Below are 996047 nucleotides of genomic sequence, written 5' to 3'. Positions count from 1 at the left end.
GCTGTAAAGACTTTCGACGATACCGACTCGCAGATTCAAAAAAGAAACCCAGGTTGTGCAGGAGAAGCCGAAGTCCTTCTCCCATCTGACAAAGCATGGGTTCGGTTTTGGGGTTTTGGTTTTTGAAAAAGGAGAAACAATTCAGCGTCTGCCGTGGAAATTAATACCTTACAGGGAGGGCATTTACAGCTGATTCCTATTAGTGAGGGAGAATGTGTGAGCCCAAGTGCATATTCAAAATCAAAACATGCTTAACCCCCTTGCACACAGTTTTCCTGTAGAACATCTGTTACTGCAGCGGTTAATTACTGTGGCTCGTACAGCTTTCATCTAAGTTTTCCAGCCACTGGGGTCTTCAATTAGGGAATTCTGAACAATAAAATTGATGTCTACACATTACCCTTTTGTCCTGCTGGCAGGCCGCGGTGAGACGACTAGGTGTGCTTTCACCTAATCCTAAGGTACCTCAGGTACCATTTGATAAATACGTGCCTTGGCCCATATCGTCATCAGTGAAGCAGTGATTACAGGAGGATATTCACAGCTGAACACACACGGCACATGATCCAAGGGGCACCATCGGGTGCCATTCCCCAAAGGTTGTCTAGACGTGCCGAAGTTCCCTGAGATAAAGCAGGAAAAGAGAAACAGAAAGGTTAGTATGGGTTATTTGTTTTTCCCTCCAGTCAACAGTGCTCCTGCAAGCTCTGAAAAAACTCATATGGCATTTGGAAAACACAAAAAGAAGCATACATTTTCCTTCCACTTAAACACAACATTCTGAATTTAAAAAATGAAGTGTCATGATTCCAAGACCAGACCAAAGCAGGAACAAAGCCCCATTCATCCGGAAGGTTGAACCAACACACTATTGTTTATAAGCAACTGTTCAGTGCATCTGTAATGAAGTACCAGTTGGGGTGGGATGTAATGGTTTCCCTTGATTTTGCTAACTGCGGTTTAAAAACACAGCATTTCCTGGGATTTCTAGGCTATTTCTTCAATAGAATATCACACATTATTCCCCTCTGATTTTATACTTACAATAATAATTACAACAGTTTTTCATCCCAGTGTAAATCCGTCACGTATAACTTTTAGGTTTCTGTCTACTACGATCTTTTTCTGAAAATTTAAATAATCTCTACGGTCAAACAGGTAGAAAATTATTTTTAGCTAGCGATACACTCAGTATTATACTGCACGCAAATGGACAACCATAGGTTGTCTCCTCTTTCCCACCTCTCTGGTTCTGCCTATGAAATTACCATTCCCTTCATTTCGTTCCTGAAATTCGACTCATCTTTGACTCGTTCTCCTACTCTCATTCAATGAAATGAGGTCTTGTTGATTTTTCCTCCTGGCTAGTGAAGAACTCTGATCTGATACCTGGATAATATAAATGCCAGTAAGTTGGCCTCTGGGATCAAGCCTCCCCACGTTCAAGAAGATTCCCTGTTGCCAGACAGGTTTTCCCATCATGCAAAGTCATGCTCCTCTCATATTCAATGCCTCCTTTCTTAAAATCCAAATCACAGACTCTCAACGTTCTTCATAACCTGCCCCCCCCGCTTTCTAACTCAACTTTTTCTACACTGTTTTCCTAAGTGAACCTCCTGATGGAGGCATGCTCATTTCTCCGGGACCTGGCTCCCACAGTCCATCCCCAGACCTGACTCCCAAGGGCTTCACTTAACAAAATCTTATCCAACCTTTAGACCTCGGCTTGCATCCTCATTTGTCTGTTATGGCTTCTCTGTTCACATTGTCTTCTCTGACGTTCTCCTCCTCTGAAAGCGTTCTGCGCTGTTCGTTTTACCAGGCCATTAAACCCCTAATAGTGAGCTGATCTCCCCACCTCGGAAGGCAAGGTTTGCCTAGTATATCAAGATAATGTACTTAAAACATCTATACGGTGGCTGACACATGACAAATGTTCACTAAACAATGGCCACTCTTACTGTTCTTTCTACATTTTCGTCGTATCTAGTGAGGTGCCATGAGTAAACTTGCTGATTTCATGATTCCTATCTCGAGAATTGCTATCATATCCATCCAATTGCACAAGCCAAAAACCTGGTGGTCATTCTTGATGCTCTCTCCCCAACCGCCATGCGAAAGCCATTATCAAAGCCTGTTAGGTTCAGTACTAAATGTTTAGAAATGTTTCCCTTCGTTCCATCTCTGCCAGTGCAGTTTTGTCCAAGATATCTGTGTCTTTCACCACGACTATTGAAACAGGCTCTTAGCTGGCCTCCTGCATATTTTCTTGATCCCTTCAGTCCCTTTTCCACACATCAGTCAAAATAAGAATTCACTTGAAAGTAGAATTCTGATGATTCTACATTCTTCTCTCTGCTCGAAATCTTTGTGATGGACTGAACTGCGTCTCCCCCAAATTCCTGTGTTGAATCCCTCAGCCCCAACGTGATGGTATTTGGAGATGAGGTCTTTGGGAGACAATTGGGTCATGAGGGTGGAACTCTCATGATGGAATTAGTGCCCTTAAAAGAGAAGACATCAGGGAGAGAGATCGTTTCTCTCTCACCCAAGTGACAACACAGCCAGAAGCAGGCCGTCACCAGAACCTGACACACTGCAAGCTCATTTCAGACTTCTGGCCTCCAGAACCCCAAGAAAGCACATTTATGTGGTTTAAGCCACTCAGTCTACGTAGCATTTTGTTATGGCAGCTTGGGCTTGGGAACAAGACAAGAGTCCTCAACATGGCCTACAAGGTCCCATGATATCCAGCCCTAACCTACCTCTCTAGCCTAATCAGAAGCCTTTTCTTCAGGGAACTCTTCCCTGACCCCCAAGATGAGTTTAGGTCCCACCTGTTGTTTTTCTCTCACGGCCTGTGCACTCCAGAGCAGTGCTTCTCAAATTTAATGTGCGTGCAAATCCCCCAGGGATCTTGTTAAAATTCTCTCTCAGTAGTTCTTGGGTGAATACTGAGATTCTGCTTTGCTAACAAGGTCCCAGGTGATGCTGATGCTTCTGGTCCATGGACTACTCTTTGAGTAGCAAGATTTTATAGATGTTGTTTACTTTATAGAACTTTTTATAGGGTATGGAGATACATTTGTTTGGTAAATTACTGAAGATCTACTCAACCAGCTTATCAGCATTAGAAGTCACTATTGTTTCTCCAGCCTCTCATCTAGTATGTGCCTGGCACCTGACAGGAAGTGCCCAGTAATAAATATGTGTTTTGAATTAATGAATTGATCAATACAACATACTGCAGATCCAAGCTGGACTTTTCTTTCTTTTTCTTTTTCTCCCCTCACCCTTCCTCTTCTCTTCCTCCTTCCATCTGTAACTCAATATTGGAAGCCGTGAAACCCTGCAAAGAAAATTAATGTTTATTGAAGTCATGATATACTAAATAGAAGGGAGAATGATTGAGAAACCAAATAGAACAAGTGCCAAGAAAGTGTGACCTATGTCAAAGTAAAGAAGGTGGACACAGGACTCAAAACCAAAGACATTTGTCCAACAGAAGTTGTCAGTTATCTCCTTCAGGTTGATGTATTCAAGATCTATAACTCCGTCCCTTTTTCTTGACCTCTAGGCCCAATTTGTCACTTGAATGGACCAGAGATAACTCATTTTCACCTTGTCTGTAACTAAAATCATTGTTTATTTTATTGAAGTACATTTCTCTTACATTTCCCACTTGAGTGAATGGAGCCACAACCGCCTTTGATGCCCACCTCTGGCTCAACATCAATATCCAAACACTCCCACATTCTATAAATTCCTATCTCTTGAATTCGCCCATGTCTCCCCATCTTCACTGCTGTGTCCCTAATTTAAGTCCTCATCCTCTTCTGTCCACTCTTCACCTCTCTGCTTCCAATCTGGGCCCTCACTTATCATGCTATTATCTACATAAAGTCACTGAGGGGTGCCTCTTATCTTCATGTGAATCCCTTGCCTATTTCTTGAATATGTGCTCTCACCACTCCTCTTGAACTCACTTCCCTCCTACTTAATTCCCAGCACTAATTACTAAACTAGTTTTATCCCTAAAATGTGTTATGCCCTTTCTAATTTACAGCCCGGATTTCTTCTGCATGAAACGTCTCTGAATCCTTTCATACCCGTCTATCATCTTTCCGTCCATCAATACCCAAAATACACATCGTCTCTTCCAGGAAGCCTTCCCTGACCACCATGGCTTCCTTGGCCCCTTGACATTATATTCATCATAGCAATCATCAAGATCTGTTGTAAATATGGTTTGCTTTTTTATGTACCCCACTAGTCTCTGTGAGAGAAGAACTCACATCTTTCTTGTTCATCAGTTTTTCTCCAGGACCTAGAACATGCAGTGATATCATAGCAGACACATACTAAATTGTTGATGAATGGTTAAATGGATAAACTTAAAAATAACACTAGTAATAAAATGGCAAAGAGAAATGCAGGGCTCAAACAAAAAATTGATAGTGAAGGCATAGGAACAATGGACATTATATATATATATATGGACATTATATTTACACACACACACACACACATACATATATTTAAAAAAGAAAGTTAAGCTAGAGAAGAGAAAGGAGAAATAATATAAAAACCAAAAGGCACAGTGCAGTTATGAGATCACTCCCTTTGTTGAAGGTACCAAAGTTAGCAAGCTCATAGGCAAGAGGAAAATTATCTCTGATGATGTTCAAAATGGAGGTGATTTCCATAGAAACAAAATCTTCCTTCGAGTGGAAGAAGATAGGTGTTCTGGAACAGATGGAAGTGTTGACTCTCCAGAAGAGATGGCTAGAAAGGAGGAGAAGGTTGTTTACTGCAAGAAGTGAGACAGGAATCACAGTGCAGATGGGCCTGGTCTGTGACAATTTGGTCTCAGGGCTCATTTCTCTCCCTGTATAATCTCTCAGTATACTCCTTCTAGCCTACACATGTCTACTTAGTCCTTTAGTATATACTGTTTTTTATTTTCCTCTAGTTGTTTTGTGTATAAACCTTACCACAAGTCCCTTGAGGGCAGAGACCATGCATTAAAGTCTTTTCGTAACCTCCACGGTGCCTCATATGGATCAGTGCTGACTTAATTTTGGTTGATGGATTTTTACTGGTGAAAATGTGCATACTTTAGAAAACATAGGTGGTTTTTGTTTGGTTGATTTGTTTGTTTGTTTTTAATGTGCGAATTGTTGAAAAATGCAGCAGAGAATAGAAACATTGGTTTTATAATTGTCAGAAAAAAAGTTATAGTGTTTTCCACTGAATTTATCACAAGAAAGATCAACTAGTTCTTAAATTTTCTCCATCGGTCCAGAGCAGAAGACTCTGGGAAAAGTCAGGACTATCATTTCTGGGTTAAGGAAAATAGAAAATAATTGCGAAAGCATGTAAATGAAATGATGTGAGAAAACTTTTGCATAAAACATGGCACATAATAAATTCTTAATATATGTTAGCTATTACTATTACTGTTTTTATCATCATCATTCTTAGGTTCTAGAATTCTGCTGAGATTTCACTGAAGAGTGATGATGTCAAAAAAATAATCACTAGAGGGGCGCCTGGGTGGCTCAGTTGGTTGAGCATTCGACTTCAGCTCAGGTCATGTTCTCCCAGTTTGTGAGTTTGGGCCCCGTGTAGGGCTCTGTGCTGACAGCTCAGAGCCTGGAGCCTGCTTTGTATTCTGTGTGTCTCTCTCTCTCCCCCAACCCCTGCTCACATTCTATCTGTCTCTCTCTCAAAAATAAATAGGGGTGCCTAGGTGGTTTAGTCCGTTAAGCATCTGACTTCGGCTCAGATCATGATCTCGTGGTCTGTGGGTTCGAGGCCCGCATTGGGCTCTGTGCTGACAGCTGGAGCCTGGAGCCTGCTTGGGATTCTGTGTCTCCTTCTCTCTCTCTCTCTCTTTCTATCTCTTTCTACCCCTCCCCATTCCCACTCTGTCTCTCAAAAATGAATAAATGTTGGGGCGCCTGGGTGGCGCAGTCGGTTAAGCGTCCGACTTCAGCCAGGTCACGATCTCGCGGTCCATGAGTTCGAGCCCCGCGTCGGGCTCTGGGCTGATGGCTCGGAGCCTGGAGCCTGTTTCCGATTCTGTGTCTCCCCTCTCTCTGCCCCTCCCCCGTTCATGCTCTGTCTCTCTCTGTCCCAAAAATAAATAAAAAACGTTGAAAAAAAAAATTAAAAAAAAAAAATGAATAAATGTTAAAAAAAATTTTTTTAATTAACATTAAAAAAATAATCACTAGAGTAGAGATTTCCAAATTTTCTTGATTTGTAGCACTTTTGATGTTCTGTATCTTTTTTCACCGTGCTCCTAGGCTAAAAGAAACACCTAATTGTTTTATTTATTAAGTAATTAGATCCTAACAACTTAGTAAGTGTTTATGTTTTAACAACTTTGTAGCTGTTTGAAAAGTTAACACAAAAAGTTTGAAAGAAAAAAAAAACTATTTTAATTTCATTCTTGAATAACCCTAATTAGTTATTAATGGATTGTGAGTGCCTATTGGGCACTGCATACAATTCTCAAAGCTTAAAATCAGACTGGAACCACTACTCCCATTTCTCGGTCCACATTGATCTTTGTGCGGTATTTGCTTTTTGCCTTAGCCACTGCTAAAAATCCAACTTTGCAAAGACAGATGGTATCATTGAAAGGAAAATGTAGTATGAGTCTCATACTGAAGCTGAATTACCTTGGATTAGTATTTTGCACACTGTCTGACAAATGTTGAGCATAGCTGTGTTTTCCCTGGAAACACAAAATGTCCCACGGAACCCCTGTGAGTTCACTGCATTTTCTCAGCACATGTTTCATAGCACAGTTTGGGAACCGTGCACTAAGGCAAGGGGCCCAGTAGGCTGGCCAATGTCAGCCAATGTCAAGGGTCCCATTGTCTTTTTTTTTTTTTTTTTTTTTTTCCTGATGTGATACTTGCATCAGGCCTACTGTCCTGAGGCCTAAGAGCATTTGAAGTTGCAGAAAGAAGGTCAGGTCAGAGGTTGCGGGACATGCCCCGCCTTGAAACTGAGGTCATTTGAAAACAAGCTTCTGAAATGGGGGTGAGGCTAATAGTCCTCCAGAATTTCAGATGCTTGTGGGGCCAAGAGAAAAGAACATGAAACAAAGAGGACGCTGATGCTGCCAGCTATTCATGGGGAAAGGCACTTGCTCATAACCGTTGCCTTTCAAAATGGTGAATTCTGGAAATAAGTGCAAAGAGGAAGGAATAATGAGTCTTTATACATACCTTTCGCTGCTTATCCCCACCGTTCTCCTAGGCTGGCGGGAACGACCATGCTTCCTTCATATGTACTGCGGTGTCCACGATAATTTGATCTTTTCCCTATGATAAAGGATGAATATTCTTAGGCCCCGTCTCCCCCTCCTCGTATTAAAGCGGTGTTTCTGACGGAGAAGAGAATCCCCCAAACCGGAAATGCTCTAGGCGGCCGGCACGCTCTCCCTCCCGTGGGCTGACTTCGAAGATTTGTCCATCCATTACCTCCTACCCAGCTCCTGAATGAGGGGTCACGCTGGCCAGGGGTCCAGTAGCCCCTGGATGGGAGGAGAGCAACTCGCTCTATTTTCCCTTCCTTTCCCACAGCTCCGGCTCCCGCGCGTCCGGACGCGCGTCGTGGCTCCCGTCCATCAAACGTGTCCTTGATGTTTACTGTTTGTCGTTCCCTCTCTCCACTGGAGTATAAGCCCCTCACGGGCAGGGGGCTTCTTCTGTTTTGTCTAGTGGTATATTCCAAGTGCTGAGTACAGAACCTGGCACATGGGACTGATGATGAATATTCGTTAAATAAATAAATAAAACGTGGGGGGACGGAAATATGGTACGGGATGAGTAAGAAACTGTGTTTGAGGCGGAGCATCCAAGCTGAAGTAACATCTCCTCAGGTGCTTCCCAGGGTCGTTAGAGTCACGTGTGTGAAGACCAGGGAAGAGTCACAACCCCCGATGGAAAACCACTTTGATGCCAACTTTGGCGTGAGCTATTGCAGAGTTGGGATTTCGTGCTTCACTGATGTCCCATGAGCAGCCCAGATCCCCAGGAGGGCTCTTTGATGGAACGGGAGTGACCTCTTTTCCAGAAGGTGGAGAAGTGGGTGCGATTGAGGAAAAAGGCGATGTTGGAGGGGTCACGATGAGCCTCTGTGACAAGCGGGGGTATGTGAGCTCACTGCCTAGGAGGAGACACCGTTATCCCCGAGTGAAGGGATGGACTAGCTTCAGGAAGTAGAGTCAGGTGTGTGTATAAGTGCAGCTTTGAGTACAAGCTAGCATTTAAAAAAATAAATGGAACTGGTTTTGATTTTCTACCGTCTAATGTTCCTTAATGAAACTCTTTCCAATGCTCTGTCCCAACTCTGCCTCGTTTTGCTTCTCCCAGCATTTCTGCCCTACCTGGATCCACTCCTTCACTCATCTGATTAGGATTTATCAAATACTTGCCATATATCGGTCCCAATCGAAACATGGACGATCTAAAGATGAGCAAGACACAGCAGTGACCCCGAGGAGCTTGAAGAATTACACAGTGATCCCCAAAGCAAGACGGTCTCAAAAAGTTCCCGAAGGAAACAGCCAAATAGGCTCGGGAGATGTTAGAATCACCAACAAACGTGTACTTTCACCAAAGGACTTCTCAGAGCTTTTATTCTGGGAATGTACTTTGTGAGTCTCCAAAAAAGGTTGATATAGTTAGCTCTGTTTGAGAATTTATTTTATCACAGACCCTTTTATTTTAAAAACATCTAACTAGTATGATATTCTGGGGGATGCATTTTGGGAAACACTAGTCCAGACAAATCTTTTTTTTTTTTTTCCTTCCGTTCTTTGGGCCTATATATGCTCACCTCATTCAACTCAACATCTTCTTTTTGATGTTCAATCTTACTACTTTATAAGGGTCCTGAACTTTGTCAACAACTCATGAGGCAGCTACCATAATGACTCAATGCTACTTTCTATTCATTTCTTAGAACCACAGTTACCTGGAAGTTCCTGTGGCTCCAGAATATGTTGGCTGGACCAAACTTTCTTCCCTAGTCAAATGTCGCAGACCATTTGCCCAGGCATTCCTGGCCAGCAGAGGGCCTATGGTGGCGGTAAAGTGACCTGGGGGCATAACCACCCTTTTAAATCTTAATCTCATCTAAACTCTACATTCTAAAAGAAACACCCATTTATAGAAAACATGTTACTTCCTTTGCTCCATCAAATGCCATTTGTGGCAAATGCTCCTGGGGAATTTCTACAGTCTTGGAGGTTGGAGGTGGGTAGAGACAATTTATTTCTTACACATGTACATGGCGATTACTATGTGTTGAGTACAACACTATGAAGTACATGCTATTATTATCCCAATCTTATAGACTGTCTCGTTCACCTTTCTGGGGCCACAAAGCCAGCCAGTGGTGGAGCCCATTTGCCTCAGGGAGGCTGGCTACATAGTCCATTTCTTTACCACTGTACTAGGCTGGCTCTAAATGTAACATAGGTAATATGGTAATTAAGAAGTGTTAAGGGAAGAAGGAGAAGAAGGAGAAGAAGAAGGACGAGAAACAGTACGATCAGGGGGATCAGACGATCTGAGTGAGAGTTGGGGGTGACAGATTGCATAGACAGGACAGGCCACCTCGAGAAAGATTTTGCCGAGGTGAGGAAGCGTGTCATGGGCCCTCGGGAGAAGCATGTTCCAAGCAGAAGATGCAAACTCCAGGGTCCAGGGAGAATTCTGGAAGGCATTCGTGTGGAAGGGGCTTCGTGTTCAACTGTTCTGGCTGCCAGTTCGTCACTTAAGTTCTACCCCTTCTTTCTTAATGGTACTTCCTGGCTATGCCCTGCTCTCTCTCTGTTAACGGCACGATCCACCTTTCAGTCTGGATCAGCCATCAGCCACAAAATAGTGAATTCCGTCTTTCTTTCTTAGCACCCAGGACTCAGCTCACCACCTTCCCTCTATCAGCCAGATCTTTCTTTTCCCCTCTAGAAGGTTCCCTAGCTTCCTTTTCTAAATTCAAAATACGGCTACCTCTTTTCAGTTTGACTTATCAAACGATCCCATTCCAATACCCATTCAGATCTCGGTATATACTCTTGATAAATGAAAACTCCAAACTTCCAGACAATGTTCCGAATTTTCTTCCAAGAACATGTGGTGTGTTTTATAATAAAATTTTAATCTTTATTTTAAAAATAATTTGTGCAAAGAGAAAGCATCTGGCTTTGTTTTATCTGCTACAGAAAAGGGATCATGTCATGGATATATTCTTTACCAGAAATGGGCAATTATCGAGCCTTCCATCTGGATTAGAGAGAAAAACAGCTTCACCTTAGCAACAGCATTCTGATGCTGATGTCATCACCTTACATCATTTGGTCTCCTGTCACTGTGTTCTTTCTCTAACATCTCAAACCTTAAAAACCTCGGAGCTTTATAGATCTCTGCATTTAAAAGGCTTGATGAAAAAGGAAGAAATAACCGCATTTAAATATGCACTGAGTCATTATAATGTTGAACTCTGTTAGCAGGTCTCTTTGCTGGAGCAAAACAAAATGAGAATTGTTCTTTTTCAACTCACTCCAATTTTTGCCTCTGTTTTGCCTGCACCCTTGTGTCTCCCGAGCTGATGCCCACAAGCTCCCCCTTGCACCCCCAACCTGTTGGACGGCCAGCCTCCCCAACAAGCCTGGTCACTTACAAATGTAATTATTTTATTTGGCAAAGCAGTCCAGTCCTGAAGGGATTGCGGTGAGATTACGATCATGGATCCCAGGGCTGGAAGAAATCTGACTATTCATCTAGATTCCAGTCCCTTATTTGAAGGCGGGGAAACAGAAACACAATGGTTGGCTTTTGTTAAACACAGAAAAGATCCTAACCCTCTGGAAGTTTGTGGTTCCTTAAGACTTCAGTGAGGATTCTCACAACGTGTCAGACCATTCCGCACCCCCCACCCTCCAACAGATGTCCTCCCCCCACCTCCCGTGGCCCCCTCCCTTGCCCCTGCCTCCCCCCTCCCCCCACGGTCCCCTCCATAGACAAAAATTCATGAGGCTCTGAACCAGTGCCAGGGATCTGTCCTGCGCCAGAAATTGGGCTGAAAGACTCCTCTGCCTGGAAGTTGAAGTACAGGCTCTGGTCTCAAAATAAATAACATTTGAAAACTCACAGTTGTGTGGAATCATTTAAGTTAGGGTTACTTACAGTAATAAACATTTGTATATATTGGCAGGAACGATTCGCTGTCGATGAACAGAACACTATGCACAGACAGATGCCACTTTGGCAAAATCAGGCTCTCCGTTTTGGAAACCTCAGGCCGTGCCCCAAAGACAGAGGCTTCCTTCAAGAGCCCTCTTCACACGTAAACCGCCAGGCTCTAAGAGTACTTTTACAAGTTCTCGATTTGCTGGATCCCTGACTAAGAAGCACACAGATGATATTTTTAATCTATTTTAATCTTAAAGTTATTTTTAACATAATTAAGCATTTATAACTTTGCTTTATATATACTTTGAGTTATATAACATCGCTGAGCTAATAATTTGGACTGCACTTTCAAAAATTCTCTATCCTCAAGATTTTTCACATTGAAGTGTAATGAGGGAAACTGCCTTTTGGTTAGAAATCAATATCTTCCTTGTAAAGGCCCTTTTAATATTGAAACTAGCAACACAGAAGATCCCCACCCTTTTCAAAAAATGTGTATTTTACCAAATGGGCAATTAGAACACATTTTTCATACTGAATCAACTAGTAAGTACTCACTGCCCCAATTACACTAACTGACACCTAAATACAGATTCTACCATTGTCCTCAGAGGAGACAAAAGGGCTGCCTAATTTGTCTTCATGTCTTCAATATTGGAAAGATTATTACTAAGCGTTCATTGCGCACTTTCTTTTGGAAAGCACTTTACGATAATTTATCACTTCATACTCACATTCGATCTGGGAGGTCACTGTCTTTATCTTCATTTTATAAGCAGAGACCCTGAGGCACAGAAGGTCCAGGACTTTATCCTGGGTCTCTGAAGGACCTACCTCTTTTATTACTGGGTGACGGACTCACGCTCTGTGTAAAATTTAGGTCCCTCAGTGGCACAAATACCCAAGACTCGGTTTAATTTGAAACTTTGAGCAAGGGTTTGTACTCAGCGGACGTTTTAGCAGGGAGTTGGCAAGCAAAACTTTGGTGGGTTCTCGCATTCACGTGGAAGAAAATAAGAAGGGAAGAGATTATCTTGGAAATATGGAAATATAGAGAACTTCCAGAAACATTCTAAAGGAAATTCAGAGGTTTAATTTAAAAAATCATAATTAAGTTACCCAGATCATATCTGCATAATATTTTTAATTCATTTCTTGTGTTTTTAGCTGTGTGGGTGGCCTGTTTGATTTTTCTGCTCCTACCTTTAAGAACTCTGCTAAACAGACAAACTAGCCACAGACTGACAGACCATGACACCTTGCAAAAACACATTTTCAGTTAGTTTACTTAGTTGCTGAGGTTAATGTCCAGGGCCACTGTGTACAATCAGGAAGGTTATGTTCGGCAAATCTCCAGTCCATAATTCAGGTTACAATCAATATTCTAGGGTCACCATTCTTGAAATATGTGCACATATTTGTGCAGTACACAACCTACTCAGCCATACATGTCTGCCCAGTTAACATCTTCAGACCAAGCGTGAGTGGGTAGATAATAATAGGGCTGGTCACAGACTTACTACTTTTAGATAATCTTTGTGTTTCTCCACTGACTCTTTTCCAGTCTTTGGTAAATCTTGTCATTTTTCCCTCAACTCTTTCTCAAGCCCCTGACCCATATACATCTACAACTGAGATTTCACTACACTGTCCCTAATAGCCTAAGGACTAGGAACTAGAGTTTCTGTAGCCCAGGAGATTAATAAGATAAATCCATGAATCAGCTTTTACTTCTAGAGTTCTAAGAACAATCTAGTTCTGTTGTACAATCTGGGCCAAGCTGCAGCTTCCTCAAAAGGCTCGAGTTCCAGCTCTACGATGCAATCAGAGGTAGGTGCTAGTCTCACTGCCCTGCTCCCTAAGTCACAGAAACAATTCCAAGCACTGAGTCCTACATTTAATAATTGGTGCCACTGGAATCCAAAACATTCCCAAGTATTTTCCTGGTAAATACTAGTCCTACAAGATGACCTGGGGGCAGGGGGGGAGAATTCTCTTACAAATTTGTTTGGAAAACCTTGCATACCGTATCCTCTACTTGGAGATACATATAGTTCATTAGCATATTAAAGGCTCTGATAAGTCCTGCAAGAAATAAATCTGTTTAATTTTGTTTATCCCGAAACTTATTTATTTACTTTTGGTAACTCCTTTTAATATCAATAATGCACTTTGGGAAATGCAAGTCTACAGAGAAACAAGTTCTCTAAACAATGTTCCTTTACATGACTGAAGACTCTTCCCCTGATCTCACCCTCATTGATTAGCTAGTTTTTAGCCTCCATGATAGTGTGCTGTGCACCATTTACATGTTTTCCTGAGCACTTTGCAGGTTTTCACTGTACGATGAGTTGAGCTTTGCAACAATTTGCATGCAGGAAAGAGGAGGAGGGATACAAGGACTAGGGAGACAGGTGAATAGAGGGAAAGGAGCCAGATAGGTGACAAAGAGAACTCAGGGAAGGTTCCCTGAGTTTACCTGGCCACCCAGGTAAGATGAATGTAAATTCATCTTACATGAGGGGAAACTGAGGCTTAGGTAAGTTACATAACTTACTCTAGTTCACTCTACTAGTTTGATGCACAGCTTTAACAGGAACCCATGTGACTAACCCCGAATCCTCTATGCTCTCTCACTTCACTACATTTTGCACAGTATCACATTATTACGAATGCTGCCGCTATTGGAAAGGCATCATGGTGCAGCGGCCGAGGACAGGCTGTAATGCTTCCTCGAGTCCCACCTCTCCTGATGAGGAGCACATGACAGCGGTCCCCTCTGCCTGGGATTCCTCGTCTCTGTAACAGGGACAGTCATCCTCGCAGGGTCGAAGAGAGAAAGAAAGGAATTAGTGCTCAGAGAAGACTTTGAATAATTCCCATCAACATTCAAATAAACACTGGAGTCATTGCCAATTGTTTTTGTTATTACTATTCATAGCTTAATTCCCACATTTCACAGGTTTCACAGCCAAGGCCTAGTTGTCGACTATCAGGAACTGGGACCGAATGTGAGGTATCATCTCCCCCCCCCCCGCCCCGCACCCCCTTCCCCCCCTGCCGCCCCGTCCTGACTTTCCCATAAAACTGACAGGGGGCTGGGAGGTCTTCAGGTGTGAAAGGTCACATACTTACTGAGTGGGCTGTATGATGTCCTCAGTCCCTATGTAGTGAATGAAGAGTCAAAGAGCTGAGCATGGAAACAGAAAACAAAATACCCCCAGAGCCTTGGGCCCTGAGGCTCAGAATTGTATGAGTCACAACTCAGACACAGGGGTGAATTCTGCTGGGTCAAATGCTTTCTTGCTGATTCATTACTGTGAATATAGCTGATAGAGACCTGGGATGTTTACTGAGGGCTACAGCCCTCCCTGCTCGAAATACTCTCTGGCTTTCACATTGATTGATCTAATAGCCTGGATCTATAATCTCAAAAATAACTCCGAGTTGGGTGGTGTTTTTCCCCATTTCCAGTGAAAGGCTGTTAATACTCTCTCCTGATGAGGCAGACGGAGCACTTTACATGGATTAAAAACAAAGGAAAGTAAATATAAACTCTTTTCTACTATTTTTAACATCTCTCCCTTTGACCTTAGCAAGTGTGATTAAATTTAGAATTAAAATTTAACATTGGTAGTGCATTCAATGCATCAATATATTTTGATGACACATTACTGCAGCAGAGATGAATTTCGCCTTCTATTTAGGTCAGCTATGTAAATCAACCACATTAATGAGCTTTATTAAATCATCTTAGTAAAAGCTCCACTGTCTTTAATGTTTACTTAAATCCATGCCCAACAAAAAAACAGCTGTCACCTCCTGACAAATCTTATTCTGAGTGAGAGTTTCCTTCTTACAAGAGGAAAACTGATATACATTGTAGTCCAACAGAAATGTCATATTTAGACTCTTTTAAGAGGATACTTAGTTACAAAATGCAGGACTTACTGTTAAGGAAGAACATTGGTGAAGGGAGGAACCCAGGGGAAACACCGTGCGGCTGTCACATACTTTATATGCAGAACACAACTCTGCTGAAACCACTGAGTTACTTTATAGACAATTGCACTGACTTGAGGACGCAAGGTCTAGAAGGTTTGGGGAGACTGGATGAACGAGGTTATGATGCAACTTCCTTACAACTTTCAGAAGAAAAGGCATTCGACTGCTACATGGTTTCATTTTTTTTCAACATTCTTAAGAAAGTATAGGATATTTCTTCCTTGAGCCGTAAATTTAAAGTCAAAAATAAAATAAACAGTCTACGCAAGGTGATGTTCCCCTAGGAAATGAAGTGTATGTGTTCGAGGAAACAGAGCTAGGAGTTCCTCATATTGGTAATACTTGGTTAACAGCTTGGATTGATTCTGTGTACTTAAATGAACAAGACTGCCTTCTTTTGAACGTATTTTGTAAAATGTTGAAAGTTGATGTTGCGTTATTTCAGACAAGGCTTTTCCTAAGACATTTAATGACCGACCAAGGCACTAAATCGTAGTGCTGGCTTTAAAACTGTCTACAGGCAAGCTCGGGGACCCTATAACAAACAAAGTGCAGCCTCCACTCCGTGTGTGTGTGTCTCTCATGTGAGAGTAGGGTTTGCCGCACGGAGATGCTCTCACCTTGTAGGCCATGGGAGAAGTTCAGGTACCAGTGCTCCCAACAAGGAGACATCCATCACTGCTGTGAACGTCTGGAGTAAATCAGGTCCTCAGACAGACAGTGGGAACTCCGAAGACAGACCCTAGGTAGGCAGGGGAGGGAATTGGCCTTTGTCGGTTAAAAATGAATGCACCACAGCTTGTAATGGCAAGTTTTACACTTTTTAAAAAAAATTTTTATTTTTATTTATTTTTGAGAGAGAGAGAGGGCATGAGTGAGCGAGGGGCAGAGAGAAAGGGAGAGAGAGAATCCCAGGTGGACCCTCTGCATTGTCAGCGTGGAGCCCAACGCAAGGCTGGAGCTCACCCAATGCGGGGCTGGATCTCAGCAACCATGATATCATGACCTAAGCCGAAGCCGGACGCTTAACCAACTGAGCCACCCAGGTGCCCAGGCAAGTTTTACATTTATTTCCGTCCTTATTTCCCTTGTTCTTTCGTTCATTATCATTCATTCCATGAAACGGGTATTTGTTTAATAACTCTGTGCCAGGTAGCATTCTAGGCACTGGGGTGTGTCCATTGAAGAAGTTATAAATACATGCCTGCGTGGGGTGGGGGAGATTCATAATTAACTGAGTAAATTACATAGTGTGTTAAAAGGTGATAAATGCTATGTAGCATAGTAAAATGAGGAAAAGGCTGGCAAACGCAGGTCTAGGTGGGGATCTACAGTATTCATAGGTTGTCGGGGAGGCCACACCAAGAAGGCTGTATTTGATCAAACACCAAGAAAGGGGCCATGGAGATACTGGAGAGGTCAGTTTTTGAGGTGGAGGCAAAGAAGACACAAAGACCTTGAAGCAGGGGCATACTTGCCTGGAGCTCGCTGGGGTGGTTGGTTAGAGGCCAGACCACGTACGGTGGGGGGTGGGTGTGTGTGTGTGGGGGGGGTGAGAGTTATGCAGATGGTGCTCTGGACAGTGAGCAGACTCACATAATATTCCAAAGACTTGGGTCTCTAGTCTTAGAGTTTTTAATCTGTTTTGCATCTATCAACGCATACATGAATTAACAATACCAGGTTTTTGTTTCCAAATGCATGCACTTAACAGTGTCTAAAGTGATGACGCTTGCACCCCCCCCCCCCGCCCCAAAGTCCTCTGCAAAGCAAGCACTTTATTAAAAGTGGCCTGTATTGTGCATAAAGTGCTGTTCCTTAATTCTGCTCAAAGGCATCCATTCCTACAGCTGTCCCATCTCCAGCACAGCCTTTGCAGACAAATCACCACTCTACCGTGGCTTTTCTCCGTAAAGAAAGGACAAGAAGGTCGGCGGTGAAAGGGGGACCGAGGAAGAAAGCAACACACGGAAGAGGACGAGAGGGGTAGCCGAAGGGAGTCCACATTGAACAATTCCTTTGGCAATGAACAAAATCTGCTGGCCGTGACCGACAACACATGGTCCAGCCCCAGGCCAAAGCCACCTGTGGTGCCCACTGCTCAGCCGAGGAGAGGATGTCAGGTTGCTGTGATTTTGGTGCAGGTTCGTCTTTACAATCAAGAGGCTTCCTTCCTTCGTTCCTTCCTTCCTTCCTTCCTTCCTTCCTTTCTTTTTTCCTCAGAAATCAATAGAACAATTTAATTAAAAACTGATAGAGTATAAAAGAACAATCCTATCAATCAACTTGATCATATTTACATTTCTAGAATATTCTACCATCAGCAGAATACATAATTTTTTCAAATGCATATGGAACATTTACTGAAATAGACCATAGTCTGGACCACAGAGAGAATCTTAACTAATGTAAAAAATTCAAACCATACAAGAATAGGCAAATCCATAAAGACTTAGAAAGCAGGGTCGAGTTGCGAGGGGCTGGGGGTAAGGAAATTTTTGGTTTGTAGGTGCAGAGTTTCTATCTGAAATAATTAGAAAGTTCTGGATAGACAGTGGTGATAGTTACACGGCATTGTGCACGTGTGTAAAGCCACTGAATTACACACTTAAAAATGATATAAAATGGTAAATTTTATCCCATGTATTTTTTTTACCACAATACATAAAAATCAGTTGGAGAAACAATTCACATGCACAGTGTGTTATCTGACCAGAACAAAATTAAGCAAGAAAACAATACAAAGGTATCAGAGAGTCCTCAAATATTTGGAAATGAAACAACACTTCTGCATCCTGTGATCTAACCTTTTGTCTTCCTCACTGCATGACCTGAACAGCTGAGCGAGCCCGCTTTCTATCTCAAATCCTGGGATAATAGGATAATAGTATTCACATCTTTTACTTACTTAACTTTTTTTTTTTTTTTTTTTTACCATTGCCGTAGCTGTGGAGGGGAAACAGAAAACCATAGCGATAAGGCATCCTTTCAAATAATGACAATAACAGTAATAATACATTAAGTAAAATCTGATGGATTACTATTGTGCCAGGGGCTGTTTTAAGGGTTTTACTATGATCCCATTTAACTTGGATGACCCTGTGAGGGAGTTGCTTTACGCCCATTGTATAGGTGAGGTAAGATGATGGCAGTAAGTGACAGGCAGATCCGGAAGCGAAATCTCCCTTGTTTTGACTCCAGAGACGCTTCTCACCTTCATGCTCCAAGTCGCAGTGTTTTGTTGTTTTGTTTTGTTTTGTTTTGTTTTTAACTAACTTTCTGTTCTGGAAAAACTCAAATGTTAACAGAAGTAGAGGGAGCAGCACAGTCAACTCCTCTGTACGCATCACCCGGTTTCGGTAATTACCAAATAAGGCCAGTCTGGTTTCATCTGTTTTTTTTTTTCTCCAAAACTATTTTATTCTGAAGCACATCCAAGACATCAGATCATTTCATCTATAAACAACTCGGTACGTATTTCTAAAAGAGAACTGTTAAAAAGTATAACTGCCATACCATTTTCACATCTAAAGATGCTAAAATAATTCATTAACATCATGACATATCCTGTCTCAAGCTGTGGTTTAACTACAAGGCCGTAATCTTATGGGTGTAAAATGATTCGGTAAAGATACAGAAGTAAATCTACCAGCCCCCTAATAGTATTCTTCGTTTTCAGGCACTAAAAAGCAAGGGGTATCTGATCAAATGGGATGTGTTACACGCACGTCGCTGAGGCCATACCCTGCTCCGAGTGGTAGAGGAGAAAACAAGAGGATGTAGGAAATCTAAGTTCAAGTCTGGCTCCCAAGAGTGAGTTTATTACTTACTGTTTTAGGGTCTCAGTTTTCTGTGTATAAAATGAGAGGTTTCACAGTGATTTGTAGTTCCGAATTCTCAAATTCTAGAACTTTCTGAAGATTACGGTTTATCAATAGATAGATAGAGCCCAAAAGGATCTTATTTCATAAAAAAGATTTTCTTAGTAGACAAATCTTTCTTCACCTGAAAATGTAGAGTCATTGGTATTAAAAGGGAATACTAGATAAATAATTTCAAGCAGCCCCTTCCTCTGTGACACTCAATATATTTATCTATCCTATCCATTCACCCATCCACCCATCCATCATTTATCCATCCTTCAATCTATGTGCCTACCTGTATATCTAGCAAGACGTATGTCGAAAAGTAGTTTTTAAAATACTATGTGAAAGGAAACTATTATTTTTCACAGAACCCAAAACATAGTCATGCATGTGAATTATACCATTATAAGTCTGATTGCTTTGTTATGTAATATGGAGAAAGAAAGAATTAATTGCAAATTCAGATGAGAATCAGACAGGAGGGCTTATGTGTTTCTAAAGATAAGATGCTCTTTGAAGTTCCACTTTTCTTCTTACGGGCAGATGACTATGACCCCCAGCCCTGTTTTACCAAGAAGAAAGTGATAGATCATTAAAAGCTCATCACTCAAGGGCTTCAAGGAAGAAGTGGCTTTGAAAGAACTTTTTTTTTCTCTCTCTTTCTAGTCTATCAGCTTAATGAGCAAGACAGAGGAAATAATCTGAGAGAGAGGAGAGTCTGAGGTCAACAGTAGGGAAAAAGGACAAAAATGGGTAATGAATAATGAACTTTCATAAACAAAGGTAGAGTTTAAAAAGGAAATAAGTAAGAGCAAAGTATGGCAGGGCCTTGGGCAGAAGGTCAGGTAGCCAGGCTCTGTAGGGAGCTGCGTAGCCTACCTCCCTAATGCATCTGGAACCAGTCTCCAAGAATAAAGGGCAGAGCAGTAAGTCTAGTTAGTTTAAAATGTTCCATAATTGCCTTGTTCATCTTTTAGTGCTGTCTGTAGGTGGAAGAATATTAAATAAGACACTCAAATACAAGGAATTTTGGAGGGATTAAGTAAGCTGCAAATTTGAAAGAGTACGTGGCCAAAATTTATGTAAAGCCATTTATAGTCAAAATCGTGAAAGATGTAATCCACAAGAATTTTTTGTTATTGTCATCCAACGTCTACGGATATTTTATTATGCCCATTCTATAGATGCGAGAGAGATAACTTATAAGATACAAATATTGTGAGGAGCAGCTCTTACAACTGTGCTGTGTTGACTTATCTAAGCTGGAACTGCTCCCCTAGATTCCTTCCCTTGAAGGGTTCTGGGTTAGTACTGGCCACAAGAGACACTTGATGGGAATGTGGAAGGGAAGCGACAGCCATGTTTCCTTCCAGAGCTGAAGGGTGGTGCCAGGATCCGGGTACTGTGGTGGACCTGCTAGCTGGCCTGATGGGTATGGCACCTCACCCAACTCATCACACCTCTAGCTCCTGGAAGATCTGCCTTCCAGATTTTCCAAGCCTTGGTACAGGTGCATGTGCACCTCTGTGCTGAAAGACACCAGGTTCTCCCCACTGTAGTAGCATCATGGGAGAAGGTGGTGAGACACAGACAGGCTCCAAGTTATCTTGCAGGTTCCAATTAACTTTGTGGGAGTACCAGTTTATCAATGTGGGGTGCCATTTGTCCTTGCTGTCACCTATAGTCAGCTTTCTTCCCGATTTACCTGTCTGGTAAAGGCTCTACACGTGAGGTTCAACATTAAGTGCACAGACACAGCCCACAGAGACCGTGCCACCAGCCCTGCACCTGCACACAGGTCTAACCCCTATAAGGCTCCCTTATGTTTTATCACACATGGCAATTCCTCTTGATCCAATATTGGCTGATACAGCAACCTTATGAGGTAGGAGAACTATTCAGAGACTAAAATTCATTCAGTGCTTGAAGCAAAAAACATCCTCCAAAATTCACAGAGGCCCCCAAATTGGCAAACAATGTGAATATTGTGTATAAAATTGACATCAACATATTTATTAATCAGTATTCTATTCAAATCTACAAGATCAAAATTAAATAATTCTAAAAATTAAATAATTCTAACAATTATTATTTAATTTAACAAAAAATGAATTCTAAAATTTAATAATTTTAGATTACATATTATGTCAAATATTAAACAATTCTAATGAAAAATTAAATAATTGGGTTAAGTTTATTTATTTTGAGGGACAAAAAGAGTGAGCATGTGCAGGAGAGGGAAAGAGAGAGAGGAAGAGAGAGAATTCCAAGCAGGTTCCATACTGTCGGCGTGGAACCCAACGAAGGGCTCGAACTCACAGACCGTACGTAGAACCACGACCTGAGCCGAAACCAAGAATTCGAATGCTTAACCCACTGAGCCGCCCATGGGACCTAAATCATTGTTTTCTAATAAAATAGTTCATTATTTTAAATGAATTATTTAATTTTTCAAGTAAATATTTGACCATTACAGAGCTTCTAGGAAAATAAATTTCCCACGTAACGAAATCCAACATCACAGATTTTTTTTTTAGCTTCATTGTGTATTTTTTACTTCACCAACTATAAATAAATTCTCAAAATTAAAGAAACAAAATCAAGGAGAAATGTCCTAAGACCACAAATCAAGAGTGTAGCAAAGGATTTCACGTACTTGCTTTGCTTCAGCAATCTCCACCTTTGGATGACCGTCCCCATAATGCCATTCTGAACTCCGGATCCGCTTTCAAACGTCCACTAAGTGTATTCCACTAAATAACGCCACTGGAATTCAACTCCAGACTCAGCTTTTCATTATCTCCGCACCTCCAACCTCTTTCTCCTGATTCCTACTTTCTGTTAGTGGCAGAGATTGGTGTTTGTCATAAATGCGGCCTCCAATCCTTTTTTAAATACACCTTTTTCCTGTCCTTCCTTGCTGCTCTGGGGAAGGCATCTGATAGAGGCCACCACCCCACCTGTATGCAGGCAAGACTTCCACTTAGGAGGACCAATGGGACAGACTAAGCACTATTTAAAATTCATTTTTTGGTTGGGGCGCCCGGGTGGCTCAGTAGGGTAAGCATTAGATTCTTGGTTTCTGCTCAGGTCATGATTTCACGGTTTGTGGGACTGAGCCCCGTGTCAGGTTCCACGCTGACAGCACACAGCCTGCTTGGTATTCCCTCTCTCTCTCTGACTCTCTCTCTCACTCTGCCCCTCCCTCCTCTCTCTCTCAAAAATAAATAAATAAACTTAAAAAACCCCCAGAATTCTCTAAAAATAAATTAAATTCCCTTTTTTGGCAAAGGTGGCAGTTAGCTGCTTTTGGACAGCAAGGGTAGAGGCTCTGACTTCTGTTGCCCAGTTCCGAGGCGTGAATCATGGTGTCTGCTCCCAATGGAACCAGTGTGGTCTTTGCAGCATGCTCTGTGCATGGTTCCTGCTAAACAGTCTCTGGGCCTGATTCTTTGGACTTTCTGAAGATCTTATGAGCTACATAGGCAGGATCAAACACTTAATCCAATGAGGGCAAATTCTCTTACTTGTAATGAAGAATATTGGCTGATGCAGGTGCCTGAGAGCAAGCCAGAATGCTCTTCAATTCTAAGTGGTTGAAAGACCTGGGTCCTTCTGGAAAATGTCTTCAGAATTTGTCCTCTTCTTTCTCACCCAATGCCCAATGTCAGTACCCTAGTGAAGCTCTGAAAATAGCTAAGAGAGTGCTTTCCATATACCAGAACAATCTAAGCTTTTTATACATATTAACTCAATTAATCTTCCTATCAACTCTATGATGTAGGCACCTTTAGTGCCTCCAGGAAGCAGATGAACAGACTGGGTCTTGGAGAGATTAAGTAACTTGCAAGTATCTTGCAGAGCTGGGGCTGAAGGCCAGGTTTGTCTCCTAGATTCCATGCTTCACTGGTAACTTGCACACAGATATATCTCTGTCCTTCCTCCACACTGACCGGAATCATGTCATTCTAGCCATGCCCCTGTGCGATGCCTTCCATGACTCCCTGGTGCCTCGGTGTTAAGTTCACACCCATGGCTGCCATCCGAGGTCTTTAGGGGTCAGGTCACGACCATCTCCTCTTCGTCTTTATCTCAAGTTCCTCATGCATGTCCAGAAAGACCAGACACTCTGCTTGGCACAGGCCACAGGCTGTGTTTTCCCTGGTCTCCACACCCAGGGGACTTGTCTTGAAAGACCAACCATCCATCGAAGTGTGCCTTTCATGCCAGGCCCCAGCGACCTGTGACATATACGAACCCCTTCAGTCTTCACATGAACTCTAGGACACAGGCATTATACTGCATTTCCAGTTAAGAAAATGGAGGCACAGAGAAAGATGAGGTGACCTACTGAAAGCCACGTAACTTGTAAGTGGCAAGGTCAGGATTTGAATCCAGGCCTGTCTGACAGAAAGCTTAAACTTTCAACCACTGTGCTGCCGGCCTTCCATTCTATCGAAAAGTGGATCAAGGTGCCTGGGTGGCTCAGTCGGTTAAGCGTCTGACTCTTGATTTTGGCTCAGGTCATGAGCTCATGGTTGGTGAGTTTGAGCCCCAAATCGGGCTCTGCACTGACAGTGTGGAGCCTGTTTGGGATTCTCTCTCCCCCCACCTTCTCTGCTCCTCACCCGCTCATGCACGAGCCCTCTCTCTCTGAAAACAAATAAATAGACATTTAAAAAAAGTGGGTCAAAGGTCCCTCAGGCATGACCTGCCCTTGGTCTTTGTAGCCAGAAGTGATGTCTGTGTCCACGCACACAACGCTTGTCTCAGACGGCTTGGGTAGCAATCATACACTCAACATTTAGCAATGGTCGTCCATGCCTATGCTTATTCATTCATTCAACAACCGTACTTTATATCCTGTGACTTATTTCGTTTATAACTGAAATCTTATACCTCTTAATCCCCTTCACCTCTTTCACCACCCCCCACCCCTCCCCTCTGCCAGCCACCAGCTTGTTCAAGTCTCTTTCTGTTTTGTTCATTCATCTGTTTTGCTTTTTAGATTCTACATATAAGAGACATAATATGGTATTTGTCTCTGTCCCTGACTTACTTCACTTAGCATGACATGCTCTAGGTCAACCCATGTTATTGCAAATGGCAAGATCTCATTCATTTTTATGGCTAAGTAGTATTTCATTATATATATCAATCACATTATGCCACATTATACCACATTATACACACACACACACACACACACACACACACACACACATATATACATATATATATAAATATACACACACCACACTTTCATCCATTCATCTATCCTTGGATACCTTCACTGCTTCCATACCTTGGCTCTTGTAAATAATGCTGCAATAAACACTGGGGTGCATATATCTTTTCAAGTTAGTGGTTTCATTTCCTTTGGGTAAATACCCCGAGGTGGAATTATGATATTTCTATTTTTAATGTAACTAATGAATTTTAAACTGTTTCTTAGGTGCCTATTCTGTACCAGGCACTGACCTTCATGTCGTGATACAGCAAGGAGGACAGCAGGCAGACTCCTTGCCCTCATGGAGCTTGCATTCTAGCAGGAAGACATCGTATTAAAGAGTGCATATATAATACGTAAGGTGCTGACAGCTGCTACAGAGAAAAGGAAGATCAATAGGAACTGTCAAAAAAGATAGGAATTGTTGATTTTCAATAGGGTGGGAAGGGAAGGGTTTTCCGACAAGGTGGTAGTTAAGAGGTGAAAGAAGTAAGGGACCAGCTACTGGGTCTCTGGTGGACAAATATTCTAGGAAGAGAGAACAGCACTCTGCAAAGACCCGAAGCAGAAGCAGGCTTGGTGCATTCTAGAAACAGCCAGGAGACCAGTATGCTCAACACACATGGGAAGAGGGAAAGTGGAAGTGAACAGGCCAGAGAAGTAGCAAAGGCAAATCATGTTGGACCTTATGCAAGCAATTTGTGAGGTCTTTTGCTTTTACTTTGAGTCACACATAAGGCCCCTGGAGCATTTTGAGCAGAGAAGTGTCATGCTCTGATTCATGCATTGAGGGCAGGCAATAGGGGGGCAACGGTGGGAGCCTACTGTACTTACTGATTATTAAGTAAGAAGCCTACTGATTATTAGACAAGAGACAGCGGTGGCTTGGAATAGAATGGGAGTCTGGAGATAGAACCAATGGCTCTCTCTGGAAGACTGTTGTGGAATGGGATAGAATAAGATGGCTCCAAGGATTCTGGCCTGAGTTCTTAGAAGGATGGAATTGCCATTCACTGAGAAAGGGAGAACTGAGGTTAGAAGCACATTAGTGGAGGGAAATGAAAAGTTTGCTCGGTCTGAGATACCCACTGGACACTCAATAGAAGGCAGCTAAATGTGGGTCTAATTTCGGTGCAGAGGTCTGGGCAGGTGATACAATTTGCGTAGTCTTGTTTATACTAAAATCTTCATGACACAGCAGGATGTGTTCTGGCTTAACCTTTGCATCCAGCATAGAACTAGGGGCTCAACACATAACCACAGTGGAAAAAACAAAACAAAACAAAACACCAAAAAAAAAACAACTAAGGGTAAAAATCAGGCAAATGTTTAAGGAGTTAACAACCTTAGCTACTTTAATTGGGCCCTAATATCATCCAAATGCCCGTTAATATTATTCTCTAAGGAAACATTACATTAGTGAAATCAAAATTAGGGGGCTCATAAATACTTCAAATAAAGTAACGGTACATCTGTAGATAAAAGAACACAAATATTTTGTTCAAATGATTTTTATCAGGAGAGTTAAAAGTACAAGATGAGAGCATAGAGAATGAGCACAACTGACTGGAAAAAAAAATGGTTAATCGAAAAAAATGTTTGAACAAATCAAAAACGATCTCGATGGCAAACGAAAAGAAAACCGGGTTACGGCAGCATACTTTCGAGAGATTATCAATACTATTCCGGGAAAATGAATAAACAGAAAGCGGAGTTTGACACACTAATGGAATAAACGTAGAAACTCAGTAACTAGGAATTGCAGAAATCCTCTTTTTAGCCACGGATGTGTAATGGCTCATTTCACGTACAAAAATGTGAATCTACCGCAGAGATCATGAATTCATTCTGCAGTTTGTTGTGATTTAGTAAAAGGGGGAGGATGTGATTCAGAATGTGCGGGCAAAGAACAGTAACTTTTTATTTTTTTATTTTTTATTTTTTTAAATATTTTTATTTATTCTTGAGACAGATAGAGACAGAGCATGAGCAGGGGAGGGGCAGAGAGAGAGGGACACAGAATTTGAAGCAGGCTCCAGGCTCTGAGCTGTCAGCACAGAGCCCGACGTGGGGCTCGAACTCACGGACTGTGAGATCATGACCTGAGTTGAAATCAGACGCTTAACCAACTGAGCCACCCAGGCACCCCAGGAACAGTAACTTTTTAAACAAAACTAGAAGCATGGTCTCCAGGCAGTGTATCTCCGTGAGAAATGCAGTGTTATTTGTTATTCGAACTAGAGAAAAACGTTTCGCTGAGTTTACAGGTACCAGAGTGTAGGTGGGAGCTGTCTGACCTCCCTCAGTCAAGTAGCAGGCTGGGTAATCAATGTCTTTTGAGGTTCTGTGACTCTGCTTTTTAATTTGCAGTATCACTGAAAGCAATTTCCTGGCATTCCACAATCTAGCTCGAGGGGCAAAGTAATTGGTGACCCTTGATCTATGTAAACAATCTGAATAACAAAGATCACAAAAGGGACATTAGAGAGACATTCAATTTAAACTGCAGGTTTCTAGGCTGGGGGTTTGTAAGGTGGCAAAGAATATGCTGGAAATGAGGAAGTTTCAAAAAAAAAAAAAACTGTGTGAGGGGATCAGGGAGCGGGGATCCTAGTAATTAGAATTGTGGAATTTAACTTTTTTTTCTCCTTTTGCTTCTCCTTCAGCCTCACCTTTCTGGGCCCTGGAGTTGATCCTCTGTGGACTGCATCACTTGGACACCTGGAAGGAGGTATTTTCCTTCATCATTTTGAAGCTCATTTCTGGAAGTGACTGTGACCCTTCATAGCTCCAGGGCTGGCTGAGCCCCTCTTCCTTGCCCTCAGCCAGGAGAGAGATTGGTTTCCCACTCTGCCTCACATCTCCTATAGGCTGTCTTTACCCTGACTTCACCTTTGTAGTCAGTACCTTCTTTAAAGCCTTCTGAACTATTTAAATTGGATTCTGCTTCCTTAGGTAACTGGAGTGCTAAGCAATTTCTAAGTGGCAGCAAAAACTCAAAGGGTAGCACACACGAGGCTCTCCTCATGAGAGTGCAGGACCCAATCCTGGGGGGGCAGGGCATTCTGCCCAGACCTTCCAGTGCCAGCCAGGGAAGGACGTTCTCTGTCAGGCCCTGAGACAGGAGCCCTGGGCATCAGGGGGCAGCCTAGAGAAGCAGTATGGTGCAGTGGCTAACAGAGTGGATTTGTACAACTGAACAGATTTGTGCTAAAACCCCAGGTCTGCCACGGAGCAAATTCCACTGCAAATCTTGGAACTACAATCTCCTAATATCTAAACTGGGAAGCTAAAACCAACCTCGTGTAATTTACAAATTTTAAATAAACTAATACAAGAAAAAAAAAATTAAAGGGTAGGGACTCTGTAGTCTGATGCCCCCTAACACCATCTAAGGTAATTCACACGCAGTGCAATCTTCATATTTCTGTGTAAAAATGGTTGCTGGATTACAGCTGTATGCAACGCCGTTCACTCCCTGTATCAGCTGGATCCACCTCCCTCTAGACAGTCATTTCTCCATCTTTGAGGTTTCGATCATGCCCACGGAGCCTGCTGGAGAAACAGAGCTCCAACCATGCAAGGCACAAAAAGGTAGTTTATATTTGTTACTGTTTATGGGATTAATATAGGACACAGCGTGGGAAAGATTAAGGTCAAAATTGTTTGAAAATTAATGTTCTCTAGGCTGAGACAAACGTAGCCACTTATACGCATTTGTCTTGCCGAGACGATGGAAACCCTTTGAGATTATGCTCTGGTTACCTTTGACTGATGCTGTCCAGTGAAATGAATGTGTGCAGCAACATTTGCTGTGCCGTTAGAGAGAAAAACAACGTGCTATAGAATATGAGTCTCCATAACTAAAATGGATTATCACCAAGTAACATGTCAATTGGCAATATTAAAAATGCCCAAGATGACAAAGAATCAACCCTTAGTGAAAATGCACCTAAAACCTTTTAAAGTCACTTATCACATCTAATTGTCTGATACCAGGCACAATTACGCTATTATATATAATTTTAGTACCATGGCTTACATCATGCTAATTCACCCTATACGCCATATTGAATTTCTAGTCTAAAATTGTCAACATATTGACTTCAGTAAGACTCATATACGAGCAGTCTGATATAGTTGTTCTAAGAAGCTCCCAGAGAGGGATATTTATCGGACAAAATTTTCTGAGCACCAATTATGTGCTAAGGAGCTAGATTCTGATAATATGGTGACAAATAATATGCCCTTGAAGCACACGCAGTGCAAAGGAGAGCGGGATTGGGGAGAGACAAACAGCTCCAAATAGACAGCCGTGCCATAGTGGAGGAATATGAGGGGTTATGAGGGTGTCAGCTGGCATCTTTGGGGGAAGGGGAAAGTGGTTGAAATCATAGAGGAGATAATGCCTGAGTTCTCAAGGAGGACAAGGACACAGGCAAAATATTCCAGGAGTAGTGTCCTGAGACAGGATGTTCCATTTAGAGGTCTGCTAGGGATTGCTATGGCCACAGCACCAAGCTTAGGGGTGTCAGCATAAGGGCCTGGGTGGGTGGACAGGACTTTGTGTGTCAAGGGCTCTGATCTGCACTGTGTTACTTTGTGTACAGAAATTACTCTGTGTAATTTCTGGAGACCCCTGCAGGTTTTAATCAGGTTAATTCATCTGGTCATATAACAAGTATTTAAGGAGCCTACCCATGGGTGGGGTGTGTGCTAGGCACTGAGGATACAAAGGTGAGCCAAGTAGGAAAGGTCTCTATCCTTGTGGAACTTAGATTCTAAAGGAAGTGGGGTGTGCACTGAAAGAAAAACAGTTTTTTGGGTTTTTTGTGTGTGTTTTTTTTGTTTAAAAATTTTTTTTAATGTTTATTTATTTTTGAGAGAGACAGAGATAGAATGCGAGTGGGTTAGGGCAGAGAGAGAGAGGGAGACAAAGAATCCAAAGCAGACTCCAGGCTCCGAGCTGTTAGCACAGAGCCCGACGCGGGGGTCGAACTCACGAGCTGTGAGATCATGACCTCAGCCGAAGTTGGACGCTCAACCGACTGAGCCACCCAGGAGCCCCGGAAAAACAGTTTTAATGAGTAAAGTCAGTACAAATTATGATTAATGTTATAAAAGAAATAAAGTACTGGCATGGAGAGTAATGGGTCAGGAGAATGAATTTTGGGTGAGGTGTTCAGAGAAAGACACGTTTAAGGAGGCGTCACTGAAGGAAAGGCCTGAAAGCTGAGAAAGATTCAGTTATACACAGAATGGAGGAAAGAATGTTCCAGAAGGATGTTCCAGGTAACATTATGCCTGGAGACAGGTAAGGAGCTATACTTGCTCCAGAAACTAAAAGATCAGTGAGCCTGGAGCATAGCAAGAGGGAGGAGAGGGACCGAAGATGTTTTTGGAAAAGTCATCAGGAGTCAGATCAGGGGAGGCTGTGAAGTCCAGGATAAAAAGTTTTAAAGTCCATTAAAGATGCTAAATGAAGGCATTTCAAGGCAGTGAACAGTGAGCTGACATGACATGACCCTGGCTACTAGGTGAAGAAGGGACTGCAGGTAGGCAAGAATGGAAGCAGGAAGAGCAAGCATATGGCAGTTGTCCAGGAAGGAAGTCAATGTGGCTTGGATGACGATAGCAGAGATGGTAAGACGTGGATATACCTTGGAGGCAGCACTGTTTTGTCTTCTGTCAGCATTGCTGGGGGATGTGGAGAAAGCATTTGATCCCAGATGATTCCTAACTATATGGGCCGGAACCATGTTCGTGAAGCCATTTACCGCAATGTGGATACGTGTGGGTTGCATGGGACAGGAGACATAATAAATTTATACTTTAAAAATAAAATCCTGCCTGTAGTTTGATGGATCTATTAAGCTTTGTGGGGTGTGTGGGAGGCAGGGAAAGGTAGAAAGACTTCCAGACAGAGGAAGATTCTACATTCTAAGGGTAAGAAGGCTGCACTAACACACTGAGGAAATGACCACAATAGAGATGGACCCGGGTGAGAAACACAGAGCCCCTGGCGAGGCCAGTGGGACAGTGGCACAGTGGACAGGAGAGATGGCTTCATGGTGTGGAGAAAGTATGATATACTCATGAAATGGATGAGCCGGCAAGGAGGGAGAGACGCCCATAGAGGAAGGGGATGGCCAGCGCCAGGGGTGATGACGTCCTGCAAAGTGCCCACAGATTTGGCAATTAGACGGTCAGAGGCCCTGGAAAGAACAGCTGGAGGGGCAGGGAGGGGGTAGAGGCACAGGTGAATGGTTGGTGAGGAAACGACAGAGTAGAGATGAACCTTGGAAACAGCTTCATTTTAAAGCAAGTTTGGGTTAGAGCGTCAAAGCACAGAGCAGATCACAGCGTGGGTACAGGCTACAAGGAGTGAATCAGGGAGTGTTTGAAAAGGAAGGTGGATTGACAGAGAAAGGCCTGAGAAGTCGAATAACTTCATAATGCAGCAACATCCGCTGTAAGGAATGTCTATGCAAAAACTTCCCGCCGCGTGACCCTGATGGTGGCATTGAGTCCCCACAGGTAGAAACTGTAATCATCTGCATTTGACTGACAACACAATAGAGACTCAAGTGTTTTGCCCATGGTTTGTTTCTCAAGCCAAGAAGCGCCACCACCAAGATCCAAACTCAGTTTGGCTGTGGAAGGTGTCTCTTCACCCCTGTGCTGTGCTTCCTCCCCATTCCACCAGCTTTAATCCCAGGAGAAGCCAGCCAGTTTGTGTCCCTATCAATTCAGTGTCCGTCACTCATAGTTTTCAGCATCCTGCCTGTCTAGTGTTGCCACATATTGCCTTCAACTATCCTAAGGGCCCTCAGGATGTGACTACTGGCTGAGTACAATCGAAGCCAGCGGATGGCGTGCGTCTTCCCCGAGGGCTGGCTTCTCTAAGGAAGACGGTACTTAGAGGAACGTGCCCATCCTCTGAACAGTGACGCTGCTGTTACTTTTTCCATTTCCGACCCCCTCTTGATCATCTCCATCTGGCCCAGCCCTCCACACCAGGTCCCTGCTGCAACCCTCTCTCAAAACAGTTCCTGTCCTCTATGTAACCACCCAGCTAAAATCATGTCAGGGTTCTTCAGACTTGGTGGGGTGGGGCAGGGATGCGCAGCAGCTTGGGGCAGAGTTATTACATCAAAACACTCATTGAGTCTGTCTTGATTAAATGGTCTTGGGAGCAAAGTCCAGAATGGTTCTAGTTTTTATTCGTTCTCTGTTGGCTTCCTTGGTGGCTTCAACCAGCATGGGAAGCTGCTGATTGATACTGGACATCTGTACACCCTTCGACTTCACCTCCCCTTGATCTTAACTTACTCCCTTGTTGGTGTCACAGCTGACCCACTTGTTTGTGGGTGAAATCTAGAACTATCTCTTAGTACGGTGTTTTTCAAAGAGTAGCCCACAGGTTCCTGGGCCTGCCATAAATCGATCGAATCAGAATCTCTGCAGGTGGAATAAGTCTAACCTCTGGTGAATAAAAGCTCTTTCTGGCCTCTTCTCTGGATCCTGGTTTCCTGACTGCCAAGCCATTGATGGTAAACAGGGCAGCTTACCTGGGCACCTCTGAGATCATTCAGATTCAACAACTCATGGGCACCTTGGTCTGCACTGAGGGACTCAATCTCTTCTGCTTTCCCAGTGGCCTAACGCTTGAAGTATTAACTATTTTCTTAAGCTCTGGGATTAGCCCAGCTTTCAATTCCAAATTATTCAGTCTCACTTCTGCTTCTGATTGTTTGCACTTGATTCCTGCCTGGTGGATCAGGTCTGGTCTTATCTTCTCTAGTGACAGCCCAGGGTCCTCCTATCCATCCTAGTAGCAAAAATAACGTTGGAAAGGTAGGGGCAGGGTCAGATAAAAGCTAAATTGAATAACTGCTTCTTTTTCGTGAAGGCATGAACAATGAAGTTTTCTCTCTTTTTTCCCCCTGAATAAATATCCTTCAACCTCATGTCTGCCTTCATATCTGAAGGTGTTAGTCTCTTATACGGTTTTCTTCCGTTTGAGGATTTGAATGTTAAACTTGAAATGTCCAACCAAGCTGCCATGGTAACAAGGCTGACCATCCTAGGACCAGGTTATTTCTGTTTTGTTTTTGTTTTTGTTTTTGTTGTTAGATCTTACAGTTAAAGACTGCCTGTCTCATATGTCAGTAACAGAGGATAGAAATTAGGAAATACATCAGAGTCACTCCCTGACCTATAAACACCTAAATTATGAATGTCCTATAAATAGAAATGTCCTGTACTGAGCCTCAAAGCATAGGTGCAGCATTTTCTTCTTTTCCTTTGAGAGGCCACGCAGATGCAGAGTGAAACATCCCTTCCCATCCTGGGTGCCACGTACCTGGAACAGCTACAGAGGGAATCTCCTTCCCCGGGGGACGCCTCTCACTGCGGGGTGGGGTGTGTGTCTTCCCGAATGCTTGTGAAAATGGGAATGTGTACTCACAGCCATCTTGAGTTGCCACTCGTGAGAACACTTTCCCATAGTGAACAGATAACCGTGCTGGTCCACCAAACTCCTTTTAATCCCAAACACAGCAGAATTATTACTCTTCTACCCTGCCCACACTACGAGTGCCCAGTCATTGGTTGGGTTGGCCTGACACGTATAGCATGTTTTTCAGTGTAACTTGCGTTCTAAATCTCAAACAAACCAACTCCAAAGGGAGCTTTCGGAACACCATCTTCAGGTAAATTAAAAATACGCATACATATGGTTCAGGTGACGGCTCTTTTCTCAGAACTACTCGTTCCATTGTTTTAACACAACAGCATGACTTCATTACAGGCACGGATTTCCAAGTAAATGAAGAAATTTTCCGTTTCATGTGACAATTTTTAATGAAAGTGCCCATCTCTTATGAAAACTTTGTGTTATCACCAGAAATCAAAACAGTAGGAGCTATTTTAGCCAACAGATGATAAGTTACAATAAAACAGCAAGCCAGTTCGTGATGTATGAATGTGTAGTATGTTCCCCTTTGCATACGGGTGTTCGGAGCTGAAGTATTCTACTGACACCGTAAATTCCGACTCCGGCTTCAAACTCTGTCACACTGGCCTCTGAAGAACAAACATCACAGCACACTACAGCCATTCACCATGGTGGCAGACAGTTCCTATCAGAGCACTTCAGGGACGCCTGGGTGGCTCAGTCGGTTAAGGGTCCAACTTCAGCTCAGGTCATGATCTTTCGGTTCATGGGTTCAAGCCCTGCATCGAGCTCTGTGTTGGCAGCTCGGAGCCTGGAGCCTGTTTCCGATTCTGTGTCTCCCTCTCTCTCTGCCCCTGCCCTGCTCACACTCTTGTCTCTTACTCTCTCAACAATAAACTAATAAACATTATAAGAATTAAAAAAAAAAAAAGAGCACTTGAGAACTGACAATTTTCTTTCATATGCACCACCGCCTTGGACATACAAGGGGAAGATACTTCTTTTTTAGCAATGAGAATATCAAGCCCAAGAAAGCAAATGACTTGTCCAGGTCCTATCAATGTCTGTGGACAAACTTAAAATACCTTCTGTCTCTAAGCCCATTGTTTTTCTACTGTATTGCCCCTCTGTTTTGGAATAAATACCTGATCCAAAATAAATATCACTTTTTCAGGCTTATCACGAGTAATTTGGGAAATCAAATTTACCTCTCTATTCTTGTTTTCTTCATTTTTTTTTAAGTTTACTTCTGAGAGAGAGCAAGTGTGAGTAGAGGGGGCAAAGAGAGAGGGAGAGAGAGAATCAGAAGCAGGCTCTGTGTACCGTCAGCTTGGAGCCCACCACAGAGCTCGATCCCATGAACCACAAGATTGTGACCTGAGCTGAAAGCCAAGAGCCTGCCATTTAACCAACTGAGCCACTCAGGCGGCCCCTGGGTTTTTTGTTTTTTTATTAAAAAAAATTAATGTGTATTTATTTCTGAGAGAGAGAGAGCGAGAGAGAGAGAGAGAGAGAGAGAACAAGGAGAGATAAAGAGGGAGACACAGAATCTGAAGCAGGCTCCAGGCTGAGCTCTCATCACAGAGCCTGACGCGGGGCTCAAACCCACGAGATGTGAGATCCTGACCTGAACCAAGTCGGATGCTTAACCAGCCAAGCCACCAGGCACCCTTGTTTTTTGTTTTTTCTTTTTTGTTTTTAACGCATTTTGATTTCCTTCCTCTACTATTGTGGAGAGCAAACAAAATAATGTGTGTGAAATACTGAATAAACTGTGAAGTGCCATCCAAAGGAAAAGGAATTATTCTGGTCTTCATAAACCATTTTTCTATCACTGTTGATGATGGATTCTTTTTAAAATTTATTTACACAGGACAAGTGAGCTGGAAAATTTCCTCAGAACGTTGTCAGCAGCAGCAAGGCCATGGGTTGGGTTCAAGAAGGGCTGGGCCTCAGCTCCTGTCACCTACTGTGGCCAGTTGGACTTGCTTTCTGTCATGCTAACACAGCACATGGAAACTAAGCAAGGGATCCGCTGAGGCAGGTGGCCAGAGCCCCATGCCACCTTACATGCCGCGGACACTCATGGTTTGAACTCCTTTGCCCAAACACAGATGAAGTGGTAAATTACATACGAGGCTGGGATATCTGCTATTTTCCTCCCTCATCTGTGTAACCAGGTATTACTGGAGAAGCACCAGGCAGAGCGTGGCCCATGCAGAATCGCTGGCTGCACATGCAGTGTATGTGGTTTCAAAAGTAAACATCCATAACCATTTGCTGAAAATTGGTTAGAAGGCCTTACGTGTCCCATAGCTGTGATCCTATTAGTTTCATTTGTGTGCACTGTGGGTTGTGTAGACATGTTGATAGATGATCTAGGAAAAGGAGAATATTTATGTATGTGTGTATACATATATACATGCATAGAGACCCAGTATATACATATAAGCCTAGACACACACACATGCAGATATGTACATAGGCATGTATGTGTACATAAACATATACATGTGTATGTTTCCTTCCCCATAGAAACAAAGAAGTATTGTGGTTCTTCTCCTATTAAAACATTTAGTTTCATCTTAAAAAAGCAAAATGTACTACTTCCATCTTGAATTTCCTTCCTTCCTTCTTTCTTTCCTTCCTTCCTCCCTTCCTTCCTTCCTTCCTTCCTTCCTTCCTTCCTTCCTTCCTTCCTCTCTTCCTTCCTTCCTCTTTGTAATAGGCATTTACTGAGTTCTAGCGTCTGCCAGGTCCCTATAGAACAAAGATGGAAAGTACAGTCCTCTACTCCAACAGTAAGGGACCCAGCAACTAAACTGACCTCTAGAACTCAGTGGGTGGGTGTTCTGATGAGGTAAATACGAGCAGCATGGACCACACTGCCCACTTTGGAGTGATAGCATATGGCCTCATAGGTCAAGGTGTGCACGAGCTGTTTGAAAGGATAAGGTGGTATTGGCAGATGGGGACAGGAGAGTCCCACAGCGGGAGATGAGCGTGTGTGGATAATGGTGTGGAGGCCTGCAAGAGTAGGGATCTTCCAGGAATTTTAGGTAGTGTCGACCGGGAGTGAAGAAGTTGGGCGAGAGTGCGGCCTGGGTTGGGGGAACGGAGTTGAGGGTGGAACAGTGAATGATGGGCCAGGAGAGACTGAGCAGGAATTGAGTAATGAAGAACACGAGATGTCACAACAAGGAACTTAGAATGCATGCTCTAGGAAGCCCTGGCCTATGGCCCAAAGGACATCAGGGTGGGTTTAGTGAAAAATAAGGCTTCAAAGATAGGTATTATCTTTGCCTCTCCTCCTTTTGTCTGGGCTTTTACGTGGGTCAGTATTCCAGGGCAATGATATGTGCATCAGCTGTATGCAGATGCGTGGTTCCCACAGCCAGTTGATGGAGAAAGCCATAAGGAGTGGCAGGTCAGGTTAAGGAAGAGGCCCCATGTATTTCATTATGTGTGTGGCAGATGTGGATTCTCTGATCGAAACAGAAACGCGGGCGGAGAAGCAACTGTGTGTGTCCCACAAACTTTCACTGCTCTGAGATGATGGGTGTGATTGTGGCCCCAGGAGGGATGATAATTCCTGATATGCATGACTGTGGTCATCGCAGAGTGCCCTCATGCCCACTTACAGGATGCTACCAGGGGAAGCATCCGTGCAGGGTCTGGAACGTGGATTTCTAGACCCACTCTGCAGAGCAGGAAGCCCAGATCTGGACAGGTGACGGAATTACCCTGTCTTTTTGATAATGGCCGCAGTGGAGCCATTTGTCAGTTGGAGTGTCTCCTAAGGACCTTCTCACCTTTTGTAGCTTCATTTTAAGGACAATTATGCTGTGGGTGAATTTAGGGAAAATATTCCCTCTGCAACCGACAGCAGCCTTGCTCCAAGCATGAATCTGTCAGTGATGGCGATGAGAAACACAATGTTCCCCCGCAGATTTTTCTAGTAAATCAAGGGCTACATCAATTCTCCGTGGGTTAGGGGCTAATATCTCAGTCCTCAGTGCATTTAAGGAAAGATATTGTGTTAGTTTCATTTTCATTTTTTTTTTTTAGCCACGTACTGCACAATTTGAGGGTTCCCAATGGCAGAAGGAAACAGATAGGTTTGGCTTCCTAATTACATTAGGGAATATTATGTGTGGCTCTGGGCTCTGACTCCTTATGTTTGCTGCCACAGCACAAATAGAAGATTGCTTCTCCTATTTTTGAACCTTTTAGCTTCTCTGTTTCATGTTTTGCCCTCTGGCACAGACAAGAGCCTTTGAGTTACTTGCTACTTAGACAAAATCCTGGAAGAATATGAACCACATGTAAACAGTGACTAAATCTTACTGGTGGATTGAAGATGGGATTTATCTTCTATCTCTTAGATTATACTTACTTTCATTTCCTTGTTGTGAGAATATATATATATATATATATATATATATATATATATATCAACAGAAAGACAATAAGGCTGGAACCCCCTTGGAAAAATAAAAATTACTTACTCTCTGGTCTGTGCTTCGAAAAGTACATGGTTTGTCTCTCTCCATACTGCCCACACTTTCTAAGTAGTCATCTGTTAGTAAAAATCAGGTAAGATCTTTAAGAATCTCATTGCCAGGAGGACAAAATGCCCAAAACAAGGAACCCAGTGGAGACAGACTTCTTACTATTCTAACTGAGGGTCAAAATAAGGCAGTGGAAGTCAATGGGACTCAACCCCAAACAAAGTCATTGGTCACGAGGTGAGCCCCTGGGATCCAATTTCAATACATCATCTCAAGCCAATAACACTTTTTTTTTTTAATTTTTTTTTTTCAACGTTTATTTATTTTTGGGACAGAGAGAGACAGAGCATGAACGGGGGAGGGGCAGAGAGAGAGGGAGACACAGAATCGGAAACAGGCTCCAGGCTCTGAGCCATCAGCCCAGAGCCTGACGCGGGGCTTGAACTCACAGACCGCGAGATCGTGACCTGGCTGAAGTCGGACGCTTAACCGACTGCGCCACCCAGGTGCCCCAAGCCAATAACACTTTTTGAGCACTGGAGGTGACAAGCGTGGAATGCTACCCTTTCTTTTACTGCATATGATCGAGATATTAATGCTTTATAACATGATTCACAATGATCATTTTTACTGTTATTATCAGAGTAACCTGGAAAGAGGAATGACTTCTGTAATCCCAGACTGATATTACTATTACTATTATTATTATTTTTAATGATGTTTATTTCTGAGAGAGACAGAGAGAGCAGGTGCATTGTGGGGCAGGGGGGGGCGGTGGTGGTGCGAGAGGGAGACAGAGGATCTGAAGCAGGCTCTGTGCTGACAGCAGAGAGCCCGATGCAAGGCTCAAACTCAGAAACCATGAGATCATGACCTGGGCTGAAGTCAGATGCTTAACCGACTAAGCCACCCAGGCACCCCATACCAGATTGATATTAAAAGGAGGATTTGCTGTGACTTCCAGAAGAATCTGAAAGTATTCACACTAGGAGGGAAAAGAGTCTGTGATTAGACTGATAAGGTCCATAGAAGTCTTCTAGTTAGTAGGAGGAACTGCATTGTAAATTTAAGAACTCATGCGTTGAATATAGTTAGATTGCCACACTGGGCTGTTCTATTAATTGACAAACAATGTTAATGTTACATTTATATATGAACATTATGTTAATTTTATTAACAGCTAATGACAGCTACATTATACTAAAATAAGAGCTATACTCTACTATAACCACGGTCCTTGATGGATTGTAAATTACAAATATCACAAGGTAAACAACTGAGCAGCTGTCCATACCTGAGCATGAGAATAGTATGGACCGAGGGATCTAAAAATAAGTCTGAGGTTTGAGGAGGCGATGACTGGATGTTGCCAATGACCCGGATTGAGAATGCAAGGGAAGGGGAAGGATGTGGGGGAAACAGTTCAGTTTCAGGAATGTTGAGTTTAAGTACCTACAGGCACCTTCAAATAGACATGCCCAATAAGTTACTGGACACATGCACCTAGAGCTCACGGAAGTTTGAGGATAGTAATAAATTGCTCATGTCTGATGGATCTGGAAAGAGGAGGATCTACTCTCTTCTTCTGGACAAGTGTTACACTCAGTGCTGTTAGTGGCCCCAGATTCTAGGTAAGGCCAGACAGTGAAAAGACAAAGGCTGAGTTAGCAAGAGAGAGGATCAGGGAAGTCAACCTGGCTTACAAAATATAACTGAAAGGGTAAGGTAAAGAGAAAAAACACAAGGCATGGGGGTAAGCAGCAAAACGAGGAGAAGCAGTAAAATGACTGGTGGGAGGTAGAGTTCTGAAGGACACCCTGAGTCCCCAGAGCAATGTTTTGTACGGTGCCTCTAGAATTTTGGCCCTGAGTGTGGAAGGGGATTGTGCTAGTTTTCTGTGGCTGCTGCAACAAATTGCCACCAACTTAGTGGCTTAAAACAACACACATTTATTATCTTACAGTTCCGTAGGCTGGAACCTAACGTGCAGATGGGTTCTACACGTTAAAACCAAGGTGCTGGAAGACCTGCATTTCTTGAGGAGGTGACAGGCGAGAATCCCTCTCCTTGCCTTTTCCAGCTTCCAGTGGCTGTTTGCATTCTTGGCCAATGGCTCCTTCCATCTTCAAAGTACATCACCCCAACCTCTGCTTTCATGGCCAGATTGCCTTCTCTCACGCTCTCACCTCCCTCCTAGGACCCTTGTGATGACACTGAGCCCAACATGGATAAGCCAAAATAATTCCCTGGTCTCAAGATCCTACACTTACATCTGCCAAGTTCCTTCTGCCACGTACGGTAACATATTCACAAGTTCTAGGGATCAGGACTTAGACATCTTTGGAGGAGAGATTCTTCAGCCTACTGTAGGGATGTAGAGATTCTGGAAAAACCTGATTCCCATTCAGAGGCACTCCAGATACAAGAAGTCTTTCTTCTGAAAAATTATTATTTATGCATTGGACAATACTGCATGTTAACTGCAGGCCACACACTTTGTAGTTAGCTCCCATTTTGGAAATTTTCTTAGAGTAATTCAGCCTATCGTGGATATGAATTCTGTTCTTTATTGTGGATAGCAAATATCACTGTAAATTAAGGTCTGAACACTCTACTGAATACTATACAACAATTAAAAGCTTGAAAAATACAAGGAAACACAAAAAAATAGTTGAGATAATATATGCAAAATATGAAAACAGACCAGAAGGAAATATATCAGTTGAATAATTGTTGTTTCATTAGAAATACGGGAATATAGTCACACGTTGGTCCTTTTCTCTCTCACGTATTCTAGAATTTGAAACTGTTTTTAAAAAGTGTCATACAAAAGAACTCACGTGTGTCTGACTCAGAGAGGAGACGGCGAGTAAGTCATTAATGCCAAATGCAAAAAAGGAAGTAAAGCGATGTCGAGGGAGGAGTCATCGCAGGATTTGGGAATGAGACGGAGATTGGTGGTGGAGGAGAGGTGCAGCGGGAATGCAGACAAGTAGCGGGACAGTGTTCGCGTCCACAGGGCAGGAGCAGCCAGAGGGCACCGGTTAGGAAGGGAAAGATAAGAGCAAAACATCACGGAAGTCAGGGAGCAGTACAGTCAAGTCGTTGTTTTAAAGAGAAGAGAGGGACCCTCCCGTCCTACCAAAGCAGCAGGCAGAGCTGTGTAACAAGGGCTAGACTACACTGACTGTACACTTGAGATTTTCCTGAGATGCTGCTCTCCTTACCCTGCAGCGAACAGAAGCAGTGCCGGGGAGTGGAACGAATGTGAGAATAGTCTTTTCTCTCCCTCACGGTGGGAAGGTACTTCCATTTGACGGGCCTCAGTTTCCTCTTTTAAAAAAAATGTTTTTATCTACATTTATTTATTTTTGAGAGACAGAATGAGACACAGCATGAGTGGAGGAGGGGCAGAGAGAGGAGACACAAAATCCAAAGCAGGCTCCAGGGTCTGAGCCATCAGCACAGAGCCCGATGCGGGGCTCGAACCCATGAACTGCGAGATCATGACCTGAGCCGAAGTCTGATGCTTAACCGATGAAGCCACCCAGGCGCCCCTCAGTTTCCTCATTTTTAACATGTGTGTTTTGGATCAGATGGTCTCTAAAAAGCACTGAAGCTATAATATTTCACACCCATCTCTGAAAACTCCTGCTGCATTTAGGAAGCCTTAGTTTCACCCTCTCAGAGTGATTAGACCAAAGCATAATGGCTGAAGACAGACTGCAGATCTTGTTTCATATCCAACTGTCTGCTTCCCATGCAGGCCAAACAATCAGCCCCCTCCCCCAGAAGCACTTTTATGCAAACAACTCACCAACTGGAAAAAAAAAAAATGGCAATGGCCCAGGAGGTAGGATGATAAATTCTCCCTCTTAATGAAGACAGAAGGCAGGCAAGCACCATCTATCTAGGCAAGGGTCAGAAATTACCATTAAGAGGAACCATTACGGGAGAAAGTGAGGGTGTTCACTGGAGGACGCATAGTCTGCCTGGGGTCCGGGAAGGCCATAGGGTTTTCGGAGGTACACCCAACTGTGGGTGTGCAATTCTCCAACACCAGGTGTTTGCCACTATGCATTTAGGAGAAATACAAATGAGTATCTGGGCAGAGAGGGCAGAGATCCTGTTGCGTACTAGACAGAGTATGATGGCAGACTGAGGAGGGCTGAGAGAAAAGAAATGGGACTATGGGAAGACATTGGCCAGACTGCATCTCCCAAAGAGAAAAACCCTAGTATTGTGCGATAAATGAAGGGAAGCAATTTTATGGGTACACTAGACACAGATGGAATCCTCTTTTGTGTACCTAAGAATAGAGGTAATTAGGGTTCAAGAAACATAGCTGCTGAATTTTGAGTAATTACTCTGAGAGACAGAATTTGCCACAATTTCCATAACAGAAAGAGGGAATAGTTGGGACAGAGACACACACAGTGATCACTGGTACTGAACAATCAAAGCAGAAGAGAAAGCCAAATTAGAGACACATCCTATAGCCACAGTTAAATTCAACTTTCTTCAAATCCTTGTGGAAAAGACGTTATAATTTATGAGAGAGCCCTCCTCTGTAATGTTTGATTTTGATACTCCTGCATATCATAAACTGCATATACTTTCATTCTGTAGTGGTGAAATCAGACACTTATACCGACACTATAAAAATCTGGAGTTTAATTATTCTCCAAATACGGCAATAGCCACATGTATAGTTGGTGGAACTTGCTATGGACATTTGTCCTTTTTAATTTTGTTTTGTTTTTGGCTGCCAGCATGCATTCCCCTTCCCAAGATTAACTCTATTTCCTTGCCAACATGAAATACACAATGGAGGGGAGTAATTCCACAGAAGGAATTCAGCACACTTTCGGAAAGGTGACAGTTCTGTGCAGGCAGCAAAAAAAAAAAAAAAAGAAAAAAAGAAAAAAAGAAAAACAACAACAACAACAACAAAACTGATGTACACTTAATAGAGTCCACTTGCTTGCCTAAAATCCACCACATCTTTTTTTTTTCTTTTTCTTTCTTTCTTTTTTTTTTTTTTTTTTAGAGAGGGCAAGAGCACGAGAACGGGAGGAGCAGGGCCTGAGGAAGGGAGAGAAAAAGAATCCCAAGCAGGCTCCACACCTAGCGGGGCAGATCCCATGACCATGAGATCATGACCTGAGCTGAGATCAAGAGTCGGGAGCTCAACCAACTGAGCCATCTAGGCACCCCTTATTCCCATCTTGACAGTTCAAAAAAATGCCCAAACGAACGTAAGTTAACTCTCTTGACACATCAAAAGTGCACCGAAAGGAAGAGAACCCAGCGTCTTGCCAGTGTCTCCATCCATCTCTAGGTTTACGTTATCCGATGATGCCCACCCCTTCTCTGCTTCCACCGTGCTCCATGTTCTTCTCAACAGTCTTCCACCTACGAGCTAAGTAGCATCGATGCCACTTATAGGTAGTATATGCGATAACATGGCTCAGGAAGAGGAGAGAGAAGGGAACCCAGGTAAACATTGAATATAAGCATAGCACAGCAAGGAAGCAAATGTGAGTTCATGGTTGCAGTTGTTACTTCTGTGACTTTCCACTGGGTGAGAACCGAGGACTCACGCCTTCCTTCTTCCACTTCTTCATCCCTTTGGCTGGAGTCTTCTGCGATGCACATGTTTCTGAGTCCCAGGTGGGTTTCTCTGTTTAGATTGCATGAGTCATGCAATGACAGTACCACAAGGCAGCACCCATGGGACTCCCTGGGTTCTGTCCACACATTTTCCTTCCACCTATTGTCCCCTGATGGTCAGGGTCAACGTTACCAGCCTACATGTTAACCCTTCTTTTGCTTGTTTGTCCAGTGGCATGCTGAAATAACCAGATTAAAAGGAAGTGGCTATTTCCTTGTCTCAAACAGCACATCTCAGAGTTACAGGGGCATGAGTACCTCACTGGGCATAATCACGAAAGAGGTAACCTTCATGATAGCTATGTACTCTGTGTACTGCAACTATGGCAAAGAAAATCAAGGTGTCAGTACTTAGAGTGCACAGACCAGGAAAAGCTGTCCTCTTACCAAATGGTGCCTTTACAAGACTTGATACGCCATACACTACCACTCATGGAACTCTAGAATGCCTCCATAAAAAAGCTGAACAAATTCTCAAGATGCCAAGGTTCAGATATCATTTATTATTCATACACATGTTCAAAAGCGGCAATTTCTTTAGGGTCGAAAACACCTAAAACTTATTGGGTAAAAATAACTTGGATTCTGTGGTATTGTAAATTCCATCATTTTCCCTAGTTCATCCATTGTACTTCTCTATCTCTCTGAGTTTGATTCTGCCACATTAGAGGAAAAAACATGTCATTTAAAATACTTCATTTGTGGGGCACCTGGGTGGCTCAGTTGGTTGAATGACTGACTTCGGCTTAGGTCATGATCTCACAGTCCATGAGTTCGAGCCCCACGTCGGGCTCTGTGCTGACAGCTTGGAGCCTGAGGGTTGCTTCTGATTCTGTGTCTTCCTGTCTCTCTGCCCCTCCCCAGCTCATGCTCTGTCTGTCTCTCTCTCTCTCAAAGAATAAATAAATGTTTAAAAAAATTTTTTTAAACACTTCATTTGTTTTCTTTTAGTTACCTATTCAAAACATTTACAGAGTTGTACCTCTGTGGCGGGCAGAATGATAGTCCCCCAGAGATGTCCACATCCTAATCCAGAAAACTGTGAACATGTTACCTTACATGACAAAAGGGATTTTTTTCAGACATGATTAAATTAAAAATCTTAAGGTTAGGAGATTATCCAGGATTATCCGGATGGGTTCAATGAAACCATGAGGGTCCTTATGAGAGGGAAGCCAGAGGGTGAGAGTCATACAGGGAGAAATGATACTAGTAGCAGAGATCAGAGAGAGAAAGAGTGGGGAGTGGGGACAGAAAGACACACAGATTTGAAATGTTAAACTGCAGGACTTCAAGATGGAGGAAGGAGCTACAAGCCAAGGGATGCAGAGTGCAGGTGACCTCTAGAAGCTGGGAAGGCAATAAATGTCTATCAACTGATGAATGGATAAAGAAATTGTGGTTTATACACACAATGGAGTACTACGTGGCAATGAGAAAGATTGAAATATGGCCTTTTGTAGCAACGTGGATGGAACTGGAGAGTGTGATGCTAAGTGAAATAAGCCATACAGAGAAAGACAGATACCATATGGTTTCACTCTTATGTGGATCCTGAGAAACTTAACAGGAACCCATGGGGGAGGGGAAGGAAAAAAAAAAAAAGAGGTTAGAGTGGGAGAGAGCCAAAGCATAAGAGACTCTTAAAAACTGAGAACAAACTGAGGGTTGATGGGGGGTGGGAGGGAGGGGAGGGTGGGTGATGGGTATTGAGGAGGGCACCTTTTGGGATGAGCACTGGGTGTTGTATGGAAACCAATTTGACAATAAATTTCATATATTGGAAAAAAAAAAAAGCTGCGAAGGCAAGGGAACCCCATCTGCCAACACCATGATTTCACCTAAGGGAAACCCGTTTTGAACTCCTGACCTCCATTTTGGACTTCTGACCTCCATTTTGGACTTCTGACCTCCATGTTGAACTTTGACTTCCATTTTGGACTTCTGACCTCCATTTTGAGCTTCTGACCTCCATTTTGGGCTTCTGACCTCCATTTTGGACTTCTGACCTCCATGTTGAACTTTGACTTCCATTTTGGACTTCTGACCTCCATGTTGAACTTCTGACCTCCATTTTGGACTTTGACTTCCATTTTGGACTTCTGACCTCCATGTTGAACTTTTGACCTCCATTTTGGACTTCTGACCTCCATGTTGAACTTTTGACCTCCATTTTGGACTTCTGACCTCCATGTTGAACTTTTGACCTCCATTTTGAACTTCTGACCTCCACTTTGGGCTTCTGACCTCCATTTTGAACTTCTGACCTCCATTTTGGGCTTCTGACCTCCAGAACTGTAAGATAACAGATCTGCACTATTTTAAGCCAGTAAAGAGATAGAGACAATTTGGTCCTTATCTAGCATCCTCTAGCTTTGACTGCCCCCACTGCTACTCAGTGTTCAAACAGGAAGTACGGGGGTCACACGGGAGATGGCTTTCTCTTTTCACTCCTAACCAGGTATTACACAGGCTTGTTAATTTTACCTCCTAAATCCCTCTCTGTTTCAATTAACATCTCTCCATCTCTACCATCACCACCCTAATCCAACCACTGTTACTGTTGGATGGTGTTACTGCACCATTCTTTTTTTTTTTTTTTTGAATTTTTTTCAATCTTTATTTATTTTTGAGAGAGAGAGAGAGAGAGAGTGAGGGAAGAACAGAGAGAGGAGACACAGAATCTGAAGCAGGCTCCAGGCTCTGAGCTGTCAGCACAGAACCTCACGCAGGGCTCAAACTCACCAACCATGAGATCATGACCTGAGCTGAAGTCAGCGGCTCAACCGACTGAGCCCCCCGGGCACCCCTGTTACTGCACCATTCTTAACCGTTTTTCTCTTAGCCACACCTTACACATTCTCTGCACTTCACTCAAACTTATCTTTTATGGAAATACAATCAAAACCATTTCATGCTCCAAACAATTGCACTCGTCTTAAATAAAAACACTAATCCTCAAGCTGAATCAAAGGACTTGTGTCATGCAGCTTCAACACCGTGCTCCAGCCTCATCCATTGCTGTCTTCTCTAACTTCTGAAGTTCTTCTCCGGACCTTTTTTCTGTCCCTCTGGCGTGCATTCCTTCTTTCCTTGGGTCCATTGTGCCTGCTGCTCATTTGCCTAGACAAGTAGAAACTAGATTCTCCGGTCCAGGAAGCAGTCTCAGGAGTTGGAGCTGGGCAGAGGAGTGAGCAAAAAGCCCAGCAAGTCAGGACATGGTTCAAGGGAAGCTGGTGACCTCATGCTAGATGAGGGCAGGTGAGGAGCCAAGCACGTCTGGAATTTAAGTCCAAGGAAGCAGAGAGAAGATATTCTGCAGAAGGGTCAGCTGCAGAACAGGATCCAGAGAGAGACCTGGGAGATGACATAGGAACTTAGTTACAAGTCCGTGGAGAGCTCTTTGGAGCACATTTGCATGCCAAATAGAAAAAGCAGCTTTGGAGGGAGTGAGGAGATGGAGAGTGAACAGAGAAGCACAGAGAGTAGGAGAAATTGTTGTAGGTAAGCCCCAAGAGAATGCTGTGAAACGCTGTGAAACGCGGAAAGGGAAGTCTTGGGGTTGGTCAATGTAGAGGTCAGTAAGCATGGTGGATGGATAAGAGGAGACAGACAGTGAGGGCAACTGCCATGAAGAAGCTAGTCTGTGAAGAGACCAAAATGGAGCAGCAGGCTGAAAAAGCCCAAATGTCAAGGAAGGTTTGTGGTGTTCTTTGTTTTAAGACAGGACAGACTGGTACATGCTTCAATGTCTGTGAATTACTCATTGCTCTTTCTTATTGTGGAAATGACTGATTTTTTAAAAAAAATTTACTTATTTAAGTAATTTCCACACCCAACGTGGGGCTGGAATTCACAACCCCAAGATCAAGAGTTGCGTGCTCCCCTTGACTGAGCCAGCTGGGCACCCCCAGAAAATACTAGGTCCTTAATTTTGTGTATATGTATATATATATATATACATACATACATGTACACAGTTTTAAAAAATCAAATGACATAAAGGTTAGTAAAAATAAATGTTAATTCCCTTCTCTCAAGCTTCCACCTCCAAGACTTACTCTCTGGAAACACATTCAATGATTTTAGCTGCTTACTTTGATATTTGCCATTGAATGTCTATGCAATGTTCATTTTGGACATTTCTATTGACTCCTTTTTATGAATGATGAGGTGTAAGCACTCAGAGAAATTCCATGTACCCCCCCCCCCCACACATTTCTCTACCTCTATTTTCCCCAAAAGGTTATAGATCAATTTTTTTATTTAAATAAATATTCAGCATCTACTATGTAACTAATATTCATGGTAAACCACAAAGTACACTGTTATTTATTTTTGTTGTACAGCTTTGTTTTTTCACAAAATTTCTCTGGGCTTGTCATTCATTCTTACCCAGCCTCTCCAATAGAATTGTATATTCCTCTCAATATAGTAAACACATAAATAAATCCATTCTGGTCTTGTAGTTGTTAGTGGCATTGAAGTCTTCCTTACTGCTCATCTGTCTGCTCCAATTCAGCCCAGCTACTCTCTCCTCATGTCCAAGGGCTATACATTTTACCAGAATCCTGTGGATTAATTCCCACAGACCATTTGTATATCGGAACTCCTGTTTCCTGAACTTTACGTCTTTTTCTTTCTTGCTTTACTCTGTCATTTTGGTAGTGCCACTTCCCTAGTAGCTTTCTAAGAACACAGACATAGGAGGTGAATTTATGAGATCTCAAATGTCTGAACATGTAAGTCATTTATACTCATATTTAATTAATAGTTTATCTTAGAGAATTCTAGGTCCAAAGTCATTTTCCACCAGAATTTGAGACATTGTCCCATTTTCTTCCAGCCCTTAATATAGTAATTGAGAATTCTGGTGCCATTCTGATTCTTGCCACTTTACAGGTGACATGTTTTATCTTAATGGGAGTTTTTGTGATTATCTTTTTATCCTTAGTAATCTTAAGTTCAATGACAACGAATCTTATTTGTATTTTCAGTAATTCATCTTCAGGCATTTTCTTTTTTTTTTTAATTTTTATTTTATGTACTTAAAATTTTTTTCATGTTTATTTTTGAGACAGAGAGAAACAAAGCATGAGTGGGGGAGGGGCAGAGAGAGAGGGAGACACAGAATCTGAAACAGGCTCCAGGCTCTGAGCTGTCAGCACAGAGCCTGGCGCGGGGCTCGAACTCACGAGTTGCAAGATCATGACCTAAGCTGAAGTCGGACGCTTAACCGACTGAGCCACCCAAACACCCTTCAGGCATTTTCTAAAAAGACATATCTTTTAAATTTGGAAAAATATTACTGCTGTTAATAATTTTCTTCTCTCCTTTTTCTCTATTTCTGAAATATTGGACCTAATTAACTGGTCCCCTGTGTTTTTCTCTCCTATTTGCCTTTTTGTTCTGTTTTATCCTGAACTTTATCTTCCTAAGCTTCTACAGAGTTATTGATTTGTACTATAATAATTTCTAAATATCAAAAGCTTCTACTTATTCTTCAGATGTTCCATTTCAATGAAATCCTATGGTTCCTTCATGGCTGTGGTAGCTTCTCTTATTTCTCTGGGAAGTATAACCATGTTTTTATTCTTTTGCTCCCTGCTTCATATCCATTTCTGTTTTCCTTTACTGTTTGTTTTGTCTCTGTGCTCTTAAGGTAATCAATTTTCTCAACTGTCTGTGGAGCCTTGACTACTGATTCAGATTCATTATTTATTGACTATTGTTTTTTATTCATAATTTACTGATTCGTATTCATATTTAGGTACTAAAGAGTGCTGTCTGGAGGGACATCACTTCTATGAAGAATAAGTAGATCATTGAAGACTAATCTTCTACTAAGTATAAGTGAAAAAAATGACAATATACATAAAACATCTGCTGGGTTGTATCGGAAGGCTACTAAGGCGTCGAGGACTTGAGGGACCAAGGTCTCTGAGAGAAGAGAAACATTTAGAGATAAACCTTGCATTCTTTGGAACTTCTCCCCTCGAAGCACTTGCAAATTCTTATACAGTGCAAGTTGCACTTCTTGGTGACACCATTTACCCTCCTGAAAGTGCATTCCTGATGGCTTAGGTGACTGTTGCCGTCCTCTGAACCCTCTAGAGGAGAAGAAACCTCAAAAGAGACTTTGGGCCTACACTCCAGTCTTCTATGCCTTCCTCTGACATCTGCCAGGGAAACCCAACACATACTCAGGCTTATCTAACACCGAGTTTACCCCAACCCCTGGGATCCTGGACAGAGTATTTAATCCTGTGTTGCAAGAATGTACCCCCAAATCAATGTAATCTTGCTTACCCAGATTTACTCTGGCCTCCTTGATCAATCACCCTCAAATTCTAATCCCAAGCATCCATGTTGGGCTAGCTCCTTCCAGTACACACTAGCTAATTCTTTCAGCTCCTTGGTGAGAAACTTCTTCCCTCCCTTTTTAGACCCAGTGTGTCTCCAGCCAGGTTATGCTGGGATTTAACTGGAGGTATCCACCTAGCAGGCAGGAAATGGAAAAGCCTCCGCAGTGTCCTCAGCATGGCAGAAGTAATAGCTTTTACTAGAAATGGGAGGGTTCAGAAGGTTCTGGGAGTCCAAGGGTATCAGCAGAGCCAAAACCTTTGGGGTGATCCATCCAGATAGCCCCATCCCATGTTTCAAAGTTTCAGATTTCCCTAACCATAGCCCTGAACTTAGCATAACCAGCACGGCTTGGGTTGCATTTAAGCATCTCTGGAGGTTGGCAACTCTTGAGTTTGCTCCTTAGCTCTGTCCACTCTTCAACTGCAGCAAGATAAGGGCCTCTTTATAAGCTGCCAGAGTCTCTCCACCTCTCACATTTAGCCTTTACCTATGTGGTTATAATCTTCAGTTTCTCACCATCCCTCTATGAGGTGCCAATACAAATCAGTGCTTATTAGCCAACTCTGCTGTGTTTGTGGGCATTAGTTCCTCTTAGCTTTTAAATACCTGATTATCTTGAATCATTGCAAAGGGCACTCACTTCTACTGAGACATTTTTATGGGTCACCATCAGTGAAATCTTCAGCACAGGGCCACCACCTCATGGCAGGGACTACACATGCTCCACCCAAGGTGGGGTTCTCCTTGCCAGCCAGGTGGTGAATGCGCTGGTCTCCAAGCCCCACTGTAGCACCTGTTCTCTGAGACCGCCCTGAGTACCCCTTTTCCAGTACAGATCCTCTGAGAAGAGATCTCAGGACAGGATTAGATGTGCGACGGATGTAATGGGGTGGGGGTGGGGGGGGAGCACCTTTGAAGGATGGAGGATAGGGTGGGATAGGCACAAAGAGCCACCAGACCACAGTGCAGGTCTGGTGGCTGGTGGCAGGAGACAGGAAAGGAAGGAGTGGATAAGAAGAGTCCAAGATCACAGTACAGTTGTAGGAACATCTTGGCCAGGCTGTTGGAAGTCCCTGAGCAAGCTTGCCTGTTGGAAGAGTCCCCGGGCAGGCTCATACCCCTGAAATCTTCCGTCATTGGCTGGATGTAGTCCGTGACAGTGATAAGTATGTGGCCGCAGAGGTGGGATTTGAAGCCTCCTTTCTGAGCGCTCTCCTGTTTCCTCTTGTAAGCCTGACTTCTCTCACATCCCCCAACCACCCACCTGTATCATTCCAGAAGCGGCTTATGATGACATTTCTACTCTACTAAAAAAAATTCCCTTTTCTATTGTTTTACACAGCAATTTAAAAAATTCACTTTATTACAAGCACTGCACACAAAGCTCTGTGGATACAAAAATGCGTCACATGTGGCCCTTGCCTTTAAGGAATTTAAAAGTAGTGAGATAGATGATATAAGAAGACTATTTTAACATAATGTGGCAAGTTTTTATGGCACAGGAATTTAGAGTGTGGAAACATAATGGAGGGTCCCTAAATCAGCGTGAGAATTGGACAAGATTCCTGCAGGAACTGAGGCCTCAGCTAAGTGCTGAATGATTCTAAGCCAGACAGAGATGGGGGGGGGGGTGAAATTCCAGAAATGGGTGACAGAATAGCCAGGGCATGGTGGTGAGAAATATCCTGCTGCATGTGGGGAGCTATAAGGCGGAGAGGGCAAGTGGGAGGTTGGGGAGCGGCCTTAGAGGAGGACAGGAAGTGCAAGGGCCCGATCTTGGGGTTTTCTGGTGTCACTTCAAGTAATTAAGGAAGAGTGACACAGTCTGACTTGGATATTGATATGGTCTGGCTTACGCCATAAGGAGTAAAGAGAGAGCAGGGCAGACTGGCAAGCGGCAGTGTGGGCCTGAACCTGGTAGGTAAGATTCAAGGGTAGCAACTGCAGCCAAAGACCAGGATGGAGTCATTACCCTGCCAGCCATCGTGCACGAGGTCATTCAGCCTCATTCCACACTGCCTGCCCTGTGCCGGCTAATTCTGCACAATGGAGAGGACGATCCCAGGAAGAGCCTAACGTAGTGCTTGGCATATAAACAGTAATTTCATTCTGTTTCCTCACTCCATGTATCTAAGTAACTTCCAGTTTTCCCTCTTGTCGTGCCTTTGATAGTTATTTTAGGATGACAGGAATGGTAAGTAAACATGCTCAGTGGATCATCTTGCTTTAGATTAGTATGCTCCAGAGCCCATCTACCCATCGTTACATTACTTCTAAGACAAGAGCGTGCGCGCGCGCACACACACACACACACACACACACACACACACACACACCGTGCATCCATCCTTTTTCTTCCCGAGTTTCCTACTGTGGTCACCATTGCTCATTGCTCCCTTCCTCCACTTGCTGGGCCAAGAGTCCCAAAGAGTCTTGAGGATACTCAGAAATTCAAGATGTATCAAAGATTTCATGCAATTCATGTACTCATTTGACTTTACTTTTTTGAGCATTCACTCTATGACATCAAACAAGAGAACTCTTTGCACTCCTGGAGCTTTGGGAGAGCTGAGAGGGTTGGAAGACTTCTGGTCACACACTGACTTTCTCAGTCATTTGGAGGCAACATGTTCCAGGGCTCTTAACTGATGGCAGTGAGGTAACCAATGGGTGTGGGGTGTGCTGTTTCATTTGGCCAGCAGGATAGCATGGTGATTTCCTTCTTCGATCTCGTGGTACTGCCCTAGGAACAACTGACAATGAATTCTCACTTAGCCACACTGTCTTCACATATGTAAGCTTCACTGATATCTAAAAAGCCTGAGCCCCCGAGCCAACTCCAGTGGAAAATTTGCTATCATGTCTAGATTAGATGCAGACCCAAGAATCCATCTTCCTACTGTGGAACAAGGCTTGTCACAAATAGCTTGAATTTATGGGTGCTCTTCTGCAGCAGAAACCATTTCACCTTTTGAGGTAACCTTTACAGAATCATAAAATCAATCAGTTTTATTTGACATCCAAATCAGAGTGCTGCCCTAAATAGATCGCTAGCATTTTACGTGGAGAACAAAACAGAAGAGAGGAATGTGCCCAGGGGTCGGTGGAAGAGGACACTGGAACGAGAGCAGGACCATTCAGAGGTCACACAGTTGACTGTCAGACAGTACCCGGGGAGCATCATGCCTTGGGTTCCTGTCTGTGATTCTGGATCTCCCCCCGCTCATCCTGGAATGGACCGACGAAAACGAGGGGGCAGGCTAAAAATGAATTGCACACAGGTTGATTCTCCTTTTAATCTTGTTTGGCTCAGTGCCCACAGGAATCTGTGTAGATTTGTCTGGTGGGAAAGGGGGCACAATTCTAGATGTAGTCTCTGTAGACAGATGGGATATATTCAGCTTAGTAAGTTTCAAACCTTAAATGAGTCATATGGTGAAGACTTCAAGAAAGGGGTGTGAAGTATGGAAACATCTGTGTGTGTGTGAGTGTGTGTGTGTGTGTGTGTGTGCATGTGTGTACGTGCGTGTGTGTGTGTGTGTGTGTGTGTGTGTGTGTGGTGTACTGTGGATACACATGAATCACATTTTGGTAGTTTCAAAGAAAAATTTTACAGTTCTAATGCTTTTGCAGAACTGTCTTCAAAGGTATTTGTTCAACTGAAAAGCCAATATAACATAGTGGTTATCAGCCAGCCTCTGGCAATAGGTTTTCTGATCGCAAATTTCAGTTCTATAACTTACAAGCTGTGTGACTTTCGGCAAGATCCTTAACCACTCTACGTTTCAATTTCCTCAGTTATAATAATGGCACCTATCCCACTTATGAGTATTAAATGACATAAAATAAAGCACGAACAGTGTCTGGCTCATGACAAGTGCCAAGTGCTACGTATTAACTGTTATTATAAGTAAGGGGGCATGGTTGAACTCTGGAGAAAATCCTGCAGTTGGAATAGAGAGACAGTCTTATGTAGGCCTTGAGATCAGACAAACCAACATTTGGATCTAGCACTTCCACTTGCAACCTCAGGCAAGAGACTTATTTATTTTGGGGATAATTATGTCCCATAATTATTACTGGGAGTTTTTAATGAGATAGCACATGTAAAGTACCAAGCATAATGGCTAGCTCATAGTTGGCACTCAATAAATGGGAGTGATATTTACTAGTATCATTCACACACACGCCCTTGAAATAACATCACAAACTCGTAACTCATAACTATATGGTAGCACTTAGAATTTAGGATGAACTCAGACAAATAAGATATCGATGTCCTATCGATATCCTAAAATGAAAGGAGTCAGGATAAGCCTATGACGTGTAGTGTCAGAATGACCAGAACAGCCACTGTTAGCACAGTGAGCACTTCAGACTTGGAGTTCTAATATTGTAGGTGGCTGTTGCGAAGATGTGGTGGCAACATGAGTAAAAATGACCAGAAGCTTCTTTAGTAGCAATTGCATTTCTTTTCCAAAATGTGCTAAGTGAAAGCCATCTTATTAGGGTTAAAGTTGTAAAACTGAACGCACCTTTTGAGTTTCATGCTGAAAGGTGACATCAAACAATATGCAGCATTTTAGGGAAATAACCTCCCAGAACACCAGCCCATCAGCAGCCCAGTAAAACAGGGCAGGTCTTGTTACTCATATTCACCAGGAAAGGTTTGGGAAGGGCGGCCCTAGTCATAAATGGGACGTAAGAGCAGGATAAAAAGAAGACTGTTGGTCCTGTTATTAGACCCTCTACCTTGATCTTTTCACATACAAACCATAAACACCAAAAAGATGGAGAACTTTAAACACAAAAGACAATATATGGGGCGCCTGGATGGCTCTGTCGGTTAAGTGTCCGACTTCAACTCAAGTCATGATCTTGTAGTTCATGGGTTCGAGCCCCGTGTCAAAGCTCAGAGCCTGGAGTCTGCTTCGGGTTCTGTGTCTCCCTCTCTGCCCCTCCCCTGCTCATGCCCTGTCTGTCTCTCTCAAAAATAAATAAACACTAAAAAAAAAGACAATATATGGTCATTTTGTATTCATGATGCTATTTGGGGACACGGAAGACTTTCAAAATACAGTAATATGTTTGGTTTCAGCCACCTCGAGTTTTCTCAGAAAACTATGAAAGCAGAGAAATTTTGTTTCTGCAAAATTTCTAACCTGATTTATCCCTGACTGAGAACATTTGGGGAAATGCCCAAACACGGATAGGTAGAATTGAAACCATCATATTGTAGGTGCGTGCGTGTGTGTGTGTGTGTATTAAGACTTTATTTTTTTTAGAGCAGTTTTAGGTCCACAGCAAAACTGAAGAGCAGGCATAGAGTTTTCCCACATACTCCTAACCCACACACATTTATAGCCTCCACTATCAGTACCCTCCATGGAGTGGTACAGTTGTCTTAATTGATGAACTCACAATGACATATCATTATCCCCATAGTTTACATTAGGGTTCACTGTTGATATTGTATATTCTATGGGTTTGGATAAATATGTAATGGCATGTGTTGTCCACCATTATAGTATCATCCAGAGCAGTTTCGCTGCCCTAAAAAAATCCTCTGCCCTTGGAATATTTATCTTTCCCTTTCTCCATCAACCCTTGGCAATAACTGATCTTTTTTACTGTCTCCATAGTTTTGCCTTTCCAGAATGTCATATAATTGGAATCATACACTACACATGATTGGCTTCTTTTACTTAGTAACACGCTTTTAAGGTTACTTCAGGTCTTTTTGTGGCTTGATAGCTCGTTCCTTTTTAGAGCAGAATGATATCCCATCATCTGGATATACCACAGTTTATATATTCATTCACTTATTGAAGGATACTTGGTTGCTTACAAGTTTTGGCAGTCATGAATAAAGCTGCTGTAAATACCTATACGCAGGGTTTTGTGTGGATTTAAGTTTTCAGGTCCTTTGGATACATACCAAGGAGCACGACTGCCGGATCACATGGTAGGAGTTGGTTTAGTTTTATAAGAAAATACCAAACTGTTTTCCAAAGTGTACCGTTTTGCATTCCCTCAACTAATGTGTTAGAGTTCCTGTTTGCTCCTCGTCCTCATCAGCATTTGGTGTTGTCAGTGGTCTCAATTTTGGACATTCTAGCAAGTGTACAGTTGTATCTCATTGTGTTTTAAGTTACATTTCCCTGATGACATATGTGATGACATACGGGGAGCATATTTTCATGTATTTACTTGCCATCTGTATGTCTGTTAAGGCCTTTGGCCCATTTTTTAATTGGGCCAAAGAATTTGAGTTTTCTTATTTTTGAGTTTTAAGACTTTTTTTTTTGCATATTTTGGATGACAGTCCTTTATCAGATATGTCTTTTGCAAATACCTTCTCTCAGTGTGTGGCCTGTCTCCTCATTCTCTTGATATGGTCTTTCTCAGAGCAGAAGTTTTCAATTTTAATGAAGCCCAACTTATAAGTTATTTCTTTCATGGATTGTATCTTTGGTTTTGTATCTAAGAAGTCATTACTGTGCCTAAGTTCATCTAGGCTTTCTCCTATGTTATTATTTAGGAGTTTTATAGTTTTGCATTTTACTTCTAGATCTGTGATCCATTGTGAGTTAATATATTTTTTTTAATTTTTTTAACGTTTATTTATTTTTGAGACAGAGAGAGACAGAGCATGAACAGGGGAGGGGCAGAGAGAGGGAGACATAGAATCTGAAACAGGCTCCAGGCTCTGAGCATTCAGCACAGAGCCCGACGCGGGGCTCAAACTCACGGACTGCGAGATCATGACCTGAGCTGAAGTCGGACGCTTAACCGACTGAGCCACCCAGGCGCCCCATGAATTAATATTTTCGAAGGGTATAAAGTCTGTGTCTAGATTCTTTTTGTTTTTGCATGCATGTGGATAGCTAGTTATTTCAGCATCATTTGTTGACAACTATCTTTGCTCTGTCGTATTGCTTTTGTTTCTTTGTCAAAGATCAGTTGACCAGATTCATGGAGATCTGTTTCTGGGCTCTCTATTCATGTATTTATTTGTTCTTTCACCGGTACCGTACTGTCTCGATTGCCTTAGCTTTCTGGCAGGTCTTCACGTCATGTGGTGTCAGTTCTCCAACTTTGTTCTTCCCCTTCAGTATTGTATTGGCTGCCTGCTCGGGGTCTTTCGCCTCTCCACATAGAGTCATTTTGTTGATATTCAAAAATAACTTGCTGACATTATCACGGGATTGCACTGAATCTACAGACAAAATAGAGAAGAAATGACATCTTGACAATACCGAGTCTTCTCATGTATAAACAGGGACTATCTATTATTTTAGTTCTTTGATTTCATTTGTCGGAGCTTTTTAGTGTTCTTCATATAGATCTTGTACTTATTTTGTCAGAGTTGTACCAAAGGATTTCATTTTGGGGTTTGCTAATATAAATGGTGTTGCATTTTTAGCTTTCAACCTCACTTGTTCATTGCCGGTATATAGGAAAGTGATGGACTTTTGTACATTAACTGTGTATCCTGCAACCTTGTTACAATTGCTTATTAGTTCCAAGAGTTTTCTTTTTTGTTGATCCTTTCAGATTTTCTACAGAGATAGTCCCGTCATCTCTGAACAGCCATTCAATTTCTTCCTTCCCAATGAGTATACCTTTATTTCCTTTTACTGCCTTACTGCATGAGCTAGAACTTCCTGCACAATGTTAAATGGTGGGTGAGAGGGGGCATCCTTGCCTTGTTTCTTATCTTAGTGGGAAAGCTGCCAGTTTCTCATCATTAAGTAGGATATTAGCTACATGGTTTTTTTGTAGATGTTCCTTCCCACGTTGAGGAGATTTCTCTCTATGCCTAGTTTACCAAGAGTTTTTATCATGGAAACCATCAAGTTTTAAAAGCCTTTCTGGTTAGGGGCACCTGGGTGTCTCAGTTGGTTAAGCATCCGCTTGTTGATTTTAGCTCAAATTATGATCTCACGGTTTGTGAGATGGAGCCCCATGTCGGGCTCTGTGCTGACAGCATGGAGCCTGCTTGGGACTCTCTCTCTCAAAATAAATAAATGAACTTTAAAAAATAAATAAAAGCTTTTCTTGTCCATCACGGTTCTTAGTGTCTAACAGAGTGTCTGACACACTGCTATATACTATGCTTTTGGTTGCTTGTTATGGGCGATGAATGAAAGAAAATGAAACCACCTGAAATAATTATCCCCCCTATTTGATTTGATAGAGTAGTTAGTGTCCAATAAGAACTACAAGAACATGGCTGTCAAGTAAGAATTACCCGAAGTTATGAAGCATTCACCAATCTGACCTAGATATACTTATGATAGAAAGTCATTGGTCACAGAAATGGCCATTTACAGGGATGCTGCAGAGAGAGCAGCTTGGGTGCAGCCTGCACATGCCAGAGAGGAATCCAGAAAGTAGATAATCTTTGCCCTCCAAGGGCACAGCTTCCCATCTGGGTTTTAGCATTTCCTGTCTTTGATGTTTTGGGACAAATCCTTTAACCTGTCTGAGACTCAGTAACCTCCTTTGTACATAGTGAGAATAGAAGAGAGCCCCCTAAGAGGCTTCTGGGAAACCAAATAAGACGATGCATAAGAAAGCACTTTGTAAATTGCGTAAGTGCCATAGCAATGCTATTCAGTTTATTGCTTCCATAAAGCATGACCTAACAGTCCTTGAGAAAACACCGCACCACATTCTGTTCTAACTAAACACTGACAGAAAATCGGGGCTCTGAGCTGTTATGTGTTTGCAGGATAGCTGAGATCCTTCATTAATTCAACAAGTACTTATGATATGTTTACTATGTGCCAGGACTGTGTGAACACTAAAGATGCATCAGAAAATAAAACATGCAAAAATCCATGCCCTCATGAAGCTTACTTTCAAGTAGGGGACAAGACATTAAACAAAATTTAAAATTACATAGAATGTTAGAAGACAGCAAGTTCAATAGGAGAAAACAAAGTAGGGAAGGGAGGTGGGGATAGTGAGTGCACTATTTGTGTAATATTTCTAGTCTCTTTTGTTGACATACTATCTGTTCTTTCTTCATTGCTCTCCATTGTTGACAATTCTGGGGAACCACAAGGGAAACAAAAGTTAATTTAGGAATTAGTTGTGTTTGATGAGGCTTGAAGCTGATCTTTTTAAACTTCTAGACCACTTATTTTTTTATTTTTAGTTAAAGCACACACCAGCAAAAATTGTAAAGCTTCCCCCTTTCCCCCTTGCCACAGTATACATGAATATGGCAAGAAATTAATCAATTTAAAATTTGACAAATATATAGGTTAAGGGAAAAATGATACACACATTTTCTAAAATGTGGTAGAATGCCCTCATTACTCAAATTTCATTTTCTGTTTTTCAAAATGATCTCTACTCACTGGGACACAAGATGGGGGAAACGTGACTTCTAATACCATGTCTCTGATCCATACAGAATGAAACCCTTTACTTAAAACCCAACTTTATAATTAAAATAAAATGCAGCTATAACCTGTTTCAAATGTGCTAGATAAGCTGGTTTATAAAAATATAAAATACAATATGTGAGTCCAATTTGAGATTAATTTTCCTTTTTGAAAACAATGAAATACCCATATATAAACAAAAGGAATTAATTCCCTATAATTTTTGTCTTTAATGCTTTATTCCCTTTACCTTTTAGGTTTTCCTATAAGAAATTCTACTTTATGGTTCCTGTTTCTCAGATCTACTTAAAAAATAGACGGTTAATTCATCTCCCTGTGTTTGGACAATGACAATGGCACCTTTATGTAGCACGTGGGTGAATATTACAATTAAGAGATTCGATTTAGTTACCTCTTTAAACAAAAGGTACTCTCCTATATATGTTCTGCTTGATTTGTTATTTTGGTTCCTGGCCGTAATTCCTGAGATTTCAAATTGAATGATTGTTATTTTGTTCTTTAATTACTGTTCTTAATATAGGCAGGTATCTGCCTGATATGTTAATATTCACTTATTAATCCAAAAAAATGTGATTAGTCACTTACTCTGTGTTGGGTGAATTCAAGGCATTCTCTTAACTTTGTAACAGGTAGCAGAGCCCAATGTGGAGAAGTGGGGTAGAAGAGACCTTCAGGCTAGTACATCCTTCAAGTTTCTGGGGTTCTCATTCAAGTAATGCAGTCAGAAGTACTCAGAGGAGGAAAGAACTGACACAGAATATGGATGTCCCGTGCTTTACTACCTGTCTCATCCACACTTGAAACTGAGGTAGAGTGAAAGCCATCCTCTATGGTAAGACCATGGCCACGTTAGAACCAGACTCTCAAAAAGAGTCTGTTGGAATTCCTATGATTTATATGCTCCCTGATAATTCATTTATTTTGGGAGAAAATGTCCTGAACAATGAATCACCTAAGCTAAAAATCACCGTGTCTGCCCCTACTAATATCTTTAATCAACATGGAATACAGTTTTCATATTCCAAAGAGACTCATGCAGTGTTTTCTCCTCTCCTGTTAAAACTCTAACAAAATGTTACTTCGGGTTTACATAGCAATTATCCCCTGTGATTAGAAAGGGCTTCTAGTGATTTGTCTTAAAACATTGATAAGCAGTAACTATAAGGGCCACACACGATTTCAATGATGGAGGAAGTCTATCCAAAGTAATAGGCTCTCAGGTTTGGGAACAGATTTCAAGGCTCTTGATATCCACAGGTGGATCCTATATGTCACGGATAGTGTGATTTATACAAAGAGAAAATGAGAATATCAGACATGGTGGTAACCTTTTTAAAGTACATGCCTCTTTTCAACAAGCATAAATATATTACATGGTGCTCAAGTTCAAAACTGATAAATAGCATCCCTCCTTGGGGAATATCCCTACTGCAGGCGAGTTGCTGGTACTCAGATGTCTATCTTTTGTATGTCCCTACTGGTGAGGATTTGTCACTCTTTGCTTTCTTTCTATAATTTGTAGTATTAAAATATTAATTTTTTTCTAGGAGTAAATCTGTATTACAATGTTGAATATGCTTTTCAAACCACTCATGCCCCAAGCCTTCCAACCAAAATTCTGATTTACTCTGCTTTCCTCTGAATAATTAATTCAGAACCAAAGGACTCACAAAAGACATTGGAAAATGATGTCAGGAAGGGTTTTTTTTTTTTTTTTTTTTTAAGAAAAAGTAGCTCATCTTGGGTCAGTGCTTTAGATAATAGACTTTAACTGTGTCACAGATAGAAGAAATGTAATAGCAAAGCCTCAATTAAATTAAGGTGACATTTCCCCCTTTAAGGGATTATTTTAAAACCCTTCATTTCTCTTCATTTCCCTCAGGCTACGTTTTTGCATTGCTCCTTAGAGTTTGTTTTGGAAATAGAGCTTGTTTTCTTTTTCTAAGTGTGGGAACAAGGGAGAACTGCCTGATTTTGCCCCCAGGAGGCCCACACCGCACCTTCATAGTGGTCTGGGAGACCTGAGCATTGATGGGATCACATCAGGACAAAATCAGGTTTCCTAGAACTTAGAGCCATACTTCCCCCTGGCATTATTAGGAACTGGGAAAATTAATCACCATTGTAATTGTAAAAATTTGTCCAACTTGGGATCCCTCTTTTAGGGAAGATATAAAAATTAATGCAATACTTTGAAAAAGTTTCTGTTAGGCTACAGCACAGTGGAAATACCTGCACTGTTGCCATTTCTACCCCTCCCTTTGTGCTATGGCTGCTGCCTCACCCAGACTCGTCATTAAGTATTTAATTGTTTTTGCCTTTTGCATTAACCTCAATTGCTCATTCATTGGCTCATTCTGTATTTATTAAGTACCTCTGTACGCCAGGCACTGTGCTAGGAGAAACCAGTTAATATGGCACGGTAGCAACACTTAACAAAATTTCAGGTTAATTAGTTGTACAGATAGGAATGTAAATTCTAACAATCCCAATGGTTAGTGTCTCAGTAAAGTGCATTCCCATGGAGAAAGCATTAACAAACCGTGCTTGGAAGTTCTGAGAATGGTCGCTGCATGAGTTTCCTAAGGTTGTCATAACCAGTACCACAGACTGGGTGGCTTAGAACAACAGCAATGTTCTGCCACAGTTCTGGGGGCTGGAAGTCCAAGATCAAGGTGTTGGCAGAGCCATGCTGTCTCTGAAGGCTCTGGGAGAGAATCTGTTCCGAATTTCTCTTGGCTTCTGGAATTATCAGTGTTCTTTGGCATTATTTGCATTGTAGATGTATAACTCTGGTCTCTGCTTCTGTGGTCACAAGGCTACCTTCCTTCCTTTAAAATGATTTGTTGTTGTGTTTATTTATTTTTGAGAGACAGAGAGAGATAGAGCATGAGCAGGGGAGGGGCAGAGAGAGGGAGACACATAATCCGAAGCAGGTTCCAGGCCCTGAGCCGTCAGCACAGAGCCCGATGCAGGGCTCAAACCCACAAACCGTGAGACATGACCTGAGCTGAAGTCGGATACTTAACCGACTGCGCCACCCAGGTGCCCCAAAGCCACCTTCCTTCTGTCCATCTGTGTGTTCACAAGGATGCTCCTTTCTATGTTTGTGTCTCTCTCCTCCCATATGACGACAGTCATACTGGATTAGGGGCCCGCTCTACTGCAGTATGACCTCATCGTACTTAACTACATCTGCAGTGACCCAGTTTCTAAATAAGGGCACATACTGAGGTACTGGGGGTTAGGGTTTCAGTAGTTACTTCCTGTATAGAGGGTAAAAACTGATCTGTGTCCTGACTGATGAGCAGGAATTGCCAAAAAGGAAGAAATGGTCTGTGCAAGGTGTGTGTGTGTGTGTGTGTGTGTGTGTGTGTGTGTGTGGTGACAGACACTCCAGGCAAAGGAAGCACCATTAGCAAACAGTAATTTGTTGTTCGCAATGGCACCAATGAGACTAGAATGCCACCTTAAACCTGGGCACAGACCAGACCGAGTAGCACTGGGTCTCACATTTCAGTGTCCTTGTGTATCTGAAACACCTCAGCACAAAGCATTTTCCTTCCCTTCAGTCTAAAATAAAGTTTTCTGCAAGTCATTGACCAGTGGAGCAAATAGGAATTACCTGGGGAAGATGCAGGGAGCAAACTGGGCCCCCAGGCCAGAGGACATGGGAGCAGTTGCTGGGAGTGTGCAAGTGTGTGCAGAGGGAGGAGACAATCCCTGCCTCTGCTCTTGGGAATCAGAGGAAGAGTGGGGAGTTTCCTTCTGAAGTTGGCCACCTAAGTCACCCAGGCAACATTTAGGCAAACTGAGATCCTCTTATAATCGCAGTCCTCTTTCCCCTGCTCTGGTGGCAAAGTTCTGAAAGGTGCTTAGAACTGCCTGATTAGGAAACTGAGTTGGAAACATGAAGTTGGACAAGAGGCTCCTGCCTGGCCTGGCACTTCGCAGAGCTGTGCAGGGTGGCCCCCTCCCAGAGTTTTCCTCTGCCTGGACCAGCTCCCACCCTGTCCCACCCCACTGATGTGCTCTAGGTCCCTCTCAGGGTCCCTCATGGCAAGGCTGCCCTGGGGGAGACGGGGCTCCATTAGCCACTGGACTAGGTTTCATAATTTATAGATTTAAATGCCTGGCATCAGACCTCATCTGTCCTCTTTCCCCAGCCCACAACTGTTATAGCCCAGAAGGGAAAAGGGAAGGTGGGGCCAGGTCCTGTGAGGTGTAGGCTGGCACTTGCCCTTGTTGTGAGAGGTTCTTTGTGCTAACTGCTTTCTTCTTCTCCTTTAACTCTTAAGTATGGAGCACACATTCTTAGTTGTGACTTTGTTGTCATTTTGGGTCATGACGGTGGCAGTGCAACTGCAGACCTGATCAGTCTGCAGCTGAAGGTAGGCCCATGCTCTGGTTAGCCCGGAAATGATCTTCTGTGGTGTCCCCTCCTCTTCCTCTAAATTTCCGCCCCACCCCCACCCCCACAGGAAGCTGGAGCTTCTCAAGTCCTTTGTTTCCTACCATCCTCCAGTGCCCTGGCTTTCCAGTCTCCCCCATCCTACCTGTAGTCTTCTTTAGTCACCCAGATCTTAGCTAGGTATTAAGAATAAACCTGTTTTATGTTAGATCTTGAAAGTAGATTACTAAAAAATATAATTTTGCACAGATCTGCACTCTTGGAAGCCATAGGCAAAGAGGAGTATATTCACTCCAACCAGTCTGTGTCAGTGGAGAGAGGCTGAACTACACAATGTCCATACGCTTCTTAACGGCTGTCCTGACTTCCTCCTGAGGACTGTGAATGAACAGTGAGGAGCACAAGGTGCCTATATTTTCCAGGGTCTTAGGACCTATGCTTAGAGTTTCATAGTTTCCCTAAGCCATAAGCAGTAGGAACTATAGTCATAAAGACAAAGAAACCTATGTGTACGGATGTGCGTATTAAAAGTAACAGGTGTTACACAGAAAATACACCCAATACTGCACATAGGAGCCCTCTCTGCAAGAATTCACTTCTATGAGTCACTGCTTACATACTGAACGTTTCCACTTATCCAAGGTTAGAAGCCAAGAACCAGTGCATTTCCTATTCCCCCACCAGACTTTTCATTCTTAGAGTTGGTTTGATGTAGATCTCAGCTGGATGTCCTCCTCACACCCTGTGTCCCTGTGTTAAAATATAGGGCTTTTATCTTTAAGAAAAATCACTCACTGCATTCAAAAAACGGACCCCAAACACCATTCAAGTGTGTCTACCAATTCCAAGTAATTTTCAAAGCTTGGGGCAACTGAAGCCATGGCAAGCTTTCATTTGTCAATTGCTGGTAAGTCCCCAGTTCTATCAGGAAGGTTTATGGTCTATCAGCATAAAGACAGAATTCATGGTCATCTAGAATAAGCTATTCTATTCTATATGCGTATTAGACCTTTTCAACATGATGCTTAACTTGTTCATTCATAAAAATATTACAGCCATAGTATTAATTATAATGAAAGCTCATAATAATCTGTACAAGATTTGTGCAACACTATTATAATCCAGTAAAAGAAGTAAAAGTTACTAAAAAAACCTGAAAGTTCCAACATGCTCTGGGAATTTCAGACCTTAAAGTCCAAACACTTTCAAGGAAGCTGTTCAAAGATTATCTTTACCCACTATTGCAAGGTACAACTCAGCTATAAAAGGAGTTGATGACGGTTGTAATGAACAAGCAATGAGAACCCAGCCAAATACTTGAAAGTCTCTAGAGGTGTGGGGGCAAAAGAAGATGCTGCATTCTTGAAAAACAGAGTATGATGTTCAACTGGATTAATTTTCCTTTCAATGCCAAATGCCATTGGAATTAATCTGCACTGGCTTCCGTGAAAGACAACATCCTAACTAGTGCTTCTCCAACTTTACTATATGAATTACCTAGCATTTTGTTAAAAAGAACATGAAGGGCTTGAGATTCTCTTTTTCTAAAACCTGTCAGGTGATGCCGAAGCTGTTGCAGGTAGACCACAATGTGAACAGCAAGGACCAACAGACATCCTCCAACAAAACACCGAAATTCCCATCTTCAGTATTACAACAAAACCTTGCATGACATTCTCCATCTCCACTAAAAAATGAAGTGAGAACTGCCCCTTTTCACTTTTACCCAAACTATGGGGTCAGAAAAAAAAAGTGTTTTAACAAGTAAACAGTTTTGAGTGAAATAAAATAAAGCCCTCTTCACCAGGCTGTAAAGCCAACCTCTGGCTGCAACCATGCTAAGAAGAGCATGTTTGGAAAGCTGAGATTGCTGATTTCCATTCTCAGGTGTTTATCCTTGAGAATGAAAAGCCAATGCCAACAACCATGGTTAGCTTGGCTCTAATGAGGCAGAGGGGTAACCACCCAGGCTGTGCTAACAGTGTGAGTGTTGCAGGCAGATGGACATTGGCCAGCCAGGGCTGCATGGCTTAGCAACACCCATAGGATGCCCTGAGAGTAAGTAGAAAGGTATGTCCATGCTCAGAGAATAAATGGGGGCTGAGAACTGGCTTAAATGGTTTGTGATTGCCTCATAAATTACGTCCCATATATACAATGGTCCAAACGCTGCCTTGACTTACTCACCTACAAAGCTAAGAGAGTTAAGTGCTGAGATCCAAAAGAGAATTGATGGATCCAATATTTTTAATTTTCAAAAGATACCTTTATGGTTGGCCATATACCTTTTAAGCATATTTATGGGCTCACCTGTCTAATTCTTTCAGTGTGTGTGCGTATGTGGGTGTTTCAGTGCCTTGCAATGAAGCTACTGAAGTAAGTGCTACGTTTTCCACACTATTTTCAAAGAATTAAAGGCAAACTAAATGCAATTAGACAGAAACGAAGAAATGTCTTCTCTTTATTTCTAGCAAGCAGAAGTCCTCCTGTTTTGGCGGCCCTACATTTATTCTTTCCTTGAAGCAATGGTTCCTTTCAATGAAAGCAATTTGAGACTTATTAGGGGGTTTCTTCTTCTGCAGTGAGTGGGGAAGCAGCCAGCTAGCTCAGCAAGGTGAGCTAAATACAGTCTGGATTTTCCTTACAACTCAACTGAAATCACTCAGCTGCCTTAAGAGACAATTGTCTGATTCCAGAAGGCTCTTTCTCTCCAGAGTTAACATTATAATAGACATCTGTCTCTTAACAGCTATACTGTCTTTTAAACATAAGAAAATAACTTCCTTCCCAATACATATAATGACTTTGGATTTAGACAAGGGTGAGAATGAGCGGAACAGAATTATATTTTGGATGGAAAAGTTATTTAAAACCTGCATTATATATATGTATATATACACACACATATATAATTATATATAATTATATATAATTTATATTACATATATATTAAAGAAATACATGCACACACGTGCACACACACACACACACACACACACCTTGGTAAAGAGAAAAAGAGAACAAGAGAACAACCTGAAATGAGAGCATGGAAAATGTGTTTCTAACTTAAATAAAAATAGCTAAAAAAAAGTCTTAAAGTCCGTGTGTGTAACTAGTCTGGTGGTTCCCTGAAATCTAAGCCAAGGAAACAAAGAGCTCTAAAAATGAGCAGTTTTAAAAACATGAGGCCCTTGGGAGTCTAGGCCCATCTCAAAATTGTACTTATGAAAGCTGAAGGCACTGGAATACTCATGTCCTGATGTATAGAAGAAGCCTTAGAATCAGATCCTTCCAAAGATTTCTCTTTTGGAATCAACCCAAGTTATTGGCACTCAACAGTGTATAGTTCTTCTACTCTTAGAATCACTTTCTTAATAAGCCAAGGTGAATTGCATATGAATTAGCCCATCCATCCATCCATCCATCCACCCTTCTTTCCACCATTTATTCATTCAAGAAACATTTAGGTCACACAAATCTTGTGCCAAGTACTCTGGTTAGGCATTAGGGAGAACAGCAGAACAAGACGCTTTTATCCCGTGTTGCCTTCTCTGCTTCTTCCTGAAGGATTTAATCACTCCCTCTCTGCACTGCTGATGTGAATCCATATTCTTCAAAACTCAACCAGGTGAAAAATAGGGTTAACATCCTCTTGTGAAAACTAAAAGCCTTATACAAAATTCTTATGAGAATTAGAAGATTGGTTCATCTCCAGTCTAATTTTTGTACGCATCTAGTTTCCTTTTATGACTATGGGTTCTGAGAGGAAGAAATTGTTTCCCCAGCTTCTACGCATATTAGACACACATAGGGAGGGAGGGCATGGAGGGAAGAGAGAGTGGAAGGAAGGAAGGAAGGAAGGAAGGAAGGAAGGAAGGAAGGGGAGATATGAGGGAAGGAAGGGAAGGAAGGAGGAAGGGAGGGAAGGAGGGAGGGAAGGAAGGCCGATCTTTGGTTCTTGAGCACACTTGAGTACATGGTCTACAACAGACTATTTGTCCTTTAGAAATATTTACTACTTGAAATTGAATTCACAGAGTCAATCAACATCTAATGAATTAGATACACATAGAACTTGGTCATTAGAGTTCGGTTAAGTTCCTTCTACATAGAAGTATGTCAAAGGGTAGTGGTAGCATATGGGAGAAATTTATGGGCATACTTTATCTGGAAGCAAGAACATTGGTAAGTTTTCCACATATCAGAAAATCTCATGATACTGTGGACATGGTCAAATTGTTGGCCACTTTTCTGCCACCCTTTGTGAATGGGCGCCAGACCTGTGGGGTTGGGCATGATCCTTTATGGTTTGCTTCTGCCTGGAGTCCACACTATTCTTTGTTCCAATCACTTAGGCAATAGTCAGGTATTCACAGATAGTTCTAGTCTTATTAAAGGTTTTCCATTTTCTCTAAATATAATCATTTTCTTTCTTGCTTTATGTTTAATATTTAATCAAAATTGCATGTGTTCATGGCATTAAAATGAAATTTTTTTCTGCAAGTCTTACTTAAAAAATTTCAGTAGCCTCTTCTCCCCTGTCCCCCAACTACTTTAACTGTTAACTACTTCTATTTGCTGACTTCTATTGATTATGTCTTTTGATTATACTCACATTTATATAAATAATGTGCGCATAGTGTTCCAGTTACTGTTCTTAGTTCTCCATAGAAGACTAGAATTTAGAATTTAAGTTTTTTGGTTTTTTTTAGCCCTCCCCCTCCCTGTAGGCAGTCTTTCTCTGTCTCTCTCTCTCCCCCTCATATTCTTCCTATACAATTATAATGTTGGTTTGCATCAACATATGGTCTTTTACATTGCTATGAAGTTGGAAAATGCTATTTCCGGCTGAGCCATATAGTGAACTATTGTTACACTTCCTTTCTTACACTCATGTTTATGTCCTTGGAGTTAGTGATTTTCCCTTCCCTTCCCTTCCCTTCCCTTCCCTTCCCTCCCCTCCCCTCCCCCCTCCCCTCCCCCCTCCCCTCCCCCATCCCCTCCCTTCTCCTTCCCTCCCCTTTTCTTTCCATTGAGGGAGTTGCCTAGTTTTCTATATACCTATTACTAATTAATCCCCAAATGCTTTACCACATATGTAAATCATATATGTAAATCTCCTCTTAATAGGCACACACATTCACGATGCTATTGATTCTTGTGTTTTGAGACTTCCTCGAAGCCCTGTGCCTCCCTGGCAGGATCTGGTGTTAATATTCTCTAGATTTACTGCTGAGATGCCCTTCTGGGATCTCTCTTCACCATTGCCCTTGGAGATTCTTTTGGCTATTCTGTTTCATTACTTGGTTCCTGAATCCACCGTCCTTTTTAAATTTATATACTCCTTTGTTTTAAAATTTTTCTTCCTCTAGTTGCTTTCTGAAAAAAGGTGCAAGGAAAGAAAATTTTGGTTTTTTAAGTTTTTTTTTTTTTTAAGGAAGGAAAATATGAGGACCTAGAATATCGGACCATGTCTTTATTTTATACTCTCAGTTGATGATGTGGCTGAAAACAGAGTACTAGATTGCAAATAATACCGCCCCTCCACATTTTGAAGCCATGCATTGACATGTATCTCTACTTTCCAGCATGAAATTGAGAAGTGCAATGCTATTCTGAATCTTGATCATTTGTTTTGTTTAAAAAATTTTTAAATGTTTATTTATTTCTGAGATAGAGAGAGACAAAGCATGAGTGGGGTAGGGGCAGAGAGAGAGGGAGACAGAATCTGAAGCAGGCTCCAGGTTCTGAGCTGTCAGCACAGAGTCCGACGTGGGGCTCAAACCCACAGACCACGAGATCATGACCTGAGCCGAAGTCGGTGCTCAACCGACTGAGCCACCCAGGTGCCCCTTGATCATTTGTTTTTACTTTCTGAAAGTTTTATGAAAGGTTTTGTCTCTAGTGTTCTGAAATTTAACAGTGATGTGCCTGGGCTTGGGCCTTTTCTATCCAGTTTTCTGACACTTGGTAGTCCCTTTAATTTGGAAACTCATGCATTTACATTCTGGAAACTTCATTTATAGCATTTCTTGGATAGTTTTCTCCTGTTTCTTCTTTTTGTATGAAACTCCTATCATTTGATTTTGCACCTCTTGGGTTAATAATCTATTTTAAAATATCTTTCTATCATTTTTCACTTATTTGCCTTTCCCCCTTTCAAGAAACTTTCCTGAGCTTTACCTTTCAACTCATTCATTGAGATTTTCCTGCTTTCCTACAGTACTTTTTTAATTTTTAAGATTCCTTTCTGCTTTCTGAATGTTCCTTTATAAAGACTTCCTTTTCTTGTTTCATGAATGTAATAATCCATCCCAGTATTTTTGAGATGTTTTTCTACCACACTTTTTCTCTTTTTATTCCAAATTCCTTTTTGTTCTTTTTTCACTTCTGACTTTCAAGTTGGCATATTTCCTAAAATTACATCATCTTTGGATGTTTATAGGTCTGTAAAGCACCACTGAAAACTCTTTGTAGGGAGGGTTTGTTGTCAGATGCACATTATAGAAGAATCTGGTTGGTCATTTCAGGGGGGTGCTCATGATTATAAGTATTTCCAAGTCTCCTTATCTCTTACCAACCTGTCAAATTCTCCAAGGGAAAAAAAAACCTTCCGATCTACTACCTATAAGGTATCATCCAGGCTGTGTGAATATGGGCATTGCTAGAAAAGGAAATGGGGGCACCTGGGAAGCTCAGTTAAGCATCTGACTCTTGGCTTTGATTCAGGTCATGATCTCATGGTTTGTGGGTTCGAGCCCAGTGTGGGGCTCTGTGCTGACAGCTGCAGAGCCTCCTTGGGATTCTCTCTCTCTCTCTCTCTCTCTCTCTCTCTCTCTCCCTCTCTTTCTGCCTCTCCCCTGATGGCTCTCTGTCTCTCAAAATAAATAAATAAACATTAAAAAAAAAAAGAAAAGGAAATGAAGGTGGAGGTTATCTCACAGTTTGGTGCATAAACTTCCATTCAATACCTCTGTTTGTAGCATTGTTGGTGGTCCTGGAGCTAGTGTGCCCAGTTCAGAGAAGTTAACTATGTGTATCTCTTTCCAACTCCATGATCAGACTTTGTGTTGTTCACTGAAAATTAGCTTTGGTGGGAATATTTACCCCTTTGAAGTTGGCAGTGACTATAAATGGTGTTCCCCTTGCCCAGCCCAAGTGGATTGTTACCAGAACCAGTGCTTTGTGGAACACACTACCCTGAGCTGTGCCCTGAGCTGTGTCTGGGTCTTCCCCGTGCCAGAACCCTGCTCGCTTACCCTCCAAAAACACACTTCTAGTCTCCTGCCCGGGGTGGGGGAAGGGAGCGTGCTCGTGGGGCTATGCGGAATGGAGAGGGGGAGCCTAGCACCTACCCGCCTCTCAGACTTTCAACCGCTCTCCCATCTCCAGCCCTCTCTTCACCCCCACTTTGAAAGCACCTGGCACCATCACTGCTGGTTTTCTGATGCACAGTCGGGTTGCTTCTTGTCTGTACCTGCTGCTGGCTTGGGTTTCAGCTCCCAGGGATCTGCCAAGTCAGTGGCCATTCATCCATCTGTCTTGCGACATGCAAAATTAGGTTTCTGTGGTTTCCTCTCTGTTGAGTGTTTTTTAATGTTTTTTTTTAAAACCCTTTACACTCCTTTTAGAGGTTTGAGGGAGGAGCTCAACCTGCCCTTTTATTTTTATTTTTTATTTTTAACTAAAACATAGTTGACATACAATATTATATTCGTCTCAGGTGTACAACATAGTGATGTGAGAATTATATATATTATGCCCACGCCCAATAAGTTTAGTTGTCCTCTGTCACCATTCAATGTTATTACAAGGTTATTGACTGTAATCCATAGACTATACTTCTTATCCCCACGAGAGGATCTGTTTGTTTATTTTACAACTAGAAGTTTGTTTCTCTTAATACTCTTCACCTGTTTCTCCCATTCCCCCACCTCCCTCCCCTCTGCCAACTGCAATATGTTCTTTGTATTTATGAGTCTGTTTCTTCTGTTGTCATTGTTGTTCTTTCACTTGTTCATTTGTTATGTTTTTTAGATTCCACATATGAGTGAAGTCATATGGTACTTGTCTTTCTCTGTCTTAGCTCACTTAGCATAACACACTCTAGGTCCATCCACGTTGTCATAAATGGCAAGATTTCATTCTTTTCTATGGATTAGTAATATTCCTCTGTGTGTGTGTACATAATATATATAAATATATAATATATATTATATATATATATATATATATCTTGGTTATTGTAAATAATGCTGCAATAAACATAGGGGTGCATATGTCTTTCTGAATTAGTGTTTTCCTTTTCATCAGAAAATAACCATAAGTGAAATTGCCAGGTTGTATGGTATTTCTACCTTTCTGTCTTATTAATGTGAAAATCCAACTGAAGACTGTATGGTATATTAGGGGCTGGCCAAGAATCTGAAGGGTCTGGACCACTGAGGCACTCCTCCTATCCTGGGCCCACCCAGAAGTGCCTCTCAAGACCCCGGGAGGCCCCACAGCCAAGGTGGGCTTTCTTGTGCTACAGTTAATAGTATGCAGGTCAGCACTGCCTTTGGGGGCAGGAGTAGAACCACATTAGTGAGGATGGAGTTACCATGGATATTTGCTAAGTATTCGCCTGATGCTATTCAGGGCTTGGCCAATAGCTACAAACTTGGTAACTCTGACTTCCTGAAACTCCATCTTATTGGCCTTTGTAAAAGACATACATATTTCCTCTTGGAAAAGTTTCCAAGTACCAGAGCACCTGAAGTGATCCTGTGGATTTGAGCCATTACCTGTTGGTCCATAAATTGGTTAGAATTTATTTGGCAATTGAGAAATAACTAATCTTGCTCCTGTTCCATGCAGCCTCAAGGTTCACACCATTCATCTTGTTAAATTCAGTTTTTCAGCTCCAAGAGGTAAGAAGGCATCTCAGCATGAATAACTCTGATGAACAAATGGCATTTCTGGGCTGATCACTTAACAAAAATGTGTGCTGGGCAAGGAAAAAGCCATGCTGATTCCTTTCGTTCTGTGCCCAGTGGCCCTACCACTGGTGAGTGTAGGACGGCTGATTATTGAAGACTAGAAAACTTTTCCACTTTTCCTTATGAGACTGGCAACAATTTCTGAGACAAAGAACACTCTTGGCCCTGCAGGCAACCATGCAGCACCAATGTATAATCGGAAAACATGCTCTAAATGGTTGGCCTGGACTCTCAGGAGACCTTGTTCTTGGTGTGCCGGTGTGTGACATGGTGGGGCACCAACTTCACTTCTGGGAGCACAACTCCCCTGCTGGGACCAGAGGGAAAGGCTTCCATCCCCCTCAGAAACATCTGTAAGTGTGGGAACCCAGGAGATCGATGATTTCTGGATAAAAGTGGTGCTTTGCAGGGATAGGAGAGTAAGGTGTCCATCATATAAGCGTGTGTGCTTGCAGTTAGATACTTGTGGGTCCCAGCCTCGGCTCACCAGTTCCTAGCCATTTGCCTTTGGGCAACTGACCCTCTCTAAGCTTCATTCTCTTTGAGAAAATGGAAGTAATTATAAGAATTACCTGGGGAAGCTGCCGGGAATAGGGAAAAGCAGGGGGCCCACTAAGAGTTTGTTATTGTGGGCTGTTACTGTGGGTGACATGGCTGCCTCCAGTCGGCTCAGAGCTATAGCAAGGTGGCTTCTTTGGAAGGGACAGATCAAGGTGCAGGGTCTACTCTCTGAGCATGTGCCAGGGCGGCTCCCTCAGAAAGCAGAGAAGGACTTTGTGAACCTGAAGAAGATGCGGAGTCAACATTAAATATTTACTAAGCATCCAGAGCACATGAGAAAGGAGATGAATTTATCTCCAGGAACATTTCACTTAACTTAAGGCATTAAACATCCATCGGAAGCATGAACACGTCCTCATTGAATCACTAATGAGAAGGTACCTTAGGAAGCATAATATTACATTCTTTAATGCCCGCCAGAGCTGAATCTTGCCCTATCACTTTCTCTCCTCTATTTTACACCCACACAGTTCACCGGCAAAGCCCTGCATCTCTAAGACACACAGCCACAGTGACAGTGTATTTTGGCTTGAGCTCAGGCATGTTTCATCAAATACACACACACACACACACACACAGCAAACATATTGTGGGGAAAGTTCCCAAGTTCAAAGTTGGGTGTGAGTCTTTGCTCCTCTTTAGGCATTTTATTTATTTATTTATTTATTTATTTATTTATTTATTTAAAAAATTTTAAACGTTTATTCATTTTTTTGGAGAGACACAGACAGCGTGAGTGGGGGAGGTGCAGAGAAAGAGGGAAACACAGAATCTGAAGCAGCCTCCAGGCTATGAGCTGTCAACACAGAGCCCAACGTGGGGCTCAAACTCACGTACCGTGAGATCATGACCTGAGTTGAAGTTGGCCGCTTAACCGAATGAGCCACCCAGGTGCCCTTTTAGGCATTTTAAATACATTTTGAATGGTGGGACTATGTGTGTGTGTGTGTGTGTGTGTGTGTGTGTGTGTGTACAAGTGTATGTGTGCTAGTACGTATGAGTGCATATGGCTTTATACTAAGAATGGACCTATTTACCCCACTTCTACTTTTAAGAGCAGACATTGTTACCCCAAACATCTCTTTGGATCCCATTACATCCTATGCAAGAGGTTCACTAACTCTGAAAATATATACCTTGGCATAAAAATCTTGAAATTTTCCATGGAAGATAGTAAATAATTAAGTAGCACTGATCCATATCTTATATGATACTGTCTCTTTGCTTCTTCACCTGTACAGCCATGGATTTTTTTTTTCTTTTGAAAATAGACTTTACTTTTAGAGCTATTTTAGGTCTACAGCAAAATTGAGCTAGTGGCACAGAGATTTCCCATATACCCTCTGCCCCCACACACCCATAACCTCCCCCATTATCAATGTCCCCCACCAGTATGGGACGTATGTCCCAACTTATGAACCTACATGGACACATCACAATCACCCAAAGTCCGAGTTTACCTTGGGTTCACTCTTGTACATACTGTACGTTTTGACAACTGTATAATGACATGTGTCTGTCGATTATGTTAATGGTTCTTTGGCCTTACTGAATTGAAAGGACACCAATACAGATTTTTCTCCCCAGGCTCCACAGGCAGGAACTGCCTCAGCTAAGAAACAGAGAGCTACCCTTCTACCCAGAACATGGTCTAATGATATAACAAGGCTCCCACTTAAAAAAAAAAAAAGTCTTCACAGAAGCCTCAAGTGAACATTGTCAGTAAATGAGTGTGTTTTCTAGGATTGAGCCTGTGCTGTGATGCTTTTCCCTGGAACCACTCGTTCAGCTTCCCTGTTTCTCAGCCATTTATCCTCAACCATGCAACTCCAGTTTTTCCCATGGTCAAGCTCGCACACTGGCAGGTTAGGCTGAATGGAGCCCTGACCATTCAGGGCTGACTCTGGTGTTATTTCTTCCTCTCTTCTAGTAGCCTCCAGCATTGCCGGGAGCCAGGGGGTCCTTGGCATTTCTTGTGCCTCTCCCCACCTGCTCCATGAAGCTAAGTGTTTTTGGTTTTTGCCCCTTAGTCCTGGAGCATGCTTACTCCCCTCACTCCCTCTCAGGCACCTCTCTTTCCTCAAACCATGAATTTCTTCTTTTTCCTCAAGGAAAACATGCTCTGGACATGAGACAAAGTAATCTCTACCTTCTTTCCTTTCCTATCTTCTTTCCTCTCCCCAATCTTTCCTTCTTACCTGAACGGATGCTGGTTTTAATGCTATTTCTTTCCTCTCCAGGTATTAAGGGCAGAGAAAGCTCTGGTTTTCATTGGCTCCATTACAATATTATAGTGCCAAATATCTCCTAAACTATAACCAATGTGAGGAATGGACTATTTCATTTGCAAGCTGAAAAATCAGGTAAATATGAGCATTTCTTTATTTAGTTAGTAGGAAAAAATCATTCTAGATTGTCCATGTGGGACCATTCCTAGCCACGGGTGGGCTATTGCTTTACACTCGGCTGAAGTTACAGCACCGGGTGGGGAGGCATGATTATAGAAACAGAGTTAGGGACAAATGCCAACATGAACATGTATTATATAAACAGAGCTCAAACTACCTCCATACACTCTGAATTTAGAAATGTTACCAATCCACAGATGAAAAACATTCTCACAAGTATCTAAGTCTGGGATAACATAAAGTGAATGGACAGTGCATTGAGCGCTAGAAGCACTGTTAGGAATTTCTCATGCCTTGTGCTACTTGGCGGCTTCACAAGCAACCGAAGGAATGGGACAGCCAATCAAAGTAGTTCATTTAACCTTTCAAATTTCCAGATGCTGGTCTTGTCTCTGCTCCTGTTTGGGTAACTGCCATGATGTTCCCTTTCCAATAAAACCTGGTGTGCAACACTCCCCCTGGGTGCTGCTGCTTTTACCTTGTTTCTCCTAAATTATCCAAAACAGGGGTCTGTTGTGGTCCAAACTACAGCTGGAGCCTCCCCAGTCCAGCTGCAGACCCATGGGTTGCCTTTCCCATGAAGAGATGGCCAGTGTGGCTTTTCCTGAGGAAAAAATATACCCAAACCAGAAGTAGCCTGTAAGGCTTCATTTTAGTCTTACCCACCTCATCCTCAGAAGTCAATAACCCCTACTGTTGTTGGGTGATGCGTCATGGTCCCCTGGGAACAGACCCATCCTAGGGATTGCTACCCCTGGCTTTGGGTAGGAGGGGAGATTAGCCATGCATTCTAATGAAAATGCCAGAACATAGCTTTAGGTTTTGAACAGGGAAAAGGCTTTCTGTAAAATTAGACCTCTAGGAAACCTTCCTGTGCCAGTCATCCCTGCAACATAGAGGGTCCTCCCCCTGACAGGACCGCCACACAGATTTTTCATTCCCCACTGACCATTCTCAAGGCCCCTCGATCAAGTGAGATCCCTGGCCGACAGCAACCTTCCCTTAATAAGTCATATTTTTAAGTTGCAAATGTCACTTCATTCTGAATGAAGAGTGCATTTCATACGTGATGCTTGGAAGGAATATTAGAGAAGTGTTTTAGTATTTTGTCCATGATGGACTGGATCTGCTGTTAGAACGATTTTTTTCTTTGAAAATGAGGAACGCTTTATTCAAATAAAATCTTATGTGGAAGCCTGCTATACACATCACATCAAAGTGTAACTGCCCTGGGGGAAACCAAGGTAGATCAATTGTTGTGTCCACCTAGCCCCTGAGACAGCCACGTGGGAGCCTTACCTTGGGGCATGGTCTGAAGAACTTGGAATCAGATGATATGTCAGGCTCTTTCCTTCAACAAACTGTTATTTGGTAATGTACCTGCACTGTCCAGTCTCAAAGACCATCTTGTGCCCATATGTTTTAGTTGGTTGGTTTGCATGTAAAAATAATACCAAGTCTTAAATATACAGATTGGGGGCAAAACTGTGAAGATATTAGCTAGCAACCATTTACAAAGTAAAGGGAAATACATGGTTATCTCAAGACCCATACCCTCACTTTACATGGTGAGTTATCACCCCAGATATACCAGACGGCGTGCCCTCAATCATCTTGGTTCTTTTTCCTTTGTCACTTTCCCCTTTCACTTTCTTCTTGCCATCCTCTGCTCTTTCTCTTCTTTCTTATACTCTTTTTTTTTTCTGCTCTCTCCTTTTCTCCATGTCTTCCTTGATCTTTTTTTCTCCTTTTCTTCATCTTTAACTCTTTTACTTTCTTTCTTATTGTGTTTTCTTTTGGCATTTTCTCAGCTTCTGTCTGCTCCTTCAGTATCAGTCAGGCTAGGCTAGGTTACATCGCAGTAACAAAAATCCCTCAAATCTCAGGTGCTTAAAGCAAAAGGTTGATTTCTCAGTCATTCCACACAACCATCATAGTTTGATGGGGGCTCTGCTCAATGTAGTCATCCAGGGATCCAGGCCAATGGAATACCAATTTTCTCAAATGCTGCTAGAACAAAAAGAGGATGGGGGAAGCATACATCATCTCCAGAAGCTTCCACCTAGGCACGAAATATATATCATCTGCCTCCTCTTTCATTGTCAAAGCAAGTGGCACAGACATAGTTCAAGTTGGTGGGCAGAGTGCACCTCTACCAGGTGCCTGTGAGGTTAGAAAGTCCAAGCATATGGAAATGCCCCGGATGAGAACCACACTCGTTATGTAAACTCTGCAGATCTATTCCAGATTCCTTCTGCTCCTCAGCTGCTAATTGTCTTTCCCTCCAGCCCTGTCCCTTGCCCTCCTCATTTGTTGCCGATTGAAGCCCCTCCCAATTCCCTCCTCTTCCTTAGCCCATCATGTGGTGGCAGCACCAAGGATAGTCACAGGAAGTATTACTTAACACGCAGGGAGAGAAGCATCGTGGCTTTATGTACAATCCCTAGTGTAACACGATGACAGTCCTCGAAGCAGAAGAGAAGGCTGTGCCAGGTCCTTGTCTGGGCCCCTCCCTCAATGAGGTACAGCCCTGACAGACACTGGTCTTTTCCACTGTTGGTGCTAAAGTCGCGCTGCTTAAGACTCGTGTGGAACAAACTCTCCCTTTTCCCATTCTACATGGCTTCATATTCATAATCATTTAGACTCTTTCTCCATAACCACCATTTAGCTGCCCTAAAATAAGTCAGGGCAAAACCATTCCCACTATACTTTATAAACATATAGTAAGGGCACAAAGCAGAAACGTTAAGAGGGGTCACTTAGGATCAATTATAGTTATAATGGATCCGAAGAAATAGCTGCGTTGTAAAATTATAAGGAAGTCTCTAAGGTAAAACCCAAACCTTAGCTATCAATAAAACAGTGCCTGAGAGTTGAAGAAAGGCAAGTACATTTTATTTGAATATAAATGTGATTCACTTCATCTGCTTAGTTAGATAGCACTGGAGGCCAGTAAACCAGAAGCTAAAATGCCTACTATACCTGCTCCTTTTCCCCAACTTGCTGAAAGTCATGTGCAGTTTTGAATCTTACACCTCTTTCCTGGATAGCATTCAATGGCACAGGGCTATTGAGGAACTTGTGAGGTATTGACAGCAGGAAGATTCTTCAGAAATTATTTTGTGTTACCTGGAGTGCCGTGGCTCACATCAGCTAAGGGTTATGTGGTATGATCAGAGACAAATTGGGCTGGTGTCAGGAGTGGTCACATGTAAATGGCTGCTTCTACAAGATGATAAAAGACAAAGAAAACTTCTCAAACATCTCCCTCAAAGTTCACCACGTTGACACAATTTTATAACTAGACAATTACTCTTTTGAGAACTAACTTTTTTTCGAGTTTTCAGAAAAACCAATAAAAATGTACCTGGGAGGTGCAATAATTAATTTTTTAAGCCATCACTGACTACCATGGTATTTTGGGGTTACTTGATATCATAAATCTGGACCAGGTAGTATGTGAGAAGGGAAGAGTAAGAGGAGGTAGTTGGTAATTCTTGGGAAACCAGAACCAAAACCAAAATTTACCACCTTCTCATTTTTTTCCCAAAAAACAGCTCTGATTTTTCTTAAGGCAAACTAGAAAATTTTGTGACACAGAAACAAAACTAAATGTTCCAAAGCTGCATGTTAGTCCTATTCCTTGGGCCACTAGATATATCCCAGATTTCACCCTTAGGGTAAGTAAACATGTTTCAATTCCCTGGCAAGTGTCCCTTCAAGTTGTTGCTCCAAGATGGGGGACAGGAAGCTGACGTGTGGAGGTTGGGCTGGGAGGAGATGATCACAGGAAAGCTGAGGATACACAGCAATGCAGATGTGGGCATGTATGACCCATGCTGGGCTGGCCCATGACTATTTCAAATTCATGGGCCGTGTGTAGGGAGGCGTGTCTGGCTTGTTCAACTCCAGGTTTTGAGGAACTGAGACCTAACAATGATTGAGTTTTCATAGCAATTCCAAACACTTTCAAATACACAGCTGGGGTGGGAATTGTTTCTAAAAGGCCACAGACAAGACCCCTGCATTCAGGACTTCATGATTCTATTTACAATTGAGAAGCCAAAGGCGAATATATGGTTTCAGTAAGACAAGCCAAGTTCCATTCTTTGTAGGAAATCAAGTCTTATTGATTAGTAAATGAAAACATGCAGAATTATTAATATCTTATCTTTACTAAAGTTTCTTACTAAAGCAGCCGCTCTCTATTGTTTTGTATACCATTTAAATGAATAGTACAGTAACCACATGCATTAATTCTCGTTACATGAGAAAGCTACCATCCCTGGGGCTTCCCCCTCCTTTTCTTTGCTTCCTGTTTACCCTCTCTACGTAAAGTTGTTCCTTAATTTTTTCTTTTTCGTTTTGCAAGTCAACCTTCTCTTCGGCTTAGTTCTTTAGGTGACCAGTATTGGCTGCGCCTTATTTTAGGGCATCAAATACATGGAGATGCAAAACCCAAGGAAAAATGGTGACCAGGCTTTGGCTGCCTCTGTCGGAGGGAGCGCTCCATCGTTCCTGGGTCACAGCTCTCTGGGCTCTGCAGAAGCCTGCTCTCCATCTGCCTCCAGAGTAAACAAACAGCCTCCGGCCAGGTAGAGCTAATAACTCCATTTTTCTGCATGGGAGGGATTCATGACATAGAGAATGTGAGTCATCCTAGGAGTTCACACTCCCCACCCCCCAAGCTTGAGGACTCCGAACTATAGTAAACCATCTATAGAATGTAAGGGAGGAGTGACAGTGTGTGTAGACTATAGTGGGCACAGATGCTTCAACCAAATTGTAGGCATAATATATTTACATTTCAAGACAGGAGAAAAAAATACGTGTGCTACTTTTAAATAAAGAATATTCAGCATACACAACAACTGAAAGAATTCTAACACGCATTACTGCCTCTAAATAAATACTATTTTCGCAAAGGAGCTGACACATTGGATTTGGGGCATTTTCCTACTCTTATGGAGATGGTTTAAAATAGATTTGCATTTCAGATTTTTTTTTTAATCACTGAACATACATATGTCATCAGACCCATCCTATTGAATGCCATCCTAGGAGCAAGCTCATGAGACTCTGTTGCTAGAGCTGTGTCTAAATATCAGATGTAGGACAGGTATGAAGAACGATTTTTCTCACAACGTAGGGTCAAAATGATTATCTTTGGGTTCCTTTCCTATAATAGTCTTTCCAGAGAGCTCATGGTTTAACTGTTTGTTCCTAAATAAAGCATATTATTTTTCTTTTTTTCTTTAAATTTTCTTAATGTTTATTTTGAGAGAGAGAGAGAAAGAGAGCAAGTGGGGGAGGGGCAGAGAGAGAGAAAGGGAGAGAGAGAATCCTAAGCCGGGTCCACGCTGTCAGCACAGAGCCCGACGTGGGGCTTGATTTTACAAACTGTGACATCATGACCTGAGCCGATATCAAGAGCTGGGTGCTTAACCATCTGGGCCACCCAGGCGCCCTAAGCATATTATTTTTCATAAGAGAAAATATGGAGTTTTTATGATCTAAAGATGGAAAAGTATAGCCAATATATTGTCAGAAGCAAATATATTTTCTTTATAAAAGACAATGCCAAAGCCTTTCTGGACATTATTTTTACCAGAATCTGCCAAAGCAAGACAGAGAATGGGATGGGCACACAGAGTGATTCTCAGAAGCCAAACCGAAAAGAAAAAAATTTAAGACAGATAAACATTATGTCATGTTTCTGAAACTTCCTGATCATCCTTAAAGTAGACCATCTGTCCCTGATGACGAAACTCACTGGATGAGACCTTGAGGAATGTAACTCTTTGTAAAATTTCTGAAACACTGAATTTGTTCCCCAGTATTCCAACTCTGTAGCAAATCTGTTACCCAGATGTAAATTTAGAAGCATCAGAGCTCTTGGCTCCCTGAAGGAAGAATTTCAATTTAGAAAAGGCATTATAGACTAACAAGAGAAGAATGCTCAAAACCTAAATTACCCAAAACAAACCAGGATGCAACATAAGGGAAGCAACTAGAGAATTCAGCAATAGGCCAAGGTGAGTTCCAGCCACTCTTATCACTGGGGGGGGAAATACTCTGGCATCAAACAAAAATGAAACTCAGCAACATGATCCAAATGTTGAGCATATAGTCCGGTTTTGATGAAAAATTCACCTTTTGCTGAGTATTTTCCTAAGTGTCACTTAGCACATGAACAATTTCAAAGTTGACATTCTCTGAAGGGGTGTGTGTGTGTGTGTGTGTGTGTGTGACTATCCATCACCAGCCCTCTACAACGGGGCAGATGGTACTGAGAAAAACAAAGTTGCCATAATAGAATCCATAAACAGAGTAACAGTGGGAGAGGTCATAAAGGTTCAACAAGAAAAAGCTTGGAGGAGGCACAGGTGAAATGGTGGAAGACATCAGGCAGTGGTGCTGACCTGGAAAACTTCTGCAGGGACAGTGCCAACGAATATACTGCACGTAACCCTAAGAGGAGTGGGAGAATGGGTCCAGCCTCAAAGTAAGGAAGCAGATGAATGTAGCATGACTGAAAACAGGAGAGGTGAGGGGCCAGAGGAGGGGATTCGGGAGGGGCAGAAGGAGACCAACGGCTGACCAGCTAATGCGCTGGGCAGCCTCCCGCTCACACAGCTGCCCTGTAGAAGAGCATGTGCCCTCTGGCTCTGGGCGTCCTCAGAGCCTCAGACAAGGTTCCCTCTGTGTGCTTCTTAAGCTGGAATGCACCACACGAGAAGGTGATGGGCACTGAGGAGGGCACTTGTTGGGATGAGCACTGGGTGTTGTATGTAAGAGATGAATCATGGGAATCTACTCCTGAAGCCACACTGTATGTTAGCTAACTTGACAATAAATTAGATTTAAAAAAACATAAAAAAAAAAAAAAGAATAAGAAAGTTCTTTCCACTGAACGTACAATGGCTGTCAAAGTGCACTTGAGCACAGTGGTTTGAAAATCAAAAAGACTCACCAAAATGAATCTGACATATTCACAATATGCCTAATAGCCATTGTACGTGTGACAATTAGGTCTTATAAATCACTACATTGCTTTGGCACCACTAAATGAAGGTGGTAATTTTCCATTCCATTAGATTTATCAATCACCACAGTGTATAGCATAATGAACACCATATACCCATTACCAAGAATAAACAGTTATTAACGCTTTGCCACATTTACTCTAATATTTTTTGATATAGTATATAAAGTAAGTGTCATGACACTTTACTCCTGAAGACTTCAGTAGCACCTCTAAAAACTAAGGACATTGTTCTATGTAATCATCACCCACTTCTGCATCTACCAAAATTAACAATAGCACCTACCGATCATATAGTCCTTGTTCCATATTCAACTTTCCCACATTGTCCCCCAAATGTGTTTTATGGCTCATGTATTCAAAGCAGGGTCCAATCAACGTTCACAAACTGCATTTGGTTGTTACATTTCTTTATTCTCTTTGAATCTTGCAGGCCTCCTCCACATTCCCTACCTCTGCACTGTTATTTCATGTTATTGAAGCAGGTAGCAGAAGAGGTTAGCAGGGGGCCTGGGGAATGGCCACCTTTTGGATTTGTCTAATTAACTTGCTCCTTGAGTCACTTCCCTTGGTTCCTAAACCCTCTGTTTCCTGTAAGCCGGAAGTTAGATCAAACCCTGTTCAAACAGTTTTGGTGAAAAGACTTCATCGATGATGCTGCGTGCTCCAGAGCAACTTCCAACAGGATCCACATGTCCCACGGATCATGAGGCGAAGGTGGATCGCTAGGTTAGGTGTGGTCATCGGAGCTTCATAGTTCCGGCAATCCCCCACTCCTTAACACCCACACCTGCTGAATGTACTGCCCACCAGCAAGCTTTCACGTGCTTACCAGAAATAAGTCCACATGACTGCCAGCATAGCATTGAAAGCTGTAAGTATTCATAGACTTCCAGCACCTTGGACGCCAAGGCACAGTTTCATTTAAGAATAAACTAACTTCCTATCAGCTGCTCTTTGGTTTGACGGGAGGAAGGAGGGCAGTGAGTGGCAAAGAGAACACAAAGGAGTAGAAATTCCATGAGAAATGAAGAGATGAAGAGACCAAATGAAAATAGGAATTTGGGGAAACTTTTTCTTTAAACGCAGAGAGCGATCTATTGTGGGACCTGACGGCTTAGACTCCAAAGTCAGGACACAAGGATTCACCAGCTCTCATTGTCTGACTCTACTCTTGGGTACCTAACTTAACATCGCTGGACCGTCCTTTCCCATCAGAACCTCTCAATAATAAGGGCACTTCCCTAGTAGGGTTTCTGGGCAACTCAGTGTGAGAACAATACTTAGCACATTGCCAGACACACAGTAAGAGTATGGTGGATGCAGGTTGCTACTATTGCTTAATCCTGCACTGAACTAAGGAGCCATTTTCTTGTCCTGTATTTTTCCACTAACCATTCACAGGAAACTTCTTGAGAAAGCGGAGGATGAGGGAAAGCTATCAGAAGCAGGGGTTATATGGGGGTCAAGAACACTGGTCCCAAATTCCCCAAGGATAAGTCAGGGATGGATGGGGAGAGCAGCTAAAACGAAAACCATCTTTCTCCTCAATGCCACAGGGCCAAATTCTTCTCAGACACAGAATTTCCTTGGTACTCCTCTTCACATGTGGCCCCGGTGTTGACAGGACTCAGTGGGCCCAGAGCTCTCTCTCTACCTCCAAGCTCCCTAGGGGACACGACCTGAACTCGGCAGGTCTGAGGGCAACACAGCTTAACGGGCAGCTGGGTACAAACTGACATCGATGGACCTAGTAATCAGCCTGGACAAGGGAAGTGAAACAGAACCTCATGAAATGCCATGGAGAAACATCGGGACCTCTACCATGGGTGCTCAGAGGGTCAGGCCCATGATGGGATGCTTTCCCTTTCCTCTGAAACACTGCTTTCCCTTCTGCCACAACCGGCTCAGTGGGTGCCTCTCAGACAGGAAATCTCGTGTTCCTCTGGGGCATTCATAATGCGGTATTTCATTTCAATAATCAAGGCACTCTGCGTTCTGTAAAAGGGAAAACCAATGAATTCTACCACTTGCAATTTGGCTCTGACAGGAATTAATGTGGAAGGTTTCTTATTTTATTGAGCCACCCACAAAAGGGAGCGGAGAAAGCCTCAAATTCCTCTAAAAGCTCTTATTCCAGCAAAATAACCCAGATAAACATTTACGCTTCAGCTTTGAGATAATTTTCCCAAGCTCCATTTTTAACTTTTAGCGCAGCATAATCTTATCAGGATGGTTGATGCCCTTCAATTGAAGCATCAGCTCCTAGAAGAAGGGGTTACTAGACACTCACCCCGCTACCGACCTCAGTGGCCATCCTGAGATGGGGACTCCCAGGAGCTTTAGAAGGTGACCCCAGTGAGAGACATTGCCCGATGCCCTCTGAGGAGGAACACCTGTGTGGAAGGGGGCAAGCTGCCGGGGAGAGAGGGGAGAAGGCTGCCAGTGAGCAACTCTGCCTCCCGTCTCCACCCACAGCAGAATGGGAAGATGCCTATCTTTCATCTCAAGACTCGTCAAACCAGTGCCATCTGGTTACCTGTTCTTCAGGGCCAGCCTCCATTTCTACCGCGGTAACAGGCCCTGCATCTAGTAATCAGGAGAAGGTCAGCAGCAGGAGAAGGTCAAAAACAGCCCTCAGCAGGAAGCCCTGGGCCACTCTCATTGTGGATGCTAATGGGTATACACTACACACTGAAAAGAATTTTTTTTTAATGACACCATGATGAGGGAATTCTCATCAATTCAAAAAAAAAATATTTATGATCTATTTTGGTCTCTTCTAGGGCTTTGGGTCAGTCCACAGACTCCCGGAAGCCTTCAGAGCCTCTACAGTATATAAGAGCATGGTCATTTGACCTGTTGAAATCCCTCCATCATCTAAGCACAGTAATGAGCTTGTGGAAGGTGCTCAAATATTTCTTTCTGGATTGAACAGAAATGGCCATTCATGTGCTGTTAAGTATTACATAATGATTTTCATTAGCTGAATCTTACTATGTGCCAGGCGCATATACATATACTAGTTTCTTCCCATGTGCTATTTTACTGACTTCGTTGAAACACGAGAAAATACCACAGAGGTTTCACACAGGTAGAAAGTGCTGGAGCTGACATTTAAATGCAGGTCCATCTAGATCCATACCCCAAAGTCTAAACGCTAGGAAAAGGAAAGACAGAGAAAGTGGGAAAATGCCAATCGTGCCCTCAGGAGACTGATAATCTCACCAGAAAACAAGACACACTCCCATGAAATAATTGTAAGGTGGAACATAATAAAATGACTCAAGTAGGCACTATGTTCAGTTAGCAAGTGCTTCCAGAAGTCAAAGCTGGTGTTGATTAATGCACACAGGATGGTCGGGGGAGGCAATGAGGTTTAAGGCGGGGTTTAGAAGACCATCATATTTTTGATTGATGTCAGTATAAGGAGGGGGCTTTGAGTGAGAGGGGAGGAGGATGGTAGAACCACACTAGCAGACAAGGCACCTAGCATTGTTCAGGTGTAATCCATCCTGGGTGTTGAGTACTGTGGGAAATCACGGGATGTAAGGGAAAGAAGTGGCGAATGAAGGAGTGACAACGCTCAGTGGATCTTAAAGGAAAAGATGAAGGATGCAGATTTAGGCAGGAGAGCTATAGCATGGTGAAAACAGGGTTCCAGGATGAACTATCAGGTGGTGGTGGGCAGGGCTCACTCCAGGCAGGGGCAGAGAGATGGAGAAAGCACCTTTCAGATTTCCAGTCATCAGAAGGATTGAGGACAAACAGAATATCTTCCTTAGCCATGCCAAGTGGACAGCTCCACGGAGAAGGTACGGACATTCGCCATGGGTAGGACCAGGGTGAGATATGGGTAAATATTTGCTTTGCCTCAGCTGGAGAAGATGGATTTTTAATAAAGAGACAGTGTGACTCATGTCACAGAGTGTACCAACAACTCAGGAAAAAGCCACTTCAGAAAATGCCAGAATGGCAGGCAGTCTCTCTTGATGTGCTCTCAGGAAGGGCTTGCACACACACACGTGCACACACACATACTTCCTCCTCCCAATGGCACTGGCACCATTCTATCCTACGGTGTCACTATGGGCCTGATGGGGTCTCCTGGGGACATTTTGGGTCTGGTTTCCACAGTCATTCCAGAGCCCTTGTAGATCCAGCTCCCCTGAAAGCTGTGCGATGTGGTGGTTGTGATTAGAGAATTCTGAGGGCCAACCAGACCGTGCTGTATGACACCCTCAAAACAAAACCCACCGTGGTATCCACAGAGAGCAGAATTCTAAGAGGGCCCTATGATCTCCATCCCTCGGTGTCATGTCTCGTGTAATACCCTCCCGTCAGGTGTGAGCAGGACCCGGACTTGCTTCGGACCAATGGAATATGGCAAAGTGATAGGCTGTAGAGACTTCCCTGCTGGCTTTGAAGAAGTAAGATGCTATGCTGTGAGAGGGCCAGATGGCAGCAACCATGAGTGGTCTCTGGTTCCTAAGAGCGGTCCCCAGCTGACAGTCAGCAAGCAAACGGGCACCTCACTCTCACAACAATAAGGAGATGAGTTCTGCCAGCAACCCAGGTGAGCTTACAAGTGAATTCTTCCCTGCTTGAGCCTCCAGATAAGGACGAGCCTGGCCATCATATTGATTGTAGCCTCGTGAGAACTTGAGTGAAGGACCCTGCTACACTGTGTGGGGAGTTCTGACCTGTAGAAATTGTGAAATAACAGAAATGCATTGTTTTAAGCCATTGTGTTCATGGTAATTTGTTATGCAGTGAAAGAAAGCTAGTATAGCCCTCATTTTCCTGTCTTCCCATAGGAAGCCCAAGAAAGCTCCGGTAATACAGGGAGTCTGAGACTCTTTCAAAACAAGCTGGAAGAAAGGAGCACGACCTGGAGTTAAAGCTAAGGGCATGGAGTCCACAGCAGTCAAAGACTGCTGGCTACATAACCTTGGTCAAGGTGGGAGTCCAGTTCTACCTCTCTCTAGATGAGAGAGTTCTTCCAACTCCGATAGATTCTGATTTAAAAAACTGATGAATGAACGCATTTAATGTCAGTTGAACACCTACTGATGTGGCATGCTAAACATTACTGCATTCTGTCTCATTTAAACTTCAGAAAACATCGTGCCCACGTGATTATTACAGTCGCTTGCAGAGATAAGTAAACTGAGGTTCAGAGAAGTTAAATAATTTGCACAAGACCACATGGCTTGAAAGCCGTAGAGCCTGGAATCAGTCTTAGGACCTTTTCGCTGCATAATGCTGGACCGGCGCCCAGGAGAAAGTCTACTCAACTATTTAACTAGAAGCAATCAGGGAAACAGAGGAGCAGAGAAACCTCAGGAAGGGACCTGGAGTTGTAATAATCAAGTGGAGAGCCATGTAAGTGGTAATTCAATCTGACAGCTAAGACTGAATAGATTCCAAGTGATGGCTTTGAAAAAGTTAAATCACCAGGAAAGTTCATCAGAGTTCATTTTAGAGTGGAGAGAAGGGAGAAATTAGGATTTCAGGAGAATATTTCCCACCACACACTAAACACTGATGGTTCTAAATGGCTTTCTGTGGCCCAGACACGTCTCCTCAACTTTGGGTCTATCTCTGCAGCTCTCCTGGTGGTCCCAATTTCAACTCAACATGTCCCCAAACCAAAGTCACCTTCACTGGAGGCCCCCTGCCCTGGTTAAACAACTTATGATTTCCTCATCTGGCTTTCATATCAGCAACTCCCTTTGCTTATCCCCTCACTTCTTAGTGGTCACCTACACCTCTAACCTATGGATTTCCTCCTCTTAAATGCTTTGAATCATTGTGCATGTTATCACGAACTCAGAGTTTCATTACCTCTCTGCTGGGCTATTTCAGTAGTCCCCTAACTTATTTCCCTATCCTCCAGCCCACCCCCACCCCCTTTCCTTACACAAATCCATCTTCCACATTAATTCCAAGGTGAACTTTCAAAAATGCAACTCACCGCCACATCTGAAGCATTTTAAAGACGCTCCAGCACTAACTGGATGCATTTCAAACTCCTTGATAAGGCATGCAAGACACTTCCTTCCTGGCCTCCGTCTCCTCGTACAACCTCATCCCCTCCCATGTCTCCTCTTGTCCGGTTAACTCTATTTGAACCATATCCATATTTTACTCCATCGCCTGGGAGATTCCCTGCAACACCTTTCTATATTTTGTTTACCTACTCATCATTTCAAGGCTCAACTCAGGTGTCCCGTCCCCTACGAAGCCTGTTTGTGACTCTTCCCTGAGCGTCATGTTGCACATCTCCAGGATATCACTCACATTTTACCCTGAGGGCTGCCATTTGCATAGAAAATCATGCCCACAATCCCCCATGTATAACAGAGTGGCATGACACACTACCCTAAATGAACTTGGTGACTCTCCCACTATGACTACAATCTGATAACTGTCTCCTCTTCGAGACATTAAGCTAAGCTCTCTAACTGTAAAGGCCATGTCTTATTCATCTTTGAATTCTTAATGCCCATCTCAGTGCCCTACATACCGTAAGCCCTCAATAAGTCTCTGCTGAGTAACTGAGTGAACAGTTGGATGAAGTCATCAAAAGTCAGCCTGTGAAAGGGCAAGTACCTGAACTCTACATCCAGATTTAGAATCCAGAAAAAAGGACAAGTTTCTTGAGCCAGCTTACATTGGGCCTTCTGACCATACACCCCCCAAAGAATAATGCCAACTAGTTGACTGCAATGCTATTAGTCTGAAGATATTGGTAGAGAAAAATATTGCCGGTTCTTTCCATTTTTGGCACATATACAAAGTATTTTGTAAAAATCTCGGGGAGTCTGGTTCCAGCTGCATGGAATGGACTTTCCTTTCTCTTTCCTTTCCCTTTTCTTTCTCTTTCTTTCCTTCTTTCTTTCTTTCCTTCCTTTCTTCCTTTCTTCCTTCCTTCCTTCCTTCCTTCCTTCCTTCCTTCCTTCCTTCCTTCCCTTCTTTCTTGATCAATGTAGGAGAAATTTGGCTATTCCAGCATAATCAAAAAAATGTCTATGCAAGGTAAATCGGTGTCTTGGTAGCTTTCTGAGGTAATTACTTAGTTGTAGCTAAAATATCCAAGTCTAGGACTATAGGAAGACTTAATTTTATTTATATATTGAGAAGTTAGGGTTCCCATCCCACTGTTTCTTCCTGAACAGCTGAGTGCATGGTTTTAGACTGCAGGAGAGTCTGAGACTGTCCAAGGAGATTAACTTTATTTATTTATTTATTTATTTATTTATTTATTTATTTATGTATTTACTTACTTAGCTGTTTATTTAGTGTTCTCTCTCTCTCTCTCTCTCTCTCCAGGGAATTTTAACTCGGCCACATAAACAGCGGCACAGACATCTTCATATTGGGAAACTGATCATAGACTTTCTAGCTTTTACTACTTGTTTATGGTGTGTGTGTGTGTGTGTGTGTGTGTGTATTTACTCCAAGGCCCCAGAACTGACTGTCCTATCTACAAACAGCACTACATTGGGAAATTGCACTCACCGCAGCCACATTTGCCTGAACACCTGTAAAAATCCCTGAGCTCATAAACTCTTACATGTTGCACAGTTATCAGAAAGATCCCGATATACTGTACCGTGTTTAGAATTGAAAGATGGAAAGAGCTGGATTTTAACTTGGTTCTAGTTCTAATTGGCTAGGACAAATTGGGCAAGTCATTTGAATTCTCTGGGTCTTACATTCTCTTATCTATGGGCAAAAGTTTTTATGCAGATGACCTCCGAGACCCCTCTCAGTTTTAGATTTGGTTATTAGCTGGTTCCACCCCAACCCTGCATTATGTATTATATCAACAAAGACAAGCCAAAAGGCTGAATCTTATTGCTCTAGCTAGCAAAGAGCAGCATAGAGAGGTTAGTCGCTCAGCAATATTTAAGGTAAGCTCCTTGACGGTAAAGACCACGTCTTCATCGTCTTTCTGCCTAATGCCCAGCACAGTGCCCCGTGCATTCTAGAAGTCTGCAAACGTTAGCACATAGAAGGGTAAGTCCTAGTTAGAACTGTGGCTGGGAAGTGATTGCACAGGTGAGGACTACAATACCCAGGCTCCCTTGCTTCTAGGTGGGGCCATATGACTAGTTTCCCCCAACCGGATATGTGTTCCCCCCAAGACAGGTGGATGTACCTTTTCCACTGTCTCTTAGAAGCCGTGTTCTGAAGATGACAGAATTCCTGGGTCCTTGAATGCTCGTGTGGGGCAGAATACCCCATTACTCACTTGCGTCAAACTGTTTTGAAAGTAAGACGCAAACTTCCATTAAGTTAAGCCTCTAAAGTTTAGGGGTTGATTTGTTATGACAGTTGTTTTTACTTTAATGAGTACACAGAGAGTAATAATTGCTTCAATGCCAAAGCACATTAGATTTGCAAGAGATTCGCTGAGGGAAAGAGGGAGAAAGGGAGGGTGAGAGAGGGAAGAAAAGAAGAGGAAAGCAGGGAGAAGAAGAGAGGAGAGGAGAGGAAAAGAAAAAGAAAGAGCTGGTTTGTTTGGAAAAGCATTTCATTTGGAAGACTGAAAGGTCAAGCTTGTAGGACTCAGACTGCAGAATTTTTTACAATAAGTCTAGAACAGAGAAGTACCTAGGACATTATGTAAGCATGACATAAGCAGTTTCCTCTGCATAGAAAGGGCTGGGGCTTGAACTAAGAAAAGTGTTGCACGGAAGAGCATTAAAATTGGGTCAATATCCCTGAGTAGACTCAGTCCAGCCCCATTCCACAGTCGAAACTGTGTTGGAGAGAGGTGCTGATAAGATGTTAGAAACACCGAATAGGTTAAGAGGGAATCTGTGACCCTCAGGGCTTACGCCCACCATCGGACTGAAACCCTGCAAGATTTGGAACACTTTGCATTATTCTCTAAGTCGACACAATGGCCTCGTATGTTGAGGTAAAGAGGGCCTGAGATACATTCACTGACTCTTCTCCATGAAGTGTAGGGGAAGGCAGCCAAGATGCTGAGAGAGTCTGTGGGCTGCAGAGGTCTGGGGCAGGTTAAGAAGCAGACGTGGATCCGGGACTGGAGTTCCAGGAGGTCTCCCAGCAGCAGTGACAAGTACAGGTGCACGGTACCAGGGACCAGCCATCCCCAGTAGGTGCAGTGGCCTTCACACAAAAGCCCTGGCTGTGTGGTCACTCCAGGAGGAGCCAGAACAGAGGACTCAGACCAGACATTCCTTCCTGAGGCCGGTGGGTCACATACACCCCAGCTTCCCAGGGGAGAAGAAAACACAGTGGACTGGAGCATGATCCTCAACAGACTGACTTTTCACCAAGAGTTTCACCTGAAAAAGTCTAGTCTTAAACTGAACAATCCTCAAAAGACAAGATGTTCCCCCTCCATCCATACAAAGGAAGGCTCATGAGGAAATTTAATTCAGTTATAGAAAAATTAATTTTCTACACATCCTAATTATCGTGCATAACTTTTATGCCCATTAAGTATATGTAGTATCCTTCCAGAAACAACACAAACCTGGTCAAAAAGCCGCGGTTACTGCCTTATTCTGAAGTCCAAAAGAAGTCAACTGGAGAAGAACTGTCCTCCTCTCCGTGACCAGAGGTGACCTCGTGCCCCAAACCTGCCTTTTAATCCCAGAGCGTGGAATCTTCTTGATTTCCTGCTGGAGCGGGAAGGCCTGGGCAGAACCCAGGACCCAGGGCTAACGTCCACAGCTGAGGCCAGAAATGGTCAAACCGCCAGACCTGTTAGGGTGACCAGACGCCCAAGTCTGCCTGGGACTGAGGAAGTGGGGGTGGAGTTCCCGAAACAGGGCCTTCCATTAAAGCCGGGAGACTCCTAGGCAAGCTCATGCAAGTTGGTCATCCTATCCTCTTCCCCACTGAAAGGCCAGGCCAGGTGGAGAGAAGAGCAGAGGCCCTTCTGCTGGGCATGGATTTGCGCCCATTCACGGAACATGGATGGGCAGGGGCTTCTCGGGCATGGTTGAGTCTTGGAACCCTTCTTGTAAGTGTGGAGTTACATAATGGAGTGAATGGACATGATTCACCATCACCGCCAGCGGAAGAACATACACACACCTAAATATAATTTACAAGTGGCTCCTCTTGATGGCATTGCACAACCAAATTAGCTCCTTTAAAAAAAAACACCCACTTTAAAGCACAACAGATGATCTGTACTTATGCTCGAAACCACAAAAGTTTGCTCTGGTGGCAGAAATGGCTGAGACAAACAGGCCGGATTTGGATTTAGTTCTGAGAGAATTGTATTTGTTACTGTACATCACACATGTGCCCGGCAACCTCCGAGATTAAAAAAAGTCCTGATCCAACACCCTATGTCAAATGCCTGGCCTTTGCACACGCATGTAACTTGCAAGTGCGCTAAGCGCACTCAATTCCCTCCGCTGCGAGGAAGAGGCTGATAACGACTAGCAGAGGAAGGTTCGTGAAAGCGCACATCTGGAATGGCACAGATCTTGACGGTACTTCAGGATGATGGACTCTGCACAGGAGAAGGGGCTCATGGAGGAAGGCTGCAATGCTCGAAGGGACTGAAGTTTCGAGAGCATCCAGACCTGGGGACTGGGCCTGGCTGTGCGAGCTCCCGGGCCGCTGCCCTGCTGAGTTTATTTTGGAAGTCTGTTTTGAATTTACAGCGCTGCCTCTTTAGGAGGGTATTTTAAGATGCTCTGCCAACCCGCAAGGGCTCCAAGTAGCTTTTGTTTCTGTACTCACACAGATGAGGAGCTAAACTAATTGAGAGACTGACCCAAATTTGTGAGTATCACAGAGTACCACAATTGGCCTGAATTCCCCGCACCCTTTGCATGTGTCTGTGTTCATGTCCATTTGGAAGTCGCTCTTGGAACCCTTGCAAAACTCTCCTCACTCACATATAATCAGTAAATAAATCATCAGTTCCGCTCCTAAGTGGTAATGTTCCAAGGTCCCAGGAAGAAAAATTTCAAGCGCTAAACTCTTCCAGAGGCCTTTGTTAATATAAACACAGCTTAGCAAAACAATTACTGTTTTCTTTCTTTGTTCCGTGACGGCACAGAGCGGCTTGTGCTCAGATATTGTCCTTTAATTGACATAATTTCGGTGTCTTAGTGTTGATCTACTCAAGGTTGTAAGAGCAAGAGATTCGCCTTACAGCCTTGGAATGTTTTCATTTTTATTCTTCCAAGTGTAGTTTTCTAGCCAAGAGCATTTCAAATCATCGTCAGAATTCACTGGAGAAAATAAAAGGGGGAAAATCACTCCCCACCCCGCTGTCTCTCTCCCCCCCACCCCCCCCCCCACCCTGCACACACACAGACACACAAAGGGAGGAAGGCATTTAAGGTAACTACAGGAATGCAAGTCCTACAAGAATTTTCATTTCAAATGGGCCTTTTCCATTCAGTTTATACATCTCTTTCTCCCTTTCCTTATTTCCAGCTTTCAAACTCCTTCATGATTAATAGATACGCCAGAAAGCTTCTTATTCTCTCTTTGGGAATCATGCTTATAACAAAGAGTAATTGGTGCAAAAAAGCAAGCTGCTGAGAGAGGGTGGGAGAGCGACGCACAGGAGTGTGTAAAGGAGGAGCAGCAAGGCAGGCGGAGCATGAGGCATGTGGGTGGCCTGCCAAGCGCAGCAGTTGGTGGGGACAGAAGGCTTCAGATGGACACATCCAGGTCCAGGCTGCTGGCTCAGACTCACCTGCACTGCGTCAGGCCTTGTGCCACCGAGCAGGAGTCTGCCCAGAGTCCCATCTCCAGGTTGACTCAGCTGCTGACCAAATCAAGGGTCTTTCGCCCCATCCCTCTAGGTTTTTTTCTTAGGCACAATATACACATAGGGATTTGGGAAAGGTAAGTCATCCTGCCGCACTGGGAGCAGAAAGGGGAGACTGAGTCAACCGCTGAATGAAAGCTTAGAGAGAAAAGTGAGAAAAAGAAAAAAAAAAACAAAAAGAATCTAGAGGCTGGCTATTCAAAGCGTGGCCCACTCACCAGAGGCATTAACGTCTTCTGGGAGCTCATTAGAAATGCATGACCTCAAACCTCAACCCAGATCTACTGAAGAGGAATCTGCATCTCACATTCCTAGTGATTCATGTGCAGGAGCAAATTTGAGAAGTGCTGACCCGAGATTTCATCACATGGGGGGCTTTTAGCAACCACAACAGCCCATGCTCTGGTCTGCAGTAGGGCGCACACCTCAGTACTTTAAAAAAAAAAATCCTCTGGTGATTGGAATGGGCATCCAGAGTTGACCGCCAATAATACACAACAGAACAATGGCTCCCAAAGTGTGGTCTCCAGACCAGCAGCAGCAGCTGGTGAACCTGTTAAAAAGGCAGATTCTTGGGCCCCATCCAGACTCTGGGGTGGGGGACAGCAATCAATGTTTTAACAAACTTTCCAAATATTTATCCAGAAGAGCTATAAAAGGACCCCAAATAAGAGTAAGGGCTGTAAATACATTCAATTCTACCACTCAGAACTTCCCAGAAACATCCATTACCTGTAGTAGGTCTTTTCAAATGACATTTTAGGTTCTGCATGAATTAATCCAACATACCTTTCTAAATATACCACCCCCCCCCATAATTTCCTTTAACGCATGCTGCTAAAATGAGTGGACTGGATTCTAGGGTCCCTTCCAGCTATAAGACACTGATTCTATGCTTCCAAAGCTATAACTTCAGCTAAGTTTATTATCTCCCGGAATATGGCGACCTAGATGCTCAACCTTCTTTGTCTACACAAGTCTCTTCTTCCTGTCTTCCTAGGTCAGATCCTATCCATTCTTGAAGGCCATGTATAAATGCTATCTCCTCTACTAACTGGTACCCCCTGCTAGAATGAAGCTCTCTCCCCATGTTTCTCATAGCATTTGCTCATTGCCTACATTTCCCTGTTTTCGATCAGTCATTCGCCTGATGCTTTGGCTGTCAGCCATATGTACTGTTCCTTGAAACACAACAGTGTTTTATTCTTCCTCACTACTCCCAGCTTCTAGCACTGCCCTCTGCACATAGGAAGTAGCACATAAATACTGATCACATTGAAATGACTGGGTTTGAGGGCTCTCCAGAGATTTTTGTGGACTATAAGATGAATCATGACTGCTTTTTTAAATATAGTGAGCAAGCACAGAATTCCAAACCAGCCAACGAGAACACAGACATCATGAGTCTAATGAAAGTGACTGTTCCAAAAATTTGATTTCAAAAAAAGTCTAAGTCACATCCTCAAAAATCCATAAAAAGAAATTATATCAAATTTTACACTACTTGGCACATATTAGTCATTCAGTAATTATTTTGTTAGATGAATTTTTAGATGAATATTGATAGAACATTTTCTGAACAAGAGCTCTAGAAAACTAAAAATGCTTTCATATATATATATATATATGAATATATAACCTTTTTAAAAATGTTTAAAAGTTTCTTTATGTATTTATTTTGAAAGAGAGAGGAAATGAGTACCAGTAGGGGAAGGGCAGAGATAGAGAGGGAGAGAATCCCAAGCAGGTTCCGGGCGGTCCACACACAGCCCGACAAGGGGCTCAATCCCGTGAACCATGAAATCATGATCGGGGCCGAGATCAAGAGTCAGATGCTTAACCAACTAAGCCACCCAGGGGCCCCTATGTGAAACCCTTTACTGAAATCTGATCTGACTTAACCCTCTGGCAGACACATTACGAATTTTATCTCATAATCTTCATAACCGTAAGAGGGAGAGATTTTCTATTCTCCCTTCTGTGGGTAAATTCAGGCTACAGAAGGTTAAATAAGGCATTGAGAGCATCTGGCTAGAGAGGAGGCAGGACAAGGGCCCACCTCACGCCTCCCTGAGTCCAGAACATCTCTGCTCTCCACTGTATAAAGATGCTTGGTGTTTCAAAGATTTCAAAACATTGATTTCTCTTATGTGACTTTGTAGATTTTGTGTCTATTTCTCCATTTTATGTTTGTCATTAACTACATACTTCTGAATGATGACGCGACCAATAGGACTTTGTGGGAATGATTCCTAATGAGCCTTTCAAGTGGGACATTAGAGAGGAGAAGGAGGACGAGAGCAAGGAGGGAGCAGAGCCTGTGCTGTGAATGGGGGGCGATACATCTGCACTGGTGTGTCTGCTATGCCTCTAAGAGTTTAAACTGGATTTAAATTGCACCTGGTAAAATACCTCACACACACAGGCACCGGCAACCTACAACCACATGCCAAGGGCAGAGGTGAAAGGCTTCACGGTGGTCTGTTTCAGGTGGATGTGCTGAAGAAATCCCGCAAACTCTGTGAATTCGCCCTCCTACCTCCCTTTATTAGCGGCACTACCAGCTCATTACAAAGTGCTACCTCATACCGCCAGGCTCTGAGATCTTTTTGGTTTTAGAATGTTTCCCTACAGAATCTGCCTTCTTGCCTCTTACATTTAAGAATAACCCCTCTTCTCAACCCCAGTCTCCCACCTTTATCCAGAACTGCCAATTTGTCATTGAATGATAAAGTCACTTTATACTAAGGAGTGAATGACTGATAGGAATCCCCTGTCAGGGATTGCATCTGAAAAAAAAAAAAAGATCTTAATGATCTTAATGCTCTTAAATGACTTTTTAATCAGTTAAACATGTAGAATTAGCTTGAAAGGTGACCAACCTTAGAAGTGTATGTGTTTATTGGTGGGGGGGGGGGGGAGAGGGAGGATTGGATTTCCTTGGATTTATTTTCTTATTTAATCCTTATTTTTCAGGACAGAAAATTAGTGGCCATCACTAAGGCAGGAGACTTTTGATCTGACCTAGTTCTGTGATGGGCAGTGTTTAAAATTATGACTTTGATTCTGATTCTCTCTGGTTTATCTGAGAACAAAACTCATCAGTATGTAAATTAAACTCAGAGAGGCTGAGGTCAAAGTCAAGCACAATATAAGAACAGAGAAGAACCAGGGATGTTCAGGAAAGAAGAGCTCAGCGCCACAAAGGAGAAATGAAACAAAGCTCTGGAGTCAACACCACCACAAACAGAAGTTGTCATGGAAACCCCCGTTGGAAAGCAGGCAGTTGGATTCTGGAAACTGGATGAAGCAAGACTTGATGTCAAGAGAGGGGGGGAAAGGCTGAAGCCCCAAAATGAAGTCAGATCCTTCAGGGGAATGGAGTCATCATGCCATCACTGTGCCTGTGAATGTATACATCACTGCTACAAGATCGGAGCATGACCGATCTGTCCAGCCAGGAGGTCTATGAGTAAATGTGTTAGAATCTTCCTTTTATGGCATTGCGGTGCTCATGACTCATCCTGCAGAACAATGTGATAGGTGGGTGGAATCTCTTTTAAAAGATCCCCAAGAAGAATAGGTAGTATGTCCATATCTAATTTTGAGCAGAAATTCTTTCTCCACTCAAATATTAAGAGTGGAGGCAGGTTAAACAATCGCTGCCATGATTTTTTGTACTAAGTATTCCCTTACGAATACGGCCATGAGGACTGTGCAGGCATATCAAAGACTGACTTCCCTGTTTTCTGGCTCCAACAAACTCTGAAATTATATGATTACACGGACTTATAGCATTGGCACTCGTAATGTACGTGGATTGGTTTTCCATAAATTACCTCTTAAAGAAGAGTCTGTAGCACTAAATGTGCACATGTGGTTACAAAAATTTTCCAGAGAGGAAAAGCAGACGGTGTGCCAGAGAAAAGAAAGAACTCTTTCAGCAGCACATAAAAACTACAGAGGGCTAATTCAAAAGCAGAGTGTAAGTGCATGTTCTGTTACCTGAACACGGAATAAGACATTCTTTGGGACAGCAAGGGGTATATGTGAGGAAAAGGTAAAACAAGTCGCCCTAATGTAATATGCAGGGGGGAAAGGGCGGGTGACTTTGGCAATATGAAGATCTGTCATGAGTAGGTCTGACAAGACTAAACTGGTCTACGCGTCCATGTTGAATAATACCACATCTATTCATTATGATCCTCGTGACTTCCTTTTGTATTTGTGAGTTACGCTCTAGCTTGAAGTTGGAAACAAGGATTGCAAGTGGAATGACAGGGGTAGAAAAATGCTACACTTTAAGCATTTGGTAAGTTGCTAGCTTAATACCATTATCATGACTAAGGGACGTGCTGGGTCTTCAAAACTAGGCAAGCAGTGAAAGGAAGAAAACTAGGACAAGACAGGGATGAGGTGGGAGCCAGGCCACGGGAGCAAACTCGGTTGCATCATTTGTGACCTGGGGCACCGGATTAACTAACACTGGTTGGGACCTAAAAGTGAATAGATCATGAGAACAGAAGTTGCCAGGCAGAAATATCAAAGGTGGGTGACGGCAACCCTGGGGTTTCAGGGAGGTTGTCTTAGGTTGGAGCCACGTCCAAGAGGTAGAGTAGATAAGAGGCTATGGTTGAGTTTCTTAAGATGATTATCCAGCAAAGTTTAGGAAAGGCACGAGAGTCTTAGCCAGGTGGGCTGGGACCCACCATAGGGGCTGAATTTTTGCAGAAGACCTAGAACACAGAATGCAGAAGATTCGGAAGCAGGAGTGGAATCCTACCGATCTGTGGAACCGCGGAGGGAACAGAAAGGTTGTATCTCAGTGAGCTCAAAGCTGTGGCTCGGCTTAAACTCATTTCCAAATCATTGGCTAACAGATCTATGTTAGTAAAGGCTTGTTCAGGAAAATGGAAACTACTCCAGGTATTCCCAGAAGAAAAGACTTTACGCAGGGAGTTAAGGGCTTGCAAAACCCTTGGGAGAAAAGGGTAACAAAGGTCAGTGAACACTGCTTTTAGAATTTAGGGGAAAAGAACATTCAGGAATTACAGGTAACTCTGGTCAGTGATTTCAGATGCCTGCAACAGCACTACAGGTGGCCACAGAAGGCCTTCTGGAAGCCACAGGCAAAGCCTCCAAAACTGCCTGTTGCTGCTACAGAAACAATGTTGACGTCAACTTCTCTTCTACTTTCAAATCTTCCTTGATATTTTCTCTTTGGCACAATCTAAGCAGGAAACCTCTGGAAAAGCTTCTGGGAAATGGAGTTTCCACATTTTACAGCCCACGTGATTCTGGGCGAACACAGAAGGGGGAAGAGGTGATCTGGCACAAGGACTACACGAGAAGCACTGATAATATCCCATTTGCTCGTGGAGATGTGATCCTGAAGTGATTTCCTGAAATGAGTTGGTAAGGCTGAGTCTGGGTGGGATTGATGCTAGGAAGCAAAGTCCAGTAGACTCCATAGTCACAACCAAATGGAAGGATGGCTTGAAGAGTGTGTGGGACCACATAGGGAGAGACAGGCCATAGGGGGGAACACGGCAGGTGCAAGGTGATGACCTCCAGGAGTGACACAGGACATGCTCTGATTTAGAACTCTCACTGGAGTGTGGAGCATAAAGGGGGACAGAAAACACAGCTGACTGAGGGCAGGCAAGTCAGGAGGAAGACTCTATGGCAACCCAGACATTCAACTGATAGTTACTGAAAGGGTTTTATGAATAAAAAAAATTACTCCAGAGCAGGAAAAAAATTGAATAGTCTGAAATAGGGCAGTGATGTTGGAACTAGAAGGAAAAAGGTAGAAATCTGAGCCATTGAAAAGGAAGTTGATAACCCAGTGGATAGTGGGGAGGGTAAAGAAGCCAAACAGACTCCTTGGTTTGTGATCTGGGTAACCTTGTGAATGGTACTACTAATTGAGATACTACTTGAACACAGACTAGAAGTTGGGTCTGAGTCATTCTGTTTTGGGTCTGTTCAGGGGGAAGCACATTAGGATTACATGAAAGGCACAGTAATTCACTGAAAATGAGGATGTGTGTTGGGCTGGTCTTCCCCACTCCTGTGGACCAAAAAGATAAGTCTTATATGCAGATGTAAGTAAAAATAACCTACACATGTGACATTGGATGTCCCCTAGTCCTACTCCCTCACCAAGTTTGATGTCTACAGTCCAACGATCAGTACTTTGCATTGTCGGCTTTAAGTTAAACACTTCAGCTTTTGTACTTGCAAGCCTCCTGCAGTGTGTGTGTGTGGGGTGGGGGGGGTCGGTTGCCATTTCCATCCAACACTTAGCCTGAAGACGGTCCACGGCATTTCTGTGTCACACTTACAATTCGCCACTGCTCTCAGATATAAGAATAAGACCAGGAGGAAGTGGAGCTAGAAGAACATTTTAGGGGCGCTTGGGAGGCTCAGTCGGTTAAGCGTCCGACCTTAGCTCAGGTCATGATCTCACAGTTTGTGAGTTCAAGCCCCAGGTCGCACTCAGACAGCTGCTGACAGCTCAGAGCCTAGAGCCTGCTTTAGATTCTGTCTCTGTCTCTCTCTACCCCTTCCCTGCTCACACTCTGTCTCTATCTCAAAAATAAATAAACATAAAAAAAAAAAAGAACGTTTCAATCCCACACAATGCAGGGATAGTCAGACATGTAGGGTTTGCAGACAGAGAGAACAGGACCTTCCTGCGATTATCTTTTCTTCTGTCTTCACAGACTCCTTTTCTGATTTAGAATTGGTATTTCCTTATTAATAACTTTATTCCTGAAATCTCAGGCAATTCCAAACCTATTTCTCCCATCAAAACAAAAAGAGTTCATCAAATAGAATCATGAGTCCATTAAGATTGGATGGTACATCTCCATGAAATTGTGATTTACATTGTACAACAGGTTAATAAAAATGAAAGCACTCTGTTGAAAGGGAAATATATCCAAGAATCTTTTAGGGCTATCTAAATTACATGAAATAATATTGCGAGAAAACCTGGAGAGACAGAGAAGGTACTGACTGAGAAAAAAGCACGACCAAAAACCCGCAAGCCAGTAAAGTGGTGTGGCTCAGAGCTCTAAGTTTTGGGTAGACAGCTGAAGCCAGAGAACATTCAGAGCTGCAGACAAACACTTAAATTAGGCATTCTGGTAGAGCAGGGGCTCCCACTGCAACGGCCTGTCCTACAGCTCTTATGAGGTCATTGTCGGTGTGTTGATTAATATGGCTCCTGAGAGCCCCTCCTAGCCAAAAGCTATGGGCTTTATAAGTGGTTCCAAGTGGACCAAAAACACTGCTCATTTCAACCTAGTCCAAAGAGTTCAAGAAAACAGTCATATGTCAAGAACTATGTAATAGTTTCCATATAATTCTGATTGTTTCAAATCATCAAAAACGCTAAAAGGAGTGGTCCCTGTAGCTATAGGGTAGTATGGGGCCTAAAACCCTTCCCAAATGCCTTCAGGCTAGTGTTGCTTTTATGTACTTTATTTATGTATACAAACACAAATTCACTTGGCCAGAAAACAGTTTGGAAACCACTAGCTTAAAGGATCGGTATGTCGGACAGAATTAGATGTTCGATGGAAACAAGACACAGAATGGGACACGAAGAGAGAACAGTGGCCACACTGCCCTGAAAAGGGGATGGCTTCCTTGACGTGCTACAGCCAGCCTGTAGGTGCTGGCTTCCAAGGAAAAAGGGGGCATGTCTTTCCCTAACTCTGAGTTCAGGGGCTTCACGTTAGCAGCTCGAAACTGGCCACGGTGGGAGTATTTACACCACAGAAACTGGCAAATGCCACACGAATCAGGGCTTTTTCTTTTTTTCCCTCTCAGACAGCTGGTTATAAACACTTGCCAGCATACCACTGGAACTTCATCCAAAGACAATTTAGCCAGGAAAACTGCCAAAGCCCTGTGAAACTCTGACCAATCGCCTCTGGCTGTGGTCAAGTTAGGGACGTGTGGAAGTTTGTAGAATCCAGAAAGAGGGGAAGGAGTTCTTCTTGGAAAACACACGTTCACTAGGTAGTCGGACACACAGCCATAGACCAGGGATCTGAGAATTGACATGGAGAGGCCCATGTGGCAGGCGCTGCTCCGACAAGGAGCGAGAAACCTTTCTCACTCGACCAAAGACTCCACATAAAGGAAGGAGTTGGGAGAGCCAAGAAGGTTGGGACTCAGAAGGACCAGTATCCAGGTCATTCTGACAGCTAACTTCTGCTTCTGTTGGAGTCCAAACAAAAGAAAAATGGGCGCCAACAACACATTCCTTAGGTATCACACAGAACTCTCCTAGACCAGGGGTCAGCAAGCCCTGGGTTAAGTGAGTGAGTGACGTCACAGAAGCTCTTTCTGAGAGGCTCCAGATGGACATCATCCATCTGGGATGTCTGTGGCTCCCTCCTGACTGAAGCAAAGATTGGAAAATCTCTTCTGCTCCCTTCCTGGGTCCTGAGCCTCTTTAGCAAGATGTGTCATTAACCCTGAAATGGCTTCCAGCAAAACGCAGGAAAAGTTGAAGCTGTCACACACAGAATGAGAGGCTCTGGCAGCCTAGTGGAAGGAAGTTTCGTTCCGTTTTGAGGAAGAAGTTGATCTCTTTGAATGGGTCTGGGACAAGCCTGCCTTTGCCTGACATGCCTCTCTAAATCTTACCGAGCCATATGTGTTTAAGAGGGAGGGCCGGCTCAGGCAGCGAACAACAGCACTATGGGGCCACGCGGTGTCCTTGTATTTTCACCAGCTGCCTGGCAACTGGAGTCGCAGTCACTGGGCAGCCAAGCGTGAGACCACAGGCAACGGTGCTTGTTCATCTCAATCCTGAGACCCAAGCTCATTAATTTCTTTAAAAAATTTTTTTAAAGTTTATTTATTTTGGGAGAGGGAGAGGAGAGAGAGCAGGGGAGGAGCGGAGAGAGAAACCCAAGCGGGGTCCATGCTTCGCGCAGAGTCCGATGAAAGGCTTGATTTCTTGACCCTGAGATCATGACCATGACCTGGGCCAAAATCGGGAGTCGGACACTTGACCAACTGAGCCACTGATGTGCCCCTTTTAAAGATGTTTTTTTTCATCTTTTTAAAGGAGGCTCTACAACCCACACGGGGCTTGAACTCAAAGCCCCGAGAGTGAGTCAAATGTTCCACTGACTGAGCCAGCCAGGGACCCCTCTCTGAGAAGCAAGTTCAAAGGCAATGTCGTCCCAAAGAAGGCTGAGTGCAGGCACGTTTTTCCTAGAGGGCGGCAATTTCCCTGATGGCTTACTCTCCAGCAGTATAGTTTGCTTTCTCAAGAAAACATTGACTTTATTATTTAGAAAAAAGATTTGAAGTATGTGAGGACAGCTTTAAGAGCTGCTATTCAAAATAGTTAACTAGTGTAATGTGGACACTGACCAATCAGAACAGGTGCTGGCATCAATGCGAGGTTCCTGGAGACCCCCTGCATGCCAGCCTTAACTCCTTAGATGCTGGATCGTGAGAGATCGGCCCCAAGCTGGAGCATGGGTGACTGGGAAGCGGGACGCTCTGGGAGCTGGCGGGGGGGGTGGGTACACCAACCACTATGGAAACATTGCAATGTCTTAACAACCAATCAAGCTGTCCCCGTGCATCCTAGGTATGGAAACTTGACCATCCAGAACTTCATGGGCCAAAGGGGAAGAAAAGTCACTTTTGGCCGTGTTTCAGTTTGTATCATTGGTAATCAAGTGCCTGACCTTGTGAGTTTCGGCCTGAAGAACAGGAGTCCAGGATTATATAGTTCTTAAGCACCTGTTAAATTTCAAGCCGTTCCTTTATTTTCCTATCTTTGCGAATCTTTTCTATTTTTTAAGAGCACCCTTTGATGTCACTTTGATGACGTTTATTTATCTTCTCCAAACCTGTGAAGGCACTAGTACCTTTAAGTCGCAAAACGGATTCACGCTCCATGTTCTATATTTAGCAACCATCTGAGAGGGATCTGAGTCTGCACTTAGCCCTAAATAGCTACAAATAAGGGAGTAGCAGCAACATCCCTTCAAAAGCTTCTGTAGGAAGCACGGTGCCAGGGATGGTGTGACATCCCAGGACTTACAGGTGTGCAAGTGAGCTGTAAGTGAACAGGAAATCCAGGTAGTAGCTGATCGAAGAATCCGAGTGGTTTACTACGAAGCAGTTTCCCCACTTTTTCCAGATGGGTTGTAAGGAAACATTTCAGCGTGTTTATCTGTCTGCCCAACCCTATTTAGCAAAAAAAATGATTGCTCTTTGCTTCTTGTTACCATGCTCAGATGATACTATGGCAACCAGGCTGCATAAAAGGGAGGGGGTGGGGGGGGGATGCTGCTTAGCAACTTGAAGATTTTTAAAAGGCAAGTACTCATTTTAACAGCAACAGTTTCTCAAATGCCAGTTTTGAGGAGCGAAAAGAGAGGAACATTAGAGAAAGCGAATGGAATGACACAGTAAAGGAATGAGATTAAGCTCGTGGGAGTTTGGCAGGGTCCCTGCTCGCTGATGGGGAAACTGAGGCTCACGGAGGGTGAGTGGCATCCTCAGGGGCGGCCAGTTAGGCAGGGGCAAGGCTGGAACTAACACGAAGACATCCTGATTCCAAATTCCACACTCTTTATCACACCATGCTTAAAAAAAGAAAAAAAAAAGGAATGAGAAAATCTGAGAGAGAGGAAAAAATTTAAAAACCGCATGAAAGTGTCAACAACGTGAAAAGAGATGGACATCTGTTTTTCAGGTAGAAACTCAATGGAAAGGAGAAAAATACATTTGAATGTATTTATTTAGGGCAAAAAACGGTGACAGGCAGACAGTGCTGAATTCTGGCGTTCCCTGAAAGGACCGCAGGTTGCCTGTTCCTGGAACACAGCGTCTGGAGGAATCCCTGGACATTACAGAGACTCAATGCAGAGGGGCTGGAGGAGAGGGGAGGGCTGGAAAGGGGCGTGGAGGGAAAACGGAGGGCGGAAGCCTTGCTCTGATTTAGGAAAAGACTGTCTGAGTGGGAAACACAGGCCTCAAAATAGATGACCACGTGGTCTCGACCAGGACTAGAACCAAAGGTGGCCGGAGCTCCCACTGCCCTCCTCACAGGCCAACGACGCTCTGCCTCCCAGCTCCTCTGACCCCCCTGCCCTCTGCTTTCCTCTGGAGACGAAGTACTAGGTGACTTAAAAACCAGAGAGTTCAAACACAGAGTCGCTGTGGGGTTAAGCCTGATGCGCGTGTCCAGCAACCACTGGAAGGTATGTCAGGCGAATGAGCCTTCTCCCAGGCAGACAGACCGGAGTCTCTGTATGATGCCCTGTCCTCAACCGTCTTGGTCGCATCGAAGCCCTAACTCAGGCCCAACCTATTCCAAGCTAGCGGAAGTCCTGTCTCAGCTTCGGGCGCCTGGAGTTGTAGGTGGAGACACGCATGGATGAAAACAGGCTGCTGGCTGAGTTTTCTGCTCTTCGGTCACTCTGTCACTCCATCACTCCACCAGCCCCCCCCCATGGAGGGCTGATCCTGTGCCGGGTGCTCCTCCCCACTGTGCCTTCGGCTGCCCTGCAACGGGAGGACCTCCAGGCCCAGGGATTCCAGGCCCTGGAGCACGCCTCCTGGAAGAGGCGTCTCCTTGCTTTCCGGGTAATAACACAGCACTGACAAGACAAGCGCAGCTTTGGGCTGCCGCGGTCACAACCAAGTCATGGGCTGGCTCCTCTCTGCGTTGTTTCCACTCGCTCCTAATTGTGTGGATGCAGAGTCAGCAAGAAACAGTAAACAGACTGCTTTTTCCTGTATGTAGTTCAACTCAAAGGGTTGTTAGGCTCCTAACGAACCAGCTGCCACCAAACATGAGTTCTAATGAGCCAAGAGTTTGAGGAGTGGGGAAGGGGGGGGGTGGGGGCGCCGTTCTTATTCAGGACACAAAGACATGAAAGGAGGACACTGACATGAAAGGATGGATCTTCTGGGTTCTAGTCCTAATTTTGCCACTGGCACTTCCACCCCTTGCGATCACCCCCCCCTCCCCAGGTGTGCCACATACTCTGGCCATAATGAGTTTTTCTTTTCTTTTCTTTTCTTTTCTTTTCTTTTCTTTTCTTTTCTTTTCTTTTCTTTTCTTTTCTTTTCTCTCTTCTCTTCTCTTCTCTTCTCTTCTCTTCTCTTCTGTCTTTTATTTTTGAGACAGATAGAGTGTGAGTGGGGGAGGGACACAGAGAGGAAGACATAGAATCCGAGGCAGGCTACATGCTGTCAGCCCAAAGCCCAACGCAGGGCTCGAACCCACAAACCATGGGATCATGATCTGAGCTGAAGTCAGAGGCTTAACCAACTGAGTCGCCCAGGCGCGCCCCCTCCTGAAGGAATTTCTTGAGAGCTCCATGAATACTTCCACACATTTGTTCCCCCTGTCCCCCAGTTCATGAGGAGGTGCCCTCACAAGACAATGCATTCGGTCTCAGGCTACTGCAGCTGGGGGTAGTCCTAACTGACATTTGTGTCATTTTTTTAAAAAGCACAAATCAGGGCCCCTGGGTGGCTCAGTTGATTTTGACTGAGGTCAAGGTCTCACGGTTGGTGAGTTCAAGCCTGGCATCTGGGCCCTGAGCTGACAGTGCAGAGTCGGCTTTGGGATTCTCTCTTCCTCTCTCTCTACCCCCCGCTAGCCAAAAAAAAAAAAAAAAAAAAAACCCTTAAAAAAAATAAAAACCAGAAATTATTTTCAAAGTCGTAATCTCAGTGAATTAAAAAACAACCAGTTTTAGTTGTTTAGATAGCAATATCCCTCTTTTTATAGACAAGGACATGAGGGAAGTCGTTTAGCTGGTCTTCTCCAGCTTAACCCGCCTGGGTCACTAGTTGGGAGCTAGTGAGGTTTGGGATAAGGTCCAACTCCAAATCCCCTGCTCTTTAAGGATTTGCAAACCTCCTTCTCTCTCGGCTTACATTAATTAAACCCAAACCTGCCTTTTAGAGCAAAGCAAAACAAATACACCCTCCCTTTCAAATATTGGCCCTCCAAATATGTGAAGGCAGCTACTGGCTCTCCTCCCGGGGCTTTGCTTGCTTCTCACACTTGAAAGTGCACAAGACTCACCTGGGGGAGTCTGTGAAACCTCGGATTCTGATTCACTGGTTCTGGGATGGGGCCTGGGATCCCCATTGCTAACAGGCCCCACCTCCTCCCAAATCAGTTGCTCAGAGGAGAAAAAAAAAAAATGTGTACCATCTTCACAGTCAAGACAAAGAACTTGCCTTGTTTGCCGTTCCCCTGCATGTACAAAAATGCCTCACTTACACGGAACATTTAATAAATGTCTCCTCTGTTGGCCAGACACAGTAAAATAAAGTACCTCCTGCTTCCCTCTTTCTTTAGAAAGAGCCTTTGTCTGTTCCCCGTTACTCAACTTATCTGAAGAACACAGTTGTCATCTCTAAATCGGTGGTGACTGTGATATTGAACCTTAGGTGCCCAGCATGGTGCCTGAAGCACATGGGGGGGAGGGCGGGGAGGCGTCTAATAAATGTAATGATCACCCCACCAGACAAAACCGAACCAAACCCGGCCACATATCAGTTGCCAAAACACTGTGTCCTCACTGAAACGAGACAGGAAAAATGCCTCCGCTGAAAAGAACACGCGGCAAGGACCGCTCCCGAGGCCTTTCCCGAAGGGGAACACAATGGCTCCCTGTTCGCCGGCGAGGCCGCGGGAGGAGCGCCCGGGCGAGCTCTGCTGCCCTCTGCTGGACGGAACGCCCACCCCGCGCCAGCGTGTCTGGTCACATCGCGCCAGCTCCCGGGGGACCCGTGTCCTGATCCAGCAGCTTATGCAACACCAGACTGCAGCCAGAGCACGTCTGAGAAAAGGAAACCACTGACTTCATGGCGCTTCGGTGAAAACTGGTGATAAGAGAACAGGGGGGCAAGAAAATAGCAAGTGCTCTTCCAGCGTAGCCGGCTCAGAGCAAAGGTCCTTGAACGTTGTCTGCGCAGGACCCCCCAAACAGCAGGGGGCTCACTCCTATTTTGTTGTAGATGAGGAACCTGAGGCTCAGGGAAGAGTTGGGTACATTACTGAGGGAAACTGATTGCAGAGAGCCCCAGCCAGGTTTTGAATCAGGGCCTCTTTGACTTAAGAATACCAAGCTGCCACACCTAGCTGTGCCCTTAATTAGCCATTAATTAGCTGTGTGAGCTGGACCAAATAACCGGGTCGTGTTGGGTCTTGGTGCTCTTCATTTTTGGAATAAGGGGTTGGCTGAGGTAAACTGAGTTCCCTCTCAGCTCTCACATTCTGAATACAAGCCTTTGTTACTGGTGGCTCTTGTCGCATAGGAATGGATTATGGGGTCATCTCCCCCAGGGGACAATGCATTTCTCATCAAGCATAATTACTGGGAGACAGCTGGCACCCCCTGCTCTGCAGCCCTAAGCATGCCAGGCCCCCCACCATATTCTCCACAACTTACCTGGCTTCTCCTGTCCTCCAAATTATGTCAGAGGCTCAGAAGTGTGTTTTCTTTTCTTTTTTTTTTTTAATTTTTAATGTTTATTTATTCTTGAGACAGAGAGAGACAGAGCACGAACAGGGGAGGAGCAGAGAGAGAGGGAGACACAGAATCTGAAACAGGCTCCAGGCTCTGAGCTGTCAGCACAGAGCCCGACGTGGGGCTCAAACTCACAGACTGTGAGATCATGACCTGAGCCGAAGTCGGACGCTTAACCAACCAAGCCACCCAGGCGCCCCATCAGAGGTGTGTTTTCTAATTAGCCTTGCAGCTTTTCAAATCTGACCACTTGGTGAAATGTACCAAAGAGTCAGGCTTGCTTGTCCAAGATCCATGGTACAAGATAATGTTGCAGAGAAAGGAATACTACAAAATGAACAGGTTCACCTAATGCCCATCAGAGGCCTTGAGAAACATTTATAAATTCTCCAGGCAGAGTCCCCGGGGTCCTGCCCAAATGAGCCAATGGGATCATTTACCTTTTTTGTTTTGTAAAAATGGTTTCATTGAGTGATTAATATACAAAAAGCTGCAGATATTTAAGGTATACAATTTGAGGTGTTTGGAGGCTAGTATATACCTGTGAAGCCATCATCGCAGTCAATGCCACAAATGTATCCATCACCTCCAAAAGTTTCCTCCTGCCCCATGTTTTGTTTTGTTTTGTTTTGTTTTGTTTTTTGCCGTTCACTATTTACTTCAGGCATACTTTCTTTCAGTCTGCAATAATCCTTAGGAGTTTCAGTTGGATTCTTTAATGGTATGAAGGGGGTGGACATTTCAGTCCAGTCTAGTTTGGATATTGATTTATGACATTCTTCTAGTTCATTGGAATCTTCAGGTCGTAAAATATTTTAGGGGGCTCTTTTTCCACAGCGGGGCCAGGAAGCATCTCTGCTTCTCAGACAACTTGACAGAAAATTTCAAAATCCAAAAACATGAAAACTGGAAGGCACCCTAGAGATTATATGATCCCATTCTCTCATTTTATGGATGACAGTCTGAGCTATTTGTCCAAATAAAGAGAGTTCTCTGGAAACATTTTTTTTTTAAAGCAATAAAACAAAACCAAAAACAAACCAATAAAACCAGATGCACCAAGCATCTTTTCCCAGACTCTGGATGGTACCTTTCACACACTGGCAGGAAGGCATTAGGAAAGCTTAGTCAACACAGAATCGGGGCAGCCACCAGAAAGTTAGGGTTCAGCCTGATTATTATATTCCCAGCTTTTAAGAAAGTCAGGTCTGGTGCCAAAAATATATTAATGCCTTTCCCGGAGCTCTCCCTCCAAACATGGCGCCTGGAGGGCAACTCTGGTCTCAAGAAAACATGATACCACACAATATCCAGGGAGGCCCAAATGATGTTCACCCCTGAACTGATGATAAAATACCGATCAAACACTGATCAAACCTCTTTAGAGGCAGCCAAGTTGCAGTTGGAGACGGTATCTGGCAGACTTTCCAGACTGAGAGCACATGCCAAGTGTAATTGAATGTGAGTATGATAAACAGTGATGGACCCCTCACTGACAGACTGCAATGCTGTTAGAACAAGATTCCCAGCCGTTCTGGAATTATGGGGAGATGCTGGGAGGTCCAGCTGCAACCCCCGAATTCTGTCATCCCAGCTTAGAGAAAACTCCTACTGTTTTTCCCTTAAAAAAATTAACTGTTTCAATCTGGTCTTTTGTTTGTTGGTTGGGTATTTTTTTGGTCCCATCCACTGTTTTCCCTATTAACATGGAACTTCTGTGGCTTGTGTTTTATTTCATCCCATCGGGAGCAGTAAAGAAACTGCACAGGACTGAGGAGCCCCCCAGGGGTTCTTGGAAGTGAGGGGGTGGGGTTGGGGGTTCTTGAAGTCCCAGGATGAACCTGTAGGATGAACTTGGCCCATGTTCCAGGAGCATATTTATAACTCATGGTTTACATTTTTTGGTGGGGTGGGGGGAGGAGAGGAGGAAGAGATGACATTGACATTTTATGAAGCAGCAAGTAAATCTGCATGGGTTTTAAAGATAAAACACAAGATGTGAAGGAAATTCCTGCTTTGCGGCTAATTGCTTCGAGCTATCTATTGCCCCCCTCCCCCGTGACCCCTTGGGAGCCCACAGACGAAAAATACCAGAGTTGACATTTGATTCCGTCCAACTTTTCGCCTGGAAAATACGATTACTACTATTATTATCACTGCTACCTGCACGACTACTACTTAGTACTATTTCTATCCCTCCAACTGTTACTTCCACTGCTATTACTAACACGCACCCCCCTTTTCTTCTTTTTTATAAGCTGGAGAAATCCCAGGACTCCAAGGGGACAGGACTGCTGTGATGTTCTGCAGGGCCTGAAAACACGGTGCTTCCTTTGACTTCCCACCTGAAGACACATCCCACTAAGAATTAATAATGGCTGAAAATAATAATAATACAGGCCAGTCTGCCAACACGGCGGCCATCAGCCCTCGCGAGCCTGGGCGAACCACGGTGGATGTCTCACGCTAACACTTGGGTGACACACTGGGTAAGTGATAAGGCTGCTTGGGGCCAGCAGCCTGGGCCAGAGTCCAACTATCCTAGGCCTGCTCACTCTGAACTGAAGGGACTGATGTCACACTTGTAACACATCTGTGGCACACCACAGCAAGATCCGATTTAGCCTACTCATTACAGCAAATAATTTCAACAGTTTTTTCAGTTAGGAAAACAGAAGATTTCTCCTTGGGCTGATTCATCCCAGATGGGAAGGGGATTTGATTGAGAGAAGTCCGCATGTGACACTGATCACATGGAAATCTGTTGTTTTCTCCTCTGGGTTCTGAGATGCCACCTGCTGGTGTTTCCCAAAGACTTGAGGCTCAGTCGGCTCCTAACTGGAGAACAACCTCATTCAAGCAATTTTCATCCGTTCATTCATTCAACAAATACTTGTCGAATTCCTACCTTGTGCTATGCACTCCGCCAGGCACCGAGGATGTTATAAGGAGCCACTGTGGACATGTTCCTCCCACCGTGGAGCTTTCCATCTAGACAGGGACACAGAGAAATAAGCAGATTTGAAGCAGCATAGCGCAGGAAACAGAGTGCCACATGGCACACGAGCGCAGATGTGAAGGCTGACTTTGGGAATGGGGAAGTGCAGCGTCTAAGTGAAAAGCTAACAGAATTAGAAAAGTCAGCTGAATGTGGTGCAGGGAAGGCTACAGGAATCTGAACTGCCAGGTGATGCTGGAGGATAGAAGCTTAGGAAGGCAGAGTAAGGGGATAAAGACGGGAGTTGTGGCAAGGGCAGCAACGGGAGTCTGCATTATCCATGACGCCCTAGCTCAGGGGAGCAGGGCCACGTCCACATAAAGTCCATCCTCATTGTTCGGGGTTGCGCAGGTGAGGCCCACCTCTCCACGACCACTTAGTTTAATTTGGGCTCTCCCAGAGACACGTTCTCATAGGAGGCTTTGTGTGGATACTGGTAGCTGGGTTCCCATCTGTCACTTTCTTCCCACCCGAGCCTCCGGGTCCTCACCCAGGCTGGACCAAGGGGACGGAAGAATGTCTGTTCTCCGAGCTGGAAACACACCTCAGGAGAGACAAGGCACATGGACAGGGCTACATTGCTCCCTTTTTTGCTTTCTGAAATGCATTCTTAGATCTCTGTGACCTCAAAAAACTTTTATCACCATGTGGAGAAGTCCTAAACAGTTCAATTGCCCCAAAGCTCTTAAAAATGTTATCCAAGCATTATCTCCCAACACAGTTTTGGGGCCCAGATATTTTTAGGTCAATTCTTTCAAATCCTTAATTATGCAATTCCTATTTTTCCATAGACTTCTCTTAAAGATAGAAAATATAGAAGACTACCCAATTTATTTTATGAAGCCAGAATAATCTATTAAAGACTCCAGACATATCTGTCTCATTCTCCATCCTTCCCTCCCTCCTATCTCTCTCTCACAAATATAACTATTGACTTCAATTAACAAATAGCTCAAAAGCTCCTACAAAAGTCCCACAAAAATCTAGAAAATTAAAACTTAAAATGTAGTAGACTAATAATTCACTACAACCAAAAATGTCATCAGAGCTTAAGGCGAGAAAAGCTAACAATATAGCCCATTGCATTAATGTCAGATAAAAAATAGTAAATACTGAAAAGGCATTCAATAAGTTCAACAACCATTCTTTCTTAGAAAAATACAAAAGAGGGGGTGCCTGGCTGGCCCTGTCAGTAGAGTGTGTGACTCTTGATCTCAGGATCATGAGTTCAAGCCCCATGTTGGGTGTAGAGATGACCAAAAAAAATAAATAAATAAAAATTATGAAATAGAGAAATGGAAGGAAGTTTCTCAAAAATACAAAAAATATTCACCTCAAAACAACAGGCATATGTAACAGTACAAACTAGGCCTATAACTACTAAAATCAGGTCTGCGAGTAATGAGCACACTGGTATCGTGATTAAGTAGCAGTGTTCTGGAAGATATGGCAAAGACATTAATTTGTGACACTCAAATAATCATAGAAAGAGAGGAGAAAATTGCAATTACTTGCAGGATATACAAATCATCCAAAATAAATCATGGAGAGACAGTAAAATGAATGGATATTAAGCACATGTATAAAAATGTGTTTATTTTTTTCATCTGTCACAAACAATTTGACATATAAGAAATAAGACCCTTCATGATATCAAAAAAGCCCATAACATATGTAGAAATAATGTTACATCAGAAATATATAAGACCTCCATGTACCTATGACAGTATGACTTAAATAAATGGAGAAACATACTCTATTTTGGGGTGGGAAGACTTAATTTTGTAAAGATTTGAAAACTTACCAAAATCTAATGCTAAAATGTAAGAGTTTTCTTTGCAATTTATCAAAAATAATCCTAGAATATACAGAAAAATCCACGGGTGAAAATAGAAAAGAAAAATACTGAGAAAGGAAGTTGATGATGCTGGATTACCATCAAGCAGAACAGGTCATGTGCCTGTCAAAGTTCCCTCTTCTGGGAGGATGGGACACCTTTTTCTAATAGGAATGCTTAGAGGAAAGTATATTTGCTAATTGGTTCACCCAAATGGGATGGCTTTTGCAATCTGACTGTCTGAGGGAGGGCCGTTCTTTTGAAGATTGAACAATGTAGAAAAAAAATAAACATTTCAATAAATGACAGTGGCCAACTGGGTATCCGTATGGAAAAAATGGAATTGGTTGCTTATCTTATACCATTCACAGAAATCAGTTTAAGGTGGTTTAAGGACCTATCAGTAATGGACAAAACTTTAAAACTTCTAGAAGAAAATATAGGATAGTAGTTTAACACCTCAGGGGACAGTAGAATATCTTAAAACAAGTAATAAAAGCTTAAACCATAAACAGAATATGGTTACTTGACTACGTTAGAATTAAGAGCTATTTATCAAAAAACCACACAGTAAAAAGAAAAATTACTAACTGGCATACACACACACACACACACACACACACACACACACACACATATTATGAAACTGGAGAAAGAATTTGTATGCAGAATATACCAAAAAACCCAAAACCCACATATGAATCAATAAGAAAAACACAAAAATGAAACATAAAATGGACAAAAAAATGACCAAAGGACAAACATAAATTTCCAATTAAAATACGAAAAGATTTTAAGCTTTTAAATAATTACAGCAATGTAAATTAAAACCACAATGAACCACTTTTTCTTTATCAGATTGGTAAACAAAAACATCCATCCATTCTAAGCTATGGTGAGGACAGTGAGTGGGCAAGAGCTTACTGGGACAAATAATCTGGAAAACAGTCTGGCATTATCAAGACATTTAGAAACGTACATCCCCCAAATCCAGGATTTTCACCCTCACATATGAGAGGTAAGAACAACTCGTGAACACTGTCAACAAGGGACACATAAAAACAGTCATAGATGCCTTACCTGTAATAGGTAATACAAAACAACCAACCAAAATCATCAGTAGAATGAATAAAGCTGGTATATTCTTATAGTAGAATATTAAACAACAGTGCAAACAAATTACAGTTACAAGCATCCATGTAGATGAATCTTAAAACTTCATGTGGGTTGAAAACACCAAATTGAGGGGTGCCTGGGTGGCGCAGTCGGTTAAGCGTCCGACTTCAGCCAGGTCACGATCTTGCGGTCTGTGAGTTCGAGCCCCGCGTCAGGCTCTGGGCTGATGGCTCAGAGCCTGGAGCCTGTTTCCGCTTCTGTGTCTCCCTCTCTCTCTGCCCCTCCCCCGTTCATGCTCTGTCTCTCTCTGTCCCAAAAATAAATAAACGTTGAAAAAAAAAATTAAAAAAAAAAAAGAAAACACCAAATTGTAAAAAAATTATATCCAGTTGATTCTACTTATATAAAAGTTAAAAATTAGCAAACCTAAAGAATGCATACCGCATGGGTGGTAACACTATCGAGAAAAGCAAGATAATTCGATCGTCTTTTAACTTTTTTTTTTGTTTTTAAATCCTTGGCGGTTCTAAAATGGGCATTTGTTACCTACCTAATAATAAATGAATGTTTCAAAGAATATGCCTCAAGAGGTTTCACCGTGGGAGGCCTTGGTTCTTATACGTTTTCATTCCTCAGGGCCCCTCGTCCTGGAGTCCACCAGGATCTTAACCTCCCTGAAGTGTTTTTCTTGGCCACCGCCTGGACTTGAGACCTAGAGAAGTGTCAGTTTTCAGGCTCCTTTACCTCCTTCACCTAGAGGGAGTGACACATGGCATGTGTGAAGTCCCCTTGTTTCACTGATCTGGGGAACAGGGTAAGAATGGACAGGAAGGTAGCTCTTGGCAGAAACATGGATGTATTAAGTGGTTAAGTTCAAGATGACCCAAAACGTTTTCTGATATTCCTACATGTGAGTTACAAGAGAACATTTTTTTTAAATAATGATTTCTTCCCCTTTTTTTAATTTAAAAAAATTATTTAATAACTTTTTAAATTTTATTTAAATTCAAGTTAGTTAACATATGGTGTAGTCTTGGCTTCAGGAGTAGAACCCAGTGATTCATCACTTACATGTGACAGCCAGCGCTCATCCTGAAAAGTGCCCTCCTTAATGCCCATCACTCATTTAACCCGTCCCCGCCTCCCCTTCACAGCCCTCAGTTTGTTCTCTGTATTTAAGAGTCTCTCGTGGCTGAAAGTGGGGAGGATGTGTGTTCTTCTGACTGCCCTTCCCAGTGGCCTGCTTATATCAGAGTCTATGTTGCATATCAAAGTTTGTCCGATGGCTTCGGTAGCAGGAACTCTAGGCTGCCTAAACTCATCTTCTGTCCAATCTTAATAGTTTGAGTCTTCATTTACCATTGATATCGATCCACGTTACCCTATAACGAAGGCTGTTTCACTGTATTGGATTGGATGTACTACTGAGCATCCAGTCTTTTTTCAGCATTGCCCAAATGAATGATCTGGTACATGGGCCTCCAGCGGAGGGAAAAGGTTTCACTGTATAAAAAACAGGAACATTGTTTCATTGTATACAAAATCGGGATGTTTCACCCTTCTCCACCACCTTTGACCTTGATATAGCTTTGGAGTGTTTTTCAGATATTTAAATACATTTATTTTGAGTTACTTTTTAAGCATATCTTAAGGAATTCCTTCAATGTAATTTTTTTTTTTTATGGTTGCAGAAGTTACAATTAAACTAGTACCTGTCGGTCAGTGGTTCTGCCAGTGATTTTGCTCCTCAGGGGATATGTGGGGATGCTGGAGACAATTCTGGCCATGGCATCTGGGGACCTAGCTGCATCCATCTGTGGGTGGAGGCCCAGATGCTGCCAGTCACCTTACAATGCCCAGAACAGCTCCTCACAGCAAAGAATGGTCCAGCCCCAAATGTCAGGAGCGCAGAGGTGGAGAATCCCAGGTGTCAATTTACGGTGAAGATAAAGCATGCGGGCAGGCATGCCTTTCTCGGCATTTTGAATACTCAAGTCTTAGCCAACGCAACATCAGTCTCACTGCCCCATCCCAGACAACAGCCATTTTGTTGTTGTAGTTAACCAAATGGGTCAAGGCTATTTATGTTTCTCACAAGTCAAAAATCTCTCTTTGCCTAAAAGAACACCCTATTGGAGAACATTTTGTTTTGCCCTACACCACTTCACCTACTGGCTTAGCTTGGCAACCGAAGTTGGTTGCACCGACTTTCCCGGCGTCACGAAGCTAAGTGTTTCGTTTTATTTCCCTGATGAAACCTAATGCAAAACTGGAGTGTGTAGCAATGCCCCAATGATTAACGATGTCACTTTTTCCCCTCAAAGTCTAAACGTTTCCATTTTCTGAAGCAATCTAGTTGTGTTAATTTTGGATAATGAATGAAAAAATTCCAATTAAAAATAACCCCAAATCATTGCCAGTGTTAGTTCTCAGGCTGTAAGTGAACTGATCAGAGACCACAGCAGCTTCAGAAAGAGAGCTGCACTCCAAGTAGCCTAAGAATCAATTCTTTTATTTTAATGAACTCTTTCAGGAGGTCTGGCCAGACCCAGGTCCAGCCTGTGGGTCTCAGTGAGGTGAATATTACAGATTGTGGAAATTAGCACCGACCGGAAGGAGAGTAAGGCATTGTTTTGTACAGCAACCTGCATCTTAAGACCTCTGGCTGGGCAATCATAACAATAAAAAATATTACATACAGAGAAAGACAGATACCATATGGTTTCACTCTTATGTGGATCCTGAGAAATGTAACAGAAGACCATGGGGGAGGGGAAGGGGAAAAAAAGAGTTTAGAGAGGGAGGGAGCCAAAGCATAAGGGACTCTTAAAAACTGAGAACAAACTGAGGGCTGATGGGGGTGGGAGGGAGGGGAGGGTGGGAGATGGGTATTGAGGAGGGCACCTGTTGGGATGAGCACTGGGTGTTGTATGGAAACCAATTTGACAATAAATTTCATATTAAAAATATATATTATATAAAAGATTCGCAGGACAGCTTTTTAAAATAATGCAGATTTCTAGGGCTTCAGAGACTGAGATTAGTAGGTTTCGGATGGGAGCCTAGAATATCTAGCAAGCACCTTTGGGTGATCCGGAGCAGCTTGAGAAGGCCTGGTTTAGGACGGCATGCTTATACTTCCTTGCCTGCCCTATCACTAAGTTATTAAAGACATTTCTCTTTCCTGCTTGTCCTTTAGTGCAAAGATAAGTAACAACGATTTAAAAGAAGGAACCTTGATTAACCACCGCTGTGGAAATGTTTGGCCTCAGCACTGTCTCCTTGGCCAAGGCAAAATAAAATTAGATGTTGCATGCGAAAATGCTTTATAAATTGAGGAGAGGGAAATAAGCCTATTTTCGTGCACTCAGCAAATAGCTTATATGTTGCCTCTCACACAAAAAAAGGTGCTTAGTGGCATGACTAAGCAGAGAAAAGCTACAGAATATCAAAATGTGACTGCATTGTTCTCTCTCATTTAGAGCTTAGGAAACAAGGATGGATCACTAGGCAGGGATTGATACCGTTCAACAGGATGAAAGGAGTCCCTAATTCAAAGAACTTTTGAATCCTGGCAGGCCGTCAAAGCAGAAGGTCATCATTCTGAAAATGACTCAGCAGAAATCTATAACCCCGCTAAGAGTACATCAGCAGATCTTTTTCAGGAAGCCTCACACATTTCGATTTAGAATCTCCTAGAAGGCTTGGGGGCCTGGCGTGGCCCCTTACACCCTTCATTCCATTCGGAAACTCACTATATGCCCGACCTCAGTCAAAATCCTGGAAAGTCTCCAAGATTACGTCCCCCTTTTGTGGAAATGGGGACAAATGTATTTGCCTCAGGAAGTCACTGGGAGGATTAAAAGAAATGATGTGTGATAAGAATGTCGACACAACAAAAGCACCTGTTCCCCTCCACTGGAGACCCATGTACCAGATCATTAGTTTGGGCAATGCTCAAAAAAGACTGGATGCCAGCAGTACATACAATCCAATTTATTATTATACGCCAAAGCAGCCAACTGTGTGGGGAGCTTGACAAACGGGGACTGAACATGTGCAGTGCTAAAGTCTGTATGTTCGTACTTGACATCATATGCAATTTGTCTGGGAGGCCCAGCTCAGAGTCTTCCTGTTCTACTAGTCAACACACACACACACACACACACACACACACACACACACACAGTCTCATTCTCCCCAGCAAAGGTAGCTCCACTTCTGCAACAGAACTTTCACCTCTAAAGTCTTGATGCCCATCTTTTACCATCTTTTCACTTCGCCGACGGTCACTGCACTTGCCAATAAAAACCTGAACAGGGCTGCACCTAGCAGTCAACTCCTCCCCATACAGTCAGTCAATTATCACAGCCACCCTGGAATTAGCAGGGTTTCCCGGGGGGTGTAAGTCATATGTTTTTCTGGCCTGAATGTGTGCTTTATTGGTGAAGGAAAGTTAGAATGAAGCACAAAGCAGCCAGCAGGGTGGACAAAGATCCCCACAAATCTTGGCTTAGACAATGATGTAGGTGAGGCTCGCGTGGGCAGGACGGGATTCTTCCCTCTGACAGTCAGCACTCAGCATTTATTTAAAACTACTTTCAGAAACAGTTTACGTCGATAGGAAAGGTGAGTCTCGTGATTCTATTCCTACCTCTTTTTTTAGATCGCTTATGATACCACCCAGCTTCCCCCATCTGAATCCCCTGACATGGTTCTAAATGCCAGTTTAGAAAGTCAAGATCACCTTCACAGAATTAAGATTTATAACCTTTGAAGATATTAAAAGAATGTGCCACAGGCTCTCCAAGAAACTCTTAAAAAGGAGTACTAGCAAAGTTTGAAAAATGGAATATGTGTGTAGTTGTCAAGTTAATTACATTGGAATGCAACATTCATGTGGAAGGAATATTTGATCTGCTTGCTTACAGAGGTCAGTTACATACCTTTTTTTTTGTCATAGAAGAATCATAGTAATATTTCTCCAAAGGCACAATATCAATGATTCTTTGAGCAGCACATAGGCACCGAATAGCTCCTAGGGACTGTTGTAGTTGAATTCAGATATTGAAAGGACACTGCAACCCGGCTTCCTTCTTCCCACAGAATGAGAACATTCAGTGTTGGATGGTGTTGATTATGGATGCAACTTCCAGAGAATAAGAATATTCAGTGTTGAGTAGTGTCTATTATGAGTGCAAATTAATTCGAAGAAGGGAAACAGTGTGCCTTAGTGTCGTGAGGAAAGCTTCAAGGACACTGGGTGGGCCTGGAAAGATGGCTTGCACTGGTATCAGCAAAAGAACAGAGGAGGACAGTCCCACAAAAACACGGAGGCAGGGGCATGTGAATGGGCCCACCTGGCTGGTGTGGCACTAGTATGTTGGGGGATCGTGAGAAATAAAGGTGGAGTTGGGTCACATCGTAGAATGCCTTTGAAGGTTGGGGGAACGGTATGTAATATCTTAGGGAAGAAAAAGTCATTACAGACTTTGGGGCAAGAGAAATATCATGATAAAAGAAATGTTTCAGGAAAATTAAAGCAAAAATGACATCTAGGGGCTTGGAACAGAAGGCGGAGGAAACTATTTCAGTAACAGAGTTATGAGGCTAGAACAGAATAACAAGCGAATTGCTCACAGGTTCTGCATTTTTATATTTATTTTCCTCAGAATTTCTAAACATTTATTTCTACTATTTATTTGCCACTTAAGTTCTTCCTGCATGGTAGCCTTTAATTAATTAATTAATTAATTAATTTATTTATTTTTTGGGCATTTCAAGAGATCACACACCTTCTCCACTAGATTATATATTGGGACTCTATTTTATATTTATATTTTTTAATGCTCCTTAACATTGTTTACCCACAATTGGAAAAGAAGAAAAGGCAGCAAAATGATTTATGTTGACTAAATTAGAGAAAGTTTTTACAAATCTTGACAAGAGATGGAGAAGTCAGGAGAGATGGTCAAAGGTATCTCCCAATTTTCTAACCTAGGAGAATAAAATATAATATATACTTAGAAAATGGTTTGTTACAGGGAAAGTTGATGAGTTAAGTTTTAGCTGTGTTGATATCCAAGCAGAAAGATCACATCGGCTTTTGGAAACAAAGAAATAAGTGAGAAATCATCCATACTTTTGCATATTACTTTTCACTGTCTCTTCTTACATTATCCTATTATGGCACTTTTGATTACCTATTCTGTTTCAAATACATGTTTTATCTCTATGGTGAATGCGGGATATATATCTATTTTATCTTTGTGGATATGGGACCATATTGTCAGATTTTTGTAGATAAAGGACTTTATCTTCCTCAAAATATTTAGCATATTGGGGTGCCTGGCTGGCTTAGTCGGTAGAGCACGCAACTCTTAATCTCGGGGTTGTAAATTCAAGCCCCACATTGGGTGTAGAGATTACTTAGTTATATATTATATTGTAACATATTATATTATATTAATTATATTATATTTATTATATAGTACATATACTATACTAATATATCATATACCATTATATACTACTATATATACTATATACTACTACTTTACGTGCTATTTAGTATATATAAATATATATATATTATATTGTATTACTTAGTTATATAATATGGTTAACATAGTGAATTATACATGGTAGGTTATCGGTGCCATATCAATAAGCAGGCTGACAAATGTTTATCAGTGTTTCAAAACTCCAGCATTATTAATATTTTGGGCCGTATAGTTGGGAGGCTGTCCTGTTGTACTGTAGGACGTTTAGTACCATGTCTGGCCCCTACCCACTAGCCGCCCACAGTATCCTCACTCCCCAAGTTGTGACAAGTAAAAATGCATCCAGACATTGCCAGATGTCCCCTGGGAGTGACACTGTCCCTGGCTGGGGATCTGCTGGTTTAGACAGATGCTGGATTGGAGATTCAATTTAGGAGTCATTTAAATAAAGATTATGCTTTAAGGCTCGGTTCCAATAAGAAACGAAACAGAGAAGAAAGAGCTGGTGGCTAAGAACAAAACCTTGGGTGATGAATATGAAATGAGGGAGGGAGTTTTCAAAGAAATTTCTAGTTCCATGATATACCTACCTATACCTTGTACACAGTGGCAGCCAGCATTGCTCAATAGACACTTGTGTTGTGAATGTAATTTCAAATTTTCTAGTAGTTCTATTTTAAAAAGTAAAAATAGGGGCGCCTGGGTGGCTCAGTCGGTTAAGCGGCCGACTTCAGCTCAGGTCATGATCTCGCGGTTCGTGAGTTCAAGCCCCACGTCGGGCTCTGTGCTGACAGCTCAAAGCCTGGAGCCTGTTTCAGATTCTGTGTCTCCCTCTCTCCCTGCCCCTCCCCCGTTCATGCTCTGTCTCACTCTGTCTCCAAAATAAATAAACGTTAAGAAAAAATTAAAAAAAAAAATAAAATAAAAAGTAAAAATAAACTGATGAAATTAATTTTAATAGTACATTTAATAATACATATTACCACTTTAACATGTAATAAATATATAATAGTTATTTATGAGCTATTTACCTTCTTTTTCTGTATGAAAACTTTGGGATATGGAGTATATTTTATTTTATTTAAAAAAATTTTTTTAATGTTTATTCATCTTTGAGACAGAGAGAAACAGAGCATGAGTGGGGTAGGGGCAGAGCAAGAGGGAGACACAGAATCTGCAGCAGGCGCCAGGGTGAGCTGTCAGCACAGAGCCCGACGCGGGGCCCGAACCCACCAACCAAGAGATCATGACCTGAGCCGAAGTCGGCGCTCCCGACTGAGCCACCCAGGCGCCCCTGGAGTATATTTTATACTGATAGCACATCTCAATTTGATTATTCATTTCAAATGTTCTATAGCCACATGTGACTAGGGGCTGCCATATTGGATGGACAATTCAGTCGATTTAAATAAACGTTTTCTGATCTTTTCATTTTATGTTATTATGCTTTTCATAAAGGGAGCCACAAGGATTAGCGACGTGTCTGAAACTTTTTATCAATTTACTTAATACTTTATAAATATAAAAAAGATGTCTCTTTTTTACTTAATGTCTCAATTAAATTAAGATGTCTCAATTTACTTAATACTTTATAAATATAAAAAAGATGTCTCTTTTTTGGCATAGCGTTCTGTGAGTTTTGATAAATGCATGGAGTCAAGTAGCCATCACCAGAGTCAGGACACAGAACAGTTCTCATACCCCTAAAATTCTCTCTGCTGCTCTTTTGTAGTCCAGTTCTCTCCCACCCCAACTTCCATTTTTTTTCTTTTCTTTTTCTTTTTTTGAAACAGGATTCTCTCCTTTTATCAAAAAAAGATGTCAGGAAAAAAGGTAGATGGGAAGCAGACACAGTTGGGAAGATGCAACCGTCGACATTGAGTACATGTCTTTCCAAAGCTCACGTGCGGTGAGCTCTGCTCTACTTGAAGTCATGCAAGCCCACTCTGAGAGGGGCCATGTGTCTTCCCTTCCCCCACATTCATCTGTCGTTCCTCTGCAGGTTACAGGAATAGGAAGGTCTCTCCCGGAATACTCTGCACGACAGATGGCAGGTTCACACTAGGAGACACCTAGAAGAAGAACTCAGCCTCCACAGGTGGGCGCCTTTCCATGGCTGAGGAACAAAGCACTGAAGTGGACCCTCCTTGCATGCTAGATATTCCTTACACTCCGGCTTCTGGGTTCCCAAGTGTCTCTATCTTTTCATGGCCTCTTTGCTTTTCTAAGGAGAGAAACCTAAGAAAATGAGCTTTTTAGTGCATGTGCAGCTCCTAGAGTGGACAGGTCTGGACTGCAGCTGTCATCAAAGCATAGATGACCCGGGTTGTGCCAAACACCATGAGGGCAGGTGTCCTTGGGCCAACTGACAGCAGTGGCTCTGGCTTTGTCATGCCTCTCAGCATCCCCGTTCTGTTCACAAAGCCGAGCAAGCAGATGGGAAGAGGCATGTAGAAGCACCTCCCTCACATATATGTCACTACTGGCACCCACATTGGGAAGGGGAAGGTGGCCGGTTTGCTTGACATTGTTCCAGGAGCACATGCCTATTGTGCTGCCCAGAGAATCGGGCTCCAGAAATAGAGTTCCACAAGTCACACAAACGCCCACAAGCACACGGAGACACAGAATATGCAGAGGCAAGCACATCGCCTCGAGTTCCCGCTGTTGAACATTTGTCCTTTGCTATTTGCCATCGTAACAATGCAATCATAACCTTTAGGGTGTCTATCTTGGACATCTTAGTATTCTCTACACTTTATATACTTGGGCTAACACTTCTCTTTATCCCTTACTCTCCCTCATATAAAGTTTTGAAGAAAAAACAACAACAACAACAAGAGATTACAGTAACATAAAGGCAGGCACTGACCTAAACACATATGCATTAACTGACCAAGTACTTTGAGTAATCGTGTAGTAAAATTAAACTAGAAAGAAATCCTACCAGAACTGGAGAATCCTCTTTACTTCACAGTTTTCCCTCCCAAAGTCTTCCAACAACATGCCTCTACTGGAAAACCTGGAGACCATGTAAAGGCCTGCATGTTTGTAATGGATGACTGGCAACTAGTTTATCCAAGTTATTTCATTTTTTTAAATGTTTATTTTTGAGAGAGAAAGAGAGAGAATGAGCAGGGAAGGGGCAGAGAGAAAGGGAGACACAGAATCCAAAGTAGGCCCCAAGCTCTGAGCTGTCAGCACGGAGCCCGACGCGGGGCTCGAATCCATGAACCATGAGATCATGACCTAAGCTGAGGTCTTATGCTCAACCGACGGAGCCACCCAGGCGCCCCATCCAAGTTACGTCAAGTTTACCATGTAGTTCAACAAAATCAAGTATCCTCATTGGCACCCACTGTAAAAGGTGAGGAGTCCTGTGCACACTAGGACTTGTCAGGCAAAGAAGGAAAAGAGTGAAATAGTGGCAGTGGCAATACCATGTGTTCACGAATTACCGTTTCATTTCCTCCTGGGCATATGAGAACGCCACCTTTTCCCAGTCTCCCTTGCCAACTGAATTCTGGCTTGAAGAGACACAGACTAGAAAAGTCGCATGCCCTGTAGAGACCTAGTCCCTATAGCCACCCACTGAAACCAGCGCGTGCCCTCCTTGAGGGCCAACCAGATACTAGACACCCCATGAGGACCCAGGAGACGGCGGAGACCCTCAATGGAAGGAGCCTGGGTCTCTGTTTGAGCACAGCCAATACTTCCAATCCTTAAACCACACTCAACTGTGAGATGAGCAAAAAATAAAGCTCTGTGAATTGCTCAGCTTCTGGACTCGTCTGTAACAGCATTTTTTTTTTTCATTTCCTAATCAACACGGGTCACAACCACCTGACTCCCAAGTTTCCTAACCTTGGTCTCAAGGCGATCATACCAAGTCTCCTTCAGTTGGATGTAACCGTGAAGGCTGTGATGCTTATGGCTCTTTGGAGACCAAAACCTGTCTACTTCCCTGTCCAATTTCATTACTGTTTAGTTTAGTCCTGCCTACTATTCCATTTTGATTTGCCTGGTCTGGTCTAGAGGGGAAATAATTGGCGACAGGTTGGGTCTCCTAACATCCCCAAGGCAAAGAGCTGGCATACGCTGTTTGGTAGTGTGCTGGTAAATGTTTAACGATTGGTTCTTTGGGAAAAATCATATGCATATATACAAGTGCATAAGTCTATTGCTACTTTTAATGATATTAAGAATATGTAGCACATAATTTACAAGTAATAAAATGTACAATACTTTTTAGTATAAATTTTATGTAGTCAATTGATTCTCACAGAACGTTTTCAGCAATTTTGCCCAAACTCTTGTATCCACAGGCAATCTACTATTGCAATTCAATCATGATTTGATAAAATTGCATTCCAGTCTGCTGATTCTTTTCTTAATACATTTATTGCCATTAAATCTGATATATTGTCTACCGTTAAACTATTTTTCAACCTCAAATTATATTCACCAAAATGAAACTTCCACCTCACCACGACACATACATATGGGAACTTGACTCATTTGTCCATTACGTGAGCAATGCTTTTGCTGAATTGGATAATTGTTTTTGAATCCTGGAGGAATTTTACAAGTTTTCATGCTAGCCACAGCATAAGGTCCATACATATGATGCCCTTTGATGTTTAAACTGCATTATCAAATATCTTCCCCATCAGTTTCCTATGTCTAGATCAGGGGCTTGGAGACACTTTCTGTAAAGGGCCAGTTAGTAAATATTTTAGGATTTGTGGGACAGATGGTCACTCTCACCGACTACTCAATTCTGCCATTATATAAAGGCCACTATAGGCAACACAGAAATAAATGGGCATGGCTGTTTTCCAATAAAACTTTCCAGAAACAGACCTTCGGCTGAATTTGGGTCGCTGGCTGTAGTTTGCCAAATCTCATCTAGGCAATCAATAAGACACTAAGTCAAGCCTCGATGTGTCGGGTTTGCCAATTTGTTTGGTGGACAAACTTCCATATTAGTCAACTTCAGACTACTCGTGTGGTATCACTGAATGCAGAGTCAGGAAGAAACGTGCAGTAGCTGAGCATCATGTAATACTTTCACCGTACAGACACAATGGGGCTAACTGTAAAACCAGAGAGAATACCGAACTATAGAAAAACAATTAGGAAGTGATGTTGAGTATTCATCACCTTTGCTTTCAATGCGATTTAACTGCAAGGATTTATAACTTAATTTTTAATAATAGCTACCTTTCCCACATCGCTCAGGAAATTCCTGGAAGTTTACTAGTCAAGTCTCACGAGACGGTGCAAAAATGTTTCTAACACACCACCGGATCCTAGACAGTTTCTCTTCTCCATGGCCGTTGTATTGGAGTCAGGGAGTATCTCTCATCGATTTATTTTCTCCTGAGGCACAGTTATAGTTGTTGGAAGGTAAATATTATTGAATCAGTTATCTTGCTCAAAAGATAACTCTGTCAACACTTAAAACTCAAAGCATGCATCAATTCTTACTCACATGTTCAAAATTATTACAGGTTCATTGCATGCTTTACACCAAAACATGCTCGATATTTTCCTTACATAGTGTGGAGGTGACTCATCTTTACTTAAGGGGAGGTACGATAGATTATGACAGTGTGTGAAAAATCCTCAAGCACAGACTTCTTTACTCCTTTTAAGCATCCACTTCCAGGTGAGGAAATCAAAAACCTAAATGCAAATAAAGGTGACTTTGAACAACACAGGCTTGAACGCAGGTATGCAGGTCTGCTTGTACATGAAGTTTTGGGATAAACACAAGACAGTGCTGTAAATGTTTTCTCTTCCCTATGATTTTATTAACAACATTTTCTCTTCTCTAGCTTACTTTAGTGTAAGAATACAGGATATAAGAATACAGGATATAATACATATGACACACAAAATTGTGTTCATCAACTGCTTATGTTATCGGTAAGGCTTCCGGTCAATAGTAGCGCTAAGGAGTGGTTAAGTCTGGGGACAGCCAAAATGTATACATAGGTTTTCAACCGCATGGTGATCAGCACCCTTAACCCCCATGTTGTTCTAAGGGTCAACTGGATCCTAGAGCAAAACAGATCCTTACATAGATTGTCTGTACATGAGGCAACATGGCTTAATGGAAAAGGTCACGAGCTTTAGAATCAGACAAATTGGGTTCAAATCCCTGTTTTGATATGTGCTCGCTATATGACTGAAGGTAAATTCCTTAACCTTTTGAAGCCTCAGTCTCCTCTGTAAAATGGGTCATGAGGTTTAGAAGGTTCGAATGAGGAAAAAAATACATGAAGTGCTACAACGTGCAGGGCTTCTGAAGCATTCGGTCCACGGCAGGTATTATCGTTATTCACTGAAACTCTCATATTGCTCCGGTAAGTGTTATCATGAAGCTGGTGATACAATGGTTCTAGAAATCTCAACGATTATTCACGCCTTTAATGGTCTGATGCTTGGATTGGGGAGCCTGTGTTTCAGATACACGCGTCCTCTTCTTCATGCATTGGGTACCAGCAGTTGCTCTGAGTAGTCAAAAACTGTCAGGTCTACAACGCTGAATTAGCAATTGCCAATTCCCCGTGTGGCAGACTGAGCTGCTTCTGCTTTTCACCTAGACATGAGAAGCCACAGTGGCATGTTACCACTTGAAAATAATCTAGGGGCCTGCCATCGCATCGGTTTGTCCAACTTACTTAATAAAGCTGTCTAAGATGCTGTGCCAAAGATGAAGAGATTTACTTGGTTTTGAGTTAGCTTAACTTTTTTCTCTTCTATCTCACGGATGGGTAGCATCAGTTTTGGCCATGGTATTAAGATGAGAGCATCTATTTCCTCCTGTGCTTCTACAGGAGCATCTTAAACTATACAAATGGTCAAACAATTCTTTAGGAAGATTTCTCTTTAATTTCAATATAAGGTCGTACACGATGCTTTGATATGCACTTGAGAGTTCCAACCTAACACTCAAGGAGCATGTTGGCCTCCTGTTGATATTGTCAAGTATTGTTCACGATGATCTCACGCCTCTTACATCTTTCAGTGGGGAAAGTACAGCCACATTAGAAATCTGGCTCGCTATTGCACTTTGAATCTTCCCCAAATGCCATTGAAATGTCCAAAAATGTAGATATGATCCTGATTTTCAATACAGTCATCTGATTTTATTTTTCTATTATAACTTAAGACACCTGTGCAGTAAGCAAAACTCATATTCTTGACCACCTGACCACTTTGAGTTGCTGATGACATCAAGCTACTGTCATCACGGTGACAGATAAACTTGACATATTTGGTGAAAGTATTCATCATTCTTAGCATATGTAGTTGAAGAATAACTACGTGTTCATTTGCTTTGATTTTTAATAAGAGGCAAAATAAAAGTCACCAGGACCAATATAGGTCAAAGAGCTTCCCGAAGGAAAGGAATAAGTGACTTTCTTTCTTTATATTTCTTTTCTTACTTCTTTTTTTCTTTCAAGCAACATGGAAACATGACCTCTACTTGCTGTATTTTGGTAACCAGAAACCTTCCAGCGAGATGCCTTTCTAGAGCTATTAAGTTGTATTTTGCTCCTTGTGTATTTAAATTCTCCAATTGCAGGCACAGGGCAAAGCCCTCAATATTTTCTTGTCTAGAGGATTTTTTAAGCCAAAAACAAAAGCCCTCAGCTCTTCCTGCTTTTTTGGGAAAACCTAAATACACAGGAGAGATTATATTGGATCTCCCAGAGGGGAAGGGCAGTCCTAGACAGAGAAATGGGTGAGGTGTGCAGGCGAAATATTCTTCAGCAATGGGCCTAGTGAGATATTACCAGAAATGTCTGGTGTGAGTGAATACTGGCTTGTAGCTTGGGGGAAGAAAACTGGTTTTCATAACCCCAGAGAACCTAAGGATGGATTAAGTGCTCATTCAGCTGCAGGGGCTCCTAATGAAAGCAGTGTGGTGGCAAACATAGGCAAGAAACTCCCCACTAAGCAGAGAGTTCTCTCCTGAACAACTCTCTCAATAGGCAGGTGAAACTCTATACAGGCAAGAAGAGACAGACAGACAGAGACATAGATAGATAGATAAATAGACAGATAGATAATAGATAGATAGATAATAGATAATAGATAATAGATAAATTATAGATAGGTGATAGATAGATACATAGATACATAGATAGATAGATTTTTCCCATCCTCTTTAAGGATAAAAAGATGTGAATATATAAATATATATTCAATATATAAATTTTCAAGACAACTTATTTGAGTTCCACATAATGGATGAACATAAGCATCTGAAAGGATATGAAAGCAAAAAAACACATTATATGGGGGGAAAATCCTGTAGTTCACAAGAAGTGCATGCATCTGAGTTATCAGAGGAAACATTCTGTGATGAAACAGATTATGCACCAAGCAAAATCCAGGAGAAAACTGTTTTTCAAGTCTAATTTATATTCTCAATATGATTCCCTAAGATATTATATAAATGAAAAAGGAAAAAAATTGAGAGCAGTGAAGATTACTTTCAGAGGGAAACTGTTATACTCAAAATGACAAACACAGTGGAGGCCCCAAAGAACAGAATGAATAGTAAATCAAGAAATGAGATAAACAGCTTGAGAACTCCTCCTAGAGCAAAAAAACAACAAAACAAAACCCACAAGTAATGACTATAAGGAAAATATAAAAAGCAAAGAGGATAGCTCCTAGAGATATAATATAAACAAAAACAAGACAGTGTTCTTCATATCTTTCCCCGCAGAAGAACAGTGACAGAGAATAAGTATATTTGTACCATCTGTGTATACAGAGTGAGGAGTGGAGGGGTTGGTGGAAAATGCAGAAGAGGTTCTAACCAGGGGTAGAATATCGAGTGACCCAAGAAGAACAAAAAATGTGTTTTCAGTCTTTTGCTCTATCTTAAAAGTTCTTGAATATTTAAATTTTATCCCAAAATATATCCAAGTCTCATTCAACACCAGAAGAAAAAAAGAATGTTTCATACAGCTTTCTGTTACTTGTATTAGCTGCTGAAAGGAGTTAAAACATTGGGTGGATTTTTAAAGTATATTATTAAAAGTTCTAAATAAATAATAGATAAATGAGTACCCTAAAAGTTAAGAAAGCATGGAAGTCTTTCTTGCCTTGAGGATTTGGTACTCTCAATACACCAATCTTACTGCTTACGGGATTCTAAATGAGAGGAGATTGCAAAGAAATCCCAGAGTCTGTACAAGATGGGGCCTGCTATAGAAAACTCTCTGCAGCCAATTCCCTCCACCATCCCTCCCAAAAAGCTGCTGAGACTCCAAATATCCATACATTCAAGGGTGAGGGCAAATCAAAATGGCAAAACCCACGGGGAATTTCTTAATGGTTTCAAATCCTTTGGTTATACAGGTAATGTAAACTCTGGAATTTGGTTTAAAGAGGTAATGGAATTCAAGTGACCCCAGGCACTTTGGAGAAGTAAAAGTAAATTCTTTCTGGAGGGAAGCACCTGTACTATATGCCTCAAGTAATTCCTACAAATAATTTTTCATGTGCAATGTAATACACAAAGGTAACCAGATACCCAAGAAAATTAATCTTCGCGAGCAAAATCAGCAGAATAAAACTACACAACATACCTTCAAAAACTAGACTCAGACTGTAAAACAACTAGGCTATGTAAAAGAAATACTAGATAAGCTTAAAGATACCTGCAGAAACAGAAAACTATAAGAATGTCACATTGTACATTTGAAAAATAACCAGATGTAAGTTCTAGAAATTAAGAAGAAATTAACCTATTTAGAAACAATTTATGGCTTTAACATCAAATTAGAAACACCAGAATGGAGGGGTGCCTGGGTGGCTCAGTCCATTAAGCGCCCAGCTTCGGCTCAGGTCATGGTCTTGACAGTTTCTGGGTTCGAGCCCCGAGTTGGGCTCTGTGCTGACAGCTCAGAGCCTTGGAGCCTGCTTCGGATTCTGTGTCTCCCTCTGTCTCTGTCCCTCCCCCGCTCACACTCTGTTTCTCTCTCTCTCTAAAAAAATAAATAAACATTAAAAAAAATTAAAAAAGGAAACACCAAAATGGAGAATTACTAAAATAGAAGATAAATTATAATAAATTATACACAGTACAGCACAAAGTTGTAAACAAAACTAGGGGTAAAAGAAAAAGAAGGAGGAGGAGGGGGAGAAAGAGTGAGAATCATAGAACACGGAGTGAAAAAGTTTAATATATATATGAACTAGAATCCAAGAAGGAGAAAAACAATTGAATGGGACAGAAGCATCACTCAATAGCAGATTAGACTTCGTGAAGACAGGATCAATACATAAGTGAACAAGTCAATAGAAATATCCAAACTAAGACAGAGAGAGAAGAAAGAATGGAAGTTACAAAGAAGAGCATTAGCAATGTGGGACGGAGCAGGAATATGTAACATATGTGTAATCATAGTCCCAAGAGAAGAGGATAGAAGAAATGAGGCAAAATGATTATTCAAAGATATGATAGTTGAGTTTCTCAGACATGATAAAAAGCACCAGTCCACAGATACCATGAACTCAATGAATCTCAAGCAAGATACAGAAGATGAAATCCACACCTAGACAAATTATGCAAAGACTGCAGAAAATCAGAGAGATCAGACAAAGAATAGAGTATCCTTAAAGAAGCTACAGTCGACTGACAGCTGACTTCTCAACATAAATAACAGTATCTATGAGTCCATGGAATGATATCTACAATGTACATTTAAAAAAACAGGGGTGCCTGCGTGGCTCAGTTGGTTAAGCATCTGACTCCAGCTCAGGTCATGATCACACAGTTCGTGAGTTGGGGTCCTGAGTTGGGCTCTGTGCTGACAGCTCAGGGCCTGGAGCCTGCTTCGGATTCTGTGTCTCACTCTTCTCTCTGCCCCTAGCCTGCTAGTTCCTCACTCTCTGTCAAATAAAAATAAAAAAACTATCAAGCTAGAATGCTATACTGGTTAAAATATCTTTTAAGACTAAGATGAAATAAAGATATTTCAGTAAAATAAAACTGAGAGCATTCACCATCAACACTACCTTAAAGGAAGTTCTAAAACATATAATTTAGGTAGAAGAAAATCTTAGATCTAAGATCTGAAATATAAAGGGATAAAAAGCAAAGGAAGTGGGAAATATGTGGGTAATTCTAAATGAATTGACTATAAACTTTTTTTAATCAATGTTTTTTGGAATTTAAAAAGTGTATAATTAAAATATTGACAGAAGATTAAAGGAGGTAAATAATGGTAGAATTTTCAAAAGATCTTTGCATTGTTCAAGATGAGGATGAAAGAATTAATTCATATTAGACATAATAAATTAACCTACATTTCAATTTCCAAACTAAAAATAAAGAATAAAAGCGGGATATATAATTGCAAATAAGTAGAAGAAAAATATAAAATGCTAAAAAGAAAATAGGCCAAAAGAAGTCAGGAAAGCAGAAGAAAATAGCATGGAAGACGTTAGACAACTAGAAAACACAAAACTAGATGGCAGATTTGACCCAATATATCAGGAATTCTTGATGTATACATAAATGGATTACGTGACTGACTTCTGCCAGTACAAACGAAAACAAAACAAAATACAATAATTTTTGTTTTTTTTAAAACAAGAAATGTATTTAAACACAATAACAACAATAGTAACAACAACAAAACACTGGAAAGGTTGAGAGTGCTGTGTTAAGCATCACTTAGAGAAATCTGTAGTCTTGAAATAAATGTGTTAGAAATGAAGAAAGGCTGCAAATTAATAAGCTAAATATTCAACTCAAAACTTGGAAAATAATAGAGGAATAAACCCATTAGACTGAAGGAAAGTAGATAATAAAGTTGGGAGCCAAGATGAATAAAAATAAAAAACAAATATTCAACAGAAAGGAGCAATGAAACTCACCAAACATTGGCCTTTTGAAAAAGCCTAATAAAACTGTTAAATCTTTGATGAGGCTGACTCAAAAACAAGAGAAAAGGAGATGAAACACAACTGGGACTCATATTACTACAGAGCCTTCGGACATTACAGAGGATCGTAAAAGGATATTATAATTTTATACCCTAAGTATGACAATTGAGATGAAATAGACAAATTCATAGAAAGGGTTTCAACTAAAAACACTGGCTCAAAAAGAAATAGAAACCCTGAAAAATCCTGTAAACACCAAAGAAATTAAATTAGTAAGAAAAATAATCTTGCAAAAAAGACCCAATGTGGGTCAAGATCATCCAATCCAGTGAAGGCCTAAATAGAACAGAAACGAACAAGAAAGTTTCCTGACTGTTGAGCTGGGACATTGATCTCCTGCTCTTGGCATTCTGGGTTCGCAGGTCTTCAGACCTGGACTGAAATCTACACCATTGGTTCTCTGGCTCTCACACCTTCCTTTGAGCACTACCACTGGTTTTCCTGGGTCTTCAGCTTGCAGATGGCACTTCAGCCCCCATCACCCCCTGAGTCAATACTTTATAATAAATATCTTTCTCCCCTGTGTGTGCGTATACGTATATACATATTATATATATTCTGTTTCTCTGAGGAATCCTAATATACAAAAAGATATCTTGTTTATTCCTATGATGCTACCAGCCCAAGATGGATGCAGACTCCCCACAAAAATTTTAAGCCTAACAATGGGCAAAATGGGGTTCAGACATAATCTAAGCAAGGGAAGTCATGGACAAGCCATGTAACTTCTTTCCTAGGAACAAGTGCCCCCCATTGTCCAAATTGGCTACTTTGGGACCAAGAATAGAGGGATGGGGGCAGGGGCTGGAGAAACTAATGCCAAGTCTATTCCCAAATATTTAGGACTCTTTATTTTATAAATAACTGGTATTAAGAGTGCCATTGGGGCGATTCAGTGATGAGAGGGGACAGGGAACTAATAAGAATGAAAATATAGAGTGTTGGTCATATTTTAACTAATCCAATGATTCTACAACTAACCAGCCCCCTGTGTAGACCTTAGGCTCTCGGGAGAAGCCTTGACAGCCACTGACTAAATAAACCTCTGCTGCTTGTGAATTGTTGCATGAGCTGCCCAATCCAGAAGCTGCTTGGGTCCAAGAGTTGCCACCTTCAGTCAGGACTTTTATTCGGGGCCCCTGTCCGAAGACACTGTTTTCTGCTTGGTTGATGGCATATCCGACGACTCTGTGCTGACTCTCCCAATTGGCAGTCAGATCACTTGTTCTTGGCCTCAGTATCAACTGTTCTGGAGAATAACCATAAATCTTCTGAGATGCTCCACCGTCACCCTCAAACACTACCAAAGGGAACTTTTAGTGTGTTTCATGACATACGTTTTAAGTCAAATCATCCCACTGCTACTTCTCAATTTTTGCAAAATTGCTAACGGGTAGAAAAAAGTATTTATAGACATTTTTTTTCTATTAACACACGATTCTCCATTAGAGATTTTGAAAAAATTAATACGAAATACCCCTAAAATTCTATGATAAATAGATAAATAGGAAATACCCCTAAAATTCTATCTCAGTGACAGAATTATAGATGGTTGCTCTCTAGAGTTTATGAAATGTTAGGTTACTTTAGTAATGGTTAGGTTAAATAAATAAGGAAGTAACCTGATTCTTTCACGGAAATTTTTATATTAATAAATAAATGCTTAAGGTATGTGTATACATATATGTATACATATACATATATATAATCTATTATATATATATATATACACAAAATGTGTTGTATGTGTTAATATCTTTGTATGTCTGTAAGTGTATATATTGATATCATTCTTACACATCAACTCTTAGCGCTACAAGTACCTTAAAAAATTATCTTACCTTCTTCACACAAATCTAAAATTATCTGTTGTGTCCTGAGGTCATTTAAACCTACTTACATTCTGATTTTTATACTTATCAGTTGGTTTGCCTGGAATTGCAGAGAAGTCAATAGTCGTTGACTATTAAAGCCAGAGAAAACTTAACAGATCCAACTCAGCCCCTGCCAGGAAGATGATGAATTTATAATCATAACAAGAGGTGACTAAGGAAATCAAGCCCAATTTTATTAACAGGTGTATCTTGGGAGTAATTAGTTCTGGGCCAGAAGCCAATTTCAAGATCACTCCCTTCTTCTAAGTAGACTTTCATGTCCAGTCCCTTTGCTATGTTTTCACAATGCCAAAACCAAACATGCAACCGAACCATTTTAGTTAAAATGTGAAAATATCATTCATTTAGTTGGTTAACATGATACCAAGGCATCGAATTAATAGATGCTTTGCCCAAAATTGAGGAGATGCTTTTGTATCTATTGGCATAGCCTTTGTACATGTGATATTTAGGACTTTCATCTTCAGATGCCCTATGCTCCAAAGTATCATCGAAGACACACTGAACTCATACATATACTACACTCAAAAATCAATTAGTCAATTTCAGATAGATTGAAGATTGACTTCATGTAAGAGATAAAACAATAAAGCTTCTAAAAGGTAATATGGTAGAACACCTTTGGGATCTTAAGATAGGCAAACATTTCTTAACAGGACACAAAAAAGCATTAACCATAAAGGAAAAGACCAAACAATTGAAAACTTCTCTCCATCTAAAGACACCATTCAGAGAGTGAAAAGGCAGACGAGAACAAAGAGAAGATGATTATTTTCAGTGACAAGGAACTCATATCCAAAATATTTAAACCAGTTCTACGTACTGATAAGAAATGCACAGGCAAACAAAACATGGACAAAAGATTTGAACAGGCAACTCACCAAAAGCCGATGTCCAGAAGGCCAATAAGCCTACTAAAAGTTATTGAACATCATTAGTCATCAGGAAAATGCAAACTAAATCTAAAACAAGATACAACTATATACCTAGCAGAAGGACTAGAATAATTGAACAACCTGACATCACCAAGTGTTGGTAAAACCGTGAATAGTGTGGGGGAACAAACTGATGCAATGCTTTCAAACAGTATCTGGTAAAGCGGAACACAGGTGCACCCTATAACCCAGCAATTCCCCTCCTACATATGCTTCCATATATACAAAAATGTGAAGATTTACAAAAATCTTCAAAGCGATGATGTTTATATTAATCCCACACTGGAAATAACTCAAAAGTCCATGACAGTAAAGTGAGTAGATCAAGTGTGGTATGTTCATACAATGGAATACTATAACTCACTGGGGGAATAAGGCACACGACACCTGAATACATCCCAGAAAGGTGTTGCATAATAAACCAGAAACACAAAAAACAGTATGGTTCCGTTTACATAAAGCTCAGCTCTGCACTGTACATCAATAAGGAATGTTTACAAATAAACAAAGGCAATATAACCAGGCATGCTATATGCTTGGTCACAAGACAAACTACTTGTAAAGCATGACTGTCATAAAATTACAGAACAAACACCCGACTTAGATTTATGTAACTCATTAATGCGGACACAAGTGAAAACATAAAGCTGGTTCAAACAAGAATTAGGGGAACCAGGGTTATAAAATCCACCAGGAAAGACAACATATTGAAATAATTTTCTGGGTTAGAGACAAAATCGTTCAATGTCCAACAGGGCAATAAAACTCATTTTTGTGATTACCAGTTCTATAAGACTGAAATATGTTCCAGTCTGACATTGAAAACACACAAGAGCTACCTTTTGTAGATATCAATGCTGTTAAGCATTTGATCGATCATCTTGAAGGATCAAGTGCGTGGAAAGAAGTGGGTTGTAAAGAATGAGCAAATAAATATATATGTGGAACTACTATAGGTTGTCAAAAACAAAGGAAATTGAAATTCTGTAAACACGGTTTCACATTCCAAATTTTCTATGATTCTTTTTTTTTAAGTTTACTTATTTATTTTGAGAGACAGAGCACACGCATGAGTGGTGAAGGGGCAGAGAGAGAGAGAAAGAGAGAGAGAGAGACAGAATCCCAAGCAGGCTCTGCATCGGCAGTGAGGAGCCTCATGTGTGACTCCAACTCATCAACAGTGAGATCATGACCTGAGCTGGATGCTTAACTGACTGAGCCCCCCAGGGGCCCCTAATTTTCTACAATTCCTCCTGGCCCGCCTAAGCTGGTATATCTGAATAAATGATATACTATATTAAAAAATAAACATTATGTCAAGAGGGGGGTGGGCAAGAATATGAACTTCTTGCTTTGCTGAGAAATGAGTGCAAATAAGCAGGCCAGCCATGCATGAGATCGCTGTGGAGACAAGTCTCTACTACAGTAAAACCCGTCACCTGGCCTTCTCATCTCTGCATCCACAACCACCTTTGTGAAAGGTCTGATGATGTCATATAAAATTTATGAAATTACAAGTTTTCTAATCTATAAAATTATAAGTTACCCCTTCTACGTGGTCTCAAGGCATTCAGTGTTCAACACACAGTCACGGAACCCTGTCCACATGGTAGGCACTGATCCAAATGCTGCGTAGCAGGAGTCAATGTGTAGGAAGTGGATGGACACATTTGGGATATATTTTTATGGTAAGAGGATGATCTTCCAAGAAACTGAAAATGGGTGGCTAGGAGGAGAGATATGAATCAGGAGTTTCACGATCTTGGGGTTTCTTCCTAAGAAATTAGAAGGATGGTATTACAATTTACCAAGAGGGTAAAAAAATGTAGGAAGATCAGCCTTACTAACTTTCCAACTTGAGAAAACTGGAGGTTCCAATGATAGTAGAGTGGGGAGATCAAGTGTGGTATGTTTATACAATGGCACACTATAAGGTGGGAAATGCTTATTGGACATCCACCATGGTAATGTTGAGCACGCGGCTGCATCCGGAACCTCACATTCAGGAATGGGTCCGGATTGAAGATACAGGATGCACAGGTTTTTAAAGCCACAGGACTGCATGTCATCACCAAGCAGGTGCGTATGGAAAGAAGAGTTGAGGACAGAACCCTGGGGCACCCCAAGGTCGGAGCTCTGGAAGGTGAGGAGAAACAAAGCAAAGGAAACAAAGAAGAAAGGATGAGAGAAGTAGCAGGAGAACCAAGAGGGAGCATGTCCTGGAATAGGAATAGGAGGAAAGGCAGACGACAAGGCAAAGCTTCAGGCCAGGTGACAGAGGACACATGCAATTCCTCTACCATTTACTTTGCAGTGAAACAGGAAGGAGGATTATCCGACAGGGGTGAGGATGGAGCAAAGATAGCACAGGCTTGGAGAAAGAAAAGATGCACAACAGTAGTAGGCTAGGAGACCAGAAGAGTGAACTAAAGGTAGGTGGGAGGCCTGAGGGCATGCTCAAGGTTAGCGTCGTGAAGAGAGAGTGGCATGACAACATGGTTTTATGTTTTCCTCCAGTTGCAGCCAGATGGTTCTGAGCGGGTGAGGAGAAGGCAGGGAGCTGGATTAATCCAGGGGCTGGGCTTTCCCAAAGGACCACGGCAAAGGGGGAGAGATTGAGCTATGGGTTTGTGGAAAGCGTACATAATGGGCTTGCAGGTGAAGCTGTACAAGGAGGATGGAGCCGCCATGGCTAGGCAGGGGGAGTGGAAAGGTCGGAGGCTCCATGGATGGCAAATCCTGGTGGGATGGGATAAGTTCTTGAGTTGGGGGGCATGAGGGAGGGATCTGGCAAATGACAAGACGTGGAGGTCTGGAAGTGGGGTGGAGAAACTGAGGTTGGGAAGAGACGGGGCATGTAGTAATGGGAAGGTGCGGGGTACAGCTATGGGGGTGGAGGGCTGGGAGGGGGTGGAGGGCAGGGTCACTGGCGAAGAGGAAGCCAGAGAGCTGAGGCAGCAGAGGGCTGGGAAGGTCAGCATGTTCATTCCCCAGGGACTATTGCAGAGCTTGACCACTGGGCCTTTTCTGTGAAAGAGGAGGGCCCTGGCGTCACTGCACAAGGAAACCATCCAGGTGGAGGGCTTGGTGGAGGAGTACACATGTGCCTTAAAGACGAAGGGGGAGGGTGTTCTGAAAGCGCAGGCCCAGGACCTGGCGGGCTGAGAGGGAGGCAACCGCCAGCCAGCGGGGGGCTGCCAGGAATGCATCATCCTCAGGGGAGACCAAATTGCATCTCCTTAGGACAAGAGCTTGAGGACACAATGGCCTCTGCTACTGAGCGGTCTGTTCAGAGGGCACAGTGAGGGGGTCTGTGATGGGGTCAGACAGAGGGCCTCACGGGGACGGGGGTCCAGTGTTGAAGAAGGACATGGAAGTCTTTGGGCTCCTGTGGTGCTCTGAATAAAGAGGAGCAGTGGATCCGATGCACGATGGGACTAGGCCCGAGGCTGTCCCTTACTCTGTAAGGCTGAGGGTGCAGAAGGGGCAGAATGGGAGGTAGGAGCCCAAGGCTCTGGGCTCCTCTTCACTCTGCCAACGCAGGCCCAGAGGCTAACAGGGCAGTGGTGATAGAGGAATGCACATCTCCTGAAGTCAAGCATTGGTTGTCACCACCTCTACAAAGAGCAAAAACAGGCCTACCAAGAGCTGGAAAACAGGGACAACAGGTATCTGCACATCTCACTGATATCTCTAGGTCAGGGGGAAGTTTAATCAGCGCACAGCACAAGGAGCCCTGTGGTCACTGATGAGAATGGCCATCGCCAATAAGAGAGATGAGAGACGAGACAGACTCCTTGCTGCTGAGGGCTGAGAATAGCGGTGGGGATTTTAAACCCCCTTTCCCATTTGTATGAAAAATCAGCAGACGCTCCTTTGGAAACTGACTGTTGGTGAAGTGGAATCCACAACGGCCTCCACCCATGTGCTTTCAATTCATCAGGACATGTGAAGAATTAATATCCTGCCTGCCCAGTAGCAAGGAAGTTCTTGTGAATGGAAGGAGGGATGTGCCGTGGCTGCTGTTGCAGAAAGCCAAGCAGCATGAAGTATAATGGGAAGTGGGGAAAAATGGAAACTCAGCCAAGAACAGAAAACTGCACTTTAAGTGGATAATGGATAATGGAGATCGCTACTGGCCTAAGATGCCGTCCTCCAAAAAGAGTCACCTTTTAAGTGATTTGATTTCACCACTAAGCTGTTTGCCCATAAGATAAGTGCCCAATTAAGGCAGAGGGGGAGTTGCATTTGAAGAGATTAATGTTTCAGGCTTTTAGATTCCACATGGGAGAAAAAAAAATCAAGAATCAACTATTTCTTGAACCTACCAGAATGATGCTTCCCTCCCTCCAGGTAATTGCTGCTGGGAGAGGCCAGCCTTCTTGAACTAGCATCCAACCTGGACCACTGTCCTTGGAGCTGATTGCTTGTAGGACAGAAAGGGCGGCTTTGGAGAAGCACTGAAATGCAATCACCACGTTGCCTCACAGGGGTGGCGCACTTTGCCCAGAAAGATCAGAGGGTAACTTGTTTGTACTACTCCTTGGCTGACTGGAAATCTTTACCTGGTTTCTAAACCTTAAATCAGGTTCCCCAGGGTCCTGGCATCTCATTTCTGGAAAGCAAGGTCAGTTTTAATGGTGGGAATTAGTATGAAGGAGAGAGAATGAGCTTCAAGGTGAAGGGCAGTGGCTGTTTAAACATCCACAGTGTTTACCTTCCCCTGATGGCTCCCCGGGCATTCCTACTTATTCTGGGGAATGTGCTTGAAGAGGTGCCATCGGCAGGGGGACATCAGAAGGCATGGCTGCAAGCAAACGTGCAGACATTAAATTCCACTTAAACACTGGATACCTTAATCTCCAAATTGTTCTGAGCCCAGCTACCCTTGCTCCCCTGCCTGGGGAGCCCACTATGTGGGAGGTCCCAAGTAACCATTAATTGCAGTGGCTTCCTTGAGCTCGTCCCTTATCAAACTGAAAGGCCAAAAGCAAACTGAATGTTAGTGGCACTGTGCAACACCCATCAGGTTTCTGTAACGCCAGAGGAAGGCGAATAGGCATGATGGTCACATCTTCCGAGAACTGTCGAGATGCTGAGCAAACAGGTGATTTATTGCTGCAGAGAGCCAGTAAGAGATTACTAAAGGGAGCAGGACACAGGACATCAGTGACTAAATGATTTCCTAATGGCCTGAAAGAGTCCCACTGCCTCCCTCTGTACCTAATGTAATAGCAGAGGGTGCCCTTTGGACCCGGGACAGAATCTGGATCATTAACCCTAGCTGGATGTTTTCTAAGATAAAAGGAAAGTGGGTTGAGGCTAAGGGAAAATGCAGATAGTTGGGAAATTCTTCTTCACTGACAGGGATGGATCACAGACTTGTATTTGTGGTTTCTTGGATCGCAGAACACCGCCTTGAGAAATAAAAAGTTTTGTACTCTCACACTCCAGGCTCTGTGTGTGTGTGTGTGTGTGTGTGTGTGTGTGTGCGCGCGCGCGTGTGTACATGCACATAACAGATTTTATATACAATTTCAGAGAACTAATGGACTCCTAAAAGTCACCCATTACATTCAGTTTAAGAAGTCCTGTCCTATACGGATTAGAGAGGGAAATGCCTTATCTAATAACACAATCCCCCTTCAAGAAGTTTGGAAATATTTACAAAGGAGGGCATATTCCTCATTAAAACAAATAAAATAGACATGGGTTAAAGTTAAATTCCTGAATATTTGTTTCTAGTTTCTCTTCCAGGCTTCCTTTGTCAACGTGTCACCTCCAGGATTAAATATGGGTAAAACCTAGCCATTTATTAACAAAACATATATTTAGTATTAATAATGTGCAAACAAATATGCTAAGAGCCCTGCTAAGTATGCAGAGATAAACAAGGCCTGTTTTAGATGCTCAAAGAGATTCGGAACATGTTGTAAAAATTAGATACGGTAGCAATTCCGCTAATATATAGAATGTGACTTCCAGGCCAAGAAGATCAAAGGAAGAGAGTTCTGGGCCACATCATCTGGAAAGGTTTCTTGAATGACATGCAAACCGATGGTAAAAATGGGGCTCCTGGGGGGCTCAGTCGGTTGAGTGTCTGACTCCTGATTTCGGCTCAGGTCATGATCTCATGGTTCGAGCCCTGAGTTGGGCTCTGTGCTGGCAGCACGGAGCCTGCCTGAGAGTCTCTCTCTCCCTCTCTCTCTGCCCTTCCCTCACCTGCCTGCACTTTCTCTCTCTCAAAATAAATAAACATTAAAAAATAAACTGATGGTAAAAGTGTTTTTCAAACTGTTTTTCCCAGAAGAAATACATTTTATGTCACAGGATAGTACACATATTCATATACATGAAATAAAAATTTTGCAAAGCAATATTTTCCCTTATAATGAGCCAAAATACTCTGCTATATTCTACCCTACTCTGCTATACTATATTTGTTTTCATTTAACCAGAAATCATGATTGGAACCCATAAAGTTTATTTCACAACCCAATGACTATCTACCGTTTGGTAAATACTGTACGGTTTGATAAATCCTGCTTTAAAGGATGGCAGAGGTGGGGGTACTTTGCATGATTAATGTCACCAGAGAGTTCCAGAAATGTTGTGCTACAGGTACCATGATCATCGCTGTATGTCAGACAAGGAAATGGGACTGTGGACAGGTTAAGTAACACATTCAAGGTCGCTTAGCTCTTAAGTAGTGCAGCAGGGATTCGAACATAGCACAACAGACTATGTAAAGGTCCAAGACCATGAGAAGGCACAGAGGGAAGAAACCGTATTTGCGGAAATGTGCAGTTTGGCGACTGTGTAGGGTAAAAGTAGGAGAATGGGGAGAGATGGTTATAAAAGGAACCACATCATTATTATTTTCAAATAATTTAAGTAAAGTTCTTCTTTGCCTTTGTTTCATTCTCAACCTTCTCCTGGAAAATGCACCTGCACCTAATTAGGTGCCTAATTCTTAGCCTAATTCTCTCACACTTGATTTTTTAGTTAGAGCCCTTAAGAAATGCAATTCTTACCATATTTCACACAGGAAAGAGTTGAAAACATATTGTGTTTCAATGCTAATGAAAACAGAAGAAAAAAGTGACAAGAAGGCTCTTTCGAGCACTCTGACTGGCAGGCAGAACTTACATAGGTGATTACATAGGTATATTAAATAAACATGCACATAAAGGGAAATGTTACTTTTGAAAATATAGGATGAATTACAGATACAAGTTAGAAGTCAAGAAAGGGAGAAAACATTTTCAATTGGTTCTTGGGATGTTCTAGGAAATAAATGGGATTTAGAAGGAAGATGTTCCAGATAAGATAAGGACAAGGGGAACCCAGAGAGTCCTTGGGAATTGGGTGATAGGAGGCAAACAGAGTAGGGGGGTGGGAGGTGAAAGCAACTGGAAGAGTTGATAGGGTGGTAAGGGGATTCAGGGCTGGGCCTGGATCCTGGAGGATCATCAACATAGTCTTAATTAAATTCTTGTCTTCTGTTATTCATAGTCAGCGCACGCTGTATGTCTGATGTATCTAAATGAGAATCTGATTCTTATAACAGCAGAGAGGAAAAGTCTAAACATAAAAACAAACCCAAAACCTAGCCTGTGTTTATGTTTGAAAAGCTATCCACAGAATCTTTTAAGTCACTATTAGTATAATTTAGATGAGAGCACCCGCATTTTGAACTGACTGGCGGTGAGAGCACGGGGATGCTTCTCAGCTCATACACAGTGACAGCTGTATTTATATTTTGAAGAAATAATGAAATGCTCTTATTTTTTCCTGTGTCCCATTAAATGCTGCCTTACCTAATAAAAACATGCATTCAAAAGAAAGCACAGGACTTCGGGGCCAGATTCTTAATAATGACTATTACTCCAATGTTCATGACACCACGGATAAGTATCCTCTCCCTACTCCAAAAGTGATCATTTTAGGTCTTTGTTGACTTGCTGGATTATTGCATATATATGTATGTATAGCCTGTTCAAGAGATCTCAAAATATCCTTTCTGATTATTTGTGCTTTAATTTTAGCATCAATAAAATGGAAAGAATAATTCATTAAATAGATCCACCTTGGATGACTATTTGCAGAAAAAAAAGACATCTAAAAAGATATCTTGAACAATTTACAGAGTCTAAGAAAACTGCCCTCACAGCTTCAACTGGAAATATGCCTCTGGTAGCCCAGACCTCTCCTTCTAGCATGGGTCCAATAGGACAGAAACAATGTTGGTTCTTAGCTAATATTAAAACACCAATTTGGTTAGCAGTTGGAGTGTGTGTGTGTGTGTGTGTGTGTGTGTGTGTGTGTGTGTGTGAGAGAGAGAGAGAGAGAGAGAGAGATTTTGAATAAAGTAACTAGCCAGACCTTATTTTATCTGTTTTGTGTGTTAAAAGGGTTTGACTGCCAAGCATTTGTTCTCAAAATCTGCACTTGTCTGAAACACAGTGGGTCTTTGTTTTCATGGGAGTTACGTTTTATAAACTCACTGTGAACACTAATCATTGCTCCTAGGAGAAATAGAAGGTTAGGTTCCTGTGAGCCTCTGGTCACATTTTTGTCAACGGATTAATACATACCCATATTTTATGTGTGTTTCTGTTTAAAGACACCTTATTTAATGTATAGTATTGATTCACTGACATTGAACTTGGCCAATAGCACTATACCTCAAGCCCAAACAAAGCTTATTAATGTGAAAGGGTGTTCAATATACCTAAATATTGAAAACTGAAAGTCAAAGAGTGATATGTGTAGTGTATCCCCTTCTTGTAAAAACAAAAAACAAAAAACAAAACCCTCCTATGTATATGTGTGTTTGTGCTTACACAAGCATGCAGAAAAGAGTTGAAATATAATGCCAGGCTGTTAGCATTATCTCAGGGCAGTAAAGGGCAGAATGGAAAGAAGAGTATTAACTTTTTCTCTATGCATCTTGTATTTTTTAAATGAAACATAAAGATATATTACTAATAAAATGTGTTTTATAAAATTTAATTTTAGCGTAGGCTGTAGCAACTTCTTTCTCGATATGTCTCCTGAGGCAAGGGAAACAAAAGCAAAAACAAACTATTGGGACTGCACTAAAAACCTTCTGCACAGCAAAGGAAACAAGCAACAAAACTAAAAGGCAGCCTATAGAATGGGAGAAGATATTTGCCAATGACATATCCGATAAAGGGTTTATATCCAAAATATCCAAATATATATCCAAAATATATAAAGAACTTGCACATCTGTCAGAATAGCTAAGGTCAACAACACAAGAAACAACACATGTTGGCAAGGATTCAGAGAAAGGGGAACCCTCCTACACTGTTGGAAATGCAAACTAGTGCAGCCGCTCTGGAAAACACAATGGGGGTTCCACAAAAAGTTAAAAATAAACTACTCTATGATCCAGCAATTGCACTACTTGGTATTTGCCCGAAGAATACAAAAATACTAATCCAAAGGAATGCATGCACCCTGATGTTTATAGCAGCATTATCTACAATAGCCAAATTATGGAAACAGCCCAAGTGTCCATCAACTGATGGAAGGATAAGGAAGATGTGGCGCGCGCGCGCGCACACACACACACACACACACACACACACACACGAAACGGAATATTCTCAGCCATAAAAGAGAATGAAATCTTGCCATTTGCAATGACATGGATGGAGCTAGAGAGTAAAATGCTAAGTGAAAGAAGTCAGAGAAAGACAAATACCGTATGATTTCACTCATATGTGGACTTGAAGAAACAAAATAAATGAGCAAAGGTGAAAAAAGAGAGAGAGGCAAAACAAGACACAGACTCTTCACTGTAGAGAACAAACTGATGGTCACCAAAGGGGAGGTGGGTGGAGAAATGGGTTAAACAGGTGATGGGGATTAAGGAGTGCTCTTGTTGCGCAGAGCACAGGTGTTATACAGAATTGTCAAATCCCTATATTGTATGCCTGAAATTAATATTATACTGTATGTTAACTAACGGGAATTTAAATAAAAAAGTTTTTAAAAAGCGGAAACTATCTATTTATTTATTTATAAGAGAATAAAGGCGCCAATCAAAGTAATAAACCATTGGCTCTCTTTAGCTAGGCAAAAAACAAACAAACAAATGCAAAAAAAAAAAAAAAAAAACCCAAAAACAAAGCAAACAAAAAAACCCAAAGAAATTAAACTAAGGAGAAGTTTTAAAGTGTTTAAATTAGAATTGAAATAAAATAATGCTGGTAGAGTTGAAAATCTTGATAGTAGCTCACTTTTATAGAAAATATAAATTATTACAATAATGACAAAAAATAGAAAACCTGGGAAAATAATAACTATTAAAAATTAAAGTTATCAAAGAGTTACTTTTCCAAAGAGACTAAGCCATGATGATTCTAGCAGCCATTGCTTTTAAACAGACGATTTCAATACCATAAAAACAGTCGAGAGAAGGAAAAACCTATAAAGCCACCTTACTCATTCCATCGAAATGGAAATATATATATGTGTCTCTCTCTTTCACACACACACACACACACACACACACACACACACACTGAAAAAGAATACATCTATCACGTTGCTGGGGAAGAAGTGTGAAACTAGAGAACCAGAAACTTTGAACAATGTTTGGAAGAAAAAGAAGACTGGAACAAAAGGGCACAGAAACCAGAGAAAGAAAAATATTACACGCAGAAAAGAAATGTGCAGACTAAAACCACACTTTCCCCCACCAAAGCCCTCTGGGCACTTCAACTTGGAAGGGCTCATGTAATTCATAAAGTGAAAGAATTCCAACTTGAAATATGTAACAATTTTAATCTTGTATGCACTGAAAATAATGCATATTAATAAAATCTGCAGAATGAATAACAATGATTATAACAATAATGATACAACTACAAGGAGAAATGGACACACCTGCAGTACAATGAAAAACGTTTTAATTCTTGAGTAATTGGTAGACCAGGCAAACCAAAGAACTATCAGAAAAGGTATACGGGATTTAAATAACACAAATAAAAAGTGCAGTCTGACGGATATTACTAAAGTATTCACCCATGGATCTATCCGTCAGGAGTGAACCAAGGAGACAGAAACTGCTTTAAGTCTTTGCAACAGGGGTGAGGGGATTTAGCGCAAGAAATTGGTTACACATGTGATGGGAGAGTTGCAATGACAGATGGGTGTTGTTGAGCTAAGAGATTAGCAGCAGCAGGAAGTCACCACCACTCCAAAGCTGGGATCAGTAGTAACAGACAGCTTTTTCAAGCAGTTTTACCATAATTAGTTAGAAAGGGATTTGGGGTCAGGGTTGGCTTTGTTTTGCTCTTTTAAGGGATCTCCCCCCCTCACTCCTGGAGGAAGAGGTTCTGGGCCTCCTTCAGTGCTGCTGCTGGAGGCTTGAGGTCCAAGGGGAGAGCAACTTTAATAAAGAGCAGATGGAGGTCCAGGTCTGCCTCTTTACTTTCTTTAAAAAAAAAAAAAATCTAAACACGTTATATAAGGATCATTCTCTGAAACAAATCTGCAGATTGAAGCAGGAGCATACTGTGTTCCAAAAAACTGTAATGTAGAAAGCTTAACACGGAGGCATATCCTGGTGAAGTGGTTGAATTTCAAAGATGAAGGATTTCTTCAGGCATTCAGGCAGCGATATCATATGCCCTAAGCAGCGAAAGCCGTCAGGCTGGCCTCCAACTCTCTCCAGTGGTGGTGAATGCCAGAAGACACTGATGCTGTGTTCTGAAGGAAAGAGTGACTCAGGACTAGTGTCCACAAATGTCTTGTCTTGCAAGCGCTATAGAATTTGGGGGGGTCTCAGAGCAAAATGAAAATGCAGAACCCCTTACTTAAAAGAATATTAAAACTTTCAAGACTGTGACAACAATATTAAACCAAGCACGGGGTCCTTCCAAGTGCCAGCCCCCGTGCAGTAGCGTGTGTTGCGCACTGACAAAGCCAGTCCTGCTTTCTAGTATAAAGGAAATGCTCAGGCATACATACGAAATACCACGCGAACCCTCTTCAGCAGATTATTTGATGAAAAAATCCAGAGATAATATAAAGCAAAGAACTAATAAATGAAGAGACTGTTCTGGCCGTGAGGATTGAATTTATCTTACATATGAAACAAATACTAAACAACTTTGAGAATTATGGTTACGGAAAATAAATATTTGGCAATAAGAGAAAGGATGAAATTGCTAATGCCCTTATCTAGCCCTGCAGGTAATCAGCCGACACTGTCTAAAATTATATTATGTATTTAATGAGACATAATGACTCTACATTCTCAAGGTTTTATTTAGTCTCTTTCCTTAATTTTAGAGGGCTTTTTTTTTTAATTGAGAAATATCTCATGGAATGAAGAAATATTTATGTGAAGGTTAAGGGATCTCTCTGGTTTTGCTTCAGCTTATCTTTCTTCTATTAAATTCAGATAAATTACATTTAATACTTTTTACTGAGAAAAATAGAGGACTCTGTTTTTATGAAAGTCCAAATGGTAATGATTATTCATAGATGATGGGATCTGAGTCCTTTACCTTCATCTCTGCCTTTTCTGCAGGAACTGGATTCTTTGTAAGTGCAGGCGTAAACAAAAGCTAAATTTATTTTTATTTTATTGCAAAATTTTAGTGAAATATTCTCTCACCAAAAGGCTCCAAGCCAGAAAGGATTTTATTGGTGAGGGGAGGGCTAAAACTTCAGGAAGTGGAGTTTCTATAAGCTGGGCTGTTGTTTTATAGTGCAGAGAGTTACAGAAGTTCCAGCCCATTCCATGACATACCACTGATATCAAAGCAAGGCAATTTATTACCAAAAAAACCCCACAATATGCCAATCACTTTGAATATAAACATGAACACAAATCACTTTGAATATAAATGAACATAACGATGCTATATAAAATATTTCCACCAGGCTAGACCCCCTCCCCCCCCCCCCCCCCCCCATCCAGCCGCACACGCTCCTGCGGGTGTGTGTGAAGTGAGAGCTTTGTCACTAAGAAGTTGGTATACTGAGAGTCCAGCCTACGTTTGCGTGCGAGTGAAGGTGATATTCTCTGCCCCCCCACCCCGCCCTTGGCACCTGAACAAAGTCTGCTGGACTGAGGGCAATGCAGAGCCGTGGGCCACAAAGAAGGCTCAGAGATGGGCAGGGCCTACAGTGGACTGCTTAGGTTCAAACTGTCATGATCACAGAGAGGGGGCGCTGCCCTGGGTTGAAGAGGAAGGCATATCAAGGCGGGTGGTGGGAGGGGTCCACCCAGAGTACAGGCACGTAAGGGAGTGAAGTGCCTGCAGGCAGTTTGTTTTTTGTTCTGTAGTCAGTTTTAAAAACAGGAATAAAAACAGCTATGGGGCACCTGGGTGGCTCAGTTGGTTAAGTGCAGGGCTCTTGATCTGAGCTCAGGTCATGATCTCACGGTCCTGAGTTCGAGCCCCGCATCGGGCTCTGTGCTGGGTGTGGAGCCTGCTTAAGATTCTCTCTGCCCCTCTTCCTCTGCCCCTCTCGCCCACTCGATGTTCGTGCTCTCTCTCTCTCTCTCTCTCAAAAAAAATAGCTACTAGTTAGTCTGCTTATTATTACCAAGTATTTGCAATTCTAATGTCAGTGATAAAACACTCCCTTGTGAAAAAAAATACTCCCCCTTGGAATTAATAATATATATAATTTATATATATTATATAACATGTATAATGTATTATACATATTACATATTGTTAATTATGTATTAAACATATACACACATTATATACATTTAATAACATATTGTTAAATATATTATATATAATATATAATACTAAATAAATATATATATAATATTACCTATACTTTAATAAATATTGCATTTTATAGGAAATTCAACTCAGAGATCTTTGAGTTACGCACTCAGCCATCAACATGCAGAATTAGCTCTACAGGAGTTTTTCAAGGCCAAGTTTGTAATGGTTTGGCTATTTTTAGCTGGCTTCAAAGGCAGTTTGTGTCACTAACCTCCGTGAAATGACCCATTCCTGTGTTTAAACGGTAAATTATATATAAACAATGATAGTGCAATGATTATAAAGTCAAAGAGACAAAACTCAGATTGTTTCAATTCTCTAAATTGTGGGATTTCTTGGACCTGTTACTTGGAACTTGAAACCGTGTGAAACAGAGAGCTCGCTGAAAGGTGTAATATTTTTGTTTGGTAAGTGAACATTTTAATTCGCACATGAAACATACTCATTTTCTTTCATGACTATCACTAAGGATATTCTGTAGTAGAGAGATATGGGCGACACAAGAGGATCTACCTCAGGCAAGGCATGGAAGCATGTTGCTGACGCTGATGCCCCCATCACAATGGCCACACGAGGGAGTAGTTGCAGTGACAGCAGCCGAAAGAGAAGGGAGAGGGAGTCTCTTCAAGACACTGAGCACATTTCCTGCTCTGTTCTCAGGTAATCAGACAGAAATCGGCCCTGAATCCTCTGGACTGAGTAAGAGCCCTAAACTATTGCAAAGCAAGGGATTCAAGGGAGGAAAGAATGGATTTCTCTTGACTATTTGGATAAAGACTAGTATTCTTATGAATTTGGGTTTTGTGTGGACACCTCCACCTCAGCCATAGTAGAGTAACTGGAAACGAACTTACCTTCCCACCATAAACAGACAGAAAGCCAAACAAAATAAACATGGCAACTATGTTCGGATATTGGACAACAAGCAGTGCGGGACTGCGATCCCTGAAATTAGGGGAACAAATAAGGTGAGCCTCAGCTTTCTTCCTAGAGACACTTTCTGCATCACAGTGCAGACAGGGAGACCCAAGCGAGGTCACAGGGGTCTCCCAGAGGCAAGGTAGCAGAGATTAGTGCCGGGGGAAGGTGAAGCATCTGGAATCCGTGGGACAGAGTAAAGGAGCAAAAAGTGCTTCATGGAGTAAGAGCTCCAGAACGTACAGAGGTTTCCCCTGGAGACCGAGGCTGAATATTAACTTCTGCATGTGTATGAAACGCTGGCCGAAGAACTTCCGGCTGAACAAGTCTTAGAGCTCACAGGGGATGAGAGAACATCCAGTTCCAAGCAGCCCTATGGAAAGCATTCCACAAGGACATGAGAGTCCAGCTTTAGTAGTGGGATTAAGCTAGATTTAGAGAAAGACTGCTGTAAACCCACTGACAAACCACAAAAGTAAACCTCAAAATCATCAGCTGGTCCACAAGTAACTCAAGCGTCTTCTTAAAGTCCATCATTGTTTGCAGGAAGATAACAAAACCCAGAACTCAACAATATAAAATCCACTATGCCCAGCTTCCAATACAAAAGGACTTTGTCATTAAATTCTTGCCATGGAAAAATATCAGGTCCAGATGGCTTCACTGTTGAATTCTGTCAATCACTTAAGGAAGAAATGATACCAAACCTCCACAGACTCTTGAGAAAAAACAGCCACTTTGTGTCGCTGGCACATTGGCACAAACCCAAAGAGCTTCTAAGAAATGGAAGCTGCAGACTGATACTGCTCATGAAAACAGTCACAAAAGCCTTAAGAAAATATTAGAAAATCAAATCCAGCAATATATTGTATTAGCAGACTATATATGCATATATAGTATATACACATACACATAGACATATACATGTACATGTACATTCATATACATTCACATATATATATAACACACACCAGTTTTTATATATTAAATTTGTATATATTAGTTGATCTGTACTGATGTATATTATACCTCATTTACAATTATAAAAATGTAAATAGAACCAATTACTTGGAAAAATTTTCAAAGCCTGTATCTGATAAGGGATTTGTCTTTAGATTCTATAAAGAACTCACATGACTCAAAAATAAAAAGGTAAATAACCCAATTAAAGAACAGGTAAAGGATATGAACAGCCATTTCTGTAGAGAAGATATACAAACGGTCAATAAACACATCAACAGATGCTCCGCATTATTAGTCATTAGGAAAAAGCAAATCAAAACTACACCGAGGGGTGCCTGGGTGGCTCAGTGGGTTAAGCATCTGATTTTGGCTCAGGCATGATTTCACGGTTCGTGGGTTAGAGCCCCGCGTCGGGCTCTGTGCTGACAGCTCAGAGCCCGGAGCCTGTTTCATATTCTGTGTCTCCCTCTCTCTCTGCCCCTCCCCTGCTAGTGCTCTGTCTCTCAAAAATGAATATAACCGTTTAAAAAAATTAAAAATTAAAAAATACTGAAAGACTACTTTACACACTCTAGGATGGATATAAAAGAAGGTTAATAGCAAGTGTTGCTGAGGGTGTGGAGAAATCAGAACAAAAGTTACACACTTCCACCTTTTACACTACTTGTGGTAACGTAAATGGCGTATACACTTTGGAAAGCAGTCTGGCAGTTCCCCAGAACGTTAAATATAGCCTTATCATGTAACCCAGCAATTCCGTCCTTTCCCCGATATCTAACCAAGAGAAGTGAAAACATATGTTCACACAAAATCTTGCACACAAATGCTCATAGCAGCATCACTCATAATAGCAAGAAAGTGGAAACAACCCAATTATCCACCAACTAATGAATAAACAAAATGGGGCATTTCATTGTACGCCAATGTTTACAGCAGCATTTTTGTCACAGTCAAAAGATGGAAACAACCCAAATGTCCATCAATGGACGAAAGAATAAACAAAATGTGGTATATTCATGCAATGGAGTTAGCCATAACGAAGAATGAAGTAGGGGCACCTGGGTGGTTCAATCAGTTGAGTCTTGACTTGGGCTCAGGTCAGCATCTGACTTTGGCTCAGGCATGATCTCACAGTCGGTGAGTTCGAGCCCCGCGTCGGGCTCCCTGCTGTCACCACTTCAGATCCTCTGTCCCCCTCTCTCTCGGCCCCTCCCCCACTCCTGCACTATCTTTCACGAATAAAAATAAACATTAAAAAAAAAAAGGAATGAAGTAGTTATATGCTACAACTTGGATGAACCCTGAAAATATTGCGTCAAGTGAAAACAGCCAGTCACGGAAGACCACATATTGTATGCGCCTGTTCCTCTGAAAGTCCGGAATAGGAAATCTAAAGAGACAGAAAGAAGACTAGTAGCTGCTAAGGTCTGGGGCAGCAGATGCAGGGTGCGGTGCGTGAGAGCTACAGGGTATATGGGTTTTCTTTTCGAGATGATGAAAATGTTCTAAAATTGTGGTATGTCTGCATATCTGTGAATATACTAAGAGCCACCAATTCTACACTTTAAATAGGTGAACTGTGTGGTGTATGAAATTATATCGCAATAAAGCTTTTTGTTGTTGTTGTTTTCTAAGTCTGTTATTGGAACTAGGGCCTATGTTGTCAGAGAAACCACACGGCAGGGGCGGGACACTGGCCCAGACACAGCCACACTCCCCAGGAGTGCAAAGAGCCGCCCCGAAACACAGCCTACACCCTGCTTTCGTGGGAGAACATGGGGAATCAGAAATCAAGAAACTGGGGACTCCCTGACCCAGCCCCGACCCCAGGAAGACAGGTGCCAGCGTAGACAGGCCTGCGGAGGCTCGAAGGTTCCACAGGTGCCGACCACCCACAGGCAGTCTGGGTGGGACCCCCGGGTCTGCAGTGACCCCGTCCCCCCTCCCGCACTGCGCAGCCTCTGGCCTGTGGCTTTGCCTCAAGGGCACCGCCCACGCTGCGTCCAGGGCCCCAGCTGACCTTGAGAGCACACTGAGCATGTCTGGGTGGGCGCCGGCCATAGGAAGGGCGAGGCGACTGCCGTGTGCCACTCACCTCTGTCACCCAGGCTCCTGCTCCCTGGCCCTTGAACCTGAAGCTTCTCTGACCGCGCTGCCAGGTCACGTGCACAGAGTCGGTCCAGAGCAGGCTCTCGCGCGGCGTGCATGCGCGCTCCACGCGCTCGGGCACATCGTGGACACAAAGGGCGCCCAGCTGGTGAAGTCGCAGGTCATCTGGCCTGCTGCAGTTGAGTAGTTCCAGAGTGCCAGGCGGCCTCTGTGTGGTCCCGATATTGGAGCACCAGCTTCTCCCAGGGCTGACCTGACTTCCCTGAACAGGAGGAAACCTCTCTCGGAGTCCAGGTTCCTCTGGGGTCCGCCCCCCGGGTCCTCCAGTTCAGTGTCGCCGGCAGCTGGTCAGGTGCTGTGCGCCCCTAGGCGCAGGCGCAGGAGAAAGTGGGGGAAGGGGGCGGTGTGCTGTACTTTAGCACTGCGTGGAGGTGGGGGAAGGGGGGGATGGTCTACACCAGCTGGACTCCAGCCCTGGCATGCCCCTCTTCCTGCACCCCCAGTGGAAATACTGTTTGACCATAAAAAGGAGTGAAGTAACGATGCATACTGGGACATGGATGAATCTTGAAAATACGCTAGTGAAAGGAGTCTAGGAAAATCTGTACAGATTGGTGGTTGCCTAGGGGTGAGGGGATGGGAAGGTTGGGGGGCTGGTAGTGATAGCGAAAGAGTACTGGGGGTTTGGAAAGTGGTGACGAAAATGTTCTAAAATTGACTGTGATGGGAGGTGCACGGCTCTGTGAACGTACTAAAAACCTTTGACTTGTATCATTTAAATGGGTGGATGGCATGGTTTGTGAATTATAGCTCAGTGAAACTGTAATAAACGTATTTAAATAAAGAGTGGGTAAGAATGGAAAGGGTGGGGAAAAATGAGACTTTTCCGATACTATGGATAAGTAAGTTGGGACAAGCCCTCTGGAAAGGAGTTTAATAGTACCTAGTAAAATGGAAAAGCTACATACTCTACGACCCAGAAATTTCACTTTTCTATGTGTCATCTGGAGCAGTTCCCCCCCAGTATGATCATGGGGTTAGGTCAAGAGCTTGCACCAGAATGTACATCAGAGGATCGCTGCCTCCCTCAGAAAAGTCTTGCTCTGTACTGTCCATGTGAACTGAAAAGTGTGCTTGTGACATAGTTAACCAGTTCTGTCATAGACTCCTTACCTTACCATGGACCACGGCCAGTTTGTGGACCACAAACCACATTAAGCACTGCCAGTCTAGAGAAACTTGCCTATGTGCAAAAAGAAATAAACAAATACAGAACGTTGTGATGGTGAAAAATTAGAAACCGAACCAACTAATAGTCCATCAATAGTTAATGAATTAATAAATTGTGGAATATTGATTGAATAGAATACCATTTATTGCATTAAAAGGAATGCAATACATATTTATATATAAATAGGTCTCAAAGTGTGTAATTTGGTATAAAAATACATAATAATATGATGTCATTCGTGTTAGTTAAAAACATATAAATCAATGCTCGTTTATGCTCCTGGAAGTAAGTGTGTGTGTGTGTGTGTGTGTGTGTGTGTGTTTGGATAAACTGGAAAATACACACTCAATTCATGACAATGGCTACCTTTGGAGGAAGAGAGAATTCAGACTAAGAATTCAGGGCAAAGTGACTTCAGTTTTACTCATCATGTTTTATTAAATTACTTTTTTAAAAAAAGATTTGAGTCTAATATGTCAAAAATGTTAACAACTTTTGTTTTTAATGTTTATTTGTTTTTGAGAGAGAGAGACAGAGACAGAGCATGAGTCAGGGAGGGGCAGAGAGAGAGGGAGACACAGAATCTGAAGCAGGCTCCAGGATCCAAGCTGTCAGCGCAGAGCCTGACGCAGCGCTCGAACTCGTGAACCGTGAGATCATGACCTGAGCTGAGGTCAGACGCTTAACCCAGTAAGCCACCCAGGTGCCCCGAAAATGTTAACAACTTTTAATACTGGGTGGTAGTTCATGGATAATTGATACATATTACTGGTACATTTATGTATTTTCAAATTTCTCAAGAAAAACAGCACAATAAGGTAGCTGTACTTTTAGTAAATTATGGCTGCATGTTACCCAGATATCTGCTCCAGTTATATTGAGAAACTGTTCGTGTGAAACTCCACCATCTGCTAAAGAAATCTTGACATCCATGGATAGCACAGAAACATCAAAGACTGACGTTTAAACCAGATGACAGAGCAGATATAGCTGGGGACATGTGGACAACTGTAGCCATTTGGGCAACAAATCCTGGAAACAAATTTCAGATTCCATCATAGAGTTAGTGAGGAGCATCTAGACCAAGGTGAAATTATCGATGGTACCGATTACGGTTTCATACACGACTTTTCATTAATTTTTCTGCTGGGTGGGAATAAAGAGCTGTTGAGCAGAATAAAACTTGTTAAAAGTGCAAGCTGTTCTGAGGAATCCTTATGTCTATTCCAGTCTGTTATTACAGGATTAAAGTGTTAAATGTGAGCAGGAACCCAGCAACATATGAAGAATCACAGCTTAAGCCCACCCCCCCCACCCCCCACTAGCAGTGAATTGTTTCTCTGACTCATCTTTTGTGCAGACAAATTCATTAAAAGGCACTTGCCTGACTGGGAGGTGACTTCCTTGCTGAACTTCTGTGCTGGAGACCTGCTGAGGGCTGACTACGGTGCAAATTTCTGCAAGGGGGTGCTTGCTGTGGAAGTCCTTCCCTTGGAAAATAATGCCCCATTTCATAAGTAATTGTGCAATCATGCAGTCATTTTTTTCCCCTTTAAAATAAAATCACATATACTTATGTTCCAATTCTGCCCCTTGGCTTAAGGCAGACAAATCTACAAATTATGTGTCACAACGTTGATCCCTAAGAGTGTGTAAGTACTAGAACTTTTAAAGTTTGGGGCTTTATTTATTAATTCAGTTCAACCAACTTTTATTTAGTTTCTACGAAGTCTCAGATACTTTATAAGTTACTGAAGACACAAAAATTAAAATGACATTTTTTGCCTTATAAATGGTTGTCAAATAGAGAAGAAAACAGATATGTAAACATATATGTATAGTTTAATGAGATACTAAAAGAGAACTATGAACAATGGTAAACCCCATGAAAACAGGACCATTGCTTTCCTTTTTCACAGCTCTCCTCCCAGACTTAGCCTAGTGCCTAACGCACTAAATATATTGAGTGAATTTGTTTATTAATGAGCAAAAGTACTATAGATGAGAAAGTGATTGTGATGGAAGATGTCAGATGTTATTAAGGACAGTTGGTTAATTAAAAGCTTGGGTCAGAAGTTGGATCCGGGGCACTTACGTGGCTTAGTCAGTTAAGTGTTCAACCTAGGCTCAGGTCACGATTTTGCCGTCTGTGGGTTCAAGCCTCGCGGGGGCCTCTGTGCTGACAGCTCAGAGCCTGGAGCCTGCTTCAGATTCTGTGTCTCCCTCTCTCTCTGTCCCTCCCCCACTAGTGCTCTGTCTCTCTCTCAAAAATAAGTAAACATTAAAACAATTTTTTTAAAAAGAAGTTGGATCGAAAGTTAGTCGAAGTGGATACTTAACGAAAACCAACAAACCTGAAGCATTTTATTTAAAATAAAACATCATTTTGTTGTTGTTTGTGTTTTTCGTCAATCTTCTGATAAAGGGCCAAACCTTTTTGAGTGTCTAAACCCAGAGATGGGAATCTTTATTGCGCAAACCACATTTATGATGAATCTTCAATAATTTCCAGTTTCAATGGATTAAGAGTAGTAGAACCCAAAAAGATTCTTGTGAGGTATCCTATCCCTCTAGATTTTTCTTTTTTCCCCCCAAATTTCCCCAAATTTCACACTTGTTTTGCCTATTAGTCTTTGCATGTTTTTTTTTGTATTTTTGAAGATTATCTTCATCAAGCCTTTTTAGTTTTCAGAGAAATATATCTATTGCCCATGCACATTTTCTTGATTTGTGTAAGCTCTAATTGAATCACATGGTTACAATAACACACACCACTGGAGCAACTGGTCCAAAGTGACTCCTGGTGAACACATGCTGACATGATGGGAGAAGCCAGCTGGAACGCTGAAGAACACTCCAGAAGAAGGCTGCCCTGAGTCTGCTGTGGGCATTTTGCAGAGCCAGGGACAGGCTGGTTACTATGAAAAGCTAAGAAGTGGAGGTTGTTAAGAGCATTCATCTAATGTCAGATGACCTGATGTCAAAGCCATTTAAAAAAGGATTAAGGTTTTCTCAGTAGACTAGGAAGAAAACTCTTCCAGATGAGAGGTCAAGTCTTGCAAACATATGACTCTCAAATAGGACTATATTTAGGGGGAATCTGAATCATTGGGATGTATCCTAATATGGGTTATTTTGAACAAGAAATTGCCTTTTGGAGGTAGTTTACTAGGATTATCAACCCAGTCTTTATTAAGTTGATTAGCTAAAGTAATTAATACACCTTCTATATGCATGAACCCATTATTGATTGTACCGTTTATGCAGAGTTGATATTTGACTTTGTATGAGGATAAGAAGAAAGAGAAGGGGGAGGGGGAGAGGAGGAGGATACATTAAGTTGATTCAAAGCAAAAACATTCTACAAGAAAGATACTGACTTACATGGTGCCATACCCTGAGATGTTTACCTAGGGGTCTTTAATTTCGTTAAAATTGAAAGAACAACTTTAGAAATAATTTTACATGTTCACGTATGTATTCACCCCCATTCTCCCACACATTCACATGCACACATACATAGTCAATACCTTTAAAAATATAATTTTATTTTAAAGTATGGCCATAAGATTTATCAGAAGCTCATAATTTAAATGTAATTTTATTGTAAACATGATCTTTAAATTCTCGTACCATATTTAAATTTTCATGAGAAGTCTTTACCCCACAAAAATGGTATTACGTATGAGGGGTCATAAGACTTAGGAATTTTATTATGACCAAATCACTAAAAAGCTACAAAAAGTGAAGATCATCCCTTAATTAAGAGAGTTTTTCTTTAACTGGGATTTATAATTTTGTATTCCAAAGAGGGAAAGGGCGTGAACTGACTGCAAACTTACTGTACAGATTGCTAGATTTCTTTGCTAGGCTTTTCCAGCAATTCCTTCTATTCCAATGCCTAAATTCTCCTGTCAGAAACCTTTCTCATGTTTCAAAACACCTAGGTTTTGTAGTGGGTTTTAGCAGGTCCCTTGCAGACGGTACAGAAATATTTGCTCAAAAACCATGGAAACAAACAGAAAGCCAGAACATGAAAACAAATCTTCATTAAATTATCATTTTTGCTTTTACAGGGTTTTTTTTTTATTGCAACTCGAGAAGATTTGTTTTCATACTTTCCTCTGTTATTTATGGATAAATCATAGTCTAATTTGTAGTAAAATAAAACATGTACGTGCTCTTGAAAGTTAAAATTTTCGATGAGGAAAAACAGAGATCTTCTGTCCTGTCCTTTTTTTTTTAACTCTTTGTTTAAAAATTTTAGGCCATTTTTACAGGCTTTTTACATATGTTTTAAAATGAAGTGTCATAATGTTATTTGCTCAATTTGTAGATCTAGCTGCCTATGGATTTTCCCAGCGATAGATGTGAACTTTGTTCTCCACCACCCCTCTCTCCATTTCCTCCAAATACCACATTTCTTCATTCAGTCAATATTCATAGTTTCTATGACTGTGGCTTATAATTGTTATAATTGTTTGCTTACACATCTTTCTGTTTTCCTGTAATTAATAATTCCTTATCTTTTTTATTAAAAATTTTTTTGATATTTATTTCATTTTGAGAGAGAGAGAGCGAGACAGAGAGACAGAGAGGGAGAGAGAGAGAGGGAGAGAGACAGAGCATGAGTGGGGGAGGGGCAGAGAGAGAAGGAAACACAGAATCTGAAGCAGGCTCCAGGCTCTGAGCCGTCAGCATGGAGCCTGACATGGGGCTCGAACTCACAGATGGCAAGATCAGGACCTGAGCCAAAGATGGGCACTCAACAGACTGAGTCACCTAAGCACCTTAAATAATGCCTTATCTTATTTTTTGTTAACAATGCCATGTCTGTTGGCCATGTCTGTACAGCTAATTTTTCTTTAAACTCTCCAGGAAAACAATACAATTCCTTTGGCTAGACACCATTACTTTTGCTTTGGGAGACATCCCTCTTGGCAACTTCTGTTGTCCTGCTCCACTATGGGAGAGCTGTGCTCAGATCTGCTGACCTGCTCGCCTCCAGGGACTTCTCATTACCATGTTGGTGAGTGCTTCTCTCTCCCAGTCAAACACCGTTCTTCGATCCCGATCCCATGTCTTTTCTCTGAGTGCACTGCCTTGTTTTGGTTCCCTTTCCACCTGGGGGTTTCCTGAGAAAGGTGCACAAGAAGTAAAAATGATGAGGCCGTGAATATAGGAAAATAATATAGTTCGCCTTTACACTGTTCTCCAGGTTGGCTGAATGCGACTCCTACTATAGAAGTAATTTCCTCCACAAGTGTTTGAAGGCACAGCTTTGTTGTGTTCTAGCTTTCAGTGTTGTTGGGAAGAAGACAAAGGTCGTTACACTTTCTGAAGTTTTGTATGTAACCAATTTTCATTTCCTCTCAGTTAACTTTTAGATTGTTTATGATTATGATTATTATTATTTTAGAAATATACCCAGTATTTTGAAATTTCTGATGGTGTGTGGTATTAAGTAGTAATTGTCTTCCTTATTTTAGGAATTTGGTGACCTCTTTCCATCTGTAAACCTCTGTCTGTCTGTTCTGGAACTTCTGTTTATTTCTTAAACTTCTTGTTTAATGTTTTATTTTATTTTTTGAGAGAGAGAGAAAGAGAGAGAAGGGGAGGGGCAGAGAGAGAGAGGGAGACACAGAATCCGAAGCAAGCTCCAGGCTCTGTGCCAACAGCTCAGCTCGATGTGGGGCTCTAACTCGCAAACTGTGAGACCATGACCTGAGCTAAAGTCGGACGTTTAACCAACTGAGCCACCCAGGCACTCCTGGAACTTCTTTTTATACCCTCCCTTCTATTTTCTCTTTTTCTATAATTTTTTAAAGTTTATTTATTTATCTTGAGAGAGAGAGAGCGTGGGCAGGGGTGGGGCAGACAGAGAGAGAGAGAGAGAGAGAGAGAGAATCTCAAGCAGCTCTGCACTGATAGTGTGGAGCCTGATCCTGGGCTCGAACCCATGAACCGTGAGATCATGAACCAAGATCAAGAGTTGGACGCTTAACCAACTGAACCACCCAGGTGCCCCACCTCTGTAATTCTTAATAAGCAGATGTTGGATTATCAGTTAAGAATGTATTCTGATTATCCACAAATAAGAATGTAAAAATCAGGATTTTTCTTACATAACAGGACATATGGATAGAGGCCAAAAGATGACCAGGGCTATACGTCTGTAAGATTCTCAGACTTTTCTTCATCTGTGCCAAATTACGGTTTTTTAAAAAAATTTATTTTAGAAAGAGAGAGAAAGCACACTGGGGGAGAAGTACAGATGGGGAGAGAGAGACAAAGGGAGAGCCAGAGAGCGAATGTTGTTAAGCAGGCTCTATGCTCAGTGTGAAGCCCGATGTGGGGCTTGATCCCATCAACCTGGGATCATGACCTGAGCTGAAATCAAGAGTCCAACGCACAACCCAATGAGCCACCCATGTACCCTGTTAACTTATTAATACAGAATGACTGCTAGCATCATATCTGCTTTCCATGATAGAAAAGGGTAAAGGGAAGTGAGTGAAGAGCCAGTGTAGTGCAGGGACCTAGCTGCTTTGGTCTGGGGACTCTTGACAATCTGGATGTCTTCTTTCCTGAGGGCTGTGAGTTTCTCCAACACTGAAGGCCATGTGCCATTCCAGGAATCTCAAGAGAAAGGTGCAGGAGGGAAGGGAAAAGTATGATGGAATGAAGCCACAGAGGTAAACAAGAAAAGGACCGTGTAGGATCTTGTGTTAGAAGATCATGTAAATGCAGAACGAGCAGTGCGTGGTCCCTGTCTGCTGAAGGGTTACTGTCTATCTGGAAGAATTGTTATCAGTTGAAGAAATCTTGATAAAAGATAGTCCATGCTCTGAACCATATTGTTTATTTTCTATTGAATAGTCTTCAAAGAAACGGAAATGTCCTCAGACCTCATAGCCACCAATATACAGCCACTATTGTCAAAGGCCAATTAAAGATTCTTCTATAATCCATAGCTCTGGGGCAAATGATGTGCAAGTGTTCAGGCCAATTTCCACTGCCTGCTGGTTGACTGGACACCTGAAAGGTGTAATTCAAACACCTGACGGGATCATTTTTATCACAGCTCCTGTTTGTATCCCATAAGAGCATTAGCTCACACTTTTGATGTGGTACATGGGCTGTCCATTTTAGGGACAACAGTCCTGCTGTTATCAGCCCTGGAGAGGCTGCCTCCAGATCCTTTTCACGTGAGAGAAAAATAAACTATCTCTTTTAAGGCACGGGTATCTTTGTTTTCAATCACACACTACTGAATCTAATCCTGTGTGATACACACATAGAGGCTTTCCTCTATACACACATAGAGGCTTTCCTTAGCTGATGAATATTGCATGTATGTTCACATATGTGCACACCAACTAATTCAAACTTTCTGAAAATATAAGATTAGAAACAAGAATTTACCTTCGGACCAAATCGTTTGTTTAGTAACACAATTCCATATTTTAGTAAATATTGAAAGTTTCAATTCCATAATATAAAATTTATTAAGATCTATTCAATATATACTAACGGATTCACAGATGGATTTTTTGAGACAAGCAATAAATGTTCTATGTTTCAGAACTTAAGTTTTCTCAGGTCAAAAATTCTGACCCATTTTATTTAATAATGTCTCCCAAGCATCTCTCATATAGTGAGAATTTGGTAAGTGTTTGTTGAACAAATTAATGGGCATATGTCCCAGTGCTGAATTATTGCCAGGGTCAAGCACAAGTTTTGTTTCATTATTACATTAACATAGATTTGGTTATTATATACCTAGATTTGTATAGATACAAAATGAAAATATATGCACACATCATATATCCTTTTTTTAGTTAACATATAATATATATTTTAAAGTTGAATATAATTTATTTTTTAAGTTTATTTATTTATTTTGAGAGAGACAGAGACAGCACGAGTTGGGGAGGGGCAGAGAGAGAGGGAGAGAGAGAATCCCAAGCAGGTTCTTCACTGCCAGCCCAGAGTTCCATGCGGGACTTGAACCCATGAAGCTATGAGATCATGACCTGAGCTGAAACCAAGAGTCGGATGCTTAACCCACTGAGCCACCCAGGCATCCAAGTTGAATGTAACTTAAAGGTGAATCCATCAAGGAGGGTTTTCTTGCTGGAAAATACAGTACAAGCAAAGGCTAAGGAATAAAAATATCTGGTCAGCTCTCTAATTTAGAGCCTTGTAGGTCTTTATAAGTGCCTGGAATTTATATTCTGGGCAATGGATTGGGGACCGCACTGAATAATTAGAATAGAGACATGGCCAGATGTACCCTTCACATAGATGAGGCTGATGGCCATGGGTCACATGGAAGGCCCACCTTCTGGAAATTTCTGTAAGGACAAGAGAAGGGGATGGAATTGAGAAATATTTGGAAGACAGTCCATAAGACTTAGATTGATTGTAGGATATAGGTGAAATATAGGAAGGTGTCCAGATCCCTGGGCAATTTCTAGAAGGCTTGTAGGACCACTCATTGAGACAAAGGACTGTAGGAAGAAGTTGGGAGTGATGATGTGACAATGACTTCAGTTTTAAACATGATGCTTAATAGGATATCAAGTTGGAAATGTTTTGAGCAGTTAGATAGCTGTAAAGTTTGCTGTAGAAATTTACCTGTGGGTAATTTATCTTTACGTGGGTAAAGATTGCCAGGTACATATATACACACACAATTCTCATCCATAGCTACATATAACTATGTATTTATGTGAAGATGCAGTGTATCTTTCACACCCTATATATAGATAAGTTTATCAGTAAGAATTGCTTATATAACATTATATGGGAATTGAGTGCACATTTATATGTTGAATTTAGATGTATAAGATAGAAATAACCATATATCTGTAGCTTTATATCTGTGTAGATATTTCACATATATAACACATACATATTGATATTCTAAAAGGTTAGAATAGATGCTAGTATATTTGAGATCATTAACTCTGAAAAACCACAGTGGTAAAGGGGCACCTGGGTGGCTCAGTCTGTTGAGCATCTGACTGGCTCAGGTCATGACATTGCAGTTTTGTGAGTTTGAACCCCACATCGGGTCAGCCTGTCAGTGCAGAGCCTGCTTCAGATCCCCTGCCCCCCTCTCTCTGCCCCTTCCCTGCTTGCACTCTCCCAAAAATAAATATTTTTTTAAAAATCACACTGGCAAAAAAAAATTGTCATGTTATTATTAGAAATGCTTAAATTCAGTATTCTGAAAAACTCTTAGATTAAACACAAATATAAAAGATGAGAAGTTCATGCAAAAATGTGGCAGGAAAGAAGGGAGAACTGCTTTGATGTAATGACTTAGTCAGATAACACGAAAATGCTACCAGGGGCTAAAACTTCTAAGGCCCTACATCAGGGCCTTGCCTAGGACCCAGTGACTCCAGTGTTCCACGGTCTCCACCTGGAGTGAATCTAGGAAGCCAGTTTCGGTTGCCATGTTGTGCAAATTATTTTTTAAAAGCAAGGGATTTTCATAAATATATGCTTTCTTTGACAAGCACATTTTGTGTATCCAATATAGGGCCAACATAACCACTAAATTGTAAGGGAAAACAGGGAGGAAACCTCTTACGAGTTTAGAAACAGAGTCACCTTGCTTTAAAAACTGCTCTTTCGAGTTTTCTACTTGCCAGCATCATGAGACAAGGAAGGTTGTGTTGGGTCTCCACCTTGTGGCTATAACATGTACATACCATTAGACATAAAGAGCTAAAATCCCCATTGAAAATACTTATTTTCATTGACTTAACCTAAAATTTTGTTGTCCAAATCATTTCCCTTCCATTGGACCCCTCAACTGCATCTGCTACACCACACACACACACACACACACACACACACACACTTAATAATTGTTAATGACCTCAGCTGTACTTTTCCAATTATCAGTGAGCTAAGATTTATACTTTCAGAAGAGCGCAATTTGGAGTATAAAGTTCAAAAGTTCACCTTAAGAAACTCCTCTACAAGTTGATTTTTTTCCCATTCTCTCCTCCTCCCCCAAACAGATCTCTCTCTCTCTCTCTCTCTTAAAGCTTGGGATCATCTAGTGGAAGTTTGGAGTATGTGAAACTTTCACCTTCTCAAAAGCTGAAGCTCTGACTTACACGAAATTCCCACATTGGTAGCCATGTACATGACTAAAAATGTCTTAAATTCTCAACTGTTTAGCGCCGAGCAACTACTGTGTAAATTAGGCACCCCTCAATCCCTGTTATCCCTGGGCCTCACGTCGTCGCCAGCGTGGTGATGGAAGAAACATGGGGCAGGCACCATCTGGCAGATCAATCACAAGGGCTTGTAGTCATGTGTCCACCATGCCCATTGATCAATATACTAAATAAAAATAAACGTGGCATGAAAATGAAACATTTCTTTGAGAAAGACATCAGATATTGAGATGCAGAGTATGCATGATACCTGTGAATGTGCAGATGATTTTGCTTAGAATCATTCATAGAACCTTCTGAGATCAGCAAAGGACAAGATAGATACCCGTAGCTAAGGCAGCTGGAATTTCAGAGCCACATGAGTGATATGCCTTGGGTTGTGGAAGTGTGTGTGTGTGTGGGGGGGGGGGGGTGGTGGGAGGCGGGGCATGGTCAGGGGCAGGCAAGGCAATAACACAATTTTCTATTTTAAAAAGAAAACAGAAATTATTTTGTCATGCAAAATACATGCTATACAGCTTAGAGGGAAACTCCTTCTGGATGGCAGCTGTGAATCTAGAGGAAGGATGAGATGCTGATATCTTCATGATTCTCAGGATGAGCCAAGGATTAGAACTACATTGAAACACTGATCTGAGAAGGGGGACCCTCTGCCTGCTTAGACTCCATATTTAAAACCTGCATTAGATTGGACATATGTCAGAAAGTGGTTTAGTGCCAGGTCTGAAGACGGTGATCGGACCACAAAAATGATCATAACACAAAGGAAACAGTGTAAACATTAAATGATTTCTCATGCAGTTTGGAAATGTGAATAAGGGCTATTCTTAAAATACTTTTGTATGTTATTATCTTATGAATAATAAACTTTAAAATAAGTTGCAAAACTTCTCTCTGACACTGGTTTCATGGGACAGACTTCCTTGAGACCAAAGCTGTTATGAAAGTTATTTTAAAGTGTTTCCATTTCAGTTTTACACCCCAAAGGTAATAAAGACTTAGTATAAACAAATACATTCAAACATGGATAAAGAGGGAAATGAAAGTCCTCTCTGTGTAGAGTGAAGATCTGACACGGAATGAAGCTCCTGGCTTATGATTGCAACGCTTAGGAGTTTCACTGTCTGACAAGGCCATTTTGTGGCAGCGTCATCAAAAATCCTCTGTACAAATATTCAGCTCCTGCAGGCATCACGAGGGGCTGACACTAGGGGGCAGACAAGCCTATGTTTATGATCCAGCCTTCTGGAAATGGGATTGAGGCTTCAAATAATTGCTTGCAGACCTGACGAAAAAAGCAAAAAAACCCTGAAAAACAAACCAAAAAACTTAGCAATCCTTTAAAATAAAAAAGTAAAGAAACAAACCAAAACTGAGCTGTGTATTTTTGCCCAATTCAATAAAAACACTGACAGCTAAACAAAATATGTGTTTGCATATGAACAACACACACCAGTGAAATAGTGCTTAAGGAAGGAGATCCCGGTACAGCCTTATGGCTGAAGCCAGTGTGGCGGGAGGACAGTGTCTCAAGGGTGAGTGGCCACATCAAGTTGGAGAGGTAGGCAAGTTCACATCTGGCAAGATCTTGTAGTCCTACTGAGGTCCAGGCATCCCCCTTTCCCGTTGTATGGATACCTTTGTAAATGGTGGTAGGATTCTTGGGGAAAGGACAAGGTGATATTGATACAGACAGGAAGCATCATCATGACCCCTATTGGAGTGAGAACATAGGAGTAGCTTCCTAAATGGAGTCTTGGTCCAGGCCAGCTTTCAGTGGGAACATGGATCACACACTGCCAATTTTCTCAGTCTCCAAATGTATAGCTGAGATGAACATAGGTAGGTTGAAAGAAAAATATACGGGAAAAGTTATATCCTGGAAAGTTTAAGAATAAGAAAGCTCGTGTGCATATGTTAATGCCAATTGACTTCCAGAAAAATATTGTCAGAGGTATATACACAGGGAGATGTCATGATGATAAGGAGTCATTTCATCAGAACATGAACACCATAAATGTAATATGCCCAATAATGAAGCTTCAGAATACATGAAGCCAAAACTGACAAGACTAAAAGGAAAATAGAGAACGTATAACCAAAATTCAGGACTTGACACCCCCCCCCCCTCAGAAATTGGTAGAACCACACACAAAAAATTGGTAAAGATATTGAAAATTTTAGCAACATTACTAATTTTGCCTTACATTCACAATGGCAGAACATTCGATCTTTTCAGCGGAACATAAAACGTTTGCCAAAATAGACGATGTGCTGGTCCATTAAATAAATTTTAATATAATTCAAAAGATTACAGGGTATGTTCTCGGACTATACTGCACCTTAAATTAAAAATAAGTGACAATAGTGTATGTTTTTAAAACCCCAAATATTTGGGATCCATTGTTCAAAGATTAAACCTCCAAGGAATTAGGAACACACTTCAAGCTGCGTAATAATAAAAAGGCAGTAGATGAAAAATTGAGGAGGGGCATCTGGGTGGCTCAGCTGCTTAAGCATCTGATTCTTGATTTTGGTTCCGCATTGCGTGAAGCCTACTTGGGATTCTCTCTCTTACTCTCTAAATAAATAAACAGACAAACAAACAAATAAATAAACGAACATATAAAAAAGAGAAAGATTGAGGCAGCTGACATAGAACTAGATGGTCAATGCCTGTATTAGAAAAGGAGATAAATTAAAACCAATGATTTCAGTGCACCTTCCAAGCTAGACTAAAATAGCAGCTTAAGTCTGAACTACTAGATACAAAATAGTAAAAATAAAAGCAGAAATCGTTGAAAAAGGCAGAAGGGCAGCAACAGAGAAAATTAAAACCAGAAGACACTTCTTAGAAAAGACTAATAAAAGAGAAAAAGCACTACTCAGGAAAAAAGAAAAAAAAGTTATAAATATCAGGAATGAAAGAGCATCTCACTACAGATCCTACGATCATAAAAAGAGAAAAAAAGGAATAGTCTGAATAACGTTATGCCAATAAATTTAATAAACTCAAATGAAAAATAAAATCTCCCAAACCTGATACAAAATAAAGAGAAAATGTTATTTAGGATATTGAATTTACTATTAAGGACTTCCCCCCCCCCCACAAAAAAACCCCTTCAGGTTATAGTTTCACTGGTGAATTCTATCAAACGCTTAAAGATGAAGTCACTTCTACTCTTATAGAAAGTAGAAGAAGGGGAATACTTTCTAACTTATTTTATGAGGCCACTAACACTTAGATATCAAAACCTAAAAAAAAAAAGATTTTCCAAAAAAAATTATAAGCAAAAATCCCTCAAGAGTTTACATGTGGAAATTCTTAACATAATATTAGCAAATTGAGTCCACAATGTAAAAAAGGCATTTTTATGGAATGTGCATACTTTTATAGTAGCTCAGTATATAGCACAGATAGTATTTTTAGTATATATAGTATTTTTTGTATAATACTTTTATACTAAAAATATTCTTTTTTTATCTGAAGTTCACTTTTAACTGGGAATTCTGTATTTTTACTTGATGTATCTGGTAACCCTATGAGTTCAAGATACTTGGAGTCTTTCACATAGTAAATGTTCTTTAGGCTGTTGGAATGGATGGGTTGGACATTGAACAGAAAGTAGTTACCACCATGCAGTTTCTAGATCATTGTGCCTAGGAATTAGTGTTCCTGAGGACATATAGTTTTGAATATCAGTTTAAGTTGACAAGGACCCTTTGGTCCTCGCGTAGCACTGAGGTCACTTTCTAGCTGTCTTCTTACCACCAACCAATTTGACCAAAACAGAGCCCACATCCAGAAGCAAAGACTGACATCATATCCTGTTGCCAAAGGAGCTTCTGAAACCAAAGGACCAAGTTAGAAAAGTGTACTGATTGATCTTGGAAAAGTTTTCCATAAAGTACCATAAAACAACATCTTAAAATTTAGGTGGAATATATTTCCTGACTACCCCAGGAAACAGAGTTTACTAGAATATAAGCTAACACTTCCGAGGAAGAGGTATTTTTAAAAATCCAAATAATTGATGCATCTAAAGACAATTATAATTTAACAAGTATCCTATTACTTGATTATTAAATCATTAAAATAATTAATTAATGGTTTTACCCTGATATTGCTGAAAGCAATAAGCATGGCAACTTTTCAAAGTAGTAGAATTTTTTTTTTTAAGGAAAAAAAAGTTATACAATGGTCATAGCCATATTTTTCTAGTTTGCCAGTGTGGCTCTGCCTTCAGGGTGAAGGCGGGGTCCAGAGCCTTATCTGGTTACTTCGGTGTTCCCAGAGCCCGCAGAGATGCTCAGAATGCTTTTCTGTGAGTCTCATTTCCATTGCTTTTGGTCCTAGCTGACAATAGAGGACCCTCTATTCTTCTGCAAATTCTCTCCCAATTATTTCTCAGCATTACTAGAGTGTGCCTTGCATGTGCACGCAAACAAGTTCTGTTCACTCCTGCCCTGTGGCTCTGGATGTTTTCTAGCCCTTGTGTTTTGATTGAGACCTGCTGAGAAGATGATGGCTCTGCACCGACAGAGAAGCTCCTTCCCCCACATTCCTCATCCTCCCTCCCCATGCCCCCTGCCTCTGAGGTAGGTATCAGGGAGGCACCAGGTTGTCTGAAACCCCCTCTGTTCTCTGCAGAAGTGGGGAGACACACACTCTCTCTTTTGATTAATTCTTTGTCTCCATGACAAAGCAACATGTACCCAATGACTTGCAGAGATTTTAGTAAAATAACTCTCATGCTCTCCATCATTTTCAGCTCCAGTACATTCCTGCTAAAAGGCAACAGTGACATCTGCTGGTAGAGGGAAACATTTCCTGGTACAGCTATTTCCTTTTGTTTCTCCTTTCAGTTTATGAAACTCTATAGTCAGGTCAAGGCAACCCTGACCCATAAGAACAGATCTAATTCCTGCCTGGCCGTAATTATTTTATTTTTAAAATAAAATAAAATAAAATAAAATAAAATAAAATAAAATCACTGTCTAGCATGTGATATTTACTATTTCAGTAACTATAGGGGATTCAAACAAAACAGATGAGCAGGTCAAGACATCATTGTGTAAAGGATCTCCCATTTCTAAGAACACTTAAAATGGAAACACATTAATTCACTAGCTGTTTTGCACAATATAGAACAAGTTTCCACTTTCAGTTCTGCAAAGACACAAGACAAACAAATGAACAACAAACCTGTATCACACTCAACCATGGAGATGTAGAATCCTGATTAGATGTGTGAACTCTAGAGCTGTGGAGGCTGGGTTTGAGTCCCAAGTCTGCCTTTTAAACCTATCACCTTGGGCAAGTAACTGAATTTCTCTGTGGCTCAGTTTTCTTATCTGTACAGTGAAAATAAAGATAATAATACTTACCTCATAGCATTGTCATGAGGATTAAATGAACTAATATGTGCCAGTGCTTAGCACGGTCCCTAAAATAGAGTAAGCACTCTATGAGTTGTAAGGAATATTATTATCTCATTTAAATGGTGTTAGTAAATGTTTCATATTAATCCTAATTAGCTGGAGGAGACTTGGGAGTACAATAAATACAACAAACAACTCTAGAAATGTCAAATATTTCATCAGAATGAACATGAAAACAAAATGAATCTGCCAGGCAATCCTAAACCTTACAAACCTTCTTGAAAATTTAAAACTAGAAATGTTTTTGCTGTTTTAAAATTTACAAATTATTTTATTTTTTTTAACGTTTATTTATTTTTCAGACAGAGAGAGACACAGCATGAACGGGGGAGGGGCAGAGAGAGAGGGAAACACAGAATCGGAAGCAGGCTCGCACGCTCTGAGCCATCAGCCCAGAGCCCCACGCGGGGCTCGAACCCGCGGACCGCAAGATCGTGAGCCGAAGTCAGACGCTCAACCGACTGAGCCACCCAGGCGCCCCCAAATTATTTTATTTTTACTAGCCATTGGCTATTCTGAAAAAGATCAAGAGAAAAAAAAAGTCTTTTTTTTTTTTTTGCATTATGATAGAGTTCTGTTTCTTTTAGAATTCCAAATGCATGGTTTTATCATAATTTTAAAGTAGCTTTATATTTTCAAGATGAACAGATATTAAATCTTACATTAACTATAAGCAGATCCTCAAGACCAGCATATGTCAAATGACATCATTTGAGTCACATTAATTGAAACTTAACCTAATACAAAAACCACTATTGTTTCAAGAATTGAAACATGGCATGGGGCGCCTGGGTGGCTCAGCTGGTTAAGCATCTGACTTCAGCCTAGGTCATGATCTCACTGTTCCTGAGGCTGTGCTGGGCTCTGTGCTGACAGCTCAGAACCTGGAGCCTGTTTCGCATCTTGTGTCTCCTTCTCTCTCTGCCCCTCCCCCACTCATGCTCTGACTCTCTCTCTCTCTCTCTCTCTCTCTCTCTCAAAAGTAAATAAACATTAAAAAAATTAAAAAAAAAGAATGGAAACATGGCATGAATCAGAATTGATTAAGAAGATTTTGTCCTCTACATTAAGAGGGGGAAAAAATGCTCAGTGACATTACACAGTAACAGTTACCCGAGGTCATTGCAGATTCAGCCTACACATCTTTGTTTTAAAACAGAGGTTCACATAGCCCTGGGGCAGAGCTATGTTAGGGGTACACAGACTCACAGGGAAATAGAGCAGAGTCTTGTCAACACTTTTTAAAAAAAATCAACAATGTAGGTAAAAAAAAATTTTTTTTTTGGTATTTTAAAGTTTTTATCAGACATATGCACAAGTAAAATTAGCAGAATTCCATGTCTCCACTTTATCTAATGGAATGATTCGGGTCATTTTGAGAATTACTTTGAAAGATTAAACTGATACAAGAGTGCGAAGAGCAGTGCCATTGTCTACTAAAGTGATTTCAAATCTGTTTCAGGTGAAGAAAAGAGACAGCCTGTCAAAGAAAAAAAAAACCCCAAAAACTTGTCCCATCAAAAAACTCAAACAACAAATTTTAATGTGCCCCAAGCATAAACTTGAACACTTAACTGATAAACTGAATTAATCAATTTTCACAATATGTGCAGGAAAGCAGAGAAATGATGTACTTGGTGTTTCACTATTTTTTGCTTTCTGCATGAAGTGGTTTTGCTCAATTCGTAAGGAATTTCATGGTGAAATACCAAAGGACGTGAGTTTGTGGTCTGGTTCTAATTAAAGTCATTTTCAAATGGGCAAAACAAGCAGGTATCTGCAGAGAAAGCCCATTTGTGACAGAGCCCTGCATCCAAACACTCCAGCAGCCACTGCTGCCTCCATCGGAAATGGTCTTTTTTTTTTTTTTTTTTTATTTTAGGGGTATATTCAGTGGCTAGTAAAAACAGAACGATTGGCAAAACTTTTTAAAAAGCAAGCAACAATAAACCCAGATGAAATGCTCAGCTAAACACAGTTTATCAGTTCCCTGGTGCAGTTTGGCCAGCCCGACAGCTGGCAGGAGGGAAATGCAAGACTGAAAGAAGATATAGCTATCCAAAAACGCAGGAGAGAGAAAAACTAAAATATTGCAGAAATTCTGAATTGAATGTATATCTTTAAATATATATAATGCACATATGACATATAAAGACACCAATATAGAGTATCTTTATATGTATATATGTGTATGTAAAACACACACTATATATAATATTATCTATATATTATGTGTATATATTATATAACTAAATTACCATAACCTTGAAAACCTCAGTGAAAAAGATGAATTTCTAGCAAAAATGATTTTTTAATGGCATAAGGAGAAATAGAAAATACAAATGAGCTAAAAACCTTTCTTTCTTTCTTTCTTTCTTTCTTTCTTTCTTTCTTTCTTTCTTTCTTTCTTTTTGTTTATTTAATATGAGAGAAAGAGTGGGGGGGGGTGCAGAGAGAGAAGAAGAGAAAGAATCCCAAGCAGGCTCCCTGCTATCAGCACAGGGTCTGACATGGGGCTCCATCCCATGAATCATGAGATCAAGACCTGAGCCAAAATCAAGACTTGGACGCTTAACTGACAGAGCCACACTGGCGCCCTAAAAACCATTGTAAATACTGCATTGTAACCACCAAAAGCACATGCCAAAATTTTGTACAAGTGTATCCCACCAAGTTTTTAAAGAAAAGATAATTGGGTGCTTGGGTGGTTCAGTTGGTTAAGTGTCCAACTTCGGCTCAGGTCATGTCTCACTGTTTATGGGTTTGAGCCACGCGTCGGGCGCTGTGCTCACAGCTCAGAGCCTGGAGCCTGCTTCAGATTCTGTGTCTCCCTATCTCTCTGCCCCTTGCCTGCTCCTGCTCTGTCTCTCTCTGTCTCTCAAAATCGAATAAACATTAAAAAATTAAAAAAAAAAAAGAGCAGATAATCTTCATTGCCTTCTACAAAAATAGAAATCAAGTATTCTTTTTACTATTCAGTATGAATTCTCATACTGAAAGATTATCCCAATTTTCTATACAGCTAGCTGCTTACTCAGTAAGTCTGACTCATGCATCCATATCCAAGGGCTTCACCCCTGCGTGGGTTTATGTCTCCTCTACTCAGACCTGATTCAGTTGAAGGTGTGAATCCTTGCCCACACCCTGAGTCAGAGGTGCTGACCCAACTAAAGCCAAGAGATGGGACCGCAACATTCTGCATCTATTAGATTTTACTCAGGTACAGTTATTGATCTGCAGACAGACATCCTGGGAAGTTTCTTAGCAGAAGGGTTTTGTGGAACCCTAATTATTTCAATAAACTGCACTTATGTCCTACACCAGCTGAGTCTAACATCCAAAATGTACAACAGCAAGAATCACCTGCCAACATGGGAAGTGTGTGCTGAATTCGTTCTAATTCATAGGTGGATCAATGAAGACAATTTTCCAGTGGTCTTTTTTATAAAACACACACATCAGCTAAACCAACTTACAGCTGTAGCCTGCAAAAGATGTGTGCTAAAATATTTTCTGACCCAGGAGATTTTTTTTTAATGTTTTTATTTATTTTTGAGACAGAGAGAGACAGAGCATGAGCTGGGGAGGGGCAGAGAGAGTGAGAGAGAGAGAGACAGAATCCGAAGCAGGCTCCAGGCTCTGAGCTGTCAGCACAGAGCTTGACGCGGGGCTTGAACTCACGAACTGTGAGATCATGACCTGAGCTGAAGTCGGATGCTTAGCCGACTGAGCCATCCAGGCGCCCCAAGGAGATTTTTTTTATTATAGAATTGTCCTTGGCCCTAATTCACCTAGATATGTTGTATAAGACTTCTGTTACTATGTGTTAAAATGCTTTTGAAGTTATAAACATTTACTCATTCATCCCGCAGTCTTTTATATGGTCCCCTATAGACTAGACTGGATTCATGATGTGAGGGAGAAACTGATGAATAAGACAGACGAGGTCCTTGCTTTTATGAGAATTGTATTCTAATGGGAGAACACAAATAAGTAGTGAGTAACACAGTTTCATGTAACAAATAAGGTAAACAAGAGAAGCAGGATAAGGAGAGAGTGATTTAATGGGGCCAGGGTTGGGGGGGGGGGCGGTTAGATAGAGTGATATAGGAAGACTTCTTGGAGAAGGTGGCATTTGAAACAAAACCACATGCTGGGAGTCTTGGGAAGATCAGGCAAAAAGAATTCCAGACAAAACAATCAACAAACCTAAAGAGCCTATGTTTGAAATGAGCTTTCTGTGGTCTAGAGACTTCAACAAACCTAGAGTGCCTGGAGATAGTAAATGAGGTAGATGATGGTCCAATCCTACGTGGCTTTGTAAGACAAAACATGGAATACTAGGAAAGACTGAGACACAAAGTAATGTACTTTGATGCCAGTTTTTTTAAAAGAGACTTTATTATGACTTACAAATTATTACAAGGAAGAAATGCTTTGTAGATTTCTTTGTAGGTTTAAAAGAATCTTTTATAGTCCTTTTATATGAGTTGGTTTTCCCAGAGATAGAGGAGAGAGGTCAGAGTGAAATAATTATCGCAAGGTTGGTGGACAAAATCCATCACCCATGACAAAATCAGTTAACAACTTCAGGTGAATAAACATTAAAAAAATTTTTTTAATGTTTTTATTTATTTTGAGACAGAGAGAGAGACAGAGCATGAGCAAGGGAGGGACAGAGAGAGGGGGAGACATAGAATCCGAAGCAGGCTCCAGGCTCTGAGCTGTCAATACAGAGCCTGATACGGGGCTCAAACTCAATGGACTATGAGATGACCTGAGCCAAAGCCGGATGCTCAACCGACTGAGCCACCCGGGTGCCCCAACATTTTTTTTTTAAACAACAAGACGATCTTACAAATGTGATTTCCTATAGTAGACATTTTTAGTCTCAAAGACACATGCCAACAAATCCTGGAACTGTTAAGAACACTTTCAAGGTAACAGGAAGGCTCTTTGACCTCCTTGGCAAATAGCTGGACCCTCATCCATGAAGACCAAAGAACGGCAGAGATGTCACTCAAATTTGGGAGTAACTAGCAGTATATATATTAGCTACATTTCCCTCATATTTATCTAGCAACAAGCAATTCTGCTTGATAGCCTGTCTTCTCAAGGCCTCATGTCAACAGTCTTCCATTCCTTCAGGATTTCTCATTAAACTCCAAGGGGAGGCACGTGGCTTCCATCTTCAGCTACATTTTCTGAATGAGCAAATATGGGGTTTATAACTTACTCTTTCTACAGAAATTTGGTTTTATTCTAAGTGTAGCAGAAAGTCATGGAGACTTCTGAAGTAGGAAAGCGATATGATGTTATTCGTATTCTAAAAAAGAACATGAAGTCTTTAAAATGGATGTTGGGGCCTAAAAGTGAAAACAGAAACACTGACTAAGAGGTCATGGAAGCCTCCAAGGTGTAAGAGGGGGGCTTCGACTCAGGGACAGGTGGAGCTGTGATCAGGGATCAGACTTGATAAGCATTTTGGAATTGGAGCCAATAGGACTTACTGATGAGTTGGGCAGGCACCTAGGAGAGGCGGTAGAAAGAATAGAATCATGAGTGACTTTGGGGCTTGGGGTCTGAGCAATTGGATGGTATGATAATGAGATGGAGAGGATTTTGCAGGTGTGCAGCAGAATCAGAAGTTCTGCTGGGTATCTGGAATTTCAAGTGGTCCAGGAGACATCAAGGTGGAGACAATGGGTAGTTCATTATATGTCTTTGGTAATCAGAGCCAATTTCTGGGAAGATATGAACTGATTCTATGCAATTGAATGGGATTTTCTAGGGAAAGAGTGTGGATAGACAAGAGAAGATGACTGGAGTGAGCCCCGGCACATTTCAGCGTTTGCAGGACAGAATGGCAGAAGGACCCAGCAAAGCTGCAAAGAAAAGGAGAAACTGATGAGGGTGAAGGAATACCAGGAAAGCAGGTTGTCCCAGGAGTCAATGCACCATAAAAAATGTATGAGCTTGAGATATTGCCCCTGGACATGAGAGTCTGTGTGTACTAATCAGGACAGTCTCCATATACTGCCGGAACAAATGGCCCAACAAGCATCCATTTCCCACTCATGCTACGTGTGCAGCTCGGGTTACCTGGCTGCCCTGCTCATTGTGGCCACTCAGGGACAGGGGCTGGTGGGAATTCTGTTTTGACACGTGCTTCCATGATTGACAGGACAGGGGAAAATGTGGTCACACATTGGCTCTCAGAGCTCTACTTGAACATGACACAGGCCACTTCCTTTCACATCTTATTGGTTAAAGGAAGTCAGGTCCACAGTTAACCTCAAAATAGTTAGGCAAAAGCCATGTTACCATGCTCCCAGCAGAAGGTGAAAATAGCCCGAGTGATGATCAGGCAGTGAGTTGCTGGTAATAAGTAGAAGTGGGATGTCAGTGGTGCTATTCACCGCTCGTAGACAGTTAGAGACCAGAAAAGATTTTATTTTATTTTATTTTATTTTATTTTATTTTATTTTATTTTATTTTATTTCATTTTTAATATAATTTATTGTCAAGTTAGCTAACATACAGTGTAGACAGTGTGCTCTTTGTTTTGGGGATAGATTCCTGTGATTCATTGCTTACATACAACACCCATTGCTCATCCCAACAGGTGCCCTCCTCATTGGCCATCACCCATTTTCCCCTCTCGCCCACTCCCTGCTCCCGAAAAGATTTTAAAGAAGATTCTTTGGTTCATTTCACCTAGCCTCGGCTTCAAAACCAGCTAGGATGGGGGACTTTTCATCCATGTGGTTTCACAGGAACAGGGGAAAGTTGAGTATTGGTAAAAGTTCCGAGGCTTTCTCCTAAGACACAGCTCAGCTGCGTAAGCACAATACCACGCTGCCTTAGGGATGATTTCCCAGTCCACTACCCATGTAGCAGGGTCCAGTCAGGAGATAAACATTTTAACAGAGAGAATTTGGTAGAAATAACTGTCAACTGGATACAAGGTCATTAACTACAAGAAGGAGTCAAAAAGAACTGTAAGGTTTAACAGGGCAGTAATGGTGGACAGCAGTTATAAATATCATTGCTGAGGGGGCAATGAACAAGGAAGGAATCTGGAAACTTTGAGGAGGACCTTTCAGAGATGAGATTCAGAACTTTGGGCCGAAGGAGTGGTCGGTGGAGATACAGGCCCCTCAGGAAAGGTCACTACAGAGCACCTGCCTTTGAAGCCCAAGAGCCACAACCAGTGCCATGAACTCTGTGGGCATCTTAGCCCTCCTTTTCAGCAGATGTCACAGTGAGAACAGAAACAAAGAAAAAGAGTCATCCTGTTGTGGGTAGAGTTCATGCCGCAAAAGATACACTGAAGTCCTGATCCCGGGAAACTGTGAATAATGACTTCTTTTGGAAAGAGGGTTTTTGCTGATGTAATGAAGATGTAGGATTCGGTGAGGTCATAGTGGAGTATGGTGGGCCCTTCATCCAATATGGCTGGCATCCTTCTATGAAGAGAGGTACAGAGTCAGACACACAAAGAGAGCGCTGTGTGATGACAGGCAGAGAGGAGATGACCACGTGGTGGTGTGTGACATTGGGGTGATGCATCCAGAAGCCAAGAAATGCCAAGGACTTCCAGAAACACCAGACGCCAAGACAAAGGCATGGAACAGATTCTCTTCTAGCACCATCAGAGAGAGTGTGGTCCGGCCAACACTTTGGTTTCAGACTTTTAGGCTCCAGAGCCAAGAGCAAATAAACTTCTGTTGTAAATTACCCAGTTTGTGGTAGCTTATGGCAGTTCTAGAAAACTAGCAGACTGTCTTTTCTCCCTCTTCCAGCCCTCAGCCTCCTGTCAGGACCACCCATGGGCAGGCGAGGAGAAATGAGGTTCCCTAGAGTCACCACGTCACAAAGCAGGATAAAAAGACTATGTGGAGCTCAGAGGCACTAAAGTAATAATGGTTACAGCCTGGGAGATCTTGGACAAGCCAAAAAACTTCTACGACACTCAATTTCATCTCATATCAGATGGAGAACAATCCAACGGGGCCTCCTAGGGATGTTGCAAGGTTATATGTGAAATGCATGTAGTTGGCTTAGTTTCGTACTTGCAAGAACACCCCCCCCACCCACTTACTGAGATGTCTCTACATACACTTAATATTTTTCATGTGAGTTGAAAGCAAAGGAAAAGTTGCCTGATTTCCTGAGGGAATTTATGGCACACCTACCTTTCTTTTGGAGAAATAAGAGCACGATGAAATTTCAGCTTTCATGACAATTTAAAGCCCCAGCATCTGGAGATGGGGGAGGACCCATGTGCAACCCCTAGAAATTCATCCAGTCAAAAGATGCTACATTTGAAATAAGTCCCCAAAATATCCAAATTAACTGGCATCCTGAATCTTTTCAGCAACCTAACGAAATGAACTTGAGATGAAAAACAGAGCAGTCAATTAAAAAAAAAAAAAAGAATGTTATATAAGATATAGCAGCAATGCCAAGACCAGAACCGCTAGGCCGCTTTACTTTCTTAAGAAAGCATCTCTGTCACCTCTAACTTGTCTGAGTGGGAAATTTTGATCGCTCCCAGACACACAGCACATTTCCCACAAAACTAAGGGTCATTGGTCGTCTGTTTCACTCTCTTCCATCTAGGTTAATGACCTAAGTTTTAAAATGAAAGAGAAAATGAAAACAAAGTGGGACTCCTTCTCAGAGACCACGGGACCAAGTTTGCTCAAGAAAACAACGTTAAGGAGGCGACAGAAGTACAGATTCCTCTCTGTTTTCCTTGGGTATGCTCATGCTCAGAATTCTCAAGAGTTGACCCCAAGGAGGGGGGCACCACGAAAAACTGGGGTTTGCTAGTGTAGTGTGTATATTACAGGGCAATGGCTGGGTCCTGAGGATGCCTCACCAGGTCAGATCCCATAGCTTGGTCCGTAAAGACAATCCACCCTCTGAAACCGCTCCACCTTGTTGAATGGCTACCAGGGGCCAGAGCCTGTACTAGGGACAAGGCAAACAGTGATGAACCGGACACAGACTTAGAGCCTAGTAGGGAAGACCAACTCTGACCCATAATGGCATGTGTGACAATCCTTCTGCACACACAGTTCTCACTGTGTTTAGAACTTCCAGAAAACACTGTCATTTAGGTCATCCTGGGGCACCTGTGATTCCTCATGAGATCCTTAAAAGGCTTATTTTAGTCCAAAGCTGTTCTTTTGGAGCACAAACATCCAAAACTCAGCATGCATTTTATGGCTGCAGCTGCAGGGTATCTGGCTTCTGCTGGCCGCCCGGGTTCTTTGACCGCATCTCTGGCTGAATGTCAAACGTCCACTGGTTCTATACCTCTTAGAAACTCACCTAAGAAAGTGCTCTGAAATCGCCCGATTTTGCGTCATCCCACTGTGATGTGTGGTTCCGAGGGAGTATTCTGCCAGAGGCATAGATCTTCAAGAGATTCCTAAAATCTCTAATGGCGAATGGCCATTGATAAGTGGTCACTTGAGCACCAAGTTCAGCTGCACCAGATTGGTGTTCAATAAAGTGTGCTGGGAGTGTGAGGGAATAGACCACTCTTCAACACTTCACATTAAATGAAAACTCATGAAGAAAATTCATGACAAAAAAAAACCATTCAGGGAAAAATACCCCATTTTCTGATATCAAGAGATCTATGGAGTTTCAGCATGGCTATCCAAAGCCCTTGGAATGTGGCCCCCATGTTTCACGTAGCAGTGTGGGGACACAGAGCTAAAAGGAACACAAGATAGTCATTAGTAGACTCCGAATTAGGAACAGTCATGCCAAGATTTTACGATTTTTGGAAGGAAGAATCAAAAGACATGCGTGAAGTTTTAGGAACCAGTGAATTCTCTCGGATATTTGAAGAAGGAACATGGAGTGGCTCTTAAGTTTGTCATATTCTGCTCAAGAACAGCCTTCTCACTAAGACCTCTTCTTTTTTTTTTTTAATTGTGCTACTTTGGTGTTTTCAAATTGCTCGTTGTAATCTGACATACACTTGACTCAAGAGCCAGAAATGCTATTAAATTCTATTTCCTTATGCATTGTTTCAAAGGAACTTATACAACAGTTCAGTACTTTTAAGCAAGCGGGCACAATGAAGCAGTCCTAACCAAATATGTTCATCGGCAGATTCAGCCCCACACGTGAGCAGAGTGCTGGCACCTATAGGACCCGCTTGGCAATTTCCTGTAGACACCCTCTCCACCAGCATCAGAAACTCGGGTCTGAGTGTCCCATGGAGGGCTTCGTCAAAAGCTCCGCATTTTAAATAAGCTGACAGATTTCGAGAACTTTTAGAGGGGGAGCAATTAAGAAGGCTTAGTTTTTATGGTTAGGCTATTACTGTGGCTTATCATAAAGCTAGAAGTAGGGCTCCCAGGGAAAGATACATAGGGTCTTTGAGAAGATTGCATATTGATCTCTTCTATAACTAAGTCCACTTAATTATTGCCTGTACTAAGTCTATAATACCAATGAAAAGATACGGCATGGTGTCAAGGTGAAGTCTGGAGTCTGGAGTTAGACTTCATGGGTTTCATATCTTGAGTTTGCCTTTTGCCTGAAGCCGGGCATGTGACCTTCAAACGGTATGCAGGATCACTGCATCTCATTACTTCATATGTAAAATGGACGTAATCATAGAACCAACTTCGTAGACAGAAGTGTTGTTACGAACAATATATAATGTGGAGATCTAAAAAAGCATATCTGTACCACATACAGAGCCTTTCCTCCCAACAAGATTGTGATTTCATTTCAGATAGGCATGAAATATTAGTTATTTTTTATTCCATGCTGTCTGGGATGGTATTAGGCACTTGATAGTAATGCCTGACATTGCAGTCGACTCTAACAGTTTTCTTATGGTATGTTATTATATGTGCAGTGTTTAGCCCGGTTCAATCTCTAAACCGTGAGATAGGCAAGAGGTATTTTCATCTCTAATTTACTACTGAGACAACAAAAGCCTCCAGAATTAAATAACTGGTCTAAGGTCATCCGGTGAGACATATGCAAAGCCAAACTCTGAACGGTGGTTTTTATTCTTTCAAATACATCTGTCCATCACCAGCATATTCTTTAGAAGGCTCTCAGTTAATATCTGTGCCTGTTTTGGTTGATTGACAGGAATGCAAGTCATGCTGAATTCTGGTACCTGGAGAGGCTCCTCAAGGAGGATTTGCGGTACCCAACATAGAGTGCCTTTCTGTGGTATTCTAGACTCAGCCCTGCCACTCCAGTCACTCGGCTTCAGGCCACACTGCTGTGGCCAAAGGATAAGGTCACAAAGGGAGACTGAGAGCAAGAGCAGAGGCAGGTCCAAACTGGTCATTGTTTATCCCTGCAGACAAGGCAGGTTGAGGTCAGCGCACAAGGGCAGGGAGGGGAAGGATGGTCCCAGCTCCTTTATGGAGGCCAACACACTACTCTCCTGAATGCAATGGACTAGCTCTCATTCCTTGCTCCCACGAAAATGTTACAGCAGTGAGGGTTTGTCTCTGGAGCCGTCCACACTACACAAGGAGAAAAATGTGGGGACGCAGCCAGGATGTAACTCACTAGAAAAACATGTGCATGCGGCCCCATGGTTATATCTCTTGATAGGTAACAGGTTCACTTTCCGAAAGAAGTTAAAGATGGGAGCCGTGGTTGGCAACTGCCCTGATATGTCTGAGGAAAACAGATTATTTGCAGACTCCTAGTATCCTCCCTGTCTTCAGTAATTTAATAAGACAAAAGCTTGAATTGTGCATAGAGCCAGCTTTAAAAATGTCAGTTATGAAGAGATAACTTGCTGTGTCAGTCCTTGAGAAAGAAATCCATGTTACTGCTTCCTTGCTGCCCCACCTCTATGTGTGTGTGTGTGTGTGTGTGTGTGTGTGTGTGTGTACACAGTGCTGTGGAGTGATTATATAACTCCTTGGGGCAAAGGTCTTTTTTTTTCACAGTTCCTCTTTTTGTCTCTCAAGGCATTATTATCTACCTATCATCCCCTGTGGGTGGAGGGTCAGCCCCTGCAGGCAAAGTCCACCCAGAACCAAAGCCTTTCATAAATCACACATGCCACGTCCAAAAGACATCACCACTCAAGGGTCTGAGGGGGCATGACCCAGGAATGAATAAAAGGGGTGCCCTGCAACCTGGAGGCTCAAGAGGTTGAGGAACTTATGTGCCTGCACCCATGCAGAGATGAAGCCAGAGGTAATCCATTTCATTCATAGTTTATAAAACAATTCTGTGGCATCGAACAGGAAACCAGAGGTGTTGGAAGTCAACCCAATGAACTCAATCAAAGGAAACCAAATTTTGATGTCCGGTGGTCTACAAACATAAGAAATAGTAACTTAAGTGTTTCTTCCTCATTGACACTTCCAAAAATATTCTTGACTTTGGTACCTTTTCCGTGGTTGAACCTGAGTCGATCAAACAAGCGGTTTCCTAGTTCAAGGCCAGGCCTGACTTCATGGATGTGCAGACCATCCAGTAGCCCAGGGCTCATGTTCAAAAGGGTCCCTTGTTTGGCTTAATCCTGTATTGTTGTGTCTTGAAATGTTTAATCATGCTATCTTTGAACTTGTGTTTTGCAAGTGAAATGTGATGGGACAGTGGAGCACACGTGTGAACAGAGAAGTTACATGCTATATGCACGTGCACGGCGACTCTTTGTAGGCCTATTTACAAATAGAATGGATGACATTCAACAAGCAAAGAATTCTGGTGGATCCACAAGGCATGGCAGTTCAGTGACTCAGTACAAGTACCAGGCAAGTAAGTTGGGTCTTATAGCTGGGTATGAAAGGTCATTGACAACCCCTTTAGGCCATGCTTTCTGTTTAAAACAGAACTTGCTTCAGACCCGGAGGAAGACAATGACACTCTAATGAACACTAATGAACAAGGAACCCTATCAAGGAACCCATTCTTTACTTGTGTTACTTTCTTGAGCCGGCCAATAATACTGAAAATGGTGACCGAGAAAGAAAGGAAAAGATAGGGTAATGGTTTATTTTCTGTTCAGTCTTTCCTTACTCTTCAGTAAGCTGAAAATAGAGTTGGTAGAATGTGTGCTGTGCAAAGCAGAGTTGCTTTTGTGCAGTGTTTCCACTGTTGCAATAAAACCACAATAGACATGCAGCTTTGAAATTTGGCTTGTGTAATTTTGAGTATGCTACCTGAGAGACGAATGCTCTTACATTTTCATTTAAAACTAGTATTGCACCCTATAAAGACCAATGGTACATTTCATGCTAATCACCTAAATATGTTGATTTTTCTGGGGCGCCTGGGTGGCTCAGTCAGTGGAGCATCTGACTTTGGCTCAGGTCATGATCTCATGGCTTGTGAGTTCAAGCCCCACGTCAGGCTCTGTGCAGACAGCGCGGAGCCTGGAACCTGCTTCAGATTCTGTCTCCCTCTCTCTCTGACCCTCCCCCACTCACACTTTGTCTCTGTCTGTCTCTCTCTCAAAAATAAATAAACATTAAAAAAATTTAAAAATTAAGATGTTGAATTTTTTCTGATTTAGAATGACATTAAATAGCAAAAACCAAATCAAACCAAAACAAAAAAAAAAAAAAAAAAAAAGAAAAAACCAACCTAATTACCATGATAAATCAAAAGGAGACTTCAGAAGAAAGGAAAAAGCCTTATGTTTTAATACTTTTTTTTTTTTTTTTTTTTTTTTTTTTTTTTTTTTTTTTTTTTAGAGAGAGAGAGAGAGTGCAAACAGGGAGGAGAGGGGCTGAGGGAGAGAGAATCTTAAGCAGGCTCTAGGCTCAGGGTGGAGCCTGACCCCACGACCTTGGGATCAAGACCTGAGACAAAATCAAGTCAGTCGCTCAACCGGCTGAGCCACTCAGGGGCTCCTATTTTATTGCCTTTAAAGGCATTTTCTCTCCTACTTTTTCTTTCTTTTTTTATGGGACTCTTCACGAATTTGTGTGTCATCCCTGTGCAGGTTCCATGCTAATCTTCTCTGTATGGCTCCAATTTTAATATACAAGCTACCAAAGCAAGCCCTCTCCTACTTTTTAAAAAAGAAGCCCCACATTTTCATTCTGTAATGAACCCTGCAAATTATATAGCTGACCCTGCTCAAGGCCTCACACATGCACAGGTCTGTTGTGTAAAACAGAGACTGCTGTAAATGTCTACTCTGGGTGACAATGTCAGAAAAGGACACTGCTCAAGGGCTCAGCCTTCAAAGGGCAAGTGGCTGTAGCCACGGGGTGCATGCATGGTAAGAAGGCTTCCCTGGAGCTGCTCTGTGGTCATAACTGCTCTGCAGAGTTGCTTCTCAGGAGGAGAAGCTTCTAGCACTGGCCTCGGTCTTCACAGGCTCCCACCTTGCTCTGTCCATATGGGAGTCACTGTAGCATGAACACGCTAAAGCATAGCGTGTTGGAAAGCGGTGATGACCGAATGGCAATATTTTCTTTTCAAATAAATATACAATAAAATTACCAAACGTGGATGTGTCTATCTATTCAGTGTCTGTGCTGCTAAGGCAAGCACTGGGTGTATTTATTCAAAGACTATCCCTTGGAGATTTTGGCGATCCGGTCGCCCCTAGTTAGAAATAAAATAAAACAGAAAGGTCAGCTCTGGAGACTCAAAAGCCTTGTAAAACCACAGGACCAGTGATTGGTATGTTTGATGTGGACAGGTGGGTTAGGGAGGATGGCAAAGGCCAGACAGACCACTTTTGAAGATGGGATTGAGAGAGGAGTGAGTCATCTGTTCTCAAGGTGCAGACTAACCAAACGGAGCATTCCTCAATTACCCCTGGACAGTGTTGAGGATTTCACAAGCATTTGGGTATGGTTTAACTCACAATTGGGATGAAAGCAGGATTTACAGTTAAAGGGGATTAGAACTGTTTTTTCGATTTAACCAGATATCAATCTGGCATAATTAGGAAGGGAGGAACAAGAAATAGCTTAATGATGTCACCTGGCCATCGTACATCAGTGCACATAGCAGAAGGGGCTGCCTCCCGAGGACTGTCTGTGGCAAGTTGGAGAAAGAAAGAAACGGCGTCTTTGGCTAAATCACTTGCGTTTTTATTCTTTTCTGAACATGAGCGCTAAGATGAGCCACTCTAAGATTAAACACGATGCTGTCTTCACATCCCGTTCCATTTCAACCTCCTCTAATTCACCAGCAGCCCATCCATCATGGACATGAGGGTGTCTGGCTTACTGTCCATCAGGCCCAGGCCAGCTGGAAACTGTTTGGGGTTTCTCACTCAAACCAGATTTCAACTCTGATTTTTCGAAGGTTAACAGGTTAGTACAGCGGTCTGTTGTGTCAACAAGGCCCTAGAAAAAAATTAATCGTGAGAGCAATATCAAAAGGTCAAATGGGAGAAATTGAAAATGCTATCATAAAAAAATTACATAAGCCTTTTGTATGTGTTTCTGGGGCATTTAAATTCAAATGCAGAAGCATGACAAAGAAAATAAGATGATGTTGCTCAATGTGGTCGCCGCCAGGGACAAGTGACATAAGACACTAGCAGGGGAGGGAAAAGAATTTCAACAGCTCATAATGGCCTAATGTTCTCTAAAGAGTCTAGTGAAACAGGAGAAATCCTAACAGAGGTAGGAAGGGAATGGATTCTCTGGTAACAAATTACTTCTTTAGTGTTAGATGAACTTAACGCAATCACCATCGGCTGCTATAGAACTTGCAAACGACCATTACTTTAGCACAGAAGAATTTGAATCTCTGAACTTCCTTTAGAGTGTTAAGTGTGGTTGATGTTCCCTTCACATGGTGAATGGAAAAACGTGGGGATACGGAAGGTAAGAGCGGTGCTGGGACAATTTTGTTCTATTTGCTTCAAACTCCCCAATCTGCGCTGGCTGTTGGTAGCACCACGGAGGCTCACAAAAGCCACGCATTGCATTATGGGTGCCTCAGCAAAGGAGAAAGCATGAAGGTAGATCTACATGGTGAGTGTCTGTGTGTGTGCACAGGTGGGTGGGAGGAGTTAAGTCTTAGACGTAAAGACAAAGGTAATGTTTGTGTGATATGCTCATATAGTTAAGCTTCCTTTTCCTGGCGAGAGACTTGGAACAGCCTCCTGAATAAAACAAGAAGATGGCTTATTAAGCCATGGGATTCCGGCCCAATGTTCTTTCCATCACTTCAAAGGTCCAAAGAAGAAAACAAAGAAATAAAATCTGAACCACAAAAGTAAACACCAGAAGATGAAAATTTGAACAAATAATCAAAATATAATATACGCTTAAACATAATGGTATGTAACTAATATAAGACATGTGAAAGGTTAAATGTTTAAAGTAACAACAGCAAGCTGGTTCCTTTCTCCGAATAGTTTCCTGGGATATCCCCTTTACCTAGTAGAAATTTACTGATAAGATGATTGAACTAGGGGTGCCTGCGTGGCTCAGTCAGTGAAGAGTCTGACTCTTGATTTCAGCTCAGGTCATGATCTCCCAGGTCATGAGTTCAAGCCCCACATCAACGCAGAATCTGCGTGGGATTCTCTCTTCTTCTCTCTCTCTGCCCCTCCCCTGTTCATGCTCTCTCTCTCTCTCTTAAAAATAAACTAAATAAACATGTTTTAAAAAAGATGTTTGAACTAAATACCTGCTCAACAGAAAAACTAGTGGATAATTAGGTGTTCTACACATTGGAAATAGCTTTTATTAAACTTCCCTACTCAACCACTTTTAAAAACAATTTTTTTACGTTTATTTATTTTTGAGAGCTAGAGAGACAGAGCACGAGTGGGGAGAAGCAGAGAGAGAGAGGGAGACACAGAATCCAAAGCAGACTCCAGGCTCTGAGCTGTCAGCACAGAGCCTGATGCAGGGCTAGAACTCACGGACCACAAGATCATGACCTGAGCTGAAGTCTGGTGCTTAACCAACTGAACCATCCAGGCACCCCTCTACTCAACCACTTTTAATGGTTCCCCATTTGTTGTGTAATCAGATATATAGGTACAAATGCATACGCTAAAATGCACAGATTTTAAGTGTACAGTTTAGTGAGTTTGAGCAATGTATTCAGCTCAGTAACCAACACCTTAGTCAAGATACAGGATATTTCCATCAACCTAGAACGTTTTTAGTTGTCCATTCTGGCTAATTCTCCTCCCCTCCCAAAAACAACTATTATTCTAACTTTTATCTCATAGATTTTTTTCTTCTCTTCTCTTCTCTTCTCTTCTCTTCTCTTCTCTTTCTTTTCTTTTCTTTTCTTTTTTTTTTTTTGCTTGATGTCAATGTCAATGGAATCACGATGCCATTATACAGAGTGGGTCTCTTCATTTCTGGCTTCTTTTGCTCAATGTAACATTTTTGACATTCACCCATGGTTGCCATCAGCATTCTTTAAAAGTTTTGAAGTGTCTACTTCAAAAATGTATAGTCAAGCTTCAGAAATGAATCAACTCTGTGCAGTGTGTTTACCTGGAGAACTTTAAAAAAACAAACAAACAAAACAGTACTCATGCCCAACTTCAGAGTTACTGATTTAATTGGTCTGGGGTAGGAGAAAAGTATTGATGTTTCTGAAAGCTCCCAAGCTGATGCCAGTGTTGAAAACCTCTGGATGAGCCTCAGAAATGTTGGAATTTCCTCTTGAGTTCACACAGGTCTTCCCCTGCCCTCTTTTCTATTTCAGAGGCATTGGTGGCCCTTCCCCTTTCCGTTTGTGCTCCTGACTTAACAATAGCTGCTATTTTATGACAGCTTACACCATGCTAATGACTTCTATATATTACCTCATTTAGGTCTTAGAACAATCATGTTTTATCCCAGTTTGACATATGAACAAAATGAGGTTTAAAGAGAGAATTTGCACAGCTTGTAAAAGTAGGAGCCAGGAGTCAAACACGGCTATTGTCATACGTCCCCCCTGTGATCCTATCTCCCGTCCATTAATTATCTCTTTCCAATCTTTTCTTCCTTTGGCTTTTAATTTTTTCCTCAATCTATACGAATGCTTAGGTTATCTTTATCCTAAATAAGGAATAAATAGAGACTTCGCCCTTAAACATGTCAGCCTTCAAACTACACCCTTATTTCTTTCTTCCTGTTTTACTCTTCTGCTCACTTCACAAGCCAGCGGCAGCCTCTAGCACGTGACTGCAGTGGCTCTCTGGTCACCAGTGATTTCTTATCCCTCCATTCAATCTTTCAATATCTCCCTATGTTCTTTTTAAAAAAAATTTTTTAATGTTTATTTATTTTTGACAGAGAGAGAGAGAGACAGAGCATGAGCGGGGGAGGGGCAGAGAGAGAGGGAGACACAGAATCGGAAACAGGCTCCAGGCTCTGAGCTGTCAGCACAGAGCCCGACGCGGGGCTCGAACTCACGGACCATGAGATCATGACCTGAGCAGAAGTCGGACGCTCAACCGACTGAGCCACCCAGGCGCCCCTCCCTGTGTTCTTTTCATACGCTCAACTGATTGGACAGACGCCAGTGGGAAACTGCTTGGTGTCAACGTGTAACCGGAAACCTAAAGAACTTGGTATTAATTAAGGTCAAAAGAGGAATCAGATCCATGGTTAGAGTAATAACTGCCCAAACAACAGGCAATTGTTATTGCTTGCTATGTATCTATGTAACATGCTGCTTAAGATCCAAAGAGGAGAATATAAGCTCCTCTCCCCTGAAATGGAGAAATCCGGTTGACCCAGGCAAGACTCAAGTTAGTAAAACTATTATAGTTAATAAAATTGTTAAACAATTTAAAAGTGAATAAATGCTGGATAAAATGGTATGGTTTACAAGTACAGCAAGTATCCAGAAAAGAAAAAAGTACTTCTGGGCAAAGAGACTCATAAAGTAGTTAGTATTTTATTAGGATGTATCACATCTCTAAGTCTTATATTGTCTTTCTGAGTCACAGAGTAGTTGGTAGGGTCAGAAAACTGGGAGGCAGGGACACTACACCAGTAGAGGCAAAGAGCTCAATTCCTTGATGATGATGCTTTTCTTTCTCTGCTGGCTTTTTTTTTTAAGAGTATTTATTTTAAGAGAGAGAGAGAGAGCACAAGTGGGGAAGGGGCAGAGAGAGAGGGAGAGAGAGAATCCCAACCAGGCTCTGTGCTGTCAAGGCAGAGCCCAATGCGAGGCTTGAACCCACAAAACTATGAGATCATGACCTGAGCTGAGCCATCCAGGTGCCCCTTCTCTGGCTTTTCTCTACTCCTTTTTTGTACCACATTTTCTTTGTCTATAATCTCCATTTCTCCCTGCTTCCATGGGTCACCATACCTCACATTAAAACTCCTCCTGAGCAGAGTGGCAATCCCATCCTTGGCTGTGGCCAGCAGCCGACCTGTACTAACTGCCTGGCCCTTTATCCTCCCAGAAGACCCTAACCATCTTCCAACTTTTACTGGGATTGAATCTAAAGAGACAATCTAGTCAGTCTCTTTCCCAAGAGTCTCAAATGTCTCAAATTTCCCAGAAAAACCTCTTTTTCAAAGAATCATCAAGATAACGTTCACATAGAAGCATAGCAAATGACTCACATTGGTGCAGCAACATCATACCTACTTTTCTAAGAGACAAAGCTTTGAGCTTCCCCTAGGTTTTCACAACTAAGACTCCTTTAATCTGGAACGGGCCATAGAGAATGTCTTGTCCAAACTCTGCTTTTCCTAGATGGAAACCTACGAAGGGAATGTCTTTTTTCAGCTAACGGAGTTGCTTTCCAAACACTAAAGTTCAGGCTTTAAATGTCTGGGCTTCTCTCCACTCTACCATAATGTCTTCTTCATTGAAGAAACATTGCAGGAATCTGGAAGGCATCACAACAATTCAATTCGTTGGCGAGTAGAGCATAGATCAAAAACTTGCTTTATTTAATAAGTGCATTTCACTGAGCAATCCATTTTAAAGGCATTAGAAAACAAGTTAATCATTTTCTTTTAAATCAAGACAATTAATCTTATGAGAATACTGCTATCATATCAAGAGATATATCATGGCTGAAATTACAAAAAAGCCTGCCAAGGCTATAAATGGTGTTTCAAAACATAGGTTTGTTATTATTCAGGTATGGCGAGGTCAACAGATCAGGAGATGATTGCCATTGAAAAGACAGTTTGTTATGTTCACAGATCCCAGGAGGAGGGAGCACCCCACACCATAGATGGGGACACACAGGCATGCACTGGGATTGGCCAGGAGGCAGAAGGAAAGGAGGAACTTGATTACAGTTTCTGTGGGAAGGAACAGACAAGGCAGGGGAAGCAGACTTTGGACTGGCTAGTTTGAATAATTTCAGTGGGCTCTGGGGCACAGGCGCTGTCCCTATTTGTCTGGTGCCTGGCCTTGGGATGATTAGAGCAGATGGATGGTGGTCCAGAGTGTGACAGTCTGAAAAAGGAGGTGGTTGGGGATAGGAGCTCTGGATTGCTTGGCCTGCATTTGAAAGTACACTCATTGGTGGGTTTACTATCTCTAGAAATTGGCTAACCCCGAGAAAGGCAGTCTCTCCCAGGTCAGCAAAGTCCCAAACGTCAAAGCATCCGAATATAGACATACAAATGGTCAGCAATGATAACTTCAGCTATAGTTGAGACTATGATCTGGAAACATGATCATTTCACATTTGGGTCAGGATAATCAGGGGAGAAAGAAATAGAATGGTTCTGCACAGTCACCAACCATTTGTCCCTTTCTCACTCAACTGAATAAGAGCTAAGACTAGTACTAATATGTTATTCCTTCCCCCTTGCCAGCCCCCAACTCAGTAATTAACGGCTTTCTGGAGAATGCTACTTGAATCCGCCTTCTCTGCAAAGTTTCACAGAGCTTTTTGGAGCAGGAGGATTTAAGATGTCAGTGCGTCTTTAAAAAAAATTTTTTTAATGTTTATTTATTTTTGAGAGAGAGAGAGAGACAGAGTCAGAGACAGAGACAGAGAGTGAGCAGGGGAGGGGCAGAGAGAGAGGGAGACACAGAATTTGAAACAGGTTCCAGGCTCTGAGCGGTCAGCACAGAGCCTGACACGGGGCTCAAATCCACGAATCGTGAGATCATGACCTGAGCTGAAGTTGGATGCTTAAGCGACTGAGCCACCCAGGTGCCCCAAAATTGGAGAATTTCTGAGTATCCAGATTATCCTGGAGATTACCCCATCCTCTGCTTCAAAGGCCCAATTGCAGCACATTGCAGGTGGCACCTGTGTTGCTCAAATAGCTGTGAAAGTAAGTGCTGGAATCCTATTCTATCGAGTGTTCATTTAAAAGAAGAAAGTGCATTTCTGAATCTGGGCAGGAGACCAATTTTAAATGGAAGTTGAATTTTACCCTATAGGTCTTTGACTTGTGTTGCTAGAAGACTTAAATCTGAAGTTTAAACATAGTCTAAATTAGTGACATCATTCGCTAATGCAAGCTTGTTTTAAAGATATAAAAATTGTATCATTCTTTCTATTCAGAGAATGATTAAGGTCTATATTGGTTAGTATTTTTTTTCCTGCAAATGACTACTTCATAGGTGAGAATTTTGAATTGTAGTAAGAAGTTATATTTACAAGTAAACATGAAAAAACAAGATAGCTCATAATAATCATCTTGTTGATAGAGCCAATATTGAGTGTCAGATTATAACACATTGTTTTCTGATAAAGTGATGGCTTCAATCAAATGGCCAGTCATGCATAGCACGGAGAGGTAAGAACAGAGGCATTGGCTTCACAGAGACCTTCCTGGCACTCACCTCCCTCTTGTCTCTTGGAGCTCTAGAATTCTCAGTGTCCTCCTGTGTAAAGGGAGGCCATAGGACTCGATGTTCAAATCAAAGTTTTAAAAAATTGTGGTAAGATACATAGAACGTAAAATTTTACTATCCCAACTATCTTTAGTGTACCTTCAGCGGCATTCGGTATATTCATACTGTTATGCAAATCATGATCATCCATCACCGGGACTCTTTGGCTTGTAAAATTGAAACTCTGTATCCAGGAAACACACACCCCATTCCTCTCACTCCCAGCCCTGGGGCAACTGCCATTCTACTTTCTGTCTCTGAGAATTTGACTACTCTAAGTATCTCATATAAGCAGAACCATAACTGACTTTTCACTTACCATCGTGTCCTCAAGGTTCATCCATGTTGTAGCACGCGTCAGAAGCTCCTTCCTTTCTAAAGCTGAATAATACTCCATTACCTGTATATACCACATTCGGGTGGCTGCCACATTGTGGTTATTGTGAATGATGTTGCTATGAACACAGGCGTACAAATATCTCTTTGGATCTCTACTTTCAATTCTTTTGGGTGTTTACCGAGAAGGAGAATGACTGGATCACATGGTAATCTACTTTTAATTTTGGGGGGAACGATTACACCCTTTTTTTTACAGTGGCTGCATCATTTTACATTTCTAGAACTGGGTATCTTAAAATGTCTTTTGCACATTTATGATTCTAGGACCTAACGCTCGTCCTTAAATCATTTCTTTCAGCCATTTCCTCTTCACCTGGAAATCCCGCTCATCACGGAAAAATGGTCAAAAGTCTTTTTACTCCAGGAAGCTTTTTCTGACCCCTCTTTCCCTTACACTTGGATCAGGCACCTTATAGCACCCTAACATACCAGTGTCAACACGAATCACTTTTCAAATCAATAGTTTATTTTTTTCCAGGACATGAGTTCCTAAAAGGCAGAGATCATGCCTTATTCCTCCTTATCTCCTCAGTGCCTGATACAGAATAATCAAGCAGCAAATGTCTGCGGAACGAATGTGGGTGGATTTGCACAAAATAGGGTCAAATACTTCCAAATGAGGGATTGAGGAAGTGATTAAAAACAGTAACACCAGAGAATACTTTTTCTCCTAATGCAGAGTATTTCCCTGGAAAGGCTGGGACTCAAATAATAATAATGAGAAGCATAACATTTAAAGACCTCTTAATAGTGCTGTCCAACCATCACCTGGGGGGGAATCTTCTCACTTGGGTTCTGGGAAGCCTGGTTCGGCATTCTTGCTGTCGCAGGCCTGCCTGCGAGCCAGAGGGTGAACTGGTGGTTTTACTGCCCACCAAGACGGAAGTGCAACCAGGGATTCTAGGCTCATCCACAGCAGAACGTGGAGGGGACTTTCTCTGCTCACCTCTGTTAGACAATACAGAAAACTCGTCTCTAATGCTGGAAGGGACCTTAGAGTCCCATGATTCAGAGCCCTGTTATCTTGGATGGTGTAGCTGAGCTTCAGGGAAAGGAAGAGGCTGTTCGCAAGTCCTATGGCAAGAGGGCTTCACCCTAGATCCGGAGATCCAGACAAATGCTCTTCGCACACCGTTACAAACTATTTTTAAACGACTTTGCAGAGCGTTGGAGGACAGGCCTGTAACTGGATACAGTGAAAAGACACTTCAGTGGAAGTCTTCAATTTAGAGGGTCAGACTGAAGTTGCTTCCATTCCAAGCTAGATGAAAGGCCCTGAACCTTGGGCAAGCAGGTGATAGTTCTGGAGCCAGACAACAGGACCTCAACCCTCCTGGGGCAAGAGGCCACCTCTGCAAATACTCCCTTTGTGCAGTCTTGGGTCCAGCCGGCAAGGAGGATGTCCAGAGATCCCTGGGAGTGTAAGCGGCTGTTCTGGGTAGGCCTCCAAAGTGGGCGAGGGAGGACGCTGTCTGCTGTCTGCTGTCTGCTGGGGCGGGACCCTGAGCACGCACCTGCTCCGGCCTGGGAGGGGGGAGGGCTGGGAGGGGCAGGGGCGGCGCACCGGCCTCTGCTCCTAGTGTCCCGCCACCAGGGCGCAGCCGCGCTCCGAGGGCCACGCGGGGCGCACGGCGGCCGCATACCCCGTGCCAGGTGAGCGGAGACCGGATCCAGGAGCGGCCCCAGGGCCGGAGGGAGCCGGGTGCGGGTGTCCCGCGCCGATCCGGGAGGGACGCGGGGCGCCCTGAGCCTGGGGAACAGAGCCCCGGCAAGTCCCTGTGACAGGATAGGGGGGGACAGAGCGGGGTCCCTGACTTCTCTCAGCAGCAGCAGGCGTACCCCGCACGCTGGCAGCGAAGACGAAAGCCTAAGATGGCCAGAGGTTTATCTCAGGGGAGCCTGAATAGGTTCCGGACTGTCAATCCCATCTTGTGCCTTTTTCACGACCAAGCGACCAAGCGTAGGTGTCTATGGGGGGTATTTTGGGGGCAGAGAGTTCATCTCTGACACTGTTTGATTTCGCTTTCTGGGTGCGTTCTCGGCCCCTTGCTGCCTCTTCCCGGGGTCAGCAAAGTCCAAAGACATTGCCCCACAGCCTCCCCAAGTAAAGGAACAAAACCTTACCCTCTCCCCAAAATGCCTTTCTTTACCGTCTTATCTTATGTTTTTGTTGTTGTTGTTGTTGTTGCTATGGATTTAATGAACAAGTTTGCTACTGTCTCTAAATATCCAAACTGTATATAAAATTTCTGTGTGCCCATATTTGCACATTTCCCAGGAGAGATACCCATAGATTGTATTTGAAGATCAAATAGCTAAAATCCTAGCTTTGAGCCCCATCGACTGGGCCAGTGCTAACAGTCTTCAGCAACAGAGTTGCAGATTCTTTTTTTTTTTTTTAAGTTTATTTATCTTGAGAGAGAGAGAGAGAGAGAGACAGAGGGAGAGAGAATGAACAGGGGAGGGACAGAGAGAGAGGGAGAGAGAATCCGAAGCAGGCTCTTCACTGTCAGCTCAAAGCCCGACGCGGGGCTCTAACTCATAAACCTGAAATCAAGAGCCCTACCCTTAATGGACTGAGCCACCCAGGCACCCCCCAACCCTGAGTTGCAGATTCTTTCTTTTTTTAAATTTTTTAACGTTTATTTATTATTGAGAGACAGAGAAAGACAGAGCATGAGCATGGGAGGGGCAGAGAGAGGGGGAGACACAGAATCCGAAGCAGGCTCCAGGCTCTGAGCTGTCAGCACAGAGCCCGATGCAGGGCTCGAACCCACAGACTGTAAGATCATGACGTGAGCTGAAGTTGGATGCTTAACGGACTGAGCCAGCCAGGTGCCATGAGTTGCAGATTCTTAACTGAAAGCTGGAATTGAGGGAAAGGTTGGGGAGAAGGAGTCCTTCAAACTCAGGAAGGACAGCATTCATGCATCTCTCAAATTTGCCTGGATGAAGAACTGGTCTGTTTTCAACTAGTACCAAGTCAAATTAGTTTACAGATATGTAGAGGAAGAAAGGAAGATGAATCTTTGTGAGTAAAATGTCTACCCATGGTTCCTCTTGGTACAACCCCAGCCATAGTTTCCAAGGACTCTGAAGGAATGTGAGAGGCACAGGGTTACAAGTTTATGCCTCCCGGTCCACTGGCAGCTTGAGAAGAGGAAAGAATGAATGTTAACTCAGCTTTGGAACAGCACCGGAAAAACCCAGGGTGTGTGTGGAGGGAAGGGAACTCTAACGGGGTGGGGTGGGGTATTGTTGGATTAAGAGTTTACTACAAAATTAGCAGATACCCTAGAAAAATCACATTTCATCGTGAATCCTACTTGTTTCCCCCCTCCCCCCACCCCCCGGCAGGCAAGAGGGTGCCATGGACATAAAATAGTTTATGCTGCCGTTTTTTGGTCCTGTCTTCCATATCAGAAGCTTGGAATCCCTGTCTACGAGGTTCATTGGCAAATTGACATTTAGGATAGCGGTTCTCAAACTGCTTGTTTCCAAAACACTGATAGCCTGCAGCTAGCCTCAGAGAATCACAATCTCTTCCCAATTTCCGAGAAAAAAAAATGAGCCAAAATGATGTGATTTTTTTCCTTTGTAAAAATATCCCCAAATCTTTGGTGTTTGCTTTTATTTGTGTGTTATCTAGTTTAGTTCAAACATATGCATCTGTTTATGTTGAAACTTAATAGATCATTATTTCTAGTTTGTAAAGAGTCTGTTAGTTCTAGGTGGTCTATAACCTCCCTTTGATTGAGGTCCGCTGTTGGAGCAAAATGTAGGGAGCATGTCATATCATTCTTGAGTGTCCCCTGAATGTAAATGAGTCCTTTGTGGACATCTGGCTCTTGGGATAGTAGCAGTGAATTGCACGAGATTGTGGGACGACTGAGGGAAGAAACCTGACCTCACATCCCTGACCGGTTTTGTCTGTTGTTCTAAACCTGACACATATTTTGTAAACTCAAACCATTCTTTTGCTGAGGTTTGTGGAAGAGGGGTTAAATTTCTTGGCCAATCCCTCCTCCCTTCCAGTTGGTCTCTCAGTCTTCATTAAATCCCCAGTTGAACTGTTGTTTTTCAAAACAATAAGGTGGTTGTTTCTACCTACAACCTGTCTTTTCCTGATATGATTATTGTTTAAAATGGCCCCATGACATGGCCAGGGGTTCATTTGGCAATGACAGAAATTATAATTTTGCTTCTTACTGTATTTATTTTGTTTAAAAATTTTTTAATGTTTATTTATTTTTGAGACAGAGCATGAACAGAGGAGGGTCAGAGAGAGAGGGAGACACAGAATCCGAAGCAGGCTCCAGGCTCTGAGCTGTCAGCACAGAGCCTGATGCGGGGCTCGAACTCACAGACCGCGAGATCATGACCTGAGCCGAAGTCGGAAGCTCAACCCACTGAGCCACCCAGGAGCCCCACTTCTTACTTTAAAAGTCGTTAAAGAAGCAAACTTAAAACAAACAAAAAAAAGTTGCCATTTCATTAACCCTTCAGCCCCAGATAAAATTTTGCTGAAATTCCTCATTGTTCTTTTCTTCAGCAAATATGTATTGAGAACCTTCGCTGTGTTGGCCCTTAGGGTATGAGGTGATTCTGTGTTTCTGGTTTCAGGGAGTTGACAGATAAGCAGTGTGGACCTGACTAAGGACTTGCTACGAACTGGCTTCCGGAAGTGCTGCCTCAGGGACTCTTTGACCGTGACCATTTTCTTTCAGGTACAAATTACTGCTCCCATCTGGGCATGAGCCCATTTAAAGAGTCTGGCCAAGGAAAAAGCTGTCTGCTGTAGTTTCCTGGCCTCAGAGAACCCTTGCTGGTCAGCAGTACCTGACTCGGATCACCTTCACTGCTGTGTAGGTAATAGTTCTAGGAATAGTGTGTCCAGCGAGAGTAAATTAACTTGACAAGGAAGGAAACATTTGCTCTCCATCTGTCATACACGGTCCCAGGGAGCACTGGCGTCTCCCCTGGAGGATCCTAACAGCTGCCCAGTGGCATGCTTCACATCCCGAGGCTAGTCTTTCCCCAATTCGTATGGAATAGAAGTCATAAATGTTTAAGGCCATCCTGATCTGCACCCTAAGTGAGATCCGGAAGAGTATATTCAAGGCCAATGAACTGGGGAGGAGTCTACTAGTTTCGATTAGTTAAGCTGGGCCAGTCTGAAATCTACCTCTTTGCTGCACTGGGGGAAGCTTGAAAGTGTCGATTTTAGTATCAGATAATAGTAATAATGACGGCAGACGATGATATAGCACGTATATCTTTCAAAACACATACATAAAGTATGTTTCAAAATATACTTAACTCATTTAACCTCTCTCAACCCAAAGAGGTGGGTGCCGTTATTGTTGACAGGTTAGCCCTGGATCACACAATTTAGGATGTTTGATATACTTAGCCCATCTGGGATACAGTCTAATTCAACCTTGTTATTTTAGAGCATTTATTTGCCTCTTGCCTACTCACTGTGAGAGGCATCCCAGCTCTGCAGACTGACTGCCCTAGTCTGCATCTTATGGCTCACTACTAACTAGCAGTGTGACCTTGAGCAACTCATTGTCTTCTTGGTGCCTCAGTTTCCTCTGTAAAATGGGCATGATCACAGAACTACCTTGCCAGACTGCTGGGAGGATAAAATGAATGCATACTAGAGTAGTAGTGCTTTGTACCCAGGACGCGCTATTATTTTTATTATCAGCTATTATTTTCTTTCCAGTTTCATCTCCCACTGGTCCTTAATATAGCAGCCATGCTGAGCAGAGCTCCCTTGAATATCTCCCTCTGTCATATCTCAGTGCCTTTGCACATGCTATTCCTTTTGCCTAGAATGCCTTTCCCTTCCTCTCGCTACTTTCTGCTTAAATGTTCCTTCCTAATGACCTTGCTTCGTGCCCTCCCCTGTTCTCCAGGCAACTGTTCCCTTCCTTCTCATGCCATTCATCTATCAAAGGACTTAGTGATTAACAACTACCCAACATTTATTGAGCACTTATTATGTGCCCAATAGTGTTCCAAGTGTTTTTCCAGCCTTTTTAAAAAAATATATTGACAGCTCCATGTGGTAGGGTTACATTTCGTCAAAATTATGTCCATGTCTATCTCCCCCAGTAGACTGTGATAGTGGCTTGTACATCTGTGTGTGTTATTCATTTTGTATCTCTAGGAGCTGGCAGAGTGCCTAATTAATACACAGTGGGCACTCCGTAAATGTGTAAGTGGATACATTTTACCAACATCTATTTACATCTGAATAATAAGCTAATTGTAAGTGATTCTTCTTTTAAATAATCTTCATGCTTTTCTCGTTGCAGAAATTCACTGTCAAAATTTTAGAAAACCCTGATAAGTAAGAAGAAGGAAATTAAAACGCCACTGCTCCCAGCCCTGGAGAGCTTCAGCAACGTGCTTAGGGACACACAAGTGTTCTCAATAGCCAAACTGAGAATCAAGGTCAGGCAGGCTGGCGACAGAGCGCAAAGCTTTAACGCTGCATGAATCTGCTCTTCCTTCTCCCCTGGCAAACACACACACACACACACACCCTCCCGTGAACAAATTATATTAGCTATTAAAATAGGTTGGAAGAGCCGACATTGGAAAATGAAATCTACCGTATGTATGATGGTGCAAGATGTGAAATCTACATTTAAAAAACGGGCAGTATTCTGTCTTTTTATGCCTTCACACTTCCTGTTCCATCACGTACGTGGGGGAATCTGTACTGGGAGGCAGCGTAGTGAGGGAAGCTAGAATCGAGGATGGCCTCTAAATCAGAGAGACACAGGTTCGAGCCCCGGCTGTGCCACCAGGTGCCTTCCAGGGACGTGTTGCAAAACCTCCCTCAGTCTTTATTTCTCCTGTAAAATAGAGATAATAAGAAACACTTCACAGCATCTTGTGAAGTTTAGAGGTTACGTGATGGTGAAGTGCCTTGCGCTTGATTAATGGTAGGTCTTGTTAAGTCTCTAATGGTGACATTCTGTGGCTTCCCCAAACAGCAACCTTGCCAACTTGATGTCCACTGCCGCTACATGCATTTGTTTATTTGCAATCCTTCGTTTTCATTCTGGTGGTAACTTAACTTTCATATTATTATTAGATGCCTTGCCTCACAATCGTTTTCTTAGAAATTCAATCTCTTCTCCACAGGGTCTCTTTGAGATTAAAGAGAAAGAAGTGGCACATTTAGGATCTGAGAGCAATTTTCATTTAAAAGAAGATCATTGTTTTCATTACCCTATCATTAATGTTTTCTGTTTTCCTTTATCAGGGAGTTAGTTTGAAGTGATTTGTGTTGCCAAACCGAACGCTTGTTTTCCTGCAAGATGAAAGGAGACAGCCATGAATGAGCCACTGGACAGTTTTGCAAATGCTTCTTCCGACTTCCCCGATTTTGCAGCGCCTTTTGGAAATTGCACTGATGAAAAAATCCCACTCAAGAGGCACTACCTCCCTGTAACATATAGCATCATCTTCCTGGTGGGCTTTCCAGGGAATGCAGTAGCGATTTCCACTTACATTTTCAAAATGCGGCCGTGGAAAGGCAGCACCATCATTATGCTGAACCTGGCCTGCACAGACCTGCTGTATCTAACCAGCTTCCCTTTCCTGATTCACTACTATGCCAGCGGCGAAAACTGGATCTTTGGGGATTTCATGTGCAAGTTCATCCGCTTCGGCTTCCATTTCAACCTGTACAGCAGCATCCTCTTCCTCACCTGTTACAGCATCTTCCGATACTTCGTGATCATTCACCCCATGAGCTGCTTTTCCTTTCACAAGACTCGATGGGCCGTGGTGGCCTGTGCTGTGGTGTGGATCATTTCCCTGGTGGCCGTCATTCCCATGACCTTCCTGATCACATCAACCACCGGGCCCAATAGATCGGCCTGCCTTGACCTCACCAGTTCGGATGACCTCGCCACTATCAAATGGTACAATCTAGTTTTGACTGCAACTACTTTCTGCCTTCCCCTGGTGATAGTGACACTGTGCTATACAATGATTATCTGCACCCTAACCCAAGGACCTCAGAATCACAGCTGCCTTAAGCAGAAAGCTAGAAGGCTAACCATTCTGCTACTCCTCGTGTTTTACATATGTTTTTTACCCTTCCACATCTTGAGGGTCATTCGGATCGAATCTCGACTGCTTTCAATCAGCTGCCCCATCGAGAATCAGATCCATGAAGCGTACATCGTTTCTAGGCCGTTAGCCGCCCTGAACACCTTCGGTAACCTGTTACTGTATGTGGTGGTCAGTGACAACTTCCAGCAGGCCCTCTGCTCGATGGTGAGATGCAAAGCCAGTGGGGACCTGGAACAAGCAAAACAAATCAGTTACTCAAACAACCCTTGACATACTTCATTTAGTCAACCAAGAAGAAAAGCCTGCTGATATTTTAACTTCTAAGTCCAGAACGGCTCCCTCAGTGGCTCTCAGGAAATATTGTATGTTCAGGTAATCACGTGCCAAAGCCAGGACGGGGCTACCGGGAGTTCTTGGTAACCCATTTATTGAGATCTTCCCTAGGGTAGAGGTAAGAATGGGATACATGCGTATCAGCAGAAGATTCACATGTAGAATCCAAACTATTAGAAATCAGGGACATCTTGCGAAACATCTAGTCTTGGGGCACCCGCATGGCTCAGTTGGCTAAGCCTCCAAATCTTGATTTCGATTCAGGTCATGATCTCGAAGTTCATGAGTTCGAGCCCCTCACTGGGGCCTGCACTGGCACTGAGGAGCCTGCTTGGGATTCTCTCTCACCCTTTCTCTCTCTGTCCTCCTCAGCTCTCCCTTTCTCTCTCCTCTCTCTCAAAACAAAAAAATAGATAAACTTAAAAAAAAGAAAAACATGCCCTAGATCTGTCAGGAAGTTAGTGCCAAGATTGGAGAAAACCAAGCTACTCACTCATGGTTTCATGCCCCCTTCATACTGGGGCCTGTTTGTGTTGAACCCCCAGACTATCCAAGGCATTATTTATCTCTTTTTCAGTATTCTTTTTGTTTTCATTTCATAGCTTTAAAACTTACTCTTTCAAACTTTGCTTTGAGGCCATTAAACTGCGTTTCTCACAAGGCTTTAGTCAAGTAGATTCAAGGTGGTCAGTACAATTCACCTGAGACACCCCAAAGATGTCAGTGCAAATAGCAACATATGTGGGTCATTATGTCTGTATTGTTGTAGGTCGTTTTAAAAGTTGCTGCTGAGTTTATAAAAATGATCAACTAATACTAGTTATTATCACCACATCCTGGGGAAGGAGGAGCCACTTCTTGGGGAAACAGAAGTCCTTTTAAATACCTTGTATATAGGGGCGACTGGGTGGCTCAATCGGTTGGGTGTCCAACTTCGGCTCAGGTCATGGTCTCACTGTTCGTGGGTTCGAGCCCCGCGTCGGGCTCTATGCTGACCACTTGGAGACTGGAATCTGCTTCGGATTCTGTGTCTCCCCCTCTCTCTGCCCCTCCCATGCTCATGCTCTGTCTCTCTCTGTCTCTCAATAATGAATAAATGTTAAAAATTTTTTTTAAATATCGTGTATATATTGGATGTTAAGTAAAATCTAACGTCGTCATGATTTCTGTGGAAAACGATTCTCGGAAACACCGATTCCCTTTAGATAACGTTCTCTTTTGTGACTCTCTTGAAAATATGTTATCTATTTATTTTAACAGCTAAAGCTATTTTTGATTTATGTGTGTGCCTAATTATCACAATATAAGTTGAAATAATTTGAGAAAAATGCTCAGTCTGGACATTTAAAACCTTAGTAAATGTGTCGATACAATTAATAAACTAATTTATAAATTTTTTTATGTTTGCTTTTGAGAGAGAGACAGAGCGTGAGCAGGGGAGGGGCAGAGAAAGAGAGGGAGACACAGAATCTGAAGCAGGCTCCAGGTTCCGAGCTGTCAGCACAGAGCCCGACGCAGGGCTCGAACTCACAAACCGCGAGATTGTGACCTGAGCCAAAGTCGGATGCTTAAGCAACTGAGCCACCCAAGTGCCCCAATAAACTAATTTAAAGACACTGGATAAATACTGAATAAGCTGGTAGTATTTTTCTGTGAAAGTGCAGCTTTACCACCATTATATATATTTACATGAAGCTTACGTTCTCCATGTGTAGAGAGCAAAACTGTTTGTGACTTTCAGGTTCTTCTAGAACATTACATCTGACTTAGACCTAAGTAAAGATGTGCTCCGGGAGCCTCTGCCAGGCTTGCAGGGGGAAGAAGGAGGCAGGCCGAAGGCTCCGCACATGGATGTTTCTGGATGATGGCACTGTCTCCACCACCCACCTTCTGAGCCATCGTCTCCAGGGCCTTTCCAGAGCATAAGGAACGAGCTGTTTGACTGGAGGGCTTGACTTCCTCATGCACGTTGGCTGCACAGCATGAAACAGCATTCAGAGGCCCGTTGGGAACCTGAAGGCCGGGTAGCTCTCCTTCCCATCTACCCAGTGTCCTGCCCTCACCAAAGTGTGGACAGGTCAGCCTCTGTACCACAGCTGTTGTTATTCTAGCCCGGGATGCAAACCCCTTTCTGTCTCTATTCTTTCTTATTTCAAAGATTTTACCCACCAGAAAAAAAGCCACCCGAATCTCCTTTATGTCTGTCTCAACTGTCTCTGTAGAATCTTTTTTATCCTTTTCCTTCTTCCCACAAATGTACAGAACAGTAAATCATTTCTCCTTCTGATTTCAATTCTTCTGCTGTGTCTTTGGTCCTTACTCTGCTGTCTTAGGGATTTTACTCTGCCACTGAATCCCATTTTCTCAAATTTTTAACATTTCTATTACCTTGGATAACCGACCTTAGTTTGGGAACATGCATAATATTCCTTTATCCTCAAAATACCTTCGCTCACTCAGCTGTGTTATTCTTTTATTGGCCCTGCTCCCTGCAGGTATGGGTCAGGTGCAGATGACAGTCTGTCCTCCAGGGTTCTGCTGATAGAATATAATCGCAAAGATCCGAGCTAAATTAGACTCAAAGGGTCAGTCTTATTTTCCAAAGTAAAGAGTTCTGGGCTAATTGTGTTTGGAACTGAGGCCAAAAGAAGAGATTGATGATACTCCCAAGACTAGAATAGGACCCGAATGACCTTGTCTCATAGTTGTAGGCCAAGAAAGTACGGGGACAAAAGAGCAGAGCTCTGACTGTCTGCCAGAGAGGGAGCTGCTGGGTCTTCTCACCATATGAGGAATCTAAGTTCAAGTCAGGCCCAATGTGCTTGAGTGCAGGGAATCTAGAAAAAACTGTTCCAAACTTTAGCGACGCAGTAGCCCCTCCACTTTGTTTTTAACTGTCTATCATAGAATTTTTTAAAAAATGTTTTCTTTTTAACTTTTATTTTAGAGAGAGAGAGTGTGAGCGGGGGAAAGGGACAGAGGGAGAGAGAGAGTGCGCAAGAGAGCATCTCAAGCAGACTCCATGCTCAGCATGGATCCTGACATGGGGCTCAACCCCCCGGCCCTGGGATCATGACCTGAGCCGAAATCAAGATTCAGACGCTCAACCGACTGAACCACCCAGGAGCCCCTATCATGGAAATTTAAATGGTCAAAGAAGTAGAAAAAGTAACAAAATGACCTCCCATATCCATGACTGAATGTCACCAGTAACCAACATCCTGCCATTCTTGTTTCATCCATTCCCCCCACCCTTTTGTTTTTTTTTGCTAGAATATTTAAAAGCAAATCCTAGGAGACATAGCAGTTTCACCTATAAATGCTTCAACATTGATCTCTTTCAAAAAGCAGAAAACCAAACAAAATAAAAAATTATTTCTTAATATTATCTAATATCCAATCCTTATTTTCCTTCCCTTGGTTACCCCAAACATGTCTTCATACGGTTGGCTTTTTCAAATTAGGGTCCAGGCAAGGTCTATGCGCTACATGTGGTTGATAGGTCTATCAAATTTCTGTTCATCTATTAGAGTTCCCCTTTCCTTTATTTATTGTCATCTATTTACTGAAGGGATTGAGTCATTTGCACTGTGGAATCTTCCTCATTGCGTTTTAATTCCGTTCGGCTGTTTGTCATGTGGCTCCATGCCCTGCATTTGGTGTAAGTTAGAAAGGAGAACTGGAGGTTAGATTAGATGTAGATTCTTTTCTCCCATCCTCGCTCCCTCCCTCCTCTCCCTTTCTTTCCCTCCCTCCCTCTTTCCCTGCCTCCTCTCCTTCCTCCTTTGTTTTCTTTTCACAGAAACAGGACTCCACCTCAGGAGGTATAGGGCCTGACTGCTCTCCATTTAACGATTGAGCAGGGGTTTCAGGATGTATCGGCCTGATCCTTGTATCATAAAGATACAACTTCCTTTGCCCTTCATAGTTTTTCCGTCATTACTTATTGTCTGGACCCACTAAGGTGTTCACAGTGGTGACTTTTAAAAGTCTAACACCCTTCTGGTTTCATTTGTTAAGACTTCTCTGTAAAGATCTTTAACCCATCAACTGTCTCTTCCCCTGCTACTCTGAGCACAGACCCACCGATTACATTTAGCTCCTCCTCCTCCTTTGGGAAGGCATGAAAAGACAGAGTGTAAGTACTGGCAGAGTATCCTTTCTGGATGGGCCAAATTTTTGTTCTTTAACTCTTCAGGGTTAACGGCCATGCCTGTGACCCACAGGGTTAGAGCTGCAGCCTTGGGGAACGAGCTGGCCTTGTTGCGCCATGCTTCTACAAACCCACCTTAGTGCCTCTGTGTATCTTCTTGGACTACGGCAGGGCATTTTCACTTTCCCCTAGAGAGTTCTGAGAAGAGGGAGAACAAGGCATTAATAATGACAAGGCCACGTAGCACTTGAGGCTAAATGCTCACTTCCTGTGCTAATTTCATCCTTAAATTCCACCCAGAGAACACCGTTCAATCCAATCTACCTGATACTATACAATGAGTCCAGATGATATCAGATGATACAAGGCCAGCAAGGCAGAAATCCCTGAAGGGTGAGAGCCCTGTTCATTACTGAGTTCCTGGGAAGAAACTACATTTGTTATGCACATTGATCTGTCTTCTTTCAATTCTATTTCCTTTCCTGCACTTTCTTCTGAATATTCTCTATTTATCTTTCATTAATCCTGGCTTGTACTATAGATAATTTGCTATGAAACTCATGCATCGAATTCCTGATTTCAGATATTGTATTTTTTTTTTAAATTTATACAATGTACTTTTGGTTCTCTTTATTCTACCACTTCTGTGAAGTAGTTTTTGTTGTTGTTGTTGTTGTTGTTGTTTTTGTCTTTTGATCTGTTTTGTCCCTTTCCCTATATTTTCTAGAACTGAATAATCAGTTATTTTAAAGTCCCAATCTATTTGCTCCAATGTCATATTACCATTGGGTCTGCTTCTCTTGTCTGCCATTTTGCCTGTGTTTATGGGTCATGGGATCCTGTCTCCTTGAATGTCTATTAGTTTTTGCTTGACTGATAAAAATTGCCCATAAGAGAATCAAAGGGACTCCCCTGAGAGGTTTTTATTTCAGTTATTTAACTTTTTGATTATAAAGCTTTTATTTAATTCCACTTCTGAAATTTCCTCTCACTCACTAAATAAGTCATTTTCTTTTAACTCTTCAAGCATATTTACACAGCTCCTTTATTATCTTTGTCTATTAAATCTAGCAGGACTGGCTGTCTTGCCTTACTTCTGGTGGCTCCAGAAGGAAGCCATTTCCTGGCGTTTTCCAGGTTCTAGAAGCCACCTCATTCCTTGGCTGATGGCTGCTCCTTCCATCTTCAAAGCCAACATCTTCAATTCTCTCTGATTTGTGCTTCTAGGTGACTATCTCCTTCTTCTCCTACTTCTGATTCTCCTACTTCTTTTTATTGTATCTCTTGCAGTTCCCTTGGGCCCACCTGGGTAACTCAGGATAATCTCTTCATCTCAAAATCCATAATTGAATCACACCCTCAAATCCCTTTTCCTGTGTAATGTAGGATATTTACAGGTTCCTGGGATTAGGACAAGGACATTTTTGGAAGGCTGTTACACAGCTGACCACAGTGGTTTCTTAAAGAGCAACTGACTCAAGTAACAATAATAACAATGTAAAGTGACCTTGAGGCTGGTTTCTGATTGCTTTTTTTTTTTTTTCTTGGCTGTGAGACACATCTTTCTGTTTTTCATGTGTAATCATTTTTTACTGAATACGGGATACTGTGAGTACATCATTGTAGAGATTCTAGATTCTATTATTGTCCTCTGAAGATTGGTGACTTTTCTCTAGCAGACACAGCATTTACTTGCTAATCACTTTAAAATTATGTTGACTCGGTTCTACAAATTTTTAAAGAACAGATTTGTGAAAAGTCCACGATGTTTTCCATACCCTTCTAACACAGCAGGACCCAAATGCCAAACTCTGTTTCTCCTTTGGTCTTGTCCAGACTTGGCTTTAGGCTTTTTTTTGTCAAAGCATGTCTAGAATAGACCTTACTCTGGGGCATGGTCTTTACAGCTAAGACACAGCTTTCTGCCGTCTCAGCAAGATGCGTTAATGGAGTGTTAGTGAGATTTTTCTTCCCTGGTTGGGCCAGACGCCCTCGCACTGCTTGACCACTGGTGTCTCTGATGCCATAACAGCATCTTACTGGTGAATATCAAGTAGTCTCTCCTTGCAAACATCGCCCTTGACCCAAGAATCACAGGAAATCTGCATATATTTCTGCCCCTAAGCTCCCCATGATTTCTTTGTCCTTGGTGCTCTGCTCCAAATATTTCAAATGATTCAACAATGCCAAGCTCTGGCCTCTGTCTCCTTAGATCAACGGGACCACAGGACTGCTGCCTTCTGCTTAGACTTCAGATTTCTGCACACAGCCAGGAAATTATTTCCGGACAGAGAGCCCGGGTGACCGTGGGGCTTATAGCATTACCTCGTCTATAGTCCCAGCCTGAAAACATTGGATCCTATGTTTCTCCCGGTCCTAGTGTTGCTAACAGCGGGAGAGCCTCTCCCTGACGTTCTACTGTACCGTGTACCAGGTGGGGGAGCGGTATCCGTGTGGAGGATTCCTGCCTTTCTCATTAATGCTTTCCACAAAACATGGGAGATTTTAGGGGCTCCTGGGTGGCTCAGTCAGTTGAGCGTCCGACTTCGGCTCAGGTCATGATCTCGCAGTCCGTGAGTTCGAGCCCCGCCTCGGCTCTGTGCTGACAGCCTAGAGTCTGCTTCGGATTCTGTGTCTCCCTCTCTCTCTCTCTCTCTGCCCTTCCCCCCTCATGCTCTGTCTGTCTGTCTCTCTCTCTGTCAAGTACAAATAAACATTAAAAAATAGTTAAAATGTGGGAGATTTTAATTTAAACATGGAGGTGAGTCTCCTCCTCTCCTCAAGTGACACTAGAGCAATGACAGGAGCATAAGTATAAAGATATTGGAAGGTATGGAAGCTGAGAGCCCGTGGTTGAGTGGTGAAGCCAGACCAAAACAGAGATGGTAATGCAGGGAATCTGTAGGCAGGCTGACGTACTCCGGTTAACTGCAAAATGCTTAGGAGTTACAACTACCACTAGCTCCCTCTCGGGGACGGTTGTAAATGGGACTGACAACAGGACGTTTGGTTTAAAGCCTGAATAAGAAACAACGGCATCTCCAGAGACTCTCCCTTCTCCTGTGCAAACCGACGACTGTCCCTTTCCCACACCAGAATTCAAGGCTCTTCATTCTGGGGAGGTTGAAGCAGGAAGTTTCTTGGGGACAATAGACAAAACCGAAGGCAGCAGAAAAGCGAGGTGCCAAGTACTGGATAAAAAGACGTGGCTCTGCTACCAAGGGCAACTCGTGCTTGCACTTCCTAGCAGAAGATTGGTGCGTTCTTCTCTATGGAAATGAAAATACAGCAATAACCGATACAAATTCCTGATGTGGAAGAACGGCTTTCTTCATGCACCCAGGTGATCTGACTTCAGAGCCTGTGTGCAGAACTACTACACTCTCCTGACTTACATAAAAGGAGAGAAAATACTCGATGCTAACAGCTGGGGAATGGCTCAGCCTGCTCACCCACGGGGCTGCCTACGAGTTGACCCCCTCGTCAACCCTGCTTCTCAGCGCCTTCCTCTTCAGAATGAGCGGTCAGCCACAAATAACAAGGCGACCGATGAAAGCCTGGAGTAGGGATCAGAGACTCCAAAATGAACACACAGGGAAAAAGCACTCAGGGAAACAGAAACACCGTAGGGAGCATAAGAAAATTTCAAAAAAACCCCTATAAATTAATACTCTCAGAGACATCTTTGAAACAGACCAGGAGGTTCTAAAAGAATGACTGTTCAAAAGACAACAAAGAACTCTTGGCTACTGAGCAGGGGGAGGTTAGTGGGGTTATTCCACATGCCCTCTGCTACCTGCCCACGTCTTGGCATGTGCTCTGCACTGGGGAGCCGAGAGTTCTCCTGGCATCTTCTTTCAATTTATTCTAAATGTTTCATAACTAGAAGAAAGTCTCCGAGGCTGGTAGTATGATGCCAGAGTTATTTCCTGATTTCAGTGCAGGTAAAGCATTCTCTGATTTTTGTAACCTTGAGTGCCTCTGTGAGGTTTTAGGAAAGTGGGATGTCTTTAAGTGTACCTAAACCACTGAGTTCCTTGAAGTTGCCCTATTTCCTTCTTATTTTACCTCTGTGATCACATATGAAATAAGAGTATATGTTACGTGATTATATAGTAGCATATCATTTTTTTTCCTGTGATTTGAAAATATGCTCATAGCCTGAACATTGTTTTTCTTTCTAGAAATGCTCGCTGACACTACCTTAATGCTTCTAAATGATTTTTGGGGGGTTAGTCACAAGACCTTGCAGGAACATTAACAGAAAAATAAAACATACGTGCATAAAATCTTTTTTAGTCTTTATTTATATTGCTGCTGGTTAAGTAAAGGGATTTATAGAACGGAGGAATGCCTTCATGTTTAGGACTCGATATCAGTTTTAAATGCAATCAGGTTAACTAACACCAGCATCTTCTAAACCTCTATACCATGTGCAAAGTTCTGTGCTACACCCTGAGACAGAAACCTGAGTAAATAAGCAAGTCTGCTTCCAAAGATAGACAATCGTGCAAACTAGCTGTATGATTGATATGTACCTTTTAGGGTGATTATTTATGCTACTCTGCATTTACTTACCAAATCTCAGCGAAATGTTTATCCAGTTCATTTTGCATTTTAGTTTATTATTACCCTAGTTATGTTCTAAGGAGCTTAATCCAAAGGGATTATTTCAGGAACATATATAATTATCTAAATCTCTCTCACTGATAACTCTGAAGGGTGTTCTAAATGGCAAAGCCACAGAAATATCCTACGGTGCTAATTGTATATGGTTAAATGCCCTATTTATCTGTTTAAATCCACATAAGAGACAATCAATACCACAGTTAATACTTAGTATTATTTCATTATCAGAGGCAACACTATAAATATCTGAATCGTACACCATGAAAGCCAAAAAAAAAAAAAAATCTACATGTGCATCACAAATGATGCTCTCTGGATCAAAAGCAAAGTACCTTCTTGCAAAACATTTTCTGATTCACATAGTCCATTTTAACTAATAGTGCTTCCCCCTTCTCCAAACCAAGATGTTATTCATACTAAAGAATTAAAACACAGCCAATGTTAAGGCCTCTATTCAATTTTTAGCCATCCACAAAAGCACTGCTGAAGTTTAGTTTTTGAGAACTTTTCTCCAACCATCCAGCCTAGGAAAACAAGCTTCCCACCTCTCTTTCTATTCATGAGGCATTTTGAGCACTTTATTACACAGGATTTGGATTACCAGTCTTCCGTGTCCATGCATTCTTTTTGTCTCTGGTGAGATTTTAATTCCTCCAACACACAGTCACATTTACTTGTGTTTCCAGCTCCTAGCAATGTGCTAGAAGGTATGATATATGGAACAAAAACACAAAGGAGCCTCTCTGAGAATAAGAAATGTCTACTTATAATCCCACTTCTTATTTGACCAATTTCTGGATATGGAAAATTCATGCTTAAACTGAGTCTTTGTATTGCCTTTGAAGAAGAGGGGAAAGACTTGTTTTTAGTAACATGCTCAATTAAATCTACTGCGCAACCTTCCAATTGGAAACGACAAAAATGGCTAAACGAAGTATTGTCGTAAGCACCTATAAAAATGCTCACTGAGCTGGTAAGAAACTAAAAAATCCACAAAGGACAAAATACAATATATAGCTAGGGAACTAGAGGTCAGCAAGCAACAAAAACAGCAATTTTCCAAACAGTACCTGGTGCTTTTGAGCCTAAGTTTTGATATCTGTGTTTGGATAAGTAGGGTGATCGTATATCCTGGTTAATGCCTGTTGCCTTGGTGTAATTATTAATAGCACCTACTCTTATTCTTAAAAGTATCTTGAGTGGTACATGGTCATCCTAATTATAAGAGACAGGACATAATGTAGGAAACTTGAAAAAGTAAGGATTCTAATAGGAGATCTCGCGAAAACCAGCGTGTTAATGGGCTCCATTCTCCATGTTAGGAAGAATGATAAATAAGGACACAAAGCCGAAGGAAGCAGCATGTGAAATAGCCTGTATTTACTTTGACACCGGGCAGAAGGACAATGAATCTGCCCCTGAGAAATCATAGTCAGCATCAAGCCCTCATGTACATTTGTTGTTATCTGCATGTTTAAATTGAAGTTCAAGCGGAGAATTGCATTTAAAGTGATTTCCAGATGGGTAGTACCACCAGGCAACTGGCAGAGCATATGCAAAACCTCTCTGAGGGGACACAGCTTTCACCTAGGTCTCCAAGAATTCCTGGTGGTATAGTTTCCAAGGAAATGAGAAACACATTTAAAAAGAAAGCACGCGAAATGCCAACCAAAAGGCACAATGGGTGAAGTACATCAGAGTTGGAGGATAGAAGAATCAGAGTGTCAGACTATCCTACGTGAGAAATATTAGGCATGGATTATAAAATGGAATGTTTATTTTGTTCAAAAAATTAAGAAAGTTCTAAGAAGTGGACTGATAAAGATAAGACTATAAAATGATTAAGCAAATTTAGGAAAACAAGACTTCCGGAAATAACAAATGTAAGTCGCTATAAAAAAATATTAATGGATTGGTAAAACAGGGGATTAGATACAGCAAAAAAGACCATTAAGGAGTTGGAAATGAGATAAGAAAGAAGCTATCTGGAATGATACCAAAGAAACCCAAAGAAACCAGAAAATGAAGTTTAAAAGGGCCCTGGATTGAAGACTGAGGAGGCTTCACATATACATGAGCAGATTTTCAGAAGGAGATGGAAAAGAGAATGGGGGGGAAAGCAAAAAAAGTCGCACAATTAGGTCACACGTGTTTATCGTAGTACTTAGCATGCAAACAAATGGATCATACAAAGGAAGGCTTTGCATAGAACGGTGATGAGAATCTGTCGTAGGCCAAGGATTGTGATGAATCCAATTCTGTCACATGGCAGGTATAAAAGATAAGTCAGTCAACCAGCCAGTAAATAAATAAATAAATAAATAAATAAATAAATTTAAATGAAATCAAGAAAGAAGAGGGAAAAAGAAACAGAAAAGTGGGACAAACAGAAGCCATACAATGAGATGGAAAAACAAACACAAATATGTCAGCAATCACACTAAATGTGAAAAGACTAAATATCCCAGTTAAAAAGAGCAAGGCTTTCAGACGACCCTTTAATTTAATATAACGTATGGCCTTTTAAAGAGACACATCTAAGACATAAAAACAAGTTACGAACTTGTGAAAAAATGAAAAATGCAACAGATTATAACCATGAAGGAAATAGAACTAGAACTTGTCTTAAGACAATACAAGTTTGATACTCATTAAAGAAATCAGTGTAGATGTTCCTGGTCAGAAGGCAGCTTTTGTCCATGCAGTGATTCATGGACCGAAAGACTTTTCACCTCCTGAGGCCTCCACTGCCTAGGGCCTCAGAATCTTCTTCTTTTTTAATGTTTATTTATTTATTTTGAGGGAGGGAGGGAGAGAGAGAGAGAAAGAGAGAGAGAGAAAGAAAGAGTGTGTGTGTGAACGGGTGGAGGGACAGAGAGAGGGAGAGAGAGAATCCCAAGCAGGCTCTGTGCTGAGAGCCTGCTCAGTCCCACAAAATGTAGGCTCATGACCTGAGCCCAAATTGAGAGTCCGATGCTTAACCAACTGCCACCCCACTGCCACCCGCGTGCCCCCCGAATCTTCTCACCTTTCTCACATTCCATCAGCAATAACCGATCACAGTTCTCTCCAAATGGTTTGGTTGTAAGAGCCTCATTATCTGGCTATTTAGGAATTAAAAGACTGGTTTTCTGCTAACCATCCCCACCTCAATACAGAACAAAGTAAAGATAATATCAATGTAAAAGCTCCTCCAGAGAAAAGAAACGGAAGAAGACAATAGTCATGGAAATGTTGAACCCCTGCCATGTAGACACTGTGAAAACCCTCTTCCCTGGCTGTGATGTTCCGGATTAGACTCAATTCTGTTCTCTAGAAGAAACTTCCTTTTCACTGTTCCCCATCCTCTGGGAGATTTTTCCTGATTCTTTCTCCTCTAAGGCAGGAGTTTTAAGATTTAGCAAGCATCAGAATTCCCCGGAGGGCTTGTTACAATACAAATTGCTAGGCACCATTCTTAGAACCTCTGATTCGGTGAGTCGGGATAATTTACATTTCTAACAGATTCCTGGGTGACAATGAAACTGTTGGTTTGGGGACCACACTTTGGGAGAACCACAGTCCTAAGGCCCCATCCGAAATGGGCTGGAGGAATACGTACTCCTTGAGGATGCTTCATGTTCACTGCCAGCTTCCTACTGGGGCAAGTTTGGAGGCGTGAGAGCTGTTTTATAGTTGCAGGCTTTTTAAAACCAGGCTTCAGTTTATTTAGCAAGATATTCCCACAGATACTTCCTAGATTCCTCATCTATTTGCTTCCAGTAAATCCCATGTATGAATAACCACATTAGTTCTTCCCTGGATAGAATTCTTTGATGTGTATCTTTACTTTCTGCTCCACACCCCCCCATGGTTGACTCTCTCAAATGCAATGACAGGTATCTCGAGGCCATGTTACAAAGTAACCTCAAAGTGGAAAGAAAGAACCTTAATGCAAACTTGGCCACAGAGCCAAACCCCTTCGTGTAACTGAGAACCCCTGCGGGACCTTTGCTGCTCAAAGTCCTTTCCCTTATAGCTTCTAATTCTGCTTTACAGCATAGATACAGTTTTGCCAATCCTCAAACATGCAAGTTCCTGGACTCTCTCCATTCCCATTCATCTCTGCCCTTGAGCCAGCCACTTCTTGTGGGGACTCACCTTTTTGTCTTTTGCACTTCACTATAAGAAGAAACCAACACACCAACATTTCTAGCTCCTTCCAATTACTGCTTGCAAATCCACACATTTACTAGGCATCAGATATGCTTTCAAGATTACAGCAGGCCACATTTTATGCTACCAGGGAATAGAGCTCTCCCTATTTCAGTCTGGTTTTATTGTTTTCCTTGCTGCCTGCCACCCACCTATTACCTCAATGCTACAAATTTTACAGTTTATTAAGAGGCAGGGGGGATTCCCACTTCAAGATAGCAATTTCCCTACTGGTTAGGGTAATAAATGTTAGCTGATGAAACAAAATAGTCCCCAAATATAGTGATTCACGCAACAGAGGTCCTTTTCTTGCACAAGTGACTGCCCAACATAGGTGTTCCTGGCTGGCAGGCTATTTACCTACGTGCAGGGATTCAAGCGTTTCTGTGCCTTCTATCTGTGGCCTCACCAAGTCCCAGGATCCCAGAGTCCCTGCATCTGAGTAGATAAGGAAAGAGAGAAGGCATGCACTTCTTGCAACAGTGCCATATCACTTCTATGCATATTCCATGGTCAAGAGCGGGTCATGTGGCCCCATCTCCATGCAAAGGTGGGTCAACTAATTGCCGACTGAGCAGACGCTTTCCCACGGTAGCTACCCTCGGAAAGGGGGGAGGGGCATGAGTTAGGAGGAGCTGCCAGGCTGTGAGCTTTCTTTGCACAAGTATCAAAGATAATACGGTAACACTTTAGAAGGTAAAGGAGACTGTGTTTAAACACCCGAAAAAGAAAGGATTTTTACACAAGCCACGAAAAGTTACAAACTGTAAATATATTGATAAATTCAACTATGTAAAAAATTAAGAGCTTCTAGTCATCCAAATACACCATGAAGAGAGCAAAACGACAAGCCTCAACTGTCTTTCGAGGCTGTCTCTGAAGATATTTGCTGTAGAAACAGCTGGCCCTACATACCCAGAATACGCGCAAAACTCTTCCAAGTGAATAAAAAAGATAATTCGGTAGGAACAGTAAGTAAAAAGACGTAGGTAGCGACTTCCTGGAAGTAGCACGAAAGGCCACCAGGTATGTGGAAAGCTGTTTCCACTCATTGGGATTTAGGGAAATGCAAAATGGAAGTGCAAAGAGCTGCCCTCTCGCACCCGTCAGGTTGGGTGAGTGTTTAAAGGTTGGGCAAAGCGAAGTATCAGTGAGGAGATGGAGAGAAGTGAATTCTCTTCCGGTGCTGTTAGGGACAAACATTTACACACTGATTTATCAAACAGACTGACATTGCCTCGTAAGGGTAGTGGGTGCCAGGGTTCTTGTTTTCTCATTATCCAATAGTAAACTGTGTGTGTGTGTGTGTGTGTGTGTGTGTGATCTATCTCACAGTACAAACATTTAAAACAACACTCTTTTGAAAATATGGTTTAAGAACTATGGAAAAGAGAACGGCCACACCTCGGTTACCCTGGACACGTTTGTGACGTCCCGTACTGCCTCCCTGTTTAGAACTGGCCCTTTCTTCCACCCCTGGATCAGCGGCAGATGGCATTTCTTCTCAGACTGATAAGAAATTCCAGCCCGAACAAATCCACCTCGTCATTTTAGTCTCAGTACTGGCGAAAGGGGGATGAGAAAGCCGAGCCATGGAACCTTCTCCATCCCAACGCGCAGCCCTCTGCAGGAAATTCACGGAGGAAGCACACCTTCTGTTTATGTCAGAGGGGTTAATTAAGAAGAGTTGGTGTCATTTCCAATAATTACCAGAGATCGAAATTTACAGAAGGCGCAATGAGGGCCCGGAGGCTCTAGTAAAATAAATCTGCCTCTGACCACATGGCTGCAGCTGTTACATCTCAGAACGTATTTTTCAAATCACCTTGGCTTTTTGAAAGCCGGAGTCTGAGAATAGCGTGATTCCAACCACGTGGACTGGACCAGAAAACAAGAAGGCCCCACAAAACGCCACGTGGCTGTCCTCGGTGGCCTTAGAAAGGGACACAATTCATTTTCCATTTCTCAGAGGAGTGAATTTTAAAGCTTCTTCTCCAGGATCCAGAATTTAAGGACAGAAATAGGCTCTTCTCTGTCAACTTTCAGACTGAAATAACCAGTTCTTATAATAAACTATCAAATGTAGTCTAAGTGAGGCAGAATTTCACACAGCCCTGTGTTGGGGAGCACAGGAAAAGAGGTTGGAAAGATACATTGGAAGTTTGCAACCTGTCTTTGTGGAAGGTGAGGTGAAGCCTAGAATTCAAGAATCTCCCGTTCTCTGAAGGTGCTCCAGAAACCGCTGCAAATCCTACAATGAGTGCACAGCAGTTTCTCCTTTATCCCCCACAGGCGAAATTTTGCTCCCTAATTGCACATTACCTTGCCTCAAACACCAGAAACAAAACATCCACTAGAGGGCATAGAAAAGCTTATTAGAAATAAAAGTGCCTCCGAGAAAACCCTCAATATTGGAAAACATGAAAGGCTTAAAATGCGATCTCAGCCAAATGCAGCTGGGAAAGGCAAAGTGAGGATGCATTTTAAAAATACAGTCTCTTTCTATAAAATAAGATCCTCCTTTTGGAACGTGAACTAAATAGACAAAATTAGTAAATGGGCACCTTTTCCTACTGATGTGAAACAACTAACAATTTCTAACTTACCTTACAATTTAGATTAGCCCACAGATATTGGTGGTTTTCATCCAGAAAGGTCTTTCAAAAGAAAAGTACTGTAGTGGCTATTAAGCATCCCAGCACTATTGGCTTACAAAGCCAACACTTTCTTAACTCACTGTGCTTAGAAGCTTCCAAGGGACCCCTGACCCATAAGAGATGGGGTCTAATGAATGGAGATTTTGTTTGGGAGAGAGTAGGATCATCTGTTTTAGGAATCTGTGCCTTGAACTCACTGGAAAATAAAGTCATGATCATTTAGCTGGCTAATCCTTCATCTGGTTGGTTTATGGCCTTTGTGTTGTTGTTGTTGGTGGTGGTGGTGGTGTTTATCTTGGGTCTATGGGTCTCTCTCCGGAATGTAAGAAATGCATATCAGCTTTGGAATCCTGCTTTGCGATAAAAATGAATTGCTAAGTCATGCTATGACTTCATTTGCCAACCACATTTCTTCTGCCTCTGCCGAATCACCAAATATCTCCACGTTGCTGAAATCAGTTGAGCCACAAGTGAACTCTTAATAAGTATTGATGCATAAGGAAGATGAGGACATACCTGGAGACGAGATGCCGAGGGAAATTTTGTTGATCCCAACAGATAATCATTTGTTTTAAACTCGCAAGAAAATGGAAGTCAAAGGAGAAGTTGCCAAGAAATATAAAAAATTATGCTGTGGGTTACTTGGTTCCACGGAGCTTGTGGCAGAAGAGAAAAAAGGGGGGATGAAAAATGCAACAAAGGAGATAACACACTATAACAGAGCATATGTTGGTGATATTTCAACATGGAGACTGCTGTTATCTTTTGTCTTCCGGGATGGAAACATGGAAGAAGAGCTGAGGAGCTTTTGGAAGAGACTCTCATCTTTTAGTGACAGGTACGGTTTCCAGACCAAAGAATTCAGTGGAACCTCATCTAAAATTCCCTTGGGTGTCAGAAGCATCTCAAGTGAGCAGAAATTTTGAGGATTACGTTTTCTCCTGTAAAGGCAGTCTGTTTGCTTAAATTTTTACTGTGTGCTTGGCTTGGCGTGTACAATAGAGGAGACATTTCAAATCAGAATTAAGAAGAACCATTAGACTACAGAATAATGATGGTGGTATCGATTATGACGATTCTTCAGAGTGCTTGGTTGTAAGCGCTTTGCGTATACTAACTCATCAAATCCTCACCAACGACCCTATAAATTAGAAATTACTATTATTATTCCCATTTATAGATGGAACTGAAGCGCAGAGAGATTAGGGAACTCACCCAAGGTCACGGGAGTAATAAACAGCGGAAATGGAATTGAACTCAAGGGATCTGTCTCAGGGCCTATGATTTTAACCGCTGGCCAAACTGCTTCTCTAATAAATAAATATTGTCTGTTATCATATGATGTTATGGTGAAACTTTGGTTTGCGAGCATAATTCGTTCCGGAAACATGCTTGTAATCCAAAGCACTTGTATATCAAAGTGAATTTCAAGAACCGTTGGCTCAGTTGTGATCACGTACTACTCGCTTTGCAAGACATCCCTTGTTTATCAAGTTAAAATTTATTAGAAACGTTGGCTTGTCTTGGGGAACACTCGCAGAATAAGTTCCTCACAATCCAAGGTTTTACGGTATTGTATATTACTTTATTGTCTATTAGCACTCGTCGTGTGAATGAAAGGTAGTAATCTGTAAGTTCAAGTGTCCTGTACCAGTTGACAGATCCCTGCACAAGTTAAGAAGAACGAATGCTATTATTTGCACACAGTCTCATCTCGATTTTGTATCTTGAAATGTACAGTGGTATCTCAAATAATAAACTCTAAAGAAGCAGATCTCAACAATGTTCTTCATGTTAGATAGAATGTGCCAAAAATGTTTATATTCCTAGTCGCCTGGAAGGAATGGTTTGGGGCAATCGGAAGGCAAGTTCAGACGCTGGTGTCATCCACTCGGCATCTAATTCCCTCCACTACCTTATTCCCACGTCTCCCTCTTCATTTTCCAGGCCTTTCCACATACTCATGACTATAAAATTTGCTCTCGCCCAGCAGTTTAGAAACTTTCATAAGACTGGTATCACACAGCGTTGGGGCTTTCTCTGAAGGTGTGTTTCCTTCCCATTAGTCATTTTTAAGTAGAGCTTAATTTAAAATTCTATGACTTTGATCAAACCTAAGGGAATTCCTCGACCAGAAAAGATTGAGGGAGTGCCCACGAGGCACGGTTTTTATGGGTTTAGTTGGCCTATTCCTGTACTTACTCCCACCAAAGTAGAAGACTTTAAAATATAGGTTTTATATTTAGTCCAATCATATGATCTCAGGCATTTTGCTTACCAAGTTTATCTGAGCATCTGCCTGAACTTTTCTAATCATTTCTTTCAGCTAATATTTTAGACATTAGGAGGTTTGAAAAACCATAAAACAATGCCACTCTTTTCACAAATATCTTTTGCTTTGGTAAATACAGTTATCTTTCAGAAATATGCATTATTTATGTTAATATGTGATAGGTTTATTGTCATTTTTAAGTTAATAAATAAATTTAAAACTTATTCTTAAAAATTTTAAAGTTTATTTATTTTGAGAGAGACAGAGAGAGAGCATGCACACAGCAGGGGGGGAGCAGAGAGAGAGGGGAGAGTCACAAGCAGGCCCTGCACTGTCAGCACAGAGTCTGACATGGGGCTCAATCCCACGAACAGTGGGATCAAGAGTCAGATGCTTAACTGAACGAGCCACCCATGTGCCCCCAACACTTTTTTTTTGCTTTGATATCTAATATCACATTGATAGATATAATCCACATTAACCAAAGCTCTTTGAGGTCCTCACCACTTTTTTCATGAGTGTAGAGTGGTCCTGAGAACAGAGTCTAAAGACTTGTGCTTCACACACCTGGCCTCAGCAGCCCCAACCTCCACGCCATCAGAGGACCTGCCATGCTCCAGTGCCAAGACCACAATGGTAGAGTCTATAGCCCTGAGTCTGGTCATGACTGCCCATTTACTAAGAGGTGAGTCCTCCATGCCTTCATCCGTAAGGTGGAGACAATAATAACTAGTTCTAGGGATGTTAGAAAGCTTGCATAAGTTGCCAGAGGTTAATGTGCATAGCCCAGGGTCCAGAATAAAGTAGACAAGAAATACATAGTAGCTCCCTTCTAGTTTCCCAGGTGCCTCGTATGCACCGTACCATTACATCATATTGTCTTTAAATCCTTAATTTTTAGCCCAATAGATCATCGAGAACACCTGCTTATCTCTTTCCTAAATAATGTTCTTTCTAAATCTCTCCTCATGACAAAATCTTGTAACCAGAACCACAGCTTACATTTATATAGTGCTTGCTGTGTGCTAGGCACGGATCTACATATTTCATCTGTATTAATTCATTCAATCCTAACGACAAACTCAAGAGTTAGGAGCTATTACATATAGTTTGGTTTTACGCAATAAAAAACTGAAGGACAGATAGCAAGCAACTAATATCATATAACCAGCAAGTGTTGGAGTCAGCACTAGAACTCAGGCTGTTTTCAGATTCTATGGGCTTCACTTCGGCTGATGGTGCTAAACATTTTATAAATGGCTCCTAAGGAACTCTGCACCGGACCCCACGGGTTCTGTGTGCAGCCAGTTAAAATATGACTAATGGCAAATTGACTTCATCACATCGATATCTGCTTGGTTGAGAAATTGCAACAGCGTCTTCTCTCTCCTTGCTTTGGTATCTCCGTTGCAAAACAGGCCGACTTGTCAGCACTTAAGTAGGGTGGACCAACAAACCCAAGCTCGTTCTTCCGTGCAGTGGCTCTTTGGGACTGTCGCTGCTTAAACGCAATCAGATAATTGCCTCTGGAAGATAAACAAAAACAATTTAATATTTTCCTTCCAAATAATTGCACCGTAATCCATCGATTGGACTAAGGCCTCAGCATCAATGGCTACTTGACAGCCCATGTTACACATCTTTAAGTTGCCAGGGTTGGACAGAATGGGACATTGATACTTTTGTTGATGTGGGCACATTTGCATCCACACATACTGGAGACTTTTTAAAAATTTTAATAACATAATTACATAAATACATGACACACATTGTGTATGCACTCAAGCAGTAATTTCAAAACGCGTTGTAATTTTTAGAACAGACGCTACATTGCTGCCAGAAGGATCTGAACAAGCCATTGTTTGGTGCCATGAGAATACTTCTCTTAATTTGTTTTTTTCCCCCTCACCTAGGTGTTAAACGACTGTCATTATTTTGTCATCTCCCGTGCCTAATCAAGTTAATTCGGAGCACCAAACATTTTTCTACAATAGGACATAACTTCTATTAGTTTTCCCAAGCTCGGTGGAAGGTTGAGATTCACAGAATATTAAAGCTGGAGGGGCCCTGAGGGACCACCTAGTTTCTCCCTCTGATTTTACAGGTGGGGAAATAACTCGGTATATGGTTCATGTGGGGTACATTGTTCAGACAGGGACGTAGAATGGGGGAAGGATGGTATTTCTATTTCTATTTCTTTTTCTAAATTTCCTTGCTAACTCTGGTGACCTAGTTTCTTCGGAGTTCTTTTTTCTCTTTGATCTCTGTGCCTTTCTCTCCGTCTTGGTCACGTGATGGGTCACATCTGTCTCCTTCACACGCCAAAAGTTCCACTCAGCTGATGAAGTCACAGAGAGGAAACTTTCACTGGACGTAGGTAGGAGTAACAGCGTGGGGGCACTGCATCTCCTGACCACATGGTAGATGAATTTAAATTGAACATTAGATCCTTCTTTTTGTAAAAGTCTCTGCTTCGTCTGGTGACATATGTTTTCTGCCACATTCTCTGGATCTCTTCTGCCCATCCCCCCATCTCTCCCCCTTCTCTCCTCTCCCAGCTCCATACTGCTTTTTGCGGGTCTCAGGTTTTTAATCTGTCTCTGTGTTGTTCCTGCTTTCTCTCAAGGCCTTATTTTCTGTTAGCTGTAGCTTTTCAGTGTGTTTTCCCAAACAAAAATGGTTCCTTCCCTAACCGGAACTCTGGTGCCAACAGCGAAACAATACTCTTCTTTTTACCCAGTTATATCATAGCTGAGATATATGCCAGAGCATTTTGGACAACTGGGCAAAAATGCTTCATCCTATTATAGGAAAGGTCATGCATGGCACCATTTGCTGTGGGAAATGAAGGAGGCAAGTTGGGGAGGAAGTCAGGTCAGGCCAGAAGAGCCACGTGGAGGTGAACGTAAAACAAGCAGCATTCTGCAGGGCACGGAGGGGCCTGAAGTTCACAGTTCCTCTGGAGGTGGGAGGTGGTGATAGGCAGATGGATGTAGGGGCAGATAGCAAAGGGTCTTTCTTGTCATGGTGGGGTATTTAGACGGGGAACACCAGGCACCAGGATCTGCTCCCTTGGATCTTTAACTTCTCTACTAACATACTCTCCATCTGCCCTGCTGTGACCGTGGTCCAGCCTGCCATATCTTTTGCTTGGACTACTACCGTGCTTTGAGGTACAGAGACAAATAAGGACATGATACATGAGGCAACAGACTGTTAACTCAGGAGAGTTAGAGGAACAACGTGGAGGAGTAGATAGGAGATGAGGGGAGGACAAGCAGGGGCCTCGTCTCTTTCCAAAGCCGACTCTCCACTCAACTCTCGAAGGTCCCGGCAATCTGCTTATTCAACCTCCAGGAGGAAGTGTTCTCACCATCCAAACCTTTCTACCCACTGTCCTCTGGAAAAAACAAAACAAAAACAAAAACAAAAACATGAACAATTTATGATTCTAGCAGATTTCTAGTGTCGCATAAAAGTTCCTTATAAAAATGAATGTCAGAGTAACAATATTTTATTGATAAAGATCAATGAAATTAGTAGAGACGCTCCACGTTTACAAGAACTGGTTGTAATAATGTTTAGTTATTCTAGGCCATCTGTGCACACACAGAGATAGCCTCATTATATGTAAACACATAATAATACTAGTTATTAAAATTTGATTCTCTTTGTAGTGTATTCAAACAAAATGAGAAGCAGAGAGGCTAAGGTACATATTCTTTTCTTTTTTTTTAATTTTTAAATGCTTATTTATTTTTGAGAGAGAGAGAGACAGAGAGACAGAGCTTGAGCGGGGGGAGGGGCAGACAGAGAGGGAGACACAGAATCGGAAGCAGGCTCCAGGCTCTGAGTCATCAGCACAGAGCCTGACGTAGGGCTCGAACCCACAAACCGTGAGATCGTGACCCAAGCTGAAGTGGGACACTTAACCGCCTGAGCCTCCCAGGTGCCCCACTAAGGTACATTTTCTATGAATGTGGGATCGGGAAAATAATTAGATGTGAAAAGAACTGTAGAGTTAAAACATTTTTTCCCCCTGGGATATTTATAGTTTTCATGAGAAAATCCAAGATGCCCTATAGGTTATCCTAGCTACTGACTAACCTTAATCACCCAGAGCTGGCAATGTTTGTATATGGAAGTTCAGAGTCATTGAAAGCAGCAGGCTGCCTTGGGGAGTGTTCTCTGTCACACCATGTCATGCTGTCGTGCTGACCACGATCTCTGTCAAAGTCCCTGATGTTGACGAAGCCTATAATAAATGGTAGCTTCCTGGGGTGCCTGGGTGGCGAGTTCAAGCCCCGCGTCAGGCTCTGTGCAGACAGCTCAGAGCCTGGAGCCTGTTTCAGATTCTGTGTCTCCCTCTCTCTGACCCTCCTCCGTTCATACTCTGTCTCTCTCTGTCTCAAAATAAATAAATAAATAAATAAACGTTAAAAAAAGTAAATGGTAGCTTCCTTCCTTATTGGGTGAGGAAGGGGCTCCACCATCCCCACTGGAGTTTTACTTTCATAATTTATGTTTTGACTCTTTTTGAAGAAAAGAGAAAACAAGGCAACAGTTTATGGGTTTCTAGTATCTGCTAAACACTATGCACAATAGTTCTTCGTATGTGTATACACACATACGTATTTTTTTATATGCAGAACTGTCTTGTAACGTTGGTTTTACCATCTTCGTTTTACCGATGAGGCAAAAGTCTCAGCTATCGAATGGACACTGCAGACTGTAGACTAGATGAGCCAAAGAGCCAATATTTAGTTCAAGTTCTTGGTTCTCCAAAGCTCATCCTCTTCTTGAGCTTTCTTATTCTCCTGCCATCAGCTTTTTCCCCATGGGACTTGGGAGCCGATTAAAGAAACTTAAAGCCTTTTCTCTGACATATATCGAAAAAAGATGTCCAACATTCTGCATCAGCTAAGTTTGGGTTTTACGGTTGAAGCACACTTGCTATTCACCCACTAGCTTTTGAAATTCCTTTGAATACAGGTAGCCCTCACTGCAGATGCAAACTGAAACCACGCAAAGTGGTTTGAATAATCAATAGGAAAAATCACGAGTGTTCCTTGGCCTTTAAAATTTTATACTGAGACATTAAAAACTCCCTTATGTCTGTTGTAAAACATTAGAAGCACTGAGAATGAAAGTGTTTTCTTTGTAAAAAAAAAAAAACGTATCAAGAGTAGTTTGAAGCGTGCTCACTTTCTTCTCATTGTAGAACTTAGGACATGGAGCAAGCATCTTTTCTATGCCTTGTTGAATTGTTGTACTCCTTTCTAAACTTGGATCAGCTCTCGACGTTGTGTTCTCTGTGCCTTCAATGTCATGAAACACCTCTGAGAATTCCTTTCATGTGAAGGTTTTCTTTGCCAGCTTTGCTTCCTCTGGGACATCTTTATTTATTTATTTCTTTTATTGCAACCACTTTCTTCATTTATGTTGATGAGTTCACTTCCAATAAGTTCCTTCTGCTGCACATCCAGACTCTCTCAAAAGGAGGCAGACTCAACATTCCTGACACCTGCTATTGCTTCTATAGTTCTTTTATGTTTGATTTGCATTTTACTTACATGGTTATCAGTTTTCACTTTTTCTTTTCTTTCTTTCTTTCTTTCTTTCTTTTGGCCGTCTTTGTTTCAATTTCCTCTTTATTTCCTAAAAAATGTTTATTTATTTATTTTGAGAGAGATCTCTCTCTCTCAAAGAATGAGAGCAGGGGAGGGGCGGAAAGAAAGAGAATCCCAAGCAGGCTCCATGCTGCCAGCACAGAGCCCAGCGCGGGGCGTAATCCTGAAAACCATGATACCACGACCTGAGCTGAAATCGAGAGTCGGACACTTAACTGACCGAGCCACTCAGTTTCCTCTTTAGATCACCCTCACTGGTAAAGGCAAACATAACAATACATACAAAACTGTAATGGGGGCATTTAAACCACTTTTAACCCTAATACACAAGTTAAAAGATAAAAAAAAAAAAATTAAGAAGAGCTACAACTACAGAAATTTGCCGGTGGATGTATAGCATAAAACATGTTAAGTATGGGGGATAAAGGGAAAGCATAGGGAGTATGGTCAACAGTATTGTAACAGTGTTGCATGGTAACGGATGGCAGCTACATTTGTGGTACACGCCTGTTGAATCGCTCTGTTGTATGCCTGAGATGAATATGATATTATGTTTCAATTATACTTCAATTAAAAAAAAGATGTAAGTATGACATCAATAACATAAAGGGTTAAAGGGGGAAGGGTAAACATGGGGAGACTTTGTATGCGATTGAAGTTCAGTTATCAGCTTAAAATAAACAGTTGTAACTATGAGATGTTTAATGAAAGCTTCATGGTAACTACAAAGAAAATACCAACTGTAGACACAAAAAAGAAAAAGAGAAAGGAATCAAAGCAAAGACTACCTTAAAAAAAAATCAACAATCACAAAGGAAGATGTCAGGAAAGGAAAAGAGGGAAGGACGAAAGAAACACACATCAGACAAAAAAATAACAGAAGGATAATAGTGACTTTTTACCTAACAATAATTTCTTTGAACGTAAATGGATACAGCTCTCCAATTCAAAGATATAAAATAAAATCAGGAAGTGTGATGACTACAGCTTTGCTTTTCTTGTCCAAAATTGCTTTCTCTATCCAGGGTATTTTGTGATTCCACATGAATTTTAGGATTTTTCTCTTTCTTTGAAAAATGTTACAAGAATTTTGATAGGGATTGCATTCATTCTGTAGATTTGGGGGAGGGGGGTGGCATAGACATTTCAACATTATTCATTTTCCCAACCCATTAGTATGAGATATCTTTCCATTCATTTGTGTCTTCAATTTCTTTAATCAATGTTTTATGGTGCTCACTGTATCGATCTTCTACCTCCCTGGTTAAATTTATTCCTAAGCATTTTAGTCTCGTTGATGCTACTGAAAATTATTTCAAATGATATTACAAAGCTACAGAAATAGAAAAGGTATGGTGCTGGCCTAAAAATAGACACAAGAGTAATGGAACATAATAGAAAACCCAGAAATAAATCCAACTGATCTTCGACAAAGGTGCTAAGAATACACAACGGAGCAGGATAGTGTCTTTAAGAAATGGTGTTGGAAAAGCTGCATATTTTAATGCAAAAGAATGAAATTGGGTCTTTATTCTACACACACAAAACTCAACTCAAAACGGACTGAAGACTTAAACCTAATATCCAAACATGTGAAAATTTTAGGAGAAAATATAGGGGAAAAGCTCTTTAAATATTGGTTATGGCAATGATTTCTTATATATGGTGACAAAAAACACAAGCAACAAACACAAAAATGACAAAAAAAAAATCCAGCAGAAAAGCTTTGTATAGCAATGGAAACAATCAACATAATGAAACACCAACTTTTGGAATGAGAGAAAATACCCACAAACCATATAGGTCATGATGGGTTATTATCCAAAACATATAAGGAACTCATACAAGTCAATAGCAAAAAAAAAAAAAAAAGTAACCCAGTTTAAAAATGGGTAAAGGATTGAACAGACATTTTTCCAAAGAAGACAAATGATGGCCAGTGAAAAGATGCTCATTATCTAGGAAATGCAAATCAAAACTGCAATGAGATATCACCCCACACCAGTTAGGATGGTTATTATTAAAAAAAAAAAAAGGGGGCGCCTGGGTGGCGCAGTCGGTTAAGCGTCCAACTTCAGCCAGGTCATGATCTCGCGGTCCGTGAGTTCGAGCCCCACGTCGGGCTCTGGGCTGATGGCTCAGAGCCTGGAGCCTGTTTCCGATTCTGTGTCTCCCTCTCTCTCTGCCCCTCCCCCGTTCATGCTCTGTCTCTCTCTGTCCCAAAAATAAATGAACGTTGAAAAAAAAAATACAAGTTTTGATAAGGATGTGGAGAAAAGGAAACCCTTATACACTCTTTTTGGGAACGTAAAATGGTTAAGCCACTATGGAAAACAACAAAATTAAAAACAATAAATTAAAAATGGAACTACCATATGATCTGACAGTCCCGCTCCTGAGTATACACCCCAAAGAATGTAAATCAGGGCCTCTAAGTGATATCTGAATAATATCTTCACTCCCATGCCATGACAGTACTATCCACAATAGCCAAGTTATGGAAACAGCCCAAGCGATCATTGACAAACTAATAGATAAGGAAAATGTGGAATATTAGTCAGCCTTAAAAATAAAGGAAATATGGGGTGCCTGGGTGGCTCAGTTGGTTAAGCATGTGACTTCGGTTCAGGTCATGATCCTGCAGTTTGTGAGTTCAAGCCCCGCGTCGGGCTCTGTGCTGACAGCTCGGAGCCTGGGGCCTGCTTTGGATTCTGTGTCTCCCTCTCTCTCTGCCCCTCCCCTGTTCACACTCTGTCTCTCAATAATAAATAAACGTTAAAAAAATTTTTTTTAAATAAATAAAGAAAATACAGCCATTTGTGACAACATGAATGAACTTGGAGGACATTTTGCTACATGAAATAATCCAATCACAGAAGGACACATACTGTATGATTCCACTTACATAAACTACCTAAACTAACCAAACTCGAAGCACAGACTGGAATGGTGGTTATCAGGTGCCAGGAACAAGGGGCACCTTGCCAGGAGAGAGGGGCAAACGAGGACTTGTTCAACTGTTCTAACGTTTCAGTTATGCAAGATGGATAGTTCTAATGATCTGATGTCCAGCATAGCACCTAAGTCATCACTATGTATCATGCACTTAAAAATTTTAAAGTGTGGCTCTCGTGTTAGGTATTCTTATGAAAAAAATCCACAAAGAGATAGAAGGAAACTTCAGAGGTGTTAGATGCATCTATTGCCTTGGTTGTGGTGACGGTTTCATGGGTATATACATATGTTGAAACTCGTCAAATTATATACGTTAAATATGTGCAATTTATTGTATGCTGATTATACTTTAATAAAGCCATTTTTTTGATTTGTTTTTAACAACAAGCTAAGTGCATAAAAGGAAGAGTGAATTTCCTGGACAACTTTAGAGGCTTGTTCCTGCTTTAGGCACCACGTGAAAGAGTTGTCCTCAGTCTTTGTAACACCAATTTTTAACTCTGCTCTTTGGAGAATTATTTCCGTGACCATGTATTTACCCAGCTCTTGGAGTCAATGAAGAAACTGCTTTCACTAATATTTACTTACTGCTGTTAACATATCTAAATGTTGAACGGCAGCTGGCCACCCCAGTTTCCATCGGGAGCTTTTATCTTCTTTTAGAGACGATTTTGTTTGACTATGCATCCCAGACTTTCTTCATGGTAAGTCAAGATATTTGCTCATATAAATATTTCAGGAAGGAATACAAAGAGCCTCGGAAAGAATCCTTGAAGAGGATACAGATTTAAGTCCAGATTCTCTTCCTGTGACACTTAAATTCTTTGTTCTTGTTTTCTAAACACAGTTCCAGAAATACTTCACCAGTGCAATCTCTCCAGATTTGAAGCGTCTCCCAGAGAGGGTCTAAAACAGGTCCAACCAGGGGCTGGCAGAGAGCTGCTCTTAGTCTGTGGTGTGTGTCAGGCACCATGCTCTCATTACAGTGCAGGACTCTGTTGTGATGGAAGGAAGGACAAAGCATTCAAAATAAATATCTTGGTATTTTAAAGAGCCTTAATTATGAAAAAAGTGGCATTTTCACAATTCTTTCAACACTGTGGAAGGAAAAGCCTTTGTGCTCAAATGGCTTATTTCCTTGATTATTTAAAGGTTCTCTGCCTGTGGAGAAGGTCTTCTCCCAGAGGGAGGCAGAACCCTTGGGTCTCAGGGGGAAGGAGGTGAATCTGAATTCCACACAGTGGGTTAGTCTCAAGGATGAGCTTTGATGAAAGGAACAATGAGGATCGAATTGCATAGTAGTGATCGTAAACTTCATGCTTCCAAATCCCTCTAAGCTTTGGAGTAGATGAAGTTCAGGGTCTGCTGTCCACAGAACAGACAGTCATGATTCTAGCTGTGTCCACTCCTATACTATCCACTTACTCCTTCAACGAACTGATGTTAGAGTCAAATTTCAAATAAAGGACACACGCCCTCTTTCGGTAGGCCAGAGAAGACATCTTGGTGAGACGGAGTGAGTTGTGTGCCTTCCCAAATGAAATTATATTGCAAGCCTGAGTTTGTTGTTTGGAAATATGGTAGTTCAATCATCTTCAGAGAAATTAATTATTCAAGGATGTTCTAAGACAGTAAAGAGAAAGTTTTTAAAGAAAAAGGGGATCAGCAATAAAGCTATTGATGAGCAAATATTGAAACTAGAGATAATTAAAATTAATTCACCAGATATTTATTGAGCAAATACGTTATGCCAGGCAGGTCTGCCATGTGCGATTGTGCAGTATGTAGACTGTGCAAAAGCATCTGGCTACTCACAAAGAAACCGTGTGAATTGGTGGAGACCCTAGAGTGAAAAAGATCTTTCAGCTCTGGGGATAGAATGGTGAACCCAACAGACAAAATCCCTCTCCTAATAGAGCTTATATTTCAGTGGAAGATGCAGACACATTGGCAAGCACTTCTATAACGGAGTGTGGGATGTTGCATATGTGAAATGCCATGGGCACAGTCAAGAGGACTCTGATCCAGGTAGAGGCTGGAGAGGGCAGAAAAAATAAACTAATACCAGAGGGTGAGTGGGATCTAGACAGACTCACACACAGAATGTGGGCAAAGGGAGTGTTTCAGACTGAGAGAAGGAAATCGGTAAAAACTCAAAAGTGTTCCTGAGTTTGGGGTTTCCAAGACTCTGAGTGAATTCCATTTTAGCTGGAGCATCAGAAGGAAGGCTGGAGAATGAGGCTGCGGGTGGGAGTGGGGGGTAGGCCAGGCAGGGCTCCCTACTGCAGAGCTCAGCTGACCATAGCAAAGTGGCTGGAACAGTGAGTAAATGTTTTTGAGCAGGAAGGGAGGGAAGCAGGGGTGACAGGATCTGTCTTTTTTTTTTTTTTTAATGTTTATTTATTTTTGAGAGAGAGACAGAGCACGAGTGGGAAAGGGGCAGAGAGAGAGGGAGATACAGAATCCGAAGCAGGCTCCAAGCTCTGAGCTGTCAGCACACAGCTCAACACAGGCCTCCAACCCACAAACTGCGAGATCGTGACCTGAGCTGAAGTCGGACACTTACCCGACTGAGCCACCAGGCGCCCCAGGATCTGCTTTTTGAAGAGACCATAATGAATGCAAGGTCCAGACTGGTTTAAGGGGAGCAAGAGACGAGTCTGCTTTGAACACACCCAGTATTGATTTCACTTTGGAACCATATACATTACTTCAACCACATTTAAATAAATTAAGAAGCAATTACTTAAAATTGAAAGTAAAATTAAATGGATGACTTTAACTACATATCTATTTGGAGACAAAACCATACAGAGAAGAGTTATTCCCAGTGACTTTAAAAAACAATCACTTGATTGACCCTAGTGGGATAGACCTTGAGGAAAAAAGCACTGTAAAAAAAATCTCTTAAGATTTTAGAAAAATCCCTTAAGATTTAGCAATTATTTTGTTGGAAGAAATGTTAATATAAGTTTTCTGATATTTTTCTGTATGTGTCATGAACAATATCAAACAAGTAATTAAGTGAGCTTTTCAGCAGTCTTGAAAGAAGATACAAGTATCAGAGCAAGGAGGTTAAAGGAAAACTCTATAGGCCTGAATTTGAATGGCAAGTATTACTATAAATTTATGCTCTATTTTTTATTTAAGAAAAATTATATTATTATTAGACACAACGAGCAACCCATCTGCCGTGACACCATTAGTGCCCAGAGTGTCATCCATAAAGAGTGAAAGGAATCAGGGATCTTGTGAGAAGTATATTATCCTAGGTCTTGGCCCAGAATATGCACAAAATGAGTCTGGAATATCTCTTTGCACCGAAAGACACGATCTGAATTAGTTCCTGCTGGCCAAACATGAGCAAATACGACCGTTAATAAGTACGATGGATTAAAAGACAATGTCTTCGTATGTTTGGGCTACCATAACAGAAGTACCATAGAGAAGGGGGCTTATAAACAACAGAAATTTCTCACAGCTCTGGAGGCTCAAAGTCAACCTGGCTGCATGGGTCTGCTGACAACCCTCTTCCTTCCGGGTTGCACATCACTGACCCCTCACTGTGCCTCACACGGAGGAGAACAGAGGAAGCAAGCTCTTTCTCCTGAGTCTTAAAAGGACACTAATGTTCATTCATGAGGGCCCCACCCTCATGACCTTATCTAATGCCAATCACCTCCCAAAGGCCCCTCCTCCTAATACCAATGTATGAGCAGGTAGAATTTCACGTGAATTTGAGGGGAGGACACGTTTATTCTAGAACACACAGCAAATGATATTTAAATGCCTGACCTCATAGATACCACAACAAACCAATAAATAAACAAAACCAAACCCTTACTGGTCAGTATGGGAGGATGAAAATGACTGACCTCGTGACCAAAGGTCCTTGAAGTCTTTAGACATATCTGAACCCTTGGGGCAAGACAGCCAGTACTGGGATCAGGGTTAGACCTAAGATTTAAGCAGAGTCAGCCATGTTTGTGGGGTTTCTGTTTCACAGTGTTTAAAAATCCCATTTTCGCTCTGGGTCTGAGAGAAAGCCCATTATTACTTAGAGCAACAGGTCTCACTCACCGAGACGATACTACCTTCCCCATTGTAAATGAAAGTACAGCTCTTTTTGGGCTGAAACCAAAATTTTTCTAAGTGATCTATGTGATCATCCATCACATAAATGAGATTTCCTAATCATATAAGCACAAGAATTTTCCAGCATTCTAAAGAAATTGATTCCTCTCAGTTTAAATAAAAAAAAAAATGTGTCTCTCTTTTAAGATATAAATGGTGGAAGCTACAGAAGAACTATATCCAACACAAAAAAGAATTTCTCCCATTAACTAATTTCCAGAGACTGTCATTTTCTTAAAGACAAAAAACAAAACAACAACAACAAAAAAACGCTAATACAAATTTAGCTGGTTGGGAAAATCTTGAACTTTGCTAAAATGTCACTGTTATTTCTTTGTTTTCCCTGTAACAATGGCAGCAAAAAATAACTATTATTGGAAAGCTTTGCAAGTTAAAATGAAGCTACCCTGGGGAACCAAATAGAGTTGCTAATCCTGTATACTTAGCTGGTTAGTTGATATTTTAGACTATATTTTTCAATGTACAATGAAGGGTACCTGGGTGGCTCAGCTGGTTAAGCGTCCGACTCCTGATTTTGGTTCAGGTCATGATCTCGTGGTTCATGGTATGGAGCCCCCGTAGGGCCCTTCGCTGACAGCACAGAGCCTGCTTGGGATTCTCTCTCTCTTCTTGTCTCTGCTCCTCCCCTGCTTGCATGCCTTCTCTCTCTTTCTTTCTCTCAAAATAAACTAATAAACTTAATAGATAGATAGTTGCACGTCAAGAGACGTCCACTTAGGGAAAGCAAGAAACTGAGGGCTAAGCTAAGAAGGGACCCAGTTCGTATCGAGCACCCCAGCACACATCTCCCAGGCCTGGGCCCTCTCCGGTTTGAGAGAGTTACTTGCAATCTAAACAGAAAAAGGACATTAACTTGCATTCCTAGTGCTCTTAATTAGTCTTCTTACGAATCGATAAGAAAAAACAAATAGGAAACTGTGCAAAGGATGCAAAGCTGCTTCTCACAGGACAGGAAGGCCGCTGGTCAATAAGCACATCCCACTCGTAAAGGGAGAAAAGCAGACGGAGCAGCAGTCCATTGCCATTTCCCACCTGCCTGGCACGTTGGCCAAAAATTAGAAGTCTGACCAGCCGTGCCCCGGTGAGATGCGGGGCAATGGGAGCCCCACTCACTGCTTGTGGGATTAGACGCCAGTCCACACATTCTGAAGGAGAATTTTGTATCATCTGGAAGTCCTGGATATTTGTTTCTTCTTTATGATGAAATATTTTGAGTATTAAAAAAAAAAAGCGGGGGAAAATATGCAAACATCCATGTATCCGCCACCCAGAAGGAAGCATGCACGTGAAAGAAGCTCTAAATGTTTCTCCTTCTCATCCCTTTCTCCTCTTTTCAGATGAAGCCACCGTCTTGAAGGTGGTGTTTGCCGTTCTGATGCTTACTTACCCGTGTATGCGTCCACACGCCAAGTCCTCGAACTCTACGCAAATGATCTTATGTTGTATATTTCTTCCCGGAACTTGGTTATTTTTATTTTTGGTCTTGGTTGCACGCACCATTATCTTTTCAGGAGTGACCCATATATCCACTTATCTATACATCCACGATAGATGTAGCTGGAGCTTTTTCCTTTTAACTTCTTGCGGTGTTCCTTTGATAAATACACAGCAACTTATTTTTCAATCCACTACAGATGATCAATTATTTTTTTCCAGGTTTTTTGCGCTTTCTGTTTGGTTGGGGGTTTGCTATTATAAGCAATATTTCAATAGGCTTTCCTGTGTAGATAGCTCCTGTGAAAATGTGCGCGAGCTATCCTGGGTGTGATTTGTACTCTCCTGTGGAGTAGTCTGGTTGAAAACCTCCCCAACTTGTGCATTGGAATCTTTTTCAAATGCAGATTCTGATTCAGTGATGTCTGGGGCGGGAAGAGAAACCTCATTCTTAAAAACTCCAAGGTGATGCCAGGGTTGCTGGTCTGTGGACCACTTGGGGAGTTATGAGATATTAGTAGCCTTTTGCTTCTTAGGACACTCCCATGCCCTTACATCAGTGAGCTCATGGTGTCCTTAGGTACGCCTTAAATGCAGTTGGCCTGCTTTAACTCTTTAGTGAGGAAGGGACCACTTATCTCAGTATACCTTCTCCGATCAATTCAATACACCATAACGGCGTTTTTAAGAGATGTGATAGAGTTTCTTTACGATGTCTTAACGTTGCCATAAGGCTCCCCTTGATTTTCACGTACAGGACAGGTGACATGCAAGCCTTGGCTCGACACTGGCGCTGAGCTGTCTCCGAACACAAACAGTGGGGGAGCCTGGGGTTACGAGGACGATTGCCAAGTGAACAACATGTTTTGTCCCTGGTCTTATATTTTATTCTCTTTACTGATTAGTGAAATTGCGTGTGTGTGTGTGTGTGTGTGTGTGTGTGTGTGCATGTGTTTATTTTAATAAAAAAGTAATAAATGCCCTTGGAAAAAACTAAACTGTGAAAAAATGAAACTGGATCCAACCCAATTGTGTGGTAAGTTACATGAGATTGTAGCGCTCATCTTGCTTGAGTTCCTTGCTACCTTGAGGGCTATGTGGGTCCTGTGTGACATCCTTTAGGCGCCAAGGGGGGCCTCAGCTTCTGCAACAACCATGTGAGTTTGAAAGCAGATCTATTCCAGGGCACCTGGGTGGCTCAGTCGGTTAAGCATCAGACTTCGGCTCAGGTCATGATCTCACAGGTCATGAGTTTGAGCCCCACCTCGGGCTGTGTGCTGACAGCTTAGAGCCTAGAGCTGCTTTGGATTCTGTCTTCCTTTCTCTCTGCCCCTCCCCCACTCTCACTCTGTCTCTCTCTCTCTCAAAAATATATAAATATTAAAAAAAAAAAAGGAAAGCAGATCCATCTTAGTCAAAGCTTCAGATGAGAGCACAGTCCACCTGCCGCTGTGACTGTGCCCTCGGAGGGAGTCCAGCCAAGCCATTCCCTGACTCCTGACACAGAAACCAGGGGATAATGAGTGCGTATTGTCCTAACCATTGTAACAACATGGATACACAGTAATAGAGAATGAATACACTACTTCCATAAATGATAAACATATACAAAAGATTTATACATTTCTCTCTCTCTTTTTTTTTTGCTCCAAATTTGGAAATTATTTAACATGGTCATATACACATGTACTCTCTTAATTTCTAAGGCTGTCTTGTATTTCAGAGATCGAGGCTCTACATTTTCCTATTTAATGCACTTCTAGGTTGTTTCCCTTGGCTTTCAAAAGATCCCATTCTGTCGTCAGGGAATATATGAAAGTGGCTTCCAATGCCTAGGGACAGTAAACCATTTTTAAACATCTATCTGCTTTAGTTCCTGCTTCCCAGTCCCTTCTGTCTTTGTAGACTTTCTTCCACTTGAGGTTTGAACTAAGATTAGTAACCATTTGGTTTACTCAGGACTAGGGTTTTTCTGGAATGCAAGATTTTTGGTGCTAACACTGGGGCAGTCCCCTCTCCCCCAAAGGGACAGTCGCTACTCCTGCAACCCCTTTAAAAGTTCAAACAAGAGGAAAAGGAGGCATTCTAAGGACTGCAGGTGATTTCCTCTATGCTCAGCCAACAGTGAAGGAATAACAGTCCCCATGTCTGGTCTCCGTGTTGCAGCCACGCTTGCATACCCAGCTTGGGGTTCCCTGCGAGCCTCTGCTAAAAGTGAATATGCAAGTGTCTTTACCTAATGCAAGAATGAATAAAAGACTGGATTTTCAGAGCAATCATCTACCTCTTTTTATAGGAGGGATAAACCTCTCAACCTAAAAGAATAGTTATCCACACAGGGCTTGGATTACGCCTCATAAAACAGCAAGCCTTCTATTATCACCTAAATAAAGCTGCCATCAAGCTGGAACAAAGAGGCCAGGCAGAGAAAGTCTCTGAAAACAAGAGGCTCGGCATTTTATTTTTTTTATTTTTTATTTTTCTCTCAATATATGAAATTTATTGTCAAATTGGTTTCCATACAACACCCAGTGCTCATCCCAAAAAGTGTCCTCCTCAATACCCATCACCCACCCTCCCCTCCCTCCCACCCTCCATCAACCCTCAGTTTGTTCTCAGTTTTTAAGAGTCTCTTATGCTTTGGCTCTCTCCCACTCTAACCTGTTTTTTTTATTTTCCTTCCCCTCCCCCATGGGTTTCTGTTAAGTTTCTCAGGATCCACATAAGAGTGAAAACATATGGTATCTGTCTTTCTCTGTATGGCTTATTTCACTTAGCATAACACTCTCCAGTTCCATCCATGTTGCTACAAAGGGCCGTATAGTATCCAAAATCTATAAAGAGCTCTCCAAACTCCACACCCAAAAAACAAATAACCCAGTGAAGAAATGGGCAGAAAACATGAATAGACACTTCTCTAAAGAAGACATCCGGATGGCCAACAGGCACATGAAAAGATGCTCAACGTCGCTCCTCATCAGGGAAATACAAATCCAAACCACACTCAGATATCACCTCACGCCAGTCAGAGTGGCCAAAATGAACAAATCAGGAGACTATAGATACTGGAGAGGATGTGGAGAAACGGGAACCCTCTTGCACTGTTTGGTGGGAATGCAAATTGGTGCAGCCACTCTGGGAAACAGTGTGGAGGTTCCTCAAAAAATTAAAAATAGATCTATCCTATGTCCCAGCAATAGCACTGCTAGGAATTTACCCAAGGGATACAGGAGTACTGATGCATAGGGGCACTTGTACCCCAATGTTTATAGCAGCACTCTCAACAATAGCCAAATTATGGAAAGAGGCTCGGCATTTTAAAGGCTTCAGAAATGCACAGTAGGGTGGTGATGCCGGGGTCTGGAGTCTGACTGGCTCGAGGCCTGGAGGAGATTATTCCTGCCTCCGCTTCTCCGTTTTCTCATCTGCAGGGCCTAATACATGGCAGACGTTTTGTAAATCTACATCCCACCCTCTCCCTTTTCCAGAAGAGGACACGGAGGTCGTGCCGGGTGGTCCAAGGTGAACGCTCATTTCAGAAGGGCGGATAAGCCCATTCGACCTTGATGACACCCACGTCCAAGTGCACTTGGGAAGAGGCACTGAGAGGAGGCTCCAGAGCCTGGGGCCCCGCTTCCTGCCCTCAGAAAGGTGACGCCCCAGGTTTACGGCCCACACGTGAACTATATCCAGAGACAGACATTGCAAATCTGCTCAGTAGCACATTTGAGAGTCTCCACGAGGACAGATGGTTAGGGGATATTTCCTTGCGCCCAATGGCAGGATTTCTGGCTTTGTGTTTATGACTTCATGCTTCCTTGTCAGCGTTCAAAGCTATGGTTCTAAGGAATGTGAAAAAACAAAACCAAAAAACCTACACTTTCATATACTGAAAGCCCATAAATTAAGCACCTTTTAGCCTTTTCTTTCTTGGACTCAAAAAACCCAATCCACATACCATTTCCTGGGGAACCGGATGCATTTGTGTGGCAGCTCGGAGCCTTCCATCCACAGCTGTCATTCTGCAGTCACGGTGCTCGGAGACCCTGGGACAAAGCTGTTACCTGCTCTTGCCAGCTCAGTAGTCAGGCTAAGTGGAATAAAAAGGGGCCCCAGGCAATGAGCACCCTCCTTTCACTCATGATGCTTCTAAATAGAGGCACAGGTGCCTGTGTGTTTGCTATTTTTATTTGCAAGTGTCCCATCTGCAGAAGAGCCTTTAAAACAACAACAAATGGGCTTTCGTTGGGGAAGGAAAACAAAATTGTCCGTTGAGAGTAATGAAAGTTTACTGATGACGACAGAAGCCATTAAAGATTTTTCAATGTTTATTTATTTCTTTATTTGAGAGAGACAGAGAGTGCATGAGTGGGGGAGGGGCAGAGAGGGAGGGAGGGGGGAGACAGAATCCTAAGCAGGTTCCATGCTTAGCACAGAGCCTGACTCAGGCCTCAATCCCACTACCAACTGTGAGATCATGACCTGAGTCCAGCTCCAGAGTCAGATGTTTAACCAACTGCACCACCAAGTGCCCCTGTTAAAGACTTTTAGAATAGACAGGAATCTGGGGTCTCCCATGTGTCACACCACAAGGTGTGTTATCAAAAAGAGAGATGTGGTTAAATGACTGTTCCTGGGCCACGGGGACAGGAAAGGAGCCAGAGAACCTTCAAGGAATGGCAGACAGACTTCCCTTTGTCTGGGGGCTCAGAGGGCAGAAGAAACAAAGGGGGGTGGTAGCCCATGCAGATTCCTTCTGTACATTTTATCTTCTTACCTCCCTTTTTTCCCCACTCCCACACCCTGGCCCTGAGACCTTTTAGTGACGGGCCTTCTGAGCCCGCAAACCTATCACGTATAGGTTTATATAGCCACCTTACGAGGAAGCCAGGATTGCATCCCTGAAAATGTCACTCAAGGTTTTTGCAGGAGTCATGTCGGTCTCCTTGGTTACTCGAAGCCATCCAGGTGACGTGTGTGTCTTTCACAAGCACGTGCTGCGAGGAAGCAGTTGAGAACCCAAGTGTCACAAGCACCAGGGTGCGCACTGCCCACGTTCAGCAGCAATGGCAGTAGAAAAGGCAAACTGATATAGAGTTGATAAGTGACTCAATAATGATGCATATTTCCGCTCTGGAATTTTTCACTGTCCTCAGTTATTCGTTCATTTACCAGATATTTATTTGGCCCCAGCCATCATGCCCCTCATGTTCCCACTTTCTCTGCAAACACCTTTGCTCTCTTTGCAACTCCCTTGCTCTCTACCTGCCTGGTCGATACCAATACTAGAGAAACCAAATATCCACTTATTCCATTCCTGCAGCGGAGTAGCCAAACATTGGCTTAGCAAAGCACACAGTTTCATGTGTTTGTCTCACTTTGAGTCATGTTCATACATTTCAAACGGGCATACAATGCTGCTTGCTAATCTTATCACAGATCCCTAGTGGTCTCTTTCCCATTCCCTAAAGTGACTTTTTAACACATTGCCCTCTCTCCTCAAACATCTTGCTTCCCCTCCTCCCCCTTCACTTTCAACAAATGACCTTGCTCTAAAGTTCTAAGAGAAATTAGAAACAGTGAAATAAGAATTTCTTGTGCTTCCCTCCACTAGATTCACCATGAGCCTAAGGTTTGCACCTGCGCTCCAAGGGTCGTGAATAAAGTATCTCTTCAGATGTCAACCACATGTCTACCATCTTCTCTCCCCTTTTCAAGAACATCACTCGTGTAAGTATCCCTTCTTTCTCCGGGATCATTAGTTTCCTCTTTGTACCAGATCATTCTAATGTGAAACAAAAGTGCCTCCAATCCTTAATAAAATATAAGATAGAACCACAGAATCCTCTCTTGACAATCTACCAATCTATTAGTGTTCCTTACCTCTCCAAGCAAACATTCTTGCAAGGGCTGTCCAGAGTTCCTGTCTTTACTACACATTGGGACTCCGCTAACACTGCTAATTAAAATTCCTGAGGATCCTGACTTTGCCACATTCTTTCTCTATTTTTGCCTTACCTGATTTCTACGGAATAGTTGATGTGATCAGACATTCTATCCTTCTTCAAACACTTTTTCCCCTTGGCCTCTGTGATAGCACACTCTCCTGATTTTTCTTTTACTGAGTTGTGGCCATTTATTCAGAGTCACTCATTCTTAGTCTCCTTTGTTGACTGATGCTCTTCTGCTTGGCCTTAAATATTGGAATATTCCAAGGGATATGTCTGGGGCTCCTCCTCCCAAATGATACTCTCTTTAGGTGGTTTCAAGCATCTCATTTCAATGTCATTTATAGGATAAAAAGTCTCACCTTGTGCATATACAGATCTTTTACACGCCAGAATCTTGCATCTAATTGATTATTAGATGCCTTTACTTAGTAACGTATCCCCCAGTCTTCCCTATATCAGTGACACTTGCAACTGAAAGTCAAAAAACAGGATGAAGTCTCTTTTTCACTTACCCATCATATTGAATTCATTAGAAGGCTCTGAAAATTCTTCCTCCAGAACACATCCTGAATCTCTCCATTTCTAATGCTACAACCTGAAAGAAAGCCAACATCATTACTTCTCTAGATTATTCCATTAAGCCCTCGATGATCTCTCTTCTTCCAGGTAGGTATTATCTTTATTTAACATGTGAGAACACTAAAGCTCCACAAGGTCAAATGACTTCATATTTCTGAGCACCTGTTTTGTGCTGCCAGATGCTTGTCTAAGTTGCAGGATATAATGGCAGTGCCAGTTCTATCTGACGCTAAAGCCCTGTTCTCAGTCTCACATACCATATTGGTATCGGATCAGGAATGTGCCAGAACATTCCTTCTAGTACAAGAAACAAATACATAGAAAAATCACTGGTATGTAAGAACATCACATGCTTTATAATAGCAGAAATATACTAACTCAACCTGAGGGCTTTGGGAAGTTTACCTAAGGGAGCCAAACTGATCTATTTCTATCGGAAATTTCTTCCAAGGATCCTGACATCTATTCCTTTACCAAAGTGGCTTTTTCTACCTGGCTTACCTTGTAGATCATTAGCCTGACTAATGACTACTTAACTCTGCAAAAGCATTGCCTTATCTAGGAATGGTCTACTCTTGGCCTATCCATGTCAACAAAAGTTCTCTTCCTCTGTGTTCCTTAGTTGATGCTTATTATATTGTATTGCAATTTGGGGTTTATACCTACAAATAACTTTGTGAAATCCTTTAAAAAATATTAGTTGCAGTTGATAAATCTAGATGGAAATACTTGAAAAATGCATAGGGAATATCTAACTAACTAACTTTCCTTTGCAAAACCTGACACTCAGCACCATGTTCTCTCTTACTAGCCTACATGTCTTGAAAACTAAAGAAGTTTAAAATGTGTATTCAGTACAGGGTTGAATGGAAATGTCATCCATATCAGTCACTACACAAGCCTGGAAAACAAATACAAGTCCTTCTCTTTGATATTTCCAATGAATCACAAGACTCATCTGCCTTTCTTAGTAGAATGGTGCTACAGTGGTGGTGGTGACACTTCCGAGGGCAAAACAGAATCTGAACCAACTTTCCCCCGCACTCCAGGAAGTGGAGACTCTGTAAGGATGTTGCTGAAGATTGAGCCATCCCAGCCATCAAAGAAAGTGGGAGCTAGGTACTTTGTTTGCACGTGTATGTATTTTTTTATTCCGAACAACTCGGGTTTTAGTTTTAATGGTTACTGCATCTCTCATTCAAGGCTTTTCATCTGGAATTCATCTCTATTCAAACAAAGTTGGGTTTATGGATGCTTGGCGCAGCAAGCAAGACCACACATCATGGGGAAACGCCTGGTATTTCAGTAGGAGAGTGTCTGAAAGGATAATTAGTAGGGATGTGGGCTCTACTGAACATCAGGATGTTCTGGCACATTCCTGATCCAATACCAATATGGTACGTGAGGGGGTTTTGGGGGGAAATTTAAGGAAGCAGGAATGCTCTCTGCATAGGTCACTGTCAGAAGGCAGGGGTAATGCTATAATCGAGCATGTCTCTTAAAAATCATTTATTTATTTATTTATTTATTTATTTATTTTTGAGAGAGAGAGAAAGTGAGAACGAGCAGGGGAGGGGCAGAGGGAGAGGGAGAGAGAATCCAAACAGGCTCCAGGCTGTCAGAGCAGAACCCTATGTGGGGCTCAAACTTGTGAACCATGAGACCATGACCTGAGCCAAAATCAAGAGTTAGATGCTTAACAGTATGAGCCATTCAGGCACCCATATATAATTGGGTATCTTAATAAATCTTATATCTAGAACCAAACAAACAAACAAACAAACAAAAAAAAAACACAGAAACAAACCAAAGAGTGAGGTTAAAGCATTAATTGGTAAAGGTGAGGTAGTCACTCAAGTTTGCCAGGAGAAGGGGATTGAGATATTATGAATTATAAGAAATGTACATATCTGATCTTCACCCACGTCTTTTGGGTGGCTCACATTTGGGGCCATTGCCTGAGTAATACCCATAGGGTATGCAGGGCAAAACCAGATGTATGTCTTTGTTCAAGTTTCTAGAACTGCTAAGTCAGCCCTTGCTAGCAAACCACCAAATCATCATCTGGCTGGACGGCAGAAACCAGCTGGCTTTTGGAGGGGTAACGTGGTACCAATGCCATCTCTGGGGTCCACCCCAGACTCTGAAGCTGGAATGCTTGGGTTTGAAGGCTGACGTTCCCACCCATTTCCTAGCTTTGCACATCTATGCTCTGTTTCCTCCACTAAAATAGTATATACCTTGTAGGATCATTGTAAAGATTGAATACTTCCATGCATGTGAAGTTTCTAGACCACTGAATGGCATATTGCCATCTGTGTTACTTCTCAACCCCACCACGCACACACATTCCTGGAATCCTTGGACCCCATACCTGAACTCAGTGGTTAGACAAACCCAGTTAGAGCTCCCAGGGCTGCATGGTTAGACAGACCGGATTAGCGCTTTCCAGTGAGGGGCAGGGGTCATGGTGAGTAGGCAGGCCTGTCACGTGGTATTTGTGGAGTTGCAGAGATCACAGTCTGAATCTGGCATGAGGAGTCTGAGTTGATTCTGCCAGTCCCCTGGGTCCTACACAGGGTGCCTGTAAGGCAGGGGTCATGGACCATGTGCAGATAAACACATTCTTGAGTGCAGTGGGCTGGAAGTGCCATTTTTCCAGGCCTCTTTCTTTCCAACGTGCATTTTCACACACAATAGATCCCAATAAAGCCTGTAAAACTGCCACAATTTCCCCATTTTAGGAAAGGCCAACCTCCCATTATAGGGAGGGGCTGTGTGCAGCAAGCATTAGTGCTGTAAATCACAAGGATGGGCTCTGCACACAGCGACTCCTTGCTTATAAGCCTTTTAATGTCTTCTTCCGTCACTATGGCGTATGTTATTTACTCTCTGCCGGAGCTTTGGCTTCTGCCCTTCTGCTGACCATAAAAGTAATAGCCTATGTTTGTGCACAATGACAAATCAGAGAAAGCAAATATTATACCTGTGGAGTACAAATCCACCTGAACTCCTTTTGATCCCTATCACAAGGTTAGGTTATTTGGATGTGTCAGAGTAAGAGGATTTGGCTCTGTTTCCTTATGAGGGTAGATCTTACGAGCAAGCAGAGCAAATAGGCAAATACAGTTTGATTTGAGGGTACAGACAAGGGCCTCTGTCCAGCTCCCCATTCTCCACAAAATGTACAAGTATACTTTTAATCTATGTGTAATTGACTGCTTTACTCAAGAGTGTACAGTCTCAGGGTGGTCAGCTGGTCTTTCCTATTGACCTATTGCCAGATTTCAGAGCTAGGGGCATTTGCATTTCAAGGAATGCCAAGAGTTTAAGTTGAAGGAATACATCTCCAGTTGTGTAATTCAACCAACAGTTAGTCTGTGGTGGAGGTATTTGCTGGAGCATGGCAGGCTGAGGTCCAAGGTTTTGGGCTACAATTTGCTATGCATGTGAACGTGGGTTTGTGCCCACTCAGATTCTAAAAGATATAGACAATTCTTTTTAGACCATTGAGGGACCATTAGTCCCATTGTGGCCACTATATTCTGTTTTGGTTCAGTTGTATGCTTATTATTCTACATCATAAGCAAAAAGCTCCCAGTATGGATCATGATGAAAATAATTTAATTGCCAGCTTGATGGAAACTCAGAAATTCCAACATCCCACCTCCTAAGAACCTATGCTAATTTCTAGGAGAAAATTCCCAATCGGGTAGACTATGAGTGTGGAGAAGGCTTTCCTGGGGCTGTGTTCTAAGGGAGGCCCATGTTCTGACCCTGGGGAAAGAAACTATAGACCCAGGTCAACTAGTAACCACAGCTGAACAACCATAGAAACGGAGGAATGGAACAAGACATGCCCTGGAAGGATTGAGTTGAGAAGACATGACTCTGGGCAGGAGATTCAACCCTGTCATGAAGTCTGAAACGTCCATTAAAGTACTCTACCTACAGTAACGAGGACTTATGAATGTGCAAGTATAGTTTTAATCTATGTGCAATTGACTGCTTTACTCAAGAGTGTATAGTCTGAGGGAGGTCAGCTGGCATTATATTGGAAAATAACACATTTCAGGGGCAACTACAACATGTATTCTGATAGCTAAATTTTAATCAACCCACAGTGTTCATTTGTATACCAAATGTCAGAAAGGGGTCTTATTGGTGAAAAAAATATTGATCTATTGACTAGTATGAGGACTTAGAAATGGGATCTGATTGGTAAAATTCAAGGTTTCCAAGATATGTAGGTGTGCTAAGATATTTTGGAGACACCCCTGTGTTCCCTGCATCCTCCACATCTCACATGGCAAGGGTATAAAACCCAGCGAGGTCGGTAATCTGCTTATGCATGCATAACCCCTGAGATCCCCAAATGGTCCTTCATCCAGCCATCAGGAGGATTTCTGAACATCTGATTAACTTTAAATCCCAGAGTACTATGTCTGCAATGTTATGTTTGGCTCAAGGGAATATTTCATGCAAAGTAAGGCCAGAACATTTAGAAGGACCAAGAACCGGACCCTCATTGAACTTACTGAATGCTAATTATTTTTTCCCACTTGCTTAATGTTGATTTAATAAATGTCTGACATGTGGATTGGCATTTTGACCTGCTCTCTTTAGAGTATGGTAGTGAGGTTATGGATAAAAAGCCACTCTCATCTAACTTAGTCATTTTGGGGTAGCTTCTAGTCTCTACCAAACAAACTAAAAAAAAAAACCCAAAGAGTTGGACATTACTATTTTTTCACCTGTTCAAGATGTAGTCTGAAACCTTTTTTTAGAAGGATAATTATATTATGTGGTTTTTAAATACTTTTCTAAATATAAGGATCTGTGGGAACATTTCTCTAGCGACATGGGGAAAGGGAAGGGATAACCGGATGGGGTCAGAAAAAGCTTCAAGTCTTTAGAGGGCATTAAACAGAAACACAGCACTGAAGGGAGTCAGAGGAACAGGTTTTCCCTTGGTTCTGCCACCAAACAGTTCTTTGTGGTTGGCTTTTCCTCTTGGACTCCATCACTCTCATCTGTGTAAAGTAAGGAAGATGAATAGAAAAAGCTCAAAGGTTCCCTCTGGTTCTCAAGTTCTAGGAGTTCCAAGGGGTACAAGCAAATGGATCTCTCCACCTTCTGGGTAAGTCACCAGGAAGGTAATTCTATCCCAACAGATGAGCCCCCTGCCTGACGTTCAGGTAATAACTGGAACCACACTTTGGTGAACACTCCTCCTTTTCAATAAAGTATTATTAGAGGACAGTGGGAAATTACAAACATCTACAATTCATTGAAAATGAATTTCATTGATAGCTTTCTGATAGCTGTTAACACTTCATGAACTAGAATGTTGATCATTCTTCCATGACTGGAAGGGGAGGTAAGAAGGAAAAGAAGCAAGGGGTCATTTTCATCAGTGGTACAGAACTGAGGACAGGAATGGGGGAGGAGGTATGTTGAGGGGTGTTCAGGACACGTGTAAGCACAAGTGGTGGTTAGTCAAAACCTGGACATCCAAGATTCCTAGGTTGCCTGGGGAGTGAGAAAGGGAAATTGTGAAAGGAGGGACAAAAAAGGCACAGGTGATTACTAAGCAGATTTGCCTAGGGGTTACCTCTCCCCCAACAGGCCCTGTGCCATTACAGAAGCCACTGATGAACCCTGAATTTAGATTTGAGAGCAGAGAACACTATCCAGAAGGGGAGAAGGCACTGCCATCTTGGGATTCCCAACTTTCCAGCTCTCTGCCACCTTTCCTCCAGAAGCTAATGCTTTCTCCTTCTTTTTGCTTTGTGAGCTGACTCAATGGGAAGGCCCAGGTTAACAGGGCCCACCCAGTTAACAGGTGTGTGTGTGCAGAGCCATTTTTGGTTGAAATCTGCTTCCCCTGTCGGCAGTTCAGAAGGAGACTCCTGGTCTCATCTGGGCCCCCAACAGAAGCTGACATGGCATCAGTCTTCCAGTGCTCAAGGTAAGATGGCAACATTCCAAACACACTTCACAAATCTTGCTCGGGGAGCATGGGCACAAGCTGCCTCAGGAGCCTACCATTGGAGCACCTATCAGTCCCAGAGAGGGCAGCAGCCATCCTGCTTTCTTAGTGATCATCCAGCCCTATCTCTTCTGCCAAGAATATCTTCCAGAAGCTTTCTAAGATGGGGGGAGTGAGAGGGAAATTAGAACTTTTGCATATCCGAGCTCACTTTCATAGTCCCTACTCACACTTTATTGATCACTTGGTGGGTATAGATTTCTGGATTGAAAATGATTTCTCATTTTAACTTTGAAGGTGATGCGCCATGATCTGCTAAGCTTGTAATGGTAGCCTTGAGAAGTCTAAAGACATTCTGGCCCCTTACCCTTTGCTTTTTGTCCCTGGAGCATTTAGGGATATTTCATCACACTGCAGTATTTTGGCATTTGGCAAAGATATAACTTGGTATTGCTGTCCTTGCTTTAATTATGCTGGGGACTCATTCTCCTCATTTCTCAGAAATCTTATCATATTTCATTGATAATGTCTCTATTTTCTCTGCTATTCCTTTCTCGATTGCAATTTTAGCTGGATGTTGTATGCCCTAACTTGATGACCTAAATCGCTTATATTTTCTCTTCCATTTTCCCAACTTGGTTTTGCTGTTATTCTGCTTGATGTTTTGTAAAGTGTATGTTTTCAATCACTTTGATTAAGTTATATTTTCATTCCCCACAAAGTGCTCAGTTTAGAGTTTATCCTTTACTTTCCTATTTCAGTCTATGCACGTTTTCTTTTTAGTAGTGTCCTTTCAGTCAAAAGATTCTCCAAAAGGATAAAGACACACACCAAACAGACAAAACCCACAAGACTACAGAAGTGTCTTGACACTTGTGAAATACACATGATACTCTTCTACTTCAATGTCCCTTTTGTGGCCACATGAGTTGAGATACTCTTGTGGTTCTTGTGGCCTGCCCTGAAGATTCTATCCTACCTCTAAAATGCTGTTTCCACCAGAAGTTTCAGGAAACAACTGACTTGTCACCAAATCCATAAATGGAAGGGTTATGCAATCACTGTAGTCAAATGGATGAGCAAAGCCCTAACTAGCAGCTGCTTTAAAACATTGATTCAGAGTATGGCAAATGAGTACTCCAGAGTGGGGAAAGTATAGTCATGATCCTTCTGCTGAGTTTCATAGTTATAATCCAGAACGTATCACTTTTACCGACTCCAGAGGATCAGAAAAGCCACTGAAATGATCATGGTTGTTGTAAATTTTTTCTCACTGGGTAACACAAGCTCAACATTTAATTGTAGCCATGTCCATGTACCTATACTCTGTTGAGATTCATTTTCACAAGGAAATATATTTTTTTCTGGTTTTTGTTCTTTGGGGTGTTGAGATCTGGAATTCATAACTGCAGATCTAAGAATGCTAAAGCCCTTTTCAGCCATAGGCAGTTCCCTATTTAAAAGATAGATTCCAAATTGGCATTTATCTCCAGTTCCAGAGTTGGAAAGTGGGTAGCAGCCTCTAAGTGCCTCCCTGCTAGGAAAAAAGAGTTCCCGGGGTCAAGGAGACCAGGAGAAAGCAAAGACAGAGGTTGGCAGGTTGTCTGAGAATTACGGAGTTTCAAATATGCACCTTTCTGTCTCTATAGACACAAAAGTAAAAGAAAAAGTGTTGTAAAGGCCCTATTCTCTCTGAGTATGAGGGGTATTTCTGTACTGTGAGTCTGTCCACTGGGAAATCTGATTTCAGCCAGTAAATCATGTAGAATGTGGCTCAACAACTCTTCCTTATCCTTTTCTTAGCTTCACTCCAGAGAAGCAAACTTACTAATTCCATGAAGACTAAATATTTCCATTAGGATAATAATACAGATCCCATAACTGTGTTATCACACTACTGGGCATTTATTCCACAGAAATAATTCTAGAAAAGAAAATATAGTTTTACCTGTTCTTCACAGAAAAATTATTTATAATTGCAGAACTACTGCGGTGAGCATTTGTGTCACACAGGGGAATGGTATGTAAACGATGCTATTTCCTTAATGGGTCATTAACAGTAATAACTATTAAAACCATGTAACTATTAAAACCATGTAACAGTAAGAAAAGAGATTTGCAGTTAAGTTTTAGTGAGAAAGGAACACAAAATATCACCTGTGTGATGATTGCCAATTTTTAAAACGTATTTATATGGACTACGATGAGAAATAAAAAACAAAAATAAAGAATATTTACCAACAGTTGCTGGTGGAAGTTTGGTCGGTGTCTCTTTGTTGTTATTTGTCAAATAGTGGTCACCATGGAATCTCATTCTGGAACAGCCGTTCTGCAGAGAAGCAACTGGGAATCCCTGGCCTCTGATAATACTTCCTGGGTATGTTTCATGGTATACTTGTTAGGTCTAGGATACTAAGATATTCCATGAAAACAATACAAAGCAAAACAACAAAGAAAATACTTTTGACCAAATGAATGTTAAATCCATTTGCTCTCAAAAATGTTACTGTAGGGCTCCTTAGAGACTTACATATGCTAACATAGAACATGAAGTTCCCAGAAGGGAAATAAATATGCAGTCTTTTCAAGACACCTCAGGCTACACAGATTCCCACCCTCTCCCCCAGCCCAACCTCCTTCTCTCCTCCCTCCCCTCCACCTGCCACACACACACACACACACACACACGCACACACAGGCATTCTGCAGGACTCGTGTCTTGCTGAGCAAGCTGTGGTCATTTCTGATTGGGTTGGCACATTTCCTTGGCTGTGCCAGAACTAAACAAACACTTCTCCAGGGTTCATCTTCTAACATAGTAGCTGAGCAATTTCTTTTCATCTTTCAAGGTCTCCCTCGAGTGTCACATCCTCTATGAGAACCTTCCCAATCCCTCCAGGCAGAACTAATGTTCCTTCCTCTCACTCCCCTTCCACTTTGCCTTTGTTATTGCACACTTTATTCTTTGGCAATTATTTGTGTTTGTTCTTCTTTTTTTATATATATATATATATATTTTTTTTTTTTTAACGTTTATTTATTTTTGAGATAGAGAGAGAGACAGAGCATGAATGGGGGAGAGTCAGAGAGAGGGAGACACAGAATCCGAAACAGGCTCCAGGCTCTGAGCTGTCAGCACAGAGCCTGACTCGGGGCTCAAACTCACAAACCACGAGATCATGACCTGGGCCGAAGTTGGCCGCCCAACCGACTGAGCCACCCAGGCGCCCCTGTGTTTGTTCTTCAGCTAGAAGGGCTGTTTTCAGTCCTCCCTGTGCTTCAGAATCCACTAGGGACCTTAACATAGTACAGATGCCCAGGAACCACCCCCAGAGATTCGGGTTCTTTGGGTCTGGAGTGAGACCTTGGCAAGGTCTGATGAGGACCACTGGGAGAAAGAATCAGCTCCTTAAGGCCAGGTGTGAGTTTCATTGATCTTTGTATTACTACTGCCTGTCATTAATGGGTAGGCACAAACTTCTGCTAAATCAATGTGCCCTAGCGAGAAAAGAGGAAATGCTTACTTAAACACTGGTTGTTAAATTCCTCTTAGTGAAATAACATGTTTTGAGTAGCGAGGTTCCTTCGTTTGCCATTTTAGTTATGGAAAGACAGCTGTGGAAGCGTCCAGGAGATGAGGAGAGAAAGGACACAGAAGGTCAGCATGTGAGAGACCATGAGGAATGAGTGGTCCTCTGGTGAGAACCAAGATGCCCGATGTTCAATGTTAAGTTTTCAGTTTTGCCTCATTGCCATACCCTGCTGTTGCTCTCAAACCTTAAGGAAAGAGCATTCCAGCAGAATGCTCTGAAGTTCAACCAGTCAGGGCCTGGGCTGGGCTATCCCTTGAGTTTTGTCTGAAAAGAAGAGAGGCCAGAGCCTGCATTAGGGTGAGGTGAGTGTGGTGCTTAGGGCACCAAAAACTCTGCAATCAAGATAAATACTATTTTGATGCAGCATTAAAAAAAATCAAAATGGAAACAAAAATAAGTCTATGATCAACCAAATACCAACATTTTATTATTTATTTAATTATTTATTTAATTTTTTTTTGAGAGAGAGAGAGAGAGAGAGATTGAGAGAAATGCCAGCAGGGGAGAGGGACAGAGGGAGAGAGATAGAATCCCAAGCAGACTCCATGCTTGGAGTGGAGCCCAATGCAGGGCTCGATCCCACAACCCTGCGATCATGAACTGAGCCAAAATCAAGACAACTGACTTGTCCCCCAGACACCCCCCAAAATTTTAAATAAAGACAGAATCAATCATAGCTGTGTCCCTAAACATAGTAGAGCCTGAGGAAAGGAAAAATCAGTAATACTAATCCTGTCTTTATCTAAAACTTTGGTATTACGTTCATGATGGATTTGGGGGTTCATTTTGATTGTTTAGTATATTGCACTAAATAGTATTTATCAAAACCTTTACTGATCTTGATCACTGAAGCATCTGGTGCCCCCACCGGTTTTATGTCTGAAGCAAGTACCCTCACTTGCTTTTCTCTAGTCCCAACCCTGAGATGGACACTTGGAAACTCCTCTGAAACTAGTCTTCCAGCTTTGCAAAGGATGCTGTGTTTGAGAATACAGGATGCCCAATTAAATTCCAAGAAAGGAGGCTAACCAAAAAATTGCTCAGATGACACAGTATAACCCAACATCTATAGTCACAGAATGTCTTAAAGAAAAGAATACTGCTTTTTGATAGTAGGAGGCTTCAGACTGATCTGGAGAAGGATCCCCACTGGACTAGCCCATTGATGCAAACTGCATGCAATCCTGGTCTGGGGATTGTCTTGGGACTGACAGAAATTGGAAAGGATAATATTGAAACATGGCAAGGATACACCAACAATCTGCTACAACATTGGCATGTGTATGACACAGAAAAGCAAGGAGCCCCTATGCTGGAATCAATGTCTTGGGCACAGAACTTCAAATCCCTCAGTGCAGGAGACTTCTGTCCCTGAGCCCACGAGTGTTGGTGAGGTGAAATGCAGCCAGGACTTGCGGTCTAGTCTATAAAACATGGATGATGCACCTGCATTGCTTGATGTATGTAAACCATTTTCTCTTGGGGATCAGTGTAAACAATTATTCAAGTTCTACAAATAAATGATGTGTTTCTTTCTGCCATCCTCACTCATCACTTCAGGGTGAAAATTTGAGGGGTAGGTACCCTTATGGGGACTGCAAAGATTTTGCTGAGAGGAAAATGTAACAGAACCACCACAACACCCCCCCTCCCCCACCTGCAAAAACCAGCTATGGTTGGCATGTCAGCTGGTGGCAGGATTCCTTTCCATGGGGTGAAGAAGTTTTTCTGTCTGTAGTGAGATACCTTGATGGGTCCTTTCAGTTGGAGTGAGTGAGCACCCAGTCATGACGCAGGTCATCAGGGCAAAGCAGAGGGAGCCACGTTGCCCTGCCTTGTAAAGGGGGAGAAGCTGTAAGTTTCAGGACATCGCCATGATGCATGGGGTGCCCTGCTGGAGAATGGACATGAAAGGGAATGAGTGCCTTTGGGGCTTGGGGAGGCTATCCAAAGCTCTGTTTAAAGTTACTTGCTACACTGTGCTTTGCTGTCATTTATAGCCTCACCCTCACTCACTCCACCACCAAATTCGTCAATAAAAATCTCTCTAAATATAAGCGGTTTTTGCAAACGGTGTTTTGAGAGAAAAGCACAACAAAAGCAAAACGGGTTAGCATTCTGTGCTTGGGTTGATGGGGGGCGGGGAGTGAAGAAGTGAAATGAATAGTCAGAGAATGGGAACTTCAGGGGAACTGAAATAAAGTATAGAAGCAAAATAGAAAAAAAAGAAGCAAAAGCCCTTGAAACTCCTTGGCCTGTGTGAGGTGGGGGATGGAGAAACTGGGAATGAGGGTCCTTCCTCATGGGGGAGTGAGGCTCCAGCCACCTCCTCTCACTATTACAAGAAAAGGTGACCCCATAAGACAGGCTAGGGTGAGGACTTCCAGGTGACTGACATAGAAATGAGAGCTTAAATGCCACCACGTGTCACATAATGGCATAATAGAGCTTCTTTTCCCAGAATAATAATAATGCACTTGACAAAAGGCTTTTACATGAGTAAAGAGAACATAATTTCTGAATATTTAATGCAAATTGCCATAGAATAAAATGATCATTAAATATGTAAATGCTATTTACACGTGCTTATTGCTACCATAACTCATCTCTTATATAATGCGATCTCTGTGCCCTAATTTGTTACTTGGTCATGGGTTCCACAAATCAAAATCTGGGGCAGCTTCTCACAAAGAAGCAAGTTGATGAAATGCACAAAAAATATCTCCTTTCAGCGCTAACAGGAGGTTTCTGAATTTGGCCTTTGTGCTCTTGATCCGAGGAGGAAAGATGGAGACCAGCACCCTACTGGGAACTGATGTGATGCCAGGTGCTGAAGGGCCATTCGGATCAAAGAGAAGCCCAAATGTCCCGTCTCAAGTACACACCGTGGGTCTCCTTAGTCTCCTTTAATGTAATACTAAGCAAAAGATTAAGAAAGTTTAAAAAATTGTCCTTTGATGATCACAAGTGAGCCAAATTTCTACTTTCTCTTGAGGGCTGCTTGGGTGCTATTTATTATTTTAAAAAGAAAATAAGGCGAAGCTGGTGAGAGCAGCCTCCCTCATTCTGACCCTCATTATTGTGCAGTTTTTGGATTTTCGTCAAAGGGCCCAAGGCCTGCTTACTCAAAGTGCATCTGGGCCAGCACTGGCGTCACCCAGAGATCTTCGTTAGAATCCACATCTTAACAGATTCCCCAGGTGGACTGTATACACATCTGCGGTGGGTTGTTTTTGTTTTAAGTTTATTTACTTATCTGGAGAGAGACAGAGACAGCACGAATGGGAGAGGGGCAGAGAGAGAGAGAGAGAGGGAGACAAAGAATGCCAAGCAGGCTCTGCACTGTCAGCGTGGAGCCCGAGACTCAAGAAACCATGAGGTCATGACCTCAGCTGAAACTAAGAGTCAGAGGCTTAACCAACTGAGCCACCCAGGCTCCCCCCGTGGTGGTTTTATAACAGTGTCAGTTTGGATAAGACTCCCCCAAAATTAGGGTTGGCCAAAAGAAAACTTTTGCGGGAGATTGACAAGATGGACTTAAAGCAGCCTCGGTCCTAGGAGCCTGGGGCCCTCCTAGCCAGGGTCCCTGTAAACAGGTGGCTGGTTCCAGCTTTTCCCTGCTGTCCCCCCTCTACCTGAACACCCAGCTCTTCTATCCGACCGTCAGCCCAGCTAATCAAGGGAACTCCAGACAGGGGGCAACAGCCTTCCATAGGCTCCAGCATCCCTTCCCTTTCCCACTGGCCTCCTAGATTTCCCAGAAAGTTCCAACTTGTTCATGCATGCAAAAGCTTCAGGTCAGTTTCCTTAGTGACCTTTCTGATTCCCCAGTTCCACTTATAGGACCTTACCTCCCAGCTCATTCCACAATTATAATAGGTGCAGTTTGTATAATAAACCCCTTCCTCTAGATTACTCAGAGCAGCTTTGCTTTCTTGGTAGAATTCTTAACTAGAAACGCATTGAAGTTCAGAAGGCACTGGTCTAGGTTACAGTCATGATTAGCAAGCAACATTGCAAGTTATCCATTTTGAGCAAGTCCACTGGCCCCATCCCTTACAGGGTTTATCCGAATGAAGTATGTGCTTTCCAAGCAGTGGTGGAGGGAGATTTGGAGGTCTCTGGTAATTTTTGGTGAGTGCCCCTTATTTATATGAGAACTAGTTTGGTGGAGACAGTTCATCTGGGAAGGCTATTGAGTCCTTTTAGCCACATTGATTGGATGTTTCAGCTCGGAAGAGGAAAAGGTGAGCTGTTCCTTTGGACTTTGGATACCTTATCCTGGTCCTTGAAAGTTTTCCTGGTGCATTTTTGAGTGATCTTTTTGAACTCTTTGAAGTTCTGTGCTGATCAGCTCTCTGTCATTTGAAAGTGATAGAAACCAACTCAAAAACAGCCCAAAGCAGTTAGAAGTGCTGTTTTGGTTTTTTGTTTGTTTGTTTTGTTTTGTTTCTCCCTTAACTTTTTTTTTTTGGCTGGGAGGAAGGGTCAGCAAGTTTTAGGCTGAATTTGATCCAAGACCTAGGTGATGTCCTGAGGACTGAGTTTCCATCCCTCTGTCCTGGATCTTCCTCTTTGGGGAAGGATTTTTTTTCCAATGGCTGCTGGAGACAATTCAGGGATCCAAAGTCCAGTGGCACAAAAAAGGTAATATCTTCTTTCTGGTCATGCAGGTGGAAATTCTGGGACCAGCCTGATAGGATCTGATGGACTGACCTATGCCACCTGCTCATCCATGATCCAGCCACCTGGCTAGGAGGTCATAGGCCGAGGTCCACCCTGACAGCTGCGATTGGCATAGTCTCTACCTGAGGCATCCTGAAGTCCTGGGACTGAGAACCAGTATGGCAGGAGGTGGTGTTTTTACAGGAAGAATAGGGAATTGCTGCAGGCAGACACAAATCACCACAACCACCATGATGAAATGAATAGATGGCCACTTGAGGATCATAGTATAATATACTTTGGATTTCACTGTTCGGATTCTAGAAAGGAAATAAGAAGATCATGGCCTCTTAGTTTAAAACTCATCAAATGTTCATTGTTGAAATTTTAGAAAGTGCAGGAAAGCATAAAAAGGAGGAAGAAAAAAAAGTCACAGCAATCTTATCACCAAGGGAAAATCATTGTTATTGTGTAGGCAAGTAAACTTTTTTTTCCAAGTAATTTACTGAAGAGTATTTTCCATATCATTAAATATACTTCTATACTGTGCTTTTCAGTAAAGGCACAGTTTTTCATTGTATGTTTGTGCTACACACCTGGTCCCATACTGTAGACCTTTTTATTGTTTCTAAATTATGAATCCAATGTGTAAAATGCTTACCCATCAATCTTTGTGAATATTTATAATAATTTCCACAGGATAAATGCCTAGCAGAGAACTCGCTCGGTTCAAAGACATGGACATTTCCCCTAATTTCCAACATCTTGCTATCCATAAATGTATCAATTTATGTTTCTATCGGATGTTCATTTTGCTACTTCCTCAACAGTGATTATTAAGAGTATATTTTAAGCTTGCCAACTCCATAAGCAAAAATGTCATTGTTGTTTGCCCTTATATAACTTTGCGATGTTAACACACTTGCGTATGTGAATATCGGGGCTTGTATATTTGTATGTGTGTGTGTACTTCCTCTTCAGGTTGTTTGCCCATTTAAGAAATTGGAGCATTTTTATCTTTCCCTTTTATTTGTTAGACTCTTTGTAAACCAGGGACATTAATTCTTTATAATATATGTTATAAATATTTTTCCCAGTTTAACATGTACACTAAATTATTTTTTAATGGAAATTCAGATGTTTCCTTTTTTTTTTATTCTTTTTGGAGACCAAGTAATCTTTCCACTTATGTAACTTGCCCCTTTAGAATCGTTATTAAAAAATGCCTCTTTCATTGCAGGAAAGGGGGGGGGGGGAAGGAAGACAAAAATGGAACTCCTGAAGTTCCTTTCCAGGCATTCTGTGCTATTCAACAGTTAATAATAGATATTTTGTTACCCGCTGATAGGAATTACACCAGCCGTTTCCCGTTCCTCCCAAACTAAGAAGGCGAAAGTTGTTGCTAGCCATTTCTGACATAAAATAATGTTACTTTGCACTGCGTTTTCTGTATGAATTTGGGTTTCTTTTCATGTGGGTCGTTCATTTCCAGTGATAAGTGTGTCTGTTCTAGTCCCAGAAACACACTGTTGAATGACTGCTACTTGGTAATATATTTTATTTTCTGCAAGTGTAAGTCACATCTAATTATTTTGATTATGTAAAATTTGACTACTATTTTATCTTTTTTTTTGGATACACGGTAGAATAATTTTGTCAATCTAAACAAGTCCTTCTGAGTTTTTTATTGGAATTGCTTTAAGTTATGAATTAACTTCAATAGAATTTCATATCTGTTTCTTTTTCTCAAAGAGCATCATCCCCCAAATTGAATATGCTTTAAGATCCACAAAACCATGACACCTCTCCTCCCACATTTAGAAATCCCGGGCTTGGGGCTGACAGCAGTATGATAGTTTAGCTTCCTTCTTTCTGGGTGATCTGCTGATCCCTCTGGCATTCCCAAGGTTTTCCAGTGAGGACTGGGGAGCTCTCTGTAAAATTCTCCATAACCAAATGAGATCTGACCTTGATCTCCAGCCCTGCCATGAGAGAGAGGGAGGAACTAAGAGGCCCCTCCCATGTTCTTCGCTCTTCAAGGGGAAAAACACACCTTGCAGACAGGCTAACTCATGCTCCTCAAGGAAAACTGGTCAGAAGTCACAGTGGCAGAACTGGTCATTTTCTTCCACCTCAGAGCAGATTCTTTTAGAGCAGCAGGAAATGAAACGGTATTCACACTATCAATTACCCCAGCTGTTTACCTAACGAACTCAGCTGCAGAGACAGGCGTTTTCAAGACCAAAAGAATATAATAAGCCCACAGTAACCCTGCAGTAACAAGCACCTTGGCAAACTCAAGGTCTGAATTCACACGATTACAGTCTGGCTGCCGGGAAGATGCCATCCCATTATTGACTTATAATGCCATGTTATTTATTGGGATAATTATGCTTTTCTACCCTTCAGGGGCCCAGAATCAGAGAAAGTGAGCAATTTATTCTTATTCATTCAGCATGTGAGCAAATTTCAAATTAGAATAGATCTCTCCAAGATCTATTATACTGCGTGGAGGCACTCTGCAGGCTTTGGTCCCTACCCCTAAAAATTACAGGGGCTTAGAGGCATTGTAGGAACCCGTGGGAAGCAGTGAAACAAATTTCCGTTTTGTCCAGAACTCTACTCTCCCTCTCCGCCTTCAAATGTTAGCATCTTGTGCCGGCTCTCTGAGCCGGTTTGTAACGTTGGACGCAGTAAAATGAAATTTTAAAAAAGCATGGCACCTATTCTGCATAACCCTGGAAAGGAGTTATTATTGCAGATGAGGACGTAGTTAAATGACTTCTTTGGTGAACACAAGTTAATAATTTTCTTTTCACTGGGGCACCTGGGTGTCTCAGGGGTTAAGTGTCTGACTCTTGATTTTGACTCAGGTCGTGATCTCACAATTTGTGGGATTGAGCCCCAAGTTGGACTCTGTGCTGTCAGTGCAGAGCCTGCTTGGGATTCTCTCTCTCTTCCTCTCTTCCCCTCCCCCCACAAAATAAATTAATAAATATTTTTAAACATAATTTAATTTTCACTGAACATAATTCACTTGTTTGCTTATCTAATTTCCCACCAGGCTTCCAGGTCCTTGAAATCAGGCATCTTCTAGTTAGATCTCAAATACCTCTGGCTCTGGTATAGGTCCTAATATACAGTGGGAGTTTAACAATTGTCTGCTGAATGATGGGTCAATACTGGGCTAAATGTTGGTAGAATGCTCAGATCCAGTCTCAGGCCTAATGATTATTATTAACCTCGTGAACCTGGGTCTATCACTTTGCCCTGGCCTTCATTTTTCTCATCTCTAAGGGGACATAATCATACCAAACTTTTCTTTCTCTTTCTCACAAGTTTTTTTGCTAAGAATGAAATGAAATTTAGTGGAGGAGAGGGCTTTGAAATAAATTATAAAGTACGAATAAAATGAAATCCACCATGGGGCGCCTGGGTGGCTCAGTTGGTTAAGTGTCCGAACTTGGCTCAGGTCATGATCTCCAGTTCGTGAGTTCAAGCCCTGCATGGTGGTTGGGGCGGGGGGGGGGGGGTGTTCTGTACTGACAGCTCAGAGCCTGGAGCCTGCTTTGGATTCTGTGCCTCCCTCTCTCTCTGCCCCTGTCCCACTCGCGTGTGCGCGCTCTCTTAAAAATAAACATTAAAAAATTTTAGAAAAATTTTAAATGAAATCATATTAAATTCTTTTTAATACAAATTGACTAGATTAGAAGAGGCCATTATGAATGCTCTCATGCTTCTTAATATGCAGGTCAGGGTTGTTTTTGTGTCATCAGGGTTTACTGAGTTTATTCCGGTGGACCCTTCTTTCTGATGGGTGGTCTCTAGGTTCTACGCCCTTTTGAGTGGTGCAGGAGAAAGATCTCTGAATACGGAATCAAAGTATTAAGGCTTACTACCCGTTTTGCCAGGAATAAACCATGTGGTCAAGTCATTTAAGCCCCGGATTTCAGTTTGTATTTTCTTTTCTGTAAAATAATGATGGTGGTAGTGTTGGTGGTTGTGTCTCCGGAGACAGAGAGTGCGGTGGAGGGAATTGGCTAGTTCATCTCTAAATTATGCTGCAGCTTTATTATTCCATGTTTTCACCTGTACCTTTAAAGTCTAGTTGCTATGGTCCAACTAGAGTTTAGAGAGAGCGTAGTTGAATTAGATGGAAAGCTCCGAGTTTGAGGCATCTGCATGAGCACACAGGGTCACTGCTAAAGAGTGAGAATCAAGAATACCATTTCCCTTTCTCCTCCTAAAAGAAAACATTTCACATATGCCAGTCGGGAGTAAATTCGGCTCCGAACTTGGACCTGCTTCCACTGGAGTTGAGGTAAGTTAGACACCAAACCTACCACTAAATTGGATGGCTTCCTAATGAGCCGCTGGAGCTCAAGCGGCCAGACTTCACTGTGAGGGCCTGAGCTGTGGACTTCTTCAGTGTGGGGAAAGTACTTACGAGGCTGTTGTCACAGGCATCACATGGAACTTTCTGAGGCCAGCACATGTTATGCCCAGAATCCGTGATCCCCAAAGACCACCAGAGAGCCGAGTCTGATGCAAAAGCAAAGAGCCTTTATTCGCGAGCTAGCTAAAGCTCAATCCCCTACCTGCACCGACGCCTCGGTGAGATACCGGAGAGAGAGAACGGGTTTCAAGAGCACAAAGGTTTTATAGGGATCATGGCCTTAGCCGATTGGCTGGGGAAGGATAGAACAATGGCTGTCAAGGTGTGGTCCCAGATCAGCAATTATCAGCGTCACCTGGAACTTGTTAAAAATGCAAATGTTGGGCCTGGTGGTCACAGACCCACTGAATCGGAAACTCTGGGGGTGGGGCTCAGCAATCTGTGTTTGAACAAGTCTTCCAGGAGATTCTGATGCACCTGAAGTTTAAGAACCACTGTGTCTGAGGATCTCTAACATGTTTGGCCTCAGTGTATACAGAACGTTTCTCTCTGGTCACCTATTAACCATTGGCTGTCAGCCTTGCTGTGCTATATAAATACCTAGCACCAAACACCATCCCCAGAGACTCTGATTAATTGGTTTGGGGAGGGGTAACATGCTCCCAGGTCATTCTAAGCCTGGACAGGGTTGAGGGCTCCTGCCTCTGGCCCCTACCTGAGAGAAGCCCTCCCTCTTCTACTCACACTTTCCACGCCTCTCATACTCCCCTTCCTCCCACCTTAGACTTCGGAAGAATGTATCAATCGGTAGCCTGCTTTCTTAGAAAGCATGAGTTACTCAAGGGGAGGAGGTGTGGTCTGAGGTTTGAGCGGGAACCTCTTTCTGCGGCCATGTCAGGGACATAGTCACTAGTCGGCCGGCCTAGGTCTGCTCTTTCACACAGACTGTTCGCCCACTGTTGCTTGTGTCCTGGTCTGACCATTCTTCCAGTGCTTCCTCTTCCTGGAGGTGCCCCAGCTCTAATCTTCTCCATTTTCCTAATGAATATTGCCCAGACATTGCAATTCTGCCCCTGCAGTATGTCTGAGAAATTCATCACCTTCTCTGGCAGGCTTTGAACTTAGCTGCTGACTCAGAAGATAGGATCCAATAAAACTGGTTTCCAAAACAGTGGGAATAACACAAATTTCATAAAAATCAAAGGCCCATCTTCTCTGTTGTATTTCACATGAGTTTCCCATGATTCACACATGTTGCTGTATTTTACCTTAAGAGATTGATGCTTCGTAGGGAGAAAAACATGTATGCTTGCAAAGTTTTCCATGGAAACTTTTCCTCCATCAGCCATGTTACTGCACTTCCTCAGGACTGTTTCGTTACAGACCCTGCTGAGACCTGATTCATATTCATGGGAAGAGAATACAAGCCTCTGAAGACATCTTGAACTTAAGGGTGAAGAAATATGCCTTGAGGAGACATTTCAGCTCCAGAGTACAGCTCAGAGCCACCAAATCTCCGAGAGAGGTGATGATGAAAGACAAAAACATTTTTTAGTCATGGGTTTTTATCAGCTAAACCCTGGGGATTAGTTCTTGGTGCTGGAAGAATGTGAGTCACATGGGCAAAGAGCCTGCTCAGTAATTTTAATGACCTTTCCTATGAATAAAATAGTTTTATTACTTTGTACCTTTGCTAAGGATTCAGGGCCTAAGAAAAGGCAGGCACGGCAGAAAAAGGTAGTTAGCTTTGACTTCAGTGGTGGAAAATACATTCCCCAAATAATCACACTGGGCTGGGCCAATGGAAGAGCTATTTTTGAAAAATACTGGAAATTACTGAGATCCAAACCAAATGGGGTCTGAATACTCTCCTGCCACCTTATATTTTCTTTCAGGCTGCTGCCTTCCATCGTCCAGAGAGGCAACTTCCAGTCATCCCCACTCATCCCTAAACACCTCATGCCACCTCCCCCGGGGACTCCCCAAAGATGACGTGGGGGCCAAAGTCATAGAATAAGAAACCACCACCGACTCAGAATGGCCTTGACTTCTTGCCTCTCACATATGGACTTACCATGGCTGGTATGCTGTTAGTCAGCTAGGGTTTCTATAACACAGTAGTACAAACTGGATTGCTTGAATGACGGAAATGCATTGCCTCACAGTGCCGGAGGCCAGAAGTCCAAGATCAAGGGTGGGTTCCTTCTGAAGGTGCCAGTGAATAATCTGTTGCAGGCTTCTCTCCTAACTCCTGCTGGTTTGACAGTGTCTACAGCCTCACCTCGATCTCTGTCTTGATCTTTATGAGGCACTCTCCCTGTATGTGCATGTCTCTGTCCAAATTCCTTCTTCTTCTAAGGGCATCAGACATATTGGATTAGAGGTCCACCATAGTCCAGTATGACCTCATCTTAACTAATGACACCTACAATGACCTACTTCCAAATAATGTCACATCTGGAGGTACTTAGGGCTGGGACTTCAACCTAGAAGTTTAGGGAGACACAATTCGATCCATAACAGGTTCCCATGCCTGATCTTTTCCAAAGTACCTTTCTCTCCCATGTGGCTACCCCTTAGCAGGGATGTTTTGGAGACCAACCACTCCTGCCTCCCCTAGAATCATCTCTCTTCACCAGGTGCAATTGCTTCTGCTATACTGATCCTCCCAATCAAGCCTTCCAACAAATTCACTTCTCTTTCTTCTGAAGAACCAGCTGCGGCAACAAAAGCTTTCCATGGCCTTTACGTTCCACTTAAGCCTTGGCCCTGCACCATCTTTTCCGTCACTGCCCCCCGTCCGCTCCCTCCATGTGCTGTCTCCCGCTCGCCCAACTCACTACAGTGTGGCCTTCACCTTCACTGCCTTACTGAAATGGCTCTTGCTGGGAATAGTAGACACCTTCCTTCAGCTATGGGCTGCAGAGGCTGCATCTTCCTTGACTGTATATCATGGCTTAACACTGCTAACCTGTTTGGACTTTCGGAAGTGCTCTCCCATTTCAGCTTCCCCAGCTCCTCATTCTCCTGACATCATGTTGTGTTGTGTTCCTTCCTGTCTCACTAGATGTTACAGTGCAGTCTCCTTTGCTGGCTTTTCTTTCTTTGTCAATTTCTTGAAGTGTCAGCGCTTCTCAGGGTCCAAGTCTCGATTCTCCAGACTCTCCCCTCCTGTGATCTCCTGTCCCACCAAACTCCAATGACCACCTGTATGCTATGACTTTCACATGTCCTTCAAGCTCAGATGGCTCTCCTGAGCTCCAGGCTCGCATGTCTAATTATCTGCAGATGTCTTCGGGTGGATAACCACAGCCACCTCAAACTCAGTTTATTCCACACTGAATTCATGACAGACAATCCAAGTCTCTTTCTATTTCTCTCTCTCTGCTCATTATCTTAACGGTACCATTAATGGTTTTACCCAGTGTTGAAGTCTTGGATTCTTCTTCACTCTTTCCTTTCCCATATACCACATCCAACCACGTTTATTCTCTAGATTCCATCTTGTTATCTTTTGGAATCCTGCTTCTGGCAGTGGCTTATGCAGGCTGGGGGCATCATTTTTCCAGACTACCACAGCAGCCTGTGGACAGGTCTCCTTGCCTCTGATCTTGCAGTTTGCTGATCCGCTCTCCACACCACAGCCAGAGTGGCCTTTCACAGTGCAATACCGCTCTTCTGCTAAAAGAGATTTTTAATGCTTTTCATTGCTCTACAGTTGAAATTCAAACTCCTTAGCACTGGAGTCTCACAATTTGCTCACAACTATGCTGGACTCCTCTGCATCATTGTTCAATATCCTAATGGAGAGCTCCAATCTTTCCGAAGTACTTGCAAATCCCCAGTGCACTATGATTTTTTTCCACTCCTCACTCCATTCCCCTGCACGGCGAGCTCTTAGACCAGGAAACTCACCCTCAAAGCTGACCTAAAAAGTCTTCCTCTATTTTCTCATCAGACAGGTTTCCACCAGCTTTCCTAACTTTACCACATTATATATTGCATGCAGATTCATATATTCCTTGAAGACTAGGACTTTGCCATCTATGGAAAAGAAATAGCCTAATTTAGTGCACACAGCACAGGGACTGGCATATAGTAATCGTTCAATAAATGCCTGTTAAATAAAATGAATGGATCAAACCTCCAGAGATAGCCAGCTTAGCCATATCCAACTTAAAATAGCAAATAGCTTTTTTTTTTTAAATTTTTTTCAACGTTTTTTTATTTATTTTTGGGACAGAGAGAGACAGAGCATGAACGGGGGAGGGGCAGAGAGAGAGAGGGAGACACAGAATCGGAAACAGGCTCCAGGCTCCGAGCCATCAGCCCAGAGCCTGACGCGGGGCTCGAACTCACGGACCGCGAGATCGTGACCTGGCTGAAGTCAGATGCTTAATCTACTGCGCCACCCAGGCGCCCCTAAAATAGCAAATAGTTTTGAAACCCCCACCAAATATTCTCAAATGCAGATAAGTTAAAAAAAATCAGAAAGGTCCCCAAAAGCTTGAGTACATAGGTAACGTTTAAGGACATAACATGACGAAGATGTCCTTCTAATCTGTCTATTTGTAATATTTCAAGGTAAGATTGAGCCCTCTGAGGGGGAGAGGGAAGATTACTTATGTCTATGACTAATAAAAACAAATTCTGCTAACTCTTCCATCAGAATATACCCCAAATCCAGTTACTTTCCACTACCCTCTCTGCTACTTCTCTGGCTCTAATCACCGTCATATTTTGCCTGGATTATTTCAAAAGCTTCCTAACATCTGCCTTCGCACTTTCACTTTGCAGTCTTAATCCAGTAGCTAAGGGGATCCTGCTCAAAGAGAAATGTAACTTTTCACTCCTGTGTGTAATCCATAACAATAATCAAAATGCTTATAATGAGCTTCAAGATCTTACAAGAGTAGCCTTCCCACCTCCAGCCACAACCACCCTGATCTCCTCTCCCGCTGCTGCTCCTTCACCCTCACCACATCCCACACCTTGTTGCTCTTCACACACTTCAGGCGTGTTCCTGGCTCAGGGCTTCTGCACTTTCCCTTCTCTCAGTCCAAGTGCTTTCGCCAGGTATGTCCGTGACTAGCTCATTTGTTTCCTGAGGTCTTTGCTGTGACGATTTCTTTTCAGTGGTGTCTCCCCTATTCACTCTACTTTAAATTACAATCGCTTCTCACCCCCAACACTCCCTGTTTACCTTTCCTGTCTTGACTTGCTTTGTAGCACACAATCCTATCTGGTGCTCTGTCGGCTTGTTGACGTGTTTGTTTCTATTGCTTGATTTTTCCCACAGGATATGCTCTTTAGGAGTTTTATCCACTCTTGCATTCTCTGCATTTAAAGCAGTGCCTGGCACATAATAGTCAATTGATAAATAAATGTTGGGTGAAAATATAAAATCAAATTTGAGGACTTTCACTTTAGCCATAGTGGAATGAGAGGGACCAGATTAATCTTCCGACTTAGAGAAAACATTAAAATGGAAAAATACAGGTAATAACATTTCCAGGTATTGGACAATGGGCAGCACAGGAAAGTTATCTCTGAGAGAAGGACAAGAAAGAAAATGAGACTCAAGATTGCTCCAGTTTACTGCCTTGAAATAATTCATGGGGTGTAATGCAGGTAGGGACCCAGCAGAATCCCTAAGTTGAGGAGGCAGAGACAGAATTTGGAGAGTCCAAGATGGCTAGAACTCATAGGGAGGAATAATGGAGAGGTGATATCTATATATCTACATATTTATATATTGATATCTATCTGTCTACCTACCTATCTATTTATTTATAGAGAGGAAGAGGGAAAGAAATTTCTGGAAATCTACAGAGGATTCCCTTTGAATCTTTAACTGGGTACTGGCCAGTGCATGTGTGTGAGAAAACTGCACGAGGCCAGAAAAAGATACCAGGAAGGATCAGATGGGACCAGTCCCCAGTGATCACATAGAGCCAAAAATAGTTTCTTTTCCACCAGCCAGAGTGGAAAGACCTCTTAATACCTGGATCATCAAATATAATGTTTTGAAGGGTATTGTCATAGCAGTGGGGCAAACAAGAATCAGAATAAAAATTGTTCTGAACCTATCTTAAAGTGGTTAAAAGAAAACATAAAGATCAAATTATTTCCAAGTAACTTAAGTGTAACACTGAACATAGCCCCACAGAATTTATAGTTCTCTAGAAAATCATGATGTTAATTTCACAACATCTGGCATCGAGTCAAAAATTAATAGGCATGCAAAGAAGCAGAATGTTTAATCCATAACAAGGACAAAAATAAATTAATAGAAAAGATCCAGAAATGAGATTGTTATAGGTTGGATAATGTCCCCCCCACCCACCCTGACAAATTCATATGTTAAAGCCCTAAATCCCATACCTCAGAATGTGAAGCTATTTGGACATAGGCTCATTTTAGATATAATTAGATAAGATGAGGTTATTAGGGTGGTATCTAACCCAAAATGACTGGTGCTCTTATTAAAAGGAAAATTTGGAGACATAAAGAAAGATGATGTGAAGAGACAGGTAGATGATTACCATCTTCAAGCAAGAAGAGAGTCCTGGAACAGATTTTTCCCTCATAGTCCTCAAAAAGGAACCAATCCTGCTGACACCTTGATTTTATATTTATAGTTTCTAGAAATGTGAGATAATAGATTTCTATTGTTTAAGCCACTTATTTTGTGGTACTTTGTTAAGGTAGCCCAAGCAAACTAATGCAGACATCAGTGGTAAAATTAGTACAGAATGACATTATAAAGCTCCTATACATGTGAGGTATATATTTAAGAAGGTAAAGGAAAATATGTACATAATAAGAGACTTGGAAATACATTCAAAAGACTCAGACTGAAGTTCTATAAATAAAAACTATATTATCAGAAGAAGAGAATTACTAATAGGTTTTACCTGTAGAAGAATAACTTGAAGACACAGCAATAGAAACAATTTGAAATCAAATACACAGAACAAAAGAAAACAAAATAATAACAGTATCAGTGAGTTGTGGGACAACTTTAAGTGGCTTACCACACAGGTAATCAGTCCTGGAAGGAGAAGAAGTTGAGGAAAAACAAATAGTTGAAAAATAATGGCCCAAAATTTTCAAAAAAGCTCAAAGAATTTAAGCAGATGAAACATAAAGAAAATTACAGCAAGGCATAATGTAATCAAATTATTTAAAAGTAATGTTAATGATTAAAAATTTTTAAAGCAGCCAGAAGAGAAAGAAAAGAAACATTATGTACACAAAACAAAGTTAAGAGTGACACCAGGGTCAGAAATAATGCAAACAAATAATAGTATAGCAACATCTTTAACATCTGAAAGGGGAAAACTACCAACATAAAATTTTATATCCAGCAAAAGTATCTTTTAAAAAATGAAAGCAAAATGAAAGCAGTGTGGAATGGCCCACCAAGCCATGTACTGAAAAACATTACAAGATAGTGAGAGATTAAAAAAAAAAAGAAAAGAGAGAGAAAAAACCAAGAACAACAAAGACACAACAAATTGTTAACACTTCTCCTCTGTTGAGAAAATGCACAAAAATGCTAGCAATCCATGGTCACTTGTGTCCCAACAACAACAAGAAATCTTTATGCACCCAATAACAAACATTTAAAATACATAAAGTAAAACTGTTAGAACTGAGGAAAGAAATAGACACATCTAGAACTATATAAGACATTTCAATCTTTCTCTCAACAATTGATGGAACATGTATACAGGAAATTGGTTAGGATAGAAGAAACGAAGAACTCATTTGACCAACTCGACCCAACTAATATTTGTAGAACACTCTACCTAGTAGCAAAAGATTATATCTTTGCAAGTGCACCTGGAAAATTTACTAAATTAGGCCATATTGCTGGTCCATAGGATATTGAAGTTTTAAATTATATAAAATATGTCACCTGATCACAATAGAATTAAATTAGAAATCAGTAACTCAAAGATATGTGGAAATTCACTAAATAGTTGGACACTACACACATACTTCTTAATTCATGCATCAAAGAAAAAAATCATATGGGGAATTAGAAATTATTTTGAAGTGAATAGAAATGGAAATGCACTATACCAAACACTGGGGAATGAAACTAAAACAGTGTTTACAGGGAAATGTATAGCCCTAAACACTAGTATTAGAGAGGAAGAAGGGTTTCAAATCAATGACCTAAGCTTCCACTCTATAATCTAAAAGAGGAACAAATTAAAATCAAGCAATCAGAAAAAATGAAATAATAAGCATAAAAAGAGAAACTAATAAAATGGAGACAATATTAAAAATCAATAAAACCAAAAGCTGGGTCCTGGGGAAGATTTAAAAAAAAACAACAACAAAAAAGATACAACAAAAAAGATCAATCTCTAGCCAGATTGATCAAGATGATCAAGATAGCTAGGGAAAAAAAAATTGACAAACCCACAAATTATACCAATATCAGAAGTTAGAGTGGGGAAATTCTACTGGTAGTGCATTTATTAAAAGAATAATATAGAAATAATATGCATGATTTTGTGGCAATAAATTTGGCAACTTCTATAAAATAACACATTCCTCAAAAGTCATCGGCTACCAAAGTTCATTCAGGAAGATAACCTAGGGGCCTGGGTAGCTCAGTTGGTTAAGTGTTCAACTCTCGATTTTGGCTCAGGTCATGATCTCACAGTTGTGGGACATGGGATCAAGCCCCATATCAGGCTCCACACTGAGCATTTAGTCTTCTTGGGATTCTCTCTCTCTCTCTCTCTCTCTCTCTCTCTCCCCCACCCCCCTCATGCTATCTCTCTCTCAAAAAAATAAGTAAATAAAAATAAAAAGTAACCTAAACAGCTTTGTATCTATTATAGAAATTAAGTTCACAGTTAAAAACCTTCCTACAGTGAAAACTATAAGACCAGATGGGTTCACTGGTGAATTCTACTGAGTATTAATGAGGAAACAATATAAATTCTACACAAACTTCTCAGAAAATTGAAAGAGAGAGAGAGAGAGAGAGAGAGAGAACACTTCCAAACTCATTCTACAAGCCCAGTATCACTCTATAAAACCTGACAAAGCTACTACAAGGAAATTATGACCAATATTTCTCTTGAACACAGATGAAAAATGTATTAATAAAATCTTGTCACATGATATTTAACAATATATAAAGGTATAATACATAATGACCTAGTTGATAAATCACATTAATTAGAAAAAAGGAACAAAATCACGTTATCAGCTCAACAGATACAGAACATAATTTTTCAAAATTTAACACCCATTTATAAATTTAAAAAAAACTCTCAGAAAACTAAGAAGGGAGGAGATTTCCTCAATATGGTAAAGGAGATGAACAAAAATCACATAGCTAACATCAACATTTAAAGTCTGTGGGACTTAACGTAGGACATAGGAATTCTGTTCCTAGATATTTACTCAGAAGAAATGAAATAAGTTGTAGGAGGTTTTTTTTGTATATTTCTTTGCAGTATCGTAACTATCTTTTCTCACCTGCAGCTTGCATCTCCCTCTCTTAATATGACTTTTGATCAAGTCTCTTAATATGACTTTCATCAGGAGTTCTTAATTTTAAAATAGTTCTACTTATCAGTCTTTTCTAGTTATTGTTTTTTATGTCCCGATATTAGAACGTGATTACAAAAATGATTCTGTAGGCAAAAACTGGAAACAACCCCAAAGTCCATCAAGAATTTACTAAATAAACAGATTATGGTATTTTTACATGACTACTACTAAGCAAAGTGAAGAAACCAGGTACAAAAGAATTTATGCTGTATAATTAATTCTATTTATATGAAGTTCTAGAACAAAGAAAACCAATCTCTGCTGCTTACAATTAGAAGGATGCTTATAATTATCAGGGCCTGAGATGAGAAAGGGCAGGAAGGAGGCTTCTAGGAGGTTCTATATCTTGACTGAAGTAGTTGTTACACAGATATATGCATTTGTTGAATATCTTCACACTACATTTAAAATCTGGGCATTTTATTGTATATCTTTATAATTTAAAAGTATTTTTTGGTAGTGAAATATTTATTTATTTTTCTTTAAACACTTTTTAAAAATTCCTTAATTTTTTTAATTTTTTAAAATTTATTTGAGTTCAAGTTAGTTAACATACAGTGCAGTCTTGGCTTCAGGGGTAGAACCCAGTGATTCATCTCGTACATATGACACCCAGTGCTCATCCCAACAAGTGCCCTCCTTAATGCCCATCACCCAGTAAACCCACTCCCCACCCACCTCCCCTCCAGCAACCCTCGGTCTGTTCTCTGTATTTAAGAATCTCTTACGCTTGCCTCCCTCTCTGCCCCCTTCTCCGCATCTATGAAAACATGCAGTAATAGGGATCAAGAACTTGAAGCTATGGCATATAAGGAACATGATGAGTGTGAATCAGGCTTGTAAAAATAAGATAGAGGAGTATCTCATCTAGCTTTTTAGACCATGTGAATTTCTTATCTTGGGTACCTATAAGGAAATGCACTCAGCAGGGAAGATAACTCATTATTGTTCAGTGGCAAACATTGATCTTTTTAAAGTTTCTAGAGGCTCTTGTGTAAAGGTCCTCCACTTTGTATCCAAGAAAAAGGGGCTTGTGACTCAGCAGACACTTGCCCAGCTGAGGCTCTGACGGAAAATCCAGTGCCAAGTGCTACTTGGAGATGTACATTCTGCAGCCATTTAGCAAACAGGTAGAGGTTGAATGAGTGCCCTCCTCTCTCAGGAGAAAGGGTAATCTACCCCTGAAGTAAAATCCAATCAGGTAGGATTCCAGTGGTCCTTGCAGCATGACGGTCACATGGCTCTACAATTAGCCTTACATATGCCCAGCCTTAACTGCAGGCGAGAGCACTGGTCACAGTTTTCAATCGTTCTCTGGAGGTTAATGCACTGGCTTTCAGCAAGATTTGACACGGCACAGAACAAGGTGCTGTGTTATTAAGTACTTGGGAATTACAAATAGGTTATGGTAGACCAGATATGATTTGGAAACCGCATAAAATGAATGATCTGTAACTCACATTAAAACCAGAATTATGAAAATACTGCCTTGGCCTATGTAGCCTCTGTCCTAAAGGTCCAATGTATTGAAACCTCATTATTCCAGCTTTACTTCAAAGGCCCTGGGTTTTCTGTCCTCAATGAGTCTCCTAACTCCCCCAGTCAATGAGATGGTAACAAGGGTGACAACAAGACAATGAGCTGTGATGCAGAGCAGGGAGGATTCTCTGGAGTTCCCGCTGAAAGGCAATAGTCAGCCCTTCCTGGGGAGACATGACACAGTAGCATTATCGGAAGCTCTCCCCCTGCTTCCAGTTATTTTTCTTACTCTTACAGATGTCCAAGCGGCACTCTTACAGTCCAGTGGTCTTAGACGCACACAGAAGGTGAGCCCCAAGCAGCCAACATCTTTTCAGTTATGAGAACTATCACCCCATGCCATAGATACGGAAAGCAAATGACATAACTACTATTCATGGAAAAGGCTTCTGTGAATCAACAACTAGCCTGGGAAGATGTGGCAAAGAGCACAAATGGAGAATTTACAAAAGAAGAAATGCAAATCTCTAATCTGCATTAAATAGATCCACGTGTCACTAGTAAGCAATTTAAAGCAAAATGTGCGCCAGACTTCACGTCTCAGGTTAGTGCTGATTTGGAGAATAATTGTGAGTGTATGGTAAGACAAGTACTCTTATGCACTGTTAATGGAACAGTCCATGCCATACCCTTCTAGGGAAGCGATTTGGCAATACATATTGAGTGACTTAAAATGTTCTTTCAATCAGTCATTATCTTATGACATGGTCCAAAGGAAATAATCTCACATGGGGACAAAGATGTGTATGCAAAGTGCTTATCACAGTTAGCAAAAACTGGAAATGACTTAAAGGTCTAATAAAAGAACAATGATTAACCAAGATATGTCATATTAAGGAATATCATAAACCCATTATAAGTTATGTTTGTGGACAGTAAGAGACAGGATTCAAGGTTAAATGTTAAGTGCAAAGAGGATAAATGGGCAAAACTATGAATAGACATTCCAAAGAAGAAGAAGGTACATAATTCTATGCACAAGTGTTGAAACCCCACAGCTATCAGTTATAAATACAAATTAAAAAGAGACATTGATTTGCAGGCCTCAAAATAGCAAAAAATAGAAGAGCATATAATACAAAATGTCACTAAGTATGTGGGAAGATGGGAACTTGAACAACACTAGAAAGTGATATGTAGGTTCTTTGAGAAGTTTTCTCTGTGAGAACCCAAGGCCCAATAATTCCACTCACTCCTGGACATAGATCACAAAGACATTCTTATGCCCGTCCTTACAGGAACATGTAAAAGACGTTTGTCATGATATAGACTGGGGCAGCAAGAAGTTAGAATAACCCAAGTGTTCAACACTGGGGAAAGAACAGGCAAAATGTAGTAGATTTACACTATGAAATGACAAAATTTGGATTAGGTATATGTCAATAAATCTGTAAAAGAGAAGGTTGAATGAAAACACTAAAGGAGAATGGGATTTTAGTAGAAATGAATATTAAAGACCATATATGTGAAACAGTGCAACAATGTATTTCTCAAGAACAGGTGGATATATAGAAATGGGTAGGTAAGCATCTTTATCAGAAGGGAATCATAAATGTTATTATTATTATTGCTAGTTTATAACTACAATAGAAAAGGACTTTGCCTAGGTGAATATTCAATGATGAAATAGTTCTATAACTGAAAGGCATAAAAAATTCATTGCTTGGATACCTAGGACTTTAAAAAGAGAAGAGCCAGTATTAACATACCATATAGTTCTACCATATAGTTCCAAGTTTGTAATGAATGTGCAAAAAACACCGGAAGGAAAGAGAAACATTACGATGTTAAAATTAGAATCTTTGAATGATCGTTTGTCACCTGCCTCCTTCATATCTGTAGGTAGGTGCCAAAGTCTGGCATAACGTGTCCAGCTGTTGGGATTTGGAGATATTTGAGCATGGGGGGTGGGCTGGGCTGGGGTGGGCAGAGCAACCTAAGATTCCACTGGATCAATGTTCTCATGGCATGAGCCTCAGAGCTCAGGCACCAAAGGGGCAGTAAATGTCCTCTGAAGACCCATTCTTTGGATACAGAACTTAGGCTAAGGGAGAGAGGAGCCACAGTCAGAAGGCAAGCAATGGTTCCCTAGTTTGCTAGGTCCTCAGTAAGAAGGTCTGGCTGGGGATGGGGGTGGAGCTTGCTTTCCTCACATCTGCATGAAACCTCAGAGCTTTAGTCGCACCGAGTGTCCTTTGGCAACTCCAAATCCTTAGGGAGGGGACTCTGAGTGGTCATATAAAGAAGAGCCTAGGGGTCCCCTCATTCGGTTTTATAGGCAGCTGATGTCACTGAGTATGGCCAGATGTGGAAGGGAAATGATCAAAAGCCACAAATAATGGGCCAAACTAAATTGTGAGCATCAGTCCAGGTGCTCTGGCCCCTTGGGTTTCTCATACTACCTAGAAATAAGAGGATGGAGGGGATAATAATTGGTTAGGGATTTGAGAACTTGCATTAGGAAGGAAGAGAAAGAACTGGTGAAATATGAGTTATTACTATTAATAATCATTCAGGTCGATGAGCTGAGGAAATGTTTCCTATTTTCTCTATTTTCTGAGCATTCAGCAATAAACACATTTTTATAATAAAAATTATAATAAATTAGAAAATAAAAGTCTCAAGTATAAAGAAAAAATAGAGAGGCAAGGTATTTCTAAGAAAAGTCCTGACGACAAACTGTCCTCATCTCAGGCTTATATTGCCTGTCTCTCTGCCCCATCCTAGGCTTTGTGTTGGAGTCTGGGAAAGAGAGAAGGAAAACACTGCCCTGTTGTCAAATGGCTCATGGTCTTGTTCTGGAAGAGCATCTAAAAGCCGTTCTTTTGACATAAGAAAGTTTAATCCCATAGTTCAAGTTAAAGGACTGTTTTCTAAAGCTATGGATATCAAATTTTGTGGAAGACAGTCTCTTCATACCGCCACCCTTACCGATGAAGAGTCACACCCCAAATTCTTCTTCTGCGCTGGAAAGAAGGAAGTCGGGTTTATCATGGACCAACCACATTCTGCAGAAGCAGCTTCTTCCTGGTTAGTGTCCTGAGTCTTGTGGTAACCACCCCGCAATCCCTTTCCCCACAGGTCTCCCCACCAAACACTAGAGCCGGGGCCAGACTTCAGTAACACTGGTTGTCTTTGGTACTTTGCCTGTTTTCCGTTTCCCGGGGCTTCCTCTCCTCTATCCCCAGAGAGGGCGCCCAGTCTCTCCCAATGTCCCACGCCTCCTGTTCCCATACCTACGTGCTACCGCGGAGCTTCACAAGCCAATATTTTCTCTTCCTCCACCTTCATATTCTATCTCAGAGCTCTATTTGAATTTTCAAAGCACATATTTGTTATTACGAATGGATCTATTAGGCATGCGGTATATTTTACTTGCTTATTTTCTGCCTCTCTCTATACTCTCTCCCACTCCCCAACATCAGTAATTCTTGTTTCTTATTCTCTGATGTAGTTCCAGGGTCTAAATCAGTGCTTGGCTTATAGAGAAAATCCTACTAGGCATTTGATGGAAGTATGAACAGATTTGAGGGAAATAATGTGGGGTAATGAACTTCCAGGAAGAAAGGCCTGGTAGATGATTGGCCATTCCATTCATTCATTCATCAGACATTTATAGAATACCCATGAAGTGTCAACCACTAGTATGGGAGGGGGGATTCAATTCTTGCGCTGGGGAGCTCACAGTCTGCAAGGGTAGACATGCCAATGGAAACCAAATAGTGTGAAAAGCGCTATAATTAGGTAAGCATTGGAGCAAAGAGTGGGGGCACCCACTTGGGGGTCTCCATAAGGGCATCAAATGCCCACCTAGGCTGAGGCCGTCAAGTAGGGAGGAGTAGCCGAAAAACCGGAAGTGGTAAGTTTTGAAACAGGGAGTTCGGGGCGGAGGGGGAAAATGCTGCCAAAGCTTGAGGGTGAGAGAGGGTAGTATAATCCGGGCCTTGGTGCTGCACAGCTCAAGGGGATGGTGTTCACATCATGCTGGAAGCGAGTACCTCTCTCAGGCACTTACAAATATCCAGAAGCAAAGGCGGTCAGGTGGCCATGGGAGTGTTCGGCACTTTGTAAATGCTCGGCGCACACTGACTTTACCATAAGAGAGAACAGGAGGCTTCGGGTGGGAAAAGGGGGAAGATGGGGCTGATCTTCCTAAGACAGTAGGCGTGGCTCACACTGAGAGAGTTTCTGCCAACAAGGAGGAGCAGGGCAGCACGTGAGATACGTAGCGTGTGAGGATGAGGTGGCAGTTAGTGGGGGTGACCGGGGGACAGGGACGCAGGGCTGGCTGAGAGTTCTGCAGTTGTCCAGTTGTGAAGTAGCTCAAGGTGTCAACCAGAACGCAGGCAGTGGAGCAGAAGCACCGGGCTCGGGTGGGTAAAGGGAGGGTTGCTGGGATCTTGACTAATTATATGGGAGAATAAAGTAGGTGGATGTGAGGACCGCCTCTGCAAGCCCCTGGCTCCAGGGCAGTGACGGGGACATGGTGAGGATGGCACAGGGGGCCGGAAGGAGAGCTTGCTCTCTGGCCCTCAGCCCCCACTAAGCACCTGCCAGCAGTCCGAGCTGCTCTGCAAGTGCCCACAGGACAGCAACTGTCCTGTGCTGCAAATAACCAAAAAGCCTCGAGATGCTTCTGCACTCAGCATTTTAATAGATGGTGACAAATATTAAACCAAGGGAATGAATCTCTAATTATGGAGCTAGTCATCTAGGAGCAAAATAAGGATATCCAGGGCAGGAGAAATAAACTTCAAAATGCCTCCAGCCTGCAAATAAGATAGAGCCAATACACCCACTAGAATGGCTGTAATACAAAGGATGGAAAGTAACCAGCATTACTGAGGATGTGGAGAAACTGGGACACTTGCATTTGCTGGTGAGGAGGTAACATGGTCCAGCTGCCGTGGAAACAGCTCAGTGGCTCCTCTACAAGGTAAATATAAGTTAATTTATTTATTTTGAGGGGGTGAGGGGCAGAGAGAGAGAGAGAGAGAGAGAGAGGAGACAATCCTAAGCAGGCTTCGCACTGTGAGTGCAGAGCCGGACATGGGGCTCGAACTCATGAACCGTGAGATCATGACTGGAGCCAAAACCAAGAGTCAGATGCTTAACTGACCGAGTCACGCAGGCACCCTTAAAAGGTAGATATAGAATTACCAGTCACCCGGCTATTCCACTCCTGGGTGTACATCCAAAAGATCTGCAATCAGGGACTCACAGATACTCGCATGCATGTTCATTGCAGCATTATTCACCACAGCTAAAAGGCAGAAATAACCCGTGCCCATCAACAGATGAGTGGATGCACAAAATGTGGTGTATACATGGGGTGCAGTATTATTACTCAGCCCTAGAAAGGGAGGATGTGCTGACAGAGGCTACAACACAGATGAAATTTGAGAACACTGTGCTAAGTGCAATAAGCAAGGCACAAACAGGCAAATACTGCGTGATTCCATCTACCTAGAAATGGCAAATTTGGGGCACAACAGGTAGAGTAGCGTCCAGGGAGAGACGAGAATGGGGAGTAACTGCTTACTGCCTACCGAGTTTCTGCCTGGGGAGATGGAAACGTGGTAGAAATTCATAGTGGTGACGGTCATACAACACGGTGAATGTCATTAATGCCACTCAACTGTAAAGAACGGTTAACACGGCAACTTTTGTGTTATATGTAGTTTAGCATAGTAAAAAAGAAATTTAAGCACGTACATAAAATATGTAGGAAAAGGTACTGTAAAGATATGTCAGGGATTAAGATAAATATAGGCGGGATTTTCTTCTGGGTTTTGTGTTTTCGGGTAAATTTTAGCTTTTATACTTTGTAGTTTGTTGTGATTTCTTTTCTCATTTTGAGTACATTTTCCTATAGTAAAAAAAAAAAAAAATACATAGAGCCAATGTGTAGTTGATAGTGCCATTACCCAAACGAGATACTTGTGGAATAGTTAACTCGCTGCTGGACCTCCCTCTGTCTCTCTGTCTTCTTCACTCTTGCCGCATCCCTGGGCCCTAGTGTCCTCTCTTCACAGCTGAGGAAAGGGATCTGAGGAAGCGAACGGACTTGCAAGGAGCCCCTCATCAGAAGCCCGTGCTTGTGGATGAGGCTGCCTTATGTTTGGAAAGTGCCACTTTGGATCATAACGCGGTTGAAGGAAATCACCACGGTGCAATTCCTTTCTAAGCAAATGTATGCCCCAAAATGAACTTTTCAGACTGAACCACAATGAGTTTTTGGTTGGAAAGAAAAAGCTGCTATCCTGTCCTGGCATAGCCACTGATAAGTCATGGAGCACTGGAAAAGCCAGTTAGCCGCTCTGGGCCTCGGTGACAGCATCTGCGAAAGCCAAGTCGATAATATTTATCAAGTGGCCACAAGGCACAAGACCCCAAGTGAGACTCTGAAGGATGGGGAGGCAGCATCGGCAGCTTTGCTCTCGGTGAACTTGGGATCCAATTGAGAAGACAGGATCTAGTTGAACAGAACTGAAGGCCCATGAAAGATGACGGAAGCCAGAGAACAGATCCATCAATTCTGTCTGGGGAAACAACACTTGATGAAGTGTGAGAAGGAAATTGATAGGCGTGTAACTGAGTCACCAGCCTTTGTGTCTTGGAGGTGGGGGTGAGGGCTTCCAAGAACAGTCAGTGAAATCGGTTTTTCTGGTTAGCTGGTTGGCTGAACCACTGCTTTGCTCTCTTCCATTCTCATAATGTATGGTTTTGATCTTAAATGCCTGCAGGTGACTTACAGGGGGTGGGAGAGGTGATGATCTATTCTCCATCTTCTGCATGGTCCATGCACACACACACACAAACACACACACACACACACATTCCAGAAAAGGCCAAGCATTTGCTTTCATATCTCAGTGGTAGAATGCCCTGTAAAGAGCTGGAAATTCTCATGCACTCATGTCTGTGCTTGTCCTGACCCACAGCCTTCTTGCCCCCACCACCCTGGTGCCTCCACTGGCACGTGGACTTTTTTTTAACTCCTTCCATCCCTTGAAGTCTTGACCTCCATCATTCTCTGGCTGGCCCTTCCTCACTGTTTCTCCTCAGTCTCTGAAACCTTAGATGTGTACATGAGTTATTCTGTTTGCTCTTCCCTTTGTTTCTGTGGTTGGGTTGGTCAGGAGGGCGGTGTGAAGAACTTTGGGCCTAAGAGTACAGGGAACGAGAAAGGTCATTTTAAAAGACAGGGATTCTGAATGGCAGCCTTTTGGCTCTTCCTAAGCTTTCGCTACACCCCAAAGTCTCATTGTGTTAACTTTATTTGCCTGTTTTTAATTCCTGACTTTCTCAAACTTGAACACTCAAAGGGCCATAGATAAAAGACCATCCCATTTCAGATACAAACGAGGGAAGGGTATTTCTGGCAGAGAGAACAGAAGGAGCAAAGTGGAAAAGATGGGAATAGGCATGATACATCACAGGCATGGAAATTGTCTAGTCCATCCAGTAAGTAGGGTCCTGGAAGAAAGTGGTAAGAAATGAACTCTCAGAATTAAATTGAGGACTCTGAAAAGTCTCGAGTGCCTCAATTAAACATGGTGGCCTTCATTCTGTAGCACATGGGAAACAACTATGGCAAGGTTCAGAAAAAGTAATGATATGATTGTGTCTTTGTTTTGCTTAATTCTGATGGTTGTATAGAATGAATTAAAGGGGAGAGAATATAGAAATCAACTTTTTAATTTATTCAGCAAATATTTATAAGTTGCTTCAATGTTACAGGTACTATATTAAATGTTGACACTAGACAGTGAACAAAATGGACAAAAATCCCTGTCCTCACAGAGCTTAAAGGCTATGGTTAGAACACTGTGGGTTTGTTGTCACCTTCAATGGAGCAATGCTAGGGGAATAGTTAAGAAATATGAGATAATATTTTGGAAGTTCAATTAATAAGATGTTGAAACTTGGAGTATGAGAGAAGGTGGTAATACAGTTGACTACTTTAACCAACATAAGATACAGAGAATAAGAAGAAAGTTTTCTATAGCTTTCAGGAGAGTATGGTGTAGGTATACTAAGTACTAAGTGGGAGTTTTTTTTAAATTAATTAAATTATTTATTTTGAGAGACAGCATGAGCTTGAGCCAAGAAAAGGTAGAGAGGGGGGAGAGAAAGAATCCCAAGCAGGCTCTGCATTGTCAGTTCGGAGCCTGATGTGGAGCTTGAACCCACTCACTGTGAGATCATGACCTGAGCCAAAATCAGGAGTTGGATGCTTAACCAACTGAAACACCCAGGAGCCCCTAAGCATGAATATTTTATAGGCATCCCTGTGGTGGTATCCAGAAGGCAGTTGGAAATATGCCTGGAGTTTGGGGGGCAGGTGAGAACTACAGAAGTGAAGGGCATCAGAATATAGGTGATAACTAAAGCCATGGGCAGAGTTGGAGTCATCCAGAAGGAATACATAGGGTAAAAAGAAAAGAAAATCAGGCTCATAACTTTTGACATCGGGGCTGCAAGACAAGAAATCAGTGAAAGACTGAGAAAAAGCCATCAGGGAAGCAAGAGGAGAAGTAGAAGATACTGGTGGTTTGGAGCTCAGAGGAAGCAAGTGTTTTAGGAAGGGATGGGTAGAGGTCAGTACGGGAGGAAGCCCAACATAACCCATGAGACGGTCAAGCCCATATGGAAGCTTTGAAAGCAGCTTCTTCCTTGGAGCAGAAAGGTACAGGGAGGGAAGTCTGATTTTATAGAAGGAGGGAAATAAAGGGAGTTGAGGAAGGACTGTAAGGCATTCTCCAACTCTCTATTTCTTAACTTGAGTCTAGATACATTAGAAATAGTAGTTTGGGTGTTCTGTGACTTCCTCTGTGACACTTAACATGACACAATTCCTTTGCTATAGTTTGTCTCATGAATTCCAAGAGACTAAATGTAGGGAGTGCAAAAGAATCAAACTTCTTCCTAAGGCCAACAGGAAATGTCTGATTTCCTTGTTGGAAATCAGGTCTTGTTCTCACTCTTCAGAGAGCTGGGGGTGCCTTGGATTCCCTCTCCATTGTCCATAAAAAGGATTCCCGGATTGCAGTGTCTAAGTGCTATCCCAACATCTTAGGAGATGGCACAGACATGTTTCCCTATTTCGTAGCAGTAGCAGCAGCGGTGGCTTCAGATTAAAGATGAAATTCCCATGAAGGCTTCTCTGTGGTCAAAAAGCTTAGAAGCTTTTTGACTGCAACGCTCTTGAATGTCCTACAGAAAACAGGGTCCCCTTGGATGTTTCAACATCAGTATTTCTGAGGCATCATAAATCAGTAAATAATCCTTGGATCCGAATAAACTGAGTGAACCACAGCTGAGAGCTCTTAACTGGACAAGGCCTGCAGGAGATTTAAGGGATTAATAACTCAAACTTCCACCAGTCTACATGGTGACACAGCTTGATGTTGTCATAAGAACACCCGGTCCCCCTCTTTATTTATTGGAGTTCAAGTGCCTCTTCTTTCCTCCCATGGCAGTTCTCAGTGAATTTTGTGGCCAGCTCACACTAATTTATTTGTTCAAGTCTGCCCCCTTCAGCTTTCCGCAGAGGTTACAAAATTAAAAATTGTCAGTACCCATAACTGCCTGACCTTTTCAGTTGGAAAAGTTCAGAGACTGGCCCACTGGGGCTACAAGGTAATTCTGCCAGGAGCAGCTGTGGCCTCAAAGAATCAATGTAAATATTTCAAAAGGTAAATAATCAGTCAGAAGGCTTGGGCCAAAAAAACTACAAATGTTGAGCCAGACACAGGATGTCAAAGGTGGAGTAAACTTAAAAGGAAAGCTACAAGAGTGACATTTCATAAAAATAAAACCTTGTCAGAAGAAGAGCTTTGAAGTAGAATTATCTAAGTTCCAATAAATGGCTACTCTTCAAGGGAATTCAAGAGAACAAATGGAAGAACATGTGAAGGTTTCCATTCATCCCGGACTTTGCACTATAAGGGCTACACCATCACAATGGCCAAATTTATTATTTAAAACCTATGCAAAAAACCTTTTTTTTTTTTTTTTTAGTCTTCAGGAGTTACTCTGCTGTTGGGTAGCACTGTAGAAAAGAAGCCAGGAAATACTTTAGTGAATGAGGAAGGAAAGACAAAAACATGATTACATGGCCTGAAAGTCTCTCAAAAGTCTTGCAACCAAGAGAAATGAGCAAAATGGAACTAACTGTGTCTGAATTATTCCCCATGAAAGTTCTATAAAAAGAGAGGGGTGTGAGCATTGAGAATGCACAAATAAACCCATATATCCACGGCCAATTGATTTTTGACAAGGGTGCCAAGACCATTCAATGGGGAAAAATAGTCTCTTCAATGAAATGTACAGGAACAACTAAATACCCCACATGGCAAAGAACTAAGTTGAACCCTTGCCTCACATTATATACAAAAGTTAACTCAAAATGGATCAACAACCTAAATAGAAGAGCTGAAACTATAAAACTTTTGGAGGAAAACATAGGGCTAAATCTTCATGACCTTGGATTTGCCAACAGATTCTTAGCTGTGATACCAAGAGCACAAGAAATAAAGGAAAGAATAGATATATTGGCCTTCATAAAAATTAAAAACTTGTGCACATCACAGGATATTATCAAGTAGTTAAAAAAGCCTACCCAATGGGAGAAACTATTTGCGAATCCTATATTTGATAAGCGTCTAGCATGCAGAATACATAAAGAATCATTACAACTCAACAATAAAAAGATAACTCAATTTTTAAAATGGGCTAAGGACTTCAATAGACATTTCTTAAAAAAAAAAAAAAAAAAAAAAAGCTATCCAAAAGCTTACATGCCTTTAACTTGGGGCTCAGAGAAGACACACCAGATATTGACAGGCTTGTCAAGTAGACTCCTGTGACAGTATTGTCCTTCTTCAAGGGGATTAATCAGACTCATTCTCTAAGGCTCAGCTTAAGTGTTACCCGAACAAGAACATGAAAAATGTTCAACATAAATAGTCATTAAGAAAATGCAAATCAAAACTACAGTGAGATGCCTCTTCCCATCTGATAAGATGGCTATAAAAACAAAACAAAACAAAACTCCCAGAAAATAGTACATGTTGATGAGGATACGGAGACTTTGGGACCCTTGTGCATTGCTGATGGGAATGTAAAATGGTGCACCTGCTGTGGAAAGCAGTTTGGTGGCTCCTCAAAACGTTAAGCGTAGAATTATCATATGACCCAGAAATTCTACTCCTAGGTACATACGCCACAGAACTGAAAACAGGAACTCAAATAAATGTATGTACATGTATGTTCATAGCAGCAAGATTCACGATAGCCAGGAACAACTTCAATGTCCATTTGTGGACGGATGGATGGATAAATAAATTGTGGTGGAATATTATTCAGCCATAAAAAGGAATGAAGTCCTGATGCTACAGTGTGGATGAACCTGAAACCCATTATGCTGAGTGAAAGAATTCAGGTATAAAATGTTACATATTGTAATATTCCATTTACACATACTCAGAATAGGTAAATCCACAGAGACAGAAGGCAATTTGGTGTTTGCCTGGAGTTTCCAGAAGGAGAAGCTGGTGAATGACTGTTTAATGGGGATGAGGATTCCTTTTGGAAGATGAAAATACTTTGGAAATAGACTGAGGCAGTGGTTGCACCATATTGTGAATGTACTAAATACCATTGGACTGTCCATTTTAAAATGGTTAATTTTATTCTATGGGAATTTCACCTCAATTTTTTAAAAAAATTAGAGAAGTGTGGGTCATAATTCTATGCAGAGTGACTTGGGCTTGCTCCTTTAGGAAACATCTGAGCCCAGCAATGTAAAAAAGTATTTCCGTAGAGCTTAGCCCAAAGACACATGAGAAGTAGCTTTTGAGACTTTTCTCTCCTCATTTTACTGCACCAAGGCTGTGGGTGGGGCAGGGTGAGGTCTCTTTTTCACTGTCAAACACGCTTGCTTTCTCTACCCACCCCACACCCCAGAAGGGTCCCAAACAGCCACCCTGAACTCTCAGTTTCATCCCTCCAGTAAATTTCACTTATCCTGGGGCTCTGAGAAGTGACACCAGATAGTGACAGATTTGTCAAGTAGACCAGTAAATTCACTCCTGCTATAGTATTGGACTTCTTCAAGGGGTGCCTAGCAGAATGCTCAATGTATTAAGGGTATCAATGCCAATAGATTAAAATACCTGTTGGATAATACATCTCAGACTAAGTAAAAATGTACTTATTCCTTAGCAATATATCCATGGGTGTGTGCGTGTGTGTGTGTGTGTGTGTGTGTGTGAGAGAGAGAGAGAGAGAGATGAATTGGGCAGAATATATTCGCTTGTGGAAGCCTTTTCATGCATCAGATGACCTCCTGCCAATGCCTATGGGTATATCAGTCTTGCTGCCACAGAGTTTCTGCCCTTCAAAGAATAAATTTATCATTCAGAGACCAATTAATTTAACCTAATTCTATCTTCAAAATAAATTGGGAGCTGCTTTATCGGAGGCCAGCTCTCTGAGACGGAACTGGAAATGGGCTGGAGAAAGGTGTTTGATGAGCAGCCGGTCACTGGTGACTGGAGGACTTGGCGGGAAGCAGGGGGCCATGGACACCACCTGCGGCTCTACACCTGGCTGTGATTCTGTCACCCCACAGCAGGCTACAGAGGACTTGGACGCTGTCAGCCTCCGGGAGGGAGGACAGGAGAAGGAGGGTGGGGGAATTCAAGAAAGGAAATGCAATCGCTAGAGCAAAAATAACATTTTCTCCCCGAATCCAGAGTCAACCCGATTACTTCCATGTCCTCATTATATAAACTCTGAACAATGTCCGATTGTTCTGAAAGTGAATTCAGAACCTCGGGTGGAAGACAGCTGGTGGTTGGAGAAGAGGATGCAGAGGATGAGGAGAAGCTGCTAGGGCCTGGGTCCCCAGGGGAGGCGCTACAGGCAGCAGAGTGAGGGCCAGTTTATTTAAACTAAAACACAAGGTTTAATATATAGTTGACCCTTGAACAGAACAGGTTTAAAGTGCGTGGGTCCCCTTTTATGTAGATGTTTTCCAGTATACACAGGACACGACCATAAACGTATTTTCTCTTCCTTACGATTTTTCTTAATAACATTTCCTTTTCTCCAGCTGACTTTATGGTAAGAATACAGTATATAATCCATATGACACACAACATGTGTGTTCACCACCTGTTCATGTTATCAGTAGGGCTTCCGGTCAACAGTAGACCGCTAGTAGTTAAGTTTTTGGAGAGTCACAGTTACACTTGGGGTTGTGACTACGCAGGAGGTCAGTGCCCCACCCCCACATTTTGGAGCACCAACTGGATCCACATTTCGCCGGCACTGCTGGGCTGCCGCTGCCCCCCATGGCATACTTTGGTTCTAAGAACTTCCCAAGACTCTACAGTGTGTCCTTTGCGCTAACCCCCTGGAGAGGAGCCGTACTACGTGTGTGTCTTGCCAGTATGTTCTTTGATTGCTTTCACTGAATGCTTGCTTTGGAGTTTACAGGTTCAGACCACTGGAAATCATTTCATTGTGTGCCCTCCTCTTACTTAATCTGGTTGGCTTTTCTTAGGAAAGCCGTGAGGGGAAAAACTAACTTTACTCACGTTTGTGACATTGGTAAGAAAAGATAAGAAGAAGGTAGAGGGCCTGGTGGGAGACGTGGGGCAGAGGGAGCTGCTGGGTAAGTGGGTTCATTGTTACTCCACAATTTTGAAAGGATAGTAAAATCAACATAGAGTCAGTCATATCGTTACCACCATGTAGTGGTAATTCTTGAAGCATGCAGGGGCTAATCAAATCACTGGCTTGAGTGTATGACCAAAGTTAGCCTGTTGCTGCACTGGTCATTGTAAAATAGTTTTGAATGTGGAAACACAGAACATTAAGACCAAAAGGCAGCTTAGGTATCATGTAATAGTATCTCTTCATTTTTCCTTCACTCCCTCTCTCACTAAATGAAAATCGGAGTAGCCACTGCCAGTGATCACGTTTCCCAAGATATGCCCCTGCCCTTGTGAAGCCTCTAAGCCTGGGAAAGAGTGGTGAATGACCTTGTCAAGGTCATATGAGTGCCGAGAGGCTGAGTCAACACAGAATCCATGATACTTCCAACGGGCCTTCCTTCCCCAAGGGGTTTAAAGTAGCGGGAGCCCAGGAACCGCAGAAAGCCACGGGTCTTGACATACCTTCCAATCTATGACTAAACTAAAAAAAGTTGAAAATTCCTGATGTTTTTTTTCTGAAAAGTTTGTGATGGGTTTTGCCTTTCCCCCTCAGGATACAGGTGGTTCCTGGAAGTCTGCAATGGCTTCCCCCAGCCCCCGCCACTTAGTTCAGGGAATTTTTCCAGCAGCACAATTGCATTCTGAAGTTTATGCTTCAAAGCGAGTACTAACAGTGCTCTCCCTAGGTGCCCCAGCGAAGCCAACTCCCCCAACACCACCTCAAATGACTTTTAATTAAATCGAACTCAGTCAGTCATGACTTATGCTTTGCCCTTCTGTTTTCCACATCTAAAGTTCTATTTATAAACCATTTAGTCATATGGGCTACTGGATTGGGAGCGTAATTAGTGTTGTATTACAGTATGGCCGCCTCAAACATTTGCCTCGCTTTGATAGGAGGCGGGCTAATTAATTGCTTGTGAAGGACCCACTGTACTTCTCTTAACAGGTTTGTCTGTGGATTCCATCTAAAGGGGATGCACTCCCTCTAAAAGCCCCAAACCACACACTACTCCTTGGCCACCTCTCTCCGCTTACTGGCTGTGTGCTGTGTGGCTGTGTGCTGTGACAGAGGGAAGGAACAGCAGCCCCGCACCAAGCCCATGGGCAGCAGTCACTGCAGGCCCCCGGTCAGTGTGCGGGAGGCTTTGATCACCTTACAGCCTGCTGGTGGATCGGTATTGGAAGGTTTGGGCCCATTTCTCCTCCTGTCTTGGACGGAAGCCAGGATTTAAATAAAGGAAAGAAATAATAAGAAAAAGAAATCAAATAGAAATTCAACGACTGGAGTCAAGGGCAAGCGAAATTGATTTTAAAGGGCTGGCTTCAAGCCACAGAAACAAAAGAAAGTTGAGATGGAAATGACTCTCCTCCTCCTGGTTGAATCGCGGCCACTGCTGAAGGAGGGGGATATAATGGGAAAGGGGACATGAATGCTTCATTTTAGAATGCCCAGTGTACTGAAAATGAAGACCGGGCACACTGCTTAAAATTTGAGAAAAACCTGTCCCCCAGAACAGTTCTGTCTGCCTAAAATGTAAGCGAGAGGCACCAAAATCAGAGCAAAAAGAAAGGATGGTGGGAGGACAAGACAGCTTATATCTTGCAATTCTGCACTGTTCCTTTATTACTCGATTTCTCTACAGTCATGTAATTTGCAGCATGTAAGTAAGATGTCCAAATTTAGCCATTTTAACTCCACTTGTATCACCAACTGCAAACAATGTCAGATTTATTAAGAGGTGATACTGCCTTGTGGTTAGGGGAACCGGTTCTAAAGCCAGAATGCCTGTGCTCAAATGTTTGCCACTTATTAGCTGTGTGGCTTCAGACAAAATGTTTGACTTTTCTGAGCCTCAGTTTCTTAATCTATAATATAGGGATCATAGTAATAGTAAGTGTAGTACATAAAACAAGTGACATACATAAAATGTAGAGGGCAGTATTTGCGCCTACTAAGTGGTAAAGTGTTTGTTAGTTTTGTTTTTAAATATTAATGCTTTCTGCTGCCTATCCTACTTATCTATTTAATTTTCCTCAAAAGTTATCAGTGCAAAATATCCAAGTGGGGAAAAAATGAATCTTGACCTGATATTATACCGATATTATATACAAAAATTAATTCCAGGTATTGTGGGTATAAATAATAAAGTTGACACAATAAATCTTCTGGAGGAAAATGAAAAAATCTCTTTAGGACTATGGTTAAGGCAAAAATAATTTTTAAGCAGGACATAAAAAAACACTAACCATAAAAAAAAAACACTAAAAAATTCTACTTAAAATTATTTATGCTATGGAAGTTAACAAATAAATGTGCTAAATAATTTAACCCCTCAAGTCTTAACATTTGTTTATAATCTATTCACATCTAAGTGAATTGAGCATGTGTGTGTTTGTGTGTGCGTGTGTGTGCGTGTGTGTGTGTGTGTGTGTTAGAATGTAAGTTCCATGAAGACAAGGATATTTGACTTTAAGACTTGCTGCTCCCAGGCCACTTCAATAGTGTCTGATATGTAGTAGGCACTCAATAAATATTCATTGGATGCATAAATGAATAAATGCCTTGCATTTGATAAATTAAAGGAAAGTTAATTTAATACTGTATTTGTAGGCCAGGAAAACGGAATGGGTTCCTTCCTAGGAGGTATAAATATTATGATTGATCTACTTTTATGTTTTCTCCAGCTAGTTTTTTTCAAGCAGGGTTTGTAATTGCAGGGAGTGATATATGAGTAATAGTCAACAGTGGGAACCAGTGTTCAAAGCCATGAAACATAAAGGAAATTAATTTCTGAGCCCACCAAGATATCTCAGTATCTATCACTTAACAGAATACATGCATTCCAGTAAAGATAACTCTAAAGCAATTTCTTTGGTAAAAGGAAATCTATTTTCCTATGGGAACTCTCAAAAGAAGTTGAATGAGTGTTTTCACAGGGAAAACTCCTACAATAAATGAGAGTTACAAAAGAAGTCTTTCTGTGAGAAAAGGCACAAGATGGCGGTCAGTTTCCTAACAGACTAGACATGACAGTACCTAGGACAGATCCTAGAGCATGCTTCTGATTGTCATTTCTACCTTGTTTATTCTTTATTTGCATAGGTTTCCCAAATTTTGCATTCTTTATATCCAATCAGGGAACAAATTTCTGTGAAAGTCTGTATTTCCTACCTTCTCTTTGGGGTCAGGTATTTTCCATATAACGAAGCCGGCGCGTGATAGTATGGGTCACCAGCATTAATAGTGATGTCACACTCTAGCTTCAACATCCTTCAAGTCTGAAGTCAAAGATTGTATCAAAAAAAAATTTTATAGTCTTTTGTTTAATGTTTATTCACTTTTGAGAGAGAGAGAGAGCGCAAGAGAGTAGGGGAGGGACAGAGAGAAAGAATTCCAAGCAGCCTCTGTAGTGAGAGCAGGGAGCCTGATGTGGGGCTCAAACTCACGAGCCATGAGATCATGACCTGAGCTGAAACCAAGATTCGGACGCTTAACCGACTGAGTCACCCAGGTGCCCCGTGAAACAAATTTTTTAATGTGGCAAATTCCAAATCAGGTAAATCAGCCTTAATTTTCCTAATGGATGAACTTAACTTGCACACATAGCTTCCAAAGCGATTAGGTCAGTAAGTGGTATCATCACCATCACCATCGGCCATTTACACCCAGACGGCCAGAAAGTAGTCAAGTGATACAAGCCCAGTAGTTAACTGCTGGTTTTTGTGTGGATGGCTAAGAACTGGAATGGACTTTGGCCCTGAGACAGTTTAGCAGCTTGGCCTGAGGCACTGATCAGCTGGGGAGACCAGCTATTGTAGCTGCTGTTTTTGGTTCTGTCAGCACAGAGCAACTCATCACCATGCTTCATATTTCCATCTGCAAAATGGGGCTGAACACCCATAGCCACTCACAACAGCAAGGATTTCCACACTACCCATCTCGGAAACTGGCTGTGGAGGGAGCAGAATTAGCAAGGCAACGGGGAGGGAGGAAGGCCCTTGGGTTGCTGGTTGGAAGCTGAGAGCTGGCTGGAGATAATTCTCTCTGATCTATTGCCTGGAGAACATCAGGAGCCAGCTGGTCTGAGAAGATAAGAGAATTGTTCTTCTCCAGGCGTGGTGGTGCCATTACCTATCAAGGAGTTGGGCTAGCTGCTTAGCAAACGTTACTTTCACCGTGTGCCAAAGTTTGCCCACGTTTCATCTGGATTTGAGAATTAGAAAAAAAAAAAAAAAAGGGAAAAGGAAAAAAGCTCATGTTTTAAAAAATGACTTGGAATAACTTTGGAAATAACAGTAGTTTTGCTTAAATGCTAAATTGCCCCTCATTGCCTCCTCCATCTGTTTGTATACCTGCTCTTGCTATCAGACTCTATCTTATCAGAAGCCGAGGTTCCACAGCTCAGAGGAAGAAGGGGAAACAATGGACTTTTACCCCTGCGGGATGGATGCAGAAGAACAGAACTGAGCGTGGTGATGAGCGAATTTATATCTACTTGGGTAGGTTGTGGTGCCCAGCTGTTTGGTCCAAGACCAATCTAGGTATTGCTATGAAGGTTATTTTTTTTAGCTGTGGTTAACATTTAAATCAGTAGATTCAATTCTGACACCAATTCTAATGTGTGAGTTCTCCAAAGCCATTCTGTGACGCCAACAGTTCAACTCAATTCTCAATTCTGACACTAAGTACCTGGAGATAAAATTAGGTCCCATAGGTTAGGGAATCGTTCCCCCTGCACCCCCCGCCCCCCCCCCACAACACTTCCAGATGCAAACCTGTGTTTCTGACTTACAAGCTATAGGTTGGAGGTTCTCATGATCCCCCCTCCTTGAATTAATTTGCTAGAGAGGCTCACAGAACTCCGAGAAACATCTTACTTACTAGATTACTGGTTTATGATAAAAAGACTTAAATCAGGAATAGCCAGATGGAGGAGACACATTGGACAGGGTAGGGGGAAAGCTGGGAGAATTTCCATGCTGTCTCTGAGCACACTACTGTTTCCAAAGCCCCACGTCTCCACCAACCCCGGCCTTTCCAGACCCTGTCCTCTTCTGTGTTTATGGAAGTGTCATTACACAGGCATGATTGATTAACTCATTGGCCATTGGTGATTGAACTCAATCTCCAGCCCCTCTCCCCTCCCCAGCAGTCAGGAGGTGGGACCTAAAGTTCCAATCCTCCAACCACAGGGTTGTCAGGTGACAAGCCCTAATCCTTAGTTGACCTAGGAGCATTCAAAAGTTGTGTCATTAACATAACAAAAGACACCTTTATGCTTTCATTGTTTCCGAAATTCCGAGGGTTTTAGGAGTTGTGTACCAGGAATGGTCTAAAGCCAAACATACAGTTGTTATTATAGAAATAGAAGAAGAAGAAATTCTAAGTTACAACATAGAAACCCTGCCTGAGTTTCTAGCCTGCTGCCTTGCAGATTGTGGACTCAAGACTGCAACATCAATTCTTACCTGTTTCCAGCCTGCCCACCTGGCCTACAAATGGCTGACTAGCTAGCCAGCCCCAAATCACATGAGCCAATTCTTTGCCAGATCTATCTATCTATCTATCTATCTATCATCTATTATCTATCTCTATCTCTATCTATCTATCTGTCTATATCTATCCACAGATAGAGTTCCCTACAGGATCTGTTTCCCTGGAGAATCCTGACGAACGCAAGCATCCCACTATTACAGTAAAGGGAAGATGTGCTGTTCCCCAGGAGGTATGGTTGAAAAGCTGCCAAAATATGGCCCGTCCTGAAACATCTCCTTCCTCTCTTTATCCCCAAGTCTACCAGTTAGCTTGCAAATTCATTCTGGAAAGCCACTGAGAGCGACAACATCTCATACAGAAGGCCATAGAAGCATCTTTACCCATTAGGCCATTAGCTTGGTAAATTTCTCTGTTTGGGCGGGCCTTGCACCTTGAAGGGAGAGGCATAATACTGACTCCTGAAAATGGAGTTATATTGCTCATAGCCCTCAGGGGTATGGGCCGGTCAGGGTAGTCATATAGGATGAGACAGGGACTACAAGGGCTGCCTGGGAGGAGGGTGAAAAGACACAAGGTAGATGCTTTGTTATGTTGGACACTATTATGAATGTTCAGCATCATAAGATCAGTAAGCCCCAAGCTGGTCATCTAGTCATGGGGAGGCAAGTCCTGACTCAAGCAGCTCACAGGGGCACCAGAGTGAAGTCCCGCACCCCAGACCACTTCCAGCCACCCCCTGCTTCCTAAGTGAGGTGCCCAGGTAACCCTACCCCGTCAGCAGCAAGCAGGGACTTGGCTTTCTCGATATGGGAAGAGGCACTTTGGGGTCGTTCGGCTTTCAAGGACTCACCGAATTTCTCCTCCTGGACATGTCATTCCTGGAAACCCAGCCCCCGTGCTGCAGGGGGATCCTCGGCAGCCAAACTCTTCCTCTCACTACTCCATCTTTGGTCTCTTATCATTCAATTACCATGAACCCGGTTCCCATTCTCTTATCCTTACTTAGAACCCTTTGAGGTTAATAGTGCTCCATTTTGCAAGTGAGGCAACAGGCTGGGAGAGCTTGCCCAGATGTCAGCGGGCGGATCAGAGCTCGGCCTGGCGGAGGGCTGGTACTTGTGCTGACCCACAAGAAACTCAACGAGCGATAGACCAAGAAATGCCACGGCTGAGACCCCTTGGCCTGAGAGGGGCTCCAAGGTAGGGCCCCAGCACATGTGGGAAAGCCAGAAGAAAAGGGAGCTATTTAAAATGAAAGCCAAGGGGGTCTTTATTCTGTGAATTTAAATGCAGACATGACATTAACAGCAGGATAACCCAGGAATACTAGCTCACTGCTGGTAATTAGACCTCGCACATCTTTACTCTTTGACAGATGCAAAGAATTTCAAAATATAATTAAACCTTCCAATACCCTTGTGAGGAGGTGGCATCATATTCATTTTACAGATGGGTGAATTGAGGCCAACAGAAGACGAGTCTCTGAAAGTTAGATCCCGAATCCATGAGAAAACATTAAGGAAAACCTGTGGTTCTTGGCTCCTCTGTGTTTCAGCCCCAACCAGCTCAGAGCAGTGGTCTAGAATTTTTAAGGGAGGAATCAAGATTAAATGTCGTTAAGGAAAGCATTTCACCCATATGTATCCATCCCAATATCTAAAGCAAATATCTAAAGCAACAGAACATAAGTTGGTCCGTACAAGCATTTAGCTCCTGAGTGGCAGTGGTCTTATCCGAGGTTTCCGAATAGGACTCCCACAGGTGCTACTTGTAAATGATACAGGTTTTCTGGATTCTCCCCTGGAGATTCTGATTTGGCAGGTCTGGGATGGATCCTAGGAGTGTGCGTTTTGAACAAGTTTCCAGGTGATTTTTTATAAGTAGGCAAGTTTGGGAAACACTGGATTAGTTTTGTTTCTTTTTCTAAGTACTTCTGAAGCCTATTGTGCCTAGCACTGTGTTAGGTTCTATCAGATAAACTCAGAGTATAAGGAACAGCCTCTCGGGGTGCCTGGGTGGCTCAGTCGGTTAAGCATCTGACACTGGCTCAGGTCATGAGCTCGCAGTCTGTGAGTTAGAGCCCCACATCGGGGTCTGTGCTGACAGCTCAGAGCCCAGAGCCTGCTTAGGATTCTTTGTCACCCTCGCTCTCTGCCCCTCCCCCACTCACGCTCTGTCTCTCTGTCTCTGTCTCTCTCTGTCTCTCAAAAATAAACAAACAAACAAAAAAAGAAACAGCCTCTCCAATCCCTTTCTCCCCCTACTCAATGTCATGGAGTATAAAACAAATGTTTAATGCAGGCCTACTCTACAGAAAGCCTTAGCTCTCGGGTTGGGTGCTACAGTAGTCACAAAGATCAAGAAACCAGGAGAGACAGACAGCTAAACAACAATTAAGAGCATGAGATAATAATGTGATAGAGGTATGTACAAAGCATTCTGATGGAGGAGACAAGGGAGCAGGTAAATATAGCTGAAAGGAAGAGAGGGGAAATGTACAGCAAGAGAAGACCTATGAGCTGGGTTTTGAAGGATGGATAGGAGTTTGTCCACTGGGAGTGCATTACAGAAAAAAAAAACCAGTAACATAAGCAAAGGAATATATATATATGTACATGTATGTTTACACATATATTTTAATCAGGACTCTGAAGTAAAGGCAAGTGATACAGTGTAAGTCTGTGACAAGGTGTGATAAGAGGTGGTGGCTAAGGGTTTCTTTTAGTGCCCTTGTATGTCTTGCTCATTCATTCAACAAATATGTATTGGGTACCTGTTGGCTGCCAGACAGTGTTTTAAGCTCCGGTGACTTATCAGTTACAAACTAATTTTTCAAAATGCCTTTCCTCGTTAGTTAACACTCCAGTGGGAGGAGAAGGTCAAAAGAACAGCAGTTCTGCCTGGACGAGGCTTTGCTCATAAGGGGACATCTGATCCTGGCTCTGAAGAAGGCAAATGTGGGAACCAAGTGGGGGACAGAGTGTTTACATTAGAGGGGGAAGCAAACGGAAAAGCCTTGAGCATAGAGTTTGCCTGGGGCCTCTGAGATATAGAAAGGAGGCCAGCATGGCGGGACTGGGGGGAGACAGGAGAGAGTGTTAGGAGATGAGGTTAACAGGGTGACAGTGTTGGAGGGGACAGTTAGTGAGGTCTCAATAGGACGTTTGCAGTCAGGGTGAGCTATCAGGTAAGTCAGAGGCCTGTTCCAGCAGCTCTCCCAAAACATAGCCACAAGAAGCCGGATCAAACCAGACAGGCCAAGACAAAGAAGGCTGGAGACACTGACCAAGTAAGGGAGAAAAGGTGTGAAACCCTGATGCCCCCAAATCCCCTCCCCAGTAATAAGCACTGCACCCCCCTGGCTAACATCTGTCAATAAAAGATAGAGACCCAAACCTTAGGTAAAAAACCCTCCCTTGAGCTCACCTGCTCTAATATCTCAAGAGTGCACTCACTTTAATAAACTTTCTTGCTTGTGCTCACTCAACCATCGTTATCTGGTCTATTCTTAAATTCTTTCTTGCTGCGAGACCAAGAGCCTCCAGTGACATCCCAGAGATGGGCTGACTGGAGGTCTTAAGGTTGGGGACCTCCCCAGTCTGCCCAGCAACAACAATAGGCAGAGAGAAGGGGGACCTGATTACGAAGGGCTCTCTAGGATATCTTATGGGTTTTTGGCTTTTTTGAATGAGAAGGAAAACCACTGGAGGGTTTTAAGTAGAGGTGTGACGTGATCTGATTCTCTTCAAAGATGTATCACTCTGCGCCCATGATGAAAACAGCATGCAGGGTTAAGTGCAAAGCAGAGAGGAGACTACTGCAATGATCCGAGTGTGAGCTGATGACAGCTTGGGCCCTGGGGGAAGCACTGGAGGTGGTATAAAATGGTAGAATTCTTGATGTCTTTTGAATTGTTAGAAGGGTGGATATAGAGCATGAAAGACAGAAGGAAGCTGAGGATCTTGGTCTCATTCTGGAAACCATTTGCGACAACATTACCTGATCTCTGCTTTGTGAAATCTTTCTGGTTTTCACCTAGAGAATAGGCGGAAGGCTATTATAACAAGCCAGGCAAGAGGTAAGGATGTTTGAACAAGACTGGGTCTGTGAGTTCCAAAGAAGGAACCGTGGTGAGAGAAGTTTTGGAAGAACAAGTGCAGAATTAGGTGACAAATTCAATGGGTTTAGTGTGACTGGTGCATGATGGAGGCACAGAGTAGCAGTCAGACTCATGGCAGGAGAGAGGATGACTTTGGCTTTGGCTTGTTGATCTTGAGATGTCTCCGATCTTTGGATCAATGATCCTTAGAAGGCCACAGGCAATTTAGCTCTGCCACTTGGGAAGGAGATCATGGCCAGGAAGTTGTGGAAACAGCTAGTGATTTTAGATATTGATGCTAACTTTAAAGTAAGCCTTCTAGATTTTGCCAAGGATAATGATTTTTACAATATATAGTGCTCATCTCTAAATTTAAGCACAGGAGGGCTTGGGAAATACTTGGAGATACAAATAGTCCAGTAGGATGAGCATGAGTGTTGGGGTGGGTGGAGGAGTATAGTGTGGGCTGTGAGAAATTCCCCAGCCGGCTTGGATTGGCCAGCCTCCACAAGCAGACTGCATTCCTTGTGAGTTTTGTCTTTGCATAACTGCATAAGCACATTTATAAACTGTCTTTGCATTTTCATACGTTTATTTATTTATTTTGCAAGAGAGAGAGAGAGAGAGAGGCAGAGAGAGAGGGAGGGAGAGAGAGAATCCCTAGCAGGCTCCAGGTAGTTGGTGTAGAGTCAGATGTGGGGCTTGACTTCAAGAAGCATGAGATCATGACCTGAGCTGAGATCGAGTCAGATGTTTAACCAGCTGAGCTACCCAGGTACTCTGCTTTTGCATTTTTGAAGCATATAACGGGGCAGTGGGGGCAGGGGTGGGGGGAAGATGCCTGAGTGGCTCAGTCAGTTGGACATCTGACTTCGGCTCAGGTCATGATCTCATGGTTTTATGGGTTCAAGTCCTGTGTCAGCCTCTGTGCCGACTGTCAGAGCCTGGAGACTGCCTCAGATTATGCATCTCCCTCCCTGTCCCCCTCCCACCTGCACTGTCTCTCTCTCCTTCAGAAATGAGTAAACATTAAAAATATTTTTTTAATTAAAAAAAAAAGAAGCATGTAACAGGGATCTTCAGAAATCCCCCGAGTGGCCCTTGAAATCCCTTACATGCCCACTATGTCATCTCTTGCTTTGGTTGTTGGCTGGACAGGCACGGGCTTCTAACGAACGAAAGACGGCCAAAGTGATGAGATGTCACTGCTGACATTAGGTCATTAAAGACTGTGACTTCCATCTTGCCAGCACTTTCTGACCCTACCTGTTCACTTTGATGAAGACAGCTGCCATTCTGGGAGCTTCCCTCCGGGGAAGCTCATGTAGCAAGAACCAGGGGTGGCCTCTGACCAGTAGCTCAGGAGAAACTGAGGTCTAGAGACCACTGGTCCACAAGCAACTGAAGCCTGCCTACTACTACTGAAACAGCTTGGAAATCAGACTCTTCCTGGGTTGAGCCTTGAGATAACTACACCCCAGGTGAGCCCTAGACTTCAGCCTTGTGAGGGGCTCAGGGCAGCACACCCAGCTCAGCCATGCCCAGATTCCTGACCCACAGCAAATGTAAGATAATAAACGGGTATTACGTTAAGCTGCTAAAATCCAGGGTAATTTCTTACACAATAGATAACGAATACACCAATTAATGTAGGATAGCCTGGGATGGTTTGGAGGAAAAGAAATAAAGGGTCTTACATAACGAACCTGGGGGGTTTCCAAACATGTGACCCTGACATGGAAGGAAAGCTAAAAAAGAGGCCCTAAGAAGCGCTGGGGCAGAGCACAGAAAGAAAAGTGTGGAAATAAATGAAGACCAACCAAATGAGAAAAGCGGAGGCTACTTATTCCAGAGCTTGCTGGAACAAGCGAGTCGTTGACCATCACTTGCATTTGGCAGAGACTCAAAGGCGGGCAGAGGATGGGAGAGCTTCGAAGAGGAGAAAGAGGAAGGCTCCAGGGGTGTCCTGATTGGAGGCTGCTGGCCTGGGGAAGCAGGAGGCTGGCCAACTAGAAGTGGGCTGTCCTGTGTGATGGGTTAGGGGTGCACGTCTGACTTCCTCTGGTTGGCCCCAAGTTGCAAGTGAGAACAAAAATTAGGGAAGTTGGCAGTTATTTATCGAAATCCTAGCCATTCGAGGCCAGTTGTTGCAGGGATTATTGTTCGGTTTCCTGGGCTGCTGATAAAGATAGTGTTCTGACTGGCCTTCTGGACGGCTTCACATAGATAAAGGGCTGGTTGCTGCAGACTGTAGGTCAGAGTTTTATTTTTATATTATGGTCTGGCCATTTCTATACTCAGTCTCTCAGAAGGAAGAGTAACTATGAAGAAATGGGCTACCTGAGCCAGATCCAGGAGATGCTCACAAAGGGACTCAGGACATCCCTAGTCACAGAAGGGAAAGTGTCGGGAGCCCCTGCTGCTTTTTCACAGGGTCACAGATGACCCAAGTGAATACCATGGAGAAATGCTTGGCTGCACCGTGCTTCTGGAATCTGGACCCATGACAAGTCACTGGTCCAATTTGAATTGCTCATGACCATGTTTTAGCCACACCTGTCTCTCCTTTCCTTACCTGGGTCTGAAAGCAAGTGGCAGTGCCATTCCTGCCATCCACCTGATAGCCTTTCACACAGCCTGCTTTGCTCTCGCCGCATTTCTCTCCATAAAGCCACCATTTAAGTGGACTCTTAACCACTACGGCTTTTTTTTCTAGAAATAGTCCCAGGAGAGTCTTTACCTACATCGTCCTGAGTTGCACTGTAACTTTCTTTACTGGACCCCGTTTAATATGTTCTTTTTTTCACAGTCAGACTTAGGGGAGGTTTTCTTTTCCTTTTTTTTTTTTTTTCTTTTTTGCTTTGCCTTTTCACCTGCTGACTAACTAGAAAATTACCCTCCGCATAGTAAATGCTATCTCATCCCGTTGTGAGAATCAAAAATTATCTTGTAACTTTGCTCTGCTGGGCAAAAATCTACATCAGATCAACACTCCCTCTTAGCAAGCAGTGACTTTCAGGAGAGGGACCAGGGTCTGGATAATAAGAGCAGGGCTTGTAATCTTCCCGGTGCTAATGAGGGTCGCATCCTCCCTGACTTTCAGGGCTTCTGCGGAGAGAGTTACAGCTTCCCCTGCTCTAATTAGCAATGGCTGATGGAAGGGGAAACCTGCGCCTTTAAAGGTATCCATTGCAAGTGGTTTGAACAATGCAGAGAACAATTATTTGCAGGCCCAATGGCAAAGATGGTTAATTAAAATAGTGATGATGTGGATGAGAGGCACGACAAACGGGGGTCTCTCTTTAATGAGAATGGTCTCATTCTCTGCTCCCTTCTCCCTTGGCTCATCAGGAAATAGCAGAGCGGAGCCCCCAGGAGACTCCTGCTCAATTAGGCCCCGCAGGCAGTGGAAGCTGCCAAAGGCCCTGTGAAGAGAAAATTTAACCACCTAATTTGGGAGGGAAGGAGAGAGGGCACAGGCTTTAATGGAATATGCCACTGGCACTTCCAGGTCTGTAGCTGATGGGACGCGCCTCTGGAAACAGAGCGTGTGATGTGAGCAGGAGACACACGGGCTTTGCCGCCACGCAGACCTACACCGGGATCCTCATTCTGGCAGTGTTCCTCCCCCGCTCTGAGCCTGTCTTCTCATCAGAAAACATAATGACAATGACCTCCTTGAGGGCTGGGTGTGTCTGTGTGAGGGGAAAAGAGAGGACGTTCACAGGGCTCACAGAGCACCCAAATAAAAATTGGCGCTTTTCCTCCTTACCTTCCTTTGTCCCAAACACACCTGCCCCGATGGACTTGATCTCTGTCATCTCTTGCAAACTACCGCTTACAGTTGATAGGACCTGTTTACAGTGGCCCACACTTTGTCCTGCCCGCTGTCACATCGAAGGTGTCCTAAAGACCTTTCTTGGGCATTTTGTGTCCTTTCTTCTAGGCGTCAGCACCCTAAGCATAGGAGCTATTCTTTGTCACCTTCTTCGATCCTCAACAGACTGTCACTTGTCCCATCTGAGTTGGACATCACCTCCTCCGCTAAGAGAGAAGGGTCCTTGGAGGGACTCTGAGAACTAATGAACCCGACATCTGTCTCTTTCAGCTTTGAGGAAATCCCCCATTGTGGCTAACACCAATCTTTGTAAAGCAGAGGCATCTCGCGATCTCGATTTTGTTCTTTCCAATGACCTTGTGAAATTGTCCAACTTGGCTACAATCTAACTTTTTGGAAGAGGCAGAACTCAGGCCAAATATTCTGAGGACAAAGCTGGAATATACTCTCCATTTTCTGGAAATAACTAACATTGGACTCTGTATCTCAGGATAAATTATGAAAATCGCAGTGGCTGAAAATAACAAAGGCTTATTTCTGCCTCGTGCTACATGTCCATGACAGGTCAGTTGGGGTCCTGCCCACTAAGTCACCCCTGTAATCATCTGCACCGTGAGACCCGGGCTGATGGAACAGTGTCCCTTGGAGCATTGCTAACTGCCGGGGCAGAGGAAAGGCAGGCAAGCTAAGCATTTGCTTGATCCTAAAGCACTGGCCTGGAAGAGATGTATTTCACTCCACTCCCATTTCACTGACCATGCGTGAGTTCACCAGGGCAGGGAAGCATCACCCTCGCTGAGTGCGGGGCAGGGACACTGGTGAACAGTTGCACAGTTTCCCACTGACCCCATTTCTCTTTGTCTCAACTCCTCAGTGTTCTTGAAATCAGCAGAGTCTGTTAGTGGTCTACTCATTCCGGCTAGTGATTGTCACTACAGATGGAGGACTGTGGACCCTCTACGTGCTCTTTTTTGAAAGCAAAGACAAAGCAAGGATATCCACAGTAGTGTTTGCTTTGGAGGACACAAGTTAGAAGGTGATGTTTGCGCTTGGCGATCAATAACATGTTTAAATCCTGGACCGGAGGTTATATTAGCAACTGCAGAAGGAGAAGCTACGTGGGGCTTCTTGCCATAGATACGGTTCCAGTCTCCAGGGGTTCAAAGCCACGTGCAAATGTTTATGGTCTTCAACAGCAAGGTGCTAACATGTCCCACTTTTTTGGTTTGTTTGCTGAAAAGAGGAGAGAACTAAATAACGAACAGCAGTTCGTGACGAACAGCAGAAACAGAATTTTAAAAGTGTTTGGAAGTGATACAGCAGAAGATGGCCAAGGGGCCTGGAGTAAAGGACCCGAGGACTGAGTTCCCCTAGGACTGGAGTTGTCTTAGGACAGGCCGTGTGACTCCTCCATTTCTACCTCCAGTGTGTGCTGTGTCTTCTTCCTTGAACTCATTTGCTTGTAAAAGAAAACAAAACAATACAAAACGAAAGTACCAAAAAAACCTTTTTTTTTTTTTTACAAACAAAAACCCAACCCAAAGCTTCTCCTTCTAGTTTACGTAACTTGTTGCATACAGGTAAACATCAGATGTATTTACTTACCTACTCAGACTTCATGCTTCATCTACTTCTAGGTGGATTTGAGGCAGGGTCGGCTTTAAACTTTATGCAAAATAGGAAAGTTGGAACTGAAGCCAGAGCAGAGACCATAGAGTGAGTAGATGTTTCCACATCCCTGAAAACAGCTAATGATGGGCTCAGCACTGACTTGTCTCCATAGGTTCTGGAAGCTATGGCACAACAGGACCACACTGGCCTCTTGGGAGTGTCATGCATCTGAAGTCCAGGTGATTGTGCAGGCAAAGTGCCACTTTGAGGGCCATTCTCTCCTGCCTTGGTGGGACTACCTGTCCCCTGAGGCTTAGGAAAGGCTGACTTATTACTAGGATAGGTATGCAACAAAATCCGTCACACCAGCCCACTGACCAACAGTGTACGTAGCCCTCTCTCCATTCTGGTCCCTCCTAAGTCTCATGGCAGAAAAGCAGTCTGATCCATCTCTATGTTCAGATGTTATCTGAGACGACCTCAAGACCTGAGCTGATTTAGAGATTTTTATTCAATTCCATTTATCTAATGTTTATATATTGACTACATGTTCAGAGCCTGGAAATACAGAGATGGAGAAGACAGAGTGTCTGAACAAGAACACTGATTGGCAGAACCACCCTGGGACCTAGGTAGCTGGGGTCCCCTTGTTTAGAGGACCCATTTTGGGCCTCCACCAGTCATGCCCCACCCTATAAGGAAAGATTCTATAGTGCCGGGAGGGATGTGTCCAACTGAAGCCTGTGGCTCTCCCTCTTTCTACTCCATGTTCTAAGTACGTGGCACCCCAGATTTCCCTGCCCTAACAACCCACAATAGCATCTGGGGCCAGCATAAGCATCTTCTGAAGATCTAACCTGGCCTGGTGGGAATGCATCCAAAGCGTGAGAGTAGGAGAGAGTTGGCCACAGTAGGACTCTTGGCCAGAGGTGTCCGCAGACTTGAGACCATCCCCTTCAGAGTGTGGGATGGAACAGGGGTGGGAGGTGGAGCAAGAGGGTCAGCAGGCCACGGCCTGTATTGGATGTTTGCCCCTGGTCCTGAAAATGTGGAGATGACCTCGTGATTGGGCATTCTGGGAGGTAATGATAGAGCTAGTTTGGAGACAGATCCCAAGTCTAGAATGGGTTTCTTTTGGCCAGCAAGGGGTTAGTCATCCACTGTTACCTATTTCTGATTGTTTACGGGAAGATTTGATCATGAAAAGCCAATGAAAGTGTTCAAGAGTCTGATTCTTCTTGTCTATCTAAATTACCATCTCAGGAGGTAAAGCAAACCAATTTACCTTGAGGCTTTCATCAAAGAAATCCGTAGACAGTTCAGGAACCACATGCTAACAAGATAGTGAGTCTCAAAGCAGGAAAACAAACTAAAAAGCCAAACTCCAACTAAAAGGTATTGCTTCATGATGAACTCCCACTTATTTGGGCCAAAGAATCCAAAGATAGCAGTATCATGGGGAAACACAAATAGTTTTGTTAACCGGATGTAAGTTAGGATTGTGTCTTCACAGATTTAAATTATTGTAATTTATAATAATTATATTTATTATATAATACTAAAATTATACTAAATATGATTATATCCCTTCTTTGTTACTAACTTCAGTAATTTGGCAGATTGCCTTTATTATTATTATTTAGGTTGCTAATATGTGCTTAGGGTCTATCCTCCAAAGACTGACTAAGCAGAAGTAGGACAAGAGGTCCCCTCCTTGTTATGACTGAAGACAGGTGCATTGGAACTTCTCATTAAAGAGAGGCAGAAACGTTTCTCCCATCGTGGCCCCTCTGTGGGTAACTCATGGCTTCACTGTTGCGATGGTACCTCAGTCTTCTCAACTGTTGTCATTCTAGAGTGTAGAGCTCATCAAAGAATTCTCTTTCACGAGAGAATTTCAGTGAAATTCTTTTTGCTCTGCCTTCTGTGTTGGGGGTCACATAATAGTTGTCGACTCAGACAAAATGGTTATCTTGCTATTTAAGTCCCTGCACCTGAAAAATGTGTAGGTCTTTGCTGTTCTTTGACTTCTTCCCTTATATTCTTAATTAACTCCATCTGTACCCACCCAGTGATCCCCTGAAGGCATTCCTCCTGCCATCCACCATGCCGACCCCAGGCCATTAGGTAGAATTCTTCAGAAATTCTGTGTCACTGGAAGACAGATTTAGTAAAGAGCAAGATGACGTGGGAGAGTGTGAGTGTGGTGGGGAGAGGTTGCTGGGCCCTAAATGCCATGCTTACTCTATCTCAAGGTCAATGGATTATCATTGGGAAGGTTGAACAGGGAAGTGATATGACCGGGTCTTTGAATAAGAAGAGGAAAAGGTTTGGAGGCTGGGAGAGCAAAGATCTCATAGTAGAATGTGGGCTTTGGGTAGAAGCAAAGCTGATCTCAAATCCTAGTTCCAATATTTATCAACCGTGTATCCATTAGGTGGTTACTGTTTACTTTCTTTGATAAGTCAATTTCCTAATTCAAAAAAAAAATTGTAATGCCTCAGAGTGTTTCTGTGAAGGTTAAAATGGGTATAAGAAGCTCCTACTGACAGACTGGATGAGACAGAGGAAGGTCTACAGGCTGTGGCTGTGGAAATGGAGAGCAGGGATGGATGCTGAAGGTAGAGTTGCCAAAAATGGTAAGAAGAGTCAGGGGTAGGCGGGTGTTCTGCCTCAAGTGACCTTATAGGCTGCACAGTTCATGACTGAGTGGGGGTGAGGCATAACAGAAGGAACCAAAGACTAATTCAGATAGAAAAGAAGCTAATTTATTTCATTTTATATAAGTTGAATTGAGGGGTGAGTGGAAGACATTTAGGTGCAGGTGGTTATTAGTTCACCAAAGACAGGGGTCTAGAGAGCACTATTGGGACTGGTCAGAACATGGGCCATTGTGGTCACCCTGGGATTTGCTTAGCTTGCCCAAGAGGACAAGTTGGATTCACTCTCTCATTGATTTTTTCACCTACTAATTCACTCATCAAATATATACTATTTACTATGTGCCAGTGTAAGTGCTATTAAACAATGATGAATGTGCAGAAGTTGTGCCTGATCCTCAAGGTCTTATGTCAAGGTTATAGGATGAAAGGGAGCCAAGGATGCCCCTGGCCTTCAATCCTGGGCAGCCAAAAACCCAGGTCTGTGTGTGGGCTGGATGCCAGGCTGCTGAGCTGAGCATGGAACAAGGTAGAGCTGGTCTGTGGTCGTGGGTTAGGGCACAAGAGGAGGGAAGACTGTCTAGCCTGACAGTGTCTGAGAACAGAGCAAAATGTGGATCCAGAATAAACCATGTACAACACAGGGTAAGAAAGGTGGAGTGTGCAGGTCTAGATGTGGAAAGAGGAGAGGTTTTCTGAGGTATGACTGGGGCCAAGGGAAGAGCCTTTTCCAGCACACCTGTCACTTGGCCTGTGAGTGCTAGAGAGACTGCCGAAGACATCAGATGGGCCCTATTCTTTTAACTTTAGCATCCAGCATCATGCCCCGCTCTTAGAAAGTTTAGTGAACATTTCTGAAAATGGAAAGACAAAGCAATAATAAAAAGAAAGTTAGGAAAGAGATATTGAAAAGAGCTCAATTGTCATTGTCATCAGTCTGTAGATTTAGAAGGTGGTAAAGATATTGTGGAGTGTCTATTGACCTTCAACCCAATTACAGAAATTATTAAGGGGGACAAAAAGTAGCTAATCTGAATTTGGGGGCTGTTGAAAATTCCTAAAAACTTGCTCCAATGACTTTGAGTACTAACACCAAGATGCACAACGTCATAGCGTGATGCTGAATGTATCAAGCACGTTTTTCTAAAGTTCAGGATCTTAACTAGGGAAGGCTTTCTCCCCTAGAGAGCAAAGAAGCTGATGACATCAGATGGGGATTGTGGCTCATCAGCTGTGACTGAGCTTCCTATGTGGGGTGCTGGTCTACTTTTCAATGGGGAGCAGCATGGGGGTGGCTGCGGGATTACTGGCTGTGGCTTGCAGCTGAACGTGGGAATACTGTCAGCAGTGACCTCTTAGAACAGTAATATATATGCTTCCATTTGAAACTTAACTGGCAGAGCTCCTGGGAGTGATGCCCTGGTTTGCAAAGACATAATGACTCCGTGTCATCCAACACCTGTAGGTACAGAGACGAGAAGGGAGGGCATCAGCACCTGGCTGTGCCCCAGATAAAGTGAGCCGTGTGAATTTGTGAAGGCACCGCCTTTCCTTTTGAGAAAAAAAATCTTTATTCAATAGCTGTTACCTTGATTTTAAGATTGCCAATGTTTTCACTCAGAAATATTTTAAATTATATTCTTTTTGTAAAGTTTATTTGTTTTGAGAGAGAGAGAATGAGCAGGGGAGGGGCAGAGGGGGGGACAGAGGATCCGAAGGGGGCTCTGTGCTGACAGCAGAGAGCCCGATGTGGGGCTCGAACTCACGAACTGTGAGATCATGACCTGAACTGAAAAAAAAAAAAAGGCTGTCACTCAACCGACAAGCCACCCAGGCGCCCCTAAATTATATTCTTAAAATATATCCCTGCTAGGTTCAATTCCCCCTTTTGTGTATATTAGGATGGGTTTAGTTAGTCATAAATTGAACTTGAGGACAATTGCATTTCTAGAGTCCTGATAGAATTTTCACTCCTTTGATTTCTTCTTTCTCTGAACAAACATACGATTCACAGGAACTGAGGACATCCTGAAAGCTAGCTGCCCCCCATGGCTTTCAAACCCAATTTGTGAGGTCCTAATTTCCTCTTTAGCATGCATCTTCTTATTTCACATGTGACAACTGTTTAAATAATTTAAATGATCAGATACACGCAAGCCTCACCCAGAAGTGTGAGGATTTTGGCTTTGAAAGTAACTCAGTATTTCCAGATTAGGATGAAAGTAACAGTTTGCCTATTTTTACTCTCCCATCTCCTTTTGATATAATTATAATGCTAGCTACAATGATGATATGACAACAGCAATGACACTACGAATCTAAACGTTCATATTATTTCTAATCCAGGGCTATTACTTCAGGTATTAAAATATTAAACACTTGGAAGTATGATGGGGGAAACCGATAAATGCTTGCATTTATATAAATGTGAATATCTTCAGATTACACAAGGAAAGCCAAATAAATATGATTGCGTTCTTACCACTGATTCCAAAGAAATTGTAGCTTATCAAAACAACAGAAAATAAAACAGGAAAGGAGCATAAGTAGCAGAAATCATAAAATAACTGAAGACAATAATCCATAAATTATAACCATTTTCTAATGAAAAGACCATGACTCAAATTATGTGAAGAAAAATTAAACTACATGTTAGTTACAGATTATAAAAAGTTGAAAACAATATTAAAATGAAAGTTGAATTGAAGGCAGAAAGTATTAAATGATACAAAGGGGGTCATTTGATATTGAAAATGGTAGCCTCATCAGTAAAGAATGTGGAACATTCTCTCTAATAAATTCTTATTTATTCTTTGATAACAAATCACCAAAGTATATAAACTAAAAACTATTATGAAATGATACACAGCTACAGTGGGAGAGTTTAGTATGCACTGTGTCTTTGATTAAAAAAATATACACACATACAGTCGAGATATGTGTATATAATATAAATATATACATAAACAATACATATTTAATACATATATATCCTGGTATATAATCATTTAACTTGTGATACAAGTTAAATGTGCATATATATATATATATATATATATATTTGTGCGTGTATATGCATTTGTGTGTGTGTAATTTGATAATGCAATACATTTTCTTTCCAGGTATCCATGAAATTTTTATGAAACCTGACCACTTACAAAGCCCCAAAGGAACCTCAGTAGAGTTTAGAAAGCACAAACTTTGCAGGCGGATTTATCTGAACACAACATGTTGATCAAAGATAATAGGAGTAAACGAATTTGTTTCAAAGCAAAGGGACAGTTAAAACCAACAATGACAAACTGAAATAAACTTATAGAAAAGCAAGTAAAAGGATAAACTGTCAACAAAAATGAAAGGCAAAGCATTGAGACAGATGAAAATGGTGGGATTTAAAATAAATCATAAGGGGAGCCTGGGTGGCTTAGTTGGTTGAGCGTCTGACTTCAGCTCAGGTCATGATCTCTCTGTTCATGAGTTCGAGCCCTGCATCAGGCTCACTGCTGTTAGTGCAGACTCCACTTTGGATCCTCTGTCCCCCCCTCTCTCTGCCTCTCCCCTGCTTGCATTCTCTCAAAAATAAATAAAACATTAAAAAAAATAAAATAAAACATAAAATTAAATAAAAATATCCGTGCACAAATTAAGATTAATATTTGAAAATGAAAATTAAGAAGTGGGATGATAAAGTAAAATATAATCACAAATAGGAAAAGAAAAATCTTATTAAAGGGAATGAATATTAACAGAGAGGTTTATGGGAGGGATGAGCAGACACAGAGGGAATCCCCCCAAAGCAGAAAGAGAGTGAAAGTTAATCACGAAAATCTGGAGTTTTGAAATAGAACGTGACGAAGCGGCCAATAATGAGAAAGCAATGGAAATAGAGAATTGATAAGAGCAGACTCGTTTCTAGAAACTTGTCAGACTGAGCTAACACGGATTCCTCTTTCAACCATAAACAAGTGGAAATGTTGGACCAAGTATGCCAAAATAACTTTTCAAAACGTAGCTGAGCTCCAAAGACAGGACGGGAGCTAGAAGGAAGCAACAGCAGCAGCAGCAGCAGCAGCAGGCCCTGGAGGCTGGAACGCAGGCAAGCCTGGGTCCCTGGAGAGGAGGTGTGTGTGTGTGCGGAGGGTTCACTGGGAACAACCTGTTCCGAGAGTCAGGTCCCCAGGAGGGGCAGAGGCAGGAAGCGAACTGAGGCGTCTTACAATGAAATCCTCAGCTGACCCTACCTACAGGCGCGTGCTATGGAGCCGAGAAGTCCCCAGTTAAAAGACCTGGCCTTTGCCTCCGCAGCCACGTCATTAGAAACAGCCTGGCCTCTACAGGTGACATGACCTTGGAGGCGGCAGGTGCTCCAGGCAGACCCAGATGAGAGCTGTCAGCCAGCAGCCACACTCCCAGCATCTTGCGGGAATGTGCGCTTCCCTCCAGGGCCAGGAAGACAGTTCCGGAGAGATAACATATAATTTTCTTTGAGTATATGAATAACGTTCATTTTTTCCCCCACAACTCATTTAACTGCAGCTACGTTATTTTGACAACCTTGAATATGTTTTCTTTCTCAGTTGTTGGGGAGATCCAATCAAGCAGTCCACTGTCCTCTGTCCAACACGTGCACAAAGACAAAGATGCTACTTATGTATGCATATATTCATTTCAGTGTTAGTCATTTGGTGGAAACATTGAAAATAACAAGAATGCCCCAAAATACGGGAATGGTAGAATTACATGCACCTATTAAAATTATATTTTCAAAGAATGGCAGTAAGAAGTTAATATATGTATTTACATTATATAGATTGTATGATTCTAATTCCCTAAAACATCTGTTATTTAAAATTTTACTCTAATTGCTAATACATAAAAATATGAAAGGAAAAGGTCAAAATAATGTCAGGATTTGGCTCTATTATGTATGCATTTTTTTCTCACATTTTTCAAATGATCTAAGATCACGTAGTATGTTGTAATAAAAAATTAACGTAATATATAAAATAAATAATTATGTTGAAATTAGCTTTTATTAATTTTCAAATTTATTTTTATGTAAAAGCTGACCTGTGAAAGGGAAACTTTACTATATTGAAAGCATATTTTCAGTAATATTTTTGACATTTCTTTCAGTCTTACCTTGAACAGTATTTTCATGGTGAAGGGGGAAAGAAGTCTTGAGTATTTCTTAGTTCTTCTCTTCACTTATCTGTTTTTTTTTCTTGGAAGACAGAAGCCCACAAAATGTCCATGCACGTCTGTGTGTGGGGGTGTGGGGGGATGCACACTTGTTTATATTTAACTTCAATTGTCTTTTGAAGCCTCTCCTATGGCTGCTCCAATTGCTCTAGAGTCAGGGACTTTGCCTATGATCCCCACTAGTTAGAGGAACACAGTCAAGTGCCATTTCTCTGAGGCTTTAAATCTCATGAACCCATAAGCAAGGAAGGAATCCACAAATCCCACTTCCACAGAATAAAAAGAAAATGATAAAATGCACCATTCAGGGGATTTTTTTGAATGAAGGAACTTTTCTCTACTAGGAGTTAATTTTATTCTTTCTTTGCTTTTGTTGTAGGAACTAGTTATTTATTAAAAAATCTATGTGGACAAACTGTACACTTAGAAATTGTGGAGAAACCCACATCGGCTGCCATTGTTGTCGTTTTCTTCTCCTTCCATTTTCTCTCCCTGTCTTGCCTTTCCTCTCTCCCTCTTTTCCTTCCTTTTCTCATTTCTTTTCAGTTCCAAACTCCTTTGCTTCAGTTCCTGTTTTTGTCTCCCACCACTCTTTGTCAAACCTTTCCCTCATCCTTGCTCCCCAGGCTGCTGCTTTTCCAGGGCTCACAGTGAATTTCAATGTGCCAGGGGAGGGGGGTAGTGGGGGTGGGTGGGGAGGAGGGGGACAAAGAACAGGAGGACCACCGAAAACGACGGTTCTAGAAGCTTATGTGTTTGAGAGCCTGTGAAATCCTCCCTGGCCTCAGAGATTTTAAATTGTTCCAATCTATATTTTTTTTCTTTTATGCTTCTAAAGCTTCACATCCAATAGCCACATTTGTATCCAAAGCATGGATTCTTTAGAGTTTGACAAAGCTGATCCCATGCATTCAATTTCCATAAATCCCTTAAAGTGTTTGACCAACTTTTCTCATTTTGCAAAAACGTCTAACAAAATCACAGGGGAAAACAATTGTTCTTGACATCACAACAGTTTAATATGGTAACTTATTCATTAAATTGTGCTTCACATCAATGGAGATCCTCAGTTCTACAAACTATCATGTTTTAAATAGCAATAAGGGTTGATAATGTCACAATACAATCTCCTAGTACCCGAGTTCATACATATTATTGCACAGAAACAAAAGGAAATATCTCTTAGGTGAAAGAATTTACTATCTATTGGATCACTATCTTTACATCTAAAATGGGGCACCAGATAAAAGTCTAGATTTTTCTTTCCAACATTTTTCATCTTTGATACATTAAATGAAAAATAATGCAAACAAAACCCAGAAAGTACCTCTGGGGAACAAAAAGAAACAAGAGAAAAAGGAAAGAAAAGATGGCCATGTGATTACAAACAAAAGAAATGATGGGTTGGTGGAGGGCAACTGTGACAATAACTAAACCACGCAAACTCTGCTTCCTTAGAACGCCGTCTTCCCCGGCAAGAACTGAGGTCTTTCAGCACTGACATCTGGCCCTTTGAGGAGTTCCCACAGTGCAGCAGAGCACGTATCGCGCAGAGGCTCCATTTAATGCGTCAAAGGATGACAGTTGCAGCCTTTTCCGTAGAAAAGGAAACAGAACACAGGCTTCGGAAACATCTGTGCTTCGGCGTTCTCAGATCTGGAGTTTTGTTAGGTCACCTCGAGTCCTTGCCTGGAAGTTCAGGGGCTTTGGTCTTGCAGATGTAGCTGGTGTTCATAGCAAGGCCAGTCCTTCTGGAAATCTCAGCACTTCTGCAAGGTGGATTGGTTTTGCCAACGTGTGGCGTGGATGGGTCCATGTGCGTTCCATCCACGAGGCTACAAAACACACAGGTCTCAGAACTCACCCACTTGCCCAGAAGGGCTAATTCAAAGTTTTAGGGGGTTAATTCAGATGCATCCAGGTGAATGTGGTAGGAGGACAGCAGGATTCTGTCCCATGGAGAACGGAGGAGGGGGATAAGGAAGGTGCCTTGGAGAAGGAACCTCTCTCTGCATGCTCCCCAGAGGCGATGTGACTGGGTGGAATCATCAGACTCAGGCTGCCCTGATACCCAGCCGGGAGACTTTCAGTTGGAGTTCTGATGACCAGTGGAGGCACAATAACTGTGGGAAAGGAAAGCCTTGGAGATGCAGCTGTGAGCAGATCGGGGTATCCTTTGTCTAAGTCCAACCCAGGTTTCCCTTTGATCCAACCCTTCCAACTCATTCAGCCTTCAGTCCTGTCGATGCTCTGGTCCTGTTTCATGAGCCTCATGCCCTTGTCATCTCTTTTAAGTGGCCCAAAGAAATACAGTCCACATGTCTTCAGCCTGCTCTTGTTCTTGAGGACAGAAACCGTATGTCGTTTTTCTATTTTTCAATATTTCCTGGCACATATGTAATTCCCATTCTTTTCACCTTTGAAAGACTGCTTCCCTTTAAGGAGCCCTCTCCTCCTCTATAGTAACTCCTACTCTTCCAAACCCCCACCCCTGCATGATCCCATTATACAGGACTTTTTTCTCAGCTAGAGGTCAAGTTTAGAGAGGAAGATGATCAACTCTGTGTGAAGATGTTAGCCTATGACAGCTTAAAGCATTTCCTCTCTCTGGCAAATGTACAAGGGGACTCATTTAACACCAAATATAACCTTTAAGAACCAAAGCAATAAGTTGCTGATAAAATTCCAGAGACCTGGGGAAGAAGTAGAGAGGAGGGGAGATTTTTTGAGCAGGGTTCTATTGATCATTCCTCACACCTAACTATTCAGGCTGTTACTGATTCTAGATATTTCTAACACTGAGCTTCCCTAAGGAGTTGTGAGCATATTCCCTCAGCCTTCATCTTGAATCGGACTTTGGATTGGCTGGGGTGAACAGCCAGCATGAGGTGTTTGAACGTCTGTGCTTCTCAATCTCCCCTGAAACACTGCCCATCTCTTGGACATTTCACTGCTAATAAGATGATTCCTCATTGGAGGCAGGGGTTGTGAGCCAACTCTACCAGTTTCCTTGGTATCTTGTAACTCAGTAGTTCTATAAGAAGGTAAGGAAAGATATAAATCAATAAAGACTTAGATTTCATATTCTTGCAATTCCCAATCCTGATACTGATGCTGAACAGCATAAAGTAGTAGCAAAGGCTATGAAGTCAAGATGGGGGTTCTAAGCAACTTTCTTGTTAATAAACTAGAATTGAGAAATCTTTTAACATCTCTGAATCCCCATGTGAAACTATCAGATGGGATAATGAATAGAGGTCCTCTGTAGCTAACACACAAGAAAGTAGTGGAGATAAAATGGGATACTGAGTGTACAAATGTTTGGAAAGCATTAAATGCTATACAAAGTTATGAATTTTAATCTTATCCTTTGCAAAACATATGACAGAATAGAGAACTCTGAAGAGCACTCGAAATATTTTTCAATTCCCTTTGGTGGCAGAGACTGATAGTTTTATCAGTATTAAGTTTCACATTGCCTCTTTAATAATAGATTCCCCCCTGTTGGTCAAGGTGCATGGCAACCAATAAGGAAGACATTTCCTGGTATCCTTTGTTTACTTGTAGCTAATGGCTAGGTTCTAGCCCATGAGATGTGAGTGGAAGCGATATTTGCAACTTCCTTCCGTGCCCTCTCTGTTGTCTGAAATACAAACAAGATGGCAGGAGCGGCAGCAGGCACCTTGCATCATGAGGTGGAAGGCACGTGTTCCTATGAAAGAGCAACAAAGAGGGGGCCTGGGCTTCTGTAACTCACCAGAGCTATCAGACCAGTTTGTCTTTTAAATGAGAGGACAATGGCTTTGATCTCCTTGAAGTCATTATTATTTTGAATTTGTCTGTTAAAGTGGCCAAGTGGGAATCCTATCCTATGGATTTAATGTTTGTTTTTGTTTTTGTTTTAATGATCCGTGCTCATCTCCTTGCCAGGTCTATCTCTGGTAGATTTTCTTCCCTGTATAAATACTATCTCTACTCAGGCTTGAACAAGTCCTCATATTTCAAACTCTTGATTAGACGATGGCCAAGTTACCTCCTCTAGATGATAAGAAACACTGTCTTATAATTCTTTAATAGCACACACGATATCCTTAGCTGTTGCCCAACACTGATTGCTAGTGTTATTAGTTATTAGAAGGAATATCCAAATAATTCTCAGGGCAGGCTTTCTCTGGTTAGCAAGAGTAGGCTGCCAAAAAATTAAAAAGAGACAGAAGAGATAGTATACCTTAGTCCCTGATGATAATTTAAACACACACACACATGAACACACACACGAGGACACCCCGTCCCAATCTGGGGCTCTCCTTGCCAAGAGAAGGGAAGGAATGTCTACCTGGGTGTTGTAGGAGTCAGTAGGATGTGGAAGCCCCTGGGGAATTTTCTCCCCCTCCTCTTGGGCTTTTAACAGCAATGTACCTGGTACTGATTTGGTTTTGGATCTTAAAGCTGTTGACTCCCCATGGCTCCCAAGATCCAGATGTCTTCTGTTGGCATCCCCTCTCTGAGCTTCACTCAGCATGTAGGTGTGCAGTCAATTTTTGGAGAACAAACTGTGTCCCTACCTCTTCATTTCTATCAACATAGGACCCCAGGGATATGACAAGCGTGCTGCTTTCGAATGAAATGATATGAGGGAGGAAGCCTGTGTCGGTCTTTTTAATTTGCTCAGCACTGGCCTCGGGCCAACACAAAGAGATGGTTTCTCCTCTGAACATCCTGATATCTGGTCTCAAGTGGAGCTCCATACATCACGCCTTCAGCGGCAAAGAGCCTTTTGATATAAATCCCGAGATGCCTAAGGAACAGTGTGAAGTCAGCAGAGGCTGCCTCCAAGTCTCAGCTATGCATGAATTCCCTGCCAAACATTTAAAGTGAGTTTAAAAGAAACAATCCGAATGCTTTCTAACTTGTTTTGATTTTCCACATGACAAAACACTGGATTGTTATTGTGTGAGTGTGTGTGTGCGAGCGTGCGCGCGCGTGCGTGTCACAGCGGCAAGCAGATAATTTGCAGCTAGGCAGAACATTAGATCCTAACATCGAAATGTGACGATGGAGAGAGAGCTGCTCATTAACTGTAGCTGCCATCTTCTTCCCTCTCTACCTCAGGAACATATCATGGGTAAGATTTTGTGAGTCTAATTTCTACCGACTAACAAGCAATGTTTATTTGGTCCCTTTAACTTATATATGTCTCAAAAAGTGTGACTGCCTAAAAAGTCATCAGTCTCTCAGCTTGCTGGTGGGCCAGGGACGTGGAGACGTCCGGGCTCACCCCAGGCGGCGTGGCTCTGGGTCACGGCTGGCTCAGGGCTGGCACAGTTGTGCCACGCACGTGGGTTAGAGACAAATCCTTCTGGGCTTTAATAGCTGGCTTCTTGCGTGATTGGCAGGAAGCTTTTATCCCTCATGGAACACACGAGTAAAAGGAGCTTGCACTTTGCAGTCCACCAGATCTAGCATACAACCTATGAGGAAGCCGGTTATTGTCTGTGGGATTCACTTTTCCCATCTACGTAATGGGGCCTAATACTATCTACTTTGTTGTGAATAGATTTAAAGTATGAAAAGGGCCCCCCCACAGTGATGGACACAAGGGAGGCCCCCAATAATACTCCCCTCACGGGGCAGATGAAGCCAAGGGTAGTGAGAGAAGTACAAAGCCGCTTCTCCAAATCTCTCTTTGATGGAGACACTGGGCTCCCCTCTGTGCAGGCAGGCACTCCATGAATGCTTGTGGGTTGATTGACTCTCAACCCCAGAGAGACTATTCTGGAGGCTGAGATGTGGCTTACGTAAAGCTGGCTTAAACATCAAACATGTTAGATATCAATGAAATAGGCTTTTCAATCTGATTTAGGGGTTTCACTCATTTTGCCTTGAGCTCTTGAAAGGACTGATCAGATCAGTGTTGTGAAACTCTTGACCCGCTCTGATCCTGCTCCTGAATGCCAGGCAGGGGCTTTCTATCCCCTTTTCCCTGCTTTTCCCCTTATTATTCGACAAACTTGGTGTTCCTGTAGTTGTGATTGGGAAAAATTGAAAACGAGAAGCAATTGGCAATGCAGCACATTTTCAGATCCTGTCTCACACACTCCAGCCCGAGCTGCCAGCTATGGGCATAGTCTAACAAGAGGAGAAGATCATGTGGGTAGAAGAAGGTTACCAGGCTGGAGATAGTCAAGATGTTGGGAGGTAGTCTGTCTAAACTCCCGGGACAACTGGCCCACTGAGTTCCGTGTCTCCTAGCATAAATCAGTTATCATTTTTTTAGTGACCCTGAAGATCTTTTGCATACTGGCTAGCTAAGCTCCTAGTCTTTGGGCCACATTCTTTTTAAACGTCTTCGCCTCTGTGCTATAGCAGAATTTCAAACTTGGAAGTACCATATCAAAGAAGATGACGGCTCCAAAGAGGTAAAACGGAAATACTCCTGGAAACACTACAAGTTCTGTAGCCTGTTTGGAAATGTCAGACATAGAGTTTTCTTCCTGCTTCCCCCAGCTCTTAATTTATTAGTCAATTCTTTTTGAACGAAAATAAAATCGGTAAAGGGTGATCTTAGACACTTGTTAATAAGCACATTTTCTCTTAAATGCCACTACCAGTGTTCATTTCTCAGGGCCTGTCCTGAGACATGCCTGTCCTGATTCTACCAGCCATTCCCTAAAAGACGGGAGATGCAGCACGGCTCCGAGCTGAGATGCAGGGGCTTTGCGGGGTGTGAGTCTCTAGTGATCGTCAATAGGAGGGTGACCTTGTTTAAAAACAGCTGCAACAACAAAACACCGCTACTTATGATTTGAACCGCATTCGCACCGGGTTCAAGATGAGAGCGAACAGTAGAGCGAGGGTTGGCGTAAAACCTCATTTAAGGGTGGAAGGGGAGTTCTTTCTTTCTCTTTCTCTCTAGACAGACCAGTATTTCCATTACAGAGGCCGTGTGAAACAGACCAGTTTCAGCAGAACATCCAAGCCATAATTTGGCTTTTCATGTGTGCCTCTGTGGGTTCCCATGCTGCTGCAAAGGATGTTTTCAAGAACTGTTTCTTTCTGGTGCTTCTCTCCTTGAGCTTCTAAGGACGTCTAAGTCAGATGCATCCCTACCCTACTTAATATCATGGATTGAAAAACGTCAGGGGAAAAAAAGAAGAAGAAGACAGATCCTCTCCAGCTGGGCAAGGATGAAGACAAAGAGGAAGCAGGTGTCCAAATCAAGCCACCTACAGCCAGATGTCCTCCAAAAGGCCCATCCTTCTCCAAGGTAACCAACGCCACAGAAGGTCGGTGCGCTTGCTCATCCCCCCCCCCCCCGTCCTGAGGAAGGAGAGCGCAGGGCGTCACCATCTCACCACCTGGCTGTTGTAGTCCTCGGTGACCGCCCCGTCTGTGTTCCCGTCCTCCTTGGGCCACCGGTGGCCCCTGTGCTCCCGCTGCAGCCTGCGCCCCTCCCGCCTCTTTTGCCGGTCCCTCTGGTGCTCTAGCTGCTTGGTGTGGTGGTAGCGCTGCTGGAAGAGATCCTTCGCGTACTCGTAAAGCTGCATGTCCAGGAAGTTGAGCTCCTCGATGCGCTGGCGGGCGCCCTCGTTGATGTCCACGTTGGAAGCCCGCGTGATGTTGAACTGCGTGAAGGGGGAGATAAACTTGAGGTTGAATGTCCTCTCAAAGAGAAACTGAGTCTTCCTCTGGAATTCCGTGAGCCCAAAGAAGGCCATGTTCTTCAGGTTGTTTTTCGCGCTCTGCAACAGGATGGTGTTTCTCTCGCTCTCATTCATGAAAGTCAAGTTGTAGCAGCCCACCAGGCTCAGGTCTGCCAGCATGCGCACCTGGCGGTTGTTGGCCAGGTTGTAGGTGCAGTCCATGAACTCCCGCAAGCTGACCCCAGACCAGTCGTCCCCGGGGTAGCAGGTAGGCAGCTCATCAGGGGTGGGGCTTCTCCCATCACACATGTGGAGGGAGGTTTTCCACGTGGCCCCTCTCTGGACGTGTTTCCACTCGCTCAGGTAACGCGACACTGGATCCCGTAACATGGTGATGTAATAGAAATTCCTGGAAGAAATTAGAAGGAAGAGGGTCAGTCAGTCGTTGACAACCACAGCTCTGGGATTCTGAACCTCCGTTGTGTTTATATCAGCACTGAGTCAATTGCCTCTTCTGCCAAATGTTCATGCGAGCGTCGTTGCTTGGATTTGCACCTATCAGGCAAATGTTCCCAAATGTGATATTTCCATAAACATGCATGGACCGGTTTTCAATACCATTCATTTGTTGGGTATTTCCTCCCTGCTCCAGTGTGGGGAGAGAAGTGGTGGAGGAATAGGTCATTCATTCATTAAGCAATTTCTTCACTGATAAATTACTACCAGAAATAACAATACCTTATGTTAAAAAAACACACCAAGAGTTTTCAAAGTTATTCTCCAACCAATGTTTTATTTGATCCTCACAACAAACCTTTGTAGCAGATGTGGGACTATTTGACAGGGAAACGTGCAAGGAGGCAAAGTGATTCATCCAAGGTTGTGGGACCAAAAAGGGCAAAGCCGGGAGCCAAGCCTCCTTAGTCTTGCCTGTTTACACTGCTGTTTTGGATTACAAGGTAGGTGGGGTTGGAGGACGATGTGTTGTATGTGGAGACTGAACACCTACTGTGTACTAAGAGCTGTGACAGGTGCTTTATGATACTAGCACAGATAATCCTCAGCACAATTTCATAAAAGGTTCTTTATCATAACTTCTTTTTCTTCAAAGCTGAGACCATAGAGACTGAGAAAGGTGAAAACACAGCCTAAGATCCTAGAATGAATTAATACTTGAACTGCAATGGAGTCCAGGCCTATTGATTTTAACACTTCTGTGCTTTCCTATGTACTGTATTGCTATTTTAAAAATAAAAATATAATTAATATTTATTGAATGTCTGTTTTTTTAATTTTTAAAAAAGTTTATTTTTGAGAGACAGAGAGAGAGAGAGAGAGAGAGAGAGAGAAGAACCATGAGCAGGGGAGGGGCAAAGAGAGAGGGAGACACAGAATCTGAAGCAAGATCTAGGCTCTGAGCTGTCAGCACAGAGCCCGATGTGGGTCTCAAACCCACAAACTGCAAAATCAGACCTGAGCTGAAGTCAGACGCTTCACTGACTGAGCCACCCAGGCCCCTTGAATGCCTATTAGTTGTCAGGTACTGTGGTTATTATAAGCACAGGTCTTCTCTACTGGCATCAGATGGAACATTTAGAAGAAATATGTCTTTCAAATGGTTAGCTTCAGAATGATTCTGTAAAGATCAGGGTGCTTCTGGCTTAAAGAGGCAAGAAAACTGTAAAGAGGCAAGAAGAGAGTTGGAAAAGTAGATAGGTAAAGACACAACACAAAGCATTACAGGAAAGTAAATATTGATTAAAATGAGGAAAACCCTTCTCATGATTTGAGCTGCCTCCCAATGGAATGAGCTGCCCACCCACCACTGGGACGAGGAGTGACAGTCAGAATGCCCCTGAGCAGACAAATGGTCCTGAAGAGCTCAGAAAGGAAGACTGGTCTTCCCTTGGCCAAGCTAACCTGGATTTTTTTTTTTTTTAAACTTAATACCCAGGAAAAGCAATGACAAACATAAGGGCTTTGAGGGTGCACTACTTTTGATGCTGCTTTTAAAAAGGAGTTGATAGGGCGCCAGGGTCGCTCAGTCGGTTAAGTGTCAGTCGGTTAAGCATCTGACTTTAGCTCAGGTCATGATCTCGCAGTTCATGAGTTTGAGCCCCGTGTCGGGCTCTGTGCTGACAGCTCAGAGCCTGGAGCCTGCTTCAGATTCTGTGTTTCCCTTTCTCTCTGCCCCTCCCCTGCTCATGCTCTGTCTCTCCCTTTCTCTCTCTCAAACATAAATACACATTAAAATAAATAAGTAAATAGGAATAGATGAACTATAATATTTGAAACTACACATTCACTATATTCAGTTATTTTGAATGTCTAGCCAGACAGTTTGAAACATGCTAATGAAACTGCACTACCTTAAGGAATGCTAGCGTCTCCTTAAATTAGAAAGAGGAATGTGCTGACCACAGACAGGCCAGCCCCAGCCCTTGCTGTGGCCAGGCCCCATTTTACGTTACTCCATTGTCTTTCACTGTGACAGAATGACAATTCCATCAGTGGGAGAAAATTTCATGAAAGGTCAGTAGGGAAAGCAGAAAACAACTTGATACAGCTTCTGGGCTCCACGACAAAATGTTGATGGCGAAGTTTTGTTCAGAGTAGGTATCACTATGGTTGAACGCTATATAACATGTCATTACTTAATCCTGCTTTGGTCCCATCTCAGGGCTTGTTCATGTTTACATTTTATAAGCAGAGACTGATGTTTATTTCACAAGACAATTGCATAATAAATATAGAAACACAATAATGATGATAGATAGTCACATAACTCATTAAGGATGCCAAACACTTCAAGACAGAACAATCTAAAGCAGACCGATCTTTAAATGGGGACAAAGACCACAAATGGAAAATTTAAGATTTTCCTGTTAATTGGGCAGAACAGAAAACACACACAAAAAAAGGATTTAAGGAAAACGCATGATGACGATCAGTTGATAAGTCTCCACCTCATTCACGTGTCTCAGGGTTAGAAACAATCTAGATTTTTTTAATTATCATAGGAGCTGGAGGGTTTTATGGCCAGGAATTACAACGGTTTGCGACGTAAAGGTTTAACTGGAACCTGCTCCTGGAATTTTAGTGGCTTTTGTCTGACTCGGGAAAATTGGCCATAGAATTGCTGGGGCCCTCGTTCCATTGGAAATTTACAGGGTCTCAAAGCTGACTGAACCTGGCTCGGCTTAAAATGGTATTGGTTTCAAATTTAACTTTATTCAATTTAACACCGCAGTTAACAATGACCACCCAAGCTGTAGGATGATGTTTACATGAGTAAAATAAGTCCCAAATGTCTTCAGGTTCTGCCAGCTAAATAGGTAAGAGATCAATTTGTACGTAAAACTCCGACATCAAGACACAAAAATGTACTAGTGGGACATTTACATTGACGGAGTACAAAGTTGTCCCAATCTCATGGTTCCGTAAAGGAATGGCCCTTCGCATTTAAGTATTGCTTTAGTCAGACATATTTACATGTATGTTGTGTTTCCTTGTTTAAATCCTGCCAAGGATTCAAAATAGAAATTTAGAAAAACAGTAAAAACAAAACAACAGGTTGAAGAGCACTCAACTACTGGTGAAAGACAAAACACTTAAACATGATCAATTAAATAATTTTTTCTCATCTCTACTTTTCCATTTTCATTTGCTTCTCTCCTTTCAGAGAGAAAACTGCAAAGATCACTGTTGAAATGATGTCTATGTCCAGGCCACACGCCCACATGTGCAGCGTACAAGCTTTGCTCAGGTTTTATGAATCTTCTGCTCACTCCAAAGAACAACACATACTCTTCTGTTCTCCAGACTCCTGATTCAGTTTCTAAGGAGAAGTCTTAGAGGGTGCCACACTACTTAAATTTGCAAGTTTCTTTTGTACGCCTTTCTTGTTCAACAGCACAATGGAAGGTAAAGCAAAGAACAGAAAAGACTAGCCCCAGCTCCCTAGCAAAGCCTGTTATGGCCACAGTGTGGAGGTCTTCATCCACTCTCTCCGTCTTTCCTAATGCAATCTCCTAGCCTAGGTACGGCGTCATCTGTTCAGACACCGTCCTTGCAGTTGACTTCAACTCCCCTCAGATTTGGGAAACACAAATAAGTAAACTACTATTTTCCTCCCTCATCTACCATTCATTCGTTTGTTAATTCTGCCCATGTTAATTGAGCCCCTTGTGTTTGGTAAGCACGTGGGGGGGTGGGGTAGGGTGGGTAGGAGACATCAGGGACTCAGAGATTACCAACACATCACCCTCAAGGGGATCTCCAGCACCCAGTGATTTTGTTGCAGTGAAAGAATCGCTAACTACCACGGTAAGGGAATGTTCTACCAGTCTCCTGGGACCACAGCAATCTCCGAGACAGATAACTTTATTTGTCGGTGACAGCATTCTGTCAGCAGGTCATCCGTTTGCCACCAACTTCATCGAGAGTTTGGGCGAATTCATTTAAGAATGTCTATAAAGCAATTGCAGCCCTTTCGAATTGTCATTCTTGGGCCCCCAAGGTAATGATGGCAAATATGGGGTGTGCTCGGGAAGATTAGGGAACAAGTCACCTTGGTTAGTTCAAGGATGATTTTAACTGATGATGATCATCTGGGCCATCGTGGCTTACTCAAGTTCACGGCCACAGAAAATACACTTTTCCACGGCTGCTTTAGAACCACCTGAACGTCCTGCTCTGCTCTGAGGGAATCACATCAAACAATTCTACATGCAGCACAGAGGCATGACTGCCCTCCTTCAGTCTTTGACTTGTCTTTCGTTCACTTGCAAGCTGCTGCCTGGTCTTTTGTGGCCCAACTCCACCTTGCCTGATTTTTCTAGCCTCTGGGGTTTCATGCATTACTCACTGCACTTTTAACCTGCACGTGAACATCGTGGTCACCTCTACCCTTGAATCTCCTTTTTGATAACTGGACTCAGGCCTCATGTCCCACAACACCTCAGACAAAGTCCTGCTCACAGCAGATGTTCAATACACGATGCCACATAAAAGAAATGATGATCGTATGAGGTTAAATGTATTTTAATAACTAAGGTTAATATCACCTTTGATAAATATGCCACTATCTTCTTTCCTAAAACGAATCCAATATTATTTTTGAATGTTTAAAATGTGTGAAAAGTGTAAAAAGATACATAATCTATGAGTGTATCCATCATTTGATTGTGATGGTCCACGTGCAGAGAGAGACAGTCAACACAGACTTTGGGTAAAAAGTAGAGTGTTCAAGCAACAGGTAATTAGTAGCGATGAGGTGGCTTTTTAAAAATGTTAAGCTTACTAGTTTTCTTCCCTATTGCTTCAAAAATCTGTATTTCACCAAGCAGTTTATTGTATAATTGCTCATTTCTTTAATTAGCAAGCCATTTAATTAACACACGCTTATCGAGGGTTTGTTATGTGTAAGGATCTGCTCTAACAAATGTGGAGAACATAAAAAAAGAATAAAATGCCCTCAAGTATTGTGTGTGTAAGGGTGGTCGATTAGAAAAAGCCATTGTGTAGCAAGTTACGGAGGTAAGGAGTGAACAGGCAATATTTAAGAGAATAGTTACGAATGTACGGAGAGAAGAGTGGTCTAGGTTAGACCAGGAGGTTCATGTTGTGCCTTTCACAAAATGTTTGTTTAATATATGAATGGGTGGGAGCTACAATAGGATGCTGAGTCCAAGGAGTCATGGGCTCTGAATACAACTGTCTATTCCCCAAATGGGAAATGTGTTGATTTAAGAAGACTCATTTAGCAACAGTGTTCAGTGTAGACAGAAGTAGGCAGAGCCAGGAGAGACATTTGGTAGCTGTGGTGAAGGGCCAGCGGGGAAGAGCCCAGAACCATCGGCGTGGATGAGGAAGAATCAGGGACAGATTCCTATCATGCACCCATCTGTCATCCTTCCTTCCCTACTTCCACATTGCCAGCTTCCTCCAAACTACCTTTCCCTCTGTATATTCTTCTTCCCTTTTACCTCATCCTTCCTTTTCAATTCCTAAATGAAAGAAGGCAAGGCCAGTATGCCCATCAAAATGGTGGAATGAGAGTAGACGTCTCTAGAATCACTCTGCATGTGGTGATTAAAAAATAGTTTTATGAGGCTATCACTTGCCTAGCCATTGAAAACACATCCAGAAGAATCTGCAAAATGCTACGTTCACAGGAGAGATTTAATAAATGTATTCCTTCCACCACTAGATTAACCCTTGTAAAATCAAGCAACAAAATTAGTAGCTCGATGGTCCACAGCTCTGTGCATTCAGAAAAAACAGCTCAAGTAGAAACTCCTCCAGCCAACACCCTGTGATGTCCTCTGAGGAAGAAGCTTCTACTCCCCTGTAACCTGTGCCATTCATACTTTGTCTTCATTCCAGTGACCAGTGACTGTCCTATCCCTTGAACAGGTGTCATGCCTCACTCTTCTTGTTTCACCCGGAGCATATGGTGCACGACTTTATACAACATGCATGTTCAGTTGTTCAATGTTTGTGGAATGAAAAAATATTTTATCAGCTACTGTCTCAGGGATTCTGATAGTGATACCCCCGGGAAACTGAACTTGGTGCCTGGACCAACAAAAGGTTACCCAGGCTAACAGTTTCTCTTAGCCTAGATCTTGTGAAATGTATGGAAAATAATCAATTTCTCCACCTTCCTGTCACCGTACACTTTTCAGTGAGTTTTCCCTACCTAATCAAGTTTTGCCAAAGCTCAGCATCTCACAAAGAACCTTGTGAACAGTTGGAAGGTGGACTTGGGGGTCATCTGACGGAGATCTTTGGTCCTCCCAAAGGAGTGGTACAGACATCTCACAGTATACACCTTAAACATAAGCTGATGTGCGCATTTTCAAATAGTGACACTTAGCTCCCCTTCTGCCCCACTGTACTGCGTACTGGAGTCATTTTCCAAACGCTCAGAACGGAATTAATTTCTTGACTCTCTTTAGAGCTGCACACTCATTATGGGCTACCCATTCTTCATTATCTCAGTAGAGTGTTATCTGCATTATACTGTATCTGATAGGCGGAATGGTGGCAGTTAGAGCTTGGCAATCAGACTGCCCTTTGACACAGTGATGAAAAGGCCTTTTATTCGAGCCTTGAAAACAAATTAAGGAATTTAAGAATGATGTTCTAAGCAAATGGGAAATTGGGAACTATGATTGTTAAGTATGGTAATAAAGAACTTTCAGAGGCTGACAATGGTGTGTGTCAGAGCGATTGGTTCCAAGGATGTCCAGCATTGTGATGAGAAAATGGAGACATGCATGTGTGGTTATCTTACTTCACACAGAAGCCACACGTCCCCCACCCAGCTGCCGCTGCTCCTCCCTCGCGGCGACTTACAAAGCAGCCAGACCCTTTTGGCTAAGGCCTTTTTATTTTATGTACTACCCAGAGATCTTGACTCTTTTCAGTTGGTAAGATAGAGGGGAGAGGAATGCCCACAGCCCTCCTCTCCTCCTCTCAGGAGGAGAGACACTTCTCATCACTTTTCTTGCCAGTGTACCTGATAAGTTTAGAAGGAGAATACTTTTAGATGTAGCTGGTTTGACCCTTTTTGTTTTTAAATCAGTGATTCCCCTCCTTCCCCCAGTTGTAAATGCAATACATCGGGGCACCTGAATGGCTCAGTTTGTTAAGTGTCTGACTTCAGCTCAGGTCATGATCTCATAGTTTGTGGTTTCGAGCTCCATGTCGGGCTCTGTGCTGACAGCTCAGACCCTGGAGCCTGCTTCAGATTCTGTGTCTCCCTCTCTCTCTGTCCACCCCCCTGCTGTGTTCTCGTTCTCTCTCAAAAATGAATGAAAAAATTAAAAAAAAATAAATGCAATACATTGATTTTCATGCCACTATGGAAAATGTGAGCAATGCAGAATAGCAAAAAAGAAAAAAAATTAAAATTATGTATAAGCATTTCACTCATATATAACCACAGATAAATATATATTTTTCTTTATAGATTAAGGATCATAAATGAGCATGATATTTTTAACCTGTAATTTTAAGAAAAAGGGTTTTTTTTTACATTTATTTATTTTTGAGAGACAGAGTGAGACTGTGCGAGTAGCGGAGGGGCAGAGAGAGAAGGGGAGACACAGAATCCCAAGCAGGCTCCAGGCTCTGAGCTGTCAGCACAGAGCCCGATGTCAGACTCTAACCCACGAACTGAGAGATTATGACCTGAGCTGAAGTCAGACGCCCCATCGACTTAGCCACCCAGGCTCCCTTAACCTGCACTTTAAGTCAAAACTACAGAGTGAACACTTTTTCTGTTTTATTTACTATTTTTCTATAAGAGTGTGATATTCCAATTACAGATGTACCATAATTTATGTGACTCATCTCCCGGTTTTGGACAATTAGGCTGATTCTATTTGGAGGAGGATACTACAAACAATAATCTGGTGAATATCCCAAGCCATAAATATTGACGCAGGAATAAATTGCCAGGAGTAGAATTTTGAGTCAAGAGAATTGCCCCCATTTTGCTCTCAAAATGCCAAAATATAGCTGACCATCACTAGCATTGGAGAGGACAGGGCCCTTCCACGAGGCCTGACATCAGGAGGTGCTGGGGGACAAGGCCGCCCAGAAGCCAAGGGAGGCCTATGAAACAGGCTCTTGGCTCTGCTCCCTTCTGGTTGGACCAGGAAGAGGTCCCGCCGGGATCACATTTACCAAAGACGGATGTTCAAGAACCTCTGGGGTGGGGTTTGTGACAGGGTGGTGTGGAAACATTCTTCCAAAAAGATTTGTTTATTTTGCACTGGATGAGCAGCTGGAATATCAAATTAGAGACTAGACATTTGTGGAATCAAATCCCAGTCATCAGTCTTGCAGCTATATTAAAGCTGACATCTGGATCAGAAAGACGGAGGTCCCTCACCCGATTATATTGGGGCCGGTCCTCCCAAGAAACAGCCCCTTGAGAGGCAGCATTTTTGCAGCTTTTAGTTGTCAACTAACTTTAATTATGAGAAGCCACAACACAGTACTAAAACAACCACACAAAAGCGTGAAATAAGAGGCTTCCGGACCACACTGGTCATTTCTCAGCGACGATCAGTCCACCTTCCAACCTCCCCAGAGGAAGAGGTAGTATTTATTGATAAGATAAAATTTTAAGTCCTGTCCCGTTGCTGCTTTATATTGACACGAACGCTAGGAGCCTCAGACTCACTAAAATGCCATGATTTTGGGGCGGTTGTCTAATTTGCTTTCACTTTCCCCCAAGTGGCTGCCGCAAGAATAAATTTCAGGGCATGCATGTTCCAGGGGCTTGTTTTTTGCTATCTTGCTGAGTACAGTTCCTTCCAGTACAGTTCCAAATGTGCCAGGGAGGGTCCTGCTCTCATGCATTATTCAGGCGCTTCCGTGCTTATTTGGTTCAGAGGCGCCCTGCTTTGCACTGCCTTGCTGGGATTTGGGCAGGAGGACGTCTCAGGGCGCTCCGCTCTGCAGAGCTGTGGTTTATGCGTGTGGGCATCCACCTGAAGCCTGGAGCCGCCCCAGAGTGAGATAAGGCCCAATTCCGTCTCACTTGCAGCTCTAATCCCAGCCGGGCAAAGCGGAACACCAGATAGTACACTCCGATTGTGTTATCAGGCCGTGCGTGTTCTGCTGTGCTCTCTTCTTAGCTAATTTCCCAGACGCTGCTTTTAGCAAACGTGAGAATTACCCAGGGTAGAAGCAACGAGGTGTTTCCAATGCAATTGTTTTGCTCTAGCCAATTTGGAGAGGAAAAGAAGTAAATCGGGATATTTAAGAGCAAGGCACGTGTTTCAATATTTAGGCTTATATCTGACGGCTTCGGTACACATTTTCCTAAAATATCTTAAGAACTTAAGAAAAAAATCGTCTCTGTCCAGATTTTGCTGTGCTCGTCCATAAAAGATTCTTCTGAGTTAGGATTTTCCTAGATTCTGCTATCATGACTTGGCAATCATTTTAGGATATTTAACAAAATACCTGAGAGATCTCTGCTTGATTCCATCCCTTGGCAGTTCTCAAAGAAAGAGTGACTTGGAGGTCATCCCTTGCGCAAAGATTAAGGACCAAGCTAACTTAAAATATGCAAAGTTCCATGTGAAACAAATATTGATATTAATAGCAGTAATAATAACGGCTAACATTTATTGAGCGCTGTCTATGTCCAAGTACAGTTATAAGTGCTGTATTTGCATTAACCAACTTAGTCATCAAAATAAGAGTTACATAGGCTTTTAGATGATGTCCGTAATTTCACCAAGCTCTCCCAAAGAGAGTTCTGATGGTCTCCTATCCTCTTCTAGGAGTCAAGCTGTTTTAAAGATGCAGTTTATGAATTAATGCTGCAGTGGGCCAGGCTTTGTTTAACTCAAAGCTCTAGAAGCAAAATGAGCATTTTGGGGTAAGGGGTTTGTGTTTACCTGTGGGGTGGGCAGCAGGAATGAGGGTGAGGCAGCACACTGTAGGGTCGGGGGGCAGAGGGTTTATCTCAACTCTGGAGCATATGGGCTCAGAGGGTCCTCTAGATGGTCACAGCTTAGAAGTTCAGAAACACTTATCCCGACGTCGGCATGCACACAAAACTGCATAACAAATTTGCACTTGAGCTATAGAGACTAGTGGGAAAGACTGCAGCAGCATGAGTTTTTTTTAACACTCCTGAGGAATCTAGAAGCCAAAAGACTGTGGTAATCTCAGGACAATAATGGATGGTTGGAAATAGCGACACAAGAGAATTCCGATAAGGCAGAGCTCATGCAATGCCATAATTCTCTTCCTGGCTTTAACATAAGTCTTTTTTGAACACAATGATACAAAATCTCAGAAATGTGTTCACAGGAGGTTGTCGGATCCTGAAGTTGGCTTTTGTTTCGGAAGAGAAGATTCAAGAAAATACACGTCAAGCTCTCCTCATTTGGACATTGCATGGGCGCATAATTTCGAGCACGTTGGAAACTTCACTGAAGGTGCAGTGGAAAGAGAATGGGTTTGAAGTCAGAAAGATCTGGACTTCAATTTTGGATCCTCCTCCCCCTTGATGTGCACTGGTTAGCTTATATGACCTCTGGGGGCCTTGGTTTCCTCGTCTAAATAGCCAGGGTATATACATGCTTATTTCATAGAGTTGCAGGATTAAAGTAATGAGCGTGAAGGGCCCGGCGGCAGCTGATGCATGGCAGTCCCTTAACGTAAGTGCACACCCTCCCCTTTGACAGTTTTCCTTCTTGCATGATTATCAGAACCTCAGGAACTAGCCAAGTACCGTCAAGTTTTAAATGTTAAACAAGCTGCGTTAATAATAAAGAAAGAGAGAATGCTTTTCTATTTGTATAACATGCTTACAGTTCTCAAAACACTTTGCTTATCCATTATTGCACTTTATCCTCAGTAAAGGATTGTATCATAGCAGAATTTTCCAGGTGAGGACCCTGGCGTTCAGACATAGGAAAGGATGTTCCTGAGGTCAAACAACTCAGGCGCAGTGGCTGTGGAACTTCTCTTCTGATCAGTCTTCAGCCACTATACTCATTTATTTATTTAAATATATTTTTGATTACGTCTTTCATGCCAAACACTGTGCTAAGTACTTGCGATATAATGGCACACAGGACGCGGCCTGACCTCAAGGAGCTGGCCACGTAGTCATCTTTGATGATCCTACACTGTTGTGTTTTGCTCCTATGTAGTTGAGTTAGAAAGAAAACATGGGATTTGCACATCATTCTACAGTTTTGGAGGTTTCACTGATGTGTATATTAGCTCATTTTCTCTTTGAAACCCACGGAAAAGGGAGACCCAGAAGAAATAGGAAAAAATGCCAGGATACGGATATGCCTTTAGGTAATATTTGAAGTTGTAGAAAAAAATCAATCTGAAATAATAAACTCTTATTTCTAAGTAAGCAGTGTTGTGGACCTCAGTCAGGAGGCACACAATGTCTAGTAGTCTCTCTTTCTGTGACGCCAGTGGCCACTGGTGATCATTTATTAAAGGATTGTGAAATGGTGAGATTCTAATTCTATCATTTCTGCTTCATTTGTTAGCCACAATGCTTCTACAAGGAGAAACTGCCCTTTATCAACTATTTGATCCCCCTAGGTATAGTTGATATAGTTAGGAAAGGTAGATGAATGTGTGAATCATGTTATTTATTGGTTTCAAAATAATGGATTACTTTCCTAGAATCCTCCAGAGGGGCTTTTTTCTTTTTTTGGATGTTGTTTGTTATTTATTTTTCTATCACTAATAGGTCGTGAGTTTAAACATATTTGGTGTGTTTCAAGACATTGCAGACATTATACTTATTGATGTTCAAATTGTCTAATTTTTGGCCAGTAGGATCTTATTCAAGATGGATTCTGAGTCCTTTTGATTTGGTCCCTTACATCCCTATAAGCCTTTTATGCATATTCTTATAGGATCTTGAACGTTGCAGAAGTTCCCTATTAACAAAGACCAAGGAAGATGGGGTTACAGCTGGAAACATGCCACCAATCTGAAAGAACAAAGTGATAGCTGCCCAGCCTCTCCTCCTCTCGCAGTCCCTACCCAGCAATGTAACTGACGCCTGTGCTAATTACCCCTGAGCACAAATGGGGAAACAGACCAGACACCATCTTTAACTCTCATATGTTCTATCTGGGCCCAAACATCAGGGGTTTCCGCTTTGATTTTTTCTTCTCTCTTTTTTAAGTGCACATGCGTGACATTTTCCTCTGTGCTTGGAACAATAGGCAGGGCCAGTGACTCATCTGTGACTAGATGCCAATGTCACTCTACAAACTAATCTAGGAGAAACCAAATTATGCTGGAAGTAACATGGAGCCCTAATGAGGTTCTCTCCCAAATCCACTTATTCCCAATAACAGCGTGAGTTCCTTCCAGAAGCCCGGCTTACCACGTGGACACTCAGTGGGACCCTCCAGCTGCGGTGGGCTCTAAAGCACGGCTGTAATTCTGCCTAATTAATAAAGCAATGACAGGAATTTAGAAAAAAAATATATGCACGAGAATTTAAATCTCCCAGGAAAAAATCAATTCGTTCTGTCTAAATTTTGCCTTGGGTGCTCCCTTTATCAATTCAAGTGTGGAGCACAGTGACCTTAAGTTGCAAATATTTTTCTTCAGGCATGATTGAAGCATCAGAGAGGTAATAGCTTTCAACATGCATTTCTTAGAAATTTAAAAACACTCAAATGAGGACACTCATTTCCCCACTTTGCTCTGCTGTATGGAAATCAGAGAAAATAATCTTTAAAATGGTCAAAATAAATGTAGCTCGGGGCTGCTAAAGTTAGCTTTACCTTTGTGTAGTCAACACCTGGATTAAAAATAAGAAGCAGCAAGCCTCAAGAAGCAGAATTATACGCCTGTAATGCCCTTGCTTGCAAACTTCCCTAAACATACCCCCTCTGCATTTATTATTTCTTTTGGTGATAAGAATCTGAGTTTAATAATCAGAAAAAAAGGAGGCGTCTGTCTCTTAAAAATGGACACGGCTCCCATCTCCGAGTCCTCCACTGAAATGATGTGAAATATGCTGATGTTAATCTAAAATGAAAAACAATTCAAAGCCATAATGCAAGCAAACAAATGTAACTGAAAAGAGAGAAAGAAAAAAAAAAATCAACCAAAAACATCAACCAAAAAACCCAGCTAAAAGTGGATCGTCAGTGTTCAGTTCAGCTTTGCTAGAGCCACAAGGGGGCTCTCAAATCTTTCCAAACACTAGGTAAGTGCTCAGAACTGTTTTTCTAGTAATTAATTTCCACAAATCAATATTACCTATTAATGTACACTACAGAGACAAGCTACAGACTTCTGACACTTTATGCTCAAGTTAAAGAGAGAATTTCCTATAAAAATTCTAGGGGCCTGTAGTGATTGTAAGTCAAAACCAGAATGAGTTGCACCTGTGATTTCCTGTGTCTGCTCTAGCATAAAAAATCCCAACACTGCACATTTCATCAAAGGTTAAAACTGAATTTGAAGCACCATGTATATAATGGAATACATTGACCTCTGATGCATTTTTAAAGGCTGTCTGCTTCCTTCCACCACATCGCGCACCCCCAAAACAGCCAAGGAGGCTGATACACAAAAGTTAAAATGCGGTGACCCTTTCCTGGGGCAGGGGGAAGTTGCTAGAGCCATTAGTTCTGAAGGTTTTCAGCTCATGCTGAGAGTTTTATGGTGTCTTGGTGTTTGCAGCCTACATAAAAAACAAAACAAAACAAAACAAAAAAAAAAACCTTGCAAGGAAAGAGGGTATTTTCATTCTCCATTAAGCCAGAAGATGGAGGCAGGGTCTGCTGAGGTACAGGGGCAGAAAAGGAGGTTTCCGCAACTAAGGACAGATTGGAAACTCAGCTTTCTCCGAAGCTCTCCCAGAAAAGAATACCACATATCACCCCTACCTCAGGCAAAATAAGGGAACAGAACAGATGTGCCCCCAAAACATTCTGTCAGATTCATTAAAATATCAAAATCATCTTTGTACAAATTCAGAAAGCCCCTCTGAGCTTTGATATAAAATGGCTTCTGATAACGGCCTTTCCTCTAACGGTAACAGTCCCAGTGAAGGGTAAGGATTGGTAACAATTCCACTGCGATAGGGCAGGATTATTTTCATGGCATATGGGGGATGTGGACCTTCTCCTTCTGGGCAGCTTCTCTCCTAGAACTGGCAATGAGGGAGGAAGGGGACACCAGCTAGGACAGCTCAATTGTCCCTCTGGATCAGAATTTCCACACATTCATCTACTTCTGAAATTAAGAATCACCATAGAGAGGCACCTGGGTGGCTCAGTCAGTTGAGCAGCTGACTCAGGTCATGATCTTACAGCTTGTAGGTTTGAGCCCCGCATCAGGCTCTGTGCTGACAGTGTGCAGCCTGCTTGGAATTCTCTCTCTCTCCCTCTCTCTCTCTCTCTCTCTGCTCTTCCCCCACTCATGCTTTCTCTCTCTCTCTCTCAAACATAAAAAAATAAACTTAAAAAAAGAGAGAATTATCATAGAGTAAATCCTGGTGTAAGAAGGCCAGTGTTCTGCCTTTAACTCAGGTACCCAAGAGATGTGTTATGGAAAAACAAAGTTCTCTCTCATGAAATCCGACACTGCTTGGCATATGCCCCAAATGCATATTGAACTAAACCTTGATGTAAAATGTGTAAATTTTTAGCTGGCACTTTTTAGAGTTAGTGCTTCCCCAAGTATTTTTTTAAATTGAAGTATAATTGACACATAATACAGTTGACTCTTGAACAGTGCAGGGGTGAGGGGTGCCCACCCCGGCACAGTTGAAAATACATGTATAAGTTTTGACTCCCCAAAACTTTAATAATAGTTTGCTGTTGGCCTGATAGCACAAACAGGTGATTAACACATATTCTGTATGTCAGATGCATGATATACCGTATTCTTATCATAAAGTCAGCTGGAGAAAAGAAAATGTTATTAAGAAAATCATAAGGAAGGGAAAATACATTTAGAGTACTGTTCGTACATTTATTTTTGCTTTTTAAATTTATTTCTTAAAGATTTTTTAAACATTTATTTATTTTTCAGAGAGAGAGAGAGAGAGCTAGCAAGTGAGGGAAGGGTAGAGAGAAAGGGAGACAGAGAATCTCATGCGGGTTTCATGCTGCCAGCCAGAGCCCAACAGGGGGCTCTAACTCACAAGTCACGAGATCATGACCTGAGCTGAAAACAAGAGTCAGATGTTTAACGAGCTGAGCCGCCCAAGGACCCTCCCCCCCCCCCAATACATTTATTTTAAAAAATCCACCTACAAGTGGACCCATGCACTTCAAACCCGTGTTGTTCAAGGATGAACTGTATTATATTAGTTTCAGGTGTACAACATAGTGATTCAATATTTATATATATATCATGAAATGTTCAACATAAGTATAGTTACTGTTTGTCACTATACAAAGTTATCACAATATTATTGACTATATTCTATATGCTTTTCACTCCCATGACATATTTATTTTATAGCTAGAGACTTGTACTTGTACTTCTTCATCTTCCCCTACATCATCCATCCCCACTAGTTTGTTCTCTGTATTTATGAGTTTGTTGTTGTTGTTGGTTTTTTTTTTTTGGTCTGTTCTTTTTAAAAATATATATTTTACACGTAAGTGAAATCATACAGTATTTGTCTTTCTGTGACTTATTTCAGTTAGCATTATACCCTCTAGTTTCATCCATGTTGTAACAAATGGCAAGATCTCAAGCTTTGTTATGGCTGAATAATATTTCATATGATATACATATCTCACAAGCTCAATGGTATATATATATATATATATATATATATATATATATATATATATATCTCACACCTTTATCCATTCATATAACAATGGACACTTGGACACTTGGACCTTGGCTATTGTAAATAATGCCGTAATAAAGATAGGAGTGCATATATCTTTTCGAATTAGTGTTTTCATTTTCTTTCCAGTAGTGGAATTGATGGATCACAAAGTAGTACTATTTTTCATTTTTTGAGGAAACTCCACACTGTTTTCCACAGTAGTTGTACCAATTTACATTCCTATCAACAGTGCATTAGGGTTCCTTTTTCTCACTAACACTTATAATTTCTTGTCTTTTTTAAAAATTAAAAAATAATTTTACTTTTGAGAGACAGAGAGAGACAGGGAGTGAGCAGCGGAGGGGCAGAGAGAGAGGGAGACACAGACTCAGAAGCAGGCTCCAGGCTCTGAGCTGTCAGCACAGAGAGCCTGATACAGGGCTTGAACCCACATACCATGAGATCATGACCTGAGCTGAAGTCAGATGCTCAACTTACTGAGCCACCCAGGAGCCCCAATTTCTTGTCTTTTTGATTTTAGCCATTCTGACAGGTGTGAAGTGACATCTCATTGTGGTTTGGATTTGCATTTCTGTGATTCCCCAATTTTAATTCCCAGTTTAAGTAGCAACAGTCTCTCTTAATTTGCCTAAATCATTTCTTTTTGCAATTTCAAAAGGTACGTCCGAAGAGATCATGTTTTTCTTCCAGCTCTAATCCAGACTTCCATTCAAATCCTTCTTCTTCACCACTTTGCACATTACTTTTATGCTGTCCCACATCTAACCCATACTTTCATTCATGCAACCTCAGAATGTTGACCTTCTCAAGGGATATCCCTTGTTAAAATTCTGGTCATGACCTGGGATTGAAGTTTAGTCTAAGGCTTAGGTGTACACATGAGGGTCTTCAACTTGGTCTTGACTTAGAGCCCTACCCCTCCAGAAGGCAGCTAGGACTGAGGCAGAACTTGTGAAGGAGGAGGTCAAGCAGTAAGGAGGTAGAAACAGATCTTTAACTGATCCCAAGGCATTCCGTTTTTAGACAAAGCACATCTAGTCAAGTGTAAAGTATATTTTTTTAAGTACATTTTGATCTGTGTACTTAAAATCACTCAAGGTCGTAAAAAGATAGAATTCCCCACCTCTAAGCAGGAGGTGAACATTATAGACTGCATGTTTGTGCCCACCCCAATTCATATGTTGAAACTATAACCCTCAATGAGATGGTATTAGAATGCAGGGCCTTCGGGAGGTGACTAGCTTTAGAGCCCCACGATGGGATTAGTGCCCTCATGAGAATAAAAAGAGACTAGAGCTTGCCCTTTCTACCATGTGAGGATACAACCAGGAGACAGCTGTCTGTAAACCAGGAAAAAGGTCCTTACCAGACACCAATTTGCACCCTGGTCTTGAACCCCCCAGCCTCCAGAACTATGAGAAATAAATTCCTGTTGTTTAAGTCATGCAGTCTGTGGTATCTCATTATAATAGCCCCAACTGACCAAGAGAGCAAAGATTGGTGTTTTAGAGAAAATAAAGGAAATCTTTCTCCACCAACTTTCTCCTCTCATAGAATATCCATTGCAATATTACCTGATCATGCTAAAACCTGCTTTCTAAAGAAACTAAATGACTAAATGATCTGACGTGATGGGCTGGGGTTGGGGCTGGGGCTAGGTTTTGTAGAATTGGTCTTTCTCAATTTAAAATTCACCAGCCCAACTGCTCCTCTTCACTAATCAACTCAAAACCCATCACTGATCTCCCATTTAGAGGTGTTGTGAGTTGAATTGGGTTGTCCCAAAAGATGTTGAAATCCCAACCTCCAGTACTTGTGAAAGTTACCTTATTTGGGAATCAGGTCTTTGTAGAGAATCAAATTGAGGTCATTAGTGTCTCCAATACGGCTAATCCAATATGCCTGGTGTCCTTGGAAAGGGGAGACATTTGGACACAGAGACATTGTGAAAAGGGAAGACAGTGTGAAAACACAAAAGGAGAAGACAACCATCTATAAGCCAAGGAATGTCTGAACATACCAGAAGCTAGGAGAAAGGCATGGAAGAGATTCTCCCTCACATAACTCAGAAGGAATCAACTTTGCCAACACCTTGTTTTAGGCTTCTAGACTCCAGAACTGTGAGACAATAAATTTCTGGTATTTTAGCCACACAGTATCTGGTGCTTTTGTTACAGCAGCCCTGAGAAACTAATGCAAGAGAGACATTTACTAGAGAAACAAGAACACAATGGTGGAGAAGGCACACACTAGCTACCCACATTAATAACCCTAGTTTTTCTCTATAAATATGAATGGACCATTAAGGTTTACTAAACATTTGAGGGGAAAAAAGTGAGTAAACAGAATAAATGCCTGGAAGAAAAAGGCAATTTAATAAACAAAATGTATTATTATGAACTATCCTGAAAAGTTACTGCAGCCATTAAATAAGAATAGGATAGTAGGGAAAAGAACATGAAAGAGTTCTTAGAAATTAATTTATATTCATATATATATATATATATTGGACCTGAAAAAATCGATAGATGGAATAAGTGATAGGATCCAAGAAACCTGGTAGATAGGGAGGGGGAAGGTGTGGAAAATACGAGAAATTAAGAGACGAGGATATGCATTCTATAGGTCCAATACCTGTCTAGAAAAAATTTCCAATAGAGAGTAAAGAAGGAACAAGAAACCACAGGAAGAAATAATAAAGGTAGAGTATTTCCTAAGCCTAATTATACCATGAATTTGCAAATTGAAAAGTCCTGTGGAATTCAAGGGATGTAAGTGAAATTTTAGAGCCCCCAAGATAAAGAGAAGTTCCCCAAAGCTTCCAGAGAAAAGGGATCTAAAGAGATCTAAGATAAAATAAAAAATTAAATTGCTAACAGTTTTCTTATCAGAATTCTGAATGCTAGAAACATTGGATCAGTGACTTCAAAATTCCGAGGGAAAATTATTTTAAAAATTGAATTTTCTACCTAGTCAAACTATCAATTAAGTGTGGAATAAAAATACCGATAAGCTCAGAATATCTACTTCTTCTACATTCTCTGGAAAGAAAAAAAAAAACTATACTCTAGAAAATATCCCAACACAAGTAAAAAGAAATCCATGAAAAGGAGATGGGATCTAAGACACTGGAATTAACAGTCTACACGGGAAAGATTTACTAGGATAGGAACTCAGATATTTCCAGAAAAGGAAGCAAGGGAAGTGAGAGAAAAGTCATTTCCTCAGGATTCGTAGATTGAATATTTTATTTTATTATTTTTAAAAAATTTTTTAACCTTTATTTACTTTTTTTTTTTTTTTTTTTTTTTTTTGAGACTGAGAGAGACAGAGCATGAACGGGCGAGGGTCAGAGAGAGAGGGAGACACAGAATCCGAAACAGGCTCCAGGCTCTGAGCTGTCGGCACAGAGCCGGACTCGGGGCTCAAACTCACAGACTGTAAGATCACAACCTGAGCTGAAGTCGGACGCTCAACCGACTGAGCCACCCAGGCGCCCCTAGATTGAATATTTTAGATAATAATGATGAAAGAGGCATAGAATTCTTCTCTCCACAAGATAAAAGAAAGACAATTTCCTGGCGATTCCAGGAAAAACCAAAACTGAAAGCGAAAGTCACAACTATATGTGAAGCAAACTAAAACATGGCAATATTTTAAGGATGAAATGGAATGCATGAAAGGAGAATCCATTTGGCTTGGTGTGGTTTGGGGGAACCAATGTACATTTCCTTTTTTTTGAGTCCAATCACACCATTTGTAGATATTTACATGGTTACATTAGGCATGGTGCTTATTGGTTTTTTAATTTTTAATTTTTAGAATCATCTTACAGAATAAGTTCAGAAGCCTATGTTTCACTGAAGGCCAGAATGCAAATATTCACAAAAGCCTCACAAAGTGAAGGTAAGGGCAACCGATGTTGAAGGTGGAGTGAATTGAGGGGCACACATGGAACTAAATGTGCCTTAATGTCCTCATTTTTCATAAGAGAGAGTCAACAGAACTCTTTGCCACAGAGAAAGAAATAGGCTTTTACTCACTGAATAATGAATAGTTGTTGAGCCCCTACATAGCAGAGGCAGGAGTCGAAGCAGCATATCAGTAAAGAGGCTGTGGTCCAGGGTCTCATTCCCTATTGTACAGTGACACCATCAGTGACAGAGTATGTGATGGAGTATACCTTTCTCGGGAAGGAGAGTTGCACATTGATGCCTTTTCCCACCCTTTCATTCAGTCCAAATTACGTGGGAGAGGTTCTCCTAAAGTCAGATGTTGAGTCCACACTGCACCTTTCTTCCTGAGAGTGTGTGTGTGTGTGTGTGTGTGTGTGTGTGTGTGTGTGTGTTTACATTTTCTTTCCCATTTTTGCATTTATTTCTTTTTCTCAGATCTTAGGGTAGCTGTGGATTAAGTAAACCTGCATGCATGCCATTATTTTTCTGGAAGTAAATTGTAAATATATCTCGATAGCCAGCTAGCTTCAGAACCAACAGCATTATATATACTTCCTCTACCTGGCCAGATATAAGATTAGAGACCAGGCAGGGCTGATCTCACAGGTATTGTGATCAGAGAGGAAGACCAGAAGGAAACAGGCCCTGAGTCCTAAGAAACTCTAAAGATAAGAAGCTGATAACCCTATACCAGATTCCTTCAGGTTCAAACCTGCAGTAGTCATTGAAAACACGAAACCTTCCAGCAAATCCTAAGTCAGGGTGTCAAAGATAACTCTTGATTGTCCAACATCAATGCTTAAGAGGTGTGTGTGTGTGTGTGTGTGTATGTGTGTGTGTTCACTTTTAAATACAAAGATAATTCCTCATATTCAGAAGGAGAAAAGACACCATATATGCTACTGTGATTTCTAATTAGGAAATATATATTTGGTGTTCATCTAGTTCCTGGCACAGAGCTCTTAAACCTTTGGAATTTCCTGAAGTGATGACAGCATAAATGTGTCTTTTGTTTTGCTAATGAGGCTACTGTTGGAAAGCTTCTGGGTAACCTAAGGATGGGAGAACCAACCCAGTGAGTGGTTCCATCTGGAGTCTTCAGTTCCAGATGTGGCCACTGGGGAGGGGAGAGGGGCTGGAGATTTGAGTTTCATCACCAATGGCCAGTGATATAATCAATCACACTTATGTCATGAAACCACCATAAAACATAAAAATAAAAAAGGACAAGGTTCTGAGAGCTTCCGGGGTTGGTGAACCTGTGGAGATATGTGGAGAGTGGCATCTTAGAAAGATAAGAGAAGCTTTGCACTCTTTTCCCACACCTTGCCCTGTGCATCTCTTACATCTGATAGCTCCGGAGTCATATCTTTTTTATAATAAACTAGTGATCTAATAGGTAAAATATTTCTCTGAGTTCTGTGAGCCTTTCTAGCAATTAATTGAACCCAAGGAGGAGGTAGAGGGAAGCTCTAATTTACAGCCAGTTGATCAAAAGCACAGGTAAGAGCCTGGGCTCGCAAATGGTATCTGAAGTGTGGGTGATGTGGTGGCAAAGACAGTCTTGTAGGACTGAGTCCTTACCCTGTGGGATCTGATGCTATCTCCATGTGGATATAATACCAGAATTGAGTTGAATTGTAGGACACCCAGCTGGCGTCAGAGAATTGCTTGGTGGTGTGGGAAAACCCTCTACACATAGTAATTGGGATTAGAATTATACCATGACTGGTTGACAACTTTATAATAAGAAGAGCTTCACCTAAGAGTTGGGAGAAACCAATATCTCAAAGCTTGAAGGATAAAAGGTTAGCAAGCTGACAATTGGTAGCAGGCAAACTGCCCTTCTATGCAAACTTCATTGTTCTTATGTGCTAGTGAGAAGGGGAAAAATGTTGAAAGGTTAATTTTAAGATTCAACTTCAAAATTCTTCTCAGGAAAATACCTGTTCTAGCTTTGTGGAGGCCTTGTGGTACAGGCTTGCAGGGAAATATTGGCCGGCCGAAAATCTCTGATGGCAGAATGGTTGAAAGATGTGAAAAACAGAGATGACTAATATTAACCCTTAAATTTATCCCTTGGATTCTGTATTGTAAGCCCTCTTTGCTACCCCTAAGTCATCAGTACAGTCTGGAATACAAACAATCATCTTGTGAGGGTGTCGGATTGGGACAACCCAGGACAAGAGGCTGGGTTCTTCAGCTGAGTCAGGATTGGAATGTCACTGAATTCAGGCCATCAGAGCCAAAGGTGACCTTGAAAAGGAATGAAATTCCCCGAGTGCCTAGAAAACTTGGGGAAGGACGTGTGCTCCCCTGCCTGTCCCCAGACCCTGATTCCGACAGTATGAACGTAGCCCACCTGGTAAACCCCAGCCTTACCCCCCAAGCCCACGCATGCTCTGACCAACATACCCCCGTTACCTAAGTCTATTCTGAGCATATTCTTTCTGGTCTAATAGAAATTGAGTCTTCTAGCTTGGCTGTGACTCAGGCTTGAGACCTAGGTATTCTTGGTCCTTCCATACTTCCATCTTGAATTTCAAGCTTTGATGCTCATATTTTAAACAAGGCTTTCTTTGGGTGTAAAAAGACTAAATTCAATGGCAGGTACAAATGGTTATTTATTATATGTGTTCAACTTTCTAATTTGTTTTTAATGAGGTCTCCTATTCATGTTTTTTATTCATTAATTCACTCAGCAGATACTTACATCCTACTATGTTGCAGCCACTATACGTTCTAGTCTATGAAGTAATTGCACCTTTTTGCACATTGTAACAAATGTATTTCCTTCCCAGTATAAAAAGAAAGTTGAATACTATTAAGCTTTTCTTAGGTATTCTTTTTACAAATAATGGCATTTTTCCTATTTACATAGAGTTCCAGACATTTATTGAACATTTTCCAACGATTCTTTAACACTCCAGCCAAGTGGGTAAAAAAGAATTGCTATTCTGATTCTAAGATGATTTAGGAACAGGGCCCAAATCACATCAGAAGTAGAAAAGCCCTTTAAAAATAGGACTGCTTTTTCTGGGTTTCTCTTTGCCAAAGCAGAGCAGTGCAGGGTCTCGTGATGGTGCCTTATCACTTCCTAGCTAACATGCTGAAGATATTTCCTTTGCAGCCCCAAGGTAAGTAACAGCAGTGGCTTTTCATTTCTGCTTTTGGTTTTACACCATTAAAAATGCTCATTTTGCTTCATTAACAAGAAAAAGATTCACACTGTCTAGGGGCCTGCTGCTTCTTCATACAGAACATTGTCTCCTTATCACCTGTCCTAAACAGACCCAACGGAGCCGGGAGGTCTCTGGAGAATTTGTTTTTGGATGGCCCCTATTATTAGTACTTAGTGGATTGTTCACAGCAAAGAGGCCTATAATTAAGCTGCAGGAAAACTTGAATTGTAATTTCTCATTTTTGACTAACACAAGTAATAGAAAAATTGCCTAAGCTCTTTAGCTACATTATTGTTGCTATTTCGTTTTGTGTTTCATGGACAGTTTTCCACGAGGTAAAGGCAAAGAAAATTCCCTCACCCCAAAACACACACCCAGACAAATTCCCCAAAGTTAGGGCAACTTAGATTTCCCTCTATTTCAACGTAACAATTATTCCATTTTTAACATCATCCTAAGATTTGCTCATTAGGCAGAATCCAAGCTGTGACACCACTTACTTGAACAAATTATTTAACCTTTCTGAGCTTTACCTTCCTCGTGTTTAAATGGTGATAAAAATAGTACCAAGTTCACAGGGTTTCCTGGGAGGATTCACTGGGATACAATATGGAAAAATCTCGGCACAGACCCATCCCATAATAAGCATCCATGAAGGTCAGCTATTCTCATCATTCACAAGGTTTTATGATTAATACTACTAATAATAAAAATACATGAAAACAACCCATGTGAGGACCTTTCACAGAGTACTTCCTGTGCCTGGTGGGGGGAGGAAAGAGGTCTGCTTCCTCCTTTGTTCTTCTATGTCTTTGTGTCCCTCACTGATGGAAGGAGAGGGGATTTCTAATGAATTGATTTGAGTCTAGAACAGGATGAAGCCATGCTTTCCTGATAATAAGGGCTACCAAACCTTCCAAGGAAGCCACCATCGGGAGACCACCCTATACTTGCTTCCCTCATGTCAGGGAGCTGTGATGTCTCACTGTGCCCTCCAGATCTCACATCGCATTCCCCAAATGAGCTTTGACCTGATTTCAGCCTTGCAGGGTATTGGATGCCATCTCAGTCCTTCATCAAGATGAATGTTGAGTCCCACTTGGCATTGCCTCCTTGGTCAGGAACCCCAACTGTAGCATTCTTGTGAGCTGGCCATACGACTATCCGAATGGTACCATGGTCTCATTTGGAATCCCTGGCCCCAGGCACTGGGACAAGTTCTATGGAAACACGACCTCGTGAAGCTCCTCAGGGAGGAAGGCATTATTATCCTCAACTTTCGGAAGGCCACGCCAGATTTAGAGAGGTGATGGCTTCTGCCCCAGAACTCATAAGTGTTAGAGCCAGCATGTATATCCAGGCCTGTCTGACTGCGAAGCCAGTGTCTGTAAGTCTTATTCAGGGCTGCCTCGTATGTACTAGGTATTAATAATTAGTGCCAGAGATACCAAGATAATGAAAACACTGTCCTACCTTCACAGAGCTTATGGCCAAGTCTGGAAGCTCAGGGTCAGTACTGTCCCACCCACTGGGGTCTGCAGATCCCCTGCATACATGACTTGACCTACTTCTTAATGTGCAGGTTCCCAGCTCCTGTCTTAATTCACTCAGGCTGCTATGACAAAAATGTGGACTGGGTGGCTTAAACCTAAGCATTTATTTCGCACAGTTCTGGAGCCTGGGCAGTCCAAGGTCAAGGTACTGGCAGATTCAGTGTCTGGTGAGGGCCCTCTTACTGGTTCACAGGCGGCTGTCTCCTCACTGTGACCTCACAGGGCAGACGGGATAAGAGAGCTCTCTGGCATCTCCTCCTATAAGGGCACTAATTCCATTCATGAGGGCTCTGCCTTCGTGACCTAATCACCTCCCAAAGGCCCGCCTCCTATTACCACCACATTGGAATTTACATTTCAACGCATGAATTGGGGGGCTGAACTTTTAGCCCATAATACCGCTCCTTCCCTAAGTATGCTGAATTAGAGTCGCTCTGAGGCAGATCTAAGGATTCTGCGTTTTTTAAAAAATGTGTCACCGGGTTATTCTTAAAGTAATTAAAAGTTGAAAACTACTAGTTTTAAATTTAAAAGCAGAAGACAAGACAGACTAAGAAATAGCATATTCCTAGGAAATTCTCCTAAAACATTTATCCATAAGGGTGTCCTTTTTAAATTCTTAGCCTGAATATTTCCTGGGGTTGCCTAAATCCACCAAACATAATTCTTAGTTAGGAAGAATCGTGTTAGCATCGGATTACAATAAAAATTTTATTACTAGGCTTCACTTTAAAAAAAAGAGGACATTATTACAGGGCTAACAAGGACCATTACTCAAGCGTGATGAATGCAAAATCAGAGGTCCAAGAGCTTTTTTCCTTGAGTCTAAAATATTAAGCCAATAGCTCAAATGGTTAGAGGTGAAACTATAAATTCTGCCCAGAGTAGCATGTATTTTGTTTTGCTCGTGTGTGTGTGTGTGTGTGTGTGTGTGTGTGTGCAGTTTAAAAGAGAGGAATGCTCTCAGTTTAGGAAAACTTCTCTTCTCCCATCCCATCTGCACTCTGCAGAAACCTGGCCGGGCTCCCTTCTTGAATGCCCATGGACCACTGCCTTCACACGAATCATCACAATCACTTCTCACGTTAACTTCTACTCAAAATCAGTAACAGGCTCCTGAAAAAGTCCCCACTTCTTACCCTGACATGCAAAATTCTCCACAATCTGGGCTCCTTTGCCTTTTTTTTTTTTTAGCATGTACTTCTTTTCAAAATTAAGCTTTTTCAAGGAGTTGACCTACTTAAGATGCTACATTCCCATAACTATGCTTTCTCTTTTGCCTTTTCTCCCACAAGTGCTGAGTCAGTAGGCACAGGCTGGGTTCTATGCAATAACAAAACAACCCCTGATTCCCAGTGGCTTAAAACAACAAAGCCTTCTTACTTTTTGTGCAAGTCGGGTGTCTCTCATGAATTAGCACGGGGCTGGCCTCATCGTACACTACTGGGTCAGCAGGTGAGGTCGCCATTTTCAGCATTGCTGGTTGCCACGCCAGAGGATAAAGAGAGCTCGGGGAGACTCCCATTGGCAGTTAAATGCTTTGACCTGAAAGTGACACGCATCACTTTTGCTCTCCACTCATTCATCAGAACTGGTCACATGGTCCCACCCAGCCGCAGTGAAATCAGGACATGCAACCCCATCAGCAGCTCAAGTGGGAAAAGTATCAGTAAACAGCATTCATGACGAGCTGAAGTGTTTTTTCAAATCCCATCAGTACTAAAGGCTGAGCTCAAATACCTCCTCTGTTGCTTTTCCTACAGAGCCCAGCTGGATGAGAGCAGGGTTTTTTTCCCCTTCACTTAGAACTTTTATTTTTCTGTTCTGTTTATTTGGCATAATCAAATCCAAAAAAAAAAATTACATGATTATCTCATATACACATGTCTTATCTCTTCTGAGACCAGAAAACTGTCTTTTTGCAAATCATTTACTTGATGTATCATAGTTAAGATAACATAATAGATGTTTAATAGTATGTGTAGGCATTGACTGTCTTTCTAAATTACGTTAAAAATACGGCATCTATCCTACCACATTTTCATTTTGTACCTCTAGACATGAGAGCTTTGAACTCCTAGTTTACCCAGTTTCAATCTTATGACAATCATTTCAAATACTATATCCTTAGTTGCTGGTTTTGTCCAGTACTCACATTTTATCAAACCCTGATTAGATGTTTTCTAATGTTTTATATGTATCCCAGACACATAGGACAGTGACTGACAAATAATAAGCACCCAATAAGTTCTTGTTGAAGAGTTCATTCTATGTTCAAAATGACCCTAAAAGAAAACATCCCCATTTTACAGATGAATAAATGGGTTGAGGCTTAGGGAAGTCTGGCAAACAATATGCAGTATAATATTCTTAAACAAAATAAAGCTTCTTTTACCAACACCATTAAAAGGATATTGTTTTGATTTAGGATGCAATTGATATTTCTAGAACTTTTTAAAAAATGTTTTATTTATTCTTGAGAGAGTGCAAATGGGGGAAGGACAGAGAGAGAGAGGGACAGAGGATCCGAAGTGGGCTCTACGCTGATAGCAGCAAGCCGACGTGGGCCTTGAACTCATGAACCAAGAGATCATGACCTAAGCCGAAGTCAGACACTCAACTGGCTGAGCCACCCAGGTGCCCTGATACTTCTAAAACTTTTAAGCTCTTATTTTGGCTCGGTTCTTGATGGTGATCAAGAGACGTCAACTCTGTAGACTTAGGCAGAAAAAAAAATGGGGGGGGGGGAGGAGGAAGGACAGGAAGCCTGTAGAAATGATGAACTGGCTAATTGACAGGTTCAGAAAGGAAAAGTGGGATCTCAGGGAAGCGATGCCTACGTGCAGGCCCACAGCAGGAAGTCTGCTGAGGAAACCATTCCCGTGCCCTTCCCACCGGCCCCTGGCTCCCCAGCTTTGGGACTTTCCACTCAGTTGTAACTCTGACTGTCTTCACTCTCCTCACACCTGTGAGCCACTTTCTCAACAATTGACTGGCTGAAACAAGCCTGGATGAGCCTTCTCACATGTTTGTGTCATCAATGCCCAATGGTACAAGATGGGGCCCTACCACTCTCCATCTCAGGAATTCCCAAAATAAGAAGAACAGTCAATGAACCAAACGGCAAGTTTCCAACACCATTATGTGCAGTCAATCAGTCCCCAGGGGCTGGACTGACATTCCTGATCTCAGATCCAAACGATAAGACCAACGCTTGTATTAGACACGAGAGTAGAGAAAGGCTTCCCCAGACACGATCCCCTAGAAGCAGCAGAATTGCTACTCTCATTCCACAATGAGAACACGAGTCAGGTAGGTCATCTGACTAGAACTGTGGAGGCAGAGCGTAAACTCAAGTCTTCCTTTCTGCGGATACTGTGTTCAATTTACTACATGATGCCACAATTCAGTCTATATTAGAATTCAGGGAAGACAAAAAATTATTTATAAAAGTTAGAACCAAGTTTTCTTCATTTAGAACAATGCTTCCCAACTTCTTCCATGGAATGGCACATGTAGAAAATAGTCATTACTATGCAGCCATCTGGGATAAAATGGATAAATCTGGTTAGGACCAGACCCTCTCAGACTCCACAGTACAGCTACTAAAAACAATCATGGAAAAGCTGAGTATCGACCAATGTATCTGGGAGTATAATACTGATATAGTCCATGAGCAGGGATAGTTCCCCAAACATGGGCTTCTTATCTCCCATGAGCCAACCTGAATAGTCAGGGCAGGAAAAAACAGGTCAACATGCATGAAGAGCTCAGATTTTCATAGGGGAGACAAAAACGTAGCAGAAAATTACAATGCAGTGTGACATAGCCACAAGGCAAGGGATACCGGCAGCCACTAGATGCTGGGAGAAGCAAGGAGCATATTCTCCCCTGGAGCCTTTGCAGGGAGGGCAGCCAAGCTAACACCTTGGTTTGGACCTGCTGATATTGATTTCAGACATCTGGGCTCTAGATCTGAGAGAGAATAAATTTATGTTATTTTTAGCTGCCAAATTTGCGATAATATGTTTTACTGTTAACTTGGGAATGACATTGCTCAGAATCTTCTTCTCTGTATGGGCTGGGTTAGAGTTCTGCAAAACAAATTATGTGATATTTGGAGCTGAAACTGAGGCAGAATTACACTCTGAAGGTCATCATTGGTTAGGAGCTTGAAACACGTGCAGAGGTGCAGGCAAGCTCTCCTCTGGCCCTTCTCATCTATTCTACCCCTACATCTTGGTCCTGACAGTGGCCCTGCTGACTGACAGTACTTCCAGACCCACATTGCATGGGAACTCACAGGGACAACAGCCATGAGTAGTCAGGAACCTTCCATAGGCTTTGTATACCAACCACCTCATGGCCCCACTGCGTCAACTGCTTGTGCCTACCTTCAGGATCTCCTTTGCAAGCTTCGACCCAATTAACTCATATCGAGACTGATCAGTGATTTTTCCTTTGATTTCCCAACTCTCTTTCTCATTTATTATTATTTTTTTAATTTAAGAAAGAGAGACAGAAAGTGCATGCACGTGAGCAGGGGGACAGAGACAGAATCTTCAGCAGCCTCCGTGCTGTCAGCGCAGAGCCCCATGCGGGGCTCCACCTCACGACCATAAGATCATGATCTGAGCTGAAACCAAGAGTTGGTTGCTCAACCGACTGATTCACCCAGGTGCCCCTAAAATTCTCCTTTTCAGATCTTCACTTTCCTAGCTTCTGTCCCTGTTGTGAAAATTCTTACCCCTATGGTAAATTTCTTACTGTGCATAGTGGTTTACTCCCCTGATTGAATCCTGATTGATCCGCACGTGTGAGCCAAGCTAGGCCTTTGCAAAATGTACTTGGAAAGAGGGGAAGGATGTCAGCAAAGGTACAAGATAAAAGATTTAGGGAGGGCTAAGTGCAGTGACTTAAGAAGAGGGAGAAGGTTTGGGTGGCTCCCAGGTTACCAGCTTGGGAATGGGGGTGCTGATATTAGTTTTCTAGGTTTGCTATAATAAAGTACCAGACCGAGAGGCTCAGACAACGGAAATTTATTGTCTGGCAGTTTGGAGGCCAGAAGTCTGGGCTATGCTCTCTCTGAAGGTGCTGGGGAAGGATCTGTTCTAGGCTTCTCTCCCAGCTTCTGGTGTTTTGCTGGCTATCTTTGGTATGTCTTGCCTTGTGGATGCATCACCGCAATCTCTGCCTTCAGTTCACGTGGCATGTTCCCTGTGTGCATGTCTATGTCCAAATTTCCCTTTTTATAGGAACACCAGTTACATTGAATCAGGAGCCCACCCTACCCCAGGATGACCTCATTTTAACTAATTATGTCTGCAAAGAATCTATGTCCAAACAAGTCACATTCTGAGGTACTGGGGGTTAGGATTTCAACATATGAATTTTAGGGGACATAATTTAACCCATGATAGGAGGATCATGACTCAATGAAAAAATTAGGAAGATAGATGGGGGAAGACTGAGTTCCATTTCTGACATAATAGTAATAACAACCACCATCTTGAGCGTTTGCTATGTGCCAAGAGCTGTGTTCATTTTTTTTCATGTGTTTAGCTAGCTTATTCTTCACAAGTGATTCTTAAAAAAAATGATTAAAATTGGCATTTGACCTTCCAGAGGCTTAGAAATCCAGCTGTATGGCATTGAAGTCATTTGGACAAGGTCACACAGCTAAAACAGAGTAGATGAACCCAGATATTTCTGACCCAGGACCTTTGGTCTTAACCTGTATGATATTCCGCCTGCAGGGATGTCCATGTAAGAGGGGTCTATAGTAGGCAACTGGATCAGGTGAACATACAGGTTTGGCAAATAGTAGCTTAGCAAAAGCTTGGGCATCCTAGAATCTTGTCCAAATCTAAGAATATAATTGAACAATTATAACCTGAAATCGAATAGCCAATATTCAACTGATTTATAGTTGTTTTATCTTCTGTGTACATTAATCCATTCAGTTAACTAAGACTACACTTTAAAATCTGATAACCAGGAAGATTGAAGGTGCAGTGAATGCTTTCCTGGTGCTGATTTTTTTTTTTCATGATCTGGGTAAAGATTTTGTAATATTTGCTTTAATATGCTTTTTTTTCTCCCAAGCCAGGACTATTATGGCTACACCTTGACTCAATCCTAATATTCTTTTCAATTTCAACTGAAATGTCACTTCCCCAGGAAAGACTTCTCTCATCTTCTCCCCAAATAAAGCAGGCAATTGTGATGGGTGCTCCCCACGTACCACAAATCTATCTGATCTTGGTTCTACCATGTTTCATGTTAATGGCTTATTTAGTTATGAGTCACTATCAGAAGATCATATGCTCAGTGATGAGAGGGGCTAGCGATATTTTGTTTCCATTATGCCTCTAATCCCTGGCACATCTCAATAACGTTCCCATGGGTGCATAAATATATAAATTAACTGAACTTTGATTATTGATTATTCTGAGACTTGAAAACATTTCGGAAACATTTTACAAGAAGCGTTTTGGTTCTACCCATGGACATTCTCTGCGTGAATTTATAGTGACCTGCTTGCTTATGTGTCCTCGTTAGTGTCCACCACATTTATAAGATGAAGTCAATCCCTCTTCCAGCTATGGGCTGTATTTAGCAAGTGGCATAGGTACCTACAATTCCAGGTGTTTGTCAGGGAGCATACATACTTAATAAAAGCTCTGAAGTAGAATTTGTGGAACATTGCTTTGAAGATAGAACTACTCATGCCTCTAGATACCCAAAAATACATCCTCGGATGAGACTGCAGTAGTACATTCCTGCATACCTGGGACAAAATTGCATAGCTTGTCATAGAATTTCATTAGCAAACTTCACTTGGATATAAATGTAACATAACAACACTGTCCTCTTTCTAACACTTTTTAACTCACTAAGATTCACCAGAAAAATATTTTTGAGGGCACTGGTCACCCTATTGCTTTGTGACCCTCTTGTTAGTGACCCACAGAGCAATACTAAACTCTGTATTTTACTTCCTTTGGAACTCTGTTTATTTTTATCACATTGCCAAGTCTTGGGTTTCTTACTGGAAAGATGAGGACAATAATACTGAGATGAGAAAGTTTTGGACAATATGAAATGGGATAACACCAATAAAATGCTTGCTTAGCATAGTGCTTGGTGCATGGTAAGGAATTTGTTATGTACTGTTTTGTCACCATCATCACCACGATCACCATCACCATTATCATTGTCATATTACCCTCTTGACATTTATGACTGGAAAGTGCCAAAGCATGTTCCTAACCACCTCCACCAAGTGAAATTACTGTTTGGACAAAATAACCTTCACCTCATCCTAATTTTTCCCTACTCTTACTTTTCCCTTGAACCAGTTTTCTCATTTATACATGTCTAAGTACATTTTTGTTCATACCACTAGATGCTGGCTCACAATCTTTGTGGAACCATGTGAGTTATTACTACGCACATATGTACGTACGTTAGTTTCCAAAGGGCAAAGATGGATCACAGAAAAGTGGAATGACTTGTACTCAGAGTAGCAAAGCAGAAAGAATTCTTGTGTTTTAAAGCGTGGCTCCAGCCCTTTTTTTTGTGCAGAAGGCCACTGAAGCTTCTCTTTTGCTGAATTCCTACACAGTCCCGTCAAAGAGTCTGATGTGCCTTTTGCCACGTTCCATGCTGCTTATTGTTGAAATGAAAGCTTTCCTTCTTTCACCAAATAAGGTGCAGAAACTTCATTGAGGGAAGGAAGGAGCCTGAGAGGACAGACCACAATAGCTGGAAAGGAAGAAAGGATTCCTGGCGTGCTGTGTACTGCCTGGGTAACCTAAATATCGCATAGTGAACTGATATAAGCAGGGATTTTAATATTATTTTTAAAGAAAGAAAAAGTCAATTTCTTTTTATTCCCAAAGGTAGCTGTGATTAATCTGTGGGGGTAAGAAGAAAGAGCGGCGAGACACAGAGCCCTTGAAGATTTATGGCTTTGTATGTGTAACGAACATAAGTTTATAAATACATTTGTAAGCCCCAGGCTCTACCCTTAAACATTCAAGACGCTTCCCTCCTCCCTCTTTGTACCACATGGCCTCAGAAACCACATAAAGGACACTCTGGGCTGCCATCTGCCCTACATTCTTATACGGAGACTAACTTTTCTCCGTTCTGACCACTTCAGCTGCGTATCTTCCCCTCCCCGCACTACCTCCCCACCTCTGGTTTTACACTCATATATATCTTTTTTCCTTTTGGATGGGGTAACTTGACTAAAGCATTTGCCTTGGCACAAGAGAATAGGAAACCCCACATGGAATGCTGATCCAGGCATCCGCTCCACTGCTCAGCCTTCAAGCTTGTAAGCCCGTGTTTTAGGAGCTGTCTTTTGAGCCCTCCCAGGTTCCCAGGATAGGAAAACAGGCATGTCTAGCCTCCAGCTAAAATCAGAGGGAGGAGAGATGGGTCCTAAATAGTTTTCCTTCAGACAGGCTGCAGCCTTTTGAGGGCAGGACCCACTTCACTGCCAAGGTCTTTCCAGTTGTGCAGAGCAGGAATTGTGTTGGAAATTTCTTTTCTTTCTTTCTGTTTTATACATTCTCCCACACCCAAAGCATGAACACCTCTAGAGTTATATTCCATGTGACCCAATAAGTGCTCATTTAAGCAGATTATGGAACAGAAAAGGAATCATAATTTTCCTCGTCTGCTGTCAAATACTCCAGAGGGTAGAACTACCCATGCCCCAACACAAAACTTCTTGCCTATCCACTCTCAGTATTGGATCTCAAACTATAAATAAACAAACAAATACTGGCAAGATTTCAAGTTTGAGTAGAGCCTATTTGCCAGAAAATGTTGAGTTCCAATCTTGGCTTTAACTCAGAGTCTATTTTTGTCTTAAAGGAGAAAAAAAACAAACAAACAAAACACATTTTCTCATCAATTTGTGCAAAGTCATTCTTACCTGCCCCTTTGGGTACCGTGAGGATTAATGACTTCTATTTCTTAATAATACCCGAGTCCCTCCCTGGTAGTAAGCTAGGGATATGGGCCCATTAGCTGCAAATGTTGCTCCAGTGGCCTTTAAGGATTAATATACCTCCCAAAGCCCTTAACTTACTGGGACAAATCTGGCTCAATGAGTTAATTGGCTAATTAGTTAATTGTCAACTCTGCAAGATGAGAAGTATTGTTATTTTCACTTTATCAAATTCTTGAGGATTAACAACTAGAGGGAGTGCATGCTAAGAGGATTTGAAGGGTCCTGGATGAGTGTGACACAAATTGTTGGTCTTGTCAACAACCTCTTGTCCAGCCTTTCCTGGGGGAGTGAGGGGATGAGGCCATTCATTCTATCCCGCGGGTAACTGACAACCAGAGCTGTTGGGAAGAGATTGGACTCCACTGTATAAAAGCCTTCTTGACATGAAAGTGCGTGTCCTAAAGTAGGACGAAGAGTCAGGGTGGTAGAATAATTGTCAGTTTCCATGTCACTGAGTGAGAGAGAGATGACTGTTGTGATGTGTGAACTGAGGAAAGATTTGGTCTGCAGCATAACTGGATATGCAGAATGATGAAGTACTTTTTAGTGAGGCTTTATAATGCCACTTGAAAATATGGTTCACTTTAGAGCCAAAGGAAAGAGCATGGGGGAAAGTATTTGAAAATGTGAATATTCTATAAATAAGAATGAGGTGAGATCAGCATGGGGCATCTGAGTCACAGATACTATTAACAAAGGGAAGTCATTGGAAGGGGTTCAAATTGTTAGTTATGATCAGAGATTATACAGCTCAGACAACTTGTTTCTAAGGACAAACTTTAAAATTGCATGAGCCTCTGGATGGTTTGGGAGTGTGTTCAATCCCTTTGCAGACCAGTGCGTTTTGAAAAATTGGAAATTCTACACAGAGCAGTCATAGCCCAAAATGATGGATACGTAAGCCTTCCTGGTTCCACAGGAAGCATGTTTTATTTAAGGCTCTTAACAACAACAAAGTAGCTAATTAGACTTTTGGAAAAAAGGTATGCATGAAGAACAGGTGAAAAGTTGTTCTTAACAAAGAAAAGCTGTGTTAAAAGAGAAAATGGCTTCAAAAGGGAGCATACACAAACACAGATGGCCAGTTACAGACATTGTGCCAGAAACTCCTTGAGATACGGAGTAGACCCTCTTGGCTGTCTATGCAATAGTCATCATTCCTTCACAATGTCTAAGCCCTGATTTTCTTCTTGTTTCTAATCCCTTCTTCTTCCCCACGAATCAGGTATATCCTGAAAAGTCTCAGCCATTAGCGATGGGTCTACTGCTGCCAAGGTGGGGAGTTTACAGATGGGTATGTAGCCAGTTTTGTCAGTGGGATATGAAAAGATGCCTACTGGAGGGCTTCTGAAATTTTCCCTTCCTAATACATTTCTTTAAGTCAGAAATATCTCCTTTTCTATTGCTGGACAATGTTATACTTTGATGTGTTTCTGTAACTCCTTCAGCCATTTTATGGTTATAAGGAAAAACAGCCTTTAGATGACGTCAACACAGAGGACGGCAAAACAGAGAGCTAGAAGGAGCTTGGATCCTTGATGACATTCTGAGCTACAGATCTTACGATGATATAACTCTGGAGTTCCTTTCATTAAGATGATAAATCTCATTATTTATTCCAGGTAAACTGAGTTCTCTATTGCTTGCAGCCAAAGGCACCGTATAAATCCAAAATTCCTGTTCGCTTTAAAACGCTAAATGTACACTGCACATTTATTTTATTTTTTTAAAGTTTATTTATTTTGAAGTAGAGAAAAAGTGTGGGTGGGGGAAGGGCACAGAGAGAGAGGGAGAGAGAGAATGCCAAGCAGGCTCCTCACTGTCAGCCCATTGCCCGATGTGGGGCTTGAACTCACGAACCTCAGGATGGTGACCTGAGGAGAAATCAAGAGTCAGAGGCTTAACCAACTGAGCCATCCAGGCGTCCCCACTGTACATTTATTAAGAGTATCATCAATGCATCCTGACATGGGTTTCGATCCTTGCCATTGACTGTGTGAACTTGGATAAGTCACTTAAACTCTCTAAGCTTCAAGTTTCTGTCAATAAAGGAATAATAACCACTATTTCCTAGGGCCCCTGTAAAGATTATGTAAGAGAACACATGGAAAATGTACTCAATAAATACCTGAAATAACAAACATGCATTACATTCTAAAGGCAACTCTGACAGCTGTTTTCAAATAGGAAACAAATCAAGTGAGAAAATAAACACCATTCAAGCAGCAGGATAAATAAAACTAGAAAGACATATGGTATATCAGACAGCATCTGAGTTGAGAACTTAAAGCCTAATTTTTTATACCTAATCCTGGATTAAGTATAAAAATATTGGTATTTTTCTCAGATCTCTTAAGAACCCAGAATCTGAGGGGAGAATCCCTTAGGGATCTACAATGTGGGGCATACTCAATGTTTCAGGTCCTTGAAATTGTCAGAGAAGGATCAAACAATGCGACCAAGGTAGACTGGCCAGTGACGATAAGTAGGGCAAGAAGAAACTGAAAATGTTGACCCCAAAGCCAAGGGAAGAAAGTGTTTGTGAAGTATGGAGTAAACAACAGTGCTGAATGCTGTTAAGAGACTAAGTAGTGTAAGAACAGAGAAGTGAACATATGGATTTCCACGGAGGAAGATGATGAAACATGAGTGAGGGGTAAACGGTAAATGAAGGCTGAGAAGTTGGAAACAAGGACTACCTATACATTCTATATTTTACTCGGGCAGGATAGAATGAGTGGGACAAGAACTAGTGGGCAACCAGCGGTGTTTTTTCCTTTCTTTCTTTTAAGATCAGAAATGCTAGAAGATGTCTACATGCTGCTGGGAATGTGCAACAAGGAGGGTGAAACTGACCGAGCAGAGAGAAGGGGGATGATCCCAAGAGTGAAGTTCTGGAGAAGAAGAGAGAACAATGGGACATCTGGCTTTAGGTAGGAGCTGGGAAACTATTCATTATAACAAGATGGGAGGTATGGTTGTATGCAGACAGAGGGAGGTACTTTGGCGGATTTGGAAGATGAGTGGATTTCTATCTGTTGGTGGCGGACTTGGAAGGTAAGTGGATTTCTATCTATCTGTTGGCTTCCATCCTAGACAATGGACAAGAAAATATACCAGTCAAAAGACAGAATTTCCCAGAGATGGAAAAGTGTTCTACATTTCCCTTGTTCTAGATTTCAAAGTTTGGACCTTGGGTTAAAATCCCAGAATTCTGAGAAAGAAGAGTAGAATTTTCCTTAATTAGAGAGCATTCTAATTGCTCAGACACCAAGCTGCTTGGATGCATAGCTTCTTTGGCATAGATGCAGTATAAATGCTTTGGGACAGGATAGTCATGAATTTAACAGGAAAATTAATTCTCTGACAACTGTCCAACTACTTGGTGGCAGCATCATGTGGTGAAAAGAAAACAGTTTGAGGCTGGAAAATTGAGGTGTAATATTACACAGGGAGTGTAAACAACATTACACACCCTGTGTAATATTGGGCCAGGACTGTAACTTCTTTGTACTTCAGTTTCTCTGCCTACATATACAATTATTATGATAATCTGTATCTAACAGATTTGATAAGAAAACCAAATTATATGAGAATAATGATAATAATGTCCCTGATAGTTATAAGGGCTATTTCTTATTGGGTGCCTACTTGGGGGCAGTAATTCTAAACTCTCTCTCGGGGGTGCCTGGGTGGCTCAGTTTGTTAAGTGTCCAACCAGGGCTCTGGTCATGATCTCACGATTCATGAGTCTGAGCCCCGCGTTGGGCTTTCTGTTGACAGCTCAGAGCCTGGAGCCTGCTTCAGATTCTGGGTCTCCCTGTCTCTCTGCCCCTTCCCCACTTGCACTGTCTCTCTCTGTCTCTCTCTGTCTCTCTTTCTCTCTCTCAAAAATAAACATTAAAAAAAATTTAAACTCTGTGTATGTGTATGTATATGTATGTACATATATACATACACATACACACACACATATATCTTGCTTTTGGCTAATTGTGCCCCCCTCCCGATAAATTAATGTGTTGATGACCTAATGCTCACTGCCCTGTATTTGGAGATAAGGCCTTTATGGCAGTGATTAAGTCAAAATGAGGCTATTAGGGTGGGCTCTAATCCAATCTGACTGTGTCCTTACAAGGTGTCCTTATAAGAAGAGGAAATTTGGACACACACAGAGACACTAGGGGTACACGCACACAGAGGACAGACCAGGTGAAAACACAGGGAGAAGGAGGCCATTTGCAAGCCAAGGAGAGAAGTCTCAGAGGAAACCAACACTGTCAGCACCTTGATCTTGGACTTCCAGCCTCTAGACCATGAGGAAGTAAATTTCTGTTGTTTAAGCTTCTCAGTCTCTGGTGTCGTGTTATAGCAGCCCTAGGAGGCATATTTTATTTTATGTATAAAACCTCTTCTCCTTCCTCCAACTCAACAAGATAAGATACTGTTATCCTTGCGTTACAGATGAGAACCCTGACACTTAGATTAAGTGACTTCCTCAAGGTCACGTATGACAGGCAAATTCTCACAAAGTGCATATTAACTTCAGAATCCCTCTTATTTTTTATTTTTTTAAGTTTATTTATATTTATTTTGAGAGAGACGGAGTGAGCGGGGGAGGGGTAAAGAAAGACAGAGACGGAGAGGCGGGGATGAGATAGAAAGAGAAAAACAGAGAGAGAGAGACAGTCCCAAACAGGCTCCACAGGGTCGGTGCAGAGCCCGATGAGGGGCTCGAACCCACAAGACCATGAGGTCATGACCTGAACTGAAACCAAGAGTCAGCCGTTTAACCGACTATGCCGCCCAGGTGCCCCTAGAATCCCTCTTAAAGTTAATTGTAAAAATTTGAAGTCATAGAAACAAATTTAAAAACTTCTCTGTTTCTCATAACCACATTCTTAGATTCCTAGTTCATATGCTCGGATTTCATAGCTGTTTGCTGTTGTTATTTTCAGAGCTCCTACCCTGCTATCTCTTCAAGGTTTATTAGAATTTTTAAACATCCTTCTTATTGCACCTTTTATTGGTCCCTCATTGCAATTCTATCATTCAAACTCAATTAACCAGATTGTTTATTCTCTCGGCCTTTGTTACCTTCTCAGCTGGGATCACTTATGGGGGTTGCAGCTTGCCAATTCTGCAATGAAGTGCTTAGATCAGAACTTCGAGCGGGACCTGGTTTACGGGACAGCATTGCAATCGGAAGGCGCCCTTGTCAGCGCAGCCTGGGACCTCATTTGAGGCTTGCAAACATCTGCTCTCCCTGCAGAATTTCACTTCCATTAAACGTGGAGCCTCCAATCTCCCTTGTGCATCCATGCTTGGGCACTGGGTGACTTCCAGTTGAAGGGTCAATAAATATAATTAAAAGGCTCATTCAACTGGATCTCATTTTCCCAGTGTCTTCTCTTGGAAAGCCAACGCTTTCCATGTCATAAATGGATTTTTTAAAACATGCGGGCTTTGAAAGGTTGCAGATATCCTCAGCCTATTGATTTGCACAGTTGAATGTCTGTCGAGTTGTAGTCAGGGGCCTTAGACTCATAAGGACACACTTTTATATGCAGAAAGTTAAGGGATAGTATTCACTGCATTATTGTCTGTTCAGTGGCTCCACTGAAGCAATGTCACCCATTCAGATCTCCTCACGGACAGGTAATAATGACCATGACTCATCAGGAAATAACAGTGAGAGAAAAAAACAGCAGTAGCCAGTTTCTTGAGCAGCTATTATACGACAGGGCATTTCTTCATATTCTTACATACCTTGGTCCTATTTCTTATGTTAACCTGGCATCCTGCCAATTATTACTTCTCTCTCATTACTAAGGAAACCAAAGCTTGGTGAATTTAACTAATGCATCCAAGGTTTCATAACTATAAAGTGTCTGAGATTGCCTCCCCATCTCCAAGACTCATGTCTTCTCGCTCTATTAAATTTTCCTTCAGCCAATCATCGCTGGCATTCCAAAAATATGAGTTTTCTTTAAAAAGTTACCCTTTGAAACTTCATTAAGTTGAATGTTGCTTTCTTATACCAACAGTCTGAACTGCTCTCCTGTTTTAGAAGTCTAGATGTTCAGTGAGCCTTTGAATTATTGGTTTATTGCCATATCAGTCAAAAGAAATGACAGTATGGTTCATTTTAAAAATTTCTTTTGCCTCTGAGGTTTTGCCAAGATCTGTTTATCGCTGTCATGTGGAAAAGGGAAATATGATGAGGCCTGAAACATTCAAATGTGAAGTTTTCCTTTTCCCATTCAAATAAGGGCCGGCAACAAATCAAAAGGCGAGATTTCATTTCCAGTGATTGACTTAGACAAACGAAAGGCTGAATAAATGCTGGGTAAATTAGATGTGGTGACTGCTGCTTAAAATACGTGAATCTTAATGCTTCCGAAAAGTAACAGACAGATTAGAAGCAGATCTTCTATCAATACTAATGGTAACATCAAGGATCATGATGACGGTAATGTGGATTTGTGTCGCCTTTTTCCTTCCCACCATCTCCAAGCCATCAACAGATGCATCTGGGAACAAAGACCACAGGTGGACAAGTCCAATGAGCGCCACTGTGCTGGACCACTGTGCCTCATCTCCAACAAGCAGCCGCCCCTCCAGGAAGTGCAGCTTCTTGCCATTTGGTGGGTTGCAAAGGAGCATTCAGTCAGATGCTTGTTGCCATGGGGATAAGAGTCAGGAAAAGACCTGTTCAATTGGTCGCCCAACATAAAACCCTTCCCTTTAGATATAATTCTCTTTGGGCTCTCTGGGGGCCAGGCTGAAAGTGATTTGCAAAGAAGTCAGAAATTTGAATGAGTAAGAGCACAACCTTTAAACATATTTTTTATAGTTGCAGTCTTACCGCATTTTTGTTTGAAAAATATAAGGCAGGTATTAATGAAGGGGTAACAGAATTATCAAGTTTATACGATTTTGATAGCTTAGCATTTAAGAGAATGGGATTGGGATTCAGAGACTAGCTTCAAATCCTGCGTCTGCTACTTATCAGCTCTGTGGCCCCAGGGACGTTACTTAACCTCTTTTGTCTTTACTCATTGCAACTATATGATGGAAATAATAATACTTAGCGTATAGAGCTGTTGGAAGAATTTAAGAGCCATAATGAATATCAATCACATTTCAAATATCTGGCTCAAAGACAACACTGAAAATAGTAGATGTCAATATTAAAATTGATTATTAATGCCATGATAGCATTATGATGACCAGACTGGATAATAATGTCATCAGTCAGTTAGAAATTTAGGTTTATAAGATGCACTTCCAAAGATAATAAAGAGGATGGAAAGGAGTGAAGGGTTTGAGTGATAATGAAAGCACTTGTGCAGGAATGACTTTGATATAAATAGGTTTTTGTTTCGGAGGGTGGGGTATTTTAAAGGAAACTAAGCAGAACATTTTTTTTTTAAAGCCACACAGTAGGGTACCAAGGTGGAAGTCACAGGTGACAATCAATATGCTTTGCCAAAAATATAAATAAGAAAATTCATCAGCTGGAAGAAGCATTGCTACAATGTGCGTGTTGCTTCCATCTGGAAGGAGAATGCTAGAAAGAAACTTAATATTCATGACTGACACATTTTCTTTGTACTGTCAGTCAGCCAGAACCAAAATACACAGCTGGTTAGAAAGCCCATCTCTAGTTCATGTTTCATCTGATGACCTTATACATCAAATCAAAAATTGTGGGACGAAACAACCCTCTTCACCTAGTTTATTATTTTTTTCCTGAGGACGGTACAGGGACCAAAATCTGCCACCATGTAGCCTGTTTCCTTTCTTCACCTTTCAAGTTCTTATCAGAAATCAACACCAGAATTCAGTAATATAAGTCCACTTATCATCCCAAGAAATAAAGGAGGAGAAAATACACACTTGGTCAAATACCTTATTTGCAGGCAAAGTAATTTGTCAAACAGAAGATTCATTTTTGTTTTCAAAGTGCTGAAGTTATGTAGAGATGTCTTAAAATACATTTTTTTTGGAAACTCAGCCATAAATATTCAGGAAATCCAAATGTTAGAAAGACTCTCCATTGTGAAAATATGTTTATTTTTTATAGATTGTAAATTTCTGGAGTCAGATCCAACCTTTTCTTACACAGTTTCCTGGAAATGTTATCTGCATAGAGGAGTATTTATCAGTTTTGTACACACGTGGAACTCACGTGCCTAATTATAAGTTCAGGGCTGTGCATTTTCACAAAGAAGATGAACGTCAAAAGTGTTACTATTTAACCTATCATCAGGGATTGAAATAAAGGAATTGACACATAAAGAATGACATCGAAGTGTCTGTTTTCAGCAAAACAAAATCAGCACTGGGTGTTGTACGTAAGCGATGAATCATGGGAATCTACCCCCAAAACAAAGAGCACACCATACACACTGTATGTTAGCCAATTTGACAATAAATTATATTTAAAAAATAAAATAAAATAAAATAAATGAAATTGCAAAAAAAACCACCACCACCACCACCACCAACAGAAAAACCCAGAAAAACAAAATCAGTGGCCACCTGTCATTTATCTTAGCAGAAACTGTCATAATTGCAAAATCAGTAGAAACAAAAGTAGTCAGGTATGTGCACACCTAAATCTTCCTTGAGGATTCCATTCCTTCTTAGCATGTCATATTCAATCAGTAAGAAAATATTTGGCTGATGATAAAAAATGAAAATGAAATGCATTATTATCTTTAAACAATATTTTAGGAAGGAAGTCATCCTTAGAACCATAATCATACCCTTGTTCCCTCTCGAGGGATTACTTCAAACTGGCATAGGAGTCCTAGGGCATTGTAGTGGAAATAAATTCCTAGTACTCTGGTCTTCTGAGGATTGATTGCAGATTTATATATCTTTTCTTGCTTTGGTGTGGAACAGCCTGTAAAGATCCCCACATGACAAAGGGTGGTTGTGATCCTGTGGTATGAGAGATTTAATTAGACATCCTATGTGCCTCACCTAATGAGGTTGTTTAAATTATCAAGGCACACACTGCCATTCTCCAGCTCATACACTGGAAGGAAGCATGAGGTAAAAATCCAGTGAATCCCTTTTCGACATAACGGGATGCAGGGAACTACCGTGTTACCCTTGGCAGGCACACAGCTCACCGACTCTCCTTCTCAAATGTCTGGGCTGTTTTGTATTTCGTAGATGATTGCCACTTCTTCTCTTGTCTCTCAATCAACTGGTCCGCTCACCATCCCATTGATCAATTTAATACCTTGGTTAAGTTCACCCCAGAATAATGTTTCTGTTTATGGAAGTCTGGCTTCTGGCGTAAGCAACAAACACACAGGAGTGTCCATGAAGCAATGACGTGGATGCTGGAAGGACAAGGAGAGCCTCTCCAATCAAAACACAGTCTCAGCTTCCAGGGCACCTGGGTGGCTCGGTTGGTTAAGTGTTAGACTCTTGGTTTAAACTCAGGTCATGATCTCACAGTCATGGGATTGAGCCCTATGTCAGTCTCTGCTCTGAGCATGGAACCTACGTGGGATTCTCTCCCTCTTCTCTCTCTCTCTCTCTCTCTCTCCCTCTCTCACTCTCTCTTCCTCTTTCAAAACAAAGGTAAACAAACATTAAAACAACAACAACAACAACAACAGCCCCCTCCTCCATGTTTCGTCTTCCCCCTCCAGGGGAATTGGTGGTTAGAACCCTTCTGTGCACAGCTCTACTTGTCCACGCAGCCTGTTGGGAGACGGATGGTCCATGGGGATGAGGGTACCTCATTGCCACAACTTTCAGACTGCAAGGTAAAGAATGATGTGAAATGGATCCTTTCGAGCCAAGGTCAGGGTTATTAGGGTATGTTGGCAAGACACGAACTCACTTCTCAGACCAAACAATTTGTTTTATTTCCCTCCATCTTTCTAATACCAGGCATGGGTCACATGTGACCGAAAGGAAGCAATTCTTGGTCATCTCGACAAATTGGTGTGGTGCCAGGAGGGAAGGAAAACTTGCCGATTAGAAAAGGATTGATGACTGCAAGTGTTTTCCAGGTATAAACCATCTGGGCAGGTGTCTTTTAACTAAGATTAATAAACATATGTCGCTGCAAGTTTCTCATTACAAGAGGCATGATAATGGAGATTCAAAAATTTCAAGTCAAACTGCCAGCCTGCCTGCCAGAGAGCAAAATCTCTCCAGATAAACAAAGCCATGCCAGCTCAGATAGGAAAAGCTCCACTTACTGCACCTGAAATGTGATGTCCAAGGTAAATCGTCCTCTTTGTTTCTGGAAAAGTGAATGTAGACCAGAGGTCTCTCTGTCCGGGCCAAAATACAGGTTATAAAATTTCCTCCCAATTGGCAATCTGTGCTCATATGGACAAAGCAACATCCTGGCCTCTAAGTTAATGCCTACAGCCAAGCACGGAACTATTTTAGAGCCTCTCACCAGAAATTGGTGGCCAGGGACCTGAATACAGCAACATTTTCATAGGGTAACTACACAAAAGTCGAGGACCATGGCAACAAATATCGGAAGTGTTCCATGGAACACCAGAGGGGAACATACATGGTCAGTTCAAAATTGCGTTTCTCCTCAAATGTCAAAATGGGCCAGGGCCGTAAGCTTCCAGGGAACCATCTGAACCATGGTTTGTGTTTCAAATTCAGGATCAATGCGCATTTCCATTTTACAGCCCACGTGTGTAAATCCATCACTGAACATTCATTTAAATCTTGCTGTGAAACTGTGGGCAAACTCTTTTCACAAAGACGATTAAAGGCTCAGAAAACAGAATATCTAATCTCCTTGCCCACAAAAGTTAATTATTAATTTTTCCATTTGCTTGAACTTTTGGGCGACTGAAGCCTTCACCTTTCACTTGAGATGTAGAGTAATGTTTGTGTTATCCTGTATGATAACATATATATGGTGTAATATGCGTATGCGTGTTATCTGTTTATATATGTTAAGACACAGGGAAATAATAACTCTATTATTTTGCCTCATGAAACCATTATGTTGGTAAAAAGTAGACAGGCAAGTCCTTAACAGGGACTTACAGGAAACTATCATCAATTTGAAATAATTATCTGGAGTGGAACGTCAAAGATCTAAAATACACGATGGTACTAAAGAACGGCATGAATTATGAAATAAACACAGATAAAGGAGGACAGACACAAGAAGATGTGGTCAGTGTTGTACTGTCCAGGTAAAGACACTCCTTCCTGATCCAGCCTGCCATATAAATAAAGATTTTTAATATCAGAATGAGAATGAGTGTTATTTTCCTGGATTATATTCATTATTACCTTTCATAGCCTGACAGAGTTATGGCAACCAAATTTTATCCCAAGTGTCAAGTTTGATGGCTTGATGTGGCTGTCTGGACCCTTGTGCCGAGAAGGTTCCTGAAGCTGCATCTGGGTCAGAGACCAAAGATAATCAACAATCCCTGCTGTGGCTGTAAGACTGGCAGCTGGTGATTACACAGTATACACTTGCTGTGACTCACTCTGTACCTAACAGGTGTCTCTCTCTTTTTTTTTTAAATTTTTTTAATGTTTATTTATTTTTGTGAGACAGAGAGAGAGAGAGAGAGCGAGAGAGCGAGCGAGCATAAGTGGGGGAGGGGCAGAGAGAAAGAATCTGAAGCGGGCTTCAGGCTCTGAGCTGTCAGCATAGAGCCTGATGTGGGGCTCGAAACCACAAACCACGAGATCATGACCTGAGCCAAAGTCAGACGCTTAAACGACTGAGCCACCCAGGTGCTCCTAACGGGTGCTTCTTAAATGTTTATTATTGATAATAAAGAATGGAACATTAGCATGCAAGATGCCAAAAAACCAAAGGTCAGAGGTTAAAGGATGGTGAGGACAACCAAAGCTAAAATTAAAAAATGGGATGACATCAAAATAAAAAGCTTTTGCACAGAGAAGGAAACCATCACCACAATGAAAAGACAAACTACTGAATGGGGGAAGAGAAGATATTTGCAAATCATACATTCCGTAACGGTTATACGGGGCAGCTGGGTGGCTCAGTTGGTTAAGCATCCAACTTTGGCTCAGGTCATGATCTCACAGTTTATGAGTCTGAGCCCTGCATTAGGCTTTCTGCTGTCAGCACAGAGCCTGCTTCAGATTCTCTGTCCCCTTCTCTCTCTGCTCCTTCCTCACTCTTGCTCACTCTCTCTCTCTCAAAAATAAATAAACATTAAAAAAATAAGGGATTATTATCTAAAAGATATAAAGAACTTACATAAATTAATATCAAAAGAAAACACCTCTATATTTTTAAAAAGGCAAAGGACTTGAATACACATTTTTCAAAGAAGACATACAAATGGCCAAAGGTATATGAAAAGGGTTCAACATCACTAATCATCAAGGAAATGTGCAAGTCAAAACCACAGTGAGATATTACCTCACATCTGTCAGATCGGCTAGTGTCAAAAAACAAAAACAGAAACAAAAGATAACAAGTGCTGGTGAGGATGTGGAAAAAAAGGAACCCTTGTGCACTGTTGGTGGGAATGCAGGTTGGTGCAGCCACTGTGGAAAAAAGTATGGAGTTTACTCAAAAAATTAAAAGTAGTACTTTCTAGCAACTCCACTTCTGGGTATTTATCCGAAGAAATGAAAATACCAATTTGAAGAGATGTATGCACCCTTATATTTATTGCAGCATTATTTACAGCCAAGATACGGAAGTCGACTATGTGTCCATTGGTAGATGAATGGATAAAGAAGATGTGGTGTATATGTGTAATGGAATATTACTCAGCCATAAAAAAGAATGAAATCTTGCCATTTCCAACAACATGAATGGACTTAGAAGGTATTATGCCAAGTGAAATAAGTTAGACAGAGAAAGACATACACCAAACGATTTCATTTATAAATGGAATATAAAAAACCCAAACAAATGAACAAACAAAACAAAATAGAAACAGCCTCATAGATGTAGGAAACAATCTGTTGGTTATCACAGGTGGGAAGGGGCTGGGAGGGGTTGGGTCAAATAGGTGAAGGGTACTAAGAAGTAACAAACTCCCAAGTCATGAGGAGGTCATGTACAGCATAGGAAATAAAGTCAATAATATTGTAATAATTCTGCATGGTGACATATGCAGACTAGACTTATCCTGGGGATCATTTCATAATGTATAAAAACATCAAATCACCATATGTACTCCTGAAACTAATAGGATGTTGTATGTCAGCTATATGTTAATAATAAAGTAAGAATAATTTCTACCCTACTGCTTTTAGTGTTTTTTTAACTCCAAAAATATAAACTAATAAGTTTATGTCTCTCACAGTCCAAAATGATGAACTTTTTTTAAAAAGCTGCCATAGGAAGAAAAAAAAAAAAACAACCCACAAGCAAGACAGATCCCAAATAAAGGTAAAGGAAGATTTTTGTATACGTTCCAGAAAGTTTTTAAATGCCTTTCGTCTTGGGCATCCTGTGGCTGGCTGCCTTTCTTTATTACTGTAAATCAGTGAGGGCGACTCCGCTGGCCATAGGGCCTGGATCCATGGAAGGTGGGAGTCAGTGGCAGGGCAAAGCAGCCCATGCCTGTAAGCTAAGGTTGACACCAGAGCTAAAGTTGATGATTCCTGCACAAGGAGATGAATGTCTTTGCTGATCTCTTTGTGTTGTCTGGATCACATCTCCTGCATGAACACATAATTAGAAGTTTGTTAGACTTGTTATCTGTTCCACAGGTCTCTGTCTGTTGAAATGAGGGCTATTTTTAAGTGAAAGGAAATAATTATGAAAATGGAATTTATATTTGACAGTTTCACCTGGCTGGTCAAGGAGAAATTTGCCATTTCCCAATCTGCTTTGGAGATGGCAATAAAACGAGCGAGCAAGTTTAAAAAAAAGAAATTAGGGGAGGTTAGGGGTGGCAAAAAATAGTGCAGCACAGAAGCATCCTAATGAAACAGCCTCAGCAAAGTTCAATAACTTGAAGACACTGCCCGCTGCATGAGGAAGTCATCTCTCAACCTAGTAAGAATCTATTTCAGGTCACATAACTTGAGGATGTGGGACTAAAAATAGCCACTAAAAGCTAAAGGAAGAAGTTTCCTTAGAACTGCATCTATTATCAGGGCAGGTGCAGGGAGGAAGAGACCTCTAAGACACTACTTCATGAATGACCATGGCAATTAGGGAATCAGAGGATATATGCTCTCTTGTTTGTAATCCTACAGAAAATTTTTTAAAGGGGAGGGATGGTACTTTCAAGGGAAAGTTAGACAACCATTTCTCAGAATTTGGGGAGGGAATTGGTTCGTGAGATAGCCAGGGTCACTGTAAACGAAGGTGGGGCACCAGAATCACCTGTGGAGCCAGCTAACAAGCCATCTTATGCAAACCTTCAGCCATGGGACCCAGGAATGTGAAATCACATCCTCAAGAGATTCTGGCACAGAGACAGTACTGAAAACAAACAACGTTTTACAGAATGTCTTCTGAAGTTTAATTCAGACAGGCAAAGTTTTGTAATAAATAAATAAAAATCAGTCTGTGTGGATATTTGGAATGGCACTTCACACGCAGCGGGAACTAAATAAATTTAGGTTGAATCTGAATCTTAATTTAGAATGTTTTGGATTTCCTCGTTTTAAGTTTTCCCCTCATTTCCAAAAATGATTACAAGAACTGCAGATAGCCCGTTACTTAACATGTAGTCAGGACTCCATAAATGTTGGTTAATTTGAATCCTGAGTTACTTTTCAAGACTTCTTAATATTAAATAGTATCTTCATTGAGTTAGCTCTTGGGACTGATTTTAAGTTTTTCTTTCATTTGCAACAATGATTATAAATAGGTGTTGCACATAGTGTAGAAGAGGTGTGTGCGTGCGTGCGTGTGTGTGTGTGTGTGTGTGTGTGTGTGTGTTAGAATCTGATTACTGAGTTAGTTTCCAGGAAACAAGCTTTTAATAAACCACAAATCTTAAAACACAGAAGTACTTGTCTGCTGAGTGCTCAGTCTGTAACAGTGCTTATCAGTGAAGAGGGACATATAATGTTTCAGATGCTCAGTCTGACACTTTTCTAAAAAAGATGGGATGACCAGAGTAGGAAAAGTTGCAAATCAGAAGTCCTAACAAAGCTGATTGTTTGCTGGCCTTATTTTGCTTAGGATTAGAACCCAAACTGGGGAAGGAAAACAGAACTTGACATACCATCAAATCAGCGGGGACTTTCCCCATGGCCTTGCCTCTGGTTTCTCCTGGCAGGGACACCTGGAGCTGCGCACTGGGTACAGCAGAAAAATCTCCAATGGAAGCCCTATTTTTATTGTTTAAGGAGTGGGAAAGAGGCCCCTGCCCTGTCAGAGAGAGTGTGGGGGGTGGGATCTGTTTTGTTCTGTTTTTTTTGTTGTTGTCTGCTCTTGCCCAAGCTTCCAGGCAATCTTATGGTTTAGGTTAAGAGCCTAAAACTCTGTGAGGAGGAACCTTTCCTTCTGACAGAAGAACCGTGGTCCAGAGGCTATTGGGGAGGTATTCCCATTGCTTTTATTTTGCTACTTGGCCCCAAGGTGGGTATAGTTACAGGAAGTTTATGACAAAGAAGGCAAATACAGTTCTGGGTTTCTCCCCAGGGTCCCATGAAGAGGTGCCCTTGGAAGCAAGAATGTATAAAGGAGATCCTAGAGATGAGGAGCCAAAGAAAGTGATCTCATAAAACTGTGTATGATCTCCTGAGCTCACCACCAAGCCATGTATATGTGGATCTGAATCCAGACAGCTTTCCAAAGCTTTGAGGACTGAAGTGTGAGGCAGACGATTGCCCAGGTCCTAGACTGGAAGTGAGCAGGCCTATATGTGACAGATCCAAAGTTCATAGCAAAGATTTTTACAAATGAACTAACAAAAGCACCACAGCTCACAGAAGGTGGGTAGGAAATTTTGGCCTGAACATAATCAGGTTAATTGCCTGCTAAACAAAAAAATCAACATCCCCCATACAGTCTTACTCAAAATGTCTGGAACATAATCCCAAATTACTTAAAATGTTAAGAATCAGGAAAATCTCAACATCTCTCAAGGAAAAAGACAATCAAGAGATGATAAATGGGAGATAAAACAGATGTTGGAATTATCAACAAAGGCTTTGAGGCAAATATTATAACCATGACCTAAGAAGTAAGAATGAATACTATTGAAATGAATGGAAGATAGGAGATAGAAGGTACAAGGAATGACCAAATTAAAAGTTTAGAATTGAAAAATATAATAGCCCGAGGGGAGCCTGGGTAGCTCAGTCGGGTAAGCGTCTGACTCTTGGTTTTGGCTCAGATCACGATCTCACAGTTTCATGAGTTCGAGCCCCATGTTGGGCTCAGTGCTGACAGCATGGAGCTTGCTTGGGATTCTCTCTCTTTCCTTCTCTCTCTGCCCCTGCCCCACTCATGCTCTGTCTCTCTCTAAATAAATAAATAAACTTAAAAAAGAAAAAAATATGATAGCCTAAAAAATAAAAATCACTGGGAGCACTCAATAGCTGAGTGGTGATGACAGACTGAAGTCAGTGAACTGAAAGGTTCACAGAAAGTATGCAATCTGAAAAATGGAGAGAACAGAATTCAAAAATTAGAACAGTGAATCTAGGACCCATGAGACAATACCAGAAAACATTTATATTATCAGAATTCCAGGGGAGAATTTGTCCCCAGGGGGATAAAGTGTGATGCAGAAAAACTGCTTGGAGAAGTAATATATGAAAATATCCCAAATTTGGTAGAAAACAAACTTACAGATTTAAGAGGCTCATAAATTCCAAACAAGATAAACTAAAAGAACTCCATACCCAGGCACAACATGATCAAACTTCTAAAACTGAAGGCAAAGGAAAAAAATCTTTAAGGAAGCAAGGAAAACTGTCCTCTACAAAGGAACAGCAATGCAAATGGCTGTGGGGTTCTCATCAGAAACCACGGAGGACCAGAGGTAGTGCAGTTTTCTAATGTTTAAAGAAAAGAATGGTCAGTCTTGAATCCTAGAGCCAGCAAAAATATGCTCCTATAAAGAGGAAATAAAGACATCCTCGGAAGGAGAATTAAGAGAATCCATCAGCAGTACACCCACTCTAAAAGGCAAATTTTCTTCAACAGAAAGAGGAATGTTATCAGTGAGAAACTTGGAACTTCAGAAATGATGGGAGAACAACAGAAATGGTAAATACATGGCTAATATATTGGACTATTCTTCTCCTCTTACTCTTTAAATACAAATAATGGATGAAGACAAAAAAGATAATATTATCTTACTGGAGCTTCAATGTATAGAGGTTATGATGATCTTGAAATGAATGGTGATGAGAACAACATAAAGGGAGAAGGGCAAAAGAACTTTATGGCAATAAATTTCCATATTCCACTGGAAGTGATAAAATAATAATTATAAGTAGACTATAAAAGTTAAGTATGGGGGCGCCTGGGTGTCTCAGTCAGTTGAATGGCTGACTTGATTTCGGCTCAGGTCATGATCTCATGGTTCATGAGATTGAGCCCCACAGGCTCATGTTGAGTGTGGAGGCTGCTTGGGATTCTCTCTTGCCCTCTGCCCCCGCCGTCAAAATAAATAAATAAACTTTAAAAAATTAAGTATATATTTTGTAACCCCTAGATAAACACAAATAAATTAATACAAAGAAATATTTAAAATTTAATAGATAAACTAAATTGGACTAAACAAATTCAAATAATCAAGAATGCAGGAATGAGAAAAGAGAGGAATGTAGAACCAAGGGAACCAACAAGCAAACAAAAATCAAATAAATATAAATCCAAGTATATAATACGAAATGTGAACAATGCACATATGAATTAGAAATGAAAGATTATCAGAATGTCAAAAAAGAGCCTCAATTTTATGCTATCTTAAGCAACCTACTTTAAATGTGATGTCATAGGTAATTTTAAAAGCTATCCATATAAGCACTAAACAAAAGAAAGCAGCAGTAACCATATTAATTTCAGACACAGTAGAATTCAGGACAAAGAAAATTGTCAGTGTTAAAGAAGGAAATTGCAGGGGTGCCTGGGTGGCTCAGTCGGAAATTACATAATGATAAGAGGCTCAATTCACCAAGAATACGTAACAATCCTCGATGTGTATGTAATCTAAAAACAGAACTTCAAAAACTGTGAAGCAAAAACTGTTATAACTGAAAGGAAAAATGGACAATCCATAATCCAACCCTTTCCCTTCACCTATAACTATGGCAAGCAGACAGAAAATCAGCCAGGATATAGAACTGAATGATGTCATCAACCAATAGATCTAATAGACATTTACAGAACACCCTCAAAAAAAAAGCATCAAAATTTTATACTGAAAAGTACAAAAGGCTGATGAAAGAAATCAAAGAACTAATAATTGACCTGGCATACCATGTTCATAGAGTAGATGACTCAATAGAGTAAAGATACCAATTCTTCTCAAATGATTTTTACGTTTAATGCGATTCCAAAAAAAATAAAAAATAAAAAAAAAGTCCCAGGAAGATATCTTGTAGATACGGGCAAGCTAATTCTAAAATTTCAATGGAAAGACAAAATAGCAGAGTCAAAACAATTTTTAAAAGCTAGATTAATGTAGGAAAACTCATACCATTTGATCCTAAGACTTACCATAAAGGTATAGTAGTCAATACTGTGTGGTTTGGCAAAGAGGTAGACTTGCAGGTAATGGAACAGAACAGAGAGTCCAGAAATAGATCAACACAAGTATGCTAAACTGATTTCTGACAAAGGTGCACAAGTAATTCAATGGAGGAAGGAAAAGTGTTTTCAACAAATGGTACTGGAGCAGTTGGACATCCATAGACAACAAAAGAAAAGAAAAAAAAAGAAAAAGAACTTTGACTTAAACCTGACTTCTTATATGAAAGTTAATTAAAAATGGATCATCAACCTAAATATAAAATATAAAGTGAGAAAACATATAGGGGAAAAAAAACATAGGTGAAAACCTTGATGTTGGGTTAAGTGAAGAGTTCTCAGACATGACACCAAAGGCACAATACAAAAAAAAAAAAAAAAAAAAAAAAAAGAAAAGAAAAAAAAGAGGATAAATTAGGCCTCATCAAAATTGAAAATTTCTGACAGTGCAAAGCACACTGCCAAGGGAAAGAATAGATGAGGTACAGTCTGGAGGAAAACGCTGATTACAAAATATATAAAGAGAGGCGCCTGGGTGGCTCAGTTGGTTAAGCATCCAATTTCAGCTCAGGTCATGATCTCATGGTTTGTGGGTTTGAGCCTCACATCAGGCTCTGTGCTGATGGCATGAAGCCTCCTTGGGATTCTCTCTTTCCTTCTTTCTCTGCCCCTACCTCACTATCTCCCTCTCTCTCTCTCAAAATAAATAAATAAACTTAATATATATATTCAATATATACATTATATGTGTGTGTGTGTGTGTGTGTGTGTGTGTGTGTGTGTGTGTGTATAACTCTTATCATGCAATAAGACAAAAACCTCATTTTTTAAAAAATGGGCAAAATATTTGAACAGACATTTTGGTAAAAATATATAGAGATATATAAAGAAACACATGGAAAGATAAAGAAATGCAAATTAAAACCAAATGAGATGTCACTACACATATTAGAATGGCTGAAATGAATAAGTACATACATACGTACACATGGACATATGTGCATACATAAATGATAATGCCAAAGGCTGGTCACGATGGAGAGCATCTGTAATTTTTGTACACAGTGCTGAGAGTGCGAACTGGTACAGCCAATCTGGGGAACATTTTGGCAGTTCCTTAATAAGCTAAATATGCATTTACCACTGACCCAGCCATTGTACGCCTGTATATTTACCCCAGAGAAATAAACTTGTATTCACAAAGAAACCCAGACACAAATGTGTACAGTTATTGAATCCATAATTGTGAAAAACTGGAAACAACCCAAATGTCCAGCAGCAGGTTAACATAAACTGTGGCACAACCATACAAGACAACTATTCATTAATAACACAAAACAACCAATATACTCAACCAACTGGACGGCTCTCAAGGGAGTTATGCTAAATGAACAAAAGTCCATTTCAAAAAGTTACATACTATGTGATTCCATTTATGCCGTTCTGAATAGGTAAAACTCTAGTAATCAGTGGTTACCAGGGGTTGAATTAGGGAAAGGCTGAATCTAAAAAGAGCAACACGAGGGAGGCTTTTTGTGTGGCCATAAAACTGTTCTCTGCAATGGCTGTGGAACTTGTAAGAATCTATGCATGTGCTAAAACTCTTAGAATTATACATCTTAAGAAAAGTCAACTTTATTGTATTTAAAATTCTTAAAAATTTACTTTTGATCACATGCCAAACTTTCTTAAATTTGTAATGTTTTCTCATGCAAAGTGTATGGCTGTGTGTGTGTGTGTGTGTGTGTGTGTGTGCACGTGTGTGTCCTGTCCCTGTGTGTAATTCTCTATTCATCTGTGCAACCACCAACAGGAGATCTTTACAGTCTAATGGAAGGAACACATGCTTTGGGGGCAAATCAAAACTTGAATTCTTGCCTCCCAAATTTATCTAATGAATAGTAACCTACTATGTGCTAGGCATGTGCTGCATTCTAGGAATAGAAAGCCAAATAAAATAGATGTTTTGACATCAAGAAACTTACAATCTTGGGGTGCCTGGGTGGCCCAGTCGGTTAAGTGACCGACTCTTGGTTTCAGCTCGGGTCATGATCTCACGGTTCTTGAGTTCGAGCCCCGTGTCGGGCTCCACGCTGACAGTGCAGAACCTTCTTAGGATTCTCTGTGTCCCTCTGTCTCTGTTCCACCCCTCCCCCTCAAAATAAACAAATAAACTTAAAAGAAAAGAAACTTACAATCTTGGGACAAATTCAAAAGCAAGCAGATAAACATGATAGCAGATACATAAAATGTGATAGGCTGTGGTAAGTTCTATCCAGAAAATAAACAGGCCGATGAGCTACAGCAGAATGAAAGAGGGGACATTGAGACATGAAGGAAGACAATGAAGCATCCAGGCAGAGCGCTAGGAAAAGAGGCCTTCTTGTTGTAGGAATCAGTGAGTGCAAGGGAGCAGGGGGGAGAAAGCCCTGTCGAATTCAGAGAATGACAAAGCTGTCAATGTGGCTGGAGTGCTGTGAGGGGAGAGAGGAGGCACAGAAGGCGCCATGTCATGGAGCCTCAAAGGATGTGGTATACAGTGTGGCTGTCAGAGCAATGGGCAGCCACTGGTTTTTGCGGTTGTGTTTTGTTCTTTTTTTTTTTAAGCAAGGGAGTGGCCATGATCTGGTTTCTGCTATCAATGGGACCTTTAGAAAATTCTTTTTTTTATTAAGTTTATTTATTTTGAGAGAGAGCTAGACAGAGAGAACTAGAGAGAGAGAGCGAGTAGGGGAGGGACAGAGAGAGAGAGAGAGGGAGAGAGAATTCCAAGCAGGCTCTGTGCTGCCAGGGCAGCGCCTGACGTGGGGCTAGATCCCATGAGCCATGAGATCATGACCTGAGCCGAAATCAAGAGTCAGACGCTTAGCAGACTGAGCCACCCAGGTGCCCCTGGAAAATTCTTTTAACTCTGAATCTCAGTTTCTGCATATGCCAAATGGGAGGAACAATACTTTTGTGAGAAATACACGTGCACGTGTGTGTGCATGCATGCGTGCATGTGTGTAGAATTGTGCAGGTTATAGCAGGTGCTCAAGGAAATACGGGCTTCCCTTTTTTCACTGCGTCTCGTTATCTCTGGGTATGTGTGCCCCTATACTGCTTTCCTGTTCATGTGAGCTTCTCTCTTGTCTGTCATTTTATCTTTCGTTGAACTCTGGGTGACCTCGGAAGGAGAATGTTAGCAAGTCCACAAGCACTAGCACAGTCAAAGCCTCTGGTTCCTGTTCTCTTTGCCCATCTGCAGCTCGGATTCAATTTGGGCGAACCATATGAAGTGGCTGCGTCAGTAGATCTCGACTGACTGAATCAGGCTGACCCAATTTCACGGAACTGAGCTTTGTAAGCACACCAAAATGTGACCAACACGGATCTCAGTGGTTTCCTCATCTGCTAGAGATTAGATTATTTTTGAGAACCAGTATGGCTCTAAATTCTGTAATCAGGCCCACTTTGATTAAAGGCACAGCCTTTGTCACCAGTATAAGTGAGCATCTATCTCTCTTGCAAACTGTCTTGATCACCGACAAATTCCCAGGAGGCTCTCTCCAGGATCACAGCACCAATATACAAAGGAGGTTTCCCAAATACTGCACTTTATCTCAAAAGCATTCAATCCTTGTTATCTTTTCATTAGGCAGGTTTTAGGGTTTCATTGCATGGAGCACCGTTTCCATCACTTCTTTGAGGATAGGCTTGGTAGAGAATACAGCAGAATTAGAGAATCAGGTCTAACTAACTCAGTCAGTTGATAAAGTTCTAGTTTTCAGGTCCAACGTGAGACATCTAATTTATGGTTCCTTGAGGATAATGTGTAACATCTATAAAATGTATCTTGAACAATGCTTTTTAGCCCGCTAATCAGTTGTTTGAAACAGAAATCCACTCTCCACCGCTTTCTAAGCAAAGCCAAGTCATTTTATCTGTCCACAAGCAAGAATAACGTTATCGTGTGTTAGCTGAACGATGTCCTATGACGTGGTGGGTAGGCGTATTTATAATAGTCTACTTTAGTACGTAATATTTTATCCAGCTCTCTACCTCCCCTTTGACAAAAATAAGGAGATAAAAATTAAAAAGTTACAAATCTCAAAAGCTCACTTCCTGAAGAGAGGATTGCAACTCCTTGCCTTTTCTCCCGCTCTGTGCAACGTCTGCTAACTCCACCCCCCAAGCACTGACTTTCACCAGACAGGTCAGTTTAAGCAGGTCATATTCATTTCCAAAGGGTTTTCATTACTACCATTAATCTTTCCCCAGATCCTCATGAGGAGATAAAGCAGATATCAATACAAATAAATATGCTGTTTATTTATTCATATCAAAGCTCCTTTCTTCTCAGCAGGAAGTGAATTTCGGCCTCAGTCTCCAATCTCCCATTAGTGATGAATCAAAGGGCGAGAGCAGGGAAAACTTGAAAATATTAAGATCGAGGAGGCCTCCAGGGCCTGGCTGTCCTCCACTTTTTCTACTGAGTCTTTCTTTCTTCAGGGTGTTGTCATTAAGCTCACTGGTGAGTCTGGGGTGTAGCATGGTGGGAGTTCATCGTGAAGATCAGTGACACAATAAATATGATGGTTTTAAGTACGCTCTTCTCAATCCAATCAATAATAGCTTTCATGTGATCTTGAGATGCAAAGTTCTTCCACACATTGCTTCTGGGCTCTGCTTAATCACGCCTCCCCCTCCTGTTTGAGTTCTCATGACTGAAAACCATGCTGCTAATCCCCCAGCAAAAGGAACTGCTTTATATTGTCTCCACTTGCTTTGCAAAGATTCAGTGGCTCCATCCTGTCCATAAACCAAGTTATCATTGCCTGAGCCCCTGGGAGATTCTTCTTCCTTTCACAAGAGAGAAGAGACACTTTTATTTGTCTAACCCCTCCCCCCCCCCCCGCATCGTTATGGTGGTAATCAGCTGTGGGATTCACAATTTCTTCATAGAAAAATAAAAACTGTTTTGAATTTCAAACCCAGAGAAAGAAATGAAGAGAAGGGGGAATGCGTCAGAGATCGCTTCAGCCTGTATAACACCAAAACACTGGGTAAAAAATAAAACCACTAGCCAGACTTTGTGATGTTTAGCTGGTAGGGTGTTGCTGTCCAAATGGGACAAGAGGGAAGGAGGGCAGAGTCATGACCCATGATGGAGGCAAATCAGGCCAGTTCAGGACCCCAAAGACTAGCTACATCATTGGTTCCTAAGAAAGAAGTGATCCCAACACACAGCTTTGTGCACGAAGGGCTCATTCGGTGCCATACATTCTGTTTTCACATTTTTGTGTCCTATCCACATACCCACTTTAGACTCTTAGTTCATAAGCCTCTTTGTTCCTTCAACAAATAATGTGTTCTATTTTGTCCTCATTTGATCATATGGCTTGAAATAATTTACTCAACTTACTCATAAATTATTCCGGGTCCGATGCTCTGTCTGTTCTTATAGATGAGAATTTCTGGCCTCTCTCAGAGTTTATCTTTCTTACCATAGACAGTTTCTGTGCATATTTTTCCTCTCCCTTCACAATAGGGACCCAGAAATTTCAGTATTGAGGTATTTGGAGGGTTTCTCCTCCCTCTACCTAAAATGAGTGATTTTAAGTGAGTATCTGATTAGCCTTGTCCACTAAAACTTCCCAAATTCCAAATCTCCCTTTGCATGTCTATCATTTTAGAGCTGGCCAAGGGCCACTCAGCAGCTCATGGCCACACATCCATGTGCAAGGAAAGACACTAAAGCTGAATAGGAACAAAGAAAATTCATTATGTCTGGCAATGATGTGACGTGTTCATGGCAACCATTTTGGAGAGTATGGAGAAAATTGGCAATCCTTAACTCTGCGATAATTTTACCGCCTTCAGCTTCTTAAATAATTCAATAGCCTTTTTTGCTTGAACGTTAGCATATATAACCAGACGAAACTTGGGGGCAGCATCGGGGCTAGATTGGTAAATTTATTATGTTCTCTGAAGAAAAGCATCAGATTCCAGAAAAAAAAAAAACACAACAGTATAGCTGAGACAAGCTTGAAAGTTCACCATCAATATGGATGCTAATACATCACAAAATTTGCCTTCAATTTCTATTTATTTCCCTAACAGATTTCTAGGTTATCTACAACCATTCCTGTTCCACATGAGAAGTTTATATTAAGGCTATGCGGATATTGGACACGAGATAATTATTTGGGAACATATTTATGAAAATAAGATTACTTTTTCAGGGTTTTAGTCCATGATTTTTCCTTCAAGGTTTGACAACTGACTAATAATAATGCCAATAAACACCAACAATAACATATTTGTCATTCCACTATAATAGCTAAGTGGAAGCAATTTTAGCGAAACATGATCATCTCTTGAAAACAAGATTTGGATTTGCAAGAAATGAAAGAAGGTTCACATTTCCCCTAATAATGGGAAAGAGATTATTTTTGAGGCCCAAAGACAACATAAGTTGTTTTGAATTGGGCTTCATCTCATTATTGATATATTTTCATTTGCTGAACTGCAGCAGAGTTATGATCTTCTCTGGTTTCCTGTTGAGAGTTTTATCTTTCCATTTTTATAGTGTATGCTTTTTTCAAAAGAGTAAACTTCCAGAGCAATTTGTTTAAGAAGATACAGCTACTGAATATCAAGAATGCTAAGAAACTGTTATGAATACACTACAGCTTTTCCTGAGAACAAAGCTTTGCCCTTGGCTCTTCACCTCTGATAGCATTCTGGAGAATTTGACACAAGGCTGCTGGGTACAGTTGGGTAGGTTGTTCACTGCACAAGGGCAACTGACCAAGAGATGAGGGGCTGAAATTTGGCTTCACTTGCACAGCTGTATGCCCTGGCATTGGGCTGCAACCCACTGGAAGAAGGAGTGCCTTTTACTAATTTTCACAGAGGCATTTATGCACTCGTGGCAGCCTTATTTAGCTTGGCAACTAACACCTAATAGGAAAACTCTCACATGTTGAGATTAATTTGTTTGCTTCTTAAAGTGCAGAAAGAAGAGAGTGTGTCCACAAGCAAGATATGGGCACTGCAGGTATGGAAGGAAGAATTCCTCATCGCGAGACAGACATAGCTATCTACCTCAGGGTATGTCCCAACTCCTTCCAGACTATTTCCTTATCAGTAAATTAGCTGTAATAATGTTTATACAGCAAGGTAAAGTATATCCTATACTGGCTGGTACTTAATAAGCCTGAAGTGCTTGGTGGTAGTTGTGGTGGTTGCTGCTGCTAGTGTTTTGTTGTGCTGTGATTAATATCTCTTCCTTCCCCTCACTTCACAGTTAAGATTGTCACTGCCAGAACCAGCTCTCCCGTGCATACATGTGCAGCTAGGAACATTCGAGAGGAGGGAACAGAGCTCATCCCCACCCTGTCTTCTGTCTGCTGTCCATACAGTGGATAGTGAAGCAGAGCCTTTAACTTTCCCCCCCAGAAGCTAGGGTGTGCTGCACAAGAGCTGCCTTATTCTCACCCTGGACTAGCGGTGTTGAGAGGAGTTTGCAAACCGCTGTAACAATGGGAAGTATCTGAGGGTTCATGAGACTTTGCAGTTCTGTGAGGAGCGAGTCTCTGGCTTTCACTCAACTCTGAAAGTGCCTCTTTCCCAAAAGTTAAGACCTGCAGTTCTGGACTAAGGAGAGGGGGAAGGAATTAAGAAAGATTATTTCTCTCTAACTCCAGGAAATGGAGTTCTTGTCTGGAATGCATGTGTCAAGATCCGCCCTGTCCAGCTCTCTGCCTCCTATTCATCTCTTTCTGCAAGACTTGGGCTGCCCAGCTAAGGCTGCTGGTTCTTACTAATGCAGGATGATCACCCTTCCCTTCAGCTGAAGCAAATACTTGGCATATAGCGTGTGCAGTATCTACTGCTGCTTTCTATCTATTCTGTCAGCCCTCAGCATGGATCCCTAATCTCTACTACCCATTTTCTCTTTCCAGCTTCTTATTCCTTGATACTTACTTACTTCTTCCATTTGGTACATCCATCCTCCCTCAGTTCTAACTGCTACCGTTCCAAATCTGAACCTGTTCTGGGAATCGTGTGCCATGCCTGCCACTGAGACCAATCTCCGTGCGTGCCCTCTGCCCACTCTGCTTTCTGATCTTGTGGTTCTGATTCTTTGCTTTAGTCTCCTGCTCTAAACGCAGGCTTTTAAAATAAATCATGTTATTCAGCAATACATTCCAATAACCACAGTTCCATTCTGGGATTGGACAATAGGTCATTGAGGCCTGTAGTTTATGATTCATCTTGGCTTTTTTCCAGAGCCTCAACTTGAATTGCAATCTTGTTGAGCTAGGCAAGGATTCAAACGTCCTTCCGAAAAAAAAACAGTGTAAGTAAGATCAGGGGTTCTAATAAGGGAAATATACCTGCTTGATCTCGGGGCAAGTCTGAGAGTCAAAGGGCCACGAGTTCCCTCACCTGTGTTCCTGGATCTGCCCTCACATTCACTCCTACACTGTGACAGGAACATTCCACTGCTTTACATTTCCATCTCTATTCTCCTTTTACATCCTGCACTTGCAACAGTGATCACACTCACCCTCGCGCGGATGTTCTGCCAACTCCTCACACTCGAAATGTCCAAACCCTCAATTCACTGTCTCCCTGCGAATGACCTCTAAACTCAGATGCATTTTTACACACTGCTGTCAGACTAGCCTTTCCAATATGAAACTTTGAGATAGTTGTTGGCTACCTCAAAAAGTTCCAGTAGGGGAGCCTGGGTGGCTTAGTCGGTTAGGCATCCGACTTCAGCTTAGGTCACGATCTCACGGTCTGTGGGTTCTAGCCCCGCGTCGGGCTCTGTGCTGCCAGCTCGGAGCCTGGAGCCTGCTTCGGATTCTGTGTCTCCCTCTCTCTCTTCTCCTACCTCCCTTGTGTTCTTTCTAACAAAAATAAATAAACATTAAAAAAAAAAAGTTCCAGTAACAGTCTGTTCCCATAGAACAAATTTCGAACTTCTCAAGATGGCACTCGAGACCACAGTCTACTTTAGCGGGGAAGGACCTCTTTTGCCAACATTACAATAACTTGGGGGAATGTCCTTCTCATTGAGTGTACCTTCCATGCCAATGCATAAATATCAAAGTACCTGTAGAAAGATGCACCTGTATAACTTACTGCTTTCTAGCACCAGGTGTGGCCCACAGAAGATGCTTAATAAATCTCATTGTATTATTTCCTCATCCCTGTGACCTTAGGACAATTTTTCTTTTCTTTTTTTTTTAGTTTTTATTTACTTATTTTTGAGAAAGAGAGAGAGAAAGAGAGAGAGAGAGAGAGAGAGAGAGAGAGAGAGAGAATATCCCAAGCAGGTTCTGCCCCATCAGTGCAGAGCCTGACATGGGGCTCAATCCCATGAACTGTAAGACCCATGACCTGAGCTAAAATCAAGAGTTAAATGCTTAACCAACTGAGCCACCCAATATTTAACTCCAACATAGAATTTTTGATTTCTCTCTATTTATATGTATTATAAACATTTTTCTCTTTACAATATTCCGAGTATTTGCTGACCATGGCTCAATAACCGCATAGCTTTTTTGCTCTGAGGTCTATTTTTTCCTTCTGACAAACATAGCATTGCTCTCTTGTTCTTTTTTAACCGGGTTTGTTTAGAATTTAGAGCTGAAGAGTGCTGAATCTACCATTCCATGTTGCTGGTATGCACCGGAATTAGGCATCTCACAAACCCTACTGAAATAAGGCAAACCTTTACCTCTGGATGGTGAATCTCCAGATTGGGGATGGGTGGGGGGCCAGTAGTTGCTGATCTAAGTAGCACTTAGATAGCACCACTCTGATAGCCTTGCTGAATTTCACTTTCCTCTTAGGTCCCTCTCACCTTGATTGGAATGGCCTGCACCCATAACTCGGCTGCAGATGTGTGCTACTGTCCATATCAAACTCTGGCCTATGCATGAACCCAAAGGTCTTCCCTTGTGATCCTGAGCAAAGCTGAGGCACCATGAAATAAAACAAACAAGAAAGACTTCACCAAGTGTGAAAGAAGAGCAAAGATACAGCAAAGAAAGAACTAGAAGCCTAGACTTGGTTGTGATTATACCCACATAGATTTGTGGTATTTCATAGCTAGTGTCTGACCTTTCTTGTTCATGGCCCATCCTTGTTGGAAGTAAAAGCTAAGGGCAAGATGGCCTCCTTGCAACATACACACACACACACACACACACACACACACACACACACACAGTATATGTATTTACATTGTAGTTTCTGGTAGTCTTGTCTAAGGTTGATGCCTAACTTCTCGAGGACTTTTTTAAGTCAAGCTGGGGTTACAGGTATCAAAAGCAGTCATGTCAAGATCCCTCACTGTGTGAGAGAGGACAGGATGCCTGCTCTGTAACAGGCCAAAGCTGACAAAATCTTGGGAGGCTTGGCACCTTCATAGAGGAAGTGATGAACATTTGTTCACCGCAGTATTCCTAAACTGCACATATGCCCTCTGGATGCGGGTCTGGAATCATTGGGTTTCTTCTCCTCTACCCCCTCAGCCATTTTGGTCTGCTTATTTGATACTTCTATGAATAGCTGAGTGATTGCATCATGAGAATGCTCACGTCGGTTTCTCAAATTCTTTCTAAAGCTGACTCTTGCTTTTAATGTACAGGTTGCCCTCGCTGTCTGAAAGGGTGCTCTTACGGAAACTTTCCCAAGCCAAAATGGCGAAAGGCGAAAAAGCAACTTCCATTAATTTTCATGGGAAACATTGTAAGCCTACCTAGATCCGAAAAATCACGTCTCCCAGGCTTTTCTGATACCTTAGCGCACATCTTGCTAACGGATGCACGAAACAAACCGAGACAAAGCCCAGATGCGCACAGACACCGCGCAAAGCTCTGGCAGCTGGAGGCGGAGGTGCTGAGCGCGGTCCCCAGGGAAGGAGCCTGACGGGGCAGCTCCGGGCGCGCTACTCAGGGCGCGCCCCGCCTCCGCGGATGCTCCGCGGATGCTCAACCGAGGTTGAATGCTTACTTGCACGTTTTGCCTTTTTCCGTAAAAGTGAAAATCCTCCTCAGATTTCTCCTGGTTAGTGAAAACAGATACCGACGTAGTAGGTCTTTTGCGACGCAAACTTTTGAAAAGTGGGGCATGCATGTCTCCTTGAGTTTGCTGATCTCACCAGCCATTCCGCCAACGGATTAACTACCAAACACAGCACTGCCTGCCTTTCAGGGACGTAGCTGACCAAACGCGTCTAACCTCCTCCAGGCTACTCTCCATGGGGTGACCAGAATACTTTCAGAGAAGTTCCCCATCTCAACCTTCTATCGGTTTCTGACAGTCACTGCACGATAATTAATCAATCCATATTCAATACCAATCTATTGAATACTCACTGCAACACAGAATCCTCTAGGTTTTCTTCCCTAATACCTCCTATTTTATCCCCACCAAAAAAATCACGCGCTGTTTGTTTTGCATTATAGTTTTTCCATATGTTGTGGCAAGCAAAGTGTTATAAGACAATTTGCTACTCCTATAAAATAAATATGATGTCCCATCAAGAATCTGTTACCTCTATAAGGCAGGTATGTAAGTAAAACATGAAAGCGTTAAGTCTGACTTATATTTGTCTAAGTTTCTGTGTGTGTGTGTGTATATTTATATAACATGTATAACATGGTATATATATATATATATATATATATATATATATATATATATAACATGCCAGCATTAAAATTACACTAAAGAAAAATTATTTGAAAAATTATTAATTGCTAAATTGCAAAAAAAAAAAAAAAAACACCCACAATCAGGATGCATTTTCAATTAATAAGTCCAGCCTCTGGGTCTCCAGTTTGGCTTGTATGAACAAGTGAACTGCGTTGGGCAGTAAAGCCAGTATTTAGAGCCAGTAGCTGTGTGCACACATAGTTCTGGACGATTTATTATTCTGTACAGTAAATGGCTGGCCCATAATTCACAAGCTGAGAGTTAATGAGAATATCTGTCCTTAATACCCATAAGAAAGATAAGGACCAGCATAATGTGGTTTATCCAGCACTTCCCAGCCTTTCAAGGGCAAGAGTGAAAGCCTCTGACAGCAAAATGCAACAAGAAATATTGCACTGACCTACAGACTTCCTGCTCTCCCATCAAACCAATCCATGTGTACAGGCACTAAGGAACAATTCATTCTGAATAACTGTTCCCAAATAACTAGATCCTTTATAATTGTTGGCACAATTAATGATATGATTGTGTTGCTCCAAAGAAGAAAGGGATGGAGAGAGAAATTTATTTCTTCCTCATAACTTAGCTAGCAAAACTAGAATATATATACACATATGTGATGTTATACAATTATTTTCACAACCATATATAAAATATACATTCTCTATATATTCTATTCAAAACTACATGTGTATTATTATATATTATATATTTATATATATATAAGATATGTAATATTCATACACACAAATGATATATACACAAATGCACATACACATAACATATATACACAGAAGGGCGGGATAGCAGTGAGAAACAAATTAAACAGGGAGAAAGTCCCCCAAATGACTAATTGTTTATCAGTTTATCTGATTTTATTACCAACCTTTAGAAAGTAAATATCTGCTTGGGGCCTCATCAGAGCAGTAATAAATATTAATAATTATCAATTGACTACAGGTTTTAAATGGTCTTTCTAAAGCAACGTGTCAGCAATACTGTGTTCCTAGTAAGCATAGAATGGATGTCTGCATTAACGGCTTCTCCTCTGTGTGGGGTTTTAAAGTCAGGGATGTTCTCAACGGTCTATCCTAATGGCCTCTAACTCTCTCTGCTATTTCCTTGAAGGCAGTTGAAGTGTCTTGTAAAGAAGATGTGTTACCACTCTGTGCTGAAATGAACCTACAAAATGCCCCACCTTAAATAAAGGCAGACTCTGTGTGTGTGTGTGTGTGTGTGTGTGTGTGTGTGTGTGTGTGAAACAGAGAGAGAGAAAGTGTGTGCGTGGGTGTGCATACATGTTGTTTAGGAACCTGATAGGGTTTAGCTAGGATGTGTTCCTCTCAGTGGTTTGTGGACCAGTAGTGTTGAAGTTTGTTAAAGCTGAAAATCCTCAGGTCCTTCCCATTGTCGATCTACTAACTGAGGGGAGCCCAGGAATCTGTGTTTACAAGTTCTGCAGGCGATGTGTTTGCTCACTAAAGCTTCTGAAGTATCGGAATGGTTTTTCTTGACTCAGTATCGTGCTGTGAATCAAGTGGGTATGAGCCAGCAGATGCCAGAGACTTCGTAATGTGATCGCTGGCATTTTAAATTTTATATAAACGGTCAATGGTGTTGCTTGTATACTAATGGAAGATTTGATATTGCAGTTTATGGAGGACATGCTCACGGGATCCAAAAGAGTAAAGAGGTATTAAGAGTGTTTTTGTCCCCCTCCTGCACTGTGGCTTACGTGGCAGGAAAGCATTCATTTTCTTCTGAGTTTGATCACACTTCAGTCAGACCACAAGAAACAGAGTTTGAGTATTCATGTTAAAATTCTATTCCTTCAAACAACGGTGTCTGAGGAGAAATGCAGAAAAAGCCAGAGAGGAATACAGAAGTGACCCAGTTGGGTTTGTGATCATTCGCTAAGAAAGGCTTACGAGTGTACTTACATGTACCACCTGCAAAATTCGGGCCCCAACTCACTGTTGGCAATTCCTGTTCTACACGGTCAACTAGCTGATGGAGTAACACTGAGCATTCTCCCTTTTGCATAGACTGTGTTCCTTCCCCTTCCCCTTAATCTATTGCCTCAAAGGCAGTCCAGAGTGGTGTGCAGGCTGAGCAAGAGTGACCTTCCTTCCAAGCATCAGTGAGGTAAACAAAGAGCAGGCGAAGTCAAAGCTAGTGATTGGAAAAGTAATGACAGCCTTCTTCTCAAGCGCTCGGAGAAAAAGCATGAGTATTTGAGACTCTACTGTGTCTGCCTGAGTAAGGAGAGACAAAAGAAAACAAGGTACAACGTGACCTTAGGGATGTTTTCCTTTCCGGTCCCTGGCCTCATCCTTCTTAGCTAAAATGGGAGAGCAAAACTATTATGGCACCCAACTGGGACAGAAGAACAAAGATGTTACCTAGTTTTAAGACCAGCTCAAGGTATCCCCTGGTTCTAAGCTAGGCGTTGGGTTATGGGTATCTATTCAATAAAGTTGTGTATCTGATGCTTTTCTTTTTTCACTTTTAGCTCAGGGTGTGCACAATATCCTGCCTGCTTAACACTTAATTTCTGGGCTGACTGAGGTTTTGGCAATATGTGAACCTGGCTGGCTTCTTGCCACAATCTGCAATCTGCAGCTGCCAGTCTAATTTCTGCCCCTTGAGCTGTTCCACATGGCTTCAGGTGCCATTTATCACCAAATACCACGCAGGCGTCCAGTGGGCAGAAATTCTATCAATATGCGTGTTTGCCACAACATGCATACACCCAGTTTTATTTCAGTATGGCAATTCAAGACTTTATCAGATCAACAGAGAAGGAGTACTGTGTGTGTAACAGGTTATAAATGTGCAAAAGGTTTTGTTTCGTAATTCCCACACCCACCCTCCAACAAAGCCATAACATTTTCCCAAGGCTATTGTAATGAGAACAAGGCAGGTAGAGATTTGTCAGATAGATGGAGATATAGACGACCTTTGTTTTCTTAAATCTTAAGGTTGGGGAGCATGTGTGTGTGCACCATATGCATGTGTGTTTACCTGTGTTAGTCACAGTGCACCACAGATAGGAGTTTGTGGTAAATGTTTGTTGAATGAATTATTGAAAATATTTGTTGGATACTTGGCTCAGGTCATGATCTCATGGTTTGCGAGTTTGAGCCCCGCGTCAGGCTCTGTGCTGACATCTCGGAGCCTGGAGCCTGCTTTGGATTCTGTGTCTCCTAGTCTCTCTCTGCCCCTCCCCCACTTGTGCGCTCTCTCTCTCTCTCTCTCTCTCTCTCTCTCTCTCTCTGTCTCTTTCCCTCTCTCTCTCCCTCTCACTCTCTCAAAAATTAAAAAATTTATTTAAAAAAACAAAAATATAAATAAACAAAGACATACATGTATGTATGTGATTCATAACAGTTATAAAAAAAGCAAGCTACTTCTGGAGCGAGTTACACCCCTGTGTTAGGTATCTTAATCAGTAGGGATCTAATGAGACAAAGTTAGCACATAATTTCTGGCACACAACTGGAAGAGGTCTCAAATAATCTTGTCGAAGGGCAAACATCCTAGCAGAGGATGGCCTCATAGTCATAAATTGTATTTTGGTGACAAAGGGGGGATTATTTCCATCAGAAAATAAAAAGACCAAAGCTGGTGCAAGGTTGCCTCGGAAATATTTCTCAGTGACACCCCAAAGGAAGCTTATCCTTAGAGAAAGCTGCAATTCTTTTGATGGATTACAAGTGGAAGGATTCCCCTTAAAGATGTTAGAGACTTTCCAAGTCCCACAAACAATTGGCTGCAATCATGTAATCAGTCATCTCCAAATGTTATCCCACCTAGGCTCATAAAACTTTTACTTAATGATTTTGTCAGGCATATCCACCCAAGGGAGTTTCTGCCTGAAGAAAGTAGTGGGAAAATAGACATATGCTAAGAATCTTCCTAGTTAAGGGATTGAAATAACAAGCAAAAGACAATTAGCGCACATAATCAGCACTTTGGAAATTTGCTGCCTGCAAGGTTTTAAAATTCCCCTTTTAAAGATGATTAACACCGCACTGTCACATTTACTTTTCAAAGGGATATAAACAGAACTTTTGTGTGGTATGATTTTTTTAATCATTTGTTTTAGTTTGTAAACTGAGGTTCACAAATGTTTCTCACCAGGTAATTAACTGCTGCCCGTTCATGTAGGCAGTAGGAAAAGAAAGGAAAATTCTAGTGTCAATGATTTTAACGTCTATTTTTCTTACTCTTTTTTTCTTATAACCCCAGGCCCCCCCCCCCAAAAAAAAGAATGGAACAGAGATGAACTTGTAGTTCTGATTGATTGACAATAGGATGTCCTGCTGGTCTATGTTCAGAATGTGTACCTGGAAATTTGGAAGAATTTGCCTCATACAATCAAATAAAAATCAGTTGCTACCCTGACTTCATTAACTGTGATGGCATTTATTACAGTGTCATTTCTTCATCTCAGATGAAGCTTTTATCTCAAAATAGAATGTGTTCTCGTCTCTTTCTGAGACCTGTTTCATAGTAAAACAGCTGCCAACACTCATAAAAGAAAAAAAAAAGCTCTTTAAAAGTCTGAGGCTATATTTAGTACACAAAGCCTTTGTTGCATACATTACCATATTCTTTGTCAAGTACATGGTTCCAACATACAAGGTGAAGATAAGAGAGGTACCCTTCGCAAGATGAAGAGGGAAATGGAGAGAGAGAGAGAGGGAGCCGCAGCTCACAGAATCCAAGGCACTATTGCCAAACCCAAGAAAAATGCTGGGGGAGGAAATCACAGAATGTTAGTGCCAGGGGGATCTTACATTCATCTAGCGGAGAAACTACCAAATGCTAGCGCAGGAGGGATCTTATGGTCACCGAATGCTGTCTTTCCACTCTAGAGGCGAGTAGACTGAGGTTGGAGCTGACAAAGATAACATGGTGGTTACTGGACACTTGAAATATAGCCAGTGCAACTGAGGGCCTGAATTTTTTTATTTTATTTTATTATTTTATTTTTGATGTTTATTTATTTTGGAAAGAGAGAGACAGAGCATGAGTGGGAGAAAGGCAGAGAGAAGGAGAGACATAGAATATGAAGCAGGCTTCAGGCTCTGAGCTGTCAGCGCAGAGCCCAACTTGGAGCTCGGACTCACGAGCCACGAGATCATGACCTGAGCTGAAGTCAGATGCTCAACCAGCACCCAGGCGCCCCTGAGGGCCTGAATTTTAAATTTTGGTAACTTTAAGTTCCAACTTCAATTTCAGTGGGCTCATATGGCTAGTGGCTACCCTGTTGGACAGGTCAGAGGCCCTTCCTAGATCCTTCTCTTCAATTCGGTCTAAAGTCACAGCCAATCTGTTAAAACTCAAAAGAATCAAAAAAGACAAAAATCATTCACAATAAACAAAATCATCAAAGCCTTATGAAACCATTCAGGAGCATGACAGGCACTCCAGGGGAACGTGATCAATAAAACAAAGACCTACGAGAACGAAAAACATCTATGAGGACTTCGATTCTTTCTCAGGAGGTGTGGAAAGCATAAGAGAGAGACAAAGTGGCAGCAGAGAGCAGCCAGGAACACACTTCTCATTCTGACCTCTCAGCTGGCGAGAATTCTGCCCCAACAGCGACAAGATGAAGGAAAGAAAGCCTGTTGAGAGACAAAATCAACAAAGGACAAAAGGGGAACCACTGAGCAAGATGGCGAGGTTGGAAAGACCAAGAAGATCACCCTGCCCATCTCCTTCCCGAATCATACACGGAATCAATGCCGAGAGGATGAGTGGAGAGCAGACACTAATCAAGAATATTGGATTTTTATCGCTATGTTAGCAAGCTGGAGTATGACCTTGGGAAGCACACTTAACTGGCTATCTCACTTGCTTCATCTGCTGGAAGAAATGGTAATGAGACTTGGTTTCAGGTGCTTGGGGAGGCGTAAGATGAAAGTGTAAGATAGAATCATCACTTGTTCCTTTTCCCCTTTCTATCAGGCCATACTTCTCTTTCCAGTTAATAAGACCAATCACTTTCAAACCACAGTCTAGTGTCTTGTTATAGAATCCTTCTTTGAAAACAGTCAGGCTTAACACTTTTTTTAGCTTCTTTGAAAATATAACAATTGGAGCTAAAATTAGTGTTGTTCGTGTACTCAATAGAAAAGGCTTTACAATATTTAAAGAAGGAGGATGACTGTGTGAGGAAGTCCGTGGAACCTAAAGAAGTAAATGTGAGTAAATGTTGAATTAAGAATACTCTGAACTATTCTTTTTTTAAAAAATTCATTTCTATTAAAGTTTAAACAATTTTGAATGTTTATTTATTTTTGAGAGAGAGAGAGAAACAGAGCACAAGCAGGGGAGGGGCAGAGAGATAGGAGGACACAGAATCTGAGGCAGGCTCCAGGCTCCGAAGTGTCAGGACAGAGTCTGACACGGGGCTTGAACCCATGAGCTGTGAGATCATGACCTGAGCCGAAGTTGGACGCTCAACCGACTGAGCCACCAGGCACTCCTTGTATTGTAAATTTTTTTAATGTTTATTTATTTTTGAGAGAGAGAGAGAACAGTAGAAGGCAGAGAGAGAGGGAGACACAGAATCTGAAGCAGGCTCCAGGCTCTGAGCTGGAGCCTATACACATAGAGCCCAACACAGGGCTCGAACTCACAAACCATGAGATCATGATCTGAGCTGAAGTCAGATGCTCAACTGACTGAGCCACCCAGGCTCTCCCTATCCTGAACTATTCTTAATTAAAGTTCCAACAATTATGATTCTGAGGGTACAATTGCAAGTTATTATAATTTCTTTCACTTCTACTGTTTTTCTTCATGCCAGAAAATTTTCTTATTTTCTAACTTCAAGGTTACTCAAGAATGATTGTCTTTGAAAAGCACATTGTTGTAATATCACTTGCATCTTACTTTCCTATCCAATGTTTTACCCATTTGTTTTTTAATTTCGTCTATTTAGGAAACTATATAGTGCTTGCTATATATCCAACACTAATCTAAGCACTTTACAAACGTTGAGGCATTCAATCAACAATGTTAGGAGGTAGGTACCATTACTCCCTCCAACTCATAGAGGAGGAAGCAGATGCGAAAAGGGGCTTAAGAGTCTTTCCCAAGACATGGACAGAATTCCAAATGGTGGGGAGTGAAACAACCCATCTGGGTCTCTTAACCTCTAGGCCATGCTGCCTCATTTTATATACACACTTAGGTCAAATTTAAAATGAGTGTTTGTAAAATTAACTGCCTTGAAACACTTTTTTGGGCCACAGTTTTTCCTCAGTGTTGCTTCCCCATACCCTCTATCCCCACTCACTTTATTTCTGAACAATCTCATACATGTGAGTAATTTGTCTCCAAAAGAGCTAAATCACCACTAGAACAAAGACCATATTGGAGGAAAACATCAGTACCAGTTTGTTTGTTTGTTTGTTTTTACTTTATTGTTTCTGAAATTTAATTTTTTTATGTTTTATTTTTTATATTTGAGAGAGAGAGAGAGAGAGAGAGAGAGAGAGAGAGACAGAGCATGAGTCAGGGAGGGGCAGAGAGAGAGGGAGACAGAACCCGAAGCAGGCTCCAGGCCCTGAGCTGTCAGCACAGAGCCTGACACAGGGCTTGAACTCACAAACTGTGAGATCATGACCTGAGCTGAAGTCAGATGCTTAACTGACTGAGCCACCCAGGCACCCCTATTATTTCTGAAATTTAAGGAACAAACTGGAGGGGTGCCTGGGTGGCTCAATCAGTTAGGCGTCCGACTTCGGCTCAGGTCATGATCTTGCGGCTTGTGAGTTTGAGCCCCACATTGGGCTCTGTGCTGACAGCTTGGAGCCTCGAGCCTGCTTCAGATTCTGTGACTCCCTCTCTCTCTTCCTCTTCCCTACTCACGCTCTCTCTCTGTCTCTCAAACATGAGTAAATGTTAAAAAAAATAATTAAAAAAAAAAGAACAGAAATGGAAGAAGGCCAACTAAAAGAAAAGAAACAGATGGAGGAGATCAATATAGAGGAGAAAGAACAATAGAAGGAATAAGGAAATGTAAGAAAGATACAACACCTGTCAGCTTTGCAGAGCCTCCTAACATGTTGAGTTCTCACAAGACAAATTTAGTAAGCGCTAATTATTTAGAGTCAGTGACTTGAGTGGTTAAAGAACAGGTTGGCCTTCAAATAAGTACACCTTATTCTCCCAAAAGGAAGTAGTCTTGAATAAGTCTGCTGAGCCAATGAATAATCTTTTGTTAATTTTATTCACAGGGTGGCAAAGACAACCCGAAGAACAGAGAATAAGGCTCCAGCTGGAGTTGCACAGAAACAGCCTATGAGAGAGATCAGCACGATGGCAAACACCACTTTCCTTGCTGAGGAAATCCAGTGTGAAAGGCTTAGAATTTGTGTCCTCACTGTCAATATTTAGAACGATTTTAACACCTCCTCCACTCTGATCTGATGGTATATGTCTAACTATCTACACATTTGAATTGTAAGCAATAATTTTTAAGTACATACATATGTACTACATGTATACACACTTCATTTTTTTTCCACTTTTATTGAGATACAATTGACATATATTGCTGTATAAGCTCAAGGTATACAGCAAAATGGCTTGACGTACACATACTGTGAAATCATTGCCACAATGACTTCAGTTATTTAGTGCCCAGCATCTCACATAGATACAATAAAAAAGAAAAAACAAAAAAAGAAACAAAAAATTGTTTTTCCTTGTGATGAGAACTCTTAGTATCTACTCTCTTAACGACTTTCCGGTTACCTTTCAGCAGCATTAACTACAGTTGTCATGTTGTACATTCCATCCCTCTTGCTTATTTATCTTACAATGGAAAGCTTTTAATCCTTCCACCTTTTGACCATCCCTCCACTTCCACTACCACCGGCCCCCCAACCACTGTTAACCACAAATCTCATCGTGGTCTATGAATTTGTTTTTGTTTTTGTTGTTCTGTCTATTTTGGATCTTACATATAAGTGATGGTGAATCCCTAATATATAAAAAAAGATAACACATCATGAACAAATATGGTTTGTCAGGGAATGAAAGATTTGTTTACCACTTGAAACTGAAACTATAATTCACTATATTCATTAAACAAAGGAGAAAAGTTACATGATCATCTAATTAGATGAAAAAAATAATGACAACATGCAATAATGTTCATCACTTAAAAATTTTCAAAATTGCAAAGGTGGTTTTGAAAGCAGAAGTCGCTAAATACAATTCACCACATTAATAAGTGAAAGGAGAAGAAAGAAAGTCATATATTCTCTCAAAAGATGAAGAAAAATCTGTGATAAAATCGATTTACTCATGATCAATATCATTGGTAAGCTAGAAATAAAAGGGAACTTTCTGAACCCAGTAAAGAGTAGTTCCAAAAATCTAGACTGAAAACATTCCTAACAGTAGAATGTTAGAAGCAATCGCTTTAAAATTAAGAGCAAGAGAAGTATGCCCTGCTTCTATGCAGGTTGTATTAGAGATTCTTACTTGTCTAGTAACACACAGGAAATAAAAAAATTTTTAATGTATTTATTTATTTTTTACAGAGAGAGAAAGCGTGAGTGGGGGAGGGGCAGAGAGTGAGGAGAGGGAGAATCCCAAGCAGGCTCCGCACTGTCAGTGTGGAGATGTGGGGCTCATGAACTGTGAGATCATGACCAGAGCCAAAGTCAGGTGCTCAACCAAATGAGCCACCCAGGAGCCCTGAGAAACAAATTTTAAAATATAAGAACCAGAATGGGAAAAACAAAAAAGGTCAACATAGATGATATAATTATCTACACAAAAAATCGAAAATAATTAAGAGAGATATTAAATTAATATAAGATAAATGAATTTAGCAATCTGGCTAGAACTAAGATCAATACATTTAATCTATATGCCATCAATGACAATTGAGAAAATGTCGTTTTTTTAAAAAAAGATAGCACTTAAAATAGCAACCGAAATATGCAGCACCTAGAAATCTAACAAAAGATATAGGTCATTATGGATACAATTTTACTACTTTATTGACAGACAAGGAAGAAATCATAACTAAATGAAGAGATATAACATGTTCCTTGGCAAGAAGGCCATTATATCATAAAGATACAATTCTCTCCAAATTTATCTACAGACCCAAACCCTATTCTTTTTTAAAGCAACTTACTGAGGTGATTCTACATGTGCATTAAAAAAAAACAAAATGGCAACTGGCTACTGGAAAAGATAATAGTTGTGAAGAGTTGCCCCACAAGACCAATTTAAGGCAACAGCAGTAAAAACACTGTAGGATAATTACAGGGATGTATAAAACAGAACAAAACAAATTCCAATAAAACTGAATAGAAAGACCAGAGAGTTGATATAAGACAGACACAGATGGCAACACAAAGCTCTAAGAACAGAGATGCCTCTTCAAGAACAGGTTCTGGACAATCACGAACCAGTGACCTGAGGAAAGAAGTGAAATTTGAACACTACCTCTCTCCCCATTCACAAAAATCAATTCTGTGTGTTTTAAGTATAAAAGTCAAACTTCCAAAGCTTTCCGAAGAAAGTACAGGAAAATATATTTATCTTGCTGGAAGTTGGAAAGCGTTTTTAAAAAGCACAAACTAAGGAATTAATAGATAGATTTAATTACATTAAGAACTTGTGTCATTAAGAGATATTATAAAGATGGTGAAAGAAAGGACACCAAGGAGAGGATATTTACAATATCTGTAACTGACGAGGATCTAATATATGCAGAAATCCTAGGTATCCATATGAAAAAGACAAATGATTCAGTAGAAAAATGAGCAAAAGGTATGAATAAGCATCTCAGTGGGCAACATAAATGATATAAAAACTTGCTTTTTATTTTATTTTTTAATTATTTCCTTTTTTTAACTTCATTTATTTATTTTGAGAGAGAGAGAGAGACAGAGCATGTGCAAGCCAGGGGCAGAGAGAGGGAGAGGATGAGAATCCCAAGCAGACTTCGCATTGTCAGTGCAGAGCCTGATGGGGGCTGAAACTCACAAACTGTGACATCATGACCTAAGCTGAAGTCCGATGTTTAACCAACTGAGCCCCCCCAGGTGCCCCTAAAAACTTATTGTAAAATGATCAACGCAGTTAGTAATCAGAGAAACACAAAATCAGATCATAACCAGATTCCATTTTATGCTCATTAGTTTGGGGAAGTAAAGGATCCTTATGCTATCAAGTTTCGTAGAGTACCTGGAGTAGTGGAAACTGTCCTAGGCTGCCCGCAGGAGTATTAACTGGTGTCAACCCACCAGAAGGCAATTTGACATTACCCTGTACCCCAAACACATGCACACCCTGAGAATCCGCAGTGTGGTATACAATGGTACGCGCACAAGCATGTTGTAAACGGCAACTACTACTAACAAAATGCTACAAATAGCTCCAACCACCGTTCCTCCACAGAAAAATAAATACGCAAATGAAGGTAGCACATGGATAAATCCTAGAAATGTTCACTGAATGATAAAAGCATCTCTAAAATGACTACACTGAGTAAAATACCATGATATAGACTCAAAAGAAAAGCAATATAGTATTTGGGAAAACATACACATTTCTAAAACTTTTGGAAAATAAGAAATGTTTTTAAAAAGTCAGAGAGTAGTTACATTTCAGGGTCATGTGGGAGCAAGAAGACCACACAAGAAGCTTTATCAGTACTGGCAATAATCTTGCCCTTAGATTTGACTGTCAGCTTATGACTCTTTGTTTTTAAATTTGCTTCAAAATTTTTCTCCAGGTGGGGCGCCTGGGTGGCTCAGTCAGTTGAATGTCCAACTCTGGATTTCGGCTCAGGTCATGATCCCAGGGTTGTGGGATTGAGCCCCATGTAGAGCTCCATGCTGAGTGTGGAGCCTGCTTAAGGTTCTCTCTCTCTCTCTCTCTCTCTCTCTCTCTCTCTCTCTCTCTCTCTCTACCCCTCTCCCCCACTCCTGCTCTTTCTCTAAAAAAAAATTCTATATGCAAGTTATACAAATGATTCTATATTTCTATAATTCAGAATAATTCTATATATGGATATATAACTGAGATTATATGTGTATATTTGTAATATATATACTATATGTGTTATATGTAGAAACATATCACATTTTTTTGAAGAGGGAGGATGCATATACAATATACATACAATGTGTATCTCGATCCTGGAAATCAGCTTTTATTCTTTTAAACAGGGTATTCCATAAAATTGTTGCGTTGGCTATGATTAATTACATGCTCTGTTCTGTCGCTCGCCTCTTCCAGCTTCTGGTGGCTGCTGGCATTGCTGGGCTTGTGGCTGCATCTCTGCAGTCTCTGTCTCTTCTCACTGACCCTCTCCTCTGTGTCTCTAATTTCCGTCTGCCTTTCTCATGTAATGACAAAGCTGGATTCATGGCCCGTAGTCCACAATGCGTTCATCTCAATATCTGTAGCTTAATTATGGCTGCAAAGACCCTGTTTCCAAATAAAGTCCTAGTCATGGTTTCCAAGTGGATGTATCTTGGGCACCATTCCAACCATAGCAGTAAGTCACCTGTACTCATTTTATTTTAAATATTATTTAAAAATCTGAGATACTGTTCCTAACAGATGATGAGGGAAGAAACAGTTGTGTGATTCCCTTAATTCAAATGTAGACAAAATATACACTGATGTCTGAAAAGGGCATGGCAAGATGGTTTCCTTTTGTGCGAGAGAAAATAGCAGTTTTAATTTTACATTTTCCTATATTGTTTGAAGGTGTTTCAATGAACCTGCACTTTTTTTATAAGCACACACAAAATTAAGCTCTTTTCTCTTTAACGCTAAAATGCTATTGGCATGGTTCTTTTTTATATTTGAAAATCTCCACCTACATTTCAACTTAGGTTGACAAAATTGTAAAGGAAGTTAGTGGTATGTCACGGTATGCTATGCCATGACTGGCTTCCTGCCTGTTGGGCAAAGCTTCCAGTCTTCCCTGAATATCTTCATGGTTAATTGCTTCCTCTCAACAAAGGCAGGGGGGTCAGACTCAGATCTGAGTCCAAGGCCAGCGGAGCATTTCTTCTTTTAAAAATACCTTCTTCTTTGTTTTTGTTTTTGCTCGGTCAAAGACATACAAGGGATTTTAAAAGCATTATCTTGTTAACAATAACACTTCTGTTGGCATGATGATGTCATGAATGAGTTACCAGGATGAAGATGTGGCTAATCCTTTATCTTCACTATAAAAGACAGACAGACAGGGACGTGGCTTGTCAAGGCTATGCAGTGAGGAAGGGGGGATCTAGGGCTGACCCCAAGGTGATGGCCACCAGTCCTAGGTCACTGGAAGATGGCACAGTAAGATACTGCATTTCTTATAATTGCTGGGTTTCCTTGGGACTTGTGCAGAATCAGTAGCATGTATGAAGCAACTTTCAAAAAATGGAAAGGTTTAGTTGGGCCATGTAACTATCACTTTGTGACTTTTCTTTACCAAGTGCCAACTTTGAAATGTGTGGTAACTGCTATAGTCTCTCCAAAGGTACTAGGGTAGTTAAGATATGTAAATGAAGGAATTGGGAACTTCTGATTATTTCAACTGTCTTCCTGTTAAAGTCATGGCATTTATTACAGGCAAAAACTTGTGAGAGATTTTGCAGTTACCAAAAAATTCTTTACACAAAATAATATCTTCCTTGATTTCATTACAGAATAGAATACTGACCGTCAAGAATCTTAAGTTTGATTTATTCTCATGACCATGGATTAGGGTAATGGATAGATCAATTTATTTATTAACTCTGGATTATGATATTTAGGAATATTATGAATTAAATAACTCAGTGCAGCAAAATAAAGCTTAAGAAAGCTGAGATACAAACTTATGAAAGATAAAAGTAGAAATTAATTAACTAGAACCCAAAAGACAACAGAGCAAGTAAACAAAAGTGTAAAATATACAGAATTTTGATGATGAGGGAAATACAAAGTGACATTACTATAGATATAAAGATGGAATTAGGAATTATAAGAGAGTACTATGTACAAACTTATGCAAGTGCATTTTAAAGTATATATGGAAGGGACAATTTTAAATTAAATTACCAAAATTGAATGAAGATTTAAATATTTTAATGGACTAATGATCATAGACAAAATTAAAATTTAGGCAAATCTCAGGGCACCTGGGTGGCTCGGTCTGCTAAATGTCTGACTTTTGGTTTCAGCTCAGGTCATGATCTCACAGTTGTGGGATCTAGTCCCACGTCGGGCCCCAGGCTGGGTGTGGAGCCTCCTCGGGAGTCTGTCACTCCTTCTCTCTCTGCCCCTATGCCACTCACACTCTCTCTCTTAAAAAATAAATAAACAAACTTAAAAAAAAATTAGGCAAACCTCTATCCTTAATTTGAGACTACCAATCCAGATAATTTTATAAGTGAATACCAAAAAAATCCCCTCCCCCCCCAAAAAAAACCCCAAGGCAATGCAAAACAACACCTAAACTATTCCAGAGCTTAGAAAAAAATGTAAAATTTCACATTCATCCTACAGTGCTTATATAATATTGACTCCAAAACTGGACAAGGAGAGCTCTCATGCACACACACATACACATAAACACATGATCCAAAATTAATCTCATTTATAAATAAAGTACAGTAATCCTAAATAAAATATTCACAAAGTACACCTATCAGTGTATTGGCAAGTTAATTAATATACATTTGCATTTTTATATGTGTATGTACATATATGTATAATTATATTATATATGACAAGATTTATTAAACTGTATATATTGTGCTCATTTTCACTTAATATGTGAGAAAATATCTTGACTTATAATCTTCAACAATAGTATGATGTTCCACTGAAACCACCAGTTTCCACTGAAATCACCAGTTTAAGGCAAAATAAAGAAAGAATTTATTTGTATTGGACACAAAGCATAACTGCAGTGACATTAGGGGGCAAAAAAACCCAAACACTTTTCAGTTCCTTTTGTGTTAGTTTCAATAAATCCCCAAGTAGCTGTGGAATCAACTTTTAATTTTCTATCTCAATAAGAGTATATTTTCTCATAACAGAGAGAAAAGGGGGACAGGGAGAGGGAATTCCAAAAATCTGTTGAGCTGAAAGTATTTAAATGTCTGGGCTATTTATTTCCTAAACTAAGGGGGAATAGGAGAGGCAGGGGGTGAGAGAGGCCAGGAATCTGAGGGAGGGTATCAAATGCCAACTCAGAAGAAGACAATTAAAATGGCAAGAACTTAAACTGTGAAAGAACAGTAGTGCCAACCAAACTCTACCGGTTGTTCCACAAAAGTGAGAAAAAGCATGACTATTATTATTCAGTTCACAAACTTTTTAAACTTGGGGTATAGTTGACACAGTTTATGTTAGTTTCAGGTGTACAACATAGTGATTCCATAAGCTTATACATTATGCTATAGTCAAATGTAGGCAAGTGTAGCTGCCATCTGTCCCCATATCACTATCACAATATTATTGACTATATTCCCTATGTGGTGCCTTTTATTCCCATGACTTATTCATTCCAAAACCGGAAGCCTGTATCTCGCTCTCCCCTTCACCCATTTTGCCCACCCCACGTCCCTCTGGTAAATATCTGTTTGCTCTCTGTATTTATAGGTCTGGTTCTGCTTTTTGTTTGTTTACTTTTTCTCATTCCACTTAAATTTGAAATCAGATGTTATTTGTCCTTCTCTGTCTGACATATTTCACTTAGCATAATGCTGTCTAGGTCCATCCATGTTATCACGAATGGCACAATCTCATCTTTTTTTATGGCTGTGGAATACTCTGTTTCATATGTGTGTGTGTGTGTGTGTGTGTGTGTGTGTGTGTGTGTACATATGTATGTAAACACACAACCTCTTCCTTATCCATTTGTCTGCTGATGGACACTTGGGTTGTTTCCATATCTCAGCTATTGTAAATAATGCTGCAATAAACACAGAGGCACATATATCTTTTTGAATCAGTGTTTTCATTTCTTTGTGTAAATAACTAATAGTGGAATTATTGGATCATATATTATTTCTATTTTTTTCCAAATTTTTTTTTTCTCAACGTTTATTTATTTTTGGGACAGAGAGAGACAGAGCATGAACGGGGGAGGGGCAGAGAGAGAGAGAGACACAGAATCGGAAACAGGCTCCAGGCTCTGAGCCATCATCAGCCCAGAGCCCGACGCGGGGCTCGAACTCCCGGACCGCGAGATCGTGACCTGGCTGAAGTCGGACGCTTAACCGACTGCGCCACCCAGGCGCCCCTATTTCTATTTTTAATATTTTGAGGAACCTCCATACTATTTTCCACAGAGGCTGTACCAATTTACATTCCTACCACATACTCTAAAATACTCTGTAGTTATACAGAGGAGATTAGCATGGCCCCTGTACATTTCACAAACATTTTTAAGGTTCTACTATAAGGCAGGAAGAACAATAGGTGAGACACAGTCACTTAATGAAGCTTGAAAATTTACACTGTAATGAGTGAGACCAGGCAAAACATTTATGTAAAATAAAGCATACAAAAGTATATATGGGTTGCATGTCAGACATTTGCAAACTAGTTTAGCTCCAAGTAGCTAAATAAAAGTGCATGAGTTAGACTGATTAGTTCCACTATGTGGGGATTAGCCATGATTAATCAGCCAGGATCAAAAGCTTTTCCTCTATATTAACTGAATCACCTTTTCATAACACTCTGTACTCCTGGGTCACAGGGGTGCACATCCCTGACCCAAGTCTGGTCAAACAAGCATTGGATCCCCATTTCTCCATCCATGGTGACTGGTCCAGGAGAGGACACAGGATCCAACCAGGGCTACAGAAATCTTGTCCTGGGAGTTGTATGTGGGCTTTGTAAGACATAAGTTCTCTTTGAACTCTCCTAAACAAAGAAGTTGGAAATCTGGGGATGCCCTTGGTCATCTTTCATGCCATATAGAGAACACTAGTCTGCAAAGGCAGAGGATGAAGTAAACACAAGAGTGAAAGAGACAAGGTAAGTTGAGAGATGGATGAAGAAAAATGCCCTCCATCATGTGTGAAGTGGGGTATACCTCTAGCCTTCCTATTTATAGGAGACAATGAATTTGCTTTTTGCATTAGTCAAAATTTCTGACTCTTATGATCAAATACCTCCTGAATATATCTTCCCAATATCTACCTTGTTCCTGAGAGGCTTCCATATATGAAGAATTCACACAACATGCTAGTGTCACCATGTTTTTATTATGGTGTCTCTAGTGGCTCTGAATCTCAATCTACTTCAACCACCATTGGAGCCTTGTCATTATCCACAACTGCACCCCTATAAAATACTATCCCTAATATCCCCAGTTTCTCATAATCGCAGAGATACACATACATATCAGTGGCTGGATTATGAAAAATCAACTGTGACAGATTGCATCATATAATTAGGTGTTATGAAAGTTAAAAAAAATAGTTCTTATTTGGAGTAGTAGTATTGAAAAAATCTCAAGTGTTCAATATAATTTCTATTTAAACATATGGCATGTAAAAGAATAGATCTTGTTAATGATTTTTCATTGCCCCTATTTTAAAACACATGGTATTCTTATATATTGATCAGTCTTCAACCAAAATAGACAAAAAGGGAAAACCGTAGCATTCCAACCCTGCCGAAAGCTAAATATAATTGATCTTTTTTTCTTCACATTTCTTTTAGCCTTATGCTGCATATTTAGGAAGCATGTAGAATTAATTGAATGTGATGAGCTACTAAAACATTCTGAGATAGCACTGGGATAATAGAGAGGTAAAGAGCTGGGCCACTGTTAATCATAACAACATCCCACTTAAAAGCTGGAATGTATCAGCAATCTGCTGTTGCCATATTGATTTCACTTAGCCCTTCTGGATGGAATACGAGGGAGATTTTCCAGTGTAGAATCAAAACAGATGGTGGGGAGGCTGGGGAAAAAAATAGTCTCGCAGTATAATGGAAGTCACAGCAAAGCTTTTTGAAAAATATTATTATAATTCCTTGACAAACAACTGACATAAAACCAAAAACATCTATTGGTACCATGGCAAGAATCAGTGGCATAAGAACCTTCCAGTCTTCAGTGATGTTCACTGGCTGTTTACTTTTTATCAATGAAGTTAGACCTTGCGGGTCTAGGGGAGTTCCTCAAATCACTTTATCAATCAAATGATATAATACAATTAATTAGATTAGAGCTTCAGGGGAAATCTTAACCTGGAAATGGAATCTTCAAAAATAACATTTAATTATAGAGCAAGTGTTTAAATGTTATATTTTTATAAAAAATGATCATTCATATTCATGAACCAAACATTTACAGTGATGCCTCATGATTTCATATGAGATTACTACAGAAGCCAAAATCATGTTATTCTTGATATGCAAAAAAGATGGAAGCCTAATATCACATAGGAAGCACTTGTGGTTTTCTTTATTCTATCTAAAGCATTGTAAGTAACCAGTTTTAACTAGTTAACTCAATATAGTTACTACATTCTACCTTCCTTGTGTACATCCTTCCCTTACCATCCTTTCTTTGATCTTTACAATTTGAGGGGAACTAAAGTAATTGTATTCTACGTCCTTGCAAACAGCAATAGTCTGGTTGAAAAAAAAAACCAAAAACAAAACAAAACAGAATTTTTAGTTCAAGGGTTTTAATTCAATTCTATCACATATTAATTCTTTGACCTTAGGCAGGTCACTTAACCTTTTAAACCTTCAATTCCTCATTGCAAAATTGGAATTATATCAAATAATGCTAAAGGTTATTAAGATTAGATACATAATTATATAAAAGTGCCTGAATTAGTCCCCTTACTTTCCCTTAGTCTTGTCAAGAAAATACACTCTCTCTTTAAAGTGGGAGTGGAGCGGGGTAGTTCTCAAGTGGAGTTTTTTGCAGCTTGGAAGAGTCTAATGCATTTCTTGGGTCTAGTCCTAATATTGGAGGACTGCCTCCCTACCAATGCTTGCTTTGTTTGTTTCACTGGGGCCGATTATTTATGCCAGGGAGGAAAGGCAGTTCAACCAGAACTTGCTGCTACAATACATTGGTGGGCTTTGTCTTTCTGCAGCAGTGGGAAAGCCTGAAGATGGGAGTGAGGCACCAGGAACAAGACCAGACAAGTAGAAGCAGAGACCCAGAGGAAATCTGCTTCCGATCATGGCCAGCAGCCACATGGCTACAAGAGCGTTACTGGAGGCAAAGTAGAAAGTTTCAGGAGTGGTGTCAAACCACCTCCCGGGTGGGGCAAGCCAGAGACCTACTGAATTCAGTGCATTCAAGTGAGTTCTGAGATACTGATGTACATTAAGTATAATTGGCGCCTACTGGAAGCTCCTCGGCCTTCACGAAGAGAGGGCCTTGCCCTCTTCCTCCATGCCAAAGCTGGTTCACTCAGGAAATTGTGCTTCTGTTACAGTTACCTTCAAGACTTTGGGTGCACTGCCAAAACATAAACGTCCCCCCGCCAACTCTGCTCTGACACATAGCTCCCAGAGATAACGGATTCATCTCTTTTAAATGGACACGGAGTCATGTATGCCTAGTGAGACGAGAAGCCATCACTTTTACAACTTGGCTGAGCACTACCTTAAATCCTAGCATGTTTAGTCACTACCACTGTTTTGCACTTTATTTGTTCTCTTTATGCCTTTTGGTCTCCTACTTCCTCTTCTAGAGGTTGGCATGTAGGTTCAGTGAAGTTCATCGAGGCTATGATGTTTCAACTAGAAGGTACGTTAGAAAATATTTATTTAGGTTTCCTCATTTTCATAAAGGCTAAGAGGTTGGATGATCTGCAGTGATCACATAACTCATGGTAGAGATGGGAGTAGAACTCAGATGTTTTGAGGGATCTTTTGTACTTACGAAGCAACGTATCTTCTCTCACATAGGAATTACATAATTGTCTGGGCACTTAGTAGGTCTTCAACAATAAACGTTGGGTTAGTAGTTGTTCAACAGATCATTTCCAATTTAGACATTTGATTCTTAAGAAAGTAGAACCCTCAGTGAAGTTGATGAAATTGTGAAACACAGCACAAGTGAGTGGAAAGAGCTTAAGTATGATGTGATGGTAAGTACACAGGCAACAGATTTGGTTTTGATGGACAAATATCGTTATATTCCTCTTGGCTACCTTGCCACCTCAGAAAGTGCTGCCTAGTGTGTCTACTTATGCGAAGTTGGTATTAAAAACTTGATTCATCAAAAGTGGAAAAAAGATGATTGTCACAGGGGAAGGCTTCTCAGAACTGAAGACAAGCTGCTCCTTTCCAACTGAAAATGTCCAACACTTATTCATACAGTTCTTACCAGACTTGATTTATATGAGCAACTGCCGATCCTTAACCTCCCCCTCATGCAAGTGCAAATGGGAAGCCTGCTCGTTCAGCCATTAAAATCACGTTAGTTTTGTTTGATATCCCGAATAGAAAATCATTTCTTCCCTCCATGTGGGAGTTATTGATTTACCCTGTCATTCGCTTTAAAATCTTCTAGTTTCTAAATATGTTTGTTGTTTACCTGCGGGGTTGTAAAAAATATGATTATTTTCTTTATGGGTTTCTAGGAGTTTGGCTTAAAAAATAAACATTGCTTACAACCTAACTGATCATTTGAATTCACATTCTCCAAGCCCAGTGAAAATTACACTTTTTGCGGAGAGAGGGGGGAAAAAAACCAAAATAAGGTAAAATTTCACGTGTACCATGTTTCCAGGCAATAATGAGGCTTCTACACTGAAACCTATGCATTTTCTTAAGGACTCAAATATTAAACATTTTTTACTTCTGAATTTCCTAGATGACATATGACTTTTATAGAAATATTCTTCAAATGGGCATGCCCAGATAATGGGAGAATTACCAGGAAAAATGACACATATGTGGTTGGGGCAGATGAAAACAAGGTTTTCAGTGAAAATGAAAAAAAAAAAAGAAGAAGAAGAAGAAAAAGCAAAAGGAGCAGGCTTGATCCTACAGAATGAGTCACTTATTTCAGAAAGAGAAGAGGGAATCAGAAAGCGTGATTTATAGTGCCATGGTCCAATAAATCATAGCCAGGAAAGAGTTGTAAGGTACAAAACGTTTCCTGTGATATGCCTCTTCAAGCACCAGATTGATAAATCTTCAAAAATTAGTCCCTACCCCCAAATGTATATTACAACAGAGAGCTGTCTTGAAATACCCTGATTCACAACACCTTCATTGTCAAACTAACAAAGAAAAGACCACAAGCTGTGTTTTGGGTTTATTTCATAGAGCACAAGGACTAAGAGCCCCAGAAAAACTATAAAGAAACATGCCCCCATTTCCCCACTTCAAAAAGAATAGAAAGATCAGTTATTCACTAAGCAGGATTTCCACTGTCATTATGGGATTTTACTCACAGTATGGAGCAATGCTACAATAGAAGAATAGAGGATGTTTAATGGCCATGTTCTCCAGGGAAAGCTGGGTCATCTCAGAAGCTTTACCTCCCAATACAAACGTTCAGTGCCAAGACTGCCAAAGAGGCAGGGGCAAGTCAATACGGGGAGGGTCCCAGTGACTGTTCAATAGCCTCGGTCTTTTTAAAGCATGAATTTTGAACCTCGCAACTTTCTTCACACTCGCTTTTTCCACATTAAGTGGCTTTCTTTTTAGATGCTCCTGATGAATAACTCAGAACAAAGAGTGACTTGAGACTGCATAATTTAACCAGTGGTTTGACCAGAAGAAGACCCACCATGTCCCCCAGGATTAGCAGAATCAAGACCTGATCATCCAAGGTTGGCAGTGAAGCATGGAAAGGATGGGAGGTCCCTTTGGAGCTCTCATCCACATGACTGCAGCCATATGTGGAAAGGGATTACCACTTTAAAAATCCAGCCACATTTCTCTATAAATCCTGGAGGATACAAAAAATGTGAGAGGGGACACTACCTAGTTTCCTGAGAAGAGTCTCTCTCTTCTTCCCGATGTTGGCAGGCTGAACTGGATTTCATCAGGGAAGTAGCTAATCCTCAGCATCCCATCAGTTAACATTCTGCTGCCCTTAGATTACAGCTTCCCCACAACTCAAGTTCATGAGCTACAACGAAATAGGGTGCAGCTTCCCATGGAAACATGTTTCACACAGAATGTGTCTTCATGGATAGCATTTTAATAAGAATATGACATTAATATCTGTAATCATAGGGATGTAACTCTTTAATGAAAATAAATGTGAAACTGGCATTTTCTAGGGGAAAAATGAGCTCAGAATTTAAAACAAGCCTGAATATTCAGCTGAACTATTATGCACCTGAAATCGTGGTATTCAATTACATCTTCTTGTTCCTTTAAAAGGTGCAGAACCTTGAAATCTTACAGCTACAGGTAACAGAATAATGTGACTGTAGTGGCCTCAAGTACATTTATGATTAACATTCGCCTGGTATATCTTTTTTCCTCCTTTAACTTTCAGTCTTTCCCTATATTTATGTTTTAGTTGTGTCGTTTTACATGTGTCACCTGTAAAGAGAATGAAGCTGAATCTGGGTTAGCTTTTATTCAAACTAGTGTGTCTGTACTTTACACAAGAGGGTTTGGCCCTCTTATACCACTTGAGATTATCTATGTATTTGGAATTATTTCTAATCATCTTATTTTGTTGTTCTCATTTTTTCTGATTTTACCTATTTTTATTTTTTTCTCCTTTTCTGCCACATTTTTGAACTCAAATTTTTAAATTCCACCCCCTCTCCCCCTGCCACTGGTTAGGACGTGACACACACTATTTCTATTCTTTAGTAGCCATTTCTGTTAACAAGGATCTGCTGAGACTAGGTGAAGAATGTTGTGCTTTTTAATGCCATCCTGACTATTGGCTTCACACACACTCTTTCAGTGGGATGCTGGTATAGCTTCAAAGGTGACAAGCCCTAATTGTGCTTAAAGAGATGTGGCATGTTTTGTTAATCTTGTGAAACCAAAGAATCACATAGAGGGCAGAGGAGCAAAGGAGAGGAGCCAGTATATCCATGATGCCCCCATCTTTGTCTGTACTGCATTCATTCATTCATTCATTCATTCATTCATTCAGACAGCCATGTATTCAAGGAGCAGGCCTTTGCTAAGTGCCTCCCATGCTATGGGTATATTGCTTGATAATAAAACCGAATTGCTTTCTATGTAAGGGGTTTGCCTTTACTCACTATATTGTGCATTGCAAAGGAACAAAGGCACGGTCTTCTATTTATTTTCATCTTCTCACGCAGTAGTTCTCAAACCTGAATGAGCAGCAGAAACATGGAGAAACTGACAGTCTGTCTTTCAGATTAAGGTGAAGCATGACCACGTTTGCATGGTGTTTCCTGTCAATTCTGCACATAGCGGTGATCCATAAATGTTTGCCACAAGTGAAGGAGATAGCTGCACTAGACTTGGGGGCCAGGTAGAAGTCTACATTTCTATAAGCCAGTAGTTCTGATGTTAGTTGACAAAAGGCCTTCATAGTGTGGTTTGCCGAATAAAAAAAAAATTAATCCAAAGTAATAATAGCCACGGTTGCATTTTATCTTTATGTCGGTCTGACCCATCTAATCCTATAAAGTTGTACCAAGAACCTCACTCTTTCAAAATCATCTCTGGCTGAAAAGCTCTCAAAATAGATTATTCCAGGTAGGACAGACAGCAAGGGAATCTGTGATTGTGAAAGTGTTGCTCATTGGCAAGAAAAAAAAAGTACATTAAGAGAATTTTAAGACTTTAATAATGCCACATAATGTCAAATGGCAGCCAATTATATACTTTGCTAAAGGAAGACACGTTTCTGGTGGCAGTAAATTGTTTTCCAGACAGAAAGTTACTTTCAAAAATAAGAAAGAACGGATTGTTTCCCCTTGTGGATTTATCTTTCAGTTGAAGGGGAAAATGCTTAATGCTAACAAAGTGCCTTTGCTTGTCAACACCATAACCGCTACTTCTAACTTCTCACAATTACATGCTGGTTGGTATCTGGCACCTGTTTAATCAAGTATGATTGCTGTCTCCGTCTTGTTGCCAGACACACTGAGTTCATCCATTTGTGAGCAGCTATTCATCTGCTGACCTATGGCTAGCCTCTGTCTCCTCCTTGGAGGAAAAGATCGAATCTTGTTGCAGCTCAGAGCTAATGTGATTTTGATCTCAAGAGCCCTGTCTTTCTGGACACAACTTTGCTGCGAGTCCTCTTAAAAATGGGTCAATGAAAAACACCAATTCAAAGGGATACATCCACCCCTATGTTTACTGTAGCATTAACAATAGCGGAATGATGGTAGCAGCCCAAGTGTCCGTCTATAGATGAATGGATAAAGAAGATGTGGTGTATCTGTATACACGATGGAATATTATGCCATAAAAAATTATGAAATCTTGCCATTTGCAACAACATAGATGGATCTAGAGAGTATAATGCAAAGCAAAATAAGTCAGTCAGAGAAACACAAATACCATATGATTTCACTCATATGTAGAAGTTAAGAAACAAGACAAATGAGCAAAGGAAAAAAGGAGAGAGAGACACACACTCAAATCAAGAAACAGACCCTTAACTATAGAGAACAACCTGATGGTTACCAGAGGGGAGGTAGGGGGAGGTGGGTAAAATAGGTGATGGGGATTAAGGAGTGCACTTGTCATGATGAGCATTGAGTAATGCATAGAATTGGTGAATCACGATATTGTACACTCGAAACTAATATAACACTGTATGGTAACTACACTAGAATTACAATTGAAAAAACTTAATAAATACAAAAATAAACAATACTACCCCCCAAAAAGAAACCCAAAAACCAGGTCAATGGAATGAGAATGAATGATCTAGTGATGGAGAATACCATCAACACTTCTCCTGACGGACTTACATTAAATTACCATATGGTTAGCAGAGACATGTCCACACCAGAGTGTTGGATGACTTTGAATGGGTATGGGATATTTCAAATTCTTGGTTCAAAATATGTTACTACACCCCAACTCCCAGCTGAGGCTAAAGCCTTTAGCTAGTATTTTTTCTTGTTTGTAAATGATCTATATGATTGTTTTAAATATAGGAACAGCATAAAAGTAAAAGATCAGAATGTGTGGAATAATAAACATTTCCCTTCCCCATTTGTCGCCCAAAATCCACTTCCCCTCCACAGAGAAGCCTTTGTCCTCATTCTCTTGTGTATCCTTCTAGAAATCTGCTGTGCCCATATAAGGAATTAATAACCCTTTCAACAAATATTTATTTACCACTCAATATGTGTCAAGCATTGAATATGGTGTATATATATCAGTGAGCAAAGAAGTCAATATTCTTTTCCTTCAAGTAGTATACATTCTAGGGTGGGGAGACAGGCAATAGATAAGATAAATATGCGAATTTTTTAGTGTAGAAGATGATAACTGTTTTGGGAGAAAACTCAAACAGGAAATGATAGTAGGGAGTCTTGGGAAGTTGTAGAAAAGGGTGGTCAGAAAGAACTTCGTAGACAAAGTGACATTTGAGCAGACTTGGAGGAGAAGAGGTTGTAAGTTCTGTGAATACCAGGGAAGAGCATCCAGGAAGAGTGAGTTGGGAGCATAAAGTGAGAAATGAAGTCAAGGTCCAAGTGGACCAAATCAGACTGGGATTTGTCCTTGTAATAAACTTAGCTTTTGTTCTAATGGAAATAGAATGCCATTGAAGGGTTTTGAGAAAGGAATGACACTATCCCAATCATACTTTGGCAGGATGTCTGGATGTTTCACAGACAGCAGCCTGTATAAGGTAAGCAAGAGCTGGGGGACACTAAGAAGGACATTGCAGTAACACAGTCAAAAGGCTGATCAATGACTTGGACTACGATGGCAGCAATGGAGGCGATGAGAAACAGCTGGACTCTGGATGTAGTTTGAAGGCAGAGGCAACACGAACAGACTAAGGCTTGGATGTGGGCTGCACGTGACCCTGAGGATTTTAGTCAGAACAAATGAAAGATTGGAACTGTCATGACCTGAGATAGGAAGGCTGAAGAAGGAACAGATTTGAGGGGGGGACGATGGGAAGTTCAGTGTTCGATATCCTAAGCTTGAGATGCTTACTAGATGTCAAGATTGGATATGCCAAGAAGACAGTTGGATATATGAATATGAAATCGGGGAAAAGATGTGAGCCAGACATTAAAATTTGAGAGTTGAAGACAAATGGATGACTTTCAAAGCTCTGAGTTTGGGGGAGCCCTCACAAAAGTGAACACGGAGAAGAGAAAGGGAGCAAGGACGAAGCCCTGGGGTCCTGAAACAGTGGTGAAGGCCATGAGGTAAAAGCAAAGAGACGAAAACCAGTGTGAAGGGTCCTGGAATCCAAGGGAATCCAAGGGAAGGACAATATTTCAAGGAGGAGGCATGACAATTGTGTCTAATGGTGGTGAACGATTTATCAAGATCGAGGTCAATGGTAGTACTGACGTGAAGAGTTTTAGCGGGACAAAAACGAATTAGAATGGATTTAAGGAGTAAGAAGCCAAGGAGAAATTGGAGAAAATGAGTATAGATTAAGTCTCTTGAGGAGTTTTGCTGTAAAAGAAAGTCAAGAAAAGAGGTATTAACTAGAGGGAGAAAATGTGATCAAAAGGAGATCTGCTTTTCTTTAATAGAAGAAATACAAAGCTTTTTTTGATGCTGATGGTAATGATCTAATAAAGAGGGAAAATGTGTGTTTTACACATAATTATTTTGTTGCACATATAATACAGTTACACACTAATTTGAACATCCCCCCCCCCCCCCCCCACTTAACTACAGTATTTCATCAAGTTCCAGTTCTCACTGACCAGAAAACACATCATTATTTCACTGCTAGGGAAGAACAAAACTATTCTGCCATTGAAAAAGGACAAGTCATTATTTGAAAGACACACCCTGATTTCAAAACGTTAACAAAACAAAACACAACAACATCAACAACAACAACAAAACACGTGCTTCATAAACAAATGACATACAGTCTGCCTCTTGGTGATAATAACAAAGAGAAAAGCATCTTTCATTAAAGGTGGCAGCATATTCCATTTTATCAGTGTACCATGACTATCCAACCAGTTATTTGTTGGTGATGACTTCTTTACAATTCCTTAATGTTACAAAAATGGGGCACTGAATACCCTTGTATATATAATCATCTTCACCTGTCTAGGTGAATCTGAAAGAGAAATTCCTGCAAGTGCAATTATACTCTTATGGATAATCCAACCGGCTGTGCATCAAGGTTTTACTAATTGCCAGCAATGTCTGAGATGCTGTTGGCCACCTTCATCCAAAATATGATGCTATCAAATCTGTTAACCTCTGCCTATATGGTGTGGGAGGTAAAAGAGTGCCTTTGCAAAGATGCCCATATCCTAACCACAGAACCTGTAACTGTATTACTTTACACAGCAAACACGACTTTGAGATTAATTTAAGGACCTTGAAATGGGGAGTTTAAACTGGATTACACAGGTGGGCCCCCTGCAATCACAAGGGTCCTTTAATAACTGAAGGAGGGAGGCAGGAGATCAGAGAATGGGATGTAAAGAGAAGAGATGTCAGAAAAACAGGGCAGGGCACCTGGGTGGTTCAGTTGGTTAAACATCTGACTTTGGCTCAGGTCATGATCACACAGTTCATGGGTTTGAGCCCCGCACTGGGCTCTGTGCTGATGGCTCAGAGCCTGGAGCCTGTTTGGTTTCTGTGTCTCCTTCTGCCTCTGCCCCTCCCCTGCTCGTGCTTTTTCTCTCTCTCTCTTCCTCTCTCTCTCTCTCTCTCTCTCTCTCTCTCTCTCAAAAATGAATAAACATTAAAAAAAAAAAAAAAGGAAAACAGAGGGCAGAGGGATACAGTTGCTGGCTTTGAAGATGGAAAGGGGTCATCAGCCAAAAATGATGGCCTGTAGAAACTAGAAAGGCAAAGAAACAAATTCTCTTCCAGAGATGATAGCTTTACTAAAAAAACACAGATAGTATCCTTCTTTATCATACACTCTGAAACAGTCTGAACAGCATTGGAGTTCTCTATTAGTTAACATTTCAATAAATTGTGCTTTGAAATTATCTCTTTTATAGAAGTTGGTCTGTATAGATTTTCTATACATTCTATAATTCCCTATGAATTCATCATCTTCATCCATAGTCTTTATCATGTTTGTATAGACCTGAGCAAAACAGTCTCTTGTGATTTTTAAAATTTTTACATCTGCACTCACTGTCAATTTTTTTTCTATTTTGCTTTATCCTCTTTTCTGTGATTAAGTCAGCTAATTTTTTTTCTGTTAACCAGCCTTTAGATTTACTTACTTTTCTATTTTTCTATTTTCCCATTCATGAAAATCTGTTTCATCATTTTTGAGTATTTTTTTTTTGCTTTTCTTAGTTAGAAGTTTAAATCTTTTTCTTGTTTATTACTGAATTATTTAGTGCTGTAACTTTCTTTGAACGTGACTAGATGCCTCACATTCTGGCATATCACACTCTCATCAGTCTCTCCTACATGTATTACAACTTACATTTTGATTTTCTTATTGTCTCAAAAACAGTTTAGGAGAAAAATTTTTAAATATTTACATGGTTATGTTTGTTTGTTTGTTTTTTTACTTTAAAATAGCTATATTTTGGGGCATGTTGGTGGCTCAGCTGATGAAGCATCTGACTCTTGATCTCAGCTCAGGTTTTGATCTCAGGGTTCTGAGTTCAAGCCCCGTTGGGTGTGGAGCCTACTTTAAAAAAAAAACATAAAATAGCTATACTTTGAAATTTCTCATTTTATTACATTGGATCAAAGGATGTTTTTGGTCCTATTTCAGCTTTGGTGAATTTGCTGAAGTTTTATTGATGCCTAATATGTTACTTTATGCAAATATTTCTTGAGCACCTGAAATAAACGTTATTCTCCATTTTCAGGATAACGAGTCTCATATATATTTACAGAAATTAAATCTATCTTATTGTTATTTAGGTTTCCTGTATCCTTAATTACTTTTGTCCAGTTGGTCTATTGATGACTGTAATAAATAACTTAAAGTCTCCAATTTTGCCTTATGTTTCTGGTGGTTTTATGATGATTTTTATAAATGATTTTTTATGATGATTTCCATAATGCTCTTGATGCTCTATTATTTATTTGGTTATTAGGGCTTCACAGTGGGAGACCTCCATTGTGAGCTGTACTCTGTATCTTTATAAAGCACCACATTTTGTCTAGATTTACCTTGGATTCAAATTCGTCTGGTATCAACATCGTGGCCAATACTTTATTTTTGTCCACATCTGCCTGGGATGTCTTTGTGTCTCCTGTGACTTCCTCCTTTTGTTAGTCACTTGGTTTCAGAGTCTTCCTTTTATAAAGAATGCAAGTGGGGTTTCTCTTGTGTGTTTGAGAGCCTTCCTCTTAGATGAGTTTAACCAGTTTAAACTTAATTATATGATAGCTATATTTAGGCTTACCTCACTCATCTGTTGTGGCTTTTACTTCTTTTTTAATTACCTGGCATAGGGGAGGAGAGAGCACAGTTTCCATTTATTTAACACAGCGATCTTGGGTAGTCTGGAGAGAGGCTGACCAAGCTCACTCTTAAATGCCAGAGATCGAGATCTTGGCTCTTTTTTTTTTTACTATTTTTCAGTATCCCACACCCTGCATTCTGACCCAATATCCTTCAAAATGTTTTCACATTTTGTTTAATATTCTTCCTCATATATATTGATGCCTCTTTGATAGTGAGTGCTTTTCATGAATAAGAATTGTGTAATTGACAATAGGTGAGTGTTATCAACATATTGCCTTTCTGATAACTTTTCATGATTTGCAGCATTTCTGAACTTGTGCACTCCCCTTCCCATGTGCCCGCTCCATCCCCAACACACAGAACACATCAGCCTTTCTCAGATTTTTTTTAAAGAAAAATAATTTTTTCTTTAGAGATTTTGTGTGTCCCTTTGGTTCTTAGCTACAGGTGATTTTCATCATACATCATCCTAGGCTCTTCAAAAAAATTGTGCAGGTAATGGCTAATGTACTTGGCTGAGCAGTCTACCCCATCGCACAGCTGAAAGCCTGACGACTTTACTTTCTTTGTCAACTTAATATATTACATTCCGACTTTGAATGAGTATAAATGTCAAAATCCAGCATCCAGAATAGCCCTACAGCATCTCAACCTTCAGCTTTTGGGGAGAATGCCAGAATCTGTTCTCTAAGATGCTTCTTAACTGTTAATGATTAGCACCTCAAAGCTTAGAGGCACTCATGACTCCTCATCTGAAAAAAATACCCATTAGCAGAAGCTACACTGGTGTGTGTGAGTGAAGGAAAACAAATTTCTCCAGACACCATGTCCTGGTGAGAGAAGTAAATGGGGGGTGTGCTGTCACTTGCTCATTCTCTGCGTTAATGCCGCTTCAGGCTTTGCTCATTTTAGTTTTGCATTAGCAAATAATCTTATTAAAAAGATGGCCATGATAACACTGATTGATGGAGAGGAAACATGCCTGGTTTAAAATACTCATAATTTATAATCAACTGTGCTTTAACAATGTAAAAGTGTCATTTAAAATGCTGGGTATATTTAATCTATTTCTGAGGGAGCAATTACATCTATATGAAATTCTAATGATTTGAATGTAATGTTCATCAAAGCGTTCTTCATTTTAATTTCAGTCCCCTCCTCTTTAACAAATAGTTACTTTAATCTATAAGAACCACTTTCTTGAACACTCAATGATTATTAAATGTCAATGTCTAGATAACAAAGGTGGGGCCAGTATAGGAGCAATCATAGTTTTACCATTTGTCGCTGTGCAACGTCTTTGAGCAATCTATTTTAGAACACTGACCTAGGAAGAGAATCTATGGCCAAGCTACGAGACAGTCTTTTGTTTCCCTTGCAGCAATAGTGCAGAGTATTTCCTTCATCTAGCAAATATTTGTGAGTGCCTTCTATGTGATAGGAGACTGCCTGGTGCATGCTGCAATGACAGGCTGGTCCCTGTCCATGTGGAGCTTGTGGTCTGAGGGAAGTGGCCAGATCATAAGTAAACAAGGGGGCTGGATTGTATGTCAAGTCGGAGAAAAGTCCCTGCAACATGTCAGCAATGGAGTGGCAAGATCTGATATGCACTTTTAAGAGGTTAAATCTGACTGTTCAGTAGGCAGTGAACTGGAAGAAGGCTCCGTTGAAACAGGGAGACGTGGTCCATTGCAGGGACCCTGGGGCAAGGTACTGAGGTGGCAGTGGGTGGATCAGAGGTCTTCTCAAGAAAGTGGCAATGAGGCTCGCTATTTTGTGATGTGGAGGTGAAAGAAGAAGCCAATCACAGGTGTCTTCTGAATTTCTGGCTTGAGCAATGGGGCAGAGGGAGCTATTTCCTGAGATTAGGGGAAGGTGGCAGATGTATGTCTAGAGCCATCACTTGCCAGGAGTCTTCCTAGGGCCTGTCATCTGTGACATTCACAAAACCTCATGTGGTTGGGGTGCCTGCGTGGCTCAGTTGGTTAAGTATCGGACTTTGGCTCAGGTCATGATCTTGAGGTTCATGAGTTCAAGCTCTGCATCAGGCTCTGTGCTGACAGCTCAGAGCCTGGAGCCTGTTTCACATTCTGTGTCTCTTTCTCTCTCTGCCCCTCTCCTGCTCACTCTCTGTCTCTCTCTCTCTTTCAAAAATAAATAAACATAAAAAAAAAACAACTCATGTGGTTAAATATTATCATTCCCATATCACGGAGGATGAGACTGAGGGCTGGAAAGGGTTACACAACTCACTGAAGTCATTGATCTAACAAATAACAGTGTCAGAATTCAGTTCTTTTTTTTTAAGTTTATTTATTTGAAAGAGAGACAGCCATGAGAGGGCGGGGGGGGGGGGGCAGAGAGAGAGAGAGAGAGAGAGAGAGAGAGAGAGAGAGAGAGAGAGAATCCCAAGCCGGCTCTGCACTGTCAGTACAGAGCCCGATACGGGTCTCAAGCCCACGAACCATGAAATCATGACTTGAGCTGAAGCCAGATGCTTAACCAACTGAGCCACCCAGGTGTCCCCCTATTCTGACTTCTAAACTCAGACTCTCCTCTCTTCTCCCTTCTGCCCCTCTTGGAATAGTTTAGAAGAACTTTTAAAGTATGTATTTTTCCTTTCCTTCTCTTTTATTGTGTTCTTTCTTATATCCTCTGACAATAGGTACTGCCTTACTATAAATAACAATTTATTATAGGATCTCTCAAATCCTATTAGGACTTTTGTGGGGTTATAAAGGCAACTGATTAATATTAAAGTTGCTACAGAATACATATAGCACTTGGCTATCTTTCTTGCTTATTGTTTATATCAGCACCTGGATTAAGATAGTTTCTGAACTATCAGAAAAAAAATGTAGCATCCTTAATACTTAAAAGTAGAGAAAATAGCTAAAATATATCTTGCTAAGTCTGTCACAAAAAGGATTTATGATTTTTGTTTGCTCGTTTGTTTTGTTCTGTTTTGGATTTGGTAGGAGTGGGGTTGCCAAACACGTAAAAGCAAATGGCTGACCTGGTGACCCAATTTTGTTCTACTAATGTTTATCTAGTACTTATTATGTGCAAGGCATTCTGCTAGATTCTGAAACATAGATCACACAATTAATTTTAAATGACTGGATATGAACAGTATCTGGAGGATTGGGAAAGTGGTTGGCAAATCCTCAAAAAATTATATGCTATGATAAAGAGCACTGTGTTGAGCTGCAAGATGACCAGAAGGAAGCCATGGGAATAAATGTCAGGTTCAGTTTGAGGTACAACTTTATTAATGATCTGGAAGAAGACGTCCATTAATGAAATTTCCAGATGCTACTACAGAGGGAATTGTCAAGCACACCAGTGAAAACAGAGAGCTAATATTATGTACAAAGGCTGATAATAGCAAGAAATAAAGGTTAAGTCTACAGAAAAGATCTTACTGCATGAAGTTCCACATTAAAAACCACCATATTCTAACAGACCGACTAAAGATTCAAAAACTAAATAAATGCTAATTGGACTGCACATGTACCAGAGGTGAAAGAAAGAAGTAAGACAATAAAATCTGGAGATACCAAGGTGTTATATATGCAGAAAATGAAGAGGAAGCTGGAAAAACAATTGCTAACCAAAACTAAAAATATTTTGTGATGTTTTGAGTACAGGAAGTATAAACCATTTTAAAAGCCCCTCAAAACAAATAGCGGAACAGAAGTCAAGACTGAAAGACTGTACTGAATTAAGCGTTTTAAGCTTCCAGCGTCTGCTCCATTTTCTTGGTTTGTTATAGTTCAGATTACAGGATGGTCCATGGCTTCTCTCTACTGCTTTTAAGGCAGAGCTTCCTTTTGCACCCATAGCAGCTGAGATAATGCAACAATAGAATTAATTTTTAAAGTCAGTGAAGGTTCTTTGTTTCAAAGCATCACTGGAGGTTGGGATTCCAGCCTGAGTGGGCATTCTACTTATTACCCTAGAGGACATATCTCCTCCCAACAACCCACCCCCTGGCATGGGCACTGTCATTAACCACCAAAACTAGAAACTTCTTCTCCCTCCCCCTTAGATACACTAATTTTATTTTTTAAGTTTATTCTTGGACTAGACAATGAAAGGAGGCTTTAAGCCTTGCTCTTAAAGCACCCTGTGTGTATTCTTACAGCTGATTCAGTGTTTGGTAAGTCAGATATTACTCACCTAAGTATGAAAACTAACAATTTGATATTAAGCAACCATCTGGCTCTTTCTCTCTCTCTCTTTTTCCCCCCTACACCAAATAAAGGAGGTAATTTCCATTACCACTACCACTCTGATTTATAGTTTGGTTGTAAGATGAATGGTAGAAAACACTTTTTTTATATAAACAGAATTAGTTTTTATTTAGACACTACAATATGCCAAGCCCTTTGCACATATTAGCTCTTTTATGCCCCATAATAATCTTATAAAGATAACTGACTCCATTTTTAAAAAGCACTTCTTTTAACAAAACCCATAAAAAAATGTGGCTTTCTCTTGAATATGATAATTTTTCATGCATCAGGTCACGGATGATCAATTAATATCTTAATTGTGGGAAGTGCCATATTCACTGGGTTCCCAGATAAAGCTTTTCAACATTTGAGCTTGCCATGCTATGAGAATGGTAACAAAAAAGAAGCTGAGAACGTTGACCTTCTAACCCTGAAAATGACTCAGTGTTATATTTATACTTTGTACAGTGTAACATGTAGAAAAATCTCAAACAGTGGGTAGGTAGCCTCTCCTTTCAGGAGAAGATAATTTTAAATATTAGAAAAAAGAACATTTTCTTTGTTAATATTTAAGGCACTCCTGAGTTATGTTTAATCTCAGTTCTAGGGTCTCTCTTATCTATATTTTAGGAAACCGAATGATGCCATGAAAAGTACCCTCCCTAACCTAGAAGACTTGCAACCTGAATTGTAGATATGGTCTGACACAAATTAGGTAAATGAATATAATACTGGGCTTCTTTTTTCATTCAGTAAATATTTATTGAGTACCAACTGAATAATCTCTCACCTCTGATACTGAAAGTGTAACTTGATTATCTATCTTGTATTTTCAGTATTTGTGTCTTTGTTCTTTTACTTTATTTTATGAATTTATTCAAGAAAGTATTTACTGAGTGAATGCACTTTGCCAGGAAGTGTGCTAGCTGGGTACTGTCTCCTTGCCTTCAAGAACTTAAAATCCGTGGAGAAGACAGACAAGAAAATAGACAATTACAATCAAAAGTACATACATGTGAGGAAACTACCCAAGACCAAGGAAAGAACTCCCCAAAAATATTAGAGGGAATAGGACTCGGCTTCTCATTCAGGGCTGGGAATGGTGACTGTTATTGTAAGTCAAACACTAGATACTCTCAAAATTCACAGGTTATTGAGTAAAGTAGTATTTTCTGGTCCCCCCCCCAAGAAGAATTTAGATGCAAGACCTAAAAGAATCTATTTCCAAGTAACTTAACTGCATTTAATAAAAAGTTTAAGAATATTTATAGAAATATAAAATATCTAGCATCCAACAAAGTAAAATGACAAGGCCTGAAAGCCACTCAAAAATGATCAGACATACAAAGAAGTGAGAAAATACCACCCATAATGAGAAGAAAAATCTAACAAAGCAGATCCAATACTGACCCAGATATTAGAATTAAGAGATAAGGATACTGGGTTATTATGACTGCATTTAACATGTTCAAACATTTTAATAGAGACATTGAAAACATATAAATGATTCAAATGAACTTTTAGACATTAAAACAACAGTTTATGAGAGGAAAGTATGAGCTGGAGAGAAATAACCACAGATTAGAGATTGCAGACGAAAGAATTAGTGAATTGGAAGATATAGCAATAAAAACTATCCAAATGAAACAAAGATGGAAAGCCTTTTTTTTAAATAAAAAAGAATATCAGTGAGCTATCAGACAACTTCAAGGGGCCTAACATTTATGTAATTGTAGTGCCTGAAGGACAGGATGAAGAAAGGGAAACTAAAAATATATTTGAAGAAATATTGGTTGAAACTTTAAACACACTGATCCAAGAAATTGAAGAAATACCAAGCAAACCCTACCAGAAAAAAAACACACAAAAATTATGAAGCAAACTACACCAAAGCACATCATAATCAAGTTGCTCAAAAAAAGTGATAAAGAGGAAATCTTAAAATCAGTCACAGAAAAATACACATAACAGAGAGTGAAAAGAAAAAAAAATGACTGTAGATTTCTTTTTGCAAGCAACACAAATGAGAATAAAATGGAACAATAACCCTAAAGTACTAAAAGAAAATAAATATCTTTCAGAAATAAAGGAAAAATATCTTTCAGAAATAAAGGAAAAATATTCTTTCAGTCATACTAAAGGTGAAATAATTCATCATCAGAAAACACTGACTCCAAGAAATGCTAAAGGAAGTCTTTAAGGCATAAGGAAGATGATACTAGAGGGCAATATGAATCAACAAATAGGAATTAAGAAGTAAATTTTTCTTTATTCCAGATGACATTATTGTCTATGCAGAAAATCCAATGGATTTTCCAATGGATCCAATGGAATTTACAAAGAGAGCTACAAAAATAATTGAGTTTAGCAAGGTCACATGATAAAAGATCAGTATTCAAAAGTTTGTTACTATTTACATATTAGCAATACTGAGGATTTGAAATTTAAAAACAGGACTATTTATAATATCAAAAATATAAGGGTGTCTGGGTGGCTCAGTCAGTAAAGCATCCAATTTCAGTTCAGGTCATGATCTCACAATTCATGAGTTCAAGCCCTGTGTTCAGCTCTGTGCTGACAGCTCAGAACCTGGAGCCTATTGAAGATTCTATGAATCCCTCTCTCTGCCCCTCCTCTGCTCATGCTCTTTCTCCCTCAAAAACAAATAAACTTTAAAATAATATATTTAAAAAATATGAAATACTTAGCCATAAATCTAACCAAAGATGTGCAAGACCAGTACAGTGAAAACTGCAAAACATTTATGAAGGAAGTTTAATGGAAAGTTATACCATATTCATGGATAGGAAGAATCAATATTTTTAAGATTTCAGTTCTCCTCCAACTGATCTATACATTTAAAATAATTCCAATAAAAATCCCAGCAGTCTATTATAGATAATGCTGTTATAAACACCATGATGCATGTATCCCTTTGTTTCTTCTATTTTTTTTTGTTTCTTCTATTCTTTTTCTATTCTTTGGGTAAATAACTAATAGTGCAATTCCTGGGTTGTAGGGTAGTTCTAAACAGCCCAAATGTCCATTGACTGATAAATGGATAAAAATGATATGGTATATATACACAATAGAATATTACTCAGCCTTAGAAAAGAAGGAAATCCTGCCATTTGCAATGATGTGGATGGAGTTAGAGATTATTACGCTAAACAATATAAGTCAGTCAGAGAAAGACAAACACCATACGATTTCATACATATGTGGAACCTAAGAAACAAAATAAAGGTGGGGCACCTGGGTGGCTCAATCAGTTAAGCATCTGATTCTTGATCTTGGCTCAGGTCATATCTCATGGTTTGTGAATTCGAGCCCAGTGTCAAGCTCTGTGCTGACAGTGCAGAGCTTGCTTGAGATTCTCTCTCTCTCCCTCTCTTTGCAACTCCCCCTCCATCTCCCTCTCTCTTTCTCTCCCTCTCCCTCCCTCTTTCTCTGTCTCTCAAAATAAAAAAAGGGGCACCTGGGTGACTCAGTCAGTTAAGTGTATGACTCTTGGTTTTGGCATAGATCATGGTCTTACGGTTTTGTGGGTTCAATCCCCACGTGGGGCTCTGCACTGACAGCACGGAGTCTGCTTGGGATTCTCTCTCTCCCTCTCTCTCTCTCTGTCCCTCCCCCACTGGTGTGGTCTCTGTCTCTCTCAAAACAAACTTAAAAAATATTTTTTAAAGAAACAAAATAAATGAGCAAAGTGAAAAAAAGGAGAGGCAAACCAAGAAACTCTTAACTATTGAGAACAATCTGATGCATACCATAAGGGAAGGGGGGGGGATGGGTGAAATAGGTGACGGGGATTAAGGAGTGCTCTTATTTTGATGAGAACAGAGTGAAGAATGAAAGAGTTGAAATACTACTATATTGTACACCTGAAACTAATATAACCCAATAAAATTTTTTAAAAAATCCCAACAGTCCTAAAATTCATATGGAAATGAAACTGATCTAGAATAACAAGACAACTTTGGATTAAAAGAAAAAAGGTGAAAGATCAATATTTCCTGAGCTAAAGACTCACTATAAAGTTGCAATAATCAAGACAGTGAAGTATTGGCATAAAGATAGAAAAATATGTCAACAGAACAAAATGAAGTCCAGAAATCTCTTTTTCTTATTATACACACACACACACACACACACACACACACACACACACATACACACAGGAAATTCAGTAAAGAAAGAATTGTCTTCTCAACAAATTGTGCTGGGATACACTGGATATCTCTCTGCAAATAATTTTTAACTTTTATCCATATCTTGTACCTATATAAAAGTTAACTTCAAATGGATCATAATTCTACATGTAAAAGCCCAAATTTAAAAACTAATAGAAGAAGCATATGAAAAAAAATCTTTGTGGCATAGGTTAGGTAATGATTTCACCTTTAATACACTAAAATCATAATTCATAAATGTATATAATGACAAATTTTACTTATTCAAAATTAAATGATTCTACTCTTGAAGATACTGCTAAGAGAGTTTAAAAAACAAGCCAAATACTAGGAGAAAGTCTTAGCAACTCGGGTTCTAACTAAGGATTTATATCCAGAATATATAAAAACTCATAAAAGTCAATATTAAAAAGCCAAAGAACTCAGTAAAAAATAAGCAAAAGTTCTGAAGAGATACTTTACTAAAGGTGATATGTAAGTAGCAAATAAGCATATAAACAGATGCTCAACATCATTTTTTGTTAGGGAAATGCAAATCAAACCCACAATCTGAGACCACTATGCACCTATCAGAGCCTACATATCCCCAGTACTAAGAACATAGAGTGGTACAGTTACCATGAAGGACAGCTTGATAGTTTCTGAAAAAAGTGAAACATGCATCTACTATATGATCCAGTCATGCCATTCTTAGGTATTTATTCAAGAGAAATAAAAACAAATGCTCATTCAGAGCTCACATACAATATTTCCAGCAGCTTTATTTATGATATCCCCATACTGGAAACAACCAAACTGTTCACCAAGAGCTGAATGGATGAACAAATTATGGTCATCTATACAATGAACTACTACTCAGCACTAAATGAATAAACTGTGGGTGCAGACAAAATATGGATGAAACTCAAAATAATTATGGTCAGTGAAAGAAGCTCAACCAAAAAAAAAAAAGAGTATGTATTTTATGATTTCATTTGCATAACATTCTCAAAAATGAAAACTCATCTCTACGCACAGAGCCGATGTAGATCCGTGTTTGCCTGGATGAGGGTGAGAAGGGGAGCCAATAGAAGGAATTACAAAAGGGAACAAGAATTTGGGGGATGGTGGATAGGTTCACTATCTTGATTGTGGTTTCATGGTGCATACATACGTGAAAATTGATTGTGTTGTATACTTTATATGTGTAGAGTTTATCATATGCTAATTATATACTAATAAAGGTGTTTAAAAAGTTACAGACATAACCAAAGACCCCATTTCTCTCCCTGCCTCTACAGAAGTTATCACTATCAAAGTTCATATGCATCTACTCAGTGCATTTTCCTCACTTTTTCTACATTTCTGCGTACCCATTCAATATACACTTCTATTGTGTGTGTTCTAAGTGTACATAATGGTTAATATAATGTGCACATTATGTTTTATTGCTTTAATCTCTCCAGAGTGTTGTGAAGGATATATGAGCTTTGTTTGTGAAGCTGTACTGCCTTCTGGGAAGAAGCCAGTCTAATCCCAAGAGGAGAATAAAGCAATGGAGAGACAACTTTTTCTAAAATGTAAAAGTAAGACCACAAAAGAAAGCAAGCCAGCAAAGATGTGATGAAGAACTTGGAAGAGAGGAGGCAAAAAAAGGAGGCTAATAAAGTATTTCACAATGAAACATCAAAAGAGTTTTAGAATCATAAAATAGGAATTAAAGGGATTTAAGATGAGACCATTAAAAAGCTCTTTAAGAGGCTGGAGGAAATGAAAGTAGGATAAAACAGAAATGTCATGGAAAATGCCTTACAGAACAGACTGCCGGTTAAGCCAAGATCGTGTTGAAGCGCGGAGAGGCAGAAAGCACTGCCAGGAAAGGGTATGGGGAGGAGGTGCCCACAGCCGGGTTGTGAACGCACCATAGAAATTAACCAGTAAGCCCCAACGTCAAGATTCGGAAGACCTGCAAAGAGAGTCTTATGGGTACCAGTGAAAAGAAGATGGTGAGGACAGCTCAGGAGAGCCAACATTTGTTGAAAGCTTTGCCAGTTAGAATCAGGTCGTCTGTAAGCATCAGAATATCCAAAATAACAGTGGCCTAACAAGATGGACTTTGGCTTCTCTGTCTCCTAAAGGAAATCCAGAAGTCGGCAGTACAGGGCTGGAAGGCCAGCTCCAGAGCTGCTCTGAGCTGCCCGGTGTCTTCTTCTCGTTGTGACACCATCCCCAGGGAGGGGAGAGTCCTCATCGTGATCCAAGGATGTCTGCTGGAGCACCTTGTGAGGAAGGAACAAAGGGGAAAGAACAAAGGGCACACACACCCACTGTTTCCTCAGGTTTCCTGGCAGGTGCCATCCAGAACTTCTGCTTTCATTTCATTTCATTGCCAGTGACCGTGCGTCACAGGCATACCCAGCTGCAAGAAGGCTAGGAGATGTAGTCATCCTTTAGAGTGGCTATGCACCAGCTCAAAAATTAAGGTTCTGCAACTCGGTAAAAAGAGACCAGGGAAATCGGGTACACAATTAGCTGCTTTGCCACAAACCCCTTCAGGCTAAGTACTTTTATACATATATACTTTTAATCCTCACATAAACCCTACAAGATAAATCTTAGTATTCCCACTTTAGAGGTGAATAAAATGAGGTATCAAGGGTTCAAGTATATTTCAGAAAGTCACAAAAGGATTAAAATCTAGATCTGTCTGGCTCTAAAGCATATATCCTTTCACTTTTAAAAATGGGAAATTTAAGAGTCATGATCCCAGGATAAAGATGCTTGAGAATACAAATGCAAATGCAAAAAGAAAGCAGGAGGCCCAAGCATTAGAATGATTAACATTTTATAAAAAACAGGGCAGGGTATTGACAATTTTGGTTTTTTAATAAGAAATTGATAAGCAATGCCGATGGAACATCTTTGGCTTTTGTTAGTGAAACCCTGGGTCTTTGACATATATTTTGTATAGCTTCATGATCCTGTACTTATGTGCCAAATCCCCGCTCTCTCAAAACCAATTTTCACTCTAAATCATTTATTGGCAAAACCTGATTTAAACTGAAACGCGAGTCTTTAACTTTATTATTTAGCTTACTTCGTGTGACTATTCAGGAACTTCCCCGCAACAATACCAGAGAGCTTGACCACAGGGACTTCTGTGCACGGCCCTGGATGCCACATAATAAATGGTATATGTACAATCCTACCCTTACAAGTCAAACTTTTTAAGAAATATATCTGGCTCCAAGGATTCAGATAAGGTCACGTAGACTGTGCAACGATCCTCCTCAAACTGGAAACCAACTAAGCTGATGCGTGTGGAAGGGCATGGGGAGGACTTGAGAAACCCGTATCGATGTGTAATGTAGTATTATTAGTCCGTGACCAGATGCACTCCTTGGTCTGTAGCTCGGTAAGTCAGTACCTGAGGTGTGTTTTCTTCCATAAAGAGAATGTGTCTATAAATTCGCCTTGAATCTAAATTTCTTAGACATTACTATTATTAGACAAATATTGTGATTTACGCTAACATTCTAATTAGCTTGGGTTTAATTTGGCAATAGAAAAATCTTCCTCAGACACAACACTTTATGCGCGGTTAATCCCCGAAGACTCCTGACTGGAACACAAATCACCCGCAGAGGCAAATATGAGGACATTAAGTAGATAAAGATATAAAAATGCTGTGTCTGTTCTAAAATAATATGTCTAAGCACCTCGCGCTCAGGTGATATGCACCATAAAAACACATAAACACCTTGTTCTTCAACAAGAGGAATTATCATTAGCCTCAGTACAGAGGCAACCAGCATGGGAGGGTTTTGAAGAATTTGAAACTTTGCTGCAGAGTCTGCTTGTTAATTCACAGTTTCTAGGTCTCCGCTATCTGCTCACCATGTGTCTTTGTACAAATTGTATGATTTTCCTTCAGTTCCCGCAGTGGTTATCATTACATAGACTTTCATTGAGCTCTTACAAAGATATGCAATGAAGAGAGAACAGGAAGATGTGCTGATGTGAATTGTTCTTTTAATGACACCCTTAAATGTGCGCTATGAATGACATAAAACACCATTTCCTAAGTGAGCAGCAAACTTCAAAATACCACCAGGCACATTATGTCATCATCTTACGAGCCAGGGGTCAAGCCAGATATGAGGATTATAAACCAAAGGAGAAAAATATTTATTTCCATATTGCTTTTCATCAGTAGAAGAAATTTCCGTCGACAATACACGGTGCCTTTTTACCATGTCAGGATGAGGGTAAAAGCAAAAGATGTCGAAATACAAACAAAACAGGGCCAATCAGTGACTCAATTGGTGAGGATAACCATAACTAAGCAGGTATGTTAGCTCACCTGAGAAGACATTCGAGCGAACACAGAAGACTGCTAGCATGTCATTAAAAAGCTCTCTGTTCATTCAGTTTTTTTCCTGACCCCCCCCCATAAATTCCAAGAGAGAAAAAGAAAGCTAGTACCAAACCCAGGAGTAGAAGGAGAACCCACACGTGCCTCTCCCAGCTTGATTCCCTGGGGCGACTTCAGACCGAGCGGAAGCAGCCTGCAGAGTTAAGAGTCTCTCCTTTCTGTATTTCATTATCACCTACTATAAGCAAGTAGCTACTATGAGTAATACAAAAGGGAAGACAATAGCCATGGCCTTGTGCAGCTTATAATCCATTTCTCGGAGATAAAAGTACAAGAACAAGACAAATTCTATAGGAAGGTCATGAGTGGCAACAGGGTCTTAGAACTGATATACACTATAGGCGTTTAGAGGAAGAGGATAGTTAGGATGCTTCCAGAAGCTGAGTGGCTTCTTTTATCACTGCCTCCAATGTCAGGGGACCTAAAGAGTCAGATAGGAAGGAAGAAGAATGGGGAAGAACAGGAGAGCCAAACCCACATGTTGGCTTCTGGTGCTGTGAGGACACACACGTGCAATTTACCAGCACCTGGTCAGCAAGCATGGGAGGGCACCCCCTTGAATCCAGAGAGAGAGATGCGGGTTTCCCAGCAGACGGAGAGAAGGAAGACAGAGGGTGTTAGGAGACTGGGCTGTCAGGCACCCAGGAATCTGTGGGTTCTCTTATTCTGGGCTTTACTCAGAGAATCTCTAGACAACTTTGTGGAAGGTAGAGTCACAGTTATAGGTAATGGCAGAGGTGCTACATTATTGAACTACGTTTTCTTTAGTCCGGCAAGTAAGAGCACCATAAACCTGTAGGAAGCTGGATTCACTGGAAAAGCCGAGTGCAGATCACATAATGTAAAACAGTAATTATGCTGGCAATTACTCATTTTAAAGTCTAAGCAAGCTGGCTTTAATAAACCACAAACCACCTATCACCAAAACTCTCCTTTTTATTACAATAAAATAACACTTCCAAGCTTGTAATTGCTTTAGAGACCTAGAAATAGGATGTTGATGAGATTATTTCCACAGGGTTCAAATATTTATGAAAATCCTAATAATTTCAAAAGTTACAACACAAACATTACCAAAAAAAAAAAAACCCCTCATAAAATAAAAGAGTCTCTGTTGCTTTTTCTGTTGTTTTTAAACCAAGAAGAAGTGTTGGTCTCACATTTTCTGGCTTCTTGAAGTAGGAGCTTCTTAGTTGCCATTTTAAAGTAAAGATTTTGTAGGAGCACCTGGGTGGCTCAGTTGGTTATGTGTCCGACTCTTGATTTCAGCTCAGGTCATGATCTCGCAGTTCGTGGGTTCGAGCCCCACGAACATCACACATCACACATCAAGCTCTGTTCTGGGGGTACAGGGCCTTCTTGGGGCTCTCCCTCTCTCCTTCCCTCTCTGCCTCTCCCTAGTTCACTCTCCCTCTCTCTCAAAATGAATCAATAAACCTTTAAAGATTTTGTAGAGGAAATTTGCATGACATATACATTGAGGCTATTTCTAAGGGTAAATTTATTAACGTTTATTTATTTTTGAGAGACAGAGTGCAAACAGGGGAGGGACAGAGAGAGAGGGAGACACAGATTCTGAAGTGGGCCCCAGGCTCTGAGCTGTCAGCACAGAGCCCCACGCGGGGCTCGAACCCACGAACCATGAAATCATGAACTGAGCCAAAGTCTGAAGCTTAACCGACTGAGCCACCCAGGTGCCCAGAGGCTATTTCTAAAGGAACAAGCTTCTCTCCAAAGATGCACCTCTATCTACTACAACTTTAAAAAGCTTCATCACTGAAGGAAAGATGTAGCTGGGAAGGGGATAAAAAATAAAAGAGGAACATGGATGGTGAGGAATAATGTGGAAAACAGTAGCTGCAACGGCGAATGTAGGCATTTACCAAATGTCTTTAGTCTGCTTGAGCCGCTATAACAAAGTACTGTGACGGGGTGGGGTGGGGGGCTTGTAAAACACAGAAATATTTATTTCTCACAGTTTTGGAGTCTGGAAGTCCGAGATCAGAGGCATGGTTAGGTCTGGTGCGGGGCCTCTTCTGGGTTGCAGGCTGATGACTTATTGTATCCTTTCGTGCCAGAGAGCAGGGAGGAAGTAAGCTCTCCTGACCCTCATAAAGGCACCATCCCATTCCTGAGGGCTCCGCCCTCACAGTGTCATCTTACCCTAATGACCCAAAGTCTCCACCTCCAATAGCAGCACGTTAGGGAGGGGTGGGTTTCAACATGCGAATTTTAGAGGGTACACAAACATTCAGTCCCTATCACCATAGAGCATTCATTCATCCCTCCATTCATTCATTCTGTTATTTAACAGATTTCAATTAGGGCCTCTTCTGCACCCAGCATTATTTTGTGAAAGTTACATCAGTAGTTATTTAATTCTGTTTCAGATGAAATCTTACACTCTCTATATAAAACAGATTAAAAGGGTATTTTAGGAAGCTAGATATGTGTCATAATTTCAAATTTATAATCTTTATTTTGTATAGTCAATCATCAAACAATACGGCTATTTTTGTGAACCCCCAGATTGGAAGTTGGTAGTTACAGAAGTCAACATCCAATTTTTTGCCACCCCTCCCATTTTTTGTTGTTGTTGTTATTGTTGTTGGTTTCACACTATATAGAAAGAAACTTTGATTCATGCTGGAAAGGAGTCACAGTTGGTAACAGTTCCTTAACAGCATGACAGCATGTGTTGTAATCTCAGGGAGCTCTTCAATTAAATAGAGGTGGAAGGAAAGCTTTGATCTGAGGTCTGCACAAAAATGATTTAACCTGGCACTTATTTATAGATTCAATAAGTCACTGCGAGAGATACAGTGGTGAGAAACTATCTTTGTCACCCTTGTACAATTTAAATCTGGCAGGGAAGATAGACATTAAACGAAATTAATTACATGAACTATTATTTAAAATCATTGTAATAGGTGCTATGTGAGGGTAGCTGGGATGCTGACCCAGACTCGGGATTCAGGAAATCTCAGGATTAAAGGCTTGAAATAGAGCGATGCCAAGGACTGCTGAGAGGAACCTGAGACACGGGACCCTGGGTGGATCACGTTTGTTATTATCACTTATTTTGCAGGGCAGGGGAGGTCCAATGTGGGAACCCCGGTGTGTTAAAATGTGGAATATCACACTGCTGAGTGTATTGCATTTTTAATTATCTTTTGTAACATACAGCTATATGAGACATTTAAAAAAATGAAAATTTCCCCTACATATGTAGAACCTCTAAAGCACCTCTCTGGGATCCCCACACTGCCCTCCCATCAGAGAAGTTCTTGGAGACACATGCCAGGGTTAAGTCCAAGCCTAGCTAGCTTGACACTGAGCAAGTGCTGTCTCATTTCTGGGTGTTGGTTTCCCCACCTGTGAAATGGAGTTGTGGAGAATGAGCAAAACTAAATACGAAAGGCACCTTGCACAGTACTCACGAGCCAATAGCCATGTAATACGTGTTACATTTCCATTTCCTCCTCCCTTTCTTTCCTATACCTCAGCATAACAGGAATGAGAAGACGGGCTCTCCAGGGCTGGTCTGTGGAGTGAGTGCCACTCTCTACATGAAAGCATATAGTATGCGGTACACTTCCAAAAAAGATTAGTAATAAAAAATTAAACAAAACAAAACAAAACAGAAAAAGCATAGCAGCATGGTACTTCACACTTACTTGGGACCAAGATGCTTTTATTTTTCCCAGAACCTGTTCCCTCTGAGTGCATAATCTGTCAATGATAGAAGGGCCTACACGCTCCCCATTTGCCTACCTAAACACTAGTCCCTCGTATGCATTGTCAGAGACTCACTTCATTCGGGTGGACAGCAGAATCATACGCCCTGCCACACAAGTGTCCCCACTCTATAAAAGCATACTTCTTTCTTGACTGCATGTTTTCAGATACAACCTTTGTGGTTGATGTTTGCTCCTTTACTTGGCCCACGTACCTACACCGACGGAGGAGTCAAGGGCATTTGCTATCTTTCCCTGTGTGTTTCTTTTCCTTTTCACTTTTCTTTTACTGCATGCTGTCTTTTATAAGTCCAAAAACTAACTTGTGTCCTCACTGGAACAAAAACAAATAAAACGGCATACAGATGGGCATGTATCTGGAGACACGGATGGCTAAGTAGATGCTGGATGATAGGGAGATTAGGTAGGTAGGTACATAGGTAGGGAGGTGAAGGAAGGAAGGTGACAGAGTTGTGGGCAAAATTCTAAAGACACTCCTACCCCCAAGATTCTCCTACCCTGTTTCAGTCAAGCACTAATCCAGGTGCTGCTTAGAAGGGATTTTGCACGTGTAATTAAAGCCCCAGATGGGCTTGATCTAATCACAGGAGCTCTTCAAAGCAGAGAGCCTTCTGCTCTCTGAAGTTTAGAAGTCAGATTTGAAGATGGAATGGGCCACATGAAACAGAAATACTGGCGGCCTCCAGGAGCAGACAGCAACCGCTGGCAAAGAAATGCAACTTCATTCCTAAAACCATCTGAATGAGTTTGGAAGCAGATTCTTTTTCAGAGTTTCAGTGTGGCTAACACCTTAATTTTGGTCTTGTGAGAACCTGAGAAGCCACCTAAGTCAACCATATTTCAGAACTAGAGTTATTAGCTAAGTTTGCGATAATTTCTTATGTAGCAACATAAAATTAACACAGATAAACAGAGAGGTAGGTTAGATCGATAGATAGACGATAGACAGACATCATTGCTGGCACTTTGCATTAATTAAAATATTAGTTGGAATTAGTTAATGACATGTACTAGGAGGACTATTTGGTGGTGAGTCTAGAACAATTACATATAACCTCTCGGTTATTACTAGAGAGAGAATTTACATTGTACTCTTGGTAGACTAGTAGGCTATTTAAGTTTTTTGTCCAGATTCACTTCTACTTAAAACAAACAAAAAACAAACAAACAAAAAAAACTCTTCTCTAATCATATCAGCCTCTCGAATGGAATGCTTGATATTATGGGATATTTGAACAATTTAGAAAATAATAATGGTATCTAATTCAAGAAATAAAGGCAATTAAAATTTCTAGAAAAAGCAAAAAGTGATATGAGAAAAGTAATAAAATCATGATACACTGCTAGGATCTGTCGTAAATCACTGTAAATAATCACAATAATGTAAATATTCCTTATTGATTGTGATCTGTTAGAATTAGCTCAGAGACAAAGCACAAAAGATTTAATTACGATTACAGAACAGAATGTAGATGCTATCAATCTGAATAACGTAAAAGCACAAAAGAAAAAGTCTCAGGTGGAAAGGGAGGAAAACAGTAAGAAGTCAGAGGAGTAGGAAACACTATCTGTAACGGATAGAACAAGAAATTAAGATTTAAGTATGTCGTGTTTCCTAAAAGTCAATACAACCAAGAAGGGAACTTATAAAATCTTAATACAACTATGTTTAAAACATGTCGAGGGAAGGTAAGAAGTAATATAAGTGAATACAATCATTCACTTTCATCATGAGAAACAGATAATGTTTCAATTAGATGGATTTCTACTGTAAATAGCTAAAGATAGAGCAATTACTGCTAGAAGAAACAGGTGGTTAATAAGGGTTGCCTCTGGGAAGTGGTACAAGGAATGGAAGGGAGTCAGGAACGAAAATGTTGTGTAGTTATTTTTAATTGGAAATATTTCAAGAATTTAACAAAGATAGGATAATGACATAATAAACATCCAAATACACCCAACTTTATCAAATTTACTATTTTCCTGTATATGCTCCAGATTTTTTTCTAATTTGAAAAATGTTGAAGAGAAAAAAAATCTCCCCAGAGTTAACGACTAGCTTTGGAGTCGGTGTTTCATCCCCTTGAATATTTTGTTTTCCCCTTCATATACATAAATCCAAAGCACTTAAATACTATTTTGCATGATTTTAAACTTTAAATTACCAGTTTGCCATTTTTTCTTTTGACATTCTTTCTTTGAAATTTATTCAAGTTGACATACGTAGCTCTATTTCATTCAGGAATGTTTGTTTTTGCCATTAGTATATTTAGCAAAATGCTATTTCTATTTAATGACTACTCCACAGTTTACTTGCTAATCCTTCCAATTAATGGACAGTTGGACCCTTTCCAGATCATCACTATTATAAACAATTATGAGTATCCTTAACCATCTGGTTGTGTATTAATACAGATGTGCAAACGTTGTTCTACGTTGGCAATGAGTTGCTAGTGTGTTGGGAATGCACACCTTCAACGTTATTCATACAGCTAAGTCAGTGATGCCAATTAAAATTCCTACCAGCAATGCGTGAGTGTTCCTGTGGCCTCACAATCTCTCTAACGCTTGGCATTCTCACACATTTTTAAGTCTGCATACTTGATTAGGTAAAATGGCATTGCTTTGCGTTATTCTGCCTTCACCTGACCATTCTAGAAGAGGAAGCGCCTTTTCGTACGTTTGCTGGATTTCCTCCTTTATGATTATTCTGCTCCTACCCTTTACCCAATTTTGAATTGTTATTTGTTTTTCCTTGGTAATATGTGGACGATATCTATAAACTCAGGATATTAATACTCTGTTGTAATATACGTTACAAATATAGTTTTCTAGATTGTCTTTCCATTTGGTACACATTTTTATAGAGATGTTACACACTTAAATATAGCCTTATTTATGTATATTTTCCTTTTCACTTTGTGGGGTTTTCTACCGTAAATCTCCCCCTACCTAGTGATCACAAAATAGTCTCTATTTTCTTCTAAAAATTTTAGTGTTTTTCATTTTCACATTTAATTTTTTAATCCACATAGGAGCTATTCAGGGCCCAGTGTAAGGTAAGGGTCTAATTTGATCCTCATGGGTAACCAATTATCCCAGCATCACTTACTGACTAGCCCAATTCTTTCCCCACTGGTTTATATGCTGCCCTGCCTACCAAGTTTCCATACATATGGAGGCGGTCTCTAGGCTGTTCCAGTAATCACCATGTTTCATCACTGGGTGTTCTGGAATTTTTATTTTATTTTATTTTATTTTATTTTATTTTATTTTATTTTATTTTATTTTATTTTTTATTTTTTTCAATATATGAAATTTATTGTCAAATTGGTTTCCATGCAACACCCAGTGCTCATCCCAAAAGGTGCCCTCCTCAATACCCATCACCCACCCTCCTCTCCCTCCCACCCCCCATCAACCCTCAGTTTGTTCTCAGTTTTTAAGAGTCTCTTATGCTTTGGCTCTCTCCCACTCTAACCTCTTTTTTTTTTCCTTCCCCTTCCCCATGGGTTTCTGTTAAGTTTCTCAGGATCCACATAAGAGTGAAAACATATGGTACCTGTCTTTCTCTGTATGGCTTATTTCACTTAGCATCACACTCTCCAGTTCCATCCACGTTGCTACAAAGGGCCAGATTTCATTCCTTCTCATTGCCACGTAGTACTCCATTGTGTATATAAACCACAATTTCTTTATCCATTCATCAGTTGATGGACATTTAGGCTCTTTCCATAATTTGGCTATTGTTGAGAGTGCTGCTATGGAATATTTATTTTAACCATAATAAACTTCAAAATAATAAATTTTAATAAAAACAGAAAATCTAATCATGTTTACTCTAAAGACAGAGAGTAAATTGGTAGAGCCACTATGAAAAACAGTATGGAAGTTCCTCAAAAATTTAAAAATAGGACTAACATACAATCCAGAAATTCTACTTCTAGCTATTTATCCAAAAAAAAACCCAAAAACACTAATTCAAAAAGATATGTACACCCTATGTTCATCTCAGCATAATTTGCAATAACCAAGATATGGAAGCAACCTAAGTGTCCATCAATAGATGAACGGATAAAGAATACGTGGTACATACACAATGTAATCTTACTCTGCCATAGAAAGGAATGGAATCTTGCCAGTTGTGACAGCATGGACAGACCTAGAGGGTATTATGCTAAGTGAAACAAGTCAGACAAAGACAAATGCCATATGATTTCACTTATATGTGGAACCTAAAAGACAAAACAGGACAAAACAGAAACAGATTCATAGATAATACTATGAATAATTACAATCATAAATTATATTTAGGTATACTTATATATATATATATAATTATAAATTTATATATATATATTTATATCACAATAGCACTGCAATAATTTTGTATGTTGACAAATGGTAACTAGAGTTATGGTCACTTTGTCATACATACAAGTATCAAAGCACTGTGTTGTACACCTGAAACTAATACAATATCATGTGCCAACTATTCCTCAGTAAAAAAATTTTTTAAAAGATTTAATTAAAGACAAAATAAAGGTAAAGAATTTTCATTTTTCTTTTGCAGCACTATTAAAAGAAAAAAAGTGCTTTCAATAAAACCATGGATGACTGCTTCTACCAAAGCACCGCTCAAAGCAAATTATTTTTACAAAGAGTCACAAAATTGTTGAACGCACATGCCCTGGAAAAATATATTTTATTTAAAACATTGGATAAATTACCCAGTAGCATTATCTCCTCCCTTGGTATAAAATAAAATTCATATATGGGAGGTGTTCAGGATCTATTCTTGGAGAGGAGTTATAAATGGGCTCTAATGCATCTTTTGGAACCATTAAGCCTTGCCAGGTAAATAATGTGTGTTTTAAACATCGCTGAATCTATATTTACAGTCATATGATAGATGGTAATGGCTCTAAAGAGAAATGTTAAGATCTAATGGACATTTAAAACAGTCCCTCAATATGTATTTATGCAAGGGATCCAAAGAGACTCAAAAGCAGTTTAGTCCTATTTGATCAATGGCGATCAATGGTTTTGAAAGATGTAGAATATTTAGAGTCCATATTTAAAACTCCTATAACAAGCAAGCCTGCAAGCTTAGGGTTATAAATGCTTCTTTGTAGCTTGGGACAGATGTGGAATTTTGAAAATATCCCATTAACATCACACCAAAAAAAGGCCAAGAAAATTTAGCACAGAAAAAGATGACATTTCACAATAGTAAAGTTGTGGCACCGAACAAGGAAAGCTGGAGCATCCTTTTTATATCCTCAAATGGATTTTCATTTTATGTTACTCGGTAGGAGTCATTTTGAAGACAATTTCTTCTGAAAATAAGCTTTGAAGATTTACTGTTTTTAAAAATCTCATTTGATTCAGTTTGCACAGGCTTGGTTTCTATTTCTGTTCTTTTTTCCCTGTAGAATCACTTACATTTCCATTGTATTGTTTGAATGAAAGAATCACACCTACTGAATCCTTTAAATGCACTGGGTGTATGGGGAGGGAGAAGATGTCATAGAACTAGAATTTGTGTCAGATTCCTAGAAAGTCTTTATTGGCTAAAGAGTGTCAGGACACTGTCGGGGACATTTGGAAGCTATCCAACAGCTGTCTATCAACATATGACATGGAGTCATCTTGACTGATCTAAATGGTAAGCCAATACTCTTTACTCCAAAAAAAAAAAAAAAAAAAAAAAGGCTATTTGACATTCCCAAAGCACTAAGGTGCAGTCCTGGGGGCTAGTTCATTCTTTTACTGTGTGTCTACACAACACCATCCCTCAATCCTTACACTGGAATAATAGAGACCGTATGGTTTTGCTTGGGTGAGCCTGATATCTCGTTGAGTTTGGCATATGGAATTCCAATCTAACAGAGCCTATCAGCATGCAACTTAAAATTCCATAGCCCTAAATCACCAAGTGATGCCTAATCCATCTGTTCCCTTACTTTATTGTTGTTCCAAGTTCTTATGAGGCTGTCACACCAGGAAGTATCTACAGATACTGGTGTCAAGAAAGATGAATATGTATCTCTCAGTGTTCATTAGTGTTCACACCCTAAAACTCTATTTAATTCTACCATTCACCTTCGTTCAATTCAGTTCAATTTAGTCATTTTTCATGAGTCTAGGAAGCCCTTAACATGATCACCAATCTATAGGTCACTGTGTGAAGTGAAAAAACTTAGGACTGGTTCACAAAATAGACAAGAAATGAAATAAAGCCATTCATTCCTAGCTTATATATCTTTGGGCAAATATCCCATAATGGAGTAAATCATCTGTTATCCCAGAAAACTAGAGTCCTACACAACTCGTATGGTTTAAATTCTATAATGGCAGAGAATTATAATAAGAAATCATAACTTCACAGATAGAATATGAACTGACCTGCTCAATCTATTGCAATTAAATTCAATGTCATTCTTGATAGAAGATGTACCAGAAATTATAAAACAATTCAAGTTGACCACAATATGGATTATATAATCACAGGTAGAGATACAAAGAAACATGGATATATAAAGAATAACCCATAGAGAGAGGGTGGCACAAAATATATTGGGATACACAAGTAAAGTCTGAAATGAGACACGCAATGGCACATAAATAGAAAATATGTGGGAAGGCAGTCCCTGAAAAAGTCCTATGGATATGCAGGTGCTTAATTGATGCTTTGGATGGTGGCTTAATAAGAAGATATCCTTAGAAGTTAGGAGAAAAAAAAATATATGTGTGCAAAGTAGAACCTAGGAGGTTCACAGAAAGACACTAACTGACAAAAGCCAGAATGAAGACAGGCAAAGATGAGAACCACCTTGTCATAATTGCTCATACTGTATTTTCCTACAGAGAATTACTTAATAAATGTACATATCTCCCACATAAAAAGTGATTCATCTCCATGTTAAAATGCTTATGTATGTATGTATATATTTTATTACCACATATTATTTTATCAATAAACTATACATATATTTAGGCTTTTATGCATTATGCATCATAAGAGTGTCCACTTATTTTATTTTCACCACATAATTATATGGTTGGTGGATGTTCTAACTGGCCAGGTTCTGAGAAGTGTGGGTCATTCAGACTGAACTAGCATGTGGTCGACTCGGGGGAGACAGGTCAGACTGGGATTGCTGGCCAGTGGCAGGCCAAAGTCTAGGAAAGTTGCCAAAGCTGAATATGGAACACAGGTTGTTCACCTCCCTTTGGAAGGGACAGGTTACAAATAAGTGGGTTCAGAAGCAGGACAGACTTAGGACAAAAGGTACATTTTTGTTGGTAAGACTAGCAAAAGAAGGGTCAAGGTAGGTATGGGATCGTTGAGAAGTCTGAGAAAAATGTTCGATTCTGACACTGGCAGGGTTCACCCAGGTCCAGCTGGCTAAATTCACTTTGGGATACCTCCCATTTCATCTTCAAGGACAGAGACAATCCATCTAGGCCTGGCTTCCTAGGACAGCAGGAGATTCAGCTTCCATCCAGAATTCTCCATAAGGCCCTCATCTCCACTGGAGAAGCATTTCTCTTGGATTTGTGAGCAGCAGTACCCAGCAGGAGGCAGAGGTGATGATACGCACCCCACTGCAGTGGGGTCAGCCTGCTTTTCTTCATGGCAAGAGGAGGCCGGGGATCAGGACCCTGCCTGGCTTAGTAGGTATTTAATGAACATTTGTTGACTTACAAATGGAGGAGGAGTTATCTGCCTTATCTGTGCATTTGCTTACAGAGAGAATGCCCATTGTCACTTATGTTTACCTGGGAAAGACCATGGCCTCATGTGGTCCAGCTTTATCATTTTGGTCTCTGGCACCTGAATCAGCCATCTCTGGGTGGACTGTGCTCAGGACGTCCCACTGGTAGATGCGGGGCTCAGAGGTGACCCAGCGCCAGCTACCTTTGTGCACAATGCTGCTGAGCCACACCCCCAAGTTAGCGTGGCCAGTTCAAGGCTGGGATCTGCACTATGCTTTCATTTCTAAATTCACTGTTAGATGAAATTGCTTAATACTTTCTCCTATTTCCTTTAGCTGTCTTTTTAGCCATTTTCCAAATCTTGAGTTATATATTGAGTAGGCTAATTACACATCGTGGGAAAATTAGAACAATAGTCGTTGCAACAGACGTTAATACCACTGCCTGATTATTTACTACGCAGCAGCCCTATTTCAGCTACTGTCCTTCCCTTACCTCTCCAAGTGACTGAGAAGCAGCACAGAGTTGCAGTCAATGACGGGAACTAAAGACACAAGTTCAAATAGGGCTCAGCTGTTCATAGCCGTTTGCTTGAATTATAAAATATTTTCTTTACATCGTTTCCAAGCTACAAAATAGGAATCATAATAAGGAAGATGGGGCTTTCTATTCCAAATTACCACTTTGCGTAGGTATTAAATTTAAACAGTATCTTAAAATGCTTCACCTTGAGTAATCTATTTGACATTTATTGATTGCTTACAGTGCTAACTCAGGCTGCTCTAACAAATCCCACAGACAGGGCGGTTTAAACAACAAACACTTATTTCTCACAATTCTGGAGGCTGAAACTCTGAGATCCATCTCCGGCATGGACAGATTTTCGGTGAGGACCCTCTTCCTCCTTTACACATGGCCACCTTCTTGCTGTATCCTTCCATGAAATCATCTCTTTTCTGTCTCTTCTTATAAGGGTGCTATCACTTGAGGATAGCACCTCTGAATGTGTGAGGGTGTATCACTCATGGCCTAATTACCTCCCCAAATCCTCTCTTCCAAACACCATTGGGTTGAAGATTAGGGCTTCAACACAGGAATTTGGGGGAAACACAAACGTTTAGCCCATAGCACTTATCAATGGGAAAGGCTCCAGACACAAAGGGGAATAAGACACAATTCCTACACTGAAAGAAATGGCAGTCACGTGCATGTGTGCTTGTGCATGTGAGTGTGAGAGAGAAGGTAAGAGGGAGATGCTGTGGGGGTGGGACAGTGGGGAGGTGGTGTTTAGGAACGGGAGAAGGGGTATCCAAAGTCATTGCTCTCCTATCCTTTCCTCCATCCTATCAACAGCTGAAAAGCATCTACTAACACTGTCTTTGTATTCCCTTGTCCTTCATTGACAGCTTATCATTTTGCATTTTCTCCCATAATGTGTTGTGCCAGAGATCAGTTCCACAGAGGAGTTGAAAGGAACAATCACATTTGTCCAGCTAAACTGGTATGATCTGCCCAGGATCCGTGGATCCCTCACTACTGGGCTATTCTTCCGCTGGGGACCCACATCTCTCTGGAGAGAATCAGGCTCCAGGCTGTATATAAGGTCTGCTTAGTTAAATAAAAGCCTGACCCATGTGTATGGAGACAGCAGGGACCAAATGAGGAAGGGAAAGCCAGAGGATAGCACAATTGGCATTGAGAAAATAAGGGAGGATGTATTAAGCAAATTAAGTATCCTTGACATCACGCATCAGTATTTTGCTGACCTTCCTCATTGAGACAATGAGCCTGATCGAGTTGAGAGAAAGAGAATGGTGCCTTTCAAACTGGAACACCCGTGCCTTGGGAAGTCCGAGTACTCGTATGGAAAATTCCACATCACACGCTAAAATATGAGGTCCAGACTTTCCTATGGTCTCATGTTTTGTGGAAACCTAATCTGAAGTCATTAGCTGCATTCAGATAATTATGACAAAAAAGTAAAATGGCTTCTAAGTGAAATGTTTATTCATTTTCCACAAACATACTGTGAGGTAGCGAACATGTAAACAAGAGTTCCGGAATGATTTCTGGCTGCTGTTTTCTTGAACTCGTGACACCAGCACTTAGTGTCTTTCTGAAGGCTGGTTGAAAGGTTCACAAATCCAATATCCCCAGCAGACGTTTCATTAGATTTCCTAACTTTAAAGCCCATCTGGAATGCCCTTATTCCTTGGCAACTCTTATTGACTGATGCTGATTATGCCATCAGCAAACCTCACGAACTCCAGTTCTTCATTTAGATCATTAATGGTCAATACAAGGCCTGAGATGGTTGACTATTAACCTCTTTTCATTCAGAGGACTGACACTGAATACTTTTCCTTTGTTTTTCACTGCATGCTTAGCATGGCTCTCTATGGGGGAAAAGAAGAAGGGAGTGAGATAAATAAATCTCTCGGAACCTTCCTACACTCGTCCTTCATGTGCATGAGCTCTAGGGCTGTCAGGGCATCCCTGTATGAGCTGAACACACGCAGTGCCAAAAAAAAAAAAATATCCAATGTGTCTGGCTCCTGGTGTACATATGCAGAAGCCAGAAGGAGGCCCAGCCAACATGGACCACTGCCAGTGTGCCGTAGGAGCACAGCTCTGGGGCTCAGGCCCGGCTGGATTCATCACAATTCCATGGGGAGACTTGAAAATGCAGATTCCTTGCTGTTCCATTTCCAGTGATGTCTCAGCTTCCAGAGATCTTTTTTTCCCCATGCCTTTTTGTTCGAAGAGCCAGGCTACTAACAGCTCTGTCTGCTCCTTAGTCCATCTTAGAGGGTAACACATGACCCCAAACTCAGCTTCCAGGGACTGCCTGCTCGTTTTCTGTGCGTCTGATCCCGGGCAAAGAGAATGTACTTATTTCCTTTCTGCTCTTAGGGGACGGAGAGACTAAAAAGAACTCAGTCTCCTTATTTGTCAAGGATAAAAAAGACAATTTGAGATGATATTTTGTGGGAAGTACTGCAAAGAAAGGAATCAATGGATTATTCCAGAAGAAAAGACTCCTAGATGAGCCCGGGCTTGACAAACTAAAGGTTGAGAACAAGCCAAACATCTAGGAGGGATGGAAGAAAGAGGGTGAGGGCCAGTGAGAAGTATCTGTCCCTGCCACCGTCCTTTCGGTGAAATAAGCAAGAGTTTGATGATGGGACCTATAGCTGAGGATTCAGTAAGACCTGTTGCCTGGCAGAGTGCCAGGACCATGGATGTAGGTAGAGGCCTGGGTGAATTGCTAGAGACTGATCAGGCTGCTTTTCTGCCTGCCTGTTATGTTTCTCAGCACTGCAAGCAAGGACTTGCTTCAGGGACAGAATGAACACAGCAGCTCCTGAGGATGTGAGTCATGGCGGGACTCGGAGGCTTGAGCCAGAAGACACCTGCCTTCACTCATCACATGTGGGCTGGTGGAAAGGCCATCAGCATCTGGATGCAAGGGTGCTAGAATGGCCTCGTGAGCTTCCAGCATCATTTTGTGGCATCCTTATGTAATATCTGATGTAGACACCCTCAGCAAGGCAAATATGCACCGTGTTCCACGAATGGTATCACGTGGAAGAATCTGACTGAAAATCCCATTGACAGAAGAATTCATCTAGGTCATTCTTTTGGCCGCTCTTATCCTTCTAAAAGTTGTTCTTACATTGGTTCAAATTGGTGCACTTTTAAAAGACCTATTGTTAAGGGAAAAGAAGGGATGAACAACAGGCAGAGCACAGAGAGTTTTTAGGGCAGTGAAACTCTTCTGTCAGCTACAATAACGGTGGGTATGTGACATTAATGCATTCATCCAAATTCAGAGAATGTACAACATCAAGAGTGAACTCAAACATAAACTATGGACTTTGGGTATAATGACACATTAGTGTAAGGTCATCGGTTGTAATGAACATACCACACTGGTGGGGGCTGTTGATGGTGGAGGAGGCTGGGTGCATGGTGGGGCAGGAGGTATATGGTGAATCTCTGTACTTTCTGCTTGATTTTTTTGTGAACCTAAAATTGCTCTAAAAACTAAAGCCTATTTTTTAAAATTCCCTAATAGAATCTCTGAAAATTATTTGCATAGTTTCTGAGAAGAGACTAGGTAGCTCACCAAAGGGACCCCAGGCCACTTGGGCCCTTCTCATCCCTCATAGAGACCCCAGATTACCTACAAAGCTGATTTGCAGGCTCGGACGTTTAGGAACTTGGGGGAATTGCTTGCTTTTCTAGTCCTCTGACTCAAATGTGCCTGTGGCTGGTGTCCCAGTTTTCGTAGTTTCCACCCTGCTCCCTAATACCTCAGCTAAGCCCCGAGAAGCTAACTCTTCAGGTAGCCTGGACCTGGTATCTTACACACCCTGCTCTGCAACCCAGGCCCTGGAGTACTCAGCACAAGAGAAACATCTTCATTCCAACACAGAATGTTAGACATATTGCTTCCCAACTGATTCAATATTTTTAATTTCTGGTCTTTGCTCTTGATCAAGTTATAATTTATTCATCTATAATCATCTTCCCACTTGAGGTATCCACATCGACCTAACTGATCTAACAGCTAATGTTTGCCCTCAGCAAGCTAATTGGGGAATGGATCCTATAAACTATCCAGATTATATCCCAATTGCGTATGGAGAACCAAAAGACTTCCTCGGTCGGGATTTATTCTGGTAGAATGTCAGGTGCAGCATCCCATCTGATCTGTATAATGCTGACTGGAGATGGGGCTTGGTGCCGGCTGATACAATCTCTATTTCCTCTAGCTCAGGTTGTAGTGTTGCCTGAGATATTTGGTGCTAATTAGAAGTGCCTACTTAGAACTATTTTGAGGGCAATGACTAATCCCAGCATGCTTAAGACAAGTTCTTCTGTAACGGAAGATGTCTAGTATCCTTTGTTACGTGTTAGTGAGATCAGTAATCCCAAGGAATCCAGCAAAGAAGCAGAATAGAGTGATTGCCAGGAAGTAGTGGTAACATTGATGCCTGTGAATTTGCTCCATTTTCTTTGTTATCCCCACTTTAGACATATGAAAATATTTGCAGCAATTTTATGCTGAACAAAAAGCAAGCACTCAATCAGGCTAAGTGCCTCTGATGAGAGCATAACATTATTTTCATTTTCTATTTTTAATTAGGATGCACCAGAAAATGACAGGTTGGTTACTCTTCTCACAACCTTAACAAATGCAGATGAGCAGAGATGCCTCACCGGTTGACACTAGAAGTCCTTAGTGCCATTTGTTAAATACAGTTCTTAAGCAAGCTTAAATAAAAGCATCAATTGATAGGCAATGCCAATGTCAATAGATGATTTAGAAAAGTTGGTCTTTAGTGGAAGCCATCTCATAGATACACATGGTTTGCTATTTGGAAGCAGAAACTGTTGCTGATAACAGAGGTTATGCCCAGTATTAAAATTTGATTTTCTCATTAATGGAAGCAATTTGGAGAGCAAATATGTTCAATATACATGACTATTTTAAACCTAGAAGAGACTAAGTCTTGGAGATCCTAAATTTCAATCATATTATTAGACAAAGAAGTCTTAGACTAGTTGGATGGGCTAGATCAAAGTTACAGAACAGAAAATAACAATAATAATAGCACCTAATGTTTTATTAACTTCTACAGTTTAAAAACACCTATAAGTGTATTATTCCTGCTCTGGAAACTGAGGCTCACAGAATTTAATTGACTTGTGCAGGTCACTTACTCCTCCCTTTTTCACTCCCTTTGCTTCAGGTGAAGCTGATATACCTTGTGAGCTTGAATTCTCACAGTATTTCATGGTGGATATTTAAAAACTCTTTAAAGAGGTCCAATTATTTTACTTCTATTTCTCTTGGACACATTCTGAAATGAAAAGATTGAACCCCTCAAAATTTCTTCTTTCTGTATATAGAAGCAAGTGATTTGTTTCGTACGTTTTCAATAGAGATACAGGCAGAAGGTTTGATATAGCTGTGCTGATGCCCAAGGTGGTATCAGCAGAAAGGGAGTGGGAAATCCTCAGTGCACCCTAGTAGTTTCAACATTAGACCTTAAAAGTAAGGTAGGAATATGTTCTATTGATAAATATTGATTTGGTTCATTTGCATATTGAATTGGGTATTCATTAAGTACTCACTGAGTATTTCCTTTTTTTTTTAAGTTTTTAAAAAATGTTTATTTATTTGGGGGGAGTGGGGTAGAGAGACTCAGTGCTGTGACTGCAGAGCCTAGGGCAGAGCTCGAATTCACCAACCACAAGATCATGACCTGAACCCAACTGAGATGAAGTCAGAGGCTTAACTGACTGAGTCACCCAGGCGCCCCTGAGTATTTCCTTTGAGAACTGTCAATGAACTACCCAGAAATATTGTCCCCAGAGGGCCACTTTACACATGGAACCACCAGAATGGTTTGTCTGAAAGGCAGAGAAATCTCTGTAGATAAACCAGATTGCTTTTGTATTATCTTACTGGAATGAGTGCAGACCATTTTGACTTAAGAGGAATGGATTACATGTTCTTTAATGGTGTTTTCTACATCTGTAGTTCATCCCACAACTAAAATGGGACAATCAGTATTGTCTCTGACTTCACCTAGATATTTAATCCCATAGATATCTGCACAGCCATACTTGCTGTTCCTCTCATCTTCTTTCTCTTCACACCCTCTCTCCATCCGTCTGTCTGTGAAGTCCAATGATCACCTTGATCATCAATAGATGATCAGTCTCTGTCCTTACACCCATCATCTGTGCTGTATTGTTTTTTTCACTTCCCTTTGCTTACAGGAAATTCTTGTATCTTTCTTGTCTTCCTCAATCAGTGATAAATAGTTTGGTCATGGGGACACTTTTTTAAGTCTACCAAGGGCCCAAAGTGCTCTGAGTAGTACATTTTGATTGACTTTTCTTCCTAGCTTTGTGAATTCCATAGTGTTAAATTTTATTTTTGTGCCCATTTAAAAAAAAAGTCTAAGGCAAGTTAAATATGTATATTTAACCACTTTGAATAGTTATTTAAAATCAGCCTCTTCTATTTTTATTCTTAAATACCATCATTAAGATTTGTCTATACATAAGGTAGAATCTCAATGAGCTACCACATTATTCGATTAGTCATTCTCTACATCTTCAGACCAGTAATTAACATTTCACCTGTCTCAAATTGTGCAGTGTCTTAAAAGGAATGAAAACAAAGTGAAAGGCTGGTTTTAATAATACACCATGCCAGTTGTCATGATAGAAATGTTATGACTTTGGCAAGTATAGTACTTCTTTTGTTAGATGGTAATTTTGATTGATTGATCAACCCAACTATTTAAAATAGCTGATTATTATCCAACACGTTTCTTCTCCCCAAAAATCAGCCAAAATACGATTGTTCTGCTTATTATGATGATCAAAACAACTCTCTGGGTAAACCATTCACCCTTAAATTGTAACCAGGTCATTTGAAGATGTGCATTTCTGCTAGCTCCACTGCTTCTTTGGGTGAACTGAATGAGACCCGGATGTCCCAATGTCCTTGCCCCATAGGAGTAAGGAGTTTACACTCATTAAGTCATTATCTAGCCTAATGATTAAATCCCATGAAATGAGAGTGAATCATTCGCTCCAGGGGAAGTGTGTCATCTATTTTGGGCCAAAAGGAAACAATTTTGTAAATGACCTTTTCAGGGAGACAAGCAGTCCCTTCGGAGCCAGGGGGAATTAAGGCTCTTCTTCCTTATGGTGGGTAATTTTTCCTCCTCTCTTACATAGACGCAGATACAGTAAGATGCCAAGCAAAGGACTTAAGCTGTCTTTGCTTTAGGACTAACAGATTTATTAGTTTAGGTTTCATATATAAGCTAAAAAATCAGCATCAACAAAAATGTTGACAACGTACATGATGGGTACCAGAATTAAAAAAAAAAAAAGAAAAATTGAAAAGGGATCATTGAAAAGGGATAATCTTTGTACATCGCTACAAACAAACAAACAAGAAATAATGCTGAGGTCCTGAGCAAAGGGAGATGTGCCTTAGGGACATACAAATTAAAAATAGTTTAGGGGCCTAGGCTGCCAATGCATTCAATAGGATTCAGCAAAAACTGTCACCAAAAAGGCTAATGGCAATCTTAGCCCACTGCTCAGTAGAAACAAAGTATTTCAAATGACTTATGTAGCAAACTTACACTGCTAAGCACTGATTACACTACATGTGGTCTTTTGTGTTTGTTTCTCTGATTCACGCTTAAAAATTTGAAAACATATCAGTCTTTGGAGAATATCAGAGTATAATATAAAAATGCTCCAAAAACAAATAAAATAACCCATCGATTCACCATGCAAAGGTAACCATTCGCCAGTAGAATTCTGGGATCAAAACCATTTTCCCTGGTAGTTTTAAAGACATTGTACTGTTGTCTTCAAGCATGCATTGCCACTGATGAGACCTCCATCAGAGGTTACTTGTAGTTTAAAAATTTTCTCTCCAAATGGGAACTTTTAGTTTTTTTGTTTGTTTGTTTGTTTGTTTGTTTGTTTGTTTTTTACTCTTGGTGCTCTAAAATTTCACATTGATAGGTCTAACTGTGGGTGTTATCTCCTTCATCCTATTCAACATGCAGTGAAAACTTTTAACTGGAGAAATCTTGCCTCCCATTAGCTCTTAAAATTTTCTTGCATTGTCTTTAGTTTCTCCAGCTGTATTTTCTCTTTCCGTTGGTGGAACTTTTAACTGTCCTATGTTCAACTGCACAGATAGATTTTAATAAATTTGTAGTATTTTCTCTCCTATTTCCCACTGTTAAAATTTTCCTGTATTTGGATATATGGTATATATCTTACATATATATCTTAGGATATATATATGTGTGTGTGTGTGTATATAATCTTAGCATATATATCTTACATATCTTAGGATATTTTTTGTCACTTTTGTTCATAGCATCGTGTTCTTGTTTTATGAATTGTATTATCTTCTCAAATCTTTCTGAATATAATAGTCATATTATCACAAGTTATCTTCCAGTTCTTGAATTTTCTGTTTTTTCTGGGGCAGTTTTTCTATGTGCTTTTTCTTTAAAAAAAAAAAAATGCTGCATTCTTCCTCAAATGTCTGAAGACTCTGGTTTGCCATTTATAGTTAAGGATGAGAAAACAGAGCGGCTGCCTGAGAGCTGTGTCTGTGTGTGTGGACCATCCTTGCTCATTGTTTCGATTTTGTGCGACCAGATCCTGAGCTCACTGTCAGGCTAGGGACCTCTTCTAAATGCTAAATGAGGCAGGCCTCACTTTCATCTGCCAGTACCCACATTGGCTATCCTAATTCTTCCCACATATTAGTTCTGCTTCCGTAGAGAAAAACTCTCTGATTTTTTTGCTCTGGTTTAACGGTTCGTTTCACGCTACTGTGCGGAGAGTCCAAGGAAGGAAGAAGAGAGGAGGTCAGCTGACTTTTAGTGAATACCCAATCTTCTGCCTCACTTCCCAGTCTACCCTAAAACCTGTCCCTGGAGTTCTTTCAAGCTGAACCCCATCAGTGTATTATATATGCTGGGACCTCCTCCTCTCTGATTTTTTGGATACATTCTTCCATCCATTTTCTATCTTCTAGAGTCATAGTTTTATATATCAGTTTGATGAGGCTACAGTTCCCAGTTATTCAATCAACGGCTAATCTAGCAGCTGCTATGAAGGTATTTGTAGATGATATTAAAAGTCCCCAGTGAATTGATTTTAAATGAGGGAGATAATCCTAGATAATCTGGGTGGGCCTGATCCATTTAGTCAAAAAGCTTTAGGGCAGAGTTGAGGCTTCCTTGAGAAAGGAGCCAATCTACCTGTTGACAGCTGCTTCAGCTCATACCTGAGATCCAGTCTGCCCTTCCTGAGCCTGGACTGTGGATTTTGAACCTACCCGATGAGACATAACAGTCATGGAAGCCGATCCTTTGCAGTAAATCTCTTATTATGTACCTCCTATTTCTCTGGTTAGACTCTGACTGATAGATTTCTTAAATTCTTCCACTCAGAGACTCCTCTCTCCCTGTATAGTGCTCCTTACTGTTAACGGATTTACACTACTCTTTTTCAATACATTATTTTGAAGGAAGAAGATCTGAACATAAACTCTCAGTCTACCATTTGGTGCCAGGAGCCCAGGATTATTTAATTCACTCATTGTTTGGGTTTTCCCAAATTTTCATGATTATTATTTATTATTGTTGTTATGAGTGTCGTGTTGCACATCACTGTACATGAACCTTGTACATCTCAATCTTTCTCTACACTAAACTCCTAGAAGGAATTGCTGCATCAAAGAATAAGCACAGTTTAAAAGCTTTGGTTGCATATTGCCAAATTGTCCTCAGGACACCTATTTCTCATTCCTGACTGCAGGGTGTGAGAGTGGCTCACAAACTTTCTGACGGGCCATGGAACCAGAACTAGGGATGTCCAACTTAGAGGAGACTCACTTGCTACCTGAAAACAGTCTTCAATATTTTGACTCAAAGGAGTAAACTAGGACAAATGAGCAGAATCTAAAGGAGAGAGAGAGTTTTTTTTCTTCTTCCTGGCCAACCTAAGACAGAACGTTAAATTAAAAAAATAAAATAAAAATAATGAATAGTTTTTAAAACATGATGATGGTATCCTTAGATGAAATGAGTGTTCTCATCACTAGACCTTTCATGCACTTACTGATAGGCTGTCAAACAGCTGGGACTTTGAACCAAAATATTTGTAAGGATACTTCCAATGCAGAGCTTCTAGGTGTCTGTGTTTCTGTGCAGATGTGTGTGCATGTGTGTGTGTGTGTGTGTGTGTGTGTGTGTGTGTGTGTATCTTATTTTGATACATCAAGTTATTGTTGTTGTTTTTTTCACCATAACATTTAAAACCTATGGACAGGGGAAGAAGACATTACAGCCTGCAGATATGAGGAGGGTGTTACTGCTTAAGCTTAGCTGCTTTCTGAGTTTCAGGCCTGTAGGTTATAAATGGTTGCTGAGGGCAGCATTGAATGTGTATTAAGGGTCAAGTCTGAGCCTGTGTAACTTTAGTTTAAGGATGAGTCTCTATGACAGGGCTAGAGCCAACTGCCACATGAAAGATGCTCAGAGACTGAGAATGTGAATATGAAAGCAGTTCTCTCTGGCTTTAACCTTTGTGAGAGACGGTCTCACAGTAGCTCTGCCTAATTTCCTCTAAATTGTGCTTATAGCCGATGATCACTTTACCATAAGAATAAATAACTGAAATAATCTGGATTAGGCAGTAATGACAATACAACTCTGAAGAATCTGGCTAAGATTTTTTTTTTTTAAATGGCATAACAAAGTCACATATATTTGGCATTAGAAAAGGTTGTTCTGTATTCGATAATGAGGTTGGAATCTGGTTTCATATTTTTATTAAAAATAGGTGAAGCAGAGCAGTAAGCTTTCTTGTCTTCCACCTGTAGAGTAGAGAAAGCAGCCTTACCTACATAAGAGTGACGTACCAGATGAAGGGTAAATTTCATCTTAGAGAACCAAAATAAAACTGTGAATTGATATTGTAGATGGATATCAACACTAGGGAGTCATTGTACCTGAGTAGGAGACTTAATTTTTCAAATAGGTATTATCATCTGGCCACAAATGGCCTTTTCAAGCAAAAAATTCCAACGTGAGCTCAGTAAAATACAGACCATACCGCGTCCCTCAAAAAGCACATTAGAAAATGCCCCTGTCTGACAACAACATATTTCCTCCTACACAGTAATTTTTGAGAGTAGTAATTGGATTTGCATAATCCTGAATACAAAATAACAGAAAAATAAACACAAAAGAATTAATAGGAGACCAAAATTAGTAAATAAGCGAATGGAAAAAATATACATTTCTGTTTAATAATTTGACCAATAATAGCTATGCCAGAAAAAGAAAAGAAGTAAAAAATGAACATCTGTTACTCCATGAAACGTTATTAATATTCATATAGAAAGAGTTGCTGCTGAATCATTCAGTATGGAATCTTAATGCAGTTTAATTATTTTCATCTTCAGGATTTGCACAAGCTCCCTGAAAGCAATCTGTGATTAAAGTTCCCCACAGATTCAGAAATCTGTAGCTGTCCTAATAGTGGCAAGCGACCTTGAATATACTATGAAATCTGTATGGCCCTCAAGGCTACGTAACTCTGCAGAAATGAAAAAACAAAAACAAAACCTATGCTTTTCCTAGAAATATTTGTTGTTTGAATGAATCTGAAAATTTCAATTTTAATTTTTTTATATGTATTTACTTATTTTGAGAGAGAGAGAGAGAGAGAGAGAGAGAGAGAGAGAGAGAGAGCAAAAGCAGTGGAGGGGCAGAAAGAGAAGGAAAGAGAATCTCAAGCAGGCTCCACGCTGTGGGCACAGAGCCCAACGTGGGGCTTGGTCCCACGAACTGTGAGATCAGGACCTGAACTGAAATCGAGTCAGACGCTTAACCGACTAAGCCACCGAGGCGCTCCTGAAAATTTCAATTTTAGATGGTTACTGACTGATCTATATTCCTCATTCTAAATACTAGTCTTTCTCTTAGCCACACTAACCATGATTTTGTTTACAGTGGAAGACACTGAATTTAGGCCTCGCTGGAGTCTGAATGCCGCTTCTCTCGCTTGGACGTGTGTGACGTTGAGTATCCACTGTTTAACTTCCACCATCTGTTTTTTCTTCTGCGCGGGAATATTGATGCCTACGTTAATGGTGACTAATTAGGGCAAGTGCTAGATGAGATGAAACAGTCCCTCAATGAAACGTTACTGAAGAGCAGATACTCACGGAAGAGCTCATTTCTTTAGGGCACACAGCCACCAAATATGCTATTTTTCTTTTAAATCTTCTCTGTGCTGACTTGGTTTTCAGGTTGTTCCCACGGTATAGGATGAGGAGAGGAAACGAGGAAAGAAGTAAAAAGCAAAAAAAGGAAAAGAGAAAGAAAAGAAAAAGGAAAAGAGAGGAAAGCTACGCAGAGTTGCCTGAGCTAGCTAGCAGACTCCGGATGTGCCCGTTTTGCCAGCTTACGAAGTCAAAAACTCAAATTAAGTTTATGTAAATTCCAAGTGACTTCCCCGTCCCCCTATTCTCGATATATGACCACCAGCAGTAAGAAGAGATACAATGGGGCTCCTTCACTGGCCAACCAGTTGAGAGACTATGGAGTTCCAACGACCAAGGGCAGAGACATGTGGCAGGTGGCTACCAGTCTTACATTAAAACCCCCCTTTAAATCCTTCGTCTCCAGTAGCCTGTCACCAGAGCCATCATTGACACATGGCCCTCTGACAACTTATCAATTACGAGACAGCTGCAAATTAAATATTTTGGCTGAAAACACCCCCTCCTTATGTCAGGACACATTAATTTGAAACAAACATTTTGCTGAGATGTGAAATGAAGCAGATCCATTAAAGGTTACTAGTCATGTGTTTTGATGTATTACTTTCTGATGTAGTATTTGCTGTTGGGCAGACACAACAATAGTTGACCAATGTGATGTATTCTTCATGGGACAGGAAGGAAACTGGAAATTATAGAGGGCCTACTGTGTGCCAAGGACTGTGGTATACACTTTACTTTCTATACTTCCCTATAGTAATCTAGTAGGTAGGCATTTATTCCCAACTTGGGAATTGAAAATTTTGAAACCTACCATAGCTGAGCATTAGCAATAAGAATAAAAACCATATTCAGGTTTTTGGTTTTTGGTTTTTTTTTCCTTATCTCTTATGGGCATTCATTTCACAAGGGACCAAACCCTCCCATGTGTTGGAAATGCATTTTCTCATTTCCCTATCCCTAGGTAGTTTCCATGCAGAGTAATGGTCTCTGTGCAGGAGCACTTGGAAAAGTGATCCAAAAATGCATTTCAACAATTTCAGAAGTTCTCGCCACTGCTTAAAGGGTAATCTCTGTCTATGTAAATAGAGGTAAACATTGCTAGGTGCCAGGGCCAAGAGTGCTTCCTTGCTATCCCCTCCTGGCATGGGAGATGGCTTTCACTTCAGATGATCCATGAAGGTCTTTGTGAGTGCAGTAGAGATGTCTACGTTGTATTTGTAAGATAGCCTATTATCTGGTTTCAAATACCGAGTCAGAGGGGAACCATGCAATAGTGTCTAGAAAAGCTTTTGTCACGAAAACTCAAAATACCAATCTATCAAACAAAGATGACCTGATTGCATTTTGAATAGTAAATCACACACAGCACACTATGTCTGCATATAATTATAACCTGAGTAATGAAACCAAATGCTCTGATATCCGTATACTTTTGCCTTAATACTTGGAGTCCATTGGTTCTGTTTCCAGTTTTTTTAATTAATTGTTTTCCTTTAAGTTTCTATTTCATTTAAATTGAGGATTCATTTATGCTTTTATATCTAATATTATAAGATGGGCTGAATGATGTTCCCTTTGTAAGGACTCAGCCAGATCTCAAATCTGATGCAGCAATGTTCAGTGTGTAAGAGCTGATTCTTGTCCATAGGATCCATCACTGTAATTCAATTCATGAGCTTCAGCTGTAATTCAATTCATGAGCAATGAAAGGACCTGTAGGACCTTTCTTCAAATGGGTCTGTTTTCTCTGCTTATACCCCCTCTCCTGTGAATCTTCAATTTGGTAGCCAATTTAGCTAATATGGTTATAATATAGCAAATTCTCAATATTGATACAAAATCAAAACTGCATGCTACATATTCTCATTAAAAAGGAGGTGCCTGCGACCAGACCAGTATCATCTGAAGTCAGTACTCTTTCTCAACAAACACTGACAGACAAATAAACTTTAGGATGCTGAATAAAGAAAGAATAGCCAAAGAAACTGCCTTCCTCTTTCTAGGAGGAAGATGAGCCAAAATTTGCACTTCATTTCTTTCATACATAAGTAGGTGTAGTTATTTCTACATATCAGTCCACCATGCAAACAAGTACCAAACACAAAACAAAACACAAATGCACAAACATAATTGGTGATGCTGATGGTTGTATAACCAACGAACCCACTTCCTGAAGACTCGAAATTGTGCCTGTCCTTACGTCAGTGCCAATATAGTTGAGGATACAGGGCATACACATCAACTACACCAGAATATAGTTTATAACAAAGCTGAATTTGCTAAAGATCAGTATTTTAGGAACTAAGATGAGGGAAAGACATGGGAAACAAAGAGGAACCTGGATTTTATTGTCCAACAAATTTGATTGTAAATTCCAGTTCCAGCACTTACTAGCTGGCAAAGATATGAGTGATACCTACCTTCCCAGACCCCTATGTGGACTGGAAGTGATAATCATTTGTCTGCTAACTATGTGTACTGAGCTAACCCTTATAGATGCCATTTTATTTAACTCTCAGAGCAACTCTAAAGGGCTGTGAAAGACTACTTTGATGATCCCCGTTTTCCACAGTATGAAACTAGGACTCAGAGATAAAACATGTATCAATACCACTGCCCTACCTTGTCTCATAGGAAATACAAAGACCTATCACAGACGTGGAGATAACAGGTGCTTTATAAATGGTGACTCTCAGGATTAGGGTGATGGGAAAAGCTTCAAGGAGGAAAAGATTTCTCCTGGACTCTAAAGCATAAGTCTGATTCAAATAAACATGCAGCAATAGAAGGATGCTTAAATTGGGGTGTCTTGGGTAAACAAAGGATCAGCAAAGCATCCTTGATATGTCATAAGCTGACTGCAGTGGCTACACAAAAGATATATGCCAGGGATTAGTGGGACCCTTTGCATAATGATGGGCAGCTTATTTAATGAAGATTATAAATCTATTTCACCATACTAAACAGGTCACTGAAGAGGAGAGAGGGTTCATCCACAACTGACAGATTCATAAGTTCAAGGAAAAACTCATTAACAAAAACACACTTAAATTCAGAGGTTGTGAATCTGACAGCTGATAGAGTTAGAATAAACTCCCCTCTCAAGTGAATATCTCTTCTCTATGATTCCTTCGGCAGCGTCCTTCAAGACCTGAAAGGGTGGGGCGGGTGGGGGGGGAGGTTAGTACTTAAAAACAGAAGGAAGCAAGTACCTTCAACCTACCATCCTTTGGAACCACACGAAACTAATCCTACCTCTTCATGCCACCAGCTGGATGAAGCCACAGAAATCACAAATTAAAAAATCCATTAAAAAATAAAAACAAATTTTATATGTGCATAAACACATAGCATCCAGCCAAGCTCCCAAAGCCTAGCTTAGTGGCATCAGGGGGAGGTTTGGAAGGTTTTGGTTGACAAGATTGGAGCTGGAAAGAGTCAACTCCTCTCACAGATCTATTATTCAAATGGTGTAAATGAGGACTAAGCCAGTATTTGATCATCTCAAGCATTGTTTTAGCCAGTTTTTAGTGAGAAATTGCATGGTGGTAGCCATCGTGCCTCACTGGCTTTTTCCTCATCTATCGCCCATGCCCCTAAAAACACAGAGGGTCTCAAGCCTAGATATCACCACCAACTCCCAGCTTTTACCACTCTATTTCCAATGCCACCAACGAGCCTGCCCGCCCTCCTCCTCAGAGATAATATTTAGATACAACCAGCTCATCCTGTGAACTGCCTCTTAGATTGACATGCATACTACCAGATCATTTTAGAGATGGAAAGTGCTTCAAACTTTTCAGAGATTGGCTGATATGTGAGTTGGAAATATATAATCATTTCTGCCCTTCATTTCCTACAAATCTAAAATACCAAAGTGAGCTCAGCTGTGGGCATGTTTAGAGACATTCTGCATATTGTCGTCATTCTTTAAATGCACCCTGTCTAGATGTGTTACAAACATAAGTTGCCCAAATTCAAAGTAATTGACTTTCAGCCAACTGTGACCAAATCACAAAAAAAGAAGACACCATGTGTTACAGCATGAAAACCCACCCCAAACTCAGAAATTCCCACCCCAAGGAAACTTTTAATAGCCTGCCTTGAAACCAAATGCATTCTACGGTGGCTAAAAATAATGTATTCACTGGGGGTGGAGGGTGTAAATCTGTCTCCCTGCACAGATTATTCTTTAACAGAATTATTTTGTATATTTGTTATACTAAAAATATTCACAAAGTGAACATTTTTACCATCATATTTACGAAAAAAATAAAGGTTCTTTTGGCTGTTTCAGAATATATTTGATATTTGCTCAGTGTTTCTTTAACGAAAAGGAGAAAAGAGAGCCTGGAGGAAAGGGAGCAGCAAGCATGCATAAATTAAATTGCACTTTTATCTCTGGTGAATATTAAATACCAAAACCCACATTTTAATATATCTGATCATCACATGCATCGGACTCCACAATGGGGAATGGTGTAAAACCTAACTATAGACAATAGATGCCGAATAAATTGTATCTATGACATATGGCCATGAATCCCATTCCTCAACAGTAGTGTTATACAGTTAACTTCTAAGTCTGTTTCCACAATGGAAGAATCAAGCTCCAGAGCTATAATTTTACACAGGGACAGAGATTAAAGGACTGCAACAAACATATGGCATTTTAACTTTCCTTGACTGTAAGCGTGCTTGCTTTATCAAGGAGCCTTTTCTATTTTATTATTTAGTTGCACAGATCACCAGCTTCTTGATGGAAGGGGCTGTCTTGTGCATTCAGTGTCTTAGGAATGGAAGTTATTAGATGTACTAAATTAAAACAACAACAACAGCAATAAAAAAATGACTATCAATCCTTCTCAGATGTGCCTAGCCAACATAAGATAGCACATTAAACCCGAATAGGTTCAGTTACCTTGCGTTCAATAGAAAACTACAATAACTCAAGACATTTTTTTAGATGGCTTTGGCCTCTGAGCTGTATGTACTAAGCACCGTTTCAGCACTATTTACACAGGTAATAAACCATAATTATTAAAGAGGAATAAATGCATTGCTGTGGGCTAAACCACAATCTGGTCTGCACATCAATAAAAATATCTTTTCACTTGTGACAGCTATTTTCTTGGCTCGAAAGGTCATCATTTGCTTGAATAAATAGGCAAAGAGGAAGCTTTTCAAGCTGCATTTGAAGGAAAATGAGACCCCAAATTGGAGGAGACGTGTATGGTAATGAGAAAGTGTGATGATGAGTTGTGTGTAACTGCAGGCAGACGCCTTCCTCCTCATATGAAATTTTAATGATGGGTTACTTTTCCAATGGGAAAGTAATAACTTAGGTGAGTACAGTTGTACACTCCAAAAATGAAATTATTTTCAGTTTTAAAATATAACCCCGATGCTATCTACCTGCAATTTCGTCTGCCACTGTCATTAACGAAGCACCTAAAATGAACATCTCATTCTCTGAATTACTCTCTGGTCCTTACGACCTGGCAGGGAGACATGGATGTAGACCACGTTTCTTAGCACCTCGGAAATTCTGGGAAATTATTCTGGGCAAAGGAGGGAAAACAGGAAGGAAATGCAGTCATTGCCATCTTTTCTGAGGTTGTGTCTGTAAGAGACGGTATTTTTTATCTATTGGATGTTGAATTCTCCTTCTCTTCCCTTTCCATCGCATCATGGGATAGGTACACGGTTAGGCAGGAGGATATATAATTCGTAATTGTCACATTCCTACAGAAGGGAAGATCTCAACTCCATGGTACTCTGAATATCGTTGATGCTCAGCATATGTTAATGAATGGGTGAATTATTGTCATGTTTATTCTCTTTGCAGAATATTAATACACATACTACATGTGGTAGAATGGAATCCATTGCATAAATGACTGATTGAAACATAAATTGGTGTGAGATAAACTTAAGTACAAAACACAATGGTGACTTTGTCCTTCCGTATCCCTGTGCCAGGTATGCAGGAATTAACACTCCTTCGACAACCACAACCGTCCACCCTCTTTCCATCTTTATGAAGACAAAAAAAAAAAAAAAAAAAAAAAAAAGTGAGAATGAGGTAATCCTTTCGACTTACGTAAAATAATCAATTTCTGGTCTACTTAGTGCCAAAATGACTGGTTTGACCCACATTATCACTTTTCATTGGTTTGTTTTGGAATCATGGCAAAGAGAGTAACAGTCAAATGATACTTGTCTGTTAAAAATAGAAGACTGCCAGATTAGGAGAACCAGCCCCTGCTAAATAGATTGCTTCCATGTGCTGTGTGCTGAATACTCCTTTTATGTACTGATCATTTTTTTTTTCACTCACATGTCTTTACTGCAAGCTACAGAACCAAATAAAAAATGCTGTGCAGGTATGCTTGTGTATGTGTGTGTGTATACACGTATACACAGTATGTATCATGCCAGGACAATCATAGTAGAAAAATGCCCTGTGTGTGTGTGTGTGTGTGTATGTGTGTGTGTATACATAACATATATACGTGTATACACACACACATACACACACACACACAGGGCATTTTTCTACTATGACTGTCGTGGCAAGCAGCTCTCAAATGCACCTAGTAACTTCCTGCTTGGATGGGTCTTCTGCTGGCATTCTTGCTGTCATCCACTCCTGTGAAGTGCATTGTAATTAGGCGTATGTTTCATGCCATGGAGCTGCACTACCAAGTGATAACAGGTTAGGGCTGTCAGTTCAGGTGTCAAGAATATGAAAGGATATTTAAGTGCAGATGACAACACAATGGGCATACTTCAAATCCAAGAGGCATTCGACGCCTGGTCCTTCATTGAGCAACAGGCTACCTTTGCAAAAGAAGCTATTTCTCGGATCCACTGGCCCTCCTCATGCCCCCAGCAGTATGCACAAACTGAGAACTTTGTTCTTAGGCTCCAGTTTTCAACAAGCCTCTAATTATACACACAAGCCTCCCAGTCCTGATTCCACTTACATTTCTGACTGTAAATGAAGACTTCATTTCAAAAGTGTTGGATGATATCAAATATTAATGCCAACATTTAATTCAGCTACTTAAAACAGTTCGAAAATTAGACAACTCCTTTTGCTACGGCACTTGGTGTTTCTGGAAATACAGAAATATGGTTTAAAACAGACTACCTTTTGGGGCATCCACACAGGAACCTCTGAACAGGTACACCAAGAAAAAAAATCACAGTATAAAAGAGAAATGAAGAGAAAAGATAACTATTTTACCCAAGTTCCTATAAATTATATATAATAAAAATATAAAACTTTTTACTCGGAGTGAAATAGTTTAGTTACTGGGGCAACAAATATATGCATAAATTCAGTGTTTAGCCTGTGCTACACAAACGACTTTCCCCAAAATTACAACTGCTCAACTATTTCTAGATAAGTCAATATTAGCGGACTTGCAGAAAGTGACTTAGCTGTCGACATAACCTTTCAGATTTCCCAGTATACAAAGATCATTCCAATCACAGTAGTATGGCACAGAAATGCCTACTTCTATTTAAAAAACAAAACACACACACACAAAAAGCAAAACAAAACAAAACAAAAAAAACATAGCCTTCAAATCCATCCACCCACCTTTCACTTCTTTTCAGATTCTTTGTGGTTGGTAATTCTTATACTGGTTTTTATAAAACTAAAGATAGTAGTGATTGTGTTCTGTTATGCTAAATGACTTGGGAATTGTTCAGGTTTTGTTGTTATTATCATTACTGCAGATTTTCCCCTTACAGAAAAATGTAATACCTTTTTTGAGAGAGAGAAAGAGAGAGAGAGAATTTTAAGCATGCTCCACTCTCAGTGCCAAGCCCAACGGGAGGCTTGACCTCATGACTGTGAGATCATGACCTGAGCCAAAATTAAGAGTCAGATGTTTAACTGACTGAGTCACCCAGGTGCCCCTGATTCTTTCTTGTGCAAACAACAGTCTAGTAACACCAATAGAAATTAAATATGTGAAGAGAGTATTGCCCAAAGGCTGAAGATTATTTCACAACAATGCGATGACTTAGCCAAATTAACCAGCACCTATTAATGCAAGTGGCTACCAATCTCGTTTCCACAGCATTTTGGCTGGCATGTGGTTGGAACAAAGTAGCAACAATAGATGAATTATGCATGTCCTAAACCAGTCATTAAATAATACCTGCTAGTATTCATGCTCTTACAATGTCTTAATGAACATTTGGAGGAAAGGGGGACTGCTTTAGAGGATTGTCTCCATCAGTAAAAATTCCGCCAAGGCATACCAAGGTTTAATTAAAATATCAAAATGTGGAGGAGAAACACAATTTGACAGATAAATGTAGATATCATGGCATTGTCACTGAGCTTTCTAATGAGATTAGATTCCTACTTTAATTGACATTTCCAACTGAGGCACAGATAAGACAGATTTAATGGGAGCAGTTATATATAGCTGGACTCTAGCTGGATGAATAAGTGTTTGACATTTAAATATCGTAAACGATATATGCTCCCGTCACTAATGCACTGTCAATGTTAAGAAGGATAAGCAGATACTTTAACTATACGCGGCACAGAAAGCACAAGTGAGGTAAATAAACCTTATGGCAGCTTAGTTGTTTCAAGCAAACCTTCATGAAATCGCTTTCATTCTGCGCATGCAGGGTCTTCTATAAAAAAGGGAAAATCCTCACACAGAATCCCTAAGGGTAATTTAATTTCAGGTTTATAAAAGGGAATGGGAGAATATAAAGTTGCTTTCCTGGAATTATTTTCGTTTGGTAGGAACAAAAGTCATGGAAAAAAAAAATTGATCAACTAATGCAAGGTTGTATCATGATCAAGGCAAAAGAAATAAACCCATCATTTATTTAAAAATATCAATACAAGAACTTCTTTCTTTATTGGCCTTTAATGAGGTTTCCACCATGAATTCACCTTAAACACTTCAGCTTAATGAACAAAATTTGCTATTATGAAGTCTCTTTTGTATCGGGTCTAAAACCCAGGTGACACGGCTCTGGGATCTATGTGCAGTGCACTGCATTTAGTTCCCGAAGGGTCACTGGTTGTCTCTGGAGTCAAAGTCATTGTCCTCATTTGTCCAATTTACAGCTGGAGTTCCCCTGAGAATTCAGCAAGTACCACAGGATCATTGTATTTCCACAATTCCTTAAACCTAACTGCACAGGAACAAAGGAGGGAGGAAACAGAAGCGGAATAAAACATTCAGCTTCAGGAGACAAGGTTTTACTGAGCTTGGTAAATATGAAGAGAAAGGAAATGATATGAAGATTGCACGGTTTAAAAAGTCGTTATTATGCCACCTAAATATTTATGCACAAACACAATTTCAGTGAGTTTAGAATATATCTGTGAATAGAAAGAGGTCATTATTCATGTATAAATATATATGTGTCTGCAATAGCGACATCTACCCTTAATATCCGGATTGAGCCCTGTGTATCAATTAATTTTGGAGAGTAAACTAATACCTTTATGGATTTTATTTTATTTATTCCCCAAATATTTATGAAATTACTACTATGGCCCATACACAAAGATAAATAATGCATTTCACTGGTCTCCAGCAGCTTAGTCTATGAGATACACAAGAATATATTCAAGCAATTATATTCAACAGCCCCCTGATTTTGCCCACGTAGTCAGCACAGGCTTTGCACAGGTTGGAGGTTGGTGGGTGGGGGGAGTGATGCTGAACTCAATATGAAAAGGACGAGGAGATATTTTTCACAGGGACAGTGTGGAAGAGAAAGGAGAAAAGGTCCTTTCTAGATGAGGCATGACAGGACAAGATCTAGTCAATAAATGGCCATAAGCTCAGCAAGTCCAGGCTTGGACTGGTTTAAAAAGTGGGCGACATAGAATCTCTCGGTGCAGGAGAAAGTGAGGGAAGGAAATGGGGAAAAAATGTTCCACCCCCACCCTGGAACTCAACTGGAACAGCCCTTTTCATTCATTCTCATATCAGCCTTTAAATAGGATTTTCTTTGAAGAAGTAGTCTCCTGTGAAGAAAATATATTAGAAAATCAATTCATTAGTGGCACATAGTCCATGATGGAACATACTAGGGATGATACTAAAAAGAATCTAGATTAATTTAGGGCTTTGAGTGCCCATCCAAGAGGTGTGGACTTTAGGGCAACAGGGCCAATGAAGGGTGTAATATGGTTAGCGATGTGATCAGTTCCGCTTTTTTGGAAATTAAGTCTAGTAGCAGCAGGATGGAGAATGGTTCGCAAGAGATCATGAGAATCTAGAGCAAAGGAGGCCCAGGTGGAGAGAAGGTAAGTTTGACTCTGCAGATGAAAAAGGAAGTCTACACTGTTTTCCCAGATTTGACAAAGAGTATTGGTCGAAAACAGGTGTTATAATTCCTTATTTCACAAAGCACTCGTATCTTGATCAGTATAAAACACATTTTGGGGGACTAATTTTATTTCTAACATTCATGCATCTGAACACATCCAAACACAATTTATATGATCAAGTGTTATTATTCTTATTCTAGCCCAAATTGTGGAAAACCCATAAAGCAGAGCCAACTGTCTCAATTAGGCAAAGGAAAGAGCTACCCAAATGGCACATTTTGGCGATTATAGGAAAAACCAACCTAATCATAGTAAGTATTTCCTGCCATTTTAAAGATGTAAAAACTGAGGCCCAAAAAACCTATGTACCTCATCCCAAGTCATAAAGCTAATGAGTGGTGAAGACTGCATTCCAAATCATGTTCATGTAATTCTGAAGCCATCACACTCTTTCTCCTTCCTCTACCACCTACCTATGTGCTTCCCACTCTTCCCTATTATTTCTCATCATGTCTATGATTCTAGAAAGGACTTTTCTGAAGTATAAAGTCTACAGGAGATTTAAATATCCCTGTAGTGGGTAGAAAATTATGCCCAGGGTTGAAGGATGGGACGGTTGCTCCAAGATGGTGGGTCAACTCCTAGTGCAACAGTCTTTAAAAGTTGTCCATGGGGACCCATGTCTTTGCATGACCAAGAGCTATGGTTTAAACCTCTTAGGAATATGGTGGTGCTTAAACCTTCCTCAGCTGTGCTAACATATTGTCTACACCTCTGTTGAAACACATTTCACTGTACTCAGGTAATAGAAGTGTCCTCTCCCCTTTGTCCCAGACTGGAGTGCACTGAAGTGTCTTGCTTCATCTCCGGGTAGGAAGACCCTGATGTGCCCCCACCCCAGCCTGGCTTGTAATAACATTTAATCTGAACTCACTCTCCCTATCCTCTCAGCAGAGTCCTGCCATCTCATATAGCTTACAAATGTACGGGAGGATTGCCAGGTTACATTTATCACACCACAGGGCTTCTAATGCAATACGATACCTTTTAGGTTAGGGCAAGGGGTTGCTAGGCCATGCCACGGTGAAGTGGCAAGATTCCCACCATGAAGCACAGAAGTCACTGGGGGGAAACAAGGAATCTGTGGCAGGCTGCTTGGGTCAGTTGTCCCCCAGAAAGAGATGCTAGGATAGGTGCGGGGTCTTTCGTAGCAAATTTCCCATCCATAGACACTGGCGTCTCCAGAGGACAAGCCTGTCCTGGAGCACTGTGTTGGATGGGCTCGGAGGCTCTTCCCTCCTAACCCGGAACCGGGTCCCTGTCCTCTGAACTGCTTGCATTCCTTCCCCATTCTTCTCTCACCTCTGCGTTTCGGTTTGAAATATGGCACTTTGGGGTCTTGGGCACACCGTTTCTTATTTTGCTCCAATTCTCCCAAAGATTCTAATGCTCTCAAGGCCAGGACCTGTTTTTTTGGAACTTTTGATCCCGTTATTGTATCCCAGCCCATACCAGATCCTTAAATGTTTGATGAATGAATGTGTGATATCTACCTTAAAGCAAGAAACGGCAAAGAAGGATCTGCTGCTCACAGCTGTTGCCACAGTAACCAGCAGGTGACCTTCCTAAAAGAAGGCATCTGTGGGGGCAGAAAGCTGGGGAACAGCAGCATTTCAAGTGAGTCCTCATAGAAAAACAAAAAGGAAGCACTGACAAAGACTGGGAAGCAGCAAGGTGCCGAAGGGTAAAGTGTCTTTGGCTCTGCCTTGTGGCAATTGCGGAGGGTGGGCGGGGGCTTGAACGTTGGAGTGGGCATGTGTGGGGAGAGGGGTGGGGGAGGGGGCAAAAAGCTCCCAAATAAAGGCATCCAAACATGCACGTGCGAATGTGTCTGTGTAATCCTCTCACACTGAGAATCTGTGTAACTGCTGGTGTGGGGGTTAGTGAGAAGTCCATGGTCAGCGCTTTCAGGGTGAGGCAGGAAGGGATGCTGTGGTGTGCTTTAAACAAGCCCGTTAAGAGCTTTTCAAAGTGATGCTCATGTGTCTCATCATTAACTAATGAATTAACTAGTTCAGTCGTCCTCAACTTTTGACTGTTACATTAAGATGGCTGGATGCTAAGGGGCACTTGTACCCCAATGTTTATAGCAGCACTCTCAACAATAGCCAAATTATGGAAAGAGCCTAAATGTCCATCAACTGATGAACAGATAAAGAAATTGTGGTTTATATACACAATGGAGTACTACATGGCAATGAGAAAGAACGAAATATGGCCCTTTGTAGCAATGTGGATGGAACTGGAGAGTGTGATGCTAAGTGAAATAAGCCATACAGAGAAAGACAGATACCACATGTGTTCACTCTTATGTGGATCCTGAGAAACTTAACAGAAACCCATGGGGGAGGGGAAGGAAAAAAAAAAAGAGGTTAGAGTGGGAGAGAGCCAAAGCATAAGAGACTCTTAAAAACTGAGAACAAACTGAGGGTTGATGGGGGGTGGGAGGGAGGGGAGGGTGGGTGATGGGTATTGAGGAGGGCACCTTTTGGGATGAGCACTGGGTGTTGTATGGAAACCAATTTGACAATAAATTTCATATATTGAAAAAAAAAGATGGCTGGATGCTATCATCCTGTAGATACTATTAAGATGCTCAGGACATCAAAGACAAGTCCTGGTCCCATCCAACAGCCTAATAAGGAAAAGAGGTTGGTATCTGCAGATTATATCCCCATGTGGAAGTTAAATTAAGAAGCACAGAAGAACTTTGCAAAGGCCAGCCAGACAGAGGAGGGTGTGGTGATTAAGAAAACAGAGCCATTGGGGGCGCCTGGGTGGCGCAGTCGGTAAAGCGTCCAACTTCAGCCAGGTCATGATCTCGGGGTCCGTGAGTTCGAGCCCCGCGTCAGGCTCTGGGCTGATGGCTCAGAGCCTGGAGCCTGTTTCCGATTCTGTGTCTCCCTCTCTCTGCCCCTCCCCCGTTCATGCTCTGTCTCTCTCTGTCCCAAAAATAAATAAACGTTGAAAAAAAAATTTAAAAAAAGAAAACAGAGCCATTGTCCTGTCTCCTCTGGTCCCTACCAGAGTGACCTCTTTGTTCTATGACTATGCAAGGAAACAGATGCAATTTTCCTATCATCCCCACACTCAGGGTGAGTTCAGGGTTGACATTTTAATAAATTGTTTTATAGATAACAAAAGCTTTGAAATTCTGCTTTCTTTGTTTCCTCTTCTGAATGCTATGAGGGTTGCACAAATAGCTGAATTGTTAAGAAAAACAAATAAACGATGAAGTGTACAGTGTGGTAATTAATAGATGGACAGTTAATGAGATAAATTGGAATCAAAATCAGAGGAACTCTATATCATTGTCAGTTCTTCATGTTGCTTTTGAGGTCAGAGAGCCCATCTTGCTTTTAACTGGTTTTAAGTATTAGTCAGAATGCTACAATAATGTATTACAATGGTATTAGCAAATATTATAGGCCCAAGTCCTCAAAATATTTCTGCACCTTAAAGAATTCAGTATGAAACAATAAATAAATAAGTGTTTTGACCAAGTACAATATTCACTTAAATTTGAAACGAGATTTATGTGAATCTAGCATGACTCAAGTTCTCAAGAAGAAAGATGTAATCAAATATTTACAACACAATGTCATAAGATATATAACAGAATTGAGTGCAAAATGATCTGGGCACGGAGTTGCTAATAATATCCTGAAAATAAATCTCTTTTAAAAAGAAATACAGCACAGGGAATGAAAATGACACATAACCTTCTCATTTTAATTTTTCTTGAACAACAAAAATGTGTGGTATACATACATACATACATACCTACATACATACATACATACATAAAATATATATGCATATACAGTTGGCCCTTGGGCAACACAGATTTGAACTGCATGGGTCCATTTGTAGGTGAATTTTTTCAATAATTACACTGCAGTACTGTAAATGTATCTTTTCTTCCTTACAATCTTCTTAATCATTTTCTCCAGCTTACCTTACGGTAAGAATACAGCATATAATACACATTATATACAAAATATATGCTAATTGCCTTAATTGGTAAGGCTTCTAGTCAGCAGGCCATTAGTGGTTGTTTTGGAGGAATCAAAAGTTATGCACAGATTTTTGACTGCACAGGGTGTGTTGGTGCCCTTAGCCCCCACATTGTTCAAGAGTCAACTGTACACACACACACACACACACACACACACACACACACGCCTAACTGAATTTTAAAGTACCAAGAAATGTCTTATCTTACATTTTATTGTGTCTTTCTGGGTAGAGAAAATATATCCTATCAAAATGCAAACTAATCCACATAACCTGCTTTAATCCAAAAACGGACTCTCGGAACAACAACAACATAGATGTTCTCCTGCTTCACCTCTATTTACTGTAATCCAAGACCCAGGGATGTGGCAAACAACTTTTCCTTTTAATCTGAAAACCTCCCCGACCACCCAAAGAGATGACCCGTGCCCTACCTGTGAGATTGGCTGTAGGCATCGCCATGCAGTATTTGAGAAAAGGCAAATACAATGTCAACTTTTCTTTATTGACTATGACCTTGCCTGTTGTCCTGCTTCTAGTTTACTCAGAGAGATTTTCCACCTAACAGAACCTGCTGACCACCACACCCAAGGAGAAGGTGCTGGAAAAAATCAAAATAACTTTCTGAGGAACAAATCACAGCCATCTAAATTACTCCTTTGACAGAGTAATGGATCTTATAGATAAAAGAGAACACAAGGTGTCATTTATCTTGACTTCACAAGACTTGTCAACTTTTCTTGGTCTTTTCTGAAGAACACAATCATAAATAATTTAGAAAATTATGACTTAGACCTCAAAACCTTTAAGGGAGACAACTACAACCTGGGAATGAGGACTTTACAAAATAATAGTTACCTGGGTCTCCTGGGATGGAATGGGAATCATAAAGCAATTTGTCAGGGAAATTTATGGAGCCCGGTACTACCTATAATTGATATGAGGCATTCATTTCTTGGACAATTCAACTTCATTCAATTCAGCAAAAATACATTTGTTTAATGGAACTGTAATGGGGTTGAACACTGCCCTGGGCGTGTCAGTGATGGTGTTTACAGCCCTGAGAGTTGGCTTCTGGTTCAAGAAGCTCTGCTTGTTGCCAGTGTATGGTATTTTGCTACAGCAAGCAGCCCAAGCAGACTGATACAGAGCTCTGGGCCAAGAGGCAGCCCTGGGTCCTCTGCATTGCACAGGTGGCTCTGACGGGACCAGGGATTCGCAATAGACACCAGGGTAACTCATCTAGAAGGCTGAATGGCCCTGTATGGTGGCCAAGAGCACAGGTCTCTCTGTGCAACTGGGCAATGATAGAGAGCTATACAACCAGGCTGGTTCCTGGTGGATTTGCACTGGTGGGTGCAGTGGATTAATAATCAAAATCTAAAGAAGGTACAGTGCACACAGAAAAAAGTGACAGTACAGGGAGAGATCATGTGGGGTATTAGTGAAAACTGAACAGAGAGGCTAGTCCTTCAAGTTGCTTCAGACGAATTTCCAAATCTGATTCCAATCTTCATTTAGCCTTATAATAATCTCCTCTGCCTCACTCCTTGTTTTCTCTCCTTCCTCCCTTCCTTCCTCCCTCCTTCCCTTCCTCTTTCTTTCTTTCTTTCTTTCTTTCTTTCTTTCTTTCTTTCTTTCTTTCTTTCTTTCTTTCACTGAGAATATTTAAGTCCTATTCTCTTAGCAAATTTTAATCACACAATACAATGATGTCAACTCTAGTCACCATGATACACATTATATCCTCAGACCCTATTTGTTATAGCTAAAAGATTGTACCCCTTTACCAACCTCTCCCTATTTCTTCCATCTCCCAGTCTCTGGCCACCATGTTTCTACTCTGTTTTCATGAGTTTGACTTTTTTTTTTTTAAGTTCCACATATAAATATAAGTGATACCATGCCAACGTTGATCTTTCTCTGTCTGGCTTATTTCACTTGGCACAATGTTCTCAAAGTTCATCCATGCCGTTGCAAACGCCAGGATTTCCTTCTTTCTCACATTGAATAATATTCCATTGTATATATACCACAATTTTATCTGTTCATCCACCAAAAGATGTTTAGGTGGTTTCAATATCTTGCCTTTTAATAATGCTGCAGAGAACCTGGGAGTGCTAATATCTCTTTGAAATCCTGTTTTCATTTCCTTTGGACATATACCTAGAAGTGGGATTTCTGGGTCATATGGTAGTTGTATTTTTGATTTTTTGAGGAACCACCATACTCCTGTCCATAGTGGCTTCACCAATTTACACCTCCACCAATACTTATCTCTTGTCTTTTTGATGATAACCATTCTAACAGATGTGAGCTGATATACCATTGTGGTTTTGATTTGCACTTCCCTGCTGGTGAATGATGGTTTCTTTAAACACTTTTATGTAACTAGAGGTCCAGGAGAGACTTGATCTTACATGGCTTTTGAAATTGGAAAAAAAAAATGTTTTTTGGAATTTGAAAAAAAAAATTTTTTGGAATTGGAAAAAAATATGTATTTTCTCTTATAAAAAGTGGGACCTTACATTCTGCAAATATGAGAAAGCTCCTTCCTATTTTACCATTTTATTCTTGAGAAACCCCTACATTCAACAAAATAACCAAAATACTCTTTCTTTAGAATGAGATAGACAATATATATTTTAGAATTTATATATATGTGTGTGTGTGTATATATATATATAGTTATACATATATATACACATATATAGTTATACATATATATATATATACATATATATATTAGAAAGAGAGAGAACTTGTATATATTTAGAAAATAGTAAAGAATAATTCCCTCTCAAAATTAGAAAATAATAGTTCTTAAAAAATACAGTTCTTGATTTTTTCAAATTGAGATTTAGCTTCAGATTCAGGGATATCTAATTTATATAATTAAATGTATACTTAAAATTACAGCTTATACTAGGGGTGTGTGTTTGTGCGTGTGTTGGTTTTGGTTTGCTTTTTATATTCTTGTCCAAGTAGTAGCTTCCCAACCATCAAGAGTAGAGACTGAGCTCCTGTGATAAAGGCATGCAGGCCTGAATTTCTCTGCATCTTATACTGGAAGAAGGCTGGGCCCAGCATAGCTAAAGCTAGATTGGATTACTTGGATGCTAAATTTACTGTTATTTCAGATGAAGCGTAAACATGGTAAGTTGAATCAAGGCATGTAGCTCTACTTTCTCCTGAAACATGATGTTTAAAAACAGTAAAACAGTAAAGGGATAAAAAAGGCATAAACTCACAAGGATATTCCACTTGGGAACAGAAAAGGAAACAGTAGCAAGTAAAAGGAAATCAGCACAAGTTCTGAGAGCAGAGCTGAAATCAAGTCTGTTGGGGGTGGAGGGAAGGGAGGAATGGAGAAAGCAGAAGTGAGCGGGTGAGCACCTACTGATCCCAAGAAGGCTCAGAAGTTGGAGGGGCCATGTTTCCAAGGTTCTTCCTCGTCTTAATAAAGGAATGTGGAGTTTCTATTGAGACTAAATCAGAGCATATGAACTCAGGAACAATGAGTCCATCTGAGGGCCATGGAGAACGAAGTGAAAGACTGCTCATGAATGGTGAGAAGCCAGCCTCTTTACCCATTCAGCTCGCACAATACTAGCAGCTTGGCTCACACATCCCAGAAAAAAGAGGGTTTCTCTCTAAGAGCAAGGACCACCTATAGGGAAAACAAAAAAACAAAAAACTTATCGAAACTGACACTTGGAGGTCACCCATCAAAAGAGCTTTGTCATCACCTTGTAAGTGTTCATTACCTCACCACTAACTTTGAGCAAACATTCAGACATTTGAAGAAATCTTCCCACATAAATGAGAGAGGTGGGGCACCTGGGTGGCTCAGTCAGTTAAGCATCTAGCTGTTGATTTTGGCTTAGATCATGATCTCATGGTTTGTGAGTTTAAGCTTGGGATTCTCTCTCCCTCTCTCTGCCCCTCCTCATTCGTGCATGTGCACTCTCTCTCTCTCAAAATAAATAAACATTTAAAAAACGAGATAGGTAGAAACAAACAAACTGATTTTTTAAAGCCCTTGGAAGAAAAAGAGATGAAACTAAAAGTTTAAAAAAAAAACAACTAATTAAAAAATCCAGAGGGTGCCTGGGTGTCTCTGTCGGTTAAGTGTCCCACCTTGGTTCAGGTCATGATCTTGGGGTTTATGAGTTTGAGCCCTGCATTGGGCGCTGTGCTGACAGCTCAGAGCCTGAAGCCTGTTTCAGATTCTGTGTCTCCCTCTCTCTCTGCCCCTCTCCCACTTGCTCTCTGTTTCTCTCCATCAAAAATAAAGAAACATTAAAAATTTTTTTCAAACATCATCAGAGATGAGAAAATATTGTGGTCATGAAATAAGAATCGGAGGCTATAAAAGTGAGGAAAAGTATTATTAGATATTAATATTTTAATATGAGAAATGTAAGATATCAATAGGAAGGTTAAAGGATCTAAGTTGAAAGCTCTCAGGAACTGGAGCAAAAAGTCCAAGGACCAGAAAACACAAGAGAAAACATAAGCAGCCAGAGAGAGAATTCACGTGGAAGAACTAGGAGGTTCCACAACTGACAGGTAGGAATTCTTGACAAGGATCAGGAGTACACTGGAGAAAAAAGTTCAAAGAATCAATAAAATAGCCCTGAAATCAAGGACATGAGTTTCCAGATTAAATTACCCACAAAGTGCCTACGAAGCAAATGACTGACAGAAACTAACATCAAAACACATCATTTTGCAGTTTCAAAAGGGAAGATTCTATTAGCTTTGAGCAATAAAATACCGTTTACCTTCTGTGGATGGCTGAGTAATGGTTACCCAAAGATATCAGTTCCTAATTCGGAGAACTGTAAGTTTGGAAAAAGTGTTCTTGCAAAAGTGATTAAATTAAGGCTCTTGAGATGGGGAGGTTATTCTGGATTATCCCAGTAGGCCCTAAATGCAACCATGAGGGCCCTTATAAGAGAGAGGCAAAGGGGAAATTAACACACACAGAAGAGAATGTAGATGACGCAGAGACAGGCTTGAAGATGCTGGCCTGATGTATTTCAAGGACTGCTCATTTCCGGCACTGGATTCCCCCAGACTCCCCAAGAGGATTGATAGTGGCAATTCTCTTCCACTGAATCTATACTTAATCACAAGGATGTGCCCTGGGTCCATGTCCTCAATAGGACAACTGCCATAAAGGAGTCCCAAGTGTATCAGTTTCCTACAGCTGCTGTAACAAAGTACCACCGACTGGATGGCTTAAACGACAGAAATCTCTTTTGTCACAGTTCTGGAAGCTGGAAGTGTGAGACAAAGACGTTGGCCGAGCTAGTTTCTTCTGAGAGCTCTCTCCTTGGCTTGTAGACAGTGTCTTCGCCCTATGTCCTCACATAGTGTTGCCTCTGTCTGTGTCCAAATTTCCCTGCTTCTAAGGATACTAGGCTTATTGGATTAGGGTACACCCTAATGACCTCATTTTAATTTAATTCCTCTTCAAAGAAGCTGTCTCCACAAAAGGAGAAATGTGGTCCAGAAACGCAGCATATAAATTTTGGGACAGGCACAATTCAGCCCGTAATGCCACATTATAATTTATTCAGCCTTAAAATATTTTTATCAAAATGACATCTAAAAACAAAATAATAGTTTAAAAAGTTAGAGTATTACATAACTTAAAAAAAATGTTTCTTTATTTTGAGAGACAGAGGGATAGAGAGCAAAGAGGGGAGGGGCAGAGAGAGAGGGAGAGAGAGAATCCCACCCAGGCTCAGTGCTGTCAGTATGGAGCCCAAAGCAGGGCTCAAACCCACAAACCGTGAGATCATGACCTGAGGCAAAACCAAGAGTCTAATGCTTAACTGACTGAGCCACCCAGGAGCTCCTAGAATATTACATAACTTACAGTGAAATTAGCACTCCTTGTCCCACTAGCCCCATGTATAATAGTTGCTCTCCAACAGTAGCCACTTTCAAGTTTTTTTTCTCTATCCTTTATATCCACATTTCTAAATACATTTTTATACTTCTATTTATTTTTTCATCATAAATATTATGTGTTGGCTCCATAGTGTGGAATGTAAGGATTTTACTCTCTTGTACCCCTTATACACACTTCCCACCAAATGGTTAAATAGTCAATATTTACTTTATTATCACTATGTATTATTCACAGGTGATCCAAAAAGGAATTGTGTTTCCTTTCTCGTGCTGTATTTCGTTTTATATGGGGCTTAAAATTGCCTTCATTTTCCCTAAGTGTTCAGTAAAGCCCTGTTAGAGTTCATAGTCAGTTCTTGTGGCACTGGCGGGTCTGGTCCCAGATATAGGAAGGAATGGCCAAGGAGCATCAGTGGTGGCCCCCAGGGAGGACAGCCATGCCTGGCAGAAAGCACTTATCAGATCTTTGGCTGCATAAACACCACACACAGTCCATTTCTGTTAACTGCTCATTATCCATTTGGCACAAGAGACCCTCTGCCAACGGCCAATGGATTTTTCAAAGAACTAAGAAAATATTTGATTACCTGAGACAAATTCGATTCAAATATCTAAAAAGAATGGTTCGATATATTATTCAATGAGCCAAATCTCTAAACCTCCTCCATCTTCGCTCATATATCTGGCTTCCCTCCGATGGCCACAGATGAACACTCCCAGCTAGATCCAGGATCAATACTCGACTTGTGGGTACCAGACATCATCCCCTCCCTGGCATTTCCTTTCTCTCTAGCATTTTCATTTCTCTCTGCTACTGAATAATTCCCACTAGTATACATTCTTGCTGTTGGATCTCATACCTTAAAAACACTTATTCTTGAACTCACATTCCCCTCCGTTGCCATCCTGCTCTCTATTCCCTTTTATATTTAACTCCCTGAAAAGGATGTCTGCATTCACCTAGCTCTGCTTTTCATCTGCCATTGTCTCTTGAATCTACCTCAAACAGACTTTGTCCCTGTTACACCACTAAAAATGACTTTGCCAAGGTCAACAAGGACTTTCTCTCATTTGACCTCCCAGCAGCATCAAACACAGCTGGCCACTCCCATCTTCTTAAAGCATTTCTTTATTTGGTTTCCAGGACACCACATTCTCCTAATTTTTCTTTCATCTCTGGCTTCACTTCTTCTGAATCTTCTTTACTGGTTCATCCCTCTCTTTTCAGACCTCAGAATGCTGAAGTGCCCCGAGGCTCTGTTCTTTTTATATCTAATGCCACTTTCCACATCCACTCCTTAGGTTATCTCATTCAATCCCACTGCTTTGAAAATAATCTACGACTTGATGGCTCTCAAAAGAAATCTCTAGCCTCATTTTTTAAACATTTTATTAGAGAGAGAGAGAGAGAGAGAGAGAGAGAGAGAGAGAGAGAGAGAGAGAAGGAGAATCTCAAGCAGGCTCCACGCTCAATTCAGAGCCAGACACGGGGCTTGATCTCATGACCCTGGGCTCTTGACCTGAGCTGAAATCAAGAGTCAGATGCTCAACCAACTGAACCATCCACGCATCCTTCTCTAGCTTCATTTTGTCCCCTCAACCCTGCATCAGTGTATTCTCTGCTACTTAAACCTCAGTTCCCTGTTCCTCCTCCCAGACACTTGTCTCTCCTTCTCCCCTGTCTTAAGGAACAGCAGCAGCACTGGCTAAGTCAGCGTAACAACTATGATGACAATTTCCTGCTACTTTTGCCTTAGGATGAAAAGTTGTCAGAGAAATTTTAATTTGTTAAAAAAAATTTTCTTAATGTTTATTTATTTCTGAGAGAGAGGCAGAGTGCAAGAAGGGGAGGGGCAGAGACAGAGGGAGACACAGAATCTGAACCAGGATCCAGGCTCCGAGCTGTCAGCACAGAGCCCGTCGCGGGGAACCCACAAACAGTGAGATCATGACCTGAGCCAAAGTCGGCGCTCAACAGACTGTGCCACCCAGGTACCCCCAAATTTTAACATTTTTTAAATACTACTTCTTTCAGAGCAGGATCCAGGGTAAAACAAGGAGATGAATATTAAAAAAAATAAATAAATAAGTGGTAAAGAGAAGAACAGTGTGTCCAAGTGTAGGAAAGTTGAAGAACCACCATCTTATCTTCAGAAATAAGATAAAAAGACAGAGGTTAAACCACTGCTGGAGAGACTACGAGGTGCATGAGAGCGGACTTTCTCCACCCGGATGGGCACTGGCTAGAAATGGGCCACGGAGGAAGGGGGCATACACTGTCCCTCTGAGCACTTATTAGACATGGGTTGGTAACAAATGCTCTGAAAGATTTCAAGACATGTCCTCCCTGGAGGGAGGAGGAAGAATCCAAAGGCCTCCTGAGGGCCCATATAACTCCTAGATTTACAGTGCACCATTACATTACCACCACGGTTTAGCGACACAGTGCAGTAAACATACAACATTAAGCCAGCCGCCATCTGGACCTTTCTTGGCCTAGGCACACTCAGTAGCCGTCCAGGGTTTACACCTAAGGAGGTGTTCACATATGTGTGTGCCTCCAGCATAGTTCATTATGGTTTTGTTTTATTTTATTTTATTTTATTTCATTTTATTTTCTCTTAATATACAGTGCCCTTCAAGTTTTCTTTTAAGTCTACCGCAAATAACAGGTTTTAGCACATCAGGTGATATTTTGCTTCCTGAAGCAGTTAAATTAATTTTCTATTACCAATGCAAATGTGTACTTTCCAATTTACCCACTGCACAATAAAACCTAATTTAAAGCAATTAATGTTCATTAATGGCCCCATCTGCATGTTTATCGCTTTATCCTTAAATACTTGAGACATGGTATCCATATTTTATAGCTCACTTCTTATCAGCAAGAATTTTTATCCTCAAGGGTAAATGTAAGACTAATGTGCCAGGATCTCATATCTTTATAAGAAAACTACATTGTCTTTTTTCTTTCTTTTTTTTTTCTTTTTTCTTTTTAGAGCTGTATGAGTAGGTTGAATGCGCATCATACCAATCGTACCTACTACCGAAAAAAGTGGGGGGCGGGGTTCTCCCTGGGCACTCACCTCCCTCTCCATCTTCCTTTCCCCAGAACTCGTGTGTCACAGCAGTGAGCGTGCTCTGGCCAGTTCTGCAACCCTCTGACAGGATTTGGCCAGGCATAGGATGGAATGCGGGGACAGCAGCACTGGCAGGTTACCTCACCTTGTCCCCTTCAGCAGGGCAACGCCTTGCCCGGAAGTGGCCAGGGGGCGGCGCTTCCTAGAATGTCAGAAGGCGTTCTGAGCATGCGCCTTGATATCAGCCAGGCATCGCTTTGCCACTTAATTGCCTTCGTTGTGTACACTTAAGGATATTGTCTACACCTGTTCCACATCAGTTTTCTCTCTCTGCTTGATTAGGCTTTTCTCAGGACTAAGATAATATGCTAAAAGTGAAAAGATGTGTCGCCAATAAGAGGGTAGCTTTCACCCGACCAGACTGTTGGGTTCAAATCCTGGCTTCACCTCTCACCAGCTATGTGTGCGTGTGAGAGAGGCCTCTCTCTGCCTTGGTTTTCTCATCTGTAGAATGGGCATCATTAATCTATCTCAAAGGGTTCTTGTAAGGATTAAAAGGAGCTAATATGTATAAATAGCTTAAAACAGAGCATGGCAAATAGCAAGGACTTGGTGACTGCTTGGAAAAGAACAAAAGTGGTAGTTAGATGGAAAACAAAAGCCATTTTTATTAAAGGAATTTGTCTAGAGTCACCGTCTGTAGTGATAAATTGTGGTTTCTGAGCTTAGAGACAAGAATCCTGACATAAGGGCACATTGCAGGTGGCTGGTCTCACAATATCTCCCCCACAACCTAGAGGAAGGCATAGTAAGTATCTCTGCTATGACACTATTATGTCTAAAGCCCTGACAGCCAAATGCATGTATAATGCTTGCAAAAAGAAAAAAAAAAGGAAAAATCAATAATATGTTTACACTCTTGTAACAAGGAAAGAGAATTCATTTGGAAGGGATTTTTTTATATAATGTTGCTGAGCCAAGATCAACCCATCTGATTTCTCTATTCCTTAAAAAAAAAAGAAGAAGAAGAAAGAAAGAAAAGTTAATAAATGTTTCCACACGTGTGATTTCAATGAAATTTACATTTATGAGTCATTATCATTTTGGCGGAAGGCAGAATGATACTCGGCTTGTCACTGGCGGGACAGATGGAGATGGGAGTTTAGGAAGTTGACACACTAGCTGACAGAAACGAGTAAAATTTACGTCCCAACCAACCTAATGGCAAGCAATTATCTCTGAACAAGGATAACAAATGTGCTTTTTTATACTCAAAAGATGACATGCATTTTAGAAGTTTCCAGAAGCCATATTTTCTGTAAAGAAGCAATTGCTTCTGTATTCAACATTTAGTACAAGAGTTTAATTGGATACTGACCCTCTCAGAAGATTTCGTTACAAGTTAAAGTTAGACATTAAGAGAATGGAAAAGTCTACCTAAAGTGGTGGCTACTTTCTGTTACCTATTTCTCTGTTTAAATATGGCCTTACAAACGTGCTTTTACTGGGGCGCCTGGGTGGCTCAGTCAGTTAAGCATCTGACTTCGGCTCTGGCCATGTTCTCGCGGTCCGTAAGTTCCAGCCCCACGTTGGGCTCTGTGTTGACAGCTCAGAGCCTGGAACCTGCATCAGACTCTGTGTCTCCCTCTTTCTCTGCCCCTCGTTTGCTTGTGCTCTATCTCTCTCTGTCTCTCAAAAATAAATAAACAAACAAACAAAAAACAAATGTGCTTTCACTTCATATTCAATACTGTTTCTAGACTTTGGCATCAGCAAAATATAAATTACTCTATGCACAATCCATAGGCATACTATCTTGTGAGCATGATAAATAAAACAAATACAAGTGGAAATCTGGTGTTTATCTTGTCTTGAAAGACTATCTATCTTAGTATGAGAAAGGCATTTTTGATTCCACGATTAAATGACATCTTACATAACAAAAAATTGGCAAATGTACTGGTATAAATTCATCACGATGACATTATGTAATTAAAATGTATTGATATAAACCTTTAAGACACTTTAAATGTCTTACAGTGTAAATTTCAAATGCTTGGGCTCATAAATTTATTCTATATAAGAAAGTAACTTAACTAGATGCACTGTCCTATCTATAAATTATATATCGTGAAACATGATGAAATAGTTACATGAATGACTTTCATTTACTTATTTTCATGAGGGCATAGAATATAACTGCTATTTGATAAAGAAGTAAAATTTTGAAAATTAACTTACATAGAAAGTCCAGAAATACACATTCTTGGCCTATTAGAGATGGAAGTGACCATGCTTATTCTCTAGATCAAATCCCTTAGGTTAGAAATAGGGAAGTTGAGGCTCAAAAATGTTGCTGTCACATCCTAACTGTGATATTAAATAACAGCAATGACACCGATACAATGAAAACATCCTCAGCCATTTAAAAATTAACCATATCTCTGTTTAATAGTATCAAAATCTTAACCTCACAAAAATATTGGAAAGGAAGGAATACCAGAAAAAAAAGAGCATGGATGTGATGTAATCCAATGAATTGATGATGGTGCTGTGACGTCAGAGGAAAGAGCAAAAGAAAGAAATAGGTACAAAAGAAATGCTATTGAGCCCTTGCTCTCTGCCAAAATCACCGTAACATAACTTATTCAAAAAAGACTTAAAGTCTGTCTTAACGCTTACTAGTCAGTGTCCTTGGGTGAATCAAGCCCTATGAATCTCTGATCCCATATTTCAAAGTGAAGGTAATAATACCCACAGTTACCGTGGGGAATAAGCGAGATAATGCATGTAAAGTATGAAGTTATTCCTGCAGGACAGTAAGACTATACTGTACCCTTAGACCTTCAGATGGGCTCTGTCACTCACTGCTCATGACCACACCATGATACAAAGTCAGTGACAGAGCTGGGATTCAAATTTTGTCTCTCTAGTCCCAAACCCAAGCAATTCTCCTGTTTGGCTTCAAGACATTTGTACATGGTCATCCCTCCACTCAGAATTCTCTCCCCACCTCCCTGTCCTACATCTCCAACTGCCTGCTAAATCCTATCCATCCTTCACAATTCATTTTAAATACAACTTTCAGTGAACTATCCCTGGAACTTCCCCTATATGTTCTCTTAGTATTCCCATATTTTTGCTTTGTTGTACTTATTAACAATTAAAGTTAATTACTCTTCTAACTATTTTTAACCACTGTTTCTCTACTAAACTGTATAAATTCCATGAGATCAAGGGCCATTTCTCTCTTGCTGAACATCATATCTCCGATCCTTGGGAAAGTATTTGGCACAACGTAGGCATTCAATAAAAACTTGCTGGATACATCAGTGAAGGCATGAATGGATAAACAAAGAATGAAAAAGAGCTTTGTATTGGCAAATATTTTTTATTTTGTTTAGTAATGGCAGAATGCTAATAAAGTCCCTGAGGAAGTCAAAGGACTTTGTCCAGGGCAGAAGCAAGAATTGCCCAAGAAAAGGAGGAGGGACGATTTTGACATTTGTAGAAAAGAAGATGGAAAGATCACTGCAGACGTACAAATATCTTCAAAGGATCCCTTCATAGACATGCTATTCTCTGTGAAGTGGGAGGTGGCCTTCACGTGTGATTAAGAGAGAGGAGGGAGATGAAGTTTGGAAGAGCTCTGTGAAAAGAACAGAAGGTTCTGAATGAGAGACACAGAATTGCCAGGAGGCATCAAGCATTCAGCCAAAGTGAGAGACCATGAATTTGGAATGTTACCAATTTACACCGGCTTGGGTAGCATTTTCTGCTGCTCAGTTCAGTGATCAGGGTCTTGAAGACACATGTTTAGATTCAGTATAAAGATGAGGATCAGGAGGAGGAGGAGGAGGAGGAGGAGGAGGAGGAGGAGGAGGAAGGGGAGGGGGAGGAGGAGGAGGAGGAGGAGGAGGAGGAGGAGGAGGAGGAGGAAGGGGAGGAGGATGCGGACATTGACTCACTCCACCAAACACTGTGCAAAGTTGTTTCTACGAATTATCTCATTTCTTATACACACAATATTGTGTATATCCATTTTTTACAGATGAAAATACGAAGACATTTTTATACCACTTTTTAAAGGTATAATTCACATACCATAAAATTCACCCATTGCATATGTAGAATTAAGTGAAATTTATAAATTTACAGAGTTAGCAACCATCATCACAAGTCAGTTTTAGACCATTTCCATCACTCCAAAAAAATTCCCTTGAGCCTGTTTGCACTCAATCCTGCTTCAACCTCCAAACCCAGACAACCACTGATCTGCTCTCTGTTTGAATAATTTGTCTTTTTTGGACATCTTGTATAAATGGAATCATATAATAGATTTGTGTTTTGTGTATGTGTGTGGCTTTCTCACTTAAGATAACGTTTTTGTGGTTCATCCATGCTGTAGTATGTATTAGTATTTTGTTCTTTTTTTATTGCTGAATAGCATTTAATTATATGGATACATCCCATTTTAAAATTCATAGGCATTGGGATTATTTCCAGTTTGAGACTATTATGATGTTGCTATGAGTGTTCATATATAATTCTTTGTGTGGACATATATTTTTATTTCTTTCTGTAGATCCTAGAGTGGAACTTGGAATTATAAACCTGTCTGGTAAAGTTATATTTAACTTTTTAGGAAACTCCCAAAATGTTTTCCAAACTAGACATGTACTGTCCAGTACCATTGTATATCCCTACCAGAAATGTATATATCAAATGTATTTTCTGTGTCTATTGAAATAGCCATGTAGTTTCTATTCTTTATTCTATTAATATGGTTATTCAATTAGTTAGTTTTCAGATGTTAGTTTTCAAAGTTTTGCACTCCTGAGATAAACCCCACATGCTCACGCTATAGAATCCTTTGGATATGCCTCTGAATTTTTTTGCTAATATTTTGTTAAGAAGTTTTACATCTATATTTCTGAGGGATATCCATTTATAGTTTTCTTGCCATGTTTTTGTCTGGCTTTGGTATCAGGGTAATTGTGGCCTGAAAAAAAATTAGGTGAGAATGTTCCCTTTTCATCTATTTTATGAGTTTGTAAAGATTGTTATTACTTTAAACATTTAATAGAATGTACTATTTAAGACAAGAAAGGCAGGACCGTTGTGGCAAGATTTTAGATTACTAGTTACATTTCTTTATTATTCTGGACTTTTCTGATTTTCTATTTCTTCTTGAGTCCATCTCAGTAATTTGTAAACACACAATTTTCTACTCACATCTTTATCATTTCCTTCCTGCTGCTTACTCTGGATTTAGTTTGCTTTTCTTTTTCTATTTTTTCAAGATGGGATCTTAGATTATTGGGATTAGAAACTTTCTTTTTTGGTGTTATAAGCATCTAGAGTTATAAATTTCCTTCTAAGCACTGCTTTAGTTGCACTCGATAATGATCACCTCTTTTTAGCCTTCATTCAACTCAAAATAATTTTTGATTCCCTTTTTGGTTTCTCCTTTGACCCATGGGTTATTTAGAAGTCTATTAGTACCCAAATGTTTGGCACACATCTCTTTCTGTTGTGGATATCTAATTTAATTTTGCTGTGGTCAGAAAATATACTTTGCATGATTTCAATTATTAAAAAACCTGTTCAGAGGGGCGCCTGGGTGGCTCAGTCAGTTAAGCATCCAACTTCGGCTCAGGTCGTTATATCATGGTTTGTGAGTTCAAGCTCCATATTGGGCTCTCTGCTTCAACACAGAGCCCACTTCAGATCCTGTCTCCCTCTTTCTGCCCCTCTCCAGTGCTGCTTGCTCCTCTCTCTCTCTCTCTCTTTCTCAAAAATAAGTAAACATTAAAAAAAAGTATTGGGAATATTGTGTGGCCCAGCATATAGTCTATCCTGGAGAATATTCCATTGCAAAAATGTGTTCTATAGTTTTTGAGTGAGATGTGCCCGAATATCAGTTAAGTAACATTGGTTGATGATGTTGTTCAGTCTTTTATACCTTTGCTGATTTTCTGTTATTTGTTATACTGATTATTGGAGTGGAGTATTTAAACCTCCAACCATTAATTTTTTGATTGTGTATTTCTCTTTTCAAACCTGTTATTTTTTGCTTTAAGTATTGGGGGGTCTTTGTTATTAGATGTGTATACATTTATAATGATTATATCTTTCTAATATATTGACCATTTTAACATTATAAAATGTCTTTCTTTGTTTCTAATGATATTTATTATATTGAGGTTTACTTTGTTTGATAATAATATAACTGTTCCAGATCCATAATGGTTACTGTTTCATGGTGTACCTTTTGTCAACCTTTCTTTTTTTAAAAAAATCTATTTATTTATTTTGAGAGAAAGAGAGAGGGGGAGAGAAAGAGGGAGAGAGAGATAATGAACCAGGGGAAGGGGGGAGGGGGAGAGAGAGAGAAAGAGAGAGAGAGAGAGAGAGAGAGAATCCCAAGCAGCCTCCATGCTGTCAGTGTGGAGCCCTATATGGGGCTCAGTCTCATGAACAGTGAGATCATGACCTGAGCCCAAGTCAAGAGTCAGACACTCAACTGACTGAGCCACCCAGGAGCCCCTTTTTCCAATCTTTTACTCTCAAGTTCTTTGTGTCTGCATCTAGGTTGCATTTCTTCTAGGCAGTACATAGATATCACAAAACACCAAAGAACACGTGGGTTTGTTTCTTCCTTGTTTAGCACTCCAAGGATTTAGATTACAAAGCTAATGAAGACACTCTTTTCCTTAACCAAACAGTTGTGAGAATAGGTAATGAGACACAGAAGTTTTAACACTCTAATCTTCAGAAAATCTGGATAGCTTTCCTTTTAGGTTATGTCTGCAATTTGGAATTAAATGTTTAACTGTTCTGAGAGAACACATATAAATGATTTTCAGCTTCTCAGTCACTTTGTCTTCTTTCACTGTGGTTCTGATGATTTCAGATACCCTATTAGTTTTAAGGACAGAAGGAAAACTTAAAAAACATTTCAGTCTTCACATCATAACATTCCTTCACTGAAACTAAAGGAGAATGTACCTTTTTCTTATGGTTTTAAAAACTGTCAACCAGCTCACTGACTGATATACCAACAAAGCAGGTGTGTGACATTTTACTCTTAACAATTTCATGACTGTTGGACACTGCACCTATGAGTAATGACTCGTTGCTTCTTTTCAGCCCCTACATGTGGACATTTCATCTACTCCATGCTCACCAATAACATGTACTGTTCTCCTAAAGTCTATGTTTTCAAAACACTTGTAATGATAAATTACATTCTCTATATATACAATTGCATCCAATTCCAGCCATTCGATTTTTAGGAAATGCACGGTTTCCACATCACTCAGGTTACTATTTCTACTGACTAACATGCAACAGGCTGGACACCGTGTTAACTAAAATGTCACGGCACTGGGACTAGAGGTCTGAATAAATCGATATTTCCCAGAAGCTCAGGAAGGATGGCCTGAGAACTACCCCAGGAGCTCAACATGAGGAGCAACTTCTTGGAATAAGCAAAGGCAGACCCATCTTTCTCAATCTTGGGAAAGGCTGAAGATGTCAAGGTCATTGTGTCTCCTGCAGACCATTCTAAAATGTCTAAGAGGACCATCCTTCTGGAATGTCATTGCTGAAATTGGTAGTGTCCAAGCAATGCATAATTATCTGACTCCAACCTTAGTAAATTTATGGGCTGTTTTATTCTCATCATTTTCCCAGGCCTTTGAATTTATGTCTGAGACACCTTCATTGATTTTTGCAATCTAGGCGAGAAAGTCTGCCTGCCTTGCTTCATCAGGTGATGACAAGGAACATAGGGCAAATTCTTCTTGAAACTTTGAAATCACTTATTTAATTATCCCAACAATTACAGATTTAGGATGGCTCCAATTATGGAAATAAGGCAAGTACTTAATGTTTAAAAGGTTACTACAATTTAAAGTTACTGAAGACTGGAGGTCTCTTCTGGATTAGAGCCTTGTCCCAGATAAGGTCCATTTCCTCATGAACAAGCTTGAGTGATTTTGTTTGTCAAATAAGCTAAAATGATAGGATGCTTGCCAAGCTTTTATTATTTACCAATAACAAAAGATATTTTTATAGTAACTTATAATTTTCAAAGCATTCCCATGTCCATTATCCTGCTATATTCTTGTTACAATTCTGAGAAGTAGGTGTTATTGTGCCCAAATTGTAGCTGGACCTAATAAGTGCCAGAATCTTGATTGGAATTCAGTTCTTCTGATTCTATATTAATGCATTTCACACTATATAATAGAGTGTCTCTTCATTAAAAAATTAATTGCCCTGGTATTGTTACAGCATTTGTACAGAATAAGGATTCGTAAAGATTCAGTATACATAAGAGAGAAAATAAATTTAATAAGTGAATTCACAAGCCATAGGGATTAAGTAAATTTCAGTGCATCTATAAATTAAATCCTGTCTATTTATTAAGAGGGTATTATGTTGAATATTTATTATTATAAAAATATAACCATAATATACAAAGCAGAAATTTGCAAAAGACTATGTGTATACAGAATAGGCAGTTCAGAAATAGATACACACACATACAGTCAAATGATTTATGACAAAGATGCCACTAAAATTTTGCAGGAAAAAATTCCATTTTCAATAAATGGCTCTAGGGCAATGAGATATCCATATGAGAAAAAAATGAACCTTGTCCCATTATTTCACACCATATTTAAAAACTAACATGAAAAAGCCCAAGAAACCAAATGCAAAAAAATATATTTTTTTTCCCAGAAGAAAACAGAATCTCTTCATACCTTAGGGTAGAAAATAATTTCTTAATTAGTACATAAAAGCAATGTACATCAAAGAAAAAATAATAAATTATAGCTCATTGATTTGAGAACTAATTTATCAAAAGATACCAGAAAGAGAATGAAAAATAATCCAGGAAGAGAAGATATTTAAAATACATATACCCAAAAAAAGCTTAGTGTGGTATATCTCAAAAACTCTTACAAACTAATAAAAAAAGGACAAACCCTAATTTTTAAATTGGACAAATATACAACACACAGCCACTATACAAAAGAGAATATCCACATAACAAATTAGCAAAAATCAATAGACTTAATCATTAATTCAATGCAAATCAAATAATCCTTTTAGAGTAGCTAAATCCAGAAGACTGATAATACCACTCATTGGCAAGAATGTGGAGTAACTGGAAAGTTCATATCTTCCTCAAGGAAGCCAAACTGGTGCAAATAAATTTGAAAAACTGTTTGCCATTTTTATTACCCTATGATCCAGCAATCACACTCTTAGGCACAAGTGTGTATATACATCAAAAGACATGTACAAGAGTGTTCAGAGAATTCTTACTCATAATAGCCAGAAACTGGAAACAACCTAAATGTTTACCAATAGAAGAATAGCTAAAAACATTGAGACATAAAATAGTAGGCAGCATTGAAAATTAAACAGGGTAACAATACATAAAATGTGAATAAATCTCCTAAGATATCATGTTGAGGAGCCAGACACACACAGAAAGTTCATACAATGTTATTTCATTTTTATGCACATCAGTAGTAAGGCATAAATAATTAGTCATGGTGATAGAAGTAAAAAATCATTGCTACCTCTAGGGGGAAGTGTACTACTGAACATTCTAGAATGCCAAGAATGTTCTTAATCTTAATGTGGTGACAGTTGTATGTAAGGGCAGAGTCAGATGTTGCTTCAGTTTGATGTGCCTCCTTATGGCCAATGCCTTTTAATCATCTTATTGAATCCTGAGTTCAGCAACTGGCAATGGTGCCCCCTTTTCTTCACAATTTTGTGAATGGCAATGTTGAATACTGAGCATGCACTTATTAAAACGAAGTTTTAGAACAGACACTCCTCCATCCCTCTCTCTCCACTTCTTTTTCCACAGCTACTGCCATGTAAGACTCTGGAAGACGTCACTGAACACTCCTAGTGTCAACGTGACCACAACCAGGCAGGTTCTTCACAAAAGTCCCTTCTGCAAAAGTTGCCAATAGCATTTTTAAAACACCAGGGCTCATAGCAAAGCAATTTTCAGGCTTCCGAAAAATTTTCTTTTGAAACAATGATAACAAGATGCACTTAAGGATTCTTGATCCAGTCCATTCTTGTTCCACCTTGAACGTGAATGACTTCTAGATGTCTTTCTTTCTCTTTTTAAAATTATCCTTGTTATGTTTAAAATTTTGCTTTGCAGTAAATAAAAATAAGGAAATCTCTTTGCTTGTACTGAATTAATATTAGAGTTAGAGTGATTCTACCTTTCTTCTTTTCTTGCTTTGCTATTTGAGGCATGTCCCGGGGGGTGGGGGGAGGGAATGCCAAAGAGACACATGCATTCTCTCTCTTTTACACACACACACACACACACACACACACACACACACACACACACTTAAAGAAAATAATCCATTTGGCCATGACACATCTAGGTTTTGACAACCAGCATCCAGTGAAAAGGCATCCCAAATATGGCTTTAGAGCAACCATAAGACTTTTTAGGTATAATATACATAAAACCAGTCAGTTTGCTATGAAATCTAAGGTTTAGAACCCACCTAAATCTTGGAGCTCAGGCACATTAGCCCTAGTTTCTCAGCACAGACAGTTTATTGAAGAATCCAACCAGCATCTCTCTTTTGTCCCTCTTTCTCTCATTCCCCTATGGAATGGCTCAGAGTGGAGCATAGCCAAAAGGAAAAAAAGCTTTATGGTAGCCCTTATCTTAAGCCTAGAGACTTGGCCTCAAACACACCTCTTCCATACTGTCATATTTTGGTTTCATTTTGTTTCCTGGCCCTTATTCTAGTCCCAGAGGAGAAGTTTGAGATAGGGTCAGAATTAATTCCAACAATGTACTCCTAGTCTATCTTTTGAAGATAAGTTTGTGATAGGAATAAAATGAGGTTTCCCTCAATAAATGAAAGTGTATGTGATATAATTGGGATATCGTAAAGCATCCTGAGAAATCACGATGGAAAGCATAATGGAGAATAAGTTACTAATTGCATTAGTGGTCTTCTGTGCTCAACTCAGAGTATAACTTTTAAGTATACCTGGCCTCTAGTCCCATCACTGTAATTTGTTTTGCTTGCCTTTTTTAAAAACTCACACGAGTTATTTTTAATAATGTGTTTTCAAAGGTAGGACAAAGACAATCTTCATAATTCTCTCAGGTTATGAACAAAGGCACAGAAATAGGAGTCTAAATTGGAAGCTCTAGAGGGGATTATATCTATTGCTATGTTTTATACATTATCTAATTTCCTCTTGGCAACCGCAGATTCTGAATTATAACTGTGGTGATCATAATAACAATGAAAATGAGTGACATCTCTTACTAGCATGAACTGTGTTCAGCCCACTCCTTTGTTCTTGAGATGTGGGATCTGGTTTCAGAATCTGTAGAGAGCTCTAAAACAGCATGATAGAAGGTTAACAGGAAAATAAAGGTTGGAAGACACATCTTTACCTTCTATCATCATGTTGTCTGCCTGTCTCTCCTTCTTTCCCAGGATCAAAATACGTATGTGGCAAATATGGAAGGGAAAAGATCTGTGTGTACTTGGTGGAGTTTCATTTCATTCTTTATCCATAATGCCTGGTTTTTCTCAGCGCTAGCATTGATATTCTCCAGCATACGATCAGAATTTTCCTGCAGACAGCTCATTTCTGGTATAACAGACAGTCTTCTAACAGTCTTTTAAATGAAAGGACTAGTGTTTTATATAGGCCTCCAAGAAGTCTAACTATTTGAGGATAGATAACGAATGAAAAAAAACCTAAACAAAAATCAGCAACCCTCCCCTTGGCAGCCCATTTACAAGTTTTGAGTAAGAATTCAATGACGTTCTGAACATCGATAATAATGTTTTCTAAGACATTCAACTTCCCGGAGATAAGCAATAATCTTGTTTGCTCCAAACACTTTGGTATTCCCTGTTGAACTAGTCTTTGAAGCACATTTTCTAACACATCTGCAATGCCCCCTGATTTAGCCTGCTCAAGGAAAGGGGATGACCCACCCACTCTCTGGGGTTCAGTGTCTCCAATCCCTGTCATCATAAGTGTGTGAGATTGAGAAATTCAGTTGCACTGAAAAGCATAAAGTAAGGAACTAAGATGCTCATTTTATTCTCCCTTGACAGATACTGGCAGAGAGAAGATATAAACTTAACAGTGTCCTAAGGGCTCAGGTGAGCTTTTACCTCACTTCTAAAACACCTTAAAAATAACAAAAATTGCTGGTGAAGCGGCCAAGTCGGCCAAGAAGTTCCTTCTTCAACATTTTGTAATGTAAACTCTTGTAGGGAAAAATTGGTACTGCCCTTGTCAAATTAAATAATCGCTGCAGACACGGTAACTCCGGGCTGTTTTCTAATAATGATGGCTTGAGGAACAGGTACATCTAAGTATGCGTACAAGAGATAAAGATGGGATGTGTGTTCTTACATTCATGATGAAAAATGAACCATAGAGAGTCTGATTCGGTATAGATTTCCTTCATTTCAATCAGAATATTTGATTGAACAAAAATTAAAAACAAAAATTTCAGAAGATTTCCTACGTTGCCTACTCTTCAGCCTCAGTTTCCTTGGGAAGGGGTGGGAGGTAAGAATCAGACACACGGCGAATAGACAATCAGGTCTTCCCACCTTCTTGGTTCAAGACCAGAATGAGTCATGAAGTGAGATTCTCCTGCCTTCACACTTACCTCAGAAAAGCTTTTAGCAAACACAAGACCCCAAATAGTATTGACATTTTAAAAATATGTTTTTTTTTAAAAGCATTTCCATTTTCTTGCAGAGCAAACGGTCAACCATGAGAGTTTGGTTGTCAATTCACTGATGATTATTATGATGTGATTATTATATGTGATTGAACTTTGTGACACCATAAGAAAGCCTTCCTTACCTCCTTTATCAGTGCCGCTTGTTTTTATGGCGTTTCTAAAGAGCTACCAAATATGAGCTCAAAGATGGCCAGCAATGCCTTTTTAAATTCAGTTTTAGAGTAATTAAGAGTCCCGTTGCTAACTGCAGCAATATTTTCAGAACCCATACCCCCACAAAGGTCTTCAAAGACTAGAGGCAAAATTCACAGATTACGACTTGCCTGTTTGAATTCAATCTTTCTTTCAAAGAAGCACACAAAACTTTTTTTCTAATGCACTGTATAATCAAGAACAAATGGGTGAGATGCTTTCAACCCATAAGCCTATATCTCAACAATTCAATACAAGGTGACAATGGTTAGTTTAACCATCATCAGAACCTTTTATTGTGTGTACCAAATACATCAAAATGGAGCCATATCTCAAAGAACCAGGAAGCAAGAGATAGGTGGGCAGACAGAGGGGAAGGAAAAGAAAGGAGGGTGGAAAGGAAAGAAAATGTGTGTTTGTGCATTTCTTCCTGGGCCTCAGCCCACAGATGGGGATTCGCTGATGTGGTGACTGTCAGGGAGTGAATTACTTACGTTTGAGTGGGGGTCAGGTGGGGGATGCCTTTACACTCAGAAAATCCATTTTTCACACAGCAGAGTCATCTAGCATGCCCCAGCACTACCTTTCCCAGTGCTCCAGAAGGCCTAACCTCTTCTTGGAGAGATGATTGCTCCCTTAGATGAAAAGAGAGTCAGGAACTAGGGAAAGGGTTGACCTGACAGGCAGAGTATCAGAATAGCTGGGACAAAGGGACAAGGTCAGGAACTAGAAAAGCACCATTGTTTCCAGTGGCCATTGGGAGGTCTATGAGATACTCTCACAGCTCATAGCATATTCCCTGTGGCAAGAGATGTCCTAAGTGGCCTGTGTCAACACCATGCAGGTGTCACTACTGTCACACATGTGGCCCATGTCCTGCACTAGACAGCCATGAGACCATGATACTCTGACCTACTATACTTTCTATTATTTAATTATTGAGTTTTCTTGATACATTTAGCCCAAGGAAAGGCAATGACATTACATTTCTATTATTCAAATTTTATATATACACGTGTATGCTTATGCATGTGTATATATAAAGATGTGTTTATATATGTATCTATACAGAAAAACTGTACTATATTACTGTATTATATAAAATAGTAGAGATTTAATACAGTATTATATATATACACATACATATATATGCATATATGCACATACACATGTGTGTATATATATATATGCACATACACACATGTGTATATATACACATACACATATCTACTATACACAACCACACATACCAGATATATAGTAGAAACTTAACAAGGTATATTTTATACATACATAGATGTGTATGTGTATGTATGTATATATAGAATTGACAGCATTATATATAATAGTAGAATTTAATGCAGTTTATAGGTCTTAGACTATATGCTTGAGACTATATACCAGGTATTAAACTTTTACATATCTGGTATTTATCATGACAGTGAACGTATCAAGTCAGATATGCATTCCACATTCTGCATTCATTCATTCTATACTTACCAAAGGTTTTCCTATGAACACAGAATTGGACCACATACTGTGAGGATAGGGAACCAAAGAGAATACAGTTCCTGAGGTCCAAATGAGCTTCAAGCCACATGACAGAAAATGTATGTCAGTAATTCATTGAATACAAATCAGTATGGAGCAGATGTCCCAAGGCAGACAGAGCCAGATGCTGAGAGTGTCTGAAGGAAGGAAGGGTTATTATGATTTGGTCTGAGAAAGGAGACAAGGAAATCATTGTTAAAGGAGATGCTTTTGAACCATTTTAATGACCAAAGGAGGAATATGGGATCTACAAGCCAACAGAGAAATGTGAGCCAGGGGATGAGGTGAGGAAGGTATCGCATACTTAGGGATAACAAGTAGATTCACTTATGTTAAGAGGAAGGTGCAGCAAGGGAGCCAAGCCAGGGGCAATAGGAGAGACAAGATTGTCTGTTGGTGTGCATTCTATGTTGAGTCTGTATCAGAAGATAGGCCATTATGGATACGGTCAGGGCTGACGATGTGGAAGGCAAGGCATCTGAACTAAGTATTGAAAGATAAATATGATTTCTATAGTCAGAGGTATAATGAAGAAGAACATTGCAGGAAAAGAGAATTGAGTTAGGAAAGGGGCAGCGACAAGAACAAATAGTGGGGACTTAGGGAATGGTACAAGTAGGATAATAAATTTTGGCCCATTCCTCGCATGTACTGTGGGTCAACAAAAATTTGTTGAATGAATGAATAAATGATTGATCACAGGGACGTCAGGCAGAAAGAAGTTTCAAAATCTAGGTTGGAGTCAAACCTTGAATTCTAGACTAACAAGTCAGGCCCTTAGCCAGTAGCCATTGAGGAGGAACTAAAGAATTCTAAAAGGAAGGAGTGACAGGATTGACACTGTGATCTGGAAGAGGAATCTGGTATTGAGATTGAGAAAAAGGTTGGCTTAGAGAGGGGTTGTCACAAAGCAAAGGCTACGCATGTATCACCAACTCCTGTTGGCAGGGATTTAGGTAATAGTAGGAATGTAATAGACAGAATGAATGGAAGAAACATTAGAAAGACATCCACCCACACACAGCAAGGTTTGCAGGCCAGTAGAAATATACCCACAGGCCTACTTGTGGCCATTGTCTGGGGCTTCACACTTTGCTTCCCCTGGTGCATGATTCTTCTATTTCAATCTTCTGACCCTTTAGCTCTGTTACCTGTTTCCAGGCAAGTCTGCACATGCCTCTTGGACTTGAAATAAGTTTTACCTCCTGATGTGACATTCAACCCTCATTCTTGTACTCTTCCTGTGCCTGACTGTTTCCGATAAACATAGCCCTCATCTCAGCCTCAGCTTCTGGAACAAAACCCCAAAGATGGCCCACTCGTTTACAACTTACCGTATTCTTTGAGCCCCTCAGAGGTAAAGCCACGAGGAAGGACTTACAAAAGGAGGGATTTCAGTAGAGATTGAAAGTGAGAAGGAAAGAAAAGTCAAAGGTGAATTACCTTTCAAGAGAGATCATTCACTCATAGATATTTCTAGAGTTCCACTGTTTGCAGTCATGGTTTTTCATGCTTTACATAAATTAGGGAACGAAATGGCCAACAGTCCTGCTCTCATGTAGTTTGACTTCTAGGTGGGAGAGACAAACAATAAACAATAGGTATCATAAAAATATAAATGATACAGCATGTTTGAAGATGTTAAGTGTTCTGAAAAAATCAGCGCGGGCTATGGCAGAAATAGTACTGTGGGAAAAAGTGGAGCAGAATGCTATATTGAAAAGGTTGTCAGGGTTGGCCTCACTAAGGAGGAGTGATATGAGCAAAGGCAGGAAAGAGACAGAAGAAATTAGCCAAGCATGTATCTGGGGGGAAGAACATTCCAGGCAGAAGGAATAATAGCAGCATGTGTAGCAGGTTCAGTGAGCAACAAGAACGTCAGTATACCTACCTCAGAGCAAACAAGAAGGGGATAATAGGAAATGAAAAACATAGTAAATCTGGGATAGATCGTGAAGACTTTTACAGTCCATAGTAAGGGCTTTGGCTTTCACTCTGAGTGAAGTAGGAGCCATTAGAGCATTTGGGCCAAAGAGGAACATGATCCAATTTACATTTTGTGGGATTACACTGAGTGTGCATTGAGGAAAATTACAAAGGAGCAAGGATAGAACAGGGAGGTCCCTGAGTAGGGCTCAGCAGTAATCCGAGTGAGACAGGACAATGTTCTCACAGCAAGGATGCAGCAAAATAGGGGGTGAGAAGTGAGCAGGATATATTTTCATGGTTAAACCAACGAGAGTTCCTCCTGAAAACCTGGATAAGGGGTGTGAAAGAGAGGAGTCAAGGAAGAGTTCAAGGGCATTTTTTTGGCCTGGACAACTAGAAAGATAGAGTTGCTATAAACTAACATAGAGAGAACTGAGGTTGGAGCAGATTACCTGGAGCACAGTGCAGCAGATATGGAAGCTCAAGATGTCTGTGAGCTATCCACGTGGCATGTTCAGTAGGCAATGGGATGTGGGGGTCTGCAGAAAGGTCTGCGATGGAGACATAAATGGAGATGTGCTCAGCATGGAAACCGTACATAAAGTCATGAGACAAGATAAAATCACCAAAGGAGCGAGTGAAGATGAGGCAGCGAAACAAAGAGGACCAAGGACTGGGGCCAGGGGCACTCCACATTAAGAGACTGGGTGGAAAAATGGTGCTGTCCCTGAGGCAACAAGAGATAGTCTGAGTGTGGGGAGAGATGACTGGTTCGATAAATGAATTCTTTTTTTAAATTTTTTTAACGTTTATTCATTTTTGAGAGACACAGACATGGCACGAGTGGGGGAGGGGCAGAGAAAGAGGGAGACAAAGAATCCCAAGCAGGCTCCTGGCTCCAGGCTGTCAGCACAGAGCTCAATGCGGGGCTCGAACTCATGAGCTGTGAGATCATGACCTGAGCTGAAGTTGGACGCTCAGCCAACTGAGCCGCCCAGGCGCCCCTACATGAATTCTTTTTTATCCATGTTGTGTTTGAGGTGAAATTATGAAATTCAGGTGACAGCTAATGGTGCACTGGTAAATAGTAAACAACCGACTTCAGGGGAGGAGAGTGTAATTTGTAGACTTGGCCAATTTCTCTGGTGTTATATACTCCCATCATTGCCAATTAGGAGCTACAAACTTGGAAGTCATTGCATTTTAGTGGCTGATGGAAATACAGGAGTAAGACCCAAAACAAAAATGTATTACTTTTTTGATTTTGAGAAATCAGCTCTAGGGAGGGGACAATTAAAGTGATAGGAAAGGATGAAATCTTCAGAGGGCATATTGTGATAAACAGGAGACAAGGCAAAACATGGGTAAATGTCCATATTAAGGGGGCTCGAGAGATGTCCAAGGGAAGAAAGAAACGCAAAGAGCTAAATTCCAGAAAGGTTTTATAAACTGGGATCCTTTTGCTACTGTTGTGTTTCTTCTTTCTTTTCTTCCTAGTTTTCCCCTGGCAGGTGAAAGTATATGACTCAGGTAAGAGTTTTTCTTTCAGTGCCTCAGAGAATGGACACAACAAAGCCTTTTCCTTATCGATAGAAGAACTTTAGTATGAACGTGCTTATGAATAGTTTTACCCATTTCCAGCTTTCCATAAAAGAAAATGTCATAAGGATATCTGCATACTCCAACATTTATACCATTTGGATTTTCCAAATGGTCAATGTGTTTTTTTAGACACGTTCAAAAAAAATTTTTAAGTCAATTTACATTTGGTATAAAGCGCTGTACTTAATAGCCAAAAGTCCTGTTACACTGATTAATACTGAGAACAACCAGTAGGAAACAGTGGCGTCTTAGTTTGCTTTTTCGTGTGCAACTTAGTTGCACTGATGAAGAACAGAATTAAGACTATGATTCATTCTTAGCTATTTAGATACAGGTCATGCTACAGAAAACGAGACATATGTTAGAACAATCAAACATGTGATGCAACTTTTTTAAAGGTATGTATGTTTGTTTGTTTATTGAGAGAGAGTGTGTGAGGGAGGGGCGGAAAGAGAGGGAGAGAGAGAGAATCCCAAGCAGGCTCAACACTGTCAGCGCAGAGTCTGACGTGGGGCTCGAACCCACGACCTGTGAGATCATGACCTGAGCTGAAATCAAGAGTCAGATGTTTAACCAACTGAGCCACCCAGGCACCCCAATGTGATGCGACTTTTTAAAAGCCTTTAAAAGTCTCTATGTACCTTTCAAGTATAGCATATGTGTGCTAATCACATTTCTAGGATATTTCAAGATTCAAGTACAAATGTATTTGTAATTGTCGAATCATGTATTCTAATTTTTTTTCATTTGAAAAACATGAACACTGTTAGCAGATTTGCTTTGGGCTAAATTCAATTTAGATTCCACCCCCAGTGTCTGCTGGATGGTAGAGAGAAGGCTACTAAATCTAAGGAAAATGCACTAAAAGCCTACCCGACATGCTCATTGGGGCTGTACTCTCAAGAAAGCTTGGCCAGCCCAAGCTTGCTATAACACTACAAGTATTCTCAAATAGCAGTTGAATGTTTGTCCTAGTTCTTAGTAGCTGCTCTGAATCAAAAGAGCTCTCCGTTCTTAGGACATTGAAATTATGACTTGAAAAGAAAAAAAAAAAACGTGTTATTGCATTTTTCCTGGATTGAAAATCACACTGAAGACAGTGAAACTCTTCCAAAAGGCAAAGTTCTGCTTCACCGTTTGGGGTCCTTGTGCAATCTCCCTCAGGACCCATACACAAAATGAGGACAATACGGAGACCTGCCTGTTCACATAATTGATCCACTTTCATCCGCATAAAGGGATGAGAAAGTCTCAAATTATTAACAGTCCAGTGCTTTTACAGCTCCCACCTACCATGCACTTATCGCTTTCAGATTTCTCCTAATTGAATTACTCAGAGCAGACCAAATGACCTTAGTTGTCCAAGCACTATTTATCACATTGTACTGTAAATGAATTACGTTATTGAAAGAAAAATATTCTCCTAATCCATTTTCCATCTTCTAGTAATTATATCCTCAGCGTCCTAATTTTTCCATGACTTTTCTTTTCAAGAAACAGCTATTAACCTTCAACATAGTCAGTGACCTTGTTTGGATGACTCTGTCCCCCCAGGTGACCTTGAAACAAAAAATTATAGAAGCATCAATTGGCAAGTTCACCAGCATTCAGCAAAGTATGAAAAGGGTAAGAGCTCTTCATTTCCCAGCACTGGCATTCATCATGGAAAGACACGTAAAAGAAAGGGCAAATTGCAATGACATGCATCCAATAAATTGGAGACTCTTGTCACAGTAAACGCGAATTCAGCAGTTTATAATCACAATGCATAATACGGCTACATTACTTATTTTTCAACCCTCCAAACTTATGCTTTTAATATGGGTTCTTCTGTGTCTTCCTTTTTATCATTAAAAATCCTAAGTGCTGTCTGCTATGAAATCATCTTTCTGAGTCTGTTGAATTTCATCTTGACTATTAGTAACAAATCTTTTTTGTAAAGGCATCCAATCAAGTGTCAAAGATTTTGAAGAAATCTGAAAGGTCACATAGTTTCAAGTAGACCATGAACAAACTGAACTAGAGGGGAAATGACCTACCAAATTGTTAATAAACTATTTGCAAGTTCAAAAACCCAGCCCTTCTCTTGGCAATCTGCATGGCATTTCATTTCCTTTAATGTGGTAGATGGGATCCAAATTCTCTTGCCTAAATTGGAGTTAAACCCAACAAATCAATGATCAAGATGATTCATCATTCCTAAATAGATTTATGAACTAAGAGAGTATAGTTCAATACATATTGTACTGGTGTCAGTAGAGTGTCCACACTAAGTGATGTTCTCTATTACATGTGCTTGATTTTTTTCAGATAGCGTGAATGCTGTCACTAAAGTGCACGTAATAAGGTAAAACACACTTACAGAGATGTCCGTGTGTGGTCAGGCTCTCTCACCTCCATATTACATTTCACCCAAGTGGGTTATGAAAGGTAGAGCAGCAACACAGAACAGACACTGGCCAAAAGGGATCACAGGTATGGGGTTGAGTCCAGCTCTCTGACTCTTGTGAATTCTACTAGACATTCACTCGAACCCCCTGGGCTTCTACTTCCTCATTCATGAAACTGTCTCTGAAGTCATACGATCCTATCAGTCTACGTTGCTACAAGTAAACACCGGATTCATTGCTCCCTCTTCATTTCTCCCTCTTCTCCCAAAGCAAAACAAAGCAAAGCAAAAAATAAATAAATAAATAAACAAACAAACACACACACACAGAAAAGGGGGCAAGGAGACAAAACTGGCTCTAGTCTGTGCTTGAGACGTGCTGAGTTTCCCAGTTTTGCATGCCTGCTTCCTGAGCACTGTGAGTGTGTGCTAGCAGTGAGAAGCACTACTGTGGCAACCCATGCTCTGATGCTGTGATGATGCTCTGAATCCTATTAAACAATAGGATTCTTAGATTTCTGGATCTTTTCATGGTTCATCCCCAGTGATCGTAGCATACATATCACAACTTGAACAGTCGGTATTTCTGGTTCAGGACAGGTCCACATTATGAGGTGGAATATTTCCTCCACCTAAAATAGAGCCTTCTTCGAGATCATTCTTCAAATAACTGACATTTTTGGAAGTATTATCATCTCTGCAGCTAGATCCATTGAGGAAAATCATTTCCAGAGATTTGTTTCCTGAAGCATTGTTTGTCTATTCACTGTACCAACAAAAGAGCTTGACCATTCTGTGTTTTGGAGTAAGGTGCTCCTAGGACATTTCTGATCCTGAAGTACAGCCATAGGTTCCTGCTATTGATTCTCATGTCCAATTTTGAGTTGCATCAGCTGCATGTTACGAAGCCAGTCCTCACTACATCCCACCAAGAATGTCAATCGGTTTTCCAGGCTGTTTCTACTCCCTGCCCCCACACCCCTGAGGCAGTGCCCTAATCATCTCACAGGAGCCCTGGATGATCTCCATGCCCACACTTGGAGTTGGACTCTAAACTAGACCCACTAACGAGATTCAGGTCTCCTGCCCATATGATACCATTTCAGGCATCTCAAGGGCTTCCTTGCCTTAAAAACAAAATTCTACTTTTCTAACTGCTGCTTCAAATTCCCTTAAGAGGATAAAGACATGCTTTGACTCAGCACACATTTTTCTGGGATAGGAAACATATAACCTGAAATCTATATAATTGATTATTCTGACAAAATTGATTAATATCAAATCCTTTCCTGAGGAAGGACTCTGATGGGGGAGCCCCACTGGCTAGCGAAATGGGGAAAGTACAGCAAAAGGAGGTGAAAGACACCACATATTTTGCTTCCTTTTTGCCTCATTATTATTTGTGATAGGAGCATGATGTTAATCTCCTGAGGTTCTTCAGCTAACTGAACAATAAATAAACACCATTTACTGAGTCGCTCAACAGTGAGAAGCAGCACCGTGAAAACGCTGGTAAGCTCCAAAAAGCTTCTCCTTTATAAAAGCAAGGAGAGCACTGGCAAATATCATCAGAAGTTACTTCTTTATACCTCTGTATATTAGCTGAAGGCTTGCAACCATTCACGGAACTTTTGCTGGGTTGTCGTTGGTAAACGATAAGCCTTGTTAAGAGGAGCAAGCTTCATTGTGTTTTTACTTGCCCTATTTCCACCCCGCCCCTAAATTCACAGTCCTCTTGAAAACTGACAGCCACAATCACTGTTAAAACCAGCAGTCTGGCATCCCTCACAAGGGGCAGAATGGTCCTGGAGCTTCTTGAAAGCCCAATTCTTAGAGAATTAATCATTATTTGACCTGTCTAGTGGTTCCCCAGAAGACCTTATTTGCAAAGATATCTTTATATGACATGACTTGAAACTCATCCAGTGTGAAAAGCCTTTGTCCCAGGGGTATTTGCCCCCCTCCAGAAAGAATCTTAGGCTCCTATTTAACACTGCAGCCACCTGAGGCAGTGGGCAACAATGGGACAACGGGTAGGGAAAAAGTTTAAAAGAAAAAGACAGGGAATGAGATGTCCAGAGGGGGCTTTGAACATCCCCAACATATTCCTAGTCATCTAGAAGCCCGTGTGCATGTGCGGGGCTGTGCACATGGCCAGGACTGTGTGCACATTCAGGAAGACTTAAGAAACTCTACCTTCTTGCTAAAGTTGACATTCCGTGCAAGTAGAAAATGAAGGCTAAGAAGTAGCCTAGTTGAGTGTTGAAGGTGTTCCCCAGGACACATATAGAGCTCCTGGCAAAGACTGGGCGACTTATTAATTCCAGGCATTTAAGAAAATATCTATCCAATTATTATCTGACCGTTAAGAGAACTGGGCAGGGACTTCACTGACCACACACACACACACACACACACACACAAAGAATTCAGAGTTTACAGAATTACAGAGTTCAGTAAAGTCACCGAACAAACACCAACAGCAACCCTGGTGAGGAGGAAGAATCTGATTTCCAGGGTTACCACAGGGTATTAGCTAAAATGTTCATTTTTCAACAAAAAGTAGGAGACATACAAAGACGTAAGTGGGTATGGCACATACACACACAGGGGAAAAAAAGCGATTAATAGAAACTATCTCTGAGGCAGGTTAAAAGTTGGGACTTAAAACACTGACTTTAAGTTAGCTACTTTATTTATTTTACTTTATTTTATTTTCTTAAAGTTTTATTTATTTATTTTGAAAGAGACAGACACAGTGCGCATGTGGGAAGGGAAGAGAGAGAGAGGGGGAGAGAGAGAGGAGTCCCAAGCAGGCTCCATGCTTCCAGCACAGAGCCCAACATGATGCCCAAACCCACAAAGCTGCAGAAACATGACCTGAGCCCAAACCAAGGGTTGGACACTCAAATGACAGAGCCACCCAGGCACCCCTAAATTAGCTATTTTAAATATGGTCTAAGAATGGTCACCAAAGAGAGTATGTCAATAAAAAGGCAGAAATTATACAAAGGAACCAAATAGGAATTCTGAAGACTAAAAGTATAATAAAGGAAATAAAAACTTGACTACAAGAGCTCAACAGAAGATTTGAGCAGGCAGAATTAAAAATTAGTGAGCTTTTAAGGCACCTGGGTGGCTCAGTCAGTTAAGCATCTGACTTCTGCCCAGGTCATGATCTCACGGCTCATGGGTTTGAGCCCCGTGTCAGGTTTGTGCTGACAGCTCAGAGCCTGGAGACTGCTTCAGTCAGATTCTGTCTCCCTCTCTCTCTCTTCCCCTCCCCTGCTTATGCTCTGTCTCTCTCTCTCTCTTAAAAATAAATAAACATTAAAATTTTTTTAAAAACTAGTGAGCTTTTGGTGGGTATTTATCTCCCACAAAAAAAAAACCCAAAAAACCAAAAATTTGAAAAGATATATACACCCCTACATTTACTGTAGCATTATTTACAATAGCCAAGATATGTAAGCAACCCAAGTGTCCATAGACAGATGAAGAGATAAAGAAGCTATGGTACACATATACAATGGAATATTACTCAGCCACATAAAAGAATGAGATTTTGCCATTTGTGGCAACATAGATGGACCTACAGGGTATTATGCTAAGTGAAATAAGTCAGCAAAAGACAAACGCTATATGATTTCACTCACAAGTGGAACCTCAAATATCAAAACAAATAAATAAACAAAAAGCGTAATCAGACTTATGAAAACAGAGAACAGACTGATGGCCACCAGTGAGGAAGGGGTGTGGGGAGATGGGTAAAATGGGTGAAAGGGAGCGGGAGGTACAGGTTTCCAGTTATGGAATGAGTGAATCACAGGAGTGAAAGGTACAGCATAGGGAATATAGTTAGTGGCACTGTGATAGTGTTGTACTGGAACATGGCAGCAACACTTGCAGTGAGCATAGGATAGTGCACAAACCTGTTGAATCATGGTGTTGTACACTTGAAACTAATATAACGCTGCCAACTATACTCTGATAATAGTAATCATAATAAAAGTAAACAACATAATCTGGACTTCATGTACAGAGAAGGTGTACATGCATGTGTGTGTGTGTGTGTGTGTGTGTGTGCATAATGTTCAATTTTGGGTTTTTGGGAAGTGGCTTCTAGAACTATCACCAAGTCATACACATGTGCCTTTAAGATATAAAATGATTTCAAAAATATTTAGTGAGCTTGAAGATAGGTCAATTGAAATAATCCAGTCTAGGGAACAGAAAGAAAAAAGAATAAAGGAAAATGAATATAGCCTAAGAGCACCAAGTAGATTAATATATGCATAACGGGAGCCTCAGAGGAAGAGAAGAGAGCAGGAAAAAGGGGCAGAAAAATATTTGAAGAACTAATGGCTGAAACATCCCAATTTAAAGAAAACCATCAAGCTTATTGGATATCAATAAGCTCAAAAAAATTCCAGGTGAGATAAACGAAAAAAGATCCACAGCTAGACACTTCATAATCAAATCATTGAAAGCCTAGGACAAAGAGAGAATCTTGAAAGTATCAAGAGAGAAGCAACTTAGCATACAGAAAGGATCTTCGACAAGACTAAATGACAAGCTGATTTCTCATCAGATATCAGGGAGTCCAGAAAGCAGTGGTATGACATAATCAAAATGCTGAAAGAATAAAGGCTGCCAACCAAGAATTCTACATCCAGCAACACTATCCTTCAAAGATGAAGTAGAAATTAAGATAGTCACTGATAAAAACTGAGAGAATGTATCTGCTTGCTTTTCTGCCCCACAAGAAATACTAAAGGAAGCCCTTTAGGTTGAAATAAAAGGATACTGGACAACAACTCAAATCTACATAAAGACATAAAAACCACTGGTAAAGGTAACTACATAGGTACATATAAAAAAATGATATAAATGTTTATTCACTTGTAACTCATTTTTTCTCCTATCTGATTTAAAAGACAGCTATATAAAATGATACTTATAAATATGTGTCTATGGGCACAAAATGGATAAAGATATTTCCAGGACAATAATAGCACAAGAAGGGGGAGAAAATGGAGCTACATAACAGCAAAGATTTGTATATTATTGAAATTATATTGAAAATAACACTATAGGGGTGCATGGGTTGCTCAGTTGGTTGAGTGTCCGATTTTAGTTCAGGTCACGATCTTGCGGTCCATGAGTTCGAGCCCCATGTTGGGCTCTGTGCTGACAGCTCAGAGCTTGGAGCCTGTTTTGGATTCTGTGTCTCCCTCTCTCTCTGCCCTTCCCTGCTCATGCTCTCTCTCTCTCTCTCTCTCTCTCTCTCTCTCTCTCTCTCTCTGTCATAAATAAATAAACATAAAAAAATTAAAAAAAATAAAATAACACTAGAAAATATCTATGTAACACAAGAAAAAAAGCTGTTATAGGCAAGACATTAAAGACATAAGACCTACAGGAAACAAATAGAAAAATAGCAGATGTATATTCTACCTTATAGATAATTTCATTTAACAAAAATTAATTGAACAACCCAATTAAGAGAAAGATATTGGCAGAATATATAATCCAATTATATGCTGTCTGCAAGAGACAAACCTTCAAAGACGCAAATAGGTTGGAGGTAAAAAAATATATCGTGCAAACAGAAACCAAATGAGAACTGAAGTGGTTATATGAATATTAGACAAAATAGACTCCAAAACCAAAATTGTCACTAGAAATACAGACATTTTACAATGTTAAAAGAGTCAATCCATCAAGAAGATACAGCAATTATAAACATATATGTACCTAACAACAGTGTTCTAAAATACTTGTAGCAAAAATTGACAATATTAGAGAAATAGATAATTCAACAATAATAGATGAAAATGTCAATAACCCACTTCCAAAAATGTTTGAAAGAACTAGCAGGTGATCAACAAAAAGTAAAAATCTTGAAAAAACTATACATCAGCTAGACCTTCGGACATTTACTGAATGCTCCACTCGACAACAGAATATACATTCTTAAGTGCACATGGAACATTCTCCAGGACATGCCATATGTCAGGCCACAAAACAAGTCTCATTAATTTTAAATCTATATTACTAAAATGGAATTATTCAAAAATCAACAGCCGGATAATATTCTGGTGTGTGTGTTTTCTTTTTGTTTGTTTGTTTGTTTGTTTGTTTGTTTGTTTGTTTTTAAGTAGGCTCTATGTCCAGCATGGAGCCCAACATGGGGCCTGAACCCACAACCCTGAGATCAAGACCTGAGCTGAGATCAAGAGTCAGATGAATAACCGAATGAGCCACCCAGGTGACCCAGCCAGGCAATCTTTTAAGTCATTTACATGAGTTATTTTAATTAATTCTGAAAAAAAATTCTATGAAGTATTGATAATATTGGGTCTAAGAAGCATGATTAGGTATGATGATTATCCACGTTTACAGATGAAGAAACTACAGTAGTGAGGGTTATATGACCTACCTATGATGGAACACTTCATAAGGAACAAAGGTACGAGCTAAACTTAATGCCCTACTCATGTTTGAGGTCGCAGCTTAAACGCTGCCTCATCAGAGATACTTCCTGCCCAATCTACACAAGATCCCCCCTGCAATTCACTCTTATAGCATCCTATTCTTTTTCTTCATAGAACTTTTTACAATGTGAAATTCTATATTTCTGGTCTGACGATGGACAAGTAGATAACATGAGTAGTGTGAACAACTTGTCTTTGTTTGCCTGGGACTTTCCCAGGGTTGACACTGACAGTTCCAAGTACTAGGAATCCTTTCAGTCCTGGGGAAACTAGAGTGGTTTGTCACACTAAGAATAAACAAGCTACAGGTGTTTCCTCGTTGATGTCGCACAACAAGACATTCCCTCCATAAGTGATCAGAGCTATCACCAGGACATTAGTGCTATAGCCAACCCTCTTTCCCCTGACAATCCTAAGTGGCTTCTAAGTCATGGGAGCGTCTCTGTGTCTACCCGCTACAAGGCACCCTTTTCAGTCACCATGGACACACTGTGTAGAAACTAAATAGAGATGGGATTAAAAAAATTTTTTTTACATTTACTTATTATTGAGAGACAGAGAGAGATAGAGCACAAGTGGGGAAAGAGCAGAGAGAGAAGGAGACACAGAATCCGAAGCAGACTCCAGGCTCTGAGCTGTCAGCACAGAACCTGATGCGGGGCTCAAACCCACAAACCGCGAGATCATGACCTGAGCCGAAGTCGAATGCTCAACCAACTGAGCCATCCAGGCGTGCCAAGAGATGGGATTTTTAACCCAGGTTTTGAATAAAAATGGAAACTCTGTGAGAAGGAACTCCCATTTTGGGTACCATTATTGTTTACTTGTTTATTCCCCTTCTTTTCCATTTACTCCATAAGAGCAGGTGGCTTACATTTTTGTTCACCATTAAATATGCAGCATGTAGCAAAGGCCTGGCATCTGGTGACTATCCAATAAACATTTGAAGCAGGGACCATGTAACTTCTAAGGCCTTGCTCTTAATCACCATCTACCTGCTTTGATGTAATATTTTAATTCCCCTGCCTTAAGAGTAACACAGGCTAACAGTATGAACTACTCACAACATTCCAGGAATGATATTATAATTAATTGACAGACCAAGTTTTTGAGGTAATTATTCCCATTTTCCAGATGAGGAAAAGAGAGATTAAAAAACTTGTCTAAGACCTCAAAGTTAATTTGTATTTGCTCCACAAATGTGTGCTGTAATTTCTCAACTCCATCATGCTTGTGGCAAGAAATATTTCTATACCCACACAGTGTAAAGTACAAAACATCAGATGCTTACTAACATTCCTTGTAGAGACCGCTTCTCCATGCTTCCCATATTGTTTAGCGTGCCAATCTGGTAAGCTAAATATTTTTCATATCTGGGAGTTTCACCTGGGTTCCTCTCCAATTCAGTTCAAATTTACACAGAGTTATTGTAGTTGTAATAATAACCTCTTAATTCCTCAGGCACTAGCAAATTTTGAGTCCATAATAATATAATTTCCCAAAGTTGTTTCTTCTTCTAATTTCTAAGACAATCAAGGAAACCATTTTCATTCATTTTTAAATTTCTATTTTATCTTATTTTATTTTATTTTATTTTATTTTATTATTTTCCATAACCAATGTAGCTCTTAAAGCTCTCCTTTCTTCTTCTCCTTTTTTTTTTTTTTGAAAAGAATTCTCAGGTGTACATGCATGATATTTAAACTAAACTCCCTAGAGCTGAATATGATTTATCTTCAAACAGCAGGGAGGAGGGAGGTGAGTAGAAATCTTCAAATATATATAGATTCATAGCTAGCTTCTACTGAACTCCTGCCCTTGTCAACTCGTTTAGAACACAATTTTCCAAATGCCACTGCTTTCTGGGAATCAGGGGAGGGTAAGAGAGCTCTTTCATTTCATTAGATTTGTGTCAACTCCATTCTGAGTTTCGAGCAATGGAGACCCTTGGAAAAATATTCTGAGCTCCCCTTCAGGGCTGGGCTGCTGCAAATCTGGCAGCACAAAGCACTGAAAGTAAATAAAATGGTTCGCATTGTGCTCCAGGCATGAAGGAGCCCTAGAGATAGGACGAGAAATCCAGTTGATGTGCTCAGACCCTACCTCCAATTGTATGCTGCTGTTTTCTCAATAGTCAGAGCTGTAGCCATGGCCAAATTGCACAATTGGAGCCAAATCCTCCCTCAACTCTGTGTAGGCAACTTCATCCAAAGTCAGTAGGTGTAGAGTGCATATCTAAAAGGGACATTTGGAAATAGTGCCATTTAGTTCTCTTATCGGCCACATACTTACTATGTGGTAAGTGCTTTTCCACCAATTTCTGCACAAACGTGAGCCTGTTTGCTATTATCAGATGGCAACACTTGCTGTACAATTTCCTCACTTTTTAAAGCTTTTTGTGTTTTGCCAGTCAGGAGTACATTTTGCAAGTCCCTGGCAAACACAAGTGTACTTTCTCCTTGGCTTGAAAACTTGCGGAAGCCAGATGAAAGAAAACAGCTCCCAGGGAAAGCTCAGGATTTCATCAGTTCATCGGTGAAGTAGTCTTAGGTTTCTCCAGTCCAGTTTTGAGTGGATTGTGTTTCCTTAATTGAAGAAGTAAAATTTCAGAAGAGGGTAAGTGAAGAAAAGAGCGGAAGGTTCACCTCATGAACAAGTTCTCGTCCTTCCCTTGGCTCTCCGTCCTCAGGCTGAGGTGGTGGTTTCCATTTCCTATGTACATCTCACATCCTTTCGTGTGGGGGTGGGATTTACCAGGTGCATACATCCCCCACCGTCTAAGGTGGGCTCCCTGAGGCAGGACCAGCAGTGTCTTCATCTCTATAATGCTGGCATGTCTCATCAAGAAACATTTGCTCTCTACCTACTCTGTGTTGGGCATTGCTGCTCCTCCCAGGGAAAGGGATAGGGTGGGGTTGCATACTTCTATCCCTTGAGGAACTTAGAGCCTAGTCAGGACACGGATGCTTAAGCATAACATTTATGCGTAATGCGAGTCAAGGTTATGTGGAGTATGACCAGGGCGCCAAAGGGAACACGGCAGATGTGTGTGTAATCCTGATGGTATAGTCAAGAAGACTGCTGAGAGAGGACTATGCCAGAGCTGAATGCTGACAGTGACACTAACCAGGAATTACGTCAAGAATGAGCATGGAAGACAGGGAGTTCTATGCATGGGCCACATGCCGGTGAAGGGGCACATGCTTGTCAAGAGCAAGAGGGCAGGGAACAGCATGTGGTGTGCCATGCAAATTTCAAGGGCCAGCCTGGGAATAGTAGGGCCATTAAAACTGAGGAGGTGGACAGTGTCCAGCTAGCCAAGACTTTCTTTTTAATTGTCTAAGTTTTTAAAAAGATAGAGACTAATTTCAACACTGAGAAAACAGGTTCGTATCTGTGTTTTAAACAGTTTGAGGGCGCCTGGGTGGCGCAGTCAGTTAAGCGTCCGACTTCAGCCAGGTCACGATCTCACGGTCCATGAGTTCGAGCCCCGCGTCGGGCTCTGGGCTGATGGCTCAGAGCCTGGAGCCTGTTTCCGATTCTGCGTCTCCCTCTCTCTCTGCCCCTCCCCCGTTCATGCTCTGTCTCTCTCTGTCCCAAAAATAAATAAACGTTGAAAAAAAAATTAAACAGTTTGAATTGGGAAATTAATAAAGAGGACGGATTTTATCTGTGCAAGACAGAAAACAAGGAGCCCAACTGGGAAACAATTTTAATCATCTTGGTGAAAGACCAGGGCAGCCTGTGTTAGGGCATTGTTATTAGGCCTGGGAGTAAGGTTATGCAAGAAACATTGACAAGGCAGAATGGGAAGGATATCGTGCTGGAAAGGGGGTGGATGGAGGTACTCACTGGGCCCTGGGTTATGTAAACTTGAAGTTCAGAGTAGAGTGAGAGATTAAAGTTGCCTTATGTGCCTCCTAAATTTATTGGAATCAGAATAATCCTTGAGAGCAGATGAGATTCCCCATGAAGAACTTGTTAAAAGAGAAAAGCAGTAGCTGGGCATCCTTGGGGAAAAATACCATTTAGGGGGTGAGCAGGGGAGCAGGTGTCTTTCAAGGTGACAAGACCCTTCAGAGACCTACATGTGGGACAAAGACAGGGTGAGACCTTAGAGGTTCAGCAGTAAAGTTTTTCATAGAAAAGCAGAAAACAGGGGCACCTGGGTGGTCCAGTCGGTTAAGTCTCCAACTTTGGCGCAGGTCATGATCTCATGGCTGATGAGTTCAAGCCCCGCACTGGACTCTTTGCTGACAGTTCAGATCCCCTGGAACCTGCTTCGGATTCTGTGTCTCCCCCTTTCCACCCCCTTCCCACTTCATTCTCTGGCACTCTCTCTCTCAAAAATAAATAAAGATTAAAAAAACATTTTACAAAGAAAGGGAAGAAAACAGTGTCAATGCCACTTTGTGATTAGTCAACATAATGTCATATAACTTTGGCAATAAAATAGTCTTTGAAGACCTTTGTGTAGTAAAGACACTTCTACCTATTGCTTACTTAATACATGAATGAATGAATGAATGAATGAATGAGACCAAAACTTCAGAGACTCTGTTACCTTAGGATATAAAGGGGGAGGCTTCATTTGTTGGGTGAAGGCTGAGCTTCAGAGTAGTCCAATCTCTAGCCTTAATTACTTACTTACTTAGTATTGGTAACACAAAATAAGCCATTCTGTCCCAAGCTGTTTCTTATCGACTTTTCCTCTCCATAGAACTTGCCACCATGCATATTAGCAGTGATAGATGAGGCAAGAACTAAGGTGGAAATGCAGGATCCAGGGATAAGCTCCCTTCATCAATGGTCACAAATAGGACCCACTTCCACATTTCATGTAGGTTAAGGGCCATAGGTCTGTGTTCGGAAACATTGACAACTAGGTGTCACAACGTCCAAGTTTTAGCACTAGCTCTTTTATTGCCCACAAAGAGATCTCTGGGTCCGCACCTGTTCATCCTTGAATTGAAGTGACAGACTAATGGACTTCGACGTTTTCTTCCATTTTAAAGTTTTTCTAGATACTCACTCTCTGATGCCTGTGAAGCATACTATATTCACTTAATAAGTGCTCAACAAAGATTTCAGCCACTAATTCAGTCCCTCCGGACCGAAAGCTTTACACTGAAGCGAACAGAACGGTGTGCTGTTTGTTCCTGAACCAAGCAGAGATTTATTTCGCTTGCTGTGGTTGTTCTTCGTTTCTGCTTTCCCTGTTGTGTTGGTACATATGCCTTCACTTTATATTCCTGCCTTTCTCTCCGGAAGTCTGAGAAACACTGGTTGCTGCCAACGCATACACCCATGCTGACTCATCCAAGGAAGGTACTGAGATCCGCTCCTCCATGTTTTGACTCACTGCAGGGAAGAAGCACACTGCCAAGTTTGCAGCTTCCAGGGTTAGAAGAGTGACAGGACAGCAAGATGAAAGAACAAAGAAAAGAATGAGAAGAGGTTCTGATTCCAAGTGTGGCTTGCAGCACCGTGAGGGGAGAAACACAAACAAATGACCTGGCTGATTTCACTGGGAACATGCGCATCTCACTCACGTGTTCCCGGATTTTGACATCTACTAATGTCTTGCCTGGTGTATTCAGATGACTCACCATATGGACAGAGACAATGTTTTCCTTAATCCTTAGTGTAGTGTACAGCCCGAACTATCCAAGTTCCATCACCAACACTAACCACAAAAGGAAATGGTACTGCTGTTGCAAAACAGTGATTCACTTTCAGCACGGAAGCTGCAGAGGGCAGGGATCTTGTTTACGTTATATACTGTTCTCAGAGCTCACCAGGCAGTGACTAAATAGCGAAACCCGCAAGCCCATCTTCTTTCACTAACATACATCTAAGTCCTTAATGGCCGCCTAAATTCTCAACGTTTCCAAGGGTTGGTGCTTTGGAACTGCTTCGCAAAGGTATTTAAAAAGCCTGAATTGCAGAAAGCAGGCAATGTTTTGATGTTCAGAAAACAAGTCAGAATATCTGGTATTCTGGAGCTCCCCCCAAATAACAGTCCACTCTTTGATATTCTTGAATTAGAACAGCTCTCCATTTGGTTCAAACAAGAGAACAGCCTCCTCCCTCCTCTCTCACCTAGTCAGAGCTCTAACTTGCATGTATTTCCAGATATTCCCTATTGGGCTTGCCAAATGGCAGCCCTTTCTTACTCTGCTCTGGCACTCATAATCTTTTGCTTTTCTTGAAGATTTTCATGAGCCCCAGAGCACTGATCCTGACATCCAATCATTGCAAGAAATGTTTAAGAAATGTATGACATCTCGACCAAAGTGAATTGTAATTAATTGACTTTTTGAGAAATTTGCAATATTATCTGGAAATATATGGAGAAAACTTTTTTTTAAATTAGTTTTCTTTATTTTTGAGAGGTAGAGAGAGACAAAGCACGTGTGAGGAAGGGGCAGAGAGAGAGGGAGACACAGAATCCGAAGCAGGCTCCAGGCTCTGAGCTGTCAGCACAGAGCCCGATGCGGGGCCCGAACTCACGAACTGTGAGATCATGACCTGAGCCGAAGTCGAATGCCCAACCTACTGAGCCACCCAGGTGCCCCTAGAGAAAACTTTTAGTTGATGTTTTAAAATAAGACACACAAAAAATAAACATATGACATACAACCAAAGTGCACCGAAGATAATTATATTTTAAGAATTTTGCAACTTGTCTAGGATATCAGTAGATAAGATGCTATAGACTAGGGCTGAAAACCAGTCCCTTAGGGCAACAGAATCTCCCAATAGAGTGACTGGCAGTAAGGGTTGGTGCAGAGAAAAAGAAAAATAGGATAAATGGCTATTTCTTTTCCCACACAAACAACATTGTTTACTCTTAGAACATTCTTGTTTACCTCATTAAATTTACGACTCTTGGACAAAGTCAGTGTCTTATGTTACCAGCCTTCTGAGAATGAAATTTACAACGTTCATTGCTGTTACTTCATGATAAAAACATTTGTTATTGCTGTGCCCTCTGATCTAAACAGGGCCATGGGCTGCTAAACTTTTATTTTTAGAAACAGAGAAGAATTGATAGATGATACCCAGGAACAAAAGAGAGAAAAGGACCATAATCTAAGCCATAATAAAACTACTCTGAAGAAAATTCTGGAAAAAGATGAGCTTTTTTGCGTATGCCTTACATTGCCCTTAACACCAGAGCAGCTTGTCTGAAGTATTACCTTCACCTCCCAGCTCATTTGGTTACAAGCCGGTTCTATCTACCTTTATTTTCTTATAGGAAATTAGCAACAATATCTATCTCATATGTGTTTGTACTCTCACATTTAGAATGTTTCTGCCTTGATTTTACATTGAAGAGTACTGAAAACCATTGATTTCTAATTATAATGGTAAGCTTCACATCTAAAACAATGTAGAACTCAATGAAATAAATTTCATTCATATCCCTATTCCAGCAGGCACTATAGAAAAAAGCCCATTTAGGGAGAATTTCCCATTTCTGAAAGTATGGCAGACTAAATTTTCTGTTTCCCTTTGAAAGCTCCCAAAATGATTAAATAAAATCTTTTTTAAAGCACAGCGTTTTAAAGCCATCTTGGAACTCATGAGAAAAAAGGAATCCCAGATAAACTGAATCCCCAAAATGAAATAAAAGCCAGCCCCAGAGAGGTAAGCCAGCATCAAAGCCTCAGCTGTCTTGAGGGTATTGGCCGAATTGTGTAACCTTGACTCTCTATTTAGGTAGATTGTCCAGGCATAGGAGGTAACAGACAAGAGTCTGGGTCTGCTCAGAGTGAGGAACTTAATAGAATTCTACACAGTGCTGAGATTCCAAAGTGGAAGAGTAAAAAATAAATAATCTTTACCCTCAGGAAAGGAGAGTAAGGGAACTTGCTACCATAAACTTGACACTAGGTATGAGGAAAAACAAATATCCTTGAGAATTAATAATCACAAGTCAATCCTTAGGGACAATTTGTGATTTGTAACCCACATTTGGGTTCTTTGTATGTACTGAAAAACCACAAGCATGGAAAATAGTTAAATGTGCAGCCAGATTAATATTAATCCCTGACATCCTTTAGAGAACTCAACATCAGGATGGAGTTCTAGTTCTCACAGGTAATTCCAAGAAAAACAAGGAAATCACAATAAAAATGATCACAACACATACAAGAAACAGCACACCAAGAATGAGAGATGACAGAATTATCTGCAAAGACCTCAGATATTGAATACATAATACTCTTCTTTCAATGTTATTTTGGGAGAGAGCATGCATGTGTGTGTGTGTGTGTGTGTGTGTGTGTGTGTGTGCGTGTGTGTGTGTGTATGTCATGTGTGTAGGATGGAGGGGCAGAGAGAGAGGGAGAGAGAAAATCCTAAGCAGGCTCCACTCAGTGCAGAGCCCGATGCAGGGATCAATCCCATGACCGTGAGATCATTACCTGAGCCCAAATCAGGTTAGACACTCAACTGACTGAACCACCCAGGTGCCCCTATGTAAGACTCTTAACATAAAAAAATTTAATATGCTCCAAGACATAAAAGACTCAAAAACATGAAAAAATAAGACATTTTTAAAACCAATCAATATTTCAAAGTATCTATTGGATTTATTGATTTTTCAACTGAAACTTAAATATCAGTATGATAAATTAGCAGATTTAACATAGCTGAAGAGAGAACTAATGATCTTGAAGATAAATCTGAAGTAATCACCCCAGAGTGAAAACTATTAAAAATAGAAAAAAGTTGAAAAGAAATAGATGGGATCACTGAGAAAGTTTGACGTACATATACATGGAGTCTCATAGTTTCATTTACTCACAATGAATAAAACTAGAAGGAAATGTTGGAAAAATATTTTCAACAGTGTTTGAAAGATACTAAACTTATTCAGAAAGCTTAGTGATTTCCAAGCATACCAAATAAAAAGAAATCCATACCTAGACATATTGAAAGTAAAAATATATATCGATGAAAATAAGGAAAAGATATTTGAAAGAATCAGAGGAAACAAGGGTTATCACTTATAAAGAAACAATGATACAGATACTGATTTCTCAGCATAGCAATGGATATCAGAAGATAAACTGCAACACACTGAGACAAAGCAGTCATTACCCTAGAATTTCATACCCAGTATAACTAACTTTTTAAGAACAGGGGCAAAATAAGAACATTTTCAGAAAGGTAAAACCTGAGAGTTTTCATCATACACAGACTATCCCTAACTGCAACTCTAAAGGATATGCTTTAGAAAGAAAGAAATCTAGTCCAGATGGAAGGCCTAAAATGTAAGATTGGATTCTGAGCAATGAGATTAGTAACTATATGGTAAATACCAATACTAACATCTAAAAAAGCTTAATTTGTGAAGGTTAAAAATATAGAACATCATAAATGGAAAATAATAGCTTGTAAGCTGGGAAGGTGGTGAAAAAGCTAAAGCATTCTAAGGTTTTTGCATCATTTGGGATGAGAGTGAAGTTATGATTAATTTTAAGCTGTGCTCATTTACAAATGTTAACATATCCATAGTAACTACTAAAAAGAAACATAAAGAATAAATTTTTTAAATGAGTGCAGAGATAAAATTAAAAAGAAAGCAAGAAATTAGAAAAATTGAGTAACTAAGCAAGACGTAAATTTAAAATAAAAAGGTAAAAGAAAATTCCAATGAAATAATCTTTGGGGAATTTTTTAAAAAGATTGCTAGAGTTGACACACACACACACACACATATATATATTTGTGTGTGTGTGTGTGTGTGTGTGTGTGTGTGTGTGTGTGTGTGTGTGTATATATATATTTGTGTGTTTACAGGCACACACGCTAACATACATATATTCTCAACAAGTAAGAATGCAAAAGTATCAGTTAAGTCAAACAAATGCTAACCCAAAATATCACAAAGAGAATAGATTTTAAGGGGAAAAGAGCATGAGCAGAGAAAAATAAGGTCTCTTCATAAAGATAAAACATTTAATAAATTGGTAGATGTGACCAACAAAAAAGCCAGCGTAAAGATGGAAGACCTGGACAGCCTACTTGACTCACATGGACGTATGTAATACAGAGCACTGCACCAAATAACTCCAGAAGTTACCTTCCTTTTAAGAACAGATGAACTATTTATGAAATCATCCGCATGAGCAGCCATAAAGTACATCTCAATAGTTCTCAAAAGACTGGTCTCAGGTAGATTGTATTCCATTAACAGAAAGCAATCAGGTTAGAAATCAAAAACAGAAAGGTATATAGCACAAGAACTATATACTGGCAATATTAAAAGAGCATCTGCTTCTAAAAAATACATGGATCAAAGAAGTCATGAGAGAAAAATTTTTAATGAACTGTTGAATGATTCTTTAAAAAAAACTGCATATTAACACTTGTGGGATTTAGCTAATAAGTTCAGCTAATAAGTTCTGAGGGAAATTTGTACACTTCTATGAATGTATTAAGAAGGATAAAATCTTTAAATAAATGAATTAAGTACCAAGCTTCAAAAGTTAGAAAACGAACAACAGTATAAATCCAAATAAAGCATGATATAGGAATTCATAAAGAGCAATCCATAATTAAAGAATGAGAAAACAAACATACAATAGAAAGCATCAAAATGCCAAGCCATTTCTTTGAAAATATCAACCACATAGGAAAACTGCTGGTGATATTAATTTTAAGAAGGAGAAAGAGTACAGATAAATAATAATTGGTATGAAAAAGAAGGCATAACTTTAGATGCAGAAGAGATTTAAATTATAGTGAAAGGTTATTATAAACAAATTTATACCAAAACATTTGAAATCACAGACAAAATGGGTAATCTTTTAGAACATACAACTTATCAAAACTGGTTCAAGTAAAGTAGAAAACCTAAATAGTCATATAATCATTAATATAATTAAATCCACCGTTCAAAATCTTTTAACAAAGAAAACTCCAGGCCCAAATTACTTTACGGAGAAGTCTATTAAACATTCAAGAAATAAAAAATATAAGGCATAAACAAACTCTTTCAGACAATACAAAAAACCCACACTTTTAAACTTATTTTATGTAGCTAATATAGCTTTAAAAAAACAGAGAAGAGTATGAGAGAATAAAATAATAGGCCAAGTCAATCTTGGACACAGTTCCAAAATTCCTAAATAAAATATTAGGAAATAAAATCTAGCATTATATTAAAAATATACTCACCATAGCCAATTGTTTTCCTCCCATAAGTACAAAATTGTTAGAAAATTGATGATTCTAACTCATCACATTAAAAGATTAAAAGAGAAAAATATATCATGTTCAACACAGATACATAAAATCATTGGTTAAAATTTAACATGCAAACATGATTAAATTATATGATGACAGAGGTGCTAGCTAATGCTATAATGGCAAACATATTACAGTATGTAAATGTATCAAATCAACATGCTATAGACCTTACATTGCACAATATTACATGTCAATTATAACTCAGATTAAGAGAATTAGTGAGATCTCTGCCAGTAAGAAAATACAAATAAATAGAAGAATCAGAATGGAAAAAATAAAACTGTCCCCATTTGCAAAAGATATGAGTACATCCACAGAACACAAAAATAATATACAGATTATACATTATAAATAATTAGAGTTTTTTAGTAGAGAACCTGGGTGGTTCAATCAGTTGAGCATCTGACTTTTAACATTGGCTCGGGTCATGATTTCATGGTTATTGAAACTGAGCCCCAGTGGGGCTCTGTGCTAACAGCATGGAACCTCCTTGAGATTCTCTCTCCCTCTCTGCCCCTCCCCTGCACTCTCTCTCTCTCTCTCTCTCTCTCTCTCTCTCTCTCTCTCTCAAAATAAATAAATATTAAAAATAAAGAGATTTTTTAGCAAAACTGTTGGATACAAAATATTCAAAATTAAATTATATTTCCAATACCGCAGCAATAAGAAATGTAAATTTTGAAATATACCATTTATGGGCACCTGGGTGGCTCAGTTGGTTAAGCATCCGACTTTGGCTCAGGTCATGATGTTCCAGTTTGTGGGTTCAAGCCCTGCATTAGGCTCTGTGCTGACAGCTCAGAGCCTGGAGCCTACTTCAGATTCTGTGTCTCCCTCTCTCTTTGCCCCTCCCCTGATTGCACTCTGTCTCTCTCTCTCTCTCAAAAATAAATAAAACATTAAAAAATTTTTAAAAGTATACCATTTAAAATAGCACCAAATCCTATTAAGTACCAAGAAATAAATTTAACCAATGATATACAATACTTTTTAAAAATTACTCATTTTATGGACAATTGGGATCTCATGAAGATAAAATCTTCTACACTGCAAAGGAAACAATCAACAAAACTAAAAGGCGACAGACAATGGGAAAAGATATTTGCAAATGACATATCGGATAAAGGGCTAGTATACAAAATCTATAAAGAACTCACCAAACTCCACACCTGAAAAACAAATAATCCAGTGAAGAAATGGGCACAAGACATGAATAGACACTTCTTTAAAGAAAACATCCAGATGGCCAACAGGCACATGAAAAGATGCTCAACGTCACTCCTCATCAGGGAAATACATATCAAAACCACACGGAGATACCACCTCACGCCAGTCAGAGGGGCTAAAATGAACAAATCAGGAAACTATTGATGCTGGAGAGGACGTGGAGAAACGGGAACCCTCTTGCACTGTTGGTGGGAATGCAAACTGGTGCAGCCATTCTGGAAAACAATGTGGAGGTTCCTCAAGAAATTAAAAATAGATCTACCCTATGACCCAGCAATAGCACTGCTAGGAATTTACCCAAGGGATACAGGAGTGCTGATGCACAGGGGCACTTGTACCCCAATGTTTATAGCAGCACTTTCTCTATTTTTTTTAACGTTTATTTATTTTTGAGATAGAGAGAGACAGAGCATGAATGGGGGAGGGTCAGAGAGAGGGAGACACAGAATCTGAAACAGGCTCCAGGCTCTGAGCTGTCAGCACAGAGCCCGACGCGGGGCTCGAACTCACGGACCACAAGATCATGACCTAAGCTGAAGTCAGCCGCTTAACTGACTGAGCCACCCAGATGCCCCAGCAGCACTTTCAACAATAGCCAAATTATGGAAAGAGCCTAAATGTCCATCAACTGATGAATGGATAAAGAAGTTATGGTTTATATACACAATGGAATACTACTTGGCAACGAGAAAGAATGAAATATGGCCTTTTGCAGCAACGTGGATGAAACTGGAGAGTGCTATGCTAAGTGAAATAAGTCAGGCAGAGAAAGACAGATACCATATGTTTTCACTCTTATGTGGATCCTGAGAAACTTAACAGAAGACCATGGGGGAGGGGAAGGAAAAAAAAAGTTAGAGAGGGAGGGAGCCAAACCACAACAGACTCTTAAAAACTGAGAATAAACTGAGGGTTGATGGGGGGTGGGAGGGAGGGGAAAGTGGGTGATGGGCATTGAGGAGGGCACCTGTTGGGATGAGCACTAGGTGTTGTATAGAAACCAATTTCATATTAAAATAAATAAATAAAAGTTAATCATTTTAAACAAAAAATTAGTCTATAAAAATAAAAAAATTGATAGGAATGACAAATTCATTAACAGAAAGAACCAATATTATGAAAATAACAGGTTTTCCCCAATTTTTCTACACACAAATAGATTTTAAAATTATATGGAATATCCAAATAATGAAGAATAGCCCAGATACACTTGAAGAAGAAAACAAGGTGAGAACACCTGCCTAACAGGTATTAGTACTTACTGTATAATAAGACAGTAAGATGCTGATTCAAGTATATGTAAATAAACCAGAGAAGTAGAACTGAAAGCTTTCAAACTGACCCAATCGTGTATGAAAACTAACAGTTGATGGAGCTGGTTGAAAAGCTATAGAGAAAGCTATATGATACTGAAGAGTTGGTTTTCTATGTGAAGTAAATAAAGTTGGATTCCCTATCTCACACCATACAGAAAAAATCAAATCTAGGCATATTAACAGATAATAGAGGAGAATATCTCTGCAAAATTGCTACAGATTAATATTTATAATATCAAAACAGGAAAATATTGATAAACTGGACTATGTTAAAATTAAGAACTTCACTTTATAAAAATAATCATAAAAAGAACAAAAGAGCTAACAGAAATTGGGGTAAGTTATTTGCAACCCATATGATGTTACAGTGGAAACATACATACAGTTTAAGGTCTAACCTTTCAAAAATGGTGGAAAATAAATATATGACCTCATCTGCACACACACACACACACACACACACACACACATACTGAGATCTGGGTGAATAAAAGTTTCCCTGAGAATATTTACTCACAAGTATGTTCTCATATAGATTTGGTGTCTGAATCTTTACTACAACATGATACAGGAAATTACAACCTGATATTTAACATAGAATATTCTCTGCCAATAAAATTCCTGAGATTCCTGACTCCCATCCCCACCCCTACTCTAATCTCAACCCAGGATACAAAGGATTCCAACGAATAAAACCACAAGGGAAATAAATTCACAATCTTAAATTACCAAATAAAAACAGGAAAAAAAATCCATTAGGTAAAAGTCAACAGATAAATAAGAATAGATCTTGAAATAGATTTTGGATAATAGAACTATGAGATATGGAATAAAAATGAAGTATATTAAAATGATTGAGGACATAAAAGGAGAAGTTGAAAATACCTAAAAGGAATGAGCACTATCACAAAGGCAGGCAGACGTGAAAAATAGCCACCTGGAATTTCTAGAAACAATATAATTGGAATATAAAATCCAAGAGACAGATTAACAGCTGAATATGACCTAATTGAAGACAAAATTAATAAACTGAAATATAGAGATGGTAAAAATATTAAGAAAGCAGGACTGAGAAAGAAGTATAAAACCTGAAAGAGTCATTAAAAAGACCAACAACATCTGAGTTCCAAAAGAAGCAATAAGATGTGGGTAAAGCAGGCAGTATGGAGAGCTATGGGAAGAGAAAGAAAGAAGATATTTAGTGATTTTCAAAAGATGCTTGATCAAACCTTGCCTGAAGCCCTTTCCATTACTCAGCCCTTCTGTTGTTAGTCCATACATTTTCTTAATTATTTAAGCCTATTTGTGTTGAGTATTTAGTTCTTTGCAAGTTAAGTTTTTCTAACTGACATGGGGAGTAAGAAAATAAAAATTAGTTAAATTGAAAAAGTAAACAAGGTACCTCTACACGCAGCATCTAGAAAAACAGATACAGGGGCGCCTGGGTGGCACAGTCGGTTAAGCGTCCGACTTCAGCCAGGTCACGATCTCGCGGTCCGTGAGTTCGAGCCCCGCGTTGGGCTCTGGGCTGATGGCTCGGAGCCTGGAGCCTGTTTCTGATTCTGTGTCTCCCTCTCTCTCTGCCCCTCCCCCGTTCATGCTCTGTCTCTCTCTGTCCCAAAAATAAATAAAAAACGTTGAAAAAAAAAGAAAGAAAGAAAAACAGATACAGATAAAGCCAGCTGAAAGTTAACAGGAAACAATACTTCTCCCAAGTACATACTGCCGATGTAAAGTGTCTCGACAAACACCTTTGGGTGACTACTGCTTTTTTTACTCACTGAGATACTTTGCTCTAAGCAATGATTCATTGGGTTCTATCTACTCCTGAAAACAATACTACACTGTATGTTAACTAATTTGAATTGAATTTTTTTAAAAAAATTAACATTTTAATTATCAAAAACTGGGTTTTTTGGGGGAATTGTATCAGTAAAAATTAAACATCACACTCCTGTAGAGGATCTAAGCCACTTTGACACAAAGGCATCCTCAATTTCCAATCCTGGTGCAGAGCTTCAAATAGGGTTTCGAGACCCTACACTGTACGTCTGTCTTAACTTTGTAGTTTCCAAGGAAACAGGACTTTAGATCCACTTCACAGCCCGGACTTGATGTTAAACCCTTTGCACACAGCCCTGCTTTGCTTGAGCCTATCCAAACACTGCTTTATTTAAATGTAACCTAAACTCCATTATCCCTCAAAATCCTATAATAACCCCTATGTTTTCTTCTGTTTGGTGAAATGCCCCATAGTTCCCTGGTATGTGGTCTCCCTCACTGCAATGGCACAATAAACCTGACTTTGCTGAATAAAAGCTCGTTTCTGGTGATCTCAGGCCAACTGGGCTAGAAGAGAAGGCAAAAGAAAGCAAACTAAATAACTCAAAATATAAAAGTATATTTTTAGTATTTGCCTGAAGAGAGTCACGTTGAGAGGAGTACAAAAGAGGCAAATGACAGAATCATTTGGTTGGTCTGTAACTAAATAGGGAGGGTTTTCGTTGATGATAGCTTCTTGGAGAAGGCGAGTTTTGGAGAGAGAGAGATTCCCTTTGCTCCATTAAGAACATGGAACTAGCAACAGAGGTCCTTAAAGAAAAAGGCCCCCCTCCCCCTCCCCTCGCCACATGTATGCTTCCAGACAGGGACAGTTCCTTGTTCAATGCAGGTGGCCATGGGGCTCCCAGAAAACTGAGTGAAGCTTAAAACAAGTGCCAAAGCACACTCTGGGATCCAGCTGCCTCCCAGGGCTAGGGCTGAGCTCCTGGGCTGTATTTTCAGCAGAGAACTGGCAGTCATAAATGTCAAGCCCTGATCAACATAATCCCCTTAGTTCTTCCAGCTTAGTTCACAGCGAGTAAAGGTGGCATGAAGAAGATTTCCTATGTTGGAAAAAAAAAATAATTGCTGAACTCAGATTGGCATAATATTATAGTATTAACGTTATCTATGGCCTTTATCTCCAGCAGGTTCAAGATTACTTAAGCGTTTGTGGGAATTAGATTTCTTTGTAATCAAGACAAAACACAGCCTTTTGGTGCCTTCTCTGATGGCGAAGTATGGTTATTTTTCAGCTGGGGGAACTAATAAGAAAAATCTGGTGTAATGCAGCAGTAAAAATAAAAAGTGGAGCATAATGAAGATGTAGCTCTCTGATATCCTCAGTTTCAAGAAACCCTTGTGGCTCCTCTCACCTTCTTCAGGTCCCACGGCTTTGACCTTGAACAGTGAGAGTCATACCCACAAGGCGTGCACAGGCTACTCAGTGTCTTGAATGTGGGGTACTTACATAAGTAAACACTAAGGAAAACTACACATGAACCAAGTACAGTTGCATTTTTAAGAGCTTGAAAACTGTTCTAATCCTAACTGGTTCACCTTTAAATTACTATGGCTTCCTGGGCTCTATCAGTCCATCGTGTTTGCATTTCCAAGCATTTTTTAAAACGCCAGTATGTTGATTTTCTTGACCAAACCATACTGAATTAAAAGCATCAAAGTGTGTGGGGTGGGTGGGCGTAGATTCTAAATGGAACATTGAGAGATTGTTTGAAGACACAACTTTCTTTCATAGCAACAGCTTTTGGAGCTTTAAATAACTCAGGTCATGCACGGGTACCTTCAGCCCCAATGGAGAGCTTCATCACCAAACTCCGTCCACTTCCCAAAGATGCAAAGCACATCTCACCTGCCAATCTCTACAGGTGTCAGCCTTGCAGGAAGAACATGACAGCCAGCTTCTCAGAAACGGAAGGGATCTGCCAATTCACCTACCTTGTATATTTCATAGACAGGCGATTTTAAAAGGTTTCAAGTCCCAAAGTTTGGTTGTTTACATCGATCCTGCCACTGATATGTTGCCAGGGCCTGCCACCTGTCAACTTTGTCCAACCTACCCAAAAAGGAAGCTGTAAGGGTGCATGTGCCATTACTGTAGAATATGGGATATTAAAATAAAAAATATTCCAGCTCTTTGATTTCCTCTGATTTTGTGGGTAATACAATAACCAGAATGAGATAGCTGAAACCAATAAAATCTGATTTATAGCATTAAAGGCAATCTTTATAGCACTTATTTATGGTACATTACATCTAAAATCCAATTTCACAGGCCGCTGTTTGAAACTTTCTGTTCAATCATAAATACACTACATACACTGTACCTCAGTGCCACAGAGTTAGATTACATAAATGTCTGTATCCCCAGAAGGTATTAAAATTCGGTTACTATGGTGGTGAGTGAGCTTGACAGTAATTTTCCTAACCAACTCTTCAACCAAAAAGATCCAGTCAGCATTTGATAAATACTGAAAACGCTAGACTACTGTCATTAAACCACACACACACACACACACACACACACACACACACACACACACTGCTTAGATAACTCTACATTCTAGAATGAAATTAATTGAAAAGAAGTATAGAGAAATAGGATAATTGATGACGCTGAAGGATACTTGCATTAATGTCGCTGGGGTACGTTTTCAAGCCAATGAGCAAAAGCACTTTTTGCATGACACCATCCGTATTGCAAGAAGACACATGGCTAAGTCTACACATGCTACTGTGCAAATATAACCTTAAGTGTCTACATTCATACACTTCAATGGAGAAGCCTATATTGTGTTCAATTACTATAATCATTGTCAAAGAGAGGGCAGAGAATACAATCTTTCGGAGAACAGTCATTTGAATCTTAAGCAACTTCACATTAGTTTAAAAAGGTTTTGATCTTAAAAAAAAAATCGGTCTCCATAAGCTTTGCTTGCCAGGTGTTAGATAAATGTAAACAGAGTGGCTGGAATCTTCGCCTGAGCTAAAAGGAAGCAGACTCTTGCTTTGTGAGAGTTGGCACTTAAGTTTCATTCCCTAAATACATTTCCAACTCATTGTCTCCAGAAATGTGCGTCATGCACCCCTCACCTGGCTTATGTTCTACGCTGGTAAGTCATTCCAGACTATAGTTCAGGGCTCAGATGTACATGACAGAAAATGGCAGGAAAAGGGAGGAGACTCAGTACTCAAATAACCAACACTCACTACGTCTCTGGCCCGTGCCAACCATTGCACTATGCCAGGAGTGCACTGGGATTCTGCGGGTCCTGAAGCTAATCCAGTTTGAGGATTCTCCTTAAGAAAAGAATACAGGCTTCAAAAAAATTACAAAACTAGGTTGCAAACTTAATATTATCTAGAAGGGACTTGAAACAAGTGAAGCTTTGGTAACAAAGTGGTAAAAGCATCTCTGAGTCTTGCTTTTCACATATCATTCTATCCTCCCTACAGCCCGGCAAGGTCAGCATTATTCTTTAGTTGAGGAACCTGCTGCTTACATGGGTTATCCCAGATGAGGAGTTAGGAATCCATTCCTTGGAATGCAAGCTCAAGTTTGTCTGCACGGAAACCCACGTATACTATTGAGTTTCAGTTTATATTGATGAAGGTGTGGGTTGTATTAGCTGGACCTCCCTGAGATGGGAAGGTACTATTGGTTGCTTTAGCCTCCAGAGAATTCTTCACGGCAAGGGAAGATTTGAGCAAGAATTAGATTCCCCTGGAGGGCTTGTGAACTACAGATTGCTGGATCCTACCTCCGGGGATTCTCACTCGGTAGGTGTGGGCAGAACCTGAGAATCTGCCAGGCAATGTTGATACTGCTGGCCCTGGACTATACTTTCAGAGACAGACCTAGCGAAGCTGGATTAATCCCAGCATTCCATCCATCCGTTGTCTTCCTCTGGTACACCTACAGCTACTGTCGTTCAGGTTTACTCTTACCAGCTCAGCTCAAACGGAGCTAAACCCCACCCTTTTCTGTAAAAGCCTTAGGCTGGATGAACAGTGGCTAAAATCCAAAAGATGCTGCAAAGGAAAAATGTTAGTGAAAGATTATGTTGGAAGTACAGACTGATTCCTAAAATCTGATTCAACAGTGATAAACTCAGCGTATTTAAATTAGCTTCACTATAGCATAATTTAAAATTGTTAAGTAACTGTAGTTAATGAAAACTCATATAAATGCCCCAAATTTTCTGTAAACTAATAGAAAAATAAAATCAATGAATATGGTGAGAAGCCAAGGAAAGACAATCACCATGTTGGTGGTGGGGGGGGGGGAGACCCTAAGACACTAAGGGCATGAAGTGTCATTCAAAATTGAGTTAGTAGGATTTAATCAAGGTATTTAAATGCATTCTACAATAGAGTACAACATACATTCTGTATTTAAGTCGGATTCAATATAATAATGATGGACTTTTATTACAAGACAGCTATTCAGTGATACTTATGAAATGATTGTAGACAAATTATCTCTGTGACATACTACAAAAGTCACATCCATAAATTATTTTAAGATGCCAGCACTAAGTATATTAAGATTTGAAAGACTTCAGTTCTCTCTGAACTCTTATGTCTCTTGAACATGTTTACGGAAAGAAAAAAAATGACCCTTTTGTCACTAGCATCTCATGAATTATTCTGTAGTAAAGCATCTTGTGTATTTTGCCCTTTGGTTGAAAGCCTATGAGGAGCTTTGTTTATTCAACAAAGAATTACTGACACCTACTAGGTGCCAAAGATACACAAATTAATAAGATACCGATTCAGCCTTCAAAGAATTAGCCAACTACATTATTCTCTTTGTCTCCTTTACTTGAAGAAAGAAAGTAGAAGTAATACAACTATCTAGCAAGTCATGTCAGAGATAGAAAAATATAATCTGAGTTTTGGGTTCAGGGAGGTTTTCTTCTGCTAACTCCATGTGACTTACAGAAATGGATGTTCAGAGATCCATAGTTTCCTCATGTGGTGATCAACAGACTAGGGGGTGCCTGGGTGGCCCAGTGGATTTTGGCTCAGGTCATGATGTGGCTCGTGGGATCAAGCCTCGCATTGGGCTCTCTTCTGTCAGCACAGAGTCCACTTCACATCCTCCACCCACCCCCCCGCCTCTCCCCTGATCTCTTGCTCTTCAAAATAAACATTAAAAAAGAAAAAAGAAAAAAACAGACTGATTTCTAAAAATATATACATAAGGTGAATATGGCCCCACTTAGAATACTTTCTGCTTCTAGGAGCAGAGAGGTTCATAAGGAAGGCTTGTGTGCATGGGCATTTGTATATGAATTGTCTAAAGAATAGGAAAGTGTTGATAATGAAAAGAAATTAAGAGTTTTTCAAGTAGAAACAGATTCTGAAAAGGAACCACAGATTTTTTTTTTAAAGAACTAGTGATAAAATGATCAAATTTTAGATCAATAAGGTGATATACATGGAAGCTCTGCAATTGCCTAGAAAATGTACCAAGGGTAACAACAAATCTTAGCTCTGATTCCAGTCAATTACCTAGTTTATGGACCAGTACACAAGAAAACAATGAATTCCCTTCAATTATCATGGGCTATAAGCACCTTCATTTATAAGAGAGTCCATAAGAAAATATATGTTAATATTTATAATATCAACATTTGATACTATTCTTGCTTTCTAAAAACGGCTGCTATAAATGTATTTTTACTACACATTTCATAGGCAGATGGTTTAAAAAAATACCGTTTAACAAAACAAAAACAAAAACAAAAAACAAAACAAAACAAAATAAAAAAACATTTCCTAGCCAGTGTCAACCGTGTTTCTATTAATCTACAATATATGGGAATAATTCTTTTGATCCTCTCTTAAAGCTGTTAGCAGAAACTTTTATTTAGTATAATCAAGGGAAGGGGCGCCTGGGTGGCTCCGTCGGTTAAGCATCTGACTTCAGCTCAGGTCATGATCTCACTGTTTGTGGGCTCGAGCCCTGCATCAGGCTCTGTGCTGACAGCTCGGAGCCTGGAGCCTGCTTCAGATTCTGTGTCTCCCTCTCTCTCTGCCCCTCCCCTGCTCATGCTCTGTCCCTCTCAAAAGTGAATAAACATTAAAAAAATTAATTAAGGGAAATCATAAGTTTCTAATAGAAACAGATGACTTAAATGTTGCAGCAGCCTTACCAAAGTAAACTTCAGGTCATATATATCAAAAACGTGCCTATGTCAATATGAAACAAACTTTCAGTACATTCCACACAAGGAATGCTGCCTGTTTGCTCAATGCCTATGATGACGTGTCCAAACACACTTCACTGGTGTCACAATGTCATAAATCCTTCATGCTTCACCAAAATTCTCTAACAGATTCCTCTAATGGTTGTGTTTATTCTGCTTCATTGACTTTCAAGTTCACATCAAGTCTCAAAACTTTGAACTAAAAGGAATCTTGGAGATGATTTAGTCCCCTCCTTCCAGCTCACTCTCAGGTATGATTCATTGAGACCCAGAGAAGTCTGGTGATATGTCCAGGGTCTACATCTGGGTGATGAAAGAGCCAAGGTTGATTGAGGCCCTGGTCACATGACTCGCCGTCCATTGGCATTGGTCTCACTGTGCCCATTGATCAATGATCTTGGATGGTGCCCTGACACCTTCTTTGGAATCCCACGCTCTCAACAGCTATGTGAGTGTATGGCATCCAGACATTTGAAGAGCAAATATGAGAAGCAGGAATTTGTACATGGAATTCTGGACTAGCTGGCTTATGCTAACTCACAGAACGATCACTAGGAGCAACTGGTATGAAGTAGGTAAACTCTTAAAGCAACAGCCTTTGTAAATTGTAAAGCACAATGCAAATATAAGGCATTTTCAAGACCACATAACCTAAGACATTGTTATATGGAAAGTTTCTTAAAGAAAAACCGAGGTGTCTTGCTAAAAATGTATGGGATACCACAAAATATCCAAGCCAAGTTCTACCCACAAGCAAACTGACCGGATACATTTTAAAGATGTATTGTAAGCAAATGTTAAGAACAATCTTATTACCAAAGCATATCTGAGATGAAAACAAACCTGAAATTTAGCCAAAGGTTAACCAGCATTTGTAGAAATTTGGCTGCTTTTGAAAACTGTACCAAAATGCCAATTCTAAGGGGATGGAGTTGAATAAGACCATGATTTTCCATTTTCATAATTAAATGGGAATATATTTAAATCACCCATAAAATGATAGCGTATTATTTTGTTTTTATTTTCTGTCAGCAATGTGTATACATACGCAACTCTGAACCTTCAATAGTCTTACAGCAATTTATAGAATTAATAAGAAATTGGATTCTCACAAACTAATAGACTTTTTCACCATGAAAAACCAACTTGAACAAAGATTCACAACATGGTAAGTTTCCATTATTCTTGCTTCGTTCCTCTGCCTGGAAAGGCTTCCACCCACCGTTGCCACCAATTCTCTCTGCCCTGAAGTAGACCCCCCCTGAGTCGGCCTTGCAGATGCTCACCTACCCCCCTCACCTCCATCAAGCCTTTCCTTGTCACTTCTCCTGCTTTATCCAATCCTCCTAACGTATAGCTCTCGGCTCCTGTTGTACGCTAGTGATCATTTTTGTGCTTACTTATAGTCTACCTCTTAAACCGTAGACTCCATAGACGTAGGAACAACTCAAAGGCCTTTACGTTCACAGCACAGTGCTTGGAGCTTGCCATGACCAATAATCTTGCTCAGTTTGATAAGGCTAACGTTCCTCATCAAATATCTTTTTATTGACTATTTCCCACAGTGCAATTAAAGGGAGGAACTTTTAGACACAAGCCTTCTTTTGATTAATTTACTCAACTCAGCACGTGATCATAGAAAAGCAGTCAAGTATTTAGTATATTTAGTATTTACTGCTGAGTTTACAATAACAGCATTTTAATAGAAAATGGAATCATGCAGGCCGATAAAATAAACGGCTCCCAAAAAAGCAACTTAAGTGATACTCTCAAAAGAAATAGTATATAGAGACTGAACAAAAACAAACTTCCTGATTTGTATCTTTCTATTTTTCCACCGGTCTCTGAACACAAGAAAGGAATGGCAAACCACCACCTCAAATTAATAAAGTCAATGTTTATTTATTTATTCATTAAATGCTGAGCCAGGCACATCGTAGGTGCCAGGGAAGCAGCATAACAGTGACCACAACTAAGTCTCTGCCTTCAAAAGGCAAAAACTTAGTGGTGGTGACGATGGTTGACGACCTGAGTTTGACTCTGAGCTCTGCCACATAGGAGCTGTGAAACCTCATGTAATTTACTACACCTCTCTCTGCTGCAATGTCCTAGTCTAGAAAATAATACTACCTATGTTGCAGGGTTATGAGTAGTCGATGAGTTAATATTTGGAAAGTTCTTTAAAGCGTTCCTGGCACATATGATGTAAGTGTTTGACAAAATTTCAAGGTGCTTCAATTCTACCAAAAAGAGACAGACACAGAACACATCTCTCTATGATCTGTCACCTGGTGACAACCGCTGTGAAAAAAAGCAGGAGGCGGAGGGAACAGAGGGGGTAGGTCGCTGCTACTTTATTCCTGGGTCACTGGAAGAACCACAGGGACTAAAGGAGCAGGACACTGGCTGGAGGCCAGGTCACAGAAGAACTGAGGGAGTATGATAGCTCCTGCTTCCGTGGGAAATACGGTCCAAGACCCCCAGTGGATTCCTGAAACCACAAATAGGACTGATCCCTATTTATACGATGTTTTCCCTATACACATATCCATATGATAAGGTTTAATTTATAAATTAGGTGCAATAAGAGATTAACAACATAACTAATAAAAAAACAGGACAATAATTGTAACAATGTACTGAAAAAAAAAAGCTGTGTGAATGTGGTCTCTCTTATTGTCAGCGTCCTCACCCTTCTTCGTGTGACGCTGTGGGTGATAAAATGCCCATGTGATGAGATGAAGTGAGATGAGGGACGTAACTCTTCTGCTCTGGACCACAGGCAACTGAAACCTTAGGAAGCAAAACCATGGATAAAGGGGGATTACCGTAATCCCACAGGGCATTGTGGGTCGTGAAAAGGACCACACGTTTCAATGTGCATGAGGTGAAAAGCCACTGGAGGATTCAGAATGGAATATTAATGTTACTGGGGTTTTGTGGTAAAAGGACAATTGTGTCTGCTATAGAAGATCAGCGAGCACACAAACAGTCTAGATGAGAGACGATCTGTCTTTGACGAACAAGGTAGCAGTGGAGAACATAACATGTGGCCAGTCTCAGGTTAGTTTCGAGGTATAGTCCCAGGATTTCCTGACTGAGGGAAGCAGGGAGAGAAAGAGAAGTCCAGGGCGACTCCAGGGTTTTTGGTCCAAGCCTCTGCAATGATGAAATTATTATCCATGGAGATGTGCAGACCAAGGGACAGTTTTATCTACTACAAGTCAAATCAGTTTCCTCCTCAGAAATCTCCGGTGGGCCCCACTTACTTTGTGAAGTAAGTCCAGCCCTCTTGGCATTCGATTCGAGGTCCTGCTGGCTGACACCACAGTCTTGCCCCCATCCATTTCACACATGCTCTTTCTGCTTCAGCCACACCTGACCCATTGCTGGTCCCCAAACCTTCACAGTTTAATGACTTTTCCTTGATCTTCCCTTTCCTGGAAGCACTTCCTCCTCTTGTGTGCCTAAGTAAAAGTTACTCAGTCCTTCAGTGATTAACTCGAAAGTCCATCTCTCCAATGACGCCTTCTCTGATATTTCTTGGCAGAAAGTTTTGGGCTTTCTATTCTTGTCACACACACCTCATTTCACCTTAAATTATTTTACATACTTGTTTTCCCGTTTCATCGAGTAGACTGTATGCTCTTTGAAGGTAGAAATCATTTCTTATTTATGTGAATAGATCCACGGTTCCTAACACACTGCTTGCATTAAAAATAATTCAAATTTTTGTTGAAATGAGATTAATATTAGTATCACTGAAAATATCTTTCGGGGGGGAGCACCTGCGTGGCTCAGCTGGTTGAGAACCCGACTCTTGATTTCTGCTCAGGTCATGATCTCGGGGTTCGTGATATCAAGCCCTGCATCAGACTCTGCACTGACAACATTGAGCCTGCCTGGAATTCTCTCTCTCCATCTCTCTCTGTCCTTCCCTCTCTCTCTTTCTCAAAATAATAAACTTAAAAAATGTCTTTTGATATGGAAACAAGCAAGTGCTCTCTTCAAAATATGCTAATTTCAGAATTTTGCTATTTTTTAATTTCACCAAATAAACATATATTTAACATTTTCTTCACTTATAGAATGCCAATAGGTAAATCATAGAGGAAAGGAGAAAGGAAAGGAAAGGAAAGGAAAGGAAAGGAAAGGAAAGGAAAGGAAAGGAAAAAGGAAAAAGGAAAAAGGAAAAAGGAAAAAGGAAAAAGGAAAAAGGAAAAAGGAAAAAGGAAAAAGGAAAAAGGAAAAAGGAAAAAGGAAAGGGAGGATTGATGTGCCTCTGGTTTTTTGCGTTTGTTTTTCAGCCAGATACATTTCTTTGGCTGATCATGTAGGTAATACTCTTGAGCTTTACATGATAAGGTTAAAATTTTTCTCTATGATATCCCAGCATATAGTTCAGGCAATATGCCTTAAGTTTTTATTTTTTCTTTCTCTTTCCAGCACAGCTACAAGCTTCTCTGGGGAACCAGCTGTAACACAAAGATTTGGTACACTATCTGTCTCTTCCATTTCAGAAAACTACAAATTATGTGCTTTGAGACATAGGAAGTAAAACATTGATTGTATACAACATTTCAGTAGAGTGGAAGGTATTCTAATTAACATGATAATCAGCACAGTCCTTTTCATTGGAAGAGATTGTATAATCGAACATTTTTTATGGATTTTGATAAACATACTTTATTCTCTGAGGGATTTCAAGCTTCTGGTGTTATTTCTCTTTTCTGGATACCAAGGTATACAATTAAGGTAAAAGAACAAAGAAAGAACCAGACATTAACTTATAAATGAGCTAATAATTGACTATTACATAAGGGAATAACACCACTCCCTGACTCTTCTGATGCTGATTAAAATAAATCATACTGGGGACACTGGAAATCAATAACGGTCTCAGAAATCCTCTACCATTCTTTATACTGGTGTGTAAGCCTCACTTTCCATCCATATTATTTGTTGAAAATAAATAAATAATTTCACCTGGGGCACGATGATAGCAACCTTTATTATATGAAGTTACTCTTAATTGAGTACAAACTCAGCCAGGCATTGAACTGAACATTTCATATATAAAATCTTAAATTTTTGCAATAATCCAGAGGATAGCTAATATTATCCCCACATGTTTTAATTGAAGCTGAGAGAGATTAAGTAATTGCTCCAAGGCAACAGAAGTCATTAACAGTCCAAGTCGGGATTTGAACCCAGGCTACCTGATGCCAGAATCCACGTCCAGAATCATGGATTCTGGATACTACCAATTTCCTTGATCTTCCTGTGTACCTATGTGCCTGTGTTGTCACAAGGAATGAACTGGTGGAGAAAAGTTCAGTAACCACTCTCATGGAGCCTCCCTAATCATTCCGAGAGGAAGGAAAATGGCTTCCCTAGTGTATATTTTGAAGATTCAAGTGGAAGGCAATATTGACCTTCCCAGTTCATTTTCCATCACCACATTTTATTAGAAACAGTAAAGTATGGTAGTATATTTCAAATTAAAGTACGTTTTAATGGAATTATTTCCACTAGATTCACAGGTAAATTTTCATAGAACATAATGAATCTTCCCCTGTTAGATTCCTACTTTGTAACTGAAGAAAATGTTTCTATGATCTTGAAAATGTACGACTCTATCGACAGGACTTGCTGATGAATCTACCGGCACCTATTTGGAGCCAGTGTCAGCTGAGTTCTGGTCCTGGTGTTGCCATGATAAGAGTCAGTTCCTACTAAAAGAAGTGCGTCATATGCATGCCTCAGTTTATAACAGATTGTTGTCAATAAACACTCATTTATTATTTATGGTTTGTAGCTCATAGAAGCATTTTTAAAGCGTCCTCTCTCTGAACACTGGTTCATGAAGATATCCACACAGTCTGTTTTGAAACTAAATTTATAAGGATGTAAAAAATGAAAAATAAAATTCCTTCAAGGTGTAAACCCACACAGAAAACCACGGTAAAACTTGGTGCTATCTATCCAGACATTTTCATATTCATCTACCAGACAGAGATCCTTGACTTCTTATATTGGACCATTTATTTAATTTTTTAACATTTATTTATTTTTGAGAGACAGAGACAGAGCATGAGCGGGGGGGGGGGGGGGGCAGAAAGAAAGAGACACAGAATCCGAAGTAGGCTCTAGGCTCCAAGCTGTCAGCATAGAGCCCAAAATGGGGCTCGAACTCAATGAACCATGAGATCATGACCTGAGCCAAAGTCAGACACTTAACCGACTGAGCCACTCAGGTGCCCCTATACTGGACCATTGAAAATAATGACTAATTTAATTTTTCTGAGTTTCTTTTTGTTTGGTCTTTAAATTTTAATGTAAGTTTCTCATGAAAAAAGATTCACAATATATCATTTGCTTTATGTATTGGGATGGAGTAGGACTAATTATACCAGATCCTCTGGTTAGTAATATAGGGAAAGTTTTGGTGTGGGAGTCCTATGAACAATGTGTGGGGCCCAAAAGTCTTAGAAAAATATAAGTAGGTAATATTTCACAGACAAACTCTAAGGAGTAAATAAAAAGCTTTGGCTTTAATTCTTCCAAACCAATACGAAGAAGATACAAATGAAATCTGATGGGATTAAAATGCGTACCTCTGAGATGGTTCATTTATTACAGACATGATGATTAGTGCATTGTCATATTTTTTCAGAATTCAGTCATTATTTCAAAATAATATTAATGTGGGATAGGCTCCTCAAATCCATAGAACCCTATTATTAATTATTTTCCATTCCCTCTGCACAATATATCCCTTATATTTAAAGGGAATAATATATCTCTACTGATAGGTAAGAATACCTTCAGGTCCCAGAACCTATAAGAGCTGGAGTGGAGGCTTTTAAAAAAAAATCTGTTGATAAATTATTTAAAACTGACTGAGCTAGAAAACCACCAGAAGAGAAAATATTTGGTAAATGATGTAGAAATCTTAAAAATCATCAATACTGGAATATTTTAAAGCCTTTTCCCTTTTCTTCTCCACCTCACACCTCACTCATCAATTCTCCAAATGTCAGCTTAAACCCTCTGGCCAAATCCTGTTTCAGGGAATCCACTTGTGGAAGTGCCACAGCAGGCATTAAAGATGCCATTAAACTGACATCTGCTCCCGGACACATGAACCTTAAATGGCCCGAAAGCATATAATGCATATAATGTGCCATGCCAACTTAAGAGAAATAAAAAAAACAGAAGCAAGAAAACAGAAACAAATTAAAAATTACTTAAATGAAATTTGAATGTAAGTGTGTGCACAGGCGTGCATGCTCACACACACACACACACACACACACACACACACACACACATTAATATGCTCAACTGGCTTTAGATTCGTAGCATTGAGCACAGAATTGGAATACCACACGCTCCATTCTGATAGTGACGCATGTTTTGCATTATTTTGAAAGAACTAATCCTTATGCTCTTTTGCCAAACCATTATATTATCGATGCCATTTACATCTCTGCCACCTTTGGTCATACAGAGAAAGACTCTCTTCTTGTTCTTTTCAAATAAGCCCAAATATACATATCTTATGAAACAAAGACACATCTCATCTAATATGCACTGTCATCCCTAAGACCTGAAATTTCTTTCCCAGCACCCTGACTCAAATGATGTTCTCGGTATCTCCATCTCTAAAATACACTTGAAATTAATGGAAAGTTGAATTACACCCACTGCCTTTATTTTTAAAAATATTTTTACAAAGTAGCAAATTGTTTCCGCTCGGTAAAAATGATGGATTATTGTATAGTGTGAAAAAATTAATGAGCAGATGGAATGCCAACCCATTATTCATTAAAATATTGCACTGGGTTAATTCAGCAAATAAAAATGGAGAAGAGAGCAGATGGCCATTTATAGTTCTCTTGAATTCTTAAACTACTTCTTTACAGCCAGAACTGCTCCTATATTTAACTTGAAATGCACAGCTCTTACCATATGCACAGTAAGCAAGCATTCATGTGACCTCATAAACTTTTCATATAGCACAGCAATGATTTTTATGATTTAGTTAAAGGAACACTATACACTTACAGAGCAACTTATTCCCATATCCCCAATATTCTGGGGATAATTTGAATTTCCTAGACTCAGTAGATCCTTGCCATCATTATCTGGTCTGAAGGAGGTTCAAGTAGGCACATGGGTAAAATTTCACAAAAGGAAGTGATCAGCTTTGTTATAAACGCTTAAGTATGCCAAGCATACATAAAATTATTACAGAGTAGGCAGTGTTTCTCTTAAGGCAATGCTTTTTTCCCCCCATCATATCCTGATCTTACAAGTTATTGCCTTTTTCAAAAATTCTTTTCTCATGTAGAGTAAATGGAACTCTCATGCAAGTAAATTGAATCAACCACTCTGGAAGGGTGTTTGGCAGTCTCTATCACAGCGGAACATACATACACTCGATGGGCCAGCAATTCCACTCCTCATTATATGCCCAACAGAAATGCACACTCATACCTACAAAAGACAAAAAATATGAATATTCACAGAAGCACTATCTGAAAAAGCTCAAACCAGGAAACAACCCAGATAGAATGAATAAATAACCGGTGACATATTTATACAATGGTATAATATAGGAAATGAAGATCAAGGAACAACAGTTATAAGAACAACCTGAGTCAATGTCACAAACACAAAGCTGAGCAAAAGAAGGCAAACACAAGAGCGTGTACTATGTGATTCCCTAGGTAGAAACTTCAAAGGTTGAAAAAAATCACTCTGTGATGATAGGACTTGGCATAGAGGTAGCTGTGGGGGGAAGAGTGGGGAACAGTCATTGAAACAGGACGGGGCTCTTTGGGGGTGCTGGCCAAGCTCTATTTCCTGATCCGGGAGGTTGTTAGTAGGTTCTTAGGAAGTATGATGACTTTTTTTTTCTGAAATTTACTTTAGAAGCTAAACAGACACTACGAATGAAAGAAAAAAGTCCTCTGTATCAATGCCACATAAAGAAATCACACTAGGATTAATAGCAAGAATTATACTCTATCAGAGGTAACACAAGTAACATAATACAACAAATACTATGTGAACACTTTTTTCATAAAATTCTCTGATCCTCGTATTCCAAGAAAGCCTTCAGTAACTTCTCTTTTGTACCTTTACCGGTTAAAGAAGGCCTATGTTATTTCTCCCAAGCACTGGGCCTTCCTCTTCCTGGTGAGTATCCTAACTTTCCTTGGTGAAATTCCTTTCCCCAGTTCTCCTCCGTGGTCTATGCCCAATGATGTTCTCACCAGGAATGGCTGAAGCCAGTGTTTCTCTCAGGGACAGTGTTCTCATTTGGGGTAGGATAATTTTTTGTTGTATGGAACTGAGCCAAGCACTGTGGCGTGGTTAGATTCCCTGGACCTTATGCAAGATGGTGGCAAGCCTGTAGGATGTGTCATTGTTATTATATGTAGCCTGGAGTTCATGACTGGGCTTCAGGGTAAGATTTCAGAGACAAGAGACCAGGCATAATGTCTTGTACATTGTTATTCCATCTAAACCCAACAGTGCCTGGGGCATGCTAGCTCTTCAATAAAGGTCATCTGAATTTATTTGGCATATATTCAATAAATGTTTATTGAGCACCTTTATATGCCAGGCATAGTTCTGGACAATAATAAGGATATAGACTTGAGTAAAATAGGCCAAATCTTGCACACATTACTTTTCTTCTAGTGAGAGAGAAAGAGATGATAAACAAATAGCAAATAAATGCAAATAGAAAAACTGCAGATAGTGAAGTTAGGAAAATAGGATAATGTGATAGAAATAAAGTGGAAGGGGGCTGGTTGCTTCCGTGGCCCTCAACCAGCAGTGACTTTGCCTCTGCGGACATTTGATGAGACAGTTTTAATTGTCTCAAGTGAGGGCATCGAGTGAGTAGAGGCTGCTAAACATCTTACAATGCACAGGACAAGCCATCCTCACAAAGGATTATCCAACCCAAAATGTCAATAGTTCCGAGGCTGAGAAACTGTGCTTGATAGAGTGACCAGGGGAAGCCTCTCTGAGGACGTCCCATTGGAGCTAAGAGCTGAGCAATGATAGAGGCAGGTGAGCAAAGCGTTGGAGAAAGAACATTCCAAGGCTCAGGGACAGCAAGTGCAAAAGCCGTAGCGTGCAAATCAGTGTGGGCAATGTGAAGAAAATGAAGGATAGAGGGGCTGAACTTAGCCAGGGGGAAGAATGGTGTATTCATGATGAATTTGGGCAGGTAATTGTACCTGGAAGATAAAGCTGGACGAGGGGGCATGGACTACATCATTTAGGGCCTTGCAAGTCACAGTAAGGAGTTCGAATTTGATTCTAAGTCCAAAGGGAAACCCCTAAGATGTGTTAAGCAAGGAGATGACCGTAATTCCATGAAAAAAAATCACCCTGCCTGTTCTGTGAAGAACGGCTTGTAGAAGAGCCAAGTGGAAACAATAGGGTGAGAAGGAAGACTCGATCCAAGAGAAATAGGATGGTACATGCACAGAGTTGCCAAATAAAATACAGGATGGCAAGCTTAATTTGCATTTCAGAGAAACAATTAATACTTTGTTGTATAAAGATAGCCCACAAAATATTTGGTATATACTTATACAAAAATCGTTTGTTGTTTATGTGAAATCCAAATTCAACCGGGCATCCTGTATTTTTATTTGCAAAATCTGGCAACCCTGTGCATGCATGAATGGATGAATATCCACATAGGTAAACAGAGAATAATGTGTATTTGGAAAATAAGCCAACTGCTACATTTCTCAAATTCAAAAATAAAAGGTTCTGCACAAATGGTTCCTATATGTAGAAGAGGGGTGTGTCTAAATATATAGTGTTTATAGAGGAGATCAACTAAGTCTCTAATCAATTTTGACATTTATGTCTTCCTCTCATTAGTTTAAAATCTAATGAAAGTAGGAACATATATAGTAAATTGGTTCTCATTGCCCCCTGAGCTGTCTTCTAAGTCTCCAGCGACCTAGACCCCCAAGTTCAAAACTTTGCGGTAGGCTTCTTCCATGGCTTTAATTTTACATGTGAACTAATAAAATTTCCAAATTCTGTCAATTATTCTGCAAATTCTCTTAAATTAGATCCTCCTTCCCAGTTCCCATAGACCCATTTTTGTCTGGATCTGACTCCTGCTCATTTCCTACACTCTCAAGTTTAACCGTTCCCTTGTTCCTTACCATGGAAGTGGTAACTGGTCATCCCTAGGCTGTATCAAGCCAGCAGGTGTCTTTAATTTGGCTCACACAGTAGCAAAAAAAGAGTAAACGTTTAAAATTAGGAGCATTTCCTTTAAAATGTGGGTATCTGGCTACATTTGAAAGATCTGAAGATCTGGCCACACCAGATCTATCTACTCATGGTTACCACAGCTGGAGTTGAATGAAAACTTCCTTCTTTGACAGAGCTTGTAAGTCCTCCTCTGTTTTGGGACCTGGCTGGCATCTGACATTAGATCACATTCAAATACCTCTATAGTGAGCGTCGGAGACCTCTAAAAGCTCTTTCTTGCTCTCCACTTGAACCCAAACTCTGGATTAGGCTGATAGCCCCAGCAATCTCCTTTTGTTCCTTCTTCCTTCACCTGCAATAGCCAGGAGAGGCTGAATCCACATTTCTTTTCCTCAATTCAGATTGGTTTATCTTTATGTTGATTTCCTATGTAAAGTTTTTTTCCATACAATCTCACCCACATTGTTCATTACCTGGATTTTTTTTCTGAAAGTTAACATGCAGATATTCTCTAGGCGTTTCTTAGGAACTTGCCTTTTCTCGCCAAGATGACTGTGTCAGCTCCCTGAGGACAAGAGCCTTCCTTGCTACCTCTTCTAGCAGTTCTGGGCATCCAAAAGCACTCAAAAAGTAGTTGGTGCGTGAAATGACTCTACCACAACCTAATCAGCATGTAAAGAGAAAAGTGGGCCTGAATTTATTCCTTTTCTGAATGATACTAGTATGGTTTGAAACTGGTCATTTTTCCTGACATCAACTATTTTTAAAAATAGCATATAAGAAATAGAAACTGAGAAAGCTCTTTAAAGTTCTGTTTAAAGTAATTTAATAAAGCCTTTGTATTAAACCACATTATCTTACTTTATTCCACAGATATATTTGATTCTATGACCAATAAAAACTAAAAATTTCATTCATTTTGCCCTTACTTCTTATGAGATTATTAAACTCAAAGATCCAATTTTCTATCGTTTTAAGAAGGCTGATTATTTAAATGTTAAAAGCTTGAAATGAGGAAATAAAGCATTCTCTGGGTTTGTATGTATCTATTAAAGCACAAAGGAATAGATGAGAAGCCTGAATCCTAAGGGGAAAAAAAATTAACTATGTGAGCAGATACCAAAATCTATTTAAACTGGTATGTAAGAAACAGTGAGTCTTAAATCATTTACTTTAATTGTACACCTTAAAAAAATAAGATTTAAAGTGGTCCAAAACGCAGTATTTCCTTAACGAAAAAAAAAAATTCATTCCACACAATAATTACCTCTAAAGAATATTTTTAAAGAGGTTCAAAGTCAAAAAATAATTAGTAAGAAATCCACTCGCAGTAGGGATTAGCAAACAGTCTGTGTTTTCCTAAATCAGCTCCTCTCGATGTGTTGTCAGGATCATGAGGCATGACAAATTTTAAATGGGCTTTCTGCCGAGAACTCATCCATAAGGTACAACCATTTCACACACACACACACACACACACACACACACACACACACACACACACACTTCAAAGGGGTGAATAAAGCAGCAAACAGGCATGGCTTAGCTATTTTCATCATAATCAGTAGAAATGAAAATAACATTCCAGATAAATCTTTTAGGAAAGGCTTATATGTCAATATGCTATGTGAAACATGAACTGCATTTTTCATAAATTTACATGTATGTAAATTTACACATAAATATATATGGCTTGAAAGATGCTTACTCATTAACAAATAAGAAAAAAATGCACTGCTCAAGCAATTGAATCTTTAGCACAATATAGAAGAATTTAAGGGAAAAGTATATACAAGGACATTGGTTTCTGATTAGATTGACTCAGATTTCATGTTTCTGGTATGATTTACTCTAAATCATAAGATCATATGGTGAATAAAAAATAAAAGAACATACAAAAAATAAACAAACAAAATTAATGATCAACTCAAATGTAAGACAGCAGCCCTTAATTATCCAAGGGAAATTACATTGTTCATAACACAGCACATGACTTACTAATATCATTTGCATAGAATCATATGTCTCATTAGCACTTGGAAGGGATCTTAATGAGTGTCTAAGACCTGAAACTCTAGAAATACCACCAAGGAAACCTCATACAATGACTTTCCCAAGGTCACTCAATTTGTCAGTGACAGAGAAAGGGCTGAAACTTGGGACTTTTTGCTTTAGAAAAAAACCCTGGTAGCTCTTGAATTTGTTTGGTTAATTACTTGCCCTGCTGATATCTTGCTTGTAGTTTGTTGGTTTCTTCACTTGTTTGTTTAAATGAAAGGCTGAAGATTCTATCTATTCTAAGAAAGTTTGCGAGGGGTTTGAAGTGCTCTTTGGTCAGGGATGTAAAAACACATCAAGAGTAGACTGGCAGATATCGAGCAAGAAATGGAATTGAAAAATGAGCCCAGGAGATTTTCACATTCAACTTTGTCTAAATATCTATGAACAAAGGGACGTCCAGAGACGCGCTATGGCTTGCTCCATGTTAACGCAGCTAGCTGGTGGCAGGAATGGGGCTAGAACCCCGTGTACCCGTCTGGTCTAGGTTCTTTCATTTGCATCTTGTCCTTGAGTTGTGTCTTCAGGGTGAGGCTTCATTGTAACATTGAAATGGAATTCTTCATTGAATTAGATCATCATATTAATTACAAATGCAAACACCATGCTCCAAAACCGGATATAGATGTTTTGATTATTTGGTGTTCTACAATGAGTCTATTATTGTTCCTTGCAATTAGAATGGATAAACAACCATTGCCTTAGGGTACTGCTCATGTGTCTTTAATCCGTTAGTTCATCATGGGCAAACAGGAACGCAGGCAGGACCAACACATCACATGTTTTAGAATTAAGCGTTGTGTCAAGCACAGGCTGGGACAAAACACTTACAGCTTCATTGATTCAGACTATTTGGGAGGAATATGGTACAAGATGGGGACAAGTGAAGTGGTGAAAAGACGAAGTCTAAAATTAAATAGTTTTGAAGAAATACAAATGAATTATTTTGAAATAAGCAAAAGTAACCCACTCCACTACTGCCAAATATGAGTCCTGTAGGGCTTATTTTAATAACTGAATAACTCAGCTGTAATTAGCAGACAAATTGTTTATATGCAAATGGCATCAGAAAACATTTGAAAATACTTTAGCACATTAAAAATGTGCCATTGAATCTTATTTATTCCAAACTTCACACGGAAAACTCTTCCCTACAGGGAGCAGAGAGGGAAAAATTAGTATATTTGTAGTTAAATTATCAAAAAGTCTCCTACTAATAATGCTCTTACTACTATAAGAAGTGATAAAGATAGTAATAATAATTCATTTCTGTTCCTTCGAGGGAGTCCATATGTATTTTCTAATTTGTACTCTAACAGAGCTCTGTGCCCTGAGGGTACAAAGAGGTGACAGGACTTACCCAAGATCTAATAGCAACTATGTTCTACAGCCTGAACTAGAACCTGGGTCTTCTGACCCCTGCCATGTGCCCTTTTGCTTCTCCACATACTCTCCATGATAGAACACAGTGCTCTGGGTTAGGCCAGATGAGCCCTATGTCATTTTTCTTGCTAGCAGGGTCTACATTTGCCTGGCTTCATGTGCACTATGGCATCAAAGAGAAAGGTACAAAATCCACATATGTGTAATTGGGGCTTAGCTTCCCTGTATTTCAGGGACACTGGATTGCCCTTCTGTGTGATCATTGTTCCGTGGATCAGTACCTATGTTCACCACCTCAACTCCTTGTTGACATGAGGTGGGCATAAATATTCAAACTATCTTTTTTTCCTAAACACTGGGTTTAATTTATAAAGGAAACAAAATCAACTATCCCTTAGTTTTGTAACAGCGAGGAAAAATGATAGCTCCTAATCTACCATTAACATTACCAACACCTAGATATATGGATAATCTTATTTTCTCAGGCAACAGCTACTGTGAGCCTCACTTTGGCAAGGAGAGCAGAGACACCAAAAGAAAGAACCTTGGAGATTAATTTGTTAAACTAAGAGACATATGCAGGATAAGAAAAAAGCCTTTATGCTGTTTATGCTGCTAATTTAATTAATAAAGAGGCAGATGAAGTAAGCATGCACTCGTTCAAGAGTCTCTTTCACCTGAGCCTGTGTGTATGCCAATATTATGTTTATGGCCTTACTTATGTTGATAAAGATATGATCTTAGACAAGACTCAGTTTGAAGTTTTTAATAGTAAAATGTCACCTCTCAGCCTCTGTATATGATACAAGGGAGATCTTTTTCGACTGAAGTGTGCCCACATGTAATACTGCCTATGACAGCAGATGAGGGTGCTAATACCTAATGACTGATCAACACTGGAGTTGACCAACATGCGTAGAGGGGAGGAAAGAAGGCTTGAGCTTTAAGTAATGCTGTGAGTGGCTTACATGAGTATTTCTTACATCCCTCTCTTTGTTCTTTATTGTCAAGATTTTTCAGCTTGATTTCTCATGCATATCCTCCACCCCAGGCCCCCTTGACTATTTACTCATGGTTGCTTCAACAATAATTTTCTCACGCTGTTCCTTTGCAAATAGTATTTTGTTACCTGTAAAGCCCCTTTATCCTTTCTCTTCTCCACTCATGGAATTCTACTCATTTTTAAAGACCCAGATTATACATCACCTCCTGAGAGAAGCCCTCAGGAAATGTGCACTCATCTATATTCAAAAATATGCTGGTCACACCATTATTATAGCACTGACCGTAATGTTCTGCAATTATTTGATTAGTTACCTCACCCAGTAGACTGCACATTCTTCATGGCCTGGGTCATTGTGTTATTCCTTTCTGCTACTCCTTCGTAGCCTGCCTCTTAAATGTGACCCTTGCCAATATGCTTCCCAGTGTCTTGCACACTGTTGGGCATACAGTAGGTATTCTATAAATGCTTATTGACTGAACCAGAGTGGAAGTGGCCAATGGATAATCAGGATCTAACGGGTAGTTAGATTTATGTGTGATGAAAACCCTCCTAAACATAATGCATTGACCTAAAGTCTCAACTCCCTGACCTTTCATTTACACTGCAAACCAGACTGCAAGAATCTTTGCTTACTTTTTTTTTTAATGTGCTATACACTTAGATTTCAGCCTTACATTAATCTGGGATATTAATTCCACCAGCACTTTTGATAGAAGCTATCATTTATACCACTGAAAAACCCTTCTGTGGGTTAATATTCAGAGGTGTAAAAATACAAATGACATTAAACATTAACTAGGCAAAGAAGTATGAGTAAAGAAATTGTACTGTGTAAAAACTGAGAGCTAAAATTAAGGCTAAAACATTTCACAATTAAAACAGGATGAAATGAACGTGTTACAGGCTATGCATTAATCAGAAAGGACATAAACCAAAGCAGAGGCGTATTTATTCCTTAAAAAATATTCTCAACTCCCTAAAGCGCCTGTAATTATTAATTATTTATAAACAACACTGGAAGTGTTGACACTGCATATTCCCATAAAATGAAACATAAAATAATAATGCCTCAATTTTATACAATCCCTTCAAGTTAATGATACATTTGAAAAAGGATCCTGTGAAGTTTTAGGTGGGCACGCATTGATGACCACCCAGAAATGGTACCCATTAGGTTAATACCTCAGTCTCCTCTCTCATTAAATATCCTCTCTTTGACCCTAACACCACAGACAGACAATATGAAGTGGCTGATCCAGTCCTGAGATCTTATGTTGACATGCCACAAACATGCTGAATGACCATGAGTAAGGTCTGTATTCCTCTGGGCCTGAAGTTCCCAACGTAAACGAAAGGACTAGAATAGTTCATCTTTATTTCTTTTCAGCGAGTATTCAATCATCGGTATTTCTAAAGTTTATTTGATTTGTTTTCCCTGCTCTTGTTTCTCACACAGAGGGAAAAGGTGGTGGTCTGATAAAAACACATGCCATTTTGTAGCATTTTTGGTTAGTTGAAAAGTCAGTTTATTGAAAAATTTTATCCATTTTGGTGTTTCTAGCCTCACCTAATAGAAAGCCTAGCCTCATGCAAGTATTATTTCATATACTAGGATAGGCAGGGTGGAGATGGGCTCAGGTGAAGGTATCATCAAAGACAAAGGTTCTTTCCATCTCTCGCCCCTACCCTCTTTGTGTCAGTCTGTTCTTCAGATTTCTAGTAAGACAGCTATCTTGGTACAATGGTCCAATAGGGAATACAAAGACGGGACTCATAACTTCCAATATCCTCGGATAATGTCATCATTCTCCTCTAAGCAAACAGCCAACAACTCATCTAAGTACCTTCTTCTTTCTGTCACATTATTAAGGTAATTTGGAAAGTAACCACTGAATCCCTAGAAGTCCAGTATGGTGCTAGGAGCTGTTAGTTATACAATGAAAAGTATTAAGGAAAATCCATTCACTCTTTCACTGTGGAATCATGACTGATACAGAAAATCAAGCATATCTGTTCCAGAGTCTAAAAACAGGACACAAACACTCTCCATGAGGTTAACCCAGTCCTAGCTGAATCTCCAGGTATAGTTAGACAGTGTTGCCTCATTCATACTTGTAGAATAGTAGAAATTCCATACCATTAAATTCCATACTTAAGAAATTCCATACTTTTAAATGAAAATTATTTCATTATCACAGGCTGCAGTGACCTTGTTCTTGAAGTGACTAAAGCTCAGCGATGCAGAATGCATTTCAGATTATAGTGGCTAGAAACCAAGGGTTTCCTGCGATATCTAGAATAAAATTTTCAGCAAGGTAAACATAGTATAATCCAAAACATAATCATAGTTGCTATAGATTAAAATATGTCATATATCACAGATGGTATGTACAATTAATTCCCAAATCCACTCTTCTCAGATAGAACCTGATTTTGAGATGATAAGTATTACATTAGAGTCTAAAAAGGGAGTATGTGGGGTGCCTGTGTGGCTCAGTCAGTTAAGCGACTGACTCACGATTTCAGCTCAGGTCATGATCTCACAGATTCGTGAGTTTACACCTAGCCTCAGGAACTGCACACCGTGTGGAACCTGCTTGGGATTCTCTCTCTCCCTCTCTCTCTGCCCCTCCACTGCTCCCACTCTCTGTCTCTCAAAATAAATAAATAAACTTTAAATAAATAAAAATAAAAATGGAGTATGTGATAAAAATCATAATCATAATATCCAGGCACTTGAATGTAAATATTCCCAGAGTCAAATGGCTCTGGGATTTGTTTACAAAAACAAAAAACAAAAACAAAAAACAGTGTAGTATAACTATATCACAGAAAATCTAAATAGATCTTTATTTCTTTTTTCCAACAATGTGGTAGTAACACTCACACACGTGCCTTCTGAAACATATTAGTGACAGTTTCTCTGTGCTGGAGACCTAGTAGTAGAACTCCTTCTGGGTCATAGGGTAACCACATTTTCCATTTTCATGACTGCTGCTAATTACCTCCAAAATGGCTGTCCTAAATCCCACCAGCTGTATGTTAGAGTTTTTGTTTCACTGAATTCTCCACAAACGTATGCTATGATGAGACATTTTAATTTTTAGCATTCCAGTGGGTGAGAAACAGCACCTCATTTTTTAATTCGTTTGCACTTCCCAGATCCCCAGTGAGATTAAAGTTGAACACTTTCTTGTAGGTTCATTAGCCACAAAAAGCCTTTCTCCTACTAAAAAATGCTGAGGCACCTGGGCAGCTCAGTCGGTTGAGCATCTGACTTCAGCCCAGGTCATGATCTCGCAGTCCGTGGGTTCGAGCCCCTCATCAGGCTCTGTGCTGACAGCTCGGAGCCCGGAGCCTGTTTCAGATTCTGTGTCTCCCTCTCTCTCTGACCCTCCTCTGTTCATGCTCTGTCTCTCTCTGTCTCAAAAATAAATAAACATTAAAAAAAAAAGCCTACCTGTTCTGTTTGTTCATTTTTCTATTGGGATCTTTTCTAGTTCACATGACTTTGTAAGTTTTTCACATGTATGTTGCTTTTTGTGGGTTGATGCCTTTTCTATTCCTTTGCTCTCATTTTCTTTTTTTACAGTTTTGTTGAGGTATGGTAGAAAAATAAAAATTACTGTGTATATTTAGGTAGTTCAATGTGATTTTTTAAAGGGCTAGAGTGTGACAATTTTATATGCCTCTATATTGTGAAATGATCAGCACAATCAAGTTAATGCACACATCCCGTGCCTCACACAGAAGTACAGAGATTTCTTCAAAACACTGATTTCATCTCCGTTGCATATACACCCAGAAGTACCGCTGAATCATATGGAAGCTCAAATTTTAATATTTGAGAAACTTCCGTACTGTTTCCAAAATGGCTGTGCCAATTTACATTCCCGCCAACAGTATACAAAGGACCCCAGAAGGAAACTCCACACACTGACCCAAACTTGTTATCGCTTATCTTTTTAAAATCTCTTATCTTTTTGATAATAGCCACCCTGACAAGTATAAGGTGGTATCTCATTGTTTTGATTTGCATTTCACTGATGATTCCTCATGTTGAGCGTCTTTTCCTTTATCTGTTGACCATTTGTGTGTCTTCTTTTGGAAAAGTGTCTGTGAAGTTCCTCTGCCCATTCTTTAGTCAGATTGCTTTGTTTTTAGGTGGTTTTTGCTTTTGTTTTTTGCTATGGATTTGTAGGAGTTCCTTACATATTTTGGGTTTAAGCCTTTATCAGATACGCAGTTTGTAAATATTTTCTCCCATTCTGTAGGTTGTCCTTTCAGTCTGTTGATGGGTTCCTTTGCTGTGCAGAAACTTTCTAGTTTGATGCGGTCCTACTTGTCTATGTTTGCTTTTGTGGCTGTGCTTTTATTGTCACAAAAAAAAAAAAAAACAAAGAAAAACAAAAAAACAAAACATTGACAATGTCAAAGAGCTTTTTCCCATTTTCTTCTAGTAGTTTTATGATTCAGATCTTAATTTACATCTTTACTTCATTATGAGTTAGTTTTCATGTAGGGTACAAGAGCCTAAATTTCTTTTTTTTTTTTTTTTTTTTTTTTGGCATGAGTCTATCCAGTTTCCCCATTTTAAAGAAACTATTCTTTCTCCTATTGTGTATCTTAGCACCGCTGATAAAGATTAATTGACCATATATGTGTGGGTTTATTGCTGGGCCTTCTATGTTGCTCCATTGGTCTATGTGTCTGATTTTAAACTAGTACCATACTGTTTTGATTACTATAGCTATGTAATAAAGAAATAAAAGGCATCCAAATCAGAAAGGAAGAAGTTAAATTGACACGATCAATCTTATACATGGAAAACCCCAAAGATTCTACCAAAAAACTATTAGAACTAATAAATTCAGTAAAGGTGCAGGATATAAAATCAATATACAAAAATTAGTTATGTTTATATACACTAACAATGGACTACCTGAAAACGAAATTAAGAAAACAATCCCATTTAAAATAGCAACAAAAAGATAAAATACTTAGTGGTAAACTGAGGAGGTGAAAGATCTGTACACTGAATACTAGCTGACACTGTTGAAAGTAACTGAAGACACAAAAAAATGGAAAGACAGCTCATGCTCGCGTATTGGAAGAATTAGTATTGTTAAAATGTTCATACTACCCAAAGCAATTCATGGATTCAATAAAATTGCAATCAAAATCCCAATGGAATTTCCCATAGAAAAAGAAAAAATAATTCCAGTATTTATATGGACCCACAAAAGACCCCAAATAGACAAAGCAATCTTGAGAAAGAAGAATCAAGCTGGAGGCACCACAATTCCTGCTTTCCTTTAGTCTCATTCTATAAGAGTTTGGGAAGGAAAAAGGAGTTAAATGCATGTAGCTGACTCACTATGTCAACTACAAGTTCTGAACGTTCCATAGTTAAGACCCTCTTCATATATGAAAGGGGTCTGTCATATATATGGACTTATGCTCTGTCACGCATGCTGGTCTGCACATAGCTGCGGCTAGAATGTCACCGTGGCTTCTAAACTTGTCCTTCTAACATACCAACCACCATAGAACTTCTGATTTCTTCTCTCACCAAAGAGACAGGTGGAGATAATGTAATTATTCTGCAAACGCACATGGAAAACGAGTAACTTCCAGGGATTTAGTATGAATTTTGTTACGATGCGTTCTTTAAAGAATTTGGGTTTTTTGTTTGTTCTATTCTTGATATGTTAGAGCACCATCCCAGAAGTCAATTGAGTACCTATTTAGGGTAATGAGAAGTATCTAGCTTGTTTTAAAACTAGGGATGGGGATGAGGGAAGATTGAGTTTAATGAGATAGTCTATCATTTCTGTAAATTTAATGAAGAGCTCTGTAGTCTAGAGTTGCCCAGATCGTTTCGTGGGGAAAACATCCCCCCATTAATTCTCAGGACCTTGTGCTTTCTTCTTCTTTTATTTTCCTGTGCTTATTGCTATGGTTTTAAAGAGTCACTTCTCGTCAAATAGGGAATTTCTTTTGGTTGTGTGACTAAATGGTGCTTAAGCGGTATGCCAATGAGACATTCATTATGCAAGGTGCTAAGGCAAAGCACCCAATGATCTGTGAAGGAAACAGAACTTCATCTTTGGTATTTTAAAAGTACTTTCCAAGACAGATTATAGCAGTTCACCACAAAGGGGACAAAAAAATAGTCTCACGTAGTTTTACAAGACAAAAGAATAGCAAGTATGTGCTATCTTGGCTTAAAAACACATAAGCTGCATGCCTTCTGAGTTTTTCCCAAACAAAGAGTTCCTGAACAGGTAGAAGAAAAGTTCTACAAAATGCATCAGCCAGAAGTACTGTGCTAAATTGCCCAATTACTCATGCTCTACAGAAACTTTCAAAATGCAGTTCACACCACTTGCTGAACTTGTTAGTTCATTTTCAATTGCAAGGAACAACAAAATAGTTTCTTTCCCTATTTTTGGGCGGTGAAAAATGAGCAACCTCATAAACTAGATATGTATCATTATCATTTATATCTGAGGAGGCTGCAGCCAATTATATTATTTTCTATGTTATCTGCAGGGCAACAAATAGAGGCAGGAGTAAAGTCAGCAAGCTGTTTGCACACGGGCTGACCACACTGATAGAGCACAGACCTGAGGCTTGGGGCTGAAGCCGTGAGTGGGGATTGGGTGGAAACGTATGCGTGAGAAGCTCCTTGGGCTCCATTCTCTTCCAAAAGCCCATCAGCCCAGAAGGAGGCTGTGTCGTAAAGGAAGGTGATAAATGTTGGCCTCAGGCATGTCACTTAACCATCTGGGAGAAGAGGGTATGATAATACACACTTCATAGGGACTCCATGAAGACTAAGAGAGAGACAATCCAGGTAATACAGACAGCACGATGCATACTTAATAGGTGCACAATTAAGCTCCTTTGAATCCCCCTTCCGTGTTACCTGTCAGATCCCAATCATTAAACTGGGTCTCATTCTCATGCTGCGATGCTACACTAAAGAGCAGGGCACACTTTTCAAACCTTTGAGTAGCTCTATATAGAGTGACTATTTCTCTGGGACTGTCATAGGCCCCATACCTGTACACCCACTAGAGTTTCTGCCAGTAAGACCTGTGGACTGTGACCAGACTTCCTTTCCCTTTCTTACATGCTTCAGATTCTTCCTCTCAAATGGAACTTGAAGGGTTTTCTCCCCATTGCTACAAGACTTCTTCAAGCATAAAAGTAAATACCTGAAGACGGGGCAGCTTTCTCAAAAAAAAAAAAAAAAATTAAGACTAATGGGTGTTCATTCTAAAAGAGCAAGGATCAAAAAAAAATAATAACTTTCAAAGCAAAACAAATGCTGTTGCTCTGTCACCATCGAAGACACCTGGGGTTTGGTTTCCTTTTAAGGTTTTTTTTTTTCATTCCTTTGAAATATACATAAATGTGATAGGTTTTCCCATTTAATCAGGAACGGGTCTGAGACAATGTGATAGAAAGAAACCCAGCCTTGCCTAAGCCACTGCCAGACCTACATCATGGGATCCTTTTTATTCAAATCTCTATATAGGATGACTAGAAGTGTGATTTATTAGAAAAATTAAAAGGAGATCAAAAGAAAATATTTTACCTGTTGAATTGCTAACTAGCTTTTCATCCTGAGGCTCTTTTTCTGTTTCTTCTAGATGGATCCATTGTTCAGTCTAGCCCGACTTCCAGGAAGCAGCTTTGCTTTCTCTTTCCTTAGCTAGATCTCAGAAACCTGAGAGTTTCTATCTGGGTTCCCAGTCTCAGTGTTGGCTGCTTTCTCTCTCTGCCTCCCTGGCCTTTGGTGAACCACAAGCAAGGCGCCTCTTGCCACTTGCTGAGTTGCAAAGTACCTGCCATCTTCTCCCCCCTGCCTGCTGCACAGAGGCCGTCTGACTCCTTACTTCTGGATGCAAGATGCTAATTCCAGTCACACACTTTACACTTTCCTTGCCTGGTGCAGGGACACAGTAAAACATAGTTGATTATTTTACCAAAACTCAACAGCTAGGCAAGATGTTGTTGTTGTTGTTGTTGTTGTTGTTGTTGTTGTGATCCCAAAAGAGAGATTCAACTTGCTTAACAGACCTTTAAATCTACATTTTTAAAGTCTGAATCGTCAAGGATGATGTAATCACAACTGTTTCAGAAACTGTGTGGGAAATAAGTCTACATTTACTGGTTAAATATTATCTCTGATGTCCAACATTTTTTATAAATATATGAAATTTATTGTCAAATTGGTTTCCATACAACACCCAGTGCTCATCCTAACAGGTGCTCTCCTCAATACCCATCACCAGCCCTCCCACCCCCCATCAGCCTTCAGTTTGTTCTCAGTTTTTAAGAGTCTCTTATGCTTTGGCTCTCTCCTACTCTAACCTCTTTTTTTTTTTCCTTCCCCTCCTGTCGCGACCGGCGCGACAAACACTGAGGTCAGGGTCCTGAGGGTAGGGGAATGCAAGAAAAAAGAGAGAAGAGAAAGTTTGGGAACACCTGGGCTGATGGCCCAAGTGACGGCTTTATTGTTGCTGTACACAATCTTTTATAATATAAGACTCTTATGGATCAGGTCATTCTAAGAATAAACAGGTTTCACATGATCACTGCCAGCCAAAACATTTAGTTCTGTATACCTTGTGAACTTTCTGAACAGGTCACAAGACCTTGTTGATAGATTGCTAGCAAAACACAGTTCCCATGTTTGTGTCTATCTGACTAGGGGTAGAAAAAGGGAGGTAGCATTACTGCCAACACCTGCAGACCACAGGCTTCAGGAATTAACTCTCAGCCTTGACAAGGCTTTCGTATGCCCTTGAAAGTGGGGGAATGGGAGGGGTAACCACCAGGTTGGCTTGAGTCAACGGGGAACATTGCTCGACCCGGTCTCAGCCTGGCACCGGGCCCGGCCCCCCACACCCTCCCCCATGGGTTCCTGTTAAGTTTCTCAGGATCCACATAAGAGTGAAACCATATGGTATCCGTCTTTCTCTGTATGGCTTATTTCACTTAGCATAACACTCTCCAGTTCCATCCACATTGCTACAAAGGGCCATATTTCATTCTTTCTCATTGCCACGTAGTATTCCATTGTGTATATAAACCACAATTTCTTTATCCATTCATCAGTTGATGGACATTTAGGCTCTCTCCATAATTTGGCTATTGTTGAAAGTGCTGCTATAAACATTGGGGTACAAGTGCCCCTATGCATCAGTACTCCTATATCCCTTGGGTAAATTCCTAGCAGTGCTACTGCTGGGTCATAGGGTAGGTCTATTTTTAATTTTTTGAGGAATCTCCACACTGTTTTCTAGAGCAGCTGCACCAGTTTGCATTCCCACCAACAGTGCAAGAGGGTTCTTGTGTCTCCACATCCTCTCCAGCATCTATAGTCTCCTGATTTGTTCATTTTGGCCACTCTGACTGGCGTGAGGTGATATCTGAGTGTGGTTTTGATTTGTATTTCCCTGATGAGGAGCGACGTTGAGCATCCAACATCTTATTTTTAAAGAGCTACTCTACTGAGCTTGGTGCTAGGGATTTACTTAATACAAATCACCTTATTGCTCACAAGGTAACACTGTTCTCAGAGGTGATTAGGTAATACATCCAATGTGTGGCCACTAGTAAGCGAAGTCTTTGAACCTAAACCAGCACATTCAGAAGCCCCCACTCAACCCCACACACCAATACCTTCTATAATAAATAATGTGCCCGTCGTTCATTTAAGAGGTTGGATAAGCTTCAAGGTTATTTCCAACTATAAGCTTGTGGAGGGCCTGGCTGAAACCCTCATAGATCTCAACTCAGGAATATGCACAAAGGAATTTTGGATACATGCTTTTTGATTAGGATGATAATAATTAAAAATAAAATTGTATGAATGATCATAGGGAATACTGATTAGACCAATTTAATAAAACCCCATCACCACCCCTCTAAAGATACATTTTAGCATCTCAATGATTTAATAGAAGATTGCTATATTGCAATTCCCAGCTGCACAAAACCTATTCTCAAGCATGATCATTATAATCTCGTGCTTTATTAAACATCTGAAAGGAATGGCATAATGGTCCTTCAAGGACAGCTCCATTAGGGGAAAAAAATAGAATAATCTACAGTATAATGTGTTTAAAATGCTTTTTAAAATAGTGTTGTCATTAAGGTGATCAGCACCTGGGTTATTCTCACTGAAACAAGCCTGAGGTCTGCTGATTAAAGAGACAGCTACACCCCCTTTCCCTGACCCATTAAATGAACCAACGATGTAATCTACACATGTCTTCCTGTGGTCTTGTTTCATTAGGATGGAAATCTTCAAAAGCCAGTTCGTTATCAGTGCAATAAATAGGTTGGGAAATAGAGGAGTGGAATGACACATAGCTTTATTGACCAATAAAATTTAATTGACTATATATATTCTCACTTGGAAATTGGTCAAAATGACCCCCAAATTCAGTTTGATGCTACCAGAGCTGCCTTCAAAGGTCAGAACAAAATTTTTAAAAAGCACAAGTCCACCGTTCTTCATCTTTTCCTGGCCAAAATTATATCAGGCATTCGTTCCAAATGAAGCTTGCCTGATAGTTGATTAATATTCCCCAATCCACATCTAAGATTATAGGTGGAACTCTACTGGACTGAAAAACAAATAATAAGATTAATAAAACTTACATTTATGTTGTGACATAAAATCTACCGGCAATTTTAATGTCTGTTCCCATTTTTAAATTCTCACCTCGACAACATTATGATGCCCGTTTTTCAGATGAGGAAAATGAGGACTGAAAGATTACATGACTTGCCTGAGATGACAGAAAGCACAAATCACTAAAAAAGGATTCCCAGCCAGAACTTGGAACTGGCCCTGGGCTTTCTGTAGTATGCTATCTTTTTTAAGTTAAAACTTTCCCCTTACCTGGCACTTGCCATACTGCCCAAATTCTCCAGAACATTATTCCATGCTTTGTAAATGAGTCCGTAAATGGTTTGTGAAAAATGAACCTCTTACGCACAGCAGGCAGCAGGCAGTGATAACTGTTATTTGCCTGCTGTGAGACGTAGGACAAGTTAGTAAATCTCTCTGAAACTTAACTTTCTCTTCTTAGTATCAAAATAATAACATACTTGCCTATAGAGAAACCAGGGCAACAATGCATCAGAGGACCTCTCACAGAACTTGGCACATAGGGAGTTCTCAAAACGACTTATTTAATACACATTTCAATTAGAGCATTATCAGAACCTACATGTAATTAAGCTTGGAATTGTAGCCTTTCTTTTCAAAGATGGGACTGTTGGAGGTAAGATCAGCGGAGGGCGGACTTGATGGCATGCTCATCTAGAAAATCGGAAACAGAAGAGCATTGGAAAGAGAGACGAAAAGAGACAAAGATAAAAGGCTGAGGGAAATCAAAAAGGAATTTCAAGAAGACTGATGATACCTACGCACAGACAGGTATCAGCCTGCAGATGATGACTGGATGGCCCAAAGCAGATAGAACATTTATGTACTTAGTAATCCTCCCGCTAACTCTATGAGACAGCTCTTGTTGTTACTGTTCCCATTTTACAGAAGAGCAAATTGAGGGACAGAAGGTTAAGGATTTCCCCAAGGTCACACAGCCAGGAGGTGGCAGAGCTGAGATTCGAAGCCTGGCTGTGTGACTCCAGAGTCTGTGCTCTGATTCCATGCTATTGTTTTCCTGGTCTAGCGGGCAAAGGCAGCTGAGCGTTAGAGTGGGCACTGAACATGCTCGGTCGCTCCACAAAAGGACATGGGTCTTGAAGGCAAACACCACCTGCGTGTGCCATCCTTTGGACACAGCCGTCCAGGGAAGCCGCTGGCTCAGAGCTTGGGATGACCAGAGCACAAGGCGGACGCCGCTCTTTGCACACTTGCCAAGATGGCTGAGGGATCCCTTAGGGTGCATGATTGTGGCTGAAAGACACTAAATTTTCCCAGTAACGTTCTCTGCACATTGTGAGGCTCTCCCTGTCACTAAAAAGTTCAGAGAGGTCCGGGAGAGCTGGCTGCAGTTTGCTGGGGGGTTTTCCTTAAGCTCTTCCCTGCCCTCCTTACTCCTGAGCAACACCGCGTCCTCTTATCTCTCAGCCACTGCCTTGGCATCTCACCACCTGCCTTAACCACACAGACCCTTCCAGCTGAAGCCCTTCCGTACCGGCTCTGCAGCGACAACCTGTTCAGTGCCACCACTGCTCATGTGACCTTTAACCTCCCTGAGAACCTCTCCGTCTATAAAACCCGGTACAACAGGATCTACCTCCCGGGGTAGGTGCAGAGGTACAATGAGATTATACTTGTGAAAATGATCTGGGATTATAGAAATGTTTGTTGAATCTGGACTTTAGTAGCAAATATTACCTACAAACAGCTAGACTGACTGTTTCTAGACCCTCACTGTTGGTGAATCCATCTCAACTTTAGAGATGACCTATAAATCACCTGGATTAAGTAGTTTAAGAAATTGGATGTGACATCAGATATAAGGCTATCTCGTTTCAGCATACCCAACAATGGCCTGTGCTGTAGCTGCTGCTGCCGATAAAAATGCACGCAGCCAAAATATCCTGAGCCATTATTATATGCCATTAATGTCACTTTCAGCATTGGAAAACTGCTTTTCTGTCATTTTTATGAGTAATGACTCACCTGTGCCTGGGATGTAGTTACCATCATTCACTCTTCCATAGAAGTGGATGGTTTGGAACACACATGAGGGTTGGTATCAGAATCGGGATTCAAACTACTCTACCTGTATTGCTTAGTCAAATCAAGCCTAATTGACCAGGATTAAAATACACTTGTATCTTCAAAGCAAATACTTTTCTCGATCAGCCCCAAGGTACACCAAAGCAGGATTTTGTTTTTAATGGTCAAAGAGTCATCCCAGTTCACACATTTAGGGATAATGAGTTCTGGCCAAATCTACGGGTAATTATGGAAAACCAAAGATGCCCATTTAGATATCAATTTCTAGGAATGAATTCATAAGAATGAAGGTAATACCTAAATATATATACACATATATGTGTATATATATTGCTTACTCTGGAAAGGAACTTTATTTTAAAGCTAAGGAAAAGGAAGCCAGAAAAACTACCTAGCTACACAGTTGGTTAGTACAAAAACTAGCAATAAATGCAAAGTCTCTTCACCCAAGTCCAGTTTTTTTTCAAGCATTATAAATCTAGAGGCACGGGGCTCCTGGGTGGCTCAATCAGTTAAGCGTCTGACTTCAGCTCAGGTCATGAACTCGCTTTCATGAGTACAAGCCCCATGTTGGGCTCTGTGCTGACAGCTCAGAACCTGGAGCCTGCTTCTGATTCTGTGTCTCCCTCTCTCTTTCTGCCCCTCCCCTGCTTTCACTCTCTCTCTCAAAAATAAATAAAGATTAAAATAATAATAATAATAATAATAATAATAATAATAATAATAAAAATAATAATAATAAATCTAGGGGCATGAAAAACTAAGGCAGTCCTATTAATTTATGAGCAACACAGCCCCTCCTACTCTCATTCTAGGGAAAGTCCAGGTAGACCTCTCTTCAAATGGAAGAATAGCCTAGGAAAGCAAATAGTCAGTAGTGGGTTGATCAAAAATTCATTTCCATTATACTAAGAATGGTTCAGATTCAAAGGGCAAAAGCATAGAGCCAACTCACTCTTTAGACCCTTCTGAAATGTTCTATTTCCCCTTCATTCAGATATACAGGAGGTGACCAAGGTATAATAATCTATGGTGCTAACTTAAGGTGACTGAGGTCCTGGGAAAATAAATTGTTTGAAGCAATTTTCCCACTAAAAAATCTAGAATTTATTATCTCTGTCTGGCATTTATTGTCACTGACATCTGTGAAGATTTTCAGACAAGAATGTATTGTCTTCCACATCTCGCTCCAGTTCAGTGCACCATATTCCATTCAGGATTTTTTTTTTAAATAAAGAACCATCTGTTTAAAATGACTTTATTAATTCCTTTTGGTGTATTTTTTGACATGTCTACAAATTACAGATCATAAATTTTCTAATAACAAATTGTTCATGGAGCTCTAGGCAGAACCTAACATGAGACTAAATATAGAAGTGGTATTTACATATGTACCCAAGTAATTCATACATAATGGAAGCCCTGTTTCCCAAGACCAGGATCACCGGTAGACAAGCTCTGATAACACAGAATATAGAGCCCCTATAGAGTTTCCATTAGGTCTAGCGAACTCTGCAGTAAGGCTACAGTTTTACTCTCATTACAAATCTCTAACTTATTTCATTGTTTTCTTCAAAAATACCATATTTGACTTGAGCCTAAGGCAAATGTTTTCTGAAAAGTTTGCACTCAGCCAATTTCTTTGTGACCCATTGTTTCCAGTGGTATTCAAAAGAGCAGAAGGGGAAACAAAGGAACAGAAGCAGAATTAGGTCTAATACTCTTAATGTACAAATATCCACACAGCGTCTCACTTTCTTCTGCAGATTGTAAAATTTCTCAACCGCCGGGCTCCATGAAATCCCACAGTGCCTTTTCCAAGCTCCTGATGGGAAGTGCCCCAGGGAGGTTGGGAAGATGATGCTGGATGGATGCCCTGGAGGAGGGCAGGAGCTGCTGATGAAAGAGGCACATTTCCTGTGCCCAGAAGCTGATGAAATGGGCTTTGCTACCATCTTTCAGATTCCTTCCTTGACCTGAGGTCCAGATATAAGAGATGGTGTTCAGACTCTTCACCAGAGAAGCCAAATAAAATGTTACTTAAGCAGTGAACACTGGCTTGGTTACAGCAAAGACAGGGTATTTCTATCTACTATTGTTTTTAGCTGTTCACGTTCTGAAAATGGATATTAATGGATATATGTACTTGTTTGGCTCTGATGCTCTCACTCATCTTAACTGTTGACTTTTACTGTTCTATCTATATCCCACTGTAGTTAATTTACCCAAACATGTTTAAGTCGTAAATACATATATTTTAGAGAGAGAAAGATATGACACTTTCTCCATGAAACTGTCATCTCTTGGCTTGGTGACACTTATATTTACTGGTTCTCATCTATTCTGAACAGTCCTTTCTCTGTTCCTTTTGTTCCTCGTTTTTCTTCTGTCCCTTAAATGAAGATGAACCCCAAGGTCCTGACCTCTCTCCTGTTTTAACCCCTAACATATCCCCCAAGCTGTGGCACTGCATTCTAATTACCTGGACATGTTCACATCCATTTCCAGCCAGCTGCCTAATCAACCTATTTGTATTACTGTCGTCGGCATTCATTACCTAGCCTAGTGCGCGCACACACGGCCAATTCCTTTGTCTAATTTCCCTAATGCTATTTGTGCCAATATTCTCTGAGTCAATCAAATTCAAATCCACAGCTGTCTTTGATTCTTCTTCCTCTGCCACCAAATTGTTACCATCACGGGCACTTCATGATGGTGTCACAAATGCATATGCTTTCTGACATGGCCTTCTTCTTTGAGTCTCCGTTTAATTCCGTCCGGATAAAACTAAGCACCTCTTTGGTTGCATTAATCTTATGCATAATATATTTAGTAAGGCTCTGGGACATCCACACAAAGTTTCAATGTAATTTAGTGGAATTAATCTGACACATAAGATTCCACCAAATGTAGGCATGTCTGTACGAGGCTACCTTTCCATTATAACCTTTTGTCTCCTTGTTGCCCTAAATACCAACAAGCTTAAAGAATGCTTTCCTATCTGTACGCCTGCTCTTTCCTCAATCTTATCCCCCTCATCTACATTTACTGGGATCATTCCTGGGATGCTCCTTTTCTGCCCCTGAGTACTGTGGCATTCTAGACCACTCATCCTGCATTCCCTGGACTTTTCCTCATTTGTACCCTGTCATACCTCTCCAGCATTGTGACAGCATCTGGAAATCTGGAAATTTCTGGGATTTCTGGCATGATCTGGAAATCATGCCTTATCGAACACTAGGACCCACATAGCATCCAGCACGTGGCCTTTGCATAGTAGGTGCTCAGTAAGAACATGCTGCATATTGAAACAATGGACACAGGAGTTCCCAGGAAGAGGGAAGAAGTGCCATTAAGTCAGGGAATCAAGGCATCCCGAGGTAGACCTGACAGGCGATAAGGTAAGTAAATTGCACGTGTGGGAGTTACACGACCTCTTCAAATATACTTTGAGTTTCATGAAGTCCAATATCTCCAGTGACCCCAAAGTCCACACCTCAGGGAGGACCCACTGACCCCTAGTGTCAGGCTTACCCTTTCTCAGCCCCTACTTCACTCCTGTCCCTGCAGCTGGACAACTCAAACCCCTGCTAGACTCCAAGGGTGTCTGCTACAAGTTCTGCTCAGAATCTTTATTTCAGCCATGATAACTGGGCTTAACTCTTCTCCCACCGGAGTTTCCAGTCTGGTAGCTGTATTCTTTTGCTTTGTGCTATGGCTACGGCTTCCTATTCTTCCCTGTCCCCAGTCCCCTGAGTGTCAGACGATCCTAGTTTGTATTTCTCAGTGCCATCCTCACATCTCCTCCAGTGTAAACTCCTACACTTGAACCTCAGCCAGGTGCCCTCTACCTGCTGAAGTAGCTCTTGATACTGAGTGCCTGACTCCTGAAAATCCACTGCCATGCTCCAGCCACTTGTCCAGACGCCCCTCTTTGTCCTTACCATGAAGTCTCTCTGTGTGGCTCTTGCTGGCCCGGATATCTACTTTGGCCGCCCCACTACATTTGCTCCAAGAGTGAGCCGCTGGATGTGTGCCCACAGTGCCCATAGTGCCCAGATGGGAAGGTCTGGATTAGAGCCCTGGACCCTTGCCCTCTGACCCTTCCTGTTCTAGTTGACTTGGTACTGACCACAGATGTGACAAGCTGGTAAAAGGCCAGCTATGGAGAACCCAGAGACACATAGCACAAACACTGTGTCACCTCCTGAGAAGTCAGGATCAGCTGTCTCTTGCTGCATCTGGCCTCAGGTGACCCCGTAAGGCTACGGCCAAAATACTACAAAGGAACGTACTTCAGAAGAGTCAAACATTTTTAAGAGCAAAGACATTGAAAATATCACAAGGCTCTGTACTCCTATAATAGGTGTATAGCATACATCTAAGCAATAAATACATGCACTTTGAATTGCTGAAAACCATTGAAATAAACCAAATTTCATTTTTTAATGCATGCAATAAACTTCTTCCGTAGCCTATCAGTTAAGATTGCTCTAACTTTAAAAAAAAAAAAACCACAACTGACTCGTTCTGTATTCCTATAGCTCAGAATAAATAGATCAACTAACTTTAAAGTTGGCAGGTTTACAGTTCTCACAGAGAAGAGAAATTAAAGCCAAGCTGAAGATAAAAAGTAAGTATTTTTTTATATTTATGAAGTCTTAAAATTACAGAGCTGAACATACAAGGTCAATACAGAGCTGGCAGAGAGCTGAAGTCGGATATTTCCTACATTAGCTTTATTTTCTAAACTGAGAAAGTATGATCCAGGGGGTGGAGATGTGTGATCAGAGCAGCAGGGAAATGGTGAGGCGTGGTTCCGATGCAAACTGCTCATGAAGACTAAACATTTACAGGTGGAACCCCAACTCTAGGCTTCATCCAGCGAAATCCCTTCCCAAAGAAATGTCAAAATATGAACTGTGGCATAGAATGCTTTCTTGGGTATCTGCAAGGTATTAGGTCTTCATTTTGTAATTATTTTGTGTTTTATTTTCCTACGTATTTGCATCTCCTTACCTCCCAGCAGTTAACTCCCCAGGACAAAATTTCTGCTTTCGTTAAACAAAGTCATAAACAGGACCATAATCCCAGCATCGAGAATAATGTCTGACACATGGCAGTTTCTCAATAAAAATTTGTTGAATAAATGAATACATTTTTAGTCCTACCATGACCCTCTCAAGGGAGCTCACCAACCTTAGCACCTATTCAATGCACACAAAAAACAAAACAAAACAAAAAAAAACACCCTGCTTGTTCACTTTCTATATAAGGATATCTAAGCACTGTAATTTAAGGTGTCACGTTCAAAGGTAACATTTTATTTTATCACTTTGAGGGCCCATCTCTAAGCATGAGAAAGAATATTAATCTTCCTTGTATTTGTCTCTCTGATCACTAGAAATTTATTAACATTTAATTGTCTGGAATTTGAATTTGGCTTCCAGGAAGCTTCAAAGAATTAGCACACTCTGAGTAAATCCTTGTACGATATTAGTTTTTGATCTCAAAGGATAGTTAATTTAGCTTGTTTACATGACAGATTTGGACAGAGTTAAAGGTTAAATTCTACCTTGGAAGTCTAAATATAACTGACAGTTGATATTAATAATTTTATAATTACTGAAACTATGATTAGCATTGTCTAAGTATCTTGTGCTAGTAAAAAGTGTCATATGATTCTAGCTTGTTCTCCTGGGAGATGACCTGACTTTTGAATTTTCATTACCCCTAAAATTATCAACTTCAAAACAGCATTTATGAAAAGAAATTAACATAAACCTTTAAATGAGGTTTTTCTGAAAAGCTACTTGCTCATATAAAATTGAAAGTCAACAATGAAATTACTTAAATTAATCATTCTTTCATTCACTCCACACATAATTATTGAATATCTGGTGTGTGTTGTTTATTATGCTAAGTTCTGGGGATACAAAAAAAAAAAAAAAAACCCATAGGATATTGTCCCTATCATTGAGGAGCCTAGTGCAGAGTTGGGCTTTATTTGCTGGTTTCATAAGCCCTGGTATTTACAAAGATGCCAAGACTTGAGCTCACATAAGGCTCGGAGCTCTGTGATGGTAGCATCCAGGCTGTGCTGTTCACCATTGAATGTCCAATGTCAGGAGTATTAGTAAGTATGGGTGTCTCTGTGGTGCTTTCCAAGGCGCTGACATGGTAGAAAGACAAATGTGGAAACAGAGATCAACACACAACGTGGTAAGCGAGATAACAAAGAAATAGAGCACAATAAACATGGCCTGGATGAATAGCTAAGTCTGCCTGCAGAAGCCAGAGAAGGCCTCTGACAGGAGTCACCCTTGGGCTGAAGCCCCTCTGGGATGAAGCATTATTATGCCAGGCACGGGAGAGGGTTCCAGGCACACAGCACAGCACATGTCAGGCATGGAAGCATGAGAGAACATGACGCGCTCTAAACCCATAAATGTTTGGATACAGCTGGTAAGGAAATCTGAAGACTGCCGTGGACGTTATCAGGATTTCCCTCAGGTTTCTTTACTAACTGCTGTTACCTCATCAAAAACAATGCTCCTGCAAGTAATCTAAGTGCAAAATTATTATTGGACTAAAGTTGACTCTTTTATAATTATTTCAGCAAAGGAGAGAGGACCTTTTACAATATCATTTGTAAAGTTTAATAAAGTGTTCTCTTTTCAAATACTTGTATTTTGATTACTTCCAGAAACATGCTTTAACAATTTCTCTATAAGCCTGGAATCAAATCAGAGCCACAGCTATTCCTTGACTCAGTGAGGATTTAATATTCTAATCTATACTGTGAAAAAGCCAGCATCAAAAATTCCTCATGGGGGTTCCCCGGGTGGCTGAATCGGTTAATCAGCATACTTGATTTCAGCTCAGGTCATGATCTCACAGTCCTGGGATGGAGCCCCATGTTGGGCTCTGCACTGATGGTGCGGAACCTGCTTAAGATTCTCTCTCTCCCTCTCTCTCTGCCCTCCCCTGGTCATGCACACACACTCTCTCTCAAAATAAATAAACAAAAGAAAAAAGAGAAAGAAAAAAAATTCCTCTGCCACATTTCCCCCAGTCTGATAAACTATCTCAAATATGTATTGAAAAACACAAATAAATTAACACAAGCACCCAACTAACAAATAAACAGTGGTTTGTGGAGGTTGTGGAGGTTCTTCATTTCGTGTGCACACCCAAGAATAATTTACACTGAGTGTCTCTGGAGAGTACAACAAAACAAGTGTGTCTGGTCACTCTTGGAGAAATGAAGGAGACTAAACAGCCCTTCTCCTTTAAGATTGGATTGTGGGGAGGAGGGACGGTGGGGAACAAAGTGCAGTGTGATTCATAGGAGCGTAATCAGGGTCCAGGTATACCTTGAGCACAGCTGTATGAGGAATGACTCAAGGTCACTCCAAGGTCTGGGATGTTTAGGTTGAGAGCTGTGTATTGAGGGGAATAATAATAACTGTCTTCAAATGTAGGGAATGTGATGGCTAATTTTATGTGTCAATATCACTGGGCCAGAGGGTGCTCAGATATTCATTTAGTCAAACATTATTCTGGGTGTTACCATAAGGGGATTTTGGATAGATGAGGTTAACATTTAAATCTGTAGACTGAGTAAAGCAGACAGCCCTCCCTCATGTGGTTGGGTCTCATCCAATTAGTTGAAGATCTAAACAAAACATAATGATGGGCCTCCCCCAATTAAGAGAGAGAATTCTCCTGTCTGACAGCTCTCAGACTGAATATCAGCTCTTCCTGGTTCTACTGCAGCTTTGGGTTTGAGCTGGGATATTAGCTATGTAGACTCTGAACTTGCCAGCCCCCATAATCATATAAACCAATTCCTTGTAAGTCTAGATAGATAGATAGATAGATAGATAGATAGATAGATAGATAAAGAGAGGGAGGGGGGAGAGAGAGAGATCTCCTATTGGTTCTGTTTCTCTGGAGAACCTGACTAATACAGAAAGTAATAACAAAGGAAGAATACCATGAGAAAACATGAAAAGTTGAGAAAGTAGAAGACATTTTGGGGTGACAGTAGAGAGGCCAATTTATAGGAAGAGAGGGATATTGTAGAGAAGATGAAATAGTCACATTGGAGCCATGAGGTTGATTCCCACAGTTTCCACATCACTGGAAGTCTTTGAGTGGGGTGGGATAAAATTAGTATACTTTTTGAGGAAGAAGTGTTTGGATACAGCATATAACCTTCTAGAGGAGGAAAAGTCTGGAGGCCCCAGGGTCCACTCACATGCTGAAGAAGAGTGAACTCCTCTATATGAACCCAATTTTGAATCAAAAGAACTTGACAGTATTTTGAGTTAAACATTAGGTTGGCCAAGATGGAAAGGGCGGGGGCATGCTTCAAGTGAAACAGAATCATTGAACAAAATGTAACAAGACCGGATTTGTCCTTCTCTATATGTTACAATTTTGCAATTTTTGCACTTTTCTGCATTTCTCCTAAATAAAGCTTCACAGTGGAAAGGAATTGTTATGACTTCCTTGGATGCCTCTGTGACAGCTTCATCTTTCAAGCAAATCTCTAGGATTAAAAAAGGATTCTCAGGCCTTAAAACACCCCTGATACTGTAAGTCTTTTAAGCCAAAAACAAACTACAAACCAAGCAACCCTAAGACCCAAAACTGGAGCCTTTCCCATGTCAGCAGGTAAACACACTACGATAGATATACTATACAAACTCGAAACATCTCAGATGACAAATGAAGATGAGGCAAAAGGCAATCAAGGCGGCAGATAGAACACTAAGACTGTATAAAGGACAGAATTCATTAACATGCTTAAGTTGAATTCTCTCTTTCTCTGCTTTTCACTTTTTTGACAACAAGGGAACCACTAAGGTTAATCTTAAGGAAAACTATTCGATCATGTTTAAGTTTCAAAAGCAATACTAAGAAAGTAATAAATATCACATTAGTATAGTGTCTCTAATTTTTCCCTGATCAAAGGTATCTACTGATGTAGCACTCTGTCTCCAATGCCCTTTAAAGAGTGAAGAAATACTAGTCTGAGAGGCTGGGTAAACCCTAAAAGGATGGAAGACGTGCTAGAATCAGCTGGTGGATTTGCTGTGAACTGATTTTGGTACCACATTAGCATCCTGATGTTAATAGCTCCCCGAGCCATACCTGAGCTTACCTTAAACTTCACCCGTACCCTATACCCCCAAGCTGTCCTCCCCAGGGTTACTTTCTTCTAGAAAATATTTCTGTACCCTGCCGAGAGGAGTTCTCCACAGTATCTCTTCACTTCTCCTCTGTTCCCATGGTGCTTGTTAATATCAGCAAATTTCCGCCTGTCATAAAAAGAGCCCAGCTGTTGCCAGGGACAATGATGCCACAAGACTTTAAGAAGTGAAACCCAGATCACTGTAGCTTCTGGCTTCTGTCATTTACTGTTTTTCTCTGGCTTCAGATGTGGATTACCCAGATCAGATTCCCCTCCACTCTCACTTGTAACAGAATACACAAGGGAGACATGGCCGGAACAAGTGTGGACATTGCTGGCCCTCTAGGAATCCTTACATGATCCCAGGTCGATGCTGAAATATGTATTCTAGCGTAAGTGCCCATTGTGGCTTGGGAGTTTATTTTAAATTGAATCTTTAGGGGCGCCTGGGTGGCGCAGTTGGTTAAGCGTCCGACTTCAGCCAGGTCACGATCTCGCGGTCCGTGAGTTCGAGCCCCGCGTCGGGCTCTGGGCTGATGGCTCGGAGCCTGGAGCCTGTTTCCGATTCTGTGTCTCCCTCTCTCTCTGCCCCTCCCCCGTTCATGCTCTGCCTCTCTCTGTCCCAAAAATAAATAAACGTTGAAAAAAAAAAAAAAAAAAAACTATTAAAAAAAAAAATAAATTGAATCTTTAATATGCAAATGTGAGATTCACCTGGGGCACCATAAGAATGAAATCTATCCTCCACCCTGTCTTGCGCTCTTACATTAAAGGGAAGAAGAGTAATTTTTAACACACCCCTACGATGGTTTTATGCAAATTCTTCAAGCTAGGCAAATTATTTTTGTGTTAAAATTTTTCAACCCCATAAAAACAGGAGTGAATTTATGTGGCATTTTAAAACGATGGTAGGCACATTGTAAACCTATTTCATCTCATTTATAAAGAAGACTGAACATAAAAACAGGCCACAGCATAATTAATAGTGAAATGATTTATAGCACCAACTTTCTCCATTCATATTTATGTATTTTCCGCAGTGTGGTGCAAGTTTTCCCTTACACATCCCCAATGCCTGTCCTTGCCACAAGAGAGAAATGGTAGCAGGTAAAATTCACCAGGTGGAGCTTAAATTCACTTAGGCGCACACGTGCCATATACTCTTAACTCACGTGCCATATACTCTTATGCTCACGTGCCATATACTCTTAACAATGGTTTTCAAACTTGGCTGCATGCCAGAATTCCCTAGCGAGGGCTAGAAAGTACTGATCCCTGAGTTCCACCACCAGAGGGTCTGTTTCAGTTGGCTTTGGGGGGGGGGGGGCAGTGTGGAGCATTGGGATTTTTCAAATGTCCCAGGTGAGGCTAATGTACAGTCTAGATTGAGATTTACTACATTAAAGTATTTTAAGATTATTAGGCAAAGCTATAACATGGAATTTACATACCCCCTGTTAAATAACTTGAAGAATAAATTCAGAGGCTACCCTATAAGGCTGCTCCATTTCTAATTCACCCTGTAATTTATGACTTATAGCAAATTCAACAAGTATTCAAGTGAGTACCCACAATGTGCCAGGCACTGCAGTAGGTCCTACAGATACAAGAATAACACCTATCTTATCTTCACAAAGTAAAGTGTAGAGTTCCGCAGATATTTGTAAGTAGTTTTTTCGACTTTCTGTATTCCAGCTAATGCTCTACCTGCTCTTGATATTTACTTTCCGTAACAGGTGGTTCTTAAAGTAGATCTTGGCTTTTTCTACTTGGAGCTTCTGTTTTTAAATGTCTTACGAATACAGATGAAAACTAGCGAACTCACGTATCTTTATAAGAGCAATAAGAACACAGGTAATAAACCAATTCTAAAACTAATTAACATTTCAAAGAACCACCTGAAAGAGAAATAGGAAATATTATCTCCTCATGAGGATTTAATCCTACATTGTGAAGTTTATGAGAGAAATAAAAGTTCAGCACAGACTATACGGACAGCTCTTAAGATAGTAACAGTCTGATGTCCGTCGGAAGTAGGGCAATGAGTTATATATTCCCTCCTTCCCATGATTATTGGTGTGGGTTTGAGTATAATTTGAGATAAGCTCTAAACTATCTCCTAAGCTTTTCAGAAGAGTAGTTTTGGCCACAAAGGGAGTGCAGAATAGTAAATATGCCAGCATCATTTGTAAGATGTCATTTAATTTCTCTTGACTATGTTCAGCTGAGAAGTCTGCTCACAATGGTTTAATGAGGTAAATTGAAATAATTGCTCCATTCTTACATGGGAGAACATGAGCACAATAAGCTGAGTTATCAAACTCACGATCCAAATAAGTAGCAGAAATTTGAGCAAGAATTGATTCAAAAGAAAAACAAGTTTCAGTCTTGCATAGAAACCACCACAACTTTCTCATGGCTGACACAGGCTGCATAAAAAATGCCAGGAAGGCTTAGAGAAATGTTCTCAAACATTTCTATTATATATTCACCAGGCAAGGAGTGCAGTATCCATTTTTTAATTAACAAAGATCTGTTTGATTCTCTCTAGAATACCAATTTGGAAGGTAGTTTCTTTATTGTTATAATTTCCAAAAATCTCTTCTAGGACGAGCTTCATTTCAAAGCAATACAGACGTGAATTTCTAAGAAGGTTCATTTTTATTTTTTTTTTTAATTTTTTTTTCAACGTTTATTTATTTTTGGCACAGAGAGAGACAGAGCATGAACGGGCGAGGGGCAGAGAGAGAGGGAGACACAGAATCGGAAACAGGCTCCAGGCTCTGAGCCATCAGCCCAGAGCCCGACGCGGGGATCGAACTCACGGACCGCGAGATCGTGACCTGGCTGAAGTCGGACGCTTAACCGACTGCGCCACCCAGGTGCCCCTAAGAAGGTTCATTTTTAAATAGTATAATGAGCCAGATTTTCTCTGAGCGCCCAAGTCACAACTTGGGAAGACTTCCTGGCCAGCAGAGGACCACTTACCACGTCCCATCAGACATCCACTAGTGAAGATGGTAATGTGGAAGTTTGCGCAAGCTTTATGCATGCACAAGAGGGTAGAAGAGGGACTCAAAGCTGGAAAATATTCATATTCTGGATTTTTCCATATTGTGGGTCAAAGAGGAAGACTAACAATGAGTTGTCTTGAATATCATAGTAATAATTGGAACCAAGATAACTAACAGTGATATATATTTTGCAGATGTGTTTAGGCTCCTACCTGATCACTTTCTGTGCCAAAGCACTCACCACTTTATTCAGGAGCTTTTGCCACTATTAGATTGTTCTCAAATTCCTGTTTGCCTGACATAGTTCTATCTACTCATTCTTCCATATGCTACCCATCTAACTATTTAAAGATACATATCATATCTACTACAAGCCTTCTCTTTCTGTGTGAAATTCCTTAGTTTTCAGATGCCCTTCTATTGGATTCAACCTACTCTGAATGCTCTCTGGTTTGTAAATATCTCTGTGAGTGAGTTAGCACCCAAATTTGAGACAATACTCCAGATTTCAGCTTTCCAGTGCAGATGTCTATGGATATCTATCTTCCCTTGTTCTGGCCGCTTGCCCTCTTGTTGCCATGCCACCTTGTAGAAGGGCAAGTTCATGATCTACTGAAGCCATTAAGGCCTTTTTTCACATCAACTGTCATTGAGTCATGTCAGGCCTCCCCAACCCTGAGCGAGTACGGATAAGGTTTAGAATTCAGTACCTTACATTTAATCCTATCATATTTAATATCCATGGTTGGAACACATCATTCCATCCTATTAAGAAAAAAATTTGATTCTGTCATTATTTTGGCCTGTTCAACATTTTTTCTTAAAATATCTCATATGAAGACCAGTTTTAAAGCTTACTTGCCATCACTCATATTTTGTATCTTACACATAACCCAGAAGCATGTTTTCTATGTCTAACCGAAGCACAATTCACCCACACCTTTCTGAAGTGTTACCTGGACAGAAGAAGAATTGATCCTGAAACTGATTCCCTTTACACAAATATTATAGGAAGATGTTCTGGTCAAGAAATTGTCTTGGCCCCAGATTTAAGCAAAAATATATTAATTGCAAAGTTTTTGCTCAATATTTATATAGCTAAGAGATGGCCCCTATGGAGTGGTGGACCCTGTAATGGTTCCTTTTTTTTTTTTTTTTTTTTTTTTTGTATTCCTATAGATTTCAGTGTAAGTAAAGAGCAAAGATCTGCAAATTAATTAAGGTTCATGAAGTTGTTCATGATCTCTCTGCTGTGGGCAGGGGCAGCCGTGAAGATTATGCTTCTCTTTTTCAACATGTGTTTTGACCGTCCTCTGAGAATTGTTCCTGGAGTTGAGCACCTGTTTGGGTTCAGCGATCACCCAGGGGATGACGACCAAAATAAGGAGAGCTATTGTACCACACGCCATTGAGACCTGGAACCAACCAGCCCTGAGAGAGAGGGTGGCAATGTCTCCCAGCAGATTGATCTAGACAGAATAAATCAGGTATCCAGTAACGCTGCTGGGAATGCTGTGTCCCAGACTGTCTGGAGGGGAGATGGGAAGAGAAATAGAGTCCTGTCTGTGAGTGAGAGTGGCCCTCCTTAAAGGCAATCCATCGTGACTGTGTTAAGATATCAATATGGATGTGTGAAGAATTAAAAACTCTAGTGTCTTTTTCTTCATAGCACTAGTCGCTATCTGAAAGCATTTGTTTACTTGAGTATTTTTAATCGTCTCTTTCCTACCATCAGAATGTAAATCCCCATTTGAGCAGGAACTGCCATCATGTTTTGCTGTCATGTGTCCTTGAACAGTGCCCAGAGAGGCTCTCAATTACTATGTGTGACTATAATGATGTGTTGAAAGGCAGACAGAGACAGGGCAGGCCTTGAAAGTGGCAGAGCAAGGACCTAGACTATGTCCCTGAGAGGAAATCTCTCTTAAAAATTGATAAAGGTGAATGCAGTCACTTCCACACTTCCCACTCTGCTGAAGTTCGTGAGAAGGAAGAAACAGCAAACACAGGGGACTGTGGTCAGGAGGTGTCAGAAAGGGGTCAGGAATGGAGAGAAAGCCCCTAACTGCATTTGCAATAGGAGATCAAGTTCTGCTTTCCCAGGATATTCCAGGAGGGATTCACTCGTAAAACACTGGGAGGGTGTTACTTTGTTTAATCATGCATTTGCATAATCATAAATAAAAACCCCAAATGGACAATAGATTATCTTTAAGGTAAGGTGCATCTAACACTTTACGGATAGGTGTTCAATCAAAGGGACCATCTGACTCTATTACCATGCCTTTCAATTTCTCCCTACTCACCACAGGCATATCCGTATCGGCAGAAAAGCTGCTGGAGATCTTAATGAAATAAAGATATACTGTTTCTATGGTTTATGGTTTTCCCCTTCATCTGCCAGTCCAGTAATCCCATCTATAAATGTGAGGAAGTAATTTGGTCATGTCTTGTCTTAATAAGCCAGGAACCATCTTTTTCTTAGGTAATTGTTCAAACATAATTTAAGTATTTGTTCCTGAGACTTTCTTTTTCTTTCTTTCTTTCTTTCTTTCTTTCTTTCTTTCTTTCTTTCTTTCTTTCTTTCTTTCTTTCTTTCTTTCTTTCTTTCTTTCTTTCTTTCTTTCTTTCTTTCTTTCTTTCTTTCTTTCTTTTTTTTGCCCCTGGGGATCCTTGAATCAAAAAGGTTTCAGGTCTAAGGATCCATAACTAATCCACAGGAAGGAAAAAATATTTTGATTCAATAAGACTAAGAAAAAAAATGTAAATACAAAAAACTCTCAGGAAATGAACATGATGTCAAACTTAACTCCCACTGTGTTACATTTCAACTGACATAAGAAGAGCAGTTGGTAAATTGTGGCGCCGCCTCTAAGTCAGATGATACAATGAGTTGCACAGTCTCCCAACAAAATCGCTTCATGAATAATTCAGCACTGATGAAAATACTTTATGTGTCGGGCCCCTAGGTGACTATTTTGGGCATCACGGTTGCAAACCATAGCTAATGGTAATGGGCAAAGATTCCCCTAGACTCCACGAGGTCACATAGCACCGGGTGATTTGAGGAGGCACCTCCCCTCTGGCCCTGGGCAGGCATCATATCATCCTATTTTCAGAAGCTTCTCAGTAAAGTTATCATTTTCATTACATTTTGCATTTTTACAGCACCTGTAATCATAGCTCCCAGGCACTATACATTGTTAATTTATTACAGGCATTTCAATTTTGCTAGTTAACTCCCCGGTCTCCTTACACACTAAGCCCTAAAATCGGCACCGAGAACTGATATTCATGTGGCTTCAAACCGGAGTATGTTCTCGGGAATCTGGAGGCCTGGGTTCCAATATCAGGACTTCCCCTGATTGGCTCTGTGATGAGGGGAAGTCCCTTCTTCTTTCTGGGCTTCAGTCTTCTCTTGGATAAAAGGCTGAGACTGGACGACATGTCTTCTAAAATCCCCTGCAGCTCTAAGCTTTTTTGGTTTTGTGTGTCAGAGCTCTCAGGAAGATGTGTCTGACATATATCTGTGCATAGATATGGATTAAATCTGTTCCTGAGGTCACTCTTGCTCTGCACTCCTTAAGTGCATCATCCATCCTGGTGTTGGCCGCTGACAGCTCCCTGTGGAGGACCCCATGCCAAATCTAATTCCATAAGGTACTCAGAACCAGAATTAAATAGGAATGCCTAGGGCTAATTTAGATGTCCCAAGCTAAGCCAAGAGAAGTGATTCCTTCACGAGATTTATTTTAGAACAAAAATGGTTTGCAGAGTGAAGTGAAGGAAATGGCATTAAGTTACGAGAGCATGTTAGTTAGTAATTAATGGCACAGCTTAAAATGTCAATTTAAGAGATTTTCCTCAGTGAGGAAAATCCATTAACCAAATTTAAACAATGCTGACAAGGTCCCTTTGGCTGAGGAGGAACTGCGGATGTTGAGGTAGATACAGGAGGTCAGACAATGTCCCTACATGTTTCTTGCCCTTCATGTGCTTACAATTTAGCAGATAAAATGAATCAAACATTTAAGGAAGAGACAAGTTAAAAAAAAAAAAGAAAAGAAAAAAAAAGAAATATCTGGACTGACAGCACATGATACATATTTGGGAAATCTTGAATCAGGTTTATATCCAAGTGCCATAAAGACCTCAGAACGGGCCTTTAGGGAAAAATAGAATTTGTTTTGGAAAGTGGCTTGGAAGAAATAAATGCAATATATACACTGGAAAGTACTGAGAAGAAATGCAATCAGGTTGGACTTACCAAAGAATCCGTTATATATTAAGGTCTAGAGCAATGCTCCCCACACAGTAAGACCCAACCTGCCAGGAAATTTCAGAGCTCTGCCTGGCCATCCCAAGGTTAGTTCTCTATAGACGCTGGGTTTCAGATGACAGCCACTGCTCCCTTGCCGGGCCTATCGACGACCTCTACCTAACATTCTGCTCTAGTTATCCAGCAGGGAAACTGTGAGAATGAAGGAATCAAGTAGATTCTCTTATGGGAAGGACCCAGCCCCTGGGCTACAGGAAAATGCCAAGCGTGTTTATGGTGTAGGCCACAAGAGAAGTGGGAAGTGAGAAATGCAAAAGCAGAACAGTAGTTAAGGATATTATCCAGGGAAGAGAATGTGTCAATATACAAAAGGGAGCCACTGCAACTTTCTGAACCTGGCAGTGGCTACTCAACACCTGGTATTCATCACCCAATTATCCGTTAGAGGGTTTCCTTTTCAATTCCAGGACTCTATTAAAACAGAACGAAAACAATGAAGAGGCAGTTGGAGATAGACAGACTTTCACGTGAGCACTCAGAGTTGTGCAGATGCCTGGGTTGAGCTGGGGGGTTGTTGTCATTGGAGTCATATGATAGATACAAATCTGAGCTCAGATAAAAATTTATAGAGAAAACTAGTAAGACAATGAATGCTAGGGCAGAACATAAACTGAAAAGGACTTTTCTTATGTCTGTAATTTCCCTATTTGGGAACAAGTATACCCAAAGTATAAAGCACCTGCTTTGTGCCAACAACTCTTTCCTAGACGTCATTCTCTATTAGGAAATACAGTGCTGGGAAAACCTGGAGGAATGAGCCACTCTTCTGCCTGCGATGATACAATGACACCACAACCTACAGACACATTGGGGCAGGAAAAATGTTGGTCTTATGCAAAAATACAGAACAAGAGACCTGCCCATCTCCTCTGAACCAAGTCCTCTATAACCCACCTTCACCAAAAAACAGTAAAACTGGTATAAAAACAATCCACTGAGGGGCTCTTCGGTGACTCAGTCGGCTCAGGTCATGATCCCACGGTCGTGAATTCAACCCCCGTGTCAGCCTCCATGCTGACAGTGTGGAACCTGCTTGGGATTCTCTCTCTCTCTCTCTCTCTCTCTCTCTCTCTCTCCCTCTCCCTCTCCCTCTGCCCCTCCCCTGCTCGCTCTCTCTCTCTCTCAAAATAAATAAATAAACTTAAAAAAATCAACTGAAAAAGTGGAATTGGTAAAAATTTCAAAAGGAGATTCTTCCTCATTTAAGTCTCGAACTCTCGATATCATCTAAATATTGCTAAAACCAATTTCCACACACTCAAATAGTTCCTTAGGATATCTCCCAATATTTTAAAACAAAACTCCTTTCCTCCCAAATTGCTAATAAATGCACAATGCAAAAATCGCTCTAATTAATATATAAGGCAGGAGAGGGGCATGACCACTGTCGTTTTTTTTTTCCTTCAACATGTGATTAGAATTACTTCATAAATTATTCACATGTTCTGCTAGAATAATAAAAGAGCATCTCATTTTACATAAATCACATTACTTATTTGGAAGGGGTGGCAAAGTTCCTCTAAAATGTTGTTTTGATAACACGGAAGACAAGGCACCCCAAGCTCTGATTAGCATTTGGTTCATCCCGTTTTGAAGTAAACAGTGTAAGCAACCTACTTGCATGAGCAACCACTTCACCTGCATCTATTATCTGTGGAGCATCACCGTCAAGGTTTGCCAGGGCTGCAGTGGAACTGTGAGGTTGAAGAGAAGAATCTCTCCATGTCTCTCCTCCATGTTTTCGGATACTCACTTTCCCCTTTGAAAGCACCATGACCCACCTGTACCTTCTTCCCGTGTGAAATGGAGGTTTTATTTGCCCTACTTGCTAACCTGGGGTATTGTGAAGGCTTAATGAGAGTTTTGAGACACATGAACGAAATTCACTGTTCCAAGCTAAGACCACTGTTTCCTGTTGTATTATAATTAACATTTAGTTATGTGAATAGCACCCTACTAGTTATTAGGGAAGATGATGACACAGGAGTGTATGAAACATGTGCCCTGTCCTAAGAGGTTTTTTTTTTTTTTTTTTTTTTTGATCTTATGGTCTACATGGGGAAAAAATATATGTATATAAGTAATAGAATGAATATTTCAAATGGGGGAACCAGCACAGAAATAGAAGGTGCTCAATGTAAGATGAGCATGGAAGTTGATGTAACTGGAAATGTGGACCCCTCTTCAATCCTGGCCTATTGTAGAGTCTTTCTCAGGTCTTGGAGGCAAGAGAGAAGTGCTTTGGTCTACTGAAAAGAGTATGAGCTTCTCGATGGCTTTTCATGTCACACACAGAACAAAGGGCCTAGTAAAAGTTTAAAGAACATTTTTTGAATGAGGAGAGCCTAAAAGGGAAGACCATCAGGTATATAGGTAATTGAAGAATCAAAAAGTAGAACCCCCCCAAAAAAAGAACAGCAACAAAAAAAGAACCAAGAAGTATCCTTCTGAAACCACACAGCTTAGGTAGCCTCTGTACTTTTTTGACAGTGTTTCTTTTTTGTTTTGCGTAATCATCCACAAAGTATTCCCTATCACAGACCCTTTGAGAGACCCTAGGACCACATTCTCCCTGGCTGACTCAGATTATCCTAAAAAGAGGATGGCAAACACCAACCAATTCCTTGAGGGTCATGGTTTTCCACCTTGCCTGGCCAACCGAAGTCAGAATTCCAGGCATCACTTTGCCTCTCCTCTCCCCAAGCACAGATGGACAAGAGCCACAATCTCCAGCTGTCTAGAAACAAACGCCCTCAGCTAAGAATGCCCTTTATATTTGATCATTCAGGATCTGTAGAGAGTTCTTCTCTAAGCATCCCTGTGTGTGTTATTCATGTGGAGAGAGAGCATCTTGTTTTTATGTTGCCTATAATAAATTATAAGTGTAACAGCGGGAGCTTTTTCAATACTATTTGTAAATGCAGCCAGAGGCTATTAAGTGATTGGTGTATCAAATAAATATAATTAGTAAATAGAAAAATAACATGTCTGTAAACTGCCTTTGGAAATATGTGATTAGACCAAAGACAACAATTTCTGCCAAAGCTTCTAAGTGTTTCCAAGAGATACCAGGAAAATACTTTAACGATTTCATAATGACTTTGAAAAATTTCTATGTAAATCTGTTAAGAAGGTAGACAGTACGCTTACTTAGTCCCAACTCCTTCTGAATGCTACATGTTGGAAATTTAAGTGCAGGGGTATGCTTAAGTGCGCATCATAATTTTTTCAGGGGAGTTAAAATGTGCTTGATTATTGACTCTATAAGTTTTGAAATTGACATTTGATGAGGTTAAGAAGAGTTATAAATATACCTCCATGTGCAAAGTGCTCTCAGGCGGTAGCGTTATTCTCAATTACTAACACTTAAAATGATCCCAGCAAGTCAATCAGTGTGAAGCGAGGTGAACTCACCCTGCCCTTCTCTCTTATTGGCATTATGGAAACATTTGCTCTTCACCAGTGATGCGATGCTCATTGTCTGGCAATGGAAACTGAAGAGTCACCCGAACCCACTGATTCCTCCTCTGAGAGATATAGACAGACACCCATGCTTGTCCCTTACTCATCTCCCCTGAATTCATATGGGACTGCACTGGAACCCCGTTTCCCTCATTGCTCCCACCCCAACTTCTCACTCCCAGGCCCCATGAATTACTCTTCCAAGAACCTCACTTTTACCTGTGACTTCCTGGGAAAGAACCTAAAATGGATCTCTATGCACACGTAACAAGCCACACGTTTAAACCCTACCTACCCTTCCAGATTGTCCAGAATTTAGCTCCACCCATGCCTACAGAATTTCATTTCCTACTAACCCCCAATCCAACCTCCTAGTCAAGTTAGACTAGTCTCCTCAATGTCCCTGGGGCCCACTCCCAGGGACACCTCTGTCCCCCATCTCATTCAGGACTCTCTGCTACAATGACTTGCCTTCTAAGAGCTACATACTTCCCCACCACATCGGATCCCTCCATACATACCTGAGCGGGCCCTACTTTGCATTTGCAGTCTTTCTGCATTTATGGTTTGTTCTGCATTTCACTGCTACATTGTTCCTGCCTGTGTGTCTTTTTTCTTGTCTTCCCAGTCCCTTAGAAATTCCTCCTGGGAAAAGAACAAATTTTATGTCTCTTGCCTCCTCTACAATGCCAAGACTGGTGCTGAGCTAAAAGCATGTAAACAATGATAACCGTGATGACGATGACTGTGACTGTGGCGTCATTATGTTGTTATTTGCTTATGTGGCAGGCCCAGTGTCATCCAATGTCAACAATTATGTAATTTAAATCTCTCAACAACCAATTGGGATAAGATATGGTTAAATACACTCTTTCAAACATGAGAAAACGGGGACATATGAAGGCAGTTTGATTAGCTAGTCAGTGAGTCACAACTGAATTTCAAAGAGGTAGGTATATTATTACCCTAGAGATGTTTACTAATAGAGTCAGTGTATACATTTGGCTTACAATCAGAAATATATGGCTCTTAATCCTCTGATCAGAACATTTGGCTGAGTTTCATGATTACCCATTTACTCATTCATTCAACATACACTAACTGAGTCACCTCTATGTGTCATACGCTAATTACTAAATCCTAAGGATAGAGAAAAGCAATAACATATGGTCCCTGCCCTCAAACAACTCACAGTCTTGACATTGCCCAAAATTACATCTATGGCCTTATTTCCTATGAGTTGGAGGAGCCTGGTGGACAATAGTGTGGGATGGTGGAGAAGGAGCATTTGAAAAGCAACCAAGATCCAATGGTCATTTTGGGGCCTGGGTGATCGGTGCCTGGTGGGATAAAGAATGATGAGAAAGGAAAAAAGTATATTAGGAAAGGATAGATTGGTGAAGTGACTGGGAGAGCTCTAGCAAAAACTCTGGAAAAGCAAAGACCATGCCATGTGTACAGGTTTCTAGAAAAATAATCCCCGGGGCAGTGCACTAAAGCCCATATTTATCTGTCCAGAGCAGAGGTGTGAATGTGTGCAAAGACCTCAAGGCCAGATCAAATGAGACTGCGCTTCTTTCTAGTTTGGGGGCCCCTGGGGATTACTTTAATACTGAGCACTTCGTCATCATGCTTGATGGCTTCGGCGGCCTCATTTATCAAGGATCTATAGTTAAATTTAATTTTCCTGTGAGTGGAGGACAGCCATGGCAGCCGGGCTCCTTGTTGCTGATCCGTCCCCGTTGATGTCTTCTGAAGTGGAAATGATGGATGCCACATGTTCTGGCTGTGATTAAATTTGCTTTGACAAAGCAGCATGGAAATCTGATTTTCAATAGACTTCTGCATTTCACCTAGTGCTGAGTAAACAGATACAGAACATAATGCTTACATGGCTGTCAGGCCGCTAGCTAATTCATTGTGCCCATCTAATCAGGCTGTCCATTAAATTATTATTTGTCAATAACATGCAGGATCATTTTTGAAACTCTTGAGGAACAGGACACTTGTTTTTAAGTAAATAAACGTGAAGCCCTTGACAAAGGCTGGGGATTTTCTTAGGAAGATCCAAATAACTCATCCGTCTCTATGTTCCCCACTCCCCTGAAGAATCAAAGCACCATTTAAGAAGTTTTTAGTTTCACTTCACTTGGCTCCCATTTCAAATGCAAACAACAGCATCCAATTACAACAGAGAATGAAGCTACAAACATTGACACTTTAGCTCCCCAGTTTATCTTTAAAGGAGAATGAAGCAGAAAATCACATTAAGTATGCATCTTATATTAGAGCTTTTAACCTCCTGCCTAGAAGTGCTTCGTGCAGACCACCTCCTGGAAAAGGCTCCCACTTTGGGGGAACGCAGAAGAGAGTTGTCTCCAGAGGCAAGCAAAAGTGGCAAGAGTGTGATGTTAATGCTTGTTCTTTTCCCCAGTCAGTGGGGGTCCATGTAATATCAGGAAAGCCCAGCTCCCAAACTCAGACATTCCTTCTCTCTGTACTCTTTTACTTCTGGAAGTTCACACCAAGTATTTTCTGACCTTGCCTGAGCCTTTCTTAAAACATCTGAGCCTCCATCAACGCTCTCCTTTTGAGCCAACCTCTTGTCAACCACCCGCATAGCCCTGAAATGTATTTGCCAATGGAACCCACAGACCTCACACCTTCCGTATCACTGAAGAGCCAAGAGTAGGCAGTGTACTTGCATATCCACACTGGCTGAAGGACCTTGAGCACATTTCTTAAGCTCTCTAACCTTTATATTTCTCACTGGAAGAATGCCATGTAGTCAAAGTGCAGTTGCAAGAGTTAAATGGAATAATGTGTGGAAGAAACCATTTTTCCCCTCAATCAGTTACCCTTTGTGACCCTTCAAATAGGAATTGCCCTCTCTCAAAATTACTGGGGACCGGCTGTCAGTCTTCTTACAGTCATTCTTGCCTTTCCACAGAAAAGGGGTGACCGCATGATGAGGTCTGGCTGCTCTTTGGATCCAGCTGAGGCAGGTCCCACCTCTGCTGGGACAGTGTGGGGCTGCCATCTCTGGAATGGCCTGCAGTTACCTGTCTAGCTCATTGGCTTTTGGAGGTAGGTGTGTTGTATTCAGGAGAGAAAGAAGGTATCACAAATTGGCCTCCAGTCCATGGTGTGTTCTTCTCCCCAGCTTTAAGGGTAATGAAACTGATATGTGACAGTTGTGTTTATTTCTCAAAGGGGAAAGGACTGGGGAGAGACACAACACGAATTATTTATTACACTCATTGCCCCAACACGGATGACTGGACATGCCAGCTACTCCATTCTAGCAGCTTTAATAATAAATAAGTGACTCTAGGAGATACAAAATGGTAGTGATGTTTCTTGTCTCATTAAGCCTTCACAACACCCCAGGTCAGCAAGTAGGGCAAATAAAACCTCCATTTCACACGGGAAGAAGCTGAGTTTCACAGATGTTTGGTGATTTGCTCAAGTTCACAAAACCTAGGATACAGGACAAGAAGAACCAAGCTTTATAATGCCCACTCAAGTACACTTTCTACAACCACACTCTGCTTTCTTACTTTCATGTGTCCAGGAGGGGACAGATCTCTGAAACAGTCCCCTGAGTTCTCAAAGTCCTTTGGATTTCTCAGTATAAGGTTTCTTTTCAACTTCCATGACCCCGCCACTGTGCTATTTTAACTTACTCGAAAGTATTTTGTTGCCAAAACACTTACACCCTCAAGGAAGCTGGCATCTCCATAATGCTTACTGTAAAGATGACCATGGATTGGCCAATGACCCTGTCACAGCCAGAGGATGGCCCTAGCTACAACAGCAACTAATGAATCACAGTCCACCCTCTGCCCTGCTGACCTGCACTGAAAGAGCAGTAAATATAAGAAACAGTTCAAGGCTTAACATAATTATCATGAATTGAAACTTAAGCTAACACCCAGCCCACAGTGAGATGTTCCAGAAGACTCCTCTTCTAAAATTTGGGCTTATAGTGATCTTACAGTGACTGGAAAAGAATCAAATCTTCTGCAGTATGTCTAAAAGGAAATGGAGGGATATCTGTAAAACATGACTTAATCCAACCCAAATCCCTTTTTTTCAAATATCAACACCACCAGGCCAAGAGAGTTTGAATCTCTCAAAGCCTGGTTGTACAGACAAGGTGAGGATAGAGGGTTTGCAGACTTTTACTTTGTCCAAATAAATTCATTGCTTATTAGGAGCGTGACCAGAACAATAAAGAGGGAAGAGAGGAGGATGAGTGGAGAGAGAAAGTGGAAAGAGATATTGCTAGCAATATAGACTCAACACTTTCTGATCAGCATTGAATGTTGCTCTGAAGATGAGGTATTGGTAAGCCCTGAGGAGTGCTCTAAACTCTTGCTACTCAGTGTGGCCAATGGATCAGCTACACAGGATTCATGTGAAACATGTTGGAAACACAGACTCAACAGATCTACTAAATCAGAATTTGCATTTTAACAAGACCTTAGGGTTCTAATGAACCTTAAGACTTGAGAAACACTTGCTGGTTATGGCTTTAAAAATGGGGATGAGAGGGGTGCCTGGGTGGCTTAGTTGTTTAAGCGTCTGACTCTTGATTTCGGCTTAGGTCATGATCTCCTGGCTTGTGGGATTGAGCCCTGCATCAGACTCTGCGCTGACAGCATGGAGTCTACTTGGGATTCTCTGTCGCCCTCTCTCTCTCTGTTTCCACTTGCATTCTCTCTCTAAATAAATAAATAAACTTAAAAAAAAGAGTAAACACTTAAAATGGTGATGAGAGGCGCCTGAGTGGCTCAGTCGGTTAAGCATCCGATGTCGGCTCAGGTCATGATCTCCCAGTTCGTGTGTTCAAGCCCCATGTCAGGCTCTGTGCTGATAGCTCAGAGCCTGGAGCCTGTTTCAGATTCTACGTCTTGCTCTCTCTGCCTCTCCCCTGTTCACACTCTGTCTCTGTCTCAAAAATAAGTAAAACATTAAAAATAAATAAATAAACAAACAAACAAACAAATAAATAATGGGGTGACAGTATGAGATCTAGGGTTCAAGCAGGGCTGGAAAGCATGGGAGACAAACAGCAGTATGGGAACAAATTATCAACAAGACAGGTTATAATATCTCCTTTGCATGTTATCTGCTTTGATGCGTTATTTTGGAGGAAGGATATGAGAAAAATTGTCACACATGTAGTTGGAAATGACAGGAATATTCTAATGTCACTTTTAGATAATTTGAATATGTTTCTTGGGTACTACATGCCAACTTGACAAGTGGTAGTGCCTTCAGGGTTAGTTACAATGTAGAATCTGAAGCTTTATCAATGAACATTTGTAAGGTATTGTGGTAAGATACCTTGCTGTGTCTCGCACTTTGAATGATTCTTTATTCGGGCATGATTTCTGACATTATGTGTTGGTCATTAGAAACCATCGGTTCAATGGGTTATGTGGAACTGTCAAATGTTAACATACTTCATTGCCTAACATTTAAAAATTGCATTTGTTAATATTACCACCAATCTCATCAGTATTGGGCAACAGTGACGCTCATGGAGCCTCACACAGGCCTTCCAAAAACTTGAACTTTCTCTTGAGAGCTGAAATTTTATCATTAGCAACAAATATTGCCATTTGTTTCCCCTGAAGTGACAGACTCGCTTTCGAAGTGATAGGTTCATTTTTGAGAACCTTTCTGCCAAATACCTGAGTCTGAATAACCGTAACTTGCAAGACATTATTTCAAATTAAAAAAAAAAAAATGATGCTCCATCAAAAACACTACCAGTTGGGCTCACAATCAATTGTGCCATTGCTTTCCCTTGGCACAACCATCATATTTGGGTATTTGCTTCCTATGTACTTCCCAAGCCATTAGAAAGAATGTTAAAAAGATGTGTACTCACAGCTCAAGATTTAATGCAATTAATAATTACACTGCTTTAGCAAGGTCATTCTTATGTGAACCTGGCATTATGTGTACTTGTCCTGAATGGCAATGAAGACTATAGTGACTCGTACAGTTTGGTGCCCCACCTGGATAAGCCCTAGAACTCCACCACTGCCTTTCCATCAGGAGTGCAAATATTAACACAGTAAAATAGTTTTGACCTTGCGGATGCCCCCTGAAAGGTCTTGAGATCCCCAGGGGTCTGCACAGCACACTTACAGAACAACCCTGCCTACTTCTCCAAGGGAGCCCTTACTACTGCCTGCCTCACTCTGCCCCAGCCACATTGGCTTCCTTGACCTTTCGTGAACACACTGAGCTTGTTTCTGCCTCAGGAGAGTCGAGCTCTGTGGTTGCAGTTTCTTCCATTGGTGATGTGATGCTCCTACCTGCGGGGTTCACCTAGCCGGCTCTCCTCATCACTTCTGGTTTCTGTTGAAGTGATAGCCCCTCAAAGATGCTTTCCCCAACCGCCCTATCCACATTAGGCTCCATCTTATCCAGCAGAGACTCAGGAAACTCTCTACCTCCTTATCCTGCCGTAGTTCTTCATGTTACTCATCATTAACGAGAATTCCACCATGCATTTATTAATTAGTTTACTTGCCTATTGTCTGCCATCCCCACCAAAACAGATCCTGCATGAGATCTAGGGCTTTGTCACATTTACCACTACAGCTCTGATGCCTAGAAAAGTGTTGACATAGAATCATCATTACTTGTTTCATGAATAAATTAACTTACTTCAAAATCCCTCAATACTGTTGCTATCATTTAAAAAAAATTTAATGTTTATTTATTTTTTAGAGAGAGAGAGAGAGAGATAGGGCACAAACAGTGAAGGGGCAGAGAGGGAGATGCAGATTCCGAAGCAGGCTCCAGGCTCTGAGCTGTCAGCACAGAACCTGATGTAGGGCTTGAACTCATGGGCCGCAAGATCATGATGAGCTGAGGTTGGACACTGAATCGACTGAGCCATCCAGGCACCCCTACCATTGCTAACATTTTAAAGAAATAAAAGAAAGTCTTCTGAGTCACTGCTGTCCAATAAAAATATAAGGTGAGCCACAGATGTAATTTTAGATTTTCTAGTAGCCACCCTAAAAAAAAAAAAAAACTAAAAGAAACAGCTGAAAATAATTTAATGGTGTATTTTATTTAACCCAAGATATTCAAAATATTACGATTTCAACATGTAATCAATATAAAAATTATTAATATGCTGCACTTTCTTATTTTTCTTGCTAAACCTTTGAAGTCTGGTGTGTATTTTACGTTCACAGAACATGTCTGTTCTGATCAGAGAATACAATCTAAGGAAAAATTAGAGGAAACTAGAAAGCAAACAGTATTTGCTTTCTCTCAAATTTAATGGAATAAAGAGAAAAATTATGAACAGTAGCAAAGAAGAACAATAATAATTACCAGCACAACCGAATAAAGGAAGAGTCAAAGTTAATGCCATGTATTTTACAAAAATGGAGGCCACGAATGAGGCAGAGAATGTGCCCCAACCCACCCCTTCTAATCATCCCCACTTCCACTCCTAGAACCGGTACTATGAAAAGAAGGTGAGTGACCAGTTTGCTGAGAATTTTCACTAATACCTCTTAATTTGGCGAGGATTAGAAGGAGGGGGTGAGCAGGCATCCCAGCCCTTAACTATCACTGCCATCTCTGCCAAAATAAAATAAACCCCCCACCGCACCACACAAATTCAAGGGACTACTTAATTCTAAGTCTCCACACAGCATCCAGAGTGACCTTTCTAAATGCAATTCTGATCATGACACTCACCTATTTTAAATCCTTCACTTGTGCACTAACTTCATCCTCTGGAGAAATTCTGAGCTCATCAGCACGTCACACAAGCTCATTGTGGGTGAGCAGCTCTATCCTCCCTTTCACCGCACCAAACGCGTTCTCCAGATCAGGAACCGCTGTTCTTTCCCTGAGCCATTCCATTTGCCCAGAATATACTCTATCTTCCCCTTTCCAGGCTAACTCCAAAAATCCTCTAAATTCAACCCAGCAACTTAGCAAAAGCCTTTCCTCTCTCCCTGGTTTACCTAATGATGGATTCCTGTGTCCTGGAAACCTCTAGATTAGTGCATACACAGCTCTATCATTGTAGCTCTACTTGTATCTCTTTTTTAAAGTTTATTTATGTACTTTGAAAGAGAGAAAGCATGAACAAGGGAGGGGCAGAGAGAGAGGGAGAGGCAGAATCCCAAGCAGGCTCTGTGCTGTCAGTAGATAGCCCAATGGAGGGCTCGAACTCACAAACTGTGAGATCATGACCTGAGCCAAAATCAAGAGTTGGATATTTAACCGACTGAGCCACCCAGGTGCCCCTCTCCATGTATGTCTTGACTGAAGTGCAAATTCCTCCAGATCAGGAATGAGATCTTCCATTGCTCTGTCACCAGAGCTTAACACAATGCCTACTTCATGGTTTGCAGAATACATAGGTGTAGGACAACTTAGACTTGTCATTTACTGGCTGTCATCACACTTATAACTATTAAGTACATTACAAGAGATAATGAAAACCAAAACACTCTAAGTAGGCACGTAATAATTCCAGGTGAAGTTCATTCAAAGTCACAGGTTACATCTGATTATATCTCAAATAACTGAGAGAAAGATGTCCCAAGTTAAGTTTGGGATGTGTGTGTGTGTGTGTGTTTGTGTGTGTGTGTATGTGTGTTTGTGTTTCATATGGAAACATTAGGCAAATGTTCAAGGCTTTTGTGTCAGTATATCGTCAGTAGCTGCTGTGCCCTCTTGGCTGTAAGAGGTAAGAGCCAGTCTGCCTGATGAAGTCTCACAATGGCCACAAAGTTCAGAGTCCACTGGTAACCAGGAGGGGTGGAGGATGAGACAGAAAATGAGGTGGGTAATTAAGCAATACACCAGTCCCCAATCTCCCATCTCTATCCTAGCATGTGCTAACAATGAGCAACTCAAAATTTACCTCAAGGCAAAACAAACTAAATACTCTGTCTCTCTCTCTCTTTTTATTTTTTTACAGAAATTAAATAATTTGCCTGTGGCAAACTAGTGTGGTTACATAGAGGGACTGAAGGTCAACTTGCTGGCCTATTTCACACCCCAACACTCTAAATTTAATTGGTGCCAGAAGAAACATAATTCAGAGAACAAAAGACAACTTTCATAAAATGAATTCTTATTCTTGTAGGCATTTGAAGATATTGCCATCATAAAATAAAAATAGGATGCTATGAGAAAGAATCATATGTGAAACTAAAAAGAATATAATTATATATTATAATTATAAGTATAGACCTAGCAAAATAAAAATACAAAATAAAGGCAGAAATTATTTTTAGGAAATTTTATAGCATGGAAACAGAAGAACAGGAGACAGAAGACATGAAATAAAATTTAAGAGAGAAAAAGATTAATCAGGAGAGTCCACATTGAACCAATAGGAGATCCAAAAAGGGAGAACAAACAAAATGGAGGGAAACATGTAATCAAAAAAATAATAGAAGAAAAATTTTTAAGACCAGAATGAAAATTAAAAATTCAGCACCCCAGCACATCCCTGTGAAATTTCAGCACAATCAAGACTAGCAGAAAATCCTAAGTGTCCAGAGGAAAATAAAACATGAAGAATATCTACAAAGTTATGAGTGTTAGACTTTTCATTATCAACACTAGATTCTAAAAGGCAATGGAATGATGCAGTCAAAATACTGAAGGGACATTCCATTATCCTAAAGTGCTTTGGCAACCCAAATTGTCAGTTATTTGAGGATAAAACACTGACACGCTCAAGCATCCAAGGACTCAGAAAATCTTCCTCAAAGGCACCCTTTCATAAGAAGTTATGAGAGTGTGTGCTCCAACAAAGCAACCTGCATTGCTTGGCTTATTAAAAATTGTAACATTCAATAAAACGAAATGAGCTATCAAGCCACAAAAAGACATGGAGGAAACTTAAAATGCATATTTCTCACTGAAAGAAGCAAGTCTAATATGATTCCAATTGTATGGCATTCTGGATAAGGCAAACTGTAGAGACAGTAAAAAGATCAGTAGTCACCAGGGTTTGGGACAAGGGAGGGAGGGATAAATCAGTGGAGCACAGTGGAACTGGGGGACTGTTCTACGTGATACTGTAATGATGGATATGGGACATTATACTTTCGCCAAGATCCACAGGATGTTCGATAGGAAGAGTGACCTCTAATGTAAACTGTGGACTTTAGCTAATAATAATGTATAAATATTCCTTCATCAATTGTAAGAAATGTACCACACTAATGCAAGGTCATAACAGTAAGGGAAACTGTCATGGGAGGTAGTACACGGGATCTCTGTACTTTCTGCTCAGTTTTTCTGTAACCCTAACACTACTCTCAAATAAAAAGTTGATTTTTTTTTAATTTTTTTCAACGTTTATTTATTTTTGGGACAGAGAGAGACAGAGCATGAACGGGGGAGGGGCAGAGAGAGAGGGAGACACAGAATCGGAAACAGGCTCCAGGCTCTGAGCCATCAGCCCAGAGCCTGATGCGGGGCTCGAACTCACGGACTGCGAGATCGTGACCTGGCTGAAGTCGGATGCTCAGCCGACTGTGCCACCCAGGCGCCCCAAAAGTTGATTAATTAAAAATAAATACATTGTACCCACCCCTCACTAACCCTGCTGGTCTCCTTTACCCTGATCTACATCATCTATTTTTTCATATATCACTCACTCATCACCTTCTAACATGTTAATATAATTTACCTATTCTTTATTGTTTATTTTCTGTTTTCCTGGCTTCAGGGACACTTCCACAAGACACGGATTTTGTCTTTCTTATACACAATTGCATCAAAAGTGCCTGGCACATCGTGTGCTCAAAAAGTACTTATTGAATAAAGATAAGAGCGCAGTAAAAAAACAAAAACTGCAAAGGAAAATAAGAACAGGGATTCCTGGAAATAGAAGACATAATCCATACCAGTAAAAGTTGCTCTCTGCCTGATGCTGGACTGCAGGCCTAGAAAGATTCTCATTCACATTGGGGCAGGAAGTGTGCAGGCTTTAAGAGAATATCTGAATATACAAAGTAGACTCAGAAAGATGAAAAATGATAGATAGATAGATAGATAGATGATAGAGATATCATCTATCTAGACTAGAGATCTAGTCTATCATCTATCTAGATCATCTATCAAGACTAGAGATATCAGTTTCCATATTTCTACAAGATCAATCACCATTTGACTCTTCAATAAGCCACACTTCCATAATCATAATAATACAGATGTTGAAAACATTTTTATAGTTTTAGAGTTAACTGACAGACAAAATATTTAAATTATGGTTTCAGAAGAAGGGGTAAATTTTATAAACCCTGATGATAGGAAAATAATAGTAGAGCTAACGGAATTTGGGAGTTAGAGGAAGAGGTGGGAGTTGGAGGAAGAGGAGAAAGGTAATGATGTTATTTCCCTCAGCTTTTGTAGTGAGGAATCGTGAAATGTTGCCTAAAGTTAATGCAACAAGCAATGGAGGTTCAAATAGATTATTAAAACTGATAACATTACAAAATGTAATAATAAAAGAATCATTAGTGAAGTGAAGGGAAGAAAGGCTGGGGGAAATCAAATAGTCCTTCATTTTTCATATTAAGTGGTCAAAAAGCCATCTTTACATTTTCCAAATGAAGATCTAAGTGTATATGCTTATAATTTAGCATTACAGAGATTATTACCAGCAGAACCAGGAACTTCATTTTCAAACAACTTTATGGAGTAAATTCTATTATTTTACCTAGTTACACAGGAGGAAATGCAGGCACAGCAAGGTTAAGTAATCTGCTTGAAGTTTCACAGCTAATAAATCACATTGGTGGGATACAAACTCATTTTGTTGGACCTGTGCTTATAGCCTTCACACCATGTTTTCTCCTAAGCTATCAATGGACAAATAAACATGGTCTCCCCAAGTAAGTTTCAACTGCTTAAGAGCGGAACTATTTTTACTCATCTTCATATACTCTTAGGTGGTCAGTTCATTACCAGTCACATCCCTGGAACCCAATAAATGACCACTGGGCAGACCATGCCCAGAAATATTCACTCATTTGCTCCTCTGACCCCAGGGGTAGGTCAGTACGCCCGAGAGTTCAGTTCAGACATAGTCATTCAAGGCACAGAAATAAGACCTAGCCCAGAATACCCCATCTCTCTCCTATAACTTAGGGAGTATGTAGGTCATTGAGTAAAGCCATAGTTCTCTAGCAGACAGACTATCAAACATGATGCCAGTTACCTACCACTTAGGAAAATGTTGGAGTCAGTGAGAGCTGAGACCACCGGTCATTAACACAGTGATTCCACTGCAGTGTTAACCATGTTTTAGACCCAGAGGTCTCTCCAGGCATTTCTCTGTCCTGCCCACTAAGAACACGTCTTCTGAAAGGCAGGGAGAATGAACTCTATTACCTTGTGCTAAGTAAATAGGTTTTAAACAAGTGTTCTATCATTTTAGACAACTTACCAATAAAAAAATAAAATAAAAAAGAATGCACATATTTGGATCATAAACTCTCTATCTATTCTAAAGTCATTTTCAGCCAAAATGTGAAAATAAATGTTTTCTAAAGGCTTGTACATAGAAAGGATAGAGATAATGTTCCAGAACATAGAAATCTGTCCTTTTTAGAAATAAGTGAAATGATTTTAGTATGAATGCTGCTTCATAAAATAACCTGAAAACTATAAGATGACTTTGAATGAAGGATAGGCATTACAAAATGTACCTAATAAATCAGAAGTTCAAAAATGCTATTAGACACTTCCTTCTCACATGACAGTTGCCTTTACTGGGAACATAATATAGGCGAATTATTAAATTACTGCTGTCTTAATCCAGACATCCAAATTCTGAATTCCTACAACTTCAATATCTGGTTAACCACTCATTAAAGATAAAGAGCTACTTATAGCAATCAAGTAATGGAAACAAATGTTTGCTGACTTTATTTTTACCACCCAAGGGTGAAGGAGGAAAGGCAGTTGGGGTGCACATAACATAATATTCTTTTTCTACATTTTTTAATAAATAGTTTCAAAGTTGCTACATAGCATACCTAATATACTACATAGATCAAATAAATAGCACTGCTTTAATGAATATCTTGCTCTAAGCAACTAAATTACCTAGTATTATTCCAACCGCTCCCCATAGAAAGGGGAATAGAATTAATTTGCAGTCATACCCCCCATTCATGTAGGATTATATTTAATTAACATTTGTATGATCTTAATCAGAAAGAAATTGAAAATGTTCTAGGTATCACTGCTTTTCCTTTAATAAACATCTACCTAGGAGATGGTATTTTCCTCCACGGAAAAGGAAGCATTTCCAGGAAACCCAAAATGCCCAAAGGAAAACCAGTTTAATAAAGGTGCATAGGCCCCTGCAATGATCTTAGCTTCCATCTTAGTCAAGGAATACTTAAAAGCTCACTGTGATAGATTTGATTCTTGTCCCTGCTTCCTGGTCCCCAACCCTGACCTCCACAGGAGGCTGTGATATAATGATTTATAATAAGAAATATACATTTGGTCTTTGTCCCCATTCCTGGCGCAGAGTTCCTAAAACCCTTGGAATTTCCTAAGGGATGACAGCAAAAAAGGTGTCTTCCATTGTGTTAAAGAGGTGACTTTTGGAACCCACCCTTGGATGGGTACCTGCTGCCAAAGGAGCCAACCAAGTGATTAGAGGGTTGAAACTTTAAGCAGTGACCCCCCTCCCATCTCCTGCTTCTGGGAAGGAGGGAGGTTCTGGAGGTTGGATGGCTAGACAATTGCCAATGATCTAACCAATCATGCCTATGTACTGAAACCTCTGTAAAAACCCAAAAGGACTGGGTTGAGAGAGCTTCCCAACTGGTGGACGCATGGAGGTGCAGAAGCAGTGGTGTCCTGGAGAGGGTACGGAAGCTCCATGCCCCTTTCCCGTGCCTCAGCCTATGCACCTCTTCCATCTGGCTGTTTCTGAGTTATATCCTTTTATAATACTGGTGATCTAGTAAGTAAAATGTTTGTCTGAGTTCTGTGAGCCATTTTAGCAAATTAGTGGGACACAAGGAGGGGACTGTGGGAATGTCTTTGTAGCCAGTTGAGCAGAAGCACAGGTAACACCCTGGGTTTGTGACTGATGACTGAAGGCATGCATACGAAGGGGAAAACCTTGTTCAACTGAACCTTTAACCTGTGGGATCAGACACTATCTTCACACAAATAGTGTCAGAATTGATTTGAATTGTTAGCACACCAAGTTGTATCCAGAGCATTGCTTGATTATGTGGAGAAAAACAAAAACAAAAACAAAACCCTCCACACCCCCCCCCCCCGCCCACATACACACACATATTTGGAATTGGGTCCTAGAACCCAAACGAGAAGTGTATTCTCTGCCTTGCTGTTGTTGGGTTGGCCATAATATTTGCCTTGGTCAATGGGACACAGGTGGAAATGGGTGATATGCCAGTTCTGAGCACATCCTCCTGGCCCTCTGAGAGCTTCCAAACACTGCCACAAAAAGAGCATACCCCTGGCAGCCTGCTGGTCACAGAAGAATGAGAAATACGTGGAGGGTGCCTGGGTGGCCAGTAGGCATCCGACTCTTGCTTTTGGCTTAGGTCATGATCTCACGGTTCGTGAGTTCGAGCCCCGTGTTGGGCTCCATGCTGGTGGGCACAGAGCCTGCTTGGGATTCTCTCTCTCTCTCTCTCTCTCTCTCTCTCTCTCTCTATCTCTATCTCTCTCTCTCTCTGCCCCTCCCTCACTTGCATGCTCTTTCTCTCTCTTTCAAAAATACATAAATAAACTTAAAAAAAAAAAGAAATATGTGGAGCTGACCTGCACCTCACCATGGCTTTAAACCAAGACCAACTAAGCCCAGATCTGATCACTGAACCTGCAGAATTACCTGTAACAAAAAGTGCTTATTGTTTCATGCCACTAGATTTGAGGACAGTTTGTCACACTGCATGATTGTGGCAGTAGTTAAAGTTAACACCTAATAGTTTTGAAAACTATTTAGGTTGTCAATAAACCTAGACAATAAATTCCTAGAATAAATTCTAGACTAGAATAAATGCAATTCTTTTCAGTGTGTCCAGTGAGGTTCTAATGCAAATCACTACCTGAACCAATAAAGGTTCTTCCAGTATCTTCCCTAAGCATAGAAAATAAAACTGAAAGTACTTATTAAGTTCTTATTCAAAAATGTATGCCAATTTAAGAACATTTGAACTTCAACAAAATCTATCAGGGGTGGAAAATGTTTTACTACTTGCTAGTTATTTACTGAGCACCTATTAATTGCTAAACAAATGTCAAAATATAAAGATGAGAAGTATAGGTTAACTAAATAGGGCAGCATCAGCCACATAGTAAGTATGATATAAATTTTAATGCTGTTACTCTCTTCATAATCATCTAGACAAACAATAGAGTGTACTATAATGATGTAATATAGTAACAACTAAAATGGAACCTTGTACAAAGTTGAAATAGGAGTTTACAGTACAGAGCCTCCATTTACTTTAGGCAGTCTGACAGTCTCTCAGAGGAGGCAGCATTCAAGGGGAAGGTAGGAAGATGTCTAAGAATTTGCAAATACAAGAGCAGGGGAAAGGCATTCTAGCACATATAAAAAGGCACAAAACGTGAATGTGCCCAACATGTCTAGAATGAAAAAAGCAGGAGCCACTCTACAAAAGGCGAACAAGGCCAACCCCTCATGCCTACCGCTAGCAAGGACCTCACTAGCTCCTTGCTTCCCCACAATCTGGACCAAGGGAGCCCTCCTGGTGAGCTGCATACTGACTTGAGAAATATAATTGCTTCCTTGAATTCTTATAAAGGAATTATAAGAAAATCAACAGATCTTACTTTTGAGTTGCATGTTAGTGATTTATTGAAGTTTGCCAATATTAGGTATTCCTAATCAAACACTATATTATTCCTAAAGTTAATACGGACTCCAGTGACAGAGTAGAACAAGGAGGCTGGCTGATTACACCAACCGCAAAGCTCCTTCCTCCAAGGCAAAGGTGCACAGAAAGATAGATAAAATTCTTACCCATTTCAGAAAGAATGCTTTGCTTTTAGTGCAAACTGAGTCACCTTGAGGTACCTCTGACTTTCAGTTATTCAGCTATTCTAGACCTTTTATTACAAATAACTGTTAGTGTACCTTCACCATTATTAACACTTTTCCCCTGAACTCCTTGTTACCAGACAACGTCACTTGTATGTCTAATAGAATCTCAAATTTAACTTGTCAAAAACTGAACCCTTTGATAAATACCACAACGTGAAAATAACAAAGTAAATAAATAAAGGAACTACTGTATTAGTCTGCTCGAGCTCTTATAGCAAAATACCACTGATCGTGGGGATTGGGTGGTTTAAAAAACAGACAGTTTTTTATATAGTTTTCACAGTTCTGGAGGCTGGAAATCCAAACGAGGTGCTGGGAGGACTGGTCTCCTGCCTGTGACTAGTTTGTCAACAGCCACAATATGCTTGTGTGTTCATATGACCTCTTCTTTGTAAGTGTAGAGATAGAGAGGTCTCTCTTTCCCTTCTTATAAGGCCACCTATCAGATTAGAACCCCACCCTTAAGATCTCATTTAATCATAATTACCTCCTAAAAACTCTATCTTCACATATAGTCATGTTGAAAGTAAGTGTTTCAACATATTTATTTTGGGAAGGATACATAGCGGTTACCAATGGTAAATTGTATCATCATTCAGTCTGATGATCAGGCCAAGAAAAACCTTGAAATTGGTCCCCTTTCAAACATTTTATAACTCACATTGAATTTATCACCAAATCCTACTGGCTCTACCTTCAATATAGAGCCCAAATCCAGTAAATTCTACCCTGCTGCACTCTTACCAACCTAGTTCAGGCTGGTATCATCTCATCTCAGGGTTATTACAGTTGTTTCCTATTTGCCTTCCCACCCCCACCCTGCCATTCTACCCCCCTCCTAAAATCTGTTCTCCACATAGCAGCCAGAGTGATCCTTTGAAAAACAAGTTATGTCATTATCACTCTCCTACTCGGATGCCCCACTGGCTTTTTTGTCCCACTGAATATGAAGTCCAAATCCTTACTGTGTCCCACAAGGGTCATGACATGCTCCTGACCACCCTTCCAACCCTCCCTAGAATTAAAGCTTTATAAGGCAAGTAGGTTCTCCTCCTCCTCTTCCTCCCTATTCTTCCCACTATATATTACCTTCTCCTAGAAAAGTACCTAGACCATTTGATCTATTTAAGTAATATACATATTGGATAAATGAACGGATTTAGGTTGTTAGAGTTTCTTGGTCAGCCTTACAATATGTAGTGATAGAATATATTAATATTATTTTAATAAAATTTATAATTTTCAAATAACGACATTAAAATATCTGTGGGCTATGATTCAAATGTAAATCATCCAATTCCTCACTCCTAAACTAAAGATGCAAACATAACACTCCAAATTTGTTCATACTTCATCATTGTATTGTTGTTTTTTTAAGCTATTTTTTCACTAGGAAGTAGAACCTTAGAGCATGGGCCACAGATAAAATGTTTGAGAACCACTATGCTAACCCTGTAATGAACAAGCTCTCAGGAAATATGATGATGAATAACTCCTGGCAGTTTCACACACATATGCCCTTATTTATAAAAGTGTATATTGTGTAAAGTATGCAATATACTTTATGAATGCATCTGCTATATAATGTGAAGCCCAGACCAAGTTGAGGGACCACCTGAGAACAGGTGCACACTTCCTCAGAACTCAAGCAGGACACAGACGTTCTCTAATTTACCTATATGATCTTGAAAAAAAAATATCAGTGATCCTTGAATCAGAGTAATGAGATCTAGAGTCATGGCCACAGGCATGAAAAGTGGGTGATGATTCTGTAAATCATAATTAGAATCAGGAAATCAGGGAAAGATCATTGAGAAGGAAACATGCCACTCATCTATTTCTACTGTTTACCACCTGTCTTTTTCTCAGGGAGACCATGGCAGATAAAATGGAGGGAATGGAGAAGACAGACACATAAGTCACATGGCGACGGTAAGACATCCTGACCCCAAGCCATAGCAACCTCCTGAACTCCCAGTCTGAGAGAAGCATCCCCAGCGAGACTGAGTAGAAGGGACTTCAGATCATTTCAACTCCCAAACACCCTGCCTTCATTGTCTGCATGGGCTTTCCTTTAATTAGTATCTGTCTGCATTACTACAACCCTTTGAAAGATCCAGTATTACAATTATGCATCAAATCTGTGAGAAGAGAAAAGTAAAGGAACACAAGCAAAGCTACCTGGGGAAAATACATTATAAGAGGTAACAATATCTGGGGGAACAGAGGCAGAGTTGAGATAGTTCTCTGTTGCCTCAAAGAGATTATTGACAGTATGATGGCTCTAAAGAAAAAAAGCTCAAGAAAGAGACACAAGAGGGGCACCTGGGTGGCTCAATCGGTCGGGCATCTGACTTCGGCTCAGGTCATGATCTCACAGCTTGTGAATTCGAGTCCCGTGTCGGGCTCTGTACTGACAACTCAGAGCCTGGAGCCTGCTTCAGATTCTGTGTCTCCCTCTCTCTGTGTCCCTCCCGTGCTTGCACTCTGTCTGTCTCTCTGTCTCTCTCTCAAAAATAAATAAAGATTAAAAAGAAATTTTTTAAAAAAAGAGATACAAGAATTCAAAGAATATTTAAGACACCAAAAGGAAATGAAAAGTAAGTTGCCAGAGCTCAGACAAGAAGTAGAAGGGGAAGACATATAAAAAGTCATACAAATTACAAGTAACACATAGAAAAGTGAAGATAATAGTGAAAAATCACACAAAACAAAAGGTAATTTAGCAAAGATACTTCTATTCCAATGATTATGGCAATGAGCAGAGACATGAAAACAAAGAAAACTCCAAATGAGTATTACTGGTGTTTAGAAAGTAGAGAACAGGCAAAAAATTAAATGAAAAAAGCACCCAATGAAATAATAGAGCTTTCCTAAAATGAAGACTTGAATCTTCAGATCTTGTCCCAGAAAAAAAAAAAAAAATACACAGAAAGATGAAGGCCAGAATGTATTGTGGAAAGTCACTGAACTTCATGGATAAGGAGAAAGATTATATTGATATCCAATAAAAGGCAGGGGAGGAAGAAGCATTTAAATGGGGAAAATTACAGTCTGATCTCATATCTACCCACAGCAACATACCCTGTGATCTCACAGTGCAGCTGGCCACAGAATTTCAAGGGAAAGAAAGGGTATTATCATTATTTTAGAATCATGCAGTTGGAGTAACAGAAAGATGCTCTTGAGCTTACAAGGACCAAGGGAAGGCAACGTCATGAAGCTTTCTTCAAACTACTGGGGAGCAGTACCATCACTGTTTCTGTAGAGGAAAATGGGTGCATACTATAAACACAACATCAACAACGAGAGGTTAAAGATCAGAAAAAAGAAAGAGAAAAACAATCATTATTATCTATAGATGATATAACTGCCCCCAGAGAAGAATCAATAGAATCAACAAACAACTAGAATTAATGAGAGGGTTTGGTGAAGTTGACAGATACAAGATCCATTGATACCAACAGTAGCATTTTTCTACAACAATGAACTACTAGAAAATATAACTAAGAAGATAGCATTTGCAATCACAATAGACTTACGAAGTTGCCTAGGAATTTTAAAATAATTCACAAGCCCCTCATATAGAAAACATTTAATCTACTGAAGGACGTAAGAAGACATAACTGATGGACAGTTTGTACTCTTAAGTGGGAATACTTAATATCAAGAAGTCAGTCCTTCCCTGTTAGATCTAAACTTCAATGCAACCAAAATCAGAATTCCAGCTGAAATTTGGTGGATTTTGACCAACTGAATCTAAAACTTATTTTAAAATTTAAATAAGAGTTCTAAGAATTGCCAGCTCAATACTGCAAAAGAAAAGCAAAGACAGGGGACTTGCCTAAAGAGGTATTTTTAAAACAAAGTCATACTAGTAAATACCATATGATACTGGGGCAAGAAAAGGAGACTGTATAATCAAATAATCTTTTCATATGATAAAGTTCATACCTTAACTCAATTGATAAATATTAGTTTGCATAGTAACACTAGGAAAATTGACTTACTGTGAGGAGAAAAATAAACCTATATTCCTATATATTAGTGTATAGAAAAGTGGATCTCAGACCAAAATGTGGAAATTAAAATAATGAAGTTAATAGAAATGATGTAGGAGAAGACTGTTGTAACCTAGGAACACAGAAGGACCTCATAAACATAAGCCTCAAAGCACATTTTACATAAATTAACATAGATGGATTTGGTGAAATAAAAATAACAATATCTATTTAACTAAGGACACCATGTGCAAAGTTAACAACAACAGACAGACTGAGAGATGCCTGCAATCTAACTGTAGCAAGGAACTCTTATTTATTGAGAATGCCTGCAAGTCAAAATCAAACAAACCAAAGCAAGAAACCCAATAAAAAAACAGAATGCTCTGTATATGCACAGGCCATTCAATGGAAGAAGAAACTCAAAGGCTAATAAGCCCAAGCTTAATAGTATTTAGAGAAATTCACATTTAAACAGCATTGGGCTATTACTCTACGCTATCACCTTGACAAGAACTGGAGAGCTGCCTCGCGTCAGAGTTGGACAGATGTGGGAATCTGAGAATCCCCATGTACTACTGATAAAGCTTACACAGCTGGGGTCATTCTAGAATGCAAACCGGCTCATTAGACAAATTAATCATATGTACACCTCTGACCCAGCAACCTCTAGGTATAAATTCCCAGGAAATTCTCACCCAGTTCCATGAGGGCATATACAAGCATATCCATCTAGACATACTTAGTAGTGGCAGAAAGTTGGACACAACCTAAGTTTCCATGAATAAATCCCTGAAAATATAAAATGTGGAAAAGGTATCCTAAGGATACGGTGACCATGCTCCTCAGTGGCCTGAGTCAATCCCAATCAATGTATGCCTACTGTCCTGGTGTAATTTATTAGTACAGTGTTTTGGCCTCAACGGTGTTCCATTTTGGATGATAAATTACCCCTAATGCTCTGCAGAGAAAAAGGCCACAAACTATACACACAGGAACATGGATGAAACCTTAAAATGTCATGATGAGTAAAGAAGAAGTTCAATGAAGTCCTTAGTACAGCGTCACTTATGTAAAAACACAACGCTGTATGTTTTATAAGGAAGCAAACTCATTCATCAAACACCTGGGATATTCATCAAACACACCAGAATGATTGTCTATGGGGTCATGTCAGGAAAATGAAATTGGGGAATAAAACAATAATAACAACAATCATAAAATAATTATCATAATAATTTTTTCAAAGAGATTGTGTCCCATAAACTAAGGAGCAGGATTAACCTAGCCTCTAGAAGTGAGATTCAAAATGATGGTGGTGGGGATGGCTATTGCTAAGGGATCCAGCCAATTATGGAATAAATCAGAGCAAAACTAAAAATATAAACTCAGTAGTAGGAAGGCTTGAGTTGAGCATTCTATTCATTTAAATGCCGATTACCATTATGAAACCGTGGGGATGAATGAGAACCGCAAAAGGTAAATGCTGTAAACTTCAGTGGTGAAAAACCTAACCATATAACTAATAAAAATAGTATGTTGTGAGGAATCAAAAGTGTGCTAATCTCCTCAGTCTTCATAGCAGGGAGTTAACCGCTAAAGTCTAAATTTCAAACATGTAGGTAAAATAAGCAATATTCCTTAGGAAAGATTTACCTGAATTTCAACTACTTTGGGTTCATTCAGCTTCCCTCATTAACCTGAACTAAACGTCAACTGGATATTTAATATTAAAATTGTAGCTACGGCATTATGCATTCTAAAGTTATTTTGATTTTACTTTTATCAATCTCTCTACCTATCTGCTTAGGGCAACATCTAGAATAACGCTCACCAAATGTTCGTGATGATTACACCCGAACATTTATGTTCATTTTCCTTGCCTTTTTTTTAATTGTTTAAATTTTACGATGGCTTTAACTTCTTTAGAGGAACAATACAGTTATTACAAATAAAATGAGAGGAAAATAGTGAATGCACGGCAGTAATGGCAGGAACCGTTCTTAGCTGCTAAGTTATACAAGTAAGTTCAGATACAGAAGCAGAGAACCAAGCTCTGTATGCCAAGACTTCCCACTACCACATATTAATTGCAGAAAATTGAAAGCAAAAACGTTATTCTGAGTAAATTCCCAGTTGCAAAACCCTATTTCCTCCTCCAGAGGTGAGATCTGTCTTCTTAGGATCTCAGAAAGGCACAGCTCAGCCAGAGTCCGGCTTTCCTCCACAGTTCATTACTGGAAAGGCAAAACCACAGGAGACGGTGAACAGAAACAATGTCAAATTTGTCATCGACAGCCAACCATTCTCACTCGGGACACACGTCATTACATTTTACATTAAAAGGTAAAGTTAGCCAAAATAGTGCCCATGACTGATGCACCAAATTGCCACCCAGAATTCTCCAGTGGAGGCTGAGGTGGAACAGTTCTTGATATCCTTAGTTATTTGAGTTAAATGAAGTCTGACATAGTCCCACATGGAAATAGTAAGGAGAAACGTTTTTTTTTCAGTCTATTAAATTTAATTCATTGTGTATATTTTTCTTCCTTATCAGCAGTTCAAATTAATTTTTCTCATTGTCAATGGGGCTGACAGACTCCCACATTTTTAAATCCAAGCACACAATATTTGCTAGGACTATCCATACCCACGGGTGTGGAAAACAACATGTTCATTCCATTAGGTCTTAGCCAGGCTCTAACAATTACACAAAATAATTTATCCCTCGACGATCGGGTACAGCTGTATCTAACTCCTCCTGTCAATTTCCATTTCAGCAGCAGAAATTATGATGTTCTCGGGAGAGGAATGATTGGTTTTCAGTTACACACTGCTACAGGTGGAAGTCATCTGAAAACTGTAATGCCAGCATATGGGTAACCTGTGTGGCAGCATAATGATATCTGTATGTGCCTTACAGGTGCTCATTCAGGACTATGGCAATGTAATCAGTTTCACAGGGGGCAGAAATAACATGCATTTCTCCATTCACTTATTGCATTGAGCACTGAAATAATGATCCCCACCTAAATGGAAGGGCAGCATTCAATAGGAAAATAAGGGATAACTGCAAAGAAAGATCTCTTATCCTATTTAAGAAATGAATGAATGACAGACACAACTTGTAGAGGCAGCCTTCATGGGAAGTCTCCCCACTAGTATCTCATGTGTAGTGGAAATACATTTGCCATTTGAAAATCAGGAAAACCTCCTGGAATCAGAAATACAGGTTTTTAAAATTAGTACTCATTCCAACATCTTGCTGCCTCATTTTTTTTTTTTACCTGCAAAATGAGGAAGCTGATACTTTCTCATTCTTCCCTTGAAAGGGTATTTTGAGGACAAATGGAAGAAGAATGTACAAGTGGTTAGAGCTTTTGGAAGAAAAGTTCTCTTAATCCAAGCTATTACTATTATTATCACCGCTGACTATACAGTGGTTTCAAATCTCAAATCTAAAAGCTTTTTCAGACATCTATTATTCAAATCTTATAAAAAAAAATCCTGCATTATTTAGCTCCTTATTAGAGGTGGGTAAACTGAGACCTAAAAAGAATAAGAAACCTCCTCAAGATCACACAATGGCAGCTAAAGAAACAGAAATATTAATTCTGTGTACAACATCCCACAAAAAGGCGAAGTGAAACTCAGAACCATTAATATCAGAGCCTGAACCAGCAACTTTTATATTTAAAAAGGATTCAGTTGAAAACACTAGCCCAGTAAAAATCTTGGAGAAGCCCTAAGCAGAAGCACTTTTGCACAAACCACTTTTGTATCCTTTCCTTAGTTGTATTTTTTTAAATGTTTATTTTAGAGAGAGAAGGTGTGTGTGTATGTGTGTGGGGAAGGGACAGAGAGAAATGGAGACACAGAATCTGAAGCAAGCTCCAGGCTCTGAGCTTTCAAAACAGAGCCCCATATGGGCTCAAAGTCATGAGCTGTGATACCACAACCTAAGCCAAAGTCAGACACCTAACCAACTGAGCCACCCAGGCACCCCTCTTCAGTTGTATTTCTTGATGTGACATATATTTTTTATTGAGAGTAAGGGCAATGTACTTCTATATATGATTCTCTCTCTGTACTTATGAAACCCCTCAATTTTCTTCATTGAATAACGAGAGGTCTACCTATGTGAAGTTGTCTTCATTTGCAATGCATTTTTAGAATAGACGAAGGCAAGTAAATATCTTCCTGCCAGTGTATTTCCCTCAATTCATTTAAGTTTTCCGTGTACTTTGCAGAAATCAGTATTCTCTGAGTGATGGTAAGGGCTGTAGGGACATGTACAGCCCAAAGCCATGTATGAATTGGATTGCCCCATGGCACAACGGGGCAACACCCACCTTTAACTCATGGACATTCCAACTTACAGCTCGAGTTATACTTTGAGAATTCTTAGAAATATTTTCCGGGGAGCCTAGGTGGCTCAGTTGGTTGAGCATCTCACTCTTGATTTGGGCTCAGGTCATGATCTCACGGTTGTGGAATTGAGCCCCTTCACTGATCGTGGCGCTTCCTTGGGATTCTCTCTCTCACCCTCTCTCTCTGTCCTTCTCCCACTCACATGCTCTCTCTCTTTCTCAAAATAAATACATAAACTTAAAAAAAAAAAGAAATATTTTCCAGATACAGAGCTCCACCTTAAAGGGCTCATGACTGTCCTACAAAGGCACCCACTTCCGTGACCCACTTGCTGTTCTTATCAGCGCTTTTTCATTTTAATGGAAGCCTGCCTATTCACATTTTCTCGCATGTTTTTGATGGATTTAAACTGCGGCCTGCCAATCTTTTGGGAATTCTCCCATGTGATTACAGGGGATGTAAAGTAGCAATTACAAAGGAATAAATTTGTTCCACATTAAAGATATTTTCAGCTGCTTTGGGAGATCACTTTGAAAAATTTGGAAATGTTTCCATCTTGTTGAATAAGCATTATTTACATTCTCATAGGGAGGATGTCACCAAAATTTAGTACTTGAGTATAACATAGAGTACTGTGGGTCAGAGTGGTCTCATTGGGGTAATACTTCTCAAAAGTGGCAGGCAGGAAAGCTGGACTTTGGGGTCACTTATTATTTTAAATTTTATTTTTATATTTCTAAGTTTCACCTTGAAATAATAGTATTATTTTACTACTGTTGCATAGGAATTATGCAACAGAATTTTATACATTTCAAACACTTTTGAAAGCTATTCTATCACCACTGAACATCTTTGGAGTTGTGGTCTTACATCACAACATGCTCGTAAGAAATACATTGAAAGCAAAAAAAAAAAAAAAGAGAGAGAGAGAGAGCCTCATTTTCTAAGAGGAAAGGTCATATTTGATTATGTTAGGTACTTTAGAACTAGGTCAAAGGAATGGAGAGCAGGGGTGCCACTAAATGTCATTGGGTGTCACTCAAGGTCTCCTTTTCCTATCTACATTCTAAGCCCTACTGAACTCTGCTAGCAACATTCATAGCAAAGCAATTGCTAACACCTGATCAGAATCTGCTGTAAATATCTGTAGTGCCCACGACTGCCCACAATACACCAGCTACCACAGTCAGTGGCCACCAGAGGGGCAAAATTGTAGTTACAGATGTGAGTGTTGCAACATCTGGAGTCATGCTGCCTGAATTCAAATCCCACATCTGTCCTTTATCAGCTGTGTGACCCCTGGGCAAGTGATTTCACTTCACCATACTTTAATTCATCTTCTGTAAGATAGGAATAATACTAGCCACTACTTCATAAGGGTTTTGGAATCATTAAACGTATTCATAGATACAAAGTATTTAACACATAGTACGGCGCATGCTCAGTAAATGCAAACTATTATTATTAATCCAAACTCTTCTACTCTACCACCCAATTCATACTGGTTTCATTGTTGTTCTAGAATGCTCCATGCTCCCATATGTTCCCCCATCCCCACCTCATGATGATCTCCTATCCCATGAATCTAAAATGGAAGAATCCCTGTGTTCTTCCATTTATAAATCCTACCCATGTTGTTACACTCACCTCCACCATAAGCTATTCCTGGGATACGTCAGGTCACAGTGATCTCCCACTATTTCTTCTCTGTCATTTATACTCTCATATTCTCTCATTGTTAATTACATACTTTAGTATACCGTTCTCTATTTGTTTTCCATGTATTCATGTTATCTTCATAGTTAAACATCAGCATTAGGCACTGCCTTGACCTTCCTCATGTGCCAGAATGGTGACCAATGGTAGTTCCAAACAGGTGTTAGTTCATTCCCTTGTAAACACCCTAGGGGAGTTTTCTGGGCGTTAGATGAAGGAGAAGGAGAAGGAGAGGAGAAGGAGAAGGAGAAGGAGAAGGAGAAGGAGAAGGAGAAGGAGAAGGAGAAGGAGAAGGGGAAGGGGAAGGGGAAGGGGAAGGGGAAGGGGAAGGGGAAGGGGAAGGGGAAGGAGAAAAGGAGAAGGAGAAGGAGAAGGAGGAGAAGAAAAAGAAGAAGGAAGAGAAGGAGCAGGGAGGGAAGGAATGGGAGTGAGGAGGAGGAGGAGGAGGTAGAGGAGGAGGAAGAAGAGGAGAAGGAGAAGGAGAGGAGAAGAAGAAGCTTTCCATTTTTCTCTTTCTTTTCATTTAATTCAATCCAAGCATTTAGAAAACAAAATTTATAAATGCAGGAGGGGTTCTGATTATCACACACACACACTGCACTGAATGAAGCTCACTAACATCATATTAAAAATAAAAAGCTCTTTTGTGAATAGCATAGATAGTGGATAGTGGATAGATAGTATGTGTGATTTAGTAAGTTACAATCAATCTATAGTCGGTTGACCTAATCAGGGATTCTCAATCCAGGAAACTCATACCAGTCCACCAACCCAACAGAGGAGATTCTGTTATCTCTACTTCAGTCAACACCAGGAGTTTTGCTAATTAGTATAATGAATGTCCCAAATGGGTTTTCATCGGCACTAGGGTATGTTCAAGATATGCAGTTTGGCTAAATATTTCAGAAATGTTCCCACCCTTGAAAGAACAAAGTATAAGAACTACTGAAGCCGATAACCTGCACTCTGAGGGCTGGGACAGAACTGGCATTGGAAGACCTATAGTTGCATAAAGCCGCCTGCAGAAACTTCTACAGAATCCTTACTTCGGAATACTGTATATCTGATTCCAGTGACTCTTGCTGGCAAGGTCACGGTTGCAGACCCTAAAAATAATGGAGAGCTGGGACTTCATCTAACTCACAGAGCAAGCTGTATATCTGCTTTGTCCCCGCTTGCTAACAAATAGGTTCTTTAAATAATAATAGTAAAAAAAGCTCATTTGTGAGAAAGTGTCAGGAGGGAACCAGTACTTTGAACCATTTCCCTCTATATGTCGAAACTTTTGATCTATTCCCATTTAGAGTGTCCAAAACTGACAAATGAAAGAAAATAATGTGATATAAATGTGCACACACATGGACAAGGCAGGCTATGCTGGCACTTTGCTAACCAGAAGGCTGTGGAAATCAAATCAATCAATCAACTGATATTTACTGAGTGCCTGCTAGGTGCCCAGAACCGTGAAAGTACAAGATATCAGAAATTGGCATTTCAGATATCACCTAAAATAAATCTCCAATCTGGTCAGGAACAGTAGGCTAACTGAGTACTGCAGTCTACACAGTGAGATGAGGGTACCTGAGGGTTGCTAGAACACTGCTATTTATTATTCCAGCTTTTCTTGAGGGGAAAAGTTAGATATCTGTCATACACAGCCTTAACAAACAGTATGATTTATGGTCCATATATTTGCTTATAGGTCTAAGGAGAAAAGAAAAGGGGAGAACAAATGTAAGTAAGAATATAAGAAGCAACATAAATGAAGTCTCATTTTCCCGGAAATTTTGCTTTATTCACCATTACAATTTTATGCTAGATTACAAAAGTTTTGTGGTGTATGTCAGAGGTCAAGTGGCTCATATCCTAATCAACCAACAAATTCGACTGGACTCATCTCATGCTGTAGGGGACTTTAGGTCCCTCCATTCACGAGGAATTCTTAGCATGCCAGAAGTGAAACAGGTAAATTAGGAAAGTGTAAATCATGTGTAATGTGATATTCTTCTATGGATTGCAGCAGCGTGTAAGGTGAAAGGAAACAAGTCAGGCTCTTGGCAGAACTTACTTCACACTGGTTCATGGAAGACTCACTCTGGGCCAGGCTCTGCTCTAAATGCTTTGAATATATTAATCCTCACAGCTGCCCTGTGTGGTAGGTGATCAGTATTATCCCCATTTATAGATAAGGGAATATCTTACGTGCCCCAAAATAGCAGTTAATAAGTGGCAGGAGCTGGAATTTGAAGTCAGGGAGTTTGGCTCCAGAACCTATTCTCTTAACCACAGCATCCACTCAGAGAGTATAACGAAGGTCAAAGTGTAAAAGTATATATAGTAGTAGGCACTCAATACACTTAATTCCACTTTCCCTTATTTAGAAACCAATTTTATGTACTATAGGTGCTCAAAGAATAGACACTCCTCTATTAAGCAAACAGACCATTAGGTTCTAAGCCACAGCACAGGCACAGTATACCAAGGGTGTCATCAACTGTGGCGTCAAAACTCGACAGATGTGGGTTGAGACATCTCTGTCTCTCTCTCTCTCATCACCATTAGAAGACATTCTATAGTCAGATGTGTGGGCTCTATTTTTTTCTGGCCCTATCCATTTCTTCCCACAATTCCTTCCTCCCAAACTTTCATTCTACCAGAGAGAAATTAAGATTGCCAAGAGTGTCATAAATTGCAATGCATTTCACAGCCAAGGAAGCCCACAATTGGTGAAAGCATTTAAATAATATGGCCACAAATTTATTTTTGCAAGCCAACTACAGTTATGCTTTATGGCTCTAACATTATTGGACAATTGCATTTTAATAGATTTCATATTGATCCAGTGCAGTATCATTAGATCTATGAATAGAAACTCTCTCTAGAAAACAAATGCCACAGACAGCTAATCCATTAAACGTGGGGCTTTTCATGCCATCTTCAGGATGGCAGGCAGACTTGTTGATATGTTGTTATGGCACCATCCTGAGCAATGGCTATCACCAGGGGCCGCAGCTCAGTCATGTCCCAGGACTTGTGGTTGGTCGAAAACTTGCAGGTCACCATCCTCTCGCATCTGGATTACTGCAAAAACCTTTACTTTTAACCCCCTTCAATCTATTCTCATCATAGCAGACAAGAGTGGTACTTTTTTTTTTAAGTTTGTTTATTTGTTGAGGGGGATGGCACAGAGAGAGAGAGAGAGAGAGAGAGAGAGAGAGAGAGAGAGAATCCCAAGCACGCTCCATACTGTCAGCTCAGAGCCCAACCTGGGGCTCAAACCCGTGAGCCATGAGATCATGACCTGAGCAGAAATCAAGAGTTGGATGCTTAACCAACTGAGCCACCCAGGCGCCTTAAGAGTGGTCCTTTTAAAACAGAAGTCATTCCACTCACAAGTGGATACCCAAGGAAACTGAAAACATGCAACCATACAAAAACTTATACATGAATGTTCATAGCAGCATTACTCACAATGACCAAAGTGTGGAAACAACCCAAATCAATGAATAAAGAAACTATGGTATACCCATACAGTGGAATGACATTTGGCAATACAAAGGAATAAAGTACTGATATATGCTACAACATGGGTAGACCTTCAAAACCTGCAACATGGTTGCTAAATGAAAGAAGCCAGCCACAAAAGACCATGTATTGTGTGATTCCAATTATATGTGATGTCCAGAATTGGCAAATCTACTGAGACACTCAACACTAGAAGGCACCACATGGAGAAGAAAATGAACAACCCAGTTCATCACAGTCCAAATTTTCATTCATATGTCTGACATTTCACCTGTGGTGGTTGGACAAGCTGGAGAGAGGTGTGGGGCAGGCCTCTTCCCACAAAGCCTCTACATTGCATGAGCCTTGTCTTCTTAAGTTGTCACTCTTGCTTGGCAGCCAGCTTCCAAGAGGGAAGAAGACCGAGAATGTCACATCTGCTAAACTCTACTGGTTGAAGCCTGCTGGAAGGCTAGCCCATTCAAGGACAGGGAATAAAGATTCCACCTCTTGATGGGTAAAGTGGCATGAGCATACAAGGGAGGGGAGGGGTGGATGGTGGCCATTTTGGAAACAAGTTCCCAGAGCCTCACAGAGGGATTTCGAGGAACGTCAGATGTTCTCTCCCGTGGTCTTTACTCCATTCCAAGGTAGTATGGAATTTCCCCAGAGTCAAAGATAAAATGAGTACCAGGAATAGAATGTGGCCACTGGAGTCAGGGGTGGAGACTTCAGGAATTCCCCCTCAGGGATAAAAAGGATTTTAGGTGGAATTGGATTAGAGCATAGCCCTGTTCTTGGAACTGTTGACTGTAGTGAGTGCTCTTAGAATCACTCCCTTTTTTTTCTTGCCCTCTTCTTCTAATGTGGCCCAGACAGCAGTCTTGATTCCACATTCCACTTATGAGTGCTTCTGCCTCTGTCCATCACCCCTAAATGGCCCAGTTATCCAAGAGGCTCAACCAAGGATGTCTCAGACTCAGAGCATGTTGCTCATGCCTACCTTGTGTCCAGGCTTCATGGGATAAGAACCACTGGTCTGTTCCTAAGGGTAGCAGGTACGTGAGAATAAATCTAAACCTTAATGAGTTACAAAAAAAAAAAAAGCATGCTTTGTTCTGTATTTATATTTATCAGAAATCTAGTCTTAGTGGCATGCAAAGGATTATATTCAAAAATACTAAGATTCAGGTCTTGGCCACACATTTACACAACTAACAACTCATGGCCCTATGAAGTCATATCAATTACACTCCCACTGCCCCAGGCTGAGATTATATTAGAGTCTTCATTAAATGGCTCTTTAAGTAAAGAGGCAATATGCTCTTTCATTAAGCTGTTAATAATCTTAGCTTGAGCAGGACTAAAGAAGTTACTCAAAGAAGCCATCAACAACACAAAAACAATCTCTCCACTTATTCTGTGGCTATTTTCCTCATCAACTCTTTCCACCTAAGATGGAGAACCACAAGTTCGCTGTGTGTAAGGCACTGTTAAAATTCTAAGGAGGTAATGGCATTTTTTCTTAACGAGGACCCTTATAAAATACTGGCAAGAGGGGAACCGCTAACTAGCCAAAAATAAAGATAAAAACACAGGAGGGATATTTCTTACAAGTGGCAACAGCCCTCAAAACAAAAATCCTCATACATAGTATCCTCAGCTAGTATTAAAAGAGGGAATCTCCTTCCATTAATGAATTCTGTGCCAATAAATTCTTGAATCCATTTAACAAGAACTGAGTGTTATAAATGGGCTATGGAAAAAACATAAAAATCCCCCTCAGGGTGATTGTGGAAAAGGAAACAGTATAATATCAGTCAAGAGGAATGAAAAAGATGACAAGACAGAATAAGAGAAGAAAAGCAGCAGGTTGGAAGGGGGAGGCGAAGAAGCAGGAGTGAGTATAGGAGAAATGGAAAGGATGGCGTAAAGTAACCAGACACCATCCACTGTATGCAGTCAAACTCGATTTGTCCTTGGGGCAAAACTGTTCCTACTTATTCATCATATTGCTATATCAAAGCGCATATCAAAGAGACATCTCAAAGAAAAGGCTCCCAACAATACTGGTTATGCTGAAGCACAGACTATCAGTGGGACCAGTAGCAAGAAAGCAGTCATCTTATTACCTCTTTGTTAATAGAAGCATACTGAGGGAGTCCCTCCAGTATATGTGCTGGGACATGTGCTCAACATCATTTCTCTTTTCTTATCCTTTCCCTCATGTATGTATACGTATTTTTGGTGATTCCAAAAGGTTGTTGCAAAATTGCCAGTAGAGCTTGACAAAAGCTATCTTGAGAGATTGTGATTTAGTAAATATGTGGCAGTTCTAGGCACCTCTAATCCTATAGGCTCCTAAGGTTATTCTGATATATCACAAAGACCAAGAGTCATCAGCACAGAGCAAAGACATGGACAGAGATTAAGGACAGTATGTTTGAAGTCTGACTCTGAACTGATGGCTTTTAAGCAGGACCATGAGATCTTCAGTAATTCATTTAGCCATTCTGAAAAATTATAATAGTCCTTATATTTGCTTTAAAATGTGAGATATTGATATTCATACTTTAATAAGCCATAATGTTTCTCATAACTTTCTATACTTCCCTCTATCTTTTTATCATTCTACTCCAATTTGCAGCACATGTCATTTGAAGTTAAAAAGACATGACCATAAAAAAAAAAAAAAAGACCACAAGAGAAAGAAAACCTACCCTTTTTTCAGAGCTTTTGGCAAAGCAAAATCACAGTATAATTAATATTTTGCTATGGAGGAAACATGAAGTTCAGTTCATAAGTTAAGATATTAACTTTTCCCCATCATTATCAAGGTCAAGAGGATAGCATTAATTTATTTGAGCTAATGAGTGCCAATACCACTCCAAAGAAGAGGTATCCCACACTGTGCCACATACTGTCCCCAAGGAATATGGTAACATTGATATTGAGAGTGGTTGTGCAGAATAAACGTGATAATGAGTCAGTATAAAACATCCTGAAAAACATTCTAAAACCTAAATGGTTATCATTATTAGGTATATATGCAGCCAAATGCTCTGTTATGTTTTTTTTTTCTTTTTAATATTCTATTAAGAGAGCCATCAGAGAATTTCTTTGAAATCCTTGAGGGGAACTTTGAGAAGGATGAATAGAGGGATGCCTACAATCTTTAAGGTAACCTCCCTCAGAAAGGTGAACTATCTGGGAAATGGGTACAGTGAAACCTTCTCCGTACCAAGAACAAAAAGAGAAAAAGTGCCCAATCTCTAGGTACAGGTCTCCAGGGGCAGGAAGAAAACAATGGTTCTAGTTCTGAAAACGGACTAAACGAACTGAACAGCAAGAACCATGACCTTGGGAAGCCAAGTGAAGGGCAACTTTTTTGGAGCATGGCTCTGAGAAATTAAAGTTGTCCTCGCTCAAAAGTCAACATTGGCAGAGTGCCCTTGGCCAGTGTGGAGATGTGAATTAGCAGCATCTGTCAGAGCAGGGAGCATGATTTTGTCAACAGCCACCAAACTTGGCAGCCTCAAGCAATAGCATTAGCAAACTGAAGAGGATTCAATCTCTCTGCTCTTATAATGGAAATTGAACTGACCTTTCAGCCCCCATTTGGATCGGATAAGCCCTCAGGTTTCAAGGAAGTTTTAAGAGAGGAAGGATCCCCAAAAGGGAAGCTACTGTACATCCTGTCAATATACAAGAAGACTCAAATCAATTTTAATTTGTGTTTAAAAGTCATAGAGGAGTTCAAACTCAGTTATATGCCCACATATATGTATTAGGGTCTCAGCAAAAGCCATTCTTCAAAAAAATTAAATTTCCCTGTTAGAAATGGTGAGCGTATCTTGGGACTGATCATCCATCTGTAGACACTAGGACTAAAACTCTTAAGGAAGAGGAGACAGAATGCCCCAAAAGGCAAAGTCCTCAACTTACTAAAGTGGAATTGAAGGGTGTTTCCTCTGACATAGGACCAAGTCAAGATTAAGGAGGAAGATGTACCTATGACACAGAGTAGTATCATACATTAGCCCTAAGCCCAGCTTCTTGATAACTGGTATATGTTCCTTAATAGAACATGCTTTGAAGCAAAATGAGATGCTAATCTCTCTAAAGTTGGCTGAAAGAATGGAGATTCTGTCCCATTGCCACAGAAAGAGTGGTACTGCTGGCAGAACGTGTGGGTTGGGCAGAAAAGCCACAGGAATGAACCAAGTCTCTAGAGTGTGGACTGACCAACAAAATGACAGTGTTTGTGAAATAGTAGTTAAGACATAGTGGCCATACTGGGCAGAAAACAACAATAACAAAAGCAACCTAAGCCACCTACAATCCACAGGTAAAATGGAAAAAGAAAAATCAGGATGTTTCATCCTCTAGTATATAAATAGACCCCTTAGCAGAGTCACAATGGGACACCCTTATAAGGAGAGCCAAGCCCATAACAAAATCTGGGTTGAGACTAGATCCACTTCATTCTTACACTAGCTTTTAATTTTTCCTTTGAAAAATACACTAGGAAACAAAAGTTTAATAGTGTCTCTGTCATACATGGGAGAATAAAATCACTGGTGATGATGACGCCTACCAAGCTACTCTAAAGATTGACACGAATGACCCAACAAGATAGCAGCCTTCATTACCAAGAGCATACCTTCACAGTATTAGGTAGCCAGACTGTCACAAACTAATGCTTGCTAAATGTGACGTATCAACTAACAATGGGCCATCAAGTCCCTATGGATCACATACTAACCAACATGGGAAGCAGAAGAGAAGTACAGGAGTGTCTAGTCACAATTACGAGAGAGGCGTGAGACTTCTGGTGCTGGGACACATATTAGAGATTTTTTATTCAAGTGAAGTCAGTTTTGATGTGCTGGGAACAACTATGTACCAAGTACTTCCACAGGAGGCACAGACAAGGAAGGAAGAAAAGATGAGAACATAACTTGCGTGAATGTTGAATGCCAAGCCAATTACTGAGCAGCAGTCAGAATGAGGCATGACTCTAAAAAAATGTAAGATCTGTATTTGTTTATATTGATTACCTGGCAAAGGAGAATAGTTGAGGAAGTACCGTGGAAGGATTTATTAATAAACATTAGTTAGGAGTCATACTGTACAATGAATTAATTCCCTGGGTGGAAAACAATAAGCAAGCAATAACAAAGTTGCCCAGGAGATCCTTGAGACACACTTCTGAGCAAGAGTGGCTGGAATTGAGAGATCTGGAAATGAGGGCAAGATGAGCACAGGTATCATGACCATGGTCTCATTGAAGGGTTTAGCACATCACTGAGACTGGAAGAGGCTATGTGTTTACAAACTGGCTACTAGGAAATATTGCTAACAGCTAGGGTATAACTCACCACTGTAACTGGCCCAATGGGGCCCAGAGGCCTATTAGTATGCAAGCTGAGGATGCAGGCAGGTGATCGCAGATTATCCAGTTACGAAAGGTGACACATTCAGGGGCAGACAACTGGGAACCCCCATCTTGCCATGCTCCTGTCAAAGTCTCATAACCATACATCTGCACTGTTCTGGGTATTTTATGCCCATTAATATTATAATTGCGAAGTTACTAATAACCATGTAACAGGAAAATCTCCTTCCTCCCTTTGAAAACAAAATATCTCTCCACTTTTCCTGCTCTTCTTTAATGGTGGTACGAAATGTGTCCCTGAGTCCCTCCAACCTACCACAGAACACGAAAACAATAACCATGAGGATAAATACCAGATGGCAAGCTTATGGTGCTGGGAATAACTTTCAGCAATTTTTTTTTTTTTTTTAGCTTTCAAAATGCATTTAGTTAGCAAAAATAATGGGATAATTCACTCAAATAAATGGAATCTATTTGAACTTGATTAGCTAAAGTATAATATTCAGATTAACATGGGTCTTCTTCAGAACTGGTCCAAGAAGATAAATTATGTTAAAAACTAACTTATACCCTACGGTAACCCCAGACTGAGTATCAAGGAAGTCATTGTGATAAGTGTTCAGAATAGCTCACAAGCAGTCAAAAGCCACACACTCATGTCCTAAATACACAATAGCAGCAAGTGTCCTTTGCACTGTAGATGGCTCACCCAGGCTGTCCAGATGGACCCAGTATTGATCGCTAAGACAACATATAGTACAATATGACTGAAGATTTGAAGCAGGTTAGCCTGTGTTAACACAATAGTGGAAACAGAGTGGGGGTTAGCTATGAGTTTGCTTACTACCCAATGAATGCTGTGGAAAATCCTGTATTTAATAGATTACCACTCTGTAGACATTTTAGGGAGTTCTATTTATAGATCAGATGATACAGTGGAGCCAATAAAATATGTCTCTCAAGTGATATCATAGCCATGAAATGCAGTTGTGTGGTACTTAGGAAGACAGGGTCTATAATCATGTCATTTAAATATCCTCGGCATTTCAGAACCGTAATATGTACACATATTAATATTTTAAATGCATTCTTAGTCTGGTCAATGCAAAACAGTCATCTCATAAATCTTTCAGCACTGCAATACTGTTTTCATTTTATTCATCTTATTATCCCTAAAATTCTGCCTTGCACATTTATTTCTGTTTACGACCCTTAAAAATACATTGAAAATATCTGTGTATAGCTGAACTCCTTGGGACAGTTCAGATTTCAGTTCACTCTCTGAGGTTCAGATTAGGGTGCACATGTTGTCCTTTCTTCTCCTACCATGAAAACACATGTCAGATGCCCTTATTCTGATGCACACCACAAACACCGAATAGTTCTAGAATTAACATTCTGGGGCTGAGCTAATTATGTATGTTTTCCTATTGCATTAAGTTCAGCTACTGCCAAATCCAAGTATGTTTCAAAGAATCTAACTCCAGAATTGGTACCATTGATTATAATTATTGCCTCTGTAACTGAAAGACCTAATCCTCAGAAATGTAACACACTTGTCCTTATTTAATGCATTTCCAGGTTTCTTTAATATGCAAAGAAAGACTCAGAGTTGAGTATGAGTGGAAAGGCTAAATGGAGCTAACTCATTCTACATAAGAAAACATAGTGAAATTTATATTTATACATACGAAGGAAGGAACAGAAGTAAGAAGAAGAGAGAAAAAAAGACTGAGCTACACGGAGGAGGATATTTTAAGAGTATTATCTGATACGCTATGATATAAATGTACTCTTTCCCCTAAATATCAACAAAATCTGTTCAAACAGACAAGAAGTACACACATGTGATTTACACAAGTTAATATCAGGGCATGCTATTTGAGAAACTCTTAAAGAATATTAGGTCTTACTATGATCCATACCATTATTTACCATTTATAATGTTGACTAACGATAGAGACTCATGGTATTACAACACCCATAAGCAGTGCTATTAAAATGATGGGTGTTTTTAGAAAACATGGAAAGATATTTAAAAAAAAAAAGAATTTCACCAGGAACTATGATGAACTAGTTACTATAATTAAGAATAAAATTTAATTCTAGGTTTCTTAGTTGGGAGTCAAAAATAGAAGCAGATTTTCTTTTATTTTCCTAATTTGAGAAAAACTATATGTTTGTACATATACAGGCAAAAAAATTCCTGGCACAAAATCTTGTAAGTTTATTGTGTGTCTTGATGAATTAAGAGCCATCAAATAACATGAAGAGCTATTTACTAACTGTAGTTTGTTCTGTAAGTAGTCATTTTGCTATAAAAAGCCTGGTTAAAAGCTGAAGATATAACATTAAATCATAGCTTCCAAAGGCAGTTCTTTGGGGGAAGAAAGCTAATAGAGGCTAGAAATGCTATTTCCTCTTACTTCAATAATATAAAGATAGATCTTAGAGAACCTAACGGTATGGCTTGGTTCGCATGCCCATTGTAGTATCATTTATTATTTCTCATGACTCTTTCTGAATATCATCACACATTGCCAGCCGGCCTCTTCAGTATATAAGGCACACATACGTCAAAGAGCAAGCATGCTGTCTTAGACATAGAATTCCATTAGGCATACATTCTTGAAATTTTTTAAATCTATTTTCCTCACGAAGGTAAAAGGAATGATTTTTAAGGATTCCAAAAATTTTGGGTAGGTGTTATGAAATATATTCACCTATACCAAAAGTAAAATTGGTGTAGAAGCATTCAATGTGGCCAAGAATATTATTTTAATTGAATGCATGTTCCACTTAAAAAAAAAAAAAAAAACACTACCTTACAGCCAGTACTGATTATTTACAACATAAAAGATGATTTGATTGACAAAAGGCTTCATGGTCATGTCCTTATTCACCAAATGCATTTTCCTGATCTTTGTAAGTATCCAACTACTTGATGGCAATGAAGCTAGTGGAAAAAAAGGAAGCTCAGCTTTGAAAACATAAGGCAGCATTGCCAATGGACATCAAATCAGAAGTTATGACAGGAGTCAACAGGGAATGACGAATCAATTTACAGTCTGATTTTAGGAACCCATCCCTCTTACTAAAACGCCTTGATATACAAATACCAACACATGATCTAAATAACAACGTACAGCATGTATCATCAATAATTTAAAGATTTCATCTCGGAGGCATCCTAAGAGATATCAGTTTTCAAGTTTAGGAGCACATTCTCAGCATATTAAAGGACAACAGTGGAACAGAGAAATGATGTTTCTTACTAAATATAACTGAAGCACAAAAGAAAAATATAAGCAGTAAAATTATCCTTTCTTACCTGTCATCGGCGAGAAGGAGCCAAGTTCACAGGGTTCATACACATCCAAAGGAGGAAGCCGGAGGGGGTGGGGGGGGGGGGGAGAGAAAAAAAATGACACAAAGGATCATTTTGGGTAAAACTAAAGTAGAGGTGACAATAAAAATGAAACATTTTGCAAAGAAAACCACTCTCCTCCCATACAGGAAGCATCTGATTATGTGGATTTATTCAGTTTTTTTTTTTTTTTTCTCCTGCCAAGTAAACTCGAGTTAATTTGCTTATAATGTTGTGGATCTCTCATACTAGACATTGTTAGGTTGTACAGCTGCTTCTATTCACAATGATAGATGTATAAAACCAGTCTCCCATTTTAAACATCATTCAACATAGGAAACATTGAACATGTCTCATGGTATCAATGGGCTCACACTCAGCTGCAGAAACTCTGCAGTCGTGTTCAAAATCACCTTGAAAAAGGGATTATAAGCCAAATGTGAATAGTCTGAATGTGATTTGCGATCTAATTATTTGCTCTGCTTTTAAAAAACATTGACTGTATCTCTAAAATACAGGAGCCAGTGCTGGGAACTAGGACACATAGACGCCAACCTCAGCCCCTGTCCTTTAATACCTACTATTCTACATGCATGTGGTTTTCATATGATTTAAATAGGTGTAACTAGAGATCATCCATGAATTCTGAATCTGAGATCACCAGAAGATTCTCTGACACCAGCTTCACCAGGAAGTATAGTCCCTGTTAAAAGTCTATTTTTTTTTTTTTTACTTTGCAGGGATATCATATTTAGAAATGAAATTTCGGCATACAGTATTTTCTGAAGTTATTTATTAGTCACCTATTAGGCCTCTAAGGCAATGGCTTACAACCCCAAGCCAACATCAAATCATCATGTGCTCTAGGAAACCTCAAATATACCCATGCTATTCTACCTTTCTAAGTAACATTGCTCTATTAGAGTTTTCCTTTTTTCCCTCATTTCTTAACCATTTTATGGTTAAGGGAGGCAGACAGGAAAACCCACACAAAAGAAGTCAGATCTCCCTTTAAGAACAAACAAAACAAGGGGCGCCTGGGTGGCGCAGTCGGTTAAGCGTCTGACTTCAGCCAGGTCACGATCTCGCGGTCCGTGAGTTCGAGCCCCGCGTCAGGTTCTGGGCTGATGGCTCAGAGCCTGGAGCCTGTTTCCGATTCTGTGTCTCCCTCTCTCTCTGCCCCTCCCCCGTTCATGCTCTGTCTCTCTCTGTCCCAAAAATAAATAAACGTTGAAAAAAAAATTAAAAAAAAAAAAGAACAAAACAAAACTCCAATACCCATGTACTTGAGATACTTCACAACAAACTGATCATAACTGAACAGGGTCTAACCTTATCCATCTTATCCTTATTCACCTTATATGGATCCTTTCCAGATAATGCTTCACCTCTTACAGTTCCCAGTGACCCTGTCCCTTTATCCAACTTTTACCGGATTTTGCATTCTCTAAACTGAAAATTCTGCCTATTTGTAAAGTTTGACCCAATGGCATTGTTGCTACTGAATACCAGTCATCCCACTTTACTGCCTTTGTAGGTGAGGATGTCACAGGTCAGTTGGAGAGTTGCCAGCCACTGATATTAGTCATTCTATGACTCTGATCTATTCAAGGCTTCCTACTGTATAGAAAATTAACAAGGAGGTACACAGATTTCTAAAAAGAATTTGAGAGCTCTAATGAATCTCAGACTGTATGAACCAGGTCAAAACAACTCCATATGTGTTCATAACACTAATGTTTATTCTTTTGTTCATCTCTCTCTCTTTCTCTTTAGCCATTTACTCAGAAGCAATTTAATGTGCACCCAATATTGTTCCAGGCACTGTGTTAAGTACTAATGTGGAAAAGATACAAAACAAAAAATATTCTTCTCTTAAGGATGCCCATCTCCTGAGTGAGACAAATAGCCCACAAAGATATACAATGATATAATATGAGTGATAGAAGAGTCAGCCAAAGAACCATATACTCCAAATTTCTCAAACTGAGTATCTTTCCTAATTCTTAGAATATATGTTATCCCTTCTTCACTTTGAAGCTAAATGCCTCTTTTAAAAGTAAAAAATCTGATTATGTCCCAATCCTTACTAAAAATATTATAGCCATTTCACATGACCTTGCATGGATAATCTACATGGCCTCAGGAGTCTTGGCTTTGTCCATCTCTCCCACCTCATCCCAAACTATTGCTCCCTTGATCTCTGAGCTCCAAACACACTGTTCTCCTTTCAGTTCCTCAGAGATGCCAGGCTCTTTCCACCACTGGACCTTTGCACTTCCTGTTCCCTTTTTGTGGAATACTCTCCTTATAAGCTCCATCCTTCATCCGGCTAATCCCTATTCACCTTTCACATCTCCAGGATCATTTCCCTGACTGCCATGCCCTCAAAGTCTGATCATTTTCCAGTGTTAAATGCATCCATCATACCATATTCCCTTCCTTCAGAAGTTAGATCTCAGTTTGCTTTTATAATTTCATTAGTATGATGTCTCATTAACAACTGTCTGTGCCATGAAGATGGAACATCTACTTTTGCTTACAAATGGTATCTTCTGTAGCTAGCATCTGGCGTAGTGTAAATGCTCGATAGACACTGGTTATATCAAATCTGTTGATGGAATAAGAACCTCTTTTAGTGTACATGGCATGCGAAAAGTAACACTAGGGGGAAAAAAAAGAACATCTGTTGGGAGACATCAGAGAGGCCAGAAAAAGGTAATGAGTATTAAAGGCATGGGCATGTTTTCTCTATTTAACAAATTTTCCTAGGATCTCCTTTGAACATAATGATATTAACAACTAAAAGGAACATATCCACGCAGATTAATCTCTCTGTTTAGTTTTATACTTTCTTATACATTTCTATTTTACCTATTTCCTTATATTTCATGTTTGATTGAACTTGAAGTGGGGAAAGACCACTGCTGTATGGGATTGAAGAAAAGTCATTTTGAAAGCTGCTCAGGATCGAGACAGATTAAGCTGCCTAGGCCCAGGAAATGACCTTAATCAAGTCCTTTCATTGTTATGGGCTTCTAAAAGCACCGCAGGGGAGACCAAATAAAAAGTTAGTCCCCATAGGACAGACAGTGCTATATCCAAGCTGAGCTTTATGGAAAATACAAGGGTAGGAATGTGAATCCTAAGATATTGAAAAATATTGTCATATGAGCAGAAAATACATTCTGTTTGGTTTCGGGGAGCCAGATTGGAAAGCTAATGATCTCAGTCTCATAACCAGCCTCCCCATCAGTCTCCTCTGGGAGATATGGCAAAGAAAGTAGATAGACCAAATAATGAACCTGCATTTGCCCCAGGAGAAAGGACCCTGAAGATCGGTGTTATAGGTTACTGGTAAATATTATTGCCGGTGTAGAAACAGATAATTCTCTGGGTTATTTTGAATAGGAGTATTTATAAAGTACCCCAGTATAGGAGAGGCGCTGTGAATAATATACTTGAGGACAAGACGGGAGGAAGAGAAAAGAGCATTTTGCTGAAACTTTCAGCAGTAGTAACAGATTCTTTCCCATTTGTATTCTTTTATTTTGGGGGTTGATGAAACACAGAGGGTGGAGATCTAAGAGCAAGGAGCGGCATGTAGTGAAGAGGAGAGAGGCGAGTAGGACTCAGAGAGAACAAAGAGGGGAAGACAAAGACAAAGATAAGCCAGGTGAGACTTCGGCCAGACAAAGAGAACTTTGAAAACTGATTTGTTTCCCTTTAGAGCTCATCATAAGCTGTTTTCCAGTGTCCAAAGCACATTGCACACGTGACTTACATCAAGCCTATGAGACAGACGGAGCAGAGATCACCACCCACGTTCTTGATCACCTGAGGCTCAGAGACAATGCAAAATGCCAGACCCAGTGAGCAGAGGAGCAGAGTGGATGGGCAGGATGACTCTGACAGCAGCACGCATGCGGGGAGGGCAACAAGGCGCACCATGTCGTGAGGTTGGTAGAGCGTGAGCCCATGGAAATGCTGGTACCATTGCCAGCATGGGAGACAGGCAGAGCTGCTTCCAGAAAAGGAGAAATCCGGTTAAGTCCTGTTTTTCTACTCTCCATGCATTCTACAAAGGTTTCCTGCGGCCCAGTCTGGGGCCACTCTAGAGAAAAGCGGGCACCGCATCTTTCTTCAAAAACCCACCACTTCCCTCTTCTTACGCAGGAAGAAAAGTAAGAAGCACAGTTTTTGTTGTGACTGGTTTTTGTAATCAACAAACACAGTTTTTAAATTTTCCACTTTACATCATAAGCTTTTCTCAACGGCCTCGACACAAATTCTAAATCATGTGCTCCTGGGTTTCAGAAAGTTCGTCTGAGTTTGACTTGACTGCATCTAAAGCATAAGCCAAAGATGTCCACGATATACTTGGTCATTGATTAGTCAGATCCTGAAATGTATTATACTGAGAAAATAAAGACGTTCTCATTCCCGATTAAAACCCTAAATCCGATGTTACAAAATAGAAAACAAGGGTTTTTAGATAGAGCAGATATTTTTGTGATTAATCAATCTGATTTATGGTTAGGAATGAATCTAAACAAAAAGTGTCCAAATCACTTAGTTTCTCTTCAGCACACTGCCATTTTTAAGTGCATGTACACATTTCATAAGCATCTGGTGCTGTGGGCTCCTGAGTACACTGAGGCCACACTCAGATGAACCTACAACCTGCGTCAGTCCACACAAGGACTGAGGACGGCAAGTGAGTCACCTCCCAGTATTGCACAAAACTCCCCCATAAACCATTTAGAAAGGGACACTGATGCCAGGATGGCAGAAGGTGGGCAGGAATAGGAGTGGGGAGTAGTGAGATGGAGAGGGAAAGACCCAGAAGCCTAGAGGACCTCGTGATATGCAAACAGACACCCTAATAAACATCAACTGCCTTCAGGACAAAGCAGCCAAATCCATAAAAGCCACCGAGACCTGCATGCCCTTTCCCATCTCATGAATCAGCCCAACACTTGGAAAGTTAATCCTCTGCTGCCACACACACTAGACTCTCTTCTCTCCACACACATGTACCTACGTCCTTATAATTCTTCAAGTGCAGAACTTACTAGTCCTTGTGGTAGACAATGCTGTGCATTCCTGCCATTTGGGGGATGGGGGCATGTGACTCATTCTAGCCAATGAGATGGAAGCAAAAGAAAGTGGGTCACTTCTGGGCTAAGGCAGTGAAAAGCTCACCACACTCCAAGTCTTCCTCGCCCCCATCAAGGTGATGGCAGAGTTCTAGTGTCAAGACAGAGCTAACACAGGTTGAAGCCACTAGTCACTGGGCATGCAGGACAATTGCCTAAAAGAGTTGCCTGGACCTATGTGGACTCTGCATTAGAGAAAAACAAGTTTTTGTTATATTCCAGAGATCTAGGTGCTGTTTTTTAGGGCAATGTAACTTGGTTTAATCTGACTCAGTCTCATTGTCCATATTACTAATCACCAAGTTCTCTTACTTCCATTTCTCAAATCCCCTGAAATCTAACCACTGTGACTACCTTAAATCAGGTTATCATCCCTCTTGCCTGTGTCAGTGGAACAAGTCTTCCTGCTTCTGGTCTTGAAGCAGAATGGGTGGGCCCAACCCATCTCTAACGTACCTAGAGTCATCATTCTAAAGTGCAAATTGAACCTTTTGTTCCTCTACCTAAAACCATTCAATGGTTCCCAGTTGCTCTGAGGATAAAACACAAACTCCTTCCCATAGTATTCAAGGCCCTCTGGTTACCTCTTCAGCCTCATCTCTTTTTTTATTTATTTATTTTTTTTATTTTTTATTTATTTTTTAATTTTTTTTTCAACATTTATTTATTTTTGGGACAGAGAGAGACAGAGCATGAACGGAGGAGGGGCAGAGAGAGAGGGAGACACAGAATCGGAAACCGGCTCCAGGCTCTGAACCATCAGCCCAGAGCCTGACACGGGGCTTGAACTCGTGGACCGCGAGATCGTGACCTGGCTGAAGTCGGACGCTTAACCAACTGCGCCACCCAGGCGCCCCTTCAGCCTCATCTCTTGACACCCCACTCTCCATGCTTCAGTCCTATAAATATCTGATGTCCTTTGAATTACCATGGGGCAGACTCATTAGTCCTTCTTCTTAGAACACTGATGTCCACCTCACTCAACTTTCTCAGGAACTGTTTAGGCAACACCTACTCTTCTGATTTCTTAAGGCTGAACTGAGTATTCCAGAGTCAACCTCTGTTCACCCAGGTCACTTCTTTGGGATAAACAGTCGCCTGTCTCCTTGACACTCCTCTGCTAGAGTGAGAGGTCCCTGAAAGGCCTAGAACACAACAGACCTTTAACAAGTATTTGCCAAATGAAAAATGAATAACTGGATGCTTAAATCCGAGGCTCCCACCCCCACCCCGCTTCCCGCTTCCCTTCTCCACAATTATTCCCTTCTCTGTTAGCTTGGGCATAGAACAAAAAGGAAAGAGAAAGGACTTAAAGTCTGACCAAGCTGGCTTTAAATTATTTCCCCAAAACCAAGAGCACACTGCATACACTGTCTGTTAGCCAACTTGACAATAAATTATACTAAAAAATAATAATAATAAATTCTTCCTCTATCACTTGAAAACTGTGTGACCCCAGGCGAAAAACCTAATCTTTCTCAGCCCCCAAATCTCCATTTGTGAAACTCCATTACTCCATTACTCCAATGGAGTAATCACATCTCCATTAGGGAGTTGTAAACAATGGACTTGTGAACATAAAACAGCCCTGGAATGAGAGGCACAAAGCAAATGCTAAATATAAATGCTAGGTATAATATTATTCCTGTTGTTATTATTATTATTGATCAGATAAAAACTAGTCTGATGGCAACAATGGAAATGCACTTGAAAGTGAGATCAGCTTCCATTTCAAGCAGGAGCAAAGAGGAAAGAATTAGGCTAGAAATGAGTCCGGGGAACTATGCGGGCGATAATGGACTTCTACTCAACTCCCCTGCTGGCTTCCTCTGTCTTTCTCATCCTTTATGTTTTTCATAAATGCATTATTGTTTAAGCTACCCCCAATGTTCCTTCCTTTTTTGCCTCTTAAGACCCCAGTCATTCCTCCCCATGCTTTCCACGTCCCCTCCCCTTCTCCTGTCATCCTTGAAACTCCTCTCTGCACATGTCCCTTTTTATATTCCTGGCCAAGAAGAAGCAGGCTGTTAATGAACACAAATAAGACAGAGCAATCCATCCTCACTTGAAATACTAAGTCTTAATTCCAGGTCTTCCAACGTCCACATCAGTCATTCATTCGCCACACATTGATTGAGTGCCCACTGATCGAGGCCTGGGGCGCTGAACTAGGTGCAATTTTTCTCTCTAAACAAGAATTAATTAGTTACAAACTACCGGGCACACCTATTAGAATAAAATTTCTTGGAGGAAAAACCAGTCTCTTCCATTCCCAGGCCGTCTCAGTACCCAGGCACAGAGAGGGGGGTTTTATTTTGCTGCTGTTGTTGCCATTAATAAATCATGTAGCAAATTGGTAGCATAGAATTTGGTTTTCGGCGTATATGAGACTTGCATTTTAGTCATGAAAATTAGCCACTCTTTTGATTGAACCAGACCAGATGTAAGGGCATGCATGCATAAACGGGAGCTCTGCTGCTCTAAGAAGCTGACCCTATCAATACATAAATGCATTTATCTTTTTAACCTAAAAATCTCACAAGTGTCAATGTAGCATACAGTATGGTCGCATATTAAAGGACATGGTAATTTCTTGACTTTCTGTTTTGTGTAACGTGAGATTCTTGTTGCTCCAGAAATCTGATGACCAAAATGAAAAGTCGGTTTATATCTCTATCATCTTCCTCTATCTCTCCCCCACCTCCCCCAGCCTTCTGTATAAACTAGATGAGGCAACAGTATCATGGACACTATTGCTGGTCAAGAATTCCAAAGAATAACCTTCCCATAGGTCTAGATAGAGTGTGGTACATGAGGGAGACTTGGCCTCTATTAGACTCTGGATCTTCTTGAGGGAAATAGAAAGAAATGTTACATGACCAATGTTTTACTAAAGGTTGATTTAAACACACACACACACACACACACACACACACACACACACAGTTACTAACCTTCCTCATGTAACTCATGTCCAATATTAAACAACCCAATTTCAGGAAATTCCTCCTTATAACTTAGTCCAACCCTCGGTATGTGCAAAATTCTCTGAATTATTTAGGGGAACTCAAGGACACTATCAAATTAAGGTGTTGTCCTTGTAAGCTTCATTTCACTATCCTTTGATATGAACTCTTCCTCAGAGATTGGTTTCCCCTCATTAACAGCATGAATATATTTCCCTTTCTGATGATTAAAGTATGGTCCAAGATACTACGCCACAAATATATCCCATCCCAGTGAGCCACATTTGGCAACATTCATAAGATCTAATGTCACCACAGGTGCTAAACAGTCTCAAGAAATGATTCACATCCTAGTCCCCTGTCTCCTTGGTCAACCCATCATTGGATCTGTCTAGGGATCCTGAGTAAGCTATAGAGGAAATTAACCTAATTATCTGTGTTCTTAGAGTGTTAAGGCTCCAGCAAAGATGAAAATAGCCTCTCTTTCTCATGTCTGTGTCAGATTTATTCCTTAAATTTAAGAGCTTTCACCAGCTATGAAGAAGCACATTCCATTCCCTTCAACAAAAGGATAGCTACCTCTTCTTTTCAGATGGTGTTTGTTTTCTTCAAATAAAAATCTACCACTAGCCAAGGTCACTGTGCACCTCAGCAAGTGAGGTTATGTTTTATTTCATGGTTCTTCCTGCATTTCCTCCTTTTGGCCATTCGTGGATGAAGATTTTTAAATGTAGGTAAGCTAATTACCCTAAGTTTCATCTCTACTCTGAATTCCTCATTTTGGAATAGACCACAGATGTCTTTGTGTCTTAACAGGTTTACCAAGGGATAAAGTTACAATGATTTCATCTGATTTTCTTTTTTTCTGCAACCATTGTTGGATGAGTAAAGTCCCTAATTAAACAGTTCATACCACTAGCAAAACACATTTAGAACAGTCCCGGACTTCATTTTCTCTTTGTAAAACTGGTTGATGGGTAACACTACTGTTTTCTCAGGGCCATATTGTAACCACATAGTTTCTGCCAACATGGACCTTAACAGACTGCTGATGGTCAAAGAGCAGGCAGAGGTTTCCAGGGAAATAAAAGAAAACTTGCAACAACCAGCTTAAGAAACACACTGCATATTTATTATCAAGCAACTAAACTATTATGTTTGTATTAGTGCCCAAGGCTGTAAGGAAAACGTGCATTCATGGAACCTATTTTAATAACCACTATCCACCGCCTGTCATCCCTGTTTCGTGTGCCCAGAGCTACATAAGCACTTACTGTCCTGTTAAAAGGCATTGCTTGGATGAGAGAGTAGGCTTTTAAGTAACTGCCCACCTTTCTGGTCAAAAAAGTAGAAGCCTGAAGAGTAAGGAGAGCCCAGAGAAATGAATATATTGTAATCCCAAGAATGTTCAGGACACTTTGGTGTTAACTATGGGAGCAGGAATTTCCAAATGCAAACTATAAGTTAAAATGTCTATTTAGGAACAAAACTATAGCCTCACTGGTGAGAAGAGAGTTGCAATTTAGCCTTGAACCTTGGTTTTTCTACTTGAGGAGATTCCTATAACTGTCAACTGCTTCCCTACAAGGTAATATGTTTCAGTAGCCAATCGAAGACAAAATATTTAGGGTTTTGAGCTCTCATCCAAGCATTGTATTTAGCATCTATCTGATGTTATATAATTTTTTAAAAATATTCTGTGTCTGAGTTTCACACCTGAAAGTTAAAAAATATGAAGAGCCATCCACTGCTTATTTGAAAGGAATAACTAAAACAAGTTCTAGCTAGAGATGATAATTGTTGCAGGTTACTATAAGTTTCTTTTGATCTTTTTCTCATTAATTTCAACAGACTTCACTGGTGCAAACACTCTGGAGAGGTCACGATTTCTGGGTTTCTGATTTTTCTCCAGGATAGCCAAATGATTCTTCCACCTAGGGTGGTAACCAAAAACATGATTAACTTACTAATTACATTAAACTTGCATCACTGTAAACCAAATGCCATTCTTCTTCTCTGCATTCACATAGAACCATCAATATAGTAACTGTGTTTGGCCAAAGATACCTCTGAAATCCTATCATTAGGCCCACACAGATTTAGTACCACTCACTTCCCAGGGCACTACATGTGCTCTTTATCTACAGCATCTGTCACTGATCCTCTTGCCCTTTCAATATTTTCTATCCATTTGGACACAATCACTGCAGTTGTTAAGCTAACCTACTCAACCCTAATACCCCCAGCCCCGCCATCCGCCCCCTGCAACCGACACTCTCTCTAACATTAGGAGCAAGCATCACATTCTCCAAGCTTCGGTTTCATCTCCCCGAGCTCTTCTGCAAACCTACCCATCGCCATCCCTAACGGCCTTCTGTGATTCAAGGAACTGTCACTCTCAGCTCCCCACTTGATGCAGAGCACTGACATTAAGATGTGCCCACCAGGGAAAAAATACTGAAGGAGGGGTGTACATAAAATGAAAAGGATTCATTGACCAGCAAAAATCAATGAAGCAAAAATGGACCATTTTCCTCTCATTGATTTTCACTGCCCATTGTATGTTGACAGCCATTTCTGCAACTTTTCCCTCCTTTGTAGTTCTCAGGGAGGCCATGCAACGACATGGGATGCTCACAACACTTGGCCAGGCCCTTTCCATTCCACTGGGTTAGAGCAGCATACCAGAAAGAAATGCACATTGAGGAAACAATGAGATTCTTTCTTAGTAAACTGCAGCCAACACGTTTGTGAGCAAGCTGTCCTCGCTGGACTCTGAAGAAATCACACCATGGCCCTCACTCAATGGCCTCTTGACTTCATCTGGCCACATTCTCAGATCTGCTGTCCTGTGGGAACCACGACCTACCCTCTTCCGGATTCAACCTCCCAGTATTCTAAAGAAATGGCCATTTTACACAAAGTGCCATCCATCATCTGCAAATGCTGGGAAGTTTAAGTCCCTGCCAAGAGCAGGGGCAGATATTCTGAGTAATTGGATGCTGCCTCTGTAACCTAACTGCTGCTGAGCAGCTGGAGACAAGAGGTGAGGTGACGAGGAACCTTCCCGGAAGAGGCTGCAATGCCAGACACTTCGAATTCCATCTCCGAGGCAATCAGGTGTGTGTCAAACTCCCTACCTATTTTTAAACAGCACACGCATTCTAAAACAAGTCAGCATATACTTTTTTAAGAAGTTATTTACCATGATGTGTCATGCAGTCACTTAGGTCCTAGAGAAGCTCAGATAAAGATAAACTCTTCTGAATACATGCCTAGAATATGAGGGAACTCAGCCTGGGTTACATTCACTGCCCTTTGTTTTACCAAGAAGAAAATGCCTAACTAAAAACCAAGTCCTTCTTTCCTTAATTAGCATTCTAGCAGGGCTACGCAAACCTGTGCATTTAACTATGCATCAGTCAATAGCAGGGCAAGAGTGCGCCTGTGTAATTAAACATGCCCATATTCATGCACACACTGCTAAGCAAGGTAGAAGCCACAAAATATTCACAGACAAGTAGGAAGGGCACAAACTTGGCTTTGGAAAGGGACTTAGGATTTAAGCATGTGCTTACAGTACTAATTCTTTAGATGTGGTCCATGAAAGAACGTTGCCTAGAAAACAGAGCTAACGATGTATCGGTTAAGGTCTAGCATCTCTTAATTACATTCCTAGCATATGCTTACTAGATGAACCCAGTGAATGAACTGTCCCACAAGTACCACGACCTTTCCTTGCTTCCTTCTTTCCTCCCTCCCTCCTTTCCTTCCACCCTCTCACCTTGTTATTCTTCTCCTTTCCTTTTACAAACATTGATTGAATGCCCATAAGTGTCAGGCACTGCACTAGTTCCTGGGGATGCAAGTCGACTAAAGTTTTCCCATAGCCCTTGAGTAACTGCCTCAAGCCCTTTCGACTCGGTCTAAAGGAACAGATAGTTAAGGCAATGATAAGGCACCCAGGGTTAAGTGCAATGATAAAGGTAAACCCGAGGTGCTAAGAATCACAGAGAAGGGGCATCAATCCATGTTTAATGGAATCATGGAGGGCTTACAGGGAAGAAGTCTTTTCTTGACCTTAGTTTTTGAGGTTAAATAGGAGTTAGCTAGACAAAGAACGGAAGGAAAGTCCAAAAGAGTAGCATGCAATGAGAGGCATGATACAACATGATAGGTTGAACAAACTGGAGGACAAATGAAAGAGAAATGAGGCTCCAGACATCAGCCAGAGGCAGTTACAGACTTAGCACACCTGGCTAAGGAATTTGAACTCCACCTTAAAAATTAAAATTTCATTGGAATCATTTAGGCAATTTAGAATTGTGGTAGTTCAGTTTGCCCTGTGTCTGGCGTGCTTGTTTGCTTTATTTATTTATTTATTTATTTATTTATTTATTTATTATTTTAGAGAGAGTGGGGAGAGGAGGAGAAAGAACCTCGGTGCCAAGCCTGACACAGGGCTTGATCCCACAACCCTGGGATCATGACCTCAGCTGAAATCAGGAGTCAGACAACTGACTGAGCCACCCAAGTGCCCCTCTCTGGCTTTAAACAATAGGACAACTTCCCCTTCCGAGCCCAGGCCTGCTGAAGCATCCCATATCTGCTCAGGATTCTGCCTTGGGGGAGCAAGCTCTGGGTAGCCTCTGTCTTCTCAACCCAGTTCCTGAAAGGAGCAGACCCAAATCTGACTGCACCAAATCCAACCAAGCTCGGCCAAAATCAGCCAGACCTCAGCTCCTACAGACCCATGAGCAAGAAAAATAAATTCATGTTGTGAGCCCTGAGACTTGGACCATTGTTTATTACTCTACCTTGTTGAAGCAATACATTATTTATTACTCTGACTGACCGAAGTACTGAGAAGTACTCATTCTCCCTACTTTTTTTGGTGGGAAATATTTGTGTTTGGGGAGTCTAGATTGCTTAAAAAAATGAGAGAAGGGGTGCTTGGGTGGCTCAGGCAGTTAAGCGTCCAGCTCTTGATTTTGGCTCAGGTCATGATCTCACAGTTCATGGGATCGAGCCCCATATCAGGATCTGAACTGACAGTATGGATCCTGCTTGGGATTCTCTCTCTCTCTCTCTCTCTGCACCCACACCCACCCCCTGCCCCCCGCACTCTCTCTCTCAAAATAAATAAATAAACATTTTTTTGAAAAAAGAAATGAGAGAATGCTGGGAGGTAGATGTTCAATCATTCACCACATTTTTTTTTAAATTTTTTTTTCAACGTTTATTTATTTTTGGGACAGAGAGAGACAGAGCATGAACGGGGGAGGGGCAGAGAGAGAGGGAGACACAGAATCGGAAACAGGCTCCAGGCTCTGAGCCATCAGCCCAGAGCCCGACGCGGGGCTCGAACTCACAGACCGTGAGATCGTGACCTGGCTGAAGTCGGACGCTTAACCGACTGCGCCACCCAGGCACCCCCATTCACCACATTTTTAAGTGAACAATGAAAGAGACCTATGCTGGAGCACCTGGCTGGCTCCTGTCCCCTCCACGGTGAGCAGCCCATGCCCCCTCATGGGACACCATGTTTCTACCACTTGTCTCTGCTCCCCTGGCGATAAGGACAAGAAGTGATGATGTCAGAGGAGGGACAGGGAAGCCAAGAAGCAGGGAAAGCTTGTGTGCAGAGGGAAAAAAAAAATGGAGCCAAAACACAGAAAGCAGCAGAAACCAGTAGCTATTTGGCCTTGGAGGGTAGAGGACATCCAAGATAAATTACGTTGGTGCCCACAGCTGTCTGTCCTATTCTCAGTCTCCGCAAAGCCTGGCGCACTTCCTGCCTATTAACCCAAAACGTGACTCTGAATCACAATAATAAATCCTCCATTTGCTTAAGCTCAAGAAAAGATCTGTTACTTGAAACCAAAAGAAACTTGAGGAAAATTGTGCCCATTCTGTGCCATACATGTGCATGGCATGAGGGGTAACAAAGAAACAGGACAGATAAATAAATAGACTTTTTTTTTTAATTTTTTAACGTTTTTTTAATTTTATTTTTGAGACAGAGAGAGACAGAGCATGAACGGGGGAGGGTCAGAGAGAGGGAGACACAGAATCTGAGACAGGCTCCAGGCTCTGAGCAGTCAGCACAGAGCCTGATGCGGGGCTCAAACCCACATACCGCGAGATTGTGACCTGAGCCGAAGTCAGACGCTTAACCGACTGAGCCACCCAGGCGCCCCATAAATAGACATTTTTGAACAGTTCCCAAGTTATGACAGAAATGCAGATGGTAGGGGAGTACTTTCCCACACATAGAGGCATCCAGAAAGTCATCTTGGAGGAACTTACATTTAAAAGCTGAATATAAGCAGAATACTTTACCAGAGAAGGTGTAGTCAATGAGGTCAAATGCCATTTAGGTGGCCAGTAGGAATCTGAGAAATGGCCTCTCAGTTGAGCCAAAAAGGTCACTGGCTAATATTGAGAGGAATTTTGAGGAGTGGTCAGGACAAGCCAGACCACAGGGGTTGAAGAGAAGAGTGGGAGGTAGGAACAAGGGACGACAACACTTACCATACTTTAAAATCCATGCCTATGGAAGACGCAGGTATGTGGGATGGAGTTGAAAACTTGTTTGTTGTTATTGTCTGAGTAGGAAAGCCTTCACATCCCAGACATGAGGACACAGGCTGATGTATCTAGAAAGGGCTATCTTTTTTGGGAATTGATGAACAGAAGGAACGGTACAATGAAATTAGGAAATAATGTGTCAAGAAGATAAAGACAGGCCACTCAGATAATGCAAGTTTATTATAAACCAACTGCTTGGAAGGAAATTATTTTGGGGGGAAATGCATTGCCATCCTCAAATGGAATGCCTGAAAACTAATTACTATTCCTAACTTATTTATGCTCAGTGCCTCACCAACATGATCTTTCCATAATAGATTCATAGTTCAAAGTATGGAATGAAAAAAAAATGTAACAACCAGCAATGAATGACACAGAGACAATGATCTCAGGTATAACAGCAATTGGAAAAGTGAATATGGGGAGATGTTCAACTCTACTAAATTTACACGATTGTTTTCCTTTTTACAAGTCTCATTTCTCAAGGGCACTGAATGTATACCAAACAAATAATTGAAAATTAATTTTGTTGACTTTGAAGAATTTCCCATATGCATACAGTATATCCAATAAAGACTTCCCTTGGTGTAATCAGTTGTATTTTTACACACAGGAAAATATTAGCAGAGGAAGAGAATACTTGTGAAATGAGCAGAGCGTAGAAGTAAAGAAAGGCATCGTACTAAATACATCTCCTAGAACCTGGTGTTTGTAAGCCACTGCTATGCCCCTTCCACCACCACAATCATTACCGACACCACCATCCCCATCATCATCACCATCACCACCCTTGCCACCATCATCATCATCGTCACCACCACCATCCCCATCATCATCATCGTCACCACCACCATCCCCATCATCATCAGCACCACCACCACTACCACCATCCCCATCATCATCATCACCATCACCACCCTTGCCACCATCATCATCATCACCACCACCACCATCCCCATCATCATCATCGTCACCACCACCATCCCCATCATCACCACCACCACTACCACCATCCCCATCATAATCATCACCATCACCACCCTTACCACCATCATCACCATCACCACTACCACCATCCCCATCATCACCAGCAGTAAACCATCTCTACTACCATCCCTACCATCACCACCACCATAGCTACCAATGTCATCACCACCAGCTAGTTTCCAAGAATGATCTCTGAGCCGTGAGGGGCTATTCGAATCACCAATATTAGGTATGACTCATTCAGTTGCAACACAGTTTGGTGCTACTTTTTCTCCTGAAACTCCTTTCCTTCTTTATTCGTATAATAAATATAATAAATATACAAATGCAGGCCAGTGGCAGGGGTGGAAGTGAAGAACTAAGCCTCAGGGTGAGAGGTGGAGGAGCGGGACACCGAACAACCAAGCTTCAATAATGACCTGACTCTCAAGGCACACTAGCCTGCTGCAGGACGGATTTTTGATAGGAACTTACAAAAATAGCATGTGCAGCCAGGGTTTTATTTTTAATGTCCCAGCATTGATCAAAAAAAAAAAGGGGGGGGTGGGATTCAACTAAGCCAATGATGGAGAAAACTAATTTCATGGTAAAATAATTCTAAAATGTATTTAAGGTGCACTGGCAAGACCATTTTCAAAGACATCTGCATTACAAAACATGCATGGGAATTGAAGACTCTATTCAGACAACCTCCAGCTGCTAAAGAAAACTGTTTTTCTGTAGCTCTCCCCCACTGTTTCGTGTAAACAATTTTATGAGGGAGAAAGCTTCCTTACCACATCTGCCCTTGTCAAAAAGAAAGGCACAGCATGGTGTAAATATTTTGCTTTGTTTCTTCCATTAGCAAATATTTCTTTCCTCTAGTAAAAGACATGAATAAACAAAAAGAAAACAGTGGCACTGAAATTATTTACTAGCTTACGTGGAGGGGATCGATATGGAAAAGCAATCGAAATCATCTTTTTCAGGTGTTGCCAAAGAGAGGAGATTCAGTGAAGGTGTGTCTTCCTGTGAACTGTTGTATTTTACATTTGATGCCAAAGATCCAAGATAAATATTTTACTTCTTAAAAAACATCTAAAATTCTCAAGTACAGCTTCCATAGTGTCTGTATACAGGGTTCTATAGTATATTTACATAGTACACTTGCCTTGTTTTGATCACCCCTTGCTCCAGCATGTGTGTGTTGAGTGAACTTAAACTTGCAGTAGGACGTAATACTCAAATACAGTCTTGTAGTAGCATGCCTTTTTTCTTTCAATTTCCTTGTTTTCCTTACAGCAAAAGGAGCTGATTGATCGCCGTGTGTGTGTGTGTGTGTGTGTGTGTGTGTGTGTGTAGCCTTTTAAATAAAATTTAAATGACCACACAAAATCATCCAATTAAATGACCACATAACCAGATAAATGTCCCATCAGTTCAATTTCTCTCTTCTTATTCACACTTATTTCAATTTAAAGACATCCAATTTCTGGCTTTCTGGGACTTCTCATAATTTATAAGGAAAAATGCCCATTCACGATGCCTAGCACATCACGCCATACATTGTTTGTGCATTTGTTTCTAAGCCTCATTTGTCATTTTCTCAAACTTAAGGCTTGAAGTTCTCATTTAGGATCGTGTGCAGCAATCTCTGACATTTTAGAATGCAAATAGCTGCTGGGAAAAGTCAACAAAAAGGTACGTTTAAAGAAAACAGAAGTTTTAATCATTAGGAAGACACAGCCCTTGGGTGTCAACATAAAGAAACACAGGACTGACTAAGACTAAATACACCATTCCAGGAATGGGTCTTTAATGAAGTCAGTTCCAAATTCCTGGGTTTCAGTTTGAACCTTGACACTGACTAGTTTTGTTCTCAACCCATACCTAGCCCTTGCACCAACCTTGTTCTTGGCTTTATTTTGCAGTGAACTTAAATACCATGTGTGTGGTGAGTACAAAAAGTAGGTCTTCAACTAGGCTACCCAGTTTTAAAATTCTGACTGTACCCTGCATGAGTTTGGGCACATGATTTGACTTCCCTCTCTCAATTTCCTCCTTGCAAAATGGTGCCAAGTAGTACCCATGTGATGTAGTTATTATGAAGGCTAGGCAAGTTAATACATAGAAACTGATTATCATAAAGGATATGCTAAATTAGTTCTGTGGTTGTTATCGCTTATTCTTTTTAATGTTTATTTATTTATTTTGAGAGAGAGCAAGCGCACAAGTGGGGGAGAGGCAGAGAGAGAGAGAGACAGAGAGAGAGAGAGAGAGAGAGAGAGAGAGAGAGAGAGAGAGAATCCCAAGCAGTCTCCATGCCATCAGTGCAGAGCCCGATGCAGGGCTTCATCTTACAAGCCCAAAGATCTGACCTGAGTTGAAGTCAAGAGTTGGGCGCCTAACCAACTGAGCCATCCAGGCACCTCATGTTATCACTTATTTTTATAATAATAATTATTTTCAATAAATATTGTGTCTACTTAATGTATACAACATGATGTTTTGATACACCTATCCATAATGAAATGATTGGTACAGTCAAGCTAAATAACATATCCATCTCCTCAAATGGTTACCTTTTTTGTGTCTATGTGGTAAGAGAACCTGAAATCTACTCTCAGCTAATTTCCAGTATATAATGCAGTATTATTAACTATAGTCATCCTCTATACATTAAATCCTTAGACTTATTCATCCTACGTAACTGCAACCTTCCTGCATAACGGGATCCTTTGACCAACATCTCTCCATTTTCCTTACCTCCTCACCCTTGATAACTACTATTCTGTTCTCTGCTTGTATGCATTCAACTTTTTCAGATTACACATATAAGTGAGATCGTGTAGTATTTTTCTGTGTCTGGCTTATTTCACTTCGCACAACGTCCTCCAGGTTCATCTGTATTGTTGCAAATGTCAGGATCTCTTTCCTTTTAAAAGCTGAATTTTATATCTATATCTATAGATATAGATACATCTATAGATATATATTATAGAATATATATATCACAATTTCTTTATCCATTTATCTGACAATGACAGTTGTCTCAATACCTTGGCTGTTGTGAAAAATGCTATAATGGCACCAAAAGTTCAGGCAGAACAAGCAAAAAAAGTGACCAGGAATACATTAAACCAAAAGGCTTCTGCATAGCAAAAGCCAAAATCAACAAAATGAAAAGTCAACCTACTGATTAAGAGAAAATATTTGCAAACCTAATATCTAATAAACAGTTAATTCAAAATATATATCCAAAATATACAGAAAAAAACAATCTAATTTAAAAATGGCAAAGGACTTGAACAGATATTTTTTTTTTCTAAAAAGACATGCAAATTGCCAACAGGTATGTGAAAAGATGCTCCGTATCACTAATCATCAGGGAAACACAAGTCAAAGCAAAATGAGATATCACCTCACACCCTTGAATGCTTATTACCAAAAAGATAACAGATAATAAATACTGGCTTTGGTAAGGATGTGGAGAAAAGGAAACCTTTATACACTGTTGGTGGTAATGTAAATTTTTTTATTTTGTTTTAATGTTTATTTATTTTTGAGAGAGACACAGAGTGAGAGTGGGGGGAAAGAGGAAGAAAGAGGTGTTAGCACACCTCTGAGCTGTTAGCACAGAGCCTGATGCAGGGTCCAAACACACGAACCGTGAGATCATGACCTGAGCTGAAGTCGGATGCTTAACCAACTGAGCCACCAGAGTGCCCCAGTGGGAATGTAAATTTGTATAGCCATTATGAAAAACAGTATTCAGGTTCATCAAAACATTAAAATAGAACTACCAAATGATCCAGCAATCTCACTTCTGGGCATATACCCAAAGGAAATGAAATGAACACCTCAAAGAGGTATCTGTGCTCCCATGTTCATTGCCACATTATTTTTAGTGACTATTATCATTAACATGGCTGTCTGTCCCTCTGAATTATAGGTTCCTTGAAGAAAGGTGCAGGCCCTGTATATTTGTGTAGCCCAAACAATGCCTTGTACACGGTAGATGTTTAATAAATTAAATCTACCTAGACTCTGGTTTTTATTAGAAACTCTACAAAGGTAAAGATAAAAAATGACCAGGGGCACAATTATAAAAGAATAATAAGAATTCCAAAAATATCCCATCTTGAAGCATGATCTTGTTTTTCTTTTCCTATGAGACTAATTAAAGAAACACAGGACTAAGAACAAACTTAAGCAGAGGTTGGTGCCAGCTGCCAATATGGCATTCCTCTGAGTTTCCTTGCCATCTTTTTCCTTTGACATCATATCAAATGGAGATGCTTGAGAAATACCATTCGAATAATGGCAAATAGAACACAAGGACAGTTGGAAAGTATAATCATATTTTGAAACGTATCATAAACAACGCCAATGAGATCTACACGTGTGACAAATTGAATTCCAGCAAACATGGTAGACCCAGAGATCCAAGAAAAACTGGTAAGTACAACCACTAATATGCAAACAAGACCCTAGACAGACCACCTAATATCTACCCAGATTGTACCTCTTTCTCTACCCAAAAACGAAAAGAAGGGTATGATGTCAAGTTTAAGGGGGGGAGCTAAAAATCCAAAAAACTTCAATTTCACTCTGAGTCCAATAATTTTGTCTCCCATTCAACTTGTAAATAGGAGTCATTAAGAACAAACAGAAAACATATATGTAAAGGCAAAATAATTGAAATAAAGGAAGCTACCTTCCAGTGATACTACATTTTTTTCTAACTTTTTTCCCCTAACATTTCTTGCTAAGAAGTATAGAAAAATCAAATTCCACTCAGGGAGCACCACACTTTTCTTCTATGACCAGGAAGCTTTCATGTGTAATGCATGTGCCCCGTCCCATCAAATAATTGTTACCACGTTTTAAAATGATACATGGTGGTGTGCCTGGGTGGCTCAGTTGGTTAAGCATCCGACTTCAACTCAGGTCATGATCTCACAGTTTGTGAGTTCAAGCCCTGCGTCAGTCTCTGTGCTGACAGCTCAGAGCCTGGACCCTGCTTCAGATTCTGTGTCTCCCTCTCTTTCTGCCCCTCCCCTGCTCATGCTCTGTCTCTCTCTGTCTCTCAAAAATAAACAAAACGTTAAAGAATAGAATAGAATAGAATAGAATAGAATAGAATAGAATAGATAGAATAAAACATGGTGTGTGTCATTTCTCTTCAGTTATTTTCATGGCTCCGCAGTACTCGAGAAATGAGTAAGCCCCCATGTATATTTTGATTCTACTGCCAATGGCTATTTGGGGTGTTTCTATGTTTTGCTGCTAAAAATATTTTTATGCAAGTTTCTGGGTGAAAATATGCAAATGTTTTCTAGGGTTTCCACCTAATAGTGAATTTTCTAGTTTCATGAGTTATGTGTAGGTTTAAATTTACTAAGTAGTACCAAAGTGTTTTCCAGAGTATTATACAAATTCCTACTCCCAGTAGAAGTAAATGAGAATCCCATCTACAACCTGATATTTAGTGTTATCCAATTTTTTAGTTTTTGCCAATCTGGTGGGTATGTATAGTTTTAACACTAATAACTCTTGAGTTGGAGCGTCTTCTTAAATCAGCTTTGCCATTTGAGTATCTGTGTGTGTGTGTGCCTGGTGTGTGTGCAGTGTCTTGCTTAAATCACAGTATATTTACTATAGATACTGTGGATGACTATGTTTTGTTTTTATATTGAGAAACATATACATTGTTTTTATATATGCTTTTAGAATTAAGAAAACATATATAGCAATAATGAGAAAAATATCACGGTCAATGGCACCACTATCGACATCATTGGCCAAATTAGAACTAGAAATCACTCCACTGCTCTCACTTTCCATTACTCTACCTTCCAGGAGATAGGTCCTCTGCTACCTTCCAGTAGGTAATCAAATTCTGCTGAAACTATTTAACTACATAGTTAGGTCTAGAAAACTGGTTCCTCTCCTTCCATAATGTAATAAATATTTAGTTATTTGTATGCTCTACTCTTGTCTCTCAAGAGCAGCTATTACAAACTGTGATGCTATGAACATTGTTGTACAACAGTGTGCAAGCATTTCTCTAAGATGTATATTTAAAAGTGGCATTTAGAATCATGACAGTGTGTGAGTGTTGAAAGTTACTATTAAGAAATCCCAAAAGTGAATGAGTGTTCTCCACTGCAGTCACAACCTCACAACACTTTTTAGTTTGGCAGCTTTCGTGGGGAGGTAATGGTATCTAATGTTTTTAATTTTCATTTCTCTGAGTAATAATATTATTTAACATCCTATAAGATGTTTGTTAGTATTTTAATTTTCTCTTTTTTTCTCCTTTTTCCCCCCGTATTGTTGTATTAGATTATCTTTTCTTACTGACTTGAGGAAGTTCTTTCACCTGGATACTAGTTATTTGCCAGTTGTGCATGTTGCTAGCTTGCTGGCTCCCCCTTGTCTTTTCACTCTGCTTACAGTATCTTTTGATAAAGAATATTTCAACTTTAATATGGTCAAATTAAATCCTTACTTCAGGGTTTTGCCTTCTTGTGCCTTGCATTATTTGTATCTTTGTTTAAGAAATATTTTTCTATCTTGTGGTCATAAAAATATAATCTTCTACTTTCTTCTAAACATTTTGTAGTGTTTCTTTCACTTGCAAAATTTTAATCCGTTTAATTGGCTTCCTCATAAGAAGATAGGCACCCGATTTCAATCTTATCATATGCTTAACTAATTATCTGCCTTATTACTATTTACATTGACCCCTTTCTGCAATGTTCTCTTGATAAAGTTTTCACACATTGCCTTTGTGTAGTGGGGTGCTCTGCATTTTACTTCATAGTTCTATATATCCAACCCTGTACACTGTCTAAATTGGAATATAAACTTAACTAAGCTCTATTATCTGAAAGAGTTTGCCTCGCCTACTTATTCTTCATGAGTGTCTTGGGCAATCCTTGTACTTTCCTTTTTCAAACAAAAAATTTTTAACTTTATCTAGTTACACAAATACACACTACTCTGTTGAAGTTTTTATTAAATTGGCATTGAATCAACATGGGAAAAATTAACATCTTCCTATCTAGAAGAATGATAGAACTCTCCATTTATTCAGATTTTCTTTAACATTTTCCAATATAATTTATGATATTCTATATTTGTTCCCTAGTTCTAATCTCACACATCATTTAAATAGGAATATAATATTATAAAATTTTTGTTAGATTTATTTCTTGTTACTTTATATATGCTGCTACACTGACTTCCTGGGTATTCACATAGATAATTGCAACTCATGTTTATATCTTGATTTTATATCTAGCATTTTACTAAACTGTCTAATTAATTTTAGCATTTTATTTATAGATCTTTTGAGTTTCCTAGATAGGAAACCTTTGAACAATGGCAGTTTTGTTTTTGCTTCTCAGTTATTTATTTTTTTGTCTTATTACATTAGCTAACACCTCCAGTAACATTGAATAGAAGTGGCGATAGTCAGCATTCTTATCTTGTTCTTGATTATAAAAAGTGCTTCCAGCATTTCACCATTAGGTGGATGTTTTGCTGTACATTTTGTAGAAGTTTCTTTTACCAAAATAATGAAGTTTCATTACCCTCCTAGTTTACCAAGAATTATTCTTTCTAAGTCATGAATAGATGCTGAAATTTATCAAATTTGTTTTTTCCCGAATCCATTAGGAGTTTTAAGAAATTCTTCAATGTGTTTGGGTAACTTATTACATTAATCAAGTTCCTCATATTAAGTAAACTTTGCATTACGGAGATAACATTATATACTATCTTCTTTAGATGTGCTAGATTTCATGTGCTACAACTTTAACTAGGTATTTGCATCTATATTCATGAGAAGAATAGCCTATAATTTTTCTGTCTTCTTATCTATGTGCTTCCTTGCCTCCAACGTTTTGCTTGCCTCACATAATAAGGTTGAAACTGCTCCCTCTTCCATATTCTTAGAAAGATTATATGTAACATTGGTATTACACATTCCCTGACCATCTGGCAAGCCACTTGGCCCTGATGTGAAGGTTTAAGGTCTCGTGGATTTGGCAGAACCCCTCAGGGTGAAAGCCAGCTTTGGAGCTCATCCACCTTGCAGAATTCCAACTTTTACTTCAGCTGTAGTTTCTTCCGATTCATGTTGTGTTCCATTCAGCAATGCATTTTAAAAGACTTTTAAAAATGCATTTTCACCAGCCTATGGTTCTTTTAATCAGGTGGTCTTTTATACCAACAGAAATGGATATCCCAGCGGCTATGTTCTTCTAACAACATTCAAACTGCCCTTACTTCTGAGACCATGTCTACTCTGGCACATGGTAGAGGTTCAAGTAATATTTTTCAAATAAATTAATGAATAGTACAACCAAACATGTTGTTGTCCTTATCACAACACATTATAACATTTACCTATGTGTTTATCACTCCTGCTGAATGGTCAGCGCTGAAGGACAGGAGCTATGTATATATCTGTTTACACATCTTCTTATCCCCAACGTCTAGCACATAAATATAATGAATAAATGAGTGAATAAATATACAGATAAATCAATCACTATAGTTAATTTGAATATATGTAGGTTAAATTTTACCCAGATGCTTTTTAATCTGCTACCAACTAGGTAATTAATGCAATGCAGGGAAACCAAGATGTAAATTATTGAATTCTACAGCAAAGTAAATTTACTGTCATTTAATTGGGTGTATCTCCCATTTTGTAGAGTTGCATATGTAAATCTCAGATAATTAAAAGCCTACAGTGAGTTGTTCAATAGCACTTATGATGCTTTTTTGTTTTGTTTCTGCCCCCAGGCAGCTTGTTTTTGGCAGTAGATGTCCAGCTCACATGCATTATTTGAACATAAGTTATACTTCTTGACAAGATGCTCTGACCTCCCCATTGAAAGAGAGGGAATTCAAGTAGACCTGTGCTGAGCAGGCACACTGCCAGACCTCTTTCCTTAACTGAAAACTGCCTGCAAATTGAATTTAGAGTCATATGAGCTGTCTAATTCTTAAAGCCACTGTTATGTGAAGTAATGGCCTCCCGTAGTTTACTGCTAAGTATAAAGATATAAAAAATCAATACCAAGCACATATATTTCTCTGAAGAAAGACAAATGGATCTGCAATCACACAGCATCTAGTCTTAAAGCTTATATGAACCATGCCAATGGCTGTGTGACCCTGCTGAGGTCAAAGTCTGAAAACAGCAGTGTGTTTCCCAAACCCTAGAGCTCAGAGAATATAAACCAACTAAATACATGTTTACAAACATTATGGAATCTTACAAAAATACATATGAGCCTTGAGAAGGAAAGTGCTCCAGAATGAAGCTTAGTTACCAAAAAAAACCAACAAAAAAACAAAAAACAACAAAAAAAAAACTTTCCTATATATAAAACTATTAGCAAACTTAAATAACAAGTAGAATTCCAAACAAATAAATTACTTTCACAGTTCAACTCCTTTGCTTTGTTTAAATTCCTAGTAAATGTCTGATAGTCTGAAGCCAGAATTCTCTGTCCATTGTTGGGTTTGCTTTCTGCTCCCACATACTGATAATGGCACCGTGGCTAGGTTAAAAACACAGAAGAGGGGCGCCTGGGTGGCGCAGTCGGTTAAGCGTCTGACTTCAGCCAGGTCACGATCTCATGGTCCGTGAGTTCGAGCCCCGCGTCGGGCTCTGGGCTGATGGCTCAGAGCCTGGAGCCTGTTTCCGATTCTGTGTCTCCCTCTCTCTCTGCCCCTCCCCCGTTCATGCTCTGTCTCTCTCTGTCCCAAAAATAAATAAACGTTGAAAAAAAATTAAAAAAACACACACACACACACACACAGAAGAATGGTACAATCCCGGGGAAAACAATACCTTTTCACAGAAATTATTTTTTTGCCGTTATGTCATGTATAATATCTTGGCCCAATCTCGATCTCCAAGTACAGGAATTTAATGAGACTCTTGCTTTTAATAATGCCAATATAGTGAATTTAGCTACTTGAAAACATATTTAAAGTAAACCAATCTACTCATTAATCATCATTACAGTTACAAAGAGAATCAAGCAAATAACCTTTCAAAATGTTTCTCAGGTCAAACTTCAAATCACTCCTGCAACTTTCAAACACTGAGTTTTAAAAGATAGTTTACCAATACATGCACACATTGTAACCAATTAATTAAAGTAGATATTAATTATGCTATTATTCAATTTATCATTTTTAAGTTACAAAAGCAAATGTGAACACTCATCAATCCCTTTATGGCTTGGAAGGCATCATTCTCAGGTAAACGTTACAGCCATTTGTGTTCCCAAAGCCAGAAAAGGAACAGACTATGCAATCTTATCAAGAATTGTTGAAAACAAAAGGACAATTAAAATCACCTCTTAATCCCAGTGAATATGTAGGAATAAACACATTGCCACACTGCAACAGTGCAAATATCAGACTCCACCATTATTCCAAAACTGCACGCCTATTCCTACTGTCAGGGATAAAAGCTGGCCTGGTTCGAACTGTACCTGTATTTTCAGATATACTCAGTATTTCTTCTTATTGTTTTATACTCTGCCCTGAAAGCAGTATGACCTTCCCAGTTTGTAGAACTTCTCCAATACAACAACCAGGATGACCTTCTATATAAGTAACTCAATGATGAAATGATGATCTTGACATCCCTTTTTTGAGGTCATGTAGGCGTTCCGGGTTTGGAACAAGATAAAATGGATGTGTATTTCTTCCTTTGTTTAATGGCTCCTATGGGGATTTATTTATTTTCTTATTCCTTATTTATGATTCAATTAATACAATTCAGATGACCATGAATATGATCTCAGAACACCTACCACCAGGTTCCGGTGTCTCTCCTGTCAAGACCAAATACAATCTGAATTGTCTCCCCCTTTTTACACCACCTCTTTCTTATAGACTGCTTCATTTTTTTTTTTTAATTTTATTTATTTTTGGGACAGAGAGAGACAGAGCATGAACAGGGGAGGGGCAGAGAGAGAGGGAGACACAGAATCGGAAACAGGCTCCAGGCTCCGAGCCATCAGCCCAGAGCCCGACGCGGGGCTCGAACTCACGGACCGCGAGATCGTGACCTGGCTGAAGTCGGACGCTTAACCGACTGCGCCACCCAGGCGCCCCTAGACTGCTTCATTTTTATCAGTGACTACCTCAGTCTTCACTTCCCTCATGGTTTTAATATATCCCAGCTCCCTCAGAATATGTACGGCAGGAAATGGAAATATGATCTGGGAATTTCAAATCTCAAACTGCAATTCAAAGATCTTTTTTTTTTTTTTTTTTTTTTTTTGTCTTGAGAACCTGACAAATGTAACAGATTGGGCAAGACAGTCTCTTAGAACCTATTCCAAATGTTATAAAAGAAAGTCAAATCAGAACCAGAGCACCTTGAGTTTGAAATGCTGCTGCTTGCCAAGGCTTTGTCCTTTCTCAATTACTTCCTACTTCTTTGAGTGAGTCTGAACTTTATTTTAGCACGCAGAAAAATGGCTCCATTAGAAGAATTGAGCAGAAAACATCAAAGAGAAACTGCTTTGGGCGCTCTGTTGTAAGATGGAAATATCCTAAATCAGATGTCACACAGGCAATCCACACACCTTCTGTAATCTTGTTACTACAAGTGTGATTATATGCATAAATGCTTAAAATAGAAAATACAATCTGACATTCCTAATAGGCAGTGTATTCTGGATTCCAAGTCATCAACCAGTTACCCTTGAGCATAGTAAGGCTGGGTAAATGTTTTATGAATGAATAAAGGCAGGAGTCGTGTTCATTTGGATGATGATGAAAGAAAAAGCACTACCATGCTATTAGCCAAAATGGTTCTTTTTTTTATTATTCTATTTTCCCCCATTCCTAAATGATTTATAAAAAAGGTCAAAAATGCTGATTATACAGCTAAACCCATCTAGTTTTATACAGTTTTACACAGCAGTAATTATAACCAAAGGATCAAAACAGGGATTGAACAGTCACTTTATATGTGGAATACTGACTGTATTCATCCTACCACACCTAGATAATAAGGCAGATTATGCAGTATACAGAGGAAAAATTTTTACCTAGCAGCAAAGATAGAGTAGAATAGGGGTATTATCTACTAGTGAAGGCCCTCTTAGCATTCTTCCTGAGGAAAGGGGGGAAAAAAAAACCCAAAGAAACACTTGACATACCGAAAAAAAAAAGATAAACAAATTTTACTGTGAAAAATGCCAGCATGCAATTTTTACCTTAACTAAAACATTTTGAATCGTATTACTCAAGAGTATCTAATGATGAGATTTCCAGGGCTAAATTAACAGAGCTACTTCTCCTTGATACAGAAATAGGTTCCTATTGATCAAATTCAGCACAGGGCAAACTAAGCAGTCTTGTCTGCCCATCTGTATGTGTTTTGCCAGCTCAGAATATCCCTAAAGAGGAACAGAAGTGCTTGGAATCAATACTGTCCAATCCAATTTTTTTTCATGGCTATCAAAGAGAGTTCGGTAATTAAGAAACAATTCCATTAAAATGTCTAGCACCTATACTATAATCAACAGGGTCTCAGATGATTCTCTGTTTCTGAAATACTATTTACGTTTTCACTTTGTACATCACATTTATGTAACTACCACATTGTCACCAAGGAAATAACCGCTTTCTCTTTCTACTGCCTGTGCTGCCAGAAGTTGTAAGTTAAGGGAAATCCCTATATGCTGTTTAAGGTTTGAGATTCTTTTAAAGAGACCCATCTTGTGATTATGAAGCTTGTGACGTTAACCATTTTTTTCAATTTAAGCTGTTTCTGATAAGTGTTTTAAAGATAAATGCCAATCTGGCCATATTCAAATAATAGAAATTTTCTGCTAAAAGGATAAGTAAGTGTTTGACCCCTGCAATGTATTTCAGAGCAAGGACACAATAAGAGGAGGAATTCTAACCGAGGTCTTTAAACTAATTGTTATCAGCTTCTATGTAACTGATAGAATATAAAGTTCTACATATCAACATTTTTTGCCTGTTATTTTGTTCTTTTATTAAAATATTCACTTATACATTCTAGAGACTAAAAATGATTTGCATGCACTAAGGATTGCTATGGTAATAATTCAAAGAGATTAATTTATTTCAAAAATATGCGATTACTATAAATATGTACAATAGCTACACTTTCAAAAAATAAAAATAAAAACTCTAGATAACAGGCCAAATACTTCATCTGAGATTGAAAAAATATAAACATTAAAAAAAAGTTTTTAAAAAGGGGCACCTGGGTGGCTCAGTCGGTTGAGGTTCTGACTTCAGCTCGGGTCATGATCTCGCAGTCTGTGAGCTCGAGCCCCGCGTCGGGCTCTGTGCTGACAGCTCAGAGCCTGGAGCCTGCTTCAGATTCTGTGTCCCTCTCTCTCTGCCCCTCCCCCACTCATGCTCTGTCTCTCTCTGTCTCAGAAATAAATAAACATTAACAAAAATTTTTTTAAGAATAAAAAAATATTAAAAAGTCAGGACTGCATAGTCAAACCCATGACTTATGCCAAAAAATAGATGTAAATATATATAAAGTTTTATAATTTCATATAAATGAAGTTATAGGGAAAAACAGATTAGACCAAGAAAATCTCAGCTTAAATACCACCATCACCGAGGGGAAAAAAAGCTTTTGCCAAATCTCTAATTACATAAGTCACTTTCTCAAATGACTAAAATAAATTAGAAGCAAAACTGTCCTCTAGGAACCTAAAATCTCAGACTCTCGGAGCTGACAAAGTTAGGGCATTTATAGTACATACACATAATAGATACCTATATTACAGAATATATAAATAAGATGAAATACTGTATAAGAAAAATTCACTTGCTTCTCACTTAGGAACATGCATTTACACATCAGTAATTTGTGTAATTGGAGTGGAGAGCTGCTGGGCATTCAAAACTGGATATAGCGGGGCCACTCTGCCTCATCTGGAAACAGATTACAAATGGATAACACATGTTCTGATTAAGCCCCCTCATCTTCAGTTTTACACAACCGAAATGATTTGCAACGAAGGCGATTACACAGCTAACTGGATCTAGTCTTTACTTCTACACAGCGGTAATTAAAACAAAAGTATCAAAACATTGATTGTCCGGTCGCTTTATATGCAGTATATTTATTGCACTCATCCTACCACACCCAGATAATAAGACAGAAAATAAATATGTTCTTTCAAAAATTTACCTACCAGAGCCGAGTTTTTATAATTCCACTGAAGCCTCAGGGTCCAACTGAACATACGTGTAACAAAAAGCCTTCAGAGAAGTTGGCTCTTCGACAAAAGATCGCACACCTTCCTCATTCTGCCAGGAACACCTGAGAGACTGTAGCTAACTCAAGAGGCCGTGGTTTAGCCATCAGCATTTAAAAGACATTTTTCTACAGTAATTCCACTGGCCTGATGAGTTCTGTTTCACAGAAGTACAGGCTTCCTGTGTCCATTATAAGCCAGGATTAAAGAGTTTTAAACCGACCTTAAAACCAGAAGATCGTTTGGATATCCTGGATATCACGTGGATAAACTGTTCACTCTGCTTTACAATAAAGACGAAGTTCTAAATTAACTAATCACCAAAATTTCATTTTAGAAAAAGCAATAGGCATACAAAAAGTAGTCAGTTATTCAAGTTCAAGTCTTACAAGCAATTAATTTCTTTTAAACTTCTTTCATCTATCAAGGGCTGGGGACACAAATATGTTGCCTACATAGTAGATATTCGTCCATATGTGTTTGATGGACTGATGTTTAGGCATTCCCCTTGAGCTCCATTATTTATGGAGCTAATACTCACTGAGAATCCTCTTACCCTACTAAGAAGCCTTGCTCTGTGGTACTTCATTCTAACACCATGCCACATGAACACATTTTAAAGCAAAGTAGTCTTGGTTAATACACAGAAATTAAGTCAGACCAGCAGGTAAAAATGGAGAGGAGAAAGCTGAGTCCTCGTCCATAAAGAAGGAAAAAGAAGAATTTACACCACTCATCTTCCCACCCTCTACACACACGCACACACACCCACACAGCTAATTCCTGAACTTCAATTTATTTCAGCATATCAAGAATACTGTATACTTCTCTGCTAGGTTGGCATGAAGGCAGACATTGCATATTTTAGGATCCGATTATGTCATTCCTCAGTAATAAGAGAAGTGGCAGAAATAAAACAAGAAGAGAACTAGATAATTAGCTACAGGACTCAAAGTCTAAAATGCCAGCACTCTTGCTACTCCTGACTACTGTCCTCAAGATATGAGGATTCTACTGCCCATAGTGATCCACAGCCAAACTGGCTGCAAATTTATCTTTTCTAATCAAATGGGTCTCTCCATTCATTAGAGAGAGAAAAAAAAAAAAAACCCTAAATGTTTTAAGCTGTAAGAAGAAAGCCCCGATACTTTAGCAGGCACCCATCCAAATGAAGATAGAGCACCACATATGAGCGGACTTTAGTGTTATAATCAATGCAACTTAAAAACATTGATCTGACACATATTTAGTATTATGAATAATCATTGTGCTGCATGGTAATTAGGGAGAAATGCTAAGTCGTTCACATAAATGACAAAAATTAATGTTAGGTTTACACAGCGAAATCAAATTTTCATGGTACTACACTTTTCATTAAATTACCCCCCAAATCAATGTCTGCTATCACATGTAGCAGATCTTGTATCCAGCAGCTCTCATTAAAAAGGCAAAGGTCTCAAATCTTAGCCCCTTGAGGCTGGTAGATGCTTCCGCCCTGCATCACCACAGACCCGCTGTGACTTTCTTAGGGGCCCAGAGCTGAGGTACATTCAGTTCCTAACACACGCCCTCATCTCCAGATCTTGGTCCACAGGCTCCATGGAAGGACCCTGTATAACACTTCCATGCTTAGGAGCATTTAGTTGGCAAAGAGCCAACACTACAAGATAGTGGAAACCTCGAGCTCCTAAGGCGAAGGGTGAGCTGACTATAGGTTGTGGAGTGTGTATGAGAGAAAGGGAGAGATGCTTTCTTTTTCTATTAACTTTTCTCGAGGATCTTCGACAATTCCTTACAATTATACCCAATAGGGAAAGATAAGGAGAGTAAAATCAAGGGAAGGGAGTCCCAGAAAGGGGAGCATAGTTATCCTTATAACAGACACTCTTTTCCTTATCAGTGTTTCAATCAAGGCTGACTGAAGTATAACCAGCAAAAGTTGGTCAAGAAATATTTAAATTTTCTAGACCACTCAGAGGTAGGGGTAAGAAGGAGCTTTATGTACCCAGGGGTTCTGGGATGCAATTCTAGCTTCCTGTTATTGATTTCCAGGTGTGTGATGACTTTGGTGGCCTTCCAAATGAACAAAGTCACCAGTGGCTAATGAGATGACCTGTGGCTGCAATAAAAATAAACTAGAACCGGTTTCCTTCTACCTCCATATACTACTAAGACAACATTACAGATACACTACTGAAGTGGCTTGAAACAGGGCCTGATCATTTTCACTCAGCAGCGTTGACAGACAATTCTCCAAGGTGGTTCTGCACATCTCGTATCAGCTGTTGTTTCAGGCCTAACTTTCCAAGATTGTTTTATGGCAAACAGTCCTAGAAGATCAAGAGAGTGTCTCTCTCCAGGGCATGGGTTGATCAGGCTACACACAGTTTGTTAGAAAATATTGGGTTTCCTATACTCAGGGGTCCTCAGCTGTGGCACAAACCCACTGTGTGCACAGCGTCTACCTGGGCCGCGCCTCATCACTCCCACGGGACTTGGAGATGAGGAGAATGGGGAAGAAGGGGAACCAGAGCAACCATGTAGCTCATGCCATCTGTTGTGCCATGAGTAAATCTTTTGTCTCAGGCCCACGAGTCTCATGTCTTTTGCCAGCATCCAAACTGTGGCAGGCTAACTTGTTAGTTTGCAAGTAGAGTAAAATCTCATACCTTTAGGAGTAATTCCTGGCAGGATAAGACTATCCTCCCAGGTAGCAGGGTAAAAAGTTGCTACGGATTTTCCATCCCCCTGGGAAAAAAATATAGGAGTATGTCTTATCCTGGGAGAGGTAGTTCTGATGCTGAAGGAAGAATAAATAGCCAGCTAGAAAAGAACTTCTCCAAGACCTTGGAGGCAGCCATATTGCCCACATAATCTAAAGATTCATTTTATTATGCATTAGAAAAAAATGTGTATTATTTTAAGATACCCCTTGTTGATTCCTGATGGAATTAGAATAGCTGATAATTCAAATAAAATTAAGACACATTCAGTAAACTAAGAAAATCTTCTTAAACTCCTTTAAAAATAAAACTGTAGGGGCTCTTGGGTGGCTCAGTTGGTTAAGTTTCCAGTTCTTGATTTCAGTTCACGTCATGATCCCAGGGTCATGGAATCTAGCCCTGCATCAGGCTCTGTGCTGAGAGTGTGGAGCCTGATTGGTATTCTCTCTCTCTCTCTCTCTCTCTCTCTCTCTCTTTCTGCCCCAACCCCACTCATTCTTGTGCTCTCTCTCTCAAACATCTTAAAATGTAAATAAATAAGAAATTTAAAATATAAAATTAAAAAGTTAAAACTGTAATGACATGAGAAATTAGGGTTTCTTTTCCCATATTAATTTCCTGGCTGCTCACAAAATATGAACATTAAGCTCAATCATTTTCCTGTCACTGGTTTTTTGTCAGTATTTTGAAGTGAGAAAGGGAAACCTTTAAAATTCTCTGGAGTACGAAAAATGTCTCCTTCAATACTTGGGTTTCTACTGCTCAGCTGTGTCATTTGGTTGGAGCACAAATTCAGTGATATGGTTCCAAAAAATGGCTATTTACCCTGAAGTTCTGAGCCTCTATGAATTTTACAGGTTTACTATATAGATTCTGCTGATGATTATAGTTCTCCTTGGTTAATTAACGCTCTGCAACATTTAATTTTGCACTACATAAATACCAGTAAAGAGAGTGAAAAATAAAACTAGATGCAAATTTTATGCTCATTGCAATGCACAAATTAGGCCATAGAAAATCCCTGGCTGGATTCAGAGTTTTCTTGCGCCAGCTAGAGCCTCAAAAAAAATGTTAAATTATTTTTCACCAATTCAACAGAGGTAAAAATGATCACATAAAAACCAGACTAAACAGAAACAAGTCAATGAGGCTGCTACACATAAAGCTTTATACAAATGAAGCATTGTCAAAACATTTCGAAATGTCAGAAATTCATTTAGAAATTTACAGTCTCTTAAAAAAAAAAAAAACATACACTCCTGTCATAAATTTGCCTTTCTGTAAATGTAGTCCCAACCTCCCATTATCACAAAAATGTCAGTCTTCTCAATTTCTAGAACTGTATCTATGATATTAATTTGCAGAGTGTGAGCTGTCTGCCAGTGTCATGTCCCAAAGGTGGCCTTTTTGATCGGAGTGTTTGAGGAACACAGCATAGAAGGACAAAACTGTGCACAATAACAATCAAGCTGCACAAGACGGCATTTCAAAGTCATTTTTAGACACACATTAAATCAGAGATGCATTTGTGTTGCCTAACCACTACTAATGAAGCTTGAGCAGATAATTCAAACTTCAATATTTAGCTAAAATGTTGAAGAGTAGGGGCACCTGGGTGGCTCAGTTAGTTGGGCATCTGACTTCGGCTCAGGTCATGTTCTCACGGTTCGCGGTTCCAGCCCCGTGTCAGTCTCTGTGCTGACAGCTCAGAGCCTGGAGCCTGCTTCAGATTCTGTATCTCCCTCTCTCTCTGCCCCTCCCCCACTCACACACACACACTCTCTCTCTCTCTCTCTCTCCTTCAAAAATAAATATTAAAAAATAATAATAGTTTAGAAAAATAAATAAAATGTTGAGTGTAGCATCTAAATTAAATACTATTACTTGGGAAGCTAAGATTAGGCATTTTTCCATTTTCTAGACACTCAGGACTGGATGATATGACCACAGACTAGAACAGAACTGAAACCCAAAGAGTTTGAAAAACCATCCTTGCTGATATTGGAAATTCAAAATAAAAGCCTATTTTTGTTTTTTGTTTTTTTGGGTTTTTTTGGATAAAGTTCTGTTACCTAGGTCAACATCGTTGAGGCTTTTTAGTCGTAGAAGGATGGGTAATGTGATTACCATCTACCCCTTCTTTTTTCTCCTCTAATGTCAGGCGATTTTTTTTTAATACATTGAAAGAAAGAATGTTCTGTGAAACATGAAAAAAAAAAGCCAGAAATAAAATTACAAAAGTTTAGTTACAGCCATAGAAGACTAAATCTGCTTCCTTAATATTGGTTGGTCTACTGACATGGCAAAAATTGGCTGTTGGTTCCAGCTGGGGCCTTCACATGGAGGGGGGGTTGAAGAGTCGCCATTCTGACTTCACAAGCCACAGCCGAGTGTTTGTCTAGTGCCAACGTACTTGATAACCCACCCAGATTGTTTTGCCAATAACATAATTTCACCTCTTTAGCAGAGATGCCAAATGTTCTATGACAGGCTACAACTGCACTTTCAGCCACATCTATCTCATAATGAACAAAAAGAGTCACTGCACCTCCCTCAGCGGAGAAAAATATTGCTAGAGCATAATTTCTTTATTAATCATACACACAGTTTCTGAGGACAAGTTAGCCAGAAACCTCTTGGGCAATTTGTGTGCTCAAGACAATCATCTCAACTTCTTGTGGGACTGGTAAATATTTGTACTGAAGAATGAAAGATAGATGGCCAGTCTCCAGGGTATGGAGAAAAATACTCAATAGTTATTCCAATCCAGCCAGGAAAAAAAAAAAAAAAGGTACAGAGGTAGGCAAGCAGAGGTCTCTATTCAACACAAAATGCTTACAGACATCTTTACTAAAAATAAGCAGATTGAAACAGTAATTCTATAAAAAGTCAACTATGGTGAGATATTTCACAAATATCAATGTTCTGTTGAGATAAATAGACAAGTTTTTAAATAAGTCTCAAAACAAATCATAAAAGTTCCTATGGCAAATACCACTGGGAAAACAAGAAAGTAACAGTCCATCAAAAAGGCTCATAAAACTGAATAAAAGCCAATCGTACACCCCCTGAAAAAATGACTGTGTTCGAGTCAACTCATTTATTAAAACTACCCATCTCTCGGAGACCGAGTTTCCAGATTCCCTGAACTACCTCTGAGCAAAACATTTGTTTGAAGTCAGAGCAAGGCAGGCACCACTAGTGGAAGGACTAGTGGGGTCTTAGGGAGAAGAAAGCATAAACATGGGGAAAGGACAGGAATAAAAATCACTTGGTAACCTGGGGCTGCTCTGTGGAGCATTTTTAAAAATCCAAACTATACATCTGATCTTGGGTTTTCACAAGTCCAATTAGAGTTTAGCAAGCAATATAAGGTAATGCATAATACCTTTTATCTGTAGAAAATCTTCACTTTAAAATTCTATGATCTCTTTCTACATAGAAAGGAGAAGGGCAACAGAAGTAGCCGACATTGTTCAATGTCTTTGAACATGTTCCTAAGTAGGAAGTCTATTGTGACAAATAGCTGGATAGCCCACTACACCTGCATTCTCTTTGGTAAAGAACATGAGATTGGTATGGCCTTCTGAAGGGTTAAACATAGCCAAGTACACAGCTGGGTAGGTAGATATAGGTGGACACACATATGGGAGTACAATCTTCTGAAGATAAATACATACATATATATGTGTGTATTTATTTATTTATGTATTCATTCATTCATTCATTCATTCATTTATCTCAGATTTAACACGAGCCCACCCCATAAAGAGATATGTTTAGTATTGTTATTTGGTAACAAGGGAGTCACCGTCCATGAGGTAGAGTTGAGTAAGTGAGATGGGAGACTGAGTCACATGAAACATCCTCTCTTACAGGAACTCTACAAGAACTGGAATCAGACAGACTCGTAGCAGGGACATAATTTTATTTCTCCAAGCTTGGCATGGTAGATGTCATAAAGAAGAGTAGCAGTGTCTTTCTGGGGTGGAGGGGAGAGAGGGCCTATTTTGAATAATAGTTCATACTCAGCCTTCAAACCATTCTAAAGATTTCCAGACTATACCCATTCATCGCAAAGGTAGGGAGAAAAGACACAAAATTATACCTCATCCAACAATTATGCTCAATCTGTGTCTGCTAAAGTTCTACGCATGACATATAAAAATGAACAAAACAAATATTCTCATAGTCTAATGGAGACAGGCAATTAAACTTAATTGCAATACAACCTAAGTGCTACACTAGAACTACAGAAATAAACAAGAAAGGCACTCTGGTAGGGAAGGCTTAAGCATTGGATGGGAAGGCTCCCCAGGAGGGACTCTCTAGAGTTGAATTGAGAAAGTCAAGTGGATGGGGAGAAAGAGAAACTGTAGGAGCTGTAGCTGGAAGGAAAAGGCACAGAGGCAAAAGACAACATGATTCACTAGAAGCACAAGTGGTTTAGGATGGATAGGATTTTTTTTTTTTTTTAATATTTCATAGGCACTGCAATAGACATTGGGAATATCCAGGAAAAAAATTGTGTTCAGGAGTCTGAAAGTTAAGTTAAGCCACAGGCAGAATGGAATGAGTATTGGGTGCCATTCTAAGTTATTTTGGCCTTTCGTACAGGTGATTAAAAAAAAAAGCTGAAAAATTTTAGGCAGTAAAATTACAACCTTATCTGCATTGGAAAGAGATAGTTTGGGGCATATTCGGAGATGATGACAATGGTTGATTATTTAAGGGATACAATTAAGTGAGTCAATACAAGAAGCATAGAATTTACGACCATAAAATGCATTTTTAGTGGGTTGATTTTTTTAAAGTAACCCAGAAGTTTTGTGTCAAGAGAGAAGATAAGCTACACCATCCTCAAGTTTTTAGGTGAGAACTAAAAGATAAGATGATGTGGGCAGAGGAACAGACCTGGCTTCACCCAGCTGCATTGACCACCGTCCCATGGACAATTAGGTGAAGAGTCTCCATCGCATCTGCAGTAAGAAAAACACCATTTCCTCAGCCTCTAGTAAGATGGAAATGAAGAAAACATTTCTGGAGATAGCACACAAGGGTAGGCCTTCTGGGAACTGAGAATTGAGACACAAAAGGGAAAATGAATGAGGAAGTGGGATGGAGGAAAAGATTGACTTGGGATAGTTACGAACACAGAGGATGCAGGAAAGCGGATGACCCTGCCATGTTAGTGAGCTCCACCCAGAAATCCTTCAGCTGGTAAAGTTGTCGAATGAGACTAAAGCAGAAGTTGATGCTTTCATGAGTGTCCTTACCTGGAGACCAGATATTGAGGACTGTGGCTAGAAAATGCACAAGCTGGGAACACCTAGAAACAAAGGTGTTTCAGATTTCTAACTGGATAATGAGGTTGATACTAGCCCCACTAACTGAACTAAAGAAAGCAAAAGGACTACATTTAGAGGGCAAACTGCTTGCCTTTGTGGAACTCAGTTTCTCCACATTCATGGAATGAGGAGAATTCACCATTGCCCTGGTGCACCCTAACATCCATGCCAGTGCTGAGAACAAGAATTCATCAAGAACATTCCACTTTCAACTAATGGATCTCACCCCCCACAGCCCTCCTGGACCCCTCAACATGCCTCCTCTTTTCCACTACCAAAGCATGTATGAATACAGTAAAACAGAAACTTCTGGAATAGGAATAATGAAGTCTAGTTCAAGGCCATTAGGAGTGCCAAGTATTCTTTTTTTCAGAGGGAGGTCATACCACAGACCTTGTCAATCATGTTCCCTTATCATTATGAAGGGAGAAAACTACTCCCACTTGCAACCCCACACGGGTCTTCTCACAGATAGAGGATTCTTTCATTATTAAATAGCAGCAGTCACAGAAAAGCATACATATTTGAAGGTGTTACTATTGGATAGGTCAGTATGCAGAGTAAGATACTGCTGATTAAATTCAGCCTCAGTTCACTGGCCTAAAAAGAAATCCTACACATAAAAAAATTATTAACTTACTTTGGGACTCATTTTTTATAAAAGATGTAGATATTAAGACTGATAGCCATCTAGCATGAATTCCATAAATAAAATATTTTTATTTCAAAAAGTTTAACATTATCATTTTTTTTATTACTTCTACCAAAGTGGAATGAAGAAAAATATATAGCACTGCGTACTCTTGCGGGGCTTTATTTGAAGTCTTTACTAGGAGATGTTTGGGTAATAGCGGATTTTAGTTGCTCTCTCAAGAAGGAGTTTTAGGTTTAACAAAATATAATCTGTAAGACTTCAAAGTACTTTTAAAAAACATAAATGTTAAATATAAATGAACAATCATATTTGGCTGTCATATACTCTGGTTACCAATACGGATGTCAAGCCTTCCTCTGACACACTTTTTGCTCAACTGATTGTTTTATTTCATAAAAAACGTAATAGCTTCAGTGTTTTCTTCTTCAGTAAACACTGGGTGATATCTGGTTCAATGCTTTTCAGCACAAAATTACGCCAAAGAAAGGCCAGTGTAATAGGTTTGACCTATTATTTTTACCTATTTCTTTCCAATTTCCACAACCCATTGTAGCATCAAGAATCTCTAATGCAGGGTAATTCATTTCTGACTCTACAGCCGACCCCTAACTACACCGAGGTCATTCACTACACTTGATACCCTTATTTTTTTTAACAACCTCTCCTTAAATTTAGATTATGCTACAGCTTAGACAGGGTGTAGTATGTGCTAAATCTTCTGATCTTCAAAGAATATGTTTACGCGCTTAGTACGGTTTGAAAATGAGAAAAAAAATCTCTAAAAATGCTATTTCAGCAGACGCCATCCATTCAGTCTATTTATAAGAAACTAGCAGATGAAACTTCATCTCACATCACTATCCAGAGAGATGTCACATGTATAAATAGCACAGTAGCAGTATCTGTTTTATATATCATATAATTGTATACTTGGTCATGTTCAAATCTTTTTATTGCCTAAAAAAGCTGAACTTTATCCAGTATAGTCCTACAGAAGAAACCCTTTCGTTTAGGTATCACACTGAACCCAGAAAGCTTAGTATAAAATGTCAATGACGTACAAACCCATTTGTGTTCCATATGAACACAGAAATTTCCAGATTTTAGTCACAAGAAATTGAGATGACTCACTTAATTATTAGGCTATTCTGGATGTTCCAATCTTGTTCGGCTCACAAAAACAAGAGTGAAACCTCACGACTATAAATCAATTCTCGTTAAACATGTAATGTCCATTAGTGGGAAGTCTTCATTCTAATAAAACTTCCTTTTTGGGCTTGTTCCCACATCAGGGACCATGCCAGAATAAGCAGTTACTGCTTTGAAATCCACATGCCATGTGATACAGGCTACAACTCCGGTCATTTCCGAAAAGTCATAAGGTCTACCTGCCTCAAATTACACAGTCCTTCCATTTATACACCCCAGCCCTGTGTACTCACTGCAATGGTAATTTGTTTTTAAATTTTGCTCAAAGTGTACTTGCCCATGATTTAAACAGCAAGTAGTCCAGGAGGATCTATGGTATAAAGAAGAAGCTTCTGCCCCACAGTCTATACTTTTCTCCACCTCTCTCATCAGCTTCTTCCAGCTATAAATGAAAGTCCATAATATGGGAATGATAGCAGTGAAAGCAGTTTACAGTAAGAAGTAAATGAGTTTATACATATATATATATATACTTGGAGGAGTGTCACGAGCATAGGACACACTATGTAAGTGTAATCTGTGATGATAATCACTTTTATAGTCCCAGGGCCAACACTATCAAGAAATACAACAGTTGTATTCTGTCCTATAACTAGAATTAAGTCATCAAGACCAGAAACTGAGCACTTCCTAGGAAAGGGCATTGTCTTTAATGAGAACCATGGGGAGCCAGTGTACGTTTCTAGTTCAGCAGCATACCTATCATGGGCCACTCTTCTACAAGCTGGGTACAGAGGGGTGAACCAGCCCAACACGGTGCTGACATTCTAGTAAGGAAAAACAATAAAGAAACCAACAAATAAACTTTTGAAGAAACACATTCAAAGAATGATTCCTTTTTTTTTTTTTAAGCCCATGATTACTCAAAATTTGCCAGGATTTTAGTGTGCGTTACATTTACATGGCACTTCCCTATATGCTTCCTTTCTTTGTTCTTGTTAGAAGTAGGACTTTCTCACCTTGTCCCTAATATCATCCAGTTCACTCATTCTTTCTGTTGGAGCCTCTTCCATTTTTCTTGAAGCCCAGTAATGTCCTAATCTAATGAGGGCTGGTTGTTTCATATTTGAACCATAAAAAAATAAATTTTTTTTTAGAATTTCAACTTTAGTCTTATGGTCTATTTCTCATTATATTCTCAAATGTTTTTCTCCCTGTTAATTGTACCTTTTATTATGTTGAATCCACCATTTTCTCAGAACCCCACCTCCTGAGATCTTTTTTCTCTTCTCCGATCTGGCCTCCCTTGGTGAGCTACCTTCAACTGTCACCCTTCAATTTTTCTATCTCCCTTGGATGCCTTGTTTTTTAAAACCCACACTTTAAAAAAAAAATCTTACCCTCTTTTTGCTGCTATGCATTATCAAGTAACTTTCTCGGAGTACATGTCTGAAAACGACTTCATCCTGGCCTCCTGATTGATAATTTATCAAGATATAGAACTCCTGACTAAAAATCTCTTAATGCAGGTTTGAAAGTCAATGTTCCATTGACTTCTAGGATCCAGTGTGCTAACGAGCACAGTGGGAGGAAAACTGGACTTTTTTTTTTTCTTTTAGGTCTTAACAAGGTTAATTCTCTCTGTTAAACTTGATATCCAAAAATTTTTAGAAGGCATTGTTACTCTGCTCAACCCTATCTGCAATGTGAAAATCTGTGACGAGTTTTCACTCTGGGAACTTTCTTATATAAGATTTATTCCCATCGGGGTGCCTGGGTGGCTCAGTCAGTTAAGCATCCGACTTCAGTTCAGGTCATGATCTCAGGGTTTGTGAGTTCAAGCCCTACATCGGCTCGCTGCTGTCAGCACAGAGCCCTCTTTGGATCCTCTGTCGTCCCCCCCCCCGCCTCTCTCTGCCCCTCCCCCTCTCACTTTCTCTCCCTCTCTCTCTCTCTCTCCCCCTCAAAAATAAAACATTTAAAAAAAAGATTTATTCCCATCAACTTTTTTCAGTTACTTATTCCTGAAACTCCTATTTGTTGAACAGTGGACATTCCAGATTGAATTCTATGTCCCTTATCTTTCTCTCACACTTCCAGTCTCTTGTCTTTTCATTCTCCATCCTTATAGACCCCCTAAATTTTAACCTCCAAATCTCCTACTGTAGTTTGTATATCAATAATATTTTTTTTTTCAGGAGCTCTTTCTCCTTATCTGATTATTCACTTTTACAGTATATTATTCCTTTTATGGATGTACTATCTTAAATCTCTGTGAGGAGACTGATGATAACTTTTCTTGTAATTTTCCACGTGTTCTGAACTCTGAATTACCTGTTTCCTTTACAGTCAGTTTTCCTATATTTTTTACAGGTCTTTCTCTAACGTTGAAGACTTTCCTCAGCTATCTTGTGCTTCCGTGTTGTTCATTATTTTATAATAATAATGGGGCCTCTGTGCTCATGGGTAAGATTTGCCAACTGGAAAGCTCTACTTTAGAATGAGCAAGTGAGGAGCAGTCTTTGAGTCAATGGCCCCCCATGTCCTACCAAGTGGAAAGCTTTATTTTGCAGCACAACAAACGCTCCAATTGTTTTCTGGGTTATCCTCTCACCCTTCCCCCAAAAAGCATGTTTAATATTTTCAAGTTCACTCTATTTTTCATCTACCTAGTAATAAGTGCTGGAGAAAAGTTGGGGGGGGGGGTTGGTCAGTGAAAGGATTTATTAATCTACTTCATAGTCCCTGTGCACAGGGTTCATTCCTCATGGCTATAGTCTTGCTGAGATTCTTTAGTTGAAACCACTGAAGGCTCCCCTGCTCTAGAGGCCATCTGGAATCAATATTTTAAACCAGAAAAGGCCTTGAAATTCTGAACCACCGGACCATACACATGATGATTCTCAACATTCTTGAGAAGTTTCATTAGCATCACCCATGTACAGACATTATTGGTCTGAAACAGTTGTAAGGTCTTTCAATGGACTCAATACATTTTTATTGACATGGTGTTCATTGTAAGCCAACTCCTCTCATTAAGAAATGTGAACAAGATAATTTAGTCCAAATAGTTCCCTCAGTATGAGCTCATATGGGTTCAACATGAGCCAAATAAGAAAAAGTGAGAGAGAAAAGAAAACACAAGACTAGAAGGTAGGAGATCTGGGTGTGGATCCTAGTTCTACCTCTAATCAGCTATGAGACCTTAAATAAGTTGATTCACCTTCCTGGACCTTTTCTGTAAAATAAGAACCTCTCATGAGAATAAGCAGCATAATGAAATACTAAGTCATGGCCCGAGATATGTGTCAGAATATGATTTAAATTTGTGTATATACTAAACCTACAAAATACTCTTGTTTTATATACCAGAAGTGGAGGAGGAAAGAAATCAAGTTGTTATACAACGAATAGAGTATATGGAGACACAAGAATCAGCTGGAACTCAATACAGACATCAGTCCCTTGACACAGTGGAGTATATACTGAATGAATGAACAAGTGGAAAGAAATATATGTTTAGAGCAGTGAAACTCTTAAAAGATGAATGTTGCTGACATTTGTAAAGAGTAAAAAGTCATGACATCATAACAGAGTGTCCCCCGGCGAGTTCACTGTTAAAAGTGTTACTCCTCCCTAAGACAGGTTGGAGATTTCCAATAACATTTGTCTGTGCCTCTGACTGTCAAAGGAATTTATTGTGCATTTACACAAGCAAGAAAGAAAAATTAGAAGAGAGACCAATCCTCATACTTTTTTAACATGAGAAGTATCCCCAGCAGAGTTACTGGGGAAACAAAAGTTCCCCTTAAATAATTTCAGGGTCTTTCCATCCGATGTATTGAATAGTCAATAGCAGTTTGCTTTTCCTTGGCACATCATGAACTGACTAGAGCAAGAAAGATATCAAACAAGAAAAGGCAAAGGCTTAATCTAGCATAATAATCTGTCTTTGCATTCAGACATTCCGTTCATTTCAGAAAACAAATGTTGATAGTTCCTACCAAGCTTATTTCTTTTTTTTTTTTTAAATGTTTACTTATCCTTGAAAGAGAGACAGAGCGTGAGCAAGGGATGGGCAGAGAGAGACGGAGACACAGAATCCGAAGCAGGCTCACACTCTGAGCTTCAGCACAGAGCCCGACACAGGGCTCAAACTCATGAACCGCGAGATCATGACCTGAGCCGAAGTCAGATGCTTAACCAACTGAGCCACCCAGGCACCTCTACCTACCCTATTTCTGATCAGTCGTGAGGAATCAGAATTGTGGAAACCTCTTAATTTAATTCAAGTGCTAAGAATCCTCATGTGTTCAGTGATAACACTAGCCCCTCTGGGATAGGGACAAAGCAGTGATGGTGGGGAAGGACAGGAGTGAAAGAAGTGATAGTGCTGTCCTTGCATCCAGAAAATATAAAATTCCTTGAAGGCAAGGAAGACAAAACATTGAAGGGGCTGAACAATGAAAACAGCTGATGATGACACTCAGCAACTAGGAAGCCACCTCATGGACAACATGAACAAAGGGCCAAGGATAGAGAAGGAAGAGATTGGTGTAGACGGGGGAATCAGGGTGACCTCCAGGAAGGAGAGAAAATTAACAGCATGCAGGACAATAGTCATGGTCTAGAAATACGGGAAGGAGTGGGGAGGAATCGTGAGTTGGTAAACTCAGCAACCAGCACTCAAGGAACAAAACTACAAAGAGGTTAGTAAAGTGACAACAAGGAAGTCGACCACAAGGTGTCTCAAGTCGTTCGAGGAATGCTCTCGTGGCATATTTAGTATCCACCATGGCCTTCTAGACCACTGCCCTGAGCTCTGACCCCACAGTGCATTTGTGAGGATAACAGGAGCAGCTAAAAGAGAAGAATAGAAAAGAAAAAGAAGGACTTTATTCCCCAACTTTAATATCCTCCATTTTGAAATTTATCAATCAATATATTTGAGTGTTTATTTTTGCCATGAGGTTACATTAACTTGCTCGGCTGCCACCACAAAATAGGACAGACTGGGTGACTTAAACAACAGAAACTTATTTTGTTACAGTTCTGGGGGTTCAAGTCCAAGATCAACTTGTCGGCACACCCTGGTTTCTCCTGAGGTCTCTCTCCTTGGCTTGCAGACGGCTGCCTTCTTGACGTGTCCTCAAATGGTCTTGCCTCTGTGCACACATCCGTAGTATCTCTATGTGTGTCCAAATTTCCTCCTCATATAAGGATACCGGTCTGATTGAATTAAAGCCCACCCTAAAGGCCTCATTTTGACTTAACAAGCTCTTTAAAAACCCAATCTCCAAATATAGTCACATTCTAAGGTACTAGGGGTTAGGGCTCCCACATATGAATTGAAGGGAAAAAATCTCAGCCAAAGACATGTATTTTATGTGTTTTTTAGGCAAAAGAGAAATGACACTGATAACTATATACAGTACTTTAAACACAGCATGATATACTGGACATTGTTGTAAATGTGAAATGTAATTTAAAAATACAGGGGCGCCTGGATGGCTCAGTCGGTTAAGCGTTGGACTTCGGCTCAGGTCATGATCTCCCAGTTCATGGGTTCGAGCCCCACATCAGGCTCTGTGCTGACAGCTCAGAGCCTGCTTCGGATTCTGTGTCTTCCTCTCTCTCTGCCCATCCCCTAATTGCACTCTGTCTCTCTCTCTTTCTCTCTCTCAAAAATAAACATTAAAAAAAAATTAAAAACACAGATTTTGGGGGCACCTGGGTGACTCAGTCAGTTAAGTGTCCAACTTCAGCTCAGGTCATGATCTCACAGTTTGTGAGTTTGAGTCCCTTGTCGGGCTCTGTGCTGACAGCTGAGAGCCTGGAGCCTGCTTCAGATTCTGTGTCTCCCTCTCTCTCTGCCCCTCCCCCACTAGTGATCTGTCTTTCTCTCTCTCAAAAATAAACAAACATTAAACAAAATAAAAAATACAGATTTATACAAAAGTACAGATAAATACCTTATAATTTGAACAATTAAACTCCGAAATCTCGCCAGACAGGGGAGCCGCAAATTTAGACCAGGAAATGATAATGTCGACCTTCGATTACCCACCCACTGAACTGATGGAATATCTCAATAGATTAAAAAAGCTGGAAAGGCTTTTTGATAAAAACAAATGACCGTGTCCTAGGGAAATGTAAAGCAAAGGGAATAATGTAAGTAGAAAGAGCCATGGATTAGGATTCTGGTGTTCTGGATTCTAGCTTGAGGCAGAAATATCCAGAGAGATTGACAAAGAGAAGGGAAAGAATTAGGAAAGAGCAGCATTGTAACAGCTAAAGGGATTCAAGATCCAAAGAAGAGGTCAACCCAGAGTCCCCTGCTGTGAACAGATCAGCCAAACATGGCCTGAGAAGAGTCTGACACACCTCTGGGTTCACTCAACCTTCACAAAAGCAAGCCAGGAGAGCTGAGACGGTTAAGGACAGATTTGGTGGACGGAGCAATGAATAAGAAATAAAGTGTAGAGGATTAGTGATTTTTTTGTTTAGGTCTGACCACTGGAGACTTTGGTGGTGGCTTAGAGGAAGACCAGACAAAGGAGTTTTTTTCCTTCCTTTTTTTCTTTTTCTTTTTCTTTTCCCTCTCTTGTTTTGTTTTGTTTTGGTGATAAAACCAGAGCTTGTTGACAGGTTTAAAGAAAGAACCTGCTTGGAAGTAAGGCTTGAGGAATCTAAGGAGTGATGGAATTCTCCCTGGGTTCCCTGAAGCAATGTGTGAGGAACTTCTAGTCATGTTTGTCCCTCCCTGTCCTCAGGGGGCTTATAGATTAGTGGGGCTACAGACGATTACCATAAAATTTTTGTTTTCATGGCTGGATGTCAAACTGAAGAGAACACATTGGCAAAGGAGAACCCACATGTCCTTGAAAGTCTGAGAAGGTCTTCCAAAGAAGTTGGAGCCAAACCTTGTGGGATGGGCAGTGTGTCAGGTGAACCCGAGAGAGGAGGTATTTCATGCAGATGAGTTTATGCAAAACCAGAATCATGAAGAATACAGACAGACCCCATGGAGAGATTCACCTAGAAAGGGAATAAGACGCTTCTATAATTCATAGAAGGAAAAAAAGAAAATATGAAAAACAATCTGGTCAAGTTTGGGGAAAGAATGGACGGGAAATGAGAGGAAGTTATGCGTAAGGACCCCCATTTTCTCAATTTTCTTCTTAAACCACGTGAGCTGTTGGTCCGATATAAGCATCACACTTTGAATGTTCACTTTTAAAACTGCATAGTGCTTCACGGGACAGTTTAGCATCAAATACAGACACCCTCAGAAGAAAGGAAATAAGATGGACTGGGCAGAGGATAGGTTTGAAAATTCACCTGGAGACAAAGGCAAAAAGTTTAAATGAGGCAGATAACAAGGGCTCTGCCCATCAACACAGCTCAGTTGTAACTGCAAACAGGCATTATTTGATCAAAAAAAAAAAAAAAGGCATCGAATCGAGAATTCTTTCAATTAACCTCCTTATAATTTACAATGAGAATTAGTCAAAGTACTAACAATCTTACAGGAGAGATAAAACACGAACCAAAAATACTGGTGTACAAATTGGAATATGATACGTACCTAAAAGATAAATAATGTTCAATCCTCATAAAAGCAATCAAAGTAAAGTTAATCCTATCTAGGGATCAGATCATGCACCAAAAAAAACAAACAAAACAAAACAAAACTTCATAGAAAGTATAAGGGGCTTGGGAAGGGAATCATGGATCTCCACTGAGTTGGCAAGGTCAAGACCTGGTAATATGAGAGAGGAAAGCCACCAGCAACAAAAGGGACTATGATATGGAGGCATCTGTACCCTTCAGAACAGTCTTCAAGGCTGAGTGAACTTGACCAGTATTAGGAGGCCAATCAAGTCATCTGACTGGAAAGCAAGGGTGACTGAGGAAGCCATATGGACAACTGAACCTAAGGCCAAGGCAGCCACTGGTCAAGGAAGGCAGGGAGCTGAGGCAATCATGGTGATAATTAGGGTTGACACGCAGCAAAATAAGAAAAAAGCTGGTTGGTGTAGTAGTTGGCTAAAGCTGCCATAATAAGTCCCACAGTCCAAGTGCCTTAAACAACAAAAGTTTACTTTCCCACAATTCTGGAGGCGGGAAGGCTGAGATCAAGGCATTGGCAGAGTTGATTTCTTCTGAGACCTCTCTCCTCGGCTTGTAGATGGCCATCCTCAACCTGTCTCCCTTCACATCCTCTTGCCTCTCTGTGTGACTGTGTGTTCAAATTTTCTCTTCTTATACGGACATTGGTTATATTGGATTAGGTTCCCTCCTAATAGCTTCATTTTAATGTAATCATTTCTCGAAAGATGATCTTCAAATCCAGTCACATTCTGAAGTACTTGGTGTTAGAACTTCGACATATAACTTGGGAGAGGGAGGAACACCTCAGCCCATAACAGTTGGTAATTATAGGATTCTTTTAAAAATGCAGCAGGTAATCAATCTTCCTGGTCAAAATTTAGTCGCAGACATTCTTGCCTAGCTTTGGAAAATAGAGCAATATTCAGATGATCTTCTCCGCCATAGAAAGGTATCACCCTCACTTGGTTGAAGAACTAGAACGTGAAGTACAACTTTTGGTTGTGGGCTCTTTTTTATATTAGAGCTGAGAATTTTATTATCACCCAATCATTTTACCTCAAATAAAAACAGAACAGAGAAGTGGAAAATGCTTTTTTAAAAAATGGACAAATTTCAATAATCTGTGGCTTTGGCTACTTCCCAGCTTCACTTTTCTTACTATTTATTAGCTAAATAAGCCTACTTAGGATTTAAAGTCAAAAAGAGGAGGCAAAATTGCCATGTTCTCTTCACTTACGATTTTCAATATTTTAAAAAGAGCTTAAAGACCTTTTATTTTATACAATTGCCCATAATTGTCTTTATGGTCTTATTGGTATTAATTTCATACAGCTCATTTAGAATGTCAGGCCACATACGCAACATAGTAATAAAGTCATTATTACTGCATAGAGATATAATTATAAGTAATTTTGATTCTCTCATTTTTGTCCTCTTACTTTCTTCTCATTTCTTCCCACATTTTATATGAATGAAGATGAGTTTGGTGACCTTTTGCTAAAGAACATTTACTACGAAGAAGCTGATGATTTCATCCTGATCAGGGTCCAGGAAACTTTTATTTTCTAGCACTTTTAGTGCCTTCAGAGTAAGTCTGATTATAATATCACTGAATTACAAATAAACTTCTAAATTCAGAGGAGAATGCTAAGGCTACAAAACAGTAAATAATTCAAATAATATATTTGAATTTTAGCCATAATTCAATATAACGTTTTTTCCTTTATTAACAATATACTAGAGAAATAATTATTTAAAAGTAAAAGAACATAGGAATAAGAGGAAAAATAAAATTTCTCATTTTTTGTCCAAGATGGGATGACATACATCATTAAATATCCTACAATAAAGTTTCTCGGAATTAGGTCAGCAATTTAAAATATGTAGTAAATGGAATCTATGCCCACTAAGGCAATTTGCATATTTCTACAGGCTTCATTAGGCATAATTTTGAAGGACTTTATGAATCTATTAGTTCTTACATAAGAGAGCACACTATTTGGCCCTGGTAAGGATAAGTACATTTTGGCAAATGTTTTGAGTTCCAAACGTATAGGGGAAAAGGCAAAAAGAAATGGAAGATCCTACTTCCAGGACTTGTGCTGGGAGGGGGTAGAGTAACACCCTCTTCTAGGTAGCCAGACTAGAACCTGTGATCTAAAGGGGAAAAACCCAACCAATTTCAGAGCTTGTACCATGAGGGATGAAATGAGATGAGTGGAATGTACTTAGTGCTGACCAGGCCTTTGTTTTGGGAAAGACACAGGTGTAGACACAGAATTATGCCAATGTAAAACAAAAAAAAACATTGTACAGTGGAAACTTAGAGAAGCTGGGGCTTTGAGGAACTAAGTGGGTCTGCGAAAGATGATTATATAATAGGCAAGATTTGTATCTCTGAACACGATCTTCTAATTGGAAAAATATTGCTTGCCAACCATCACTCCCTCTTAGGCGCAAGGGTATATTGTATTTCAGCTGCCTGCTCATAGCTTAAGCAGAGCCTGAGAACATTCAGATGGCAGAAAAACCTAGAAAAAGAACTAGACCTGTCATGACAAAGCTCACCCAGGAAGTCCAACCCACGGCAGTACATAAAAATGAAATCTGCAGATATTCAGAAATGTCTACATTAAAGGACCTTTTCTTTTTGTAATTTAGAAGAAGACATGAGGAAGAGGTTTAGAATTGCAGGACTACAGCTGTCTGGAGAATGACTGTGTTATTTGGGGAAAAGTGAAAACCACAACCCTATGAATAGAGGGTGGGATCTGAAGGAACTGGACATACTCACTGTCAGTCACCTTTGGAGTTTCAAACAGCAAGACTTGGAGGGTGGGACTAAACTGGGAAGAGGGGAACTCCATACTCTTCCTTGGTATTGTTCTCTTAGGACTGGACCCGAAGGAATCTACCTCAAGGGTAGACATAAATAGTGGAGGAAACATACCTCTGAAAGATGAAAGCAGGCAGGAGGATGCTGGCAAAAGCATACCCTGTGGTCAAGCAGGGCAACATGATTTGCCTGAGCAGGGAAGCAGCTTCAGCTGGAAGGGCTGAACAAGACTATAACCTATGAGAGTCGCCATTGCTAGTGGCCAATGAGAATTTGGTCTGGGTGGTGATCTTCCCCTGGGCCATCTCTGACCTCGTGCTGTAGGTAATGACTGGAAATCCAAGGTGATAAAGAGAAGAGCAGGGCCCTCTGAGACTAGCAGAAAGGGCAGCATGATAGCAGCAGGACTCAGCTGCCCAAACAAGCAGCTACTTGGAATGCAGGCTCCAGTCATGGCGACAGTGAGGACTGGGGTCCCAGGAAAACCTGAAGTCAGCTCTCTGCAGCGAGCAAAGAGCCAGCCAGTGCCCAGCCTGACATCAGCGGTTCATGGAAGCACTGTCCTGGAAAAATATTAGCCAAAGGAGTTTATCTTGAAGAATCCAGAAAGGAGAGAGAGTTCGCCTAGTACAGTTTTCCAGGCAAAGGGAGCAATTGTATTTGAATTTAACTTACACGTGACATCCCGTGTATCCCCCATGCTGGTGAGACCCCGGGGAAACATCTGTATTACATTTCAAATAAACACAACTCCCATGAAGCTAGAAATTAGGGTTATTCTAATTTCATCGGTAGGAAATTTAAAGATTGTGATATTTCCTCAAACTAAAAAGGGTAATACCCCAAATTAGAGCCCAAAGCTGCTAATATTCACAGCGACGCTAAGACACTAGCCGCAATGTTGTCTCAGACAGCGAACACCCAGCAGGCACACTACATCAAATTGTGGAAGCACAGTGATCAACGTCAATTCAGATTCTATGAATGAGCCCCTAGATTTTACCATGCCTTTCTGTCAGGGTTTATTATCTGTTAAGGGGTTTAAATTGACAACAGAAAAATATTTCTGTGAAATCCGGTAATACACAGTGGTTAACCATAGCCGAATTTTATAAACTGTGATTTGTCAAATAATTCATGCTTTTCCCCAAACACAAGCCCTGCATTATTCTGACAGCAAAAAGAGTCTACCTAGCACCTATAATTTACCATTGAACCTACCGCATATCTGCTTTATCTGGCTTCTTAGAGGGTTAGGAATTTAAGCCCCCAAACCACTTTGTGATAGAAAATGTAAAGTCTTCAAGCTAAAAGGACTGGAAATATCATTTCCCTGGACTTCAAATGCGACCATACATGCCAGCTCAGGCTGAGCAGAGAACACTGACTGTACTCTTTAGTAGACACATCTAAGAAATGAAATTATACAAGAGAGAAAGCAACAATCAATCAAATTAACAATTATTGAGTGGCAAGCTCTCTTCTCAATATGCTCAATTTACATTAGTAACTCTGTTAAAATGGCTGCTAGTAGCTCACTTAGTCCTTAAAAATAATGAGACCGATAGTGTTGTCATAGGGGTTAAGTTCTCTGTCCAAGATCGCACAGCCAAATGGTAGAGTTGGTATTTAAAACCAGTGTCTCTAACACCGACATCGCTGTTCTTTTTACAATATCATGCTTCTTCCATCTGTAACCTTTCTGGTACTTAACCACGGCTTCTGTCAGGAAATTTTTTATTCTATTCTAAATCTCATTCATTTAAGCCTGTTTACTTGAAATCTTTTCTCGTAAAGTTTTGAAACAGCTGGTCACTGTCCTTGGTTTCAGAACTCCCTCACATACAGTACTCGGAGATAATTAAATCCCCCATCAGCAATTTCTTCTTTTGGCTGAATAAGCCCTTTCCAATGTTTCCTTAAAAAGATTTCTGCACCCTGAAATATCTTGCAGCATCCCCATATCGTGTTTTACAGCTGGAACACTGGCACATGTGTTTTGGGGAGTCATTTATAACCCTGAGGACCAACCCTTCCCCCATTGCCATCATGTTCCTTAACCAAATGTCTTCTGTTTAATGCTTAAGCAGCTTGGTTCTCCCTGCTAAGCATTTTGTCCTCCTTGAGTTTCCTTATGTTTGCCGTGACCATTTTCTCCAATTCGCCAAGAAGCTGCTTCTGTTTTCTAAGGAGCACGGCAGATCATTTGCCATCCTGGAAAAATCCTTACCTCTTGTGTTTCAGTGTATGTATCTGCTTGAGAAGCACCTGTTACAAGCTAAATGGTGCTCCCCCATCCATAGGTTAAAGTCCCAACCACCAGTTCCTCAGAATGTGACTGTTTGGTCGGAATTAGGGCATTTAAAGGTATTTACGTTTAAATGAAGTCATTGGGGTGGACTCTGATGCAATGGGACTGAGGTTGTTATAAAAAGAGACTCTGGGGGCTCCTGGGTAGCTCAGTCGGCGAAGCATCTGCCATCTGCCTTCGGCTTAGGACATGATCTCATGGTGCGTGAGTTCAAGCCCCACATCAGGCTCTCTGCTGTCCTTGCAGAGCCTGCTTTAGATCCTCTGTCCCCCTCTCTGCCCCTCCCCGTGCTCTCTCTCTCAAAAAAAAAAAAAAAAAAAAAAAACTAAACTAAAAAATAATATTAGAACACAGACACACGTACAGAATTAGGACCATCTGAACGCACCATAAAAAGACCAGTCACCTACAAGTCAAGGAGAGAGGCCTCAAAAGATACCAGTTCTGACAACACCTTGATCTCAGACTTCTAGCCTCCAGAATGGTGAGAAAATAAATCTCTGGGGTTAAAGCCATTCAGTCTGTGGTCCTTACTATGGCAGCCGAAGAAACTACTGTAGCTCCCTGTAATGCCTCATCTCACTAACCATATGATTAATTATGTAAAGAATTCCACACTAGGTACCTGGGTGGCTTAGTTGGTTTAGGCGTCCGACTTCAGCTCAGGTCAAGATCTTATGGTTCATGGGTTCGAGCCCAGCGTCAGGCTCTGTACTGACATCTCAGAGCCTGGAGACTGCTTCGGATTTTGTGTCTCCCTCTCTCTGCTCCTCCCCCCACTCATGCTCTCTCTCTCTCTCTCTCTCAAAAATAAACAAACTTAAAAAAATTAAAAAAAAAAAAAAAAGGATTCCACACAAAATGAAAATAGCCTAATACTGAAAAGGTCACATCACTTCCGTGGTATTCGTGTCAAAAATGAGCCAACTCTATCCATAAGTAGGCATTAGATGATTCCTGAATCGTAAAGCACTCTACAAAATAACTGACCAGTACTCTTCAGAGGGTCAAAGGCATCAAAGCAAGGAAAGAACAAGAATAGCCACAGAATGGAGGAAACTAAGGAAATATGAAAACTAAATGCAATAGGAGATTCTGGATTGAATCCTGGGCCAAAGAGTATTAGCGGAAACCCAGTGAATTCACAATAAGGTCTATTCTTAATTAATAACATTGTACTAACTTTGATATTTCAGTTTTGATAAAAGTATTATTGTTATGCAAAATGTTGACATTAGGGAAACCCAGGCAAAGCATACATGGAAAATCTCAGTTTTACCTTTGCGATACTTTTGAAATCCCAAATTATTTCCGAAAAAACCCTAGAATAACAAATATATAGCAATAAATATATCATAATACAAATACATATTATAAAAATTATATATTCTAAATACATATAAAACAATAGATATAACAAAAATTTAAATAAAATAAATGCATCAATAAATAACCACTGGGAGAGGAAAAAAAAACCTTTAAACACTAAAGTATTCTCTGAAATAAACTCTATTAAAGAAAGCAGGAGAGAAGGAAAGAGCGACTATTCATTGAGATCTACTGGATGATAGATCCAAGCACTTAATCCTCACAACACTGTCATCCATAAAATGTGACAGCAGATGAAACAAGCTCAAAAATATTTAAGTAACTCATTCAAGGTCACATAACAAGTATGAGGCCTGAATTTCAGACCCAAGTCCATTTAAATCCAATGCACACGCTAGTTCTACTGGCCTCCCCACCAACTTAACATTCGTTTAGTTGCATCTGTTCTGCCTTTGGGGTTCCCTTCCTTGGCCGCACATTGGAATCACCTGGGGGGCTTTAAAAACACCCCGATCCCAACCTAGAAAACTCTGATGTCATCGTTTTGGGGTTCAACCTGATCTCAGGATTTTAAAAAATCTCCCCAGATGATTGAATATGAAGAGAACAACTGTACTAGCTTATCAATGTGTGGGGTCACAGAGAACAGAACTCAAACCTTCCCAAAGACGTAGCAATCCTATCTATCATTTCGCTGGGAGTGAGAACGTATCATCAAAATCAATTCAATTTCACCAGTGCAACACATTCTTTATGGGAACAACAAGAGAAGTGGAAATTCTTCAGGAGAACAGGAGAACAGGCACCAGCTGTAGAAGGGTGCCATCAGCTAATTGCGTATGTGCCAAGAATTTAGAGGCAGTTGATTTGAGAGATAAATCTCTGAACTCTTTCAGTACAGAGAAGAACGTAGCAATCTTTTGACGGGTAGAAGTCAAATGACTTAGTGTCTTTGATTTTAATTTCCTCTGGTCCCTTTAAAATGGCAAAGGAAAACCATCAAGCTATATAAGACTCTAATTGAAAATAAACATTTTCCTACTTTTGAGTGGAATTGAAGCTGGGAAAAAACTGAATAGCTTCAAGGTGAGGAATGAAACAGAAAGCACCATCAAGAAGGCTGCAGTGAGGGGATTTGAAAACCATTCCGTTTGCTGAATTGTGAGCCGTGCAAGCACTTACAGACAATTACAACCCTAGAAAACAAATAAAAAGTGGGTAAGTAGGCACTTTGATACTTCTTCCTAATTATAGGGTTTACGAGCTGGATTCTAAAAACACAAATAGAGGCAATGCAAACAATAGTAACCCTGAAATGAGGTTATGAACTTATTAGCTTTACATAATTACACAGCTGTGACAGGTTGACGAGACCCCTCCCTGAGGCACAGTGCCTCCTCGCCGCTGGATCTTGGAGTAAGGGTACCACCTTTGTGCTTTAGATTTTGAAAAAAATGCAAGTTAGGTGGAGGCATGTGGAACTGCCAATATTTGGCCTACGAAACGGCAAGTCCATATTTTGAGTGACAATATGAAGATCTCCTTCATCTCCCTTGGGTTTCTCAGGGGCACAGACTTCTTTTCCTAGAGCCTTTGAAACATCCATAGCACCAACCACAGAGCTGCGAATAATAGAGCAAGCTTAGTAAAGGCATATACAATAAAAGAAGAAAGTCACCTACCTATAGAGAAAAGCTGTATTTTCTAATATCTAATGAATCGAGAAGCCCCTGGAAACCACCATCTGTGATATATATACCAAATAACATTTCATTCTAGTAATTGGCCCAGATACCAAATTGCACCTGCAAATCGGCTGACTGGGGCTTTTAGAGAATGATTATTTACTGTCCCTCTTGATTTATTTGTAGAGGGCTTTGGAAACTCAGTGGGGTTAGGAGCCTTTCACTGCATTTAGACACACATACACGCACACAAAGAAGGCTTATAATTAACTGTTTTACATACCCATGATTCACAAATGCTTGTGATTAATCTTCCATGTTTTTAGATATAAGGGAAAAAAACTAGGCAAAGAGCAATCGCCAAGAAAGGCATAAACTAATTCTTAATTGTCTAACATTTGTTTTAGTAATGAAAACCTGTTTGTGAATTCCCATGTCACACACACACATTTTGCCTTTGAAAAGCCAAATATGGACTTGGCAGATTTTTCTCATATATGCCAAAGAGAGATGTCTATAGAAAGTTTCATTCCAAAGAAAAACTGCTAAGTTCTTCAAGGCTCCAGGCAGCAAACTGCAAGATATAATAATAAAAGCTCACGTTTATTGAGTGCTCGCCATGTTTGCTGTTCTAGTGCTTTAAACATATTAGCTATTTACTCTTCACAATGATCTTAAGAGGCTGGTACCATGTTTATTCCATTTAGCAAAGAAATGAGAGGCTTCAATAGGTCATTTTCCCACAGACACATGCTTCTTAAAAGGCAGCCTGAGCTCTGTCTTATGTGGCCTCTTGCCTGAGCAGGTACTCAGACTCACGACTCTCCTGCCTCACATGGATAGCCCACACCAGCCAAACTACAATGCAACCATAGTAATATTCCAGAAGTACATAACCCCATTGTACGTTATTTTGTATAGTAGGTTATTAGCAGCTATCTTGAGTGTTGCTCAATGAAAACAAAGAGGCATCATCTCCCATACAGGCATGCATTATAAGTTTGTTTTATTATGTTTATCACTTCAGGGTTTATTTCAAGTTCATTATGTAAAAGAATGTTTGTCAAAAAAAAAAAAAACACGAGGATATGCCCACTGAATGTATATTGCATTTCTAAGTGAAGTGCTAGCAAAAGATGTTAGAGAGTTTATAATTCTTTTAATTTATTGAACAGTTTTACTGTTTTCAGTTTGGAAACTAATTAATTGAAACCATTTACAGGTATAATCATTAAACAAGAATTGGTTGGACCCACGTTTTATCAAAACAAGATGTCTTCGTTTTAATTGGAAAGATTCCACTGCTAGAATTCATTTGTTGGGGAATGTCCGCAGTGGGGAAAAAAAATGTATCTCTAATAAATTTAGTCATTGTAATTGGATTTCATAACACGGATCTTGCTGAAGAATGATGATGCTATATAGGAAACATACACTTGTAATATGAATATGACTGGTCTCTGTGGCCGGTTTTTTATTTATTTATTGAGAGAGTGAGAGAGAGACAGAGAAGGTGAGTGGGGGAGAAGCAGAGAGAGAGGGAGAGGATCCCAAGCAGGCTCCACACTGTCAGCACAGAGCCCGACCCGGGGCTCCATCTTACAGACTGAGATCAGATCATGACCTGAGCAGAAATCAAGAGACTGTGGCTTAACCCACTGAGCCACCCAGGTGCCCCGCTATGGTAGTTTTGAATCCAGTCTTCATGAAGTGTAAAACTGGGATAACAGGCTTAAAGTATGGAATGCATGTGAATAATTCAGATTATTGCAGCCAAGATACAATCGCATGCTTGGGGAACGAAGTAAGTTTGGAAACCCACAGGTTGTGTTACTGTGCGGTTACATGGAGTACTACAGTAGCTTCCTAATTGGCCTCCCTAATTTCATGTTATTCACTCCCTGTAGTCTATTCTCAACACAGCAACCCGTAAGGCGAATTAGATTAGTTTTCTGAAGTGTATCATAGTGGGTAGAATCAAATATAAAATCCTCACAGTGGCCAACAAGGTCCAACCTTCATTCTGCTCCAGCCACACTGGCCTCACACCGGTCATGGGAACCCCCATCAAAGAGCCTCTGCACCATGGTTCCTTCTGCCTGCAGTGAAGACTTTCAAGTGGATGGTATTCTCACTTCATCCAAATGTTACCTCCCAAGGGGCCTTGGCCGTCCACCCCATCTCAGACTCACCCATATCCCACCCCAGCGTTCTCTTCAGGCAACTGACCCATTTTGTTTCTCACTTGCTTTTCATTCCCTTGAGAGCATGTACCATTTGTTTATTTGTTTGTTTCCTGTCCTCCCTGCTAGAAAATAAATTCACTGAGGGCAGGGACTTATTTTTTTGGACCCAGGACCAAGAAGAGTGCTAGGCACATAACAGACATTCTCTAAACGTTTTTGGAATGAATGAATGAATCTGAAAAACTGAGTGACTGTCTATGAATGAACAGCCCATTTTGATTTAAGGTGAAATATCAGAATTAGAATGAAGATGGAACCTTCATCCTTAAAGAAAGCAGGATTTGCAGATTTCATGGGTTCTATTTGGAGGACCACTTTTCCCAAATCCAATAATCCTTGGGGAAAATATACGGAGTCCTGAAAAATAAGAAAGTAAAAATTGTTGCATTTTCTCTATTGTCCACTGAAGATTTTTATTTCAATTATATATTTATTTCATTTTAGTGCTTTTTTATTTTTTTTTAATTTTTTTTTTTTTGCAACGTTTATTTATTTTTGGGACAGAGAGAAACAGAACATGAACGGGGGAGGGGCAGAGAGAGAGGGAGACACAGAATCGGAAACAGGCTCCAGGCTCTGAGCCATCAGCCCAGAGCCTGATGCAGGGCTCGAACTCACGGTCCGCGAAATCGTGACCTGGCTGAAGTCGGACGCTTAACCGACTGCGCCACCCAGGCGCCCCTTTAGTGCTTTTTTAAAGTGTATTTATTTGAGAGAGAGTGCATGAGAGTGTTATTTTTTTAGCTATTTATTTATTTTGAGAGACAGCACATGAGCAGGGGAGTGGCAGAGGAAGAGGGAGAGAGAGAATCCCAAGCAGGCTTTGCACGGTCACCATAGAGCTCGACTCAGCGCTTGATCTCATGAACCATGAGAACATGGCATAAGCTTGAATCCAGAGTGGACACTAACCAACTGAGTCACGCAGGCATCAGTTTACTGTTTACTTAATGAACAGTTCTGTTTACTTTTACATATGCATGCCTCCTTTATTTTTTTAGTTTATTTATTTATTTTGAAAGAGAGAGAGCACAAGCAGGGGTGGGGCACAGAGAGAGAGAGAGAGAGAGAGAGAGAGAGAGAGAGAGAGAGACGAAGACAGAGAATCTCTCCACACTGTCAGCACAGAGCCCAACGCAAGGCTCGAACTCACAAACCATGAGATCATGACCTGAGCCAAAACCAAGAGTCAGACACTTAACTGAGCCACCCAGTCACTCTTAAATATACATGCCTCCTTTAATGTTCACATTACAAGTATATTACTTACAATGTTATGATAGTATTATATAAGTTAGGTGGGAGGACTAGATGCTTTAAAAAGCAAATAAAAAAGAGAAACCATGTTTTAAAAGTAAAAGATAAATGGGAGTATTTTTTGTTATTACTTCTTGCTAGTTTGTTATTTTGTATCCTATCACATTTCTTGCTCTCTTGCATTTAATTCTAAGAGTAAATACATACCTCATTTTAAGAATAGGAAGGAAGGAGGTAGGGTGGATTCCCAGATAAGGGCTCTAAGAGAATTAGTTCTAGTGTGACTCACATAACATGAAGCCATTATACCTTTGTCCCTATGGAGATGCATCACACAGTGACAAGAGCTCCTTGATCCTCCTCAACATGTCCTGGAATCATGATACACCTTCCACCATAGTTTGTTCTAGACCCCAGTCTACTTTAGAACATCCTGCCCAGTCTGTGGGGACGTATACGTGCCCTCCATAATGTCAAGGGACTTGCCAATCCCTGATTTCCTGATAAATATTATCCTCTGTTTTCTAGAACATTGCTTGGAGGACCTTTAAGCTACCATAAAACCCAAATTTCAATACTAAAAAGGATATTGTTGCTTTGCAGAGATGTCTGCCAAAGTACAAAATATGTGACAAAGAGAGAGAACACTACAGACCAAACTACATGTGCTGCAGAACCCACTCGACTCAGAATAGTGCGGTGGGCTCACACACGGCTGAGAGAGTTTGCAGTGTATGTGCTAATGCATTCTGGCCAAGAGCGTTCGGCACAGTCTGCCATAGCACTCACTGGCTGAAAGTGCACGGCAAAGAGTATATATACAGGGATCTGTAATTTTGTTTTAATTACAAAAACACTTCTATGATAAATAGTGCTAAAACGAATCATTATTACGCAGGGAAGCATGGAACATGCAATATATTCAGGAGGAGGTGATAATTATTTCACGAATGATAAAACAATTATGTAAAGATATGAAAAGCTGAATTGTGGAGAAAATGAGCCAAGGCACGAAAACATGCATTCATTTAATAAACATTTACTTATCTATGTGCCAGAGGGGGGCACTCAACCAATACCCAAATTTATAAACTAGACATACAACAATGAGAAGACATTGTTCCTTGACCTCAAAGAGCTTACAATCTACTATGGAATAATAGACACATAAATAAGCAATATGTTGACTGTTTACTAGAGCTTTTGCAAAATTCTATGGGGTTTTTGTCAGTTTTTTTGGACAAAGAGGTGGAAGACGTGAATCCTCCCTGTTTTGTCAGGAGCACCTTTACTAAAGATTACTAGAACAGAACCTAAGGAGATGATTGGGTGAATCAAGCAAAGAGGGCTTCCTAGATATAAGGAACAGCATGTGCCAAGGTGAGAAGGAAAATGGCACATTCAGGTGACTGTAGGTCATTGTGAGCAGCAGAGGTCAGATCATAAAGGGCCTTCTATACCATGCTAAGAAGGAGCTTGGTCTTCATCTTGAGTAAAATGGAAAGTAAAATGGAAATATTTTAAATAAGGGAGTATTACGATCAGATTTTCAATCCAACTATAACAGACTGTAAAACAGTCCTGTCCTTTTCCCTTCCTTGAGAAGTTGAGGCATTGACAATACCCTAAAAGTTCTCCATAGAGGGGAGACAAAATCATGAATGAATGAATGAATGAATGAATGAATGACTTAATATTTTACTAATCTCTGTTCTATGTGTTATGCTAAAGCAATCCTACACAAGGAGTATTTCTGTGCAACAACTAAAAAAATGGGGTTTTAATAATTCAATAGTAATCAATATTAACGTTTGTTACTAGCTTTCTTATGCAACTCTGATTTCCGCCATGAATAACTTCCAGTGGAGTCAACATAATAGAGTCTAGAAATTCTCAATAAAGGAGAAAAACAAAGGTTAAGAAGCATAGAAAGTGGGGTAGAAAAGAAAGCCAAACTGCAGCTAAGAGAACCAAGATTCGAAACACATTCTCATTCCCTAATGGGGTGAATCTCAGTTCACACTCTCTCAATTTTCCTCCTTCCAGACAAAGTGGGAATAACTATACTACTCCCTGACTATGCAGAACTGTTTCCCAAACCAAATGAAAAACATGCTTATCAGTGAAAAGCACAAAATATCTAGGTTATGAAAACCTCATCTATCAGTGTGCATAACATAAGTGCAAACATGGGCACTACTGTGATAAAAGTCATAAATCCAATACTAGTACATATTTGACCATTGATTATGAGATGGTTTTAAAATTTAGAAAGTGTATTTGTTGATCTAAAGATAGCTCTTCCCCCAAATATTTACCATGTAGGCACAACAGTAAAAATACGTAAAATAAATTTTTCAAATGAAAATTTCTCATCCACTAGAGTCCTTCTCCATGTTACATTAAAGTGCATTCAGATTCAGTACACCATGAATCTGATGAAGAAATAGGATGGCATAAAGGGTGAAGGGTAAGGTAGAGAGAAATATACAAAGATTTCCAGGAAAGTAGACACAACACAGGGACACTTCCAAACACAAAAATGTGACCTTTTATTCCCCCCAGATGTGTCATGAATCCTGTCATATACATCCAGGTGCGCATCAGGTAATTCCCAGCACTGTACCCCACCTAACCAGAATGTATTGATGACAGTACATGGTTCCAGGGCACGCAGATGCCAGCTATGTGTTTCTTGCAACTGCTGGCTGGAAAACTTGAGGTAAATCCCCAGCAGGAGGGAACTGGAGAAGCTCACAGATATCTGTGACTGTGTAAGGTTGTGTCCCAAAGTTAAATACAAGATTTTCATGAACGATAGAGCAACCCCTCTATCATGGGGCAGAATCTCATCTTCACAAAGATACACTGAGGGGCATCAGAGTGGCTCAGTCAGCTGAGTGTCTGACTCTTGGTTTCAGCTCAGATCGTGGGATTGAGCTCCACATCAGCTCCACGCTAGGCATGGAGCTTGCTTGGGATTCATTCTCTTTCTCCCTCTGCCCCTCTCCCCTCTTGCACTCACTCTCTCTCTCTCTCTCAAAGAAAGAAAGAAAGAAAGAAAAAAATATATATATATATATGAAGATAGGTTGGAGTCCAAACTCCTGGTACCTGTGTGTATGACCTTATTTGGAAATAGGGTCTTTTGCATATGTAATCAAGTTAAGATGAGATCATTAGAATGAACCCTAATCCAGAATGCCTGGTGTCAGAAGAAGTGGGATGTACCATGTGGGCACAGAGACACATGGGGCAAAGACAGCCAGGTGACAATGAAGGCAGAGGTTGGAGTAATGTCTCCATAAGTCAAGGAAAGCCAAGGATTGTTGGTACAAGGAAGGATTCTCCCCTACACATTTCATGGGGAGCACGGCTCTGATGACACCTTGACTTTGGATGTCTAGACTCCAGGCTTATACGACAATAAGCTTCTGTTGTTTTAAGCCACCTAGTTTGTAGTACTTTGTTATGGCAGCTGTAAAAAACTAAAACATAGTTTCATACAAATTCATCTATCTACCTACCTATCTCTCTATTTATCTATCTACCATCATCAAAGGATCATACCAAGCAGGGTGCCTGGGTGGCTCAGTCTGTTGAGCATTCAACCCTTGATTTCGGCTCAGGTTGTGATCCCACAGTGAGATTGAGTCCTGCATCAGTCTCCATGCTCAGTGTGGAGCCTGCTTAAGTTTCTCTCTCTCTCTCTCTCTCTCTCTCTCTCTCTCTCTCTCTCTCTCTCTCCCTCTGCCCTTCTCCCCTGATCATGCTCTGTCACTCTCTAAAATTAATTAATTAATTAATTAGTTAATTATCAGACTAAGCAGAAATGATGCTTTAGTGAATACTACACCACAGAGACCCGCTATATTCCCTGTCCAGGCCCGATCAAATGCAAACTGGTCAAATTTCCCTTTTTTTCTTTTTTTTTTTTTTTAATTGGCTGTTCCATTTTCTCCCTACATTTTTATACAGTTTCAGTATTAGGGTATCCTTTTGCTTCAGATGCCTGAAGGACGGTTTCACATCAAAATAGAAAAGAAACTCAAAATGAATAATGTACATTTGTTGACTAGCTGCATTTTAACAGAAAAGCATTCATACTAAACTGTTACAAATGAATACTTTTGTGATCTTTTCCTTGCTGCCATATTACAGGTTTTTTTTTTTCTCATCTCAATATAGGAATTTTAGGCAACTATTAGGCACCTATTCAACCAACACTAAAAAAAGTCTAACTTAAAATCAGTAAAAAGCCTGAATACAGTTAATCACTCAAGAAGGTATTTATGGGTGGGTTGCCTGGGTGGCGTCAGGAAGTTAAACGACCAAGACTCAAGTCATGATGTCAAGGGCTCAGGTCATGATGGCAAGGTTAGGGAGCTGGTGAGTTCCACCCCTGCATTGGCTCTGCACTGACAGTGCTGAGCCTGCCTTCGATTCTGTTTCCCTCTCTCCCTCTCTGCCCCTCCCCCGTTCACGCACACTGTCTCTCAAGAATAAATAAACATTAAAAAAATAAAAGGAGATATTTATGGGGGCCTTGCATACACTGATGCTGAACTTCAGGCTCCCAGGGCAACGCGTCCCATGTCCTTGAAAGAACTGCCAGTCAGCTGGGAAGGACACAGTCTTCAGGAGGCTGGGACCGGTGGCGTCTAAGTGTGCAGTGAGTGACTCAGTGAAGCCTGGAGTTACAGCCATAAACAGGAATCCGGCCCATAACCGAGAACGAAGCCACGCTGCCACCTGGTCGAGTTCCGGTAGCTTGTTTTCTGGTGTCTCCATACACTCATCGCTGCTTACGTCCTCATTTCCAGCCATTTCTTCTCCAGCTCAGTATTCACAACCCCTGGGCCATGGTTGGGATGTGCCTGTGGGCTGGTTGAACCACTGTGCCATCCCATCTCTTAGGGTGCTACCAGTATAAAGGCAGAGAGGAGGTCTGCATTGCTGAGCCCAGCACTTGGGGGAAGGGGATTATCTTGCCCCCCTACTGTGAGCTGGAAACTGCATTTCCAGCTTTGAATTACAAACTCGTCCAGAGCTAAATTCCCAGCGCAGAACTCACGAAAAAAGACAGAAGATGCAATTTAATCTGTGTCTATATATAAAGCCAATCCTCATTATTTGCAGATTCCATATTTGCAAAATCACCCACTCGCTAAAATTTTTTTGTAACACCAAAATCAATACTCCTGGTGCCTCTGTGATCTTTCAGACCCCGTGCTCAGAGCAGCAACAATTCCGATCCACGTTCCCAACTGAGGTTGAACAAGGCAATGCTCTGCCTTCTTGCTTCAGCTTTCATAGTGCAAACAAGTGTCTTTTTTGTGCTCTATTTAGTGCTATGTTTTTTTTTTACATTTTTTGTGCTTTTTCTTGGTAATTTTGCTGCTTAAATGGTCCCCAAGCATACAGCTGAAGTGCTGTCTGGTATTCCTAAGTGCAAGAAGGCTGGGGTGTGCCTTAGGGAGAAAAATACATGTGTTAGATACAGGCAGGAGTTATAGTGCACTTGGCCATGAGTTCAATGTTAATGAATCAACAATAGATATCAAATATTGTGTCTTTAAACAGAAACATACATAAAATAACGTTGTGTATTGATCAGTTGAAAATGCTGTGTGACCAGAGGCTTGCAGGAATCTAAATCTAGATTTCCCCTAGGAGTAATTAGTATTCACTAATTCAGTGTTCACAGAAACTTCATAGACACAACTACCACAAATAACGAGAATAGACTCTGTCTCCACATACGTATACATATATACGTACGTACAATTATGTATATATGTGAAATCAACTATATACACATATATAAATATATTTATACAAATATATAAATATAAAATACATTAAGTATACATATATACACATGTTATTTATAGGATGTTATATCGTTTTTCACTATGTTGGCTCTATAGAGATGGTAGTCAACAAAACCGATATGGCCTCACTTCTCAGGAAGCTTAGTCTAGTAAAGGAGTAAAACATTAATTAGCAAACCTCTCTGGGCTGCTAAATCGAAAGCCACATTCTCCAGTCACCTTCATCAGTAGTAAAACTTGATATGTTTACCTTCGCTGATTTCTCGCTCTCTCTCAAGTGGTTCTGAGGTAGAGCAAGGAAGAAGACATTGCCTTAAAATGTGAGCTCAGTGGGGCAGGGCTCTTTGTTTATTTTGCTCTGAACCCCTAGCTCCTAACACAGGTACTGTGTACATAACGGACTCTCATAAATGAATAAATTTATTGGTCCACTGAACACACAAACAGCTGGTACCAATAAGAAAAGGGTGCAGAAGCAAACTGCAAAGTAAAACTACAAAATATATTCATTCATCTGATAATAATTCTTCTAATTCCTTTCTCCTTGCTTAGAACTTCTGAATGTGTGCTGGCAGTGGGAAAGTTAGCCAAAGATAAGCAAGCAGGCAGGCTCTCTAAGGGCCAGTGGAAATTAGGAAATGAGCAATCCAAAAACATGCTTGTGGCTAGTTTAGTGTTCTAAAAGATTCTTCTTTGTAACTGCCAAATACCGTCCTGCTCTCCAATCAATCAATTTATTGAGTTCAGTTGCTCAATAAATTTGGCCTGTATAACCAGCAATGAAAATGCTTTAAGCCCTTCAGGAAAATGATCAATAATTGTAAATGCCATTAATGAAAAATCATCTGTAAATTGTGCCGTTGTCGTTTTATTCCTAACTCTATGCATATTGACAGCGAAACTGGTAACATTCCAGCTGTTAATCTTTGTATTGGGCTAAATGGGGGAATCCCCCAATACAACTAGGCAAATAGGTAAAAAATTTTAATGGGGAAATTTTTTTTTTCAATTGACTGAAATTCATTTTAATGCATGCATCCCAAGATATTGTCAATACCAACTGAATGAGAAGAGACAGTCTGGCCAGTTGCCATTTTGCCACTAACTAAAAAAGCTAAGGACTGCTCTGCAAATCTCCTAAATAAAAAAGCAATCTAGTTTCTGGCAAGGAGATCAGCAATGGCCATTTCATATAAATGAATCTGTCATGATTTCATTTGCGCACAAGCTCGATCATCCAAAATAGCAGAAACAGCAGGCTGTGGTGTGGCTTTTCTTTATCTGTTTTTGATAGACTGCTTCTCCCTTTCCTGCCCCAAATGATGACTGCCATCGATGAAAAACTGTACTGTGAAATTGCAAGAAAATTATTCTCAATTTTAATAGTCAACTAACTTACCAAAGAGAAATTGTGCCTTTTATTTTGTTAGTGCTTTACAGATTCCTAACACAAGATCAAGTACAAATGTGATCTTCCCCTTATATATCTTCATCAAAATAAGATAAGTGGAGTATGACAGGCTATAAAGCACATTCTTTGCTTATTGGTATGCCCACCTGTTCCAGATCATTTGCAAGGCTGCCAGTAACAGAAGGAAGTGGCATAAATGAAACATGCCTTTTTCAGTAAGATTTTCTTGCAAGATCCACAGAGAACATCAACTATTATTTTCTAAAGCCAATCAAAGGTCTTCTGTGCCAATATGCCCATCTCGACAGCCATACACGCTGGCCTTATTTCCCAACTCTGGCTATTCCGGTCACGTGGTGCCTAAGCTGCTTCATTAGGCAGAACCAGCAAAGACAGAGTGAGGAAATGGTGTGCTCTTCATTCCAAATACAAGCAGAGCACTTTATTTTTTCTTTCCTTCAAAAGGCAATGAAAGTTGTTATAGCTTAGCAAGAGGATAATGGCAGTGCATCACTGGGCTACGAGAGGCGTAAGACTTGTATTATACTGTGTCCTCTCCACCAGCAGGACTTGGGGGCTCCTCACCGATGCCCGAGATTTCCCGGGCCAAGAAGGATAAGATGGCTCTACCTCCCTCCCGCTCCTCATCCGCTCCCATCCCATCTGTACTGAACATCATGTTCCCAGACAAGTTCCCTCAGGAACTGTAATTTTCTGATTAATGTTACACTGTGAGAAGATTCAAAATGGCTGAGCAGGGTCACTCCATTCCCTAAAGAACCATAATTGTAAGGCAGCGATAGCCTAGCCTGAATTTTTTCAGTTATGTTTGAAACATCCTATTTTTAAATCTACCTTTTTGAAGAGTTAATTATTATAACTATGGAGGCTAAATTTAGAAGAATAAAATTTGTTGAATCCTCAAGAAATGTTTTGGGTTTCGGTGGTGGTTTTTTTTTGTTTTTTTTTTTAAAGGAACAGCAACTTTAATTTCCTGCTCAAATATCACAGAGCTCTAAAAAAGTCTCCATCATGTCTTATAAAGTATACCGTTTTTTAAACACCTAATGTCAATTTTGTGCAAAATGAAAACAAGCCCGTATTTATTCAGCAAGAAGTAGCACCATGTTAAGAAAGAGAACTAGAATATAAATCTAGTCATCTGACTTGAAGTTGAAATCACAAAACTAGTTAAAATTTGGCTTTGAGTAAATATACCTCTTCGGACTCCATATTTTGCATACACATATGAAAAGGTCAGGCCAAACGATACTAAGATCTCTTCAAAGTCCCGAATTCCACTATTCTAATCAGCAAAGGAACAATATGACTAAAAATCACTTCTTGTTTCATTTAATACTTAGTAAACCACAAACAAAATAAATTGTCCCTCTGCAGGGCTGATCTATGTGAAAATTCTATTTTACTTTTGAATTCATCTCCTAAAATGCATTGTTAAAATACCTTCTTTCTTAAAGATATGACTAAACAAGGCCATTTGTTATGAATTTTACAACTGTAACAAAATCCGCACAACTTACCATATGGGTTTGAAAAGACACTGAAAGTCTTCTTTCTCAGTTTTGACTTTGCCATCCTCTGAAAGAAATTTGGCTATTGTCCAGTTTAATTTATGTAACACTTTGTTGCCTGTGTTTAACATAATTGCAAACATGATACGCATTCATAATTGCAACCTAAGCTCTAATGGTCTATTTTTCATCTCATCAAAAACTACCTACAGGAAGAAAGGAATTCCAAGACAGCAGCAACAATCACAATTATTCACAGGACGTCCATATTAGGCATCATTAGCTGGTAAAGTTCAAGACTGATGATGTTTGCAAAACTTAGTAGATGGGTATAGACCCAAAACATGAATCATAACAATTATCACATGATATATATTCAAGCCTTCAATAGCCACCAAATATCCTATTATTTGCACAACTCTAACCTTTTTAAAAATGTTTTTAATGTTTATTTATTTTTGAACGAGAGAAAGCGTGAGCAGTGGAGGGGCAGAGAGAGAGAAGGAGACACAGAATCAGAAGCAGGATCCAGACTTGGAGCTGTCAGCACAGAGCCAGACGCGGGTCTTGAACTCACAAACTGTGAGATCATGACCTGAGCTGAAGTCAGACGCTTAACCGACAGAGCCACCCAGGTGCCCCACAACTCTAGCCTTTCTAAGTAAATTCAAGAGGGATTTGAGAAGTAAAACAAAAGCTAACATGTAGCAGATACCTGGATGTGGTTGAAATAAAATAGCACAGTTTTCTTCTAAAAATTAAGTTTTGCCACTATATCCTCCATAAATTCTCCTGTTAGTATTCTGCAAGAATACATGGACAGCTAGAAAATTCTTAAGAGATGTTACATAAAATAATGCATTGCTTTTCTATCTCTTTCACCCCAATTTCTTCTCTGACCATGTTTACCAAGATTGTCCTTCATGCCACAGGGGTGCCAGTGTTTTTTCTGCTCCTCTAAAGAACATAACATTGCATGCTTTAACCAATTAAATTCTACACTGTGTGTACCCTTTCGCTTGATTTCCAGATTGCTTTATTTTCAGATGTGTTCAAGGTACTGTTATTCATATATTTAAGAAACTCTTGGATTAACCAATGAATAACATTCAGGAAGAGGTGAAACAATATTGAGACCAAGGCTGGAATCTCAAATTCTAATTAAAAACAGTTTGTAAATGACATATCGGACAAAGGGCTTGTATCCAAAATCTATAAAGAACTCACCAAACTCCACACCCGAAAAACAAATAATCCAGTGAAGAAATGGGCAGAAGACATAGATGCTTTTCCAAAGAAGACATTCAGATGGCCAACAGGCACATGAAAAGATGCTCAACGTCGCTCCTCATCAGGGAAATACAAATCAAAACCACACTCAGATACCACCTCACGCCAGTCAGAGTGGCTAAAATGAACAAATCAGGAGACTATAGATGCTGGAGAGGATGTGGAGAAACGGCAACCCTTTTGCACTGTTGGTGGGAATGCAAACTGGTGCAGCCGCTCTGGAAAACAGTGTGGAGGTTCCTCAAAAAATTAAAAATAGATCTACCCTATGACCCAGCAATAGCACTGCTAGGAACTGACCCAAGGGATACAGGAGTACTGATGCATAGGGGCACTTTTACCCCAATGTTTATAGCAGCACTTTCAACAATAGCCAAATTATGGAAAGAGCCTAACTGTCCATCAACTGATGAATGGATAAAGAAATTGTGGTTTATATACACAATGGAGTACTACGTGGCAATGAGAAAGAATGAAATATGGCCTTTTGTAGCAACGTGGATGGAACTGGAGAGTGTTAAGCTAAGTGGAATAAGTCAGGCAGAGAAAGACAGATACCATATGTTTTTACTCTTATGTGGATCTTGAGAAACTTAACAGAAGACCATGGAGGAGGGGAAGGAAAAAAAAAGTTAGAGAGGGTGGGAGGCAAACCATAAGAGACTCTTAAAAACTGAGAACAAACTGAGGGTTGATGGAGGGTGGGAGAGAGGGAGGGTGGGTGATGGGTATTGAGGAGGGCACCTATTGGGATGAGCACTAGGTGTTGTATGGAAACCAATTTGACAATAAATTTCATATTAAAAAAAAACAACAGTGTCATCTGATAATGACAGTAAAACACAGAAAGCAGCCCGCCCAAAGGACCCTTCAAATGAAAGAGGGCTCAGGTAGCACACCCATGTGTCCATGTACCTGTAGTGTGTTGAAGGTCATGTTCTCTGCACCTTAAATACAGTCAGTCCGTCTCCGCCCTCAGGAGAGGGTGTAAATGTAACCATTTACATATCACATAATACACTTGTATATTCCCTGACAGTGGGGCTGAAGAACTTTAATCTGGAAATGCAATATCCCTGTTCCCAGCTATGAGCACCAAGGGTCACAGTAAAGTTCAAATTGTGTAGCAAAACATTTCTCTCTACTTCTTTAAAAAGAATTATTTCTTTATTCTCTTATCATTTCTTAATTATAGTGAATTTGGAAAATATGACCTTCACAATGTAACCAAAGTCAGACCATCATGATTACCATTTAAATGCATTGCTTCCAACCTTTTTATTTATCTATATTCCTATTTTAACAAAGTAATATTATCCTTTATGGATGTGCTACTTATTTAATATAAGGCACCTATTATATAATTAAATATTATATCTAAGTGGGGTTAACTAACATTCCACTGGATATAATTTGGGTAATTTAGCTAACAATAACAAACAATATTTTGATAACTGCCTATTATGGATTTTTTTTCAATTTTTCACAGCTGAAGGGAAAAAGTGTCAACAAATATCCAAACAGTATATTAGAGGTGTGTGTGTTTGTGTGTGTGTGTGTGTGTGTGTGTGTGTGTGTGTGTGTGTGTTTCAGAACCTCCCCCCAGGACAAAGGTTTTGTTTTGTTTTAAATCATTATCAATTTGATAGTTAATATGAGGCATCTCATTATGGCTTTAATTTTTACTTCTTGAGTATCAGTGAGATTGTTTCTACGTGCTTACTAATTTATAATTAATATATATTAAAATATATTATATATAACATATAGAATATATTTGAATAATATATATTCATTTCTTCTGCCCATTTTTAATTAGGGAATTTGTATTTTTCTTATTTATTTGTAAAACACTTTTATATTAAATTATATCATATCATATCACATCATATTATTATATCATGGATCTTAACCTCCAGATGCATACTTTGTTTTTCACAATTTGCCATTTTCATTTCAACTTTGTGCATGGTATCTTTTTATTCTTTTGATTTATGGAAACTATAAATATTTCTGTAGTCAAATCCATCATTATTTTCACTGTTGCTCCTTTATCTGCTTTTATATACAGAATGTCTTTCTACCTACAAATATAAGGAAAATACTAACCTTATGGTGCTTTTGTAATTTCTTTATTCTTTTTTCTTTTTTTTTTTTTTTACATTTAACTGTACTCCCTCTGGCATTCACAATGAAATACTGGTTCAGGTAAGAATGGAACTATTTTTCTACTAAAATTAAGACCTTACTCCTAGTTATTGAATAAATCTCTATATTTGCACTTGTTTTAAGGCAATATGATCATAGTCTATTTTCCTTTGTGCCATAGACCCTTTCAGGAGCTTTCTGTTTCTAGATTCTTTCTCAGGTCTTACTGATCTTGTGTCCTTGAATAAGCCCATTCACTTCCTGATGTCTGATTCCATTACCTACAAAACAGAGTTGGATCTATTTGCAGATCATTTTAAAAATTAGAGATGATTCATATGAAATGCTTATCACAGCCCATGTAAAGTTTGGAGCACTCATTAAACAGAAGTTCCTATTTATTGTTTTATTTATTCATTTTTTTATTGATCTATATCTCATCTTGTGCCAGTACCACAATGACAAACACATTTGAAATTTAACATATGCTCTGATACATCAGTATAGGAAAACTCTGACATGTTTACTTACCACTTAAGCCTAATTATCAACACCCCCTCCAACAGTCATACATTTAAGAAGTATTTCAGCACCAACAATTACACCAAGACTGTATCAGGCACCATAGGGGCAACAAAGATAAATGAGAAATAGGGGTGCCATTCAGAATTTTTCAAACCCCTGCCTCCTTCTGTTAATGCACAGTGTATATTCATTTATTCAACCAAATCTTCATTAGCCCTTGAAATGATTGGATATCTTGCCAGGGGCCAAATATAAGGATGGAATATTTTGTCCAGGTTTCACCATACAAATCTGATGCTGCACATATCAGATATGAACCAATATCTCCCACTTGGGGAGTTTGCTGAGATAATAATCCCCCTTCAGTATTCAACTCAAAAACTTCTTTCATGAAGTCTTCCCTGATTTCCCCATTAGAGGTCATTATTTTTTTTATTATTTTTTATTATTTTTTTTTAATTTTTTTAACGTTTATTTATTTTTGAGACAGAGAGAGACAGAGCATGAACAGGGGAGGGGCAGAGAGAGAGGGAGACACAGAATCGGAAACAGGCTCCAGGCTCTGAGCCATCAGCCCAGAGCCCGACGCGGAGCTCGAACTCAAGGACCGTGAGATCGTGACCTGAGCTGAAGTCAGACGCTTAACCGACTGAGCCACCCAGGCGCCCCATAGAGGTCATTATTATTTACTTTTTTACCTGGCTATTCTGTTTATCTGTATGTCTGTCTATCAGTCACCCTCCCCACCTTTAGACTCTTTCCTCATCAAGGTCAGGGCTGTATCTTTCTCACTTTGCATCCCTGGCAAACCACTACCATTCAACAGTGAGCACAGTGAGCAGGTACAAACATGCTTGGTCTCTTTCCTCACCTAGGATATGTTAGTTGAGTGATCTTATCGGTATCACATGTCATACTGTAGTTTCATGTGTATTTGTGCAATGTGCTCCAGGTTGGGGAATATTTTCATCCCTTTTTGCATATCCAGCTGGGCCATATGTTGGCCCTCATGTAGGGAAGCATAAATATCACGATTTATTTTTACACCATGTACTTTGAAATATGAATATTGGGGGGGGTGGAGAATAGGACACACTTACCATCATCAGTATTAAAAACAAGGCTAAAAATCCCAAATATTCTCAATATTGAAGTGTTGCGTTATAACAATCTTCCCTAAATCCTGAGGAGTGAAATTTTATTTCACTCCTAAGATTTTTATTATCTCCATTACTTACTAGAGACTTAAAAAATCATTCTCTTTTATCATGTCACTTGTTACCTAAATTCAGTATTACTGTTGAACATTTCAAACGTTCAGTTCTTATTCCCCCATCTATAATTGTAACGTAAATTCCTTATGGACAAGGACATTTTCTTCTTTTGCCTTATATATCTCACAGCACCTAGCACAGTGTCTTGATCTTGCTAGGTCATCAAAAACTTATTTACTGATTCAAGTAATTAACACTTTACTCAGGGATATGTGTAATAGATCACCAAAGTGAACCCAATCTCTCCAGCCAGGTGTTTCAGAATCAATTTTGTTTGCAGAACCCAAAGCATTGACTTATTTATTCAATAAGTAATTTTGAGCATGGGCAAGACACTGTTTCAGGCTCAATCTAATTGAGCCCCTAATATGTGTTCAATATTGGGCTTTTCACGTGGTCTTGCTTATCATAGCATTACAATTCTATGAGGTGAATATTATGATTCCCATTTCATCAGTAAAAACAAAACAAACAAAACAATGAACAAAAAGCTGCTTAAATTTAAACAGGCAGTGAATAGCTGAGCAAATATATGATCCCAGTCTATCCAAAAGCCAAGTTTAACATCTTAACCAGTACGCATACTGCCTGTAGAAGTGTCCAAGGCTTTATCAATGAAGAGATAAATGGTTTATCAGATGAAATCAATAGAAACTTTATAAATAGCTCTCTTCTTTTTAAAATTATATTTATTTATTTTGAGAGAGAGAGAGAAAGAGAGACCAGGCACAAGCAGGGTAGGGGCACAGAAAGAGAGAGAGAGAGAGAGAGAGAGAGAGAGAATCCCAAGCAGGTTCCACACTGTCAACACAGAGCCTGATGCAGTGCTTGATCTCACAAACTGCAAGATCATGACCTGAGCTGAAAGTGAGTCATACACTTAACCGAATGAGCCACCTAGGTGCCCCAAGAGCTCCCTGCTTTTAAGCTTAAAATGTCACAAAAAATATTTTAAGTTTCAATATTAAAAATGACTGCATTAAGTTTCAATATTAGCAAATATGTCCATTTCTAAGACATTCCCTGGATTTAAAGTCAAATAAATTTTAAAAATGTAATTTCTTTTATAAATCATGACACTGTAGAATGTTAATACAGATATGCAGAGGCTGAAGTGGAGAATAATTATCAGGATGCAGTTTCCATTGAAAACAAGAAAACTACATTTCAAACATACAGGTCTATGTATATCTTGTCTGCAGAAAATGTTTAATGAATGTTGACCTAAAGAAATCAATATAGGAAGAGACTTTCTTCACAAAATCCCAAAAAATAGGATAGCATGTGCCAAATCAAAAACCTGTTTAGAGTAACTTCTGCCAATTTAAGATTATAAATACCTGATATGCACCTTAATCTAACTCAAAGATGTGCATTCTCCCCACCCCCACCCCCAGGGCATAAAGACATGCTATGCTTAAATAAGTTGTAGATGTTGCTTTTTTTTTTTAACATTTTACAATTCTTGTTGCCTGAGAAAACACTAGTAACTGCATTTTTAAAAATCATGCCATTCCAAAAAAAAAAAAAAAATTGAGAATGACCATAAATCCAGTTCCAAACTTCCCATTAGATATGCCTGGGTTGAACCCCTCTCTGGTCATGAAATGCAAATGACAGATAAAACATTCTGCTAATTCCAAAGTTCCAATGCAAGATGAATATACATGGCACTTTAGTGTTCCAGTCTATAGCTAATGGAGAGCATGGATATTTTCAGACATGAAAGCAAAGTGCCATAATTTCATGAAGATAAATGTGATATACAGGTATAGGTAACAGTGGTATTCACTAGTGTTTGAGGAGGAAGAAATCAGGATCACTGAGGCTAAGAATTATGGTACAAGGTCTTACACTCTTCAAAGTACTAGTTGAATGTTTTCTTTTTTTTTTATTATTAAGCTGTCAGAATTATCTGTGTGTGATACCAGATTAATGTCTGAATAAAAATATAAAACTGATTAGAAGAGACTGAGTGTAATTAAAATGAACTAATCCAAAATAAACACAACAGTTTAATGCCATTAGTATTCCAGCTCCTTAAAAAGTTGTTGAACCTAGTGCAAAAAGGATTACAGATTTCAAAGAAAACTAAATTAACCACATAGCTGAAAAGTGAATTAGGAAAACAAAAATTCCAGGCTGTTGAGCAAACAAGAATTTTATTTTCTATTGTTCTAAGTTTCCAAAGTTCGGAAGTTCCCTTTCTTGCTGGAAAAGTAAATCGGTCTAAAAATCAAGCCACAAGAGTTTATGAATTGGAATCTCTTTAAAAAGTAACTAAATACCACACCAAAGTCACTTGCAAGAAAATGTAAATTATCTTCTGAAATTCCGTTGTACTTCCAAACCGTGTTTGTGTGTCCCAGGCCTTTTAACACCAATGGAAAAAATCAATCTGAAGATTCTTGACTTGCTATGCCATAGGTAATCTCTTTCTGCATTAGAAAGGTAACTCAGGGGCGCTTGGTGGCTCAGTCAGTTAAGCATCTGACTTTGGCTCAGGTCATGATCTCAAGGCTCATGAGTTTGAGCCCCACGTCAGGATCTGTGCTGACCGCTCAGAGCCTGGAGTCTGCTTCAGATTCTGTGTCTCCCTCTCCCCCCCAGCCCGCCTGCACTCTGTGTCTCTTTCTCTCTCTCAAAAATAAATAAACATTAAAAAGTATTTTTTTTTTAAAAAAAAGAAAGGTAATTTATACCAGTAAAGGGGATAAAAATGTAACACTGTTGGATGTGCTTACCTCTTAAGAAAAGGGATTGGTCACATTCTGTCCAGAAAGATCATTATTCTGAAGTACTGGAGTCTGGTAGAAAGCTCCTAAGTCTGATTTTATTCCATTAACTGATGTTCCCTGTTTACCTACCAGAGGCAAGGCATGGTGTTAGATCCAGAAGGTATAAAATGAAGAGATATGGATCCTTCCTTCTAGGAGTTCCTATCAACCAATGACCAAACATGGTAACACCACATTTCCACATACAGCCATACCTTCATACGGTTTACCGCCCTCCCCCAAAATATAGCACTAACATTTGTTAACATGACAAATTAAAGCTAACCGATTAAAAATACTCTAACGCAGGGTGGCTTTGGGGTGAGGTGTTGGCTACACCCATGGCTGTTAAGGTGTTGACCTTTTGCAAGCTTCTTGGCTTCTTAGCCTGATTTGGCACTGAAAAACCACAACTTTTCCTTCCAAACTTTGCTGCCTATACTGCTCCATAAAATGTCTTCTATTCTTCTCATGCCACAATTCTTACTTACTCTAAGATTTCCCCCAATCCTTCATCACACTGACAGATGAGAGTCTGCAACAAAAGGTTCAAAAATATATCAGCCCACTCTTTAAAATGTTAAGGAATTTCTCTCCCTGTCGTCAAGTAAAAAGGAATATTGAGCCGGGTCTTTCCAGGACAGGCACTGCCTCCTGAGAGCACATTAGACTCTTTTAGAAACAATCTTAAAATTTTTGGGTCACACAGTATATAACACTAAATTGTATCCTGGGGGCATATAAGGCCCAGAGCAGCATCCAAAAGAATTCATTTTATTCCTAAGGAATAGTCACTTTTTTCCCCCAAAATAATGTTCTTTAAAATGAAATAATTGGAGAATGACTTCCTTAGTCCTACATGAGATCTAGAAACACAGTTGAGTGTTAAAAGGTATGTTCCTTTAGAAAAGTTTTATAATTGTAACCCCTCTCTTATGAACAACAGATGCTAAAAGAAATTGTCATTCTACAGAAACAGTTCATTTTAAAATAAATCAATTAGAAGACGTTACTAAAAACAAATAAAAATATCGAGATATTTCTCATTTATATTCAAAGCTAAGGATTAGGAGAACAACCCAATTACTCATCCAATCTGCCCATTTAAGCACCTGTCAACTAAAGGGATTAATATGCCTTATGTTTATGGAATTAAGGGCAGTTCTGTCACAGTCTCTGCCTGAGAACCATTAACAAACACATTTTCTAAGTATGTATTAACATTTCTTAGCTGTCTCTACTGTAATGACCCTGATACAAGCTAATCAAAGCATTCAAATTTCACAGCTATATTATTGTACATAGAAGGCAATGCCCCCCAAAAAAGACAGGTGGTCCCCCCACCTAAAAAATGTTTGTTGCAAATACCCAATTCATAGAAACTAATTATTCTCACATTCTCAAAGGGATTTTGTTTCCTTGAAGAGACCAATTAAAACAAGTGTAAGAAGGAAATGATTAAGTCACAAAAGTGTAAAAAATGTAGAGAACTACATAATGTAGGATCTGAGTTACCAAAGATACCATATGTAGCATCTGCAAATGATTATCACTCTCAGATGGTAGCAACACCTGCTTTGGCTCCGGTTTTGGTGTGAAAACTCTGAAACAAAGGTATTGATACTTTACTGAGCCTATCTGAGGATAAGTGAACTACTCCAGCAGTGATTTCCTTCCCTTGACAAATGGAATAAATGCACAATAAATAGCTTTTACATATACAAATAATTTGTTAATAATTACTGAAATCACATAATCAACAATAAAAACAGACCAATTACAAATTGGCAAAATACTTGAATAGACACATCACAAAGGAAGAAACATGAATGGCCAATATGCACACGGAAAGAAGCTCTTCATCATTAGCCAACATGGAAATGGAAATGAAAACTATGATGAGATCCTCTTATACCACTAGAATGGCTGAAATGACAGACTGGGGTCAGTGTGAACATGGAGGAACTGGAAATCTCACCTGTTTCTGCTAAGAATACAGAAATGGCAAAACCATTTGGGAACTGCTGGACAGCTTCTTAAAAAGCTAACATGTGCCTACCTGATTCTGTGATTCTGCTCCTAGGTGTTACCCAGGAGAAAGGAAAATATATATCCACAAAAAGATGTATACATGAATATGCAGTTTCATTCATAAGAACCCCCAAACTGGAAATAGTTCAAACATTCATCCATAGGAGACTGGGAAAACAAATTGTGTATATTCATGCAATGGGCTACCTCTCAGAAAAGGACCAAACAACTGACACATGCAACAACATGTATGAACATCAAAAATATGTTGCAGAAAAAAAGACACAAAAGAGTTCTAGAATAGGCAAAACTGACCATTGGTGATAAAAAGCAAAATATTTTTTTTTTCCTCTGGGAGACAGTGGATTGATTGCAAAGGTGCACAAGGAACTTTCTGAGGTGATAAAAGTGTTCTATATCTTAATTGGAGTGTGAATTACATGAGCATATAGTTGCCAAAAGTAAAAAAAAAAAAACAAAAACTGCACAACTAAAATTGTGCATTTTTATTGTACGTAAATTATGCCTCAATTAACAAATACAAAATCAGGAATGATCAGTCACATTAACATTGGCCATTTCAGACCACCCAATAACTAAAACTTATATGGTATGCATATATTCCAGGCTGTTCTAAGCAGTTTATGTATGTTATCTCACTTAATCCACCTAACAATCTTATGCAATAAATGGTATTATTGTCCTCATTAGATAGATGAAGATCTAAGAAGTTAAGTAACTTGACCCAAAGTCTCATAACTTGTATATCCATCTGTCCCTTATTTAGACAGTTAATAAGTTAAACATACATTATAGAGTCCCAGGTAGTTTAGAGTTTGGGTTGATGAGTTCTTTAACTCACAAATTACTGAATTATTATTCTACAGGGTTATACGGTAAATTAAATTTCTGACTCACGAATGTGTACGCTCATGACAATTGTAACAGTCAATATATAAAGCTCCATGAAACAGAGAAGTGATAGACTTTTAAAAAATTTTTTAATGTTTATTTATTTTTGAGAGACAGAGAGAGACAGAGTGTGAGTGGGGGAGGGGCACAGACAGAGAGGGAGACACTGAATCTGAAGCAGGCTCCAGGCTCCAGGCTCTGAGCTGTCAGCATAGAGCCTGATGCAGGGCTTGAACTCACAAACCGTGAGATCATGAGCTGAGCCAAAGTCAGATGCTTTACTGACTTAGCCACTCAGGCACCCCAGAAAAGGGATAGTTTTTACCAAGATTCATTGAGTGCATTCAGGCACTTTCAATCTGTGCAGGCAGGACAGAAGTGTGTAGCGCTGGGAGAACTATCAGTTAACTACGGGACATCCAATGAGGGGACGGGGGACCTGCTACAGCTGATGTGTTGAACGGTGACTTGGACAATGAAAAAACAAAGGATGCTTATTAAGTCTCTATCGACACCCAACTTGGAGAGCTTTAGAGGGTCATGGTTTCAAACAACCCCTAAAAGTTGTAGTTAAAAATAGAATGATGAAAAAAAAATAGAATGATGTTCAATAGCAACAAAGATAGATCTTCCAATCAGGAAAAGGGGTGGGGGGACGTAAGTACAAAAGAAAAGGAAAGTCTTCTGTTAAAAAATGCCCCATAAAAGCAGAGTACAACCTCTTCTGTGCTCGCCTAGTCTCCACACCATTTTCATTACTTTGATGTCTTTGCTATCCCTGCTTAAAATAATTAAATATGCAATAATCAATACATTTTAAATTAGAGATACTCAGTTACACATTCATATAATTTCATTCCAGAAATGGATGCTTTAAATTTTTTTTCTAGATTTTAGCTCTCTGTACTGTCTATCTCTATTTTCATTCATTATCTTCAAATTAACGCTCTGGGTCTGGGAACCAGGGGGTAGGTTTACTCTAAGGAGAAGGAAAAGAAACCACCCTGAAATACTGATGGACTATAAGTCAAGGACTTAGAGTGACATGACATGAGGAAAAGGAAAATCCCCTGTACAAACCAGGACATATTTTCCTGCTCTTCAGTTTGTCAGAGAATTATCCCATACACGTAATTCCAAAACCACAAAGCCCTGAGCCATCGGGGGATCTTCCCTCAGCCACTCAGTCTCAGTGCTTCTTCTCATGTTCCTCCTCCCTGGTGGTGTCATGTTCCCAACAGCATCCCTTTCCTGATATACTCCTGTTATTAGGTCTCTAATTATACCATTACCAACTCCCCAGTTCCCATCAACTGTGATAAGTTCCTGTTATCAACCCACTAATTACGTCCATCACCCTCTTCCTTATCCATACTAACCAATTAATCAATTAATCAGTTAACAAACATCAAATTAATAATTATCAAAGCACATTACTAGATACTGCAGGGGAAGAAAATTAGTATATGACACTCTTCGCTCAACTCAAAGAATCTAGTCTATTTATGGAGCCAAGAGCCTGTGTGTGTGTGTGTGTGTGCGTATGTGTGTGTGATTTAAGCACTACCTAATCAAAGACAGTATTCTCAGTGTGTTGAGATGAACAGAGGCAGCCCCCATTGAAGAGAGGGAGGACTTGAACTTCCCTGTCTGAAGGAAGAACAGAGTTCAAACTTGTAGTGAGTTGTATGCACAAAACCCAGAGGTGGAAATGATAAGGCCAATCTCCCTTGAAAAGAAAGTTTGAGTCCTGCAGCAGAGTGTTACAGAACTGAAGCAGTAAATTAGCCAGATCATTGAAAAAAGACTTTCAATAGCAAAATGCAGAAATTTACTTAGTCTACAGACATCATGAGTCAATGACTTAACTGAACACTGCATTCTCTGTAAGAGAGATCCAAGTAAACTTATTAAACTTGGGTCTCCTGATCTTAAATCAGAAGCCAACCTACTGATAGCCCATAAGAAGAGGAATAGCATGACTGATGGCACCAGCCATTGGACATGGATAACTCTTGGATACCTCCAGGCCTGTCTCCACTCTGTAACTATCAATGATCTATAATGGGTAGGGAGGGCTCTTGTTAACATTAAAGTATTTTCTTTGTATCTGTACAGTGCAACTTTAGGCATTTCTTCACTTTTATAAGTAAACAATATAAGCAAAGCAATGTTGTTTCAATATCCCTTGAAATTCTGTTGAAAATCTCGTTCAGTAAAGTAAGAAAAATCTCAGTAAGAATTTCACAATTCACAGAGTCAATGGAAGGTAATGTAAAAGTGATTCAATTTTCTCATTTATAAAATAAAAGGGTTAGACAAACTCTAACATCTCTCTGAGTCCAAAAGGGTTTAACTCTGTAATCACACTCACATTTTAAATTTGTTGATATGATAATTAAAAATTATTAGTGGTCCTTTAAATACTTAAGAAACTAGATTTTATTTTGCTATAGTGACAAATTAAATTTAAGACATACATTAATGTCTGATACTCATGTGGCAAAAATGGGTCAAAGTTAGACAGGTATTGAGAAACTTGATGTATCTATCAGTAATCTACTGCTGGATAACAAAGTACCACACATGTGACAATAAGTGTGGCTCAAAAGAAGGCATATTTATTATCTGGTAATTTCTGAGGGTCAGGAGTCTGGGCACAGCATACTGGTCCTTGGCTCAGGTTCTCACAAGGCTGTAATTTATGGTGTCAGCCAAGCTGCATTCATTTCTAGAGCATGAGGTCCTCTGCCAAGCTCATGGGATATGGAAGTATCCCATTCGTGAGGTCCTTATCCTACTTTCTGGGTGTCCTTGGGGGGCCAACATCAGCTCCTAGAGGCTGTCTGCATGCCACATGGCCTTCTTCTCTGGTCTCTCACATCATGGCAGCCTCTCCCTGCTGCTGAAGGGCCAGCCAGAGAATTTAGCACTCCTGTCTGCTAAAAACAAAGTCTTATGTAATACCACATATCCACAGGAGGGACAACCCACCACTTTTGCCAAATCTCATTTGCTGGAAGTAAGTCACAACTTCCACCCGCCACTCAAGGTTAGTGGATTATACAAAGGCATGATTCACCAACGGTCACCTTAGGGTGTGTTTCAAAATGTGAAATGTGAAACAACTGAGTTACTACAGCCACCTAAGTTCCTCCCATCAATTAAAAAATATTTTTGAGGGGCGCCTGGGTGGCTCAGTTGGTTAAGCGTCTGACTTCACCTCAGGTCACGATCTCGCGATCCGTGAGTTCGAGCCCCGCCTGGGGCTCTGGGCTGATGGCTCGGAGCCTGGAGCCTGCTTCCGATTCTGTGTCCCTCTCTCTCTGCCCCTCCCCCATTCATGCTCTGTCTCTCTCTGTCTCAAAAATAAATAAACGTTAAAAAAAAATTAACAAAAAATATTTTTTGATGGAAAGATAAGAAGTAAAATGAGAATGGAAGGTTACTATTGGAAAACTTCTTGTAATAGTCGCCATGACAAGAATAAGGGTAGAAAGCCTACGTTCAGCATTTTTAAGCAGTGGGCACCACACACCTCTTATGATATTTACCAGTTACAATAAGTCCATGGGGGAAGTTATTATCCTCATCTTACAGTAAGTAAAATGAGCAAAGATAGGCTTAGTTGGCTTGCACATGTCCACACAACGAGAAAGCAGCAGAACTGTCTCAGAACCCGGTACAGCAGCAAAGGGAATGTCTAGTAGTTTTGCAAATCTAGTAAGGAGGTTACTCAGCAAATCATAATAACCTTAAGACTCGGTTTTCTCATCTGTAAAATGGGGAAGATAATAATACCTAGTCTAGAAATCTCCTAAGGTTGTTGTGAAGATGAAATACATACATGTATAATAGAAAACCTAAAGCGCTTCACTCAAATCTGAAACCTGGTAAGTTCTTAATAAATAGTATCATTGCTGTTCAGTTATAGGCACTGAGTAAATGCTGAAGTATTTATACAGTCGAATGTATGGGTAAGGATGATAAATTTAATGGGCTTTTGTGTGTTATTTTTTTTTTTACTGGTAGGAAATGTTCAGGATATTTACTAATCAGTCGACTACTTTTCTATGTTAAAGACTCTCGAGAAATAAAGAGGAATAAATATCGCACCTATCTTTCTGTACAAGAAGAAATAAAACTCTCTTATCCACCAATAAATTGAAATGCAAAATACATTTTTTAACAATTCCTGTTGGTGGGTCAAAGACGTGGACTGCTTACATGCTTGATAAGGATGTTTGAATTAGCCTTTGTTAAAAAGTAAAGTATTAAGATAGCCAAAAATGGACTATTCAAAAGAATGAGTGGATCAAAGAAAAAAAACAAGATATTCAGAAAGATTTAATCATACGGTAATAACATTATAGAACATTATATAAGTCATCCTTAATAAATCCATAATGTTCTTAAAACTTAGATACCTATATTGTTAATTGTCTAGTCTAAAAGGCGGCTATTTCTGAGACCAGAGATGACTATATACTTCCCCTTGAACTCCCTGGCTTGTCTTTCCCATTAACTTGTTTTTCATTTTTAAATGTTACTAATCAGATCAATATCATCACCATTTATAAATGTTGACTTTTCATAGGGATATTCATCAATGTTAGCCATTGCACATGACCAAAGGCCACCTATAGGACACTGCTGTGCTAGTAATTGTTCAACAGACAACCTCTGAGCACAAAAAGAGTTTTGTCAATCTCTATGGCCAATTTCAAGCTACCAATAGGGTGTCAAGGGGAAAAGGTAGGTCTGGCACACCACATAGCCCTAGTGGGAGATCAAAAGGAAACCACTGAGAGAATATTCAAATTCAATTTAATGTAGTATAACTCATGTATCTATATGGTGATGTCTTGGAATTTCCAAACTGGGCTTGGGAAGACTTCTGGAGGAAGTATGGAATTTTTCAAAGGAAGGATTGAAAAGAAAATAATTAATCATACTACATATTCCACAAATGTTCTCTCAGGTAATCCCTGATTAACCACACAAGGTAAGTATTATTTCCCTCATTTTACAAGTAAGAAAACAGAGGCTCAGGGAAACATCCTGATAGCTAGTAAGAGGCAAGTCCTTCCACCCTTTCGTCCCTTCCTCACCTCTTTCCTGTGTTTCTTTCTCATATTTTCCTTTCTTCCTTCCCTCTTTCTATCCCTTACCGGCTCTCCTTTATTGTATATTCATCTACTGTTTTCTATGCTCAAGATAGTGTGCCTGGAACCAAGTATATGGCATGTTGGGAGGGAAGAACCACATGGGACCCAAAAGAGAGAGTAAACATACTCATATTGCAACAGCATACTTAACACTAGACCACTTACTTAAAATTGAGAATACACTTTAGTCTGCTATTAACAATCAATTTGACTTAACCTAGTTTTTTTCTTTACAAATTAGGAACAATTAAACTATTGCTAGAAACTCCACAGGAATGTGATAATGCTAATAGACACACTTTTTGCTCTTCTCCGTGAATACTATAAAAAAAATTTGCAATATATTATTATTACAAAAACCTAATTTATCTTTTAACTCAGATGCCAGAAAAAAAGTAGAGTCTCTCCAACATCCTCTGGAGCACACAGAAATCCTCCAAATAATAAAAGCACATTAGCAAAAGCTTTCCTTCTGAGAAGACCACAAAGCAATAAATGAATAAGTGAAAACTTAACAGGAAGATCTTCTTGGCACAAATATGGCAGTAATATTTTAATGTCTTAGCTACCTTCTCTGCTTGTTTTTTCTACAGTTAATAAAATAACACAATTAAATATATCTATTGATTTTCACATAGTATATAAAATTGAATGATTCTGAGTATTTGATATTCCAATTCCCTCACCTTGGGGTACATTTTTTTCCTTAAAAGATCTAAGCCTCACTTTGTACAAAAATGATTTTGAATTTGCACTATTCTTAAACTACTCCCTATCACAGTGCTAAACAATGTATTATAAGGTAGGGATAATTTAAATAATAGGATCACACTCTGAGCTCTTTATTATAAAGATTACTGGCAAAAAGTTATATTCACGCCTTCCTTCATGCTCTGCACAATGAGGATTATACATTTTATACAAACCATATTTCTACCAGATATGAACCATGTCACCTCTAAAGTTAATTTATCAAGCTTTAGGTGTAGCTTTATAAAAATGATATCATGCTGATTTTAAAGTGAGACTACAAAAGATATAAAAGCTTCTATCCTGTCCAGAGAGTCAACGTGAAAGCAGAATAAGATTTAGGATTAGAGGAGAAGTTTAATCTCTGGCTACAGCCTAGAAGAATGGCCTACCCCTTATCCCAAGATGTGTTAGAGCCCTAAATACTACTGAACTCCTGATTACCAGCTGTGGCCATTCTATTCTAGAACAAATTGGGAACACTGACTAAGCCTGTCTCCAACTGAGGCACTCTTCTCAATAGGCATTAAGGACCATAAGAAGAGTCTTGGAGAAATTCAAGCAGTAAAGGAGCCACAACTACAACCAGACATCTGGTTTACCCTGCTTCCTCAGCACATATATATTTGAGAGAAGAAACTAAAAGAATATAGAAGTTACCATCTGCCAAGAGAGGTAGAGAATATTTTTAAAAAGAATATTCCAATGTTTCCATGTTTGCTTAATCTTTAAAATTGATGCCTTATACAAATTTTCATAGGACACATGACTGTGATCATTCCTCCCCCACCATTATTTTCATTATTAAACAATTTTCTGGCATCACAGGCTAGAAATAGTTACCAGCATCTGAGTACCAACCTACTGACCTCATCCACAAGGAAGAAATCTTGGCCTGGTGAAGCTCTGGCTCGCTCATTTAGCTTGGTGATGTTAAGAAAGCTGAACTGTTTGGTGTTAAGAGATGAGGTCAGAGACTGGTGGCTAGATAAGAGGCTGTTGCAAAAGTGATCCCAGAAGTGATACATACTGAATTAGCACAGTTATGGGGAAAAGGTAAGAAAGGGAGCATGCATTGGCATACACATAAGAGGTAAAAAGCAACAGAGTTCGGTGACAGATTGAGTGTGGTGGATGAGAGAAAGGGAAGAGTTTGTTGAAGACTGGAAGAATGATCTAAACATACCGCATGGTACTTTTAAGAATCTACAAAGACTCTTAATATCTAAGAGCCCTTAGGCGTGAATTATGAGCGTCTCATGGAAGATCATTCAGTTCATGCTTACTGGGCTGAATTAAATATCCTATGCAATATTTCAAATGATACTAAAATTACAGATAATTTTTTAAAAATTTTTAAATGTATTTATTTATTTTTGAGAGAGATACAGAGAGAGTGAGTGGGGAGGGGCGGAGAGAGGGAGAGAGAGAATCTCAAGCAAGCTCCACACTGTCAGTCAGCATGGAGCCCAATGTGGGGCTCTAACTCACAAACCTATGGGATGCGACCTGAGCCGAAACCAAGAGTCGAACACTTAATCGACTGAGCCACCCAGGCTCCCCCAGATAATTTTAAATAAAAAGGCTTAGTTTGCATACTGAAGACATTCTTACATTTAACCGAAATTAAAATGGCAAAGAAAAATAACTTATTGCAGCACTGAAGAGATACTGTCACTGACACTACAAAAAAGGGTAGAAAGCAAGAAATTTCAAGCCAAGTTCCTCCTTGCTGAGCCAGTCCTCAGTTAGCATTAAGTTATTTTAAACGTTCTGTTTTCTCCTGGAATGTGAAAAGAATAACAGCCAAAGAGACAGAGAAGCAGAGCGCAAACCTTGACCCTGTCACTGTTAACATCTTGGGTCCCATTCAGCTATCTGGTCCTGAATCTTCTCATCTATAAAATAAAGATTTCAGCTAGATGGTTTATAAGAATCCATCCATTTCTTTTTTTTTAACTTTTTAAAATGTTTATTTATTTTTGAGAGAGAGAGAGAGAGAGAGAGAGAGAGAGAGAGAGAGAGAGAGAAAGCATGAATGGGGAAGGGACAGAGAGAGAAGGAGACACAGAATCTGAAGTAGGCTCCAGGCTCTAACTGTCAGCACAGAGCCCAATGTAGGGCTCAATCCCACAAACTGTGAGAACATGGCTTGAGCCGAAGTCATATGCTTAACTGACTGAGCCACCTAGGTGCCCCTGAATCCATCCATTTCTTATAGTCTTTCATCCATTATGCTAATTAAAAGCTTAAATACTATATATTCATATTCTCATAGATAGTCCTTTTTGTGGAGAAAAGGTGAGTTTAGAGGACCAAAATGCACTCATCACCTTACAGATAAATGTCTCAATTCTTTTTTTAATGCTAGGCCTGCATATCAATGTATTTCATACAGGTAAGAAAAATCATACATACACACACACACACACACACACACACATAGTGGGACAGGTTTTTAAAATAATTAACAATCATTTATATCAATATGGTATACACATTTATTTCTAACTTATAAGTTTATTGAATATTTAACAAACCAATAGGATTTCCACAAAAGCTTCCCCATCTGTTAGGTTAAGGATGTAGCCAATGACAAAAAGAGAATCAGACTGTGGTTACCAGGGGTGGAGGGAGGATTGGAGGAAGGTGGTTAAAAGGCACAAACTTCCAGTTATAAGATAAATAAGTACTAGGGATGGAACACACAACATAGTGACTATAGTTACCACTGCTCTGTGAAATACAGGAAAGTTAACAAAATAAATCCTAAAAGTTCTCATTATAAGGAAAAGAACATTTTTTTCTTTTTTTCCATTTATTTTATTATATCTTTATGAGATGATGAATGTTAAGTAAACTTATTGTGGTAATCACTTCACAATGTATGTAGGTCAAATCTTTATGCCATACACCTGAAATTCATACAGTGATGTATGCCAATTACATCTCAATAAAACTTGGTGGGGGGAAGGGGGCAGGGGATGTAGCCAACGGTAAGAAGCTTCAGAAACTTTCAAAAAGTATAGGATGAGTGACATTTTTCTTTTACTATTATCAGGTTTTAGGTATGATCACATTTTCATGAACTCTAAACCTAGGGGCCATTGAAATTTGAAGGTTCGTCTACATGACCTGCTTTGTTTCCAGAAGCCTTTGAAATCATTTTAGTTAATGATTCCTTATAACTGCCATCTCATTTAGTAAATTAATATTGCCTTAGCATATTCATGAAGACTATATTTCTTAGGCGTAAATGTGATGGCAATCCTTCAGAAACCGTATCACCCCATCCTTGTGAATATTAAACTTTTCTAATTAGAATCCATGGACTCACTGCTCTTAAAATCATGTCCAACTTATTACTTAAATAAATCAACATGGCTATTTTGATTCATTCTGGATATCCATATAGAATTCTTCCATACTTGCTCTGTGATTAAGCTCCATAAAGGCAAATATAACACATACTAACTTGGATGTGACCAAAAGTGTATGATTAAATACCTTGAGGTTCATTTTCCAGCAAACAAACCACATATGAGTTTATGGCAGTCAAGGCAGACCAGAGGGTACTTGACAGCTTAAAAGCCATCAAAGTTGGCCAAATGATTGCTCTATAATAGAATGGGCGATAAATCCACTGCTGGGGGCTCCATGGCTCTAAGACTCAGAGGCCATGGCTACACCAGATGGCCAGCAATCAAATGACCTGGCACAGTTACCTGCAAATGGCTCCTAATGCACAAAATGGGAGAAAAGACAGGCTTTATGCAACTCCCTATTGAGAACATCATGCAAAACCTCTGTGCATTGATGGATCCAAAATAAATAAATGAATGAATAAACAAGCAGGCAAACAAACAGCAACACATGAAACCTTTACTTTTAGAGACTGATTGATTCTGCATGGGGCAGGCAATATTTGGGATTTGGGGGTAACTGGAGTAATCCAGTTGGCCCATGGCTGTAAACGTGTTTTTCTCCTAATAGAGAATAATAAAGTATAATGCAAAATTTAAGCACCCTTTATAAAATACCAGCTTCCCCAATGGATTATGTTCAACATGGATTTTGGCTGTATTATAATTCTCTGCTTTCTAAGCCACCTTTTTGATTTCCAAAAGAAAATATTTTAACCAACATGCACAGATGGATGATGAACAGCTCCATGAGAAGAATGATTCCTGTACAGAATAGCATAATAGTTCAACCATCTAATCTTATATGTAGACAAAGGATTTAAATGATTAGTTTTTTCAGGTGTGGATTATTTGTTTTGAAGATCATCCATGGTTAATTTAAACGTCTGAATCACTCAACACACTCCTGGTTATCTTTCCACGGCGTTCAAGTTTATACTCAAGGAACCCAAAGTGATCATGGTCTTAGACAAACATAACAAGATGATATAAAAGGATGATTGTTTCAAAAATCATATAATGCATCCCAAAGCTATATATTAAGATATTATCTATGCTGCAGGTTCTCTTCAATGCAGAAGACTACCAAGAATTACCTTCATTTGAAAAAGAAGCAAAAGACTTCAAAATAAAAAAGGCATTCTACAAAAACAGAATCAACTCAGAAATGTTTCTTAAGCACTTGTCTTTGGTCTAACATAGTGCTGAGTTCTGTAACAAAAAAGAAAAAAAAGACATATATCAGCCTTACGGGAACTTAACAGATATATTGAACAAGACTTATCCAATACATTCACACACATTGCAAAATTATGACATCTTATAAGGCCAAATATTATTAATCAAAGTAAGCTTACAGTTTGTAGACTATAGTGCTATAGAAATTCAGGAAAGACAAGATCACTGTTAAGCAGGGTTAACCAGAGAAGATTTCTTGGAGGACGTGGATCAAAGGGCTACCCTGAAGGGAGACTCTTCTCATTCTTTCATGTGTCCAGATTGCCTGGCACAGTGCAAGGATCACATAACAGTTTTCTGAATTTAACTGAAGGGAATATAGAGTTTGCAATAATGAAATGGAAGTGAAAGACCATTCAAGCTAAGAGAGCAACATAAGGAAAGAAGAAAAGGAGCAAATCAATATCACTTATGTAGGATTTTTACTAAACTGTTTTACTGGGACATAACCATAAGGAAACCACCAGACAAATCCAAACAGAAGGACATCCTGTAAAACACTTCAAGTGTGCTCTTCAAAAAAAACCATTATCACAAAAGATAAAACATAATATAGGAGTGTTCTAGAGTAAAGGATACCAAAGAGTCCTAACAATCTAATGCAATTCAATTCCTTAACTAGATTCTGGAGAGAGGAAAAACAGCTGCACAGAACTTCTTCCCCCCAAATCAGAGAAATGTGAATATGGACTGCATTTTAGATAATATTACTGAATCATTGCTGAATTACTGGATGTGATAATGGTTGTGTAGAAGAACATCCTTATTTTTAAGACATGCAGCTGAAGTATTTAGTGGTGATGTATCATGTCTACAACTTAGTCTCAAATGGTTCAGTGGAAAAAAAAACAAATCTATAAATAAATACACACCTACGAAGAGAGAGATAAAGCAAATGTGGCTTTGGTGAATTTCAGTGAAATAAATAGTGGTGGAGAGAGAAATAATGAGTCAGATGGGACTAGATTAAGAGGATGGATGGCACTAAGAAGTGAGGCAAAGATCTGTGAATAAGGAAAGTATGAACAACTGATGGAGATCCTTGGATTGCAAAAGAGGAACTTGGCCTTGACTTGGAAAAACAGTAGGGACACAGGATACACAATAGTCTTTGACTTAAAAGTAAAACAATGACTTCATCCATCAGGAAAATAAATATGGCAGCCCTTGACAGACAGCACTAGAAAAGGAATGATTTGAAGGCCAATTAGAACAGTCTCTCGTAATAACCAAAGGGACATTTGAAAAGTGTTGGCTTCGGGGCGCCTGGGTGGCTCAGTCGGTTAAGCGTCCGACTTCAGCTGAGGTCACGATCTCGCGGTCCGTGAGTTCGAGCCCTGCATCGGGCTCTGGGCTGATGGCTCAGAGCCTGAAGCCTGCTTCTGATTCTGTGTCTCCCTCTCTCTCTGCCCCCCCCCCCGTTCATGCTCTGTCTCTCTCTCTCTCAAAAATAAATAAACGTTAAAAAAAATTTAAAAAAAGAAAAGTGTTGGCTTCATAGAAGCAGAGGAATTGAAAAGACAAAGATAGAACCGGTAGGAAATATACATTGTCGATGGATTACTTCCACAGATATTAATTCCTTAGGATTATTTCTCTCACCAGCCTCCCCTAAAATCCCAAGGCAGATATTATCATCCCTCCTAATAATGGTCTGATTCCACTAGAATTTGACCACAGCAAGATCCCACGCTGGCTGTGATTGTTCTCACAGGATTGAAAGTCTCAGCCACAAGTAACCCTCAATAAACATGAAGCTCCAGGAAACAAGTGTGTATCTGGTTCAACATTAATGTCCAGCATCTACACAAGAATAAAAAGGAAAGTGACACACAGGGTTCAAAGGAAAGGAGGAGGTCAAAATGCTTGTGAGATTTCTAACACGGAGGCTGAGAGAAGTGGAGACATCTAGAAAGAGAGCTTACTTAGGGTGAAGGTGTCATTCTCTATGCTATTTCAGAGATGATAGTATGTTAGTGGGATGGAGAATTTATTTCAGAAACTGTCTATAGCAACAGTATTCTTCCCAAATTGTTTTTGGACCTGATTTGTTTAAAATACGGTAGATATTCTTACTCACATAATTAGTTTGTCTAATTTCCTGTCAAATCAATATTTATTCACACAAATCAATCTTGTTGCTTTTTTCCCTGAAAGTATTTGGTCAATTTGTCTCACTATAAAGAAACTTTCCAGGGCATTTTCTCCTACAAATCTTTTTTTTTTTCTTTTCTACACAATTTATTCCTAGTCTCTCTTTTTTTTTATTGCCTAGTTCATTTTGGTGTAGATTTTAGTTTCCTTACAGACCAATCATACATTGATTTGAGTATTTTTCTGCATGCACTCTATGTACATAATAAGAGCCATATGGACCTGGGTTTTAATCTCAGATCTGCTACCAATTAACTTTGGCTCAGTACATGATCGCATAGTAAGTGAGTTCAATCCCTCCATCAGGCTCTCTGCTGTCAGCATGGAGCTGCTTTCGATTCTCTGCCCTCCTCTCTCTCTCTGTCTCTCTCTCTCTCTCAAAAGTAAACATTAAAAAAGAAAAGAATAAATTTGAGGACCACTTCCCAAGTCCCTCTAATTTCATAAATATCCAAAGAGATTAAGTAACTTCTCTATGGTCACACAGTTTATAATGGTAGAAATCCAGTTCATCCAGGGTCTTCTGTCTTCCAAGCCAGGGAGTGTTTTATCCAGTTTATCACAGTGGCATCCGACTGGGAAAGAGCTGGAATTACTACCAATGTGCACTGTAATTTTAACACATTCCTAAAACCAATGCTATGCTGCAGTGTGAACAAGTTAGCAAAGAGGAAAGTTCACTGAGGTCTTATGTACATGAAAGAGTTGCCTGGGCAGGGGAAATATTATTTTTTCAAGGGCAGCAAAATGTCTTTTGACAAATATTGACACATATTCTATTACAAAGCTAGAAATTATCCTTAAGGAAAACTTCTTTTAATCTCAAAAGAACCACTTTAAGAGCTCTTTTTAATTATATAAATGCAAAGCAAGGTTCCAGTGCTTTATCTTTGGGATATACAACATGGCAAGCTTAACTAGAATCTGAGCGTGGGCCAGTAAGTGGAAGGAATCACTTTGTCCCTTAACCACAGTCACTGGTATAGAGTTAGAAGCTGTTAAAAACGGGTTGAACACATTTGCAACTTAGGGGTGTTCTGAGATGGAAGGCATTGAGAACTCAAAAGCTTCTCTCTGACACTCAGTGGTACTGAACTCCATTGAGTTAGCCCTGACTAGGGCCAAGTTGGAAAAGCCCCTGGTCAAATTCACCATAAGAAAGAGGAACATCTCCAGCTAAGCCTAATGCCAGCATAAGAAAGAAACATTCCCACCCACTGCCACAACCACAGCAGCCAACAGGGCTAGTCAGCAACAGCAAAAACTCTCATTGCTTCAAAGGAAGCAATACTCTCAACTTTTTGCACTTAAGAGAAGACAAGACCAAGGAAGGCTGGCCTTTGGTTTTCAGCAGCCACCTTTGACAGCCTTAGACATAAGATAGGAGGAGTTCCTAAGGAGAAGAAAAATTAGAAGAAGTTAAGGTAGGAGCTCAGAGTTCTCATTTGAATATTAAAATAACTATCTTATTTGTAGTCACAGGCTGAAAGACTAAGGATGCCTCATTACAACATCATATGACATTATGTTAATAGACTCAACTATGGCTCAGGCAGAGGGCTCTTTCCACAAATATAACTTCAGGGTCTCAAATAGTCTCTACCTTTCATGGATCACTTTTGCCTCTGATAGCTTACAGAGTTCTCCAGAAGTGTCTCCCATGGGATCAGGGCTCCCCTCCTGGAGCTGTCTCAGTGCCCCTCTGCCCTGCTGTGAGCCACCTCTGCTCTGGACCCTTCTTTTCTTCAGTATTTCTTCTCAGGACACTCCAGGGCATGGAAACTGCCTCAGATTGCTGATGCCCTCTCAGGGTGCACTGACCTGCCTTATGAGGCCCAGAACTCCCTCAGGCTGCGGCTTCATCCTGAACCCTGATCTCCCTCAGACACTATCTATCCACTAACATTCACCTTGAGGCCAACTCACTGCTCTCAACCACTTTGTGTTCACCTCTTGGCCAACTGGGATCTGCTCCCCTTCCTTTGTGTTCTCCTCTCCTTGACATGTTTGGCCCCCAGGAATTCACCCTTTTAGGTTTGACACAAACAGTGTTCATCTCTTGGTTTGCACACAAACTATCAAGGACCTGGCAAACAGCAGGATCAATCAACAACCTCACAGCTGACCCAAAAACACAGCTTCCTTCTGAGCTTCAGACTCCGCTGCCAAGTGTGCCTTGTTGTTCCAGAAACAATTTCTCCAAGGAGGAATATTTGTAATCTCTTTTGTAGTTGGATTCTCTTGAGTCCCTCTCTCCCATGCTCACTGCATTCACTGCCTCTCAGCCTTGCTTCTATATGGCTGAACCTCAATCTCTAAGACTGAATCTCAATCACTAATACTTTTTTTCTACATTAGGCCCCTTAGTCCCATATAAATCAGTTGATACAAATATACATCACAGTATGGAGGTGGATTGTTGGCTTTTCACACCTAGGCAAGGACATGCTTTAGATTCAGCAAGGATATACTTTATACACATTCATACACATAAACACACAGCAAAAGAATTTTAAATATATGTACACATTCTTTCATTTTCATCTGACTATTCATTCCCATGAATGGAATATACTGAAAAATATTATAGATTAATCGTAGATTAAGGGAAATAAATAAGGAAAGAGAAGAATGTCCTTAATTATATAGTTCTTCGTAACTTTGACATTATTTGTCAGATGGAAATATTGATCTGAGAAGTAAAATAGCATGATGAGCCAGAAACATTAACTGATGTCTGCTATCTACAAGGTAAATTTTATCATATTCACCCTTTACTAGAAGTGCATGGCTCCTGGGCTTCAATTACTAAAGTAATAGGACTAAGTTTGACAGCTATGTTAGTTATATTATCACAAGTCTTACTAAAACTCATTAATTTTCTATATGGAAACACAGTCCTTGACTCTAAAAGAAAGGAAGTTTCAGTAAGGATGGAAGAAAGATCTTGACTTGTGCAAGAGTTTGCCAAGATATTGTTTTCAGGACATTACAGTCAAGTTACAGGCAATCATATTCAGTCATAGCTTATTTAATAATACCACACCTTTGTGGACTATGCAGTTTGTAAGACACATTCATTTTAAGTCATACTTTTTTACAAAGGAAGAAGAAGAGTTGCAATGGGATGAAAGTGAACTTTTCAGCATCAGAGTGTGATGTATGACCTATAATTAAGGTTCAATATTTTGTGCTGCCTTGACATCTGGTAAAATCAGGTGTAGAACAGCCTCACTATAAGTGAGGCTTCCCACACTGCATCCATAAAAAAGTGCTTTAGCCAAATAGCCCTCCTTGTTGTTGTTTTTTAATGTTTATTTACTTTTTGAGAGAGGGAGGGAGAGAGAGAGAGAGAGAGAGAGAGAGAGAGAGAGAAAGCAAGCAGGATAGGGGCAGAGAGAGGGAAAGAGAATCCCAAGCAAGCTCCTTGCTGTCAGCACAGAGCCTGATGCAGGGCCTGGTCTCACAAACCGTGAGATGATGACCTGAGCTGAAATCAAGAGAGGGATGTGTAACTGACTAAGCCATCTAGGCATCCCCAGATAGCCCTCCTCATTAAAGAAACCAAGCAACAGTTTTTGCTTCTCCCTGAGTAGCAGATTTTAGTTCCCTGCCAGCCCACAAAATTATTCAAACAAGCCAATCACATCCTCCCACAGGAGCAAGGAAACATTCCACCCTCTTGATACTACAAAGTCTGCCTCCCACAGCTCCTGGTTGTTCATTCTGTTCTGGAGTGCAACCCTGTGTGACCCTGCATGATACACTGTCCTCCTCTTGGCTGTGTGCATATGTGACTAAAAAATTGGTCTCCATCTCATGTATCTAGTAGTGGATGTCCTGTGTTCAGCCATCCCAAAAACCCTAGGCAAAGAACCCCTCACTCACCAACAGGATGAAGAGGAAGCAATCAAAACACAGAGCAGGCACATGGCAGAGAGGATGTTCCAAGCCAAGCTTTCTGACTGACTCCACAGCCACTGCTATTCCAGTCCCCAGAGCTACACCCACCACATGATGACAGCACTCAGGGGGTAATTTCTGTGTGAGTTATTTATGAGGATTATCTCATCTAAGCCACACAACTATCCTGTAAGATAGGGACCATGATTCTTACCATTTTACAGATGATGCATCTGATGCACAAAGAAGTTGAGTAACCAGCTAGAGACTGATGGAGCTGGGATCTCATAGCCTGCCACTGTCAAACCCCACTCCCAAAAGAACTACGGCCTTCCCAATCGAAGAGTCCTCTGCTAAATGGATTTTACAGAAACACTCAGCCACCAGACAAAAAGAGCTTAAAAATATAAGATTATGAGTATAAATTGGGTGTACAAAGGTCACTCTGATTTGCAACCACGCCTAAGCAAATAGTGGTTTCTACTGAGAGTACAAACTGAAGGCAAGACTTGCCTCAAGCATGGTTAACGAAAAGCAGCACACAATCCTGATATTCTTATCCTCCAAAGTCATAATTTTTATTAAACATTTTAAAATAGCTTAGTATATTTTAGGTCCTCTCTTTTTTCTATAGTCATTTTCAAATCCAGATATAATTACACACAGTGACATGTCTAGCTCGAGCTACGTCTCTTCAGATTTCTTGAATCCAGCTTCTATGCTTCCAACTGCCCTGCTGAACATCTCATTCTACTTCATCATGTCCATATCTTTCTCCCTCACCTAGACTATGATCTGCTTGTGAGCAGTGACCAGGTTTTACTCATTTCTTTTTTCTATCACCAAAATCTCACTCAGTCCCTGAATGGTTTTTGAAAATGAGCCAATAAATGAAAATAAAAGTAAATAAAGTCAAGCAAGGAACAATTTTTTTTTAATGTCGAGGGGTTAGAAGCTACTTTATTTTTATCCAAAACTAGTCCTTCATTTAGAGGCTACATTTTTTTTCTGAACATTTTGACAATGTTTGGAACAGAATTTACAATTTTCATACAAAGTGATAAAGTACTTCCCTAAAAATAATTTTTTTAACTTGTCATCTTTTTTAAAAAAGTATAGTAATTTGGAACTAATATCTGTTATACAGTCATATGTCATTTAGGAATACAAACCATATACATACACACATACAAATTCAACCAAAGGACACTATTGATGAGCAACATTGAAACAGACCTTCTATGAAGCAGTGAGCTCCTCACAGAAAGTAGAGTGTTCAGTGGCCAATCATCAAACATTTTTGCCTTTGTAAAAGTTGAATCAACTCTCTTTCTCAGAGCATTTTTAACTATAATACATGGTTTTACAGAAAACACAAGCATCTTATTATTCTAATATAAACTGGTTTTACAATATTTTTTCTTTTCTCTGATTCTCTGCTCAAAAAAAAATGTTCTTTTATGTACTAGGCTGTGTCCAAAACTCTAGAAAGTTTCCTTGTAAGAAACTTTTTGATAAAGCACAGTCTCATTCTAGGCAATATTTAACCTATTGCTCAAACTTAAATTTATAATAATCCTCGAGAAAGGTTACTGAAATGCAGGTCCCAGGGGCCCATGGGTGGCTGAGTCAGCTAAGTGGTTAAGCATCTGACTCTTAATCTCAGCTCAGGTCTTGATCTTGTGGTCTATGAGTTCAAGCCCTGCATTGGGCTCCATGTTAGGCATGGAGCCTACTTTAAAAAGGAAAGAAATTCAGATTCTAGGTCCCAATAAACTTCCCACATACCTCACACCAGAGATTGCAATCCAGCAGATCTGGAATGTAGCTAAGGGATCTACATTTTTCTCAGGTCCTGTCTAAGTTGGGGTTGTATCAACTATACTTGGAAAAATATTGCTTTCAGAATATTGCTATTCAGAAAATATGAAGTCAGTTTGAACAGCAAACTTAAATTTAAGATTTTTGCAAGGCTGTTTGCAACGATGTGGAGAATGATTTCAGGACAAAGAGGTTTTAGTCAAGAAAATCTGTTAGCATAATCCAGAGAGAAATTTACGTAGGATTGAAGAAGAGTGTAGGATGGAAGAAGGATGGCAAGAAAAATATTGCAGAGGCTCAATATTGACAAACTAAATCATTAAGAGTTGGTGATTCAATAGTTAGGCAAAGTGGGGGGAAGAGAGTTGGGGTGAAATCAGGAATACTGAAAGACAAGTTCACTTCCATAACTCAAGCCCTGGAGACGGACTAGCTGGAGATGCTGTTAAGTGAGGTGGTTATTAGCCAAGTCTGTAACCTGCACAAACCAGCAGGAATACTACCAGTTCATAGCGGTCTCTGTGAAAATTTGGAAAAGTAGCCATATTTTATGTAGAAGCACATCTCGAGGCAAAGCTTGGTGAGTGGAAAACTCCTTCGGGCAAATTAGAAGGTGCTCCAGTCTGTGAACAAACAGCCCTGTGCCAGTCACATTTGGTGTAACGTAACAATGGCTGGATTTAAGCCCCCACTTCCCCTTAAAAAAGGGTCCTCATGAAAAGCATGATGTGCAGTTGGCCCAGAGAGACACTAACAAGATTCAGGGTATGGTGAACGGCCTTGGGAATTGATGGTTAGAAAAGAAGGGAGGAAAAGTCACTAAATGGAACAATTCTCAGGAATGGTGAGGTAAATTGATGAATGGGTTACCTACATGCATAATGAATTCTTCTAGGGTTGCTTTCCTAAAAGGCTCCATAAAAACCTCACAGAAGCCCTTATCACCCTGCCTGATATGACAGCAGATATTACTAAAGTGAGGGTCCATTTAGGGGAGGGACCTTTGCTGTGTGATTCAGAGTAACACAGCCAGGGGTAACTCTCACTAGAGTGCAAGATGGAAGAGGGCAGGGATGGTTTCATTCATGACTCCTATGCCCAGAACCATGGACAGCACCCAGCACACTGGTACAATGACTGAAGTCCAGTCTTCAGTAATACTCTTCCACTTCATTTGTGGAAACACGATTTGGGATTCTCTGTTCTTGTTTTCACCTTCCCTAGTACTATAAAATAACATGAATAAGACTAACTTTATAAATGACACGTTAGTCTGGAGGGGAGGTGGGCAGGGAATGGATTAAATGGGTGATGGGTATTAAGAATACACATCAAGTATTAAGTGATGAGCACTGGGTGCTGTATATAAGTGATGAATCACTAAATTCTACACCTGAAAATAATATTACACTGTATGGTAAATAACTGCAATTTAAATAAAAACTTGGAAAAAAAAAGAAATGACAACTTAGTGTATTAATACCACCAAAACTTGGCAAATAAAGCAAAATAGGCTTCTTTTGGAGATTTCTCAATTGTAAAAGAAAACAACTCTACCATGCATTTCATTGTACCTCAATTTCTACTTACTCAATTTACATATTATTCTATAATAAATCTTTTGTCTTATTTTGACTAATTCTGGTCCTACAACATGTAGCTTTGTATACCTATTCTGGATTTTCTCTCCCTCTACAATAGTGTCACTTTTTTGTCACAGTCATTTAATTTCCTAGTTCTTTATAATGGTGCTTAAGTTGTTTTGACTAAAGATGTTCATCAGATGGAAACAGCACAGATGTCAGCACCTGTATGCTAAACCTGTGTCTTAATGTACCATTTGGTTCATTATTTTACAGATTTTACAGCCATAGTAGGAATTGTGGCTTTTTTATTTACAGGGAACATTTCAGGAAATACTGTTTTTATTTCTTTTGTAAATTCCTACTAATTGTTAGTGCTCATAACTTTGTGCCTCAGAGACCTCATTAAATACAGCAAAAAATACTTGAGAACTACTACCAATAATTATATGTGTGTGGCGAATTGCCTTTCGAATTAAGCTACATTTTCTTAAAAAGAACAGCCCCTTAACTTTCAAAAGTCAAAATTTCTAGGGAAAGGGAGAACAGAAAAGAGAGAATAAGTAAGCATTTATTATGTACTATAATACAGAAATTTATAATATTTCTCAAAACATCTTGACAATAATTCTGTGATGTTGGTATTGTTCACCCCAGTCCACAGATGAGGAGCTTCATAAAGGCCAAGGAACTTGCTGGAGACCATAGATAATGTTGTAATCAATACATGTTGTAGATGCTGGGAAAAGGCAGATCAAGGATTCAGTCCCTGAGCCTGCCAGGCTCTTGTCATGCTACCAGTACTGTGGACAGTATTTAAGCAACACAATTTTTCCTAACATCACAGTCCATTTTCAGATTATGACATACCAATGCATGTGAATGTAACACTGAAGAATAAATTTGTCTCTAGATTGAATCACTTTGCTATCTGTCTGCTTGACATGAAGGATAACACAATGGCTCCCAAGCATTTGTCTATTTACCAAAAGCTTCTTAAAGGAGTTTACAGTAACAAATTTGCATCTGTAGTTAATAATCCAATAGCAATTTTAGATATCAATCCATAAGAAGCACAAATGGTACTTGAGCATATTTGCACATGTTTTATAAAAGATAAAATATACTGTTGGTTAAGCCATGATGGCAAGTTTATTTTTCTTTATTTAGCTTAGTCCCTAGGACATTATGATGCCCCCTTGTCAACTCCGTCTGCTCTTATGACTCAAATCGCTCACCTACTTGGTGGAAGCTTAGATTATGTTGATCTCTCAGGGCTCCATATGCTTCTAGGGACATGGTTACCATATTGCCGACTTGCAAAGCTCAGAAAACAAATTATTAAGGAAATGAAATGCCAGGAACTCAAAATACTGAAGACAAATACGTAAATAAATCCAGAGAGTAATGTTGGCTGAAATTACCATTGAAATGTGGCGTTAAAAACATATACACAGGGAAGCGTTTATCTTCCCAGGGCCTCTAGCATCACTAATTCCATGCTAGTGTCACAAACAGTAATGTTCATAAAGAAAAGATTTACCAGTAACATCTAAGTTGTTTAAGTCCACGGGATATATTTTGCACATAAAGGAAATACTAGCAATCAATTTTCATTCAAGGTCAAGTGTGGTTGGTATATTACAATTTTCTAGAATTTAGGTGGCACATGTTAATTGGCTTTTATCTCATGTTGAGAGATATTAATAAGCAATAAAGACAAATAATTGAGAACCAAAATAAGCACCCTGCCATACACACTGACCCAGGTCACAGGCTTGAAGATAGAGATTCTTTAGAGTACCCATGATAATTTATTAAATGTGCTTTATTGAAGAGCAATTTGATCCCCTTAGGAAAATTAATTCATTCAATGGAATTTGGGGGGGGGGGGGACATTTATCTATATACTCTAGGCACTGGGATACAGCAAAATAACCCAGAGAAGATTGCTACCCTCAAAGTACTTATATGCTGAGATACAGAGTAGAAGTAGATAATAAAAAGAAAGTAAGGAAGCAAGATCACTACAGATCACGACAATGGCTATAAAGAAAATAATCCAGGGGTGTCTCGCTGGCTCAGTCAGTTGGGCATCTGACTCTTGATTTCAGCTGAGGTCATGATCTCAGGGTGCAGAGCCTGCTTGGGATTCTCTGTCTCCCTCTCTCTCTGCCCCTTCCCCACTCACAATCTCTCTCTCGCTCTCGCTCTCACTCTCGCTCTCACTCTCGCTCTCACTCTCTCTCTCTCAAAAATAAACATCTAAAAAACAAGAAAAAAAGCAAAGTGATGGGAAGCAACTAGGAGTCAGAGGTGAGTGGATGAAAGGCCACATCTTTGTAGAGAAGCCAGGCAACACTTACTGAAGTGGCGTTTTTGCTAAGTCTTGAACAATGAGAAGGGACAAGACCAGGGATGAGCTGAAGAACCATGTGCTGAGTAGAGGGAATTGCAAATGCAAAGAGCCTGAAGCAAGAAAGAACTTTCTATGTTCAAAGAACAGAAACAGTGCCACTGTGGCTAGAGCGCAGTGAGCAAGGAGGGTGGACTATGATGAAGCTTAAGAGGTAAATAGAGGCAGATTTTCCTTGTGTGACATGAAGGACTTACAAATGACAGAGATTAGTAAAAGTTTCTTGTAACTTGGTGGATACCTAAAATTAATGCCATCTATCTGGGCCTGCTAGTGAATTGGAAGAAAATAATAGTAATAAAATTTTAGGATTGGAGGGGAATTTATGGATTATCTATTCTGCCCCTTGTTTCATAGAACCGTGAAGGCCCAGTGTGGTCAGTGAGGAGGGGAGTCAGAACTCTGGGTTCCCTGAGGTCTAGTGACCTTTTCATGACGCCCACAGGCTTATAGTTTTTACCACTTGAGACTTCAGTGGCTTTCTACCAGACCCTGTACATTGCAGACATCTAGCTGCTGAAGAAAGCTACTCAAACTCTTCTCAGAAGACGGAAATGAAAAAGAACCAAAAAGTGTTAATGCATGCCCAAGGGGGGAATGTCTTATTACTCTGTCTTAGGCAAACGACAGCCTTGAATAGAAAATACAGAAAAATACAGGGATAAAGATTCAGGGAGTGCTACCAGAACGAGAAATTTGATGAAATTACAGAAAATGGGGAACCCCATAGGTGAAATAGCCTCAATTAGCAGGTAACAATAGCTAAAGTTGGAAAAGACATGAAGTCTGCCAGAGCTAAAAGATAAACATATAAAAACACAGTAAAAATGACCTTTAAAATTCAATATTAACAAAAATCTCAAAATTACTGATTGTCAGGTCAGATTCTCTTTCCAATTGCAACCCTTTTTCAGGTCTTTTTTTCAACTGACCAACATAAACAAATAAAAATACTATAGAGTAAAACAATAATATAATACTGGAAGGACACATGACAGGATGCTTACTTGAGGAACAGACTGATAAGGGTTAAGACAGTCCCTCTCTTTCCAGAGAGAGAGAGCTTAGACTTGTCTGGTCAAGGTATTTACCTGTTTGGGGGCATGAAGCTAAACCAAATAACTTTATAAGTAATGCTCTCTATAACAAAATGGAATCACTTTGTCCTCCCTGAATGCAGAGCATGATTAACAGGGTCAAAATTCTATAAGAGAGAAGGAAAGCAGATTTAAACTAACATCATGACAAAATAAGATAAATGCAACAGAGAAGTTGTGATAGTCAGACACAGCAGTGTTTTTAATGTCGCTATCAGTGTGTCAGGCAAACCATGATTTGTACACCCCTGGGATTACATTGGGAAAAACCCAGCCACTTATTTCAATCAAATTGATGAGAACAGACATGATTGAAATAAGCAGAGAATGCTTGAGGAAGATTTTCCTTAACACTCACAGCTTCACATAAAAGGGTCCTCATACATCTCCTTAAATCACATATTTGTTAGCAACACGAACAAAAATCTAAATGGCCCTGTTTTCAAATTGGTGAAGAAAGCAAGCAATGAGACATAGAAAACACAAAGCTTAGTCTTCAGGAAGCTTCATTCCAATGTTAGATTTATAAATTGTTTAAGCGACAATCACTACATATTCTCACTCTTGTTCTTTTAATAAAAATAACACATAGCCAAAATCCCTTTTTTATTTATGTATATATGTATTTATTTATATTTTTTAGAGCAAGAGAGAGCATGTGCGAGCAAGGGAGAGGGGCAGAGGGAGAGAATCTTAAGTAGGTTCCACACTCAGCACAGAGCCTGATGTAGGGCTTGATCTCACAACCCTGGGATCATGACTTGAGCCGAAATCAAGAGTCAGATGCTCAGCTGACTGAGCCACCCAGGCACCACTCAAAATCCCTTTTGTAAAGTATGTCTCTAAAAAATGTAGATATAGTGTATTCAATTTATGTGCACACCATGTCTGGTGTTGAAATACTGGCATATTTGAAGATCATTTAGAGGCTTCGTTGGTGGCTCTCAGAATGATATGTTCACCTCCTAACCTCCAGGAACCTCAGAGTGTGATCTTATTTTAAAAGAAGGATCTTTGGGTATTGAGGAGGGCACCTTTTGGGGTGAGCACTGGGTGTTGTATGGAAACCAATTTGACAATAAATTTGATATTAAAATAAATAAATAAATAAATAAATAAATAAATAAATAAATAAATAAACAAACAAACATTTAAAAAAAAGGATCTAAATCCAATGATAAGTATCCCTATAAGAGACACACATAGGAAAAAGTAGGGAGAGAAGAAGAGAAGGCCATGTGAAGATGAAGACAGAGGCAGGAGTGATGCAGCCAAAAACAAAGAAATGCCTGGAGCCACAGAAGGTGGAGGAGGCCGGGATTTCAGAGGAGACCCAGCTCCGCCGATGCCTTGGTTTTGGACTTCTGGCTTCCAGAACTGTGAGAGAATAAATTCTCTTGTTTTAAGCCACCAAGTTTGTCATGATGTATTACAGTAGCCCTAGAAAATTAATACAGAATCTTTCTGCTCTTCTTCTTAAAGACTATAAAAGCACTATTGCAACATTAAAGAAAGGTTTGACCAGAAGATTGAAACAAATCATTCAACAAAATCTAGCAGGTATTTTCATTTTAGCATACTCCTGCTGACTTTTTGTCCATTTACTTACATTGTTGCACTCAAACTGAGCACATGATTTCATTGCCCTTTTCTCACTAAAAATTACATCATAATCATTTTCACTGCGTCTATGATGGCCTTCAAATGTGTTTTAATGTCTGTATTAATTCTGCTGAATTGATACACTATATATTACCTATTTTGCAAGCTTCGAAGGTCTGGACTGATTCTTGTATTAGTCTAATAAATGGCTTAGATAGAACTATAGTAAGACACAAGTACGGAATACGTTTGATGCAACTATTACAACATTGCAAATAGGCTGGATGATAATGCACTGAGAAACATCAGTCAGTCACTCGCCAAGTATTTCTTGAACAACTACTAAGTGCCAGGCACTGCTTCATGTCTTAGAAATGCTACAGGAAACATAAAGAAAGTGTACAGGCTATTGGTTTATATCACAACCAAAAAGTCAACTGATAAAACATGGTCAACATATTTTACAAACATGGTAAATCTGATCAACAATGAAAGAACTCTTAGCAAACTAGAAATGGAAATGTTTTTCCCTAATTTAATAGATGCCATCTCTCAAAACTACAGCAAATACCAAGCTTCATAGGTAGAATGTTAAGAGCATTTCCTTTGAAACTGGCAACAAAGAAACAGTATCATCTGTTACCACTTCCACTTAACATTGTTCCAGATATCCAAAAAGCACCATAAGATAAGAAAAAGAAAATACAGAACTGAAACAAAAGAGAGATAAAACTATCATAATTGCAAATAATATGACCATCGATATAGAAAATACCCCAAATATCTACAAGATTTTACAATTAACGAATTCAGTGAGATGGCTAGATATGACATCAGGGTACAAAACAAGTTCTTACAAGAGCTACAGAGAGCATAGTTATAAAAGAAAAGATTGATCATTTTGACCATGCTAAAATTAATCATTTCTCATCAAGGCACCATAGAGTGATCTTGGCAACACATAAAACATATTTCCACGTATATGGCTCGCTAGGCATGAATACTAGAAATGTATAAAGAAGTACTACATGTTGATAAGGAAATAAATACAACCATTAGAAAAAATAGACATAAAACTTGAACAGGTCTTTCATGGAAATGAAAACCCAAATAGCAAATAAACACATTAGAAGATATTTAGTCATCAGGGAAATGTCAATTAAGACTACTATGAAATACCAATTTATTCACATTAGATTGGCCAAAATAAAAGCCTCCAAACCCTAAAGGTTTGCCAGTATATGTTCATGATATGCAGTAGAGTAACATGTAACCTAATATCCATTATCAGGAGGATGACAAAATCATCATGTGCTTTGTTCATACAAATAAAATGTTACCCAGCAATTAAAATGAATGAAATATTTTCTATGTACAGCAAGGAAGAAGACTCAGAAATAATCTTAAGTGAAAAAAAATTGCACAAGATAACACAGAGCATAGAATTATTTTCATAATGCTCAAAATCCAGCAAAACTAAATAATATATTGTTTGGTATATGTGCATAAAGTAATAATAATAAATATTTTAAAAACAGTAATGATGAAAGCAAAATCCATAACACTGATAACCCTTGAGGAAATCAGGAGATAGGAGATTTTAGAGGAACACATAAACAAATTCATTAGTTAGGGTAATTCCTCTAGTTCTTGAGTTGGATAATTTGTTCACGGGTTTTCGTATTATTGTTAAGCTTCAAAACTTATATATATGTTACATAAATGTTTCACATATCATAAATATTACATAGGAAATTTCTTAAAGTAAAAGTCAGAATACACAAAAGAACAGACAAAATTTAATTGTTCTAATGTAGAGAGAAAAGTTGCAAATGAACAGAAAATATTGCTGCTGAAAGCAACTTTAACTATAGACCTCTCATTCTCAACCCTAGCTGTACATTAGAATCACTTAGAGATATTTTTTAAATTAAAAAAAAAATGTTTTATTTATGTTTGGAGAGAGAGAGTGCAAGCAGGGAAGGGGCCGAGAGAGAGGGGGACAGAGGATCCAAAGAGGGCTCCATGCTGACAGGTTGACAGCAGGGAACCCGTGTGGGGCTGGAACTCATGACCCACAAGATGTGGGGCTTGAACTCACCAACCCGCAAGATCATGATCAGAGCTAAAGTCAAATGCTCAACTGACTGAGCCAACCAGGAGCCCTGAGGTTATAGAGACTTTTTAAAAGAGGCTGGACCCCTCCTGAGATCCGATACATCAAATTTACTGGGCTAGACACCTGCCATCAATTTATTTGTTCTCTTTTGATTTTACATTCAGCATTTGCCAGATGATTCTCTTTTTTCTTCAATGTATGAAGTTTATTGTCAAATTGGTTTCCATACAACACCCAGTGCTCATCCCAAAATGTGCCAGATGATTCTAATATGCAGCCAGGCAGACAAATCACTGATCTAGACCAGGCCTTCTATTTTCTATTGAGAAACTGAGGCCACTATGTTAGTGGAAATCCCAAGCTGGAAACCATTCGCTAACTCACCAAAGTAACCCTACCGTCAGGAAATTTCACCAAACTTTGACTAAAACGAAGCACAAGACGTGGAAAGAGTACATTTTGAAAAGATCTCATTCTGAAAATAGTCACCAGGGCTCTCCTTGCACATTTTCTCCGGGTGAAAATTACACAAAGCTTCATCATTTTTCCATCCCTTTCTGGGTGGGTGGGAGGAACCCTCCCTGCTCTATATCCTTTGCTCCACTGTGTACTTACTGAAGTGCAGCAAAGCCCTAGAAATCAGCCCAAAGAGGTGTCTAACAGCCTCTTCCCCACACTCATCAGTCTTGTGCAACCGCTGCCCAGATGACAAAGGCCAGTGAGGTGCTGACAAATATGCAGGGCTGCCTAGAAGGAGCACAGATTCAAAATATAACCTGCAGCTTCTACTTTCCCTAGGCTTTGCCCGGAAAGGCTTCATGGCAGTTCAAACGGTGGCCATATCGTGGGATCCCAGATTATACTCACACGAAGTCATCAGACAGCTGTTAACAATACCTAAGGCGATTGGGTATGTTAAGGCGTCTGCTTTCTGCTTCACCATGCAGAAAACTGGGGAAGGAGGGAGTGATCTTTTGATTCAATAACCAAAAAGCCTTCTGCCCGCCTCTCCTGTGGTTGGTTCTGACAGGGCATCAGCCAGTCACTGCTTGGTAGTTTTGCCTGAAGTACTTTAGGTCCTTCTCTCTAATAGGCTGCAAGAGGGTCGGCCCCCACTAACCCTCTGGAGGATTTGGTGTTTAGGGGAAGGGATAACCATGCTCAAACAACTGAGTCCATATCACCCTTCTGTGATTATGGGTGCACACACACCCCCACTCTCACGCTCCTTCCCCAAACACACAACCTCAAGGAGCCACCATTTTCCTCTCACCGACTTAATCCTCCTGAATCCAAACACAGTACCCTGTGATAGAGTTGTATGTCTCCCTCAGATCCCAACGGTATTAAGACAAACGTTTCCTGAAGGTAAAAATGTGTCCTTACTCATTTACCCCAAGATGGAAGTATCAGGACATTTGCAAAGACTTGGAGCGTTAGGAATAATAAACACTGCCATGTGTGTTAACAGTTTCAACGGGTCCTGCTCTTGAGCAATTCACACAACCCTTGCAATATCATAACTAACTTACTTGAACTGAGACTCCTTTCATTCCCCTGGCGAACCCAGAATGTTTTGTCTAAACTCAAAACAGAAAAAGGCCAATGGATGGGATTATGCCCAGCACAGACAAATTCTAAATAATTGATAGTTGACTAAGAGAAAATGCATAAATATGCAAACAAAAATAGAATTTTTACTCCGTTTTATTATGTTTCTGTTAAAATGAAGAATTATACTGTAGATCCTGAATTATACCATGTAATTTAACATGAAGAAGAAAATTATGGTTTTTTAAAAGCTCTGAACATCAGGCTTGTTGGCTAGAGACTGGATTAATGCTTATGATGTGAGAAGTCCTTTTTTCATTGAACATGTCTGCCAGCTGGATTGAAAACATGTCTTCTTAAAATACAGTAAAGCCTAATATAATAGGCATTTATACACAAAGCAGCCATTCTTTTATGACTGAGTTCTGAAAATTCTGTTATTTATAAGCACCCCATCTTCAATTCAAATAGGGTGGCCCCATGCCCAGAGAGCCCTTTATTTTGGAGTGGGTAATAGGATTCAGCCTGCAAGTGTAGAAGCAGGGCCTAAATTTAGTGAACTATTATGCCTAATAAAGGAGAGAAAAACGTAGAGTGAGGAAAATAAAAAAAGAGATAGCCAGCAACGTGGGGGCGGGGCTGTGCTAGGGTTGGGGCTGAGGGTAAAAAACCATGGGGAATGTTGAGCAAAACGATGTAGGAAAATTTGGAGGGTTTTTTGGAGCAAAATACTGCACTCTGAACTCTCTCTTTGACCTCGTACATTCACAGGGGGGAAGAAATTAAAAATTAGGCCATAAGTTTTCATTGAATTATCAATAGAAGCATGGAAAACCTGAGCAGTGCTCAGCGTGTGTGTGCTTAGAAGAGTTATCACAAGGAAAAAAAGAGGTGCTGACAGCTCAGAGCCTGGAGCCTGCTTCGGATTCTGTGTCTCCCTCTCTCTCTGCCCCTCCCCCACTCACACTCTGTCTCTCTCTCTCTCCTTCAAAAATAAATAAACATTAAAAAAAAAAAAGATTAGGCCCAGCCAATCAACTAGATATTGCCAGCCACTCCTGCTCTGTGATTTCAAAGTAACTGAGTTCTACAAACTGAGGGTTGATGGGGGGTGGGAGGGAGGGGAGGCTGGGTGATGGGTATTGAGGAGGGCACCTTTTGGGATGAGCACTGGGTGTTGTATGGAAACCAATTTGACAATAAATTTCATATATTGAAAAAAAACCCAAAGTAACTGAGTTCTAGAACATTCTGAGTTGTTTGAATCTACAATAATAATGGACAGCATGTGATTTTGTTCTTAAATTTTGCAAAATTGTTGTCATGTTATCTCATTCACATCCCCTTTGTTTTCTCCATTATTAGCACCCAGGAAGTGAACCAGTCTTAAAGAAAAAGACTGGAAAAAGAGCCAGTAAGAATTGAGAAGCAGAAACTTAGAAGTTCATCTCAGAACATAAGTAATAAGCATAGTAAAACTGTACCAGCATCACGGTCAACAACTATGATTTGGGTAAAGTGTGGATCAATATTTAATTAAACACATTACACAGAGGAAACAAAACATGCAGACATCTGATTTGCAAAAATAAATGTGAACCCTATCATCCTGTAATCAAAAGATTTAAAAATACAAATCCTTTTATCATTCATTACTGTTGCTATAAAGCACCATTGTCTAAGAATATTATCTTAGAGTTACATCAACTTTTACCATACAGAATTAAGATATCTTTTTTACTTCAGGTTTTTTAACAAAAATATTTTAAAATATTGCTATTAATCTGTATTACAACAAGTATTATCCTTATACAAGAGTAAAATGCAAATTGTAATTATTCACAGCTCAGTTTACCAACCTATTCTTTAAAGCTGTGTTCTTTACCCACACCAGAATCATGAGGGGTACTCATACCTGGTTCTCACCACCAAAATTCTGATATAATGCGTCTGGGGTATAGCATGGGGATGGGGGATTTTTGAAATTCCCTAGGTGATTCTGATGTGCACTCAAGGTCGAAAACTACTACCCTAGATCCATTGAAGAATTTCTGGGCATGGGTCCTATAATCTTAACAGGCCTTAGTGGGTTCCCAGGTGATGCTTAAACACAATAAATTATAAAAATATTTTTTTAATGTTTTTGATTTACATGTACCTGAAAAGGATTCAAAGATACTCAAGTGTATAACAAAATCCAGCATCCTCCTAATTTTAGTTGCCTCCCTAGAGAAGGGGCAGAACTCATTCAAAATGCTGGATATGATCATTTTAAATATCTCCTTACAATGCCTCACTGTTTCAAAAGGTTGTCTTTGTAATTTATCTCATTTAATAGGACAACAACTTTGTGGGGTAGTCTTATAATCCTCATTTTAAATATAATGCAAATTTAGATTGAAGGCTTTTGACTCACCCAAGGTGAAATTAGCTAGTTAAGCCATGAAATTAGAACACAAGAATCCCAAATTTCTTCCTGAAATATCTGCTTTTTCCTCTGTATACACAATGACCATATTACTTAGAAGGAAATCATAGTTCCTGGCCTGACAAAGGCACTAAACTTGAAAAAACTCACATTTCATACTTGTGGCTTCTCCTTTATCTTTCTAATTACACAGTTTAAAATGAGTTTCAGGGGCTCATGGGTGGCTCAGTCAGTTAAACATCCAACTTCTGGTTTTGGCTCAGGTCATGATCTTGCGGTTTGTGAGTTCGAGCCCCACATCAGGCTCTGGGCTGACACAGAGGAGCCGTCTTGGGATTCTTTCTCTACCCTTCCCTCCACGTCTCTCTTGCTCTCATGATAAATATATGAACTTAAAAAATAAGTTTCAGAAATAATAGCATCTACATGGTGCACAGTACATGTCACAGTTGACAGTATTCATAGAATAATGTCACATGAATGATTCTGATCTCCTTATTTAAAACCTTTAGTTTTGACCCATGACTCCCAGTGCCTAGTACAGAGCCCTAAAAGAGAGACAATCCAATCAATACTTATTAAACAAGGGAATCATGTGTGCCACTTCGAGGTCAAGTTTCTTTCCTCTAAACTTTTAATTTCAAAATAACTACAGATTCACAGGAAGTTGCCAGAAAAAGGGTACAGGAAGATTCCTTGTTTCCTTCACCCAGCCTTTCCTACTGGCCACATCCCATATAACTCTAATGTAGTATTAAAAGCAGGAAATCAATATTTGTATCATCCATAGAATGTGTTCATATTTATAAACACGTGTGTGTGTCTTTCTATGCAGTTTTGTCATATATATATAGATTCATGTAATGGTAATGGCACCACCCCAATCACGTCACAGAACTGTTCTGTCACCCTTAGAGTCACAGCCTCCCTTTCATCCTTAACCCCTGCCAACCACTAATCTGTTGTCCACATCCCCAATCTTGCTGTTTCCAGAATGTCTTATAAATAAAACCATACAGTACGTAATCTTCTGGGATCAGCTGTTTTTCACTCAGCCTAAGGCCTTTGAGATTCATCAAATGTGTTGCATCTATCAATGGTTTATTGCTTTTTATTGCTGAGTAGTATCCCATAGTATGGATATATCACTGTTTGTTTAACCAGTAATCCACCGAAGGACATGTGGGCTGTTTCCAACTTTGCGCTATTAGGAGTAATAAAGCTGTTATGAACATTCACGAGCAAGTTTTTGAATGCACATGCGTTTTCATTTCACTGGAATAAGTGCCCAGGAGCTAAGCATTTTAATAAGTGGGCATGCCTCCTCTACTCTCCCTCCCTTCCACCAGGGGGATGCAAAGGACAATAGGGCTTCTGGGCTGGCAGAGTCACAGAATGGAAGGAGCCTGGTTTCTGAATCACTGAGTGCAGCAGAGTCTCCTCCTGCTCAGGAATACCCACCTGGGAGGTTAAGTAGCCCAGAAATAAACTTTTATTGTACCTGGGTCTGTTAGAGAAATTCGGCCCATTTTGTCTAAAAACCTAACAAGCAAAACAAATCCAAACTAATACTATACATTCTAGCCAACGAATGAAATATATTTGCCGTAAGTCAATTGCATTCAAAAATGATTTTTTAAATTTTAACTGTTAGAAATCTTTATAAAACATCATTACTGCCTTACGACAACGGTAACATGGGTTGTGCAGGTGGTCCCCTACATTAAGCGATCCCCACACAGAATGGCTTGATTCCATTTGTGCCTTCCTCTAATATTACTTCTCCCACTAGATTTAATATACAACCTCTCTCCTGTTACCTAGCACACTGGCATCAGGTTCACCTGGAGGGCTGTTAACAACCAGACTGCAGGGGCAGGGGGCACTCCTAGAGTTGCTGGTCCATTTGCGTTTTTAACAAGTTGCCCAGGTGATACTGAAGCTGTTGGTCTAGGAAACACACTTGGAGAACCACTGACCTAGAAAATCAGGAAAATAAACTTGCAGCATTTTCAAACCAGAGCAGCAAGACCCTGAAAGGTGACATCCATGAGAGTGTCTCTAATGAGCAGTAAGCTGCACTAGAGATCCAGACTTTGCAGCATCTACTCTGGCTTGAAGGAACTGGGCTTTGCTATTGTTGTTTGTTTGCTATGTTTTCACTTGCTTCCAGCTTCTCATGGAATCTTGTCAGTCAGACTTAAAGGTTACCCAGTCAAACCTCTTCTCGAACCAAGAAATTCCTCTATATTCCCAAACAAGCAAACAGCCTGCTGCTTTCAGCACTCCCGGCGATGGGTAACTCACCCGTATATTTTTTTCAGATCGTTGACACTGTCAGATGGGAAATGTCTAGTTAGGTGTTACTTTAAAATGATGTAAATTATGTTTCTTAAATTCTACATATGAGTGAAATCATATGGTATTTGTCTTTCTCCGCTTGACTTATTTCACTTAGCATAATACACTCTAGCTTCATCCACATTATTGCAAATGGCATGTCATTCTTTTCTATGGCTGAGTAATATTCCACCGTGTGTGTGTGTGTGTGCATGTGTGTGTGTGTGTGTGTGTACACACACCATATCTTCTTTATCCATTCATCAGTCTATGGAGTTTTGGGTTCTTTCCATAGTTTGGCTGTTGTTGATAATGCTGCTCTAAACATTGAGGTGCATGTACCCCTTCAAATCTGTATTTTGTGTCCTTTGGTAAATACCTAATAGTGCACTTGCTGGATTGTAGGGTAGTTCTATTTTTGGTTTTTCTGAGGCACCTCCATATTGTTCTCAAGAGTGGCTGCACCAGCTTGCATTCCCACCAACAGTGCAAGAGGGTTCCCCTTTCTCCATATTATGCTAAGTGAAATAAGTCAATCAGAGAAAGATAATACCACATGATTTCACTCATATGTGCAATTTAAGAAATGAAATAGATGAACATATGGGAAGAGGGGGAAGAGAAGAAAGGGAAACAAAGCACAAGAGACTCTTAACGACAGAGAACAAGATGGATGATGGGTATTAAGGAGGGCACTTGTGATGAGCACTGGGTGCTGGATGTAAGTGATGAATCACTGAATTCTGCTGAAACCAATATTGTACTGTTAACTAAATAAAATTTAAATTAAAAATATTATGTGAATTATGATCTGAACTCAGACATGGGGCAATGAAACCATCTTAGCTTCCCCTAATAGCTTCTTAAAAGGAAATTTTAAAAAACTTCTTACATTTTTGGGGGAGCTTGGGTGTCTCTGTCGGTTAAATGTCTGACTCTTGATCTCAGCTCAGGTCATGATCTCATGGTTTGTGAGTTCGAGCCCAGCGTCGGGCTCTGGACTGCTCACATCAGGCTCTGCACTGACCGTGCAGAACCTGCTTGGGATTCTCTTTACCCCTTCCCCTGCTTGCACTCTCTCTCTCTCTCTCTCTCTCTCTCTCAAAACAAATAAATAAACTTAAAAAAAATAAAAAATAAAAACTTCTTACTTTCTTTTTTCCATTACACTTATTCAGAATAAGAGAAAAGAAAGACTTTAAAAAGAACCAAAAACATTTTTTTAGTATGATCAGCAAAGCCTTGTGATAAGTAAGGCATCAGGAAATTCGGCTGGAATCACAGTCTTCCACTGATGAGTCATGTCATTTAATTACTCTTAACCCGACTTCCTCATTTGCATTATGGGGATAAAAGTGTGTCCCTTACTACTCACAGGTGCACCACATCAAATATTGTACATCAAAGCATTTTCTAAATTAGGATAATCAACTCATTAGCTATTAATAGCTTAATGATTCATTCTATCGCTGTTATTTAACTAATATACCACTCTCACATACTTTTTCCAATAATATTTTCATCTCTGGGTCAAATGCTCATAAATTTCTGATATGTAAATGCTCTCTGGCCTCCTCCTGCATTTTTTAATTATATAAAAATATCATAAATCAGGGCTGTCTGTCTCCTGAGAATTTCAAAATAATGTTCCCTACCTCTCTTAACCTCTCTACATTCATAATGATGGCTGCCCCAAACTTAAGCCTCCCTTGGTACCAACAGAAACCTAGCCTGACAGGATACTAGCAGCTCTCTTTCTGATAGTGGGGGACCAAAATATTTTCAGTGCCCTCTGCTGCTTCCTCCTGCCTATATTAATTCAGGGATTAGCCTCTGCTCCTTTCCCACAACCAGCCTGAAGGTCTAATCTTTCCCAAAGACCTAGAGGGATCTAACATTAATCCCTTTTGTCCTGTACCCCAAAACAGGAGCACTGAGGAAGGCATTTCCCCCTTCTCCCCTATTTCTGTCAGTAAGACCTACAAAAACCCAAAGGGTGCCCACCCTTTTGGCCCAGACATTTAGATACCCTGAGTCTTTTTGTTCCCTCCCTACAGAGTGGAATGTTTTTTCAACCATCCCAGGAAGGTCCCTCACTGCTTCCTGGATTGTGCCAGCACCCAATCCTTCAACCTTGGGTTGAAGGGCTGACCCAGGCTCTGCTTAGGAGAGCTCTGAGCTGGCCAAGCATACAGTTGACTTTGTTTTTGCCCTGTTCTCCTTAAGTGTGTTCTCACTTCCTTTTTTTTTTTTTTAAGTTTATTTATTTATTTTGAGAGAGAGAGAGAGAGAGAGAGAGAGAGAACACATATGCAAGTAGGGGAGGGGAGAGAGACAGAGAGACAGAGAGAGAGAGAGAGAGAGAGAGAGAGAGAGACAGAGAGAGAGAGAGAGAGAAACCCAAGCAGGCTCCACACTCTCAGTGTGGGGCTCGAACTCATGAACTGTAAGATCATGACCTAAGTCAAAGTCAGATGCTTAACCAATTGAGCCACCCAGGTGCCCTATTTCCTCACTTTCTATCTGGCTGGCCTAGACTAAGTTACTTCCCATACTGGACCCTCTACCCCATACCCCTCCTACTTTACTGCTAGCTTCTCCTCTGCTGGGTCTTCCCTTGGCCCAGGTTGGAAGGGTTTTATCCACCCTGCTAGAGACTAAAACTGGATGGACTGTTTTGCATCTGGTTATCTTTGAAGCTATTTTTTTATGTTTATATTTATTTTTGACAGAGAGAGAGAGAGAGAAAGAGAGAGAGAGAGAGATAACATGAGTGGGGAGGGGCAGAGAGAGAGGGAGACCCAGAATCTGAAGCAGGCTCCAGGCTCTGAGCTGTCAGCACAGAGACCAACGCAGGCCCAAACTCATGGACCGTGAGATCATGACCTGAGCCAAAGTCGGATGCTCAACTGACTGAGCCACCCACGCGCCCCTCTTTGGAGCTATTAATTCACTTTCTGCTGCTCTGCCTTATTAGGTCAATCTCCTAGAATTTTTCAGTGCTTTCAGCATGTTCAGACCAATGGCATGAAGTAGTCCACAATCTGTGTGATGTTCCTCCTCCCCTCTCCACAGCAACAGGACCCTCAGTGGCCATTCCCGACAACCTCCGTGGTCAAGGAGAGGACCTGTCCATTTTATTCACCGAAGGCTTGTAAGTGCCAGCTCTCAGGGCTCCACTCCCGGAGTTTGTGATTTCATTTGCATTTCTAACAAGTTTCCCAGGTAATACTGAAGGTGCTGTTTGGGGGAACCAGTTAACTGAGAAGCAGTAAATGGTTAAAAGAAAAACTCTAATGAGGAACCAAGGTTTTCTAGGAGTGTACTTGCCTATATAACTAGGTGGAATTCTGCATTCCTACACAGAAACCTAATTCAACATTTTTAAAAGCAAATGTGCTTATGATAAACTGTTCAATACTCTGCCTGCCAGTCAATCTGGAGCACAAATAATCCCATCAAATGCACAAGCAATTTAAGGAGGAAAAAAGTGACCATGGGTAAAGCTCTGTCAGAAGTACACTCATTCACGTTAGCAATCGTAATTTGTTTCTAGTAAAAATAAGAGCCCTCCTCATCTTGCCTAGTTAGTTCCTTCCCAGGCACCTTTTCTCAAACATTGTAACTTGATCCTGAAGGCAAGGCTGAAGTCAGCACCAGGGACATCAGAAATAGTGCAAGTCGTTAATCCACACTTAATATTTCTCTTCTCATTTTGCAAAATTTCAAACCTAGAGAATATTAGAGTGAACACGTGTATCCTAGATTCATCAATTATTATTTGTCACATTTGCTTTCTCTCTCCACATATCTTCTCCTTCTAATTGCATCTTCTAAGAATAAAAATATTTTCCTAAGTAACCACAAAACCATTATTGCACTCAAGAAAACTAACATTAATTACTTTAATTTGTGATCTGTGATATAGTCTACATTCAAATTATTCCAGTTCCTCCTAAGCCTCAAAATGTCCTTTATAGTTTTCTCTCCTTTTTTATTTTTAATTCAGCATCAAAATTTCATGCACTGTATTTGGTTCTTAGGTTTCTCTAAATCTTTTTAATTTAAATATTCCCTTTGCTTTGTGTGTGTGTTTCATGATATTATTTTTTTTAATCCAGGCCAGCTGTCTGTCACACTATCCCACTTTCTAAATTTGTCTAATTGTTCCCCCACGATAAGATTTGCTTTAACATATTTGGCAAGAATATTACCTAGGTGATATGATAGCAAATCAGGAGACATACAATAGCAGGTTTTTCTATTACTAAATTTGATCACATGGATAAGGTAACCTCCACTTTTTAAGTTTATTTTTCACTTTATAAGAACCTAAGAGACAGAACACTTAAGTCTACATGGAGATACCTTCAGACCATGTGAAGATCCTGCTTCCAACCACCCTTCTCCAAAAGGGTTAGTACTGACTGATGATCCTTGAAGGATCAATTATTGAATTGAGCATTACAACACTGTGATTTTCTTATTTTATCTCTTCTGCTGTAATTACTAATTAGCATTCTTCTGTTAAAAAAAGGGATTTCTCTGTACTTATATAAGTATATACATACGAATATACATACATATAACTATAGACTCATGCTTTAACTTAATATGTTATAATCCATTATCATATCTATTCTTTTTTGATGTTCAAATTATCCAAATTTAGCTTATTAAATCTACTCCATGCCAGTTCCTAAAGATGAACACATTCTCACTTTGGTTAGTTTTTTGTTGAGTTGCTTAAATTTTTCAATGAACTCTCACTTTAAATGGATTTTGATAATTTGTATGAGAAACGATTTACATAGCTTAGGTAGGTGGGTAAGTCACTGACCATTTGAAAATAGCTTAAATCACAACAGTCCAGGCTAGCATACTTGCAAATATTGGCATACAACATCATTGTGTATTTGAAAGCAAATAGTTAATTCCATTTCAGTAGGGTTTATTTCAGGACACTTTAAGTAAAACTAATGCTAATAGTAAAGCGGCATTAAAAACTAAAAATTACCCAGAATCTCACACCTCTAAATTACCTTGTCCGTTTTAAGTCACCTCTATGGATTTTACACTGTTGTAATAATAATACCTGTATTATTATTTGTTGTTTTCACCTAATAGTAACTTATTTAATTTTTCAGAGGAACTAGACGTAAACTCAGTGATATATGGAGTTTCAAATCATATATCATAAAACCAAACCCTATCATAGCCCACAATTTTAAATTATGAATTAATTTTATTATAAAAGGAATTCAGGGGGCTCCTGGGTGGCTCAGTCCGATAAGTGACCAACTTCTGCTCAGGTCGTGATCTCCCAGTTCTGTGAGTTCAGTCCCGCATCAGGCTCTGTGCTGTCAGCTCAGAGCCCACTTTGGACCCTCCATCTCCCTCTGCCCATCCCCCACTGGCTCTAGCGCACTCTCTTTCTCTCTAAAAAATACACTTTAAAAAACTGCTAAAAGTAAAATTTTTAAAATCTTTTAAGTAATTCAGGGGCGCCTGGGTGGCTCAGTCACTTAAGCATCCGACTCTTGATCTCAGCTCATATCATAGTCTTACAGTTTGTGGGTTCGAGCCCCACATCGGGCTTTTTGCTGCCAGGGCAAAGCCTGCATGGCATTCTCTCTACCTCTCTGCCCCTCCCCCACGTGCACTCTCTCTCCCTCTCAAAAATAAATAAACATTAAAAAAAATTAAGTGATTCAGACACATGACAAAAGTAGAAAAGCATAAGATGAAATAAAATGAAATTACATTTTCCTTCTCTTCAAGACCCTGTCTCTCCTTCCTCAAAACCATCAACTTGCACAGCTTCTTACAGAAGGAATTCCAGAAATTTCAAATTTATAAACCTAAATGTCAGCAAATCCTTTGTTGTTGTTGTTGTTGTTGTTGTTGCTAAAGAAAGGAGAATTGATAACAGCCAGCGTTCTGCATTTGAATGGTTCAAATGGAATCTGAGGAACTTTTTCATTTCAGATCAGCACACCCCTGGTAGCTAACTCTAAAGGATATATGCCTAGTTTTTCACAGGGTAGCTCTACCATAATTTATTTAGCCTGTTCCATTGTGGTCGACAGTTTTCATTTCTGTATTTGCTTGTTTATTACTGTTTCAGGCAATGGTACAATAGACGTTAAGTGTGTGTGGACACAGAGGAGGGCCTTTATATCTAATAATATAAAGGTGAGGTCAAAAGATCAGAGTAGATTTTAATCTGAGAGATACTGTCAGTAGTGTGTAAGAGTTCTCTATTCCCCTATACCCTCAGTAATACTGTGGTGTAGCAAAATTTCAATTTCTACCATATCCCAAGGGGATAAGTGAAAATTAAGCTTAATTTCTTTAACTAGGAGGACGAGCATTTTTCTTGTTTATGAACACTTTATATTTTTTTTTGTCAATCACTATCTCTGTGATTTTTCATTGAATTATGTGTCTTTCCTTTATGATTTGTAAGAACTCCCTTTCAAGAGGAAATTAGAGCTTTGTCAATTGCATAAGTGAAGGCATTATCTTTTTCCCTAGCTTGTTGTTTATCTTTTGATTGCTTATGGCATGTTTTGCATATGTAGTCAAATTGATCACTGTCTTGCTATATGACTTACTGATTAAGAGTTTTCTTTACTTGTTAAAAATTGTGGTAACATTTTCTTCCAGTATTTTTATCTTTTCCTGTTTTTATATTATAGTACTTTATCCACAGAGGTTTGATATAAAGAATGATTATATTTAGCTTTCTTTTTTCCCAAATAACTAGCCAAGCTATCATGATGCCATTTGTTAAATTTTCCACTCTAATCTGAAATGTCACCCACATTCCACACTCAATTCCTACATGGATGTCTGGGCTCTATTTGGTTCCATTAATTTCTCTTTCCGTTGTCTCCCAGAACTGTTTTCATTACAGTAGATTTAAATATGTACTGAGTCTAATGGGCACACCTGCCATTTCTACTTGGAGTTAAGGACTTGAGCTCTAGAGTCAGACTTTCCTGGGTTCAAATCCTGCCTCTGCCTCTTACTGTGAGACCTTGGAGAAGTTATGTCAATCTCTCTGTGACTTCCTTTCCTCATCTGTCATAGAGATAATAATAAAAAGTATCCCATAGGGATATTAGGGGGCATAACTGATATAACTCATACATAATGGTTATAATTGTGCCTGGTGGAGAGCAATTTTTAAATAAATATCAACTTTCTCCTTTCAAAAGATTTCCTGGCTAGTCTCAGATTTTTATTTCCTTGTACAACCACCAGGATTGATTTGCCAATATTCAAACCTTCTGTGGTAGCCAGCCTCTAACATGGCCCCCAATGATCCATGATGCCTAGAATTCATGCCCCTGAGGCAATCTCCTCTCACATTAAATAGGACTGACCTTTGTGGCCAGTGGGATATTGCAGGAGTGACGGTGCATGACATTCAAAATTAGGTCATAAAAGACATTACTGCTCCCACCTTATCCTCACTCTTGGTTCACTCACTCTGGGAGAAGTGGCTACCCTGTTGTAAATACATTTAAGTAGCCTCTGGAGAGATTCACCTGGGAGGAATTGAGGCTTCCTGCCAACAACCACGGTCATGAGAATGAACCATCATACAAGTGAATCTTCCAGCCCAAGTCATGTCTGCATTTGACTACAGCCTTGCCTGCAACTTCGTAAGAGACTCCAACCCAGAACCACCCAGCCAAGTAGCTCCCAAATTCCAGACACAGAGAAACTTCATGAATTAATAAACACTTATTGTTCAAATTCACTACATTTGGGCTAATTTGTTATGCAGTGATATATAACTAATACATCCTCCCAATTTTATTGGGAAGACGCTGAATTTACAGACTCATTTATAGAGAGCTGACCTCTTTACAATATTAAACATTCTTATCCAAGTAGAACTTCTTTCAGTTGAGCCAAGATTTTTAAAAAGAAAGACATAAAGAAAAGAAAGAAGGGAAAGAAAGAAAGAAAGAAAGAAAGAAAGAAAGAAAGAAAGAAAGAAAGAAAAAAGGAAGGAAGGAAGGAAGGAAGGAAGGAAGGAAGGAAGGAAGGAAGGAAGGAAGGAAGGAGAAAACCTGGTAGATATTGTAAGTCTTGTTCATCTATGTCTGGTGCATTTCTCATATAATTTTTCTTTCTATTTTATTTCCTTCTATTTTATTCTCTAAATAGTACCAACACTATCAACTTTAATGCTATTAATCATCTATTAATTTGTAACCAGCCAACTTACTGAGTTTTGTCATTTTTCTAGCAGCTAATACATTTTTCTAGCAGCTATTTAGTAATAGCTAAAACTATACAACTGATAGTTTTGGATTTTTCAGGTGTATAATCATACCATCTGAAAATAATGACAATTTTGCCTCATATTTTCCTTTTTTCTTTACAGCTATTATTTTTCAAATTACATTGGCTGAAGTAATAAATATTAGCACTAAAAAATGTATTGTGGCAGAAGACAATATAAACCCTTAGTATTTATCAGTTTGATTTCTTCCATTTCTCTAAACGTTCTGTGGTTAAAGACTGCCAGTTTCCCAAGTTGGGTTGAAATGGTTAACATTTTTATTTAACAACACCTCATTTTAATAGAAATATTAATAATTAATTTTTTTAATTATGCCAAATCAAACCTTCTTAAAGTTTTTAGCAACATGACTTAAAAAATGTAAAAAAAAAAGAAAATGGCTAAAAGATGATAGTCATTGTCATAGTTCACGATCTTTCACTTGCTCTCCTTAATCCTACTTGACCTTTCACCAAAAGATTTGATTATCCTCCTAACCCACGGGAAGTAGAAATCAGAACTACAGAAATAAATAAATACATGCTTCTCAATGGAAAAGGTTAACATAAAAGGGAGCAACATCTTGAGATTGCTGAGGAAAAAAAAATCTTCCCAAATAAATTTTCCTTTTAATAACTCTCAAAAGTAATGCAATTTCTGAAATATTTAAGTTGAAAAACAATTTCCAGATAAAACAGGATAGGGAGGAAGCAATGGGGAACATCTTTGAAACCAAGGAAAGTGAGAACACTACAGAGTAACTGGTAAATTGATTTTTAATAATGTTAGAAGCTTGCAAACCCTCTCTCTTCATTGTGCTGCACTAAGAGAATACATTAGCAGGCGTTAAAACACCTCCAAGGATTTTCAATTTTATTATTATATCCATGCAAGGGAAAGGAAAGACAAAATAACACCCAGGTAAGTAAAAAGTTCATTATTACCTAGAATTGTTTAGTGGTAATTTTTCCCTTATCTGTGTCTAACAGAAGAACATCTTGCACTTTATACAGAAGGCAAAATGAACATACAAGTTTAACGTTGAAGACCCCACATTTTACAGATTCTAATTTTGGAAACATTTTCTTGCATATAAATGATAATTCTGCTTGAGAAGACCCTCTTCTGTGCTTTCCAGGCAAATGTTATGCCAAGACTTTCCAAAGTGACTTATCACAACACCAGATTGATAAGCAGGTTTGATCAACACTAGCAAAATCCTCTCACATCAAATATTACAGGATTTACAAGAGTACAGACCGTGACGGTAACATGTAAGCTGGCTTTTTCTGTGCTTAACTTGGAACCACAGACGTGTTCAGCTCAAACCTTTTCAAGTCATAACATCTGTTATGAGCATGATGAAAAACAATAGACTTGGGAAATTGGATTCATTTCAATACTAATTTCAGTGGCCTGACTCCATGTAACTACAGGATTGACATGAATAATAGCAAGAGCAAGAAAGACTATTTAACCCAGGTGAGGAAATTTGTGATTGTCGACTGCAGATTTGGGGTCTATACCTGGGACATGGCAGAATACCCTTTTTAAATACCCAACTAATCTCTTCAGAAGCACAGTGTAAGATTTATTGTAGCATCTCAGTCAACAACTAAGAAGAAAGGGTTTATCTTCATGTATTACACCATGGGAACTGGGGTTAAATGATCTTCCTTTAAGATAAATTCTTCATTGATTTTCTGAACTGCCAATCACAACCTCAGTCAACATTTACACCAACATTATTTGGTTTTCAAATGAATAGATTCTCCTTAGTCTGCTAAGTGAACATATCAAGGTCTTGGCATTAACAACTCAACCGTATTTTCTTTGTAAAATTTTCTCTTCCTCTTTTACTTCTGCTGAACTGAACTGAAATGGAGCCCGTGGCTTAAATTTTTGTCTTATGTTGCAGTCAAGTCCAACAACACATGTCTGAGAAATAAACTTGCTCTAAAGAAAGATGACTGGCAAGCTAAAACTTGCACCAAGCTACACCATCAATATACTTTCAGAAGTGGAATGAATCTCAATCTTCATGGAGTTGAAACATAATGCCCCTGGATATTTCCTTTTTCTGGAGGGGTTGTGACATTTTATTTAAAATTTTGAAAATGTTATGCAGCATTTTTGGAGAGTTGTTTGGGAAGGGAGAGAAATAAACTTAACTAGAGAACAATATGATTTCTGAAAAAACAAACAGAACACCACCACAATACCGTCTTTAAAAATATAATATAGAACACACAAATACGCTTGATTTGCTTATTTCAAATTATGGGGAAAAAGCTGGAAACCTGAGAACCCGTTGTTCTACTTTTTAACTTTAACTTAGCAGCCCATGCCCCATTAATAACTCATAGAACGTTAACTGAAAATTGTACTGGTACTTAAAGATTATTGCAAATGCAGAAGAAAATGCAAGTCAACATTCGACTGAACATGAACTCAAATCTTTCGTGTAAGTTTACAAATTTCTATTTATGGGGCAATATAACATTTAGGGTATTATTAGTCAATCAAGGACAGAGTGTTCCAGGATATAAACTGTCATGAAATTTTAATTTGGTAAACCCTAACTTTCATGAATTTTTTTTTTCTCTGTCAGTTGTCTGTATTCAAAGCGTAGGATGAGCATGTATAGAAGGGCTGAGTCACTAAATTGTGCTCCTGACGCTAATATTGCACTGTATGTTAACTAATGGGAATTCATGTCTTCAATGGGTTTTTTTTAAGTTTATTTATTTACTTTGAGATGGGGTGGCAGAGAGAGAGAGAAAAAGAGGATCTTAAGAAGGCTCCATGCCCAGCATGGAGCCTAACACAGGGCTTGATCTTATGACTAGGAGATCATGCCCTGAGCCAAAATCAAGACTGGTACGCTTAACCAACTTAGCCACCACCCAAGTGCCCCCTTAACTAACTGGAATTTAAGTAAAGACTTTAATAAAAAGCATCCCTGGCTTTCATCTGTGACATAAACCCAACTGCCATGTGTGACTAAGAACACTTTGATTAGTTATCAGGCTTTTCTTCACTTTTATTTTTCTTTAAGCACAAAGTCCAATCTTCAAGAGCATGTGTGGCCTGAAGAGATCTAGACATAAAGATACTGGCTGTTCCCATAAGTGCCCACCACTTTGAACAGTGTCTGGGGAAAGCAGTTGAGACCTTTCTGAAGCTGGGCTATTCTAACTGCCCTGGTTGCTGGTTCTCTGGGTGGTGAAATACATGCCTGCAGTCCTTGAGAAGACAAGCCAAAGTCCCTCTGTGAGGGAGTTTTCACAACACAACACTTAGTGATTTCTCACTGAATCCACAAGTACACACATTGGTTTCAGTAACCTTGACAAATAGTTCTTTGGGGGAAAATGCTATGGAAGGCATATTTACCAATTATGTCACAATCAGAGTTAGGTTTCATTTTACATGGTTAATCATTGATTAGCACTATTTCAAAAAATGCAGATGTACTTTGAGGCACATTCCCTCAGACCCTCTAAATATGATACAACCCATGGCTTTTAGTGTTATGTGAATAGCCAACACCTCCAGAACTCTGAGTAATCGGGACTACAGTAATAGGTCCTCAACTTGACTCTAATGGATTTTGAATGTTACACCTCCTTAGATGGGATTCTCTTTGGAACAATCTATACCCAACATTCATATATTTACCAGTAGAGTGCTGCTGTAATAACTTCCAGCAAAGCAAGTGTCAGTAGTTTTCCACGACCTGTAGATTTTCTGGGGCAAGCACCTTCTCCCACATTTTTGCTGATTCCATTGGTAAGAATTTTGATTGCATCTTATTGACATTTAACTTTATTTCTTCAATGAAATTCTTACTGAGTGCTCACTCTATACCAAAGAGTATGCTAGGTGCTAGCGATACTAGGTGGATAAGGGATTTATACTCCTTGCTTTAATGGACCTGAAGCCTGTTGGGAGATACCAATAATTAAACAATAGCTTTTCAGTGGAATGGGAAGCACAGAGTGGGAGCACCCAGTTTACTCCTGGTGGAAGGGAAAAAGTAAAGAAGGGTGTCAGCTAAAGTATCTGGAGAGAGTGTCATTCAACTGAGATCTAAAAGGTGACTGGGAACAAAGAGCTCTAGCAAAAAGTGGCAGAGGGTAGAAGTGGAATTTTCCCTAATCAAAGAATTGTGTAATATATTCTATTCCTCTGAACTCTAAGTCTAAAAAGAATGCAGTATCCCCACCCAGCATCTTTTCTGATTATATTATTAATTCCTACTAATGTTAACTGTGGTCCAGTCAGAAGGAAAGGATTTATTATAGATTCCAAATAGTAGGTCATCCTGCAGTATAAAATTTAAGGATTCCTCAAAATTGCACAGTTGGAATATGTACACAGGGAAGCTTTCATCAGGCTACTGGTTTCATTTATGAAAATCAATTTTCTGAACAATGGCTGCTGAAACAATGAGCATTTCATCAAGCCTGGGTCTTAGGTGAAAAAAGGCAGCAAAGGAACATAAGACTTGAATATGGTTGGGACGAATGGTCAACCATTACGTTTTGTTGGCAACGTCATTGTACATTTCACAACAGAATGGAAGCTTGGGCAGGCTGTGCTGATGTTCTATTTCTGCATAACAAATGGCCACAAAGCTTAAAGTAGCTTAAAACAATGCACGATTCTTATCTCATAATGTCTGTGTATCAGGAATCCAGGCACAGCCTATCTGGGTTCTCTGCCTCAGGATCTCACACAGACTGTAATGAAGGTGTCAAAGCTGGGGTCTCAGCTGTAGCCTTGAATTAAGAAGGACCCACATCAAGCTTATGTAGTTGTTTGCAGGATTAAATTCCATGCTGGCTGTTGGCTGGAAGCCACCCTCAGTTCCTTGCCATAGGGATCTCTCCAACACGACAGCTTGCTTCAGCAAAGCATATATGCAGAAAAGCGAATAGAGTCCACTATCAAGAAAGAAGTCACAATCTCTTGTAACCTAATCATGGAAGTGACATTCCTTTAATGTTACCATATTCTGTATGTTAGAAGAAAGTTCCTCAAGGGAAGGGGATCACACAAGGTCATTAGTACCCAGAGGCTGGGATTACTGGGGACCATCTAACAGGCTGTCTGCCTTACCTGCTGATTGATGGTCCGCTCTCAGTGTGTCACAGGTCAGTGTAAAATGTTATCAAGTTTTATCACATTTCCAATCCTCCAGCAAGAATATACAAACATGGAATTATAGTACCTGTTTTTCTTGGTTTTATTTTTATAAGTAATATTTAGTATGGTCAAAGCACAGCTGGTTCCAACAGAGGATTTTTATCATAGATGAGAAATCAAATATACTTCAACTGAACAATATGGTAAATACTTGTCCACTACTACACATGAAGTAAACAGTAGAAATGTAAATGGTAAATATGGGTGTGGCAGAAATGAATTCTACTGGTCAAATAAAATTCTCGCACACCTAGCAGTATCTGAAATCCTTTAGCAACATAACATCCTCATACCATTCTAATAAATAATACTGGGCTGTGGACACACACACACACACACAGCACAGCACGCTTAAAAATTAATGTAGTCACTAAGACAAACATGCTTTAGAAAAAAGCTGTCTAGCCTAAAAACAACAATGCTCTGAAACAACTATGAATAGGAATATTTCAGGTAAAATGCTAGAGGCTATATTTTGTTTTCTAAGTAATTGCATTTTTCAAGGATTGATGATAGCCTTATGAAAAACAAGGCACTATGAGCTCACTCTAAGGAAGAGTTCCTCCAAAGGCTGCCTACTTCAATGCAAATATATCTCTAAGACAAAACAAACAGCAAAATGTCTCTCAGTACCCCTGACTCTAGTGTGTTTCTCAAATGCTGCCTTAATCCATGCTGTGGGGTGAGATTATTCCTAACCCAAATGTTTCTTCAGCATGAAAACAGAAGATAATTTTACTAGAAAATGTGCCTGTATTCCATTACTTTTGTCCGAATTTGATCCTTACACAATTGAAAAAGAATTTCCTTTCTGTCCTTATTATTTATACACGGAGAAGAGAATAATCAAGGAGAAAGCCAAAAAAAATCATGTCAAAAAATTCTTCATCCATCCATGGGCAGAACGGGTGTTCTTACAACACCTCAATCAGCTGGCTCATCACACTGATTCTTAGATGGTGTTCCAGAGACCAATGACACTGTTCACGAGCAATAATGACCTTCATTCAACAGAAACATCCAATGTGAAAGTAACATCAAAAGGAAGAACTGAAATACGAACTGAACACTTCTTTGTAATAAAGGACAGCTCAGGGTCAGGATATGCTTCTAACTACCACAGGAGACAATACACATTCAATAAACATATCCCGAAATGTAATATGTGCACTCCCTATGTTTAACAACTATCCAATCAATAAGAAAGAGAAAGAGTAGTGGCCATGTACAACCAAACCTATAAATATTCATTGGGCAAGACAATATCTCATGATGCAAAGATCATAAGCTTTGGTGTTCCAAAACAGTTGTTTGACCTTGGACAAGTGCTCTAAGTTTTGAGACTCAACCTAGGAAATGATGACAATGATACCTACCCCTCAAAGAAGACATTTAAATAAGTATCTCTTTCCTCCTGATTATTTCTACAGGTTTTTTCTTTTAATCCTAAGCAAAATGTATGAATAAGGAAAGAGTATATTAATTGTTGAAGAACTGTTAGACAAATGACTGTTTTCTCTGGGCCCCTATTTCCTCATCTGTAAAATGAAGATGAAAATAGTGCCTATCTTAGGACAATCTTATACATCTCTTATAAAGTGGTAATATTTTTGAAAAGCTTCATCTGACACCTGCACACACATACATACAAGTATATAACTGTAGGCTAGATAAAGTAAAGCTAAATACAACATAATAAACAAGATGAATAAGGGATACTATGAATAAGGAATGACGTGAAAGAAATAGGGATATGAAAAGATAATTAACAGTTTAAGAGAAGGAAAAGATAATGGGAGATATGGTCATGAGAAAAATTACCTTGCCTCCGCTCGCCAGCAAGAATGTCAATGTCTTATCTGCAAAAACCTATGAATGCATTGTGTGATATGGCAAAGGAGAATTGAGGTTGCTAAACAGGTGACCTTAAAACAGAAATTATCCTGCATTCTCTAGATGGGCCCAATGTAATCATAAGGGTCCTTAAAAGTAGAAAAGAATAGCATAAGAGGAGGTCAGCGTGATGTACCGTGCCGAGGACTGGACGTTCCATTGCTGACTTTGAAGATGGAAGAGGCCACAAGCTAAAGAAGGTGGAGAGTTTCTAGAAGCTGGAAAAAGCAAGAAAACAGATCCTCCCCTGGAGCCTTAAGAAGAGAATGGAGCTTTGTCATCGCTTTGACTTTAGCCCAGTGAGACAAGTGTTGGACTTCAGACCTAAATATTACACATTTGTTTCGTTTTAAGCCATTAAAAGTGTACCAGTATTTTGTAGTCTGTAGTATTTTGTTGCAGCAGCAATGGGAAACATACAGGAGGCTGAGGAGAAGTAACACATCCCATCTCTTAAGCAGCTAAGGAACAGACTGATGAGCGTGGCTGTCATTGATGCTGAAGAATAAGAAATCCCTTCTCTTAGTAATAATTATCTTTGGATGAAAGGAAAGGTTCCATGACCCTTTGTCAGCTTGGCAGTTAGGACAAATCCCTTTAAGAGAGGAGAGAAACAGTACAATATTAAGTACAGAGTACAGACATAGAGTCCAAAGATATGGTATTTGCCCCTGAAATTTAGAAATCCTATCTGAAATGTATCAGTTATCTCTAATCTAGAGTCACAGATGGAAGCATTTTTTCTTGAATAACACAAAGCCCAACAATAGTGAGAACAGAATTGTACCCAGATAAATTATATGCACTTGACACAGCATGGCTTCTCTCTAGATAGGGTAAAAATTTTAGCTGATAATTAAGCACCAAATGAACCATTTGAAAATTTCAGTGCCATGAGCAGAAGAAAATTAAATTAAATCAGAATGAACATATTAAGTCTGGGTTGAGTAAAGACAGATTATTGCTTTGTCTGGATTCTGTCTTGTTAAGGAGAAGCTATTCTTCAAAACATCCAACTCTAAAATACAATTGATAGGATGACATTAGCAAGTAAACATGATAATTAAATCATTTAAGTTAAAACTAACGTGCAACAGAATGTTCTGTTGGTTACAAGGGCAATGCTTCAGAGGGCCTATATGAGTGGGCTTGTTATTCAGTTCCACTTGACACGTACTACTGAGCCAGGCATAGTATTAGATGCTTGGACTTTAAAGCTAATAAGACACAGTCCTTACCCTTCATGAACTTCATAGTCTAGAGGAAGAAGATGTGGTAAACAAATAATATTAACAAATAATATGCAAAGAAACTGCCATCGAGTTTCAAGTCATAAGTGTCTAAATTTGGAAAGTGATCATTTGTCCACAGATCTCCCAACCTACGTATGACAAACTTTTCTAAAAAATTTAAATCAGTAAGTTCTTAATACTATTTTCACCACAGAGACCTTCATGAATCTGATGAAAATCATGGACCTTTTTTGGGTAGAAGACAAATGAGTCTGATTGTCATTGATGCTGAAGAATAAGGAAGCTCTTCTATTAGTACATAATTCCTTTTAGATAAAAAGAGGGTTCGATGCTGGAGAAAGGGTACCAAATACAAACATATTCACATGTAGCTGCATTCAATTTAAGGATGTACATATGAACCCTTGATTTAGAGCACCTTATGATGTACACATGAACACTTGATTAAGAGTATCTTATATGAACTGAGGATATATAAATTACAAATCACCTCTACACATGGTAATTAAAATAAACATACTAAATAATTATCTTTTAGCAAAGGTTATAAAAATTTTTACGGTAATGGTAAAGGAGAATGAAGATGCATCCCTTAGAGCTTGGGAGTCCAACTCTTAAAATATTCTTGAAGTTTGAAATTTTAGCTTTAAAATGTCTGTAAGAATTTTTATCCAATTCCGTAATATATCTACTTTTTCATTATAAAAAGTGTTTTAATTAACATTCAATGAATACTTACGGGGCACCTGGGTGGCTCAGTTGGTTGAGTGTCCAACTTCAGCTCAGGTCATGATGTCGCAGTTTGTGAGTTCGAGCCCCACATCAGGCTCGCTGCTGACAGCCTGTCCGTGCAGATCCCCCTTCGGATCCTCTGTCCCCCTCTCTCTGCCCCCCCCCCCGCTTGTGTCCTCCCAAAAATAAATATTTAAGAATAAATAAATAAATAAATAAATAAATAAATAAATACTTAACTCAGCCCCTCAACCTCCATTTCTCATGTTTACCCTAGGACTTCACAATAATCCTGATATATTCCTATGTATCCCTGGGGTAAGAATATCTTAGTTTTAAAACACCATGAGAACATGCTAGAGTGGTCTCTTCATGAAAAGAAACTTGTATATCAGATAATTTTTTAAATGTCATAAACTTACATATGTGTTGCACCTGATATATTGAAAACTGTGTACATATACATGCATATATATTTACAAATTGCTTCATTTTAAGATTCACATGGTGCAAGTTTCCCATGCTGAAGGAAAAACTAGTCCTACAAAACAAAGTAAGAGCCCTTCCTAATAGCAAATGAAAGCATGGCTCAAGTTTAAAATGGTGTGATTTTTTAATTGGATTAAATTTTAAATGTATTTTATTGTTTTAATCTATACATCAAAAATGTAATCTAAAAATTAACACATTAATATTTTAGACTACTTTTTTAAAAATAGGATAAGGTTCTGAAAGCAATCCATCACATTTTCTCTTCCCATTTTGAACACTGGCCAAATTCTGCACAGAGATCTAAATTGAAAAGATATTTTATAGATTATTTTTACTTCACAGAAAAGGAATGCCATTTTCCCCCCAACCCTGTAGAAGCTTAGTTGGGAATAAATAGCTGATTTTTCTACATATACCCAGAAAAGATGGAACTTCAAAGACTTTCTTTGTTAGTTTAGCCATTATGTCTGAGAAGAAAACATCCAATATTTCTACAAGATATAAGCTGGAAGCTAAGAAAATCCAAAACATTTTGTGTGTATGTGTATAAACATTGACTTAAGAAAAGAATTAGTGATAAGTATCTATATACAAGTATAAACATGTATTCATTTAAAAAACATTTACTGAGCATCTACGACACAGCACTGGGTTGGGCCATGAGACTAGAATTATAAAATGAATTGTGATGTGCAGGCAGAGTACAGGGTTTGATAAGAGATGCTGACATGCAAATGAGATGATCCTCTCTCCCAAAAAAATGAGATGATGCCACAGGAGAAGTGTTGACATGCTAAGAAAATCATAGACTGATTCCAAGGACCCCAACCATGCCACCTACTTCCGCACATCTCAGTACCCAGCTCAGTAAGCACAAGTCCAGATCAAAATAGCTAACACTGATGGCACTCTTCCTCCATGCCAAGCACTCTGCTACATGCTTCATATACACTACCCCTGATCATCTTTTCATCAATCTATGAGGGAGGCATTGCTATCCCTGCTTTATATTTGAAAAATAGGCAGTTTGGAGAGGTCAATGTGCCCCAGGTACACAACGGAAATGACAGAGCTCAGACTTCCACCAGGTCTATCCATCAACAAATTTTCTGTCCTGAATCGACCGCCAACTACCCTTCACATGTCAGGTGTCTTTTAGATTGTGCTGCTTCTTGTTTTTATACATTGAATTCGTTTCTGCAACCGGCTCCAAGTTCAGGACATCTGGGTGACACCATATCCACTTCTTGGAACCTGGTCGGGTTCTCTGATTCAGCAACACGCATCTAAAAGATAAATCATCTATTTCCAACATACCTAACACACAACAGTCAATAAGGACCCAATAACAGCAATTTTTTTAAGATAAAAAATACCTAATTCTGAAAAGGGGAGCCGAGAAACACTGCACAGAGCTTCCTGATTGACAGGACAAACCATACCCAACAGGACAGAGTGAGCAATGATTCCTTTCTGGATATGAGTAGGTTCTTCACCAGCAAACTTAACCTCAGTTCTGCTCTTGGAGACTCTCTTGGTCCTTTGTCTTCCAAAATCTTTGTTTATACCTGCGAAAAGCATCTTCCATTTGCACTGTTCTCCAAATCCACACAGGAGATGATAACCAAGAAGCCCCTTCTCAAGATTGAATAACAATAGTAAACCAAGGCCAGTTCAAAGGGAGAGGGGTTAGTGGCCTGAGGATTATGTTAGGAGATAAACAGTCACACGCTGTAATTCACGGGTTTGAGTTTCTTTGGCAATCCACTTCTTCAATTATTTAATAAACTCCTGGTCTACTTATATCTTCAATCATCTTTGCTTCTCGAACTCCAGTCTCCCTGCCACAGGTTTCTGGAGCCTGACCATCCCTTGGCTTTGGATTTAAAGGCCTCTGCTGTGATGAAATTCGAAACCATAGCCTTGGGCAGGGAAGCACCACCAATAATTCCTTCTTTCCCCTCAGGCCTGATCACCTTGTAGGTCCAAATGCTTAAGGAGAGGGACTTGGGAGATGCTAACAACTCATGCTCACTGCCCCATTTCATCTCTTATTAAGCATCCAGCTCTTCTTGATTTAAGGAGAGAATCTGGCGTTTTAAACGATTTCAGGCCCTAACCAAAGATAATATCTCTAAAAAAAATTTTTTTAATGTTTATTTATTTCTGAGACACAGAGAGACAGAGTGTGAGTGGGGGAGGGGCAGAGAAAGAGGAAGACACAGAAGCAGAAGCAGACTCCAGGCTCTGAGCTGTCAGCACAGAGCCGGATGTGGGGCTTGAACTCACAGACTGCAAGATCATGACCTGAGCCAAAGTCGGTCGCTCAACCGACTGAGCCACCCAGGCGCCCCAAGATAATATCTTTTTTAAAAATGAATTATTCCTGCACCTCTTTTTTTTCATTTTTAAAAGCTCACCTTCAGTTCAGTTCTTTTCTTTCTTGTAGCATGTCATGAAAGTCTCACAGAGGAGCCAGTACACTCCACATCCTGATTTGCCCTACTATTTCCCAAATACTCTAGCCTTGGTAGGAGCAGCATCCATATCCCAATGCACAGCAGGCAGACATTTGACTGATTGGTTTGCAAACACATCACCAAAATCACCAATTTTTGAACCCAGAAACAGAGGGCAACCCCCTATCCTTGACTAGCCAAGACCCCCAAAGCAAGTAGCCTTGTTCTGAAAGAGAATGTCAGTGTAATGTAGTTCCTCCAGAAATGTGATAGATGGAACCAGTATGGATATTGCCACACCCTTTTGAATCCCACTAATGTCAAGAAACAGGCACCAGTGGTGTGGACCTGCAACCACACAGCGGAAGAGAAAAACGCTGGTGTAACTGGCAGCTAAAGAAGCCGATGCCTGCGCTGGCAGTAGGCAGCCGGAAGCTGGAGATTTCATCCCCCAGAGCCCAGGAATTAGAGGCGCCAGAAATCTCTGAAGTTAGGGGACTGTACGAACAGCTGACAGATACTCATAATGCTGGTTGAAAGAAAACTCAGGTCTCCAGATCCTTTCTCCAGCTCTTCCTGGCCACGTGACTGCCCTTCTCATGCTCCAGTAGAAAACCAGATTACTCTGGAGGTAGTGAAAGAGAAGAACTCTAGGCTCAGATAAGTACTGTACCCTGAAAAACAAGGATGCGTGATAATCTTCAGAAACTTAAGAGTGGCCCCAGGGTCCTCTACCTTCACTAGCTCCCAGAACATTGCAGCCAGGCATCTACCTCCCCTGCAAACAGACAACCCAAGAGAGAAAGATCTACACCTCTTGCAGGACGGGAGTCCCCCCAACAACACAGCTCATGGGTCATTTTCAAAGTTTCCAATTAGCTTTTCATGTCTCACCCTTAGGTAGTAATTTTAGTCAAAGAACACGAAATATTTGAGAGCTGTCTCTAGAAAAACTGAGGTTCAAAATCATGAAAGTAAAACCAGAAGCTAGAGGTAACAAAGATAAAGGAGAATAATTTTTTTAATTCTATTAAAAAGATCTCAGAGGTAAGAAAAGGTATCACATCTATAAAATGGGGGGGGAAGAGGTTATAAAAATATTTAGGGAACAAGTATTCCCAGTGTTTTGATGTACACAAGAAAAAAGAATTTTTTTAAATTAAAATTTGACAGCACAAATGAAAAAAAAAAACTTAATGGGTTGAAAGTTGAGGAAATCCTCTAGAAAGTAAGTCAAAAAGTTGGAAAATCAGAGAGAAACTATAAGGAAATTAGGTAATCAATCCAGGAATCCCTACTTCCAAATAACAGTTGCTCCAGGGGCACCTGGGTGGCTCAGTCAGTTGAGCTTCCGACTTCGGCTCAGGTCACGATCTCACCCTCTGTGAGTTCGAGCCTCGCGTCGGGCTCTGTGCTGACAGCTCAGAGCCTGGAGCCTGCTTCGGATTCTGTGTCTCCCTCTCTCTCTAACCCTCCCCCGCTCATGCTCTGTCTCTCTCTGTATCAAAAATAAAATAAAACATTAAAAGAAGAATTTAAAAAAAAACAAAACAAAACAAATAACAGTTGCTCCAGAAAGAAAGAAGAGTAAAAATGGAGAGAGAGAAACTGACAAAGAGATGTATTTTTTTAGATGTTCCAGGTTCAAGAAGATGAATTTCTAAAATGAGAGAATTCACTGAATGTTGAGCTAAGCAGATGAAAATATACCTACCCCAAAGCACATCATCCAATGCACATTATCATGAAATGTGCTAGGAACAGTAGGAATGACAATGTTCCAGATGAGAAGATACAAGTAAGGTCACAACATAGGATCGGAAATGAGAATGTCTCTGAAATTTCAGCAGCAGCATTGGAAACCAGAAATAATGGAAATGTGTTTCTCATGCTAGAGCCAACTGTAAGAGAAGAAGAAAACTTTAAGTCCCATGACCCTTTCTCAGGATACTAGAGAGTATTTTCCACCAACATGAGGAAGTAAACCTTGAAAAAGGAACCCAGGAAATAGGGGGTTTAAGATAAGTGACAAATCATGGGAATTGATGGCATAATGGAAAACAGAGACTCTGGGATTAAGCTGACCACAAAATGCAGAAAACATTTTCCAGAGAAAAACAAAACTGATCCCTTATTTCATGTGTTTGGAGGTACTGAGAAGAGATTCACACTTCCATCAGAGTTGAGAATGAAGAAGTAGGTGGTCACAGAAAACTGACCAAATGAGAAATGAGACAATTATTAATTTCAGGAAGGACAAATAGTTTATGTAATTATGATCTATTTCTTGGCTGATCTGTGTGTTTATAATATTGTAATCCCAAAGATTGATTTAATAAGATGATAAGAATATAATAACTTCGGATGTTTCTATATATAAATTCAGGATGGAGATATTAAGTATAAGAAAGAAAAAGTCTTTTATCTTACTTTCATACCACTATATTATTAACTTGCTAGCGTTGTGTGAAAAAATAGGAAATATACATATTGATCTCTGCCTTGGTTCCTCACAGAGCTCCTAAAATCCTTTTAATCTCCTAAGTGATAAGAGTCCAGGAGCATCTTTTGTTCTTCTATTTGGTCTTTGGCTCTCGTTCCTGACGCAGTGCTCCTAAATTCCTTGCAATTTCTTGGGTGATAGGAGTGTCTTTTGTTCTGATGAGGTGACTTGGTGAGTTTGTGAATAGCTTCAGGATAGGGGCTGATCACCAGAAAGGCCAAGCCATGATAAGCTCAGAACTTTCCACCCCAATGGTTATCCTCACCCTCCTTGGGGGGCAGGGGAGGAAAAGAAGATTAAGCACTCCTACAGGATGATGTCTCCATAAAAATCCCCAAAGGGGGTGCCTGTGTGGCTCAGTCAGTTGAGTGTCTGATTGTGGATTTTGGCTCAGGTCATGATCTCAGTTTGTGAGAGTGAGCCCCGTGTCAGGCTCTGTGCTGTCAGCATGGAGCCTGCTTGGGATTCTCTCTCTCTCTCTCTCTCTCTCTCTCTCTCTCTATCTATCTATCTATCTCTCTCTCTCTGCCCCTCCCCTGCTCACACACACACTCTCTCTCAAAATAAATAAATAAGCTTAAATTAAAATCACAAAAGTACAGGATTCATAGTGCTTCTGGGTTGGTGAACACACCCATATCTGGAAGGGTGGTACACCCCATCCTAATGGGACAAAAGCTTCTGTACTCAGGACTCTTCCTTACCTTGCCTTATGTGTCTCTCCATTTGCCTATTTATCTGTATCATCTATCGCATCCTTTATTATCTAATAAACTAGTAAATGCATTTGCTTCCCTTGAGTTCTGTGAGTTGTTCTGGCAAATGATCAAATCTATGGAGGGAGTCATTAGGACCACCAATTCATAGCCAAGTCACACAAAAATTGAGTAATCTGGGGACCTACTACATGTGATTGGTATCTGAAATGGGGGGCAGTCTCGCGGGACTGAGTCCTTAATACGTGGGGTCTGTGCTAACTTAACCTGTGTCAGAATTGGACTGAATTGTGGGACACCCAGCTAGTGTCACAGCAAATTGCCTGGGTGGGAAGAAAAAAAAAAAAAATGACACACCTGGTGTCAGAAGTGTTGGGAGGGTGGTAATGCTGTAAAAGGACAGAAGACACATGGGAGGAGTGAGTGTGTTTTCTACTCAGACTGCCATAACAAACACCACAGAATGGGGCACCCAAACAACAGAAATGTATCTCCCCAGCATTCTGGAGCCTAGAAATGTCAGATGAAGGTGTCAACAGGACTGGTTTCTTTCTGAAGCCTCCCTCCTTCATTTAGAGATGGCCATTTTCTTCCAGTGTCTTCACATGACCTTCCCCCTGTGCAGGGTCATGTCCCAATCTTCTCTTCTCCTAAGGATACTACTCAGTTTGAAGGAGGGCTTAACGTAATGACCTCATTTTGATTTAATTACCTCTTTAAAGGCTCCCTCTAAACACAGTCACATTCTGAAGTACTGTCGTGGGGGGGTGGTGGGAGGGGGGGTCAGATTAGGGCTCCAATAGACGAATTTTTGGAGGACACAATCCAGCCCATAACAATAGGTCAGTAAATAATCATCTAAAACTGAAAAATCCTGGTATTAAAAACATAGAGGCAAATAAAAAAAAAAAAAAAACATCTGAAAGAACAAAGTGGTTGTCTCTGCAAAGTGGACATCAGGTGCCAGTTAATGGAGGGGAATTGCTTTTCTGTTATAAAACTTACAGAACTAGTTGCTTTAAGAAGCACATATTTAAATACAATAAAAACAAATTAGACTATTTCAACATAAAAATAATTATGAACATGTGAGTAATAGCCAAAAATATATCATTACCAATTAGGCAAAACTCTTTGCTTATTACCAGATGCTTGGGGGAGCAACAAGTTATGACAATTAAAACATAAATAAGAAAAATGGTGATAAACTAACCAGAACTTGCAGTGTTTTAAAATGTCAAACACTTAGGTTTACGACTTCCCAGGCACCGATAATCTAAAGAAAGGCCAAGTCTATAAGACATCATAAACCTGATCAAAGAAGAGATGATTCTACCATGGACACCCACACAAAGAGTATTTTTCTTTGTTTCCTATACATCTTTTGAAAAAACAAAAGAGGGAATTATGCAAGCCATTAGTATCCTATCAAGACTAAGGGCTGGGGAAAATAAACTCTAGAGAGGAGCACTGCACCAATTCCCATCTGATTAATAAAACTACACTCCGCAGGCAGCAACGTAGTCCGCTGGGGCCATGCGTGCCTGCCCAAACTGCCCCCTCGTAGACACCTCATTCCAGGAGTTAGAATTGCCATGGAAACCTTCCCCGAAGCTATAACTAGAAGAGAGCTGCCATAGGCAGTAAGTAGGGCCCTGTTAACAGAGGTACTAGGGATCCAAAGACATAAGGAATGAAAAGGGAGGCCCGTATTTAGGACAAGCTATTGTGCTGCTCGGTTGGCAAAGCCAGCAGTCAAGTCACTGGGGCCACAATACCACCTGGGCTAATCACTGAGGTCTATTCAAACCACTGAATGGCTGGTATGGCATTTATGGTATATACACCACCACTTGGAACACGTCCTTGGTCAAAACCGGCCTGGGTGATTCCAAAGACTTCTTTCAACCTTCAAGTTTCAAGTTTCAACCTTCAAGTGTTCCTGTAACAGCTTACCCTGAATATGGTTTCTACTTTATCTGTTGGCATAGTCCCAAGGTTCTCCTACCTGTGGGGACATCCCCCGATAAGCACATGACTCCTCCTTCACAAGCCACCCTCAATTAGCAGCAACGAACACCCTCCCAGTCAACAGGATGATCAGCCTCCATGGAATGTCAAGATCCCCAACGGCCACACATAGCCAAATTTGCACAGAAGTTTTGGGTGGTGCTTTCTAAGGGCTTTGAGTTTCTTTCATACCAGTCTTCCCCTGTCATTCATCAACCCATGGCAGAGCCAAGAAGCATCAACTAGGTAGTTGAACAACTACAAAGAATATATACCTACAGTAGTTTGTTTTCTTAAATACAATCTCGATTCAGTTTTGAGAACCTGGCTACAGGCCAGTCAACTCTTCTTCTTGCCCAGTCTATACCTCAACCATTTCCCTTATCAGGCTCTCACATCCTGGGCTACAACACATCTTCCCTAACTGTCTCAGGGCCAGGTAACAGGCAGCTAGGGACAGACTCTATACCCCGGAGCCCACAGAATTCTTCAAATTATCAAATCCACAGAGAACCTGTGAAACCACGTTAACACCAGCCACCTGCCATTCATAAGCTGTCTCCTGCAGCTCTGGCTTGCTATCACCCTGTCCCTGGGAACAACCCCCCTGGGTGGCTGTGCCTGGCAGCCTGCTCCAGTTGGCAGCTGTAGGCAACAAAGAGTTATGCCTTCATCTACCCAAGGGTCAATGTGCTGTGTCCTGCCACCAAAAGAATGTTTAAACCTTATAAAGCACCTGCCCCCACATCCGTAACTCGCAGAATTTGTTTTTGGTGACACACTGCATTCTTTAACTTTGGACACAAGTTGGGGGAGGGCTTCCACCCCTGCCAATTTCTCCTGAAAATTCTAGAACTACTGTTACTCCAAAAGCTCGACTTTGTCAACTCCTGGGGAAAGCTATGGGCTTCTCCAAAACCCTCAGTACCATCCAGCACTGCAGACCTCCAAAAAAGACAGGAGAGATTTGGAGCCCAGACTTTCTCCCTCCCCCAGACACCTTTCCTTTGTTTGTACCTGACCTTTACCACAAGTCCTAGCAGTAGACACCTCTAAAGAGTTATTACTTCAGGTTAATAATCTGCCAACAAAGAACACAAATATTCTGGGCACCCACTACCCTGAATTACAAACACAGAATTGTTGTAGAGAGTTGCCTCAGCTTTGATGCTGACTCAGATGTCCTTAGTGTGGTTATGGTCCTAAATATCAGCCTATGACCCAAAATAAGTACCGGCAACGTGCCTGAATTTCCATTTCCTTTCCTCAAGTAGATGGCAAGTAAATGTTTACCTATGTGCTGCTGATAGAACATATAAATAGGCACAACGCCAAGTCAATGCATATTTTAGATACTAAGCAATCCCCTGCACAAAATGTGAAGTGCCTTCGATTTTGTTTCATTTCAGTCCCTTAAATCATACTGGCATTCTTCAAATCCTCACAGATTGAGCAGTACTTTTTCAAATGAGATGTCCAAAGAGGGCCTCTAATGATTAAGGGAAATGCAACCCAGTAGCGAAGCAAGACCAAACACCCACGTAACCAAGAGAACATTCAAATGGTGCCGCACTGACTCTAAACACTCGGGGGAATCACTTACCTAAATTTTGTCAGGCTCCACAAAGACTGTCAAGAGGCAAACTAAACAGATTGTTACAGTTTTATAGATGACACAAATGAAATCAAAAAGGTGAAGAGACTTTCTCAAGGTCACCAGTTACTTGCTAGTAAAACCAGAGCTACAACTAAGGTCCAAAATTTACAAGGCCTACAAGAGACACATATACTCAGACCTTCAGTACTTTTATGTATTAAGCAAAACTGTCATGTATCTTTAAGTGAAGCAAAATTTAAAACTATGATATAAAACTTGGGGAAAAGAAACCTGAAACATGAAAGAAAGTCATCAGATATCTCAGATATGTTTGAAATTATGGATCTTCATAAATAGAGTAAGTTGGACAATATTCAACATTATTGAGTACGGTTTTCACACTGTCTTACGCCTGTAATTCACTGAGCGTACAAGGTTCCCTCCAAGTTCATTATCACTGTGGAATTTTACGCCCCTGATCGCTTCTTAGATATTTTCTTTCTTACAATAATTTCAAACTAAATTAAGTATTTGTAAAATACAGTTTGTATATATATTATCATATCTTAAGATGCATAATGAATACAGGAGGGAAAGGATTTTAACATACAAAACCACTTCTTCCTAGCATTAAAGTCTGTCAATTTAAATGAATTCTAAATGTCTTAAAAACTTTCTCAACAAATTTAAATGACCAACTTTAGCCCCTCAAAGGATAACCCTTCCAGACTCCATTCATAGTCCCAATAATGTTAAATGTTTAAGACTCTATAAAAATATTACCTTTCCTCAGAAAATTCTGAAGGGCTATCATTTATATAAATCGCATTTGTAAAGCAGTATTTATCAAAAATACGTCTTAAAATCTAGCATTAAACAAACATAATCTGTCCTTTTATTTGTATAGTCTTCCCTCTAAATGACACATTAAAAAACAGTAAAATAATACTTCTTTTCATTAATTGTCTGAGAATATTGCCATATATAACACGATTTTACTAGTGAATTAGAAATAAGTGGAAATTTTCTCTAGGTAATGAAAATCTAAAGCTTTGAGATTTAAATCAACTATCAGTCCTAACATAATATGTCCAACCTATACACAGTAATAAAATAAGGTAATATAGTGGTTTCCTAGGGATGCCATAACAAAGTAGGACAAACTGGGTGGTTTCAACATTATAAATGTATTGTCTCACTGTTCTGGAGTCTAGAAATCTGAAACAAGGGTGCTGGCAGGGTTAATTCCTTCCGAGGGCTGAGGGAGTGTCTGCTCCATGCCTCTCTCCTAGCTTCTGGTAGCCTCAGCCATTCCTTGGCTTGTAGATGATATTATCCCCCTGTCTTCCCTCTGCATGTGTCTCTGTGTCCAAATTTCTCCTTTAGGAGAATTAAAGGTTATTAAGGTTACATTCATAGGTATTAGGGAATAGGACTCTAACATATCTTTGGGGAGGGGGATACAATTCAACTCATTAGAAGTACCAACTAATATCATGAAATCCTGAAGCATTGGTAATCATTTCCCTTAGAATTCTTTACTAAAATTGAGGAAAAGGGTAGTTTACACCCCTATCCTAAAGATATTCACGAGGCCATTGATCCCATCAGTGAAGCTGATAATAAAGCTTTTGAAGATGTCTGGAGAAGGCGTTTCTGCAACTTCTGTCAGCCTATTTGTGCTAAAGAGCTGTCTCTGTAAGTGTCTTCCTGGAGTATAGCCTTCTACCATCTATTGCCACAAATCTTCATGGCTAGCACAAAGGCACAGAGGACTGATAAAATATTCTTGAGTTTCTCAGTGTGGTTCATTTAAGGGAGACTTGTCACCTCACACAGTTCATGGAAAGAGGTAGGTTATAATAAGAGAGATGGTCCAATTTAAATCCACATGATATTCATATGGCAAATATTTATTGAGTTCTTATTATGCTAAGCACTGTTGTTGGCATTGAATGAAATGGACAAAAATCTTTTATGAAGCCTATTTTTTGCTGGGGGTAGGGACAGAAAATAAACAAAATAAGATGTAAAATATATAGCATGTTAGATGGTTATAAATGCTATACAAAATAAGGAAGGAAGGAAAATAGAAAGCACCAGAAGGCAGCAGATTGCAACTTTAAATAGGCTCTTCAGGGAAGATGATGCTGAGCAAAGAAGGGAAGAAGATATGGGAGCACACTCTCCAGGCAGAAGAAATAGGAAGAGCAAAGGCCCTGAAGAGTGTTTGTGTTCCAGGAACAGTAAGGAGGCCTGTGGCTGGAACCGAGTGCAGGGGCCACTAGAAGACCTGGAGCAGAGGAGTGCCATGCTCTGTCAGACTGTGGCTGCTTTGATGAGAATAAGTTGCAAGGAGGCAAAAGTGGAATCGCAGAGACCAGCTAGGAAGCTACTGGCTTAGACGAGGGGGGTAGAGGTGCAGGTGGTGAGAAGGAGTTATATCCTTCATATTTGGAAGCTCGATGGTCATAAAGATTGGCCTAAAGGTTGAATCTGAGGGGTTTGGAAAGAAAAGGAGGTCGAAGGTGACTCCAGATTTTTAGCCTGAGCAACTGGAAGATAGTTTCCATTTATGAAGCTAGGGAAGATGGTGGAAAGGCTAGATTTGGAGGGAAGTTCAGATGTCAGTTTTGGGTGTTGTCAACTGAGCTAGATCATTCCTCAGTTACTGGAGAGGAGGCGCTACATGTGCAATTAGACATACGAGGAATGATGAGAGGCGTGCAGTGTGGAGGCATTTCTTGGGGAGTGCAAAATATATGCATATTTAAAGTCATGAGCCCAGATAAGACCACCAGTGGCAGAAACGGAGGAGAGGTCCAAGTACTGAGCCTTGAAACATACCAATCAAAGGAGGTTGAGGAAGTGAACAGAGATTAGCAAGGGAGACTGAGAAGAATCAAGTGTGAGGCAGGAGGAACACCAGGAGACTATGGTATCCCAGAGACCAAGTGAAGACCGTGTTTCAAAATGGAGAAAGTGATAGACTATGTCAAGGGTGCCAATAGAGCAAGATAACTGGCAATGGACTGCTGAATCTAGCTACACAGAAGTCATCAATGGCTTGATGAAGCAATTTCAATAGAGTGGTAGACAATGCTAAAAAGAAAACCACAAGACACTGCTAAAGAGTGGAGCCACTTAGGGTAAGGCCTCAAGTCAGTAAACCAAGACTGAATACCTAACCTAACTACAGTTTCAATTTTCCTGGAATATAACCTTCAACCAGTCAACACGGGAATTTCCTGGTCAGCACTAGGAAATTTACAGAGAAGCCCCATCTGTTCCCTTTAGGAGTGCGAGACCTTGCCTAAAACGATGGATTCCTTGTTAATAATTTCCTTTTCCCCACTCGCTCTCTACCTTTAATTTTTTTTTCCTTTTCTGCAGTTCAGTGGAGCTCCTTTCTATTTGCTAGATGGGATCTTGCCCAATTCATGAATCATTTAATAAAGCCAATTCAATCTTTAAAATTTACTTGGTAGAATTTTGTTTTTTAACAAAACAAAGCCTAATTATAGAGGCCTCACGAAAGAATGGAAAGAGTGGGATGGAGATAGTAATTTCATATAATTCTTTTCAGGAGTTTTGCTATAAATTGAAAAACAGAAAAATCAAAAGCTTGAAAGGGATGGTGAGTCAAGGGAGGGTTTCTTTTTTTAATAGGAGAAATAAATAGTATTTTTATATGTTGATGGAGATGATCAAATAGAGAGGGAAAACAGCTGATGCAAGTCAGAAAGGGGAAAATTCACAGAGCTCTTGAATAAACAAAGCGTTAGAAACAACTGAATAGGTTGAGAGACTGGCTTGGTACTGGTGCTAAAAAATTAGTCTATGGTAGTTGTTATAAAGGCAGAGTATGTGAGTAGATTGATGAGATGATGAGAGTCTGGGAGTTCTTTTCTTATTGCTTTTCTTTTTCTCACTGAAGTAGAAATAAAGTTGTCAGCTGAGAATGAAGATGGGAGAAGAGGTATTAGTAGTTTTGGGGGTGGGGAAAGCTATGAAATAGCTTAGGAACATACAGATCGAATGGACTAGGGAAGCATGGCACAGGTGTATTTGAGGTTCATGGTCATGACTTAAAGTGAAACTTATCAGTAGAACTGTCTATTTTTCCCTGGCCCCATTCACCTGCATGGGTTACAGAATCTATCGAGGATTGTGGCTTTACCAATGAAGTGACACAGGAGCAGAACATTGAGACAAAGGGCAAAAGAAAAAACACAGTGAATGACTATGGAATTTACACAGAGTACAGAGAGAAGTAAGGGCATGAGGAGATGAGAGACAGTGAAAACATGGTGGTCAATAGATTGTAGTTCCAGAGAATTACTGGAGAGTTGGAGAATTACTAGAGTCACGTTACAGGGAAAATAAGTGGGAAACACAGGGCATGGTAGTCAGAGAATAAGATTCTTGGAATTAAAATGTGGAAGAGTTGAAGTTAATAGCAATAATAAGATCCAGGCTAGACCAGCTGGAGAAAACCATAGGGGAAAAAAATCATCGTCATCAGAAAATCATGATCAAGGAAATTACAGGCAAGGAAATTAACGGCAAGAATACAGAAAGGATCATCCTCACAGATACTGAGGAAGAATGAGCGGAGTGTGGAGAGACACCTTCAACATGGAGAGCTCACAAGTCATTTATTCCAGGGACATGAGATTCAAAATAGAGGGATTAGAGAATTTTTTTTCCTTAGTATTCTCTTGCATTAAATAGGAAAGCCAAAAGAAGACAATCCTATGTTACTTTTCTTTAAGCTGAATTTATTAGACAGAGTCAAAGAAAAGCATACCAATTATTCAGCATAGCCAGGAAAGGATAAGAAGTAATCATAAAAAGAATAGGACCTGGACCCAAGAAATCATCCTTGCCCCATACCCCAGCCCTAGGAAGGGGTCAGAAATCCACATTATAATATTCAAAAGTGTGAGGCAGATGTCAGTCTGGTCGGGACCATCATTCATTCCAAAGTGGCCAGCCACGATGGGACTTTGGCACAGTGGTGGCAGCACAATGAAGCAAGCTCAGCAAGGCACCACAGGCTTTAGATAACAGATTGACTCAAGATCCCACTCACTACAGGAAATCAGGATCCCAGCATCCTTACTCTTCCCTGACTCTGGGATGTTGAGAGTCAGCCCTGAAGCTGTTTGACCAGCCCCTGGGCTACAATGGGGTTGGTGGCTGCTGAAAGTGTAAAGTCAGCTGAAATGCTGTCCTGAACAAAAATAAATACGTACGCACTCTGAAGTCTGGGAACATTTAAAGTGGGACTCGGCATTGTGGTGAATCTCAACTCCATCTCAAAGATAACAAAGCTCATTTTCAAACCTTCTGTGTTTCTTTGTCAGCTTTCTGTACACATTTATGCCTCAATACGCTCTATTTCCATAACAATACTGCTATCCCAATTGTGAAGAGTGAGCAAAACTTATTACAACTGAATATTCTCACATATCAATGTAAACTTCAGGATGGGAGACAATATAACACAAGGCACTGCGAAGGCTTGGAATCTTCCTCCAACAGTTCAATTTTGGGTCACAAGAAACACATTCATATGTACTTGGAGCTGTGAATGAGAAGTAAACAACACTTTCCAAATCCAAAGGAGAAGAACATAAGACAAGCATCTTGCTAAGAAAACTGTGAGTAAAAGATCAAAGTGTTCACTTAGGCACGTAAATGACTTTTCAGAACAAAAGGAGGAGGTTTCCACATGAAGCTGCATATTAATTCCCCAATAAACGGCACCAAGACAGTAAGGCAAAGATTCTCTGATAGATATTCCCTCTCTGTCTGTCTGTCTGTCTGTCTGTCTCTCTCTCTCTCTCTTCACTTTATTGAAAGGAGTCATTTGAGGAATAAATGAAAATGCCACCATCATGGAAGCACTCACAGCAAACCTCATCAGAAACCAAACCTGGATCTAGTGTCCTCAGAGAACAAAGAAAAGCAATTTCTAGGGCAGCAATCTTGTTTATCCAGTGTTCAGGGAACTCTAGTATTGGTAAATTTCCTGACTCCTAGCAAAGAGCTATAGAAAGACCATTCTCAAATGCTAGACAACCAATTCCTTAAAACGGACCTGCAAAAGTCCTAACAAGTTTGATCATTATTGGCTCTGGTGTTGACATTGTAATGTTGAGCTAAGTATAGACTTTGATTCTAGTGTGGCTTAGTAACAAAAACCCAATGAAAAGCAAAGGACAAAGAGCAAGCGAAACCCTCATATACTGGTGGTGGGAATGGAAAATGGTGCGACAGCTTTGGGAAACAGACCGGCAGTTCCTCAGAAGGTTAAAATAGCAGCACTGCCATGTGACTCAGCAACTCCATTCCTACGTACATATACCCAAGGATAAGCAAAATGTACAGTCATGCAAAAACTTGTACATGAATGTTCATGGCAGCATTATCCGTAATAGTCGGATAATGGGACACCATTATGAAACATGGAAACCACCTAAATCTCTCCATCAACCTGATGAACAGATAAATAAACCATGGTATATCCATGTAGAGGAATACTATTGGGGCAATAAAATAAAGTATCACTAAATGCTACAGCATGGAGAAACATTGGGAACATTGATACATCAAAGAAGTCAGTTACAAAAGATTATATATATTTTTATCTCATTTATATGAAATGTGGTTGTCAGGTGCTGGGGGAGGCTGGAGCGAAACAAGCAGTGACTGCTAATGGCAAGGGGTTTCTGTCTGGGTTAATGGCAATGTTCTAAAATTAATTGTGGTGATGGATGTATGACCCTATGAATATACTAAAAACTACTGAGTGATTTTAAATTTAAATGGATGAAATGTGTGATAGATTAATTATATCTCAATAAAGCTATTATTTTAGAAAGCTAAGGACAGCTACTAAGCCAGAATTAACATTTTCCTTTAGGAATATCTATGTGCCAAAAACTGCTTTTTCTTTGAATGTCACCCTTAGAATTTGGACTTAACAGGTGAGCAACATATAAAGAGTAATTCTTTGTGACTTAAGAATGCCCGTCCATTTTTTTCCCATGTTACTTTATATATAATATAGAAAGTTGGGAAAAAAAGAGAAGGGGGGTGGGCGTGTTTGTTCCTATGAGGAGAAGAAATGTCCAGAAGCCAGAAAAGTAGCATCTGCTCCTGCTGGCTGTGACTAAAATTAAGCTCTAATTTAGCTTTCAGCTAAAATTATCATAATTGAAATAAAACTAACAAACTGGATGTGACTTGCAATTTTCTTATCATTTAGGAGAGAAGAGGCCAAATGGTTAACTCCGGAAGAGTGGGCTTCTCCCCTGAAGGGTGGCCTTATGGTTTTGGATGGACAAAGACCCTCTCTTTTAATAGAACTTCACTTCTTCCCCAATCCTCCAAATACATGTTCTGTAAGTTGTATTTGGAGAAAAATCTAAGGAGGCAAATGGAGATGAGCACCTTGGGTTAGCTTGGAATTTAGGGAAATTATGGTTTTTTTTCTTTATTTGACTGTTCTTTTTTGGTTCTTTCTTAAAAAGAAACTTTCACACATTTGCAATCAGATATACTCCCACACACTACACATACCCACATGAGTGTTGTGTGTGTGTGTGTGTGTGTGTGTGTGTGTGTGTGTGCGTGTGTAATCTTATACATGTAGTGGTCCACAAGTACTGATTTAAGAAAACAAAATAGCACTTACCACAAATACGTGCTGCAAATATTTGTTCAATACAAGCTGTAAATATTAACACAATAATGATAATTTTAAAAATACAACCAGAAGTGAGCACTCCAGGGTTCTGGAAAGAAGCCAAGCACTAAAGTATGTCTGGCTTGCTCCACAGTGGTGTCAACTCCTGTTTTTCTTACAAAAGGAAAAAAGAGAACATGGCCTTATTATAAAGAAAACCCACTGACTTCATACATAACTTGGAAAAAGTCACATCTCTCTTGGGTATCTATTTTACCTATTCAAAGGCTAGCAAGCTTGCTATTGAAAATGTAGAGGCATACAACCTCAGCAGAAAGGTACCAGGTCTGTGAGTATAATACACATAATTGTATGATTAACACAAACAGTCTTTTACAAACAAAATGGCATTTTCACTTGTTATAATGGGTGACAAGCAGAATCAAGTAAAACGTACAGAAATTAATGCATACAAATGGGGAAATTACACTCTATGTTATATAAAGCTTTAATTTCCTCATGAGCTTTGACACATTCTGTATAGAAAGATTTGTTGGACTTTTTTTCATTTTTAATCTCTGAAAGAGGATTCTATCTAAAAACCTAACATAAACAGTGGCAGTTATTGTTCTGAATGTAAATAAAAGCTGCTTCTTGCACTTCAAGTAATAGATTCCTACCTATCAGGTTAAATAACATGTTATGTTTATTTTTACTTATTCTGCAACTATTAATAATAATTGGCTATATTTAAACTTCTCTATTTCCACAGAAATGATGATGGTCTGTTTTTTTTTTTTTCTGTTTCTTAGTAATGGCTTGGGTCATAACCAACCAATATCAGTTGTCAAGATCTTAGAGAAATATGCCTGAACCTCCTAAGAATAATTAATCTAAATCCTTTGTGCAGACACTGGGTGTAGTATGATATGAGTCACTGGTTTTCTCCTCTACAGTTGATACATTCAGCAAGAAGAAAGACTTTTTGTTTAGTAGCAATTGTACTTTGTTTTTTTTCCCCAAGGTCAAATACATTTAGATAAGATTTGTTCATCCACAGATAGATCTAATGCCAGACTTCAGAAATTTAAGAGTTTTTGATACATTCTGCTTTGTTAATATTGGTGTATTAATGTTGATGTATTTTATTTTTGGTTTCATTGTCTCATCTACGCATGTACTATACTTTGAAATATAACATACCTACAAAAGAGTATATGAAAATATATAAATGCAACTGCATAGTTTAAAAAGCAGTAAGAAAATAAACTACCTGCATCTGACTTTCAGACCAATAAGTAGGACATTCCCATACATCCCCAAACTATTTTTACTACTTTTGTATGTAACTTTAAACAACTCATAGTTTAGTTTTACCTGTTTTTTGTACTTTACTTAAATGAAATAATGCTAATTATCTTCTCTTCTGAGAAAATGTGTTTTTGAAATTCATCCACGTTGATGAGTATAGCTATTGTTCACGATGGTGCTTTGTTTTTCACATAAAATATCTATCCCCTTTCAAAGACATATAGACTGATTTGCCTCTTTGAAATAAACATTAGATAAACGAGCCCAGTCTAATGAACCCATGTACTACTGAATCCATGAACTATTGAGTTGCATGATTTCAAAGACGTGAAGCAAATCATTCTCCATTACTCTCTTTCTTCCTCTTCCCCTGCACCCCACCTTCATATACCCTCTCCAAGAAAAAAAAAGCCATTTTTTGTAGAGCTATTTCAGTTTTTCTTACCTCTGAATGCTTAGAACAAACAAAAGGTACAGCACCAGTTTCAGAAAACAAGTAGAGCTAAGTAAGAAAATGCTAAAAACAAACAATGCTATATAGTTCTTTTCTCCTGCTCAATCATGCCACCAGAAATAACTAGCACCAGCTGCATCCTGCCACCTGAGTTCTTACCTCCTGATGACCACATTGCTACAGGAGGGTTTGTAAGAGAGTTAGCTTTGAGTTGCTGGAAGAACATATTCTTGAGTTAGGACAGCAGTGAATAAACAGCTGCCCTAGGGATTTGGATTTAGGAAAATACCTTGATAGGTTACTTGATGGATTAGTGAGAATCTGGGAGTGTGGATATGCAGAAGGGAAGAGAAAACTTTTTCTAATACTTAGCATTAGAAATAATTTCTTTAAATTAAGGGTATTAGGAGAAGGGTTGGGGAAAGGAGAGGAGCCAAGAAGCTGAGGTAAGGCTGGAGCAACGTTTGGGGTGAAGGTGTTCAAGAACACTATTCCTGATAATGGAGTAGAAGAGTGGTTTTTTAAAATTTTTTAATGTTTGTTTATCTTTGAGAGAGAGAAAGAGAGAGACAGAGCACGAGCAGGGGGAGAAATTAGGAGACACAGAATCCAAAGCAGGCTCCAGGCTCCTAGCTGTCAGCACACAGCCCAATGTGGGGCTCGAACCCACGACTGTGAGATCATGACCTGAGCTGAAGTCGGATGCTTAACCAACTGAGCCACCCACGCACCCTTAGAAGAGTGATTTTTAAGAAAAGATATGGAAAATAATAAAGTTAAATTTACTTGCATTGCTGGATGCACATTTCCCAATATCTTAGTAAAATGTATTATAGACAAGAACTACATGTGAGTGAGTTTTCTTGTGGAAATTGAGTAAGAGAATGAATTTCATACCTGGGTTGATGCGGGGAGAACAAAAACAGCAAGCACAATATATAAATATGGCCCATAAACATATAATCCTATGAGAACAGGAGATTGGAGACAGGGGTGAATTTAAGAACCATACCTCTACTCCAGCCTGGAAAAGGCCAAAAAGCTTGGAGAGGGTTTTGGACACATGCTCAGTGTGCAGTGGTGGTTCAAGTCAATCTTACCTGTAATTAAAGAGACACGGAGACTTCAGCTGACATCTGGGTGTGACAGAACAAAAATATGTTAACCTCTTCTTGGTTTCTATATGGGTACATCAAAAAACTAGGACAAGATGAGGACAAAATCAGGACAAGAGAACAAGGCGAGATACGAACCATAAGGTGCTATTTCTGTGACATTAGGTAAGAAAGTAATAGGAGTTCAGAAATAGAATACATCAGTGAGGAGCAGAATATCTGAAACCATCAGGCAGGACATGAAATTTATACCAGACTTAGGAAAAATCTATGGCATTTTGGAAGATGCGCAGAAAGAGAGAAGATCTTGCTGGGTGGGCACAAGCACAGAAGAGTTGCATGAGCTAAGATGTATAAATGAGAATTGACTATGGTCAAATGAAATCAGTGCTAAGTGGAAGTATAAATAATATGGGGAAATCCAGAGGAAGGGATGATTAATTTTGTCTAACAGAAGATCTCTCTAAAAAAGTAGGTTTAGAGCATTTAAGAATGATAAGGGTCTAAACAGGTAGACAATGGAGGAGAATTTGTTTCTCACAATACAGCAAATAAAGTAAACTTGCTTAAAATGTTGGAGAAAATTCTTTTTCAAAAGTCCATTCTAGTGCATGGCTGGGCTTGCATGACAATAAGAAAATGAAGTAAATCTCAAGAAGATAGTAGAAAGCAAGAGCAAGAATCCAAGGTGATAAGCAGGCTCTCAATCTAGCAAGTACCCTAAAGTACTTGCCAGTTCCCAGTAACCGAGATGGAAAGCAGTCTATAAGCAAACATTACCCAAAAGAAAAAGGATATTGCTATTTATATTAAACTCACAGTAACTTAAAATGTCTTTACATTTGAAGACAATAAGAACTTTTAATGAAAAATAAGTACATAATGCTAAAAGATGCAATCCTCCAAGAAGATGTAATAATTCTAAACTTGTATATAGCTAATAACATAAAGTCCAAATAAATAAAGCAATATTTGACAGAACTAATAAGAGAATTTAGAAGATTCATTATATTAGATTTTTAACAGAGGTCTTTCAGTAACTAACGCACGCAACGATAGCAATAAATAAACTAAAATAGATAATAAAACCATTTGAATGAAATTAACAAAGTTAATATAATTTATTCATATATATGTGTTTTGTAACCTACTTTTCCACTTAACATTTTAACTATTGATTTTAATATTCCTCTCATTTAAAGTCTTATTATAGCTAAAAATAAGGACATTGATGTATTTAAAAATTTTTAAATATAAAATACAGTGTCGAATAGGAACATATGTCCTTATTTCATTTTTTTTTACCAAAATTTAATTCAAATGATAAAGTACAAAGAGAACGTGATAACTGACAAAATCTGGACTTTTCACCAAAATAACTACTCTTTAACTCAGTTATTTTTAATCTTAAGTCACAGGCTTCTTTGAGAATCTAATAAAAGCTTTGATCCCCTCTCCAGAAAAACACATGCATGCAATTTTGCAAACTATTTCAAAGAATTTGTATTACCTACCTATGGAGCCCCAGTGGACCACAGAACTTGTTTAAGTATCCAAGTATACGTGAAAATGTTGTTGCTAAAGGAAGTAATCTTACTTAGAATGGGAATTCAATGAATATTTTTTAAAAATAAGTTAGCACCAATTTCTAAAAAATGTTACATTTACATTTTTATTACAGTTAAAAATGATGTGTCCAGTCATTTTGAGCATCGCTAATGTTGTCTATCATCTTTCAATTAAACAGTACTTACTGAGCACTATCTACGTGCCAGGCTCAGCATGGAATCAAGCAAGTGCTAAAATCAATGCTGTCTCCCTCAGAAATGTATGACTATGTAAGAAAAACAAATAATAAAACCAGAAGGTGATAAATGCAAAGAGTAGATCAAAGTTCTAAGCATCCCAGCATCTAACCTGAAACAATATTAGAATAAAACTTGAGAAAAATAAATATTTGCCAACTATGCCGAGTGTATGTTTGATCAGAAAATTCACTTAGAAAATATTTTAAATTAGTTTTCCTATAGTGGAAGACTGTGTAAATATTTTGTACAAATACAGGAGAAACATGCCAAATATAATTTTTCTTTCTTTCCCTCTAGACAAAGGCTAATTTTCCTAATCTTCCCAGGAAATTCCTTAATTTCCTATCAGTGAAACTCTCTTCAGTCAACATGTGTATGCAATTTCCCCATTGTAACAGACTATATCATGCAAGCGGCAAATTGTCATGGACAGAATCTTTGCTTCCCAGAATAGCATGCATATTTATGAAGCTGTGAACTTGAAAAGAACAAGCTAATCTTAACCACACATGGCTGTTGAGAGGGGTTCTTGCTGGATCCCAGACTTAAGAGTACAGGAAGAAAGGAATAAGAATGGAATGGAGCAGAAATGGAAACAGGAATGAAAATGGCACCTCAGAAATTACCTCACCTCTAATTTCCCAGAGCCGGTAACACGTATTTAAATGCCTTGCCCTGTCTTCCATAAGTCTGCTGCCTGCTGCAATACCTACTAATGAATTATAGACAGAGAAAAGGAAGCCATGTTGATTATTTTAATGACTTTCAAGGTCCAATATTTAAACTGTCTACAACTCCTGTGCCTTATATTTTCTGTTTTCCTAATGCTTCCATCTACAGCATTGTCTTGGTACCAGCAATAAATATTTTCTGTCTGATTATAATTATTTGACTAAGAAGAACTTAAATGAATCTCAATTACCATTCTAGTAAGATAATGAATACCACATTCGAAGATCATCACAAAGGCTTTCAATGAAGCAATACATAGGGAATCGATTGTGTTCCTTTTAATGTAACGTCTAATGTTGTCAGTTCAGTAAATCAGTCCACTAAATATAAGAATAACTATTTTCTTAAAGATTGAAAAATATCTATAAAGTACAACACTAACATTTTAATAAATGCTTTCTCTCATCTTGCTGATCACCATATTAAAGTTGGAGTTAAATGTCATTACTTCTCGGTGTTGATACCCTCGACTCTTCATCTTATCTCTTTCTTTAAAATAAATTAGTTCTTCATTTCTCAACAACTGATGGAAGTAATGTAAATCCAAAAAGCAGCAATTATGCAAAAACTAAAGTCAAAACCGTTTTCTTTTTCCCCCCTCTCTAACAGCTTGTAAGCATAATTAATCAAATCAAGCTTCCCTCTCATCGTGAAGAGCTATAATTTCAAAAAGCAAATTACAGCATTCTTGCAGCAGCACATATAAAGTATATTAAGAAAATATGTATATGAAGTAGGAGTTTGTTCTTGGAGATAAATTTTATTTTATTAACTCCCATTCTGTATCACAAATTCAAAATCATATGATATACACTGCCCATTGAAGGAGCTATCTTATTATAGGAATTTTGAATCACTGAAAATATAATAAATTAAAACACTTCCTATGTCACAAGAAATCAGTCAGAGGAACAACATTAATGGACACCACATCCTCAGGAATAATCTCAAACATATCTAATGTATTATGTTAATAAGTATACCTTAGCAGTTTCTTTTTTTAACAGACTCGTGACACACGTGTAATAAAACAAAAAACTACTATTCTTTACGTTTATTTATTTATTTTGAGACAGAGAGTACGAGTGGAGGGAGGGACAGAGGGAGAGGAGAGAGGGAGAATTCCAGGCAGGCTCCCCGTTGTCAGTGCTGAGGCCAATGCGGGGCTCAATCCCACAAACCACAAGATCATGAACGGAGCCGAAATCAAGAGTTAGATACTGAACTGACTGAGCTATCCAGGTGTCCCGGAAAAAAGTACTGTTTTGAAAACCTGTCTATAGTGTCCCAAAATGTCCACAATTAGGATATTACCAACTTCCAGCAAGATAAGTTATTTTCAATGTTTCCAGGAAACAACATCTAATCATTTCTCCTATTATTTGCAGAAATGTATGGATATTGCTCCCTCAGTTCCGGAGATTCAGGAAGGCCATGTGTCCAAATATTTGCCCAAGATTATGAATGCAGGCAAAATATGGGAAAAGTAATTTCCTTCCCAAAATACGATATTAGAGAGAGCATTTTCTTCCACTGAAGCATATCTTAAAATCCCTCCGCTTTCTTAAAGCCTCTCCAGACTAATTGAATGTAGAAGACTAACAAATTTTATGGCTTCCTACCACTTACTACCACCCTTTCCTATATAATTATTCCCCTGAGTGTTATAATGCTATTAAATCATCTATTTGGCATACGCATTTTTAATTTTAACATTGATTGAGCCGTCTGCATCTTCCTTGTATTTATTTGAATCAATGCTGCCTGTCTACTTTGTTCCCAGCCCAGGACCAGCTCCAGATAAGGCTGTCTGGTAGAAACAGTTTCAAAAGCTGTTTGGTATAAATGATGATGATGACAAAAAATTATTTGTTAAAGTCAAGATTTCTTATCATACTAGAATCCAGTTTCATAGGGAGGTAACATTTTTTTTTTCTTCAAAGCAAAGACCTTATTTACAGGGTTAAACACTTCCTGACAGAAATCCTAAAACACAAAAAGAAACCATCGACTTGAACACTGAGCAGGCAGAGCATATGTGCAGAGCGAGCATACGCACTTCCCAAATGGAGACACTGACTCAGTCAACAAGACCCTTCTGGTCCTCCTGAAAGGATAAACTACTAACTAGCTCTTTCATTCGAAGAGAAACAGTGTTTAATTCACCTTCAGACAGATCATATGAAGCAAAACGAATGTGGACTCGTTTTCACTTAACGGGGAAGAGTTAACCAGGAACCAGATAGCATTTCACAGCAAGGCAAGTAACAAACCAATCTTGAACCAATTATAAATTGGTTTATATTATGTATATTCTTGTGGGATATATGTAGATTGCACTACAGATCACTAATAACTACTTTTATCTGTATCAGTTGTTAAAGACATTAAACTTTAACAAGATAAAGATATTAAACTTTTACACAAGACCCAGCATTAGATTCTAAAATTAGTTATATATTATTCTATAGTAATATAGTAATATAAAAGAACACACATTATTTTCATTTTCATTTTCATGTATATAAGAAATTCTGTATGCAAATATATATATATATATATATATATATATATATATATATATATATCGCTCAGTCTATACTGATCCTCTACTTAAATATAATTTGTGAAAATACAGAGCTGTCCAAAATTTGATGAGAAGCATAAAGAATGCAAATTAGAAAATTCCATAAATGATGCATTTCATATGTTCTTTGTATTTCAACAAAAATTTGCTATCAAAATATATTACCTATCAAATATGAAACTTAAAACATTCATGAAATATTTTAAAAATAAATGTTAACTTAGGGAATAAATATGGATTTTTCAGAAATATTTATAAATATATCAAGCAAATATGAATAATATTATTTGACAACAAGTTTATTGTTGTCAATAGTGTTCCCATAATTTTGTTTCCAAATAAAAAAGCCATTAGGTTTTCCAGCCATAATAAGATCCAGGTACGCAATGCCCACAATCTAGAAATGGGAATTTACTTCAGAGGAATTATTAGATACCTCTGATCTCCTGATAATTCAATAAATGTGAAAGGATAGAAATATGGAAAACTCAGGGCAGGAAAATCATTAGAAAAACATCAAGTAATGACTCTCATGCAGTTGAGCTTGGAAGCCTTCCAAATTGTGTGTGGTATTCTCTGTCGTCTCCCCCAGGCAATCAAGGAGTTTACAGTGCCCTTCGAAGACACCCCCAGCTCCAGAAAGATCAACCCTGCACCTCTGATCATTATCATTAACTAAGGCAGATCTCCATTAGATGGTCACTTGAGGAGACCTTGGCACTAATGTATAACAAATAATGTAGTGCTCCTCAAATCTAATCACATTTTTAATAAAATAAATGTCTACTGGAGAATAAAAGAGAAAGCATTTAGAAGCACAGAAGACTCTAGTTCTCTTTGCTGTTTGCTGTTCTGGATGAGATGCAACTCCACCCTGAAAATAAGCCACCAACCAATATAATTCCACTATGAGGGTCAATCAGAGTGGAATTGACATTAAGTAGAAAACTATTTTTCAAAGTTGAATACCTTTGAAAGCTGCAAGTCACATTTTGAAGTTAAATCTTCCTAGTTCTATTAATTAAAATCTTAGGTGAATCTGATAAAATATTATAAAACAAAGTGGGGGGGAAAAACCATGGCTAAATAAATACAAAACCCTGACTCAGTTCTTTCACAGATTTATCATGTACTTCACTCTCACTTTTTCATCTTCCCCCAGACCACCATTTCCCCTCAATTCTCAGATGTCCTACCCGTGCCATACCGGCACTTTGATTCTCCCCTTATCCAGAACGTGCCTCCCTGTCTATTTTGCTCCTGTTCCTCAAGATCAGGAATTCTTCAGTCATCTTCCACAGCAGCCCACAAAAGTGCCTCATTCAATAAACATGTGTTACTGAAATGAGACAATATTTCACCTTTAGCTGGATAGTGGGCCAACCATTTGGCCAAAAAACAAAAACAAAAACAATAATAGTTCCTTTTCCTTCCCACAAAACTAGACTGGAAATAACAGTGTGAGGCCCATAAGGTCAGGGCACAGAATGAGAAAAGGCCCAGATCGCCAAACTTCTCTGGTTTCTCAATAGAAGAGAGCCAAGTTGAATCTTGCTCTTTCCTGGTCCTGGGAATTTACTATTCACAAAATCATTTAAATAAAGTATACGTCTTTGCAGAATTTGAGGCATTAAAATTTACCTGAAAGTATGACATTAAACTATATTTTAACTGAATTAGTGTGTTTTTAAAATGATAGACATTTCCAACTCAACCTTCTAGAATACAGATCAGAAAACATTTTCTGTAGAGGGTCAGATAATAAATATTCTAGCTTCTGTGGGCTATCACAACTATTCAATTCTACCACTGTGGCATGAAAATAGCCATAAGTAATATGTCCATGGATGGGCGAACCTGTGTTTCAATAAAACTTCATTTCCAAAATCAGGTAGCAGGCCCAATTAGGTCTGAAGGCGGTAGTTTGCCAAACCGTGTTCTAAGATAAAATCATGGGATTATTAGAACCTTGGAACAAGAGCTGGCACTATAAGTTATCTAGTTTAGCAACATTTTTGAATTCAAAACTATTATATAACAATTATTGTCCTTTGTAAAATACATAATCATTTCCTTGAAGAATATTTCCAAATAAAATAATAAAGAAGAAAGCAAAAGTTCCCTCTAATCTCACAACACTGCAATAGCTACTGTTAACATTTTGCTATTTACTCTTGTAGTCATTATGTATAAATCTCATGTATAAATTTCATTCTTTTTCATATGATATAGGCACTTTTTTTGCAAAGTAATTATCATACTACCTATGCAATTTTGTGAGCCATTTATCTATTTAACAACTTTTCAAAAGCATTTACTTACACCCTTAAATAATCTTCAAGAGTATACTTTGAAAAGACTACATAATTTTATCATCAGCTGCTTATGCCATAAGTTATTTAATCAGTCCCTTCACACTAGACATTTCCCTCAAGTTGCTATGCTGTTATAAATAACTAGACAATAGATCTCCCTGTGCATAGATCTCTCTATGACAATCTGATTACTTCCCCATGGTAAATTCTTAGAAAGGGAATTGCGAAATCAAAAAGCATGGAAAAAGTTTTTTTGTTTTTTTTTTAATTTTGCGGCTTTCGACACATATTGCTAGATTGCCCTCCTGAGTGGATTTATCAATTTATACCTCCACCATCAGTAAACCACAATACCCACTGCCATGTAATATTGTGATGTTTTCTTTTTCTTACACTTGTCACCTTGATGAGCCTCAACTGCTATAAATAGTTTGGCATGTGTTTCTTCCATCAGTGAAAAAACTGGACCCTTTTCCTAATTTTGGAAAATTTTGTGAATTTCAACTCTCATTTGAAGGACAAAGAAGATAACTGAGGTTCAGAGGGGTGAAGTATTGTCTCAGGGTCACAAAGTGAGAAAAAAAAAAAAAAAGATCCAGGACCAGAACTCAAGTCTTTAGCTGACAGACCAAAGCTTTTTGCATTGTACTATGTGCTACCCCCATGCTACCCATCTACAATCTATATACTTGGATCTGTCTTACAGAGTTTAAAAATTCTTTCTAGATCATCTTATTGCTTAATGTTTAAGTGCAAGATAACCAATACATGTTTTTTTTTTCCCTTTTGTCTTTCCTATTGCCAAAGTGTTTTGGACCAAGGTCTACTGTAAAGGCAAAGTTTATAGTGAGTTATTTTATGTTCTGCTTAATTTGTATATTGGAGAGGATTTTTAAAAAGCAAACATTGTGAATAACAAATATACCAAATAAAATATATATATATTTCTAATGCTATACGGTTGTTCTTAGAGATGGCCAGACGTCTTGGTTTGGCCAGGGACTGCCTCAGTTAACACCTCTTTTCCAGCATAATAATTAGCAGAACACTCCTTCGCTCTCAAAAATTTTCCCATGTGGAAGAGAAAGTTAATCGGAGATGTACTTGAGAACCACTGCACAGAAAAAACAAGTATCTCTTTCCTCTAGAACACTAGAGTCAATGACCTCTCTCTAATGATGCTTCTGGTATTTATCAACATCTATGCAAAGTATAGTCCAGTCAACATTCTAAAATATATTTCTCATGAAGTTATTATAGTTTTGCTAATATTAAAAATCTTTCAAAGTAAATTAAATGATCGCTTTTTCACCATTAATTAAATTTCAGTTTTGCAACCTAATGCAGCAAATGTGATTATTTTCTAAACACACTGAGGCATATTATATATATATATATGAAACCAAAAGTGACTTGTTAAAAAGACCCTAGATAAATAGTCAATAAATATTTACCTTCTCTAAACTGTTTTTTCACGAAAGATAAACCAGCCTCGCCCACTGATGTCAGAGTTCTACAAATTTTCTCTCTGTCTATAAGATTTCTTCCTATCACAGTTTGGAATATTTGGGTTCTGATCTGGGTTATCCCACTGCCATCACTCTTCAAAATATAAAGGTCACAGTAATTTTTTTCTTCAATGCAAACCTAAGTATGCCACTAAATGCTTCATGGAGCCCTGGTGGCCTTCACACAAAGTGCAATTTCTAGCTAATCCCCCATGTCCTTTCAGAATTTGGACTTGCTGCCTCTACACTCTTAAACACCCAACACAACCACTGCATGCTGTCTCGTGCTATTGTGCTTTTCCTACTCTGTTCCATGGTCTTAGAAGGCCATTCATGATCAGTCCCATCTGGCATCCAATTTCTCTATGCATGGTGATATTCCTTCTAAAGGACATGCCCTTCTAAACTTTACTCAGGTGACACCGTCTGTGGGAAACCCTCTCTCCACTGGATCAGATGCCACTTCTCCAAGTTCTCCCTGTGCCAAATCCCAAATAACATCTGACACATATTTACTCAGCTTTTGCTATGTACAAGGCATTGTGCTAGATGCCAGGGAAAGGCAGCAGTGAGTAAGACACATTCCTGCCCTCGGGGAGTCTTCCATTTTAAGTTCACAGGATGTTACCCTCTTTTCATCATTGCTTTACTTGCTTACCTTAGCCAACAGATTACAAACCCCATGCAAGTAAAGACAGTCTTCTTTGTCTTTGAATTTTCAGAGCCTGGATTAAGGTTGGAATTTAATAGGAGTTTAACCTACCATGAGAAATATCCCGACAAAACGTGACATCTAGACTTCTAGGAGAGTTAGATGAATTGCATATGTTTAAAGTTTTAGTTTACTTAAAGATTAAATATTTCAAAAAATATTTTTCTCTACCACTACTGAATTTACAGCTTGAAAGTTTGCAATAATGTTTCTCTCTCATCTCCAAGAGTATTGCTAATCTTCATTTTTCCCCCTGCAATATGAAATCTCTTCCATTCAATTCCAGGTGTTTGGCAGAAGTGAAAGTTGCCATGACAAAGAATAGGTTCTCAGCTTCACTTCTGCTGAGCTGTTAGTTTCTACCCTTAAAATAGGCAGAGGATACAAAGGTCAAGCGCGATAACCTCGTTTCGTGTGACAGGTCAACTAATATCTATAAAGTTGAAATGGAGCTCGGTAATAAAAAAATTTTGCAATTGCTGTAGAACAATTTGGGTGCTACTTTATCTTGATTTAGGTAGCAGACTATTAGAGATGTCTCTGGATTCAAAGAATGTGCACAAGAGGAGGGCAAAGTGTCCAGCCTTAGAGGACCCTCGGTAAGATGAACAAATACAGACCCGTGTGCTGGATCTCAGCGCTAGCGTTCTTTGTCAAGGAGCCTAAGGAGAAAATTCACTTTATAATACTCATCTTAGTATCAAACCTTCTAATAATTTGTTACTAGTTTTTTGCCCTTTCCCATTTTCCATTTCTCCGTTTCCTTCCTTCCTTCCGCTATGCACAACGTGTTTTGCAGGTGCACACGCAAAATCATGGTCACGTAAGTGCAAACGCACCTCTGTTTACCTCATCATAAATCCTGACATCTTAGTGTTTAAGCACACCAAGAAAGAATCTATGGAATAACGTCTATTAAACAAGATATTTCCCTATGTTTAAATCTAACAAACTTGAGCATTTTAGGAATTGTCTAAACACATCATCTCCAACCAGCTAAAATAAGAAATTAATCATTCCCATCCCAATCCACAGTTCATTAATGAACAGCCAAATTAGCAGGTTTCTCTAAGAAATTTTCATCTTAAAATAGGTGCAGCTTTATAAGTAATGTTTAATGAAATGTTCAGGCTTGGAAATAAGTGATGTCATTCATTCAAAATGTATTCATTTTACATTTCATTCACTCAAAAAATGGATTCAAAATACATTTATTTTTTTTTTAGTTTCATGTTTTTATTTGAGTTCCAGTTAATTAACATACAGTGTAATATTAGCTTCAGGTGTAGAATTTAGTAATTCATCACTTACATATAACACCCAGTGCTCATCATAAGTGCCCCCCTTAATACTCACCCCCCCCATGTTTTCAGCATGTCCTAAATACAAGACTGTGTGGTAGGCATTGTGGGGAAATGGCAAAGCTGAATCAGCAATAAATTGTTACCAAGAAGCTCCTCCTCCAGTAGCAAGCTTATGGACGGCAGCAGAAGTGATGATAAAGTGTCCCAGGAGTGCAGATGAGGCATGAGCATTGCACACTGGGTGAATCAGAAACGCCTTCATCTGGGACACAGTTTTTGTCTGGATGCCCCAAATCATTAGGGAGAAGGCAGAGGAACATGACATTTAGAAGAAAGAGCTTCAGGCAGGTCAAAGGAGAAAGCAAAGCAAAGCGCAGAGAATTAATCCCATTTGCACGGGCCACTGAAGGAAGGAACACCCTGAGGACAACACTGGCAAAGCAGGTTTGGACCAAATCATGGTGTGCCTTGAACGCCAAGCAAAAGAGCCTTATTCACTGGAATGTACACTCCACAGGGGAAACCACTGAAGTTTTCTGAGAAAGGATTCAAGAGTTTGGCCTTAGTTCCGTTAATTGGACAGAAGAGATATTTCTTCCTCTGAGAAGAGTGGAAGAAAAAGAAAACTGGTGGAATATAGAGAAATTTAGAAACAGAAAAGAGGGAAGTCACGAAAACCATCTCATCTCAATGCATACAGTAAACTAAAATGGTCCTAGCAAGTAGATACAGATGAGGCTAGGAATCTATGCAGAAAGGGAAAGTTGAGTATAAAGGCTTACGGATTTACCAGAAATTTGTTACAGAATAAGAGGGAAGATTAAAAAAGGGGGGGGGGGAGTTGTTGGAAATGTAGCTGGAAGTAGGTGGGAGCCGAACTGTGACAGGCCACTGAATGAATGCTAAGGATTCTGCCTCCGATACAGCAAACGATGGGAATAAAACAGAACATGAGCCAGGGTGGAGGATGACCCTAGTAGCAGCATTGAGGATAGACAGGATAGGGGATAAACTGCAGAAGACGACATACCCAGCTTGCAGGCTAATCCAATAGGCAAAGAGAGAGATGAGGATATATTCGATTAATTGTTTAATAAACCAAAGCATAATCAATTTAGAATATGGAGAAGGGCAGATCTAACAAAATTAACAAAAGCACTCCCTGTAAAACATATGAATAAAGCTATGTCACTTGAAAAGATATTTCATATTACAAGAGATGCAAGTAGGAAGAGTGGGAGATACTTGAACCCCTTCACTCAAAATAGGCAAAAAAAAAAAAAGTCAGTTGAGTGTTGGACTCAATTTCGTCTCAGGTCATGATCTCACAGTTCATGGGTTTGAGCCCCACGTCGGGCTCTACACTGACAGCACAGACCCTGCTTGGGATTCTCTCTCTGCCCCTCCTCGCCCCTCCCCCTCAAAAATAAACATTTAAAAAAAAGGAGTTTCAGGGTAAAGTGATCATGAACTCATCCACTGAAAGTTATTCTATCAGCTATATAAAGAGTAAATTATTTTATTAATTACATAACATACAAAAAAATAGCCTGGAAAATGTTGGCATTTTCTAAACACTGAATTTTGTGCCAGCTTTTCTCCCTATCATTCTGCCGTTCAGAGATACACAGTCTACTATCAACTTCTCAGGAGTCTCTTCTTGAGGGTTATCCAAGTCCCTAAAAAAATTAGCTATTCCAAGAATCTATTCTTAAATCTCTAAGTATACACTATCACCCGAAGATTCAAATGTTAAGCTAGAAAGAACAGGAGCTGATCATTCCTCTAGAGAAAATGTGATGCTTTTGATTTTAACACTATAAATTTTAAGGAATCACGAGCCCATTGAAGAAATCTTTTTAAGAACATAAACAGAAATCCTGTAGCATATGGATCAGTCAGGTATTTAAAGATCAGAGCAATGCTGTCCACCATGATTTTCTGCAATGATGGACATGTTCTATGTCCAACAACTTGATAATAGCAGAAAACTCCACTAACATGGCTCCAAGAAAGTTGAAGTAAGGCCTCCATTAGCAACCCGTTTATGGAAAATCAGAGCCCCTCCTTCACAGGAAGGGCAGAATCCCTACGGTGATTCTGTAATGACAATCAACTAATCAAACCATGATGGTTCCCATGTCAAACTCAAGTCCACAGCTAATATCGGACATCCTCATTAGTCTACACTAATGCTTTCCAATTTGTACTTACCAGACACCAAAACCGTCCATAGAACAAAAAGTATAAACACAATGCTCAATAAAGACTGCCAGGCTTTTAATAAGACACATGGGAACATACTAATCCAGATTTCTTGTAGGCAGATACTTCATAAAAGGTTAATCAAAGTGCTGGGCAATGTGGGAACATCTGTATCAGTCTCAGCACTATTTTTTTTCCAGAGAGCTCAACATCTGCACGTAGGCCAAGATTGCTCCTTGGGGACAACCCTGAGCCTTAAAACGGAAAGATTTGCAAGGGCATCAACTGTTGTTATGTTAACATGACTTCTCTTCAGCAACCACTTTTAAATCACAATGACAGTTGGAGGGAAAAAAAGGGAAAAAACATCTCTGTGCTCTGATATTGAATATCTTTGTAATATATCTTTGAATATTCTTTGTAAAAAAAAACCTAATAACTTAAGTAAGCAAACCTATTAAATACTAAAGATATATTATCTCTGTTTAAAAAAAAACTGAAAAAGAAAAATATTTGAGATGTTACCATCGAACTAATAAGATTTAAATGGAAGGATTTTCATGCTATTACACGCGACCTGTTTAAAAGGTACAAAAATACCTGACTATGGCCATCTGCTGAAACAGCTGGAGGGTGAAGCCTGTCCATTGATCACTCTCCTGTGTTTGCTGTCATGACCCTGCTTTTAACCACATACTATTTATTTTAAAACAACAACTGATTATAAAAATCCATTTTTGTTTCTTGCTATGACTCCGGTAAAATGACTTTCATTCTATTCACACAACTAACAAAGGAAAATTTAAATTTCAGACAATTACAGTGATGCTGTTAAGGACTAGGCCATGTTTCTATCACAAGCCTTTCTTCTGCACAGTATTTATCTGAATACACACTCCTCATTCATAAAAAAAAAAAAAAACAGAAAAAATCTTTCATTGCTAACATCCACATTTTTACATCCCCAAACCTCTGTACATGAGTATTTTTTAAGAATCTAAAAAGTAAGTTACCCTACAAAAGGTCATGGAATGAAAAAACCTCATTTAATTTATTTTGTATAAAAATGTGATGTTATAATTGCAGTGTCTTTTCACAAACTCTCATCTTTTTCCACCAATCTCTTCACCCATCTATACTGTTCTATTTAGGTTACCACCACCCACCGGGATAAGAAAGTGACCATTTTTGTTTTTATTTTCTTTTAACTTAAGGTATTGCTTGTGAACCAAGTTACTGTAGTAACTTTAGCCACATTCAAATATTACTTTAAAGTTTTATTTGTTTTAAGAGAGAAGAGAGCACAAGCAGGGGAGGAGTAGAGAGAGAGGGAGAGAGAGAGAGACAAAAAGAGAGAGAGAGAGAATCCCAAGCAGTCTCCGCACTGTCCGTGCAGAGCCAGATGCAGGGCTCAAACTCCTGAACTGTGAGATCATGACCTGAGCCAAAATTCAGAGTCAGATGCTTAACTGACTGAGCCACCAAGGTGCCCCTCAAATATTACTTTATTCCATAAATTAGGGATATGATTCTCTCTCTCTACCTGAAGGGGTTCCTGAAAAGGTAAGCTGGTATATTAAGTGTTGAAATCTACCAATTATCCTTGGTCTGAGCTTCAAAAATAAGGCATAAGATTATTGACAAGCTCTACAAGTACCAATGCTGAAGTTAAAGACCACCAGTAGCCCTGACCTTCAAAAACTATTAGAGTTGCTGTTTTTTTTCTGAAGGAATGTCAAATAACTATTAAATAAAATCCCCAAATATGAGTGCTTAAGCTCCTAATTGAACCCAACTCTTAATAATTTTACAAGTTGTTCTTTGTTCTATTTCAAGGCACGATTGTTCCATAAATATCTATATTATCTTTCGTTAATAATATAAATCTTGACTGGGGGGGAAGACTGTCATACCTTTTTGATATCTCTACATCCCCTCAGTTCTAAAGGGAATCTATGGGATTCATTATCACTGAAGTTCACCATCCATTAGTTGTAAAATTAGCCTGTGGCTTGAAAATTAGGATGTGACAATACATAGCATATAAGAGCAGCAATTCATATTTAGCATAAACTATTGCATCTAGGAAATATTTTAAGTAATTTAGAATCTTCAGTCTAAAATTTGAAATCATTTGAAATTGAACAAATTTTTTTTCTTTTATAATCAATAATTAGGGAGAAGATTAAAGTTATTCTAATAATCTTGCTATTTATTCACCAACATGAATTCACCTTGGGGATAGAGATTTTCTCTCTCCTAGTCCCTAGTTGCCTATGGAGTACCTGACACAGTGCAAGCTCATTAAATATTTGTCAGTTTGTTTATTTTGCTGAAGTACTATCTATACAGTTTTGTACTTTTCATAGAAATTTAACTAAAATTAAGAATGTGAAATACATTCATTTCTTTCTATAGATTAAAAAATAACCTGAATAATCAAAAGTGGTTCAGCAAATGCACTTTTAATTTAAATAGTTCTTTTAATAACAAACATTTGAACAGACAATAGCCTGCCAAATCCATGATGAATCATTCTGTTGCTTAGAGGAGAATTAAAATGAAAACTACTATGCCAAAACTTAGAGGCACCTGGGTGGCTCAGTAAGTTGGGGGATCTGATTCTTGATTTCAGCTCAGGACATGATCATACAGTTCATGAGATTAAGCCTCACATTAGGCTCTGCACGGACAGCTCAAGCCTACTTGGGATTCTCTGTCTCCTCTCTCTCTGACCCTCCCCTGCTCTTGCTCTCTCTCTCAAAATAAATAAATAAACATTATTTAAAAAATTAAAGCTACTATACCAAATATACTATACTACTGTACCAAAATAAAATAACCAGACTATCATTTTCTTTTAGGTAGTATGGTCCTAAATTGGCTTGCATAGAATATCATTCTCAAGTAAGTTAACAAGTGTTTTTTAATAAAAGTGTTCCATGATATGCAATTATATTTCAAAAGCCCTCTTAGATATTTATAATCTCTGAAGTCAATGTTTCCTAAACATAGTTATTCACAGAACATTTGTTTCCGGTTTTTTTGTTGTTGTTGTTGTTTTGTTTATTGTTTTTTGTTCTCTTGTTGTTTTGTGGGGGGTTTTTGTTTTGTTTTGTTTTGCTGTCCAGCTCTTAGCATCTTGCAATATTGCTTTCCCTGGAACACCAGCTTGCCAAATGAGGCAAAGAGTATGTACTCAATAGATACTTGATGGTATGCTTTTTGCTGAAAAAAAAAAAATCATTGGCATCTTCCTGGATGGCAAATCAGGTCATTATTTTATATTGATTTCATTTGAATGGAATCCTGGCTATATAAGCTTTTCAAAATCAATCACGTTTTTGGTTTGTTGTTGCTAACAGCCCTTCTCTTTCCCACTTAAGTCATTGCCAGAAAGCTCTGTCGTAGCACAAGATAATATTTCAATAACTCTTCTTGTCATCAGATCAAGGAAGCTTTCCTCTTTTGAGAAGGTAATTTTTTGAATAAATACATTTATTCCTTTGTCAGGACCATCAATTTTCATTAAAAACAAAAGTTTATTATCAAACTAAATCCCAATCACTTCATTTTCCCAGCAAGATTCCTCCGCCTTCCTCCTAACACATCAATTTCCCTTTTTCTCTAATCTATACTCAAGAACACAGGAGTTCTAGTCATATCTCAAAATATGAGCCACACCAGGGATGCCGACGAGTCAGAAGTGCCTCTTTCAAGTTCCTCTCATGACCACCAACCCTCACCAGCAACACTAAATGAGACGAAGGCTGGCAGCATCCAGACCTTACTCTTGGGCTGTGACCACTTAATTCGACAAATACTTACCGACCATCTACTATATGCCAGGAATACAATAGTGAATGAAACATATAGACCTTCATGGGGCCCACATTCTATGAGGGAAACAGACAACAAACTAAATAAATAAGTAAAATATATGGATTATTAGATTTATAAATGATAGAAGTTTTTGTTGTTTTTTTTTTTTTTTAAATCAGCAGGGTAGAGGGATATAAAATGTCATGGATAGGAGTCTGGAAATTTTTAAAGAGTGGTCAATAAAAGCCTTAATGCAAAGGCGCCCTTTGAGTAAGTGATGAGACAGAAAAGGAGCAAGCAGATACCCAGGAAAAGGGAGATGCCCAAAGCCCTGAGGCAGAGTATGTTTGGCCTGTGACTAGAGCTAAAAAAATGAAAACAAAAACAAAAACAAAACAAACAAACAAACAAACAAAACAATGGGGTTGTGGTAGAAGAGGAGATCAGAGAGGTAACAAACCAGGTTATGTGGGGATTTACAGGTTATCAGAAGGACTTTAACTTATTCTCTAAGGTATATAGGAAGCCATAGGTGATTTTTGAGCACAAAAATAAAGTGCCCTCATTTCTATTGTAATGAGATTACTTTGACTGCTATAGTAAGAATAGATTCAGTGAAGTGAGAGTAGAAAGAAGTAGGAGGTCAATTCAAAAGCTAGTTCCTTCTAATCCATGCATTAAAGAGACAATGGTAGCTTTAACCAGAGCACTGGCAGTAGGACATCTGTGAGAAATGGATAACTCCAAGGTCTGGGCGATTCTTAACTCTTACTATGGCAGATGTTTTGAATAATATATTTACTGAGAAGGTCAGTCACCTTGTCATATTGCCCATTTAAATGTGAGCTTCTTTGAAATGCTTTTTTATATCCTTCTGCTATTGTACTGGATACAAATCTTCTCCTCAGATCCCCTGGGTTATACTATCTGTCTCTTAGACCCCACTAACACCCTGGGGGTCCAGCTGGTCACCAGCCTCACATGTGTCAGGCCATCCCCCTTGGTCACTGCTGTGCTAGGCTGACCAGCTGGATGTTCAGAGTTTTTGAATCCTTTGTCAGTTTCAGACTAGAATGAAACAATGAGGGGCATGAGAACCGGCATGTAGAACAGCCAGTAAAGTGGTCTAATGACACAGGTGAAAGCTTACTGCCTATTGGGCATGCTCTGACCAATAGGAAAGAAAACACAGAACGGCGCTAGGCAGATACCTCCCCTCCAGCTTCCCTCCCACGGACTTCTCCATCGCTAAATTCTCCTTGTCACTCATTTGAGAAGTTCCCCATGCGGAGTAAATACACCTGCCACATCACTTTGGCTCGCAAGGCATCTTGCCTTGCTTCTCTTCCTTTAACCCTCACCCTTGTAACCTGAGCTGGAACCTCATAAATAAAGCATCAGCACTTTAATCCTGCCTCAGACTCCACTTTCTTGGGAAAGTGGACCAAGAGAGCCATCAATGTGTCAGGCTTCTTTGAAGATGATGATGATGATGATGGTGATGATGTTTACATTATCATTACAAATAACTTCTCCAGCTGTGATCCATTGTCTTTGGTAGCTTCTGCCATTTTCAAAATTTTCATTTTTATGTAGCCAAAAGTTCTTTGGTAGTTTCTAGATTTCTTGGCTTGATTAGAAAGGTCTCCACAGGAGCACCTCAGTGGCTCAGTCGGTTGAGCATTCGACTATTGGTTTCTGCTCAGGTCATGATCTCGCAGTTTGTGTGTTCAAGCCCCACATTGGGCTCTGTGCTGACAACACACAATGCAAAGCCTGCTTGGGATTCTCTCTCTCTCTCCCTCTCTCTCTGCCCCTCCCCTTGCTTTCTCAATCCCTCTCTCAAAATAAATAAATAAACTTATAAAAAAAAAAAAGGTCTCCACAACCTGTATGTTACCACATGAACTATTAATTTTCTTCTTGATTTTTTTTTAATTTTTCAAATGTTTATTTATTTTTGAGAGAGAGAGAGAGAGAGACAGAAAGTGAGCAGGAGAGGGGCAGGAAGGGAGGGAGGCACAGAATCCAAAGCAGGCTCCAGGCTCTGAGGTGTCAGCACAGAGCTCGAGGAGGAGCTTGAACCCATGAACTGCAAGATCATGACCTGAGCCAAAGTGGGATGCTTAACCAACTGAGCCACCCAGGCGCCCCTAGAATTTCATTTTTAAATTTAAGCCTTTTGCTCAACTGAAATTAATTTTACACATGTTTAAAGTAATGGTACCCATTTATTGTGATTTCTAGATGTGTGGGAACAACTTATTAAATAAATCATCATTTTTATAATGAAATAGGGGCGCCTGGGTGGCTCAGTCGGTTAAGCGTCCGAGTTCGGCTCAGGTCACGATCTCGCCGTCCATGAGTTCGAGCCCCGCATCGGGCTCTGGGCTGATGGCTCAGAGCCTGGAGCCTGCTTTGGATTCTGTGTCTCCCTCTCTCTCTGCCCCTCCCCCATTCATGCTCTGTCTCTCTCTGTCTCAAAAATAAATAAACGTTAAAAAATTTTTAAAAAAATATATAATGAAATAAAATGCCAGCTTTATCATATGTTAAGTTTCCATATATACTGAGAACCACTTCAGAATACCTATCCTAGTTTATATGTCTATTCCCAACCATTTTTGTTGTTATTAGAGTTGTCTTATGGTGTTTTGGTATTTGGTAAGGAAAATGGCTCTTCACTATTTCTCCTTTTCATATTTTAATTTTTTTCTCAGATACTGATTTTTCCAAACCTTGAACTTCTTAAACTCCAAAAATAAGTTGTAATTTTAAGTGAAATTTCCCTCAGTTTATATATTATGAATAGGATATTAGTTCTCTGTGTTTATGTCTTGTTTTGTATCTTTCAATATTATTTTGTAATTTCATTTATATGTATTGTGTGATTTCCTTGCTTAAAATTATACCTAAGCATTTTGGTTTTTGTCATTCCCAAAACTAAGAAATTTTTACTATTTCCATCTTTAAATAGCCATTAATGGTATAAAAATTTAATATTTTTCTTTCTTTTAAGATTCTATTTTTAAGCAATCTCTGCACCCAACGTGGGGCTCGAACTCACAACCCTGAGATCAAGAGTCACATGCTCCACTGACTGAGCCAGCTAGGCACTCCTTAATATTTTTCTTATAACCTGGCTCTCTATAAAGTTTCCTTACCAATTCTAGTCACTTTTACTAGCATATCTTGGGGTTTCTAGTTACAGAAGAAGTATCTTCAAAAATAACCCAATAGCCTTACTTTTTATAACAGTTATTATTATTATATTTTCTATATTTTATACTTTGACTTTTCACATTTACTTTAACCAACAAGAAAATATTAAATAATAACAGCAATAGAAGACATCCTCTTTTCTATCCTGATTTCAGTGGATATAGATTAGTGTTTTACTATTTTGGCTGAACTTAGGATGATGTTTGCTATCAGTTTTAGTAAGTAGTCTTTATAATAATGTGGTGTTTCCCTTTTATTCTTATTTGGCTTAATTGTTTTATTAGGGATGGCTGTTACATTTGTCAAAAACTTTTTCAATAAATGTATGAATTTTTCTCATTTAGTTTATTGAATCAGGAAATTAGATTAATAGTTTCCTGGATATCCGATCCATCCTTATATTCCTAGAATTAAACCTAGTTGGTCACAATGATGTGGGAAACAAAGGCAAAAGGAAAAAATTAAATTTCCTTACAACTTACAGCCCACTGACAAGTCCTTGAGACAGGCAGAGTGACCCTCTAGGAACTCAACTGCCTCAATGTTAATACTTTGCTAAGGACAAAAGGCAATCTTAGCTTAACATCATCCCAACCTCCAGGATCCTGTAAGTCTTCTTTACCACATAAAAAAATTCCTTTGGAAACTTCCTTTACCCCGGTCCCCAAGATATATATTAGCAATCATCCCCCAAGCATATGGCCCACTGATATACATCTAAGGGGCCTCATGATTGAGTTTTTACTAAACAGTAATAAATGACAGTTTCCTAACAGCAGCTAGCCCCTCAATGTCCTGGAAACCCTGCTTCCAAAATTCCTTAGAGATGTCTGCTATCTCTAACCCTTCCCAATATTTAAAGTATATAATCAATTGCTCCTCATAATCCCAGTGCAGCTCTTTCTGCCCAGAGGTCCTGTCCCCATGCGTTAATAAAACAACCTATTTGCACCAAAGACATCTCAAGGATTCTTTCTTGACCATTCACATCAATAGTGCATATTTTTTTCATATGTTACTATACTGCTGGATTCTACCTGGTTAACATTTTGAGGAACTCGGTTTAGAATGCAAATTTTTAAAAAATAATCACCAGAATAAACTATAAGAAACCCATTTAAACCCAAGAGTTTTCACCAATATATTTAGAGGTAAAATAAAATGAGACACAACCTACAAGAAGAAATTCATATGACTATATTTATGACAGAGGGAAAAAGTCCACAATAGAGAATGTAGTTTTCACACAGAGTTCAGAGAAGAATGATATCAGTGGTTCTCAAACTTCAGCATGGATCAAAATCACTCGCCAGACTTGTTAAAATGCAGACTGGCAGGTCCTGCCTCCCAAAGTTTCTCATTCTGTACATCTGGGGTGATGCCTAAGAATCTGCCTTTCTAACAAGTTCCCACATGATGCCGATGTTGCCGCAGCTCCAGGGACTACACTTGGAGAACTTCTATAGTGGCTCCCTGGAAGCTTTCAACTTTCCAATTGCTTAAACTTTGAACTTCAGCCCCCAACATCTGAAAACCAGAGATAACCATCATTCCTCTGAAGATGACTGTGAGAAATAATATAGGAATTATTGGAGGAAATAGCATTTAAACAGAGCCTGGCACATGGCACACATTAAATAAATGTTAGTTATTTCGCACTAAGAAAGTAAAGAACTAAAGAATAAAGAGGAAGAGGAAGAGGAAGAGGAGAGAAGAACTAAGAAGAAGGAAGATGAACACAATCCCCAAAACTTGTGAACTACTGCCATTTTATGTCAATATCTAACATAGAAATTAATGGCAGAAAGAACTGAATTAATGGGGCGCCTGGGTGGCTCAGGCGGTTAAGCATCTAACTGGATTTCAGCTCAGGTCATGATCTCACACTTCATGAGTTCAAGCCCCAGGTCGGGCTCTGTGCCTGGCAGTGCAGAGCTTGCTTGGGATTCTCTCTCCCTCTCTCTCTCTCTCTCTCTGCCCGCCCCCGCCCACACTATAAATAAATAAATAAATAAATAAATAAATAAATAAATAAATAAATAAATAAACTTTTTTAAGAAGTTTAAAAAAAAGAATTCAATTAAGAAGAAGAGTATAGTCGGGGCGCCTGGGTGGCGTAGTCGGTTAAGCATCCGACTTCAGCCAGGTCACGATCTCGCGGTCCGGGAGTTCGAGCCCCGCATCAGGCTCTGGGCTAATGGCTCAGAGCCTGGAGCCTGTTTCCGATTCTGTGTCTCCCTCTCTCTCTGCCCCTCCCCCGTTCATGCTCTGTCTCTCTCTGTCCCAAAAATAAATAAACGTTGAAAAAAAAATTAAAAAAAAAAAAAGAAGAGTATAGTCATCCCTGTACGAGGTGATGATAAAATATATCATAAGGACTTTCAGCACTGATTCCTAAATTCCCTGAAAAGAAAAATAAATCTTATTTTAAATTTGACATTAGGTATTATTCCACTTTAAAATTTCTGCTAAGTTACTTTCCACATATAGCTTGATATTACGTAATGACATATGGAGCTATATGTGGATAATACTCTTCTTTACAGATCTTAAAATAGCTTTAAAGAGATAATACTCCTTAAGGACCTTAAAATAGCCAAATATTAAAATATTTAAGGTATTTTATAAAATTTTCCTGTATATCTTGATGGTTGAGTCAACTTAAAAATTAAGTAACTCAGATTTATTTCATAGATACTAGACATTTGGAAGTGTACCTTAATAAAAAAAAAGATTCATTTAGATTTTTAATTAGGAATTGAACAGGCACCTGTAGGATGTTATATAGAAGCTCATCTGATTTACTTTTATGGGAAACCTTTGGGGGTTAGGGAATGTGACTGCTGGAGTCAATTTCTACCGTGTTGTGCCTTAACAACAAAAGATGTCTTTGTATCATGAGGTCTTCCAGAGAAGAGGCCCTCCTCTGGAGGCGCAGCCCTGGAAGGAGCTGGGAAACAGATTTCTCTCCCATATCTCTTTCCCTGCTTTGCACGCTCAGCATGGCCACTCCTTCTCTCTCTCTCTCTCTCTCTCTCTCTCTCTCTCTCTCTCTCTCTCTCTCTCACACACACACACACACACACACACACACCATCCCTCCTCAGGCATAGTCAGGGGCAGGCATGTGTCCCACCCTGAACTCAGGAACATTAAATGAAAGTTTGCATACCCAGTGTTAAAGCTCCCAGACTCCAGCTCCACTTGGCTTCCAAGGTAATGGATGTATAAGCAAATATATTTGCATATACAAGCAAATCTCCCATCAGGTGAATGAAAGAACCTTCTTTGGGGAGTGTGAGCTGCCCAGGAGAAAAGATTTAAAGGTACAAAGCTACTTTTTTCGGAATTTACTTGGCTATAATCAATGTTAACTCTTTAGAGTATATCCTATTGAATACCTTTGCTATTACCTATATATCATCACACCTATAGAATTAGATATTCTCCTCCTGTGTATTTTAAAAGATATCACAGTCTACAGCTATTTTAGGATCTGCTTTTGTACTGCGCACATTTTCACATGATGTTAAATATTACATAATATTATTTTAAGTGGCTATATCAACAAACCCCACCTCAGCCTCACACACACACAGAGCTTTTTAGTGATCTTAGGCAATAAAGAAATAGAAGGGTAATTACAGAAGGAAATAGGACATTCTAAATGAGAGCAGTTGAAGAGTTGAAAGATTAAGAGTTAAATAGCTGAAGGAGAAGAAGAGAGAGAGGTTAAAATAAAGGATAACAGGGGAGAACTAGTTAAGCTATCCAGAAAGCACTTAATAGACTGACATCAGCCTCAAACCACAGGGGGCCAGCTTGGCCACTCCCTTGGCCACAAGAAAGAAAGTGGACCTGGGCTACAGAGAGAGAAGGACAGAGAGAGGGAGAGAGAGAACTGGCAACTTGATTAAGCCCTAGATCTATCCATGACTGATGCTACAAAACCATGAGAATTTTTGCCAGTCACATGAGCACAGAAATTCCTCTTGGAGCTTAAAATGATTTGAGTGGAGTTGCTGTCATTTGCAATGAAAATACACCTTGTCCTTTAATTAAACATCAACTTCTCTATCTCTAAACAAACTAGGAAGACTTTCAAATATACAACACACCTATCAAATTCATCATTATTTAGAGTAATGGTAAATATTGGGTAAAATAATTCATGACTTATTCCTCAGAACACTAATTTCTCTCACTAAGGCAGACAACTATTAGAACCAAAAAGCTCAATTCCCTCTTCCATCCCACTTTATTAAATAACATGTAATATGTGGCCATATTTTCCATTTTCTCAAAGGCTAAATTGCTCTTCTTAAAGTGCAAGTTGATTGTAGTTTCATACTTTAACATTGTGAATTCAGAAGTAGAATAAATAGCACTAACAAGTATCTTTTAGTCTCTCTGAAAGCAAAAGGACTGCTAAATAGTCTATCTTTAAGAGGATCAGAAGTGCCAGGGGCTCCTTGAAATGTATGCGCTGGGAGACGCAAGGATGATAAATCATCTCCATATCAGAGCTGCTCATCTTCCTGCTGAGTCACACTGAAGAGGGGCCCAAAATTCTGTCACACAGCTTCCTGTTCTTTTCTTACAGGTTATCTCACAGTATTGGGACCTTACCAAAGCCAAAGGTTCACGAAGTGATGAAGTGCAAGACAAAGAAAGTAAAAAATATACATTTAGTCCTAGAGCCCTCACATAGTAAGATATCCACAGCCAACATACATTGCCATTGCCTGAAAATCCCAGTTTTCAAAAAAAACAAAAAAACAAAAAATGACCGTAGTCTCTCTACATGAAATATGATGCAAAAGCATCCCCAGCAGGGAAGCTGGGTTAATTTTAACCAAGTGGGCTTCAGCCAAGGGCATCGCTCATCCTTGCTCTTAGGTCAAAGGGAGCCAGCCCCAAATGCTTCTCACAATTTCCGTCTTTCCACTAAGGCTTAGGAAAAGAAATAAATGTAAGGAAGATGTGTGTTTTCAGGAAGGTACACCTGAATTTAATAAGCTATTTATCTCAGAGTAAGGCCCCATATATCTATTAACTGTAAATAATCTGTGCCCCCTATAACTTTGCTGGTCAAGATGTGACACAAACCAGCAACATGAACAAGACCCGAGAGCATGTTGGAAACGCAGAGCCTCAGGTCCGACTGTGGATGTCCTGAATCAAAAACCAGATCTTAACAAGCTCCCAAGGTGATTTGTGTGCACGTTCAAGTTTAAAAAGCCTGGCTCTTTAAGGAGCAAATCACCGAAATTTCTTAGAAATATAATTTTGTCCCCACAAAGCAACTCATCGAAAATTGTATATATCGATACTCATTTTAAGATCACAAAATTAATGAAACTAAATGGCATACTCTTTAGAGATTCAAACTTATGTGATAAAAAGTATAAATTAAAAAGCAATTTAGGACATCCGGTACCCCGGAGGGGGGTGGGGGGGTAGAAACCAAAGACCAGAAGAGGTTGAGACCAAATAGGTAAGGAGTTCAAGGTAAGACACTAGGATGCAATAGTATCGTGGATTCACAGATGTTCCTGTTCTTATGCTACATGTATTTTGTATATTCAGACATGACATAATAAGCATTTTCAAAAGTGAGGAAACATAACCTCAACTGGAATAAAAATAATGTTTTATAGTCATAAAATAACAGCTTTTGCATAGGCCAAGTATATAGAGAATTGAAAAGGACTGACTTAGCAGCCTTGTAGGGCATTATTAAGGAAGAAGAACAATGAAATAATCCAGATGGGTCATAAAGAATGCTTTATTACTTAAGAGTGGAAAGGTAACAACAAATACATACATAAACAGATAGATCAAGCATTTGTTTGCATTTTTCTTCAGAGAGGAAAAAAAAAACCCACCCTGCATCACCAGCATCTCTCTGAAACATGAGAAGCAAATGGTGAGTCTGGGACAACAGATGCTTGGAGTGCAGTGAGGAGGAGATATTCAAGAGATGCTGAGCCAGGTTATCCATCAGGGACTTTCGGAACTAGGGACAGATGTGGACTGAATGGATTTTCCAGCCAACAATGATGCCCTCAGGTAACCAGGCATGTGTTCCTTATTTGCAATTTTGCATTAAACAATAACATATTTTAAAAATTCATGCTCACAACAACACTTTGTATAAACCTTGAATTCTAACGCTCTGCTTGTAAGGAAAGAAACATGAATGTGCAAACATGCGGTCTCAGGTTTCCATGATCCTAACTGGCACATTGCGTCATACACTTGCTTTCACATCTGGTGCCTGATGAGAAAGTGAATCTTCAAACAATGGATGACATGTTTCTCATTAAAACTTTATGTGAGAATTGACATATTCTTTAACATACATAGAGCACCCTAATCCTAACAATGAGAGGTGGAGGGGAAACTGAATAGAAAACGTACTCAAAAGCTGTAGGTTTGATTCTTGGCATCCCATTGATTGGGGAAGAACAACCTTGGGTAAGTTAGCTCACCCCAGTAACCCTCATGCTTTCCTCATTGGTTAACTAAGCAAACCAAGCTTTTTTGAACATGTGGACACAGACATAGATGTATCTCCTGAAACATCTTCCCTGATCTCCATCTACTTCACTATTTCTTTTTTTTTTTTCAATGTTTATTTATTTTTGGGACAGAGAGAGACAGAGCATGAACGGGGGAGGGGCAGAGAGAGAGGGAGACACAGAATCGGAAACAGGCTCCAGGCTCTGAGCCATCAGCCCAGAGCCCGACGCGGGGCTCGAACTCACGGACCGCGAGATCGTGACCTGGCTGAAGTCAGATGCTTAACCGACTGCGCCACCCAGGTGCCCCTACTTCACTATTTCTTGACTTGGATATTGACCTTCATCTGCTATTGGTTTGTGCTTCTGCCAAAGCATGTTCAGCTAAACTTCTGGCCATCTGACTTGGCTAGGCTTCCTGACCACTGACTTTCTCTTTCTCCCAGAGGATACTGACTCCAGAGGAGCCATCTCGTCCTTCCTTCCACCCTTACTTAGCGTATCTCACCTATGCATGACTGAGGACTCATGGCATGCCTTATTCCCATTTTTGCAGACCAAAGTAGACATGAGGTATGAAGGTGTTTTGAAGAGTTCAGAGGAGTTACTGAGAATAATTGGAAAATGAAAATACAGCGGAGGTTAACCTGTCAAAAATATTCATAAAATTGATTAAATTATTTCCCCAACTATGCCAGAACTTTAGACTTTCACCCAAGTATTATCACAACCAGAGGTCCTAGGTCCAGATGTGTCACCAAGTAGACCCAGTGGAAGAGTCTTATTGTAAATTTTCTTAAGCTTTTCCTGCAGCATTGATTAGATACAATCTTAATTTTCTTGAGCCCAGCACACAGCTATGCAAAATATGATGACCATAATTACTGGAAGGAAGGAAGTTGAAAAGAACTCACAGCTCTTAGTGACCTTGGAGCGAGTCCAATCTAACTCCCCTACTTTCCGGTTTTTAACATATGCCTACGATCATATAACTAACTACTATCAGAACCAGAACTAGAACGCAGGTCTCAGTGTAAAAATAATTCCTGTAATTTTATGATGTCTGATAATACTTCTGAATGCAGGTAACTTAACAACTTCAGGCTGGTGACACTGTGCCATTTTTAAAGCCGCCAGGCCAAAAATTCCACAACAGCCTTCAGAATCCTGTGGTAGTGCCAGTGTGATATTTCTACTGGCCTTTCTCCTCATGGTTCTCTAAATCAGTCCTATGTCCAATTTTAACTTTTCTCTCTTGTTGGAACTGATGAAAAGCATGCATATTTGTTTTTACTCCTCACCACAGCAATACTCAGATTTATGAAAAATTGCCTGGGTTTGTTGTTGTTGTTGCTGTTGTTTGTTTTGTTTTGTTTTTTCGTCACAGAGCCCAAGGCATTAACCATTGTTAGAGACCTAAGCTCCTGTTGCTGTGCTATGCTAGAGTATGCTAAATAGAGCTGCCCTTAAGAGGAGCAACACCTTCAGAAACCAATACCTACAATTCAGAGTACCTGTTTTTGTTACTTTGATTGGAATCGTATATTGAAACCACCCATTTGTTTTTAAAGATATGGTATCTGAATATGTGTGGTTCATCTCTCTGGAATGTCAGTCACATAGACCTATTGTTCTATCTCAATATTAGCTATTACTCCAGAAAATGACTATCATATTGAAGTATACCAGCATAAATTTCGTTTAGGCCTCAAAAGCTCTTTCAAGATAAACTACACTAGACCTAGACTCCAGATTACTCTCTAGCCGAAAATACATCCAGCAGGTTTTGTGTTATGTGATACAAGACAGACAAAAACATAATTCACTTTGTATTGATTACAAAATATATACTCTCTCACCACTCTTTTTTGTCCAAGCAATTTAGTAGAAATCTGCTTTTCTGTTTCATTTGTTGTTGAATGGAACACATCCTGAATTTGTCATCTCTTCTTTCTCTACAAGGAGTCCTTCATGTTAAAGGTAATCAATCAATTGGTTTACAATAGAATGCCTGATATACTGCAGTTACACATCACTTCATTGATAGGAATAATAAACCTAAAATGGAGAAATGGTAGACATGTTTTAAATGAACAGGGAAAAAAAAGAAGGTTTCATTGGCAATCTTTTGGAAAATATATCATCAAAAAACTAGAATATATGGCCAGGAAGAAATGGTTCATTTCTTGAAGAACAAATATTTCATCACAGCCATTAACCACCAGGTAAGAGACATGTCAAAAAAGAAAATTTCAGTGACACATCACCTTTCCAGAACCATCCAGGAGCTAATACTGTGCACAAAACAAGCTTTGTGTTGACAGACAATAAGAACCTGCCAGTGTAATATGTTGCCAAGCTACTGATTGAGGGCACCAAGGCAAAGAACTGACACACTCAGAAGCTATGTCCACATACAATTAAAGCCACAAAGGCAGATATTCGCAACATTTTAGGGAGTTGTGATTCCCTGCCATTTTTAATACAATATAACCATTTTCTAAAATGTATTGGATCTCTTATAAAAATTAAGTCTGAGTAGTCTTTAAAAACTGAGTTAAAATAGCACAGAAATACGGTTTTATGAGGTGACACAGAGAAGAAACCCCTAAGCACCAAACAACTGCAGGCACAATTAAGAATTTCCAACCACTGCCAAATCATGCCTAACACAGAATAAAAGAAACATACTGATTGAATGCCAATGACTACCCTTTTTATGTGATATTCCAAAGAACAAAAAGGAGTTATGAGATAAAGAAGGCAAGAAAGAAGAAAGGGGAACAAAGCAGGGAAGAAAGTAGATTGGCAGCTAACAGAAGCAGCAGAATTCAATCAGCAGGGATGGCCTGGCTGGGGTCTAGATAAATCTACTCGGCTTTTAGATCTCATTTTGCCAATTTCCTTTTTGAAACAAACCTTTTCTGGTTCCTCTAAACAAGATTAAGTTTTCCTCATAATACTTTCAGGTTACAGTCAAACACTCTGAAACTTACCCTTGGTATCACTCATAATTTGTATAATTATTAGTCTAATGTTTCTACTCCCCTGTCCCTCAATTACAAGCTCTGTAATGGTAGAGACTATATGTCCATATCCATAATGACTAGCATATGGTATATATATATATATGCTCAATAAATATTAGAATAAATGAATTAAATATAATCATTAATGTAAATATTTGAAGAGGCAGCATAATGATCAAAGGCATAATCTGGAGCCTGACTGCCTGGATTTGAATTCAGTTTCTGCCATTCACTATTCATACAAACTCTGGCAAGTTTCTTAGCCTCTCTGTGACTTTGTTTCCTCAGTTCAAAATAAGGCTAATAATGACACTCTCCTCAGAGGGTTATGGAAATTAAATACATCAATGTTTATAAAGTGGTTAGAACAGTATAAATAGCCATAAAATATTTGTTAAACAAATATTTGAATGTTAATAAAACACATATTTGCTTGTAAACAATAAGAATTAAATTTTTAGATATGTTAACTATGAATCCAAATTTGGTATTCCCAAGTATAATAGACTATCAACATGACATGTTCTAGCCAACATAACTGTAAGAGCAAAAGTAAAATTTCCCCACTGGGGTCTTAAATAATATGTTAAAAATTACCTAACTTGTTAAAACACCTAAACAATAATAATTAATACCTATAAAAAGCCATAAAGGTGGATGACAGAATGACATCAGCAATAATAGAGTAAGAACCTCTGAAAATTCTTTCCTCTATAAAAGCAGTAAAAAAAAACTGGCAAAAATAGTCAAAGATAACTTTCTCAGAACTTTGCAAAGTAACCAAATTCTTGCAAGGACCCAGAGGGCATTTCTGTAAGAAAGCCAAGTATCAGTAAGAACTTTGTGGCATTTAGACTTGCCATGCCTTGCCCTCCAGCTCACAGCTAGGTTGCAAATCAGCAGCCTGAAACCCACCTTTGGAAACAATGGAGCTTCCTCTTTTTCTATCTGCTGTGAAAGGCAACTGCATAAAGCCATGACTATAAATCTGTGTTAATGGGCACATAATGCGAGTGTACATATATATACACATCAAGATATATAGATAGATAGATATATACACATACACACACATATATACATATATATACATATATACATGTGTATATGTACATATATACATACATATACACGTATATATACATATATATACATATGTGTGTGTGTGTGTGTATATTACTGAAAGCAGCACAAAGGAGGGAGTGGAAAATGGAGCTATGTAGGAGGAAAGTTGTTTTACAATACCGAAATTAAGTTGGTATTGATCCAAACTAGACTGTTATAAATTATGATGTAAATTGAATCCTCAGGGCATTCACTAAAAAAAAAACCCGAAATTTATAGCAAAATATATAGTAAAAGAAATGACAAGGGCATTAAACTGGGAACCTAGAAAATATCTATTTAACCCAAAAGAAGGCAGTAATGGAGAAAGAGAGAAACAAAAATGACAACACATATAGAAAACTAAACAATCTCCATCTTTAGTGGGAATGTTCATTACATTTACATTTAATAAAATTACTGATATGGTAGGGTTTACACCAAAAGAAAGCAGAAATGACTATACCAATATCAGATAAAATAGATTTTAAGGCAAAAATTGCTACAAGAGACAAGGCAGGATATTTTATAATGATAAGGGGGTCAACCCATCAAGAAAACATACGAAGTTATGAGAAATTATAATATATAAAAAGAAATTATAAACATGTATCAATAACAGAGCCCCAAAATATATGAAAACTAAAACTAACAGGAATGAACAAAACAAAAACTAACAGAAATGAAGGGAAAAACAGGCAATTCAACAATAATAGCTTAATAAGGAAGGCTAATAATAAGTTTAATAATAAGGCTTCCATGTTTCACTTTCAACAATGGAGAGAACAAGTAGACAAAAGGTAAAGAAACAAAATTTTAGGGGCGCCTGGGTGGCGCAGTCGGTTAAGCGTCCGACTTCAGCCAGGTCACGATCTCGCGGTCCATGAGTTCGAGCCCCGCGTCAGGCTCTGGGCTGATGGCTCAGAGCCTGGAGCCTGTTTCCGATTCTGTGTCTCCCTCTCTCTCTGCCCCTCCCCCGTTCATGCTCTGTCTCTCTCTGTCCCAGAAATAAATAAACGTTGAAAAAAAAAATTAAAAAAAAAAAAGAAACAAAGTTTTGAACAATATTATAAACAAACTAGACCTAACAGATATCTATAGAACATTCCACACACCAACAGTAGAATCATATTATTTCCAAGTACACAAGGAACATTCTTCAGGATAGACCATATGTTAGGCCATAAAGCAAGTCTCCATAAATTGTAAAGGATTCAAATCATACAAAGTGTATTCTCTGACTACATGAAGTGAAGTAAGTAATACACCTTTACTCACTCTTTAAGGTGGAGACACTCTGAGATAGAGAATCATCCCTACCCAGGGCTTCTGCTCCAGCTATTTCCTTCAGTGGAATGTTTCCCTCCACTCTTCAGCTGATCTAAATTCCATCCACTTATGCTGGGATCTAGGGTTGGCTATAACAGGGACACTCAAAATAACGATGGCTTAAACAAGATAATTAATTTCTCTTACACGTAGAATCCTTAGCTGTCATGACAACTCTGATGAGGTTGACAAGGGCTCTTGCTCCTTTCATTTTGTTATCTGCCATATTCACATGACTCCAATATCATGGCCCAAGATGGATGTTCCAGCTTCTCACTATTTTATCTGTGTCCCATCCAGTCAGACAGACAAAAAGTAATAAGGGGCAGGCATACTTCCTGCTTTAATAGCATGATCTAGAAGCTAAACACACAGTTCTGCTTAGAACCCACTGTACAGAACTTGATCACATGTAGGTGCAAGAGCTGTGAGAGGTGCAGCATTCAGCCAGGAAATCAGTGAAATTAGATAAATTTCACTCCTATCTAAGAAAGGAAGAACAGGTACTGGAGAAAAGTAATAGACTCAGCCACACCACACCACAAGTCTCCACCCAAGTTCCATGTCCTCCAAGGAGCTCACACTACTCAAGCGTTCCTGCATTTCTGAAATTACTTATCTACAATCAGTTCAGATGACAGTTTGAAAGCCAGTTATTCTTGATTGTTTCATGTATGTCCAATCATTCTGTTCCTCCATTTATATTAGAAGGTCTTTGAAAATAAGATCTGTCCCTTACGCTACTTTTGACTCACTTCTCTGCCTCCATGTACCAGGCACAGTGTTGGAAATATACGAGGCACTCCTATATTATTACTCAGTGGTTAAAACGAAACAGTTAAAATACCTGAAGAACACAAAATTACATTAACATTTCAATAAATGTGTTCTGAAAAGGTATTGCAAATGCTATTGCTGAAATTCAGGAGTAAATTGATAAGTTGTAGTTCCTCCAAAATACAGCTAAAATCATTTATAAGGTTTTGAATAAGGTTAGATAACCTATTACTTATATCACTGTAGCTATTTAAAAAAAAAAACCTAAGGTTAAAATTACAGCTGATTCATTTTAGTCACAGCTGATTAATTACAAGTCTTGATAAAATTAAGCAGTTGATGTGAAACTTCAAAAGAAATTATTGATTCTTCTCATGAGCAACAGCCAATTAAAACAGTATGGTGCAAGACTGCTCTAGTTCTTAGTATTCTAATTTTGGATTTTTTCTCTTCATTTTTTTAAACAAAGAACATTATATAAAGACTTCAAATTAGCTCTTGGCTTTTCCTATTCAATATCAACCACTTACTGAGTGCCAATCATTTTGCTGAACCTTCTTTAAAAAAGAGTTTTGCCAGTGGCATAGCAAATGAAAAGAGATGATGAGATAATCATAGCTAAATCTTATCCGGTGTGCTGCCTTTTCTTCCCTGATGAGAACCCCACATGACATTGTTATGTGGCAAAAGGACATGATGATTCAAACACCAGAACTGTTTCTTTCACACAAACAAAATACGAGAACCCCCAAAAGGTGTGGATTTTGAACAAAAGAAGTTTAGGGTAGATCTTGAATTCCAGATATCCTACTGGCAATGCTACTTTTAGGGGGAAATTGAAATTGATGCTTCTTTTATAAATGGCAGGATTCCAAGGTGGATCTCCTAAGACAGGGTAGCCATGTCCTATATCAAGTGAATATACATTATTGTTTAAGATAAAAATTAAAAAGCATAAAGCTATCCAAATCAGTTTATGCAAATAAAGCTGTTGAAATGTCTGTATAACTCATTTCATTTTCCATTCCCAGAAACTGAGTACTTTTCTCCATAGCTGACCACAGTCTGAACTATTGCTCTGTTTTTCAATTATTATAAAAATGGTATTTTAGTATTAAAAGAAAGTAATTCACCCATTAATCTATCACCTAAATATAACTGTCTTTATATTTATATTCTCTCCCAGCCTTATTCATGTTTTCCCATAGCTATAACTGTAGTATAAATATAATTTTATCTTCTATTTTCTTCACTTAAAATTAAATAGAATTTGTGACATTTTCATGCTGATATATAATCATCATAGTTATGATTTTAGTGGATGTATATATTCTATTTAATTAGTACAATATACTTAATCATCACTCTTTTCCAGGGACTTTTGGAAAATGTCGCCTTTCTGAAGACTTCCGTTTTTCATTTTGTTTAATGTTTATTTTTTAGAGAGAGAGAGAGACAGAGCATGAGTGGAGGAGGGGCAGACAGAGAGGGACACACAGACGCCAAAGCACGTTCCAAGCTCTGAGCTGTCAGCACAGAGCCCAACAGGGGTGGCGCAGCGTTCATTGGGAGAGTTCATTCAAACTCACGAACCGCAAGATCATGACCTGAGCCAAAGTCAGATGCTCAACCGACTGAATCACCCAGATGCCTCAAGACGTCCATTTTTAAAAGATGGTCTTTGCCAAGCACTAGAGGTTCCACATTGTAACAGAAATAATAAGAAATACCCAGAAGGACAACATATGATTCCTGATTGCAACTAATTTACAATACAACAGATGAGGTAAAACAAGAGCAGAGGAAAAAACTCAACCAGGACTTCACAGGAAAGCTCATTAAGGAAGGTTTCACTAGGCAGATCTCACTCGTGTGAGGCCTGGAAATACAATGACAGAGTGTTTGGAAAGGCAGAGAAATGTAGGGAGAGCATTCCAGAAGGGGGAAAGGTTATTTGACTATGTCAAAACAAGAGCTTTGGCCAGAATGGTGAAACCTGTCTTAGACCGAAGCAGGGTTGGACCTGTAAGTGGACATTTCATCCTTTCTAGTGGTGAAGTTCATCGGGGTTCAAGGACTGAGCACCAGGTAGATAAATAAACCCACTCTTTTGGCAGTGTGTGCCCAACAGGAGTGAGGAGGGAGGTAAAGACTCATAGGTAATTCCTCCCTTACAAATGTATCCCTAGATTTTTCCCTTCATTGCATAACTTCATTACAATCACACAGGTGTAGCTCACAATATATTTAGGGTACAACTACTAGATGGTCGACATCTTAGACACTAAAACAAGAATAATATCACAACGTGAAAAAATATTCATCATATATTTTTAAGTAGGACACAAAATATATAGTTATAAATAAACCACTACCATATAAACCTAAATATGGACATAAAAATAAAAATGATTATCTTTGGGTCTTGCATTATGACTTGACCTAAGGAAGCAGGTAAGAGGATAGGAAACCTTCTCATGGAGAGTTGATTCCACCTACCTGGACTCTTCCCTAATTCTTTCCTTTACATTCTGTGGGATCTGTACCTCTTCTTGGGTGAAAAAAACAACAACTTGGCTTTATATCATAAGGCACTTTTCCACACCTGTTGTTTCTTTCATACATTTATGGCAAGTCTCTCAACTATATCTTCTGTGGTTTTCCAATGTCTATGGGTCATCTCCCCTCATTCATAACAGTCCTCTCCTGAGACACTGGACTAGAAGACTCTAGTTACCTGGCCCAGGCAGAGCCATGGGGTATGAGCAGGTACATTAAGAAAAATAAATCCTGAATATTTTCAAATATTAGACCATAATACCCATACATATTCTTTTTTAATTTTATTGGAAATATGCCTGAAAATATGCCCAGCAATATCAGAGCTAAAATGTAATCTCATTGTCAATTCCAAATTATAAAGCAGTGCTCTCCAAGCACATACCAGCTGGAGGAGCTGGAGTAAGGCATTCCTGTTTACTTCAGGTATCTTCCAGAACTCTCCACCACAGGTTCAGCTCAGGGATGGAGGTAACTGGTGTAACGAGGGAAGCCCTAGGTTGGTCACCATGTATTCGAATTTTCACATGACCAGTCCATCTATGGAGAGAGATAATATTTTGGAAAGGTCTACACTTAGGTACTATGGCCTAAGGTTCTAGAGTAAACATGGGTCTGTGGCAGGAATTACCAAACAATTCAGAAGAACTATACAAGTAAGCTGAGGTTCTGAGCATGGACTCAGCTAGATTTCTCAGGATCACAGCCCTGTCACAGGGTTGAGGATACCGCCCAGAAGCCTTCCAGGTTTAACAGGAGTGCTAATAATGTCTCCTCCAGAGCTATTCAGAAGCAATCCCTAAGGTCTCTGTTCACCTACCGTTAGTTACAAGGGTGTTCTTTTCCAGTCACCCTATGTACCATGCTTCATTCCACTTTCAACTGCTTCTCTCAAATATAAAGAAAACACAGTGCTGGGCAGCCACTAGCCTCACATTCTCTGACACTCAGCCTGTAGTCTCCCATCCAGTGTTTCTCAAAATGGAATACAAACCACATCTGGGTCAGAATCACTTAGGACATGTTATAGGTGGGGTTATGCGCCTCCCCCCTACCCCCCGACAATTCACATACCAAAGTCCAAAATTCACATGTGAAAGTCTGCCAGTATCTCATAAGGTGACATTATTTGGAAATAGGGCCTTTGCAGATGATTAAGTTAAGATACGGTCAGTAGGATGGGCCTTAGTCCAAATATGACTATGTCCTTATAAAAAGAGGAAATTTGGAGACACATGTACATAGAGAGGACACCCTTTGAACATGAAGTCAGAGACCGGGATGATATATCCATAGCCAAGTAACACCACAGCCCGCCAATAAAGCAACAGAAACTAGGAGAGAGTCCTGAGCAGATTCTCCCTCACAGCCCTTATAAGGAACCGGCCCTGCCAACACCTTGAGCTTGAACTTCTAGCCTTCAGACTGTGAGACAATAAATTTCTGTTGTTCAAGCCACCCAGTTTCTGGTACTTTGTTGTAACAACCAGTGGAAGCCAATCCACAGTGCTTGTTAAAAATGCATGTTCCCCAGGGAGCCTGGGTGGCTCAGTCGGTTAAGCGTCCGGCTTCAGCTCAGGTCATGATCTCACGGTTCGTGGATTCAAGCCCCACATTGGGCTCTGTGCTGACAGCTCAGAGGCTGGAACCTGCTTCGAATTCTGTGTCTCCCCACCTCTCTCCCCCTCCCCTGCTCATGCTCTGTCTCTCTTTATCTCTCAAGAATAAATGAACTTAAAAAAAATGCATGTTCCCTGGTCCTCCAGGCAAACCTAAAACCAGAAACTCTGGTCATGGGTCTCAGAAATCTATCTCTATAAAACACTCCAGATGATTCTGATATTTTTAAAAGCATAGAAACCTTCCACAAAACTTAAGCTAAATATTAAACTATAATACCAGTATAGAACCTCCTAGGAGAAATCCGCTAATTGAGATTTTGGAGATTATTCTTCAAAAGAAACCTAGATGTGTACCTACAATGAAATAAAATAACTAACCTCTATACAGCAACTTATAAAAGATAGTTTCACATGCGTTACTATATTGAGTCATCACAATAACTGTCAGGTACATAAGGTGGATACTTGTATTAGTCCTATTTTCTAAATATAATAAGGAAGGTTCAGAATATTTCCAACATGCTGAGCATCACACAGCCAGAAAGGCACTAAGCTAGTGCTCCCAGCCAGGTTTGGGTATATGCTCAATAAATGTTTTCCGAGTGTTGAAGGTCAAAGCTAATCAGTGGGAAAGATTAGGCAGTGGAATCAGAAAGTGGCACTATGGTTCCAGAGAAGTGTCTTGTTGAAAGGAGGATAGCAGTCAGGGTAGTGTCCTGGGTCCTGCCAGCAATTGAGGGCAGGCATGAGGCTATGAAGGCACAAAGGAAATAGCAAGGCATGATGGGAACAGTGGGCTAATCCTAACAGAAGTAGGCCAACTCTTTCCTGCTCCACAACCACAAAGCTATATCCATTTTGTATTTAACAGGCTTGAGGAGATTTTGCAGACCTAATTTTATGTATGTTTCAGAATTAATTCAGAACCACCACCGCTACCAAAAAAAAAAAAAAAAAAAAAAAAAGAATGTTGGTGGCATTTAGATTATTTAACTTCACAGCTACTGACATTTCAGAAAAGTCATGATTGTCACCTTGTGCCTTACACAAAAGCTAGGGAAAACAAAGGAACACAACTTCAGTAAATAAAGATTTCAAAGAAGAATGCTTTTAACCAAAATGATAGCTTATGGATATGTGCTTCAGTCCTTTTACGTACTGAATTTCCACTCCCAATACATAACCCATTCTTTACACCATATAGCTAACTAGAGAGAGTATGATGTGATACTTTTACTATAGAAACATTATTCTATTGATTAGAAATTTCAATAGAAATGGAGAAAAATAAATTACATGAAAATTCTCTAAAAATGAGAATGAAAATGCACTGCCTGTTGCTGTATGACACAAATTCCCCAAATAATTATTGGTAGGGTCCATTGCCATATAGTTGTATAAACATAAATGAGCCCAAGATAATACCCAAAGCTCAAAGAGTAATGACAAAGGTGGAAGAGATGGTCTAGTCAGGCATGAAATTGATTTTATAATAACAAATATCTGTTGCCTTCCATGTGCTAAGTAAATAATTCTGAAGCAGGGGGTAAAGATAATAAAAACAAAATCATTAACTGCTTCTACTAAATCAAACACAGAAAGAAACCCATTGTCATGTTGACCCTGAAGCCTGTTTAATGGCTAATTAAAGCAATTATTTTCATCACGACACAGCCCTTAATCATAGGTACGTTCAGAGCTGTAGGAAAGTTTGGCTGGTAATCTTGTTGGAACTACATCCCCCCAAATTTACACTGAAAACATGAGAGACGCTGTGCTCAGGTAAGGCAGGAGAAAGGAAAGTAGGGGATGAACTCAGTGTTGGAGCCCACAATTGGATCATAGACTCCACAATCTAACCTTCGAAGGCAGGCTTAATATGATGTATAATCTCACTCTTTAGTTTGTGGGGGTTTTTTTAAAGGACTAAATTAGCTAATTACAGATAATGGAAGTTTATGGTCAGCTTTAAAAAGTCACTTTGAATGTCATTATGTCATTTATGTTCCCACAGCTCAGCTCAGTTGATTAGAATATAATTCTAAGGAGAATAGCATTTCTGGTTCAATGCCCAGGTGGGTCAGTTAGCTTTACTCAGTCCCTTGGCCCCACAACTCATCATTTCTCCACCCAGCTATTTTCAAAGGTGAGGCTTTTATCTAAAAGGAATCACAAAAGAAAAAAGGGGGAGAGGAGAAGAATGTTATCAACTTTTACAAATTCCAGGAATAATTCCAGAAAAGCTCTAAGCAATTTCCTTATTAATGACATCTGCCCACGTCCAAGAAATCACATGAAATAAACACCTAGTGTTTTTGCCTTCTTAGTACCCTGCTCTTCTTGATGCTTCCCCTCCCCCTTTCCCAGTGCAGTTTCCAGAAACACTGCCTTGGTCCTAAATGGCTCAATCCTCCAGGCCTCGGCAGAGACGGACACCTTTCCAAAACTGAGCCAAACAGAAATCCTTGCCTGGGATTTTTGAAATTGGATTCAAAGAACATCTGTAAGTCTGTCCTTCTTGATGACACAAGCAATCAGACTTAGAATTTAGGAGCTTCTGGTGGCCATAATTTGACCCCCTGCAGAAAAAATTTGGCTTTAGTGAGAGGCAATGAGGCCTCCACACAGAGAGAAGTTGAGACAGAAGGTAGAAACAAAGGGGCTGGCGGTATTCAGTCCCATCCCACAGCTCGGGCTTTGCCTGAGGCTCAGATCCATCTGTACCCCCCTATTGTTTTATTTTTTAACCTTTCTTGGATTCCAAGCACTGCTAAATCCCTTCGTTTTTGCCTCAATAAGTTTGAGTTCAGTTTCTGTCACTTGCAATCCAAATAATACATATGTACTCATTTACAGGCAATGAAGCAAAAAAGAGAATGTCATTTTTAGTTCTGGCATCGACTCCATGTATCAGTCTGGATAAGAGGTTATGCTGCAGTAACAAACAACTCTGTGCTCAGCAGAAAAAAATAACAAAGAATTAGTTCAAAATGACTGCATGTCCCTGTTCGCTGAGGACAGTTCCGGTTTATGACTCTATTTCAACCAAATTATTAGTAGAGGCTCCTCTGAGTCTCAAAAGTGATCTGGTTTGAATGATAAAACTATACAGTCACACTATTTATTTCTCACTTACCTTATCTATCCATCACATAATGCCCAGGCTGAGGGAATGGTCACTGTATTGAACACTGCCACTCAATATAACAGAGGGAAAACAGAGGCCTAGTGTCTTCAACTAGCAATTAAATGCCACAGACTAGAAGCATCATCTAGATATATCATGTCTCCTTCACAACTCACAGCCCCACTTCATTGCAAGGAGCCAAGAACTCAAATTATTTGGTGAATAGTACTAATGACTTCCAAATTCTAACTCTCTCCTATTGTGTATTGGTTTTCTTATTTGTAAATCTAAAATTCTTAGTCATTTTTTTCTAATGGACTATTATATAGGTCCTTAGATGAAGATTAGTTTATTTTAGTTTATGTTTCCTTTTCTAAATTTATCTCTTGACAACCTGCATCATTTCATTTCACATTCACTGGATGCCTGTTTGCCAAATATAGTGCTCACTCTTGAAGGATAAGGCAATGATTAAGACATGATCCCAGCCCCCAGAAAGTTAAAGCAATTTTAGTATTCTTTAGAGTATCTTTTAGTTCATTGTACTCGTAATTTACTAAGTGATTCCTTTAAGAACTGCCAGAGTTAATATCCCCAGGGTATGGTTCACTCACCTGGTAAGACCTCTAAAGAAAATCTCTATGCAAATTTAATATAGCTTAGTCTCCTAATTTAATTTTAACTCTATAGCTTATACTCTTATGCAATGAAAACTCTGATCTTAATTAAATAAGCATAATACAGAAAATCCTAATATAAAGCACTTGCAATGTCCTTTACATAGAATTGACTTTTTCATTACAGCTACTAGAACTCCTTCCCCCCATCCAGAATTTTCTATCTCCTACTACTAGGACACTCAGAACTTAAGTTGCCCTGTTATGACTAAGGCTGAAACTACATCAAAATGTTCCTATTCTGGTTGCTTAAAGTCTAAAAGGAATTGGGGAGGAGGAATTTGTACTGTTGTTGCCAGTGATGCAAAAGCAGAAAATGTAGATCTGGCACCAGGACTGGAACTTGAAGTATATTTTCTTGCAGAATATTGTATAACGTGATGAGCTACCACCTTATGAGTGCTATATTTCAGCAGCATTATGAGTGAAATGGGTTTTTTATGGACCTCACCACCACTGATAGTCAGTCTAGGGACCTCACCACCATTTATAGTCAGAAATAGGTTTTAAATATCAAGCAACAAAGCTATACATTTACTTTCAGAACACTATTGCCTAACTTGGTTTATCTGAATGCTGTAGGTAGGTGAAGATACTTGAGTGAGATGTCCAAATCCATCCTTTGCTTTAAAGTCAATTACTCTTTGTCAAGGCCGTGTTATATACGTTCAACACCTGGGCCTCAATCATTTAACCAACATATACTGAGCACCTCCTATACCCAAGAGAATATTCTAGATGCTGGTGATATGTTAGTGGGCAAGTGAGATAGATTGTCTATGATCAACTTGGTATCATCTCTGCTCCCTTCTATAGACACTTCACATTGCAGAGAGAACACAGAAACCAGCCTCTTCAGAATGCCCTTCCTAGCATGGTGCCAGGTTAGAGCCATCCCATGAGAGGAGTTCAGGTCTCTGGGAAAGTTGCAGGGAGACTCATGGGCAAAATGCTAGTTCTTAAGAATCCCTAGGATCAACAGTGGCAATTCCCACTGAGACTGGGAAGTTCTCTGAGACAGCTTCTGGGTAGGTTCCTACAAGTCAACTACACCCAACCATCTGTTTCCATGACCTTCTCCAGAAATAAAGATACAATTTATAATTCAACTTTTTGAACTAAACAAAAATAATAGGTTTTAAGTGAAAGGAGACAATTTACTGTGTGTACGCACTCACAGTGAGTTAGAAAAGCCCAAACCAAAATAACTTAAACATATTTGGTATTAGAAGATGATGTATGGGTGCACCTGAGTGACTCAGTGGGTTAAGCGTGTGACTCTTGATCTTGACTCTGGTCATGATCTCACAGTTCGTGAGATCAAGCCCCATAATGGGCTCTGCTCTGACATGGATTGGGATTCTCTCTCTCCCTCTCTCTGCCTCTCCCCTACTCTCTTGCTCTCAAAATAAATAAACATTGAAAAGAAAAAAGATGATGTGTGTACTGTCTGCTCCAGTTGTCATAACAAAAGACCATAGACGGGGAACACTTAAACAACAAAATGTGTTTCTCACAATTCTGGAGGCTGGGAAGTCTAAGATCAAGGTGCTGGAAAGTAGGTTTCATTTTGAGGCTTCTTCCCTACACTTGTAAGCAGCTGCCTTCTCACTATAAGCTCACATGGCCTCTTCTAGTGTAGAGAGATTTCTGGTATCTCTTCCTCTTTTATATGGACGCCAATGGATCTATCGGATCAGGGCATTACCCTCACGACCTAATTTAATCATAATCACTCCTTTAAAAAGGCCTATTTCCAATACAGTCACAAAGGGGATAGGCCTTTAACATATGAATACTGGGGAGAAAGGACAAAATTCAGTGCATAGCGATATGACTTCATATAACAACATATGTCAGATATTTGGTTCAAGGATACAAAGAAATCCTTTCTAATATTATATCAATAATCAGGGACAACTGGGTGGCTCAGTTGTTTAAGCGTCTGACTCTTATCCTCGGCTCAAGTCATGATCTCAGGGTTTTGTGAGTTCAAGCCCTGCATCAGCCTACACACTGTCAGTGCAGAGCCTACTTGGGATTCTCCCTCTCCCTCTCTCTCTGTCCCTCCCTCCCCCACTCACGATCTCTCTCTCTCTCTCTCTCTCTCTCTCTCTTAGAATAAATAAACTTACAAAAATGTCTTAAAATAAAATTACATCAATAATCATGATAGCCACTACTGGATACACTACATCTTGTATATTATATAATACAACCCTATACACACACACACACACACACACATTCTCTCTCTCTCTCTCTCTCTCTCTCTCTCTCTCTCTCTCTACCATCCACGAATCACAGCCCTTCAAAGCTGACAGCTGAGTAGGTTGACCACAGACAGCATCAGGATCTCTCATTCCTACAAGGCAGCAGCACTTTGGCTAATAAGCAGAAATATCAGAAATAAAAGTATCCCATGAACCACACTTGGCTTTATAGTCTGGGAACATCCTGAATGGGTTTGTGACTACTGTACTATTATTTTAATGTTCAGTGCTATTATAATTTATAATTGTTTTTATATCCCACAATAATATCCCCAAATGCACCGAATGGTGATGCTGTGAAATGTGTCACCCACCCCCCCCCACCCCCAGTCAAAAGCCATGGAGTGAAACTACACGTGATAAAAAGCTATGAAAAGGGTCAAGGTTTTATAGTTTATTTATTCATGTGTTATTTTTATGTTATTTGCTATACATAAAAACTATATTTAAAAGTAAAATTACACTACAATTGTGGTAGATTTATGAAGTCTGCGAAAGCAACCCTCTGCATTACAATTTATTACAATAAGAAAATTAGTGTTAAATTATGTGAGCTTTGAAAAATACACAGTCTTTATGAACCTATTCCTCACATAAAATGTGACTGCATCGTGCATACAACTGAGAAGCATGGACATCCTGTGAACCCAGAGACGGTGGAGGGATCACTGTTCTGCTTTCCAAGGAACGTTTGTTCCTGCCTATTCACAAATGTACATCTCTGCCATTATTTAAATAACCTGTAATAGAAAAATTGTGTCCATGTCCTCAAAGTATTACCGAGATGGAATTGACAAAAGATAATAGGGCACGCGAGACCCAAAGGAAAGTTGTCGTTAGCTCCAGCTGAGACTTCATGCTAAAGTCATTTGATATGTGAGTCACACCTCCATCCAGAATCATCAATGTGCAATTTTGCCAGGAAGCAAGAGGATAAGCAAGATGATCTGATGTCCTTTGCAGTCTGATAAATGTAAGTAATTGTTGGCAGTTCAAAATGTAGCTATGTTAGATTTTATCTTTTGTTGAGCCTAACCCTCTGCTCTAATCAAGTACTTCGGCCACTTTGGAGAACCACCTGATAAGCCTTGTTGGTCTCTGGCGTTGTACACAATCCCTTCCTCCCAGCAAGTTTCATCAGAATGTAGCCAAGGGCAAGAAGACTGTGTTCTTGGGTCAACGGTGGGAGGTCAGCCGTACCTGGTTATCTGTCTTAAAGCTGGATTATTTCTCCACTTCCAACCTGTCCCTTGATAAACCAATTCCTTTTTAGGGCTCTTTTATGACCCAAATACCCAGAATATGTTTCATATCCATTCCTTCCCATCAGTAAGATCCCCACATTTTCATCGTAAAATAACAATCTCCCAGCATGGACAATGTGCCCCTTGTACCCTCTCGACACATACATAATTCTTGATCCATCTAAAAGAATTTCCTATCCTAACTGGAACCACCTTGCAAATGTTATAATAGAGCACTCACAAAATTGGTATCATACCCTAAATTTTACAAACAACAGTTTGTATTACCATGAACAAAATGAAAAGATGCAGCCTAATAGTTGTGTCCATTATGGTACTTAAGGTTACCACATGGTATCACACTCTTACAGTGCTTTGAAAAAGCCTGACAGATTTTTAATAACATAAAAGATATTCATGTAGTCAGAAGAACAGATTTTTCTCCTTTCCCACTGAGAAAAAGCAGAAAGGAAAATGTTCAAGTTGAAACCAAGGAGGTTTAGTTAGATTTAAAGATTTAGAAATTGTTACATAGGATTAGGTGAAGAAATCTAAAATATTCTTTCCTGTTGTAAGAAGAGAGATGCCTGTCTGTCAGCAATGCTTAGAAAATATCACAGAACAGCCAGACTGACCATTCCTTTGGGGCAGGCACCATATTTCTTTTGTCTGCTTTTGATTTATCAGTCACTGGAATGTATGTGGCATACAGGCACTTACAGAATAGACATTCAATAAATATATGTTGAATGAATGAATGTCTAATCAAAATGTCAAGTCAAATATGTTCATTATTGTATATCTACTTTAGCCAATCCTCATAACTACTGAAAGTAAGAGGGATCTTAGAAGATGTGCCCACGGTCAAAACAGAGACTGGCAGACCTAAAACTTGAGTCTCTCACTGTTAAGTCCTATCAGTTAAACAAGCATGTAACTCTGTCCACAGAAGAATAATTAACAACCTCTATTTTCCCCAGAACATCAGATGAATTGATAAAAAGTACCCTGAGTCCCAATAACTAGCAATAGATTCAGACCAGCCAAACTAAAATATCTTATGTCCACTGTTAGCCAAGCATTACTGTGGTGCTCTCACATCCATGGTTGTTAGGTAAACATCTGGACTATTCTGTGAGGTAGGGATTGTTATCTCCATTTTAAAGATAAAGAAAAGCCACAGAGACATTAAGCCAACTGCCTAATGTAGCTCGGTTAGTAGAGATTTGAAGCCAAATGTTTTGATTCTACTTCATTCTTTTTCTATATCTTGAGAAACCATAGAATTCATTGGACAATTAAATACGATGACCATCTGTTTCAGCATCTAAATGAGGACATTTTTTCAAAATGAAAAGACTATGAAAATCATCAAGCATAAACTCACTCTGTCCTGGGAAAAACTGGAGGAAGACCATTCTGGTCCTGCCCCTTGATCCCTTCCTCTGTCAAAGCATGTCTGTATCACCATAATCTTAATCACTCCTTCATAAAAAGTTTCTGCTTTTGGATCAGCATATCTGTCTGTACATTTTAAAATTCTAAGGTAGGTATTTTCACTTTGCGTACTACAAAAGTAGCTGGAGTGTTTCAAGGGATTCCAAATGAATTAGAGTCAATACTGTTGTCATATATTAATTGAATTACAATTGCTTAAATAAAGTCAATTTCTATTCAAAATTTCCAAGGAACAATAAACTCTTTCTCTGTGTAGGGTGATATCAACAGTGCTTTGCAGGGGAACTGAGAGGAAGTAGAGGTAGGCTAGATGCTAAGACCCCAATTTCCTACACAACACCACAATGTCATTCTATATTTATATAATGGCTTTGGGTTGGAAATTTGAAAAGAAGGGGTTATTTTCTGGGTAACTTCTTAGTGAATGGTAGAAAATGTCAATTCCCACTTATTACTGCTTAATTAGAACTTTTTAAAAGTTATTTTCAAATTTCAGCATTTTGAAATGTCAACTTGTAACACTTGCAAATAATTTCTAAAAAGCTGTACAAACTAAGCCTTATACCTTTGCCTTTTAGAAATAACCCATGGTGACACTGGGTTGCTTTGGAGAACTGTAAAGGCTCTCATCTCCCCAGAGCTTACCTCCCTGCCCCATAAAATAAAGCTGAGAAAGGTTTGAACTCAGAGTCAATCAGTTTACTTCTGTTTATAGTCATCCGTGAGGGCCATGGTGTCTTTAAAAACAAACCAGGGTGTTCATTGTTTGGTGGTACCAGAAATACAAATAATCTAATTTGCTGTGGTCCATGTGCTGTGTGGATTACCCCTTAAGCGTGGACAAGCCAGGACCAGTCAAAACCCATCCTTAGAAATTTGAGGATTTTGCATAGCTAGGGAGAGGCTGGCAATCTGTTGTGCAGGCTCAGAAACACCTCTCAGTAAAAACTAGTTAAAGATGGCTCTGCTTGGGGTGCCTGGGTGGCTCAGTTGGTTAAACATCCTCTTCAGTTCAGGTCATGATCTCATAGTTTGTGATTTCAAGCCCCGCAATGGGCTCTGTGCTGACAGCTTGGAGTCTGGAGCCTGCTTTGGATTCTGTGTCTCTCTCTGTTCCTCCTCTGTTCACACTCTGTCTCGGTCTCAAAACAAATAAATAAAAATTTAAAACATTAAAATAAATAAATAAAGATGGCTCTGCTTGAACAAAAGGCACATCTCCTTCCATGATCTTTATCCTGGAGATTTCATCCATCTGCTAACTTCTACGCCTCGTCCAGAATTGGCACAGCCAGTACAGGGAGCCATTGCGATATCAGTATGAATGTGGAAGATTGACTCTTAATATTGTTTACTAGGAGAAACTACATTATTTGAGGTTAAAACAAAACAAATTATCATAGGCATAGGTTTGCGATCTCCCAATGTCACCCCATCTGACCATGCACATGAAGCCACTAACTCCAGAACATTCTCATACATCTAGGGGTAGGGAGGAAAATGGAAGTGTGTCACACACCTTGGCTGGCTCCTAGCCCCAAGAGGTAGCCCATTAAGTGGTTCTCACCCCACCTGAACCCAGACATGTGGCTGTCATCACAGAGAATCCCCTAACCCCTCACCAACTACGAGTTCTTTGTCAAAGAAGATGATTTTCCTCCTGGCGAAGTATTAATCATGATAGCATTGTAAATGAGAATGAAATATCCAGACCTGGACCTGGGCCAGTGGCTGCTCTGTTCTTGTCCAGATCTGATTTGTATAAGCCAATAGTCTACTCCATGTAATAAATGTCTGAATCTCAGCTTCTGCTTCCTATAATCTATACCAAATTTTCTGTGATCCATTAAATACTTATGAAATACCCTCATTTGTTGAAAGTTTGTCCACAGTTGTTTAATAATTTTCCACACAAACTATACAGATGATCTTATGCCTTATAAGGAAATCAAGGGTGGGGGGGAAACTTAAGGCTAGAGAGGTATACCCAAACACATCAATATTTTCTATCAGTACTTAGCATTCTAATTACAATAAACATGACAGGATTACTTCATTTCCCATTTATGATAATAATGTGGGCATTTATATCCATCTTCCCTTCCTCTGTGAATGTTAAGTCTATTGTAGAGTACAGACCAGGAAAATTTCCTAGGCTAGTGGTTTTTAACCTGGAATCCTTGAACTCTCAAGGTGTCCTGGGAGAGAACCCAGGGAGTCCATTAATTTGGATAGGAAAAAACAAATTTGCATCTTTATTTTTTCTACCTCTAGTGAAAATTTAGCTTTTCTTTCAACATATCATCACAGTATTAGTCAATCCTGTGACTGGGTCGCCAATAGAATTCATGTATGTCTTCATATCACATTAGGTTGTAACAGCTGTCTCACAACACCAATGATATTCATCATTACTTCAAAATCATGGTACTTAGACGTCCACCCCATGTCACAGTTTTATTTTGTACAATTTTTTTGTTTACAAACTTTTAAGGAATCTAGAAAAAAGATTTTTAAAATTTATATTTTTATTGAGGGATAATTGACATACAACACTATATTAGTTTCAGGTGTACAACATGATGACCCAGTATTTGTATATATTGTGAAATGATCACCACAGTAAGTCTAGGTAATATCTGTCACCACACAGAGCTACACAATTTTTTTTCTTGTGATGAGAACTTTTATGATCTACTCTCTTAGCAACTTTCAAGTATGCAATACAGTATTCTTAACTGTAGTCACCTGTTTTATGTAATTTTGAAAACAGTGTTTTAACACAAATGACTTCTTTTGTAATCCTGTGTACTTTATCTTAATTTATACACCTACAAACATTATTCTGAGAAGTCATTTACAGGCTTCTACAGACCAACAAAGAGGTCCAAGGTACAGAGAAGATCAAGAATCACTGTCAGTCCTCACATTTAATAACATAAATAGGGGCCCCTGGGTGGCCCAGCTGGTTAGGCATCCAACTTCAGCTCAGGTCATGATCTCACGGTTCATGAGTTTGAGTCCCGAGTCAGGCTCTGTGCTGACAGAGCAGGGTCTGGAGCCTGCTTTGGATTCTGTGTCTCCCTCTCTCTCTGCCCCTGCCCCACTCACACTCCGTCTCTCTCTCTCAAAAATAAACATTTTTTTAAAAAAATAACATAAGTAAATGCAGGGAGACATTAAAAAAAGTTTTTTATATGAAAATGCTTAAGTAAATAATTCATAATACCATGTGATCCATTTCAGGGTAAGTGCAGATTTCAATCCTCATTAATTCAAGTTCATTTTAAAAGGTATCCTTTCTTTTTATGCAGCTGTCCAGTTTTGCCAACACCATCTGTTGAAGAAGCTTTCTTTTCCCCATTGTATATTCTTGCCTCTTTTGTGGTAAATTAACTGACCATAAAAGTGTGGGTTTATTTCTGGACTCTATTCTATTCTGTTGATCTATGTGTCTATTCTTGTGCCAGTACCATACTGTTTTGATTACTACAGCTTTGTAGTGTATCTTGAAATCTGGGACTGTCATATCTCCGGTTTTGTTCTTCTTTTTCAAGATTGCTTTGATTATTCAAGTTCTTTTGTGACTCCATACCAACTTTAAGATTACCTGTTCTAGTTCTTTGAAAAACGTTGTTGATATGTTGATAGATGTTACATTAAATCTGTAGGGGCGCCTGGGTGGCGCAGTCGGTTAAGCGTCCGACTTCAGCCAGGTCACGATCTCACGGTCCGTGAGTTCGAGCCCCACGTCGGGCTCTGGGCTGATGGCTCAGAGCCTGGAGCCTGTTTCCGACTCTGTGTCTCCCTCTCTCTCTGCCCCTCCCCCATTCATGCTCTGTCTCTCTCTGTCCCAAAAATAAATAAACGTTGAAAAAAAAAATTTAAATCTGTAAACTGCTGTGGGTAGTATGGACATTTTAGGAATATCATTTCTTTCAATCCATAAGCATGGAATGTCTTTCCATTTGTGTCATCTCCGATTTCTTTTATCAATTTTTTTTGTAGTTTTCAGAGAACAGGTCTTTTACCTCCTTCATTAAGTTTATTCCTAAGCTACATGCAAAAGAATAAAACTACTTTCTTATGCTAAATGCCAAAATAAACCCAAAATGGATTAAAGACCTAATGTGAGAGACCTGAAACCATAAAGTTCCTAGAAGAAGACATATGTAGTAATGTCTTTGACACTAGCTGTAAAAACATTTTTCTAGATGTGTCTCCTCTGGCAAGGGAAACAAAAGCAAAATTAAACTATTGAGACTACACCAAAATAAAAAGCTTCTGCCTAGTGAAGAAAAACATCAACAAAACAAAAAGGCAACCTACTAGATGGGAGAAGATATTTGCAAATGATATATCCAATAAGGGGTTAATATCCAAAATATATAAAGCACTTATACAACTCATTACCAAAACAAAAATAATAATCCAATTAAAAAATAGGCAAAGGACCTGAATAGACATTTTCCAAAGAAGATAAATAGATGACAGACACGTGAAAAGATGCTCAACATCACTAGTCATCAGGCAAATGTAAATTAAAGCCACAATGAGATGTCACTTTATACTTGTCATAATGGGTAAGTTCAAAAACATAAGAAATAACAAGTGTTGAGGCATCTGGGTGACTCAGTCAGTTGAGCATGGGCTCAGGTCATAATCCCAGGGTCGTGGGGTTGAGCCCCGTGTCAGGCTCCATGCTGAGTGTGGAGCCTGCTTAAGATTCTCTCTCCCTCTGACCCTCTCCCCTAAAACTTTGTTTTTAAAAAAGGAAATAACAAGCATTGACAAAGATGTGGAAAATAGAGAAATCCTTGTATGCTGTTGGTGAGAATGCAAATTCATTTAGCCACTGTGGAAAACAGTATTGAGATAGTTCAAAAAGTTAAAAATAGAATTGCCATATGATCCAGTAATCCCAAAGAAAATGAACATGCTACGTCAAAAAGACATATGCACCCCTATGTTTACTGCAGCACTATTTACAATAGCCAAGATATGGAAGCAACTCAAACGTCTATGGATAGATAAATGGATAAAGAAGATATGGCCCATGTATATAATGAAATATTACTCAGCCATAAAAAAAGAATGAGATCTTTCCATCTGCAAAAACATGGATGGACACAGTGGGTATCATGCTAAGTGAAGTAAGTCAGTCAGATAAATACCATATTATTTCACTCATACATGTGATTAAGAAACAAAACAAACAAAGGAAAAAAAAGACAAAAAAATACAGACTGGTAAATACAGAGCATCAACTAGCGGTGGCCAGAGGGAAAGTGGGCAGGGATATGGGTGAAATAGATTAAGGGGAGTAAACGTACACTTCTCTTGATAAGCACCAAGAAGTGTATAGAATTATTGAATTATTATATTGTACACCTGAAACAAATATAACACTGTATGGTAATTATACTTAAATACAAGTAAATAATTAAGCACTCTGCATATAATATGGGGGGCAAAATGTATCCTCTCCTGAAAACTAAAGAGAAAGGAGCCTTCACAGCTGTCTGGGAGGTACATGATATAGGAGTCCAGTGGGCTGGATAAGGATAAATTTCTGCCATGATAAACCCAGGATGGGTAGATGGATACATAACTGATCGTACTGTTCGTGAAGACTGTTCACAGAGAATCTTACTCTTGTGTTCTTTGTGCCTGGTTTTCCATTTCATTAAATCTCGTTAAGAATCAAATTATTTACAGTGTAAAGGAACAATTATAATTAATGTTTGATGATAATTTCCTTGATTTTCCCCCAAAAAGCCCATGCTATCTTCATACATAGAAGTTACAGAGGGCAGAAATATCCGCCTTGACTCTCCATGGCTTTCAGACTTACCTGGGCACTTAAACGCCCCTCATTGTTCAGCCAAAAAGACCAGACTAGGACAAAAGTTCCCTCGGCCCTAACAGTCTGGTTTTTTTCATAGAAAATGTTTACTTTCTTTCATCTCATTTTTCTTTATATTTTTCACCTGCTAATAATTATCTCTTTATCCTTATCTTCATTTCAGTAGAGACAAATATGTAGTTAAATGGCCTTTCTCAATGTCCTGGGAATGAAGGTACCTAATTGTGATGTTGTTGCCATCTTACTTCTGAACCTTCCTGAATGACAGTTACCATTCACTATTCTGATGACCTTCATCCATCCCAGGTAAACCCCACAAGGATAAGTGGGGTTTAAGACGATTCTAGGACCCACGGTTAAGACAATTCCAGGACCTTGTGGTACCTTTATAAATGCAGCTGATCCTGCTTTCAGTTTCTTCTATAAGAAACTTGGTTCATATGACCTGTGTAGTACTTGCTGTAAATCCCTAACACATTCACCAGGGCTGGCTGAAGGGGATTAGTCTAGGACCACAAAGTTCCTTTATTTTCATATTTCAATGTCAAAAAAAAAAAAATCAGGGACCAATTTCCCCATAGATCCACAGCCTCCACATATTTCTATCTTCACACAACTTCCCAAGCTTTGAAGAGTAACATTTTAAAGACGCTAAAGTTCAAATGTTTCAATCTCCCGACTTTGTAGATAAAGAAAGGTAAACCTAAGCGGGTGAAGAGACTCATGCAAAGTCCTCCAGGTGCCAGAGCTGAGAAAACGTGCTTCCTGTGCCTTTTCCATTTCACCAGGCTGCCTCCTCACCCTCCCTGAGTTTTCTTGCATTCATAGGCACTTACTACTGAAAAAAAACTATCATCAAGGATATTTGCTAACACTTTAAAAACAGCAGTGTTCGACCAATTTTCTTCCTTCATTCACAGCTCCATATCCCCTTTTTCAATTGGTGCTTTCCTATAGCTGATTATAGCTCAACAATTTGAAGCCTACCATTACGTACCAATCTATACCTAAGAAACTGGACTGCTTTAAAGTGCTTATACTACTAAACAAAGAATCAATTCCTGTTCTATTTTATTAAGCTTACTGGTATTTGCTAATGAATTTCTGTGAAACAAAATATAAAATTTTTAGGATGCAACCCAAAGACATTTTGAAAGTAATGGCTTTGTTCAATTGAATAATCTTCCAGAAAAAAAAAAAACCCTCAAATATATGAATTTCTGTTCTTATAAATAAATCCCTTTTGGCTTTTACTCCAAAGCCCAGGAAGGCAGCCATTGTAAAGGGGATTAAAATAAAAGGCAAACAGGCTACACTATAAGAAAACTCACTCAATGAAAAGAAAATATTTAAAAGGCCATTCAAGCTTGGAACCTAGCAAAGTAGCGACCAAATGATTTGAGCAAGGACATCAAAGGATATTCGCGTATAGTGGTATATACGTGGTAGTATTGAACACTTTGTCTTTGGTGGCAGTAACAAAAGATACAATACATGAAAGGCTCAGATTCTTAACTCATTTTGTGTATCTTACAGAACTCAGATGGACTCACGACCAAGTGAGGGCACAGCCAAGAAAACAATTTTATGGAAAATATTGCTATGCATCCAAATCATGGTTTAATACAGTCATTGATTTAAGCTTCATATTGTAATATAAGTTTAAGTGGAACTAATAAACTAGAAACAAAAATTTTACTCCTCCTCTTTATGGCTACTCTCTGACAGAGATGCTAATCAATGGCTACTTTTTCCACCCAGTTAAACAACCACAGGTACAAATGGGAGAAGACCAATGGGAAAATCCAAAGTTAAATGTTTGTAAAGACATGAGCTAGAAAGAACCAAAGAAAAAATTAAAAGGACAATGGATGAGTGTGGTGGCTTTCAGATGTTAAAAACACTATAGTAAAGTCAGAAAATCTAATGAAAACACAAAATATTTTGTATGCCTCTTAAAATACAGAAGAATCTCTACTGATAGAACTCAACCCAGGATTGGGTTTCTCTAGATTTTACATCTGATCAGTACCAAAGTCCTTTTGAATCCATCCCATTGGTCTTCCCAGAGCCACTGTGTGCTCCCATGTCCTCTGCCTCACTTGGAACACCACAGTAGTCATGAGCTGTCCTCCATGTGGCAGCCAGAAGGCCCTACCTAAATTGGTCCTGTCCATCCTCACTTAAAATCCTCTGAAGGCTCTCCATTACCCTTATGATATAGTTCAAGTGTCCAAACAAATCTTAAAAGAATCATGATTCGCCCCCCTGCCTAGCTTTTCACCCCAGATTCCATCAAGACTCCCCTTCCCCAGTCCCCCAAACACACACACACACACACACACACACACACACACACACACACTATTCTCCAGATATGTGAAAACATGCAGTTCACAGAACACAGCATGTTCTGCCCTCCCCCTGAGTTCTTGTACATGTAATTACCTCTAGGAAGAGGGCTCTTCCCCTCACTATATCTGCTGAGTGGATTTAGCTTAAACATCTCTTCCTCTGTGAAGCTTTCCCAGACTTTCCCAATTAGAGTAAGGGCACTTCCTCATTTGTGCACCCATACTGCCTTGTACAGACTTTACAATGCACTCATTATAAGGTATATTCTCTCCTTCCCTTCTATAAGTCTCTATGGGAAGGGAACCATGCCATGTTCGTCTCTGTTTCTCAAGTTCTTAGCAGAGTAACTCACGTAGAATGGTTACTTAATTAGGGGTTGATGAATGAATGGATTTAATTAGACCATTATTCATTCAATACTGAATAAATATCCATTTAATATCTCCTATATGTCAGACACTGTTTTGGGTGCTGGGGATGTACTAATAAAAAGGCACGATCTCTATGACTAAGAAACAGTCTAGTTGATGGTAGAGAAAAGGAAATTGCCTCTATCAAGTGCCACTAAGAACAGCTGCTTTGACATATATGATCTCATTTCATCCCTACTCTGACTCTATGAGGGGTTGTCAATCCCATTTCATAGTCTCTGAGAGTTTAACAAATTCTTGAGCTTCATACAATTGATGCCAGAGCCAGAATTTGTATACAATGCTATCAAATTCCAAAACCCATACCCCTTTCTACTGTGCCTTTGTATTTTTCCAATGTTTAAACTTCTGGCGTTCTTTGTTGTTAACTTTTTGTTTTTACTTCTGACATAAGAACTGGGACCTGGATAATAAGACTAACTTGTTCACATCACTCTGAAGCAGTGATTCTCAGACCACTCTATCTAGGATATAGAAGAAGTCATTGCCAGATGCTGCACTGTCAGTTCTATGAATTGTTTCCATTTCCCTGTTTCATTCAGAAAACTCAACAGCAGACATACTAAATCCACTGTGGTCTCATCCAGACTTCAATAAGAAACTACCATTTCAGAACCTCTAAGTCCTGAGGCTGGACCACTGTTTTAAATGGTACAGCAAACTGCCAAAATCAAATGGAATCTAATATTTTATATAATCATCAAAATAATGACGATAGTGATGACAATATTAACAATTATGAAAATGATTGTAGCAACACCCCAGAAAAACTCAACAGTGCTCAACGAAGAAAGCAAAGGAAAAATCACGTTTGTCTCTCAGGTTCGTGATACCCAAGAAAACACTGGCTCTGCTAACACACAAGATTTCCATCTTTGAATCTCCTGAGGAATGTATTTCCTACTCTCCTCTTGAATGCCTCAGTGCTATCTGTAGCCCTCACTTTTTCTTTTGTTCTTTCCTTTATCCCATATTTATGCTTGCGAGCATTTTAAGCTTAATATTACCAGCACCTGATTCTATGTAAAAGCTTTATTTATATTTTTTTCTTACAAACATTTATATAGTTCTTGCTAAGTATCACACACTGTTATAAACATTTTAGAAATATAAATTCATTTGGTCCCTGCAACAAGGCCATGAGGTAGGTATTTTTTTGAGGTAGGTATTACCATTATCCTCATATTACTTATGAAGGAAATGAAGGGAAAGAAATTAAATAACTTATCAAGGGTCACAAAATTGATGTGGGTAAAGCAGAGTGGCAGCTAGAGTCTTGACCCTAAGTATCACGCTAATCCATCTCTCAGATAAATATGATAATGCATACAGCAATCCTGGAAAGGAATGTCAGCATGGGTCATTAGAAAACTACAAATAATATGTGAATAACTGTTGACTTTGAATCATACAGCCTTATGTTCCAAGTGCTGCTTCAAGACTAATTAAACACCTCCAGTGGATATACAGTATGGAGATGCAGAAGGTTCTTCTGGAATCCTGTGATCTCCTGATAAACCTGTTAATCTCAAGGTCCCGGTACCATTGCTCAATTAAGGACAGTCAAGTGATGCTAAACACCTGCCTCCAGAAAGATCCCTAACACTTTGAGGAAGTGAGAAAGGCCATCGTCAGGAATAAGTCCACTCATGCTTAGAATGTGGTTATGTCATAACTCAACAGAAACAGGAAGCCCTTCTGAGAAATGCTCCATCTTAAATTAAGTCAGATCCCAAATGAAGAACATCAAGCCCAAATAGGGTAACCATCTATCTCTGTTTGCCTGGGAGAAGTCCAGACTTCAACTGTGGTGCAAGTGTAAATATACACAACACGCTCTCTCGCTCTCAAACGCATACGAACCTGGGAGATAAAATTTACTGTAACCCTCACCATGGACAACCAAGGGTTGGTTGTAACTCTTAACACATTTAGGCAAGAATGATCTCTGCCAATGACCATACATAGCTTCTCTAAAAATGTCGAAGCTTACCATATCTGATTCACACCTCTTCATCTAAAACCCAATTGCTAAATCGCTTTTGACATCCCAACCAGAGAAAGATTAACAATTTTTTTAATGCTTCTTAACTATGTAACCACCTGTACAAAGTCTCACACAGGCCTGCAAGCCGTGGCCCCTGTCCTCCAGCTGCCCCACCCGCCTGAGAAGATGTTAATGTTAGATTTCTGGCTCCCACCATGCAGCTACTTAATCCTCACAGTAATGCTGTGAGATCAGGATCAGTACCCTCTTTTTAGAAAAAGAAGAACAGGCTTGGAGGTCACTGTTGAACTGATCAACTAAATTAGTCATCTGGACACTGCTGAAATAACATGGAATTTTTAGCTCCCATTCCTACCACACTTATGAGATGACGGAACGTTTTAATATACACATGACAGAGTCTTTGAGATTCACACAACCTTTGTTTTCATTTATTATACAGTGAAACCCCATTCTCTCTGGGACCAATCCTGTGTGCGTGTTTCACCTGATGAAACACCAGGCTGAAGTATGACCTGATGGGACTACATTGCCCATACAGCGGCATTTATTTAAGTACCCGAAAATTCAGTTGCCTTTTCTTTCCTGTTTTTATACAACACTGTGGAAGACAGAAAAATAAAATGTTAATACTGGTACTAATACAATTTAGGAAATGCGAATTATCATCAAGCATACCAAAAGCAAGACATCAAAAGCTCATGGGACACAAGCTGGTCGATTGTGAGTTTATTTGTGAAGGAAATAGCAATTCCTCAATGACACACAAGCAATGACAGAACTGGGGGTGAAACCATGTGTCTATAATTGAAGTAAGGGTAGAGAAAATGGAGACAGTCATAAATCTGTGGATTAAGAATCAATGTCAGAAAAGGATTTAAGTGATTCAGATACAAAGAGAAACTCAGAAATTGTTAGAGCTGTTGATATGAATAAAGTTTTCTACAGGTTTCTTCTCAAGGGAAGACAAAGGCTAGTTTCCACTCTTCTGAACAAATTTTGTATGAAAGCTGATAATTCACATTAAAGTCAGCATCAAAACTGCCTGCTGAGTCCCCTGAAAAATTACCACATAGAAAGCCCATCCCACTGTTTATTTTTTTAAATGTTTATTTTTGAGAAAGAGAGAGAAGAGGCAGAGAGAGGGAGACAGAGGATCCAAAGTGGGCTCCACACTGACAGCAGAGAGCCCGATGTGGAGCTCGAACATGAACCCACAAGATCACAACCTGAGCTGAAGTCGGACGCTCAACTGACTGAGCCACCCAGGTGCCCCACCACTCCACTGTTTAAATACATTTTTTCTATCTCCTAAAGTCACACCAAGTAAGCTGAGAAACTAAAACCTTAGGTAGGAAATTAGTTTTAAAATAAATTCACAATACACCCATTTAATGCTTAACATGGTTTTCAGTGCAACAGACAATCATACATACATTGTAGCATTTACAAAGAAAAACCTAGGGCCCATTCACCATGCTTGATGCCATAATTAGGGGTTTTATAACATTTTCATTGCTATGGGATTGTCTCTCCTCAACTCCTTGCTATTAACCAGCCAATCTGTGTTACTCAGCCATTGTATATGATTTCACCCTTGTTTTCAGAAAGACCTTCTGTGATAAAATGGGATAAAATGAAAACTATTTGCTGCCACCATCAGCCTGTGGTAGAGGAGATCCCACGGAACTAATTTAATATACTGTGGGTGGAGACTCACTTCTGAGTCTGCCCTGACTTGCTGTGTTCCAGTTAGGTGGCAGATACTAATTGCTTGTTGCATAAATTTTAAAAAGAGTCTCAAAAGTTAAGAATATATCCAAAGTAAGAAAAACAGAATGTCTTTTCCAGCCTAACTTTCACCATTTACTTTGACTCACTCTTTCGCAACTGGTTTTTAAGCAGCTGAAATCCACTTATAATTCTCGCTGAATGTTGGCTTTCTATTCGCCGCTATGGAGAAAGCTACAAGGTCAGGAATCAACCTCGTCAGCTTTTTTCTTCGGGTTTTCAGAACATACAGCCTTCTCTTTTCTGGAATGACTTGAAGTTCCTTCTTCTAAAGCACATCCTTTTCCTTTGAGGCAAAAAGTCTCCTTTCTTTGGTTCCTCCGAGCTAGACAGTTTCTAAGCTTCTCTCTGGCGTCTGTCCATCCCTTTGAGCCTTTCTGCATCTTTATACCCTAGAGGCCTAAAATGACATCACTTTCTTTAGCTGATCCCAACTGAGCTCTTCCGACAAGAAGTATGAAGATTAACTACAAATGGTCCTTTTAAATGGCCATGCTTTTTGGAAATAATACAGTAGGTCATGAGGCACTAATCAGGAGGAGCTGCCCATGATGTAGTTGTTAAAAGGAAAAAGTATACTACAGAGCAATATGCCCTTTTGTGGGAAAACTATATTTATAATAATCTGTACACATCCACAAAATGAAAGGCTACATTCAAAATGTTGGCATTAAGGATGACATTCACTCTTTTCACTTCCTACACTTGGTCAATGCTTGAAATTTTAATAAATAAGCACGTAGTTCTTTTGTAATGAAAACAAAAAAGAATGGTTAGGCTTTTTCAGCATGCAATGCCTTCTTTATGCAAGGCCCTGCCCTAGAGACTAGAGATAAGAGGATAAATTAAATGTGGCCCCACCATGGAACAGTTAGTGATCTCAGGGAAATGGACACATAGGCAGTTAGCCATACTATCATTGTTTTGATATGGAACCAAATGAGTAAATAATTATTGGTTATTTAATATTTAGAAAGAAAACAATTTATTCACTGGTGCCACTGAATCCTTGCAGGAATTTAGAGGGAAGAGGAAAAAGGAAAAGTCAGCTGGTTTCTGTTGGAAAGGACATGTGCTGGATTCAAGCCCTCACTGCCTTTTTTACCTGCCATTACACATCATGCAAGTTACCTACTCTCTTAGAGCAGTGGCTCTCAAAAAAAGCCTAGACTTTCTGATTCACTAGGTCTTGGTCAGGGCCCAGGAGACTGCATTTCAACAAATACCACAGGTGATTCTGCTGCAGATGGTCCACAGATCACACACACTATGAAAAACACTAGGGGGGAGCCTCAGTTTCCCCATCTAAGGAAGATGCCTACTTTCTTCGGGCTTTTGTGAACATAAATCAGCCTACTAAGGGTGGTTCCATTTTTTTATAACCATGAAGTCTGTAGAGATGCCTTCAGGATGTTGATGAGATTGGCCACAAGCCAACCTTCTCTGTAGTGGGAACCCTTAGAACTGCCCGTGACTAGTCAGATTTTCCAGAGCACAGAGGAGTTGGAGGTTGTATTCATTTCCTAGAGCTCCATAACAAATAACCATAAACCCGGTGGCTTAAAACACAGAGATTTATTCTCTCACAGTTCTGGAAGCTGGAAGTACAGAATCAAGGTGCTGGCAGAGCTATGTTCCTCTGAAGGTTCTAGAGGAGAAGCTTTGCTTGCCTCTTCCAGTTTCTGGTGTCTCCAGACATTGCTTGGTACCACTCCAATCTCAGCCTACATCTTTACATGGTCTTCTCCTGTCATTCTGTTTTTTTCTCCTCTTCTGTCTCTTATAAAGACATCTGTCATTGGATTTGGAGCTCACCTGTGTAATCCGGGGTGCTCTCATCTTGAGATCCATATTTAATTACATCTGCAAAGACCCTTTTTTCAAATAAGGTCATATTCACAGGTTCCAGGTGCTAGGACATAAACATATCTTTGGGGGTGGGGGCACCATTCAACCCACTACGGGGTTTTTATGGGCTTTTTTCTCTCTCTGGTTCTATAACCCAACCTCTGCTGAAGTAATTCACCTTCTAGATCATCTTCCATCCTGCACAAACTGTGCACACATGGACACAGATTCTCTCTCCACATTTTTAAAAAAGAAATTTACTGTGATAAAATATTCATAAAAACGAACCATTTTGGCCATTCTTAAGTGTATAGTTCAATGGCATTAAGGACATTTACATTGGCTTACAGCCATCAACACCATCCACCTCCAGCATATTTCCATTATCCCAAAATGAACCCCTTCAACATCCGTATGCCTTAAACAACTCCACATTTCACCCTCCCTCCATCCCCTGGTAACCTCTAATCTGCATTCTGTCTCTATGGATCTGAGTAGTTTAGGTACCACATATAAATTGAATCATATAATGTTTGTCCTTTTGTGTCTGGTTTCTTTCACTTAGTATAATGTCCTCAAGATTCATCACGTGGCATGTATAAGAATTTCGTTCCTTTATAAGGCTGAGTAATATTCCACTGTATGGATACACCACATTTTGTTTATCTGTTCATCTGTTGATGGACATCTGGACTGCTTCCAACATTTGGCTGTTGTGAATAATCCTGCTCTGTTCTAATATGTTTCTAGATATGACGTGGAAAAATTCACCCATAGAAGGCTGTTGTGAATATAGCAGATTGTACTGGAGAGAGGAAGACATCTATCTTACAAAAAATAGCAACATTCCAAATCTGACTATCAAACCAACCTGACTTTACAAAGTCCGTTAGCCTTTTCTGCCTACTCTGTTTCCACTTCTCTCTAAGTTTTCTCGTCACTCGCTCCGCTCCCTTCCCTCTCCTTCCTCTCTCCTCCTACTCCTTTTCCCTCCTTCCCTTCTAACCACAAATCTCTGGTGACCAGGTATCCAAGGTGATTCAGCTACCTTTTCTCACCTTGTTTCTGCCAACCTTTTTTTCTCAGGGTCCCAATTTGTAGCATCGATTGGCTTACAGGCCATTTTCCTAGGCAAAGCCCATGGCCTCCCCAGATGGATTTCTGGGGCCCTCCCTGCTCTGTGACATTTGAAGTAGCACTAGGACACAAATGTAGAAAAGCAGCTAGTTGAAAATGAGGGACGGGGGGGGCGCCTGGGTGGCGCAGTCGGTTAAGCGTCTGACTTCAGCCAGGTCACGATCTCGCGGTCTGTGAGTTCGAGCTCCGCGTCGGGCTCTGGGCTGATGGCTCAGAGCCTGGAGCCTGTTTCCGATTCTGTGTCTCCCTCTCTCTCTGCCCCTCCCCCGTTCATGCTCTGTCTCTTTCTGTCCCAAAAATAAATAAAAAACGTTGAAAAAAAAAAAAAGAAAATGAGGGACAGGAGGATGAAAGAGAGAGCAGGGGTTGAGACGAAGAGTTTGGCATAGGAAGGAGAACAAAAATTTCCTTCAGTTCAGGAGAGGGAGGAAAGAGAAGACCTGAGGACAAAGACCCTTTGGAAGGACATGCAGAGGACTCCGAGCCAGCAAATGAGAAAAGATGCACAAAGTTATAAGTGCATCGGTTGATAGAACAGCTGGCCACATTGTTTACACTCGATGGCAAATATGAGGGTTAGTCATGCATAAGTTTTCAGGCTAACTTCACTAGTATCAGCTACTACAGGAATTATATGTGCATGTGCTCAGAGAAGAAAGATAGGCATCCTTCAACTGAATTCAATTCGTTTCTGAAAGTACGTCGCATAGTAATTTTCAAGTGGTAGGACACTATCACTCTATTATTTTAATGGGGAAAATTAGTATGTTCCAAATCCATCCAAACATCCATCCAGTTCCCCCAACTATCAGTAAAACACCTGTAAACACCTAGATAGCAATCCAAATCGACTTCTGAATGACATAAATTAAATCATTTGAAACACCAAGCATCTAATTCTTTAACACCTAAGGAAGCATGTGGAGGGTATGTTTGCACACAGTACACAGGGAATCCTTCCTAACAGTATCAAGTGGGAATTACATTTTCCTTTTACACATGCAAGGAACATATACATAATGTAAGTAAACCATGAGATAACATGTTAGAGATACTAAGGTCCCAGATTCCATGTTGGAAGTGCTCCCAGATCATGGCATAAAGGAACTGAGATGTAGGAAGGGCCGAATGTTCAGGGAAAAGCGTGAGGAAGATCAGTGACTATGCAAACATTTTCAAACAACCTGAGTACAGGCTGACTGAAGCCAGTATCCCACTCACTCCATATCCTCTTGACTGATTTCAATAGCAACAAACTTTTTTGTTACATACACACACATGCATATTGATTATGGTAAATTGCTGATTCACACTGTGTATTTAGTATAAAAGTGTCTATAAATCCATATGGTAAATATTTGAATAATGAGGGTTTACATACACCTGTATACTTTCAAAGAAAAACAACCTATAGGGAATTATTCTCACATTATCTTAATATATTAATGTTAATATATTCCCACATTAAATTAATTCTAAATTAAATCCAAATTTTAGTTTCTGTCTCTAAGGAATTAATGTTACAGAGTTGACACAGAGCAAGAACTTAGCTGGAAGGTATATTGGAAACACAACTCACCTTATTATTATAACCTTAAGAGATACATAAAATTAAAAGTTCCCTCAGATTAGTTGAATATACTAAAATATGAAGCTGTGGTATGCAGTATGTACTTGAGATTCTCAAATTCAATAAAAATATGTACTTTAGATTCTCATGTTAAAAATAGCCTCTGTTATAGATGAATGGATAGAGAAAATCACACGCGCACACGAGCGCGCACACACACACACACACACACACACACACACACACACACATCAGAATGTTGTTCCACCATGAAAAAGAAAGGAAATCTTGCCATTTGCAACAACATGGATGAACGTGAGGGCATTATGCTAAGTGAAATAACATTTCTAATTATGCTAAGTGAAATATGCTAAGTGAAAGAAAAACACTGTACGGTCTCACTTATATATAGAATCGGAAAAAGCCAAACTCATAGGAACAGTAGAATGGTGGTTGGCAGGGGCAGGGGGGTAGGGGAATGGGAAGATGTCGGTCAAAGGGTACAGACTCTCGATTTATTAGATGAATAATGAGTTCTGGGGATCTCATGTACAGCATGGCACCTATAATTAAAATACTGTAATATATACTCGAAAATTGCTGAGAGAACAGATCTTCAATGTTCTCACCACACACACACACATACACACGCAAGTTAATTATGTGAGGTGATGGATGTGTTAACTAACCTTTTGGCAATAATCATTTTGCAGCATATATGTGCCTCAAATCATCATATTGTACACCTTAAACTTACACAATGTTATATGTCAATTACATCTCTCGATAAAGCTGGGGGGAAAGTGGGCTCTGCTATGTTTCCATGTTATTTGATTTTGGCAGCTTAAAGTCATTCACCACAAAGTAAGAAGGGAAGGAAGGGTAAAGATGGGAGGGAGGAAGAAGCCTGCATTCAAACAGGTGTTTCCCCTATCAGAATTGAATCTAAATAGGCACATTGCCACCCAAAAGGAAAGGAGCCAAGGACTGGAATGCACACTGGGATACGGTATGAGAAAGAAGAGTTCTTCTGGAAGATTTTTCTTGAAAGCTAAGATTGTTTTTAGAGGGAGAGAGAGCGTGTAAGTAAGGGAGAGGGGCAGAGGGAGAGAGAGGGAATCTTAAGCGGGCTCCATGCTTAAGCCCGACGCAGAGTTTCATCCCACAACCTGATCATGACCTGAGCTGAGAGTCAGACATTCAATTGACTGAGCCACCCAGACACCCTGAAAGCTAAGACTTTTAATATTGCCATAGGAAAAGGAAATGTCTGATTGGCTTTCTAAAATGTTGCTCTCTCCATCAGGGAGAAATGAAATACAAAATAATCTCTCTAAAATGTGTCTAAATCTCTACATATCCACACAAAAACATGAATACTTCGCTTTAACCTTTTCTTTTTTTTAATGCAACACAGCCTTCCAGGTTTGTTTTCAGCAGATACTAAGCGAAATCAATTACTATTCCCAAGAAATAGTCCACTGAAAAATTATTTTTGAAACCCGTCACATCTTTTACACTATCTGGCCCATAAAGTTACAAATCCTCTCCCAACAGAAATCCATTCCATCTCAAGGAAGAAGCCAAAGTTCTATGCAATCCAATCTCCTCTAGGGATCTGAAGACAATTTCACTCTTCTGTTTTTAAACATCTCGAAAAATCCTTACATTTGCTTGAAAGGGCAAACTGATATTCCCTACACACACACACACACGCACACGCACACGCACACGCACACACACATACACACACAAGGAAATAACAGTACATTCTACAGGGGCAGTTTCTGTGGTAAATATTTCAATCAAGTCTATATTTGTAAATCTTTTTTGAAGTATCTGCCTTAAAATCATGCAATCTAAAAATCGACTTCAATAAGCCATATCTTCCCTGATTCCACAAGGACTGCCTCCAGGCCAGAGCAAAAAGGTAGCTGCCTAACCATTTTTTTAAAATAACCACTGCAAATGTCCTTGATAATGTATTTCAATGTTTCGACCTATTAGCATCAAAAAGTTCATCCTGATAGTTAACCTAATTCTCTTCAATTGCATAACAATATCATTCTCAGGCAAGTTGGGAAGAAATGAACAAAGAATTCTGAGCAAGTCAGAGGACCTGGTTTCACATTCTGGTCCACTACATTTGCTGTGTGACATCATGCTAGTTATGGGTCCCCATTTCCTAATTGTTAAAATAAATTACTGGACTAAATTACTGGTCTTTATAGGTATGACACTGCTCTAGCAGTAAGTACCTAACTGGTTAGCTCAAGTCAAACTAAACAGCCATCCACATATGTATGTATTATTATTTTGTGTGTGTGTGTGTGTGTGTATACACATATATAATTATCACGTATTTTATTTGTATATTAGTTAAACATATAACTATTTCATTATATATATATACATATATAACTAAACATACAACTATTTCATTATATATATATACATATATAACTATTTCATTATATACATAATTAGTACATATATATTTAGTATAAATACAGACAAAATTAATATCTTAGATACCTTTCTTTTACTCAAACTGACCAACCCTACTCTTTTATTTAATGTTCATTTATTTATTTTGAGAGAGAGAGCACATGCGCCATATGCACATGAGCAGGGGAGGGGCAGAGAGAGGGAGAGAGAATCCCAATCAGGCTCCATGCTGTCAGCACAGAGCCCAATGCAGGGCTTGAACTCATGAACCATGAGATCATGACCTGAGCTGAAATCAAGAGTCAGATGCTCAACTGACTGAACTACCCAGGCATCCCATCTTTTCTAACATTCTCCCCTCTGAACCACCCCCCAAATTCAGTTTGTTTGTTCTTGTAGAGAATAATGCTTTTAACATATCAATGATGTAACATATTAACTAATTTTTCCCTGTATATTTCCTATTCTCCCAGGACACTCCCTCACTCCCAGATTACTGCAGTCTAGGAGACAGGTAGACATTTGGGGGTTTCTATTTCAGAGAAGAACCAAAGAGGCAAATTCTTTACTTTTGCACCTAAAAAGCCAAGGACCTCACATAGGCAAGAAACTTACTTGGAAGAAGAATATGCTATTTCCCAATGCTACCAAGAGGCTACAATAGTTTGCATGGGTGTAGGTACCCCCAAAAGCTCAGGAGCACCACATGGGTGAGGAGGGAGCACTGTGCGAGATCCTGCAGACCTCATCATCAGAACAAGGAAGGTCTCTAGCAATCTCTAAGGACCAACACATAAGAGACCAGAGAGAGCACCAGTGTGGACCTGCATGCCTTGGCCTCTGCAAGGTCCCCCCAAATTAGTTGGAACCTATGAGCAAATGGAAACCAAGAGCTAAGTGAGGATTCTGAACTGACAGCTATTACTTTGAATTGTTGAAAGCCTTGAAAGAGAAAAATAATTGAGTTATATCTATTGGAGACCCTGAGGTTGCGGTCTTAATGCCATAACATTCACACTCTTCTCTGACTCAATTCTCTGAATCTTGTATAAGTAGCAAGGTCCAAAGTAGACATGATGACTGAAGAGACATACTCTAGGGAGCCCAAGAATAACCTCATTGTTTGCAACATCACATGTTGATTCCAAATCCTCCCTGAAAGCCTGATTTTGATCATCTGAGATGATTTAGCAATAGCACACAAAATTAGTGCCATTGTAGCTGATCATATTCATCTAAGGGGGTTATGCAGTAAGATTTCACTATTGCTAGAAGAGATTAAATGTAATATTCAACACATGCTGTGACTTCCTAGCATAGACAAGTGAATAACATTTAAAGTTAATAGGTATTAACTTTAATAGCAGTCACAACAATTTTATATTCAAACACAGTTACACCTAACTTAAAAAGAAAACGCAATATATCCTGTTTCCCCTTGAGAGAAACTGACAACAGTTTATTACCTATGTACAAAATGCATCATATTTGGCCAGCTTCCATTATGAGCCACCCATAGACCTCACTCCCTAGTGGAATGAACCTCAATAATTACACCAGAGGCTTCAAATTTCAATTCTATATCTCTGGTGAAAGTTTAAAACTAGCTTACATAATCCTCTTTCCATCTGTAAATTACCTAGAACTGGAGGAAGAATATGTTTTTTTTTTCCCCTTTGATTAATACCAAAATAGATGGAATGCATAACAACCCAATTTGCTTTGTATGGTGATAGGATTAAGCATTTCTGATTCATCACAATGACATCGCCTGTTCCCATAAAGCTTTTTAGGAAATCAATTGCATCAGTTAGAAGTGAATTAGCACACTCTCTTGATTGCTTTAACATAGTGGTCATAATTACAGAAAAAAAAATTCCCCTTTCATGCAAAAGACCTCCATTCTGCAACGGATACAAGGATTTCTATTACAAAACTGATTTTGATATGATAAATTTATTTTAGCATAAAGTCATTAGAACAAAGTAATCACTTTGTCAACTCTCCTCCCTACACAAGACACCCTGGAGATTTTCTAATGCCATAGGGCTGCTGTTCCAGAATTTGCACTACTGAATTCCTATCATTGCATTCACGATGGTGGAAACTTAAAAAGAAAATCCTACAACTCTGAATAATTACTGTGTTTTCATTGACCCTGCATGTAAGGGTGATATAATTTCCCCAAAGGAATGGTTAAAATACTGTGCTAAAGTTCAGAATAGCTTTTTAAAACAGCTTTATTATCTTCCTATGTTCATTTTAATTTGAACAAATTAAGATTCTCAAGGGTCCCTTTTCCATTTGTTTATCCTGAAGGCCACAGCTCTCTACATAAAGGCTTATCAGAAAGACATAATGACATTTTCAGCAGCTAGGCAACCCCCTCATTCCTGCCCCCCCCCAAAAAAGTGAAAAGTTTCTAAGGGACTAGTTGATGCAGCTATGCCAATTTATTTTCAATCTAGGTTCTCAGGTAACTCAAATATAAGTGTGATAATATTAACCAACTCTACAAACACCCCAGGGAACATTTAAACTCATAATTTCTTTTAAAGAGGATCTAATACCTTCCAAAGAACTATTAATTTGTGTGCAAACATGTTCATACTTAAAATAAAAGCCGTTGTGGCTGGATGTAGCTGAAAAGACACCACAGTCCCACCCCCAGGATGCTTACAAATTTAAATAATGGCCTATTGACAGGAGCAGCAACCATTGGCCAACTTGTCAATTATTTAAAACCCTGACAGCATTGTTGTTCCAAAAAGAGCTATCCTATTCCCCAAGGGTCAGTCAACAGATTGGTATTGTCAAGGTGGTTTAACAATTAAGTTTCATTAGTCAAAATAATTCAACAAATGTAGTAGATTGTTTTATCTTACTATGACTGAACATTGAGCCACCCATAGCATATCCATATTCCTATTCAGCCACAGCATTGAGCATATCACCTTAACAATGTCAAAGAAGTTTCAAATATGATCTTTGCCCTTAAGAATCATACAGTCTGCTAAAAAAAAAAAAAAAAGCAAGACAAAACAAAACAAAACAAAACACTCAAGAAATACTCAGGAAATAAAAATGGAATTTTTAGTACTAGTATTTGCCATATAAATTTCCCTTTCCAATATGGTAGCCACTAGCTACATATATGGCTATTAGCACTTGAAATGTGACTAGTCCAAACTGAAATGTGCTATAAATGTAAAATACACACTTGATTTTGAATACTTATCTAAAAATATATAAAATATCTCATTAATAGTGTTTGTATTTATTACACATTGAAGTTACAATATCTTGAATAGACTGGGTTAAATGAGATATATTAAAATGAATTTCAATGGTTTCTTTTTAGTTTTGTCAATGTACCTCAGTGAAAAACAAGAATTACATATGCAACCCGCATTTATGGTTTGTATTCTTTTCCTCCTGGATAGGGCTGATACAGATGATAAATACAAGTGTAATTGGGAAAATTCAGGGAGGGGCTGGCCTTTAAAGGATCCAGAGGACTTGAACAAGGTAGAATTAGGAGGGAGGCATGTTTCAGGCAAGAACTGGAATGTAAAATTCTATGGGCAGAGGGGACATTGTCCAGGAAGTGCATTTGGAGGGTTGGATATTTGGATAGAGACCATGTTTCGGGGTCAGGCAGAGGGGTACACATATATTCTTTTTCTAACTTCTCCTCTCACTTCTGATGCACTTTATAAGCAAACTCGCTATAAGAGATACCATAAAGAAGTACAAAGTGAGTTTACAAAATCTTCAGTGAAAAAAGTGAGAAGCTGAGATTCTATCTGCCAAAGGTAACCTTGCATAAATGACTTATCATCTCTGCCTTTGATTATTTTCCACAGTACCTTAACATTGTGTAATGTCTAGTATTTTTCATAATGCCAGGTTATCTTCTGACTTTAAGAATTTTTTGCCAGGATGTGCTTGAAGAATATCATATACCAAACAGATTGGTATCACTTTAGGGTCAAGGTCAGCCAACCTTGAGACCAGCTTCTCAACCATCAGCTGAAGCTCCCACTCTCCACAACAGCCACCCCAAACATTATACTCTCTTTGGCCATCCTCCACCACCCTTCCTGCCCTATCATGGATGGTCTAATCTCCAGCCCCATAGAGACAACCTTCAAACTTACCTCCAGAAACACTTCTTGCTTCCCTTCCTTGTATGCTGGTGAAGGGAGAAGGATCCTTGAATAACAATGCTTCTGGGGACTGAACCTATGCCCTTTTCTCACTTCAGCCTACTTCTCTTCCAAGACCAGAAGTCCTCAAACTTGTGTTCTCAATATACTCACTAAAATGATTTTGAAACACCCCACTAACACTTTCAAGTTAACATCCAAAAATTACCATACAACCTCATATAGGATATCATTGGTGAAGGATACAATTCCCTCCATTTTATAAATATTGTAACATCATTTGAAAATATTACCATTATTTCATTCTTTTAAACATGTCCAATGTTTAAGATATGTGAGATCATTACAGAGATTTCATTCCCACCTTCATCTAGTTAAAAAATACATGAACAAGCTCTTTTTTTACATTAAAAAATATTACATCATTCCTTTTTCTCTTAGAACTCATAATTCTGTTTTGCTTCTCCAACAAAATTTCCACCCAGTGTAATATGTTTTATGTTTAGAAGTCTTTTATTGATCACCTTATCCTACATCTCTAAAAAAAATATGTTGATATACTTGATTTTTTTTAATTGCCTGGGACCATAAGTTTCTAAGTGATAACATTTTTCTTCTGGATTGAGTTCTCATTAAATTACCATTATATCCAATTAATAAACACAATGTAACATATTTTATATTTGATAGATATTTATTAATTATATAAAATAGAATTTATACGGAACTATTAATTAATTAAGATGGTTTTCAATTTTTTCAATTAGTTTATGGGTTCATGGATAATATAACTTACTGCCAGAATGAAACAATGTTCTGCATCAGGTTTACTCCTGTTTTCATTTTTTGTGCCTGAAACATTTCCTAAATACTAGGTAGACAGAAATAAAGAGTTTTATTATGAGAATGTCACACAATTACTTAACTCCTTCTGAGTTATATGCTAAAAATCAAATAGCATTCTTTTCATTTCATGGTATGCAAAAACAAACAAACAAACAAAACAGAATGTACCCAAGTTACAAAAGGATATATTACCCCCATTTGGGTCATTCACTCTCTCTGTATAAATGCCACCACTTTTGTGTGGGGCCCACAGAAGCACCACATCAAGAAAGAACAAACTGCAGGTCTGCCCTTCTTTTGTAAACAGGAAACGAACTCTGTGAAAGGAGGTGTGGGGAAGAAGAATCTGCTTGACCACAGAAGGATCCTCAGGAATACTGATCTTAGAAAAACAACTTATGAAAGTTGGAAACCTAGCAATTGGATTCCCTTAAAATTATTTGCATGCCCACATAAACTTTTGAGTCTTTATGTACCCCAGAAGTACATGTACCTCAATTTGAAGACCATGGCTATAGTCCTTTCACTGATTTCCATGACGTCAATTACAAAACGTCTAAGTGCTGATAACTGTCAAACATACATCAGGTCGGTCCACTCTCCTGAGATTCAGAACCACCTATCTAGCAACCTATTGACCATCCTAACTCATAAATATTTCCTGAATCTATCCACTTATCTCTACCCCCCTGCCCTTGCCCATACTTTCTTGCCTGGAATGCCATTTTAACATCCTCATTCACTCATCTTCCTGTATCCAGTCTTATTTCCTTCCTACCCATTCTCCACACTTCAGCTAGAGTGGTTAAAATGATAAAATAAAATTGGATCATGTTCTGACTCTCTTTAAAATCTTTAGTGTTGCCCCAGCATTTAGGATAAAGTACAAATTCTTTATCATGACTCACAAGGCAATCCGAATCTGGTCTCAGCCCTTCTGGGCATATTTCTGCAACTTTTCTTATCACTCTAAGCTCCAGCCAATCTGGACTTCCTTCCATTTTCCTTCCTTCCCTCCTACATACATACATGTTCTTTCCTCTGTCCACGTTGCCTAACTTCTTCTTAAATAAAGCCTTAGTTTAACTGTTATTACCTCCAGGAAGCCTTCCCCTGATTCCTATAATAGGTTAGAACCTCACAGATAAATGCCCCTGCGGTACTCTTAATTCCTCTATCACAGCACATATCACGTGTCACTGGAGCAACCTGTTTAATGCTTCATTTCACCCAAAGACGATCAACTTTATACTGCAAGGAACATATCTGTCTTCTATTCCTAGTACTGAAACTGAAATATTGTAAATGTCACACAAATGAATAGTTGGTGAATAAAAAAAAATTCTTATCAGTACATAATCAAAATTTTATTATCAGTATATTTATCATTCTCTAACACAAAATTTGCTTGAAATATATCAATTTCCATTATCCCTTGAAAGCAAGTCCAGAATTCCTTCCTGATGACTCATAAAAGCATCAAATACTCCAGGGGCACCTGGGTGGCGCAGTCGGTTGGGTGTCCAACTTTGGCTCAGGTCATGATCTCAAGATTTGTGAGTTCGAACCCCACGTCAGGCACTGTGCTGACAGCTCAGAGCCTGGAGCCTGCTTTGGAGTCTGTGTCTCCCCCTCTCTCCGCCCCTCCCATGCCCTTGCTCTGTCTCTCTATAATAAATAAACCTTAAAAAAAAAACTTTAAAAAAAAAAGCATCAAATACTCCAAAGCAACTAAACATAGAGACCTAAGCACCAAGAGTTTGTTTGTCTACTGTGTTAAAAGCGCTATTAAGGAAAAAGCCAGCTCTTCTGAAAGGACACTATAGCCTGTACCAACATTCCATTTAGATAGAATCACATCAGTCACCTACATGGATCCAGGTAGGAATTATGTTGATTTAAAGGTTCTCATTCCTCGAATGTTCTGAAGAGGCTTAAAATAGAAGTTATTATTAATTTCTGACAAATTTCCATACACCATATTTGTGTTTGCCTTGCCTCTTACATATAAACTCTTTGTGTGATAACATTCATTATTTTTATCTGCATGCTTATAGTAATTGGCTATTAAGTATTTCAAATTTCTTTTGTACAGTAAAAATTAGCAAAAACAAATGTATAATTGGCTTTAATAAAACAAATGAGCGCAGTGCAAAAATTACTGTCTTTGCTATGAACACAGTTAAGCTGTATTCTGTAACAGTCTTTGCCTTATTAAACCACCCATTACAATTGCCTTTATGGGTAGCATCTTTCATATGAAGTAGTGCAATATGATAAGCCAACTGCTGCTAAGTGATTGACTTCATTTGTGTAGCCAGATGAAGAGATATCTCCCATATCAACACTCTAAGGCATAAGACAATCACAAGGGAATTCCTGGACAATCAATAAGCATCAGTCATGAAAATAATTAACCTTCTTATTAACCATTTCCATGGTATGCGTTCATGTACTCACCTGTACGAATATAAATACTGAGGAACCGGTATCTCCACACTTTCTTAACTTTAATATCTTGGTGGTTTCTACTCTGTATTCTACCCTGAATAATTCATAAATTTTAATTTTGAGTCAGGTTGCCTGAAGAGATTTTTTTTTAAATATAAGATCTCCCACAAAAGGTAGAAAATACTGAGCTCCCAGTATTCTTTCCTCAGCCCTTTCCACTGCCCTATTTCCTCATTCCCACAAAGATACAATCATTTTGTCATTTGTCAAGTTCTAAATTTTGCTGTTGTATTTTCCATTTCTCCATATTGTGCGGCCAATCCTTACCTCTTACCCTGTGTCACCCAAACACCACGATAATCATCTTACAACCCAGATCATTTTTATCCTTTCTCTTTGCATCAGCACCAAATAATATCAACACTTGCCAAATATTCATCTGTTCATTCATTTCATAAACATCTATTGAAAACACACTATCTACTATGCATAAGCACTGTGCTAGGTACTGGGGTAAAACAGTGATCAGAGGAGACTTGAACTTTGACCTAAGGGGCCTCCAGCCTAGCAGAGGAGACACAATAAACACATAAATATACGTAATTCGAGATCATAAATGTTGTAAATAAAACAAAAATGGTTTTGAGCTAGAGGGGCATCTGGGTGGCTCAGTCAGTTAAGCGTCTGGCTTCAGCTCAGCTCATGACCTCACAGTTTATGAGTTTGAGCCCCGCGTCAGGCTCTGTGCTGACAGCTCAGAGCCTGGAGCCTGCTTAGGATTCTGTGTCTCCCTCTCTCTCTCTCTCTGCTCTTCCCCTGCTCACATTCTGTCTGTCTGTCTGTCTGTCTGTCTCTCTCTCTCTCTCTCTCTCTCTCAAAAATACATAAACATTTAAAAAAACTAAAAACTAACTAACTAAATAAATAATAAAATAGTTCTGAGTGAGAGAATAATAACGGAGAGAAGATCTACTTTTTTATCAGGAGGTTGAGGAAAGCCTCTTAATTAATTAATTACATTTAATCTGAGACCTAAAGAATGACATGTCAGGAGCAAAGGGGATAAAGGCATAAATAGAATGATAAACAAAAGAGCCTTATAGGTGAGTCTTCACTATAGAGAACTGGTTGCTGCCAGAGGTCAAGTGAGTGGGGGTATAGGCGAAACAGGTGATGGAGATTAAGAGTAAACTTAGCATGATGAGCACTGAGAAATATATAGAATTGTTGAATCACTACATTGTTAAATATACTGAAATTAAATTTTTAAACAATAAAAATAAAAAAGCAAATTAAAAAAAAAATGAGCCTCGCAGGCTGTTGTAAGGGATCCACAGTGCGTCTAAATGGCAAAGTCAGATTTAACTTTTTTAAAAAAGGCACTTTGGGCTGAAGAATGGATAAAAGGTGACAAGACTAGAGCAAGGAAACTGAGAGGGCTTCAGTGGTAGTCCAAGTAAGGGGCCATGTGGCTTGGCTTAGAATGTTAATGATAGCAATGGACAGGAGTAGAAGGTTTGGAGATATACAGGAGCTAAAAGCTATAGATTTTGGTGGCAAACTGGATGTGAGAGGTGAAATGGATGAATTAAGGCTAACCCTCAGTGTTTTTTCTCAAACAACTAGGTAGATGGTGGTAGTGTTTACTGAGATGAGGAAGACTAAAACAGGAAGAGATGTGGAGGATGGAATCAAAGTTTCCATTTTTGGAAATAAGCCTGACAAGCCCATAAGGCAATCAACTGTCAACATGGCATCTGGGAGATCATCTGAGATTCATGGGTAGAGCAGGAGACCTGTCAGAGAGAAAATATGGGATTGGGAGTCATGGGAGGAAGGTTCGGGTTTAGCTGACAGAAACACCAAAATTCTGAGACAGAGTAGTGAAAAACCATGAAGTGAAAGAAGAATAAAATAAGAGAGTCTGAGGTTGAAGAAGCCAAAGGAGATCACATTTCAAGAAAGGAGTGGTCCACTGAGTCTAGTGCTGAGTCAAGTCTGAGGACAAAAAGAGCAAAACTGTGGCCACTGATTTAGGCCATATGAAGGTCATTTGCCACCTTGACAAGAGCAGTTCCAACTGAGTGTTGGGGTTAAAAACAAGATTAGAAGTAAAGCATCAGCACATGTAGATGACTTTCCAAGCAGGAGGATTACTAAGAAAACAGGAATGGAGCAAATGTTAGAGAGAAGTATGGGGCCAGAGACTTTAAGTCTGTTTTTACACAAGGGCCTGGTAGTGATGAAGAGATCAGCGATGCAGCGAGAAGGGATAAGTGAGAGAAGGAAGTGAGAGAAAACAGAAAAGTTGGAATGGAATCCAAGAACGGGCTTGGATAGGAGGAAGAGGGATAGTTCCCCTGTTGTACTAAGAGGGAAGAATAATAATGCAAGTGGGTTTGCAGATTTGGTAATGAGAAGACAAATAAATATCTTCCTGATGGTTTCTATCTTCTCAATGACATAAGAAACAAGGTCACTCTCGCTGCAAGATAAGTGGGAAGAAGAAGTCTGAGAGATCTGAGGAGAGCGGATGTTAGGAAACAGTCATTACAGGAGGTGGGAAAGTGAGTCCACTAGAGAAATATGGTAGGATAGCAGTTTTGAGATTTGTGATCATGCATTTAAAATTAAACCAGGCAGCCCTCTTGTGTTTTTTTTCTCTAGGAATAGTTAGCTGCTTGGGTGCTGGCAAGGAGATAGTAAATGACAGATTCAGTGTCAGAATTGTTCTAGAAATAAATAACAGAGGAAGAAAAGTAAGAGAAGTTGAGGGATTTTTCAATGGCACTACTACAGTGGACAACCATGGAATCTGAGCTGGGTAAGGAGAAAAATGAAGAGAGGGTGCTTCAGGTGATGAATGGACAGTGGGAATGGGCTGGGGGATGGGGCAGTAGACAAGATGATTCAGAAGATAGAGGAGCCAAGCTGGAATTGTGGATGGGTGTTAGAGTCACTGAGAGGAGAATAACGACAGGGTTCAGGGCACTAGTACTATGCAAACGGGAGCTAAAATCTTCAATGAATGAAGAAAGATGACCAGAAGATCATCTATAGGGATTTGAGGGTGAAGGTGCTATAATCTTGGAAAACTCAAAGGATCAGGGGTTTTTGATGTAGGGAAGGAGAAGTACTGGTCTGAAAAAGAATAAGAGAAAACAAGGGAAAAAACCATGCCTCTCCATAGCTTTTTTGTTTTTTAATGTTTTTTGTTTTTTGTTTTTTGTTTTTTTTTTTTTTTGAGAGAGAGAGGCAGAGAGAGAGGGAGGCCCAGAATCTGAAGCAGGTTCCAGGCTCTGAGCTGTCATGACAGCACAGAGCCCGATGCAGGGCCCAAACTAAGAGAGTGTGAGATCATGACCTGAGCTGAAGTCAGACGCATAACCGACTAAGCCACCCAGGCACCCCCATAATTTTTTAATTTATTTTCTACATTTCACTGAAATTTTTTTTATTGGTCTTTTGGATAGAAACAGTTTTATGCCATGAACGATGATCCCATCATACTTCTGCTGGAACCATGGCCTTCTCTTTCCTGACTCTGTGTTTGGCCCCAAAGCAGCCTGTACTGTACTTGCAGCACTCGGGCTATAAGTAGAAAAACTTTCTGCTTGATGGGGCCTATTTTCAAACACCAGTTGACTGCCTACTCTGCATAGTACAAATCCTTGTCATCTTGCAGCTCAGTCACAGGGCCTCATATAAGGCAGAATTCCAGATAGTTATGAAGTATATATTTTTCTATAAGTAACCATAAATAATGAGAGAATATTGGCACAAGAACAGACACTCAGATCAATGGAACAGAATAGAGAACTCAGAAATGGACCCACAAACGTATGGCCAACTAATCTTTGACAAAGCAGGAAAGAATATCCAGTGGAATAAACACAGTCTCTTCAGCAAGTGGTGCTGGGAAAACTGGACAGCGACATGGGGAAGAATGAACCTGGACCACTTTCTTACACCATACACAAAAATAAACTCAAAAAAAGGGGCGCCTGGGTGGCTCAGTCGGTTAGGCATCCAACTTCGGCTCGGGTCATGATCTCACCATTCATGGGTTCGAGTCCCACATCAGGCTTTGTGCTGACAGCTCAGACCCTGGAGCGGGCTTCAGATTCTGTGTCTCCCTCTTTCTCTGCCCCTCCCCTGTTCACGCACTGTCTCTCTCTCCCTCTCAAAAATAAACATTAAAAAAAAATTAAAAAAAAGAGAACTCAAAATGGATGAAAGACCTAAATAGCCATCAAAGTCTTCGAGAAGAAAGCAGGCAAAAACCTCTTTGATCTTGGCCACAGCAACTTCTTTTAACTCAACACGTCTCCAGAGGCAAGGGAAACAAAAGCAAAAATTAACTACTGGGACCTCATCAAAATAAAAAGCTTTTGCACAGTGAAGGAAACAATCAGCAAAACTAAAAGGCAACCGACAGAATGGGAGAAGATATTTGCAAATGACATCTCAGATAAAGGGTTAGTATCTAAAATCTATAAAGAACTTACCAAACTCAACACCCAAAAAACAAATCATCCAGTGAAGAAATGGGCAAAAGACATGAAGAGACACGCTTCCAAAGAAGACATGCAGATGGCCAACTGACACATGAAAATGTTCAACATCACTCATCATCAGGGAAATACAAATCAAAACCACACTGAGATACCACCTCACACCGGTCAGAATGGCTAACATTAACAACTCAGGCAACAACAGATGTTGGCGAGGATGCAGAGAAAGAGGATCGCTTCTGCATTGTTGGTGGGAATGCAAGCTGGTGCAGCCACTCTGGAAAACAGTATGGAGGTTCCTCAAAAAATTAAATATAGAACTACCCTATGACCCAGCAATTGCACTACTAGGCATTTCTCCACGGGATACAGGTGTGCTGTTTCAAAGGGACACATGCACCCCCATGTTTATAGCAGCACTATCAACAATAGCCAAAGTAGGGAAAGAGTCCAAATGTCCATCGATGGATGAATGGATAAAGAAGATGTGGTATATATATATATATATATATATATATATATATATATATATATATACAATGGAGTATTACTCGGCAATCAAAAAGAATGAAATCTTGCCATCTGCAACTATGTGGATGGAACTTGAGGGTATTATGCTAAGTGAAATTAGAGAAAGACAAAAATGATATGACTTCACTCATATGAGGACTTTAAGAGACAAAACAGATGAACATAAGGGAAGGGAAACAAAAATAATATAAAAACAGGGAGGTGGACAAAACAGAAGAGACTCATAAATATGGAGAACAAACTGAGGGTTGCTGGAGGGGTTGTGGGAGGGGGGATGGGCTAATTGGGTAAGGGGCATTAAGGAATCTACTCCTGAAATCATTGTTTCACTATATGCTAATTTGGATGTAAATTTTAAAAAATAAAAAATAAAATTAAAAATTAATTAATTAATTAATTAAGCTGTTAAAAAAGTAATGAGAGAATATCCAGCATCCACCCATACACTCAGACATATATTTTTTCCCACATTGTATAAACTATTCATGAAACTGATTTTCCACTTAGCAATGTATCACAAAGATTTCCCAACATTAGATATTCTTGTCCAACAAACATGATCTTAATAAATGCATTATATGACATTGGACAAATCAGCTGAAATTTATTTAAGTAAGGTGCTACTGTTATATGTCTAGGTGTTTTCCAAATTTGGGATATTATAAATAATGCTATAATGAGCATCCATGGGCATAAATCTTTGCAAATATTACCAAATATAAATGCCTTGAAGAAGTATTAGTTAGTCATAGGAAATGGATGACTTTAACATTTTTGAGACATAGAATCCTATTATCTTCCAAAAAAGCTTATAAAAGTAGCATCTAAGATTTTCCTTGGACCTTGCCAAGCCTGGGTATATTCTTTGTTTCCTTTCTTTCTTTCTGTCTTTTTAATAGACGATAGAACAAGGACCCAAAAGAAAAGGTCTTGTTCAAAGGTCAGCCTCCCTTCCAGAACCTTGATGTGCTGACGTGCCAAGGCGTGCCAGCTCCAACATGCAGCAGGTAACAACATTCACTGCACACACTTCCCTTAAGATGCCTTTCTTTCTGCTCCTGCATCCTGAATGCTAATTATCTTCCCTGCTGCCATCTGACCATGTCAGTCCTTTACACAAAATTACCCCAAAGCTCCCTGGATTAAATTTAAATTCCTTCACAATCTTTACTGCCTATTTACAGACTTGCCCAGACCCCATCCCTCACCTCCTACAACCAAGTCATTATCAGCTTGCCTCCCAACCTCCTCTAATCCTCTACTCCTATCAAATTTAATTTCTGGATTAAAGCTTCCAGGCAAACACAAATCGCTATCATTTCATATTTTTCTATTGTGTTTCATTATCTCTTATTATTTTCCCAATTTCCTACTGTGTTTTCCCTCTTCCTCATAACAGGTTTCATTTTGATTTATTAGGTATCTTTTCCAGTCCTCATGACTGTATCTCTTTCCATTTCAGATTTATTTTGCTGGAGCTCTTCAAACTATAGTTTCTTTCTTAGGTATTTCAAACCCTCTATAATAAAATGAATGTTCTATATTTGTCGAGTTCAAAATTACATTTCCCACTGGCTATCGCTTTCAATAGGACAGTAATAGTTACTACACAAAACTAAAGGAATAAAAAGAACAAAAAACCAATATTACAATATTTTAATATCCTTCCCATTCTGATAGACAGGACAAGTCTCTTTGCATGTGGTGTGTTATATAGCTTCAAAAGAAAAGGGCCTTTTTCTGGATGGAAATTCTACTCTTGATAGCCTGATATGGTCCTACTTAGGGAAGGAACTTAGAACTTCATTCTACTATTTTCTAATTTGTAGAAAACAAATATTTCCACACCAAAATTAGAGGAAAATGCATTATCTTAAAAAAATCCAATGTTTTAATAAGGGAAAGCAGATGTATCAATCAAGCAATGGCTCTATACCGTCATTCAAAAAGAACGTATAACATGCTTATCAAAATTATGGAATGAATCCTTCAACATCTTCTTATTTGGTATGCATAAAATAAGCAGACCTGTTTTTTTTGGCTGACAAGACTACACGCCAAATGAAAGATACTGGGCCTACATCCCCAACACATCCACCCTCGGAACAGGTTTGCCAATACCCTTCTCAAAACTGTTTTACCCAAGCCTCAGCCAGAACCCAAGACCAGCCAACAACATCTCTGCCCTTCTCCTTGCTATCATCTTTCACCACTGCCAAGAGTGATCGCCTTAGGTACCAACCATTTCTCCCATTGCTCTTCCTTTCCTCCTGGCCCTTTCTATAGCCAATCCCCTTCAGTCCTGTCTTCTGAGCTCTCTGGAAACAGGCCTGCCCGTGCCCATCTCCATTCAACTCCACGCATATATACTCAAGCTCTTCTCAGAATGATCACATTTTTTCCTACCCTATCTAGATCCTGCTTTCCTAAGGATTCATTATCCCCTGTAGCCCTCTCTAGAGGAGACTGCTCACCCTTGCCACCCCATACACAAGCATACTTGCATAGCATTTTCTCTGCATTTCTAAACCATTATTTTTCCACTCATTATCACATTTTTCAGGGGGTCATGGCATCCGTCTATCCCATCGTCAACATTTCCCTTCCCTGGCAATAATGATCCTATGATCACTCTCACAGTGGATGAGAGATTTGGCATCTGTCCTTCTCCAGTCCTCAACTCTGCCATCCATCCAAACACTTCCTTAGCAACCTGCTCCAAGCCACTGTCACCTCCTGGGTTACCTGCCCTCCATCATCTTAGACTGTGAACTCACTCTCTCACAACACAACCTCCTGACATTCCGTTTTCTCATTCCTACACCTTAAGCCTCCCTCCTCAGGCTACATGCTCTACCTTTTCCCAAATCAAGAACAGAACAACATGGCCTTTCTCTTCAAGGGTCCTATCACATCCCCCTTCAGTCCAACTATCTATGTATACCCCACTTATTCCCAAGAACACAAACACTGCTGGAAACAGCACACAATCATTCATGCTGGTATCATCAATGTTTTGATTTCTAACTTTAGGGGAGAAAACAGCTTTTATTTGCCCTTTATGATGGTCAGTCCAGGGGCCAATGCTAGCTTCAGAAGTCCTTAACCCCTCTTTTTGTCTATCAGCACTCTTCATCAAAGCCTTCCCCCATATGAACATACAATTTAAGTAAAAACAGTATATACAACAGCTTCTAGAAAATGCCCTAGTTTCTTGTACTCAAAGTTTGGTGATATGACACATAACATCAGCATCACGTGGGACTTAGCAACTTGTAAGAAATTCAGGATGTGAAGTCCTACCCTAGACCTAATGAATCAAAATGTCCATATTAATAAGATCCCCAAATGATCAACAAGTACATTAATGGTTGACAAGCACAGCCTGGGCCCCACTTGCCCTTTTCTCCAATTCCTCTCCCAAGACACACACACACACACACACACACACACACACACACACACACTACAGAAATTATGAGAGCTTCATTGGACTGTTGAATCTCCTAATTAGTTACTTCCACCTTATTCTTTATACCACCTTTTCCCCCTCACCTGACGTAGGTAGCCTTACCACTTTCTTTCAAAAGGAGATGTAGGTCATGAGGTGGGAGCTCCCTCAGTTTCTTGATCTTCAAACTCTAAGTCCGTCAATCACCACAAGGACCTTCATCTCTTGCTGTTCATACTGGATTCCCCTCCTATCCAAGGTAAGCCCTCCTCTCCCTCCTAACCCCTTTGGCATCTTGCTCCAGGCATTTTCTCCTTTCTCTGCACTGTCAGGAACATATCAATCTTCACTTCTGATGGGCTCCATTTTCTTAGCCTATGAACATGCTCAGATACTACCTGCCTTTTAGAAAGCTTCTCATGACCTTGAGTCCCCCTCTAAGGTCCACTTTGTCATTCTCTTTAATTCTGTCTCTTGAAAGACACCTACACTCATGCTTCCACTTCTACTGTCCCCCCCCCCCCATCTTCCTTTGGCTTCCATGAAGCTCCTCTCCTCTTCCCGGGGAGGTTGGCCTCCAGCCAATTTCAATCCTTGGACCTCATGTTCTACATGACCCACCCTCCCTGCACACTTTCTCATGTCTAATTGCTTCAACTACAACTTCATGCTGATTGATTTCCAAAGTCTACATCTCCAGACCCTTATTTCATCCAGACGGCTGGACAATTACACTTGGAACTCCACATTCAATGTCTCCAAAAACTGAATTTACCTTCTTTACCACCAAATCAATCCACTGATACACATCTGATGGGGTACTGATGAGCACATCATCTATATAGTTTCCAAACCAGTACTTTGAGACTTTTCTAAGACTCCTGAATCCCTTCCTGCTACCCTCTTCATTCTCACTCTCCTGGTCTGTTTAATTTTGCATCACTTCATATGGATCAAAACAATGGATTCTTATTTTGTTTTCCTACCTTAGCCTTATGCCCACACCAATCCATCTTATACACTGTGCCTAAAGAGATGACCAATCTGGTCATATCCCTATTCCACTCAGGGTCATTCAATAACTCAGTATTACTCATAGGGTAAAGTTCAAACTCCTCAATAGGACATGAAAGACCTTTCAAAATCCTAAGCTCTGATAACTTCCTAGACTCTTTTCCTACCAATCCAACATGTTCTTCTTATGCTCTAGCCATGCTGAGTTACTTGCATTTCCTGAATATGCCTCACGCTTTCCCAACTCTGCCCCTGCTGCTGAGACTCTTCTCTCTCACCTGGTTAACTCATACTCATCATTTGAGATCAACCCAAATGTTGCCCCCTCTTTGAATCATTTCCTTGCCTGAGCCCCCAAATAGAAGTAAACACCTCTCCTGCAAATTATATGTCCCTTTATTTTAGCACTTATCATTTCATGGTACTAAGAGCCTAAATGGAGTCTCCCCGTGAGGTGATGACCCAAAAGAAGGCTGTGATTATGTTCTATTCTATTATTTATATTCCTAGTACCCAGCTGTTATGTACTGAACTGTCCCTCCCCTGAAAATTCATATGTTGAAGCCCTAGCCCCCGAGTATGATGGTATTTGAAGATGGGGTCTTAGAGAGGTAATTAGATGTAGATAAAGTCATAGGGTAGGGCCCTAGTGATGGGATTAATGACCTCATAGGAAGATAAGAGATATATTTCTCCCTGTCACTGTCTGTCTCTCTCTCTCTTTCTCTGTGCCATGTGAGGACACTGAGAAGATGATTGTCTACAAGCCAAGAAAAAGCCCCTCGTCAGAGAGTGAATCTGACAGCACTGTGATCTTGGCCTCCAGAGCTATTAGAAATAAGTTCATCCCTCCCTCTCCCTGGTCCCTCTTCCTTCTTCCTGAGCTAGCTAGAGAACTAGTATGGGTCAGGTTTTAGCATTTAATTACATTCTGGTTTATAATATGATGTCTTTATGCAGTCAACCTTTTCTCCATCTGAATGAAAAGTTCCTGAAGGCAGAGACAACACTTAATATTTTCTGTGTGTCTTCTCTAGCACTAAACACAGCACTAATTATGTAGCACAGAATTTCATGAAATGCATTAGATGGGGTTTAGCAAACTGTGGCCCACTGGCCAACACCAGCCCATTGCTTATTATTCTATGGCCCTGGAGCTAAGAATATTTTTTACATTTCTTTTTTTTTTTAATTTTTTTTAACGTTTTTATTTATTTTTGAGACAGAGAGAGACAGAGCATGAACGGGGAGGGGCAAAGAGAGAGGGAGACACAGAATCGGAAGCAGGCTCCAGGCTCTGAGCCATCAGCCCAGAGCCCAATGCGGGGCTCGAACTCACAGACCGTGAGATCGTGACCTGAGCCGAAGTCGGACGCTTAACCGACTGAGCCACTCAGGCGCCCCATTTATTTTTTATTTATTTTTTTTAATTTTTTTTAACGTTTTTATTTATTTTTGAGACAGAGAGAGACAGAGCATGAACGGGGGAGGGGCAAAGAGAGAGGGAGACACAGAATCGGAAGCCTATTTTTTACATTTCTAATTGGTTGGGAAAAAAGTAAAAGAAGAAGGATATTCATGGCATGTGGAAATTATATTTAATTCAAATTTCAGTCTCAGGGCATGTCGGTGGCTCAGTTGGTTAAGCGTCCAACTTCAGTTCAGGTCATGATCTCACATTTCATGGGTTCTAGTCCCACATAGGGCTCCATGCTGACAGCTCAGAGTCTGTAGCCTACTTCACATTCTGTGTCTCCCTCTCTCTCTCTGTCCTTTTTTCACCTGCACTCTGCCTCTCTCTCTCTCTCTCTTTCTCTCTCTCTCTCTCTCAAAAATCAATAAACATTTAAATATTTTTTCAGTCTCTATACAGTTATATAGAAACACAGCCACATTTATTCATGTGTGTGTTGTCTGTGGCTGCTTTCATGTCCCTACTGCAGAGTTAAGTAGTTGCAATGGAGACCATCTGGCCCACAAAGCCTGAAATATTTACTCTTAAATCCTTTACAGAAAGTTTGCTGATCTCTGCATTAGAAAGTTGAAGCGATTGAATTAAGTTCACCAAGATTATTGAAATATTCACCCAAAATACTTCCCCCACAAAAAGAAAAAAGAAAACTCTTCAAATTGAGTAAGTAGGTAAAAAAATAAAGAAAGAATCACAAATCTGCTATTGGAGAATCCACTTGCAGAACTGTCCATGACATAATCTGATACTGAGAGATCACAAAGCATCACGAATTCAAGAGAGAAGGTCATGTCCCTGTATCATTTTGCTCTGAGAGTCTTTCTAGACAGGAAGCAGTAACCAGTGCGGGCATCCTGCACAGTCTTTACCTAGACAATCTACACTGAAATTAATGCAAGAAGACATAAAAAAAAAAGCTTTCTTTCCAGCAGTTTACACCCATGTTGTGCAGAAGGAATATGAATCATGGATTGGAAACAATGAGGCTTCTTGTCTAATTAATCATTTTTATGCACCAGTCTCTCACTGCAGGATAGGGATCAGTAAAAAATGACCTAAAAGAGCTGGGACTTCCACACCTACCTTGCTTTCTGAAACATTGTGAATAGATGAAAGTTGAAGCCAGTGGTGCCCCAGCACAGAGATATTTTGATCAAATGATGGGAAATGCAAAACTTGGAGACTTCACTGACTTAATAAGGTGCCACCTTTACCTCATTGTAACATCTGTACTTGTGCAGCCATGGCCCCTACAGGTGCCAACACATTAACTCCATCGCCTTCCTACCTGAAATCTCAGCTTAATTGGACCATTTATCAAAATGGCACCTGTTTTAGAGGCCAGATCAAATTGATTACTGTTGTTCTGCTGGATCTCCACAAATGCTGTTAAGTACCTATTTTTAGAGCAAAAGATGGGTAAATATTTACCCCCAAAGATTATAGTAAATATAGTAGGTAGATGAGAAGGAATATATCTGATACGTGAAGAACATCCACACTTATAAAGTAAGACCATATTTTTACTTTTGCATGGAACTTGCGGAAGATGGAATCAATGCAAAATCAACGTTTTAGGGCTTACTCTTTCAAAGAGATGGGCTAAAAACAGTTCTGGCTCATCAATTTAAGGTGACTAATCCCAACAAGCATGGATTTAACTGGCCACAATTTTAAATATAACAAAAATATTTATGCAGAACACTAGATAAAGTCCCCATGGAGTACCATGAAGCTACTGTCTAAGGATCAGCAAGTTGATATGAAAAATGTCTAGACGAGCTGGCTCTCATCAATAACAGCCACGGCTAAAATGCTTTGTCTGTAATGTACCCAAAAAAAAGACCTCTTATATCTTGGCTTAACATTTCATTTTACTGTATGTAAGTGCCACCTATGTGCATTCACACCAAGGCCTCTAACCTAGATTAAGGCCTCCAAGGACATAACTGTGCCATTATATTTCTTTAATCAGAAAAATACTACTCTACATCACAGAATTTGAAACTACAAAGTGTGTTGTCCCATTTAAATGGCATGTCGCACTTAAATGGTATATTTTTTTTATTTTTTTTTCAACGTTTATTTATTTTTGGGACAGAGAGAGACAGAGCATGAATGGGGGAGGGGCAGAGAGAGAGGGAGACACAGAATCAGAAACAGACTCCAGGCTCCGAGCCATCAGTCCAGAGCCTGACGCGGGGCTCGAACTCACAGACCGCGAGATCGTGACCAGGCTGAAGTCGGATGCTTAACCGACTGCGCCACCCAGGCGCCCCTTAAATGGTATATTTTTGACAAAAATATAAACAACAGCAACAAGGAGACAAAATATAATGTACTCTTAATTTCCCCATCTAAATCCTGAAAATGTTCAAAGTATGAACTCTGAAATGCATATAAATCCAGCCATTGGTTATTTCTAAATGCTCTAAATTCTTTAAGTTAGTGTAATGAAACCATTTTTAAGAGTGATATGCTCTCTCAAAAACTCATCATTCTACACACAAAGTGACACTTTTGGCTATATCTTTGCTTAACCCTCATCATGCCCACTACCACTGAGGGGACTACAGAGGCCTGGAGACTCAACAAAAAGCACTTGTTTACTACCAAAGATCATCCAGGTCGTGGCAAGACCATAAATAAAATTTCCTACCATATTGCCCCAGGACTCACCATAATAAATGACTACATGTTTATAATCCATTTTTCCACAAAGTCTCCTTGCTCTTCCAGGTTTCTCTTTTACTTTTTTTCCCAGGTGAAGTACATCCTTCTCTTCTGTCTTAAATCTTAAGATACTTAAAAATCATCAATATTTATTGATCTCAAGGAGAAAATACCTACACGAAAGCCAAAAAACCTGGGTAAATAGCAGTGCCAGAGAAAGAGCCAATAGGAAAGAAAATAAACAAAACTAGGTTATAAACTGATCACTGATCAAAAACAGGAAAGTATAGTTATTAAAATAAAATGTTATACCAGGGATATCCTGATGCAAGTAGGGATGCATGTACAAGAACTATAAGATACACTCCTTTCCTTTTCCATTAAGAAAATACATAAAAGAGGGACACATTCGACATAACTACCTAAAATAATCCTATCTACGCATTGAAAGAAGTATTTTAAAGCATGATGTTTATTTCAAGTAAAAATGTTTCACTTTGGGAAGAAACATGACTCTTAGAATATTGAAGCCTATTGTTTCTTAATGTATGGGCATTGGAAATTATTTGCTAATTCACAAAATGGTTTCCAAAGGAATATTCCCAGAATAACTCACCGTTTACACCTCCTAGTGTAGGCAATCTGTAATAACAGCATCGGCATCTACACACTTATGTCCCCTGGATAATTTAATTAGGCCAAACTCACTTTGATACGCATTTACTTCTCAAATGGCCTGGCATCTGGATATACCTGTCAGATACAACCAATTAAATCTATTGTCTACAAAGGATGTCTGTGATCAAAATTCACATTTTAAGCTACCAAAATACTATGATGCTTGGAGGAAATGTTTTATTCTTAGTGACTCCCTCAATTGCCAACTTACAAGCTAATATATTGCTGTGCATAAACCATGCATTCAACTTCAGAATAATTCAATTACCCTTTGGAAAAATTAAATGCACTCTCAGTAACAATGCAAACATACTGCACTTAAGCAAACATAAAAGTCTACCCGAATTATTTAAGAATAGCCTGAAAGAAATCTAAGTAATGATGATGGAGAGGATTTTCATTCTAAGTGACTGTAAGATTCTTACCAAAAGAAACTCATAAAAAGACCACTGGTGGAGGGAATTGGGAAACAATTAGCTGACCTGCAACCTTGGGTCAAGCACTGACTTCCTCTAACCCTGTATTCAGTTATCCTAAAACAAAGATAATTTATATTCTGCCTAGAACACAGGACTATAAGCATATATAAAAACGTTTTGTTAATTTCTAATAGGTACCAAACTACTAATCAAATTGATTCTCATGGTAAAATTTGATACAAGCTTGAAGATTTTACTCTTCCCTGTCCAAACCCACAGCCCTCAGTGATGGGGCTCTGGAGTCTCATTTGCAATCATTAGCCTTAAGAACCACAGAATAAATGAAAGCACCATAGAGGCTAATATTCTAACATAGAAATTAGAACATCTTGAAAACCCATAGGTAACATGCAAAAGGAGTTATGTGTGTCACTAGGATGGACAACTTGCTGCTTACAGGGCTGATTCATCCCCATATATATTCAGTAATTCACACTCTGCAAAGGGGGAGGAGGAGAGGAGAAGAGAAGGGGGGAACAGGGGACAGAGGAGGATGCTGGAGGGGAGAGGAGAAGAGGGAAGAACGGAAGTGATTGGAATATTCTGTCCGAGTTTATATACAGAGCTAGCTTCCATCTGAAAGCAATTGCCATGGTTAGAGAGAGAAATTGGAGTCCCTCAACTAGATATCCAAGGATAGCATTTTTGACCTTTTATGGTAGCAACTATTAGGGTGAGTTTTATAGTTATTGCCAAAAATTGTAGCATATATGTTATTGCAACAGCTAAGCAATTTTCTTCCTTCTCTTACCACCCCCCACAAGTTAGACACAAATCAAGGAATAACCTAAAAAATGAAAAACAGAAAGGTTTTTTCCCCTGCATCCATTCCAGAAAGAACATCCAAGGGGTTATTTTGTGTCACCACAAAGTATAGGTGTTCTGTTCTGAGCACAATTGCTCTGGTCCCATCCATGAATGTCAATACTAGAAATGGGTCTTGGGTTCAGGCCCAGACTGGGGCATTAGAAAGACACTCTGTGTACCTCAGCCCTGCCAACACCAATGTGGGAATCAGCTGAATGGTGTCAGTGGCGGGTTTGAGCAACTGTGGGGGCAACCATATTACAAAGGGCATTGGAACAGGTTGTCTTGTTCTAGTGTTGGAGGCTGTGCTGTCCAGTGTAACAAGAATGCCTATGTATTATCACCTCAGCAACAGGCCATTTGCTAAATGGCCACTATCACATTTCCTATTGCAAAATACGGGTGACTCATTATCCCATCCATCTCTATTCCCCTCCTCCAACTTCATTCGACTTACCCCATTCTTGTCCCGACTGGATTACACAACTGACATACTAATACTGAAAATTCAAACAAGAGAATAAAATATTGGTTTTTTTTTTTGATTTGGTGAAATAAAATATCCTGAAACAAGCATGGCTTACAATGAGAGGCAACTTAGCCCACAAACACATCCTACAAATCATAAACAAATAATAGGACATAGTACATGGCTACACTCCATTTCTAAACCAAAACACATAATATCTTCAATTTTGCAGTTTCAATATAGAATAGTGCAATAGAAGCTCCTGGTTTGACATCTTTTACCAAGTTCAGATCCATAAACGCCACTGAAATAGACACAAAGACTACAAGAGTCATCCCCTACACACACACACACACACACACACACACACACAAAATGAATCCTATCATTAAACTATGTGAGCCAAAGCATGCTTCCAGACAAATGAAAAATTAATTTATGAGAAAAAAGGAATGGAAATCCAAGAAATTAATGGCTTAGCAGTCCCAAGTGTTAACTTCCTATTTATTCCTCTAAAATTCACTAACACACAATAATTCTCTGTAAATAAGTTCATTTTGATTATTCTGTTACTGATTCAGCCATATGAGCAATTACTAGCTGTTAAGCCTGAATAATATGCTCCTGTTTAAAGAGCAGTGCTGGAGAAGCGAAATCCTCCAGGTACCAGGTGAAGCAACGAAGCCCATTTACCTGGTATGAGATCAGTGGGCAATTTTCATTAAAGAAAGTTAGGGACTCATGTTAGCTTTCACTGATCTTGTTAACTCCTTGCTTGGATATTGACCTTGTGATTTTGCCTCTGGTTTTCTCTGAGCTTTACCACATTCTTTAATTTCCTGTGTGATTAATCTTCATCCCAGGGAAAATGAAGCTGATGTTGAACCATAAGAAATGTTTCTCATCACCTTTCCACACAGACATGTGTAGCATCTTCTAAAGCCTGGAAATTATTAAAGTCCATTTCAAGGCCTTAACTCTTTTGGCTTATGTGATTTGTGCCTTGTTAGAAAGGAAATCAATGTATTCCCTTTACATCATAAAGTGGCTAGGAGGAAAATTATATTTACTCCAGCATCTCTAGATTGTCTTATGAAGTTAAAAAAAAAAAAAAAAGAATTGAGATTGGTATTTTATGGTTACCCAAGGAAAAATAACCTTGATTTTATCCAATTGTATTGTCAATTTCACCATCCCTATTTCAGAACTCGAGTAAATTTAAAGTCAACATGCTATAGTTTATTGTTCAATCATTTAGAATCAATTATAAAATTTAAAATAGCACTTTATCATCCAAAAAGAAAATTTAATATTATAACTAAAGTTGATTCTTTTCCATCTTGAGTGGGAAAATATAATCATTTTTTTTCAGTCATCCATGCTAAAGAGAGAAATAACCCAATGTAAAAGACTACATCTTATTCATTTTTGTATCCTAGCACCCAGGACACATAATCTGCCGGGTAGCTTACATTTTACAACCACGTGGTAGATATTGCAACTCTCTAGAATTCCAGGAAGCCAAGCATCAATGGCGTCCTTTTTCTGATCACGAGCTTGTTGGAACCACTTTTTGCCTTACTAGACTCTGGAGGCCACCAGTTTACCCATGCCACTCCTGGATGTCTACACCATATTTCCCCTCTCCTGTTTACTGCCTGCCAAATGAACTTTATTTAGGACATTAACTTCAGTTCATTCCCCCAAACTCTGCCTCTCCACTCCCCTTTCTATTACAGTTCAATAGAATTTGGTTAACAAAATCACTCAACAAAGATTTATTGGAAGCTACCACAGGCATTGTTCTCGGTGCCTGGATCACTGTAGTATTTAAGACAATCCCAATCATTAGTTTGAATTCTACAGATGAGAATAAGCCATAAGCAATGAGACAAATAAATAAGTGACAATTTGAGGGAGCAGTGACCACCCAACAGTGATTTGAGTAACAGTCCTATTTGCCCCACTCAGATAGATGTAATTGGATTATTATTTCCCAAAAAGGCTTCTCCTGACCCTAACTGCTTTCCAATCAATCAAAAGGTAAGGGTGTAACCAACTGATTCCTCACCAACAAAGCAGCACCTATTTTCCCCATAAAAAGAAGTTTATGTTTTGCTGTTTTGTTTTATGGGGGGGGGGGGGGGGGGCGGAGGGCAGGAGGATTATTTGAGACACAAAGAAGGTATATTTTCTTCTTCACAGCTATTTTTGTCGGTTCATTTCAACCTAATGTACAATAATGTGTAAGATCTTTGAGATATGGGAGGAAGAATAAGGAAAGGGACTTCTTAAAAAGATAAAGCAGGGGTGCCTGGGTGGCTCAGTCGGTTAAGCATCTGACTTTGGCTCAGGTCATGATCTCACGGTTCGTTAATTTGAGACCCATATCAGACTCTGTGCTGACAGCTCAGAGCCTGGAGCCTACTTTGGATTCTCTCTCTCTCTTACTCTCTCATTCTCTCTGCCTCTCTCCCACTCATACTCTCTCCCTGTCAAAAATAAATAAAACATTAAAAAAATTTTTTAAAAAGACGAAGCAGAGTGCAGGGCAAATAGGGAATGCACAGGGATAGCGCAGGACCCTGAGACCCATAACAGCAGGGTTGTCACCAGCACTTTTGTTCTAAACAGAAAGAGGTGGAGTGAGCGGTTATAGGGACCCAGAACAAGAAAGGATGTGAGAAGAGGGCTACCTAACAGACGCTGTGACCTTGGGTCAACGGGCACAGCCAGCCCAGGAGAACCCTTGATTTCAGTTTCCCCCTTCCCTCCATCTCCTACTGAAGCTCCCCATCGGCTAAACTCAATAGTAAGGCATGCTTTGAAGTACCCTATACTAGTCACATTCTCGGGTGTTATGGATTGAATGTGTTCCTCCAAAATTCATATGTTGAAGCCCTACCTAACCCCCTATGCAATGGTATTTGAAGTAGGAGTCTTTGAGAGGTCATTACAATTGGATGAGGTCATGAGGTAGTGCACTCACTATGGGATTAGTGCCCTTACAAGAGGAGACACTAGAGAGTTTGTGCCCTCTACACACACACACACACACACACACACACACACACACACACCAAGAAAAGGCTATGTGAGTACACAGCAAGAAGGCTGCCATCTACAAGCCAGGAAAAGAGCCTTCATCAGACACTTAACCCTTGATCCTTTCCCACCTTGGGAAAGGACCTTGATCCTTTCCCACCTCCTGAACAGTGAGAAACAAATTTGTTGTTTATGCCACCTGGCCTATTTTGTTACAGCAGCCTAAACCAGCTAATACAAAAGGAAACAAAGTAGGGGGAGAAGGGTGGAAAGTGGATCTAAAGAGGCAAGCGAAATACTCAGCATGCTCAGCTATATTTTATAAATTAAAAGTTATCAATACTATGGCTCCAAGTATGAGCTGGCTGATATTTAAATTATTAATTCAGTCAGAAAATGTGTTATTGCTAAATATGTTGTGTACTGAGTCTCTCTTAGCCTAAGATGAAGACCTCCTCAATTTTTTTTTGCCAGCTTGCAAACAACATTAATTGACAAGCAAAACCTTTTAAAGGAGTTGGCAAAACAAATGTCCATTTGTGCCCCAATAGTATTAAAGCTTTAAGAATATTTTTTCTATTTAATTTCTGAATGAGATTAGTATTTTGTAGTAAACTGTCATGGTTTCTGTATCCATACATTTACCCCAAACAGGATGTTTCAATCCTGAGGCATAAAAACGGGAAAATCATGACATTGTCAGACCACATTAATTTCAACAATTACATAATTAAATTCATGAAGCCAGTGGAACAGACTTAAAATTTTATATCATATGACTTAGCTATATAATATGTGAATTTATAGAAGCCCTGGGCCAGATAAAATATCACAGATTTATTAGGGGATATAAAACTATTATCAGGAAAAGAAGTTAAAATAAAGTTTCTTTAAAGTTTTGTGTTTTTTTTTTTTTAAGATAAAGTGTCCATTTGAAACAGATCATCACAAACAACCTAGCCAGCCCAAATGAGCTGATAGTTTCACTTCAGGGAAAATCACCACAATTTCTAATTAAAGCTCTTGAAGTGGGAGAAAAAAAGGAAGGTGACTTCAGATGTCTGTGAGATACACACCCTTTAAAAAAAATATGTCTTTCCTTACAACTTAAAAGCCAAGAAAACAAATCATAAAATTTAAAGTTTTAATGAGGCTTTAAATCTGTGTATTTAAAAAGGTCTTTCAGGGACGCCTGGTGGCTCAGTCAGTTAAGCGTCTGACTTCAGCTCAGATCGTGATCTCACAGTTCGTGAGTTTGAGCCCCGCATCAGGCTCTGTGCTGTCAGCTCAGAGCCTGGAGCCTGCTTCAGATTCTGTGTCTCCCTCTCTCTCTGCCCCTCCCCTGCTCACAAGCTGTGTGTCTCAAAAATAAAAAAATTAAAACATTTAAAAACAAAATAAAATAAAAAGTTCTTTCAAAAATATATTTCTCTAGATGATCTTTCTCAAAACTCTTAAAAATGTATCTAACATCATGTTTATTATCTGCAGGGAAAGGATGACAAATATGATTTAATAAGCAACCACTATGTACCAAATTCTATGTTGGTTGCTTTATATACCCCATCTCATCTCATCCTAACCACCACCTTCCAGGACAGAGATTATTTCACCATCTCATAAGGCACCTGTAGTCAGCTTTGTCTATCTCCAAGTTGCCAGAGGCTAAAAAAACCTGCCTGATACTCATATCAGGATGCACTCAATAAATGTTCCTGAAATGAATGAATGAATGATGCTACTAGAGTTTAAGTACCTGTCGTCACATGAGCTCAGGTCTGTCTACCTCCACCATGCTTTTTTTTTTATCAACATGCCATGTGGAAAGTGTGAGGCTCAAAATACAGTCACAGGAAAAATCACCACATAACATTGTTCTCAGGAAATGCAGCCTCTCTGACTACAGTGATTTGTTCATGTTATTTAGACGATGTTCCACATTAAAATACCTTCACAAGGCTGACAAAACTATATTGGAAGGGAAAATGGACAACAGAGAAAAGAAGAAAAATGCCAAGAATTTAACAGAGCAGTGTCTAAGGGGGGAACTCCAGGCAGGGGTGAATAAGGCTAAGACCATCTGTGAGCTAGGTAAGTTCTTTGAGTTAGTTAAGTTCCAGAAGCACATACTTAAAGATCTGAATTTAGGCAAATGATTTAAGGGGAAGATGTACAGGAACTTAACAGGTGTCACAGCTGGTCCCCCAGGGCATCTTTGTGTAAAAGATGCAGCTTTCGGGGTGTCTGGGCAACTCAGTGGGTTAAGCATCTCCCTCTTGATTTCGGCTCAGATCATGATCTCATGGTCATGAGAGTGAACCCTGCATCGGGCTCAGTGAGGATTGCAGAGCCTATTTGGGATTTTCTCTCTCGGCCCCTCTCCCACTTGTGAACTGGTGCACACGCATGCTCTCTCTCTCTCAAAATAAATAAATACACGTTAAGAAAAAAGAAAAGAAAAGAAAAGATGCAGCTCTATAAGGGGATGGCTTAGGGAGGCATTGGTGTCTTTGTGGAAAAAAGAAAATGGCACACCAGACTCAACCACAAGCAACAGCTCTCGGTGCCTGACCGAAAATGTCCACTGAGAAATAGCATGAGCTAGGGACTGGAGGGAAAAACAAAAGTGGTGAGAAAGCCTGTCCCTGCCAAGAGCAGTCAAAGCCATCATGGAGAAAGAATGGTGCACATCCAGGCTTGGTTCGGCACCAGCAAAACCCATCTGTCAAGTGATGGACAGCAGCAAATCACATCAGAGAGCACAAGACAAAAATATTCCCTAAACCCCAGTCCTTCAACAGATGCCTTCTTAATTAAGCGGGGCCAGGCCACATTTCTTCCTTGCAGTCTCCATCTCTGGCCAGTTCTGATGTAAGCTTTAAACATATCCCTAATGCTTGTCCTTTCTCCACGTGGCTTGGGTAGTTGACATTTGGTAACTGGCATGTTCCCACAGGAAACGTGAAGTCCTGGAAATAGCCAGATTAGCAGAGAGAAAGACATCATATACAGTCATTCTCTGCCAAATCTCGTCCCTTGGCCCCTCCAGGTGTTTCCACCCTGGTCTGACTGCCCTGAGGTTCAACTGCATGGACCATGACAAGGCGCCCCCTGCCTTCTGGCTTCCATTTGGATTTGGCAGATGGGAAGCTCTAGCAGGAAACAAGAGTGGGGGAGGAGAGTGGGGTCTGGGTATTTATTCTCCTGGTTTTTGCAGGGTTCCCTCTAGCTGCTATGTCCCTCGCCTGACAGTCACTGATGTTCTCGAGGTGGTCTGCTCTAGATGACTCTCTCCTCTGCTTTCGGGAACTTCTGCCACTCTGCATCCTACCCTAGCCCCTTATCTCTGTGGACACAGAAATGGTGAAGACTGTGACTGCTTCCAGTCCTGAGTCCCGGATTATCCCCAGGTCTTCTATCCTATATCTCTATAATGAATCATCTTATAAATAAATTCATCTTGAATTGTTTTAATGTGAGGGCACCATCTCTTCCGTATCTTTCATACTGGGACTTTGACTTACATAAATTTATGCATTAATTCAGCTAGTATTTATTAAACACCTACTGTATGCCAGGCATTATTCCCTGTGCTGGAAATACAGCAGAAATAAGATAGGCAAAGAAATATATATGTATACATACACACACACACACAAACATACATTCATACCGCTACTGTGCAGTATAACATAGTTATTAACAGTACAGACTGCAGTTAAACTATCTGGTTTCAAATCCCTGCCCTACTCTTAACTAACTGTGAGATTCTGCAGGAATTTGCTTAAGCTCTCTGTGCCTCAGTTTATTCACCTGCAAAATAAAAGATGACAGATAGATGATAGATAATAGGACCTCCTTCCTTAATTTGTTGAGAGGATTGAGTGAGGAAATGCTACCCAGCCAATCAGCCCTGAGTAAATGCAATCATATTTTAGTATCTCCTAGAGCTTCCATTCTGGCAGAGGGGGACAGATGAGTAAAAACTGTCTCCGTTATATCGTAAACGGGCAATGGCGATCTTAAGCACAGTATTTAATTTTCCAAGATTCCGTTTTCTCATCAACTAATCAATGAGAGAAAAGTAAACCCTATCTCGCAATTTGAGGAAGATGTAAATTGGATTATGTATATAAAACACCTAGCACAAGGAGGTCCCTCAATAAATGCTCATTGTCTTCTATCCTTTTACTTCTTAATTCAGATTCCTTGCTCTTAGATTAGATACGATGTTCAAAGTCAGCTTCTCCTTTACTGACCACCAGGAACACTGCTGGTTTCTGTCTTGCTTCCTGACATCCCACAATGGCTCCAAGGCAGGAGACGATAGGCAGAGAATGTGATGAGGAGGGCTCCAGAAATGCATCCTGGAGTCACAGGAGGGGTCTGGAGTCAGAGAGAACCCAAGGCGGAGACACAGACAACTCTGTAGGTCAAGGGGACCAGGGGAGTCAGGGCAGGAGTGTGGAGGGTAGGGAAAACAAGGCAAGTGCTGACAGAAAATTAGATGGCTATGTTTTTTGTATTTTTTAAATTTTTTTAATCTTTATTTTTGAGAGAGAGAGAGAGAGACAGAGTGAAAGTGGGGGCGGAACAGAGAGAGGGAGACACAGAATCCGAAGCAAGCTCCAGGCTCCGAGCTGTCAGCACAGAGCCCGACGCGGGGCTCGAACTCACAGACCGTTAGATCATGACCTGAGCCGAAGTCGGGCGCTTAACTGACTGAGCCACCCAGGTGCCCCTGTTTTTTGTATTTTCAAACATTCCTTCCACTTTTGGTTTCCCTTTATTTTTAGTAAAAGTCCCTTTGAAAATGGCAACCTGTCCTAGTATGCTCAGGGAACACAGGAAGCTGCAGATTACGCATGCTTAGACCAGGTTAATATACCGTAGAATGTCACCTCTGTGGTAGGAGGGAGGGGTCTGGGATGGAGACAGCCTTCAACTCTAAGAGGAAGTGTCTTCCAGACTGTGTCCCCCACCACCACCTCTCTCACCCCTCCCCACCCGTGATGACATCATTTCTTAGCAAAGGATGAACCACAAGTAAATATAGTAACATGTTAGTTTGGGTGAATCTGGTTGTGTGTCAGATTATTTTCTATACTTCTTTGTAGATATGAAGTATTGTCAAATTTAAGATGAATCTCCACTTTGGGGAAATGATCAGAATTTTCAACACATGCTATGTACCGTAATATTTCTCTATTATTTATCAGAGAGGGGGTGGGGGAGGGAACACACTTTAAAGGGCCGGTACTGAGGCTCAGTGACTCATGGAGTGCCTACTCAGTGGAATATTATGTGGTCATTAAAAGGACAGCTCACAGGTGCGGGTTATGTGCCAAAGCAGAACAAAAAGTTTATCTGCGACACAAACAAATAAAATATGCTAGAATGTCAGCCCTGACTGCCCAGAAATTGCACAGTAGTGATAATAGTTAACATTTACTTACTATACACATAGTAGGTGCTATTCTATGTTGTTTATGTATATAAATATATACAATTCTCAGAACAAATTTATGATTAAATACTATTATTATCCCCATTTTTATGGATGAGAAAACAGAGACACTGAGAAATAAAGGAATTTGTCTCAAAGAGTATGATGCTAGGAAGTGGCAGAAACGGGGTTTGAGCCCAGGCAGTTGGCTCCAGAAGAGTCTCTTAACCACTCTTCTCTACTGCTTCCCATAAATGGGCCAAAATAATAATAGCTACCAACTGTTAAGGCCAGCAACCGTCTCAGTCCTCACAACAACCCTGTGTGTAGAGATTACGGACCCCACTAAAAAGAAGAAAAACTCAGCAGAGAGAGGTCTAAGTAACACACCTAAAAACACAAAGCCGGAAAGAAACCGACAAATCATAACCCATGTCCTAATCGTGACGCTCTACGTTCATCCTTCGCCTTCCTAAATCTTCGACAGGAAGCATGTATTCCTTTGACTAAAATAATTAAAAACACACCAAAAAACACAGAAAGACAGAAAGCCCAGAAGAAAAGGTGCTTTTAACAACCGCAAACATAAAGCAATAAAACATTTTAGAGAACAAATTTGAACGTGCCACGTTGTAGCCTTCCATTAAGTCTTCTCTCATATTCATTTCCCACAATTACTGGAAGAGACTACCTACAATTTCATATCCCCCAGAAATGATTCTGACGAGCCACACTTGGGAAGGGCAACATTTCTTTACATGATTGGCTGGATATAGCTACTGCCACGGGCAGTTCACATCTCGAATTCAATTTAATGGCGTGACCAATGATTTTCTTTCCAAGCCATCCGAGTTGTGTCTCATTACCCATTAGCACCCAGGAATTACTACTCACTGGGTGAGCTGAAGGCCGTGCGTTCGCAAGCGACACATCACACAAACAGCTTCCTGCTTCTTCGAGGAATGCCGCTTACGCGCCGCTGACACAAATTGGACAAACCAGGCCCGGGGTGTTTGGAAGCTGCTGTGGCAACGCAGACATTTAGACTGAGAGAGCTGCCTTTGCCACCAACCTCACCTCTCCCGGACACCTTCCCTCATCTCCGAACACCCTTCCCCCTGCCTCCCACACGGACAAAATGGCTCTGGAGGTGGAGTGGAGGTGAGCGAAGAGGTGGGGATTGGAAATGATTCACCGGCCAAACTGCACACCGGCCGGCACCGTCTCTGCTACTGCTCAGCTCACATGCTCGGCAACATGTCTCTCTCTTCCTCAGAATTCAGCTGCCTCTCAATGGTCCAAACCTCCAGTTCCTCATTTTGCTCTTAAAGCCATCGTGGTCACCTTCATTCACTTTCAAATAATAAAACCCCTGGCTCGATTTCCTTTTTAAAATTTTAGAGATGGATATTTCCACGATCTGGAGATCTCCTAATTATGCTAACTAAAGAGATCTTCAGGTCACAAGGTTAACTACTCACAGCTCCAGGCTCAGTTAAATTTAGACCAGTTCTGGGCCCTCAATAATGCACATCCACAGTATTTAATAATCTCCTTTAAAACAATCGTCTTGGGGCATAGGTAGCTCACCTCAGACGCCATCCAGTTAATACAGTCTATATAAGCCAATAAAGGATTTTTAAAAAATTGTAATGAGATGGGAAATTTTATTTACCAGACTTGAGGAGTCTGGAGGAAACAGATCACCATGGCGGGGCTATTCTCCAGGAAAGAAATAGAGATGAGGTGAGATTATACTCCCTGGGGGCTTGGTGGGATACGTGAGCAATGGTACCTCCATGTAATTCCTCCTTACCACCGATTCCACCTGCCCAAGTAAAATCCTGCAAAATGTACTAGCTCACAAAGATGCTGAGTATGAATGAATTTCATGGAGAAATGGTCTACAGGTGGAATTCTGGATCCTGGTCTGACTGGTGCAAACACGCACACTAGCGATACATGTTTATAAGATTATAAAAGTAGGATGTAGCCACAAAAATACAAACTACAAAAATGAAAAGGCAGACAGTAAAACTCTAGGAGAGTTTCTTAATGACCTGGAGTTAGGGAATGATATCTTAACCAAGAAACTAATATGAATAAACTTTATAAAAGGGGGGTGGCTATGGAGCCTGGTGTCTTGGTCGATGAGGCATCCAACTCTTGGTTTCAGCTTAGGTCATGATCTCATGGTTTGTGACATCAAGCCCTAAGTGGGGCTCTCTATGCCCCTCCCCCATTTGCTCTCTCTCTCTCTCTCTCTCTCTCTCTCTCTCTCAAAATAAATAAATAAACTTACAAAAAAAGAAACTGGGGCACCTGGGTGGCTCAGCCTGTTGACTGTCCCACTTTGGCTCAGGTCATGATCTCACAGCTTGTGAGTTCAAGCCCTTCATCGGGCTCTGTGCTGACCGCTCAGAGCCTGGAGCCTGCTTTGGATTCTGTGTCTCCCTCTCTCTCTGTCCCTGCCCTGCTCATACTCACTCTATCTCTCTCTCAAAATAAATAAACATTAAATTTTAAAAATTTAATTTAAAAAATAAACTAAAAGGAAAAGATTGAAATACATTAATTAAATACAAAAATTACAGTTCAATCAAAGACTTTTTTTTAAAAAATGAATAGAGAAGCCACAGATTAGGAAAAACATCTTTGCCATATATGTAACGAAGGATTAGAACCTAGGGGCGCCTGGGTGGCTCAGTTGGTTAAGCGTCCGACTTTAGCTCAGGTCATGATCTCACAGTTCATGGGATTCAAGCCCCAAGTCAGGCTCTGTGCTGACAGCTCGGGGCCTGGAGCCTGTTTCAGATTCTGTGTGTGTCTCTCTCTCTCTGTCCCTCCCCTGCTGGCTCTCTCTCTCTCTCTCTCTCTCTCTCTCTCTCTCTCTCTCAAAAAAATAAATAAATATTTTTTTAAAAATTTTTAATAAAAAAAGATTAGAACCTAGAATATGTAAAGAATTCTTACAAAACAATAAGAATTACCACTGTTATGGACAAAATGTGCTTCCCCACCAAATTCAGATATTGAAATCCTAACACCCAATTTGATAGTAGTAGGAAGTGGAGCCTTTGGACAATGATTAGGTCATGAGGTTGAAGTCCTTATGAATACAATTAGTGCCCTTTAAAAGGACCTCAGAGAGCTCCCTCCTTCTCTCCCCATCAAGTGAGGATACCAGCAGTTGGCACTCTGCAAGCTGGAAGAGGACCCTCATCAGAACCGAAGCATGTGGCACCCTGATCTCAGAAGTCCAGACTCCAGAACTCTGAGAAATAAATCTCCATGGTTTATGAGGCTTCCAGCCTCTGGTATATTTGTTATTGCAACCTGAACTAAGACAACCACCAAAAAAAAGGGGGGGGGGGCTATTAAAAAATGACTCACTGAAGAAAAGCACTGTTTGTATGCACCAGACTGACAATGAAAATTTAAATTTAAAGTCTCGCTGCTGGTAAGGATATGCAGCAACTAGAGTTCTTACACACCACTGATGCAAGCATTAATTCGAGAATAATATCTAGTAAAGTTAAAGACATGTATGTCCTACAACCCAGCAATTCCACTCATAGGTAGATGCCCTAGAGAAAAATCCCAGATGTGTGCACATGGTAATGTAGACTTTGTCAACTTCCTATATTGAGAAAATCAAAATGCCCATCAATGAGAGGAAGGATAAATAAAATGGGATAAATTCATACGATGCAGAAGTACAGTGCAATAAAAATAAACTATATCTATATTCATTCACGTGATCGATCTCCAAAAACACAATGGTGAGCTAAAAAAAAGCAGACTGTGAAAGTATAGCAGGTGTCCTCATGCCTTTTATGTAAAGTTTGTTAAGTATGCAAAACAATCATCTCATTTTTGGTTTAGATATGCATGCATACAGAGTAAAAGTATACAAATATGCAGAAAATGATCACACCATACTTAAGTTAGGATTGCATCCAGGAGAAAGGTCAGAAGACCTGGGAGGATGAGCAGGGATCTTCAACTGTATTTGTGTTCTTTCTTTTCCCTTAAAGTGGGCATTTAAGGATATTTTTACAAGGTTTTTATATGGTTTAAAAAAATTCATAATAACAGAGAGCAAAAGAACCTCACTAACGAAAGCAGGTGTAATGGGTGAAATAAGGACATGGGGGTTTATGACACATATACTCTATAATACTATCCCATCATCAAAACACCCAAACTTAGCATTCGGGATCCACTTGCAAAAGTTAATGTATTTTGCTTATCTCTGAAAATGAAACACATAGGTATTAGGACCCCATACAAAAGTGATTCCAGGGATTTTCCATTTTCTCTTCTTTTGTAGAGGGGCACTGCTTGTGTGTGAGACAGACGCACACTGAGATTCACTATTCAGACATCAAAACTATTCAGACTCCTCCCCTGAGGCAGGAGTCAGTTATAAGCCACAGAGTAGGAACATTCATTTTCACTTACCTTGGTCTTCACCTCAACTGCCATTATCACAGACAGAAAAAAAAGGAGACCCCCCAGAAGCAGAATGCAGAATCTTTAGGGGTGGACGAAGCAAATGGTTTACACTCCAGTACGCCAGTACTGAATGGTGCCCTGTTTGTGGTGACGTGATGGGAAATAGATGACAAGTACTTGTACAAGGGGGCCAAATTTTAAGGAAAATCTGTGGCTGTCTTATGAAAACTCCACTGGGCTAAATTAAGTTTTTTCCCCTTGAAAAGTCAATATTTGGATTTGTAAAGTCCAAGATAAGCCAGTACAAAATAGCATAAAAATCCCTTGACCTAACTCACAGTTTATACATTAAGTCAAACCAAAAATAAGTTATCAGCTGCTCTGTCAGTATAGGAAAATCAATATTTTCCTATCATACCATCTGCTTTAGCAGTGCAAGTTAATAAATTTAGCTGGTGAAATTTTCTTCTCTCTTTGGATTCTGGAGAAAGAAGATATATTTTCAATAGTTAATCTAGTCACTTACTATATAGAGCAATGAAAAATGAAATACTATTATTTGAACATGTGAGTTTGCCGTGTTCAGTAATAGAATTCTTCACCACTGAAATAGCAAACCTGTATCACATCTATTTTTCAACACACTCCACCCCGGTCCCCCTACTTCCAAACTTCTTGCCCTGTTCGCCCCCCAAAATTGTATCAAGAGAATAAAATAATCTGAACTCTAGAAAGTAACTTGGCCTTTGAGGCATGCTTTCAACCCTGAGTGTATTTTGTTTTTCTTTGACAAAATAGAATTGACTACGTTTATATAACTTGAATACATGTGAACTAGATCTATAAACGGATTCAAAGAACTTTCTAATTTTCTCAAATTTTGTAAAGATATTGTTATTGAAAGAGATGTGCACTGTGAGTGATCATATCCTGATAATATGTATCTTTTGAAGAAAATAAGTTAAATAAGACTTCAGCTTTTAAACCACAGGCAAACAGTCCACAATGGCAATAGGCTTTCATAGAAATGTTCAAAGCAATGACATATATCTTGAGTACCTACCATGTGCCTAGCATGTATAATGATATATCAAGAAATCATGTTTTCTTACATGCACTGCCACAATGCCCAGGCATCAAAACGGATGCCAGTATTTCTTTTATAATATTTTTAATATTCTACAAAAAGCTTTCTTTTAATTTTTACCCTAGAGATATTTTCCTATTAGTGTGCCTGGCAGCAATTGACCAGTCAGATAAAAGTTCCTTTTGATGTAAGTTTTTCAGTTAGAAGAGTACATCCAAATTGGTAGAATCATCCTAATCAGGAAATACTCTCGTTTGAGAAATAGCAAAATTAGCAGACCTTTCTTGCTCTTGGTGTACTCTATGATGTCAAGAAAATGGTCTATCCATCGTGTAACTTTCTTTCAGGCTGCCATTTATCTTGTCTTCTGGGGTTGTTGAGAGTTAATATCTATAAAAGGCTTTGTGTTTTCTTCACAAAAAGAGGGTAAGTGGAAGAAAAGCAGCAGTATATCACTGCACTGTGTAGACATTTAGGTGAGTTCCATGCAACCTGAATGTAAAATTTTAAGTTTCCCACAAACACAATATAAAGACAGCCACCTATGGTGCCATACTTCCACCAGAAAATAGCATCCTTTTTATTACCTTTTTTTTTTCCTAGAGGAGAAAAAATAAAGATTTTTGGAGTAAGAAAGTATCTAATAAAATAATAGAAAACAATATATGTAAAGAGTTTCGACATTCTCGCAATCTAAAAAGACATTTAAACGATACAACATTCTGTTCTCTAAAAACAGGAGCATCTAATTCAGTCCTGCAAAGTACTAGCCAGGAAGTCACCCAGCCTGCTGCACATCTGTTTATGCAAACACAAACGAGCAGGCTGAGAATTGAGGCCATGGTGCAATCACTCGGCTGGACGCTGCTGACCCGACCCCAGAGGTGTGGCAGGCCAAGTTTGTAGTGGGGTGAGTGCTGGAGACAGGACCTGCTGACAATTGATGCTGTAAGGTTTGTATAATCCCAAGGGCCGGAAGTTTATCTTGCCATCCAAATAAGAACCATAATAATAAAAATAGAAATGATAGCAACCATAATAATGATGATGACATAAACAGATGATGAAGTTGATGTCACAGAATGAAAAAATATAGAAAGACATCTGCTTTCCTTAACTTCTGCTAAGGCTACAGTGCCTGAGCAGGGGAAATTGCTGAATGCCCTAGGGACACAAGATCACAACTCAGGACATGCCACGCCATGCCAAAGCCCACCCAACTGTGACCTAACAGTGGCTAGCAGAGAACTGGCCCCCAGGAAGGTTATAAGAAAAAACCCTTCTCTTCCCGGTAACCACAAGTCAGGTGAAGGCCATTCAACCTCAGAAAGTTTACCAACATGAGAATGCTAGGAAATAGAAATATTTTGGCTTACATTTATCACTTCCTTAATTCCCAATGTCCATTACTTCCTGCTTTTGAAAACTGGTTTGGAGATGGGATCCTAAAATTTTGAGAAGTGAGAATTCCTTCAGAGAGTCTGGGACCGTGGACATGATGGAAAGAAAGCTGTCCGCCTCTTGGGGAATCCCAGGAGGAGGCTCTGTAGCTGGAGGGGAGTGCTCCCCTATCTTAGGGTTCTATCAGAGATCTTGAAGTACAGCTTGTCACAGCGTGGACAGCAAGATGCCACAGCACCAGGGGCTGGAGGATATGATATGCAATATCATTTTGCGACGGGACCGCAGTGTTAATGGCTGTGGATGCTTAGGGTAGGAAACAAGGACTGAGGCATTTGATGAAATCACTACGGTCACAAGAAGAGGAAGTAGCTTGCACAGAGGATAGTAGCTAGAAAGCATTAAATCCTTTTGTCAGGAAATCCAAATGGATGTGAGGAATACCTGAATAAGGAAAATATAATTCCCTTTCACCCCCTTGAATTATTTCAGATGGTATCAAGGCATTAAAATGGCAGTTCTCGGGGTGCTTGGGTGGCTCAGTCAGTTAAGTGGCCAACTCTTGATTTCAGTTCAGGTCTAGATCTCAGGGTTCATGGGCTCGAGCTCCGTGTTGGGCTACACTGTCAGCATAGAGCCTACTTCGGATTCTCTCCCTCCTTCCTCTCTGCTCCTCCCCAATTCATGTGTGCATGCGTGCATTTTCTCTCTCCTCTCTCACTCTCTCTCAAAATAAATAAATAAACTTCAAAAAATAAAATAAAATACAGTTCTCTGGTGTAATTCGTTATAACAAGTCCCATTGGTGCCAGATCAATTCATTTTTTAAAAGACATTAAAAGCAGTATTTAGGAATGAAATCTTTTATAGCCACTGCAATGTATCAGTGTGTGTGTGTGTGTGTTTGTGTGTGTGTGTGTGCGCGCGCAGATGTGTATGTCTGCATACGTATACATAGAAGTATTTTTCAGTGCATTTACACTGAATGAACTCGACAAATATATAGAGGGAAATCTATTTTACAATGAAACTTTGCTACTCTTATTTGCTAGGAAGTATTAAATATCCACCCTCATCAATTTCATGAAAATGCATTCATGTAGTTTCCACATGGTGCTTGCAGAGGGCTATAAAAGCAGGTGATCTAGAGAGTCATCAGCTCATTATTTAGTATCTTTCCAGTCATATCTGAAGTTTACACTCTAAGAATGGTGTTAACCAACATATTATATGGTTCATAGAGCTGTGTACCTTGAGCACTGGAAGAGATACTATGCAACAGGAATTAAAAATTAATGTAGCATCATTCATGCAATGGCACCAAACACAACTCTCCATAAAAACGATGGACTTTCACTTTCTACATGAATTTCTAAATTTTTCTATTTTGTTGAATTTCCCATGGACTTCACAAGTAAAGACCAATATTAGTCACAGAAACCTGGGGTGTAAAGATATCATTATTCCAACCAGCCTAATCTAGGATAGCTTCCACCATGAGAGGGATTTACAAATTTGAAATGGAAACTAATTGGAAAGCAGATATGCTCTCATCTGAATTTCTGATGATGCCATTTTGCAGGCCAAGCTTCCTTTTAGGCAAGGAGTTTTGTCCCTTACATCAGGCCCCAAATAGCTCCATCTATTCAGCCACCATCATCAGAAATTCTGAGGCATGCCAGAGCTCAGAGTGACACAGGTGCGTCTGCAAACAGCCGTCTGAGGGATGTACACCCAGCCCCATGCACAGCTGGGATGTGGTAATAAATACTTGGCAGGCTGGCATTTATCAACTGTGTCTCTAATCTCAGAGATAACCAGGCAGAATACCATGGCCACCTGCCATGAACTCATAGCTGTAAGTTTTCTGGCCTAGGCTTTGTCCTGATCAGTCCCTGGGTAGCACTAGAACACACACAACAAGGGGAAGGGGGGACGAGGCTAGGAATGAATGAAAGTTACAGTCATACAGAGAGTATGGAACTAAGTATGGTCTGTACTTCTTATTTGGAGACTTGAACACATGGATGTAATTCATTATCAGTGTCAGAAATATTTTTTTCACTCCTGGAAGGGCATAGAAGGCATAGAAGGCTGTTATTCTGGAGAAAGTTTAATTTTAATCTTATATGCATTTGGGCTGCTAGCAAACTATTCAAACAATCACATGAAACCAGAATCTGCATGTCTTTTGACTTTGACACTGGCTAAAAGGCATTCCTAGGTTTTTCTTACCAAATATGAATGAGATTGTCAATGGGTTGTATCTTTGGTAGGCCTACCTTCTACTTTCTGGTCAAATTCTAAAATAAACCATAGTATGATTTGCAAAAGCCTCAGCCTTGTCTTGGAAGAAGTTATAGTTTAACTTCTAAAATTAAAACTTGGGGCACCTGGTTAGCTCAGTCAGTTAAGCGTCCAACTTCGGCTCCAGTCATGATCTCGCGGTTTGTGGGTTCGAGCCCCACATTAGGCTCTGTGCTGACAGCTCCGAGCCTATAGACTGCTTCAGGTTCTCTGTGTGTGTCTCTCTCTGCCCCTCCCCCATTTGCTCTCTGTCTCTCTCTCTCTTTCTCTCAAAAAATAAACATTGAAAATATTAAAAGTGAAGTGATATACACAGAAGTGATACAGAAATCAGAACCAAAAAAAATCAATATATGTTCAATGGTTCTCATTTCTTTATAGCTAATAGTTATTAAAATGAATTAATGCTGACCAGGTACTTGGCTATATAACAGCCCACTAATTCTTAGCCAGTGACCTTATAATTAATTTTATAAATAATATAATTGGGATATATAACTATCAAGAGATCTTCTGTGGTCGTTCCTTCTTTAAGTAAAGCAATCTATATCCTATATACAAAATCTCACCTTCACTATAATTGTTCAGCTGTATACATGGAGAATACAATTTCATGTTGCTAAGGTCTCCTTTTAATTCCATAAAGCAAATTAATTTATACATTCTTAGTATTTAGACGTACTTTAGCCCTAAAACCCAAAGAAAATTCCTATCCCCACTTATTAAACATACTTAGATAACTGCCAGTGAACCAGTCCTCCATGAATTATATAGATCCATTTGGAGGTTGCAGGGAGAAAGAACAATAGAGCCAGCAACATGAGCCTCAGAATGATGCAGAAACACTGGTCAGAAAGCTGCATTTCAGAGCAAGAAAGGCACGTCCTTGTCCTGAGAAACAAAGGTTGTGAGAAGTTTGACAATTGACCATTGAAAGGGCTATGGGAAAAGCCTTGGGGACCAGGCTTGGGGACCATATCCTTGGGACCAGCAAGGTTACAATTCAAATCAAGAAGCCAGGAAAATATCTGGAGACGTAAAAAAGAATAGGAAAGAGAGAAGAGTGGAGGTTTGGTTCATGAAGATAATAGTTTTGGGGTGATGAGTAACCTTGGGTTTGTAGCAGTGACCAAAGGAAAACAGGCCTGTGGAACACGAGTAAATTTAGTCCCACAGTGTTTGGAAGCAATGAACAATAAGGCTGGAGAGGACCCCACCGTGACCCATACCAGATGCCCAGTAGCTACAGTGGGAAAGCTGGGCTTTGATTTTCCCAGTGTCCCCTGCAATGGTGGTTAGTAGCAATGAGCAAATAGAAGCTACATGGCCCTTCGCCCAAAAGATAGGTTGTTTGTACATGTGGCTGGCACTTCCCAATGCCAAGGCCATGCTATCACTCTCAGTGGCCTCACAACTGAAGGGGGTCGGACAATGAACGAGTGAGCCACTAACTCACACTTGATTCCTGCATCTTGGACCCAGTGGTGATAACAAAAAACCAGCTCACCTATCCTTATACCTTGGATTCCTGAACACCAAGAGCTCCCCTGTCCTTTCCTCAGGTCACTGGGCCCCCGAGCAGATTTTCTGGTGTTTGTTTTGGCCCTTTGTACCTGTTTACACAGTCCTTTATGCCTTTTCTCTCCCATCTTATATTTTTATAGTTTTCTTCTAAATGCTATTTTGCTTAACTGTAGACTTAACACAGACTGAACTGTGTTTTTGGTGCACATTCGTTGGTAAAATAGACAGAAGTTTCTTACATAATGTAGCCAGAGAGGCAGTGCAGGTCTGGTGTGACAGCTTCATGGTGTCACCAGGGAACCAATCTGCTAAGGCATGGCTTCAGCCCTCAAGGTCATCCTGTCTGAGGTGTAGGCCAGGAGAAGGGAAGTCAGAACAGAAAAAAGCATCCTTCTGAGGACGCAGGATTCTCAAAAGCCTCACCAACACTTAATTCACAACCCACCAACCAGAGTCGTTACATGGCCACTCCTAGCCGCAAGGAAGGCTGGGAAAAGGTGACTGTATCACACAGGAACAGGGGTAGCTAAATATTGGGATCCTAAAACAAAGAAAGAAGGAGACATGTTTACTGGGTAGAAGCCAGCTGTATCTGCTACATATGTGGAGCTGTGTTTCACTCATCATCCTCTTGCAAAGGTCCCTCTGAGATCTCCACCTGCCTAGGACAGCTCTCCACCCCCCACTGGCACTACCATGCTGTGGGTGAGCAGTTACACCATTGTTTTCCTAAGTCCCCACACAGTTACTGAAGTCACCCAGCAACCACCGTCAACATGGTCCTCAAGACCCAGAAAATCATTAATCAATCCTGTGGCCTCGGGAGGTTATTTATTCTCTCTATGCTGTTTAGCATCAACTGCACAAGAGGGTAATAAATCCCTATAGTCATAGGGCTGTTGTGAGGATTCTGGTCAACACAGCACCTTTTCCTTTCCTGTCTGATTTACCTTCCAGATAGTAGAGAGCGGAGGGGACCTTCTGAGGGGAAGCATTTAAGGAGATGCCAATCAGAAACACAACAGACATGGGGCACCTGGGTCGCTCAGTCCGTTAAGTGACTCACTGCGGCTCAGGTCATGATCTCACGGTCTGTGAGTTCGAGCCCCGCCTCAGGCTCTGTGCTGACAGCTCAGAGCTTGGAGCCTGCTTCAGACTCTGTGTCTCCCTCTCTCTGCCCCTACCCTGCTCATGCTCACTCTCTCTCCCTCTCTCTCAAAAATAAATAAGCATTAAAAAATTTTTTAATAATAAAAAAAATACAACAGACATGGGTCATAATCCAAAGAGGTGAGACCAAGACGGACAAAGCAGCTGAGAAACTAAAGTAACAAGGACAGCAGAGACCTGATAAGAGGAGAGATCTGAATAGGAGGCTGAATCTAACAATTCTGTGGGCCACCAGTGGTGGCTGCCTCACCTTTACAGGCATTGCAGAGAGGACGCAGTTAACATGCTGACCCAGGGTGACACTTCATACTAAATCACTCTTCACTTTCACTCACATCTGTGCTCTCAGGAACATACTAGAAGAGTACCAAATTATGCCTTCTACTTCAGGAAAAAGCACACAAGTAAAAGCAGATCGAAAATAGAAAGAAATCATGTGGTTCCTGAGATTGATGAACTCAAGCCTATTCTGAAGACCCAAGGATAAAAAATTGCTTTAAACTAACATTTACTGAGAGCATATTTTACTATTTGCCGCACACTTCTTGAGATGTTTCCAGAGCTCTACTTCATCTCATCACGTCGTGAATTTATGGTTGAGATACAATAATGCCCCCATTTGGCCAAGGAGGAAACTGAGGCAGAGAGGGGTTAAACGACTTTAAGCCTGTTGGGAACACCTGTAGTGGTGGGGGTGTGGATGACCTTGTACGGAGAGTGATGCTTTTCGGGCACTGGCTCTACAACAAATCCTCAGTGATGGTGACCACAATGGCGAGGAGGTCCCAGTGAACCTTATCACCTTAACAAAGTAGAGAGTGATCATCCAGGCCATGTTTTACATCAGGCAATAGAGCCCCACGCACAGTGCTGCCTGCAGTTACTCACAACGAGGTCGTAGTTCCTTCCTGACAGAATTTATGCACACACTTGAAGATATGTAGGGCTGTGGAGATGGATTAAGCATGCCACTGGGAGTGCACTTATGCACGGAGACAAGAAGATGCTCTGGAAAGGATAAACTATTTCTGCAAAGGGTTTAAAAAAAAAAAAACCTTCGAAGCTATACAGCAGTTCTTTTTATCAAGCAAAAGCTCAAAGATGGCATTAAAGATTGTCTCTGTTATTCATTGCTATTTTCAGGAAGCAGGGAAGTCTGCAAAAAACATGTTCCATCTTCCAATTTGACATCTTCAAATAATATAATTTCCTACGTGGGTCTGTTAATGTTATTTTTGTTTCCCTTTTTAGTTTTGACATTTCAAAAAGAAAATCCTTGAAACTAGCAGACAAATCTTGAACTAGTGAAGGCATCATTTCCCCCCAACATGTTGCTCTCTTGGCGGATGTAATGGTTTTATATCAGAAATCAATAAAATTGCATTTTAAAATAACCATTACACACAATATTCTCATTAATTCCATGAATAGCACAGGACCTCTAAGTTTAATCAATAACAAAACGCTAATTAAAGTTTGGAAATGGGATCAATTTACCTAACAGAAATGATAGATAACCATTACAAGCGAGGCTAAACGGAATGAAAAGAGGGAAGAGGAGCATAATAAGATGAATTTTCTGAATAAAAAGATAAGGCTAGAAAATAGAGACCTCCATACTTCCTAGGGTTGAAAGTTGACAAAATGCATCAAAGGAAATGCTTTTAAAGTTCAGAGACCAGGACTAAATATCTTCAAATGTATTCTGTGGGTTATTTTTTTTTTTTACATCTACTTTTGGTTTGGTTACATGGCCTTCAGGTTCAGGCAGACAAAATACATTTCCGGTGAGCAGATTTTTGAGTACACTTCATTTTACAATATTACATAGAGAATGAGCTGAGGGCGCCAGGGAAATGCCTGCGGTATATGAAATGGCAGCCAATAAGGGGACCAAGGCTTGGAAATGGGCTGGGGACAATTGTCCCCACAGGATTGCTGTGCAGAATACAGGAGACTTAGATAAAGCTCCGAGCACAGTGCCCAGCACACTGTAAATGGCCAACAGCTCACATCTAGTGTTATTATTACTGAAAAGCAACAAAATGATTCCTAGAACGCACATTTTGCAGTTTCAAGGGATCCTTAAGGAGTTCCACTTAATGAAGTAGCAGATTACCAAGTGTATTAATTAGCTCTGGTGTCCTGAAAGAGTTTATTCAATTTGCAAAATAATAAGATGGCTAGAAAGGGACTTAGTGAAATCCCAGAGGAAACTTCACTACCCCTCTTTCTAAATGCCCTGTATACTTATACGGTGCACACTCAAACGCTATCCAAGCAACGGCCAAATCTAAGCCATAGGCTAGGTCATTACTGTTTTCAGCCTCCCCCACCTCCCTCGCTCTCTCTCTCTCTCCTCTGACTTCTTTTTTACAGTCTGAGATCTCTCCAGTTTGGAAGAGCATACCCATAATCAGTCTCATCCTAAATGTTTATGACACATCCACAACATAGCCTCCAACTTCCTCGAATCAACTGCCCTTCTGAGAGTTCAGCACTTTTGTTTATCCTTCAATTCCCCATCACCAGTGTCATGGCTCTCTTAGAAAACGTACACTGAAGCTCCCCTCCCTTTCCTTACCCTCTGCCTTTACTAACCACTTATCTCCTATGTTTTATTTACATTACCTTAATGACATCTCTAAGAAATGCAGAATGAAATACCCGATAGGAGCCTGAAAAGGCTGGTTGAATGGAACTGAGCTGTCAAGCCATGTTCCATCTGATTTCTTTCTGCTTTGAGTAGATGGTTCTACTCATAGAAACAGGGTCAGAAGAAGTTGGGTCAGTGACAGGGTGAAGGTGTGAAAAATCCACTGGGTTTATCTGATCTCACCGAAAACCTGAGGAGAGAGATCTCTGGACCATGGCAACTTTGATTTCTCTCTTGTGCTTCTAAACAGAAACCTGGAGCCAAAGGCATCAGAGGACCAGAGGTATGGATAGAGATAGGACTGTGGGGGAAGAGGTAATGGATTTGGCATTTCTGTGATCTGCTGGAGAGAGGAGTGAGCAGCACTGAAGGAGGCAGAAGGATGCTCAGAGACCCCTCGGAAGACTCTTGAGCACCATAATGCCTCTGGGAGAGCGCAAACACTCTTTCCTTCAACCTTGCCACATACTGTCCCATTTTTCACTTCTTCTCAACCTTACACTTATTCTAACTAAATATATTTCTGTACTAATATACTACCAATATTGCCTTTTAAAAATTATCATACTTGGTCAACATTATAACTCTTAATGAAAATATCCTTATCTTGGGGCACTTGGGTGGCTGAGTCAGTTCAGCATCTGACTCTTGATCTCAGCTCAGGTCTTAATCTCAGAGTCATGAGTTCAAGCCCCATTTTGGGCTGCACAATGGACGTGAAGCCGAAAGAAAGAAAGAAAGAAAGAAAGAAAGAAAGAAAGAAAGAAAGAGAAAAGAGGGAGGGAGGAAGAAAATATTCCTATCTCTATTTTAGTACTGATTATAACAATAGTAATTTTTGTCAGAAAAATATTCTCTTTCTTAGTACTAATGATAACAATAGTAATATTTGTCAGACACTTCTCTATACACTTTCCTAATCTCACTTAATCCTCACAGCAACGCTGAGTGAAATAAGCCAGGCAGAAAAAGACAATACCTCATGGCATCATTTATATGTGGAATCTGGGGTGGGGGGGGTGGGGAGTCACATTCATAGAACAGAGAGTAGAAAAGTAAATGCCATGGGCTGGGGTGAGGGAAATAGGGAGAGGCCGATGAAAGGGTATAAATCTTTAACTCTAAGATGAGTAAGGTCTGAGGAGCTAATGTAAAACATGGTGACTACAGTTGATTACACTATATTGTATAATTGAAAAGTTGTTGAGAATAGAATTTAAATATTCTCACCAAAAAAAAATTTAAAAACATAAATATATACGTGAGGTGAATAATGTGTTAACTAGATGAGAAGATTCTTTACATAATGTATACATACATGTCAAATTACCATGATGTACACTTTAAATCTAATCGTACCATTTTATTTCTTAATTACACCTTAAGGAAGCTGAATTTAAAAAAAAAAAAAATCCTTACAGCAGTACAACTGACTCTCCCATTCTCCAGAGGATAAGTAATTTGCCCAGAGTCACAATTAGAAAATTCCAGATCCAGATTTGAACCCAGTTCTCTGGCTCCTGAGCATGTCTGGATAAGTTACTTGACCAAAGTCATCCAATGAATAATATTAAAGATTCGACTTGTGTTCTGACCCCAGGCTCAATATTCTCTCTGCCACCCTGAGCAGAATGTCTTTGCTCTCTATCTTGAAGGGATGCTCCTTTTTACTTTCCATCTGCCTACTCCTACTTCTGTTACAAGAAATGACTCCTATTGAACTCCTATGAACTCCAGCTTTATTGAACTCAGCTGGCTTTTGTAAATAGAAGGTGTTCTACAAAATAGTCACATTTTTGGCTGCTTGAATTATACATATATATTCATTTGTTCGATCAAAATGTTTTTTAATTTTTTAATGTTTATATTTGAGAGAGAGAGAGAGAGAGAGAGAGAGAGAGAGAGAGAGACAGTGCATGAAGAGAAAGAGAGAGAGAGAGATGGAGACAGAATCTGTAGCAGGCTCCTGGCTCTGAGCTGTCAGCACAGAGCCTAATGTGGGGCTTGAACTCACAAACTGTGAGATCATGACCTGAGCCAAAGTCGGACACTCAATCCACTGAGCCACCCAGGCACCTCCAATCAAAAAAGTTTTTTTAAACATCCACTAGTTGTGGGCACTGTGCTAAGCCTTGAGGCACAAAAGTGAGTAAGACAGAGCTCACATTGCGATGGGAAGACAGACGAGTAAACTATGGAGTGGCACTAAGATGGGAAGGAACAACACACAGGAGACAGTGAGTGCACACAGGAGGTAATTAACCCAGGCAGAGCCATCAGGAACATGGACACTGGGACCTGGAAGGTGAACTGAGGTCATTCAGTAGTGGGAATGGAGCCAGAAGAAAGAGAATGCATAGGGACTAAGTGTGTCTAGTCAGGGAGGGTGGGAGAGACAGGTCCTCCAGAGGACCACAGATATGTGGTGTGCAAGGGCTAGAAGATCAGCTCCAGTGTGTGTGTGTGTGTGTGTGTGTGTGTGTGTGTGTGTGTGTGTATACAGGGCGGGTGGTGGAGCATAAGGCGACTGAAAGCACTGAATGTCTCTATGCAGAGACTGACTTGAACAAAGTTGCTTTTTAGAAAGCTCATTCTGGCAGTGAGATGGAGACCAAGCTGGAAGTGGGCAAGTCTAAAGGCAGAAAGACCAACTAGAAGCCACCCTGAATTGTGATGGCCTGGACTGGGTAGGGGGCAGAAGGAGGTAGTGAGGCAGACGGACTGAGAAGTTTTGGGGAAAGAGAAAGTCATAGAGATAAATTAGATACAGGAATGAAGAAGAGGAATCAACAATGAGGCCTAGGCTTCTGGCTTGATGGTGGGGCCACATCAATGGTGTCTCATCAACTCTTGAACCACACTTACTGCAGCCTTCAAAGCCCATCATGTCTGGGTCCCAGCTACCTCTCCAACCCCACCTAGCTCAGTGTTGCTCACCAGACTCCCCTGCTGTGTTCCCCTGCATACCTCAAGCTTGTCTCCACCTTCAGCTCTCTTCATCAACTGTTCCTTGTACCTGAAGCAGACGTTCTCCAAATTCACATCGCTGGTTCCTTCTTGTCCATCAGGTCCCTCCTGAAATGCCCCCTCCTCAAAAGACCCTCCTTGACCACCCTGTCTGTTTTTTTTATTTTACAGTACTTCTCATTATCTACCTTTAGTTTCTTTGTTACTTATTACTTGCTAACTCCTACCTCTTCACTTCTAAGCGTATGCTCTTATGAAAGCGAGAATCTCCAACAGCTCAGGCAGCACCTAGCGTATGGTAAGTAGTTGGCAAATATTTGCTGAATGACTAAATGAATGAATAAATAAATGAGTGCATGAATGAGTGGAGAACTCATAGGGACGGGAAGCTGGGGACATACGAAAGAGTTCAATTTTTGACATGAGGTACTAGATGGGTATTAGAAATAAGAGCTAGTTACCATCCAGAAGGTAGACAACATGGAGCTCAGAACAGAGTCTGTGTCTGACAATGGATTCCATCATCCACCTACAGATGGGAACTGAGGCTCTGCGACTGAAGGAAAGTGGCCAAGCAGAGAGCAAAATTAAGAAGGCAAGAGAGCCAGCACCTAGAACAGTACCTGGCACACAGTAAATACTTAATAAGTGTTTATGACACAAATCAACAAATGAATGGATGGATATGTTACAGTTACTTGCACACACATCTGATCCTATAAAACGCTATGTAAGTTTCATTTGGACATCAAGTTTGGACCATTTATCTTTTTAACACTTACAGTCTACTACATGGTTCAATAAATGCCAGGTGAGGGAATTCACAATATGTTATAAATTTTTATCACCTAATTTACTCCTTAACATCTAAGGTCCAGGAGATCTGTGTCAATGTGGGTGGACTGCATCACTGCTCACAAGTATCTGCTTTCGCCTCTTGCCCCTAACCCACCTCTGCCCTTTGAGATTAGCCAGGTGATTTGCTTCAGCCAATGGCCTGTGAGCAGACATGATGTATATTACATCAAGTCATGGCTTTAAATCCAACTGTGTACTCGATTTAGCCTCTTGGGTTCAGTCTCACTGCCAGAAGATGCCCCAGATAGGAGCTGCTCCTTTTGGTCTGTGTTCCAGAATGATAACACAAATGGAACAGACCCACAGTAATTCAGCAACCTGGACGTCCAGATGGTATGATATATAGACCCACAGCCAATCCATAGCCACAAGTAATATGAACAAGAAACACATTTTTGCTAGTGTAAGCCACCGAGACTTGAGGGTTATCACTGCAGCAAAAGTTGAGCAATTCTTAGATTCCCCAGAAGACATGAAGGCCTCCAGGATGAAAGTAAGGGAGTGCAGACCTCAAAGACAAGGTCTTCCTCGACAAACTCCACACAAAACAACTCAAGAGATAGCCCTACATCCCTTCCTAGAAGGAAGTTCAGGCCAAGAGGATGTCATTTACACCTTACATAGTGGCATGTGTCCAACTAAAAACTAAAGGATGAATCATCCAGGAATTGATATTTATTATTAAATAAGATTCGATTGGGGGCGCCTGGGCGGCTCAGTCTGTTGAGCGTCCGACTTCAGCTCGGGTCACGAACTCGCAGTTCATGAGTTGGAGCTCTGCGATGGGCTCTGTGCTGACAGCTTGGAGCCTGGAGCCTGTTTCAGATTCTGTGTCTTCTTCTCTCTCTGTTCTTCCCCTACTTATGCTCTGTCTTTCTCTCTCTCTCAAAAATAAATAAAGATTAAAAATAATTTAAAAATAAATAAATAAATAAGATTTGATTGAATCTGCTATTAGAGACTCTATCATGACCCCTCTGGTCTATTACACCACCTTGTATTCAGCCTCCACTCACTACCTCTGTTGTGAATGTTTTCAGTTTTAAACCTATAGCTCTTAAGCTACTCTGAAAGAAAACTTAATAAAACTATAAACATAAAGGAGCATTAAAGTAATGATGATAAAAATAATCAATTTTCATTTCTTTTACAGTCCTGTAAGTCTTATGGATTTAATCAAGTCATGAAATTTTTTTCATAGAAAATTACAGGTAAAGAAAAATGAACTGAAATACATTTTTCCACTCTTGCTTAATCAAAATGAATCCCTCAAGTAGGAAAATATAAATACCTGTATTAAGAAATTTATTCTTGGGGCACCTGGGTGGTTCAGTTGGTTAAGTGTCCGACTTTGGCTCAGGTCATGATCTCATAGTGTATGAATTGAAGCCCCACATTGAGCTTTGTGCTGACAGCTCAGAGCCTGGAGCCTGCTTTGGATTCTATATCTCCCTCTCTCTGTGTTCCTCCCCTACTTGCACTGTGTCTCTCTCAAAAATAAATATTAAAAAAATTTTTTTAGAAGTTTATTCTTGCTGGCTATAGCTACACATTTTTTATTATGTGATAATATGAATCTTAATGTTTGTATCAAAAATTAAATAAAACATAAACTAGTATATTGGGAGAAAGATTTTAAATTTGCATACAAAGTAACCTAGACTCTCCTATCTATACCTTCAATGACAATTAGAGGGTATCCTAAATGCAGTTGTCTGACAGCAGTAACAATTAAATATTGATAACTTTAATGATAAAGTAAACATATGAAGAAAATCGGTGAAGAATTATTTCACAGGATTCACGGTTTATAGAGGAAGAGAAATGCCATTTTGAGCAATAATATGCCAGACACCATACAAGGCCACTTTATACGTATTTATTTTCATTCACAATGTCTAAAACAGAAGCATGTATCTTAGCTTTGTTTTACTGATAAGAAAAATGACTCAAAAAAAGATTTTAAAATTGATCGAGGCTTTACTTAATTTTCTAGAAATTTTACTTTGATTTTGAAACCAAAACAATGTTACGTATAAGTCATAATGAAGACTGATATTCAACTTCATCTGAAAGTTACTATAAGCAACACACTTATTTAAACCATAGTCCTATATATAATAGTATGTTAAGTTCTCTAAAGTTTGTTAATTGAAACAGAGTATATGGTAAGCGTCACCTGTGACAGGATTTGTGACCATCCCAGAGATGTGAGCAGATGCCATTTCCATGAGCCAGTGCTGATGCAGAAAAGGGGGCATGCCAGCAAATAGAAATATACATTTCAATACCTTATATACAAGTATTTCCATGTATCACCAGCAGCACTTTGCAAATAAAATGATTACAACCTGAGTGGCTAAAGTTGGTTGTTGCCCAAGGAGGATCAACCTTTGCTTAGATACCAATCTTTGCTTAGAAGAATAGGAACTCATTTTCAGGTGTCCATTCTCAATGGAGAGAAAGAAATTATCACTAAATTCTGCTACCTGGGGAGTAAGCTCTTTGACAGCAGCTTGACAGATAAAGAAGTAATCAGCCAAATCAGAAAAGTCAACATGTCCTTTAGCAGGCTGGCAGACAGAATAGAACACCAACATGGCATTGATCTACAGATCAAAGGTGTCAGATCCACAATGCATTGAGGTGGTAGAGATCTAGTCATAAGAATCACTGAGTCAGACTTCATTAAGGAAAGTCAGATGGCCAAAATCAAGTGCCAGAACCTGTTATACAACCCAAGGTGAACCCATGCGCACTATGGTCACATCACAGAAAACTTGGGCTTTGGAATCAGTTCAAGATGAGTCCTGAACTGACTCATCCACTGACTAACTGGGATATCTTGACCAAATTGATGCTCTGAATCTCAATTTCCTCCTCTGTAAAATGAGGAACGTGAAATGAGGCTCTGGGAAACAGGGCTAATGCCTTACATTTCTGGTGAAGAGTAAATGAGATAGCATAGGTGAGCTGTCCAGCACTTAGCAGGTGCTCAGTAAATGACAGCTATTTATGTTATAAATCGTTTGATCAGCTTGGAAATGGTGTTCTCAGCAGTTCCCAGCAGATATGGGATAGAAATGCGATATCACAAAAGTTGCCTCAAGGTGAACAAATTCAAGTAAGTCCAAAAGACGTCAGAAAAACGTTTTAAAGGCACGTGGAAGCACAACCTCAAAGAGTGTGCTTTTCCCTGCAAAATGCCGATAAGCAGCCGCTGCCGCCGCTCGAAGCTAGAGAGTGTGTTGGGATGACTCCTTTGCAGCAACAGTGGTAGACAGATTGTGGGAAGCAAGGAAATCAGATCCATCAGAGCTCAGGGAATCCTGTGCCACAAACCAAGAAATGGTTTTCATAGCAAATTACATCGCGGGCACTCTTCATCATAGTAGCCACTTCCATCACAGCTACCCCTCCACCCTCACGGCATCATCTCTAAACCTGAAGGGCAATAAAATAAAAAATGCTCCCCTGTTCCACTGTGAATAAAGGTGAAGACCGTATGCCTAGGATTATACGTAATCCACACACAGAACTAAAACAAGGAGGAGCGCCTGGAAGGCTCAATGGATTAAACCACCAACTCTTGATTTCAGCACAGGTCATGATCTCAGTTTGTGAGTTCGAGCCCCCCATCAGGCTCTGTGCTGACAGTGCGGAGCCTGCCTGGGATTCTTTCTCTCTGCCTCCCCTTTGAAAAATAAATAAACATTTAAAAAAGAACTAAAACAAGGAAAAGAGGCTTATATATCACAGAGTCTAATTAAAAATAGATATTTGAAGAAACATTCAGGGAAAAAGCATACCCTCCCTCAGAGAAGTGGTTTACACACCTGCCCACAGAGTCAAAAATAATATAAAGTGGTGACCCTGATGTCCACAATTTACTTGGATTTTCAAATATCTCTAGATAGGGCTTTAAGTCCGAGGGTGATTTATACCCACACACAAAGGTCTCCTTAGTGGAAAGGCATCCAGATATTACTTTGAATCCCATCAAACTTTCAAGACCCATCCACCTAACAACCACCAGGTACATAATAATGTAAAGTCAAAGTGTAAACTTGTGTACGTGGGCCATAAGGCTCAGCAGGAGAAAGGTCACTAGAGATAGGTGAAAGAAACATTCAATCATTGCCCACAATCACATAGGCTGTCTCCTTCAGGATTCCTGTGGTTGAAATTCTAAAGAAGTCCCCAGAGCTCCACCTTTCCCAAACGGCGAAACTCAGAAGGTAGAGCAGGTATCTTAGTGCTCTGAGTCAACTTGTTTTTCTTCTTTCTTTTTGCCCAAATGGAACACACTTTGGAGAGCCTTGTCTGTTTGCAGTGCACACATGAAAAGTGAAAGCCAGGCTGTTTGCTAATTGTCAAAAGGAAAAAATTACATATACATATATATGTATACTGTGCATGCATATACACGTGCATATTTGTATGTAGGCACATTACATATATATACCATTTATACACATAAAACATAGACACACATATGTGTACATACACACATATACATACAGTACGTGACTGCATTTAGACCTACTCCAGTTTTTTTAGCATCTCTGCCCAACTGGGGAGGAGCACATGGGCCCTATATGTGTGAATAAATGCTTCCAACTGCAAACATCACATGGTAAGTACCCACACGTGACCCAAAGCATGAGCCGCAAAAGCAAAGAGAAAGAGATACAGAGTCGAATTCAGCAAGCTAAATAATTTCAAGTGCCTTTATTTTCACTGCCTCTAAATTCAAGCAAAATAAACAATTTTGGAATTGAACAAGTGCTACTGAAAACATTACGTGGAGTATATATGTGTGTGCTTCTGCATACGGCCCAAATCCTTAAAATCAATTAATATGAAAGAAAATGCAGCAAACTTATATAAGGTAAAACTCCACGTGGCTAAAAGAGGTAACAGTAAGAATGCATGTTTTCCATAGCACTTTAGAACGTTCAAAATGGCCTCTGTCCCCTGGCTGTGGTGCAGGGAGTGGTCAGCGGCCACACCAAAGACAGCATAATAGATATGCAGCCAACGGTTTCAGTTTGAGGCCCACCTTTGTCACTCTTTAGCTCTGGAATATCAGAAGTGAAGTTCCTCTTCTAAAAAAGGCAAATATTCATACCTAGTCTACCGGGTTGCTCTGAGGCATAAATAAGAAAACACTTTGCAAATGTTAAAGCATTCTACAAATAAAGAGAAAAAAAAAAGACACAATCTCTTGAACAACTCCAAATGGATGGGACAGGTATTTTTATCCCAATTTCCCACTAGGAAACTCAGTGCACTCATATGACAGACAGCATTCTGTAACATCCAAATTGGTGACCAGCTGATTCTAGCTCACTTGTCTTAAAGTACAATTCCTCACTTTTATTATTAGCTATTAAGATCATATTTTGTATTTTTTTAATTTAAATTCCTGTCAGTTTGCATACAATTGTTACATTAGTTATATAATTAGTTATATTAGTTTCAGATGTACCATATAGTGATTCAATACTTCCACACATCACCCAGTGCTCATCATGACAAGTGCCCACCTCATCATGTATTTTAAATATCTTCAAAACAAACTACAAATACACAATTTCCTCAAATCCATGTTTTTATAATATCATGACGAGCTACATAATGCATCTAAAACATTTTAAAAGTATTTTTAAACAGTGAAAGTGAGAAGTGAGATGTGTACAACCATATATTTTTTGTTCATTCATTCAGTAATTCAACTGAATATCATTGTCTACCCTGTCCTGGGGCTCTGTGGGTTTAGCAGGGAAGATGAGATCCCTAACCTCATGATGTTTGCATTCTCCTCAAAAAGATAGTCAATAATCAACCAAGTAAATAAGAAAAGTACATGATGGGGGGGGGCACCTGTGTGGCTCAGTCAGTTGAGTGTCTGACTCTTGCTTTTGGTTAAGGTCATGATCTCATGTTTCATGAGTTCAAGCCCCACAAAGGGCTCAGCACTATGCTTAGGATTTTCTCTCTCTCTCCCTCTCTCTCTCCCTCTCCCTTACTCTCTTTCTCTCTCTCTCAAAATAAATAATTGAACCTTAATTTTTTTTCAAAACAGAAGAAAGAAAAAACCATGATGGTAAGTGTACTGAAGAAAATAAATAGGGGACTGAGAAAAAACTAGGAAAGCCAGCATGGAAGGGGAGGGAGGAATGACCTGTTAGAACAGATGATGAGAAGCACTCTGCATGATGCGACCTTCCCAGGAAGACCTGAAAGAAGAGAAGGCTAGCCTAGTAAAATAATGGAGGAAGAAGATGGTGTAACAGCATGGAAGGTTTTTTTGCATCTCACATCCATGAAATACAGCCAGATCAACACTAAACCACCCTGCACACCTACAAAACTGATTTGAGGATTAACACAACAATCTGCACAACCTGAACCACAGAATTCAGCAAGTACACAGTGCAGAGAGGTGAACTGGGGGAGAGAAGCCGTGGAGGGCAGGGAGCTGTTTTTGCTTGAGGAGAGAGGATGGAGATGGGGGGAGAGTACAGGAATAACACCCCCACCAAAAGCGCTGGAGAGAAAGTGGAAAAGTGGAAACAGCCACAGGGACTGAACTAAAAAGGGAGAAAGGAGAAAGGAGAGGGTTAAATTCTATTAAGACTCTATAAACAGGGGGAGCGCAGAGTCTGAAACTCCGCAGCTCAATACCTGGTGGTGCTCCGGTGGGAAGGGTGAATCCCCAGGAGCAGAGTGAGGTCTGGGGCTCCTCGGGCCACAGGGGAAGAGGCAGTTCCTCTGGAAGAACATTTGGTAGAGGCTGTGTGGCCATCCAGTCCCAGCAGACCCTAGAGAACAACCACATTCTCTGGTGCTGGAACAAAGTCATTAAGGGTGAAGTCTGGTGCCAGATGTGTGTTGTGATATTCCATTACCCTTGAAACGCTGCTGCTACATGATCGTGTTAACTTTTTTTGGGATGGGGTGGCACCCAGCCACAGTCTCAGCATCGGCAGCAGCATGGTCCCGCCAACGTTCCTTGGTGTGGCTGACACCCAGCCATTATTTGTGAGACTTTCCCAGAAGGTCAAAGCCATAGTCCCCCAAAAGTGAGGGGTCAGGAAACACAGCCATATCTGAGATAAAACTCAGGAGGGAGGTGCCTGGCAACCTGACAGCTTGGTCACAGACAGTGTAAAAGTGGGGAGTGGACAGAAGCCGGAGACAAAGGATGGGTGCACGATTGCTGGTCTGGGAGACCACAGAGTTCTTATACTAGAGATTGGAGAGCTGGTGACACCATTTTCACCTCTTCCATGCATGCGCATGGAAGTGCCACTACAAGCGCCCCAACAATCCACCCCAGTAAGCTAAGCAGCGCCATCTAGTGGAGAACGGAGTCGTTACACTAAGCCCCGCCCAACTGGGCCAACCTTGCTCTTCAGGAACACCACAAGTCTCTCCGCCTGCTTAGTTTACAGACTATAAAGTGCTTCATAGTTCGACTTTTAGAGGAAAACAATGTAATTTCAATCGTATTTCAGTCTGTTCTCTGGCCCATCTATTCAGTTTTCTTTTTTTTTCTTTTTCATTCCTTTTCTTTTTCTTCAATACAAAGAAAACATTTGTTTTCATTAAAAATATTTTATTTTTTGTACTATATTTTTACTTATTTATAAATATTTCAAATTATATTTTACTTCCATAATTTCATTTTATTCTATTTCATTGTATTTATTTTTTCAAATTTTCAGACATTTTCCCTTTTTTTCCTTTCTTCTTTTTCTTTTTTCTTGTTTTTTTCTCCCCCCCCCCTTTTTCTCTAATCTATCAAGCTCCTTTCAACAACCAAACCAAAACACACATAGGATTTAACATCATTTATTTCATTTTGTGTGTGTGTGTGCTGTTTTAAATCTTTTAATTTTAATTTTTTTACCTTATTAATTCATTTTCTTCCTTCAAAATGACAAAATCAAGGAATTCATCCCGAAAAAAAAGCAGGAAGAAACAACAGCCAGGGACTTAATCAATACAGATACAAGCAAGATGTCTGAACCAGAATTTAGAATCACGATAATAATAATACTAGCTGGGGTCAAAAATAGATTAAAATCCCTTTCTGTGGAGATAAAAAAAATAAATAAAAGCTAGTCAGGATAAAATAAAAAATGTTATAACTGAGCTGCAATCTCAAATGAATGCCATGGCAGCAAGGATGGATGAGGCAAAGCAGCTAATAAGCGATAAAGAGGAGAATAATGGAGAATAATGAAGCAGAAAAAAAGAGGGAGACTAAGGCAAAAGAGTACGATTTAAGAATTAGAGAAATCAGTGACACATTAAAAAGGAACAACATCAGAATCATAGGGGTCCCAGAAGATGAAGAGAGAGAAAAAAGGAAAAAAGGGTAGAAGGGTTATGTGAGCAAATCACAGTGGAAAACGTTCCTAACCTGAGAATGACACAGACATCAAAATCCAGAAAGCACAGAGGACTCCCATAAGATTCAACAAAAACAGACCGTCCACAAGGCATATCATAGTCAAATTCATAAGATACTCAGGCAAGGAAAGAATCATGAAAGCAGCAAGGGAAAATAAGTCCTTAACCTACAAAGGAAGACATATCAAGTTTGCAGCAGACCTAAGAACAGAAACTTGGCAGGCCAGAAAGGAGTGGCAGAATATGTTCAATGTGCTGAATTGGAAAAATATGTAGCCAAGAATTCTTTATCCAGAAAGGATGTCATTCAAAATAGAAGGAGAGATAAAAAGTTTCCCAAACAAACAAAAATTAAAGGAGCTTGTGACCACGAAACCAGCCCTGCAAGAAATTTTAAGGAGGACTCTCTGAGGGGATAAAAGACGATAAAAAGAAAAGAAAAAGACCAAAAGCAACAAAGACTAGAAAGGACCAGAGAACACCACCAGAAACTCCAACTCTACAAGAAACATACTGGCAATAAATTCATATATTTCAGTACTTACTCTAAATGTCAATGGACTAAATGCTCCAATCAAAAGACATATGGTAACAGAATGGATAAGAAAACAAGATCCATCTCTATGCTGTTTACAAGAGATCCACCTTAGACCTAAAGACACCTTCAGATTAAAAGTAAGGGGATGGAGGGGCGCCTGGGTGGCTCAGTTGGTTAAGCGTCCGACTTCGGCTCAGGTCATGATCTCGTGGTCCATGAGTTCAAGCCCCGCGTCAGGCTCTGTGCTGACTGCTCAGAGCCTGGAGCCTGTTTCAGATTCTGTGTCTCCCTCTCTCTCTGACCCTCCCCCGTTCATGCTCTGTCTCTCTCTGTCTCAAAAATAAATAAACGTTAAAAAAAATTTTTTTTTAAGTAAGGGGATGGAGAACCATCTATCACGCTAATGGTCGACAAAAGAAAGCCAGAGTAGCCATACTTATATCAGACAATCTAGACTTTAAAATAAAGACTGTAACAAGAGATGAAGAATGGCATTATATCATAATTAAGGGGTCTATCCACCAAGAAGACCTAACAATTGTAAACATTTATGCTCCACATGTGAAAGCACCCAAATATATAAATCAATTAACAACAAACACACAGAAACTCATAGATAATAACAATAATAGTAGGGGACTTCAACACCCCACTTACAACAATGGACAGATCATCTAAACAGAAAATCAACAAGGAAACAATGGCTTTGAATGCCACGCTGGACCAGACGGACTTAACAGATCTGTTCAGAACATTTCACCCTAAAGCAGTGGAATATACATTCTTTTCCAGTGCACATGGAACCTTCTCCAGAATAGATCACATACTGGGACACAAATTAGCCCTCAACAAGTACAAAAAGATTGAGATTATACCATGCATATCAGACCACAACTCTATGAAACTCAAAATCGACCACAAGAAAATATTTGGAAAGGTAACAAGCACTTGGAGACTAAAGAAAATCCTAGTAAAGAATGATGGGCTAACCAAGAAATTAAATAGGAAATTAAAAAGTACATGGAAGCCAATGAAAATGATAACACCACAGACCAAAACCTCTGGGACGCAGCAAAGGCGGTCGTAAGAAGACAGTATATAGTAATCCAGGCCTTCCTAAAAAAGAAAGAAAGTTCTCAGATACACAACCTAACCTGACACCTTAAAGAGCTGGAAAAAGAACAGCAAATAAAGCCCCAAACCAGCAGAAGACAGGAAATAATAAACATTGAGCAGAAATCAATGCTATCGAACCCAAAAAATAATAGAACATATCAATGAAACTAGAAGCTGGTTCTTTGAAAGAATTAACAAAATTGATAAACCACTAGCCAGGTTAATCAAAAAGAAAAAGGAAAGGGCCCAAATAAGTAAAATCAAGAATGAAAGAGGAGAGATCATAACCAAAACAGCAGAAATAAAAACAATAATAAGAGAATATTATGAGCAATTATATGCCAATAAAATGGGCAACCTGGAAGAAATAGACAAATTCCTAGAAACATATAAACTACCAAAACTGAAACATGAATAAATAGAAAATTTGAACACACCCATAACCGGTAAAGAAATCAAATCAGTAATCAAAAATCTCCCCCAAAAACAAGATTCCAAGGCCAGATGGCTTTCCAAGGGAATTCTACCAAACATTTAAGGAAGAGTTAGCACCTATTCTCTTGAAGCTTTTCCAAAAAATAGTAATGGAAGGAAAATTTCCAAACTCTTTATATGAAGCCAGCATTACCTTGATTCCAAAACCAAACACCCCAATAAAAAAGAGAACTATAGACCTTATTCCCTGATGAACATGGATGCAAAAATCCTCAACAAAATATTAGCCAACCGGATCCAACAATATATTAAAAAAATTATTCACCACGACCAAGTGGGATTTATACCTGGGATGCAGGGATGGTTCAACATCCACAAAACAATCAATGTGATTCATCACATCAATAAAAGAAAGGACAAGAACCACATGATCCTCTCAATAGATGCAGAGAAAGCATTTGACAAAATACAGCATCATTTCTTAATAAAAATCCTTAAGAAAGTAGGGATAGAAGGAACGTACCTTGAGATCATAAAAGCCATATATGAAAGACCCAACTCTAATATCATCCTCAATGGGGAAAAGCTGAGAGCTTTCCCCTAAGGTCAGGAATGAGATAGGGATGTCCACTCTCACCACTGTTATTAAACATAGTATTGAAAGTCTTAGGCTCAGCAATCAGACAACATGAAGAAATAAAAGGCATCCAAACTGGCCAGGAAGAGGTCAAACTTTCACGCTTCACAGATGACAAAATACTCTATATGGAAAACACAAAAGATTCCACCAAAAAATGCTGGAACTCATCCAAGAATTCAGCAAAGTTGCAGGATATAAAATCAATGCACAGAAATCAGTTGCATTCCTATACACCAACAATTAAGTGGCTGAAAGAGAAATCACGGAATCGATCTCATTTGCAATTGCACCAAAACCCATAAAATACCTAGGAATAAATCTAACCAAAGAGGTGAAAAATCTATACACTGAAAACTATACAAAACTTATGAAAGAAATTGAAGAAGCCACAAAAAATGGAAAAAGTTTCCATGCTCCTGGAGAGGAAGAACAAATATTGTTAACATGTCAATACTACCCAAAGAAATCTACATATTCCATGCAATCCCTTTCAAAATAACACTAGCATTCTTCACAGAGCTAGAACAAACAATCCTAAAATCTGTATGCAACCATTACATATGCCAAATAGCCAAAGCAATCTTGAAAAAGAAAACAAAAGCAGCAGGTATCACAATCCCGGACTTCAAGCTGTATTACAAAGCTGTAATCATCAAGACAGTATGATACTGGCACAAGAATAGACAGTCAAATCAATGGAACAGAATAGAGAACCCAGAAATGGACCCACAAACGTATGGCCAACTAATCTTTGACAAAGCAGGAAAGAATATCCAGTGGAATAAACACAGTCTGGGAAAACAGGACAGTGACATGCAGAAGAATGAACCTGGACCACTTTCTTACACCATACACAAAAATAAACTCAAAATGGATGAAAGACCTCAATGTAAGACAGGAAGCCATCAAAATCCTTGAGGAGAAAGCAGGCGAAAACTTCTCTGACCTTGGCTGCAGCAACTTCTTACTCAACATGTCTCCGGAGGCAACGGAAACAGAAGCAAAAATGAACTATTGGGACCTCATCAAAATAAAAAGCTTCTGCACGGCGAAGGAAACAATCAGAAAAACTAAAAGGCAACCGACAGAATGGGAGAAGATATTTGCAAATGACATATCAGATAGGGTTAATATCCAAAATCTACGAAGAATTTATCAAACTCTATACCCAAAAAACAAATAATCCAGTGAAGAAATGGGCAAAAGACACGAATAGACACTTCTCCAAAGAAGACATCCAAACCGCCAACCAACACATGAAAAGATGCCCAACAGCACTCATCATCAGGGAAATACAAATCAAAACCACAATGAGATACCACCTCACACCTCTCAGAATGGCTAACATTAACAACTCAAGCAACAACAGATGTTGGTAAGGATGTGGAGAAAGAGGATCTCTTTTGGACTGCTGGTGGGAATGCAAACTGGTGCAATCACTCTGGAAAACAGTATGGAGGGTCCACAAAAAACTAAAAATAGAACTACCCTATGACCCAGCAATTGCACTAGTAGGCATTTATCCAAAGGATACAGGTATGCTGTTTTGAAGGGGCACATGCACCCCAATGTTTATAGCAGCACTATCAACAATAGCCAAAGTAGGGAAAGAGCCCAAATGTCCATCAATGGATGAATGGATAAAGAAGATGTGGTGTATATACATACACACACACACACACATACACACACACACACACACACAATGGAGTATTATTTGGCAATCAAAAAGAATAAATCTTGCCATTTGCAACTACGTGGTTGGAACTAGAGGGTATTATGCTAAGTGAAATTAGTCAGAGAAAGACAAAAATAATATTATTTCACTTATATGAGGACTTTAAAAGACAAAAGAGATGAACATAAGGGAAGGGAAACAAAAATAATATAAAAACAGGGAAGGGGACAAAACATAAGAGACTTAAACATAGAGAATAAACAGAGGGTTACTGGAGGGGTTGTGGGAGGGAGGATGGGCCAAATGGGTAAGGGGCATTAAGGAATCTACTCCTGAGATCATTGTTGCACTATATGCTAACTTGGATGTAAATTGAAAACAAAAATTAAATTTTAAAAAAGTTAAAAATGGAAAAAAATAATGGAGGAAGAACATTCCATGTAGGAGGAACTGCAAAAAAGGCTGGAAAGACATAGTTGGAAACCACTTAGGAGGGTACCACAGGAATCGAGGGGAGAGAGCATGGTGGTCTAGCCTTTGTGGCAGATGAAAAGCAGCATATTTTGAGAGTAAAATCACCTGTCCTCGGGGACGGACTGGCTGTGTGGGTGAAAGAAAGGGTGGATACAATTCCCACATTTGAGTACCTGGTGAGCATTTTGTAGGTGAGAAAAGGTGAGATTATCTAGTTGAGGGGAGAAAATATAAACATAATGAATGGCATGATAGAAGATTTTTTAAATTCTTTTTACATTGTAAAAACACATAACACATTTTTCCACCTTGACAATGTTTAAGGGTCATGGTTGAGTAGCATTAAATGCATTCACAATATTGTGCAACCATCACCACTACCCATCTCTAGAACTCTCTACACCTTGCAAAATTGAAACTCTGTCCCCGTTAAACAGTAACTTCCCAACCCCACCTCTTCCCAGCCCCTGGAGACCACCAATCTACTTTCTGTCTCTATAAATTTGACTGCTCTAGGAAGCTCATAGTAGTGGAATCCTACCACATCTATCCTTTTGTGTCTGGCTTATTTCACTGAGCACAATACCCTCAAGATTCATCCATGTTGTAACATGTATTCGAATTCCCTTTAGAAGAGGATATGCTTACAATGTGGCCATGGAAAGACTAAGGGAACCTGAATCAAGGTCTATCTGGGCGTCAAACAGAACAGGGCAGAGAGGAGCTGTGCTCGGTGAAGCTTTCTCTTGCGTTATAACTGAGAGGATGGGGTTAGGACTGGAGAGGAGAACTGACTAATACCCCCAGGTACCACTGCAATTTCCCCTAAGACACAGTAAGTAAAGTGGAGATCATCCAAAGACTTTTCCACTCTGAAGCATCCAGGTTTCTTGGGTCATTGACCTGGGGTGTGACCTCGGTAGAAATCCACATGTTTTTCTTTAGCCTCCCCCTCATCGAACATGAAGCCAGAGCTAGACAATAGCAAAGGTGAAGAAAAATCAACTTCCCTACAGGCTTTCCCCCGCAAAGGCTTTAACATAGCACGCAGTAATTTCCAAGCTTATATTTTCGATTCAATCATTTTCCAAGAAAATGGAGGTTATCAAAATGATTGTTATTATCCACAACATTTGGTAACAGAAAAACAACAGGGTCTTGTCTCATGTTAGGCTCCACTGCTATCTAGCAGCAGCTCTCGAACAATCTCTATCACGTCTTTAATTCACCCAGGAGGAGCCTACTGACAACAGCTCCCCTCCACAAAATGGAAATTCTTAATTTCCAAATACTGGGTGAAGGAAGAAATTGCAGAAGACTTTGCAAAGGAAGCTAATAATTTAGGTTGGGAGTGATGGGCTGGCTATTTTCCTGCAATTCTATGCATTTGAATCCTAATCTCACAGAGGTCTAGTTCAGAGGAGGACCTCCAGAGAGAAAAAGGTAAGACAATGACATTATTTTGCAACCAAGTGTTAGTACAAGGAATTGTGTTAAGGATTTTATTTGCTTACTCACAACAGGTATATTACATTTCATGTTATCTCTGCTGCAGGTTCTAAGGAGTTCTATGCCTTTAAGCACAACAGGTACAGAACAAGAAGAAAAGCAAAGTAATGATACCAAGTCCTTTACAATCTGCAGCAGATATAACAGCAAATGTAGTATAATTAAGCTAAAATAAAATCAATACTCCTCTTCATTAACATTCTACTTCACAAACTTAAGAATATTACCCATGAATATCTAATTGCAGTTTTCCCTCATGAAGTTCTATTTTGAAACCTCTGTCAAACTGAAATTGAGCTCCCTGATCACATTAGTGAACAGAATTATTTCAGGAATAAAGGATTCTTGTCTTAAATCATGAAGACATTGCCTTTATGTCCCGGCATACTTTCAGCAGCTTTTTCAATCGCTGTGCCCCAGAAGTCATAATGAATTGCGGGGTTCAATATCATTTTAGGAAAAGTCAAGGGTCGGCAATACAGCAAAGCCTCAGAAACGCAAATTAATTGAATGAATCAATTTATGAAGAATGCTATTTTGAAAATGTGCTATATGAGCAGCGTGGTCTAGTCTCAAGAGGTGTGGACCAACAGTCACAAATTCTAAGCTGGAGTTCTGACTGACCCCTTCGCCAACTAGCTGTGGCATTACCTGAGTCCCTGAACGTCTTCCAAGTTGCGGTATCTCATCTAATAAAAGTTCTTCTCCTAACTCCTAGGCTTATGGAGCAGACAAAACAAAATAGGGTAGGTGTGAGTGCTTTTAAAACCAGAAATTACTCAACATATGAGGTATTATTAAGTAAAAATAACTGCTGGTTAAAAAAAAAAATCATCAAGGAAAAGTCCTTTGATAGCCTGCAGCAAAAATAGATAAATTGAAACAAACCAGGACAGAGATGTGGATATAAACCCAGAAGATCTGTTTTAGTCTAGAGAAACTATTTTCAAGAAGTGCTGTTCAGAGATAATGGATTCTCTTCTAGGAAAGTCTTGGTGACAGACCACAAGAGCTCTGAAATGGAAGCGAGCTTCTCCATCAAGATCAGCCTTCCAGAACATAGCCTCTTGTGTAGCTTCAAGAGCGCAATTTCCAGCAAGAGGTTCTGAAAAGCAGACGGTAGGCAGTGCTGCTGCTAGAGGTCTGTGAAGATGCCAGAGGACAGCTAAATAACCTGGAAGCTTCTGGCTACTGAGCTCAAACAGGCAGAATAAATCTCTTCTTTCCTGAGGAAAATATTTGGAGGGAAGTTTTTCCAGCCATTGCTAACTATAATAATTGCATTTGACATTTTAGGAGCACGATTCAATAACTAAAACATGTAAATGTAAATGACTTGCAGGAAGAAATATAAATGGGCATACATTCAAAGACCAACTGCTCCTCTTCTGAGAAAATGAGCTTCCAAAGTTTCTCACAGTTAGAAGTTAAAAAAAAAAAAAGTTCTGTAATACACCATGAATTCAGAGTAGAGGATTTTTTTTAATATAGTACCATATATTACAGAAAATAAAACCTCTAGATTCAATTGTGTTGAGTAGTTTATGTAATAAAATAACAATGTACTTCTGTATTACATGCAACGTATAATTTAACAACTGAATTTCAACCAGTGGCCACCATTCACTAACAATAAACGCATGTGATAATAGAACATTAATATTAGTATCTGAAGCAGACTATTATTTTTAAAAAATTAAGTATGTTACGGTAAATGAACTATTGATACATAGTGCCATACCAAATGTAGTCATACAATCTGGTTCCATATACCTGTTTATAAGCTATCCACAAAAGGAAGGAAGGGAGGGAGGGAGGGAGGGAGAGGGGGAGGGAGGAAGGAAGGAAGGAAGGAAGGAAGGAAGGAAGGAAGGAAGGAAGGAAAGAAGAAAGGAAGGAAAGAAGGAAGGAAGGAAGGAAGGAAGGAAGGAAGGAAGGAAGGAAGGAAGGAAGGAAGGAAGAAAGGAAGGGAGGGAGGGAGGAAGAGAAAATCCAGCAAGGTTTCTATTTGATACTTTGATACAATTGTGATTAGTTCAAATCTCAGACTCACCACTTGCTAGCTATGAACAAATTATTCAATGTCTTTAAGCCTCAGAGTCTTAACCTGCAGTAAAATATCAAAAGAGAGATACTTGGCTCATTCAATTGTGAGTTCTAAACGAGTTACTCCATATAAAAGACTTGGCTTAGTACCAGGTACCTATAAGTACTCAATCATTCTTACTGTTTATACGTCAAGTGCTTCCGATACAGCAATTAATCTCCCGATTTCAAGATTCTATTGATATCATTAAGAATAGTTGAAAAATTTTTTATGAATATTTATTAACCATTTCTTATGTCTATGCCTCCAGGAGGAACCCCTAAAATTTTATTAATAAAAGCAACTTTTTTATTTTCAAAAGAAACAACAAACACTATAATTGAGGCGGAAGAGTTCTAACAATAACGCTCAATATCAGAGAAGGGAGGCAGATGTAATTTTCACTCTCCTCCTGGTAGGAAGCTGACAAATATGGAGGAAGGCATCACACTGCCGGCTGAGAGAGGCATGGCGCTGTGTAAGGCATCTGGTCATCTGCTTTAAAGTCCCTCACTACTGCACACAAAGGGGGTGCATATAAATAAGGGTTTGGAAGGTGGGAAAGGAAAATACATAAGAAATGAATTCTGTTCCTAACCTAATGGCATGATAGACACATAACCATAATCTAAAACAGACGGTGGTGAGGATGATTTTAGAGATGCCAAGGAAAAGGTGATAATGTTGAGAGAAACTGGATTGACCCTGTACATTGGCCCTAGGGACAGGAAGGGCCATGAGTGATCTCTGTATGACTCTTAACTCCATACATGCTGGGAGGGACCTTATTCATTTGGCTCACCGCAGTATCCCCAGCACCTAGGACAGAGCCTGGTGGGTGCAAGCACGGATAAATGTGTGTTGAATGAATGCCTGGATAAATAATGATTTCAAGATCATGAGCACAAGGAGTGAAAAGACAGCATTACCAGGAATTTCGATAGGAAAAGCCAGATGCTAAATAAAGATGATGCTAGTATGCAGCAGGGAGAATGAGAAAGATAAAGAGTTTGGTTAGTGATGCATGAGTGTGCTGGTGTTTTGCAAAATACAGAGTTAACAATAGCCTTCAACGGTGCAGTCCTGGTAGAGTGGATAAGGAGCCCAGTTTAAATGGCATTTAGACTATTACAGATATAGTCTGGATCTCTTATTTTAAAGACACTTTGCCCAGGACTCAGTTACATTCAATTCTCACTTTTCTGTCCACTAATATCTTATTTTACTACTTAATCGAGTTTGTCATTTCCCAATATGTAAATTTCACTGTTCAAACCTGTCTCTTGACTTAACTACGTAAAAATCTGACAGTTTCTGCACTATTTTATTTTATTAATCCATTAACTTCATCTACTGAAAGACTTGCTTATTTCCTTAGTGTGAGCCCAGTCTCTCCATTTATTAGTATTTGGCCTAAAGCCGATACACTTTGGCTTTTAAAATAGTCCTCTATACAAAATCTGGTCGGTAGCTATTAGAAATCTAAATAAAAGATCCAGCTCTACTTTTCACTTCATCAGACATGTCCTTCCTTCATGAGGCAATAGCATCTTTTCCCAGAGGACAGTTCCAACCTTCCATATTGTCTACTCCTACCTGTAAAGAAGTATTCCTGGTCTACAAAAGAGCAAGGACAAAGCCGGTTCCCAGGTGTCTGATATAAATGATGCTTGGAACAGATAGATTTACTCCAAACTAAGAGATCTCACATAGAATGTGTCCCCAGTGGGCTATATAATGGCAATCGGGCTAATTTACTCAAAGACTTATTTTTGGAACACTCCTTACCCTCATAGATAGAGACTGATAGCCAGGGCATTTACCCTAAAATAAAACCTAAGATCTGCTCTGCTAAGAATTTACCAAGGCAGATATAATTCTGGAGCAGGGGTGAGTACTCCCAAAGTGGAGTCCTCCTTCTATTTGCATGTGAACAAGCAGTACATATCTTGCACAGCCCCAAGTGAAGTCTGCCAGTTAAAGCTCCCCCACCTAGTTACATGGAACTCAAAGGCATCCCTCCTCACAGGGAAGAGGTCTTACAGCTAAAAAATCCCTCTGAGTCACCAAAGAAACCTATGCTGGCTACCTATTTTTAACCCAAACTGGTTTTTCTATTCTTTATACTTTTATACTTTTATTTATGGAAAATTCCAAACATATACAAAAGTAGACACCCCCAATACCCACCTTCAAAAGTATTAATTCATGGCCAGTCTTGACCTTTACATACCCTAACTTACTTTCACCAACCCACAAAATTGTTTTGAAATTCCCAGACGTTATACCATTCCACCATTAAATTAGGTATGTTTCTCCAGAAGACAAAGATTCCCCTTCCAAACCATAACCAAAATAACTAAGTCACAGCTCCCCAAAATCAACAATTCCTTCACACCATCATTCAGTGTTCATCTACTTGATTTGTCCTACAAACAATCTTTAAAAACTACAATTTGCTTATTTGAATCAGTACCAAAACAAGGAAATACATTATGATTGGTTGGTAAGTTTCTTGATTTCTTATAGTCTATAGATTTTCTTTCTGTCTCTTTTTTTCTTCTCTGAAATTTAATTTGTTGAAGAAATCACATTGTCTGTTCAGTAGAGTGTCTCAAAGTCTAGACTTTACTGACTGCTTCTCCATAGCATCACCTAATATATTCCTCTACCAGCCACATTTCTTACACATTGATAGATTTATGGAAAGCTTGGTCTGATACTGGTTCAGTTCAGAGGGTGGGGGGCAAGACCATTTCAAATATAGTGTGTATACGTCCATCAGGAGGGAAATAATGTCTGTTTGTGTCTTCTTCTGCAAAGTATTGATAACCACTGCCTGAATCAAATAATTCATTAGGGTTGCACAAAGATGACATTCTCATTCAATCATACCTTCCTCATTTATTATCTGGAATACTCCTATAAAGATAAGCTTCTTTGGGGTGCCTGGGTGGTTCAGTAGGTTAAGTGTCTGACTTTGGCTCAGGTCATGATCTCACGGTTTGTGGGTTCGAGCCCCGTGTCAGGCTTTGTGCTGTCAGTTCAGAGCCTGGAGCTTGCTTTGGATTCTGTGTCTCCCTCTGTCTCTGCCCCTCCCCCACTCACACTCTGTCTCTCAAAAAATGAATAAATGTTAAAAAAAATTTTTTTTAAGATAAGCTTCTTCTCATCAAATATTTGGTTATCCTCGGGTACTGTTTATATAAGAAAGGCAAGATAAATGCTAATTTTTCCCTTTATTCACCAGCCTTTTTTTAAAAATTGAGTTTTGTACCTTACAAAAGTTATCCTTGAATTTTGGAGTCGTTTTGGGGTGAGAGTTGTTTGTTTTATTATGAATCCATAGATTTAAACATATTTGATATGTTGAAATTCATTGCAGTTACTCTTTTTGATGATGTGTAAACTTTCCCAGCTTTCTCCAGAAGGAGCCAATATGAATTGGCTCCTCACTTCTTTCAACATGACCCTAGCAGGGCAGTTTCCTTTCTAGAATGACAAAATATTGTGGGTTCATTTTGTATATTTCTTACCCCTGACCAGGTATCAGCCATTTCTTCAAGAAGTTCTTTCATTTTAGCTTAAGATGGTATTTAGAAACAACAACCTAGGTGCTGGGGGTGTCCATTGCTGAGTTGATCATTCTTTCTGCAGTTTTTTTGGTGGAGAAAGCTAACACGACTTAATCTCATTGATCTTCTACATCCATCCTCCCTGCCCAAAACCCCAGTCCTCAATAGCACCAACATAATTACTAGTTTTCTTTATTGTGCAATACACAGTCTGATTTCAAGACTATCATCAATGATATAATTGCTAAAAACAATTTTAAGTGTTTTGCAAGTATTTTCATCCTTGGGGGCACATCCTTCCAAGAATATACAGATCACTGTGTTTTAAATCACTTGGGATGGCTCATCCCTGTGTGGTTACATTGCCAAATAAATATACAATCAGATTCATCTATTTCATTTTACTACTGGTTTGAGATGATTATCCTTTAAAATTCAACTTTGTATTATAATTAGGTAAAATAAGTGCATGGTTCCAAAGGAAAATTGACAAAATAGCATAATTCTATTCCCTCCCTCTTCAAAAGCTAACTTTTTTAAATTTCATGGTTTACCCTTCTGTCTTAAAATATAAGTGCATGTGTACAGATTTATATTTAGATTTTCCCTTTCTCAGTAAATAGTATCACACTACACACACTTTTCTCCACCTTACCTTTTGTTCTACTTACAAATATATCCCACAATGACTCCTCAGATAGATAGATAGATAGATAGATAGATAGATAGATAGATCAAACTACATCTTCCTGATCTTTTTTTTACACGATCATAGTACTCCATTCTGAAGATGTTCCATAGATCATTCAACCAGTCCCCAATTGATGGATATTTCAGTTATTTCCAATCTTTTACTACTACAAATAGTGCTATAAAGAGTAGCCTTGGTCATACATATTTCCATACTTTTGTCACTTCCTGTAAGTGGGGAACCCATCATTTTTAAATGTAAACAGAGAAATAAATATCAAACATTTTGAAAATAAAAAACAAAATGCAAGATGATCGAGAGGCATGAAGATTAGAAACTGACTCCAGAGAAAGTGAAAATAATTTAAGAACCTAATTAGTATCGTCAGAGAGAATCAAGAGGATACTGCAGTCATAAAATAAGAACAAACTGCTTTTAAAATGTGAGATGAGAGAACAAGAATGAAATACTACCTGAAGGATGTATGAAGTAAACCACTCTTTCATGATTGGTATTCAACAAATACTTTCTAATGTTGATTAATTAGGGGATAAAGATGTAACCTCTGTGTGTGTGTGTGTGTGTGTGTGTGTGTGTGTGTGTGTGTGTGTATCTATATATCTCTATGTCATATACACAGAAAAATATAGAAGTGATTGCCTCTGGGGAGTGGTATTGGAGATGGGAAACCATTTTCATCTTATGTCATGCGGCATACCTAGAATTTTTTCACAATATTTAAATTAAGCATAAAATATGAGAATGAATAAATAAATGTGAGCTGGCATTGATATGCTTTTATTTGCAACATGTTTCTCAGAGCACTGAGGAACTGAAGACTATTCTTACCTGCTGAAAACCTTCCAAAAGTAATGTTAACAGGTGACAATTTACTCTGATGTCCAAAACACAGTGTGACAAGCATGATTTACTTCTAACTAACACATTTCCCTTAGAGCTTGCTGAGCCTCCTTCTTCTGTCCATCACTCTCTTGCTCTCTTTTCCATTTAGCTGGTCATAATAATAATAATTAAAGTCCATTACTATCCCTTATATGTTGTCTTTCTTATATGATGCTTTTTCTGTTCATAAAATTCAGGTGAATAGAATATTTTACTTTTCTTTCACAGAAAGTGAAAGTAAGTTGTTTAATTTGAAATGCAATTCCCAATTAATTTTCTCTCACTAGCTAACAATTAACAAGAAAAAAATCTCTTTCTTAAACTAAATAAATATTATTGTCCTCCAAACACCATTTTTATCCCAACCAGAGAATTTTCCTCTTCTAAGACAAATCTTGTTCATCCTCAAAAAAAAAAAAAAAAACCATTTTGTTCTATCACACTGGACAAAGTGTGCGTGTGTACTCAATAATTCCACTCTTATGATAATAGATATTATCTCCTTGATAAGTATGTAAATGAGACTGATCTTTCTGTAGTTCTCAAGTTCTTTATAGATGAGAGTTAATGTTAGAACATTTCAGCTACTCGGACACAATGATGTTATCAACTCACACGCTTTGACAAACTTGTTAATAACTTTATCTTTGAATTAATTCAAGACCCCTGGTTGCACTGCATTAATTCTTTGATTAGAGTGATTTGAATTCCACCAAGGTTTTTGAACTGTGCTACAGTGGACAAGTCACTTAATCTCGGTGCGACTCAGTTTCTACCTTCACAGAACAGAAATAATACCATGCATTTCAGAGTTATATCCTGACCATCCTATCTAAAATGACATCTCCACTGTGTCTCCCTCTCTCTCTACCCCTCCCCTACTCGTGCTGTCTCTCTCTCTCTCTCTCTCTCAAGAATAAACATTAAAAAAAAATTTTAATGACATCTTCATTCTTCTCTTTCCCTTTTATCTTATTTATTTTTCTTAATTGTAGCACTTCTATTTGCTATCACTCTATTATATCTATTTTTGTTTACTGTCTCCCATTCTAGACTGCAAGTTATTTGAGGCTAGAGCTCCCCCTGTTTTTTTCACATCTATACTCTGCAGCCCTTACAACAATGCTTAGCGCATTGCGCCTGCTCAGTAAATGTTCCTCAAAAGGTTGAATATAGAGCATTGCTGAAAGATTAAAGTAAGATAAATATAGAGCATTGCTGAAAGATTAAAGTAAGATAATGTACACAAAATGCTTGGTGCTTTGGCAGAAAGTAAGCTCCTAATGAAAGGTAAATATTAACATTTTCCTATGTTTATTATGTCAATACTTCCTATTTTTTGCCTAATATTAAAAAGACAAGGGGAGCAATATCTCAAGAGACAAAGACAAAGAATTTGTTGGTTTCTTCTGCTCTCATAACATCTTCTCTAACAATTGGAAGCAAGATGATTTATCTGAGCCATTTGTGGACAGAACTCTACAGGGACCATTTTAAGGAAGTTTAAGAAACACTTATAATAGTGATTGTAAATAATAATTTATAAACACAGATAAAAATGTTACTATGGTCCTAATAAAAAACAATAACTAATGCTTGTTATAAAATCAAAGTATAATATAATGCTGAGGGCAATTAGGTAAAAGGAAACTGGTAAATGAACTCTATGCTAAATGGATCTGTTGGTGAAACAAAGGGCCACATGGTGGTTCTCAGACTATATACTCCAGGGTACTACAGTGAACCCACAGGCCACCACAAGGTAGTTTTAATTTGGGAGGAAAACCAGCACCATGTGACAGACACTGCATGAGTTACTAGTCAAAGTAGTTCACAGTTTCAACATGAGACTGCATTATGTACCTTTGATGATATCATATCTTTGCAAAGGTGAGTTTGGGGCAGTTGATGTGATAAAACACACGAATCACATGGATATCACCATGGAACAGAAAATGAGGGTGATAACAGCCAATCAGATCTCAGGGCTTGTGAAGTGGCACAGTGCTCAATATGTACACACACTCCATTTTTAAGAATTAAATTAAAATATTTTTTCTTTCAACATATGTGTATTAATTTTTTTAACAGTTACAAAAGTTTGGAATAAATATTCATTAAATTGTCTGAACCTAACCACTTAAGCAGAATCATTAAGTTTATTTGTTTGGTTTATGCCTAGGAGCCCCAGGGGGAAAAAGTTACTGAAAACTAAGGGCTTCAGGAATCAGTGAGGTTTGGAAGTCTCTGCTGTAGAAGCTAGAGACAAACCACATCAGCACGTGTAGACCAGAAAACAAATTTCGTAATTTGCCAAGACATCCTAATATACTGCGAGATGTCTTGGAAGCCCACTGAGAGAACATCATATAAAAAAAAAAAAAAACAGATATTCAAGCAACCAGGGAGGCCTGAGCAAGCTTCTTGGATGAAGAATCAGAGTGTGAAATGCGGCTCTTGAAGAGTGTTCCATTCCGTGACCCGTGACCCGTCACAACAACGCCCGCAGCCTAGGGGGTGCTTCCCTGTGGCCAAAGAGGGAAGGAAGGGCATTTTGAACACACCAGGCCAGCTCTGAACCGTGAAGCTACCAGAGCAGGGCAGACACAAGAGGCAGGAGATGGGAAGGGGTAAACAGAGGAGGGCCAAGGAAGGAGGCTGGTATGAAAGCTGGAAATTTAGCATTTCATGTCAACCACCTTCTGTAAGGTTTCATCTTAATAAATATAATAATATTGGATTTTTTTAAAGTTTATTTATTTTGAGAGAGAGTGTACAAAAGGGGAGGGGCAGAGAGAGGGAGAGGGAGAGAATACCAAGCAGGCTCAATGCTGTCAACACAGAGCCTGATGCAGAGCTCAAACTCATGAACCATGAGATCATGACCTGAGTTGAAATCAAGATGCTTAACTGTCCGAGCGACCCAGGTGCCCCAGTATTGGCTTTTTAACTAGATATCTGAGCATTTCCTGTCATAAACTGATCCTAAAACTGTGTGATTTCGTGGTCTTAACCAAAAATCTAAGGTTTATATTTCTTCATTAAAAGATACTCATCTAGTACTACGTGGCAATGAGAAAGAATGAAATATGGCCCTTTGTAGCAACATGGATGGAACTGGAGAGTGTTATGCTAAGTGAAATAAGCCATACAGAGAAAGACAGATACCATATGTTTTCACTCTTATGTGGATCCTGAGAAACTTAACAGAAACCCATGGGGGAGGGGAAGGAAAAAAAAAAGAGGTTAGAGTGGAAGAGAGCCAAAGCATAAGAGACTCTTAAAAACTGAGAACAAACTGAGGGTTGATGGGGGGTGGGAGGGAGGGGAGGATGGGTGATGGGTATTGAGGAGGGCACCTTTTGGGATGAGCACTGGGTGTTGTATGGAAACCAATTTGACAATAAACTTCATATATTGAAAAAAATAAAAATTTAAAAAATTAAAAAAAAAGATACTCATCTAATCTATATGTAGGTGTACTGGACATCTCAGCCTGGCCTGAGAGTAAATCTTTCCAATCTTTTTCTGTTCTTAAATGATTTTAATACAGTCTCATGGGACCATGTATGTGTGCATGCACACACATAGCAAATAAGCTCCTTATTTAATCTACCCTTCCTATTTTCCGATTCTACCCATTTTCTTCCACCTACTTTCAGTGCTATGCCAAGGCCTCACTTGCTGTCAATCATCTTGCGTTCTTTTAAGCTCCCACAATCCAGAAGCGTTTTTACCACTTCCATGTTTATCAGTTACACAGGGAAGTGGGTTCACTGCCTCCTTATCCCCATTTCCCTCCTGCACAGCACTGAGTTCCCCTTGACAGTCCCAGGGAGGCCTTTATCAATCTGTGTCTCCAGTTTTTCCTTACTCATTGGCTTTTCTCCAGTTTGCTCGCCTTAAAAAAAAAAAAAAATCCCACCATTTTTAAACTTCAGGGGATCTGCAGACATAAGGAAACTCCTTGGCTGCATCTTTGCTCCAGCAGGAGAAGCTCACTAACAGGATCACATGAAATGGCTTATTTTTAGGAGAGAGGAAGTAAATGTAAGTAGGCTGAACTGCGCCCATATCAAGTTGCTCTTCTCCACTGAAAGTTTTCTCTTCTGTTGCAGGCAGCAAGCCAAATTCAAATTCTAGTATCTCCATTGATTAACTGTCTCCTTAAGAAGGGCACTAAAACTTCCTGAGTCCCAGTGTCCTCATCTGTAAGATGACGACAACGATACCTTCTTCACCTGATGGTGAAGACGGACTATCAGTGATGGACAGACAGACACAGCACACAGGAAGTCTCATTATTCCCTTTTTCTTTCTTGTGTTCCTTACGCTCGACATTAGTTAACTGCTAAGCAATTAAACACACAAGTTATCAGTATGAATGTGATGGTCCTGAAACACTACAAGTGGAAACTCTAAAGTACAAATCAGGTAGTTTTGCTTTTATCATGAGCAAGATCTAATTCTTCCTCACAGCCATGATTCCATTCTTCGGCAGTACTGTAGGCAACCACCTTAACTACGCAGGCTAGCAGAAATATGCTAAGTAAGCCAAACAGGTTATTCAGACAGACACCCTTGCTTCTGAGCCCTCCCCTCCTCACATTGTGTCTGCACACATTTTGAGAGCTCACTGTTGGGATGAGATGCACAGAGAGCATGTGTGGTATTAAAAACACTTCTGCTAGAGCTTGGAGGTGGCATGATGGATTACATACTCGCTCAAGGTTCCTTTCCACTCTGTGATGCCATAACTCTCCCAAGACAACTTCTAAAATTCCAACACTACCAAACAATTTTCCTACAGCAGTGTTATTTAAATACGGGACTTTGATTTAACTGGAAAAGGTGGGACCGTCCTCAGTCTAAACCAGAAAGAGAGAGAAAAAAAACACCACTCTGGAAATCAGGAACTTAGAATTGAAATCCCTACTTCTCAGATCTTCAGTCACCAGATCTGAAAAATGTGGGCTGAGCTCAGCAACCTTGTATGTTTCATTTCAACCATGAAATTCTGATTCCAGGATAAGGTTGCTGCCTATCACAGTACCCAGTTCGGCAGAGGGTCATAAATAAACATGGGAGAGCCGCTCCCTCTTCAGAAGTGTCCTGTGACCCTTGCCACTTTCAGCACTGGTTATCCCTGAGAAAAGGTGGGGGTAGAGAACAATAACTAAAGAAAAAAAATAACAGCTGTGGATCAGGATCATTAGGTTCTCTCTGCTCTCTATTTCAAACTAGTAACTTCAAATAACTGCTCAAGGACGTGCCTTTGTGCACCAGAAACATTCAGAAAAGGACTCACATATGTCTTAAAGATAATGGTTCTCCATATCAATGATGCTATTCTCTCTGGGGGCTCAGAAATTAGCCAAACTCCTGGCTGCCACTGCCATCTTCCCCCCCCCCTAGACAGCACATACATTTTCTCTTTACATGCCCCACAGAGTGCTTAATTAGCACCACCATGGGCCCAAAATAAATAGGAGACTAGTCCTCAACTGTCTAAAGGCCCAGATTATTTTAATATTCCAAGAGTTACCAAGGCAACCAGAGTTTAAGAAACACAATATTACTGCCAATAAAGCCTTCTGATTTGTTCGATTTTTTAAGACAGTTACTCTTTAAACCGAAAAAAAAAAATGGTGTTAAGTTTTAACAACACTTGGAAAATTTTTCAATATTAACTTCCAGCTTAAAATCTAAATAAGCCCACACCAATAAAATCTTAATCATCATCAAGCACTTCACACTTACACACACACAGGCACAAGCATGCACAGTATATTTATATATCAGAGATACCACGTCGTTAGGCATATATATGTATATATATAAAGAGGCCCAAAGAGGATTTTCATGAAAATGTTAATAATTTCTATAAAAATCCTCACGTACTCACATGCATGACACTTGCATATAACATTTCAATTAATTACCTATTCCTGAAACACTTGGGTACTTGCACAATTCAGCAGAATTAACGCAGCATTAATATGAGGACATGGGAAAGATCGTCTAATAAACCCTTCCTCAGGATGTTTCATGTTTGCAAAGCACTGAGGCTCAGTAAATGACCCAGCAGCCTGGCCGAATGCCCCAATCTGTTCTGTACAACATCAGGCCCCTTCTGGCCCTGTTTGATTTAGGCCAGGGGAGTCACATGCAAGATCCTCGGGCTATAAGGAAAGATAGAGCGAGAGCACATGGCACTCTGCAGCCCCCAGAAGCCAATTCAAAAATAGACTTCCTCCTGTCCTTCCTCCTGAACAAACACTGGAACTCTGATAGGCTGTGGCTAAATAACTCTGGCAGAGGAGAAAGTAGAAGAGTTAAAGATGTCCCTCTTCCTAATAATAGCTACCATATTAATGTGCCAGCTCTGAGCACTCTACAGACATTATCTGATACGTTCCCCAAAACTCCTTGCAAAAGATGCATGAAAACTCCATTTATGTGATGGGAACCTAGAGCTCAGAGAGATAAGGGGCATGCATGGTCCTGAACCCTACTTTTTCTAACTGGCCCCATGCTGCTCTTTTGAAGGAACTAGGTTATGAAATCTCTACTATGTTAACAGAGATTTTCATATTCCTAATAGACACGTGGGGTTTTGAGAGACTCGCCCATCCACTCACCCCATCTTGCTGCTAGGAACTTAGAGGAGGGAGAGTTTTCTCCATGTGATGTTGACTAACCACTCAGAGCCCTGCAAAGCAAGCTGAGTGATGAGAGTGGGAGTTGGGTAGTCACAGCATCAATGGCCATCAAAGCGTCCCACAGAGAAGACGGGAGCGAGGTGGCTAAACAATTACTACAACTCTCTCCACAACCACTCCATCCTCCAGGCAGTGGACATTAGTGGCACGTTTTTTCTTTGTTTTGTCTTGTTCTGATTTGTCTATGCAACCTTCTCTTCGGACGGATGGGTAAAAGGATAATTCTAGCTTTGTTCAGTCTTGCTGGGATTCATGACCCCACTTCTTTTTACCAATGCCAAAGTTGGAGCTCATTCACTGCCGACTACCCAGGAGCCAGGGCACAGGTGTGTAAGAGAGATAATGTCCTCCTCATGATCCAAGGCGTGTGGTCTTGGCTCTACCAATCAGACAGTCCAGCCCAGACTCTGACTGGAGCAAAACTGAAGGAGTGACCAGCCTTTATTCACAGCAACTGCAGAAGTGCCCTGGTGGCAGCCACAGTTTTGTCCAGCAGTGACGAAGTTCTGACAAGACTGTCCCTGCCAATGATGAGAGACTGTCTTCTCAGCACCTGTGGGGTATGGTTTTCAAATCTGGTTCTTCAGCTCCCATGTTTTGTCCCCATCCCCAATAGTTTGATAGTCTTCAAAATGGCATTTTTCCACTTAAGGCAGCCAGCATCGGTTTCTGTTGCTAGCATCAAGCAAATCACACACACACACACGCGCGCACACACACACACACACACACACACACACACACACCTCTCTACCCTGTCACAGACTGTATTATTGTTCTTTTTTTTTCAGTATTAAAAATTTGTATTTTTATTTTTTTTATATGAAATTTATTGACAAATTGGTTTCCATACAACACCCAGTGCTCATCCCAAAAGGTGCCCTCCTCAATACCCATCACCCACCCTCTCCTCCCTCCCACCCCCCATCAACCCTCAGTTTGTTCTCAGTTTTTAACAGTCTCTTATGCTTTGGCTCTCTCCCACTCTAACCTCTTTTTTTTATTTTATTTTTTCCTTCCCCTCCCCTATGGGTTCCTGTTAAGTTTCTCAGGATCCACATAAGAGTGAAACCATATGGTATCTGTCTTTCTCTGTATGGCTTATTTCACTTAGCATCACACTCTCCAGTTCCATCCACGTTGCTACAAAAGGCCATATTTCATTTTTTCTCATTGCCACGTAATATTCCATTGTGTATATAAACCACAATTTCTTTATCCATTCATCAGTTGATGGACATTTAGGCTCTTTCCATAATTTGGCTATTGTTGAGAGTGCTGCTATGAATATTGGGGTACAAGTGGCCCTATGCATCAGTACTCCTGTATCCCTTGGATAAATTCCTAGCAGTGCTATTGCTGGGTCATAGGGTAGGTCTATTTTTAATTTTCTGAGGAACCTCCACACTGCTTTCCAGAGCGGCTGCACCAATTTGCATTCCCACCAACAGTGCAAGAGGGTTCCCGTTTCTCCACATCCTCTCCAGCATCTATAGTCTCCTGATTTGTTCATTTTGGCCACTCTGACTGGCGTGAGGTGATACCTGAGTGTGGTTTTGATTTGTATTTCCCTGATAAGGAGCGACGCTGAACATCTTTTCATGTGCCTGTTGGCCATCCGGATGTCTTCTTTAGAGAAGTGTCTATTCATGTTTTCTGCCCATTTCTTCACTGGGTTATTTGTTTTTCGGGTGTGGAGTTTGGTGAGCTCTTTATAGATTTTGGATACTAGCCCTTTGTCCGATATGTCATTTGCAAATATCTTTTCCCATTCCGTTGGTTGCCTTTTAGTTTTGTTGGTTGTTTCCTTTGCTGTGCAGAAGCTTTTTATCTTCATAAGGTCCCAGTAATTCACTTTTGCTTTTAATTCCCTTGCCTTTGGGGATGTGTCGAGGAAGAGATTGCTACGGCTGAGGTCAGAGAGGTCTTTTCCTGCTTTCTCCTCTAAGGTTTTGATGGTTTCCTGTCTCACATTTAGGTCCTTTATCCATTTTGAGTTTATTTTTGTGAATGGTATAAGAAAGTGGTCCAGTTTCATTCTTCTGCATGTTGCTGTCCAGTTCTCCCAGCACCATTTGTTAAAGAGGCTGTCTTTTTTCCATTGGATGTTCTTTCCTGCTTTGTCAAAGATGAGTTGGCCATACGTTTGTGGGTCTAGTTCTGGGGTTTCTATTCTATTCCATTGGTCTATGTGTCTGTTTTTGTGCCATGTATTATTGTTCTTAAATATTGACCAAGATGGCCTTAAAATTCCCCTCAACTGGACCATACTTTACACAGATTTCTTCCTGACTCTAGGCCCCTGCCATATCTTAGAAGCATTTACATTATAAAACTTGAACTATAAATTCTTTCTCTGCCCTTTTGAGATGTAAACCTTTTTAAAATTCTCTTGCTGGTTTTGCAACCCAGGAAGGGTTTCTCAAGGTTCTGGCAGCCAACTCTCTGAAATGTCAACTTCAAGGAAGAGAAGCCCTCTCTAGAGAAGGCTTCTTTTCCTCGGTAGAGAGTAGAAGCCTAACTTTGGTGGGTCCCTTACTCCAAATTTTAAAACTACCTCCTGTCATGAAGATACAAGAAAATTGACTTTTCCTTTTGGTAAGGCCAAAGAACAAACAGAGATGGCCAATGACTACCCTACCCTCCACTCCAGCTCTTAAAACCTCCCCTTCCCTTTGTTCAGCAGAGTTGAATGCAGATTCTGTTGAGGTCTCTCTCGTCTAATGCAGTGTCCTTGAATAAAGTCTTCCCTGCCTCTTTAACTTTGTCCAGCATAAATTTTGCTTTGACAATATTCATTACTCCTCCCTAAGAGAGAACCAGATTCCTCACATACACCCCCTGATACCAGGTTTGGCCCATGAACTTGCTCTGGTCAATGAAAAGTAAACTGAAGAGATATGCCACTTCCAGGCCAACGCTGCGTGTGATCTAGTCTGTAGTCTGCCTGGTTTCCTCTTGCCTAGACTACCTGAATTCTCGAGTGAAATGAGAATTGACTCGAGTCAATCACAGTTGACTCATTGTGTGCACAGGTGCCATGAGCAAGAAATACATTTTGGCAGTTGTAAGCCACCAAGATGTTGGTTGTCATTTGTTACCACAGCACCAGCAGTTTTGACTGGTCACATGCCTTTTACGGCCCGTGGCCCTGCAAAAGGGAAGTTCTGAAATGGACCAAGTATCTCCTGGAAACCTGCCCTCTGACATTGCCTTCCACAAACTAGCAGTGAGCTTCTGAAATCCTCCTGGACAAGACAACCCAGAGGGAATCCTGGATAAACCAGGGGGCTTTAAAACAGCATGTGGACCGCACCAAAAGAGGTAAGCTTGTATGATCCAGGGGCCAACAGAGGCCTTTGGACCATCCCAGATGGTGTTTCAAGGGGGCCTTTTTTCAGTGCTATCCAAAACATTTTGCTCACATTCCTCCTAAAATATATAGGCACTCCTTTTACATATTTTTTAGTTGTCACCCCAAAGTTTTAAATTTTAAAAAGTTAATTTTTTATTGACAGAAAGATATGAAATATTAAATATTTTACAAGACAAAATAGGATGAAGATCAACCTTAACTGAAATCACTATTTCATGACATGCTTTGATAAAATAGGTTTTAACTATCATAGTGAAAACTGCACTGAATCCAAAAGGAACCACATGAAATATGTGTTTACAGTCTTATCTAATGTATCTTTAAAACTTTGTTAGTCCTGGAAAACACAGATGTTAGTTTTAAAAGAACTGGCACCACTACGCTATGTTGCAAGGCTTAGCTTCATCCTTCTCAGAAACATATGTAAGATCTAGAAAGACAAGAAACCCACCAGGTGTGTTTCCTTGATTAATCGTTAGAGGAGCCCTCCTCCAAAACTAATATTTCTGAGCAGACCTTTTGCTGGTGCATGGGATATTTGTGATCCTGGGGCAAATGCGCTACATTAACACTTCAGATCGGTGAAGAGCAGGCCTTTATTTGTAAAGTAAGGGAGGAATTTGCAAAGCAGACGCCTTCTCAGGCAATTTGAGAAAAGAATAAATGTAGAAGTAGCAAATCTTAAAAGCAAGATTTGCAGCGTTACTGCAAATCCTTAAGACTACCCATGCATGAGCATACTCAGAAAGAGTGCAAGCCCCTGTTTAAAGAAAATGTTTTATATACATACAAAACACAGTTGGTGTGTATGGGACAGAGAAGCAGCAGATGAGCGGACGCTCTCTCATAGGTGCTCCCTGGACTCACAAAACAAGTCTGAGCAGAAAGCCTACTCCCATTTGAAGTGACTCTTCCTGGAGACCAGGGGATGCCTTCTCACCGCAATGATATCTGCACAGCTACCATAAAGCACCAGGAACCATTTCTGGAGCGCCACTGAGGACTGAGAACTGCATTCCCCAGAACTCAAATCATGTATCACAGAATGCCAACAAGACCATAAAATTTTTTCCCGGTTTTATACACATTTAAGAATTCGTGGGTAATATATCTAAACTCTTCTCCTAAAAAGAACCCTGCTAGCAACTACACTTTTGAATAAAGAACTGTCAACACTGGCAGATTCAGATCTTCTGCTGAGAAGAATTTACCCCAACAGAATGATCGAAGTACATCATGTCATGCAGCAGTTTAATAAGGACATATTCGTAAGCTGGAGGGAAAGAGGGTTTTCAGTAAGCTATGGATACATTAAAAATCATTATAAATTAATTCTACGCTATTATGTCGATGGCATTTGCTGAACAGAGCTCTATGTGGTTCAACGTACCACCTGGGCTGGAACCAAGGAAAATATTGTACACTGGTATGGTTTTAAAAAAAAAAACTATCTCAGAAAGACTTACTATCAAGATGCATTGAAATGGCACAGAAAAAAATACCATGCTTATATGCCCACAGCCCTATGAAAGCAGCATGCTACTCCAAACACAAAAGAGCAACTCTATAAAATCAATAACTCTCCTCCTTTCTTAAGAATGGGTGACGAGGGGCGCCTGGGTGGCTCAGTCGGTTGAGCGTCCGACTTCGGCTCAGGTCATGATCTCACGGTCCGGTCCGTGAGTTCAAGCCCCGCATCAGGCTCTGTGCTGACCACTCAGAGCTTGGAGCCTGTTTCGGATTCTGTGTCTCCCTCTGTCTCTGACCCCCCCCCCCCCCCCCCGTTCATGCTCTGTCTCTCTCTGTCTCAAAAATAAATAAATGTTAAAAAAAAATTAAAAAAAAAAAGAATGGGTGACTAGATGATTCCAGTCTTATTAGAAGTTTGATGGCAGATCTCAAAATAAGGTTTTATATATATTAATATCAGATTACATGGGGGACCTTTTATGTGAATAATTTAGCAGCTATGATGATTTTATCATACATTTCTTTTGGGAAGGGGGTGGGGTAGGACAAAAAGTCATATTACAGTTCATATGGAAAAACATTAATAATAATCAAACATAATGGTTCATTAACATATCAAACAAACTAAACAACACAATCCCAACACAAAATATGAAAAATAATTGCTAGATAACAAAATGCGTTGCCTTTCATCTGAACTGTGATAAATTTTTAATGGGCCAGAACTCTTTGTATCACAATCAACTTTGATTTGACAAAATTAAACCACATAGCACAACAATAATATGCCAAAGAGAATTCTTCACACTACATCTTATCTCATTTTTCATTGTAGTATGCACTTGAATTCCTCCAAGTACTACCTCAGTGATCTCTTCCCTACCTCTCCTCTGAGCTTCCAGATATAAAATCCTAGTCCTGGATTAAAAGGTCCATATAGCGATTTCTCCTGCATTTCCAAACCAAGAGGTCCAAAACCAAACTGAAATTCTTTGCCCACAACTTTCTTTTTCTTCCTGTATTCAGTAGCACCACCCATATCTATTTACTCCCTTAGGATCCTTTTCAACCATCTTCACACTCCATATCTAAACATTTGACAAGCGCTCTGAGTTTCACACATGCTCAACCATTTGATTCAACAATTCAGTTCCTTCTTTTAGGTTCCCATTACTCCATTTTTCCTCTTTTTTTTGTTTTTTGTCTTTTTTACCTTCTGTATTTTCATACCGTTAGATGGATGTTGGAATTTATGAATCCATCCTCCACATTTCTTACATTTCCTATCATTTCTTCCACATCTTTATCTCTGCAGCATTCTGGGAAAATTCCTTACGTTGAACTTCCAAATCAGTGTCTGGCTATTCAGCTGTTTCCAGGCTGTTATTTAGCCTATTGGCTATGTTTCCGTTTTAGTAATTTTATTATTTCCAAGATTTCTTGGAACACTTATTTAGGTCTTATGAATGTGAAGACATTTATCATCTGAAGATCTTAAATATTCTCATTGTAAAGTCTTTTTTCAGACTATTCTATCATCTCTATTTCCTTGGGAGCAAATTCCTGTGTATGTGGAGTGACTGTGATCTCTTCAATGATGGTGCCCTTTGCAAGTCCCTACTGACTTCCTCTTTTATGTGAGAAATTCTCCCTTGTACTCTTATACTTTACCCCATCTACTTCCTCCTTTTACCAGAGATAATGGATTTGTTGGTTTTATAATCTTCTCTTTTACATATTTCTCTGAGTTTTGTGTGGGAAGGAAAAATTTCAATATATGCTTTCCCCATCAGTCTTAAAAGATAAAGGTCTTTTATCATCTGTTCAGGGGATTTTGACAATAGCCTCCTAACTCATCTCTCCTCCCCAGCGTCTCAAGTCACACGGCAACCAATGCGATCCTTAATGGTTCTGCTAAGAACCCAATCTCTGGGTTTGGTGTTATTCTTCTAACTAAAGTATACTTCAATTAAAAAAAATGTGTAGTAAAATGTGCTCCTAGATCCTTCACTCTTAAGAGAAATAAAGAACTCTATAGCAAGGATCATGTAAGGTAAAACCCCTGAATGTTAGCCCCATCTCCTTTTCCACCCTACCTCCCCACTCCATCTCTTCATTATCGCCACCCTCTAACCATCCCAACTACTCAGAGAATCTATGCAATTGCATGTTTCCCTGCCTTTGCTGATGTGCACTGCACTTACATGTCCCACTCATCTGCCAAGATCCAGAGAAAATCCAACGATCTACTCTATGAAACCTTCCATATGTTATGGACATTTCATGATCTGGGCCTCCATTAGACATTACCCAGACCCCTATTGGTATATTTTCCTCATTCTGCCTTAATAATGCATTAGAATCCCCAACTAGGCCACAACTTCTTGAGAACAAAGGTTCCTCATTATTTCTTTCCCTATTTCAGGCAGCACCTAGCACAATGTTCAGCATATAACAGGCACTCAACAAGCTTTTTTAAATAAAAGATGACCCTTGTTCCAGTAACTAGAAATGCTATTTAGCAAATATATTTAGCAAATATATACTCATAAAATTAAATTCCAAGAACTGAGGAATTAAAAGAAGTGAAGACGTTTGAACTAGAATTCAGTATCATAGCTTCGACTGTAGGTAAAGGAAATTTCCTCTTGACATTCTGAACCTGTATCAGCCTCAAGTACTCCTCCCCTTCTAAAAAGCCCCCTGATGGCTCAGTCCTCGGGCTCTCTTGCATGCCTGCATGCCTCTTTCATTGTATTTACTATTCAAAAGTGCAACTGCCTGTGTATCCGTCTACACCACTGGATTATATCCCCTCCGAGAGCAGAAACCAGATAGAGTGTTTATCCGAGAATAAATAAAAGTGTGTTGGCTACATAAATGCTTAAATACCACATTTTCCCTTATTTGTCCTCAGAACAGCCTCAAGCAGTAAGGAAAGCTGTTATTATTCTCATTTCCAATAGATAAACAAGAGTAAATGGAAGTTAGACGAACTCATGGTCACAGGGGAAGGGAACTTGGTAGCAGAATTTAGGTCTTCTTGAAATAAATCACCACCTTTCTTTTTACTCCTATATAATAGGAAGCATCCATGGTCAGAAATATATGAATGGGACAACCTGGAGCTCTTTACATAAAGGAAATAACCCTCACAATAGCACAGTGAATAAACCCAATCTTTAAATAACCCTCAGAGTTCTGTTTCATCCATTCACTCAATACTAAGAGCTTCCAGAAAATAACTAATATCATAACAAAGTAGTCAGCCACACACTGGTCAGCACAACACAATCATTTCTAGGCGTCCAGGGCAACCCTATTAATTTAACCTGTTTGGCAGAACTTTAAAAAGCTACAAACATCACCAGATTTAATGTATGTTAATTTCTACCAATTCAGCATTTTCATTACATGCAACGTCCTCTACTCTACAAACAAGATGCTTCTACTAAAACCTCACATAATCACATAGGTTTTAAGTTATTATTGCTCTTATTATTCATTTCATTAGCTATTTATTGAGTGTTTACTATATGCCACGCATGTTGCTAAGAGCTACATAAATTATCTCCTTTACTCATAAAAAATACTATGAATCAAGCACTATCATTACTGCTTTTAAAAAATGAGAACTGGAGCTCAGAGATATGAAATAATACGTCCAAGGTCACGCAGCTAATAGAGAAGGGGATAGGAATAGCTCCTAGTCCTTTCTGGTGCCACGGTCCTGGCGCCTCCCTACTATGGACGCTGGTTTGCATTAGTGTCCACTGGAAGAATGCATCTGGTCAGATATCCTCATAAGTTTGACATTATCATCATGTTGAATTGTATGAAATTGCTATTTTTGTGGGCTAAAAATGGTCGAATAGTTCAACCTAACACTTAGATCTTAATTATCTACAGGTTTTGCTTCCTTAAAAATGTATTATTTTCTTTTTATTTTGCATAGAATATGCATCTAATGACTCCTAAGATTATTATTATTATTATTACAAGTTGCAGTATAAAACATAAACACCAGTCAGTCCTTCACGTAATTCCCCAATTCTGATCACAGACTGATTATATGAGAAACATGTTGGGAAGATGTGGCCAGGAATTCTCCCCTTCAGAAAACCATTTCCTGATCAGCATGTGCTAGAGTTAGAGACAATGATCTGTTTCTACAAACTTGCAATGATTAGTATAGTACCTCCATTTCCTTTAAAACACAAATTAAAGCCTAAATAATTCCAAGAAAATGAAATAAAATAATAAAATAATGATAAAATAAGATAAAATAAAATAAAATAAAATAAAATAAAATAAAATAAAATAAAATAAAATAAAAGCAAGGCAAAGCAAAGCAAATGCTAGCACTGGGGAATGAGAGTTTAGAAACTAGAACATTCATGGGTGCCTGGGTGGGTCGGTTGGTTAAGTGTTCAGCTCGTGATTTAAAGCATCCGACTCTTGATTTTGGCTCAGGTCAGGTCATGATCTCACAGGTTTGTGGGTTCAAGCCTCGTGTCAGGGGAGAGCCTGTTTGGGATTCCCTCTCTCTCTGCCCATCCCCTGTGTGCATGTACACTCTCTCTTGTGCTCTCTCTCTCTCTCTCTCCCTCTTTCTCTCTTTCAAAAATAAATGAACATTTTAAAAAATAAAAATTGTTAAAAATACATTGTTAAAAAAGAAACTAGCACATTCATGCAGCCCACTCTCCTTTTCACCTTCATTGATCCCTGTGCCTTTCCTTCCCGTCTTAGAGGAAACAGGGTCCTGCATCTTCAAGAATAATCCTTTCATTCTTGCTCTTCACCCCAGCCTGTCCTCTCCTCAGGGAACTTCCTCTGGAAATCTTATCTCTGCTCCCTGCCTCCTGGCTTCAGCTCTTACACCAAACACAAGCAAGTTGGGGTCTCCTGTATCTACACAGAGGCCACACTTCCCGGGGCTCTCTTCCCCTTCTTCCACTTCTCTTCCCTGGCAAAAGGATTAACAAAGTGACAGGTTCTGCCCATACTCTCTCACCTCCCACCCACTCGTCATCTCAAACTAGCCTGGCTTAGCTGTCCCTTCTCTAAAATCATTCTCAGCAATAGCCCCAGTGACCCCCTCCCCCCAATTACTGGTCTCTCCGTTCTCACCCTACTTAATCTCTCCCTAGCTTGTGTTAATATTGTCTCCTCCTGCTCCAATGTGCCCTACGGAACTCATCAACACTAACCCTTCCTGGTTCTCTCCCTACCTCTATGACTGTTCCTCTCCGAGCCTTCCTTCTTTCACTGTCCTATGCACAGGTCTCTTCCTTGGTCCTTTCCTCCAAAGGTTCAAGCTTCTCATTTTTTCTTTTCGCTCTACTCTTCCCAATATACTCCCAGGAGGCTCGACATCAAAATACTCAAAGCCATGTTTCTCTCCTCAAATCCATACCTTTTTTGCCCTTAGACCCATTTCATTTCCCAAACGAAAATCACCTAGTCATTTTGAAATCCCTTCCCAAATTTATTCTGCAGCCTCACCTCCCTTCCCTCCTGGAACTCAGCCAAGCCATCACCCAGGTGCACCAGAGTCCTTACTCAGATGGCCCTTGGCTTTCATGCCTTTATACATACTGTTTCCTTCACTTGATCTAGCCCTTCACCTTCAGATCTCTACTAGAGTGTCACATTCTTTGTGAAGCTTTCTCTACTCTTCCTGAGAATATTCAGTTCTTCCTCAATGGTCCCAAAACACTGTATACACCAGTAATTTATAGCATTTACCTCACTGATAAAGTTACCATGGTAACTCTGTATGGTTCTGTCCCTCTCCAATCCTGTTCTTGTCTTCATTGTTCGTAAAAAGAAAGGGACTGGGTTATATAGTCCCCACTGTATCTCATGTAACACTGAACAAGTGCCTGGTTCATAGCAGGTCTTCAAAATGTCTGTTTTATTGAACTGATCCATCTGTCTGGTCAGGTTTATATACAATCTTGTTCAGAGGTAAGGGTTTATGCTAGGTGATTTTTTCGAATCCTTTTGAATACTAATAATCCATTATGTAAGATATACACAACACAAAAACAAGAGTTAACATTTTAATTTTTTTATTTTAATTTTTCCTCCTAATATAAACACATTGTCAAAAAAATACAACTCTTTAAGGTTCATATCTGGAGGTTGCCTCCACCTAACAAAGAAAACAGATTCATTCTCTTGAGAGCACCTATCAGTTTCCCAAGTCAGCCAACTGCTTACTACTGCTTTCTTAAATCCTACTTTAAAAGTCCAAAATGACAAATTATCTCACAGGTCCCTGGGCAAATACTTCACTGCTTTCTGAAATGTCAGTGCTGATGCCCTATGCCTACTCAGTTTGTTTCATTTTAAGCCAATAGAAATATCTCTTCCTGCCAGCCTACATTTTGTTTTATAAAACTATTTTTCCCTTTCTTATTTTTCAGGATACAATTTCTCTGATAAACTACCCCTAACTTCTAAACTTTGGGAGTTAAAATATCCCAAAATATCTAAACTTTGGGAGTCAAATATCCCAAAATATCTAAACTTTGGGAGTTGAATAGCAGGAAGAAGAAACTGAGTCCAAAGCAAGATGGCCATGAAAGTGAACACTGGAAAAGTCATTGCCAAAGATGTTTTCCACCAATAACTAACATTTACCAAATGGCATCAAATACTAAAGAAATGAGAAAGCAGGTTAGCACTTAAAAACATTATCACACTTTAATCTTCATCAGAGTAAATGTCATTATTCTTGTTTAACAGATCAATAAACTGAGGTTCAGAGAGGGTTAGTAATCGCCCAAGGTTACTCAGATAATAAATGGTAGGCCCTTGCCATATGTTGGAATGACCTGAAGTAATTTTCTCAGGAAAAACGGACTTGCCTGAAGGTTTCTGCTTCTGCTCCCTGGCATGTGGTTCCTGGTCAATCACCATTGTCCCCATAAGGGAACAGCAAACCCATACTCTGCCTGCATTTCTGCTGTGCACCATGCTAAGAGCCTTCATCCTTTTTTTTTTTTTTTCATTTAATCACTGAATGAGTTATATATGAGGCAGAGCAGTATTGTCACATTACAGATAAGGAAATGAAAGTTCAGCACCTGAAGTTCAGAAATAAACCCAACATCTCCCAGTTAGGGGAGCAGACTAAATCTATCCTCAAAGCCAACACTGCTGTCTCAACATGGCCAACACTGCCCTAAAACAGCAGGATCTTGCCTGAGACTATCACCCAGAACTTGGCTCTACTATTCTGAAATTCAGTTGTGATAAGTCATATTCAAGACCAGTTGGTCTTCTGGGTGTTCTGAAACATCGCCTCCTATCCTGCCACTTAATCAGAGAGCAGTGAATCTTTCCTTCTTTGGATTTCTCATAGCAATGACTGTCTTCACTGGGCCACCTTTGGGTTTTCAGTCACTGTTTGCACGGAGGATCACTCTGAGAAACAAAAGGGCACAGTTGTAAAGCACCCGTGCTATGAAACCAGGCTGCTGGGTTTCAATGCAAGGTCTGCCATTTATTATGTGACTTGGGCAAGTCACTTAAACTCTCTGTGCCTCAGTTTACCCACATGTAAAATGGGGGAAATGACCCTCCCTATCTCAAAGAGCTTCTGCGATTCTACAGTGAGATAATACCTGTAGAGTGCTTAGAGCAGTACTGCCTCTATGATAAAGTTCAATAAATATTAGATATTTCACAGACTGTTAGAAGAGTCCATATTGTGAGAAGAGAAAAATAAAAGGAAAATCACAAGAATTGGACTTTGTGGAAGCTGAAGAGAAGACATGTTTAAGGAAAGGAGAAAAGATGTGCCTGATGCTCTCAAAGGTCCCTGTCTTAGTCAACTCAGACTGCTATAACAAAATACCACAGACTAGGTGGCTTAAACAACAAATTTACTTTCTCACAATCTAGAGGCTGAACATCCAAGATCAAGGGTGCCAGCAAGGTTGATGTTTGGAGAGCTGTCACCAAAGAGAGGAAATCAGTGTGTGAACGCAGGGAGGGAGGATATGAGCTGTCTTGTGTCTTCCTTTAAAAGGACACTAATAATATCAGATGATGGGCCCGCTCTATGACCTCATTTAATCTCAGTTACTTCCTTAGAGCTCCCATCTGCAAATACAGCCACAGCAGGAGTTGAGCTCCAACTTATGAATTTTGCCATAAGGGACAAAAATTTTCAGTGGTAAGTCACTGAAAAAGTAACTTTGGGGTTTGGCTAAAAGGAGGTCTTTGGTAAGCTTAAAAATAAGTTTCCATGACTCTGACTTATTCACCAAACAATGTAGCGTGTTTACAATTCCTCTCTAAGTATTCAGGGAAACAGTTTTAGAAGATTAAACAGAATCCTAAGATTCATGTATTCTGACAGAAAAATAGTATGATAAATTACAGACCATGATAAACTAACTGTACTTATGTTGTTGACCATGGAAGACAGAAGTACTTGGTAGATACAGAAATCTTTTTTCTATTATCAGTTTTTCATTATTAAAAACTACTGTCATTCTTAGTCTTTAACAAAAAAATCTCTAACCTTTTTTTAAAGAAAAACTGGCCAGAATAGCATGGACATGAATTTTCATTGTATAAATTATCCCAATCAAAATTTGTATTAACCTCCGACACCTTCATGCTCCCCTTGTACTGAATCTAGGGCTAATTAATACCTATTTAAGTATTCAATTTCTGCCCTGGAAGCCAAGATAAACTTGTCCACAAGACAAGAATATATTTGCCCAATAGTAAATCTCAATGAGGAGACAGTCTCTTTTTTTTTATTTCATAAAAGATTTTGTATAAAATTTAACAATAGCAAAGAAAATCTGGAGATTGTACAAAGGGGAAAAGGTTTATGATATCACCTCTATTAGGTAATAATCACTACTATTCCTTCAAGGTTTTTTTCCATGCATATTTTAATATAACTTTAATTATGGTATACACATAATTTCCTATTCTGTCTTTCTCAATTAGCACTTCTGTTGGTACACATATGTAAGTAATACATGTGTGTTGATTACACAATATATAACTGAAAAACTAATTTAACCATTCCCATGGTGATGGACATTAACATTGCTTCTAGTCATAATTTTAAACAACATTGCGATGGACATTTCCTACACCTACCTTTTTCTATCTTTTGTATTATTTCCTTAGATTTAATTTCCAAAGGTAAACTTGGGGGTCTATAGGTCTAAGTATTTATAAGGCTCTTGATACATATTCTAAAATTGCCTCCACATTTTACGGTCACCAGTAATCTCAGACCCCTTTCTCTGTAGCAAAAAGTTTTCCTACCACAAGAAGCAATAGACAATTTGCTGCATTAATTTCACTTCTCTTATTACAGAGAACATTTTTCCTGTCATGGTTATTTCCTAGTTTCACTCTTCCTTTGTGAGTTACCCATTCATTATCTTTACCTATTCATCTGTTAGAACCCTCATTTCTTTTTCACTGATTTGTATGAAGCCATCTCTTCTACTCATAAAATTATTTAATAGTAAAAGTAAGAACATTAGAAGGATCCTTGACATTCTGCTGATGTTACACTAAGCTGAAGAGTAAAATCACAGTCACTAATAAATGAAAATTAAAATATTTTAGGAACACTTTACCAAGTTCTGACAGTGTTTGAGGGACAATTTAGAGGATTAAAAAGTCTTTACTTTCACTGAAACTTACCTGTTATAATTATACTTATCTTTTGAAATGAAAATAAAGGGTTTATTTCCCAAACATGGCACACCAGCCAATGAAAGACAAAGCATCTTATTTCCTATCCCCCACAACCTTTAATTTTATTTATTTATTTATTCATTCATTCATTTATTTATTTATTTATTTGAGAGAGAAAGAGAGCATACAAGCAGGGGAGAAGGGCAGAGAGAATCTTAAGCAGGCTCCACACTCAGCACAGAGCCTGACATGGGGCTTCATTCCATGACCCTGGGATCATGACCTGAGCCAAAATCAAGAGTAGGATGCTCAACCAACTGAGCCACCCACATGCCTGTCCCCCACAACCTTTTAATGCATTATGGAAACAATTCAGTGAATTCAAATAAAGCGGAGAATTCTTCCCCTCTAAAACTGATGCTTACACTAAATCTCAAATTATCTGACATTGTTTAATGTTAACATTATCATTAATCCTCTCCATTCACTGAAAAACTACTAAGTACCAGATGATGTGCTGAGTGTTTTAGATCATTATACTGTCCAAATAAACCTTTGACGTGGTATTAGCCACCCCACTTTATAATTGAGAAAATATGGGTTAAAACAGCTAACCACCTGGCCAAGCCAGTCAGCAGGTGATGGACAGAAATGTAAACCCAGGACCTATGTCCCTCGCCACTAACTATCCAACCTTATATTACTGCAGCCCTTACCATGGCAATATTGTGTAGTAACTAATACTGATGAAAAGCAACTTAGAAACAGACATTTGTCAAGTGTATTTGGTATACATATTGGGGTTGGAAATTCCTCAAATGATATTTCATAATTAATAAAAGTCAGCATTTTTAAAGTTTACATTTGCAAAGCTTAGCCTATCATTACTTTTTGAAAGTTTAGCCTATGTAACTTACTAAAATTTAAAATAGAATTTTTCATCCTGGCAGTTTTAATGGTTGAAATCACTTTTATGTAAATATGATACAATTCTCAAACACTTTGCTTGCTTTTGATGGATCTGCATACAGAACATTGGGTTAATCAGATAAACTCTATGTCCCAGAAACTGAGCCAATTTCTTTGTTTTCTAACCATTTTTAGAGGAAGTACAACACACCTCCCAATAGGCACACAAACTTCAGCCCAGCTGATGGGGAAATGGCAAAGAAGGATTCAATTTTCTCCCATAGATTTCAGAGGAAGCATGGCTCTGTGGACACCGTGATTTCAGACTTCTGACCTCAAGAACTATGAGACTATATATCTGGTGTTTTTAGGACAATTTGTGGTACTTACAGCAGCCCTAGGAAACTAATACAGTGATTTTTAAAAAATAATATTAACTGGATTTTTTCCTATTGATGGACATCTTCAGTGACCGTGAGGCATCTACTTAGAAATATGTTCAAGCCATTAACCATCATGCCAAAAGGAAATGGTGATAGATTTGCTACCCACACTTCTCCACTCAAGTTTCCCTTGTGAACACACACACACACACACACACACACACACACACACACACAGCTTGGTACATTTAGATTTTTTATATAGGTTATCATAATTTTGAAAAAAGAATCAGAGTGCCCAAGTGTCCTTCTTGGGCATCTAGCCTAGGGCAACGTGAGGAAAGAAAGCTGGAAGCGTCCTGCCCCAAGTCATAGGCAGAACCACCCAGACAGGAGCCTAATCTCATTTCCAGTGCTATTACTATTCAATGTGCTGCTTTTGACATAGGAACTATTTTTTAAATTGATGTGGACCTTCCTCTAGACCTTCTAGATAAAGTCTGGACCTTCATCAAAAATCTATTTGTTTTATTCGCTAATTTTTTTTTTAAGTCAAAATATTTGGAGCGCATGCATGGCTCAGTTGGTTGGGCGTCTGACTCTTGATTTCAGCTCAGGTCATGATCCCAGAGTCATGGGATTGAGCCCTGTATCGGGCTCTGAGCTAAGCATGGAACCTGCTTAGGATTTTCTTTCTCTCTCCCTCTGCCTCTCTCTCTCTCTCTCTAAAATTGGCCCTGTGAAAACATAAATACTCAAAATGTTCCATTGAAATCCCACCACTAACAGTTTCATTTCTAGTGAAACTAGTTGTCTTCAGATAATTAGTTATCTTCAGATAACACGTCTTAATCTCCATGGGATTGGTTTAGTCATTCTCAGACATCTTATGAGAAAATATACATTAAACTACATGTATAGGCATTATTCAGCTGCTAGTGAATAATCTCTGCAAATCTTCCTGGAAGTTTACCATATTGTTCAGATCCCTGTAATTGAAAAATATAAAGGTTGTACATTGTATTCTGTCCTGGACATAATAAGCTGTCTTTACAGGGGAGGAATAATTTTTTTTTAATTTTTTTGAACGTTTATTTATTTTTGAGACAGAGACAGAGCATGAACGGGAGAGGAGCAGAGAGAGAGGGAGACACAGAATCTGAAGCAGGCTCCAAGCTCTGAGCCATCAGCCCAGAGCCCGACGGGGGGCTCGAATTCACGGATCGTGAGATCGGGACCTGAGTTGAAGTCGGATGCTTAACCGACCGAGCCACCCAGGCACCCCAATTTTTGTTTTAGTATCACACATTTTCCTTAATTGACCCAAATAAGAGATATGCTTTTCAAAAATAGGATTAGGATGCTGACATGGGGTTATCTTTTGTTTCTCTTCTCCCTGATGCCCTGGCAGCTTTGGGACAGAGATTGGCTTTTCTCACCTAGACAGACCTATAATTCTTAGCATGAATGCAACTTACTTTAAAACGAGGTGATGAGAATACAAGCTGGTGGAGCCACTGTGGAAGACAGTATGGAGGTTCCTCAAAAGACTAAAAATGGAACTACCCTACAACCCAGCAATTGCACTACTAGGCATTTATCCACTGGATACAGGTGTGCTGTTTCAAAGGGACACATGCACCCCCATGTTTATAGCAGCACTATCAACAATAGCCAAAGTAGGGAAAGGGCCCAAATGTCCATTGATGGATGAATGGATAAAGAAGATGTGGTATATATACACAATGGAGTATTACTCAGCAATCAAAAAGAATGAAATCTGGCCATTTGCAACTTCGTGGATGGAACTAGAGGGTGTTATGCTAAGTGAAATTAGTCAGTCAGAGAAAGACAAAAATCATATGACTTCACTCATATGAAGACTTTAAGAGACAAAACAGATGAACATAAGGGAAGGGAAACAAAAATAAAAACAGGGAGGGGGACAAAACAGAAGAGACTCATAAATATGGAGAATAAGCTGAGGGTTACTGGAGGGGTTGTGGGAGGGGGGGATGGGCTAAATGGGTAAGGGGCACTAAGGCATCTACTCCTGAAATCATTGCCACATTATATGATAACTAATTTGGATGTAAATTTTAAAAAATAAAAAAATTAAATTAAAAAAAATGAGGTGAGCTTTTTCTCCTAGAATCCTGATACAGGAAAATAGGAGTCACACTCTTGTGGTTTTAAAGAAAAAAAGGCTATAAAAATGAAGGCACTTTTTTAAAAAAATGTTCAGGAACTACTTTCATAATAAAAAAATAAATTCCATTTTGTGTCCTTTGACATAAAGCATAATGAAGCAGGCACTAACCGTTCACAGTGATCTAGAAATCACTAAGAACAATTTTCTACAGTAACAAAAAGGTGTTATTTTTAGCACCTCAGAGCTGGAATCATCAATAATTGGCATTCTAATTTGAAAGTCGTCGGGATCTGTTTATTTAAGTGATTTTGATCAATTCCCTGCCAAGTCTAGTTTGTTTCTCTGCCCTTCAACCACACTGTTTCCTGTTCCACTTTCCAAATTGTACATTACACTTTATCATGAAAGCTAAATTTTCTTAAAGAACAAGTGGATTCTGCTTGCTTTTTTTCATTTTTATTTATTTATTTTTTGGTACCAATTCATTTTTTCTTTGAGTCTAATAGAGAGGATATGTTTTTTTCAGGCTTCCTTTCATCTCATACAGACCTAAAGAATATTGCCTTGTCATTTTCAGTGACTTTCACCTTTTTTCTAAATAATATTTATTTATTTTTTAGAGAGACAGTGGGAGAGGGGCAGGGCAGAGAGATCAGAGGATTGGAAGGGGGCTCTGTGCCAACAGCAGAGAGCCCCATGCGGGGCTGGGAAAGTCAGACCCTTAACTGACTGAGTCACCCAGAAGCCCCAGTGCATTTCACCTTCTATGGACCATTTGTTTCCTGGTTTTATCCTCATATGCTACCACTGAGATGCCCTATTTCTAGTGTATTACTCTTTTCTAATCCCTACTCTGTTGGGCATTTCACATGCGCAGCTCTGTGTAGTTATGCAGATGTCACCCTGTTCTCTGCTTCTTGCCACCCTTACAAGTGCTGCTTTCAGAAGCAACCTAGTGTGTGTGTATCCTTCCACTTACAGATCCTTTTCTTATCATTTATTTAAGCTGTTTGAAGTTGACTTTCCTGAAATTCATTTTCTTTAGATTGCTGTCTTCACTTCTTTGAAGTTTACACAAAGACTACCGATCTTGAAATGCATTTTCTTAATTAAATGAAATGTTCATCAAAGAAATAGCTCCAGGGATGCCCAGGTCATGATCTCGGGTCATGATCTCACGGTTCGTGGGTTCGAGCCCCACAATGGGCTCTGTGCTGACACCGTGGAGCCTGGAGCCGGCTTCAGATTCTGTGTCTACCTCTCTCTCTGCCCCTCCCCCACTCGCACTCTGTCTCTCTCTCTCTCTATCTCTCAAAAATAAATAAACATTAAAAATTTGAAAAAAAAAAAAAAAGAAGAAGAAGAAATAGCTCCAGTATGCAGGTCAAGGTCAAGGGTAGCTATAAATACAAGCACAATCTCATCTCTTTTGTCTCTCTCCCTCTCTCTCCAGACCCTACCCAGAGAGGTTTCCACCTCACCATGTGTCACATATACTCTCTTGCCTTTAATCCACTGACTGTGCTGTAATTCTCTCGTTAAATGGTTTTGTCCAATATGCACTTAGGATGATGGCTAGTGTGTTTTCAATCTCATCACGACTTATCAAGACAGCTGAAACCTGGCAATATCTGTCAGAGATAAATAAACTAACTGGTCAAAGGGCAGGTTAGCTGTCGATGAGTGATTTTGAGTAACCCAAAAAACACAGAGTAAAATGGGAAAAACACACAGCCTGAACTTAGTAATGAAAGTAGACTTCTTTTGAATGACATTCCCTACAATGATTAGTAATTAAGTTAATCCTTCATTATGTGCTTCACTGATCACTATCAAGAATGACAAAACACATTTTCCCTTTTTTCAATTAAAATATGTGGGAGTAAGTACAGAAATTGGAGAAAATGAAAGTTTGGCTTTTAAAATGTCCCTCAACCACACTTAGTCACTTTGTTGGCTTATCTGCATCTCTTGGCATCTCAATTCTGCATCTGGAAGATACAACAAACTTTCCTGGTGTTGCTGATGACAAGTGATATGACCACCTTCTTTTGCAGCTTGATTCTCCCAGTCAGTGCCGCCTACCACCTGATTCATGCTTCAACTCCAGTTAACAATTCAACACTAGCAAATGCAATGGTTTCCTTTTTAAAGGCACTAAGCCTTGTGTTCTCTGAATTTTAAAAAAGCAACTTTAAATAAACCATAACTTACTTGAAAAACTATTTTTCCAAAAGATGTCTGCATACAGTGACTACACCTGGGTATCAATTACTTTATAAAATTGCTTTCATCCCAGGCTTGCATGAGAGCCCTGGGAAAGCAGTCCAGGCAGGAACAAGAAGAATGAGGCATGATTTATAACGTATTTTGAAGAATTCTAAAAATATATTAGGGAGCATCTAGCTGAAGTTTCTGTCCAACTTCTTTGAACATCAAGGTTCTCTAATCTATTTGCATTTCTACTTTTTAAAAAACCTTTTATTTATAAGCAATTTCAGGATCACGTCTAGTACATAAAAGATATAAATTGAGATCTTTTTATATATGACTATTTGATAGTGAACACAACATGAAGAAAAACGGGTCTCTAGAGTTCTCACTTTCAACTTACTTTCCTGTGTTTGTATCCTAATTCTGGTGGAAATCTTTTATGCTTTCAATAAAAGTGACGAGTGCTCTTCTATGACTTAGAATAGCCAGCTTCATGGAATTACGTGAATAATGTGTCATTACGCTGATATAATAAACCTTTGGCCATTGATAGTTCTGATAACCACTCTTTGTAGTATACCTAGAAATCTTAATCAAGTAATGGGTCTCTGGTATTGAATATGTTCTAATAAACCAAGAGACGTACCCAGGTAAAAAGGTGTGAATATTCTATATAACAAATTTTACCATAAATCATTATTAATTCTCATAAAACTCCGTATGCCAGATATTTTATCCTCCATGAGCTGATTAAAAAATAGAGGCTAATAATTTAAACTATCTTGTCAAAGTCATATGGATAGTAATGGCAGAGATGGGATTTGAACTCCACTGAGTCTGATTTCAAAGCTCTTCACTACATCATGCTATCTTTGTTTTCAATTAAGTTTAGGATTCCCTAAATTAGTGACAGACACATATACCATAAATTAAAATCACTAATACCTTGAAAACCTAATTTTAACTAAGCTTTCCGGCAAAACATTTTCCTAACATTAATAAGGAAAACATTGGCTCATCTAACTCCTGTTTCTTCATGTGCTTCCCTCAGTCACCCAACCCCATCAGGATGCTGGTAAGCACTCATATAAACAGAAGGTAAACAGCAGCCAGAGAAACAGAGGGTCTGAATAATCTACAAACTGGGTAACTATCTTCCAAACAATCAAGAGTGAACTGAATTAAATGGTTTGTTTAGAGTGTGTCTAGAAAGGGAAAATAAGTTATTTTCAATTACAAAGAACAGTCTTTATTATTTTTTTCAGTAAACTGCATTTGTTTTAAAAGATGAAAAATGATCTCAAGTATGTAAATCATACTATTTTTAGATATCTCTTCAACGTAAACAATTTAGAGATTCAGTTCTAATCACTGCAGTAAACCACTTACAAGTATTTAAGGTTTTTCTTGAAACTGCCCTGACTGTTAATATACATATATTGGGTCACTTGTCTAAATATAAAGTGGTTAAGGAATATTCATGTATCACTATTTTTACTCCAAGTTTTATTAGGATCTGCAAAAAACTTTTTTCGGGAGCTCTGTAAATTTTGAAAGTTCATTATCTTATTTTATAGGGATATTAGCTTCATTATGCAAGGCGTTCAATCGCTGCTGTCAGTAGGATCTGTGCTCATCCATAAAGCCTTTTCCAATGAGGTGAAAAACATTTGCAGACTACATTATGTTGTGATAGTGAATGATTTTAAAAGATGTCAAGTTCTACTTTAAGGAGTTTTCTATGAAATAGCATTTATATTAGAGAAAGGTTTGGGGGAGGTGAAGGATGTAAGTCATCAGAATTTCATTTATTTTTAAATATAATTAAGCTCTCAGAAAGCATCAGCACCTTAACTTTGAATATCTTTTTTAAAGACATTACTGAAATATCATATTACTGTTTCTTGATTTTCTAAGGCATCTCTGAAAATGAATTCACTTTAATAAGTGGGAGGATTTGTCTGGGAAGAAAACCAGACTATAAGCACAAAGGAAGGATAAAATGTTCAATTGTATTAATTATACTTTCATGATATGCCATTGATCCTGACATACATATTTACCACATTTATAAACTTCAGGAACAATCCAGTGATAAGATATGAGCATGTGTATCAGAATTGCCTGAGGCCACAATTCATATGCTTTTTTGCCACAGATACGTGGAAGCACAGTATACAGCCTTCTGATTGTGTGAGGAATCATCTGTGCCCTTGGGAATATTTTACCGCGTGTAATATCGTGGGTTTACACTTCAGTTTAGAACTGAAATAACTGCCTTAGGAGGTATTGCGTTGATCCCAGGTTCTTTCCAATCAGTCTCATTTTACCTCCACTAATCCTGGAATTTAGATGCAAAATAAGAAATTTTTACTTCTTTGGAAAAAGGGATTTCCAGGAGAATGATCTACCCAAAAGTGGGAACTAACAATACTTCTAAAAATAAATGAGAAAAAAATATGATTATTGTCACATTTTTAATAAAATACAATCTTTTTTAAATGACCTAAACACTAACTTTAATGGAAATTCATAACTATATTGATCTATGCTGTCACTTTCATTTTCTTTTAGTATGGCCACAGTTAGACTTGAAAATACTTCTTCAGGCTCAAAATAGTTGATTTAAGGCCTAAGTGCCACGCCTCCCCCCCAAAATGCACTAAACTTTATGTGGCTTGTGAACAGGGGCACTACTTGCTCATGTTGCATTTTTCATCGCAACTGAGCAGAGTCCTACTAACACATGATAGGAAATTACTATCTTGTTAAGTCAAGAAGTAAAAAATACATAAACTTTGTAAACTCTTGTTTATGTTATACACACTGTAAGTCCTATGCAAAACTCAAGAAGAAAAAGTACTCTTTCCTACCAAGATTATTTATAAAAAAAAATAAATAACATGCTTCCATCGAACAAATTATTTTAATTTGTATGTGCTTTTTTGCTGAATCTTTCACTATTTCAGGAAAAATGTTTTTATTCCCAACTGACAACAGGGAACACCAGCTCATCCTTAATTCATTAAGTGCCGTTTTTTACCCACTGACATTTGTCAAATTATAGGATTCATTATAACAGGGATGTAGAGTTATGGCTTTAGCTCTTTTTGTTCTAATCCTTTTTTCATGTATTCTTTCTTTTGATTTGTGACCTTCATTACCAAGAGAGCTCATTTAATGCTTTCAGTTCAGTTCCAGGAGGATAAGCAGTCAGATACTGTAGGAATTATTTTACATACCACAGTTATTAACATGATTACTCAGAGAAATTATATTAATATCCAAGTCACTCCAGTACTTCCAGGAAAAAGAAATGCTTTTTATCAGAGTTTTTCCTTTGGCACACAGAACACGTTCTTACCTATTTACAGTTAAAATCCCCAGGTGAACGTTTCCTCGGCCAAGTAGCAATGCGTTATATAAAGAGTTCATTGTAGATGCACATCGCCTAGGTCACAGATTTCTTTTTTTTTTTTTCTGATTATGAAATAATGTATTCTGATTATACTAAATTTAGAGAATTGAAAATAGTATAAAATAAATAAAATCACCCATGACCCCGCATACCTAGAAATAACCCTATCATTTTAATATGTTTCCTTCACCTTTTTTCTATTCATGTTAAAGGTATTCTGTGTGTAAATCTACACTATTCTAGATTTAGAATTTGATATCATTTCTCACCTAACATTATATCAAAATTTCTTCCCTGTAATTAAATATTCTTCAAAAGTGTTATTTTAATTTTAACAAAAATAAATGTACTATAACTTATTTCAACATCCCCTTAGTAAAACTGTACAAAATGCAAACTAATCTATAGTAAAGCTAACCAGTGGGGGAAAGATAGGGCAGGAGAAAAAAGTGTTAAGGGGCACAAGGAAACTTTTGGAGATGACAGACACGTTCATTATTTTGGTTGTGGTGATAGTTTTACAGTAAAACATATATCAAAATATATCAAATTTTATAAATTTTAAATATGTATACTTATTGTACATCAACCATGCCTCATAAAGCTGATAAAAATAATTTTTATAAATTCTCCTATTGTATGGGGCTCCTAGCTGGCTCAGTTGGTAGAACATGTGACTTTTTTTTAATTTTTTTAACGTTTATTTATTTTTGAGAAAGAGAGAGAGAGAGAGAGAGAGAGAGAGAGACAGCACAAAGTGGGGGAGGGGCATGAGTGGGGGAGGGGCAGAGAGAGGGAGACACAGAATCTGAAGCAGGCTCTAGGCTCTGAGCTGTCAGCACAGACACCAATGTGGGGCTTGAACCCATGAACCATGAGATCATGACCTGAGCTGAAGTCAGACACTCAACCAAATGAGCCACCCAGGTGCCCCAAGCATGTGACTCTTGATCTCAGGACTGTGAGTTCAAGCCAGTGGGTGTAGAGATTACTTAAAAAAAAAATACAACTTTTAAACAATATTTCTCTTATTACATAGTAGGTTGTTTCCCATGGTCAGCTATTATAAAGTGGTAATAAATATAATTCTCCATGTCATTTCAAAGAGAATATAACTTTGTACACTTAAGGCTTAATCAGATTTGATGAAGAGACATTTTGATTCTTTTGCAATTCACAACTGTTTTTATTAAATTTTTTCTGAAACTAAAATATTTACTATACTACTTAAGTTTAGAACTAAAAAGTATTTGGAGGTAAAACTAGATAAACTGTTCGTTGCTACCATGAAGGCTCACATTAATTGAAGACTTTCCATGAGCTAGACACTGTGTTAGCATTTTACACTATACAAGCAAGTATCTTCTTGTTTCTTTCAACAGTATCAGGCAAAACAAAGTAAAAATGTGACAATATTAAGTAATGAGGTCAGGAGGAAGCTTAACCTACAGAATTCAAAATCCTTGGAAATATTCGGCCTTGTTCCTCTAAGTTTCAACTAGCAAAATCGTCAGAAGGACCAATGGATAAATTAGGTATTCATATAATGAAATACAACAAAAAGGAACAAACTACTGATACCTGCAATACTGCAAATGATGAACATCCAAAACACTACGGTGAGTGAAGAAAGTCAGACACAAATGAGTACATGTTGCATGACTCCATCTACATGGGGACCAAGAAGAGGTGAAACTAATCTATAGATACCGAAGTCAGAAAGTTGTTGAACTATGGGGGTGAGGATGAGGATAAAATCAATTAGAAAGGGCCATGAAGGAACTTCCAGGAAGTGGCTACACAGGTATATACCGTTGTCAAAACTCACACTAAACACAGAACCATGCATTTAATTATACATTACTTATTAAAGTAAATTGAAATAAAATAAACCTCCAGGGGCGCCTGGGTGGCTCAGTCGGTTGAGCGTCCAACTTTGGCTCAGGTCATGATCTCACGGTTCATGAGTTAGAGCCCCACGTCGGGCTCTGTGCTGCCAGCTCAGAGCCTGGAGCCTGCTTGGGATTCTGTGTCTCCCTCTCTCTCTGCTCCTCCCCTGCTCACGCTCTGTCTCTCTCTCAAAAATAAATAAAGATTTAAAAAATTTAAAAAAAATAAATAAACCTCCAGAAATCTAAGGATTAGCTCTAAAATTATTCCCATCCAATGCCATATCTTTTGTTTCGTGTGACTCTGTGACATTCAATGAATCCTACTGAATATAAGGACAACCGCCACCACGTGGATGACATGACCAAAGATGATGCTGAACAGAAAGAACTGCCTTATCAAAAAATTGAAAATAATCAGAAGAATGAAATAAATTTAGATGAGGAAACCCAATTCAAATTCAAATACTCTACTTTGAAGTAAGCTAATCAGATCATTAAAATCCAATATTAGGTCAGAGGTCAAAATGAACATAAGGCCAAAGAATCACAGACAGAACCTTCTAACCTCCCTCTAAAATTAGCCTATCACGGTCCACTCTGAAGCAGCATGTTGTCTGGCTAAACAGTTTTCATATTTGAATTGTTTTTTTCTATAAATACAGCCAAAGCTGGCTCTCTATAAATTCCACCCATTGCATCTGGTTCTGCCCTAGTTAGCAACCCCCTCTTCCATGACAGTCCTAGGGATATCTGCCAATAGCAAGCAAATTTCCTTTAAGTTCCTGTTATAATTAGACTGAACAATTCCCTCAACTGCTCTTCATTATAGCACAATTTTTAAGTTGCCTCACCTTTCTATTTTTAAAGTGTATTTTCATTCATCCACACTTTAATTCATCCATACTTCTATTTGATGTTGGAAAGGAAAGGAAAGGAAAGGAAAGGAAAGGAAAGGAAAGGAAAGGAAAGGAAACCTGTTGGTGATAATCACAGCCAAAATGCTTCCCAAAGCGTGAAACAAAGGAAATAGATTCACTCAGGATTCTCCCACAAACTGCCAGAGGGGTGGTAGGTCCAACCCAACACGTACAGCAGTCGGAGGAAGAGCAGATTTCAGAAGCATGACTGTGGTGATCCCACTATAAAGTCTCCTTCCAGAACAGTCTTTTGGAAGTTTCCTCAACAAAGCCAGGCCTCAGAGGTGGCCTTCCCTGCTGACTTCTTTGAGGTGCCACAATTGGCACTCTGCTGAACAACTTGCTGTTCCCAGTGCTTGTGTCAGAGAGAACAGTTGTGAGAATATCCAGCTCCTGATAAACAATTAATGAATATGGCATACCTGGAGAGAAAAACGTACCAATTCTAATATAAAATGTGCCTCTTCCATAAAGAGGATCATTATCAGCCTTGGATAAGAAATGTATCATATGCAACTGATATGCGGGTATCATTGATGACATTATTTTTCTTGGAGAATCAACACTGAAGGGAAATGAAGAGATAGTCTACAAACTCAAAGGAACAACTATTAGGGACAGTCAGGAGAAACACATCCAAACTCTGTGATCGCTGAGAAGAATTTCTTTGCAATTTTCATCCCCAGCAAAACGCTTAGTGTTTGTAATCTTACAAATAATAACAAAAGGAATTAAAGGAACAGGCTATAATAGGAAAATAAGAAATAGATAAATAACATGAAAGGGTTTGGGAGATTACAATGCAAAGAATTAGCAAAATTAAAACCTATAAAACAGATAAAACCAAGCCTCACAAAAAAGAAAATAATTACATTGCTAAAACATAAATTGGTAAAAAATAAGAAGAAAAAAGAGCCAAAGAAAAAATATCAAAGATAGAAAATTAAAGAGAGATATATGAAGGTAAAACCAGAGCACCAAAAAAAAAAAAAAAGGAGGGGGTAAAAAGTAAGACAAGTGAAAAAGAATAATTACCATGTAGAATGCTAAAAGAACTAGATTAAAAATTAAAAATATATAAAACCATAAGCCAAGGTATACATGGAAAAATGCTCGATGTCACTCATCATCACAGAAATGCGAATCAAAACCACAGTGAGATACACTTCACCACTGTCAATATGGTGGGTATTATAATAAAATTTTAAAAGTGTTGGCAAGGATGTAGAGAAATCGGAATACTTGCACACTGTTGGTGGGGAGGCAACATGGTGCAGCCGCTGTGGAAAACAGTATGAAGTTTCCTCAAAAAAATTAAAAATAGAGCTAGCATATGATCCACCAATCCCCCTTCTGGGTATTTGTCCAAAAGAATGGAAATCGGGATTTCAAAGAGAGATTGGCACTTCTATATTCATTGCAGCATAATTCACAATAGCAAGACAGCCAAGATGTGGAAACAACATAAATGTCCATCCATAGACAAATGAATGGATAAAGAAACTGGTGTGTACATGTGTGTCATACATAAATACATGTATACATACACATAATGGAATACTGCTGAGTCTTTAAAAAAAAAGAAGAAGAAAATTCTGCAATATATGACAATGTGGATGAACCTTAAGGACATCATGCTAAGGGAATAAGGCAATCACAGAAAGACAAACACTGCATGATTTCACTTACATGAGGTATTTAAAATAGTCAAATTCACAGACTTGAAGAGTAGCAGTGTTTCCGGGGACTGGGGGGGTGGGGGTGGGGGGAAATGGAAGGTACTAGTCAACAGGCATAGCTTCAGTCAAACAAGATGAACAAGCTCTGCAGGAAACAAGAGAACAAGAGATCTGCAGGAAAATATGGTAACTGTGGTCAACAATCATATGTTCTACACTAACATTTTCAGAGGGTAGACCTCATGTTAAGTCTTCCTTCCGCAATAAATTAAAGTTATGATAATAAATTAATATCATAGAATATAAAAGAATAACAATAGTAAATGACAAGAAGGATTTTTTAAGTTAAACCAGGAAGGTTTTTGTATTTGTAAAGGTAAAATGTCCTAAGCCTTAAGTGGACTAATAAACCAAGACAAACAATCTACAGGAGAGTAAATTGAAACCATTTAAATGAATAGAGAGGTTCTTTAAATAGCAGAGTAAGATATACGCTTCTCTTAGGTGCAGTTAAGAACTTGCTCTGAGTTCAGCGCAAACGTGGCAGGTCTCCTGCAGATTAGCCCAAGACTTACAGTTCCTGGCAAAAGATGCCAAGATGGTTTTACTGGAAAGCTGAGGGCGGTAAGCTGATGAAAGCTAGGAAGATCAGAATCAGCACACTTCTTATGACAGACACTCACCCAAGCCCTGATGTCCACCAGTCCTCAAATACTTTGCTTGGTGGTAGGAAGAGGAAACCAAGGCCTGGCTTTAAAAACGTACACAGCCGAGCTAGGGTTCAGGGCTATAGGGGTGTGTTTCCAGGACTGGTAACCTGGGTAAGGCCCGAAGACTCTGAGAAACTACTGGGAGTGAGGCATCAGAGAGAGGAGGAAGTTGGAAATCTGAGAGCAGTGATAATTGAAGAAGAAGTTCCAGACTAGATAGTCGAGGATAAAGAGCTCAGAGAAAACTGCAGAGAAATTCATTACTTGTAAATCCCTCTCTAAGCAGTTTTTAATGCAATACGACAGAGCTCACTGAAAAGCCCAAGGCTTAACCAATAGGGCCAATAATGAATGCAGATTTGGGGATATAGTTGCTCTTGGCATTACTTCAAGAAAAAGGAATTAAGGAAAGACAGGTTCACAATGATTGGTTAGGTAAGTTATTTCTCCCCATGGGATTCGTCCCATGTTTCATAGACCCTAAAACCTTCCCCAACTAGGGTCTGGTAACCCTTTGCCTTTACAGCATATATAATTAATGACTTTTCCAGAAATGATATTTTGCCTAGAAGACAATATCATTTGCTTTAATGGTAGCAAATCCTAATCCACGGAAAGAGCCTAATTAACCCCTCTGGGATGGTTCCTTCTGGGTCAATTCAAATTCGTAGCCAAGAGTATCTCCTCTGTCTCAAAAGGCTCAGGGTTCCAAGCCACCTTAAGGGGTGGATGACGTGGAAAGGGGAAGAGCAACCAGTTCCCAGACATGCACCTGCTTTTTCAATCAAAGCAACTCATTTCTGTTATTACCTCCTTTGAAATTCTTAAAAAACAAAACAAAACAAAAACTCCCTGCCAAATCAAGTTTGGAAACCCCTAGGATAAGTTACTGTATTTATCCAAAAGTTACCATCCTTCTCCCCAGAATTATACATTCTTCATTTTCAGTGGAAACACTTTTCAAACTCTTTGGTATTACTGTCCCCTCTCAAACTGAAGAGCTACATTCGTCAGTCTTTCATCCTGAATAAAGAACTGCAGTTTAAAACATACTGTACTTGGGGCACCTGGGTGGCTCAGTCGGTTAAGCTTCCGACCTCAGATCAGGTCATGATCTCACAGTGCATAGGTTCAAGCCCCGCGTTGGGCTCTGTGCTGACAGCTCAGAGCCTGGAGCCTGCTTCGGATTCTGTGTCTCCATCTCTCTCTGCTCCTGTCCTGCTCACACTCTGTCTCTCTCTCTCTCTCTCAAAAATAAATAAATATTTCTGAAAAATCTTACAAATAAATAAATAAATAAATAAATAAATAAATAACACACTGTACCAGTTTGTTAGGGCACCATAAGAAAGTACCACAAACTGGGGGACTTAAACTACAGAAATGTATCATCTCCCATTGTGTTGGCTAGGAGTCTGAGGTCTAGGTGTCGGTAGGGCTGGTTCCTGTAGAAGCCTGTGAGGAGGGATCTGTCCCGGGTCTCCTCCCCTCAGCTTGCAGATGGCTGTCTTCGTGCGCACAGGGAAAACGTCATTCTTGGAAAAGACTATCTCCAAATAAGGTCACATTCTGAGTGTCAGAACTGTAATTTATGAATTATGGGGAGGCACAATTCAAACCCTAACACATACTCTTTGCATATGGCCATTACTACTACTTAAGAAAATAACTCAGATGAATTTTTTAAAGACACGACTAATGCTCCAAATTGACTTCGATTCTTGATTCCCAGCCACTCTTGGTTCCATACAAACTAACAAAGATACCGATCCCAAGGACTTCAAATCCGTTAATTGTAATATCACTACAAGAATCATAATAGGCCATGTTTCAACAAATCGAACTCCAAATTATGTCAAGCAAAACTATGCTGTACCTTCCAGCCTCTGTAATTTAGCTATTAGATTATCTGTGTGCATATTTGCCAGCCACAAAATCCACAGTCTTTTCAGCCACAAAATCTTACTTAAGAAGTAAGAAATGGTCTTCTTTCAGAAACTGAACAATCATGGCCAGAAGAAACCACTCACAATATTGCCTATACTACCACCAAAACTATCACGTTTAAGAAATAGCTTTGAAGAAACATCTTAAAAAGGGAGACAGAAAAAAATTTTATTTTTGGAATTCCTCTTAAAAAGAGGTCAGAAATAAATAAATATTTTGATAAACCTTTTGGAATGAAGGAAAAGATTCCAAACACATTGACGCTTTATTTTTTTAACTTTTTTTAATGTTTATTTATTTTTGAGAGAGAGAGAGAGAGAGACAGAGAGCATGAGCGGGGGCGGGGCAGAGAGAGAGGAAGACACAGAATCCAAAGCAGGCTCCAGGCTCTGAGCTGTCAGCACAGAGTCTGACACGGGGCTCGAACCTACAGACCGTAAGATCATGACCTGAGCTGAAGTCGGACACTCAACTGACTGAGCCACTCAGGCGCCCCCACATTGACATTTTAAAATGACCGTTATTAAGCTCTCTACAACAAACAAGAAGGGGAATGTGTGTAGGTCCTAGCAGAGAGAGGGAATGAGGATGAGGAGAAGACAGAGAAGGAAAGAGAAGCAGGGAAAGGAGACAACTTGGAGACATAGAAAGGCTGCCTGATGTAAGATAATTTCCACTCGAACCCCCAAATCTTCAGGAAACTAATGAAGGGAGGTAAGGGATTTGGGAACCCGAAGGAGCTAGGCTTTGCACCCAGGCAAGGCAAAACCATTCAGTACTCTTCTGGAGAAGCCAGGTAGGGAGGAGCACCTCAGCTGATATCTGGATCGTAAGAATAACCTGGTTCCATCTGGTTAGCTCGGGATACACTTTAAGGCTAACCCACCATGCACACACCATGATACAGCACTGCTTAAAGTCAGAGACTGTCCGTGAGAGGACATCTTGGAAACAAAAGAAAAAAAAAGAGAGAGAGAGAAAATTCTTTGCAATATTCTGGGCCACCACACTGCCAGCATTTCATGAGACAGAACCTAATACTTAATCAACTCTTACTAGTTATGAGAACATTTTTAGAATTCTGCTTTTAGAAGAAAGCTCTGATCCTGTCTTTGGGTCTTCCTGCAGCCAGAAAGCTTATCTTTAACTCGAGATTACAGATAAGACTTTTAACTTCCATGATAAAATGTTGATTTTAGTAACACAGTCCAGTACCTGATATACAGTAAGCACTCAATAAATGTGCATCAGAAGCAACTCAGGGTGTGTCTGGGTGGCTCAGTGGGCTGAGTGTCTGACTCTTGACTTCGACTCATGTCATGATCTCACAGCTGATGAGTTTGAGTATGGAGCCTGCTTGGGATTCTCTCTCTCCCTCTCTCTCTGCCCCTCCCCTGCTCTCTCTCAAAATAAATAAATAAAATTAAAGATGAAGAAGAGGAAGAAGAAGAAGAAGAAGAGGAAGAAGAAGCAGCAGCAGCAATTCAGGAATGTTTTGACAATACAGGTTCCCAAGTCCCACCCCAAACATACCAACTCAAAAATCAAAGATAAGGCTGGGTGAATATATTTAAAAGATTCTGTTGCAGAAGGTGTAGGGATTTTACTTCAAAATCTCCAGGAAGATGCTAGCTGTTACCTCCTCATGCCTCCTCGTGCTCTAAGAGTCCAAATCACCATGTCAAGGTGGCCTGACTCAACTTCCCCATCAATTAACAAGCACATAAGGGGTTGATGAAACCACAAAGAATTGTGAGATCTTCCAAGGAGAGCATCTAGGATAAGAACAAAACTAAGGACACCTAAATAACACTACCATTTGAAGGGCACCTGAAGGAAAAAGAGTACTTTAGAAAAAACAAAAAATAGTCAGAGAGATGAAAGGAGAATCAAGAAAACCTGATAACTATACCAGATAGCTTCAACCTGTAATGAATTAATCACATAGAAGGGTAGCAAGTATTTATTGGCGTTAACATAGTAGATATTACCAGCAACCTTAGCAGGAACAATTTTACTGGAGGGGCAGAAGCTGAAATCCAACTGCAGTATGCTAAGGAGTGGAGACATAGTAAGACCAAGAGCCAGTGCAGAAGCATCAAGAAATTGGAATGCTCTGGAACAGAGCAAGACTTATGCTCAGCCAAGAGTAGTTGTTGCTATTCATGTTGTAAGTAAGAGAGACACTTGAAATCCTTTCAAAGAAAGGAAATACTGGGACTTCAGGGGTGGCCGGTTTAAGAAGGGTCACCATTGGTAGACCAAGTGCACAGAGGAGATGGGAGACCAAAGCAAGAGGCTGGGTGGGTGGCCTCCTATTAAACAGAGAGCCAGACACTTCACTGTCTTTGACTGGAGAAAACAGGGTAAAGATAAATGAAACATAGGTAAGTTTTCAGGAGGAAGTGGGAAGAAATGGGGATAACCTTGGTGGACCCAATATTTTCAATACAGAAGAAAACAAAGTAGGAGTTAGAGGGGAGAGGTTGGAGGGGGAGCCTGCAGAGGTGAAACTTTGAGTTCATTACTAATGAGAAAGTATAAGGATGGCTGGAGACTCAGATGAGCCAGAATTCCATGATAATGGGATGGCAACAGCCTACACAGTTGTGTAGTTTTCTCCAACAGGGTTCAGCAGACAGGGTCAAGTGAGAGAAAACAAACTGTAGCATCAACCCTAATGCCAGATTTTGCAGAGTAAAGTGCAGCAGAAGAGTAAGTGTAGCATGGCAAAGGGTCCTGGTGAAAAAAGAGCTTGGGTGATAAACCACATGGTCCCTAGTAGGTTGGAAAGGAATAGAGGTCAAGAGGGAACTGACTGGTAGATGCAAAGAAAAAAGAGAAACTAAGATTAATGGTCTACATGAAATCATCGAGCAGGTATAGTGGGAGTAAAATTATGAGAGACCAGGAAGGAAGGAAGCTCATGCACTTACAGAACTAAAATTAAATAGCCATGGTCATTGGCTAAAATGTCCCAACAGAACCTTGACCACATGCTGTTAACTTGTGTAATTTTATTGAGTCGGTTATAAATGACCACATTAAATGATTCCTCACATGATATAAAAACTGCAATTGAAGGCCATACTATCACATTGCTTATTTTACTTGTCTTACATTTACCTTTATCCTATATAGGATCTGGGTGGTTCACAACGTTATAAAAATACAGCATGATAGAACAAATTTAAGATAAGTAAGAAAGATGGAGGAATGGGTTAATAAGGTTAAGCAAACAAGATGGAACTGGAATTGAGACTGGTTTGTGAAGCCTAATGCTCCTTAAGATCGATGCAAGAAATTCTTCTTAGAATTTGGTGCCAGGGAGAGTTTTCTCCTAACACACTGGTATATTCCCTAATTTTAAACAAGAGGAGTTATTTAACCCATTACATTTCCATTTGGATCTTGACTCCAAGAAACATGGAAGCATATATTTTCCCCGATTATAATAGCTATGCTTAACCCAGGTGTTTCTATTAAAACCAATACCTTCCCTCATGATATATATCTTGCTCTTTTTCCTTGATGTAATAGACTTTTGTGGAATTTATAATGGCATGCCACCACAAACACTGCTGGAGTAGATGCAACATAAATTAAAAATAAATATTCAGAAACCTCATTCCTAAGAGTGATCTAGACAGCCACTGGACCTTTACTTAAAATTTCCAGCTCCATACTTAATTTCAAACCCTAAGAATAATTTCTCAAGTTATCCTACAGTGTTTTCTCTTACTTTTCTACATATGGCAGATGGAGCGCAGTGAAATATCCTCCATGAACTTGGCATATCACTACATTGATTGGTCTAAATGATATTCTACAATGGAATATCACTGATAATATACTGTACATCAAACCTACTCTCTACTCCCTACCACTACTTATTTGTATTCTGTCATCAAAAGCAAGAATCTTCAATAGTTTATCGTAAGTCAGAGGTGCTTAGATGACGAAACTGCTTATATACACCATGTTTCACTATGGATGACTCACTGGGTTAGCAAAACATGTGTTTATCTGCTTATGCCCCAGCGGTGACCCACGGGCCTCTGGCTCAAGAGTAGAAATCTGAGGCAACTCCAAACACCATACCAAAGACTTATCCATCCTCAGTGACATTAGATGCCTATAGGCTTTTTAGGCCAAAGTTGCCTACACCTTCCATTACTAATAAAGCAATATCTATTTTTTTCCTTTTACCTTATTTTAGTTGTTTATTTCACATCTATTCAATTAAACAAGGAATTGGGAGTGCCAAAATAAGGAAGCAGACGGTGGGGCTAGTCTGCCAAAGAAACTTGGCTAAATAATTTTGTCCTTAGGGACCTTTAATGCCTGGAATCAGTGCTTCCATTCGAGTCCCAAATGGTCTCCTTGTCCTAAAAGATGACCCTCTTGAGATGGTTAATAACTTCACACCTAAAATCGCTGTTCCTGGCAATTCAGGGGAACAATGGGCTAGAAACTACCATCAAGAGAGCTATAAGCCCAACTTCTAAAAACTATTAAGGAAATCTCCTGAATGTTTTACTTTCTTTTCTTTTTAATATCTGGGATGATTCAGTCCCTACATGACAAAGATGAGAACTTAAGTCCATGATTTTCAAAAGCTTAACTTTATGCTATCAGCCAAACTCCTTAATTGGCCCATGCACCCAACAACTACCATTTCAATAAGCTCTGCACTTTTAATTTTCTAAAACAACCAGGTGCTCCTTTTCTATAATGTTTCCAAGAGGAAAGCACAACAGAAGATCTTTATCTACACTCTTTTGAATGCTCAACAAACTAGCTTTTCTGCAACAAGCTTCAAAAAGATTTTTCCATCATATAAATCTTTTATCTGCATCCTTCACTCATGAAAATTAAGAGATAGTTGAGGGGCGCCTAGGTGGCTCAGTTGGTTAAGCGTCCAACTATTGATTTTGGCCCAGGTCATGATCTCATGGTTCGTGAGATGGAGCCCCGCACTGAGCTCTGCGCTGACAGTGCACAGCCTGCTTGGGATTCTCTCTCCCTCTCTCTTTGCCCCTCCCCCCTCAAAATAAATAAATAAACTTTAAAAAAGAGATAGCTGAGTATAAAGACAATCATAACCATAACAGCCGTGCCCTTTTCATAAATAATCTCATGCCAAAATTCCTTTGGCAAAAAACCTTAGCTGATAATTCTAGACCCTTCAAGGGAAGAGAATTTATATGTACCTAGTCATACTCAATGCCAGCTTTCCAGGAATGGTTTTCCTCAGTACTGGAAACTAGATGAGAAATTTCTTTGACAGTTATTTATATCTTTATAAGGGTGAGAGACTTTTCTCATAGTTGACACGAAGCAGCCTGAGCATTGGCTCCAATCATCCAATCACAAGGTCATTTGTCCAATGCTCATTCTGTTCAGTCTGAATACTTTTTACTCACCAGTCGATGGTAGGTGAGGAAATCTATTGCACTTGAGTAATACATGCTTTCTCTATTATTTAAGAATACTCAATTCTTCACCAACAGACAAGCAAAACAAATAGAATGTATAGAACTCAAAGAAATGTTACACTTAAATAAAAAGTAAACTAATAGCTTAAGGAAAAAGCAAAAGTCATAGGATGCATTAAGTACGGATAAAGAGTAGCTTGTGAGACATAGGCATATGATGTGTTAATTATAAATAGTAAGTTAGTAACTTGTAAGATGTGTTAAAGATGGAATAAATGGAATGTATGATGGAATGAGCAAGAGTATTACTCTTCAACTATAAGGTTCAGAAAGACCAAGTATTAATGTAAAATCACACCATTCTGTAGTGACAACCATGTTATCCTTAAATCAGCTATTTAATGTGGTTCAACTCTGGATGAACAAGTGCTCTCTCCAAAAGAACACAAATAAAACCCAAAGATGTTCAGCAGGCTAATTAGCAAGCTAATGCTCTTGGCAGGTGTACTTGCCCTTGCATCCCTCTGATAGAAACCCCCCATCTGTCTGTTGGGACTCCTTCCTCAAACCCCACTGTCGTCCTCTTAACCACACCACCAGTTTGGAAGGTGATACAGCAAAGAGACAAGATAGATGAACATTGTATACCCCAGAATTCAGATGATGGGTTTCCTTTCACCCCTTAACTTACCCCACCTTTCTCCTCTTGATTTCTTCTTATATGCTTTGAACTGACTTAGTAAACCATATAATTAGAGCATCTTATTTTTTCCTTGAGCCTTTCTTTTCAGTGGTCTCCGACTGAGAGGCTACCATTGCACTGGTATAATTTCCCATGCAACAGTGTGAGTGGGAAGATATATTAGGCTAAGCTGAAAATTATATATATATATATATATATATATATATATATATGGTTAGAGGGTTTGCAAAAGCATAATCATGAAATCATGTTAGTAGAAATATAATCTACTATAATAATAGATTTAGAAGTACATGTATTTGAATGTTGTCTTATGACAACTGAAGGTATAATTGAAAAAACATAACTGGAAAGAAGCAAATGCACATAGCTAAGTGTCTGAGCTTTTGAGATCAAATGCAAATGCATATAAGTGTATGTACTCCTAACATCAAATCCTGGCTCCGCCACGTTTCTTTGTCACCTCAGGCAAATTTCTCTTTGTGCCTCTATTTCCTCATCTGTAAAATAGAGACAATAACATTAATAAAATAAATATTAGTAACCATTTTGAAAGGGTTATTTTGATCATTAAAGGAATTACTAGTACATGTAAACCTCTTACAACAGTCATATGATAGGAAATACTTTACATTTTTCAGCTATTGAAAAAGAAAGAGTGCAAGTTAGAGTATGACCAAAGGAAACAAAATTTGGGGTGACAAAGGGTTGTACAAACACTACTCCCCATTACTGTGGTAATGAGACTCTCTTCTCATGCTAATGACATTACAAAGGATAAAAATCACAGTGTATAAAGCAATAGTAAGTAATCAATACGGAGTAACATGTAGTTTGTGTGTTCTTCATCAGGTTGGGATGGATTTTAGGAGGGCTTAAGTACCAAACAAAGAGTGAGTTCATTTGAGGGAGGGATGGGGTAGTAGATGAGAGAAGGTTCAGAGCCCAGTATCTAGAAAACTTTGGGAGCCCAAGGCCAACTCCTCCTCCAAACAGAGCGACCAGAGCCAGTAAAAATAAGCCAAGTGCTCATGAGTCTGTCATGTCTTACTCATAACCATTGCTACTAGAAGAGACCTTGGGCTGGTGGGGATTTGAGCTCACTCTTCTGATGGCTGTTAGGAACTAGCCTGGGCTATTAGCACTTGTGGCCATTTGCTGCCCCATTAGCTTTCTCCACTCCTTAGTGGCATCAGAGAGGTCCTAGGTGTCCAGAAGGAAGAATGCTCACAAGGTGTCAATGCACATTATAATCAAACATAGCAATAAGAGTATGAGTTTTCTACAGACATCTCCATTCTATACCTCTCAGGGTGACCTCACCTCAAATAATCCTAGCTTCACTCTACATTTGCTTGACTCCTTAATAAGCCTCTAAAAAAAACTGTACCAAGAAGCCAAAAAAACCTACCTATTCCAATTGGGTATATCTCAATTCAGCTAAATTAAATACACATAAATTCAAAGTATTAGTAAATCACCAACTCTGAAATGGCATACTTTTAAAACTCTAAAGGGAAATGAAGGCATTTTTAAAATGCTAGCATGGTTGGGAATACACCTACAAATAATTTAAAATATTCTTTGGATAGGTGTGCAAACGAATTTAAATCCTCTGTGACCGATTTTAACACTATCTATTTTAGGAGGTCTGAGATTCGGAAAATGAAATTCTTGGTGCCCAAGTTTTATTACTCACTTTTCCCATCCAGCCCAGACCAGATAATTTCATTATAGGTCAGTGGATCTCCATTAGCTGTGGAAATTCCTATATTCATCGCAAACCTTATCCAGTTTCCAGATGAGACTTTACTGCTTTGAGTCTTGATGGATAATTTCCTAATGCTTTTGTAATATATGTCTGTTAGATATGTCAGCACTCCATATTTTATACAACTGATTTGTCCATGTTAGGGCTCTTGGGTGCCAGAGCTGGTAATTATTCTGCTAAGCTCCATGCATAGAAGTTTAAATAGAAAAAAAAAAAAGATTATTGTGTACTTTTCATGAAGAAACATAGTTGTCTAAGTCACAGGAAGACAACGCCAAGTAAAATACATTTTTCTTCAAAAAAGATAACATTTATAGATTTTTGTGTCCTGATAAAATTTGAAAAAATCAGAAAACTATAACAAAGGAAATAAAAGTTGTCCAAAATGCTCCCATTCACAGGAAACCAGATTTAACAATATGATGCACTGGGGAAAAAAATGGAGGAATATATATATACATATATATATGTTTAAGTATTTTTTAAATAATAGGAGTCAGAGTATATAGAATATTTTTATAAACATTTTCAATGATTAATATACTGTAGCATTTTTACATATCCTTAAAATATTCAAAAATGCGCTCTAAATGACTGCAAAAACTACCTAGTCCTTGCATACATTTCCTATGGCTGTTGTAACTAAAGACCACAAATTGGGGTGGCTTAAAACAATAGAAATTTACTCTCTCACAGTTCTGGAAACCAGGAATCTGACACCAATGTGTCAGCAGGGCCATGCTCTGAAATCTATAGGGAAAAATCCTTCATTGCCCTTTGTAACTTCTGGTGTTTGGGAACCTTCGGCATTCCTTTGCTTATGGCTCCATAACTCCAACCTTTGCCTTCATTGTCACATGTGTGTCTGTCTTCATTCCTGTGGCCATCCTCCCACAAGGACACCACTTATATTCGATTAGGGGCCCACCCTACTCTGGTTTGACCTCATCTTAAGTTAATTACACCTGCAACCATGTTCTTTCCAAATAAAGTCACATTCTGAGATCCTAGAAATTAATACTCTAACATATTTTCTAGTTGGGAGGACACAATCCAATCTTTATCAGTCCCCTATGGTAAAAGAGTTTCCTTTTTTTTTATTTTTGCTATTATATTTAATGCTGAAAACAGTCTGTGAAAGTGATTTTAAACTTGATGCACTATTTCAGAACTCATTAGTCCTTATAACAACCTTATCCCCATTTTACAGAGTGAAAATTGAGCAGAAGTATTAAATAACTGCCCAAGGGCACTCAGATAATAGATGAAAAGAACCCTCTGATTCAATAGTCTTTGAGATTAATCATACTCTATAGTAGAGAATGGAATAGATCCAATGCAAATTTCATTACATCAAGGGTCAAAATGATTGCTCACTGAGCAACCAGGAATTCCTTTTTTTATCTCAATCCTTAAGTATTTTAGACCATCTTAAAATCTTCTTTTCCCTAAAATGTCTGAGTCTTGATTTTGCTATCCTAAACTCTTCTAATAAAACAGTATCTAGCACCCAAATCTTTATAATTTATAAAGTACACCAAGATCTATTATATTTAATTCCACTTAATAAAGAGATATTAAAATCATTATCATACTTAGTAAGATCCTTCTGAAGTAAAATATTACTCTTTTTCCCAGTTTTATTTAAAAAATTACTGTATTTTTCCCAATTTTTCTCCCATTATTTTAAAATTCCCTTCAATAGTTTTCACATCCTACATTAAATTAATTAGCAGTTATTTAATGCTATTTTACTATTTATAAAGAGATTAATTTTTGTTACATTTTATAGGTTCATGAAGCACTAGAGACCAGGGATTTATTTTATGTTATAACTGTGCAGAACTCTTATTACTACAACAGTTTTCATTTGATTTCCTAGGGTTTTCTATATCCATAATCATGTATGAATTTACTAACATGAGTTATTCACCTAACCTTTCATATTTTTTCCACTCATAGTCCTGCAGCAAGCATCTCTAACATTGTTAAGTATTGATAGAAAGCATTTTAACATTCGTCCTGGTTCTTTTTTCATAATTTCCCCTTTTCTAGGTTATAAGTCTCTACTTCCTTTCTTTGGTTTTCATGTTGATTTTCCATCATTTTTGGTATCTGTTATTACTTTACCAGGGCTGCCATAACAAAGTACCACAGACTAGGTAAATTAAACAACAGAAATGTATTTCTTCATGGTGCTGAAGACCAGATGTTCGAGATCAAGTGTTGGCAGGGCTGGTTTCATCCTGAAGCCTTGTTCTGTCCATACCCAGCTTCACCCTTTGTCTTTACATGGGTCTGCCCTCTGTGTGTGCCTATGTTCCAATCTTCTCTTCTTATAAGGATCCCAGTCATATTTGGATTATGGCCCACCCCAATGACTTCAGTTAACCTTAATTACCTCTTTAAAGTCCCCATCTCCAAATACAATCACCTTCTGAGTTACCAGGGTTAAGAATTCAACATATGAATTTGGGAGTGGGGGACACAATCCAGCCCATAACGGTGTCCCTATTCTTCGCAGATTTATCTCAATCTATTTTTTGGATTCATGCAGTCTATTACATGTTTTTAATTCAATCACCTAACATTACAATTTACAACGAATGTGAATTTTTACTGTAGTGCTCTAAACCTATCCTTTGTAGCCTATCCTTTGTAGCCTTTGTAGCCTTTGTATCTTGTTTTCTGGTATTTCTGCAGCCTTTCCGTGTGCTGCAGTCATTCATCATCACTGCATATTTTTATAGATATTATGTCTTCCTTTCTATTTTCTCAAGTGGGTATCATCATCCAATCTTATCTCCTTGTGATTCTTGATATTTGTTTTCCACTTCTACCAGTGCAGAAGCCTGGTCCTACAAATACGTTCTGTCTCTTTGATGTTAAAATACTTTCACAATGGGATTTGATTTTTTATTTTCATTTATTATTTTCAAATGTTATTTTCCCTTTGTGAGGCTTATTATGATTTTTGTAATTCTTCTGCTATTATTTTGATAAGTTTAAACCACAGGGGGTGGCTACAATGCTAATCCATTTAGCATTTTCCTGAAAGTTCTTGTCTTATGAAATATTCAGGCCCAAATCGGTTTCTTTCATGCTACAAAAATCAAGACTCTTAGGACTCCGTTCAAAATAAGCCTCAAAGCACTTAAGGAAGGAAGAAGCAAGGAGAGAAAAGGAAGGGAATTAAATTACTAATACCTACTGCATCCTAGAAACATCATTTCAAAATCTCATTTAATACTTAATCCTAAAAAAATGGATGAAATGCTCTATCTCATTTTACAGATGAGTAAACTGAGGCTCAGAGACGTTAGGGACTTTCTCAAGTTCATACAGGTAACAAATGATAAACCTCAGGGTCAAAATTAATTTGTATACTCCAAAACCCATGCTTTCCCCATGACTTCGTATTAACTCCCATCCATCCTTACATACCTTTTCATCTACCTTCAAGTTGCCCTGAGCCTCTCTGAAGAAGTAGAATGATGAGAATATAACACAGGTGCCCAAAAAATCACCACAGGGTGGCAGGTCTGCCACCTGCACCTCTCTAGCCCACCTCTCAAATCAACAGTTTAAAATAGTGGTTCGCAGGCATTCATTGGAAAATTCACTGCAATTTAGAAAGTTCAGTTCAATAAATGTATATGGAGCACTTTCCACACGCCTGACACCAGGCCCGTTGCCTAGAACACACAGATGAATGAGACATTCATCTGCCTCTGAAAAATCTACGGTCTGGGACTCACATGCGGCAGGGAGACTGCTATACATTAACACGTTTGCAGGGGAGTTTGTCAGGCTACTGTTCCTGTCTCAAGAACCCACCCCAGGCTACGTCTCGACGGATCAAGAGACGGCCATGTGTACCTCAATACTACAATACTCCTTCCCACCACCCCAATCCCAACTGGGCCAGGTGAGGTAGGTCAGTCAGCTTACTCGGCCACAAATTTAAAATTAGGCCTATAAGAAGTGAGCTAGAGAGTAGCAATGTAAAAGAAGCCAATGAAAGAAGAGAGTACGTAGCCATGGCCATGATGTCATGCATCCTGCTGTCCAGCTCCTGAAGCTGACCAGATTCTTCAGACTCTTCCAGACATTCATTGTTCTCCTGTCTGTTTTCCAGAGATGTTGCTCTGGCCAGCCAGCATCTTAAATAAGCACCGCTTCTGGTGTGAGCTAATTACACTGGCTTCTATCGCTTGGAAGTAGGTGAGCTCCAACTGATGCAAAACTGTAACTATAATACGATAAACGCTATAACAGATATATCAGCAGGGGTCCGTGTCTGTGCTATGAAAGAGCTTCTGACCCAGCCTCAACAGATGACACCTGAACTAAGTTCTGAAAATCTAGGAAACTGAACAAAGACACAGAGGTGGAGGGAGGGAGGTAAGGCCTAAAGTAGTCACAAGATCAAGGAGGAATGATTGCTGTGGTTAACCTAAACTCCGGCTAAATATTAAGCCAGATCATCAAAAAGCCACATATCTTGGTCAATTCATCAAAAATATATATACTGATTGCTTATCATGAACCAGCATGTGGTAGAAATGGATAAAATTGGAGTCGTTGTACTAAAGGAACTCACAGTCCAGTGCAAATGGCTTTGCTCTCTCCATGACTTATGAGAAGTCAATATATTTATTAAGCCTTGGGTGATGGTGTTTTGTAATAACAAAGTTTCATTCATTTGGAGGTTTTTACACCCTTTTATGTCTTATCAGAATCAACATTATACTAATAGCTAATACTGACATAGTGCTTTATATGTGCCAGGTACTTTTCTAAGCACTTTACAAATATCAATTTACATAATCTTCACAATTCTGTAATTAGACACTATTATCCCCATTTTACTGAAGAGCACACTGAGGCACAAAAATGGTAAGTTACTTTCCCTACAGGGAGTAGGCAGAATTTGTGTGTGTACCCAGCAATCTGAGGATCCACATTTTTAATCACCACTGCACACTGCTTTATAATAAAGAAAGTAGGGAGGCACCTGGGTGGTTGAGCATCCAACTCTTGATTTCAGCTCAGGTCATGATCCTAGGGTTATGGGATCGAGTCTCAGGTCAGGCTCCACACTGGGTACAGAGCCTGCTTAACACTCTCCACACCCCACCCCCCGTCCCCTTCCCACTCATGAGCACGCATGTGCATTCTTTCTCTCCCTCTCAAATCAAAAATAATAGGGGCACCTGGGTGGCTCAGTCAATTAAGCGTCCGACTTCGAGTCAGGTCATGATCTCACAGTTCGTGGGTTCAAGCCCTGTGTCGGGCTCATGCTCTCTCTCTCTCTCTCTCTCTCTCTCTCAAAAATAAATAAATGTTAAAAAAATTTAATAAAATCAAAAATAATAATAATAAGCTAGGAATAAAACTAAAATTACCCACCCTTTCACAGATTTTTTTTTCATTTTATTATGTTCCCTTGTAAAGTTCTACAGGAGAGACACGAATCCGATCCCTGGATAGATACTACTTTGTGTCTTCGTTAACAATGCCTCAAAATTTCCTAATATGCTGGTCTTCATAATTACCATTTTAATGGAGACAAAATATTCCATCAGTTTGTTTTATCATAGCTTAACCTACCATTCCCCTACCATCCAGCTGTGTGTGACCTTCTCATCCCAATAAAACCCTGTATCCTTGGCTAAAGAAATCAGGAATGTAATCTAACCTAACAGTGGAGTGTGTGCATCTCTGGTATTCCTGCAAACCCACACCCACGACACTCTGCTCCCCTCTTCCCTTTTATTTGTTGTATTGCCTTCACGGTACACTTTTCTCCTTTTTAACACAGATCTCTTGGACTTTTTCCTGTGCTCTCTGTTATCTCTTCACATGTTGGAAAGGATCCCTCTCTCCCAGGTACTCCCAATATGTCCAATTTTATATTATCCCCAGGCTTATATTAATTTTTATGTTTAACTATTGAGTTCACCTGGAACATAGTTTATTGTATGAGACGCAGATCTAAAAGAGTTCGCTTCGCTGTGTTTCTAAATGTTGTTGGGAAATTGGTTATTAAATGGGTATTCCTTACCCTATTCTGTGATAACTACTACATCCCACATTCAGTCCACAAATACGACTGTATCAATTTCTAGAGCTTTTCATCCTATTCAAGTCCTGTTTTTCCTTTTCCTATTCATGCATCACTATATGCAGTTTATATTATTGTTTCTAAACTGGTATATATCCATGACTAACTTCACCTCGTTACTTTTCTTCTTTAGTAATATTTCTAGTATCCTGTGATTTTTTTCAGCATGTTTTAGAATGATTTTGTCATGAAAGAGTCTAGCAGATTTTTAAATGTTTGAACTTATAAATGAACTTACTAAAAATATCCAGTCTTACAATATTCATTCTCCCACTGAGGAAACATTATTCATTCATGCTTCAAGAATATTCTCCAGGAAAGTGTTGTCATTTTGTTTACGCAGGTCACAGTGATTCCCTAAAAAAGCGAATTCCTAAGTATTTTATATCTTTGTCACTACAGGGGATGAGATTTTCTTTTCATCGTATTCTTCAGTCACTCATTAGTGATATACCAAAATCTCTGTTTGATAGAATTGATGTAAGTAACAGCCCTTTGAAGAATGTTTCTTATCTCTAGCAAAACTACCATGAAAACGTTGTTCATGACGTCATTCCATGTCCCTTTAAGCAATAAATTCCTTCCGGAGGTCAGAAAAAAGAAGTTGTTGTGAGTTTTGCTTTGTTTTGTTTTGTTTTGTTTTTCCTGAGACAAACTTAAATCAATGACCAAGTCTCTCTAAGTATTTTATTTTTGAGGGCATCTGGGTGGCTCAGTTGTTTAAGCTTCTGACTTCAGTTCAGGTCATGATCTCTCAGTTCATGAGTTCAAACCCCGCATCGGGCTCTGTGCTGACAACTCAAAGCCTGGAGCCTGCTTTGGATTCTGTGTCTCCCTCTCTCTCTGCCCCTCCCCTGTTCACACTCTGTCTCTCTCTGTCTCTCAAAAATAAATAAACATTTTTTAAAAAGTATTTTATTTTTTGTCTTAGCAGCCAAGATATTAAAAGCTTAAGTTCATGTTTAACTGCACAAATGAACTAAACTTAGATGCCTGGCACACACATCTTTCTGTTCCTTTTAATTGGTTTTCATTTTACTCATATTTTTAATTGTCCTATTTTAATTCTGTAATCCACCTCAAATTGTCTTTGGAGGTAGGCAGTTAGCCTGGGAAGGTTATGTACCTTAATATGCACATTCACAAGTAATTAAGCTATATGATAATTGAATAGTATTGTTCATCTGTTCCTAATTATATATGCTGAAAACGGAGTAATCAACCTTTTCCCTTCAGGACACACTGTAAATCTGTCCCTCTGTGTCCCTCTTAAGAAAGGATCAGAGAACATGAGAGAGATCCCACAGGTCACCTTGAGTCCTCTTTAATTTAAAAGGAAAATATAATCATTTTTTTGTAAACTTTGGTACTTCTAACACTTTTAGTAATAAATCACTTACACTACAACTTAATAACTAGTCAAAGTGCAGCAAACAGTATGTCACGGAGACACATCTGGGACACCCCTGGATGCATGGCTCCTGCATCATAACTTCTGAGGTCGTTACCATATCCCCTTGGCAAAATCAGCCGCTCTTTCTCCTAAGTTCTCATCACCTTTTCTAATTAATCCGTTTCCTTGGGGCAAGTCTGTCCTGCCCTTGCTGACCACACCTCTCTCCTTACCTGGCTCCCACTTCACCTATGCCAGCACATCCCTCGATACAATCGTAAAACTGTCCAGTGTTTAGTCCGTCTGTAAGGTCCTTGAGAACAGTGACAATGTCTGATTCACCTTTTATTTCCAGTGCATAGCCAGCACCTAGCACTTCCAACCTCCTCTCACTGTATCTCAGTGGCTCAGATTGTTCTCTTCCATCCAAAAAGAGAACTTTTTTTTTTCTTAAATGTATCAGCAGGGCCTTAGCCACCTCTGCAAACCAAACTTGTCCTATTGCCAAACACGAAATATAAACACTTAAATACTGGTTGTTGTGCCCACCCACCATTTATACCTTTCTAGTCTCGATTTCTTGGGCCACTTTTTGAATCTTCATTCCTAGGCCCTTCCTGGGTCCCTTTTGACCTCTCTGATACCTCAAAGTCATGAACATCAGTGTAATTTATTGTACTGCCCTTAGCCCTTCTCCAGAACAGAAGAGGGTATCCGATTTTTAATAAATGCTAAGTAGGTCTCCCAACGTGGAAAGAATCAAGCTTTAGACAAAACACAGCCCAATCTACCTATGAAGGAGGCCGCTTCCACATATAAACAATGCATGACCTTTTAGAAATCGTAGTAATTATTCTCTAACACCTTCTCCTAGTTCATCCCATCAAAACCCAAGTGTTTTGAAATAGACTAACCCTCCTTTATGAATGAGAGCTATCTCCTCGAGAAACCTTTATTTCTCAGAAACCTACCTGCTCATGTACTGACGTATGATCACATACTGACACATGATCACGTACAACATATGATCACGGTTTGTTTGCAGCTTCTGGGGCCCAGCTCAGAGCCAATGGTCAAGATCTTATTTCCTGCAAAGTCATCTGCCCACTGGAAAACCTTGTGTACCTGGCAATCCAGGGACAGAGCTATCCCTCATCAGGGAAGTTTTAAGGTAACAGAATCTCGGTCCCCTTGATACCAAGGTTTAAAATTTCGAAATGCTTTTAGACAAGAAACTTTACAAATATTATTCCCATTACTGCTTTCATAAAAAGGGAATGTTGCACAAAACTGTGTCTTGATAACTGTGATCAAGTGATACATACAAGGATAGTGAAAGTCATAGGCCCTAACCTTCCATGGGAAGCTGTACTCTGACCTCCTTACAGAGGAGTCCCTAGTGGGGACTAGTGCCCTAATGGGATACTGAAGGATGGGAAGCTTTTGCCCTTTTCCACAGAACATCCTTTTTCCTTCAGGTTCTTGTATCTCCTTATTTAACATCCTATTGCAACTTCTGTTTTATCTTATTTCTATGTTCTGCTCTCTTCTCTCCTTTATCTCTTTCCTTCTTTGTTCCTCAAAATCCCAAAAACTGACCAGCATAGAAGCCTGACTTGAGGAATTATGTGCCCACACTCTACTGGGGCACGTGTCATTCTTTGTCCCCCTGAACCCATGGTGCTGTCACCACGGACTTCCCAACTCCCAGCGCCAGGCTCCTTACTCTCCTCTCCAACTCCACATTTATCATCAGTCTTGACTTCAACATTTGCATGAATAATCCATCCAACATCTCGTCCCAGCCTTTCTTTGACCTTCTTAACTGCAGGGATCACTTCTTGCCCCCACCTCAGCACTTACTCACATAGATCACACAATTACAGCACCCGCTCCAGCATGTCAACCTCACACACTCTGTTCCCTGACCATCATCCCCTGCAGTCCAGCACACTTACACCACAGGCCAGCTCCCCTCCTACAGTTCCCCAGACAGACCTAGGCCATCGACCCTAACACACACCCTTGACTGTTCTGCTCTCTATCCTCGTGTATCTCTTAACCAGTCTGGATTGCATGATCTGGATCTATAAATGCCTCCTTGCCACCATAACTCTCTTGTTCCCCCACTGGTAAAGCCCCAATCCTGGTTAAATACCCCATGCACTTACTCTATGCCTCTACCAGAGCAGCTTAATGTTGCTGAAGAAAATCACAGAACATTGCTGACTGGACTGGTTTCAAATTTATAATCACAGGTCTCAGAACAGAACTCAATACTGCCAGACAGCTTACTTCCTAGGAAATTTGTTTTTCCAACTTCTGAGATAATTATTTACACCTTTTCTGCTCTCCTCAAGTTTCCAACATTTGTTCCTCTCTGCCCCTCTCTCAGCTAATGACCTTGCTGTGTACTTCATAGAGAAAAGAATGCAATCAGATTAGAACGACCTCATCTTTCAACCCTCAGCTCACCAACCTGCCTGGATCTGTACTCAAATACTCTGCCTTCATTTCTGTTAAAAAGAGAAGAAGATAGATGAGATCCTGTGTTCTATGATTGGATCATCTGTCATTGTCTTTAAAACATCGCTCCTACGATCACCCAGCTTTGCTTTATCATTCCTGTTAGCATTCAAACATGGCTCAGGGGCTCTTGCAAGGTTGCAGTCTCTGAAGACTAGACAGGGGCTGGGCGATCCCCTGCCAAGCCCACTCACACCGCTGTTGGCAGAAGGCTTTAGCTCCTTGCCATATGAGCCTCCCCAGAGGGTGCTCAGGACACAACTTTACCCAGAGAAAGAGATGACGGGGGAGGGGTGAGAGACGGAGAGAGAAAGAACACCAATACAGAAGCCACGGTCCTTTTATAACCTAACCTCTGAAGCGGCATCTCATCGCTTTGGTTGTATTCTATTCATTAGAACCAAGTCACTGAAGTCAATCCTGGGGGATAGAGAAGAATTAAGCTTTACCTCTTGAAGAGAAGAGCGTCAGAGAATTTTTGGACATATTTGTAAAACCATCACTGTTTAAGGACTTGAGGTAATTCTAAATGTGATACTGAACAAAAAATAATATCTCTTCAGTCCAGCATATATTTGGAGCCCTCTATAAACTACCCTATATCATCCCAATATCACACCCTCTTCAGCCAATTCAAACACTTTATTATGTGCCTGTTTATTACTGAAAATATTCACACTCTTTCTTATAGCACATCTTCTTTAGAACTTGTATATGTAGTTCTGAATACAATACCATGAGTTGACTTGAATGTTGTGATGTAAATATTTCCAAGTCATTTTGTCTATGCCTTACAGAACTGTATTTCACTCTTTCAAAGCCAGGACCAGATCTCCCCAGTCTGTGTCCTCCACAATGCCCAGTATTGGGCTACGTACAATCACGAATCAATCAATCAATCAATCAATCTAGCCAGCTACCTATAGAAATAAAACCACTTCAAAATAAAATTAAATAAAAAAAAATAAAAAAAATAAAAAAAAAGGGGTGCCTGGGTGGCGCAGTCGGTTAAGCGTCCGACTTCAGCCAGGTCATGATCTCGCGGTCCGTGAGTTCGAGCCCCGCGTCAGGCTCTGGGCTGATGGCTCAGAGCCTGGAGCCTGTTTCCGATTCTGTGTCTCCCTCTCTCTCTGCCCCTCCCCCATTCATGCTCTGTCTCTCTCTGTCCCAAAAATAAATAAACGTTGAAAAAAAAATTAAAATAAAATAAATAAATAAATAAAATTAAATAACAAAACCACTAATTCAAAGGGATACATGCACCCCCATGTTTAGAGCAGCATTATGTACAATAGCCAAGATATGGAAGCATCCCAAATGTCCAATGATAGATGAATGATAAAGAAGATGTGGTATATGTGTACAATGGAATATTATTCAGCCATAAAAAAGAAGGAAATCTTGCCATTTGCAATGACACGGATGAGCTAAAGAGTATACTGCTAAGTGAAACAAGTCAGTCACAGAAAGACAAATACCATATGATTTCACTCATGTGTGGAATTTTAGAAACAAAAGGGCAAAGGAAAAGAAAAAGAGAGAGAAAAACCAAGAAACAGACTCTTAACTGTAGAGAACAAACTGATGATTGCTGGGCTCGAGGGGTGTGGGGAGATGGGTTGAATAGGTGATGGGGATTAATAACTTAGGGCACTTGTGATGAGCACTGGGTGTTGTGTGCAAGCGTTGAATCACTATATTGTATACCTGAAACTAATATAACACTGTATGTTAACTAACTGGAATTAAAATAAAAACTTTTTAAAAATTAAATATTATATCACTCTTGTCAACCAGTCAATGTTCTCACAACATTGTATTATTCAATTTTTTTTAATGTTTATTTTTGAGAGAGAGAGAGAGAGAGAGAATCCGAGGAAGGCTCCAGGCTCTGAGCTGTCCACACAGAGCCTGACACAGGACTTGAACTCACAAACCATGAGATCATGACCTGAGCCAGAATAGGACGCTCAACCGACTGAATCACCCAGGTGCCCTCACAACATTGTTTAAATTGTAAGGGATCATTGAGGTCACCATTCTACAGCCCATCCTTTTCCTCCCTCTGTCCTCCCACATCCATGTCCTCCTGTAGCTCAGAACCATACGAATTGAAGACCTGGTCCCACACCAATCTCGGCAACCAAGCCACAGTCCTGACTGTGAATGTGAGGGCAATGACTAGTCGAATCCAGAACCCAATCCCAACTTGACTTTGCTTCTGTACTCTGATCACTTGTTTTTTACTCTGCTTCTGAACCTACTTTTTACCACTTTTATGCTTTTGAATAACTAGATTCCGTGTCCTATATTTGAGTTCCATTCTTGATGGCTGTTTTAAGGATACTCGGGGATTTATTTTAATCATTTGTGGTAGGAAGAGCGGACACAGAAATGATTGTTAGGAAGGAAGGAGTTTTGTATACTCACAGAGCCCTGGTGAAAGAAGGCACAGTATGCCACACCAGGCCACGTAGGGGAGCACCAGGGTCAGCTAGGTGACAGAGGAAGCAAGGGGAAAACCTGGACAAGAGGCTTTCTTGTGGTTTCTCAGGGAAGGAACAAGGGAGGCAGGGTTTAGGACGGGCTAGTTTGAGTCATTGCTGTGGGCTCTGGGGTATAGCAGCTATGCTAAATTGTCTAGTACCTGGCCCTCAGGCGATTAGCGCAGGGGTGGGGCACAGGGGACAGTGACCTGGAGTATAAGAGCTTAGTAAAGGAAATGGTTGGGGATATGCGCTCTCAGTTAGTTGGCTTTCATGTGCAAGACATGCTCAATGTCATGGGCACGTACTTTATCTCCAGGAATTAGCTAACCCTGGGAGGGGCAATCCCTCCAAGGGTCAGTAAGGCCCCAGATGTCAAGGCATAAAATACAAAAACCAGAAAACATGGTTGTTATAATAATAATAATAATAATAATAATAATAATAATAATAACTTAGCTCCACCCTGGTTCTGCCTTGCTCTTCCTGGTATTCTTACTACCTGCCTAGACAGCAGTCATATATGCACAATATCAGCACAGGTATGGTTCTGCAGTACACTTATCTTAATGAGCACTGAAACTAATGTAACACTGTATGTTAATTTTACTTGAATGAAAAATAATAATAAAGTACTTGCTACTTTATGCTCAAAAAAAGAGAGAGAGAGAGAGAGAGAGAGATGGTTCTGAAATCAGACACACCTCAGTTAAAATAGCTCACTGCTCTTAGGGGTGCCTGGGTGGCTCAGTCGGTTAGGCGTCCGACTTCAACTCCAGTCATGATCTCACAGTTTGTGAGTTTGAGCCCCACGTCGGGCTCTGTGCTGACAGCTCAGAGCCTGGAGCCTGCTTCGGATTTCTGTGTCCCCCTCTCTCTCTGCTCCTTCCCCACTCATGCTGTCTCTATCTCTCAAAAATAAAATGAAAAACATTTAAAAAATTAAAATAAAAGAAAAAACCTCACTGCTCCACCAATGATTAATTCTGCAGCCACGAACAAGTCACTTAACCTCCCTGAGCCTCATTTTCTCATCTGTACAATGAAGGTGATAATGGTACCTACTTAATGCAAGTCCTTACATAAGAAAGCACTTAGCCTAAAGCAGAGTAAGCAATTAAAATGTGTCAGCAATAATTACTAGTTCTTCTCCCTCTGATTTCTCCCAAAGTGTACTGTGATTGATATGTAGTAGACACTCAATAAATGTATGTTGAAGTTAACTAAACCAACAAGGAAGCAAATGGAAAAAAAATCAATGAATAATCTTTGACTAAGCACAGAAATGTAACACTTTTCATAGATGTAGTTAGGATAATTGGCAGACCAGAACTTGGAAGTGAGGCCTGGATTTGAAGTCTAGTTTTATCATTTAATCCCATGTGTCTCTCTACAACAGGATGGACAGTCTATTGGTAGGCTCTCCAACATCCATTCCCCCTTTCCCTTGCTGAGAGAGCCTTGATTTTGTCCTGCTATCCACTATCCCCATCTTCACGGATAAATCCTGGAGGTCCTATTCCCATTGTCATTGATTGGCTTAGGGGTGAGAAGGTGAACTTTCTGCTCTAAATATTGTCCCTTTGGCCAGGAAATTCTGCCTGAGCAACTGCAGCCTTCCTGCAACCATGAGTCAACAAGGTTAAGGGGGTAAGGCAAAGGTGTGAAAAAACACCTGGGGCCTCAGTAAAATAATGACAGCTAACATTTAATGAGTGCTTACGTGCTTCAGGTATACCTCTAAATGTCTGTGTGCATTAACTCATATGATCCTCAACACTAATACCAGGTAGGAATGTTTTTATCACTGTTTTACAGGTCGAGAAACTGAGGCTTCAAGTATTCACGCAGTCTGTGCAAAGTCACATGGCAGAAAGTGGCAGAGTCGGGATTCAAACCCACGGTTGGACTCCAAAATTATGTTCTTTGCCTCTTTGCTTTACTAGATCTGGAAAATGCTATCAAGACAGAATCAACCAATTCTCTCTGGGCTTGTTATGAGACTTAAAATGTCTCACCATTAAGCCAATATGAACTTGAGATTTTGTTAAATGCAGCTGATAGTTTCCTAATAAATATACTCAGATTCTTCATCTGTAAAATGGGGACACTTCTACGTGCCTCAGAGGGTTGCTGTTAACACAGAGTTCAACAAGTGCAATACCCTCCCTCTCTTCTTCTGGATCACCTCCTACTGCTGGTCATCACATCTCTCCTGGTTTTCCATCAGCTTACTGACCTTCTTCCAAGACTCTGGTCCAGAAGAAGTCTGGTCAGGTCATGATCTCATTGCTTGTGGGTTCGAGCCCCACATTGTTCTCTGTGCTGATAGCTCACAACCTGGAGCCTGCTTCAGATGCTGTGTCTCCCTCTCTCTCTGTCCCTCCCCCACTTGCACTCTGTCTCTCTCTTGCCCGCTCTCAAAAATAAATAAACATCAAAAAAAAAAAAATTTTAAGACTCCAGTCCAACCCAGATACTTTGTATAGTTTAAGGTCTCCACCCAAGCAAATGTGTATATCCTCCTAGAAGTGATCAGGCATACCTCATATATGAAAACCAGCTCCTTACTAAGCAAAGTTATTCTGCTAACAGATCTTTATTATGAAACATAAACTCTTGATTCTAGAAGATTTTATTTTCTCTTCTAAAGTAACTTTTTGCTCTCCTGTAATTAGCTTCAAAAGCAAGTATGCAGAGAACAGCTCAGTAGATTATCACATGCTAAATCAGCTTAAATGAAAATGAGTTACATTCTCAGCACACTTTGAGGACATATTAACCGAAAGTTCTAATTTATACTGGTCATATGAAAATAATGATAAAGTCATGAATACAAAAGTAAAAATACCAATTTTAGGATAGCTTCCTCAAAAGGGTAAAGCAATGCAGGGGAAAAAAAACTTTTATACCTTGATCTGTGCCAAATCCCTGGAAAAAGAGTTTCCTGATGGTCTAAGGAGAAAAACTTGAGCATCTTGATAAGCCTTTTATGATATATTATGTCCTGTTTTAAGTGAAACTGCTCATTACTCTAACAAGTTGTCGAGTTGAATGTGTGTTTTGCATATTTTCGAATGCATCTTTGTCATTCCTGATTTTTGAAACTCCCTGTAAACACTGAATTATATATTCGTTGCATTTCCAAAATCCAACTTTCCTTCCTTTTCCATTCTATGTCAAAAGGCTCCTCACTGTCAGAGTAAATTTAAGTTTGTAGAGTACTTTATCCTTTACCAAGTGTTTTCACTTAACCTCCAACAATTCCAGAAAGGAAGACAGGACACATATTCCTATCCAAAGTGTCCGATAAATTAGTAAATTTATTCATGCTTGTTTTCTTTCATTCTTTCATTTATTCAGACAACATTTATTTGACAGCCATTATGACCAGGCACTATTCTAGGCACTGAGGATGCAGAGAGAAACAAAACAGTCACTATCTTCAGGAAGCTTAAATATTGGCAGGAAGGCCACACAATCAATAAGTAAACAAGTCCATGAAGAAGCCTAGATTCAAACCGTGTTGCTTAATCACAAGTGCAGAGCTCTTTTCAGGATAACACTCTCCCTCCTTGGTCCAAATGAGCTGACACAAAAGTTCTCTTTGCCACGAATTTGGGCAGTTTGATTTCTTGGACTCCAATCTCTTTGGGTTTCCAAAAGGGCTCAGATTTTTCATAGTCTTCTGAAAAAATTCAGTGGACAACTATCGAAGCAGCATCTAATAACCAATTCATTCAGAGCACTGTTACAGACAGTTGGGAAGATTATCCCTTATCCTCCCCAAAACAAAAGAATTGTGGATTTAGAAATAAAATTTAAAAAGAAACATACACACCTGTAAATGTTTGTGGGCGTTAACTCAGATGATCCTCATTACTAATTGTCGGAGGAAGTCATCTAGAGGATGGAACCAATGGGTGAGCCAGCACAAGCTGGACCTGGGGTAAATGGAAGGCATCCCCCAGCCACTCCCCTGTCCTTGGAATGCACTTTCTGCCTACATCCCCACACTAGGAGCTGTCTCTAGGACACGGCCTTGAGATAGTAAGGTGTAGAGACCATCTGGACTGAACTCAGCTAAGGTCTCTGTATAAACTCTTAAGATTCTGGCAGGCAGGTGCAGAATCATCATGGGGCCACACGCCCAAGACAAGCCTCATATGTAAGTTCCCTTGCTTAGTAAACCCGCTGCCTACCAATCTGGAATGGCTGCCTCTTCCTTCAGTCTTTCTTTGCCCTCCATGTACAGGGGTGTTTCTGATTTCACCCAGGAAGCTCCCAAAGTCTGGAACCAACACTGACACCAAACAGGAATGTTTTTATCACTGTTTTATGGGTCAAGAAAACAAAGCCTGAAGAACTCGTGCAATCCGTGACAGGTCGTATAATAGTAAGTAATAGAGTCAGGACTTAAACCTACATTTGGGCTTCAGAACATATGTTCTTTGCCTTTTATTTTACTGGATCTAGAAAATGCTATTGAGGCAGAATGTCTGCCAATGCTAAGACCTTCTTCCCTGGAAAAATATGGTCACATAAAATTTTAAAGTACAAATTAATATCCTGCAAGAGTCTACTCATTTAGTTATTAGCCGTTGTGACTACACAGGCTTTCCACAGGATAGCATTTCAAATGACTCCCCTTTGCCTGTTTTCTGTCTTACAGCACTCACTAGTAGGTTAACTTCTTCCACGTATCATTAGTAATTCATGACTTATTCGTGAAGGTGCACGGCTAGCACTACTACAGACCTAATACAATGAATATCTTATTAGGAAGAAATTAACAAATGAATTGTTGCCGATCAATAGGTGTTGAAGAGAAAATTACAATGATAGTAAAGCCTAAATAATTTATACACAATATTGATTTTTTCATTACATTAATTATTCTTTATAGCACACATAGGGAACTCACAGAATAAAACTTTCAAAGCAAAGAAATTTATCTGCAGTGGTGCTGTAGGCTTAAGTGTGAATTTAAAAGACAAAGAATGGACCATGAGAGCTGAGAAGTATTTTTAGATTAAATACGCATCAGATAATAAATTTGACAGCTCCAACGTACTGGAGTTCCTTCATGTTGTCTGACGTTTTTATACACAATACTTTTGATATTTATTTATCAAGAGAAGTATTGATAGAACTGTTTCTTTAATAGAATCATTAGAAATAGAACTATCCATTAATCCACCTCTTTCATCGAATGTTTGGAAGGCAGAATGACAAACTCGATGAAGCTATGTGGGAAAGAAAACCTTCTCTAACAGCTCGCCCAGAATCTTTAAGTTAAGGGGACTTACATTCAGTTGACTGGAGTGCAGGCTCCTTATAGTTAATATTCGGAGCCAGAAGAATACAATTCCTAAGGCAATTTTATCATGGCAAGTACACTTCACACAGATGCAAAGGCCTGCACAAGAGCCTCATGTTTGCAGACCATTGCCAACTCTAGCCATCACATAATGGGGTTCTAGAGAACAAAAAACAGTGCTGTACGTAAAGAGTACATACATGTGAAAAAGAGTATGTTCTTCGTGGATGATGCTGTTCCCAGCAACGCAAAATCCCCTCCTCATGGATGGAAGAAATGAACTCAACACACATGCGCCAAGCTCAGTAGAGGTACTAGGGACAGATATTGCATTGAATATCTACAAATGCATATGTTGAATCATGTTTGGCTCATGACATTTTGACTCTTGGAATTTGCACAGTGAATTGATAGTTCTTATGTCAAGTTTTCTCAGACATCAGCTTTAACTATTTTTCAGTATCTAATGTTAGGAGATTCCATGTTCCTAATATTTTGCAAAGAGTTGCATATATGTATAGTATCAAGCATATCATATCTCTCCCGCAAAATTAATATGGAAATAGTGTTTCAAATGGCTTTTAAATAAAAACAAAAAAAACATTAAAATAGTTTCAAATTGATACTTTTTTCTAATTGATACATTTTTTTTCTTTCCTCATCATTCACCCCGAGACTGAAAGCCACATTAATGTTACTTTTAATGTTCTTAATGTTCTTGGAAGAAAATCTAAGCAACAGGAAGCATCTCATCTCACAAGTGTGCTTTTGCAAACTACAGCCGGTTTTGCAAACTATTTTGTTAGTCTCAATTAATATCTCTATATAACTTCAAATTTATAAAATACCACATACAGGTATAATATATGCATCATAATACAGGTAAAACTTCCCCAATCTGTTACTATTATCAGCTGATTCTGGGGTGACAAAACACCCAAATTTAGCATCATTTCTATCGTTCAGTGAAGAAGTCACTGTCTATGGTGACTGCTATTCTGTGGAGTGTGCTTTGCTGAATTCACCGTTCTTTAGGTGGAGACTAACAGTCCATACAGAAAACATGAGGTCCAGGTACGAAAAGAACAGATATTTATAAGTGGTCTCATTTGTAGACTTGAACAGGACATTCATAAAATGGATTAGAAGACATTTCAAACCATTTAAAGGCAAGTTATTCTGCATGTTCATCCCACCCACTGCCCCCCCCCCCAACCCAAATCCATTCTCCATCTTTCTCTGGCTTGTGGAACACACGTGGTTATATCAAGTAACTCTCTTACTGTTCACTTTCTGCGTGGATTCAGCCAGTGGAAGGCAATGGAAGGAGACCGGCAGGTGGGAGGAGAAAGTGATCAGGATATTTTCTCCCCATCCCGTCCTCTCTGCCTCAGCTCCATACTTCTGGAACAAGCAGCTCCCGTGGGAAAGCCCTTCTTACCACTGGGGCCATAGCTCCTGTCAGGCCCCAGCAGACAATGGATGCTGACAACATGGTCTCCTCTCTCTGCCACTTCAGGCCCGGAGGGGATACCCTTGTCGGTAGTTACAAGGGGCCCCAGGTCCAGTGGTGGCCCTTAACCAGTCCATACCTCTGTAATAGCCCCATCACAATCCCAGAGTGTCCCTCTGTTTGCTTCTAGGACCCTGACTAATACAGCTAGCTGTGCTAGAGAAGAAGAATGTGTAAGTAATCAAAAGAACACCCGCAGCATTTAATGACACCGGCCCTCGGAGGCAGGGGATAGATGGCGAATTACTCCCCATAAAGGCACTAATGAGACCAACCATTGCATGCAAGATAAACTGCTCACCTCCATTTTCAATATTCCTTCTGATTCGGTTTTTTAAGATTTCATTCTTCACCTTGACTACTTTTGTCCTTCTGCTCTCCCTCCTCCGTAGCATCCTTCTAATTTACGCTCCACATTATCAGTGTCTGTTCTCTCTTCCCGGGCATGTCACTTTGTTTTTTACTGTACTATACAGATCTTACCTTGCACACACAGCTTAAGTCACCAACTATATGTGTTTAAAGTCATGTGTACCCTTCTCTCTAGTTCTGTTTTCACTTTTTCAAGCAAATCTATAAAATTCTACAAGTTCATAATTAGAGTCCACAAAATATAGAAGCTACCATCCAACTATATAGTCAACATCTATAACCTTGATTCCTTTGAAAGAAATACTCTGTAAAATCCAACAAATAAATGTGGAGGACAGCAAGGAGGTTAGCATTTCTACCCTCTTACGTTTATAAAGAAACTAGAATGCAGAGGTAACCGTGAACATACGGTGTTAAATGCAAGGTTCTGACAACAAATGGCACAGTACTTACCAATAAAAGCATGCTAAGATATTAATAATAGCAATGAACTGCAAATATTTATGTGCCCACAGGCAACTAATTCAATTTCACTGCAGGATTGCTCCATTTATGAATTTAATTGTGTGTGTTTAAACATTTTTGCTGCTGTTTCATTAATTACCCATAAAAAAAATAAAATGATATGCTGAAGAAAAGGAAGAGTGCGAGTTTCCATTCAAATGCCTTCATTTAAGTGCCCACTAAGTGTCCACGGCAGCTTACAAATTAACACTTACCTTCATCATCTGTGGCTTTTCTGCATCACAACTTACAGATTCATTTTTGGTCTCTCAGGATGAGAAGTGCCAGAGTCAAAAAGGACGGTACAGGGGCACCTGGGTGGCTCAGTCGGTTAAGCATCTGACTCTGGATTTCAGCTCGGGACATGATCTCACCATCCTGAGATTGAGCCCTGCATCAGGTTCCACACCGAGCATGGAGCCTGCTTAAGATTCTCTCTCTCCCTCTCCTTCTGCCCTTCCCTTGCTGGCTCGCTCTCTCTCTCTCTCTCTCTCTCTCTCTCTCTCTCTCTCAAAAAAAAAAAAAGGAAGGGGAATGGTACAGGTTTACCTATCATTTTATTTTTACACAAAACAGCGTGGATGTGCAAGACGAGCCCCATGAGAAGAAAATGATGGCTAATGCTTGCATGTGGCAGGCTTTGCTTCAAAGGTGCCACATGCACCGTGAGAACCCACCAGGAGTAGTACCACCATGCCTCCCATTTTCCAGAAAAGGAAGTCAAAGTACAGAACAGGTAACTGACTGATTCAGGGTTACATGAGAGTAAGAGGTTGAGCCAGATGAAAATCCAGCTCCCTTGACTTCACAGCCCATGCTCTTAAACATCGCCCTAACTACACGCACAAATTGGACATCAGCACAACGCACAGTGATTTTCAGTGACTGATAAATTTGTCACTGATTTCTTCCAATTTCCCTTGAGGACTGTTTTCCTAATTCGGGGTCTCCTTCCAACACTCCTCAATATCACAACCACCTCAACCATCTGACTTCAACCAGTAGTAATCCAGTACATATTATTTACACTTTCCTCAGCCTCCTAACCTACATCGAAGACACTGTGCTCTCCAGAGGCTGATTTTTTTTTTTTTTACTAAAGTTACAATAAATGAGATTAACCTTCCCAAGAGGCTGTTTGTACCCACAAGAATTTGAGTTGTAGCATACTATCTCATAGGAGAAACCTCCTAGGATAGTCCAATAAGGCCGGCCTGATTTCTGTCCTTACTTTTACTCCTCTAGAGAATCAAAGGAGTTGACATCTTGCTAATCATGGAAGGCAACTACTAACAATTAGAACTGTCACCTGAAGTAAGAGAGTCATGCTATAAAACATTTAATCATTCCCTCTTTTAAAGAACCACAATCTTGTCAGGTTATGCTGATATTTTTCCAATGTAATCTAGAACATGTCACAGACTTTCAGCTGACGTTTATGGAGTATCTTTCATAGATCAGTCTCTGTGCTGGTAACTTTGCGTGTGTTTTACTGAGCAAATGTATGTGCTAGAGGAAGATATAAACAAATAATATCATCTAAGTTAAATCTGGTACACTTCCCAACACATAGTTAAATGCTTAGCTATAATTAAAACAAAGCTTTATTAGCCAATTAAAATCAACAGAGGATTTATATATAATATCCATAATTTAACAAACTCAAAAACAAGATAATTAATTACTAGAAAATATTAATTTGGGCTCCCCATTTAATTGTTTTCATACTAAACCTATTTCTTGGCCCAATAATTTATTTCATGAGTCTTAAAATCACATTAGGATTTGGCAGTATCATTTAGACCTGTTTAATCCATTATCAAGCATAAGTAACTTTCAAATGCCATAAGCTTCTGATTGTCCTTCGTCAAAATGAGATGATAATAATTAGCTTTGGGGAATAATAATACAAGAGTCTAAGATTAAGCAAACCCACATTGTCAGTGGCTAAATTTACCTAGAATTCAATTATTACATGAGCATTTGGATTTTTCCAAAAAAAATCAACCCTTGCCAATATCCCAAGGTAACCAGCAAGAAAGAGGCAAAAAAATAAATCATCGATCACCATTTGCCAGATTCCAGTTTTAGCTTCACAACTCAAAAAGAAAAAAAAGGAATGGGTTTAATTCAACCTCTTTCTGATTTATAGCAAATATTGGTGGTTTGGACCAGAAGCAATACTTTCAGAGACTCTGTAATGAACATGTAAGTGGATACGACATAGAGACAATCTCTTATCTCCTTAGTTTCACACAGCACACAAACCTGATGGTGAAAATTAACCTTCTTCGCAGTTCAACATTTCTAATTAGAAGAGACATCAAAGAGATTATACTTTAGAAGGCTGTATGGGCCATAATATTCTAGACAATCTGAAAGAGAGCTCTGCTGACTCCTTATATATTGCAGCCCACTGTCTAAAGGAAAAAGCAATAACCAGATGATGTTTCAAAGTGGTGATGGCTTAAAACATAAGAGACTCTTAAAAACTGAGAACAGGGGCGCCTGGGTGGCGCAGTCGGTTAAGCATCCGACTTCAGCCAGGTCACGATCTCGCGGTCCGTGAGTTCGAGCCCCGCGTCGGGCTCTGTGCTGACAGCTCAGAGCCTGGAGCCTGTTTCCGATTCTGTGTCTCCCTCTCTCTCTGCCCCTCCCCCGTTCATGCTCTGTCTCTCTCTGTCCCAAAAAATAAATAAACGTTGAAAAAAAAAATTTAAAAAAAAAAAAAACTGAGAACAAACTGAGGGTTGATGGGGGGTGGGGAAGAGGGAGGGTGATGGGTATTGAGGAGGGCACCTGTTGGGATGAGCACTGGGTGTTGTATGGAAACCAATTTGACAATAAATTTCATATTAAAAAAAAAAAACCTAAGTGGTGATGGCTTTTGGTGGTAAGTTATGTTATATTTTCTCATCTTTCCTTTTTTTAAATTTTTTCAATATTTATTTATTTATTGTTTTTATGTATTTTTTTTTTTTTTTGAGAAAGAGAGATAGACAGAGTACAAGCAGGGGAGGGGCAGAGAGAGAGGGAGACACAGAATCTGAAGCAGGCTCCAGGCTCCGAGCTGTCAGCATGGAGCCCAACAGGGGGCTCAACCTCACGTACTGTGATATCATGACCTGAGCCAAAGTTGGAAGCTTAACCGACTGAGCCACTCAGGCGCCCGACTCATCTTTCCTTTTTATATTCATTATGAAGAAACAGAAGCTCTAGTACACTGGACTACTGCTTTTGGCCCTCGCCAGGTAAAACAGTCTATACCACCAGACCTGTGCTTTCCAAGTTTCCTTGGTGGAAATATTTACAAATGTTTGACAACTTAGTAGTTCATTTGTAATCTTTTTTTTTGAGGCGGGGGGGGGGGGGGGGTTGTGTTTTGCTTTCTCTGCATGGGGCAGAAGAGGGGAGAAGAAAGATACCCTGAATTCAGCTTAGATTAGAACACAGAATCTTAAAATAGAAGGCCAGAGAGGCTAAGCTCTTCCTCAGGGAAGAGTTCCTTTCACAACCTCAGTGGTTAATGAGCCACATTTCAAGTTTTCACTGCTGGGGAGTAAGCCACTGCACAAAAGAGTCCATTCGCATTTTAGATAGCTACAAATTTTAGGAAGTTCTTACTCTGAGTTGAAACCTTCTCCAGCCACCTGAATCTCAAGTATCCTAGTTCCATCCTTTGGAGAAATACAGAGCAAGCTTCCTCCATCTTGCACACCTTCCTCCTTTGAGTATTTGAAGGCAATTTTTACATCTCTCCTTATTTTTTGCCACCTCTATATTAAATCCCCCCTGTTCCTCCAAATTATTCCTCGTGTGACATGGATTCCAGCTGCTGCAAATAAATTGGAGCTGCAGCTTAACATTAAAATGTTCCTACACACAAGAATGCAAGGGAGAGATCTGAAAGTTTGTTTATTTTTTATTTACTTACACCTGTAATTGACACAGTTGGAAAGACTATCCAGAACCCAATGGTCCCTGTGGGAGCTGTATCTATGTGAGCTCCCCTTATCACTACACATACACACACACACACACACACACACACACACACACACACACACACCAGTCCCATGGATGGTTCTGTGATACCAGGTGGGTCCGGAAACCTCACTGCCCCGGCCCCATGGACTGGCTAAAAGAAGACTTACAAGTTCCAAGCTGAGCTATTCAGAGTTATGCCCCAACATTGCAAATTGGAACATGGAGAAGGCTTGCTAGCCTCTTGGCCTGTGGAGCTATTAGACATGACAGCCATTTACCCATTTCATAGAATAAGCCGATTGGACAGAGTGAGATCAATATCCAAAGGAGTATGGGGAGAAAGACCCCAAACTTCCAGTTCCGATCATTCTTGAAACCAACTCTACCCCTCCGTTTCCTGTGGTCTGGTTGTTAAGCCAGTAATGCCCCCTGGCTGAACTGAGTTTGAGTCAGGTTTATATCATTTGCAACACAGAAGGTTCTATCTACCACAATATTCATTAGATTCCAACTACTCTACCAGAACCAACAGAAAGTAGGTCATAAAAGGGAAAAATCACTACCCCACCCTATAAAAGGTGTGGACAGAATCTCTTGCTAGCGTTATTTAAGAATGAGAGTGATACTCACCTACCAAAGATGAAGGTCTTTCTTCCTAATAGACTAACTTCCGTAGGGCTGACACTGTTCAAAACTGCATTCCTAGAACTATTGCAGTAACTGGCACATAATAAGAGCTTAAAACACTCTCCACTATACTTTTCATAGTAAACAGAAAAAACAATAGGCAAAACATCATATATAAATTATTAAAATGAAGATTCAAGTCCCTGAATAAACCTTAGACATATCATTTCACTTCCTTAGGATTAAATTGCCCATTTGCCATATATATTGTAGGACTCGATCACCTCTTCAGTCTTCTTTAGCCATAAAATGCTATGATTCTATCCATACTCAACAATAGTAAAGAATAGTCTTCTAAAGGCCTGAACATGCAAATAAAAGAAGGGAACATGGTAATAAAGAAGGCAGCATAAGAATAATAATTAAAAAAAGAAGGGTTCCTGGGTGGATCAGTCAGTTGAGCATCAGACTCTTGATTTCAGGTCAGGTCATGATCTCATAGTTCACAGGATCAACCCCTGCTTCAGGCTCTGTGCTGAGCATGGAGGCTGCTTAACAGTCTCTCTCTCTCTCTCTCTGCCTCTCTCCCCTGCTCATGCACGTTCTCGCTCTCTCTCCCAAATAAATTAATAAATACAAACATACATACATAAAAAGAATAACCTACTAAAAAGATAGTTGGGGAGGAAGCAGAAGAAAAATGAGCAGAAATCATCAGTGATGTGATTGAAGAGGTCACTCATACATGCCACCTTCTGATTTGCTTCCTATTTTACTCTAACTAATCATTGTGCTGGAAAAAGCCCTCTGTGCTGGGTCCAAACTGCCAGCCCCAGAGCCTTTTTCCCTTCCTGGTCATGTATAGTCCACATGATGGCTTCTCCATCTAAACCATGTCCTTTCAGAGTTGGCTTCCCACTCTTGCCTTTGGTCCTAGATATTCCAGTTTTTCATCTTTAAAGATAAAGAATGTTTTTTTTATCTTTAAAGTTTATTTACTTATTTTGAGAGAGTGTGTGTGTGTGTGTGTGAGCAGGGGAAGGGCAGAGAGAGAGAGAGAGAGAGAGAGAGAGAGAGAGAGAGGATCCCAAGCAGGCTCTGCACTATCAGTGCTTAAACTCACTATCAGTGCTTAACACAGGGCTTAAACTCACAAAATGTGAGATTATGACCCCGACGCAGGGCTTAAATTCACAAATTGTGAGATCATAACCTGATCCAAAACCAAGAGTCGGAGGCTTAACTGACTGAGCCACCCAGGCGCCCCCTAGACATTCTCTCTTGCTCTCACACCATTCCAGACAGGTTTCCTTTTTGTCCACCAACAGAATATATACACCCAAGTACACTGTGTGCTTTCCCTGTTTCCCATCCTGTACCCTGCATTCACTGATGCCCAAATGTCCATAATTTTCCACTTATTTCTTAAGTTCGGAGTTTAGGATTCTGTCTCGACACAAGAAATCACAAAACGGCATCTCTATGGCCAACAGACACATGAAAAGATGTTCAACGTGACTCATCATCAGGGAAACACAAATCAAAACCACACTGAGATACCACCTCACACCGGTCAGAGAGGCTAAAATTAACAACTCAAGAAACAACAGATGCTGGTGAGGATGTGGAGAAAGGGGAGCCCTCTTGCACTGTTGGTAGGAATGCAAACTGGTGCAGCCACTCTGGAAAACAGTGTGGAGGTTCCTCAAAAAATTAAAATTAGATCTACCCTATGACCCAGCAATAGCACTGCTAGGAATTCACCCAAGGGATACAGGAGTGCTGATGCAGAGGGGCACTTGTACCCCAATGTGTATAGCAGCACTTTCAACAATAGCCAAATTATGGAAAGAGCCTAAATGTCCATCAACTGATGAATGGATAAAGAGGTTGTGGTTTATATACACAATGGAATACTACTTGGCAATAAGAAAGGATGAAATCCTGCCATTTGCAGCAACATGGATGGTACTGGAGGGTATTATGCTAAGTGAAATAAGTCAGTCAGAGAAGGACAGATATCATATGTTTTCACTCATATGTGGATCTTGAGAAACATAACAGAAAACCACGGGAGAAGGAAAGGGGAAAAAATAGTTACAAACAGAGAGGGAGGGAGGCAAACCATAAGAGACTCTTAAATACAGAGAACAAACTGAGGGTTGATGGGGGAGAGGCGGGGGAGAGGGGAAAATGGGTGATGGGCATTGAGGAGGGCACCTGTTGGGATGAGCACTGGGTGTTGTACGTAAGTGATGAATCACAGGAATCTACCCCCAAAACCAAGAGCCCACTGTATACACTGTACGTTAGCCAACCTGACAATAAATTAATTAATTTTAAATTTTTAAAATGGCATCTCTATAAAATAAGGTGACCTACTTTACAATGAACTGCTCTAAGGAAGTCACCTCAGATCCTTTCATAAAAGATGACCTTGATTCAAGAAATATTGTTAATACAATTAACAACTAATGTTAAGTATGACTACATACCAGCACATTCTACTATGCACAGATACTGTGTTAAGTATGTTGCATACATTTGCCCCTTCAGGTCTCGTAACACCTCTCTAAGAGAGTACCAATTACTACCTATGCATTAAAGATGAAGATTCTGAGGCTCAGAAAGAGTAACTTACTCCTGCTTACTAAGTAAGAGCCACTCTTGGTTACACAAGAGAGCCATATCCATCTGAATCCAGAGTTCTTGCTGTTACCCACTACATGACTTATGAAGACACTAATCCCTGTGAGAAATGGGGAGGGGGCCTTTCAGGGGGACCAAAAGCAAAGAGACCAGGGAACTAAAACATGATCTACTTCTTGATTTTGCTTAGAGTCTGCCCTATTTGAAGAACCTTGTTCCCATTATGTAGCAATAGATTATCTGCCATTTTGCATTGTAGAAACGTACCCTCCATTATCCAGGCTAATCTAGTTGACTGTAGAATGCTGTACTCGGGCATTCCAATGACAGACTACTAATTCAATCTTCCCGGTGAGGAAGATGGTACCGGACATCCCTTCAACCTTTTCCCTATAACTTTAGATGTAGGGCACCTCACATAAACCACAACCATTCCTTCCTACAACATCTAGAGCAAAAAAGTAACTTAGAATATCAGGAAGGGGAGAGAGCATGTAGAAGAAAAGGAAAAAGGATTATAAAGAGTAGTGTAAAAAGAAAAAAAAAGCTACCATGAAAATTTTGAATTAAAAAAAAAAAAAAAAAAAGAAAGCAAACCGGTTCAGGGTGATTATCTGATAACTTGTGGTTCAGAGAGAAATAAATGTTCATGGTCCATCATTAAACAAGAAGAAGCACTTGTGCAACAGAAACTATAAGTTCGAATAGCCACAGTGGAATTTTCCTACATCCCAGCGTAGACAGATACTGAGGATTTCCTATGGGAGTGAGACCTCAGTGCTGTAATCCATGTAGGGTCTATAGTAGCAGCAACATTTCAACACTAAGCAAAAATCCAGTTATTTTTGGTTCCAGAATCTCTAATTCCTCCTAAACTCTTCATCTATTCACTGTGAGTTTTACACATATTGGCAGAATATACTGCCGGTCTCTGTTGAAGAGTCTTTAGATGTTCCTGTGTGATAGTCAAAGTCTCTAGTTTTACTGAAATGGAAGCTGGGAATCAGAAGACTAGCAGACTCCTTGGGGTCATTCAGGAATTAATACATAAAGGTCTCAATACAAAAAGTACAACTTTGGCTAAAAGGTAGCAAAGATTGTCTCTCATTGAAATAATCTTGCTTGTCAGGAAGTTTGAGAGTCATAATTAATTGAAAAACCGTTTTGAGCTAGACATAGAAGGGCAGGATCTAAAATACTACACAATTAGACATTTTTAAAAGTAAAAGGTCTTTAAAATATGCTAAGGAAGGAGCCTTCATACCAAGCCCAACCAGTTTCCTATTCTGACCAATTTCCATTAAACAAGGAAAGGAGCAGGGAGGAGAGAAAGTATTTGAAAAACTGCCAGACTAAAAAATCCCATAATGAAATTTTGCTCATTCTTGGAGAAATGAAGTAGAATTAGATGCTTCAGTGGTGGTGAATTTCAGAATCTGGGTAGCTTCCAGTAAATGAAGTTTTTCCATAATGTCAAATGCAAAAGCTATCTGATATCAACATATTGAGCTTGAGTTTTTAAATTCCTATTTCCTTACACCAAATTGTTTGAAACCTTTGAGATAAAAACTTCAATAAACTAGTGTTCCAAGCTTTTAATATTTTAGTCCCTTGAGCAAGCATGTCAGATTAATCTTCAAATTGCAATGGGCAGAAAGAACATTCAACCAAATTCTTAAGCCCATGCCTCTCTCAAAGGATGTTAATAATGTAGGCAGTTTCATTGGCTATTAAGATTTCAAACTTTCCTAATTCTCAGCAGTATTGCTATTTAAAAGTAGGGGGTATGGGGCGGAGAAAACCATCTATCTTGAAAGGAAGGGATGTTACTTATTGTATCTCTGGATTCACTTAGCAAGTAGCACGTTGCCAGGCACACAGTAGGCATTTAACTAACACCTCTGGCACGAGTTGATGGTTGGCCTGGGGGAGAGTGGAAATCTTGCTGAGAACAGCATGAGTCCAAATCTGGCATTGCTCAGCAACAAAGACCATCTCCAGAATTAGGGTTATTGAGGTACAGCAGGAATTTGAAAGTGTATCTTCAAAGACACATCAGGAGGATTGTTTCCCTAGCTGGAGAGGAGCCACCCAAGAGCCACCTATAGAGGGATTCGGCTCCTCTGGGGCTTCAGCATGTCTGTAAAACTCCTGCCCTGCCTCTCTACGCCCAGCTCCTCCTGCCTTTTACCGGGTTTGGGTTTCCACTCACACAACTTAGGAGCAAGATCCGACCTCGCTAGTCTAACCCAGGCCTCCTCTCCATTCCACGGTCAGCGGGAGGCCGCACCGTCCTAGACACACGGAAGAACATACACTATTGCTCCCGGACACCTCTGAAGATGCAAGAGGGTGGCAGGAACCCCGGGGGCGGGGGTGGGGTAAGGGAGGGAGAGGAGTGAGTTCAAGCCCAGGGCTCTAGCCAGAGGTTTCTTGTCCCACTCCCCAAGCCTCTGCCCGGACCGCTGGAAGACGCTGGGGAAACTACCCGCAGGCTCGGGCAGCGCAGGGCCGCCCAGGGTCCGCACCGGGGGTGGGGAGAGGGGCGGGGAGGTGGCAGGAAGCGAAAGGGGGTCGGAGACAGTACCTGGTGTGGCTGTGGTTGCGGGGACAGTCTTTCTTCTCCATGATGGCCGGCACGCAGTTGGTGAGCTCCGTCCAGTCGGCATGCAGCCCGCAGCTCCAGCCGGTGGAGAAGCGGGAGAAGAGCCACGTCTCCTTCTTGCCCGGCCGGTGGCAGGTGCACTTCTTCTGGCCCGCTTTGCAGCTACACGGCTGCTCCAGCCGGATGTTCTTCACAAGGTGCCGGCCGAACGTGGTGCCCCCGGTCTTCTGGATGTGCAAGAACACAATCACGTCGCGCCCTTTGATATTGAAATCCACGAAGCGGGTCAGGTCCTTCAGGGTGAAGTTAAAGCGCGGCACGAACCGGGGCAGGGAGCCATTCTCGGGGGCCTCGGGGTCCGGCTCCTCTTCCTCCTCCTCTTCTTCCTCCTCCGGCTCCCCGAGCTCCTCGTCCTCGTCCTCCGGCGCCGCGGCCCCCCGAGGGCCCTCGGGCGGCCCCCGGGGTGGCGGGGGCAGCTGGGGCCGCCGCTCCCACTCCTCCGGCGGCGCCTGTGCCCGGCGGGCGGGACTCGGGGCGGCCGGCTGTCCGGCCTCCCCCGCGCGGGGCTGCTCCCCGAAGTTGGCGCAGGAGCTGGTGCAGGAGGGGGACACGTACTGGTACATGATGACCACGAAGAGGAGAGTGAGCACCGGCGTCAGCAGCCACTTGTTGAACCTTTCATCCATGGTCCCGCTCTCAGGCCGGCAGGCGAAGCGGCGGCGGCGGCAGCGGCGCGGACTGGCGCCCGCTCGGAAGTTTCGGGGACTCCGGGGCGCGGCTCCGAGTCCGCCGCTCCTCCATGCCCCTGACGCGAGGCGTGCGGCTGGCTGGCGGCCCCGCGGCACTCCGGCACTCCGGGGCTGGCAGCGCCGGGGCCTGCGAGCCGAGCGGGGAGGCGGGCGCCGGCGCGGGTGGCTGCGGCTGCGGCGTGGGGCGCCCTGCGCTCCCGGGGGCTCCCGGCTCGGCCCGCTCCCCGCTCCCGCCCGGGCGCGGCGCGCGCTCTCAGGCCACGCGGGGCATCCCGCCGCCGGCGCTCAGGCGCTCAGGCGCTGAGGAGCGCGGCTCCGGTCCTGCACCTGCCCGGGGCAGCCGGGCGGCTGCGGCCGCGAGCGCGGGGGCTGCATGAGGCTCGCCAGGGCGCGGGCCAAGGGCGAAGGCGCGGCCCGGCCCCACCGCCCCGGCCGGCCGCGGGCACCGCGCTCGGAACGCGCGCCCGGCGCCTCTGCTCGCAGGTCGCCGGGCGCGGGAGCCGAGAGGGCAGACGGCGCCCGCCGCAAGTTTGCGGAGGAGACCCCGCGGCGGCTGCGGGCGCGGCGCCTGTGCGCAGCCGCCTCTCCGGGAAGAGTCGCACTGCTGTCCGGGTCGGTCCGCCCAGGCGCGAGCACGCAGGCACACTCGCACACCCTGGCTGGCACCGCCACAACCCGCCAGCCGGTGTGACAGGAGCCCTGCTACCCGCAGCAAAAACCTGCCCTAGGTACGGAGCATGCGCCAAAGCCTTCCCCAGCCCCGGAGGAGTTTCCAGGGGAGGAGTCCGCTGCTCCGCGGGGCTCGGAGGAGGCAGCTGGGGGTGGGAATCCCTTCAGCCTCCAGCGAGGAGGTATTTGGGAGAGAGGTGAAGGCGGAGAGAGGAGAGAGGCCCCGAGGAGAGCCGCCGGCTCGGATCCGAGACCTCTAAATCCGCAGCTTTCTCTTCCTGAGGATGGACGCAAATCTGGCCGGCCTCTGTGCAGGAATACCACTTGCGCACCGCTGGGCAGACTCACCTAGACAGGTCTGCGCTCGAGCTGGCTGGGGAAAATCGGCTCCAGACTGCTTTTAATTTCTACCCAAGACATTCTAACTGGTGCTCAAGTTTTATTCCGGTCCCTCCTTAACTACAGATTTGGTGTGTCCAACTCCACAATTGTATGCAACCAGCATCCATTCATCAATTATCCATTAGGTACCTGGTGTCTATCACAGGCTCTTTGTTGAACGCACACTTCATTTCCTCCACCACGGGACCAACCAGCCCACAACCGCGCAGTACTTAGAAGAGCTTAGGGGTCACCTCCTAAAATCCATCCTACTAATAATACACACCGAGTTCCCAAATGTTCAAGACTCACCCCTAACCCCCAACGTGGATGATAAGACCGACACGTACCTCTATTTCATAAGCTAAATAAGCTCTAGTTGACGTGCAGATTTTTTTAACTTTATTTTTCAAACATGTGAATTTTGCATTTACCTGAGTACCACATCTTTGTTTAATAACATTTTCTGTTTTTCAGGTAATGAATGGATGTACCATCAAATGGGAGTAACTACCCCTCCACAATCCCTACACTCGTTTGACCCATGTGGAGAGGGGAGGTGTGTTGAAGAGGGAAACAATGCAATGTGATTATGTCCCTCCTGGCTACCTTGCCAATCCCAGTCCACCACACCTGGCATCTCCTGCCTTTAGAGCAGTCAACCTTCCCACCTGGCCCCTTTATGGATGGGTATGGTACTTGTCTTCTCTTGAGACAGTGTACTATCTCTTCCATTTGTCAGACTACCCCCTTCACAGCCATCAGTTAAGATCCAGATCTCTTTCAGGGATGCTAATTGAAAGTTATTTTTATTGTTCTAGACAGGTGGAATTCTTCTCAACAAAGCTTCCCGCCTCTGCTTCCTTTCCTCTTTTCAACTCTATAAACAACCACAAACAGTGCCCTTCCTGATACTGTATGAGCCTACATTAGTTACAAAAAAAAAAAAAGTGTTGGGTAAGATGAATCAGCTTCTTTAAAGCTTACTTAATTCTACTTATTTTTCTCTCACTTAAATGCTAAAATCCTATTAATGACATCACACTGCTCTCCAAAGCAAGAAATTGTGAGTGATAAAGAAAACAATAGAACTCAACAGTTACTTCCTGAATGCATCTGGTTAATGGTATTACTTATTCAAAAACATACACCTTTGCTTACCAAAGTAAAACTTCATTATACTTTTTTATGTTACTTTATTTGAGAAGTTTCTCATTTTCTATAAAATCATTTGCTCTCACATGCATAAGTATAACCTTGTCAGCTACCCAAATATATAACTTCAGTGCTTTGGCAATTTGTATAATGGAAAGCACTTTCTAGATATTATCTCATTTGCTCTCAGAACAACATTCTAGGAAGATAAGAGAAGTATAATATCCCATTTCAGAGATGAGGAGATGGAACCAAGGAAAACCAGGAGAAAGCAGAGCCAAGATTAGCAACCACTAACATCCCTGAGATACATTCAAATCGCCATTGAAGAAACCCAATGAACATCAACAACAGAGCCCATAATTTCCTCTCTCTCCTCTGGAGACCCTTTGAATCAAGAGGCAGGAAGAGGCAACGGAATTGCAATAGAATAATTAAATTATTTTCCCTCTCCCTCTGGCTTTAGAGACAAAGCTGAGCAATCTCTGTATCCTACGGTTTGGGACACCTACTCTGTCAGTTTCCAGATAAACAGAGGAGAGACAATAGCACTCTTGACATGGTTATGTCATTGTTAAAAGACATTATTTAGGGAAATTTCAGAAGAAAATATGATAACAAAAATATCACAGTTACGTTATTAACAAAATGTATAGTTCCATAAATAAGTGCACTTTAACCCTTTTCAGTGTAGGTTATCCCAGAAATCTGTTTTTGCTTTTAGTAAAATAACTAATGGAGGGCCACCATTTCCTCGAGGTAACCACAGGAAAAGCAACGCATAGAATCAAGCAATTACACAGACAATTCAAGCATGTATGCAAGTATTCATTTTTAATGAGAGGTAACTTTGGTTGTGTAAACACGTCTGTCCCAGGTGTGGCCTCCCTATTACAGTTGTGGAACTTGGTGTGAACTTAATCGAAGCTCTTAAATCATGCAATAAACAGGTTTCCTTATCTACAAGGGCAGACCTCACATCCAGGGGCAAATGAATAGAAACCTTGTAAAGTTGAATGCTCTCCAGGTAAAAGGAAAAACATGTTTGCATTCAGCCTGCTACAGTTACTCCACGATGACACCAGCTGGCAATTGTTTCTGGCTAACAGATTGCAGCTACTATGAATCCTACACAAATTATTAAAATAATAAAAATAATGTTTTCAAAGACTCTCTTCCACTTCCTTTGCCAGTCTAGCAATGAGCTTAACACTGTCTGTGAAGCAATTTGTTCACCTAATTTTATGCCTTAATAAGCTTTACTACAATTATTTTCTTGCCCGCTTCCTTCTCTGCCGTCACTTTAGTACTCTTCTTCCCTGTTCTTCTTGAATATTCTCAAGCCCGTTAACAACATTGCACTCCCCTAGGATTGAAACTTTTGATTAGAACAGTCCCCATTTAATCAAGTTCAATTGGGAGATAAAATTGCATCTCAACTTCTCCATTTTCCCTTTGGTGCCAGAAACTGCCTTTGAGAATGTTGAGGAAACCCTGGAGAGATTAACAATCCAAACAATCACAGAGAATGGTTTTGGATCCCCTACGTTTGCACACAGGAATATATAGATACGAATGCCCTTCAAATACAGATGAAAAGCAAAATAGATTATGTAAGTCATTGGCAGCATGAATCTCTCCTTCAGGAACACAAAGGACTCCTATACATTGAAATACTTTTTTTTTTTTCATTCTTGTAAACAAACCTAAAAAAGAAAAAAAGCCCTCATGGTAAGCAGTTTTCCAAATAACCAGCAAAGCAGTCACTTTTTTTCCTGAGGAAGTTAAGCAGAAGAGTTTGTATAGACACAGCAAACTGCAGAAAAAATAGTGATATATACTAAGTGTATTCCAGTTAAATTGGGACTGCCAATCAGTTACATGATTGTAACTTTGGGGGAACCATAACCCTACTTACTGTTTTCCATAAAGTTCTATTTATATGAGCAGTTAATTCTTTGCTTTATTGTATAACACTCTTTACCCACCGTAGATAGCTGGCTGTGAGTGATGAATGGCCACTCTGCTACCTGTCTTCATTACCGCGGTATAGCGTAAGCAGATACAATAACCTTTTCATTGTAGAAATTCACGTATGTCTTCAAAAAGAACTTTTAAGCATTCACACATACCACATGCTGTTCTGAGTGTTTTGGAAACAACATTAAACAAGACCAAAAAGGACACTACCCTCATGTACCTTACTTTCTAACAGTAGAAAAATAAATGATGATTAAGTAAAAAAGATTCACACATTTAACCCAAAAATATCTGTTGAGACACTACTATGTATTAGGTACTTTTAGGTACTTGGGATACTTTAGTGACCACTAAAGACAATGACTTTTGCCCTCAAGAGTGTGAATGCCAGCTGGGTAAGACATTACCCAGGAAATGGTAGGGAAGACATTAGAGGGATAAGAGAGGCAGGTCCTGTTGGACCTGTTGGCCACTATAAGAAATTTACTATGAAAAGATGGTAGCCACTGGAGGATCTGAACAGTTTTTAAAGGGTTGTTTTGACTGTTTTGTTGAGAACAGACTATAAGAGGGCAAATGTAAAAGGAAAACAAGTTAAATGGCTTTTCCAATAACCAGGATGATGTGGTGGGAGGGGAGGGAAGTGGCTGCCTGCATTTTCAAGACAGAGCCATCAGTTTTTCCTGGTGGATTGAATGTAAGGAACAAGAGGAAGGGGGAGTCAAGTACAATGCCAAGGCTTGGACCTATGCAACTAGAAGGATGGATTCCCCATTGCCTGGCATGTCACCTGGTACCATTACACGTGATTTATCAGGGTAAATGTGGAGGGTGATGTAGCGAAGGATATAAATGGCAAGGGTGAAAAGGATTTGGTCCATACCATTGGGCACTCAGAAAAGACCATTGTTATGAAGAGGCAAAGGGGCTGAGCCCTGAAGGATTGGAATGAACCAGCCATGCCAAACATCCTGAAGAAGAGCTTTCTCAGCAGAACAACAAGTGCAAAGGTCTGAAGTAGGAAAGGCCTTGGCTGGCTCAAGGCAGAGAAAAGATGTTAGACAGGATGGTTGGGGCAGATCACATAGAGCATGGTAACAGGTGCAAAGAAGCCAGCAAGGAGTTTTAAGCAAGGAAACGACAAGAATAATTGACATTAAAAGCTCATTCGGCTCCATAAGGAATGCATTGGATTAGGAGGGATAAGAGAGAAAGTAGGGAAGCCAGTGAGGAGGCTGGTGCAGTTTTCCAGGCAAGAGAGGACGAGGGTGTGAACTAGCATGGGAAAGGTGGAGAAAATCATTCACGGTCATGAACCTGCAAACTCCTTATGGAAAGGTGTAACTTCATTTATTTTCTAATAACAGAATGAAACTTTGCCTTTACAACTGATTTTCTGAAAGACAGGAAAATGGAAAGTATCCAACTTATTTTAACCCATCACTTCTCAGTAAACCTCTATCTCTTTGGGGTAAATATTCAGGTTCCTGTGTCTCCTCTCCTCTTTCTCTTTGCCTTCCTCTGGGATGATCTGAGGTAAGGGAGACATCTTCATATTGGATGAAGGAGATGTGGGGAGTTTTCTGTTCCTACAGCCCTCTCCACAGTGTGTGGCTAATCTCACCTGGACTCATGTGTAGATCTTGACTCCTGCTGTTACGGCCACCCTGTTATGACCCCAACTGTCATAGCCTGGTCCATACAATCTGCACTTTCTCAGCCAAACTTCTGCCCTTACTGTCTGCCAGCCCCTTTAGCTCTTCTCTGGTCTTTTCTCAGGGGCACTTTTGCACCTAGATCTGTGGTTTTCAACTCCATCAGACCCAGCAGTAGCTTATGTTGAACAAAGATTTTGTAAATAGTCCCTTTAAAAGTCCCACTTTAAATGTCATGCAATTTTTGCAAAATTAACATAAAATGCCCCCAATGTAATGTGAAGGAGATATTTTTTAAGTAATTCATAATAGAACACTGTATATTTCAACATGGAAATGCCCAGACCCAAGTACAGCAGACAACATCAAAACATCAGATGCTTGTGTCTCTTAACTATCTTGTTTGGATATGAAAGAAGGAACCTAGAAGTCATCCCTTTCAAGAAGAAACTGAACAAGAAAAACGTGTTAGTGGACACTAGGATTAAAAATAGTGGTTGGGTAAGAACAGATCTGGCTTCTAAATATGTATGCATATCATAAGACAAAGAGGAGAATAACCTTATTAAACGAAGCAAAGGTAACACACCATGACAAATTACCAAGATGGATTTTTTGATTAAACAGGGAAATATGATATTCTCATAAATGAGCTAGATCCTCTTTTTAAATGTTGAGTCAAAATACTTCTGTATTCTATAAAATATCTGAAAAAAACATACCTTCTATCTTGAAATCCTACCACACATCAAGGCTAATCTCATTTCTGAACATAGTAGAATATTTGAAAGTCACATTACTACAAGACAACTCTAGCATTGCCCCCACCAAAAAAGGTCAGTAAAGACACCCCTCCTAGGCACTAATATCACTTCCACTGAGAATCTAAGTACTCCTCTTTCTTTCTCCCTTCAAAATAAATCAGTTTGGGGGAGATAAAAAGACCAAATCAGTACACGTGTTTCCTCATTCAGTGAGACTTTGGCTCTTGATAAGTAAAGCCACACTTTTAGATTTTTTTTAATGATGCCTTTTTTTCTTTAAAAATCTCCTTTTGCATCTGAAACCAAGACTTTCAGACATTAATTACTCAAGGTCACACAGCTAAGTGACATATTTGGATTTGAACCATACTTGGATTTGATCCATACTTGGATTTGGTAGCCTGATGCAGAGATGGAGAAAAGTGGCTGGATTCAAGATAAATGTTGGAAGTCAAATTGATAGGACTTCATGAAGGGTTGAATAAGGGGAGGAAACAAGGAATGAATCAAAGATGATTCTGATGTTTGTGTTTGAGCTAGAGGAAGGCTGACGGATCTATTTACTTATTGAAAAGGAGGAAATAAATGTGAAACACATTGGGAGTCTGGCGATTCAGGGTGAATTCTGAGTTCTGCTTTGGATAAGTTAAATGTAAAATACTAATGGGACTGCCAAATGGAGATATCAAATAAATAACCGTTTATGGGATCTGGAGTTCAGCTATGACAGGAGTTAAATGATGGTGGTTTTAGTAACATGGGTAACAGATAGTAGCAAATGCTGTATAAATATTGAAAAAAAAATATGTGAAACACTAAATAAGAAATTACTATGATACAAGAGAGAAATGAGACACACACACACACACACACACAGAGAGAGAGAGAGAGAGAGAGAGAGAGAGAGAGAGAGAGAGAAATAGCAGTAGAACAAAAGAGTAAAAATTTGAGAAATATTCCAGAAGTAGAATCAGTAAGATCTAGCTATTACATGTGAAGCAGTAAGAGAGGGAGAAATTAAGAACAGCTCAAAATGTCCAAGCTTGGAAACCTACATGGGTGGCAATACCATGAATATGGGAGAAGAAATTGCTGAGACACTGGGAGTGAAAATAAGTGTAGATGATAATTAACTCTCTCAGCAAATCAAAATGTTTGCATTTTTCAGATGGGTTTGAGCTTCAAAACATTCACACTTCATTTTAAGGAAGCAGGCTTTAAAAATATACTTTCATTTTTCTGCAGCTAGACAGATAACCTTAGTTTAATTATTAGCTTCAGAAAGGTCTAGCAAGGTACAAGCATATTTGGTAAAGACTCTTTTCTCTTTTCTAATGTTTCATATGATAAATCAGGATGCCGTGCTCCTCTTTTCCATGTTGGCAATGAATTTCATCCTTCGTTTCAGTATCTGTCTCTTGCTCCTCTGTCCCTCAACAGATAAATAGGTAGACAGAGAGAGACAGAGAGAGAAATCTATCTCCATCGAACTACATCTACCATAAGAAATCAAATATCTGAAGCAGGTTCTAAGAAATACTGTAAGTAGCTGCTCTTTGCTCCAGTAGGATGGCATTTTCCAACAACACAGAAAGACAGGTGATCTGAAAGCTCCCTGAGGGAAGACTTTAATTCTGACTCTTCTTTTTTTTTTTTTAAGTTTATTTACTTATTTTTGAGAGAGGGAGGGAGAGAGAGAAAGCACCTGCGCACAAGCAGGGGAGAGACAGAGAGAGGGAGAGAGAGAATCCCAAGCAGGCTCTGCACTTTCAGTGTGGAACCTGATGTGGGGCTTGAACTCACGAACCATGAGATCATGACCTGAGCCAAAATCAAGAGGGCACTTCACTGCCTGAGCCACCCAAGTGCCCCCGTCCCAACTCTTCCTTTATAAAGCCCAGTCCTTTACACTTACCAGACATCTGAATAAATGTTCTTTGAACAAGTTAAGAAATACACATGCTTCAATTTTAAATTGCCAAATGAATTCCAAAAACTCCCTTGCTAACATGTGCCTAACCTCAAATCCCTGACACTTTTTGCACATCTTGTCCAAGGTGAAGTGAGCACGGAATCCCTCAGTAAATCATTCAACTGTGTTCCTACTACTGATAACAGCCTTTTTAGCACAACCTTTCGCTAAGGTTTCTACTGATGTTCCTATGGTCCGATGAATTATACTATACAAAAGCAAACTTCTATTACACATATATGAATATCTATATTCACTTATCAAAAAGACTGGTCACCTTGCCGTGGAAGTATATTAGCTACCAGGAAAAATTATTTTTGCTACCTTCTAATGGTTACTATATAGAATCTTATTATCTTCCAAACTTTGTAATTATTTCCTTTCTTCCCCCAAGGAATTCAGCCGTAAACACTCACTGTCCTCAGAGCATTTTCTTAAAGCTTTCTGTTCAGCTCATTATTGTTCTAGCTCTCTATTTTACCAAGAAAGCATATTCTAAATGTAAAAAACAGGCTTAATGTAGCTATAACTGGCTTACCCAAACCCAAGTAAAGATCCTACACACAACCCCAGAAATACATACCCATTTTTATTCGATTAATTAATATAAGTACTCATTTTAAAAATCATGCTGAGAAATGCATGGGTTTTTTTTTTATCCAATGAATTCTTAATTGTGCTCAGACACCCAAATTCAATATGCTTTTTTGCACAAAAAAAGTCATTTTGAAACAGTTGCTCTTTCATTTTTCCTCCCTCCGTGGAGTGTAGCTGTCTACTGATCATTCTTGCCTGTGAATTGCTCTTAAGCATTTAATGCTAATTCTTCCCAACTATTGTGAGTTAAATGTTGTTCTTGTGATTTTATAAGGCAATGATACATCATTTAAGTGTCTAACGCTAAGGTGCTGTCCTAATGTAGCAAATGCAAAAACATCTCATTTCCCTGAAAAGAGGGAAATTGAAACATCTGTCTTTCGGGCCTTTGTTGTGAGACGTTCTATTTGCAGAAAGGGCAAAATGGCCGAGCAAGCTAAGACGATGGCGTGCTTCACGTGGTGGCTACTTGTACGGGTCACGTGCCCCACTCACAGAAGAGTGGGCTGAGGATGGTTGTTTGTTTGTAGAGAGTTAACACAAATACCAGGTCTTTGACAACCACTCTTTCCTGGGTCTGTCTTACCAGCTGCTGTTCTACCATTTATCTCTATATGTTATCAGTCTAGACTCTATTATCAGCATCCTCTTTCCACTCTCTTACATTCCGATAGCAAAGACCCACATCTCCCCACCACACACACACACGCACACACATGCACACTTTCTAGTCCTGACAATCTTCCATCAGGAATACTTTACTGTAGCCTTCCCACCTGATGACCCAGTTTGCGCTCCCACACTCAGCTGAGAAACGTCCTCTTCAATAAAGTGATTTGGACACTCCATAGTCATCTGTTGCAGGTAAAGTTAATTATTCCTTTCTCTCTTCCACCTCACTACAATTACACAGCTCTAATACCAAACTCTGCGTTTACATTACGTTTCTATAAATGACTCTTAGGCGGGTCTGTGAATTCCCTATGAGCAGGCACTATTGATTGTTGATATCTGTATTTACCCAGCTGAGGTAGGCAGAATTCCAACGCGCCTCCCAGTGACCCCTACCCTTGTATAATCCCATTCTGTTGAGTGTGGGCAGAGATGTGATTCTGTCAGGTTGTATGGTAAAAAGAAATAATACTGGTTATATCTGAGTCTTTGAAAGGCACAAAAGTGTTCTCCAGCTGGTCACAGAGGAAGAAATAAGAGAGATTCATTCTTACTGACCTGGAAGAAGAATCATTTTGTGAACTGCCCAGGGGGACCACCTGGCAAGCAACTGCCAGCAACCTCTAGGTGCTGAAAGCAGTCCCTGACCAATAGCCTGCAAGACCTCAAGGAAATGAATTCTGCCAGAATTTGAATGCACTTGGAAGCGGATTCTTCCTCAGCGCCCCCGGGCAGGAAATGACCCATCTGACTCATTGGTTTCAGCAAGATGAGTCACTGAGCGGAGAACTCAGCCATGACAAGCCCCACCTGTGATCTGCAGAACTATGCCCCACAAACTGTATTTTTTGGGCTGCTATGTTTATGGTTATTCATTATATTGCAATAGAAAAGTAATACGCTGGCCCAGTGCCTGGTATATAATAAAATATTGGCTGGTTATTTGTTGGGTGGATGGTTTGGATTAATCAATCAAGTTAGGGAAGGAAGAAAGTTACTACAGGTGTGTACCTAGTGGCCTCTAGCTGGTGGGCCATCACAGGGATGAGGTTATCTCCACCTTGGATGCACAATAAAATCACCTTGGGAGCTCAAAAAATCCTAATATTAGACCTCATCCCAGACCAGTTAAATCAGGATGTGGGCATCAGAATGTTTTCAACTCCCCATGTGATTCTGAAGTCAAGCTGACATTGAGGCCAATGCTCTAAACAAAAGATTGAGGCTTTTTCCCCATTTGGCCCAGTTCCTGGCTGTCCTTTCTTGCATAAAAAAGGCCCAGGCTTCTCCTAGTGGGTGTTAATTGCCAAGCTGACTGGTGAGTTCTCAAAGATTCAATGTGATGGCCTGGTTTGTGGTAGAGATCAGAACCATGTGTTGGAAACCCAAAGATTCAGCCGGAAGGAGTAGTTGTCTCTATGAGAGTGGGACATGAATTTCTCCATGACCCCATAGATTTCTTATCAAATTGAGGAGCTGGAGCCTGAAAGCCAATGCCCTCTGGATTATGGGCTACTCAGGGCAGAGTCATGCCTTCCTCTTATTCGGATTATTTCTAGAACCTAGTTCAATGACGCTCAGTAGGTGCTTCTTGTGAAACTGAACGAATGGATGATTTTTACTTGAGTTTCATTTTCCGGTGCCACATCTTTCACTTGGGCTATAAAAGCCAAGTTATGCACAGTTGGCCAAAGGTGATTTGAACTCTATGACCACTCCTTTTCACCTTTTTTGTTAGAGTCCCTCAAAGCTCGGCCCGCCTCTGTTTTCACTCTAAATCCCCTCCACCAAAAGCTTTACCTGTGCCCTTGCCTTCAGTCTACCACCTGTACACCAGTGACATTCAGGGCTCTCTCTATCTCCAGCCCAAACCTCGCCTCTCGACTCTACCTGCACTAGCCCCCTGTACCTGCAGTAGCCACTGCCTTCTCAACACCACTATTTGGTTGCTTTACTAATATCTCGAACTCAACATGTCCATAACCAAACTCATGATCTTTCCTGTGTGTGTGCCCCAAGTCAATGGCAAAACTATCTTAAACCAGAAACCTGAGAGTCATCCCTGATAGTTCTTCTTCATCATCCCTCTCATTCCATCCATTTTCAAGTCCTACAGATTTTTACTTTCTAAATACTTCTTAGAACATCTTTCTTTCTAATAACTTGATAAAAGCTAAGCTGCCATTATCCATGGCTTTGGCTCACAATTCTAACTGGTCTCCCTCTTTCTGAATCTTTCAATTTATTTTACACTTTGAAGTCATAATATTCTTTTCAGATATCTGATCATATTTTTTCCCTGTTTACAATAATTCATTGGTTTCTCATGCTTTTCAAAGAATGACTTACATCTTCAGCATGGACCTCAAAGCCTTCTCATGCCCACCTTGCCCCCCTCATTCTCTGCAATATAGTCACACTGGTCTTCTTTCATTTTCTAGAATATGCCGTGAACATTGCAACCTGCCTCAGGATCTTTGCACATGCTCATTCTGTCCCAGAACACATCCTCACCATCCTTCACATAGTTCATTTCTACTCATCCATCAGATGTCAGCTCAAATGTCACTTCATCGGAGAAGTTCTTCTTGATACATTCCACCAGTATATCTAATCCTTCTGTTGTGCAGCACTTCCTTTCTAGCACCATATGCTTTCATTCCATAACATTTTAGCAATCTTCAATTATACATTTATTGGCATGTCATTTGGTTAGTTGCCATCTTCTTTACTAGGTGTATGTCCCAAAAGACAGAGATGATACTTGCACTCATCACTGTACCTGCATCGCCCAGCATAATGCCTGGCACATAGTGGACACTCAGTCAATATTCGCTGAATGGAGGAATCTAGACTTTGTGAATACCCTTATCCTGCTTGTCTCGAGAGACAACTTTTACCCTTTCTTGATGTACAGGTATTAGGAAAACTGACACTCCCCTTTTTGACAAGAGACGACTCTGTACTTGGACGAAGGAAATTAATAAAGACTTCCAGCATTTTAAGGATGCCTGTTTGTTGTGTCCCAAAGTCTCCTTTTCTTTTCTGATAGCCTGTTGTGTCTTAGAGGCATTATTATCTGCCATGATAAACTCTCCAGAATCCCTCACTCACTCTTCCAAAGGTGGCTTAGTACAAATGTCACTTGTGAGCTGCAGACTAATTTATTACGGTATCCCCAACAACCTCTAGGGGGCACCAAAAATAATAGCTATTTCAGCAAAGATCTCTAAAGGAATTTGCTCAGTATTCTCTAAAATAGCAAAAAGGAAACAGGCTTGTATAACACCATATGCTGGAGGGTTATATTTATAAATCCCCCTTTGCTGTGCTCTGAGAGAAGGCATGAGTCTACTCTCCCTGTTGGCTCAGGCCAAACACCTCTTCTTGACTCCTTGGGGCTTCCCAACTTCTTTCCACGCACCACATATTACTTTGGGAGACAATGGTTTGGGGTCAAGCTTAAAATGGCTCGCCACAAATAGCAACTTTCTCGGCAGCACTTATATTTTATCTTAGAAACTCCACGCAAATGCTTTGTTTTACTCCATAAAATATTCCAGTATGCTTTATTTTAAAAATGCCTTGCCTAAACGCTTCGACAAAAAATGATACCCTCAAGTAGCATGTCTGTCTTGTAGTTTCGCATAACCCTGGACGTAAGTGTCTACCATGATGCTGTATATACACCAGTTTTGAAACAAGACTGTGAAGGTCCAGTAGATATTCATTTGCCAAGTTTTGAAACAAGACTGTGAAGGTCCAGTATATATCCATTTGCCAACATTAATTAGATCACATACACAAAAGTATATGTAACATACCAGTACAATTTAAAAAATCTATCATCCAGCTTAAGAAACAAAATTCTATTATGGGGCCCCTGGGAGGCTCAGTCGGTTAAGCATCTGACTTCGGCTCAGGTCATGATCTTTCAGTTTGTGAGTTTGAGCCCCACATCAGGCTCCGTGCTGACAGTGTGGAGCCTGCTTGGGATTCTCTCCCTCTCTCTCTGCCCCTCTCTCACTAGTGATCTCTCTCTCCCTCTCTCAAAATAAATAAACTTTAAAAAAAAAAGAAAATATTATCTGTATCTTTGGACACTCTCTGTTATGCCTCCTACACTGCACTTCCCTTGCATCTCTTTAAAGAAAGTTCACTTCTTAAACTTTGCATTGACATTTTCTATGTTCTTCATGTTTTGACATTATACATACGCCTCTCAACAACATATTATCTTGTTTTATCTGCTTTTTAACTTTATGTAAAGGGACGTGTCCTGTACATCTTCTTCTGTGATTTGCTTTTTCAGTAATCAATGTGTTTTTTGAGATTGACCTATGTTGATACATGTAACTATGGTTCCTTCGTTTTTTCTAGGTTCTTATTATTTCTTTAAAGTAGTCTCTCAAATCAGGATTTCTTTTCTTATTGCTGGGAGGCAGAGGGACGCTATGAAAATAGAGAAATGTGTATTGCCATAAGTATCCATTCTTTCCACAGGGAAGTATGGAGATTACCTCTAATTAGCACTTTGGGTTACTTACATCTTCTGATTCTAAAATAATTTACATTTTACAATTCTTTTAATTTAAGACAAAGGTAGATAACAACATGGATCCCCTTCCATGTGTATAGAAATCTCTAGAATGGCAGTTTTGCTATTTTTCACTTCCACACAGTTTTGTTTTGTAAATACATTTCCCAAATGGATGAGCACCTATTATAATATAGTTACTGGAATACAAATAGTATCCTCTAAAGAATTTCTTGATTACTTTTCCATCTTGCTTGTTTTAGAACTGTATCAACTGTTGCAATTTGTTATTACCAATTCACCTTTCAATGTTGTACTATGGGAAGGAATTTTACCCACAAAGTTGCTTTTTAAAAAAACTCCATGAATTTATAAGAGACGATGTAGGTTAAAAACGTCTATTTGACGAGCCAGGCATGCATTTCCCCATAGATGTTGATGGAGTATCTGCTAAGCGTACTGACCCGGGGTCTAGGTGGAAATAGAACAGGTTCCCTTCCTAGGAGGAGCTCACACTCTCTCAGCCCAAAGAGACTTGCCCGTGTGGCTGTCATACAAGGCAGTGGATGATGAGGAACTTGAAAGAGCTGCAAACAAAATGTAAGAATAAGAATCAAAGAGAAAATCATTTCCACCCAGGGAGTCAGAGAAGGCTTTAAGGGGAAGATGGCATTTAAACTTTGGAAGATTGGTAGGATTTGGAGAGCCGGGTGGAACGGAAGTGATAGAGGATATTAAGGCTGAGCTAGAGGTAAGAAGGGGCAAAAAGTTCAGGAAGCAGTGAGCAGTTTCATTCGGCTGTAGGAGATAATTTACAGGACAATAAAGGCAGCGATTCCTATTTTTTAATAGTTTTTTTCACTCTGCTTCTTCTTTGGGTCTTAGTGGGTCAGCTCTGCTCTTACCTAATGCCCAGCCACATGTGTTGACATAACAGATGGTGCACACACACACACACACACACACACACACACGACCTTTTCAGGATTTGGTTGGAAATAGAGATATAAGGATTCCATCATGCACCCCATAGCAATAAATCTTTATTACCCATTTCCTCTCCTCCAGAAGTCCCATATACCATTTGGCTCCACACTTCTCCCAACCTCCCCACCTGAGCCTCCCCCTGACCCCCCCCCCCCCCCGCTGGCCATCACCCCTCTAGCCTCCAATCCCTCAACCAGATCTTTCCTTCTGAACTTATCCTTCCCTTTTTATTGTGGAGAGCCATCTGGCTTTTGTTTTCTCCAATTTTCCTTCCCACACAACAGCAAAGGAAGTCTAGTAGCTTGAAAAAGAAGAGGAAAGGGAAGATTAAGAGAGGACAGAGAGGAGGAGATGGAGAAGAAAAAGGAAGAAAAAGAAGGAAAAGAGAAAAAAGAGAGGTAAATAGTTTCTTCCCTAGAAAGACGGTAGGACAAGCATGCAAAAACTTACACTGTAAATTTTCTCTGAACAGTCACAGAACTTGATTTAATCTCTAGCAGTCAGACAAAGCAGATGAATTGGAGGTCACCGGCGTCCTGCAAGTATCCATGTCATGGGTACTATGACTTCGACATCGGGGTCACATTTTCATTTTTTTAAACCCTCTACTGATTGTTCCATCGTTTGGTGGGTTTGTGCTTTCCTCCTACCACTTCATTTGCAATAGCCTTCACTGTTCCTTGCTTTCCACCACACACTCCCCCCTTCCTGTTGATTTTTCCCATGGGTGGCATAGACAGGCAGACCATGTTTTGAATATTCATGGCTCAGCCTGTGCAATGAACACACAGAACAAGTAAAACAGCTGTCAACAACTCTGCAAAATTCTGTTTCTTGGATGAAGACCATCAGACGCACCTGCAGATAAATGTTATTACATCTTCTTTTCCTTTGCGAACACCTATTAAGCAAAGAGATATTGTAGCCATTGATTCCCACAAACTCTGTTAATAACCAAGAGCATCAGGTGCGGGCAAGTAGAAGGTAGTTAAGCACAACCTGCTATTGCCAAGAACAGTCCCCGGGAGCCTCTCCTACCTAATCGTTTACTCTTACAAATACACAAGACAAGAAAGTCAGTGCAGAACTAATGTAAAACCCAGGGGGCAGAAAGTAATAGGAAACTCAACTACTTAAGCTTCCTGGATCTCCGGAGAAAATCACTTCTAAACAATTACAGTATGTTTTGTTAGCATCATCTCCTCCAAGCCAAGAAACAGAATAGTTTTTGATTCATAAGCAAAGGAGAAGGTAAAATGGTGAAATGAAAATGGCAAAGTGTGCATTATATCTGATGCTTAAATAATGGTCTATTTTTTTTTTAAGATCAGCTTACTAAAGAACTTACACATCCCCCATTTGGAAATATGGATTTTCCAAATTTAGAGAGAGTGCTTTATATTATATCAAATTTTAGACAGCTTTAATGGGACCTTTGTCATGACTGGTTACCATCATTGTTTCAAAATACATATCATCCAGCTTCTATGCCTAAAAGTCATTCATTGGCAAAAGTTGACTTATTAAGAATATCAAAGACACCTAGGAAACTTGGGACTCACCAACTGGTGGACTGTTATCACTTTTATGACATATGGTGGTTGTGGGCGTGTGCTTTCCTAACTGCTCTTGGCTATTGCGAGATCTGAAGAAAACAGGATATTTGTGGAAATTGTGAAGCAAAAATCACTTTATCCATGAACAAATATTCTCTTAAGGGGAAAGTCTCAGTGATGTATGAGAAAAAGCACCTGGCTTGGAATCGGAATCAGTCTCTGCCACTGGCCAAATGGTCTTGTTTGAATAAATAAACATCTTCGCTTTTGTGGTGTGGAGATTGTCCTTCCTATAACCCAGTGGGATTGAAAAGGTTAGAAGAGTTATCCTTTGATAAATGTCTGTTCCCCTTTCTCCCCTCTCTTGCCTACCTTTGACCAGTTAGCATGGCAAACATTTGCATTTCCTTAGTGAAAAAGGAAAATCTCTTCTGTAGAGTGGGGCTAATCCCTGCATAATGTTGGAAGATGGGCAAAGAAGCACAGAAACTTTTAGTTTGAGTATTTCTGTTTCTTGGTTTGTCTGTTGCCTTGCTTGGTATGGGAGCAAAGGAGAGAGGTTAAGCAAGATTTATATTCCACCAGAAGGAAACCAGAGGATCCCTTATCTTTTCTTTTTCTTACCCAGGAAGCAAACTTAAGTCTAATATTCAATTATATTTAATCACTCAGAGAATGGGACAATGACAGTAAGTGACAGCACTGAAAGTTTCCACTTATATTTTGTATCCTCCAATTAAGGAATGAATGGGGCGCCTGGGTGGCTCAGTCAGTTAAGCGTCTGACTTTGGCTCAGGTCATGATCTCACAGCTCCTGAGTTCAACCCCCGCATCGGACTCTCTACTGTTAGCACAAAGCTGGCTTCAGATCCTCCCCTTCTCTCAGCCCCTCCCCCACTCGTGCCTGCTCTCTCTCAAAAATAAATAAACATTAAAAAAAATTAAGGAATGACTGACACCAGAGATATGTAAGATAGATAGAGACATAGATTCTCCTGAGGAAACTGCCTGCATATGTCAGGTAAACAGTATGGAACTAAATCTGTGAGTTCTTAATTTAGGTAAAATGTTAAAGGAAATAAGTACTTGGTCATTATATCCTGATGTCTTCTATAATTTTATTTATCTTATAGATATCATGAGTATTTCCAAAGTATTAGATACAATAAGATACTCTTCATTTTTGAGCTATTCTGCAAAGATCATAAAGATTAGATGATCCCAAATTTTTGTCCCACTCTCTAGTGGGACATTTCAGCAAAATATTCATTTTAAAATAATAAAGCTTCTAGGTGCGCCTGGGTGGCTCAGTCGGTTAAGCGTCCGACTTGGGCTCAGGTCGTGATCTCGCGGTTTGTGAGTTCAAGCTCCACATCAGGCTCTGTGCTGACAGCTCAGAGCCTGGAGCCTGCTTCAGATTCTGTGTCTCCCTCTCTCTCTGACCCTCCCCTGCTCGCACTCTGTCTCTCTCAAAAATAAATAAACATTTAAAAATATTTTAATAAAATGAAATAATAAAGCTTCTGTAGGGACAAGCCCTTCATTGGTCCAACAGGTCACATTGAGTGGGGAATAGGAGGTCTTGGCAGAGATCTTGTTCCAATTTCAGCCTTAAATTTTCACAGGTATAATCCCCAATACACCCTTTTGCACTTCTACAGCTATTTCTTTACTTCTTTTTTTTTTTTTTTGCCTGACCCATAATAAGCTCAGTGCTTTTACTTATTTGCCTATATGTGGTAAAATGCACATAACATCAAATCGGTGTAGCCTTGAGCAAATCACTTAACCTCTCCTGTTTCTCAGATTCTTTCACTATTTGGATTCCAAACTCTGCCATTTATATCCTAAATCTTTGCTTGGAAATATGGACTAATCAGGAATTCAGCTGACCCTACAATCCTACAGGCCTTTGGATCTAGTTGTCAGAGTTACAAAAGTCCTGAAAGACTTGCCTTTGGTGGATATATTTTGGAGGCACCTAGAGACAACAGGTGTGGCTCAATCAATTTTTGCATCACCACCAAGTGCAGGCTACCAGCACTTCATGGAAAATATGACCTCACCATGACCAATGCCACACATCCTTCATTTCCGATGTGCCTCCATTATATTACCTCACCACTCCTGGTTCCAACTGATACTGATGCTTTGGTTCCAAGGAACATAAATCAGTTCACTGAATATTAGAATTAAAGAGAACCTAAAGCTCACCACATTGGAATCCAGAAGGGAGACAGCCAGTCCTCATGGGAGAACAGGAAACTTGTTCTGGGCGCGTCAGAGAGACTGATTTCTTTCCTAGGGCTTTCTTGTCCAAGTAGCGCGAACTGAGCGGCTAAAGACAGCAAAAGTGCATCATCTCGTGGTTCTGGGGGCTAGAAGTCGGAACTCAAGGTGTCTGCAACCAGTAAGAGGGAATCCTTCCTCACCTCTTCCATAGCTTCCAGTCATTTGCCGGCGATTCTTGGCACTACTCGGCTTGTGCCAGCATCCCTTGAGGACGATTCTGCTATCGCATGGCCTTCTCCTGGGTGTCCGGTCTGCACATGGTGTTCTCCTCTTCTGAGGACACCAGTCATGTTAGCTTCAGGCCCACTCTCGCGGCCTCATCTTAACTTGATTCCATATGCAAAGACCCTATTTCCAAATAAGGTCATGAGCACAGGTATGGGGGTGAGGACTTCCACGTATCTTTTGGGGGACGCCATTCAATCCACGAGTTTGACCTAGAAGCTTGTTTAGGGTCAACCTGAGCAACTAGCTTACCTGGCTGCCTCCTCAGGGAGCAAGCTTTTCTGAATCCTTGTTGCAGTATTTCCCTGTTAACAGGCTTTCCCTTCTTTGTTTTCATCTTTTTAATGATTTTGCTCCATCTACCAACTGCTCAGCTTCTCTGAATCACACATTCAAAATCAGTGAGAGAACAGGATTATTCTAATAAGCGACCTACTCTTCTCTCTTGCAAAGCCCTTCATTCTAATCACCACTCAGCCTTTGACAAATCTACACCTTGGGGAAACCTGGGTAGGATGCTCACCCACCCATTATTTCACCTGTGGCCCCGGGAACAGGGTTCTGAAATGTCCATGTAGCCACTTAAATTAAGCAATCATCTCAGGCTACTTTGCTTAGGGATCCTGTGCAGGGAACAATAGGCTATCTAGGACACAAAGAAAGCTTTTAAATATAGAATAAAATTATTACACATAGAAATCTATGCCTCATACTTTAAGAATGTAAGGTATGAAATTCAAGGAATTCACACAGATGCCAATAAATCCACCTTGCCAGAGAGATGTATTGTGATATAAATTTCATGCAAAATGCAGTGATTCATAACTACCTGTATGTTAATGCTGCTTAGGGAATCATAATTTTTAATTACCTGAATTTTACACATTTAAATTTGCATATATATTATTATATTAGTTCAGCTTTAAAGACTATATATGTACTTTATATATGTGTAACATTATAATGTGTATGTGTGTAATTATAATTGAACTCAAGGGATCCCCATAATGATTCAATAACAGAGAGGGAAAAAATCAAAGCCAAAAGCAATAAATCCATTTTAATTATATGTTTAATAGCTTGTGGCTGCAGTTTTTTTATACATATTCATTCATGTGTGCCTTTTGTATTTTGCATTGATTTTAAAACTGTTTCTTCAATGTTTTATAATTATGACCCCATGTACATCAGCTCAGTTGAAGATTTTACATATTCAAATTAATGGGAAAAGACATAAGATGTTCATCTGCATTATTGAAAAGTAATTTTTACATGCTCGCCGTAGTTACACTCAATACATGCAATTGCATGGACTCAGTGTTTGAATGACCATAACTTAAATGCTCTGTTTAAAATCAGGAAAATGATAAGTTGTTATATAAACTCAATGTTTTTGAGCAGAAAATATTTAATTCATAAGGGACTCTTTACCAATTTGAAATGCTATAATCAGAGCATGATTTATTGTATTTCCCAAAGCATGAATCAAATATCCTGATTGCCTGATAATGTTTTGGTTTTAGCTATTAGCATGTTTTTGTTTTTTGTTTTACTGCACTTAAAACATGGGAGGATTTGATTTTAATGGGGGTATGCATTTCAATACTCATTTGGTTACAACTGAATATAATACTACAACTTGGGCAATACGTCTTTCCTAAACTCTCTGGAAACTCGGCAGGAATTACAGTGAGGCATTGAATACAAAATGGAGAAAAACATTACTGCCTCTTTTTGCTTGAGTCTGGTGTGGTCTCCACTTATACATGGCATGAGAGAGCCATCTACAGAACGTTAAGAAAAGAACTGTCTCCTACAGTAGGTTCAGAAAGTCTGAGAATGTCTGTTAGGACACATTACTCTGTGGTGACATGTGCTGTTACACAGTGCTCATGGGATTGGAGCCCGGGATGGACTCAAACAATAACAGGCAGCTCCTGGAAGGATTTAAAACAACCTCGTCATATAGTAAGACATGTCACATTCACAGTGGTCTAAGGCCTGAAAAGCTCTGTTGTCAGGCCAGGCCGAGCAGGCAGTCACCAAGAGTCTGCGATGATAAAATCAGGAAGCAAGCCATAGATCTGACACTGAGTGCCCTGGGCCAGCATGAAAAAGACCGTTAACATGTCGCCAAATAGATACACCTTTCTCGTTGAATCATTTGACAGTATGTCACCGACATCTTAAACTCCGTACATCTCCTCAGAACAAGTCCATTCTCCTTTATAACCACAGTTTCCTTATCACAACTAAGAAAATTAACAATGCTACAACCTAACTGAATGTCCAGTTTCTATTCAAATTTGCTCCCAGTTTCCCCCCAAATATCCTCACTAGCTATTTGTTTTCTGAAGCAGGGATCCAATCAAGGTTCACACTTTGCACTTTGTTGCTAGGTTTCCTCTTCATCTAGGATGGTACCATTTTCTTCCCCACGACATTAACCTGCGAAAGATCAGGCCAATTTTATCGTAGAATGACCCCACAGTCTGAATTTGTTTCACTGTTTCTCGAAAAATTGTTTACCTCATTCCTCTCTTCCTTGTATTTCCTCTAAAATGGAAGTTCAGTTTAGAGGTTTGAGTAGATTGTATTTAGCCAAAAATTTTGTATTTTAGCCAAAAATACTTCATAAGTGATGTTGTGCACCTCCAAATGACGTCTCATCAGAAGGTTTATCACCTTGTCTCACTACCTGGGATGATGTATTTGGTCATCTGTTAAGGCAGTGTCCCCAGATCACTTTGTTGTGCAATTACAATTATACTTTTGTAATGAATAAGTGAACTCTTGGGTGATACTTTGGTACCATTCAAATATCACATTCTCGAAAATCATTTTACCCAATGGTTTTGACATCTATTTATGAATCATATCCAAATCAAGCATTACATTGGGAGTTTCAGATGGTGATTTTTCTGATGTTATCATTTTGTCTACATTTATTAGCTTCCCTTCTCCCACTCCCTCCATAGCTCTCCTCTGCCCCATAACTATCTCCCCCCCTGCCTTCTTTCTTGAACATCACTATGGACCTAAGGATATTTTTTTGCTCGGTGTACTATAGTTAATTACTGTCATCTTTTGTTCTGGCTATCATCAGTTTGTTATTCTTTTTTTTTAATATTTATTTATTTTTGAGACAGAGAGAGACAGAGCATGAGCAGGGGAGGGGCAGAGAGAGAGGGAGACACAGAATCCAAAGCAGGCTCCAGGTTCTGAGCAGTCAGCACAGAGCCCGACATGGGGCTTGAACTCGTCAAGAGCGAGATCATGACCTGAGCCAGTCAGACGCTCATCCAGGTGCCCCTTCATCAGTTTGGCTAATGGAAGTATCTGCAAGCTTTCTGGCCTGTTGGAATTCCAACTCATGTCTCTACTCTTATTTCAGACCACTTAATCTGTGAAATATTCTTTACTGGGAGTATTAAGTGCCCTCTTCCCCTTTGCTCCAGTTGTGTTGTATATCTCCATTACTATAATTAACATTTTTGCATGATTATTTACAGGTTTGTCTCTCCACTGGTCTGTAAGAACCCTGAAGGAAGAGACATGTTTATACTCGTATCCCCAACATTGAGCATTGCGCCTGGTGAGTATGAATTCTGTCTGGTGGAAGGAAGCTATGATTTCTCATGTCCAGTTTATTACTATTTCAAATTTGTTCTCCTTTTTTTAAAAATGTTTCTTTTTTTCTATTTTATTTCTCTTCTTTTTTTTTTAGTTTTACTGAGGTATAATTGACATATAGAATTGTAAGATATTTAAAGTGTACATAGTGGAGTGGCGATTTGATATACATAGACATTGCGAAAAGACTCCCCTCATCTACTTACTTCATACATCATCACCTCACATATTTACCTTTATGGTGTGTCTGAGAACATTTAAGTCCTAGACTGTTAACAAATTTCAATGATACAATACAGTGTTATTAATCATAGTCACCATGGTATACATTAAACCCTCAGATGCTATTCATCATATAGCTGAAAGTTTGTAGCCTTTTACCAACTCTCTTTTCTCCCACCACCCCTGCCCCCAGCACTTAGCAACCACTTTTCTATTGTCATTCTCTGTCTGCCTTATCTCACTTAGTGTAATACCCTCAAGATCCATCCATGTTGGTGTGCCTGGGTGGCTCAGTCTATTAAGCACCTGACTCTTAATTTCGACTCTGGTCATGATCTCACCGTTCATGGGTTTGTCAGGCTCTGCACTGATAGTGAGGAGCTTGCTTGGGATTCTCTCTCTCCCTCTGTCTCTCTGCTCCCCCCCCCCCTCTCAAAATAAATAAATTTAAAAAACAAGATCCATCCATGTTGTAGGAAATGGCAGGATTTCCTTCTTTCTCGTGGCTGAATAATATTCCATTGTATGTATAGTCCACATTTTCTCTATTCGTTCATCCATTGATGGATACCTAGGTTGTTCTCTTTCTACTTGGTCTTGCTTCCATACTTACTAAAGCCTCAAGGGGCCACACTCTCTCACAAAAGGATGAATGACCTCTTCAGGACAGGAGTTTTAAAGCTGTGGTGCTTGTCTAAACTATCCAGTGTTGTCCTTATACATCTTTTTCAGGTCTTTTCTATGGAGTCCACTGACTTCAAACCCAAGCACTACACCACTTTCTTGCTGATGCTTCCCTGGTTCCTAAGTGAATCACTAGGATCTGAAAAGGAAGGTGATGACAATGTCATAGCAAAGAAGTTTTCTTGATAATGAGCTTTTCACTCTGGACTACTGAGTGAAACTGAAGGATCCTCAGTTTCAACCAATTAGAGTCTGGAAGGATCCTCGGTTTCAACCAATTACTTACCCAGGTAAAGGCATTTTTAGTGCCACAATTAATAGTAAAAATTTTTTTAAAAATAAATTAATATCCCTTTCTTACAGAATTGAATTGCCTCACAGTTAAAATTTCGGTGAATGATTTCTGATGTGCACTGGCTGAAATGGCTTTAGAGACTGGCACTATGCCATTGTTATCAGTGACAAATGCTGATGTCTTATTTCACCTCCACAAAACCACAAATGATGTTTTTCCTCCAGCAATTAATCAGGGACCAGTTGGATATCACTATCAGGGCCTTTTTAAACTGAGTCAACAAAAAAATAATAGCCGCTAGTGGTCTATGGAGCACTCTCTACTTTCCAGAGTGTTGTTAAATACCTTATTTTATTTAATCTTCTTCAAAAAGAACATCCATGTTTTGAGCCCAGACCCATATATCCAACTATTTCACTATCTCTATCTGGATTCCTTTTAAGTGCCTCAAACTCACTGAAACTCATCGGTTGTCCTAGCTCGGTGAACATCCCTCCTATTCATCCATGTGCCCAAGCCAGAGTCCTAAGCATCATTACCACACTTTTATTACTTTTTTCCCTAAGTATTTACTTGTTTGTTTGTTTGTTTGTTTGTTTGTTTGTTTCACCTCTGCACCCGACGTGGGGCTCAAATTCATGACCCCAAGATCAAGAGTAGCATGCTCTTCAGACTGAGCCAGCCAGGTGCCCCACACCTTTATTTCTTTGATGTGTCCTTCCCTTAGACATTCAACCAAAAAATATTTTGCATTCTGACTTCCTAATGCCTTGAATGCTACCCATCTCCTTGCCACATTGTGCCTCAAACTCAGTATGTCCAACACCAAACTCATTTCTTCTCCCCTAAAACCTGCTACATCTTCTCAGGGAATGGAACCACATTCATGCAGTTCTCAAAGCTAGAAATCTGTATGTCAGTCTGAACCCCTCATGCTCCATACATGCATGTGTGCTTCTTCTTTTCCAACCCTACTCTACTGACTTGATCTCTCTTACCTGAACTATTTCAATCACTTCTTACCCAGTCTTTGTGGCTCAGGTTTATTCTTCGTCTGGGTGTAGAATAGTCTTTCTGTAACATTTGTCTGATAATCCACTCCCTCACTTTAAACCACTCTCAAAAGTAGCACGGAAGTATGGCTCAACATTAAATAAAACTAACTCATTATGTAAGAATTCAGACTAGTGGTTAGCTTTGGGGAGGGAACTATGGGTACTGATCGCTAGCAGGCAGTAGGAGTGTGGACAGTATGTACCATTTTTTGATGTGGGTGCAGGATACATGAGTGTGGTAGCCGTATGAGAATTCATTGAGTCATTTAAGTATGATGTGCTCACTTTTCTGTATCAATGTTTTTCTTCAATTAAAAACATTGACTAAATAAAAAAAAATTGATTAGCCAGTGATCATCCTATCAGGACTGAGCAACAGCTATAGTTTTTTTCTAGATGGCTTCATCATGGTGAGTTTCATTTTTAGCACATTTAGAACGAAAGCATTCTGGTCTCAGTTAATCTTCAATGACCAGCAAAGAGTCATATACTTGTTCTTACGTATTCTGGGTAGTTGGGATCTACTGATTTGTTTCATGTCATGATGATAATGCACCATCTCACTGTAAACATTCTCTCTTCTAGTGGGCAACTGCTCATCCATTTTAGGGGATGAGTCCCGTCAGCTCCCCTTTGTCACCACACTTGTTTAATGCCCGTATGAAGCAGTTTCGTGAGACAGAGAGACATTTTGGTGTCACTATCATCAGTATGCTGACACAGACTCAACTCCATGCCAGCTAGTATTACTATTTGACTCTTCCAGCCTGGCTGAATTAGAGATAAAAACGAAAGCCAAATGCTTAACTATAAATCCAGACAACACAGCAGAGATACTGGTAGGCAAAGAGATACCTTCTGAGGCAATGGCAGAAATCGTTGTGACATTTTAAATTATAGAAACTTGGAACACAAAGTTTAGGTGAATAATCTGACTTATACTTTCCAAAGAGCATTTAATAAAAATCCCCACCAGTTTAGGAAATGTTATGAACAGAAAATTCTGCTACATGGACATTAAAGTTATAACAATGAGAAACAAAGATAATCTCATAAAGCACCTAGTACTGATAAAATGATATAATGTTTTATTATAGAATCATAATATAGTGTGACAAATATATAACAAAATAATATAACTGATAATAGATTTTCATTTTCAGTGCCTACCATGTCCTAGGCATACACGAAGCATTATTTAGATACATTGTTTTGTTTAATACATTATAGTTTTACATATACTTCTTGTGACACATTACAATAAAGAAAAAAACAGTGAGATGTTTCCTAACTCGTTCCATTGTTCTTAAAGTTTTTATCCTGTCCGTATTGTTTTTTGAGTATCCGTGAATGTCCATACTGGCAGATTAATCTTCATTATTATCGTCACATATGTTAATATGTTAACATAATGCACTAAAATACCTAAGTTTTGAATCCAACTTCCCAGTAGTCAACTGTTAGGAAATGTTGTCACCCGTGACTGAAGTTGTCCACCAGTCATTATGTACACTCTAATCCGTTTTTACTTATGCCTAGCCGCCACCCGCCCCCAAGATGTTTCTGAGAAGTATATCCCTGCTCATCCCACTTGTCTTTAGAAGGAGAAGCTCCAGATGTTCTGTATACCAAATGATTCAAAATAAAAACTGTCTGGGGCATGAGACCAAAGGGCTGGTCTAGTGAGTGGTTATCCAGTTTGAGGAAGGGCAGCAGAATCAATGAGCTAAAGGGGTTGATGCGAGGAGAGAAGTGCAAACTACAGGGAAAAGAGTCTAGAAGCCAAGGATGGAACAAGCAGGAACTTCTTGTTACACCGAATAACCTGTGCCCCCTAGGGTCATGTCCATGTCCCTGTTTCTTCTGGGGCAGTTGCAGCTGAGGGTAGTGACTAACATTTGAGCAGACAGGACCACTCCTGCAAACAGTACTCCCGCAACTCCAGCCTAGTTTCGGAAACGCATTCACACTGAATTAAAGATGATTGATATCAGATTAACCGTGGAAGGGAAAAGGAGAAGAGGGAAGAGAAAACAGAAAGGTACTGGGTCCCAAAGTGGAATGGACACAAAAAGGAAAATAACTAAAAAGGTTTCCCAAGTCTGCTAATGTTGTCAAACCTCCCGTCCCTTTCCTCTTCTGCCCCCCTCAGGATCTCCATCTGACACAATATACACAAGAAATAAAT

General features: G+C 40.1%; 2 protein-coding genes, 2 long non-coding RNA genes and 1 other non-coding gene across 5 annotated transcripts; 1 reads left to right on the top strand and 4 right to left on the bottom strand.

The window, feature by feature from the left end:
- Positions 1-86035: 86035 nt before the first annotated feature.
- On the bottom strand, positions 86036-153877 carry LOC123384719. The gene is made up of 3 exons (XR_006596177.1): positions 153526-153877; positions 111399-111481; positions 86036-86859 (listed from the first exon to the last, which is right to left on the bottom strand). It is a non-coding gene; the product is annotated as an uncharacterized LOC123384719 (long non-coding RNA).
- A 30458-nt stretch (positions 153878-184335) lies between these two features.
- On the bottom strand, positions 184336-184442 carry LOC111556794. The gene has a single exon (XR_002736525.2). It is a non-coding gene; the product is annotated as a U6 spliceosomal RNA (small nuclear RNA).
- A 15017-nt stretch (positions 184443-199459) lies between these two features.
- Positions 199460-202030, top strand: OXGR1 (oxoglutarate receptor 1). The gene has a single exon (XM_023252451.2). It carries the CDS (start codon positions 199947-199949, stop codon positions 200961-200963), a length of 1017 nt encoding a protein of 338 aa, XP_023108219.2. The 5' UTR covers positions 199460-199946; the 3' UTR covers positions 200964-202030.
- Positions 202031-220651: 18621 nt separating this feature from the next.
- Positions 220652-248213, bottom strand: LOC109498887. The gene is made up of 3 exons (XR_002155879.3): positions 247866-248213; positions 239569-239651; positions 220652-222331 (listed from the first exon to the last, which is right to left on the bottom strand). It is a non-coding gene; the product is annotated as an uncharacterized LOC109498887 (long non-coding RNA).
- A 58826-nt stretch (positions 248214-307039) lies between these two features.
- HS6ST3 (heparan sulfate 6-O-sulfotransferase 3) lies at positions 307040-969237 on the bottom strand. The gene is made up of 2 exons (XM_011280614.4): positions 967762-969237; positions 307040-314097 (listed from the first exon to the last, which is right to left on the bottom strand). The coding sequence occupies exons 1-2, from the start codon at positions 968463-968465 to the stop codon at positions 313389-313391; spliced, it is 1413 nt and encodes a 470-aa protein (XP_011278916.2). The 5' UTR covers positions 968466-969237; the 3' UTR covers positions 307040-313388.
- Between the last annotated feature and the right edge of the window lie 26810 nt (positions 969238-996047).

This window comes from Felis catus, chromosome A1 (assembly GCF_018350175.1).
Source record: "Felis catus isolate Fca126 chromosome A1, F.catus_Fca126_mat1.0, whole genome shotgun sequence".
Classification (NCBI taxonomy): Eukaryota; Metazoa; Chordata; class Mammalia; order Carnivora; family Felidae; genus Felis; species Felis catus.
The sequence above is the reverse complement of the archived record's forward strand: the minus strand, read 5'-3'. Positions and strand labels throughout refer to the sequence as shown.

What these genes read in the sequence shown, in the direction of transcription:
- OXGR1 (XM_023252451.2), top strand. Translation starts at nt 199,947, where the DNA reads ATGAATGAGCCACTGGACAGTTTTGCAAATGCTTCTTCCGACTTCCCC.
- HS6ST3 (XM_011280614.4), bottom strand. Translation starts at nt 968,465, where the DNA reads ATGGATGAAAGGTTCAACAAGTGGCTGCTGACGCCGGTGCTCACTCTC. An exon ending in CGCAACCACAGCCACACCAG is followed by an intron (nt 314,098 to 967,761) that starts GTACTGTCTCCG and finishes AATTTCTTCCAG; the next exon opens with GAATTTCTATTACATCACCA.